The sequence below is a fragment of the Pinus tabuliformis genome, chromosome 1_2 (genome assembly GCF_031772625.1).
Source record: "Pinus tabuliformis cultivar Carrire ecotype Pingquan chromosome 1_2, CPIR1, whole genome shotgun sequence".
NCBI classification, from domain to species: Eukaryota; Viridiplantae; Streptophyta; class Pinopsida; order Pinales; family Pinaceae; genus Pinus; species Pinus tabuliformis.
The window spans coordinates 511508971-512662403 of record NC_142298.1 but is presented as its reverse complement, the minus strand read 5'-3'; the positions used below and the strand labels follow the sequence as shown (position 1 = coordinate 512662403).

The following is a 1153433-nucleotide window of genomic DNA, read 5'->3' as shown; positions in this document are numbered from 1 at the left end:
TCAAAGGGGTTCTGGAAGGTTCAGAGGTAAGTTACCTTTTAAATGCTTTGCTTGTGGAAGAGTAGGTCATTATGCTTCCAAATGTCCTCACAAAGATAAGAATGACAAGGGAAAGGAACCTGTTAAATGGAACAAGAAACAGAATGAAAAGAAGAAAAGCTATTACACTCATGAAGATAGTGATGGTCTTTCAAATAGTGACGAAGATGAATAGGGTTATAGATATAAACTTTTAATGGCTTTTGAAGATGATGACTACATGGATGCTATAGATGTAGAAGGCTTTTGTGAAGAAATGAATAATCTCAAAGTTTGCTTAGAAGAGAAAAGTGCTATGATTGATTCTCTACAATGTCAACTGGCAAAAAAGGAAAAACATCTTGAAAAATTGGAATGTGAGATTGTTTGTCTTAGAAAGGAGATTGAGAAAACAAAAGCGATTAATCTTAAATTTGTTAAAGGATCTGAAACCTTGGATGAGATTATCAATGTGCAGTGTTCTCCTCTGATCAAGACAGGTCTGGGATATAATGGAGAAACATCTCAAGCTTCTACCTCTAAAAGTTATCTTGATGCAGCAAGGAGGAGCGAGCAAAGACCAAATAAAAGTCATCAGGTGAATCAGGGACAGTTCACCTCAAGAACAAATAAAGACTATCAAAAAATTCGGGGACAAGCTGCCTTAAGGACAAACAGAAGCTACAATTAGCCACAGGTAAAATCTTCCCAATTTGCACCAAGAATGGATGTCAATAGAAGCTACAATCGGTTGGATGATAGATCTGATTATCGGAGAAATTTCTTTCATGGCCAATGTTTTTCTTGCCATAACTTCGGTCACAAAGCAGCTCAATGTGTTGCCTACAAGACAATCATGACTAGAGAAGCTCAAAAGCAAAGAAGTATGACTGGGACCATGAAAAGGACTTATAACAACTTTTCGGTTCTTGAAAATGAACTTGAATGCTCTATTTGTAATAACTTTGGTCATGAAGACTCTGAATGGAGGAGCAGGTCTTGGAAGACAACTTAGAAGGAACAAACCCCAAATGTCAGAACATGGAGAATAAAGGAATCACAACCAGAAAGATGTGGGATAGCCTTTTATGCAGAAGGTCAAGAAACTCTATGGTACATTGACAGTGGATGTTCGAAGCATATGACAGGGGACAAAGAAAAACTTGAATCATATACCGCATTAGAAAAGGGAAAGAAAGTTTCCTTTGGAAACTATATCTCTGCAGCCATAAAAGGAAAAGGCGTTGCTCCATTGAAAGAGAAGGTCAAAGCTGGAAATGTTTTGTATGTTGATGGATTGAAGCATAATCTTCTGAGTGTCAGTCAGATGTGCGATCAAGGAACAGAGGTAATATTTAGATCAAATGGATGTTGCGTTCGTGATCTTGATACAGGTGAAACAGTGATCAAAGGAAGAAGGACTCCAAATAATCTATACATATTTGAAGAAAGACAACAACAATGCTATTTGAGCAAGAATGATGAACATTGGCTATGGCATCGGAGGTTGGGGCATCTAAGCTTTCCACAAATAAGGAAAGCATGCAAATATCAGGCAGTTGGTGACCTTCGAGATATCAAAATTCCAGACAACACCATATGCAAATCATGACAGTTTGGAAAGCAAACCAGTACTAATTTTCCTGAGAAGGAAGGATCAGCTAGCATGCCTCTTGAGCTAGTACATATAGATACATGTGGTCCATTTAGAAAAAGAACACCTCGAGGAGAAGAATATTTGATATTATTCATTGACGATTTCTCCAGGTTTGTCTGGTTAGGACTTATGAAGCACAAAAATGAAGCATTCAAAAAATTCAAATCCTTCAAAGCCTTGGCTGAAAATGAATCAGGACACAAAATTAAGTGCCTCAGATCTGATAGAGGTGGGGAGTTTACCTCGAATGAATTTTTCGATTTCTGTGAAGAACATGGGATAAGAAGATAATTCTCTACAGCTAGAACTCCTCAGCAAAATGGAGTTGTGGAAAGAATGAACAAAACAATCCAACAAATGGCTCGTGCTATGCTTGATGAGTCAGGTACTCCCGCAACTTTCTGGGGTGAAGCTGCACATGCTGCGGTTATTATTCTCAACAAAACAAATGTTCGAGTAAACAGCACTCAAACCTCTCATGAGCTCTAGTGTGGTAAGACTCCTTCGGTGAAGCACTTCAAAATCTTTGGGAGCAAATGTTATATTAAGAATATTGATGAGCAACTTGGCAAACTTGAACCAAGAGCAGACGAAGGCATTCTTCTTGGTTATTCTCCACATAGCAAAGCATACAAGTGCTACAATAAAAGACTTGGCAGAATTGTTGACAGCATTGATGTTGTGGTTGATGAGAAGGGATACATTCCTAGGCAAGTTCATCATGAAGACATCGAAGAAGATGAAGGCTACCCTCAAAGACAGAATGATGAAGAAGAACCTCAAGAAGAAGAAGAACCTCAAGAAGAACCAGAGGAGCAAACAAGAATAGAAGAGAAGACTCCATCCAGATATGTCCAGAAGAATCATCCAGAATCTCAGATTGTGGGACAGAAAGAACCAGGAGTACAAACAAGAAGAACAATTACAGAAGCTTCAAGCTATTTGGCATTACTCTCTTCCACTGAACCACAAAATGTGAAAGAGGCATGCAAAGATGAATGTTGGGTCAAAGCAATGGATCAAGAACTTGAGCAGATTGAAAAGAACAACACTTGGGAATTGGTTCCTAGACCAAAAGATAAGAATGTCATAGGGACAAAATGGGTCTTCAAAAATAAATTGAATGAAAATGGAGAAGTAATTAGAAACAAGGCCAGACTTGTTTGTAAAGGGTATGCACAGCAAGAAGGAATAGATTTTGAAGAGACCTTTGCTCCTGTTGCAAGACTTGAGGCCATCCGAATGTTCCTTGGTCTCTCAAGTTTTCAAAACTTCAAGGTATTTCAAATGGACATGAAATCAGCCTTTCTGAATGGAGACTTAGAAGAAGAAGTATACATTGAGCAGCCAGATGGTTTCATTCTTGGGAATGATCCAAACCTTGTATGCAGATTGAAAAAGGCTCTCTATGGTCTCAAACAAGCTCCAAGGGCTTGGTACTATCGGTTGGACAAATATCTTCACCAACAAGGCTTTTCAAAAGGATCAGCAGATAGCAATCTCTATATGAAAGTTGAAAATAACAAATTGCTAATACTTGTTGTGTATGTAGATGATATTATCTTTGGCAGCAATGAAGAGGCTATGAGTCAAAACTTTGCCTTGGTTATGCAGAAAGAATTTGAAATGTCATTACTTGGAGAATTGACATACTTTCTTGGATTGCAAATCCAACAAAATGAAGGAGGTATTTTCTTCTCTCAAACCAAGTACCTCAAGCAGATCTTGAAGAAGTATGGCATGGAAGATTCAAAGCCAGTATGTACCCCCATGGTTACAGGATGCAGCCTCAGTATAAATGATGAATCAGCAGCAGTTCATCAACCGACTTATAGATCCATGATTGGGAGTTTGCTTTATTTGACAGGTACCCGACCAGATATTATGCATGCAGTAGGAATTGTTGGAAGATTTCAAGCCAACCCAAAGGAAACTCATGTTCAGGCAGTCAAAAGAATCTTCAAGTATCTTCAAGGGACTCAAAACTATGGCCTATGGTATCCTAGAGATACAGATCTCACTCTTCATCCTTACACAGATGCAGATTGGGCCGGAAGTGTGGATGACAGGAAAAGCACAAGCGGTGGTGCATTCTTCATGGGTTCCAGATTAGTATCTTGGTTCTGCAAGAAACAGAGTTCGATTGCGTTATCTACAGCTGAAGCAGAATATGTGGTTGCGGCATCTTGTTGCACACAACTTCTTTGGATGATGCAGACCTTGCAATATTTTCAAATCACTTGCACTCCACCTGTCTCTATCTTATGTGATAATACAAGTGCAATCAGCATTTCGAAGAATCCAGTCATGCATTCAAAGACCAAGCACATACCAATCAAGTATCACTTCCTCCAGGAACAAGTGCTTGAACAAAAGGTCAAGTTGGAGTATGTTCCTTCTAAAGAACAAGTTGCTAATATTCTCACAAAACCACTGCCCAGGGAGACTTTTGAATATCTCAGACAGAAGCTGGGAGTAGTTGATGCTTCATCCTGCTGTTGAAGCTTGTCTGTTCTAAAGAAAAGTTGGTGTACGCGTGTTGTATAAGGGATATCCGCATACATACGCTGATTTATGCAGGTGAAGTCACGTATATGGAGTTCTGAACAGCAAGGGCAGATTCTGGTTGGAGAAGTTCTGAGATGGGTATGACAGAGTCCTTTAGGCACAGTTTCAGGGGGAGCAGCAAGCACAGTTTCAGGGGGAGCAACTTAAAGTCTAATAAAGCATTGTTGGCATTTAGATGCTTTTGGTCCTAGTTCACAACTATTGTTGAAGAAGGAGCACAGAAGGAAATCTTGGTTGCTGATCTAAAAGATGATTATCAGATGTTGCTGGTGACTTTCATAAGTCTTGGTCTAGTTTTTTCGTCTCTATGTCATGTATCTCTTTTGTGATATCTCTTTATGATGTCAAGGTCATGTTGATGGTTTCCCCACTATGCCTGGGATGAATGATGTAATGTAATTGGTTGTTATATGTAAATTTCTGATGTATCCCCTCTTGGTTGGGAGTATGGATGTATGTATTGAGTCTTTTGGTGATAGGAAGGTCCTTTATGATGTATAAGTCTTGGATCTTTTTGAAGATCATCTTTTGTAGATCTTGCCTACAGTCAGGGGGAGCATGTTCAGCACAGCAGAGCAGAGATATCAGCATGTTCTCAGGGGAAGCACAGCCCTTTTCCCTTGATGACAAAGGGGGAGAATGATTCTAACTAAGGATCTTGGGGTTGCCATCAAGTCCAAAGGGGGAGATTGTTGGCATTTTGGCACAGGTGTGGTGCTACGGTACAAGTGTTGTCCTTGATGGCAACTCTCTTTGATGACAGATCTCAGTCTAGACTACAAGAATGAAGAGAAATCTCATATACGCAGGTTCATTAAGCCCAAGATGCATATACATGCTGGTACGCTATATACTAAGTCGCGGATACGCAGGCTCGCTATATACGAAGTCGCGTATACACGCAGTTTCATGAACAGAAAAGAGCATACATGTCGAGAAGCTTCCCTTTGGTCCGTGGTAGTTAGTCCTCGGTACTTGAGCCTATGTTTTTGGACCAAGGTATCTCGACAGTCGTGTTGATCCCGAGTTTTGAAGTTGATGGTATTGTATTACTATGGTTTTGGCCCGTGGTATTGAGGAGGGCCTAATGCTATATAAGGAGAAGAAGATCATTAGGCTTGTGGATCGAAAAAGTCTTGAATATCTAATGAAGAAAGAGATCTAGTATGCAGGTTCTGGGTTGATGATACATTGCTTGATCTGAGCTAAGGAGAGATCACATCGGTTGATGGAAGGATAGATCGGGATCAAATTGGTTGAAATGAACTATCTTTATATGGTTGATTGTGCGTATTTTTAGATCTGCATACTGACGCAATGTTATGTTCTGGGTATGACTGATGTCTGGTACAGCTGCAAGTTATGAGAAATTATTTTTAGATCTGTACGCAGGTTGTCTTTGGTAAAAGCGCGTGTATACGCGGGTTGGTTTCATTGAAGTAGCGTATATCTGTTGAAGCTTAATTTTTGGGTTGCAGTTGGGTCTGGCTGTTATTGCAGAGTTCTGTAGTCTGCTCTGTGTTCTGGTGACTGGGTGTTGACAGGTTTCAGTGGTTCAGTGATTCAAAGTTTGATGATGCTAGTATTGGTTGTCTTGTGCTTCTATGATTTGCTATGAACAGTGAATGAATCGTGGTCTTCAGATTGAAATGTTGTGCTTCAGGAGTATCCAGTCTGAAAATTGATGAAAAGTGGTACCTGAAGGAAAGAAGATTGTAGGCCAGCGCCTACGTACTAGTATCTTAGCTAGTACAAGAGCAAAGGGGGTTGGAGCTCCCTTCCAGGAGAGTTTGGAAAACGAGAGAAGGTTGTAGCCTTCTGCAGGTTGTAGCCTGCGTACTGGTATAAGGCTGCACCAGTACAAAAGATTGTAAACTGAAGCTTCTTATTAAAGAATGATAGAGACGACTTGTAGCAGGTGGTTTTCACCCACATTGGGTTTCCACCTTATATCATGGTGTTCATGTGTGTGGCTTTTGTGTGATGATCTGTTCTGTTATACTGCACCTGTTTACTTTTAACATGGTTAATAATGTCATGATGCATTTACTGAAGATAAACTAACTGAATCATAAGATTTCTGGTTATACGCTGGTTGCTTTAGACACAGTAGCGTGTACACGCTGGTTCACTTAACTGAAGTAGCGTATATGTTTCTGAGTATTAAAAGTTTTATTGATCTGATAATACTGATTCACCCCCCCTCTCAGTATTATTTCCAACATCCAATTCTTAGATTAAAAAATTGTGCTATTCTTAGCACTTCCCCAATAAACTTAGTTAATATTGTTAAATAAAAAATTAAAATTGGGGATATCACAATCATCCCCGCCCAAAATTGCTTATCCTCAAGCAATGCCTGAACAAGCACTCTCTTTGATTGTTCATCCCCACTATCATTGCAAAATATTCCAAGGTCCCAGATGTGCCATTGAATCTTCCCCGACCTCTATACTATCATGTCATGAAGGAATCCCTCAATAACAGGACCCCAAACCATCCTATCCAACATGAAGCCCCCCTTGCTCCATTACTACCCTACTAGGTACAAGTACGAAAAGCCCTTCGCATACCATCAATGAGTAGGGAAACATGATAATGTGGCACCATGTACAACCCGTCACGAGGAAACCCTACCAAGTATTCCATCTCATACCAAGAGTAAACTCTTGAACATACCACCCAATCCCTGTGCAGATAAAGTCTTGCTCACATGAGCTTCTCCAAATATCATCCTGGTGACCAACCTTCCATACTAATGAAGTTACCCATGCATTCAATGACTCATTAATGCCCAATGGAAGATATGAATAATCTCCCCATGTAGTAGCCATCTCATCCCAAAATGTCATTGAGTTGTTAAGTATTGTGATGCTCGGGTCCCCAGCTAGTCTCATAAGGGTGCCACCATGCTAGCGTTGTGCCACTCTGACTATGACATACTCCCCATCATGATCAGACTTTACCCTCCTCTCCTAGGACCTAATGGCGAAAAATATGTGAAGGCCAACCTCATCCTGCCCAAGCATCTCCATGATTCCAATATCTACCCATCCAAAGCTAACCCTGAGCCTCTATAGCAATAGGGAAAGCCTACCTTCCCATATGATGAAGGCCTCCAAGAACCCCCATGTGTCGTCCCAAGAGTGAACTAGATGACTCTCTTCCATGACTCCACTCGTCACGAGACAGAGTGATCTATAAACCAACTTAAGCCCTGGATCCCATAGCCAGACCTGCTGCAGCATAGCTCTAACAACTATTGGAATCCAAATCTGCCTCATCTATATTCCATGCACGCAATCAATATAGAGGCTCCAAATATCATGAACTAATCTAATGTGTGCTAAATGGCCTTGTGCTTGCCACTGCATAGTACTGATGACTGCTGGAAATGACATGGCCAAATAGCTACCCCTTGAATGTAGCTAATAGATAGATGCTTGATGCTCGCGACCGTCTCAGTGTATTCATATATTTTCTACTCCATCAAATCATCACCACCAAGTATGCCAGCCGCACCCTCGGTAAAGTGCCAATATAATGTCTGAAGCCCGGATACCCATTGGAGAACTTCCTCAACTATACATGGTATCCCCTCCTCATGCATGGTCATGACATGCCATGAGAAAATACTGACACATATCTCCCTCATGACTAGATCCCTATACATAGGCTCGGTGATGAACAATATTCCACCCCTGCAGATGATCACCTCATCCTCCAACCTATCGCTATCAACCGATGCACCAACCCAGTGCCATTGCTGAGAATTCTCTTCCCTAGTGAGTTGAGTGTCATCCAAATATCTTAAGTGAGCTCCTTTTCCCTCGTTCCTCATGCCTAGAGCACGAAAAGTCAAAAAAAAAATTGACTGCACCTGTGAGGGATGTAGAAGAGGGTCAAGTGCGTGATTCCCTCTAGATAATATCAAGTATTGCTCATTTGTGTCCCTGTAGATCTTAGGCGAACTCCACCCAAACCTAGACCCGATGTCTCTATTCATGGGTTGCCCTAGAGGAAACACTCCAAGGCCTTGATGGGCAGTGTCATCTGCCCTTGTATACCATTGATCATCCCAGTACTCCTGGAAATTCCAATGTACACCACAACCTACCCCTGTACACCATTAGATACCCTCAGCTATGACTAAGCCATCCTGTAGTGTCCTATGTCTCGCCTGTGTCACTGCACCTGTCACTCCCCACATGTATTCAATGCGATGTGAGGCACTCCTCCTACCCCATAGTGTAAACTAGCAAGTTGTGGTATACCCCCATGCATCTCCATGCTCCTCTGCAGGCCACTACTCCTCGCTGCATAGCCCTGCACACCACTGGGTGTTATGGTTTAGAATTGCATCTATATGCATTAGATTGCACCTCCTTGTCCATCCTGATAGATTTGAGCACCCTAAATCTGCTCCTGCTAGAGGGGATAACTTTGTTGTGCCTATCCTAGGTGACCCCTGAGTCCTAAACCTCAAAGGGAGAAAATCATCCCCATACAATTCTTGGTCCGATGGCCTACCCATGTTACCTTCTTCAACCATCCCCTACTAGAGAGCACTAATCATCCTGCAACCCCATGCCAAACGAACCCATGGAGTCCACTCATAAACCATCTAGACGCTAGTGCCGACTGAAACTCCCCTACTCAGGTTTTGGGTTAACTACAATTCCATATGCATCCCGTATGTCTGATGTCATATAGGAAGCCCCACATGGATGCCAATGCCAATCTGGGCCTACAGTACCCTTAATGTTTGGGATCTCCCACCAAGCATCGCTCCAGACTACTTCAATCTCCATGAGTCTGGCCCCCTTCACCATATACCAACTCAAAATATCTCACCATTCGACCCCAAGAGAGGGACTGGATGCATGAAATCCAACACATAGAACAACCCCAACATGCAAATGTTGCACCTTGTGCGACTCAAGTCATGCCATCTTGCTATCTTGGTCAACACATGAAATTAGATTAGGTATCTCTATCTCTCTTTGTTAGATGGGTAGATGTAACCTAATGGTGCTTACATCCCCGTCTATGTATTCCTGAAGAGAGCTGCTCTCACTCTCCAACGTGCACTCTAGATACACCAGTAGGGAATCAAACTGCTCCTGAACGTGAGTCATTTTGGTCATGGACTCAGCACAAACTGCTCTCATGTCATCCAACTCCTCATTCTGCTACAGAATGGACTCTCATACTATCATGGCCTTCTTTCTCAACGCTAGAAGGCTAGGGGAGTGCTGATGAAACTATGGAGTGCGACTATCCCCTGTAAACTCGGTCACCGCTCTGGACCTCTTTGTCTCTTCTGGTACCTCATGAACGACAAGTATTCCTCCAAGCACCTCATCAACCTGTTGTGGGCAACCATCGTCTAGAAATTGGGTCATAGCAGTGGGTACCTCATCAACTGTTGGCATCTAGTCAATAGATGGCCCTTCGAGTGTATGCTCTAATCCCTCAACCAAGGTGTCAACTGGAACTACCAAATAGGCCTCCAACAATGGTGACTCATGTGCCACACTGAGTATATCAATGTGCCCCTCACCATCCTGCGTGTCCTCCTGCTCAACCTCCTCCTCGAGCTTTTGACATCTAAATCCCTGTCTCCACCAGCAGAAATGCCTCCTGGTCTCATCCTCTAACAATCCTCATCCCATCAACTCCCTTTGATGGGGTCTAGTGTCCCTTCCATCAAATCTCTCCACGAGCCTCTGTGTGAACTCTATGTAGGATATGATACATACATGACCCAAATGGATCATCCCTTGGTACCACCACTCCATAGCATCTCCATCCAAGTGTAAAGTGGCATTTCTAATAGCATCCGCCTCCCTCATGGTGTTTAGTCAAAAATATGTGTCCAATTCTTGTACCCATTCTTGAAAGTGGGTGACGGTCATTTTTCCCTCAATTATGCTCACTCCCCTTAAGCCATGGGTGTCTATAGTTCACCCATCATAGTGCATACATGCCCAAATTTTCCATGATCTTGTTAGCTAATCCGCAACTGGACAAGATCATGCTATGATACCACTATAATATTCTTAGGGATTCTTTACGGTAAATAACAAAGCAAACATAGACATAAAAACGATGAAAAAAAACACATGAATTAGGCCATTAGATTGCACCAAAAACTTCTTTGTTGAGCCATTTTATTATAATATGAACAGGGTACAATGACGTGCTAGAAAAAGTGCACCTGGGTTTGCTCAAGGCAAGCTAGCTAAGCCAAAATGAACAATAAGAAGTCACTCCCAATTCTGATGCGACTCTCTCCTGGCTCTGCGCTGAAACTGCCAAGAAATATGTTGATGGTTTTGAAGAACTGCTACTAGGGCCTCCTCCACTACTTAGAAAATTCAGGGAAATTAACCTCAAGCTCTCCACCAAATTCGAGTTCTGTTAGTGTGGTTTCTCCTATCAATCTCTCTTCTCCAAACTACAACAATCCTCCTCCAATGACCCTCCAAATGAAATCCCAGTAGCTCAACTCCTAATCCTTCTCTCAAGCTAACCCACAATCAGCTCCACCAATGACTACACAGTCCTGGGATAAGTTTACGCAGGCCCAAAAAAATAAATTTGTCTTGCTAAGAAGGGGACACTCAACTCTCATAAATTCTCTTCCTTCACCTGCAATTTGGACAATGAATTTCCTAGTAATGGTATAGCCTCTAATTTCAGTACCCCACTTCACCCAAGAACTGTGTGGTTCTTCTTCTGCATTTAGGCTAAAGCTAACGCAAGTTGTACCACCTAAGACTAGTCTCCCAAGTCTCCACAAATTCGTGACAATACCTCCCTAGGGTGGCACTCATGGTCCACCGAAGAAGAGGGTGAGATTTCCCCTTGAAAACCTCTGGTGCTAAACAACACTTGTGATTCAGCTGAACAACTACAACAACAATGTGTAAATGTCAAATTATCAAAAGGTGCCCAATGTTGCCTTCAACCCTCTATTTATAATTTTTTCCTCGCCTTTCTTTGTGGGTCCCTCATCCAAATATTTTGACCGTCTTTCCACAAAATCAATTTTTCCTCCAAGGGGTCTGTATTCCATGAGGGGTGACCCCCATATTCCACTAATATTGAAGTTTTAGATTTCTCCTAATTCCCATGCACCAAAAATGTCTCCAATGCTCATATTAGAAAATTGTGCTATGCTTAGCACTTCCCCAGTAAACTTAGTTAAACCTCTTAAATATATAAAAAATAGGGGATATCACACTCTTGTAATTATTACTGAATGAGTTGATAATTAAACTCTATTTTTTTTATTACAAAAAAATTTCATAACTGCAAATGAAAGGAAGACCTTGTGAGCAGTTTTGGATGTCCAAGAGACTATACTTCATTTCATATTCCTCTAAAGAATACAAATAGCCAAGAGGGCTTTCTTATAAAATATACAATGTGGAATGAGACTATAGTTCTTCTTTTTGAATGGAAGTGGTTTGCATCAGAGAGAGAATGAGAAATAGCAGAAGAGAAGAAGAGTGAAGAGAAAGAGCAATTTAGCAGAAAAATTGACAGAAGAATTGGATATGAGGTAACCAACGCTTGTTACTTGATAAATTTCCATTCTTTTCTATGTTGCAACTTCAAAAACAACATGTTGTAGCATGTTGAGGTAGGAGCCTCGTGTGGGTTGTAGTCTACAGAAAACTAGTGGGGGTTGAAGCTTCCATTGAGGTAGGAGCCTCTTGTAGGTTAGAGCCTATAAAAAAATCTGATGTAAAAAGGAGTAGAACCTTGCCTTCACATCACTTTCAGCCTAAAGTTCATGGCTTTCTCCATTCAGAGTTTCCATTTATATCTGGTGTATTCATGTGTTTAATTCTTCCATGTTGTGTGAATGCTTTGAATTCTTGATAAACATATTTGCAAACCTCTCTTCTTGAAATATGTAAAAGGAATACAATAACTATTGATCACATACATAAATCATCAACTACATAAGAAGAATATGAAGTTTAGTAGAAATAACAAATTAAATTATTGATTCAACCCCCCCAGTAATTTCTCATCTTAAATATCAAACAATAATAACCTGAGTTGCTTCGAATATTATTAATATAAAGATTAAAGTCTCATGATTAAATTGGAGAGTGTTCCTTTGTAAATTTTCACTGAAATTCATGCATAAAGAACTAAATTCGTAGAGGACTCTACACCCAACTCCTTTCCACTATCGTATAAATCAGTTCATAAACCAACTCTCCTTAGACAATTGTAACTGAGGAGAAGAAATAAAGTTACATCGATAGAGAACAATAATATATTGATATGATAAGAGTGTTAAATTCAAATGAAATATGAAGGGAAGCCAGCATGCAATTCTGTTTGAACAAGAAAACTGAAAAATGAAATCCAAAATGTCAACAATAGTATATATATAGAACTAGAGAAATAATCAGTACAAAATTAACAGTAATAGTGACCGTAGTATATAGAGTAAAAGCATGACCCTTTTTGGTAAAGGGTAAAGTATATATATGTTTGTGTGCGTGTGTGTGCGTGTGTCGGTTGTTTTATGTTCCATCTAATGCGTAAATTGACCAACCATATATACTCTACTCTATTATAAGTGTATGTGATTAATATCAAGTGAACATAGGAACAAACTAATGTAGCCCAAACAAAATAATAATGATTATACAAGCCAATTGTTGAATATTTTAATGCAAGTGGATGGCTCATTATGACCAGAAGAAAATATTATAAATTATAACTCTGTAGGGTTGTGGAACCAACAAATAAGGAAAATTTGAATTATATTGGGTTTTACATATAACAATATGCCATGTAAAATTTAGGTTCCTTAAGAGGGATTGAGAAGATAAAGATGTCGATCTGACAAAATATAGAGTTGAAATTTTATTTCGAGTTGTGTCAAACATATTGTTTTAAATTAACCAAACTCAACCAGTCTACTGTATTGTCATATGTGTAGCAGTGATTGTAAATATTGGGGTTAGGACCTTTCACTTTTGTGATGTAAATTTAAATAAACAAAGAAGTGATAATTATTAGAAAGAAATAAAGAGGGATTGTACCTGATAATGGGCACAGTAATGTCTTATTTCCATCATTTGAGTATCAATTTAGTCACACTATTAATATAATATGGGAGAATGGTAGTTTTTGTTTGTGCTTGGTTGTGCCTCTGCTGGGTCTGCTCTATGGTTGCACCTAAATTTTCATATCTTGTAGTTGTCATTAATGGTGATCTAGTAGTCCTAGATTTGCTAAATGGAAACATCAAGTCAAATGCTAGACAACTCACTTCAAGAAAATTGGCTTTACAGAGATTGGAATGGGGGAACGGTGAGAATTTAAAGGCCATTAGGAGTTTAAATACTCTTGTGTTTGATGTAAGTATGCACAGGGCACCTGCCAGTGTTGGAAAATAATCAAAAAGGGTATCATCTCAGATATTCAGGGCATCAAACTAATTACTAGAAATTGAACATTTTAAAGCATCATTTCAATATAAAGGAAGACAGGTGGCAAGATTAGCTTGAGAGAGCCATGGTTCTAAATAGGTTCTAGGTGGCAACACGAGGATAAACATCAACATTTTCCTCTTTTTTTGACAAATAGCAGACACCTACGCTATCATGTGTCGAACTCTCTCAACCAGGTTTTCTTCATGCTATTCTGAGAGATTGTATTCATAATTAAAGGGAGCAGTTTGATATTCAAAGGTGGAAAAAAATTAACATTTGGATTTTGATGAGTTGGCAGTCAAAAACAGATGTGATAGCAGAGATCCTAGATTTGTCACAAAATCAGTAGATGAGGGATAATTCCAAATTTGGAGGGAATTTTTAGGCACTTAGTTAACATGTGGCAGAGCATCCCAGATCCTTAGCACAAATTAGATCTAGTATCGTTAGGAAATCAAGGATAACAATAGGTGAAGGAATAGGATACAATTAACAGATTACCTCTAGATTTATAGTATTCTTCGGAGAAGCCTTTAATCAATCTGGACATCATCCAGAAATTAACCATATTAGGCATTATCATTCTAGATTTCATCCAATGGACAACTAGCAAGAATCTAGCTTTCAAAGCATATAGGAGGCAGTCTTAGTAGTATTGCTTTTTGAGCCAACAGTAGCTCCACAAAATTAGCACCTCCATATATCCAAAGAACACATGACACATGAAGAAGATGACATAGCAGCCTTGTGATGAGAAATTTTTACAATTCGAAATCTTCTGCAACTTGTTTGAAATTATTTTGGTTTCTTATTTGTTTCTCATTCCTAAGAAATAGGAATAGATAGGATGATTTAATTCATATTTAAGTTATGATTTGTAATAAACAAATTTTTGTTGATCATGAAGTAAAAATAAGACTTTCTCTTTGATTGTAAGTTGTGGAGCTCAAACAAAAGTGATCAATTTACAAAAATACAGAGAAAATTTTGTTCCAGTATTTCCGTGTCATGCAATTGGTGATGTGTTCTCTCATGTAAACTTGTTTCTTTTTATCAGTTTCCCTCCTTATTATCACAAGAATATTAAGGGCTCAATTTTCTTAGTGTAATCTAATCTCGCTTGTTAACAATATGAATGTTTTCTTCTGATATTTAAATATATAATTCATCTATGTATGCTCTATGTTTACATTGATCCTAAATCTGATTCATCTCATATACCCCCAATAGCTCTATAAGGCATAGGAGCTTGCCTACCTCGCCTTGATTGAATTTTTCCTTTATCTATCTATGATTGATTATTGAAAACCCTTATGGCTCCATGCCCAATGGGATCTTCCTTAATTCCGCAACCACAATTTTAAAACCAAATCCTTGATCTTCATAACTAACCTAAAACCCTAGACTATTATTGATTGAAATCCATTGAGAGAGAGCCCTCTATAGGATTGGAAAGGCTAATTTCCAATTCTTAAAGTGGTTTGTGGTTACCTCTACAAGTTCCCTATTCAGCCTAGGAAAATTACGAAGTGATAACATTCTGGCAACCATACTGGAGATCTGAACTTAAAAATAACATATTTTCCTAGTGAATATTGATTTCAAAGCTCCAAAGCTATTTCCTGTGGGTGAAAGGGAAGTAGAAGGTATTTATGTTGATTTTCAACCCAAATTTAGTACATATACCTAGTTGTAAATAATCAATCTCAAGATTTTCTCCCGGGAAAATATACACCACATCCCACCTAGATCCTAACCCACCGGAAATTGTTAATAATCCTAAGAAGTTGATTAGGAAGAAGAGTTTTACAGAGAGCCAAGAAAGCAATAATCCTTTTCCAATAGTTAATTCCCTTCCATAAAGGTTTATGGTTGTTGAGGATATTGAATTTGACTTACCCTTTAAGCATAATCTTTTCATAAACAAATCAAAAAGATTTGTCCCTAAGACAGTCTTTGATGAAGATATTTTTAAACCTTATATCTTAGAACATCAGCCCGTCATTTGAGATTTTGATAAAGATTTTATAAAATAGTTTGAAGAACTTGAATATTTGGTGACTAAGTTGAATGAGGCTGCTCAGAAACCATTTATAGATCAAACAACTACTTTTTCTTTTTCCCCTCATCATCAAACCCTCTTGTGGTTTCCCTTTTCACCATTGTTCTGATTACAACTTCCATTTATACTCCTTCTATACGAACTCAGCAAGTCACAATTCCACCTTCTTTACCATCCCTAACATCCAACTCAACTACAGTTTCATCCTATTCTCATTTCTCATATTCAAGTCATGGCAGCTCATTATGCCCCTATGGTTTTACTAGCACAACTGAATGCCATGCCATAAACTTATGGGCAATGTATACCCCAATTTGATAGTACTAGGCCTATCACAACACAAAAACACATAGACAAGATGAATGACTTCTAAGATTTAGAAGAAGTTGATGATGATGATGTCAAAGGAGGTTCTTTGCACAAAGTTTGGGACGGGAAGTTAGAAAATGGTTCAGGGGATTACCAGCACGTAGTATTGAAGATCTAGAACAATTTAACCAAAGTTTCCTTTCAATATGGGAAGTAAAAATTAATCCCCTTTGGATCCTGGTAGAATATGACAGTCTAAGGAGAGCCCCCAGTGAAACAGTTCAGGATTATTGCACTAGATTTAACAATGTTTAGAATTTTATTCTAGTAGTAATACAACCTCCACCAGGGCTATCTTTAATCCAAGCTATAAATGTATTTGATGTCGATATGGCTTATCAATTGAGAGAGATAAATATTTCTATCCTATAAGAAATGCAAAGAAATTTTGTTAGTGTAGAATCAAATTTGTTGGCCAAAAGAGCAAAGTTAAAGGTTGAAAGAAGGGAGACTATTAAAGAAGAACCTTCTTCCTCTTCATCAAATGCAAAGTTAGACACCTTAGTTAGAAATATGGAAAGGATGATGGAAAGGATGAGTTTAACTGACAAAGCTCCACTAAGAGAACCTCAAGGGGATCCACAAATCAGAAAACCTAACTTTAGAAGGAACCCACCACAAATTAAACAAAGATATCAAATATTCCCTACATATTAACCGTGAATCATACCTCTTTTTCAAGAGAATTATGCAAATGAAGAAAATGAGATAGAATATGACCCTGAAGAGAATTATATTAATCTATTTTTGGAAGGAGAACTAGATACTATTTTCTTAACCAAGGTGGAACAAGATGTGTTCTTGCTATCACATCCAGAATTCATCCCTTCGTAATTAAATGAGTATAAAAAAGGATATCAAAATGCTATTATGGAAGTGCACAAATAGTAAAATTTGAGAAGTAAGAGGGCTACAACAAACCCTCCCAAGAGGATTCAAGTTGATACATCCTCCACTAGCCAAAAAAAAGATGACTCCCTAAAAGAGGTTTCTCAAAAACAAGATGTAAGTATTAAAGAAGTAGATAAACCTCAAACTTCTTTCAGTGTTGAAAATGAATTAGCCAAGGTCAGTCAAAATTTTTATTCCTCTAACATAATTGATTAGCAATAATTTGTATGGAACTCAAATCATGAAGGCACTAAAGATAGGGGATGGAATAGACACAATTACCTTAAGTGATGACCAACCTAAATTATTATTTGGACCTGAAGTTGAAGGGAAGTCACAAAATGGTAATATGCCACCATTCTATGTTAGTTTAAACATTCATGACTACATTTTACATAATTCCATCTTGGATTCTAGGGCTTTGCACAATCTCATGCCTAGATTCATTACGCAAAAGCTGGGATTGGATATAACAAGACACTATAAAGACCATTACTCTTTTGATTCTAGAAAAGTAAGATTATTGGGTCTCATCAAGGATTTATGTGTGACTTTGGCCCAAATCCCAGCAAAGAGTGCGTTTATGGATGTTGTTGTAGCTGATATACCTCCTAAATATGGAATTCTCCTGTCAATATCTTGTGGGCAAAATTTATAGAGTACCTTACACATGGACATGTCCTATGCAATTATTCTTGTCTCTGGTCAACATATGAGATTATACATGGAAACATTGATGAAATATATGGTAAGCAACCAAGATAAACCTAAAAATTATCCACTTTATTATGTGCATTCATACATGGACTCTTTAATTTTGTACAACGATATATGTTTAGAAGAAGAAATGTCAGAGATGGAAAGTCAATCAAGAAAAACAAAGGATGTGAAATATAAGGCTAAAGCTCAATATGAAGAGGATTAAGCCCTTTGGGATATGGATTTTGATGAAGCAGTCAGTAAGGATGGAGCAGGGGCAGCTGTTCGGGTCTTGCCTCAAAAATAGGCATGTAAAAGACATATTCTTACGATATTAATTTTTAGTGTACCAACAATATAGCTAAGTATGAAGTACTTATTTTAGGATTCCAGATATTGAAGAGGTCAGGAGCTAAAAGGATTTCTATACATGGTGATTCATAACTCATCATTAATCAGATTAAAGGTGATTATTTATCTAAACATCTTAGGTTAAGGGAATACAAATATGTTGTTTTAGATTTTTTGGAATGTTTTCGAGAGCATTAGTTGTCTTTGATTCCTAGGAGTGAAAATATCTTCGTTGATGCATTAGCTACCTCAACCAGTACAATGTAAGTTTCCTTTCCATCCCAACAATAAATATGATATTGAAGTGAAACATAGACCAGTTGTACCTGATAATATTACATATTGGCAAGTGTTTGACAGTGATAAATAAGTAGAAATTTTTTTGCAACGAAAGGAAGAATTTGAGAATGTACATACTAATACAAGAAATAGTGTAGATAAGGAGACAAGTGAAACAATGTTGAACCAAATCAGTCAGGATTCAGAGGAACTTGAAATCATACAGTTAAAAGATAATGTGTTACCAAGGGGTTTGGTGCCACTAGAAGAACTATCTGATTTTAATGATGTGGCTTAGAAGCACAAGATACAACCTGTAGGAGCCGAGGTTGAGGAGTGTAATATAGGAACTGAAGAGAATCCAAATATTGTAAATCTTTCAAATTCTTCACCTCCTGAAGAAAAACAAAAATACATTGATTTAGTGAAAGAATACTCTGATTTGTTTGAATGGGGATACAAAGATTTAAAGGCCTATGATACCAGCATTATTTAGCACATTATTCCCATCAAACAAGACTAGAAACATTTCAAACAGAAGTTAAGGAGGGTTAATACAATTATGTTACCTTTGATAGAAAAGGAGGTAAGAAAACGTTTTGATGCTAAAATTATTGTACCTCAGAGGTTTTCGAAATGGCTATCAAATCCGGTACCAATGAGGAAAATACTGGGGAAATAAGATTATATGTGGATTTCCAAAAATTAAATAAAGTCTATGTTAGGTCCCTATACTACTAGTGTAACCCCTTATTGTTATTATTACAACCACCTTATTATATTTTTGTGCTCATGTAGTCCCCATATTGTTATTATCAGACCCCATAGAAGCCCATTATTGTTATTATTGTTCCCTTGCATTATTCTTGTTATGTTAGCTCTATTTATATTATGACCCCTTAAAATCCTATATATAGAAAGGAGGTCTTGTCATTTGTATCATCCAATAATTGTTAATTTGTGTAATGTAAAGGAGGTTTCCCCTCGAAGAAGCTTATTTCCAAGGCATTTATCTATCTTTTCTATCTTTTTGTGAGTTGATTTCGTAACATTTGGTATCAAAGCTTTGGATTTTCGGATTTCGCTGCTCCAAACAGGTTATCATGGAATTTTTGCTATAACGTCTTTTCTGTGATGTTTCAGAAGCTAAAAAAAAAAATTGAGCTGGAATCCTTCTAAACTTTGGGTCCAAATTTCAGAGCTTGTCTCAATATATTTTCAGAGAAATGATATGAGGAAGTTAGGTTTTTTGCAAGCTCCAGAATTTCATCTTAAACAGGCCATGGTGGAATTTTCACAATAATATTGTGTCTACAAAGGTGAAAACTCTGAAATTAAAACCCATTTGAGCCGAAATCTTGATGAAGCTCAGGTATGAATCGCAAATCTTTTCGCACTATATTTTAGGAGATATAATCTAAGTTAGTTTTTTTGCAGACTCCCGAATTACATTCTAAACACGTGACCTTGGGAAAATCGTCATAACATTCTCTCTGAGCAACAAATTGAAATTTCATAAGAAGTTACAGAAAGAGGACAGAATTTAGTTTTTTTTGTATATTTTTCAATTCCAAAGGTTGAAAAAGTGACACGTGGCACTTCATACAAGTTCTTCGTACTGAATCAGTCTATAATTAGGTCATTGTGGGAGAATTGACATAACTCTTCCTTGCAGACTCCAATCTTGATCAGACTTGCGGGGTGTTGTTGGGAAAAGTATCTATTCAGAACGCCCCTATCCCACTCTAAGGTGTGATAGTGCCTTAGCAACAAACAAGGAAAACTAAATGAGTATTCTTCTTTATGAAATGTAAATGAGGAGGAAGGATATAACTAACTTGTGTCTTCCGCTAGTTTGTTGATCCAATCGCTCCTCTCTTCAGTGGCTCCCAGCTCCCTGCTCCCTTACCGACACAGCTTCACCGAATTCCTGCAAGATCACAAGAGAGAGAAACTACATGAAGATATAGATATACATTCATAAAAATCTCAAGATCAGATTAAGCTAAACATGCAAATATAACAAAACATCATTGATACACAGCATGTAGGAGAAACTCAAATAGTTTATTGATAGAATAAGAAAGTCCAAGAGGAGATACAACCAAGTGAGTTCTGATACAGCATCTACCTCCCAGCAAAGGAATCCCTTCCTCTCCTCCAACAAAGCATAAATCACCCAATGTACTAATCTCAATCTCAAACCAACAACAATTCTCTGTAAAGTACAAAATCCCAGCCTCTGGATCTCTGGGATGAGGGATCCATATATAGATGTAAGCAGAGAGGATGAGTCAGATTATGTTTTGACTTGTGGCTTCTCTCTATCAGTTCTTGCTTCCACTTGGAGACTGAGAGCCTCTTACTCATCACTTGGTCGAATTCAGTGAGGCAAGTGTCATTGGAGAAGATTCTGGAAGCTTCCATGGTCTTTCCACCTCGTTGAATGACTCTGCCACTTGTCATTTCCCGCTCAACGCACCTGGGTAGTGCATTCAAGTGCATTTCAATGCACCTAGACAGTGTACTGGGGTGCTTTGCAACGCAGGCAGCTAGTGGAGCATTTGAATTGATCCTGAATTGACTGTTTCTGAGTGGTTTTTGGTGGAGAACTTCTGGGAGAAGCTGTCATTGGTTGACCTTGTTCCTTTAGGAGCTGTAACAACATCTTTAGGGAATTTGGATCCCTTGGATTATTGACATTTCATGCTTATAGCTGTAAGGCACAAAAATGTCTATAACAGTTGCCCCTAAAGTATGAGGTCGTTTATCGGGTGAAATGCTTTATTAGGAGGATCCGAAGTTCATTCAATGCTGGGAGGAGACCTGTAATAAGATACAATACAATACATTATTTTTCATACTGTTTTCATGATCGAGCTGAGGCAGGCATTCCCATGCTCAGCTTTATAGATTCATTTTTATGTACATAGGACAGACAATTGTCTGATGGTAGACTGATGATTCTGATGAACTTATCATCCTTTTGGTAGGATGATTATCTGTTCTGCAATGATGTACATGTCAATGTCTTTATTTTTCCTAGATATATATCGTAGCCTGGATGGATGAAACTAGATCCGGGGTCTTCAATCTCGTCCGATCTTCACTCTAAGTACAAGTCGATCCATGTGAGAAATGTTTTGAAGTCGAACATGGAAAGACATCACTTGATTACCAGTCAATGATGTAAACTGTTAACAAGCGCGAGAGGAATCACTGATAATGATAATGACCCTCAAGGTACTGCAGTACAATTCACGTGGTGTGAATAAAGGACTTGGCGTCGAACACCACGCAAAATCTTTCGGTCGAAGGTCATTGATGTATACCTGTCACCGGAAGTGAGAAACTTGCCATTGAGGCATGCAAGCTTCAAAGTACTGAAGGGGGTGTTCCTAGATCAACTTCTTGGATAATGAGCTGATGTCGACAAGAAGCGATCCGTCACAGGAGGTCCTTGATGTATCCCACATCAGTGACACGGAACGGAGCAAATGATTTCGATGGAGGTGAAAACAATCTGATGATATAAGGTTCAGGGTGGCGGTCATGAAAGAATGAAGTATAATGTATGGTAGTGGATGGGACACGGTTGACTTCTCTGGATGACTTCTCTTGAACATATCGGCGATACTTGTGTGATGGATCGGTAGCATTTACCCCAAAGGTGGATGGTATGGTGAGACCATGGTGATGTGACCGGTGAATGAAACAACCCAACCCGACTCAGGCACGGAGTGGAAGTGTCATGTTCAAGAGCGACTTGCTACCAATAAAGGTTCTTTGAGTTTCTTCCCAATTTTTCCCCAGTCATTGCTGACCAATACCTCTTTATTTTTGTCAAGATTGAGGAGGATAACATATGCTTGTTCTATAATTTGCCCTTCGGGCAAACCCATCGCTATGTTTTAACGAGCCTAGCGATAGTGAAACTCGTTCTCGTCTAAAGACAAGTTTGTCGCTATTAATCTTTTTAACGAGTCTAACGACAAAGATAACTCGGTCCTTTTCATTTTTAGAGAGTCTGAAAAGGTACGTAAAGTTAACTCCGGAAGTCCTTTTTCATCATCTAATCCCTTAAGTCCGAAAAAGTATAAAACAATACAGAAGGGATGAATTTTTCGATAGTTTTAACGAGCCGAACAAAACAAGCGCTCGATCTTTTTGTGCAATAATCCCTAAGGTCCAAAAAGATTAAAATCTAGAGGAGGGATAGCTCTTCGGGTCGCTTTAATGAGCTGGAAGGCCAAAACTTGGCAATCTTTTCATATTTTACGAGTCAGATGAAAAGATCTTAAAGAAGACTCGTTTTTTGAGGAACGAGTGATAAAATGGGTAGCAGCTGATTCCAGGTAAGGGTTGGAATTTTCCAAGCACGGTAGTGTCACAAGGACGGCTAGTGAAATCACTCTTCGCAGCTGTTCCTCAAAATGGGTAAACAATCAAATGGAGGTGAATGATCGGCCAATGGAAAAGTGGAGGTGACGGTGCAAACACGACCAAGGCTTTAATGGCTGATAATGTTACATTCACGGTGGTTATTTACCGGAGGATAGTTCATTTTTTAACGAGCTTAAACGCGGGTTGAAACACTTGCTCGATCTTATGTTTATTTTTTAACGAGCATGAAATATGTGCTAAAACTGCTCGATCTTATGTTTATTTTTTAACGAGCATGAACTATGTGCTAAAACTGCTCTATTAATCCAGTCATATGATAAGAATGTCTCACGTAAGATGCCATTTTTTATGGAGTTTTCGCCTTACAAAGCTATGCCCCGCATCCTTTCTTTATGCAAGTTAGGAAACGACTAATCCAAAAAACGAATAAATAATCGCTCTTTGCTTGCACTCCAAAAGGTTTGCATGCCCCCAGGTATAAAGTACGATTTCAAGGTTACCTCTACTTCACTTCCGCCAAAACAATTGTTTTACCGAGAGAGGCCTACCTCTTTTAGGTTACCCAAATATTGTTCTGTTAATCTTTCAAACAAAACACTTCTTCGACAATGTCTACCGAGATAAACAAAGGTGAGCGACGAGGCCCGCCAACTCACATAACTTTGACAAAAGAATCTTATTCTAGAACAACCCCTCTTCCAATCACGGACGGGGTACGGACTAGTCATATTCTCCCGCGGAAACCTACCTTATACCCAAAGTTTTCCTGCCGAAGCAGACCAGGATGCATGCCCCCTGGGTTCCAGTCATATCCCTCCGAATTACTCGCGCTCATCAGGAGGATGGACCGTGGGTTGAGACATTTCTTGTGTGAAGAGACCATTTAGGGATGGTATATGACTATTTGCGATGCGTGATTCGGGAAATGAAAGCTGGTCCACGAGCTTGACCACTCTTCCTTCGTGCGGAAAACACATTACTCTAAAGAGTGAGGAGACGATGGCTCCCATGCAATATATATAGTCTCGTCCAAGGAGTATGTTATAATCCAAGGGTCCTTGAACGACCATCACATTCATTTGAACGGTCTTCCCTTTCAATGTTATGGGCACATTGGGGAGGATCCCTAAAGGTCGACTGGTTCCTTTATCAAAGCCTGTCAGATTTCTCATTTCAGGCAAAAGCGCTGGCGAACCAAGCGCTTTCCAAGCAATAGAGGAAAGGATACTCACAGATGCCCCCTCATCAATGACAGTGCCAGCCATAACCATTCTGTATATTTGGACGATAATTCTGAATGGTATGCTTGCTGGCAAACAGGGTCTGCCTAGTTGGTTCCAGTCGAAGGAGACAACTAGGTTGCTTGGTGGTGGGACCGAGTAGACAGCCGGGTATCGCTCTGATGAACTTCCTTCCTACGATAAAGGAATGGGGGGATTGCCCCCATTCTCGTCGGAGTCTGTGTTGATGAAGAGAATTTGGATGTTGTCATCTTTATCCTCTTCAGTGACTGTATCATTCGAAGATAAAACCTCTGAAGGCAAGACTGGGTCAACTGCCGCCTCGACCCTTTGACTTTCGTCAGGTATGGATTTAGCTGGTTCATCTTCAATGACCGACGCTTCAGCTGACCACTTGAGCGGGCCAGCTAGATTCTCAACTAACGAAGGACTTGGCAAGAGTTTTTTATATCCAGGAGGAAGTCGTAACGGTGAAACCGGACGATTATCCAAGACTCTTTTAGCCTCGTCTAAGAAGGGACAACGGTGGATGGCGTGACTGCCTTTGCACAGTTTACAGGGAGATCCAACTCTCCCTTTTCGTCCAAGGACTTCACTTTCTATAGTTGACGGTGTGCTTTCAACATGGCTATTAGAGGTTGACGCCACCGAATTGTGCAAACGGGGAGACCAGTCCCTTAGTATCCGAGGGATGCAGGGACAATCTCTGTGAAAGTGGTCTCCCTTGCATATGACACATGGCGATTTAGGCCTGGTCAGTGCGGTGTGTGGATTTTCATTAGACGACACTCGTTTTCCCCCAGCTGCTTTTGGCTCCTTCTTCTTCTCTTTCTTATTCTTTTCCTTCTTCTCCTTAGGAACTTGGTTTTTAGTTTTACCAGTTCCGTCAAGCGAAGAGGAACGGAGAGAGGAAGAATTAGAGGAAGTGGAAGGTTAGTGGGTAACTCTGGACTGGTCTAACTGTTGATTCGACTGTTTAGGAATAGTGGTGTTCTGAACGACATTGGTTGAGAAGAGCTACACTGGCAAGCCAATTGTCAGTCCTGGAAGTGAAAATGTGGCCATATGGGGCGCACCAACATCTCCCCAAGAGGAGAAGGGACTAGGATTTCCACCAAGGGGAATTCCTTGGTTGGTAGGCTCCATTTTCTCAACCTAAAGATCAACGCTGGAAAAAGGGTATGAATATTCCGTTTAAAATAAATTTTAACGACGCTTGGACACAACTTGCTTTTTCAATTTTAAAGAGTCGATAAAAAGAAAAAGATGACTCTAGTCGCCTTCGATGTTTTAACGAGCCCGAAGTGACAAATGCTCGGATGGAATTTTTCCGTTATAGATTCTAAAAAAGGCCAAAAGGAACTGCTCCAGAGATCTAGGTAAAGGGTGTGCCAAACTTTTCGCAAAACCGCAGAATACTTTTTAAGGTACGGGTGGTCAATCTTCCCGAATGCTGTGTTTAGTGCATTACGATCAGTAGGGCGGCCGACACGGCTTCCTATGGATAAAGGTTTTATGCCTATAGGGGTCTCCCAATATATACTCGATGGTACGTGGGAGCACCATCCGTACTGGTGCTTATCGTCTCTCAGGAGGAATCACCCAACCATCAGCGAGATCAACAGTCACCAGGTTTTACGACGCCGGAACACGTCTCTAGCCTAGACCTCTATGTTGTGCGTTAAGTTCCAATGGGTTGTTAAGTTCATTCAATTTATTTTAGGTTGATCTTTCTTAGAAGTTTGCCTTTTGGATCACCACGAGATGTATATACAATTCCTAAATGCAGTCTAAAGATGATAAGCAAGCATTTATCTCTTTTCAACAATGAAAATCCTAGCTCCAAGGGGAAAAGAAAGACACAATCTTTTCTCAAAGAGCAAAGAGCACACTGTAAATGCACTTTTCCTAAATCAAACCATACAAACTATCAATATGAAAATGCACAAATGCATGTATTTGTTTTCGCTTTCTTAATATTGATGCCTAAAAGGAAAGCTGTTGTACAAATTTGAATTTGATTTCAAGTGAAAACACAAACAAGTTTCTTTTTGAAATCAAAAAGACGATTATGACACTTTATGATTTTGAAGTAAACACTTGTTTCGACACTAGAATTTCATAAATTCAAACCAAAAGACAAAAGTAAAAGCGCAATCAACTGTCAACAACAAAAAAACTTACTCCTAAGATCAAAACGACACTTATGATAGGTCTAGATCTAAGGGCGATAGTATGACTAGTTTACTTTTGTAATGGGAAACTACAAATGATGTAACAAATACACAAAAACAAATACAGTTTCTTTTATACAACTGAGGCGGAATTAAGGCAGAGAAAAGGGGTTTTCAGATAGGTACACACACTGATAACAGACTACAAAAACAGAGATAAAACTGAACACAAGGATGCAAAGAACTACAACTGCACAGGGCAAAGGCTGATCAGCGCACCTGCAGAATAGAGAAACTGAATTGCAGTGCAGGTAGCCCTCTCGGGACCTGCGTTGAAATGCAGAGTCTCTTCACAGAGCCTGTGTTGAAGCAGAAACGAGAATTGTCTCTGGGTTCTAGGTCACGGTTTGCAGTTTAATATATGGATTTTGGCCGGATAAAAGCTATCAATAAGGTACAATTAGAAGGATGATTTAAAGGAGGACTAAGAGCTATCACAAAGGGCAGTTAGAGCATTTGTGGATCAGCTTGCTCAAATCATAAACAGGCCCAATAATTGGACTAGAGTGGCAGATCTCTACTTTGCATTCATAAATGGCAAATGCAGTTCGATTCTCCACTCCTAAGTTTATGAGAAGAACAACAATAGAAACACAAATAAACTAACTAGATACGATCCCCAGTGGAGTCGCCAATTTGTTGTTGGGAAAAGTATCTATTCAGAACGCCCCTATCCCACTCTAAGGTGTGATAGTGCCTTAGCAACAAACAAGGAAAACTAAATGAGTATTCTTCTTTATGAAATGTAAATGAGGAGGAAGGATATAACTAACTTGTGTCTTCCGCTAGTTTATTGATCCAATCGCTCCTCTCTTCAGTGGCTCCCAGCTCCCTGGTCCCTTATCGGCCCAGCTTCACCGAATTCCTGCAAGATCACAAGAGAGAGAAACTACACGAAGATATAGATATACATTCATAAAAAGCTCAAGATAAGATTAAGCTAAACATGAAAATATAACAAAATATCATTGATACACAAAATGTAGGAGAAACTCAAATAGTTTATTGATAGAATAAGAAAGTCCAAGAGGAGATACAACCAAGTGAGTTCCGATCCAGCATCTACCTCCCAGCAAAGGAATCCCTTCCTCTCCTCCAACAAAGCATAAATCACCCAATGTACTAATCTCAATCTCAAACCAACAACAATTCTCTGTAAATTACAAAATTCCAGCCTCTAGATCTCTGGGATGAGGGATCCATATATAGATGTAAGCAGAGAGGATGAGTCAGCTTATGTTTTGACTTTTGGCTTCTCTCTGTCAGTTCTTGCTTCCACTTGGAGACTGAGAGCCTCTTACTCATCACTTGGTCGAATTCAGTGAGGCAAGTGTCATTGGAGAAGATTCTGGAAGCTTCCATGGTCTTTCCACCTCGTTGAATGACTCTGCCACTTGTCATTTCCCGCTCAACGCACCTAGGTAGTTCATTCAAGTGCATTGCAACACACCTAGATAGTGTACTGGGGTGCTTTGCAACGCAGGAAGCTAGTGGAGCATTTGAATTGATCCTGAATTGACTGTTTCTGAGTGGTTTTTGGTGGAGAACTTCTGGGAGAAGCTGTCATTGGTTGACCTTGTTCCTTTAGGAGCTGTAACAACATCTTTAGGGACTTTGGATCCCTTGGATTATGGACATTTCATGCTTATAGCTGTAAGGCACAAAATGGTCTATAACACGGGGTTAGAAGGAGGACACAGAGGGATATTGCAAATCGCAATTTTAGAACTTAAATATATGAAATTACAGAGTTATAGTAATTTTAATATAGAGATCCTAAAATTAAGAAAAACCGATATGAGGAAGTTTGATGGCAAAGGATCCGTAAATTAGATACTACAGATGGAGGAATATTTTGATATACATGAGGTTAAACTATTAAAAAAGGTACATATTGCATCTTTGTATTTAGAACCAAATCAATTTTTATGGTATAAAGGGCTTTGTTCTCGTAAAGAACTTGTCACTTGGTCAATTTTAACGGAAGAAATGATAGCACATTATGAGGATACAAAGAGTAACACCTTATTTAGCCAATTGATAAATCTCGAACAAAAGGGTTTAATGGAAGATCACATTGAGGACTCTCAAAAATTGAATATAAGGGTAAATGATATTCGAGAGAAGCAAAGGATTGATGTCTTCATAGGGACTTTAAAGGATAACATTCAACATGAAGTTCGTTTTTGGGAACCTGATTCATTGGAGAAGGCATTCAGGTTGGAAAGAAAAATTGAAAGTGAAATTATGGAAACAAGGAATCCCACCACTCACAACTATAATTATGGAAGTGTTTCTTCTCCTAGCCTTCCACAACCTACAAGGTTTGCACAACAACAATTGGAAGAAAAAATAGAAAAAGGGCTTTGTTATGACTGTGATAGCAAATACACTAAAGGTCATAAGTGTGCTGAGATGAAATTATTTTACATAGATTATGAAGAGGATAAATACAAGGATCGAGAAACATCAAAAGAAGAGGATATACACCAGGAACCAACCCTAAATAAAGAAGAAATGAATATGACCATATCTTGTAAAGCATTGGCAATAATTAGCACTCCTCAAACTCGCAAGATAGAAGGACATATCAAGAAGAAAAAGGTTCAAGAAGTGAAAGATCACATCGAGAAAGAAGAAATGAACCGACCATATCTTGTAATGCATTGGATGGAATTACCACTCCTCAAAATCTCAAGATAGAAGGACATATCAAGAATAAAAGGTTCAAGAAGTGAAATATCACATCGAGAAAGAAGAAATGAATCTGACCATATATTGTAATGCATTGGCCGGAATTACCACTCCTCAAGCTGTCAAGATAGAAGGACATATCAAGAAGAAAAATGTTCAAGAAGTGAAAGATCACATTGAGCATTAAGAAATAAATCTGACCATATCTTGTAATGCATTGGAAGAAATTACCACTCCTTAAACTCTCAAGATAGAAGGACATATCAAGAAGAAAAAGATTCAAGTAGTGAAAGATCACATCGAGCATAAACAACAAGTTATCCAACTTTTAAAGGATAATGCCACTTTGGTGCAGAATCGAATGAAACAACATGCAGATCAACATCGCAGTGAGAGAAGTTTTAATGTAGGTGATAGGGTATTTTTACGGCTACATCTCAAGCAAGCTATTTATGAGAAGGAACTGTTGGAAATAATACAAGCACTTAAGAAATGGCGACCATACTTAATGTGAAGACACTTCAAGGTAAAAATGGATGATGATAGTATTAAATACTTTTTAGAAGAAAAATTACCTTTATAAGAATAGAAAAATGGTCACAAATACGTTGGGTTATGACTTTGAAATCATCTACAAAAAAGGGAATTAAAATGTTGTTGCAGATGCACTCTCAACAAAGGATGAGGATGTGGAAGCATTGTTTTGTGCTATTTCTATTATATGACCAGATTGGATAAATGAAGCAAGGGATGAATGGAAGAATGATGAAGAAGTGTGGCCACTCATTCAAAAGCTGCAGAAGATGCTAGTTCAAACAATATTGCCAGAACTTGACGAGGAAGGAAAAATCATATTGGAGCCTGGAGGAGTCACAAAAACAAGAACCCAACAGCTACGAAATCGATCAATTTCATAGTATCTCATCAAGTGGAAGAACTTACCCACTGAATATTCCACATGGGAGGACAAGAATTTATACAGAAGCATCAAGAACTACTCAAGCGTTGAGGACAACACTTTTTGAAGGAGAGGGGCATGTTAGGTCCCTATACTACTAGTGTAACCTCTTATTGTTATTACTACAACCCCCTTATTATATTGTTGTGCCCATGTAGTCCCCATATTGTTATTATTGTTCCTTACATTATTCTTGTTATGTCGGCTATGATTATATTATGACCCCTTAGACTCCTATATATAGAAAGAAGGTCTTGTCATTTGTATCATCCAAGAATTGTTCATTTGTGTAATGTAAAGGAGGCTACCCCCTCAAAGAGGCTTATTTCTAAGGCATTTATCTATATTTTCTATCTTTTTGTGAGCTGGTTTCATAACAGTTTCTCTCAAAGATAACTACCCTTTACCGAAAATGGATCATATTCTATAGAAGGTAGTTGTTTCTAGAAACATTTCATTGCTTGATGGCTTTTAAGGTTACAAACAAATTCTGATGCATCCAGATGATCAACACAAAACAACTTTCACAACACCATGGGGAACCTTCATGTATGTGAAGATTCCCTTTGGGCTTACGAATCTAGGATCAAATATTTAGAGAGAAATGGATATTTCTTTCACAGATGAGAATGATATATTTATTATGATTTATATAGAGGACATCACTGTGTTCTCCAAAACTGATGAGGACCATCTCTTTCATTTAAAATTAGTTTTTGAGAAATGTAGGAAATTTGGTATTTCCCTGAATCCCAAGAAATTTGATTGGCTTAGAAGAAGGTAAACTACTTGGTCAGGTAATTTCAAAAGATTGTATCTTAATTGACCCAAGTAGAATTGAAGCTATTATGAAAATTGATCCACCTATAAACAAAAAAGAAGTGCAGTCTTTCATTGGTAGAATAAATATTTTGAGGATATTTATTCCAAATTTAGTTGAAATATTAAGATTATCACAAACATGTTGACAAAGGACAATGAAATGAAATTGAATGCTGAAGTCAAAAGATCATTGAGTTATGTAAAGGTAGCCTTGAACTGTGCTCCTGTTCTCATTAGCCTAGATTACACTAAATATTTCATTATATTTTCCTTTGCTTTAGAACATACTATTGCAACAATATTATTACATAAGAACAAAGAGGGACATGAAAAACTTATAGCATTTTTTAGTAGAGCTTTAAGAGATGTTTTGTTGAAGTATAATATATTGGAAAAGCAAGCTTTTGATTTAGTAAAGGAATTGAAATATTTCAGAGTGTATGTGTTGCATTTTCATATAATTTCTTATCTTCCAAGTGAAGTAGTAAAGGACATCCTCACTCAAACTGATCCAGATGGATAAAGAGGTAAATGGATAGCAGAAATATTGGAGCATGACATGGAAATAAAGCCCACAAAACTTACCAAAGGTTAGGGATTAGCCAAATTAATGGCTAAGCCAAATTTTCGTGCATTAGATATCAATTTTGTAGTTGCTTTTGATTAACAAGAAGATTTGGTGACTTCATAGGTATCATAAAATTTTGTTACTTCTCCCTGGTATGCAAATATTTTGTATGTTTTGAAGAATTTAAAAGATCCACCTAGTTTGACAAAAACTAAAGAAGAATTGCTCAAATTGAAAGTTGTAAAGTTCTGCATTTTAGATCAAGATTTGTATTGGAAGGATGTTGGAGGCATTTTATTAAATTGTTTATTGAAGGATGAAGAAGATAAGGTCATGGAATAATTTCATCAAGGTGAGCATGGAGGACATCTTTACTGGAAAACCACAACAAAAAAAATCCTGAAAGATGGTTTTTACTGGCCTACGTTGTTTTCTGACATTAAAAAAAAAAAATTCAACTTGTCATCAGTGTTAGTTTTTTTAAGGCAAGAGGAAACTCTTACCTCTACCTTTGAAACATATCTTAGCAGAGGTGCCTTTCCAACAGGGGTCTAGATTTTATAGGAGAAATTCATCCAAGTTCTTCAACTCAACACAAGTGGATCCTGACAACAACAAACTTCTCCACTAAATAGGTAAAAGGAATTCTCTTTGGAGTCATAATATTTGGAGACATAATATTTAAGGGCAGAGGATTAGCATTAATAAAACAATCTCTAGCTTTAAATGCTATAGATTTTCCAAAATAATTGAAGAAGAATGAAGGAGCAGTTGCAGAGCGACTTATTATGATAGCAGAAATGCTAAAACTATAGTTAGGGACCTATTCTACTTTCAATGGAAGTAGTTAACCAGATATTTCTTTTGCCTGAATGTAAGCATATTTTCCTAAAGTTATTTTAGGACATGCAAAATCTTTTCTAAGTTTACATTTTGCATACATGAACTTGAGAGATATTTAAAATATCTTTGTGTCTGTAATTATCTTATGACTATTATTTTGTAAAACTACTATGTAAATAGTTTATGAATATGTAAAAAAGGTTGGAACTTGTATGAAGAAAATAGGTGTATGTTGATGTAATCCATGGATTGTACTTAAAGTGATCAATTTACAGAAATACAAAGAAATTTTGTTCCAGGGTTCCTGTGTAAAAAAATTGGTGATGTGTTCTTTCATGTAAGCTTGTTTCTTTTCCTTGGTCTCTATATGTTTTTCCCTCCTTATTGTTACAAGAAGATTAAGCGATGAATTTTCTTAAGTGTACTCTGCTCTGGATTGTTAACAATATGAATTTTTTATTTGTGATATTAAGTATAGAATTCATCTCAGTATGATCTATATTTAATTGAACTTAAATAATATTCATCCTATTCACACCCCAAGCACTCTATAAGATCTAGGAGTTTCTGTACCCTACCCTGTTACAATTTCTCTGTTATTTTTATGATTCATTACTCAAAATGTTATGACTCCATGCCTAGTGGACTTTTCTAGCATATTTCAACCAAAATTTTGAAAAACCAAACTCAAACTTAAGTTACTGGCCTAAAATCAGAAAAAGAAATCTAAATCATATAGAAATATCCCTCTCTGAAGCTGGAAGGGCTAGATCCCAACTTTAAAAGTGGTTTTGTGCTTACCTTTTTATTTTTCTTCCTCGGCCTAGGAAAATTGTGGAGTGCTAACAGTTCCTTGGATGATTACCATGGAGAAACTAGTAGAACCCTAAATAGTTTATCCTAAAGATGTGAATCCCCATAGAATAAGCTAAATTGTTACTCTTCTAGAACTACAAATTATACATAAAAATAAGGAAATGTTGGAGATAGCCATTATAAGTAAAGAATTGGGAAAACGTAACGAAAAAAAAAAAAAAAAGAGAATTAAAGTTACTTGGTAAACTTCAAATGTTCAAGAAAAAATTAAGAATGCCTAGCATCTTTGTCGAAGTGTTATAGGTGTAATAGTGACCAATTAGTCATAAATTTGGTTGTGAAACATAATATCTTGTTAACCAGGGGAGCAAAATTCTGGTTGAGAGCATGGAACAAATCAAGTAGAAAAAAATGAGTATGATAAGGAAATTCGAGTGGGGATTAAACCTAATCTCTCTTCATTGTTTGATCCAACAAATTAATCCTCAATGGAGATATATGTTTGTACAAGTACCATATGGGTTCACATGGAGAAAGATCAAGTGGGAGCTATTTTTTTGTGCCAAGTCTAATGGCCATTACCCATTTTTCATAAATTATTTCATAAATTCCACATTAAAACAAAATAAGAATTCAATATAATGGTTTAAATGACCTAGTAATAAGACCTATTAATATATATATCCAATCAATGTAAGGTTCATAGAATATATGGTGTTAACATTTATGACCATCAGATTGAGTGGAAATGGGTTAGTAAAGAGTATGAGATTTTTTATAACAAGAAAATTTTATACCCACGATGACTAATATTAGTCACAAAAAATAATAATATTAGAACCATGAAAAGCTAGATACCATGACCTATGAAAAATAAAAATGTCACATAGGTCCAAAATCTGTCCTAACTTATTAAGGATTAAGAGCATGAGAGATGGTTAAGAAGTGACCTCTTAAAATAGGAGACTACAATTTAACGTGTCCAAGTGCAACACACCACCATATTACAGGTTGTAAGATTATATTCAAACAAGGTTTTCTAATTGGTGGAAAATGAGTTGCACCGACTTATTGTCTTTATTGTGAAATGTTAGGATCAAGGGAGGTGCGACGGAAAAGTAAGCAAAAGTTGTTAATTATGGATAAAAATAGTAATGGAAAAAAGAAATTATGGAATTGAGACCTATTATAGGGAGCATATATCAAGTCTTGAATTATCAGGGTGAGAATGGTGGTTTCAATTCAAATGTGGTTCAAGGGTATTTATTAGGGTAAAATTTCTCAAGAACTATTTTTGCTCACAAGTTTTGAATGTGATGCTTCAACATTATCAAAACTGGCCTCCAAAAAGTTTTTCTCTCTTGACTATTTTAAGATATATTATTGCTTCATAATTTTCTTTGTAGGTATTCTCTAGATGATGTTAGTGTAGATACAATAAAAAATGAAAGTTCTTATGGCAAGGTCTTTCCCCACCTAATGATATTTTACAATGGGTAATGCAACATTTGGTCATCTCTCTGGAATTTCTGTGTACTCTATGTGATTATGGATGATGCAGACATTAAGGAGATTCATAAGGTGGTGTGTCACCATGAGGAGTTGATACAAGACAACAGTTGGCTGACTAAGCAGATTGGACCTACTCAGCCCCTACAAGTTTAGAACAGAGTGAGAGGTTAATTCCCCACCCATTGATCTTATATGCTTGGTCAAGCAACACCTGGTTCTCTAAAATTTCTATGTAATCTCTTCAATTATGGATAGTGAAGAATTCAAGAGATTTTTAAGGTGATGCAACACAATCAAGAGCTACATTAGAAGTGATATGATCACATTCTCTTCTAAATTCACATAGATTGAATAGGCCCAATCCGCTCAGTTAGCTAGGACATTTTAGTGATCTAGAAGCAACAGCTTGACTCTCTGGGAACAAAATGCCAAAGGGTACCATATTTTACACTTATTTTTTGCATGGAATCTCTAGAAATACCTTCTAATAATAGGGACACCATGAACTCTTCTTAGGTAGTTTTAAATGAGGAAGAGATAGTCCACCAACTGGCAGACGCCATGGAGATTGAAGGACAAAGTTCCCCTCAATCAGTTGAGGGGCTAGAAGAAGTGAGTAGTGTTTTTGTATTCCATTGAATTATGTATTTTATTCTTGTATAACAATGGATATATTTTCCTAATTCCTAATTCTACTCAGATAAAAAGTTAGATTTGGAAGAAACATGGACATTACCTAGACATTTTCTCATCAGGGAGGCATGGTTACCATGTAAGTGAAAAACAACAAACTTGAGCATCGTTTGAGAAAATTTGAAACCAACGCATTGAGAAACAAATGGAAGGATGGCAAGCAAGGGAAACATCGATGGTAGGGTGCTTGAGAAAGGAATGAGTAACACTAGTGCTTGAGATATCTACAACATTGGAAATGGTAAAACTGATTTTTATGACTGATAGGTTTTTCTTATTTATCCTTATTCTGGTGGGCTTGGGTAACTGTACTAGTGTGTATAGTTTCCTAAGTGCATCACTATTATTTTAAAATTGAAAACCCTATCACGATGCACCTTGTTAGGATGCATCAATTTATTAGAATACGTGAAAAACATCAATGATTTCTTTGACTATAGCACCAAAATGGCAAAAATGAATTTTACGACTGACATTTCTTAAATCTAATCTTTGCCTGATGTTATCCATTAGTATAAACACTAGTTCACCTTTTCATAGGTAGCATACCAATTACTTTATTTCTATAGAAAGTAACCTTACAATGATGTGCAACTTTCTATTAAGCACAGGGGCATTCATCTCAATTAATGACTCTCATGCATATAATATATTGAGTGAACTATAATTTTGAAGTTAAAAACCCCACAATGATGAGCTATACTATTTACGCATTGTGGTGTTCATATACCTATTTAGCACCAGAGCATCATGACAGTATCTAGAAAAAATGAATTTTACAACCGATTTTTTTTAAATTCAACCCTTTTTGGTGTTATCAAGTACTATACACACGAATGTGTATTATGTAATAGCACACCATTGCATTTTTTTTATTATAAAAGATTAACTTTGTTGTAGTACACCATGTTCTATTATGCACCAGTGCATATAGTTGTATAAAGCACTGGTGCATTGGTGTATTATAGATGCATTGTTAAAAAACATCTGCCAAATCGTCCTCCTGCCGATCTCCACTAGTGACCTTCACTTCAAACATATTTTTGGGCTAATTTTATATGGGCTTTCACAAAAACCTCCGCTAGAGGGCTTTTCCCTTATATAGGTTCAACCTTGCCAGTAGTTTTTTTGGGAGTTTGGTTATAGGGGCTCCTTCATGGCATGTTGATAGATGGAAACACTATTGAATCAACTAAGTTTGAGATAAAGCAACAAAGTATTTCAAAAAATTTCACTTGGATTGTTTGGGATTCTTGTATGGATGGAATTTTCTTAACGAAAAGAAAAATTTGGAAAGGGGGGATCATAATGTCCCTTTCAGACTCTTAAAAGTGAAGACAATGTTAACTATTATCATATTTAGATCACATGGGCTATTCATAGGATGAATAAAGGGGTCATCACAATAAAATAGATAATAATTAAATAAAATGGGGTAAAAAGTCACTTTCGGGGAAATTAACTGAACCATGTTATTACCCATGATATTCAAAGGATGGAATTATTTCTAAAAGAGAAGCATAATTAACAAGGAGCATGGGAATAATTGTTGATAATTTGAAAAGGATATCTATGGGTTGTCGAGTAAAGGGGAATGCTCGATATTTACTAGCTTTGTTATTTAGAGATATACCTGTTAGGGTCCCATATTTTATAGGATGAGCTAACTATTTGATGTTAATGTTGTAATTAATATTCCATTCTGTAAATTATTTCCAAAATAGAAAAAGAAAAAAAGGGGATACAAAAAACAAGAAAAAAATATATTTGTGTAAAGAATAAAAAATAAAAAAATATGAGAAAATAGAAAAAGGAACGAAAAATACCCCAAAAAGAATAAGTGGGCAAATCTCAGGGAAGTTAGTCCTGGTTTCTTTACCAAACTAACGTGATTTGCATATTGTATTCTCTGGAATTTTGATATCTGGAAGATCACTAACTACCTGATACTTGCATGCTTTCCTTATTTGTGAAAAACTTAGATGCCCCAACCTCCGGTGCCATAACCAGTGCTCATCATCCTTGCTCATATAGCATTGTTGTTGTCCTTCTTCAAATATGTATAGATTGTTTGGAGTTCTTTTGCCTTTGATCACTGTTTCACCTATATCAAGATCACGAACACAACATCCATTTGATCTAAATATTACCTCGGTTCCTTGATCGCACATCTGACTGACACTTAGAAGATTATGTTTCAATCCATCAACGTACAAAACATTTCCTGCTTTGACCTTTTCTTTCAATTGAGCAATACCTTTTCCTTTTATGGCAGCAGGAGTATCATTCCCAAATGAAACTTTCTTTCCTTTTTCTAAAGCAGTGTATGATTCAAGTTTTTCTTTATCACCTGTCATATGCTTTGAACATCCGCTGTCGATGTACCATTGATTTTCCTGTCCTTCTGCATAAAATTCTATCCCACATCTTTCTGGTCGAGGTTCCTTTATTCTCCATGTTCTGGTGCTTGAATCTTGTTCCTTTGTTTGTCGAAACCTACTCCTGCATTCAGAGTCTTCATGACCAAAGTTATTACAGATAGAGCATTCAATTTCATTTTCAAGAGCTGAGAAGTTGTTATAGGTCCTTTTTGTAATCCCAGTCATACTTCTTTGCTTTTGAGCTTCTCTAGTCATGATTGTTTTGTAGGCAACACATTGAGCTGCTTTGTGACCGAAGTTATGGCAAGAGAAACATTGGCCATTGAAGAAACTTCTGCGATTATCAAATTTACTAGTCATATGATTGTGATTTCTATTTTCATCCATTCTTGAGGTAAATTGAGAGGATCTTGGCTGATTGTAGCTTTTGTTCGTCCTTAAGGTAAATTGTCCCTGATTTGTCTAGTAGTCTTTGTTTATTCTTGATGAAATTTGTCCCTGTTTTACCTGGTGATCTCTGTTTGGCTTTTGCTCATATCTTCTTGCAACATCGAGATAACTCTTCGAGGTGGATGCTTGAGATGTTTCTCCATTATACCCCAGACCTGTCTTAATTAGAGGAGAGCACTGTACATTGATGATCTCATCCAGAGTTTCAGATCCTTTAACAAATTTAAGATTGAAAGCCTTTGTTTTCTCAATTTCTTTTCGAAGCCCAACAATTTCACATTCTAACTTTTCAAGAGATTGTTCCTTTTCATCAAGTTGGATTTGCAGAGTCTCAATGATCACATTCTTTTCTTCTAAGCATGTCTTGAGTCTAGACATCTCCTCATAATAGCTAACTATATCTAGAGCATCCATGTAATCATCATCTTCAAAAGCCATTAAAAGTTTATAGGGTTTACCTCGTTCATCTTCATCGCTATTTGATAGACCATCACTATCTTCATGGGTGTAATAGCTCTTCTTATTTGCATTCTGTTTCTTGTTCCATCTAACAGGTTCCTTTCCCTTGTCAATCTTATCCTTATGAGGACATTTGGCAGCATAGTGACCTACTCTTCCACAAGCAAAACATTTGAAGGGTAACTTACATCTGAATCTGCCAGTACCTCGTTGAAGATTTCTGACAAAATTTGATTCTTCTTCTTCTTCTGACACATGACTTGATTCAAGGTACTCTCCTTTGCCTGAAGCCTTGAAGGCAGCTTCTCTCCTATCTGAAGTACCTCCTTTTCTTATTTCATAAGCAGTTAGAATTCCATGCAGCTGTGACATGGTGAGAGTTCGTAGATTCTCCTTTTCTTCTATGGCAGACACTTTAGATTCAAACTTGGTGGACAAGGATCTTAGAACTTTTTCAACCACAATGGCCTCTTTTATTTCTTCACCCAAGTTTTTCATGCACTTAACAATCTCATCTACCCTTAGGAAATAGTTAGCCACACTTTCATCATTATACATTATGAGATTCTCATACTGAATCCTGAGGGTTTGAAGTTTAGCACGCTTTACCTGTTCATCTCCTTCGTAGCTCAAGACAATCTTGTCCCATATTTCTTTTGCGGATTTATATTGCATAACCTTTACGAATTCTAATTGAGATAAGCATCCCAATAGAGTATTGACTGCTTTAGCATTTGTTTCATATTTCTTTTTCTCAGCCAGATCTGTAGGAGTAGCTGAAGGAAAAGTGTAGCCTGTCTCTATGATATCCCAAACTTTCGTACCAAGAGATTGAAGATAGGCAGTAACTCTTACCTTCCAATAATTGAAGTTTGTCCCATCAAAAATCGGTGGCCTGATTGATGCTTCCCTCTCGTAGTTGCTCATAATGAACGATCTTCCTTCAAGCGATCAAGCTTTTACCAAAGGACCTGCTCTGATACCAATTGTTGGAAATAACACTGAGAGGGGGCGGGGGTGAATCAGTATTATCACATTAATAAAACTTTTTCATTTCCATATTCAGATTCATATATCCTACTTCCACAACTTCTTATGATTCAGTTAGTTGACCCTTAATGAGTGTATTAGAACATTATCAACTATATTAACAGTAAACTGGTGCAGTAAAATGGAACAGATCATCACACATAAGTCACACACATGAACACCATGATATAAGGTGGAAACCCAATGTGGGAGAAAACCACCTGCTGCAAGTCATCTCAATCTTCTTCTTAATAAGAAAATCCTTTTACAATATTAGTACTGGTGCAGTCTTATACCAGTACGGGAGCTACAACCCCCTTTGCTCTTGTACTAGCTTAGATACTAGTACGTAGGCGCCAGCCTACAATCTTCTCTCCTCCAGGTACCACGTTTCATACATTTTCAGACTGGATACACCTGAAGCACAATACATAATCTGAAAGGCCACGTTTCATCCAATTTTCATACTGGACCCTTTAATATCATTGAAGCACATAATTCTTTTGAATCACCCAATCACCAGATCAATACACTTTACAAGGATAGTATGTATGATCACAATCAGATCTAGTTACCCAAGCATCAGATCCATATACATGACAGTTATCACCCGATTTAGTCAACAGAGGCTGATATTAAGACCCAAACAAAGGATTTACATACTGCTGCACACCCGGAGACTATGGGTGACCGCTCCCACATCACCTCCTGAATAGCAGTTCTCCACACCCGAAGAGACTTCTATCTTTTGCGTGTCTGCGGCTACATCGTTTCCTTAAGATCTTCAATTCATAATCGATCATTTGCCACCGGATACCCTTTTTCTTTATATAATCATGCTTTTGATAATACCATGAATCGAAACCAGAGGATCCGAAAACCTGAGGTGCAACTGTTTTGACCAATCTCTTAAGAATAGGCTTAAGCAGGAAAAACTATGAAAATGGTCCCAAAACCACAAATGCGGACTTTTAACATAATGCATCCACACTAATAATATATCGGGTCCGCTCTCATTGCTAACAATACATGCCCGACGTCCGATCCGATGGATCGGATGCGATATGCCCCATTAACCAGCCTTTATTAATATATCGGGTCCGCTCCTTTCATCGCTATCGGCGATTTGAAGTGGGAGGCTTATGGGCGAACACCGCGGATGTGATTTAATATGAAATGCTTTTAATTCCTTCATCGGGTCCGACCCCTCTTATCGCAATCGGAGGATTTCACCAAAGTCACATAGCCGGATGCGATATTATTATAAGCCATGTTTGATGCCACCATCGGGTCCATTGCGATATGCTTCCGGGTTACACAGCTGAAACCCCAATGCGCCGATATGCCGAAACTATATATATATATATATATATATATATATATATATATATATATATATATATATATATATATATATATATATATATATATAATTGTTATGCGATATGCCGAAACTTCGATGCCGCAATGATATTATTCATGTAACCACCGAAAAGGGGATATAATGCATATATATGGGTTTTATGCACGAACCAACTCCCGACAATATAAATGCATGCATATATGGGTTTTAATAAGCCCGATAGCTCCCGATAGTGATAATGCATACATATATGGGTTTTAAGCACCCAAACACCTCCCGATAACACTAATACATGCATATGAGGCCTGATCACTCCCGATAAGCTCTTTATATATGAGAAAGAGCCTCTATTGCTCCGATAAGCTCCCAATGGCTCAAAGGTTCCAATAAGCATATGTAAATGGCCCCTCTTCTCTCCTTTTGGCTCTTCTTGTCCCCATCAAGAGAAATGTCTGTCTGTGAGAGGGTTGCCATCAAGTTCAACACATGTCCATAATGCCATAATGCCAACAATCTCCCCCTTTGGACTTGATGGCAACAACACCGACCAAAAAGCACAAAAAGCACTCTCCCCCTTTGACATCAAGGGCAACAGGCAGATATCTGCATCTCCTGACTATTTCTCCCCCTGAGAGCTTGCTACTCTTGATTTCTCCCCCTGAGGACCTGTTCCGCCTGATTATGAACCGGAGGCTGAAAGCGATATCAACTTCAGATTTTTCGGGTAACCATTCCACTCCACAGCTACTAGCTACTTATAATACAGAGACCACCCTATTTTCCCTTCTGCTCGTGCCGCTGATCGAACTTGGCACCTTTAATCAAGAACTTACCGAGGACCTCCATCTGCCCTGTTTGCTCCTACTGAGATCAAATATGGTGCAATACTATAATGCCAACAATGGATTAGATATGCTCCCCCTGAGCCTTGTATGCGTATACCCCATACGAACCTTGCGTACAAGCATCAATCTGAGAATTAACAACAGGATGATGCGTTGACAACCCCCAGCTTTTGCCTGAGGTATTCAAAAGTCTCCCTGGGAAATGGTTTGGTAAATATATCAGCCACTTGTTCCTTAGAAGAAACATATTCCAACTTGACCTTTTGTTCAAGCACTTGTTCCCTGAGAAAATGATACTTGATCAGTATGTGCTTGGTTTTTGAATGCATGACTGGTTTCTTTGAAATGCTGATTGCACTTGTATTATCACATAAGATGGAGAAAGGTGGAGTACAAGTGATTTGAAAATCCTGTAAGGTCTGCATCATCCAAAGAAGTTGGGTGCAACAAGATGCAGTAGCTACATATTCTGCTTCAGCTGTAGATAAGGCAATTGAAGTCTGTTTCTTGCTGAACCATGATACTAATCTGGAACCCATAAAGAAAGCACTACCACTTGTGCTTTTCCTGTCATCAACACTTCCAGCCTAATCTGCATCTGTGTAAGCATGAAGTGTGAGATCTGTGTTTCTAGGATACCATAAACCATAGTTTTAAGTTCCTTGAAGATATTTGAAGATTCTCTTTACTGCCTGAAGATGAGATTCCTTTGGATTTGCCTGAAATCTTCCAACTATTCCAACTGCATGCATGATGTCCGGTCAGGTACCTCTCAAATAAAGAAGACTTCCAATCATAGATCTGTATGTTGGTTGATGAACTGCAGCTGATTCATCATTCGCACTAAGACTGCATCCTGTAACCATGGGGGTACATACTGGCTTTGAATCTTCCATGCCATACTTCTTCAAAATCTGCTTGAGGTACTTGGTTTGTGACAAGAAGATACCGTCTTTATTTTGTTGGATTTGCAATCCAAGAAAGTATGTCAGTTCACCTAGTAGGGACATTTCAAATTCTTTCTGCATTACCAAGGCAAAGTTTTGACTCATAGCTTCTTCATTGCTACCAAAGATAATATCATCTACATACAAAACAAGTATTAGCAACTTGTCATTTTTCAATTTTTATATAAAGATTGCTATCTGCTGATCCTTTTGAAAAACCTTGTTGATGAAGATATTTGTCCAAACGGTAGTACCAAGCCCTTGGAGCCTGTTTAAGACCATAGAGAGCCTTTTTTAATCTGCATACAAGATTTGGATCATTCCCAAGAATGAAACCATCTGGCTGCTCAATATATACTTCTTCTTCTAAGTCTCCATTCAAAAAAGCTGATTTCACATCCATTTGAAATACTTTGAACTTTTGAAAGCGTGAGAGAGCAAGGAACATTGGGATGGCCTCAAGTCTTGCAACAGGAGCAAATGTTTCTTCAAAATCTATTCCTTCTTGTTGGGCATACCCTTTACACACCAGTCTTGCCTTGTTTCTAATTACCTCCCCATTTTCGTTCAACTTATTTTTCAAGATCCATTTTGTTCCTATGACATTCTTATCCTTTGGTCTAGGAACCAACTCCCAAGTGTTGTTCTTTTTGATCTGTTCAAGTTCTTCATCTGTTGCCTTGACCCAACATTCATCCTTGCATGCCTCTCTTACATTTTATGGTTCAGTGGAGGAGAGTAATGCCAAATAGCTTGAAGCTTCTGCAGTTGTTCTTCTAGTTTGTACGCCTGCCTCTTTTTGTCCCAAAATCTGAGATTCTGGATGATTCTTCTATACATACCTGGATGGAGTCTTTTCTTCTATCCTTATCTATTCCTCTGGTGCTTCTTGAGGTTCTTCTTCTTCATCATTCTGTCTTTGAGGGTATTCTTCATCTTCTTTGATATTTTCATGATTTACTTGCCTAGGAATGTATCCTTTTTCATCAACCACTACATCAATGCAGTCAACAATTCTTCCAAGTCTTTTATTGTAACACTTATATGCTTTACTACAAGGTGAATAACCAAGGAGAATGCCTTCATCTGCTCTAGGCTCAAGTTTTCCAAGCTATTCATCGGTATTTTTAATATAGCATTTACTTCCAAAAATTTTAAAATGCTTTACCGAAGGAGTCTTACCATACCAGAGCTCATGAGGAGTTTGAGTGATGTTCACTCGGACATTTTTTTTGTTGAGAATAACAACCGCGGCATATGCAGCTTCACCCCAGAAGGTTGCGGGAGTTCCAGACTCATCAAACATGGCACGAGCCATTTATTGGACTGTTCTATTCATCCTTTCCACCACTCCATTTTGTTGGGGAGTCCTTGCTATATAGAATTCCCTTTTTATTCCATGCTCTTCACAGAAATCGAAAAATTCATTTGAGTTAAATTCCCCACCTCTGTCAGACCTGAGACACTTAATTTTTTGATCTGATTCATTTTCGACCAAGGCTTTGAAGGATTTGAATTTTTCAAATGCTTCGTCTTTGTGCTTCATAAGTCCTAACCAAACAAACCTGGAGAAATCGTCAATGAATAATATAAGATATTCCTCTCCTCGAGGTTTCCTTGTCCTAAATGGACCACATACATCTATATCAATAAGTTCGAGAGGTTTGCTAGCTGATCCTTCCTTCTCAGGGAAGTTAGTCCTGGTTTGTTTACCAAACTGACATGATTTGCATATTGTATTCTCTGGAATTTTGATATCTCGAAGATCACGAACTGCCTGATACTTGCATGCTTTCCTTATTTGTGAAAAACTTAGATGCCCCAACCTCTGGTGCCATAACCAGTGCTCATCATCCTTGCTCATATAGCATTGTTGTTGTCCTTCTTCAAATATGTATAGATTGTTTGGATTTCTTTTGCCTTTGATCACTATTTCACCTGTATCAAGATCATGAACACGACATCCATTTGATCTAAATATTACCTTGGTTCCTTGATCGCACATCTGACTGACACTTAGAAGATTATGTTTCAATCCATCAACGTACAAAACATTTCCTGCTTTGACCTTTTCTTTCAATTGAGCAATAACTTTTCCTTTTATGGCAGCAAGAGTATCATTCCCAAATGAAACTTTCTTTCCTTTTTCTAAAGCAGTGTATGATTCAAGTTTTTCTTTATCACCTGTCATATGCTTTGAACATCCATTGTCGATGTACCATTGATTTTCCTGTCCTTCTACATAAAATGCTATCCCACATCTTTCTAGTCGAGGTTCCTTTATTCTCCATGTTCTGGTGCTTGAATCTTGTTCCTTTGTTTACCGAAACCTACTCCTGCATTCAGAGTCTTCATGACCAAAGTCATTACAGATAGAGCATTCAATTTCATTTTCAAGAGCCGAGAAGTTGTTATAGGTCCTTTTTGTAATCCCAGTCATACTTCTTTGCTTTTGAGCTTCTCTAGTCATGATTGTTTTGTAGGCAACACATTGAGCTGCTTTGTGACCGAAGTTATGGCAAGAGAAACATTGGCCATTGAAGAAACTTCTGCGATTATCAAATTTACTAGTCATATGATTGTGATTTCTATTTTCATCCATTCTTGAGGTAAATTGAGAGGATCTTGGCTGATTGTAGCTTTTGTTCATCCTTAAGGTGAATTGTCCCTGATTTGTCTGGTAGTCTTTGTTTATTCTTGATGAAATTTGTCCCTGTTTTACCTGGTGATCTCTGTTTGGATTTTTCTCATATCTTCTTGCAGCATCGAGATAACTCTTCGAGGTGGATGCTTGAGATGTTTCTCCATTATACCCCAGACCTGTCTTAATTAGAGGAGAGCACTGTACATTGATGATCTCATCCAGAGTTTCAGATCCTTTAACAAATTTAAGATTAAGAGCCTTTGTTTTCTCAATTTCTTTTCGAAGCCCAACAACTTCACATTCTAACTTTTCAAGAGATTGTTCCTTTTCATCAAGTTGGATTTTCAGAGTCTCAATGATCACATTCTTTTCTTCTAAGCATGTCTTGAGTCTAGACATCTCCTCATAATAGCTATCTATATCTAGAGCATCCATGTAATCATCATCTTCAAAAGCCATTAAAAGTTTATAGGGATTACCTCATTCATCTTCATCGCTATTTGATAGAACATCACTGTCTTCATGGGTGTAATATCTCTTCTTATTTTCATTCTGTTTCTTGTTCCATCTAACAGGTTCCTTTCCCTTGTCAATCTTATCCTTATGAGGACATTTGGCAGCATAGTGACCTACTCTTCCACAAGCAAAACATTTGAAGGGTAACATACCTCTGAATTTGCCAGTACCTCGTTGAAGATTTCTGACAAAATTTGATTCTTCTTCTTCTTCTGACACATGACTTGAATCAAGGTACTCTCCTTTGCCTGAAGCCTTGAGGAAAGCTTCTCTCCTATCTGAAGGACCTCCTTTTCTCATTTCATAAGCAGTTAGAATTCCATGCAGCTGTGACATGGTGAGAGTTCGTAGATTCTCCTTTTCTTCTATGACGGACACTTTAGGTTCAAACTTGGTGGACAAGGACCTTAGAACTTTTTCAACCACAATGGCCTCTTTTATTTCTTCACCCAAGTCTTTCATGCATTTAACAATCTCATCTACCCTAAGGAAATAGTTAGCCACACTTTCATCATTATACATTCTGAGATTCTCATACTGAATCCTGAGGGTTTGAAGTTTAGCACGCTTTACCTGTTCATCTCCTTCGTAGCTCAAGACAATCTTGTCCCATATTTCTTTTGTGGATTTATATTGCATAACCTTTACGAATTTTGATTGAGATAATCATCCCAACAGAGTATTGACTGCTTTAGCATTTGTTTCATATTTCTTTTTCTCGGCCGGATCTGTAGGAGTAGCTGAAGGAAAAGTGTAGCCTGTCTCTATGATATCCCAAACTTCCGTACCAAGAGATTGAAGATAGGCAGTAACTCTTACCTTCCAATAATTGAAGTTTGTCCCATCAAAAATCGGTGGCCTGATTGATGCTTCCCTCTCGTAGTTGCTCATAATGAACGATCTTCCTTCAAGCGATCAAGCTTTTACCAAAGGACCTGCTCTGATACCAATTGTTGGAAATAATACTGAGAGGGGGGGTGAATCAGTATTATCACATTAATAAAACTTTTTCATTTCCATATTCAGATTCATATATGCTACTTCCACAACTTCTTATGATTCAGTTAGTTGATCCTTAATGAGTGCATTAGAACATTATCAACCATATTAACAGTAAACTGGTGCAGTAAAATAGAACAGATCATCACACATAAGTCACACACATGAACACCATGATATAAGGTGGAAACCCAATGTGGGAGAAAACCACCTGCTGCAAGTCATCTCAATCTTCTTCTTAATAAGAAAATCCTTTTACAATATTAGTACTGGTGCAGTCTTATACCAGTACGGGAGCTACAACCCCCTTTGCTCTTGTACTAGCTTAGATACTAGTACGTAGGCGCCAGCCTACAATCTTCTCTCCTCCAGGTACCACGTTTCATACATTTTCAGACTGGATACACCTGAAGCACAATACATAATCTGAAAAGGCCACGTTTCATCCAATTTTCATACTGGACCCTTTAATATCATTGAAGCACATAATTCTTTTGAATCACCCAATCACCAGATCAATACACTTTACAAGGATAGTATGTATGATCGCAATCAGATCTAGTTACCCAAGCATCAGATCCATATACATGACAGTTATCACCCGATTTAGTCAACAGAGGCTGATATTAAGACCCAAACAGAGGATTTACATACTGCTGCATACCCGGAGACTATGGGTGACCGCTCCCACATCACCTCCTCAATAGCGGTTCTCCACACCCGAAGAGACTTCTATCTTTTGTGTGTCTGCGGCTACACCGTTTCCTTAAGATCTTCAATTCATAATCGATCATTTGCCACTGGATCCCCTTTTTCTTTATATAATCATGCTTTTGATAATACCATGAATCGAAACCAGAGGATCCGAAAACCTGAGGCGCAACTGTTTTGACCAATCTCTTAAGAATAGGCTTAAGCGGGAAAAACTATGAAAATGGTCCCAAAACCACAAATACGGACTTTTAGCATAATGCATCCACACTAATAATATCTCGGCTCCGCTCTCATCGCTAACAATACATGCCCGACGTCCGATCCGATGGATCAGATGTGATATGCCCCATTAACCAGCCTTTATTAATATATCGGGTCCGCTTCTTTCATCGCTATCGGCGATTTGAAGTGGGAGGCTTATGGGCGAACACCGCAGATGCGATTTAATATGAAATGCTTTTAATTCCTTTATCGGGTCCGACCCCTCTTATCGCAATCGGAGGATTTCACCAAAGTCACATAGCCAGATGCGATATTATTATAAGCCATGTTTGATGCCACCATCGGGTCCGCTCGCAATCGGAGGATTGGGGTGGGTGACCCTTTATGTATTCCGATATACTGCGGACGCGATATATTATAAACCGTGTTTGATGCCTCCATCGGGTCCGACCACAATCGGAGGTTTCAACGAAGTCCGACAGGCATGAACTGCGGATGCGATATTATTATAAGCCAGAGTTAATGCCACCATCGGGTCCATTGCGATATGCTTCCGGGTTACATAGCCGAAACCCCAATGCGCCGATATGCCAAAACATATATATATATATATATATATATATATATATATATATATATATATATATATATATATATATATATATATATATATATATATATATATATATATATATATATATATATATATATATATATATATATAGATATATATATATATATATATATATATATATATATATATATATATATATATATATAGATATATAATTGTTATGCGATATGCCGAAACTTCGATGCCGCAATGATATTATTCATGTAACCACCGAAAAGGGGATATAATGCATATATATGGGTTTTATGCACCCAACCAACTCCCGACAATATAAATGCATGCATATTTGGGTTTTAATAAGCCCGATAACTCCTGATAGTGATAATGCATACATATATGGGTTTTAAGCGCCCAAACACCTCCTGATAACACTAATACATGCATATGAGGCCTGATCACTCCTAATAAGCTCTTTATATATGACAAAGAGCCTCTATTGCTCCGATAAGCTCCCAATGGCTCAAAGGTTCCAATAATCATATGTGAATGGCCCCTTTTCTCTCCTTTTGGCTCTTCTTGTCCCCATCAAGAGAAATGTATGTCTGTGAGAGGGTTGCCATCAAGTTCAACACATGTACATAATGCCATAATGCCAACACTTGTCTCGCAATATTTTCAGATATATGATCTAAGGAATTTAGGGTTTTTGCAAGCTCATGAATTACATCCCAAATAGGTGACCTTGGGAGAATAATCATAACTTTCTCTTTGAGTATCAGATTGAAATTTCATAAGAAGTTATAGAAAAAGGATGGACTGTATTTTTCTGTGCATCATTTTTAGGTCCGAAGGTTTAAATAGTGACACGTGGAACTTCATACAAGTTTTCTCTACTGAAAACGTGTATAATTAGGTCATGTTGGGAGATTGGGCATAACTCTTTATCGGAGAATCCATTTCGATCAGACTGATGGTGTTAGAAAGAGGGCTCATATGGCTACCACATTTCACAATTTCAGCCCTTGGAGATCTGCAATTTTAGAGATACATCAGATTCAATATCAAGCTCCTACAAACTGAAAAAAGGTCTGTAGTTTTTCTTTTTTTCAATTTTGCATAAGTTTGGTTTGAAAAATTAGTCTGAAGGAATTCAAAGGGCATAGTGAAGCATAATTATCATTAATTGATGCTCCAAAGAAATAAAAGGGAAACACCTAGTAAGGAACCTGAAATCTCTAGCATGACACATGAAGAAGAGGAAGAAATGCAACAGGATATACCAAAATTACGAGACCAAGTGAAACCAAATACACTCTCACAAAAAGTAATAGAATCTAAGATGGATGGTTTAAAGAAAGGCGTTGAAGCTAAGATGGATGGCATGGAAGATAAGATGGACGGTTTAAAGAAAGACACAAAAGCTAAGATGGATGATTTAAAGAAAGGGGTGGAAGCTAAGATGAATGATGTGGAAGCTAAGATGGAAGGAAAAGTGGAAGATTTGAAGATAGATTTGACAAAGTTGCTACAAGAAATGTTTACTAATGGTGAAAGGGTAGTAAAGGAAACTCATGATGAGAAAAAAATAAGTGTTAATCATGATATCATAGAGTCTAACGTTGGATTGAAGACCCACCATGTTCCAAAGATCGATATGAGGAAGTTTTATGGCAAGGATCCTGTAACATGGATGCTACAGATGGAGCAATATTGTGATCTCCATAATGTGAAAAACACACAAAATGTATGCATTGCAACTTTATATTTGGAACCAAATCAGTTTGTATGGTATCAATGGCTTTGCTCTTGTAAACAAATTGTCACTTGGGAAATTTTTATGGAAGAAATGGTAGCACATTATGAGGATACAAAAATCAACACTTTTTTTATCCAATTGATAAATCTAAAACAAAAGGGTTCAATGATGGAGCACATTGAGGACTTCCAAAGATTGAGTATAAGGGTAAAAGATATTCCAGAGGAGCATGAGATTGATGTGTTCATAGGGACTTTAAAGGATAGCATCCAACATGAGGTTTGCTTTTGGGGACCTGATTCATTGGAGAATGCATTCAGGTTGGCAAGAAAAATGGAAAGCAAAATTATGGAAACAAAGAAGGATACCACTCACAACTATAAAGATGGAAGTGTTTTTGCCCCTATCCTTCCAGAACGTCCATGGTTTACACACAACAATTGGAAGAAAAAAGAGCAAAAGGGCTTTGTTACAGTTGTGATTGTAATTACACTAAAGGTCATAAGTGTGCTGAGAAGAAATTATTTTACATAGATTGTTAAGAGGAGGAAGAAAATGAACAAGAAACGTCAAAAGAAGAGGATATACACCACAAACAAACCCTAGAGAAAGAAGAAATGAATCCGACCATACCTTTTAATGCATTGGCTAGAATTACCATTCCTCAAACTATCAAGATAGATGGACATATCAAGAAGAAAAAGGTAATAACATTGACTTATTCGAGAAGTACTCATAATTTTATTCATTGTAAGATATCCAAGCAGTTGAATTTCTTCGTATATCCAGCACTAGAGTGTCAAGTGATGGTTGTAAGTGGAGGAACCATAAATTTCTTTGGAAAGTGCCATAATATCAAGCTATCCATGGGAGAATATGTATTGAATACCCCAATGCTTTCCATTCCAATGGGTGGTGTTGATGTTCTACTAGGAGTCCAATCACTACAATCCTTGGGTACAATAACTTTTAATTTTCAAGAATTTTCATGAAATTTTGTTCAGAAGGAAAGGAAGTTAAAATAAGGGGTATCGCAGGGAAACTGGGAAAGATAATCAGCTCTAACAGAATGACAAAGCTTCTAAAGAAAGAAAAACGAGGCGTAATTGCACAATTATGTTCTCTAGAGGTTCCCACATCAAAATCATCTATTTCTCCAAATCTCCAAACGTCTTGGACAATCATTCCAACATATTTGAGACTCCCAGAGGCCTCCCACCTATTCGTGATCATGATCATGTTATTCATTTGATTTCACGAAATGTTCCTCCAAACATCAAGCCTTACAGATATCCCTATGCCCAAAAGAGTGAAATTGAACGTATGGTGAGAGAAATGCTAGAGGCTGGTATAATTCATCCTAGTCAAAGTTATTTCTCTACTCTAGTATTATTGGTGCACAAGAAGGATGGATCATGGCACATGTGTCTAGATTATATGGAGCTTAACAAGCTCACTATTAAAGATAAATTTCCCACTCCCATCATTGATGAATTATTGGATGAATTGCATGGATCAATTTACTTCACCAAGTTGGATCTTCATTCAGGATATCATCAAATCAGAATGAAGACTGAAGACATTCCAAGAATAACATTTATAACTCATGAGGGTCATTACTAATTTTTGGTCATGCCTTTTGGCCTTACCAATGCACCTTCTACATTTCAAGGTTTGATGAATTCCATTTTCAAACCATTCCTTAGAAAATTCGTGTTAGTATTTTTTGATGATATACTAATCTACAACAAGTCCTGGAAGGATCATGTTCAACATGTTGACAGGGTGCTAAAACAATTGGAGGATAAATGGTTATATGAAAAAGGCTCCAAATGTTTCTTTGGAGTAGAAGAGGTGGAATATTTGGGTCATATTGTATCTCATGAAGGTGTTAAGGTAGACCCTAGCAAAATTAAAGCCATTAAGGAATGGAAGATCCCCACATCCATAAAGCATCTGCGAGAATTTCTTGGGTTGACAGGGTATTATATCAAGTTTGTTAAGAATTATGTGAGAATAAAAGCATATCTAACAACATTATTGAAGAAAGATGCATTTTCATGGACTCCCAAAGAAACAAATGCCTTTGAACATCTTAAACAGGAAATGTGCCAAGCACCAGTCTTAGTTATGCCAAAATTGGTGTTGTTTTAATGCAAGAGAAAGCCCCATTTCTTTTGAAAGTTTTCCAATCAAAGGAAATTATTTACACAAAGCTATTTATGAGAAGGAAATGTTGGCAATACTACATGCACTTAAGAAACGGAGACCCTACCTAATGGGAAGACACTTCAAGGTAAAAACAGATCGTGATAGTCTTAAATACATTTTAGAACAAAGGTTATCTTCATAAGAGCAGCAAAAATGGGTCACAAAGATGTTGGGTTATGACTTTGAAATCATGTACAAAAAAGGGAAGTAAAATGTCGTGGTAGATGCACTCTCAAGAAAGGATGAGGATGTGAAAGAATTTCTTTGCACCATTTCTATTATCCAACCAGATTTGATAAAAGAAGCAAGGGATGAATGGAAGAATGGCGAAGACGTGTGGGCACTCATTAAAAAGTTAAGATCCCAGTACATATGATACATTTAGCTAGAAAAATGATTCGTTATGGTACAAAGATCGCTTATACCTATGTAAGAATTCCCAACTCAAACAAAATATTTTTATGGAATTTCCCACTTCTCCCTTAGGATGGCACTTAGGATTTTTTTTAAATTACAACAGGGTTAAGAAGGAATTTTTTTGGGATGGCCTTTAATTAGATATTCAAAATTTTATGGTGGAACGTTTGTTTTTCCAACAAAATAAAGTTGAAACAATTAAGACCCCGGGTATATTACAACCTTTATCCATTCTAAGCCAATGTTGGGAGAATGTTTCAATGGATTTTATCATAGGTTTACCCAAGTCTAAATGAAAGAGTGTCATCATGGTGTTAGTTGATAGACTTACCAAGTACACACACTTTTGTGCATTATCTCATCCATTTAAAGCCAATACAATTTCTACTATATTTATCGAAACAATTCAAAAGCCACATGGAAACCCAAAGACTATTGTAAGTGACACAGATCTCATTTTCACTGGAAATTTCTGGACATAATTATTTTCTTGTCTCAATACTCAGTTAGCTCATAGCTCATCTTATCATCCTCAATCTGATGGGCAAATTAAGATAGTAAAAACATGTTTGGAAGGATATCTTAATTTCTTTGTCTTTGATAAACAGACATAACACCTCCTTCTATAGTGTCGCAAAAATGACCCCACTTATGGCACTTTATCGATATCAACCACCATCCATCACATCATATTTAAGAGAAAATTCTAAGTTTCAAGAAGTGGAAGATCACATTGAGCATCAACAACAAATTCTCCAACTCTTAAAGGATAACCTCACTTTGGCGCAGAATAGAATGAAACAACAGGCATATCAACATCGCAGGGAAAGAAGTTTTGATGTAGGTGACTGTGTATTCCTATGGCTACAACCATATAAACAAATTTCCCTCAAGAAAACTAAGAAGGATAATATATTATCACCAAAGTATTGTGGTTCGTACAAGGTGTTGCAAAATATTGGTACTATGGCATACAAATTGGAGCTTCCTGCAACTTCCCGAGTGTACCGAGTTTTCCATGTTTCATGTTTAAAGAAGGCTATAGGTGAGAAGCTCCTAGTTCAAACAATATTTCGAGAGCTTGAAGAGGAAGGAAAAATCATATTGGAACCTAAATAATTCACAGAAACAAGAACTCGATAGCTACGAAATCGATCAGTTATGGAGTATCTCATCAAGTGGAAGAGCTTACCCGCTGATGATCCGACATCTAGAACTACTCAAGCATTGAGGACAACACTTTTTTGAAGGAGAGGGGCATTTTAGGTCCCTATAATACTAGTGATTCCCCCATTACTATTTTCATTGTAGCCCTTATTGTTATTATTATACCCCTACTGTCCCCATATTGTTATTAGTGTGCCCCATAGAAGCCCACTATTGTTATTGTTGTTCCCTTATATTATTATTGTTATGTCGGATTTGATTATATTGTGACCCCTTAGACTCCTATATATAGAAAGGAGGTTTACTCATTTGTATCATCAAAGAATTGCTCATTTGTGTAATGTAAAGGTGGTTTCTCCCTCAAAGAGGCTGGTTTTCAAGTCGTTGATCTATCTTTTCTATCTTTTTATGAGTTGGTTCATAACAATTTCATAATTGATTCATGACTAGTTCCTCAAGTTCTCTACTGAAGGGAATTTCAAATATGATTCAATGTTGGTTAATATATTTCTCTACCATCAGGTAGGTATTTTTTCATTCCCTTTCCAGAAATTAGACAAGCAGAGCAATCCACAGTTAGTAATCCATTGGACCTCCTCGGTGAAGAAAAATTCCACTAATTACTCCTTCTCTGATTATGTTGATCGATTTTTACACACAGTATCTTGTTTATGAAACCACATATAGAGCCTAGGATAGGAACATAGATACAAATAATTCTACATCTCAGTGAGCAAGCTAAGACAGATGATTGGTACTTGTACCAAAACTATATCGAGATTAGAGTTTATGGGTTTGAATTGCCACCATACAGGCTCCCAAAATTTGTTTGTTGGGTCCCTATATTACTAGTGATTACCCCATTGCTATTATAGTTATACCCCTTATTTATATTGTTGTGCCCCCATTACCCCCATATTGTTATTAATGTGCCCATAGAATCCCTCTATTGTTTTTTTTGTGGCTTTATATTATTATTGTTAGGTCGGCTGGATTATATTGTGACTCCATAGACTCCTATATATAGAAAGGAGGTTTTGTTATTTGAATCATCCAAGAATTGTTCATTTATGTAATGTAAAGGAGGTTGCCCCCTCGAAGAGGCTGAATTCTAAGGCGTGGATCTCTCTTTTCTATCTTTTTGTGAGCTGGTTTCATAACATTTGGTATCAGAGCTTTGGATTCTAGGGTTTCGCTGCTCCAAACAGGTCATCGTGGCATTTTCGCTATAACTTTTTTTCTGTGACGTTTCAGAAGTTGCAAAAAAAAACCCATTTGAGAAGAAATCGCACTGAACCTTGGGTCTGAATTTCAGAGCCTTTCGCGCGATATTTTCGAAGATATGATCTCAGGAAGTTGGTCTTTTTGCAGACTCCTGAATTACACTCAAAACAGGTGACCTGGGAAAAATCGTCATAACTTTCTTTCTGAGCATCGGATTGAAATTTCGTAAGAAGGTGCAGAAAGAGGACAAAATTTAGTTTTCTTTTATATATTTTTTAGAGTCAAAGGTTGAAACAGTGACACATGGCACTTCATACAAGTTCGCTCTACTGAACTAGTCTATAATCAGGTCACTGTGGGAGATTGTGCATAACTCTTTCTTGGAGAATCCAATTTGGTTCAGACTAGTGGCATTGGAAAGAGGACATAGAAGGCTACTACAGGTCACAATTTCAGAACTGGATGACTCGAAATTACAGAGGTACATCAGATTCAATATCAGGCGTCTACAAAGTAAAAAAAGGTGTGTAGTTTTTATTTTTTATTTTTGCATAAGATTGGTTTGAAGGAATTCAAAGGGCCTAGTAAAGCATTATTATCGGTAACTGATGCCCCGAGGAAAGAAAATGCAAACACCTAGTAAGGAACCTGAAAGCTCTAGCATGACTCATGAAGAAGAGGAAGAAATGCTACATGATATATCAAAATTACAAGAACAAGTGCAACAAATGTCACGCTCACAAAAGCTAACAGATGCTAAGATAAATGGCGTGGAATCTAAGATAAAGGGCATGGAAGCTAAGATGGATGATTTGAAGATAGATTTGAAGACAGATTTGAAGAAAGACATGGCAAGTTTGAAGACAGATTTGAAGACAGACATGGCAGATTTGAAGACAGATTTGACAAATTTTCTACAAGAGATACTTACTAATGGTGAAAAGGTTGTAAAGGAAACTCATGATGTGAACAAAAGTAATGTTAATCATGATTCCATAGATTCTAATGTTGGATCGAAGACCCACCATATTCCAAAAATCGATATGAGGAAGTTTGATGGCAAGGATCCCGCACATGGATATTACAGATGGAGCAGTTCTTCGATCTCAATAATGTGCAAAACACACAAAAGGTACGTATGGCAACTTTATATTTGGAACCAAATCAATTTGTATGGTATCAATGGCTTTGCTCTCGTAAACAATTTATCACTTGGGCAATTTTTACGGAAGAATTGATAGCACATTATGAGGATACAAAAAGCAACACTTTTTTTAGCCAATTGATAAGTCTCAAACAAAAGGGTTCAATAATGGAGCACATTGAGGAGTTCCAAAAATTGAACATAAGGGTAAAAGATATTCCAGAGGAGCATAGGATTGATGTGTTCATAGGGTCTTTAAAGGATAATATCCAACATGATGTTCGCCTTTGGGAACCTGATTCATTAGAGAAGGCATTCAGGTTAGCAAGAAAAATGGAAAGCAAAATTATGGCAACCAGGAAGCATACCACTCACAACTATAAAGACGGAAGTGTTGTTGCCCCTAGTCTTCCACAACCTATAAGGTTGACACCACAACAATTGGAAGAAAAAAGAGCAAAAGGGCTTTGTTACAGTTGTGATAGCAAATACACTAAAGGTCATAAGTGTGCTGAGAAGAAATTATTCTACATAGATTGTGAAGAGGAAGAAGAAAAGGAGCAAGAAAGGTCAAAAGAAGAGGATATACTCCAGGAACAAAGCCTAGATGAAGAACAAATAAATCCGACCATATCTTGTAATGCATTGGCGGGAATTACCACTCCTCAAACCATCAAGATAGAAGGACAAATCAAGAAGAAAAAGGTAATAGTGTTGATTGATTCAGGAAGCACCCACAATTTTATTCATTGTAGGGTAGCAAAAGAATTGAATTGCTTCCTATATCCAGCACCAGAGTGTCAAGTGATGATTGCAAATGGAGGAACAATAAATTGCTCTGGAAAGTGCCATAATATCAAGCTATCCATGGGAGAATATGTATTGACTAGCCCAATGCTTTCCATTCCAATGGGAGGTGCTGATGTTGTACTAGGAGTCCAATGGCTACAATCCTTGGGTACAATAGCTTTTAATTTTCAAGAACTTTTCATGAAATTTTCTGTGGAAGGAAAGGAAGTTGAATTAAGGGGTATTGCAGGGAAACCAGGAAAGATAATCAGCTCTAATGGTATGACAAAGCTTCTAAAAAAGGAGCAAAGAGGTGTAATTGCACAATTATGTTCGCTAGATGTTTCCACATTGGAATCATCTATTTCTCCAGATCTCCAAAAAGTCCTGGACAATCATTCCAAGGTATTTGAGACTCCCAAAGGTCTCCCACCTATGCGTGATCATGATCATGCTATTCATCTGATTCCAGGAAGTGTTCCTCCAAACATCAGGCCGTACAGATATCCCTATGTCCAAAAAAGTGAAATTGAACGTATGGTTGCAGAAATGCTAGAGGCTGGTATAATTCAACCGAGTCAAAGTTCTTTCTCTGCTCCAGTAGTATTGGTGCACAAGAAGGATGGATCATGGCGCATGTGTCCGATTATAGGGAGCTCAACAAGCTCACTATTAAAGATAAGTTCCCCATTCCTGTCATTGATGAATTACTGGATGAATTGCATGGATCAATTTACTTCACCAAGTTGGATCTTCGTTCAGGATATCATCAAATCAGAATGAAGATTGAAGACATTCCGAAAACGACATTTAGAACTCATGAGGGTCATTATGAATTTTTGGTCATGCCTTTTGGCCTTACCAATGCACCTTCAACATTTCAAGGTTTGATGAATTCAATTTTCAAACCATTCCTTAGAAAATTTGTGTTAGTATTTTTTGATGATATACTAATCTACAGCAAGTCTTGGAAGGATCATGTTGAACATGTTGACAGGGTGCTACAACTATTGGAGGAGAAACAATTATATGCAAAAAGATCCAAATGTTTCTTTGGAGTCCAGGAGGTGGAATATTTGGGTCATATTGTATCTCATGAAGGAGTTAAGGTAGACCCTAGCAAAATTAAAGCCATTAAGGAATGGAAAATCCCCACATCCATAAAGCATCTGCGAGGATTTCTTGGGTTGACAGGGTATTATCGCAAGTTTGTTAAGAATTATGGGAGAATAGCAGCACCTCTAACAACATTATTGAAGAAAGATGCATTTTCATGGACTCCGGAAGCAACAAAGGCCTTTGAACATCTTAAAGAGGCAATGTGCCAAGCACCGGTCTTAGCTACACCGGACTTCACAAAAACCTTTATTGTGGAATGTGATGCTTCAGGAAATGGAATTGGTGTTGTTCTAATGCAAGATGAAAGACCCATTGCTTTTGAAAGTCGTCCAATCAAGGGAAAGTTTTTAAGCAAAGCTATTTATGAGAAGGAAATGTTGGCAATACTCCATGCACTTAAGAAATGGCGACCCTACCTAATGGGAAGACACTTCAAGGTAAAAACAGATCATGATAGCCTTAAATACTTTTTAGAACAAAGATTATCCTCTGAAGAGCAACAAAAGTGGGTCACAAAGATGTTGGGTTATGACTTTGAAATCATCTACAAAAAAGGGAAGCAAAATGTGGTGGCAGATGCACTCTCAAGAAAGGATGAGGATGTGGAAGCATGGTTGTGCCATTTCTATTATCCAACCAGATTGGATAAACGAAGCAAGGGAGGAATGGAAGAATGACGAAGAAGTGTGGGCACTTATTCGAAAGCTACAACAAGATTCCAGTACGTCTGATACATTTAGCTGGAAAAATGATTCGTTATGGTACAAAGATCGCTTATACCTCTGTAAGAATTCCCAGCTAAAACAAAAGATTCTTATGGAATTGCACACTTCTCCCTTAGGAGGGCACTCAGGATTTTTAAAAACTTACCACAGGGTTAAGAAGGAATTTTTTTGGGATGGCCTTAAATCAGATATTCAAAAGTTTGTGGCAGAATGTTTGGTTTGCCAACAAAATAAAGTTGAAACAATTAAGACACCGGGTCTATTACAACCTTTATCCATTCCAAGCCAACGTTGGGAGGAGGTTTCAATGGATTTTATCACAGGTTTACCCAAGTCTGAGGGAAAGAGTGTCATCATGGTGGTAGTTGACAGACTTACCAAGTATGCACACTTTTGTGCATTATCACATCCATTTAAAGCCAGTACAGTTTCTACTGCATTTATGGAAACAATTCAAAAGCTACATGGAAACCCAAAGATTATTGTAAGTGACAGAGATCCCATTTTCACTGGAAATTTTTGGACAGAATTATTTTCTTGTCTTGGTACTCAGTTAGCTCATAGCTCATCTTATCATCCTCAATCTGATGGGCAAACTGAGATAGTAAACAAATGTTTGGAAGGATATCTTCGTTGCTTTGTATCTGATAAACAGACACAATGGGTCAAATGGTTGCCTCTGGCTGAATGGTGGTATAACACTTCCTTCCATACAGCAACAAAAATGACCCCATTTATGGCACTTTATGGGTATCAACCACCATCCATCACATCATATTTAAGAGAAAATTCTAAGGTTCAGGCAGTGGAACATCACATCGAACATCAACAACAAGTCCTCCAACTCTTAAAGGATAACCTCGTGTTGGCACAGAATAGAATGAAACAACAGGCAGATCAACATCGCAGTGAAAGAAGTTTTGATGTAGGTGATTGGGTATTCCTACGGCTACAACCATATAAGCAAATGTCCCTCAAGCAAGCTAAGAAGGATAATAAATTATCACCAAAGTATTATGGTCCGTACAAGGTGTTGCAAAAGATTGGTACTATGGCATACAAATTGGAGCTTCCTGCAGCTTCTCGATTGCACCCAGTTTTCCATGTTTCATGTTTAAAGAAGGTTATAGGCGACAAGCTCCCAGTTCAAACAATATTGCCAGAACTTGACGAGGAAGGAAAAATTATATTGGAACCGGAAGCAGTATAGAAACAAGAACTCGACAGCTACGAAATCGATCAATTTCAGAGTATCTTATCAAGTGGAAGAACTTATCCGCTGAAGATTCCACATGGGAGGATGAGAATTTTATGCAGAAGTATCCAGAACTACTCAAGCGTTGAGGACAACACTTTTTTGAAGGAGAGGGGCATGTTGGGTCCCTATAATACTAGTGATTACCCCATTACTATTGTAGTTATACCCCTTATTTATATTGTTGTGCCCCCATTACCCCCATATTGTTATTAATGTGCCCATAGAATCCCTCTATTGTTATTTTTGTGGCTTTATATTATTATTGTTAGGTCGGCTGGATTATATTGTGACTCCTTAGACTCCTATATATAGAAAGGAGGTTTTGTTATTTGAATCATCCAAGAATTGTTCATTTATGTAATGTAAAGGAGGTTGCCCCCTCGAAGAGGCTGAATTCTAAGGCGTGGATCTCTCTTTTCTATCTTTTTGTGAGCTGGTTTCATAACATTGTTCCCCGGAGGATCTTATCACTGTTATAAATAAGAAAGATGATTCAAATGGATGATATCCATTTGATTGGAGCAAAAAAGAAGTCTCAGTTTAAAATCAAGGCACAGGTTGGACCACGTATTTGTAACACCAGGGCAGCATGTAAGGATGTATATTTGCTTCTTTAGAAAATAAACTTCAAGTTGAGTTTCACTTGGTCATATGGCCCTATTGGTATCATTTCGAGACTGAGAGTGGAGAAGAAAACCACTCCCTACACTCACACTCCTAGACCAGAGATATATAAGTTCATGAATCTAAGTCAATGGGAGGAGAATATGCTACAGAATGTAGAAGAATAGGTGATATCCACGACTAGCTCGAAGAAACTAGTACCTTAGGAAAAAATTGACAAGAGGCCAAGGAAGGATGATTCCCCTTCAATGATAGAGATTGGAGTCAAAAAAATTCTAATATACAAGAAGAAGAAAAAGACTAATACTAAACCAATTTTCTATAGGAGGATGAGGAGCAGGACACCATAATCCTAACAAGCCCTCACGTTTCTGGAAGGGAAGAAGATATCCTCATAAGATCCGTAGTATCCTCAGCTTCCCAAGGTCCCCCAGATATAGTTCAAACAACAGAGTTGGTTCAGGACCAGGATAAACCAAATAGTTTTGCAAAATATAGAGAAATTAAGAAGAAGAATGAGCTCCTCAAAGCCACCACATACTCCCAATTCTAGAACCAAACAACCTCTTCATAGCACATGCTTCTTTCAACCTTTGATACAGAAAAGGGGAAGATGCAAATTGCATTCCTTCAAGCAGAGGTTTCATTTCCAAATACTCTAGTTGATTACAAGAAATATATATTCTCCTTTGATGCTGAGAAGATTCATCCCATTGACCAAATAGAACTACATAAAAAAATTGGTGAAATGCTATACCCTGCTCTGATTAATACTGCCATGAAAACATCCAAACTCGAGATCTCATTAAACAATATACAATCTCACCTAAAACTTGAAAAGATCTCATCTTTGGCTAAGGACACTAGGATCAAATCCTTGGAGGACCTGGTAATTAAAATGGGTATGACCCCAAAGAAGTAAAAGCAACAGAAGAAATTGTGAGGAGGAAAAATGCAGACATAACAGCTTTGAGGAAACAACTCAAACTTTCCTCCACTAAGGATCCCGAAGCTAAGGAAGTTAGGGAGCTTGGAAAAGAAAAAGAGAACATGTTCAAGATAATAATTGAACAAATTAACCAGATTAAACATGTGGAAGTGGAGGTGGAAAGACTGCTCAAGGAAAAGGAGCAGACATCACAGCTAGCCATAGTTCCTCTAGTAACAATTCCTATTTCAGTTGCAACCATAGCAGGAGCATCTATATCAACAACAACAGAAGCACAAACTGCAGATTCCTCAATTGAGTTGGTTAATGCTATGCAAGACCTATCCATGAGGAGGCAAGAAATTGAAAAAATTAAAAACCCAACTTAAAGCTTTGTAGCATCAGAAATTGAAGATAGATAATTCATACATAGATAAACTGCATAAATCTCACAGGCTAACCCAAAGGATTGAGTAGTTATAGAATGAGTGTGTGATGGCTCAAACACTAGCACATGCTAAAGAATGAATATGGGTTGGGATAAATGAGGCCATCATAGAAATATGGCCTTCAATTGAGATACTATTATAACATGAGGATTTAATACAGATATGAAAGGATTTAATGGAAGAATTTAGAAATAGCTTTGGACAGAGGCCAGGGGAAGATAACACTTTAATTAAAATTTTCTATTCAAAAACCAAGGATGAGCTATCAGATTTTAAAATTCAAAATAGGATAGAGACTATCTTGGAAGTCAGAAGAGTCCTTACTAAAAGGAACTTACTAATAAACTTGGAAAACAAGTGCCATCATTTGGAGACCAACATCCAGAAGTTTCATAAGAAATTCAATGCATTACATTTGAAAGGACTGCTAGGATTGAATGGAATTGGAGACAAGTTAGTGCCCCTAGCAAATTATCAGCAGAAGTTGTACTTAATAGCTCAGGACAAATCAAAGTTTTCAACTATCAAAGGGTCAATCATAGGAAAATATTTCATGCAGGCTTTGGAATTTGGAATTCAATATGCTTATTAGGTCTGAAATCAAGCATTTATTTATGGTCAACCCAACTTTCCATAAATACATTGAGGTAGATGAGACTTACAGAAAAATGGTTAAAATGCCAATTCCAGATGAAGACAAATGGGACCAGCGATGTCAAATTTTGTAGTAAAATTTGTTTTACCTTTAGTAACAAAGAATCACTTTTTCACGCCTAGTCATCAACATCAAGCCCCGAAGATAGTCCTAGATCATCAGAACTATTTTAGCTATCTATATTCTTGTTCTATTTTTACAAAATATTTAGGATATTTTGTAAAAAAATCTTGAGGTTTTCATTCAACATATTTTCTTGATAATTTTGTATAAGTACTTCCCAAATCAAAGTACAAATGTTGGGACTTGTAGCAAGAAAGGAATACCATTTTATGTAAAGTTTTTCATTGCGCTAAAGTGAACATTTCTCATTAATACAGACAATTTTCCGGGATCCATGTTTTAGGCTTAATTAGTGATGTTTATTCTACTTGAAATTATGTAATATCTTTGTTTTTCATATGTGTTTCTTTTCTCTATTGTTGAAAAGAATATTATGGGTTGAATTTTTTTAATTACACTCTATCCTCTCTTTTAATAAATATATATGTTTTCCAACTGAAATTTAATATAGAATTCTTAATTTCTCTATGTTTAATTGATTATGAACCTTTTTCCTCCCTATCACTCCATCAAGCTTTGAAGATCCAACAGTCTACCTACCTTGCCCTACTATTTGTGACCTGATATTTATGCACTTGATCACTGTAAGACTTTGACTCCATTTCCCAATGGTATTACCTTGTAGCCTCAACCAAACAATTCAAAAAACCAAATTTCGAACCTTACATCTAGCCTAAAATCCCACTACAAACAAATCTAAATGTGACAGAGAGATTCATCTCTGAGTTTAAAAGGGCTAGCTTCTAAACTTAAAAGTGGTTATGTGGTTACCTCTAGGTTTCTTTCACAGCCTTAATAAATTACGGAGTGATAACATCTTGGCAACTCCGATGGGGACTTCAAAGAAATTTGATCTGTATTAATTTTTTCCCTGGTGAATTTTTGTTTCGGAAATTAAAGCTATTTCTATGTTTTATGGCTCAGAAATAGATATTGATATAAGGTTGTGTTCCACTTTAAGAGGTGTATATATCTTATATGTGAATACTTAATAGTAGATCTGACTCCTAAAATAATTTATACTAAAGCTAATCCAGATCCAAATCCACCGAAAATTGTAGATAATCCATAAAACATAATTAGAAAGAAAAGTGTATCTGAGAGTGAATCCAGTGAAGGTCCTATTGCTAAGGTTAATTCTCTTCTTAAGAATTTTTTCACATTAGAATATATAGAATTTGATCTAGCTTTTGAACATAGTCTTTTTAGAAGTAAATCTGATAGCTTTGTGCCTAAAACTGTGATTGATGAAAGCTTTCTAAAACCCTATAAATCAAATTCTCTTCATGATGATCTCAAACAATTTGACATGCTTGAAGCTCTAGTTATCCAGTTAAATAAAGGAGTGCATAAATACCTCCATCAATCACCTAAACTTTATTCTTCTTCTTATGTTGCTTCATCTCCAACCTCACAAATAATTCCACTTAGTTTTTATTTTCCATTAGAAATTCCTATTGTTCATACTACCCCTTTATATATTCCTACTATTTCTGCCCCTCTAGAGTTCCCTGTTGTTTCTATTCGTCTAGAAATTCCTTCTTTTCCTATTCCACCTCTAGTAATAGCCACCATTTTCACTACACTCATTTTAGCTTCAACCACTACCACCTCTACATCAACATGGGAGAGTGTAAACATACCCCGTGTCATATCTTCCATACCCACTCCTATTGAAGTCCCATCTACATCTCAAACACTAATCATGGTAGCTCAATATGCCCCCTTGGTCCTACCTTCACAACTCAATGCAATGCCTCAATATTACCAGAGTAGGATTCCTCAATTTGATAGCACTAGGCCCATAGCTTCTCAACAGCATATTGATAAAATGAATGACCACTTAGTTTTCGCATTATGATACAGGTGTTGTCCATGATGGCAACTCACACAGATGACAATTCACAGTGCAACAGGTTAACAACAAAGGATTATAGATCAGACTCCAAAGGTTGAAGAAAGAGAGTATTTTAAGAAGTATACATTGGTTCACTTTGTCCAAGTAGTGTACACACATGAGTTAACAGAATAAAGGGGTGTATACATATACACGCACTTCCACAGAAGGAAAAGCGCGTAAATGTTGGAAGACCCAAGGTATTTGGTCTGTGGTATTGGTTCGAGGTATTTTGTCCAAGGCATTGGTCCTAAGTGGTTTTGGTACAAGGTATTGAGAAAGGCCTAAAACTATATAAGGAGGAGAAGATCATTAGGCCAAGTGTGAAAGTATTGAATATCCTATGAAGTGTTAGATCAAATATGCAGGTTATGGGTTTTTGATGCTTTGCTTGATTTGAACTAAGGATGCACCTATGTGGTTCATGATGAAAGATGGATCGTGATCATAAGACCTAAAATGAATTATCATTATGTGGTTTGATCATGGATAGTCTAGATCTGAAAGATAATGCGTGATTTATATTGTAAATGTTCTGATTTGGGTATGACTGAAGTCTGGAATAGTTGTGATGTTTGAAGTTAGCATTTGGAGATATGTACATTGGTTCGCTTTGGTAAAAGTGCGTATACACACTGGCTCGAAACATCAAAGTAGCGTATACATTATGGAATATGATGTTTGAAGATGTAATTGGTTCTGGTTGTTGATGCAGAGTTCTGGGTTTTGTTTTCTGTTCTGTTGACTATATTCTTATGACAATATTATGAAAGTATGGATTGATTGATTGTGATTTACTTTAGTGATGATGGGTTTTCAGTGATTGATTCAATGGTGGTTGATTTAGAGATTGATGATTGAGTTTCAGTGATTGGTTGATGTAGATATATTTGATGGTTGTATTGCAATGGTGATTAATTATGAGCTTCAATGTTACTGATGGGTCCAGTATGAAAATTTGAAGAAACGAGGCCTTCATTTGTATTGTTGTGTTCCAGGAGTATCCAGTCTAAAAATTTATGAAACATGGTCCCTAGAGGAAGATATAAGGTCGTATCCTTCTATACGCTAGCACCTACATACTAGTAAACATATCAGCCAGTACAAGAGCTAGGGGGTTGGAGCTCCCTTCCAGTAGTAGCGGGAAATTGAGTGAAGGTTGGAGCCTTTTGTAGGCTAGCGCCTACGTACTAGTAAATGGATCAGCTAGTACAAGAGCTAGGGGGTTGGAGCTCCCTTCCAGTAACAGCTGGAAAATGAGTAAAGATTGGAGCCTTCTATAGGTCGATGCCTACGTACTAGTAAACGGATCAGCTAGTACAGAAGCTAGGGGGTTGTAGCTCCCTTCCTGTAGAAGCTGGAGAATGAGAGCAGGTTGTAGCCTTCTGCAAGTAGGTGCCTACATACTAGTATGATTCTACACCAGTACAAGATTGTAAAGAGGTTTTTCTTATATTAAAAGAAGGCAGCAGCAGGTGGTTTTCGTCCCGCATTGGGTTTCCACCTTAAATATTGTTGTTCATGTGTGTTGCTTATGTGTGATGGTTTATTCTTTTATTAATGCACATGGTTATTGTTTATATGGTTAATGAAGTACTAATACATTGATTAAAGATCAACATATGATGAATTAACTAAATAATATGTTTGTTGGATATACACTGGTTGTTTTAAATACAGTTATGTGTACATGCGAGTTACCTTATTTGAAGTAGCATATATAAATCAGAGTATGAAAGGAAAAAGTTATTGATTTGACTAATATTGATTCACCCCCCCCCCCCCCCCAATATTATTTCCAACAATTGGTACTGTTAGCCTCCTGCTTGTTATAGACATTTTTGTGCCTCGCAGCATGGAGCATGAAATGTCAATAATTACAGGGATCCTCAGTCCCTAAACATGTTGTTCTTACCCCTAAAAGAACAAGGTCATCAAACAACAGCACTTCCAATCAGTTCTCCACCTGAAAACACTTCAAAACAGGCTAATTTTGGATCATGTCAGCTGCTCCACTGAGCATCTGCGCTGGAATGCAACTGTCCCTCCTTGTACCTGCGCTGGAAGTCAAATTTAATGAAGGCTACCTGCGCTGGGTGAGATTGGCCAAGTGGCACAGTCATTCTGCAAGGTGTCAACTGCCCAGGAAGCTTCCAAACTGACACTTGGTTCATAAGATTCGCCCTGTGATGAGTAAGAGGTACTTGATCACCATGTGTAAGCAAGGATCTCCAAGTGGACTCAAGAACTGAAGATTAACTGAAGAGGGAGAGGACACAAGGCAGCTTCATGTTAGTCTCAAGCTGACTCATCCTTTCTTCTTCTCTCCTATATATAGAGCTCTTCTATGAGGTCTAAGCAGGCTGGAATTTTGTGTAAAGCAAGGAGGTGCTGTTGGTTTACAGTTAGAGCTATTGGGTGATTGTTTTACTAGAGGTGAAGAGGAGAGTTCTTGCTGCTGGGGAGGTGCTGCTGGATTGGAGCCATCATTGGTTGTAACCTTCTCAGAACCCTGTTACTTCTATCAATAAAGTTTTGCATGTTCTCCTATATACTTGTATTGCATTGATGTATTGTATTTACATGTATATTTGATTCACCCTAATCCATGCTTCAGTTATGAGTACATGTATCTTGTAGTTTCCTCTCTTGTTTTGTGCAGGATCTGTGTGTAGCTGGACCGGCAAAGAGAGCAAGGAGCTGGGAACAAGAGACAAGGAGAGAGGACAAGGATCGACTAAGCAAAAGACACCAGGTTGGTTAATCTTTCTTCATTCTCTCTGTACTTTCATAAAGGAAATCATCAAAACTTTACTTTCAGTTGTTGCTAAAGACTGTCACCTTTAGAGTAGGGATAGGGTCATCCGCATCGGATACTTTTCCCCACAACAAACTGGCGACTCCACTGGGGAACCTAGTATCTTGTTGGTGTTTGTAGTATTTTTCTATTCATTTCTTGAAGAAAAGAGTACCAAATCGAAAAGCTTTTGACTATATCAAAAGCGAAGTAGAGGGACTGCTACTCTTGCTCATTTGCTGAGCAAATTCAAGATTTGAAGAGCTTATCTACAAAAGACTCTTTACTCTTTGTGATAGATCTTCATCCTCTTGATCATCCCTTAGCCTGTACTTGACCTATAGTTTTTTATTTCAGCAAAAACAGTGCATTTTTGAGCTTTTTATGACCCGGAAAACTTTGTAGACGTAACTCTCGTGTCCCAGAGCAGGCTGTCCACAGGCAGTCTGCATTACAGCGCAGGTACTCCCTTCGGGAACTGCGCTGAGAGTCAAACTGACAGACCAGAGCCTGCGCTGGTCCAGTTAGCCTTTGTCTTGCTCTGTTTTCCCATTGTGTCTTGGCCCTGTTTTCACTGATTTTTAGCTGATTGCTTGCTGGTCATTGTACTTGCTGTAGACCAATTCTCCTTAACATTATTTCGCCTCAGTTGTGTGATGAAACTGTGAATGTTCTTTCAGTATTTCTTGTTTCAGTTACAGTTCCCCATTGTGAAAAGCAAACCAGTATAGCTGTGGCCTCTTAGATCCTGAACTGTAAAAGTTTTTTTTGTGTGATCTTAAGAGCTAGTTTTATTATTGTTCATGGCTGTTTGAGTTTGTTTGTTTTTCATATTATGGTTTGAATTCATATATTTTTAGTGTTGAAACAAGTACCTGTAAGGTGTCTTTTCATTTTAGACGAAACTTGTTTGTTTACGCTTCGAATCGGATTCAAAATTATACAACAGTTTCCTTTCTGTCTTACATCAACATTAAGGGAAAAGAAAAGAAATACATGCATCTTGCATTTGCATTTTTGATAAGTTTGTGTGTCTGATCTAGGAGAAAGTGCATTAGTTTGTGCTTTATGCTCTGTGTGGAAAGATATTGTTTTTCTCTCCCCTCAGTAGCTAGGATTTTCAAAGCTAAAAAGATTGTAAAGCTTGCTTATCATTTTAGCTGCATTTAGGAATTTGTACCAATACATCTCGTGGTGATCCTGAAAGACGAACTGTTAAGCAAGATCAACATTAAAATAAACTCAATTTACATAACAACGCTTTGTAACATAACGCAAACATCTAGAGGTCTAGGTAGAGACGTGTTCCGGCGTCGTTAAACGTAGTGACTGTCGATCTCTACGAAGGTGGGTGATTCCTCCTGAGAGTCGGTGGCACTAATACGGACTTGTGCTCCCACGTACCGTCGCGTATATATTGGGAGACCCCTATAGGCATTTATCCTTTATCCTTAGGAAACCGTGTCGGCCGCCCTACTGATCGCGATGCAGTGAACACAGCATTCACGAAGATCGACCACCCGTACCGTAAAACGTATTCTGTGGTTTCGCGAAAGGTTTGGCACACCCTCTGCCTAGATCTCCAGAGCAGTTTCTTTTGGTCTTTTTCAAACTCTATAACTGAAAAAGTCCAACCGAGCATTTGTCACTTCGGGCTCGTTAATACATCGAAGGCGACTAGAGTCATCTTTAGCTTTTTCTCGACTCTTAAAACATGAAAGAGCAAGTTTGTGTCTAAAAGCGTCGTTAATAAAATTTATTTTAAGCGGAATAATCATCACCCTTCCCGCGTTGATCTTCGAAGTTAGTCCACCACGAGTGGAAGTTCCTGTAGAATCTCTAAGAAATCTTTTGGATAGACTAGATATGTCTGAACAACCATCGACATCTAGGATTGTGTCGTCCGACACAGCAACAGCAGAGGCTTCTACCGCTACTCCAACGATGTTCGCTGGTATACCATCTGTCCCGGCAAGTTGTCAACAACAAGTCGGAGTCCCATCAGGGACGATGACATGGTTAGTTCCTATTTCTTCGTCCGGATTATCATCTGGTATTTCTTATGTTGAAACTCGCCAAATTGATCCATTTGGAGGTCAACCTGGGCAATCGATCCCCTTGAGTTCCGGATTGATACCATATGGGGGGCAGTATGCCTTTTCATTACCTCCTCCGGGAGGATGCCCATCCGTGAGTTCACAACAAAGTTCAGGTCAAACTGGAATTACATCCAACAGTTGGGTACCAATACTGCCTCAACAACCAGGAGTTGTATATTCTATGCAACCAGTCCACCCTGTGTCGAATATTACCACCACACCTGCTATGGCGAATGTGTCGCAAGTACAAGCGTTACCTGTTGTAACACAACAACCTCTTGGCTCAGCGACTCAATCACAATCTCAGGGTAGTGCCTCCTTATCTGGAGCGACTCAGGCCCAAACAAGTACTGTGACTCCTCATCCTGGTCAATCATCCGGTATTGGTCAACAGCAAATGGTCCAACAACCAGAGCTGCTTCAATCTCAACAACCGCCTTTCCAGCAATCATATCAAGGACCTGGGCAACAAGTCTTTGTAAGTAATGGGCAACCATACTATAATGGTTACACCCATCAACCTTGTCAAAGTTGTCAGCATAATGCTGGTCTGCAAAGACCCATTGCTCAGGCGATACCATCTTATCCTGGATATGCTTCGCCTAACCTGAACCAACAGTTGCCCTTTGTAGCAACTCTAGAATTACCAGATCTAAACCGGCTGACGAATGATCCAATTGCTTATGCCCCTTGGTGGCCAGCGATTCCACACAAACTTCCATCAGACATTCCTAAATTTAATGGAAATCCTGGTGAAGATCCATCGAATCATGTGATGACATTCCATCTATGGTGTTCATCAAACACCCTGAATGATGATTCGATAAGACTTCGCCTCTTCCAGAGGACATTGACAGGTCCAGCAGCTAAATGGTACATTGAATTGCCAAGAGCCTCTTTCGACAATTTCAGCTCCTTAGCCACGACTTTCTTAACCCATTTTCAATTACCGATAAGGTATGAAACAGGAACAGAACTCCTTACCAACTTCAAACAGACAACAGCCACTCACATATCTGATCATATACATGAGTGGCGTCGTCGTCGCAGAATGGTGAAAACTTATGTTCGAGATCAGCTATTAGCTGAGTGGTTTATAAAGTCGCTACTTCCTGCTATAACGGAAGATGTGGCCAAAGGGGGAGTCGTAACAGAAGAGCAAGTCATTGCTCGTGCTCAATATTTAGACTTAGTATATACTCAGTCGGGCACGCTCTACGACAAAATACCTGACGCCCCTAGACCTGAATTTTCAATTCCTCCCCCTCCTGGATCGAATACTAACTCTCACACCAGTAATGGCGTGACTGGCAAACACAAAATTTCTAGTCAAAATGCAAATGAGCGACTTCTTACCTCAGAAGTAAATGCCATGTCGACCGACAAGGGCAAACAACTGAAACAACCAAGGGGCAAGAAGATAAAGAAAAGGAAAGGGAGACCCCCGACAGGGTGTCATATATGCGATGAGGATCATTGGACAAAAGATTGTCCACATATAGCTGAAGTTAAGAAACTCTTCAAGAGTTCAAAAACCCCAGCAGTACTGACTGATCCGTTTCCTAATCCAAGTCAAAATCTGGTTGCTAATCAAAATGCTTCCGGATCCCAAGTGCTTATGTTGTCTACCTCGAAGCAACAGAATAATGCTTTGACAAGGAGTAAAGATTACGGGAATCCAAAGCTGTCGAACAACAAGGTTAATGAACGACCTAGTAGTTCAACAACAACTTTGACCGAAGTTGTGCCACCCATCGTTCCTGAGCCAATAATAAAGTCGCCAAAGGGAGCAGTACACAAATCGACATTTAATCCTTGTGCCAAAGGAGCACAGAATTATAATATAGTAAAGGACCTGGCCCAATCGCCGTCCACTATGTCGACACTTGAGGTACCACAAAATTACCCCTCCCAAGAGCAAGCTTTATTATCAGCAAAAGGTGGGATGGGCCCAATGGATTCCAATCTTGTGGCCTTTGATCATAAAGGATATGACCCGCAATTACCAGCTCAACTAGCTTTCCTTATTCAAGTGAAAGCCCTCAACAAAACTGTTCATCGAACAATTATTGATGAGGGGGCATCTACATGTCTTATGTCGATGAGTTGCTGGAAAGATTTAGGCTCACCACCCTTGTCGAAATCGTCAACGACGTTAAAAGCATTTGATGGACGATCATACACTCCATACGGGATTTTGAGTAACTTGCAAGTAGAACTGGGGGGCAAAACAGTAGGAATTGATGTTGAAGTAATTGATGGAAACCTCGATTACAACATCCTACTTGGAAGACCATGGATCTATGCCATGGCCGCAGTTGTGTCGACCTACTTCAGGAAGATTGCATTCCCCTTCCAAGGAGGAATTACAATCGTCGACCAACAAACTTTTCTCCACAATAGTTCACAAGTTACAGGAAGCATTCCAATGATCCATGGAAGGAATCATTTGCTCCAAAATATCGGAGTAGGTCTCCTAAAAGACCCTGCCTTAATGGGTACTTTCGCCCTACTGCCTCCAAGTAATCTGGCGGGAGTGGCCACGGTGGAAACCTACAAAATGAAATCTAATCCAATCTTCTGGTTGGATTCGGAAGATTCCTAAATATTTTTGTCGACATGGATCATTCCCGAGGACGGTTCTTATCTTGTGTCAACCTCGTTAAAAAATGGAACAATCCCCTCTTCAAATCTCAAAAGTGAACCTTCATTCCAATCACCAAGTTGAATGCAATGAAGCTTGGGGGGCATGCACCTCGATTTGAAGACATTATGCTGGGGGCATGCAAACTTAATCGAGCAGTTTTAGCACATGGTTCATGCTCGTTAAAAGATAAACGCAAGATCCGAGCAGTTTTAACGCGGTCTTCATGCTCGTTAAAAAATAAATAAAAGCAGTGAGCAATGTTCCCTCCAGAGTTTAAGCTCATTTTTATCTAAAAAAAGAACCTATCCCGGTAAATAACCTTTTGAGATCGTAAATCCATCAGCCATAAAAGCCTTGGTCGTGTTTGTGCACCGTCACCTCCACTTTTCATTTGGCCGATCATTCACCTCCATTTGTGTGTTTACCTCTTTTGAGAAACAGCTACGAAGAGTGATTTCACCTAGCCATCCTTGTGACACTGCCATGATTGGAGAATTCCAATTTGTACCTGGAATCTGCTGCTATCCCTGTTTATCACTCGTTCCTCAAAAGACGAGTCTTCTTTGAGCTCTTTTCACTGACTCGTAAAATATGAAAAGTTTGCCGAGTTTTGGCCTTCCAGCTCGTTAAACGACCGGAACGCTATCCCTCCTCTAGATTTTAATCTTTTTTGGACCTGAGGGATTATTGCACAAAAGGATCGAGCGCTTGTCTTGTTCGGCTCGTTAAAAGTACCGAACAACCATCCCTTCTGTATTGTTTTATACTTTTTCGGACTTAAGGGATTTGCTGACGAAAAAGGAATTATGGAGTTGACTTTCCGTACCTTTTCAGACTCTCTAAAAATGAAAAGGACTGAGTTTTCTTTGTCGTTAGACTCGTTAAAATGATTAAATAGTGACAAACTTGTCTTTAGACGAGAACGAGTTTCCCTATCGCTAGGCTCGTTAAATCATAGCGATGGGCTTGCCCGAAGGGCAGGTTATAGAACAAGCATATGTTATCCTCCTCAAGCTTGAAAAAAATAAAGAGGTACTGGTCAGAAATGACTGGGGAAAAATTGGGAGAACATCAAAGTTTAATGGTAGCAAGTCACTCTTGAACATGACACTTTTCCTCCGTACCACATCGGGTTGGGTTGTTTCATTCACCGGTCTCACCGCCATGGTCCTCACCAAACCATCCACATTTGGGGTAATGCTACCGATCCATCGCATCAGTGTCGTTATATGTTCAAGAGGGGTCATTCTGAAAGTGTCAACCATGTCCCATCCACTGCCATACATTATCCTTCATCCATTCATGATCGCCACCCTGAATCATATGTCACAGTTTGTTTTCACCTCCACTAAAGTCATTAGCTCCGTTCTGTGTCATTGCTGTGGGATTCATTAAGGCCCTCCTTTGACGGATCGCTTCTTGTCGACTTCAGCTCATTATCCAAGAAGTTGATCTAGGAACACCCCCATCAGTACTTTGAAGCTTGCATGCCTCAATGGCAAGTTTCTCACTTCCGGCGACAGGTATACATCAATGACCTTCGACCAGAAGATTTTGCGTGGCGTTCGACGCCAAGTCCTTTATTCACGCCACGTGAATTGTACTGCAGTACCTTGAGGGTCATTATCATTATCGGTGATTCCTCTCGCGCTTGTTAACGGTTTCCATCATTGACCGGTAATCAAGCGATGTCTTTCCATGTTCGACTTCAGCGAAATTCTCACATGGATCGACTTGTACTTAGAGTGAAGATCGAACGAGTTTGAAGACCCCGGATCTAGTTTCATCCATCCGGGCTGCGATACATATTCAGGAAATATAAAAGCATTTGTCATGTACATCATTGCAACAGATGATCATCCTACTCAAAGGATGATAATTTCAGCAGAGAATTATCTGTCTACCATCAGACGATCGTCTGTTCTATGTACCAAAATGTATTTATAAAGCTGAGCATGGGAATGCCCGCCTCAGCTAGATCATGAAAACAGAATGAAAAATAATGTATTGTATTGTATTGTATTACAGGGCACTCCTCAGCACTGGAATGAACTTCGGATCCTCTAGATAAAGCATTTCACCCGATAAACGGCCTCATACTTTAGGGGGCAACTGTTATAGACATTTTTGTGCCTCGCAGCATGGAGCATGAAATGTCAATAATTACAGGGATCCTCAGTCCCTAAACATGTTGTTCTTACCCCTAAAAGAACAAGGTCATCAAACAACAGCACTTCCAATCAGTTCTCCACCTGAAAACACTTCAAAACAGGCTAATTTTGGATCATGTCAGCTGCTCCACTGAGCATCTGCGCTGGAATGCAACTGTCCCTCCTTGTACCTGCGCTGGAAGTCAAATTTAATGAAGGCTACCTACGCTGGGCGAGATTGGCCAAGTGGCACAGTCATTCTGCAAGGTGTCAACTGCCCAGGAAGCTTCCAAACTGACACTTGGTTCATAAGATTCGCCCTGTGATGAGTAAGAGGTACTTGATCACCATGTGTAAGCAAGGATCTCCCAGTGGACTCAAGAATTGAAGATTAACTGAAGAGGGAGAGGACACAAGGCAGCTTCATGTCAGTCTCAAGCTGACTCATCCTTTCTTCTTCTCTCCTATATATAGAGCTCTTCTATGAGGTCTAAGGAGGCTGGAATTTTGTGTAAAGCAAGGAGGTGCTGTTGGTTTACAGTTAGAGCTATTGGGTGATTGTTTTACTAGAGATGAAGAGGAGAGTTCTTGCTGCTGGGGAGGTGCTGCTGGATTGGAGCCATCATTGGTTGTAACCTTCTCAGAACCCTGTTACTTCTATCAATAAAGTTTTGCATGTTCTCCTATATACTTGTATTGCATTGATGTATTGTATTTACATGTATATTTGATTCACCCTAATCCATGCTTCAGTTATGAGTACATGTATCTTGTAGTTTCCTCTCTTGTTTTGTGCAGGATCTGTGTGTAGCTGGACCGGCAAAGAGAGCAAGGAGCTGGGAACAAGAGACAAGGAGAGAGGACAAGGATCGACTAAGCGAAAGACACCAGGTTGGTTAATCTTTCTTCATTCTCTCTGTACTTTCATAAAGGAAATCATCAAAACTTTACTTTCAGTTGTTGCTAAAGACTGTCACCTTTAGAGTAGGGATAGGGTCATCCGCATCGGATACTTTTCCCCACAACACTGCTGCAACAGGTTAATCATCTTTCATGATCGATAGTTTTACATGCCAAATATGTCGTACGATCCATGCTGCAATGCTCCATATTTGCTACAGATGGCCAAAGAAGTGTCCATAAGAGTGTGCTAGCCTAAGGGCCACTGCTGTGTTCCAATTTTGATAAGCAATCCATTTTCAGTCCGAGGCAGTTTTTCAGGTGGAGGTACTCAGGCTGGAATTCACTAACCTCTCCCTTCTTTTCATCACCCTTATTATATAACTCCCTAACAATTTTCCCCCTTCCCCTATTTTTTTCATGTATATAAACTCCCCCATGTAAATACCCTTCCCTGGCAATATATCCATATTCTCTATAAGTTCGGGAAATCACAGTCCATCTGGGGCTGTTTTTAGCCCATCCGAGTCATTAAGGAGCTAGTTTGACATCTGGTCAGCTAGTAACCTCTTCCTTAGCCCAAAAACCCCCAAAAAACCCATATTTCCATCTTCATCCCAATATTTTCCGTGTCAATTTTCACCCCACCGCTGTAAAAAAACCCATATTCCACCCCTAAACCAAAGTTCTGTGCATAAGTATTAAGCCCGCGCCTATAAAAACCAACATAAACCCGTTTCCCTAAGTTTTTAACCCACCCGCGCAAATATTAAAAAACGAATATACTCCGCATATACCCCGCACTTAACCCGCCGTCCCTTCGCGTCCGCCGCCAACCGTCCGATCCACAACCCTGCAAATCGACGTTGGGCGGGCCGCCCCATCCCCAAACCGCCCGAACTTTAGCGTCCGGGAGTTCAGCGGTTTTGCCGCCGTACTCCCACCACACGTCAGGCTCTGGGGTGTGGCGGAGCCCCTCCCTCCGAAACCGCCATCCCCGAAAAGCGGTGCGCCACATACCACTTATGGCCCCCTGGCTGGTGACGTCACCGCCTATACAGTCACATGCCCATGTCACTCCCCTATCCAGTCACCCGATGAATCACCGGCCTGCGTGGCCTCCTGCCACGTCACTGCCACGTGTCCCCGCCACGGTACCTGCCACTTCATCGTCCATACGTGATGACGTCATGCTGACTTCATCCCGCCACGTCGCCCTGCTGACGTCATGCTGACATCATCAACACTTTTTGGGCGCAGAGGTGCAAAAGTCGCACTTGAGAGCCCCGGAATCCAATTCTGAGGCAATTTTTGATGAGCGATTTGCACCGCGCAAATCGCTCATCGCAGGATTTTTTAGGCCGAAATGGAGAATCTTCAGGGAATCTTTAAGGAATCTTCTCACCATGCGGCCCCAGGAAGCCCGAAAAGGCGCAAAAATGATCTGTTTTCTTCACAGAGCATACCAAAAGGATCAGAAGACAATTCCAGATGATACAGAGGCCGAACAGCAGCCATTTACTGGTGATTAGACCCGCAACATATCAGATCAACAGTCCATATTTTGTCAGAGAGTATCAGTGGAAGAAAAGGCGCCAGAGAGTATCAGTCAAGATTTTTTTAGGGGCTTGAGGCACCTGAACATTGATGAAGCCCCCAGAAAGTCAAATCAATAAGCATCAACCCATCCTTGCCCTCAAATCACCATCAAGGCATTCAAAGCACCAAGACAGCAAGGAAGCAGAAACCCATACTCATTTATTGCAGAAAACATTGCAGCAAGCCACCAAGGTCAACATCATTTATTCAGTTTTGATACATCGGCCCTGAGCACGACCCGAGATATTTTTTGCATTTACTTCTGGATAGGATTAGGTTAAGTAGTCATTTTTATGACCTAATTAGGTCAAGATGTAATAAAGGAACTCTGCAGAGAGTTTTTGCCCTATATATACCACCCTCTGTATAGTTTTAAGGGTTGGTTAATTGAGAATTTTCACTAGAGACTCGCTGTGTATACCTGAATTTTTCTGTAATCAAAGATCGCTTAAAGCTTGGAGAGCGAACTGTCTGTTGTTGATGAATGTTTTGAAGAGTTGAAGATGGAATTCCTACGCTGTGGCCTGAAGCAATAAGTGCCTCTTATCTCTGTTTATGTGTTTTCCATTATCTAAATAGTAGAAAAAAGGAATAGCCTAGAATTAGTTTAAATACTCTCTATGCTCAATTTCTGTTGTTTCTTGATGTTTTCCTCTAAAAGAATTGGTTATGAACATTGAATTCCTCCCAGCTCATGTTTACCCCGATTCACCTGTGTTGGCCAATTATCTAGGGATTCTTAACTGCCCCTAGGTAGCGCCCTGTTATTTTCTCTGCTAATCTGTTGGAGAGATTCTTAAATGCCTCTCTTTCTTTAGCATTCATTCATCCCTTAAAACTGAAGATTGCTTCAAACCTCAACTATCTTGCTCCATGTTCCCTCACTGTTATTAAGAAAACGCATCAGCAGTTCCCCTCCTCGACTCCACGCCCAATGGCTTGAAAAATTCAGACTATACTCTGCCTCTCTACCTGAAAGTGTCAGTTTTCCCATCAAAACTCAATCAAAACCCCTGTGCATCATATCTAGCCTAAAATCATCCCTTTCAACAAAGCTAAATCATAAAGAGAGAGCCCTCTCTGACTGCAGGCAGGCTAGGGTCTGCAGTCCAAAGTTGGTTTGTGGTTACCTCGGTCGTATCCCTTTAGGAGTCAAAAGGGACAACCTGAGTGATAACAGGTAGTAGAGTTGGTCCTTTGGCAGAAGATTGATCGCTTGAAGGAGATCCATAGAAAAAATGGGAAAGAAGCTAAAGAAGAAAGCACCTCAGAAAAAGAATACATTTCAAAGGAATAGTGACAGCAGGAGAGACAATTGGCTGATAAGTGGAAGCAAGCATTCAGATTCAAAATCACCTCAGATTGAAGATGAACAAGCAAATGATGTATCATGTTCAAATTTTTGGTCTTCTAGTGATACTTTTCTTTGTTCATGCAATATTGTAGATATCGGAAGTGATCGTGAAACAAACATAAAGGCAAAAGTTAAAAGACTCATAGATAAAATCAGAGATCAACAAGATATATTTAACAAAAGGGAATGTGCGTTCAAAGAAGAAGTTACCAGATTAAAAGCTCAGTTGGAGGAAGGAAACAAAGTACGGAAGCAATACAAGGAAAGGAAGATCAATGTCAAAAGCTGCAGGATGAAGTGACATCATTAAGAAATGAAGTAAATGAAAAGAGTACAACAATCAAGAGACTTAAAGATAGATCTAGTTACTATGAAAGTCTTGATGCTAAGATCCTTTCTCTAAAATAAGATCTTGAAAATAAGCAGAATGAAGAACTACCTCAAGCAGATGAAGAACAAGAAAATGAGATTCTCAAATTAAGGCAACAAGTGGAAGAAGGAAGAAAGGTTGAAGAAATATTGAAGAAGCAATATTTGGAAAAGGAAGAGCAATATTAGGTTGAGGTAAATATCTTAAAAGGTAAATTAGAAGAAAAGGATAAACTGTTACGATTTCAAGACAGTACTAAGATTTTGGATAATATTCTTAGCTATCAAAGGTCTCCTACAATTAAAACTAGTCTTGGTTTTAATGAATCTATTGAAGGTCAATCTACCTCACAAGGTGAGGCAAGGAACTCTAATGCAAATTCTGAAATGTTGAACAAGGAGATGAGAGGTCAACCCCATCAACAACCAAGGAAAGAAAGTCTTCAAAGAAAATCTTTTACTCCTAACTATGGAAGTGATAGTCGATTATTTCCTCTCATGAATAATGTTGAATGTTTTATATGTCATAATTTTGGACATGTTGCAGTGAGATGCAGAAGTATAATGGTTCAAGACTATCACACAGAAAGATCATCAGCTTCTAGGTACTTTAAGGGATATTGTTTTTATTGCAATATGTTTGGTCACAAAGCCATTGACTGTTATAGAAGGAATATGAAACATGTAAGATGTTATGCATGTAATAAATTTGGACATATACCAAAGGAATGTAGGAGAAAATTTAAGGAACCATACCAAAAGGAGAAAACATCATCACACTCAAAGATATAGAAGAAGAAGGAAGTAGAGTCAGAAAGATGTGGCATCGCACAATATACATAAATAACAAACTCAGGCAGAGCTGAACATGTGAAACTTTAGTGCTGTAAATCTTATACGTTGTTATAATGAATACAAGTCATGTATATATGCGAGTTCGAAGCCGTATAGTCGCGTATATGGGATTTTGAGGAAAAATCACTAGGATAGACTCAGGGAAAGGGGTCTGATATTGTTCAGTCAATTATTTGCTATGTTTGATGATGGTTACAATGTTGGGTCCCTATAATACTAGTGATTACCCCATTACTATTGTAGTTATACCCCTTATTTATATTGTTGTGCCCTATTACCCCCATATTGTTATTTCTGTGCCCCATAGAATCCCTCTATTGTTATTTTTGTGGTTTTATATTATTATTGTTAGGTCGGCTGGATTATATGGTGACTCCTTAGACTCCTATATATAGAAAGGAGGTTTTGTCATTTGTATCATCCAAGAATTGTTCATTTATGTAATGTAAAGGAGGTTGCCCCCTCGAAGAGGCTGAATTCTAAGGCGTGGATCTCTCTTTTCTATCTTTTTGTGAGCTGGTTTCATAACATTTGGTATCAGAGCTTTGGATTCTAGGGTTTCGCTGCTCCAAACAGGTCATCGTGGCATTTTCGCTATAACTTTTTTTCTGTGACGTTTCAGAAGTCGAAAAAAAAACCCATTTGAGAAGAATTGGCGCTGAACTTGGGTCTGAATTTCAGAGCTTTTAGCACGATATTTTCGGAGATATGATCTGAGGAATTTGGCCTTTTTGCAGACTCCTGAATTACATTCAAAACAGGTGACCTGGGGAAAATCGTCATAACTCTCTCTCTGAGGATCGGATTGAAATTTCGTAAAAAGGTAAAGAAAGAGGACGGACTGTAGTTTCGTTTGGGTGAGTTTCAGATTCAAAGGTTGAAACAGTGACTCGTGGCACGTCGTACAAGTTCGCTCTACTGAACCAGTCTAAAAGCAAGTCACTGTGGGAGATTTCACATAACTCTTCCTTGGAGAATCCAATTGGGCTCAGACTTGTGGCATTGGAAAGAGGACACAGAAGGCTACTACAGATAGCAATTTCAGAACTGGATGATCCGAAATTACAGAGATACATCAGATTCAATATCAGGCTTCTATAAAGTGAAAAAAGGTGTGTAGTTTTTTTTTTTAATTTTTGTGTAAGCTTGGTTTAACGGAATTCAAAGGGCATAGTAAAGCATTATTATCGGTAACTGATGCCCCGAGGAAAGAAAATGCAAACACCTAGTAAGGAACCTGAAAGCTCTAGCATGACTCATGAAGAAGAGGAAGAAATGCTACATGATATATCAAAATTACAAGAACAAGTGCAACAAATGTCACGCTCACAAAAGCTAACAGAAGCTAAGATAAGTGGTGTGGAATCTAAGATAAATGGCGTGGAATCTAAGATAAATGGCGTAGAATCTAAGGTAAATGGCGTGGAATCTAAGATAAAGGGCATCGAAGCTAAGATGGATGGCATGGAAGCTAAGATGGATGGCATGGAAGCTAAGGTGAATGGCATGGACACTAAAATTGATGGCATGGATGATAAGATGGATGAATTGAAGAAGTTGCTACAAGAAAGGGTCACTAATGGTGAAAAGGTAGTAAAGGAAACTCATGATGAGAACAAAAGAAATGTTAATCATGATTCCATAGACTCTAATGTTGGATCGAAGACTCACCATGTTCCAAAAATCGATATGAGGAAGTTTGATGGCAAGGATCCCGCCACATGGATATTACAGATGGAGCAATTCTTCGATCTCAATAATGTGCAAAACACACAAAAGGTACGTATGGCAACTTTATATTTGGAACCAAATCAGTTTGTATGGTATCAATGGCTTTGTTCTCGTAAACAATTTATCACTTGGGCAATTTTTACGGAAGAATTGATAGCACATTATGAGGATACAAAAAGCAACACTTTTTTTAGCCAATTGATAAGTCTCAAACAAAAGGGTTCAATAATGGAGCACATTGAGGAGTTCCAAAAATTGAACATAAGGGTAAAAGATATTCCAGAGGAGCATAGGATTGATGTGTTCATAGGGTCTTTAAAGGATAATATCCAACATGATGTGCGCCTTTGGGAACCTGATTCATTAGAGAAGGCATTCAGGTTAGCAAGAAAAATGGAAAGCAAAATTATGGCAACTAGGAAGCATACCGTTCACAACTATAAAGACGGAAGTGTTGTTGCCCATAGTCTTCCACAACCTACAAGGTTGACACCACAACAATTGGAAGAAAAAAGAGCAAAAGGGCTTTGTTACAATTGTGATAGCAAATACACAAAAGGTCATAAGTGTGCTGAGAAGAAATTATTCTACATAGATTGTGAAGAGGAAGAAGAAAAGGAGCAAGAAAGGTCAAAAGAAGAGGATATATTCCAGGAACAAAGCCTAGATGAAGAAAAAATAAATCCGACCATATCTTGTAATGCATTGGCAGGAATTACCACTCCTCAAACCATCAAGATAGAAGGACAAATCAAGAAAAAAAAGGTAATAGTGTTGATTGATTCAGGAAGCACCCACAATTTTATTCATTGTAGGGTAGCAAAAGAATTGAATTGCTTCCTATATCCAGCACCAGAGTGTCAAGTGATGATTGCAAATGGAGGAACAATAAATTGCTCTGGAAAGTGCCATAATATCAAGCTATCCATGGGAGAATATGTATTGACTAGCCCAATGCTTTCCATTCCAATGGGAGGTGCTGATGTTGTACTAGGAGTCCAATGGCTACAATCCTTGGGTACAATAGCTTTTAATTTTCAAGAACTTTTCATCAAATTTTCTTCAGAAGGAAAGGAAGTTGAATTAAGGGGTATTGCAGGGAAACCAGGAAAGATAATCAGCTCTAATGGTATGACAAAGCTTCTAAAAAAGGAGCAAAGAGGTGTAATTGCACAATTATGTTCGCTAGATGTTTCCACATTGGAATCATCTATTTCTCCAGATCTCCAAAAAGTCTTGGACAATCATTCCAAGGTATTTGAGACTCCCAAGGGTCTCCCACCTATGCGTGATCATGATCATGCTATTCATCTGATTCCAGGAAGTGTTCCTCCAAACATCAGGCCGTACAGATATCCCTATGTCCAAAAAAGTGAAATTGAACGTATGGTTGCAGAAATGCTAGAGGCTGGTATAATTCAACCGAGTCAAAGTTCTTTCTCAGCTCCAGTAGTATTGGTGCACAAGAAGGATGGATCATGGCGCATGTGTCCAGATTATAGGGAGCTCAACAAGCTCACTATTAAAGATAAGTTCCCCATTCCTGTTATTGATGAATTACTGGATGAATTGCATGGATCAATTTACTTCACCAAGTTGGATCTTCGTTCGGGATATCATCAAATCAGAATGAAGATTGAAGACATTCCAAAAACGGCATTTAGAACTCATGAGGGTCATTATGAATTTTTGGTCATGCCTTTTGGCCTTACCAATGCACCTTCAACATTTCAAGGTTTGATGAATTCAATTTTCAAACCATTCCTTAGAAAATTTGTGTTAGTATTTTTTGATGATATACTAATCTACAACAAGTCTTGGAAGGATCATGTTGAACATGTTGACAGGGTGCTACAACTATTGGAGGAGAAACAATTATATGCAAAAAGATCCAAATGTTTCTTTGGAGTCCAGGAGGTGGAATATTTGGGTCATATTGTATCTCATGAAGGAGTTAAGGTAGACCCTAGCAAATTAAAGCCATTAAGGAATGGAAAATCCCCACATCCATAAAGCATCTGCGAGGATTTCTTGGGTTGACAGGGTATTATCGCAAGTTTGTTAAGAATTATGGGAGAATAGCAGCACCTCTAACAACATTATTGAAGAAAGATTCATTTTCATGGACTCCGGAAGCAACAAAGGCCTTTGAACATCTTAAAGAGGCAATGTGCCAAGCACCGGTCTTAGCTACACCGGACTTCACAAAAACCTTTATTGTGGAATGTGATGCTTCAGGAAATGGAATTGGTGCTGTTCTAATGCAAGATGAAAGACCCATTGCTTTTGAAAGTCGTCCAATCAAGGGAAAGTTTTTAAGCAAAGCTATTTATGAGAAGGAAATGTTGGCAATACTCCATGCACTTAAGAAATGGCGACCCTACCTAATGGGAAGACACTTCAAGGTAAAAACGGATCATGATAGCCTTAAATACTTTTTAGAACAAAGATTATCCTCTGAAGAGCAACAAAAGTGGGTCACAAAGATGTTGGTTATGACTTTGAAATCATCTACAAAAAAGGGAAGCAAAATGTGGTGGCAGATGCACTCTCAAGAAAGGATGAGGATGTGGAAGCATTGTTGTGTGCCATTTCTATTATCCAACCAGATTGGATAAACGAAGCAAGGGAGGAATGGAAGAATGACGAAGAAGTGTGGGCACTTATTCGAAAGCTACAACAAGATTCCAGTACTTCTGATACATTTAGCTGGAAAAATGATTCGTTATGGTACAAAGATCGCTTATACCTCTGTAAGAATTCCCAGCTAAAACAAAAGATTCTTATGGAATTGCACACTTCTCCCTTAGGAGGGCACTCAGGATTTTTAAAAACTTACCACAGGGTTAAGAAGGAATTTTTTTGGGATGGCCTTAAATCAGATATTCAAAAGTTTGTGGCAGAATGTTTGGTTTGCCAGCAAAATAAAGTTGAAACAATTAAGACACCAGGTCTATTACAACCTTTATCCATTCCAAGCCAACGTTGGGAGGAGGTTTCAATGGATTTTATCACAGGTTTACCCAAGTCTGAGGGAAAGAGTGTCATCATGGTGGTAGTTGACAGACTTACCAAGTATGCACACTTTTGTGCATTATCACATCCATTTAAAGCCAGTACAGTTTCTACTGCATTTATGGAAACAGTTCAAAAGCTACATGGAAACCCAAAGATTATTGTAAGTGACAGAGATCCCATTTTCACTGGAAATTTTTGGACATAATTATTTTCTTGTCTTGGTACTCAGTTAGCTCATAGCTCATCTTATCATCCTCAATCTGATGGGAAAACTGAGATAGTAAACAAATGTTTGGAAGGATATCTTCGTTGCTTTGTATCTGATAAACAGACACAATGGGTCAAATGGTTGCCTCTGGCTGAATGGTGGTATAACACTTCCTTCCATACAGCAACAAAAATGACCCCATTTATGGCACTTTATGGGTATCAACCACCATCCATCACATCATATTTAAGAGAAAATTCTAAGGTTCAGGCAGTGGAACATCACATCGAACATCAACAACAAGTCCTCCAACTCTTAAAGGATAACCTCGTGTTGGCACAAAATAGAATGAAACAACAGGCAGATCAACATCGCAGTGAAAGAAGTTTTGATGTAGGTGATTGGGTATTCCTACGGCTACAACCATATAAGCAAATGTCCCTAAAGCAAGCTAAGAAGGATAATAAATTATCACCAAAGTATTATGGTCCATACAAGGTGTTGCAAAAGATTGGTACTATGGCATACAAATTGGAGCTTCCTGCAGCTTCTCGATTGCACCCAGTTTTCCATGTTTCATGTTTAAAGAAGGTTATAGGTGACAAGCTTCCAATTCAAACAATATTGCCAGAACTTGATGAGGAAGGAAAAATTATATTGGAACCGGAAGCAGTCACAGAAACAAGAACTCGACAGCTACGAAATCGATCAATTTCAGAGTATCTTATCAAGTGGAAGAACTTATCCGCTGAAGATTCCACATGGGAGGATGAGAATTTTATGCAGAAGTATCCAGAACTACTCAAGCGTTGAGGACAACACTTTTTTGAAGGAGAGGGGCATGTTGGGTCCCTATAATACTAGTGATTACCCCATTACTATTGTAGTTATACCCCTTATTTATATTGTTGTGCCCTATTACCCCCATATTGTTATTTCTGTGCCCCATAGAATCCCTCTATTGTTATTTTTGTGGTTTTATATTATTATTGTTAGGTCGGCTGGATTATATGGTGACTCCTTAGACTCCTATATATAGAAAGGAGGTTTTGTCATTTGTATCATCCAAGAATTGTTCATTTATGTAATGTAAAGGAGGTTGCCCCCTCGAAGAGGCTGAATTCTAAGGCGTGGATCTCTCTTTTCTATCTTTTTGTGAGCTGGTTTCATAACATACAATCTGCTGATGATATGTGGAAATGTGTTGGTCCTCATAAGTTATTAAAAGGTTGATGTATATCTGATTGATGGTGATGCCTTGATGATTCTTACTGATATTTGCAATGATCAGATCTGACAATGAACAACAGGCACAAGTTCAAGGGAATCATATGCTTCTAATGATGCATTATTGCCATTATGTTAGAAGACATTGGTACATGATGATAATTATATTGCTTGATCCACATAGTTTTCTGATTTAGGTGACCCTTTTGATGATGGACATGTATAGACTATTGATCTTGATGCTAATGACAAATGTTGATGGTGCAGATCATATATGGTGTATGATAGTTGCTAATGAATATCATGGTCTTGTTTAGATTTTTGGTCCTTGTTATAAACATCATGTATAACATTTTATGTAAAGGTCATGAAAAGACCTAATTTGTAACCCCAATATGCATGGGAAGGATGATGTAATAATTTCTATTTCAGTCATGTATAAACATTTGGCATATCCCCACTTGGTTGGGTGGATGAATCAAAATTGGTGTATCCCCACTTGGTTGGGATATTAATGTATGTATGATGTTGGAAATAATACTGAGAGGGGGGGGGGGGTGAATCAGTATTATCAACTCAGATACTTTTCAATTTCATACTCAGATTCATATACGCGGCTTTAGTTCAGTATATCAGCATATATACACGACTGTGTTAAATGGAACTAGCGTACATACAATAATCTTATGATTCAGTTGGTTTATCTTCAGTGAACGCATCAGAACATTATTAACCATAATAATAGTAAACATAATCATCACACATAAGCCACACACATGAACACCATGATATAAGGTGGAAACCCAATGTGGGTGAAAACCACCTGCTGCAATTTGTTTCTATCTTCCTTTAATAAGAAACTTCTTTTACAATGTACTGGTGCAGTCCTTTACCAGCACACAGGCTGTAACCTGCAGAGGGCTACAACCCTCTTAGCTCTTGTACTAGCCGATCCATTTACTAGTACGTAGGCGCCAGCCTACAGAAGGCTCCAACCTTCACTCGTTTTCCAGCTATTCCCGGAAGGGAGCTACAACCCCCTGGCTCTTCTACTGGCTGATATGTTTACCAGTACGTAGGCGCCGACCTACTGAACTCTACAATCTTCCTGAGACCACGTTTCATACATTTCCATACTGGATCCATAAAACAATCATCATTGCAATACAACCTGCATCATCAATCTCTGAATCACCCAATACTCAACCCCTGTCCACAACACAGTCACCAGACAACATAACTCTGCAATAACAACTAGATCCAACTCCATATTCAAATATCATACTTCATACTGTATACGCTACTTTGACGAACCCAACCTGCGTGTATACCCGCTTTTACCAAATACAACCCACGTACAGATCTGCCAATTCTAACTTATAACTTTGCAGCTATTTCAGACATCAAAAAATACCCAGAACATAACATTCATACAATAAACATGTGTCAATAGATCTAGTCTATCCATACTCAAACCATATAAATATAATCATTCCAAGCCTTGAGATCCCGTTCCATCGTTCATCATCCTCCACATGAGTGCAACCTTGGTTCAGATCAAGCAAGGCATCACCAACCCATAATCAGCATCTGTATCTCACACTTCATCAGATATTCATCACTTGCACTTCTTCACCTTGGCCTAATGATCTTCTCCTTATATAGGTTTATGCTTTTCTCAATAAAATGGTCCAAAACCATGTAGAAACAATACTAGGGACCCAATACCTGGGTTCAACACTTGAGACGCAATACCAAGGACCAAAACCGTAGGTCTAAATACCATGGGCCCAAAATTAAGCTTTCCCACATGTACGCGCTTTTCCTTCTGTGAACTTGCGTGTGTATGTATACACGCCTTTTTCTCCGCTTACCCACGTGTATACGCGCTTTCATCAAGTATAACCCGCGTATACCTTTCTTTTGACCTACTACACTATATCTGCCATCTGATTAAGTTGCCATCACCTGTATCATGCCTCTGAGAGAGTTGCTATCAAGGACAACACCTGTATCATAATGCCAACAATATCCCCCTTTGGACTTGATCGCAACCACAACACCGAGTCACTCTCCCCCTTTGACATCAAGGGCAAAGGGCGGACCAAGATATTCTCTTCTTGTTCTCCATCTGTTGTCCATACTCCCCCTGAATACCTGCTAGAATCTTTGATTGAGCTCCCCTCTGTACATGCCAAGATGTACCAATCCGTCCATGCTCCCCCTGAGCACATGCAAGGTCTGCAAAAGCATAACATGACTTTATACATACATCAATCTCCCAATCAAGTGGGAATACACCATTTTTTACTTATCCACCCAAACAAGTGAGGATATACCAAATGTTTATACATGACTCATTACATCATCCATGCCATGCACAGTGGGGTAATAAAATACATCATATGACTCACAAAGACCAAGGACTTAACAAGACCATGATAGTTATTAGTAGCTATCATACACCATATGATAAGCATCTAACATCCAGACCTGTAACCTGCAATCCATTCTTTTGGTCAAGCAAGATATGTCAATAAGCATTATCACCAAGGACTTCTAACCATAATGCCAACAATGCATTATTTGAAGTATATGCTCCCCCTGAACCTGTGCCATGCCATCATCAAAATAGTGACTGAACCATATGAGACTTCTGTATTGCTGCTTTTCTTCAGAACATCATATACACGACTGTGCAACATATAACTTGCATATATATGCGACTTGTCTTCATGAAACCCGCGCATGAGATTTGGAACACTGATGTTCCACACTTCCAGCTTCCTATGAATCGGTCATGTCTGTATGCTCTGCTATGCCACATCTTTCTGGCTGTACTTCCTTTTTCTTCCATATTTTCAACTGTGATGATGTTTTCTTCTTTTGGTTTGGTGTCCACAATCTTCTCCTGCATTCTTTCGCTATGTGTCCCAGCTTGTTGCATACATAACATCTTACATGTTTTATATTCCTTCTGTAGCAATCAGCAGCTTTGTGACCAAACATATTGCAAGAAAAACAATATCCCTTAAAGTACCTGGAACGTGATGATCTTTCTGTTTGACGGTCTTGGACCATTCTACTTCTGCATCTGGCTGCAACATGTCCAAGATTATGACATACATAACACTCAATATTGTTCATCGGAGGAGTACAAGATTTCCTTTGAAGAATTTCTTTCCTTGGCTGTTGATCCTTGTTGATTATTTTAGATTTTTCATTAGAGTTCCTTGCCTTTCCTTGTGAGCTAGATTCATCTTCAATAGATTCATAAAAACCAAGGCCAGTTTTGATAAAAGGAGATCGTTGACTACTAAGAATATCATCCAAAATCTTAGTACTATCTTGAAATCGCAATAGTTTATCCTTTTCTTCTAATTTACCTTTCAAGATATTTACCTCAACTTGATGTTGTCCTTCCTTTTCCAGACATTGCTTCGTCAAAGTTTCTTCAGACTTTCTTCCTTCTTCCACTTGTTGCCTTAGATTGAGAATCTCATTTTCTTACTCTTCATTCAGCACCTGCAGCATTTGTCGTATTCTGGAGGCACATTCCAACTGAGCCTTTAAGCTGATAATTTCTTCTTTGAGGGAACTCTCTCGTTTGCTAGGTAGATCTTGTTGTTCTATGATTTTATCTGATGCTTCATTTGCTTGTCCATCTTCAATCTGAGGTGATTTAGGATCTGAATGCTTGCTTCCACTCAATAGCAGGCTATCATTGTTCCTTTGAGTTGTCTTCTTCTTTTGACGCGCTTTCTTTCCCATTGTTCTATGGATCTCCTTCAAGCGATCAAGCTTCTACCGAAGGACCTGCTCCGATACCAATTGTTGGAAATAATACTGAGAGGGGGGGGTGAATCAGTATTATCAACTCAGATACTTTTCAATTTCATACTCAGATTCATATACGCGGCTTCAGTTCAGTATATCAGCGTATATATGCGACTGTGTTAAATGGAACTAGCGTACATACAGTAATCTTATGATTCAGTTGGTTTATCTTCAGTGAATGCATTAGAACATTATTAACCATAATAACAGTAAACATAATCATCACATATAAGCCACACACATGAACACCATGATATAAGGTGGAAACCCAATGTGGGTGAAAACCACTTGCTGCAATTTGTTTCTATCTTCCTTTAATAAGAAACTTCTTTTACAATGTACTGGTGCAGTCCTTTACCAGCACGCAGGCTACAACCTGCAGAGGGCTACAACCCTCTTAGCTCTTGTGCTAGCCGATCCATTTACTAGTACGTAGGTGCCAGCCTACAGAAGGCTCCAACCTTCACTCGTTTTCCAGCTGTTCCCAGAAGGGAGCTACAACCCCCTAGCTCTTCTACTGGCTGATATGTTTACCAGTACGTAGGCGCCGACCTACTGAACTCTACAATCTTCCCGGGACCATGTTTCATACATTTTCATACTGGATCCATAAAACAATCATCATTGCAATACAACCTGCATCATCAATCTCTGAATCACCCAATACTCAATCCCTGTCCACAACATAGTCACCAGACAACATAACTCTGCAATAACAACCAGATCCAACTCCATATTAAAATATCATACTTCATACTGTATACGCTACTCGGACGAACCCAACCTGCGTGTATACGCGCTTTTACCAAATACAGCCCGCGTACATATCTGCAAATTCTAACTTATAACTTTGCAGTTATTTCAGACATCAAAACATACCCAGAACATAACATTCTAAATATGCGTCAATAGATCTAGTCTATCCATACTCAAACCATATAAATATAATCATTCCAAGCCTTGAGATCCCGTTCCATCGTTCATCATCCTCCACATGAGTGCAACCTTGGTTCAGATCAAGCAAGGCATCACCAACCCATAAATAGCATCTGGATCTCACACTTCATCAGATATTCATCACTTGCACTTCTTGACCTTGGCCTAATGATCTTCTCCTTATATAGGTTTATGCTTTTCTCAATACCATGGTCCAAAACCATGTAGAAACAATACTAGGGACCCAATACCTGGGTTCAACACTTCAGACACAATACCAAGGACCAAAACCGTAGGTCTAAATACCACGGGCCCAAAATTAAGCTTTCCCACATGTACGCGCTTTTCCTTCTGTGAACTTGTGTGTGTACGTATACGTGCCTTTTTCTCCGCTTACCCACGTGTATACGCGCTTTCATCAAGTATAACCCGTGTATACCTTTCTTTTCACCTACTGCACTAGATCTGCCATCTGATTAAGTTGCCATCACCTGTATCATGCCTCTGAGAGAGTTGCCATCAAGGACAACACCTGCATCAGACTCTAGAGATTGAAGAAAGAGAGTATTTTAAGAAGTATACACTGGTTCACTTTGTCCAAAAAGCATATACACGCGGGTTAATAGAACAAAAGGGGCGTATTCGTATACACGCACTTCCATAGAAGGAAAAGCACATACATGTTGGAAGACCCAACGTATTTGGTCCGAGGTATTTGGTCCAAGGTATTGGTCCTAAGTGGTTTTGGTACAAGGTATTGAGAAAGGCCTAAAACTATATAAGGAGGAGAAGATCATTAGGCCAAGTGTGTAAGTATTTAATATCTTATGAAGTGTTAGATCAAATATGTAGGTTATGGGTTTATAATGCTTTGCTTAATCTGAACTAAGGATGCACCTACGCAATTGATGATGGATGATGGATCGTGATCATAAGACCTAAAATGAATTATCATTATGTGGTTTGATCATGAATAGTCTAGATCTGAATTCTAACGCGTGAGTTACAATGTAAATGTTTTGATCGAGTTATGACTAAAGTCTGGAATAATTGTGATGTTTTAAATTAGCATTTGCAAATATCTAAGCTGGTTCGCTTTGGTAAAAGCGCATATACACGTTGTTTCAGAACATCAAAGTAGCATATACATTATGAAATATGATGTTTGAAGATGCATTTGGTTCTGGTTGTTGATGCAGAGTTCTGGGTTTATCCTTGTGTTCTGTTGACTATATTCTGGTGATAGTATTGTGAATGCTCAGATTGATTGATTGTGATTTGCTTCAGTGATGATGGGTTTTTAGTGATTGATTCAGTTGTGGTTGATTCAGAGATTCATGATTGATTCAGTTGCGGTTGATTCAGAGATTCATGATTGAGTTTCAGTGATTTTTTGATGCAGATGTATTTGATGGTTATTGCAATGGTGATTGATTTTGAGCTTTAATGTTACTGATGGGTCCAGTATGAAAATTTGATGAAACGAGTCCTTCATGTGTATTGTTGGGTTTCAGGAGTACCCAATCTGAAAATTTATGAAACGTGGTCCCTGGAGGAAGAGAGAAGGTCGTAGCCTTTTGTAGCCTAGCACCTACGTACTGGTAAATATATCGAGTAGTACAAGAGCTAGGTGGTTGGAGCTCCCTTCCAGTAACAGCTGGAAAACGAGTCAAGGTTAGAGCCTTCTGTAGGATGGCACCTACATAATAGTAAATGGATCGGCTAGTACAAGAGCTAGGGAGTTGGAGCTCCCTTCCAGTAGCAGCTGGAAAATGAGTAATGGTTGGAGCCTTCTATAGGTCAGCGCCTACGTACTAGTAAATGGATCAGCTAGTACAAAATCTAGGGGGTTGTAGCTCCCTTCTAGTAGAAACTGGAGAATGAGAGAAGGTTGTAGCCTTCTCCAGGTGGATGCCTGTGTACTAGGATGATTCTGCACCAGTACAAGATTGTAAACAGGTTTTTCTTATATTAAAAGAAGACATCAGCAGGTGGTTTTTGTCTCGCATTGGGTTTCCACCTTAAATATAGGTGTTCATGTGTGTTGCTTATGTGTGATGGTTTATTCTATTATTACTGCACCTGGTTAATGTTTATATGGTTAATGAAGTACTGATACACTAATTAAAGATCAACATATGATGAATTAACTGAATCATACGTTTGCTGGATATACGTTGGTTTCTTTAAATACAGTTCCGTGTACACGCGAGTTACCTTCTTTGAAGTAGTGTATATAAATCAGAGCATGAAAAGAAAAAGTTATTGATTTGACTAATACTAATTCACCTCCTCACCCTCTCAGTATTATTTTCAACACTTAGATATCCAGGAGATAGATGATGCTGATGTGATAATGAGATTGTTTGCTCAAAGTCTCACTCATGAGGTTAAAAATGGTTTAAAGGGTTACCAACCAACTCTATCCTAGACCATACTCAATTTCATGACACCTTCCTAAGAAGATGGGAAGTGAAAAAGAATTCTCTACAAATTTTAGCAGAGTATGAAAGTATCAAAAGCGCCCCAGGTGAATTAGTCAAGGACTATTGTATCAGATTTAACAATGTCTATAACTCTATCCCTACAACAATAAAACCTCCTCTGTGGCTAGCCCTGAATAAATTCATAGATGGTTTTGACCCTGATATGTCTTACCAACCAAGAGAAAAAAACCCTACAACCGTTGAGGAATGCATAGATGTGCAGTTAGTGTTGAAGCCAATCCGTTAGCAAAGAGAGCTAGACTGAAAGCTATAAGGTGAGTTACTATAAAAGAGGAACAAGCTTCATCCTCCTCTGATGTTAATTTGGATACTTTAGTAAGAACAATGGAGAAAATTATGGAGAGAATTGATATAGCTGATAGAACGCCTCCAAGGTAAAACCAAGGTGTTCCCCAAATTAGAAATCCAACTTTCAGGAAAATCCAACCTCAGATTAAACAAAGAGAGAAGAGAGGCCAAATTTATCAGCAACAAATTAGACCTTCATTTCAAGAAAAATATGTAGATGTGGAAGTTGGCATACTTGAAGATCCTGAGGAAAATCAAATAATTTTTTTGAGGAAACTGAAGTTGATCACTTTTTCTTGACTAAGGAAGAGCAGGACATTTTTCAACTCCCACAACCAGAAGCCGTTCCACTAGACTCTAAAGACTACAAAAAAGGATATCAGAATGCAATTATGGAAGTACATAGACAATATAACTTGAGGAGTAAAAATACTACTAACACTCCTCCCAAGAAGACCCAAAATGATACCCCTTCTACTTGTCAGCCTAAAGATGATTCTCAAAAGGAAACTCCTAAGAAACATGATGGAACTACTAAAGAAATAGAAAAACTTCCTACATCTTTTAGCATTGAAAATGAACTGACTAAAGTAAAAAATTCTATCCCCGTCATTGAATTAATCAACAAAAATACATAAAGATCACTAGTCGTAAATGCCTCGAAGATAGGACAATGGACTAACACAGTCAATTTGACTGATGACCGACATGAGTTATTGTTTCAGCCTGAGGTCGAAGGATGGCAGTGTACCCCCTTTCTACATTAGCTTGAATATTCATGATAAAATTCTACACAATGCTATGCTTGATTTTGGAGCCTCACACAATATAATGCCTAGGGCTATTATTGAGAAACTAGGCTTAGACATAGCAAGGCCCTATAAAGTTATATATTCATTTGATTCAACTAAAGTAAGATTCTTAGGATTAATCAAATATTTATGTGTTACTGTAGTCCAAATACCAGAAAAGATCTTGGTAATGGACATTGTAGTAGAAGACATACCTCCTAAGTATGTAATGTTTCTCTCTAGATCCTGGGGAGAAAAATGACAAGGCACTTTACAAATGGATATGTCTTATGCTACCATTCCAGTGTTTGGCTAGCCAAGAAGATTATATAGGGAAACACAAATGGATTACATGGTTAGTACTCAAGAAAAACCCAACAATTATCCCCTGTATTCAATACATTCAAACATGGATTCACTTATCTTGTACAATAATGAATGTGTAAAAAATGAAGTTTCACACTTAGAAGTTGAAATTAGTAATACAGAGGTCATAAAATTGGATACTGAAGAGAAAGTTGTAGATGTTGAGGCTCCTTGGAATATGGATTTTAATGGGGCTATGAGTAAGGATGTAGTAGGGGTAGGTGTTTTCATTGTAAATTCATCCACAAATATGGCAAAGGCACATGGTTACATACTTAATTTTCAGTGCACCAATAAGATAGCTAAATATGAGGCACTGATCTTAAGGATTCAAATTTAAAAGATATTAGGAGCAAATATTTCATTTCTGCACGGGGATTCTAAGCTAATAATCAATCAAACTAAGGATGAATATGTTGCTAAACACCCTAGACTAAGAGCCTATAGAAATGCAGTCCTATATTTTTTTCAATTCTTTTCTGAATATGATTTATCTATTATCCCTAGAAGTCAAAATATTTTAGATAATGCTTTGGATGTTTCAACTAGCACTCACAAAATTCCTTTTCATCCCAATAGGAAATATGTGGTGGAAGTAAAACACAAGGCAGTTGTTCTTGATAATATAAGATATTGGCAAGTTTTCAGTAATGATAAACAAATAGAGAACTTTTTTCAAATGAAAGATGAATTTGACTCTGTAAATATTAATATATAAAATGATATAGATGAAAATGAAAAAGAAATAGTGTTTAATGAAATTCATGATAATAAAGAAGAACTTGAGTTTCTGCAATTAAAGGACAATGTGTTAATAAGAGGATCGGTACCATTAGAATAGCTTTTTGACTTTGATGATGTAGCAAAGAAGCAAAAATAGAACTAGACCGTGCTGAGGTATAGGACTGTAACATAGGAAATACAGAGAACCCCACAATTATCAAACTATCCCCTTACCTCCTAAAGAAAAACAAAAATACATTGAGATTTTTAAAGAATTCTCTAATGTGTTTTCTTGGAGCTATGAAGGCTTCAAATCTTATAATAGAAGTATCATTCAACACACCATTACCATCAAAGAAGATAGAAATCCTTTCAAATAGAAATTTAGGAGAATACACCCAGTCTTACTGCCTTTGATAGAAAAGGAAGTCAAGAAACTTTTCGATGCAAAGGTCATTGTACCCCTCATATTTTCAAAATGGTTCTCAAATCTAGTACCTACCAGAAAGAAAACAGGTGAAATTAGGCTTCGTGTAGATTTTAGAAATATTAACAAGGTTTCCCTTAGAGATAACTATCCCCTGCCTAAAATGGATCACATCCTACAAAAGGTAGTTGGTTCTAGCAGAATTTCATTACTGGATGGTTTCTTAGGATACAAACAGGTTCTGGTTCATCCGGATGATCAAAGCAAAACAACATTTACTACATCTTTGGGCACTTTTATGTATTTAAAAATGCATTTTGCCCTTATGAATGTTGGGGCCACTTTCCAAAGAGAAATGCACATAGCCTTTGCTGATGAAATTGACAGGTTTATTGTGATTTACCTAGATGATATAACTGTGTTTTCAAAGACAGATGAAGAACACTTGCTCCATTTAAGAAGAGTCTTTGAAAATTTCAGAAAATATGGTATCTCCTTAAACTCTAAGAAAAGTCTTCTTGGTTTAGAGGAGGGAAAAATTCTAGGTCATATAATTTCTAAAGAAGGTATTAGAATTGAACGTAACAAAATTGAAGCCATACTGAAAATTGACTCTCCTAGAAACGAGAAAGCGGTTCAATCCTTTATTGGTAGAATACATTTTCTCAGAAGATTTATTCCTAACTTGGTTGAAATCTTAAGATCCATTACAAATATGTTAAAGAAAGACATGGAAATGAAATGGAATACTGAAGCCAAGAAATCCTTTAGTGAAGTAAAGTTAGCTTTAACTACTACTCTTGTTTTGATAAGCCCCAACTTTACAACTGATTTTATCATTTTTATTATGCATCTGAGCATACTATTGCAACTATTTTATTGCAGAAAAACAGTTAAGTCCATGAACAACCCATAGCATTTTTCAGCAGAGCTATGAGGGATGCATCACTAAGGTACAACATCATGGAGAAACAAGCCTTTTCCTTGCTAAAGGCATTAAATGATTTTAGATTGTACATCTTACATTCTCATATCATTGCATTTGTCCCAAGTGATGTGGTAAAAGATATTCTCACACAAACTGGCACAGATGGAATAAGAGGGAAATAGATTGTCATTATCCTAGAGTAAGACATTAAGATAAAACCAACCAAGCTCATCAATGGTCAGGGATTAGCAAAGCTAATGCCTGAGTCCAATTTCCATGTAATGGATATCAATTATATTGTTGCACTCGATGAACAGGAAGAGTTGGCGACTCCACAAGTATCATATGCCTTTTCTACCTCACCATGGTATGTAGACATTATATTTGTATTACAAAACTTACAAGCTCCTACTAGTTTAACAAAGACAAAAGCTAGATTTCTAAAACTGAAAGCTATGAAATTTTTATTTTAGATTAAAATGTATATTGGAAATATGTTGGAGTTATTTTTTCTAAAATGTTTATTGAAAGATGATGTAAATAGGGTCATGGAAGAGTTTCATCAAGGAGATGGTGGACGCCATGTGTATTGTAAAACCACAACCAACAAAATCCTAAGGGTTGGCTTTTACTAGCCTACCTTGTTTGCATACATTCATAGGAAAGTCACCACTTGCCCCTAATGTCAAATCTTTGAAGGGAAAAGAAAGCTCATACCTTTTCCCTTCAAACTCATTTTAGTCAAAAGCATGGTAAGTTCGATAGTTTGTGGAAAGTGCCATATAAAATTGAAGCTTTCAGAAGCAATAATGCATTTTTCTTGAATGGCTCGACTGAAGAAGCACTGCCTGGTGGACCTGTCAATGGCAGACTTCTCAAACATGTTGGCACTATGATTCTGGTTTGGTTCTATGGTACAAGTGTTGTACTTGATGGAAACTCACTCAAGTGGCAAAACTCTGTTCATGCTCTCAAAATGATGAAAATTACGAGGTTCGTAGGTGAATGGTTCAAAAAGGTGCAGACCCGCAGGTTCGTTGTTCATGAAGTGCGGTCATACTCGCAGGTTACCCGTTCAGAAAGTGCGGTCCCTCAGTTCACTCACTTCAAGGCAGAGAAATGCGCTCACGTGGGGTTTCTTATGTTTGGCTCGTCGTATTTAGCCCGTCGTTCATGATCCTATGGTTTTGGCCCATGGTATAGGATCTATTTTAGCCCCGGTTTGGATCCCTTGTATTGGTTATTGATGGTTTTGTCCCATGGTGTGAATAAGGACTTGACTATAAATAGGGAAGGAGATCCCTTGGCTGAGACATCTTTGAAAGTTGAATATCTTAAGATCTGAATTTTGGGTTATTAGTTTTAAAAGCTAGATCTAAATCAAGGTAAAATTTAAAAGGTGAATCTATTGCTAAGTCGTGATCTCTCGGGCGCATGATCAGATCTGTGGATCTGACTGTCTGTGGTACATTAGAGGATTGTTAATTTGGCCCTAATCAGAGGTTCACAGGCGATCTACAACATGAGTGCGGGGGTACGTAGTACAGAAGAAGGCTCACTGTGGGTATACGCAACGCAGCTGAAGGTGCAGTGTGGGGTATGCAGTTTAGAAGAGGGCGCAGTGCGAGTATATGTAGCGCAGCTGAAGGCATAGTGCGGGGTACGCAGTACAGAAGAAGACGAAGTGCGGGTATACGCAGCACTGTTGAAGGAGAAGTGCGGGTATCCACAGGCTTATTTTGGTGAAGTTGCGGACCTGTTTTGAAATATTTGTTGGCTGCCTGTTTTCTATTTGTTGCTGTGTTCTGGGTTTAGGTTACTAGTGTTGATTTTCTGTTTACAGCATTCTGAGAAGTTTGGGTGGCTCATTGGTTTGATTGTATAAGGAGATTGGTTGATTCACATGTACTTGATGTTTATTTGATGTTCTTGGATCCAGTCTGAAAATTAATGAAAAGTGGTCCTTGAAAGAAAAGAAGTAGGGGGTTGTAGCTCCCTTCCAGGAGAGACTAGAAAATGAGAGAGAGTTGTAGCTCTCTGCATGTTGCAGCCTGTGTACTGGTAAAGGACTGCACCAGTACAAAATCATTGTAAAAGGAGTTTCTAATTGAAAGAAGATAGAGACATATTGCAGCAGGTGGTTTTCACCCACATTGGGTTTCCACCTTATATCTGGTGTTCTTTGGTGTGACTATCTGTTTTTCTTGTTCATGCTCATTATTTTATGACATACAATATCTGAAGAATAATTTAAAGTATAAATATATTGAAAATAATTTAATAATACTGATTCACCCCCCCTCTCAGTATTATTTCCAACAATTGGTATCAGAGCAGGTTCTTCTGAAGGAGCTTGATCCCTTGAAGGAAGATCTATCATCATGAGCAACTACGAGAGGGAAGCATCAATCAGGCCACCGATTTTTGATGGGACAAACTTCGTGTATTGGAAGGTAAGAGTTACTACCTATCTTCAATCTTTGGGTACAGAAGTCTGGGACATCATAGAAACAGGGTATACTTTTCCATCAGCTACTCCTACAGATCCAGCTGAGAAGAAGAAATATGAAACAAATGCAAAGGCAGTCAACACTCTTCTAGGATGTCTATCTCAATCAGAATTTGTGAAAGTTATGCAGTATAAATCCACAAAAGAAATATGGGACAAGATTGTTCTGAGCTATGAAGGATATGATTAGGTAAAACGTGAAAAACTTCAAACCCTCAGGATTCAATATGAAAATCTCAAGATTTATAATGATGAAAGTGTGGCTAACTATTTTCTTCGTGTGGATGAGATTGTTAGTTGTATGAAAAATTTGGGTGAAGAAATAAAAGAGGCTGTTGTGGTTGAAAAAGTTCTAAGATCTTTATCACCTAGGTTTGAAGCTAAAGTTTATGCTATAGAAGAAAAGGAGAATCTACAACTTCTTAAAATGTCACAACTGCATGGAATTCTAACTGCTTATGAAATGAGGAAAGGAGGTCCATCTGACAGGAGAGAAGTTGCCTTCAAGGCTTCAGGCAAAAGAGAGTACTATGAATCAGGACATGGGTCAGAAGAAGAAGAAGAATCAAATTTTGTCAGAAATCTTCAACGGGGTGCTGGACGGTTCAGAGGTAAGTTACCCTTCAAATGCTTTGCTTGTGGAAGAGTAGGTCACTATGCTACCAAATGTCCTCATAAGGATAAGATCGACAAGGGAAAGGAACCTATTAGATGGAACAAGAAACAGAATGCAAATAACAAAAGCTACTACACTCATGAAGACAGTGATGGTCTATCAAATAGTGATGAAGATGAATGAGGTAATGACTATAAACTTTTAATGGCCTTTGAAGATGATGATTACATGGATGCTATAGATGTGGATAGTTTTTATGAAGAGATTTCTAGACTCAAGACATGTATAGAAGAAAATAATGTGATCATTGATACTCTACAATTTCAAATTGATGAAAAAGAAAAATTTCTTGAAAAGTTAGAATGTGAAATTGTTGGCCTTAGAAAAGAAATTGAGAAAACAAAGGCTATTAATCTTAAGTTTGTCAAAGGGTCTGAAACTCTGGATGAGATCATCAATGTACATCGTTCTCCGCTAAACAAGACAAGTCTGGGGTATAATGGAGAAACATCTCAAGCATCCACCTCAAAGAGTTATCTTGATGCAGCAAAAAGGAATGAGCAAAAGCATAATGGAGATCACAAGGTAAAGCAGGGATGAATTACATCAAGAACAAACAAAGACTACCAGGTAAACCAGGGGCAATCTGTCTTAAGGGTGAACAAAAGCTACAACCAGCCACAGGTAAAATCTTCTCAATTTGCTTCAAGAATGGATGACAATAGAAATTACAATCAATTGGCCGGTAGATTTGATAACCGTAAAAGTTTCTTCAATGGCCAATGTTTCTCTTGCCATAACTTTGGTCACAAAGCAGCTCAATGTGTTGCATATAAAACAATCATGACTAGAGAAGCTCGAAAACAAAGAAGTATGACTGGGATTACAAAAAGGACCTATAACAACTTTTCGGCTCTTGAAAATGAAATTGAATGTTCTATTTGTAATAACTTTGGTCATGAAGATTCTGAATGCAGGAGCAGGTTTCAGCAGACAAAGGAACAAGCCTCAAGCACCAGAACATGGAGAAAAAAGGAACCACAATCAGAAAGATGTGGGATAGCCTTTTATGTAGAGGGACAGGAAAATCTATGGTACATCGACAGTGGATGTTCGAAGCATATGACAGGTGATAAAGAAAAACTTGAATCATATTCTACTTTAGAAAAGGGAAAGAAAGTTTCTTTTGGAAATGATACTCCAGCAGCTATAAAAGGAAAAGGCACAGCTTAGTTGAAAGAAAAGGTCAAAGCTGGAAATGTTTTGTATGTTGATGGTTTGAAGCATAAACTTCTGAGTGTCAGTCAGATGTGTGATCAAGGAACCGAGGTAATATTTAGATCAAATGGATGTAGTGTTCGTGATCTTGATACAGGAAAAACAATGATCAAAGGTAGAAGAAATCCAAATAATCTATACATATTTGAAGAAGGACAACAACAATGCTATTTGAGCAAGGATGATGAACATTGGTTATGGCACCGGAGGTTGGGGCATCTAAGCTTTTCACAAATAAGGAAGGCATGCAAATATCAGGCAGTTTGTGGTCTTCCAGATATCAAAATTCCAGAAAACACCATATGCAAATCATGTCAGTTTGGTAAGCAAACCAGAACCAACTTCCCGAAGAAGGAAGGATCAGCCAGCAGGCCTCTTGAACTAGTCCATACAGATGTATGTGGTCCTTTCAGGACAAGGTCACCTCGAGCAGAAGAATACTTGATATTATTCATTGACGATTTCTCCAGGTTTGTTTGGTTAGGACTTTTGAAGCACAAATATGAAGCATTCGAAAAATTCAAATCCTTCAAAGCCTTGGTTGAAAATGAATCAGGTTACAAAATTAAGTGCCTCAGGTCCGACAGAGGTGGGGAGTTTACCTCAAATGAATTTTTTGATTTCTGTGAAGAACATGGGATAAGAAGGGAATTCTCTACAGCTAGAACTCCTTAGCAAAATGGAGTGGTGGAAAGGATGAACAGAACAGTCCAACAAATGGCTCGTGCTATGCTTGATGAGTCTGGAACTCCCGCAACTTTCTGGGGTGAAGCTGCATATGCTGCGGTTGTTATTCTCAACAAAACAAATGTCCGAGTGAACAGCACTCAAACTCCTCATGAGCTCTGATGAAGGCATTCTCCTTGGTTATTCTCCCCACAGCAAAGCATATAAGTGTTACAATAAAAGACTTGGAAGAATTGTTGACAGCATTGATGTAGTGGTTGATGAAAAATGATACATCCCTAGGCAAGTAAATCATGAAAATATCGAAGAAGATGAAGACTACTCTCCAAATCAGACAAATGATGAAGAAGAACATCAAGAGGCACCTGAGGAGCAAATAAGGATAGAAGAAAAGACTCCATCTAGGTATGTTCAAAAGAATCATCCAGAATCTCAGATTTTGGGGCAGAAAGAAGCAGGTGTACAAACAAGAAGAACAATTGCAGAAGCCTCAAGCTATTTGGCATTGCTCTCCTCCACTGAACCACAAAATGTAAGAGAGGCATGCAAAGATGAATGTTGGGTCAAAGCGATGGATGGAGAACTTGAGTAGATCGAAAAGAACAACACTTGGGAGTTGGTTCCTAGACCAAAAGATAAGAATGTCATAGGGGCAAAATGGATCTTAAAACATAAGTTGAATGAAAATGGAGAAGTAATTAGAAACAAGGCCAGACTTGTGTGTAAAGGGTATGCTCAACAAGAAGGAATAGACTTCGAAGAAACTTTTGCTCCCGTTGCTAGACTTGAGGCCATCATCATAATGTTCCTTGCTCTCTCAAGTTTTCAGAAGTTCAAAGTCGTTCAAATGGACATGAAATCAGCCTTTCTGAATGGGGACTTAGAAGAAGAAGTGTACATTGAGCAACCAGATGGGTTCATTCTTGGGAATGATCCAAATCTTGTATGCAGACTAAAGAAGGCTCTCTATGGTCTTAAACAGGCTCCAAGGGCTTGGTACTACCGTTTAGACAAATATCTTCATCAACAAGGTTTTTCAAAGGGATCAGCAGATAGCAATCTTTACATAAAAATTGAAAATGACAAATTACTAATACTTGTTGTGTATGTAGATGATATTATCTTTGGCAACAATGAAGAAGCTATGAGTCAAAGCTTTGCCTTGGTGATGCAGAAAGAATTCGAAATGTCTTTGCTTGGAGAACTGACATATTTTCTTGGATTGCAAATCCAACAAAATGAAGGCGGGATCTTTTTGTCTCAAACCAAGTATCTCAAGCAGATCTTGAAGAAGTATGGCATGGAAGATGCAAAACCAGTATGTACCCCCATGGTCACAGGATGTAGCCTCAGTGCAAATGATGAATCAGCAGTAGTGCACCAACCAACCTACAGATCTATGATTGGAAGTCTACTTTATTTAACAGGTACCCGACCAGAACTCATGCATGTAGTGGGAATAGTTGGAAGATTTCAGGAAAATCCAAAGGAAACTCATCTTCAGGCAGTGAAGAGAATTTTCAAGTACCTTCAAGGAACTCAAAACTATGGTTTATGGTATCCTAGAGATACAGATCTCACACTTCATGCTTATACAGATGCAGATTGGGCCGGAAGCATGGATGACAGGAAGAGCACAAGTGGTGGTGCATTCTTTATGGGTTCCATATTAGTATCTTGGTTCAGCAAGAAACAGAGTTCGATTGCTTTATCTACAGCTGAAGCGGAATATGTGGCTGCTGCATCTTGTTGCACTCAACTCCTTTGGATGATGCAGACCTTGCAGGATTTTCAAATCACTTGCACTCCACCCATCTCCATCTTATGTGATAATACAAGTGCAATCAGCATTTCAAAGAATCCTGTCATGCATTCAAAGACCAAGCATATCCCGATCAAGTATCACTTTCTCAGGGAACAAGTGCTTGAACAAAAGGTCAAGTTGGAGTATGTTCCTTCTAAGGAACAAGTTGTTGATATACTCACCAAACCATTGCCTAGAGAGACCTTTGAATACCTCAGGCAAAAGCTGGGGGTTGTTGATGTATCATCTTGTTGTTGAATCTCATCTGTTGGTAGTATGCATTTTGGGTTGCGGATTGGTCGAAGATAGAATGGCACAAGTTCATGGGGAGCATTGTTGGCATTATGGTAGAAGATCTTGGAGGAAGTTCAGAAGGAGATCATGGGTGTTGATCTAAATATTGCTGCAATATGTCTCTATCTCTTTCATGGTCATCTATGGTGTTTGGTGGATTATGGTTCTTCTTGAAGAAATTTCTCTCCTTTGCAGATCTAGTTTATAGTCAAGGGGAGCATGTTCTTAGGGGGAGCATAACCCTTTGCCCTTGATGTCAAAGGGGGAGAATGACATTGAGGATCTTGAGGTTGCCATCAAGTCCAAAGCGGGAGATTGTTGGCACTATGATTCTGGTTTGGCTCTATGGTACAAGTGTTGTACTTGATGGCAACTCACTCAAGTGGCAAAACTCTGTTCAAGCTCTCAAAATTATGAAAATCACGAGGTTCGCAGGTGAATGGTTCAAAAAGGTGCGGACCCGCAGGTTCGTCGTTCATGAAGTGTAGGCATACTCGCAGGTTACCCGTTCAAAAAGTGCGGTCCCTCAGTTCACTCACTTCAAGGCAGAGAAATGCACTCACGTGGCGTTTCTTATGTTTTTCCCGTGGTATTTAGCCCGTCATTCATGATCCTATGGTTTTGGCCCATGGTATAGGATCTATTTTAGCCCGGTTTGGATCCCTTGTATGGGTTATTGATGGTTTTGTCCCATGGTGTGAATAAGGACTTGACTATAGATAGGGAAGGAGATCTCTTGGCTGAGACATCTTTGAAAGTTGAATATCCTAAGATCTGAATTTTGGGTTATTAGTTTTAAAAGCTAGATCTAAATCAAGGTAAAATTTAAAAGGCGAATCTATTGCTAAGTCGTGATCTCTCGGGCGCATGATCAGATCTATGGATCTGACTATCTGTGGTACATTGGAGGACTGTTAATTTGGCCCTAATCAGAGGTTCGCAGGCGATCTACAGCGTGAGTGCGGGGGTACACAGTATAGAAGAAGGCTCAGTGCGGGTATACGTAGTGCATTTGAAGGCGCAGTGTGGGGTACGCAGTTCAGAAGAGGGCACAGTGCGGGTATACGTAGCACATCTAAAGGCACAGTGCGGGGTACGTAGTACAGAAGAAGATGAAGTGCGGGTATACACAACACAGTTGAAGGAGAAGCGCGGGTATCCACAGGCTTATTTTGGTGAAGTTGCGGACCTGTTTTGAAATATTTGTTGGCTGCCTGTTTTCTATTTGCTGCTGTGTTCTGGGTTTAGGTTACTGGTGGTGATTTTCTGTTTACAGCATTCTGAGAAGTTTGGGTGGCTCATTCGTTTGATTGTATAAGGAGATTGGTTGATTCACATGTACTTGATGTTTATTTGATGTTCTTGGATCCGGTCTGAAAATTAATGAAAAGTGGTCCTTGAAAGAAAATAAGTAGGGGGTTGTAGCTCCCTTCCAAGAGAGACTGGAAAACGAGAGAGAGTTGTAGCTCTCTGCATGTTGCAGCCTGCGTACTGGTAAAGGACTGCACCAGTACAAAATCATTGTAAAAGGAGTTTCTAATTGAAAGAAGATAGAGACATATTGCAGCAGGTGGTTTTCACCCACGTTGGGTTTCCACCTTATATCTGGTGTTCTTTGGTGTGACTATCTGTTTTTCTTGTTCATGCTCATTATTTTATGACATACAATATCTGCAGAATTATTCAAAGTATAAATATATTGAAAAGAATTTAATAATACTGATTCACGCCCCCTCTCAGTATTGTTTCCAACAAAACACTACTTTCCTGACAGTTGAATCAATTTCATTTTGAATCATTCTATATATGTCACTATATTATTCCACTGCAAGAGTGAGGGTATCTCACATCAAAAATTGAAGCCTGGAGAGAAGGCCCTAAGTAGGAGGATCATATTCAGTTGTAGAATAATGACAACATGCCCAAGGGATCAAGCCTACTGATCTACAACAATCTTGACACCTCACAAGGAGGGTGCCATCCCCATTGGAGCCACTATTACGGTCCTATATTTTATAGGATGAGCTGACTATTTGCTGTTGATTTTTGTATATGAAATGTTGTAATTAATATTCCATTCTGTAAATTATTTCCAAAATAGAAAAAGAAGAAAAGGGGATACAAAAAACAAGAAAAATATATATTCGTGAAAAGCATAAAAAATCAAAAAAATATGAGAAAATAGAAAAAAGAATGAAACATACCCCAAAAAGAATAAGTGAGAAAATCTAAATGCCACTCAAAAAATGAAAAATGCATTAGTAATACCTTATAAATTTTGAATAATGTGTTGTTAGTCAAAATGCCACACTAAAGTAAGAGAAGTAGATTAGTTAGTTTAATCACACTATTTAAGCGTGATTAGGATGGATTAAGTAAAATTAGTTTAGGTTAGTGAATAATAAACCACACAGTGTAATCGTGGTTGAATTAGATTAGTTAGAATAAAATTAATTAACCACAATGTTTAAACGTGGTTGATTAACAATCAAATGAGAAAAAGAATGAAAACCTTAGAAAAATAATAAAATAGTCCTGCATGTTCAAATGCGCCTTTATAAGGTTTAGTTTAAAATATTTAATGTTAATATTAATTTCTAAGTTAATCATAATTCCAAATTGTAAATAAAGTTTGATGTGACATATTTTGTCGCTATGCAATAAATTGGGTGCATGTCTATACGACCACAATCCACCCCGCCCGGATCAATGGTGGGGGATCGTAACCGCCCCCCCAAGCCCCTCTGATGTTTAATCACCAAGGGGGATCCTAAAAGGTGGAAATATTTGACAACATGGTAGCTTCTATGTGTTTTTCACCCCCCGCCTAAAACTGCTAGCCGCCCCTCCCTCGCTCTGAAAAATACCATCCCGCTCCTGCTCACGCTGATCGTTGACAACCTTCACTCCTACGCTACTTACATTCCACCAGGTGGACCTCCCATCCCCACCTCTCTCATATGCCATTCCCTATTCCCCCACTACCTGTCCGCCATCTCAAATCAGTGGACCCCACTTCTCTTCTGCCAGGATGAACTCCTGTCACTACTTCTCCACCAATATAACAATGCCATTTGGAACTCCTACCACTACATTAGCAAATCCTTAGGTAAATAAATTCTTATCCGCTCCAACAATAATGGACACGCTCCATTTAAAATGTCAATTAACTACTAGGAAACTTGTTTCTCCTACAGAAACCACAAAAGCCCGTTTCGTCACCTCCTTTAGACATTTTAGGATAATAGGAAATCAAAAGTTCCATTGCATAGTCAACCAAATAGATTCTACCGCAGCACCCAGTCATTGATCCATGCCATCACTGTTGCCAGTTAGTAGAACCAATCACTGTAACCAAGTGCCTATCTATCAATTTCCATCCAAATTCCAAACTGTGCATATTTTTCTTGGGAAATTCTAAATTCTTTGTTCTTTTCTCTTCTATCATGGCACCTAAAGGAAAATTCAAGGCCTCTGATGGCAATCCTATGTTTCCCCCTGTCATATACTTAGATCTTCAACTACTGGTAGACCAAGACTACAAAATTGTTGAAACTAGTTGTGAATTTGACCTGTGTGAGCTTCACAACTAGTTAAAACAGAATTTATTAGACTAGAGTAATGAACTGAGCCTCTAGGATTCTCTCCTACCCCAATTCATCTTTCCCCAAACACAACACTTCCCTGAATTCATCTCTTCGTGTCAATTTATGTATATCCCTAGTGAGAGGAAAATTGTGGCCCAAAACAACAACATCCTCTTCACCATCACTGTAGAATCCATCTCCTAAATGCTCCAATTCCCAAATCCTCACTCTCTAGAACCATTTCAGTAGATTCCCTTATTTAATTCTACAAAAACCTAACCTTCCCACATAGAGCCAAGTTTTTTGAGATTTTTCTACCTGAGGATGCCCAATTACCCAAGAACAGTCCCCCATACTCATCCTCTATGTTCCCTAAGATGAGTGAACAAGTGATTTTAATTATTTCACACATACTTGGTTATCACTTTGATCAGTGGGTTTATTTGGCCATTGTTGGTTTCTTATCATTTTTTTCAACTCGTGAGAAACCCTACATTTTCAATTACAGTTATTTCATTGCAGAATCGATTCATGACCAGTTCCTCAAGTTCTCTACTGAAGGGACTTTCAAATATGATTTATTGTTGGTTTATTTGTTTCTTTACCATCAGGAAGATAGTTTTTCATTCCCTTTGGAGAAATTAGATGAGCAGAGTAATCCACAGTCAGTAATCCATTGGATCTCCTTGGTGACGAAAAATTCCACTAAGTACACCTTCTCTGATTATGTTGATCAATTTTTACACACAACATCCTGTTTATTAAACCACAATACAGAACCTAGAATAGGACTAGAGTTACAAAAAATTATGCATCTCAACGAGAAAACTAAGACATAAGATTCATACTTGTATCAAAACTATACTGAGATCAAACTTTATGCATTTGAATTGTCACAATATAGGCTCCCAAAATTTGTTCCCATGAGGATATTCTCATTGGAATACATAAGACAGATGATTCATATGGATGATCTCCATTTTGTTGTAGTAGAAAAGAAGTCTCATTTTAAAATCAAGGCACATTTTGGACCATTTATTTCTAACACCAGAGCAGCATGTAAGGATGCATATTTTCCTCTGAAGAAAATGAACTTCAAGTTGAGTTTCACCTGCTCATATGACCCTTTTGGCATCATTTCTACACTTAGAGTGGTGAAGAAAACCACTCCCTACACTCACACTCCCAGACCAAAGATAGTGAAGTTCATTTATCAAATTTAGTGGGAGGAGAATATGCTAGAAGAGGTAGAAGAACAGATGATATCCACAACTAGCTCACAGACTCTAGTACCTCAAGAAAAAAGGGACAAGAGGCTGAGGGAAGATGATTCCCCTTTAGTGACAGAGATTGGATTCAAATAATTTCTAATATACAAGAAGAAGAAGAAGAATAAGAATACTAATACTAAACCAGTTTTTCTACAAGAGGATGACGAGCAAGCCACCATAGTCCTAACAGGCCCTCATGTTTCTACAAGGTAAGAAGATATCCTCATAGGATACCTAGTATCATCAACTTCTCAATATCCCCTAGATACACTTCAAACAACAAAGTCGGTTCAAGACCAAGATGAACCAAATATTTTTGCAAAATATAGAGAAATTAAGAAGAATAATGGGTTGGTCAAAGGCACCATATACTCCCAATTCTCGAAGAAAACAACCTCTTCATAACAAATTCTTCTTTCAGCCTTTGATACAGGAAAGGGGAAGATACAAATTTCATTCCTTCAAGCACAGGTTCCATTTCCAAAGACTCCAGCTGATTAAAGGAAATCTATATTCTCCTTTGATGCTGAGAAGATTCACCCCATTGACCAAATAGACTTGCATAAACAAACTGGTGAAATGTTATACCTTACTCTGACTAATACTGCCATGACAACATCTAAACTATAGACCTTAGTCAACAATATACAATCTCAGCTAAAACTTGAAAAGATCTCATCTCTGACTAAGGACACCAGGATTAAATGATTGGAGGACTTTGTAATTAAACTAGGGTATGACCCCAGAGATGTAAAAGTAGCAGAAGAAATTGAGAGGATAAAAATTGCAAACATAGCAACATTGTGGAAAAAACTCAAAATTCTCTCCACTAAGGATCCCCAACCTAAGGAAGTTAGTTTGCTTGAAAAATAAAAAGAGAACATGTTCAAGATAATAATTGAACAAGGTAGGCAGATTAAGGATATGGAAGTGGAGATGGAAAGATTGCTCAAGGAAAAGGAGAAGTCATCACAACTATCCATAGTTCCTCTAACAACAGTGCCTATTTTAGTTGCAACCACAATAGAAGCATCTACATCAACAACAATAGAAGCATAGACTGTAAATTCGCCAAATAAGTTGGTGAAAACTATGTTAGACCTATCCATCAGAAGGCAAGAAATTGAGAAATTAGAAACTTAACTTAAAACTTTGCAATATCAAAAATTGAAGATAGATAATTCATAAATAGAAGAATTGCATAAATCTCACATGCTAACCAAAAGCAATGAGTAGCTAGAGAATGAGCTTGTGATGGCTTAGACACTAGCACGGGCTAAAGAATGAATATGGGTTCAAATAAATGAGGCCATCACAGAAATTTGGCCTTCAATTGAGATAATATTTGAATAGGAGGACTTAATAAAGAGATCAAAGGAGTTAATGGAAGAAGTCAGAAACAGCTTGAGACATAGGCTAGGGGAAGCTAACACTTTCATTAAATTTTGAATTCAAAAACCAAGGATGAGTTAGCAAATTTTGAAATTGAAAATAAGAAACTGACTACCTTGGAAGTCAAGAGAGTCCTTACTAAAAGGAACTTACGAGTACAGTTGGAAAGCAAGTGCCAACATTTGGACACCAACATCCAGAAGTTTCATAAAAATTCAATGCATTACATTTACAAGGACTGCCAGGATTAAAGGGCATTGTGGACAAGTTAGTTCCCCTAGTAGATTATCAGCAGAAGTTGCACTCAATATCTCGAGATAGATCAAAGTTTTCAACTATCAAAGGGTCAATCAAAGGAGAAGATTTCATGGGGGCTTTGGAATTTGATTTTCTTATCAGATTTGAAATCAAGCATTTATTTCTAGTCAAACCAACTTTCCAGAAATACACCAAGGTAGATGAGACTTATAGAAAATTGGTTGAAATGCCAATTCCATATGAGCACATATGGCACTAGCTATGTCAAATTTTGGAGTAAAAACTATTTTATCTTTAGGAACAGAGCAACACTTTTCCAAGCCTAGTCATCAACAACAAGCCTCGCAGATAGTGCCAGATCATCACAACTGTTTTACCTATCTATATTCTTTTTCTATTTTTACAAACAATTTAGGGTATTTTGTAAAAAATGTTTAGGTTTTCACTCAATATATTTTTTGAAAATTATGTATAAGTACTTCCCAAATCGAAGTACAAATGTTGGGACATGTAGAAATAAAGGACGACCATTTCACATAAAGTTGTTCATTGAGCTAAAGTGATCATTTCTCATTAATACAGAAAGTGTTCCAGGATTCATGTGTCAAGGTTAATTGGTGATGTTTATTCTACTTGTAATTCAGTAATATCTCAGTTTTTCATATGTGTTTCTTTTCTCTATTGTTTAAAAGAATAATTGTGGGATGAACTTGTTAAATCACACTTTTTCCTAGATCTTAAGCAATATATATGTTTTCCAACTGAAATTAAATATAGAAATCTTAATTTCGCTATGTTTAATTGATTCAGAACCTTTTTCTTCCCTATCACTCCATCAAGCTCGGAAGATCCAACAACTTTCCTGCCTTGCCCTATTATTTCTGATCTGATATTATGCACTTGATCACTCTAAGAATTTGACTCCATATCCCAATGGCCTTACCTTATAGCCTCAACCAAAAAAATTCAAAAAATGAAATTCTGAACCTTACATCTAGCCTAAAATCCCACTACAAAAAAAATCTAAATCTCACAAAGAGATCCCACTCTGAGTTTAGAAGGGTTATCTTCTAAACTTAAAAGTTGTTTTTTGCTTACCTCTGTGTTTCTTTCACAACCTTAACAAATTACAGACTGATAACATTACCCTACTTGTAAATCATTGGCTTGAAGGTCAGAAGACACATCCTATTCAATTAGTTGTTAGGCATGGTAATTCTATAGGAGTAGAATTGGTAACACTAAGACCTGATGAAGCTCAGTATCAGGAAGGCCAAAATTTTTAAAGGTTTATATTTTTAATCAAGGAATTTCCCTTTGGACCATATTGAAGACTAATTATTATTCTATAGGGGCTGAGTCAACAAATCAAGGGCATCCCTCACATTCAGATTGAATGTAATTTAGGATAAATCACCTATTGTGGGAGGGCTATTCATTCTCATCATTGTGTAATTAATCTATCAAGTGCTCATCTATCTGGGCCTAGTGGGAATAATGCCAATCAACTGAATTTAATTTACATCTCAAAAGGGAAAGATAATCATCAAAAGTATGAAGGATGAGTCTGTGTAGTCTTTTTTGGGTCATATTACCACACCCACTCGTCGCATCTAAATTCCTTGTTTGTTGAATTCTGATTTCCACGTCTGGTTGAGATTGATATCTCCTTGGAACAAGGGCTAAATTCTCTATTCTTAAATTGGGAAGAATTTGTAATTACCAAGACTCGAGCTAGTTCCCATTGCCAAATTGACCCGATCTAGATTCTATCAAATTTCTTATGGTCACATTAGGGCTAACCAAGAACAAAGTTCCTTATTGCTAATTCAAGGTGATTTTTTGTAATTACCAATAATGGAGCTAATATTTATTACAAAATCGATCCAATCTGAATTCTCCAATGACCGGGCTAGGAATTAAGTTTTAATTGCACAATCAAACAAGCTATAGGTTACAAGAAAATATGTGTTCAATTCCGAGATTTCTAATTCCAAGGGGTTGAAAGAGAGGCTTTTGGATTTTTGAAGGACATATTATTAGAGTACATATGAGAGATGATTCATATGGATGATCTCCATTTTGTTGTAGCAAAAAGAAGTCTTAGTTTAAAATCAAGGCACATGTTAGACCATTTATTTGTAACACTAGAGTAGCAGGTAAGGATGCAAATTTGGTTCTTAAGCAAATGAAATTAAAGTTAATTTTCACCTAGTAATATGACCCTTTTGGCAGCATTTCCAAACTGAGAGTGGAGAATAAAACTACTCCCTACGCTCACACTCCTAGACTAGAGATAGAAAAGTTCATGAATCAAAGTCGGTGGGAGTAGAACATGCTACAAGAGGCAGAAGAATAGGTGAGATCCATGACTAGCTCACAAACTCTAGTACCTCAACCAAAAAGGGACAAGAGGACAAAGGGAGGATGTTTCCCCTTCAATGATAGAGATTGGAGTCAAATAATTTCTAATATACAAGAAGAAGAAGAAGACTAATACTAAACCCATTTTTTTGCAAGAGGATGAGAAGCAGGCCACCATAGTCCTAAGAGGCCCTCATGTTTCTACAAGGGAATAACGTATCCTCATGGTATCCCCAATATCCTCAGCTTCCCAATATTCCCTATATACAATTCAAACAATAGAGTTAATTAAGGACTAGGATGAACCAAACAGTTTTTCAAAATATAGAGAAATTAAGAAGAATAGTGAGTTGCTCAAAGCCACCACATACTCCCAATTCTTGAAGAAAACAACCTCTTCATAGAACATTCTTCTTTCAGACTTTGATACAGAAAAGGGGAAGATGGAAATTGCATTCCTTCAAGCACAAGTTCCATTTCCAAAGACTACAGTTGATTACAAGAAATCTATATTCTCCTTTGATGCTGAGCAGATTCACCCCATTGCCCAAATAGACCTGCATAAACAAACTGGTGAAACGTTATACTCTACTCTGAATAATACTGCCATGACAACATCCAAAATGCAGGCCTTAGTCAATAAGAAAAAGAGAACATGTTCAAGATAATAATTGAACAAGGTAGCTAGATTAAGGATATGGAAGTGGAGATGGCAAGCTTTCTCAAGGAAAAGGAGAAGTCATCACAACTATCCATAGTTCCTCTAACAATAGTGCCTATTTAAGTTTCAACCACAACAGGAGCATCTACATTGACAACAATAGAAGCATAGACCACATATTCCTCAAATGAGTTGGTGAAAGCTATGTCATACCTATCCATCAGAGGGCAAGAAATTGAGAAATTAAAAACTTAACTTAAAACCTTGCAAGATCAAAACTTGAAGATAGATAATTCATACATAGAGGAACTATAGAAATCTCACATGTTAACCCAAATGATTGAGTAGCTAAAGAATGAGTCTATGATGGTTTAGACACTAGCACAGGCTAAAGAATGCATTTGGGTTGAGTTAAATGAGGCCATCACATAAATCTAGCCTTCAATTGAGATAATATTCGAACACGAGGACTTAATAAAGAGATCAAAGCAGTTAATGGAAGAAGTGAGAAATAGTTTGAGACAGAGGCTAGGAGAATCTAACACTTTAATTAAAATTTTAATTCCAAAACCAAGGATGAGTTAGGATATTTTGAAATTCCAGATAGGACAAAAACTATCTTAGAAGTCAGGAGAGTCCTTACTAAAAGGAACTTACTAGTACAATTGCAAAATAAGTGCCTACATTTGGAGACCAACATCCAAAAGTTTCATAAAAATTGAACGGATTACATTTGAAAGGACTGCCAGGATTAAAGGGAATTGGAGACAAGTTAGTTCCCCTAGCATATTATCAGTGGAAGTTGTACTTAATAGCTCGGGAAAAATCAAAGTTTTCAAATATCAAAGGGTCAATCACAGGAAAATCTTTCCTGGAGGCTTTGAAATTCGATCTCCTTACCATAGCTAAAATGAAGCATTTATTTCTGGTCAAACCAACTTTCCATAAATACATCGAGGTAGATGACACTTACAGAAAATTGGTTAAAATGGAAATTTCAACTGAGGACAGATGGCACCGAATATGTCAAATTTTGGAGTAAAAACTATTTTATCTTCAATAATAGAGCAACACTTTTCTAGGCCCAGTCATCAACAAAAAGCATCGAAGATAGTGCCAGATCATCACAACTATTTACCTATCTATATTCTTGTTCCATTTTTACAAACAATTTAGGATATTTTGTAAAAAATCTTCAGATTTTCACTCAAGATATTTTTTATAATTATGTATAAGTACTTACCAAATCGAAGTACAAATGTTGGGACTTGTAGGAATAAATGACTGCCATTTGACGTAAACTTGTTCATTGAGCTAAAGTTATCATTTCTCGTTAATAAAGATAGTGTTCCAGGATTAATTGGTGATGCTTATTCTACTGGTAATTCTGTCATATCTTTGTTTTTCATATGTGTTTCTTTTCTCTATTTTTTAAAAGAATATTATGGGTTGAACTTTTTCAATTACACTCTGTCCTAGCTTTTAAGCAATATATATGTTTTCCAACTGAGATTAAATATAGAATTCTTAATTTCTCTATGTTTAATTGATTATGATTCTTTTTCTTCCATATCACTCCATCAAGCTCTGAAGATCCAACGGCTTGCCTTCCTTTCCCTGTTACTTCTAATATGATATTTATGCACTTGATCACTCTAATAATTTGACTCTGTTTCCCAGTGGACTTACCTTATACCCTCAACCAAAAATTCATAAAACCAAATTTTGAACCTTACATCTAGCCTAAAATCCCACTGCCAACAAATCTAAATCTGACAGAGATATCCCTCTCTTAGTTTATAAGGGCTAGCTTCTAAACTTAAAAGTAGTTTTGTGGTTACCTCTAGGTTTCTTCCACAGCCCTAAGAAATTATGGAGTGACAACAATACCCTAGTTGTAAATCATTGGCTTTAAGGTTAGAATAAACAACCTATTCAATTAGTTTTGGGGCATATTAATTCTACAAGAGTAGAATTGGTTACTCGAAGACTTAATGAAGTTCAGCATCAAGAAGGCCAAAAATTTTAGAGGTTTACATTTTTAATCAAGTAATTTCCCTTTGGGCTAAATTGAAGACCGATTATTTTTCCAAAGGAGCTGAGTCAATAGGTCAAGGGCATCTCTCACATTCAGATTGAATGTAATTTAGGATAAATCACTTATTATGGGAGGGCTAGTCATTCTCATCATTAGGTAATTAATCTATCAAGTGCTCATCTATCTAGGCCTAGTGGGAATAACGCCAAGCAACTGAATTTAATTTACATCTCAAAAGGGAAACATAATCATCAAAAGTATGAGGGACGAGTCCCTTTAGTCTTTTTTGGGTCATATTATCATACCCACTGGTCATAGCTAAATTCCTTGTTTGTTGAATTCCTATTGCCACATCTGGTTGATATTGATATCTCCTTGGAACAAGAGCTAAATTTTGTATTCTTAAATTGGGAATAATTTGAAATTACCAAGACTCGAGCTAGTTCCCATTGCCAAATTGACCTGGTCTGGATTTTGTCAAATTTCTTATGGTCACATCAGGGTTGACCAAGAGTAGATTTCCTTATTGCTAATTCAAGGTGAATTTTTATAATTACCAATAATGGAGCTAATATTTATTTCTAAATCGATCCAATCTAAGTTCTCCATTTCCCAAGCTAGGAATTAGGTTTTAATTGCACAATCAAACAAGCTACAGGTTACAAAAAAAATATGTGTTCAATTCTGAGATTCATATTTCCAAGGGGTTGAAAGCCAAACTTTTGGCTTGCTGAAGGACATATTATTGGAATACATAAGATAGGTGATTCATATGGATGATCTCCATTTTGTTGCAGCAAAAAAGAAGGCTTAGTTTAAAATCAAGGCACATGTTGGATCATTTATTTGTAACACGAGAGCACAAGGTAAGGATACATATTTGTTTCTTAAGAAAATGAAATTCAAGTTGAGTTTCACCTGGTCATATGAGCCTCTTCGCATCATTTATAGACTAACAGTGGTGAAGAAAACCACTCCCTACACTCACAATCCTAGATGAGAGATAAAGAACTTCATCAATCAAAGTCGGTGGGAGGAGAATATGCTACAAGAGGTAGAGGAACACGTGATACCCATGACTAGCTCACAGACTCTAGTACATCAAGAAAAAATGGTCAAGAGGTGAAGGGATGATGATTCCCCTTTAGTGACAGAGATTGGAGTCAAAGAATTTCTAATATACAAGAAGAAGTAGAAGTCTAATACTAAACCATTTGTTCTGCAGGAGGATGAGGAATAGGCGACCATAGTCCTAACAGGCCCTCATGTTTCTAGAAGGGAAGAAGATATCCTCATAGGATCTCCAGTATCCTGAGCTTCCCAAGATCCCAAAGATACAATTCAAAAAACAGAGTTTGTTTAGGACCAGGATGAACCAAATATTTTTGCAAAATATAGAGAAACTAAGAAGAATAATGAGTTGCTCAAAGCCACCACATAGTCCCAATTTTGAAGCAAACAACCAATTCACAACACAAGCTTCTTTCAGCCTTCGATACAAAAATGGGAGGATGCAAATTAAATTCATTCAAGCACAGGTTCCATTTCCAAAGACACCAGCTTATTACAAGAAATCTATATTCTCCTTTGATGCTGAGAAGATTCATCCAATTGGCCAAATAGACGTGCATAAACAAACTGGTGAAATGATATACTTTACTCTGACTAATAACTACCATGACAACATCCAAACTATAGGCCTCGGTCAACAATATACAATCTCACCTAAAACCTGAAATGATATCATCTCTGGCTAAGGACACTAGGATCAAATCATTGGAGGACTTGGTAATTAAACTCAGGTGTGACCCCAAAGATGTAAGAGCAACAAAAGAAATTGAGAGGAGGAAAAATGTAGACATAGCATCATTATGGAAACAACTGAAACTTCCCTCCACTGAGGATCCCCAAGATAAGGAAGTTGGGGAGCTTGAAAAATAAAAAGAGAACATGTTCAAGATAATAATTGAACAAGGTAGCCAAATTAAGGATATGGAAGTGGACATCGAAATATTTCTCAAGAAAATGGAGCAGTCGTCACAACTAGCCATAGTTCCGCTAATAACAGCGCATATTTCAATTGCAGCCACAGTAGGATCATCTACATCGACAATAATGGAAGCACAGGCTGAAGATTACGCAAATGAGTTGGTTAAAGCTATGTCAGACTTATCCATCAGAGGGAAAGAAATTGAGAAATTAAAAACTTCACTTAAAACTTTGCAGGATCAGATGTTGAAGATAAATAATTCATACATAGAAGAACTAAAAAAATCTCAAATGTTAACCCAAAGGATTGAGCAGCTAGAGAATAAGTCTATGATGGCTCAAACACTAGCATAAGCTAAAGAATCCATGTGGGTTGAGATAAATCAGTCCATCACAAAAATCTGGCCTTAAATTGAGATAATATTTCAACACGAGGACTTAATACAAAGATCATAGTAGTTAATGGAAGAAGTGAGAAACATCTTAGGATGGAGGTGAAGGGAAGCTAACACTTTAATTAAAATTCTAAATTCAAAAACCAAGGATGAGTTAGAAAATTTTGAAATTGCAGATAAGATAGATATTATCTTCAAATTCAGGAGAGACCTGACTAAAACGAACTTACTAGTATAGTTGGAAAGCAAGTGCCAACATTTGGAGATGAACATTTAGAAGTTTCATAAGAAATTCAATGCATTACATTTGAAAGGACTGCCAAGATTAAAGGGAATTGGAGACAAGTTAGTGCCCCTAGCAGATTATCAGTAGAAGTTGTACTTAATAGCCCAGGACAAATCAAAGTTTTCAGCTATCAAATGGTCAATCACAAAAAAATATTTCATGGGGGCTTTGCAATTCGATCTACTTCTCAGAGCTGAAAACAAGAACTTATTTCTAGTTAAACCAAATTTCTAGATATACACCGAAGTAGATGAGACTTACAGAAATTTGGTTAAAGTGCCAATTTTAGATGAAGACAGATGGGACCAGCTATGTCAAATTTTGGAGTAAAAATTGTTTTATCTTCAGTAATAGAGAAACACTTTTCCAAGCCTAGATATTAACAGCAAGCCTCGAACACAGTACCAGATCACCACAAATGTTTTACCTATCTATATTCTTGTTCTATTTATACAAATAGTTTAGGATATTTTGCGAAAAATATTGAGGTTTTCACTAAGGTATTTTTTAATAATTATGTATAAGTACTTCCAAAATCAAAGTAAAAATGTTGGTACTTGTAGCAAGAAAGTACTACCATTTGATGGAAATTTTTTCATTGAGGTAAAGTGATCATTTCTCATTAATATAGATGATGTTCCAAGATTCATTTGTTAGGTTTAATTCATGATATTTATTCTACTTCTAATTTTGTAATATCTCTATTTTTCATATGCGTGTATTTTCTTTATTGTTTAAAAGAAGATCGTGGGATGAACTTGTTTAATTACACTTTGTCGTAGCTTTTACACAATATATATGTTTTCCAATTGAAATTAAATATATAATTCTTAATTTCTCTATGTTTGATTGATTTTGAACCTTTTCCTTCCCTATCACTCCATCAATCTCCGAAGATCCAATGGCCTGTCTACCTTTCCCTATTATTTATGATCTAATATTTATGCACTCGATCACTCTAAGACTTTGAATCCATTTCCCAATGACCTTACCTTTTGCCTCAACCAAACAATTCAAAAAACAAATTTTGAACCTTACATCTAACCTAAAATCCCACTACAAACAAATATAAATCTGACAGAGAGATCCCTTTCTGAGTTTATAAGGGCTAGCTTCTAAACTTAAAAGTGGTTTTGTGGTTACCACTATGTTTCTTTCACAAGCTTAATAAATTACAGAGTGATAACAATACCCTAGTTGTAAATCACTGGCTTCAGGGTTAGAATACACAGCCTATTCAATTAGTTGTTGGGCATAATAATTCTACAGGAGTAGAATTGGTAGCACTAAGACCTCATGAAGTTCAACATCAGGAGGGCTAAAATTTTTAGAGGTTTAGATTTTTAATTAAGAAATTTTCCTTTGGACCAAATTTAAGACAATTATCATTCCAGAGGAGCTAAGTCATGAAATCAAGGGCATCCCTCACATTCAGATTGAATGTAATTTAGGATAAATCACCTATTGTGGGAGGGCTAGTCATTCTCATCACTGGGTAACTAATTTATCATGTTCTCGTCTATCTTGGCCTTATGGGAATAATGCCAAGAAACTGAATTGAATTTACATCTCAAAAGGGAAACATAATCATCAAAAGTATGAGGGACAAGTCTCTCTAGTATTTTATGGGTCATATTGCCACACCCACTAGTTGCAGCTAAATTCCTTGTTTGTTGAATTCCTATTGCCGCGTCTGGTTGATATTGATATCTCCTTGGAACAAGAGCTAAATTTTGTATTCTTAAATTGGGAAGAATTTGTAATTACCAAGACTCGAGCTACTTCCCATTGCCAAATTGACCCGGTCTCGATTCTGTCAAATTTCTTATGGTCACATCAGGGCTGACCAAGAGCAAAGTTCGTTATTGCTAATTCAAGGTGAATTTTTGCAAGTAGCAATAATGGATCTAATATTTATTGTCGAATCGATCCAATTTGAGTTCTCGTTTGCTTGGGCTAGGAATTAGGTTTTAATTACACAATCAAACAAGCTATAGGTTACAAGAAAATATGCGTTCAATTCCGAGATTTATAATTCCAAGGGGTTGAAAGCCATGCTTTTGGCTTGATGAAGGACATATTATTGGAAGCTGCATTTTGAATCCAAGTGGATCATTATGTCTAAATTGAAGGGTCATTGATTAGTGATTCACTAACTTTCCAGTTCATACCAAAAAAGAGTCAATATATTGGGCTAAATTGGCTCCATAACAAGGGTCATAAATTATGTATGTCAAGGCTGAGTTTTCTTAGTGAATTCTGGTGAGGTTCCTTAAGGGTTTGTATCCGATTTCATCTTAATTATTCTTGTAAAATTCCTTTTAGGATTTATATTGAATAAATTAGAATTATGAATTTTTCTCTCAATTTCACACATTTTGTTGGTATTTCTTATTCATGATGTTATATGTGGGTTAATTAAGTTCTAAGAACAAAATTTTCAAGGTTTTAAAGTTTTTTTTATAAATAGAGCCCTAAAAAACTTTTGCAAGCTAAACAAGGATTATTACACCATTCTAGTAGAAATTGACATGAGGGAAAGACATGGATAATCCATTTGGAGAAGATCAATGCAGAGTAATATAAAAAAGAAGGCATAGATAAAGAATTGCACCTACAAAGAGGTAAAGAACCTAAATTAAGTAAAGACTTATTCCACAATTAATTTCCTTCTTGTAGATATGCATGGCTACTTCACATAGGTTCGACATATTTTAATAACTTCCAAATATACTTCATTGAGAATTCAATGCCAATATATATGGTATAGTCTATTTTCTAGATAAATTAATTCCCATATCTTTTGGAATTGACATCATTTGGCTTAAATTGCCTAGATTCACATATTTAATTTTGCATAGTGTGCTCCATCGTATGGACTTTCCAGGGAGCTTGTTGTCTCTTGTTGGTGTATGATATAAAATCCACTCAATTGGAATATTAAATGGAAATACTTAAATAAGGAATGATTGGATCAACATGATTGTTATGACAAGAGTGGAGATTGAAAAATTGTTGAAGCTAAAAGGGGCATCTGCTCAAGCACATATTTCTGCATAACTCTCTAACCATGATGAAGGTGCCTTTCCATCTAGTCTATTATGGCATAATAGGTTTGGACATGTTGATCGTGACATCCTTCATTTGTTGAGAAGAGGTGTTATTTTGTTTTCCTACTATTCCTACAAAATTGAAGTAATTTACTGCTTATGCCCTTAGAAAATATAACAAACAAGATTTTCATGATTTCACTTCTAGAGTACGTAGACAACCTACATGGATACATTGTTATTTTTTTGGCCCCATGCCTATTCCGTCTAATAATCACATTAATGAATATGTTGTGTATTTTACTAATGATTACATCAAGATGTGTTGGGTGTACTTTTTGAAAGATAAATAAAAATCTTTTGTAACTTCTATAAATTTTCGTATATGTATTCAAAATTAAGGATGATCATATATTCTCACTTTTCATAGTGATAATGGAGGAGAATATAAATTTAAAAAAAAATAAAAACTATTTTTTCCAACATAGAATTCAACATCAACCGTAGTTCCATAAAATCCTCAACAAAATGGTGTAGCTAAAAGAATCAGCGACACTCTCTTAAGCATAATTCATTCCATGACGTTGTTCAAAAATTTGAATTTAATGTTTTTGGATGATGTCATTCTAAGTGTGGTATATGCAAAATATAGTTTTCCATATCTCTCTTTTAGGAAGAAATTTCGAGGTGAAATGTGGTATGGCTACATTCCTTTCATGAGGCTTCTCAAGGTCTTATGTTTCACTTGCTCTGTCTTGATCCCTAAGGAGAAAAGAAACAATATTGATGAAAGGAGTTGGAAGTACATCTTCATGTGTTACTCAAACACCACCAAGGAATATCATGTTTATGATGTGGTAAACAAGCATTTTATTCTTTATAGATATATAACTTTTCTTGAATCCTCCAAGAATGACATAATTGTTGAGTGATAGTTTAATTATCTAGATAGATTCATGCATGTAAATATTTATCATGATTTTTATGATCATATTCCACATATTAAATGGAAGACCCCTATCTTGGATCAATATTTGGAATTTCCTTTTGAAATACTGCCACCCCCTATGATGAAGATACTGCAACTTTATCTAAATAGGAATTTTAATTAGATGTTGTGGTCGACATGATTGAAGGGATGAAACTTCATGGTAATTCAATACCATCACAATTTGTTGAGAAACCTGAACTATCTCAGAAAGGTCAACCAAAGTGGCTCATTAGGAAACATGAATATTATCATCCGAGTGATTTTATAAAGGTAGGAACCAAAAATTTGACAAGACAATATGAAGGTGACATCGAAAATTTAAATTTAGGTGATCTAGATGATATGGATACTTTACGCGATTGAATTAAATTTATAAACTAAATTTTAATGAACTTCCTCTGAATAAGATACTTCTAATGATGAGTGAAATGAATCAAACGAAAAGGGCTATGGTACTCTCATCAAGCTTGGGACGTGCAGGTTCATGGACCTTTAACTCAAAGCAAAATTAATCTATTATACGTGGATCTTCAAGAACAAGTACCAATCATATCAATTACTTTATAAGCACAAAGAAAGGCCCATGGTAAAATAATTTGCACAAAAGAAAGGCATTAATTATGAGGAGAATTTTTCCACCATAACAAATTTTGATACTACTCACGCTTTAATTTCCATGGCAACACAAAATGGATGGAAAGTTAATAAAATCCATGTGAAAATTCCTTTCTTAAATGAATACTTGAAGGAGAATGTCTTCATGTCTTAAACGTAAGGTAATTTTTTTATGAAGGGATAACAACATAAAGAATGTAACCTCATTAAATCCTTATATGACCTGAGACGAGTACTAGGAGCCTGGTATGAAAAGTCAAAAAAGGATCTTCTTGAATTTAGTTTCAATCACTTTAATTTTAATGATGCAAATATATTTGTTATAAATGTTGGAAAAACTATTACATATATTGTAGTGTACATAAATTATTTGTTGATAACAACAGACACTAAAATCAATATTGTATCCATAAAGAAAGAGTTGAAGGAATAATTTGAGATGACAAATTTGGTACATCAATATTGTATCCATAAAGAAAGAGTTGAAGGAATAATTTGAGATGACAAATTTGGTACATCTTCATTACTACTTAGACAATGAAATCACTGAAATCTAAAAGTACATATTCATCCCCCAAAATAGTACATTGTAGAATTGAACAAATTTGGCATGGTTGAGTATAACCTTCTCTCTACTCTAATGAAACAAAATATAAATCTCACACTAAAAGAAGGGAACAAATTTGACGATGCAACCATGTATAGATAAATTATGGGAAATATTATCTACCTTAATAGAAATTAAATAAATATAAGGAATTACTTGGTTTGCTTTAAAATTTTACTTTTATGCTCCAAAATACTTAAGAGAAATCTTCCTACATTACTTTAGTTTTGATCAGTTAAAAGATAAGGAAGGTTGAAATTGTGATATAATGTGGATGTAGGTAGGACATTATAGGATAAAGTAAATTTCATCTCCATCTCTTTTGGTGTCACAAAGATAACAAGTTATTTTGAACTAGAGAGCTTTAATAATTGTTGAGTTCCCTCCTTAACGAAGGAATCAATCATAATGTTCTTATCTTAACAATATTGATTTTTTTCCTTTTCTTTAAGCTATTCTAAATAGATACATAATTTTCTTCTTTCTATATTAAGTATGGTCACCTCTTTATAGTATCTTTTATTTCCCTACTTCTTTATGAGGTCATAATTTCTCCTTAAATTTAGACATAATAATATTTCTAGTACTGTCTTTATTAAATACAATAACCTCTTTTGTTATTCCTTCATGATTTGGCCAATACATAGCATCTTTATGCCACCTCATTTGAGTTGTAGGTGGTTTTGGTTCGAATTTGAAGCAACCTTAGTAGGCCTCTTGTCTTCCATTTTGTTTATCTTATTTGCGTACATCAGGTACCTATTCATATTCATTCTCTCTATGGGTAAAAAATTTCATTCTATGTAGAGGATATGATAGGGTATTGCCTTTAATTTTGAGATTATAAGTTATAAAATGATTTTGGGCCTTTTCTCTGTATTTTTATACAGTTCACTATATATTTTTCATCCACAAACTTCTCAACAATATAATATAACTAGAGTGACAAAAATATTAAATAGGAGTTTCTTATTATCCTATAGCTTAAGGTTTTTCAACTTACAACTATTTTCTAGTCCATAGTAATATTTACATCCTCCATTTATTCTTTTCTCAATGTTACATTTCTACTTAACCTTATGATAAAAATTGATTATGATATATTTGCATGAATTTACTTCCTCCAAGTTGTTGTTATCATACACAAAATTAGCATAAGTGGTCTAGTTTAATTATCATATCATAACTTTCATTTTGTGAGTTGTAACAGTGATATCCATACTAGAAAAAAAAATTATTATTATTTTTAGCTTCTTGTGAATAGCATTGTGATTCCTTGTCATAAGAACAATCTCATCATCATAAAAAATAAATATGATTACTATACTAGTGTGAGAGAGTTCTTTCTTCCAAACAACTCTCTAACTTTTGAACTTAAATTCCAAAATGGATAGAGTATATGGGACAATATTTCTTTTAGTTTTTATACTAAAATTTATTTCTTTGAACTCACTTAATGTTCTTAAAGATGGAAATATTATTTTAGTACATCCCTACCATATCATCTCTCAACTCAAGAGGAACCTTTAGCTCTTCTAACTTATTAGAAAGGCTAATCTTAGACACTATTTCAATTTTTTTCCCTAAAATTAACGAAATAATAGAAGATATTTATTTTATTATTGTGAAACTGCTTCTCAAGGATCCTAAACCTAACAAAATAGTCAATAATTAAATGATAACCAATACATAAAATTTGGCCTTTACCTCCTTATAGTATGACTTTATATGCATTCAATGATCCTCTTTTCTTAAATAATTCCATATAACTTAACTAAAAAGAAAATAATCATTATAGCCTTATACTTAAAAGAATTATATTTATCTTCAAGCCTACGGGGCTTTGGATTGACGGTGAATGGGTACATTGTTAAGGCACTCTTTGCGATAGGTCACTGGTTCAAATCCCCATGGGTGCTTACCTACCAAAAAATAGAATTATATTTTTCACTAAAAATGATAGGATGAAAGATATCTTCAACTTTCTAAATTTTTACTCAGTGTTATTTTGTGTCTTATATTTCTACTTTAATAGTTATTTAACCTTAAACTTCATATCATCTATTGAAAAAAAATGTCCTCTATTAAAATCAATTTGAATGTTTTCCGCTGCAATGAATGTTGTAAATTTTATCTTAGTTATTTTAAGTATTAAATATATATATATATATATATATATATATATATATATATATATATATATATATATATATATATATATATATATATAGATATAGATATAATTTATTGATGTAACAATTTGGGTATATATAATCCAAAATTTTGAAAATTTCTAAAAAAATGTATAGAAGCGTATGACTATTTTCTATTCTTAAAACTCTTAGTATAAACATGTGGGTATTTTGTATGGAATTTAATTATGGTTAACCATGTTTATCTAAGGATTTATAATATTTGTATTTGTGTTTATATATATTGGGTTTATAATATTCATTTCTTAGGTTTAATATTATTCCCTTGGGTTTTTAGTATTGAACCATTGGGTTTGTTAGCATCTTCAGTTCATAATATGGATCATGGTCAAGTGTGATCAATGACAGTAAATCATGGTTAATTATCGTTAATTATAGTTGACGATGATCAGCCATAGTTAGCTTTGATTTATAAATTCAATCGTGGTCAACAAAATTCAATCCTTTCGTGTTGCCATGCTCCAGTATCGCATTGGGTCAAAGATAGCCTAAATATGAAAATCAACCATGGTCAACCTTGGTCCTACGTTGTGTTGTCGTAAATAATGTCTTGATATGAAAATGAATGACAATCAAAGATGGTCAACCTAGGTCGCACGTCGCATTATCACAAACATTTTCTGAATAAAAAAATTTAGCATGGTCAATGATAACTAATAATGTTTGTTTTAGGATTTATAATATTTATGTTAGGGTTTCTATACATTGGGTTTAAAATATTTATTCCTTGGAATTAATATTATTCCCTTTGGTTCATAATGCCTTGAGGTTTTAGTATTAATGCATTGGGTTTATAATTTCAATCGCTTGAGTTTATTAATGGGAGGTTTAATATTATTGCCTTGGTTTTATTATTTCTTTGGATTTAAAATATGAATTCCTAGGGTTTATTAATGTAAGGGTTCATATTTCTAGGGTTAAATATTGTTCCACTGAGTTTACTATTCCTTTGTGTTTATAATATTAATTCCTTATGTTTATTTATCCAATCGTTCATATTCATAGGGTATAATATTAATCCCTTAGGTTTATAATATTCATATGTTAGGTTTATTAATCCAATAGTTCATATTCTCGGGGTTTAATATTATTCCCCTGGGTTTATAGTATAAATTCCTTGATTTTATTAATCTAAGTGTTCATATTGTTAGGGTTTAATATTGTTTGATTGGGTTTAATATTGTTCCGTCACATTTAATATTGTTCCCTTGGTTTTAAATATTGTTCGCTTGTGTTTAATATTGGTCAATTATGGTCAAATGACGCATTGCAAGAAATATTTTCTCAATATAAAAATAAACCATGGTCGAATGTCTCATTGTCACAATGATTGTGTCACTATAAAAATAAACCATAGTCAATCATTTTCAACCGTCATTAACGTCATCAATCATGCTCAACTATGGTCCAATGTTACATTGTGACAAAGATTGTCTCAATATGAAAACCAACCACGGTCCACCATGGTCAACCATGGTCCAACATTTCATTGTGAAAAAGATTGTCTCAATATGGAAAATCAACCATGCTCAATCATGTCTATTTTAGGGTTTATAATATTTATCATGGCATTTATATATGTTTGGGTTATAATATTAATCTCTTGGGTTTAATATTATTCCCTTGGTTCTATAATCCCTTGGGTTTGTTAATGTAAGGGGTCATATTCGTAGTGTATAATATTATTTAAACGGTTTATAATATTGATCCTTTGGTTTAATATAAATCCATAAGGTTTATAATGATGGTAAACCATGGTCAACCATGGTCCATCATCTCATTGTGACAAAGATTGTCGTAACGCGAAGTTTAATAATGGTAAAGCACGGTTAACCATGTTTATTTTAGGGTTTATGTTTCTTGGGTTTATAGTATTAATGAGTTGGGTTAAATATTATTTCTTTAGGTTTATAATACTTTGGGTTTTTAGTATTAATTCATTTTGTTTACAATATCAATTTATTAATTGAAGGGTTCATATTCCTAGGGTATAATATTATTCATAGGGTTTATAATATTAATGCTTAGGTTCAATATAAATCGCTAAGGTTTATAATCATGGTCAACCATTGTTACTGTTAAATATTTGTCAATATGAATTATATATATTTCTTGGAGAGTCAAAATTCTTATTGCTAAGGTAAGGACTAATTCTCATCAACTCTCCCCTCGAAAAGGCCAAAAGAAGTCTCGGAGGAAAGAGTGTGTATTTTTTATTCTTTCGGAAAAAATGGAAACTGAAAGGCATTTCAGTTTAGAATGTAAGGCCTTCAAAGACAACACGGAAAGTTATGTAGATATTATGGCAGCTAGCTCTTAAGATAATCTATTTAGCAAGGATTTTGTTGAGAAGCTCGGAGGGTTTATTGTGAGGCTTCATAGGAAAAGGGCCAAATACATCAACGAGATGAAGAAGCAATTTCTCCCATAGGCTATCGTTAGCCTCGTGGATGCTAAATGTTTTTCTTTCTTTATTTATTTCTTCTAATATGATTATTGTAACATTACTATAATCATGGTCAACTATGATTATTGATAGATATTTATCAAAATATATATATATATATATATATGGGGTTATTATAATAATGTGGTTATTGCTATAATATTAATATTATGGTTATTTTTATATATTTATTAATATGGATTTTAATATTAATATTGAATATAACCACTAACTTATGTGTATTTCAACAATATTTACTAATATGGTTGTGCATGTAGTTATTGATATAAGCTTAGGGGTATATCAACTACATTTATTAATGTGGTTGTGCTAGTATTTAAAATATTAAAAAAAAAATATTGTACATAAACATATGAGTATTTTATTAAATGTTTGTGCTCGGTTAAGAGGTTGTTTTCCTTAGATGTAAGAAAACAAGTTAACCTACCAAAAAAAAGCATTTGTTAAAAGTGAAAACTTACCCACTTATAAACTACCAACAATTAATTAGTTTATAAGTGAACTATCTTTTTTTAAAATAACAATGAAAAATTAATAACTTTTCACACTGATAATTTTTCACACAGTGTAAAATATTTGAGCACTATTTACCGGAATAAGAGAAGTGAAGAAGACCAATACTGGAAGTGAACAATCGGTTCATTGATAAATGCACTCACTCTTCCAAATACCGTGAGCTATTTCTTTCCGTACTATTATGAAATGTTTATTGGAAGCGTGTTCTGATTGTGCCTGAGATTGCATTTTCAGGCACACATGCTGAGAATAATGCCGTAACACCAATCTGGGAAAACGAAATCACAGAAGATTGCTTTTTCACAAAGGCACACAGCGCGAGAATGTTATCATCAACACCAATTTATTCACAAAATATTTGAATGAAGTACACATAAGGATACTGCTATCGCATCAATGGGGCATTGATACCCATAAATTTTGTTCGGTTCAATGCTTTACAAATACAGAATGGTTACGACATCCCTATATACAGCGAAATCAGAGTTCGGTTTCAGAATAGGAGTAAAGCGGAATGAATAATCAATTTATTTTGACCCTAAATTTTAGGAATATTCTAAAATTTAATAAACTGCAGTGAGGTCAAATCATTGACCTACTGTACTTCCGATTACAACAAAATTTTAAAATCTGCAATCTAGATAATGATGCCCCTGCCTCGCTGTAACTTTTTGTATCGATAATAGAATTAGTCTTATTGAGAAAAAAAAATGATGCGCCGAACTCTTTCATTTCCATGTTCATCCTCAGATTATAGATACCTCCCGAGCCTCATCTACTGATAGTTGAGGTCGCTCACTTGATTTTTCTACCAGTGAACCTGTAAAACCACAGGGATTAATGAGATTTCTCTTGACATTTCCCCTTAACTATCAATCGTTTAACACAGAATATTGAACGAAAACCTAAATCGTCTAATACTGAAAACTTACTGTTCATAACATTCTGGGTCTCCAATATCGTGTCCAATGATGGCTTCCAACCTACACCAAGACACCCAATTTGACGGCTTTCTGATGAAAGGGACGGCCTCTGATCAGAATCCATGTTAGTGGTGCATTTAGCATGAGCTGCTGTCAAACTCATTCTCTCTATGAGTGCTTCGGTGTTTGACTGGTGGGAAAGTATATCTGCAAGCTGCTCTGCAGTTATAACTAACTTGACCTTCCAAACACCCTTCTGATGTGATGGAAGAACTTCTAACGTGGGCGCTCTCTCGGAAAAAGAAATCTTTGACAGAAGATCCGCAGCCGTTCCAGAAGACAACCGACATGGAGCTACATTCTCCAGCTGCAAATCCAAGCCGTGCGTTACGTCTACCTTGCTCAGTCCCTCTTCGTTGCTAGAAGTAGCAGGTGTTGCTTTACAGTTCCTGTCATCATCATTTTTTGACGGCATCATACACATCCCTCCGCGACCGATTATTACCTTAAACACACCAGCATGCTCTTGGCTGCACCCAAAACTTGTCCACATGCAATTCCCCATGAACTTATACCCTTAGCTACTACACTTTCTGTCCTTCTCCTTGCAATACTGATCTTCTCAAATATTAGCACTCACAGAAGTAATAAAACACACATAGATAACCAAGATTGCCCGCTGCTTTATAAGGACTGACCGACTTACCTCCCACTGCGGTCTGCTCTCTCGCCCGTTAGACATTTGCTTTTCAAAAATTTCGATAACGTAAACGGGATTCGGTGCAGGGTTCCAGCTTTTGCTTCTACTGTGCTCTTGCTCGTTTACGGTCGAATATGGCAGCTGACAACTCATTATGCGATCCTAAATTTCAAATATTGGAATCTCAACGGACAAATGCGCCCACATAACAGACAAAATAACGAACTCTTCATCGCAATACTCCATGTTCACCCTGACAAAACCACGTGATTCGCTATGTCTAATGCGATGACGACCAGCTGCTGTAATTCTACGATAAAATAACGCCTTGGCACAATTTACAATTACAGTCGATTTCGAATGACAAGATAAGGACTCCAGATGCCAAAACATGGAACTTGTTCAAATTACAAGGTTGTTATCCATTTGCGACACATGACAAGATTTCTTACATCGTCGCGACGTCAGTGCGTAACAGAATATTGTTTAATCATTGATGATAGGATTTTATGTAACATTCATATACTTCAGCCTGAGTCCAGGTGTTTTAGGATAACCAAAATAATTGCCACCTATCATGCATCTCTGGGCTGCACGTTATTGTTGTGGATATTTCTGCGACCTAGCGTTTTCCTGGGCATAAAGAACACGAATACCAACCCTTGAAAAACGCATCTTCTATGATATCCGTGTTTCTTCACTGATAGCCATAAGCACCATACCATTTTAATTAAGCGCCGATAGCAATATTTTTATGGACAAATCATCTTTTTGCTTAAATTAACACCAACTCCAAGTTAAAACAAATCCTAAACAGAAGAATTTATACAAATAAGATTAAACACCACTTTTCTTTAATGTATAGTAGAAAGGGTGAGAAAATGCACTAAGAGCTCCATCCGTTGGGATAGAAATGACGCAACAAGGTACACTCTAACCATCAAAGTAAATTCACTGTGACATTTTGAAATGGATTGCGTCTAAGGACACGAGTGACCTCCTTCACTATCATTGACCTCCTTCACTTTCATTCACATAGAGCAAAGATATTTAAGTTTGTAGTCGTTGATGTGTTATTGTTTGTATATAGATATGCTATGTATTTATATTTGTAATATGTGGAATATTTTTTTTAGTGATGATTTTTAAGGTAGTTTTGTGGTTTTCTTAATATTAGGTATTAGGTTTAGTTTACGTTCAGATTACGCTATATCATGTTAAATGAAAAAAAGATGTTAGTCTATAAGATAAGATTGATGGAAGAATTGTTTTTTTTACAAGGGAAGAATTGTTTTTTTATAATTGTATATTGTTATTTGGATTATATAAGACTTAGGCTATTATGTGAAGAATTGTTTTTTTATAATGGTATATTGTTATTTGGATTATATAAGACTTAGGCTATTATGTGAGTCTATATGTTGGAGGGAAGAACTATTTTCCCAATAATTGAATATTGGCTCGAGAATTGTATAAAACTTAAGCTACTATGTGAATACATATTGGGTGAAAGAATAATTCGTCCAAGAGTTTGATATATCACCAAAATTGAATAAGGCTTAGTCAACTTTGAATTTCTTTTAGAACCTTTACAATTAAGTGATTTATACTTTATAAATTATCATTTATCAAATAGTTATATATCAAAATGATTACATAATCACTCATTATAAATTAATGAATCATTATTTTTAATATATATATAGTGATGGTACAATAAATGATAGTTTCGATGTTTGAATGATAGTTTATAATTTAATGTTTTATTTGGAATGGAAAACCATATATAGGTTTCACATCCACATTGCATAAGTCCAAGAACAAATCCCTACTTTTAACTAATTATGTTTTGAAGTATTTTTAAGTAAATTTAGAAATACTTCATGGCATAATTAGTTAAAAAAGTAGGGAATTAAATAATATATGAGTATGAATGAGTGTCATATGAAATGTAACAACTCTCTCTTCTGTGTAAAACTATTGTGACCTAAGTTCAGAAAAGCTAGGTTGGATATGTAATATTTAAAACCAATATATTATTGAATGAATTAATAAATAAGTCACTTGGAAAAAGCAAGACACCAAGAGATGAGATTCTTGCCAAATCCCATTGAGGAATGGGATAGGGATAAATTTTTCATGATAAAGCTTCTAGATGTGATTCTAGATAAGTTTGGATGGAGTAGAAATAGATATCCATCAAGGAAAAAACACAAAAGCTTTGTGGGAGATAAAGGCAAGCTTTTATGAGGAAAAGTCTCGTGGGAGATAAAGGCGAGCTTTTCCGGAAAAAGACCTACGCAAATGGAAAATTCCATAAAAGTGGGATGTCGCTAATGGAAACTACATCATGAAAGAGGGTATTAAATACCCATTGCATAGATCAATTGGAGGCAGTTGATCCATGACAAGAACCTCGGCTCGAGAAGAATCAGAGTTGATTCATGGTTAGGTGGTGGTGCTCCGCTCTCCAAGTGATGTTTTAGTTCACTTCATACAGGTGTAATGTTTGTATGTTGGTTTCTCACCCTTATGTTTATTTATTTCTTTTGAAGTGATTAAATAATGTAGCTGAGTTGTATAGATGATGTGTTATCTGTATGGAAATAACTGCAGTCTTATGTATGTGACACTTAAAGTATGTGAGTAGTGGTGGAATCATAGTAATTAGCTATTAATACTTGTGTCAAAGAGTTAGATTACTCATGATTGACTAGTTATTATATATGAGTGAAGTTATTTTGTGTTGGGGGCTTTTATAAGATAATTTTATGCATGTGACAGTAATGTAGTCCAAGGCAAATTTAGTAGAGGAATGAAATATGTGGGTTGATGTAATAATGTATATGATGTTTCTCTTTTAACTATGTGTCTCCTTGAAGGTGGAATCTATGCTGAAGGTATTAAATATATACATTGCTTAGCTTAAGGTTAGAATTGTATATGCTTCGTATTATGCATTATGGAATGATTACATCTATTGTGGGCTTGATGTGCATGACAATATTTCTTTGACTAAGCTTAAGTAGTTGGAAAATGATGACTACATTGTGTTGATGTTAATGATTTTTGTAATGTCTCCATGAAGTCATTAATCTCAAATGGTCATATAATAGCTGTAAGATAGTTATTGAATCTAAGAACGGGTGGTAACTCTGGTGCATGCGGGATACTTAGGGGATCATGCTTCTAATTGCCTAAGTAAATGAATTGCTTCCGATGAGGGTAGTCTAGTTAGTTATGCATGTTGAACCAAGGGTTGGTCAGAATACCTTGACTATGCTTAATTATAATAATGATACATGCCCAAGATGAACATAGTAGACCTAAGATAATACTCCATTAATGCCAGTGTGGATTAATCAAAAGATTCTCTAGGTTGCATGCCATGATTAGTCCTACATAGTTAATGATTGTTCTGATAGATAAGTTGTTTAAATGAATCTAAGGGTTCCCATCATAGATCCGGTAAAGCATAAAAGAAGGATGTGGTATTAGGAGATTGTATAACTATTAAGAAATGAGTATAATGACAGGAATAATACTTGTTCATGCCATGATAAAGATATTACATAAGAAAATGGTGAAATCTTCCTTGTAAACAAAGAAAAATTTACAAGAATATGAGCCTAATAAGCTATTTCTTTGGGTAGGCCGAGGATGTATGTTACAAATGGTATCGAAGCCTCAAGTTCAAACCTTTCGTCCTATGGGCCAATCCACCTCTACGGAATATGACTAAGTATTAGAAGTAAATAAGAAAAAATAACCCAAAAGGTGAAGTTTGAAATGTAGAATATGATTTCTTGTCATCGGAGAAAGTAGGATTCCTAAATGAGGAATTCAAATGGTTATTATCAAAATATATGACATGTTAGTATTTTAAAGCATTTAAAACTAATGAGATTTTCTAATCATACAGTTCATATAAGGACCTTAAATGCGCATGTTAAGATGTGAACAAAGTCTTCACTAAGGTCCCATGTCTCAGTGCTCTTCCATTATGTGACTCGTGACCTAGAAGAAAAATCAATCTAAGACTTAAGAATTAAACGTCTAACTTAATTGTTATCTTTTCAAGCCTCAACTATAAGAAGTGCGTCTTAAGTGATAACAAACTCATAAAACGAGTCATTTGAGCCATGCCTCCGAGGATGACAATGGCTTTATTACCAACTCTTATGATCAGGTGACTGTATAATTTTCTCGCGCATCTTGCCAAGATGGAACACTAAAAGAACTCGGGTTCTACTACGTCGCATGGTATGAGATTTCACTTTTCACGTGGCCAAGGTTGAAATTTGACTATGAATCAACATTTATTTTTCCATTTGGCTCATTACCAATATAAATTAAAGATGTTTTAAGGTTTTCTGTATTATTTAACCCCAAGAAATATCCACCATTTTACACGAAAAATTTCATATCATGTGACGATGTTGTATGCCATTGACTTTTGAAACAGAAAACAATTTTAATCCCATGACATTGCAATCAACCATTGCTAATTCACTATATAGAAACGACAAAATTAGGTCATAACATTATACTGAAAGAGAGATATTCTTTATTAAAAAGACGAAAATGCTCTTTCACTTATGTTTAATAAATAAAATTTGTTACACATTGTAACCATTATTAAATAAGAATGGGAATGCGTAAATAACTACAGGTTTCTAGCCACTATTGTCGTAAATCCAAAATCGGATGGACACAAGCGATCATAGTGCTTGTCCCCAACATTCATGGGAAGTTGACCAACACTTTCGAACCATGTTCTTCGAAGTTTCCTTGGAATCCATAATCTACGAAAATCACATATGGTGATTATATATAATAGAGGTCTCTGCCAGTGATGTTGATGCCAATAGGGCTACATATAGATAATTTAGATCGGGAATTAGGTTAGGATGTTCAACTCTCAGAATAGGAGGACAAATGTTATAAATTTCTATTTACAATTCAGTTTAAAAATGGTTTAGTATGTAGTGTTGGAAGAATGAAAAACTCCTCGACCCGTCAACAAAAGAAGAGGAGAGGTTACATGAGAGTTAAAATTAGCATAAAGTTGTGTGATTGTTAAGGTATTTCTTGTTGCTTTTTTTCCTCATGCGTTGCTAAGGAAAGTAGCGTTTTTCCTTTTCTGATAGGATGCATGCCTATCGGGTCAGTTGTAGACCTATGTTTTAGGGGGATGTTTAAGCAACAATGCTAAAACCTAATTACTATTGTTCTTCTCTCTGAGACGTTGCGTTCAGCTGCTTTATCATAAGGTAGAGGTATGTGAGTTGGCCACAAAGCCAATGATAATGTTTCCATGAGTGATCACAGAAAATCTTTCGTTCGTTGTTCCTCGGTTGACTAAAAGTACCTATATGATGGGTGGAAGGTGATAGGTTGAGATAGTTATTATCCTTATTACCACTTTTATTCGGATTAAGTTAGTGTCAGACTAGGCAGTAACTCCTCAAAATCAATTCGTTTCTATTCATTCAGGTTGGTCTTTATTATATACATGAGGGAGAGACTCTTTAGTTCATCTCCTAGTGACTATTCATATTTCTTATTATTTATTTACACCAGTTACACTTATTCACCCATTCCTGATGATTAGGTGTCAACATTCCCCCCCTTAATCTGAAGGGATGTTGGTGAGTCCAAGCATCGTTCTGAATCATTCAAGATTTTCTCTTCTAAGCGCTTTGGTGAGTGGAGTCGATTGTAGTTGTTTTACCTACAAATCCTCAAGAATTTTCCTGAGCCACACAATTTCTTTTGTTGCCTCAGCTGCTGCCACATATTCTGCTTTTGTTGTGGAATCTGCTGGAACTGATTATTTGCATGATCTCCAGGAGACAACTCCTTATCCAAGACTCATAACATAACCTGAAGTAGATACCCTAGTTTCTTTGTCTCCATCAAAGTCTGAATCAGAGTATCCAATCAAATTGAAGTCGTCCACCTATGTGTACTTGATTCCAAAGTCTTGAGTTCCCTTCAAGTACCTTAGAACTCTTTTTGAAGTAGACCAATGTCCCTCACAAGGCTTATGCATAAACCTGGAGAGGATTCCAATAGCAAATGAAATGTCTGGTCTGGTAGTAGTTAGGTAGTTTGGGCTTCCTACAACTGCCTATACTTTGTTGCATCCTCAAATTCTTTTCCTTCAATGGATGTGAGCTTTAAGTTTTCTTCCATTGGAGCAGTAAGAGGATTGCATTTTGCCATGCCAAACCTGTTCAACAGATCTCAAATGTAATTCTTTTGAGAAAGAAATATGGACTTCGAATGTTGAGTTACTTCAATACCAAGATAGTAATGAACATAGCCCAAATCAGTCATTTCAAAACCTTTCCTCAATTCCTTCTTTATGGATGCAATGTAGCTTTCATTATTCCCTATCATCAAAAGATCATCTACATATACCACAAGGTATACAACTGTTTTGCCAACTCTCTTGACAAATAAAGTTGCATCATCAAGATCATAATGTTTGAAATTGAGTTTCAGAAGATGCTCAGTTAGTTTTTCATACCAAGCTCACGGTGCTTGTTTGAGGCCATACAAGGATTTCACAAGTTAGCATACTTTATGTTCATGTCCTTTCACAGTAAATACTTTAGGATGGGACATAAAAACATTCTCTTTTAGATCTCCATTCAAGAAAGCATTTTTTACATCCATTTGATGGACTTTCCAACCATTCTTAGCTGCCAGGGCAAAGAGTGTCTCGATGGTAGCCCACTTTGCTGTGGGGGCAAAAGTCTCCTCATAATCGACCCCTTCCTTCTATGCAGAACCTTTTGCCACAAGCCTGCCTTTGTGCTTGTCAAGTGAGCCATCATCTTTATACTTGTTCTTGTAGACCCACTTGCAGCCAATTGGTTTGGTTCCTAATGGAGGATCAACCAGCTTCCAAGTGCCATTCTTTATCAGGGCATCATACTCATTTTACATCGCTTCTTTCCATTCATCATGAGAAGTAGCTTCTTTGAAGGAAGTTGGTTCGTAATATGTAGATAAATTCAATTCACAATCATAAGAAACATCCATATCAACAGGTGAATCAGAGTCATCTACATCGCCTCCATTTTGCCTGTTTGGATTTCTAGTTCCTGTCTTTCGAACCTCATCAGGATGAACAATTTCAAGTGTCTTTGTCAGCCACTTTAGGGGACCTTTCTCAGATGGTCCAGGCTGCTCCGTTGATTGAGTTCGGACTGAATCAAGATTGAGTCTCCCAATTCTATCAATCACATGACTTAAAGTATCATCTGTTGTTGGAGTTTCATGCGGGGGAGAGAGTTCTTCAGAAGAAGATTCCACAGGTTGATTTAGTATAGGAATCCCCCCTTCAAGATGTGGAATCTGATTATCAAATTCTTGAAATGATTTTGCCTTTGTGAATCTATCCAAGCGATCAAGTTGTCGCTCAACAACATTGTCAGTTTTGGATGATTCAAGAAAGATTACATCTCTAGATACAAAAAACTTTTAATTGACTTCATCATAGAGATGGTATGCTTTGGAGGTGTTTGAATGCCCCAGGAAGATACACTTATGACTTCTTGCACCAAGTTTGTTTCTATGTACCTTTGGTATCAGGGCATAACAGTTGGAACCAAAGTCCCTGAGATGCTTTACCGAAGGAACATGCCCATACCACATTTCATAGGGAGTCTTGTTTCTGATAGCATTAGATGGACATCTATTCTTTGTATATACAGCACATAGAACTGCATCATCCCAAAACATCAATTTTACATTTTGAAAAACATCATGGAGCGCACCATATTTAAGATTGTCCTATTCATTATTTCAAGTACACCGTTCTGTTGGGGATTATAAGGCACGGTCGTTTGATGTTTGATTCCATGTTGGCGAAGATAGTTTTCAAACTCATTTGAACCGTATTCTTTTCCATTATCAGTGTGAATAGAGCCAATATGAGATTGTGCATCATTTTCAATCCATTTATGAAAGTTCTTGAATGTTTGAAAACCATCAGATTTTTTCTTCAATAAATAAACCCAACACATTATGGTGTAGTCATCAATAAATGTCATCATATATTTATTTCCATTTGCAGAAGGAACAAGCATTGGACCACATAAATCTGAATGAATGAGTTCAAGTTTTCTATGTGCTCTTGAATGTGAATCATGAAAGGACTATTTGCTATGCTTTCCTATAATACAAGCATCACATTGCTTAAGTTTCCTAGGAATTGTAGGCAAACCAACAACACCATTTTTCTTCAACAAGCAGAGGTTGTCATAGTTCAAATGTCCAAATCTAGCATGCCATAATAAACTTGATGGAAGTGTACCTTCTCCATAATGAGATTTGTATGAGAAATGTTGTGCACGAGCAGAGGTACCTTGCAGCTTGAGAAGCCTTTCTGCTTCTATCCCCCTCATGACAAGTGAGTGGTCAAATGCTTTTCTCACCTCAAGCTTGCCATCAAACATATGAATGGAGTGACCTTCCTCCCGGATGTGGACCAAGGATAGCAAGTTTCTCTTCAGCTGTGGGAGATATAGAACATGATGCAGAAGAAAGACTGGAAGACCAGGCAATTTAATCCTGATTGTGCCAAGCCCTAATGGCTTGATTTTTGATTGGTCTGCAAAGTATACTGCTCCATCAACATTGTCAGTAAATTCTTCAAAAAAAATCTTTCTATGAGTCGTGGCAAGTTGCTCCTGAATCAAGCAACCAATCATTTTTCCAAGAAGCAAGTGAAGCATTAAATAAGTATTCATTTACTCCAATATTACATTGTGCCACAACATAATGAGCAGATTCAAGTGCTTTACCTTTGTCTGTGTCATTAGTTTTACCTTTGGGTTGTTTTCTTTACTACTCAATTTTGTCCCAAGGTAGCTTGCATGTGGAGGTATCATGTGATCCATTTCTTTTGCAGCGTATGCAGTGCAAATCTGACTTTTCTCCTTGAGAGTGTTTGCCCCCTACCTCTGAAATATCTTCCTCTTCCTCTTCGACCACCTCTTCCTCTGGAAGAATCTTGGGAAAGATTCTTTTCTTTATAAGCAAGGCACACAGCCTCTTAAGAAGATTCAGGGGCTGTCTTCTTTCCAAAATCTTTCTCTCTTTCAGCAAATTTTTTCACAAGAGAGTCAAAAGTAATATCTTTGAGATTTCCATTTTCTTGCAATGACTTGAGATAACTGGAGTAAGTAGGATAAAGTGCCTTGAGAAAAGCGATAAGAGGAATATCCAATTCAAACTTAGTGGCTTTGATATCATGCATTATAGATTTTACTTCAGATGCAAGAGCAAGAGGATCATTATTTTGTAATTCAAGAGTGAAGAGTTTAATCATGAGTTGAACAACTTCAAGTGCAGAATGTGAGTCATAAACTTCTTTCAGCTTTTGTAAGGCTTTGAAAGCAATTGAAAATGGCGAAATATGGTGACTCACCTCTTCACTTACAGATGCTGCAATTAATGCATAGGCTTTGTTGTTCTTATTTTCCCAAATAGCGAACTCTTTGTCTGAGGTAGATTGTTCTAGCTCTTTGTCTACGTCTCCAACACACACTCCTTTCCACAACTCATTGAAAATGAGGGTGTGTTTTATCATCCGGGACTTCTCAGGATAGTTCTCCTTGCCAGTGAGAACTATTCCCACAATGGATGTGATTAAATGCATTGTAAAATTTGAGTGCTATAATAATACTTCTGCTGATACAAAAAATACTTCTGCTGATAGAAAATTTTCTAAAGTTGACGTGCACTTCATATATTATATGCCCATTATATATGGCTCAACATATAAGATTTCAACTGATTTTTAATGACATCTTTTCTCAACACATGCACCATGGATACCATACATATTTCTGAGCTAATGCAAAAAAAATCCAATGCACCAAATAAAAGGCATTCAGAGCATGCATACACAGTCTTCAAAAAATGTTTAATGCAGTCTCCAAAAATTTTTAATGCACAGGAAGCATATACTGTATACAGATCCACTAGCGCTCCCACCACTAGCCACAGTAGACCAGAACTTCTTCAAGGTAATGAAAAACTTGTGTATGGTAGTAGAGAGGAGGGGAGGTCTGCGTATTACCAATGCTTATTGTTGGGAGCAGCATGGAGAGAGCAGCTCAATGGAGGTCTGTGTATGGAGCGTTTCAAGAACTGGAACTTCAGCAAGGAGGACGCAAGCAGACAAGGTATTGGCAGAGGCATTGGGTGAAAAGAAATTTGCATCAGAGATGATGAATTTGGCAGATCATTTCGAAGGAAAATGTGGAGTGGAAGTAGAGGTGGTGAGTTGCAAATGTTGTGGGAAAAATGGAGGAATGCACGCCTACTTACATAGCCCTCATCCGAGACACATTTTGCAGGAAATGGGTGTGTGGACTCTGCGCCGAAGTCATGAAAGACGAATTCCGCAGATCAGGCAACAAATACATAGGGATAGAGGAAGCTCTGTAGCATAACGGTTGTTTGTTGGAACCTCCTAAAACATGCTATGAGTTCGATTAGCTGCACCTCCAGTCGAAAAAGAAAAGCGGTACTTTACAGTACCCTACCTCTCATGGTGCACATCGCTTTCTGCAACAGTTTTGGAGAGGCGTAATGGAAGCCCGAGAAGTCCCAATAGTTGTTTGGTCATTGTCCTGGTAGTACCAATGCATATGTAGTTGCCACCGAGCAGAACGGTTGGAGGGCGGACTATTCAAAAACGTATATGACACTGTATGGATGGTTGGAGCAGGCTTCAGGCAATTGACACTAGGCAGAGGTGTGAGTTCTGCAAAATAGGCAGAACATAGGTAGGACACTCACACGAGGATTTACACAAAAGCTAATTTCGTGAGCTGGCTCTGATACCGTGTGAGACCAGGTAGTAACTCCTCAAAATCAATTCGTTTCTATTCATTCAGGTTGGTATTTATTATATACATGAGGGAGAGACGGTTCACTTCATCTCCTGGTGACTATTCATATTTATTATTATTTATTTACATCAGTTACACTTATTCACCTAATCCTGATGATTAGGTGTCAACAGTTAGCCATAAATCGTTATCTTTCCCCACAATATTTATGGTATGCTGCTTTTATCCTCAAGCATTGTAGAGAAAGCAACGATTGCTTTTGCAATTAGAAGATTGCAAAATGCATGCCGGTTTGGGTGTTTCTAGGCCATGTTTTATGGTTAAAACAACAGTGCATGCAAATTAAAGGAGGAAGGGAATCATGACTATTGTTTCCCTTCTAAATATTGCCTTTCGTGTCTACTTTATCCCAAGTTGAAGGTGTGCGAGTTGGAAACAATTCAAACGATGTTGTATAGTTCAGTTGTGCAAACCTTTAATCGGGATCCTGATATCGATCAATATATTGACTTAAGATATGCTTTAAAAGCACGAGGATAAAGCAAAGCCCAGTTTCACCCTAATTAACAACCAACTTTAGTTCACCCTAGTTTGATTTCTTAACAATCTCTTGTTGTAGCAATGGATCTGAAGGACGGGAGGAGTTGGTTTGAGCTCTGGAAGATATCTCATTGTAGCAACCAAACTAAAGGTCGAGGTTCGATTTCTTAAGGATTCGTCATTGTAACAACATATTTGAGGGTTGAGAGACCATATGAAAGTCAGATCTTTCACGAATTTTTCAAGAGATAAGGTCGAGAGCCTTACATATTTTTTTTCACGCACAGGTCCTACATATGTCGTGGAGGTATTAGAGATCTATCCGAAGGTAAGGACGACTGACCATGCATCGGAAAATAATTTTGGTGCATATTAAATTGTGCAGGAACAATTAAAAAGGATATCTACGTAAAATAGAGTAGGAATCGAATTCTTGTGGAGAATTCAAGACCGAGATTGGGTAGATAATCCCTGGTAAAGGAGTTCTGGATCACCAAAGGATGATGCCTGTGGGAAAAGGAAGGTAGGTATAATAGTCTTTGTATAAGAGTTAAAGAAGAGAAGATCTCATTTTTGAAGTGCGAATCAAAGATTTATGGAGTATAGTTGCGTTGCCACTCAATGTCAAACGATTAAGTGAGTTAAATCTAAAAGAGAATGTTTCAGCGCTAACATATTAACCAAGGTATGATCAAATGTGAAGAATTTGTTTCTAAAAGTGTTGATCGATGGTCGTGTTGCGAGTATGGGAAATCTCTGCATAGAGCACAATGAATGAACTCATTTGTTGTTTAATTGTATATCACAATTTAGAATTGTTGAGGTATGTGCAACATAGAGTTGAAAACTCTTTTGGAAATACTTGGGAATCTTGCATGGAAAAAGTAGTTTTGCATGAGTTTAAGAAAAAAACTGCTCATTTGGAATTGCATAGAAAAGTCAAATCTTTATGTATAGTGATTTCCATTTATATGAGCAGAGGAAATTTTCTATTTGCAAATGTAGTTTATTTTGTTGATGTTGACTTCTCATGATATTCTCCAGTCTATCTCAAAGATTTAAGAGACATTCATTCAAAATTTCTATTGCAGATTGCTCGTTTGCTTGATTCTTATTCTATTAGAATCCGTCTTTACATTTATTGGTCCATCACTATATATATATATATATATATATATAGAGAGAGAGAGAGAGAGAGAGAGAGTGATGGTACAATAAATGATAGTTTCAATGTTTGAGTGATAGTTTATAATTTAAGGTTTTATTTGGAATGGAAAACCATATATAGGTTTCTCATCTACATTACATAAGTTCAAGAACCAAATCCCTACTTTTAACTAATTATGTTTTGAAGTATTTTTAAGTTAATTTAGAAACACTTCATGGCATAATTAGTTAAAAAGTAGGGAATTAACTAGTATATGAGTATGAAGGAGTGTCATATGAAATTTTACACCCCTCCCTTGTGTGTAAAACTATTGTGACCTAAGCTAAGAAAAGCTAGGTGTGATATGTAATATTGAAAACCAATATATTGTTGAATAAATTAATAAATAAATCACCTGGAAAAAGTGAGACATGAAGAGATGAGATTCTTGCCAAATCCCATTGAGGAATGGGATAGGGATAAATATTTCATGATAAAGCTTCTAGATGTGATTCTAGATAAGCTTGGATGGATTGGAGATAGATATCCATCAAGGAAAAAACATAAAAGCTTTGTGGGAGATAAAGGAAAGTTTTTATGAGGAAAAGCCTTAAGGGAGATAAAGGTGATCTTTTTCCGGAAAAAGACCTAGGAAAATGGAAAAATCCATAAAAGTGGGATGCCACTAATGGAAACTATATCATGAAAGAGGGTATTAAATACCCATTGCATAGATCAACTCGAGGAAGCTGATCCACGGCAATAACCTCAACTCGAGAAGAATCAGAGGTGATTCATGGTTGGGTGGTGGTGCTCCACTCTCCAAGTGATGTTTTAGTTGGCTTCATACATGTGTAATGTTTCTATGTTGGTTTCTCACGCTTATGTTTATTTCTTTCTTTTGAAGTGATTAAATCATGTAGCTGAGTTGTATAGATGATGTGTTATATGTATGGAAATAATTGCAGTCTTATGTATGTGACACTAAAAGTATTTGAGTAGTGGTGGAATCATAGTAATTAGCTATTAATACTTCTGTCAAACAGTTATATTATTCATGATCAACTGGTTATTATATATGAGTAAAGTTATTTTGTGTTGGGGGATTTTATAAGATAATTTTATGCATGTGACATTAATGTAGTCCAAGGCAAATTTAGTAGAGGAATGAAACATGTGGGTTGATGTAATAATGTATATGTTGTTACTCTTTTAACTTATGTGTCTCCTCGAAGGTGGACTCTATACTGGAGGTATTAAATATACACATTGTTTAGCTTAAGGTTAGAATTGTATATGCTTCGTATTATGCATTATGGAATGATTTCATCTATTGTGGACCTGATGTGCATGACAGTGTTCCTTTGACTAAGCTTAAGTAGTTGGAAAATGATGACTACATTGTGTTGACGTTAATGATTTTCATAATGTCTCCATGAAGTCATTAATCTGAAATGGTCATATAATAGCGTTAAGATAGTTATTGAACCTAACATCAGGTGGTAACTCTGAAGCATGTGGGACACTTAGGGGATCATGCTTCTAATTGCATAAGTATATGAATTGCTTTCGATGAGGCAGTTTAGTTAGTTATGCATGCTGAACCAAGGGTTCATTAGAATACCTTGACTATGTTTAATTATAATAATGATGCATGGCCAAGCTGGCCATAGTAAACTTAAGATAATACTCCATTAATGTCAATGTGGATTAATCATAAGATCCTATAGGTTGCATGCCATGATTAGTCATGCATACTTAATGATTGTTCTGATATACAAGCTACTTAAATGAATCTAATGGTTCCCATCATAGATCTGGTAAAGCATAAAAGAGGGATGTTGTAGTATGAGATTGTATAACTGTTAAGAAATGATTATAGTGATAGGAATAATACTTGTTCATGCCACGATAAAGATATTACGTAAGACAATGGTCAATAATGAAAGAAAAATTTACAAGAATATGAGCCTAATAAGCTATTTCTTTAGGTAGGCTCAGGAGGTATGTTACAAATGGTATCAAAGCTTCAAGTTCAAACCTTTCGTCCTATGGGCCAATCTGCCTCTCGGGAATATGACTAAGTATGAGAACTAAATAAGAAAAAATAACCTAAAATGAAAAGTTTCAAGAGGTGAAGTTTGAAACGTAGAATATGATTTCTTGTCATCGAAGAAAGTAGGATTCCTAAATAAGGAATTCGAATGGTTATTATCAAAATATACAACATGTTAGTATTTTAAATCATTTAAAACTAATGAGAGTTTCTATGCATACGATTCATATGACGACCTTAAATTCGCATGTTAAGATGTGAACAGAGTCTTCACTAAGGTCCCATGTCTTAGTACTCATCCATTATGTTACTCATGACCTAGAAGAAAAATAAATCTAAGACTTAAGAATTAAACGTCTAACTTAACTACTATCTTTTCAAGCCTCGGCTATAAGCAATGCGTCTGAACTGATAACAGACTCGTAAAGCAAGTCATTTGAGCCATGCCTCCGAGGATGATGATGGCTTTATTACCAACTCGTATGATCGGATGACTGTATAATTTTCTCGCACATCTTTCCAAGATGGACCACTGAAAGAACTCGGGTTCTACTACATCGTATCATATGAGATTTCACTTTGCACATTTGAAATTTGAAATTTCAAATGTTGAAATTTGACTATGAATCAACATCCATTTTTCCATTTGGCTCATTATCAGTATATATTAAAGATGTTTTAAGGTTTTTTATATTATTTAACCCTAAGAAATATCAACCATTTTACACGAAAAATTTCATATCATGTGATGATGTTGTATGCCATTGACTTTTGAAACAGAAAAAAAATTTTAATCCCATGCCATTGCAATCAACCATTGCTAATTCACTGTATACAAACGACAAAATTTGATCATAACATTATACGGAAATAGAGATATTCTTTATTAAAAAGAGTGAAAATGATCTTTCAATTATGGTTAATAAATAAAATTTGTTACACATTGTAATCATTATTAAATAAGAAATGGCCATGCCTAAATAACTACAGGTTTCCAGCCACTGTTGTGGTCAATAAAAAACTGAAGGGACACAGGCGATCATAGTGCTTGTCCCCAACATTCATGGGAAGTTGACCAACACTTTTGAACCATGTTCTTCGAAGTTCCTTTGGAATCCATAATCTACAAAAATCACATATGCCGATTTTATATAATAAAGGTCTCTGCCGACGATGTTGATGCCAATAGGGTTTCATACAGACAATTTAGATCAAGAATTAGGTCAGGTTGCTCGACTTTCAGAACACGAGGGCAAATGTTATACATTTGTATTTACAATTCGGTTTACAAATGGCTCAATATGTAGTGTTGGAAGGATGGAAAACTTCTCAACCCCTCGACGAAAGAAGAGGAGAGGTTTCGTGAGAGTAAAAATCAATGGAAAGATGTGTGATTGTCAAGGTATTGCTTATTGCTTTCATTCCTCGTGAGTTGCTGAGGAAAGTAGAGTTTTTCCTTTTAAGGTAGGATGCATGCCGATTGGGTCAGCTATAGACTCATGTTTTAAGGAGGACGTTTAAGCAACAGTGCTAAAACCTGATTACTACTATTCTTCTTTCTGAGACGTTGCCTTCGACTGCTTTATCACAAGGTAGAGGTACGTGAGTTGGCCACAAATCCAATGATAATGTTTCCATGAGGGATCATAGAAAAGTCGTAGTTCGTTGTTCCTTAGTTGACTAAAAGTACCTATCCGATGGGTGGAAGGCGATAGGTTGAGATAGTGATTATCCTTATCACTACTTTTATTTGGATTAAGTTAGCCATAAATCATTATCTTTCCCCACAAAATTTATGGTATGTTGCTTTTATCCTCACGCGTTGTAGAGAAAGCAGCGATTTCTTTTGCAATTAGAAGATTGCAGAATGTATGCCAGTTTGGGTGTTTCTAGGCCATGTTTTATGGTTAAAACAACAGTGCATGCAAATTAAAGGAGGAAGGGAATCACAACTGTTGTTTCCCTTCTAAATGTTGCCTTTCGTGTCTGGTTTATCCCAAGTTGAAGGTGTGCGTGTTGGAAACAATTCAAACGATGTTGCACAGTTCAGTTGTACAAACCTTTAATTAGGATCCTGATATTGATCAATATATTGACTTAAGATATGCTTTAAAAGCACGAGGATAAAGCAAAGCCCAGTTTCACCCTAATTAACAACCAACTTCGGTTCACCCTAGTTTGATTTCTTAACAATCTCCTGTTGTAGCAATGGATCTAAAGGACGAGAGGAGTTGGTTCGAGCTCTGGAAGATATCTCATTATAGCAACCAAACTAAAGGGCGAGGTTCAATTTCTTAAGGATTTGTCATTGTAACAATAGATTTGAGGGTTGAGAGACCATACGAAAGTCAGATCTTTCACGGATTTTTCAAGAGATAAGGGCGAGATCCTTACATATTTTTTTTCAAGCACAGGTCCTACATATGTCGTGGAGGTATTAGAGATCTTTCTGAAGGTAAGCATGATTGACCATCCATCAGAAAAGAACTTTGGTGCATATTAAATTTTGCAGGAACAATTAAAAAGGATATCTACGTAAAACAGAGTAGGAATCAAATTCTTGGGGAGAATTTAAGACCGGTATTGAGTAGATAATCCCTGGTAAAGGATTTTTAGATCCCAAAGGATGATGTCAGTGGGAAAAGAGGAGTAGGTATAATAGTCTTCGTATAAGAGTTAAAGAGGAGAAGATCTCATTTTTGAAGTGTGAATCAAAGATTTATGGAGTATAGTTGTGTTGGCACTCAATGTCGAATGATTAAGTGAATTAAATCTGAAAGAGAATGCCTCGGCATTAACAAATTAACCAAGGTATGGTCAAGCATGTAAAATGTGAAGAATTTGTTTCTAAAAGTGTTGATCGATGGTCGCATTACGAGTATGGGAAATCTCTGCATAGAGCACGATGAATGAAATCAATTGTTGTTTAACTGTATATCGCAATTTAGTATTGTTGAGGTACATGCAACATAGAGTAGAAAAATCATTTGGATAGGCTTGGGAATCTTGCATGGAAAAAGTAGTTTTGCATGAGTTTAAGAAAATAACTGCTCATTTGGAATTGCGTAGAAAAGTCAAATCTTTATGTATAGTGATTTCCATTTATATGAGCAGAGGAAATTTTCTATCTGCAAATGTAGTTTATTTTGTTGGTGTTGACTTCTCATGATATTCTCCAGTCTATCTCAAAGATTTAAGAGACATTCGTTCGAAATTTCTGTTGCAGACCACTCGCTTGATTCTTATTCTATTGGAATTACTTGTGGACATTTTATTGTTGGAGGAAAATCTATACATTGGGTTGTTCACAACAATATTTTAGTTATTCCATGGAAGTCTAGAACTATAAAAGGAAAACAATGTATTTTTTACCAAATATTCCCAACCCTCGTATTCTGAAGCATGATTGACGCGTTTTCTGAATGAAGAGTCTCATTTGAAAATTCAGAACTTTAGTTTTCCTTTGCGTTTTTTTGCTTTGAGAATTAGGTTTAAGTTGCAGAGTGTTTGGTATTTATAAAGCATATACAGTGAACCATCAAAGTTCTATCAGTCAATATGTTAGTTGACATATAAAAAAGATCACGAAGATGGACTGCGATCTCTGTTGGTTTGTGGGTTATTGAGATCAACACTGAAAAATCAATAACTTACCTTCAAACCAATTCGGGCATAGAGTGTTGGATATAAATTGATCCTAATACACATAAAACATTAATTCAAATGGGTTGATATTTCTTTCTGAGTGAATGGAATAAGTGATATCCAGTTACTTGAATCCGCTTAGCCTTATAAAGATGAATTTTAAACGTACAATCTAATTTAGCAATACAATTTTCAGCTAGGATAAGGGTATTTGGAAAATATATTGACTCTTGGTATTGGTGTCAAACTGGAAATGCTAGCCATTGTCGGCTATGTAGGGAAGGGTAATTCCATGTGTGTGTGCTAGCTGATGTATGATTATACGATGTATTTCATGTGTTATAATGAAATACAAGATAAATTAGAAAAGCCCAATTTGAAAAAAAAAAATTACACCTTCACACAGATAAATTGAAAAGATTGAAGTTTACTTTTGGATTAAGGGAAACAGAGGTAAACTTACTGTAAAAGAAGAAATTCCAGCTGAAGATAGAAATCATAATTGTGACATGTGCCAAAGAGAAAATGAAATTGTTGAACTAGTTCACGGAGATTAAGTTCAGGAACTAAAACAATTATAAACCTTTTCCTGGGTCATGCCTAATTGTCATTGATTACGAATGGCTCAATGAGGAACATGTAGGGCTTGTTGATTCTAAGTCTGAATAGTCCATTACATAGGTTTCTCATTTTTGGCTTTGAAAAAAAAAACATGTAGGATTCTTGTGCCTTTGATTTAACCACTAGACTGATGATATACTATGTTGCATTTGGCTACTAAAATTTGTTCATGATTTGCTGAATGATATTGTTGTTGTGATATTAAGAGGGATGTTGATATGTGAAACATAGGATTGTTTAACCTAATGGTTCCATCATATATAGCAAACCACAAAATTGATTGTGATTTTATATTGATGGTAAGATGATGCTCTAGGGGAGGGAGCATATAACATGGTTATTAACATTAAAAGGTTATTATAGATGGTAAAAATTACAAAATTTAAACTATGGATAAACACTTTTATGTGGATGCAATGGCATGATTGAAAAGAGAGGCTTATAACATGATAATTAAATAAGTGGCAGTCTTGGGAAAGCATAGTCGTCAGATTAAGACAATATTAATTTGGTTGACAAATAATGCATACAGTAGAAGAGTATGAATTGTACATTGGCAAGTGCTACTTGCATGTAGAACACATTATGGGATGCAATGAGTTGCATGGATGTGCCTTAATATGTGAAGGAATCACAAATTGTCACAGCTAAACTATGATAAAATCAAAGAAGAAGTTACCTTATATGATGGAGAACCTGAGGTGGAAATGGTTTTGGATAAGGAATCTAACCATTAAATGAGTATATGAGAAAAACGGAAAACTAACAATTACAGATTTCTCCTAACTCTCAATGATCATATAAATTTAACATGCATAGGTTGGAATCTAGGGGATTCCAGTTGAGTAAAGCAAGAGTCATAAAATGTAACCTAAATCATAAATGAGATTGTCAGGTGGGTGTGAAAAAAATGATACAACCTATTGTATACATACTTAATGATATGATAAGAAGGCCCATGGATTGACCTCAAAAGCACATCCAGAGTACATACATAATGGAAAACTAGAAGCAAGTCTTGATGCTTCTTCTAAAAATTCCTCTGAATTAGTAAGCAGAAATTGGGTAAAGCAAAAAGATTTTTCCAAATTACCACTCATAATGATTTAAAAATCTAATGCTAACATAACACATGCATCAAGTAAGATAAGAGAGGATAACCAATTCCTTGGTCTTAAGGATGTGAAGTGGAGAGTAGTATAAGTTTTCACTTATAACTCCTGCATGGGAGTTGTATGCAGGTGCATACTATTTAACCATAATGTTTAGACCTACATGAACCAACAAGGTGTTGGAAGAAGGAAATTCTATAACATGATTATGTAAATATGGAATGATTATTTATTCTGATGGGCATGAGACTCAAGTATCTATGATAGATTGAGTATCATAGTCTGCTTTATTATGTATTTCATTTTTTTAAAACATGGTACTGATGACAGATTAAATCCCAAAACTAAGAGTTATGGGTATGATTGAGTGATAGTAGGCAAGATGATTGTTATTATACTATTATGGTTATATTGTTGCAACCACATGACATAGGAAAATGATTGCAAAATAATGGCACTTGAACAGAATGATATAAAAACTTTCAATTGGTTGCAGAAATGAACCATGTTCATGAAAATTTCTTAGAAACTGATCACAGTTGTTCTATTTACCATAAATAGATGAAGGAATGTTTGGCATGATACTAACATGGTAGGAAACATGTGGATAAAGTTTATGTCATACAGGTGATGCTATGAGCATGGTATGATGGGCAGTGGTACATATTGTACTATGTACAAGCAGTACATATGGTACCAGTATGAATACATGTATTACATGATTAAAACATGATATGTATATCTATGTGGTTAACACACACTATGTGTAGGTATGCATGAAAACACTGGGTGGGTGTTTGGCAGGGCAATCGACCTGGAGGTTGCACAGAAGAAGGAAATTAAGAAGTAGTTCAAGGATAAGTAATAATGGTTTAATTTAAGTTGGCATACATATGATTATGATGAGAGTATATGGTTATGATGGTTATATGTGAGCTAACCTGTTATGATGTTTTATGCATATTGATGTGGCAAACATGCTAACTGACTTGTTGTATGCAGAGAAACTGCAAGAAGCAAGTGTTCGACAAGAACACAAAGGCTTGGAAGAATGCAGGGGGAGAACATGAATTCTTCAAATAAAATGAATAATGGGCAATATAAGCCATAGTTGCTTCAGTAGTATTGAGTAACAAATTATATTTATCATGGTAAACCTAGTTGCATTTCTGCATCTAAAATTTCTTAAAACTAGTGAAAACAATGTTTCAGGTAGTTATGGAAGGAGATGTGTTGAAAGCACTCCTTGTAACCGATATAAATCGAAAGATTTTCATCATATGAAAAGGCCATGGGAGATGTGGATTCAAAACCCAGATGCCTATGAACAAGTACATGATGCAGGGATACACCGAGGACAGTGTAAAATTTAAGGGGTGGAGTATGTAACACCCCTCCCTTGTGTGTAAAACTATTGTGACCTAAGCTGAGAAAAGCTACGTGTCATATGTAATATTGAAAACCAGTATATTATTGAATTAATTAATAAATAAATCACTTGGAAAAGGTTAGACACCAAGTGATGAGATTCTTGCCAAATCCCATTGAGGAATGGGATAGGGATAAATCTTTCATGATTAAGCTTCTAGACGTGTTTCTAGATAAGCCTAGATGGATTGGGGAGATAGATATACATCATGGAAAAAACATAAAATCTTTGCGGGAGATAAATTCAAGCTTTTATGAGGAAAATCCTCGTGGGAGATAAAGGTGAGCTTTTCTGGAAAAAGACCTAGGCAAATGCAAAACTCCATAAAAGCGCGATGCCACTAATGGAAAATATATCATGAAAGAGGGCATTAAATACCCATTGCATAGATCAATTAGACGCAGTTGATCCATGGCAAGAACCTCTGCTCGGTGGGGGATTAGAAGTGATTCATGGTTGGGTGGTGGTGCTCCGCTCTCCAATTTATGTTTTAGTTGGCTTCATATGCGTGTAATGCTTGTACGTTGGTTTCTCACCCTTATGTTTATTTCTTTATTTTGAAGTGATTAAATCATGTAGCTCATCTGTATAGATGACGTGTTATCTGTATGTAAATAATTGCAATCTTATGTATGTGACACTTAAAGTATCTGAGTAGTGGTGGAATCATAATAATTATCTTTTAATACTTGTGTCAAAGAGTTAAATTACTCATGATCGACCGGTTATTATATATGAGTAAAATTATTTTGTTTTGGGGGCTTTTATAAGATAATTTGAGGCATGTGACATTAATGTAGCCCAAGGAAAATTTAGTAGAGGAATGAAATATGTGGGTGGATGCAATAATGTATATTTTGTTACTCTTTTAACTTTTGTGTCTCCTCGAAGGTGGACTCTATGCTGGAGGTATTAAATATATACATTGCTTACCTTAAGCTTAGAATTGTCTATGCTTCGTATTATGCATTATGGAATGGCTGCATCTACTGTGGGCTTGATGCACATGACAATATTCCTTTGACTAAGCTTAAGTAGTTGGAAAATGATGACTATATTTTGTTGATGTTAATGATTTTTGTAATGTATCCATGAGGTCATTAATCTGAAATGGTCATATAATAGTGTTAATATAGTTATTGAATCTAACATCAGGTGGTAACTCTGATGTATGTGGGACACATAGGGGATCATGCTTCTAATTGCATAAGTAGATGAGTTGCTTCCGATGAGGGTAGTCTAGTTAGTTATGCATGTTGAACCAAGGGTTGGTGAGAATACCTTGACTATGCTTAATTATAATAATGATGCATGTCCAAGCTGGCCATAATAGATGTAATATAAGACTCCATTAATGCCGGTGTGGATTAATCAGAATATTCTATAGGTTGCATGCCATGATTGGTCCTTCATACTTGATGATTGTTCTAATATATAAGTTGTTTAAATGAATCTAAGGGTTCCCATCATAGATCCGATAAAGCATAAAAGAAGGATGCGGTATTATGAGATTGTATAACTTTTAAAAAATGAGTATAGTGGTAGGAATAATACTTGTTCATGCCATGATAAAGATTTACATAAGACAATGGTCACATATTACATGTACACAAAGAAAAATTTACAAGAATAGGAGCCTAATAAGTTATTTCTCTATGTTACATGAAATGAGTTATAATTTTTTGGATAAGTGGTATTAATAAGCCGTGATATAAAAATAAATTCACCTTTGGAAGAATGTTGAATTTTTCAAAACTTCAATTCGAGAGATGACGCATAGGACGATGGTATTCTAGATCCTATGTTAGATCAACTTCACATAGGGAATATTCCCTCCTATGGGTCTCCTCTATGTATTTTATCTCGAGATCTAGACAAAAGACAGATAAAGAAAGAAAAATATGATATTTCCCTCAAAAATGTTAATGGGAAGGCATCTAACCTATGGATTCAAGGCTTGGATCTAGTAGAGTACGTCAAGTAAAGCATTCAAAATGACCTAGGAATAGATCCAACTCTTCAAGTTTTGTTATAGGAAGGAAAAATGCTCGAAGATTCTCTCAAGCTCAAAGATTATGGCTTGGTTAAGGATTCCACTATAATATTAAATTTGAGGCAGTAGGGTGGAGCTATAGGTTTTAGAAATACTAATGGATAATTCTTGTTCAATGATGAAGTGAAAGGGAAGGTTGTCACTCCTACTAATGATATCCAAAATATGTGAGGACCATACATAGTGGAACAAGAGAAAACACATGATTAGTGGATGTTAAAACCTTAGAGGTAAAATCATTTTTTATTGATCTTCAATATAAGGGATTCATTTGCAGGTTTAATGGCTAGTGGTTGAGATATGAAGATCTACATCAATGGGTATATTATTATTGGACACCAAACTATGATCTTTACTTATGTTCCAAGGGATTCTTCATAGTTCAATTTGACACACAAAAAGAAATGGAGAAAATCCTAATTGATGGGTCATCATTCTAGAGCAGAGTTGGCATTTTCTTTACCCCATAGTTCCCTAAATTTAACGCTACAAGCATGATGGTCACTATAATGCCAGCTTGGGTGAGATTGTCATATCTCCCTCTCCCTTTCTAAAACCATCAGATCGTTGAAGATATTGGAAATACTCTTTGAAAATTCTAGAAAATGGACTTTGACAAAACGAAAAAAGTATATTTACATTTGCATCAAAGGTCTACTTGATTCTATCCATCTAAAACATGGAAACTTAGATTGGACCAAGGTTCTAAATTATGAGAATATGGCATTTAGATGTTGAATATGTTTCCAAAGATAACACATGCAAAACAAATTCCCACCAGTAAAAAATATCCCAAGAATAAAAAGGAGGAAGAAATGTAAATCAAAGGGATGGCAGGTATATAAGAGTTTGAAATAAGAAGAAGAAGAGAATATGAAGAACATTCCAAATATGGATTCTCAAGCACAACACGATAGACAAGAAAAAAAAGAAGTTGGGGATCATTGAGGAGTCATGAATCATATCTAGAATGGTACAAAATTAGTAGAGTTCAAATCATCAAAGTAGCACAAAGAGGAAAAACACTCAATGAAAAGGCATCAAGGAGTATAAAGAAAAATCATGTATTTGAGTGTTGAAATTCAGACAAAGAAATCTCTTTGGAGGAAGCTCAAAATCAATTAACCATAGTAACAGTTGATCCTAAGTATAAGGTTTAGGAAAAATTTCAGAAAAAAAAAAGAGAAAAAAGAGAAACTAAGTGATTATTATTACACTTAGCCCCCAAAAAATTATGTAATTTTTTACAACTTGTTCTTTTATTGTGCATGAGCTCAAAGGTTGACATGATCTATATAATTTAGTTGTGTTCTTTGTTTTCCCATTGAACAAAATTACAATTTTTTATTCAAATATATATATAATATTTTTTTTTTAAATATTATGTAAAAAATAATTAAAAAAATATTTCAAATTATTAGAGAATAATAAATTATTTATTATTATTTTTTTTAAATTAATAAATAATAGATATATATTTTTTTAAATTAAGAATTAGTTATAACTGAGAAATTTAGTTGTGGGAAATTTGTGGTTGAAATAAGTGTTTTTGGTTTTTTTAATAAGTATTATCCAATGAACTTTAGTTGGCAGTTTAAGCCAAGGAGACAATGGTTAGTGAACTTCTATAATTATTGAAATTGCATTGCGTTTAAGTATAATATGTTTGTTAAAATTTATTTAGATTTTGATGGATAATTTGAATGAATTATTCCATATTGAGTATGTGTTTATTATTATGCATATGTTGAAGTTGTTCTGTTATTAGAAGGCTATGGTAATTATTAAAAATATGGAAAATTAGAATTATTACAACATGCCTAAGGAAAAGAAAATTATTCAAGTGTCTAACATGACAATGGTAGTATTTGGATGCTTCTTGGTTAAGTCTCTACAAAATACACATGAAAGATTATAATACTCTATAGCCATTTTGGAGATTTAACTATTTCATTAACCTACTTGATTTTGGATAGTTTATACTTCAGTTGAATTGGTTTAACACTCTTTTACCCTTAGAAAGAAAATTAGTATAGTCAATTAATTTAATTTATTACGAGAATATTTTCCGAATATGGAAAAAAAATTCTAAATAAAACACATTATATTTATGAAATTGGTAACCCTTTTAATATATTAATGATTGGTGTAATAGATTTATAAAGTCACAAACAAATGTGTGTGGTTAGCTCTTTGGAAGGATGTACCAAGTTATAAAACTTTAGTTTAACATTTGATGGATGAATTAGGCTAATGAATCCATAAATAAGATGTCTTTATTTAAGATATTATATCTAGGTTTTTATCTTTCTTATATAATAGTAATAGGGTTTTGGGATGCCAATTGTTTGTAAACAAAATTGGATGAGTTGTTATGTTAATTCTTTTTTAATAAAATGTCTTTTTGGGTACTATATTTCAAAAAAATTTAAGGAAAATATATGTCAGATACTTAATCCTCATGATTATAGTGTTGTGCAAATATTTATGTAAATAATTAGATTAAAATAAATATGAAGAATTAGGTGAATATTAAGACTCATCATAGTTTGGAAGATGAAACTAAATGTAATGAAAACTATGTATTTATGTATGTACTTTATTAATGAAATTAAATCAAAGTGTTGAGTTATTCTTGATCCTAGTAGTGGTATCAAAGCTTGAGGTGTACATTTTTTTATAACCCTGTGATGGAGTTGAGTGATTATTTTTCTCCAAGAAGTGGAGAAAATTTGCATGCATTAATAGTAGGTGAAGTTATCACATGTGATCTATTTGTAACCTATATGCCTAGATTTGAGGAAATTCTTGGCTCAAAACTAAAAATGGTTGTCAACATACTGATTGGAATATGTCAAACAAGCACTATGGTTTGGATTTTTTTGGGCACACTTGTTATTCTTGAGATTATCTTATACATTGTTTTATTTTTATATCGAATGATCATTGTAGAACATCACTAAAGGAAACCATGTTGGGATCCATATTTTTTTTGTGTGTAGACGTTTGGTGGACCCAAGGTGTCTCAAGGGTCGATAGGATCCATATCATCCTTTTTTATTCTCCCCATGAGCTCATTCTAGTGTAAGAATCTTGTAATGTGGGATATCTAGAGAGTCATCATTTTTTACTAATTCAAGCTCTTGGAATTAAACAAGGTGTTGAGCTTGTCCATGCTCATCTTTAGTTGAATGTAATTGGCCTCTACCAATTTTAACCATCGATATAAATTTCCCTCTTATCAATATTTGAGTTAAGGAAAGTGGTATTAACATGTGGTGATGACATATCTTTTGAAGACAAACGTTATCTGGTAAAAATAGATGACATGTTCTAGGAATTACTTTATTCAGTTTTTGTGGGTTTTAGTATGTATAATGTAAAAAATTATGAGGTAGTTGAAAATAAGTTGGATTTTGAAGAGAAGTTGGTGTCAAAGATGCATTCTTTCATTTATATATGTTCTCTATCATGAAAAAATACATTGAGTTCTCTAAGAAGGTCAAACATATCCTAATCTTTAACAAATTATGCAATGATGCATGTGAAAGAGAGTATGGTAGTGGATCTACAAAGGATATAGTATATAAGGAGCCTTAGATATGGAAGAACAAAGATAAGAAATCATATTCCTTGATTGTTGAAAAAATAAGTGAAGAGGTGAGCCTCCATATTTTTCTCATAAATATTCTTATGGTATTTTAAATAATTTGAAGGATTTGTATAATTTAAACACATAATTGGAAGTCATACAATTATTAGTGAATCTTCTTAACCCAGAGTTGAAGGATGATGACCCCATAGATTTATCTTTTGAGATTAAATACATCATGCATGACATTAGTTTCATTGGAGTAAGGATATATTGTACTCTTGCAATCTTCATCAAGGCCCTCTACCTTACATATTCCAACTACCTGGCATCCATAAAAGCTAGTGACCAATGAAGTTCCATAGTATTTTATTGTTTGTTCAGGAAAGTTGTAGAGCATGAAAACGGTTTTGGAAAGAAGAATATATCTCAACCCACTGGAGATATTTTTTGTCTTGCTTGGAAAGGTAAGGATAACTCACATTAATTTTCTATAAGAGAAGGAAGCAAAAGAGGACATTGAAGAACGAACTTTAGAGCTATGAGTTGGCACAATCAAGGTGATATTTCTAATCCTTAGTATGTATGTAAGTTGAAATTATGAAAATACACAGAGAATACATTGGGAGAGGAGAAATGACAACTAAGATAATAAAAAATAAGACAAAGGAAAAGCATCAAACCATGAAAAAGGTAAAGAACCTACATAAAATGAAGGCATATTTCACATTTAATCTTCTTCTTGGAGATATTGATGAATACTTCACATAAGATCAACATACCATATCTTTTTTTTTTGTAAGTCAGATGTTTATATTAAAATACAAAATATAGTACAAAAAATCCGCAGAAGCAGGTCGAGAGCAGGGATGTACAATAGATCAAAACTTATCATCTGCTCAGAGAATTCAGAAAAAAGAGACTGCAAAATGCACACCGCGCAGGGTGGCCCGAGCTATACTTGTGCCTAAAAACGAAACTGCCGAGACATTACAGTTCATGACATTAACATAGATAGACTGAGGCTGAAACATAGATAAAGACGAAGGAAACATCAGAAGTGACTACCCTAGATAAACTTGCCCATCTGACTGATGGTGTCCAGACCCATCTCCCGCATATGTTTGTCCATTCTTGCTTGCATGGCTTCAATTGGTTCGTTCTCCTGCACCTCAGTTGTGGCCGGCTGCGGAGTAACGGGCGCTGGGTTTACAGTATCCCTCAGGAGCCTGATGAGCAGAGTAAGCTTTCTGTTGACTGTCTGAACAGCCTCATGCACAGTGGTGATTCGGCCGTCCAGCGAACTGTTGTAGTCGATTATCTTTGCCATTTGAGCCTCCGTGAGGTTCACCTCAGTTACAATTTTCTGCTTTTCCTTCTCGATCGATTCCAGAGCTTTGGCGATGAGAGTCTTGGTTCACCAACTCTCTGCTTTTGTTCTAACAAACTGAGTTTCCCTCTTCGAGGGGGTGCCCGGATCCTTCATCCAATCTACCTCCTCTGCAATCTCCTCCTCCGTGCGCCCCTCTTCCTCCTGCTTAGCCTTGGCTTCCAGTTCAGCAACTTTTTGTTTGTTCTTAGTTGCCGTGCGGGTTTCATAGGCCCTCTTCGCCTCTTGGAAGTCCTGATTTACAACAACACAACGGCAATCTCCCACTTCCATATCTAACTCTCTGTGCTTCTCCCAACTAATACAATTGCCGTTCACGGATGCGTGCTCGACCCTATGATGAGAAACTGTGGAGAAAATAGGGTGTCTGCCCTCAGATTTATAGTGTTTTCGTTTGTGAGCCCTCCTGAGGTTTGTCATAATTCCGCTAGAAGTGTGAGTACTGTTGCAATAAATTTGATTGAGGTTCGCACAAGCAAGGCCGCTGCAGGTCGAATTGGAATGAAAGTGGCTGCGCATCATCCAATTGAGAATATGCCAAGTGTCCTGTACGTTAGATCTGTTGCTATGGTTAATAGTGGTGTTTGAAAAACCCTGTTTGCCTGCATGCTTGGTCTTCCTGTGCATTGCCTCGAGCCAGCCCGCCTCTTTAGATATCACCATAAATGTTATTGATGCCTCCCCATACGGATCCCTTCCATGTGTCTTAATTCTGATACTGCTGATGCTATAAGCTCTGTGGTTCGATCTGTAATGATCACTCGTTTGGCTGGCCTGCCGCCGCCAGGCATTCCACCGCCAGAGATGTCCTGTCATTCCGTTGCCTTGGTTATTATTGCTGCTTTTACCGGTATCATCAAACATCCGGTCCCGTAACCCGACCCCTTCACCTGCTAGGTTGGATCGGCTTGGATTAAATCCTTCTCTGCCAGCTGTGCACATGTCACCTTGAGGATTGGGCAGTTAACCTCCTGCCAACAGCTGTCCAAAATTTTGTTCGGGTTGTCAGCACCATGGTTTGCCAAAAAATCTGCCAACCCATTCGCCTTTCTTCTTACTGTTTGGAAAACCAAACCTCTCCTTTCTGCTATCAGCTCCGCTATACTCTCCGTGGCTTTAGCCAGCCTCCAATGTTTGGTGGCTTTACTGGTTCTTGTGCCTGCTTGTAAGCGTTTGGCCGCCGTGATGGCCAAGGAAGAATCCCCCTCAACTATGACATTCCCTTGTCGAATTGTTCTTAGAATTTTCAATCCTTGCTCAAGTGCCGCAAACTCTGCTTCATTGTTGGTGCTTTCTCCAAGCGCTCTGCAGTAGATATGAACAATGTCGCCAGCCTGATTGCGGATTGTGCCTCCAATACCTGCTGTTCCTGGGTTGCCCCTCGATGCCCCGTCGAAATTCAATTTTAGGCCTCCCTCTGGCGGGCATTGTCATCTGAGGATTTGCGGTGAGGGTTGTGACCTGTTTCCCCCACTCGGTTGATTGCTGGAGGCCTCCAATTGAAAACTCTTCAATATGTGTAAGTCCTGGTCCGAAGGTTTTTCATTCGGTTCTTCTTTACATTTTGTCTGTATGAGCTGTTTGGTGTTAATTGTTATTGATTCTTTTGCACATTCTATGTTTCTTACTTCCTCCTGAAATATTCTTCGATTCCTCTCTTTCCATATTGTCCATAAGATAAAGCCTGGGGCGCACTTCCATATACTTTCAACTCTTCGAATTCTAGAAACGTTTCTCCTCCAGTTGATGATGGTTCCCTGAATGGAGTCTCTGTCTCGATCAGAAGCTCCAAGAACTTCTTCCATCCAGTGCCAGAGCTGGGAAGCCCACTCACAGGAATTAAAAATATGATTCATTGTTTCCGCCTCCTCCATGCACATGGGACATCTAGAAGGTCCCCTGAACCCTTTTTTCAATAAGTTTTCCCAAGTTAGAGTTTTCTTCTGCATAAGAAGCCATAGAAAAGTTCTAACCTTCGGCCATTGTAGACTGTCCCAAACTTTATCGTTCCAGGGCACTGTATCAGGCTGCTCTTCCCTCTCTATGATACTCCTGGCTTCTTTTAGGGAGAAATCACCGTTGCCTTTCGGCCCCCATCTGAGCTTATCATTTTCAGCTGCAATTCAGATTTTTCTTTTGAGGATTTGTTGATTTAAAGCTTGAATGGTTTCCTGAATGTCTTCGTTGTAGGTAGAGTTGAAAACTATCCATTCCCGCCAATCTGGGTCTTCACTGGTTGAGTTCCGGTATTGATTGACTCTGAATTTGCCCTCATTTTGATAGTTTTGCTTCACGGGTAGAAGTTGAGGGTTGTCTAGTTTCGGGGACTGCTGCCAGGCATCCTCCTAGAAGAGTGCTTGAGTTCCATTACGTATCTCCTAGAAGCTGTAGTCCTGAACAATACTTCTATTGTTCTTGGCATGGTTCAATATTGGTGATCCGTTGGGAGCGTCCTGCATTCTTATAAGTTCTAGATTGGTGCTATTCGGCATATACTTTTCCTTCCAGTGAGTGGCCCATGGTAGGCTTGTGTCAGAGATCCATTTCCACCATATTTTGGCCCCGCAGACTCTGTTTACCACTGAGGGATCAACCAAATTAAGACCCCCACTATCCTTAGGTTTACACAGTTTCTGCCAAGCAACCAAAGACCATTTTTTCTTTTCACTGTTTCCACTCCATAAAAAGGAGCGCTGAATGATTCTCATTTGATTTAAGATTCCTTTTGGAGCAGGAAGAATTGATAGCATGTAATGAGGGATAGCCTGCAAGACCACTTTTGTTAGTATTAACCTACCTGCGAAATTCAGAGCCCTGTTAGTCCAATGTTTGCACTTCCTTTCCATGCTTGCTAGGACTTTCTCCCAGTGAGCCTTTTGCCAAGGTCTGAGAGTTAGAGGGGCACCAAGATATCTTGAAGGTAAGGAGCCAATTTTGAATCCCAGAAGCCTAGACAAATGAGATTGGATAGCCTGATGCGTGTTGAAGAAGAAACTGGTGGATTTGGAGAAATTAATCTCAATTCCCGAAGCTTTGCTAAAAAGATTGAGAATGTCTCTGAAAGCTAAAGCTTCTTTTACTGTTGGAGTACCATGTAACATGGTATCATCCACAAACTGTTGATGAGTTGTAGCTGGAATGGATCTGATAGGTTGCAGACCTCTAATTTGACCCTCTGCTTTTTTCTTGGCAATTAATCTGCTCAGGCCTTCCATTAGGATGACAAACAAGAATGGGGATAGGGGATCCCCCTGTCTGATGCCTCTGGAAGGGCTGAAGGGAGCAGAAGGGGCGCCATTCACAAGGATGGAATATCTAGGAGATTTTATGAGGGCTAAAACCCATTTGATCCATTGTCTACTGAAACCAAAAGCTTCTAAAACTGCTTCCAGGTAAGACCAACTTACCTTGTCATAAGCTTTGGAAAGGTCTAACTGCATGAGCATTCCGGCTTCTTTTCGCGAGTGAAGTGAGTGAATCATCTCCTGTGCAAGCAAGATATTGTCTAGAATTTTCCTACCTTCCACGTAGCCAGACTGCTCTTGTGAGATGATGCCAGGGAGAATTGCTTTCAGCCTATTGGCTATGACCTTAGAAATGATCTTGTAGATGACATTGCAAAGGGCTATGGGTCTGAATTTTTCTGGTGTATTAGCTTCCTCCACTTTGGGTATAAGAGCAATGAAAGTTGAGTTTAGAGATTTTAGGATCGTTTTGGATCGTCTTGAGTCTTCCACGATCTCCCAAATGTCTTGCTTTACAATGTTCTAGCAGGCTTTATAGAAGTTGATGGTAAATCCATCTGGTCCAGGAGCTTTGTCGCTTGGCATACTTCTAACTGCCTCCTCTACTTCTTCCATGGTGATGGTTCTTCTTAAGGCCCAGTTCTGATCCTCTGTGATGGTTTTAGGTATGACATTGGTAATTTCTTTGATGGATTCCTCTCTGTTGATCCCTGGTTCTTGCGCTATGAAACTGAAGTGATCCGAAAGGGAGGCTGATATCTCGTTATGATTTCTAAGGATTTCTCCCTCACTGTTTTTTAGTTCAAGGATTTTGTTGGCACTTCTGTAGTCCATGGCCGATCTGTGGAAGAACTTAGTATTTTGCTCCCCTTCCTTTAACCAAAGGATTCTTGATTTCTACTTCCATAATGATTCTTCCTGCTTGCATCTATTGTGCCATTGTTGAGTAAGCTCTTTTTCTTGTTCACTGGTTTCTTCATTTCTGTAGCCTGCCGCACCATCCTTGTGAATTTGTTCCAGCTTTTTTTCGATGATAGCTTTCTCCTGAAAGATATTTCCGAAAACTGTTTTATTCCAGTCCTTTAATCTCATTTTGATGTTTTTTAGTTTCTTTTGAAGATTGAACATTTTGGATCCTTCTTCAACTAGAGGTTCTGACCACCATTTTTCCACCACTGTGAGGAAGTTGGGGTGTTCTATCCAGAACTTTTCAAACCTGAAGGGTTTGTTCCTGGGGGTACCCTGAAGCTCAACCGCTAGTGAGATCGGCCAGTGGTCCGACCCTCCACTTGGGAGGATGTTCGACTCAACTACCGTTCCATCTAAAATTAAGTTTTCTGAGACTAAGAAACGATCTAGTCTTGAAGATATTAGCCTTTCACCCCCCCTTCTGTTGTTCCATGTAAATTTGCCACTCTTAGGGTATACATCTACCATTCTTGCATTATCAATGAAACTTATGAAGGTCTCCGCATCCCTGTTTAGTTTTCTGAGGCCTCCTTTTTTCTCCAGGAGGGAGGTGATCATGTTGAAATCTCCCCCCACTATGTATTTAGCACCAGGGTGCCTTTCTATAAATTTGGATAAAGACTCTAGGAAATTAATCTTGTCTTCTAATTTCTGAGGACTATAGACATTGATGCATAGGAAAGATATAGAATTACCTGTAGGTTGCACTTCCAGTGCTAAGTAGTTTTTGCTTGCTTCCGCTGATAGAATCTGGTATCTTCTTGTGTCCCAGAAAGTAGCTAAGCCTCCTTCTCGTCCTTGGCTTTCGATCTCTAGGACTTCAAAATTTCTTCCCAACTTAACTCGCAGCCGATCTGTGATGACTCTATTACATTTGGTTTCTTGAAGAAACACCATATCTGGGTTGTATTTTTGCATTTGCCGCTTCATAATCCTCTGTTTGGCCTGGCTGTTGATCCCCCTTGCGTTCCATGATACTATCTTCATATTTAAACACATCTTTGGAAGGACGGATAATCACTTAGCTGCCTAATCTTACCTGCATTGAACAACATCTCTCCAAGTTCCTGCAGATGTTCTCCGCTCGACTTGCGGCCTCTACGGCGTTTGCGCCTTGAGCCAGAGGTTTTTCCCAGTATTGCTTTGTAGTGTGGGCTGCTTCCTTTGATGATGCCTAATTTTCTTCTCTGTTTCTCTATTACTGCATTCTGCCGTGCAATGAAGAGGTCATTGACCTTCCTGATTTCTTCCTCCGGTACTGCTTCAATCCCTTTGGCTTTCCAACTTTCTACAATCGCCGTGAGGTCCATTCCTTCCATAGCTAGGGTCTCTTCCAGCTCCAGATCCTCACTTCCCGCTTCACTTGTTAACATCTCTGTTTCTTCGTCCGTTTCTGCTGTTCTATCCTGCATGTGGATTTCATCATTGAAATCTCCTTCCGCGGTTTCTTTCCCTGTAGGTTCTTCCTGTCCTTCTTGCCCTGCCTCCACATTAGGTATATTTTGCTTTTCCTCCGAGTCAGTCTCAAGATCTAGGATCTCAAAGGGGTTACTGAAGTAGTTTCTTTCTGTGCTACCTTTATTGGTCCTTCTTCTATTTGCGCGCTGCCTGTTCTTTGGTTTGGTGAAGTTGTTCTTGTCTTTGTTGTTTTGTATTTTCTCGTCTTCTACCTCCTTTCTATTCAGTGGACAGTCCCTTATCAGATGCCCATGCTCGTGGCATTTCCGACACCTGAAAGGTATTTGCTCATAGTCTAAAGCCTGAAAATATTCCTCATCCCTGTACTCGAGCCATAAACCTTCATGTAGTGCACCAGACACATCCAGTTCCACACAGATTCTAGCGTAGGAGGTGTATCTTTTCTGCATGGTTGCCTCCGAGGCTTTAACAAAGGTGCCTAGCTTATCCCCTATCTGCTTCAAGGCATTCAATCCCCAATAATCTATTGGGAGAGAAAACAGTCTGATCCAGACCGGTACTTGAGTGAAAGATTCCTTTTCCGGGACGAAGTTTGGCTTCCAAGGTCTCATATACAAGCCTGCTGCTGCTAGAAAATAAGGGCCACCTTCGAAGACTCTGTCCTTATCTTCTAGACTTGTAAAGACTACTGTGAAAAATCCTTTAGCTCCCAGATGCAACTGCACATCTCCTTTCGGTTTCCACTGTTGTCTTATCCATTGGCACAGAGTCCTTTCAGATGGCCAGACTCCCATAAATTTACAAATGATGGCATGTTCAGCCATGTGCTCCCTATAGGCCTGGATTTCAGGGTCAGTGATTGTCACCCGTAGGTTGTCTTTTTTCTTGGGCTTACAGGCATTGCTGGTCAAAGGGGTCCTGTTGGGGTTCGCGCTGGACTCCCCCTCCTTCTCCGGTGGGACCTCGCTTTTGTTTTTTGGCTCTTTGTCTTCTCTAGGTCGCTCCTCCTCGTTTTCTGAGGGTTGAGACTTTGCATCCGTTTTGTCTTTTGTGTCTTCTCTGTTCTGCTTCTCTTTATTCCTGACTTCTGAGGTGTTTTCTGTCTTGTCAGGCATCATTGGTGTCTTTTCCTTGTTTTTTCTGCTATTCTGCATCTTGCTGTTCATTCCCTCTATTCTGACTCCTTCTTTCATTTTCTGTTGTTGTTTCTGCATGACAATCTGCTTAAACGTTGGGGTCCCACTGGACCCCTCTGCTCCCATCCAGTCCGACAGCAGTTGCCCCTTTCGAAACAATGCTGCCAGTCTGACTCTGTGGTATTCCAGCCCTGTCTCAAGCGCTGGATCGCATAAACACTAGCTCTTAGCCTTCTTCGATTTTTTCCTGCACCGCCATGAGATAATGATTATCGCAATGGAGGGACCACTTGTTCCAGTAGGATTTTCTTACTCAATGAAGAAGCCAAGAATAATATCTTTAGATCAACATACCATATCATCTTCCAAATATATTTTGAATATTTCAATGCCAATTTAGATGGTATAGTCTATTTTGTAGATAAATGAATTCTCAAAGCTTTTTAAGTTTGCATTGTTAGGCTTAAATTTCCTAGGTTCCAAGATTTTATTTTTCATGATGTGCCTGATGTTATGGAGTTGTGAAGAAACTTGCTTCATCTTGTCAAAATTTGATGGAAAGGCCACTCCATTCATATCTTCAATAAAAATGTTGAAATAAGGACAAATTTCAACAACATGGTTGTTATGATAGGAGTGGAGAATTAAATATTATTGAATATGAAATAGACATCTTCTCATGCTCATATTATTGCATACCTCTCTCACCATGTTGAAGGTGCGTTACCAAATAATCTTCTTGATTATGGTATCTTGTAAATGTTTATGTACATAATTTAAATAGAATAAATGTGAAGAGTTCGTTGAATAGAAGTGTCACAAGACCTTGGAAGATGGAATTGTTGTCGCTGCTAGAAAACCCTCCAAAATTTTGGAGCCTACCTTGGTCTTGCATATTGTCATCGCAAACATCGAAGTCCATTCCATGGATTTTCTTCAAGTGTTTTAGTCCCTTTTGCAAGAAAGGAAAAATGTCATATTTTCATATGTTAGTCATGACATAATGTGTATAAGATTGTTTTGGGGGTTTCAAGGAGTTATATTTATGAAAATGAGTTGATTTAACCATGTAAAAATTTGTTGCACTCATTCCCAAAGTTTTAAGCATTGTTGAACAAGTGTCGTCACGATTTTCTCAAAATGTATCTTTAATGTCCTACTTGTCGTAAAGTCGTCACAAAGTTATCATTCTGAGGGAAGTATGTTGTTTACATGTCCTGGATGATCTATGTTATTGTGTCATCAATTGTTCTAAGTGTGTCATAACAGTCAAGTCATGTCATTGTTCAGATCAGTTCACTCACCCCACAGTTAACCGTTTTTTAGAAATTTCCTAGAAACATAACTTTACCCGGCCTTCCCCAACTACACATTACATAGTTTCAACCCTCAAGCTACAATCTTGTCCCTTGAAATTGTGCAATGTGGATATCCTTCCTCCCAATACTATGCACTACGTAGTTCCAATGCTATTGCCTGGACCTTGGTCCCCATAATTGTGCAATACAACCCTCCAGCCTAAGCTCAATTTTTCATTGTGCAGTCTCTAAGCTCAAGATTAGCCCTTGAGCTTCACAATTGTGTAGTTCCCCAACCTCCTCTACCTCCGAGAATTTCGCAATATCTTGAACCAATGTCCATCCCCTCAGCTTGTCATATTTACCTCCCAGATTTTGTAGTTTCCTTCTTCAGTCCAACCTAGACTACGCATTGTGTAGTATCAAGGCTCAAGATTCACCACTAACTGAATGAGTTGCACAATTGTGTACTCACTGAGCTTCCCTCCCAGCATGTCATTCTGTTTGGGCTTAGTCAGTGGATCAACATATGTCATCTTATACTAGGGGTTTATCAGATAGATGTCGTCTCTGCATGAGTGAATTACAGATGCGTGTACTCTATCACACCATGACAGGATGATGAATACGATATGGAGAAAGGAAACATGTTGAAAGACACTTGTGTAGCTAATTATGTGAGATGATCAATCAAGCGAAATAAAAGGGACACCAATTTACAACCACATCGCAAGACTTGATACCGTTGAAGACTCCTTACATATAAACCATAACGAGGTGGATATAAAAGCATTCTCAAGAAGACATATACCAAGGAGCAGTAGGAAGAATGACTTGACATTTCCATGCTATTATGCAGTCCATGTCAGCAGTACCATGTCATGTCATGTCATGATTTGTGATATGCCACATCATTATTGTGGATCATGTAAATTCTTACTCAAAATGTATTGTAAAGTCTAATTCCAAAGGACACATATAGAATATGAAGAATCATATAGCATTGAAAATTCTTAGGGTTAGTCAAAGAGCCACAAGGGAGGTGGAGCATCACCCCATTGGTTATATATACACCTTCATTGTATGAGCAAGGGACTTTTCACCTTGGCTCCTCCCACAAGGCATTAGAGAGACAAGGTAGTTATTTTGGGGAGTAAGGAGTGGCTTCAACTCTCCATTATTGGATCTATTTCTATTCATTGTATACATGTGTCTTGGAAATTTTACTTAATATAAGAAGCCTCCTGGTAAGCACATTCTTCATGCACAGATTATGAATATTTTTAAGACTATTTTGTGAATGTTTTTAATTTATGTTTGCTCTCAACTGTGCTAAAGTAGTTGAATTATTTCGATTATTTTATTACTTATCATATTGATAATGTGTTGTAATGGTTACTATTGTTGTCACATCCTTGTGGACTATTCATTTGGACACTAGACAAATCTCTCTTGTTGATTGGTTTTAATGACCATAAAATATTTGTATCCTATTCCGCTGGATGTCAGAAAATCCTTCTTGGTTTCGTGTGTCTCTTATAGGGTGGTACTATTACCTCTCCCTTAGACGCTCACTTTTTTTTCTCCATCCACAATAGAAGAACCTTGAAACAATTACAACCAAACACTCACCGGGCACACTCACTTTCTTTTCAAAGGTACATGGGCATCCCTCTCTCTTACTTACGATTAGAGCCAAGGAAAATGTTTAAGAAACCCGAAACCAGGAAATATTCTAGATGGGGCTCCTATCCCAAATGGTCTGAGGTATAATTGGGATCACATATCAGGGAGACCCCTTGAATATTGGGAGGTCCAATATCATCAACATTTCTAGTGGTAGAAGGAGGGAAACCAGAATTTTTATGGTTGATAACCTCACCCTCCTAGATCTTACTTCTTTCAGTCAAGGCAGCAATATTCCCAGCACCTCCCCTATGCATATTCCTGAGGTTGGTAATCCTTCTAAGCCCAAGACTGTACAAACTTGTGAGATCTCTTACGATTAGACCCAATCCATTAACCCTCTCACCCATAAGTTTGCAGGAGTTATTTGGTTGATACCCGGAGTACATAATCTTCCATATTTTCTAAGGGAGAACCCAACCACCCCCACTGGGATAGTAGTTTCAACAATTGAATATTTGTTTCTTGCCACCCTTGAAGAGTTAGAAAACTCTGAAGAGAATACAATAAAACTAGATCATCCTCCATATTTCAATGGTGGTGAAAATGACAATGTGGTACTCTCTGACGATAATTTTCGTGGGTTAGGCGGTGAAGAAGAAGAAGAAGGCCCATCATATCCTGATGAAGAGGGGAAAGACAGTGACAAAGACATGGTAGACCAAGATCTAGGTTGGATGACTCAGGTCCCACTTTCATTTTCAGGTGTGTTACACGAGATACCGAGGAACCCGAAGATGTTGTTAACAAAGTATGACCCCGATAAAGAGTTGAAGGCGAAGGACCCCTCGGACAAATTTTACCTGCATCCTCAAATGTTTGAGGTACGTTACGATGATATTGCATGTAGAATTTTGATGTGTACCTTATATGGCAGATAATTTGTATGGTATCACAACCTTCCTCCAAACTCAATCCATAATTGGAGGGCTTTTAAGACACTCTTTCTTGAGAAATTCGATGATGATAAAACCCCTGCCATGCTTTTAATAGAGTTGGGAAGTATTAAGATGGAGAATAAAGAGGAAGTGAAAGATTTCAATCAAAGGTTTAAACTTATCTTGAATATATTTTCGGTAGAAACAAAACATCATGACCCCATCACCATTCATTATTACACATCTGCCTTACCAACGAGCATTGCACAGTTCATGAAAAGAAATGTGAATTCAACATTAGCTGAAAATTATGAAGAAGCAATCATAGTTGAAAAGGACTTGCTTGTTATTGGAGTCATCGGAAATGATGAACCAACAAAGGACTCCAAATACACGAGTAAAAGGTCTCAGGCCTCCACAAGTAAGGGCAAGGAGAAAAAAGCATTTGATCTTGAGAGCTTGACCTGCACCATCAAGTCTTTGCCGAATGAATTGGTAAAGTTAAAAAAAACGTCGAGTGAGACCACCATGAGAAACAAGCTTCCTAAATTCAACTTTTAGAGAAGGGCTTCCAATTCTAGAAGTAGCAACAACTAGCTAGCCAAGTCTGCCCAAAGCTCAAGCATTGTGTTGAATGATGAGGGTATAGGCATGTATCAATATTGTTCATTCCATCAAGAATACCATTCACAAAAAACATGGCCGCAATCAAACGACAACATAAACGCTCTTACAGTGCATTTTATTGGTGCACTACTTTCAGATGACTAGAACGAGTCAACGAAAGAGAAGGAAGAGAATGTTGCAGCTGAAGAAACTACAAATGTCGTACATGCAATAAACACACTCAATTTTTATTTTGTAACTAAGAAGAAGAGCTCTGAAGAATGACCACTAAGTGAGGCCTCGACCCAATAACAGAACATTTGATACAATTTAATAAGCTAAGGGCTGGTATTTAAACCAGAGTTGATGACATAGAAGTTCAAAGAGAATTTGTTGAGGAAGATCACACCGCTCATCAACTTATCCCAGAAAACTCAAAGAAATTCTTGAAATGCGGCTACAACGAAAATCACTTCTGATTATAGCAAAAATAAGCCCATAATTTCGGAAATACCACATAAAGAAAATATTCCACACACTTTGGCAATGACTCCTGCACTGGATTACAACATAGTTTAATATATGAAGAAAGCTCATATGAATATCACTTTTTGAACTGACAAGGATAGTGAGCCAGTGGGAACTACTTGTTCGCCCACTTAAACAGTTCACCTCACGTAACGATGTTTTTCCAAAGAATGGATCCGATACATCCTATCGTTCCATCGAATATGTACTTAATTCTTTAACGTTAGATGCAAACACACTTTTCCCTCCATTTCTATTAACATTTGAAGTTTTTAAATATAATGTGCACATTTGCTTAGTTGATTATGGTGCATATGTAAATGTAGTGCCTTTATCTGTAGAAAAGAAAATAAATGAGAAATGGGATAAAACAGATGAACATATCATTCAACTGGACAATAATCTTTTCGATATAATTGGTGAACTCAGAAATGTCCTCATTCACTTATCATCTGACCAACAATTTCACCAATGTATAAATATAGTAATTATGGACATTCCAGAAGCATATGATGTATTGTTGAGAAAAGAATGGTCCAATAAGTTATAGGGGTATTTTCCTAAGGACTGGTCACATTGGTGGCTTTCATACAAGGGCAAGAACAAAAATATCTAGGTGAACTCAGAACCATACATGAAACACACGGTTACTCCCTTCGAAGGCAAAAATGAGTTAGTTACTTTCGTGGATATTATCTTTGGAAATTGCTTTCTTGAAACTGATCTGGGGTGATGTCTTCCTCATCCATTTCTATTCCCATCTAACACATAGTTGGATATCCTTCCTAGTCCAACTGCTGGAAATAATATCTGTACAACTAGGAGTACTAGTAATACTAGTACTAGTGTAGTACATATTCTATGTACACACAATGTTTGGATATTGTATTTTGATTGTTAAAAGAAGCAGGCGGGTTCTGGAGCTGATTTTGTTCTAGTAGACCCATGAGAGAAAAAAAATTTGATCTCGAGGAATTTGAGTGCACCAATAACACTGTGGAATATGATGCACTCATCCTCGGTTTGCAAAGAGACATTGACCTCAATTTTGTAGTCCTCAAACTAGTAGGTGACTCAGAAACTTTCGTATGATAAGTATGTGATACTATACATTATGTGCCACCTCATATAAAAGGTTATGAACAAGAGGTATGGCATTTGATTTCTCATTTCTAAGATTTCAATATTATCTTTGTTGCTAGAATGAATAACGAAGCTGCAAATTCACTAGAAAATGTTGTTGCTAGGTTATCACCACTTAGGGACGATTTTCTATAGACATTCTTTATAAATCATCCATCCCTAACAATATAACTAACTTACTCCATTTTAATGATGACTAGAAGATATTGTCCTTTATGGTGAATCCTGATGTATTCAAGGATGTAGTTATCAATGAAGACGAACACAAGAAAGGGTTGCATGATGCGACCCACACAAATAAGGAAAACCCCATGCAAAAAGGTGTGAAATCACTTGAGAAGTTGTTTGACCCACAAAATCCCTTCTGAGGGCCAGTTAACACAAAAACCGATAGTTCAATGATGTTGCATGAGCAAATGAATCTTGGAACAGAAAAAAGATCCAAAAATTGTCAATCATGGTACTTTTTGTACACCATAGGAGCGACAAGCTTTCATCTTCTTATTCAAACAATACCGAGATGTTTTCGCGTGGACATATGATGAGTCCAAAACTTATGATACGTGAATAACCCAGGATGTTATTCCAATCAAAGAAGGGGCCAAGCCTTTCTAACAGAAGCTATGAATGGTACAACCAACACTTGAGCCTTTGATTCAAAAGGATTTAAGGAATTTGTTGGATGCTCAGATCATATATAAAGTGCGACATTCTACCTTAGTATCAAATTTGGTCCGAGTAAGAAAGAAGTGCAAGGAAATCCACTTGTGTGTAGATTTCTGAAACATGAATTATTCCTCGAACAAGGATAATAACCCTATGTTATCTATGGAGAAAATATTGCAGACAGTATCAAGGTCAAAGGTGTTTTCTTTATTAGACGGATATTGAGGTTATAACCAAGTTCTAGTCTCAGAGCCTGATAGACTCAAAATAATATTCTACACAAAGTGGAACACATTTTCATTTAGAAGAATTCCGTTTGGGTTGGTCAATATCGGTGTCACATTTTAGTGTGCCATGGAAATCGCATTTTGTGTATTAATTGGGCACAACATAGTGGTCTATCTTTATGAATCACAGTGTTTGACAAGAAGATATCTAAACACTTGCGCCATTTCAAGAAAATTTCCAAGTGATGTCAGAAATATGGGATATCTGTTAATTCAAAGAAGAAAAATTTTGCAGTGTCTAAGCGTAATCTCTTGGGACATATTATTGTGAAAAGTGGGCTTAACATAGACCTGGATAGGGTCAAAGCCATTACATGGAGTCCCTTCCTAGTGACCAAGAAAGCTATGCAATCCTTCCCGGGAAAGATAATTTTTCTTATCAAATTCATCTCTGATTACTCTTAGATCGTGAAACCCATATAGGGGGTGGTGAAGAAGGATACGATATATAAATGGTATAAAAGGGAAAAGGATGTGTTTTCCTGTATCAAGCAAGCTATTGCAGAATCATGTGCTTTGTATAGTCGAGATTTCAGTAAATATTTTATGCTCTACACCTTCACCTGTGATACTTCTATTGCCACAATGCTTACTCAGAAGGATGATAAAAATAATGAGTGGCCAATATCTTTCATGAATGCTAGTCTTCAAGGACCCAAACTCAACTACCCTGCCATTGATAAGAATGTATATGTATTTTATAAGGTGGCAAAGCACTTCCAACCCTATCTCTTAAAAAACCATTACATTACTTTTGTGTCACACCCAACAGTCAGATCACTATTTGTTCAGCAAGAGTTGGGTGAGAGAAGAGTGAACTGGATGACTAGTTTTTAGGAGTATGAATTCAAATTCAAGCCATTTAATATAATCAAGGACCACAGCCTATGTTAGCTAGCAGCAGAAGCAGTAGATGTGAAAGAATAATTTTTATCTGGTTGGAAGCATGAAATTGAAATCTATAATGTTGAGCGAGCTTCCCCCACTACCATCAAAAACTCTTCTGTGCAAATATATTGAGCATATTACCTTTCCCTCACTTATCCGCACGACAGAAGAGGGCACTTGGACTCAAATCATTATCTTATTACTTGGTGCATGGGGTTCTTTTTTGAAATCACCATAAAGAAGTTTTGTTGAAATTCTCGGAAGCACACAACTTAGAGAAAGTATTGTGCAATATTCACGACGAACCAGCTAGGGGGCACCTTGAAGGTAACACAACTTTGCACAATGTTATGTGGGTCAGTTTATATTGGCCCACCTTATTCAAAGATACTCACGCTTATTCTTGCAAGTGTGTGGTCTGTCAAAATTGTGTTGGCAGAGGAAAGAAGTTTGTCACCCCGTTGCAGCCTATCGCACTTGAAGAACCATTTCAACAATGGGGCCTAGTTCTTATTTGTGATATATTTCTACACTCATCAAAGTAACACCGCTACATCCTCACTGCTACAGACTATTTCACGTGGTGGATAGAAGAAGTTCCATGCAAATAAGTAAACAATTAGGAATTCATCATCTTCCTTATGGGGAATATCATCTCTAGGTTTGACATTCTGACTTCACTTGCCTTTGACAATACAACATATTTATCATCGTTAAAATTATATGATTTTTCATTGGAAAATGGAATTGTATTGAAACATTCATCTAAATACTATCCATATGGAAATGGTATTTATGATTCTACAAACAAAAACCTCATCCGCATTATCAAGAAGACCAGTTTCTCTAAACAAAGGAACTAGCACTCCACTTTGGTGAATTCTTTTTGGGCTAACTGAGTCACACCAAAACCTTCTCTGAACACATCTCCCTACTTCATAGTGTATGTAACATAAGCCATCCTACCCTCAAACATTTACTTGCCTACCCTTCATCTTTCACAATAATCCCAAGGCAAACCATCCCTATTATTTCAACATAGGATAAGCACCCTTCATAAGTTGCAAGAAGAAAGGCAGAAAGAAAAAGAAATTTTTCCACTTCACGAGAGTCATATGAAGAGGTGGTTCAACAAGAAGTACATCGGGAAGAATTAATTTAGTGTGGGTGACTTACTCTTCAAGTGGGGCAAATCCCACGAGGACAAATGAAAACACACTAAGTTTCAATCCCTGTGGATCAGATAATTCACCATACACAAAAAGCTTGGCTATCACACATATCATCTGCAATCAGTAGGTGGGAGGATTGACTCTCTTCCTATTAATGGGAAAGACTTAAAACATTATTTTCAATGAAGATATGGGGTTGTGCCTACCCTATTGAGATATTTTCTTTTCTTGCTCATTTTTTTGTTGGTCTTGTTTTTTTTAATTTGTGTAAATAAGCGTCATGTGTGAACATGTTTTCTAGATTCTTTATGTGTGGTTGAATTGAAAAGGGTATTGTGAAACCACAACATTTACCTAACTTGAATCCTCCTTCTTTATTTTGGGTCACATATTTTTGTTGGTGAAGTTCCAATAGAAAATACGATCTGTCCATAAGGACAGTATTAGTCAAACCATGGTCCTTGTGTCTATTCTGGAAACTTTATGCCACACTTGGTTCTTATGTTTAGGTGTTTTCATGCTTATCCAATCAAGAGATGAGAAAAATGGGAAAAATATAAACGAGAAAACGTAAATCAGAGGTCTCTATATGCTTCACTAAAGGAACAACCTCTCCTGCTATCAATAAGTCAGGATCCCTCTTCTGCCCATAAAAATGAATAATTTCCAATGCACACTCCTTTTAAATATGTAAATAAAGGTGAAAGAGGTGAAGAAAACAACTCCGATGGTGTGTTTTCCATGCTCGTTGGAAGTAGAGAAATGTTTGTGTTCTTGTAGTGACTGTGTGGGGGTAATTTCCAAGCCTGCGCATAGCAAAGCAATACCAGAGATGGAAAACTATATTCTAAAAATCTAAAGCTCGTGAACTTCACTACCCTTTCCAATTTGAAACATTGGGATATTACTTAATCTTATGATTGCATTCAACTGAGAAAGGAACAAAGGGGGCCATTTTTATTCATAGGGTAAATGGGGAAGTCAAAGTGATATGCATGATGAATCAATACACTCTTTAGAACTGAGACACTACACAAAAGAGTCAAGCAAATCAGAGAAGCTGGAATTCTACTAGTGCATTGCCAAGTGTTGCTGCTGCTACAACACCCTCCAAAATTTTCTACTGCAGCATATTTCGGAGCCTACCTTGGTCTTTCATATTGTCATCACAAACATTGAAATCCATTCCATTAGTTTTGTTTAAGTGTTTTGGTCCCTTTTACAAGAAATCCGAAATGTCATTTTTTTAATGTTAGTTTTCACATAATGTGTATAAGCTTTCTTTGGTGGTTTCAAGAGGTTATATTTGTACGAATGAGTTTATTTAACCATGTAGACATATGTTTCACTCATTCCCAATTTTTTAAGCATTGTCACATAAGTGCAATCATGATCGTTGCAAAGTGTATCTTTAGTGTCACACTTGTCGTTAATTCATCGTGAAGTTGTCAGTCTCAGGGAAGTATGTTGTTTACATGTCCTGGATGATATATTTTGTTGCGTTGTCAAGTGTTCTAAGTGTGTGATCACAATCAAGTCTTATCACTATTCACATTATTTAACTGACCCTGCACTTAGCCAATTTTCGGAAAGTTCGTGACAACCTAGCTTCATCTGGCCTTCCCCAACTGCGCATTGCATAATTCCAAACATCAAGCTACAACCTTTTCAGTTGACACTATGTAATGCATAGTTGCTACCTTTGAGGACTATGCACTACACAGTTTTAGTAATCGAGCCTAGACATTGGCCCTCAGAATTGCACAATCCAACCCTCCATCTTACCTCAACTATGCATTACACAGTCTTTGGGCTCAAGCTCAGCCCTTGAGCCCTTGAGATGTGAAACTGTGTATTTCGTCAACCTCCTCTGCCTCCTAGAACTATGCAATAGGTTGTAATAGTGCCCATCCCCTCATCGTGTCACACTGACCTCCCATACTACGTTATTTCCTTCCTCAATCCAGCCTAAACTACGCATTACGAAATATCAAGGCTCAAGCTTCACCCTCCACAGCCTAAGTTGTGTAATTTCATAATCACTAAGCTTCCCTCCCATCCCACCATCTAGTTAGGGCTTAATCAATGGATCAACATGTGTTATTTTAGACTATGGGTTTATCAAATTGATGTTGTCTCTGCATGAGTGAATTGCATATGCAGGTAATCTACCTCACCATGATACGATGATGAAGAAGGAGATAAAGAAGAGAAACATGTTTAAATACACTATATAGATCCATTATATAATTCCAATTTAATGAAGTATGTGTTTTATTGGATATGGTGTTAATGATTTTGGTTATCACTTATATGACTATGAAAATTCCAAAATCATTAGGTGAAGAGATGTCATATTGAATGAAAAGGTCTTGTATAAGGATTAGATGCAGGAAAAGAAACATGAAAAGGAAAATAAAGAATACATAGTGGTTGATGAGATCATAGAAAAGGGAAAGGTTCCTTAAAATTATAATTATCAACAATGACACTAACAACAACAACAACAAGCACCTCAAACACTTGAAAGTGGTGGTAGAAGATAATGATACTCTCCTTCATTATGTTATTTATTGTTGACTGATTCTAGTGAAATGGAAAGATGTGAAGAAGCAATGCAGGTAGAAACCAAGAAGAAGTGGGAGAAATCCATGGAAGAAGAGATGGACACCTTGATGCATAACTAGACTTTGGACTTAGTCAAATTTCCTGCCGGCAAAACGACATTGTAAAATAAATGGGTTTATAGGTTGAAGGAAGAAAATGGAGGTAAACATAGGCATAAGGCTAGACTTTTGATGAAGAGGTTTACATAAAATAAAGGTATAGACTCTGATGAATTTTTTTCCCCTGATGTTAAAATGACTTCAATCACAACTATTTTAATTCTAATTGCAGCAGAAGATTTTCATCTTCAGCAGTTAGATGTAAATACAACCTTTCTCCATGGGAATTTGGAGGAATAAATATATATGTGGTAGCCACAAAGGTATGATGTAAAAAGGAAGGAGAAATTAGTGTGCAAATTGAAGAAGAGCTTGTATGGCTTAAAACAGGCTCCAAGGTAGTGGTATTTAAAATTTGACAGGTTTATGTCTAAACTAGTATATACTAGATGACATTTTGACCATTGTGTTTATCTTAAAAATAAAAATGATGGAATTTATATTATATTTCTACTGTATGTAGATGGCATACCTATTGTAGTCTCTAACATGAAGGAAATAAATGTGCTCAAAAGAAAATTGGCAAAATAATTTGCAATGAAGGATTTGGGTGCTGCAAAACAAATCCTTGGTATGAGAATAACTAGAGACAGGAAAAATCACAAATTAACATTGTCTCAGAGTGAGTACATATAAAAGTTCTTGGAAATATTTATTATGCATAATCCAAAACTAGTTAGTACACCTTTGGCTAGCCATTTTAAACTATGTAAGGAGATGTGTCCCAAGACCCATAAAGAGATGGATTATATGTGTAAAGTTCCATATGCATTAGCACTTGGAAGCTTAATGTATGTAGTAGTCTCCACAAGGCCTAATATTGCACATGTAGTGGGAGTCGTAAGAAGATATATGAATAACTAAGGAAAAGAGCATTGGATGGTAGTGAAGTGGATTCTCAGGTATTTGAGAGGTACCACAAATCAAGCATTACGCTTTGGTGGTTCAACTATTTCTCTATAGGGATATGTTGATGTAGATATGATACATGATAGAGATAACATGAGGAGCACCATAGGGTATGTGTTTATTATAGGTGGAACAATTGTCAATTGGGTTTCAAAATTGTAAAACATTGTTAGACTTTCAACAACGGAAGCTGAGTATGTTGCTACTATAGAGGCTCATAAAGAAATGATTTGGTTCCAAATGTTTATGGATGAAATAGGCAAGAAGTAGGAGATGGAGAGGTTATATAGTGTCAGCCAGAGTGCCATTCATCTTGCAAAGAACACAACATTTCATTCTAGGACTAAACATATACAACTCAAGTACCATTTTATACGGTCAGTGTTGGAAGTTAGACAATTGAAGTTGGAAAAGATACACACTAGAAAGAACCTTCTAGATATATTAACAAAAGTTATAATGAGGGAGAAACTAAGATTCTGGTCAGTTCCAGTTGGTCTTCAAGTAAGATGGTGAAGATGAGAAACATCCAGGTCCAAAGTGGAAGAATTATCTAGTAAGTGAAGCAACAATGGAGTCGATATAATCAGTGTCCAAGTGGGAGATTGTTGGACGTGGAGCCTAATTATCTTCCTCATTCGGAGGTCTTGTTTCAGCACCATTTGGATCCCAATACCTGGTAGGGGGGGTGTGGGAGGTCTTCCCCCCCAATACTATTTTTCAGGGGCAAAACCCTTGAAGCTAAAAATAGATGAAAATTATCATGTAAAATATTTTAATTTCATATTCAATCTGGGCCACTCATTAGGCGGATGATCTAATGCTAGAATTTATGTTTAATTTACGATTTTTTTCCCTACAAGGCAACCCTGGGTTTATATGAGGGAATTTTATTATGGTTGTGTATTATTATTCTGAGTGAGAAAGAGAGAGGAGATTGTGTGAGAGCAAAGAGGAAATTACAACAAATCTATTGTAGGTTCTATCTCCTCATTTTGTTGGATAATATAAAAGGAAGGATTGGTTGTTTCTCTGTGGACATAGCTCAAATTGGGTGAACCACGTATATCCACGTCTCTCTTTCTTTATGTGTTTCTGTATTTATGTTTCCATAATATTTTATGTATTTCATTGATCAGTTAATTAATTTCTAACAAGTTCTTCAAACTACAAAATTCTTGGTGGTTTCTTCAGTCCTAAGGCAACAAAATTGTTGGGTGTGCGTTATATTATTTCCACGACTAACCCCTCAGATGGGGGGTTCAAAGGGGGAGAAATATCCACCCCTATTCATTGCATTAGGCACAGTAGGGTGGGTGGTAATCCCCCCTGTGGGGGGATTTGAGCGGGGTGGTAGCCCCCCTCTATGGAGTCTGGGGCAGTGCCCCGAGAAATTCTTTTAGACCCTATATTAGGTGGGCGGACCTACCTATGGTTTTTTGCATGGTTTTCGTACATGGTTTTGGGCATGATGGTTTTATGCCCATTGTATTTTATAGATCCGATAAAGGGAACTATAGTTATGTTATAATCTAGGGTTAATGGATTGAGGTTTATGGATGCTTCGGCATGTATATATATGTATTGTAACATTGAAAGGAATATAATGAAAAATCAATCTGGTAGTCTTAGTTTTGGGATCTAGGGGAAAATCTTTGTGTAAATCTATTTTACATTTTATACTCTCACCATTTTTTATTTTTCGTTTTTAGAATTCATATGCAGGTAATTTATGTATGGGGTTGAAACGCACATTTGGTATCAGAGCTTTTTGGCTTCAAGGGGATACATTTTTTGCTGAGGGATTTTTCTTGTGCCTATAGTAGACCCTGTTCAGTGGGAGATCTGTGGGATCTATTCTTGTAGCGAAAGAAGATGGTGAGCAGTGGAAAGATAGAGATCGAGAAATTTGACGGTCAGAGTTTTGAGTTGTGGAAATTCAAGATGGAGGATCTGTTGGTGGATAAAAATTAGTGGATTACAGTAGGTCTGGGTATTAAACCAACGGAAATACTAGCTGAAGACTGGGCAGAGTTGGATCAGAAGGAAAAGAGCACAATACGGTTGTGTATCTCAGATTCAGTATTGTTGAGTGTATCAGGGGAAGCTTCGGTGAAGGCTTTGTGGGACAAGTTAGGGACTTTGTACCAATCTAAGTCTCTGGTGAATAAAATGTTACTATGGAAAAAGTTATATAACCTAAGGATGAAGGATGGAGACTCTATGACAAAGCATATGAATGCCTTTAGTATTGTGGTAAGCCAGTTTTTATTTGTTGATATAAAAGTTTCAAATGAAGATAACTGCATCAATTTGCTTTGTTCTCTATAATATTCGTGGGATAGTCTGGTCGTTGCAATAGGTAGAAATGTAACCGCCTTTCAGTTTGATGAAATAGTCTCATCCTTGCTGTCGGAGGCGATGAGATAGAAAAATATGGAGGCTCGGAATGGTGATTCCTTGTGTGTACAAAGATGGTTCAAGAACATAAACAAAAATAAATCCTTGAGTGGGATATCTAAATCTAGAGGGAGATCTAAATCTCTAGGAAAACCTATAAAGGTGTGTTGGAAATGCAGAAAGGAAGGGCACTTCAAAAAGGACTATAGATCTAAAGCTCCTGAGAAAGGAAAGGGGTCTAATGATCCTCCTTCTTTAGAGTAAAAAACCCCCTCAGATGAAGGTGGGGATGTGTACTTGTCTTCTTCTTCAAGTACACATGTAGATCATGAGGCATGGTTGATTGAATCAAGTGCATCCTTTCACTTCACTCCCCACAGGGAGTGGTTTTATGAGTATGATAAATATGATGGTGGTGATGTCTTCTTAGGGGATGACAGGAAGGCTAAAATCATTGGCCGTGGAAAATTCAAGTTGAAGTTGCAAGGTGGAAGGATTAGAACACTTTCGAGTGTTTTGCATATTCTTGCATTGGCCAAAAATATGATTTCTATATGCAATTTGGATGACAGAGGTGTAAAAATAGTGTTCGAGAAAGATACCTACAAGATGGTTCGGAGAGCATTGGTATTGATGTGTGGAGATTGAATTATAACATTGTACAAGCTTCAGGGTAACACTATTATGGATGAGTACAACAGTTCTGTGGTTCCTGAAGGTGGAGTAGAAAATCTAGTGGTCTCTGGAGAAAATACCATGTTATGGCATCAAAGGCTTGTACATATTAGAGAGAATGACTTTCGAATACTTCATGGTAATGGTATGGTAGAAGGTATGTCTAATTTCTCTCTATATTTTGATTGCTGTGAAAATTGTGTATATGGGAAGCATAATCAGGGGAGTTTCCCCTCTGGTGCTAAGAGGGAAAAACGGATATTAGAGCTTGTGCATAGTGATGTGATTGGACCTGTTTTGGTTACGTCACTAGTTAATTTTGTGTATTATGTAACATTTATAGATGACTTCTCAAGAAGTACATAGATATATTTCCTCAGGAAGAAATCTGAAGTCTTTGATAGGTTTAAAGAATTTAACACTCTAGTGGAGAACTAGAAAGAGAAGAAGATAAAGGTGTTGTGGAAAGATAACGATGGAGAGTTTTGCAAGAAGGAATTTGAATATTTCTGTAAGAAGTGTGGTATAGCATGGTAGAATACTACTCCATACACACCTCAGCACAATGGAGTTGTAGAAATTATGAACAGGACGTTGATGGAAAAGGAAAGAAGCCTTCTCAGTGGTGTCGGGTTAGGACAGGAATTCTGGGCAGAGATAGTGGAGACTGCATGTTGCCTGGTCAATAGATCACCTTCATCAGTGTTGGAGGATAAGACTCCACAAAAGGTATGGACTGGTAAGAAACCCTCTCTTTCACATTTGATGGTATTTGGATGTGATGCATATGTAGATGTTCCAAAGGAGAAAATAATCAAGTTGGATAGTAAATATGAAAGGTGCATCTTTATTGGGTATAAGGATAGTTTAAAAGGTTATAATATTTGGAACCCATAAAAAAGGAAGGTTGTGTACAACCGCGATGTGTTGTTTAAAGAGGTGAAAAATGTTATTAAACATGAATTCCTATCGAAGGAACCTGAGAAGATAAAGTTTGAGCTAAGGGAGGAGGAATCAGACTCTACAGTAGAAGAGGAATCAAAAGATGAAGAGCCACAAACTCCAAATATGAGAAGATCAGTTTGAGAAAGAAGGCAGCCAGAAAGGTATAGTCCATTTTCTTTCTATTCAAATTTTGCTTTGTCTATTACTGATGATGATCTAAGAACTATTAGGGAAGTAGTAGGCTTCGGATCTAGTAGATTTGCCGAATGGAAGGAAACCTATTGGTAGTAAATGGGTGTTTAAGAAGAAGATGAATGCAGAAGGAAAGTTGTAGAAATACAAAGCTCGGCTTGTAGCAAAAGGTTATTCCCAGGTGCTAGGAATTAATTTTGGTGATATGTTTTCTCCTGTTGCGAAGGTAGCTTCTATTAGATTACTTTAATCTATTGTTGCTTCTATTGATTTTGAGGTAGAACAGATGGATCTGAAGACAACATTTCTTTACAGGGATTTGAAAGAATAAATCTGAAGGCTTTGTGGTGAAGGGTAAGAAAGAACTAGTATGTAGGTTAAAAAAGTCCCTATATTGGTTAAAGCAGTCACCAAGGATGTGATATCAGAAATTTGATACATACATACAGGACTTGTCTTCACCAGGAGAAAAGTAGATCATTGTGTGTATTTTAAATTAATTTGTGACCATGTTATTTATTTGTTCTTTCATGTGGATGATATGGTTCTAATTGGGAATAACAAATAAATTATCAAGGAATTGAAGACCCAATTGTCCTCCATATTCGACATGAAAGATCTTAGTGCTGCAAACTATACTTTGGTCATGGAAATTAAATGAGATAGAGAAAACATGAAGCTCTCATTAAACTAGAGGAAGTATGTTCAGACAATATTGCAGAGGTTTAATATGTAGGATAGTAAACCAGTGAAGGTTCCTATTCCTGTAGGTATAAATTTATCTGTTGATCAGTGTCCCAAGACACAAGAAGAGGAAGAGGACATGTCCCGTGTTCCATACGCAAGTGTATTTGGTAGCCTAATGTATGAAATGGTCTGTACTAGACCAAACATTGCACATGTTGTGGGAGCATTGAGAAGCTTTATGTTAAAACCAGGGAAGGATCATTGGACAACAGTGAAGCGGTTTTTTTGGTATTTGCGTGGCACTAGTGGTTATGGTCTGTGATACCATGGAGACCAGGATTGAATAGAGTTTTGGACATCTATGGATTTGTTGATGTAGAATGGGATGGAGATCTGGATAAGAGAAGATCTACAAGTGGGTATGTATTTAACCTGTTTGGAGGTGTAGTCAGTTGGATGAGAAGAGGCACTCTGTAGTGGTGCTTTCAACTATAGAGGCAGAATACATGGCATCCACTCATGCAAGAAAGGAAGCAGTTTGGTTGCAGAGGTTGTGCTCAATTATGGGGTTGTTACAATGAGATATAAGGATATACTATGACAGCCAAAGTGCAATTTTATTCGCAAAGAACCTTGTTTATCATTCAAAGACAAAGCACATTGATATTCAGTATCACTTTGTGAGGGATATGGTTAAGGACAAAAGGGTGTTGCTGGTAAAGGTGGACACTTTGAAGAATGTTGCAAATGCATTGGCGAAGTCTGTGAGCACTGAGAAGTTTTCTTGATTTAGAGAAACAATGGGCATTGCAGGGCTCGACCAATGACTAAGCTCTCTTGTGGCCCCCTGTGGAAAGAAAAAACAAGTGACAGAATGTTAGGTGTGTGTTATATTCTTTCCATGATTAGCCCCACGCACGGCGGAGTCACAGGGGGGCGACAACCCAACATATTCATTGTGTCCAGCACAGCAGGGGGGTCACAGGGGAGGGAGGCAACCCCCCCTCTCAGGCAGTTTGAAGAGGGAGGTAGCCCCCCTTTATGGGGTCTAGGGCAATGCCCTAGGGAAATTTTTTTTGACCCTATATTAGGTGGGGGGACCTATCTATGTTTTTGTGCATGGTTTTCGCACATGGTTTTGGGCATGATGGTTTTCTGCCCCTCGTATCTTGTAAATCAGGTCAAGGGAACTACGATTATGTTATAATCTAGGGTTAATGGATTGGGGTTTATGGATGCTTCAACATATGTATATATGTATTGTAACATTGAAAAGAATATAATAAAGAATCAATCTAGTAGTCCCAGTTTTGGGATCCAAGGGAAAACCTTCATGTAAATTTGTTTTATGTTTTATACTCTCACCATTGTTTATTTTCTGTTTTTAGAATTCATATGCAAGTAATTTTTGTATGGGGTTAAAACCTACAAAACTATTCATCGTTTCTTCAACCCTAGATAATTCACTACTCAATTACAAGATGAGGGGAGCTCAATATGAAAATATGGGGACATTCTTTAGCTAGAAATAAACTAATAAATTAGTACGTTCTTTATACCATAAGCTTCCTAGTGGTTCCCAAGGAAAGCCGCCTTTCGTGGTTTCTTCAATCCTCTGGAAACCATATCAGGATGAGATTTAAACATGCAAGGTTCATTAGTTGGATACAATACTAATAGTTAAATATATCACCTATCCAAGAACTTCATCAATGATTCAAGCACCAAAGCATCAACCCCAAGGTAACTCTGAGTGGTTCTTCAGCCCTCATAAATACCTAAGTGTCTCTTCCAAATCTAGTAGTTTCATCAATCCACAAACTTCCTAGTGGGTTCTTCAGTCCAAGAAAATACACTCTTGGTGGCTTCATCAATCCTTGGAAATCCACTTCTCTTTATCGTCCACCTACAAACCCTTTTGGCTTATTCAGTTAGATTATTGCTTGGCCTGAGTTCTCCCTCTTAGTCAGATTTCCTCTCCCTATTTCCTTAATCTTTGTGATAAATTTCTTGCTTCCTTTTCCCTTGTGTTGAATCTACCTCTTTCGAATAGAATAATTAATGTTCCCCTACTGAATCTTTCCCTTTGTGAATGATTGAACCTGCCTAAAAGTTTCTCGAGCTCTCGCTTCTTATTTTTTCCTTCTCTGTGCACATAGGGTCCTCCCTCCTCAACACATGAAAATGTGATTAGAGAATTATCTCTTGATAACTTGGATATCATGCTTTTTCATTTTGAGTGGTCTAGATAGACCAACCCCTAGACAACACAACACATACACTCATTAACTCTTGTTCTTTTCTTCCTTGTAGTTTTTTTGCAATAGCAACATGGGACTGCCATTGCTTTCAGCTGAATTAATAGCACAATAAACTCCATTAAAACCAATCAGTTAGTAGATCACTAACATTTAAGAAAAACAACTTCCTCAAGCAATGGAATTTGTGTTTCCTTCTCTGAACCATTTCAATTTATAATTGCATAATTACAAGGAATTATTTACAATGCTTACAAGGGGAATTTGCCCAGAGGGGATATCACAATCCCCAACCCATTAACAGAACATTGCCCTTATTCTTCTCATTCCCAAAAACAAAATAAAACATGCTTAACCTAACCATAATGATAGTGAGATTTATATTTACAACTTATTTACATTCAGTTGTTGCATACACAGTTTCTTTTCCAAAAACTATATATATATATATATATATATATATATATATATATATATATATGTATGTATGTATGTATATATATATGTGTGTGTGTGTGTGTATGTGTATATATATATATATATATATATAATATATATATATATCTATATATATGTGTGTGTGTGTGTGTGTGTGTGTGTGTGTGTGTGTATTGAAAATGATAATATATGTGTCATGTCCTTTAACCAAGGATCTAGTTTATGGCTAATAGACCTGTGGTCATAGCCTTTTGAATTTCATGTTCCTGATGTAAACATAGGCACAATATAAGAGTTATATTCACATGATATTAAAATCATAGATTAACCAGGGCTACCTTTTCCTAATTAATTCCTCACACAACCAACTATATTATTTCTTCTATAAGACAACACCCATTGGAGGGTTGGAACTAGTTACCTATCACATGGAGTTCCTTAACAATGACCCTTCACTATTGTACAAAAGCCCCATGGGCCACACAACCAAGTATCTTACATGTCATCCATATTTGCATTAAACAATATAAACCATCATTCTTTTACAAGAATGTCTCTTGACAAAACCTCTCACTCATATATATATATATATATCAACATTGGCTTGAGAATGAACATATCAGAAATTTACATATGTAAATTGACGTAAGGTCAAGAGAACCTCCAGTATCCATGCAAGGTATGCAAGGGATTGGGATCAATGGTCCCAAATGTTGGCCAAGGAATTTGTTATCCAATTCCTTTATTATTTTTGGTTTCATACCTAAGGGGCATCATCATTGTATACTTTTTCCAACAATGGACTTTCTTGCCATTCACACGGTTGCTCTATCACTATCCATTCATTCCCATGGACCAGACTAGCCCACTTGGTTCTCATATTCTTCATCTTTGCCTCCAAATTCCTTTCATTCGTACACCAAAATTTATTTGGGTATACATTCCTTATTGGATTCTACTGAGCTCTTCCCCATAGCTCCATTATCTTACCTCCACACCCAACAAGTTTCCCAAGACCCAAGACATACAAGGAAAAATAAACAAAATGAAGAATCGTAAAAGTTCATAACAATAATACAAATTCACAAATAAGGTAGCATGGCCATGCACAAATAAACTGTTAAAATGGAAATTAAAACATAATATCAATCAAGGAACACAAAACATAAAAAATTCAACAACTATAACAACTCAATCACCATGTGTTCTAGTGTTTCCAAGGGTTAATGAATAAAATCTCAGTTCAAGCCTTCTTCAAGGTTTCATGGCTACATTTTCAACTTCTACTACCCCTCCAATTTCTCCTAAGAGAATTCCTTCAACGTTTATCAGTGGATCTTGAGGGAATTTCCCCTCCTCTTCTTTTTTCCTCCAACATTATAACTTGTTGGCTCAAGTGTTTGAGAGCTCTTACCATCTACTCTTTCCTTATTTTACCAATCTCTTTATGAATTGTCATTTAGATTCAACTGCTAGCATCATTAATTCCAAAATACATATTGGTTGTTTCCCTACCATGTTATACCAAACATGCTCCTGTGTGGATGCACACGTGTCTCAACATAATTTTCAAAATAACAAATTTCATGCACATGGGAATATCATTTCATTTACAATCATGGCTACATGAGTTTAAAATTTTGTATTTTATTGAAACCATCAACATTAGTTATAGTCGACCTTCTTACTAATACCACCCTTACCAAAATTTAAAGATGATCAACCCTTTTGAAAATTTTAACCAATGTTATCAATTCGAGAGGTCTCCCTTCTTGTTGAGGTTAATAGTACTCCTTAATTTTATCCTCTTTTCCAAGGTCGATAATCATGGTGTATGCAATATCAAGGGGGTTAGTTAGAAAACCATATGTCACATCAACATTTGCCATATTATAACATATATATTTCACATTTATAAATGTATCATGGTTATGCATGCAATCAACTCATGAACATTTCATCCCAATTCTAAAACCATAATTCACTTGCACATGTAAGAAACTTAACTTACAATCCATCCCAATGCTAAATCTATCATTCACTTGCACATGTAAGAAACTTAACTTGCAATCAATAACATATTGCTATTATCAACACCTACAATAAGCATTTATGTCCAAACCCTCTTGGATTTCCTTTTGCTCCTTCAACCTGCAAAACAATCAATTCAAGAAAGTACAACAGTATATGGACTAAACATCATAAAGAAACCATCTTCATAGTATATTGAAAGGTAGTTAGTTATGCAATTAAACAACCATTCATATATGAATCATAACATGGATATCATAAACATGAAGAAGATTTATATCAGGAACAAAGACAAGCGTTTCTTTTATTATAGACAAATAAAGTACATAAAGGAATAATTTCACCTGATTCGTCCTTTCACAAGCACCAAGTGGAACCGTCCTCTAGATTTGCCTAGTCTCAAGCCTTTAACAAACTCCTTCCATGACTTACTCCATGATATCTCAAGTAGTAGATAGACATCATCACACAAGGAAACAAGGGTTTCCTATAAATGGGGGAAGTGCATGAGGCACTAGGATCTTCAGACCCAGTCAGGGAAATCTCAGCATAGTAACCTTACTCTCTCTTCTCTCCTCCCTTAGGCCTTCCCATTGAAGACTTTTTATACTTCTCCCAAAGTAGTTTTTTAGTTGGGAATTCGTTGGGAACAGTTGGGCCACGGGCACTAATAGGTAATCAACAGGTGAAACCCGTGATCTCTACCCGAAATTAAGGAGATTTAATTTTTTTAAGTATTTTAAGACATATACGCGGGTTGGGTATACACAGACTCGCGTACACACATGTTTAGCTTAGGATAATGTTGCGTATAGGGAATAAAAGATTGTTTTTTAAAATTTGGACCATATCTGGAAGGAGGGGTTGCCCTAGGCCATGAGTGCAGCATCACAAACATCAAGAGTGAGGTTTGGAGCTATAACAGATGCCCCCTAATATATGAGGTTAGAAGGGGTACATGATGACCGAAATGTATTAAGCAAGTTCACGGAAAGGAAATCTGCCAAAAACTGAGAAGGACTTCACCAAAGTTTAGCCTGCCAAGCCACAAAAGGAGATAAAAAAGAAACACTGTCTGAGGTGGGCATACCCATGCTCAGAGAAAGTAAAGCATGTCCGCATATCAAGTACAAGTGGATCCACTAAGTATACAAGTATACAGAATTGGAAAATACATAATGGATCATCTGATCATGATCAAACAAGTACATGTCTGAATATCACATATAAGAATGTCAATGATGTTGAAGAATGAACCGGATCACTAATATCAAAGACTGATCACAAAAGGTACCAAATGAACATGATGGAATAGGATAGTACTACACTGCAAACTCAGGTTCCAGCATATAGAATGTCCCCATGACTGACTGCAACATATATGGTGGAATGGTATCAACTAGCAACAATAGGAGCAACTGTCAAGTGAACCAATGAATGCTGATACAACCTGAGGTCTTCACCGACTGCTATGGTACATTTCTACACCATGCGAATAAACGATCTGAAGTCAACCATGTGAGAAATTGTTTGATTACCGGTCATTGATGTATACCGTTAACAAATGCGAGACTACTCACCGATAATGATAATGAGCAGCAAGGTACCCAGTACAATCTAACAAGTGAATGGATGAGCTAAAGTTGAACACCTGTAAGAATCTATCAATCAGGAGACAATGATGATTTCCCACTGTCGATAGTGAAGGATCTGCCGCTAATGACTGCAAACCCCAAGGTACTGCCAAATGGACTCTAGATCTTTGCCCTAGAGCAATGAGTCGAAGTCGATAGGGAAAGATCCGCTAGAAGGAACGCATGAACGCATCCTTCATCAATCTAGTGCGAGTGTAACCTGTAGGCAAATAATGTGGAAGGAATCGGATGAAAAAGATGTAGTAACTCGACCGAAGTATGTTTCCGGCATACACAGGATGTGATTAGCACACGACATAAACCCTCTGAACCAACCAATAATGAAAGTTGACACAGAGGTGAGGTATCCACCAATAGGGTCAAATGGAAACCAAGGTACTGCATGAATCCCAATGTGTGATAATGTAAGCTGATGTCAAACACAAGGAAAACCACTCAGTCAAAGACCCATGATACTGATTGATGTTGAGCACAAGGTGACCTATCAATAATGAAAATAGGGCTAGGGTGCAGCTCTAGGCCTGTCCTCAGAGCAAGATGTCATCGTCGATAAGGACAAGACCCGCAAGCAAGAAGTCAATGGAGACCTTCTCAAACCGGCACGAGTAAAGGACCAATATAGCTGATGTGATGATAGACATGATACTGACAACCAGGGATGACCGACTGAAAAATGAGTCAAGAGACATCGTAGAGAGGCCGACTCAAGCTAACTTCCCTTGAACAAAAGCACGACTCAAAGTGACTATGTGGCAACATATGATGACTCTGTATAAGTTCGTCATGCAGGAGGCACGAACGAACCCTCCATATGATTGGAAGAGATAACCAATCGGGGGAGAACTGACTCAATAACAAGGTTAAGGCGTACCTAAGTCAAACTAAATCCCGCCCAAACGGAGGAGACTTTGTTTTTGAGTGCTTTGTTCAAGGGCGACATGACTAACTCTAGCTGCCAACAATAAATGGAAATATTGTCCCGTTCCCGCTCTTTTTTGGAATATATAATTTTTTTGTCTTTTTCTATTAAGCTGGAAAAAGAATAAAAGAATGCTATAGTACAGTGGAAAGAATGAGTGTCGGTGAAGCAAATGATGTAGTTCCTGGGATTGGAACATTCCTATGCTCAATGCAGGGAGGCGAAAACTAGTCAAAGACACTCAAAGGTGTGTTCCTTCCACGGGTCAAGGTCTGTCAAGTTGCAGAAGTTAAAGGGCATGCAAGTTTGATTTTGCAGTAGTCATGGTCAAAAGTTAGCTTAAACATGAGTCCAAGTGAAGTCGGCTCAAGGCCAAAAGGTGCAAATGGTCAAAATGCAATGCAGTAGTACGACTCAACACAAAGGAGCCTCTAGGGTATAAGGCCGGAACGAAGCAAAGAAGAAAAGAGGAATGAGTCTTCAGCGCATAAGTCATGGAGGGACTAAAGAGGACTCCCGAGCCTAGGGAAAAACATCAGCATAAGTGCCAAGTGACAACAAGGTACTAACTAGGGCACCCATGATAAGGTAGGCTCTACCACACAAGTCATGATAATTCTAAGCAATGAGAATGTTCCGCATCATAACTTGGTGGGGTCAATCCTAAGGCCAAAATGGAAAAGGAAACTGATAAGTGCACAATGCAGGTGGAAAAACCTAACCTATATGCCAGTTTCGAGAACCAATACCTGTCAGAACGGACCAACCATAAACTTCCAAAGGAGAAATCTTCCAAGTTCTGTAAACATAAATAGGAACACTAGGCAAGAAGTTAATACATCCCATATATAAACTTCATATAAAATCTTGTGTTATAGAATACAAAACTTGAAAATGCATACCTTATATATACAATATGGTACAGGGAACCACACAACCTTGTGGCTTACGTATAATAGCTCTTCTGGACAAACCCCTTGCAAGGATTGAACCAAGGACTCCTTTGATAGTCAAAACTCATGGCTTCAAAGAGTTCCTCCTGTGAAGGAAAATCAAGTTCTAAGAAATCATGAGAACTACAAGGATCAAAAGAGGGAATTAAGGGGTCCCATATCCCTATAGGAAGAATCTCTCGGTCAACTATTGGGATCAAGTCCCAAGAAGGAGAACAATAGGTCCAAGGATTGTTCTCAGAAGCGATTGAACATTGAGGATTCAATGCCACATAATTGACCCGTGGCGGGGTAGAGTCTATTTAAACACTTGGAACAAACCAAGGGGTATTCTGCAGTAAAGTCGAATTAGGGTGGTAATTATCAGATGCAAGCTGATCAATAGTGACAATATTCCCGTTATGAGGAAAGCACATTACTCGAAAGAGTGAATACACCACAGCATTCATAGCATAGACATAATCATGCCCAAGTAGCATATTAAATTCTAAAGGGCTATCAACCACCATCATATCGATTAAGATAGTCTTCCCACCTAAAGTGATAGGCAATTAAGGAAGAACACCCATAGATTCACCAGGCCTTCTGTCATAGGCCAACAACTAACTCTGAGCTGTCAACAACTTTGGGGAACCCAAAGCTTTCCAAGTCAAAGAGGATATAATACTTGCATAGGATCCTTCATCCACCATACATCGATAGACATATGTGGAATTAACCCTGACCTTTATTTGGAAAGGTGCAACGGAAGGAAGACGAGGCTCGACAAGACTATCCCAATCAAAGGAGACACTCCTAGAACTTGGAGGGGGAACATTCGAAGCAGCTGGAATGCCCCCTATACTAGAAGAATATGCACTAAAGATCAAACAGACTCTTTTGTTAGGCACTTCACCCCCCAAAAAAGGAGTGTAATCGGCCAGAGATTGCACTGGCTCAACTACATTATCAACCAATGGTTGATGGGATTGATGAGAAACCATATCAGATCTAGGAGTAGAAGTACTTTCAGACTTGGACCATATCCTTTGAACCTCTGGAATACCAGGGCATAAATGAGTAAGATGGTCTCCCTTGCATATCTTACAAGGGAACTTAGGTTTAAAACTTCTACATCCAGTTTTCTTATCAACCTCCAATCTGCCAACGTGACTAGCAGTGGTTTGCGGAGAGTCCTGAACATGACTTACAGAGGTCGGTGACTCTTTGATAGTATGACTCACAGTGAATAGACTCATGCCTCCAGCATGACGTGCAGCGGCTGAAGACTCATCTTCAACATGACTCACAGAGGTTGATGATGAAATGCTAGTATGACTTGCAGTGACTAGACTTGTGCCCCCAGCATGACTTGCAGCGGCTAAAGGCTCATCTTCAACATGACTCGCAGAGGTTGAAGATGAATGGATAGAATTATTCTTCTTCTTTGACTTCCTCTTTCTCCTCTTTTTAGTTTTCTTATTACAAGAAGGAGGAGAAAAAGGAATCCCAGATTTCTCTTTTAAAGAAGACGAACAATTAGCACCCATGTGATGCACCTAAAATAAAGCATTCATCTGAGAAGCTTCAAGAGCATTTGGAATATTTGGAGTGGACCACAGCCAAACAGGTAGTCCAACATTCAACCCAGGAATATTCAAAGTGGCCATCAAGGGAGTACCAACGTTTCCAAAGAAAGGGAAAGCATAAGGATCCCCTTTTGGAAGGGTACCTTGGTTGGTTTCTATAGGAATATTGGCCATATGTAACTGATTCACTGAGCCTTCCCTTACGGGAATGTAGAAATAACTTTTCAAGGAAGATAAACACGCAATCAAAACCTTTGCCCTTGAGGAGGCAACTCCACAACGTTTGAAAGAACGACCAAATGCCTTTCAAGATCGGCGGAGTGGCAAGTCAGTCACTCAGGATACAAAGTCCAAAAAGTGAGCAGACAAAAATACCTTAAGCCAACTATATACAAGGAGAAAAGAGCACTCACTAAAAAGTCCCTAAAAGAAGTGAGCCAGTCAAACAACTTCCAAGTATTTCCGCTTCAGGTGATTAGGACAGACACCAAAATACAAGAAAGTGAAGTAAGGGGCCTTCCGAAGATAGTCTGGGATAATGACGGCCCAGTCCTACCAGCGAAGGTAACAGAGGAAGTTATGCTGACCTCCTAACAACAGCCTGTGTCGGTGCAAGCCCCCAAGCTTCGCAAGGGTGCCCTCCAATAGTACCATTGAGAGTGATACAACATCGACCTCAGGTGCCACAGGATTCCCCTCCGCAGCCACCTATGTAGATCCCTAGGAGTAGCAACTAAGGTTACCAACTCGTATCAGAAGCTAGGCGGAACAGTCTTGAGGTTAGATCTGACAAGTAGGAGAGGGGGTATCTCTCTTCCTTATCTTCAAAAACCCTCGTGCTTAACTCCCAGATCCGGAGCTTTCCTGGTCTCCCTAACACTATTGGATTTTCACTCACTATTCAGACTCCTATGTTTGACAGTTTAAATGGCCTTGGAGAGTTATCTCTCCACTCACTTAATCCAAGGCCCTAAAATATCCTAAAACTTGTTGGTGTGTCTAACTTGACAATTATAAAAAGTTCTAGTATATTTTAATTAGCGCTTGTTTTTAAATGGGTTGTTCTTTAAGTCAAGGGATAAGCGGAAGTGAAACTAGTGGTGTTTTGACGCAAAAGAAATTAATAAAAACCAAACTATATGAAAATGCACTTGTTTTCATTTTTCGATGAAAGAAATTTCTACTAGGTTCAGAGGAACTTCAAAGAAAGCAACAATTTTTCTTTTCTTTTCTTTTACTCACGCTTCACACTCACAAAAACTAACAAAACTATGGATGCCTAAAAAGATTCACAAATTTATCCTAATGCAACAAGTACATGCTAATGCAAAACTCAAAACTTCTCTTAAATGAAGAAATGAAAGTTACTTGTTTATCAATTTTTTAATTTGCCACTTAAAATGTTTAGATGGAATATGAGTTTATAATGCTAATTTTCATCTCTACACTAAAAGCAAGTTTCAAGACAAACAAAAATGCACTTTCATTCACTAAAAGAAACTAAATCAAAACCAAGTTCAAGAAAGCAAAACCAAGTTTCAAGAAGTTTTCTTCAAAAGCAAAACAAAAAATGACTTTTCAAAAGTGCTCTAAACAAGACTGAAACTTTATGATCGAAGAATAGGCAATGAAACACTTTGCGAGTTTGCAACACAAAACAAGTGAGAACTCAACAAAAATGTGTTTCAAAATGCTCTTAACAATCAAAAAGCAGCAACAAGAGCTTGGCAATAAAGACCAAAATATTGAAAAGACAACTTTCAAGAAAGTGTGAACCAACAACTTTCGGAAAGCAAGAAAAGTAGATGGTCATAAAGATACAGTTTTGACATGCAAACCAAAAAGTCACCAAAACAAAACTTGACACAAAGATTGAAATCAATCTTTCTACCCTGAAAACACAGAGCAACCAAGATTCCTAGCAAGAAATCTTGTGTGCTTAAGAAAAAATGATGACGTTTGCCAGAAAAACAAATAAGACCAACACTTTCCATAATCAGAGAGAATTTGAAATCAGATACTTGCTGTAAAACTAAAGACTGACACAGAAAAGTAATTGTTCAAGACTGAACCAGACTAGCAGACAAACCTTCAAAAACAAAAAGATTTGAAATATCTTGAAAATTACAAGATATACGCGACTGTATTGAGGTACATATACGTGGGTTAACTTAAGGAAACATCCGTATATACGCCTCTGTAAATAGGAAAAACAACATATATAAAAGATTTCAAGAAATAACAAGAAACAATCTGAAGAAACAGATCAAACTTGCAATTCAAGTTCCTACAGGAACAGACTACACAGTAACAGCGAGCAAACAGACAGCTGAGCCTTGGTTGGCTTGAATAAACCCAAACTAGGAACAATAATACTGTTTTCCCCAGTCGAGTCACCAATTCTGTTAAGGGATAAATTCCCCTAGGGTCTTGGGTTGATACCCTAGCAGATCGGAGGTTATCTACATAGAGAAACACACATTCCATACATCCATAATGCTAATATAAGCAAACTATACGATAAGGGGCGTACCTAGGGGTCCTTCATTTGAGAAGATCCTGCCAGGGTCCAAACCCTCTTGGAGTTCCTTTTGCTCCTTCAACCTGCAAAACAATCAATTCAAGAAAGTATAGTAGTATATGGAATAAACGTCATAAAGAAATCATCTTCATAGTATATTGAAAGGTAGTTAGTTATGCAATTAAACAACCATTCATATATGAATTATAACATGGATATCATAAACATGAAGAAGATTTATATCAGGAACAAGGACAAGCGTTTCTTTTATTATAGACAAATAAAGTACAGAAAGGAATAATTTCACCTGATTCATCCTTTCGCAATATCCAAGCGGAACCGTCCTCCAGATTCATCCAGTCTCAAGCCCTTAACAAACTTTTTCCATGACTTACTCCATGATATCTCAAGTAGTAGATAGACATCATCACACAAGGAAACAAGGGTTTCCTGTAAATGGGGGAAGTGTAGGAGGCACTAGGATCTTTAGACTTGGTCAGGGAAATCTCAGCATAGTAACCTTTCTCTCTCTTCTCTCCTCCCTTAGGCCTTCCCATTGAAGCCTTTTTATACTTCTCCCAAAATAGCTTTTTAGTTGGGAATTCATTGGGAACAGTTGGGCCACGGGCACTAATAGGTAATCAACAGGTGAAACTCGTGATCTCCACCTGAAATTAAGGAGATTTAATTTTTTTAAGTGTTTTAAGACATATACACGGGTTGGGTATACACAGACCTGCGTACACACGCGTTTAGCTCAAGGCAATGTCGTATATAGGGAATAAAACACTGTTTTTTAAATTTTGGACCAGGTCTGGAAGGAGGGGTTGCCCTAGGCCATGAGTGCAGCATCACAAACATCAAGAGTGAGGTTTGGAGCTATAACACCACTACACTATACCTTGATTTCTTTTGTGATAGAGCGCATCCAGTCTAGGTGTTGAACTTCAAGGCTCTCATACCACTCTGTAACATACACCCTACTATCCCTAGCCCTTATTAAAGATAGGAGGAAGTAACTCTGATTACCCGACCTATAAAGTCTAGTTATGGAAATGGGTTGTATTTTTATTTTTAACTTTTTCAACTTCCTAAAAACTTCAAATGGATGACATCCTTGTGTTGGTCTCGTAGAGACATTTCCAATGATATAAATTTTTCTTTAATCTGACTCTCGTATCAAAATATATGATTGATCAAAGTTCGGCCTATCAGAACTCGCCTAACCTACCACATGGCGCCTACATGGTCCCCACGTGACATCCACATGGTCCACACGTGGAACCCACATGGTTATCAAAGTCAGATTCAATGTCATCACCAGTTCATAGTTGTCAACCCACTCATGTTGGGTCACAACCCATTTTTTGCAGCTCGTGCAATATATTTATATAATATATTATAATGGTGAAACCCCCTTCCATACCTTCCAAACATTGTGTGTCCCCTACTATGACCTCACCCTGGGAACAAAATCCCTATGGGTTCCTTCGTAGTCCCCTGTCAAAATTTATAGGGAAGAATGGCCACGGTTACATGGACTAACACATCATGTTGCCATGTCAAACTCCACTAAAGGTTTATTTCAAAAAATCACATGTGGTTTACCTCCTTTTGGACCCCTTCTTCCACATGTCACATCGTTTCCCCTCACAGTCGTGTGTGGGCTCTACTACCACCACATCACCTCGAGGATAAAATCCTAATGGGGTTACACTGCACACTAGAAGATATTTTTGGGATTAAGCACTAGGGTGGCATCAACATATTTTATACACATGATGGAATCACCCTCCATGTGGCTCCCCTTCAGGAAGTGCCATGTGTCACACATTTACAAGCCACATGACCCCACAAAAACTACAAATTCAACTGACACTTGCCCTTCTCCCAAGATTCCACATCACAATGTGGCCACGTCACTTGCCATGTTAGTCATGGGTCCCACTACTCCTCCACAATGGGCTAAATTTTAATTTTCACGTTATAAAACTTATATAGGTCCTTTGTTTGGTTATGTCGAATGTCAGGAAACTAACCCCAATGTGCCACATCATCCCAATGATTAGATATTGGGAGCTATATCTTGGCCTCCCTTTGAAACTTTTAGGGTAATTTTATTTTGGTTCCATCCAATGGTGGAAGTACAAACACCAATAAAATGACAAAAATCATATGGGGGGTCCCCACGATGCCACGTCGTCCTAACATTTAAATCTTGATGAGTTATGAAATAGCCATTTCTGGAATTCTCTGAGGTAATTCTTCCATGATGGTAAATTTCTCATCTCTTGACAACTCTACCTCCAGTCCACTATTGATACCTCCTAGTGCTTCGTGTAGTGCTTGATTGCATGGCACTTGGAGCTTGCACTTCCTTGTTCCTCTTGTCCCTGAACTTCCAGCCTGCAACATATGTGTGCATGTGTATGTTTGGGGCTTTTCCTCACCGTCAACAGATAATCACAATGGCTATATTATATATGTGGCTTATTACAATTCAAGGGTCGGGACCTTAACATGGTAAGTCTCAACCCCACACAGCCATGGACATATTTATTGCAAAGCTCCATAAAGCTATCCCTCATAAGGTTTAATGTATGTGATATATCTCTTGAGCTTTCAATAAGGATCGACTTAACCCATTCAACAAATGTGTGTGTGTCTGTATCAAGCTATCTTTCCTACACTTAGTAATGTTAAAACAAGGGTTACTGGCAAATTGTTTTTAACTCCATAAAAAATAAGACAAATATTTTTCCATTTATTTTCACTAATTCCCATTAGAAAATTTTCAATCTCATAATAGATCAAAGGTCTAGTGGCCTCTTAGGATATTAATAAATAGAAAAAATGGTCATAACAATTCAAATATCTACTAGTCCCTTTGGTTGATAATAAACATAAAATGAGCTCATCAATGCATACAAGAATCCATCCAATTACAAAAAAATATTAACATTCCTCAAATATAAAAGAAATTAAATTCAACATTAGTTCCAAGACATAAACCCACACATTAATTCAATACCATTACAAGCCTTAAGCCAAAACATAAAAAATGTGCATAATATTCAATGTACAAAGGCTTGAATATACACTTATATGGTAAAATGGGCTCAATGACTAAAATTGGGACTTCAACTCTCCACCCAACCTTAGAGACAATGCATCCAAGCCTTTCTTACACTGGTCACCCCTAAGTTATATTTTAGATCTTGAGGATGAGTGCTTAAGGGATTAAATCCACTATGTCAACTGAAAGAGGACTCAAAAGAACAATCCTCCTCCACCCACCAGCTACTTCATGCAATCAATATCTCATATGGAATCCAGAGGTACACCCCTTCCATTATTTAGTTGCTTCAATAAGTACTTTATCTCTACCATCACAAGCTGAAACATGATGTCACAAGGAAACATTTCCTTTACCCTCCAACCAATCAAATAGCCAAAAACATCAGGACCCACCTACCTCAACTATTCTCAATAGTTCCCACTTTCATGTTACAGGGCTTGATCTCATTCTACTTCATAGAGGGGTCTTTGATAAGTGCAGAGACAGACATCTCTAATCCAGGGGCATACCTTCATTATTGTATGGGTAGTTTCCTCAATGGAAAGATGTTGATAAATCAATAGGTTCCTCAGACCACAAGCTTCCTTGTGGTATTCATCATCCTTAAGTAAACCACTCCTCAATCTCAGTAACCTTAACTGAGACATCTTTTATCATAGGTATCCATTGTTTCATAGAGTAACAAATTTCTAAGAGTAATCTTCTTCTGACATGGGAAGGTTCTTTAGTGGAAATATATTAAACAATTGGTAGGTTCTTCAGACCACAAGCTTCCTAGTGGTTTTTATTGTCCTAATGCAAGCCACTCTTGGTGGTTTCTTCAACCATAGACAATCCACTACTTGATTACAAGAGGAGGAGATATCAAAATGAAAATATGGGAAGAATATTTAATTAGATAGTTATTGATGAATCAGTAGGTTCTTTAGACCATAAGTTGCCTAGTGGTTTCCAAGGAAATCCACCCTAGCTGGTTTCTTCAATCCTCAAGCAACTACAAGACGATGAGAGTTCAACATGGAAGGTTCATCAGCTGGATAAGCTACTGAAGGGTAAAGAGATACCCTCTCCTCACACTTCATCATTGATTCAAGCCCCAGAGCTTTAGCCCCAAGGAAACTCCTGGTGGTTCCTCAATGCTCACAAATAATGAATTGTCTCTCACACAATCCACTAGTTTCATCAATCCATAAACTTCGTAGTGTGTTCTTTAGTCCAAGGCAAACCACTCTTATTGGCTTCATCATTCCTTGGAAAGATATTACTCTCAATCCTAAACCACCAAACACTCTTGCCTTCTTCAGCTAGTTTGTTCCATAGTCTAAGTTCTCCCTCTATCTGGAATTTACTCTTATTATTTCCTTCCTCTTCATGAATAATTTATTACTTCCTTTTCCCCTACACTAAATCTACCCCTTCTAAATGGAATAATGAATGTTCCCCCCATTGATTCTTGCCCTTCGTGAATGATTGAATGTTCGTGAGAGCCGCTGAGACTCCCACTTCTTAATTCTTTCTTTGTGCACATAGGGTCCTCCCACCCTACCGCATGAGAATGTGATTAGCGAATTCTCTCTTAATAACTTAACGATGATGTTTTTGTCCATTCTAAGCAGTCTAGATGGACCAACCCCTCAACAACGTAGCCCATATTCCCATTAACTCTTGTCTTTTTCTTGTTTGAAGATTTTCCCCAACAAGAGCATGAGCCTGTCCTTCTTTTCAGGTGAATTAATGACATAATCAACTCCATTAAAACCACTAATCACCCATGGTTGACATTTAAAACAACGAACTTCCTCAATTAATATCCTTCCTCGGAAATGGAATGTGTGTCCCTTTATCTTAGCCATTTTAATTTATAGTTACATAATTACAGGGAATTATTTATAAATCTTACGAGGGGAATTTACTCAGAGGAGATGTCATAATTATAACACATGTTGTGATGATTTTTTCCTATGGATTGTCCAAGGAAATTTATATATCATTAAAAATGTTTTTGAAAATGTATTGATATTTTTTTCCTTGTACTTCTCCTAATATTCTTCAAAGTCACTTGATACTATAGATGTATATATATGATTCTCTCTATGAGCTTCTCCACCTTGAATGCAGTGTGGAGGTTGGTATCTCTATTTTAATTTTTCTATATATAATATCAAATGATCATTGTGGTAAACAAACAAAATAATTTTTCAAATGGTACTTTATAGTAAAAGTGTGGGTAGACATATTGTAGGACTTCCATACATAAATACAAATTTCATCAAAGGTGTGGAAGGAATTGGATCTCTTCCATGTAATATTTAACTTATCCCATAATGAAGTGTAAATATACTCAACAATTTCATATATTTTTCAAAAATGATTCTCATTGGTCTAAAAAGTGCACTCATACATATGTTCATACAATAACATCATTGCTTCTTGTCTTTTGTGTTTTTCCTCGAATTCACCAACATGCATATCTTACTAAATCTATTGCTTACTACACATAGGTATTCATGCCCTCTTCATATCCTTCATAAGATCCAAAAATTACATGGATAGACACTCTTATAGCCTTGTGTATGATCCTTGCTTCATAATTTTAGGTTTAATGGTACAACATAGTATACAACATCTAATAGAATTTCCTACTTCTTTGTGCATCTTGGGACAACAAACATATATATACAAGTTGTCCATAATCTCCCCAACATAAAAATTTCCCAAAATATTGAAGGTATGACATCCCTTATCTACTATACTCATTCTTTCTTTAGCACATAAATATTTCCCATTTAAAGAGTAGTTCATTGTGGCGATGGTATTCAACATTTTTTTCTCTGTCTCTTTATATTTGTTGATCCTACAACAGCTAATACATCCCCTTAAAGTCACAATTCTTTGTATATTCCTCTTTGCATGCTTCATAGGTTGTTGGATCTAGGTACATAATGCCTCTTAAAGATGTTATTTATTATGTTTTTGGTCTTGATAACATATTAAATAACTTATTATTGATACCCCTTCTTGTTGTTGGTGATCACTAGATGAAATTGTTAGATAAATATGTCCACTTGAAACTGTTTAAAATATGTTGCTTCTTAGAGCTTACTTTCACTTCTCAACTATTACAAATCACCATGATCAATATGGATAATGCACTTCGTACATAATAAATAGTGAGTCCAATTTTCCACTACTTGTGGAGAGGCATAGATTTAATTTTCATATGTGGGGAAGTAATAAATAGTGAGTCCAATTTTCCACTACTTGTGGAGAGGCATAGATTTAATTTTCATATGTGGGGAAGTGTAAACATATTCCATAATAGCATATTGACCTCCTCCTTTGAATCAACACTACACTCCTATTGACATCAATTTCCACTTTGTTTCAATTAATCAAATACTTTATTTTAATCTTTCCTCAAATTAAAGATATTATTAGTGACCATTATAACATAAGAGTAACACTAGTATCATAAATTATGTTAGAAATTTTATTAAATGTTAAGAATCTTCCACAAATTTTATAAATAAGGCATTTGAAGATAGTCTTTATCTTACATATTATATACTAAACAACCTCTATAATTGCATATTTTATGTGAAATATTGTTTCTCAAACCTACCCATCCACTCCCATCTCCAACCCTAACCTCAATCCATGTTATTATAATAATAATAATTTATTTTTAAAGTTATGGCCAAGCCAAACACCAAATTGTATACAAAACCCCTTATTTATGGATAAAGGATCATCCTTCATGTAAAAATTTGACTCCAAATTCTATAAAAATATACATACTCTAACCCTTATAAATTTGAACTTATAACATCTTATAAAAATATATATACACTTAACTATTAAACTTATTATATATAATGCTTTTTAATTATTTATATTATATAAATTTACTTAAAATACCAATATCAAATTATTAAGTTAATATAATTTAGCGATTAGATATATATCAATAAGAATTAAAAACGACACTTCTTTTGATAAGATCTATCCCAGAGAGGGTTTTTTTAAATTCTGCGTTATATCAAAAGTTAAATATATGAAGCATGTTAAATATTTCGATAGGTAAATTGCATGTGCTGAATGATAATGTATTTTTTTTTTCCGAAGGTGGTAAAACCTATCAACTCAGGTGTCAAACCAACAGTGAGGACAGCCATCTCTGGCTGCTATCCGCGAATGCTGGGTTTGACTCATCACTGTTAAATAGGAAAACCACGCCACCTGGCATAACCCTGCTGGTGGTCCGTAATCGGGAGCAGGCTCTCACTCCTGCCAGATGCCTCTGGGTCTTGGGCCGTTAACATGTTTCCTTACGTCCGAGGAAGACGAGCTCTTAGCCAAGCAGAAGCAGTTTTAGGGCATACTCCAGGCCGACTGAATGATAATGTATTAATAATAAAAATGATATATATATATATATATATATATATATATATATATATATATATATATATAAAATTTAAAATAAAAGTAAAGTACAGGTTAATAAATTAAATTAAAAAATAATATATAGTTTTGATGGGATAAAATAGGTAATATATATATAAAAAATTATGGTAGTGATGGTGTTAATAGTGGTTAGTATGGAATGAAACTAAATATAGTTTATTTAATTTAGATAAATATAAAAAGATACTTTGTTTTGTTTTATTTTATTTTTACGTTCAAAAGCTTTATGAGAATTATTGTAGATTATTTTAATTTTTATGAGTTAGAAAGTGAAGAACGTTAACATTAAATAGATATTTTGAAATTATGATATAATGAGGATGTAGGTAAGACATTATATAATAATGTTATTTTAATTTCCATTTTTTTAGTGTAACAAAGATAACAAATTATTTCTACTTAGGATGGTTTAAAAATTGATCTCTACTTTGCAAAAGGGTCAATGAGAGTTTTTTTTATCTTGTCAAACGAACCAATGATCACCTACTTATAGTATCATTTTTTTTCTACTTTATGAGGTCAATTTTTTTCCTTAAATTGGGATATAATAATATCTTTAATATTTTCATTACTAAGTACAATATGTTGTTATTTCTACATGATTTTTCCAAGATATGACATTATGCCAGTCATAAGTGATTTTGATTCAAATTTGAAGTGAACTTAGGAGGTCTCTTGTCTTCCATTGTGTATATATTGTTCTTGTAAATTAAGAATTCATACTTTCTTCTATGGGGAAGATATAATATGTTATATTTCCTTTTAAAGATTATAAGTTATAAAATGTTTTTGGATTTTTTCTCTATCTTTTTATGCAATTATTAAATATTTCATCCTCAAACTTTACAACAACACAAGATAACTAAGATAACTAAAGTGATAAAATTCTGAAATAGGATTTCCTTCTTATCCTATAGCCAAAGTTTTGGTGGCTTACAACTATTTTCCAATTCATAATAATCTTTCTTCCTTCCATTTATTATTTTCTCAATGTTATATTAAAAGTTAACCTTATCATGAAGAATGATTCTAAGATATTTGTTTGAAGTCACTTCCTCCAAGATGTTGTCATCATATATTATACCTGTTTCCCAATATATATTCCGAAAAGAATAGGGGATAGGGGATAATATTGCTTTTAATTCCTATATTACACTTTATTTCTTTGAATCCTAATATATATTCCTAAAAGAATAGGAGATAGGGGATAATCTTGCTTTTAATTCCTATATTACAATATATTTCTTTGAATCAACTCTTAGAGTTTTGAAAAATGGCAAAAATATTTTAGTAAAACATTATCATAACATCTCTTAACTACAAAGAGATCTTTAGCTCTTCTAACCTATTCTAAAGGCTAGTCTTAGACATTATGTAAAAAGTTCTTCTAAAGTCAATGAAACAACTCAAGAGATTGGTTTAATTATTGTGAGGCTCCCCCACAATGATCCTAAACCTAACAAGATTGTCCATCATTGAATGATAAGTACTAAATTTGACTTGGCATTTACCTCTTTTTCTATAACTATATATGCATTCAGTGATTCTCTTTACTAAAATAATTACAAATAACTTGATTAAAAGAAAATTAATCACTATGGTCTTATAGGTAGAAAATTTATATTTATCTCAACTTTTAAAAAATAAATATAATAAAAATTTGAGTAGAAGTTCAAGAAACCCTTAATTAACCAACTCAAAAACTGATTTAAATTTTAAATTTTTTACTTAATAGTATTTTATATTATTAATTTTTACTTTTAATAATTATTTAACCCCAACCTTTATACTTAATTTTTATATTTTTAATAGTTTATTTAACAATAAACTCTATAATGACTTGGCTCTCTATAAAAATGATTTGAATATTTTTCACTATATTATAATTTGGATGCTTTCAATATTGGTACTTTTAAATATTAAAATATATAAATTACTTATTCTATTTTATTTAGCAATAAAAAAATCTAATTAATAGAACAGCAAACAATTATAAGATTGTAATTTCTTGTTATTTAAAATACACATGAATTTAGCATTTTAAAAAATCTTTTCTTTCTAAATTAAAGAAGTTAAAATATTAATATTTTATTTAAAAAAAAAACTTGTAAAAGACCATTTATCACTAAATTAAACTAGACCTTTAGTAAACCCAAAATTTTGAAAATCTCCCTAAAAAGTTAAATATGTTGTTAATTTATCTAAAATATCAAGAAAAATCATGTACATATGTGGGTACTTTGGAGCGGAATCAGAAAGGAAGCCGAAAACAATACTCGAAGTGAACAATCGGTTCATTGATAAATGCAGTCACTTTTTCGGAATACCATGGAAGTACTTCACAATATTTCCTTCCGTACTATCCTCACATGTTTACGGAAGAGTATTCTCATCAAAAACTTGTTCCTCCAGGCTCCAGCTATAAAAATATGCCTGAGACTGCACTTTCAGGCACGCATACTGAGAACAAGAAAACAAAATCATAGGAGATTGCCCTTTCACAGAGTCCCACATTGTGAGAATATTATCACCAACAACTATCTATTCTGGTATATCATACAAATACTTTCCAGCCAAACCCCGTCCACGTACAATTCCCCATTAACTCATACGGTTAGCTACTAAAGTTCTCTCTCGCTCTATTTACAATAGTGGTTAGGTTGATCTTCTCAAATCTTGGCACTGACAGCAAATAAATTAGCAAGTACCACGTGATCGACAACCAAGATTGCCTGCTGCTATATAGGGACCGACCGACTTACTTCACACTGCAGGACATATGCTTTTAAAAATTGTCGATTACGTAAAACGGAATTCCGTGCAGGCTTCCAGGTGTTGCTGCTACTGTTCTCTTGATCGTTAACGGCTGAATATGGCAGCCAACAACTCATTCTGGGATCCCAAATTTCAAATATTGGAATCTCAACGGACAAATGCGCACAGATAACAAACAAAATAACGAACTCTTCGTCACACTACTCCATGCTCACCCTGACAGAGCCACGTGATTCGCTATTTCTAATGCGATGACGACAAGCTGCTGTAATTCTAGGATAAAATAACGACCTGCACAGTTTACAGGTCTTCCTTGCAATTCAATCGATTTCGAAGTTCAAGATCAGAATTCCAGATGTTAAAATATGGAATTAGTTATAAATTATAACGTTCTTACTCGTCTATGACACATGGCAAGATTTCTTACATCGTCACGACGTCAGTGGTATAACCGAACATGGTTTAATCATTGATGATAGGATTTTATGTAACAATATACGAATAGTTCACCCTCAGTCCAGGTGTTTTACCATAACCAACATAATTGCCACGGGTCATTCGTCTCCGGGCTGGACGTTACTCTTCAAAAACTCATCTTCTATGATATCCCTGTTTTCTTCATGGATAACCATGATCACCACAACATTTTGAAGCCTGGTTGAACCAATGAGGATGTATATAAGATTCGGTAGAGTTCGTTTTGTATGGTTATCCCTGTTTTCTTCATGGATAACCATGATCACCACAACATTTTGAAGCCTGGTTGAACCAATGAGGATGTATATAAGATTCGGTAGAGTTCGTTTTGTATGGTAGAGTTACTTTGTATAGGGTGTATTTATATTATAAATCCCAATTTCAATTAAGGTGGATAGCGATATTTTGGAATGAGAAGAAACATCTCTTTCTACTTAATATTGAGACTAACTCCAACTTAAAATCCTGGATAGAATATCTACAAATGACATATGTCATTGAGCTTTGAAAAGAGTGACCTTGTGATAGCCTTCTCCACACCAGACCTTGTTCTTAAGATTGATAATCCATGTCTAGGTTTACAAGTTGGATTGTTGTTGAAAATGTACTCATGGTTTTGATTCTTATTATGACGTACTGATGGCTTTGATTCTTATTACTACCATTATTAGTACGTGTAGTTGAATGCATGCCACTAAACTTTGCTAATTTTAATGGTGGATATAGAGTTTCATCTTATCAAGGTTTAAGTTAAGGAAAGTGTCATTGAAATTGAGAAATGTGGTTATAGTAAAAAGTTTCAAGACAACAATTCTAGGTTAAAACCCATTATCATGTTCTAACAATGACTTTATAAAATAAAATAAAAAATTAGTTTTAAGTATATACATGATGAAAAAAAACTATGGGGTAGTTGAAAATAAATTTAATTATGAGGATAAGTTGTTGTCTAAGATGGGTTATCTCATTTCCATGTGTTAGCTATCAAGGCAAACTACCTTGAGTGCCTAGGGAATATCAAACACACCTTGATCTTTAACCATTTATGGGATGATGCTTGTGAAATAGAGGATGGTAGTGGATTTTCCAAGGTTATACTAGACAAGGAGTTGTATATGTAGAAGAACAAATATGACAAATCATATGCCCTCATTATTGAAGAAATAAGTGAAGAGGTGAGCTACCATATTGTTTCCATTAATTATTCTTATGGTTTTATAATGAAATTGAAGGATTTGTGTGAAGTAAACCCATAAGTGCAAATCATAAAATTGTTGGTGAATTCACTGAACTTAGAGTTGAAGGATGATGATCCCATGACTTTATATTTTTTAGATTAAATCCACCATGCAAGACATTAATGCTATTGTAGTGAGGATAGACCTTCCTCTCGTAGCCTTCTTCATGGCCCTCTACCCTACATATTCCAATTACCTTGTATACCTACAAGCTAGTGACCAATGGAGGTCCATAGAATTAGAGTCTTTGTTCGAAAAAGTTGTAGAACATGGGAAAGATTTTGTAAAGAAGAAGATATATCAACTAAGTAGATAGACTATGTTCCGTGGTTGAAAAGGGAAGATTGAAAAGGGAAGATTCAATCATGTGGATAAAAGAGGATGTTGAAGAAATAAATTTAAAGGTAGGGGTTACACACAATTAAGGTGATAGTTCTAATATTCACTATGTCCATTTCTTTAGAAATTGACATGAAGAAAACACATGGAGAATCCCTTGGGAGAAGATATATGTAAATCAAGATAAAAAGGAAGATAAAGGAAAAGCAATATCAAACCTTGGAAGAGGTAAAGAACCTAAATTAAATAAAAACAATTTTATACTTCATTTTCTTCTTGGAGAGATACATGGCTACTTCACATAGGTGCAACCTACCATATGATCATCCAAATATACTCATTTGAAGATTTCAATGTCATTGTAGATAGTATAGTGTATTTCATAGATAAATTAATTCTCAAACCTTTTGGAATTGACATATTTAGGATTAAATTACCTAGATTAGTAGATTTTATTTTGCATGATGTGCTCTATCCTATAAAGCTATGAAGGAACTTGTTGTCTCTTGTTCACATTTGATAGAAAGGCCACTCCATTGACATCTTTAATAAAGATGTTGAAAAAATCCAAAACATGGATGTTATGATAACACTAGAGAAAGAAACATTGTTAAAGTTGTAGATATTTCTGCATATCTAGCTCCGATACCATATAGAAATTTCTACAAATCTAGCTCTAATAGCATGTAGAAATTTCTAAGAATCTACCTCTCATACCATGTATAAATTCCTTGTAGATTCAAGTTGTATATTGTAATATGCTAAAACAATTGACTTGAATCTACTCTACTCATCATTGGAAACAATAAATGATCGATGAAATGAGGAAGAATGTAAGAGAAAGAATTCAATCACACATAACAAAATGATTTTATGGGGAAAGCTACAACTAAAAACCCTTGCTATCTGTATATTGCATTAATCAGAAAATATGAGAAGATTACAATGCTTTGCTCAAGCTTGAGTAACCTCTGCACTGTCTCTATATATCTCACTACCAATCTGTGCACAAGCTTCTCTTAGCACACCTTTCTCTCACAAGCTCCACCCACAAACTTGTGCTTACTAATACTTGGTCTCACCAACTCGTTCTCACGAAAACAATGACTAAAATTGTGCATTCATTCCTCCTTTTAAAGGAAATTTGAATGGTTAATATTAGTGAGTTTTCTAATTAAGGAATGATTTATTTTATGCCTTCTTCTAACTACATGCACCATTTGTTTAATTTAGATGATTTTACAACTGATAGTACATTGTCCCTGAACTCCAATATCAACCAAGTCTTTTTCTGATCTGACATGCATGAGTTAACTATGAGTGAAGCTTTATTTTAGTGGTTGATCACTACAATTTATACCCTACTACTGCAGGTTACACCTCACTATAGCAGGTTACACCCCACTACTATAGGTTACACCCCACTACTACAGGTTACACTCCACTATAGTAGGTTACACCCCACTACTGCAGGTTACACCCCACTACTGCAGGTTACACCCCACTACTAGACCTCCCACTAATTCCTCCATTAGTTGGAAATAGTTTAACTGAATTAAATAATTACAACTCAAAATAACTCAACCTGGGCCCCTAAAATATAGGAACTAGTCTACATGACTCTAGATAAATTCCCAACTCGAATTAACTAAGCCAACTAAGTCAAATTAACTTTAATTGTTACAAGTTGTTATGAAAATTAGAATTACAATTTAATGTCCAATTTAATTCAAGGACAAATTAAATTAGGATTTTTTCTTGATGTTATTTTTAACATTTCTTGTTGCTATTTTCAACACTCTCTCTCAACAAGAAAGGAATTCAACTATATTCTGATCTGGTACATTTGGAATGTTCTGCATGAAACTCTTGTTAATGTTGTTGTTGCTACTACAACATCTACAACCAAAAAGCATCCAAAATAAACAAAATAAATTGAATCAGCTGCATTTTCAACTGCCTACTCAGAAAATTGTGTTTTTGTTGAATCTTCTACTTAGCCTCCTCTCCTGTCAACACTGCGCTGTACTACTCAGTATCTGACTGACACTGATCCTCCTGCTACTGAATACTTTGATCCCTCGTAGAAAGGTAATGATCCATGAGACAAAAAACACCTCAATGGATCCTGCGCCAACTTATGCACTCTTGGGACTATTGCTTCACATAGCCCCACCTCTCACCTGGAGGTATGGCTGCATGTGTACCCTATCCCCACTTGGCTCAAAATTTCCCGCTATTGGAGGTCTCATCTTGAGTGGATGGTTCCACCCTATCTCCTCTCTACGTGGCCAATTATGGCTTCTCCACAACTTTCTAAGGTTGCATTTTAAGAGGTAATTCATGATCCCTCTCAACCACCAACTACTGCAATAATGAGTATGATCTCCCCATATCCTGAAGTACTAGCTTGCATAAGGTTGCTCCCTCTGAAACTAGACTCCCTCTGAGTCTTTATCTCCCTGTGGGAAATCTCTCTACTCATAAATATACCAATATCAATGATCAACACTCTTTTTTTGTCCTGAACATCATCTCAGTGAGCTACCCACTAGCAGCCTTCTAGCTCCATTAAGAATTATGCACATACGGTGTTTTGGATCTGCCCTAAAATAGAGTTCCATCAATCTGCAATTCGAAATTCCCTAATCTAATCTGAATCTTGCTCTGATAGTGATTCCTTTTCTAATACCATGTAGAAATTTTTACATATCCAACTCTAATACCATGTAGAAATTTCTACAAATCTAGCTCTGATACCATGTTGAAATTTCTACAAATCTAGCTCTGATACCATGTAGAATTTTTTACAAATCTAGTTCTGATGCCATGTAGAAATTCCTTGTAGATTCAAACTCTAGATTGTAATATGCTAAAACAATTGATTTGAATCTACTCTACTCATTAGCGGAAGCAATAAAAGATCAATGAAATCATGAAGAATATAAGAGAAAGAACTCAATCACACACAACACAATTATTTTATGGGGAAATCCACAGCTAAAAACCTCTGCTATCTATATATTGCTTTTAATTAGAAAATATGATAAGATTACAATGTTTTGCTCAAGCCCAAGCAACCTTTGAACTATCTCAATCTATCTCACTACCAACCTGTGCACAAGCTTCTCTTGGCACACCTTTCTCTCACAAGCTCCATGCACAAACTTGTGCTTCCTAATGCTTGGTCTCACCAACTCGTGCTCACTAAAACAATGATTAAAATTGTGCCTCCATTCCTCCTTTTAAAGGTAATTCACACGATTAAAATTAGTGATTTTATAATTAAGGAATGATTTATTTTAGGCCTTCTCCTCATTTCATGCACCATCTTTTTAATTTAGATGATTTTACAACTGATAGTACAATGTCTCTAAACTCCAATATCAATTGGGTCTTTCTCTGATCTAATATGTATGAGTTAATTATGAGTGAATCTTCAGTTTACTGGTTGATCACTACAAGTTACATCCCACTAATACAGGGTACACCCCGCTATAGTAAGTTACACCCCACTACTACAGGTTACACCCCATTACAGTAAGTTACACCCAACGATTGCAGGTTACATCCCACTACTGCAGGTTACACCCCACTACTCTACCTCCCACTAATTCATCCATTAGTTCGAACTAGTTTAATCGATCACTTTAACTGAGTTAAACTGAATTAAATAATTACAACTTAAAAGAACTCAAACTAGGCCCCTAAAATTTAGGAAGCACTCCACATGACTCTAGATAGGCTCCCAGCTCCAATTAATTGAGCCAACTAAGTCAAATTAACTTAATTAATTGTTGCAAGTTGCTACAAGAATTAGAATTACAACTTAATTCCCAATTTATTTCAAGGACAAATTAAATTAGTATTTTTTCTTGATGTTATTTTTAACATTTTTTGTCGCTCTTTTCAATAGAAGTTGAAAGAGACATCTTCTCGTGAAAATAATTTTGCATACTTATCTCACCATGATGAAGTTGCATTTCCATATATTATATTATGGTATACTAGGTTTAGACATGTTAATGATGGCATCCTGCATTTGTTGAAAAAGAAGGGTTTTTATGGTTTACTACTATTCTTATAAAATTGAAGGAATATGATGCTTGTGTCATTGTAAAATTTACCAAACAATGTTTCCATGATTCCACTTCTAGAGAATGTAGACAACTTGAATATATATATTTTGATTTGTGTGCCCCCATGCCTACTCCATCCACTAATCACAATAAATATATCATGTATTTCATTAATGACTGGCCTAGATCCATCTAACTCTGGATCTATCATGCACCGAGAGGGATCAAATCCGTTCAAGTGCAAACGTTATTTTTGGAGTGTAAAATTTGAGGAAAGCCTTACACCTCGAGGGATTCGATCCCTCTCAGCCCATGATATATCCAGAGTTTGATGGATCTAGGCTAGTTCCAAATGAGGGCATCAATGTGATATTTTTAGATTATCATTATTATGTATATGTTTGAGATAAACTTCATACTTTGAAATTTACATTATGTTTTTTTGTCTGACATGACCATGTAATCCTATTCTTTAATTTAGTCTATGTTGCTTTCCTTACATGGTTTGTACGTCTATGTTTGGATGTTTTGAGTGGTTTGTGGGTGTCTATGTTTGGATGTTTTGAGTGGTTTGTGTGTTCATGTGTTTGGATTTGGATGGTAATGTTTGTGAATATTACATTTTTTGTGTTATATTTCTATATGTGTATGTAATTGTCTATGAGTAATTAGTTGGTGATGAAGAAGGAAGACAATATTTTCAATAACTTGAAGGAGGATTGATATTGCACATCCATTTCATTTAATTTTAGGTATCACAATTTTTGACAACTAATTAATTCTTAATAATGTCCCTCCAAGTATTACTAAATATATGTTGAAGAGTAGTTTTAATTTTAAATTTGATTAGTTACCTCAATTTGTTGAGATGATAGATATTACTAATGGCTTTAATTATAAAATAATGATTAAATAAAATTTTGAATGCAAAGTGACAATGTAATAGTGTTGAATGACAAAAAATGTGAACAATAAGAATGTATTCAATTAGAAATAGTCTTCATTGTGATCAATCTCAACTCTTTTATTCTACTATTCTTATTGTCACCCCTATTAGTTGTGTAATATTTTCATATCGATTATATGAAAAGTGCAGTTGAAATTTTAAAACATTCAAATCTTTAACTCGAGCTATTATAGTAAACATCTTGCATTTTCTCTCTTGCTCTCCAATATTAATAGGTTGATTTACTATAACACAAAAATCAATGCACATTTTCAATCATAATAATAAAATCTTACACTAAAATCAATCACATTGTTAATCCAATCACTTTAAAATTAATGTACCATCATACATTCAGTTACATCAAATTGGAAATCAACATCTACACTGAAATCAATGCATATAATGCAAGCAATCAGATATGATTTGAAAACAACATCTACACTGAAATCAATGCATCTAATGCAAGAAATCAAATAGGATTACAAATCAACATCTACACGAAAATCAATTCATCTAGTGCAAGCAATCAAATATGATGAAAAATCAACATCTACACTGGAAAAAAATACGTCTAGTGCAAGAAATCAAATATAATTAGAAATCAACTTCTAAACTGAAATAAGTACATCTAATGCAAGCAATCAAATAGAATTAGAAAAAATCTACACTAAAATCAATGCATCTAGTGCAAGCAATCAAATAGGATTAGAAATAACATTTACACTAAAATCAATGCATCTAGTGAAAGTAATCAAATACCATTAGAAATCAACATCTACATTGAAATCAATGCATCTAGTGAAAGCAATCAAATAGGATTATAAATCACTATCTACAATGAATTAACACATCTAGTGCAAGCAATAAAAAAGGATTATAAATAACCATTTACACTGAAGTTAATGCATCTAGTGCAAGCAATCAAATAGAATTAGAAAACATCAACACTGAAATCAATGCATCTAGTGTAAGTAATCAAATAGGATTAAAAACTAAAATCTACACTGAAACCAATGCATCTAGTGCAAGCAATCAAATATCATTAAAAATCAACATCTACACTGAAATCAATTCATCTAGTGCAAGTAATTAAATAGTATTAGAAATCACCATGAATGTTAAAATCAATGCATCTAATATAATAAATCTTCTTCCCTATCTCCCCCCTCCATATATATCTATATCTCCCTCCATCTCTCGTTCTTTGTCTCTCTATCTCACCCCAAACATACACATGCTTTCTCCATCTCTCCCTTGTCACTCCTCTCTCTCTCTCTCTCTCTCTCTCTCTCTCTCTCTCTCTCTCTCTCTCTCTCTCTCTCTCTCTCTCTCTCTCTCTCTCTCTCTCTCTCTCTCTCTATGTATTTCTTCTTCACTCCCTCTCTTCCCTTCCAACTCCATATCTTTATCACTCCCTCTCTCCTCCCCTCTATCCCTCCCTCTCTCCTCTCTCTTGCCCTTAGTCTCTCTCCCTTTCTCTCCCCCCATAACTCTCTCTCTCTCTTTGCCTTCCAACCATGTCACTTTTTCCCTCCCTCTCTACTTCTCTCTCCCCCTCCATATTTGTGTCTCCCTATCTCTATCTTAACCTTCTCTCCCTCTCTCACTTCTCTCCTTATATCTCTCTTCATTCCTCCTCTCCCCTTTAATTTAGTTTATCTACTTCAATGCAAGAAATCAAATAGGATTATAAATCATCATCTACATTGAAATCAATGCATCTAATGCAATAAATAGTATTCCCTCTGTTCCCCCTCCATCTATATCTATATCTCCCTACATATCTCCCTCTTTGTCTCTCTATCGCGCCCCCCTCCAAAACACACACGCTCTCTCTCTCTATATATTTATCTATTTATCCCTCTCTATATCTCTCTCTTCTTCCCTCTCTTCACCTTCCATATATATCTCTATCTACCTCTGTCTCTCTTTTGTCTTTCTATATCAACCCCAAAACATACACACTCTTTCTCTCTATCTATCTATCTCTCCCTCTTTATTCCTCTCCCTCACTCTCTCTTTCCCCTTCTCTCCCTATCTCCCCCCTTCCATCTCTCTTCCCTCTTGCTCTCCTCTCTTCTCCTCTCTCCCTCTCTCTCCATCTTCCTTATCACTCCCTATCACTCTCTCCACATTTCCCTCTATGTGTCTTTTTTCATACCTTCCTATCTTTTTCCCTTCCTCCCTCCTTTTATCTCTCACATCCTCACTCTCTTCCTTCCTCTCTCTCCCTTTCTCCCCCACCTCCCTATATCTACCCCCATCGACTCTCTCTCTCTCTCTCTCTCTTTGCCCTCCAACCCTATCATTATCTCCCTCCCTCTATCCTTCTCTCCCCCCTTCTCTCCATCTCTCCTTTGTATCTCTGTCTCACCCCCAAGCATAAACATTCTCTCTCCATCTCTTCCTTGTAACTCCCTCTCTCTCTAGTTTTCTCCCTCTATGTCTTTCTTCTTCCCTCCCTCTCTCTCTTTCCAACTCTATCTCTCCATCCCTCCCTCTCTCCTCATGTCTCTCACTCCCTCTATCTCTCCACCTCTATCACTCTATGTCTTTGTTCTTCACTCTCATATATATCTAAAGTTAATATATATCATTTTAATATAAAAAAAATTAATATTATATTAAATTTAATATTGTGTTTATTAAAAATTCTTGAGTTGAATAATATTAATATTATAATATATAAATATAAATATTATAATATATAAATATTAATATTAGATTTAATAATAATATTAATATTAATATTAGATTTCATTATGTTTTTTGCATGGCATGATAACAAAATTTATAATAAAACTATATCATTTTAGAATATTACAACTTTGACATGGAAATATTTATGTGTATAGGGATTTTAATATATCCATAGAATATGGTTTTCTTTTTAAAGATTCATTTTACAAATAATTAATTAAAAGAAATATTAAAAGATTTTAGAGTAAGATTTTGGATTCTTTGCGTTGAATTAACCTTTTTACTTTGATTTAAGAAATGGTAGTGACTTTAGTAAAGAGTAAATATGTTTAAAATTTTACCTAATTTGGAATTTTAATGTGGTAAAAATATTTGTTGAAGGTAAATTTATGATATATTTTAATTCAGCCTATATGATAAAAGAACTATTTAACGCTTGAGATAATTGTATTGCAAGTCTTTTATCTAAATGCATGAGATATTTGTATTGTAGGTTTTTTATCTGTATAGTTATTTTTATTTTTGTTTCAGACCAACATTAATTTTCTATGTTTTCATTATTATCATTTATTATAGAGACCAACATAAAATTTATTTAGATTTCTAAATTTTTTGTTTATATTGGTCGATATTAGCTAAAATTTTACTTTGATCACAGACATACTTACACATCAAGGTCGTACTGGGTTATAGAATGTGCCTCTGGGTACAATTATGAGGATGTATTGGGTGTACTTGGAAAAATAAATCACAATTTTTTGAAACATCTATAAATTGTCATATGTCGATCCAAAATGAAGCAAGATCACATATTGGCACTCTCCATTGTGATAAGGGGAATATACATTTATCCAAATTGAAAACTTACTTTTCCAACATGAGATTCAACATTAAATAATAGTTCCATACAATCCTCGACAAAATAGTGTAGCCAAAAAAATGAGCATTACTCACTTAAACATGTTCATTCCATGATGTATGTATGTATGTATGCATTTTTTCTTGAATCCTCCAAGAATGAAAAAATTGTTGAGTGGAAGCTTTATCATCTAGATAGATTCACCAATGTAAATATTTATCATGAGTTATATTATGGTATTTCACATCTTCAAAATAGATCCATATCTTGGATCAATCTTTGGAATCCCCTTTTGAGACACCATTACCCCATAATGAAGAATTTATTGCGACTTCATTAGAATAGGTAGTTTGATTGGATGATGTGATTGTTAGGATTGAGAGGATGAAGCACGATGGGAATTCAATACCATCACAATTAGTTCAGAAACTTGAACCATCTCAAATGTCAACCCTAGTGGTTAATCAAGACACTTGAAAATTTTCATTTTGATGATGTTGGAAAGGTAGTGTTACAAGTCTATTTGGGCACATCATTCCCAATGATCAGATCAATACAAATAGGGCTCATCAAACCCTAATTTAGTTGCTACATTCCCTAGACAAGTCATCATATTGAATGTTTTCATCCATGAAAGTTTCCTAGCTTGAAACCCTGCTGAAATGCCTCTTTGGGACACTAGTGTAGCCTTGGTCAGGGGCAACTGCTCTGCATAGTAGGTAGGCCCATTCAGACCTACGTTTCAGTGCACTTAGGCCCACTTTAACTTGCGCTACACGAGGATGAGCGAAATTGACATAGGATTTTGGGAATATTCCTTGATTCTAGAGCATTCTAGCAGGATGCACAACTCTTATCTCATCCTATGATCTCATTTTTGGATAGGATATGGATTAGTTAACCCTCTATACTCTCATCCCTTTCTCCATGGAAACTAACTATCCAATTATGGAAAACCATTCAATACCCAATTTATGACAAAACCACTTGCATTTCCCTATAAATTGACCACTCATCATAGTGATTAAGAGGCTATAACTTGGATATTATAGAGAAATATTGTTGGTTTGAGACTTGAAATCATTGTCAAGTAATGTTATGCTACTGGATTGATGTGTTATTGGTGTGATGAGGGTTTGGACTAAGTTGGATGAGTGACACGGGATCGAACCACATTGGGTGTAACTTCTCCTTCTATCAATCAATAAAGTTGTTTGTTCCTTTTCCAATACTTTTGTCTATACCTATGATGAATGTATGTTTAAATGTTGTTGATTCCATTTGTTTACAGTAGATAGAGAAAATGCTTTGATTGTTGTCGTCTTTTGTTTATGTTGGCAGGTACTAATTGAGCGAATTCAGTTTGAGCGGGAGCAATGGGAGCAATTCAAAGGAGATCAAAGGAAGCGAAGGATCACAAGTAGGATACTTTATCTTATCTGTCTATTGTAGGAAAAGGATAAACATATTTACTTCTATTGTTCTAAGTGTAACTACCCACTTAGGGAAGATGTACTTATCAACAGGTATAAATTCAATATAACAGGTAGGAACCAAACCTTTGACAAGAAAATATAGAGGAGATGTAGATTATGCAAATTTAGGTGATGCATATTATATAGATACTTCATATGTTTGTGAATTGAATTCACCTACTAAATTTGAATAATTTTCCTTTAAAAAATTTACTTCTTAAGATGAGAGGAAAGAGGATAAGTAAGAGGACAACAATGCTCTAGTCAAGATTGGGACATGGAATTCCATGGACCTTTCAATGAGAACCAAACTAATATATTATAAGTTGGTCTTCAAGAAAAAGTACAAATCAGATTGCTCACTTGAAGAGCATAAAGAAGGGGTCATCGTAAAAAAAAGTATGCAGAATGAAAGAAGGCATTGATTATGAGGATAATCCCCCCCACCCCCCACAATCCAAATGGGAAACCGTTCATATGTTATTTGCCTTTGTAGTGCAAAATGGATCAAAAGTTAATAAAATGGATGTGTAAATTTCTTCCTTGAATGAACAATTGAAAGAGAATTTATTATGTCTTATCTAGAAGGTTTTTTTGTGAAGGGATAAGAACATATAGTGTGTAAACTCATCAAATCCTTAGATAGTCTGAGACAATAACTGAGAGCCTCATATGAAAAGTTGACTAAGCATATTTAGAATTTAATTTCAAACATTTTAATCTTGATCATTCAAATCTATTTGTTATGAAAGTTGGAAAAAATATCGTGTATTATATATTTGAGACATCTTCATTATTACTTATACATTGAAGTGACTCAAATTCCAAACTACATATTCATCTTCCAAAAGAATTACATTAGAGAACTTTTGAACAGGTTTTGCATAGTAGAGTGTAACCTTCTCTCTAATATAATGGAACAATATTTCAATCTCACATCAAAAGAAAGGAACAAATTTGAGGATGCAACCAATTACATACAAATTATCGGAAGACTTATCTATTGTACCATGTCTAGCCAAATATTTTTTTGCTATTGGGATTTTTTAGAATTTTTTGAAAAAAAATTGTTAAGGAAAATAGTAAAGAGCTCTAAAATACCTAAAGGGAACTCATAATTTTAGACTTTTAAGTATTCTAATGAAGACGAATTTAACTTGATTCTATATTTTGATTCAGACATTCATGGGGATAAAGAAAATGGTGTCAACCTGATTAGATACTCTGGCTCAGACTTTCATGGGATATTCCAATTCAACTTGATTAGATATTATGTTTCATACTTTCCTAGGGATGAGGAAAATGGGTGTCAAATTTCGGTTATTTCTTGACTCTTGAATTAGTATTCATTTCCTTGAGATCATACAAAACATCAACTCCTATATATTCCACAATAGAGGAAAAATACACAACTATAGAAAAAATAAAGGATATTTAATTGCTTGGGAAACTAATTGAATATTTATAAAATAAACAAGTGAATTATACTCATCCTCTAGTTCACAATAATTTCAAAATCAAGTTGGTTAAGGATCCTAGATTCCATGATTGAATCAAGAACATCAACAAAAAGTACCACTTGATTCACTATCATCTATAATCCAAGACTATTCATTTGAGACATTATTCCATGAGTTAGCAAATTTTGGACATCTTCACTTAATCATTTGGAAGAAAATGGTTTGGAAAATTTAGAATGATTCTTAAACTCACAAACAACCCATCAGAATAATGGGGAAATGTTACACGACTAATCCTCATGAATATGGTATTTTGTAAACATTTATGTAGATAATTAAATTTGAAGAAATATGAAGAGTGTTGGAGAAAAAGATTCATTGGACCTTGGAATATGAAACCAAAAGAAAATTATGTAATCATGCTTGAATCTCGTTGGTGAGCTCTATAAAAGCTTGGAGTTATTTCTTAACATGAGAACCTTTTACCATAAAAACCTATAACCCCATTTTGAGACCCAATTTTATGTTTATGGAATTAAATTTCATAATTTATGTGGTTTTGGAGTGTTGATCACCCTAATGGTGGCTTTCCACCTAAAACTACAAATCCTTTTCTTTCTCTAAAAATATTGCATTATACCAAAATGCATTGTAGATGTTCGCCTACAATTTGTTTTTCATACAAAGTATTTGACAAGATTCAACTAGAAAGTTACATTTGTTAAAATATTGTATATCATTCATCCTTGTAATTTTGTTTGATGATTCTAAGAAAGGCAATGATTATACTTGTTGTTGATTTGAATGTGAATTTAATCAAATTCTCTCCAAAATAATTAAAAATCATTTTGTTATTAAATGATTAATACATAATCCCTTAAAAATGTACATGCTATATGTTAAATCAAATACCTCGACCAATCGTTAGCTTACTTAAGGGATGGTTGTTACTTGTTTAAAGGAATTAATGAACCATTATGAACTATAGATATTCAAAAACGTTAAAATTATTGTTATTAATTTATGAATCTATGTTACCTTAATGAGCTATAATGTCGAATAATTGAAATCCTCGTACTTAGTAGTTACGGAGTATGTAATCTAAGTTACCTCGAGGGGAGCTTTCTTATGTCCTAGGTATGAAAATCTTGAGGGTAATTATTATAGATAAACTTTGACATCTTATAATGTTGTGATAATACCTAATCAAATGTATTGAATGTTATGTCTCTATAATACTAGTGTATTCCCCTTATTGTTGTTGTTCGTGTAGCCCCTATTGGTATTGTTGTGATCATGTATCACCCATGTTGTTATTGTTATGCCCCATAGAAGCCCACTATTTTTATTGTTGTGCCCTTGCATTATTATTGTTATGTAGGCTATGATTATATTATGACCCCTTAGACTCCTATATATAACAAGGAGGTCTTATTGTTTGTATAATTCAAGAAGTGCTCATTTATGTGATGTAAAGCAGGTTCCCCCCCAGAAGAGGCCAAATTTGAAGTCGTTCATTTATCTCTTTTTGTGATCTAGTTACATAACATTTGGTATCAGAGCTTTGGATTCTAGGGTTTCACTACTGCAAATAGGTCATCTTGGAATTTTCACTATAACTCTTTTTATACGTAAGTTTAGAAGCTAAAATGCTTACCATGTGGAATCGAAATCCAGATGGAATTCCTATTAAAATTTTAGATCTTGGTTCGGTATATTTTCAGAGATATGGTCTAAAGAAGTTAGAGCTTTTTCATGATCCAGAATTCAGTCTCAAATAGGTGACCATGGGAAAATCATTATAAATTCATCTATGAGCATCGGATTTGAATTTAGCAAAAATTGACCAAAATTTCACCGACTCTAATATTTATTTTATCGTTGTCAGATCCAAAGGTAGAAACAGTGACATTTGGAACTCCGTACAAGTTCGTTGTACTAAACTAGCTCATAATCAAGTCATCATGGGAGATTGGGCATAACTTTACCTTGAACAATCAAAATTTGGTCTGACTTGTGGAATTGGAAAAAATACTCATAGCAATACCATAGGACCAAATCTTAGATCTTGGAGATCCAAAATTACAGAGATACAGCAGGTCCAATATCTATCTCCAAAAAAGAAGCAAAAATTGTCTAGATGTTTTTTAATTTGCATAAGTTTTGTTTGATAAATAAGTTTGAGGTGATTCAAGGAGCATAGTGAAGCATAGCTATCATTTTTTGGTTCGAAAATTCCTCAAAAAAAAAATGGACACACCTAGTAAGCAACCATAAATCTCTTCTATGACGCATGAAGAAGAGGAAGAAATGCAACGTGATATATCAAATTTACGAAACAAGTGCAACAAATTTTGTTCTCAAAAAAGTAATGAAAAATGAATTGGAACCCATAATTAATGTTATGATAAATGGTATAAAAAGTGACATAGGAGTGTTGAATGATTCTTTAAAAACATTCATGGAAGCACTGATGAATGTCAAGATAGAGGGGTTGAAGGAAGGCTTGGCAAAGTTGGTAGAAGAAAGGCTTCCCAATGGTGACAAGGTAATCCATGAAAATCATGGTGAGGACAAAAGGAATATGAATTGTTATTTTAGAGACTCCAATGTTGGGTTTAAGAACCACCACATTAAAAAGATTGATATGAGGAAGTTTGATGACAAGGATCCAGTAACATGGATACTACAGATGTAGCAATATTTTGATCTCCATGATGTGCAACACACAAAAAATGTACGCATTGCAACATTATATTTAGAACTCAATCAATTTGTATGTTATAGATGGATTTTTTCTCGTAAACCACTTGTGACTTAGTCAATTTTTACGGAGAAAATGATAGCACATTATGAGAATACAAAGAGAATCTCAAACAAAAGGGTTCATTGGCGAAGCACATTGAGGACATCCAAAAATTCAATATGAGGGTAAATGATATTCCAAAGGATCATAGGATTGATGTCTTCATAGGGATTTTTAATAATAACATCCAACATGAGGTTCTCCTTTGGGAACCTAATTCATTAGAGAAGGAATGTTGGGTGGCAAGAAAAGTTGAAAGCAAAATTATGGCAACAAGGAAGTCTACCACTAAGAACTATAAATATGGAAGTGTTGTTGCTCCGAGCCTTCCACAACCTACAAGGTTGATGCAACAACAATTCGATGAAGAAAGAGAAAAATGCATTTGTTACAATTGTGATACAAAATACACTAAAGTTCATAAGTGTGCCGAGAAGAAATTCTTCTACATATGTTGTGAAGAGGAGGATGAAAAGGAACAAGAAACATCAAAAGAGGAGGATATACACCATGAAACAAACCCTGAGAAAAAAGAAATAAATCCAACCATATCTTGCAATACATTGGGAAGAATTACCACTCCTAGAAAGATATATCAAGAAGAAAAATGTAATAGTGTTGATTGATTCAGGTAGTACCCATAATTTTATCCATTGTAAGATAGTCAAGGAATTGAATTGCTTCCTATATCCAACACCAAAGTGTCAAGTGATGGCTACAAATGCAGGAACTACAAATTACTTTGGAAAGTGCCATAATATCAATTTAACCATGGGGGAATTTGCATTGAATATTCCAAATCTTTGCATTCCAATAGGTTGTTTTGATATTGTACTAGAAGTCCAATGGTTAAAATATTTGGGGACAATAGCTTTTAATTTTTAAGGACTTTTCTTGAATTTTTTTTGGGAATGAAAGGAACTTGAATTAAGGGGTATTGCAGGGAAAATAGGAAAGATAATTAGCTCTAATGGGATGACAAAACTTTTGAAGAAAGAAAAACGAGGCATAATTGCACAATTATGCTCACTATAGGTTCAAACATCGAAATCATCTATTTCTCCAGATCTCCAAAAAGTCTTAGACAATCATTCCAAGGTATCTGAGACTCCCAAAATGCTCCCACCTATTCATGATCATGATCATGCTATTCATTTGATTCGAGGAAGTGTTCCTCCAAACATCATACCTTACAGATATCCCTATGCCCAAAAGAGTGAAATTGAACGTATGGTTGCAGAAGTGCTAGAGGATGGTATAATTCAACCTAGTCAAAGTTTTTCCTATGCTCTAGTAGTATTGGTGCACAATAAGGATGGATCATGGCATTTGTGTCTAGATTATAGGGATCTCAACAAGCTCATTACTAAAGATAAATTTCCCATTCCTATCATTAATGAAGTTTTGAATGAATTACAAGGAGAAATTTACCTCACCAAACTGGATCTTCATTCAGGATATCATCAAACTAGAATGAAGTATGAATGCATTATAAAAATAACATTCAAAACTCATGAGGTTCATTATGAATTTTTGGTCATGCATGTTGGCAGGTTACTAATGCACTTTCAACATTTCAAGGTTTGATCAATTCCATTTTCAAACCCTTCCTTAGAAAATTTGTGTTAGTACTTTTAGATATACTAATCTATAACAAGTCTTGGAAGGATCATGTCCAACATGTTGACACGGTGCTCAAACTATTGGAGGAGAAACAATTATATGAAAAAACCTCCAAATGCTTCTTTGGAGTACACGAAATGGAATATTTGGGTCATATTGTATCTCATGAGGGTGTTAAGGTAGGTCCTAACTAAATTAAAGCCATTAAGGAATGGAAAATCCCCACAACCATAAAGAATCTTCAAGGTTTTATCAGGTTCAAAGGGTATTATCACAATTTTGTTAAGAATTATGGGAGAATAGCAGCACCTCTAACAACATTACTGAAGAAAGATGCATTTTCTTAGACTCTAGAAGAAACTAAGGCCTTTGAACATATTAAAGAGGAAATGTGTCAAGCATCGATATTAGCTACACCTGACTTCACAAAAACCTTTATTGTGGAATGTGATGCCATGGGAAATGGAATTGGTGTTATTTCAACGCACGAGGGAAGACCCATTGCTTTTGAAAGTTGTACAATAAAAGGAAAGTATTTACACAAACCCAATATGAGAAGGAAATGTTGGCAATACTACATGCACTAAAGGAATGGAGACCTCACGTAATGGGAAGAAACTTAGTTGTGAAAACATATCATGATAGTCTTAAATAATTTTTGGAACAAAGATTATCTTTAGATGAGCAACAAAAATGGGTCACAAAGATGTTGGGTTATGACTTTGAAATTATATACAAAAAGGGGAAGAAAAATGTTGTTGCAGGTGCACTCTCAGGAAAACATGAGTATGTGGAAGCATTTCCTTGTGCCATTTCTATTATCCAACCAAATTTGATAACTGATGCAAGGGATGAATGGAAGAATGACGAATAGGTGTGGACACTCATTCAAAAGTTGCAGTAAGATCCCAGTACATATGATACAGTTAGCTAGAAAAATTATTCATTATGGTACAAAGATTTCTTATATTTTTGTAAGAATTCCCAACTTAAGCAAAATATTCTTTTCGAATTGCACACCTCCCCCTTAGGAGGGAACTCAGGATTTTTAAGAACTTACCACAAGGCCAAGAAGGGATTTTTTTGGGATGGCCTTCAATTTGATATTCAGAAGTTTGTGGCAGAATGTTTGGTTTTCCAACAAAATAAAATTGAGACAATTAAGATCCTTATCCTGTTACAACATTTAGTCATTCCAGGTCAGCGTTGGGAGGATGTCTCAATGTATTTTACCACAGGTTTACCCAAGTCTGAAGGAAAGAGTGTCATCATGGTGGTAGTTGATAGACTTACCAAGTATGCACATTTTTTTGCATTATCTGATCCCTTTAAAGCACGTATAATTGCTACTGCTTTTATGGAAACAATTCAAAAGCTACATGGAAACCCAAAGATTATTGTAAGTGACATAGATCCCATTTTCACTGGAAATTTTTGGGAGGAATTATTTTCTTGTCTTGGTACTCAATTAGCTCATAGTTCTTTTTATCATCCTCAATTTGACTAGTGAACTAATATAGTGAACAAATGTTTGGAAGGATATCTTTGTTTCTTTGTATGTGATAAATAAACATAATGGGTCAAGTGTTTACCTCTAGCTGAATGGTGGTTTAACACTTCCTCCCATATTGTGGAAAAAATAACCCCATTTATGGAATTTTATGGATATCATCCACCATCCATCACATCCTCTTTAAGAGAAAAATCTAAATTTCAATCAGTGGAAGATCACATTGAGCACCAACAATTAGTTCTCCAAATCTTAAAGGATAACCTCACTCTTACGCAAAATCAAATGAAATAACAAGCAAATCAGCATATCAGTGAAATAATTTTTGATGTAGGCGACTCGGCATTTTTACAGCTACAATCATACAAAAAAATGTCCCTTAAGTAAGCTAAGAAGGATAATAAATTATCACCCAAGTAATATGGTCCTTACAAGGTGTTGCAAAAGATTCATACTATGTCGTACAAATTGGAGTTTCTTGCATCTTCCCGAGTACACCCATTTTTCGATGTTTTGATGCTAAAAGATTGTTATTGGTGACAAGCTCCCAGTTCAAACAGTGTTGCGAGAACTTGACGAATGAGGAAAAAACATATTTGAGCCTGCAGCAGACATGGAAACAAGAACCCGACTGCTATGGAATTGATTAATTTCAGAGGATCTCATTAAGTGGAAGAACTTACCCACTGAAGACTCCACATGGGAGGATGAGAATTTTATACAAAAGCATTTGAAACTACTCCAGCATTGAGGACAAAACATTTTTGAAGGAGAGGGGCATGTTAGGTCCCCATAATACTAGTGTATTCCCCTTATTGTTATTGTTAGTGTGTCCCCTATTATTATTCTTGTGCCCATGTATCCCCCATGTTGTTATTGTTGTGCCCCATAGAAGCCCACTATTTTTATTGTTGTGTCATTACATTATTATTGTTATGTAGGCTATGATTATACTGTGACCCCTTAGACTCCTATATATACCAAGGAGGTTTTATCATTTGTATAATTCAAGTATTGTTCATTTATGTGATGTAAAGAAGGTTGCCCCTATGAACAAGCTAATTTTGAAGTCGTTGATCTATCTCTTTTGTGATTTGGTTACATAACACTAAATGTCGATGTATGCAATATGGTTGATGAAATATGCCCACTAATTACACTTTTCCATAAATTTATTATTGTATGTTTAATAAATTAGGTTCACATACTGTAATATGGATTTCATTATGATATCAATGACTTCATTTGATTCAAGAATCTAAGTCTTATATAAAGTTCTTGTAATAATGGTGTTGACAATGCAATTCACACTCCTCAAGAGGATAATATTATTTTATTGTTATGAAGTTTTGATTACTACTTTATTAAAATAGGATTTTATTTTTGGTAAGTGTCATAAAAATAATACTTAATCTCATGGATGAGTGAATAATAGCTATTAAGAACTCCATTGTACTCCATGAATGAGAAGGTCAAAGGTATGATTTTCAAGGACATATTTGTTTCTTGTTTTTTAATGTTTAGTTTCAATTCAAAAAACAAAGAAAAATGATAGAGTTTTATTATAAGAACTAATTATCTTGTCATTTCTATTCTTCTTAAACATTTTTATTAGCATGACTATGCTATATGATCCTTCATGACAACCTGTATGACGGTTAAGCATCTATTTCTCTTAGATTTACTATATCAATGAAAAATATTATCATCCTTTCCTGAGTCAAAATTCACGTTCAAAAGTCATAGTGCAAAGGTGAACTACATCTACTGTTAGAGCTAGCTACAACACTACAACCAATAGCCCTCTTTCTTGTTGGTAGCATGAAAGATGTGTGTTTTTACTTATATAATTCATATGAATTGTATATGTGGCCACTTACAACACAAGTTAATCTTCTCTAAGTTTAATCAAATATTATTATCTCATGACTTTGGCTTTGGACCCCTCTTATGGAATTAGAGCTCTATGTTTCTCTTAGTCCCATTTCTAGGTAGCTACCTATGCATTTTTATATAAAAATCATCATGTACAATGCTTATAATACAAAAAATTTCCCTTGGCCATATCATTTATCTCACCAATCTATATATATATATATATATATATAGATATATATATATAAAGGATGTTACATTCCCTTGCCTCTTATTTCTTCATTGTCCTATGTGCACTTACTATTTAGGGTTTATAAGCATATACAATGTGCACAACAATATACTCCAAAAAAATTGTGGGTATGCCTTCCACATATCATCCTCTAGCTCCCATGTAACAACCCTAATTCTCTAGTAGCTCCAATGGAACTTTACCATTATATTTCCTTCTTCCAAAGCTCTTGGAATTTCCAGTCTAGTATAAGAAATAACTCTAAATGAAAGTACACTTTGTGCTGCATGTGAATCATGTTCCAATCAATAACATGGTTAGGATCGTGAAGATACTTTTCCAATAATAAACATGAAATACATTGTACACATTTGTCTATGTAGATAATGCAATTTCATATATTTTGGCCTTAATATACTCAATATCTAGTACGATACACAAAATATAGCTACTAACTAGTTGTAGCTTCCCAATTTTAGTGAGCTTATATTTCACCTCATTTTTAGGGATGAATGGTCACCCACTTGAAACACATTGGCCACGTTTCCCAATTTTCATAACTCTTCTATCTATCTTTGTCTTTCTTCAAATTATGTTTGAATTTTAACACTTGTTCATTTGTTTCCTTAAGCATCTATAGCCCAAGCACCACATTGACCTCAGTTTTAGAAATAAATGGTCACCCACTAGAAACTCTAGACTTTCTGCTCTACTCTTCTCTACATAACTCTTATCCCTATCTTTGGATTCCTTCAAAATCCTTTTTTACTTTTATTACTTGTCGCTCCATTTCCTTTAGTATTTCTAGGCCAAGCACCATTATATCCACTAGATTATCCCAACTAACTAGTGAATTACTTTTCTTTCATGAAATTTCTCAAATGGGATCACTATTTTGGAGACTTTATAGTTAATAATGATTCTTCCTCGGTATTAATGTTTTATGTACTTATAGGGTTTCTTCGATATTTTTCACATACTTTTATAGAGTACATTCAAACATCAACCCACTAATAGGGTTTTAGCTCTCTAATTTATACCTTCCTTTTTTGTGGTTTAATTTTCGAATTTATAAGAGAATTATTGATTAATTGAATAATTTCACCTCATCTAGTCAGTAATTGGCTATATTTTCTTTTCAAATTCTTTTTTTTCTTCAATTGGTATGTCTTCTCAATTTTGCTCTATTATTTATAGAACAATAATGGGAAGGAAAAAGAAAATGCAAGGTAGAAAACCTACAACAAAAAATATTAAAATGAATATGAAAATGACAGAGGTTCAAATGCGAGATGAGAAAAATCCCAATTGAAATTTCTTTTCTTATACAAAATTCAAAGAACATAATGAAAGAACTCTAATCTTGGGAGAGGATATACGCCTTCTTCAATAACAATGAATGGAAGAGTCCCGAAGGTTCAAAGGAAGACTCATCCTTGGAATTTGAGTGTTATCAAGGAATTAGAAAGATGAAGCTAGATAAAATCGCAACTAGGCCAACTGTGTTCCTATATTATGACATGATGAGTTGGATTATCTCACATGTCCATATTCAGACTTGTTTAATAGTTTACAATTCAAATAATGTTATTTCTACCTAGAAACCTGAGGTCTTACAGTTTATTTATCAACTCAATCCTTGTAAAGTTTTGGTGACCAAGTTTTACTTAATCATTTTTTAGAACAATGCGCTTAAGTAAAAGAATAGGGATTTTGCTACATATATTAAAAAATTGCTAGTTGATGTCAATGGTTTCAAGATGAAATTAGTAAATCTTTATCCAATAGGTTAGTTTAAGAACCATCAAATATTTATAATCAAAATTATCTCAAGGATTTATGGTGAACAAAACCCTGAGCACTACAAATTTGAGTGGGTTCCTCCAATTTATGGTAATTTGAAAAACATTGAGAGGTTCAATTAGGCAGATATTATATCCCAGAGTTTGATTGATGCAACCAAACTTTCACAACCTGCCCCTCCAGGTTTTGGACATGAGATGTTCATGTTATCTTATGTAATGGATGTTGTGATAACATCTATACCTTTTCCATTAATGGAGTCGAACTATGCTCCCAGTCACCACTTTATTCCACAATTTTTTTCAATTTTATGGGAGAGAGTACAAAAACCATTTTTATGATATTTGAAACAATAATATTCTTTATTTTCATGGAATTCTATTTGGAAAGGCTCCACTGAGATTCATTAAAGAAGATCATTATGCATTACAACAAGTTGGAGATTGGTTTGTTGAGGATAAGTTTTCCTATATTAGAAAATATGGCTATGAAGTAAGACTACATGTCCTTCTGAGGAATATTCCAAACAAACTTTCTCTAAGAGAAATATCTAATCAAGCAGTGGTTTATAGAATTACTATATTTTTATACAAAATTCAAAGAACCTATGGCCTTATTTTCCCATTAAAAATGCCCTGTTGATTTCAAGGACACGGGACATGTTGTGGTTGAGGAAAATGGTTTATAGGAAATATGGTTGCATTATCTCCATCATTACAAATATGATCCTAAAAATATTGTCTATAAACATTTATTGTATGTTCACTAGCAACCAATTTTTTATTATGATTTTATAAATTTGGACTCTTTAATCAAGTTATCTCAAAGGATCATTTTATGAGTATGGAGGAAAAACAAAAATTGCAAGATTTTAGGTAAGATACCTATAATTACTATCCCTAACAAAGAATTGGATTTTTTCGCTGGCCTCTTTCAAGGTTACAACCGTTGGAAGGAATAATATTTTATTTTACAAATATCATCTTAGAAATTGATCCTCAACAACAGTGTACATTAGAGGAGAATGTGCAAGACAAAATGAATCCCTTAGAATTATTTCCACCATTATTTTTAAAAGGACAAAATAATACTCACGTAGAGAAAGAGGGAATAGAAAAGGAGTCGGGTCAGGTAGGCACATTAGAACGAACACAACATACATACCGTTTAAAGACTTAGGAACATGTATCATGTATAATTCCTAAATAAAGAGTGATAATTGGCATTGATTCACCTGAACAAGTAAATCAATTTGATGATAAAATGAAATTTATGATACTAAGACAGATCAAGTTAACGAATCAATTCAAACAAAAGAAATTTCCCAAAAAATGTGAAAAATCCAAAGCCCGCAATTTAGGTAACATAAACCATATTTCCTTAAACAACCATTAATCCCAAAGCATCACAAAATAAAAAAATTATTGAAAACCAGAAAGTTCAAGAGATCTTCCATATCCATGTTTCATTTATTCAGGTAACAAAGGTATTTTGTCCAAGAGTACTTATTACACCTATTTCATCTAATCTTTCAGTATTTTTCTTTTGTTTTCACACCAATTTGTAATTAGAACCAGTGGTAGATATTATTGTCTCTCTAAGTGAACATTTCTACAATTCACCAAACAAAGTTTGTTGCTAGAATATCTAGAAAGAGAAGACATGATTATGTTGACAACTCTTTAGAATGATTTTGCAAGCAACAAGAGGACCTAAATAAAAATCAATTGAAACAACTTCATCCCTAGGGGATTTTTTCACATATAACTAAGGCACAATATAGGAACATTCTCATGAATTTGATAAAATAAAAAATAGATTCAATAAATTAGAAGTTGAATTGGTAAAAAAACATATGGTTTTTTGAAAGGGAGTGCAAATCTCATTGCATTGTTCTAAGAGAAGGATTTTACTTAACAATGAAATATATAGAGGATAAACATAGGCTAGAGAAGTACAAGTTAGAATAAAATTTGAAGAGAAAGATATTAGAACTAGAAAACCAACACTCCAAGCAGGTTGGAATTCTGAAACAAGCTCAAAATAGACAGATTTAAATGTTAAAAGAGGAATCAGATATCAACATGTAGAAAATTACTACATCATTCCAAGTACTATTGAAATATCCCACTGATAAATTAAATAAAATTAAAAGGAAATATGTGGACATTCACATTTTCAAATATCAGACCTTAGTTTTCAATGAGCATCTTAGAAATGTAAAACTAAATTTTTGCAAACAACTATGCAAGGTTTACAATTAATATCAAGATTTATTTTCTTTTAATAACCAAATTGAAGTAATAATTGAAGGTGATGAGATACTAAGTAATGCAGGCTTCCTTAGATGAAAAAATTTCTTATTGTACAATCAATAAAGAATGGATTATGGAGGCTAACAGATTGTGTGACTCTATATGGGATAGTTCACTATACATTGTAGAGGAGTTTGGAATGCCTCATCCTCAAGGACTCAGGGAGGAACTACCTTCAACAATTTCTTAGCAATTACAAAAAGAAAAAATAACAAGCAACATTAACAAAATCAAGGAGATGGACAATATTGGTTCAAAAGATATTTAAAACTTTTTCTAGTTTCCATTTGAATGAATTAAACTGATTTATAAATTCTCATCCAAATACAGCCAAAAAAAGAGGTATATTGAAAGAAATATGGCTCAATTCCAAGAAAGTATAAGAAGATTCACACTTGTGCATATGCCACAAGCTTCTGATAGATTTACTCAATTACATGAATACATTAAAGATAAAGATAAAAAATAAAAAAAATTCTCCCATCCAAACTATGGATGACTCACCAAATCAATTGATGGAGGAAGATCAACAGCTTACTCAACAACATGATTGATTAAGTCAAATCAGCTAGACAATTTGTTGCTCTTTTTATGTAAGAAAATCCATGAATTTTATTTTTTTTAGAAAAACAAATATTATCTCATTTTTGTAATTTTAGTATTTATACAACGCTTTACGTTGAAGTGTTGGAAATATTTGTACTCAATGATACTGATATTTTACTCTGAAGTTAAAGTTAAATTTTTGAATTCCATTGGGAACTAATGTGTTTGTTGATCCCTGTGTTTGGAATAAAACATGCCTTTCTAATTTGTTTGTTGCATTTATGGTGTTTTGATTCATAAATTTCATTTGTTTATAAATTCCTATTGGATATTTGAATATGGTCTGTATATTTTCTTCTCAAATGATAAAGAGTAATGATTTGTTGAGTTCCTTAAATAAATTAAGATTTATCATTAGTCTTTAAGTGGATCAATATTCTTTTTCCAATATTCGAAAAAGATAGCCTAAATGATTTTCTCTCATTATTGAGATAGGTTTCGTTTTCTATAAGGTAGATCAGTTTATTGAAGGCAAATAAATTTGAAAATAATACATATCTATCTATCTATATATATATATATATATATATATATATATATATATATATGTATGTATGTATGTATGTATGTATGTATGTATGTATATGTATATGTATATGTATGTATGTATGTATGTACACACACACACACAATCATTAAGAAGCTCTTTAACATGAGTCAAAAGTCAATATGGTTGTTGATTGAGCCCACATATTAGTATGAGAAATCACTACCCCAAATATATATTGTACTTTCTAAGTACTGCACTTGGGTGATTACCCTTCCCCTATTATTCAAAATACAAAATACTAGCATGCACACACACACACACAATAGTTTGTAATATTTTGATAATATACTCTATATAATGTGATATGTCATATATTTTACCTTTTTTATTTAATTTTACCATTTCTTTAGGTTAGAATAACATAGGAAACCATGTCTTTGTTCAAGAGAGTATTTCTATCCCAACCAAATAGGGGTCTAATTGGGACCCTAATCAGGTAAATATTCTCTTTTTGCATTATGAGTTTTTCAACCTATAAACACATCCTTGAAGCTTTTCCTCTAAAAATATATTTCAAGGCTCTGCACTCATAGGCAAATGTTGGTGTGATATAACCAAAAATTCTAAATTGAATTTATTAGCACTTTATTTTTTGGAGGTTTTTTACTTGGGGGTATGAAGTACAACTTAGATGGTGTTTAAGAATCTAAAAACCAATCCAATATGCAAGTTGTATGAAGGATGCAATTTCTTTTCAATTCAATTAAAAATAGCTAGGGGAAGGCTAGAGAGTTCTATTGGCCCAAAGGTGACATTAAGAGGGGAGGTGAATCAATGTGAAATCAATTTTACCATTTACAACTTTTCCTAATAAAAAATCCACATAACCATAAGCAACATATCATCAAATAGAACAATTCATCATCAAGCTACCATAATATCAACAGAATATCAAGAATTCATCACATCATAAGAGAGATACAGGCTTTTATGTGGAAACCCATATGGGATAAAACCATAAACCTTCTTCTTTTATATCTTCAATTCATTAAATATATTTGTGGGATATGGCCTATTGGAGGAAACCACCCCCTAGATATGCAAGATGACACTTGTGATATGATACAACTTGATTGAGGCACCATCCTTGATGATGAGAGGGCTCCAAGTTGCTCTATATTCCAACCTAATTTATGATCCAACCTTATTTATTAGTGGGATCCAACTTACTTTAGGCTCTAACCTGCTCTATGCTCCAACCTGATTGGGTAACCAACCTCAATGATGAGAGAGATCCAACCTACTATAGGCTTCAACCAAATTAAGGCTCTAACCTTAGTGGAAGCACCCACATCCTTATTAAACTCCTTATGGACATCTATTTCATATCATTTTCAAATTGGATTACTATCATCCGTTATTAACTGAATCATAAGTAAAATCAAAACTTCCAATGGCTATCAATCACTCACACTGCAAAACCTATCATAATATGTAATCATTGTCACTACAACACCTGCAACCATTGTCATTGCAATCCACTACCAATCACTACCACAAACTATCATATAAACCATTGTCACTATTTGTCATCTTGTTGTCCTCACTCTATCTAATATTGTTCATCAATCGAGTCATGCATACTACTCCTTGAAATATGTTTTCATCTTGTATCCAAAACTACTACAACCTACTCATAGACGTTAAAAACAAAAAATAGATATTTTGATCATCAAATAACTATCAAGAGGGAATTCCATGCCTTTGAATGCATCCAACTCTAATCCCTAATTACTCTTCTTCTTTCGAAATCCAATGTGGACCAATAATGAGCCCAAAACCGATAAAAACTAAATTACACCATATAATAACTTAAGCACTACAAAATGTCCCTTTCCAAGCACACTTATACAAAATTCCCATATTTTGGTGTCAATGCAACATAATTCTCATCATTTTCCTACTACTTGTTCGAAAAAATAAAATATATGGTGTTTTAAAAAAATTAACTCTAACCTAACAATTATCAAGGCTCAAACCTGGGTCTCAACAATTACAACACAAACTCCATGCCAAATGAGCTATATTATGGTCCTTTCCTGACCATCTCATTTGATTATAATGTAGTTAATCTATGATTCAATGTTTGGGGTGACGCATGGACCCCGATCAATACACATTTCAAATCTAGTGAAAATTATGCATTATGACCATACCACTAGTGGACATGGCCCATGTTTCATGTCCTATAATTGTATATATGTTATCCTACATGTACACCAAGTCTCTATGAAAAACTTGTGTATACACCTTGATTACTTGGGCTAAGACTTCATGAAAAGAAAATTTCCACTGTGGGCTCACTCAGTCTCCATCTAAACGTTGTGTGTATGACCTATCCATGTGGGATGAGTCTGTATATGCCCTATCCACATGGTTTGAGTTAACATGCAAAACTTATATATATTCTCTATCTACATGGGCTATCTCTATGTACAAAAATTTTGTATATGCACTGTCCACCGTGGGCTACCTCTGCAGACTATAGACCTATGAAACTAGAATAATAAGAGACTTTTCTCACCTAATTTGAAACCAAGGCCACACAAATGCCAACAAACTATAACAACCACATAAATTTTAATGTGAATGACAAGTGATGATATTTGATCTAGAGTTAAGCCATATATATATATTCACTCCATGTGATCCTGAGGTTAAATTGACTAACCCCTAGCTGATGTTCATGCCTTACAAGCTGGACCATTTTACCATATGACCATGCCTTCAAGTTTTAAATTATGTGTCAAGGTCCATGTGACCATTGAACATGATTGGGTCCCTATGGGTTCATGGTCATCCATGTGATAATGTCATCATGATGTCATTATTCCATGTGGTAGCCCATGAGGGGTTCCATGTGTCACCAATATTTGGAATTTTCACCGACTAGAACTTGCCAAAAACTACCTACCCTGTGGTAGCCTCTAATCGTGCCACATTACTTACAATTATCTCATCAATTGAAGTGTTATGTTGATTGTAATGACAATGTCATCTCATCATACCATGTTTTTCCACATTTCAATGTGTGACTACTCCACATTGGTAGGGTTAACTACGCAGGTTTCCACGTGTCATCATTTTATTGGGTGAGAAAGGTGTGTTAAATTTCATGCAATGCCTATTATTATCCATCATTCAACTTTTAATTCAATTCCTAAAGTAGACTGATTAGTGAAAATATGCACACTCTTTAACAAATTAAACATCATGCAATTTTGGTGGAGATCCATTGTTTACCTAATCAAATGACTGTGGATGTGCCATGAAAGGTGTGCACTCTTTGACGCATTAATTTTTTTTTTCCCTATAGTTTGGGCCTTCAACTAGCGTTGATCTTCAAATGGTCATAACTTCTCATATGGGAGGATTTTTTCAGAGCAATATATACCATTAGAAATGTATCAATAAGACTATGAAACCATGCAATTTATAGGATCATTAAGGCTCCATAGCTACATCAAAAACTCAAATAACTTCAAGCTTATTTATCTTCATTTGATGAGACCCTATAAGAGATATAACTGTCATACTACTTCATAAAGTGTATTTTTTCTTCCATAGGCATCATTAATGATATTCTTCTTGTCTAAGAAATCCCCTTTGACATCAATGACATATTTTCTTCATCAATGACAACAAAATGTGCAAAAATCTCCTCCTTTGTCATTGATGGAAACACAACTAGACATCGATGGTCATTTTATTTCAAACCTACAACACAAATGTCTCCCCCATATTTTCACTGCAAGGATGCTTCATCTATTGATACCTACATTGTCGCCTTTGTATCAATCTCCAAAATCTCTCTACCTTTGACATTAATGGAAAAAGGTCACATATGCATATCAAAACTTCCATACTTATGAACTTAATTTTTCTTATCTTTCAAAACTCCATAACCTATTGTTGCATGACCCCATGGACCTGATTGAATAATGTTTCCTTCTTGATGCCATGTTGTCATTCTAATATAGTCTCTCCCCTAAGAAAATTATTTCATGTCAATCATAACTATTCTTGTAATTTTTAAAGTCTCCCCCCCCCAAAAAAAGATCATGCTTCCTTCATAGATTAATGCCCATCATAGCTATATTCTATTATTACGCTTGTGGACATGTAGATGTAATTATGTCTCTCCCTCTTTAATAAATCTAACATGCTAGCTATTTTACATCTAATATCATCAAACCATACTAATAAATATAAATGTCACAGTCCCCATACTACCCTCATACATGAAATTGATTCTTCAATTTTTGATTCAACAAATGATGTTGCTGAAGAATATTTCATCAGGGGATTTGTTTTGAGGAATAAAATATAATCGAGGTCTTCCTTAACCTCTTCTCCATCTTCTTGCATTGATAGGAATTCCCTCTTTGTTGCACCATATCGAGTTGAGTCTACAATCTCATGTTATGCCACCTATGTTGTGACATATGTGGCATTCAACATTGGTTTTCAACACTTGTAGAAATGGATGAAGAATTCCCTTGATTTGGTCCACATGCCTCAAATTAGTTACTTGATCATACCCTCTAATGTTTTGCATGAGAAACAATAATCAAAATAATTATTTTGATACCTATGTGCAGAGGGTGATCCTGACCTTTTGAGATTATTTCTTAGAGGAGTCTTATTCCTTTGTTGATTTTCATCACATGCTTCATTGTTGCTTGTGGATTATCTTTGAAAAGGAATATTTGTTTGATTATTTTCAATACCCTCATTATTTATGATTGTGGATCCTTTCTTTTTGTTTTGGTTCCTTGTACTTTTCTCCTTCCTGGGATTGTCTTGAGAGGAATTGAAATGTACATGTGTGGCCTGGTTCATTACTTGCTTTGAATCTTAAAGAGAGATTCTACTAGACGCTATGAATGTTTGATGAAGCCTTTTGGAGTGATCTTTATTTCATGAGCTTAGGGGACCATTGTTCTTAGATACCTCATAATAACCGAGACCTGACCTAATGAGAGAGGATATCTACATGATGATAATGTGATCTAGGGATTTAGTCCCTTTGTGAAACTTTTATTTGATCTACTCCAATTCTTATTTTAAGAGGAGAACATGCTCTTCTATTATTTCACAACTTTTTCTCCTTTTTATTTAACTGTTGTGAAAGAAACTCCTTTACCCTTTTTATCCTTCTAGTTTGAATTTGAGAGCAAGAATGGTGTCTTAATTTATATTTTTGTCTTAAATTTGTTGTTTTTGGACACCTAATCCGCTAAGGGTTAAGGTGTGGAAGTTTGACAGTGAAATGGAATTCAAGAGACGTTGACAGATGAATCCAAAAGTCACAAGAATGTATTATAAATGTACATATATGTTAATAGTAATTGCAATACTTGATTTATCTTTCATATGTTATCTATGTTTAACATGGTATCAGAGCTCACATTGTGACCACCATTGTGACTCAGGGTGATTTTATGACAATGCTCACATGGCCATATGAAAGATCGTTTCTTTTATCTTCATCCATGTAAGCACTATAATAAAACCACTCATTCTTTAAACAAATGCTTCAAAAACAAACCTCTTGCAAGAACAAATATTCATATTCGATGGATCACTTCTTGGAAATGGGCTTCAACAGCCAAGAATATATTTCAATCATATGTCAAAACTTCTTCTAGAGTATTGAATAGTCTTACAGTTTATTTTTCTCCATCTTCTCACCTTGTGTCTAACATGGGGGGAATTATTGGTCATATAAAAGCTTCAAAGCCACATCAAGTGAGCCTGAGCCAAAACCTGACACACCAAATTCAGAGTTTCAGGTAGAGACAAAGATGCTCTTGAGCATGCCTTTGTTTGGCAGTCAACCTTAAACCATCTATATAGGGTTGAGACCTCCTTTTTTAGGTTGAGCTTCTCCCTGTTCAAAGAATTGGGGACACTTTCTATAGCAGAGGACTTCATTTTCTTTCTAGTTTTGGAAGGGTTCCAGGATTTTCATTAAGAATTCCAGAGTTGGTGGTCATCCTTAAACCATCACAGATTGAAGGTCTCCCTATCCAAAGCATTAGGGACACTGCCTCTAGAAGAATATTTCAACTTCTTTCCAAACTTGGAAGAGTTTCAGGAACTGCACTAAGAATTCTAGTGTTGGTGGTCATCCTTAAACCACCACCTTATGTCAACATTTCATAGAACACATTCAGCCTAGTACTACCACACATTTTTGTAGATTTTGTATTACAGCTCTCTTCTTGGACTCATACGTACCCCTTCGGATTAAGCTGGGGGAATATTGGACACCTAATCTACTAAGGTTTAAGGTGTGGAACTTGGAAAGTCAAGGGGAGTCCAAGAGACGCTGGAAGATGAATCCAAACGTCACAAGAATGTATTATAAATGTAAATATATGTTAATAGTAAATGCAATTCATGATTTACCTTTCATATCTTGTCTATGTTTAACAGTTGCATCAACTGACCTTCCTTCTTTTTGAGGATCTTTATTTCTTTTAGCACACTTCTAATTCCTCCCTCGTAGTCTATATCTACTTCATTTTCACTTTGTTCCATTTAGAAAAAAAATACTTTTCTTACTGACATTCTTCTTCTTTTGATGCTTGCATTCAGATCTTAATTCATCATCACTATTATTCATCTTGGCATAAGGAAATTTACAAGCATAATGACCAATTCTTGTACATTCAAACCATTTGATAGGAAGACTACCATTAAACTTACATATTACTCTTTTGAGCTTTCAAACAAACTTGGCTTCTTCTTCATTGGAGTTATAGACTGCTTGATTTTCTTGCTTTTTCTATTCTTTTACTACGTTGAAAGTTTCTTCATTTACTCCTCATTTCAGTGAGTGCATGGAGCTGGGTTACACGTTTTGGCAAGAGGGGGCACATTTTGGGTGAAAAACAATAGCTCGATCAAGCCATTTTAACCACTTGATTGAGAAATATTTGAGCCCTAGATCGAGTTGTTTTAGGGCTTAAACAATGTAACTAGAGGTTTTCTGGGAGCTCGATCAAGCCAGTAGTTCAATCAAGTAATAGGCTCGATCGAGCCATGTTTTTGAAATTTCCAACCAATATAACCTAGCTATGGAAATAAAAATAGTGGCTTGATTGAGCCTTAAAGATAGATATAGATCTAACTATACGCTATATCGAGCCTTAAATCTATATCAATCCTTAAAGCTAGATAGAGCCTTTGTTTAACCATGTTAAGGGATCGATCAAGGGTTTCTTAAACCCTTGATCTAGTTATTTGAATTTTGAAGTCAAGGGCTTGATTAAGTGTTTTAAGCTCCCAATTGAGCTCCTAAGGTCCTGAAAATCATAGTTTTACCATCCCTTCTACAAATTTCTCTGCAACCCCATTTTGTACCCTAGAGAATTTAGGGTAAATTTTTTCCGTAAGTGGCAGAGTTAATCATGTTGGATTCATGAAATAATCCTCTATCCAATGGCATATAAGTTGACACTTTCTAATTCATACGATATTTTTCATCTGATTTCTTTTAAACATAATGCTTGAAATTATTTTGGACTTTTTCAAAGGGGATGAATAAAAAATCAAAAACATAAAATATATAAAATAAAAAAAAATTCAACAAACACTACTATCTTCATTTATGAGTCTTATTCAAAAGGGTACTCTTGGTTTTTCAATTTATTTAAGGAGTTTAAATAAACCTTATGCGAACACACGTGTCTCCAAAATGCAATTGAAATATTACTTTGGTAGCTTCAAAAACAATAAAATAATATTTTTGCATCAAAAAAAAAATTAATATAAAAAAAATTAGTTCTCTCTATGAGATCATGCTCATATATACATAGTTTTTAAATTGTACATTTTAGACTAAGTTATGCTACGTGAACACATGTATACCTCTTAAGATGTGCGAAAATTTGCAAGGGCAAGTATTGCATTTAATGGAAAATTGAGAGATCATATGACACAAAAAAAAGTTTGCTAAAAAAATTATTAGGAAAAAAACATAACTCTCCACATATTATATTTTTTCTCAGACTGAAAATTCAAAATTCTTATATGAATTTTTGGGGCTTCAATTCGATAAAAGAGGAAAAACTTGAAATTTCATCGCCACATTTGGCCAAAAAGTGTAACCCATCTTCATGAATTCAACCATTTATCTTCCTTTATTCTTAGCTCATATGCTGAAACAGTTCCATGAAGCATATCCACCGTTATCTTTTGTACATTTTAGACTAAGTTATGCTACGTGAACACATGTATACCTCTTAAGATGTGCGAAAATTTGCAAGGGCAAGTATTGCATTTAATGGAAAATTGAGAGATCATATGACACAAAAAAAAGTTTGCTAAAAAAATTATTAGGAAAAAAACATAACTCTCCACATATTATATTTTTTCTCAGACTGAAAATTCAAAATTCTTATATGAATTTTTGGGGCTTCAATTCGATAAAAGAGGAATTTGTCACACGGAATCTGTCAAGGGTGCGGACACGACTGACCTTCCTAGAAGTCTAAGACATTCTAATGACAAACAAGACAAAATGGAGTGATCTTTCTCTAAATACACCTTTTACAACATGAAAACTACAAGTGTTTAGGCTTACCTTATTCCAAAACGCTGTTGTTGAAGTCCGTTCTTGACGATCCGGATGAGCTCCTCCTTCAAGTCAATTCCTGCAACCACAAACAATCAAACAATTACCAAGCACTTGCATTTCATATAATAAAACATATATTCAACATGCAGACCAAGGAACACATGAAATAACTCATTAACACAAGCTATTGAGAAAAATAAACCAGTTTGTATTAATAACGAAACAAAGAAACTCTTACAACCTGGCCTTGGTGTTGTGCAAGTTCCTCCCAGGGTCCATCAAGGGTTTTCCTCTACTTTGACAAAGCTCACCCTCTCCCAAGTAGAATCAAGTGAAGACAATCTCTCCTCACAAAGGTTCTAATGGAAGACCTAAATCCTGCAGCATTTACCCAAAGAAAATGTATAGCTCCAACCTCCCCTCCTTTTGGCTCAATGCCTTTATTTATAGTGCTGTAAAGAGGTTATTCAGGTCCACTATCAATGGGATCATCCCCCTCTATGGGTGGGATAGCTCCCTTATTGATGGGATAAGTTCCCCCTTAATAGAGATACATGAACCAACTGGAGGCGCATCCATTTCATCAAACCGACCTCTAGAATGTTCTAGAAGTAACCACAAGTAACTTTTTCAAGATAAAACTCGCGCATTTTGCCTTTTACAGAGGGACGCACCTGTCCCTTAACATACAGAGCGTCCATGGACGCAGATTTTGTGAACATGGTCAGCGTCCCCGCAGGTAAGGCTAGAGAGAACCTGCGACCCCAGAGATAAACATATTTTTTACAAGACTTTCTCTCTTCTTTGAGTTTGAGATGGATAACAGAGGCATGAGACTTGCCTAAGAGGGTAGCATGACTGTTGATTTGAGCCATACTAACTGTAAGTAGTCAAGGTGACATTTTTTAGTGTAACAGATTGACCCCTAAAGTGCGAAGCCTGGAATAGAATAGGGTTTTGTAATTCTAGGAAGGGTGAAGCGCTTTATCATTTCAAGGATTGCCTTGTGGATGGCCTGGTTGGAACCTGCAATTTTCAACACAAAATACATGGATAAGATTATATCATCACTGAGGTAGGCATTCCCATACTCAGATTCAAAACTTTAACTAATGGACTAACTATTCTGATACAGGAATGATCTTGCAGTACATCATTTTTATAGACTTTTGTAGATACAGTATGGACGCAGCCATCTGTTTATGATTAGTCTACATAGACAATGAATACAAAACTCCTCGCAGCCTGGATGGTAGAAACTAGATCCAGGGTCTTCACTTCTACTTCCCGAATTGGTACGATTCTAGCCATGTGATTAAATGATTTGATGTCGAACATGTTAGAAACCACTTGATTACCAGTCGATGATGTAAACTGTTAACAAGCGTGAGAGAGACCACCAGTAATGTCAATGGTTCTCAAAGTACCAAGCACAACCCGTGAAATGTGAATAGATGTTTTGATGTCGAACACTTCACGGAATCCTTTGATCGAAAGTCAATGATGTAAACTGACGTCAAAGGCGAGAAACCTGCCATTGATGCATGCAGACTTCAAGGTACTGTCGATTCCTAAGTCATCTTTCTAGATAATGTGTCGATGTCGATAGAAAGCGACCCGTTGCAGGCAAGCCCGCAACACGAAATCATTGTTCAAGTTGAAGAAATGTTGCTGTAAGGACTGACTCAGGGATGGTCAAATGGATGACAAGTATTTTGCAGATGAAAGTTTTTTCTTGCAGACCTCTTGAACACATAACGACACAACAGATGGCTTGGTGACGTATAACTCAAAGTTAACCCCTGGAACCCGGTTAAAGACTTTCAAAGTGATTTGGTCAACTGTGAGGTAAAAGATTTCCCAACCCAGGTGAATGAAAAGTGTCGTGTTCAAGAGCGGTAATAAAGTTTCTTCTGAGACAAAAGGTGACAAATAGGTTCATTCTTCTCTTTTTCCCCCACCATTTCTGGCAAGTACCTCTTTATTTTTAACAAGCTTGAGGAGGATAACATATGCTTGATTATAAGCTCATCCTTCGGACGAGTCCAACCTAGTTTAAATTCGAACCCTAGGAAGGAGTGGTTCGTTCCTGTTTGTAATTGAACAGGTCCTCTACTGTAAAAGTTTAACGAGCCCAGTATAGGAGAAACTCGGCGTTTTTCAATTTTAGAGAGTCTGAAAAAACTAAAGGAGACTCCACGTTGAACTTTTTCGTATATTTGTGTCCCTCAAGCCCGAAAAAGTATAAAATAATACCTGGGGGAACCGCTTGATCTTGCGACCAAGGAGTACTTTCATAATAGTGTCGTTAACCTGAAAAGTAAAAAGCGATCAAGGACACGTCGTTTTATTTCCTTATCGAGTTCGAAACGACAAAAACCCGGCAATCTTTTCCTGATTTTGCGGTCAGAAAAGAGCTAAAAGGGGACCGTCTTTTAATTCCGTTTTAACGAGTGAAAAAGAAACACTCGGCGATCTTTTCATGTTTTAGGAGTCAGAAAAGGGCTTAAAAGATGACTCTGAAATTTTGTTTGTGAAAAATTACAATTTCCCTCGAAATCCCTTTGTCCTGCACAAAAGCGACACATTACTCATACCTGTTTAAAATAGGCAAAAATACATTCAAAAACATCTTTTCATGGTAAAAAATGAACTAATTCATCCAAAAAACCTATAAAAAGACCTTTTACCATGTCATTTTTACCGTTTCACTGTTGAGGTTGAAAAAGGAGCTTTTGACAAGAAACTTCCCGTGGTCGCTGCGGAAAATCTGACCGTTGGAATCGAACGCCGTCTCATCCAGGTATTTTACACATCCTACTCTGCATTTCTATCCGTTTAGAATCAATTTTTAGGTTTTAGTTTCATTTTTTGGGGGGGTTTTGGTTTTGGAATGCGCCTCTCGGCGGACGCAGGTGCCCTTCGGGTGACCTGCGTCCCCCGACTTTTTCTCATACGGGAAAACGGTCGGAAGACGCAGCCCGCCTTCAGGCCAGCTGCGTCCGGGCGCCCTGTGCTACAAAGCCGGGGTGCGTCCTCCGAGAAACGCGCATTTCAAAACCCCAACTCTCTCAAAAAACCACCAAAAATTCCCAAATTAATTTCTAATTGCTATTTTTGATATGCAGGGCATTAATCATGTTAGACTGGAGAGAAAGAGAGCATGTAGAGGAAGATGAAGCTGCAATAAATCATCAACCTTCCCTGGATGCCCTAAGAGCATGCGGATTATACAAATATTGGACCATACCGGGCATGAGGGGCCAGGTAAGATTCTTGGAATGGCTGGTTGAGCGATGGAACGTACAAGAACAATGCTTTTACATAGGAGGGCACCAGCTCGAGATAGAGCCCTCGGATGTATACTTTCTCACTGGCTTGCCAAACAGAGGTGAGCAACTCAGTCTTGCGGGGACTAGGCCGGGTGGCCAATCCCTTGATAGTCTCCGCGAGAATTGGTGCACACCTGGGGCTCACCATTCAAAAGGCATAGAGATAAAACACATCACTCTACCGGAACTCAAAGTCATAGCGTTCACGGTTACCAGAATTTGCGGCGCGGCCGCTTTACACATTGCTTCCGGATCCCAAATGCGGATGGCAATTGACTGTTACCAAGGCACCATTTTCAACTGGTGTGAAGCTGTGTCGGCTCATATGAAGAGCCAACTGACCAAGGCAAAGAACGGACGACTAAAGACTTTTGGATATGGGCCTATAGTCGTGAGCTTTGCCTTGGAGAGAATTCCAATGCTGATCCCTCAGCAACTCACTGTTGATATCTTGGGTCCCCAGCAGCCAAAGCTGATACGATGGGTTGCGGTGATGGCCCGGCATCCTGACGAGGGCGCGACAGTAGTTCGATTCTCAGATAGTTATTTTGACTGGTTAGAGGGCCAGCTTTTTGTGATACAGGACTTTCCGTATGCCGGAATGGATTTCAGAGGTGATCCGGACATGGTTCTTCCACAGGGAGAACAATGGGACGACAGAGGTACTTTTTATTTTCACAAGTTTTCTAGTTATGTATTTTTTGTATTTTTTATATATATCGTCTCAAAACTAATAGTAAATCTTTCAAAATGCAGATGTTGGTCCACAGCGTCCAGCCAACCTCCGGCCTTATGATAGACTACATCCAGCTGCACCGGTACCGGCCCCACAGGATGCGACAGCAGAAGTACTAGCTGAGTTGGAGCATGATCTAGAGCGTCTCACGGCAGATATACCTGAGACTACTATGGACGACATTCCTATCAGGCTTCAGCGCTTCGTAGTCGCGGTCCCTGGACCGTTTAGGAGATTTTTGCGTAAGGTAGCCCGCGCAGTGGTGTCGTACAGAGAGCACCACCAGTGATTGACTAGTCACTTTTGTAGTCACATGTGACATTTTTGACTTTTTGTACTATCATTTTGCCGATCATAAGGTGTTTTAAACCTATGATCGAAGACGATGTATATATTTTTTGACACACTTCTATCTATATATATCACTATTACCGGCTTATCTTGTTTAACATATGTGATGAAATGTTTTTAAATTTACTTGCATGATTATTGTAAATGTCTGTCCAACATTCGAGAAGCAATTGCATCTGCTAATGTATTCAAAGACCTTGGAATATGTTGATATTCAATGTAATCAAATTCACGTTCCAAGAGACGCACTCTCAAAAACAACCTTAATAACACAGGATTTCTAATGGCATAAACTCTATTAAGCTGTAATACAACAAGTTCAGAATCTAACCTCACTATCAAACGTCGAATTCCAAATGAAATAGATTCGGATAATAATTCAACCACTGCACTGTATTCTGCAATGTTATTCGTTGTTTGACCGAGGCTTACCCCATGCATAGAAACTAACTCGTCAGAGGGCGAATAGATAACCCAAGCTGCGGAAGAGATATTCCGTGTATTACGACAAGCACCATCAGCAAATCCAATGTATGTTTGGAGAGGCGTCGACATCTACAATATCAAGAGTAAAACCAAGATAAGCCAGAATAATGACGAAAAACCACACTTGCTAAGCTAAGCACACTGACTAAACTAACACACTTGCTAGCTAGAAAGAAAATCTAACCTATCTAAAAATTTCTCCATACCCATCATTTTAAGCATAATACCTCTTTAGGTAAAGTCCATTTCTGGGTTTACCCAAAGAGTCCCCATCAAAATCAACTAACTCATAAGCCCCTTTTGCTAGCTTTCGCTTTACAATGTAGGGCCCATGCCACATGGGAACGAATTTTCCGGCACCTAGCTTATCGTTAGCTTGATCATATAATAGTACTAGGTCTCCTTCCGAAAAACTTCGAGGGGTTACATTTTTATCGTACTGAGCTTTCATTCGTTTCGCGTGAGTCTCGATAGCTAAAGTAGCGTCACGTCGAGTCTCATCTAATTTAGCCAAGTATAATAACCGTTTCTCCTCTTCGGAAGTAGCTGGAAGTAATTCGACAGCCATTTGAAGTGATGGGATTTCGCATTCAATAGGTAACACAGCTTCTAAGCCATAAACTAGCTGGAAAGGGGTGAAACCTGTTGAATTTTTCACTGAAGTTCGATATGCCCATAGCGCCGAAAATAACATGTTATGCCAATTCGTTCGATGGATACCAATGATCCGTCGAATCATGATGACTAGAACTTTGTTGATTGACTCAACCAAACCGTTGGCTTGCGGATAATAAGGAGTAGAGCTATCGTGGCGCAAACCAAGCTGGCTTGTAAGCTCAGTCATCATGACGTTTCGAAAATGGCTCCCATGGTCAGTAATGATTGCTTGTGGGACACCAAACCTAGTTATGATATGATTGAATACGAAAACTGCAGCTGTCTTGCCGCTTGCGTCGAATGTAGGCATCGCCTCGGCCCATTTTGTAAAATAATCAACCGCGAGGATGATATACGCATGCCCCCCGGCCGAGTGAGGGTTACAAGTAATAAAGTCAATGCCCCATTTGGCGAATGGACCAGCGGCAATTATAGGGTGGAGAGGAGCAGGTGGAGCGCGCATCTTTCGATCAAACACTTGACAGTTGTGGCATGTTCTGACAGCAAGGATACAATCTTTAAACATAGACGGCCAGAAATAGCCAGCGCGCAACACCTTCTGAGCTGTGGCATACCCAGACATATGACCGCCACATGCTCCAGAGTGACAATCATTCAAAACTCTCTCAGCCTCTTCGTGAGTTAAACAACGTCGAAAAACTAAGTCTGCCCCCGGCGATAAAGTGTATCTCCAATAATTCTGTATTGCTGGGATCGAAACCGAATTTTTCGACGGTCTTCCTTGGAAGCTTCAGGCCGAAAGGTTTGGGTTTGGAGATAGATGATTATATCCCCATACCACGGATCTAAAGTGCTAATAAGAAACAAAGATTCGTCCGCAATGGACTCCTCTGCCACAGTCTCTGTGTCAGCACTCGGGAAATCACACATCAATTCCGCAAAAACTAAAGATTTCTTAGACTTGGACTTCTCGAACTCCAAGTCGAACTCTTGCAGGATAACAATCCATTTAGAGTACTTGCCCCCTAGCAGTTGTTTTGTCAAAATATAAATCATAGGGTTGCAATCCGAAATAACTGTAGTCTTGCGGAGAAGAATGTAGTGACGAAAACGCTGGACAGCTTGAACGGCTGCCAGGGCCAATTTCTCCACATGCGAATATTTTAACTCAGTGGGATTTAAGGTTCTACTAAGATAATATATCACATGCTCTGCTTTGAATTCATCTTCTTGAACTAACACCATTCCAATGGTGGAATGCGAAGCTGCGAGGTATAAGAAGTAGTCCTGGTTGTAGTTGGGAGGATGCAATAACGGTGCATGGGTCAACGCGTGTTTTAGTGCATCAAAAGATTGTTGGGCAATCTCGTCCCAAAAGAATTGTGCGTTCTGTTTCAACAACCGTGTAAAACCTTTAGTGACCTCGGCGTAGTTTGGGATGAATCGGCGTAAAAAGTTCGCTTTCCCTTGCAAACTTTGGAGTTGGCGCAAACTCGAAGGAGGAGGCAATTTGATGATAGCCTCGACTTTCGAGGGATCGACGCGAATGCCGGCTTTTGAAACAACAAATCCCAGCAATCGACCTGTTTCTATACAGAAAACACACTTGTGGGGATTCAACCGAATTCGATAATGCCTACACCTCATAAAGATTGCTCGTAGGTGGACAAGGTGATCAGCTCGTTGTAAAGAATGAGCAGGCAAATCATCGAGATAGGGTTGCACAATGTGCTTGATGTCATGAAATGCATAAGACATGCCCGTTGAAAAGTGGCCCCGGCATTCTTAAGTCCAAAAGGTAATTTGCAATAAGCAAATGTCCCCCATGGACAAATGAATGCCGTTTTTGGTTGATCGGCAGGTAGAATATTGATTTGATTATAGCCTGAGAAACCATCCATGAAGGAAAACATCTCACTTCCGGCACAATCATCAATAATTTGATCGATATAAGGCGTAGGATAGTTGTCTTTTGGACAAGCTCGATTGATATCCCTATAGTCGATACAGATTCTTATTGTTCCTTGTTTTTTATTGACGGGAACAATATTCGATACCCAATCCGTTAACGGGATCGGATAAATGAAACCTGCTTTCAACAGCTTTTCGACTTCTGCTTTAATCGCAGCCGCTTTTCGAGGGTGAATCTGACGCAACCGTTGCCGAATGGGTTTAGCATCCGGGTAGGTTTTGATTTCATGAACAACAATGGCAGGATCAATTCCCGGCATTTCCTCGTAAGACCAGGCAAACACGTCGCGGAATTCTTGGAATAGGGCCTTGTAAGTTTGGATTTCTTCTTCAGTACATGCGGCACCTATATGAATGTTCTCCTCGATTCCGGGCTTCACTGAAATATCAATGGGAATAGTACGAGAAATATTCCCTAAATTCAGCTCTGAATCAGAATGTTTCGTTGGATCCTGAGCGTCTTTGACATATTCAGCGGTAAAGATAGATGAAAAATCATTTTCAAATGCATCATCCTTAGGTAAAAACGAAGATCTGTGATGGAGATCTTCCCATGGTAGATCATCTACACTTAGGATTTCGCGAAGTTGTTCGTCAGATGACACTTCTTCGGGAAACGTTATCCGTTCTAAGGGTGAGGTGAAAAGTGACTCTTCACTGACCACATTCATTTGGTCGGTTGAATGAAAGTCGGTAAAAGACATAAGAGCTTCATAAGCAATCTCATACGGACTCAACGGCATAACATCACCGAGTGAGTCTAGCTCAGAGTCAGAGGGAACATACCAAGGATCATCATAAATAATGTTTTCTGACGTGATCATATGAATTGTTGCGAACGAAGGGTCTGCATTGAGTGGAGGGAGAGGAAAAGTTCCCAGTAAACCGGAATCCTTAACTAAACCTACACCAATGTCCCTATAAGGGATTGTCGTTTTACCAACATGCTGGATAGTTTCTAAAGAGGTTGGGTCGGATGAAAAGTATGTCAGCTGATCAATAGTCACGATCTTACCGTTATGTGGAAACTTAATGACTCTGAAGACCGATGAAACGACCGCTGTCATAGCATATGACCAACTTCGACCCAAAAGAAGGTTGTAGTCTAGAGGGGCATCAACCACTTCCACATCCAGACTAACGGTTTTACCTTCGACCCCTATAGGCAATTCTTGTAGAATACCAAACGGACGGAACCCACGGCCATCAAAGGCCTTAAGGATGGTGGGGGATTGGTTCAACGAAGGAGAACCAAGCGATCTCCAACATTGAATCGACATAATACACGTAGAAGCTCCCTCATCAATCACAGTCCGATGAATAGGCCTGTTTTTGACTATCACTGGAATTTGGAAAGCCATTTGATGGGGGAGACGCGGTGTACTACTTTCTAGATCAAAGATCATTAGGTTCGGGTCCTGAACATCGACAGCTCCAATAGCCGACAAAAGCAATTTTCGTTGCGCTGGACATGATTGCAGCACTTCGAGTGCCGACATTGCTGAAGGTGAAACAGCTAAGTCTTCAACAATGTTGTAATTCTGGGCTGCTCTCGCATGTGGATTGAAAGCAGACCTTCGAAGTACACCCTTGGCGGGCGGCTTAATCACTAAGTCTGGGTTAGGTTTTTCGATCTGTAGTGGATCGGAACCAGGAGCTGAGGTTGATGGGTTAGAGTGAGAAGATTCTGCTTCCTTACCATCAACAGGAGCCTTACTACCATAATCTTGCGATCGAGTCGCAATCCTGACATGAGACATCATCAAAATGGGTTCTTCACTGGCATTCGAAGAAGAACCTATCATCTTATTTTCCTGCTCTGGAAATGGATTTTTTAACACAGCAGGAGTGGGAGAACCTTTGACTATTTTCACTACCTCGGCCCGATGAGGGCAGTCTCTCGTAAAATGATCTTCTTCACAAATAAGACAAGGATATCGAGGTTTGCGCTTTTCGTCATTGGTTTCCGACTTTTCCGTTTTCTCCTTTGGAGCCTTGTCTGCTTTAGCCTTCTTCTTTCCTTTCTTCTTTCCACCGTTTTTGGATTTGGCCGTAGATGACTCTACAGCGTGAATGTCGGCGGTAAGTTCAGGAGGAGAAGACTCTCCTGTCGGAGAATCAGGCAAAGTGATAATTGGAGTATTGGAGGCCTTGGAAGACTTCTTCTTACTCTTCGTAGTCACGATACCGATCATACCATCAGCGGCATGAGATCCCGAAGGAGCAGCAGCGATTTGGTTTGACTTTGGAAGATCCGGAATTTTCTCGTGTAACGTACCCGACTGAGTGTAAACTAAGTCAAGGTATTGTGCCTGAGCAATGACTTGCTCCTCAGTAACTACTCCGGCCTTAGCTACATCTTCAGTAATTCTTGGTAATAATGATTTGACAAACCATTCAGCTAAGATTTGGTCCGGGATAAAAACTTTCACTAATCTTCTTCGACGTCTCCACTCATGGATGTGATCAGAAATGTACGTGGATGTCGATTGTTTTAGCGAAGTTAATAATTCTGTACCATTATCGTATCTGACTGGTAACTGAAAATGAGTTAAGAACGAGGTAGCTAACTGGCTAAAGTTGTAAAAAGAGGCCCGTGGTAACTCAATGTACCACTTGGCTGCGAGACCAATGAGTGTACGCTGGAAAAGACGTAAGCGGATGGAATCATCTGAGATGGAATTTGATGCACACCAGAGGTGGTAAGTCATCACGTGATTAGACGGATCCTCTCCAGACTTACCTTCGAACTTGGGTATATCGCTGGGCAACTTATTTGGCATTGGCGGCCAGAACGGAAGATATTGAATTGGATCGTTCGTTAGGCGCGTCAAGTCGGGTAAATCTAAAGTCGCAATAAACGGTAACTGCCGGTTAGGATCTCTAAAACTCTGAGTCACAATACCAGCCCCAGGAGGAGGATATCCAGGATAACTAGGAACAGGAGTCGCATTTGGGATATTATATCCTCCTGGAAAACCAGGATTAACCGGACCGTACTGGGGTTGCTGAGGTGGTTGATAAGTGTACCCAGGATACGGTTGATACTGGTAAACCGGTTGTTGGGCAGCTTGCCCAGGTTGATACTGTCCCTGGTACGGAGGTTGAACAAATTGAGGTTGAGTAGTAACAACCGTACTTGTACCAGGTTGGCCTGCAGGCATCTGGACTGTGGTTTGAACCGTGGGTCCAGACAACGGTACAGATGTCTGAGGAGTGGTTACAGGGACAGTAGAAACCGGAGCTGCCGATACTCCAGAAGTAAGCATGGTAGATGAAGCGGTAGTTGCTGCAGCCGTGTGAGGTGGAGTACCAGGTGCAATTGGCGGCTGAGTAACTACAGAAGTTACAGGGGTCTGAACACTTGACTGGACAGGTTGCGGTTGCTGGGGTGGACCAGGAACTGCAGGTTGTCCTGCTTGAGGTACCGACTGTATACTTGGTTGCGACATCTGTTGACCCTGTGACGGATCCCATGTTAACATTCCAGGGTATTGACTCGTAACAGGTTGAGGATACTGAGATCCATAGCCGTATTGAGGATAGGGTTGATAACTGTAAGGTGCAGTCCCATATGATTGCCCTTGAGGTGGTTGATAACCTTGACCAGGGTATTGACCCGTAGGTTGATAACCTTGAGGTAAATACGAATACTGGGGTTGACCTTGACCTTGAGGTTGGTATCCTTGAGGTTGATACCCTTGGGGTTGATACCCTTGGGGTTGCCATCCTTGAGGTTGCCATCCTTGAGGTTGATACTGATACTGAGGTTGACTTTGGGGTACATATTGAGGCTGGGGTTGATACCCTTGGGGTTGATACCCTTGAGGTTGCCCCCCAGTCACAAATGAAGTACCTTGAGGTTGCCCCCCAGGCATTAACGAAGGTTGCCCCCCAGGCGGTAATTGGCCACCTTGAGGTTGGTTAATGGGAGTTGAACCTGACATCATATAAACTTCACCTATACTCAATGGTACATTACCACTGTTTCCAACTAATAACCCATGATCAATGGGTTGAGGAGATGCTCCCGCAAAGGTACCAGAAAGTGATTGATACCCAGTAGGAACAGAAGGACCGCCATGTAAAAATGATTCAGGACTTTGTGAAAACACAGATGACTGACCAGACATATTTACAGGAGAATGAATTCCTCTAGGTGGAACCGGAGTACGAGGTGTAGAAAAACCTACTGAGTTGTCTAAAAAATTGGTTAATGCAAGGTACCAAGATTCACTTCTAGGAGGACTGTAAAAGATGGATTCACGCTCCCTTAGATCAAGGGTAATTAGATCTTCAGAATCAGAAACGCCTATTTCTTCCTCTGGAACAAGTTCTTCTATAGCAATTAATCCAACAGGAAGATTTTCGGTGATAATTCTTTCTATTCTTGGTGAATCAGGAACACTAGGAGTTGGAGTAACAGGTTCTGAAATTTCAGGTTCTTCGCCTGTTTCACTGGCAGATGAAAAACTACCAGCAAGCTCGGAAACTGTAACAGCTTCGGGATTGTAACCTGTTTCTAAACTTTGGTAATCTGGATGGACTACCAAGGAAAATTCTCCTTCTTCAGGTGATCCTACTCTACTGCCACTAGGAGGAGTTACAAGGACCTTTAACCCTTCTAAATTACCTGGGTCGTCTCGAGGAGGGGATCCCCTAAGTCTACGGGATCTTCTCAACAATTCGGCCACAGAAACAACTTCAGGAGACTGGCCCGCAATTCGACGGGACCTTCTCGGTAATTCCGCCACAATTAAAGATTTTAACTACAACACACGAAAACAAAGTAAAAAATTTCAAATCAAACCACCTAAAGTCTTCTAAAGAACCAATCAAATTTGAAGCACACGCCTAAATAATCTAGAGCGTCAAACCACACACAAACAGTAGTCTTCCGGACCAAAAACGCTAGTTGGTGATTAGGCCCAACCTCGCAGGATTCAGTACAGAAATAGTGGGTGGAACAGTTACCCCGGCAACCTGCTTAATGAATAGACTGGACCAAGTTCCTCCACTTTAACCGTCTCGAAGTGAAGCGAACCCCCCAGAAAATCCAAGTGAGTATAACCGACGTCTGCTCCAGGTACAGTGGGACCTTCCCTCCACCGTCACCTTGGGTAGAATCCTAGATATTATGGCCACTAAGGTTACCAATCACAACAATTACACCTGGGGGAACAGTCTAAACTCCGACAGCACGCAAGGGCAGAGTAGCAAGCTCCAATCCCCTTACCGGCTCCTTGACAACAATCCAAGGTTTACCGATAAGTGACCCCTGGCTCCTCGACAATGGTTAATCCGAGGTTTACCGTTTGTAATACGTACTGCCTGGCGTCGTTCCCAACGAGGGAGGAATGATCCCCTCACTGGTTCGGACACGAGCTCGTGTTTCTCCTTTAAGAGGAGCTTTCCCAGAATGTAACTGAAACAATTGGATTTGTTCTACTCAAGATAGACTATCTGTTTGGTTTTGTAGTCTTGGAGAGTTAAGTACTCACCTACTCCAAGACCCTAGCCTAAGCTATGTTGGTGCTTCAGAGCCCTAGAAAAATAAAGATTACTAGATTGATTTTAATTTAAGCGTTACTTTTAAGGTTGTTTCTTAAGTCAAAAGGTGATGGAAGTGAAACTAGTGGTGTGTTGACTCGACTCGAAACCACTACAAAATGCACCTAGAATGATTTATCCACTACTTTACTTTTTCGATGAATTGCTTAACTAAAAAGTTGAGAGAATGCAATCTTTATAAAAGCAACTTCTTAATTGAAGACAATCAAAGAAACAATTCGTTTTTCTTTTCCAAGCATAAAAACATAACTTCTCTTTACATGCACGAAAAAAACTCTTTTCTTCTTTTGAAAACAAAAAGCTACTTGAAACAAGACTTTTTAAGAAGATGTTTTTGTATTTTTCTTTTAATAAAGCAAGTAAATCTAATATAACCAAAAATCAATCTTAACAACTCTTAAAATCTATGAAAATGCACTCATAAGCAAACTAAAGGCAAATTTACTCTAAGCAATCTTAACGAGGCCAAAACTAACAATGATTATTTCTAAGGTGTTTTACTTGATCACAATCAAATCAAGGACTAGCTTATTGCAGAATCAAAAACTAGCCAAAACAAAACTCTAATCTTTTTGTTCTTTTTGTAAAATGGAAATCAATACTTTATAAACAAGTAATTCGAAATTTGACCCAAAACAACTCAAATGGCAAGTTGCTCACAAAAGGAGACTTTACGACAGGCCCAACTTCTAAGAAGGTTGACTAACCAGAGAGATCTAAGGCTGGACAACTTTCTACTATCAAAGTCACTACAAAGCCTTTCCAAAAATCAAACCCTAGGTCTAAACTTCGTTGAAAACCACTAAAACACTCAAAGCTCACAAAACAAGTTTAGGTGAAAATTCTTGACAGGGTACTAAAGGATCTGGGCAGAAAACACTAAGGAAAAACAAAATCTAAAAGCAATTTAAAGCAAAAATGGAATTTTCTTAAGTTTTACAGGAAGACGCAGGCAACCCGTTGTCACAGGTGCGGCCCCGCTCTGTGCAGACGGCAACAGCGCGTCCAAAGACGCACTGTGCAGTACTCAGAGACTGCGTCCTTCTGGGAAAATGAAGAAAAACCAATCTAACTAAATCTAAAGCTAAGCCACCCAAATACTAATTCTCACAGTCAAAAACCAGAAAATAAAAATGATTTTCTCAAAGCAAAGTTCATATAAAGGAAAAGACTCTCTCATTAATGGATTCCCCAGTGGAGTCGCCAATTTGTCACACGGAATCTGTCAAGGGTGCGGACACGACTGACCTTCCTAGAAGTCTAAGACATTCTAATGACAAACAAGACAAAATGGAGTGATCTTTCTCTAAATACACCTTTTACAACATGAAAACTACAAGTGTTTAGGCTTACCTTATTCCAAAACGCTGTTGTTGAAGTCCGTTCTTGACGATCCGGATGAGCTCCTCCTTCAAGTCAATTCCTGCAACCACAAACAATCAAACAATTACCAAGCACTTGCATTTCATATAATAAAACATATATTCAACATGCAGACCAAGGAACACATGAAATAACTCATTAACACAAGCTATTGAGAAAAATAAACCAGTTTGTATTAATAACGAAACAAAGAAACTCTTACAACCTGGCCTTGGTGTTGTGCAAGTTCCTCCCAGGGTCCATCAAGGGTTTTCCTCTACTTTGACAAAGCTCACCCTCTCCCAAGTAGAATCAAGTGAAGACAATCTCTCCTCACAAAGGCTCTAATGGAAGACCTAAATCCTGCAGCATTTACCCAAAGAAAATGTATAGCTCCAACCTCCCCTCCTTTTGGCTCAATGCCTTTATTTATAGTGCTGTAAAGAGGTTATTCAGGTCCACTATCAATGGGATCATCCCCCTCTATGGGTGGGATAGCTCCCTTATTGATGGGATAAGTTCCCCCTTAATAGAGATACATGAACCAACTGGAGGCGCATCCATTTCATCAAACCGACCTCTAGAATGTTCTAGAAGTAACCACAAGTAACTTTTTCAAGATAAAACTCGCGCATTTTGCCTTTTACAGAGGGACGCACCTGTCCCTTAACATACAGAGCGTCCATGGACGCAGATTTTGTGAACATGGTCAGCGTCCCCGCAGGTAAGGCTAGAGAGAACCTGCGACCCCAGAGATAAACATATTTTTTACAAGACTTTCTCTCTTCTTTGAGTTTGAGATGGATAACAGAGGCATGAGACTTGCCTAAGAGGGTAGCATGACTGTTGATTTGAGCCATACTAACTGTAAGTAGTCAAGGTGACATTTTTTAGTGTAACAATTTGCAAGGGCAAGTATTGCATTTAATGGAAAATTGAGAGATCATATGACACAAAAAAAAGTTTGCTAAAAAAATTATTAGGAAAAAAACATAACTCTCCACATATTATATTTTTTCTCAGACTGAAAATTCAAAATTCTTATATGAATTTTTGGGGCTTCAATTCGATAAAAGAGGAAAAACTTGAAATTTCATCGCCACATTTGGCCAAAAAGTGTAACCCATCTTCATGAATTCAACCATTTATCTTCCTTTATTCTTAGCTCATATGCTGAAACAGTTCCATGAAGCATATCCACCGTTATCTTTTCTACATATTATAGTTCTTCAAGGGTGGATACTTTGATATTAAATCTTGATGGAAGGAATCTCATAACTTTCCAAACAGTGGAGTTATGTTTGAATCCTTCACCGAGACCTACACTGGAGTTGAAAATATTATCTATTCAAAGAAAATATAAAGAAATATCCTCATCCTCCTCCATATTCAAACTTTCAAGTTGGCCTCTGAGAGCTCACAACCTAGGTTATTTAACCTTTACAGCCCCTTCATAATAGGTTTTGATATTTTTCCATACCTCATGGATTGAATTGCATTACATTACTTTGATGAATTATGATTCTACCAAACCTCTTAAGATAGCATGTTTAGTTTCTACATTAAATGTGTAGACTCCCTTCTCTAATACATCTATTGGAATAATATCACGAAATTTATATTTGATCTCCACATTTTCCCATACTTCTGCTGCCAAGGAGATGAGATATGTCTTTATTATTATCTTCCAAAATGGATAGTTGACACCATCAAACATGGGGGCATTACCCACTGTTCTGATCATGGACATTTTCCCTTTAATTCAACCTTCTAGTAGTTAATTTTTCCAAAGGTAACCTGCTTTGATATTACTTTTCTGATTGAAGGTCAGACTAAGAGGGGGATTGAATCAATGCCAGATCAATTTTACCCTTTACAACTCTTCATAATCAAATAGTCATATAACCATAAGCATCATACCATCAAATAGAACAATTTATCATCAAGCCACCATCATATCAATAACATATCAAGAATCCATCACATCACAAGAGAGACAAAAGATGTTACATGGAAAACAATATGGGAGAAAGCCACAAATATTATTATTCTATGTCTTCAATTCATTATGTAACAACCCCTGGTCAAAAGTTCATGTAATAAAAGTTAATAAAGGAAAAATACGATCACGGTTAAGGGACACTTATTCCAAGATGAATGTTGGGAAAATATATCCTAGTGGGCATCAATGGATGTGTTTATGGCTAAGGAAAATTGCAAAAGGAAATGGCTATGACATTTGGAAAGGAAAAGTGGCATTTTGGCACACTTATCTATGAAAATAAAGGAAAATAGAGAAAATGAAGGTGAAAGGTCACAGGTTGTGTGTGAGGAGGAAATTGAAGGAAAATAATGGAAAATGAAGAAACAAGAGGCCTCATAGTATAAGAAGGCTTCCGAGGATCAATTCATGGTTTTTTGTTCAATTCAATTTTGGATCTCTCTCATTATTCTCTCTCTCACACTCTTAGACACTTAGAGTTTACTTGGAGCATTTTAGCTTTGGAGCAAGGAAAGGAAAAGCAAGCAAAGGAAGGAAAATGAAAAGAAAGGAAAGTAAAGATCAAGCAAGGAGGAGAAGAATCAAGCAAATTCAACTAGAATACTTGTAGGTGACATATTTCAAGTGTGATTTCCTAGGTAGTTTTGACATGCATGGCTTTGCATGCTGGTTTATGATTCTCTAGTTGTAAGTGGCATGGTTTTGTCAGGTTATGAAAATGGATTTTCAAACTTGCCTTGCCTTTTTCCAGATATCCATGGTGTGATGGGATTACTTTCTTGGTTTTGAGCTTTGGAATTGCCGATGGTTTTCTAATCTGTGGTGAAGGTGGTCTCAGGAAATATCCCAAAGGCCTTGGAATCACTTGACTGGTTTTTGAAGGATACATGGTAAATCCTGAGGGTGGTGTCTCCGTTTAGAGCCTAGTGATCTAGTGTGGATTGTAGTAAATCCTAAGAGACAAGGAGATGGAAAATTCCTCAAGGATAATGATGGAGTCCAGAGGCATTCCAAGCTCAATTTGGTTTTTTCATCTCGGTGCTGGTTTTGGTAAGATCACGGTTTGGTGTGGATGGAGGTGGTTTAACCTCTGGATTCCCTTGGCTGTTTTTGGATTGGTTTATCCATGAGATCCCACATTCATGCTTAGAATATGGCATGGGAGTGACTAGCTAAAAGAAATATTTGGTTTAGCCATGTCTATGGTCAGGTGGTACGTGGAAGTCCTAAACCTGGTCAGTTATTGCTTATTTTTAATAAAAGCTACTTGCTTTTGTACTTGTTATTATGTGGCCTTAATGGTTGTTATCTCATTTTTATTTTCATTGTTTAATGTAGCTCATAAGCATGGTTATATGGTTGGCTATGGTCATGGTTATTTCATGTATTTACATGTAATTGAAAGGATAATGGATGCAAGACCTAATTAATGTCAAAACAGTTAAGGGAAGAGGGTGGTGACCCTTTTTGTCAAGTCTCATATGAGTTATCAATCATTTATGCTCTATCATGTATTCATTTCCTATAGATTCCATTGATTCCAAGTGTTTGACATAATGTCAGTCCCAGTTAGGGATGGTTAAGCCCAGTCCTATAGTCAGTTTTGGCTTGCAAGTCTTCTTGTCATTTAAATTATGGATTTCGAAAGTTATAGGGGTTTCTGGCCAGTGACCTAGATTTTGGGCTTGATAATTGGCACAAATCTTGGAGTCGCATGCATAGGTCTGAGGAGAAAAGTCCCTAGATGCATGCATTCCTTGTTGTGTGAGCATTTAGAGCCTCTTAGGCACACCCTTGCCCATATCAAGGGAGTGATCGGGGGTTTAATGGTTGAAAACTTAGTGGGACACATGGATTGGTCATGGGGATGACTGGGAAGACTTTTGGGAGTCTTGTAGTAGTAATAGAAGGTCTATTTTGTGGGTTTCCTTTGATTCCACTTCCTTAACTAACACATAGGGAGTCGAATCATATCATATTAACTTCTTGTCACATGCTTAAATCGGTTGGCCGGTTACTTGGGTTACGTGGGAGGAGATCATTATAGAGTGGTAATGGAGCATGGTTCACCCCTTAGACTAGATGGGCTATGTGTTGGTCATGCATTCATGTTGGTTGCATATGTGTTTCTTGTGTTGTAAGATCATGTGCTTGTTGTATTTGTATGGTATGGGTTATGGTTGCATTCAGGTCACCATGGGAAATTGATGGTGTTGTTGTGGAGTGTGTCATCATGACTATATGGTTGATTAGGCATTGTTTATTCACGTTAGTAGTCACATGTGGTTAAGTGTATAGTGATGTGGTGGTTGTTTTCATGCATGAGGTCATGGTATGTGTAGTTGATATGGTCATGCATTGATTCTTGGACTCTAGATATAATGATGGTTATATTCTTATATTCTTATATGCTTATGTGTTATATTCCTATATGTTTTCATGATTATATTCTACATGTATCACGATGATTTGTTGATCTTGCAAACAAAGCATCCTCCCCGAATTATGCTAAGGTATGTTGGTTCATTGTGATTTGGTTTAGCTAACATGATATACATTACAAGAAGAATATCAAAGATGACTAGCAATATGATAGACTATAGTTCTCGAGACTCTCCCTATGGATCAGATGAGTAGCATGGTGTTGGGAATCCTATTGACATAGCAAACACTTTAAGAATCTTGAAGGAAGAAATAAGGAGTTGTAAGGAATACAATGACATAATCATACATGCACAAGAGAAATAAGAAGAGTAAATGTAGTGATACTTTAGAGTTTTTCATAATTGCAGTGACAGGGACCACTTCTGATCAGCCATGAGCAAGAGGACAAAACTAATGGGAAATGATCTCTTGTTGGGTATATATTAGATTGAAAAGACACAGTTAAAGGTGGGATATCTTTGGACACACCTGACCGGAGGACTGGTATGTATGGGAGTCATTCTGGTTCCACTTCTATGAGACATTACTGTAGTCATCACTGTCACCATCCTTATAGGAAGGGTGATTACTTGCTTGAGGAGTTTAAGAAAGTCAATCCACCTACATTCAATGGAGAGATGAATAAGTCAAAATTTGATGAGACATGGTTGCTTGGGTTGAAGAAATTCTTCTAATTGCATAGATATGCAGAGAACACGAAAGCAAATACAACCACCTTTAGTCTTAAATGGAAAGTAGATATCTGGTGGGAGGATGTGCAGAATGTTAAAGGTATTTAGGAGGATGACTTGACTTGGAATAAGTTTGAGAGATCTTCAAGAAGAAGTATTTGTCGGAAAGGTATTATGATGACAAAGCTAAGGAATTTTATGAGTTGCAAATAGGTTCAATGATAGATGATGAGTATACTAGCAGGTTCTTAAAGCTGTTGAGATATGTGCCTTGCCTCACGAAGGAGAAGGCCAAGGTTCAGAGATTCATCAGTGGACTGCCAGTAGCATACAAAGATCGAATTGATTTCGATGAGCCTATATCATTGGAGGAGGTTGTCCGAAACCTGAAACATTTTTATGAGCAGTCGAAGGGAAAATTTGATCCTAAGTGTGACTTGAAAGGAAATGAGAAAGTCAAAGGAAAATGGCCAACAAAGCGGGGAAGACCTCAAGATGCAAGTGAGAATGAAAATATGGTCCCTTAAAAGAAGTTCAATACAGTTGAGAAGGGACATGGAGAGGAATAGACTAAAGGTGATGGTAGAGCACCATTGTAGTGTTGGATATGTGGAAAATATCAGCGTAAGAGGGATTTTTTGTAGTATTAGGGTGCTGGACCCCATATCTATAGTACTTAGGAGGCACATAGAGTTGGGGATGTTAGACATATCATTCCTCAGATTTATGCACCTATGGAAAACAAGCAGGTGGATCATCAAGAATCTTTCATATAGATGGGCGTGCATGCAGAATCTTGGTTGGTATAATTGGCTACAGATACAAAGAAGAGGGTTCACCATTGGGTAAGAGATTGTGCATTTGATTTAAATGGTATGCCTACAGCAGCACATTTGAATGTACTACCATTGGGATCATATAACATGATTTTGGGTATGGATTGGTTGTATCTTCATAGGATCAAATTGGATTGCTTCAACAAGGCCACTGAGTTCCTAGATGATAATGGGGAAAAGATAATTTTGCAGGGAAAGAAGAAGCCTACATTAATGATGATGGCTACTGTTATGCAAGATAAGCATAGTTACAGAAATGGTTATGTTATGTTTGCAGTGCATATATCTAGTGAAAAGGGTAAATATGTTGAGGATGAAAAAATATTCAAGAGGTAACATGTATTGAAACACTATCAGGATGTGTTTCCAGTTGAGATTCTAGAGTTACCTCCTCATAGGGAAGTAGATTTCTCTATTGATTTGGTGTCAGGGCCAGCACCATTATCGAAGGCACCTTACATGATGAGTACCCCATAGATAGTAGAGTTGAAATTGTAGTTAAAGGAGATTCTTGATAAGGGATACATTATGCCAAGTGTATCACCTTGGGGTGCACCATTTCTATTCATAAAGAAGAAAGATGGTACTCCCAAATTGTGCATTGATTACATGCAGTTGAACAAAATGATGATCAAGAACAGGTACCCATTACCAAGAATTGATGATTTGTTTGATCAACTGAAGGGAGAAACAATGTTCCCTAAGATCAACTTGAGATCAGGATACCATCAGGTATGCATCAAGGAAGAGGATATTTGCAAGACTTCCTTTAGGACCAAGTATGTAAATTATGAGTTTGTTGTAGTTCCATTCTGTTTGACTAATGCCCCAGCTAAATTTATGTGTTTGATGAATACTATGTTGCGTCCTTATTTGGACAACTTTGTTATTGTATTCATTAATGACACCTTGATATACTCTGAGCATTTAGCAGCAGTGTTGAGATTGCTAAGAGAGAATTAGTTGTATGCCAAGCTAAGCAAGTGTAGCTTATTTCAGAAAAAGGTGCATTACTTGGGACATGTTGTTTCCAAGGAAGGCATAGTTGTAGATCGAGAAAACATAAGGGCCATCATGGAGTGGGTAACTCCTAAGAATTTGGATGAGGTGAGACCATTCATGGGGTTGGTAGGTTACTACAGGAGGTTCATCATGAACTTATCACACATTGAATATCCTATGACATCCTTTCAAAGGAATGGTAAGAAGTTCAAATGGACAGAAGAATGTGTAGCTATTTTTGAGCAACTAAAGTAGTTTTTGACCAATGCTCTAGTCCTTAAGATTGCAGATCTGAATAAAGAGTTTGTAACGTGTACAGATGCATGTAAAAGAGGAATTTGCGGGGTCCTTGTGTAGGAGGGACCAGTGTTGTGCTATGAATCTAGGAAGTTGAATGAGCATGAGAAGAAATACATGTTTCATGATCTTGAGTTCACAGTTTTTATTCACGCCTTGAAGATGTGGAGGCATTATCGCCTTGGTAGGAGATTTGTATTGATTAACGATCACATTGGGTTAAGATACTTATTTGACCAGCCAAATCTAAATGCTAGGAAAGCTAGATGGTTGGCTACCCTTAGTGAGTTTGACTTTGAGATCAGATACATTAAGGGAAAGGAGAACTCAGTTGCAAATGTTCTTAGTAGGAAGGTACAGGTGAATCATATAGCATATATGAGCCCTTATGGGACATATTTACAGGATAGGATCTTGCAGGCAAGATAGCGAGATGACTGGTATATGGAGACTATGCATAGGTTATAGAAGAGTATAGGTACAGGTGATCTGGATGCAGAACACCATCTCATGGAAGATGAGTTGGTGAGATTCAAGGACAATATCTATGTGTCAAATTCAAGTGAACCTGAGAAGCTTATCTTGAGGGAGTTTCATGTTAAGCCATACTTGAGTCACCCAAGATATCTGAAGAAATTAATGGTGGTGAAGAAGTTATACTATTGGACGAATTTGAAGAAGGAAGTGGTAGATTCCGTGGCTAGATGTTTGGACTTACAGCAGGTAAAGGCATAATGTAAGCATCCAAGTGGTCTACTACATCCTATTCTGATGCAAGAATGGAAACGGGAGGTCATTTACATGGATTTCATTATAGGTCTTCTGAGGAAAATGAGACAGCATGATTCTATTATGGTCGTGTCGAAGGGTTGAGCAAGGTAGCTCACTTTATTCCAATGAAGATTACATCTTCAGCTAGTGAGGTGGCATAAGTTTTCATCAAGGAGATCATGAGATTACATGGTGTTCTGCAGAATATTGTGTCGAACAGGAATGCAAAGTTCACTTCCATGTTTTGGAAGGAGATATTTGTAGGTTTTGGTACAAAGTTAGCCTTCAGTACTACCTATCATCCGCAAACATATGTATAGAAAAAAGGGTCAACAGGATCTTGGAGGATATGTTGAGGATGTATGTGATGCAACAATAGTTAATATAGGAGCAGTATCTTCCATTGGTTGAGTTTGCATACAACAATGGTTATCAGGAGTCATTGAGGATGAGTCCTTTCGAGGCACTGTATGGGCAAAGTTGTAATGCTGCCATTAGCTAAAGTGATATAGAGAACAGGGTACTTATTAGACCAGATATGTTAGCAAACATGGAACATGAAATGAAGGTTATAAAGAAGAATCTAAAGGAAACACATGATAGAAAAAAGAGTTATGCAAACTACCATAAGGCATTCAAGTAGCTTCAGGTTGGGGAGCATGTGTATTTGCACATCAAGCCCAAGAATAGCTCGTTGAGGATTAGATCATGTGCCAAATTGGCACCATGGCATTGCAAGTCTTTTGAGATCCTTGAGAGGATTCGGCCAATGGCATATCGACTTGCACTACCTCCAACAAGCAATGTCCATGATGTTTTCCATGTTCCATTTCTTAAGAGGTATATAAAGGATGTTGATCATGTTATTGATTGGTATTTATTGTAGGTGGAGAATAAGGAAAATTTTAAAGATGGAAATTTATCTTAAAGTTTAGAAACTTTGTCAAATCTTACTTGTCCCTAATATGCAAATTGTAAAATGTTTGACAATATTTTTGTAAAAAAATTTAGATTTCTAATTATTTTATGTTATTATATATAACATTTTGGCGATTTTGAAGGTAAAATATTTTTATACTATAAAATGTGGGTGAATCATTTGTAAAAAAAATGGAAATTGGCGAATCTTTTTTTTTGGAAAAAACATGGTATAACAGCCCATGTGAGAATATTAGGCCCTAAAATTTTCCCTGGTGGAGAGAGAAGGAGAATTCCAACCAGAGCCTCAATCCATATTACAACGGAAGAAGTTCATGCTCAGGAACATAGGCATAGAGAAATTTAAAGTGAAGTGGAAGCACTTTGGGCCCAAAGAAACTACATGGGAGATGGTGGAGCAGATGTGGGCCATGTATCCTTTCTTTTTTTTCCAGGTGAAGCAAAGAATATGATGTTTGGTGTTATCACCAAAAAATGATCACCAAGCAATTTCTAACTAGGTGGATCAAAATACACCATGTAGATTTAATTTTACCATAGTAAAATCACTTTCACTGTGAAAACTAATTTAGTAAAACACTTTTATTAAATTATTTTCTGATTTAAATAAAAAAATCCATGAGAATAATTAGATAAATCACTATTTATTTAATTTTCACTAGGAATAATTACTTAATCATTATTTAAATAATTATTCCTTGTCACATTTGACTAAATCCCCTTGGAATAATTAAATAAATCACCATTTATTTAATATTCCTTATTTCTATTATTGGAGTAATTATTAAATCACTATTTAGTAATTATTTCAATGTCACACCATTCACAATTCTCGCAAATAATTAATAAATCATTTTATTTTTTAATTATTTCTAAATAAAGATATTTAACCATTTTAAATGTCTTTCCCTTCTCCAATAAATATAATAAAGTATTTCGAGTGGTTAGATCTTGATTTGGTTGATATAATTTTATTATTCTCCATTTATTATATTAACTTAATACTTTATTGTAAATATGAGGACTTTTTCATTCATTCTTCACCATGATCATAATCATCATCACCATTATCCTCTTTCTTCTTTTGACCTCCCATTCGAGTTCTCGACATTTTTTCTAGGTTTTTCACATATTGAGAGGGAAGATCATTTTCTGAAGCATCAAGGATATCAAAGGACACATCCCATGGAGAGGGACTTACATACCCATATGTAAATCTCCTTCACCAAGTTTAAAAAAAAAAATATTTATTCAATTAAATTATTTCCATTTGGGTTATTGAATTAGATATTTTTACTTTTTCTTTGTATTCTGGATTGTCTATACTTTTGTTGTAGGTTTTCCATTTTTATTGCAGATCTGAATTGCAAGCAAACATCAACTTATTGTTAGGGTCACTTGTCACCTAGTGACTTAAGTGAAGTGTATTTGGTACACCTTCCAAGAAATTTCACACTAACATTGGTATATGCTTGGCATATGTTTTGTTGATGTTTTGGTATACGTACATATGTATATGGATGTAAATATTGCCATGAGATAATTTATAAAGCTCCAATAAAGTGTATGGTAGTTATCTTGTCATGTTGTCATGATGTTTTTCTTTTGAGCAATTCATTCATTGCAAATGTTACAACAAGCTAAGTTATAAAGCTCCATGGGTAGTATTCTTTCTTTTCAATGATTTTGTTGAGATCTTCGTGGGGTTTAACACCAAGGATGGTGTTCCCCAAGGGGTAGGGGTCTGTAACATCCCCTAGTCAAAAGTTCATGTAATAATAGTTAATAAAGGAGAAATAAGACCATGTATAAAAGACACTTATACCAAGATGAATGTTGGGAAAATATATCCTAGTGGGCATCACTGGATGTGTTTATGGCTAAGGGAAATTGACAAAGGCAATGGCTAAGGAATTTGGAAAGGAAAAGTGGCATTTTGGCACATTTATTTATGAAAATAAAGGAAAATAGAAGAAAAGGAAGGTGAAAGTTCACAAGTTTCATGTCAAGAGGAAATTGAAGGAAAATAATGGAAAATGAAGAAAATAGAGGCCTCACTAATAAAAAGGCTTCTAAGGATGAGTTCATGGATTTTTGTTCAATTCAGTTTTGTAGCTCTCTCATTATTCTCTCTCTCACACTCTTGGACACTTAGATTTTTCTTGGAGCATTCTAGCTTTGGAGCAAGGAAAGGAAAAGAAAGCAAAGGAAGGACAAGGAAAAGAGAGGAAAACAAAGATCAAGTAGGGAGGATTAGGATCAAGCAGCTTCAGCAAGAATACTTGTAGGTAACAAATTGCATGTGTAATTTCCTAGCTAGTTTTTACATACATGACTTTGCATGTTAGTATATGGTTCTCATGTTGTCGGTAGCATGTTTTTTTCAAGTTATGACAGTGGTTTTTTTACCTTGCCTTGACTTTTTTGGATTGCCATGGTGTGATGGGATTGTTTCCTTGGTTTTGATCTTTGGAATTGCCAGATGGTTTCAGAATCTGGGCCAGAGTTGGTCTCAAGAAAAATCCCAAAGGCTTAATAATCCCTTGATCGGTTTTAGCGAGACTCACAGTAAAGCCTGAGGGTGGTGTCTTAGTTTAGGGCCTAGTATGACAAGAATATGGAAAATTCCTCAAGGATAGTGATGGATTCCGAAGTCATTCCAAGATCTTTTTCATTTTGTGACCTTGGTGCTAGTTTCGGTGAGATCGCGGTTTGGTGAGGGTGGAGGTGGTTTAACCTCGGAATTCCCTGGTTGTTTTTGGATTGGTTTATCCATGAGATCCCACATTCATGCTTAGAATATCGCATAGGGGTGGCTGGCTAAAAGAAAGATTTGGTTCAACCATGTCTATGGTCGAGTGGTACATGGAAGTCTCGAACCTAGTCGGATCGTACTTATGTTAAATAAACCCTAAGTTATCTTACTTTTGTACTTGTTATCTCATTTTTATTTACATGTTTTAATGCTTGTCATAAGCATGGTTATACGGCTAGTGATGGTCATGGTTATTTCATGTATTTACTTGTAACTGAAAGGATAATGGATGGAAGACCTAATTTATGTTAAAACAGATAAGGCAAGAGGGTGGTGATCCTTCTTGTCAAGTCTCATATGAGTTATCAGTCATTTATTCTTTGTCTTGTATTCATTTCCTATAGATTGCATTGATGCCCCAAGTGTTTGACAGAATGTCAGTCCTGGTTGGGGATGGTCAAGCCTATTCCAAGAGCTAGTTTTGGCTTGAAAGCCTTATTGTCATGTAAATTATGGATTCTAAGGCTACAAGGGTTTCTGGTCAGTAACCTATATTTTGGGCTTGATAAGTGGCACAAATATTGTATTCGCACAGACAGGTCTGAGGAGAAAAGTCCCTAGACACATGCATTCCTTATTGTGTGCGTGTCTAGAGCCTCTCAGATGCACCCTTGCCCACATCAATGGAGTGCTCAGGGGTTTAATGGCTTAAAACTCAGTGGGACCCATGGAATGGTCATGGGGATGAATGGGAAGGCTTCTAGGAGTCCAGTAGCAAGTATAGAAGGTTTATGTTGTGGTTTTTTGTCGATTCCATTTCCTTAACTAACACATAGGGAGTCGAATCATATCATAGTAACTTCTCATCACATGTTTACCACAATTGGCCAGTTACTTGGGTAGATGTTGGAGGAGGTGGTTACAAATTACATATATTCACAGGCTACAATCTATTGGAGGAAACCACCCCAAAAATATGCAAGTTTCCACTAATGGTTGGCTAAAACATGATTGGGGCACTAACCTTGAAAGAATGCAAGAAGTTTCTCACTGTTGGTGACAACCTAATTGAGGCACCAACTTCAATGATAATCGCGTTCCAACCTGGTCTAGGCTCCAACCTTAGTGATGATTAGGCTCCAACCTATTATAAGATTCAACATAATTAAACTTCCAAACTCAATGGATGCACCCACCTCCTTCTTCAACTGCTTTTGGTCCCCTATTTCATATCATTTTCAAATTGGATCCATTGCCATTAGTTATTCATTTAATCATAAGTAAAATCATAGATTGCAATCACTTTTAATCATTTTCACTATAAAACCTGTCATAATATGTAATCATTGTCACTGCAACACCTAAATCCGTTGTCATTACCACTATCAATCTCTGCCACAAATTGTCATATAAACCACTGTCACTAGCTATCATGTTCTTGTCCACCCTCTACTTTAGCTTGTTCGTGAAGTTATTTTTTTTTCTTCCAAGTGAAAAATAAATTCTCACAACCTCTCTTAATAATCACGCTATACACTTAAGTTGTTTTCAAAAAACTAATTCAGATCTCAATTGAAAAATAATTTCAATTACTCTAAGATGCAAATTGAAAATCACCAAATAAAAACACTTAAAAGAATCAAACTATGGCTTCAAAGCTAGGATATGTGAACTATGGCCTATCAAGTGAGATAAAAAACATGCTCATGGAAAAGAGAAAGGAACTATGGACTTGTAATACACTACAAATAATGAACAACAAAATCCTATAATGTTGTATAAAGGAAATGAAAAAAAACCCAAACCTAACAAAGAGCCAATGCCTAACACACAACAATATTGGATATTATTTGAAACAATTCATATTATAAAGAAAACAAAATACTAATCAGGCACCATATCAGGCTTAAAATTTCAAAAAAGGAGTTGAAAAATTGATCACAAAACAAGGTAATTAATAGATGAAAAGAACCTTACACAAACCAAAGTAAGCTGCGAGATCAAAGAAAATATCTTAAAAGAGGAAATATATCAATCGAATATGAGTTAGATATTATCCTAGTGCATACATACAATAAATATCTAAGCCTCAAAGAAATCCTAGTACAAACATACATACATATGAGTTAGATCTTATCCTAGTACATACATACAACGAATATCTAAGCCTCAAAGAGAAAAATGAAAATTAGATCGAAACAAAAAAACCCAAATTCATCAGAAGAAAAAAAAGGGAAAAAGTTTTCAAAGGAATCACATTATTGAATATTTCTTATAAATATATATCATATTCTATATCAGAAGAAAACAAAGAAAATTTATCACCCAATGGTTTTTGTTTGATGTAAATTAGAGGTCCCTCTCAAAACATATTAAAAAAATGAATTTGCACGATCGTCATGAAAATTCATAAAATTAGCCAATTTGCAATTAGTCATATCTCCATGATTTAGACACCATTTTACATGATTTTTACTTTTATTCCTTTTAATTGGGAAACAATTTCAAGGAGAATGCAGATGTGCAGTTGTTTCATTCAAATTATATACAAATATTATATAATTTGATCTTAAAATTGTAACCCATTTTACCTCTTTATTTTTGTCTTATTTTAATAAGTTTTAAAGTAGGCTTAGGATAGAAAAGATCAAGGGGTAGATGTAGTTGAAAACCAATGTAGAAGAGACACCAATAAATAACAAATCCTTTAAGAAAAAATAGAATCAAGGGATACTGAAAAGATAAGGAAAAACGTTAGGGACTTACTCAATGATAAAGTGATTGTTATCCCATAGATCCTACATGAGGATCTATTGGATGGTCGATACAACAACTAATCAAACTACTCCTTTCATACAATTTAAACAAATAAGATACCTATTTGCCTTATTAATCTCAAATGTCGATGCAACTTATAAATACACTCCAACAAGTAAAAATATTGGTCCTACTCAAAGATCTGACTCTACCTCCCTAATGTAATCACTTACACACATAAACAAACATAAAAGGATGATTTCTTAGCCTTCACAAAAGGAAATTTAATATGAAAAATAATCTAATCATAGTAAATACAATATTATCTCATGAAAATACATCATATAGATAGGGGAAGCAAATTGATATTCCATATAAAGCAATGGTATAAAAGAAAACTTATACCTCTCGGTGCCAAGTTCACCCCCTTGATCCCTTGACCTTTATCCTCCCTTGGCTTTCTCACAAATCAGGCTCATTAATGAGGCATGGGAGGACTTCATAGTTTCAATCCTCCAGCATAACAAGCTATTTGAATTACTTTCTCCTCCCTTCCACCCCTAAGAAGTTATGGTTATATAATATTGTCCTCGATCTAGGAGGGTGTATCTAAACACATAGGGCCATGATAAGTTAGGCTTGGTGGCATGTAAATTGAGTTTATACGTCCTAGATATACTTGATGACATGTGAACCAAGAAATCACAAGTAATGCACAAGTTTCATGCATAATTATGAGCTTTTCCTAACTCGTTATGGACCTTCTTCTCAATTATGAGTTTTTTTCTCAATTATGAAATGATTATGACTTCATAATTATGAATTTGTCACAAAATAATTATGAGAAATTACTTAATTATGTAAATTTATCCCTATAACATCCAATAACTTCCTTGGAATACCTATGGTGGTAAATACAAGTATAACATCATATTAATATTTTTTATTGTGTAAGGCTCCTATCATAGTGATATGTTCTTTCTATGGAGGCCTATGCATTTATCTTTATATAAGTGCAACCATACCTTATCACCAACCTAAAACTTGTGTGGAAACCTATACTAATCATGTAATTGATTTCACTTGTAAATGGATCCTTGTAGGATATCAAGAACCTATTTTTGGAGGTATTTCACCAGTTCAACAAATTTGACTTCTCTATTTTCCTTGACCTGAGCATGGGAGGATGTTTATTGTGAAGATGCAATGGGCATAGCTACATCAATTTGGGCCAATGGTTGGAACCTTCAACATACCTGGAAAGGACTATGGCCTACAAAGTTATATAAGTCTTTGTTATAGCTAATCTTAACATACAGAAGGCTTCCATATGATGTACATAGATTCTTAGAGTTATACATGAAAAATATATGCAAAATCATCTTGTAAAGCACTTAAAACTGTCCATATTTTTGGGGATTAAAGGTAGCCAATTCGATCAAGTTGGTATCCATCAAATACCATACACTAGGCAAAATATACTAAGGAACCTACTTTCCCTATTTAAAAATGGTCCTAAATAGCCGAAAATGAACAAAAACATTCTCAAAGAATATTTTAGCAATGGTTTCAGCTATGATACTCTTCATCCATGGTGCCAAAATAGTCATATCAGATAACTAGTTGACAACCATAAGCACAATCATTTCCATGCTTGGTGGAGGGAAAATATGGGATGTAAACCATGAAGCTTGACACCCATGGCTTGTTTGAGGTGGGTGGAGGAGTGTAAAACTCCTACTTCTTGAGAATCGGTTTAGCAATGACATAGGAAGTGCACAATCTAATATATTGGTGGACATATTATCAAACCTTTAGCCATTAGAAACACTAACAAAGTACTATTGCTTTATTCTCCACACCAAAATTCCCTACCACATATATATGATGTGCTTTTGATATCAACTTGGTACGCTTTCTTAAATGAACAAAAAGGTGGCCCATGTAGCACAAGAGTTCATCTTAGAGGTGGAATTTTCTAACTTGTTTTACTATGATCAACATTATGGTATGTGACAATGAATATAAAGTATTTGTTGTATAATTGTGGCCACCCATATGGATTATGCCCAAAAAAGTTAATAAATGTGATTAGTACCACAACTAGGGGCTAATTAAGGAAATTTGCAATGTGATTGGTGCTACCCTTCTTATATTTGATGATTTAGTAGAATTGTTGCAATTATGTGGACCATTTTTTATGGTGGTTATTATATAACATTCCTTTTGTTAGCATCAATTATAAAGGCCTATTACCAAAGTGGATAATCATATCCTTTCACAATGGAGAGAGAGAGAAATAATGTTAGGGGTAGAGAGATACAAACATAAGGAGATAGATAAAGAGAGATGAGTAAAGAGGGAGAGTGAGGAAGAGAGAGGGAAAAGATAAATGGGGATGGGATTAAGGAAAATGGAGGGAGATAGAGAGATCAACTAAATGGGAAAGATAGAGGAAGAAAGGTCTGAAGATGGATAGAGATACAAAGAGGCTTATTGTAAATATGAGATTGAGGGAGAAAGGGGGTGATAGAGAAAGGGAATAGGGGAAGGGGAGATGGATAAAGTGGGTTGTGGTGTAGACAAAGAGGGACAGGGAAATTGAGGGGTAGAGAGATATAAGGAGGACAATGGAAAGGTAAAGATGTAAGGAGGGGGAGGATAATGTGGAAGGAAGAGAGTGGAAGAGTGGGGAAGAGAGAGAGGAAGAGGGAGAGATGGGGAGATAGTGAGTGGGTAATAGATATAGATTGGGAGAGATTGAGGGAGTGGCTGAGAGATAGATATGGAGAGCGTGGTGGGGAGAGAGATAAATAGAGAGAGAGAGAGAGGGAGAAAGGGAGAGAGAGAAGGAGAGGTGGGATATATTTAAGTGGAGAGAGGGAAGCGGGGTTAGAGAGAGTGAAATAGGGATGGATTCAATGAAAGAGATGAAGAGGACAATAGAGGGAGAAATCGAGATAGAGAGGGGTTGAGAGAGGTGAAGAGAGAAGTCGATGTAAGAGAGGAATAGAGAGAGGGAGTGAAGGATATAATGGCATATGAATCGAGAGATAGAGGGAAAGTCGGGTAGAGATAGAGATAAAGACAAAGTTACAAGCAGAGAGAGAGAGAGAGAGAGAGAGAGAGAGAGAGAGAAGGAGAGAGAGAGATAAATGATGGAAAGAGATTGTGAGAGGTTGAGAGTGAGGAATATAGTGTGTCATGAGATTAGGAAGAGATAAGAAGGGAGGCAAAAAGATAGAGGTAAATAGAGAGAGTGGGGGAGGGAGGTACAAAGAGATAAAAAGATAATGGGGTCAGGTTGTTTTGAAGGAGGGACTAGGAGAGGGAGAGAGGGATTGATAAATATAACAAGGGGGAGGAATGAAGGTGGATGGAGAGGAAAAGAGAAGTGGATAAGAGAGAGAGGGGTACATAAGTCTAGAGAGAGAGAGAGAGAGAGAGAGAGAATTTGGGTAGTGGAGAGAGAGAATAGAGAGATATTGGGGATAGGAAGTTGTTGTAGCAGCTACAACCACCCTCCAAAATTTTTCCCTAGCTTTGTTTTGGAGCCTCCCTACTAGCCATCGTAAACATCATGTCTTGCACTATCAAGCACATCATCTTTAGCTATTTCATAGAGTCTTGTCAACTTGTTCAAGCAAGTTTGTTCTACCTCCTTCACATGCTACTTTCCAGACTTAGTGTCAATTGCTGGTTGAGAAGCTCCCTCTAGGAGTTGCACAATTTTGGAGGGGAACCAACCTTCCCTCCAGAAATTGCGCAAACACAACTGGGCTCCAGAATTGTGAAATTTTTCCTAAGAGTCTTCCTCTCAAAAATTCCACAATTCATCCCAGGACAGCTGCTCAGCCCAGAAATTGTGCAACCCCTCTGGGACAACGAGCCCAACAGCTAGCAGAAATTGCGCAAATCTAGCCAGGTAGCCTATTGAGCTCAGAAATTATGTAATACAGTATGATAGGCTTCCTTGAGAAAATTGTGAGGTCTGACATAAGGCAACCTACTGGGATCAGAAATTGTGTAATGTAGTCAGACAGGCTTCCTTGAGAAAATTGCCAGGTCTAACCTAGCATATCTTCTCATCCCAAGAATTGCGTAATCCTGGGAGACAGTCACCTGTTCCTCCTAGAAATTGTGCAATCCCTTTGGGACAAACATCTTTGCTCAGCCCAGAAACTTTGTAGATTTTCATCTCAGGCTCGCAGACCGATGAATGTACCTTCAAGTTGACTAGTTCCCTCCAAGACCAAGTAAAACTGATTTGCATGCATGGACTATTTCTCCCAAGGTAGCATGCAAAGGCATCCATTGATTCTGGGATCTATTTTTAGGAGCTAGGGGTTGCGTGCAAGGATCATTTCAGAAACCTCCTGCCAAGTGTTGCTTTTCCTAGATTTGTGTAATGTGCGTCACAACCCTGATGTTATCAAAAATCATCAACTTGACACTGCAGAGCTCATTCCTCACATCAACCTTATAGCTCTAACATCCCACATTGCATCTAGGAGTTTTTGCCACATTTAGCTCAGCTATTTTTGGGTAAGTCCTCTTTTCATGTCTCACACTGTATTTTTGTCACTTTTTATGTTTCACTTCATGTGAGTGTTGTCTGATTGATTTCAGTGAGCACTTGTTGTCGTTTCGATGTATGTCAGCTTGTAGAAGCACCATTTCATTTTTCATTCGCATCTCACTGCTATAACCTGCATGACATTGTTTTTCACAAACGGTTGTCGTTGTTGTGACTCGCTTCACACACATGCATGCTTTCCCATTTTCTGAATCATGCACTTGTTGTTTGCATGTATGATCATTCACTCTTGTTTGCACTCATCTCATCATGAATTTAGACTTCTCATGTTTTCAGTCACCCATCAGCCAACCTGGGCTACCTTGGCCCAGACCGTTCCTTTCCCGGCTATCACTGCACATTTCTGGAAGTGAAGGCTCTGCATTCCCTCTAGAAATTGCATAATTCTAGCCCATCACTGACCTTCGGGCTTGCATTGCGCAATTCTTGGAGGAAATGTCCTGCTAACCCCAGAAACTACGCAATGCAGTTTTCTAGTTGCATGTCACTGCTGACTAAAATTGCACATTGCATAGTTTCAGTCCTTAGTAGGCCAGGCTGGACTATGCATTGCATAGTTCCAACAGTGAGTTAGCCTCCTTCTCTGTGCCTTGCATTGTTTTGGCAGTTAGTCTCCCGACCTCTTGGCGAAAATTGTGGAACCTTCACGATCAGTCACACCGTTATGTTGCATGTCAGTCCTTAAGTTTGTTTTGGTTTTCAACTGACAGATTTCTTGCCATGAGTTTTTCTATGTCTCCAGGCATCACAAGTGTTCGTCTGTCTCTTAACAACACAAGTACAATGGCCTTCTAGAGAGCAAAGTCAAAGGACACCATTGAGAGCACAATAGGGTTTGTAGCCAGGCAAGTGTTTATTAGCTTGCCTACCTATGAAGACATCAATTTGTTCATATGCAAGGACATCAAGATAATATGGCAGCAGCATCATAGCAAGCATCACCATCAGTAATAATAGAAGGCATCACACTTGCACGCAACAAATGCAAGAGGAAGGTTGTTGACAACACATAGGCGGAACAAAGTTGCAAGCTCAAGCATATCCACTTGTGATGAAAGCAACTTTGGAGACTAAGGCTATGAGGTGACGGTGTGACATGAAGATTGCCCGAAGATATAGAGAGAAATAGAGAAAGAGTTGCATGCGCTGAAGCAGAAACTCAAGGAAGAACATGTACAGTAGGGGGCGCAACATGCATAGACGGATGAAATTGTGCCCACATAAGCTATAGATCCATCCAGCAGCTGACATGGAGCAGACATGGTGAGAAGTGTTATTGATCGCATGCAAGGGAATTCAGTAACATGCATTCCATTGTGTGCATGCATGTGATCCTAGCCATTGGCACACTCACCGAGGCGAAGATAAGAAGAAAGTCTAACTAGAGCTGAACATGTACTTTGACAAGTTGATGTGCATGGTCACCAGCACACACTTGGAGATTAGCACAGACACTATGCATCAGTATGTTGTTGGTCCAGCGACACTCAAGACGATGATGCGCATGCTATCAAACGAGTTGGACAGAGAGGCCATATTAGTGTACTGAGATGCAACAAAGGCAAGAGTTCACTTTCAGCAGGATATCACCATTGAGCGCATGGGCACCGTCACGGACGACCAATCTTAGCATCAGTTCACCACCCTTGACCATCACAAGGATGTCAAAGAGTTTGTCTCACCACAATGGTTCAAGTGTTAATGATTTCTTGCATGGCTTGCTCAAGCCATTTTGTCTCACATCGATACATGTGCAAATTGTATGTAATGTCTTGTCAAGTGGAAGTTCAAGTGTCGATAGTTGAATGTAATAGTCATAGAGTAGTTGAAGAGTCATGAGGATAGACAAATGGTCACAAAGGGGAATGTCAAGGGTCACCCCACCCTTTTCTATAAATAGGACCCCATAACTCATTGTAAAGGTATGAGTATTGTATTTCATCTATATTTTTACTCTAAATGATATATGTATATGTTTTCTTATGTATGCATGTGTAGCTATTTTTTGTATATGTATGTATGAATCTTACTTAAATTTGTTTTTGGTTTAACCATCACTTTGGATTGCTAGCTAACTTTCCTTCCATGTTGTGGTGCATCTTTGCTTGTGTGTTCCCTTCTTAACTTCGTGCTATCACAAGTTTCCAAGGGGCGCACACACCTCACCCTCCGTGTGTTAGAACTATTCATGCACCTTCCTTGACTTGCTGCATATGTCACACCCTTGCTACCAATAGGGACATCTTACTTTCCTCTGTGCGAAACCGCAGTCAAAGCGATACTGTATGACCCACTGTTGGGACTCCTACACTAAACAGTCTCAGGTCAAATTGGGACTTCTTACCGAGGAGATCCCCTGAGATGTTGGTGGGTCCAGCACCATCAACATTTTGTTCTAAAAGGAGGGCCAGATGACAAGCTGAGTCCTCACATCTATTTTGAATTTTTGTATATCTATCATGACTAACTACAGAGTTTCTCTTATGCATTGTATGTCTTATGGACGCGACTTCATTATTTCAGAAGAGCTCTTGGATAACTTGTCACATAAAACATACGATGGTGGAGGCCACGTAACTTTAGCTAGGCACACGGTCAGCTTTGTAGGCTCATGCGAAAGACATGAAATATTTGAAGATTACATGACCTATGCATTGTTAGTCTACACGCTTCGACGACACCCAATGCACTGGTGTGCCAAGCTGCCTGAAAAATATATTCATTCTCTTTCTCATCTGGTCGCAGAGATAGAACGTGCTTTCAACCAGTTTAACCGTAAAGCACTCAATAAAATAATTCTAAATTACGAAAAGCACCTGATGAATCCGTTGAATAGTTTCACACACGCTTTTGTAATCTTGCATACCAATTTCTCGAAGATGAAATTGAATGGGAATTTCTCAATGGAAGATTTGAGTATCTTTTTTACATATCCGAAAATCCACAATTCTTGAAATCATTCAGATCTCACTCAACACACTTTAGTGATGGAGTTGCACAATGACAGGGAGGCATAGTTGTTGTCACAAGTGACTATCCACCTTCACCTCATCAAACAACTCTACCACCACAGAGTGATGTGGGAGATTATGCACACACATATGTTGAACTGTCACATCCTCCCACCTCACCTACTCTCGATATCTACGCAAATTTGGTTTGCAAGCTTTTTGGTTGTCACGTGGATTCATTCCCTCAGCCTCCGTCCCTACGTTTTGTTGATCCTCTGGATTGTATTGCCTTGTGTTCTTCCATTCTAGACTCCTCACCTGTTGTGAACGAGGATCAAGTTGTCAATAGAGTTGTTGTTATGCAACCAACCTGCGCCATATTCATGATGAGTGTGTGTGGGAATCTAAAGAAGAATTCGCGGTGAAGGATGACTCCCTTCCATCCACACCTCAACCACTCTATCCTGATATCCCTTCTGATTCTTCCTCTGTTGATTTCCCCTATGAAAACCCATTTACGGATGTTTCTACTTCCGATCATTCACAAGACACATTGGATGTCAGTCTGTCATTACATTGCAGAGAGGACACATCTTCCTCTAAAAATTTGTGCAATCTGTCATCTATCATTTCTGAAAACACAGAGGGTGAACATCATTGCTTCTCATCTACCTCTATGCACGATTCATCCAATCACGAGGATGCCGACAAACTTCCTGATTTTTCTGATCTTGGTTTTCATGATCTCTCTACTTCTTCATCTGATCATGATGTTGATTCAATCATTGTTAATCTGTCTAAGACATTGGTCTACAATGATCTATCTGTCAACAAAGTCGAAACCCTATAGAATGTCAAGGCACTTCAACCCGACCTGATGGTTATGTCAAGCCCTCGTTGTCCTGAGGTTGGTTTCGCTTCTAATAAGGAAATTTTTGAAACACGCAAGGCTCCTCATCAATCTCTGCTTTTCATTCAAGATATATCTAACACTCATATTTCACTTCCTCCACTCAAACTACATGATCCCATTGCTCGTGAATTGGAGGAATCTTACACAGCAAGCACACTTGCACAATGTAAGTTGTCTACCTTTCTCGTGTTTTCTTGCATGTCACAGTGAAGAGAATGAATACACTCAACATCTGCACACAATTTAGCACAACACCATGGCAAGTCCACAGAGTGCATGTCATGTTCTTTCACTCATTTTTGTTCTGTGTATGCTTGTGAGCTTGGAGAGTGTTTGTCTTCATCGTTATATCTTTCATGTTCGCTGGTTTTCACAGTTGTGTTATTCGCAAACCACGCCTTCAACAACATGGGTCGACCAATGTGCCAATGGCTACATTGGAAGTATCACTTCATGTGAGATGACCCATGCAATGTTAGCTTATGAGTAGGAGTAGTGTTTTCTTTTGAGTTGTTTGCTCGCATGCAAGTTTGCTTATTTCTTTGCGTGTTTGCTTTCTTGCTTTTTTGTTTTCTTACTCACTTTTCATACGCATTTTCTTCTACTTCTTTCTTTTCTTTTTGGTTTGTTTTCTTGTTTATATCTGTAGGTTAGTTTCGCATGGACCGTGTGCAACTCTTGAAACAAGATGGGTGAAGTACAAGAGGACTTGTACAGCTATCAATACTTGGTTATATGTTGTCCTACCTCTTATGTAACAGCTTGTTTCCTTCATTCCATGATACATCAATGGAAAATAAGTACTCTTTGAAGTTAAGCTTGGTGAAAACATAATGCTTGTGCGCGAACTAGTAGCACCTACTCTAGTCGGTTTTTTTTGGGCTAATCCTTGTCAGCTCTGTCAAGTAGAGTAAAGTGAGGGGGAAAACATTAACAAGCACGTCAGAGGTATATATAAACTATTTCTTTGAAGGAAAAACCTATTCTGATCTCAATAAGTTGGGATCCCTCTTCTACCTCTCAAATGAATAAGTGATATGCACAGTTATGAAAATGAAAAATGAAAAAAATGAAAAAGTGAAAAATTTCGAAAAAAATGAAAAATGAATAAGGTGAAAGAAGAGAAAGGCTTCCTATGCAGAGAGTTGATGCAAGTAACTCCGACGAGGTATTAAATAGGCTCACTGGCAGTGAAACGTTTCTTGTGTTCCTGCATGACTCCGCCGGGGTACTGTCCAGGCCTGTTGGCAGCGAAACAACACCAAAGATAAATCTAAAACTATGACGACGATATGACTTGTGCACCAATATACCCCTCATCCCCAATTGAAACAACTATGTTGTCTTGGCTTGGAATGTGTGTCGACCGACCAAGAACCTGGCAAATGCTACATATTACAATCAAGAAAGTGTGGAAACCAAGATGAATAGGGAACTGAACAATACTTCCGGAGGTGTTAGACTTGCTTTTCACAAACAAGGTCCATTCAGAGAGATGGAGTTCTACCAATGTGTCACCAAGTGTCGTAGCTGCTAAAACCAACCTCTAAATTTTTTCCCTAGCTTCGTTTTGGAGCCTCCCCACCAACCATCCTCAGCAGCATGTCTTGCACTGTTAAGAACATCATCTTTAGTTGTTTCATAGGGTATTTTTAGCGTGTTCATGCAAGTTTGTTCTACCTCCTTCACAGGCTGCTTTCCGAACATGGTGTCAGTTTTGGTTGAGCAGCTCCCAGTAGGAATTACGCAATTCTGGAGGGGAACCAGCCTTCCCTTTAGAAATTGTGCAAACCCAGCTGGGTTCCAGAATTGCGCAATTCTTCTTGACAGTCTTCCTCTCAAAAATTGTGCAATTCATCCCAGGATAGTTGCTCAGAGCATAAATTGTGCAATTCTCGGTAGCAATCACCCAGTGCTCTCAGATATTGCACAATCCCTCTGGGACAACGAGCCCAGAAGCTAGCAGAAATTGCGTAAATCTAGCCAGGTAGCCTACTAGGCTCAGAAATTGTGCAATACAGTATGATAGGCTTCCTTGAGAAAATTGCGAAGTCTGACACAGGGCAGCCTGGTGGGCTCAGAAATTGCATAATACAGTCATATATGCTTCCTTGGAAAATTGTGACGTCTGACCTAACACAGCTTATCAGCCCAAGAATTGCACAATCCTGGGAGACAGTCACCTGTGCCTCCCAAAAATTGTGCATTCCCTTTGGGACAACCATCTATGCTCAACCTAGAAACTGCACAAATTTTCATCCCAGGCTTGTAAACGATGCATGTACCTTCAGATTGACCAGTTCCCTCTTGGACCAAGAAAAAATGATTTGCATGCATGGACTATTTCTCCCAAGGCAACATGCAAAATAATCCCTTGATTCTGGGATCTATTTTTAGCAGCTAGAGGTTACATGCAAGGATCATTTCAGAAACCTCCCTCTAAGTGTTGTTTTTCCTAGATTTGTGGCATGCATGTCACAACCTCAATGTTATCAAAACTCATCAATTCAATGCTACAAAGGTCATTCCTCACATCAACCTTGCAGCTCTCACATCCCACATTGCATCTAGGAGTCGTTGGCACATTTAGCTCGGTTGTTTCGAGGTAAGCCTGCTTTTCATGTCTCGCGCTGCATTTCTATCATTTTTGTGTTTTGATTTATGTGAGTGATGTCTGTTTGATTTAAGTGAGTGATTACTGTCATTTTGATGTATGTTAGCTTGTAGAAGCATCGTTTTAGTTTTCATTTGCATCTCACTATTATCACATGCATGACACTGTTTTTTCACGAACAGTCACCGTTGCGGTGACTCGCTTCACACACATGCACAATTTTCCGTTTTCTAAACCCTGCACTTGTTGTTTACATGTATGATCATTCACTCTTGTTTGCAGTCATCTCATCATGCATTTAGACATCTCATGTTTTCAGTTGCCCATCGACCGGCCCGGCCTGCCTTGGCCCGGACCGTCCCTTGCCCGACTAGCATTGCACATTTCTGGAAGTGGAGGCTCTACCTTCCCTCTAGAAATTGCACAAGTCTGGCCCAACACTGACCTCCGGGCTTGCATTGCACAATTCTTAGAGGCAGTGTCCTGTTGGCCCCAGAAACTACGCAATGTGGGTCGCTGGTTACATGTCACTATTGATTGAAATTGTGCATTGCACAGTTTCAGTCCTCAGCAGGCCAGGATGGACTGTGAATTTCACAGTTCGAGTAGTCAGCCAGCCTCCTGATAGCCCAGATTATGCCTTCCGCAATTTTGGCAGTCAGTCTCCTAACCTCCCAGCGGAAATTGCGCAACCTTCATGATTAGTCACACCGGTATGTTACATGTCAGTCCTCAAGTTTGTCTTGGTTTTCGACTGACAGATTGATTTCCATGAGTGTTTCTATGTGTCCAGGCATCATAAATGTTTGTCTGTCTCTCAACATCACAAGTACAATGACCTTCAAGAGAGCAGAGTCAAAGGACACCGTTGAGAACACAATGGGGGTTGCAGCCAAGCAAGTGTCTATGAGGTTGCCTACCTATGAAGACATCAAGTTGTTCATCGATAAGGACATCAAGATAATGTGGAAGCAGCATCATAACAACCAACACCATCAGCATCAGAAGGCAACACACCTACACGCAACGAATGCAAGAGGAAGGTTGTTGACAACACAAAGGCAGAACAAAGTTGCAAGATCAAGCAAATCCACTTGTGATGAAAGCAAATTTGGAGACTGATACTATGAGGCGATGGCGTGACATGAATACCGTGCGAAGGTAGAGAGAGAAACAAAGAAGGAATTGAATGTGTTGAAGTGGAAACTCAAGGAAGAACAGGAGCTGCACAGACGAGAGAATGAGTTGCAGCAGGAATAGGTACAACAGGGGGCACAACATGCACAGACAGATGAAACTTCACCCACACAAGCTATGGATCCATCCCAGTAGTTGGCATGGAAGAGACAAGGTGAGTAGTGTTGTTGATCGCATGCAAGGGAATTCAACACCATTCATGCGATCACACCCACTTGGAACACTCATCGAGGCGAAGACAAGAAGCAAGTCCGACTAGAGTTGAACATGTACTTTGACAAGTTGATGTGCATGGTCACCAACACACACTTGGAGATCAACACAGACACTATGCATTAGTATGTTGTTGGTCCAGTCACACTCAAGACGATGATGCTCATGCTATCAAACGAGTTGGACACAGGGGCCATATCAGTGTACCCAAATGCAACAAAGTTAAGAGTTCGCTTTCAGCAGGAAGTCACCATTGAGTGCACGGACACCATCACGAACGACCAAGCTTGGCATCAGTTCGCCACCATCGTCCATCACAAGGATGTCGAATAGTTGTTCTCACCATAATGGTCCGAGTGTTAGTGATGTCTTGCATGGCTTGCTGCTCAAGCCATTTTGTCTCACATGGGTACATGTGCAGATTGTATGTAACGTATTTTTAAGTGGAAGTTCAAGTGTTGACAGTTGAATGTAACAGTCATAGAGAATTTGAAGAGTCATGAGGATAGACGAACGGTCACAAAGGGGAATGTCAAGGGTCACCCCACCCTTTTTATAAATAGAGTCTCATAAATCATTGTAAAGGCTTTCAGTCAGCCAAGCTTTGGATAGGAGTATATTAGAGAAATCTTGGATAGTACCGTAATGAGCCTTGGCTTCTCCACTACGCAGAGCTAGTATATCTCTTTGGAGGAGAAAGCGACAGCGACTATAACGTTCCGATATTGGAACTAGTGGTTGGTCATGAATGTATTGTATGACTGGAACTTACACTTCTTAATATAACAGAGCCAACACATTTCATGCATATGCCATATTGTATTTCAGCTATCTATTTACTCTAAATGATATATGTATTGGTTTGCTTACACATGCATGTGTAGCTATTTTCTGTATATGTATGTATGAATCTTACTGAAATGTGTTTTTGGTTTAACCATCACTTTGGATTGCTAGCTAACTTTCCTTCCATTTTGTGGTGCATCTTTACTCGTGTGTTCCCTTCTTAACTCCATGCTATCACAGGTTTCCAAGAGGAGCACTCACCTCACCCTCTATGTGTTAGAACCATTCATGCACCTTCCTTGACTTGCTGCATATGTCACAATCTTTCTACCAACAGGGACATCTTACTTGCCTTTGTGCGAAAACGCGGTCAAGGCAATACTTTACGACCCACTGTTGGGACTCCTATACCAAATAGTGTGAGGTCTAATTGAAACTTCTTACCCAGGAGATCCCCTGACATGTTGGTGGGTCCAGCACCATCAACAAAAGTGAAGGGGGAGAGGTGTATAGGTGTGTGTGTGTGAGAGAGAGAGAGAGAGAGAGAGAGCGGGAGAGAGAGAAATAGATAATTTGGGTAGAGGAGAGAGAGAAGAGAGAGATATGGGATATAGGGAGTGAAGTGGGAGAGGTGTATAGGTGTGAGAGATAGAGATTGAGGGAGTGCAATGTGAAAATACGTAGTGGAGGAATGCACTATGAAATCATAGATCACAGCATCATCAACATTGATTTTATTTCATGTTTTTCCTTCATATTAGACTGGCATGTTATCTCAACTTGGGTTTCATTCTCTCTATGTTACTTTTGATTTCCATGAGATTTTATTTTTTAGTTCCTTCCTTTTCTTTTTCATTGGTTTTTATTTGTAACAACTAGTTTGATTTTGTGGGAACTAATTTTCTAGATTAATTATATAAGGAATAATATCGGTCTTCAGGTTTCCACTCCCTCATAGATGCCTTAGGGAAGAAAAAAAAGCATAATATAGTAGGTATATGCTTAGTTCTATGTATTTTATGAAGTATTATTCTCTACATTAGTGCATTACTTATGAGTGAATAGAGATGTGGTTGGGAGCATGAAGGGGGGAGAGAAATGGATAAAAGGGAAAATAAAGATACAAATACATAGAGAATGGGTGGGGAGCAAAGAGATAATTATTGGAATTTTTATGTCTAAAATGAGCCTCCTAAGGAAAATTATAAAATAAGAATTAAGATTTTTTCAGAAAATGAAATAAAACTACTTTTTCTTATTATATTTTTGACTTATGTCCTTATAGGTTTACTCAAATGTTGAGTGTGAGCACTTGCTAGATGTAGAAGCACATTTCCAAGAAACACGGTTTTTAAATGCATTTTCAATTTTTTTTGTGCTTCGAATCAAAAGTATGTAGAGTGGGTACTCTTTGGATGTGGATCTAAATTATGCATCCAACAAGTGTTTGCACTTGACATTTTAGTAACATATAAGGATATGAGCCAAAAATACAATAAAAAAAAAATTAGATTTCTTCTTTTCCCTCAAGAATATTTTCCCCCGGGGATGCCATTATCATCTTGAATCTTAACATCTCTTAAAGTTAGATTTGTTACTACATTTTTGGTTTTGAGGTCCATTTTTTACCTCAAAATTATCCTAATGAGGGAGGGATAGAGGGGCATAGGAAAAGAGAAGAAACATGGATGAGAGAGAGTTGGGAAAGTGAGAGGAGAGAAAAAGATATAGAGAGTGGAGTGGTGCTAGTGAGAGAGGGAAGGTGGGAGAGATAGAAGGAGAGTGATGGAAAGGCGGAAACATTTAAAGAGAGGTGGAGAGATAAAAGGAAATATAGGGAGAGAGGAAGGGAAGGAGTGAGAGGAATATGGACATGCAAAGAGAGGGAAGGAGAGTGTGTTAATGAGAAAGAGAGAAAGGAAGTGAGGGATGGAGGTAGTGAGGGGGAGAAAGGTGTAGAGGTGGGAAGGGGAGGATAGAGAGGGGTGATAAGGGGTAGAAAGAGAGAGAGGGTGTGGGATGGAGGGGAATAGAGGAGACAAGATAAAGAGAGGGGGAAGGGGTTTTTTGGAAGGGAGAGAGAGAAAGAGAGTGTGGAGGAGAGGGGCACAATGAGGGAGACATGGGAAGATGGAGAGAGGAGGAGAGAGTGAATGAGCATGAGATAGAGGTAGAATTTTTGAGTGGGAGAGAAGGAAGGAGATAGGGGAGAGAGTGTGAGTGAGTCAGAAGTGGAGAATGAGAGAGAAATAAAGTTAGGGGTTAGATAGGGAGAGGGAGGAAGAGGGAGAGATAAAGAGGAAAATAGAGGGGGTTGGTTGGGAAGGGGGAGAGAGGAATATTTATAGATATAGAGAGAATTAAAGAGAGAGAGTGAGAGAAGTGGGGGGGAGGGAATTGGGGAGTGTGATAAAAGGAAGGGGAGAGGGGGACAAAGAGTGAGTGAATGATAAGTGGAGATTGAGAGAGAAAGAAAGTTAGGAGTTAGAGAGGGAGAGGGAGGAATAGGGAGAGGTAAGGAGGAAAATAGAGAGGGATAGTGGGGAAGGGAGAGAGAGAGAGAGAGAGAGAGAGAGAGAGAGAGAGAGAGAGAGAGAGAGAGGGGGGAGGGAGAGATAGAGGGCGGGAAGGTAGGTAGGGAGCGAGGGAGAGAGACATTGTATTCCAAATTTTATGAAACTACCAAGACACTTGGAATTCCAAACATCACACTTTGTTTTCACGTGTCACTTCAAAATTTTCACTATTTCACTCTCTTGATGACATCATTTGTTTTTATTTTAGAGATATAGGTTGGAAGTCAAAGACCATGCCACTTCTAGGTTGTTTTCAACTCATATACAAAAAAAACTAACTCATTTTGAATTTCAAAAATCATGACACTTTTCTTGCATGTGTGAGATGAAAGCCATTGATGCTCAACATGCTTCATGACATTATTAGTTGTCCTTTTACCAAGTTTTGATAATTAACATAACCTATGTGTTCTAGTTGTAAATTTTAGATAAGTTATGATCCATGCGAACCCTATGAACCCTTCAATATAAGCTTTATATGCATTGTGATTTACATAGTTTATCCAATTAGAGTTGTTATTACAAGATGAATGTGGAAAGAGCTAAACCTATTTTTCAAGATGATTAGAAATTGTTTTTATTTTTTTATGAAATTGATTTTTTTTAAATATCATCTTCATTTTTTTTCTATAATCTGATTTTATTTATGGTGATTTTTATTTTTTTACATATTTCTAAGTATATAATAGATTATGTGCATTCTATTTCTACCCAATATGAGGTTGTGCATGCCATAAAGAACACATAGGATTTATTGACAAGCCTAACTTGGAATGTGGCTTGGTGGAAATTCAAAAAATATTGAAGTTATAAAATCACTAATGTGTGTGTGGTTTGTGCATGATAATCTTCTTACTAACCCCATTCCCACTTTTTCTAGCACCCATAATAATAAGGTGTATTTGGCATAGAGCTCCATGAATACTGAAATGGCTAGTCTACCCTAAAGGTTCTTCCCCATATATTATTGTGTTTTTGATCTAGATTGGGTAATTATATTGTTTTTCATCCATGCCAATGATTTTAAAGTGGAAAAAGTGGAGGAATCAACTCACGGGACAGTTTTATCGGCGGGACCCAATTTAGAAAAACCGGGTTTGAAACCTTCCAAGAGAATTTTGAGGCATCAAACAACATTTTTTGGGGGTAAAAAATTATTATTTAGCACCATACCTTTTCATGCTATTCTACACAAAGAATTTTCCAATGGTGCAAGAATTATGTCAATCGGAGTCCATATGCAAAAGTTATTCCACTTTGAAGTTGACCTTCTGTTTTCACCACCATAATTCGAGAGGATGCCATGTCAGCCCCCATTATTCATGGAAAATTGGATACCCATATGATTATGATGTAGAAGTCTCTAGAAGAGTCAATATTGTAACTCTGATTAAGACTTGAGGTATTTAAACCTAACCACTAGTAGGCTATCAGGTTGTGTTATAATTGAGCCACTAGGAGGAAAAGGTATTCTATTCTTTCGAGAGAATGTGTTCCATAGTTGAGAAAAAATAGCCAAGAGGGATCCGAGGTAGAGAAAGTAGAGGATTTGTGCACTATAGCAGCACATGGACCACAAGCCATATTTATTTCTACCTACAACCATATTCCCATATAGAGAAAGAGAGCAGAGCAACCTCACCTTCCACCTGGGTTTTTCTATTGAAAGGGTTTCCCAGAGCATATCTTGTGTCAGATATGTGTGTGATATTTTATTTTTTCATTCTATATTTTGTGCATAGTTTTCATTCACATGCATGCACTACTAACACTAAATCTATGGATCTAGAAATCGAATGAAATTATAACAGTATAGAATTTTAGATTTTTAGTATAATATTACAAGATTTGTTGTGACAAATTTTTGATTGGAATACCCATGATAGTTATTGGATCATATCGGTATCAAAGTGGGTTTCTTTGGGCGTATTATGGATATTTGTAGGTGATCTATATCAGTTGGGCCAAAATTCATAAAAACCTAATCATGGTCGATGAATCTATGAATAATGTTCATGATCCTATAGACAAGAGGTTTTCATGCCTGGAACAAGAAGTTTATAATATAACTCACTATGTAAATATCCTCATTGAAGCCCTTAGAAATAAGCTTGGGATATTTGGAGAATATGGGGATTCAAATTCATAAGAAAAATTAGAAGGGGGATCGGGAGATCGAGGTGAAATATAGAATCGGCCAAAGAAAGAACCTAGAAAAGATCAACCAAGTTGGAGTGCCATGAATTAATCACAACCCCTAATTAGAATGGAATTAAAGGTCAATATCAAGTCGTACCACTGAGAGATCGATCCTCTAAAGTTGAATCATTAGTTACATCAACTAGAAGTGTATTTTTGCATCCAACAAAATGTGAAAGAACAAAATATCTCAATTTCATAGCTGAAACTAAAGGAACATGCCCTGACTTCGTGGGAGTGCCATACGAAGACCCTGAGATTGGAGGGAGAGCCTCTAATGACTAAGTGGGAGGACTTAAAAACCATCATTAACTCATAGTTTTACCCTATTGGGTATGTAGACAACTCGTGGATCTGGTGATACTTCTTCAAGAAAAAGTTGGGGCAAAGTGTGTAGGAGTACACCATAGAGTTCAAAAAGACGGCCATAATTCTGGTTCTCTTCCCAAAGAACTCAAATGTACTCCTCAAGTATTTGGGGGGTCTACATTCCCATTTGTAGGAGCAAGTGATGTTTTTCAAGCCCAAATCATTGAATGAGGCTTATGTACAAGCATAGTACCTGGAGAACATAGGCTTGAAGAGAGCACAATCAAGTGGATCGAAGAAGAAGGAGCAAAAAGACGCTTCTGAGGAGGGGAAGAAGAATCAAAAAGGGAGAAAGATAAAAATAGAGTAGCGACAGCACACTAACGCAAATATCATAGCAACCACTACAAGCACTACAACATTGATGGTCATACAGAGGAGAAGTCTTTGAAGTTTCATCCAGAGCTAAACCCAGAGAACAAGAAGAAATATAATAAGAAGAAGAATATCATGGCCATATATTTGAGCAACCAAGTTGAAAGAAACTCGAAAATGGATGAGAATATTGTCTGTGCATCAATGCAAAAGGAGGTGAATATGAGTAGTCTTCAGTAACAGGCTGAGAAAGAAATGACGAAACTATTCCATATGAATATACAAGTCAAGAAGACAAAGATTGATGCTCTATTTGACTCAACATCATAGGCGAATATCATTATAGCAGAGCTAGTCAACAAGTTGGAGTTGCAAGTTCATGATCATCAAAGCCTGTGTCAACTTGGATGGGTAAATATGGAGAGTTGAAGGTAACAAAACAGTGCAAAATTAGATTTTCTATCAATGTTGATTTTATTGATGAGGAAGAACTAGATGTGGTTCCCCTTGATGTATGTGGAGTCATGTTTGGGAGTCCGTACATGTACATATGAGATGAAATATTCATGCGGAGAGCCAATTAGAATTGGCTCGTTAAGGATCGAGAATCGTTCATCATCAACACGCATAAGGGAAAGTTGAACATTTCATTCGTAAGTGCCAACCAAGTCAATAAATTTATCAGTTCCAACAAGAAGTATGTTTTGTTAATTTTAAGAGAAAATCAATGTGGAAGAGTCACTAAGAGGCAAGGCATCCCTGGAGGGTTGTACTAAGAAACAAAAACAATAACTATAATATTTTCTACAAACATATAGCGATGTGCTACGAGAGCCTAAAGGGTTACCACCTAAGAGGGAAGTGGAGCATGAGATCCAACTATTGTCGGACTCCCCATTACGAAACATTAAGCTATGCAGTCTTTTATAGATGCAAGTGAAGTGTGAAAACAGTTGTAGTAGTTACTAGAGTAGGGTCTCATTCGACTCAGTACATCACCATGTGGGTCACCCATCATCATTATGCCCAAGAAGGACAAGACTTGGAAAATGTGTATATATTATAGGCCATTGAACAAAATCACGCTCAAGAACAGATACCCCCTACCTAGGATAGATGATTTGTTGGATTAGTTGTGGTAAGAAAAGTACTTCACCAAGCTAGACTTAAAGTCTAGATATCACTAGGTTCAAGTCAAAGAAGAAGATACATGGAAGACCACCTTCAAAACCAGGCAAGGTTTATATGAGTGGTTAGTCATGCCATTTGGCTTATGTAATGCACAATATATGTTTATGAGACTAATGGATTATGTATTGCACCCTTTTATAAATTCATTTGTTAGTGTCTATTTGGATGATATACTGGTATACAATGTTACCTAGGAATAGTACATTTCACATTTGATGCAGGTGTTGGAGATATCAAAGAAGCATCAGTTGCTTGCAAATCTCAAGAAGCTAGAGTTTGCAAATAATTCTTTGGTGTATCAAGGGTATGTGATAAGTGGAGGAGAACTGAAGATAGATATTAGAAATAAGGATGCCATCCTGGAATGGTCGATGCCTATTAATGTATCTGAGGTTAGGAATTTTATTGGGGCAACACAATACCTGAGGAAATTCATAGCCTCATTTTCAGAGGTTGCAACACCCCTCCATGCCATAACAAAAAGTGGTAAGAGTTTCCAATGGGGAAAGGGTCAATGAAGGGATTTCGAGGAGTTAAAGAAGACGATCATTCAAGCACTAGTTCTAGAATTACCAAAATTGTTGCAACCCTTTGAAGTGGAGACAGATGCGAGTGGGTATTCTATGGAATTAGTATTTATGCAAGGAGGAAGACATGTATGCTACCCTTCTAAAGTATTTCATGCAGTAGTTTTTAACTACCTTACGAGCAACAAGGAGTTCTATTCCCTGGTGCAAGATGTGAAGAACTGTAAGAAATATATGATGGAAAAGTAGACAATAATCCACATAGATCATAAGCCACTACAATACGTGCAGGCTCAGAGTAAGCTACAATAGACCAGGCTTTACAAGTGGATGGGGTTTCTATAGCAGTTTCATTTAGTGATCAAGTACAAGAAGGGAAGAATAATCAAGTTGGCCAACATGCTTTTAAGGCCACCCATGCCAAATATCACAGCTTTAGGGAGCCTTATGCACAGGGAGCCACTAACCAATGATGCATATAGAAAAGCATATTTAGAGGATGAGGACTTCAAGGAGGTGTTTCAACAATTATAGAGTCAAAATCACGTGCATGATGTCAACAATACCAATGACCACCATATCTAGGGTGGGTTACTCTACAGGTTGGATAAGCTATGTGTTCGTAAATGTGAGATATTGCAACTGAATAGGGAGGCTCACACCTCCAAAGTGGTAAGGAACTTTCGTGTACGGAAGACTATGGCCAACTTGAATAAGTATGTGTCTTGGCTCAATATGCAAGAGTAGGTAGCTAGGTTCATAAGAAGATGCATTTTTTGTTGTACTAGCAAGCCTAGCAATAAGAAAGGTCTATATCAACCCTTACCTATACCCACTCATACTTGGGAAAACATTTCCATGGACTTTGTGGGAGATCTACCAACAACTAGGAAGGGACATGACTACTTGTTCATGGTAATTGACAGGTTCAATAAGATGTGTGTTTTGATGCCCTGTAAAAAGACCATTAGTGGGCAAGAAACAATGAAATTGTTTTTTGGACAGGTTTGGGGGCACTTTTGAATACTAAGAAGCATCGTTTCAAATAGGGATATGAGATTTCTCAGTTCATTTTGGACTTCATTATGGAAGAATATGGACATGAAGTTGAAGATATCTACAACATTCCATGCACAGATAGATGAACAAATAGAAGTAGTCAATAGGACTTTGGTGAACTTCTCCGAGGATACAACCAGAAGCATCCGAATAAATGGGATGAAAATTTGATATATATATATATATATATATATATATATATATATATATATATAGATATATATAGATATTATATAATATATATATATATATACATACAACATTCTTACAACAAATCAATCCACACTTCTATAGGAAAGTCCCCATTTGAGACTTGTTTTGGATATTTACCGCCTTCATCTCTAGACATTGCATATGGGAAGAAAGGAGGAGTGAGTGAAGCTCTTACATGAGATGCCTTGAGGGCTAAATTTTTTTTAGAAAAGATCAAGAAGATCCATATATAGCTGCAAGAGACACTACTGAAATCGGAAGAGAAAAATAAGGCCGAGAATGATCATCATAGAACAATTAAGAAGTTGTTCCAGGTAGGTGACAGAGTATGGCTACAATTGAACAAGGAGAGGCTACAATGGCTTTGTAAGAAAATCAAGGCTCTAAGGTATGTTCGCTTCGAGATACTGGAAAAGGTGGTTGATAATGCATATCGACTTAGTTTACCACCATATATGTGCATTTACTCAGTTGTGAATTTGGAGAATTTGAAACTCTAGGAGCCTTCCATGCTAGATCAGGAAGAGGAATAGATCCTACCTTCTATGGAGGATTTGGCACCAGATCTGAGGCAGAGTTAACAAAAGATACAACATTGTAGAAGAGATCCATAACTACAAGACATGGGCAGCATGATCTTTGGTAGATTAGGTTTAAAGGAAAACTTATAGGCAAAGCTAAATGGTACACTAGAGAGAAGGCGGAGGAAATATTTGCTCACCCCATTCGGTAGAAGTTTTAGGGGACCAAATGCCTCCCAAAATGGGGAGGTGTAATCTAGATTGTAGCATTATATTTTTTGTCATCAATCTCGAGGCTTTCAGAGTGGAAAAGGGGGAGGAACCATCTCACATGATCATTTTTACCAATGGGACCCAAAAATTTTGAGGCATCAAATGACATTTTTTGGGAGAAAAACTTTGTCACGCCAACCCCCATTAGTCATGGAAAAGGGGTTAGCCATGTGATTATGATGTAGAAGACTTTAGAAGAGTCAATGTTGTAAATCTGGTTAAGAGTTGAGATAGTCAAACCTAACCACTAGTAAGCTATCAGGTTGTGTTATAAGTGGGCCGCTAGGAGGAAAATGTATTCCATTCTTTTGAGAGCATTTGTTCCATAGCTGACAAAAAATAGCCAAGAGGGATAAGAGGTAGAGCACACACAGAGGATTTATGCATTGTAGCAGCCCGACCACAAGCCATACTTTTTTATACTTCGAGTTGGGTTTTTCTCCCAAAAGGTTTCCGAGAGCATATCTTGTGTGAAAATTTATTTTGTTGTTCTCTATTTTCTACATAATTTTCATTCGGATGCATGCACTATTAATAATAAATATACATATCCATAAATCTAATAAATCTATAATAGTGTAGAATTTCAGACTTTCAATATAATATTAGTAGTTATGTTGTGACGAACTATCTAGTGGAATATCAATGGCAGTTTATGGATGAGTTTTTCATGGTTAATATTTGTTACCTTGGGTGTTCAATGGTTTATTTATGAAGTATTGTGGTTTATTCTCTGTTATATCTACCAAAGTTTACTACAAAATATGATTATTGGGGCCTTGGCCACTCTTAGGGGGAACCTATACCCCTAGGGTATAGGGAAACTTATAGGACTTAGGTGTCATCAAGGAGGCCTTGAATACCCATGCCAACTTCTATAGGGAATTTATATACAATCAAGATATTTTTTTTATCAATGAATGATGCTTCTTGAGGCCTTAACCAATGTTAATACACTACAAAAGACCTATTTAGGGGGACTTTTTTTTCCTTTAGTGGGACACAAATGCCATTTGGATGACTTTAGTACTAGATATGTGTCTTGGGGATTCAATCATTGTTGAAGAATTAAAATAAACATTTGGACACAAAAAAATGTTTATAATGATTAAAGGCATTCAATGAGGTCTAAAACCATCAAACAAGGTTGTTATAAGGGTATTTAACGGGCAAGTGAGATATGGATGTCATTAAGACATTTTTGTATCAAAAATAAGTATTGACACTTTAACTATGGTTATGAAAGGAAAGCTTCCTTTATCTCTAAATATATCTAGTAAATCTCAAAAACCATAAATCAAACCCAAAACCACCCCAAAGTGCTTGAATCAAACCCAAAACCACCACAAACTACTTTTATAAGAACTTTTTGACTTTTAAATACATTATGATGAAATGCATTGTGGAGAACATACACATTATTTAAGATTTGAATATTGTAAATAAGATTGTGCTTCTTTATGTTATATTATGTGCTTTTTCAAGCTTACCTTGTAACCCTTAAGATTTTATATTTCAAACTCAAATCCTCTGGAAGTACTAAAGTTAACCACATTGGTATGTGCAAACATATAAAATCAACAATAAATTTTAGTGTTGAGGCTTTTGATAGTGTGATTTTTATGCGTGTGGATATACTGACATAACCCATACCCATGGCATTGATATCATGGTCTGTGCCACACTTTTAAAAATTTATTGTTTCCATCCGACTCAGCATCCTGGTTATGACTATCAGGCCGTAAAATTTTATATGACACCCATGTTTATTAAGTAATAAATTGAAGTGTACAAAATTACCTGTTATTGAATAAAACAGACCAGGAGTCCATGACCATTCTTTTGAAGAGCAGGAGACGAAGAAATAGATGCTTCGTTCTGTGAGCCCATCATTGGTAAAAGAGTGAATATAAAATCCCACTTCTCTGGAGGCAGACTGCTTGGTGAGAAAAAACACACACATATATACAATACTTGGGAGAGGGATAAATAGGCTGAAGTACAGAAAACGAGGTTGTCGTCTGTTACAATGTTTTCTCCCGTAGGATGTCTTACAGGGACAGAACGGTGACCATCTCTATATACAATGAAACCAGAGTTTGGTTTTAAAGTCGGAGTGGAGTGGAATGAATAATCACACCTGAACTCTGTTATTCCCATCTTCGTCCTCAGGTTATAGATACCTCCCCGCTCTTTACCACTGAGACCATTTACTTGATTTTTCTCCACGCAGAGGACCTATGAAACCACCTGGACTGATCATGATCAAGCAAACAGTTGATAACATTTTTCTTAACATTTTCCCAAGTAATTATCAAATTCCATAGAGAAAACTGTGGCAAATGTATGCAGAAAAGTCCTTAAATTTAGAGTGGACCTTTTACTCATCATTAGGCACACACTAAACTAAAACTGTTCCAAAGGTATATAGAAAAGTCTCAAGTTTAGAGTAGACACTCTGTTCATCATCTTTTACACATGAAACTTTTTATATATAAATGTTTCACTCATCCAAATATAATATAGATGCTCCACTCATTCACTGATCATCAAAAACAAATGTCAGTTAAGGACAAATATAATTTTTAAATGAGCATCTACTTTTCACACATTAGCCACAATTTTCTCCAAAAGCAACACAATCTACACTCTCCAATTATCAAATGGGATAACCTAGAATATTGAATTATCAAATGGGTTAACCTAATTATCAAATGGTTTAACCTAGAATATTGACTGAGAAATTAAAACATCCAGTAATAAATACTTACTGTTCATAAAACTAGGGATCTCCGATATGGTTTCCAAGGATGGTTTCCAACCTCCACCGAGACAGCCAATTTGACGGCTTTCTGACAGAGAAGAAGGAGATGGAGAGGATCTCTGAGAATTCATGGGGATATTAGCAGTGCATTTAGCATGAGCTGCTGTCAAACTCATTCTCTCGATGAGAGCTTCAGTGTTTGACTGGTGGGAGAGTATATCTGCAAGCTGCTCTGCAGTTATAACTAACTTGACCTTCCAAACCCCCTTCTGATGAGATGGGAGGACTTCCAGGGTGGGCGCTCTCTCGGAATGAGTGATCTTTGACAGAAGATCCGCAGCCGTTCCAGAAGACAACCGGCACGGAGCCACACTCTCGGCCAACTGCAAATCCAAGCCGTGAGTTACGTCTACCTTACTCAGTCCTTCATGATGGCGAGAAATAGTAGGTATAGCTCTACAATTCAGGTCATCATCATTTTTGGCCGGCGCCATACACAACCCTCCCTGCGCGCTTATTACCTTCAACACACCATCATGGTCGCCAAAGCCTGTCCACATACAGTTCCCCATTAACTTATACTCTTCCTCTTCCCTCTCCTTACAACTAGTCGTAAGCCTGATCTCCCAAGTCCTTGACGCTCACATTACTAAAACAGTATGCCTGCTCCTTTATAGGCACCAAGCGACAATATACCCCCTTGTGTGTTCTGTAGCTGGATCTTAGAAGTAGGATTTATTTTGATTAGGTAGTGTGGTGGGTACAGTTTATTGTTTTTTTCTCACTAGGTTTGAATTTTTATTTTTATTTTTTATTTATTTATTTATTTTTACTATGTAACAGATATTTGACTGTAAATTATCTACCTACTTTTTTTCTTTAGAATCTTTTGAGATGTTTGACTATAACTAAATTATATATTTCAAACCTTTTGGATGTTTCACTACGTAACTGAATTATCTACTTCAAATCTCTTGAGATGTTTAATTATATGTAACAGATATTTGACTGTAAATTATCTACCTACTTCCCTTTCCTTCTCACGAGGTTAGAATCTTTTGAGATGTTTGACTATAACTAAATTATATATTTCAAACCTTTTGGGATGTTTCACTACGTAACTGAATTATCTACTTCAAATCTCTTGAGATGTTTAATTATGTAACTGAATTATTTACTTTAAAGTTGGAATATTTGACTATGTAACCAAATTATCTACCTTTATTCTTCTAAATAATAAAAATAGCTAATACCAAATTTTTACAGTAAACCACTTTGGGATGTTTGACTATATAACCAAATTATCTACCTTTATTACTCTGAATAACAAATAGATATTATTCTTAAAAATGGCGAATACCAGATTTTTACAATAAACCACTAAAAAATCCTCTTGATTGCGTAAACCTAGTTGCTTTCAGGCTTGCACGGGTTTCTGCTTTTGTAAGCTCTATGGATTCTTCGGTATCGTACAAATTTTGCAGCTGACAACGCAGTGTAGGCCCTCAACTTCAAATATTTGAATCCCAACGGACAGATGCTCCCAGAAAACATAAAAAATAACGAACTCTTTCGTCACAGAAATTTATGTCGCACCTGACCACACCACGTGATTCACTGCCTCCGATGCAAATGACAGACAGGTTGATGTGAATTTGTAGCTTTTCGAGGAATTGTCTGGAAAGTTATGAAAATTTCGGTTGATTTTTGTAAATCTAAATTATAGTTGTTAAACTTCAAAATTTTAGGTGTTTTAGATGTTTTTGATGGTACTCAATCCATTTTCACTATAAAAAACAAGATTCAAACACTGTCTCAATTTTTTGAAATTTTTTTACTCAAATTCAGACCATTTTAACCTTCGAGATAATTCCTCACCTCAATAAACGACTCCGAATTTATATCTCCAGCATTCCATAACGGTACAATTTACAGGGTTCCGTGCTGAATCAACTGACTTTCCTTGGATGGACATGACGTCACGGATGTCGTTGAAGAAGGTCCAATCATTTTTTCTTTAAAACAAACCAGGTCCAATTTTTAATCGGGACAGGGTTTCCCGCTCAAGGATGTAGCATTCAAATAATTCAGCAATAGTCGAGGACTTTTATTAAAATGAAAGTCTGTGCCACCAACCATTACTGTCCAGCATGAATCCGTTAAAATTGATCAGTATTTATTAGTCTTTTCATTATCGATTCATCGTAAATCAGTCATTTTTATATTTGCATGACATTATATTATTAGCATTTAGGTAGACATCAATCAGTAGACCTTCAAATTGATTAGGAGTTGACATTATAGAAGTATCGATTTATATTAAATATGTGTGGGGGGCAGTCATTGAGTATTATTAAAAGGCTGGTTTGATGATAGACACGCTACTAAGCATTTTTTTTAAATATATTTGGACGGTAATTAAGTGGTATATAAATTTGATTATTAAATATATCTCTTAAAACCAAGATGAAGTCAGTAAAGATAGCTACATTTGTTTTTGGATTTACTAATATGATGTATATCCCATGATCGTTGAACGTTTGATATTGGACACAACTCAAAGCTAGGGCACACTTCACTATCCAAATGTCCAAGATGCATTCAACATGCACTTGAATATTAAATTTTAATAAATCTCTCCTTTAAATTATATCAACGGAAAGCCTACAGAGTCTTATGGTTTTAATAGTGTTGTATTTCATATGATGTAAGACACAACAAATATCTTTTTAATATATATTTAATAGTGTTGTATTTCATATGATGTAAGACTCGTCAAATATCTCATATAAACTTTTGCAATTTAATTTTATGATATGTAAAATGCAATGTGATGTATAATTTGTTTCTTTGTTTGAAAAATTAATAAAACCATATGTGATGTATAATAATTAAATGACAAGGAAAAATACATATAAAATAAAATAAAATGGGGAGGGTAATTTTAAATTTAATTTCATCATAAAATATTTGCTTGATAGGTAAGAGTACATTCCTATTTTATACCATGACGAGATTTTCCTTATTTGTGTGATCTAAACTAATATTTTATGGTTAATTAAAAATGCTACAATTTGGATTATCTTGTTACTCTAATTATTTTTGTCCTAAATTGATCCATGTGGATGTAAATATTGATGGTCATCTATCACTTCTAGTGAATCAACATGATTGTCTATAGATATTAATACCTAACATATAATAAATAAAATAAAATAAAGATATGATAAAATAATATTAAATAAATAAAATAATGAAATTTTTCAAAGAACAAATTAGTGAAAAGACAAATTTTAAATGAAAAGCCACCTATAGTAACATTTATACTAGGTTTTTCTTTTGTAAACGATCATCTCTTCATTCCTTTATAATGTAGACATCAGATATATGTCTCGAAGTATTGAGAATTCAACTCATAAACATTTGGCCCTTCAACTCCTTGAATTTGGGTTTTGGACCTCTAGGGTTCTTTCTTTATATTAAAATTTCACTCTTTCAACCTCTTGTAATATTTTTTTAGTGAACAAGAGTAGCCAACATATCTCTTTTAGACATAAGATACCACCATTCTAAGCTAGTGTTTGATCTATAAGATTTTGCTATATTATAATGAGTTGGGTTTTCACTATGTTACTATGCTCTCTACTATATCTTCATGTGAGTTTGAAACATTTTCTTGTTTGTATTTCTTTTCGTTTCTCAAGTAGTCTAGGTTAGTGGTATTAAAGTAATATGCTCCCTCTTGTTTCTCATTGAACACCCCCAACGAGGTCAAAGTATAGAGAGTTTGGTCTCAAGCTAGTTTCGGTTAGAAATGATCTCTCACTCACCCAAGTGGCTTCCCATGGAAAAATAAAAGAGAGATGATGGAGAAAAATATTATAGTAATCTATCTGTCAAGGAGTCCTCAGGGTGACAAAGGAGCAAGATGATGGACAGATTCACCCAATTTATTTGATGTATACTAAAAATGGTTCATGAACCTTCATCTAACTACCATTTTGAAGGTGCAACACCCTTAATGGCACAATTTAACTTTGATATTAATTTTTTTCAATGAAAGATAGATGTAGATGCTTTGAAGAAATGGTTAAATGTATTGAATACATATTGCTCTAACCCATTTTTTTTACAATGAAAAGATAACCTTTGTGATTCTTAAAGCACTTCCCCATGTTGAATAATGGTGGGAAGGTTATTGGTAGAGTCGTAACGTAGAGGAATCTTCAATATTTAGCACATGACCCACTTTTGTAGTCTTTGCTGACGCCCTCAAGGAGGAGTAATACCTTATTGGTATGTATGTTGATTGATGGGCCTCCCAATTAGGTAAAACGTAAGACCCATCTAACATTTCCTAGGAACATAAAGGTTGTATTAGACCTTCCCTTTTGCACTTTATAATGTTTTATTAGCTTAAATGAATTCTTAGGAAGGTTAAAGAGATTTATCATGTTCTACGTGGCTAATATGATTATGATCCATGATATTCATAATATTTGGCATAAATCACGAGCATATCCAATCAACGAGATTTAAGGGATTTTCCCAATGCTACAAGAGGATCAAATGTGCTTAGCTTGGAGCACTAAATACTCCTCCCTATAGTTGTGAGGTCACTCGAAGAGCATGATCCTGTTTTTTAGGATTTTTGGAGTGAAAGAAGACATACTTTCAAGGAGGTTTCCCCTCCATCATCTTGTATAAATAAATGGCTCAAGTAGCTCAATACACAACTAGAAAATATTCAAAGTTAGTGGAAGCATTAGCAGTAGAGAGATTTAGCAGTTTCAGTTTTACAACTTTTGATGTACAAGTAATTTTCAAGTTAATGAAAGACATATTTGGTTCTTAGACTTTTTTCCTTCAAGGATTTGATCTTCCTTAAGTGCTCATGACCCCTTCTAAATTATTATCTCTTATGAACTTGTCCATTTATGCAAATTATTTCTAAGTATTATTTCTATGTAGCGTTAATTAGCTTATTTACAACCTTTTTTTGCATTGTACTTTGAGCACTAGATGGCATATTTAGAAGTGATTATCTTTTTTAGATAACATCTCTTTTCATGTATTTGAGTTCACTTTAGTTGCTAATATTTTTTCTTTAACCATTATTTTTGGTTGTAATTGTATGGTCCATTATTTTTACAGAGCTACAGGAGACTCTACAACCACCCATTTGTTGAATAAACCCTTCTACCATTGGCATGTTTACTTGGACATGAGTAATTTATCATTCCTTAACGTTTATTAGCCTCCCATTTATTTCAAACTACATTCTTAACACATTTCACTACTCGTTGGATTGTCTCATGTAGCAAAATAGGGACTCATGTAGTAGTTTACATTTTGATTCCAAAACTCATCCAAATTTACATCCAACTCATGTTTCACTTTCCTTAGTATGCTACAATGTCTTGGGAACCCTGAAGATGGAATTTAGAAGCAATGATACCAAGTATATTCCTTGACCTAGTTTGTTGTAGAAATTATCTTTTTCCTACAAAGTTAGGGTTTTTCTTTACATGCTTTATTCCGGTTGCGACTTTTATTTCATTACATAATAGAATAGACATGATTTTATTTAATCATTACTAAGATGGTTTTCCTTATTTTATTGAAATTGGCATAGGTTTGTTTATTTCCTCTCATTTCTTTTAATTCTGAATTTTTCCTATAACATAGAGCTACCAGTATGGTTTATGAGTAACTAGATTTTATCTCAATGTTTTCACCCATATAAAATTCATCAAAGCAAAAATGATAAGTGCATAATGCACACATAATCTCAACCCCTCTTAAGTTTCTATGAACCCTTGATTGACAATTAAAGATCAGACCCTTGGGAGTTGCAATATTATTGTTGTAATATTAAAGGTGACTTGTTGGTGTCACTGCTAGGGAGGTGTCAAAGTAAGCACCATATTTTTCCCTAGATGATTTACTCTTTCTTTCATCTCACTTTATTTAAAAAAATGGATTAGCCATTGTTCATTTTCAAAAAAGAAAAATTTACATTGCATTTTCATATCAAAAAAAATATTAAAATAGAAACACATATTTTTTTATTTTATGCCTTGAAGAGTTAGGGATAAATCAGGAAATTTCTTATCAAAATCCCCCACTTCGACAAGTATCCAACCTCTTTTTATTAATTGCATGCCTCATAACCTATCCACAAGGAACGTTGAGGCCTTTTTAGATGAAAAAGAAAGGATCTTTGAGGAGCTTGCAAAAGGAGAAAGACCTTCAAAACCTACCAATACCATGGTTGAAAATAGGTAACCTGAAGCATTCAATTTCCCATTAGAAACACTGATGGAGGAGCCAAGATGAATAACATCATTCCATCTGTCCTTCCATACTTCTATGGGTTGAGTATTGAAGATCCTCACACTTTTGTTTTTGAGTTTATTGTAGTTTGCAGAACTTATGACTATAAAACTAATGAGAAGAAACTCAATTGTTCACTTCCACTCTTAAGAATGAAATCCTTAATTGGTTCATGATCCTTGAAGGGGATAACATCACTTCATGGGAGAATATGAAACAAGCTTTCAACTCTAAGTATTGGGATTATTGCAAAGCAAGAGACACCAAAGATGAGATATTCAAAATGACTCAAGAAGTAGATAAATCTCTAGAATATATTGAGGAAATTTTTTAGTTGGGTTACAGAAGAGTGCACAACTGCACTCTAGATCCAAATTATTTGAAGTTAGTTTTACTAAGAGGAGTCAAAGAATAACTAATGGAATCACTCAAACTTCTCGCTAGTGGAGACATATATAAAATCATCTATGATGATATCAAAATGGTATTCAGAAACCATTCCAGAGTTAAGGATGGAGAATCATTCATCATCAACACACATAAGGGAAAGTTGAAAATTTCATTCGTAAGTGACAATCAAGTCAATAAATTTATCAGTTCTAGCAAGAAGTATGTTTTGTTAATTTTAATGTAGAAGAGTCACTAAGAGGCAAGGCATCCCTGGAGGGTTGTACTAAGAAACAAAAACAATAACTATAATATTTTCTACAAACATATAGGGATGTGCTACGAGAGCCTAAAGGGTTACCACCTAAGAGAGAAGTGGAGCACGAGATCCAACTATTGTCCAACTTCCCATTACGAAACATTAAGCTATGCAGTCTTTTATAGATGCAAGTGAAATGAAAAAACAGTTGTAACAATTGCTAGAGAAGGGTGTCATTCGACAGAGTACATCACCATGTGGGTCACCCATCATGATTGTGCCCAAGAAGGACGGGACTTGGAAAATGTGTATATATTATAGGGCATTGAACAAAATCACGCTCAAGAACAGATACCCCCTACCTAGGATAGATGATTTATTGGATCAGTTGCGGTAAGCAAAGTACTTCACCAAGCTGGACTTAGAGTCTGGATATCACTAGGTTCAAGTCAAAGAAGAAGATACATCGAAGACCACCTTCAAAACTAGGCAAGGTTTATATTAATGGTTAGTCATGCCATTTGGCTTATGTAATGCACCATCTATGTTTATGAGACTAATGGATGATGTATTTGTTATGAAACCAGCTCAAGAAAAGATAGAAAAGTTAGATCAATGCCTTAGAATTCAGCCTCTTCGAGGGGCAACCTCCTTTACATTACATAAATGAACAATTCTTGGATGATACAAATGAAAAGACCTCCTTTCTATATATAGGAGTCTAAGGGGTCATAACATAATCAGAGCCGACATAACAATAATAAAGTAAGGGCACAATAATAACAATAGTGGGCTTCTATGGGGCACAATAGTAACAATATGGGCACTACATGGGTACATCAATATAATAAGTGGGTTGTACTAATAGCAATAAGGGGTTACACTAGTAGTATAGGGGCCTAACATGCCCCTCTCCTTCAAAAAGTGTTGTCCTCAATGCTTGAGTAGTTCTTGATGCTTCTGTATAAAATTCTTGTCCTCGCATGTGGAATCTTGATACTCGATGTGATCTTTCACTTCTTGAACATTTTTCTTCTTGATATGTCCTTCTATCTTGATAGTTTGAGGAGTGGCAATTTCTTCCAATCCTTTACAAGAAAAGATAGAAAAGATAGATCAACGCCTTAAAATTCAGCCTCTTCGAGGGGGCAACCTCCTTTACATTACATAAATGAACAATTCTTGGATGATACAAATGAAAAGACCTCCTTTCTATATATAGGAGTCTAAGGGGTCATAACATAATCAGAGCCGACATAACAATAATAACAATAGTGGGCTTCTATGGGGCACAATAATAACAATAGTGGGCTTCTATGGGGCACAATAGTAAAAATATGGGCACTACATGGGTACATCAATATAATAAGTGGGTTGTACTAATAACAATGAGGGGTTACGCTAGTAGTATAGGGGCCTAACAGTATTGCACCCTTTTATAAATTCATTTGTTAGTGTCTATTTGGATGATATACTAGTATACAATGTTACCTAGGAATAGCACATTTAACATTTGATGCAGGTGTTGGAGATATCAAAGAAGCACCAGTTGCTTACAAATCTCAAGAAGTTAGAGTTTGCAAATAATTCTTTGGTGTATCTGGGGTATGTGATAAGTGGAGGAGAATTGAAGATAGGTATTAGAAATAAGGATGCCATCCTGAAATGGTTGGTGCGTATTAATGTATTTGAGGTTAGGAATTTTATTGGGGAAACACAATACGTGAGGAAATTCATAGCCTCATTTTCAATGGTAGCAGCACCCCTCCATGCCATAACAAAAAGTGGTAAGAGTTTCCAATGGGGAAAGGGTCAACGGAGGGATTTCGAGGAGTTAAAGAAGATAAGCATTCAAGCACCAGCTCTAGAATTACCAAAATTGTAGCAACCCTTTGAAGTGGAGACAGATGCGAGTGGGTATTATATGGAAGTAGTATTTATGCAAGGAGGAAGACATGTATGCTACCCTTCTAAAGTATTTCATGTAGTAGTTTTTAACTACCTTATCTATGACAAGGAGATCTATTCCCTGGTGCAAGATGTGAAGAACTGTAAGAAATATATGATGGAAAAGGAGACAATAATCCACATAGATCATAAGCCACTACAATACATGTAGGCTCAGAGTAAGCTACAATAGACCAGACATTACAAGTGGATGGGGTTTCTATAGCAGTTTCATTTAGTGATCAAGTATAAGAAGGGAAGAATAATCAAGTTGGCCAACATGCTTTTAAGGCCACCAACACAAAATATCACAGCTTTGGGGAGCCTTATGCACAAGGAGCCACTAACCAATGATGCATATAGAAAAGCATATTTAGAGGATGAGGACTTCAAGGAGGTGTTTCAATAATTGTAGAGTCAGAATCATGTGCACGATGTCAACAACACTAATGACCACCATATCTAGGATGGGTTACTCTAGAGGATGGATAAGCTATATGTTCGTAAATGTGAGATATTGCAACTGATTAGGGAGGCTCATGCCTCCAAAGTGGTAAGGAACTTTCGTGTAGGGAAGACTATGGCCAACTTGCATAAGTATGTGTATTGGCTCAATATGCAAGAGTAGGTAGCTAGGTTCATAAGAAGATGCATTTTTTGTTGTACTAGCAAGCCTAGCAATAAGAAAGGTCTATATCAACCCTTACCTATACCCACTCATTCTTGGGAAAACATTTCCATGTACTTTGTGGGAGATCTACCAACAACTAGGAAGGGACATGACTACTGGTTCATGGTAATTGACAGGTTCAGTAAGATGTGTGTTTTGATGCCCTGTAAAAAGACCATTAGTGGGCAAGAAACAATGAACTTGTTCTTTGGACAAGTTTGGGGGTACTTTTGAATACCAAGGAGCATCATTTCAAATAGGGATATGAGATTTATCAGTTCATTTTGGACTACATTATGGGAGAATATGGACATGAAGTTGAAGATATCTACAACATTCCATGCACAGACAAATGAACAAATAGAAGTAGTCAATAGGACTTTGGCGAACTTCTTCGAGGGATACAACTAGAAGCATCCAAAGAAATGGGATGAAATTTTGATATATATACAACATTCTTACAACAAAGCAGTCCACACTTTATAGGAAAGTTACCATTTGAGACTTGTTTTGGATATTTACCGCCTTCGTCTCTAGACATTGCATATGGGAAGAAAGGAGGAGTGAGTGAAGATCTTACATGAGATGCCTTGAGAGCTAAAAATTTTGTAGAAAAGATCAAGAAGATCCATATATAGTTGCAAGAGACACTACTGAAATCAGAAGAGAAAAATAAGGCCAAGAATGATCATCATAGAACAATTAAGAAGTCATTCTAGGTAGTTGATAGAGTATGGCTACAATTGAACAAGGAGAGGCTACAATGGATTTGTAAGAAAATCAAGGCTCTAAGGTATGTTCGCTTCGAGATACTGGAAAAGGTGGGTGATAATGCATATCGACTTAGTTTACCACCACATATGTGCATTTACTCAGTTGTGAATTTGGAGAATTTGAAACTCTATGAGCCTTCCATGCTAGATCAGGAAGAGGAACAGATCCTACCTTCTATGGAGAATTTGGCACCAGATCTGAGGTGGAGTTAACAAAAGATACAACATTGTAGAAGAGGTCCAGAACTACAAGACATGGGCAGCACGACCTTTGGTAGATTAGGTTTAAAGGACAACTTATAGGCAAAGTTAAATGGTACACTAGAGAGAAGGTGGAGGAAATATTTACTCACCCCATTCAGTAGAAGTTTTAGGGGACCAAAATCCTCCCAAAATGGGGAGGTGTAATCTAGATTGGATCATTATATTTTTTGTCATCCATTTCAAGGCTTTCAGAGTGGAAAAGGTGAAGGAATCATCTCACAAGATCGTTTTTACCAGTGGGACCCATAAATTTTGAGGCATCAAACGACATTTTTTGGGAGTAAAAATTTGTCACGCCAAACCCCATTAGTCATGGAAAAGGGGTTAGCCATATGATTATGATGTAGAAGACTTTAGAAGAGTTAATGTTGTAAATCTGGTTAAGAGTTGAGATAGTCAAAGATAACCACTAGTAGGCTATCGGGTTGTGTTATAAGCAGGCCACTAGGAGGAAAATGTATTCCATTCTTTTGAGAGCATTTGTTCCATAGCTGAGAAAAAATAGCCAAGAGGGATAAGAGGCAGAGCACACACAGAGTATTTGTGCATTGTAGGAGCCCGACCACAAGCCATACTTCTTTATACTTCGAGTTGGGTTTTTCTCCCAAAAGGGTTTCCGAGAGCATATCTTGTGTGAAAATTTATTTTCTCATTCTCTATTTTCTACATAATTTTCATTCGAACGCATGCACTATTAATAGTAAATATACATATCCATAAATCTAATAAAACTATAATAGTGTAGAATTTCATACTTTTAATATAATATTAGTAGTTATGTTGTGACGAACTCTCTAGTGGAATATCAATGGCAGTTTATGGATGAGTTTTTCATGGTTAATATTTGTTACCTTGGGTGTTTAATGGTTTATTTATGAAGTATTATGATTTATTCTCTGTTATATCTACCAAGGTTTACTACAAAATATGATTCTTGGGGGCTTGACCACTCTTAGGGGGAACCTATACCACTAGGGTATAGGGAAACTTATAGGACTTAGGTATCATCAAGGAGGCCTTGAATACCCATGCCAACTTCTATAGGGAATTTATATACGATTAAGATATTTTTGTTATCAATGAATGATGCTTCTTGAGGCCTTAACCAATATTAATACACTACAAAAGACCTATTTAGGGGACTTTTTTCCTTTAGTGAGACACAAATGCCATTTGGATGACTTTAGTACTAGATATGTGTCTTGGGGATTCAACCATTGTTGAAGAATTAAAATAAACACTTTGGACACAAAAAAATGTTTATAATGATTAAAGGCAATGAATGAGGTCTAAAACCATCAAACAAAGTTGTTATAAGGGTATTTAACAGGAAAGTGAGATATGGGGGCCATTAAGACATTTTTTTTATAAAAATAAGTATTGACACTTTAACTATGGTTATGAAAAGAAAGTAACTTCCTTTCTCTCTAAATAAATCTAGTAAATCTCAAAAACCATAAATCAAACCCAAAACCACCACAAACAACTTTTATAAGAACTTTTTGACTTTTGAATACATTAGGATGAAATGCATTGTGGAGAACATACACATTATTTAAAATTTGAATATTGTAAATAAGATTGTGCTTCTTTAGGTTATATTATGTGCTTTTTCAAGCTTACCTTATAACCCTTAAGATTTTATATTTCAAACTCAAATTCTCTGGAAGTACTAAAGTTAACCACATTGATATGTGCAAACATATAAAATCAACAATAAATTTTAGTATTGAGGCTTTGGCTAGTGTGATATTTATGCGTGTGGATATACTGACCTAACCCATACCCATGGCATTGATATCATGGTCTGTGCCACACTTTTAAAAATTGATTGTTTCCATCCGACTCAGCATCCTGGTTATGACTATCACGCCGTAAAATTTTATATGACACCCATGTTTATTAAGTAATAAATTGAGCTGTACATTCCTGATAGCCCGGTACAACATTAACTGTTATCATTGAATAAAACAGACCACGAGTCCATGACCATTCTTTTGAAGAGAAGAAGAAATAGATGCTTCGTTCTATGAGCCCATCATTGGTAAAAGAGTGAATATAAAATCCCACTTCTCTGAAGGCAGACTGCTTGGTGAGCAAAAACACACACATATATACAATACTTGGGAGAGGGATAAACAGGGTGAAGTACAGAAAACGAGGTTGTCGTCTGGTACATTGTTTGTCCTGTAGGATGTCTTACAGGGACAGAACGGTGACCATCTCCGTATACAGTGAAACCAGAGTTTGGTTTCAAAGTCGTAGTGGAGTGGAATGAATAATCACACCTGAACTCTGTTATTCCCATCTTCGTCCTCAGGTTATAGATACCTCCCCGCTCTTTACCACTGAGATCATTCACTTGATTTTTCTCCACGCAGAGGACCTATGAAACCACCTGGACTGATCATAATCAAGCAAACAGTTGATAACATTTTTCTTAACATTTTCCCAAGTAATTATCAAATTCCATAGAGAAAACTGTGCAAATGTATGCAGAAAAGTCCTTAAATTTAGAGTGGACCTTTTACTCATCATTGGGCACATACTAAACTAAGACTGTTCCAAAGGTATATAGAAAAGTCTCAAGTTTAGAGTAGACACTCTGTTCATCATCTTTTACACATGAAACTTTCTATATATAAATGTTTCACTCATCCAAATATAATATAGATGCTCTACTCATTCACTGATCATCAAAAACAAATGTCATTTAAGGACAAATATAATTTTTAAATGAGCATCTACTTTTGACACATTAGCCACAATTTTCTCCAAAAACAACACAATCTACACTCACCAATTATCAAATGGGTTAACCTAGAATATTGAATTATCAAATGGGTTAACCTAATTATCAAATGGTTTAACCTTGAATATTGACTGAGAAATTAAAACATTCCGTAATAAATACTTCTGTTCATAAAACTAGGGATCTCTGATATGGTTTCCAAGGATGGTTTCCAACGTCCACCGAGACACCCAATTTGACGGCTTTCTGACAGAGAAGGAGATGGAGAGGATCTCCGAGCATTCATGGGGATATTAGCAGTGCATTTAGCATGAGCTGCTGTCAAACTCATTCTCTCGATGAGAGCTTCAGTGTTCGACTGGTGGGAGAGTATATCTGCAAGCTGCTCTGCAGTTATAACTAACTTGACCTTCCAAACCCCCTTCTGATGAGATGGGAGGACTTCCAGGGTGGGCACTCTCTCGGAATAAGTGATCTTTGACAGAAGATCCGCAGCCGTTCCAGAAGACAACCGGCACGGAGCCACACTCTCGGCCAACTGCAAATCCAAGCCGTGAGTTACGTCTACCTTACTCAGTCCTTCATGATGGAGGGAAATAGTAGGTATAGCTCTACAATTCAGGTCATCATCATTTTTGGCCGGCGCCATACACAACCATCCCTGCGCGCTTATTACCTTCAACACACCATCATGGTCGCCAAAGCCTGTCCACATACAGTTCCCCATTAACTTATACTCTTCCTCTTCCCTCTCCTTACTCCTTACAACTAACAGTAAGCCTGATCTCCCAAGTCCTTGACGCTCACATTACTAAAACAGTATGCCTGCTCCTTTATAGGCACAAAGCGACAATATACCCCCTTGTTTGTTCTGTACTTGTATCTTAGAAGTCGGATTTATTTTGATTAGGTAGTGTGGTGGTACAGTTTATTGTATTTTTCTCACTAGGTTTGAATTTTATTTATTTATTTTTTTGTTTTGTTTTGTTTTTCACTATGTAAGAGAATTATCTATTTTTTTTCTTTCCCACCAGAATCCTTTAGATATTTGACTATGTAAATTATCTACTACTTCCCTTTCCTTCTCACGAGGTTAGAATCTTTTGAGATGTTTGACTATGTAACTAAATTATATATTTCAAACCTTTTGGGATGTTTGACTATGTAACTGAATTATCTACTTCAAATCTTTTGAGATGTTTAATTATGTAACTGAATTATTTACTTCAAAGGTTTTGGAATATTTGACTATGTAACCAAATTATCTACATTTATTCCTCTGAATAACAAATAAATATTATTCTTAAAATAGCTAATATCAAATTTTTACAATAAACCACTTTGGAATGTTTTACTATATAACCAAATTATCTACCTTTATTCCTCTGAATTTATCTACCTTTATTCCTCTGAATAACAAATAGATATTATTCTTAAAAATGGCCAATACCAGATTTTTACAATAAACCACTAAAAAAACTCTTGATTGCGTAAACCTAGTTGCTTTCAGGCTTGCACGGGTTTCTGCTTTTGTGAGCTCTATGGATTCTTCGGTATCGTACAAATTTTGCAACTGACAACGCAGTGTAGGCCCTCAATTTCAAATATCTGAATCCCAACGGACAGATGCTCCCAGAAAAAAAATAACGAACTCTTTCGTCACAGAAATTTATGTCGCACCTGACCACACCACGTGATTCACTGCCTCCGATGCAAATGACCGACAGGTTGATGTGAGGAATTGCTTGGAAAGTTATGAAAATTTTTGCTGAATTTTTGTAAATTTAAGTTATAGTTGTTAAATTTCAAAATTTTAAATGTTTTTGATGGTACTGAAATAAAAAGTAAGATTCAAACACTGTCTCTACAAGATTTTTTGAAATTTTTTTATCCAGATTCAAACAACTTTGACTCAATAGACGACTTCGAATTTATATCTCCAACATTCTGTAACTGTAACGGTACAATTTACAGGGTTCCGTGCCGAATCAACTGACTTTCCTTGGATGGACATGACGTCACGGATGTCGTTGAAGAAGGTCCAATTATTTTGTCCTTAAAACAAACCAGGTGCAATTATTAATCGGGACAGGGTTTCCCGCTCAAGGATGTAGCATTCAAATAATTCAGCAATAGTCGAGGACTTTTATTAAAATGAAAGTCTGTCCAGCATGAATTCGTTAAAATTGATCCGTATTTATTAGTCTTTTCATTATCGATTCATCGTATATCAGTCATTTTTATATTTGCATGACATTATATTATTAGCATTTAGGTAGACATCAATCAGTAGACCTTCAAATTGATTAGGAGTTGACATTTTACAAGTATCGATTTATATTAAATATGTGTGGGGGCCAGTAATTGAGTATTATTAAAAGGCTGGTTTGATGACAGACACGCTACTAAGTAGATTGTACGATGACAAGTGTCGTATATCAGTCATTTTTATATTTGCATGACATTATATTATTAGCATTTAGGTAGACATCAATCAGTAGACCTTCAAATTGATTAGGAGTTGACATTTGACAAGTAGCGATTTATATTAAATATGTGTGGGGGCCAGTAGATTGTACGATGACAAGTGTCCTACTATGTTTATGTAATGGGATTATTACAAAAGCATTTTTTTCAAATATATTTGAACGGTAATTAAGTGGTATATAAATTTGATTATTAAATATATCTCTTAAAAGCAAGATGAAGTCAGTAAAGATAGCTACATTTGTTTTTGGATTTACTAATATGATGTATATTCCATGATCGTTGAACATTTGATATTGGACACAACTCAAAGCTAGGATACACTTCACTATCCAAATTTCCAAGATGCATTGAACATGCACTTGAATATTAAATTTTAATAAATCTCTCCTTTAACTTATATCAACGGAAAGCCTACAAAGTATTTATGGTTTTAATAGTGTTGTATTTCATATGATGTAAGACACAGCAAATATCTTTTTAATATATTTTTAATAGTGTTGTATTTCATATGATGTAAGACTCGTCAAATATCTATTTAATTTTATGATATGTAAAATGCAATGTGATGTATAATTTGTTTGTTTGCTTGAAAAATTAATAATTAAATGACAAGGAAAAATACATATAAAATAAAATGCGAAGGGCAATTTTAAAAATAAATTCATCATAAAATATTTGCTTGATGGGTAAGAGTACATTCCTATTCATGACGGGATTTTCCTTATTTGTGTGATCTAAACTAATACTTTATGGTTTTTTATTTAAATAGTTAAAAATGCTACAATTTAGATTATCTTGTTTCTCTAATTATTTTTGTCCTAAATTGATCCATGTGGATGTAAATATTGATGGTCATCTATCTCTTCTAGTGAATCAACATGATTGTCTATAGATATTAATACCTAACATATAATAAATAAAATAAAATAAAGATATGATAAAATAATATTAAATAAATAAAATAATGAAAATTTTCAAAGAACAAATTAGTGAAAAGACAAATTTTAAATGAAAAGCCACCTATAGTAACATTTATACGAGGTTTTTCTTTTGTAAACGATCATCTCTTCATTCCTTTATAATGTAGACATCAAATATATGTCGCAAAGTATTGAGAATTGAACTCATAAACATTTGGCCCTTCAACTTTGAGAATTTGGGTTTTGGACCTCTAGGGTTCTTTCTTTATATTAAAATGTCACTCTTTCAACCTCTTGTAATATTTTTTTGGTGAACAAGAGTAGCCAACATATCTCTTTTAGACATAAGATACCACCATTCTAAGCTAGTGTTTGATCTATAAGATTCTGCTATATTATAATGAGTTGGGTTTTCACTATGTTACTATGCTTCTACTATATCTTCATGTGAGTTTGTAACATTTTCTTGTTTGTATTTCTTTTCGTTTCTCAAGTAGTCTAGGTTAGTGGTATTAGAGTAATATGCTCCCTCTTGTTTCTCATTGCACACCCCCAACGAGGTCAAAATATAGAGAGTTTGGTCTCAAGCTAGTTTCAGTTAGAAATGATCTCTCACTCGCCCAAGTGGCTTCCCATGGAAAAATAAAAGAGAGATGATGGAGAAAAATATTATAGTAATCTATTTGTCAAGGAATCCTCAGGGTGACAAAGGAGCAAGATGATGGACAGATTCACCCAATTTATTTGATGTATACAAAAAATGGTTCATGAACCTTCATCTAACTACCATTTTGAAGGTGCAACACCCTTAAAGGCACAATTTAACTTTGATATCCTTTTTTTCAACGACAGATAGATGTAGATGCTTTGAAGAAATGGTTAAATGTATTGAATACATATTGCTCTAACCCATTTTTTTTACAATGAAAAGATAACCTTTGTGATTCTTAAAGCACTTCCCCGCGTTGAATAATGGTGGGAAGGTTATTGGTAGAGTTGTAACATAAAGGAATCCTCAATATTTAGCACATGACCCACTTATGTAGTCTTTGTTGACGCCCTCAAGGAGGAGTAATACCTTATTGGTATGTATGTTTATTGATGGGCCTCCCAATTAGGTAAAATGTAAGACCCATCTAACATTTCCTAGGAACATAAAGGTTGTATTAGACCTTCCCTTTTGCACTTTATAATGTTTTATTAGCTTAAATGAATTCTTAAGAAGGTTAAAGAGATTTATCATGTTCTATGTGGCTAATATGATTATGATCCATGATATTCATAATATTTGGCATAAATCACGAGCATATCCAATCAACGAGATTTAAGGGATTTTTCCAATGCTACAAGAAAATCAAATGTGCCTAGCTTGGAGCACTAAATACTCCTCCCTATAGCTGTGAGGTCACTCGGGGAGCATGATCTTGTTTTTTAGGATTTTTGGAGTGAAAGAAGACATACTTTAAAGGAGGTTTCCCCTCCATCATCTTGTATAAATAAATGGCTCAAGTAGCTCAATACACAACTAGAAAATATTCAAAGTTAGTGGAAGCATTAGCAGTAGAGAGATTTAGCAGTTTCAATTTTGCAACTTTTGATGTACAAGTAATTTTCAAGTTAATGAAAGACATATTTGGTTCTTAGACATTTTTCCTTCAGGGATTTGATCTTCCTTAGGTTCTCATGACCCCTTCTAAATTATTATCTCTTATGAACTTGTCAATTTATGCAAATTATTTCTAAGTACTATTTCTATGCAGGGTTAATTAGCTTATTTACAACCTTTTCTTGCATTGTACTTTGAGCACTCGATGCCATATTCAGAAGTGATTATCTTTTTTAGATAACATCTCTTTTCATGTATTTGAGTTCACTTTAGTTGCTAATATTTTTTCTTTAACCATTATTTCTGGTTGTAATTGTATGGTCCATTATTTTCACAGAGCTACAGGAGACTCTAAAACCACCCATTTGTTTAATAAACCCTTCTACCATTGGCATGTTTACTTGGAAATTAGTAATTTATCATTCCTTAACGTTTATTAGCCTCCCTTTTATTTCAAACTACATTCTTAACACATTTCACTATTCGTTGGATTGTCTCATGTAGCAAAATAGGGAGTCATGTAGTAGTTTACATTTTGATTCCAAAACTCATCCAAACTTACATCCAACTCATGTTTCACTTTCCTTAGTATGCTACAATGTCTTGGGAACCCCGAAGATGGAATTTAGAAGCAATGATACCAAGTATATTCCTTGACCTAGTTTGTTGTAGAAATGATCCTTTTCCTACAAAGTTAGGGTTTTTTTTACATGCTTTATTCCGGTTGCGAGTTTTATTTCATTACATAATAGAATAGACATGATTTTATTTAATCATTAATAAGATGGTTTTCCTCATTTTCTTGCAATTAGCATAGGTTTGTTTATTTCCTCTCATTTCTTTTAATTCTGAATTTTTCCTATAACATAGAGCTGCTAGTATGGTTTATGAGTAACTAGATTTCATCTCAGTGTTTTCACCCCTATAAAAGTCATCAAAGCAAAAACGATAAGTGCATACTGCACACATTGTGTCAACCCCTCTTAAGTTTCTATGAACCCCCGATTGACAATTAAATATCAGACCCTTGGGAGTTGTAGTATTATTGTTGTAATATTAAAGGTGACTTCTTGGTGTCACTGCTAGGGAAGTGTCAAAGTAAGCACCATATTTTTCCCTAGATGATTTATTCTTTCTTTCATCTCACTTTATTAAAAAAAATGGATTAGTCATTGCTCATTTTCAAAAAAAAAAAAAATTACATTGCATTTTCATATCAAAAAAATTATTAAAATAGAAACACATATTTTTTTATTTTATGCCTTGAAGAGTTAGGGATAAATCAGGAAATTTCTTATCAAAATCCCCCACTTCGACAAGTATCCAACCTCTTTTTATTAATTGCATGCCTCATAACCTATCCACAAGGAACGTTGAGGCCTTTTTAGATGAACGAGAGAGGATCTTTGAGGAGCTTGCAAAAGGAGAAAGACCTTCAAAACCTACCAATACCATGGTTGAAAATAGGTAACCTGAAGCATTCAGATTTCCCATTAGAAAAACTGATGGAGGAGCCAAGATGAAAAACATCATTCCATTTGTCCTTCCACACTTCTATGGTTTGAGTATTGAAGATCCTCACACTTTATTTTTGAGTTTATTGTAGTTTGTAGAACTTATGACTATAAAAATAATGAGAAGAAACTAAATTGTTCACTTCCACTCTTCAGAATGAAATCTTTAATTAGTTCATGATCCTTGAAGGGGATAACATCACTTCATGGGAGCATATGCAACAAGCTTTCAACTCTAAGTATTGGGATTATTGCAAAGCAAGAGACACCAAAGATGAGATATTCAAAATGACTATATTCAAAATGACTCAAGAAGTAGATAAATCTCTAGAATGTATTGAGGAAATTTTTTAGTTGAGTTACAGAAGAGTGCACAACTGCACTCTAGATCCAAATTCTTTGAAGTTAGTTTTACTATGAGGAGTCAAAGAATAACTAATGGAATCACTCAACCTTCTGGCTAGTGGAGACATATATAAAATCATCTATGATGATATCAAAATGTTATTCAAAAATCATTCTTGAGTTGCTAGAAAAGAGGTAGAGAAAATAAAGGCTTGGTAAGTTCCTCTTCCTTCTCCACAATAACTAAGAATGAAATAGGAGGTATGCTAAAGGACTTGAAAATTGAGATCTTACACACGTTTTCTATGCAAATGGACACACTGTAGATTTAGAGAAAAGAAGAAGAGGAAGAAGGGGAATTACCTATATTTTTCCCTAAATGCATTAAAAGACATTCTAGGAATGAGTTTCTTGTAAATGTCATAGAAATATGTTTTATATGTGAATAAAATCACTCCATTGATAAACATTCGTCTCTCCTAGGTCTGAAATCTATATATTAAGGTGTAAAAGGGAGTATGGAGAAACTTTTCTTTATTAATATGAAGAGGCCACAAGCCCCCAGGTAGCTTCAACAAGGTATGAACTACCCCTCTCCTTTCAACACAAATTACAATTAAAATTTTTAACCTTGGTGTCCCCATAACACTTCACCATAGTATATGCCCACTCCATGGCCTTATCCTCCCAAAATGTTATTCTTCCTTTTTAGCCATATCCATACCAACCTCCTCAATGGGATAATTAATCTTACCTCGGGTAGCCTAACCAAGTGCCTTGATGCCTCCTCCTCCTCAACCACAAGTACCCCAAAGTAGTCCTCTGAAGAAACATTATATGTTTTCCCAGCCAAACCCAAATACCAACAATAAGCAAGCTCAATTAGTCTATAGTGGATAAAACACCTATCCAGTTTATGTTGTTAACATTCATGAGATCAACCTTAGGTCTGGGAACGTACTTCTAGATGCTTACCCATGTTCTCCAACATAAAATATAGAACAAGGTAAGTAAGATCCCACCCATCAAGTCACCTAAACTAAGCCTCTCTATCCAAAAATGTTGAACACTCACAAAGAGCACACCTCAAAAGAAGCTCAAATTATGGGACAACTAAAAAATTGTGTCAAGATCCCTCCCCTTAAAGCCATCAAGGATGTTCCTATCTACACTAATTTCATCAAAGAGGAATGTATTAGAAGTCTAGGGAGGTGAAAAATAGATTCCCCTACTATCAATGTCATAGGGAAGTTAGCTAATATTATGCTTGGGAGAGTCATCATCCCAAATTACTTATATCCTAGAAGCCGAGTGGTAGAGTTCCACATCAATGATTTTTTAGTTCCCAACACTCTCATTGACTTCAGAGTTGCAATAAATGTTATGACTAAGGAGAATGTACTCAAACTCAGCCTCTAGGGATCTCTAAGGAAGACCACCATAATGCTACAACTTGTCGATAGATCTATAGTAGCATTAGATGGCATCATTGGAGATGTTATGGTTTCCATTGATTCTTGGGAGTACCCCACATATCTCCTTGACCTTCATACGAAGACCACATTTAGTGGATACCCTCTTATCTTAGGAAGACCTTGGTTGGCCACTTCTTATCCGTACATTAACTATAGGGCTAGAAACATGACTATGACTGAAGAGAAATTTAAAAAACAACTTGTAATATATCACCCTTCTAAGCCCGTCATTGAACACAATTTTACTATTTAAGTAGAAGAAGAAGAAGACAAATACCCTTATCTATCATCACCCTACCCTATACGTATATAAGAAACCACCACTCATAGTAGAAAAATGGATGAAGATAATCTAATTGACAAGTTTTTGAAAAATAAATACCTTCTACCATGAATGTTAATGGATTAAGAGATGAATCTAAAAGATATCTTGGTTGTTCTTAGGAAAACTCATGGGAAAATTTGATAGCTAATAATTCTGAGGAAAATATTTTGAAAACCATAGAAATCATCCCTTCCAAAACCTTGAAAACCAACCCCTATATTTTAGTTGATCAAGAGGACCAACTACTCTTTGGTTTGAAAAAACATGTTGATGCATTTTAATGGGATTAAAAGAAATGAAGGGAATTCATCCTTCCATATGCACTCATCATATATACATCAAGGAAGGTCATAAACATGTTCACTAGCCACAAAGGTTAATGAAACCTACATTAAAAGATAATCTAAGAGATTGCAGAAATTGTTGAATGTAAGATTCATGTAATACAATATCAGATAATGAATGGGTGTCTCCCTTACTAATTGTCCCTAAAAATAATGGAAAATCGAGAATCTATGTCAATTATAGGGAACTCAACAAAATGACTAGAAATGATCATTTTCCTTTTCCCTTTATTGATAAATTTCTTGATGTTCTTGCAGGGAAAAGGTTCTTCTCCTTTCTTGATGGGTTCAATGGGTACAATCAATTCCAAATCAAGCCTGAGGATTAGGATAAGACCACGATCACACATCCATGGGGAACCTTCACTTACAAGGTTTTTTCCATTTGGTCTGTGCAATGCCCCTACTACCTTCCAGAAGGTTGTGTTGAGTATTTCTCATACCTTGTGCATTATTAACTAGAAATAGATATGGCGGATTTTGCACCCTATAAGGATGATTTCAAAGAGGCTCTCTCCAACCTATGAATTTTTTTGCAGATGTGTAAGAAAATGAACCTCTCCATAAGCCATGAAAAGTGCATGATTTTCATGAATGAATGGATTATTTTAGGGAACTTTATCTCTTTAAAAGGAATCGGGTTAGATACTAACAAAATAGCCATCATAAAAAGGTTCTTGTTCCTTAAAAATAGAAATATGCTAGAAGTTTTCTAGGCCTTGTTTGTTATTATTAAATATTTATGAAATATTTTAGCAAGATTACTTCTCATTTATTTTCTTTATTAACAAAAGATGAAAAATTTTGCTGGATAGATTTATGCGAAAAAGAATTTGAGGAAATTAAAGAAATCCCAATCACTGCCCCTATCCTCAAAGGTCCAAATTTAACTTCACCCTTCCATATACATATGGATGCATCAAATAAAGTGGTTTGGGTAGCTTTGGGAGAACTCAAACGTACACTTATCTATGCCATTTATTTTATTTGCAATAATCTATCCAAATTTGAATTTAAATATATAGTTACTGAGAAAGAACTCCTTGTTGTGTATATTCCTTAAATAATTTTAGGCATTACATTAGTGGCTATCAGGTTTTCATACATATTAATCATGTAAAAATTAAACACTTAATGAAAAAATCAAATGTGAATGCTCACATGATCAGGTGGTTACTACTACTACTACAATTTGATCTAACTATTGTTGATAAACCTGGAAAATAAAATGTTGTGGATTTTCTTTCAAGAATAACCTTTCCTAATGATCATGAAGAGGTGGTCGATGACCAACTCCATGATGAGCATATATTTTCTATATCACTCTTATCTCCATGGTTTGATAACATAGCCAACTTTCTAGTTGTTGGCAAGTTCCCTCCTCACTTATCTTCAAAGGAGAAACGAAAAATTGTCATGGAGAGTGTTTGTTACACTTGGATTGGGGGTATCCTCTTCAAGTTGGGGCCTGATTAGATCTTGAGAATATGTTTAAGCAAAGATGAATTTTATGAAATTCTCTCAGCTTACCATGATGGGCCTTATGGGGCCTTTTTTCTGCCAACGAGATAGGTTGCGAGATCCTGCAAGTAGGAGACTATTGGATAACCCTTCCCAAAGATGCCTAGAGATACACAACATAGTGTGATGAATGCCAAATGATAGGGAAACCCACTCAGCAGGATGAAATGGATTTGCAAACTCAAGTGTTCTTTTAGCCATTTGAGAAGGGGGGCATGGACTTTGTTGTTCCTAATGATCCTCCATATGGAAATAAGAGGTACATTATTGTGTGTACTGACTACTTGACTAATTGGGCTGAGGTGAAAGAAGTAAAAGAAAAACCAAAATAGAAGGTGCTTAAATTTATAAGAGAAAAATTTTTCAAAAAATTTGGTTTTCTTAGAGAATTGTTGATATACCAAGGCTTCCAGCTCACCTCCAATCTAATCAAGGGGATCATGAAACAAAATCACATCCAAAACTTGAGGTATACACCATATCACCCTTAAGAAAATGGGCAAGCATGGGTGACTAGCAGAGCATTAAAAACACCTTGACCGAGGTGATCAACAACAACAAAAAGGATTGGGCAAAGAGGTTTGTTTAGGCCACTTAGGTCGAAAACACCACCTAGAAGACCATTATTGTGTTCATACCCCATGAGTTAGTATATGGAATGGAGGAATTAATATCCATTGAGTTTGAGTAAAACACATTGAGGATGGAAACCTTGCTCTACATGGATCTCACCAAAGCACATGAAGAAATACTATAGAAATTAAATTTACTTGATGAATATAGGATGCAGGTCCTATTTCATACCTAAGTGAACCATCTACAAAGAAAATTATGGAATGAAAAGCATATTAAAAGCAAATCCTTCTAAGAGGGTTACTACACCCTCTTGTATAACTCTAGGATTAATAATTTTAAAGGGAATGTCATGACCAAAACGCAATACCTTATCTAGTTGAAAAATGATATGATAATGGCTTTTTCTAGATTATAAAAATCGATGAAGAGCATATTCCACTTTTGGTAAACAATTATCGATTGAAATTCTACAAGAAGCCCCTCTCCAAGGCTAAATTCACTAATTCAATAAGTAAAGATGTGAGTCTAATTGATAGCATCAGAACTCTCAATCCATTCAACCTTTGAGTAATAAGAAAGAAAAAAAAAGACGAAAAAGGAAAAAATACCTAAAGCAAAAACTTCTTTTGAGACACTTGAGGTAGACTCATTAGCTGAGAACCTGATACTGAGATAAATAAAAATAATAATAAACATCCCTACGTGAAAACCTCCTTTGGGGCACCTGGGGCCTGCTAAGTTGAAAATCTCCATGAGGTAACTAGTGGGCCTCAAAAAGAGAAAAAAGGAGAAAAGAGAATAAAAAATAAGAAGAAGAAAAATGAAGAAAATTATGATGAAAAAATGTTTTTATCTTACCTTGATTTGTGTGGGGGTATTACGGAAGTAAAAACAACAAGATTGATTCGACATACCATCTTGTACTCTCGAGCCAATACATCATTTCATGAATTTCCAAAGGGCCTAGATAGTGTCCCTACACCATTTTCCATAATTTTCCACCACCCATAACCTCATAGTAGCATTTCTAAGTCCCCCCCCCCCCCCGAGTGCATTTTTTCTCACTTCCTTGAGTTGTTATAGGAAATCCCTGTAATGCTATAAGATACCCCATATTTACAAAAAATCCACATCAATTGTTTTCTCTACATATAAGTTGAGGAAAAACATCAAAGGCATCCTGAGACTCAAACATTTCATCAACATAAGTCACCCCTTAGTTTTTCCTCCATTGTTCATCATCTTCTTTCTACATAACCTCAAAGGTCCTTATCCTTCCATCATAAACACCATAAAAAAACATTGCCATCACCATCACTAGCTCCCCTTCGAATTATTATAGTTCCTTGATGTTTCAAAATATTATTATGATGAAGATATAGATTTTTTTTGATTGCTACAAGAGACTGCACATCCCTATAGTAGACTATAGAAACCATACATGCCCAACTCTCTAGAATACCTAAAAAATATTGCATACAAAAAATTTCTACATCTCTTGAAGAAGCATTAGCAGTCAAGATATACTCTCTAGATAAGCCTGAGTAGCTATGAGACCTCCTATAGGTAGCTACAAGATCACCTATTTAGTAACAACAACACTATATCACCTACAAAAGCATCAAATCAACATCTAGAAGCATTAGAAGGTAAGGAACCAGGTATAATAACATCCTAAACTCACCCTTTGAACTCACCTAAGGCATTAGAAATTGATAAAAGTGAAAAACATGGTTGGATATACGTTTAGATAAAATGGTAGAAATCCTTGGCCAAATATGATAAGAAACTCAACTTTTTATCCAAGTCCTCCACAAGTGTGAGGGATGTTAAGAAAAAACAAAGGATAATTTAAAATGTAAGACATTGTTTCTTACTAATGGAAAGAGAAGTGGAGTACAAGTATGCTAAAGTATGACAATAAGTGGGTGTGGTAGCCAACTCAACCATTCAGTGTTGATCCTCCTCTCCTCACCCACCAACAACAAATCCACCTAACTTGGGGGCACTCCAAGCTTGCCACTTTGCATGAAATACGTGTTTAAAAAATCTTAACAATTCCTTCCCCCACTAGAGGAAAAAATTATAGATATTGCGCTAAAAAAACTATCTGGTATAGGCACTGCTGCAAGATACAAAAGAATTACAACATGATACAGAAGAACTGCTACATGATGCTTAATTTTTCTTAGAACACTCACATAAGTCCTAGATGAGTTAACAAACAAGGGTCTTATCAAATAAAACATAAGTTTAATTCCCCTTCTCACATTTGGCATAAATTTTATGCTTAATTGCTTCAAGTTATCAGTTTGTGGGGTTTATGTGTTAGAGAGCCTAAGTTAAATACAGGTGTAGTAACATAATTTTATTGTCTTCAAAGTTCAAAATGGAAGAATGATTGAGAACATAAAGTGATGAGTTGCATGGAGTGATAGGCTGATAAGTTGTTTTTAAATTTTTTGTTTTAATATCGTGCATTTCTATGAGCTATAGGATCATGTGCTGCCACAGGAAATCCATACAAGAATAAACAATCGCTTGTAAAAATTTTGTGTCCAAATTTGTGAATAATTATGGCATACAAAGGTAGGGGGGTTTAACGAGAGAAAACCTATAGAGACAACTCAGATTCATCAAAATCTAGAGGTAAGGGATTTCTTATAAATTGTCACCGGTTAGGGTTGTTATAGAAATTGATAGGTTATGATGATGAAATTTCCCTAAAATTTTCTTTGAACCTACAACACCTTATGGGACATAAATTATTCTCTTCAATTAAATTATTGATCATGTACATTGATGAGGACTCGATTAAAAAAGTCACTACCCTTTCAAAGGCAATTCAATGGGGAAAAGAGGAGGGACATGAAGCCATCAATGCAAAAAGAGATTTTTTCCTCCTTGATTAACAACTAGGTGAAGATAAAAGTGGAATAAGAAAGGAAATACTACCACATCCCTGAGATGAAATAACATATTATGTTCTTAAATATAGTTCTTGTGGAGGAAGCTTAATAATATTTTATGCCTATATTTGAGGTTACTAAATTAACTCAGATTCCAAGCGGACCTACTTATTCATGAGAGGCTTAATATCCCACATTTTCCCCTCTAATCCATGAAATATATGAGCACAAAAGTAGTGGAGGGAAAAAAATTTACTTGGCTCATCATGTTCTCCTCAAGTTAATAGTCATGGATGCCTTAAAACATTTTCAAAACCCTATTCCCTAGATAGATTTTGTTGATATGGATAGACATACCTTCTTAGAGGCCAAGGTGATTTAATAGAACCAAAGTTAGAATTGGGTCATATAGAATTATCATATCCATGGAGAAAATTGGCTATGGTAGAGCTAGTTGAGAGAGGAGTTGTTAAGTTAGAATTGGCACGATAGGGGCCCATGATGAATTGGAAGCCCCACAAAAAAATTGCATATAATGATAACAAAGAATCAAGAGGGGTTAACAAATCCTAAAGAAGAAATTGAGAATCCAAAGTGGCTAGTTAAAAAGAGAAAGAAAGCGGCATCATAAAGAACTATGGCAGGAAAAGGAGGGGAATATCTTTCGAAGGAGGAAGAAAAAGAAATTGTTGTTACATTGGTAGCTAAGCACTCTAAAAAAATTCAAGGCAAGTAGACCTAATCAACCACCTACTTACATTAGAAGAATAAATAGTACCAGAGTGTAGTGTATTGGAAAACCTAAACCCCCTCCTTCTACCCTCATAACCATTGAAGAAACCCCTAGTCCTAGGAAGGAAGAACCCTAGAATGGAGAAGAGCATAAACTAATAATACTAGTGGTCAAAACAAGAGTAAAAACAACACCTCCTGAAGAAATGAAGCTAAAAATACAATGTGCTCAGCAACATGAACAAAATCTGAAGCTAAAAGAACAAATTGTAAATCTACATGAATTAACAATAAAGCTATAGGAACAAACAGTAGAGCTACATGAATGAACCAATAGAGCTATATGAACAAACAATAGTTCTACAAGAGGTTGATAGAATAACAAATCAACTGCCTCCAAGAGGATATACTTCTTTCTATTATTGTATTGAGTTAGGAAAAGTGCTCCATGTGCACTTAGAACCATGGTTATTCCTTGAGGTTTAGTAAGAGAAGGATAAGAATCGCATATGGAAGCAAATTGCATAGTCCAAGGGAGTTAATAATATTGGAAAAATGGAAGATGAAATTAATAAGATGAGGGAGGAGATGCTACTCCTGATATTTGATGAAGAAAAGTATAAGGGATCGAACGGAAAGTGAAAATAAATAGCTAAAGGTTCAATTGCATCAAATAAAAAGATTGTTGTGGGAGAAGGAAAAATAGGTTGCAAACCTAGAAACAAATTTTGGCACCATATAACAACTTTCTTTGGAAGTTGTGAGATGTAGGAAACCATAAAATACCTACTCCTTGTTCCCAAAGGAGTGGCGATTCTAATTTCAAATAAAAGTGCTTGCTCATCCTCTGAAACTGTAATGCCCCTCCTCCCAGATCTACCCAAGTAACTGACCAACTGGGGTAAACATTTGACGAGAAGTTACTATGATATGATTTGACTTCCTATGTGTCAGTTAAGGAAGTGGAATCGATGGAAACACACCATAACATACCTTCTGCACCTATTATAAGGCTCCCAGAATGCATCCCAGTCATTCCTCTAACCAAACCCTAGGTCCCACTAAGTTTTAGACCATTAAACCCCTGGACGCTCCCTTGATATGGATAAGGGTGCGTCTGAAAACCTCAGACACTTGCATAAGAAGGCATGCATGCATTTGGGGACTTTTATTCTCACACCTATGCCCCTGACTCCGGGATTTGTGCCAATTTTCAAGCCCAGAATCTAGGTCACTGCCAAGAAACTGCTATAGCTTTTAGAATCCATAATTTACATGACAAAAATACTTACAAATAGAAAACTGACACCAGGACTATGCCTGACCATCCCCAACTGGGACTGACATTATGTCAAACACTTGGCATCAATGCAATTTACAAGACATGAATACAAGACATAGCATAAAGGACTAATAACTCATATGAGACTTGACAAGAAGTATCGCCACCCTCTTCCCTTAATTGTTTTGACATAAACTAGGTCTTGCATCCATTATCCTTTTAGTTACAAGTAAATACATGAAATAACCATGAAAATAACTAGTCATATAACCATGCTTATAACAAAATTAAACCATGTAAATATCAATGATATAAAAACTATTAAGGCCACATAATAACAAGTACAAAAGAGAGAGAAATTATTTTGTATTAAACATAGACAAGAGACGACCAAGTTTGGGACTTCCACGTACCACCCGACCAAAGACATGGTTGAACCAAATATTTTTTTCAACCGGTCACCCTTGTGCTATATTCCAAGCATGAATGTGGGATCTAATGGATAAACCAATCCAAAAACAATCAAGCGAATCCAGAGGTTAAACCATCTCCACCCTCACCAAATCCAACACCGAGATCACAAAACCAAGCCAAGCTAGGAATGCCTCCCAACTCCATCACTATCCTTGAGGAATTATTCATCTCTTTGTCTCTCAGACTTTACCACAATCCAGACCGCATCACTAGGACCTAAAGAGACACCAGTCTTTGGGCTTTACTACAATCCACACCAGATCACTAGGCCATAACCAAGACTCCACCCTCAACATTTATCGTGTATCCTGCCAAAACTAATCAAGGGATTCCTAGGCCTTTGGGAATTTTACTGAGACCACCTCCACTCTGTATTCCGAAACCATCTAGCAATTCCAAAGCTCAAAACCAAGAAAACAATCCCATCACACCATGGTTATCTAGAAAAAGGAAACGCAAGGCTGAAAACTAGTGTCATAACCTGACAAAACCATGCCACCAATAGCAAGAGAACCATACGCCAACATGCAAAGCCATGCGAGCCAAAACCAACTAGGAAATCACACATGCAATATGTTATATGCAAGTATTCCTGTTGAAGCTGCTTGATCATGATCTTCCTTACTTGATGTTTGTTGTCCTTCCTTTTCCTTGTCCTTCCTTTTCCTTCTTTCCACTTCCTTTCTCCAAAGCTATAATTACCCAAGAAAACTCTAAGTGTCCAAGAGTGAGAGAGAGAGAGAGAATAATGATAGAGCTCCAAAACTGCACTAAAAAAAGGTTACAAACTGATCCTCATAAGCCTTTTTATCAATGAGGCCTATATTTTCTTCATTTTCTATTATTTTACTTCAATTTCCTCCTCACATGCAACCTATGACCTTTCCTTTTCACCTATTTTCCTTTATTTTCATAAATAAATGTGCCAAAATAACTTTTTTCCTTTTTAATGCCTTAGCCATTGCCTTTGCCAATTTCCCTTAGCCATACACACATCCATTGATTCCTACTAGGATATCTTCACCCAACATTCAGCTTGGAATAAGTGTCCCTTAACCATGGTCTTATTTTTTCCTTTATTAACTTTTATTACATGAACTTTTAACCAGGGGTTGTTACAGACCCCTCCCCCTTGGGAAACACCGTCCTCGGTTTTAAACCACACCAAGACCTCAGCAAAACCACTGAAAAGAAAACATACTGCCCATGGAGATTTATAACTTAACTCGTTACAATATTTACAATGAATGACCTGCTTAAAATCAAAACATCATGACAACATGTCAAGATAAAAGCCATACCACTTATTGGAGTTTTATTACTCAGCTCATGCTAGTATTTACATCCATATACATATATACATATACCAAAAAATTAGCAAAACATATACCAAAAATCATACCAAAACTGATTTTCCTCCACTGGCAAACAAAGAAGGATACATGGCCCACATCTGATTCGTCATCTCCCATGTAGCTTCTTCAAGACGAAAGTGCTTCCACTGCCCTTTAACTTGCTCTATGGCTCTGTTCTTAAGCATGAGTTGCTTCTACTACAATATGAACTAAGGCTCCGGCTAGAATTCTCCTTCTTGCTCCACCTTCAATACATACCAATCAATAACATGATCAATGTCCTTTATATATCTCTTAAGTAATGAAACATGGAAAACATCACGGACTTTCACTGTTGGAGGCAATGCAAGTCAATAGGACACTGGTCCAATCCTCTCAAGGATCTCAAAATTCCTGCAATACCATGGTGCCAACTTGGCACATGATCTAATCCTCAAAGAGCTCTTATCGAGATTGATGCGCAAATACACATGCTCCCCAACTTGAAACTCCTTGAATGCCTTCTGCTTGTCTGCATAACTCTTTTATCCATGCTATGCTACCTTTAGAGTCTTCTTTATAACCTACATTTCCTGTTCCATGTCTTCCAACATATCGTATCTAATAAGTACCCTGTTCACTAGATCACTCCAACTAATGGGAGTATTACAACTCCAACCATATAGTGCCTCGAAAGGACTCATCCTCAATGACTAATTATAATCGTTGTTATATGAAAACTCAGCCAATGGAATATACTCCTCGCATATTCTCTGTTGATGCGTCACCTACATACTCAACATATCCTCCAAGATCTTGTTGACCCTCTCTATTTTTCCATCTATCTGTGGATGATAGGTTGTATTGAAGGCCAACTTTGTACCCAAACCTGCAAATAAAACCTTCCAAAACTTGGAAGTGAACTTCACATCCCTGTCCAACACAATCTTCTTCGGAACACCATGTAATATCACAATCTCCTTGATGAAAATATATGCCACCTCACTAGCTGAATATGTAGTCTTCACTGGAATGAAGTTAGCTACCTTTCTCATCCTGTTGACTGTGACCATAATAGAATCATGTTGTCTCGTTGTCCTTGAAAGACCTGTAATGAAATCCATGGAGATGAGCTCCCATTTCCATTATGGAATTAGAATATGTTGTAGTAGACCAGCTGGATGCTTACATTCTGCCTTTACCTATTGACAATCCAAGCATCTAGCCACGAAATTTTCCACTTCCTTCTTCAGATTCGGCCAATAGTATAACTTCTTCACTTCTCTCAACGTCTGTTGATATCCTGGGTGACTTGAATATGGTTTTACATGAATCTCCCTCAAGATCACCTTCTTGAGCTCACTACTATCTGGCACATATATCTTATCACTAAATCTCACCAAACCATCAGCCGTGAGATGATTGTCTGCATCCTGATCACCTGTACCTATACTTGTACTTGTACATATATCTATACCTGTACCTATACCTATATCTATACTCTTCAGTAACCTGTGCATAATCTCCATGTACTTGTCATCCTGTTGTCCTACCTACAATATCCTATACTTTAACTTTGTCCCATAAGAGCTCATAGCTGCTATATGATTCACCTATACCTTCCACCTAAGAGAATATGCAACCCATTTCTCCTTTCCCTTAATGTATCTGATCTCAAAGTCAAACTCCCTAAGGGTATCCAACCATCTAGATTTCCTGGCATTTAGATTCGGCTAGTCAAACAAGTATCTCAACACACTATGATCGCTCATCAATAAAAAACTCCTTCCAAGAATATAATGCCTCCACATCTTCAAGGCATGAATAATAGCTTCCAACTCAAGATCATAAGTCATGTTGTTCTAGTCGTTCTCATTCAACTTCCTAGACTCATATCACACCATCTGTCCCTTCTGCATAAGGACCCCACCAACTTCTTTTTTACATGCATTTATACACATTACAAACTCTTTATCTAGATTTGCAATCTAAGGGCTACAGAATTGGTCAACAACTCATTTAACTGCTCAAAACTAGTTTCAAATTCTTCTGTCCATTCGAACTTCTTACCTTTCCTGTGCAAGGATTTCATGGGATATGCAATGCGTGAGAATTTTCTAAGGAAACTCCTGCAGTAAGCTACAAATCCCATGAATTATCTCACCTCATCCACATTCTTAGGAGCTTCCCACTCCATGATGGCCCTTATCTTTTTTGGATCTACTGCTATGCCTTCCTTGGAAACAACATGTCCCAAGTAATGCACCTCTTTCTAAAAGAAGTTGCACTTTCTAAGCTTAGCATACAACTGATGCTCTCTTAGCAATCTCAACATTGTTGCTAAATGATCGGCATCGACATACTCTTCTTCATTCTTGGAGTATATCAATATGTCATCAATGAATATAATAAAAAACTTGTCCAAATAAGGATGCAACACACTATTCATCAAACACATAAATGTAGTTGGGGCATTAGTCAAACTAAATGGAACTACAACAAAATCATAATTCCCATACCTAGTCCTGAAGGCAGTCTTGTACATATCCTCTTCCTTAATGCATACCTGATGGTATCATGATCTCAAGTCCATCTTAGAGAACACTGTTGCTACCTTCAATTGATCAAACAAATCATCAATCATCAGCAATGGGTACTTGCTCTTGATAGTTACCTTACTCAATTGTCTATAATCAATGCACAATTTGAGAGTACCATCTTTCTTATTTACGAACAACACTGGTGCACCCCAAGGTGATACACTTGGCCTAATGTATCCCTTTTCAATCATATCCTTTAACTACAATTTCAACTCTACTAGCTCTAGGGTACTCATCCTATAATGTGCCTTAGATGTTGGTGCTACCCCTAGCACCAACTCAATAGAGAAATCTACTTCCCTGTGATGAGGTAACTTTGGAATCTCTGCTGGAAACACATCATGATACTACTTCAATACATGGTACCTCTTCAATATTTATGCATCCTCAACACCTTTACCCTTGTCAGTATATATATATGCACTGCAAACATCTCACAACCCTTTTTGCAACTATGCTTAGTCTGCATAATGGTAACCATCCTAACTGATGTAGGCTTCTTCTTTCCATGCAATTTTCTCTTTTCCACTTTATCATTTTGGAACTCAATGCCCTTGTCGAAGCAATCCACCTTGGGCCTGTAAAGATATATCCAATCCATAACCAAAACCATGTTATATGATCCCAATGGAAGTACATTCAAATGTGTTGTTGTCGGCATACTATTTCACTCAAATGCACAAGCTCTTACCCAATGGTGAACTCTCTTCTTTGTACCTGTAGCCAATTGTACTAACCAATATTCTACATACACTTCTTTTCTCGAACCACACTCATCCACTACATCAATATTAATGAAAATATAATTAGATCGAGGATCAATCAAAATAGAAACAAATTTATCACAAAGCTTACTGTCCATCTCAATGATAGATTCCTAATGATCTTCTTACCTGTTGTCCACAGCTGCATAAATCCGAGGAAGGTTATGACCAACATCCCCAACTGTATGTGCCTCCTGACCACTATAGATACGAGGTATACCACCTTGATATTGCGAACAATCCCTCTTACGATGATCCTTGCCACATATCCAATGCTACAATGGTTCTCTACCATCACCTCTAGTCTTCTCCTCTCCATGTCCCTTCTCAAATGTATTGAACGTCTTATAAGGGAGAAAATTTTCTTTCTCACCTGTATCTTGAGGTCTTCCCCTCTTTGGTGGCCATTTTCCTTTAACTTTCTCATTTCCTTTCAAGTCACGCTTAAGTTAAAATTTTCACTTCGACTGCTGATAACAATGTTTCATATTTCGGATGGCCTCCTCCAATGACCTAGGCTCGTCAAACTCAATTTGGTCTCTGTATGCTAGTGGAAGTCCATTGATCAATGATGAATCTCTGAACCTTGGCCTTCTCCTCCTTGAGGTAAGGCACATATCTCAACAGCTCCAAGAACCTGCTAGTATACTCATCCTCTGTCATGGAACCCATACGTAACTCATAAAACTCCTTAGCTCTGTCATCATAGTACATTTCCAACAAATACTTCTTCTTGAAGAGCCTCTCAAACTCATTCCAGGTCAAGTCATCCTCCCAAATGCCTTTAACATTCTTCACATCCTCCCACCATATATTTTCTTTCCCTTTAAGACTAAAAGTGGCTATCTTTGCTTTCATGTTCTCTAAATAATCGTGCCATCTGAAGAACTTCCTCATACCAGGAAACCATGCCTCTGCATCCTGTGATTTCTTCATCTCTCCATCGAATGTAAGTGGTTTTTCTTTCTTAAAATCATCTAGAAATTATCCCTTGTCACTCCTCCTATAAGGATGATAACGATGACAATCATAATTCTTGTATGAATCAGAACTAGAATAATACTTGTGTCTATCACCCCTCCTATCCAGAGTATCCAAGGACCTACCACCTTTAACCATGTCCTCTCCATCCAACTTGTACTCACCATGAGACATGTTCCCATATGCTCCGTTAGTTCTATCCTTCTGCTCATGGCTAATTCGAAGTGGTCCCTGTTGCTGCAATTCTTAAAAACTATGAAGTATCACTGCATTTACATCTACTTGTTTCTCCTATGCCTGCATGATTTGATCATTGTCTACCTTACACTCCTTATTTATGCCTTTAAACTTCTTAGTGTATCTACCAAATCAGAAGAGTGCCCAACACCATGTGGCCCATATGATCCATAGGGAGAGTTTCAAGAACTCTAGTCTACCATCTTGCTAGTCATCTTTGATATTCCTCCTGCAAGGTATATCATGTTAGCTAAACCAAATCACAATGAATCAATGCACCTTAGCATAATTAGGGGAGGATAACTCATCTGTGAGATCAAAAAATCAGTGGAATACATGTATGACATAATCATGGCAGCATTTATAAATATAAGACATAAGCATATAAGCATATAACCATCACTCTAGCTAAAGTTAAGTCATCAATGCCTGAACATATCAACTACACATACCATGACCTCATGCATGAAAACAACCATCACATCCCTGTACACTAACCACATGTGAATACTAACGTAGAAACAATGCATAATCAACCATACACTTATGAAAACACACTCCCCAACAACACCATTAACTTCCCATGGCAATCTCACTGCAACCATAACCCATACCATACAAATACAACATGCACATGGTCTTACAACACAAGAAACACATATCCAACTGACATGAATGCATGACCAACACACAACCCATCTAGTCTGAGGGGTGAACCATGTTCTAATACCACTTTGTAACCCCACCCCCCCCCCCCCCCCCCCACATCTACCCAAGTAACCAACCAACCGGGGTAAAGATGTGACAAGAAGTTATTATGATATGATTTAACTCCCTATGTATCAGTTAAGAAAGTGGAATCGATCGAAACAAACCATACCAGGCCTTTTCCACCTGCTATAGGACTCCCAGAATGCATTGTAGTCACTCCACTGACTAGACCCTAGGTCCGACTAAGTTTCACACCATTAAAACCCTAGATGTGCCCTTGATATGGACAAGGGTTCATTTGAAAACCTCTAGACACTCTCACAACAAGGCATGTGTGCATTTGGGGACTTTTCTCCTCAGACCTATGCCCGTGACTCTGGGATTTGTGCCACTTTTCAAGCCCAAAAACCAATGTAGCTTTCATAATCCATAATTTGCATGACAACAAGACTTATAAATAAAAAATTGATTCTGAGACTAGGCCTGAACATCCCCAACCGGGACTAACATTCTGTCAAACACTTGGCATCAATGCAATCTACAGAACATGAATACAAGACAAAGCATAAATGACTAATAACACATATGAGACCTAACAAGAAGGATTTACACCCTCTTCCCTTAAGTGTTTTGATATCAATTAGGTCTTGCATCCATTATCCTCTCAGTTACAAGTAAATACATGAAATAACCATGAAAATAACCAGTCATATAACCATGCTTATAACCAACATTAAACCATGTAAATATCAACGAGATAACATATATTAAGGCCACATCATAACAAGTACAAAAGAGAGAGAAATTAGATTTTATTAAACATAAGAAAGAGTTGACCAAGACTAGGACTTCCACATACCACCGGACTGTAGACATGGCTGAGCAAAAACTTTCTTTCAGCCAATCACCTTTGTGCCATATTCCAAGCATGAATGTGGGATCTCATGGATAAACCAAAAAAAAAAATTAAGGGAATCCAAAGGGTAAAACACCTCCACCCTCATCAAATCATGATCTCACCAAAACTGGCACCGACATCACAAAACCAAACCGAGATAGGAATTCCTTCGGACTCCATCACTATCCTTGAGGAATTTTCCATCTCCTTGTCTCTCAGGATTTATCTCAATCCACCGGATCACTTGACCCTAAACAAAGACACTGGTATCTGGGATTTATTGTAATCCACACCAGGTCACTAGGCCCTAATCGAGACTCCACCCTCAGGCTTTACCGTGTATCCCACCAAAACTGTTCAAGGGATTCCTAGGCCTTTGGGAATTTTCCTGAGGCCACCTCTACTCTAGATTCTGAAACCATCCTATAATTCCAAATCTCAAAACTAAGAAAAAAATATCATCACACCATAGCTGTTTGGAAAAAGGTAAGGCAAGGTTGAAAACCACTATCATAACCTGACAAAACCATGCCACCGACAATAACAGAACCATATACCAACATGCAAAGCCATGCATGTCAAAAACAACTAGGAAGTCACACATGGAATATGTTACCTACAGGTGTTCCTGTTGAAGTTTCTTGATCCTTCTCTTCCTTGCTTGATCTTTACTTTCCTTTGTTCTCCTTATCCTTCCTTTGCTTGCTTTTCGCTTCCTTGATTCAAATCTAGAATGCTTCAAGAAAACTCTAAGTGTCCAAGAGTGTGAGAGAGAGCTCCAAAACTAAACTAACAAAAGGTTACAAACTATTCCTTAGAAGCCTTTTTATCAATGAGGCCTCTATTTTATTCATTTTCAATTATTTTCCTTCAATTTATCCTCACATGCAACTTGTGACCTTTCACCTTCCTTTTCTCCTATTTTCCTTTATTTTCATAAATAAATGTGCCAAAATAACTTTTTCCTTTTTAATGCCTTAGCCATTGCATTTTCCAATTTCCCTTAGCAATAAACACATCCAGTGATGCCCACTAGGATATCTTTACCCAACATTCAGCCTAGAATAAGTGTCCCTTAACTGTGGTCTTATTTTTTCCTCTATTAAATTTGATTACATGAACTTTTAACCTGGGGCTATTACAAAAACCCTAATAGACTTTCCATTTTTTTCTTTATAACATTTTCTTAGCTTAAATGAGTTATTAGGAAGGTTAATGAGATTTATCATGATTTTATGTGCCTATTGTGATTATGATGTAGGATATTGAGAATATTTGGCACACATCACAAGGTTGCCTAGTCGGAAATATTTATGGGACATGTACCCTACTATAGAAAGATCAAACTCAACTAGCATGGAGCACTAAATAATCCTCCTTGTAGTTGTAGGGTCACTTAGGTAGCAAGATCCTATTTTTTAGTATTTTTGGAGGGAAATAATTCCTCCTTTCAAGGAAGATTCCCCTCACTCATATTGTATAAATAAATGTTGCACGTAGCCCATTAGGCAACTAGAAAATAGTTGAAGTTAGTGGAAGCATTAGTTGCAGAGAGATTTAGGAGTTTTAGTTCTATAAATTTTAACGTACAAGCAATTTTCAGGTTAATGAATGACATATTTGGTTTGTAGATTGTTTTCCTTTAGGTATATAAGCTTCTTGGGTTAGGGCCCACCCCAAGTGCTAATGACCCCTTCTATATTATTATCTTTTATGCACTTGTCCATTTCTCCAAATTATTTACAAGTATTATTTTTATGCAACGTTAATTAGCTTATTTACAGTCATTTCTTGCATAGCACTTTGAGCACTTAATGGTAACTTTAGTAGTGATTATCTTGTTTATTTAGCATATATTTCATCTATTTGAGTTCACTTTACTTGTTGATATTTATTTTCTATTTATCATTATTGCTTACTGCAATTGTATAGTCCCCTATTTTTACAGAGGTACAAGAGCCTCTACAACCACTCATTTGCTAAATAAACCCTTATATCATTTGAACGATGACATGGACATGAGTACTTTATCATTCCATAACCTTCATTAGTCTCCCATTTATTTCAAACCACATCCTTCGTACAACAAAACAAGGACTTCTAGAGTAGTTTGCATTTTTCTATCGAAACGCATCTAAAGGTTCATCCAACTCATGTTTCACCTTACTTAATATGTTGCAATGTATCAAGAACCCTAAAAATTGAATCTATAAGCGAAGAGACGAAGTATATTCCTTGACCCAGTTTGTTGTAGAAATTATCTTTTTCTCGAAAATTAGGGTTTGTTATTTACATGCTTTATTTCAGTTGTGAGTTTGTTTTCATTACATACTAAGAATATAAATTATTTTATTTCATCAAAGTAGAGATGGTTTTCCTCCCTTACTTATAGTTAGCATAGATTTTTTTATTTCTTCTTATTTCTTACAATTTTCATTTTTTCCTGTAGCATAGAGAAGTTGTACGGTGTTGAGGGTGTTGGACCCGCCAACATTCTTTCAAGAAATTTAGGGCATTAAAAGTTAACAATTACTCTACTTGATAATTTCTTGTGATGCACTTTTACTTCTTTATCTTATAGTGTTTTCTTCATTAGGTTATTAATGTGTTCTTTCATCAAGACAATTACCAAAATGCATAATCAAAAGACAAGTGACATAGTATGTAGGCTTCTCAGCCAGGGCCAAAACCTCTCACCTCTTACGAAGAAAACCCAATAAAAATTCTTCTTCTAGATCTTCAATTGATAACTACCAAGACCATGAAACAAACCCTTGACTCCAGTATCCTCTTAAGAACCTTGTCACCAACCTTGATGCTATGCTTCTTCCTTCCTTTTCCTTTCTTCTTGATCTAGAATTGCTCCCTTTTAGCTCCTTCTAGATAAACTTGGTCTCTATCCTTTTCCTCTGCACCTTCACAACTTCCCTAGATAATCTCAGTCTTTAGGTCTTCTATAGAGAAACTAGGTCTCTACTTTTATTACCAAAAAAATTCTTTCCTTTGTTGCCCCAGAAGATTCCTTCCTTCGCTATCCTAGAAGAAAATTTTCTACCCTAACTTTGTACAACCAAGAAGATACTTCACTGCCCCAAAAGATCCATTTTTCTCTAATCCAGAAGAAACCCTAATTTCGTATTACCCAGAAGAATCCTCTTTCTCCATTCTTCGCACTTCTATTCTCTTCCTTCTTTGTACCTCTGACTTTTTCCCTTTCTTCGCACTTCTTCTTGTCTTAATGCAAGTGAAGTTTTTTGTCTTCAAATGGAGGACAAGTATGAGTATATATACACCTCCTCATTGGGTCTTTAGGCCAACTTGACAGCTAGAGTTTAAGCCGACTTGTTCTATCATATTCCTTCATCGTTGTAGGTTGACTTGAAGAGATTAGGTGACAAGTTCTTGGAGGATACTTTTACATAGACAAGATGACCTTTTACAAAGTGTAACATGACCCTATTACATGACAATGAATCTTACATTTTATGACTAGATGACAAATAAATCCTAAAGACTCTCAATAGGAGTCTTGACTCAAAAAAAAAATCCTTTCTCTTGAAACCCATGAAGCAAGTCAATATAATAATTTTATTTTTCATATTTACATCTCATTACATAAAATCATAATTACATGTCATTATGAAGACTGAACCTAGTTACACTTTTCAACACTTCCTCTTAACTAGGGAGGTATTCATCATGGTACTTGGACTTTCTCAATCTGAAGAATCTCTCATAAGAATAATTTGGATTTGTAACTCCTTTGTATGGCGTAATACCAACCGACATTGTTATATAGCAAGGCCTTCACTAACAACTCTATCTTTCCACAAAATCAGAGCACAATGTTGGTGAGACCAATGATTTATAGACATACTCATCATTTTCTCTCTAGGAAAATGCCCCACCTAGGTTCACTGAAGATAGGCTCCATAAGGACTATTCTTTTCTTGGACTCCCCAGTCCCAAAAGAATATGGGTCTTCCACGACTACTCTTTCATGGGATGACAAATGATTACACAATCCTCCATTTCGTCTTCCCAAGTGAATATTAGAACAACATGTCTATCACTCCTTTTTATACCAGGAGGTTTTATTCCATTAAAGGAATGTACTCATTCCTATCATAGAGGAATGTACCTAAGCTTTCGACTTAGGAATTTCCAAGATTCTTCCAAGTAAGAAACTTCTTCTCAGGCTCCCTCTTAACTAGGGACATATCGTAGTTGCTTATGTGTAGATTCTAAAACAACTGGCTGCTTGAACAAACCCTTTCTTCAATGTCATGAATTTATTCTTCGTTAACAAGTTTTCATCTTTGGGAACTTCTATATAGGGCACATATCATCCATCACTTTTATTCATGAGTCAGTCATGTCCTCAACTCATCAGAAAGTGATCCATCTGATTCTCCATCTAGCTTTGCTTCATGTCATTCTATTTTCATGCCATATTTTGGAATGACGTTACATCCTTCTATATGATCTGCTTGGAAGTCATTTACAGATCTTCCCTTCGACATTTCTATGTAAGACCAACCAAATATTAGTTCAAACATAATCAATCATTTCAAATCAGAATTACCTTGGTGATGATCATTCACCATAATATCTTCTTGTAAGTATAAACATCCTGCATGTATATTGACACATATCCCACAAATGTTTGATGTCAAGGGTCTTCTATATTTTTCAAACTCCCATCAGAGTCTTCACATTCTTTCAGGAGATCTTCTAGTCAAATCTTCTTGGATTTTCGATCTTGAATTCCTTTCTCCTTTGTTGCATATTATCACGATCTATTTCTATCTTTTCACACTTCATTCTCAGGATCTCCCAATCATAGTTCCTTGATTGTAGTCAACTTCCTCATGATTCATATCATATTATGTTGATTTCATCTAGTGTGACTTATGCTTTGCTTCAATCTTTTGGAGGGTAAGATCGTTTCTTCTCTTGATCATATTTCCCAAGATGGAAATAGTGATCCATTTTATCTACAACCATATGACATGATTTTCATAATAATCTATGCAAGCATACATACCTCATATTTCTTTCGGTCATCTAGACTTCGTGTAGCAGCTCCATTCGAAAGGACTTTATCTTTCATACTTTCTTTCTTGTTATGTCATCATACCATCATTCCCTTAATCCCATGAGTTGAAATTCCTCGTGAAAACCTTTGCTTCCTTTCTTCATTGGAGATCAGAGAAAATCGAGTATGTTTCATATCCTCATCCTACATATGTTTTCTTCTATGATGATCAGAATTGATGATGACCTCTCCTTCTATAAGTATTAATGAGGTTTCCTAAGAGCTTCCTATCATTTGTAATCAGTAGGATCTGTACCAGACATACTTTCTTCTTTCCATGTCTCGAGCTCTTAGTTCTAATGCTTCTATACTACTTTCTAACCTAATACATCCTATCTTATTGAAACTGAAACCTATCCATAAATTATAAGTGTAAAGTAACTTCTCGATAAGAATATCATCTCAGTCATAGTAGAGATATTTTATTTCTTTACTCTTAGGCTTCTTTGACTTAGGTTCTTTCGCTTCCTCGGTAATGTGTGATTCTTATCTATTCCTCTTGTCCTTGCCACACTTAGGACAATCTCTTCTATAGTGTCCAAGTTCATGACATCCAGAGCATCTTATCTTATCCATGTTCTTCCTCTTCTTTGGAGGACCAAACTTTCCAAATTTTCCTTTTCTTCTTGTCATTGTAGTATATTCTTGATTTTTCTTACTTGGTCCGACATCAATCTTTAAATTTAGTCTGATTTCTTTGATGTTACAGACTGACCATAGATATTGAAATGGAGTAGTCTCTTTCTTCCCATATAAAATTGAAGTGAAGTTACCCCATTCTTTTGGTAGTGTATTTAGTACAACTGTGGTCATTTCTCTATCAGAGATAACTTCTCCTAGTTGATCTCGAATTTCTAATATACTCATGAATTATGAGCCTATTCCATCTTCCTTGGGTATATTTAGTTTGTATATTTCTTTCCTTAAGGAGATTACTTCTCCTACAATACTTACAGAAAAAAACTCTACCAGTTTTTCATATATAGCTTTTGAAGTTTCCAATTTTGATGCATGCGGGTTAGAGAATCTTTTATAGATTCTATAAGAATACTTTGGGATCTCACTTATCGCTTCATGTATATAGCATGACTTTGAGTATATTATTTTGTAGGTTGGGTTATTGATCCCTTAATGTGATCGATGAGCTCATTCTCAATAAGATTTAGGTCAATCCTTTTCTTCCATGCAAGAAAATTTATAGCCCCAACCAATTTATTGTTTTCCTTGCAAAAATACTTTTTGATATTATTAGATATAGTCATAGACTTACTTGTGAGATTGTTATTTTCTTCCTCTTTTATCTTGATGTTGATAGAGGAACTCCCTTTTGATTGATTGATGAGAGAGATCCAAATTCACGATCCTTTGATGATGTGATGATTTTTTAAGTGCTTCTAAGGTTTTCTATTTTCTTCCTGCTTCCTTTGATCTAGGGTTTGTTTGATGTACATATTGAACTCTTTGATAGTGTTCGACTTGCTTTGATTCCTTCTACAAAGATTGATTATTTTGTGTCAATTTTCTTTGACTTCCCCTTCTTGCCTTCAACACCTAATCTCTAATACCATGTTGAGAAATCTAGGGCATTCAAAGTTAACAATTTCTCTGCTTGATAATTGCTTGTGATGCACTTTTACTTCTTTATCTTATAGTATTTTCCTCATTGGATTATTAGTGTGTTCTTTCATAAAAAAATTACCAAAATTCATAATCAAAAGACAACTGAAACAGTATGTAGGCTTCTCATCCAAGCCTAAAACCACTCACCTCTTGAGAGGAAAACCCGATCAAAATTCTTCTTCTAGATCTTCAATTGATAAGTACCAAGACCATGACATAGACCCTTGACTCTTTTATCCTCTTAAGAAACTTGTCACCAACCTTGATGCTCTGCCTATTCCTTCCTTTGACTTTCTTCTTGATCTAGAAATTCTCCCTTTTGGCTCCTTCTAGAGAAACTCAGTCTCTATCCTTTTCCTCTACACCTTCAAAACTTCCCTAGAGAATCCTGGTCTCTAGGTCTTGTATAGAGAAACTCAGTCTCTACTCTTATTACCGATAAGAGTCTTTCCTTTTCTTCCCCAGAAGACCCCTTCCTTAGCTACCCCAAAAGAAACTTTTCTGCCCTAACTTGGTACTACCCAGAAGATAATTCACTTCCACAAAATATCCCTTTTTCGCTAATCGAGAAGAACACATTACCCATAAGAATCATCTTTCTCCGTTATTCACACTTTTGTTCTCTTCCTTCTTTGTACTTCTTCCTTTTTCCCTCTCTTCGCACTTCTTCTTGTCTCAATGAAAGTCAAGTTGCTTGTATTCAAATGGAGGATGAGTGTGAGTATATACACACCTCCTCACTGGGTCTTTAGGCCAACTTGATAGTTGGAGTTTAGGCTGACTTGTTCTAGCATATTCCTTCATCGTTGTAAGTTGACGTGAAGAGGTTAGGTGACAAGTTAATGGAGGATACTTTTATATAGACAAGATGACCTTTTACAAAGTGTAACATGAATTCATTACATGACAATGACTCTTACATTTTATGACTAGATGACAAATAAAACCTAAAGACTCTCAATGGGAGTCTCAACTCAAAAAGAAAATCCTTTCTCATGAAACCCATGAAGCAAGTCAATATAGTAATTTTATTTTTTCTTATTTACATATCATTACATAAAATCATAATTACATGTCATTATGAAGACCGAACCTAGTTACACTTTTCAACACATTCATGGGATCTTCCTGATATGAAGTCCTAACTAGACCTCACACCGTTTGGGGGTAGGAGTCCTAGCAGTCTGTCGTAATGTATTACCTTGACCACAGAAATGCACAGAGGAAAGTATGTTAACTTTAGGTAAGAGAAAGTGTGTGTTGGGAACGGGTCCCTTGGGGTCAATTTTGGGTTTAAAAGCCCAAATTTTGGGGTAGAAAGCCAAAATTTTGTATAAAGAAATGTAAGTTCTCTGCATTTTGTGATTGCAGAGTGCAAAGATATCAAGAGTCAAAAAGGGTTTCCGCCCTTATTTTAGATAGGTTGTGTTAGCTTGATGAGATCTGCCCTTGGTCCGCGACCATGGGATTGTATAAAAAGGAGGTCTTAGAGGAGTCTGAGGGAGTTCAGTTCATAGATAGAGTCATTGATGAGTCTATAAAGAGCTAAGACTGAGAGTTTTAGCATAGGAAAGAGGCTCTGCAGTTGAGTGCACAGAGGCCTAGGGTAGAAGTCGACAACTGAGCACACGGACCCCTGCAGTTGTGTGCGAAGGGAAGTTAGAGTTTGTACTGTAAAATCTAAACCGTCAATAAAGAGAAGTATTCTGAAATTCCTTTTCATTTTACTTCTGTCAATTCCATGCGATTATGTTATTTTAAGCACCGAGTTTATGTTTTATTGTTAATTTTATGCGGGAATATATATGATTTCCTCTGTTATATGAACTCAAGTAGAGACATTTGTTTACGTGAAGACAATCTTAATTGCATGATAGAATTGGCAAACACTTAAGGCAACTCGTAAAACTATACAACAAAGTAGTTACAGAGGTGCGTGTACCTGAATCACTTTTTAGTGTTACGCGAAGGGCGATCACAGGCCTTCACAGAGGTTTAGAAAGACTAATAAAGAAGTACATCAATAAGCCCTAAAGTCTTATCAATCTACGTGAAGGTAGGGTTAAGGTGTAAAACCGACATCACAACCATCTTAGGGTCCGCAAACTTGGTTCCTGCGTCCCCCCATACTGATTCGGGTGAGACTTCAGTTTGCGCTCCGTGTGTTGATGCCGAAATGGCTAGTGGTGTAGGGATTTTCTTGGCTGACTAACGTTGAACCTAGGTCAAGTCCCATCAAGCCAACAATGTGTGACCTCATGGAGAGTCAAGTGTGATGCATGAAGGTTCCAACACACAAAGGGAAAAGGAAGTGTGCCCCTTGGAAGCCTGTAATAGTATGCATCTTGAAAGGAACACACGAGCGAAATGACATCACAATCTAAGATGCAGAATAGTCCACAAGTTAAAGTGATGAGTTAATCCAACAACACACATTCAACAAGATTCATACAAATGAAAACAAAATAGTTCATAAGCATATGTGTAAGTTAAATAACATACACTACTAATACAACAATAATAGTCCTACTATATTAACAACATATGCATGTAAGTGTTCTGGCTCTTATTTTATTATTATAAGCGAAAGTTCCATCCACACATACACTATTTACGAACACTAGCCCCAATAGTGGAAAATTACAATCAAGAACACGTAATCCTCCAAAGAAGTATACTTGCTCTATGCTATGGAGAAGCCAAGGCTCTTCACAATACTCCCAATATCTTTCTAAGCCTAAGCCTAGCCAAAAGCTTGGCTCCCAAAATACTTGCATGAGTTATGAGGTTATATTTATAACAAGATGGGGTGACTCTTAAACTCCCCTTTGTGATCTTTGGACTACCCTCGCGACTCTTCAACTTCTTCACAAAATAACACATTACATTACATGATGACTTTTCATATTCTAATTTTGACACTTGGAATTTCACTTACAACCTAATTACAAAAAATATTGCATTTTACGCTCATAACCATATAGGAAAAAATAAGGTAGAGACAACTTGGTAGCTTAATAATACAAGACACTATGATGCTTGAGTTTGGGATCATTCTAGCTCAACAACCTCCACTTGATTCTTCTCGATCACGTATCAATGCCAAGCTTGGTACTATACAATGAAATCACCAAACTGCATGATGGTGTTAGGTTGGAAGCAAACTATAGCCTCCATAGCATCCAAGTATAATGATTTGGAACCAACCTTAACTTCTCTCTCAAGCAGGAGAAACATGGTTTTGATCTGGAGGGGACCATCGATGAGGTTCTTCATGTTTTGTCTATTCAAATCTAAGTCCTCCTTGGTGTCAACCTGTCTCCACTGCTCCAAGTACTCTTGAGTCGCCTACCTGACTTGGTGTTTGAGTTTAGATTTGGTGAGTGAGTTGACTGATGGGATATTGTGGGTTCTCACCATGAAGTCCAATGTTATTGTACAATTGTACATATGGGGCCTAAATGTTTCCAACAAACGAGGTGAGTTGCTTGTTGTTCTGAATCAACATTTGAACTCTTTCTTTCTCCAACTCTGCCTGTGGCTTCATCTTCTTTACCAAAGTAAGTGGTTCCCCTTTGTATCACCTTGTCCATTCTTGCATGGAAGTGATGGTAGTTTTCACATTCCTAAGAGTCTTGACAAATTCCTTTCTCATTACAGTAGGATATGAAAGTGGACAAATTCTCATAGAGGTCCCACATGGTCTGTTTAAGTGTTGATACCTCACCAAGTATCATTGTTGTCATTTCCCCCAAGCATAACTTTGCGAGAGCTAGATTTTTCCCTGCTCTACGGAGTTGTTCTATCCCTTGCCAAGAAACCTGTAAATTATATATCAATTACTTACTCTCAGTCATCAAATACTGAGTGTTTGATATTTTCGTACCCACAAAGGCCAGGTTGGCTTTGGAAATGGCATTTGGATTCCTAATTGTGTCCACTACTATCACCCTTTCTCTAATGAATCTAGGTGATGCATGATCATTGCTCGGGGTTAACTCTGTGGCTTGAGGTGGTAGAGGTTGAACAATGACCAGTGAGGCATTCAACATTAGATCAATATCTTCATCCCGTGGTTCTAGTCACAACTCCATGTCTGCAACTTCAATCAAATCCTTGATCGTCTAAGAAAGATACCAGTCTTACATCTATTCGCTCTTTCCCTCTGATGTTGGTCATTTATGTTCTTGAATCAACATTGTTTCTTCTATCATTATGCCTTTACTTTCTTCTTCTTCCTTCTTCTACTTCTCTTCCTTTTATTTCCACATCAACTCTCATTCTTCCTTTGGTTCTTTTTCTTCTTGCTTCGATCTCAGTTCTGCTACCTACAATCTCTGCTTTTCTCTCTTTCTCATCTCTTCTCTCGATCCTCTGCTTCTTTTTGCTTCTCCTACAAAATTTCCCTGCATGAAGATTGAATCTACTTTCACTCTCCAGCTTTGTTCTCCCTCTATTTTGTCAACAACTTTTTCTTTCCCTGATATTGTACTGGAATGTTGCCTTCTACTACTACTGCAGGTCTTTCTGCCATATTAATGTTGACTCCTTTTCTATGAAAAGGTAAGTGTCAACATATATTGGCAAGTTAACTGACACTTCCTCAACTACTTCCCCAGTAGTTATTTCAGTGATCTCCCTTGAAGCAGCTCTCTTTCATGCCATGGTAACAATTGTGAAAAATGAAAGACTAAAACAACACTTATACAAGCTAAAGTAAGTTAAAACACTAGTAACCAAGAAGAGAAATAGGTGGAACAACATTCAGACATGTAAAATGACAAAAAGCGATAGAAAAGTGGCAAAAGTGATAAAAGAAAAACCCACCTGGAAAAGCGATGAAAATGCTCCAAAGGTTCCTTGATCTCCTCAAAAATGCTAGAGCTTGATGATCGAATGCTCAAATGAGCTCTAGAGGTGCCCATTACATAAAATTGAGCAAATTGGAATTTATGATGTGCATGCCTAAAGTCAAGGAAAAGGTGACACTTTGTGGAATTTTCTTAAAATAGGGAATTTTCCTCCTTCGGGATACTAAAAATAGATACCTATTTCTTAGGGATGCTTTTTCCCCCTTGGTTTTATTTCTTTTCTCGGGGGAACTTGCCATGCACACTGCCGAGAAAGTCTGTGCAATTCTAGGGAACTGGTCAACCTTCTGGCTCAGTGTGCACTGTGTAGTTTCTGATCTTAGTGAGGGATGCATAGTTCTTGGGATCAGTGTTGGGCTACCTTCCATGACTGCACAATTTCTTAACTCAAGGATAACTTCCAATATCATATGTCCAATTCCAATCATCAAGGCTAACAACCTTCCACGACTGTGCAATTTCTAAGCTTAAGGCTAACTACCAGTCTCAACTGTGCAATTCTAATGATCAAGGTTGACTACCTTCAAGGATTGTGTAGTGTTTGGAGGCAAGCCCAGGAATTTTGTGTGACCAAGTTGGGAGATCAACTTGTGACTTACAATGATCATCTAAGTGAGAAAACATAAGAAAAAATGAAAATATAAATCTTAGTCAAAGCACGAATACCTGGATAAGTGCTATATGAGCTGATGTGGTTAAGAAGGAAGGTTCCAAAATTGAAGCATAGAAAAAATTTTGGAGGGTGGTTGTAGTTGCTACAATATTGGAAACACATTAGTGGAACTCCAGCACTCTCTTTGGACCTTTCCTCATGCAAAGCGAGTCTAACTCTTCCGAAATTATTTTTCATTTCTTTGATTATCATAGCTTCTTCACCTAGCTTGAGTCAAAGATGTAGTCCCTACCATTATTTTCAATGACAACACACATAGCAAGACAAGTAATACTGAGTTGTTTCAATTGGGGATGAGGAGTATATAGTTGCACAAGTAAAAGAGACAGTCATATTTTTTAGTTTCATCTTTCATGTTGCTTTGTTGCCAGCTGGCCTGGATAGTACCCCAGCGGAGTCACTTTAGGAACACAAGCATTGCTTTGCCTCTAACAAGCCCGGATAGTACCCCAACAGAGTTAATTGCTTCACCTCTTTGCGCACGAAGCCTTTCTCTTCTTTCGTCCTTTATTTCATTTTTTTCATTTTCATTTGTTCAAAGAACTATCCATACACACTTATTTATTTCATGGGGCGGAAGAAGGATCCCGACTTATTGAGAGAAGAAGAGGTTGTTCCTTTAGAGAAGCATATTTATATATACCTATGACATACTTGTTAAGGGTTCCTCCATCTCTTTACTCTACTTGACTTAGTTAAAAAGGGTTAACCAAAAATAGAAAACTAATCAGAATAGGTGATACTAGTTAAAAGTGCAAGCATCGTGATTTCACCATGACTCTTTCTGAAAGGAACATATTTTCCATCAGGGTATCATCGACTAAAAGAAATGTAAGATTCACATAAAGGGAGGGAATGGGAAGATAACCAAGTGTTGATAGAAGTACAATTTCCTCTTGAACTTCACCCTACTTGTCTAAGAAGGAAAACACTATTTCATGCGAAAACTAACCTACAACTACAAAACCAAAAAAAAAAGTAAAGAGGTGGGATAAAGCAAAACACAGTAAAGAAAATCAAGGAATCAAACAAGAAAAAGAAAAAAACTAATCCTACTCTTAACCTAAGCAGAACATAGGCCAACTTACATAAAGTGATACTTCCAATGCATCCATTGACGTATTGGCTAGCCCATGAAGGCGAGAGAATGAATGTCAAGAAAGATATACACGCATACCAACAAGCAAGAAGGATAAGTAAATACAAACGAAAATTTTCAAATTTTGAATGCACTCACAGAAAAGTAAAAATAGAAAGTGCATGAAAGGCACTCTATGGATGTACAATGGTGTCCAAACACATTGCAAGCCGAAGACAAGAAGGCACACACTTTCAAACTTTGAAGGCGAGTGAACATGAAGAAAGAAGAAAATATTTGTTTTTCAATAATGCTCACCATGCACCACTCCTCCAATGACTGAGCGATAGGGTCATGTAATACAAATGGAGGGTCTGACAATTGTAAGATAAATTTATTTTCAATATGTACGATAGAGTGATGAGGAGCCTCAGAAGATTCAATACTATTTTGATCGGAAGCAAAAGTTGTGACAACCACGATCAGAACTTTCAAGATCACAAATGGAGGCATGCTCATCATCTAATGAATCACAAAGAGGGGAAGATGAAAAATGATAAATTTCACCCTCTAAGTTTTCAAAAAGATGAGATGATGGATTAGGAAGATCAAGAGTAGAAGATTCATCCTCTCCACATTTGGATGAAGACATAACATCCCATGTTTTCTGTGAATGATCAGAATTAGTAACATCACCAGGAACTAAATTTTGACAAGATTCAACAGAAATGATAGAATCATGGGAAATCTCAGAATGAGGAAGGACATGTGTGGAATGAACAAAATTATCCTTTCTCATAGATTCTTGTTCAGCTATGGTCTCCCCCACATAATCATCGTGAATGATATCGCAAGTTGGCTTCTCAACACCAACTCCATCCAACACTTGATCCTCGTGAACATCACAAGAGAGATTTGAAATAGGTGAACACAACACATCACAATCCAGAGGATCAGAAGGACCAAAGGATGGAGGACGAGGATATAACAATTCATCACAATCATCAGATTGATAGTCCAAACCTATGCTGAAATTCTAAGTATGTGGGGTGGGAAAAGATGGTGGTAGATAAATGGAAAAATTTTCAATTCCTCCTACCTCATCCCACAGAACTAGAGTTGTTTGATGAGAAGGGGATGGAGGGTCACTTGGAATAGAAACCTTGTATGTCTCATATTTAGAATCTCTAACACCGAGGTATGTTGGGAGAGGCTCGAAAGATTCGAACTCGTGTGGATTTGTAGAAATCCAAACAAGACATTGAAATCTTCCAGCCAAAAAATCCCAACCAAATTCATTAGATATTCAAAACACAAATGCATAAAATGAATGTGAAAATGATGTAATGATTCATGAGGTGAAATTTCGAAATTCTAAAAATTTTGCCTAGACATTTATCATAAAACATGTCAAAGGTGCAAGATAGTTCTGTGACAAGATGCTCTAAAGAGTATATGAAGACATCGGTCAATGTGTTACACCATTGCCTTATGCGCCCTTCAAACGTGAGAATAAACAACCAAGAGCCAACATCCTCAAGGGGGGTGTTGTGCTCTATGAAAAAATGAAGAAAATGATTAGTATGCTCAAGCAAGTTTGTTCCACCCTCACCATCAAATTTAAGATGTGACAAGTCATCAATGATAGTCATCGACACTTGTAATTTTATGTCTCTGGAAAAACATGTTGGGCATATGATTAAGGAAGAAATCATAAATGAGTAAAGAAATTCAAAAAAGTATTTAAGGGCTCAACTTTTCATCTAGCCCTCCTTCTAGTACCAGAAATGTTGACGGTGCTAGACCTACCAACATTCAGGGGAACTCCCCGATATGAATTCCTAACTAGAGTAGGAGTCCTAACAGTGGTTGGTAATGTAATGCCTATTGGCATTATGATGTATGTATTGTACTTGATGGCAACCCACTTGTAGCAGAAAAATTCTCTTGTATATGGTAACTAGATGAATCTACAGAAGAGATATCAGATGTGACAAAATGCATGACATGAGTATTTACAAATATGATGAAATGTAGAGCAGCTTCAAGGAATCAGTTCAAAAAGAAACTCACTCAAATGACAGATCACAGTACTATAGGTTAACAGCACAGAGTTACAGATTAGACTACACATAATGAAGAAAGAGAGGTATACGTAGGTTCACCATTGACCAAGCCACGTATACACGTGGGTTCACTGTATAGAAGTTGCGTATATGTACACACACACTTTCACAAAAGGAAAAGCGTGTATACCTTGGAAAACTAAATGTTTGGTCGAAAGTATTTGGTCCATGGTATTTTGATCCATTGTATTGGTCCAAGGTATTGGGTCTGAGGTATTGACCCCAGGTATTTGGTCCAAGGTATTGATCCTAACTGGTTTTGGACCATGGTATTGAGAAAAGCCTAACACTATAAAAGGAGGAGAAGATCATTAGGCCAAGGTGTACAAGTATCAAATATTTGATATAGCGTGAGATCTAATATGCAGGTCATTGGATTATGGTGTTGTGCTTGATCTGAACCGAAGAAGAACCTTAGTGCTTGATGAAGGATAAGATCTAATGATGTATCAGGATCTTAAGGCTTGAAGTGAATTATCTTTATGTGATTTGATCATGTATCTGAATAACTGGCACATGTTGTAGTATGTAAATATGATGATCTGGGTATGATTGAAGTCTGGAATTGTTATTATGTTTTAAATCATCTTTTACAGATCTGTATGCAGGTTCACTTCAGAAAAGAAGTGTATACACACTGGTTCTGCATATCAAAACAACGTATACATCATAAATTTGATTTGTAGATCTGTACACTGGTTTTCTTTGAGGAAAGTGTGTATGCACACAAGTTCAACACATGGAAGTAGCGTATACCTTATAAAATATGTTTTAGTTGCTTCTGTTTGTTGTTGCAGTGTTCTGGGTTATTGCTTGGGTTCTGGTTACTGTATTCTGGTGACAGCATTCTGAATGATCAAAGTGATTGATTGATTCAGTTGTGGTTGGTTCAAAAGGAGATTGGTTGATGCATATATATTTGATGATTGAATGATGTTGTTGATGGATCCAGTCTGAAAATTTATGAAACGTGGTCCCTGGAAGAAAAGAGAAGGTTGTAGCCTTCTGTAGGCCGGCACCTATGTACTAGTAAACATATCAGCTAGTACAAGAGCTAGGGGGTTGTAGCTCCCTTCCAGTAGAAGCTAGAGAATGAGAGAAGGTTGTAGCCTTCTGCAGGTAGAAGCCTACGTACTAGTATAAGACTGCACTAGTACAAAAATTGTAAACAGAATTCTCTTATTATTAAAAGAAGACAAAGACGATTGCAGTAGGTGGTTTTCACCCACATTGGGTTTCCATCTTATATCTTTGTGTTCATGTGTGTGATGATCTATTACATTTTTACTGCACCTGGTTACTATTTATATGGTTCTGATGCACGGATTAAAGATCAATATATGATGAATTAACTAAATCATAAGTTTGTTGGATATATGCTAGTTGCTCTAAACACAGTTGTGTGTACACGCAAGTTCCCTTAACTGAAGTAGCGTATATAAATCTGATTACGGAAATGAAAAATTTGTTGATTTGCTAATACTGATTCACCCCCTCCGCCCCCCAAGTATTATTTCCAACAATTGGTATCAGAGCAGGTCCTTCAGAAGAAGCTTGATCACTTGAAAGGAAGATCCATCATCATGAGTAATCAAGAAAGCAAGGGATCCATCAGACCACCAATCTTTGATGGGAGAAAATTTGTTTACTGGAAGGTAAGAACCATAGCCTATCTTCAATCTCTTGGAACAGATGTCTGGGAAATCGTGGAAGGAGGATATACTTTTCCATCAGCAATTCCTACAGATGCAGCAGGTAAAATGCCATATGAAACCAATGCCAAGGCTGTCAATACAATATTGGGGAGTCTGTCACAGTCAGAGTTTGTCAAAGTTATGTAGCTCAAATCAACCAAAGAAATATGGGAAAAAATCGTTCTAAGCTACGAAGGAGAGTCTCAGGTAAAACATGCTAATTTGCAAACTCTTAGAATTCAATATGAAACTCTGAAGACACACAATGATGAAAGTGTAGCTAGTTACTTCTTACATATAGATGAGATTGTAAATTGCATGAAGAATCTGGGTGAAGAGATAAAGGAAGTTACCTTAGTTGAAAAAGTTTTAAGATCCTTATTTGCTAAATTTGAATCAAAAGTATCTGCCATAGAAGAAAAGAAGGATCTACAGACTATTACTATGACATAGCTTCACATAATCTTAACTGCCTTTGAGATGAGAAAAGGAGGTCCATCAGATATGAGAGAAGCTGCATTTAAAGCTTTAGCCAAAGGAAAATAAGAACTCAATGAATCAGGACATATTTCAGAAGAAGAAGAGGAAGCAAACTTTGTTAAGAATCTTCAACAGGGTTCCGACAGATTCAGAGGTAAACTACCTTTCAAATGTTTTGCCTGTGGTAGAGTCAATCATTATGCTACCAAATGTCCTCATATAGATAAATATGATAAAGGGAAGGAAACTACAAAATGGAATAGAAAACAAAGTGTAAGTAAAAAGAGCTACCATACTCATGAAGATAACGATGGTTTATCAAATAGTGATGAAGATGAAAGTAGTAATGACTATAGAATTTTGATGGCTTATGAAGATGATGAATTTTTGGATGCTTTAGATGAAGATGACCTTTAGGAAGAAATCTCTAAACTCAAAATATATTTGGAAGAAAAGAGTATGATTATAGATACCTTGACATTCCAACTTGCTGAAAGAGAAAAACACAATGAAAAGCTAGAATGTGAAATTGTGGGTATAAGAAAGGATCTTGAGTAAACAAAAGCTCTCAATCTTAGATTTGCTAAAGGATCAGAAACCTTAAATGAAATTATCAAAGTGCAGCGCTCTCCTCTGATAAAGACAGTTCTTGGATACACTGAAGAAACATCTCAATCACAGAAGCCATCAACCTCCACTAAAAGCTATCATGATGTAGCAAAGAGCAGTGAACAGTTTAACAATCATTAGCAAAGGCATAAAGCAGATCACCAGATGAACCAGGCTCAAGTTACTTCAAGGATGAACATAGGCCATAATCAACCTCAGGTAAATCACACTCAATTTGCTTCAAAGAATATCAATCAATAGGTCAGTAGGAGGAAATTTAACTACAATCAAGAGGTCAGTAGATTCAATAATCGCAGGAACTTCTTTAATGGTCAATGTTTCTCATGTCATAACTTTGGAGACAAAGCTGCTCAATGTGTTGCTTACAAAACTATCATGACTAAAGAAGCACGAAATCAAAGAAATGTGACAGGGATCAAGAAAAGTTCCTATAATAGCTTTTCTCTTCTTGAAAATGAAATAGAATGCTCAATCTGTAACAAATTTTTCCATGAAGAATTTGAATGCAGGAGTAAATTTTGGAAAATAGCTCAAAAAGAGTAAACTCCATTAAATCCCAAAATATGGAGAAAGAAAGAACCGCAAACAGAAATATGTGGTATAGCCTTGTATGCAGAAGAACAAGAAAACTAGTGGTGCATCGACAGTGGATGCTCAAAACACATGACAGGTGACAGAGAAAAACTACACTCATATAATGCCTTAGAAAAGGAAAAGAGTGTCTCATTTGGAAACGACACTCTTGTTGTCATAAAAGGTAAAGGTTCTGTTTTCTTGAAAGAAAAAGTTAAAGATGGAAATTTTATGTATGTTGATGGCTTAAAGCATAATTTGTTGAGTGTGAGTCAAATGTGTGATCAAGGAAATGAAGTAGTGTTTCAATCAAATGGATGTGTTATTCGTGAGCTTGATACAGGAGAAACCGTGATTAAAGGGACAAGAAATCCAAACAATCTATACATACTCAAGGGAGGACAAAAACAGTGCTATCTAAGCAAAAATGATGAAAATTGGCCATGGCACAGAAGATTGGGACATCTAATATTTTCTCAAATAAGAAAAACATGAAGATTCCAAGCTGTTCATGATCTTCCAAATATCAACATTTCTGAAAATACTATATGCAAATCATGTCAATTCACTAAGCAAACCAGATCTCAATTCATCGAAATGGAAGGGTCAACTAGTAAGCTTCTTGAACTTGTTCATACTGATTTATGTGGTCCATCAAGGAAAAAGTCACCTCGTGGAGTAGAATACTTCATATTGTTCATTGATGATTTTCCCAGAATGTGTTGGATAGGTCTTCTAAAGCATAAGATGAAGCATTTGAAAATTTCAAAGCCTTCAAATATCTGGTTGAAAATGAATCAAATCGCAAAATCAAATGCCTCAGATCTGATCGAGGAGGGGAATTTACCTTGGACAAATTCTTTGACTTTTGTGAACAACATGGAATGAAAAGGTAGTTCTCCATCACAAGGACTCGTCAACAAAATGGAGTGGTAGAAAGGATGAACAGAATTGTTCAACAAATGGCTCATGCTATGCTAGATGAATCTGGAACTCCTGCAACCTTCTGGGGTGAAGCTGCATTCGCCACCGTCACTATTCTCAATCAAGCAAATGTTCGGGTAAACAACACTCAAACTCCACATGAACTTTGGTATGGTAAGACTCCTACTGTAAAATACTTCAAAGTTTTTGGAAGCAAATGTTACATCAAAAGGGCTGATGAAAAACTTGGTAAGTTTGAACCCAGAGTAGATGAAGGTATTCTTCTTGGCTACTCTACCCGAAGTAAAGGATATAAATGTTACAACAAAAGACTTGGAAAAATTATTGAAAGTATTGATGTTGTGGTTGATGAAGCATGCAAAAATCCCAAATAGATAAAAACCGAAGATTATGACAATGAAGAAGATGAGGATCATTTTCCCACATCAAATCACAATGATTTTGAAGAAGAAACCAATGAAGTACCAGAAGAAGAGATAACGATAGAAGAAAAGGCTCCATCTAGGTATGTTCAAAAAAAACATCCAGAAGCTAAAATCTTTGGAGAAAAAGGGGCAGGTGTGTAGACTAGAAAAACCATTGCCGAAGCTTCAAGCCATCTAGCATTACTATCTTCCACTGAACCTCAAAATGTAAATGAAGCATGCAGAGATGAATGTTGGGTCGAGGCCATGAATGAATAACTTGAGCAAATTGAAAAGAATAATACTTGGGAATTAGTTCCTAGATCTCATGATAAGAATATCATAGGAACTAAATGGATATTAAAAAACAAGCTGAACGAAAACAGAGAAGTTATTAGAAAGAAGGCCAGACTTGTTTGTAAAGGATATGCTCAACAAGAAGGTATTGACTTTGAAGAAACTTTTTCACATGTTGCTAGACATGAAGCCATTAAAATGTTTCTTTCTCTTTCTAGTTTTCACAAATTCAAAGTATACCAAATGGATGTCAAATCTGCCTTTCTTAATGGAGACTTAGAAGAAGAAGTTTATATTGAACAACCAGAAGGATTCATTCTTGGAAATGATGCAAAACTTGTATGCAAACTCAAGAAAGCTCTCTATGGTCTAAAACAGGCTCCAAGGGCGTTGTATTACTGTCTTGACAAATATCTCCACCAATAGTGTTTTTCAAAAGGGTCAGCAGATAGCAATCTATATAAAAAATGGACATCGATAAATTGCTAATAATTGTTGTATATGTTGATGATATCATTTTTCGTAGCAATGAAGAATCCGTGAGTCGGAATTTTGCTTTAGTAATGCAGCAAGAATTTGAAATGTCCTTTCTTGGTGAGCTTACCTACTTTCTTGGTCTACAAGTGCAGCAAAATAAAGATGGTATTTTTCTCTCACAAACCAAATATCTCAAACAGATCCTGAAAAAGTACGGCATGGAAGATTCTAAACCAGTATGTACTCCAATGGTAACAGGATGTAGTCTCAGCTCAAATGATGAATCAGCAGTGGTACATCAACCAACTTACAGATCCATGATTGGCAGTCTACTTTATCTAACAGGTACCCGACCAGACATCGTGCATGCAGTGGGAATAGTTGGAAGATTCCAAGCAAATCCAAAGGAATCACATCTTCAAGCAGTCAAAATAATTTTCAAATATCTTCAAGGAACACAGAACTTTGGCTTATGGTATCCTAGAGATACATATCTTACACTTCATGCATATACAAATGCAATGTTGGTGCATTCTATATGGGTTCCAAGTTGGTGTCCCTGGTTCAGCAAGAAACAATGTTCAATTGCATTATCTACAGCTGAAGCAGAATACGTGGCTGCTGCATCTTGCTACACACAATTAATTTGGATGATGCAAACCTTGCAAGATATTCAGATCACATGTACTCCACCCATCTCCATTATATGTGATAATACAAGTGCCATCAGTATTTCAAAAAATCCAGTGATGCACTCCAAGACCAAGCACATACCCATCAAATATCATTTCCTACGTGAACAAGTGCTTGAACAAAAGGTCAAATTGGAGTATGTTCCCTCCAAAGAACAAGTTGCTAATATATTCACTAAACCACTACCCAGAGAGACATTTGAATATCTTAGACAAAAGTTGGGAGTAGTTTCTGCATCATCCTGCTGTTAAATCCTATTTTTCAGGGAAAGGTGGTTATACGCGAGTTTCTTGAAGTGTAGTCGCATACATACATGAGTTTCTATGGACACAGTCGCGTATATGTTGGTTTGAAGAAAAGCAGTGGGACAAACTCAGGAAAAAGGGTCTGATATGGTTCAGACAATTATTTGCTCTATTTGATGATGGTTACAATCTACTCATGATGTGTGGAAATGTGTTGGTACTCATAAAATGTTATTCAGAAGTGTTTTTTATCCTCACAAGTTAACTTGATGTATATCTGATTGATGATGATGCCTTGTTACTTCTTGCTGATATATGCATGATCAGATCTGATAGTGAACAAATGGAATAGGTTTAGGGGGAGAATATGTTTTGAATAATGCATTGTTGGCATTATGGTTAGAAGTCTTTGGTGAGGATGCTTATGTGGCTAAATGATACATCTTGCTACTTATTATTGGTTGGTCAAGAGAATGGTATTGCAGGTTACAGGTCAGGATGTTGTTGACAAATGCTTATGGTGCAGACCATATATGGTGTATGATAGTTGCTGATGACTATCATTGTCTTGTTTAGATTTCTAGTTTCTGTTATAAAAGTCATGTATATCATTTGATGTAAAGGTCATGCAAAGACCTAATTTGTACCCCCACTATGCATGGGAGGATGATGTAATAATGTCTATTTTAGTCATGTATAAACATTCAGTATATCCCCACTTGGTTGGGAGGATGAGTAAAAAATGGTGTATCCCCACTTGGATGGGAGATTAATGTATGTGTGAGTCATTGATGATAGGAAGGTCATTTGTGATGTATGTATAGAATCACATTCTTCTTTTAGAACGTATTTTTGCAGACTTTTCTCATGCTCAGGGGGAGCATGGACTCGATCATGGGAGCTCAATCATCACTACAACATATCAGAGAATTCAGCATGCACGTAGGGGGAGCACGACCCTTTGCCCTTGATGTCAAAGGGGGAGAGTGAGTGACTTGGTGTGGTTTTTGCCATCAAGTCCAAAGGGGGAGATTGTTGGCATTATGATGTATGTATTGTACTTGATGGAAACCCACTTGTAGCAGAACAACTCTCTTGTATATGGTAACTAGATGAATCTACAGAAGAGATATCATATGTGACAGAATGCATGACAGGAGTATTTACAAATATGATGAAATGCAGGGCAGCTTCAAGGAATTAGTTTAGAAAGCAACTCACTCAGATGACAGATCATAGTACTACAGGTTAACAACATAGAGTTACAGATTAGACTACACAGAATGAAGAAAGAGAGGTATACACAGGTTCACCATTGACCAAGCCGCGTATACATGTGGGTTCACTGTATAGAAGTCGCGTATATGTACACACGCACTTCCACAAAAGGAAAACTGTGTATACCTTGGAAAGCTAAATGTTTGGTCCAAAGTATTTGGTCCATGGTATTTTAATCCATGGTATTGGTCCAAGGTATTGGGTTCGAGCTATTGACCCCAAGTATTTGGTCCAAGGTATTGATCCTAATTGGTTTTGGACCATGGTATTGAGAAAGGCCTAACACTATAAAACGACGAGAAGATCATTAGGCCAAGGTGTGAAAGCATCGAATATCTGATATAGTGTGAGATCTAATATGTGGGTCATTGGCTTATGGTGTCGTTCTTGATTTGAACCAAAGAAGAACCTTAGCGCTTGATGAAGGATAAGATCTAATGATGTATCAGGATCTTAAGGCTTGAAGTGAATTATCTTTATGTGGTTTGATCATGTATCTGAATAACTGGCGCATGTTGTAGTCTGTAAATATGATGATCTGGGTATGATTGAAGTCTGGAACTGTTGTTATGTTTAAATCATCTTTTACAGATCTGTACGCAGGTTCACTTTAGAAAAGGAGCGTATACACACTGGTTCTACATATCAAAACAATGTATACATCATAAATTTGATTTGCAGATCTGTACACTAGTTCGCTTTGAGGAAAGCACGTATGCATGCAGGTTCGACACATGGAAGTAGCGTATACCTTTTTTCTTTTTTGAAAAAGTCGGTTGCTATGTATTATCTTCTGAAAAAAAAATGAGGGTCTAAATCCCTCTTTGTACATAAAGTTCGCAGATTGAGAGGAGACCAGGGGTTCACAAAATGAGGCTGCCCCCTTGGTCCTTAGTCTACTTTTTTCCTTACTACTGCTAGAGATGGTACTAGTATATATTCTGATGAAAGAGGATAACAAAAAGATGCATTTGACTTTCATTCAATCGATCATTATGTGTTGAATGTGTCTCGCTGTTGATTCTTCTGGATTCTCATCTTTGACTCCCTGGTTTGCGCTGGAGGAGCTAGTGGCATTGGGGTGCTTGTCCATCCAGGATTTCAGAATGGCGAGCGATTCCTCAACATGGCCACAGCGATTGGAGAGCTGCTCGAATTGGTCTCGGAGAGAGGAGACCCTGTGCATGAAGAGCTGAATTTCTGCTTTGTATTTCTCCGTGTTGATGCGATCTTGTTCAAAAAGTCTTCTACTGTGCTCATCGAGACGCCTGTCATGCTCTTCTAGCCTTGCAGCAAGCAGCCCTTGTTTTTCCTCTATCAGTGATTGTTGGGTCCTTATTTCTTCCAGCTCAAATTGAAGGTCTGCACAGTGCAGACAGTCCTCACTGCGTGCCATGGAGAGGATGAAGCAAAAAGGGGAAAAGGTCCAGTAGGCGGTGAGGATTTTGAAGATTTTAGAAAAGTTTTGCAGACTGATTTGGAAGACCCGGTCAAGAAAGACAGCAGATCTTACTTTCTGAGCGACAAAAGAGAAGTATAAGTAGTGCCGGATGATGGCGCGCAAGCTTGGAGGGTGAATATTGAGGATAAGGGAGAATGGACCAGAGGGGGGCGTGTTAGCAGAGTTCACTTTCTGAGCAACAAAAAAGAAATATAAAAGAGGCCGGATGATGGCGCGCAAGTTTGAAGGGAGAATACTGAAGATAAGGGAGAATGGGCCCGAGGGGGGCGTGCTGTAGGGGCAAGTTTGGAAGATGGAAGGCGGCCAGCAGAGGAGAAGTAATGAAAACAGAGAGTGAAGAAGGGATGGAACAGTAATACTAGCCTCCCCACAGAGACTATTCCTGAAAAACACCAAGACAAGGATTAGTGAAGAGATAAACAAAGCAGGGAGTAGCAATACCAGAGACTGATTTCGGCTTCGACTCTGGACGAGAGCGCCTTCATCAAACCAGAGTCGCTGCTCTTGCGCAAAGCAATGAATGGTAATTCTTTGCTTTCCTCTGCTCGTATTTATGGAGCGAAACCAACAATAGCCTGAGTGTATTACAGGAGACAGATCCTCTGAATTGATTAGATCTTTTCCTAAATCTCGATGGCGATTTGCTGGTGCAGTGTATTCGATCTTCCGTCCTTCGCTGAGTTGATTGGTTTTTCTTGGGATGTAAGTTGTTCTTTGAGTCGATGCTTGAATGTGACTACTTATGCATTTCATGCTCTCTGTCAAGTGTCCTGAAGCTGTTGAAGCCATGCCCGTCACACGCTTGCTGGATCTGTGAGCCTGGGCAATGTCAGGATTGGCCTGTGTCATGGCAGAGGCTGGAAGGTATCTCTGTTATTGTGCCTCAACGCACCTTCCGGATTTCCAACTGCGTTATTCGCATGTTTGTCAGCTTCCCCATTGAACGTGCGAAGGATATGGTAGAATCTGATTTTTTCAAAGTGTTTGAGAAGGAGATTGATGCGTTGGATATGTTGCTGAAGGTTGCTGTTTGGTGATCTCCGATTGTGGTTCATGAAGCCAATGATTATGGAGGAATCTCCAAATACAAGAGCTTTTCTGATCCCCATGCTTTTTAATTGCAACAACCCTTGATAGAGAGCTAGGGCCTCTGCATTATTATTTGTTTTTTTTCCAAGACTCCATTCATAATTGCAAATTTCTTCTCCTAATTCATCTATGATGACACCTCCTGCGCCTGCTAGTCCTGGGTTGGCCTTTGAGGCGCCATCAAAGTATAAAATTGGGCAATTGTTACTCTGAATCCACCTCTTGTAGTCTTGGGTTGGAAGTCTGATTTCCCATTCCCTGGTCTGATTTTGATGCTGTCTGTCAGTTCTCTGTATACTCTGTTGATGTCCTGGACTGTCAAAAATATGCCTAATCATTGACCTCTCCTCAACTGAATAATCTGCTGCTTTGGTTGTCCCTGAGTGTTTTGCTGCAATTGTCTCCTGCGCCAAGAGGTGAGCTTTGTTGCATGTCTTCCATACATTACTCTCTTTGTTTTGGAAGATTTTTTTGTTTCTTGTGAGCCAGATTTTCCATAGTAGGTTGTGAGGTATGATATCCCAAGTTCTTTTGACAATCTTGCTCCTTTTATCTTTCCAAGGGCAGTTCCTTCTCCAATCTTGAATTGCCTCTGCAATGTTCTGATGAGATTGCCAAGTTATATTGCCCAAGTTGGACAAGTTGATCCAGCATTTCTTCGCGAAGGTACAATCAAGGAATAGATGGTGGATGGTTTCCTCTGCTGAGCAGCAATTGGGGCAAATTGAAGGTCCATGTATCCCTCTCTTTCTTAGATTTTCAGAAGTGAGGATTTTCCCTTTTAACAGCAGCCATATGAAGAATTTGACCTTGGGGATTGCCTCAGATTTCCATATTGTTCTCCATTGATTCCATATAGGAATCTGATAAGTGCTGTTGCAAATGAATTGGTAGCCAGACTTGATGGTGTATCTTGAGCCCGTGGGGTCCCATCTAAATCCATCTGCTTCTCCTTTTTTAATGGGAGCTCTGTTCTGAAGGTTTTTATGGAGGACTTGGTAGCTTATTTCTAAGTTTGGGGGAATAGCTGGAAATTCCCAGCTAGTCCAGGCTCCTGTGTCAACATCCCATTTTGAAATTTGATCCAGCCTCTGAATGCCCTTGCTATTAAGATAGAGAATGAAGGGAATGGTTTCTTCGACTGTGTTTAGAGGTTGGAAACCCATTATCTTATCAGTGGCATAATTTATACTGCTCCCTCCCCCCGGAATCTTTGAGGTATTTTGTCTGAGAATGGGAATTGCTTTCTTACAGAGGTGCCAGATTTTAGTAGAATCTCTACTGGGAATATCAATATCAAGGAGTCTTTGCCTATTGTCAGAGAGATATTTGCATTCAATGACCTGTTTCCACCAAGCTTTTGGTTCATTGATTAATCTCCAAGCCATTTTGATCCCAAAAGCGAGGTTTAGAATTTTGGGGGCTCTAATTCCCAGCCCACCTCTATCTGAAGATTGAATTACGCTTTTCCAATTTACCAAATTGAATCTATTTTTTTCTTTTTTTCCTCCTTGCCATAAAAAGTTGCGGAGGGAAGTTTCCAGCTTATAATGAAAAGAGGCAGGAGCTTGGTAAAGAGTGAATCGGTATAGAGGTAAGGAGGAAATACCTGATTTGAGCAAGATTAATCTGCCTGCTGGGTTGAGCCATTGAGTTCCCCATTGCTGGACCTTCCTTTTGACTTTGTCTATTATTTCATTCCAGGTAGTGGCTTTTAGAGAGCCCATGGTGACCGGCATCCCAAGGTAGGTGAAGTGGTCCCAGGTTGCTTTGTAGGCAACACCAAAAATGTTGGCTATGCTGTGAGCTGTTTGATTGGAGATATTCCATCCATAAAAACAACTTTTTTGAAAGTTGACTTCTCCCCCTGAGCACGCCATGAATTGATCGAGGAGGATTTTGAAGTGCCTTGCTATAGTAGTAGATGCCCCTCCAATGAGCAGAGTGTCGTCAGCAAATTGTGAGTGGTTGATATTCTTCACTCCGTTTCCAAACTTGATACCAGAGATGAGGCCAACTCTTCTGTTGTGTTCAAGGGTGCTGCTAAAAGATTCAGCCATCAAGATGAAAAGATAAGGGGAAAGAGGGCAACCTTGCCTTAACCCTCTTGAGGATTGAAATGCTTCGCAAGGGCGGCCATTTATGAGAGGCGAAATCCAGGGGCCAGAGATACAAGCAGCAATGGTGCTGATGAAGGCAGAATTAAATCCCATTTTCCTCAAGACAGCAAACAAGAAGGAGTGTCTTACTCGATCAAATGCATTGGCTAAGTCAAGCTTAAGAACGAAGCCTTTCTCCTGCCTTGAAGTGCTGGAGTGAATAGCTTCTTGGACCAAGGTGATGGTATCATGAATTTGCCTGTTGGACATGAAGCCTCCTTGATTTTCAGATATGAGGGAAGGGAGAAGGGGCTGGAGCCTAGCTGCTATAATTTTTGCAAAGATCTTGTAGGAAGTGTTACACAATGAAATAGGTCGAAATCTGGAAAAAGAAGTGGGGCGATTTTCTTTAGGAATGAGGGCGAGGAAAGTTGAGTTTGTGAAGCCCCCCATTTTCTTTTTCCTTTGGATTCCATTCATCATTTTAACAAGGTCTTTTTTTATCAAATGCCAATGGTCCCTATAAAAATTTATTGGGAACCCATCTGGACCTGGAGACTTGTCTGGTTGTAAAGTCCAAATGGCTTTTCTGATTTCCTCCTCTGTTATTTCACTGTTTAAGCTGTCATTCTCCTCAAGAGAGATTTTTTCCGGTAGATGCTTAAGGAGCGCCGAATAGTCAGCGTCTCCTTGGTTTTCCGTGAGGAGACATTTATAATGGAGGAAGGCAGCTCGTTTGATGGATTCTTGGTCATTATGCTGGCTGCCATGGCTGTCAATTATAGTGTTTACATTGTTCCTTGTTTTTTTTGCAGTGGCCTGCTTATGAAAGTATGCCGTATTTTTATCACCTTCCTTTAACCATAATTCTCTTGATTTGATTCTCCACTTAATCTCTTCCGCTCTCTTGATTTGAATTAGCTGTCCCTGAACATCCCATTCTTTACTTTTCAGCTGATGAGTTAATCCATGGTCCTCTATTTGTTTATGAATCTCTTCCAAGTCCTGCTGTATTTTTTTCCTTATTTTTTCTGGCTCTTGATAGCTGACTTTTGCCCAATCCTTGAGTGCTTTCCTTATGTTTCGAAGTTTTGTTTCCCATATGTGATTTGGAGAGCCTTCCACATGATGCTTCCAAGTTGCTTCTATGATAGCCTCGGCCTCAGCGTTGTCTCTCCACAGAGGATTATACCTGAACGGAATTGGTCCCAAATGAGCTTGGGAGTCCAGCGTTAAGAGAATGGGGAAGTGATCAGAGGCTGTAACACTGAGAATTTTGGTGTGGCCGGCAGCAAAGGAGGAGAGGAGGGAGACATTGACCAAAATTCTGTCCAACCTTTCCATAATGTTGCCTGGCCCCAACCTTCTGTTGTTCCAAGTATATTTCCTATTTTTTGGGATGATATCCAGCAGATCATGTTCAGCCATTATCACTTCCATCTGTCTTCTGAAGGGATCGGAGGTGAAGGTGCCCCCCCTTTTCTCATTCGCATGAAGGATTAAATTGAAGTCTCCAGCGAGAATAACATTTGAGTTCTGTTCGTTGTCTATTTCTTCCTTCAGTTCTTTCCAACATTGTTCCTTGTCCCGGTAATGGTTGGGGATATAGACATTATAAATGATGAAGTCACAGCTCTCTTCCTTGTTGATAAGATTGGTCCTAACCCAGTTTTGATTGAGGACAGAGGATTTGCAGTCCCAGTACTGCTTATTCCACATAGTTGTGATTCCTCCAGAGGCTCCTCTGGAGTTGCTACTGGCCCCTGAGAAATTTTTTTGGGCATCTATAACTATTTGCATTTCGCTCTGACTTTGCTTGGTTTCCTGTATCAGAACAATTTCAGGTCTTTCTGTTTGAAGAAGATCTCGTAGGGCAGCTGATTTAGAGAGGTGCCCCATACCCCTGCTGTTCCAAGATAAAAGCTTCATCATGAGGCGTTCGAGCGAGGAGGTGCTCGCCTCTCATGATCTTTACCTGCTGTTTCTTTTTCTTGTGAACCTGTAATGAAGGATTCCATAGGGGTTTGGATCCCTAGGGCTATGTCCTTTTGCGTGCTTTCTTCCCGATGCTGCTTAGCTGACTTTCTTCCTGGTCCCGGTTTCTTATGGATATCACTGGAGGCACCAATGTCTTTTGAAGAGCTTCTGGTGGTTCTGGGGGGGGAGGATCAATGAGGGGTTGAGAGGGGGTCGAAGAAATCAAGGGGGGTTCAATCAGATCCGGAGATGGCTGATCAGACTGAGGATCATCAGAGGATAAAATAAGGAAGGGGTTGGAGGAGGAGGGGAAGGAAGAGTCAAGGGAAGGTCCAGGAGGGTTAAAAGAGGGAGAGGAGGGCCGGGGGGAGGAGGATCCCGGTTGTTCAGAAGGTGGATCTTGTTTTGACTGAGGTGCTGCTTTCTTTTTTTTCACAGTTTCCCACTGTTCTCCTTGGTCCTCAGAATCAAGATTAGTAATTTTAGAGCATCTATTGGCAAAGTGGCCGTATTCGTGACATACCTTACATTTAAAGGGAATTTGCTTGTAGTCCAGCTGCTGTATGTAGCTCCAGTCATCCACCTTCAGCTTGATGGCTTCTGGTAGGCCTTTTCCAAGGTCCACTTCTACGCAAATCCTTGCACAAGCCTGCATGTTATCTTTAGGCTCGCTTCTGTCGATGTACTTGCCTACTGCATTCCCTATTGCTTTTACCGAGTCATCTCCCCAGCAATGCAGGGGGAGATGGGGAAGACGGACCCAAACCAGAACCGCATTCGGGATATCGAGTTCAGGGTCGAAGTCAGGAGTCCATTTGTTCAGATATAACCCTCGAGAGTCCATAAAATAGGGCCCGTTCCTGAATATCAGATCCTTATCTGCTTTGGTCTCAAAATGGAAGGTATAATAGCCTTTGCCGCAGAATCGAATCGAAATCTTTCCTTGAGTTTTATCAGACCAGTTCCTTTCCACCCATCTCTGGACTATCTTTGGTGAAGGCCATAAGCCTGTGAACTGCCCTATGAGCCCTTTTTCTGCTAGAGATAAAGCAGCCATTCGTGGAAGAGAAGGAGGTAGCTGAACTTCTTGGAGAATATCAAGTTTCTTGACAAATTTTGATGTTGCTGGTTTCGGACGGGCGGGGGGCAGAGATTTTACCAAATCAGAGAAAGCTTTCTCTGCATCCCCAGAAGATGGATCAGAATGGGCCATGGCGGAGGCCAGGCCCCAAAACAGGCCTCGCGGCCCAGGCCGAGGCGAAGCTGCTGCTGCTGCGATTCTCCAGTCCCGCGCTCCAGCTCCGCGCGCGCTCTCTCCTCCTTTCCTTAACCCACCGGAAGTAGCGTATACCTTATAAAATATGTTGTAGTTGCTTTTGTTTGCTGTTGCAGTGTTTTGGGTTATTTCTTGGGTTCTGGTTACTGTATTCTGGTGACAACATTCTGACTGATCAGAGTGATTGACTGATTCGGTTGTGGTTGGTTGAAAAGGAGTTTGGTTGATGCAGATATATTTGATGATTGAATGATGTTGTTGATGGATCCAATTTGAAAATTTATGAAACGTGGTCCCTGGAAGAAAAGAGAAGGTTGTAGCCTTCTGTAGGTCAGCACCTATGTACTAGTAAACATATCAACTAGTACAAGAGCTAGGGGGTTGTAGCTCCCTTCCAGTAGAAGCTGGAGAATGAGAGAAGGTTGTAACCTTCTGCAATTAGAAGCCTGCATACTAATATAAGACTGCACCAGTACAAAAATTGTAAACAGAATTATCTTATTATTAAAAGAAGACAGAGACGATTGCAGCAGGTGGTTTTCACCCACATTGGGTTTCCACCTTATATCTTGGTGTTCATGTGTGTTTCTTGTGTGTGATGATCTGTTCTATTTTTACTGCACCTGGCTACTATCTATATGCTTCTGATGCACTGATAAAAGATCAATATATGATGAATTAACTAAATCATAAGTTTGTTGGATATATGCTAGTTGCTCTAAACACAGTTGTGTGTACACGCGAGTTCCCTTAACTGAAGCAGCGTATATAAATATGATTATGGAAATGAAAAAGTTATTGATTTACTAATATGGATTCACCCCCACCCACCCCCCCCCCCTCTCAGTATTATCTCCAACAATTCCTTGATTGCAAAAACACGCAGAGGAAAGCATGATAACTTTGGGTAAGAGTAAGTGTGTGACCCTACGGAGAGTCAAGTGTGATGCATGAAGATTCCAACACACGAAGGGAAAATGAAGTGCGCCCCTTAGAAGCCTGTAATAGTACACATAATGAAAGGAACACATGATCGAAATGACATCACAAGCCAAGATGACAAATAGTCCACAAGTTAAAGTGATGAGTTAATCCAACAACACACATTCAAAAATATTCGTACAAATGAAAATGAAATAGTTCATAAGCATATGCATAAGTTAATTAACATACATTTCCAATACAACAAGAATATTCCTTCTATATTGACAACATATGCATGAAAGTGTGTTGGCTCTCATTTTATTATTATAAGTGAAAGTTCCGTCCATACATATACCATTGACGACCACTAGCCCCAACAGTGGAACATTACAGTTAAGAACACCTGCTTCTCCAAAGAATTATACTCTCTCTACGCTATGGAGAAGCCAAGGTTCTTCACAATACTCCCAAGCTCTTTCTAAGCCTAAGCCTAGCCAAAATCATTTTACATGAGTTATTAGGTTATACTTATAACAAGAGGGGGTGAATCTTAAACTCCCCTTTGTGACCTTTGGACTACCCTAATGACTCTTCAACTTGTTGACAAAATAACACATTACATTACATGATGACTTTTCATATTCCACTATTGACACTTGGAATTCCACTTACAAAATAATTACAAATAATATCCCATTTTACACTCATACCCATATAGGAAAAAATAGGGTAGAGACAACTTGGTAGCCTAACAAGACAAGACACTATGATGCTTGAGTTTGGGAACACTCTAGCTCGACAACCTGCACTTGATTCTTCTCAGTCACATATCGATGCCAAGCTTGGTACTAAGTGATGACATCCCCAAGCTGCATGATGGTGTCATGTTGGAAGTGGACTCTAGCCTCCATAACATCTAGGTACATTAATTTGGAACCGGTCTTAACTTCTCTCTTGAGCAGGAGCAAAATGGTTCTTATATGGATGGGACCACTGATTTAGTTTTGCATGTTTTGTGTGTTCGACTCTAAATCCTCCTTGGTGGCAACTTGTCTTAGCTATTCCAAGTACTCTTCAATATCTAACTTGACTTGGTGTTTATGTTTAGCTTCAGTCAATAAGCTAACTGATGGGATCTTGTGGGTTCTCACCATGAAGTCCAATACTATTGTACAACCGTACATATAGGGCCTCAATGTTTCCAACAAAATAGGTGAGTTGCTTATTGCTCTGAATCAAAATTCAAACTCTTTATTTCTCCAAATATTCCTTTTGGCTTCATCTTCTTTACCAAAGTAAGTGGTGCATCTTTGTATCACCTTGTCCATTCTTTCATGGCAGTGATGGAAATTTGCACATTCCTGAGAGTCTTGACAAATTCCTTGCTCTATTGCTATAGGATATGCAAGTGGACAACTGCGTTATTTATGGTCATGACCTCCTCATATAGATCCTACTTGCTCTTTTCAAGTGTTGGTACCTCACCAAGTATCATTTTTCTCATTCCCCCCAAGCAGACCTATGCGAGAGCTGCATTCTGTGCTTCTCTGTGGAGCTGTTCTATCCCTTTCTAGGAAACCTATAGATTCTTTATGAATTCTTACTCTCAGCCATCAAATATTGAGTATTTGATATTGTCATACCCATGGAGGCCAAGTTTCCTTTAGCAATGGAATTTAGATTCCTACTAGTGTCCACCACTATCACCCTTTCTCTAATGAATGCAAGTGAAGCATGATCATTTCTTGGGCTAACTTTATGACTGGAGGTGGTAGAGGGTGAACGATGACCTGTGAGGCATTCAGAATCAGATCAATATCTTCATCCTGTGGTTTCAGTTCCTACTCCATGTACACAACTTCAATTAAATATTTTATCAATTGAGCAATATACCATCTTTCATCCGTTTGCTCTTTCCCTCTGCTGCTGTCCAATTTTGTTCTTGAATCAATGTTGTTTATTCTATCATTGTGGCTTCTCTTTCCTCTTCTTCCTGCTTCTACTTCTCTTCTTGTTATTTCATCCTCAACTCACATTATTCCTTCGGTTCTTATTTTGCTTGCTTCAGTCTCAGTTCTCCTTCCTGCAAGCTCTGATTTTCTCTCTTCCTCCACTCTTCTCTCAGTATCCTTTGCTTCCTTTTGATTCTACTGCCAAAGTTACCTTCATGAAGATTGAATCTGATTTCACTATGCAACTTTCTTCTCCATCTATTCTCTCAACAAATTTGTCTTTCCATAATCTTATACTGGATTGCTACTTTCTGCTACTACTACTGGACTTGGTGCCATGTCAGTGTTGATGCCTTTTCTACAAATAGGTGAGTGTCGACATATATTGGCAAGTTAACTAGCGCTTACTTAATTGCTTCCCCATAATTTCTTTCAATGGTCGCTCTTGAAGAAACTCTCCTTGGTGCCATGGTAACAATGATTCCTGGAGAGAAGAGCTTCATGAGTGTGGTACTTGTGGGACAAAAAGGATGCTCATCGCAAGAAAACATTAGCTCTTGCAAATCTAACTTCATAGCATGATCAAGCGACAATTTCGGCATCTGATGAGAAGGATTTCATAATTTTCACCTACAGGAGAGGCTGGCAGGCCATGGGAACTGTGTATTGTGTAGTCCTAGTAGCTAAGGGTGTAGTCTAAGGCTTGAGACTGCACAATGTGTAGCTCAACCTAGGCAGAGCCTGGGAGAGACTACGCATTACACAGTCTTAGTGGCCAAGGTTGATAGGATGAACCTTGGAACTATGTAATGCACTGTTGGAGCCAGCCTGTACTATGCACTGCGAAGTTCCAGAGGCCAAGATCGGATCTTGAGCCTTAGGATTACATAGTGCCCAGCTGGGCAAGGCAAAATCTGGCCAAGGGAAGTGCAAATCTGTTGATGGAGGCATGAAAAACGAGCATAAATTAGTGATAAGGTGACCTTGAGTGCAGATATTACTACATTATGATAAATCAATGAAAAACAAGTGCAAAAACTCAACAAACAGAAAGAAACTCAAGTATGTGAGGAGAGTCACTGAGATGACGACCATTGGTGCAAAAAAAAGAAAATCAATGTGACACTTGTGAAAGGCAAACAACAGACTGAAACAACACTTCTAAAAGCTAAAGAAAGTTAAAACATGAGTAACAAAGAAGAGAAACATATGAAGCAACACTCACACAAGCCACACAACAAAAAACAACAGAGAAGCAACAAAAGCGATAAAAGAAAAACTCACCCTGAAAAGCGACGACAATGCTCTGAAGGTTCCTTGATCTCCACAGGAATGCTAGAGCTTGATGATCGAATTTACAAATGAGCTCTAGAGGCATCCATTGCATAGAATTGAGAAAATTAGAATTTATGGCGCTCATACCTAAAGTCAAGGAAAAGGTGACACTTGGTGGAAGTTTCTAAAAATAGCGAAAGTGTCTCCTTTGGGATACTAAAAATAGATCCCTATTTCCTAGAGATGCTTTTTTCCCCTTAGTTTTATTTCTTTTTTGGGGGGAAACTCGCCTTACACACTATCAAGAAAGGTTGCACAGTTGTGGGGAACTAGACAACTTTCTGGCTCAGTGTGCACTGTGCAGTTTGTGAGTTTAGTGAGGGTTGCACAATTTCTGGGCTCACTGTTGTGTTGCCTTCCATGACTGCATAGTCTCTGAGCTCAAGGTTAACTTCCAATCTCATCTACACAATTACAATCATCAAGGATGACTTCCTTCCATGACTGTGTAGTTTTTGAGCTGAAGGCTAACTGCCAGTTTGAATTATGCAATTCCAATCATCAAGGTTGACTTCCTTCAAGGATTGTGCAGTTTCTAGATGAAATCCCAGAACTGTTGTGTGACTAAGTTGGGATATCAGCTTGTGAATTAGAAGAATCGACTAAGTGATAAAACACAAGAAAAAATGAAATAAGTCTCAGTCAAATCACGAATACTTGGATCAGTGCTAGATGAGCTGTTGTGGTTAAGAAGGAAGGCTCCATAATCGAAGCATAGGAAACATTTTGGAGGGTGGTTGTAGCTTCTACAATGTATGGTCTTTGAGTGACTATATTTCATCTCAAAGTTTTCACCCATGTAAAGGTCAGAAAAGGAAGAAAGATAAGTGGATATTGCAAAGATAGTGTAGACCCCTCTTAAGTTTGTACAAACCCCAGGTTGAAAATTAAAGTTGACACCCTTGGGAGTTGCAATATTATTCTTGTAAAACGGATGGCCATCAATGAATAATTCACAACATGGACAACTCTGTGATAGGAGATAAAAAAGATGATGTTGGAATAATCATATCATGAATACCTTACACTCAAGGCTAGATATCAAGGACTCCAATGAACATCTATTTCTTAAATAACATAGTCACCTACATGGGTACATCCAAACACATATGTATCTCTTTGACATCTCCATATTGGGAGAAAATTATATATATGATGTCAAAATAAAATAGAATTTACTCTAAAACTTCTCCACAATAGAAGCATGGTAAAGGTGGTATTAAACCATAGAACAAGGGATAAAGAAATAAGAGCCATGCTCATGACAAATATTCCAAGCCATAGATAATGAATGATGATGGGAAGTTGAAGAAGGACTATGGAAAGCCGTTGGAGTTTTACAAAACCCCTTAGCAAAACAATGATGAATGACAAATGAAATAGGTGTTGTTTCCTAAGATTAAACAAAAATATTTGGACCCTAGCTTGGATTTTCATTTGAAGTAGGACAAAGAAAAGAAAATATTCAATGTATAACCCATTTTACCATTGTAACTACTAAGATATTTCTAGAATATTATGAGGATCTCAAGGAGGGGTGTCACCTCTTCCAACAATAAATGTCAGTGAAGATAACCTCACTACATTTCATTGTTGAAAATGGTGATATTATCTAAGGTCATCAAGACGTTGAAGTTATTGATGATGCCACAACCCCACCAATATATCATCAAGTGGTTGGGGCAAGGACAATACCTTCAAGTCAACCAATAATGCCACCTATTGTAAAACATCAATCCATTCATAGATGAACTACTATGTGATGTTCCCCACTTGAAGCCTATGATTTTATTTTAAAAAAACCACATATGTGAAAACAACATCTTGTTTATGAGTCATAACCTTGTGTCATTGTCTCTTTGGGAGGTCATCCCTACATGATAGCAGAGGTAATTCCAACTACTACAGTTTCATTGATCTTGGAAAAACAATGTTGAAAGGTAATCTCTCATACTACCAAGTTTTTCATTTGCATGGTATGGTCATGAGGTGATTGGAAACCATGACCAATACAATGTCAACATATGGTATCTTTACATTGTATAAGTATGAAAACAAGATTGTAGAGGAGTACACAGATATCTTCACTTTTCCTATAGGGGTGCCTATGCACCAATTAAGTAAATCATACCATTGACATGATACTTTATATGTCCTTACCTAATGGTCCAATATATAGATTCTCTATTCTAGTGAATGAGGAAATAAAGATTCAATTTATGAGCTCATCCAAAAGGGCCAAATTCAACCATGCTTCTCACCTTATGGGAGCCCAATTATTGATTAGATTTCTATGATTACTATCTTTCCATCATGTATAAAGAGTATCATAGTTGAGGCCACTACTAAGGTCTCATTTGAGCATGTTTATTTTCATTTTTGTCCACCTTGAACCATTATTTCAAAGAGGGCTAGTAGGATCCTCAATACCTTCTAGTCTAGCCTATGTTCATTGATGGACACCAAGACAACCAAATCAACTACTTTCCACCCCAAAATAGATGTAAAAATGGGAGTGGTCAATAATATGATTATGAATATCTTGCACATATACAAATCCAAACGTCCACATATCTAGGATGCATTAGGGGAATTTTGGGCTCTAAAATGGGTCTCCTAAGGAAATTATAAAATAATAGTGGAAATAATAAAATAAGATTACATTACATCATCAAATTTTAGAGGGAAAAAAGAAAAAACTATTTTTTCAACTCGTATTTTCAACTTATCTCCCTATGGGTTTACTCAAATTTCGAGTGGAAACACTTATTGGATGAAAAACTTGATTCCTAGTCCAAGGAGTACCCATGTTGCATACTTTTGATGGACCTTGCTACACGAAAAATGAGAAATATATGAAAATTGTGATTGTAATCACGGTTTCTCATGTATTTCTCATTTTTCGTGTAACAGAGTCCATCGAAAGTATGCAACATGGGTACTCCTTGGATGAGAAATTAAATTTTGCATCTAAAGAGTACTCCCACTCTAAATTTGAGTAAGAACTTAGGGAGATAAGTTTAAAATACAAGCTGAAAAGTAGTTTTATTATTTTTTAATCTTTTTACTTTTTTACTCCAAAAATGGTGAGTCATCCCCCATGGTTGACATCATCATCTTGAATCCTACTGGTTATTATAAAGTTTATTGTGGTTGTACATTTTTCTTAGGAGGCCCATTTTAGACCTCAAAATTCCCTTAATGAGATCCATCCCTATGTTTACCATAGCTACAACAAATCTTTCCATAGCTCTATTGGCCTTAGGTTGTTTAAGATGCAATTTTGGTTCTAGCTATTGATGCCCATTGATGTAGCTCTTCTTATTATATATTCACTAATAAGTATCAGTCATGCTCAGGCCAAGACAAATAGAACAAAATAATTATTTAAATAGAGACAACACCTCCAAGAAAAAGTTCATGGCATCTTTCAAAAGGCCAATGACAAATAAAAACAATGAAATGGCCAAAATTTGTTTCACACAAGTTAAAGTTGGTGATAAGGTGTGGTTTCATTTATAGAAAGAGTACCTCATAGGTCCCTGGAGAAATCTCCTACTGCTTCGATATGGACCTTTCCCCATCACAAAGATGTGGGTGAAAATGATCATGAATTTAGTATTCCTCCCTTTCTTGTCTTCAGCCTAATGTTTAATGTGAGGCTACTTTGACCATACTTCCCACCCCCATTGGACACCTCAAAGGTGGCTAAGCACTTAACCCCTACAAAATTCAATATATACTACATTGAGCAAGATATATTGGATTGGATAATGGATACAAAAATGAATTCCATCCACCAATAAAACATACAACTCTATTAGGTTTTGAAAGTAAGGTAACTTCTTATCAAAGCAACTAGCTCATTAGGATCCATATTTAGCAAAAATTAACCCATATCTTGCAATAGCTTGACACAATGGGGACCATTGCTTACTACGGGGTAGGATTGACCTAGGTGGAGGTGAATATTAGTGTCCATGCACCTCTTTTACTAATCAACATTGTTATCCATAACTAATAAGGCTTAAAATATTATAAATAAAATAAAATAAAGATAAAACAATATAATACTAAATAAATAGTATTAACGAAATAACGAAAGGATAAGTTAGTAGAAAGGAACCTGTAATAATATTTATATTGACAATTTTTGTTCCTCCATGATGTAGACATGAAATATTTGTCTTAAAGCATTCAAAACTTAATTACTAAGAGTTTCTACTTCAAGTCCACATAGATTTGGTTCTTCGCTTTCTCAAGTTAGTGTTTTGGATGTTCAGAGTTCTTTAATAATGTTAAATGGCCACTCCTTTGACCTAATGTAATAACCTTCTTGTGAATGAGAGTATGAGAGATCTCCATTTCAAAGATAAGATACCTCTGCTCTAACTAGTATTTGTTTTACAATATTACACTATCTTATAAAGAGTTGGGTTATTATTATGCTAGTTTTATTTGTACTATACTTTTACGTTTACTATATTTATGTGTGTTTGTGTCCATGTGTCTGCATGTGCTACATTCCATATCCTTCTTTCAATTTTATTCCTTACATAGTACACATACAAAATATGGTTAAAATTTTTAAAAGAATTGTTTGAATTGCAAATATCAATTATTGAGAATTTACAATCTAGGTGTAACAAGGACATTTGAGGGATCTTAGTCTATTTATGCATTAAAAATGCAATTTTAACCAAAAATGAAATTCAACCAAAAATTTATTAGAAATTTTTTTATTATGATTATGGAAAAAAATCCATGTCATATAGCATTTAGACTTTTCCTTATCATATGATTTCATATTGACTTAAGTTTCCAAACCCACAACACTAGTTTAAGAAGTTCTCTTCCTCAATAATTCTAGGTTTATTATATGAATTCATATCAACCTAATTTGCGATAGCCACAACATCACTTTAAGGGGTTATTTGTCTCAATGATCTAATGAATCTCAATATTATTACTTAATATTAACCAAGAGTGCCAATATTTCTAGAGGAGAGAAGAAGAAGGTAAGGGAAATCAAACTATTATGATAGTATAGACAATACATTTCTTACATTCTTATTGTACTTCTTTTTTAATTATTTTTCACACGCATGCATAGAAAACATATAAAGGAGGAATATGAGGGTTAAAGTGAATATTTAATAATTAATTTTTTTTTTTGATTATGTTAATAGGGAATCATGATTTTTATACAACCAAGAGATTATGCTAATAATAACACTAAAAAAATGTAACATAATTATATGGGATTTTACATGAAGTTGATAGTTGAAAAGGTGGAAATGGGGTGCATAGGAGAGCACACATGCGCACACACAAATGTACATATGTCTATGAGTTTGTAGCTCTATAATTTCCCAAACTACAACATAGGCTGCCAAGTCAATGTTTTTAGAAAATTGTGCATGCCCTTAAGAATGCATGCACTTTCTTGAGTACATGTGTGCACACATTCTTATATTGTTTTATTGCATAACTATTGAGTATGTTCGCAATTTCTGGAAGTTTTTTGTCATTGATTTCAAGTGATGTCAGCTTTGGGAGGATATTTTTGACTAGTCATTAATGTCAAGTGATGTCAGGTTCAAAGAGATATTTTTGAGCTTTCATGCATGATGCAAATATTGTTATTAATGTCTTGGTTGTTTGTTGAACGACCTATCTTTGAAGGAATTATTTTTGCAAGTAACTTGTTCAAAAGCACATGAGAAGTGCTTGGTTGGATAATCATCTTAGAGAGATTTCCAAAGGTATATGGAACTTATCCTAACTCCCAAGGGATGAGTAAAAATCAAAGTTTGAAGTGTTGAATTTAAAGTATGGTTCCAAAGGCTCAAGGTTCTATGAGGGAACCCCCTTATTAGATTCACAAAATAGGTAGAAGAGATCAAGATGAATAGTTCAGTGACTGAAAAAGATGTGGAAAGTGGAGTGGAAAAGCTATTAGTCATAACACCGAGTCACATGGGGTTAGAAGAAAGAACCCAAGCACTTCTGAGACCGCTAAGTAAGGAGTGTTGTTGTAAACAAAAAACACGGTTGACTAGTAGCGAGTGGTGGAGTGGTAAGCCACAAGATCTAGCATCTGATCATCAATGTTCTTAGGGAAAGATCTGAGGTGCTTATAAAATTGTTAGGTCAAACAAAGAGCACCCAAAAAAAATGAGTGGTGAGTGATAAGCCTCGACATGCTTTTCAAGGTGCTAGGTGGTAGAGACAAATGGTGATGATTTAGATACAGTTGGTAGGTGAAATTTCCAATGATGACATGGAAACTTGATTTGAGGACATGTGGTAGGTGACTCGTGACTTTTGGGTTTCCAAGTGGCCCTTTTTTGAGTCACGTGTGGAAGTGACATGGAAGATGATGATGTGGCAGATGTGGTGGTAGGCCTCCGGATTCATGCAAGGAGGTTATTTGGTAGAGTTCCAAAATGTTAGGCAGTATGGTAATGGGCAATGAAGCGATGATAGGCTCTGATAGTGAGCAATGGTCAACAATTAGAGCTCATGTAGTAGGCAATGGATGATAAACAAGAAATAATCCTCAATAGGCGATGTACCATCAAATGACATATCCATTAGTTAGACTATTTGGATGGTAAGGTGTTGTGAACATTAAGAAGTTATGAGTGGAAGAGATACGATGGGTGGGCCAATAGTAGACCGGTACTGCATCACGACCCTTGGTCACATTATAACATGGAGTGACTTCCCAAATATTAGGGTGTGTAGTGGTCTTTAAGCTATGAGAAAAGAGTGGAAAGGAAATTGTTACAACTGCAGATTGCATGAGTTAGTAGATTAGCACCCATGAGCTTATTGGCCATCTGGCCTCATAGAGGTGTAGTGCAGTATGAAGAGTGGATACCAGATCCCCAAATTCGCAGATCTCTCATATTTGGGACTCAGGATGGAAGTGGCATCTAGAAATTTGATCTAGTAGAGGAACAATTGTTGTTTGAAAAAGCTTGAGGAACTAGCTCAACAAATCCCCAAATTTGATTTAGATGTAAGGACATCCAGGACCAGAGCACATACGAGAGCACATTAGTTAGCATGATGATGGAAGGACCAGATAACTAGATTGACAATATATTTTGCTATAGAAGAAAAGTTGAATTGTAGTGACATGAGGCCAAGCTCCTTTGGAGTTAAAGCACTTGTTTCTGGTCGATGGTCACATGTGTAATGGAGGTTACCATCTTGGGCTATGGTTGGAAAGCTAGTGGTGACAAGTGCCAAATTTCATTCTATAGAAAGAACGATGAAATTCTAAAATTGTACAAGTCAGAGTGTCAACATCTATTAATAAAAGGAGAAAAATGTGAAATAAATGTGGTTCTCATGAAAATAAAATAGAACCATACTTCATCTAGAAAATGGAGTGAGAATGCAGTGGGTAACTAATGATCTATGGTTGAGATTAAGCAAGGGGAAATATAGTTGTGATATAAAAAGAGAATGAATAATGTCTCTAAGAAAAAGATATAAGATGAAGGAGGTAGTGTTATGTTGCACATAAACTAATTATAAGAAAATAAACAATGTTGGCTATGGCGTGGAGTACACCTAGAGTTAGAATGTGAGAAGAAGAGGTTGCTACAAAAAACATGAAAATAAAGAAGGAAGGAAAAATCTCATATATTGGTATCAACAACAACTACGACCTCAAGCAATGCACATGTTCTTAATAATTAGGTAAATCAAAAGGTTTCACTATGAGATTGTTGTCTCTCCCAACATACCGTTCAAAGACAAGTGAGGGACAATAACACCTCATGTCACATAAATAATATAGAAATCATTGAGGATGATCTATAAAAGAATATTAGCGAATTGAAAAGATCACTGGAGATATACTAGGGGCAGTAAGTAATGTTAATTTCGATAGAAATAAATATGAAGAAGTGAATTGAAGTAAAGATGGTGTTAGAAGATGGTCTCAAAAGTGAATATAGGTCCACAAGGCTGTCTAATAGGTAAAAGGAAATAAGGTGGATGCAAATTTTTTTTAAGGATAGATGTATGTTAGGAGGCCAGAGAGAAGAATCGTGAATAAGTTTAGGGGAAGCTGTAAGATCAATAGTAGCATGTGTTAAGGGGGAGTTGATTGCTCAAGAAAACATAAAATGAAAAGTTTGCAAATATTACATTGTTTGTCTTATTTCATTTGTATAAGTGGCTAACGCAATTTAGTTCATTATTTATGAGCATAATCATCTTCTCATGTTAAGGAATAGGAATAATTTAGCTCTTGGAATAGCCATGAGTATGCATTGGCTCAATTGCACAACAATAGAAGTACAACCTAGCCAGTTGGTATAAAAGTGAAGAGATCTTGGTATTTATATCAAGCATTGGTGCAATGGTATATTTGAATTTTGGAGAAACTTTAAGTGTTGCTTGGTATAATAGTACAAATCATTTAATTGGTACAAAAGCAGAAAAATTGGATCAGAAGGAGACACACAAGTTTAAGGGAAGAAAAGTGTATTATAGTGCACTATGAAATGGAAAATTTGCATGTTTCCTAAGTCTTTCTATATTTATGCTCAATTGGTATCATTTAATTTAAGTGGCAACAAAAAGTATGTTCAACAAAAATTCATATTAGTAGCCTCTTATATCCCTTTTCCATTGATGTAAAAGGGGGAGAGTAAGAAAACACTAGAGATACAATGTGTATTGAGATATTGAAGGTACACAGTGAGAAAATGCGAAAAGATATTAATCATTGGCTCTTCAAAAGAAAAGGGGGAATGTGGGCTTATAGTGGTTGTTTATTTAGCTTGACAAGGGGATCATTTCCAAGTGGTGGTGTTTCCATCAATGACTAATAATGTTTTATGGTGTTTCCATCAATAACGAAGGGGATATTATTGAGTGTATTGATAGCTATTTGCAGTTTGTTTTCATTGATGTCAAGTCCAGTCATTCATGTCATGTGATGTCAAGTTATGGGACAACTTGTTGTTTAGTCAATGATTTCAAGTGATGTCACGTTTTGTGAGAGCTTATAGATCTTTCACACATGTTGTTGATGCTATTCTTGATGTATTGGTTTTTTTCTAAGTAGAACATCTTTGAAGGAATTATTTTTGTAAGTAACTTGTTCAAAAGCACATGAAAAATGATTTTTTGGATAGTACTCTTAGAGAGATTTCTCATGATATATGGCACGCAACCTAACTCCCAAGGGATGAGGATAAATTAGACTTTAAATTGTTGAAGTTCAAGTAGGGTTCCAAAGACTCAAGGTTCCATGAGGGAACCCCTTTATAAGATAGGAAAAATAGGTGGTATAGCTCATGAGAAATAGTTCGATGGCTAATAAAGCAACGAGTGGTGGAGTAGCAAAGCCATTGGTCACAATGATTAGTCACATGAGGTCAGCAACATGCGCCCAAGTGCTTATCCAACCACAAAGCTAGGAATTCTATTGCAAATAGAAGACATGGCCGATGGGTGGTGAGCGATGGAGTGATAAGTTGCACATTCTAGTGCCTAATCATCAAGGTGTTTGGGGAAAGAGTTCAGGTATTATTACATTGCCAGTTCAAATGAAGTGCACACAATAGTGACGAGATATGAGTGTAGGCGACAAGCCTTGGCACAAATTTCTAGGTTCCAAGTGGTAGAGATATATGGTGATGATGTGGAAACAACTAATATGTGATGTGAATAGTGATGATGTGGAACCTTGATGTGAGGGAATGTGGTAGGTATATTTGGTACTTTTGGGTGGCTAAGTGACCCTTTCTTGAGTGACATGTGGTAGTGATATGGAACGACAAGTGGCATATAATGACATGGAAGGCCTCATAATTTTTGCTAGGAGGTTGTTTGGTAGAGTTTTGTAGCATTCAGAAATCTAGCTTAAGGGAAATGAAGTGCAAGATAGACTTAAGTGGCAAGCAGTGGCCAGTAGTTGGATCTTTCACCATAGGCTATGGATGATAGATGGGAAATAATCCTTAGAAGATTCATACCATCCAGTGATGTATCTATCAGTCGGGCCACCTATCTAGTAAGTTGTTGCAAACACAAACAACTGATGAGTGATAGAGTAGCAAGCAGTGGGTCAACAAAGGACCAACCCTCAATCATGGACTTTGGCCACATTGGGGAAGGGAGCGAGTGCCCAAGGGATTATTATACCACTATGATATAAGAATGCACACCAGTTTGCGAGGATTGAGTAGTGAGTGACAAGGCAGTGGGGAGAGTGATCAAGCATCAAAGGGCTTATCAATCATTAGGCCTCATGGAGTTGTAGTCTAGTAGGAAGATGAGTAGGGAACAAATTCACAGATTGCTAGGTCTCTAAGATTTGGTACTCAAGGTGAAGGTGGAATCCAACCATAGAGTCTATCAAGGACACAAGCATTATTACAAGAATATGGAGGAACTAGATCATCGCATTGCTAGATTTAATCTGGATGTAAGGAAATTCAGGCCCATATCACATCCGAGAGCACATTAATCAACACAATCATGGAAGGACGAGATCAATTTTTTTATGGGATATTATTCTATACATGAAATTCCATGTTGTAGTGGATTGAGGCCAAGCATATTTGGAGCTTAAGAACTTGTTTTAGGCCAGTGGTCACATGTGTAATGGAGGTTACTAGTAAAGGCTACCATTGGAAATTTGGTGGTGATGGGCACCAAATTTTATTTTACAACATGAATTATTAAAATATGAAATCAGATAGGTGAGAGCATCCGTATCTATAAATACGAGAAGAAAAACATGAGATAAATGTGGTTCTTATGCAAATCAAATAGAAGAATATCTCATGGAGAACATTAAGTGAGAGTGTAGTGGGAAACATATGATATACAATTGAGGTTAATGGAGGGAAAATAGAGATATACTATAAAAAGAGAATGAATAGTGTGTTTCAGAAGAAAATCTGACATAGATTAGGTAGTGTTATGCTACATGTAAGCTGAATATGAGAAAATAGACTGTGTTAGCTTGGATGCAGAATACAAAAAGGGTTAGAATGTAAGAAGAAGAGGTTGTTTCATAGAAAGAAAAGAAAAGAGGGAAGATATGAATGCTAAGATAAAATTTGAGCTTGAAAAGAGGAGGTGCTTAGCATATCTAAATGTTGTGATAAGATTTGAGTCAGAGGTAAAGTTTGGATATGAATAATCAGTAAGAAACTAAGTTCCGAAAAATATGAGATGGAGCTAAAAGTTAGATCAAAGAAGATGAGAATATGTGAGATTTAAATAATTGGCTCAATAGTATTTTAATTAAAGAGCCTATGAATCTAAGTTTGAAAATGTATAAAAAATGGCTCTGAGAGGCTCGAGTAGGTTGGTGCCTACAAATACTGGGAGTTGGTGCTTGGAAAGAAAAGGGACCTGGAGCATTTTGTAGGATAGTTCCTACGTAAATTGATGTATTATGAATTTTTTGTTTTCATTTACATCATAATAACAAATAATTTGTTGTTTTATCCATATGGGTTTGCACGTAAACTTCTTGCATTTAACCGTTATGTGATTTGTGCTTTTCTATATTGTTGCATGTGATTGCTTGGGTAAATAATTATTAGAAATTACAAGACACTAACTCAGCCCCTCCCACCACCACTCCCATCCCCGCCACTCAATATCTTGCTAGTTTCCAATAGAAACAGCCCATAGTTATCCATTTTTTTCTAATAGAACCACATGGGTTGTTTTCTTTGTCATTAAGTAATCTGAGGAATTTTAGGACTACTTTAGGAAGCGTTATAGGAAATTGTGCCAAGCAATGGAACAAAACAATAATGCTTTCCAACCATTCAACAATCATATTAACTTTTTAAGGGTAGTTACAAGTATATTTGTATTCAATTGTGCCAAAAGGTTTTAAATATTTCATGAAAGCAATAGTGATTTCAATAAATATTATATACTCTAGGGATTTATAGGTTTAAAATAAAAAAAATCTATCGATCAAATAATAATCCCATGAATAAGATGAAATGGTAACAGAACCAAAAATAACAAGGAGAAGTTATTGACTTGAAAAAATATATAAAGTGCATATTAAATGAGGAAGAAAGGATATCCTCAAACATTTAACATGGATGTCTTAGCATCTAAGTAAGTAGCCATACAATGTCAATTCACTATTCTAGTATTTATCTAAGGATTAACCTTAGGTATTCACGTGTGTGAAAAATGACAAGAAAGAAGACACAAATTTTAGGTAAGAGACATATATTGTGAATGTAGTAGGACTGAACTCTCAATAAAATCTTTCTAGTTTACAAAATCCTCTCCCTGTGAGGGGAAACTTATGCATATGCACATGCCATTGGTGCAATTCTCAACCCTTCAAGCTTAGCCAACATAAAGAATATGCAACCTAATCTATAACTTGTGCCACACATTTCATTGTTGAACATGAATTATGTCTACAACCTTTTTTTCTAGATATCACTCTCCCTACATATCTAATGCAAAAATATTAGTCCTCTTTATTATTGGGAACTTACTAGAATCCACATACGATTAAGGGAGTTCATATCAATGGATAGTGACAACGAGAAACCACAAAAAGTTGCTTTATAGAGCATGTACCCATGAATATGAGTGATAAATAGTGACATCATACAATGTACAATGTCTATGTCCAAAGTGATGGGCCTCTAAATTAGACATAAATTAAGGCCCATGCCTCTAAATTAAACATAAATTATGGCCTATGACCATCCTTCAGCACATTAAACCTCTCTTTTTGCATTAGATAATGTATTTTTAACTTTAATATATTCATTGGGAAGGTTTATGAATAATTGTATATTTTTGCCTAATATTATTTATTTTTGTGGAATATTATGAGAATATTGCGCAGATTATGAAGATTTGGAGGAGGAGATAATTTAGGGACTTGCTCCCTACTATAGAAGAATCACTATTAAATAATAAATCAACAATATATATGGAATTATGGAACATATTGTGGAACTCTAATGATTGAGAAAATCTAGGAATGTGTTCCCTGCCATTTAACGCAGATTCCTAGTATTGGGAACCAGATCCACTAATCAAGGGATTTTGGTGGGGAAAACTTCCTCCATTCATGGGGAATGATTCCTAATCATTTTTTATAAGTGCCAAGTCAAATTTTCCTCTAGATATAGATTTCTATTAGTGTTCTTTTGGAGATAACTTGTATTTCTGTAGCTCCATTGTATTTTCTTGCAGGGATGTAATTGTGTTGATGAAAATAATGAAGATTGGTGGCATGTTCAGCTTCTAAATCTTATTATCCTCCATATGTCTTTGATTTGCCTTGGGCTTGGCCATCCCAAGAGCCTCATATCCCTTTTGTATCATTTTCTTTTCTTCTTGTCACTTCTTATTTACATGCATCTCTTGTGTTTATTTCTTTCTATTTCTGCATTTAGTATTAATGATTTCTTATTGTAGGATTGGGTTAAATGGTTGATGTAAGTTCTTTTGCAGAATCACAAGCATCATTTCATCTTTGTAAAATATTTGGAAGGTTATAGTAATGATTGTGCTACTTGGATTAGCTTTTTTATTCCCAAATCTAGATTTTTGGAACTCCTTTGTGGCAAAGAACAATAAATTTATGCTATTTTTTAGAGCATGCTAATGAGATTCAATTGAGTTGGTTCCACTTGCATTACATCACAAAAAAATTCTAGTTCATAACAAAATTACCCAATTGCATTTTTACTTGAGTAGGTTAGGAATTTTATAGATTTACTAGCTCACTAGTTCTCGAATTTCTATATTTTCGACTAGTAATTTTCAGATATATTTTAGCATGGGTTAAAAGAGGTCAATTGGAGTGATTCCACTTGGAATGGGGACCTAAGACATCCTAGTTGATCTGAAAATGATATCTTAGATTAATATTAAGGTATTACAGACTCATGTGCAGTATTTTCCTATATTACTTAGTGTAACGGATCGAAAAGATTGCGAATAAGATAGACAACGAGTAGTTAGAGAAGCATAATAGAAAAACACACATCAACACAGAAAATAATGAAGGAGTTCACCCAAAGCTCTTGGGCTACGTCTCCTAGTCTAGCTTTCAGTGGTGACCTCTCTAGTATGTCTTCAAGAGTAGAGTTTTTACAAGTGTGAGCTCAAATCGAGTCTCAACACATCAGGAATACACAACATAGTTTTAAATGAATCCCTCAAGTATTTTTGAGTACACAGACTGTCCCTCTCATTCTCTGTCTTTTTTTTCTCTCTGTCTCAGCATTGCCTCCCCTGTCTCTACCATTTACTAGCTTTTAAGCCTATCGGTGCTTGTCTGTTCATTTTCCCTTTCGGCTTTTTGGCTCCTAGCCTCTGTCCATTCAAATCCCTTCTGAGCATTAAATAATCATTGTGAAATGCCTTCAGGTATGGTGGCCACCTGTTTTTAAACATAAAGGACCATTGTTGTGGTTGAAATCCCCGGGAACACATTTCTCTTTTTACACAGAGAAATACACAAAAAACACTGAAAAACTCGCAAAACTCTTTCTATCGGACTTAAAAAATCATCGAATCCACCCTATAATCCTTTCGGATCTGCCTTTGGTCGCTATCACAAGCCCACCGTTGATCTGGGTGATCTCTGATCCAATGGTTGATATTCATTTCGAGTGGCTTATGCGTACGGAGATTACCCGCCTGAAAAGGTGGTTTTCTCTCTCGCGCCAAGCTACGTGTCAGCTAGTGTATGGGATCAGGTAGAACCCGTCCAATACCACTTACTACCTGAGGCCCACCCGAAATCCCACTCATTACAGAACTCAAATAATATAAGGCTACATGTATAAACCTTTTGGGTCTGTTTTATCACTCCGAGCGCATTTTCTTTATATTTCATTTATTTAACGAAAATGCAAAAATACAAAGAAAAACCCTTTTTACCGGAACTCAAAATATATTAAATCACGTCCATAAAACCCATCGGGTCTGACTATCACAAGTCTCACATTGTATCGGCCCTGCTCCTTTGTATTGCTCCGATGCGATATATCGCAACCGCATATCCCATGGTCTTCGGGCCTCACGTAAGTCTTTCCTTTTGTGTATTAGTGATGCGATATTGCCATGTAATCTGGGCTGTTGATCTGCATGGTTGATCAACAGTGCTCATTAAATTGTGCTAATCACTATCATGATTTCCATAAGGTTGCCTCCGATAGACTCCGCTTGCCAGCTCCGATTGCGATATGCCGATTAGAACTGGACCGTTGATTGGCCAGATCCGACGGCTCCTGTGCAATGTTGCTTAAGCCTTCGATTAACTCTATTTTCACCATTTCTTCATGTTTTTCCTGTGCGATAGTGTTTTCCACCATCTGTGAAGGTTTTTACTTTGCGATAGTGTTTAAGTATATAAAGACTTAGAGTGTTTTAGGATCCATTTTGGATCACGCCTTCCCACTGAAAATCTTTTGGACCACCAAAAGTTGGTTTTTAAGCATCGATCAAGTGAGGATACAGCTTCCTCACTTGTCCAATCTCTATCCATCGTGCAATGCTCGGTTTTGAACCTTTGAGTCTGATTCTTAGGTACTCAACATCCCCTCTGCGCGTAGTTCTCACCTTCCTGTCCAGAACTGTGTTTTCCTGCAACTCATTGAGATATTCAGGCAGCAGATCATCAATAGAAGGAAATTGACTTTTCTCTTTGGGATCTTCAATCAATGAAGGTTCATACAGTCTCAAGTTATCTACATCAATGACTGAATAGATATGCATATAAGCTGGAAAATCAAGGCGAAAAGTGTTTTCACCAATTCTCTCAAGTCTCTTGAAAGGCCCATACCTTATTGGTTTCAACTTCTTACCCTCACCTTGCATTCTATCTTTGCTGATGTACATCCAGACTTGATCACCAACTTAGAAGCTATGCTCAATCCGATGCTTGTCATGCCTTGCCTTGTACTTGGCCTGGGTTCTTTCCAATTGTTCCTGCACTGCCTGGTGAATTTCTTGGATCTGTTCAATGAACTTGGTTGCTTTGTCCACATCACTGTGTCCATCAACTACTATGTCTTTACTAAAGACAAAATCCAAGGGAGACTTTGGTATAAAACTAAAACAAGTCTCAAAAGGATATCTTTAAGTAGAAGAGTGCTTGGCATAGTTGTAAGCATGTTGCACATAACAAATGTTCATGCCAAAGCTTGGGATGCTTGTTGCAATAGCCTCTGAGCAACTAGATCACTGTCCTGTTGACCACCTCTATTTGACCATCTGTTTGTGGATGAAATGCTATGCTCTTCTTCAATCTGGTGTCCATAAATTCTCACAGACCTGACCAAAACTTCCCAACAAATCGGGAATCTCGATCAGATACAATAGAAGTGGGTAACCCAAAATGAACCCATACATGCTGAAAGAACAACTTCGCTATTTATTCAGTTGTAACCTGCTTGTTACAAGGTATCAAAATACACATTTCACTGAACCTATCCACAATAACATATAAATAATCATGACTTTTTCTAGATTTTGGCAATCCCCCAACAAAGTCCATGGAAACACTTTCCCAAGGATGAGAAGGAACTGGAAGTAGAGTGTACAAGCCTATTTTTCTATTGTTGGGTTTCCTTTTAGCACACATGGTACACCCTTTAATATATCTAGAATCTGTTTCATGCATTCTTGGCCAATAACAGAACCTTTGTAGCTGTGCAACTGTTTTAATTACACCAAAATGACTTGATATAAGAGAAGTATGTGCTTCTCAGATTATGTTAACTCTTTCAGTTTGTGGAATGCATAACTTTCCCAAATGATACAAGAGTTGGTCCTTCACATAATAATCCAATTCTTCTACTTGTTTGCCAAGACTTAATGTTGCATATACATATTTTAAATATACATCTTGAGCATGTTTCTCAATGAAGCTTTCATGCATTATTGAGTTATGCTTAAGTATAGTAGATGCATTTATGATTGGTCTTGATAGCATATCTGCAACCTTATTGTGTATGCCTTTCTTATATCTGATGACAAGATGAAATTGTTGTAGGAAACCCATCCACCTATAATGTCTTGATTGCTGCAATTTAGTTTGTGAGTGCAAATATTGAAGTGGTTGATGATCTGTATGTATAATTATTTATTTTCCCATTAGGTGATGTTTCCACTTTTTCACACTTTGCACTAATGCATACAATTCTTTATCATATGTGGGATAATTAACTACTGCAGAATTAAATGTCTCAGAATGATAGCATATGGGTTTATCGTGTTGCATCAACACTACTCCCATGGCATACTCACTGGCATCTATTTCAATCTCAAATGGATGTTGAAGATCTGGCAGTGCTAGTATTGGTGCTGTACTAATTTTTTCTTTCAAGGTGTCGAAGGCTTTTTGTTGTTTGCCTCCCCACTGAAACACCTTGTTCAATCCTGTTAAAGCATGTAAGGGAGCTGTAATCAAGGAAAAGTTAGCAATAAACTTTCTCCAATATTGTGCTGCTCCTAGGAAACTCCTAACTTCTGTAGCAGATTTGGGTTTAGGCCAGTTCACAATGACTTCAACCTTAGAGGGATCTATCTTCAATTCACCACCCCCTATAATATGACCCAAATAATTTAAATATGTTTTGCCAAATTCACATTTTGATAACATCACATAGAGATTTTCTCCTTTCAAAACATCTAAAGTCTGCTTTACATACTTCAAATGTTCTTCCCATGTTTTACTAAAAACAAGAATGTCATCTAAATATACAATTACAAAATCATCAGTAAAAGGTCTAAGTGCATCATTCATAACTCTCATGAAAGTGGCAGGAGCACTAGTTAAGCCAGAAGGCATAACCAACCATTCATACAGCCCTTGCTTTGTTTTGAAAGTAGTCTTCCATGCATCTTGTTCTGCTACTCTGACCTAATGATAGCCACTACGCAAGTCTAACTTGGAGAAGTAAACTGCTCCTTTCAACTGATCTAATAGATCATCAATGCGAGCAAGAGGATAACAATTCTTAATCGTTATTTTATTCAGTGCTCTATAATCAATGCACATCCTCCATGAACCATCTTTCTTTCTCACCAGTACGATTGGAGATCCACATGGTGATGTGCTTGGCCTTATGAAACCTTTATTGAGCAGCTCCTATACGTGCTTCTTGATCTTTGAATTCTCTAAAGTGGATAACATGTACATTCCGATGTTAGGTAATGGAGCATCTTGCTGCAATTAATATCATTTACTATTTCCCTTTTGGGTGGCAGACCTTTAGTTTCTTGAAATAGGATATCATATTCTGAAACAACTTTAACTAAATTAGCTTTCTATTTAGCATCATAGCCTTCAAATACATTGGTTTTATCAAGGTTCTTTTCCTTTACAACCATTAGTAAAAATTGCTTGCATGAATTTACGATTCTTTTCATCTTCCCTGAGTTTATGAGAGAATAGTTATTTTTGAGTTTATGGGCTCTTACAATATATTCTATTCCATCTTTAGTGAGTTGATACTTATTTTCATCTCTATAGAAAATGGCCTTTCTATCATACAAGTAAGGACTTCCTAAAACAATACCACATATATCCAAGGGAACTATATCTAACTCAACCTCATCTACAAATGTTGACCCAATAGCAAACCTAAGTTTACATTGTCTAGTCACTTGTAGCTTTGCTTTATCACATACCCAACCTAATGGATATGGCTTCTTGTGAGGTGTTGTTAGTAAGCCCAACGTCTCTACAATTGTTTCAGAAATAAAGTTTACTTGTGATCCACTATCAAATAAAGTATCAATATTTTGGTGCTTGGAAATAACTCTAATATGAAAAAGCTCATGTCTTTTCCTCTCATTATCTTCATTATCAATAGATTGTGTATAATTACTTGTAGATGCTTCAGAATTTTTACCTTTTATGCCTGTGGCTGTGACTATTGTTTCATAACCCGAGTCTGACCCCAAGTCTTTCTGAATAGCAACAGCAGTCTTCTTCTTCTTACCACCTAACTTCTTGGGTTTCAACTCCGAATGCAAAGACCAAAAGTGTTCCTCATCGTGTCCATCCTTCTTGTAGTGAGTGCATGAAGGTTTGTCCTTCTGTACACTGTTTGGCTTCCTCTCCTTCCATTTCAGTTTCTTCTTTTCTTTATTCTTGCTTGCGAAGGGTTTTGATGATTCCCAAATCTTTGGGTTCACATTCTTGCTTCTAGATTCTAGATGTGTAGCTTGAACTGATACATCATCTAGGCTAGTGGGATTAAACATGAGAATAGTGTGCTTCAAATAGCTATGCATACCACCTATATACTTCAACAAAGTTTCAGGTGAGTCTAGAGATATGCCTAGAGTTAAATCTATTTTTCTAAATTCCAGGGTATACCTTTGTACACTTTGGCCCTTTAATTTGTGAAGAGTTTGCCAACTCATCATTGCTTTCTACATATAAGCTAGAGGATATAATTATTTTTTGATGGTAGAAACAAATTCATTCCAAGTAGAGAGAATTTTACCATGTCTCTTCAGATCAGCTTGTGTCTTGCCTTCCCACCACACTAGTGCAGTTCCTCCAAGGCAAAGGCTAGCTAGCTGAATCTTTCTCCTTTCTGAATCAATGCTATACACCCTACAATATACATCAATCTGTTTAATCCAGTTATCTAGATTTTCTGCATTCATTTCTCCATCATAAATTGGCAAATCAAATTTCACATCTAATTTAATCACAAAAGTTTTCTTCTTTTTCTTTTTAGGGCTAGTTTTATGTGAAGAAGATGATGAGGATGATGAAGGTGATGATGGAGTAGATGGTGGAGAAGGCCTCTCTTCTTTTCCTTTTCCTTCTGGATGGGCATCTAGAAGAGGTTCCTCTGCTCCTTTATCTAGTTGAGATGTTGAAGTGCTTTCACCTCGGCCTTTCTTAAATTCCCGATACATCTCTTCCACCATGGCCTGAAGTGCCTTAAAACCTTCCATAAATTGAGATTATACTCCCAAGGGAGTTTCTTCTGCCATTTTCCTCCGAGGATAGACTCTTCCAATTTTTGGATTAGCCTCAACAAGTTCTCCTTTTCCCAGTTTGAGCTTTGACCTAGTTAGCATTCAAAATCCAGCACAAGCTTGTCTAACCTTAGCAAACCTAAAGCTCTGATACCACTTGATCTGAAAATGAGATCTTAGATTAATATTAAGGTATTACATACTCATGTGTAGGATTTGCCTATATTACTTAGTGCAACGGATCGAAAAGATTGCGAATAATATAGAGGATGAGCAGTTAAAGAAGCATAATAGACAAACACACATCAACAGAGCAAATAATCAAGGAGTTCACCCAAAAATCTTGGGCTACGTCTCCTAGTCCAGCTTTCAGTGGTGACCTCTTTATTATGTCTTCAAGAGCAGATTTTTTACGAGTGTGAGCTCAAATCGAGTCTCAACACAATAGGAATACACAACAGGGTTTTACTTGAATCCCTCAAGTCTTTCTGAGTACACAGACTCTCCCAGGGAAATTTTAAGAACCACCATAAATTTATATGTATAATAAATGGGCGAATCCCCATGATACATAGGAAAAATGGGAGGCGATTTTATCACTAATATAATATGTATATATGTTGTTTTTGGCGAATCTCTCACCAGATTATATTATCTTGTAAAGTCATGGCGAATCTTTCACTGAATTATAAAATCTTGTAAGATCTTGGAAAATCTTTCACTGAATAATAAAACATTGTGAAATCTTGGTGAATGTTTTGTTAAATTATGAAACCATATATGATAATAATTAAACATATTCATTAAACTGTAATAGAGTAACATACATGTTTGGAAAAAGTAAACATAATTTTCACTTCCTACAAACAATGTTGCAAGTTTTAGTGGCCATGTTTGTCATGTTAGGAGAAATTAATGTTTTCTCTACCACTTTTGTCAAGCTACCACTTTTTCCAAGCTATGAAATTTATTTATTATTCCATAGACTCCAACTGCGAGATAAAAAAAAAAAAAAAACACATCAAGTTTGTTTACCCCAACAGGCTAACAAGTAGCAAGCCCCAACTATATAATATAATGAAGTAGTAGGTATCCCAAAGGCCTAAAGGGGATCTAATTGAAAGAAGTGATCATTGTCAGAAGCCTTCCAATCAATATATAAATATATAAATGTAGATTTATTATTATTTTAATTGGAAATCTTCAATTAAATAATAAAATTTAATTATGTCTCTCCCAATCTAAATTTCTTATTAGCATAATTCATTACCACCATACCATTTTGAACAGTGTTGTAACTTGTGGATTACTTTCCTTTTTGGTGCACAATCTCTACCTTTTAGGACAAGATGGTGCAGTGACTCGACCCCTACAGATCATTACAACAAACTAAGAATAGCAGAGAAGATGAAAGGTTGTACAAACTAGCATATTTTTCAAACAACTAATCCAAGATCAGTACCTTAACTTTTCCATGAAGATATCATATTGAGAATGTTTGAAAAATGGTGGGAAATCTAGGCAGTGGCTATCTTTCTTCTACCAGGGTGATGCGGAAAGAGTTAAGATTTCATTGTTTTGAATTTTTTTTTGTTAAATCAGAGAAACCAATATTAATGGAGATATCGGTATTTTTTACTAAATTTTGTGAAGTGACTAAATGTAGCTTTAACCATTCACCTTAAGATTTTTTTTACAATATAATTTCCTAAGTCTATTTAATATCTTCATTATCATAAAAACCAACCTATATCCATCTTAACTCCACATCTACCATTCTTAGAGGGATGAAATCTATTTATCCCTCCCAGCACTTGGTAGACTCGGAATTAAGATGGATCTCAGCTAATAGAATTTCCCCTTTAAATAGTCTATGCTCACATGAATACCATGGTATTATCATGGGTCAATACCATGGGTTATTATAAACTTGGAGCTTAAAAACTACTCTTAGTAATTTATAAAAATTAGTAAAATTAATAATTGATATTTTTTTATTTTTTATTATTTTAACCAAGTTAAAATGTTTAAGTGACATTAAATTACAAGATTCATTTTTACTCTTGATCTACCAAGCCCCGAGAGGGATCAAATATTTTTTCACTCTATGTTAGTTTGCATATCACGATATTTGATCCAGAGTAAAGATGGATCTATGCTAGTTTAATTGCCCCCTTTAAATAGGGGGCATTCCATGTGAATACCATGGGTCAATACGACGTGCCATCTTTATTTTTATTAATACTAATATTAGGGTTTATAGTGTTTTTTTTTGCATGGTATTAATAATAATTTGGCCCATGGTATTTGGCTCGTAGGCTTCACCTAAATATAACACATTTTTTGAGTTTCGTAAATATAAGATGGCTTATGGAGTAAATATAAAAAATGTTTTATTTATTTACCATACCTCTCATTTATTTATATTTTTATTAATTTACCATACCTCTTTTATAAATATGGTATTTGGCCCATAGGATTCAATTAAATAAAACCTCTTTTTTGAGCCTTCTTAAATAGAAAGAGGGTTATGGACTAAACATAGAAAGAGGTTTTATTTATTTACCATACCTCCACTTTATTTACATTTTTATTTATTTGTTCATAAATATAAATATAAGGTGACATATGGAGTAAATATAAAAAAATGTTTTATTTATTTATCATACCTCTCATTTATTTATATTTTTATTAATTTACCATACCTCTTTTATAAATATGGTGTTTGTCCCATAGGATTCACTTAAATGAAACCTCGTTTTTGAGCCTTCTTAAATAGAAAGAGGGTTATGGACTAAATATAAAAAAGAGGTTTTATTTATTTACCATACCTTCAGTTTATTTGTATTTTTATTTATTTACCATACCTTTGGAGTAAGTATAAAAAGAGCTTTTATTTATTTACCATACCTCCACTGTATTTATATTTTTATTTATAACTATCATAAATACATTTTCTTGAAAATGAGGGCGAATAGAAGATTGTAACTCCTAATTTCAAGGGCTAAATTTACTTTTTTTATCCTCTCCCTTAAAATAAGGTGGGCTAACCTCCATACCTAATTTTTTTATAAAATAAATTTGAGGCGATTTGTAACAATGTACTATGATACAAAATATTCGCCCAATAAAAATATAAAACCCCTTAATTTATCCCAAGGGCGAAAATTCGCCCCTAAAATTTTCCATGGACTCTCCCTCTCACTCTCTGTCTTCTGTTTTCTCTCTGTCTCAGCACTGCCTCCCCTGCCTCTACCACTAACTGGCTTTTAAGCCTATTGACGCTTGTTTGTTTGTTTTCCCTTTCAACTTCCTGGCTCACAGCCTCTGTTCGTTCAAATCCTTTCTGAGCATTAAACAATCATTGTGAAACGCCTTCAGGTATGGTGGCCACCTATTTTTAAATGGAAAGAACCATTGGCGCGGTTGAAATCCCCGAGAACACGTTTCTCTGTTTACACAGAGAAATACACTAAAAACACTGAAAAACCCACAAAACTCTTTTTATCGGACTTCAAAAATCATCGAATCCACCCTATAATCCTTTCGGATCCACCTTTGGTCGCTATCGCAAAGCCACTGTTGATGTGGGTGATCTCTGATCCAACAATTGATATTCATTTCAGGCGGCCTATGCATATCGAGATTACCCACCCGAAAGGGTGGTTTTCTCTCTCCAGCGCCAAGCCACGTGTCGGCCAGTGTATGGGATCGGGCGGAGCCCATCGAATACCACTTACCACCTAAGACCCACCTGAAATCCCACTCATTACGAAACTCAAATAATATAAGGCTGCGTGTATAAAACTTTCGGGTACGTTTTATCACTCCGGGCACATTTTCTTTGTATTTCGTTTATTTAACGAAAATGTGAAAATACAAAGAAAAACGCTTTTTACCAGAACTCAAAATATATTAAATCACGTCCATAAAACACGTCGAGTCTGGCTATCGCAAGTCGCACATTGTATCGGCCCTGCTCCTTTGTATCACTCAGATGCGATATTGCGATGCGATATATCACAATCGCATATTGCATGGTCTTTGGGCCTCCCGTAAGTCTTTCCCTTTATGTATTAGCAATGCGATATTGTGATGTAATCTGGGCTGTTGATCTGTGCGCTTGATCAACAGTCCTCGTTAAATTGTGTTGATCGCTATCACGATTTCCATAAGGCCGCCTATGATAGACTCCGCTTGCCAGCTCTGATTGATATATGCCAATTAGATCTGGACTGTTGATCGGCCAAATCCAACAGCTCCTGTGCAATGTTGCTTAAGCCTTTGATTAACCCCGTTTTCACCATTTCTTCATGTTTTTCCCGTGCGATAGTGTTTTCCGCCATTTGTGAAGCTTTTTCCTTTGCAATAATGTTTAAGTATATAAAGACTTAGAGGGTTTTAGGATCCATTTTGGATCACTAGTCAATAATAAAATTTGTCCCATTCAGTTTGGATTTGATTTGCTTTTTCATTCGATAAATTATAATTTCTTATATTAAATCTATAACACCCTGTAGTAAAACAGGGGATCCTGTAGGAGAACTAGGGGATCCTGTAGGAGAACTAGTACATCCTATAGGAAATCCTGTAGCAGCTTGTTTTGAGCCTGAATTGAGAAAAATCATCATTGAAGTTGGGATTAGGCCCCTACTTGACTTGCAAGACATCAAAATCATTGTACCCCTCTTCTTCCACACCCATCTCCCCTGCCAAAGATTAAGGAAAGATTATCATTTGCATTTATAAAGGAAAAAGTAAAAAAAAATCAGTTCTTTTATATTTACACATGAACACAACAGTTAGTACACTCTAGATCAGATTTCATGGTTAGATTAGTTAAAACATCACGTGACAAATAGGGTTAAAATAGGGTTCTTTTGCAGGAAAAGTGTGTTAATAAGTAGATAGAGGATTTCATGTTACCTTACAAGAATTTTTAAATTCAGTCTTCCATTCCTGCAAATAGGCAACATTTCTTTTCTCTCGTGACAGGAAAGGAAGGACACATTGTATGCCGCACATATAGTGCTGATACCTCTTAAGTTTGTACGAACCCTGACTTGATAATTAAAGTCGGTAGCCTTAGGAGTTGCAACATTCTTGTTACAATACAAAGGCTCATCACTTTTTGGCACCGTTGTCGGGGAGGTGTCAAAGTATGTATTGTTTTCTTCCCTAGTTGATTCATTTCTTTTTACTTTGTGTAAAAAACAAAAAATATTTGCATTAGGCATATTTAATTTCAAAAGTAGAAAACTACATTGCATTTTAGCTTTCATTCAATCATAAAAACAAAAAATCTCCAACACCAACCCACCCCCCCATTTGATCACATCGTGCAGTAAGAGCCACATCACCATACACTTTTGCAGGTAGAAGAAGAAGATAACAAATAATGTAGAAGAAATGGATGGAGAAGATGATAATGAGGAAGATCCTCTCAGATTTCCCATTCAAGATATTGATGATAGTGTGCACATGAAGAACATCCCTATATCTTTTCTTCCAAAATTTCATAGTCTAAGGTCAGAGGATCCAAAAACCTTTCTCTTTGAATTTGAAATTGTTTGTAGATCTTATGGTTACTTATTAAAAACTCAAAAACTGAGATTGTTTCCGGCAACATTGAAGGATAGAGCTCTTAAAAGGTTCATGAGTCTAGGGACTAATTAAATAAGATCATGGAATGATATGCAAAATATATTTCTAGAAAAATATAAAGATCATGATCTTAAAGAAGAGAACTTTAGAATGAATCAAAGAGAACATGAGAGTCTAGAGGATTTAATAGAGAGGTTCATGTACAATGTTAAGAGGGGAAAATTACAGCATTTAGGATCTGACACACTAAAAACCCTCTTACTTAGAACAATTAGGGATGAGTGGATTGATATCATTGATCTCATGAGTAGAGGTGATGTATATAAATTATCATTTGAAGAAATTTGTGAAACATGCAAACACATATCAAGAGGAAGGGCAAGAGAAGGTAAATCAGCATTAAGATTGGTAAGTCAAGCTAAACTTCGAAATTTGTTTGATGAAAAACATAAATTCTTAGCAATCTAACCAAACAATTAGAAATCTTAAGAATGCAATATGAGGAAAAAGAATATTTTGATATTTGTGTTGTCCATGCAGAATCACATGATTTTAAATATTGTCCATCATTACCAAGGTTGAAGGAAGTTTACCAAGAGGAAAGTGGAGCAAGTCTACTGCCAATGCAACTATGTTATGTAGCTCCAAGAGGACCATGGAATCCTATTCAACCTAGTATGATGCAAGGACCAAATTCACAATTTCAAGCTTATGCTCATCCATCTCAAATTAATTGGAACGCATCCTTTCCTTGGCAACATTGGCCGTCTCAACCCCTAAACCAATTTTAGCAACAAGGTTGGCAAGGAACTTATGGCAGTGATCCAAAATATCCTCAATATTTTCCTCAATATCCTCCATACCCAAATCCATGTTATCCCTACCTTCCATCTCCACCACAACCACCATCTCAAATATCCACTCCCACTCAACTATTTGTACCACCATTTCCAAACCCACACATTGAAGTAAATCAATCCACTTACAATGTTGAAGTACAACACTTTCAAACATATCCTCTTGAGATCAATGGTATTCACCATAGCTCAAGAAGAGTATTGCAAAAAAAAATATTATCTTGATATCATTGAAAGACCACATCCAGAAGAAGAAGATTCAAATGAGAAGACCACAGAATCATGAGTTGCACTTGATAAAGAGAAGGCTTCAAAATCAGAGATAGAGAGAGCTCCTTGATGGTTACCATCAAATCCTGCATGTATTCAAGAGAACAATCAGCAAAAAGAGGAAGATTCGAAGGTCATGTTATAAGAAGACATGAAGAATGATCTAGATAAGCAAGAAAACCAAGGACATCAATGTTATATTGAGGTTTGGTTCCAGAAAATCAACAAGATGGATCATCACTCTCTTCTTCAACTATGTTTGATCCTTTCAAAGTCAAATCATTTGGTTTTTGAATCCAGGTACATGTCAAAGCATACATTTCAATCCTACACACCATTTTGTCTATCATCTTGATGTGCACATGGCTCCATTGGAAGTATTCTTATACTTGAAAGTGTTTTCGTTTCTCAAGTAGGGTAGGGTAGAAAAAAGTGAAAAATAAGAGAAAAAATAAAGATCTCAGACTAAAACCTCCTTTGAGGCACCTCAGATTGGCTCATTGATTGAAAACCTCCATAAGGCGGTCAATGGGTTGGGAAAAAAGAAAAAAGGAGAAAAAAGAAAAGATCCTAGGTGAAAACCTCCTTTGAGGTGCCTAGGCATACCTTCTAGTTAAAAACCTCAATGAGGCGGCTAGTAGGCCCAGAAAAAGGAAAGGAAAAAAATAAAAAAATCCTTGCTCCATGTATCTCTTTGATTAATGTAGGTTCTCTCCAACATCTACAAAGAACAAAAATAAGTTGCCCCCAAAGAAAGAGAAAATGGGTCAAACCTGGTCAAAAGAAGTCAAATTTTGACTTTCTCCTCCTTTGCTCAAATTATCCAACAAGGCCAAATCCATGCCAATCCATCACCCTCATCTATTTCCACCATCCACCAACCATTATCAAGATTTTCCTATTCAGTTTGCTTGCTGTCCTAAAAAACTACAGGAAGGCTCTGTTTTACTACAAGAAACAAAAATACATAGAGTAGAAATTTTTTTTTGCCGTAACTTGAAAACCATGCATCCGTTTGCCCAGTTTTCTCAAGGGGAGATGCATGTGGATGATGGTAACATGCTCAAGCAATTTCAGCAAATTCCAATGCACAGTTTTCGAGAAATCAGCCTCCATCACCTACAACCATTTTTACATTTTCTCGATATTCGTGCATCCATTTAAAAATATGTTTCATGGGGAGATGCATATGGATGATGGTAACATGCCCAAGCAATTTCAGAAAATTCTAATGCATAGTGTTATCACAAAATCGTGTACTAAGGGCTGCTACTTAGCAAGATCTCATGTAACTATTTCAAACCAGGCTTTAGACTAAGGCTTAGCCTCCTTAGTCAGAGAGGGCTCTCTCACAGATTTTTGATATGAGTTAATAACAAGAAAAGATGGCTAACTCTTCAAACAGTTCATGAAAATAAGCTGGTTGGAACAACATAATAACACTTCTTCCATTGGGCTCATGGAGTCAAACACCTCTGCAGTAAACTATTAACTACTCAATCATGGAAGCCAAGGCATATAATGTTTAAACACTCAGAACATTTCTCAAAAAGAACCTCAACTCATAAACATACACAGGAAGTCTGAGCACTAGGTGAATTCAGAGTGATTGCATATTTAGTGAGCTGTAAAATATATAAAGGATAATGACAAAACCACACATATTCTGAGCATTGAACACATGATGAATCTTGGGAAGAAAAAGTAATCCTTATATTACTGTCAAAAAGTCTTTTTACATAAGCTGATAAAAACTCTGTTTTTTCATAAATCTCCAACCTTTTTTACATCAGAGTTTTTCCTATATATAGGAAAACAAAACTACAACTACTTGAGACTCCTCCTCCAGCATGAGGGGAGCTCGAAATCCTATCATTAATTGCCTTATCTATATCTAAACAAACTTATTAAATACAAAGGTATTGCGCTGTAAATACATAGAGTCCCATTCCTATTGAAACTCTAATTCTATCTCCTCGTGTGCATTGATGCTTTCTTGAACTTTGACACCTGTACCATTTCTGTAGTGGCCAAGACATGCTGGAGAAACATTCACTGAACGAGCAGCTTCGGATACTTGCTGTGTGGATGACTCATTAGTTGATGAGGATATGTGCCCTGTTTTCACGGTCCCTGCCTTCCATTAGTCTTCATGTACTAAAAGACTATGCTCCAAGCCCTTTAATACCTTTAATAACCACGCATAATCCAATATGCCTCATGATCTGGATGCTTTGTGAACTGAACAGGTGTACCACCCAAAATTTCGGTAACCCTACCAGAACCCTAACAATTCGGTCATAAAGTAACTTTAGGAAGACTTTTAGCAAAAAACAAAAAGTTTCACCTTTTTCTTCAACACTCACACCTGTCACCCTTTGAATATCTGGATAGCTTTGTATAGTCTCCTTACTGGCCTCGAGTCATCCTTTTCAAGATTTGCTGACCTCAGCATCAATTTCATTTTTTCTCATAAAACAGTCATCTACAGCAGTTTCGTAGCGCGCTACGAAACTGCGGTAGATAATCAAAACAGAACATATGAATCTTAAAGCACTGTTGACTTAACTTCATGATTTCTTCAGCTACTTTATACAGGTGTAAGGGATCCAAAAAGTTTCAAAATGATGGAAACCAAAATTTATCAAAACTTGAAAAGCAAATTTCCCCTTGGATTAATCAGCTAGTTTACCTAGCTTCTTCTTCAAACTGCTAACTTCTTTCTTCAAAGCCTTGTTTTCTGCTCTTAGGCTTGTGTTCAGCTGTTTCATGGTTTTTGCCTGCTTCAGAGCTGGCACTGTCCACAAATATACATCAGACACTGAATCAGTTTGGCCCATTAGACTTGTACTGCCTTTTAGTACAGCCTTTTTATAATTTGCATATCTCACTGCCCTTTCCTTAGAAACATTTTTAATCTGAGGCACTTCTTCTTGTGTTGTTCCTACCTGTTGCTTGATAGCAATGACATTTCCACCTTGGCTGATGATGACCCTATTACTCTTGTCTTTACTCCTGGTTGCAGGAACTGTTCTGGTCAAAGCCTCAAGTACATCTGTACTAGGCACTTCTAAAGGTGCCTCCTCTTTCTGCGCTTTCTCCACCTCTTTCATTTGTCTTCTTGTGACTGGCCTACGTGGCTTGAAAGCATATTCTTTACTAGGCTCCTCAAATCTCAACCTTTTTGAAGCTCTTGGTTTCTTAGTACTTTCGGGTGAAGATTGAGTGAGGTCAATATGCATTGGCTGCACTGGGTGATCTTGCTCAAACTCTATTGGTTCAATCTGTATTGGCTGATCTTGTTCAAGTTCAATAGCTACAAGTAAGTCACTTAAACTGCCTTTTGACATAGGGCTTTCTTCCCCAGTAATTGACTTACCTTTCTCCTTGTTTAGTTGACCTCTGGTTTTTACCCTTGATATCTTTTCAACTACACTTGGTCCAGTTGCATCCTGCTTCTTCTTGATCTTCTGCTTTGATGATTGAGGTGTCTCCTTTGATGATTTAGGTGTCTCCTTTGCAACCACAGACTTCTCTGATTTCCTCAACTTGGATTTGGGCTTCTTTTGGTCTTTCACCTCCTTTCTGAGCTCAGCCAGAGTAGGTTCTTCAATTCTTTCTTCTCTTTCCCTAACAGGCAATAGAGTGAGGCCTGTTTTGCTTTGAAAGCCGGCCATAAAAATAAAAGAATCCCAATCTCTACCGATCTTTTGCAAACCATCTAACACCAGCAACTTTACTAAACCATGGTGAAACAGGGATGTTTCACAATCATCTTTCTTTGACTGGATTTTATCACACATTTTACTGAGGCTTTTGAACAAGTAGAAAGGGATATCTATTGATACTTTACTTGTGAAATGCAACAAAAGTTTGAAGTGATAGGAATAAACTTTGTGGTACCTCCCCTCACATGTTAGGTATTTATGGATGCATGTAAGGAGCTGAGAAAAATGTTCTTTTACGTAACTCCTTGGCACAGCTTTGGTGAGGTCCTCATTTACATACGGTTCCTTCAAAAATTCTTTACAGGGACTCATGTCAAATTTAAAATTTTTGAACCATTCTTGTCCTCCCCTCGGAATTTCAGTGACAATAGAAATGGCTTCAGGAGACACAGGAAATTCTAACATTGACACCTTTGAATTCAATCCAGTAAAATTCAATGCAAAAGCCTTCGTTACCTCTGCATGTCCTCCCTTCAACTTCTCGCAGAACCTCCAGCAACCGGCATTTCGAAAGGCTCTTGCTACACCTTCATCTCTGAGTGTAACATCAAGCCCCTCTGGCTCTGTTCTCAGGCACCTACCGGATCGATGTTCCCTCTTTTCCATCTTGCTTCAAATATCTTCACACAAGAAACTAATAGCAGCTACAGCTCGAAAACAATCTCGACTTTGGAGTGCAGGCTCGCTTGCGATGATCCCTTTAAATGAGAACTCGGGCTTCTTTGCGTTTTTCTTTTTTTTTTTAAAAAACACTCGTCATACAGCAGACATGTTTACACATCATGAAAACACATTATGACACAACCATACCTCATAAAATCCCTTAAGATGATATTCATATGCGTGATCCTGGTCCTTATGGCGGAATGATGATCTATCATGACCTGGAGAGGACATCAACGGACAAACGTGGACGGACCTATGACTCACCCCTCCCAGACTTGACATTTCAAGAAAAGACGCTACAAAAACCTCGAAACCCCGATTTCGTAGCGCAGATAGTTAAGATTTGACAAAACGCGCTACGAAATGGCTGGTAAACAGTACGCTGCGAAAAGGCGGAAACATCATTGCGCAGCTAAATTGACCAAACAGACTGCGCTGCGAAACTGCCCAAAGTACTAATGACGCAATCAAGACAAGACATGCCTTAACTAACAATGATGGAGGGTATCTAACGATTTTTTACACGGACTTACATCAATACCTTTTGAAATTCTAATTTCAAAGTGACACACACACATATAAACCTATTCACTAAACCAAAGATTTTTATATGAAACTTGTGGACAACATTACATACATGAACTATGGTTCTAAGTGATAACACACAGTTTCCAAGAAATCAGCCTCCATCACCTTCCGCCATTTTTAGTTTTTTCTCGAGATCCATGCATCCATTGATCAATTTTTTTTATTTTTTATTTTTTTCCGGGGAGGTGCATAATGATGATGGAAAAATGCTCAAAACATTTGAGGTCAATCCCTTCTACCATTTGGGAGATATGGACAAAACAAGTATGCTACAAGAGACTGTCCTGAATTGCTATAGGAGTTTCCTGTACTACTACAGGGAGTTCTGAAAATCTACAGGAAAGGAAGTTCGATGGAAAAATTATGATGTAGGGTTATTTTGGAATAGGAAAAAGGGACCACATCTCAGCCAACAACCATCATGACCATGTCACTCTCTGGCCACACCTTCCACTCATTCCAATACCTATTTAACCTCCAACAGAGAAAGGACACAAACATTAAAAAAAAAGGGCAGCTACAACAACCTATTTGGAAGTAACAGTAGGCTCCAGGCCTAACCTTCAACACCATGATTGAAAGAGGAGAAGCATAACTACAGGCACAATGAAACTCCTCCAGATCTCAGCAACAATAGAGGAAGCCATCACCTGCACATCAACAAGAAGATAACCCATCAACAAAATAAGATCAACAAAAAAGAAAAAGGTAGCCAAGAAGATGTACCCGAGTCATGAGAAGCACAACAACATAAACTTAGTAGCAGCATGCATGTCTCTCCAAGAACCATCAGGTAGGTACATGTATGCAATATTCTTGACCTCTTCTCTTGATCATATTATAGTTAGAAATTTGTTGCCAATGCATAAGAGATGAGGTTTTATAAGTTAAGGATGGGTAAGCAGTCTCAGCTACCTTCAAATAGTTAATTGCAGCTCACTCCTTCACTCATGCAATGGTAAAAAGTTATATTATGAAAGGTGATGATTTCAAGGAACGAGGACAATAGTTAAAAGAAGAAATTTTTGCAAAGGCCAGGTCACCACAACACTCCAAGCGCTCCATCCACTTCATATTCACTATCTATCCATCATTCATCCATCCCATTTCATAATTTCAAGAACAATCCCTATCTCACCCTAAAAATTTCTTGAAAAAAAAACAGAGCATCCTCTCCATTTTTGCAAACCTACACCATTTCTTGTCATTCCCATAACGTTAGAAGACTCTGAAGGAAGAAGGAATGACTACTACAGGAAGGCATAATGATGCTACAAGAAGGAAGAAAGAAAAAAATGTGCTAAAACTCAAAATGACAGTGCCTAAGAGAGACCTAATCAAAATAGAGAACTCCAAGGCCATTAGGCAACCAACTAGGCCACAAGAGAGAAGAAGAAGGCAACAAAAGGAAATGAGGCATTAATCATCAAAATAGAACTCAAACTGCAGCGATGAAAAGAGGCTTTCCAAGAGGTCTCTAATCTCTTTTTAGATTTTTTCAAAGGCCTAAAATATTTTATAGACATGGGAGAAAGGCACGGAAGTCAAGTTGAGAGCCTACCCTAGGCTCAGACTATCATTTATGCTCAAAACTAGTTTCTTGTAGTTTTAACAGGGTTTCGTGTAGTTTTGACAGGAATTAATACAAGATGTCATAGTTCTCATCTAAAGACATTTTGAAGGTTTCAGAGGTTTCAAAATGGTGGAACAAGGTAGAAAAAGGTTGATAAGGATGTGGAAGACCTTGCCAAATTGAAAAATATTCAAGAACCATCTTGAATAAGGGGAAGAAAGCAGGCTAATGGTCTCAAGAAACAATGATTTTTCTTTGCACAAAAATATTTTTGGGCTTGTCCTTGCAGAACTTACAACCAAGATTCTTAAGAGAAAGGATTGAGGGGTGCACAAGAGAGAGGCCACCATGGCCATGAGGTCACTAAGTTGCTCAGAGGATGAGCAACATTTTCAGCAGGGGGGTATGATGGGCCTCTAAGTTAGACATAAATTAAGGCCTATGCCTCTAAATTAAACAAAAATTAAGGCCTATGACCATCCTTCAACACATTAAAACTCTCTTTTTGCATTAGATAATGTATTTTTAACTTTAATATATTCATTAGGAAGGTTTATGAATAATTTCATATTTGTGCCTAATATTATTTATTTTTGTGGAATACTATGAGAATATTGGGCAGGTTATGAAGATTTGGAGGAGGAGATAATTTAGGGACTTGCTCCCTACTATAGGAGGATCACTATTAAATAAAAAATCAACAAGATATTATGGAATTATGGCACAAATTGTGGAACTCCAATGATTGAGAAAATCTAGGAATGTGTTCCCTACCATTTAATGTAGATTCCTAGTATTGGGAACCAAATCCACTAATTAAGGGATTTTGGTGGGGAAAGCTTCCTCCATTCATGGGGAATGATTCCTAATCATTTTGTATAAGTAACAAGTCAAATTTTCCTCTAGATATATATTTTTATTAGTGTTCTTGTGGAGAGAACTCATATTTCTGCAACTCCATTGTATTTTCTTTTAGGGATGTAATTGTATTGATGAAAATAATGAAGATTGGTCTCATGTTCAGCTTCTAAATCTTATTCTCCTCCATAGGTATCTAATTTTCCTTGGGCTTGGCCATCCCAGGAGCCTTAGATCCCTTTTGTATCATTTTATTTCCTTCTTGTCACTTCTTATTCACATGCATCTGTTGTTTTTATTTCTTTCTATTTCTGCATTTAGTATTAATGATTTCTTGTTGTAGGATTGGGTTAAATGGTTGACATAAGTTCTTTTTCAGGATCACAAGAATCATTTCATCCTTGAAAAATATTTGGAAGGCCATAGTAATGATTGAGCTACTTGGATTAGCTTTCTTATTCCCAAATCTAGATTTTTGGAACTCCTTTGTGGCAAAGAACAGTAAATTTCTGCTATTTTTTATAGCATGCTAATGAGTTTCAATCGAGTTGGTTACACTTGCATTATATCACAAAAGAATTATCGTTCATAAGAAAAATTACCCCATTGCATTTGCATTTGATTAGGTTAGGCATTTTATATATTTACTAGCTCACTAGTTTTCGAATTTCTAGATTTTTGACTAGTAATTTTCTGTTATTTTTTAGCATGGGTTAACAGAGGTCATTTGGAGTGATTCCACTTGGAATGGGGACCTAAGACATCCTAGTAAATAACAAAATTTGTCCCATCCAATTTGGATTTGATTTTCTTGGTCATTCGATGAATTATAATTTCTTATAGTAAATCTGTAACATCCTGTAGTAAAGTAGGGGATCATGTAGGAGAACTAGGGCATCCTATAGAAGAACTAGTACATCCTGTAGGAAATCCTGTAGTAGTCTGTTTTGAGCCCAAATTTAGAAAAATCATCATTAAAGCTGGGATTAGGCCCCTACTTGACCCCCAAACCATCAAAATCATTGTACCCCTCTTCCTCCACACATGTCTCCCCTACCAAAGATCAAGGAAATATTATCATTTGCATTTATAAAGAAAAAAGATTAAGAAAAGGATTTCTTTTATATTTACAAATGCACATAGCAGTTAGTACTGTTTAGATCATATTTCATGGTTAGATTAGTCAAAACATCACATGTGACAAATAAGGTTAAAATAGGGTTCTTTTGCAAGCAAAGTGTGTTAATAAGTAGATACAGGGTTTCATGTTACTTTACAAGAATTTTTAAATTCAGTCTTTCATTCCTACAAATAGACAACATTTCTTTTCTCTCATGACAGCAAAGGAAGGACACATTTTATGCTGCACATATAGTGTTGATACCTCTTAAGTTTGTATGAACCTTGAGTTGATAATGAAAGTTGGTAGCCTTGGGAGTTGCAGCATTCTTGTTGCAATACCGAGGCTCATCACAAAGTTTGACTTCATGGGTGTTAATTCAACCAATTTCAAGGATATTTCTACTCTTGATATCTTTATGGGGAGAATCTTGACACACATTAGGTGGAAAACATAAAATAAGTCTAACTATATCTCTAGTGAAATACCCCTTACCAACCCCTGAGTTGTGAATATCATGTACATGTGTGATTTATAGGATGGTGAGCCAAGGTATATTTTGGGGTCAGCATGCCCAGGAACATATGCCTTTATAGGTTGTGATGTTGGGTAGCCTAAAATTGTAAATATGATGTAAATTCGTAAAACATTAATAAACTAGGTTATCTGCAGATCAACTTCATGGAAAAGAGTATGGGGGGGGGTGTAGGGGGGAAAATTACACAAAAAAGGGGAAATAGTTTATGTGTGTTGATTATGGTGAAAAAAGCACTAAATCCGAAGTACCTTTAGAGAGTTCCATGTGGCAAGAAAGAGCCATGCATTTATAAATTGAATATTTCTCCTAGGAAGGCATCCAATTACACATTCAGGTGGGAATGGATTTGGTTGTTATTATTGTTGGAAATAATACTGAGAGGGGGGGTGAATCAGTGTTAGTCAAGTCAATAATCTTTTTATTTTCATACTCAAATTTGTATACACTACTTTCATGTGAGTAACCCGCGTGTACACGTAACTGTGCTTAAGGAAACAAGCGTATATCTAGCAAACTAATGATTCAATTAATTCATCATATGTTGATCTTTAATCTGTGCATCAGTAATTTATTAAACATTAAATAGTAACCATATGTAGCTAATAACAGAGTGAACCATTACACTTAAGCAACACACATGAACATCAAGATTTAAGGTGAAAACGCAATGTGGGTGAAAACCACCTACTGCTATCATCTGTGTCTTCTTTTAATAATAAGAAAATCTGTTTACAACATTGTACTGGTGCAGACTCATACCAGTACACAAGCTTCTACCTGCAGAAGGCTACAACCTTCTCTCGTTCTCCAACTTCTACTGGAAGGGAGCTACAACCCCCTAGCTCTTGTACTAGCCGATTTATTTACTAGTACGTAAGCGCCGGCCTACTGAAGGCTCTAACCTTCACTCGTTTTCTAGCTACTACTGGAAGGGAGATCCAACCCCCTGGCTCTTGTACTGGCCGATATGTTTACCAATACGTAGGTGCTGGCCTATAGAAGGCTACAACCTTCTCTCTTCCTCCAGGGACCACGTTTCATAAATTTCCAGACTGGATACTCTTGGAACACAACACCATAATCTGAAGGCCATGTTTCATCCAATTTTCATACTAGACCCATCAACAACATTGAAAACTCAAATCAATCACCACTACAATACAACCATCAACTATATCTGCATCAAGAAATCACTGAAACTCAATCATTACTTTCTGAATCAACCAAACTCAATCAATCACTGACAACCTCTGAACCTCTGACACAACTGAAACAACCATTCATTCATACTTTAATCAACTTCAACAAATCAACTGGAAGAGAGAGATCACAATAGCCAGTACACAAATTTTTACCCATAACACTGCATCATTGATCAGAACCAACTGTAACCTCAAAACCATGCATCAGAGTGTATACGCACTTTGGAAGAGCCGAATTAGCGTGTATATGCAACTTCATTAAAGCGAACCAGTGTATATATCTCAAATACTTACTTATAACTTCGCTGCATTTCCCGACTTCAGACATACCCAGATCATCACATATAAAGGATAATACATGTGTTAGCAACTAGATCTGGCCCATCAGATCACATAATGATAAGTCATTATGATCCTGATCTATTATTATATCTCATCCATCATCACTGAAGCAAATCACAATCAGTCAATCTTAACACTGTTACCAGAATGCAGTGACTAGAACATAAAGCAAAACCCAGAACTCTGCATCAACAACTAGAACCAATTGTAACTTCAAACATCATAGTTCATAAGGTATACGCTACTTAGATGTGTCGAACCTGCGTGTATACGCGCTTTTACCAAAGTCAACCAGCGTATACATCTGTAAATATTCATTCATAATTTTATAGATATTCTAGACTTAAGTTATACCCAGATCATAATATTTACAGAACAACACATGCATCAGTATACAAATCTAGAATAAACATGATCAAACCATATAAAGATAATTCATTCCAAGCCTTAAGATCCCAATCCATCATTAGATCTTGTCCTCCATCAACTGCTAAGGTTCCTCCTTGGCTCAAATCAAGCAGAGCATCATAAACCCATAACCTGCATACTGGATCTCACACTTTATCAATTATTCGATGCTTTTCTACTCTGGCCTAATGATCTTCTCCTCTTTATATAGGTTTAGGCCTTTCTCAATACCATGGACCAAAACCACTTAGGACCAATACCTTAGATCAAATACCTAGGGTCAATACCTCGTACCAAATACTTTGGACCAATACCATGGATCAAAATACCATGGACAAAATACTTTGGACAAAAACTTAGTTTTCCAAGGTATATGCACTTTTCATTATGTGAAAGTGTGTGTGTACATATACACGACTTGTATACAGTGAACCTGCATGTATACACAGCTTTGTCAATGGTGAACCTGCGTATACCTTTCTTTCTTCATTCTATGAAGACTGATTTGTAATTCTTTGTTGTTTACCTGCTATACTGTGATCTTTCATCTAAGTGAGTTTCTTTCTAAACTGATTCCTTGAAGTTGCCCTGCATTTCTTCACATCTATAAATACTACTGACATGCATTCTGTCACATCTGATATCTCTTCTGTAGATTCATCTAGTTATCATGTACAAGTGAGTTGTTCTGCTACAAGTGGGTTGCCATCAAGTACAACACATGCATCATAATGCCAACAATCTCCCCCTTTGGACTTGATGGCAACAACAACACCAAGTCACTCTCCCCCTTTGACATCAAGGGCAAAGGGCGGACCAAGATATTCTCCCCCTTTGATATCAAGAGAAAAGGGCAGACCAAAATGAAGACTTTCATATCTGAATAGCTGAGTATTAATCATGCTCCCCCTAGTCACATGCTAAATTCTCTGATTGAACTCCCCCTTTGTTCATGCTGAGATGTACTGTATCATCCATGCTCCCCCTGAGCACATGCAGAGTCTGCAAATATTTTCAAGAAAAATAACATGACTCTATAACTCAACTATGTGAGTTTGACCTTCCTATCACCAATGACTCATACATACATTCATTCTCCCAACCAAGTGGGGATATACTAAACTTGACTCATTCATCCAACTAAGTGGGGATATACCAATTGTTTATACATGACTGAAATATTACATCATCCTTCCCATGCATAGTGAGGGTACAAATTACATCATATGACCAAAAGGGACTCATCAAAAGACTACAATAGACGGAGAAAAATTATTACATCATGGGTCTTGATATGATCTTTACATTGAATGATATACATAAAAGAGACGAAATATCTAAACAAGACCATGATAGTCATCAGCAACTATCATACACCATGTATGATCTGCTCCATAAGCATCTGTCAACAACATCTAGACTAGCAACCTGTATATGTCCATGTCAGTGTAAATATCATCAACCTGTGGTAAAGTATGTCTGCATATAGATATCAACTCATCCTCTTGATCTCATCAAGATCAACGTGCTTCATTTCCTTCCATGAATCGTCTCAACATATGTCATATCTCCAAGAAGTAACAAAATCATTCACACCATATCATATGTGAAAACACCATAGTCATCACATGATCTTTCACATCATCATCAAGAACAGCATGATCTTTCCACAAGAACCTTCAATATATCAACCATGTATCATCACTAGGGAACATCCCACATCTGATAAGCATCAACCATGATAATCAACATATGTGAGTATCAACCTATCATCATAAGGTAAGAACTCATCATCATTATGTGACTAAGTAAGCCATGTCTTCGAATATCCATGTCTTCAAATAGCTATGTCTTCATGAGACCTGTAATAACACCATTCTCTTGGCCAACCAACAATATTTGTCAATATGCAACTTAAGTAATCATCCATGTATCCAGCATAGCAATATGTATCTAGCAAACCATGAGCTCATGGTCATTTGTCAAGATTTCTTGATATCATCAACAACAACAATCCTCAACCATGTGAGAGCCAAGAACTATAGAAATCATAACTACACCATATGAACTTTATGCATCTTTGAAGGTATGATGACAGCAACATAAAGGAAATGAGTGGCTCATCATCAAATAATGAAGTTGTGTACTCAAGCTTTGTACTTCTCTTTGTCCTTATGAAGATCATCATGTAAGCAACATATATGTACTATGTTAGTGTCAGTCTTTACAGCCTTCCTCCAGTGATCAAACATGCTCTTACAAAGTGATTTTAAGGTGTCAAGGTCAAACTTTGTCATTTCAGTGAGTCTTCAAGCAAAATTTGGTCACTAGGCATTAGGTCTAGGGTTTGATTTTACCCTTGTCAAAGTTGTCCAAATGTCGGTCCATGTCATAGTTCAGGTGAGTGTACCATCATTCAGAGAGTTTTCATTATCATGTCAAGTCCCACTAGGTCATTTTACACCTTGTCCATGCTTCAGTTGTGCCTAGGTAAGGTCATTTCTCTCTCCTAGGGTTTTGAAGGCAATTTCTCTTGGACGGTCAAAACATCAGCAAAACTTGTATCCTGATGTTCATACACCTTCCCCTATCCTTAAAGTACCTTATCAAACACTTCCCATCACCGAGATTCCCCAAATTCTTCATTTTCGCACAAACCCTAGTTTCTTGCTACAATCTGGCAGTTTTCTAGGTCGGGCCTATGTTTTGCCTTTTTGGACCCCTTCCCCTCACTCAATTTCTGATATTCCACTTTACGCTACTTCCTAACATCCCTCCCTACTTCCAAAAATTTCCTCAAAAATTTATAAGCTCCCTATCCCCTTCATTTCGCTTCATTTCGACAAATCTCTTGTTCCACACATCGGGATAGGTTTCACTCCAATGAGGTTTCTGAGCCATAAAAGATGAATTTGGGAAAACTGAGAGATGTTTTTGTCCACAACATGCCAAGGAAGAAACACCTCCTTCACTTTTTACACAGGTGTCATGGTTTTGGAGAAATGTCAAAAAATACAATCGCCTCGGGAGAATTGATGCACCTCTAAAGTGACCTTGGGAAACTCACGTTTTATCCTAACTCCGTTGGCCAAATGACTTCCTTGATGAGCCAAATGATAACTAGACACAAAGAGTTTCCAATGAGCTATCATGAGCTCAATTTAGAGTTGAGGAAGGCATTCAAAAGTTGACTATAACAGCACTCTACCTTGAGGCAGCGTCACTGGGCACATTTTGACCAGTCTTGGGAGATTTGATTTTTGATAGGGCAAGTGAACTCCAAATTGAAAAATTCGGGTTGGGTTGGAAAGTAGACTCAAATAAATTTCCAACGAGCTATCCTGCGCCCAATTTTGACACTGGGAAGGCCTCCAAAAGTCACCTGGAAAAGAGCGCGACGCACAGAGGGAGCGCGGCGCACTGGGAGAGAGTTTCTAGTGTAAAATTTACACTGGCGCGACGCACACAGAGAGCGCGGCGCACAGGGAAAAAAGGGCCTGAAATTGTGCCAAATCACCTCCAAATTTTTTTGAAGCCTATCAAATTGAAAGGTAGGCTCTTTTACATCATTTTTTCATCAAGTTTTATTGATATGATGGTTTATACCGATGTTTGAATGCAACCAAATGCATAAAATCAACCATAAGAAATCACCAAGAACCATGATGGCTAGGGTTGCTAAAGTGTGTTGGTAGTGCCAAGGTTCCATTCCACCCATCATCTTCCCCTCACCTACCATTTTTCCTATCCTCCCTTTCTCATTTTTCCTAATATCCCTACCCTATATTACTACCCAACCCTCTCCCCTATCCTTCCACTATTTGGTCAACATGAAACCCTAAACCCTACCCTATCAAAATACCCCAACTCCTCCCATGTCCCTAAACAAAACTCTCCCTATAACCCCTGTTCCCATTACATCATTCCCTTCCTAATACTCCCTGATTCATTGTTCCCCTTGGTAACAGATATTACAAAGGCACCCAGCCTCACACCATCATCAAAGAGCAGCCTAATCACCGTCCATACTGCAGTCATGATATCACAGCATTCGTCAGAGTATGAGGAGGAGACCCACAGTGACACAACTTCAGGAGAAAGATGCTACGATCAAAGAGCTTAGGGAAAATGTTTCTAAGGCCAATTTCATGGTTTGATTCCTAGAGCAGGATAATAAGAAATTGAAGGTGATTCAGAGGAGCATCAAGAGCAAGTGACAAGGAAGAATCCAAATACTAGAGGACTCAAAAGGGAACTTCAGCAACAAAGGGAGCAGATGTCCTCAGTTGACCTAATTGCAAGAGAAATCAATGGAAATAGGGAGTTTTGGCGTGACAAAGTAAATTTCCATTTAAACAATCTTCTTAAGAGGGCCAAAAGAGACAACAAATTTCAAAGACACATGGCTACTCATTGCTACAAAAGGAATTAGGTCTCCAAAGTCAAAATCAAGCAGTTGAAGAAAATACTCCAGGAAACCCTAATCAGGCAAAAAGAGAGGGTTAAGTTGGATTTTCTTGCTGATGCTTCCCTCAGAGCAAACAAGGACAGGGACATGCTCAGGAACATGAAAGACCACTATTGGGCACGGAACAAGGTTTGCAAGGCACGAATAAGGAATTTGAAGGCAAACCTAAAGAAGGCATCAAAAAGGAAAAAGAGGCAAAAAGAGCATGATCAACTCCAGATATTGACAGAGGCAATCCTTGGCCCACCATAACACTTAATGAAGAAGCTCCAGACCAAATTTCAAGAAATTTGGAGCACATTTTGAAATTTTGAAATTTTTTGGACAAAAAACAGGAAATTCCTCCCTGTGCGCCGCGCTACTGCCGCGACGCTAAAATTATAGCACTCTAATCGAGGAATGGCTTGCATATTTGGATTCAACATCGAAAAATATGTCTACTGGGGTCCAGGCAAGAAATTTTGACAAGTTTTGGGTCTCCTAAAGGTCAAGAAACACCCAAAAATGGCCTCTCTACCACTTTTTGGACACACAGAAAGCAGTCTTGGGAGAACGAAGTTTTGGAGGGGCAAATGAGCTTCAAATTTAGAAATTCTAGTGGGGTTAGAAAGTATTTAGGACAGGCTTTCCAACAAGCCCACTTAGGCACATTTTGGACATCTGCAAGTGCCCCAAAACAGGCTCTAAAGTGGCGCGACGCACAGAGAATTTGGCGCGACGCACAGAGGAAAAAACTGCCAAATTGCTCCCGTTTTGCGAAATTTCGGGTCGCGACTTCTCCAAGTGGGCCCGGTCATCTACTCTTCACTTTTTTGGCACCAAAGGCGGCTTTTAAAGAGTTTTCTCTCCAGGTGGGCATCTATCCAAGTGGCAAAAGAATTCAAAGGGTCACCACAGCCAAATGTCATGCTTGAGAGCGCTGCACCTGTAGCTGATGGTTGGCTCTCCATGTCCTTTTCGAAATGATTTGAGTAACTTCCCAACCCCTGGGAGTTCAATCTCTTCTCTACACTTTCTATATATTGTAAGCAAGTTATTTGCAAAGGGTTGGCTGGCTTGTAACTTCTGGGAGACTGTGGGAAAGAAACTCTGTTTCTGCACTGTGTATTTTTGATAGAGAATTAACGAAAGCAGCGGCTTTGTTTCATGAGATTCTTGTGGTTGTGAGTGTAGCAAATGTGTTCTTATGTTCCATATGTATCTTGTTATGTTTCATAATTCATTTCATGTTTCATTTCAGTGAAATTTTCTAAGTGAGATTAGGTAGAATTCAATTTATATTGCTCTGCCTGTGGGAAAATTTCATGTGCAGTGTCATTCTTCTATTGAAAAGGATTCATGCGACCATGCCCTTTTCACTATCTTCAGCAATCTTTCCATTCTGCATCACCTTAAGTTGAAATTGCTGCGCTTCCCGCCTACCTTGCCTCACGGAATAATCTGTGCCTTCATTCTCAATTCTCTGTTCTTTGCTAAGCGCCAGTCCCATATACATCCCAGAAGCTCGGTCACTTCATAAAATCTTTTCCAAAATCCCTATCCACTTACTAGCCTAAGGTAAGCAGTGTATTGTAAGTCATCTCAGACCGTTTTCGATCACTTATTTACTGAGCGTGACTCGGAGAGAGCCCTCTCCTGCTCTGGTAGGGCTAGCTACCAGACTGAGCGTGGTTTGTGGTTACCCTAATTTTTGCCTTCCTTCAGCCTGAGGTAGATTTAGGTGCTAACATAGTGGCGACTCCACTGGGGAAGAAAATGGTTTGCTTGAAGATTGTTTTGCCCCAGTACATATCTCAAGTTCAGAGCTAATTGTTGATGGTGAACAACGATCAGACATAAGAAGACGACTGAAATCATTCACCTGGTGACTCCTTTCACTGAAGAATCCAGCAACCGGTGCTTCATGGTGACTCCACTGCAGAGGGATCAGTAGCTTTGAGATTTTTTTTTAAAATGGAGTGGATTGCAATAAGATACGCTCCCATGGGCCGAGATCACATTCCAGGCTTTCCAAATAAGATTCCAAAAGTAGATTGGTCAAGGAATTTGCCTACGTTTAAAGGTGATGGTAAGAAGGACGCTGCTTTACATCTAGTTAGATTTCACATGCATATTCGCAAGTTGAAGGTCGATTTTCCTGAAGATTGCTTGATGAAAATGTTTATGGCTACCTTGGAAGATGAAGCCCGATCTTGGCATGAAAATTTGCCGCCTGCTTGTATTTACTGTTTAAAGGATTTTCATGCCCTGTTCATTGAAAGATATCAAGAATCTTATCCATCATTAAATCTAGTTCATGACTGTTGTAAACATGCTTCTACTTTCATAGAAAACCTTGAAAAATACTATGAGGATGATAATTTTATGGATGATGAGATCATGGAAGCCTTGTACGAGAATCCATTTCAGCAACATGAAGAGAAACTAGAAGAGTCCCATCAAGATGCTCAGGAAACGTTGCAGCAGAATCAAGATCTTTGTACAATGGAAAATGAAGGAATTTTGCCTCTTGACAGCCAACACGAATTACACAAAATAGATCAGCAGGCTGAAGATTTCCATATGGCTGGAAATGATGAAAGAAGAAGTTTTATTTCAGATCTGGTGGAAATAAAAGATGATATGCAAGAAAATGATGTTCCAATCTCAGATAATGGGGATGATAAATCAGATCGAGAGATAGATTGTGATGAGGAAAAAGAGAGTTGCATGGTTGAAGCTGCCTCAAATGGAAAAAACAGAGTTACAGACCTAACTGACCTTATCTCACCAGAACTAGATCTTCATGAGGAGGTAGCTCATTCAATTCATGAACAACAAGATGAGAATTTTGTTCAAGTAAGTGAAAAAGTTTCCTTGGATGAATCATTGGTAGATGACATAAATGTTAGTGTTGGGTTTCAAGAATCATCTGAAGTTGCTTTTCTCATGATTGATGAATGCAAAGACAATCTGGCTGCCATATCATATGAAGATGACCTACAATATATTCAGACTTCATCAGACCAAACCATTCAGGATTCGCTTTCAGATTCTTCCTCATATGTCTCATGTTTTGAAGTGTTCTTTGAAGAGGAAATCTGCGCATCCAATTGTTCAGAATTTTTTGAGGACCAGGTACATACTCTTATTGAAGGACAGTGTGAAGAAAGATCAGAATCAAAGGAGAAAGACACCTTGCTCTTTCAGCGGGAGGAAAGTCTTCATGTTTTTCATGATCCATTGACAGATTTGTTGCAGTCAACAGTGAAGGTGATTATTGCAGTATTCAGTGATGAAGGGATCATGGTCAATTATGTTTTTGGAGGCCCAGTTACTAGTATCTGTTGTTGACCAGAAGATCTGATCTGGAGAATCAATCAAGGAGGCATCTACTTGATTGGTTACATTGGAAGACACATTACACATGATTGTACATATTGCATTAGTACGCAGGTGGATGTCATCATGATTTGAAACCCTCGAATCTTGATGGATTGTTACCATTGAATAAGTTTTGTCAGTTCTTGTTTTAGTTAAGACAGTCATGAGTCATTTCCTTTTGCATAGAGTCAAGTTTTTCAGTCATTTTAGTTCGCATTGAGTCAGTTTGAGTCAAGTTTCAGTCAATAAATTGAGTCATGTTGGTTTGTCGGAATAATGGACTCCATAGCCCAATGGACGAAGGCACTGTCTGCTCACCCAAAGATCTGCAGTTCTTGGCACCTCCAAGGAGCTGCCATCCCTATTGGAGCCAATGTTAGTGTCAGTCTTTACAGCCTTCCTCCAGTGATCAAACATGCACTTACAAAGTGATTTTAAGGTGTCAAGGTCAAACTTTGTCATTTCAGTGAGTCTTCAAGGAAAATTTGGTCACTAGGCATTAGGTCTAGGGATTGATTTTACCCTTGTCAAAGTTGTCCAAATGTCGGTCCATGTCATATTTCAACTGAGTGTACCATCATTCAGAGAGTTTTCATTATCATTTCAAGTCCCACTGGGTCATTTTACACCTTGTCTATGCCTCAGTTGCGCCTAGGTAAGGTCATTTCCCTCTCCTAGGGTTTTGAAGGCAATTTCTCTTGGACGGTCAAAAAATCGGCAAAACTTGTATCCTGATGTTCATACACCTTCCCCTATCCTTAAAGTACCTTATCAAACACTTCCCATCACTGAGATTCCCCAAATTCCTCATTTTCGCACAAACCCTAGTTTCTTGCTACAACCTGGCAGTTTTCTAGGTTGGGCTTGTGTTTTGCCTTTTTGGACCCCTTCCCCTCACTCAATTTCTGAGATTCCACTTTCCCCTACTTCCTAACATCCCTCCCTACTTCCCAAAATTTCCTAAAAAATTTAGAAGCTCCCTATCCCCTTCATTTCGCTTCATTTCGACAAATCTCTTGTTCCACACATCGGGATAGGTTTCACTCCAATGAGGTTTCTGAGCAATAAAAGATAAATTTTGGAAAACGGAGAGAGGTTTTTGTCCACAACATGGCAAGGAAGAAAAACCTCCTTCAATGTTTACACAGGTGTCATGGTTTTGGAGAAATGTCAAAAAATACAATCGCCTCAGGAGAATTGATGCAACTCTGAAGTGACCTTGGGAAAATCAAGTTTTTTCCTAGCTCAGTTGGCTAAATGACTTGCTTGATGAGCCAAATGATAACTAGATATAAAGCAATTTCCAATGAACTATCATGATCTCAATTTGGAGTTGAGGAAGGCATTCAAAAGTTGATTTTAACAGCACTCTGCCTTGAGGTAGCCTCACTGGGTACATTTTGACCAGTCTTGGGAGATTTGATTTTTGACAGTGAAAATGAACTCCAAATTGAAAAATTCTGGTTGGGTTGGAAAGTAGACTCAAAGAAATTTCCAATGAGCTATCCTGCGCCCAATTTTGACACTGGGAAGGCCTCCAAAGTCACCTGGAAAAGAGCGCGACGCACAGAGGGAGCGCGGCGCACTGGGAGAGAGTTTCCAGTGTAAAATTTACACTGGCGCGACGCACACAGAGAGCGCGGCGCACAGGGAAAAAAGGGCCTAAAATTGTGCCAAATCACCTCCAAATTTTTGTGAAGCCTATCAAATTGAAAGGTAGGCTCTTTGACATCATTTTTTCATCAAGTTTTATCAATGATATGATGGTTTATACCGATGTTTGAATGCAACCACATGCATAAAATCAACCATAAGAAATCACCAAAAACCATGATGGCTAGGGTTGCTAAATTTTGTTGGTAGTGCCAAGGTTCCATTCCACCCATCATCTTCCCCTCACCTACCATTTTTCCTATCCTCCCTTTCTCATTTTTCCTAATATCCCTGCCCTAAATTACTACCCAACCCTCTCCCCTATCCTTCCACTATTTGGTCAACATGAAACCCTAAACCCTACCCTATCAAAATACCCAAACTCCTCCCATGTCCCTAAACAAAATTCTCCCTATAACCCCTGTTCCCATTACATCATTCCCTTCCTAATACTCCTTGCTTCATTGTTCCCCTTGGTAATAGATATTACAAAGGCACCCAGTCTCACACCATCATCAAAGAGCAGCCTAATCACCGTCCATACTACAGTCATGACATCACAACATTCGTCAGAGTATGAGGAGGAGACCCACAGTGACACAGCTTCAGGAGAAAGATGCTAAGATCAAAGAGCTTAGGGACAATGTTTCTAAGGCCAATTTCATGGTTTGATTCCTAGAGCAGGATAATAAGCAATTGAAGGTGATTCAGATGAGCATCAAGAGCAAGTGACAAGGAAGAATCCAAATACTAGAGGACTCAAAAGGGAACTTCAGCAACAAAGGGAGTAGATGTCTTCAGTTGACCTAATTGCAGGAGAAATCAATGAAAATAGGGAGTTTTGGCGCGACAAAGTAAATTTCCATTTAAACAATCTTCTTAAGAGGGCCAAAAGAGACAACAAATTTCAAAGACACATGGCTACTCATTGCTACACAAGGAATCAGGTCTCCAAAGTCAAAATCAAGCAGTTGAAGAAAATACTCCAGGAAACCCTAATCAGGCAAAAAGAGAGGGTTAAGTTGGATTTGCTTGCTGATGCTTCCCTCAGAGCAAACAAGGACAGGGACATGCTCAGGAACATGAAAGACCACTATTGGGCACAGAACAAGGTTTGCAAGGCACGAATAAGGAATTTGAAGGCAAACCTAAAGAAGGCATCAAAAAGGCAAAAGAGGCAAAAAGAGCATGATCGACTCCAGATATTGATAGAGGCAATCCTTGGCCCACCATAACACTTAATGAAGAAGCTCCAGACCAAATTTTAAGAAATTTGGAGCACATTTTGGAATTTTGAAATTTTTTGGACAAAAAGAAGGAAATTCCTCCCTGTGCACCATGCTACTGGCGCGACGCTAAAATTTTAGCACTCTAATCGAGGAACGACTTGCATATTTGGATTCATCATCGAAAAATACGTCTACTGGGGTCCGGGTAAGAAATTTTGACAAGTTTTGGGTCTTCTAAAGGTCAAGAAACACCCAAAAATGACCTCTCTGCCACTTTTTGGACACACAGAAAGCAATCTTGGGAGAATGATGTTTTGGAGGGGCAAATGAGCTTGAAATTCAGAAATTCCAGTGGGGTTAGAAAGTAGACTGGACAGGATTTCTAACAAGTGCACTTGGGCACATTTTGGACACCTGCAAGTGCCCCAAAACAGGCTCTAAATTGACGTGACGCACAGAGAATTTGGCGCGGCGCACAGAGGAAAAAACTGCCAAATTGCTCCCGTTTCGCGAAATTTCGGGTCGTGACTTCTCCAAGTGGGCCCGGTCATCTACTCTTCGTTTTTTTGGCACCAAAGGTGGCTTTTAAAGAGTTTTCTCTCCAGGTGGGCATCTATCCAAGTGGCAAAAGAATTCAAAGGGTCACCACAGCCAAATGTCATGCTTGAGAGCGTTGCACCTGTAGCTGATGGTTGGCTCTCCATCTCCTTTTCGAAATGATTTGAGTAACTTCCCAACCCCTGGGCATTCCATCTCTTCTCTACACTTTCTATATATTGTAAGCAAGTTATTTGCAAAGGGTTGGCTGGCTTGTAACTTCTGGGAGACTGTGGGAAAGAAACTCTATTTCTGCACTGTGTATTTTTGACAGAGAATTAATGAAAGGCAGCGGCTCTGTTTCATGAGATTCTTGTGGTTGTGAGTGTAGCAAATGTGTTCTTATGTTCCATATGTATCTTGTTATGTTTCATAATTCATTTCATGTTTCATTTCAGTGAAATTTTCTAAGTGAGATTAGGTAGAATTCAATTTATATTGCTCTGCCTGTGGGAAAATTTCATGTGCAGTGTCATTCTTCTGTTGAAAAGGATTCATGTGCCCATGCCCTTTTCACTATCTTCAGCAATCTTTCCATTCTACATCACCTTAAGTTGAAATTGTTGTGCTTCCCGCCTACCTTGCCTCACGGAATAATCTGTGCCTTCATTCTCAATTCTCTGTTCTTTGCTAAGCGCCAGTCCCATGTACATCCCAGAAGCTCGGTCACTTCATAAAATCTTTTCCAAAATCCCTATCCACTTACTAGCCTAAGGTAAGCAGTGTATTGTAAGTCATCTCAGACCATTTTCGATCACTTATTTACTGAGTGTGACTCGAAGAGAGCCCTCTCCTGCTTTGGTAGGGCTAGCTACCAGACTGAGCGTGGTTTGTGGTTACCCTAATTTTTTCCTTCCTTCAGCCTGAGGAAGATTTATGTGCTAACATACTATATACATCATCAAAGAGTCATCCACAACCATCCATAAATCTGATCTGAACACCAACTATGTGACCTTAAGAATCATATGAGATTTTATCATGGGCAACTCATAATCGTATCATAGCAAGATGTATCATTTAGCCATATAAGCATCATCATCATTGATTAGGTACCAAAGACTTCTAAACATAATGCCAACAATGCTCTATTCGAAGCATAGCATGTTCTCCCCCTGAACATGTTCCACCTATTCACTGTTAGATCTAGTCATTGCATATAGTAGTAAGAAGTATCAAGGCACCATCATCAATCAGATATACATTAAGTTATCAACAACTTGTGAGGATCAAAAACACTTCTAAATAGCATCCACAAACTGTATTCATCTATCATCACGACAGAAAAGATAACTGATAATTGTCTGAACCATATCAAATCAGTTTTTATGAGTCTGTGCCATTGCATTTTTCTCAAACCTACATATACACGACTATGCAGCTTCAGAATAGCGTATATACATGACTTGTCTTCATGAAAATTGCTTATGAGATTTAGAACATTGAAGTTTCATACTTTCGGCTTCTTCGGAGTCTGTCATGTTTGTACACTGTGCCATGCCACATTTTTCTGACTGTACTTCCTTCTTCTTCCATATCTTTGAGTGTGACGATGTTTTCTCCTTTTGGTATGGTGCTTGATATTTTTCTCCTGCATTCCTTTGCTATATGTCCAAGCTTGTTACATGCATAACATCTTGTTGGCATTATGATACAAGTGTTGTCCTTGATGGCAACTCACACAGATGATAGATCATAGTGCAGCAGGTCAGTAGCAAAGAATTGATGATCAGAATACTCAGAATGGTAGAAAATGAGATATCCACAGGCTCCTATTCACAAAGATGCGGTCATCGACAGGTTCTGTAGGTGCGCCGTTTAAAGAGTGCGGACATGTTCGGACATGTTCCGAACAAAAGGTGCGAACCTAAAATACACGGACTTTCTTGTAGAGAAAAACGCGCATGTGGGAAATCGTATGTTTGGTCCATGGTATTTGTCCGACGTTTTTGATCCTATGGTTTTGGTCCGTGGTTTTGCTTCTAAAGTATTGAACTCAGGTTTTGGGTCCCTAGTATTGGATTCCTATGGTTTTGGACCATGGTTTGTGTAAGGCTTTGTCTATAGAAAGGAAAGGAGATCATTTGGTTGGGCACCGATGTGTTGAATATCTTAAGAAGAAAAAGATTTGAAATTCTGGTGATCGGTTGGTGAGTGATAGCTAGATCTGAATCAAGGAGAAACTTGAGTATCATAGACAAATCTACTGATGGGTCGAGATCTCCTTGGTGCATGATCAGATTTGTAGATCCGATAGTCTGGGGTATGCTTGAAGTCTGAAAATTGTCTATACCCACAGGACTGCAATTGCAGACAAGGCATAGGTGCGGAGACCCGCAGGCCAGACACGGCCGCAGGTGCGGAGAACCACAGTCCAGAGACGGCTGCAGGTGCGGAGAACCACAGATCAGACACGGCCGCAATTGTGGAGACCCGCAGGTCAGCCACAGCCGCAAGTGCGAAGATTCGTAGTTTTCAGACAGCGGGAGTGCGGATGTTCGTAGGTTACTATTGGTGAAGTTGCGAACCTTTCTTGGAATTTGTTTTAGCTGCTTTTGTCTATTCTACAGTGTTCTAGGTTTAGAATTGGTGTCTGGTTACTGTTACTATTTTCTGGTTACAACATTCTGAGAAGTGTTTGATTGATTCTATATATTGGGGTTTCAGTGATTCAATTTTGAGTGATGTAAAGATTGATGTTGGTTGATTATGTGTTTCAATGATATTGATGGGCCCAGTATGAAAATGTCATGAAACGTGGCCTTTCAGATTATGATGTTGTCTTCCATGAGTATCCAGTCTGAAAATATATGAAATGTGGTACCTGGAGGAATAAAGAGAAGGTCGTAGCCTTCTGTAGGTCAGCACCTACGTACTAGTATATCAGCTAATACAAGAGCTAAGAAAACGAGTAAAGGTTGGAGCTTTTCAGTAGGCCTACACCTATGTACTAGTAAATGGATCGTCTAGTACAAGAGCTAAGGGGGTTGTAGCTCCCTTCCAGGAGTATCTGGAGAACGAAAGAAGGTTGTAGCCTTCTGCAGGTAGAAGCCTGTGTACTGGTATAAGACTGCACCAGTACAAAAATATTGTAAAAGGAAGTTTTCTTATTAAAGGAAGATAGAGATGACTTGCAACAGGTGGTTTTCACTCACATTGGGTTTCCACCTTATATCATGGTGTTCATGTGTGCTTCTTGTGTGTGATGATCTGTTTTACTACTTCGGTTTACTATTCATATGATTAATAATGTTCTAATGCACTCATTAAGGATTAACTAACTGAATCGTAAGTTTATTGGATATACATTGGTTGCATTAATCATAGTTGTGGAAGTAGTGTATATGAATCTGAATATGGAAATGAAAAGGTTATATTGATTTGATAATACTGATTCACCCCCCCCTCTCAGTATTATTTCCAACAATTGGTATCAGAGTAGGTCCTTTGGTTGAAGCTTGATCGCTTGAAGGAGATCCGTAGGACAATGGGAAAGAAGCTCAAGAAGAAAGCACCTAAGAAGAAGAAGACATCTCAGAAAGACTATGACAGTGGGAGAATTGATTGGGGAATATGTGGAAGAAGCACTTCAGATTCAGAATCATTTCAGAATGAAGATGAGCAAGAACTATCTGGTATGAATTTGTTATCCTCTGGTGATACAGTTATCTATCCATTTGAAGATGATGAAAGTGGTATCGAAACAACTAAATTTTCTCTTATGGGTGAGCAAGAAAGGTATCAAATAGAGGTATAATTTAAAAGGCTTACAGACAAAATCAGAGATCAACAAGATCTGTTGAACAAAAGGGAATGTTCCTTCAAAGAAGAAGCTACCAAACTAAAATTTCAACTAGAGGAAGGAAACAAGGTAAGGAAGGTATTCAAGGACAAGGTAGTTCAATGTCAAAAGTTGCAGGATGAAGTGACATCATTAAGAAACGAAGTCAATGAAAGGAGCACAGCAGTCAAGAAACTCAAAGATAGATCCAGTTATTATGAAAGGCTTGAAGCTACGATCCACTCGCTAAAGGAAGATCTAGAAGAATCAAAGAAGAAGAATAAAGAACTACTCCAATCTCTTGAAAAACAAGAAAACAAAGTTCTTTAATTAAGACATCAGTTGGAAGAAGGAAGAAATGATGAAGAAAACATGAAGAAGCAGTATCTTGAAAAGGAAGAGCAACATCAGGTTGAGGTAAATATTCTAAAAGATAAATTAGAAGAAAAAGATAAGCTCTTATGATTTCAAGATAGTACTAAGATCTTGGATGATATTCTTAGCAGTCAAAGGTCTCCTGCTATCAAAAATGGTTTTGGTTTTCATGGATCTGTTGAAGGGAATCTAGTTCACAAAGTAAGACAAGGGACTCCAATGCAAAATCTGAAATGCTCAACAAGGAGATGAGAGGTCAACCCCATCAACAGCCAAGGAAAGAAATTCTTCAAAGAAAATCTTTTACTCCTCCGATGAATAATGTTGAATGTTATAATCTTGGACATGTTGCAGCTAGATGCAGAAGAAGAATGGTTCAAGACCATCACACAGAAAGATCATCACATTCCAGGTACTTTAAGGGACATTGTTTTTCTTGCAATATGTTTGGTCACAAAGCTGTTAACTACTACAGAAGGAATATGAAACATATGAGATGTTATGCATGTAACAAGCTTGGAAATATAGCAAAGGAATGTAGGAACAAGGTACGAGCTTGACACCAAAAGTAGAAAACATCATCACTCTTAAAGAGATGGAAGAAGAAGGAAGTACAGTCAGAGAGATGTGGCACAGCACCATATATAGACATAATAGACTCAGGGGGAGCTGAAAGTGTAAAAATTCAGTGTCCTAAATCTCATATGCAAGTTTCATAAAGGGAAGTCACGCATGTACGCAAGTTAGACACTGCACAGTCGCGTATATGTCAATCTGAGGAAAAGCAGTGGGACAGGCTCAGGAAAAGGGTCTGATATGATTCAGTCCATTACTTTCTCTGTTTGATAATGGGTACAATCTGCTGATGATGTGTGGAAATGTCTTGATACTTGTTTAGAAGTGTTTTGATCCTAACTTGTTGATGATGATGCCTTGATACTTCTTGCTGATATATGCATGATCAGATCTGACTGTAAACAAGATGGCACAGGTTCAGGGGGAGTATATACTTTTAAATGCATTGTTGGCATTATGTAGTCCTTGGTGATGATGCTTTTATGGCTAAATGATATATCTTGTTATGATATGGTTATGAGTTGTCCATGACAAAATCTCATATGATTCTTGGGGTTACAGATCAGATTTGTGGTTGATTCTTTGATGATGCATATACAGTGTTTACATGATGATCTTCATAAGGATAAAGAAAAATCCAAAGCTTGAATACACATCTTCATTTCTTGATGATGAGTCACTCATATGCTGCTGTCGTCACATGCATAAAGATCATATAATACAATTATGATGCAGGATTTCTATAGTTCTTGGCGCTCATATGGATGAGGATTGTTGCTGTTAAGAAGTCTTGATAAATGATCTTGAGCTCAAGATACATAGTGATGGATACATGAACGATTACTCAAAGTTGCATGGTTGGAGACAAGATGATGATGAGTTCTTACCTATATGATGATAGATTGATACTTACATATGTTGATTGATGTAGATATTCCCAGAGTGATGATACCTGGATCATGTAGATCTTGATGTTGATGAGACGGCCATGGTGTTTTTCACATATGATTTGGTTGCTGGTCTAGATATTGTTGACAAACACTTATGGAGAAAATCATACATTATGTATGATAGTTGCTGATGACTATCATGATCTTATGTCTGGCCTCTGTTATAAATGTCATATCAATACTCATGATGTAATAGTTTGTCTTTATCTGTTATAGTCAGTTGTTCATATGATGTAATTTGTACCCCCCATGCATGGGAAGAATGATGTAATGTATAAACATTTGGTATATGGTGTATCCCCACTTGGCTGGGTGGATGATTCAATATTGATATATCCCCACTTGGTTGGGAGATGGATGTATGTATGAGTCTTTGGTGATAGGGAGGTCACTTATGATGTATGGAGTCATGTTCTTTCTTATAGAACATCTTTTTACAGACTTTGCTTACAGTCAGGGGGAGCATGAACAACACTTTTCAGCAGAATAAGAGATTTCAGCATGTACTCAGAAGGAGCATGGATAGATTGGTACACCTTGGCATATACAAAGGGGGAGCTCATTCAGAGGTTTCAGTAGGTACTCAGGGGGAGTATGGTCAGCAGAATGTTTACCAAGGAAAGAGAATATCTTGTTCCGCCCTTTGCCCTTGATGTCAAAGGGGGAGAGTGATTTGGTGTTGTTGCCATCAAGTCCAAAGGGGGAGATTGTTGGCATTATGATGCATGTGTTGTACTTGATGGCAACCCTCTCATAGAAGAAAAACTCACTTATACATAACTAGATGAATCTACAGAAGAGATATCAGATGTGACAGAATACATGGGATGCAGGACAGATCAAAGGAATCAGATAACAAGTTCTCAGTATGGCAAGTTAGCTTTGCCATCAAGTCCAAAGGGGGAGATTGTTGGCATTATGATACAAGTGTTGTCCTTGATGGCAACTCACACAGATGATAGATCATAGTGCAGCAGGTCAGTAGCAAAGAATTGATGATTAGAATACTCAGAATGGTAGAAAATGAGATATCCGCAGGCTCCTGTTCACAAAGCTGCGGTCATCGACAGGTTCCGCAGGTGCACCGTTTAAAGAGTGCGGACATGTTCGCAGGTGTTCCGAACAAAAGGTGCGAACCTAAAATACACGGACTTTCATGCAGAGAAAAATGCGCACGTGGGAAATCGTATGTTTGGTCCATGGTATTTGTCCGACGTTTTTGATCCTATGGTTTTGGTCTGTGGTTTTGCTTCTAAAGTATTGAACCCAGGTTTTGGGTCCCTAGTATTGGATTCCTATGGTTTTGGACCATGGTTTGTGTAAGGCCTTGTCTATAAAAAGGAAAGGAGATCATTTGGCTGGGCACTGATGTGTTGAATATCTTAAGAAGAAAAAGATTTGAAATTCTGGTGATCGGTTGGTGAGTGATAGCTAGATCTGAATCAAGGAGAAACTTGAGTATTATAGACAAATCTACTGATGGGTCGAGATCTCCTTGGTGCATGATCAGATCTGTAGATCCGATAGTCTGGGGTATGCTTGAAGTCTGAAAAATTGTCTATACTTGCAGGACCGCAAGTGTAGACAAGGCGTAGGTGCAGAAACCCACAGGCCAGACACAGTCGCAGGTGTGGAGAACCGCAGTCCAGAGACGGCCGCAGGTGCAGAGAACCGCAGATCAGACACGGCCGCAGGTGCAGAGACCCGCAGGTCAACCATCGCCGCAGGTGCAGAGATTCGCAATTTTCAGACAGTGGGAGTGCGGATGTTCGCAGGTTACTATTGGTGAAGTTGCGGACCTTTCTTGGAATTGGTTTTAGCTGCTTTTGTCTATTCTACAGTGTTCTAGGTTTAGAATTGGTGTCTGGTTACTGTTACTATTTTCTGGTTACAACATTCTGAGAAGTGTTTGATTGATTCTATATATTGGGGTTTCAGTGATTCAGTTTTGAGTGATGTAAAGATTGATGTTGGTTGATTATGTGTTTCAATGATATTGACGGGTCCAGTATGAAAACGTCATGAAACGTGGCCTTTCAGATTATGATGTTGTCTTCCATGAGTATCCAGTCTGAAAATATATGAAATGTGGTACCTGGAGGAAGAAAGAGAAGGTCGTAGCCTTCTGTAAGTCGGCACCTACATACTTGTATATCAGCTAGTACAAGAGCTAAGAAAACAAGTAAAGGTTGGAGCTTTTCAGTAGGCCTACACCTACGTACTAGTAAATGGATCGGCTAGTACAAGAGCTAAGGGGGTTGTAGCTCCCTTCCAGGAGTATCTGGAGAACGAAAGAAGGTTGTAGCCTTCTGCAGGTAGAAGCCTGTGTACTGGTATAAGACTGCACCAGTACAAAAATATTTTAAAAGGAAGTTTTCTTATTAAAGGAAGATAGAGACGACTTGCAACAGGTGGTTTTCACCCACATTGGGCTTCCACCTTATATCATGGTGTTCATATGTGCTTCTTGTGTGTGATGACCTGTTTTACTACTTCGGTTTACTATTCAGATGATTAATAATGTTCTAATGCACTCATTAAGGATCAATTAACTGAATCATAAGTTTACTGGATATACATTGGTTGCATTAATCATAGTTGTGGAAGTAGCGTATATGAATCTGAATATGGAAATGCCCCCCCCCTCTTAGTATTATTTCCAACACATCTTACATGTTTCATATTTCTTCTATAGCAGTCAATGGTTTTGTGACCAAACATATTGAAAGAAAAACAATATCCATTAAAGTACCTGCAAGTTGATGATATTTCTATGTGATGGTCTTGAACCATTCTCCTTCTGCATCTTGCTGCAAGATGTCCATGATTATGACATATAAAACATTGAACATTATTCATTTGAGGAAATAACCGACTATCATTTCCATGGTTAGGAGTAAAATAATTTCTTTGAAGAATTTCTTTCCTTGGTTGTTGATGGAGTTGACCGCTAATGTCCTTGTTGAGCATTTCAGGTTTTACATTAGAGTTCCTTGCCTTAGCTTGTGAGCTAGATTCACCTTCAACAGATTGATGGAAACCAAGATCAAATTTGATGGCAGGGGACCTTTGACTACTAAGAATATCATCCAAAATCTTAGTACTATATTTGATCCAGGTGGATGTTGGTGGCCACCCACGTATCCCACTTGGACCCCCACAATTGTCTCTTTTAGTTTTTCAGTTTCCGTAATTGTAGCACAATTTACTATCTTTAGCAGTTTTTCGAGTCCTAAACTTCCGGAGCCGTTTTGAGGCCCTAAACGACGTTTTTTGGGAAATCTGGGGGCAACATGGGTCCATGGATCGATGTTTCCCTTCCCAAAGTGGTAGTGCTCAGATAGATATTTCTAACGAGCTATTGTACGCGTCAAATGGAGATTGTATGCCAAAGTTATGACCCCGGGAAATTGCTGTACCAATTTACCCAAACGGGGCCCACAATTTGGCGTTTCATCTTCTAAGGTTAGGTTTTGGGATGTAATGGGTTTTACAATGTTTATCAACAATAAATAGGCCTTCGAGCCTCATTGTAACATAGTTCAGAGGCATGTAACCACCACATCTCTTCTCAGAGATAAGCTACCATCGCCCTAGCTGTTTATTTCCATTTTCTGTTTGTAAGCATATCTCAGTATTTTACATTAATGAAATGAAGTATTATTTCCGCTGCATCTTTATGTTTATGGTTATCTTTGTGATTTGTTGCGTTCCTGTTTAAATCCGGATCAGTTAAGCTACAATCGCCCTAGCTGTTTATTTCCATTTTCTGTTTGTAAGCATATCTCAATATTTTACATTAATGAAATGATGTATTATTTCCGCTGCATATTTGTGTTTATGTTTATCTCTGTGATTTGGTGCATTCCTGTTTAAATCCAAATCAGTGGTATCAGAGCGGTCTGTTTATTCTCTGTTTTTCTTTACATGTCCCCAATGAGGTCGGGATATAAGGAGTTAGGGCTTGAACTGGTCGAACCTTTGCAAGACCAACCTCACAAAACTCGACGGCCTCCCATGGCAGATGAAAAGAAAGATGAGGGATTAGGAGATCCTATCAAAATCTTGCTCGAAGAAGCCCTCGAGCGACAAAGGAACATGATGATGGATAGCTTCATGCAAATCCTTCAGCGGCTACCCATAGGCGACGCATTGGCTTCCAACAGCTACTCTGGAAACGCCACACCATTTAAGGTACAAGTTAATTTTGAAATCCCCATATTTGAGGGTCAAATAGACGCAGATGTTGTAGATAAATGGTTAAATTTGCTAGAAGGGTATTTTTCTATTCGTGAATTTTCGAGTCGGGAAAACATTGTTTTCACTCTTCTCAAAGCAGCCCCCCACGTCAAGGACTGGTGGGAAACCTATTGCGAGTAGAAGAATGAAAGCACATGCTCACTATTTTTAGCTGCACCCACTTGGGATTCATTTTGGGATGTCGTCAAGGAGCAGTACTACCCTGTCAAAAGCTATGAGGAAAAATACATAAAGTGGACCACGCTGCGGCAGGGAAGGGACCAAGATGGGCCAGAGTTCACAAACATTTTTCATACCCTTCGCACACAGTTGTGTATCAAAGATTCTAATCTGCATCTGGTACTCAAATACCGTGGCTGCCTACACAGATACATCTAGGAAGAGATGGAGTTCTTGAACATCTACTCGCTTGGCACGGCGTACCGATACGCTGTCAAAATCGAGAAAATGTTCAAACAGAAGAAACGAGACTTTGGATCTGCAAATCCAAAGCCCAAAGGACAAATCCAAGGTAGAGTGACCCAAGACAACCCATCGAAGCCGCAAGAAAAGAACAACACCATGAAGCCGAAGAAGGACACAGGGAAGTGGCGTGAGTTCTACAAGAGTCCCACTCATAACACAGGTGAGTGTTGGACCAAGCAGTCGCTGGTGGCCGAGTTGAAGGCTTCTGAATAAAATGCATGTTTCAACCCTGAGCTAGAACCCGACAAGGGGAATGGCAAAGGGAAGCAGATCATTGATGCGGATTCCAGCGCCACTGTTGCCACCGCCAAGATCTAGAAAAATGAGCCTGAAAATCCAAAGGAAGGGGAGCGTCTTTTCCACTCACAGATGTGGCTGAAGGGTTCGCTACTGCAATTCATTGTTGACAGTGGCAGCCAAAAGAACCTCATTTCAGTAGAGGTCGTGAAGCAGTTGGGCCTACCGACTACACCACACACACAGCCGTACAATATTAGGTGGCTTCACGAAGGACGAGATCTCAAATTTCACCAGTAGTGCCACCTTCCCTACAGCATCAAGCCCTTCATAGATGAGGTACTGTGTGATGTTACACCTCTGGATGTTTGTGATGTATTATTAGGCCAACGATACTTATGGAGGTGACATGCTGTGTATGAGTCAAGGCCTCATGCTGTCATTATTTCTTTGTGTACTTCATTATACAGGATACCGGAGGTAGCCCCACCTACCATGACCTCTTTGATCACTGCCAAGAAAGGTAGCAAGCTCATCTCCCAGACTAGGAAATTCATCTGTCTAGTTCGCTCCCAAAGTAAGGGGAAGATCGTCGCCATGACCCCCGCAAAGGGTTCCTCCAGTACCAAGGCTATGGGCAACAATGCTTTGAAGCATAACATTCCTCCATTCCTTCGCTTGCACTGAGTGTTCAATGTGGACTGTCATTGACCCTGCTTCCCACCATTACTGGACACCTCAGAGATTGCAGAACAGCTCACCAGGGACCAAGTTCAGTAGATGGAGGAAATCAACGCAATGGGGACCATCGCTTCCTAAGGGGGGAGGAATGATCCAGGAGGATGTTGGTGGCAACCCACCTATCCCACTTGGATCCCAACAATTGTCTCTTTCAGTTTTTCAGTTTCCATAATTGCAGCACAATTTACTATTTTTAGCAATTTTTCGGGTCCTGAACTTCCGGAGCTGTTTTGAGGCCCTAAACGATGTTTTTTGGGAAATATGGGGGCAACATGGGTCCATGGACTAATGTTTCCCTTCCCAAAGTGGTAGTGCTCAGATAGATCTTTCTAGCAAGCTATTGTACGTGTCAAACAGAGATCGTATTCCAAAGTTACAACCCCGGGAAATTGATGTACCAATTTACCCAAACAAGGCCCACAATTTGGCGTTTCATCTTCTAGGGTTAGGTTTCAGGATGTGAAGGGTTTTACATTGTTTCTCAACAATAAATAAGCCTTCGAGCCTCATTGTAACATAGTTCAGAGGTATGTAACCACCACATCTCTTCTCAAAGATAAGCTACCATCGCCCTAGTTGTTTATTTCCATTTTCTGTTTGTAAGCATATCTCAATATTTTACATTAATGAAATGAATTATTATTTCCACTGCATCTTTGTGTTTATGGTTATCTCTGTGATTTGTTGCGTTCCTGTTTAAATCCATATTAGTTAAGCTACCATCGCGCTAACTGTTTATTTCCATTTTCTGTTTGTAAGCATATCTCAATATTTTACATGAATGAAATGAAGTATTATTTCCACTACATCTTTGTGTTTATGGTTATCTTTGTGGTTTTTTGCGTTCCTGTTTAAATCCAGATCAATCTTGAAATCGTAAAATCTTATCCTTTTCTTCTAATTTACCTTTTAGCATGTTTACCTCAACCTGATATTGCTCTTCCTTTCCAGGATATTGCTTCTTCATGATTTCTTCAGCTTTTCTTCCTTCTTCCAATTCTTGCCTTAATTCGAGAACTTCGTTTTCTTGCTCTTCAAGAGCTTGGAGTAGTTCTTCATTCTGCTTATTTGATTTTTCAAGATATTCTTTTAGATAGAGGATCTTTGTAGAAATTCCCACTTATAGATCAATGGATTATGCAATATACTAAAGCAAAATACTAGATCTACTTCTACAATCAAACTTTAAGGAAACTCAATCAATTTGAGCACGATCAATGAGAACACATAGAGCTGAGAATGAGAAGCAATCACACATAACACAGAAGAAATAACCTAGGGAAAGCCTCAGCCTAAAACCCCAACTCTGTATTATCATACAAGTGGAAATATAGTCTGGATTACAAAAAGAATCAACTCACAAACTATCATGCTCTCTCTGCAATCCCTCTGCTGCTCATAGACAGTCTAAGGCCTCTCTCAAAACTTCTCCTCTGCCCTCCAAGCTTCCTATTTCTTTGTGCAATTTTCCTTGGGGTCTAGTCCAACCACTTGTGTGAATTGGCCTCTTCACACACTCACTAACCTATGATCCAACTGTGCAATCCTGAAGGAGATAAATCCTTCTGCATAGATGAGTTTCCTTTATAGGAAAAATTCATCCAACTAATAGTACATTGAACCTCCTCTGATCTCAACTGGGTCTTTTTCTGAACTGACATGCATGAGTTATTTATGAGAGAATATTCAGTTATCTGAAGTGTAGCAGTTACATGCATGCAAGCATTAACTAACTGAACTCACAATTAATTCAAAAAACTATTTGAATTAATCTAACTGGACTTGACTCAGTTAACTGAGCCAACTAATTACAACTCAATATTACAACTCATCCTTATCTCTTTAACTGATGGATAAATTCCTCAATCAATGGAGAAACTATTGCATGTCCCCACATAGATTTCATGTTTTATTTTCTACAACTAATTAACTCAAGATGAATTAATTAATTATTTTACAAACAACTGCTCAGATCAAATTCAAATTTTACTTCTTTATTTTAGTTTAGGGACTAACTAAAATAGGAATCTAACCTAAAATGCTATTTATATCAATTCTATTTTTAGCACTTCCATTTTTCATTCCTTGTTTCTATGTCCAACACTGGTACCCGAACTGCTATTTATAGCAATGCTATTTTTATCACTTCTATTTTTAGCATTTCTTGTTGCCATTTTCAACACTCCCTCTCAACAAGAAAGGCATTCAACTCGAACCTGATCCTGAACCTTTGTAATGTTCTGCATGCAACACTTCTCCCAAGTGTTGTTGCTCCAACAACTCAAGAAACAAAAAAATCTCCTAGCTGACCTCCCTGTTGAGCTAGAAACATCCTCTAATGCTGAAGCTCCATCTTCTGCTAACAAGTGCTCCCTCTCTGATGTCTAAGTTGCTGCAACACTCCATGCATCTCGCACCATTTCACACCTCTTTGTGCCATCCTGCACTGGTGCAACACTCCTGTGCCTCTCGCATTGTTGCAGCCTGCTAGCTCTGCATTGTCTTGGGATTCCTGCACTGTAGCTCTTTCTGCTGCTCCATCCTCATCTGCCTCTACCCACTCAACCAGTCTTGCTACTCCTCGTCGGGGTTCCCATAGCAAGGTCTAATCAAAGAGGTTGGGTACCTCAAGGATCCTGCCCCTATTTCAGCCTTCTTGGGACTATCGCTTCACATCGCCGCAGCTCACACCTGGAGGTATGGTTGCATGTGATCCCTCTACCCACTTGGCTTGAAATTTTCCCTTACTACAGGTCTCTACATGAGTGGATGCCTCCACTCTGTCTCCTCTCGACTTCCCGAGTTGTGGCTTCTCCACAACCTCGTGAAGTTGCTTCACCAATTGTGGCTCCTCCACAATTGTCTGATACTTCTTCTGGCGCTGCATGTTGAGAGGTAATTTACACTCCCTCTCAACCACCAAGTATCTAAACTTTGCCTTGCTCCTCAAGGCTTTGCATGCATCTTGTACCTCAAGTGCATACAGGTTCTTGGCTAGCACACCAATTTGTCTCATGTTTCCCACCATCACAAAATTTTCTGAAAAAAGAACTGATTTTAAATCAGTGATATCTCCCTCATCCAAACTCTGATTCAGACGATTTTTTTTTGAATTTGGATCTTCTTCCGCAAGGAATCTAGCTCTGTTATTTTTTCTAAAAATTTTGCACAAGAATTTTCATATCTTCTCTGAAAACTCGCGGTCCAATTTTTTTTTTACTTCGAATTCTCTTCTTCATGTATATTGTTCTCTGCTTTGATCACCTTTGCTCTGATACCATGTAGAAATTCCCACCTGTAGATCAACGAATTATGCAATATACTAAAGAAAAATACTAGATCTACTTGTACAATCAAACTTTGCGGAAGCTTAATCAATTTGAGCACGATCAATGAGAACACATATAACTGAGAATAAGAAGAAATCACACATAACACAAAAGAAATAACTCAGGGAAAGCTTGAACGTAAAACCCCAACTCTATATTATCGTACAGGTGGAAATATAGTCTAGATTACAAAAAGAATCAGCTCACAAGCTATCCTTCTCTCCCTACAATCTCTCTGCTACTCATAGACAGTCAAAGGCCTCTCTTAAACCTTCTCCTCTGCCCTCCAAGCCTCCTACTTCTTTACACAATTTTCCTTGGGGTCCAGTGCAGCCACTTGTGTGAATTGGCCTCTTCACACACTCGCTAACGTCTGATCCAACTGTGCAATCCTGAAGGAGATAAATCCTTCTGCATAGATGAGTTTCCTTTATAGGAAAAATTCATCCAACTGATAGTACACTATCCCTCCTCTGATCTCAACTGGGTCTCTGTCTGAACTGACATGCATGAGTTATTTATGAGAGAATATTCAGTTATCTGAAGTGTAGCAGTTACATGCATGCAAGCATTAACTAACTGAACTCACAATTAATTCAACAAACTGTTTGAATTAATCTAACTAGACTTGACTCAGTTAACTGAGCCAACTAATTACAACTCAATATTACAACTCATCCTTTTCTCTTTAACTGATGGATAAATTCCTCAATAAATGGAGAAACTGTTGCATGTCCCCACATAGACTTCATGTTTGATTTTCTACAACTAATTAACTCAAGATGAATTAATTAATTATTTTACAAATAGCTGCTAATATCAAATTCGAATTTTACTTCTCTATTTTAGTTCAGGGACTAACTAATACAGGAATCTAACCTCAAATGCTATTTATAGCAATGCTATTTTTAGCATTTCCATTTTTCATTCCTTGTTTCTATGTCCAACACTGGTACCCAAACTACTATTTATAGCAGTTCTATTTTTAGCACTTCTATTTTTAGCATTTCTTGTTGCCATTTTCAACAATCTTAGCTTCAAGACTTTCATAGTAACTAGATCTATCTTTGAGTTTATTGATTGTTGTGCTCCTTTTATTTACTTCATTTCTTAATGAAGTCACTTTATCCTATAGCTTTTGACATTGATCTTCCTTTCCTTGTTTCCTTCCTCTAGTTGAGCTTTTAGATTGGTAGCTTCTTCTTTGAAGGCACATTCCCTTTTGTCCAATAGATCCTGTTGATCTCTAATTTTGTCTATAAGCCTTTTAAATCTTGCCTCTATTTGATATATTTCTTTCTCACCCATAAGAGCAAATTCAGTTGTTTTGCTATCACTTTCATCATCTTCAAATGGATGGAGAAATGTATCACCAGAGGATAACAAATTCATACCTGATAGTTCTTTCGCTTTTTCATCTTCATTATGAGGTGATTCTGAATCTGAAGAATTTCTTCCACATAATCCCCAATCGATTCTCCCACTATCATAGTTCCTTTGAGATGTCTTTTTCTTCTGAGGCACTTTCTTCTTTAGCTTCTTTCCCATTGTTCTACGGATCTCGTTCAAGCGATCAAGCTTCTACCAAAGGACCGAGTCTGATACCAATTATTGGAAAAAATAATGAGAGGGGGGTTGAATCGGTATTAGTCAAGTCAATAATATTTTTCTTTTCATACTCAACTTTGTATATGCTACTTCCATGTGAGTAACTCGCATGTACACGCAACTGTGCTTAAGGAAACAAGCATATATCTAGCAAACTAATGATTTAGTTAATTCATCATATGTTGATCTTTAATCTGTGCATCAGTACTTTATTAAAAATTAAATAGTAACCATATGTAGTTAATAACAAAGTGAAACATCACACATAAGCAACACACATGAACACCAAGATTTAAGGTGGAAACCCAATGTGGGTAAAAACCACCTGCTGCTGTCGTCTCTGTCTTCTTTTAATAATAAGAAAATTTGTTTACAACATTGTACTGGTGCAGAATCATACCAGTATGCAGGCTTCTACCTACAAAAGACTACAACCTTCTCTCATTCTCCAGCTTCTACTGGAAGGGAGCTACAACCCCCTAGCTCTTGTACTAGCTGATCTGTTTACTAGTACGTAGGTGTCGGCCTACTGAAGGATCCAACCTTCACTCATTTTCCAGCTACTACTGGAAGGGAGCTCCAAACCCCTGGCTCTTGTATTGGCCGATATGTTTACAAGTATGTAGGCACCGACCTACAGAAGGTTACGATCTCCTCTCTTCCTCCAGGGACCACGTTTCATAAATTTTCAGACTGGATACTCCTGGAACACAACACCATAATCTGAAGGCCATGTTTCATCCAATCTTCGTACTGGACCCATCAACAACATTGAAGCTCAAATCAATCACCACTACAATACAAACATCAACTATATTTGCATCAACCAATCACTAAAACTCAATCATTACTTTCTGAATCAACCAAACTCAATCAATCATTGACAACCTCTAAACCTCTGACACAACTGAAACAACCATTCATTCATACTTTAATCAACTTCAACAAATCAACTGGAACAGAGAGATCACTGTAACCAGTACACAAATTTGTACCCAAAACACTGCATCATTAATCAGAACCAGCTGTAACCTCAAAACCATGCATCAGAGTGTATACGCACTTTGAAAGAGTCGAACCAATGTGTATACACAACTTCATTAAAGCGAACCAACGTATAGATCTGCAAATACTTACTTATAACTTCGTTGCACTTCCCGACTTCAGACATACCCAGATCATCACATATAAAGGATAATACATGTGTTAGCAACTAGATCTAGCCCATCAGATCACATAATGATAAGTCATTATGATCCTGATCCATTATTAGATCTCATCCATCATCACTGAAGCAAATCACAATCAATCAATCTGAACACTGTTACTAGAATGCAGTCACCAAAACATAAAGCAAAAACTAGAACTCTGCATCAACAACCAGAACCAATTGTAACTTCAAAAATCATAGTTCATAAGGTATACGCTACTTCGATGTGTCGAACCTGCGTGTATACGCACTTTTACCAAAGTCAACCAACGTATACATCTGTAAATATTCATTCATAATTTTGTAGCTATTCCAGACTTCAGTTATACCCAAATCATAATATTTACAGAAAAACGCATGCATCAGTATACAGATCTAGAATAAACATGATCAAACCATATAAAGATAATTCATTCCAAGCCTTAAGATCCCAATCCATCATAAGATCTTGTCCTCCATCAACCGCTAAGGTTCCTCCTTGGCTCAAATCAAGCAAAGCATCATAAACCCATAACCTGCATACTAAATCTCAAACTTTATAAATTATTCAATGCTTGTCTAGTTTGGCCTAATGATCTTCTCCTCCTTATATAGTTTTAGGCCTTTCTCAATACCATGGACCAAAACCACTTAGGACCAATACCTTGGATCAAATACCTAGGGTCAATACCTCGGACCAAATACTTTGGACCGGTACCATGGATCAAAATACCATGGACCAAATACTTTGGATCAAAACTTATTTTTCCAAGGTATACACACTTTTCATTCTGTGAGAGTGCGTATGTACGTTTACGTGACTTGTATACAGTGAACCTGCGTGTATACGCAACTTGGTCAATGGTGAACCTGCGTATACCTTTCTTCATTCTGTGAAGACTGATCTATAATTTTTTGTTGTTTACTTGCTATACTATGATCTTTCATCTGAATGAGTTGCCTTCTGAACTGATTCCTTGAAGCTGCCCTACATTTCATCACATCTATAAATACTATTGCCATGCATTCTGTCACATCTGATATCTCTTCTGTAGATTCATCTAGTTATCATGTACAAGTGAGTTGTTCTGCTACAAGTGGGTTGCCATCAAGTACAACACATGCATCATAATGCAAACAATTATTAATCTAGGGAATGGAGCACTAGTGGTTGTGTATTATGGATAGGGATTGGAATTAACAGATTCACTTTGTAAACTGTGTATTTCTAGTGTAACTTGATTTGGTGGACTAGTTATTCAGTCCAAAGTTTTGAGATCTATAATTAATTGTGTTATAACGTGTGTCCTAGAAGGATACTTGGGAGCCTCAGAGAGTAGCAAGAGCTATTGGAAGTTGCAAGGCTTACACCATCCCTAGCTGGATGTAAGGTTCCTTAGAAGGTTGTAGCACCATCGGGTGACTACTATGTACAAAGAAGGATTGCACCACTTGGGTGCAGACTAGAGGGAGCGTAAGCCTATGGTTGGAGGTTGAGGTTGCTTGTTGAATTTTTAATTATGGTAGGTCTTTATAATGTACTTGTGGTCACTTGATGTAATCATATTTATCATTGTAAATAATATTTATAAATGCTTGAGTCAAAGAAAAAATTATTTTGAATCAAAGTGCCATTACAACTTTTAAAAGATGTAAATTTGAATTTGTAAAATCAAATTTTTAGCTCCAAAAGTGACAAGAAAGCTTCCCTCCAAGTCAAGTCTTAACTAAAAAAGAGACACATGCATTCACCCTAGAAAATATACTATATAAAGTCATCTCGATCTCTTAATTTGGGAAATTCGCATCCCTCTCTTAACACAGTTTCTGATCGAGTGACCGAATGTAACATCCCTCCTCCCAGGTCTACCTAAGTAACCAACCAGCCGAGGTAAACATATGATGACAGAGGTCACTATAAGGGATTCAACTTCCTTGGTGACCTTAAGGAAATGGAATCGACGGAACATATAAAACAAACCCATCCACATCAGCAACAACACCCTCAGGAGACATGTCAGCCACTCATACATCCTATCCCTGAGTCCCACTGATGGTTTAAGCCTTTTAACCCCTGGTCTCTCTCATCCTATAAGCATGACAGTGTCCAAAAGCTAAAGTCTCTCTCATAGGCCTATGCGCCAGTGTCCCCAAACTATTTTTAGTAGAGCTTTGCCAGCGTCCCTGATATTTGAGCCAATTTTCTAGCCCATAATCCCAACCTATGCCCATAACTTGTTACAACATCCAGAATTCATCAAAGACATGATGAAAACACTAATAATTGAAAAATCAACCTCAGGACTAGGCTTGAGCATCACCAATTAGGACTGACATTTTGTCAAACACTTGGCATCAATGAAACCTATAGGTCTCAGATACAAGAGAGAGCATGAATGACTAAAAATACTTATGAAACATAACAAGAAGGATCACCACCTTCTTCATTGAAATATTATATAATCAATTAAGCCTTGCATCCATCCATTTAATAATTACAAGTAAATACATGAAATAACCATGACATGAACCATTCATAAAACCATGCTTATAACCAACATAAAACCATATAAATATCAGAGATATGACAACCATTAAATCCACATATAAAAAAGTGAGAAATTAAGAGAACTTAGCTTTTATTAATCATATGAAATTCTGATTAGGTTCAAGGCTTCCACGTACCACTCGACCATAGACATGGCTAAACCAAATATTTATTTCAGTCAGTCACCCCCGTGCCATAATCTAAGAATGAATTTGGGATCTCATAGAAAAACCAATCCAAGAACGGCCAAGGGAATCTAGAGGTTAAACCACCTCCACCCTCACCAAACCGTGATGACACCAAAACCAATGCTCCAATCACAGCTGAATCAAACTTGGAATTCCATCTAGAATCCATCACCATCCTTGAGGAATTTTCAGTTTCCTTGTCTTTCAGGCTTTACTGCAATCTAATCCTAGATCACTAGGCCCTAAACCGAGACCCGTCTCTCAGGCTTTACCGCAATGCAAACCCAAATCACTAGGCCCTAAACCGAGAATTATCCCTTAGGTTTTACTGTGTATCCCACTAAAACTAGTCAAGGGATTCCTAGGCCTTTGGTAATGGAACTTGAGGCCACCTCCTCCCCAGATTACGAAATCCATCTGAAAAACCAAAGCTCAAAAACCGAAATAAACATCCCAACACCATGGAATCTAGAAAAAAAAGAAAGGCTAGGCTGAAAACCACTCTCATAACCTGACAAAAGCATGCCACTGACAACAAAAGAACCATACACTAACATGCAAAGCCATGCATGTCGAAACTAGCTAGGAAATCACACAAGCAAAAGGTTACCTGCAAGTATTCTTGTTAAATTTGCTTGGTATTGCTTTTGCTTCCTTGATCCTTGCTTTCCTTGCTTTCTCATCGCTTGATTTTCCTTTCTTGCTCCAAAGCTAGAGTTCTCCAAGAAAACTCTAAGTGACCAAGAGTGAGAGAGAGAGAGAGAGAATAATGAGAGAGATCCAACCATGAACTGACAAAAGATTACCACTGACTAAGCTTGAGCCAAGAGCTCAACACTGACTAAGAGCTTGCCAACTTATCCTCATAAGCCTTTGTATTAATGAGGCCTATAATTTCTTCATTTTCCATTATTTTCCTTCAATTTCCTCCTCACAAGCAACACGTGACCTTTTACCTTCCTTTTGTCCTATTTTTATAAATAAATGTGCCAAAAGTTCCTTTTTTCCTTTTAATGAATTTTCCTTTGCCTTTGCCAATTTTCCTTAGCCAAAACACACATCGAGTGATTCCCACTACAATATCTTTGCCCAACATTCATCTTGGAATATGTGTCCCTTACTCGTGGTCTTATTTTGCCTTTGTTAATTTTTATTACATGAAATTTTCACTAGGGATGTTACAGAACCCTCCCCCTTAGGTAACACTGTCTTCAGTGTTAAACCACACCAAGATCTCAACAAGACTGTTGAAAAGAAAACATATTGCCCATGGAGATTTATAACTTAGCTCGTTGCAGTATTTATAATAAAAGACCTGCTCAAAACCAAAACATCATGACAACATGACATTATAATAACCATACTGCATATTGGAGCTTTATAGAAAAACTCATTACAGTATTTACAATAACCAAATATACACATATGCACATTTTCTAAACCAGCAATTAAAAGGATACGATGCTTGTATCAATCAACAAGGGAATCTAGAGGATCACACCTCCACCCTCAAAGTAATACCAGGATTCACCTCCTTCCTAGTAAATCTAGAATCCACTGCCACAGTCAAAGTTGCATCTAATGTCCAATGCTACAATCCTATGCCACTTGTCCCCTCAGTGAATAGTTACCAGCTCATTGTTCCATGGCACACTCCCAATGTGCATATGATTCCATACGGAAATGCTAATGAACAAAATAAACATTTCTGCGACCTTCCCTACTCTGCTACATAGTCCCTCAGGAAATCTGGTCACCCCCTTTTGTGCAGTCACTCACCTTCCAAGTTCCTCGACATCCCCTATCTGAGGTGATCCATCCCTTGGCAAGGCTTCCTCGCATCAGAAGATAAAACAACCAAGGCATATACCTGTCTCAACCATCATACTAGTCATAGCGTGCTCATGGAAATCAATGGACACTATTGTGTACTAGTGTCCCACAATGGCCCAGCTCCTGAAGTACTCTACCAGCATACCGTTGCATGTTCCAATTTCTTTTGTTGTTGCTACCAATTCTTGCAGTTGATTTCAAACACTCAACCGGGCATGTTCATGCATTCCTGTTCCCAGCATATAACTTCCATTAGATTCAAACTAAATTTAAATAACTTCAAACAATACCTCATTGGTAGTTCGTTAATAAGGTATACTTGCAATTCTGTTTGCTTCGTGTCACAAGAAGTCAATTAATTGTTTGATCAAAACATCATGTATAAAAATATCACATATATTTAGCTCAAAACATAATCATGAAAAATAAAAATCATAAATCACATGTAACCATCATAAACCAAAATCATAGATCACATATAATCATCATATACCATAGTCCTAAATAACATGCATAAATAAAACTGAATTGAAATGTTGATACTTATCCTTTGATCAATCATTAGCTTCTATCATTGTCTTTATTCCATACACACTCCGGAGCAGTTTCCACACTAGATAAGCACCTAGTGCCTTCTCCTCAACCATGTGAACATACACATAGTGTGCATCACACACATAAAAATACACACGTCATACAACACCATGCAATTAATGCAGCTACACCAGTACCACATGTACACAATACCACCTTTACATTGCAACCACATACACAATGTGTGCACAACATCACATGTACGCGGCACCACCTACACAATGTGTACACAATGCCACATGTACACTGCACGATTGTACAATGTGTACACAATACCACATGTACACAGTACCACATAGAAGACATGTATACTACACCATATGTACATAACGCCACATGCACGACATATACACAACACCACCTGAACATAGCACCATTTGTACAGCATTTACACATAACCACATGCAAACAACACCATATGTACATAGCGCCACATGTACAATATGCACGCAACACCACATGTACATAGCATCATCTATACACAATACCACATATCCAACATCTACGTGGCACCATCTATACCCGACCCTGCATATGCAATATCCGCACAACACTACATGCACATAACATCACCTATGCAACATGTGCACGACAATAGTACCACACATCCAAAACAACAGTGTCTTTATCCATGTTTGTCCCAACATGTCGCAGACCAAACTACTTTCATTACGTTTTTGTATCTCTCAGTATAAACTATCCATAACATAGACATAATATAATCACATAATATCAACTCACAACCATATGATACTGAACTTGTATATTTATCAGGCTACTCTTCCCACTCAATTCCACATGAAATAGGAATCTCTTCATGCCACTCACCTACATAAGAAATCATTCCTCCATAAGAACGATCCCTGAAAACCCTGTCAGATAGTGACATAGATAGATAGATAGATAGATACATATATAATCATTAGCATAAAACAATCATCATCATGTTATACAACGACATACATACACACATGTATACTTATATAAACATCATCATAATTGTTGGGATAGGGTCCCTTGGGGTCAAGTTTTGGTACTTACTTTTTGTATAATTGTAAAGTCTCCACGATTTGGGGAAGGAGAGTGCAAAGGTAATAAGAGTGAAGGGGGCTTTAGTCCCTTAGGTTGTTAGGAGATAAGAAGTTTTTAGACCCACCCATGGTCCTCGGACCATGGTATTGTAAAAGAAAATGATATATATAGAAGGGTCATAATGAGTCTAGAAAGAAACTCAATTGATAGAAGATAATTGTATGGAAAAAGAAGCTAAGGCAAGAAAGTCTCTTTCCTGTACTTAGGTGAAGGGGAACGCTCTTGCAACTGAGTGTGTGGAGACCTTGGTAAGTCTATAGGCTAAGTGCACGGGTTCTTGTAGCTTAGCGCACAGGGAAGAAGAGTATGTACTGGAAAGAATACATCTAATAAAGACAGTTTTGATCCTTAAATTGTGTATATGTATTTACTTTTGCAGTTTTCTGTATTTTCGCTCTGTATCTGAATTTATATGATTGATTTCTTAATGAATGCATAAAAGTAGTAGATCAATATAATGTATAGATGTTATGAATGCTTGACTACCTTCAAGAAGGTATATATTCTATTTATGTGAAATACTGCAATTACTTGTTTCAGAAGGGTTAGGGTTCGTGAAGAAAGGACTAAGCCCTAGAGGCTGCAGGAACCCATCACACAGACCTCTAGATGTAGAAATTTGATTCTGTCATCCCCCAATATTGCTTTGGGTGAGACTGCAGCCTGCACTACGCGGGTTGTTGCTAAAAGGGCCAACAGTTTAGGGTTTTGTTGGTTGGCGCAACTAACTTTGAACCTAGGTCAGGGCCCATCAAGCCAAAAAATGGTTCCGTTGTCAAGACCAGGATCTATCTGAGGAATGTGTGATAAGTGGTTCCCCACTAAGAAAGAGATTGAAAAGTGGATAGATCGGAAACTGCACACATTTGCAGCTCAAGAAAATAGGGATCCACGTTTGTCAAAGGAAGAGTGGTTGAATAGATACTTGTTCACAAATGAACACGAGATATTCTTCTGCTCTTTTCCATGCTAATTACATCAGTGGTTATCCAAATTTGCATACATTCAGGGTACGTGGAATATTGACAGCACTATTGTATGGACCCCAGAACTAGTGAAGTGATTAGAGGCTTCATAAAACAAAATTGTGCGAGATGTCAACCACTTGATCGATAGTATTATGGGAGGATTCATTACTGAGTTTGCGATCGATACGTCCACTAGTTATAGTGAAGTAGAGCACATGTTTTTCAAGGGAACAAGGGGTAAGTACTTGAAATCTCTGAAGACCTAGATTAAGATGTTATTGTGTGAAAAGCGGGTTATCCCTTTAAATTGATGTTTGGGACTACGTGAAGTGGGAGAGAATTCAGAAGGAACGTAGATTCAGTTTCTGAATATAGTCCACTATTATGATCATCTAAAAGTCATGACGAAGGTAGTATTCTAAGGACCTCGTGAAGCATGTTGAATATTGTAAGATAAGGTATCACAGGGATACCCCATCCATCCACTCCAGCTCCACCTCCGCCTCACGCACCTACAACTTTTCCTCCACCTCCACCTCTGCCTCACACACCTACAACTTTTCCTCCACCTCCACCTCCATCATTCAACATGGAAAACATGATGAGGATTCCTGTATTTAATGCTTTGGGGACTAAAGACCCTGAGAAATTTTGGCTCATTGCAGATGTTGTATGGAAGGCACAACAGATCACTGATGATGACATGAAGAAAGCATAGCTTGTTACAACACTACAAGATAGAGTACTAAGTTGGTATATCAATTTTTACTCAATAAAACCCAATGCAACTATGTTAGAAAGACAAGCAGCGTTGAACAATGAATTTAAGAAACCTAAATCACAAGCCCAGTCAGTAACATAGTTCAAAGAGATCCAACAGAAGGTAAATGAGTCTTTATGGGACTTTGACCAAAGGTTGAAGTGTCTGATTCAGCAGGCTAACATGAGAACCATAGATGATCAACATAGAGATTAGTACATTGTTTCGTACCTACCTCATGTGAGATTGGCACTGTCGCAACAAAAAATAGGAACACAAGATGAAGCCTTGGAAATTTCCATGTGATTGGAGGCATCGCTTGTGCAGGATATGAATCTGGGGGTGCAACAAATTCAGTCGCAACTAGCCAACCTGCACATGGAGTTACAAAGTGTTAAGAAGGGAAAGTAAGTCTAGCCCGAGGTGTGCACAGATGTTTGATGCCTGAAATGTAAAGGCCATGGTCATGATAAGGACCACTGTCAAGTCTGTCAGAATTACCTTATTGGGGGAGGTCTTGTCCCCCTAAAGCCAGAAAACATCGCTAGGCAAAGCACAAGAGTAGCCCTATGGTGCGCTATCTGTCAAACCACTGGGAAGCATGTGACTGATAACTATCATCTCCTGTAAAAGTTTGTGCAAACCCTACAACAACTATTTTTCACTTTCTGCAAGTCAGTTGGGCATGATGAGCACAACTGCCGAAGCTTTGAACTGATGATGGAGTGGACCCCTATATATAGGATACAGATGGAAAATCGGCCTCAAGATTAAGGTGTGGGTGCAGCACATGGAGGATTCCAAGGCCGAGGAAGAGGATCAGGAAGAGGAGCTAGAAGGGGTTGCAGATAGGTTATTTTTTATAATTTTGGGGAGGGAGGTCATTTTTCATGTGACTGTAAGAATCCGACACACCCTTTTTGTCAGTATTGCAGGCAGTTTGACCATGTCATCAAAGATTGCCCAATTCTTATCATGAAGATGTAAAAAAATAAGACTCAGACCCAATGACTTGTGCAGAACATCCAAATGATGAGTTCGAAGACTCATGAAGATGGACCTAGTATTAATATTGTTACACGAAGCGGTATCACCACTGGAGAAGATAAGGGGAAGCAACCAAAAGTTGATGGATGGGTACACAAGGCTGCTGAAAAGGAAGTGGGGTTCGATCTAAGCAAAGAAAAGGAAACCTTTATGGAGGCTAAGAAGAGCTCCACAAAAGCATCTACATCCGGAAGTGAGGGAAAATCTGGAGGAAATGATAACACACAGGACATAGACCCTTCATTGCTAGCAACATTTTTGAAGACTTGTATGAAGCTTCTAAGGGATAGAAAGGCAGTGGAAGGGCTACAAGAATTAATAGATAATTGTACACGTAAAAATAAACCCATGTCGAAATAGCGTGCAGTACGCAAAGTATGTAGAAACAAGAAGTGAACCGGTTGCGAGATGAGGCTAACTACGCAAATTCGAGAGTACGAAATGGATTAAGTAATTCTTGATCTAGGATCTGATGTGAACATTTTGCCAAAGAAAACTTGGGAGAGAATGGGGAGACCTGCATTGCAGTGGTTTCCCATCCAGCTACGAATGGAAAATCAATAAAAGATCATTCCTATGGGGCGCCTATATGGGGTAACGATAGATATTGAAGGAGCAAGTGCCCTAGCTGATTTTGAAGTAATTCAGATAGTTGATGATAGTAACCCATACCCTGCACTACTTGGAATTGATTGGGACTTCGATATGGATGTGGTCGTTAATATGAAAAAGCATAAAATGACATTTGAAAGGAAGGAGCTCAGGGTTATTTTTCCACTGGATCTGAATGAGGGTGCGTGATATATTGAACCAGTCCGCAATTATGAAGAAGATGACCTAGATCAGATCTACAAGATCACTGCATGCAATGAGGACTTGATCAACCTTACTGTGGATGGATGAATCGCATGGAATAAGGACAGTTCCTGCACTTTAGATTCTGACGAGGAGCTAGAGCATTGGCAGAATCGATTACACAAAGTCTCCTCGCTCTGTTGTAACATGTTGATGAATCGCTTTGTTGCATATTTACTGAGGTACAAAGTTTACCTTATTATGATGGGTTAGAAGATGTTAATTTTTTTTGGATAATTTTGAAAGGGATGTGCTAGAAGCACATCGATTCCAAGCACTAAACCTGGAACTACGAGCTACGCCTACCCATTGGTGGGGTACACATAAGGACAGCTTCGCCGATTAGAAAGAATATCAGACAATGATGAAGCTAAGGTTTGGGTACGCCAATACCCGTATGACAGAGAAATACATAGGGAAGGATGATCCACGCAAACATTTTGTGTGATGGACTCAAGCATGGGGAGAGGAACTGCAGCCTGAATGGGTTCACATCTTTTTCCATACTTTGCATACCATCCCAATGAACTGGTACATGAAAACTGAGCTGGGACATGGGACGACTAAATGGGATATCTTGAAGGAAAGATTCTTGTTAACTTTCAGCTTTGAAGATGGCTTTGAATGTATTGATGAGGCACTCCAAGAAATCAAAGTAGCAATCTTCAAAATACCTGAGGAACCAGTAGCATGGGTTCAGCCAGATTGGAATATGCAGCTCTGCCATGTGCTAGAATGTTATAATGTGACTACAGAAGAAAGTGAAGATGACCCCAGAAACATTAGTATTCCCGAGTTCGAAGGACAATGCGAGATTGAGGGACCTAAGGCAGCAATCCCTGACATATCGAAGCCTTTAAAGACTAAGCAGGTAAATATTGGATCGGATGCGCAACCGAAGTTTGCTAAGATAGGTGACTATTGGGATGAATATATAGTTGATCAGCACGTAGAGTTGTTGTGTGAGTATGAGGACTTGTTTCCTAGCAAGTTCTCTAATCTAAAGGGGATAGTAGGGGATTTGGGTTTCATGAAGATTACTTTGAAGCTAGACACGAAGCCTATAAAGCAGTGCCCCTACTGATTAAATCCCAAGTATAAGGAAAAGGTGCACAAGGAGTTGGATAAGATGTTGGAAGTTGGGATCATTGAATCAATGGAGGAATCAAACTGGGTAAGTACCATGGTAGTCCAAGAAAAGAAGCAACAGGATGAAATTCAGATTTGCGTAGACCTGAGGAAGTTGAATGATGTGTGCATCCATAACGCATTCCCTACGCCATTTGCAGACGAGGTACTAGATAATGTTGGAGGGTAGGAAGCCTACTCGTTCACTGATTGTTTCTCGGGGCACCATGAAATCAAGATCACACTGTAGGATCGATGTAAGACCACCTTTGCAATGAAATGGGGTTATTTTCAATACACAATAATGCCTTTTGGGCTGAAGAATGTCCCTACAATCTTTTCAAGAGTCATAATTGCAGATTTTAAGGAATTCATCCACAAGTTTTTAGAAGTCTACTTTGATGATTGGACCATGTTTGAGTTGGTCAAGCACGACGTTTCTAGTATATGCCTCATCTTGGATACCTATCGAAGACATCAAATCGCCCTTAACCTGAAAAAGTGTATCTTTCACGTACCTTATGGGAAATTGTTGGGTCATGTGGTTTGCAAGAAGGGATTGATGGTAGACCCTACCAAGATAGTTATCATTGTTGATTTGGAGGCCCCAAAGAATGTAAAACACCTCCTCGCAACGTTGGGTCATACTAGATATTACAAAAAGTTTATCAAGGAATATGCACAAATAAATGTTCCAATGGAAAGACTGTTGAAAAAGGATGAAACATTCTACTGGGAAAAAGAATGACAGAGAAATTTAGACCTTTTGAAGGAAAAAATGGTCACCGCACTCAATCTGGTGTTCCCAGATTAGAAAAAGGAGTTTCATGTTCATGTGGACGCATCTTGCATTATGCTAAGCGTGGTGCTGACCCAACCAGGCGAAGGTGACATTGATAATCCTATAGAATTTGCGAGTAGGAAATGATCAAAGGTGGAGAAGAACTACTCGATTAAAGAGCATGAAGGACTAGCAATAATGTATTCTCTATAGAAATTCTGACACTATCTGTTAGGTGCACACTTCAAAATGTATAGAGACCATTATGCTCTAAAATACCTGGTTAATAAGCCTGTGTTGGGGGGGAATATTTGTAGGTGTTTGTTGTATTCCAGGAGTATTATTTTGAGGTGATCGTGAAGCCCGGATGCCTGAATGTTGGTCTTTATCACCTATCCAGGATTGAGACTAGTGATGAGCCTGCAAGTTTGGAAGAAGGATTGCCTGATGTGCAACTCTTTGCTGTTCGTGTCGTAGATGATCAATTTTCTTATACAATTCAATTTTTGTCTATAGGAACAACCCTGGAAGGATAGACGACAAAAGTAGAGAAACATAAGGAAGCCCAGAAGGTTTCCGCTCTGGAGAAAGTTACGTAGCGGAAAGAGGTTACTGCCAGAGAAAAGGAAGTGGCATATAAAGAACGAGTAGCCCAAGCAACGACAACGTTGCAGGCCACCATTCAAGTTGAAGAGTCTAATACACAACACACACCGGAACAAGAAGAGACAGAGGAATAAGAGGAAGGAGGCACGGAGCTGGAAACCCTCTTCATGGTAAAGAAACAAAAGAAACAGATATCCATGGGGCCACTGAAGAAACAGAAGTTTTACCAAGTAGCCGGGTTGACCACTTTATTCCTTATTGAGGGGGACTTGGATGAGATCGGCGACATGGTATGGGACACCACGGCTGACCTTTGGAGCCACTTTGAGGAACAGTACCAGCAGGCACTGGGTAACGTTCAACAAGACTTGCACGAGTTGCACGTCCAAACATGTAGAGTACAGGCGATAGAGGTGCAAGTGAGCCTGCAACAAGTGGGCACGTCATTTCTAGATACGGAGAAGACTTTGGATCTCCATGTAATTCAGAAACACTCCCTATCCCAACCCTGCATGAGCTACATCAAGGGGTATTTAATGAGATGCAGATTAGGGAGTAGTGTACGATGCTAGTTATCTATGAAATGAAAACAAACAACAAACATATCTTTGAAGAAAATGCACGGGCGCTAAAGGAGAAGGAGGAAATCACTGCGCAAAGCCAACAATTACAAGAAACCATTACACAGGCTTGCAATGAGCTACTAAAACTTAAGATTTCAGCTAAAGCAACTTCCATGGAGAAGATCCAAAAGTTGGACACGGTAGTAAAAGAGTCTAAGGAAGAAATTGGGTGAGTCCGTTTTGAACTGCAGTTACAGATATCAGAGCTGGGAATGAAGTTGTAGCCTATGAATCCTCTAGAGGTTCAAGAGTAGCGCATAGCTGCTATCAAAGAGGGCATGTCCACTTTATAAGACGTGGTCAAGGGCTGCACTGAGCTATTTGAGCAAGCCATGGAGTTATGGAATTCACTGTAGCATGACTCAACACTATAGAAGATTGGCGCAAACATCAGGGAAAAACTGAGGTAGCTCAATGAGATCCGATCAACTATGCGAACACTAGTGTCAGTGCAATGATTCACATAGTTGCAGGAATGAAAGCTGCTACAAAATGAAATTAATGAGCTACGCTGCAAAGAGGCAATTCTCACTGCCCAAACTCAGCCTTGGACAGAGGAGGCTAGCCAACTAACTCTATCAGTACATAGTAAACTTAAGGGCATGCAAAAGACTCAAAGGACCATGGGCCTCGCAGTTGAAGGCCTAACTATCGAAAAATTGGTTGAGGAAGTGCAGCAGGCCTCATTCCATATGACAGGGAATAGAGATCTCTTTAGTGATTTTGAGGAGACAGACCTCAAGTACAGCATAGATTTTGGAAATGACGAGAGATATAGAGCTACCGGGATTGGTACAATTACCTTTTAGAGGGAGTTTGGCTCCCCACTTAGGATCAAAGATGTGATGTATGTTCCAGGACTAAAGAAGAATCTTGTTTCAGTCGCGGTATTGGAAGACCGTGGTTATGATGTGGTTTTTAGTAAGGGAAAGCTTTTCCTTAGACACATCACCATAGGACATGTGAAACAGATCGGTGCACGATTCAAGAACCTATATTCTCTTTAGGTTAAAGATGCATGCAAAGCCTTGAGGAGCAAGGAAAAGGTTAGAGACTTGGTGGTTGAGAGTGAGAGTAAATTACCTCTCAACATGAAACCCTTGGAGAAGCCTCAGAAGTAGCTTCATGAAGTTGTGGAGCAGCCACAACTAGAGAAGCTGAGAGGAGACAAAATGGAGAGATCCACTCAAGTAGAGGAGTCTCAAAGGTTGTTTCAGATAATTATGGAGTAACCAAAATTGGATAAGCTGAGAGGAGATCAAGTGGAGGCATCGAGTCATGCAGAGATCTCCAGTAGGGAGAAAGTTTGAGCCAAGTGGGCAGTGGGATCACATGCAACCATACCTCCAGGTGAGAGGTGGGGTGATTTGAAGTGATAGTCCCAAGAGTGTTGAAATTGGGTAGGGTACATTGAGTGATTTTATCTCATGGATTGTACCTTGCTATGGGAGCCCAAAGTAAATAATAGCGGGAGGAATCAGTGGGATTGATGTAGTAAGAGATCAAAGTGACAACAGATAGAGTAGTCTGATACTGAAGAGCATAGAGAGGGTTGAAAACAAGTGCAGAAAGGCAGAGTCAATAGAAGTGTAGAGTTTTCATTCAATAGAGGCAATAGTAGTCAGAGACTTTGATGACAGAGGCATCATTCTGATTCAGATTGGATGTTTTTTGTTTCTAGAGTTACTGGAGCAACAACACTTGAGAGAAGTTTTGCATGAAGAAAATTCCAAAGGTTCAAGACCAGGATCGAGTTGAATTCCTTTCTTGTTGAGAGGGAGTGTTGAAAATAGCAACAAGAAATGATAAAAGTAGAATCCAGAAATTCTAGTTTAATTTGTCCTTGAATTAAACTGATAGTTAAAATCGAATTTTATTCTCATAGCAACTTGTAATAGTTAACTAGAGTGAGTTGACTTAGTTAACTTAGGAATTTAGAGTTGGAAGTCTTTCTGAAGTCATGTATATGTTCTCCCTATATTATAGGGGTCCAAGTTGAGTTAAGTGTGAGTTGTAATTATTTAACTCAGTTTACTGAGTTAAGTCCAGTTAAATTAGTTCCAAACCTGTTTGAGGAACTAATAGTGAGTTAACAGTCAGTTGATGCATTAGTGCACTCAACTAGTGCTACTCTAGTTAACTCAAGATTCCCTCATTAGAAACTCATGCATGTCAATTCTGAGAAAGATCCAGTTGATATTAGAGGGTAGGGACAATATACTATTTGTTCTAGATTTTTCTGAGTTGCACTAATAGTGCATGCAATTAGGAACTGAACCTAGAAGGGATTGTGTAGTTATGGATGAGGAATTTCCATTTAAATACAGGCTAATTCCCTCAGGAATTGTGCAAAGAATTAGAAGCTTGGAGGCTTGGAAATTTGGATAAGTATTGTCCAAAGGAAGTCATCAAGCGGAGGATAAGAAATACTTGTGTAGGTTGTGCTCAAGGTTGAGCAGAGCATATTGTATTCATCTGAATTCTTTGACCAAGGGAACAAGAAAATAGGAGGCTTTGAGAGCAGTGAAGAGTCCTAGATTTGGCTTGAGCTTGCTTCTGAGTTGGAGATTCATTTTACTAAGTGCTAGGATTGTTCTTGTGAGAACAAGCATTGTATTATCATCTTGGATTTCTGATTAATGCAATACATATAGTGGGGTTTTGAGCTGTGGCTTTCCCCATATACTTATTGTGTTATGTGCCATTGATTTGTCTTCCTCTTTCTATTATTATTATCATTGATCTATTGGCTTCCGTTGATTGAAAGTAGAAGTAGGTTCTTGTCTTTTTCTTTAGTACATTGCATGAGCTTGTGAATCTACATGATTTTCTACAAATGCTGCAACCTCATTATGATGATCTACATCTCCTGCTCTATCTCAGCAAACATATTAGCATCATAACATACCAATATCACCGTGATGACCTAAATTTCATACCATGACTTCACAAGGAATGTTTGAAATACTATTCATGCATAATTGTAACCAAGACCATACATGCATAACAACTACATATAGACATATAACTCATGAGTAACAAACCATATACACATCATTCTAGCTAGAGTCCAGTCATCAGTCCATGACCATATCAACTTCCCAAACCCTGACCTCATGCATGACAACAACCTACTCCATTGTACAAATTGCGAAATGCAACTATCAACATGCATAAGCAATGCCTAATCAACTACACATATGCATGAATGCATGTAGTCAAGCATAAGAGATCAATTCTGGTAACCAACCTACAAGACTCATACATGTAATAAAACATACCAAGAATTCAAGCTAACATACAAGGATGTAATCAAGCTACATATAATCATGTAACTAGTGATATACTCCTGACGATACATTCCACAAAATCAGCATCAAGCTCCTCATGATAACCTTACTACAACCATGATCAACATGATGCAATGCAACAAGCACATGAAATGCAAGTGTAAGAGACAAACATGAAACTTATATGCATGTATGAAAAAGCACCTTCACCTAAGGACAGTGCAACCATGATCTGCCACCAATCTGTGGTATCATATATGACCCAAAGAGAGCCCAACCCACTCTGATACCAATATGTAACACCCCCTCCTCCCAGGTCTACCCAAGAAACCGACCAGTTGCGGTAAACATGCGATGAGAGAGGTCACTATAACGGATTCAATTTCCTTAGTGGCCTTAAGGAAATGGAATCAATGAAGCATATCAAACAAACCCATCCACATCAACAACAACACCCTCAGGAGACATGTCAGTCACTTAGACTTCCTGTCCCTGAGTCTCACTGATGTTTTAAGTCTTTTAACCCCTAGTCTCTCCCGTGTTATACACATCATAGCGTCTAGAAGCCAGAGTCGCTCTCACAAGCCTATGTGCTAGTGTCCCTGGACTCATTTCAGCAGAATTTTGCTAGTTTCCTTGAGATTTGAGCCACTTTTCTAGCCCATAATCCCGACCTCTTCCCAGAACTAATAATTCAAAAATCAACCTCAGGACTAGGCCTCAACATCCCCAAAAGGGACTGACATTATTTCAAACACTTGGCATCAATGCATCGTATAGGTCTAGGATACAAGAAAGAGCATCAATGACTGAAAATACTTATGAAACATAACAAGAAGGATCACCACCTTCTCCATTGAAATATTATATAATTAATTAGGTCTTGCATTCATCCATTTAACAATTACAAGTAAATACATGAAATGAACTAGTCATATAAACATTCTTATAACCAACATAAAACCATATAAATATCAGAGATATGATAGCCATTAAATCCACATATAAACAAGTGCAAAAGTAAGAGAACTTAGTTTTTATTAATCATAGGCAAATCCGACTAGGTTCGAGAATTCCACGTACCACCCAACCATAGACATGGCTGAACCAAATATTTCTTTCAGCCAGTGACCCCCGTGCCATATTCCAAGCATGAATGTAGGATCTCATAGAAAAATCAATCCAAGAACAACCAAGGGAATCCAAATGTTAAACAACCTCCACCCTCACCAAACCGTGATCACACCAAAACCGATGCTCTGATCACAACCGAACAAAACATGGAATGCCATCCGGAATCCATCACTATCCTTGAGGAATTTTCTGTCTCCTTGTCTCTCAGGGTTTACCACAACCCAATCACAGATCACTGGGACCTAAACTAAGACCAGTCTCTCAGGTTTTACTACAATCCAAACCCATATCACTAGGCATTAAACCAGGACTTCTCCCTCAGGCTTTACCATGCATCACGCCAAAACCATCCAAGGGATTCCTAGGCCTTTGGGAATGGAACTTGAGACCACATCCACCCCAGATTCTAAAATCCATTTGATAAACCAAAGCTCAAAAATTGAAATAAACATCCCAACACCATGGAATCTGGAGAAAAGGCAAGTCTAGGCTAAAAACCACTATCATAACCAAACAAAACCATGCCACCAACAACAAGAGAACGATACACCAACATGCAAATCCATGCATTTCCAAACCACCTAGGAAATCACACATGCAGGAGGTGACGTGCAAGTATTCCCGCTGAAGCTGCTTGATCCTCCTTTTCCTTCCTTGATCCTTTATTTCCTTCCTTTCTCTTTACATTCTTTTCCTTTCTTTCCCCAAAGCTAGAGTGCTCTAAGAAGACTCTAAATGACCAAGAGAGAGAGAGAGAGAATAATGAGAGAGCTCCAAACTTGAACTGACAAAATGTTACCACTGACTAAGCTTGAGTCAAGAGCTCAACACTAACTAAGAGCTTTCCAACTGATCCTCAGAAGTGTTTTTATTAATGAGGCCTCTAATTTCTTCATTTTCCATTATTTTCCTTCAATTTTCTCCTCACATGCAACCTGTAACATTTTACCTTCCTTTTCTCCTATTTTCCTTTATTTTCATAAATAAATGTTCCAAAAGTTCCTTTTAATGCCTTTGCCTTTCCAAATTTTCCTTAGCCAAAACATACATCCAATGATGCCCACTAGGATATATTTTCCCAACATTCAGCTCGGAATACAACATGAACCTTTCACCGGGGTTGTTACAATGAAGAACAAGAAGGACAAAGAAGGATGAAGAAGAAGGTTGAATTTTTCTCTCCTCTCTCTCTTTCTCTAGCAACTCACATATGTGAAGGAATATTCTCTCTCTCTCTCTCTCTCTCTCTCTCTCTCTCTCTCTCTCTCTCTCTCTCTCTCTCTCTCTCTCTCTTTGATTCATAGTTTCTGAAGAAACTATTGCAGGGGGTCGAATGCTTTTGGGTTATTGGGGCTACTACTACATAGTAGAAATTTTGGGGCAACTGGTATTATAGGAGGGCCAAAATTCTAGAAGTGCAGGTTCAAGAGAGAAGTGTAGGATCAGTTTGGGTGATGTGACTTGGAGGAGAAGACCGGGTTTGACCATAGGTATAGGTGTGTCTCTCATTGAATAAGAAGAATTTTTCTATTAAAAAGGTTGTTGGGTTTTTCCCCATAGTGGGTTTTACTAAGGTAAATCTTGTCTCTCTTTTGTGCATTGTGATATGTACTATTCTATTGGTTATTTTTTAAAGTATAATTTCTAAATGAGATATTGTAACAAGTTAAAAGAAGATCTACATCCAAAGTAATTATCATAATTTTATAAGTATTGTGTTAACCCTAATTGAACTACAAAATAAAAATGGTATCAAAGCTTTGGTGATGAAAGGAAGGTACATTGAAATCACTTTTGTAGAAACCCTAGAGGGAGAATTTTATTAAAGTACTTCCTGTACATTTCCATCTATGGCTTCCTCCATAAAATTTGAAAACAAGCTAGAGGGAGAATCAAACTTTAGAGCTTGAAAAGTCAAGATCTTATTCTTGCCAAGAACAAAGTGTTGGATATTATGAGAGGAAACACTACTGAAACAATTGATGCAACTAGAAAATAGAAGTTTAGGTAGGATGATATTACTTCCATGATTCTAATAGTGGACTCCATTAGACATAACCTCATTCCCTACATTGCAAAGCATGATACCTCCAAGAATATGTATGATTCCCTGATAATTTTATACACAATCAAGAATGTTGGTCACTCCATGAGTTTATAGAATGAGATCTAGAATACAAAGATGATTAATGACAACATTGTGGCTTCATACTTTGTAAGGATTTCACAAATTAGAGATCAAATTTGAACTATTGGAGAATATATTCCTGTTCAGGAACTTGTGACTACAACACTCAATGGTCTTCTTAGATCATTGGATGCATTTTTGGTAGGAAAAGGCAGTTGGAAAGAAGCTCCTCCATTTGAGAAATTGTGGACATCATGTGCTCAAGAAAAAGCAATATTGATGACAAAAAATTGTTGAGATGAAGAAGTTCAAGCCCTTGCAACTCACTTCAAGAAAAGGGGAAAGAAGAAGTTTGGAACTCAACATAAGAAGGGATCCTCTTCCTTAAGAAGAAGAAAGACTTATCAAAGATACAATGCTATGTTTTTCAAGAATATGGACATTTCAAGAGGGATTTTCATAATATTTATAACAAGAAAAGAAAAGGGAAACAACATGCTTTCATAGTAGAAGTTGAAGAATATGAAAAGCCAAAGAAGCCTAAAGGTGAAAAAGACTTCTTCTACTACTATGATTTGATAGGTTCCTTTGTAGATGATGATGAAATGTGGTTGGTAGATAGTGGAGTATCAAGACACATGACCAAGGAGTGTGGGAATATTTCAATCATGACAGATAAAACATTATCTCAAAGGGTTGAATTGGGAGACAATAACAACTATGCAGTCAAAGGAGTTAGAACGACATCCATAGAGATGAAATTTGGCAACAAAATTCATCTCACCAATGTCCTTTATGTACCAATTTTGAAAAATAATATTGTATTTTTTTCTTGTTTAGAAGATAAAGGAGATAGGGTTGATTTTCTGGATGGAAAAGTACCATTGAGTTCAAAGGCATCTAATATAGAAAATGGTAGGGTTATTGGGATTCAACCAGGTCAAGCATTAGTACACAATGAGATAGATCCAAGTGAACTATGGAACTGAAGGTATGGACATCATTTTAGAGAATTTCCTAAATTAAGTGATTCAACCAGACCAAGCATTAGTACATGATGAATTAGAACCAAGTGAACTATGGCACTGAAGGCATGGACATCTTCATTTCAGATCATTGCCTAAATTAAGTGAAATAGTGTCAAGGGTTCTTAAACTACATATAAATAATGTTGGTATATGCAAAGGATTTTCTTTTTGGAAGAACATCAAGAAACCATTTCCAAATAGTGAGAAACAATATAAGGAATCTTTGGACTTGATTCATTATGATTTATGTGGTCTGATACCCATGAAATCACTTGGTGGTTCACTGTACCACATGACATTCAATGATGAATTCTCCTAGAAGACATGAATATATCTCTTGAAGTTAAAATATGAGGTATTCAACAAGTTCCAGTAATTCAAAGATGAAGAGGAAAACTTGTCAGGTAAAAGGATAAAGATATAGAGATCTAACAATGGAGTATAATACTCATCAAAGGATCTTGTTTCTTTCTCAAAGAAAGCTAGGATTAAGAGGGATATAATTGTCCCCTATAATCCAAAACATATTGGCATAGCAACACAAAAGAATAGATCCATTGAAGAATTCTTCAAGGTTGTGATGCATGATTTGGAACTGTTATTGTTTTTATTGTGTGAAACCTCACAGAAAGTTGTGTACTTTCAAAATTGAAGTCCTCGTAGATTTTTGGAAGGTATGACTCCTAAAGAAGACTTCTCCATAAGGAGGATAGAGGTTGGGCAAATGATAATATTTGGTTTTCCTATATATATTCATGTTCCGAAGGATAAAAGGAACAAGCATGGGCCTTTAGGAAAGAAAGGCATATTTGTTGGATATAATGAATCTTGAAAATCCTATAGAATATACGTTCTAGAGCAGCGCTGGATTGAGGTTAGTTGAGATGTCACCTTCAATGAGAATGTGGCATATTAGATATATAAGTAAGTATCTATAAATTCCTTGGAAGAAGTTAAACATGAAGCCTCAAGGGAGGAGCACTTGAGTTCTATTGAATGTACCTGAAGCCAAGAAGGGCCTCAAGATCCAAGAAAACCAGTTATAGCTCAAGAGATCGAGAAGAGACCAACATGGCTTATATCCACATTAGAAGAGGCAAAAGGAAATGCAACTCCTAATGGCACATCTAGAGAAGTGAATAACCTAAAAGTTTGTCTAGCCATGTAGCCCTCATGAAAAAACTCATTGATGAAGAACCTTACACATATGAAGAAGCATCTAGCCAACAAGTGTGGGAGGGAGTGATGAATGAGGATAACTAATTGATCATGAAGAATGATGTCTAGGATATTGTGTCGAGGCCTGAGGGGATGTTAGTAGTGACTTCCAAGTAGATCTATAGGATAAAGTATGTTGTATATGGTATTATTAAAAAATAGAAGGTGTAGCTTGTGGCTAGAGGATTCCCTCATAAAGAGGGAGAATACTATGATGAGGCCTTTGCTCCAATTAGGAGGTACACCTCTATTAGATCCATTGTTTCACTTGTTGCTTTCATGGGATGGGAACTACACTAGATGGATATAAATATTTATTTTCGTAATGGAGTAATAGAGGAAGATGTGTACATAGAGAAACCTCAAGGATTTGAAATATAGATGGAAACGAGTCTCATGTTTGTAGATTGAAAAAGGCCTTGTATGGACTCAAGGAAACTCCATGAGATTTTTATGCTTGTATAAATAGCTAAGTAATGAGAATAGGAGTTACCAAAGTGAAGCTGATCCAAACCTTTACTTCAAGGTTGTGAAGAATGCACATGTAATCTTATTATTATATATTGATTATTTGTTTCTAACAAGTCCAATCCTTTTATCATTTTGTACTAGAAGTAGTTGGATTCTGAATTCAATATGCAGGATCTTAGGTTGATGCACTATTACATGGGATTATAAGTATGGAAAAAACCTAGTGAAGGCCTCCTTAGTCAAGGAAAGCATGTGATAGATATCCTTCAGAGATTCGATATGATGGATTGAAAATCCATGGAAACTTGTATGGTGACTAACCTGAAAATGTTAACTGGCTTCGACTCTAAGTTGGTAGATCCATCTATGTACGAATGAATGATTGGTGTGTTGATGTATTTGGTTAACACCAAGCTAGACATTTTCTTTTTTTGAACACCTTGAACCAGTTCTGGGTAGAATCAAGATACAAGCATTGGATTTCAGCAAAGCATATCTTGACATATTTGCATGGTACAATGAACTATGGCTTGAGGTATGTTGCAGACAAGGATGTACAAATTCAAGGATATACACATGCTAATTGGGCATGAAGTGTTGAATATAGGAAGAGTACCTCAAGGGTATACTTAAATTTTGGATCTACTATGATATCATGGATGAGTAGGAAGCAAAGGTTGATTGTAATCAGCACTACTAAAGTAGGATACATCGCTGCCAATGATGCTTATACCAAATTTGTATCGATCTGAAAGTTTTTTCCAGGATTGTTCATCCATGAGTTAGAACTCTCAGTGATACATTGTGACAATAAAAGCTATGTGAAGCTTTCAGAGAATCTTGTGTTCCATGACAGGTCAAAATGTATTAAGATCAAGTACCATTACATCTGTGAGATGGTGCAGAGGAGAGCAATAAGGCTAGAGCACATCTCCATAAATGATAAAACAGATGATGTCCTGACAAAGCCATTTCTAAGGGACAAGTTTTTGTACTTCAAAGACAAGTTTGGACTCATGGAGATCAACCCCTCTTCTTGAGAGGGAGTGTTGATTTGTCTACAACCTATATGGACATTCTCCTGAAAGGGAGAGTGGGTCCAAGAGACACAGAGGGCTCAACATGCAATGTTGCGTGAGCGTCTCTTTGAGGAGGACCCTGATCACACACCATAAATGGTGGAGTGAGGTCCTGAACCCTAGTCACACACTAGGCATGGTGGAGTGATTTCCTTTAGTTTCTAGACATTTATCACACACTAGAAGGGTGGAGTGAGGCCCTGGACCTTGATCACACAACAGGTAGGGTGGAGTGTGGTCCAGTTCAACATATATACGTGATCACCAATCAAGTAGGGTTTGAGTGAGGTATTGGCCCAAATTTCCCACTAGGAAGGTTGAGTGAGTGCTTGCTAGTTGAGGGTCTCAGCATTTTGGCTTAGGTGGTGGCCATGGGATTAGAGGATCGATCACTCTGGATGGATTTTTCCTGATATACTGATGGAATTTCCATGGGTTTGGTACCACCCTATATATGGCAACTAACGAATGTTTATGATAGATGATGATGCTAGTAATAATGGATAACCTTTTCTTTAGAGAAATTTATTCAATTTGAGAACATCTATGACAATGACTATGAATACCTCCTTAGCTATGAGGGGAGTGTTGAATTTGTAACTATGGTCGATATTTATAATGTACTTGTGGTAACTTGGTTTAATTATATTTATCATTGTAAAGCATATTTCTAAATGCTTGAGTCAAATAAAATTTTATTTTGAGTCAAAGTCCCATTAAGACTTTTAAAAGATGTAAATTTTAATTTTTAAAATGAATTTTTTGGCTCCAAAAGTGACAAGTTGGCATCCCTCCAAGTCAGGTTGGCCTTGCCCAAGGGACATGTCCCTTCTATCTATAAAACCTACTATGTAAAGGAAACTCGATCTCATCATTTGGTTAATTCACATTCCTCTCTCAAGATAGTTTCTAGGATAGTGAGAGAAGGACAAGAAGGACAAAGAAGGATGAAGAGGAATGAAATTTTTTTCTCTCTCCTCTCTCTCTCTAGAAACTCACACATGTGAAGGAATATATGTCTCTCTCTATGTGATTCATAGTTTCTGGGGCAACTATTCAAGGGGGGGAAAATTTTCTAGGTTAATGGGCCACTGCTATTGGGCCAAAATTCTCGAGCAACTAGTATTGCAGAAGGGATAAAATTTTGGAAGTGCAGGATCAAGAGAAAAATGTAGGATCAATTTGGGTGAGTTTTCTTGATGGATAAGACCCAGTTTTGACCATAGCTCTAGGTGTGTCTCTCATTGAACTAGAAGGATTCTCTATTGAAAACATTGTTGGGTTTTTCCTCGAAGTAGGTTTTCCCAGCGTAAATCTTTTCTCTCTTTTATGCATTGTGATCTCTACTATTCTAATGTTCTTTATTATTGATTTTATGAAGTGTGATTTCTGAATGGAATAAGTTAAAAGAAGATCTACTTCAAAAGTAATTATCAAAATTTCAGAAATATTGTGTTAACCCTAACTGCACTAGAAAATCAACACTACTAGGGTTGGTATCTTGGCTAGTGTTTGTTTTCTGGTACTCAGTGTACAGATTATTGACCATGGAATTGAGGCTAAAAATTGACGGTGATCCATGGTTGAGAGATTATGAACTACATTATCTTTGGCTAGGTGGAATGTGTAAGTTTTGTAGCCACCTGTTCTTTTATTTCATATACATGTCCAAGCATAGTGATTTATATTTAAGTGCCATGTCCTATATTTAGAAGATATTTTCTTGTAAGCCCTAGTCTAGGTTTGGTATTTATGTTCTTATGATTACACTGTGCATAAATAATTTGAATGAATGAATAAATGATTGTTAATTATCGTGTAATGCATGTTTTCTAGTTATTACATGAATTATGCATGTAGTTATGCATTCCATAGTTTAATTAATTAATGTTAGGTACAGGTGCATGCCATGGAAACACTCCTACATTTAAGTTAAGCTTAACATAGGTTATTAATTTGTCCTAGAGGATTAACCCTAGGATGGTGTTGTCATAGTGGCTTTGGTGGTGAGTTAGGGTTTGAGAATGTACCAAGGTTTTTAAGCTTCCGCAAAGAAATTGCAATACCCGAATATGGTTGTGTGGTACCACCACTCGACTAGGGGATGGGGACATTACATCTAGGTTAAGTAGTTTGGGATCACTAATTGGTTGATTCTATGCTGATCCATGGATAAGTATTTAAGATTTCAATCAACAAACATTTTAAGTCCTAAGGAGGGATTCTAGAGATGAAAATTTATGAATTGGATATGTACAAAAGGTTCAAGAATAAAAATTAATCAAATTTAAGGACTTGAAAACCTAAGCCAATCAAAGGGAAAGGACTCAACATAGTGTACATTACCTCAAAAAACAATGTGACATCTAAATTATTCTATATGGGTTCAATTTGCGCATTTAAAACTAAGTTGATTAATGGATCAATATGGTATAGGAGTACAAGGGGTTCGAGGTATTTAATGGAATCTGAAAGTTCACTAGTCTTGAGGTCCGAATGTGGGATAGGATCATACTAGTGTATGAACATGAGTAGTATGGAGGTCAAGATATGGGCCAAGTACAGGTGCATAATACCATTTCTACTGTAGAGGTTTGGAGATTAGAGATCACTGGCGGAGTACAAATGAATAGGGGTATACAAGCCCATATGTGGGTCAAGTCTAGATTTTGTACGTGATGAAGAATAGTGTGAGGGTCAGTGATATGGACCTAAATTTAAGAGATAAATGATAAGAATAGTCATGTATCAAAAAATCCCTTATAACATAAAAATTCTGCATTACAGGCTATGAGCCAGACTTGTGGGCTCACATAGAATGGTGATGTGGTAGATGAATTTGCAAGGAAAGGTTGCCACAATTGAAAAAGTAGGGAGTGGACCCTACACTTAGTTGTGGTCACTCAGCCACTACCACCTGAAATATCCACATGAATGCTTGAAGGCCAAGGTAGGGCCAACATGCATAAAGGAAAATTTCCTCTATGCCAAATGTAGAAAAAGGAAGGGAAGCTAGTTAACATCCAATGAAAACTAAGGATAAGTTGAGTTGGTATAGGGATTTATAGTGAATGAAGGAAGGAAACAAGAATACACAAGGGTATCGATATACCATAATATTGATACAATAAAATTACATATATTCAAAATCGTTGTAAGAAAATTTGATTGATTTAGGGGAGTGAAAGAATCAAAATATTCTCCAATTCCTCTAAAAATCCATCAATTTTTTGGGTCATTTGCTTACAGTGCATTTTTTAGGCACTAAATGATGTTTTTAAGTGGTGAAGTATATGGTATCTACTATATTAGTGGTACAATTTGTTGTAGTGAAAAAAGAAAAAGATCAGAGGGAGCTTTCTAATGATATACTACAATTACGAATTATAGTTGGTATGAAGGATTTATGACCGAATTAATATGAAGGAAAAATGGGGTAAATTGGAACTCTAAAAGGGCACAACTCATCAACTAGAGCTCATAATGGGAAACTTAAAAAATAAATGGAAATCCATGTGACTGTAAAATCCCACCAAGGACTCATATATGAATTTTTAATACATGCTTACTTCAAAAGCAAAAATATTGTGTTGTGATAGCACATGAAAATTGGGGTAAATAGTCCAAAATTTCCCGAGGCCATAATTTTCAGCTCAAGAGTCCGAATTGAGAAACCAAATAGTTAATAAAATGTTATTTAGATGGATAATACACTAGTCAACCTAGAATTTTGAGATTGGAAAAATGTTTTGTAAAACTTCCAAAGGAAAGCTATAGGAGGTAAAAAAGGAAAAACCTAAAATGAGAACCAGAAGCGCAAAATATGCTTAGGGATCATATATCCATGAAGAGGAGTTTAGAGATATGAATGTTAGCATGGGAAATGTTGGTACAAAATAAAATGGTCATGGAGTGGATAGAATCAAGAATAGGGATTTGGAAGAAACTCTAAGAAGCCTCAAAATGGAGGTACTTAACTACAAAGTTAATAATTAAATACTATTAAGGGAACAAATAAAAATTAATAAATATATTTTACAAAGCTTGAAAAAAATCTAGATGAGATTGGACCAACATTCTGATCCTTGGCAACTAGGAGAATATGATTCACAATTCAAAGAGGTTTTAGGAATTCATGATATTCTAAGAGTTCTACCCAATAACATTACCATACATCAAGAAGCTAAACTAAGATGTATTATGCTACCTTAGAGTTAGAAATTAGCTGAAGTATATCACCAGTAAGAAAGCCAAGGAGAAGGTCTGACCAAGATAGCTTTCAAGGAGAACCAAGAAAAATTAAACCTCCCACCTTTAATTGGGAGCACAAAAAAGGAGAAGAATTTGAATCTTAGCTATTGGATATGAGAAAATACTTACAAATATATAATTATTCCTCAAATATATAGGCCAAAATTACCATGTACAAATTTAAGGGAAAATCCAATTTATCGTGGAAACAACTCAATGAGGTGAAAAACTTGGATGAGAGTAGAATTACATGGATGAAATTTAAGGAATATTTCCAAATGAAATACTTATACGAGCATTATTATGAGAGCAAAATCGAGGAATTTTTTGAGCTCAAAGCCGGGGAACATGACCATGGTGTAGTATGGTTGAAATTTTACTAAGTTGTTGAGGTATGTGAATTTCATAAATGATAAAAAGGTCAATATACAGAGATATGCAAGTGGATTTCCATCTATTTAAAATGACAAACTCAAATTTGGTGAACGAAAAACTCTAGATGCTACCATGATAAAGGAAGAAAAACTGTATGAATAAATCAAGAAGAAATCAGTTCTTCAGGGGTTTTAGACAACAAGAAGAGGAGTTTGATAGAATAGAGGAAGAAAGGGTTGAAACCCTCACATTTCAAGTATAGTTGTTAGATAAATAACAAATATCACCAACCCTTAATGAGCCAATAGGTGGTGATTTTTCAAACTAGAAACCCAAGTTCCATTCCATTAAATGTTAGGGTCATGAAGGAGATCATAGGTACAAGGATTTTCGTCACAAAATAGTAAAGTGCAAGGCTATACAAAACATACAAGCATTTGATACAATGGAAGGTGTGGGCAGAAGCATGCTTAGAATTTATGCAATGTTGGATAATAGGAAAGTTGATCACCTAGTACATATGATTAAAATTAAGTGTAAGCCATACAATATGTTTCTTAACTTTTTAATTAACTTTGGAGCTATTCATAGTTATATTGATCCAAAATTGGTTGAAAAAATAATTTAAAGAAAAAAACATCGCAAACCATGGTTGGTACAGTGAGCTATAGGTGCAATGAGGAAAATCACAGAGATGGTGAAGGAATGTCCTATCAACATGAATGGGTTGAGCACAATATAAAAATTGAATTTGATATTTGTAACACCCCTGGTATACTCCCCTAATTTTTGTTCCTCCTACCAGTTCCTCCATCAGTGGGAACTAGTTTAGTTGACTTTAACTCAGTTAGACTAAATTAATTTATTACAACTCAAAATAAACTCAAACACGACTCTTATAAAGTAGGAGACACTCTACATGAATCAATTTAGACCCTCAACTCGAATTAGCTAAGACAATAGTTAAGTCAAATTAACTTAGTTAACTCGTACAAGTTGTCCTATGATTTGGAATTAAATTTTATTCCTAATTTAATTCAAGGACAAAATTAAATCAAGATTTTCTTGTTGCATTTTCAACAATAGGAGTATTAAAACTCTGCCCACAAAATGCCTCAAACAGAATCATCCTCAATGATTCCTATTGTTGTAAGAAAACTCAACCATTAGAAGGAAGTCTTCCCAGTTTTGCTGCTGATGCGTAACATGCATTCTCAACATATCCTCCAATATCTCGTTGATCCTCTCTGTCTCTCCATCTGTTTGTAGATGATAAGATATTTTGAAATGAAAATCTCTATACAATACTGCAAATATCTCTTTCCAGAACCTAGAAGTGAACTTGGCATCCCTGCCTGATAAAATCTTCTTCGAAACACCATGCAATCTCATTATATATCTTATGAAGATGTGTGCTAGCTAAATACGTAGACTTCACCAAAATGAAATTTGTTACCTTTGTCATCATTTTCACCGCAGCCATGACGGAATCATTCTATCTAGGTGTCCTCAAGAATCATATGATGAAATCCATAAAAATGACTTCCCACTTCTATTCTAGAAGTGGAATCAACTATAGTAAACTACCTAGATACACTCTTTTTTTACTTGTTGACAATCCAAACATATAGCCACAAACTTTGCACTTCCTTGTTTAGATTCGACTAACAATAGAACTTATTCACCATTTTCAATGTCTTCTGATATCTGTGATGACCTGAATATGAATTAACATGGAATTCCCTCAAGATAAGCTTCTTCAAATCACTGTTGTCTGGCACATAGATGATGTCCCTAAATATGATCAAACCATCTTTCATGATATGATAGTCCACATCTTGTTCACCTACAACATGATTTTGTAACATGTGCCTAAGCTCCCTATACCTATCATCCTACTATCCTACCTATAAGATCTAATCATGTAAATCTGTCCCATAAGAACTCATAGCTACTATATGTTTCACCTGCACTCTTCTGCTAATAACATCTGCAACCCTATTTTCCTTCCCTTTAATGTACTTAATCTCAAAGTCAAACTCACTGATCATGGCCAACCATCTAGATTTCCTGGCATTCAGATTCAGTTGGTCAAATAGGTATCTCAGTCCACTATGATCACTCATCAAGATGAGCCACCTTCCAAGAAAATAGTTTCTCCACATCTTCAATGCATGGATGATCACTACCAACTCAAGATCATGTGCCACATAGTTCTTCTCGTGCTTATTCAATTTCCTTGATTCATAACATACCACCTATCACTCATGTATTAGGACTCCACCAATTCCTCTTTTAAAAGCATTTATTACACACCACGAACTCTTTATCCTAATCTACAATCTTTAGAACTAGAGAATTTGTCAACAACTGTTTCAACTGCTCAAACTTGCTACACATTCATCTGTCCATTCAAAATTTCTTTCCTTTTTGCTTCAATGATGTGATAGGATATGAAATCAGTGAGAAGTTCCTAATGAAACTCCTATAGTAACCTGATAACCCCATAAATGACCTTACCTCCTCCATATTCCTAGGAGCTACCCATTTCATGAGAGCCTTTAGCTTTTCTAGATCCACTGTTGCACCTTCCTTTTAAAAAACATTCCCCAAGTAATGTACCTATGTCTCAAAGGAACTACATTTACAAATTTGGCATAAAACTAATGCTCTCTCCATAATCTCAACATTATGGCCAAATGTTCTGCATGCTCTTCCTCATTCTTAGAATATATCAAGATGTCATCAATGAATACTATCACAAACTTATCCAAATAACGACGCAACACATTATTCATCTAACACATGAAAGAATTTATAGAATTAGTTAAACCAAAAGGAACTACAACAAACTCATAATTCCCATAACTGGTACATAAAATAGTCTTGTAAATCTCCTATTCTTTTACACATACTTGACAGTATCTTGCGTTGGAATAAGGAATTACTAAGAGGGGGGTGGGTGAATTAGCAATAGTGAGGTTCTTAAAACTTTTTATGAATATGTCATTAGTTATTTCCTCTACTTGACGGGCCTCTAAATTAGACATAAATTAAGGCCCATGCCTCTAAATTAAACAATAACTTAAGGCCTATGACCATCCTTTAGCACATTAAACCTCTTTTCTTGCATTAGATAATTTTTTTTTAACTTTAATATATTCATTAGGAAGGTTTATGAATAATTGGATATTTGTGCCTAATATTATTTATTTTTGTGGGATATTATGAGAATATTGGGAAAATTATGAAGAGTTGGAGGAGGAGATAATTTAGGGACTCATTCCCTACTACTAGAGGATCAATAATGAATAATAAGTAAACAAGATATTATGGAATTATGGCACAAATTGTGGAACTCCAATGATTGGGAAAATCTAGGAATGTGTTCCACTAATCAAGGGAGCAGATCCACTAATCAAGAGATTTCAGTGGGGAAAGCTTCCTCCATCCATGGGGAATGATTCTTAATCATTTTTTATAAGTACCAAGTCAAGTTTTCCTCTAGGGAATGTTTGAGAAAATCTAGGAATGTGTTCCCTGCCATTTAATGCAAATTCCTAGTATTGGGGACTAGATCCACTAATCAAGGGATTTTGGTGGGGAAAGCTTCCTCCATTCATGTGGAATGATTACTAATCATTTTGTATAAGTACCAAGTCAAATTTTCCATGAGGGGGAGATTTTCATTAGTGTTATTGTGGAGAGAGCGTGTATTCTTGCAGCTCCATTGTATTTTCTTGTAGGGATATAATTCTATTGATCAAAATAATGAAGATTGGTGTCATGTTCAGCTTCTAAATCTTGTTCTCCTCCATATGTCTCTGAGTTTCCTTGGGCTTGGCCATCCCAGGAACCTCAGAGCCCTTCTTTCCTTCTTTTCATTGCTTATTCACATGCATCTCTAGTTTTTATTTCCTTCTATTTCTGCATTTAGTATTAATGATTTCTTGTTGTAGGATTGAGTTAAATGGTTGATGTAAGTTCTTTTACAGGACCACCAGAATTATTTCATTCTTGGAAAAGATTTGGAAGTTCATAATAATCATTGAGTTGCTTGGATTAGTCTTCTCATTCCCAAATCTAGATTGTTGGACCTCCTTTTTAGCAAAGAAAGGTAAATTTCTGCTATTTTCTACAGCATGCTAACGAGCTTCAATCGAATTTATTCCACTTGCATTAGATCAAAAAAACATTCTAGTTCATAACAGAAATTACCCCATTGCTTTTACACTTGATTTGGTTAGGCATTGTTTAGATTTACTAGCTCACTAGTTCTCGATTTTCTAGACTTTCGACTAGTAATGTTTTTTATTTTTATTTTTTCATAGGTTAACAGAGGTTTTTTTGAGTTATTCCACTTGGAATGGGGACCTAAGATATCCTAGTTAACACTAAAATTTGTCCCATCCAATTTGGATTTGATTTTCTTCGTCATTCGATGAATTATTGTAAATATGTACATCCTGTAGGAAATCACTGTAGCATCCTGTAGGAAAGCGTGTTTTGATGCTAAATTGAGGAAAAATCCTCTAGGAAGCTAGCAAAAGGTACCTACTTGTATCCCAAGCCTTCTGCCCCTTCACCATCATCTCCAAGCCACCTGCCACATCACCAAAAGAGATTAGATTTCACACTCTCATATGAAAAAGACAAAAAGAAAAACAAATTTATTTTATTCATTTACATGCACAACAATAGAAAGTTTGATGGTTTGAATCTACATGCTGAGGATAGTAGGATTGCATGCATGTTAACTTAGCATTATTTTGAGGCAAAGCCTCTTAGGAGTTAGTTAGAAAATTGTGTGTTTTAACATTTGATTTCATTCTCTTTCCTTGTACTTTGTTTCTTGCAATAGGTTAAGGTTCCATTTCGAACATTTCATTTTCTTCAATTAGTTTAGGATTTGAATTCAATACATACACTCCATTACATTATGACAACAAAGGAAGGACACATTGTATGCTGCACATATAATGCCGATACCTCTTAAGTTTGTACGAACCTCGGGTTGATAATTAAAGTCAGTAGCCTTGAGAGTTGCGACATTCTTGTTGCAATACCGAGGCTCATCACTTTTTGGCGTCGTTTCCGAGGAGGTGTCAAAGTATGCATTGTTTTCTTTCCTAGTTGATTCATTTCCTTTTACTTTTTGAAAAAAAAATTAATTGCATTAGGCATATTTCATTTCAAAATTTCATTGAATTAGTGTTTTTATTCAATCATAAAAACAAAAACAAAATTCTCCGACACCAACCCACCCCCCCATTTGATCACATGGTGCGGTAAAAGCCATATCACCATTCACTTTGGCAAGTAGAAGAAGAATATGGCGAAGAATGTAGAAGAAATTGATGGCGATGACGACAATGAGGAACACCCTATCAGATTTCCCATTCAAAATACTGATGGAAGTGTGCACATGAAGAACATCCCTCCATATTTTCTTCCAAAATTTCATGCTCTAAGGTCAGAGGATCCGAAAACCTTTCTCTTTGAATTTGGGATTGCTTATGGTTACTTATTAAAAACTCAAAAATTGAGACTATTTCTGGCAACATTGAAGGATAGAGCTCTTAAATGGTTCATGAGTTTAGGGATTAATTCAATAAGATCATGGAATGATATGCAAAAGATATTCATAGAAAAATATAAAGATCATGATCTTAAAGAATAAATATTTAGAATGAATCAAAGAGAAGATGAGAGTCTGGAGGATATAATAGAGAGGTTCATGTATAATCTTAAGAGGGAAAAACAACATCATTTAGGATTTGACACACTAAAAACCCTCTTACTTAGAACAATTAGGGATGAGTGAATTGATCTCCTTAGTCTCATGAGTAGAGGTGATGTATATAAATTATCATTTGAGGAAATTTGTGAAACATGCAAACACATATCGAGAGGAAAAGAAAGAGTAGGTAAATCAACATCAAAATCGGTAAGTCAAGCTAAACTTGAAAATTTGTTTCATGATTTTAAAATAGAAATTCTTAGCAAACTAACAAAACAAGTAGAAATGTTAGGAATGTAAGATGAAGGAAAAGAAAATGTTGATATTTTTGTTGCAGAATCACATGATGTTAAACATTGTCCATCATTACCAAGGTTGAAGGAAGTTCACCAATAGAACAATGTAGCAAGTCAATTACCAATGCAGCAATGTTATGTAGCTCCAAGAGAACCATGGTAGGCTATTCAGCCTAATATGATGTAAGATCCTAATTCCCAATTTCAAAGTTATGCATATCCACCTCAAAGTAATTGGAACACACCTTTTCCTTGGAAACATTGGCCATCTCAACCCCAATCATGGCAACAAGGTTGGCAAGGAACTTATGGGAGCCATCCACAATACCCTCAATATCCTCATACCTAACTCCATGTTATTCCTACCATTCACCTCCATCACAATGACAACCACAACCACAACCATCTCAAATATTCACTCCCACTCAACTACCTGTACTACCATTTCCAAACCCACAATTGAAGTAGCTCAGCTCACTTACAATGCTGAGGTACAACACTTCCAAACATCTCCTCTTGAGATCATTGGTATTCACCATAGCTCAGGAAGAGTATTGCAAAAAAGAGATTCTCTTGGTATCATTAAAGGACTACGTCTAGAAGAAGAAGATTCGAAAGAAAAGATCAAAGAATCATGGGTTGCACTTGATGAAGAGCAGACATCAAAATCAGAAATTGAGAAAGCTCCCTCATGCTTACTATCAAATCCTCCATGTATTCAAGAGAACAATCAGCAAAAAGAGTAATTTTTGAAGGTCATGGCAGAAGAACACATGAAGAATGATCTAGATCAGCAAAAGAACCAAGAACATCACAACTATATTGAAATATGGTTCCAGATAGTCACTGAGTTGCAGCATCACTCTTTTCCTCAACTATGCTTGATCCTTTCAAAGTCAAATCATTTGGTCTTTGAAATCTAGGTACATGTCAACACATATATTTCAAGCCTCCACATCATTTTGTCTGTCATCTTGATGTGCACATGGCTCCATTGGAAGTATTCTTATACTTGAAAGTGATTTTGTTTTTCAAGTAGGGTAGGGTAGAAGAAAAAAAAATCTAAGGTGAAAACCTCATTGGAGGCGCCTCAAATTGGCTTATTGATTGAAAACCTCCATGAGGTGGTCAATGGGTTTACAAAGAAAAAGAAAAAAAGAAGATCATAGGTGAAAACCTCTTTTGAGGCGCCTAGGCAGACCTATTAGTTGAAAACCTCATTGACATAACTAGTAGGCCTAGAAGAAAAAAAAGAGAAAAAAAAAAAAAATCCTTGCTCCATGCATGCATGTACTCTCCAACATCTGCAAGCAACAAGAACAAGTCGGTACCAAAAGGAAAATTTGTCAAGCCTAGTCAAAAGAAGTCAAAATTTTACTTTCTCCTACTTCGCTCAAATGCTCCAACAAGGCCAAGTCCATGCCAATCCATCACCCTCATCTATTTCCACCATCCATCCATCATTCTCAAGCTTCTACCATTCAATTTTCTTGTTGTCCTAAAAAACTACAGGATGCTCTGTTTTACTATAGGATACAAAAATACATAAAGCAGAACTTTGTTTTTGGCATAACTTGAAAATCATGCATCCATTTACAAAGATGTTTCATGGGGAGATGCATATGAATGATGGTAACATGCTCAAGAAATTTCAACAAATTCCAGTGCACGGTTTCCAAGAAATTGGTCTCCATCACCTTCAGCCATTTTTAGTTTTTCTCGAGATCCGTGCATCCATTGACCAAAATTTTCCTATGGGTAGGTGCATAATGATGATGGAAACATGCTAAAAAAGTTTCAGGTCAATCCAGTCTACCATTTGGGAGATATGAACAAAACAAGTCACTGTCTTGTAAACCTACAAGATACAGAACAACACCTACATGATTGGTAGTGAGCCGTTTTAAAGGGAAAAAACAGGGGTTGGCTTCATCGGAGTGTGATAAGGAGCACAATGAGGATCATCAGCATCACCATCGAACACATGCACATGCACATCAACTCAGCAGCAGCATGCATGTCTCTCCAACAACCATCAGGTAGGTACAGGTATGCAATATTCTTGACCTCTTCTCTTGAGCATATTATAGTTAGAAATTTGTTGTCAATGCATGAGAGATGAGGTTTAATAAGCTAAGGATGGGTCAGCAGTCTCAGCCACCTTCAACCAGTTGATTGCAGTTCACTCCTTCACTCATGAAATGTTGAAAAGTCAAATTATGAAGGGTGATGATTTCAAGGAATGAGGAAAACAGTTAAAAGAAGAATTTTTTGCAAAGACCAAGGTCACCACAGCACTCCAAGCCCTCCATCCACTTCATATTCACTATCTATTCATCATTCATCCATCCCATTTCATTCTTAAAAAGAAAAAAACAAACAGAGCATCCTCTCCATTTTCACAAACCTACCCTACTCCCTTTGAGCCCTAACATCATTATCCAATCCCTCTTCATCATTTCTCATCACTCCCATACAATTAGAAGACTCTGAAGGAAGAAGGAATGACTACTATAGGAAGGTAGAATGCTGCTACAAGAAGAAAGAAATCAAAAAATTGTGCTAAAACCCAAAATGATAGTGCCTAAGAGAGACCTAATCAAAACAAAGAACCCCAAGGCCATTAGCCAATCATCTAGGCTACAAGGGAGAAGAATAAGGCAACAAAAATAAATAAAGCATTCACCATCAAAATATAAATCAAATGGCAATGATGAAAAGAGGTGTTCCAAGAGGTCTCCAATATCTTTCTAGCTTTTGTCCAAGGCCTAAAAATGGGAGAAATGCATGGGAGTCAAGTTGAGGGCCTGCCCTAACCCCAATTTATCATTTATGCTCAAAACTGGTTTCTTGTAGTTTTAACAGGGTTTCTTATAGGTTTGCTGTAGTTTTGACAGGAAATCATACAAGATGTCCTAGTTCTCATCTAAATGCATTTTGAAGGTGTTAGAGGTGTTCAAATGGCAGAACAAGGTAGCAGAAGGTTGATAAGGGTGTGGAAGACCTTGCCAAATTGAAAAATATTCAAGAACCAATCTTGAATAAGGGGAAGAAGGCAAGCTAATGGTCTCAAGAAACAATGATTTTTCTTTGCATAAATATGTTTTTTGGCTTGTCCTTGCAGAACTTGCAGCCAATATTCTTAATGCACAAGAGAGAGGCCACCAGGGCCATGGATGAGGCACAATGAGGACACTAAGTTGCTCAGAGGATGAAAAACACTTTCAGCAGGGGGGTATGATGGGCCTCTAAATTAGACATAAATTAATGCCCATGCTTCTAAATTAAACAATAACTTAAGGCCTATGACCATCCTTCAGCACATTAAACCTCTCTTTTTGCATTAAATAATTTATTTTTAGCTTTAATATATTCATTAGGAAGGTTTATGAATAATTGGATATTTGTGCCTAATATTATTTATTTTTGTGGAATATTATGAGAATATTGGACAGATTATGAAGAGTTGGAGGAGGAGATAATTTAGTGACTCATTCCCTACTACTGGAGGATCAATAATAAATAATATGTCAATAAGATATTATGGAATTATGGCACAAATTGTGGAACTCCAATAATTGAGAAAATCTAGGGATGTGTTCCACTAATCAAGGGATTTCAGCGAGGAAATCTTCCTCCATCCATGGGGAATGATTCTTAATCATTTTTTATAAGTACCAGGTCGAATTTTCCTCTAGGGAATGATTGAGAAAATCTAGGAATGTGTTCCCTGCCATTTAATAAAAATTCCTAGTATTGGGGACTAGATCCACTAATCAAGGGATTTTGGTGGGGAAAGCTTCCTCCATTCATGGGGAATGATTCCTAATCATTTTTTATAAGTACCAAGTCGAATCTGCCTCTAGGGGGAGATTTTCATTAGTGTTATTGTGGAGAGAGATTGTATTCTTGCAACTCCATTGTATTTTATTGCAAGGATGTAATTCTATTGATGAAAATAATGAAGATTGGTATCATGTTTAGCTTCTAAATCTTGTTCTCCTTCATAGGTCTCTGATTTTCCTTGGGATTTTCCATCCCAGGAACCTCAGAGCCCTTTTTTATCATTTTCTTTCCTTCTTTTCATTGCTTATTCACATGCATCTCTAACTTTTATATCTTTCTATTTCTGCATTTAGTATTAATGATTTCTTGTTGTAGGATTGAGTTAAATGGTTTATGTAAGTTATTTTGCAGGATCACGAGAATTATTTTGTCATTGGAAAATCTTTGGAAGTTCATAATAATCATTGAGTTACTTGGATTATTCTTCTCATTCCCAAATCTAGATTGTTGGACCTCCTTTTTAGCAAAGAATAGTAAATTTCTGCTATTTTTTAGAGCATTCTAACAAGCTTCAATTGAATTGATTCCACTTGAATTAGATCAAAACAAAATTATAGTTCACAACAAAAACTACCCCATTGCATTTACTCTTGATTTGGTTAGGCATTGTTTAGATTTACTAGCTCACTAGTTCTCGAATTTGTAGATTTTCAACTAGTAATATTTTTTATTTATTTTCGCATAGGTTAACAGATGTATTTTTGAGTGATTCCACTTGGAATGGGGACCAAAGACATCCTAGTTAATACTAAAATTTTTCCCATCCAACTTGGATTTGATTTTCTTGGCCATTCGATGAATTATTGTAAATCTGTACATCTTGTAGGAAATCATTGGATCATGTAGGAAATCACTGTAGCATCCTGTAGGAAAGTCTATTTTGAGACCAAATTGAATAAAAATCCTCTAGGAAGCTAGAAAAGGGTCCCTACTTGTCTCCCAAGCCTTCTGACCATTCACCATCATCTCCAAGCCACCTGCCACATCACCAAAAGAGATTAGCTTTCACACTCTCAAATGAAAAATACAAAAATAAAAACAAATTTATTTTATTCATTTACATGCACAACAATAGAAGGTTTGATGGTTTGAATTTGCATGCTTAGGATAGTGGGATTGCATACATGTTAACTTAACATTCTTTTGAAGCAAAGCCTCTTAGGAATTAGTTAGAAAATTGTGTGTTTTAGCATTTGATTTCATTCTCTTTCCTTGTACTTTCTTTCTCGCAATAGGTTAAGGTTCCATTTCGAACATTTCATTCTCTTCAATAAGTTTAGGATTTGAATTCAGTACATACACTCCATTACATTATGACAGCAAAAGGAAGGACACATTGTATGTTTCACATATAGTGCCGATACCTCTTAAGTTTGTACGAACCCCGGGTTGATAATTAAAGTTGGTAGCCTTGAGAGTTGCAGCATTCTTGTTGCAATACTGAGGCTCATCACTACTATATGTTACTTATGAGAGCATTCATAATTAATACAAATTAGCAGCAATGTGAGACATTCATATATACACACAATCCATCACATGAGCAACATACACAAACTGACACCAGTATTTTCACATGGAAACCCAAAGGGAAAAAATCACCAATTTGTTTATTGTTCTGATGTAAATTAATCATCTAATTAATTACATCAAGTTTTTGTGACCAACCACACACAAAAAGCACCAATCCCCTTAGGATAGCAAGCAACAACTTGCCAAGATGTACCAACCTCTTATGAATGCAGGCCATCACTTGCTCTAGCCACTATTCTACCTTTCATACAATTTTCAAACTAAAAACAGAGGCACAACTAATATAGAAATATACCAATTTGGATTACTACATAAACATAATTTTTCTCTTTGTCCTTTGCTATTCCACTAGCTCTCTCGGACTCACACAACAACTCCCTATTCTCTCCATTTCTACCTTCTATTCCATAGGCTCTTTGCAACAGACTGCTCTAGTTCAACACTTAGGCTAGTTTCTCAACTCACACACACTCTGCTCTCACTCTTCAGCACTTGCAACAATACTCTCTTCCCCCAATTTTCTCAATGGAAATCACTAGTTTTGATCCTCTACTGCACTCTACACAATTTTTCCTCTACTCCATATTTCCACACTGCCCAAGTGTACCTATGTATGGAACCTCCATACTGTTTTTGCGCCCGGTGCCTAACTTTTGCCACTCCTTTAAACATGACGATGGGCTCCTAAGTTTTCCACCAATGCTTTGTGTGATCTCCACGCTGACAATTTAATCTTAGTCCACCTGCACACTCCAATGAGACTCCTCATTCTTTTTAATGGCTTGCATAGCTTGATTGTACCTTGTAATGGATTACATGTCCCTCATTTAATTCTATAAGACGTGCATGGTAAATAGGAGATAATTTTCTTCCAAGATCAAGACCAACCTGACAATTCTTCCCAGAAATCATTGTCCTCATTGCCTTGACTAGGCTGTTTCTGCAGTTTCCATTAACTCCATCAACCAACTTATCTGCACACATTTACTCAGTAGATGCTGACCCATCTATCCTTTAACACTTTGTACATTTGTATCAAAGACATAGCTCATTGTAACTCATATAAAATTAATGTCACAAAATCACACAATTCCGATGACTTTAGCCTCTCAATGCTTAGCCCTTATCGCTTGTTCTTTCATCATGGGACTAGGAGCTGTGACCGACAACTTCTCATACCACAGTAGTGTTATATCGAAGCCCCTGCATATCCTAACTTTTATTGAATGAACTTGATGAAATTGCTAAGTCCTGATTTATTTTAGCTCCCTGTGTATAGCCATTGCCCTTGGTTGTTTTGGTTACCTTAACCAAGACCCAACACATCCAAGCTCTTGCATATCGGAACTCTCTCATAATTCAATTAGGGAGGTCCCCAAAATTTTGACCTCTAAAATGTACTTCCCACGTGTCTTTTCAACACTCAAGTTCTAAGGTCTTCTCTGTGCCCTTGGTCCTTTGGATCTCCCACAACCATGTGCCAATCAACATCGAAGCCCCTTTATCGAATCAGAACATTTCTATTAAGCTATTAGATAGAAGTTACGAAAAATCCAACCTTCTATATGCTGACCTCCAAGATGACGCCATGTTGTTGTCATCATTCCATGTGGTGCCTCCTTAGTGGTGATATGTGTGACCTAGATTTTCCCCATTAGGCCACCGAAAATGTCGAATATGACTGCCATGTGTCCACCGTACAGTCACATCATGCTGACATCATCTTCCTTGTCAGCTCTTGAGGGGCCAATCAGCTGCTGCCGTTTTTCTATTAGAGGAGAGATAAAAGGGTCCACCAGTTCTTATTTTTTCAATGATTTCCTTTTTTTATCCTTCTCCTTGCAACCTCAACAATTTATAAAGAATTACTTTGTTAATAAGTTAAGAGGTCCCGATCTCCAAAATCCCAAGGCTCTGAGGTCACTATATTCCTTTCTATCCCATCTAACCTTTGATATTGTTTCTTGCTCCAATATTTTAGGTTCCTTTTAGATAAGCAACTGAGGTCCCAAGCCTTTTACCTATGATATTCAACCCCTCTAATATCTGGTTCCAAAAATTAACTACCTCTGATATTCATCCTTCTGCTCTGCTAACCTATGAAATTTCGAGTCTCGATATTTCAATTGCCTTTGATATTTCGGCTTGCTTAGTACTTTAAGGCCATGATTTCAACAATCCATAACTTTTGATCTAGGAGGCCATTTAAAGACTTCAATGCACTTTTCAAAATCTCTTTCAGAACACTTTCCAGTTGAGAGGATCCGATGTAGTTTTTCAGCCCATCCACTACCTGGGAAATGGCTGCAAAATATCTTCCTCAAAGCTATTCTGGTTGACATCAATGCCGACATATCAAATGCCACAAGCCATCTAGGCAATGCCAATTGTCCAACAATCTTCCCCTTTGACATTGATGGTGTTAGGTTCCTATACCAATAGGAGGCATAATTTTGAATGACTAAGGTTAAGCCTTGTAATATTGTACATACCTTTGCTTTCTGCAAATGTTTTCCATATTATAAAAAAGTAAAAAATGTAAAGACGGTATGTCCTAAAAGATAAATCAAAGGACAAAAAGAATAAGAGAAGGTCAAAAAAATGAAATTATATGAAATCAAAAAACAAGAAGACCATGAAAGTGTGCAAGTCTAAATGCCACTACTATTTACTTTTATGCATAATAATGATTGTGTGCAACTTGTTATTCATGCCACAATCTATGGTAATCAAACAGTTTAATCTTGGTTATTCCATGACTTGAATTTTATGTTTATAGATTAGAGAATAAAATCTGACCAAACAGTTTAATATTGGCAGATCATAGTTAGGTAGAGAAAATAAAAGGAGCTCATAAGCTTAATCTAAGCCCTTGAATGATATAAGGTTAGAATTAGATAGTTTTCTCTATGAAAGAAAAATAGATGAATAAGGATTTCCTAGCCTAAATGCACCCTAAGAAATGAAGACAATATATTAGAGGTAAGAAAGGGGTAAGTAGAAGAAAGCTTAGTAAACTACAAAGCTATTTGAGCAAAAGAACATGCATCATGCTTAGATACATCTTTCAACAAGTATGGTCAACTATGAAGGCAAAAGCAAAGATTTGCAAGTTCGTATAATTAACTTCCCCTCATTCACTTTTCCCCTTTACTTACTAATTTCCCATAAATGAGTTTTAGTACTTAAATCCTACATGTTAAAAAGGCTCAGAGCATTTCTCTGACTTTTGGAGGGACCGGACCCTCAACTTAATGATTTAGGGTAACAAGTACTAGAACCCCTTTTATAAAAACACATTCCAACTTCATAAAATTCCATTTTCCCTAATTAACCTAAGAAAATTCCTTTTTCCTAAGGTTTAAACATCATTTACCTAGGAGAAGTGACTCGCCCCCCATGTAAATCCCTTTCCGCTTAAAACCCACTAAAAGCCTTTTTATCCTAAGTATAAATCTAAAAAGTGCAATTGCATACACTTTACCCCTTTACTTAGGAAAAAAACCCCCGCCATCGCTTTTCATATTAATTAACTAACTTTGTTATATAAACCCATTATAACCCTTTTCCTCTAAATAAATTAAAATCCCTTATTAAAGTATCCCAACCCCTAGTTTAGTTATAAACTATACACTTTACCCCCGCTCCCTAGTTTTAAATAAAAAATATATATAGAAACCCCTTGTCCTGCTATAACCCTACTTAGTCTACCTAATCCTGATAGAACTTAAGTTAATCCCGCATCGGCGTCACTCAACTCCCTAATCCCTCATTAAAGCCCGGCCCGAGCACTTAACCTTGGATTAGTCCCTAAACTAATCCCGAACCACCATAATTAAATCCTTAGGCCCCCCATCAACCCCCGTCATTTCCACCCACGCAGCTTCACCTCCCGACTACTGTTGATTATCCCTTCCCCACATCCAACGACACACAATCATATTGGCCGCACCTGATGGTTGAACAATAACCACCTGATAAAGTGGTTTTCCTCCCGGCCCTCGATGCCACGTGTCAGACAATGTATGGCATCGGGTGACCCCTCCCGAATACCACTCGCACCAAAAAAGTAGTGCGATGGCCCTCCAAAACTGCTTCCCTGTTGTTCTAATAAACCACTTGTCCTTCGAAAATATTAATTTCGCACCATTTTTCGAAAATCTGCCCGTTGAAGTTTAAACCCCAAGAACTTGTGTTTTCTCGCCATTTCGCCTATTTTACAGTATAAGCCTATGAAATACTTCAGCGCCTTTGCAATGTGATTTCCCCTCCAATTACGTCCAAACGCTGCCTTGAGACCTTTCCCAAGCATTCCCGTGCCAGAGAGCCATCAAGCACCCTTCGTGCAAACCTGCCTTTTCTTAAATATTATTGAAATTTTTCAGGTTATCCGACTAAGATCAGAGCTTGGATAAACAGTTCTGATACTAGTCAAAAGAACATGTTTACTCCAAGCCTCGACCAAAAACCTGTTAAAAGCACAAATTCAAATGAAGAAGACTAGTTACACAAGGCACAGAAGATGAAGACCCTTCCACTCAGAGTCGAGAAGAAGACAAAGACAGATACATTGACTGTTAAAAAAAAGGAACCAAACAGAGTATACAGTCAAAAGATAAATGGATCAAACATAGAGAAAGTTGATCAATATCCATTACCATACGCTGATACATATAAAAACTAAATGACTTACTATTGAAATACACAGTAAAAAGTTAAAATGTACAGTAAAGGTAAAAACACAGTAAAGGATATTGACGAGTCATCAAAGTAAAAGTGTACCAAATGAAATAGTATCAGTAAAAGTGTATCAGATTGAAAAATCAAAGAGAAAAAAAGATGAAATCAGAAAATAAATGGTACATTTTCGAGAAATTTCTTGTTTAAGTCATAATTTTGCAGAAACTATTGTGTCCAATCCAAGATGAATTTTGAGAAACTGGAGAAAGTTTTGTGTTCCTAAAAGGCTAATATAAAAAAGCCTATGTCACGTTTTACACAAGTATTACAGAAAATGAGATAAATGCATATCGCTAGAGCCTATTTTTCGGACTGTGCAAAGTTTTGTTTTTGACATCATTGTGCAGAGAATATTGTGAACATCCAGAGATGAATTTTTGGAAACTGAGAGAGGTTTATCTCAATAAAATACTTATCTACAATAACCTCTTTCATGTTTTACATATCTATCTTGGATTGATATGTAAAAGGTATCACTGAACCCTAATTTTGCAGAATTTTTGGGGAAGAATGCACAAAGGAAGGAGGTAGTTGGTGACTTGGAAGCCTCATCATCAATTAAGAGTTTCTATCAAATTCAAATTTCTCTTCTTTGTCACCATCAATCCATAAATATAGTGCCAAATAGATTCATTAGTTTTGAGTGTCCTTTATTTAAGTTCTATTAATGTAAAACAGTTTGAGATATTTGTAAAACCAATCTTTTATATTTTTTCAAGATATTTCAGTTTAGAATTTGTATAAATACTTCTTCATTTAAAGTATTTTAGGGTGGATTCCTAGAAATTTCTATAGACTATCTGATTGAAAGACTGTAAAGCTATTGGAGCATTGACTGAGCCAACAAGTTGGATTGGTCAATAAAGACCAGATATTTCAAAGGATTCATGTGCAGAGCGAAGTGTAGACAAGTATTTTCTCATGTTGTTGTTATCTCTTAAAGTTTTCCATATTGTTTATCTAAATCTAGATGCCATAACTGGAAGTATTATATCAGAATTTGTTTAATTACACTCTGCTATAACAGTTAGGCAAATATATGTTTTCTACAAATAATATAAGTTAAGGAATTCTTAATTGCTCCTTAGTTCAGGTTGTTTCTTTTAATCTATAGTAAAGGATTCTTAATTTCCCTTTGTTTACAATTTCCCTCTATTCCTCGTTTCAATCCCGATCTGAGAATTCTTAATTACTCTCTCACCCTGGTTAAAACCTTTTCCATCCCCTGGCCTAAAGACCTGCACTCCATTCTACTATCTTGCCCTTTGAACATTCCCTTTAATGAGTTGATCTAGTTTTGTTGCCCTTCTTTTGACTCCATATGCCCAATGGTCTAGAGACATCATTCTATCCATCTGTTTCAAGGATTCCACCACCCAATCTTCAACACAAATCAAAACCCCCTTGAACTTTCATAACTAGCCTAATATCCCATCAAACAAAGCTAAATCATATAGAGAGAGCCCTCTCTGAGCATCAGGAAGGCTAGGTCCTGATCTCCAAAGTGGTTAGTGGTTACCCCGGTGATCTCCTTCTTTAACCTTGGGAAATTACTGGGTGATAACATAGTGGTGACTCCACTGGGGAGAACTAACATTTTCTTCAGAAATGTTTTATAGGTTTAGATCTGATCTACAATGGTAGATAGTGATCAGACACACAAAGGTTAAAATCATCCACCTGGTGACTCCAAATCAACTCTACAATCAAGACTCCACTGGAGGAATAAACCTGAAAGAACTGTATGAAAAGATCAGACTTTTAACTTGGATTGTTATCCAAGACATTATGTTCTTTCTCATTGATAAAGTTTTTCAATGTATATTGTATTTTAGAGAAGTTTTTATATTTTTTTTTAATTATTTCCCTTTGAAAAGTGTAGATATAAAGTCTCCTAACACATTTGAATAGCATTCTTCTAACTCTTATGAATATCATTTTCCAATTAAGGAGCATCAAACATCAAGATTAATCATACAATATCCATACATATTCCAGTACATCATAAAGTTCCTGATAGATATAAAATAGCCATTTTACCTCCTACACTCCATGCTTTCCCTAACAATTATTACAAGCATCTCCCTAGGTTTGATGGAGAGAATGGTATCACTACCCAAAAACATATTCAAGGTTTTGAGAATTATTTAGACTTATTTGAAATGGAAGAAGATGATGTTATTATCAGGCTTTTTATTGTTTCTTGGCAGAGTAGAGTGAAGAGTTGGTTCAAGAATTTATATTGCAAGCATCTCAAATTTCCAATAGTTTGTCAAAATTTTCCTTGATAGATGGACAATCAAAGTCAATCTTCTTATGATCATAGAAGAATATAATCAGTTAAAAAGACAGCCAGATGAAACAATACAACACTTTTCAGACAGATTTAATCAAGCCTATTATTCAATGCCATCAAATATAATACCTCCCCCTGATTTAGCTCTTTTGCATTATCGAAGAGCATTTGATCCAGAGATAGAATTTCAGCTAAAAGAAAGAAACCCCTCAACACTGGAAAGATGCATAAAATTGTAGTAGATGTAGAAGTTAATTTGCAAATTAGAAGAGAAAAATTGAAGGCAGAAGTAGAGGAAAACAACACTGCAGAGGAAAAAATCAACATTTTGATGAAGAAAACAGAGGAAAGAATACAGAAGATCACCATGACACATTTATTCCACGACAAGAATAGATTGAGAATCATGAACAAATTCCTACTAATTCCAACTACCATAGATCAGAAGATAGATTCATAAAAATATATGTGGAAGAGAAATCTCCTAATCTAATGTGTATGTTTGATGACATTACTTCTTTTGATAATTTGCCCAAATATGATCATTATGATGATAATCATGTTCTTCAAATCCAAAATAACTTTACAGAGCAATCATAAGCTAGTTTGGGGAATAAGGAAATCCAGTTTCACCAGCTTGAAAACAATAATCATCTTATCCATGTCATCTATGAAAGTGAAGACGAAAGTGCAGAAAATTTGGAAATAAGTGAAGCTTCTTTGCCTCTTTGTTTTGAATTATTTCACCTTCTAAAATAAATGTGGTATAACATCTCTAAAGAAAAGAATGAGTAGCTTGAAGAAACCTATGAAGTTCCATTCAAACCTATATGCAATAAGTTGTAGTAATCCTTCCAAGTTGTTTATAGTCCAGTAGCTAATAGGTTGGATGATGATAGAAATCAAAATTTTTCTCCATTAACTAACTATGAAAGTCAAAATCAATACGATAAAGGTTTCACCAGACAGACATTTCAATCAATAGAGATATTATCACAAAGCTCATCTGAAAGTCTGCAAGGTGTTAAAGATAAAAGTGACATTTCAATTTCATGTCATGGAAGCCATCTAGAACAAGTGTGCAGTTGCTTAAATCAGTTCAACAATAGTGTATATATTCTGGAAGATCCTTTTGTACAATTTTTAGAGTCTACAAAGGAAAGAAAGTATTTCCTTATCTTCTCATTTGTTGACAACGTTATATTTGGCTTTAGAACCTCAATATTAATCACAAACAAAACCAAGTAGCAAAATCCATCAATGTATATAATGCTTGAGTGGTTGCATTTGTTGTTTCAATTTACCTAACCAACAGTCAGAAAGCTGATTAGAGTAATTAGGTAGGATTTCAGTTTGAATAAATTCAGTTTTTAGCAGCAAGTTTATGTTAGATCAGATTTTAGTTTGCAGAAAAGGGTGTATTTTCAATTCAAAAGCTTTAGTCACAAAGATTATACAACAAAGCATATACATGTGTGGGATTAGCCCAATGGATCAGGCTACTAGTCAATGATGTTCTTGACATTTCACAAGGAAATGCCATCCCCAAGTGGAGCCAATGTTAGGTTCCTATACCAATAGGATTCATAGTTTTGAATGACTAAGGTTAAGCCTTGTAATATTGTACATACCTTTGCTTTCTGCAAATTTTTTCTATATTATAAAAAAGTAAAAAATGTAAAGATGGTATGTCCTAAAATATAAATCAAAGGATAAAAAGAATAAGAGAAGGTCAAAAAAATGAAAGTATATCAACCCAAAAAACAAAAAAACCATGAAAGTGTGCAAGTCTAAATGCCACTACTATTTACTTTTATGCATAATAATGATTGTGTGCAACTTGTATTCATGACACAATCCATGGTAATCAAATAGTTTAATCTTGGTTATTCCATGAATTAAATTTTATGTTTATAGATTAGAGAATAAAATATGATCAAACAGTTTAATCTTGGCAGATCATAGTTAGGTAGAGAAAATAAAAGGAGCTCATAAGCTTATTCTGAGCCCTTGGATGATATAAGGTTAGAATTAGATAGTTTGCTTTATGAAAGAAAAATAGATGAATAAGGGTATGCTAGCCTAAATGCACCCTAAGAAATGAAGACAATATGTTAGAGGTAAGAAAGGGGTAAGTAGAAGAAAGGTTACTAAACTACAAAGCTACTTGAGCCAAAGAACATGCATCATGCTTAGATACATCTTTCAACATGTATGGTCAGCTATGAAGGCAAAGGCAAAGATTTAAAGTGCATATAATTAACTTCCCCTCATTCACTTTTCCCCTTTACTTACTAATTTCCCATAAATAACTTATAGTACTTAAATCCTACAAGTTAAAAAGGTTCAGAACATTTCTCTGACTTTTGGAGGGACCAGACCCTTAGCTTAATGACTTAGGGTAACAAGTACTAGAACCCCCTTTATAAAAACACATTTCCCCTTCATAAAATTCCATTTTCCCTCATTAACCTAAGAAAATCCCTTCTTCCTCAGGTTTAAACATCATTTACCTAGGAGAAGTGACTCAAACCCCATGTAAATCCCTTTCCGCTTAAAACCCACTAAAATCCTTTATCCTAAGTATATATCTAAACAACACAATCGCATACACTTTACCCCTTTACTTAGGAAAAAAACCCCCACCATCGCTTTTCATATTAATTAACTAACTTTATTATATAAAACCATTATAACCCTTTTCCCATAAATAAATTAAAATCCGTAATTAAAATATCCCAACACCTAGTTTATTTATAAACTATACACTTTACCCTCGTTCCCTAGTTTTAAATGAAAAAACTATATAGAAACCCCTTGTCCTTCTATAACCCTACTTAGTCTACCTAATCCCGGTAGAACTTAAGTTAATCCTGCGTTGGCCTCACCTGACTCCCTAATCCCCCATTAAAGCTTGGCTCGAGCACTTAACCCTAGATTAGTCCCTAAACTAATCCCGAACCACCATAATTAAATCCTTGGGCCCCCAATAAACTCCCATCATTTCCCCCCCATGCAGCTTTGCCTCCTGACTACCATTGATTATCCCTCCCCCACATCCAATAGCACACAGTCATATCAGCCACACCCGATGGCTGAACAATAACCGCCCAATAAAGTGGTTTTCCTCCCGGCCCCCGATGCTACATGTCAGACGATGTATGGAATCAGGTGACCCCTCCCGAATACCGCCCGCACCACAAAAGCGGTGCGATGGCCCTCCAAAACCACTTCCTCGCCATTCTGATAAACCACTTGTACTTCAAAAATATGAAGTTCGCGTCATTTTTCGAAAATCCACCCGTTGAAGTTTAAATCCCAAGAACTCATGTTTTCTCGCCATTTCGCCTATTTTACAGTATAAGCCTATGAAACCCTCCAGTGCCTCTGTGATGCGATTTCCCCTCCAATTACGTCCAAACGCTACCCTGAGACCTTTCCCAAGCATTCCCGTGCTAGAGAGCCATCAAGCGCCCTTCATGCAGACCTGCCTTTTCTTAAATATTATTGAATTTTTTCAGGTTATCCGACTAAGATCAGAGCTTGGATAAACAGTTCTGATACTAGTCAAAAGAACCTATTTACTCCAAGCCTGAAACAGAAACTTGTTAAAAGCACAAATTCAAATGAAGAAGACCAGTTACACAAGGAACAGAAGATGAAGACCCTTCCACTCAGAGTCGAGAAGAAGACAAAGATAGAGACATTGACTATGAAAACAAAGGAACAAAATAGAGTATACAGTCAAAAGACAAATGGATCAAACATACAGAAAGTTGATCAATATCCATTACCATACGCTGATACATCTAAAAACTAAATGATTTACTATTGAAATACACACTAAAAAGTTAAAATGTACAGTAAAGGTAAAACACAGTGAAGTATATTGACAAGTCATCAAAGTAAAAGTGTATCAGATGAAAGAGTATCAGTAAAAGTGTATCAGATTGCAAAATCAAAGAGGAAAAAAGATGAAATCAAAAGAGAAATGGTACATTTTCCAGAAATTTCCTGTTTAAGTCATAATTTTGTAGAAACTATTGTAGCGAATCCAAGATGAATTTTGAGAAACTGGAGGAATTTTTGTGTTCCTAAAAGTCCAATATACAAAAGCCTATCTCACGTTTTACATAGGTATTACAAAAAAGGAGATAAATGCATATCTTCAGAGCCTATTTTTCAGACTATGCAAAGTCTTGTTTTTGACATCTTTGTGCAGAGAATATTGTGAATAGCTGGAGATGAATTCTTGGAAAATAAGAGTGGTTTATCTCAATAACATACTTAGCTATAATAACCTATTTCACTTTTTACATATCTATCTCGGATTGAGATATACAAAGGTATCACTAGACCCTAATTTTGCAGAATTTCTGGGGTAGAATGCACAAAGGAAGGAGGTAGTTGGTGACTTGGAAGACTCAACATCAATTAAGAGTTGCTATCAAATTTGAATTTCTCTTATTTGTCACCATAAACCCATAAATATAGTGCCAAATAGATTCATTAGTTTTGAGTGTCATTTATTTAAGTTCTATTAATGTAAAACAGTTTGAGATATTTGTAAAACCAATCTTGATATTTTTTCAAGATATTTCAAACAATGTAAACTTTGGAACAGGAACTATAAACTCAAAACGGGAACTCTGGCCAAAAAATGCCAAAAAGACATCAAAAATAGTGCTAAAAACGAAAAGTGTGTATACTGGAACGATGGTTTTTTTTAGGGACAATTTTCAACATGTTTTAAAAATGGCAGTGAAAACGAAATTTTCGTGCAAAATATAGCGTGAAAAAGAAAAACTGATTATACTGGAAAGCGGATTTTTTTTTTTTTAGGGTCAATCTTCAAAATTTTAAAAAAATGCTAGTAAAATGATCCAACAACATAAAAATGACTCATAACTTCTCATTTAACACCATATGGAAATCAAAAATTTTATTTCAAGATATGATGCATACATCAGTTAGATAAACTATCTTAAACAATTATTCAAAATCACTCATATTTCCTTGCACACCATCAGAATTCACATCTTCAGATGAGTGACTGGATGCTGATGAAGATGTTCCATATTCTTATTTTTCATCAACTAGTGCCCCATATGAGTCCACATGCATGCCCATCATTTCAAGTTTCAAAATTCTTCTAGATCTACGACTGGTTTCAGAAGACTCCCATCTCAACACTATTCCTTCTGGTAACAACCTTTTTAGAATCTCTATCGTCTTGAAGTGAAGAGTTCCTCTCTTTGTTAAATTGAAGTCATAAACAAGTGTGTCAATATCCTCCAATTTTAATATGTCTGTGTGGCGACGATTTATATTCGTACCCTTTCTTTTTCTCTTTCCGGCATTTTTTTTGTCAACTACCATCTCTGGCTTATACACACCATTGAATGGATGTGTATTTGTGGCATACCAATGTACTTCAACACTTGTAACATCATCATTTTCTATAAAGACCTTTATATCTTTAGCAACCCAGAATGGATAGCCATTGGGATCTCCATCCGCTAGCACTGCGATCATGCAACCCTCCTTAATATCTTGTACTGAATCCCTGTAAAGTTCTTCCATGGCTTCATTTTGTGCACGAGATCTTCTGGACCCAATACACATCTCTCTTTCCTCTACTTGTGAAGAATTAATAATACCTTGAGATTGTTGTTTTTCAACAATGTTTATTTCCTCATGTGCATTCGACACATTTTGTGGCCAAATAAATGGATTTTTCAAAGGTATATCTTCATTTGTTGTTGTTGAAATGATATCACTTTGATTATTGAAAAATGACTCCCACCAAACTAAATTAGCAATGTCAAAGTACTCATATGTATATCTAATACATTTTTTAATTTCTTCTAGGCAATCAAAATAATTTATATCTCTATTTTGTCTGCGTGCATTATGAACTTCACCAACTGATTGTAATAACAATATTTTTGATGCAAATATTGGATGATCTGGAATGAACTTCAAAAATTGCAAACCTAATGACGGTGCCCATTCTGCAGTAGTTGAATACTTCTTGCCCCATATTAGTGTTTTCCCATCAATTTTTTTGATACGAAATTGATCTTGGAAGCTAATGTCATTAAGTTGTTCAATGCATTTCCCCTCACCATATAATGCCATAATAAACCTTCGCATGTCAACAGTTTCTTCCAACACATCAAAAGTAGGCTCTGGCAGGTATGATTTCTTAATACATTCAATTAATGATGGCAAGCTCCCAACTTCCTTCCTCCTCAATGTGACTGAAAAACAACTGAACATCTTATCAATATGGTCATGAGTGTGCCCAATTACCTTCTGAAAAATTCTCAATTCAACAAGCATGTTTAGATATCCAAAAATAACCTGATTTTTGTTTTCACGACAAGTGTTGTGCAATTTTAGATACAAAACTTAAGGAAGATTACCAGACCAATGACAAAGCACATCATGAATTATGGTTATGGTTAAATTTGCATCATTATGAATATTTGGAGCTGTGAAGTACACCTTTGGCAACATTTTCCCATTGAATACCATACAACCGACCAAGTGATACTAAATAAAATTTTCCTCCTGTAAATTTTTGGGTGCGCGAACAGAATGTGGTAAAAGTGTTTTCTTCTGGTCCATACCATCAATTATCAAACCCAAATATTTATTCAGATTATCATAACACTTCTTTCGATGCTTGTACAACTTTTTCCTTTCATTTGTTTGTTGTTCACGATGCTCCTAAATTTCTTTGACAATTGAATCTACACAACACAAAAGAAAGCCATTAAGAAATATGTTTTCATACTTGATGAATATACAATTTTAAAAGTTAAAGCTATGAATGCTTACCTCTTTCTGACCCTTCACATTTGTCCCTTTTTGATTTAAGAGAAGCACATGTATTGCAAATCCCCATCCCTGTCTTCTTAGGATACGGACATTGTTGAATTCTTTCTTCCATACCTTCACAAAATATTGATATGTAATAAACCGGCCATGTCCCTCAGCACCTTCTGCATATTCTTTGTATAAGTTGTAGATTTCTCGGCTTGAAACATTATCTGGAATATGTATTGTCTCTCTATTTGGCATACACTCCCCATGCTTTGAAAAGAAATCTTTCATCCATGACATTGTAGTATTTGATAATGGCCCAAACTGTCTTTTATGACGTACTTCAAAATAAAATGTGGGATCCTTTTCCAAATTTTCTTGAATTCTCAAGAGACGAAAATTCCTAATCGAATGAAACATTTTGAAAGATTTTCTACAGATAAATAAAGTCCTAATATGATAATCATACCCTAACAATGTAGATTGCATGCACCCAACTAAATATGAATTTTGCATGCTTTTATTCATTGACAAAAATCTCTTCCTGCTCTCTAATGCAAATTTGAAATCCATATGTTTCAAGCAATCTTTTTGGCAACATTCACTTGAAATGAGTGCGCTGATAGAACTTCTTCTCGTTAGATATTCTGCTCTACCCCTTGTATAACTAGAACATCTTGCATTGATATGAAAAGGTCTACTCCTACTCCTTGATACAATATTTGTTGGCAACATCTCCATCATTGGATCATCATTTGTATAAGGATTTTCATCATCATTAAGAGGAATGTTATCCACACTATGATCCGTTGTACTTTTCAAACACTGACTTGGAGGATATTCTTCATCTTCCCCTTCTTTGGTGCTACTGTCATAGTCCTTAGAATTCGGACTCAATGGAAAATTTGACTCAATGTTTATTGGATATTCTTCCTCATGTGCATTTTCAATGCTGCTCTCATAGTCCATAGAATTAGGACAAAGTGCATCATCCTGTCCTTCATCACTGCTACCTTTATACTCATTAGAATTAGGACTAAGTGCATCATCCTATCCTTCATCATTGTTGCTCTCATAGTCCTTAGAATTAGGACTAAGAGGACATTGTGACACTCCATTCTTTTGAAATTCATCATCACGCTCTTCATCACTGTTGCTCTCATAGTCCTTAGAATTAGGACTAAGTGGACACCGTGACACTCCATTCTTTTGAAATTCATCATCCCGCTCTTCATCACTGCTGCTGTCATAGTCCTTAGAATTAGGACTAACTGGACACCGTGACACTCCATACTTTTGAAATTCATCATCCCGCTCTTCATCAAAGCTGCTCTCATAGTCCTTAGAATTAGGACTAACTGGACACCATGACACTCCATACTTTTGAAATTCATCATCATGCTCTTCATCATTGTTGCTCTCATAGTCCTTATAATTAGGACTAAGTGGACACTTTGACACTCCATTCTTTTCAAATTCGTTATCACGCTCTTCATCACTACTGCTCTCATAGTCCTTAGAATTAGGACTAAGTGGACACCGTGACACTCCATTCTTTTGAAATTCGTCATCATGCTCTTCAACACTGTTGTTCTCATAGTCCTTAGAATTAGGACTAAGTGGACACCGTGACACTCCATTATTTTGAATTTCACCATCATGCTCTTCATCACTGTTGCTCTCATAGTCCTTAGAATTAGGACTAAGTGGACATTGTGACACTCCATTCTTTTGAAATTTGTCATCAAACAAATCATCACTGCTGCTTTCATAGTCCTTTGAATTCGGACTAAGTGGAATCTGTGACTCTTTATTTATTTGAAATTCTCCATCCCCTCTTTCATCAGTGCTGCTTTCATAGTCCTTAGGATCATGAATAAGTGGAAGAATTGACTTTCTATTCATAGTGGAAGAATTCCCGCAATATTCATCTATATGAATAGAGTTGTTACGCGATGAAGATGTTGATGCTGTATAAATCGAAACTTCACTATCAGGACAATCCATCCCTTTCAAATAGAAGATGTTGAATGATACAAATGCAGAGTCTCATAAAGATATTATATAGCTTAGAGAATGAAATTTTCCCTCCAAAAATTCTGCCCCCCAAAAAGTTTCGCGAAAATATTTCCCTCCTAAAAGTTTGTGAGATTTATTTCTCTTCATTATTTTATTCTACAATTTAATGAAAAATGTAAACTAAATTTTTTTATGAAATAAATCATTAAAGTTAAAATTGTAAACTATAACTTCTACCTAAATTATTTTAATAGTCAAAGTATATAATATTTACTAAACAATTGAATGTTTTTTTTTTAATTTTTATAATACATTCTGAAATAAATTAATCCCACATTCACCTCGCTATAAAACAATTCCATAATATTCGCTTTATCATATTTTCCTTCATCGCCATAAAAAAATTAACATGTTAATTTTTTTTAAAACTAATTAATCCCGCATTCACCATACGGTAAAACATCTCCGTAATTTCACCTATATACTAAATTCCATTATCACTATTACTCACATTACATCAAGGTTTTCTGAGGTTCGTGGAAAGACTTGGAGTGAATTTGTGGAGCAACTACATTGTTATCAACAACATATTCAATGAAGAATTCTCGCAATTGAAAGGTTAGTTAATTTTTTTTCCTTGAAAATTTTCATATTGAATTAGTTTAATGAAGTAGTTTTTTTTTTTTTTTAAGATTAATATTTTTTGTCAGCCAAATTAACCAATATTTATGTCGTGAGCATGGTGGGCCCAGCAAAGCTGGGCACCCCCATCCTGCAATCGGCCGGCCACCTGCCACCTCCACACACCTTACCGGCCCCCTCCCCAAACTCTACCACCCTGTCGCCCCACCCACTCCACTCCCAACCCCACGGCTATCCCTTACCCCCTGCCCCCAACCCCCCCACCCCCCAGCCCCACCTTGCCACACCCCGCAATCGCCCGTCCACCCCACACCACCGTTAGCCTCCTTCAACCCCTTCCCCTACCACCCCCTACCCCCCTTCCACCCCATCCGCCTACCCCACCCACCACACCCCTACCCCACTCCCTCCCAACCCCTACCCCCCTTCCCCCGACGGCCCCCCTACCCCCGCTCGCAAAACCCCATCCTACCCCACCCCTACCCCCTTCCCCACCACCCCCCCGCCCCCCAACCCCTACCCCCCTTCCCCCACTACCCACCTTCCCCTCCAACCCCCACACCCACCCCTACCCCCCCCCCCCAACCCCCATTCCACCCCACCCCTACCCCCCACAACACGCCCCCCACCCCTTGTCCCCCAACCCCCCTTCCACCCCTACCCCACATGCTCAACCCCCCACCCCACGCCCCCCCTTCCCCCACCTCACCCAATCATCCACCCCTACCCCCTCCCTCATGCCCCCTCCACCGACCTCACCCCTACCCTCACCCACCCGTACCCTTGCCCTCCCCCCCCCGCCCTTGGCCACCCCTACCCCCGCCCTCCCCATCGCACCCCACCCCACCCTCCGCCCTTCCCGACTCCACCCTACCCCACCCTCCGCCCCCACCTCCCCCACCCCACCCAACCAACCACCCCCACCCCTGCCCCTCCCCCACCCCTCCCTCGCCCACCCTTACCCTTGCCCTCTGCTCCGTGCCATCCAACCCCTCCCCGCACCACCACCCCGCGACACCCCGTCGGCCCGCCCGCCCAGGCGGCCGTCTGATTCCGGCTGCGCCCACCCGCCCGAGTGGCTGTCTGATTCCCGAAATCAGATGGCCACCTGGGCAAGCGGGCGGGCCGACAGGGTGGCACAATGTGGGTGGTCGAGCCCAACCCCGTGCCACCCCGGCGGCCCGCCTGCCCGCCCGGGTGGCCGTCCGATTACCGGAATCGAACGGCCACTCGGGCGGACAGCTAGGGTGGCACGGGGTGCGGCGCGGCTGCCCACCTCGCGCCACCCCAGTAGCCTGCCCACTGGCCCGAGGTGGCCATCTGATTCCCAGAATCGGACGACCACCGCGGGCGAGCAGGCAGGCCACCGGGGTGGCGTGAGGTGGGGCGCCGCCGCCCACCCCGCGCCACCCCAGCGGGCTGCCCGCCCGCCCGGGGTGGTCGTCCAATTCCCAGAATCGGCCAGCCACCCGGGTGGGCGGGCGAACCACCGAGGTGGTGCAGGGAGGGGGCAGAGGGTGGGGGGCGAAAGGTGGGGGTAGGGGTGGGGGGTGAGGGTGGTTTGTTGGGTGGGATGGGGGAAGGGGAGGTGGAGGGTGGGGCGGGGGGGAGGGGGTAAGGGCGGGGGTAGGGGTGGCCAAGGGAGGGGGGTAAGGGTGGGGGTAGGGGTGGGCGAGGGAGGAGGTGGGGTCAGTGGAGGGGGCGTGAGGGAGGGGGTAGGAGTGGGTCTCGTGGGGGAAGGGGGGGTGGGCGCTTGGGGGGGGGCATGGATGGTAGGGGCGGAAGGGTGGTAGGGTGGGGAGGGATAGGGGTTGGGGTGCGGGGGTGAGGGGGGCGTGGGGTGTAGGGGGTAGGGGGTAGGGGTGGGGTGGGATGGGGGTTGGGGGCGAGGTGTGGGGGGGCGTGGGCAGTAGGGGGAAGGGGGGTAGGCTGGGGGGCAAGGGGGGTAGGAAGGGGGCGTTGGGGGATAGGGGGTAGGGGTGGGGTGGAATGGGGTTTGGGGGGCGGGGGATACGGTGGGGGTGTGGGGGGTAGGGGGAAGGGGTGGAAACGGGGTAAGGGTGGGGTGGGGTGGCTGTTTGATTGCGGGGTGGGCTAGGTGGCAGGGGGTGGCTGTGGGGGGTAGGGGTGGGGTGGAATGGGGGTAGGGGGCATGGGGGGTAAAAGGTTTGGGGGGGGAGGGGGCTAAAAGGTTGGGGGGGGAGGGGGGTAAGGGAGAGGGGCGTGGGGGCTAGGGGGTAGTGGGGGGGGGATGGGGGTAGAGGGGCAAGGGGTAGGTGGGGGCGTGGGGGTAGGGGGAAGGGGTGGAAGGGGGGTAAGGGTGGGGTGGAGTGCGGTGGGTCGGAGGGGCGTGAGGGGGGGGGGGGGAGGTGGCTGCCGGGTGGGGAGGGGCGGACAGGGTGGACGGGCGGGGCACCAGGCGGGGCATGAGGGGGTGGGGAGGGGGCGGGTAGTGTGGGCGGAGTGGGGAGGTCGGAAGGGGCGGGCATGAGGGGTGTGGGGCACTGGGTGGGGCATGCGAGGGTGGGGCGGGTAGGGTGGCGAGAGGGGGCAGGTGGGGGGTGCGAAGGGGCAGTAGTGGGGAGCTGGGAAGGGGCGGGCGTGAGGTGGTGGGGTGAGGGGTGGAAGGGGTAGGCGTGAGGGGGTGGGGGGAGAGGTGGCTGAGGGGAAGGGGGCAGGTGAGAGGGTTGGGGGAGGAGGCGGGTATGGTGGGGAGTTGGGGAAGGGGCAGAGGGGTGGAGGGGCGGGCGTGAGGGGGTGGGGGAAGGGGGCATGTACGGAGGGTGGAGGGGTGGGTGTGTACGGAGGGGGTGTGGGGGCGGAAGGGGTGGGCAAGCTGCCTAGGTGGTGCAGTGAGGAGCTGCCGCAATCCCATCTTGCGCCACCATGGTGGCCCGCCCATCCACCCGCGAAGGTTGCGCGATCCTCGGAATTGCCAGCCACTCCGCGGATGGACAGGGTGGTGTCAGTGGGCTTTGGCCATTTCTTAGTGTTAATATTTTTTTAATTTCAATTATCTGATTATACAGATTAAAAATTTATGATATATTTTCGTCGTGGATTTAAGTTAATATTCTTTCATTATTTACCGATTTATGTGTTTCTATTTTTCAGGAAAATGGCATCAAAGAATATTTTTGTGAATATTTCTAGAGCAAAGACTCTTAAAGGTGCATCTTCAAAAAACATTGGTGAATGAACTCCACCTCAGCTCATGGCTATAAGTCTTTCAAGTGTCTCAAATGATAAAAAGATGATTTTAGACTGGAAGAATTCAAAAGAGGTGAAATTCCCATCAAGAATCTGGTATGTGAAAGAAAGAGAAAGCCAAAATGTGAATATATATCTATTTATTGATATACCAAATGATAATGGAATTTTTGAGTTGATGGGAAGAGTCATAGATATTTGTTCGGTACCAGACACTAAAGTTGTTTACATACTCACAAAAGCTCCCAAGTCACATGAAAGGATTAAATATCGACTATCATATTCATTGTATGACACGAGAGAGGTATCTACAAAGTTGTGTAAACAAATCGTAAATGAGATGAAATAAAACATCGTAAGTATTGTTATTTATGTTTGTATTTTGCGTTCTTGAAAGTGTCTCGCTATATTTTTTTAACTTTGTTTTTATTAACATATGATATTTTGCTTGGCAGAATTTTGTTGAAAGTTGTTCAATTAGGTTAGGAAGCATTCATTTCATAGTGCATGATATCATGAAAGTTGTCAGTAGTTTTTATTCAGTGTCAGAAGAAGATATGGAAAACAAACTAAATGTAGTAATTGATGATGCTACAAAACTACATCCAAAGGATCAGAAAAAAAGGCCTCTAGTGGATAAATCTAGCAAGGGTAGACAAGTTACTTTTGAGGACGATGAAGTTGAAATTGATAGTGAAGCATATGTTGTTATTACTAAAGATGACATTGGAACTGAGAAGAGTCGTAAAAGACCAAAAGTAACAATGCCCAAGAATAAATCTGTTGAGAATGTTATGACGAAGAAAAGTAAAGTTGAAGATTTTGAAGTAGTCATTACCAACAGTCAAGAACCTAGTGAAACTTCAAAAGAAAGCAGAGAAATCATTACACCAAGCACTGATTTAGAGGATGGCATTATCAAAACAAAGAAAAATGCCATTCCACAGAATTTGACAAGGAGAAAATTAATTGATGGTGGTCGTACATTTCAGCTTAATGTCAGACAAACCTATAAGGCAAGTGAAGGACAATGTCAATATCAAGTCAGAAAGCCAGACCATTTGCATGTTCACAACTTGAAGACATTGATGAGGTACAATCCATATGCTCATGTGGTTAATTATGTGCTTCTTGTTGATCCAGTTCAGGTTCCCAACAAAGAAGCATTTGATAAGTCAAAATGTTGTGAATACAATTATTATGTGCTTGGGGGGGACCATTTTGTAGAAGCTCAAAGACAATTGATGGAGGAATATCCCAATAACCCACGTTTTGAAACAATGAAATGTATCATTTATGTTGGTTTATCAGATACAGAAGCAAAGTTAGTGGCATGGGATCATAATTCAGGTAATGAATATAGGATGTCTATGAATTTCATCCAAAGGGTTAGATTTATTCATAGTGAATTTCAAGAAAAATGTGGTGGGGATAGGATAAATGTTACTGTAGATTTCCGAAGGGAATGTTGTATGGAAATAGGCTATCAAATTGAAGAGAAACCCAATTCAAAAGGTGGAAACCGCAACCTTCCTAGTGATATATTCAGAGGTGTTGATAACATTTTTCAATTGGCATTTAGAAATGGAGATGTTTGGAAGTTGATTGATGAGATTTTTAGCATGTGGGAAAACATTGGCATTAAAAACTAGAAGGTCAAAAAGTCTAAGCCATTGATATGTGGCGGCAGTAAATCAGCTCCTGAATTGAAGCAGCTTCCAGAAGATATGACTATCACACCTTTGAAAGCAATGCAAGGAGTGAAAGATGAAAAAATTGTCAAAACAATATTATCTCGTGTGAAGTCAAGGGAATTATCAATGGAGGAAATGTCTGAGGAATTTCAAAAGTAAGTTTGTTGAATTATTTTTATTTATTTCTAGATTATAATTTTCTTTTAAATAAAACATGTTGTTCTTGGTAGTATTTGTTATACATATCATTATATTAACTTTTTGTTACTTTATCTATGCAGTCACAAAGTTTACATGAAAATTAAAGAACAAATGGTTAAATTGTTGAATGAAGATAGTTGGGATGATGTTGTATGCAACTGTCCAGATTCAAGTTCTACATCAACATTAAAAGTTTTTTATCTTGCATTTAAAAAGGTATCTTGATTTACACATTCATTTTTATTCATATGTGTACTATTTTTAATTTATAACTTACACATATATTTGTTTATTTTATAAAAGATGAAGAAGGATGGTAATAGAGCGCCAACTAGATTTAGAACCTTTATTGAAAAAATAAAGATTGAAAGACTGAGGAAGAAACGTATTAAAAATGTTGAACTTGATCCAACTCTTACTCATTTTATTTGGAATGGGCTAGACACTATTCAATATCAAGTAATACAAGGCAACTGTGAACACATTGCTAAAATCATACCTAAAAGGGAGTATGCCCTAGTTATTGCAGATATTCCCCATGGTTTCAATATTCCAAACATTGACTATGACAGTGACCCTTATACTTATCAAGCTCTTAGTAAAGTGGTTGCGGGATTTGTAGAAGTCACGTCATCACCATTATGGAGATTTGTGACATTTCATTCAGACACACAATTGGCAATGATATTGTCAAGCTTCAAGGGGAAAACAAATTCAAGGATGCAACTTACATGGTAAGACGTTTAAAATGTATATTTGATTAATGTTAAAAAATTCATTTATGTACAAGTTGATTGAACTTTTACTATTTCATGTTACAGGCAAAAGTCAAATCTTCTTAACCGTGAAGATCAAGTATTTATAAATGATTCTGAGTTCATTCATATTGATAGTTGGGCAAAAGATGATAGCTATATGTCTATGATTTTTAATCGGGTAGACGGAAAGAGTCATAGCAAAATACTGACTTATGATGCTGTTGTGAGAAAACTAAAATATGAAGACAAAGAAGCAAAAGGAGAGATAGTTAACATTTATCAAAAACCACAATTATTGATTAACTATCTTATAGACATATGTTCAAATGAGGGAGATTGGGTTCTGGATTTATTTTTTGGCTCAGGTAAGTTTTATTATATGGAATTGAATTTCAATATGTTATTCTTTAAGTATATGTCATTGTACTAATTTACTTCATTATTTCTTTTGTGCTTGATAATTAGGTACAACACTAGCATGCTACCTTCAAAAAGGAAGAAATTGCATTGCAATTGAAAAAGATCCATTACAGTGCAATTTCATTCAGCAAAAAATTAATTCTCTTCAATTTCTTCCAGATGCAATGCAAGAAATTGGGTTGAAGAAAGGGAACTTTAGTGAATCACATGTGGCAAGAAAGGCAAAGGAACCTCAACCACCATTACATGGGATGTTTGGAAAGGCATACATTGGGAGATTCGCAGACATCAAAGATCCATTAGAAGACGAAAATGAGCAAAAGGAAGCAGAAAATATTGTGGAAGAAGACAATGATGAAACTGTAGAGAACGAAGAGTTTGGATTACGTGACATTGTTGATTAAATTTAAGTTATGCTTGGAAATCAAGCTCATTTTTTGTAACTATTAAGTAGTTATACTTGCAATGTTTTGACTTTCACATTTTATGAAAAGAATATACACTCAATTAAGGTTGTTATGCATTCAATATTTGTAATATGTGATTTTCGCATTAATTTTTAAGTTAATCATTTTTTTTGAAAAAAAAAAAGTGATTATTATTATTTTTTGACATGAAATTCATTAAAAAAACTATTATTTAACTATTTTTAGTTAAAAATTTCGTATAAAAATTGTGATTTTCGCATGTCAATTGTAGCAAAAAATTATCAAAACATGTAGTTTTTTAGTTATATTTATGTTAAAAATGGCTATTTTTATGTCCATTGTTAAAAAATATTGTTTTTTAGAAACAATTATTTCTTGTGGATTGAAAAATTAATTAACGATGTATAAATATGTAGAATATCGAAAATTCAAAATATTGACCTTCTTCTTTAAATATGCAAAACAATAAAAACCTCACTACAAAAAAAATAAAATTAAAATAAAAACAAGAAAATATGAAGAAAAAGACCACTTCAAAAATTATTAAATTTACAAAATAATTATTTACATTTCATACATTAGAAAATAAAAAAATAAAAAATAAAAAGCCTTTTAAAAAAGGGGCCTGGTGTAGAATTACCACATTTTTAAATCGGCATAAAAAACACTACCATTCTAAAACGAAATGTGCATTAAAAAGTTTATAGTGCCAAAAACTAAGCTCTAAAAAACACGTGTGTTCTGCATCACCCCTTTTCAAAATCGAGTCACTTTTTTGCTATCTCTACGAAATGGGTAACAGTATGAGTTCCTGTTTCAAAGTTTACATTGTTTTCACTTTAGAATTTGTATAAAGAGTTCTTCAATTGAAGTATTTTAGGGTGAATTCTTAGACATTTCTATAGACTATTTGATTGAAAGACTGTAAAGCTATTGGAGCATTGACTAAGCCAGCAAGCTGGATTGATGAATAAAGACCAAATATTTCAAAGGATTCATGTGCAGAGCAAAGTGTAGACAAGTATTTTCTCACATTGTTGTTATTCTTAAATTTTTCCATATTGTTTATCTAAAGATGGATGCCATAATTGGAAGTTATATCAGAATTTGTTTAATTACACTCTGCTATAATAGTTAGGCAAACATATGTTTTCTACAAATAATCTAAGTTAAGGAATTCTTAATTGCTCCTTAGTTTAAGTTGTTTCTTTTAATCTATAGCAAAGGATTCTTAATTGCCCTTTATTTCCAATTGGCCTATGTTCCTCGTTTCAATCCTGGTCTGAGAATTCTTAATTTCTCTCCCACCCTAGTTAAAACCTTTTCCATCCCCCTTGGCCTAAAGACCTACACTCCATTCTTCTATCTTGCCCTTTGAACATTCCCTTTAATGAGTTGATCTAGTTCTGTTGCCCTTCTTTTGACTCCATATGGCCAATGGTCTAGAGACATCGTTCTATCCATCTATTTCAAGGATTCGACCACCCAATCTTCAACACAAATAAAAACCCCCCTGAACTTTCATAACTAGCCTAATATCCAATCAAACAAAGCTAAATCATATAGAGAGAACCCTCTCTGAGCATCAGGAAGGCTAGGTCCTAATCTCCAAAATGGTTAGTGGTTACCCCGGTGTTCTCCTTCTTTAACCTTGGGAAATTACTGGGTGATAACAGATGGAAACAACATAAGCTCCCCCTAAAACGAAGCATGGTCTTCTTTATTATTGTTCTTCTCAGTTTCTCCAATAATATTCTCCCCCTTTCGGATCAATGGCAAAGAATTCCCTTGAATACTATCCCTAAACCACTGCATCCTACTCGTCCATTGAACCCACATGCTAAGTAGCTGCCAAGACACACCAATATTGATTCATTTTGGAGGAGTTTCAACTCCTATATGCTGCCTAAGGTATTTAACAGGTTCTCTTACTATTGGTTTAGTAAAGATATCTGCAAGTTGTTCTTTAGTGGCCACATATTCAAGTCTAACAACATTGGTTGCAACCTATTCCCTTAAGAAATGGAACTTGATAGGGATATGCTTGGTCTTTGAATGCATGACAGGATTCTTAGAGATATTAATGGAACTTGTATTATCACACATGATTGGAATAGGATCAATCAAATCTACCTTAATATCCTTCAAGGTTTGTTTCATTCATAGAATTTATGAGCAACAAGTGGAAGCTAAAATATACTCTACTTCAACAATTGATAAAGAAATGGAGGCTTGTTTCTTGTGGAACCATGACACTAATCAGTTTCCTAAAAAGAATATTTCACCTAAGGTGCTCTTCCTGTCGTCAAAGTTTCCTACCCAATCAACATCAATGTAGGCCTTCAACTTAAATTCTCTACTTTTAGCATACCACAGTCCATAATCTGTTTTCCCTTGAAGATATTTGAAAATCATTTTGAAAGTGATGACATGCCTTTGATGAGGGAAATCTTGAAAGATAGCCACAAGACCCACCACTTACATGATGTCTGGTCGCATAGCCGTGAGATACACCAAGCTTCCTATCATGGATCTGTATTCAGTTTGATTTACCAGTGGTGTCTCCTCTTCCTTGCACAATTTGTAGTCTGTAACCATAAGTGTGCTAAGTGGATTGCATTCTTCCAGGCCAAAATTCTTCAGAGTTTCTCGTAGGGACTTGGATTAGGAGATAAAAACTCCTTTTTGAGATTAAGAAATTTGAAATCCAAAGAATAAAGACAGCTCTCTGATCATGGAAATCTAAAAATATGTATGCAAATAGTTTGTGAGTTGATGTCCCAATTGTTCCATGTTGCTACCAAACATTATGTCGTCCACATATACTACTACAATTAGTAGATGACCACCCACAGACTTTATGTATATTTTTTTGTCTACGGTACCTTTCTTAAAGCCTTGTTGCTGAAGGTATCGATCCCATCTTGTGTACCAAGCTCTTAGAGCTTGTTTGAGTCTATATATAGCCTTTTTCAATTTTCACACAAACTCTTTATCTCCAGTGAGCATGAATCCTTTAGGTTGCTCAATATAAACCTCTTCTTCTAGTTCTCCCTTAAGAAAGGCACACTTCACATCGATTTCATATACCTTGATATTTTTATGATTGGAAAAGGTAAGAAACATTCTAATAGTTCCAGTCTTACTATTGGTACAAAGGTTTCCTCAAAATCTACCCCTTTTATCTGGGCATACCCTTTGTATACCAATTGAACCTTGTTCCTAATTACTTGACCCTACTCATTTAGCTTGTTTTTGAATACCCATTTGGTTCGAATAACATTTTTCTCTTTGGGTCTTGGAACAAGATCCCAAGTGTCATTATTTTCAATTTGGTCAAGCTCTTCATTGATAGCTTTCACCTATAATTTGACCTCTATTGCTTGGCTAAGATTTTTAGGCTTAATATAAGACAACATAGCAAGATTTACACAACTTGAACTGCCAACAATTTTTCTCCTGCTCTAAACACCATCTCCTTGATCTCCAAGAATCTAACTCTGAAGATGTTCCTTCTGCACATAGCTAGAATGTATTTTGGGCCTTAGAGTTATGCTCGCTTCCTTGACTGCATTATCTAAATATGTTTCTTCTTGATCTTAGGACCCCATGTCTAAATTTTCTTCTCCATTTAATTTCATATTTGCTTTGGAGGAATGAGGTCGTGGAGCTATTTCATCTAATATTACAACAATTTAATCCTCAACCTTCTTTTTCTGTTTGTTGTAACACTTATATCCTTTACTTCAAGCTGAGTACCTGAGTAATATACCCTCATCAGTGCATAAGTCAAAATTTCCTGGATTTTTATCATTCCTTTTGATAAATCATTTTCTCCCAAACACCTTGAAGTGTTTAACTGATGCAGTTCTTCCCTTCCACAACTCATAGGGAGTTTTATCACTATTAAGCCTGTGTCGAGTTTTGTTTGATAGGTACACTACTACTTGTGCTGCTTCTCCCCAGAAGATGTGGGACACATCTGCTTCATCCAAGATAGCTTTGGCCATTTCCTGGATTGTTATGTTCTTTCTCTCAGCCACTACATTTTCTTGGAGAGTTCTAGCTACTGAATATTTCTTTCTAATCCCATGCTCTTCACAAAATTATTCAAACTCTATTGAAGTGTATTCTCCTCCTCTATCTAATCTTAAGCATTTGATCTTTAAGTATTTCTCATTTTCTACTCAAGCTTTAAATTTTTTATGATCCGTAAATTCTTCTAATTTTTCTTTTAAGAGTACAATCCAAGTGGACTTGGTAAAATCATAAATGAGTAGCATAAAATCCCTTTCTCCTCTAGCGGTTTTTGCTAGAGTTGGGACACAAATATTTGTGCGAATCAACTCTAGTGGTCTAGATGAAGAGAACTCTTTTTTCTTGAAACAAGTCCTATTTTTATTACCAAATTGACATGAATTACAGATTGAACCTCATTCTGAAAGTTTGAAGTTTGGCCTACTTGACTTTGTCATCTCTTCCATGACTCTAATTGAGCTTCACCCACTGTTGAGCCTCAACATTGCACTCATTTACCTGTCCTCCCAACAGCTTTTCCCTATTCACTTCTCTCTTCTGACATCATTTCCTCCATCAACTTGTTCAATTCATTGCATTATATGTCTTTTTAACATGATTTGTTGACTCTGCTAATGATTGACTGTTTGTTTAGAATTTTGGTACATGTTCAGCAATTCCGCAGCTGTTCAACAATTCCGCAGCTACTCAGCAATTCCGCAGCTGTTCAGAGATTCCGCAGCCTTTTTGTTGTTTTCTATACTCCACGTGTCTTCTCAAGGAACGGGCCACATGGGCACGTTGGTATGGATGTATACATGGTTCGTATGCTATTGGTTGGGCCAAATCAGTCACGTATGCCCCTGGTCAACGCAGGAGTACCCACGGTCAAACAGTTAAGTTCCAGACGGTGGCACGACTCTGCGTGAGCAACTGAGACACGGAACCACAGCTGGCACTTCCTCCACGCCACGGAGACAGCAAGGGACAGGATCTAACCATAGATTTACTCCCCATGATGACCGTTTCCTCCAAACGTGCACGGAGTTGCCTGCGTGTTGTTGCGTAGTTAATTAGTTAAGACTGTAGTTGCTTAGTTTACGCAGAGGACAGTTTGTCTCTGTGCCTATAAATAAAGCGTTTGCCAACGCTTAGAGATTAGCTTTTTGATATTGTAATTGTTGTAATTGTTTTGGTTATCAAACTTTGTTTTAAAGACTGTTTCTACAGCACTTTTTGACTGTATTTTGACATGCTGATTTAATATAAGAAGACTGTTTCTGCTCATCTCTGCGTAGCTGATCTTTAGCTGGTTGAGTGGATGGAGGGCCCCCATCTACCACAACCTATGTACAGTAGCAATTAACTTTATTTTCCTGCCTTTCTTTGTTTTCATTTTCACATGTACAATAATGTATAGTTTGATTTTTGCAGTTTTTCATTTCTTTGAACATGTATAATAATGTACAGTTTGATTTCATGCCTTTACATTTCCAGCACTTTTCAGAACTGATCAGTTTGTTTATGCAGGTGTGTTAGGAGCCCGGGATAGTGTGTTTTTATTTCTTTTTATCACTGATGGTATTTGAAGTTGTCTTGTCTTAGCTGCTGATTTTTACCTTGCTTACTTAGTTTCATTGCTAGTTTACTTTATCAAGTTTTTGACAAGTTGCTTACTAACCTTTTGATGGTCTTCTCATCATAATTGACTAACCTTTATTGGACCAAAATATCATTGAGTGGCAGCTTGGTTTGATTAGCTTTTTGACTCATATTACTGATTCCTTCTTAACTTTTTTTCACATGAACAATTTCAGCTAGAGGCAGAGTGTTAAGAAAGAATGAAGTGTTATGATTTGTCATTTAAGTTTTGCAGTTAAAGTAGTGTTTTTCACTTTCCATTGAGTTATCAGCAGCATAGATAGTGGACTAGTGCCATTAGTCACTTTTTTTAATGCTTTGCTTTCATTTGAAGTTTCAATTCCATTGCAAGTCACTTTTCAAGCTTTCTCTTTAAAAAGTTCTAGAAGCATTTAGAAACCACCATATGCACACACACACACTCATTTGTTTATAAATCCATCACTCCATCTTAGGAAGATAAGTCAAACACAAACTAAAAATGACAAAAAGAACTAGGAAAGGCTGCTTAAGTATATATTGTACACTTCACTTCATCAGCTTACGAGCCCTGGGTTGACAATTAATGATAGCAATTTAGACAACACTAAATTGACCAAACACCCACACTTCCTTGGAATAATTATAGTGCATAACCTTTACGAGTTGAGATTGGATAAGGCCAAAGACAATTCCATTCTTGGATTTAGAATTATTTCCATACAATGTTTTACCATATGCATAGGTGGGAGGGACATCATGGACATCATAATCTACTAGTACAAAGATCCAAATATCTACTCCTAGGGACATAAGATAGGCTTCCATCCTAACTTTCAAGAAGGCATAGTTTGTCCCATCAAAGACTGGTATCTTTCTTGAGTAAGAATATTGAGTCCCTTGCCTAGACATAATTCTTTATGGATCTACCTTCCAACAATTAGACTGTTCATGAAGGAACTCGGTTGTGATACCAATTGTTGGAATAAGGAATTACTTGGGGGGGGGGGGGGGATGAATCAGTAATAGTGAGGTTTTTATTTCTTTTTATGAATATGGATTTAGTTCTTTCATCTACTGTCTATTACTTATGACATCATTCATACATAATAAAAATGAGCAGCAAGGTGAGACATTCATATATACACAGAATCAATTGCATGAGTAGCATATACATACTGACACCAATAATTTCACATGAAAAAACAAAGGGAAAAACCACCAATATGTTTGTTGTTATGATGTAAATTAAGCACCTACTTAATTACATCAATTTGTTTGTGAGCTCCCACCCATAGAGGCACCAACCCCCTTAGGATAGAAAGAACCAACCTCGTATGAATGTAGGCCACCACCTACTCTAGCCACTGTTCTACCTTTCATACAATTTTCGAACTGTAAACAGAGGCACATACTAATACAGAAATATACCAATCTGGATTACTACAGAAACATACATTTGCTCGTGTTCCTTGTTGTTCTGTTGGCTCCCTCGGCCTCACACAACAACTCCCTATTCTTTCCACTTCTTCCTTCTATTCCATAGGCTCTCTACAATACACTACTCCAATTCAACACTTGGGCTAGTTGCTAAACTCCCACACACTCTACTCTCACTATTCAGCACTGGAAACAATACTCTCTTCCCCCACTTTTCTTGATGACAATCACTAGTTTTTATCCTCTGCTATACTCTGCATAATACTGCCTCTGCTTCCTATTTCCACACTACCCAAGTGTACCTCTGTATGGTACCTCCATATTGCTATTGCACATGCTTCCTAATTTTTGTCATTACGTTAAACATGAAAGTGGGCTCCTGAGAATTTCACCAACACTCTGTTTGATCTCCATGTCAAGAATTTAATCTTAATCCACTTGCACACACCAATGAGACTCCTCATGCTTGTTAATGGATCTCAAAGCTTTACTATACTTTGGAATGGATTCCTTGTTCCTAATTTATGTCTATAATATAGGCACACGAAATAGGAGATGGTTTTATTCAAACATCAAGACTATCCCAATAGTTCTTCCCAGAAATCATCATCCTCGTTTCCTTGACTAGGCTATTTTTATAGTTTCCATTAACTCCATCAACCAACTTTTCTGCACACATTTGCACAACAATTTCTGACCCATTCATCCTTTAACACTTTATACAGTTGTATTATATCCATAACTCATCATAACTCATATAAAAAGAATGTTACAAAATAGCACAATTATGATGCCTTTATCCCCTCGGTACTTAGCCCTTATCACTTTTTATTTCATCATGGGCCTGAGAGTTGTGACTAGTGGCTTCTCATACCATAGTAGTATTATATTAGATCACTTACATATCATAACTTTTATTGAACGGATATTACAAAATTGCAAAGTCTCAATTGCATTTAGCTCCCTTTGTATATCTCTCGCCCTTCGTTCTTTTGGTTCCCTTGATTAAGCGCCAATACATCAAAGCTCTTCTGTATCAGAATGATTTCATAATTCAATTATAGAGGTCCCCAAAATTTTGACCTTCGAAATGTATTTCCCATGTGTATGTTCATCACTTAGATGCTAAGGTATTCTCTATGGACCTTGGGCCTTTAGATCTCCCACGACTGTGTGCCATTCCACATCGAAGCCCCTTTATCGAATCATAACTCTTCTATTAATAAATTAGGCAGGATCTAGGAAAAGACCAACCTCCAATATGCCAACCTCTGAGATGATGTCATGCTATCGTCATCACTCCTTAGTGGTGACACATGTCACCCTTATTTTCCCCATTAGGCCACCAAAAATGCTGAATCTGACTGCCACATGTCCACCATACAGTCACATCATGATGACATAATATGCCTCATTAGCCCCTGAGGGGCCAATCAGTTGCTGCCATGTGTCTATTAGAGGAGAGAGAAAAGGTTCCATTGGTTCTTGTTTTTTCAACGATTTCCTTTGTTAATCCTTCTCCTCACATCTTCAGTGATTTTTTAATAATTACATTATTAAGAAGTTACGAGGTCTTGATCTCCAAAATATCTAGGATCCAAGGTTGTGATATGCCTACCTGTGACATTTTCTCTGACCTATGATATTGTGACTTGCTCTAATATTTCGTGTTCCTTTTAGGTAAACCACTGAGGTCTCAAGCCTTCAACCTCCGATATTTAGCCCTTTAGATATTTGGTTCCGAAAATTGGCTACCTCCAATATTCATCCTTCTGCTCTGCTAACCTCCGAAATTTTGGGTCCCAATATTTCAATTTCCTTCAATATTTTGGCCTGCTTAGGACTTCAAGACCATGATTTCGGCCGTCCATAAATTTTGATTGAGGAGGCCATTTGGAGACTTCAACACACTATTGGAAATATCTTTCAGATCACTTTCTAGTGGAAAGGATGTAATGTAGGCTTTAAGCCCATCTACTACCTATGAAATGCTTGCAAACTCTCTACCTAAAATCTAGTCTAGTTGAAATGAATTCCAACATACAAAATGCTACAAGCCATCCATACAATGCCACTTATCCAGCATCCTAATCTCATATCAATCTTCGAGAAAATTGCTTCTCCCTTCAAATGATCAAACAATTCATCAATCCTTGACAATGAATACCTATTATTAATGGTTACCTTGTTCAATTACCTATAATTAATGCATAACTTGAGAGTACCATCCTTCTTCTTCATAAACAACATGCATGCACCCCAAGGCGACACACTCCGCCTGATGTATCCCTTGTCAAACATCTTCTTCAACTACAACACCAATTCCACTAGATCAGGAGTGATCATCCTATAAGGTGCATTTGATGCTAGTTCTACCCCTAGTACCAACTCAATAGAAAAATCTACTTCCTTGTGAGACAAAAAATCAAAAAAATCTCTGCGAGAAATACATCCTGAAACTAATGTAAAACTGAGTACCTGTTCAATACCTACACATCCTTAACATCCTTTCCTTTATCTCTAGAAATGTGCACTACAAATAGCGCACACCATTTCCTGTGACTACATTTTTCTTGCTGAGTTGTCACCATTCTAACTGATGTAGACTTCTTCTTACCCTGTAAGATTCTCTGTTCCCCACTATCATCTAAGAACTCAATAGCATTGTCATAAAAATCTACTGTGGCCCTATGAAGGTACAACCAATCCATACCCAAAAGCATACTATATGATCCCAATGGAAGTACATTCAAGTGTGCTAATGTAGGAATATTGTTGAGCCTCATAATTGGTTCTTTTTGACACCCTTTTTCCACCTATTTTACTTCTTTTTTATCATCATAATCACTCAATGGGCAACAAATCACAGAATCTATGTCATGGCAGGTATATGGAATTATTTTATTTCATAACTTAATAATGTTCTTTATTATTAGCCTAATATTTGTTTTGGCTACTGGATTGGGATGATTCTGCAGCTAATGTCTAATTCTACAGCTAAGTCCATTGTTTCATACATTCTAAGCTGCCATCTAGAGAGAGAAATATTTGGGAGGATAGCAATCAATGCACTCCACTATTCCTTCCTACCTTCATGAACCATATCGATTAAGGAAGCTTCTAGTTACATGGTCAAAGGAAAAATTCAACTCTGTCAGCCATACAGGCAATCGAGGAATGATATATACGCCTAACGATTTGCTTTGTTAATAGAAAATTGTCAACGAATTTCATTACGATATCTTTCATAGTCAATTTTAGTATTTTGTTAAGCGAATCTATGCATGAAGCTTTGAACATTTAATGATATGGGCTTTATAAAAAGACTTCGTAAGAAAGCAAAAATTTAGTGATTTTATTATGCGACTGTGAGAATTAAAACTTTGTTTTCAATTCAGTTAAAAAGAATCATTCTTATTTCAATGTGTGGTTAATTTTTCAATTAGATCTTGTGACCATCTTCTTGTGGAGGGACCCCTCAAGTAGTATGGTTATTTTATGTTTTTAAGTGAATTTCCTTATATCATTTCATAAGTTTATTTTACAGATGCATCCTGTAGAATTTCCTTATTGTTTTCCTTTGTTGATTTTTGAGTTAAATAGTAGTAGTGTGATTGTCTTGTTAACTAATTTTATTTATTGATTTAGGAGCACATGAATTGAGTTTAATGAGTAACGATAAAATTACAATGCTTAAAAACGGAGGATTTGATTATAGGACTTATTTCAAGCAAGAGTGGTTTATGATTTAGAGTAAGCTAGAATATATTTTCAATTCATTTTGGATTTTGATGCAAGAGTGTGTTAGTATGAAAGATGATTTGCTTCCTTTAGAGAATTGAGTTTCTTTCAAAGCATAATTCAGACATATAACAAAGAGAGAGTGGGTGTGTTTTTCTGAGTTAAATTTCATTTTACAAGTGTGAGATTGATTTATAATTCTGAGATTTTCATAAGTTGTGTGGATTTCATAATTAGATATAACCTTTATAAGAGTGAAATTAATTTTCATAAGTGTGGGATTGATTTACTTTTATGCAGAGTTGTGAAAGTTTCTTTTGAAGCAGTTGATAAAAGAGTGTGATCATTTTATTTTCTAAGAGAATCTGCTCTACTCATCTGCATTCTAATAACTTAATTTAGAATCTATATTTTGATAACTCAGTTTAATTTAGAGGTGTGAATAATCAAGTACTTCTGGCACATACATCGCACTTACACTTCATCAACTTAATAGCTCTAGATGATAATTTATGCAAGTAATTTAAGGTTAATTCAATTACTAAACAATTTGGCATCATTGTTGGGGAAGTGTAAATAGGAGTCTTTTCTTTTCATAAAAAAAAAAACAAAAATGATGTGCACAGGGAAAGAGATTCTAGATGTAGATTTGTAGGTAGAGGTAAAAGTTTGATTCCAACAACATCACTCACCCCACCACAACCTCGTAGTGCCACACAACCCAGTCAAACTCATATTCGATCATTTGCAGGTAAACATAAACTTCCTGAGGTACTTAGATCTGAATCCAACCTAGAGATTCACCAACCTCATCAAGGGAAGAAGTAATAGAAGAAGAAGATGCTACGTCCTGTTGTGGCCAGCAACAACCCCCCTTCTTATTTAGTGTTATTCCTAATACTAAATAAGTGGGGACCCTTAGTTAAAAAATTTTAAAAATCAAAATAGTATTTAAATTTCATTTTTCAAATAAAATTACCATCATAAAATTAGAAAGCCCCCCTTCTAAAAACCAAAAATCTAAGTTTTATGATAAGGTAAATCTTTCCTTAGGAATATCGCATCAGGAAAAAGATAACGAGATACCTCCTTATGAGCTGAATTTTAAACATTGCGAAATTGCGAAACGCTTCAATTTGCCGATATGCGATGATGCTGATCGCAAAATCACATTTCGAAGAAGACAGGTTAACAAAGATTGTCATACATAACATTCCTGCGATCTGCGATATTGCGATATTGCGATCTCGTGATACAGCGACAATGCGATAATGCGATATCATGAGAGACCAACTTTGCAATGTTACGATTCTGCGATATTATCATTTCGCGATGCTGCGATCTGCCATATTGCGAAGCAAATCGCAAAATCGCTCCATCACAGATCTTTCGGGCACGTTATTCAAGAAAAGTATTTTCCTTAAGCTGACACCTGGTTATGCGCTTTAATGCTAATAAATGAGTTAGTTTCCAGTTATTAATGGAATATGGGTGCGTGCTTATCGAAAAATCATCTCACGTAAGGTGGTATATTTTATATTGTCTGCGGCATTGAAAAATTTCCCATCACCCTTCCTTGTCATTCATTTTCACTTCACTTGTGAATTGCAGGAATGGAGAATAGAGGCCGATACAAAGAAATACGCAAGTTAAAATGGGAAAGAAAAGCAAAGCCCCGAGCTCAGAAGAAAAAGAAATGGCGCCCCTGTATATAGACACGGCCTGTAACAGAGACACGGGAATTGCTACGTGGGAAGGCATGTATAATCTGCTTGAAGAGGAGAATCCCAGAGTAATGGAAGTAGTTGCTATCACGGGCTCAAATGGTTCTTCTGAAGCATCCCTTACAGAGCTAGCCTGCTCATTCTTACATCAGATAGCAGCAAGGCCCAAAATTCTCCCATACACAGACATGGTGAAGTGGATACTGGATAGCACAGATATCAGAAACAGAAAGTTTAAAACTCAAGGTCAAGAGCTTACGGAAATATTATTTTCACAAATGATGAACTTTATATCCGCTAGAAAGAAAAAGTGCAAAAGGCGAAAAACGCATCAAGGAAAACCGGATCAAGAAACGGAGGCAGTTTCTGATGCGCGATTAGCGCCTAGCACTAATTGCACATCGCTGAGAATTTTTTTTCGAAAAGCTAAGCTGCTAATTGCCCAGTCATCTACAGCTCTGAAAATTGCAAGAAAACAACACTACAGGCAAAAGAAAAGGCAGAAGCAATTCAAGGGTTAACCAAGTTAAACTGGGATTATTACTGGGCTTACTTGGTAAAGCCACATAGCCAATGGATGACTCTCAAGTGCATCATCAATGCGGCTGAAAAGATGGCGCCAACTCTCGTCGATTCTGTTTTCTCAGCTCAGCTAAAATCGGAAGTCGGCCAGCCGACTCTTCTCAAACAGATGCTGCATGCATGCGATTTCAAGGACCAAATACAGAAGTAGTTTAATTTTAGATTCAATTTTAGTTTTAATTTTGTTTTATTTTCCTGAAAAAAGGACGGTCATTTAAACCGCATCCTGTATTTTTGTAATAATTTATTTTTAGATTTAGCTAGTAGTATTTAAACCCTTCTCATGCATTTAGAGAAGGGTCCTGAAATTTATCAAAAACTTATCCCCAGAACATGCACTTCTGTACCCTCTGAGGAGGTTTTGATGAATGAATGGAACATGATTTATTGATTTTTGAATTTAATATCTACTATTGATGTTGCACTTTTGTACTCTTAGTGGATATTTGATCAAGAAGAGATAAATCGTTATCACTTGAAGCTCATGAGTAGGACTAGTTATAAATGGTATTTCTATCTCTTAACTATGTCTGCCTTGTGTTAAAGTGATTTTTATGTTCAGTTATTTATATATTGATGTATGAATGCCTGAGTTATCATTTGGCACTTTTGTACGGTGATAGCTATTTATTTATGCTTAGTGTATGAGTAACTTACTATGCGATATGTTTTTCACAACTGTTTCATCTAACTTTTTATATGAAGTAGTTCATCTTTATTGAATTCTTCTCTCATAGCAGCTGAATGATCTTTATTACCAGTTGTTATTTGAAATCATTTTAGATCGCATAAAAGAAATATCACACCCCGGGTTAGCGTAGATTTACATATTTTTGTTTATTAGAATATAATTTCCTTATTATTAGATTAGAATTAGAGTAGAAGTATTCCATTTAGAAACTGTTAGAAACAGAAATATCCATATTTCCCACACACACAAATAAATTGGGAAACTGATCCCATATCCCTAGTCGGACCCGCTATACCAAACGGAAAAGGAGCTGCCAACCAAGGTCCGGACCGGGCGGGTATCCCCCTTGTTGTAGACCCGATTTTCGGGGTTTCAACATATTTGGTGCTAGAAGGAGGACCTCTGAACTGTGAATGACAAGCAAATACAAATCTAAATACCATTATGAGAGTAAATCACCGTCACCATCTCCCCTGACTTCTCCATTGCATTCAGAAACCTTAAATCCGGAGTTAGAAGTCGCTGGAGCAACAGCCGCTGCTACAAACCATGATATTTCAAAAAAATCTACTATTGAACCTCCTGGAGTTGAATCTTTGATTCACAAACTTCAGCGATTTTCTATATCTCCTCAAAAGTCTGATAAATCTCAAGGCAGCATGACTTTGCAATATAATCCTGCTCTTCCTCTCACCAGGATAAAGAGCGAAAAGTTTGGTGTTCAGCCAACCGAATTACCTATACCTACTAGGAAGAGAGCAAGAAAGTCTCCTAAAGGATCCGATAGTGAGACTCTTTCATCCTCATCATCCATCTCAACCTCTTCATCGTGAAGTCAACCATCCACTCCTCCACTTCAGATCATCGTTCATCAACCTATTGCAGCTTCCTCAACTCCTTCTCAACCATCTGGAGTCATAATATCCTCATCTTCTCAACCGCAGGGATCATCTTCTGCACTTTCCTTTGTTAGTAGTTCAGCAATGGCCCAAACTCCATGGAATAACCCAGGGGCAGTCTTAATGCCTACACCCTTGAGTCAGTTACCAGCCCATCCTAAAAAATGGCTGCCTAAGTTTAACCTTGAGGCAGGCATGCTAGCGGAAGAGCATATAAATAACTTCATGTTATCTATAAATCTCAATGGAGTTGTTAATGAGGATGCTGTTGTTCGACTTTTCCCTTATACTTTGCAAGGGATAGCCGGATCATGGTATTTCTCGTTACCTTTTGGATCTATAACTAGTTGGGACATCTTCCAAGAACAATTCCTGACCAAGTTTGGCGACGACAGGTCTACAGAAACACTGATCAATGACTTGTCTAATCTTAGGGCCGAGTCAAGAGAACCTATCAAAGATTTCAATTTACATTTTAATAAAATTTTAAACAAAATTCCTACTGCTTCTCAGCCTAGTGAAGAAGTGTGAAGTGAATGGTACATTACTGCTTTACCATCAAACTTAGCAATCTTTGTTGATAGGGCTAACAAAACAACCTTACTTGAAAATATGAAAGAAGCGATAGCAGTAGAGAAACGTATTACAACCCTAGAAAAGAAAAACGCGAAAGAAGAACAAAAGTCTAAGAAGGTGTCTTTCAAACAAGATCCCAAGAAGAAACAACTGAAAGATCCATTTGATTTAGAAGGATTACAAAAAGTTTTGAAGACCATGTCTAACGAAATGGTCGACATTAAGAAACAAGTGGTAGAAACTTCTTCTAAAAATCCACACAGGCCTTTTAAAAGAAATCCTTCAACTGATTCCAAACCCCCTAACGCTAAATCAAATGTTGAGTCAGAAGAAGAAGAAGAGGAAAACACTATCGAAGAACATACCGATGAAGAAGAAGTTGTAGAGTTACAAGGTATGTGGGATTTCATCCTCCCAAATGAAGAAGATCAAGAGGCATTCCCGGTTAGTACTCGTAGCAGAAATCAGCTTGATCCTCCTCAACCTACACCTAAGCCAAAGAGCGCAAGCTCAATGACTAAGGATAAAGTCACAGCCAAGAAAACATCACCTAAAGCGACTCAAACCAGCCCAGTCCAAACAGACACATCTACTCCATCTAAAACGCTAATCGTTTCGGATGAAATGGAGTATAACATCGTAGAAGATATGAAAAAGACTAGGGCCAATATTACTTTTTTTGAATTGAGCAAGTTAAAACACCAGCAGAAAGTACTTTTGAAAGAATTACATGCTGTACCAGTTGCGCCTTTACCAGCTATTGTAATCTCTCAAGCTTCTCATGATATGGGAAGACCTTCAACTAGTACGATAAATAAAGTTGATCCAAACGATATCGCATTAATTGGAGGAAGATCAAGATCGCATACTCCCCCATTTCTCCGTATGAAATTTTCAATAAAAACGTGAATAATTGTTTAGTGGATTCTGGAGCTTCATCGAATATTTTACCAAGATCAATTTGCGCAAAATTGAACGTTCAACCACAGAAATCCGCTATACTCATAGTCCAATTAGATCAATCGCAAGTCGAAGTGATTGGCGAGTTAAATTAGGTTACCATAAGGCTATCATCCAACCCAAAGGTATGTCAAGTCATCGACATTTTAGTTGTTGATATTCCTGAATTTTATGGCTTAATTCTTAGCAGAGACTGGTAAAAAAAACTTCATGGATACTTTGCAACTGACTGGTCCCACATGTGGCTGCCTTATAATGGTAAACAAAACCAAATAAAAGTTGAGCGCGAATGACATCAGAAATACGTAGTAACAGTACTTGAGGGAGAAAATGAACCAGTAGCATACAATTCTAACATCATAGGCAACTATTCAGTAGATTCTTTCTTAGGAAATTTTAATGCTCATACTTCACCTTACTTAGAACATTCTGTTTTATCTCAAGTAGAAAATTTTTCTCAGAAAGATAGTTCTAAATGCATTAATTTTATAAATAGTCCTGTAAATAAATCTATGTTTTGGAAATTATTTTTTGATGGTTCTAAGTCTAACGAAGGAGCAAGAGCAGGATGCGTGTTAGTAAGCCTAGAGGGAGATAAAATGATGCTAACTTGCAGACTCGAATTCGAGTGCACCAACAATACTACAGAATACGAAGCTCTAGTCCAAGGGTTGTACAAGGCAATCAGATTAGACGTCAAATACCTGCAAGTTTTCAGAGATTCTGAAATTGTAAACAGAAAGGTACGTAATACTATACACTGTTTATCAGGTCATTTAAAGCATTACCAATCTTTAGTTCAAGATTTGATTGAACATTTTATAGCACTTAATATATCCCCAATTCCCAGACTCCAAAATGCTAGCACAGACCTCTTAGCCAACATAGCTTCCAAGCTCATTCCTTCAGAAGATTTTAGCCCTGACCGATTTTCAATTGAGTTAATTTTTAGACCATCTATCCCTGATAACATTACCAATTGGAGGATTTTCAACGATGATCCTGATATCGTGAGTTTTCTCACATCTGAAGGATCCTACACCAATCAAATAATCAACGAAGACCAACATGACCAATAATTGCAACAGGATAGTACTAACAATGCTATACCTAAATCAGTAGTCAAATTAGAAGACCTTTATGACTTGAAAGATGTATTCAAAAGATCTACCAATTCAAAACTCCAAAGTTCTACTTTGAATTATGAATTAGTAAATCTAGGAACTGATGCCAAACCCCAGAATATCAACCTAGGCCTTGGCCTAGCCCCGGAAGAGAAATTAGCATATATTCATCTCTTGAAACAATACAAAAGTGCCGTTGCTTGGAATTACGATGAACTCAAAACATACGACACCTCCATCATCCAACATACTATCCCAATGATTGATAATGAAAAACCTGTCCAACAAAAGTTGAGAAAGATCCATCCAAATTTAGAAAATCAGATCAAAACTGAACTCAACAAGTTATTGAAAGCCAAAATAATCTTTTCCGTTAGACATTCTAAATGGGTCTCCAATATGGTACCTGTTAGAAAGAAAAACGGAGATATTAGAATCTGCATTGACTTTCGAAACCTTAACAAGGCCTGCCAAAAGGATAATTTTCCTTTGCCTCCCATGGAACAAATACTGTAGGCAGTTGCGGGCTTAGAATTAATGTCATTTTTAGATGGATTCTCAAGATACAACCAAGTGCTGGTACATCCTGACGATCAATTAAAAACAACATTCAGAACTAAGTGGGGCACATACGCATATCAAAAGATGCCATTTGGTTTGATTAACACGGGTGCCACTTTTCAAAGAGAAATGGACATTGCATTCAAAGGGTTAGTTAATAAGTTAGTGGTAATCTACTTGGATGATATTACTGTTTATTCCAAGAAACGAAACAACCATCTCAGGGATTTAAAACAAATATTCCAACGTTGTTTAAGGTATGAAATTTCGCTTAACCCGACGAAATCTTTTTTCGCATTAAGTGAAGGAAGCTTCTAGGATTCATTGTGTCAAAATTTGGAATTCACATTGATCCTGACAGAATCAAGGAAATTTCCGCAGTTCCCCTACCTCACAACAAGAAAGCCATGCAATCTTTCCTTGGCCAAATTAACTTTGTAAAGAGATTTGTGCTATATTTTTCGAGAATCGTGTCTCCTTTACAAGCCATGATTAAAAAGAACACAAACTTTAAATGGGGCCAAGATGAACATGAGGCATTCAATCTAATCAAACAAGCAATTATCAATGCTCCATCTTTAGCAACTCCAAATTTTTCCGATCCTTTTATTTTTTATACATTTTCCTCAGATAGATCATATGCTGCGATACTCACTCAAGCAAATCAAGAAAAGGCGGAAGACCCAATTGCTTTTTTTAGTTCCAATTTACAAGGTGCTGAATTAAATTATTCAGATGTGGAGAAACAAGCTTATGCTGTTTTTAAAGCAATTAAATATTTCAGACCTTTTTTACTCAAAACACATACCAAGATCATAGTACCGTTTCCAACGGTAAGAAATCTTCTAGTACAGAAGGATGTGGGTGAGAAAAGGGAAAATTGGGTTACGGCCTTACAAGAATACGACGTAGAAATCAGACCAGCAAATATTGTAAAAGGTCAAGGCTTTTGCAAAATGCTGGCAGGAGCATCGTTAATGCTTGAAAATTCATCTGAAGAGGTACAAGTGTACGAGGTAAGCCTAAATGATGCTGAGTCATTATATGCTGATATTATTTATTATTTAAAGAATGGATATGCCCCTTCAAACCTTGATCATACCAAGAAAAGAGCCCTGAGGTTAAAAGCCAAGCAATATCAACTTGTGAACGACGTTATTTTTAGAGCAAATTATGATTCTTTTCTTCTTAGATGTCTTGAGAAATCTGAAGCTGAAAAAGTCTTGCAGCAACTTCACGATGGGCCAGTAGGCGGACACTACGCTGGAGACACCACTTCTCATAAGATCTTACGCACAAGCTATTACTAGCCCACATTATTCAAGGATGCACATAACTACATAAGGAAATGCCAAGTCTGTCAAACCGTTGCTGGGAGACAAAAGAAACCATCCTTGCCACTGCAACCAGTTACCATCAAACAACCATTCGATCAGTGGGGATTGGACATAATATGTGACATCATTTTTCAGTCTTCTAAACAACATAGATACATCCTGACAGCGACAGATTATTTTACAAAATGGGTAGAAGCAGTTCCACTCAAGACGACAGATGCTAAAAATATCATTGAATTCATAGATCAGTTCATAATTACCAGGTTTGGATTGCCTTTCGCTTTAATGTTTGATAATGCATCATAATTTCTGGTAATGCAATGACTGAATTTGCACTCAAAAGGGGTTTCAAGCTTAAATACTCGGCCAATTATTATCCACAGGGAAATGGGCTAGCTGAATCTACAAATACGAACTTAATTAGGATCATTAAGCGAACCATTGACCAAAATCATAAAAATTGCCATAAGTCCTTAATATACGCTTTATGGGCAGATCGAATAACACAGAAGGCCTCTATCGGCACTTCTCCCTTTAATTTAGTTTATGGGAAAGAAATGGTTCTTCCAACACATCTGGCAATTCCCTCTTTAGCCTTGGTCCAATATATTGATGAAGTACCAACTTCCTCTTTACAACTTAGGCAGCTGGAATTAATTAAATTAGAACAACAACAAGAACGGGCTCAAATAACTCACGCTCATCATCAAGCATTGGTAAAGGCCTCTTTTGATTCCAATATGATATCCAGAAAAGATTTTCAGATGGGAGATCTAGTTTTAAAATGGGACAAGGCACATGAGGAAAAGGGAAAACATACAAAATTTCAAAGAATGTGGCTTGGTCCTTTTCAGATCATAGAAGTCATAGGTCCATCTACCTTCATGTTACAAGATTTAGTAGGGAAAAGGGATTCTTTACCTGTTAATGGTCAGATTCTTAAGAAATATTTTCCATAGAAGAACATTCTTCTATTTTTGTAGAGTAGTTGTTTTTCTTTTCATAATAAAACCAGTTGTGAATGGTTACAATAGGCATTTACGAAAAAGACACCCATCCTCTTTCAAATTTTGATCTTTCGCTTGTGTAAATAGAAAATCTTTTGAAAAATTGATCTTTATTATTGAAAGATACAGTTAAAAACTCTAGCCTAGATATGACACTAGTTTCAACTTCGTAAAATTTGATGAAAACAACCTTTAGTGAGAAATTGTTTTATATCAGTGCAATGAAAGGTATCAATAACAAAATAAAGATTCTCTATAGAGCAACTATTTCCAAAAACTCTATTGTTGTCTTCCAGAGCTATCTTAAGGAAACAATGACTTACTCCCTACTAAGGAAATCACAACTTTCAGAGGAACAATCCAAGGATACACTTTATCTTAAAGAATGAGAGGTCTCATCACGAGCAGGCTTATCATAATCACATATATTATAACTTGCTGACTTTGCCAATACTGCATACCACAACAGGGCAATGACTCGAGATTGTTAAAATCAAAAGACAAGGGGTCTCATCACGAGCCAGCTTTTTTAGCAAAATTATAAATCAGTGAATGACTGTGTCATCAATTGGCTACCAAACCAAGACATTAATCTTTAAGAATAAAAAGAAAATCAAAGAAACAAGTGTGGATGTGGACTCTTCTTTGGGAAATGTTGGTTTCCTTAAGTAGGATATAGGATCATTGCTGGGTAATAGGTAACCCTGTTGAGGCTATAAATGCCTGCTGGCAGCAGAGGCTCTACCTATGACAAATGACCATATTTAAAACTGGTTTACAGAGAAGACTTTTTTTTATCTTTGCAAGCCAAGTAATGACTGATGTAAATACAAGGACTAGCTTGAGGCAGCAAATAATCAAAGTTGAAAATAGTTGAAACAAAATGTCATTGACAGGTTAAAGCATAATGTACTTTATCTTTCTATAATAAAGTTTAACTTTCTGGAAAATTTTCTGTTTTGGAAGTTTTGAAAATTCAAAAAGCAGCAGAGATAACTGGTTCTTCCAAGTGAATCGCCAATTGTTGTGGCCAGCAACAACCCCCCTTCTTATTTAGTGTTATTCCTAATACTAAATAAGTGGGGACCCTTAGTTAAAAAATTTTAAAAATCAAATTAGTATTTAAATTTCCTTTTTCAAATAAAATTACCATCATAAACTTAGGAAGCCCCCCTTCTAAAATCCAAAAATCTAAGTTTTATGATAAGGTAAATCTTTCCTTAGGAATATCGCATCGGGAAAAAGATAACGGGATACCTCCTTATGAGCTGAATTTTAAACATTGCGAGATTGCGATGCGCGATAATGAAATATCGCATCGCATACAACACAATTTACAATGAAACGCTTCAATTTGCTGATATGCGATGACGCCGATCACAAAATCGCATTTCGCAGAAAACAGGTTAACAAAGATTGTCATACATAACATTCCTGCGATCTGCGATATTGCGATCTCGTGATACAGTGACAATGCGATAATGCAATATCATGAGTGACCAACTTTGTGATGTTACGATTTTGCGATATTATCATTTCGCGATGTTGCGATCTGCGATATTGCGAAGCAAATCGCAAAATCGCTCCATCACAGATCTTTCGAGCGCGTTATTCAAGAAAAGTATTTTCCTTAAGCTGACACCTGGTTATGCGCTTTAATGCTAATAAATGAGTTAGTTGCCAGTTATTAATGGAATATGGGTGCGTGCTTATCGAAAAATCATCTCACGTAAGGTGGTATATTTTATATTGTCTGCGACATTTAAAACTTTCCCATCACCCTTCCTTGTCATTCATTTTCACTTCACTTGTGAATTGCAGGAACGGAGAACAGAGGCCGATACAAAGCAATACGCAAGTTAAAATGGGAAAGAAAAGCAAAGCCTCGAGCTCAGAAGAGAAAGAAATGGCGCCCCTGTATACAGACATGGCCTGTAAAAGAGATGCGGGAATTGCTACGTGGGAAGGCAACGTGGGAAGGCATGTATAATCTGCTGAATAGGAGAATCCAAGAGTAATGGAAGTAGTTGCTACCGCGAGCTCAAATGGTTCTTCTGAAGCATCCCTTACAGAGCTAGCCTGCTCATTCTTACATCGGATAGCAACAAGGCCCAAAATTCTCCCATACACAGACATGGTGAAGTGGATACTGGACAACACAGATATCAGAAACAGACAGTTTAAAACTCAAGGTCAAGAGCTTACGGAAATATTATTTTCACAAATGATGAACTTTATATCTGCTAGAAAGGAAAAGTGCAAAAGGCGAAAAACGCATCAAGGAAAACCGGATCAAGAAAACGAGGCAGTTTCTGATGCGCGATTAGCGCCTAGCGCTAATCACACATTACTGAGAATTTTTTTTCGAAAAGGCAAGCTGCTAATTGCCCAATCATCTGCAGCTCCGAAAATTGCAAGAAAGCAACACTACAGGCAAAAGAAAAGGCGGAATCAATTCAAGGGTTAACCAGGTTAAACTGGGATTATTATTGGGCTTACTTGGTAAAGCCACATAGCCAATGGATGACTCTCAAGTGCATCATCAATGCGGCTGAAAAGATGGCGCCAACTCTTGTCGATTTTGTTTTCTCAGCTCAGCTAAAATCGGAAGTCGGCCAGCTAACTCTTCTCAAACAGATGCTGCATGCATGTGATTTCAAGGACCAAATATAGAAGTAGTTTAATTTTAGATTTAATTTTAGTTTTAATTTTGTTTTATTTTCCTGAAAAAAGGACGGTCATTTAAACCGCATCCTATATTTTTGTAATAATTTATTTTTAGATTTAGCTAGTAGTATTTAAACCCTTCTCATGCATTTAGAGAAGGGTCCTGAAATTTATCAAAAACTTATCCCCAGAACATGCACTTCTGTACCCTCTGAGGAGGTTTTGATGAATGAATGGAACAAGATTTATTGATGTTTGCATTTAATATCTGCTACTGATGTTGCACTTTTGTACTCTTAGTGGATATTTGATCAAGAAGAGATAAATCGTTATCACTTGAAGCTCATGAGTAGGACTAGTTATAAATGGTATTTCTATCTCTTAACTATGTCTGCCTTGTGTTAAAGTGATTTTTATGTTCAATTATTTATATATTGATGTATGAATGCCTGAGTTATCATTTGGCACTTTTGTACGGTGATAGCTATTTATTTATGCTTAGTGTATGAGTAACTTACTATGCGATATGTTTTTCACAACTGTTTCGTCTAACTTTTTATACGAAGTAGTTCATCTTTATTGAATTCTTCTCTCATAGCAGCTGAATGATCTTTATTACTAGTTGTTATTTGAAATCATTTTAGATCGCATAAAGAAAGATCACACCCCTGGTTAGCGTAGATTTACATATTTTTGTTTATTAGAATATAATTTCCTTATTATTAGATTAGAATTAGAGTAGAAGTAGTCCATTTAGGAACTGTTACAAATAGAAATATCCATCTTTCCCACACACACACATAAATTGGGAAACTGGTCCCATATCCCCAGTCAAACCTTCTATACCAAATGGAAAAGGAGCTGCCAACCAAGCTCTAGACCAGGCGGGTATCCCCCTTGTTGTAGACCTGATTTTCAGGGCTTCAACATGTCCCCAACACAAGGAGTATTTTTCCTATCTTCAACTGGAGAAATGCTTCTAGGACAAGAGCTAGAGATCCCTAGTGAAGACGACGAGGAAGAAATTTATTTTAACTTACCATTGATAGAAGAACTAGAAAACCCAATTTCGGAACCTTATATTACTTCTGAAGAATATACAAAGGCTGGAGAAGGGGAAGGGGAGGTACATAATGTTAATGGTGAACAACCTAGGATTGGAGGAGGAAGAGGTGGAAATAGAGGTGGAGGAAGAGGGAGAGGTGGAGGAGGAGGGAGAGGAGGAGGTAGGGGAGATCCAAAACCCTTTGGATTTCCTATCCTCGATGAAGATACAATAACTACAATGAAAAAAATCTCACCCTCCATCCTTCCAAATCTCCATGGATTAAAAAGTGAGGATCCTGAAAAATTTCTCTTTGAGTTTGAAGTCTCATGTAGATCTTATGATTATTTTCTTGACCCTCAAAAGTTTAAATTTCCATCAACTCTTAAGGATTCAGCATTAAAATGGTTCATTGGCTTAGGATCAAACTCTATAAGAACATGGGAAGAAGTGAAAATTACATTATTAAATAAATATAAGGATTATTGTATGCCCCATAATATTAAGGATGAAGTCTTTAAAAGGATGCAAAAAGAAGACGAAAATATTGAAGATTTCATTGAAAGATCTGCTTATAATGTTAAAAGGGCTAAAATGCATGAACTATATAAAGAAACTTCAAAAGCTCTCTTACTAAAATCCATTAGAGATGAGTGGATTGATCTCCTCAATTTGAAGGGTAAGGGAGATATTGCTCAGTTATCATTTGGAGACATTTGTGAGTTATGCATATACATTTCAAGAGGTAAGGAAAGAACTAGGAAAAACCCAAGAGATCCTCTCATGTCTAGGATTTAATAACTCTGCGTCTAGGACTGTAAGTAGCTCTGAATTAGCTAATTTTCTTAACAAATTTAAAACAAACATTTTGGGAAGTCTTAGAGAGCAAACAGATACCCTTAAACTGAAAAATAAGAAAAATGCTAAAAGTGTTGCATTGTCAATATTTTGTCCCAAATGTAGAAAGAAATATGCTTTGAGAGAATGCCCTCTTGATTTAAAAAGTGTATAAACATGTGTTATATGTGCAAAAAATCATGATACAAAAGAATGTCCTTCAATAGTAGGTCTTAATGAAGTTTAACAAGAGGAAATGATACCAAATCAGATAGATCCCCTTTGTTTTATTGCTAAGGGACCATGGAAAAATTCACAACCAAATATGACTCAGGCATTTAACACTCAAGCATTTTCATAACCATCAAAAAAAAATTGGACTGCACCCATGCCTTGGCAATGTTGGCCTCAACCTTCGGCACAAGGATGGAAAAATCCTTATCGAAAATATCCTCAATATCAACAACCTTATCCTATTTTTCCACCGCAATATTCTCCTCAACATGTTCAACAAATGCAACCTCAAAATCCAAATCCACAACTTTCATTACCATTTCTGCAAAGACCAGATCAATTTCTTGCTCAACCACTTCCAAATCTGAATAATAATAAAAATTCACAACCTGTTTACAAAATGGAAGGACAAAATTTCCAAACTTACATGATAACTCTACTAAATATAAAAAATGTCCAACTTAGATCTGGTAGAGTATTAGAAAAGAAGACCCTCACAGTTGCTATTCAGGAATATAAAAAAGAAAATGCCTCTGAAAAAGAGGATCCTCTCAATGAAAAATAAAAACTTAAAAAACAAGTCACCCCTACACATTCTTATGACATTCCAACTCCTATTATGGAACAACCTTCAATATCTATTTCAAAACCACCTTTTCCTGAAAGATTAAAAATAGATGAAGGGGTAGAAAAACATATTTTATTGCCTGATTATGATATGTTAGATGAGCTGAAGAATGTTTGTATAAAAATTCCTTTGCTACAAGCCATTAAGGAAATACCAATTTTTGCAAAGACAATTAGGGAGTTGAGTATTAAAAGACCAGGAAGAAAGAGAAAATAAATCAAAAGAATTCAGTTAGTTGGAAAAATTGCAGATATCATGATGGGAAAAACAACAATTCAGAAATACCTTGATCCAAGAAGTCCCATTGTGAAAACATGTATCAATAGCATCGAAATTCCAAATACATTGATTGATTTAAGAGTAGTGATAAACATCATGAGTAAACAAACTATGAATCAATTGAAACTTCCTAATCTTCAATATACACCTACATTGTTGCAATTAGCAGATAGATCTGTTATTAAACCTGATGGTGTATTAGAAGACATATTTGTATCCTTAGATTCTTGGGAGTATCCTATTGATTTTATGATTATAACACCTAAGAGTAATTTAGGAGGACATACATTGATTCTAGGAAGACCATTGTTAGCTATAGTTGATGCATTTATAAGTTGTAGATCTGGTGACATGTTTATTTTTGATGGAAGTTCAACAATAAATTCACATTATATGCTCTTGCAAAAACAACAATAGAATTAGAAAATGAAGAATGGATAGATACTGATATTTATATACGACCAATCTGTATTACTTCACAAATAGATGAAGAAGATTAGATTTTGAATTTAATGGAAAATAATGAGTCTTCCTTATGTTGTGAATCTAATCAAAGTTTTCAAGAACAATGCAATATTAAATACTTATCATCTCGTTAATTACCTTTACATTCTATGGAAAAATATGGCAACTCTTCAATAGAAATCTTCTGAGGAAAAACTTTGAATACCAATAATAATCTGGAATCATTTCAAAAGAAAGATTTAATAAAGATGTTATAAGAACATTCCACAGTTTATGCATGGGAATATACTGAAATGAAAGGAATTTATCCTAATACTTGTATACATCATATTAAGATTGAAGAAAATGTTAAACCAATCCGACAACCTCAGAGAAGAATGAATCCAAATTTGAAAGAAATTGTTAAAGAGGAATTACAAAATTGTTAAATGTGAATTTGATTTATCCAATACCAAATAGCCCGTGGGTTTCACCATTGGTAATTGTTCATAAAAATAATGTAAAATGGAGAGTATACATTGACTATATGGAATTGAATAATGCTACCTTAAAAGATCATTTTCCACTTCCTTTCATAGATCAAGTTTTAGACATTGGCAGGAAATAAATATTTCTCATTTCTAGATCATTTTAGTGGATATAACTAGATCCAAGTAGCTCTAGAAGATCAAGATAAAACCACTTTTACCTGTCCATGGAGAACCTATGCTTACCAAGTACTTCCTTTTGGGTTGTGTAATGCACTTGCAACATTCCAAATGGCAGTTTTAGGAATGTTTTCTAATCTAATTCATGATTGTGTGCAATTTTACATGGATGATTTTACGGTTTATGGAAATTATTTTTGAAGAAGATCTTAAAAATTTGGAAAAAGTTCTTATTAGATGTAAGGAAGAAAATCTCTCATTAAGCCATGAAAAATGTTTTATGATGTTTATTGAGGGGATTGTTTTAGGACACCATATTTCAGGAAATGGAATTAGAGTGGACACATCTAAAGTAGAAGTTATTTCTAAATTGTCAATTCCAACTTGTCAATGAGATGTTAGAAGTTTTCTTGGTTTTACTAGTTACTATAGAATATTCATAGAAAAATTTACAAAAATTGCATCTCCACTTTTCAAATTTCTCACAAAAGATTGTGAATTCAATTGGAGTTCTGATTGCCAAAAAGCCTTTGAAACATTGAAAGAAAATATTTATGAAGCACCTATTCTAAGAGGGCCAAATTGGAAATTACCTTTTCACATTTCAACAGATGCTTCATATATAGAATTAGGAGTTGTACTAGGAAAGAATATTTAACCCCTTATGCTATTTTATTATACCAGTAAATATTTGACTCCTACGGAGTTCAACTATACTGTAACAGAAAAGGAGTTTTTATTTGTTGTCCATGCCATCAACAAAATCATACATTACATCACTAGATATGAAATTTTTTTACATACATATCATTATGCAATTAGGTACTTAATGAATAAACCAATTACTAATGGGAAAATTATAAGATGGTTATTGTTGTTATAAGAATTCAATATTACTATTTTGGATCGACCTGGAAAACAAAATACAGTTGCTGACTTTCTATCTAGGATTCAAAATGAAAATAATGATGTACCTATAGAAGAAATTTTCCTAATGAATATTTTTTAACAATGTAAACTTTGAAATGGGAACTATAAACTCAAAACGTGAACTCTCGCCGAAAAACCCCGAAAAAACATCAAAAACAGTGCTAAAAATGAAAAGTGTGTATACTGGAACGATGGTTTTTTTTTAGGGTCAATTTTGAACATGTTTTAAAAATGCCAGTGAAAACGAAATTTTCGTGCAAAAAAAAACCTTGAAAACAAAAAAGCGTTGATACTAGAACGACGATTGTTTTTTTAAGGTCAATTTTAAACATTTTTAAAAAATGCTAGTAAAACCGAATTTTTATGTGCAAAAAAACAGTTGTTTATGTGGAAAAAAACACACTAATGTTTTTGGTAGAATAACATTTTTCTTTCCTAAGTATAAATTCAACATGTTTTCAACCATAACACGCTAGATATAAAAGAAATTGGATTTTTTTCAACGATAAAATTAAAAAACCATGACATTATGAAAAAATTACATGACTAAATGAATCAAAATGTCATTATTTGTATATTGAATGAAACATACATTATATTTCTAATTTAATGTTGCATTGTAGATATTCTAAACAATAAAAATTATCATAATTAATACATATAATCAAACAACATAAAAATTACTCATAACTTTTGATTTAACACCATATGGAAATCAAAAAAAATTATTTCAAGATACGATGCAAACATCACTTATATAAATTGTCTTAGACAACTATTCAAAATCACTCATATTTTCTTGCACACCATCAGAATTCGCATCTTCAGATGAATGACTGGATGCAGATGAAGGTGTTCCATTTTCTTCTCTTTCATCAACTAGTGCCCCATCTGAGTCCACATGCATGCCCACCATTTCAGGTTTCAAAATTTTTCTAGATCTACGACTGGTTTCAGCAGACTCCCATCTCAACACTGTTCCTTCTGGTAACAACCTTTTCAGAATCTCTATCATCTCAGCTAAGCCAGACACCAAATTGGTGTATGAGACCCCCTTGTTTGTGGGACAAGAGACCCACCTCCACGCAACAATTTGATTATTATGTCTACGAAGGCATACCTACTCTAACCCCTTCTAGTTTTTGAACGTGTGACCTCTTAGGAGGAAACACATGCTCTTAACCATCAGGCCTATTCATGCTCTAAGAAAGTGGATTTGATTAGCTAAAAATAGTAATCTAGAAACTCACAATTATAACTCACTATCACAATATATAACACGCATGTAACACACCTATAAGATTACAAATTATGATAATATGTTTGAGAATACAAGCATAACTATTTCCTTTTATGCATCTCCAATGGGAATGTAATTATGAACTAGAACATTCATGCATGTTTTTTTTCCATTAAGACGTTCATGCAAGTTAGTAAATTGGTGGCAACAAAAAAGTTGGGTAAAGGACTTTGGTTAACTGTTATGTAGTCCAAGAAATCATTTTTGGTTAAATCATGATCATTCATTATTTAAAATATAATCTTTAACTATATATAGATTCAACACTTAAAAAATCCTTAAAAATTTTTAGCTAAAAATTTAAAACCTTTTAACTAAAAATTCACAATTGAAATTTGTGATTTTAACAAATTCCTACCAACTTATAAATAAATTCAACCAACAAAATATACTTAAAAAACTCTAAACCATATAACACTAACACAACACATGAGATAACATGGATACAAGTTGCCGCAGCGATGTGACCAGGGGTGTGTACTATGTAACTGTCACTTGGAAGTTACAAACTTATAAACCATAAAGCCAAATAGTTTGGCTATATAACTAGGTTTTTTGTTTGTAAGTTTTGTTTTTGTGTGTTCTTTTTTAATTAACCCCAAGAAAATAAAGATAAAGATTAAAAAGGTAAAGAAGACCAAGAAAAAAGATGTAGCTTTTAAAAGGGTAAGATTTTTTTTACTTTAAGTACGTTAGATCACTTTGAGAATCTAGTTTTGTCCCAAAAAAAAATGAATACAATTACATTTTGGAAACAGAAAAAAGGATATGGTAGATCAGAACAGTTACAATTACATCTTTGAAACGTAAAGAAAGAATAGAAATTGATTACCTCAATTTAACTTGGATTACGATGAAGGAGTTGGCTACATATTTATAATATTTTTTTGGGAAAGGCTAGTTGGGCATTAGGATGTCTTTTCATGTAAATGTAAAACCAAAAAATAAATTGTTTTTTAGTCATGTCATTATTTATAAGTGGAGTTGGTTAAACATAAATGTTGTTATCCATAAATGGAGGCAGTTGTTAGTAAGTGAGAAACTTTCTGCGAAGAATGTAAGAAGTTTGTAAGAAGTGGGCACATGCGACGATTATGAGAATCTCCCTAGCCCCACCACCCCACAAAAGCATGCAATTTATATTAATCACTGTAATCACATAACTTGCATGCTTTTGCGGGGTGGTGGGGCGAGGGCGATTCTCAGAATTGCCCCATGTGCCAACTTCTTACACTCTCCCGAATATTTTAATGCAAACTTCTTACAAGCAGAAAATTTCTCACTTACTAATAACTGATTCCATTTATGGATAACAACATTTATGTTTAACCAACTCCACTTATAAAATAATTAAATGACTAAAAAACAATTTATTTTTTGGTTTTACATTTACATGAAAACACATCCTAATGCCCAATAGTTTTATTTATTAAAGCATAATATATATATATATATATATATATATATATATATATATATATATATATATATATATATATATATATATATATATATTAGATGTATTTTTTCACTTTAAAGTCTTTGGAGAAACATATTACTATTATGCAAATTCCCAAAAAAAAAAAATGAAAACCAATTAAATTAGTGAAATTAAAATAAATAACAATTTACTTGATTTCAAATTTTCCAACATTTACTTTTAATAGGAAAGATATATATATTATTTTTAAAAAGTAAAAAAAATCTTTAAAAGGGTAAGATTTTTTTTACTTTTTAAAAATAATATATATATCTTTCCTATTAAAAGTAAATGTTGGAAAATTTGAAATCAAGTAAATTGTTATTTATTTTAATTTCACTAATTTAATTGGTTTTCATTTTTTTTTTTTGGAAATTGCATAATAATAATAATATGAAACAAATGTCCCATGTTGTTTGCTTTGTCCTTTTATATATTTACGCATTGCATCTCTTCATATGTTTTTCCAAAGACTATAAAGTGCAAAAGTACATCTAATATATATATATATATATATATATATATATATATATATATATATATATATTATGTTTTAATAAATAAAACTGTTGGGCATTAGGATGTGTTTTCATGTAAATGTAAAACCAAAAAATAAATTGTTTTTTAGTCATTTAATTATTTATAAGTGGAGTTGGTTAAACATAAATGTTGTTATCCATAAATGGAGTCAGTTATTAGTAAGTGAGAAATTTTCTGTGTGTAAGAAGTTTGCATTAAAATATTCTGGAGAGTGTAAGAAGTGGGCACATGGGGCGATTCTGAGAATCGCCCTCGCCCCGCCACCTCGCAAAAGCATGCAAGTTATGTGATTACAGTGATTAATCTCGTAGCATCAAATCACATAACTTGCATGCTTTTGCGGGGTGGTGGGGCTAGGGCGATTCTCAGAATCACCCCATGTGCCCACTTCTTACACTCTCTAGAATATTTTAATGCAAACTTCTTACACGCAAAAAATTTCTCACTTACTAATAACTGACTCCATTTATGGATAACAACGTCTATGTTTAACCAACTCCACTTATAAATAATTAAATGACTAAAAAACAATTTATTTTTTGGTTTTACATTTACATGAAAACACATCCTAATGCCCAATAGTTTTATTTATTAAAACATAATATATATATATATATATATATATATATATATATATATATATATATATATATATATATATATATATTAGATGTACTTTTGCACTTTACAGTCTTTGGAAAAACATATGAAGAGATGCAATGCGTAAATATATAAAACGACAAAGCAAACAACATGGGACATTTGTTTCATATTATTATTATGCAAATTCCCAAAAAAAAAAAATGAAAACCAAGTAAATTAGTGAAATTAAAATAAATAACAATTTACTTCATTTCAAATTTTCCAATATATCTTTCCTATTAAAAGTAAATGTTGGAAAATTTGAAATCAAGTAAATTGTTATTTATTTTAATTTCACTAATTTAGTTGGTTTCCATTTTTTTTTGGAATTTGCATAATAATAATAATATGAAACAAATGTCGCATGTTGTTTGGTTTGTCCTTTTATATATTTACGCATTGCATCTCTCCATATGTTTTTCCAAAGACTGTAAAGTGAAAAAATATATCTAATATATATATATATATATATCTATATATATATATATATATATATATATATATATATATATATATATATATATATATATTATGTTTTAATAAGTAAAATTGTTGGGTGATTAACTAGTGAGTTTTCTCCAAAGAAAAGAGGTCTGAAGCAGAAGAGCGAGGGTTCTGCGATAGCAATGGCGCCTACTCGTGTCGGCCAAACCTCCGGAGATTCCATAAACCAGAAAACTGAATCCGCGTGATCTGCTTTGGTCATCCTCGCTGCGCCGAGAGTAAGGTTAATATGTTATCTGTAGCAGACAGGGTTGTAAGGAAAATAGAGGTGCGAATTTGGCCAGATCTGTTGTATACGGGTCTCCCTCAGGCGGCGAAGACAGCTAGTAAACCCTTGCTCGGCATAAACGGTTTGAATGAGCTTATGAAATGCTTACGGATCGGCCTTTTGACAGTCTGCTCAAAGGACGTAGCTGCCTTCGAGACCATGCTTGGTGAGGGTGCTGTCTCTAGCAGAAATGGAGCCCTCAGGATGAAAAATCGTCGATTCTACCAAAGGTACGAAGAAAGATTTCAGTATATTGTTTATCAGAACACTGATCTGTATGATTATGATGCAGATCTTGACATCCATCTGTCATTGAGCCCCGATTGGGCATCATATCCATCGCTCGCAGCATTGAGTACAGAACGAGTCTTGGGTTTTTAGATCTAGATCTTTTCGCTGCAGAACAACCCTCTTTCTGGTCAGATCCGGAAGCCCACTCAATGAATAAGCCGTGCCGATGTGAACAAAAGGTGCAGAACAGAATCACAGGCTTAGATCTGCTAAAAACAAGATCTGGAAACCTGGTAAGTGATCACAGATTCCAAGTTTTTGTAAAAAACCCAGAAGGAAAATCGAAAATAATTTGGGTAAAAGAGACAGATACTGTCAAGCAAATGCAGGAGATTATAATGCAACAGTTGGGTTACCCCATCAGGACACAAAACCTGATACAAGGGGGCAGAGTGTTACAAGACACAAAATACCTTTGGGAATACAGAATCGCACCTCTGTCAACAATCATCCTCAATCTGAGGTTGAGAGGGGGTGCAACCAACAATAATACGAATCCAGACAGGGCGGGAGGAAGTGGTACTGGTTCAATTGGGAAAAAACCAAGCAGAATTTCCTTCAAAAACATCCTACAAGGGAAAAACACAGAAGGAGCAGCACCGAATCAAACAGGTATGGACGCAAGGCCATACATTGTGGAACAACTGAACCACACCCCAGAATACAACATAGATACACCAGAAATAGATGAGCAATGCACCATATATGAAAGACAAGCAATAATATGCAGATTTAACTGCTTTTGGCCCAAACCAGCTGATCTTTTTCTTTGGATCTTCACGAACTGGACCACGCACTGCGAAATACATCTCTGCTCCAAGGGTTTTTTCATAGTGAAATTTCTATCAGCAATAGACAGAGACATAGTAATGCAGGAAGGACCTTGGTTCTGGGGATCCACTGGACTCTTCATCACACCATGGTTCCCAGATTTTGATGCAAACACAATGGTTGTCTCTAAGATGCCAGTTTGGGTGCGGCTACACAACCTCCCAATACATCTCTGGAATCAACAAGTACTCACTGGAATTGGAAATACTATTGGGCGTTACATTAAAATGGACACCCAGCGAGTGGAGGAAAGAATATATACTTTTGCACGAATATGTGTGGAAGTAGACCTTAGCAAAGGTTTGCCAGACCAAATTCAGCTGAAGCATAGACAGAGCAGCTAGACACAGGTACTAGATTATGAAAACACTGCATTCAGATGTCGAATCTGTAGACAAACAGGACACCTACAAAGCACGTGCCCAACAGTCAAAAAAGACAACCGCAGAAAGAAGAAAACGGAAAAAACAAGCAAAGGGATGGCAATTTCCACCACCTCCCCTGGATGACGAGGAGGAAGAAGAGATGGATTACGCCAACCCAAATGAGAACAAACAGATGAATAAAGAACCAGCTGCAGAAGATACAAATCCACAGGAAGATATAGACACAACACTGGCAAGAAGATCAGAAATGGATATGGGCAGAAATAAATGCCAACACACATCAGACACATCAGATTCTGATAAAGATAATCCACAACCTGTGGCTGAAACTGCATTAGCACTCATAACTCCCACAGAGTCACAGGGGGTTTGGAGAAAGGTTGAGAAGAAAAAAGGGCGAAAAGTCTGACTTTTCCCCACCCGTACATAAATATTTTTGCTATAACATGTTTATTTCTTGAAATCCATACACCCTGCGTGGTGTGAAAGGATCTATGCATCTTTTGGAGCACCTTTTTTGAAATCTGTTTACAGCATATGCCAAGGGGCATCTACAACATGTAATTTTTCAATCATAATGAAAGATTATGATTTTTCCAGGGGAAAAAAAAGTAAAACTGTTGGGCATTAGGATATGTTTTCATGTAAATGTAAAACCAAAAAATATTTTTTTTTTAGTCAGTTAATTATTTATAAGTGTAGTTGGTTAAACATAAATGTTGTTATCCATAAATGGAGTCAGTTATTAGTAAGTGAGAAATTTTTTGCGTGTAAGAAGTTTGCATTAAAATATTCTGGAGAGTGTAAGAAGTGGGCACATGGGGCGATTTTGAGAATCGCCCTCACCCTGCCACCCTGCAAAAGCATGCAAGTTATGTGATTATAGTGATTAATCTCGCAGCATCAAATCACATAACTTGCATGCTTTTGCAGGGTGGCGGGGCTAGGGCGATTCTCAAAATCACCCCATGTGCCCACTTCTTACAAACTTCTTACATTCTCTACAGAAAATTTCTCACTTACTAATAACTGACTCCATTTATGGATAACAACATTTATGTTTAACCAACTCCACTTATAAATAATTAAATGACTAAAAAACAATTTTTTTTTGGTTTTACATTTACATGAAAACACATCCTAATGCCCAACTACCTTTTCCAAAAAAAATATTATAAATATGTAGCCAACTCCTTCATCGTAATCCAAGTCAAATTGAAGTAATCAATATCTATTCGTTCTTTACATTTCAAAGATGTAATTGTAACTGTTCTGATCTACTTCTGTTTCCAAAATGTATTTGTATTCATTTTATTTGGACAAAATTGGCTTCTCGAAGTGATCTAACGTACTTAAAGTAAAAAAAATCTTACCCTTTTAAAAGCTACACCTTTTTTTTCGTGGTCTTCTTTACCTTTTTAATCTTTATATTTATTTTCTTGGGGTTAATTAAAAAAGCACACACGAAAACAAAACTTACAAACAAAAAACCTAGTTATATAGTCAAACTATTTGGCTTTATGGTTTATAAGTTTGTAACTTCCAAGTGACAGTTACATAGTACACACCGCTGGTCACATAATTGCGGAAACTTGTATCCATGTTACCTCATGTGTTGTGTTAGTGTTATATGGTTTAGAGTTCTTTAAGTATATTTTGTTGGTTGAATTTATTTATAAGTTGGTATGAATTTGCTAAAATCACAAATTTCAATTGTGAATTTTTAGTTAAAAGGTTTTAAATTTTTAGTTAAAAAGTTTTAAGGATTTTTTTAAGTGTTGAATCTATATATAGTTAAATATTATATTTTAAATAATGAATGATCATGATTTAACCAAAAATGATTTCTTTCACTACATAATAGTTAACCAAAGTCCTTTATCCAACTTTTTTGTTGCCACCAATTTACTAACTTGCATGAATGTCTTAATGGAAGAAAAACATGCATGAATGTTCTAGTTCATAATTACATTCCCATTGGAGATGCATAAAAGGAAATAGTTATGCTTGTATTCTCAAACATATTATCATAATTTGTAATCTTACAGGTGTGTTACATGTGTGTTATATAATGTGATCGTGAGTTATACTTGTCAGTTTCTAGATTACCATCTTTAGCTAATCAAATCCACTTTCTTAGAGCATGAATACGCCTAATAGTTAAGAGCATGTGTTTCCTCCTAACAGGTCACACGTTCAAAAACTAGAAGGGGTTAGAGTAGGTATGCCTTCGTAGACATAATAATCAAATCATTGCGTGGAGGTGGGTCTCTTGTCCCACAAACAAAGAGGTCTCATACACCAATTTGGTGTCTGGCTTGGCTATGATCTTAAAATTGGATAATAATAATAATTAGGATATAGATTGTTAGAAATTCATAATCTATAAGGGTGAAAGCATGGAGCTGGGTTACACTTTTCGGCAAGAGATGGCACGTTTAGGTGGAAAAAATGATTGCACGATTGAAATGTAACCCAATGTTATTTAGGAGCTTGATTTAGCCATGTCTTTGTGGCAGTCAAATGAAGGAGATTTGGTTTTGGATTTATTTTCTAGCTCAGGTAAGTTTTATTATATGGAATTGAATTTCAATATGTTATTTATTAATTTATATGTCATTGTACTAATTTACTTCATTATTTATTTTGTGCTTGATAATTAGGTACAACACTAGCATGTTGCCTTCAAAAAGGAAGAAATTGCATTGCCATTGAAAAAGATCCAATACAGTGCAATTTTATTTAGCAAAGAATTAATGCTCTTCAATTTCTTCCAGATGCAATGAAAGAAATTGGGTTGAAGAAAGGGGACTTTAGTGAATCATGTGTGGTGAAAAAGGCAAAGGAACCCCAACCACCATTACACGGAATGATTGGAAAGGCATACATTGGGAGATTCGCAGACATCAAAGATCCATTAGAGGAGGAAAATGAGCAAAATGAAGTAGAAAATATTGTGGAAGAAGACAATGATGAAACTCCAAAGGACGAAGAGTTTGGATTACGTGACATTGTTGATTAAATTTAAGTTATGCTTGGAAATCAAGCTCATTTTTGGAAACTATTAATTAGTTATACTTGTAATGTTTTGACTTTGACATTTTATGAGAAGAATAAGCACTCAATTAAGGTTGTTATGTGTTCAATATTTGTATTATGTGATTTTCGCATTCATTTTTATGTTAATCATTATTTTTTGAAAAAAACAATGATTATTATTATTTTTTCATATGAAATTCATAAAAAAAACTATTATTTAACCATTTTTAGTTAAAATTTTCCTATTAAATTTGTGATTTTGACATGTCATCTCTAGCAAAAAAAAATTACAAAAAGTTATCAAAACGTGTAGTTTTTTAGTTATATTTATGTTAAAAATGGTTATTTTTGGTCAATTGTTAAAAATTATTGTTTTTTAGAGACAATTATTTCATTTGGATTGAAATATTAATTAACAATGTATAAATATGTAGAATATCGAAAATTCAAAATATCGACCTTCTTCTTTAAATATGCAAAACAATAAAAACCTCACTACAAAAAAAAAAAAAAAATTAAAATAAAAACAAGAAAATATGAAGAAGAAGACCACTTCAAAAATTATTAAATTTAGAAAATAATTATTCACATTTCATGCATTAGAAAATTTAAAGTCAAAAAATAGGTCTTTTAAAAAAAAGGCCTCTTGCAGAATTACCACTTTTTAAAATCAGCATGAAAATCACTACCATTCTAAAACGTAATGTACATAAAAATATTTAAAGTGCCAAAAACTATGCTTTAAAAAAGACGTGTGTTCTGCATCACCCCTTTTCAAAATCGGGTCACTTTTTTGCTATCTCTAGAAAACGGGTAACAGTATCAGTTCCCGTTTCAAAGTTTACATTGTTTTATTTGCAGTATCTACTAAATATCCTTGGTTTGCAGATATTGCTAACTATTTGGCTACATGGAAGTTAGCATTATATTTTTCTCCTCGAGAGAAAAGAAAGGTAATTCAAATTAGTGCATCTTACTCATGGATAAATGGAAAATTGTAAAAAATAGGGCCAGATCTGATTATTCGAAGATGTGTCAGAGAATATGAAGTACCAGAAATACTAAAAGCTTATCATGATGAGCGATGTGGAGAACACTTTGGTAACAAAAGATCTGCTTACAAATTCCTTCTCTTAGCATATTATTGGCCTTACCTTTTCAAGGATGCCAAAGAATATGTAAAGAGATGTGATAGTTTTCATGTAATGGGGAAACTTGTTCCTTTAGATGAAATGCCTCTGTAACCTCAGGTACTCATTGAACCTTTTGAGAAATGGGCTCTAGATTTTTTTGGTCCAATTAATTGACCATCCAGACAAAAAAGGTACATTCTTGTTTGCACTAATTATGCTACAAAATGGGTAGAAGCTAATGCACTTTCTTTTGCAACTGAAAATGATGTAGTTTCATTTCTTTTCAAGGATATTTTTACTCATTTTGGTGTCCCAAGGGAGATTGTGAGAGATCAAGGAACTCAATTTACATCCAAGTTGGTACAAAATATAATGGAGGAATATAAAATAAAACATGAGAATTCCACTCCACATCATCCACAAGAAAATGGGTAGGTGGAATCCACCAATAAAGTAATTGAAGCAATTCTTACCATGACTGTGCATCTTCATAGAAGAGACTGGGCAAAAAACCTTCCAAAATATTTATGGGCATACCATACCACATGGAGAAACACTATATGACATACTCCCTGTGAACTTGTATATGGGAAGAAAGTCTTATTTCCTATTGAGTTCTAGGTAAAGACCTTCACAGTAGTGGTCAAATTAGGTCTTGCTCTATATGGAGCACAGAAACAAGGAATGGAGCAGTTGAATGAATTATATGAGAGAAGACAAAATGATATTAAAAGAACCAACATAGTTCAACATCAAAGATCCGGGTGGCATGCCAGGTACATAAAGGAATGAAAATTTCAGCCACGATATTGGGCATTACTTTTTGACTCAAAGTTTAAATATTTTCAAGGAAAATTTCAAACTCATTGGCTTGGCCCTTATGAGATTGAAACTGTCTTTGATAATGGTGCAGTCAGGATCAGAACCATTAATGAATAAATAGTGACCTTCCTTGTAAATGGTCACCAATTGAGAATTTATCACAAGCCATTGACAAAGGATGAATTTGTTAAAAACCTGCAAGAAAATATTGATTTGAAGATGATTCAGAAGGATTTTCCTTCCTTTCCAACTTGATTTGCAAAGATTTTTGTTTTTCTTAATATATATATATAAACATGAAAACCAACTCTATTGGCATGTTTATATAGAAAATCTAGGGTGAAAACCAAGTAATTTTGGCACCCTAAATTTTCTTTTTCAATCCTATTCTAATTCCCATTTTCTTTATGTCCCTCTTTTTATTTTCAGAATAAGTAGCTACAGAATTGCTGAGAATCTGTAGCTTTGATGAAATTCTGCAGCTAATATTGACAGGAATCACCGAGTGGAATGATTGAAGATTGTAACAAAAGGAAATGATCAAGTCCATAGTGGAAGCACCTGAAGACAATTTCACAAGAACAATAAAGTATTAGAATCACAACTTGAAGGTATGCAAATATTGGATTTAATAATAAAGGTAAAAACATTACATTATGAAATAATATAGACATTGTACCACCATTCAAAATAATGATTACTATTCTAACTTCATACTGAGTTATAAATATCATGTCATATCAATGAAGTTAGTCTGAAAAGCCCATTTGTGATTCATCATCATCATGCAAACACTTCATTTTTGAAACCCTGCTTCACTGATAATTCTGCTCACTCATTTCCATTGTACTCTATTTCTCAAGAGCTATTTCACTCATTTCCCTAAGATGTCTAACTCATCTCCATTTTCCATTTCACTCTCCTATCCATACTCATATTTCTGAACCTAATACCATTCCAAAACCTTGTCAAAGAAGATATTGTGAAGCAAGACTTTGCCAACATAGGAGTCATTGTTAGAGTAGAGCCAAACGAAAAGAAACTTATGGAAGGATACCCACAGGTCAAGTAAATTCTACAACAAGCACAGTGGCTAGGTTTTATATAAAAAATTGATGGTTGTGACAAATAGGTAATCAATTTTTTTTCTCGAGCCTTTGATGGAACTGAAGCAGAAATTTGGGACATCAAAATTGTCATAACAATGTCCTTCATGGCCGAAGTGTCTGGACTACCCAAAATTGGCGAAAGATGGTTCAAAAATAGGGGTATTGAAAGGAATGAAAGGAAGGCATTTCTAAATAATCCAGGTATGGATACTAATGTTTTTGAAAAGGGTATTCTGAGCACAACTATAAAGGGTAAATGGAGGAATTTATTGTTAGTAATTCGTAAGTTCATTCCTTGTGAGGGTAGATTTGGTAGCATGTTTTTCTACCATATTCGTTTAATGATGAACTTTCTTAAAGGAAATTGAATGAATTTACCCTATTTTCTAATTAATAGCTTAAGAAAGATGTCTGGCAATACACAAAGAAAAATTCAATCCATTGAAAACACTCTATATCATCATGGCCTTGTAAAGATGCTTATTTCTTGAGAATCTACGAGATATCTAGGAGAATTTCTTAATTAGAAATCATTTTAAAGAAGTTGAGCAAGGATAAAAAAGTAGAAATAAGGTAAGGAGAAGCAGAAGAGAATTGTTTGATAACCCTACTGATAACCCACCTCAACCAGAGAATAATTCAGAAGATGAACTTCCTGTTGCAAATGTTGTAGAAAATCTAAAGAAGAAAATTGTTAGAAGAAAGAAAGTCAGCAAAAAAGAAGAAAATACACCCAAGGAAAAAACAAAGGAAATAAAGAAGGCCACTATAGAACAGAAGAGAACTCAAAAACAAACTCCTCTCTCATCTACCACAAGGAGAAGCACAAGACTTAACAAAATGGTAAAGGAATCATCTCAACAATTAATGAAGTTTGTTAATCTGGAAGAGGAAGAGGAACCAGAGGTTCCGTCACTAGCTTTATCACCAGTGTCATCACTAATTGATAATCCAATGAGAAGAACACCAGAGAATGACCCAGTACAACAAGAGATATATGACTATATTGAGTCTCTAGAGAAAAAGGCTACAGGAAAGGTATCTTCTTCTTCAATTCAAGGAAAATAAATTTAGTCTAACAATCCACAAGAACCTCTAATTATGAATACTTTGAAGCAAGAGAATTTTGAATTAGAGACATTGAACAGACATCTAAAATGGGAACATGAGACATTAAAGGTGAAAAATGAAATTCAAAGAACCAAAAATGATAACATTCTATTGCATCTAGGCTTATGGTATGAAAAGAATAAAAAGTTAAAGGAGAAGAACAAGTCTCTCAAGAGAAAGGTCATAAGTTTGAAATACAAAATTTTGATGAAGAAGCCCAGGATGGCAATTGCTAAGAAGAAGGTAAAGAAAACAAACTTGGATGTTTTAGCTCAAGCTTCTGAAGGAGTGCAGTGACAGAGAAAGACTATATGTTTTGAAGTTTTTCATGTGGACATGCAATGACCTCTGTGTGGGCGAATGTTGAGCCTCATAATTGCTTCTTTTTGACACCCTTTTTCCACCTATTTTACTCCATTTTTATCATCATAATCACTCAATGGGAAACAAATCACAGAATCTATGGCATGGTAGGTATATGAAATTCATGTACTTCATATGTTAATAATGTTCTTTATTATTAGTCTAATATTTGTTTTAGCTACCGAATTGGGATGATTCTACAACTAATGTCTAATTCTACAACTAAGTCCATTGTTTCATAGGTTCTAATGTACCAACTCAAGAAAGAAGCATATGGGAAGATAGAGATCAATGCACTCCATGATTCCTTCCTACCTTCATGAACCAGATTGATCAAGGAAGTGTCCAGTTATGTGGTTAAAGACAAAAGTCAACTTTGTCAACTATACAAGCAAGTGAGGAACTATATATACGCCTAACGATTTGCTTTGTTAATAGAAAATCATTAGCAAATTTCATTACAATATATTTCATAGTTAATTTTAGTATTTTGTTAAGTGAAGCTAGGCATGAAGCTTTCAACATTTAAAGAGATGGGATTTATAAAAATACTTCGTAAGCAAGCAAAAACACGGTGATTTTATTATGCTACAATGAGAATTAAATCTTTGTTTTCAATTCAGTTAAAAAGAATCCTTCTTATTTCGATGCATGGTTGATTGCTCAATTGGATCTCGTTACCATGTGATTGTGGAGGGCCCCCTCAAGTAGTAAGTTTCTTTTATGATTTTAAGTGAATTTCCTTATATCATTTCATAAGTTTATTTTGCGGATATTTTCCTTTGTTAATTTTCAAGTTAGATAGCAGCAATGTGATTGTATTGTTAACTAATTTTCTTTATTGATTCAGGAGCACCTGAATTGAATTTAATGACAACAATGAGAGTTTAGATTTAGATTGAAATTGTAATTCTTAGAAATAGCGGATTTTCTTACAGGATTTATTTCAAGAAAGAGTGAATTATGATTTTGAGCAAGTTACAATATATTTTCAATTCATTTTGGATTTTCATGCAAGAGTGTGTTAGTATGATAGATGATTTGATTCCCTTAAAGAATTGAGTTTCTTTCAAAGAATAATTTAGACATACAGTAGAGAGAGAGTGTGTGTGTTTTTTCTGAGTTAAATTTCAATTTACAAGCGTGAGATTGATTTATAATTCTGAGATTTTCATAATTTGTGTGAATTTCATAATTAGATATAACCTTTATAAGAGTGCAATTAATTTTCATAAGTGTGGGATTGATTTAATTTTATGCAAAGTTGTGAAAGTTTCTTTTGAAGCAGTTGATAAAAGAGTGTGATCATTTTATTTTCTAAGAGAAACTAATCTACTCATGTGCATTCCAATTACTTAGTTTAGAATATATATTTCGTTAACTCAGTTTAATTTATAGGTGTGAATAATCAAGGACTTCTACCACATATAGTGCACTTACACTTCATTAGCTTAGTATCTCAGGTCAATAATTTATGCAAGTAATTTAAAATTAATTAAATTACTAAACACATACCATTAAAATCAAATGCACAATCTCTTACCCAATGACAAACTCTTTTCTTTGTACATGTAACCAACTACACTAACCAAGATTTTGCATGTAATTCTTGATTCAAACCACACTTATCCACCAAGTCAGGATTAACATAACTATAGTTAGATCCAGGGTCAATCAAAATATAAAAAACTTGATCACAAATATTATCATCAATCTCGATAATAGATGCTTGGTGATTTGTTTGCCTATAATCCAACACTACATAAGTCTATGGAATACTCTGCCAAACATCCCCAATTGTCTATTCCTCCTAAGCAGTGTATATCTAAGGCCTACCACCCTAATTCTGCAGAGAATATTTGTTAATATACTCCTTACCACATGTCCAATGTTGGAACTATCTCCTACCATCACATCTATTATGTTGTTCTCCATGCTTAGGTCCATTCAATTTCTTGTAAGGTACAACATTCTCTTTCTCACTTGTATCCTAGGGTCTTGTTCTTTTCGGTTTCCATTTACTTTTAATCTTGTATTTCCCTTTTGAACCTTACTGAGATTATGTATTACACCTTGATTTCTCGTAACAATGTTTCAACTTTCCAATGAATTCTTCGAGTGACCGAGGTTCATTGTACTCAATCCAATCTCTAAATGCTAATGGAAATCCACTCGAAAATCTCTGAACTTTGTATTTCTCATCCTTAAGATATTATACATACCTCAACAATTCTAGGAACTTGGTTTTATACTCCTCATCTATCATTGATCCCATCTTTAGCTCATATAATTAATTTGATTTACTGTCGTAGTACCTTTTTGACAAATACTTCCTGAAAATTTTCTTCAATTCATGCTAACTCAAATCCTCTATCTTAATGTTTCTAGCCCGCTTCACATCATCCCACCAAATGTCTACTTTCCCTTTTCGTCTGGAGATAGCCATTATGGACTTCATATTCTTTATGTAATCATACAGCTCAAAGAACTTCTTCATCCCAAGTAACCATGGATCCAGATCTTCCGGCTTCTTCAAATCTCCATCAAATGTAGGTGGCTTGGCTTTCTTAAACTCATATAGAAAGTATCCCCTATCACTCCTCCTGTAAGGATGATAGAAATGATGACCCTGGTATTTGTCAGAACCTGAACTAGAATATAACATGTGTTCATCACCTCTCCTATTTGGTGTATCCAAGAATATGCCATCTCGAATCGTGCCATCCCTATCTGACCTGTGCCCACCATGGGACCTACTACCATATGCCCCATTAGCCCCGTCCTTTTGTCCATTATTGATTCTAAGTGGTCCCTGTCTCTGCAAGTCTAACAAACTTTGAAGGATAACTACATTGACCTCTGCTTGTTTCTCTAGTGCCCGAATAATTATGTCATTATTTGCTTTGAAAATTATTATTTCTTTCTTTAAACTTCTCAAATGTCTACTATGTCAATAGTGTACCCATCACCATGCTTCTCATCTGATTTATGGGGAGAATCTCATGAAATACAATCCACCATATTGCTAGTCATCTTCATTCTTCTTCTCCTTCCTGGAAGCATACCATGTCATATAAACCATAATATAAACATAATCAACATACCTCAGTATAATTCAAGGGAGGATATATTGTCTACAAGATCAACTAGATTAGCATGATACATGTATAAGCATAAGCATGAAAATATACCAACATCGTCTCCATCATTATCTAGTTACCATGCATGAAAATACCAACTACATACCATGACCTCCTGCATGACAACTATAACCATGATAATTCATGCATACATCAACATAGACAAAAGACATACACAATAAATGAATATTCAACTGACGTGCATTCATGAAAACCACATTCCAACAATAACATCAACAACTTCCACATAACAATGTAATTGTAACAATGACCAACACCATACACACATAACAACACATATACAACCTACATGCATGCATGACAAACACATTTTTCCCATCCAGTACAAGGATTAAACCATGATCCGACACCACTATGCGGTATCACATATCACCCAAAGAGAATGAAAACCAGACATCACCCAAAGAGAATGGAACCTACTTTGATACAACTATGTAACACCCTCCTCCGACACTTACCCAAGTTCACCAGTCCACTGGGATAAATATGTGATGAAGAGTTACTGTGATATCACTTAACCTCCTTGATCACCTTAAGGAAGTGGAATAAAAAAAACCAAAACCAAACCGACCTTCCTCAGGAGCTACATGACCCTCAGGGGTTAACCAACCACCTTAAGTTCCCAACCGCTGAGCTAACTTTATTTTTAAATGAAATTAGCCCCTAGTCGCTCCCATGAAAATCCCTCCATGCGTCTGTAACTCTCTAGTTTCTCCTACAACAAGGCCTTCATGTGACTGTAAACTTTTTCGTGTAGTTTTGTGCCAATGACTGCGATATTTAAGCCACTTTTTGAGGATTGTCTCCATACCACTGCCCAGAACTTCATAGAACTCTCACGAATGATAAATGACATAAGGAAAAATCCTTCCATACAAACTTAGACAATAATTTGAACTAACCAAACCTAACCACGATAGACATTTCGTCAAACACATCATGAACATGTAATGTACAAGTCATAAATACACATCTAAGCATATGTGTCTCATAGTTATCTGAGAATCGTCAAGAAGGTCTTATGCATTCTCACCATAGATGCAATATCATCTATTAGGTCATTCATTCATTAACATTTCATTTACTAATCAAAGTAAGATGAGAGACATAACTCAAGTCTGCCATAAAACCGTGCTTATAACCAACATATAACCATAATAATAACAATGATAGAAAAACCATCAAAGCCACATAATAACAAATACATTTACTCATGAAATACAAGGCATATGATCTCTCATTAGCATATGAAAAATCCAACCAAGTCAGGGACTTCCATGTACCACCCAAGCATAGATTGGGATGAACCAAGTATTTCTTTCAACCAATCAACCCCATGCCATAATCCAAGCATGAATGTGGGACTCATAAAAAAACAACAAAGGCATCCTCAAGTTTTACTGTAGTCCTTCCATATACAAGTCAAGGATTCCTAGGCCCAAACCCTCATATATACAACCAGGGTTTATCATAATCCCACCATTACCGATCGAGGATTCTTAAGCCAAACAATAAACATACATTACCAATATTTATGACAATCCCACCATTATCGGTCCAAGGATCATTAGGCCCTAAACAATCATGGATGCTTCCAAATCTCTCCACCTAAATCGTGAGGAATTTTCCCATCTCCACCCTCAAGATTTACCACATATCCCACCTTTATCGGTCCAAGGATTTCTAGGCCTTTGGAAATTTTCATGAGACCACCTCACTAGTTTTGAAACCATATGAAAATCCAACTCAACCAAATGAAAGAACCCATTCACACCATGGCTATCCAGAAATGGAAATGGAAGGAAAAAAGTCACTATCACACCTTGAAAAACCCATGCCAATGACAACAAGAGAACCAAATACACACATTCAATACCATGCATACCAAAACTAACAAGGATATCATACATGAAACTCGATACCTGCACGTAATCTCGAAGTAGTTGCTTGATCCCACTCTTCCCTGCTTCATATTTTCTTTCCTTTGCCTTGCTTGTCCTTCTTTTGCTTCCTTTCTCCAATACTAGAGTGCTCCAAGAATTCTCTAAGTGTGCAAGAGTATGAGAGAGAGAACAAAGAGAGACTTCCAAAGCTAAACTGAAAAAAGGTTGTGAACTGATCCTCATAAGCCTTTTTATCAGTGAGGCCTCTATTTTCTTCAATTTCCATTATTTTTCCTTCATTTTCCTCCTCACATGCAAGTTGTGACCTTTCACCTCCATTTTCTCTTAATTTCCTTTATTTTCGTAAATAAAATGTAAATTAATGCCTTTGCCTTTCCAAAGCCTTTGCCATTTCCTTTTCCAATTTCCCCTTAGCCATAATAAACCAAATAAACACTTTCTAAGGTGTTTTTCCCAACATTCAACTTGGAATACGTGTCCCATGAACTTGGTCTTATTTTGCATTTATGAACTTTATTACATAGATTTTTAAGCTACGGTTGTTACATAAATATTATATCAAATGTGGCTATTGTTGGGTCTCCAAAATGTCATCCTTTTCACCTTCCTTTCTTTCACTTTCTTTTAGTATTTAGCACATTTCAAAACTTCGCATGATCTTACACTAAGACCATTTTCATTATCTTATGGGATTATACTTATTATTTTCCAAAGAATATATTTTATTATTTTGAGTAAATTTATGGTTAAATATTAGATAAATAACATGTATTCACTTATATCTAAAAGTTGGATGAGTTTTCTAATATGTGTAAGCATATTTGAATATTCCAGCAAAGTTATATTTGGCCTCTAAGTCTCAAATTCGAATTTCTTCTTCAAACTCTTGAAGATTTGAGGAAGATTTGAGAGAATTGATCAAACACATTTCATGGAAAATAACCATGGAAAATTTCATTAGTGTCTCCTATCAAATATATTAGAGATTTGTGGCAGGATATAAAGAGATGTTGCTCACTATATGTTAATGAATGGTTGTAACGCATGAGATATTTGTGGATCTAGGAGAGATTTGTGGATATACATATATTAATTAGTAATCTTAATTTTTGTATGAATAGGAGTTCCTTATCAGTTCAAATGGGTGTTAATTTTGGAATGCTAAAGATTGGCTAAGATTATGATGGATGTTATGAATACTATTGATGTTTACACGTTGTTCAGTAAATAAGATATGTTGATATGGTTATGCTTTCATGGTGATATATGGTGTTTGATCAATAGATTATTGAAATTTTCACCTCTCATTCACTTCAAGAGGACCACCTAACGAGTATGAGTGTATTTTAATGTTTTATTTCTGTAAGATAGACTAGTATATTTTATGCTCATTTTCTACAAGGTTTATTTCAAGTCTTTTGATTAGATGCTTTGTTTTCTATGTATTTTATTTACATTCTTTTAAGCTCGTTTCATTTATATTCTCTTGCAGGTCAAGAACTTGAATTACATATAAAATACCAAAAAATATTTTCTTCCTTAGCTTCTTCTTTGCAGACTCATTTCATTTTCATTCATAGGTATATCATGTTTTTAATTTATGAATGAACTCTAACCTTTGAACACACACTGAATTTCTCAATTCCATTACAGTATTTAATTCTTTCATATTTAATTGTATCATTTTCATAGATTTTATTTACAACCATTCATAGATTATATTTGACTCACCTTCCTAGATTAAAGCTTTCCATGATTTCATAGACTAAATTTCAAATGTTTTCAAAGATTAAGATTTCATGCTTTGATATATTAGTTTCAAATGCTTTCATTAGATTATATTTATTACTTGATTTAGAATAATTTTATTTTCTTTCGTTATATTAAAGGTTCATTAGAATATATTTTACTTGCTTTCATTATATTAGAACAACTATTTTTACTTTTACTACCTTCAAGAATAGTTATGTCATTGCTTTCATTAAAGTTAAGTATATGTGTGTGCATTGACTAGATTTCATGTCATAGATTTTCCTTGCATTTCAAGTCTATAAATTCAATTACCTTTTAGATTAAGATTCCATTTTCACTCAATTGCATTCTATTTGATTCATTGACATGTTTACCATTCATTTCTTTCTATTGAAAAATCATAATTCTTCTTTTAGAATAAAAACTGAAAATTGATGTTCTAGCACATATAGTGTAGTGCACTTCACAAGTATATGAACCTGGATTAATAATCAATGATAAGTAATTTAACTCAAAATTAAATTACTCAACATTTTTAGCGTCATTGGCACCAAAGTATACATAGGTGTTAGCTTTCAATTTAGAATGTGTTTTATTTTTCATAACTCTTTTTAGGAGTAACTATAAGACGAGGGGTAGGAACTTCTGCATCACAATTGTGGGATTATTCCTAATTAGAGTTGTTGTAATTGCATCTCATTTTAGTTACATTCTTTTTTATATGCATAGTTAAAATTCATGTTAAAAATAATTTACGATGCATGAATTTGAACCAATTTTGGTACTATAATATTTTCGATACTAATCCACTTGTGGAAAAGAGATCAAGAATGATGACAAAGAATTTCTTAGAGAGTAAGGACTACATTGAATATCGTTTCCAAACCAATACTAGGAAAATTCTTCCATTCTTTAACAAATCTTGGATTCAAATTCAAATTTACAGTCGATCTCTCATATCCTAGTGGACATTAAGGTATATTTTTCAAAATTGGATGTGAGCACACTGAAGATCTTGATCCATAAATGGATTTAATAGAAATACTCATACATGTGACAAAGTATTTTCTTTTTCAAAATAGAGTAGGATAGAATAAAGAAATAAAAGCAATCTTGGTGATGTTTTTGAGTTTTTTTTTTGAACTCGATTTCATTTATTTCTTAGAAATTTTCATTTGGTGGTGCAGTAAGAGCCACCTTGTTCACTAACCATTGATAGGAATATCTACAAGAGAATGGACATTTGTGAAGAAGGAGAACAAGTAGAGTTTTGGGAGCAAAAAATTTAGATTTGAGATCAATTATTCTTACTTTTCTTTTAAAATTTCCAATTTCAAATTAATAAAGAATTGAAAATTTTCCAAGAAATTCTCTCTTTCGATACCTTGTTGAGACCTAATAGATTAATAAGAGAATTATGGATAAGTTATCTATGAAATTTTGCAATAAAAAACATAGATTTGAAAAGAAATAACTAGGAGATCTAAATTTACAATTTATTCTAAAAATTTATTTAAATTTTGATGTCCAACTTTTAGTTAGATTTGTCTCAAAATTCGCTAAAATAATTTATTTTTCTTTATTTAAAAAGGAAGAATACCTAATTAGATTTTTCTCACCAATTTTTAAAATAGGTTCTTTGAAAAATTAAAATAAATAAAAACAAAAAACCAGCACACACACACACATATATATATGTTACACATCATTTTGTCACCATTAGGAAAATGATCATCAATCCAAATATAATGTTATCCATCAAAGTGTTCTAAAGCATTCCACTATAAGCATAGAAGCTAAAAACTCCCAAAGAGAATGAGAATTATGGATTACATGGTCCAAAAACCTATTTTTGAGCACCTGCGTGGTTCCCCAGCCAACTTTTGTGCATACAAAAGCTTGACCATTAAAGTCAATGCAAATTTGCACTCTGTCTTCCACTGTACACTATGCACATGACTCAATGAAAGTAAAAATAAAAAAGTAAATTCTAGAAGCTTTGTTGGGTGAATCTTTCCCAACTGAAAGCTTCGAGTTGATGCTTACTCAAGCTTGATCCCTCTGTTCATGGAGTTAATTCCCTCTCTTTGTGGATCCCTAATACCACCTTTTGGGGATCTCATCCCTTAGGAAGAGGATCTCAAACCTCCTCCTCTTGGCCTATAAATCAAACGCAAACCATAGGGTTAGAGAGGACCACTAAAGGTAGACATATGCAGCTAAAATTGGGATAGAAGGATTTTCATTCAAGGCAAAGGTTGGATAACATTGAAAGAGGCTTGTGACATCAAGGCAATCAGGTTGTAAGCTTGTTCTCCTTTGAATTCAATAAAAAGTAATTTCTCTTTCCTAACTGCATCTATTTTGATGTTATTTGCGATATTCCTTGATCACTCACATGGTTTATAACCGATTAATGATTCAACTATATGTTGTATGTTAAGTTAAGAACTTCATTTACCTTTGGTTTTATATAAAATATGATTTGATCCCTTTGAATGTTTTTGTCTATGCATATCTCTTTTGGAGCAGCATGGAGAAGTTGTGTAAAGCATTGGGAAATCCCTTAACGAATTGAGGAAAATTTGGTTATGGAAAGTACTGAAATGACTTCAACAAGAACTTTGATAATAGGTAAGTGATTCTTCATGTACTACATGTTTCATGTTTTAGCAATAAGCTAAGGAAATGTATCAATTATTTTGATGTCTGTTACTAGGTTTTATTGGAAATCTGGGGAGATTCTTCTTGTCTGCAAGAAGGATTAGTACACTATAACAAATTGGTGACCATACTGGGGAATGTCGCGTTCTTCATCATCTCCTTGTTTTGACTTTTGAACTTTTTCTTATAGCCTTATCTGAGTGTCTGAAATATATTAAGATTTTGGATTTGTCCTTTGTTTGGTTTATTTTTATTACTTCCAAAATTTTCTCGGACTACGCATTTTATATTTAGCAACAAAGCACATATTTTTGCACATAGTATTTAGCACCAGTGCATATGCACATTGAATCAAACTAATTGCCTGCGCACATGCTACAAATTTTTGAAAATTTATTTTTTCCAATTACTGAGTCCATGAAATTTTGATTGCTATGTTTAGTTAGATCTGTTTACATTATGGAAATGTCCTCTCTATTTTGATTCGATGTTTTGAGTTTCCTTCTTGAAGAATTCTTTATTTTTGCAAATTAGGGTACAATATTTGATCTGGTGAATTGTTGATTAATCAAAAGAAGGATTAGTCTACTATAACAAATTGGTGACCATATTTGAGTCTGTCCTTTTTATGTCAAAAGATCAGATTAATTAATTTTCTTTCATAATTGCAAAGAATTATTAGTATTAGGAAATATTTAGGGTTTTTCAAGGAAACACTTGTGATTTGGAGTTTGTTGTTTTTGTCGAAGTGAATACTAATTATTTCTCTCTATAAGACAACACAATATTCTGCTTATAGTGATTTGTAATTCATTACATCAAGTTGAAATTATGGCTTGTGTCTATTGAAGGAAGAATTCATTGTTTGTTTTTGGGTATGAAAGAAGTTTTTAAGATTAAAATTTTTCTTTTTTATAACTAAGATTTTGAGGAAATTTTTTCACAAAAGGGTAAAGAATCATGTATTCTTCATTTTCTCTTATTTGAATCTTGAAAATGATCCATTGATTCTCGTATTGTTGAAAAATAAATGAAACCTCTTTCCTTACTTTAGTTAGAAATTCATCAAAATGAAAATATCACAATATCATGTTCAATTGCATTAAAGCTTTGGGTCAAGTCATAACACCATAAGTTTCACATCCATTTACCCATTGAGTAAGTAACAACTTTAATAAAAACACTAAAAAAATAAATTAGAATTTTTATTACTTTAGGGCTCTTTCCAGCTACATTAGATTAGGTTGTAGGGCTTTGGAATAGGGAAGTGAGTTAACTTTCCAAAGCTTTAAAAAAACACTAGAATCTTGTGAGAGGGAGTAAATCCATTTATTACAATTTGGCTACGGGAAGCTCCACTAACAAAGGAGTTTAGCATGAGATCATATCAGAACCAATGGAGTGATCGACCCCACTTCATTGGTTACGGTAGAGTGATTTATACGTATTATAAAAAGTGTTGAAAGGTTCTTGGGAGCCACTTGAAGGTAAACCTTAGATTAACCATGTTAAAAAAATTTCAAGGGGATTGAGTTTTGTTAATCTTCCCTTGCATGTATGTCCGATCTGCACTGTCCCCCCACGTTAACTTGTTGTAAGTGGTAACCTTAGAGATGATAAACTTAGGGCTATTTATCAAGGTGATGGCAGAGGGAAAGTCTCAGTTGTACTTGGAACAGTCATTGGCTAGACTCACTTGGACCTTTTTGGAGGGTATTCTTTACTCGAGATGGCATAAGTGAAGTTACTTGCACTGAATCGTGTTCGTTAGCCAAATTATCAACATATCTGGTTCCACCTGCTCTATATTTATTCACTTTTCACATTGATCTTTGCGACGTTAGATTTCGTCACCAACTGTTGATTTCGATGTGAAATGTTTGTTTGCATGGTTTGAATCCTTAAATTTACTAGCATGTGTTATTTACATGTTCTTACTTTTTACAGACTTTAGGCGTGGATTGTGATTTTGAATTGTTAATATTGTTTTAAATTATTAATAAATTTATCTAAGTTGAATCTAACGGAAATAATACTAGAAGTTATCAATAAAGAAATCCCTTTTAATAGGAATCCTAGTCCTTTTCCAGACTTTGGAAAAGTTGGTCCTCCTTAAATGGCTACGTGTCACTTCCCATATTCACAATATGTTTACCAGTGTGGTTGTTTTCAACTTCTTTAGTCCCAAATACCCAAATTGTTCCACCTCAAAAAAAAAATCACCTCAACCAAGTGTTCATGCCTCGAAATTCGCTGCAACAACATGGGGGATAACCACCCGGTCCAGACCTTAAACAACTCCTTTTCCATTTGGAGTAGTGGCTCTGACTGGTTTAACTAGGTCTAGTTACATTTGCCCAATCACTATCAGTTTTACAATATGTCTTTAATTACCAATAGGTAGGGATATCAGATCAATTCTTCTAGCTGATCAGGCAAGAAGAATGACCCTTAAGTTTTTTTAATGGCACAACCAAACCAATCTAATTTTTTTCATCTTGAAAATAGGACTTTTAAGATGTGAAAGCTAGGATAACACATGTAGCATTAAACTAGGATGCAATTAATATATCCTATCTTGATTGAAGGAAAGAGAAGTCCTTCTCTCAATCAAGAGCTGATTTACTTAAAAGAAAAAGAAACTTTAAGGAATTGCAATTAAAATGAAGGAATTAGATCAAGGAGATAGCTCTCGAGATCTGATTCTTTATTAATCTAAATACTAACAACCAAGCGCTTAGTAAGTAGTTACATAAGTGTTTAATTGAAGTATATTCAATTCCTAAATTATATGCATATAAAAACTTATTTATTTCCCGGGTTTACCTGTTATTTGAATGTGATCTAAAATGGTTGTCTTTATTACATGGAAATATAGATTAATCATATACTAAAAGAAATGAAAACTTTAGAGTTAATTCTTTTAATTAAATAGTTAATTAAAAGAATTGTCAAAGCATATGTCTTCATCCAAATTCAAAAACAATTTGTTGATAGATGTATTAAAAATTACAACACTGGAATTTTCAGAAATGAGATGATGTTGAACTGTGTTAATAATATACATATAACAAACAAATTGGAAGAAACAATCACTGTGAATTATACTAAAAAGAACATGAAAACATTGATAAAAGTACCCGATGTATCACCCTTCTTTTGTAAAATACATAGTCCTGGTCCTTTTTCCTTTATTCCAAAGCCTCCCAAAAGTACAGAAATGTGACTCTTTGAAGCCTCTTTAAAAAAAAAAATAAGAACCTCGATCCAATCATTCATTTAAGATGAGCTTCTGAAAATAAAAAAGTGTAATCTCCACTCTGATTTCTTCATAAAATTCAGGACCCGACCCAGTCTACTAAGAAAAACTTGGAGATACAAAAGTGAAAGCCCCCGAGGCCTTCGTTCTCATATTCTAGACCCTTTATTTTTAAGATAAACGGGTTTTTATAGTGAATGCAAAAATAAAACAACTACGAAAATCATTGGGGAAGTTTTAACAAATTCCCCTACAATCAATGAGAATCTGATTAAAATAGAATTCGGTTTTGATAAAAAACTACAGAATGTCGATCTGTCTCTTTTAGAATTGTTGTTTGAGTTCTAAATATCTAGTTGTGGTCGATTTCGTGGAATGACCTGTTCCTTTTGTGCAGTTTTCCTTCCTCTTTTGCACTTAAAAGCGAGAAAATAATGGACGGATTAGCCATAAAATGAATACGAAATATATTTCAAATTGTCAACATTAATCCACAAGTCGTGTAAGATAAGAAAAATGATGAATTATATTAATTAAAGAACACATCTGGGCTTTCAAATCGCAATCGCATCGAGACAGGGACTTAAGCATTTGAAACATACAATTGCTTCCGTGAAATTCACAATGCTAGGGAATTGGTTGTGATTGCAATCGCAATGTTTGGCTTGATCACAATCGCAATACATGGAGATATCACAACTGCATATGTTGGAGCAGGGGGGGGCGCAAATGGCACAAGTGTCGCGCCTTTTGCGATTGCGATATCACAAAGGGGTACGTGGAAGTGGAAATGGTGGTCCCTACCGTGGCCATATACATTACTTTTTCCTTTGTTCTTTGTTTTATATCGTATCAGGAGCTATGAGTGGTAGACTATAAGAAGTGGTCAAAGGATTTTGCGATTTTGATATCCTGGGGTAACGTAGCAGTAAATGACATGGCGGATGACATGGGAGCTAATGTCACTAATGACATCAGATCGCAATTGTAGTTGGTATGGGTCGGGTGTCATGTCTTTTGATAATCGTGGATGAAATATCTTTTTTAAACTATGATTAATAACCCTAACGGGTCTGGAGATGATCGCAAATCGCATCGTGGAGGGGCAGAGAAGGGTCAATCATGTGGTTCTTGTGATTGCGCGGATGTGGGGGGCTTATTAAATGGAGTATATGACTCCATCAGGTCTAGGCAATCGCAATCACAAAGGGGATGAGGCCACAAGATTTGGTTTATTGGTTTTGTGATCTCTACGGATGCGAGATTTTTATGAAGTGGATTTTACGATCCCATCGGGCTCGGGCTGATTGTTAAATCTCAATCGGCAGTTCAGAGGGATCTAGACTCAAGCGTGTGGATGTCACGATCCTTCGGGCATGATGGATTTATGTATTATTGTTGATATTCATATCGAGTCTGGGTCATATATCGCAATCGCAATTGGCAAGGCCATTGGGTTTTCCCTATAGTGTTGTGTTATTTGCGATGCAGGGAGGATAGGTCAAGGTTTTAGTTCTGATAGTTGGACTTTGGAAAACTCCAACTAAAACTATGATGTTCATTATTTTTTTTATTTTAATAACCCATATGTGTTTAATACTTAAGGCTTTTAAAGCCTAAGTATAATCTTGGTCTCGGGGGCTATTAATTTTTATTTTTTTTTTACGAAATAAATTAAAATTGTTCTATTCAAAATAGAGAAATGTTTTTTATTTTTTGTGTTATAAAAATTTAAAAGGGTCCCCTATTTTTTAGATAATAAATTTCATATGAAATTTATATTAGAAAAATGGGTGGTGGGGGGGGGGAGAGGAGGGTTTGAACAACACAACAATTGGCGATTCATAGGAAGAATGAGTTATCTTTGATGAATGATAAAGACATTGCAAAAATTCAGTGAAAATAACTTAGGAAGGGGAAACTACTTATTGAAACATTTGGATAAATAAAATTACTCTAATCATAAAAACTCATTAAATCGTAATTTCTTTAAAAAACCTTTCGCTAATGAAAAACACCTATTTACCTATATCAGTTATAAATATAAAGTAGGGGGCCTTTTTACAACTTAGTTTCTGATATACTCATTTGTCATAGGTAGAGCCACTGCTTCCAACAAGTCTTCATAGCCTCGACAGGGTTACCTTTTAGTCAACAATAGTTCAGTATCCAATCCATTTAATAGTGCAATATTTAGAGGTAATTTTTTTTTAACTGATGTCTAAAAGCCATTGTCCCAGTTTGGTGGCCAAATAGTGACAATGCCATTCACTGGTAGTAATCAAACTAAACAAGATGACTCATGATGAAACCCCTTGTCTTATAATTGAAACAATTGTAAGCCATTACCCTAATTTGGTGTTCTGTAGTGGTAATGCGAGTCTTATTATTTCCCTATGATCATAGTAAGTAGGCTCGTGATGAGACCTCTTATCTTTTAGATTTATTATATTTTTGAATTACACTATAAAAATCACTTTTTAATGGATGGGGAGAACCATTGACTCCTTAAGGGTTTTGCATGAGAAATTAGAGTTGAAGGTGCTTAGTCATAAGACAATATTTACTTTTTAAAGATAACCTTTTTTACTAATACTAGAGTAAAGAAGGATATAATTTTTGACGTTTTAAAATTTTCACAACTTAATGGAAAAATTTCAGAGTTATATAATTTTTATCTAGTTTTCAATTTTGACAACCACTTCCTAGAAAATTCCAACCTTCAAATTGAAAAAGCATAAAATGATTTCGAGAGATATTTTGAAAAGCCAAAGTATTTTATTAATATTATTTTCTAAAAGGAAAATGTAAATGTGATATTGTAACATAATTTTCTCAAGATACAATCATTCATGGTATGATGGTAAAATCACCCAACACCAAATCTAAAAGGAAAACTCTAACAAGATTGTTTATATAAATTTCTTAACAAAAGAAGAAAAAGATAATCAAGCAAACACTTGTTCTTATTTTGAAATTTAGATGAACTTTAACTTGTAAAGTTATAAGTATTAAAGTGCAATTCGAATGAGGACATCTTTGTTTTATATGTATTATCTTTTAAAAGAAAAACTTGTAAAAAGTGTTTTAACCATTTTTGAATCAAAGTAATGATTTTTAAAGTAAAAGATTAAGGTTTAGAAATCCCCCATTTTGGTTGATTCGCTGAAACTCATTACTGCTTCCTTTTGAAATTTGAGCTCAAATTTTACTCTAGTGAAGGTGTGAAAATGCTTGTGAAGAGCTGCAAAGAAAGATACATATCACCAGAAAATAAAACTGAATCTAAAAAGTAAATAAATGAATGAAAGTGAGTGTATGAGACTTACCATTGAAGAATTTCATTTAATCTTACCGAAAAGGTATGACTTTCTCCAATGCAAGGCAACTAACTCAAAATCTTTGTTTATTATATCTAATCTAAAACTAGCATTAAACTTCAGAAAATGATGACATGTTTAAGAGAATCAGATTAAATTGGATCTTATTAAAAAATGAAAATTAAGATGTACTTATTTATCATTTTCTGTGATGAATGTTCTTTCTCAATTCTGAATTTATATCAGCCCCATAATATAGATAATGATTCATACTCAAATGATGTATCATTTAAGTATATGATGAAATTTTGAATCTCTAAGCATGGAGTGATATATCAAAGGATTGAATAAAAGAGAACTCAAAATGAATTAATCATGATCTATTAGATTTACATTTTCCATATTCTATATTTATGAGGTTAATTGTGAGATTTGGAACATGCATAGATAAAATCATGAGTAAGATCATTTGTTGAAAGATTCAAAAGAGACCATTTGACTGAACCTTGCTTTAGGATAAAAATACTTTTAAATAATTTAATTAACTATCAAGAGTTTTGATCGGAGAAAATTATTGGAACTTTATAATGAGGAAAGTTACAAAATTTGATGACCCGATATGAGTCTTTTGATAACATGTTAAATAATTATCATGACCTTTATGAGGGGAAGCATAATTTAGAGAATTTTCAAATTTGATGAAACAATAAATATGTCCCTGAACATATTGCAGATTTATAAAAAGTTAACTGCTTGTTTATTTTAAGTTTTCAAATAAAACAAGGAAAACCTATAAAAGAAATAATGATGAAAAGAAAAACTAATGATAGATGAAAATGAACTTGTAAAATGAATAGCTAGAACAATTTTAACTGTAAGTTACCTCATAGATCTCGAATTTCTTCCATGTATTTCTCAAATTACCCTATATTGAATATCATCTATTTATTTAATCTAAAATTCTAAGTAATGAATTTTAAGATTACATTCATCTCAATTTCACATAGGATGACAATAGTGATGACTATGACCTTTTCAGAAGTACTTGTAAATCAAATATTTCCAAATGATAGCGATTCTCCACACATGTTTTTTATTAAAAGCGTGATTGTCAGTGTGATGGAGCTTTCCAAAGTAAAGATAATCAAATGATTCAAAAGCCTCTGATATGTTTTAAATCACTTTATCATTAAATGAAAAATATATGTTTGAAATCTGCAATGAAAAAAAAAAAGATTCTAATCTAAATTAATCTACTCCTTATTACTAACTGAATGGAGGGAAAATGACTAGGTATAGTCATACTTCCAATGTAACCATTATCTTGTTTTATTACCTACCTGTATGTACAAGTTAAACATTAGTAAAAATGTGAGACAAATTATAAAACACAATTTATTATTTACATCTAATTTGAAATTATGTACAAACATAAGTTTATTTAAAACTAATCTATTAGTAAACCATCTCCTTTGGAAAGAATTCTCCAAGAAAATATCAATGTGATCATCAAAGAATGGATGAATATTTGTTAAAGAGTGAAAACTTACCAAATGAGATGTCAAGGCATGTTGTGAAAGAACATTCTCAAGATTTAGATTTGACTGATGATGAAATGATTAGAATGAATTTATGAATATCGAATTAAATTTAAAATGAAATGATTGTTGATATTCAAGGTTATGAAAAACCAATTCATCATCTTCACTTAATATATCTCGAAGATGTTTAATATTATAATATTGAACATGCTCACAAAAGGAAAAGAAAACAAAAGGAAAGAATGTAAAAACAAATAAATCATTATGAAAACTAAAATTACAAAATAATTTTACAAGGCAATTCTAGAATTCATCATGGATCTTAGTCAATCAATTGCAACTAGAAGGACATTCCCTCGAAAAATTATAAATGCAAGTTTCTAAAAGGGAATAAGAATGTGTTAGAAACTTGCAACATTAACTCATCAAAAATCTCAAAAGTAAGTTTGCGTTCAGTGAGAGCAGGCAAAATTAAAGTGTGTGAATCTTCACAAGATAGATCAATTTTCGAAATAGGTGCACTTCGTATAAGATGTGATTCTTTGTCCTCATTGTCATGATAATTTTCATAAATTACCTTCTTCTTATGAAAATTAAATCGCTGATATGAACTAACAGAATCAGGAAATACAAAAGAAGAGGGTTTTGCAATTAAAGAATTATCTTCCAAATGAGTAATAGATGCAGAATTTTCAGAACAAGGATTAGGAAAATTATCACTTGAAAGATTAAGATGATCATCATTGACTATATTCTGATTTGAAAACACATCAGGATAAAGAAAATAATATATGCTAGAATATAATGATGGTTGAAATGATTCATCTATACAATTTGACGTATTATATTCCTGGTTTAAAGAAGTTATTTCAAATGTAATAACATGTTCTAATTTTTCGGAATTTTCCTTTAAATAAAATAAACCAATATGTTCATTATCCAAGTCTTGTTGTGAATTAAATTTTATTGGAACTATTGATCGATCACATTTATCGTTAAAAATTGTTGTAATAACATTTTCAGATTCTTTATTTATAATGGAAACATCTGTTTCAGAACTAAGAAAATGAAAATTACAATTTTCTAAGAATAAAGGTTGTGATTCAATTACAGTTTTGGGTTCCATAAAATCGTTTAATGATTCAAGGCTAGTTAATGATTTAGATGTGTCTTGTTCTTCATTAATTGATTTATTGTTTTCAAGATTAGAAGAAACAAGAACAATAAAATATTCAATTAAATTTTCAGTTAAAGGAAAATCATCTAAGTGAAATCTATAACAAAGCGACCAAATTCTATTATAAAAATGATCTAAAGATTCAATATCATACATGTAATGATTGTCTAACTCTAAACACAAACTATTGTAACTGTAATTATGATGTGCTTTTAGAAATACTTGGCAAAAATTCTTCCATGAATGAATTGACTTTGGAGGAAGCACCAGGAACCATTTGCAGATTTGTTCTCTGAATGTAAGAGTGAAAAACCTGCAAATCTCATTGTCAATGATTATTTTAAAAGACTTACATCTATTAAAAAAATCATAAATATGTTTTAACACGGAAATATTACTCTCGTCGTTGTATTTTAACTTTGATAAGGACTCAATTTACTTCTTGGGCATGCCTCTTCTAGGCTTGGGTGAATTGAATGCATATGGGAGTCATGATTAGTTAAAAATTATATAATAAAATTTAAAAGAATAACTAATTCAAGGCCCTCATTCTAGCGCCAAAATGTTGATGCCTCGAAATTTGCTGCAACAACATGGGGGATAACCACCCGGTCCAGACCTTAAACAATTCCTTTTCCGTTTGGAGTATTGGCTCTGACTGGTTTATTTAGGTCCAGTCACCTTTTCCCAATCGTTATCAGTTTTACAATATGTCTTTAATTACCAATAGGTAGGGACATCTGATCAATTCTTCTAGCTAACCAGGCAAGAAGAATGACCCTTAAGTTACTATAATGGCACAACCAAACCAATCTAAAGTTTTTCTTCTTGAAAAGAGGACTTTTAAGATGTGAAAGCTAGGATAAAACATGTAGGATTAAACTAAGAAGCAACTGATCTATCCTATCTTGATTGAAGGAAAGAGAAGTCCTTCTCTCAATAAAGAGTTGATTTACTTAACATAAAAATGAACTTTAAGGAATTGAAATTAAAATAAAGGAATTAGATCAAGGAGATAGCTCTCGAGATCTGATTCTTTATTAATCTAAATACTAACAATCAAGCTCTTAGTAAGTAGTTACATAAGTTTTTGATTGAAGTATATTCAATTCCTAAATTATATGCATATAAAAACTTATTTATTTCCTGGGTTTACTTGTTATTTGAATGTGATCTAAAATGGTTGTCTTTAGTACATGGAAATAAAGATTAATTGTATACTAAAATAAATGAAAACTTTTGAGTTAATTCTTTTAACTAAATAGTTAATTAAAATAATTGTTAAAGCATATATATTTTTTTTTGTTAACAGAGGAATCTGCAACTGGAGCAGCCTCGCAACTTGTGTTACACGGGGTCGATTCTGACCGCTACCACTGTAACCCCTGGGAAACTGCACCTGCCCCTCCCCACAGCTCTAGGTTAGTCCGAGGGAATTGAACTCGTGACCTTTAATACAGAGCCCGCCTTTCTAACGAACTTCACCGCATTGTGATTACCAACCTACCTACCCCCATGGGGCTCATTGTTAAAGCATATATCATCATCCAAATAAAATAACAATTTGCTGATAAATGTATCAAAAATTACAGCACTGGCATATTCATAGATGAGATGATATTGAACTATGTTAATAATATACATATAACAAACAAATTGGAAGAAACAATGGCTGTGAATTATACTAAAAAGAACATGAAAACATTGATAAAAGTGCCCGACATATCACACTTCTTTTGTAAAATACACAGTCCCAGTCCTTTTTCCTTTATTCCAAAGCCTCCCAACAGTACAGAAGGTAACTTTTTGAAGCCTCTTTAAACAAAAAATAAGAAACTCGATCTAATCATTCTATTAAGATGAGCTTCTGAAAATACAAAAGCTTAATCTCCACTCAACTTTCTTCATAAAATTCAGGACCCAGCCCAGTCTATTAAGATAGACTTGGAGATACAAAAGTGCAAGCCCCCAAGGTCGCCTTTCTCAGATTCCTGACCCTTTATTTGTTAACATAAATGGGCTTTTATAGTGAATGAAAAAATAACAATGTAAACTTTGAAACGAGAACTATAAACTCAAAATGAAAACTCTGTCCAAAAAACCTCGAAAAAAGATGAAAAACAGTGCTAAAAAAGAAAAGTGTGTATACTAGAATGATTGTTTTTTTCTTAGGGTCAATTTTCAACATGTTTTAAAAATGGCAGTGAGAACGAATTTTTGGTGCAAAAATTGTGCAAAAAACAACCTGAAAATGAAAAGTGCTAATAATGGAATGATGGATCTTTTTTTTAGGATCAATTTCCAACATTTTAAAAAAATGCCAGTAAAACCGAATTTTTATGTGCAAAAAATACCCTCAAAACAAAAAGTGTTGATGCTGGAATAACACCTTTTTTTTGGCTAAATTTTCAAGAATTTGAAATAATGGTGTTAAAGATTTTGTTATGACTCCGAAAAACGTTAAAATTTCAAAAAAATAATGAAAACATAAAATTAAAAATAAAAACAATGAAAAAACACAATTTTTTTTTTTTAAATACCAAAACGTAAATAAACATATATATTGAAAACAAAACATAAAATTAAAAAAAAGGAGTCATTAATGAAAATGTAAAAAAAAAAAAAAAAAAAAACAAAACAACAAAATTAACCTATAAAATACAAGAATTAAAAAATAAAATAAAAAAATTAAAGAAATAAATAATAAGAAAACATATTTTCAAAAAAATAACATTTTTTTAATGTGGTAAATCATAAAAAAATTTGGAGAAGAAGAAAAAAAAAAAAAAAAATTAAAAATACTATAAAATTAAGTAAAAATAGGAAATTTTAAAAAAGCATTAAGAAAAACTAAAAAACTTAAATCAAATTAAAAACAAACTAGATTAAAAAAAATTAAAAAATTACAAAAAAAATGAAAAAACTACAAAAATTAAGATTAAAAGAATTTTCAAAAAACCCTAAAAAAAAAAATATGCTGAAATTAAAAATAAAATAAAAACTTGAAAAACAATTAAAATTTAAAAAAAAAAATACATATTTTCAAATTAAAAAATAAAATAAAAAAACATTTAAAAAAAAACATTTAAAATTTTAGATTAAAAAGGTTTAAACTTAAAATTTAAAATTTGGATTTGACAATGATTTAAAATTTGGATTAAAAAAAAATAAAAACATTAAAATTAAAAAAAAGCTAAATATATTTTTGATATTTTTTAAAATAACATTTAAAATATGTATATTTTACAAATATATATAAAATTAAAAAAAAAACATTTAAAATATATATATATATATATATATATATATATATATATATATATATATTTTAAATACAATAAACATATTTAACAATTTTTTTATTTTTATTTTTTAAACAATTTTATTGGCCACCGCCCCCACGAGTGGCCAGGCGGTGGCCGATAAAATTGTTTTTTTAAATAAAAATAAATTTTGTTTTTTTTTTTAATACAATAAACATATTTAACAAAATTTATTTTTTATTAAAAAAAGAACAATTTTATCTCCCACCGCCCCTACGAGCTGCTGGGCGGTGGCTATTTGATTCTGAGAATCAAATAGCCACTTACCGGCCACCCCCATGAGCAGTTGGGTAGTGGCTATCCGATTCTTGGAATCAAATAGCCACCACTCAGCCGCCTATGGAGGTGGCCGAGTGGTGGTTATCTGATTCTCAGAATCGACCACCCGGCCACCCCCACAAGCGGCTGAGTGGTGGCTATCCGATTTCGAGAATCGGATAGCCACCGCCCAACTGCTCTTGGGGGTGGCCGGGAAGTGGCTATTCGATTCTCAGAATAAAATAGCCAATGCCCGGCTGCTCGTGAGGGCGGTGGCAGATACAATTGATTTTTTAAAATAAAAAATAAATTTTGTTAAATATGTTTATTGTATTTAAAAAAACAAAATTATTTTTTATTTAAAAACCAATTTTATCGGCCACCACCCCCACGAGCTGCTGGGGAGTGGTTATTTGATTCTGATAATCGAATAGCCACCTCCACAGGTGGTAGCTATCCGATTCTCGGATAGCCACCCCTCAGCCGCTTGTGGGGGTGGCAGGGTGGTGGTTATCTGATTCTTACAATCGGATAGCCACCGCGCTGCCGAGCGGTGGCTATCCGATTCTGAAAATTAGATAACCACCACCCGGCCACCCCCACAGGAGGCTCAGTGGTGGCTATCCAATTCCGAGAATCGGATAGCCACCGCCCAACTGCCCGTGGGGGTGGTTGGAAAGTGGCTATTCGATTCTTGGAATCAAATAGCCACCGCCCGGCCACTCATGGCAGCAGTGGCCTATAAAATTGTTTTTTTAATAAAAAATAAATTTTGTTAAATATGTTTATTATTTTTAAAAAAACAAGATTTTTTTTTTTTAATTTAAAAAAAACAATTTTATCGGCCACCGCCCCCGCGAGCGGTCGGGTCCGAGAATTGAATAGCCACTTCCCAGCCACTGCCACTGGCGGCTGAGCAGTGGCTATCCGATTCTGAGAATTAGATAACCACCACCCAGCCACCCCCACAGGGAGCTGAGTGGTGGCTATCTGATTCCAAGAATCGGATAGCCACCACCCAACCACCCGTGGGGGTGGCTATTCGATTCTCGGAATCAAATAGCCACCGCTCGGCCGCTCGTGGGTGCGGTGGCCGATAAAATTGTTATTTTTAAATAAACAATAATTTTTTTTTTTTTAAATACAATAAACACATTTAACAAAATTTATTTTTTATTTAAAAAACAATCTTATCGGCCACCGCCCCCACAAGCGGCCAAGCGGTTGCTATTTGATTCCAAGAATCGAATAGCCACCCCCACAGGCGGTTGGGCGATGGCTATCCGATTCTCAGAATCAGATAGCCACCACTCAGACGCTTGTGGGGGTGGCTGAGTGGTGGTTATCTGATTCTCAAAATTGGATAGCCACCGTTCGGCCGCCCCCACGCTGTGGTGGTGGCTATTCGATTCTAAGAATCAGATAACAACCACCCGACTACCCCCACAAGCGGCTGAGTGGTGGCTATCCGATTACCGCCCAACCGCCCGTGGGGGCAGTTGAGCGGTAGCTAACTGATTCTCGGAATCAAATAGCCACCGTCCGGCCGTTTGTGGGGACGGTGGCCAATAAAATTGTTTTTTTAAATAAAAAATAAATTTTGTTAAATATGTTTATTGTATTTAAAAAAAAATAAAAAAATTTAAAAACAATTTTATCGGCCACTGCCCCCACGAGCAGCCAGGCGATGGCTATATGATTTCGAAAACGAATAGCCACTTCTCGGCCACCCTCCCAGGTGGTTGAGCGGTGGCTATCCGATTCTAAGAATCGGATAGCCACCACTCAGCCGCCTATGGGGGTGCCTAGGTGGTGAATATCTGATTCTCAGAATCAGATAGCCACAGCTCGGCCGTCCATGGGAGCGGTGGCCGATAAAATTGTTTTTTTTAAATAAGGAATAAATTTTGTTAAATATGTTTATTGTATTAAATATATATATATATATATATATATATATATATATATATATATATATTTATTTATTTAAGAAAACAATTTTATCAGTCACTGCCCCCACGAGTGGTCTGGCAGTGGCTATTTGATTCCAAGAATCGAATAGCCACTTCCCGGCCACCCCCACGGGTGGTTCGGCGGTGGCTATCCGATTCTCGGAATCGGATAGCCACCACTCAACCACCTGTAGAGGTGGCCGGGTGTTGGTGATCTAATTCTCAGAATCGGATAGCCACCGCTCGGTCGCCCATGGGGGTAGCTGAGCGGTGGATATCTGATTTTGAGAATCGGATATCCACCTCAAGGGCGGTCAGGGGGTGGCTATCCGATTCTTCCAAGAATCGGATAGCCACTGCCTGACCGCCGGTTGGAATCGGATAGCCACCCCCTGACCGCCGGTGGGGGTGATTATCCGATTGTCAGAATCGAATAGCCATCGCCCGACCGCCCATTGGGGGTGGCTACCCGATTCTTGGAATCGAATAGCCATCGCCCGGATGCCCGTGGGAGTGAATATCCAATTCTCGGAATCGAATAGCCATCACACGGTTGCCCATGGGGGTGGCTGGGCGGTGGCTATCTGATTCTTAGAATCAGATGGCCACCGCTCGGCCGCCCATGGGGGTGGCTAGACGATGGTTATCTGATTCCAAGAATCAGATAGCCACGCTCATGGGCAGTCAGGCGGTGGTTATCCAATTCCGAGAATCGGATAGCCACTGCCTGACTGCCCATGTGGGTGCCTATTCGATTCCGAGAATCGGATAGCTACTATCCGGCCGCTCGTGGAGGGGTAGCCCTAGCTGGCGGAGCTATGTGCAGATATATTTTTTAAGGTTTTAATCGTAAATATATGTTTTTTAAAGTTTTAAATGTTTTTTATTTTTTAAAAATTGAAAATATATGTTTTTTTTTTAATTTTTAAATGGTTTTTTTTTTAAATCACATATATATATATATATATATATATATATATATATATATATATATATATATATATATATATATATATTTATTTATTTATTTTAAATTTTAATTGTTTTTTGGTTTTTTTATTTTAATTTGAGTATATTTTGTTTTTTTAGGGTTTTTTTTGTAATGTTTTTAATCTTGATTTTAATAGTTTTTTAGATTTTTATTGGTTTTTTTTTTCTTTTTTAAATCTAGTTTGTTTTTTATTTTCAATTTTCTTTTTTTTGTAGTTTTTTGTTAATTCTTTTTAAAAATTTTCTATCTTTAGTTACTTAATTTTATAGTTTTTAATTTTATTTTTTTTTGCCAACTTTTTTATGGTTCACACACACACACACACACACACACACACATATATATTTTATGTTTTTTTTTGTCTTTTATATATAGATATATATATTTTTAAATTTAAAGTGTCAAAATTGGTCAAATTTAGAAAATAATTATTTACATTTCATACATTAGAAAATTTAAAGTCAAAAAATAGGTCTTTTAAAAAAAGGGCCTGATGTAGAATCACCACTTTTTTAAATCAACATGCATATTACTAACATTCTAAAATGTAATGTACATAAAAAAATTTAAACTGCCAAAAACTATGCTCTAAAAATATATGTGTTCTGCATCCCCCCTTTTCAAAATTGGGTCACTCTTTTGCTATCTCTATGAAACAGGTAACAGTATCAGTTCTCGTTTCAAAGTTTACATTGTTAAATAAAACAACTGCACAAAGCGTTGGGGAAGTTTTAACAAATCCCCCTACAATCAATGAGAATCTAATTAAAATATAATTTTGTTTTGATAACAATATGTGGAATGTCGCTCCGTCTCTTTTAACGTTGTTGTTGGAATTCTAAATATCTAGCGGTGGCCGATTTCGTGGAATGACCTATTCCTTTTGCGCAAGTGTCCTTCCTCTTTTGCACCTAAAAGTGAGAAAATAATGACCTAATTAGCCATAAAATGAATACAAAATATATTTCAAATTGTCAACATTAATCCACAAGTCGTGTAAGATAAGAAAAATGATGAATTAGATTAATTAAAGAAAACAGGTGGGCTTTCAAATCGCAATCGCATTAGGACAGGGCCATAAGCATTTGAAACAAACTATTGTTTCCACGAAAGTCGCCATGCTCAGGTTTTGGTTTTGATCACAATCGCAATGTTTAGCTTGATCGCAATCGTAATACACAGAGATATCGCAATCACAAGACACAAAGATATTGCAATCGCATCTGTTGGAGTGGGGGGTTGGCATAAGTGTCGTGCCTTTTGCGATTGCAATATTGAAAATGGGTACGTGGCAGTGGAAAGGGTGGTCCCTACTTTGGCCATATACATCTCTTTTTCCTTTGTTCTTTGTTTTATATCGCAATGGGAGTTATGGAATGGTAGACTATAAGAAGTGGTCAAAGGATTTTGTAATTGCGATATCCCAGGGGTAACATAGCAGTATATGATGCAGAAGATGATGTGGGATCTGATGTCATTAATGACATCATATCGAAATCACAGTTGGTATGGCCCGGGCGACATGGATTTTGATAGCCATGGATGCGATATCTTTTTTAAATTGTGATTAATAACCCTAATGGATCTGGAGCTGATCACAAATTGGATCATGGAGGGACAGTGAGAGGTCAAGCCTGTGATTCTTATGATTGCGCAGACACGAGGGGACTTACTAAATGGAGTATATGTCTCCGTCAAGTCCAGGTGATTGCAATAGCAAAGGGGATGAGGCCACGGGACTTGGTTGATTGGTTTTGCGGTCTCTGCGGATGCAAGATTTTTATGAAGTGGATTTTACGATCCCATCGGGTTCAGGCTTATCATTAAATCGTAATCAGTAGTGTGGAGGGATCTAAACTCAATCCTGTGGATGTCATGATCCTTTGGATGTGACAATTTTATGTATTATCGTTGATATTCCTATTGGGTATGGGTCATATATCACAATCGCAATTGGCAAGGCCATCAGGGTCTTTCCCATAGTGTCATGTTATTTATGATGCGGGGAGGATAGGTCGGGGTTTTAGTTCCGACTGTTAGAATTTGGAAAACTCCAACTAAAACATTGATTTTTCACTAATTTTTTTTATTTTGATAACCCATGTGTGTTTAATACTTAAGGCTTTTAAAGCCTAAGTATAATCTTGGTCTCGGGGGCTATTAAAATTTGGTTTTTTTTACAAAATAATTTAAAATTGTTTTATTAAAAACAGAAAATGTTTTTTATTTTTTGTCTTCTAATAAATTTCATATGAAATTTATATTGGAATTTTTTTTTTTTTGGGGGGGGGGGGGGGTGGGGTTGAACAACGCAACACCAGGTTCACCATCTCAACATCACCAACCTCATGTTGACACTTTACCTTCTTCCCCCAACAAGTCCTTCTCCCTTTCTTCTTCTCTGCTTTGTAAAATCCTTGATGCTAGTAACCAAGTGACTAAGAAGAAGAAGAAGAAGCAAGAAAAGAAAGAATTCAACCAACCAACCATTGGTGTAAGTATTTGTAATGTTGAGGAAACCTCCAACATTAATCACAATCCCAAATACCCTTGCAAGCTTTGTAAGGATGACCACTTCCTTATCAATTGTCCTAGTATTCCTAACTTTTTAGAAGTATGGTCAGAAAATTCTTATCAACTTATTGTTGATCCATCAACCAATGATTGTCACGTTCCAAGAAAAATGGGTAAAATTAGGTTTCCTTGTAGGTTATGCAAAGGGATTCATCATAGTCACCTTTTCCCTCATATGGATGAAGCCTCAAAATTGTTGGAAATACTTACTATTTCACAACAACAAATTCCAACTAGTTACCATAAAATTTCTCCCAACCTACTGTTAGTTGACAAAGTGATTAATCTAATTCCAAGTACATTTAATCCCACTCTTCCATTGGAGAGTGAAACACATATCACTAGAGCTGGCAAACCTTTGGTTGATTGAGTGGTCGACTCAATTCCATATTTAGTCAATCCCACTCTCCCTGTAGAGAATCAAATTCATACTGCTCAAGTTCATCTTGTTACCTCAGATTCTTCCACACATGGAGGCATTTCACCTATTTCCATTAAACTCCCTCCAAGTAATGAGGCTATTTCATTTGATTGGAGTAGACTTATAGGTCCTCTTCTTCCTTCTTACACCACTTTCCAAATCATTGTGAAAGCATATGGTAAGAATGTGCATCACAAAAAATGTCGATGAAGGTTCTTCGGTTAGTATTTTATCCTTAACCGCTTGGCAAGATTTGGGTTCCCTCAGCTTGTGAATATTACATAGAATCGGTTAGCTTTTCATAACCATTAGTGATCCTTTAGGGATCCTTCCTAATTTACCTATTACTCTAGAAGGGAAAAAAAATTGTATCGATTTTATGGTAGTCCAATGACCCTTGGATTTAAATTTTCTCCTTGGGCGAGACTATGTCTATGCCATGAAGGTTTTAGTGTCCACACTCTTTTAAGTGATTCCTTTCCCTCATAATGGAAACATTGTGATAATTGATCAACTTTCATTCATTGATCTTGATTCGACTACCAGTCATCTGACATCCTTGAATGTTCCTTATATGGAAGTGGTACCTACCCCACCATGGGTTAATTATGTGGCAACCTATCCCATGTTTCTGCTTATCGATGCAAGCGAGCCTCTCATTGTTTGCTCAAATTCGTTTGACTTAGATCTGGTAATTCACATGGTGTACCCTATGGGGGAATTTGAAATCGATTTTCTTACCCCTTTTTATTCTCTTTACATGCGCAGTTTCTAAAGAAATATTCTTCCTTCTCATGAAGACCTCTTTGAAGCCATGATTGAGGTATGTCCCTTGACATGTGTTTCTTCCAGTTCGAAGCCATGAACAAGTTCTTATGAGGATGGTTCTTTTACTATTTCAACCTCATTAAAAAATGAAATAAGTTCCTATGAGGATGGTTATTTATTATGTTAACCTTGCTAAAAAATGAAACAATGTCTAAGTGTAGTTATTTTCATTTCAAGCTCACATAAAAATGAAACCCATATATGAAATTCACGAGCATAGTTCTGTCTCGAGATATTTAAAAAAATGAAGCAAATCCCCCTCTAAATTAAGTCTTTCATTTGATTTTATCAATGAATCTTTATTTCATCTACCGATTGGTAACTTTTCATTTACTTAAGAATATGAAATGAAGCTTGGGGAACATGTGCCTCTGCATAGGTACATTGAAAGTTGTTGTATAATATTTTTATGTGTGTGTGGAAATTTTGGCATCTTTTTACGATTGTATGTTGATTCCCCTGCTTATCTTCTATTACACCTGATTTTCAAATTTTGATGCTCCCTCAAACTTATATTGGCTTTGTTGATGGCGCTAGTCGTAGTACTCAGAATTTTTCTTCCCCAACATGGGCTATTAATTCACCCATTGATGAGTTAGTTAGTATTCATGGAATATACCTTGGTTAAACAACGAATAACATTGTAGAATATATTGTAGTTATTGATCTATTTCCTAATGCCATTTCATTTGGAATTCCTCAATTGATCATTAAGTTAGATTATCAACTCATAGTATTACATTTAAATGATGTTTATTCAATAAGAAGTTCCACAATGTTAAGGATGTTTTTGCAGGTTTGTCTCTTGGAGAGAGAATTTTATTACATTGAATATCAACACATTCCAAGACATTTAAACACATTAATTGATGCATTGGATAATTATGTGTTAAATCAACATTTGTAACATTTGTAAGAAAGAAAAACAATATCTATCGACATATTTTACAAGATAAACTGAGATAATAGTAGTAGTTTCCATTAATCAAAATGTTTGTAAAAAGTGTGGCTTTACAAAATGTCATCCAAGACATATGAGGCCTCGTGGCCTTTATTATTTGAACATGCCGATATATCAAAAAACAAAATATAGCCCTATGATTAGCAGTTAAGCATGGTGATCATGGTAGCAGATGATGGCGCGATCTACTCATCGTAGCAAGTAACTGATCGGCCCAGGAACTCCCATGGTATTCCTCTAGTAATGGATAGGCAATTCTCTGATCCCAACATATGGGATATCTATATTCAACCTCTCCAGGTTGTGATCAAGCTCAGTTAAAGCCTCTATTCCATCAGGGTTCTGTACATAGGAGTTGTTGGCTACTCACTACATCTTTCAAATCATTGTAATCCTGTTGGTCTGACTGGGCCCACATCTGCATGATTATTTTATATATTTAGTTTTGGATGTCAAAAAACAAAACAAAAAATTGAAAACCACAAAACAACCAAAATGTAAAATTTTTAGCTATGTCACCCCACTGCATTCTAGAAGGAAGTGGGATATCTGACTAACCAATGTAATTTATGTCTACATATGAGAATTCCTCGATCATGATGATCTGGCGTTCCAGCCACCCAAAAAATTCAGGAGTATATATCATAGTTGGTCCATCACCACCTCCATGGCATTCCATCAACGAAACCCACTGTAGCATAGAAGGATCTCAAGGTCCTCCCGCATCTATAGATACATGTGTGGAAATAAGAGGAATCCTCTCTAAAGAAAATGAGATCATGATGGCACCATACCCAAATTTTTTGAGTTTTCTAGTCTTTACTCTAGTCAATTTCCCTTTTGGATTGGAAACAACCCCTTCACACCAGTTGAAAATGGTTAGTTGTGAACACTCCATAGAAATTTGAATTTGGTCCTTAGTGATAAAATTAAGCATTGAAATTCCACATAATCATGCAACAGTGAAAGAAATGGTCCTCAAGAGAAGCCTCTCAATAGTTTTGATGTCAATCCATCCATCTTTGAGTTGGCACCCTCGAAAACAATGTTATCATGGGTAATTTGTTGTTGTTTCTCCACCTAGTCTGTGCCAATATAATGAGATATCAACCCCAAGGTGTGAAATCCCAGTCAAAAAATAGATGTCATCTACATCTATGGTAATTTTGAGGTCTCCAATCTGGAAATATTGTTCCTCAACATTCCATGTTCTTACCATCTATGTCAGCAAATCTAACTAAGCCTTCATACCCGGGATCATGAAAAGATTATATAGACCACAATCTCTCAAGGCTTGTAGTGTTGTTGGGTTATTTAAAGTGGCTACATCTTGATCTTCATGTTCTCTCTCCCTCCATTCCATTTTTCCAAATCAAAACCCTGAAAATAATCATCGAGGATGATTAGAAAAGAATGTGATAAATTTTGCAAGAAATTTTGGGCATTTTATTAATTTTTTCAAAACCCTCAGCACTGTGTGCAACCCTCTTTTATAAACAAAGTGAATTTTTTTGGTTCCTGTTTGAAAAACAGCATAAATTATGCTTTTCAATATAACAAAAAGGGTCGGTGTACATGGAACTAATGAGGAGTAACTGCACACATTGAGGGAAAATTTTACTTTAAATAAAACCCCTTAAAAACACTAAATGTTATTGGATTGACGGGGTTTGGACCTAGGTTCAGAGTTACCTGTACTAACCAACAAAACCCTACACTACCGGCCCTTTCAACAACAGCCCACATAGCGCAGGCTGTAGTCTCACCCGAGATAGTATTGGGGGATGCTAGAACTAGGTTTTTGCATCCAAAGGACTATGTAATGTGTTTCTGTTAGATTTAGGGCTTTATTCAAACATTCGCGAACCCTAACACTTAAAACTTGGAAATTACAGTAACTAACAATTAAGAGATTCAAACCCTTCGCTGATTGTTCTAAAAATTCATACCATCATGTAAATAAACAAATCTACTCCTTTTGCACATCTATTAATTACTTTTCATGATAAATTGCATAAACAAATCAATAATACAGTAAATTCAGAGATATGCAATAGTACACAGATATGCAAATAATGCTCCAAAACAACAATTATGATGCTTAGATCTTCAATTATAGACTCTTTCAACCCTACACACATAGCTATAGTGGCCCAAGCACTCAGCTACAGACTTACTAAGGTCTTCGCGCACATAGTTGCGGGAGCCTTCCCCTTCTCCTAAGTACAAAAAACGAACCTTTATTGCTCACTTATATCATTCACTGATAGATATCTCTTATGAATCTCTATGACTCATTTTTATATCATGCTCTATTACAATACCATGGTGCGTGAACCCTGGGTGTGTCACAAAACAACTTAACTCTTAACAAACTAAGGGGTTTTGACCTTCCTAAAGTGCCTTTGAGTCTTATCAACCTACGCACTCTGCTCCTCAAAATGCGGAAACTTTACAATATTAACAAAGATTTTACAAAATTTAACCCCAGGGGACCCTATCCCAACGGGCCGCCAACACAAAGTCGTGACTCGTCCCATGTTACTCTGCTAGTGTTGCCTCGATCTTCACCTACATACCGTTGAATTCTATATTCAATGCTTGAAGATCGTTGCTCCCTACGCAATGGCCTGATGAACCTCTTCAACCAGTTTCTCGGTAGTTGGACCTTAAATGGAAAGGCTCATGGTTCTTTGTGTCTTTTGCATAGCCTTTAGCTTCCTCTGCCTCATCTAGGTCAACTAGCTTGCTTCATCAGCCCAATGATGCGTCCTTGAGGATATGATGAAAGCCTTCCAACACAGCTCATTGATCTGGGTCTGGATGAAGTTTCCTTCCTGTAGTCTAGTGAACCTTTGCATTAGGGATAAGGTCCACGTTGTAGCCCTGATCTCATCAAACTGCACATGTTTTTCTCAGATATTTGCTTTGATTTTCTACAAGTTTGGATCCTCCTATAGCGAGGTCTTGATCTCCACGGTCTATCAAACAACTGGTTGCAATTCTTTACTGCAGCTTCCAAAGTAGTCATATTTTCTTTAATAGTTGCCTCGCGCTACTCTCTAACTTCCAAAAGAGTGGTTGGCTACAACTTAAGTTGAATCTAGAATATTTGCAGCTATAGCTAAAAAAAAACCTTGCCAATTTCCTCCTTTAATACCTTCACTGCAGCAACTAACTTCTAGATTTTTTTTGTGGAGGCGGCTTCTACTAGGATCTAGAGCTCAGGAATCTCAGTGCAAGCCTATGCTATTTCTGGGGATTCTTTTGCTTCTTTTTTTTCTGCCACAAAGGTTGTGATTTAGGCCTCAGTGACATAGGCATTGTGGTAGGTGTGGGTTGCATTGGGTCACGTCGGGTTGTAGTCATGCTCTTGCAGAATATTCTACGCTACCACTCAGGTAATGTCACCTCCCACCCAAATCCTTGCTGCGAAAACTTCTCTCAAATTTCTTTCCAATCCCTTCCAGACATGTAGCAATTATTTGGGCACAAACTAAAGCCCAAAATATCAAGGATGTTCAAATGTTGAGCAGGATGTTGTATTTATAGTGTATTTTGAATTCAAATCCATCCATTCCATCGAGATCTCCATCATTAATGTGCTTTTGGTAGCAGATTTCTAAAGATATGTGCCTTAAATGATTTCCCCCCCTCCCTTTAACAAAAAAATCGCCATCCAATCATCTGCAGTTCTTCCAATGGTCACTTTTTGGCCAGGCTGCACAAGATCCACCATGCATGCTAGTGTATCTCCTTCATCGTAGCTCTCCTCCACGCCTTTCTTCCAATCACCGCGCAACCCCTTTTCTTCACCAAAATTTCCTTCTGGAAGTGTAGTTTATGGTCCCGTACTTCCTTGCAACTGGCTGGAGTACTAAGAATGTCCTTCTTTCATATAGCCATTGCACAGGGGTGGAATCACCCTATATAACTTCAATTAGCTCCCATTGATTTTCCCTAGAAATAGCTCACCATTTAGCTTTACGAGTTGAACTACACCTCCATCTGTAATCTCCTTGATGATGTATGGCCTCAGCCAATGCATCTGAATCTTTCCTGGAAACTTCGTAAACTTACTATCATAAAACAATACTAAATCTCTGCTTTTAAAGGTGAACTGCTTAATGTGGCAATCATGCCATGCCTTTTCACCAACCTTCTACACCTGCTGGTAAAAACCTGCTATAAAGCGATCTTCTTCTAGCTCAACTATCTACGCGAGGCATTCTTCCATATTATCCCGATCTGCCATCTTTGTGACATGAACAATCCACAAAATGGACACAATATACTCCATCAGCATTACTAACTCTTATCCATAAACAAGCGTAAACGGTGTATGTCTAGTCAACTTCTTAGAGGTAGCTTGTTGGGTGCAGGAATTATAGTTCAACAAACTCCTTTGAACACTTAATTTTTCAACACGGGGTTTCGTAAAATTCGAGGCGTAGCATAGGAAATGCAAAGAAATGATATGAACCTTCCCTAATTGTACTCCTACTTCTTTGATTACAAATTACATAATCAAAATGAAATATCACACGGCAATGAATACCAAGAAAACTCTGGTGCTAGATGAAAAGAATGTACTTTGTAGAAACTCAAATAAATGAAACTCTCAATTCGTCATGAAAAATAAGAATCAATTAAATAGCTATTTGAGATTCTCTTCAGTATGGTTGTAAGACAGAAGAATTATCCAACTGATCAGGATGTCTGTCTTCCTCAGGATTTTCCTTCTTGTAGCAAGTTATCATTCTTGTACTGCAACACGGTTCCTATACCGGAACGTTGTTCCTGTACCAGAGCAAAAAATCTATACTGTAAGTATATATATTGGGCCCTTAGTGAAGATCTTCACCTGCGTACAAGAGCTCTGAGCCTTTGTACTAGACCACTCTGTTCCTGTACTCAGAATGTCAATTCTTGTACTAGAACAGAGGTTCATGTACTAGGAAACCAGAGTTCATGTACTTGGTTTCCAAATCAGTTGCAAGAAATAAAAGCATGTTAACTAAGAAAATAAATGCAAGGTGAAAACAAAATTGTAAAGTGAACCTCTATAAGAAAAATGAATCGTTAACTAATCACATGCTCGGAAATGAAAGGTTCTTTCACAGCCAAAGGAAATTTCTATTGAAATAAGAAACCATTTTACTTGGAAACTACTTTGACCCAAACATCAACAAGCTCCTTCGTAAGATGATTATTCACTGAGTAAATTATATCTGCACTCTTATACAAATAATCGTTTTAACCCAGGCAATCCCTATAATAAATTCAATATTAAGTCCAATAACGAGTGCAGGTACAAATCCAAATAATCCAACAGTGTTTTAGTGAAAGATTATTGACATTAATCAATTCTAAATCTGAACTTAAATATTGGAATATGCTTCACTAAAAAGACAAAAATTATTTGTAGAAGAATAATAGACCTGCAGAAATAACAATGACTGGCTGTGATGAGTAAAGGAAACATTCAACTTGCTGAAACAAAAACACACTAGTGCAGGAAGCTAGATGTACATTTACTTTGTAAAGAAAAGGGCAGCACACATTTGTAGGAAAGAATGGAAGGAAATAAAAGTAAATGCAAATGAGTCACACACACACCTGGATCCAGATCACACAGCTTGCAAGAAATTAAAGTCCATCAACTATGAACGAATCAAAACATGATCTACTTCACTAACCTTGCATGAAAATAAATCTAACACACAGTTAACGAAGGGAGAACAAGTTGGGTTGTTTGTTCCCTAGCCAACCAGCTCATTTCCCTGTAACGAAATAGAAACTTCAAGCACTCAAATTGAGCATCGCAATGATATCAAGACAAAGAACTTCAAAACTAGCATGTTCCTTTGTATTAAGTTTCAAAAAGTGAAAATACACATCGTGGATCCCTGATTCAACCCAGAAGTGGCGATAGTCACAAATTACAATTGGTAGCAAAAGTTTAACACAACAGCACCCCCTAACATCTTCATAGAAACCCTATTAAATACATGCTTCGGCTTTTGGCCACAACAAAATATAAAAACATGATATATTAAGCCTTTTGGATATTCGCAAAAGGTCTAAACAAGGGTTTTGTAGCCGAAGTCCAACCTTCATATCCTGCCTTCTTCTCTAAGCACCGAGCCCAGCAAGGAAACTGATCTCTTAGACAAGAAATCTATGCGGTCTACTGAGCTATCCCATCCATAAGTGGTGAGTCAAACAAAAATTGACAATTTCCTCGAAAGTGCAGGAACGCTGACTGGTACAAGCACAATTCCTGCACCAACCCAATATTTCACATAGATTAACACTTTGGTTCCATTGAATTACTTAGGAAAGGAATATATTAGTTGCAAAGACATTTTAAGATATAAAACCTGTAAATTTAATGATTAAGTACATATATAACCTTTGAATATGAAAAACATAAGAGGAGTGCAGGAATGTGTGCAATTGGGAAAAAGTACAAGAATAGATAGGCCTTCAGGGTTAAAACAGGGGTTAAGGTGGTGTGTTTGGGATAGGATAGAGACCAAAAAGTAGGACAATTCTAGCCACCAACATCCTCCCATCCCTATCCTGTTGTGTGTCCTCACACAACCTTACCCTTACCTCTACAAAAAAACACATGGAGACCTTCCTTTAGTCCTGTATCTGTATGCTAATTCTTGTCCTCATTGTCCTTTGCTTCTTAGCTCGAGCCTTCTTGGCCCATTTGACCAATTTCCTAAGTTGACAAGCGGATAAGTGAGGTGGTTTTTCAGTGACTAAATAGTTAGCTATGTCAGCAAACCATGGAGACTTTGTTGACACAGCAAAAAGATGTTCATCAAGGAAATCATTATCAACATGAATTACTTCACCAGGGTTGTTCATTCTAGAAAGATATTCAGCTACAACATTATATTTTCCTGGTCTATCAACAATAGTAACATTAAATTCCTGCAACAACAGTAACCACCTAGTCACTCTACTGCTAGTCAATGGTTTATTAAGTAAATATTATATCGTGGAATGATCAATATGCACAAAGACTTCATATCCTATGATGTAGTGTCAGAATTTATTGATAGAAAAAATTACGGCTAAATACTCTTTCTTAATCACTGTATAGTTCAATTCGGTGGGTGACAAATTTTTATTGATTAAGTAAATATCGTAGGATTGTTTGTTCTCTTCCTATCCTAAAGCTGTGCCAATGGCAGTATCTGATGCATCAGAGAAAACGTGTAATGGAAGGGACTAGTTGGGACCTCTCAAAACTGGTGCATGCACTAAGTTTTCCTTTAATGTCTCAAAATACCATTGGCAAGCTGTGGACTAGAAAAATTCACTATCCTTAACTAACAATCGGAAAAGGGGGGTATCTATCCTAGAAAAGTTCTCAATGAACCTCCTATAATAGCCTGCATGTCCCAAGAATCCTCTTACTTCCCTTTGTGTTTTGGGTGCAAGAAGACGCAAGATAACTTCTATTTTGGCCAGGTCTACCTGGATACCTTTTTCAGAAACCAAATGTCCAAGGACTACTCCTTATTTTCACATTAATCTACACTTTTTATCACTCAAAGCAAGGTGAGCCTCTTGGCAATGTAAAAACACTTTTTCTAAATTTTTGAGGGCTTCTTGGAATGAGTTACCAAACACTGAAAAATCATCCATATAAATCTCAACACACTCGATATCAGAAAAAATAGCCAGCATATCCCTTTGAAAGGTGGTTGAGGCATTACATAGTCCAAAGGGAAGCAATCGGTAAGAAAATGTACCCCATGGACATGTAAAGGTGGTCTTATCTTGATCTACAGGTGCGATCTGAATTTGGTTGTACCCATTGAAGGCATCTAAAAATGAAAAGTACTTTTTACCAGCAAGGGTATCTAGCACCTGATTGATAAAATGAAGGGGAAACTAATCCTTGAGAGTGGATTTATTAAGTTCTTGATAATCAATGAAGATGCGCCATCTCCCATCCTTTTTTGGGAGTATTACCAATGGGGAGACCCAATGGCTATCAAATATAGGATATATAAAATTAGCATCCAAGAGTTTTTGTAATTATTCTTTCACAATATCTCTTAGCACAGGGTTCATGTGCCTTTGGGGTTGACGAACAAGTCAGGCTCCCTCCTAAATATAAATATGGTGAGTACAGGTTTCAGGAGGTATGCCTTTCATGTCCTCGTAACTCCATGCAAAGGCATCAAGGTGATCACGCAAAAAATAAACAAGATGCTCTTGTTGAGATGAGTCCATGTCTGAACTGATATGTAAGGATTTTCCTGGACTAATTTCAACAAGAGTAGTCTCGAGCTCAAGAGTGCAGGAAGATGCTACTAAGACCAGTGATGAGGAGGGTTGAGAATCAAAATTTCCTTGAAAATATGGACTAAAGATTTGATGAAACATGTCAAAATTAGGCATTGTGTCCAGGTTATTCAAGAAATCTCGTAATTCACCCTCCTGGGTAGACTTGGTATGATGGTGGATCAAAGAAACAGGTTGAGTCTCCTCATCACTGTTGTCGTAATCTAACCACAAAGTGTCCTTGAGCTCCTGAATAGATCTAGCAAGCAGGTATAAGGTGACTTTCTTCCTAGAGTCTCCATGTGAAATATACATATCACCAGAGTGGCATCCAATGTAAGCATCAATTGTGGCAAGCCATGGTCATCCTAGAATCAAGGGATGTCCACCCACAGGATTTTTTGGCTGAAGCACAATAAAGTCTGCGGGGTATTCCCAAGAATCTATGGAGACAACCACATCATCCAGCACACCTTCTGGCTTGATTTTTGATCTGTTTGCAAGTTCAAGCATAGTAGGGGTAGGACGAATATGGACCAACCCAAGCTGATCCATGGTCTGCCTAGTCATGACATTGATGGCTGCACCTAGGTCTATTAACACATTGGGGACAAGGATATCGCCTATCTGAATAGAAACAATTGGGTTTCTAGGATTGGTGTACTTTTCCATTTGTGCACATCCTATCATTAACTCGGTTGCTCGGCCAACAAATTGAATGGTCTGAGGTTCTACTCTCTTACTCCTTGGATTTTTGAGATAGAGTTCCCTAATGATTTTCATGCAGATGGGGATATCTCTAATAGCCTAAAGCAAAGGGACCTTTATGCAAAGATTCCTCATCTTAGAAGCCATACTGGACTCAGGGTGACTCCTCTCTATAATTAGCCTCTTTGGATAGGGAGGCTGATTTGAAGAAGATGGTAACACTGATGGTGCGGGAATGGGCTGAATGGTGACATTGTTTTTCGAATGACCAGGATTTTCCTCCCCGTTTTTCTCCTCAATGATCACCATGGGTTGTTTTTGTTTTTCTATTTTGACTACCCTTCCTGATCTCAATTGAAGCTCATGTATCCCAACCGAAAAGGTTTGGTAAATAGGAGAAGGGGGTGGTCTAAGAGAACGTATCGATTGCACCTCCTTATTATTAGGATTTGGTACCGACTGAGAAAGAATTTGGGGTGGTCGAAAAGGTGGTGGTAAAGGTAATGATGGCATTGGTTAACTTTGTAGAGGTAGGGGAGGAAAGGCTGGTTGTGACATATGGTGAGGTTCATATGTAGGAGGATATGACGGCATCTGTGCAGGATAGGACTAATGTGAATGGTTTGACCCTCTCCATCCTTGTTGCCAAGATTGAGGGGGTTGCCCATACTGATAATGGTTCCCATGCTACCAAGGTTGAGAGTGATGAGTGTTATAATAGGAATATGGATGTGCATTATGACCAAAACAATGTGGTGAAGATTCAGGAACCATACATGCACCTACTAGAGTCCAATTTCTTTGTGCGCCCATAACATGTAATGGTTCAGGTTTGAAATGCTCCCCTTCAAGTAAAATTTTTAATCCTAGTATGGAGGGGAATTTCTCGTTGGCATGGTTTTCTACACAAATCAGACATTTTAAATTAGCAGGACATTCTCTTAAATGATGCTTTTTCCTACATTTAGGACAAAAAATAGACAAAGACTCTTGTTCATCTACCAATTTCTACTGAATTTTTAAAGAGTATATTTTCTTGCTAATAGTATTCATTATTTCAATTTTCATATTGTCCATTTTATTCTCCAAACCAATAATCATAACATCTGTAGATCCAAGTTTACTATTTCTACTTCAATTTCCTCTACTGGATCTAGATTGATTCCTTGAAAATTTCCTACACAAGTCACAAATTTCATCAAAAGTTTTCTAAGCAATTTTCCCTTGTCCTAATAAATTCAAATTATGCCTAGAATCATCAGTAAGTCCATGTAAGAACAAGGTCCTTATAGCACTTATGTCAAATTTATGTTTTGATCTCTGGAGGATGTATAAAAATCTCTCTAAGTAATCCTCCAAGGTCTCATCATCACCTTGCACAATGGTAAATATCTCATCCTACATTTCTCTAGTTTTTTAGTATTCCTGGTATTTAGTCAAAAACACTCTATTCATTTGGTCCTAGGAATTTATAGTTTTCCCTCTGAGTCCCATGAACTAGCGCAAGGTTGAGTCCTTGAGAGTTGCAAGGAATAACTTTAACTTCTAGGCATCTAAAGAGTAATCATAGCTTCTACATAAGATATCAAACTCAAAAAGAAAATAATTAGGATCTTCATGCACCTTACCATAGAAATGAGGGAGATATTATGGAAAAATGTTCTTCATTTGAGTAATTGTTTTGGAATCCACTATTGGAAATCCAAAGGTGTATTTTTCCTCAATTACCTGATTCTCACCAGTCCCCTCAACATGATCCTAATGCTCTGCCATTTTTGTTCCCCTAATCAAACCACTCCCGCTAAAGTGATAAGGTTGACTATGGCTCAAATTGGTCTTTGGAGCACCACTAGTTTCCTTCTTCCCCTTCATGAGTTGTGTGACACTTGAACTACTGTCTCCAGAATTGAAGTGGAGAGTTCTTGCGTGATGATTTTGTGTCTGTTTGGACTTTCTGCCTGCAAAAGAAGGTCCAATATGAGAAAAAGTTTTAGATTTATCATTGTTTCCTCAGCCCTTATTAGGCTTTGGACCCTTACCCCTTTTAGGCATTCATCTTAAAATAAAATCCAAAAGAATGACAAAACTTTTAAATTTACAAAAAAAGAATCTTAAATCAAATGTTGCAAATGAATAAATAAATCAGCACTATGAAATCCTTCAACAATAGAAGCACACTGTAAAAAAAATAAAAGAAGACTTACCCCTACTGCAAAGGAAAGAAAACAAGAAAGTTCTTATCAACCTCTATAAATGCCTCCTCGGCAACGACGCCAAAATGTTGGGTGCAGGAATTATAGTTCAGAAAACTCCTTTCAACACTTAATTCGTCAACCCAAGGTTTTGTACACTTTGAGGCGTAGCACAAGAAATGCCAAGAAATTATATGAAACTTCTCTAATTGTATTCCTACTTCTTTGATTACAAATTGCAGAATCGAAAGGAAAGATCACACAACAATGAATACCAAGAAAACTCTGATGCTGGATGAAATGAATGTACTTTGTAGAAACTCAAATAAAGGAAACTCTCAATTCATCATGAACAATCTGAATCGATAAAATAACTATTTGAGGTTCTCTTCAATATGGTTTTAAGACAAAAGAATGATCCAACTAATCAGGATGTTTCTCTTCCTCAAGATTTTCCTTCCTGTACCAAGTTATCGTTCCTATACCGTAACAAGGTTACTGTACTAGAACATTCTTCCTGAATGTAACTTCTATACTAGAAGTATATATAATTGGCCCTTACTAAAGATCTTCACTTGCATACAAGAGCTCTAAGCCTTTGTACTAGAGCACTCTGTTCCTGTACTTGGAATGTTAATTCCTGTACTAGAACAGAGGTTCCTGTACTAGGAAACCAAAGTTCCTGTACTTGGTTTCCAAATCAGTTGCAAGAAATAAAAGCATGTTAACTAAGAAAATAAATGCAAGGTGAAAACAGAACTGTAAAGTGAACCTCTATAAGAAAAATGAATCGTTAACTAATCACATGCTTGGAAATGAAAGGTGCTTTCACAGCTAAAGGAAATTTCTATTGAAATAAGAAATCATTTTACTTGGAAAGTTCTTTGACCCAAACATCCGCAAGATATTTCCTGATATGATTGTTTCACCCTTATACAATAATTGTTTTAAATCAAGGAATCCTTTTGATTTTAAGTCCAGCAACGAGTGCAAGTACAAATCCAAATAATGCAACAATGTTTTAGTGAAAGCTTATTGACATTAATCAAATCTAAATCTGAACTTGAATATTGGAATATGCTTCACTAAAAAGCCAAACACTATTTGCAGAAGAATAATAGACCTGTAGAAATAAGAATGACTGGTTGCAATGAGTAAAGGAAACTTTCAACTTGTTGAAACGAAAACACACCGGTGCAGGAAGCTAGATGTACATTTACTTTGTAAAGAAAAGGGCAACACACATTTGCAGGAAAGAATGGAAGGAAATAAAAGTAAATGCAAATGAACCACACACACACCTGGATCCAGATCACACAACTTGCAAGAAATTAAAGTCCATCAGCTATGAAAGAATCCAAACATGATCTACTTCACTAACCTCACACGAAAATAAATCTAACACTCCTTTAACAAAGGGAGAATGAGCTAGATTAGTTGGGCCCTAGCCAACCATCTCATTTCCCTATAATGAAATAGAAACTTCAAGTGCTCAAATGGAACATCACAATGATATTGAGACAAACAAATTCACAACTGGCATGTTCCTTTTTATTAAGTTTCATAAAGAGAAAATACACATCGTGGATCCCCAATCTAGCCCAGAAATGGTGATACTCATAAATTACAGTTGGTAGCAAAATTTTAACACAGCATCGCCCACTAACATTTATGGAGAAACCCTATTAAATACATGCATCAGCTCTTTCCCGCAACAAAAATATAACAACATGATATATTAAGCCTTTCGGTTGTTCGTAAAAGGTCTAAACAAGGGTTTTTTAGCCGAAGTCCAACCTTGATATACCACCTTCTTCTCTACGCACCGAGCCCTGCAAGGAAACTGATCTCTTAGACAATAAATCCGTGTGGTCTACTGAGTTGTCCCTTCCATAAGTGGTGAGTCAAACAAAAATTGACAGTTGCCTCGAAAGTGTAGGAACGCTGACTGGTACAAGCACGATTCTTGCACCAACCCAATCTCTCACATAGATTAACACTTTTGTTCCATCAAATTACTTAAGAAAGGAATATATTAGTTGCAAAGACATTTTAAGATATAAAACCTGTGAATTTAAGGATTAAGTACATATATAACCTTTGAATATGAAAAACTTAAGAGGAGTGCAATAATGTGTGCAATTGGGAAAAATTATAGGAATAGATAGGCCTTCAGAGTTAAAACAGGGGTTAAGACGGTGTGCTTGGGAAAGGATAGAGACCAAAAATTAGGACAATTCCAGCTAACAACATAGCTCTATATGCCCAAAGAACAGTTGGTATGCGCACATCCTAATCGTTCCTATTTGCATTGCAAATCTTCGTCAAAGCACATTCTAGGATTTTATTAAAGGCTTCGACTGTACCTTTCGCTTGAGGATAATACGGTGTACTTTTCTGATGATACATCTAGAATTCTTCCAGTAGAGCAGAAATTTTTTCGTTTAGGAAGTGCGAACCCCTGTCGCTCATTAAAATCTTAGGACAACCAAACCGAGACAAAATATATTCAAATATGAACTTTGCAGTTGTAGTTGCACTGCAATCCTTCTCTAGCTACACCTCAACCCATCTGGTCAAATATGGGGTTTGTACAAACTTGGAGGTGATAGTGCTATATGCACAAGTAGAAGGGAAGGTTTTGCCTATTGTCACTGTTTATAGAGTCAGCAGAAAATTTAATTCTTTGATGGAAAGAGAGAAAACCTTATTCTAAGAGAGAGCTACTTCTATTGTAGTAATGAAGAAAATAGCATGAAGGGCTAAACTTGCAACATAACCTAACTTAATCAACCAAACAACTATGCTAAGCAGAATTGTTGATTTAACATTAACCTAAGGCTAATTATCTATGTTTGCAGAAGTAAAAACATAAAAACTAGACTAAGGAGTAACAAAGAAACTTAGGCTAAGTTGGGTTTCAAGCAAAAAATGTGATCAGAGGTTGAAATTAGTGAAAGGAGGGTGTGAGGGAGCAACAACGCACGAGAACCGTTGGATCATTTGGGTAAAAGGAAATGAACGGTGGAGATTTGATCACAGAGGGTTACGTAGGTAGATGGGTGAACAAGGGATAAAATTAGATGAATGACTGAGTTCTTATGGGTGAAGGCAAGAGATGGATGGATGAGGCTAGTCGGCAGATGGACGATGGAGATTAGATCATGGGCAAAAGAACGTGTGAAAATGGTGGAGCGTGTTTAGAGGGCAGTAAGCTGTTTATCACATGCCCTAAAATTTGTAAGTGGTTTTCTCAAATTTTACGCGATTAGCCTCCCTGGGTGACACGTAGCACGGGGAAACCACCCATTTCACATGCTCTTGGGCGGATAACAGTCAAACATAAATCCATGCGATATGGCGTGCTAGCCATTACATTAGGCAGGGCTGATAAACGGTGGAGATCGGTCAAGTTTGTTGGCGATTGGGTGAAGCGACACCCATCGAGTCAGGCAAGGCAGGTCGACGGTGGGGACTTAAATTTCATAAAGTGAATGGTGGACTCCATGCGAGGCAGCAGTTGAAGAAAATAGTGAATTAGACAGTGATTGTGAAGGTTTGTTGGTGATCAGACGGTGAGGAAGCGATGGAGAGAGAACGTGCTCGAGGCAATTTCAAAGAAAAATAACAGAGAAAACCAGTGAGGGTATACAGCTAACTGCATTAAAACAGCGAAATCCATAGCCTATGCGAGAACCAGAAACTATGTTTTTCGGGTTGTTGGCGAGTCTCTACCTCAAGTCATGGTCCCAGAGGGAGGAGATGAGGCCGAGACACCTGCGCACAACCTGATAGTAATATTTTCCTCTAATCTGACCTGTGAATTAAAAAAACCACAAATGACAGTAAACTACAACAAATGCAACCACTGAAACAGATGAATAGAAATAGGAAGCTATTCAAATAAATGAATAGAACCAAAAAGCTACTTAACCAAATGAATCAAAACCAAAACTTCTTGAGCAAATGCATCAGCAAACCATGAAACTACTTAACAAATAAACAGAACAAGATTCTATGCTAGAATAACAAAACAGTAAAGAGGAGTTGTGGCTGATTAGGTTGGGGCCTAACCTAAGAGCTTTAGTCCTCGAAGTTTAACTCAGGGCTGGCTTAAATAGAAGTCATCTTTATTACAAAAACCATGGATTACAGAGCAAATTCACAAGTCTTTGCAGTTCAGAAATAAAATAGATTTTTACAAATGAAGTCTGAATCCTAGTGAGGTCTTAAATCTCTCTATTTATACATTTTGAAATCTCTAACAACTTCCTTCCCATTAGGGATGCTTGGCCTCTACCGACAGAAAATTGCTTGCTTTCCCTTTCACTTGCTTGATTGTCTTCTTTAGTCCTCATGATGTTGCTGTTTGCACTCTGAACTGATGGAGGAATATTCGAATGGAAGGGTAGTAGGTGAGGACGATTAACCTCCTATAATTCCTCTACCTTGTCCCATTCGAGTCTTGACCAAGATCTTTGCTATATTTCTTTGCTTTTATCCTTTATACCTGCATATCTCCTTGCTTTTATCCTTTATTCCTGCATTATATGCACATTAGACCACAACGCCAAATATCCAACTCTAACTCATTTCATAAACAAAATATAATCAAAAGTATGCAATAAGTTGTGCCAATAGTTGGTTTGACTAAGATAGGAGGTGAATTAAGGCTAATTAAGGCCCATATAATTACTCAATAATGAGGCTCATCATCACCCGCTACCGAAAGTGTTGCTCATCCTCTGAGAAACTTAGTGGCTCTAGTAGCCTTTCTGACATCCCATGCTTCTGTTGTGGTCTCTTCTTCTTGTTCATAGAAGCCTTCTTTCCTTTCTGCCTCTTCCCACTGCCTCTTTTCCTCTTCTTCTTTTCTCTAATCTTCAAACTATGTGGCAGTGTGTTCTATTTTAGTAGGCATGTATATTATCATCTCTTAGCAGCTTAAATTTATCCTCAAAATATGAAATTACTTTCCCTTGGGCAGCAAGATATCTAAGTGCCAGCAGATGATCATTTACAATTAGATTATGGGTGCTGAGTAGGGCCATGGGATTTGATTGTTCATCTTTGATGAAAGGAGGTTCATTTTTCTCTCTGGCCAATATTCCTTTATCTCTGTAGCCCTTGACTTCTCATGGTTTAGCCATGATGCCAAAGCCATTAATTGTAGATCTCCTAGCTCTGCATTAGGATCCCAATTATTCATGTCTGTGAAGGCCATGTTATGCAAGTAAAACTTAGCCATTTTGGCCCTATCCTTTAGTGCACTTTGATCACAAAGATCACTAAACTGTCTGCAGTCCTGAAATGGCATGGTTCTCCTTTGTGCTAGTGTTCTAATTTGAAACTGCAGCCATTGTTCTCTGAGGTAAAGAGCATAGGATCTAGCTACCATCCTACACTAGATGGCCTCCAAGGAGAGGTTGGCCATACATGCTATATGGTTTTACTTTTTCTGTAGTTGTCCTCTTTGTTTTTCTTATCTTCTTCCTTTTATTGTTCTTTCTCATCTCCATCAGTTTCTTCTTATGTTTTGGCATCATCCTCCTTGTGTTTTAGCATGGTCCTCTATATTAGTTTCTTCTTTATTCATCTCATCCCATCTAGCTTTGTATCATCTTCTTGTTTTGCCTCCTCTTTACTGACAGAAGGACTAACATTATAGATGAGGGTTTTGATGTCATCCTCTTCTGGTAAGTCTCCGAAGACTGGCCATTTCAGAGAGATCCTAAGGTTTTCGAGGGCATTCTCAATAAGAATTTTGATCAAATCATGGTGATCCAACTATTAGGAATTCCCTTCCTTTACTTTGTTGTTGGAGTCTATGAGTGATTGCATAAAGAAATAGGGTATGTTGAGTCTTTAGTGAACTGATGTTTCTACCCCAAATCTTAATTCTTCAAACATTCTCAAATATGGCCATAACGATACAGTATCTGTGGACTCTTGCATTCTATTTTGACTTATTAAAGAACTTCCTTTTTGCCACCTTTTCACTTATAAACCAACTACCTCTTAACCTTTACAACTTTTAATCAAATGATGCATATGAGTGAGTGAGTAGGATAGTTACCTGCAGTCTTAATGCCATGCTGCAGTTGTCAAATATCAGAGATGCTATTGATGGTCATTCTTCTTCCTCCTCTGTTGTCTGTTGAAGGTTTATTAGCTTTTTGATGTGTCTGTGGCTGAAGATCTGATATTGTTGCTGCTGCTGTGGAGCTCTTGGATTTGATGTTGCTGCTACTATGGAGCTCTTGGATTTCCACTTGGTAATGTTTGGTGTCTTCCTTAGAATTCCTGATCATGTTGCTAGATGGTGCTATGAGGATGCTGTAATGAATGGACAGAGGGAGTAGGAGTGTATGTGGATGCAGGGATGATGGTAATAGTTGAGGTGATTCTATTAGAAAACATAATCTTCACCTGAATGGAAGCAATGAAGTGAAAAAGCAATAGAATTGATGGAGGGATGCATTGGTAAGGAGTGGAGGAGATGAAATATATGTGAGGTAGGGTTCCCTTTGGATCTTCTCTTTGCTCCTTAGTTGTCTTTCTCACCCACCTGCACACAACAATTATGTTTTCTTCTTTCTTTATTAAACAAAACACCTAGGCTGCCTCAAAGAGGTTTTCACCCTAGATATCTATCCTGGGCGCCTCAAGAAGGTTTTCACCCAGGGATCTTCTTATCCTTTTCATTTTTCTCATACTTGGGACGCCTCATGAGGTTTTCAACCCAACTATGGGACTCGGGTGCCTCATAGAGGTTTTCACCTGAATCCTTATTTTTTTTTCTTTTTCAGTGACCGGATGAGGGAGGAGCTAGAACTTGCTCCACCATCATCACTTCCTTATTAATGTTGTAAATGAAATATTGTCTTGATAAAGGCCTCTTGTACATTTTGAGTCTGTGTCCATTAACTAGCAATGGAATGGCTTCTTCATCAATAGTCCTAATTTGCACTGAACCATTGTCATGGCATCTTTCCACCACATAAGGTCTGAGCCATCTTGTTCTTAACTTGCCCTTAAAATCTTTAAACTTGGAATCATATAACAATGCCCAGTCTCCTTCTTGAAATTGCTTCTCTTTGATGTGCCTGTCATGCTAGACCTTCCTCTGAAGTTGAACTATCTCTATATGTAGGAGGGCCTACATTCTGAATTCATCCAAGCCATTCAAATGCAACAACCTTTCTTTTTGTGCATGACTGAGATCTAAATCTAGTTGGGCTGCCATCCTCAATGTGTTATATTCAAATTCAATGGACAACATAACCTTTTTACCATAGACCAGCTCATAGGGTGTAAATCCAGTGGTGGTCTTCCATGTTGTATTATAGGCCCAAGTGGCCTCAACTAGTCTTTCTGCCCAATCCTTTCTACTGTTGTTCACTACCTTGGTTAGGATGTTTTCCAATGCTCTATTGGTCACCTCCACTTTCCCATTAGCTTGTGGATGATAAGGAGTGGAGGTCCTATGCTTGATTTGTGATGCTCAAGCAGTTCTTCAATCATGCTAGAGGTAAACCGGTTGCCTTGGTCTGTGACTAGCTCTCTAGGGTACCCAAATTTGTAGAATATATTCTCCCCTAGGAACTCAACCACCTTCTCTTATGTTGCTGCCTTAATTGCCTTGGTTTCATCCCACTTAGTCAAGTAATCAGTGCACACAATAATGTGTTGTTTTTTCTTTGAAGGAGGATTGATAGGCCTAATGAAGTCCATGCCCCACTTGTCAAATGGCTCGAAAGTCACTTGAGGTTGTAGAGGTACTTCATCTCTTGGAGTAGGCTTTCCCATCCTCTGGCATCGATCACACTGACTAATGTACTTCCTGACATCTTGATGAAGATTCGGCCAATAATAGTCTGCTTACAACACTTTGTATGATGTCCTCTTTGCTGCAAAGTTACCTCCACAAGGCCCATCATGACAGGTCAGAAGGATGTCAAAGACTTCCTCTTCCCTTACACATCTTCTTAAGATTTTATCTTGGCCAAGTTTGAGCAGATTGCCCCCAATCCAAGTGAAGGGGGCACTTTTCCTGATTATCTTGCTCTTTTCTCTCGAGGGCAGGTTTGGTGGGAATTGTGCTGATACCAAATAGTTTTCTATATCAGCAAACCATGGGAGAGTACTGAGATAGCAAACAAATGCTCGTCTGTTAACTGGTCATCCACCATTTCTTCTTCACCTGGAGGCATATTCATCCTAGATAGAAAGTCAACAACAACATTCTCCTTACCAAACTTATCAACAATATTTAGATCAAACTGCTGCAATAAAAGTAACCATCTTATGATTCTAGCAGTTACATCTAGTTTGTTCATTGAATATTTAATTGCAGCATGATTAGTATGCAAAAATGTTTGATAACCTGTAATATAATGCCTAAACTTGTTCAGTGAATGCACAATAGCCAAGAGTTCTTTTTCGGTCACAGTATAATTTAATTCAGCCTTTGACAGCTTTTTACTGGTAAAATAGATGGCATAAGGCAATTTCTCCTCTACCTGACCTAAGGCTACTCCTATGCATTTATGTGAGGCATCAACATGGATATGAAAAGGGAGGGCCCAGTTTGGGCCTTTCAGGATTGGTGTAGTGATTAATTTACCCTTTAGAATGTCTAGGGCCTCTTGACAACTTTCTGACCATATAAATTCAAAATCTTTGGCCAATGATCCAAACAAAAGAGAGGCCAATTTTCTGAAGTCCTGTATGAACCTTCTGTAGTATCCACCTAACCTTAAGAAACTCTTAACTTCTCTCTGTTTTTGTGGAGGTGGGACTCTTTGGATGATGGCTATTTTGTTTGGATCCACCTACAGTCCTTGCTGAGATATGGAATGACCTAGCATAGTCCCTTCAGTCATTAAGAATTCACATTTTTCTAGACTGAGAGACAGGTTCATTTCAATGCACTTGCATAATACTTTTCCTAGGTTAGTTAGGGCCTCTTGAAAATCACAGCCGTAAGGTGTAAAATCATCCATATAGATCTCTACAGCATCATGTACTAACTCAGCAAAAATACTCAAGACTGCTCTCTGGAAAGTGGCAGGAGCATTGCATAAGCCAAAAGGAAGGACCCTATAGGCAAAAGTACCCCAAGGACAGGTGAATGTGGTTTTATCCTAGTCTTCTAGGTAGATTTGGATTTGGTTGTACCCACTGAATCCATCTAGGAAAGAAAAGAACTTATTCCTTGCCATAGCATCTAGCACTTGGTCTATGAACGGTAGGGGAAAATGATCCTTCTTTGTGGCTTTGTTCATATCCCTATAGTCGATACAAATACTCCACTTACCATTCTTCTTGGGAACTAACACTAAAGGAGAGACCCACTCACTGTTAGAGATAGGGTAAATGAACCCTGCATCTAATAGTCTTTTTAGTTCTTCTTTGATGATGTCTTTAAGGACTGGATTCAATCTCGTTTGTGGTTGCCTAAATAGCTTGCAACCTTCCTTGATGTATATGTGGTGAGTACACATTGAGGGGTGTACTCCCTTCATTTCCTTATAGCTCCAAGTGAAGGTTTCTAGGTTCTCTTTCAACAATTTTCATAGTTGTTCCTCTTCTAAAGTAGAAATAGATGGATTAATCTTCAAAGTCTTCTCTGGGCCAAATTCTATGGTTTTGACTCTGAGTGGGCTGGAATCAGCCAAGCTTAAGTCAATTTGATGATTGTTCATTGTTTCCTTTACTTCTTCTTCTAAGGGTAATAAACTAGGAGTTGGACTTTGGAGTAGGTGTTCAATTAAGTCATCCTCCTCTTGTTGTCCTCCTCCTATGATTGCTTTCATAGCATAAATTTGCGCAGAATAAAGCTCATCTTCTTCCTCCTCCTCTAACCATAAAGGTAAATCATGCTCTAGAGAAGGTTGAGGAAGAGGGCATAGGACTAATTGTTTGTACATATGCCCATTCTTGATGGCATATTCCCAGCTCTACAGCTAATGTAAGCATTAGCAATGGCTAGACAAGGCCTCCCTAGGATGAGAGGGTAACCAGTAAGCTTAGCCTTAGGCTAGAGAACTAGGAAATCTGCAGGGTATTCCTAGGAATCAATGGAGACCATCACATCCTCCACAATTCCCTTAGGGGTGACTGTGGAATGGTCTGCAAGTTGCAGCACTGTTGTGGTCTTTCTCAATGACCCTTGGAGGTTGAGTTTGAGCATGGTGTCCTTAGTCATCACATTAATGGCAGCCCCAAGATCAATCAGAGTGTGTGGGACAATGGTGCCATTGATGTGTACATCTACTACAGGGCTTCCAGGGTCCAAATATTTTGGACATATTACCTACCCCAGCATTAAGTTAGACAACTGCCCAATGACATTAATGGTAGGGGCATCCCTTTTTCTTCTTCCTGGATGCTTGAAGCACTTCTCCTTAATTAATTTATTATAAATAAGCACATCTTTGATGGCCTGGAGAAGGGGTATCTTTAAACATAAATTCTTCAATTCTCCAAGAAGTTCAGTTTCTTCTGGGTTAGGCTGGAGTGGTTGGGGTAATCTTTGAGGAAAGAGTGGATTTACTTTTAGGTTGCTTTCCTCTCTTTCTTCCTCAACCTCCCTATGTGGAGAGGGAGGTTGGTTATCAAGGAGAATTATCCTAGATCATAGGTTAATCTCCTGGATTTCTACAACATAAGCTGGGTATGATGTCTCTCCATTGTATGCTTATTGAGCCTGTCTATTTTTTGGGTTCAGATTTGGTTGGGCATGCATCTGGGATTGCTTGGGTGGAGTAGTGTGCAAGAGTTGTGGTTGTGTATGTGGTGGAGGCAATAGGGCTGGAACACTGTTGAATTAGGGCCTCCACCCCTAGGGTGGGGTATTTCACTGATGTTGTAGCTGAACATAAGGTTGAAATGATTGGTTTGTTGGTTGGGATTGATATTGAGATCCATAGGACCAAGGAGGGGGTGTAGCCCAGGAAGGATGAGCAGGGGGTACCCAAGAAGGTATAGATGTGGCTTGGTTGGGGTTGTAGTATGCATGGGATGGCCCTTGCATACCCTGCTAGTATGGTCTAGGCTCAGGATTTCTCCTTTGGTTGATGTAGCAACGCTGCTCAGTGACCCCTTCAGCTCCTTGTCTGTGGAGTGGTTTTCTTCACAGACTGAGCAAATATAAATACAGTTTAATGGACATTCGTTCCTAGGATGCCTCCTAGTGCATCTAGGACAAAAAATGGCCAAGGCTCTCTTTGCTTCCTATTGCTTCCTTTTGATGTTGATGATGTCCAATTGCAAGGCAAGGGTTTGCATCATGTCACTTTCGAAATCTTTCAACATATTTCCAATTTCACCTTTGATGAATTAGTTAGAGGATGATATATTGGCCATAGGTTGACTACCCCTACCCTTTTTCTTGGTTGTCCTAGAATGGTTTCTAAAGACAGTCTTAATGTCCTCATAGGGTAATTGGTAGACATCTCCTCCTACTGTCATATGTAAGGTATCCAGAAGATCTTCCCTTGTTCCTCTAAGTAAGACTAGCTTTAATGACTCAGGGTCAAGTGTGCACCTAGCCCTTTTGTAACTGAGTTGGAATCTTTCTTCATAGTCTTCTAGGGATTCATCCTGGCATATGGTCATCCTGAAAATCTCTTCTTTAGTGTCTTTTGACCTACATCAACCCCTATATTTTTTGTTAAAATCCTGCTACATCTGAGCCCAAGTTGTGATGCTATCTCCTGGTAAACCCATGAACCAATGCAATGTTGCATCCTTGAGGGTAGATGGGAACAGTTTTAACTTTTGCTCATCATTTGTATAGCCATAGGTTTGGCATATAACAACAAATTCAAATAGGAAAGTGTTAGGTTCCTCTATGGTCAGACCATGGAAATGAGGTAGAGCAGAGGGGCTTATATTCTTCATCTTAGTTTCCCCATTGATTTCCTTGATGGGGAAGGCACTCTCAATTCTCTCTCTATCTCTCTTGTCATTTTGGTTTCCAGCCATTGGTTCAGTAGGAATGGGTTCTTCCTCTTCTTCTTCTTCTGTAGGTTCCCAAAATAGGTAAGTTTGCTCACCTAAAGGGTCTTCCAATTCACTATCACTGAAGAAGAGAGAAGGTTTCCCATTGGATGCAGTGGGGGTATTTGACAAGAATTTTCCTGAATTGTCCCTAATCCTACTATTATCTCCCCAAGAAACTCTCCTAGGTTGTAGCTCGGAGATGCTCGGGACATCACAAACTCAACTTAATATTGGAAATGGATGAATGGAAGGAATGATGCATATTCAAGCTAGATAACCACTCTTACTTTGCTTGACTCCAGACATGTGTGAACACCCCTAGACTACAAGGCTTTAGACCACCAATTACTCACAGTTTAAGGATTAGGTGAATATGGAGAATACTGACCACACCAGCAGATTCACAGGACCCTGCGATGGCCGGTTGCAACCAGTAAAGAGGTCTGCAAATCTAATTCCTTCTTAGATATTCCAAATGGGTAGCCAACTTAGTGGTAGTGAGGAAGAAAAGTGGAGAAATCAGACTCTGTGTTGATTTTAGAAACTTAAACAAATGCTCTAGAAAAGACAATTATCCTCTGCCCAAAATGGAGCATTTACTGCAGAAGGTCTCAGGAGCCAAAGTGATGTCTTTCCTGGATGGATTTTCAGGCTATAACCAGATTGTTGTACATCCAGATGACCAAGAGAAGACTGCATTCACCACTCATTGGGGCACTTTTATGTATTCCAAGATGCCTTTTGGGCTAATGAATGTTGGAGCCACCTTTCAGAGAGCTATGGATATAGCATTCGTAGGAGAGAAGGATAAGTTTTTCCTTATCTACCTTGATGATATAACAGTATACTCCAGCAGCCATCAAGACCACTTACAACATTTGAAGAAAGTGTTCCTGAAGTGCAGGAGGTTTGGGGTTTCGGTCAATCCTAAAAAGTCACAGTTTGCTTTAGAGGTGGGCAAGCTGTTAGGACATGTTGTTTTTGCTGCAGGTGTCAAAATCGACCCAGAAAGAGTGAAAGAAATATAGACTTTGTCTGTCCCGATATCAAAGAAAGACATCTAGTCCTTTCTGGGAAAAATAAATTTTGTAAGGAGGTTTATCCCAAATTTTGCAGAACTTGTAAAACATATTACCTCCATGTTGAGAAAGGGGTCAGAGATAAACTGGACTGATTCAGCAAGAAAATCCTTCGAGTCCATTAAGAAGGCTATCATGGAAGCTCCCACTTTAATAAACCCAGATTACAGCAAGGAGTTCCACATATTTTATTTTGCCTCTGAAGACACCCTTGCAGCAGTTTTATTGTAAGCAGATGAAAAAGGTTCAGAGCATCCAGTGGCATTTTTTAGCAAAACCTTAAGGGATGCTGAGCTGAGGTATGATATTGTGGAGAAACAAGCATATGCTCTTATCAAGTCTTTGAAAGCTTTTAGAGTTTATATCCTGCATTCCAAGATAATTGCATATGTACCCTCTGCTGCAATTAAAGATGTCTTAACACAGCCTGATGCTGATGGGAGAAGGGCTAAATGGATTGCAAAGTTAATTGAATTTAATATAGAATTGAAGCCCAACAAGCTGGTTAAAGGTCAGGGCCTTGCCAAGTTATTAGCTAAAGAAAATTGCAGATCGTTGGACATACATTTCATGGGAATAATCTCATAAAATGGTCAGGCAGAAGAAGAAGAAGCAACTGAACTAGAAAAGAATCAGACATTGGCCGAAAATCTAGCTTCTTGTGATTGGTACTCTGCAATAGCCAAATTCTTGCTGAAGCTAGAAATCCCTCCAGACCTTACTCAAAGTCAAGCCATAACTATTAAGCTCAGGGCAGCAAAATATTGCATTCATGAATATCTGCTCTACTGGAGGGACCCATCTGGAATGCTTTTGAGGTGTCTGGATAAAGAACAATCAATGGAGGCTATGCAGAAATTTCATTCCAGCATGTGTGGAGGGCATCATTATTGGAAAACTACAGCCCACAAAATTCTGAGAGCTGGGTACTATTGGCCCACCTTGTTTTCTAATGTCTTTTCATTTGTTAAATCTTGTGACAGATACCAAAGATTTGAAGGAAAGCAGCAATTGAAGTCCCTGCCCTTGAAACCAATACATGCTAGTGGACCTTTTCAGCAATGGGGCTTGGATTTCATTGGAGAAATCAATCCACATTCCAGTGGCCAACATAGATGGATATTAGTTGCCACTGATTACTTCACCAAGTGGATTGAAGAAATCCCTACCAGGAAGGCTGATCATAATGTGGTCATGAAGTTTTTAACAAAACATATCTTCATCAGGTTTGGTTGTCCACATAAAATAATCACAGATAATGTAGCAGCCTTCCGGGAAAAAGAGTTGATCCGGATTTAAACAGGAACGCAACAAATTACAGAGATAACCATATACACAAAGATGCAGCGGAAATAATACTTCATTTCATTAATGGAAATTACTGAAATATGCTTACAATCAGAAATGGAAATAAACCAGCTAGGGCAATGGTAGCTTATCTCTGAGAAGAGATGTGGTGGCTACATGCCTCTGAACTGTGTTACAATGAGGCTCGAAGGCCTATTTATTGTTGAGAAACAATGGAAAACCCTTAACATTCCAAAACCTAACCCTAGGAGATGAAACGCCAAACTATGGGCCCCGTTTGGGGGTAAGTTGGTACATCAACTTCCCGGGGTCGTAACTTTGGCATATGATCTTCGTTTGACGCGTACAATAGCTCATTAGAAAGATCTATTCGAGCACTATCATTGTTGGAACGGGCAACCCATGTTGCCCCTGGATTCCCCAAAAAACGTCGTTTAGGGCCTCAAAATGGCTCCGGAAGTTCAGGACCCGAAAAACTGCTAAAAATAGTAAGTTGTGCTACAATTAAGGAAACTGAAAATGCTGAGAAAGACAATGGTGGGGGTCCAGGTGGACTTGGTAGGTGGCCACCAATATCCACCTGGATCATTCCTCCCCCCTTAGGAAGCAATGGTCCCCATTGCATTGAGCTCCTCCATGAGATGAGGAAACTTCTGCTGAACTTGTTCCCTGGTGAGCCACTTTCCCTGCTGAAGGAGTTGGCCTGCTTTGACAACTCGATACAGTTGGATATTCTGTTGGCGAGTGTTCTTGATCTGTGTGTCCATGATCCGATCAGTTGCAGCTTGTTCCATGCAAACTGGATTTAATTCTGTGGGTTTGAGGTGTTCTGCAATGTCGGATGTGTCTAGCAATGGTGGAAAGTATGGCCGAAGGCGGTCCACATTGAACACTGGATGCAGGCTGAGGAATGGGGGAATGCTGAGCTCAAATGCATTGTCTCCCATAGCCTTAGTAATGGTGTAAGGACCATATCGGAGTGGTCTCAATTTCCGATAGGCTCCAGTAAGGCGTTCCTTTTGCAAATGCAACCAGACTTTGTCGCCCACTTGAAACTTGTGTGGCACCCGGTGTTGATCATGTCGCTGCTTGTACTTGGCATTTGATTTCTCAAGAATGTCATGGACCTGCTGGCGAATATGTTGGATGCGCTCAATGAAGCTGGTGGCCTTATCTGTTTCGGACTGGAGATGAGCTGAATTCATGTGAGTAGCTGCAAGGGGCATGGCCACATCAATGGGGCATAGTGGCTGGAATCCCAAACCCACCTGAAAAGGGCTATGGCCAGTGGAGCTGTGAAGAGCTCGGTTGTAGCTATGTTGAACATAGGGGAGGCTCTCGTCCCATGTGCGTGGATGCTTTGAGTTATACATGCGCAGAATGTGCACAATCATCCTGTTGACAACCTCTGTCTGGCCATTAGTTTGAGGATGGAAGGCTCTGGACTTCATGAGTTCGGTGTCCAGCATTGACCAGAGACTGGACCAAAATGTGCTGAGAAACCGACTGTCCCGATCTGAGATGATAGACTGTGGGATCCCAAAGTGTACCCACACTCGTTCAAAGAAGAGTTTAGCAGTGGCTTCTGTTGTGATATTCTTCTTGCAGGCCATCATAATGGCCATCTTCGAGAACCTGTCGACGACCACAAAAACACAGTCATTTCCATGCTTAGTGGAAGGAAGGCCTGACATGTAATCCATGGAGATGGATTCCCAAGGTCGACTAGGGGTAGGCAACGGGGTATAGAGGCCGTGCTTCTTAATGGTCGGTTTAGCAATGGCACAGGCAGTACATGATCAGATGTACTTCCCAACATCCTGTCGAAGATTGGGCCAATAGAAATAATTTTGCAGTACTGCCACTGTTTTCTCGACCCCGAAATGCCCAGCAGCCCGACTGTAGTGTGCTTCCCAAATCATCTTGGCACGCTCGCTTGAAGGAACACAAAGGTGCCCGAGGTGGCATAATAGGGCGTCTTGGAGGTGAAAATCTGCAACATGCCGACCCTCCAAGAGTGTCTGGTATGTGTGGCCGAATTCTGGGTCGCTTTTGTAGAGAAGTGGCCAATCAGCAGTCTCGTGCCCACAAGATTTGAGCATGGTGGTTAGCGCCATGATCGGTGGCCGACTAAGGCAATCTGCAACATTATTGGTGCTGCCCTTTTTATACTTGATATTCAAGTGAAACTGTTGCAGGTATGTAGACCACTTCTGATGGCGATCATTCTGCAATTTCCCTTGGGTCTGTATGAACTGCAGAGGTCGGTGGTATGTGTGGATGACCGTTTCCTTCCCCAAAATGTAATGCTTCCATTGTCGGCAGGCCTGTACAATGGAATACATCTCTTTATCATAAGTGGGGTACTTCCGGACTGTGTCTGAAAGTGTTTCACTGTGATATGCCACTGGATGTCCATGTTGAGTAAGGACTGCCCCAATAGCATAGTCAGAGGCATCTGTCTCGACCTCAAATGGTTGTTGTAAATCTGGTAACGTGAGCACTGGTGCTGTGCAGAGGCGATCCCGTTTGGAGGCCGCGACCACTGTCTTCTTCTTTCCTTGAGGGCGTATCATCAGGAAAACAAATTTCCTGGTTTTGGAAATGATCTTACTGCATTGTTTTGCAGTAATCAAAGAGATGGCGGTAGGTGGTGCTACCTCTGGTATCCTGAACAACTTATTTCCCAATGTAATAATAACAGCACGGGGCCTTGATTCATACACAACATGTCGCTTCCACAAGTATGTCGCTTCCACAAGTATGGTTGTCCTAGTAATACATCACAAACTTCAAGGGGAGCAATGTCACACAATACCTCATCCGTGAAGGGCTTGATGTTGTATGGAAGGCGACACTGCTGGCTTACGCGAAGATCTCGTCCTTGGTGAAGCCACCCAATGGTGTATGGTTCTGGATGTGCTGTGGTCGGTAAGCCCAACCGCTTCACGACCTCTGCCGAAATGAGGTTCTTTTGACTCCCGCTATCAACAATGAACTGTATCGGGGATCCCTTTACCCACATCTGGGAGTGGAAGAGACGCTCCTCCTCCTCTGGATCTTCGGGTTCATTTTTCTGGATCTTTGCGGTAGCAACAGTGGCGCTGCGATCTGCATCAATGATCTGCTTCCCTTTTTCATACCCCTTATCGGGTTCTGACTCAGAGTCGGAACATGCATCTGATTCTGAAACCTTTAGCTCAACCACTAGTGACTGCTTGGCCCGACACTCACTTGTGTTGTGAGTGGAGCTCTTATGGAACTCGCACCATTTTCCAGTGTCCTTTCTCGGCTTCGCGGTGCTATTCTTTGCTTGCGGCTTCGGCTGGTTGTCTTGGGCTGTCCCGCCTTAGCTTTGTCCTTTGTTCTGTGGTTTAGGGGCACCTTTCCCCTGCTTTGGATTCGCAGATCCAAAGTCTCACTTCTTTTGTTTAAACTTCTGCTCGACCTTGACGGCATATCGGTATGCTGCGCCGAGCGAGGGGATGTTTAGGAATTGTATTTCTTCCTGGATGTACTTGTGCAGGCAGCCACGGTATTTGAGTATCAAATGTTGCTCTGAATCCTTGATACCCAACTTTGTGCGAAGGGTATGGAAAAGATTGGTGAACTCCGGCACGTCTTGGTCCCTTCCCTGCCGCAGTGTGGTCCACTTTATGTATTCATCCTCATAGCTTCCGACAGGGTAGTACTGCTCCTTGATGGCATCCCGGAATGAATCCCAGGTGGGTGCGGCTGAAAATAGTGAGCCAGTACTTTCATCCTTCTGCTCGCAGTAGGTTTCCCACCAATCCTTGACGTGGGGGGCTGCTTTGAGAAGAGAAAAAACAATCTTTTCCCGACTCGAAAATTCATGAACAGAAAAATAACCCTCTAGCAGATTTAACCATTTATCTACGGCATTTGCGTTTATCTGACCCTCGAATATGGGGATTTCAAAATTAACTTGTACCTTAAAGGGTGTGGCGTTTCCAGAGTAGCTGCTGGAAGCCGATGCGTTGCTTCTGGGTAGCCACTGAAGGATCTGGGCAAAGCTGTCCATCATCGCGTTCCGTTGTCGCTCGAGGGCTTCTTCGAGCAAGATTTTGATGGGATCTCCTGCCCCCTCGTCTTTCTTCTCGTCCGCCATGGGAGGCCATCGGGATTTGCGAGGCTGGTCTTGCAAAGGTTCAACCAGTTCAAGCCCTAACTCCTTATATCCCGACCTTGTTGGGGACATGCAAAGAAAAACAGATAAAAAGCAGACCGCTCTGATACCACTGATCCAGATTTAAACAGGAACGCAACAAATTACAGAGATAACCATATACACAAAGATGCAGCGGAAATAATACTTCATTTCATTAATGGAAAATACTGAAATATGCTTACAATCAGAAATGGAAATAAACCAGCTAGGGCGATGGTATCTTATCTCTGAGAAGAGATGTGGTGGCTACATGCCTCTGAACTGTGTTACAATGAGGCTCGAAGGCCTATTTATTGTTGAGAAACAATGGAAAACCCTTAACATTCCAAAACCTAACCCTAGGAGATGAAACGCCAAACTATGGGCCCCGTTTGGGGGTAAGTTGGTACATCAACTTCCCGGGGTCGTAACTTTGGCATATGATCTCCGTTTGACGCGTACAATAGCTCATTAGAAAGATCTATCCGAGCACTATCATTGTTGGAACAGGCAACATCGGTCCATACCATGGACCCATGTTGCCCCTGGATTCCCCAAAAAACGTCGTTTAGGGCCTCAAAACGGCTCCGGAAGTTCAGGACCCGAAAAACTGCTAAAAATAGTAAGTTGTGCTACAATTAAGGAAACTGAAAATGCTGAGAAAGACAATAGTGGAGGTCCAGGTGGACTTGGCAGGTGGCCACCAATATCCACCTGGATCAAGAGTTGGTGGATATGTGTGATTCAATGGGCATTAAACTGGTTCATTCCACCTCATATTACCCTCAAGGCAATGGCCTAGCAGAGTCTTCCAACAAAAGCCTGATAAGGATAATTAAAAAGCTGCTGGAAGACAACAAAAAGAACTGGGATTCTAAGCTCAAATATGCATTGTAAGCCAACAAAGTGACCATTAAGAAATCCACAGGGAATTCTCCTTTCAAGCTGGTATATGGCACTGAAGCTGTATTCCCAATTCAGTTAACTCTCCCTATGGAAAAATTCCTTCAAGAAGAGTAGAATGAGGAAGGGGACATGGCAAAAAGGATCATTGACTTAGCAGAGATACATCAGATCCGAGAACAGCTAGTAGAAAAGTCTATAGCCCATCAAAAGAAGATCAAGGAAGCTTTTGACAGAAAGGCCAAATCAGAAAACTTTCAGGTGGGAGACTTGGTTCTGAAGTGGGATGCACTGAAAGAGAAAAAGGGCAACCATGGGAAGTTTGATGCTTTTTGGACGGGGCCTTTTATTATTTCTCAAATCCAAGGGAACAATACTTTCATGCTGCAAAGCATGGGAGGGGAGACAATTTTTGATGGCCCAATTAATGGGCAGTTTTTGAAAATCTATGCTATTTAAGGCCTTGGCCTTAAGGTTGTAAATATATTATTTTATCAGTTTTAGTGTAGGTTCAGTCAGAATCCATGCCCAATGGAACACTAGGAAATTTTGCTAATTTGTTTTCACTGGAGAGGCATTGATCTGCAGGTTCTTGAGACCTCACAGGGAGGATCTCATCCCCAGAAGGAGCCAGTGTTAGCTCTGCTACATGTCTTGAGATTTGGAGGACCAAATACCAGCTTGGTTGTGTGTTTATGCTAAAAGGGAGCTCGCAACAGTCTGTTTCATTCTTCCCCTTCATTTTCCTTACACTCTTATAACTCCTGCTATCTCCGTTTTCCTCCAAATTTCTCTATAAACCCATATTCCCCCAGGTCCCCGGGCGTGAAGTTTAAACCCATATGACCATATTCACACAACCGCGCGCCTTCACCGACTTTTCCCCGTCACATCCACATAAACCTGTGCGATCGCATCTGCACCGTCCGATCACCTACCGCGCAATCCAACTGCATCTGCTCCTCCCACACCCATGAACTGCCCGCACTTTAACTCGCGATAAAGGTGGTTTCTGCCACGTCCCGTCATCCACATGTTGTGAGTTGAAGGGATCATGTGCTCGCGTATTAGTGGTGCGGGGGATACCGCTTACCGCTCGAACTGTTTTTCTTGCTCGTTATCCCTCGTGTACCTTCGACTCCCGATAACCGTTGGATCTGCTTGCCTGAGATCTAACAGCCTGTGTCCATCTCGATCTCATATCTCCCAATTCCTCCTGCAAAACAATCCCCGCCGTCCATCTGCATGATCCAATGACCAGATCTTCCTTCTCCATTCATCCGTCATGCAACCCTCTCACCCATAGCCTGTCTCATGCATCTGAAGGATGAAGGTGGCTAGTATTCAGTACTCCGCGCAGTTACTCCACAACAACTGCATTCAAGAGGCAATATGGCCGAGAAGGGAAGGTACAAAGTCAAGTAGGTAAATGCATTCAATGGTTATGGGATTGCATCCCATATAACAGTCCACCTACTCGAGAAGTACAACAGAGCATCCACAGAAGATCAATTTTGTTCACTACGGCAAGCAATTGCACTCAGAAACTCTATCAGACAGTTAAAGAGGTTGGTGGTCCATTATGACCCCTCCACGCCTAGAACAGCAGAGCATTTTTGTAATCAACCTCTACATATACCCAGAAAATAGATGTAATGAGGGTTGATGGTTGTTGTTTTGATGTAAGGTTCAACTTCTGGAGACTGTAACTACTATGATAGTTGCAGCGTCTCATCAGCATTTTCAGCTAATACAAGCTTCTTTTACTATTAATTGCTCACTTTCCACTTCTTTTCTGCTATAGGTTGTACTTGATTTGCATTTTTTCTTGAACTCTTGCTGTTTGGCATTAGAGGGGCTGTCATCCCACCTCTGTGTTTGAATCTTGTATGTATCAGTGAATCTATTAATGAGGTTTCTTTTCACTTAGTGACAGAGAGCTATCATCTTGTCTGTTCACTAGGGAATTAGATTTGCAGGCCTCTTTACTGGTTGCAACCGGCCATCACAGGGTCCTGTGCATTTGCTGGTGTGGTCAGTATTCTCCATATTCACCTAATCCTTAAATGTGAGTAATTGGTGGTCTAAAGCCTTGTAGTCTGGGGGTGTTCACGCATGTTTGGAGTCAAGCAAAGTAAGAGTGGTTATCTGGCTTGAATATGCATCATTCCTTCCATTCATCCATTTCCAACATTAAGTTGAGTTTGTGATGTCCCAAGCATCTCTGAGCTACAACCTAGGAGAGTTTCTTGGGGAGATAACACCTACGAGGCATGAAAGGAAATGTTTTTGGGTTGGTTTTTGTAAGATTTTGTTTTAAAGCTAGAAAGTACTTGCGAAATGGAAAGGAAAGAAACTAATGATAACTGAAAGAAAGAAAGAAACTAGATTACTTTTGCGGAAATAAACTAATGGAAGAAATTTTGAAGACTAGAAGTATAAGAAAAGAAAGTAGGAGACTAGAAATAGAAGAAAATAGTAATTACTTCTACTTAGACACCTCCTCGGAAACATCACCAAAACGTGACGAGCCTAGGTATTGCAACAATAATGTTGCAACTCCCAGGGCTACCAACTTAACTTATCAACCCGGGGTTCGTACAAACTTGGAGGTGACAATGCTATATGCACAAGTAGAAGTGAAGGTCCTACTTGTTGTCACTGTTTATATAGTCTGAAAAAAATTTAACTCTTTGATAGAAAGAGAGCAAACCTTATTCTAAGAGAGAGCTACTTCTATTGCAATAATGAAGAAAATAGCATGAAGGGCTAAACTTGCATCATAACCTAACTTAATCAACCAAACAGCTATGCTAAGAAGAATTGCTAATTTAACATTAACCTAAGGCTAATTATCTATGTTTACAGAAGTAAAAACATAAAAACTAGACTAAGGAGTAACAAAGAAACTTAGGCTAAGTCGGGTTTCAGGCGGAAAAAGTGATTGAAGGTCGAAATTAGTGAAAGGAGGGCGTGAGGGAGCAATAATGCATGAGAACCATTGGATCAATCAAGTGAAAGGAAATGAACGATGAAGATTTGATCGCAGAGGGTTACGTAGGTAGATGGGTGAACAAGGGATAAAAGTAGATGAATGGCTGATAGGGAAAATTTTAAGAACCCCCCCTAAATTTACATGTATAATAAATGGGCGAATCTCCATGGTATATAGGAAAAATGAAAGGCGATTTTATCAATAATATGATATGTATATATAATTTTTTGGTGAATCTCTCACCAGGCATGGCGAATATTTTACTCAATTATAAAATTTTGTGTATATTGAATACACAAATGAAATCATTGCATTTCTTTAAAATATCTTTTGAAATCAAAATTACCGAAATTACATATCGATAACCTAGTGGGTGTAGGATAAAATTCACCCGTGCCATTCATAGAAAGCATGAGAAAAAACCTAATACTATATATAAAACCAAGAAAAATTCAAATTCATCACTTCTAGGGACCTCGTAACCACCCTGCCAATACACAAGTATGTTCCTGTTTGCAATTAGAAAAATTACCCAAATTACAATCTGTTTACTCCAGCATAAGTTGGAAAGTTATAGAAGGATGACTAGTGCAATCAATCCATTCCTTTTAGCCCTGGATTTGTTTTAGTTTAAAACAGAAGTATACAAATATACTTGTCCAATGTCTATGCTTTAACCATTCACCTTAAGATGTTTTTACAATATAATTTCCTAAGTCTATTTAATATCTTCATTATCATAAAAACCAACCTATATCCATCTTAACTCCACATCTACCACTCTTAGGGGGATGAAATCTGTTTATCCCTCAGAGCACTTGGTAAACCCAGAATTAAGATGGATCTAAGATGATAGAATTTCCCCTTTAAATAGTCTATGCTCACATGAATACCATGGTATTACCATGGGTTATCATAAACCGGGAGCTTAAAAATTACTATTAGTAATTTATAAAAATTAATAAAATTAATAGTTGATTTTTATTTTATTTTTTATTTTAACCAAGCTAAAATGTTTAACATACGTTAAATTACAAAATCCATTTTTACTCTTGATCGGATCAAATATTTTTTCACTCTATGCTAGTTTGCATATAATGATAGTTGATACCTCTCAGGGGTTAGTAGATCCAGAGTAAAGATGGATCTATGCTGGTTTAATTCCCCCATTTAAATAGGTTACATTCCAGGTGAATACCATGGGTCAATACCATGTGCCATTTTGGTGAATACCATGAGTCAATACCATGTGCCATTTTTATTTTTATTAATACTAATATTAGGGTTAATAATGTTTTTTTGCATGGTATTAATAACAATCTAGTCCATGGTATTTGTCCCATAGTATTTTGCCCATAGGTTTCACCTAAATATAACGCATTTTTTGAGTGTTCGTAAATATAAGGTGACTTATGGATTAAATATAAAAAAATGTTTTATTTGTTTACCATACCTCTCATTTATTTATATTTTTATTAATTTACCATACCTCTTTTACAAATATGGTATTTGGCCCATAGGATTCACTTAAATAAAACCTCTTTCTTGAGCCTTCATAAATAGAACGAGGGTTATGGACTAAATATAAAAAGAGGTTTTATTTATTTACCATGCGTCTAGTTTATTTATATTTTTATTTATTTACCATACCTTTTGAGTAAGTATAAAAATACGTTTTATTTATTTACCATACCTCCACTTTACTTATATTTTTATTTGTTTACACCCTTGCATGTATATAAGGTGACTTCTGGAGTAAATATAAAAAATGGTTTATTAATTTACCATACCTCTTTTATAAATACGGTATTTGGGCCTTTGGCCCATAGGATTCACTTAAATAAAACCTATTCTTGAAAATGGGCGAATGGATTCACTTAAATAAAACCTATTCTTGAAAATGGGTGAATGGAAGGTTGTAACTCCCAATTTCAAGGGCTAAATTTACCTTTTTTACCCTCTCCCTTAAAATAAGGTGGGCTATTTGAGGTGATTTGTAAAAATGTACTATGATACAAAATATTCGCCCACTAAAAATTTAAAACCCCTTAATTTCCCCAAAGGGCGAACATTCGCCCCTAAAATTTTCTATGATGGCTGAGATCTTATTGCGCAAGTGAAGGCAAGAGATGGACAGATGAGGCTAGTCAACAGATGGATGACAAAGATTAGATCACGAGCAAAAGAATGTGCAGAAATGGTGGAGTGCATTTGGAGGGAAATAAGCTGTTTATCGCGCGCCCTCAAAGCTGTAAGAGGTTTTCTCAAATTTTACACGATTATCCTCCTCGGGTGACACGTAGCATGGGGAAACCACCCATTTCGCGTGCTCTTGGGCGGATAACGGTCGGACAGAAATCCACACAATATGGCATGATAGTCATTGGATTAGGCGAGGCTGATCAATAGTGGAGATCGGCCAAGCTAGTTGGTGATCGGGTGAAGCGACAATCATCGGATCAGGCAAGACAAATCGACGGTGGGGACTTAAAGTTCATAAAGTGAATGGTGGACTCCACGCGAGGTAGCAGTTGAAGAAAATAGTGAATCGGATGGTGATTGTGAAGGTTTGTTGGTGATCATATGGTGAGGAAGTGATGGAGGGAGAACGTGCTAGAGGCGGTTTCAAAGAAAAATAATAGAGAAAACCAGTGAGGGTATACAACTAACTGCATTCAAACAGCAAACTCCATAGCCTATGCGAGAACCAGAAACTATGTTTTTGGGGTTACTGGTGGGTCTCTGCCTCAAGTCATGGTCCTAAGGGAGAACATGAGGCGGAGAGACCAGCGCAAAACCGGATAGTAATCTTTTCCTCTAATCTGAACTGTGAATTAAAAAAAACCACAAATGACAGTAAACTACAACAAATGCAACTACTGAAACATATGAACATAAACAGGAAGCTATTAAAATAAATGGACAGAAACAGGAAGCTGCTTAAACAAATGAATCAGAACCAAACTTCTTGAGCAAATGCATTAGCAAACCATGAAACTACTTAACAAATAAACAGAACAGAATTCTATGCTAGAATAACAAAACAGTAAAGAGGAGTTGTGGCTACATGGTTTAGGCCCTAACCCAAGAGATTCAACCCTCGAAGTTTAACTCAGGGTTGGTTTAAACAAAACTCATCTTTATTACAGAAACCATGGATTATAGAGAAAATTCACAAGTCTTTGCAGTTCAGAAATAAAACAGAGTTTTACAAATGAAGTTTGAATCCTAGTGAGGTCCTAAACCTCTCTATTTATACATTTTGAAATCTCTAACAACTTCCTTCCCATTAGGGAGGCTTGGCCTCTAATGACATAAAACTACTTGTTGTCCCTTTCACTTGCTTGGTTGTCTTCTTTAGTCCTCATGATGTGGCTATTTGCACTCCGAGCTGATGGAGGAATATTCGAATGGAAGGGTAGTAGATGAGGAGGATTAACCTCCTATAATTCCTCTACCTTGTCCCATTCGAGTCTTGACCAAGGTCTTTGCTATAGTTCTTTGCTTTTATCCTTTATACCTACATTTCTCCTTGCTTTTATCCTTTATTCCTGCATTATATGCACATTAGACCACAAAGCCAAATATCCAACTCTAACTCATTTCATAAACAAAATATAATCAAAAGTATGCAATAAGTTGTGAGAATAGTTGGTTTGACTAAGTTAGGAGGTGAATTAAGGCCAATTAAGGCCCATATAATTACTCAATAATTAGGCTCATCAGTATCATGCTCCTATCTTCTTTCCTGGTGGCTAAATTGGTCCCACAATGTCTATTTCCCACTTGTCAAGTTCCCGTAATGATACTTGGGGGTTTACAGTCATTTCATCCCTTTCCAACGACGTCCCTATCCTTTGATAGACATCACATTCCATACAATATTCCTTGGCATCCTTGTGCACGGTTGGTGATGAGCCCCAAAAATGGGCAATTATTTGGGCTCATTCAACCTCCTAATTTGACTTAATCCACCATTCTCATTAGTTTATTGCATGCTTTTGATTATATTTATGCTAATAGAGTGAATTTGGTTAGTCATTATGCCAACAAGTCTAATGGGTGCTTTGTGTAGCCTTTTTGGTCAATTTGGAGACAAAATTGAAGGTCTTAATGAGCACTTGACAGCCAAATTCGTGGGAAGACAAGGGAGAGGATTTGTAGGAAGGTGTCCCCTTCATTTATGGGCCCTTACCTCGAATTCTCCACCATCAGCTTGGAGTTCAAGGGCCACCAAATCAATCAACACAAGGGCAGCCAAGCAAGTGAAGTAGAACTGCTGTTAACTACAAGTCTTGGGCAGCCGAGTCCCTAAATTTTAGGAGGACTGTTGGGTCCTCAAATTGTATAAATAAGAAGGCTTAGGGCCTCATTTTGGTTAGCCAGTGGATGTTAGCTAGTTAGCCGGTAGATAGTAGCTAGTGGTTAGTCATTTTGCAGCCATTAGTTAGCTAGTTTGTAGGTCGATTTTTATGCAATAGATTAGCTTTGCTTTCAGCTCATTTTCAAGTCCTTCTTGTGGACACTTTTGATGTAACTCTTCATTTCTTGATCAATAAAGATGAATCCAGCTTTGCACCAGCTCTAAATCTCTCTTGGGAGGCTGTAGCTCTTGGGGTTGGGCCCATCTCAACCGCCTAGTACCTCCTTCGTTTATCTTTATGTGTTTGCTGCGTTCTTAAAATAAAATCTGCTATTTAGATTTAGATCTTGCTTTGTTATTTAGATTTCTTTTGATGGTTAAAGTAGTTGTTTATGTTTAGAATATATTGGTAGGATAATAACAGGAAAAATCTCCAAAAAAGGGTTAGCAAACGCTTTTGGTTTCACCTCTTCCATATTGGATCAGGGGCTAGAGTTGAAGTAACCATGCTGTGCCAAACAAAAACACTTTCTTTACTTCACCATGCAATCATTAGTGTTTGAATCTCATTCGTAGAACTTGATATTAGTTTGGATGCATGCTTAGGTTTATGATCACTTAGTTTCATAGTTGTTTCACATGGTTTCACTGCAAATAAACTTCTATTCATTTCCTTTTGCTGTTAGGTCAGATTAGAGTGAAGTAACTAGGTCATAGGTTTTATAACTAGATCTTTGTTTTCTTGCATGTCTTTGTTTGTTCAGTTTGAAAAACCACTTGCAGAGTACCTGTTATCCTTCCTTACCTGCCCATACTCCATCCAGCCTACCTGCTTCACCCTTCACTTATAACCCTTACCTTACATTTGCCTCATCCGCTTACTTTTCCATGATTCTCATCTTCTTGTGCAACATCGTTTCATCCATCCTTGAACAAATCCAATCACTCCTTAGCCTCATCCACCAAGTCCTAGACCTATTCACACCCCTATTTCACCTTCATACTCATTCCTCCATCCATGCTCCAAAATCCCATTTCGAAACATCCTGTAGAAGAATTACAGAACATCCTGTAGAAACCCTTGCAGACTTCCTGTAGAAGTTCATAAACACAGTTGCATGGCATCCAGACTTTGTGAAACTCTCGGAAAGAATGTTAGGGATCCCTTAGACCCTCTCTGTACCTTCCTAACCTCTTCCATGCATTTCTCCTCCTTGATCCACCTCTGCACAGTGAAAAGCCAGTTAAAAGCACATGCATGATAATTGTAATAACTTAATAAAAAATACAAAAAGATGTTTTCTTCAGATAGTGATAACTTCGACACATGCATTTTACCTTCCTAGAAGTAATGGCATCTCTTTTCGTAGTTTGCATTCTCTCCTTTGCATCAGTAGGACTAGCTGGTAGAATTAGGGTTTGCTAGGGTTTGCGTTTCTTTTTGGCTTTCAGTTTCTTTTCGCAATTAGATTAGCTTCTTTCGAGTTAGCTTTCATCCATCAATTAAAAAGCTTCTTCTAAGAGCTCATAGAAGTTGGCTTAAGCTCCTAGCGGACTTGTGCCAGCTGACCAAGTGACAGCTGCGGCAAGAGCTAGTACTTGTGCATACAGCACCGTCGCTTCCAAGTTTGTTACGAACTACCGGGTTGATAAAATTAAAGAAGGGAGTTCCAGGAGTTGTAGCATTATTGCTACAATGCTAGAGCCCACCATCTTTTTGGCGCCATTGCTGGGGAAGCTTCAGAGTATTAGTGATTGTTGCTATTCTTCTATTTTCTACTACAACCTTCTGCTAAGTAGTTTATTTCATTTCCATTATGCAATTTCGTTTTTGCAAAAGTAGATTAGAATTTCCCGCTTTCATAGATTAGAATTTCAATTCCGCAATTTCATTTCTGCAAGCGTAGATTAGCATTTCAATTTCGCAAGCGTAGCCTAGCATTTCATTCCTGCAATTTCAATTGAGCAAAATAGATTAGTCCTTTCATGCTTTCATTTCAATTCCGCATTTTCGTTTCAGCAAGATAGTTAGTTGCAGTTCAACCTATTTTAGTTTTGCAGGTACAAGAAGAAAAATGCAAAAACCAACCAAAAAGATTTCATTTCATGCCTTGTAGGAGTAGAGATAAGTTAGAAAAATGATTGCACAACACCCCCCATTGCTTCACACAGCCAACCTTCTCTCTTCTTCGATGGCTGTGACTAAGAAGAACCCCTGGATGGACATCAAGGCATATTTAAAGAACCTCTAGGGGAGAAGAAGAAAGAAACATTCCTCTGAAGCAAATGGCTACAAGCAGAAATGTTGGGAGCAGTCCCTTGTCCAAAGACGAATTTGAAGATCAGATAGAAGACTTCAAGAGTGATATGAGGCAGTTTCTTGCCATGCAATTGGATACCCTGTGGATCCAAAAGAAGCAAGAGGAAGCCAAGAGGGCTTTGGTCATCTTTTGTCCTAGGTGCACTAGAAAGCATCCTAGGAACGAATGTCCAATGCACTCCCTAGAAGTGTGTTTTGTCTGTGAAGAATACCATCCTACGAATCAGTGCCCTTCCTTGCCTGGACTTAAAGTTGCATATCAAAGAGTTAAAGGAGCCACTGAACCACTCTATCATATGAACCAAAGGAGGCCGCATGGACCTAGATCTTACCAGCAGGAACTGCAAGGGACACCGGAGACCTATTATGACCCCTATCAAGCCACTTTCATGCCTTCTTGGGGTCCCCCTGCTCATCCTTCCTGGTTCACACCTCCTCCTTGTTCCTTCACAGATCCATATTATGCCCAACCAACTGCTCATTTGTTTCACTCTTATGCTCAGCCACAGCCTCAGTGGAATGCACATCATCAGGGGTGGAGGCCCCAATACAACACTCCTCCCGCTTATTTTCCTCCACCACCTGCTCATCCACAACCATCGCCTCCTCCTCCACCAAGGCAACCTCAAATGCCTACCCAATCACAATGCCATCCATCTCCATCTCAATTTCACACCTCCACTCAACTACCCGTACCATTTCCAAAGCCATACAATGGAGTAGCTCAACCCAATTGCAAAGCTGAGGCACAACATGTGCAAATGACTCCTCTTGAGCTCAATGATGTTCACCAAAGCTCAGGAAGAGTGTTGCAAAACGGAGATTATATTGACAACATTGAAGGACCAAAGGAAAAAGAAGATTCCAAAGAAGAGATCAGAGAACCATGGGCTGCACTTGATGGAGAGAAGAGATCAGAATCAGAGAGCGAGAGAGTTCCCTCATGGTTATCATCAAATCCTCCATGTACTCAAGAGAAAGATCAACAAAAAGAGGAAGATCAGAAGGTCATGATAGAAGGTGACATGAAGAATGATCCAAATCAGCAAGATGACCAAGGATATCAAAGCTATATTGAGATATGGTTTCAGAAGGTCACTAAGTTGCAGCGGTACTCTCTTCCTCAGCTATGTTTGATCCCTTCAAAGCCAGATCATTTGGTCTCTGAGATCTGGATACCTGTCAAAGCATGCATTTTGAGCCTTCACATCATTTTGTCTCTAATCTCGATGTGCAAATGGCTCCATTGGAAGTATTCTTATACTTGAAAATGATTTTGTTTTTCAAGTAGGGTAGGGTAGGAAAAAAGAAGAAAAAAAAAGAAAAAATGAAAATAAGAAGAAAATAAAAATCTAAGGTGAAAACCTCCTCGGAGGCACCTTAGATTGGCTCATTGATTGAAAACCTCCATGAGGCGGTCAATGGGTTGGAAAGAAGAGAAAATAAAAAGGGAATAAGATCCCTGGGTGAAAACATTCCTTGGAGGCACCCACGGCAGGCAATTAGGGTGAAAACCTCCATGAGGCGCCCTAGTTGTTTTTAAAAAAAAAAAAGAGAAAAAGAAAAAGAAAAATGAAACTAATTTCCATTGGCTAATTGCAGGTTGCAAGAAGGGCATTTCATGACAGGAGGAGCACTCAAATCAAGGTCAAAGGAATTTTTCTTGTGCCTTCTACAGGAAGCTCTGTATTTCTACAGGAAACATCTTGTAGAACCTTTGGACGAACCAAATTCAAGTTTAAAATGGAATCTGATGGTGGGAATCTGTTGATTAGGCCTACAAGCACTTGTGTGTCCATCCCTTGCCTTTCTCCATCATTTTTTCCACCTCATTGTGCTTCTACAAGAACTTCCTGTAGAAATTGTGGGAAACTAGACATGGATTTCAAAAAGTGGTTTGGCGAACATGGTAGCTTCCTCAAGGGTTCAGAAGTCCTCATGCAATCTTCCAACTCCTCCTCCATCATCTCCATACCTGCATCACAGCCAAAATTCATTTTTTCATACCATGCAACAAAAATGCAAAGTGCCTTGAAGCAAAAACACATAGAACAGAATTTGTTCTTGCCATAACTTGAAAACCATGCATCCATTTCACAAACCGTTTTATGGGGAATTGTACAAGGGTTTTGAAAACATGCCTGAGCAGTTTCATGCTGTTTCGGTGCACGGTTTCCAAGAAATCAGCCTCCATCACCATCAGCCATTTTTGCATTTTATCCATATCCGTGCATCTGTTTCAAAACTTGTTTCATGGGGATATGCATGTGAGTGATAGTAACCTACCCAAGCAGTTTCAGTCGATTCCGATGCACGGTTTCCGAGAAATCGATCTCTGAAATTTTCAGCCATTTTCCATTTTTCTCGAAATCCGTGCATCCATTGATCACGATTTTGCTATGGGAGATGCATAATGATGATAGGAACATGCTCAGCAAGTTTCAGATCAATCCGGTTTACCGTTTGGGAGCAATGGCGAAAACAAGTTCTGGTTCTGTGACAATGCAGCAGCAGTAGCTTGAACGTGCAGATTTGAACGTGGAAACAATTGCCTGGAGCTTAGATCTGGCCAGAGGACACCTGCACAAGGAAAAACAATCAAAAATCGTTAGCCAAGCCCTCATGCAACCAAAGGATCCAAGCATGCAGCAGCAAAAAGCTTCACAACATCCATTTGACTTCAGGTACGTGACTAAAACCTATTCCTCTATTGCATGAATCTAATTCAAGAAATGCATGAACGAACGGAATGGTGAAATTAAGCCACGAATATAGGAAGGTTAACTTGACATCCAGTTCTCTAGCACTCACGAGAAAATCACGCAGCATGCATGGATCAGTCTTGCACGTGAGATTTAAAAAACACAGACAGTGTGGATATTCTAAACTCCAGTGCAACTAATGGTAAGTGATTACAGGCAGAGAACAAATAGTTAACCACTGCAGTTAATGATAGCACAATAGTTTGCATGGGACAGCACACGTCTTTGCCACCTCACTCCACCAAAAATCACGCAGAAATTAATGAGCGCTCAGCTGAAATTCATAGACTATTATTCAACTTGCACTTGCAACCTGTTCAACTGAAGATGCATCCTCTGCTCCCACAATAGGTTAACCTATCATCCTTCATTGATTTTTTTTGGCCTGTTTAAAATTCTCCCGCATACCAAGAACGTGCAGAGGCACAGAGACATCCTATAGAATCCGGCTAGCATTCTACAGGAAGACGTTTTACAGGAAGTACAGCATAGCCTTCCGGAGCAGTCTGACAGAGATGGAGGATACAAGACAAGGTGAGATGAATGAAAATCCAAGGGACATGGTGTTGTCAGACAATGATGCTAGACAAAACACAACTGTTATTGCATCTTTTCAAGAAACACATGTTGATTCTGGACAGTCAAAACAGCCTATTTCAATTCCAATATTGGGAGAAATAAATGAAGACCATGCAGGGAGATGTGTAACAGAGGCTACTCAGCAGGATGCTTTTTTTTTGCCAGAAATGCAAGGACCATCAGCATCCTCATTGGATGAGAACTGCAATGAAGACACAGGAAACTATGCTGCTGGGAAGGATGTCGTGATGGCTAACTTGCAAGGATGTCCAGGACCATTGGTGGATGAACGTATTGAGATTAGTAGTTTTGAGGATTCTTCACAGCCTTCTCAGAAGTCAAAGGAATCAATAGAAGCACAAGGGATCTCAGAATCACTATTGGATAAAAGCATCGAGACTACAGAGGTTCTACAGGCAGAAGTTCCTCCGGGGGACTTTCAGGGAATGCCAGAATTTATATTAGCTAAAATTAAAGTTGAAAAGACAGAACAGTGTGTTGCAAACACTTCTATGGATGTTGACACTCAGGGAATGCCTGAATTTGTATCAGATAAAATCAGTGATGAAAGGACACAAGAACATGTTGTCATGATATGTGTTGGAATAAATGGTGAACTGAACTGTTGGAAAAAAATGAATGAAGAGTTTTGGCCAAAGATATCAGTCCTTCTAACAGTGAGGAAGAAGAGCAGAAAGGGGGAGAAGATGAAGGCTGCCACAGCCCAGCTGAAAGGAAAATCGCCCACAGCCAAGCAAGATACAGTGGTGCTGTCTGTTTCTACAGGAAGCCAGAAAACGTAGCTACAGGACTTTCTACAGGAAGTTTGGAAAAGGGAAGCAAAAGGAGAAATCGGCCGAGATTTCAGCTAGGGAGGCCACCAGGGCCATCAAAGATGAGGAGAGAGATTGGTTGCTCAGAGGATGAGCAACACTTTCAGTAGGGGGGTGATGATGAGCCCCAAAAATGGGCAATTATTTGGGCTCATTCAACCTCCTAATTTGACTTAATCCACCATTCTCATTAGTTTATTGCATGTTTTTGATTATATTTATGCTAATAGAGTGAATTTGGTTAGTGATTATGCCAACAAGTCTAATGGGTCCTTTGTGTAGCCTTTTTGGTGAATTTGGAGACAAAATTGAAGGTCTTAATGAGCACTTGGCAGCCAAATTCGTGGGAAGACAAGGGAGAGGATTTGTAGGAAGGTGTCCCCTTCATTTATGGTCCCTTACCTCGAATTCTCCACCATCAGCTCGGAGTTCAAGGGCCATCGAATCAATCAACACAAGGGCAGCCAAGCAAGTCAAGTAGGACTGATGTTAACTACAAGTCTTGGGCAGCCGAGTCCCTAAATTTTAGGAGGACTGTTGGGTCCTCAAATTGTATAAATAAGAAGGCTTAGGGCCTCATTTTGGTTAGCCAGTGGATGTTAGCTAGTTAGCCGGTAGATAGTAGCTAGCGGTTAGTCATTTTGCAGCCATTAGTTAGCTAGTTTGTAGGTCGATTTTTATGCAATAGATTAGCTTTGCTTTCAGCTCATTTTCAAGTCCTTCTTGTGGACACTTTTGATGTAACTCTTCATTTCTTGATCAATAAAGATGAATCCAGCTTTGCACCAGCTCTAATCTCTCTTGGGAGGCTGTAGCTCTTGGGGTTGGTCCCATCTCAAGCGCCCAGTACCTCCTTCGTTTATCTTTATGTGTTTGTTGCGTTCTTAAAATAAAATATGCTATTTAGATTTAGATCTTGCTTTGTTATTTAGATTTCTTTTGATGGTTAAAGTAGTTGTTTATGTTTAGAATATATTGGTAGGATAATAACAGGAAAAAGCTCCAAACAAGGGTCAGCAAACGCTTTTGGTTTCACCTCTTCCTTATTGGATCAAGGGCTGGAGTTGAAGTAACCATGCTGTCCCAAACAAAAACACTTTCTTTGCTTCACCATGCAATCATTAGTGTTTGAATCTCATTCGTAGAACTTGATATCAGTTTGGATGCATGCTTAGGTTTATGATCACTTAGTTTCATAGTTGTTTCACATGGTTTCATTGCAAATAAACTTCTGTTCATTTTCTTTTGCTGTTAGGTCAGATTAGAGTGAAGTAACTAGGTCATAGGTTTTATAACTAGATCTTTGTTTTCTTGCATGTCTTTGTTTGTTCAGTTTGAAAAACCACTTGCAGAGTACCTGTTATCCTTCCTTACCTGCCCATACTCCATCCAACCTACCTGCTTCACCCTTCACTTATAACCCTTACCTTACATTTGCCTCATCCGCTTACTTTACCATGATTCTCATCTTCTTGTGCAACATCGTTTCATCCATCCTTGAACAAATCCAATCGCTCCTTAGCCTCATCCACCAAGTCCTAGACCTCTTCACACCCCTATTTCACCTTCATACTCATTCCTCCATCTTTTTCCCTCCATCCATGCTCCAAAATCCTATTTCGAAACATCCTGTAGAAGAATTACAGAACATCCTATAGAAACCCCTGCAAACTTCCTGTAGAAGTTCATAAACACGGTTGCATGGCATCCAGACTTTGTGAAACTCTCGGAAAGAATGTTAGGGATCCCTTAGACCCTCTCTATACCTTCCTGACCTCTTCCATGCATTTCTCCTCCTTGATCCACCTCTACACAGTGAAAAGCCAGTTAAAAGCACATGCATGATAATTCTAATAACTTAATAAAAAATACAAAAAGATGTTTTCTTCAGATAGTGATAACTTAGACACATGCATTTTACCTTCCTAGAAGTAATGGCATCTCTTTTCGTAGTTTGCATTCTCTCCTTTGCATCAGTAGGACTAGCTGGTAGAATTAGGGTTTGCTAGGGTTTGCGTTTCTTTTTGGCTTTCAGTTTCTTTTCACAATTAGATTAGCTTCTTTCGAGTTAGCTTCCATCCATCAATTAAAAAGCTTCTTCTAAGAGCTCATAGAAGTTGGCTTAAGCTCCTAGCGGACTTGTGCCAGCTGACCAAGTGACAGCTGCGGCAAGAGCTAGTACTTGTGCATACAGCACTGTCGCTTCCAAGTTTGTTACGAACTACCGGGTTGATAAAATTAAAGAAGGGAGCTCCAGGAGTTGTAGCATCATTGCTACAATACTGGAGCCCACCAGTTGGTCAGCATATCCCCACTCGTAGGATCTTTTACGTAGTTTCTCTGCCAGCATAATTCCCTCCAGCAACTCCTCCATGTGCTTCATATAGAATACTTTGTCTTTCATAATCTGGTACATATCTGTACAGAACTTCATTCGAAGCCATTTTATACAAGTGCCCTGCAATAACGGGAAAATACGTAGCCTTGACCACCAATTCTTTTTTCTGTTGCATCGTATACCATTCGCGAGTTGTACCAAAAGAAAAAAAATTGGATTACATATGCAAAGTGTTCATCGGCGATGCGCACAACAAAGAGTTTCACATCAAGAAATCCTTCATCAATACTTGTAGGTTATTCGCCATTCTCAATTCCCGAAAGATGTTCTAGTCCAACATTTAATCTCCCTAGCTTCACAACTACTTCAAAGTCATATCCATGAAAGAGCAGCAACCATCTGCAAATTCCCCCCCAAACACAGGATTTTTGACCAGGTACTTCAAAGATGAATGATATTTGTACATTTTGAAGTGCACACCCAACAAATAATGCCTAAACTTCTGGAGCACATAGGCCATCACCAATCCTTCGCACTCCATTTTCGAATAATTCTTCTCTCCTTTAAACAACTTCCTACTCACGAATGCAATCGGATGGTTGATATCACCTGCGTCTGGTTGAGTTAACACTACTCCTAACGCTATGCAAGATGCATCTACATGTACATGGAACTCTTTCTTCCAATCGGGGGACACCTGAATAGGTTCTGTGACCATCTTTTCTTTTAATACATCTAATCTTTTCTCACAATTATCATCCCGGAAAATGTCGCATCCTTATTTAATAATTTTTCCATGGGCGTAGTGATCTGCGCATATGCCTTGATGAATTTCCTATAGTATCTTGTGTGGCCTAATGTCACTCACAGCTATTTTACATTACTTGAAGGCTCGAAATTGATAATTACTAAAATTTTGGTACGGTCCACCATCAACCCCTTCTTGTGAACTATGCAGCATAAGATTATCCCATAAGGGACACAGAATATGCACTTCTTAAGGTTAAGGGATATCTGGTACTTCTGATAAGTATCCAACATTCGGCAAAGACTTGCAACGTGCTGTTTTAGTAACCCAAACACCATCCAATCATCAAAGTAAACCTCCAAAAACTTATGAATAAATTCTTTAAAAGCTATGACTACCACCCTAGAAAAGATCGTAGGGGAATTCTTAAGTCCAAAAGGCATAACTTTATACTAAAAAGAGCCCCATTTTGTGGCGAAAGTAGTCTTGCTTCGATCTTCTGGCATGACCTTCATCTGATGATACCCTAAGAACCCATCTGTAAACGAGTAGGCTTCTTGACCACCAACATTCTCTAATACTTCATCTGTGAACAATGTAGGGAATGGATCATGTACACAAGCATCATTCAAATTTGTTAGATCTACATAGATTTGGATTTCTCCCTTCGTCTTCTTCTTCTGAACCACCGTAGGACTAACCCAGTCTGATTTTTCTACATGCTCAATAATCCCTGCTGCAAGCATCTTATCTAGTTCTTCACGCAAATTTTCCTTGTACTTAGGATTCAATCGGTATGGGCGATGCTTTATCGGATATTCATCTAGCTTCATATTGATATTCATAACACCCATATCACCTACCATCTCCTTCATATCAAAGAAATTAGTTGGAAAAAGGTCCTGATATTCCCATAATAGCTCTGTGACTTTGTCAACCATATCCTTGTCCTAGTAGTCACCTATATTTTTGAAGTTCGACTGTGCGTCCGACCCAATGTTTACCTGCTTAGTTTTCAATGGTTTTCATATGTCAGGAACTTCTACTTTAGGACTCGATACTTCGCAATGTCCCTCTGACTCAGGGATACTGATATTTTTGGGATCTTTCTCACCTTCTTCAGTGGTCACATTATATAATTCCAAAGCATGGCGTAGCTGCGTACTCTAGTCTGGTTGTACCCATGTGACAGGTTCTTTCGACATCCTGAATATTGCAACCTTAATTTCCTATAATTCTTCGTCAATACATTCAAACCCATCCTCAAAACTGAAAGTTAACAGAAAACTGTCCTTCAAAACATCCCACTTCGCAGTTCTCTGTTGCAACTCTTTTTCTAGATACCAGTTCATCGGGATAGTATCCAAAGTGTGGTAGAATATGTGAACCCATTCAGATTGTGGTTCCTCTCCCCATGCTTTTTTCCAACGAGCCAAATTCTCACATGGATCATCCTTCCCTGTATATTTTTTAGTCATATGGGTATTGGCATACCCAAACCACAACTCCATCATCCTAAGGTATTCCTTCTAGTCTTCAAAGTTGTTCTTATGTGTACCTCACCATCTGGCAAGTGTAGCTCTTAACGTTATGTCTAAAGCCTGGAACCGATCCTCCTCTTGTACATCCCTTTCAAATTTATCCATAAATAAATTTACATCATCTAAACCATCATAATACGGTAAGTTGCACACCTAGTGGATATACACCAGATTGACTTCGTAAGCCTGTTGCATCGCAATGTTGATACTTCATGCAATCAATTTTGCCAATGATCGAGCTCCTCATCTGAATACAAGTTGGAGGATATGTGCTTCTCCCAAGAAATTCACCCATCCGCCGTAGGGTTTATCCAATCCTCATCCCGTGTAGTAAGCTTATATATTTGTTCAATATCATCCTCCTCATAGTAATCTCGGGCTGGATCAATATACTGCGCACCCTTAGCTGGATCCAATGGAACAATCTCTCTCAGTTCCTTCTTCTCATATTTGATGTTGCGCTTCTTCAGGTTGATGACTGCATTCATATCAACCGCCCAATCAATTCCAAGCAACATCGGGTAGGCATTATTGTCATCCACTATCTCGATCACTTCAAAATCAGCTATAGTGTGTTCTCCTTCAATATCCACAGTCACTCCATGTAAGTGCCCCATCACAATAATCTTCTCTTGGTTTGCCATTCGTAGCTGAATTGGGGTCCACTATAGTGCTAGATTTCCCATTCTTTCCTAGGTGTATTTAGGTAAGGCATTCGCTTCAGATCCCAAATCTAGGATCACCTAGTAGATTTCAAATTTTTCGATCTGTGCAGTCAATCTCATCTCTCGACTAGTTCTTTTCTTACCCTTATCCACTCTATGCACTACACCCAGCTTAGGAAATGTCTTACCCTTGCCAGCACATTTGTCTATAAATTCTTGCAATACCTATACTACTTTTTGGTCCCTTAAGAGCTTCATGCAGGTCTGTAGGAAAGATGTCAATAATGAAGTATTTTTTTCCTATGTAGCACTAACTTCTTCAAGCTTCTCTATTATGCACCCTGAGTTTTTGATGTGGACAATCCTAAATCGGTAAATCTCTTGTTTTCCTCCATAAAAGTTTCCTTTACCTTATCCAGATCAAATACAACATCCTTTTCAGCAACCTTGTGCACCCATTTACTTTCTTCTAGTTGTTTCCCTTTATCCTCCCTAGTAGTGATATCACTTCGCGTAACGATATTAACACTTGGCCCATCCTCGCATGGTTCTGATCTCATCATCTGGATATTTTGGGTGGGCTAGTGGTTCTTCTTCTCTTACATATTCACAATGAGCATGGGACAATCTTCTATAACATGGTCAAACTGTCGGCAATATTGACAAGAGTGGTGTGTCGGGTTCTAACAATCTCACACAAAATGGTTTTGTTACCCAATATTTTAACAAATGATCTGTCCACAACCTCTTCCATCTCCTCCTCCTATTCCTCTTCCTCGTCTCTGGAACCCTCGTGAACTGCAGGTGTGCCTTGACCCTGCTAAGGACATGTCTCAGCTTGTACTCTATATGTCAGAGTTTTGTCCATCATTAACTTGTAGCTGTGGAAATTTCACTCATCATGGCCTACAAGCTTACAAAAATTGCAAAACAGTTGCTAGGGAGCCTGCACAAACTTCTGTAACAAGTGGCAATTGTCTGTCATATGTTATCCTGTGATCTGGTAGATATCACACCATGGTACTACATCGGTGCTCGTCCCAATAGTATTTACCGGCTTCAGGGGGACATGACCTCCCCCAATTAGACAGTTTTGATACACCGGGAAATGATCCTTGTCGTGACCATCGCCTTTGCACTTTAAGCACCATAATTCCGCGCGGGTCTCACTAAGGACCTATTTCCCCCTTTTAAGATCCTCCAACTCCATATGCAGGCTAGCCAACTAGGACTGAATCTGTTGCACTCCCTGATTTGTATCCAGAATAGGCGACGCCTCCAACTTCATAGTAATATCTAGAGCTTCCACCTATGTTCCAAGATTTTGTTGTGACAATGGTAATCTTAAGTGAGGTAACAGTGAGGCAATATACCAATCCTTATTCTGCTCATCTAAGATCTGCAGATTAGCCTGTTGTAGTAGACATTTCAATCTTTGATAAAAATCCCATGCAGATTCAATTACCCTTTGCTTGATCTCTTTGACCTCAGTTACAGAATGGGCTTGCGACTTAGGCTTCTTGAATTCATTATTCAATGCATCTTTTGTATCTTTCAACGTCGCAGTTGGATGAGCCATACTATACTTAATATACCAGCCCAGCACCCTATCTTGTAATGTTGTGATCAATTGTTCTTTCTTTAGATCATCATCTGTTATCTACTGTGACTTCAACACAGAATCTGCTACAAACTAGAATTGTTCAGGGTCTTCTGTCCCTAGACCCTTCAATATAGGCATCTTCATAGCATTCTCCATACTAAATAGTGGAAGTAAAGGTGGAGGTGGAGATGTAGGTATAGGTGTGTGAGGTGGCAGTGATGGTGGAGGTGGTGTGGATGGATGTGGTATTCCTGCAATACCCTCATTTATCATCTGCAGTGCACCTTGAGGTGTCTTCAGACTACTACTTTATTCGTCACTATGAGACACTCCCAACAAAGGACTATACTCAACACCTAAACTTAGATATTTTCTGAATGGTTTCCCACTTCGTCTAGCTCTGGTTAAGTCTTGTCTAAACATAAATTCAATGGCATAACCCATTTCTCACACAATAGCATTTAATCCAAGTTTTTATAGACTTCAGATACTTACCTCTTGGTCCTTTAAAAAACCGGCATTTAGCTTCGCTATAATTGATAGACGTGTTAATCACAAACTCAGTAATGAATCCACCCAAAATACTATCGATCCAATAATCAACAGCCCTTGTGATCTTGTTTTTCGAACCTTTCAGGTGCCTCACTAACTATGGAGTCCACATGATAGGGTTATCCAACTTCCAAGTACCTTGACCATCTTCCAACTTAGACAACCATTCGAGCAGAAGAAAATTTTGTCTTCTTTTGTATAAAGGTATCTGTTCAACCAGTCTTATTTTGACAAGCATGAATTCCTATTTTATTGGGCTGAAAATTTGTGTAGCTTCCTATCTATCCACTTTTCAATCTCCTTTTTTGTCGGTATCCACTTATGCCACATCACATATTACATAGATGGATCTTGGTCCCGACAATGAAACAATTTGTTGGCTTGAGGGGGTTTGGACCCAGGTTCATATTTAGCTGAGTTAACCAACAAAACCCTACACTATCGGCCCTTTCGGTAACAACCTGCATAGCGTAGGCTGTAGTCTCACCCGAGGCAGTATTGGGGGATGTTAGAACTAGGTTTCTGCATCCAAAGGACTATGTGATGTGTTTCTGTTAGATTTAGGGCTTTATTCCAACCTTCACGAACCCTAACCCTTAAAACCCAAAAATTACAGTAACTAACAGTTAACATATTCAAACCCTTCGCCGATTGTTCTAAAAATTCATAACATCATGTAAATAAATAGATATACTCCTTTCGCACATCTATTAAGTACTTTTCATGATAAATTGCATAAACAAATCAATAATATAGTAAATTCAAAGATATACAATAGTACACAGATATGCAAATAATGCTCCAAAATAACCTTTATTATGCTTATATCTTCAATTACAAACTCTTTCAACCCTGCGCACACAGTTGCAGGGGCCTACACACTCAACTGCGGACTTACCAAGGTCTTCGCGCACACAGCTACAGGAGCCTTCCCCTTTGCCTAAGTATAGAAAACAAACTTTTATCGCTCACTTAGATCATTCACTGATATATATCTCTTATGACTCTCTATGACTTCTTTTTATATCATTCTCTATTACAATACCATGGTCCGCGAACCATCGGCAGGTCACAAAACAACTTAACTCTTAAGAAACTAAGGGCTTTTGACCTTCCTAAATCCCCTTTGACTCTTATCGACCTGCATGTTCTACTCCTCAAAATGCGGAGACTTTACACTAGTAACAAAGTTTTTACAAAATTTAACCCAGGGGACCTTGTCCCAACAAACATATCGTGAAATGAAAAATGTAAGGAATCAAAACGAAGATAATGGAAAGATCTCTTACCAAGATAAAGAGGTTGGTGATTTGGTCCATGGGTTTGGTCAGAATCCGCCTCTGAAGTTCTTGGTAAAAATGCATTCTCATTGGCTCTCAAATGGTAAAAATACAAATGATAAAAGTTCTTAATTTTTGGAATTTTATAAACATTTTAGGCCAATTAAAATATTACTTTTTTTGCCTTAAGCTTCTGAAAATTCAAAATTTTAATGTTTTTAGTATGTTTTTGAGAAGTTAACATAATATTTTGAGTTTAAATGTGAAAAACACAAGTTTAATTACGAAAATGAATCATTTTGGATATGAGTACATTTTTATGACTTTTCGAGCTCGTTAAAACTTATGGAAAAGTGAAACACTGGAGTTATCCTTAAGTTCTTTTTTGACTCTCGAAACATGAAAATATTGCCAAGTATGCTTGTTTGTTTCAAACTCATTAAAGTAAATGAAAAACATCTACTTTGTATAAGTTTACCCCTTTTATGGATCATGTGGGCTATTTACGTAGAAGGCATACACTAACTAATCATGGTCAATAGAGTTCTCTCCTGCATTATTTTACCCTTTTCTGGGCTTGAGATACTAAATTTATGAAAAATGACATTTTGGAGTTTACTTATGTTTTTCTCCTGACTCCCTAAAAATGAAAAACATCGAGCTTTGCTTTCTTCGGGCTCATTAAAACTTTACGTTGAAATAACTTATTGAGTTTTATTTTCGTGTCTTACACAAAAATAAAGAGGTACTTTCCACTAATGGTGGGGGAAATTTTGGAAAGCACATTTTTTTTTGTATTATAAGAAGGCAGTATGTCGCTCTTGAACATGACACTACGTTACATTTGTTTTTGGGTTTGGAAATCCATTTTCCTCTGAATTGGTCATACCTCATTGAAAGTCTTCAAACTGGTTTTTGGTCCTACTTTTGAGTCAAATGTTGCCAAGTCAAAATTTCATGTCGCTGATAATATTAAGAGAAGTCTGACCTCAGTGAAAATTGCCTTGCAATTTGTAACCTTCAATCATGTCAACCATCCTTGAGTCAGTTTTGGATTACTCCAAATTTGTTCTTCAAAACTTGACATGAATTTTGTGTCATTGGCCCTCCTATGATGGGTCGCTTCCTATAGACTTCAACTCGTTATCTAGGAATTTGATCTAGAAACCTTATTTAGTACTTTGGAGCCTGCATGCCTTAATGGTAGGTTTCTCACCTTTGACGATAGGTTCTCATCATTGACCTTCAATCGAATGATTCTATGAGTGTTCGACTTCAAGACATATTTTCACACTTCATAGATTGTACTAGAAGTACCTTGAGAACCATTGTCATTATTGGTGGTTTCTCTCGCACTTGTTAACGATTCACATCATTGACCAATAATCAAGATGTTTCTACCATGTTCGACTATGAGACTTTCACTCAAATGGTTAGATACGTACTACGGATCCGTAGAGATGTAGATCAAGGCCTTGGATGTAGTCTCAACCATCCAAGCCGCATGGAGTTTTAAATATTCATGATTTTAAAAATGGATCCATATTTGATGGTCGTGTCCATACTGTGTCTACTGTTGACATGGATCTTTGTGTATTTCCCTACTAATTCATTGAGATATTTATGCTTTGAGTATGGGAATTCCTACCTTAGTGATGATTATATATTATATTGTAACCCTTGATTTATTTTTTCAGGTCTCCAACCATGGTCTCTAATCCAAACTTTGGCATGATAAAGCACTTCAATCCTCAAACATCTTTTCTGACTTTTCACTTTAGGGGGAAATCTGTTACATGTCATTTTGTCACCATTAGGAAAATGACCGTCAATCCGGATCTTTTTCTATCCATCAAAGTGTTCCAAAGTGTTATGTTCCTATACCAATAGGAGTCATAATTTTTGAATGGATGAGGTCAAATCTGTAATATGTACATACCTTTGATTTCTGCAAATGTTTTCCATATTCAAAAACTAAAAAAAAAAAAATGTAAATAGGGTATGTCCTAAAAGAAAAATCAAAGGACAAAAAGAATGAAAAATGAACCCCAAGAAACAAAAAGACCATGAAAGTGTGCAAGTCTGAATGCCACTACCATTTACTTTTAATGTAGAAAAAAAAGATTGTGTGTAGCTTGTTATTCATGCCACAATCCATGGTAATCAAACAGTTTAATCTTGGTTATTCCATTCTTTGAATGTCATGTTTATAGATAGAGAATAAAACTTGACCAAACTGTTTAATCTTGGTAGATAAGTAGACAGGTAGAGTGAATAAAAGGAGCTCAGCAGTTTAATCTAAGCCCTTGGATGTAATAAGGATAGACTTAGATAGATTTCTATTGTAAAAGAAAATAAAAATGTTTTGATAAGGGTTTTCCAGCTTAAGTGCACCCTAATAAAGAGTAGAAAAAATGGTAGGATGAGTAGATGGGTAAGTAGTTGCATGGTTGTAGAATTATGATGATTGATCAGATAAAATCATATCATTTGCTTTCATCATCAAATTGCTAAGTATGGATTAAATTGAGCATTTACAAAAAGTCAAGTGATTAATCTTCCCATTCATTTTACCCTTAGTTTTACTAAATTCCCATAAGCAAAGTCAAAAGTACCTAAAACCTTAAGTTAAAAGGGGCTCAGAGCATTTCTATGACTTCTCAAGGGACCGGACCCTCGGCCCAATAACTTATAAGGTCTAAGTACTAAAAGCCCCCTCACAAACATTCACCCCCTTAAAATCATTCATTTTCCCCTAAAAAATCCCTTTTCCTAGGGTAAAAGCACCATTTGCCTAGGAAAAGTAATCACCCCATGTAAAACCCCTCTTTTTCATAAAAACCCGCAAATGTGCATTTAGCCTAAGTTATAATGTTTAATGTGAAAAGCAAATAAACTCAATATACATTATACTTAGCCCACTTCGTTTTCTGCTCTCATTTCATAATTACTTCTAACGTTATTTATTAAATTCCCAAAGAATCAACCCTTTCCCGTATATTTTATTAAAGACCCATATGTTAATATCCCACCCAAAAGTTTGAAACATAAACTTATTAATAAAGCGATTAATGGGATTAATTAAGTCGATCAGTGACTAATTAATAACCATGACCCACCATCGAAATAAAAAGATTAATTAGTCAATCAGTGATTAATTAAATCTATCCCCGCCAATGAAATTATTCCCAACGTCATTAAACCTTCGTAATCCTTCATTAGTTAATCCCTCTTCACATTAAAACCCCATCAAGCCCCTCCATTAAACCTCACATCAAATCATCACCCCGATCACCGTGCGATCTGGCCTCGATTGATCCAATGGTCGATGCTCATATCGAGTGGCCTCCGAAGGCCAACCTTTACCCACCCAATATGGGTGGTTTTACTATTCACCCCACCGCTACATGGCGCCCGATGAATGGCATCGGGCGGCCTCCCCCCAAACCACTTTATCCCAAAAGTGGTGCGATACAATCTCACTTACTGCCTCCCGCTAAATGACAAAATCTCACATCCCCTGCATAACTTCGAGTGTCCTTTTCCCCTTGTACCTGCCAAAATCATTTACTTTACGAATAAAACTAAAAGACTCATAGTTTTTTGTTTTATTGTGGAAAAAGAACACTCTGACCTCCATGCAAGCACCAGAGTACATGCAACCATCAACCTACATTCAACTGCCAACTTACTGAAGTTGTTGAAACTCGAGACCACCTTGCAGTCCCGTGTGCTTCCTGCAAATAATGCATAGTCACCATTACTCCGTCCAAAAGCCAAAACTAAGTATTTATCCCAATTCGTTGAGAAACCTTGTTTTGTTCCATAACCTTGACTAAATTGCTTCAAAATCCTAAGTAATTTAGTAAGAAAAATTGCCTGGTGACTCCAAAATACCTTAATTAGACCCGTTTTTTCCCAAGATTCACTTAAAACCCTTCGCCCCCATCATTGAATCCACAAGAACCAAGGATGGCTGCCCCAATTGCATTGAATGTTATGCCCATCTCTACTCCTCACAGGGATTTAGACCATCTCCCACTAGCAGATAAAGATTTTCACATTAAAGACACCTCTGTCCAAGAGTCCCCTTTGAAACTATTCTGCAGGTATAGAGACCTGTACCTGAACCATGCAGACTATATAGGGCTTTGGGAATCAGGATTACCCAAGTACCAATTCCCCAGAGTTCACATCTTCCCAGAGATTGTACATTACTACCACATGAACTATGATCCCAGCCAAAGGGTAGTGAGAACCCCTGACCAGTCTGTATTATTTACCATCACTGTTGAGTCCATAAATGAAATGCTACAATTACAACCAAGCCAAAGCCTGACTCCTCTTTCTATTAGAGATTTTCTAAATAGATACCCTACACTCACCTCAATCAAACTTGCTCGATTATACCAGACCTTCATCAGGGAAGAACAATACACTCCAAAGGACTCTCCCCCTTACCTGTGGACTATATTCTTTGACCTTGGCCGAGACACCATAGACATGATATCCAGTGTGTTAGGTTATACTACAAGTGAATTTTTTGATGAAATCATTATAGCCTTTATGTCCATCTACTCTCCTGGGCAACCACCAGCCATCATGTTTGACTATGCTAAGTTCATTGCTGATAAAATGCATGATCAATTCATGAGGTTGGATAATGAAAGAGTGTTTAAATATTCTTCAGTTCTATATCATTTGTTCTTGTATTATCAAGCTGATAAATTTCCAATCACCCTTCAAAAGCTTGATACCGAAGGAAATCCCAGATCAACGATCTTCTGGACTTCATTAATCTACCAATTTGACTCTCAATATTCTTATACCGATTTCATAGATCTCTTTGTGTACCAAGTAACAACTATGCTATTAGGAAGCCCACCCCCTAGATCAATGTAGACATCAAGAGGAGCCTTCAGTTATCAAAACAATATAGAGTGTGGGATTGGTACTTGTACCAAAACCACACTAAAATCAGAATCTATGGATGTGAGCTAGCTCCCTACAAATTGCCCAGATACCTCCCTATGAGATTGTTTGCCCTGGAGTACTACAGAAAAAATATCAATTCAGATGAGGTGCATTTTGTGAAAGTGAAAAAGAAAGCTCAGCTTAGGATAAAAGATCAGCTTGGTCCTTTCATATGTAATAGTAGGGAAGTAGGAAAGGAAGCAAAGGAAATCCTCCAAAGGTTGAGACTGAAACAAAGTTTCATCTGGAATTATGACCCCTTAGAGTTCATTTGCAATAGGAGGCAAAAGAATAAATTATCTCCTTATATCCACCATAGAATCCCTGAAATTGAACAATATGCAAATCAGTTTGAATGGGTGGAAAACACTTTGGTAGACCGGGATAGCACAGAAACTGTTGTCAACAATGTATTGATTGATTTAGATAGAAGACTTGATGAGGATTCATTTGTACAGGTGTCAGGAGAAACTCAATCTCAAAGGCAATCATAGGGACATAGTGAGCAAATAGTAGAAGAAGGACCTCAGGAACAGCCAGAAGCATCAAAGCACACAAAGGGAACAGAACACCCAGAGGAATCTGAGCAGCCTGAAATTTCAGAAGAACTTGCTCAACCAGAGAAAATCATGAGAAATCCTCCTATTTTGCAAACTCCTCTAAATGAGGAGAGGAATATAAAAAGAGATAGAGAGGAGGCCACCCCTTCTAGTAGACCTGTTGCCCAAACCTATGTCAAGAGGCAAAGGTTGAACCCATTTTCAGAATAGGAGTTTACCGAGGAGACAACAGGAACTATAGGAGTAGAAAGCAGGCATACCACTCCTTCAGGAGGTACACAAGAACCTTCCACCTCACAGACTCAAATGCTAGAAAGGCAACAGAGTGTGGAAGTGTCCTCCTTCAGGGCTCCTACTAGCTAGAGCCAAGATATCAAAGAGAAATACAAAGAAATCAAGGCAAGAAATGAAAGATTAAAAGATCAAAGTTATGCACACTACCTTAAAATGGCTCCAACAAATCAAATAAGGCTAATGTCAGCCTTTGACATAAAGGAAGGTAAGATGCAGATGAGTTTCTTGAAGCCAACTACACAACAACCTAGATCAATGGAAGATTATCTAAAAACAGACTTTGAAGTATTGGCAAAGGATATCCATCCTATTAACCAAATAGAACTACACAAGCAGACTGGTGAAATGGTCTACTCCACCTTGACCAGCAAGGCAATTGTAGCTCACCAACTCCAGAATTCGCTAAATAATATATCATCACAATTCCAGTTGGAGAAGGCCTCTTCACAGGCCAAGGACACCAGAATAAAGTCCTTAGAGGACTTGGTCATAGAGCTAGGACATGATCGCAAGGATGTGAAAGCTGCAAAAATCTTATCAAGAAGAAAAACGATGACATAGATGCACTGAAGAAGCAGCTCAAAATTCCTCCTCTACATCATCCTCAGATAGCTGAAGTGTTGGAAACACAGAAGGAGGAAGAGCTTATGGACTTAGTCCTTAAGCTCAATGAACAATTAAAAGAGATAGAAAAGGAGCTAGATAACTTGATACAGTCTAAGCAGAGTGAGTTGGCCACCACTCCTCAGACTATAATTCCTACAGTCTCCACTGCAATACCCTCCACATTGGCCATTGCCTTAGCACCCACACTTCCACCAGCTACAGCTTTGCCAGTAACAGGTACATCAACATGCACATGGGCATCTACAAGCGCAGGTACTTCCACAGAACAAACAGCTAAATTGGTAAAGGCCATGAAGGAAATGAGCATCCAAGCCACTGAACTTAAGAAACTTAGAGAAAAAGTGTCAAATCTGGAGACTGACTGTAAACTAGCCCAGATACAACAAAAGGAAGAAGTTTAGAAGAACCAAAGAATGGTAGAAAGAATAAAAATCCTAGAAAAGGACTTGACCTTACAAGAGCCACTGAGAGACATGAAAGAAATTCTTTCGGCCAACATCATTGATTCCATCAATGATGTTTGGCCTTCTATTCAAGTTATTTTTGAACAAACTGAACTAGTAAAAGTGGCTATAGAAGCAGTCCACAAGACAAGAGAAGAGTTAGGAGATAAACCTGAAGAGGCCAACTTATTGATTACATTTTTGAATAGCAGAAACTGGTACCAGCTCAATGAACTAGAAATTGATGATAGAACAACAACCATCATTGAAATAAAGAAGGTTCTCACCAAAAGGAATCTTATGCTCAATCTAAAGAAAAGGTGTCAAAGCATCCAAGCAGACATTGATAATTTTATGACAAAGTATGGAATTTTGAGAGAAAAGGACTTCCTAGTCCTATGATAATAAATGACAAACTGATGACTCAAGATGATTATATTGAAAGGCTAAACAAGCTGGTCGAAAGCGAAGCTAGTACCTCAGGAGTAAAAGTTCTACCCACAGGAAAGTTACTATATAATAGTCTGGAAAATTTGTTTTACATAGAGCATGAGGTAAAGCACCTATTTACCAGCAGACCAAATTTTGTTAAGTATACAGAAGCTGACGAGATATACAGGAAAATGATAAGGATGAAATTACTTGATAATGAATGGTGGACAAATCTGACTGATTTACTATGAAGCTACTGCAGTAAATCTATATGGTAAAACATGGCTGCCAGGTAAAACAGGTAAGACAAAGTCAAAGCAGAATAGGTAAACAGTATCAGTAGGTAGAAGATAGAAAGTGATTCCAGCACACAACTACAAAGCATATGAAAGAGCGAAATTCGAATTGCAACAGCCAGCACAGTCATAATAAAAGGGACAGCAAGAAGGCAGTTATCCATCTGTCTCTATCTTCATGTTGAAGATATTTTTGGTTTCCTAAAATAATTCTCATCTTTTTATAAGATATTTTGTAACATATTTTGTATAAATAATTCATATTTTGAAGTAATTAGTGTGGATTAAAATGCATTTCTGTAGACATTTTATTTTTCAGCCAAGGAGCTATTATACTCAAGACTGGACTAGTTTTGCTGGAAATGAAATAAAGCTAAGGACATTTCACTGGATTCTTGTGCACAGTTGGGACAAATAAGTATTATCTCTTCGTGTTTAAATATTGTATTCTCTTCATGTTATGAATATTCATATGTGTTTCTTATAAAATCTGTAAAGTAACAAGGAATGATATCTCAGAATTAGCTTAACTGCTCTCTGTTTTAACTGTTTACTTTCTATATGTTTTATACTAAGCTATCTTGGTCTGGGAATTCTTAATTGCTCCCTTCCTTCTGTAATTTACTCCCCTCCTTTGGTATATAGTAAAGGATTCTTCAATGCCCTTTGCTACTGATCATCCTTCCTTTCTTCATCTTAATCCCGGTTAAGGATTCTTCGTTGCCTTTTGCCCCGGTTAGGACTACTCCATCCATTTGAACCTACATATTTGTTTTTTTGATGTGCTAGCCTGCCCAGTGGAATCCTACCTTAGTGATTGATCAAATCCAGTTAAGCCACTCTTGATTGACTCTATAGCCTAATGGACTGAATACTTACTCTACCCATCTGTTTTTTTAATTCCACCACCCAATCAAAACAAATTCCTTGAGCACTAATAACTAGCCTGAAATCCTACCCAAAACAAAGTTAAATTATAAAGAGAGAGCCCTCTCTGGACTTAGGTTGGCTAGAACCTGAGTCTAAAAGATTAGGTTTGTCGTTACCTCGGACTATTCCTTCTTTGATAACTTCTAGGGAAAACATCTAAGTGATAACACAAAGCATTCCTCTCCAAGTCTAGAACCTAAACTATCCCAAAGAGAATGAGAATTCTGGATTACGATGTCTAAAAACCTATTTTCGAGTACCTGTGTTATTCCCTAACCATATTATGTGCATACACAGACTTGACTATTATAGTCAACACAAATTTGTGCTCTATCTTCCACTGTGGTCTACATACATGACTTAGGGAAGGTAAAAATAAAAAAGTAAATTCTAGAAGCTTTGTCGGTGAATCTTTCCCAATTGAAAGCTTCGAGTTGATTCTTACTCAAACCTTATCCCTCTATTCATGGAGATAATTCCCTCTCTTTGTGGATCCCTAATCCCACCTTTTGAGCATCTCATCCCTTAGGAAGAGAATCTCAAACCTCCTCTTGTTGGCCTATACACCAAACCCATAACAGAGGGTTAGGGAGGACCACTGACTTGTCATCCAAGGAGAAGGTTGGATACCATTGGAAGAGGCTTGTGACATCAAGTCAATCATGTTGTAAGCTTTTTCTCCTCTTAATTCAATATAAAGCAATTGTTCTTTCCTAATTGCATCTATTTTGATGTTATTTGTGAGATTCCTTGATCACTCACATGGTTTATAACTGATTATTGATTCAACTGTATGTTGTATGTTAAGTTAAGAAATTCATTTAACTTTTATTTTATTTGCAAGATGCTTTGATCCCTTTGAATGTTTTTGTCTATGTAGATCTCTTTTGGAGCATCATGGGGAAGTTGTGGAAAGCATTGGGAAAGCCTCTAAGGCATTGAGGAAAATATGGGAGTGGAAAGCACTGAAAGAACTTCAACAAGAACTTCGCTAATAGGTAAGTGATTCTTCGTATATTACATGTTTCATTTTTCAGTAATAAGCTAAAGAAAAGTAGCAATTCTGTTGATGTTTATTACTAGGTTTTGTTAGAAATCTAAGAATATTCTTCTTCTCTAAAAAAAGATTAATCTAATATAACAATGTAACAAATAAAACACAAAACATATATAAAAAAAATAAAAATAAAAACAAACCAACAAATAAAAATTCAACAAAATGAAATTATAAAAACCATTCATAAAAAAAACCAACAAATGTAAGTTAATAAAACCTAAAATCCAAACCACATATATAAAACATGAAAACCAAAACATTAGAAACAAAATATAATTTAAAAAACGATCCATAAAACCCATTCATAATAAAACCAAAAAAATAAATAATAAACCCACAACACCTTGTTAAAAACCCAACACATAATAATAAACCCACAACACCTTGTTAAAAACCCAAAACAAAATAATAAACAAGTCTAAAATAATTAACAAATTGTTGCATATACGTTGGAATGAAACTCGTGAAATACACAAGTTATACCTTGATCCATCCCACACGAAAATTAAAATATGTGATGTGCATTCCACAAATTTATGACGCCATCTTTGGTTCAATCTGTTCAATGGTTTCATGATTTTTGAATCAAATCTCCCGGTCGAATATCACAACTGGTGTGTTGGGCACAATGGTTGCTAAATCTAGCTTATTTTCACAACTGATGTGTTGGGCACAATGGTTGTTAAGTCTAACTTATTTAGCAAAAATATGGTGGTGAATTTTGGCCATCGTTTCCATTTTTAATTCCAAAACAATATTTTAAACTTTAAATACCAACTTTATCATTTTTTTTCATGACTTGATTATGAAGTGTATTGGTAAGTTGTTCAAGTAGCAATATAAGTGTAAGGAGTTCAAATACCATGCAGAGCATTTATTATAATTTTGAGTCATTTTGATCAAAATGTATGGGGTAGGACACTATTTGTCCACATGATCACCTAGTTCTCTACCAACTAAGTTCCCATGATATCTTGCCCAGCCATGCTAACTCAACCACCATCTCACACTGCCTAGTCACTTCCATAACATTTCCCTATCAACCGCTGCCACTTCAACTACCATGTCAATAATTGTCAGTCATCACCATATCATCAATTTCCATGTCAACATCATTTAGTCATCAGCCCACCACAACTACCATGTCCCCCCACCATGTCATTTTTCCATATCAACATGTCACATCCGTTTGCCATGTCAGCATCCACATCAACATCAATACAGTCTACGTGGCACTCTATGGTGCTACCACATGGAACCCTTCAGATTATTTTTCTATATTTCGCAAAAACTTCAGAAGGGCATAACTTTCTCATATGACGTCCAATTTAGGTGATTCAAGCGTTTTTGGAAATATCTCAATGGACTCTACATCATGGGATAATTTTCACTAGCATTTGAGACAATAAAAAATAGACAATTTTTTTGGAGCAATTTGATTTGGCAAAACCATCAAATCATTAAAAACATGCTTCTATTATAAATTTACTTTAACATGTTTTTTAAATAACTCAAATAAGATATAAAATGAATAAGTTATCAACGAAACACTAACAAGTAGTACGACTTACCACTTCTCAACAAGTAAAAGTGAAATTCATTTTTATTTATCTTCCTTTAATTCATTTTATTAGCACTATTTGTAATTTTTTGTGTATATATCAGATGAAGAGAGATTGATCACTTCTCTCCCTCTATAATATTATGTTTTATTGTAGATTAGTGCTAAGTTTTTGTAGGTTCCACGATGTTTAAAGAAGAGCAATCTAGGTTCAAGTGATTTTCAAAGACTAATTTCTTTTTCAGAACAACATGATGAAGCCAAGTCCATGTCAGATCAAATACACCATGCCATTGTTGTTCATTCATTTTACTCTCTCTAAGCTTATAATCCATCCATATTGAAGTCCAAATTTCCATCTTCCTACCACTACTAGATCATGACTTCAAAAAAAATTCCCCTTTGTAAGTTTCATACTTTCCTGCCTCACCTTCATTTCATACCTAACCCATGAATAAATTCATTCTACTCATTTTCAATGCTAAGTTAGTTCATCGCATTCTTCCCTTTTTCCAAATAGATGCTACTAAATGTTAAATTCAAATCTTTCATCTACAACCCTCTACATCATTACTTTATGCTCAAATTAAATGATGTGAGATTCATTAAGGCTTCCCTTCTAACAAGTCTTGACCATTCGACTTCAACACATTATCTAGGTTCAAGACTAGAGGTCCTTTTAGTACCTTGAGGCATGAATTCCTTAATGGAAATTTATCTCTCCAATAAATATTGGGAATACATTGATGTCCCAAGTTTTTTGGGTCTTCTAGGTGACTCGATTACAACTCATTTATTTGTACCTATTAATATATACTTGGACATCTTAACTCTCATTGCCATCACTGGTTAGTAGTCTCATGTTGGTTAATGACATTCATTAATGACCTACAATCCAACAACCTTTTTTGATGTTTAAAATCAGCAAAATTTATTCACATAGAAAATAATTATGCCACGATGGGGATATGAATGAATACTATATGATTTTAGCAACTTGCAACATTGTTCCAGTAAATCAGATTCAGCTACTGATTTCAACAGAAGTAGCTTAGTTCCAACAATAAGAAGGCACAAAGATTCTAATTTCAAATTTCAACCACTATTCATACAACTAAGATATGAAGAAGCGGGTTAGATTCTTTCACTTCACATTCCATGATCTAACAGTAACAACTAAGATATCACAGGTGTATAGCTTATTGATTTTTCAGTTCGGTAAAGGTATGTTGTTTTCTAATCTTTAATCATTAATTCCTTGAATGCTAAAATACATGTATTTGGAAAATTTCCCATGTGACATTACTTTCCCGATTTTCAAAAAATAGAAAACAACTTCAATTGGGGGGCGATATTCATTTCCATTTTCCATCACCTCGTATATTGTTAACAAACATGCTTCTCCCAACTAACCGTTGTTTCACTTTAATTCAAATATGGATATGTTTTGAAAAGATTAGAATTATGAGCAAGAATCATTTGATATGTATATGAATGGGTTTTCATTTTGAATGCATTTTCAAGTATTATTTGTTGCAACAAGAAGAAGAGTAAAAACAAAATGTTGTTGCATATGAACCAACACTTATAATACTTGTGGTTTTCACACAAGAACCAACCACAAGAACTGCCATTTATATATCTTTTAGAGAAAGAAGACTCTCAACAATAGCAAGCTCTTGGAAAAAATAAATAATTGAATGACACTTTGCAAGTCTTGAAGAGTATATCAAAGTCATAAAATGCCACCTAAAAGAGAACAAAAGGCTTTAGTCCATTAAAATCAATGCAAATTTGCATGAGGACATGCAACATCTTAAGTTGGGGGCAAATGTTTGGTCTCCAAAATGTCATCCTTTTCACCCTATTTTCTTTCACTTTCCTTTAGTATTTACCATATTTCACAGCTCCATCATCTTACACTAAGACCATTTTCATGATCATATATGGGTTTATACTTATTATTTTCCAAAGCATTTATTTTAGTATTTTGAGTGAATTTATGGTTAAATATTAGAAAAGCAATATGCATTCACTTATATCTAAAAGTTGGATGATTTTTGTGACGTGTGTAGGGATATTTAAAGATTACAACAAAGTCATATTTGGCCTCTAAGTTTCAAATTCGAATTTACTCTTCAAACACCTAAAGATTTGAGGAAGAATTGAGAGCATTGATCAAATACATTTCATGCAAAAGAATTATAGAAGCTTTCATAAGCATCTCCTATCAAATATTTTAGAGATTTGTGAGAGGATATGAAGAGATGTTACTAGCTAGATGTTAACACATGGTTGTAACAACATGAGATATTTGTGAATCTAGATATATGTGGATCTAGGAGAGATTTGTGGATATACATTTATTAATTAGATATCTTAGTTTTTTTATAAATAGTAGTGGTTTCTCCATTGAAAGGGGTGTTAAGTTCGGAATTCTAAAGATTGGTTATGCTTATGCTTATGCTGAATGTTATAAATACTATTGAAGTTTATGCATTGTTCAGTCAATACAATCTTTTAATATGGTTATGCCTTCATGATGAGATCTGATGTTTAATAAATAACTTCCTAAAATTTACACCTCTCATAAACTTTAGGAGGGCCACTTGATGAGAACGAGTGTATTTTAATGTTTCATTTCTACAAGATAGACTAGTTTCTTTTATGCTAATTTTCTGGACAATTTATCTCAAGTCTTTTTATTGGATGCTTTGTTTTCTACGCACTATCTTTACATTTTTTTATTCTCATTTCATTTATGTTCTTTTTTATATCAAGCACTTAAAGTACTTTAAAATATTAAAAAAAAAAGTATTTACTTCTTTAGCTTCTTCTTTGTGCAATCATTTCATTTGCATCATAGGCATATCATGGTTTTAATTTATGAATGAACTATAAGCTTTGAACACACACTGAATTTCTGAAGTATTTTACAATATTCAATGCTTTCATAGTTAATTGTATCATTTTCATGGGTTAAATTTACAAGAATTCCTAGATTATATTTACTTGGCTTCCTAGATTAAAGATTTCAATGTTTTCATAGACTAAATTTCAAATGTTTCATAGATTAGGATTTCATGCTTTGATAGATTAAGTTCAAATGCTTTCATTAGATTATATTTATTGCTCTAATTAGCATAAGTGTCTTCTCTTTCATTAGATTAAAAGTTAATTATAATGGATGGTACTTGCTTTCATTAGATTAGAACAATTATTTTTTCTTTTACTGCCTTCAACAATAGTCATTTCATTGCTTTTGTCAAAGTTAAGTATGTGTGTGTGCATTGAGTAGATTTTGTCTCATAGATTTTCCGTGCATTTGCAGTATTTAGAATTCAATTTCTTCTTAGATGAATATTTCATTTTCATTCCATCCCATTCTATTTGATTCATTGGAATAGGTTTACCATTCATTTCTTGCTATTGATAAATTACATTCCTTCTTTAAGAATTAAAATTGAAAATTGATTTCCTAATGCATATAGTGTAGTGTACTTCATAAGTATATGAATCTTGATTGATAATTAATGATAAGTAATTTAACTCACAACTAAATTACCCAACAACTACCAATCATGTTTTCACTAATCCAAAAATTCTTAATCATGGTTACCCTTAACAAATAAGACATGTTAAGCCACCTATTATTGTTACACCCATAAAACATAACTACACCTTTACACATCCTGTAATTACTTGATAAATCTATTAATAATATTAATATATAGCTTACCCATAGCCTAGTTTAGGTTCATAGAAATGGTCTAATGACTAAGATTCATGACTACATGTAGTGTCTTATATTTAAACGAGGAAGATCATCCATAAACTACCATGGATATTCCATTGATTAGTTTGTCACAACAAATCTTTTGAAAGTATACCTAAAAGTTACAACATATATACTATGAGGGTTTATTTCTCTTTAGATTCCTGGATCAAAAAACTATTGTTTATTGCATATGCATGTGTTATGCAAAAAATAGAGAATATCAAAATTAAAAATCATAGGCCACGATTGACCTAAGATATATATTGGGAATCATTTTCTAGAGAGAACCCATCTGGAAGGTGATCTCACTTTACTCTCTTTCTCTAAATAGAAAATGGTTGCACATACAAAGAATTAATATATATGGTTATTGGGTTACTACAATGTACAAATAATCTCGGTGTGCTTTTTCACTATCCCTCTCTGTTAAAATTGGAAACTAGAGCCAAACTCCACATGGGTCATCTTATTTATGACAGCTGATATTTTTCTTGGATTCCTCATTCCAAGAGGTGTAGGATTGATCTAAAGATCATCCGATTCCGACATGTATAAATAAATATATGAATTTATTTATATTATGGACAAATTGTCAAGGTCAACCAGCAAGAAAAATAGGCATTCAAACCCCCAACTCATCCTCAACGTTGCATATAAAAGGAGGCCTCAAGTCATTTTCACCATCATCTTGTCTCACATCTCTCTCTCTCCTCTTATGATTGGGTATGCATTTCTGAGCATTCATCTCTCTTATAGGTGCAAAGGAAAGGAGGACATATTTATGTTGATTGCATTAACTAGTGTTGGCTGAGATGTAGGGAAGTTGTTTGAATGGGTTGACTTAAGGCATTGACCTATTTTGACTTTGGTTTGAGTGAGGAATCACTGTCCTAGAAAGTCGCAGATCTAGGCACAAGAACCGAGGAAATTTGACCTTTGTTTTGACCAATGTTGACTGTACTAGGGCTGGCTGCAGAGTTGACTTTTGTTGATAAATTTTGACTGGAATTTTTTGGACTGTTTTGGGCTAATTAGACTTGCTAGTGGAGGCTGAAGTTGACTGGGTTTGACCAAGCTGAATTGAGGAAGGAATATTCCCTGTTGCCAATGTTGACTTTTCTGGTTAGGGCTCTTTTATTGTTGCTACAAAATATCATATTTGTAAATTGTACTATTTCTCTCTTCTGAACCGTTGAAGATTATAAGAAGATTTGATCAAGGGTTTCCCCACATTGGGGTTTGTCCCTGGCTGGTGCCACATCTTATGTCCTCTTGTCTTGGCTTGTCTTCTATTGTTTATATTTATGTTATATCTGCATTTTACTATCATGTTGATGTGATTGCTAATCTGAACATTGATACTGGGCTAATAAAGAAATTGAAGTAAAATTTCTCTAAAGCATATAACATACCATTTTTACCTAAAATTAACATGGTATCAAAGATGAGGTCAAGACAAAGCCCAAGAAAGAGTGAAAGAACAATCACCAAAGATAGTTGGACAAGGACAAAAGGCTCAATGGCTTCCTCATCCCACTTCTCGGTTGAAGATAACCTCTGTGATAAATATGACTATCATGGATGGAATATGTCTCTTGATTTGACCTTGGAAGAACAAGAAGTGATGGATTATGTAAAGGGTAAAGTCCCTGAGCCTCCTTCAAATGCATTGGCTGCCGCAAAGACCAAGCACAATAGGGCTGAAGTCAAAGCAAAGAAGATTATCATAGATTCCATTGACAAGTGTTTGGTGGCCTACACCTTTGAATTGAAGACCTCCAAGGAGGTCTAAGACAAGATGATCAACATGTTCAAGGTTAGTATTGCTAATCAAATTCTATTTCTCAAAAATAAGTTGAGGGATATTAAGAAGGGAAAGGATGAGGATCATTGAGATCAATAATGATTTACTTTCGATTGGAGAAGTCCTTCCTGACAGGGAAATTACTCTCACCACCCTTGGAGGACTCCCACCTTAGTGGTATGTATTTAGAACCACCATACTCAACAATGATCAAATTCTAGGGTTTGAAGAATTGATGTCAAGATGCATTCAAGAAGAAACTAGAATGGTGGAGCAAGAAATTCCTTCTAATAGAAGCAACCCCACTACATTCTCCTCTCATGCCAAAGGGAGAAATAATTCAGGGTCCAAATATTATTTCAATGGAAAGCCTAGATCTAAGGGAGGAAGGAAGGGCAGGTGCTTTTTTTGCAATAAGTTTGGCCACTATGCAAAGGAGTGTCCAAATAGAAGGGACACATCGCATGATGATGATCACAATCATTGAAGGGGCAACTTCAACAACAACGATCAAAGGAATGGTAGGTCCTATGGCAAGGGAAAAAGGAATGTGGGACATCAAGGAAATGGTTGACCCTCCAAGAAAGCAAGGAACTCCAGGTATGAAGAATCAAATGTTGTTAACAATAAGCAAAAGGAGTATTATCTTATATCGGCCCTCTCCACTGCCTCTCCACCGGACACTTTGAGGAATTGGCTAATTGATAGTGGTGCCTCAAGGCACTTCACCGGATACAAGGAAGCTCTCTCTAATCTGATAGAAAAGGAAACAAACTTGGAGATTATCCTTGGAGACGATGCCACCTATCCCGTGAAGGGAGTAGGGAATGTTACCCTTCAATTGAATCAAGGTAACACTATTCATTTACAAGAAGTACTATATGTACCTGATCTCAAGAAGAACCTGGTGTCCATTTCGGTAATGGAAGAAAAAGGATACAAGGTGGCATTCATCAATGGAAAGGTACGTGTTTGGAAAAGAAATTTTAAAGATGATTTTACTCTTGGGTTCAAGGTTGAAACTTTGTATCAAGTTGGAGGAATTCCATTGGGAACCATGTCTTGCGACACATCTCTACAATCTGAACTATGGCACCAAAGGTTTGCCCATCTTCATTATAATACCCTACCCGATGTGAGACAGATGGTGAAAAGTATGCCCGAATTCAAAGTAGAGCATGAAGGTGTATGTCCAGGATGTGCCAAAGGAAACCTTACAAGGGGACCATTCCCCTCAAGTAACAACAAGACCACATATATATTGCAATTGATCCACTCCGACATATCTGGTATGATGCCCGTAAACTCTTTGGGAGGATACTTATACTATCTCACCTTTACAGATGATTATTCTCGCAATACTTGGATCAACTTCTTGAAGAAGATGGATGAAGTGTTCACCTGGTTTCATCACTTCAAATCCTTGATCAAAAACCAATCCGAGAAGAAAATCAAGATATTGAGGACTGATAATGGTATCGAGTACAAATCCAATGAATTCCAAGATTATTGCACAGGAGTTGGAATTAAGATGGAGAGTACAACGCCATACACTCCTGAGAAAAATGGTGTGGCTGAAAGGAAGAATCACACTATTATAGAAGTTGTTTGTGCCATGCTTCATGATGAAGGGCTTCTGAAGTTCCTATGGCTTGAAGCTGCAAATATCGTTGTGTATGTTCAAAATCGATTCCCTCATCAAGAATTGGACTCCAAGACTCTTGAATAAATGTTCATTGGTAAGAAACCCGATGTCTCTCATTTTAGAATTTTTGGAAGCCCCGTATATTTTCATGTGCCAAAAGAGAAAAGAAGAAAATTCTAAGGATTATAGAATTTATGTGGCTGGTCAAAGGGAAGTTGAGATAAGTCATGATGTCACCTTCGATGAAGATATGGTCCTCAGTAAGATCAACAACCTTCCTATCCCAAGGAAGGACAAAGAAGCTGACACCAGAAAACAAGGTGCAAAAGAAGATGAAACGATGATGAATGTTGATGAACCTATGGATATTTTTCCTCCTCCCCCTCAAGAGCCCTCCCCCTCCAAGAGGAGACCCTCATGGCTTAGCAAGACTCTCAAAGATGCTAAGAGACATATTTCACCAAGGGGGGATTTCTGTGAAAACAAGAAGCCGAACAGGTATAAAGGATACTTGACCATAATGAGCACTATCATTCAAAATGAGGCTTCATCATTCGAAGAAGTCATGAAGAAACAAGTATGGAAGGATATTATGAGTGAAGAATATGAGTCAATTATGAAGAATGATGTCTAGGATGTGGTTCCTCGACCCCAGGACAAATCATTTGTCACCTAGAAATGGCTCTACAAAATCAAGCATGGAGTTGTTGGAAGTGAAGAAAAGTTCAAGGCTCCCTTTATTGCTCGAGGCTTCTCTCAAAAAGAAGGTGTAGATTACGATGAGGTATTTGCACCTGTTACTCGATACACCACCATCTGCTCGATCATAGCCCTTTCTACCTCGCAAGGATGGAACCTACATCAGATGGATGTCAAGACCGCCTTCTTGCATGGTTCGATCAAAGACAAAGTCTATGTGGAACAACCTGAGGGGTTTGAGGTTCATGAACAAGAATATCTTGTATGCAGGCTGAAGAAAGCTCTCTATGGTTTGAAGCAAGCACCCCGGCCTTGGTACGAGAGGATTGGCAGTTATTTGATGAAGCTGAGATTCACTAGAAGTGAATCCAATCTGAACCTTTAATTTAAGGTTGAAAATGATAAACCTCTCATATTGGTACTTTATGTGGACAACCTCTTTTTGACAGGTGCAAGCCCTCTCTTTCACAAATGTAAGAGGGAGTTGGCTTCTAAATTTGAGATGAAGGACCTAGGATTAATGCACTAATTTCTAGAGTTGGAGCTTTGGCAAAAGCCAGGAGAAATTTTCCTATCTCCAGGAAAATATGTTGGAAGATATTGGAAAGATTTGGGATGGTGGACTGCAGAGGCTGTGACTACCCTGATGGAACTTAATTTTAAGAAGTTATGTGGTATTTTTGTCGAACCTAAATTGGGAAATGCTTCTAAGTATCGTCAAATCATCGAAGCACTGATGTTCTTGGTGAACTCCCGTCCGGACATATTTTTTGCAGTTAACACATTGAGCCAATATATGGTTGAGCCTCATCATATGCATTGGATTGGTACCAATAATATTTTGAGATATCTTCAAGGCACAATCACTCATGGATTGAGATACACTGTTGGAGATGTGAGGCTACATAGTTATTTTGATGCTGATTGGGTTGGCAGTGTGGTGGATCACAAGCTCACTTTTGGATGTTGTTTTTCTTTGGGTTCTGCTTCAATATCCTAGATGAGTAGGAACCAAAAATTGGTTGCCTTGAGCACCACTGAGGCTAAATACATAGCTGCTAGTTGCCTCCTGTGAAGTTGTCTAGTTGAGGAAGCTCTTCAGTGAGTTGTTTGGGCATGCGTTAGATACCACCGTGATCCTCTGTGACAACCAGAGTGGGATCTGATTATCAGAGAATCCTGTGTTTCATGATCGCTCCAAGCATATATATATATCAAGTACCACTTTATCCAGGATATGGTGTAATGAGGAGCAATAAGACTCCATCACACTGGGACTGATGAGCAGGTCACCAATATTCTGACAAAGCCCTTGGGGAAGGTCAAGTTCTTAGCCTTCCAAGAACGACTTAGAGTCATGGAGAGACCCTCTTGTGAGGGTCCTGTATGATATGGACATTGAGATGTGGGAGCTCCAGGGGGGCTTGGGGTACTTCTTGGAGCAATGAGCAACCATAGGGTGAGTAGATCAACCTTCCCCTAGTGCTTTGTTGTGTACAAGGTGAGTGGTTCAGCCGTCCCTTGTGATACCTCGTGGAGACATGTAGGAAGGATGAGTGGTTCATCCTTCTCCTACTAAGACATCCTACCTATGCAGTTTGGGACTCATGGGGAGTACCTCTCATCTAGCCAATGAGTAGGGAAATAAGGATAGGGACCATACTACTACCTATGGACGCATCGTGTACTACCATACTCCCTATGCTAGGATGATTGATATTGATATGGGATCAATTGGAACTAACTTTGAGTTAGTAAGAGTGGTATGAGACACTCTTTTTTAATTGGAACTGACTTCGGGTCAGTAAGAGTGGTATGAGACACTCCCTTTTATCTGGGACTGACTTCGGGTCAATAGAGAATGGTATGATACATTCTCAATCACTTATTCTTCTTCATGTTTAGAAGAGTAGAGCATAGCAGTGCAAAGTAGTGCATTGACTGCAGAGATAGTACCAATTGGCAGATGGATTAGCAGATGGAGTTCTCCCTAGTTGAGTGGGAATGTTAAAATTGGAAACTAGGGCCAAACTCTACACGGGTCATCTTATTTATGACAGCTAATATTTTTCCTGGATTCCTATCTTTAAGAGGTGTAGGATTGATCTAAACATCATCCAATTTTGACATGTACAAATAAAGATATGAATTTATTTATATTATGGAGAAATTGGCAAGGTCAGCTAGCAAGTAAAACAGGCATTCAAATGCCCAACTCATCTTCAATGTTGCATATAAAAGAAGGAGACCTCAAGTAATTTTCACCATCATCCCATCCCACATATCACTCTCTCCTCTTGTGATTGGGTATGCAAGTCTGGGCATTCATCTCTCTCACACGTGCTAAGGAAAGGAGGACAAATTTATGTTGACTGCATTAACCAGTGTTGACCGCAGGGAGGCTATTTGACTTCGTTGACTTCAAGCGTTGACCTATTTTGACTTCATTTTGGGTGAGGAATCTCTGTCTGAGCAGGCTGCAGATTTGGGCACAATAAGCGAGGTAATCTGACCTCTATTTTAACCAATGTTGATTGTACTAGGGTTGGCCACAAGGTTGACTTTCGTTGACCAGTTTTGATTGTAATTTTTTAGACTGTTTTGGGTTGATTAGACTTGCTAGTGGAGGCTGAAGTTGACTGGGTTTGACTGAGCTGAATTGAGGAAGGAATCTTCCATGTTGAACAACATTGACTTTTTTGGTTAGGGCTCTTTTACTACCGTTACAAAATATCAGATTTGTAAATTGTATTATCTCTCTGTACTGAACTATTGAAGATTATAAGAAGATTTAATCAAAGGTTTACCGACAATCGGGTTTGTCCCTGGTTGGTGCCACATCTTGTGTTCTCTTGTCTTGGCTTGTCTTCTACTATTTATATTTATGTTATATTTTCATTTTACTATCATGTTGATGTGATTGCTAATCTGAAAATTGATACTAGGCTAATAAAGAAATTGAAGTAAAATTGCTCTAAAGCATAGAACATACCATTGTTACCTGAAACTAACACTCTCATCTACTTTACTCGTCTATGGAACAAAATTACCTTGAAAATAATGGAACTCCTTTCCCCATAGTGGCCAAGTTATAATGTTGGTGGAATTCTATGTATTTTAATTCCATCATTTAATTATTGAATATGGGGTCATAAGACTTAGAGATGCAAGCATAGGAAATATAGGATTAGATCCTAAGCTAACTTTGGACTTGATCCAAATCTTGGGGAGAGGTCCTCGAGATCTTAAAAAAATGAAGTAGATCTTCCGAGAGGAGGCCTCCAAGATCTCAAAAATTGAAATGCAAGAACAAAATAGGAGAACACACATTAAAAAAAACCATGAATATTTTTTTTATTAAAATAGATAATAACTGTAAAAGCTACATTGTGGTGGACAATATGTCATTTTACAAAATTTGATTGTTACTTATAGTCTTTTTTAGTTACAATACCATGGGTAAATTCCATGGCTGGGTAAATACCATGGGTGAATGAATGCCATGGGTAGATTCCACTTACAATACCATGGGTGGATGCCACTTAAAATACCATGGGTAGATTACATGGGTGGATGAATACCATGGGCAGATAAATACCATGGGTGCATGAAGACCCTGGGTGGATGTTACTTACAATACCATGGGTAGATGCCACTTACAATACCATGAATAGATTTCATGGGTGGATGAATACCATGGGTAGATAAATACCATGGGTCGATGAATACAATAGCTGGATCCCAATTTCCATTCAGATCATTTCTCCCTCCTTAAGGAGCAATGGTACCCATTGTGTGAAGTTCCCTCCTAAGAAGCCTTTGTTGAATATGAAGAACCACTGAAGAGAAGGGTTTTGTATGGTTAACCCATAATGATGAACGAAGATCTAAGGATAGAGATACCCTGTAACATTTGTGACCAACTGTGATACTAATAGTGTGTAGCTTAGAAAGTGGACTTCGATGAAGTGTGGGTTTGTGGATGACCCATAACCATGACAAATGAAGATCCGAGGATAGAGGTATCTTGCAATGTTAGTGACCTCCTGTGATACCAATAGTTTGCGAGCCTAGCAAATGGACTTCGATGAAGTGTGGGTTTTTGGATTACCCATAACCATTAAAAATGAAGATCCGAGGATAGAGATACCCTATAATGCTTATGACCAACTATGATACTAATAGTGTGCAGCCTAGCAAACAAAATTCGATGAAAAGGATTTTGTGCGGTTGACCCACAACCGTAATGCTGACTCTTGATGAAGTAGCATGTGCCTACATAGCCTGGGGTGGGATGACACATCTCGAAAGAACCCAAGTCGTATGTGATGAGTGCCAGCATTGCAGCAAGGATGATGCAACTCCTGGGCTACCAGCTTTACTTATAACCTCGGGGTTCGAAGCTAGACTTCTATAGAGTCAGAAGAAGCTTGCTTCTTTGATGGAAGAAGAGAAAATCTATTCTAAGAGAGCTACTCTACTGCAGTAATGAAGAAAACAACATGTAATGCTAAATCACACCATATCCTAAATAACCATTTAAATAGCTAAACTAAGAAAAATTGCTAAATCAACACTAACCTAATGTTGCTATCTAAGTTACAGAAGTAAAGAGCATCAAACCAAACTAATGTGTAAGCAAGGAAATTAAACTAAGTCTATTTTCGTGTTTTTGGTGCTTTGGTAAAATCAAGCATGCAAGGAGTCAAGCAGAAGAGAAAGTGAAGATTGAAATCAGTGAAAGGAGGAAGTAACGAAGCAGAATCGATTAGCAAACAGTAAAAATGGTAGATGAGCGGCGGAGATCTTATCACAGGAGATGAATGGCGGAGATCTTATCGCAAGGGGTTAAGTGAATATAGGGACGAACAAGATTAACGAGAGATGAGCGGTGGAGATCTTATTGCGGGTGATTTAGTGAATAGATGAATGAACAGGGTTAACAGAAGATGAGCGGCGAAGATCTTATCGCGGGCGATTTAGTGAATAGATGAACAAATAGGGTTAATGGAATATAAGCGGAAGAGATCTTATCACAGAGATTAAGTTATTAGATGGACGAACAGGATTAACAGATAATGAGTGGTGAAGATCTTATCGCGGGAAAAATGTGCAGAATGTTGGAGCAGTCTTCGTAGGCAGTAAGTAGTTTCTCGCGTGCCCTCAAAGCTGTAAGTGGAATTCCAAAATTTTATGCGATTAGCCTAACTGGGTGACACGTAGCACGAGAAAACCACTTTTCTTGTGTGCTCTCGTGCAGATATCGGCCGTGCATGAATTTGTGTGAGATTATGAGATAGTCGTTGGATCATGCGGGATTGATCAACGGTGGAGATCAGCCAAGCTAGTTGGCGATCGGGTGACGCGATAGTCGTTGGATTGCGGGCATGACATATCGACGGTGGAGATTTGGGGTGCATAAAGTAGGTAGAAGAATTCATGATAGCCGTTCAATCAAGCTAGACAGATCGACGGTGGAGATTTGGAGCCTATAAAGTCAAGTGTTGAAATGAATCGGATGATGATTGGTCAAGTTTGTTGTGGATCAGACGATGATTGGTCAGGTTTGTTGCGGATTAGACGGTAAGGAAATCTATGGGTATAATCCTCGCTAACATGCTAATTAAAGAAAAAGGCACAAATGGAAGCAAACTAAAATGCAACCAATATACGCTACACTATTGTAATGGAAATGCAGCTACTTAAGCAAATGAACTATTAAACCATGAATCTACGCTAACATATATGTACAATAAAGAGGAGCCTTCGCTGCTAGGGTTTGACTCTGACCCAAGAGCTTCAGCCCTCTGAGTTAACTCAATGTTGGCTCAAAACAAAACTCATTCTTATTTTAAAAAATAATGGATTACATCAAAAAACTGTCACGAGTCTTGTAGCTTGAAAATAAAGTAGAGTTTTATAATAAAAAATCTGAATCCTACTGAGGTCCTAGGCCTCTCTACTTATACGAATGAAGTCTCCAACGACTTCCTTAAAATTAGGGAGGCTCAGCTCCCAAACTCGAGCTGAATTTGTGCTTTGACTTCCACTTGCTCAGCTGCCTTCTAGTCCTCATGATTTGGTTGTTTGCACTCCGAGCTGATGGAGGAATATTCGAATGGGGGTTAGTTAATGAGGAGGGTTTACCTCCTATAATTCCTCTCCCTTGTCCCATTCTAGTTTTGACCAAGGTCTTGCCAAAATTCCTTGATTTTATCCTTTAATCATGCATTACATGCACATTAGACCACAAAGCAAAATATCCAACTCTAACTCATCTCATAAGCAAAATATAATCAAAAGTACACAATAAGTTGTGAGAATATTTGGTTTGACTAAGCTAGGAGGTGAATTAAGGCCCATATAATTACCCAATGATGAGGCTCATCAGTATGCTGCTATGCTAAAATTGACGAATGTGAAGTAGGTGTCTACTAAAACAGGGTGGGAGGACATGTATCCAAAGGAAAGCCACTCTGAATGATGCTCCAGATATAAAAAATAATTTAAAATGGGCATAACTTGGTCAATATAACTGAGAAACTTTATTATAACTAATTTTTGGAGATAGAATGGCCATTATGCATCTTCCCATGTGATTGAAATCCCTATTTGGACACTCTGAAAACTCAAATTCACATTGCAACTGTCCCGCCATCACAAAATTTCTAAAAAAAATAGCTTATTTTAAATCAGCGATATCTCCCTCATCCGATCTCTGAATAGACTAATTTATTTTTTGAAATTGGGTGATTTTTCAAGGGGATCACTGATCTGCAATCAATTTTCTGAAATTATACACAAAACCTGCAAAAAAAGATAGGATGATGCCATCCATGAATTGTCATTAGAAAAGTTTCTGCAACACAACTAGTTTTAAATCAACGATATCTCCCTCATCTGGACTCTGATTCGGTCGTTTTTTTTTTTTGGGTATTTTTCACAAAAAATCTAGATATGTTATTTTTTCTTGTAAATATGATACTAAAAGTTTCATATACGATCTATAAACTCACCAACCAAAAAATTCCTACAAAAAAATGAAAAAAAAATTATTCCCACTTTACCCAAGAAAGTGCTATGTGGCAGTCGTAGCACATGCATGAAGTTTGTTTAAGATTTATGCAAAAAATTGAAACTGAAATATGCATCAAAACTCCCATGGAGTCATAACCTGAAACTGAAATATGCATCAAAACCTCATTCCCATGGAGTCGTAACCTGAATCTGATACCACTCCGATACGGATCTTGGGGGAGGCCCACAAGATCTAAAAAAATTGAAATGGATCTTCGAGGGGAGAACCCCAAGATCTAAAAAATTGAAATTCCAAAAGAAAATAAGAGAACACACATTAAACAGAACCATGAACAATTTTTTTAATAAAATAGAGAATAACTGTAAAAACTACATTACGGTGGCCAATATGTCCTTTTACAAAACGTGACTTGTTACTTATAGTCTTTTTTAGTTACAATACCATGGGTAAATTCCATGGGTGGGTAAATATCATGGGTGAATGAATACCATGCGTAGATTCCACTTACAATACCATGGGTGGATAAATACCATGGGTGGATGAATACCATGGGCAGATAAATATCATGGGTGGATGCTACTTACAATACCATGGGTAGATACCAATTACAATACCATGGGAAGACTTCATGGGTGGATGAATACCATAGGTGGATAAATACCATGTGTCGATGAATACCATGGGTGGATGCCAATTGCAATTCGGATTAGGACTACTTTTCACACTATTCAGAAATAAAAGACATTTATTAAAAGGAAAGGAAACAATAAAAACAATAGACACTTGGACATCTATTCTATTGCTAGAAATGAATTAGTAGAGAAAGACTGAAATGATGTCAAGAATTCCTATTTTTTGGCTCATGAAATACAAAAGATGGGGTTTGACTTGTTCCTATATTAACAAACTTAAGTTTGGATATGTAAATGACACAATAATAAATTGAAATTTAGAATTTTATAATCTAATGTAACCTTACTGCAAACTACTCATGTAAGACTGAATCAGGTAATTAATAATGAACAAATGTTGGTGCACCACACACATAAATTATTTTATCAAATCCACAATACACACATTACTTTGCCTCACACATATACTAACATCATCTAGTGTATCTCAACCTATCTCTAATGGAGCTACTGATAAAATAGAGTATGGTTGAATTCCTATATGAGAATCCAAGTTACTTATGACGATATAAAAACATGAAATTAGATAAATAATATATATTAATCCAATATACAAGATCTAAATTAATACACGGTAACTAAGTACTAAAAATCTGAAAACAATACTTACAGTTATTTACGATCTGAAACCAAAATAATACAAGAAATCATACCAATGTTGGAGACGGTGGGCCCTTGTCGACACCAACAAGGTAGCTAAAAACTCACAGGCTTAAATGCTAAAAAAAACTCAATAGATCATCAAAATTGCAACTTTGTTACCCTCAACAAAGTATAATAGTTTACAAAGAATGCCTATGCAGCATCATGGTGTCACAATAATATTCCCCTACTATCTGCATCATCAGGTCCTATTTATAACAAAGAAATGACAAGTGAAATAAAAAATATCTTAGATCTGAGAGGATAAGATCACTCGATTTGAGTGAATGTTCGTTTCCCCAATGAATCGATATATTTTGTATTTTTAGTGAAGTGGACTTGTTCTAATGATATACAGTGCAAGGGAAAGAGGGAACTCATATCTTGGAGATCATATGAAGATGAAACCGATCCAAAAAATCCTCCTCAAACATATCAATAATTCTCTTCACTAGCCAGCACGATCTACTTTACGTGGTGTTGGTACCTAATTCCTGTAGGTTGGTACCAAACTACTGTAGGTTTGGAATTTGTGTTTGATTGTAACTTGAAATAATGTCTTGAGATTCACGTGTGATCTAGGTGTTATCCAATGAACATAAATCCATCCATAATCATGTAGTTGCAACCCATGTCATCAAATCGTAACTTGAGAAGTGTAAATCTCTTAACCTTTACTTGGTGCCGAAGCTTATATAAGTATTGAATTGTCAAATTCTAGTACTATAACTTGTTGTTTGGGCACATAAACATATTAGTAAACTATCATTGGAAAAACCACGTTGAAAACTCATTTGATAATTAAAATTACAAAAAATCATTAATAATTAACCACAAGGTAAAATGAATGCATTTAGTGAAAATCGGTGATATAATAGTTACAAAATATGTTGTAAACGTATTAATATGGCTTGTAAATGGAAGGTTTGAATAAAAAATATTGTAACATATATGGGGCCCAACATTCCCCCATGCCTAAGATATTGAATGTCCTCATGCAAACTAAACCCTTTCTTGTTACATACTTCTATGACATTAGTGCTTGTACAGGTGTTAGTTCTTGCGAAACAACACTGCAGAGAGTGAAACAACATTCTTCTCAATTGATTTATCATAAAGTCATAAATTTGATTTCTTTTACAATCAGAATAATATAAGTTGAGGACAAGAAAAACATGAGGTGGTGATGGAAATGATAGCTATATAAATATGTCTTCATACTTTGTGATTTCATTTAAGACCAATGCTTATTTTTGGTTCTTGCTTCATCCTTTTTAGTAGCAATGACTTCATCCTCTATTTTGAACATTCAGATCATGATTTTGTGAATGCTTATGATGTACAAGGAGAAGACACCATAGATGCTACTTTGTATTTATGCACCACAATAACTTTGATTTCTAATATTCTGGTCTTATAAGAGGATACATTGGATTATAAATGAGGGATTATAAATGGCGGGTTAAATTTAAAAATGATTAAATTAGTGGACAACGATAGCATTGTGTGAAAGATGGAATGTGTAGTGGTTAACTATCAAGTTTCCTTGAATTCTTAATGTATTAAATAGTTTAAAACCTATTTTACCTCCAGTATACCTTTTGATTTATAATTTGTATTGCAAGCAGCAATGGAGGTTGTATGGAGTTGAAGATGAGGTTTAGTAAGGCTAAGAGTCTAGAGTGAGTTGATGAGTGCTGACTTGACTAATGGTACCAACAACCACTCCCACATGCATGAGGTTTTTCATGTCCTCATGTAAACAAGGTGAGGTACTGAAAAAGTGAGCAGGGCTACTGAGATGACTCTAAAAAACAAAACAATGGAACTAATGAGATGAATATTGAACAAAAATAAGTCATCCTTGATTTATTAAAATGATGCAAAACTAACATCAATCATAAAATAAATTCCAAATCAGTAATTACATATGATTTCATCAATCCTTAACAATCTTATGCTCAAGAAAAGAAATTTAAGGGGCCCTCCCTCTTTGTAGATAGAAACGCAAGAGACTTATTATCATAACAAAAAATGATGAACCAATGAAAAATTAGTCATTACTAACCAAATCCAAAAGTCGTATAGTCATCCAAGTATTACAAATAAGCTTTGTAGTTGAGCTTTATTAATTCTCTGTGATCATAGGTCCCACTTTTAAGGTAATTAAATCTTATATATAGTATGAAAAAACAATGACAGAGGTCTCAAGGTTACCTTAAGACCATTATTTAACAACAAATTATGGAGTTAATTTTTCCCTTGACTTTATCCACACATGATTCCTTTTGATTATAACACTATAGACTTGTAGAAATTCCCACTGTAGATCGACAGATTATGCAATATACTAAAGCAAAATACAAGATCTACTTCTACAACAAACTTTGCGAAAGCTTAATCGAATATGAGAAAGATCAATTAGAAGACATATAACTGAGAATGAGAAATCAATCACACATGAACACAGAAGAATAACCTAGGAAAAACCTCAACCTAAAACTCCAATCTTTGTATTATCTCTGAGCTGTATTCAGTATTACAAAATGAATCAACTCACAAGCTATCCTGCTCTCTCTACAATCAAACAATACAGCTCACAGACTAAATAGACACTATATATGCTTTCCCTCAACCCTCCAAGCCTCCTATTTCCTTCTGCAATTTTTCTTGGGGTCCAATGATGCCACCTGTGTGATTGGCCTCATCACACACTCACTAAACTAAAGAAGTAACTGCACAATCTCTAAGGAATGAATTCCTTTTGCATGAAAGAGATATTCACGATGGAATATTCCTGCAACTAATAGTACACTGTCCCATCATCTGATCTCAGCTGGGTCTCTGTCTAAACTAGTTTGCATGAGTTATTTATGAGAGAATATTCAGTTATCTGAAGTGCAACAGTTACATGCATGCATGCATTAACTAACTGAACTCACAATTAGTTCAACAAACTATTTGAACTAATCTAACTAGACTTGAATTAGTTAACTGAGCCAACTAATTACAACTCAATATTACAGCTCATCCTTATCTCTTTAACTGATGGATAAATTCCTCAATCGATGGAGAAACTGTTGCATGTACCGACATAGACTTCATGTTTGATTTTCTATAACTAATTAACTCAAGATGAATTAATTAATTATTTTACAAACAGCCGCTAAGATCAAATTCGAATTTTTACTTCTCTATTTTAGTTCAGGGACTAACTAAAATAGGAAGATATCCCGAAATGCTATTTATAGCAGTGCTAAATTTAGCACTCCTATATTTAGCATTTCTTGTTTCTATTTTCAACACTCCCTCTCAACAAGAAAGGGATTATCAGTAACCCCAATATTGTCTATGTGGAACTTGAACTTCCATTTTGACAATGCCTTAGTCAAAATATCAACATCCTGTTCCTCGGTCGAAACATACAACAACAACATGATCCTCTTGACCACACAGTCTCGAAGATGGTGATACCGGATATCAACGTGCTTGGACCTGTCATGAAAAATTTGATTCTCAGAGAGTTTGATACAACTCTCATTATCGTAGTAGATCACGGTTGGATCCATCCTCTGACCAAACAATCCCACTTGAATCTTCCACATCCAAATGGCCTCACATGCAGCCTGACTAGTAGCCACGTATTTAGCCTCTCCTGAGCTAAGTGCAACTGATCTCTGTTTCTTGCTGCACCAGGAAACTGCAGCTGATCCAAGGTTGAAGATTCCTCCATAAGTGCTCTTCTGATCTGATGGACTCCCTGCCCAATCCGCATCTGTGAAGCCCTTAAGCTTCACTACCTCTGTCCGTCTGTACCACAATCCAAACTGAGATGTGCCTCTGAGGTATCTCAGCACATGGTTCGCTACCTTATAAAATAGCTTGGTAGGCTGAACCATAGCTTGACTCAGTTGGTTCACTGCAAAGCATAAGTCGGGTCATGTGTTCACCAGATACATAACTGAACCCACCAGCTGCCAATGAACAGTAGCAGCTACTACCTCACCTGAAGTGGCATCCTCCTTCCTCGAGTTCCCAGCTAGAGGAGTTTGCATGGGCTTGCACTTCTCCATGTGAAAGCGCCTGAGTATCTCATTGGCATACTTGCCTTGAAACACAAATACTTCACTATATTTCTGCCACACCTCCATGCCTAGAAAGTAGTGCATAAGACCCATGTCTTTCATCTTGAACTCTCTTATAAGGTCCTCCTTGCAAGACTGGATCAGCTGATCATCACCTATCAAAATCAGATCATCGACATAAAGAATAATGATCAATGGCTTACCTTCTACCATGATGTGGTAAAGGTTCACATCTACTTCACTCTTGGCGAAGCCCAACCCGGTGAAATAGCTGTCGATCCTGGTGTACCAAGCACGGGGTGCTTGCTTCAGCCCATACAAAGCCCTCTTGAGTTGGCACACATGTGACTCACGATTGAAGGTCTCGAAACCCTCTGGCTACTCAATGTACACCTCCTCCTCAATCTTCCCATTGAGGAATGTTGTCTTCACGTCCATCTGATGGATCTTCCAACCCATTTGAGCTGATAGTGCCAACATCGATCTGATAGATGAGTACCTTGCTACAGGAGCAAAGGTCTCATCGTAGTCGATCCCCTCGACCTGTGAGAAACCTCGGGCAACAAACCTTGCCTTATGTTTCTCAACACTGCCATCAACTACCTGCTTTACCTTGTAAAGCCATCTAGAACTCACCACTGACTTGCCCTGAGGTCTTGGGACAACATCCCACACATTGTTCCAAATGATAGAGTCATACTCCTCTACCATTGCATCAACCCAGACTGGTTGTTGCACTGCCTCCTCAAATGAAGAAGGTTCAGACTCTACACACTCCCCAACCAGGGCCATGTACCCAGTGTACCGCTAGTGCGACATCCTCTGTCTGCGCTAAGAAGATGGTTGTCGCACATTCTCTCGCGCATCGAGCATCAACCAGTCAGCTTCCCTTGAGTGTTTCCATCCATCTCTGGAAGTCTGAGCATGAGTGGATGTCTCCACTCCCAGATCCTCTGCATGTGGTTGCTCAGCATCAATCTGAGGCTCCTTCTCCTTAGGAACTAAAAGTTCCTCCTCTGCATGAAACTTGAGCTCCCTCTCAAGTGATAATCCCATGGATTTCTACTCGTTGAACTTGAGATCCTTGCATACCACTATCCTCTGACTAGTAGGTAGGTAGACCCGATAGTTGTGGGGTGATCCGTGTACCTCAAAAGTATTCCCAACTCAGTTATTGGATCTAGCTTCTTCCGGGCATCTTTGGTCACATGATAGTAAACTGATGATCCAAAGATTCAGAAGTGACTCACATCTGGTCGCTTCCTAGAAAAGGCCTCCATAGGTGTCTTCATTCCCAGTATACGGTGTGGTCTTCTGTTCTGCAAGTATACTACTGTATTGCATGCCTCAGCCTACAAATGTAGTGGTAGGCTTTGGTCAGGCAACATCACTCGAGTTGCTCCCACAATCGATCTATTCTTCCTTTCGGCCACCCCATTCTGCTATGGGTTTTATGGTGTCGTGAACTCCCATTTAATTCCTTCTATAGTGCAGAAGTCCTTAAACTATTGGGAAACATACTCTCCACCATTTTCGCTACTCAAGGCTTTTATTTTATTTCCATATTCTTTCTCTGCTAAGGCTTTAAACTCACAAAACCTCAAGAAGGTCTGATCCTTCTTTTGCATAAAGTAGATCCAGCATCTACCAGAAAAACATCTGAGTGAACTTGCTCCACGATTTCTCCAACTCTATTGTCTCGATCCGGAAAGGAAGATTTCACATACTTACCCAAGGCACAACCTTTGCATGTATTCGTCTGCTCTATTTTTCCCTTGGGAAGTCTGGTAGAAATTTGCTGCATGATCTTCAGGGATCCATGGTGCAAGTGGCCCAATCTTCTATGCGATAGCTCGCCAACATCTTGGCTTTGCACCATCTCAGCTTTGGAACTCAATGCAGCACAGTCATATACTTCCAACTTGTAGAGATTCTTTACTCGAATCCTGATTCGCTTAGTCTGTCCAGAGCCAATATGCCTCGGGAATACCTTTCCTTTACTAAAGACTACATCATAGCCTTTATCTTCTAGCATAGCAATGGAAACAAGATTCTTCTTCAGACCTGTTAAATACTTTACATCAGTCAGGGAGAGAGGATCTCCATGCTCCCTCTGAAACACAACCGTACCTTCACCTCAAACACGGTAATTTCCGTCGTCGCCCATCTCGATCTGCATCTGGAGATCCTTCTCCTCCAAGGTACTGAAAAGATTCTTGTCACCTGACATGTGGAAAGAGGCTCCACTGTCCAGGTACCACACACATCCCACCATGGATGAAACCATGCATGCGATAAGAGAGAAATCAAACTCAAACTGTGAGGCCAGTGCCTCACCATCAGATCCCTTGGAGGATCCCTTCTTGGATTTCTTCTATGGACAATTCGTAGCATAATGGCCCACTTCATGACAATGAAAGCATCGCACATTTTATTTGTCAAAATTCTTCCCACCATGGGAAGAATTGGATTTGGAATGGGACGCCTTCCCTTTCCTCTTCCTTGCCTTACTCGCTAAGGCTAGATTTTCCTCATCATCTTGCTTCGATGACGATCCATCTCTGGTGCTTCTTCTTATCTCCTCTTGCATCAGATCCGACCAAAGTCGTTCCCAATCTGGCAGCTTTTCTCTTCCATTAACTGAGCCTTGGTAGCTATGCCAACTCTTAGGAAGACCGAGGAGTGCAAGACTCACCATGTCATCATCAGCTGTCGTGATCCTTACACTTCCAAGCTCATCCCTACAGGTGGTGAGCGTGTTCAGATATGTAGAGATTGTGTCGCCCTTTTCACACTTGATTTTCCGAAGCTTGTCTTTCAGTTCCAGCTTCCTCTAATCGCTGTTATTCTGATATAGATCCTTCAATGCTTTCCACATCAAAAACAGTATCTCCTTCCCATGGAGGCTCGAGATTATGTGATCTCGAACTCCCTCCAAGAGGATTCTCCTTGCTCTAGCCACACATTTCTTCCATTCCACCAATTCTGTAGCATCAGATGCTATGGGCTTAGGGACTTCTTGATCAATGAAGTCCTTTAGACCGTTATCCTCGAATACTGCTTCCATGTGATCCTTCCAGGCTATATAATTTGAGCTGCCATCAAGGGCATACTCGAGTCTTAAACCGTCGAACGCCATTGGTGAAATTGAGATGTGATAAGAACTTGATTTCTATATTCAGGAACCTCAAACTTTGAACTTCTCCCTTCTTGTATATTGTTCTTCACCTTTGATCACCTTTGCTCTGATACCACGTAGAAATTCCGACGGTAGATCAACAAATTATGCAATATACTAAAGCAAAATACAAGATCTACTTCTACAACAAACTTTGCGGAAGCTTAATTGAATATGAGCAAGATCAATTAGAACACATATAATTGAGAATAAGAAATCAATCACACATGAACGCATAAGAATAACCTAAGGAAAGCCTCAGCCTAAAACCCCAATCTCTGTATTATCATACAAGTGGAAATATGTTCAGTATTACAAAAAGAATCAACGCACAAGCTATCCTGCTCTCTCTACAATCAAACAATACATCTTACAGACTGAATAGACACTAGATATGCCTTCCCTCAACCCTCCAAGCCTCTTATTTCCTTGAGCAGTTTTTCTTGGGGTCCAATGATGCCACTTGTATGATTGGCCTCATCACACACTCACTAAACTCAAGAAGTAACTGCGCAATCTCTAAGGAATGAATTCCTTCTGCATGCAAGAGATATTCACAATGGAATATTCCTGCAACTGATAGTACATTGTCCCATCATCTGATCTCAACTGGGTCTCTTTCTAAACTGACATGCATGAGTTATTTATGAGAGAATATTTAGTTATCTGAAGTGCAACAGTTGCATGCATGCATGCATTAACTAAATGAACTCATAATTAGTTCAACAAACTATTTGAACTAATCTAACTGGACTTGACTCAGTTAACTGAGCCAACTAATTACAACTCATCCTTATCTCTTTAACTGATGGATAAATTCCTCAATCAATGGAGAAATTGTTGCATGTCCCCACATAGACTTCATGTTTGATTTTCTACAACTAATTAACTCAAGATGAATTAATTAATTATTTTACAAACAACTACTAATATCAAATTCGATTTTTTACTTCTCAATTTCAGTTCAGGGACTAACTAAAATAGGAAGGTATCCCGAAATTCTATTTATAGCAGTGCTAAATTTATCACTTCTATATTTAGCATTTCTTGTTGCTATTTTCAACAAGACTAACCATCATACATGTAGACAAAAGCCTTGGTTTGGTTGACACTTCTTTAGGCAAAATGCCCCATTTCATGTGAGCATCCATAGCCCTTATGGGATTTCCTAGTGATATCACATGTCAGTACCCACTGCCAGAAGGCGTCTATAACCTCGACTAGTTGCCAGCAGGCATCTATCGCATCGACTGGTTAACCTCCTAAACCTATTTACACTGAAGGCTCTAGTCCCATGTGTCCAACCCTTTTAGGTTTATATTATGGATATTTTTTTCACAATTGATAGATGGAGGAGCAGATTCAGAAAGTTCCTTAAAGTCTTGGATGCATAAGGTACTCAAAGGACATAGCATGAATGAGCCATTTTAATGTGAGATGGATGAGGCTAACTAAAGAATAACCAAAAGACACCTAAAGTCCTACTAATCATAATTTTCATGTATGCTTTTTATTTTTAAAGTAGTGTTCCACTATGAGTAAAGACTTTAGTTTCTCTTTTGCAAGTCTTGATAAATATTCTCAGATATCATGCTTTGGTGTCATGGTTATAGTATTCAAGTTGATTTTTTTCATTGGTTTCATTGTATGGACCATTTAACTTGGTTTTAATCTCATTAGTATGCTTTAGTAACTATATTTTGAGCAATTGTTACGTATTGATAATAAAAAATCTATACATATAAGAAAAAAGAAATTCCAAAGCAGAAATGGTATATTAGCTATGAATAGTTTGGAATTAACATTCAATTCAACTTCTATGAAAATGATTTATTATCATAATGGTCTTAAAACAAGTAAGTAATGATAAAGCATGAGTGCATCATTTTTAACAACTTAAGGAAAAACGAAATATGTCATCAAATACACCCCTAAGTGTTCCATTCCATTGATGAAGATGTATTTTCCTCTTTTAAATTTTTTCTTCTTATATTTAAGCATTGCGAATGAAAAATATCTGTGAATCTGACTTTGTCTTGCAAAATAGCTTCAATCATGAAGATGAAAAATATCTAAATCTCGTGAACGAAGTGTACATTGAATGGGTGTAACTACCATCCTTAATATTTGGTCTTATTCAAGACAAGATCTAAAATTATGGGAATTGAAATTCTGGTTATTGGTACCAAATTGAGTATTGAAGTTCTGGAAATTGAAATTCTAGGTATTGGTACTAAACTGAGTATCAAAATTCTGGAAATTGAAAATTTGGGTACTAGTACTAAATTAAGTACCAAAATTCTAGAAATTAAATTTATGGGTATCAGTTGGCTAAAATATGGTACCAAATACTAGTTGGTATGTAGTATCGGATGATGTTTTAATGCAATCATTTTTATTTCAGGTATCAACACTAAATATTACCCTCACATAAAATTCCAAACATGATGTTCATAGCTTACTTTACTGAAAAGAAGAAATAGAGACAATTTTATCTATTCGAAAGAAATAATAAGTCGGAAAGAATTGTATTAGTTGAAGCATTTTGTTGTTTGAAATAAGACTCAGTGTCAATCTTCATTAAAACAATATGAATTTGAAAGAGACCTCAATATAAATGTGCAATAGGAAAATAGATATTCCATTCTCAACTATTTTCTTTTTATCTGTTAACATCTGCACTTATATAAAACAAATGAGAAATATGTTGCACTATATTTTAGAACTAAACTAACTAATTTATGCAACATTTATTCATTTATTTATTTACTATCCTTCTCTACCTAAGAAAAATAAATTCCTCTCCTCAAGTATAGGAGTATTTCCAATGTAACCATGTGTGTAATAGGTATGAAAATGCATTCATACTCAAGTTTAGAATATAGTGTTTAAATTATACTTGAGTATGAAGAACCAACTGTTTTGATGATGATGTCAAGAAGTAATGGAGAATGAAGGAGTGGTATGGTATTATAGTTGTTTGAAACCAACTTTCAACAAAATCAAAATGTTCATGGTTTACCTCTTTATTTAGCTCACTTATCATATCCTCCTTTAACATGCCAAGTAAGTATATTATATCATTAGATTATTATCCTCGTGTTTCCTTAGAGGATCTGCAGATAGGCATGTCAAAGATTCTTCAATCTTATCTTCTAATGGTTTCTCTCAATTGGATACAGTCCATGATTATTTAGTTTCCTCGACAAGTTTTCAAGGGTGAAGATCTTCCTATGGATGTGACTCATGGATTTTTTGATATTATACCACTTATAGGTAATAAAATAAGTTCTTGATTGTTGTCAATATTTGTTCTTCTTGAGATGCAGTAATCCCAACTGTTGCTAGGATTTGGGAGAGTTCGTCCAAACTCTTGATCATCCTTCCAAACTCTTGATCATCCTTGAATATTGGTTTGTTGGTTCCTAACCCCTGTCCTACACATGGATTAGTGTATAGAGTTCTTATTAAAAACATTAAATAAATAAGAAGGAAACACATTTAAAACAAGTGAAAAAAAAATCAATCATGTACTTGAAGCACCACCATGCTACTAGGATCCTGATGTCACCAAGTTATTTGTTCACACAGGTTAGGCTTCTCTTCTTTTCCTGAATCAATCTAAAGGAAAACACATTTACAAAGAAGAAGAAGAAGGAAACAAGAAGGCTTTAGAGTAACCCCATCAAAGTGGATGCGCAGGTTTTGACCTCTTGTATTACAATTTTTTCTCGACCTGCAAGTTGTCCATGTAACTAAAATCATGCAGAAAACTAGTGAAAAAAACTATGCTCTAATCCCTTTAGCACCTCCCTAGCAACAACACCAAAAATGTTGGCAGAATTATATTTATTATAAACCCAACACTTAATTATCGGATCTGGGATTGTAAAACTTAGAGATGCAAGCACAAGAAATGCAAGATTGGAGCCTAAGAAAACTTTAGACTAATTTTCACACCATTTAGAAATAAAAGACATTTCTTAAAAGGAAAGGAAAAAAAAAAAAAACACTCTGACATCTATTCTATTGCTAGAAATGAATTAGTACAAGAAGACTGAAATGGTGTCAATACTTCCCATTTGTCGGCTCATGAAATATGAAAGATGGGGTCTGACTTGTTCTTGTATTAACAAACTTAACTCTGGATATGTAAATCACACAACAATAAATTAAAATTTAGAATTCTATAATGTAATGTAACCTTAGTGCAAACTACTCATGTAAGACTGAATCAAGAAACTAATAATGAATAAATGTTGGTGCACCACACACATAAATGATTTTAGAAAATCCACAATACACACATTACTTTTCCTCACACATATACTAAAATCATCTAGTGTATCTCAACCTATCTCAAATGTAGGTACTAAAACAAGTATCGAATCAATGGTTTCGTTAACAGGTACAGGAAACGCTAAAATAGAGTATGGTTGAATTCCTATATGAAAATCCAAGTTACTTATGATGATACGAAAACAGGAAATTAGATAAATATATATATATATATATATATATATATATATATATATATATATATATATATATATATATATTACTCTAATATACAAGATCCAAATTAATACACTGTAACTGCGTACCAAAAATCTTAAAATAATACTTACTGTTGTTTACGACCTGAAACCAAAATAATGCAAGAAAACATACCAATGTTGGGGATGGTGGGCCCTTGTCGACACCAACAAGATAGCTGAAAAATCACATGCTTAAATGCTAAAACACTCAATAGATCATCAAAACTTCAATTTTATTACCCTAAACAAAGTATAATAGTTTATAGAGAATGCCTATGCACCTCCTACTTGAATCAACAGGTCCTGTTTATAACAATGAAATTGTGTGGTACAAGTGAAATAAGAAATAGCTTAGATCTAAGAGAACAAGATCACTCAATTTGAGTGAAGTTTAATTTCCCCAATGAATGGATACACTTGGTATTTTTAGTGAAGTGGCTTTCTTCTCATGATACACAATGCATGGAAAAGAAAGCACTCATATCTTGGAGATCATATGAATATAAAACTTGAGAAAAACCTCCTCCCTGATGCCATCAATAATTCTCTTCACTCACCAACATGATTGACCTTACCTGGTGTTGGTACCGAATTCCTGTAGGTTGGTACCAAACTGTTGTAGTTTTGGAATTTGGGTTTGATTGTAACTTTGAATAAGGTCTTGAGTTTCACATGTTAGGTAGGTGTGATCCAATTAACATAAATCCCTTCATAATCATGTAGTTGCAACCCATTTCATCAAATCTTAACTTGAGAAGTGCTAATGTGTTAACCTTTAATTGGTGTCAAAACTGATATAAGTACTGAATTATGAAATTCTAGTACTAGAACTTGTTGTTTGGGCACATAAACATATTAGTAAACTATCATTGGAAAAACCATGTTAAAAACTCTTTCAAATAATTAAAAATACAAGAAATCATTAATAATTAACCACAAGGTAAAATGAATGTATTTAGTGAAAATTGGTAAGATAATAGTTATATAATATGTTGTAAAGGTATGAATGTGGCTTGTAAATGGAAGGTTTGGATAGAAAATACTATAACATATCTAGGGCCCAACATATAACATAGCCTGGTGGCCTACTAGTTGTTAGGTTTTACTCCTTCAACTCTTAAATAAAGTTACAATGTGGACTCTTCTAATTTTGGTATAGTCCAAGGAAGTTGTGCTTCCTGAATGCCCTTAAAATCTACTTTAAATAGGCCAGCTTGGATTTTTTGTTATACATTTCTTTTTGTTATGTTTAATACTCTTAAATATGGAGGATACAAAGAATAGTTCTCAACGTTCTTATGGTAGAAATTTCATACCTTATTACACTATAGTTTTGGAGATATGATTTGAAGAAGTTATTGTTCCTAAATGTACTTAAACATGTTTCAAATAGGTCATCTTGGAAATTTTTATATAAATATCTTTCTGGGATGTTTCAAACTATTAAATATGGAAAATATGGGGACTATACCTCAGTGTACCCATGGTAGAATTTTCATTCCTTGTTTTATTGTAATTTCATATATATTATCTAGTAGATTTAATGTGTTAGGTCCTATATATACAAAGGAGGTCTTGTCATTTGTATAATCCAATAATTGTTATGTAATGTAAAGGAAGTTTTCCCCTCGAAGAGGCTAATTTTTAAGTCGTTGATCTATCTTTTTATGAGATGGTTGCATAACATAATGTTCCTGAATGCTCTTGAAACATGCTTCAAACATGTCATCTTGGAAATTTTTCTATAACAAATTTTCTTAGTTGTTCTATAATTTTAAATTTGGAGAAGAGAAAGCCTATATATCTCTAGATACCTATGTTAGAAGTTTCAACACTAGATTTGTAGAATTGGATACATGACATGTTCTACAATTCGTTCTTGGGAAGAAGTCAAAAGAAACAAGTTTTGGGAGAAGTAAACTTGGTGAAGGAAGAAGAAACAAGCATACTTGGTGCATGCATAAGAAATTAATATACTTGGTAAAGGAAAAATTAACATGTAAACTTAGACAATGAAGAGGTAGATAATATACATTGTGAAGAAGCAAGAAAATCCAGTGAAGTAGTCGGGTGCTTATGAATATTTGTAGTAGAAGATATTGGTCTCTCATGTAGGTTGGTTCCTATGAATAATTACAAAACATGGGATTGGTTTCTCTTATACGTTGGTTCCTACAAACTCGCAAAGGGGATTGGTCTCTCCTATAGGTTGGTGCCTACAAAGTAGCGAGGGGATTGGTCTATCTTATAGGTTGGTGCCAACAAAATCATAAAGGGGATTGGTGTCACTAATAGATTGGTGCCTACAAAGCCACAAAGAGAACTGATATCTCCTATAGGTTGGTTTCTACAAAGCAACAACGGGGATTGGTGTCTCCTATAGATTGGTTCCTACAAAGAAACATAGGGGATTGGTGTCTCTTGTAGGTTAGTTTCTATAAAGTAGTAGAGGGGATCGATGTCTCCTACAAGTTAATGCCTACAAAGAATCATAGGGTATTAGCGTATCATGTAGGTTGGTGCCTACACATTTATGTAATAGTAAGATGATACCTACAAGATCTTTAATATAAATAAGTTTTGAGGTTTTATCCCATAGGGATTTCCATGTATATATTGTGTTACTTTTTTATTTTATGAGATTGATGCTTCACGATGTTTGAATAGTTTTAAATAAAAAAAATTGTCATTATACTTATTCATCCTACCCTCTCAGTATAATTGTGAATCCAACAAAAATTTTGTATACAATAGCAATTTGGGGAGAAAAATAGCTTATTGTAAGGATCAATTTGAGTACTACAACTTTCAGCCAAGGCCAGGGCATGTCATGGAAACCCCTATAACCCAAAATTGACAAAAAGGTCGTTTATGGCCTCAAAATGGCTTTTGAAGTTTAGGACCTCAAAAGCCATAGAAAATTTCCCATGAAGATAGAGAACCACTATATTAGTGAAAGAGGTGGGTGGCTACCAATATCGCCCTAGATCACTACTAAGTACAATAAGATGGATTTTTAATGGTTAAATTATAGTAATATCTATAAGGGTAAAGATAAATAATAACATTTCTCACACCAAGGAAAAAGAGAAAAACAATGAATATGACACCAAGGAGAATTCCAACCCATAACTAGAACCATAGGAAATCCAAACAAAAAAATGGTTTCAGTCTATAAAGAGAGATGATATATATACAAAGTTCACACAATTAGACACAAAAAATATAATAGGGACTATATTTCAAGGAGCTCTCAAAATTTTAGGGAGAAATATATACTCAATATACCTAAAAACCCAACCTCTAGTGAAGCAAATTGATCCACACCTAAGACACAAATTAGCATTAAATGGTCTTATTCAAGGAACCCACAAACAGATATGACAATATATTTAACATTAAATCACTATAACAAGAAATGGATGAATCCAAGCCAATAACGAAATGGTTCATTTTCGAAAGGAAATATTAGAGGGTCCATACCAACATGGTATTAAAAGTGAGGAAAAGGGAAAACCTTTGAGACATAGCTACAGGTAGTTACCTTTTTTACTTAAGTATATGCATACATAGATAGAAAAACATTGGCTTTGAAGTACCAATGCTAACATGATTATGGAAGTGATAGAAAATGAGAATATTAAACAGTTATCTAGAGGTGAGTGAAATTTTTCATGAAGTATACACATACCTAGATGAGAAATCCTTTTTCTTTCAAGAAAACCCTTTGTAGCTAGGTGAATGTTTCCATAGAACTACCCCTTATTTATATATAAGAAATGTTATACCATTAACACATCCTCATAGATTTAATCTCTAAGAATCCTTGACAAATAGGAAAAGAGAGAGGGAGAAACTATGGTGTACCTTATCCCTCAAGTTTTTAAGTGACCTTGACTATTGTTGTTGTAGAATATCTTGCTCCATATCCTAAAGGTATTGCTTCCACTACAAGGACATATATCGTGCAACACAAGACAAAAAATACCCATGATCTACCTTTTATAGTGAATATTTTGTTATATATCTATTAGATCTACTCTAGATTACTCAAAACAATCCACATCCAAAGAAAATGTGTAATAAATAACATGAATTGGGGAGGAAATCATGAAATATATATTGAAATGGAAAAAATCATGATAAGTATTACCTTGATCACATGATTATATTTCATGGCTCCTTGGATCCAACCCCTCGTTGTCTTACAATCACAACAAATGCAATAATATGGTAGCAAGAAAGGTTTCTATGGGAATTCCCACTAGCATGTAGTTACATATATTTTTATTTTTGTTCTCCCTTAGGAATGGTTTCATTATATAGACTTGAGGAAGAGAGGAGAGAATGAATCTATACCGCTAGGTCTTAATGAATTCAAAGTATAGTATAAATCCCCATGCCATTATATGAGGAAATTAAAATGTTCTTGAACTAATCACCTTGAAATGATCAATTCTAGAACCCTATAAGGGCCATCACCTTTTGCATGAAAGTGTAAAGTGATCATCACTCCTCTCAAGGCTACAATGAACATTGTATAACTCCTTGTCAATGGTCATGAAGATATGATGCTCTCAAATTAACTTTTCCAAAGAAGAAAAGTAGTGTTCTAGCATGGTGAGGCTTAGGTTCCTCAAGGTAACTCTCAATATGGAAAATAAGGTTATAACAATGTGGGTATAGGACCAATTCTCTCTTTTAGTGGCCTATAATAGTGCTTTAGAAATAATTGCTTGTAATTGGTAAGACTGTTCCTATAGATCATATAGTCTTATTTATGCATGAAGTCCCAACCACTATGTGATTGGAGCCTTACATATTGCATCAATAAGATAGAAAATTGGTTTTCTTTAGTGTTAATAGGATTTTACTTCCACTCATGCCACCAAGCACATAAAATATTTTTTGAATGATATTGTAAGATGTGAAAATTTGTATACTAATAACCATTATACAAACTTGATATATGCAATTATTCTCAGAGCTCAAAACAATATTGCATTCACTATTTTTTGTAGTTTTTTTAGCAACAAAAAATTATCTCTTATTCCTTCCCATTGCACTTTAAGCCTCTATTACTAGTGGACTTGTTGTTAGATATGGGTTTGATTGTCATGTGAGAGAAAAGTGACGATGTTAGAGTGTGGCAACATGTAGCAAAGGGAAGAAAAGTGTATATTAATTACCTAAAATAGGCCAATGATTAGATATAAATGGGTAATTAATAAATTATTAGTGACTAATATATGCCATTGATTATGTGAAAATTTACGAATCTTACACTCTTTTTGTATATATAATAAGTAATGCATTGATGTGACATGAATTTGCAATAATAATTAAATATATAATATATTATATATTGGCTCTTTTAGATTCCTATCAAATTGGATGATTTTATTACCATAAACATAATTTTCAATTTGTTTATCAATGAGGACATAGAAAAAAATAAAAGAGGATTTTTTGCGTACATATAAGGAAATTTCGGAAGAAGTTTTGAAAACATTTACCATCCAATTCTACATGAAGTCTTAATGAAGAAAAGGTTTCAACTAATATTTTACAAGTCATCAAGAACTAAGCCAAAAGAAGACATTGAAAAAGGATTCATAGACCTAGAAGATGTTTTTTTTTTTTTTTATTGGGGATTATCAAGAAAATTCATGAAACTATGGTACTATCCATTCCTCAACGCAATCTCCATAACACTAGTGTGGTACACTCTCATTCTTTACAATGTAAGCAAAGAATGGAAGAATAAATTATATAATCATTGATGAAAACATGGAGAAATTAAACCATTTAGAAGAGCCACTTCAATGTCATGTTATAGTGTATTAATTGTATAATTGAGAGAAGGAAACTCTATTGTATTAGAGGATAAAAAAATTGATGGAGTATTCAAATAAATTCCTCCCAATAGCTCACTATAATCCATCCATCAATAAATATGTTATATGTTTGATTGATGGAATATTATATTTTATAAGAAGTATGGATTTAGAGACTATAATTTGTATATTGGTAATTGGGAGTGGGTTAAGGTAATGGAAGATAGTAATTACATAAGAAATAAGGGATGGATAATTGTTGAGCTTCCATTTTGTCCAAATTTTCATGATTTAATTGAATAATTTTATGCTTATACTAAGCGTTTATAATCATTATTATTTGTTTTGCACATTATTAAGTTATTATCTATATGCAATTAGCACTGATACTTGTTGATCTATGGACTCTTCTTGTTTTGTTAATTTAATATGAAAATGTCATTAATGTCAAGCTCTTTTGTGGCAGGTGCTAACATTCCTGTAGTAGCAGTTCCTATACCAGTTGTGCCTGCACCATCTCTCCCTACACCAACATGCCTCCACCAACATCCCTGCACTAATTTGGGGCTTTCATACATTGACACATCTCTAGGGAAATATGAAAGAGGTTTTTGTTCAAAATGGTGTTTGAACACTTCCACATAAGCTAAGATACACCCAAGTCATACGGATTTATGTTTAGGCAATAATTAATGTCTCAACCCCAAATTCGCAACAGTTTCCAGAATTCCAACTTCTGCCTCGATTTCCGTGCAGGTGAAGGTGAATAGAGAAATTATGGAACATGGGTTTTGGTCCTAGTATAGCAAATTGAAAAAGCCTCAAATTGATTTCTAAAATTCATGATGGTATAAAAGTTACATAATGGTCTTTGAGGCAGTTTTCTAAAAAAAGACTGTTTTTCCATAATTTTAACATCTCAGATTTCAAACAGTCATTTTCCAGCATGATTTTCGAGGCAATGGATCTGAACCAGAATATTATGAGAGAGGTTGTTGTCAAAAATATAACAAGCTATATTTCCTCCAAACAGGTTTCTGAAATTCGTAATGGTTAAGGAGATACACAAAGTTATTTAGAGGCATTCTGTTAAAAAAAACTGATTTTTCTATAATTGTAGAAAACAACCAGATTTGGGAAATTCGTGCCAGATATTCATTCCTTCAATGGGCAAATGGTTGTAATGATATTATATTGATGAATATCAGTTGGAATCCAATCCCCATGTTGTTTGCTAAGGAATAGAGCCAAAATTATCATGAAAGAACATTATAAAAGGAAGGAGTCGCGTGGGTGGGAAGGTTGGTTTTTGTATATGGCAGATTGTAATATGTAAATCATATTTGTTTGCAGGAGGAAAGAATCTATCTTGCTAAGCAGGAAGGGAGGAGTTGTGCAATAGTGGGATGATCCCTCGAGGGGACCAATACAACTAGGGTAGCATTGTTTTATTAATTTGTAACAAACTTCTGAAATGAATTTCTTTGGCATTAAATTCTAAATTCTGGTTTCTACTCTGAAATGAGTTTATTTGGAAATCACTTCTAAGTAATTTTGTTTCTCCATATTGTTATGAAGATTGTGACTTAATCACTGTAAGGGAAACGAGCTAGATGGTTGGGTCCACCAGCCAGTCCATTGCCCCAAACCTCTTAACTTTATTTTGCTACATTTTAGTTTTCTTGGTGTGAGTGTGATCTTAGATAATTTCACAATTTCATTTCATAACTCTTTTTCAGTCATTTCATTTTCAATTTCATTCCAAACGCTTTATTTTACTGTTAGATTTTAGGCTTCTGTGGGAGTTTTTTTATTCCTGATCCGGATTAACCACAATCTTCACTTCATTCTGCCAACGTTTCAAACCCCAAAGGGGGTCCATCATCAAGACAAATAAGAGAGAATAAGAATGAGAGATTATTGAGAGAGAATAGAATTGCGACCTGAAAATAAATACAAGAACCCTAAATTCACAAATAGAGGCCGACATATGATTTTTAATTATTATTTTATTTATTAATTTCTTATTCATTGAAACAGGATTTTATTATTATTTACAATTTTTTTAATATTCTTTATTGAAATATATTAATTATTAAAAGTATTAAATATTAAAACCTTTACTATAATTGAGTTGTATTAATTAATATGACTAAATTATATTAATTATATTATTATAATTAATATATAAATAATATGATATATATAAATTATATTAATTTATCTTAATATAATTAATATAATTTAATATAAATTAATTAATACAATTTATAAGATTTTTGAAGATTTTAATATAATAAGTAATATAATTAATATAAATTAATTAATATGATTAATATAATTAATAAAATTAATATAAATTAATTTATATTAATTTTATATTAATATAATTAATATAATTATATACTTATATAAATTTGCTTTAATTGCTTTAAGTAAACTCCCTGAATGCAAGACCCTTTATTTCCGATCGTGAGCTTCCAAGGGTCCGGGGGGTTCATTTGCTTTATCAGAGGAAGCCAATTTCCACTGATTTCACTTCCATTGTCCCTATTGAGGTTCTAAGGGTATTTCATAATTTCAATGGCCTCCCTTATTTTTCTTTTATGATAGTTGTCTTCCCTTGCAATTATCCTGGCGCTTTCCAAACACACATGATGTTTGGTTTTGGATGAGTGCTCAGCAAGGGCTGATGTGCGGGATCTTTCATTCTTTATGTCAGCGGTATGTTCTTTAAGCCTTATTTTCAGAGATCGACCTGTTTCCCCAATATAACTCTTGCCACAAGAACAATCGATCTTGTACACCCCCTTGAGCTGCTGACGATCAATGTTATCCTTAACCGACCTCATTATTTGCCTTATTGTTCCACATGTTGTAAATTGAGTGTGAATGTTCTTCCTCCTTAAAATTTTTGCAATCTTATCTATAATCCCTTCGATGAATGGAAGGTAAACTTTCCCTTGATTTTCTTCCTTGTTTCCAAGGGGACGCTCAGAGAGGGCCTTATCCCGAGCCCTTCTTATAGCTTTCTTGATACTCCACTCCTTGTATCCAATGTTTTTGAAGACAGAGGTCAAGTGCTCTAACTCCTCCTTTATGTGATCAGGGTCAAAGATCCTAAAATCCCTCACAGCTAGGGTGTTTAAGACGCCGAATTTTTGGGAGGGATGATGATAAGAGTCAGCGTGAAGATAGCTATCAGTATGCGTTTTCTTTCTGTAGACCTGGTGACCCAAAGTACCATCCTCCTTTCTACTGATCAGAACGTCTAGAAAGGGGATCTTGCCATTCTCCTCAAGCTCCATCGTAAATTTGATTTCGGAAGATATAGAGTTAAGATGATTGAAGAACCTCTCAAGCTCAACCCTACCATGAGTCCAATTCAGGTTGGTATCATCTACGAATCTTTTCCACCATGCTGGCTTCAAGTGGAACGAGTCAAGGGCTTTCCTTTCAAAGTACTCCATGTATAGGTTAGCGACAATAGGAGAGAGCAGGGAACCCATGGCAACTCCAGAAATTTGCTCATAATAGTGATCTTGAAAACTAAAAAAAGTGGACCGTAAACAGATTTCTGCAAGCTTTGCTGTTTCAGGATTGGTGGCCATCTTTATGACATGAACAGCTTCATCAAGAGGAATCTTAGTAAACAATGATACGACATCGAAGCTTACAAGAATATCATCCTTATGCACCCTTTTATTCTTAATAAGCTTTAATATCAATGCTTTTGGATGTATTTTCATAAAGGCTGAACTAAAGTAAATGGTGAATGTTTTAACTGAGTCTCTTATTTATTATTACAAATATTTATCCTAATCTCATTGCTACATAACAAAGTTTATTTCTAGAACACAATGGTGAAATAATTGCTAAGCAAGGAGTCTGGTTAACTTAACTTAACATGCACTCATAATTTCCTTTGAATATTATATGAGACAGATTCCTGCACTTTTGCAGAAAAACATTTATTCCTACACTTTTGCAAGTAGATGCTTGGATCAACATAAGGAAAGATTGTGAATCTTGTTGACAAAACACTCATAGAATTCTTCATTATAATTAAATGTTGCATATATTATAAGGAAGTATTTAATAAGATTAGGGTAAATAACATGAATTATATATTTGTTCTTATTGTATATTTCTCTTACAACTAAAGTACTGAATTGTCTTTAAGAGAAGTAGTGCATTATTATCTTGATTCTTTTTAAAACATTCGATTATTTCCTTGGATTATTTGGAATGAAGTTGTCGTGTGATTTCTAGTTTAATTTAATGCTTGCAACATAGAAGTAATTTTTAAGAGGTTTTACATTCTTTTTTTCTTGAATCACTTTCTTTTGAATGGGGCCTACATTCCTTGGCCCCCTAGACAATTGAGGAAGACCAACTACAGGAGTCAACTCAACCCAAAAGAGGAGCCAGAAGTAGATTCCCGGAGTGTGTTTACTTTGCTTTGAAGAGTCTTTTTTTTTCAAGGATGATGCTTCTTTTGAATTTCTTGCAAGAGCTTGGTTTTTATTTCACAGATCCCTGAAGTCATATTCTGGCATATATTGTGCTACACCTCTAAGTTTACTTACCCGGATTGACAAATTAAATGTTGGTGTAAATCTTGAATTTATACTGCCCGACATTTTGTCGACGTTGCTGGGGAGGCATTATAGGATAAGGCCTCAACGATTTGTCATGTTTTTCCCTTTCCTTCGTAATTGAATTTCTAGATTAATGAGATTCCCCTTGCTTGTTGAACCATACGGGACGACATTCCTAGAGAGCTCACAAGCCAGGTTTTCCTTTCTGCAAATGAGTGATTTCTTTTATTGCAAAGTGTGTTACTTTTTTCTCTACATTAGAGGTTATTTAATTTCCGCAAGTGTGATTTCCTTAGTTTACAATCGTGGTTTGTTATTTTTACTGCAATAGATCTTTTGAGTTTTTCAGGTGCTAAAAGAACCCCCCACTCTCAATCTAGGTACTGACAAGACTTTCTAGCTAGCAGGAAAATGCCAGGAAGTGTGATGTTATTCAAAGAACTATCTCAAATTCTAGCAAAAGATGGGGTCTCTGCTTCACAGAAAGAACACATATTGGCATCAATTAGAAATCGGTCTACTCCTCTGGAAGAAGATAATCATGAAGAACCAAAATATCTTCCTAGGGAGACCGAGAAGCTATGTATCAAGCTTGATGAGGAGAAGCCATTAGAAGTAGAAATTGAAGAACACCAACCTTATCGAGCCTGCAATTTAGAGGATGAACAAAGAAAATTGGAGGATTTGCATAATGCACCAAATGTTGCCCATGAATCAAATGACCAAGAGTATAAGGATCCCATAGAATCTTGGTTTCAGATGACTATCAGTATTCATCCCTCCCTTATCATTCAACAATTTGTAGCATCACATCAGTTAATTTAGTTGGTACGTCATGTTCTGGTATTTTCTCGCATATACTTTCTAAATTTGAACATGAATATGATTATCCTCTTGTTGCGCACTTGGTTGCACTGGAAGTCCTCCTATACTTGAAAGGGAGTCTTCTGCTTATTAGGGTATAGTAGGATAGAAGAATAAAGAAATGCCATGAATAAAGTTGTTACAACAATGTAATTGGGGTTTTGACTTTCAAAGCATAGCCACTAAAACTGTTTTTAATCCATATCAGTTTTTAACACACACATCTCTAACAAATCTTTTTGAGTGTGATTCACTCTAATAGCTCATGATTTTTCAAAAGTAACCATGATTAACCACTCTAATGAAGTTGTCATATGAGATGTATATTTTCAGTTTCCCTGAGAAGGTAATATTGGAGAGGCCCCTATGGTGGACCACTCTTGTAAAGATCATAATAATCTATTCATGAGAACACTAGCATTATTAACTTAAAGAATCTTTCAGTCATTATCTAGGATATTTTTAATAAGTCTTTAGGGTAGAGGAACTATCCAGTAATGATTAGTCATTACAAACTTTTCACGCCATCCCATACTCTTAAGGAGTAGATCTATCTCCCCACTTATTAAGTTAATTATAATCAGAGTTTACAAAAAAAATTAGGGGAGGATAGGAGGTCTCGTGATGAGCTAACCTACCATGATCATGAGACCTAACATGCATGACATTACTGATGCTGGTCACCAAGCCAGAGTAATCGCTTTCAGCTAAAAAGATGGAAGACATGAGGTCTCATCATCAACCGGCTTGTTCATCTGTGTTATTTCTTGTGAGTGGCACTATCATCAGATGGTTACCAAGCTAGGACAATGGCCTTCATCTAACTTTTAAAATTAAATAAGATAACTATGAATCTATACCTAGTAAGTGGGACACAAGCATTTTGCTGGGTTAAAAGACATCCCTACCGGGCTTATAGACACATGCAGGCAGCAGGGCCATGTCTGTGGTATTAAAGATAATTGCATACTATGACTTATCGGTTATCTTTATCTTTCCCTAAAACTCATCATTTTATTTCTTGGATAATGGTTTTAAGATGATTTGAGCATGATGCTTTGAGTTCTTTCTTTCAAAAATTAGGAATGTTTAATGATGTGGTACCCTTAGTGGAGGTAATTCTTTGTACTGGATTAAGGAGAAATTTACTTTCACATCTGCATGACAATAAATTTAGTGTTCAATTTGTTGATTAGTCCAGGAAGGTGTCATTGTGTTCTATTTTTATCTCCCTTTTCTAGTATCATAACTCACATAATTTTTTATGGTATTTAGAGTGATGAATTTATCAGCGATGATTACTCACTAAGTGTTGATGGACAACAACGTGTGTTGATTGTGGCTACCTCTAAATAAACACTACATGACTTAGGTACATGATTTTTGTATTAGGTGTAGGAATCTTATGGTATTTTTCTTGAAATTGCACCTTTTCAACAAAGATTTGATTTTTTATCATGATTGTTAATAAGTCTCTGGACAGAAATAAGAGCTATGAAATCTATGACAAGCAGGGAATTCAATTGAAATAGGACAGCATGTATGAGATGTCTATCATAAAGGTGCAGTATTCTTTTTCCATAATGTATGGTACAAAGCACTTCTTTCCTATACTTGATCTTGTTGTAATTTTATCATTCTTGCACTCGATACTTTCATAGGGGATGTAACATGGTTTTAGCTGGCACTGTAATAGTGATGTTACAGACTTAATGAATGCTTTAAAAATGATGACATACCATGATATCTTAATATTTCCTTGTGGATATTTTTTCTAACACTTTTATCGGGAAGCATAGTATGATATTTAAACATTCCCCCTGCCTTCTTCCATGATTTTATAATCCTATGGTTTGGCTTGCATGAGGACATGCAAGAAGGTCAGTGTGGGGGAGTGTTGAGCCTCCATTTTGTCCAAATTTTCATGATTTAACTAAATAATTTTATGCCTGTACTAAGTGTTTATAATCATTATTATTCGTTTTGCGCATTATTAAGTTATTATCTAGAGGCATTTAGAGCTAAAAATTGTTGATCTATGAACTCTTCTTGTTTTGTTAATTTAATGTAAAATTTTCATTAATGTCAAGCTCGTTTGTGGTAGGTGCTAACATTCCTGTAGTAGCAATTCCTATACGAGTTGTGCCTGCACCAGCTCTTCCTGCACCAACATGCCTCCACCAACATCCCTGCACTAATTTGGGGCTTTCATACATTAACACATCTCTAGGGAAATATGAAAGAGGTTTTTGCTCAAAATGGTGTTTGAACACTTCCACATAAGCTAATATACACCCAGGTCATACGGATTTATGTTTAGGAAACAATTAATGCATCAGCCCCAAATTCGCAACAATTTTCAGAATGCCAACTTCTGCCTCGATTTTCGTGCAGTTGAAGGTGAATAGAGAAATTATAGAACATGGGTTGTGGTCCTAGTATAGAAAATTGACAAAGTTGTTCGGTTGTGTTATATTCTTTCCACGACTAGCCCACGTAGTTAACCAACGGTTAGAGGGGGGGAGGTCAGAGGGGGTTTGAGGGGTACTCGTAACCCCACTTTATGGAGTCCGGGGTAGCGCCCTAGAAAATTTTGGTTTTGGACCCTATGTTAGGTTTGGCAGACCCACCTATGGTTTTGTGCATGATTTTGCACATGTTTTTTGGACGTAGTGGTTATTGGTCCATGTTTTTGGACGTGATGGTTTTCGGTCCATGGTATTGGATGCTTCGGCATGTATAAATATGTATTATAACATTGAAAGGAACATAATGAAAAAAATCAAGCTGGTAGTCCCGGTTTTGGGATCCAGGGGAAAATCTCTGTGTATATGAGTTTTATGTGTTATGCTCTCACATTGTTTATTTTATGTGTTTTAGAATTCATATGCAGGTAATTTCTATACTGGGTTAAAACCTACATTTGGCATCAAAGCTATTTTTGGCTTCAAGGGGATGCCTTTGTTGCTGAGGGGTTTCGCTCGGGCCTGTGGTAGACCCTGTTCAGTGGGATATTTGTGAGATCGATTCTGGTGGTGAAAGAAGATGACGAGCAGTGGAAAAATAGAGATCGAGAATTTCAATGGTCAGAGTTTTGAGTTGTGGAAACTCAAGATGGAGGATCTGTTGGTGGATAAAGATCAGTGGATCGCGGTAGATCCGGGTACTAAACCAATGGGAGTGACCAATGAAGAATGGAAGAAGTTGGATCGGAAGGCAAAGAGCACAATACGATTATGTGTCTCAAATTCAGTATTGCTAAATGTATCAGGGGAAGCTACGACGAAGGCTTTGTGGGACAAGTTAGGGATTTTGTACCAATCTAAGTCTCTGGTGAATAAACTGTTCCTGCGGAAAACGCTGTATAATTTGAGGATGAAAGATGGAGACTTGGTGACAGAGCATCTGAACACATTTAATACTATGGTAAGTCAGTTAGCGTTTGTTGATATTAAAATTTCAAACGAAGATAAGTGCATCAGTTTGTTGTGTTCTCTACCAGATTCGTGGGATAGTCTGGTTATTGCAATAGGTAGCAATGCAACTGCCTTGCAGTTTGATTAAATAGTCTCATCCTTGCTAACGGAAGAGATGAGACAGAAAAATATGGAGAGCCAGAATGGCGATGCCTTGTCTGTACGAGGACGTTTCCAAAACAGAAACAAAAATAAGTCATCGAGTGGGAGATCTAAATCTAGAGGGAGATCTAAATATCCAAGAAAACCTATAAAGGTGGTGTGCTGGAAATGTGGAAAGGAAGGGCACTACAAAAGGGACTATATATCTAAAGCTCCTAATAAAGGAAAGGGATCTGCTGATGCTCCTTCTGCAGAAGCGAAAACCACCTCAGATGAAGGTGGGGATGTGTACTTGGCTTCTTCAAGTACACATGTAGATCATGAGGCATGGTTGATTGACTCAGATGCATCCTTTCACTTCACTCCCCATAGAGAGTGGTTTTGCGAGTATGATAAATACGATGGTGGTGATGTCTTCTTAGGGGATGATAGGAAGGCTAGAATCATTGGTTGCGTAAAAGTAAAGTTGAAGTTGCAAGGTGGAAGGGTTAGAACACTTCTGGGTGTTCTGCATATTCTTGCATTAGCCAAAAATTTGATTTCTGTAAGCAAGTTGGATGATGCAGGTGTAAAAACAGTGTTAGAGAAGGATACCTGCAAAATGGTTCAGGGAGCACTGGTGTTGATACAGGGATTTCAGATTGGAACTCTGTACAAGCTGCAAGGTAGCACTATTATTCATGGGTGCAACAATTTTGTGGTCCCTGAAAGTCAAGCAGAAAATCTAGTGGTCTCTGGAGAAAAGACCATGTTGCGGCATCAAAGGCTTGGACATATTGGAGAGATGAGCCTTTGAATACTTCATGGTAAAGGTATGGTAGAAGGTATGAGTAATAGCTCTCTAGATTTTGATTTCTATGAAAATGGTGTATATGGGCAACAGAATTGGGTGAGTTTCCCCTTTGGTAGTAAGAGGGCGAAACAAATATTAGAGCTTGTGCACAATGATGTGTTTGGACCTGTGAAGGTTCCATCACTGGGTAAGTCTGTGTACGATGTATCATTTATAGATGACTTCTCAAGGAATACATGGATATATTTTCTTAAGAAGAAATCTGAAGTCTTTGATAGGTTTAAAGAATTTAAGGCTCTGGTGGAAAACCAGACAGAGAAGTAGATAAAGGTGTTGAGGACAGATAACGGTGGAGAGTTTTGCAGTAAGGAATTTGAAGAATTTTGTAAGAAGTGTGGTATAGCACGGCAGAAGACTACTCCATATACACCTCAAAAAAATGGAGTTGCAGAAAGAATGAACAAGACGTTGATAGAAATGGCAAGAAGCATGCTCAGTGGTGCCGGGTTATGACAAGAATTCTAGGCAGAGGCTATGGAGACAACATGTTACCTGGTCAACAGATCACCTTCATCAACGTTGGAGGATAAGAATCCACAAGAGGTATGGACTGGTAAGAAACCCTCTCTTTCACATCTGAGGGTATTTGGATGTGATGCATATGTACATGTTCTAAAGGAGAAACAAACCAAGTTGGATAGTAAATCTGAAAAGTGCATCTTTATTGGGTATAAGGATGGTTTAAAGGGTTATAAGCTTTGGAACCCTGTAACAAGGAAAGTTGTGTACAGTTGAGATGCAGTGTTCAGAGAGGTGAAAGATATTATTAAACATGAAGTCCAACCAAAGGAACCTGAGAAGATAGAGTTTGAGCTAAAGGAGGAAGAATCAAACTCTATAGTAGAGGAGGAATCAGAAGATGAAGAGCCACAAACTCCGGCTGTGAGAAGATCAGTTCGAGAAAGAAGGCAACCAAAAAGGTATAGTCCATCTGCTTTTTGTTCAAATTTTGCTTTGTCTATTACTGATGATGATCCCAAAAACTATGAAGGAAGCAATGGATTCAGAGGATGGAAAACTCTCGAAAGAGGCCATGGTTGACGAAATGGCATCTTTGCACAAAATTGAGGCTTGGGATCTGGTGGAGTTGTTGGCTGGAAGGAAATCAATTGGTAGCAAATGGGTGTTCAAGAAGAAGACAAATGCAGAAGGAAAAGTGGAGAAATACAAAGCTTGATTGGTAGCAAAAGGTTATTCCCAGGTGCCGGGAATTGATTTTGGTGATATTTTTTCTCCTGTTGCCAAGGTAGCTTCTATTAGATTACTTTTATCTGTTGCTGCTGCTTTTGATTTTGAGGTAGAACAGATGGATGTGAAGACAACATTTCTTCACGGGGATCTGGAAGAGGAAATCTATATGAAGAAACCTGAAGGCTTTGCGGTGAAGGGTAAGACAGAACTGGTATGCAAGTTAAAGAAGTCTCTGTATGGGTTAAAACAGTCACCAAGGATGTGGCATCAGAAATTTGCTACATTTATACGAGGACTTGGCTTCACCAGAAGAAAAGCAGATCACTGTGTGTATTTTAAATTAATTGGTGACCATGTTATTTATCTGATCTTGTATGTGGATGATATGTTGCTGGTTGGAAATGACAAAGAAATTATCCAGGATTTGAGTACCCAATTGTCCTCCAAATTCGACATGAAAGATCTTGGTGCTGCAAACTATATTTTGGGCATGGAAATTAAAAGAGATCGGACAAAGAGGAAGCTCTAGTTAAACCAGAGGAAGTATGTTGAGACAATACTGCAGAGGTTTAATATGCAGGATAGTAAACCGGTGAAGGTTCCTATTCCTGTAGGTGTGAGGTTATCTGCTGAACAGTGTCCCAAGACACAAGAAGAGGAAGAGGACATGTCCCGTGTTCCATATGCAAGTGCAGTCGGTAGCCTGATGTATGTAATGGTTTGTACTAGACCAGACATTGTACATGCAGTGGGAGTATTGAGCAGGTTTATGTCAAAACCAGGAAAGGAGCATTGGACAACAGTGAAGCGGATTTTCAGGTATTTGTGTGGCACTAGTGGTTATGGTTTGTGCTACCAAGGAAGACCGGGATTGGACAAAGTGTTGGATATTCATGGCTTTGTTGATGCAGACTATGTTGGAGATCTAGATCAGAGAAGATCTACAAGTGGGTATGTGTTTAACCTATTTGGAGGTGCAGTCAGTTGGATGAGTAAGAAACAATCTGTAGTGGCACTATCAACTACAGAGGCAGAACACATAGCAGCCACTCATGCAAGCAAGGAAGCAGTTTGGTTGCAAAGATTGTGTTCAAGTATGGGGTTAGTACAGGAAGCTATAAGAATAGACTGTGAAAGCCAAAGTGCAATTTTCTTGGCAAAGAACCCCGCATATCATTCAAAGACAAAGCACATTGATGTTCAGTATCACTTTGTGAGGGATATGATAGAAGACAAAAAGGTGTTGCTAGTAAAGGTGAACACTTTGAAGAATACTGTAGATGCATTGACAAAATCTGTGAGCTTTGAGAAGTTCTCTTGGTGTAGAGAAGCAATGGGCATTGCAGGGCTAGATAAATGGCTAATCTCTCTTTTGGCCCCCTGTGGAAAGAAAACAACAAGTGGGAGAATGTTGGGTTGTGTTATATTCTTTCCATGACTAGCCCACGTAATTAACCGGGGGTTAGAGGGGGGAGGTCACAGGGGGTTTGAGGGTACCCGTAACCCCACTTTATGGGGTCCGGGGCAGCGCCTCAGAAAATTTTGGTTTTGGACCCTATGTTAGGTTGGGCGGACCCACCTATGGTTTTGTGCATGATTTTGCACATGTTTTTTGGACGCGATGGTTTTCGGTCCATGGTTTTGGACGCGATGGTTTTCGGTCCATGGTATTGGATGCTTTGGCATGTATAAATATGTATTGTAACATTGAAAGGAACATAATGAAAAAAAATCAAGTTGGTAGTCCTAGTTTTGGGATCCAGGAGAAAATCTATGTGTATATGTGTTTTATGTGTTATGCTCTCGCATTGTTTATTTTATGTGTTTTAGAATTTTTATGTAGGTAATTTCTGTACGGGGTTAAAACCTACAAAAATCTCAAACCGATTTCTAAAATTCGTAATGGTATAAAAGTTACATAACAGTCTTTTAGGCAATTTTCTAAAAATAGATTGTTTTTCCATAATTTTAGCATCTCAGATTTCAAACAGTCGACACGATGTTTGAGGCAATGGATCTGAACCAAAAAATTCTGAGAGAGGTTATTGTTTTTTTTTCCCAAGGAAAAATCGTAATCTTTCATTATATGGTGAAAAATTACATATAGTAAATGCTATTCAGCATATGCGTATTTCTTTGTGACTTTTAAAGGTCTATGGTCTTTCCTGTACATATCTATTTTCTAGTCAAAAAATCATCACGCAAGATGATACTGTATCAAAATGTCAAAAAACACCACGCAGGATGTATGTATAGTAGGCAAAATAGTATACTTGCATCTCGCAGGATGTTGCTCATAAGTCGCAATATTTCTATTTAATATCTTATATACATTAACAAAAATCAATGGTCGTCCACCCGAGGGTAGAGTTGATGTATGTAGGGCCTGTGGAAGTATTGATACTGAGTGCTACCCCTCTGTTCGTCGATTATCCACTGTCCTGCTGGAATGTGCGTGGCTTCCTTGGATAATCCGTCGGCACAGTGATTGTCTTCCCTGTAAATATGACGAACAATAATGGAGTTAAAATGTGCTTTGAGGTGCATCACTTCATCCAATATATTTAAGAGTGTGTGTGCGTGGCATCTAGATTTTAGATTGATCCAATTAATGATAATGTTTGAATCCCCAAATATCTGTAACTCTCTGTAGTCATGGTTTAATGCAAAGTGCATAAGGTGTCTGATGGTTATGAGTTCAGCAAAATTGTTTGTTCCCATGCCTAAGCCCATCTTCACTTTGTAATGATGATTCGCTGTTATATTAAGAATGAACCCCCCGCCACATCCATGCTGCTGAGCGGCTCCATAGAAAAAGGCCCATGGTATAGATTGATCAATTGGGTCCAGGTCGGCTGGTCTGCGAGTGCGAGGAGGGGTAATTGCCGGCAGTTCATGGTATGCTGCGATAATTTTGGTGGTGACAGATTGCCAGCGAATCGATCCACTCTCGAAAATCATTTTGTTTCTCGCTAGCCAGATTGCCTAGCTAATGATAAGGGGAAGACACGCACGATTTGTTCCAGAGTGTGCCTGATACCAATTCTCCCATGCTATAGAGATGGTTTCATTTTCCCACTTACTCACAATACCGAGCTCCTCTGTTACCGTCTTCCATATCTGTTTGGTAACTTCACATGCAAGGAAGAGATGAGAAGTCGTTTTCGATTGTTGTTTACATAGGATGCACCAAGTGGGGCCATGTACAGATCTGCGCATGAGCGCTTCCCCAGTGGGGATCTTGTTTTGGAGTAAGCACCAAAAAAAGAGTTTAGTTTTGGGAGGGGATTTTAATTTCCAGATGATCTTCCACCAACTCTGCACTATTTCCAGCTTTTTGTTCCCAATCAAAACCAGGTATCCATCCTTTGGGGTGTAAAAACCGTGTTCTGCCTTATCCCACATGAGTTTGTCTGGTCCTTCTTTGATACGAATATGGGACTCACTTAGTGCATTAGTGTAGTCCTCCCAGATTTGATGCCATTCCGGAGGCAGGTTTAGTTGTGCTGCTGTTTTCCATGCCTGCGAAAATATAGAAGTGTTCTCCTGATCCGCTATGTGGGCTATAACTCTAGTATTCTGCTGCTCAAGTATTTGAACGAGCTCGCGTGGGAGATAACACCTCCCGCCCCCTCCTGTCCATGGATCCATACCAATTCGAGCCCTGGTTCCATCATTTATTCTCCAAGTTAGGTGGCTCCGAATGAGAGGCAACGAAGACAATAACACTTTCCATACAGTAGATATACCTGTTCTGTTCCATCCAGGTAATCGGATCCAATCCATGAGGTGTAGTGGCCAGATGTACTTGTGGTACGAGATTGATGTCCAAAGATTTTGCTTTGTAAGCAAAGTCCATCCCAATTTCGCGGCCAGAGCGTGAGCAAAATGTGTGAGGTCCTTTAGGCCCCATCCTCCCCACTTTTTTGGCAGAGAGATGTTATCCCAACTGATCCAAGCAAAAACTCTTTTATCCTGTTTTCCGTTCCAGAGATATCTACAGCAAATTTTCCTAAGGCGAGTGAGGATACCTCTGGGTATCCAGGCTAGGGCCATCCAGAAAACAGGTGTGGCCTCCAAGACTGATTTAATGAGAACTAACCTCCCTGCTCTTGATAGGAAGCGATGGCTCCAGTGGGATATCCGATTTTCTAATTTTGTGATCAGCCAAGTCCAATCCGTGATCTTGTGACCCGTCGGCTTGATCCAGTAGCCCAGATATTTGAACCCCTGTTCCAATGGTCGAGGAGTATACGGGAAACGCTGTAAAGCCAGTTCAGACTCTTGAGCAGATGTAAAGATCTGGGAGATAGTTGATTTTGAATGGTTGGCCATCATGCCTGTTGCCTTGGAGAAAGAGGCAAGAATCTTGTCAAAGGCAGTCGTGTCCCGAATGCTTCCATCCAAAAATATGATAACATCGTCTACGAATAGTAGGTGTGTTAAGAAACACTGTTCAGTAATCTTCAAACCTGATAATCTGTCGATCTGTTTTTCATAATAGATGAGTCTGCTCAGCCCTTCCATTACAAGAAGGAAAAGTAGCGGGGAGAGAGGGCATCCCTGTCTGAGGCCCCTTTCAGCATGAAAAAAAGGGGAGGCGGAGCCATTAATGAGCAGACTGAAGGTGGGAGAGGTTATACATGCCATTATCCAGTTTGTGAATGGTAGAGGAAAGCCCAGATGGATAAGCAACATTTTGATATAAGTCCAGTCCACCCGATCAAAAGCCTTCGCTAGGTCAATCTTGAGAATTATTCCTTTTAGACGATGAGCTCGGATGGAATGAATGGCTTCCTGTGCAGAACCAATCGCTTCATGAATTTGGTGGTCTTCGAGAAAGGCAAATTGTTCAGGGAGTATGTGCCGGGAAAGAATAGGTCTGATACGATTGGCAATGATTTTCGAAATAATCTTGTAGAGGCAATTGCAGAGAGAAATGGGACGGAACTCATCGAATGAGTTAGGGGAGTCATTCTTAGGAATAAGGGCTATAAAGGTGGTATTGATAGCATTATACATCCATCCTGATGAGCGGCATTCCTCTATGACCTGGAGGAGATCCGCGGCCATAAAGTCATAGAATGTCGAATAGAACTCAATAGGCCACCCGTCTGGTCCCGGGCTTTTATCCTTCTTGAACCACTTTAGTACTCCCTCCAGTTCCTCCAGAGTAACCGGCACGATTAGTTCATTTGCTTCATCTTCTCCTACAAACCGGGGAAAGAGACCAGCCACATGAATAATATCTGCCAGGTTGACTTCTTGGGGTGCTCTGAATAAGTTCCGAAAATGTGATGTACCCAGTCTGGAGAGCTTTTGGAAATTGTCTGTCGATTCACCGTTGGGGAGGGGCAGCTTCCAGATTGTATTGGTGACCTTCCTCCCTTTGGCATAATTCTGAAAGAATCTGGTATTGTCATCTCCTGCCTTCAACCAAACAACCCTGCTCTTCAATCTCCATGCCTCCTCCCTTTCCTTGAGGATCTTGTCTTTCTGTATCTCAAGCTCTATCAATCTGTTTTTTCCTTCAGCTGAGGAGAATCCAAGATTCCTGTCATCCAGCAGGGTTTCCAGCTCAGATTATATGTCCAGAGTCTTCCGATCATCTTTGACCTTCTTCTCTTTGGCCCAAGTCTTGGTTATTTGTTTGAGTTTCGAGAGATTATGGCAGAACCCTTCTGCTGCCGTCCTATGATTTGATATAGGATGGGACACCCAGTAGTCTTTGATCAGTTTAGTATATTCCTCGTCTTGTAGCCAGATATGATTGAATTTAAAAGGAGCCCTTGGCTTACCTTCAGGTCCCATAATTTCAAAATATATAGGGGAATGGTCAGATTTACCCCCTGCCCCTACCCATTTTCTGTATCTGGACAGTCTCTGGAGAAGGGGGATCTTGATCAAGAATCTGTCAAGTCTCCTAGCCAGGGCAGCCTCTCCAGTCCTCCGGTTCCTCCAAGTAGGCAGTGGCTTGTTCATGGGAATATCAACCAAATGATGCTGTTCCAGGATGTCTTTAAAGAAATTGGACAGGGGGTCTATCTGAGTCAGCGAACCCCAGGATTCCCCAAATCCTATTGAGAAGTTGAGATCGCCCCCGATGATTAGCTGGTTGACAGATGTCAAGTTCGTGCCCAGAAAATTCTGCCAGAAATCCTCCCTCCGCTGGCATGGACCGTATACATTAATGATCCTCATTGTCTCCCCTAACTCCACCAAGTATAAATCCATGCCAATGTATCCCACTCCCCCCCAAGTGGCAGATATGTTTATTGTCTGAGGATTGTAACCTATGGCTAATCCTCCAGCCCTACCAATGGCATCCAGCGCATGGTGATGCCATCTAGGTCAAAGGCCAGTGAGGGAGTGTTCAATGTCTTCAGCGTTTCCCAAGGTCTCTTGCAGCATAAGGATATCAATAGGTTCGTTCTCAAGCAACCTCTGCATGGCTAGTTTCTTTGAGGTACTAGCCAAACCTCTACAGTTAAAGGAGAGGCACTTCATGGAGGAACCCCTTCTGGGGCTTTCAGTGCTCTAAGGACCCCTTCCATAGTAGATTGTTTGCCAGTTACAACCTCGACTCCAGCTTTCTGAATAGCTTTGGAAAGATTAGATTTGCGGCCCCGGGTTGAAAGGGCGGTGGGACCCGGGTAGACCACCCCCAGCCCAGATTGAGAGTCGGAACCCTGAGAGGGCCTCGACTGCAGGTTGTAAGGGTGAGGCAGAATCTGGCATGGTGAGGCCTCTACCCCAGAAGGAAAAGAGGAGGAATGGATCGATGGAGAGGATGGAGCACTGATGGGCGGGGGGGGAGAAATGGAACAAGTTGCCAGAGAAACAAAAACTAACGAAGGAGCAACAACGGAATTAGAGATTGTAGGAGATATCAAAGGGGAAGAAGAAGATGTACCCGAAATCTGAGCTACCTCCGTAGCCGCAGCAGCCCGAGCCCGGGTCATAGGTGGTGAGGGCATCCTGATTGGTTCCCCAGCCTTCTTCGACGCCCCTCCCGCACTGAGATCTTTTGGAGTCATTGGTCTAGATTGCGAAGCTGAGACAGGGGCTTGTGAAGCCATCACTGGAGCATTTCCTTTATGAGATGAGGGCGGGCCTGTGGAATCCGGTGATTTCGAGAGTAGAGGGCATTCTTTGAATACATGCCCTACCTTATGACACCTTCTACACCGAAACGGAACCCCCTCATAATCCAATATCTGAATCCTGGTGTAATGTCTCCACTTCAGAGTGATCTTTTCTTCCAATCCCTCCCTTGTGTCCAAATGGACCAGAATTCTTGCCAGTGCCCGGTTCTTTGACTGTACGTAAGTCTTATCATATTCCAAATATGTTCCGAGGGCATTACCAATCGTGATAAACATTGTTTCATACCAGAATTGTAGAGGTAGACCGGGTAAGCGTACCCAGATAGGTCCCGCTCCAATTTGTTCCCTCTCTGGGTCGAATAATGGAGCCCAGTGCTTAAGGAGAAGTGGGGCCATCTCTATGTGCCAATATTTGGCCAGGATCAGGTCTGTGTATTCTGCTCTCGCAAAATGCAGGGAAAACCATCCTTGAGCCAAGCTCTGTACCTCCGGCAGCTCCTGTAAGATGCCTCCCCATATCTCCCGTACCCAATTCGTGAGTCTGGTCGCAGAGTACGCCCTCCCTCTCACATGCCCAACGAGTACTCTGTTGGCCCTATCCACCACCTCTCCCATAGGGATGTCTTCGTCGAAGGTGATGGTGAGATCCTTTGAGGACTTCTTCACGCACTTGATCTTCCGCTTTCCAGTTCTCGGTGCCGATGGGTGCTCCGCTAGTGGATCAGGTCCCGAGTCCTTCTAGTGAGCCGATGCTTTAGGGTTTATAACAGGAGAGTTGAAACATCCCGAGGGGAGGAAGTTAGGGTTTGCCGGGTCCGGGTGAGGCGCTCTCAGGGGAGGCACCGGGTTGAAAGAAGGGAATGGATTGAAATTGGGGGAGGGAGGCATGATGGCGGAGAGAAGGTTGAGCGTGCCAGGGGATAGAGGGGGAATGTCTAGACCCGAGGACTCCATAGAGAGTGAGCCAAATTGAAGCGGCGACGAGGAGGATCCAAGGTGCGCAGCAGCCAGAGAGTTAGCCGGCTGAGGAGGTGCAGGATCAATAGAGCTAGGGTTTTGACCACGGTTGCAGAAAATAGACTGACCTTCATACAGGTCCTGCGAATAGTCGATTGCTTCCTCTTCATACTCCATGTCTTCCATTTACCTAAACAACCTTCGAAACCGCCAGACAGGAGTTAGTTGCCCAAGAAAGGTGGGACGGCTGTCGTCCGGTTGAAAATGCAGGGTGACCGTGATCGCCTTAATCTTTGTTTAACTACATAATAACTGCGAATTAATTCAGGATTGCGTCTTGGCAGGTGCTGGAAACCTCGCTCGCCACCTGCCCGCCTGCGGCCACGTCAAAGCCCAGAGACCCATCTTCTCCCCCCAATCTTCTCCCCCTGAGAGAGGTTATTGTTGTAAATATAACAATTTATATTTCCTCCAAATATTTTTCTGAGATTCATAATGGTTAAGGAGATACACAGAGTTCTTTGGAGGCATTTTGTTAAAAAAACTGATTTTTCCATAACTGTAGAACACTGCTAGATTTGGGGAATTCGTGCCAGATCTTCATTCCTTCAATGGGTAAATGGTTGTACTAATATTCTATTGATGAATATCAATTGGAATTCAATCCCCATGTTGTTTTCTAAGGAGTACAAAATTATCATGAAAGAACATTATAAAACGAAGGAGTCACGTAGGTGGGAAGGCTGGTTTTTGTATATGGTATATTGTATTATGTAAATCATATTTGTTTTTAGGAGGAGGGAATTGATCTTGCTGTGCAGGAAGGGAGGCGCTGCGCACTAGTGGGATGATCCCTTGAGGGGACCACTAGAACCAGCGCAACATTGTTTTATGAATTTGTAACAAGAAATCTGAAATGAATTTCTTTGGCATTAAATTCTGAATTCTAGGTTCTATCTGAAATGAGTTTATTTGGAAATCACTTCTAAGTAATTTTGTTTCTCCATACTATTCTGAAGATTGTGACTTAATTGCTGCAAGGACAATGAGTTGGATGGTGGGGCCCACCAGTCAATCCGTTTCCCCAAACCTCTTAACTTTCGTTTGCTGCATTCTAGTTTTCTTGGTGTGAGTGTGATCTTAGATAATTTCACAATTTCATTTCATAGTTCTTCTTTCAGTCATTTCATTTTCAATTCCATTCCAAAAGCTTTATTTCACTACTCTGGCTATTTAAGTTTAATATCAATGATTTTGGATGTATTTTCATAAAGGCTAAACTAAAGTAAATGGTGAATGTTTTAACTGTGTCTCTTATTTATTATTACAAATATTTATCATGATCTCATTGCTAAATAACAAAGTTTATTTCGAGAATGCAATGGTGAAATAATTGATGAGAAAGGATTCTAGTTAACTTAACTTAACATGTACCCATAATTTCCTTTGAATATTATATGAGACAGATTCCTGCACTTTTGCAGAAAAAAATTATTCCTGACTTTTGCAAGCAGATGCTTGGATCATCATAAGGAAAGATTGTAAATCTTGTTGACAAAATTCTCACAGAATTCTTCATTATAATTAAATGTTGCATATATTATAAGGAAGTATTTAATAAAATTAGGGTAAATAACACGAATTATATATTGGTTCTTATTTTATATTTCTCTTACAACTAAAGTATTGAATTGTCTTTAAGAGAAGTAGTGCATTATTATCTTGATTCTTTTTAAAACATTCGATTATTTCCTTAGATTAGTTGGAATGAAGTTGTCGTGTGATTTCTAGTTTAATTTAATGTTTGCAACATAGCAGTAATTTTTAAGAGGTTTTACATTCCTTATTTCTTGAATCACTTTCTTTTGAATGGGGCCTACATTCCTTTGTCCCCTAGACAATTGAGGAAGACTAACTGCAGAAGTCAACTCAACCAAGAAGAGGAGCCAGAAGTAGATTCTCAGAGTGTGTTTAGTTTGCTTTGAAGAGTCTTGTTTCTTTTTCCTGGATGATACTTCTTTTGAATTTCTTGCAAAAGCTTGGTTTTTATTTGACAGATCCCTGAGGTCATATTCTGGCATATATTCTGCTACGCCTCTAAGTTTACTTACCTAGATTGACAAATTAAATGTTGGTGTAAATATTGCATTTATACCGCCCAACAATAATATCTATATGTGGAGACCTTGGTGTAGTAGTTGGATATTTTATATATCACTAGAATTTCACTAGAAATGATAGTGGTAAAATACTTTATGTAAATACTGAGGGGCTACTAGAACAAGTGATGATAGTACTATTACCAAATGTTAATTGGAATCCCACTATAAAAATGATCCCAATATTGAATTTTAATAAATAGAGGAAGGCTCTATGTCATTGGAATATATCTATACTCTAACAAAATAGGAGTTTGATTTGATGACTTGAATATGAACATATGGAAATTGGAAGAGATTTATAAAGTGATGAAATTGTTCTAGAGAATCAGCCCCATCCTTATTGATTTAAATATTAAAAGAAAAATTTTGTGTGTGTGTCATACAATGATCCAAGTTTATATCTATTGAGTTATAGTTTGTCCACTAGATGTTGAGTGATAGGTGCTAGGTGCATGGATGTTAGATTTATGTTAGACTATGAGTCCATGCAGTTGGTGTGTTTTAATGTGACAATCCTAGTAACAATTTACTATGTATATATAATTGCTATAAACACAATGATGGAGATTTTTGTATGTAATTTTGTACACTAAAGCATCGATTTATGCAACATATAAATATTATTTTCAAGATTAGACTGAAGTAATAATGATAGCATTAAGAAGTGTTTTCTAACTTTTAATAAGGAGTTGGTTATAATATGATGCTATAAAAAAAATATCAAGAAGAAATACAAAATAGAAGAACCAAATTAGAAGAGATTTTACAATGATTAAGTTAAAAAGATACATACAAAATAAAAGGAACAAATTAGAAGAGTACAAATTTTGAGTTCTTGATCCATAAACTATCGTGGATATTCCATTGGACAGTTCGTCACAAGGGATCTGATAATATTATGCTTAAAATGTGAAATTCTACACTATTACAATTTAATTGAATTTATATATTTGTAGACTTTATTGTAAATAGTGCATGCATGCGAATGGAAGTTATGCAAAAAATAGAGAATGGAAAAATAAAATCTCACACACACATAAGACACAATATTTTCCTTGGAAAAACCTTTCGGGAGAAAAACCCAACTGGAAGGTGAGGTCGCTCTGCTCTCTTTCTCTATCTAGAAATATCGCTGCAAGTACAAAGAAGTATGACCTATATTTTGTGGGCTATTACAATGAACAAATAATCTATGTGTGCCTTACCTCCTATCCGTCTTGGCTATTTTTTCTCGGTTATGGAACAAATGCACTCGAAAGAATGGAATCCCTTTTCCCCTAGTGGCTTGGTTATAACATTGCCCAATAGCCCACTAGTGGTTAGGTTTGACTACCTCAACTCTTAACGAGAGTTACAATATAGACTCTTCTAGAGTATTTTACATCAGAATAATGTGGGTAGCCATTTTTTCATGAATAATGGGGGCTGGCGTGACATCCTCCCAAATTATGGAAGTGAAAACAAGAAGGCCAACCTCTGAGTGGCATAACTTTCACATACAGACTCTGATTTCCATGCTTCTTGTGCCATTGGGAGTATATTTATGTGTAGATTAGAATGAAAAGGTGCATGCCAAAGAAGAAAATTTATACCCCCCAAAAAGATAATTTGATGCCTTAAAATGCTCCTAGAAGGTTTTAGACCTTGTTTTTCCAAACTAGGTCCTATTGGTAAAAACGGTCTTGTGAGTTGATTCCTCCACTTTTTCCACTCCGAGTGCATCAATAAGGATGAAAAAAAATTTAATGATCTAATTTGAATTGCATCTTCCCATTTTGGGAGGATTTTGGTCCCAAAAACATTCGACTAAAGGAGGTGAGGAAATTTTTCCTCCATCTTCTCTCTATTGTACCATTTAGCTTTGCCTGGAAGTTGTCCTTTCAACCAAATATGGCAAAGGTATAGATTCCCTTGTCTTGTAGTTTTGGACTTCTTCTGCAAAAGTGTATCTTATGTCAACTCTAGTTGAGCATCTAGTGCCAAATCCTCCAAAGAAGGTAGGATTTGTTCCTCTTCCTGATCTAGCATGGAAGGCTCATAGAGTTTCAAACTCTCTACATTCACAACTGAGTAAAAGCACATATATATGATGGTAAACTAACTTGATAAGAATTGTCACCCACCTTTTCCAGTATCTCAAAGGGACAATACCTTAGAGCCTTGATTTTCTTACAAGGACTCTACAACCTGTCCTTATTCAATTGTATCCATTCTCTATCTCCCACCTTGAATGATTTCTATGTTCTATGCTTATCATGCATAGCCTTATGCTTCTCATGTGACTTATGTCTCTTGTACCATTAGATGGATCTACCTAATCTTCTCTATAAAAAATTTAACCCTCAAGGCATCTCCTATAAGATCTCCCCTCATTCCTCCTTTCTACTCATATGCAATATCTAAAGGTTATCCAAAATGGGTTTCAAATGGGGAATTTCCAAAAATAAGTGTGGATTTCTCTATTGTAAGAATGTTGTATATATACCAGATTTTCATCCCAGGTATTTGAATGCTTCTGGTTGTATCCCCTTAGAAGTTGCACAAAAGTCCTATTGAATACTTCTGTCTATTTATCTGTTTATGGATGGAATGTTGTAGATATTTTCTACTTCCTGTCCATAGTCTCCCATAATGTAGTCTAGAATGCAATAAGAAATTGTGTGTCCCTATCTGAAATGATGCTCCTTGGTATCCCAAAGTTCACCCAAACATGTTCAAAGAACAAGTCAGTGACTTCTTTCCCATTGATGGTCTTCTTACAGGGCATCAGATGATCTAGATTTAAATAGGAACACAAAAAATTACAGAGATAACCATAAATATAGATATGCAGTGGAAATAATACTTCATTTCATTACTGTAAAATACTGAAATATGCTTACAAACAGAAATGGAAAGAAACCAACTAGGGCGATGGTAGCTTATCTCTGAGAAGAGATGTGGTGGATACATGCCTCTGCATTGTGTTACAATGAGGCTCAAAGGCCCATTTATTGTTGAGAAACAATGGAAAACCCTTAACATCCCAAAACCTAACCCTAGAAGATGAAACGCCAAATTGTGGGCCCTGTTTGGGTAAATTGGTACATCAATTTCCCAAGGTCGTAACTTTGGCACCCGATCTTCGTTTGACGCATACAATAGCTCGTTAGAAATATCTATCCGAGAACTATAACTTTGGGAAGAGCAACATCGGTCCATGGACCCATGTTGCTCCCAGATTTCCCAAAAAATGTCGTTTAGGGCCTCAAAACGGCTTCGGAAGTTCAGGACCTGAAAAACTGCTAAAAATAGTAAATTGTGCTACAAATAAGGAAACTGAAAAACTAACAGAGACAGTTGTGGGGGTCAAACTGGGATAGGTGGGTGGCCACCAACATCCACTTGGATCATTCCTCCCACCTTAGGAAGCAATGGTCCCCATTGCATTGAGTTCCTCCATCTGCTGAACTTGGTCCCTGGTGAGTTGTCCTGCAATCTTGAATGTGTCCAGTAATGGTGGGAAGCATGGTCGAGGGCGGTACACATTGAACACTTGGTGCAAGCGAAGGAATGGAGGAATGTTGTGCTCCAAAGCATTATTTCCCATAGCCTTAGTAATGGTGTAAGGACCATGTTGGCATGGTCGGAGCTTCTAATGGGCTCTTGTAAGACGTTCTTTCTGCAGATGCAACCAGACTTTTTTGCCCACCTGAAGCTTGTATGGTATCCCTGTGGGTGAGGATACGTTGTTCCTATGTTCTCTCATGACCGTATTCCTTTGCTGCTACTGCTGCGTGGAGGAACCCTTCGCGAGGGTCATGGATGTGGTGATGATCTTCCCCTTACTTTGGGAGCGAATCAGACAGAAAATGAATTTCCTAGTCTGGGAGATGAGCTTGCTGCCTATCTTAGTAGAGATAAAAGAGGTGGTGGCCGGTGGGGCTACCTTCGGTATCCTGTATAATGAATTATCCAAAGAAATAATGACAACGCGAGGCCTTGACTCATACACAACATGTCGCGTCCACAAGTATGGTTGGCCTAATAATACATCGCAAACATCCAGAGGGGTAACATCACACAATACCTCGTCTGTGAAGGGCTTGATGCTATAGGGAAGGCGGCACTGCTGGTGAACATTGAGATCTCGTCCTTCATGAAGCCACCCGATACTGTATGGTTGCGGGTGTGGTGCAATTAGTGGGCCCAACCACTTCACAACCTTCGCTGAAATGAGGTTCTTTTGGCTGCCACTGTTGACAATGAATTGCACTGGCGAACCCTTCACCCACATTTGTGAGTGGAAAATATGTTCCCCCTCCTCTGGATCTTCGGGCTCATTCTTCTGGATCTTGGCGGTGGAAACAGTGATGCTGGGCTCTGCATCAATGATCTGCTTCCCTTTTCCATTCCCCTTGTCGGGTTCTGACTCAGGGTTGGAACATGCATCTGATTCTGAAGCCTTCAACTCGGCCACTAGTGATTGCTTGGTCCGACACTCACTTGTGTTATGAGTGGGACTCTTATGGAACTCACACCACTTTCCTGTGTCCTTCTTCGACTTCATGGTGTTGTTCTTTTCTTGTGGCTTCGACAGGTTGTCTGGGGTCACCCCGCCTTGGCTTTGTCCTTTGGTCTTCGGATTTGCAGATTCAAAGTCTCTCTTCTTCCATTTGAACTTTTGCTCAATTTTGACAGCGTATCAGTATGTCGTGCCAAGCTAGGAGATGTTCATGAACAAAATCTCTTCCTGGATGTATCTGTGTAGGCATCTGCGGTATTTGAGTACCAGATGTAGCTCAGAATCTTTGATACCCAACTGTGTGCAAAGGGTATGAAAAATGTTTGTGAACTCTGGCACATCTTGGTCCCTTCCCTACCGTAGCGTGGTCCACTTTATGTATTTGTCCTCGTAGCTTTTGACAAGGTAATACTACTCCTTGATGGCATCCCGAAATGAATTCCAAGTGGGTGCAGCTGAAAACAGTAAGCCTGTACTTTCATCCTGTTGCTCGTAGTAGGTTTCCCACCAGTGCTTGACATGGGGGGCTACTTTAAGAAGAGCGAAAACAATCTTTTCCTGACTGGAAAAATCATGAACAGAAAAATAACCCTCTAGTAGACTTAACCATTTATCTATGGCATCTGCGTCTATTTGACCCTAGAAGATGGGGATTTCAAAACTAACTTGTACCTTAAAGGGTGTGGCATTTCCAGATATGCTGTTGGAAGCTAAAGCATCGCCTCTGGGTAGCCACTAAAGGATCTGCACAAAGTTGTCCATCATCGCGTTCCTTTGTTGCTCGAGGGCTTCTTCGAGCAAGATTTTGATAGGATCTCCTGCCCCCTCATCTTTCTTTTCATCCGCCATGGGAGGCTGTCAGGATTTCCGAGGCTGGTCTTGCAAAGGTTCGACCAGTTCAAGCCCTAACTCCTTATATCCTGACCTCGTTGGGGACATGCAAAGAGAAACAGAGAAAAAGCAGATCGCTATGATACCACTGATCTGGATTTAAACAGGAACATAACAAATTACAGAGATAACCATAAATACAGATATGCAGCGGAAATAATACTTCATTTCATTACTGTAAAATACTGAAATATGCTTACAAACAGAAATGGAAAGAAACCAGCTAGGGCGATGGTAGCTTATCTCTGAGAAGAGATGTGGTGGCTACATGCCTTTGAGTTGTGTTACAATGAGGATCAAAGGCCTATTTATTGTTGAGAAATAATGGAAAACCCTTAACATCCCAAAACCTAACCCTAGAAGATGAAACGCCAAATTGTGGGCCCTATTTGGGTAAATTGGTACATCAATTTCCCGGGGTCGTAACTTTGGCACCCGATCTCCGTTTGATGCATAAAATATATCATTAGAAAGATCTATCTGAGAACTATAACTTTGGGAAGAGCGACATCAATCCATGCACCCATGTTACTCCCAAATTTCCCAAAAAAACGTCGTTTAGGGCGTCAAAATGGCTTTGGAAGTTTAGGACCCAAAAAACTACTAAAAATAGTAAATTATGCTACAAATAAGGAAACTAAAAAAAAGACAGAGATAGTTGTGGGAGTCCAAGTGGGATAGGTGGGTGGCCACCAACATCGACCTAGATCATTCCTCCCCCCTTAGGAAGCAATGGTCCCCATTGCATTGAGTTCCTCCATCCTCTGAACTTTGTCCCTGGTGAGCTGTCCTGCAATCTCAGATGTGTCTAGTAATGGTGCGAAGCATGGTTGAGGGTGATACACATTGAACACTTGGTGCAGGTGAAGGAATGGAGGAATTTTGTACTCCAAAGCATTATTTCCCATAGCCTTAGTAATGGTGTAAGGACCATGTCGGCGTGGTCGGAGCTTCTAATGGGCTCTTGTAAGGCGTTCTTTCTACAAATGCAACCAGACTTTGTTGCCCACCTGAAGCTTGTGTGGTACCCTTATGGGTGAGGAGAAGTTGTTCCAGTGTTCTCTCATGACCGTATTCCTTTGTTGCTACTGCTGCGTGGAGGAACCCTTCACGGGGGTCATGGATGTGGTGACGATCTTCCCCTTACTTTGGGAGTGAATCAGACAGAAAATGAATTTCCTAGTCTGGGAGATGAGCTTGCTGTCTTTCTTAGTAGAGATCAAAGAGGTGGCGGTAGGTGGGGCTACAAATTATCCAAAGAAATAATGACAACGCGAGGCCTTGACTCATACACAACATGTCGCCTCCATAAGTATGGTTGGCCTAATAATACATCACAAACATATAGAGGTGTAACATCACACAATACCTCGTCTGTGAAGGGCTTGATGCTATAGGGAAGGCGGCACTGCTGGCGAACTTTGAGATCTCGTCCTTCATGAAGCCACCCGATACTATATGGTTGTGGGTGTGGTGTAGTCAGTAGGCCCAACTGCTTCACGACCTCTACTGAAATGAGGTTCTTTTGGTTGCCATTGTCGACAATGAATTGTAGTGGCGAAACCTTCACCCACATCTGTGAGTGGAAGAGACGTTCCCCCTCCTTTGGATCTTTGGGATCATTCTTCTGGATCTCAGCGGTGGAAACAATGATGCTCGGCTCCATATCAATGTTCTCCTTCCCTTTGCCATTCCCCTTGTCAGGTTCTGACTCAGGGTTGGAACATGCATCTGATTTTGAAGCCTTCAACTTGGCCACCAGTGACTACTTGGTCTGACACTCACTTCTGTTATGAGTGGGACTCTTGTGGAACTCACACCACTTTCCTGTGTCCTTCTTCGACTTTGTGGTGTTGTTCTTTTCTTGCGGCTTCGATGAGTTGTCTTGGGTCACCCTGCCTTGGCTTTGTCCTTTGGTCTTTGGATTTGCAGATCCAAAGTCTCACTTCTTATGTTTGAACTCTTGCTCGATTTTGACAATGTATCGGTACGCTGTGCGAGGTGAGGAGATGTTCAGGAACTCCATCTCTTCTTGGATGTATCTGTGTAGGCAGTCACGGTATTTGAGTACTAGATGTAGCTTAGAGTCTTTGATACCCAACTGTGTGCGAAGGGTATGAAAAATGTTTATGAACTCTGGCACATCTTGGTCCCTTCCCTGTTGTAGCGTGGTCCACTTTATGTATTTGTCCTCGTAGCTTTTGACAGGGTAATACTGCTTCTTGATGGCATCCCAGAATGAATTCCAGGTGGGTGCGGCTGAAAAACAGTGAGCCCGTACTTTCATCCTATTGCTCGCAGTAGGTTTCCCACCAGTCCTTGACGTGGGGGGCTACTTTGAGAAGAACAAAAAATAATCTTTTCCCGACTGGAAAAATCATGAACAGAAAAATAACCCTCTAGCAAACTTAACCATTTATCTACAACATTTGCGTCTATTTGACCCTCGAAGATGGGGATTTCAAAATTAACTTGTACCTTAAAGGGTGTGGCGTTTCCAGAGTATCTATTGGAAGTCGATGTGTCGCCTCTCGGTAGCCGCTGAAGGATCTGTGCAAAGTTGTCCATCATCGTGTTCCTTTATCACTCGAGGGCTTCTACAAGCAATATTTTGATAGGATCTCTTGCCCCCTCACCTTTCTTTCCATCCGCCATGGGAGGCCGTCGGGATTTGTGAGGCTAGTCTTGCAAAGGTTCAACCAGTTCAAGCCCTAACTCCTTATATCCCGACCTCGTTGGGGACATGCAAAGAGAAACGGAGAAAAAGCAGACCGCTCTGATACCACTGATCCAGATTTAAACAGGAACGCAACAAATTACAGAGATAACCATAAATACATATATGCAGTGGAAATAATACTTCGTTTCATTACTGTAAAATACTGAAATATGCTTACAGACAGAAATGGAAAGAAACCAGCTAGGGTGATGGTAGCTTATGTCTAAGAAGAGATGTGGCAGCTACATGCCTCTAAGTTGTGTTACAATGAGGCTCAAAGGCCTATTTATTGTTGAGAAATAATGGAAAACCCTTAACATCCCAAAACCTAACCCTAGAAGATGAAATGCCAAATTGTGGGCCCCGTGTGGGTAAATTAGTACATCAATTTCCCGGGGTTGTAACTTTGGCACCCGATCTCCGTTTGACGCATACAATAGCTCGTTAGAAAGATCTACCCTAGAACTATAACTTTGGGAAGAGCAACATCGGTCCATGGACCCATGTTGCTCCCAAATTTCGCAAAAAACATCGTTTAGGGCCTCAAACTGGGTCCAGAAGTTCAGGACCCGAAAAACTGCTAAATATAGTAAATTGTGCTACAAATAAGGAAACTGAAAAAATGACAAAGACAGTTGTGGGGGTCCAAGTGGGATAGGTGGGTGGCCACCAACATCCACCTGGATCATTCCTCCCCCATTAGGAAGCAATGGTCCCCATTGCATTGAGTTCCTCCATTTGCTGAACTTGGTCCCTAGTGAGCTGTCCTGCAATCTTGGATGTGTCCAGTAATGGTGGGAAGCATGGTTGAGGGCGGTACACATTAAACACTTAGTGCAAGCGAAGGAATGGAGGAAATTTGTGCTCCAAAACATTATTTCCCACAGCCTTAGTAATGGTGTAAGGACCATGTTGGCGTGGTCGGAGCTTCTTATGGGCTCTTGTAAGGCGTTCTTTCTGCAGATGCAACCAGACTTTGTTGCCCACCTGAAGATTTTGTGGTACCCCTATGGGTGAGGAGAAGTTGTTCCTATGTTCTATCATGACCGTATTCCTTTGCTGCTGCTGCTGCGTGGACGAACCCTTTGCGGGGGTCATGGATGTGGTGACGATCTTCCCCTTACTTTGGGAGTGAATCAGAAAGAAAATGAGTTTCCTAGTCTGGGAGATGAGCTTGCTGCCTTTCTTAGTAGAGATCAAAGAGGTGGTGGTAAGTGGGGCTACCTCTGATATCATGTATAATGAATTATCCAAAGAAATAATGACAGCGCGAGGCCTTGACTCATACACAAAATGTCTCCTCCACAAGTATGGCTGGCCTAATAATACATCACAAACATCCAGAGGTGTAACATCACACAATACCTCATCTGTGAAGGGCTTGATGTTGCAGGGAAGGCGGCACTGCTAACGAACTTTGAGATCTCATCCTTCATGAAGCCACCCAATATTGTACAGTTGCGGGTGTGCTGTAGTCAGTAGGCCCAACCGCTTCACAACCTCTACTGAAATGAGGTTCTTTTCGCTGCCACTATCAACAATGAATTACAGCGACGAACCCTTCACCCACATCTGTGAGTGGAAAAGACGTTCCCCCCTCCTCTGGATCTTCAGGCTCATTCTTCTGGATCTTGGTGGTGGCAAAAGTGACGCTAGGCTTCGCATCAATGATCTACTTCCCTTTGCCATTCCCCTTGTTAGGTTCTGACTGAGGGGCAGAACATGCATCTGATTCTGAAGCCTTCAACTCGGCCACCAGTGACTGCTTGGTCCGACACTCACTTGTGTTATGAGTGGGACTCTTGTGGAACTCACACCACTTTCCTGTGTCCTTCTTTGACTTTGTGGTGTTGTTCCTTTCTTGCGACTTCGATGGGATTTCTTGGGTCACCCCACCTTGGCTTTGTCCTTTGGTCTTCGAATTTGCAGATCCAAAGTCTCGCTTCTTCTATTTGAACTTTTGCTCGATTTTGATAGTGTATCGGTATGCCATGCCGAGCGAGGAGATGTTCAGGAACTCCATCTCTTCCTGGATGTATCTATGTAGGCAGCCGCGGTATTTGAGTACTAGATGCAGCTTAGAATATTTGATATCCAACTGTGTGGGAAGGGTATGAAAAATGTTTGTGAACTCTGACACATCTTGGTCCCTTCCTTGTTGTATCGTGGTGCACTTTATGTATTTGTCCTTGTAGCTTTTGACAAGGTCATACTGCTCCTTGATGGCATCCCAGAATGAATTCCAAGTGGATGCGACTGAAAACATTAAGCCCGTACTTTCATCCTATTGCTCGCAATATATTTCCCACTAGTCCTTGACGTGGGGGGCTTCTTTGAGAAGAGTAAAAATTTTCTTTTCCCGACTGGAAAAATCATGAACAAAAAAAGAACCCTCTAGCAGATTTAACTATTTATCTACGACATTTGCCTCTATTTGACCCTCGAAGATGCTGATTTCAAAATTAACTTGTACCGTAAAGGGTGTGGTGTTTTCAAAGTAGCTATTGGAAGCCGATGCGTCGCCTCTGGGTAGTCGCTGAAGGATTTGCGCAAAGCTATCCATCATCGTGTTCCCTTATCGCTTGAGGGCTTCTTCGAGCAAGATATTGATAGGATCTCCTACCCCCTCATCTTTCTTTTCATTTTCCATGGGAAGCTGTCGAGATTTGTGAGGCTGGTCTTGCAAAGGTTCAACCAGTTGAAGCCCTAACTCCTTATATCCCGACCTCATTAGGGACATGCAAAGAGAAACAGAGAAAAAGTAGACGGCTCTGATACAACTGATCCGAATTTAAACAGGAATGCAATAAATTATAGAGATAACCATAAATACAGATATGCAGTGGAAATAATACTTCATTTCATTACTGTAGAATACTGAAATATGCTTACAAATAGAAATGGAAAGAAACCAGCTAGGGCGATGGTAGCTTATCTCTGAGAAGAGATGTGGTGGCTACATGCCTCTAAGTTGTGTTACAATGAGGCTCAAAGGCCTATTTATTGTTGAGAAACAATTGAAAACCCTTAACATCCCAAAACCTAACCCTAGAAGATGAAACGCCAAATTGTGGGCCCAGTGTGGGTAAATTGGTACATCAATTTCCTGGGGTCGTAACTTTGGCACATGATCTCTGTTTGACGTGTAGAATAGCTCGTTAGAAAGATCTATCTAAGAGCTATAAATTTGGGAAGAGAAAAATCGGTCCATGGACCCATGTTGCTCCCAGATTTCCCAAAAAACGTCGTTTAGGGCCTCAAAACGACTCTGGAAGTTCAGGACCCGAAAAACTGCTAAAAATAGTAAATTGTGGGACAAATAAGGAAACTGAAAAACTGACAAAGACAATTGTGGGGGTCCAAGTGGGATAGTTTGGTGGCCACCAACATCCACCTGGATCATCAGAACACACATTGTGCTAAACCTATCAACTACCACAAATAAGTAGTCATGTTCCTTCCTGGTTGTTGGCAGACCTCCCACAATGCGCATGGAAATGCTTTCCCAATGATTTGTAGGTACAAGGGATGATATAAACCAACTTTCCTATTGATAGGCTTGTTGGTACAACATTGCATGCATATTCTTATGAACCTAGCTACCTTCTCTTGCATCTTGGGCCATACACATACCTTTGCAAATTGGCCACAGCCTTCCCTACACCAAAGTTCCCTACAACCTTAGAGGTGTGAGCCTCTGTAATCAACAATAGTCTCTCACCTTTACGAACACATAACTTATCCATCTTTTAGAGTAACCCATCCTGGGGATGGTAACCAACAATTTTGTCACCATCATGCACATGATTTTGTCTCTACAAATGTTGAAATACCTCCTTGAATTCTTATCCTCTAAATATTCTTCTCTGTATGCATCATGGGTGAATGGATCCATGTGCATAAGAGTCCCTGAATGTATGATATTTTATGTGGGTGGACTTGAAAGATTGATAGAAAACTTGTTTGTGTTCCCCTTCTTATACTTGATCACCAAATGAAACTGTTGTAAAAACCCCATCCACTTGTAATTCCTAGTCTATTATATCTTACTCTAGGCTTGAAATTACTATAACGACTGGTTATTTGTGTGGATTATTGTCTCCTTTCCCATTCGATAATGCTTCAACTTCTTCACACTTGTACCAGGGCATAGAGCTCCTTATCGTAGGTAGGGTAGTTAAGAACTACCCCATGAAATACTTCAAAATGGTAACACGCATGCCTTCCTCCCTAAATCAAGACCTCTCCCATATATACCCACTTGCGTTTGTATCCATTTCAAAGGGTTGTTGCAAGTTTTGTAATGTGAGAACTAGTGCTTGAATGATCTTCTTTTTTAGCTCTTTGAAATCCCTCTACTGACCCTTTCCCCATTGGAAACTCTTACTACTTGTTGTTATGGCTTGGAGTGGTGCTACTAGCGCTAAAATTGAGGCTATGAATTTCCTTAGATATTGTGCTTCCCTAATGAAACTTCTAACCTCATAAACATTAGCAAGAATCATTCATTTCGTGATGGCCTCCATCTTGGCAGGATCTATCTTCAGCTCTCCTCCATCGATCACATACCTAAGAGACACCAAAGAATGATGTGTAAACTCACACTTCTTGAGATTTTCTAGCGGCTGGTGCTTCTTTAATGTCTCTAGCACTTGCTTCAAAAGTGGGTTGTGCTCCTCCCAAGTAGCATTGTATACTAGTATATCATCCAAAAAGAAAATAACAAATTAATCTATAAAATGGTGCAATACATCATTCATTAATCTCATAAACGTAGTTGGTGCATTACATAGGCCAAATGACATGACTAACCACTCATAAAAACATTGCCTAGTTTTGAAGGCACTCTTCTAGGTATATTCTTCTTTGACTTGAGCATAGTCATATCCAGACTTAGTCCAGGTTAGTGAAGCATTTTTCTTGCTACAACTGATCGAGCAGATCATCTATCCTAGGTAGGGGGTATTAGTTCTTGAATGTGGTTTTTTTCAATGCCCTATAATCTATACACATCCAACAAGTCCCATCCTTCTTTGACACAAAGATGATGTGTGACCCACATGGTGATGTACTTAGTTGAATGACACCCTATTCTAGTAGTTTCTACAACTATTTCTTCACCTCACTTTCCTCTATAAAAAACTTCTTGTACAATCCAATGTTTGGCAATAGGGAATCCAATAAAAGTTGCATCTCGTGCTCCACTTCCCTCTTAGGTGGTAGTCCTTTAGGATCTCGGAGCACATCTCTATATTCCCGTAACAAATCTTCTAGTTTTCTTTTTTGTTTCCTAGTACAAACCTCCAGGGATTCCTTACCTCTTGTTGACTTCTACAGACTGATTTTTTCTTAAAAACAATAAATCATACTTCTTGTTGGAACTTATCAATTTCTTAGCTTGGTTGGCACTTACTAGCAAAATTTTTTACTTTCCTTTTTGCGCATTGATAATGAATGATTTTCCATCCTTGATGAGTTGATACTAGTTGGATGTCTGCATGAATATTGCATCTCTCATGTACATGTAGGGACTTTCAAACACAACTCCACATGCATCAAGGGGAACCACATATAGTTTTACTTCATTAATAAAATTAACACTGATGGAAAATATAATTTTACACTACTTTTTTACCTTTAGCTCTGCATCCTTATTTACCCATCCCAATGGATATGGGTTTGGATGATCATGAACTTCCAAACCCAACTTCTTGACCAACTCTACTTCAATGAGATTTTCATGTCATCCTAAGTCAAACAGAGCATCAATCATTCTCTTCTTGACTTGTAACTTTATATGGAAGAGTTTGGTCATTTATTTATCTTCCTATTATTGAAGGCTACATAGATTCACCTCTTTCTATACTGAAGTACATAAGATCTTCTCATCCACATCCAATTTTCTTTCAAATTGGTTTCTAAAATCAATGGCCATGAGACTCTTATTCTTATTATCTTTCTTTTTTTTCTTCATTTTTAACTCTAGATGCAACTTCCAACACGTCTCCTCAGTGTTCCCATCAGTTTTGTAGTGGTTGCAGTGGTTGCTAGGAAATTTGCACTGGTGTGTTTTGGCTACCATCTTTTTATTTCTTCCCCATTTTTTCTTATCATTCTCTCCTTAGAAGCATCATATTTCTCCTTCCACTTCGATCTTCATGATTGCACTCTCTTTAGGTTTATGTTCTCTAGGTATTGTGCCTATACACAAGCCTCATCCACTGATTTGGTATTGAACAACATCACTTGCTCCTAAAAATGGAGGTGCAGACCCCCAAATACTTAAGGAGCACATCTAGGTTCTTCATGGAGATAACCACCATTATGGCCTTCCTTTAGAACTCTATGGTGTACTATTGCATGCTTTGGCTTGGCTTTTGCCTAAAATAGTACCACCAGACCCATTGTCCCAGAATGTACCTAATAGGGTAAACTTATGACCTAATGAGGGTTTTAAATTCCTCCTCCTTAGTCATTGGATTCTCTCCCTCCAACCTCATTGTCTCCATGTGGCTCTCCCACCAATATAGTGGATGGCCCTCTAATTTTAGCCATGCAAATGAAATCTTTTGTCCTTCCTCAATTTAATGGACATTGAAATAAACTTCTAGTTGTTTCAACTAGTGATTTAACTTTAGAGCGTCAATCTCACTATAGTACCACTTGATATTGACTTTAGCTTTGATTTTAAGTAGGTAATATCGTTGACTCACAACACTCGAACTGGATTGATAATTTCCAGGTTCTTTCTTCAGTTGGTTCTTCATTTCTTCCCAATCTCTCAATCCCCCTTTTCATTTGTCCTCTACATTTGAACCCACATCTTCTTTGAATATCCCAATATTATTACTCAGGGCCACCATGAGAAGGTTTACATTATGATTTATATATGTGACTTGTTGTTCCAGCTACAAAAACCTCACCTCTGCAGGATCACAAGGGTCATTGACAGATTCGTCGACCATAATTAGGGTTTTACAATTTTTGTCCCAACTAATCTAGATCCCCTACAAATGTCCACAAAATACCCAAAGAACCTTGCTTTGATACCAATATGATCTATAAAATGTCGTGGATATTCCATTGGATAATTTGTCACAACATATATCATAATATTTTTCTTAAAATTTGAAATTCTACTCTATTACAGTTTTATTAAATTTCTAGATCTATAGATTTTACTGTAAATATTGCATGCATGAAAATGTAAACTATGCAAAAAATAGAGAGCATAAAATATAATCTCACACACACATAAGACACCATATTTTCTCTGGGAAACCCTTTGAGGAGAAAAAACCTACTGGAAGATGAGGTCACTCTGCTCTCTTTCTTTGTGTAAAAATATGGCTGCAAGTACAAAGAAGTATGGTCCATGGCTCGTGGGAGGCTACAGTGCACAAATCCTCTTTGTTTTCTCTACCTCCAATCCCTATTGGATTTTTTTGTTCAGTTATAGAACAAATCCACTCGAAAGAATGAAATCCCTTTTCCTCCTAGTGGCTCGATTATGACACAACTTGATAGGACACTAGTGGTTAGGTTTGAATGCCTCAAATCGTAATAAGATTTATAATATATACACTTCTAAAGTATTTTACATCATAATCATTGGGATAGTCCCTTTTTTATGAATAATGGGGGTTGACGCAACATCCTCCCAAATTATGGATGTGAAAATAGGAAGGTCAAATTCTTATTGCCATAAATTTCGCATACAATACCTATTTGATGTGTTTCTTCTGCTATTGGAAAGATATTTATGTGTGGAATAGTGTGAAATGGGGTGTTTCTGGAGAAACAAATATTTACGCCCAAAAAATTTCATTTAATGCCTCAAAATGCTCCCGAAAGGTTTCAAATCTTGTTTTGCCAAACTGGGTCCCCCCTGTAAAAACGGTATCATGAGTTGATTACTCCACTTTTTCCACTTAGAATGTATTGAGATGGATGAAAAATAATATAATGATACAATCGGGATCAGCTATGTATAATTGAAACCATTGAAATTATTAACTAAGGAATGGAATGCATTCATAAGTATTGACAATGATTCTTGTTTAATGAGTGTGAAATTATTAGGAGGAACCTTATATGAAGGTGATGAATTTTGGGTTGAGTATGATACCTTTAAGAAATGGCATATTAGGATTATATTTGAAATAATTCTCTTATCCAATATAGAACCTTTTTCATATATTTCAATCTACATATAATAGAAAATGTATTCGTGAAAAATATGGTTTTGGATAAACAAAGATACTAAAACATTTCATCTTTCTCTCCAAGTCAGGGAGAAATTGGACATGGATGCACAAACTTTGTTGTTGAGGGATAAGGACATGAAGTATTTTTTCATAGAAGATAACAAATTGGGTTTCTTAGTCTTAAGGATTTTAAAGTTGGTAAAAGTTGAGCCAAAAAAATCCTCATTACAAAAGAAGGATGATAATGGTGAAGCCTAAATAAGGATTTGGAAACATAAAATACAAAAATATGTATTGGTAAGTAGCAAGCTCTATGGGGTGAGATGGTCAAATGATTTCTCTAAATAACATAGATTAAATGTGCATATGCATAGGTAGGCCATTTTAAAAGGTTTGAAAGTATCATAAAGGAACCTTGGGAATTTGATAGTATAAAAAATCAGGTAGAGTCATGGGATGATCATGAATATTGTGAGTTGTGGAGGGAAGACTTGGTAATTCAAGACACGATACTACAAAAATAGTTCCATTGTGTCTAAGAAAATACTTCAACAGAAGGAAATTGATCATATACATACAAAACAAAAATATCGCATTGAACTATGGTAGGGATATGTGTCGTTCACAATAGTTGTACATTCCCCAACTAAAATCATTGTTGGTGATATTTTAGGGCATGACACCACTAAATTGGATAGGCAAGGGTATTGAGAAGAGTTTATGATTGGTCAACATAAAAGAGAGCAAGTCGACAAGAAATCCATAAGTAGTAGTGAAGAGGGAGTTTCATGTAAATTGCTTGTAGAAATGTCCTCTAAGAAGATTGGAATATAGTGCGCTATTTCATGAGTCTAAGAGGGATGTAGTGCCCAATTATAAGAGGGATGTAGTGCCAACTTATCAAATATGTTGCAATTTGAAACTATTTAGAATTACGTGATAAGGAGGTTAAGAAGAAAAAATTAAGAATATCATTTTAAATAAAGATAACAATAGTAGTCATTTCAATAATATAGTTAGATATTGCTTACATAGGTAAATAAATTAAAATGAAAGAATATGTCAACCTTAAGAATTGATAAGGAGACATCCATTCATTCAAAAAAATTGAAGAAGTCTACAGTTGAAGCTCAAACACTTCTTAAAATCTAAACCACATGTCCTTCACTTAAAATATTATGAAGAGTACCTTATCAAGTGGAAGTACCTACACAAAGTGGACTTTAACTAGAAAATGAAGAATTCAAGATCCAGTTACTCATCTTTACCAATACTTTGAGGATGACCATTTCAAGAGGGGTAACTTTTAATTTGATTAATGTAGGCTAATGATTAAATATAAATGAATAATATAAAAATCATTTTAGCCCAATGTATTTTGACGAATGTGTAAAGAGTTACAACTCTTGGACTCCATTTGTATATAGAATGGACCATGCATCATCATAACATGAACTTGAAATATTAATTAAATACATAATATATTTAGTATACTGGTTATTTTTATATGCATGTAGGTCACATGCTAAAGGACATTTTATGAGTCAGTAATGATAATAAGATACATTAATGATATTTTTCCCTAAAATCTAACGATAAAATTTTGGGAAAGATTGCAATTTCATGTTGTTTAAAATGCATTTTTGAATGCATAAATGGATTTAACACCCTAAAAACCCTAGTGCACTTGAAATTTTCTAATTAAAGAGCTTAAACTTATGATTCTTAAAATCCATTACTAAATTTCAGCAAAATTGACATAAAAAATGTCTAGCAAAAAAGCCATTTTATTTATTAGTTAAACTACACTTTGAAAATATTTCAAGATATTATAGGAATTAATTATTGTGAAACATATTTACACAGAAAGGAATTTTATTTGTTGGCTTGGGGTGAGCAAACATTGTTCACCCCAGCCAATGAAAGAGCTTGAATTTTGCCCTTCCGACCAATTAAATTTTTCCATGTATTTGTCCTTCTAACCCCAGCCAATGAAAGAGCTTGAATTTTGCCCTTCGGACCAATTAAATTTTTCCATGTATTTGTCCTTCTAACGAATGAAAATTTGCGATCTGTCTGACTTGCTTTTGGCACACGTTTTCTCCTGCCTGTAGCTACCACTGACACTGCCTCCTCAGCCACACCTTCTTGCAAACATTTCCCTCCCTTCCTCTTTTCATTTTCACATCCTACCTAGAATGTGCTCTACGCCCATGTTGCACAATAGAACTGAGAATGTGCTCTCAGGTTGAAAGCCTTGCAGATTTTTCTGCCCATTACGGAATTACACTTTTCGTTGGCTCCAAATATTTGAAAGCAAGTTTCATGGTGGGTGACATACGGCAACATCGGGTAGTGTGCAGTCACAATGATGGCCTTTCCACTCCAACAGATGTGTTTAGAAAAATGCTACAATTTCTAGGTATACTCATCTCTAAGGAGTATTTGAATTTGTTTTCTGGTTCAGAGGAGTCATCAAGCGATGAAAATTTCTATATCAAGTGAGTGATGCACCCATGCATCAATAATTTTCTTTGATTGTTCATCTGAAATGGGCTATCAGGGGTTTAGTTATGTTCCCTCCATAGGTACTCCAACAAACACAACTACGCTTATGATTACAAAACCATTGTGTGGGAGACCATTGCTAAACCTATCATGAAGGTTGATGAGGTTGAAACACCCTATTTGGCCCTGAGAAGCACACATTCAAAGATGAAGGGGAAGGAAAAGTACAGAGAAGGCAAGGACGATGTCTTGAAATTGGCTGGGAGAATGGAGGAGTCGACCCGGCAGGTCGGTGTAGCCTAAATTACTTGGCCCTAACTTATGGCTTCAATGACATAGTGGAGGAAATGAAACATCATAAATAGCACGTGGCTGGTGGAATTCAAAGAAGAGTCAAAATAGGGCTTGGAGAAGTAGAAATTTCTCTTTAGATTGTTCATGAATTTCAAGGGAAAAAATCCGTTAAATCCCTACTTTTGAATTTTTTGGAGGCAAAATGAGAATCCCTGGTAGACTGGGTTTTGACCAGTTCGTCCACCTTTACCTAATAAAAATTGTAATTTCAATTTATCATGCAGATTATTTTTCTTCAGTATCTTATCAAACGATAAAATTGCAGTTTGGCATGCACAAAATTTTACTTCTCTACATAGAGGGAAAGTTTGTTCCCAAATGATGTCCATTTTTTTCCTGGCTATCATTGGAATTTTACTTCTGACACTCAAATGTCAGACATTTCTCTATATACAATAAAAGGAATGACATTGTGATATTCTCTCCATGTCCGCGGACTCGAGCCATGGGAAATTTTGAGGCAAGGAGTCCAGAAAAGGCGTACAGATGGTCGAATCATAACACAAAACCTGAATGCTTTGTATAACAATTATTAGATTGCTAGCTTCTACACATGTATCGATTTTCGAATACATGATATTCACCATTATCGGTATGTAAATAATCCGACGATGGCCTCCAATCCTAAGGAATTCAACCAAAAATATTTATTGAAAGACCAAGGCACCGCTTCGAGGAACTCCAAAACGACCTTTAACTGAACTTTGTCGACCTTGTCCAACACCTATGAGAGAAACCTGTCCATGGCGAGACTACATTGATGTGAGAATTCATGACCCTAGGAGATCCGTCTCTTAGGCAACCCAGCAAAGAGCTGATATTATTGAAATTCTCAAATTTTATGATGGGTTCATATTAATTTAGAAAGAAAAACCTGGCATTCTAGAATGAATAAGATGCAAGGAGAGGAACACATTGAGGTTTCATTATATTCTCGAGGATGTTCTTTTAGATGTTTTCCCCTTAGTTTTAAGTTATCTCTACTCACCCATGCTTTTAATTTTGTACGTTTTATTTTTCACTTATTTGCAATTTCTTTCATGGACGACACAGGGCGATAGAGTAAATTCAGTCAAGTTTGATTTTGAATTTTGTTGTTCCAGGAATTTAAACTATATTTGGTTTTTAATTCATTGCTCAAGTATCTAAATTGGTTTTTTCTCATGGGATTTTTTGTCTCTTGATTCCATGGAGTTTAATTCAATGGGGTTTGTGTTTGTGTAAATGACTCGACTAGATCTCAAGAAGACATCATTATCGGCATCGTGGACACAAAAACCATTTATTAAAAATCCCTAATTACTTTGTCTGTAATTTATTTTTCCTTTTGCGGGAAAACACTCTATTGGGAAAGTCCCTAGCAGGCTAGAAAATTTCAGCATAGAACTTGCAACCCAAATATTTCCATTCTGAAAAAATCACCCTCCAATTACACCTGGACTTGTACCCTTTCCTCGGACAAACCACTCAAATTTGTTCTGTATGAGATATTAGAACAACAAATTGGGCACATTATCGGTTACTCTAGTTTTAGGTGGACAAATAGCAAGGAAGACATTCCATGGAATTAGATTTACAATATAGCTAGAAATATGCATTTGAATTAATGTTTATATGGTTTGGATTTCTAGATATCCTAATTTCTGAAATTTCTGAAATGACGATTATTTGGAGTGGCAGGGTAATGATCAGAAGTAGAGGTAATTAATGCTAGAGTCCTCTTACATAGTCTCAACATTTACATATTAATGAATAGGTATATGCCTTAAATCCCCAAGCTTCAGCAACCATCTCATGTCTCCTATCCCTGCATGTTGGAAGGGAATATGCCAAAGTGGTGAACAATTTCCAAATTCAACATGCAATAGGTAAAATGTACTCCATTGAAATTCAGATCGTTGCATGAATTCTAACAACTTATGGAATTGTGATATTTTTTGTTAGGCACTTCAATAAATATCACTAACATATCCATGGATTATTTCAAGAAATTGAATCGTGTCAGGTATTATTTGAATGGAATGGAGGCTGAGAAAGGAGAATTATTGAAAACGATGTGTTCAATGGCTAACAGAGAATATAGATCTGCAAGAGATAGTGCAAGGCATTGTGGCCATATTGCTTCCATTGCAACTGGAAGATATGTGAGAAATATAAATTATAATTATATAGGAGCTGGAGGTGCCCGAGGGGAGGGGGAGCTCCACTAGCCCGAATTGTAGTATAAAAAACATGTTGGGAATATGGATGTTATGATTCAGACATATTGGCAGCATTTGATGATACCATCTAAGATAGAGTGGATATCTTATCTCTTTCATTAGGTCATAATGCTCTTTAAAATGACTAATTCATTGACTCGATCTCAGTGGGCTCATTCCATGCTACACGAAATGGAATTATTATTGTTTGCTCAGTGGGGAATGATGGGGATTTTGCCTTTGCAATAAATCTTGCTTGGCTTATTATTGTGGATGCTACTCTAGAGACAGGGACTTTACTTATTCCATGAGATGTAGAATGCTTTAGGGCCGATACTCCACAGACTGCTCAGTGTCCTATACATTTTGTTTATTTATTGAAGCGACTGCAAAAGTGGTTATTCTTGATTTTATATGGAGAAATGAGATCAGTCTTTCCATTTTATTTATGCTTCTTTTATTTTTGTTTATGGGTTTTGAGAGAGAAGTGCATAACTTTTGGCGGGATTGGTTTAAAAGTTCTTGGGACTAGGGATTTCCATCTCTTTAGGGCATGTTGAAACAAAATAATGTGCCTTTACAGTTATCCATTGAAGTTCCCTGGGTCGTTGAATTCACTATGAATGAAATTTCAAGCAAAAAAGGAGAGTCAAAAATTTGGGTCTCCCCATTCAAAGCATAGAAGCCATTTTCTTCTTTTCTGATATTTGAGAAGAGAATGAAAAAGTTACTAATTCGATTTTCTTGTAGGCTACTTCTAGAGTCGTTCAATGTCAACTTATGGATGTTGCACACCCCATTGTGGTTCACATGCACACGGTCTCCATTCTAAACCTTTGACAATATTTCATTTGATTTGATATCACGAAGCTCTTGACATCGTTATTTTTTTTGGCTTTAGTCACAGGTCCATTTTGATGCAAAGACAGTGTATGACATGATTTAAAACTACAAAGAGTTGTAGGACATGTTCAACAAGCTGAATATTATCAAGGTATGGTTGTAGAGTTGTGGGACGTGTTCAACAAGCTTAATCTGAGCAAAGTATGGATTTCCTTGAGTTTTTTCTTTCTTCTCATAAGTTGGTATTTATAATGAAAGAGTTAGGTGAATACAACTCTATTTTGATTTTGAGGTTAACTAGAAGAACTCTGAGGCAAACACAATCAAATTTTTTTCAATGGATTTATAGAAACTGGTATGCTTACCTTGGTGGTAGATTCAATAAAATATACCCTGGGCTAATTTTTTACTAGAGCCTATTGTGGTAGCTTCAGATTTAGTATAAATGTCTTGGGTAGAACTTTGGAGTTGAATTTTCCCATTGTACTATAGAGCCAAAAACTATTGTTGAGTTTTCAGATATGTGCCTCTTGGCATTGGCATCCTATCTAGTCAAATTTTTGTGTGTTAATTATTAAAAGTTAAAACAATTGTTGTACTTTTATGTTGAATCATTGTATTGAGGAAATGGTGTCATGCATAATTTTTTTGTATTTATGTGATTTACAAACTAATTTCCATTACCATGGGCCATTTGTTTCCACTAGGTTTTATTGGAAATAATGGCAAGAAGGATCAATCTGTTAATTAATTTCATAATGGATGTAAGTCACCAATCTTCCTTCTAATGGTTCAAAGCTATCAATGAATCTTGTGCTTTTGTACAATCCATACGTGCTTTATTTAGGTGTTCCAACTCTATATTCCTAACCATTGCCCTAACTTTCCATTAATGGGCTGGTGGAAAGTTTGAGTGGCACTTTCAAAAGTGGGTATACAATACGTTGGTCCTTCACAACCTCTCCGATGGATCCAGTCCCAGGTTAAAGTCCTTTTCTCGGCTAACATCTCTTATCACTCCTCCGGATCTCCAAGGCTGAGGAAGAGTCCAACTGAGGTAACCGCAAACCAATCTTTTGACTTGGTAGCTAGCCCTACCAGGCCAGAGAGGGCTCTCTCTAAATAATCACAGCCAAGAGGGCTCGATGGATTAGGGTTTTAGGCTAGGTATAAAGTGTAGAGGTTGTTTTGATTTTATTTTATTGGGTTATTGATGGATGAGGGTATTAGGTCAAAGAAGCTAGGTGAGGGAAAATAAGATATGATTGCATACATTCAAAGGGGCAAGGTAGGGAGAAGGCTTAACACTTAAAAGGTTATTTGGTGAGATGGTTTAAGACTAATGAGGAGTTAGGAAGAGCATAGGAGATGTATTTTTCCTAAACTGAAGAAAAATGGACAAATTATGATAACTTTCCCAAAATAGAGCATGAGGAAACATTTATTTTGCCTATCAACTTGAAAATTACCATATAACAGACATGAAATGGTTGATGGAATCAACAACACATTCATACAAATGATAACATAGAAGAAACAATTCTAAACATTCATACCACGTGTATCCCAAAGAAATAGTTGCAACTCATCTATTAAAATGGCCAAATTCTGATACAATAGTGTCTCTGATCAGTACTACAACATCCAACTGAGTCCAACCTATGAAAAGAGTGAAGAAAGGGAAGATATAGACATAAAAACAACCTTCTCTCATCCTCAGGGGTCGAATCCTTGAGTTGAGGAAGAGATCCACAAAAATCTAAACTGATACCTAGAGTGTAGGGAGCTCTGAGTGACTCCTCCCTAATTACATTGAAACTGATTCATTTGACTTGATGAAGTCTATTTACCTAATGTATTTACCCTAGGTAATAGTAAAAATACCATAATTACATTTACAACATCAATTAAATCAGTAAAAAGTTGAATTCCAAGGATGAAAAAAAAATCTGGAGAAAAATAGTGAAAAATCAGGCAAATGGTCAAGTGTGACCTCACAGTGTCAAGTGTGTCCTCTATCTTGAAGGCTGCTTCTGACGGCCTTCCCGGTGTCCAAATTGAGCCCAGTATAGCTCATTAGAAATCTTGTCTTGTATAGTTTCCAAATCTTCGTTGAGTTTCCAAAATGGGCTTGATTTGACCCTCAAAATGTTGATTCTCCCAAGACCGGTCTATGCGCAGTGCCTAGGTCAAAATCGAGGCAGAAACATCATTTTTTGCTTGTTTTTTTCCCTTTTCACCCACTAGTTTTGCAAACTAAAGCTGGAAACATTGTTTTCTTAGATGTATTTTTCATTTTTCATTCAATGGTGGTCTCCATTTTTTCAAAAAAATCCCAAAAAAAGTGTGTAGCGCCTAGGGCGCTATGCGCTTGACCATGTTGCTGATATAAATTTTTCCAAAAACACACAGAAAAGACAAAATTTGAAAAATTGAGCCAAAATGCTTCAAAATTGGTGAATTGGTTGATGTTGGTGTGGCTAGGCTTGGAGTGAAGCCTCTGTAAGTATATCAAGTTTCTTCTTCTCTTCTTGGTGAGTTAGGGCTTCAATTTTTGCCTTTGTTGCCTTGGGATTTTCCCTTGCATTTCTTTCTCAGTTGGCATAATGTTTTTCCATATTTCTCTCCATTTCATTTTGTTAATTGGCCTTGTCTAGGATCTTTAATAAATTTTGGTTTACCTTGACAAGACAATGCTCTCGATTCTCATTAATCATGATGGAAAACTACTCATTCCGTGTGATCTGATTTGCAAGTTCATCCTCCTTTTGTTTCTCTAGTTCTAGATATCTTTTCAGCCCTCTAGTCCTAGGTCTACTTTTTGGTTCTTGCTCTTCTTCAGGTTCACCATACCTATCATAGGCCTCATCAAGCAAAGCCTTGTCTTTCATTTCTTCCCTTTTTTCCTTGATGAGTTGAATCTCCATGAGATCATGTTTGGCTTGAAGTTTATGGTTTTCTTGCTCATAATATGAAATAATATATTTTGATCTCTTTAAGTTGATCTGGAGCTCCCTGATGACTGCATCTTTTTCCTTGATGATAACGATAGTGTCCTCATTGTCATCATGCTCACCTAGGTCAACCAGGTCAAAATCATGCTCTGTCTCATGGAGGTCCTCCTCCTCATGCTGAATCTTTGTCTTTGTCATCTTCTCTTTGCCTTTGTGTACCTGCTTTGTTGGTGAAGAAGGCAAGGCCCCTCCCACAATCTGTGGGGAAAACACCTGCCTATGGCCTCTCTGATAAGTGTGTGCCAATGTGCCCAAATCTTCCCTTTTAGGCTTGATGACCTCAACCTGCTCAATCTTCTCCGGCTCACTGATCTCATCTCTGCTAGGTGACTCAATATGCTCATGAAATGGTGATGGTGGAGGTGATGGTGAAAGAGACTGATATGATGATGATGCATGATCTATGGGCTGAGATGGAGGAATGGATGTGGAAGGATGAGATGATGAAGGCACATTTTGAACATTCTAAATAGATGGATCAGTAAATATGGGATTCACTATGAAGGTACTCCATGCAATGTTCAGTTCATTGAGATGATAGAGGACTATGATTTTGATGAGGGAATGACGAAAAAGAATTTTCATCTAATGTTCATACTCTCTTTTCTGGACAATATATGCCATCTTATCAATGTTCTAGAAAAGGTAGTAGGGTATGTTAAGTATCTGTACCCTAGTTAAATGCATTAAGAGCCGGATGCGATAGGAATGAAGTCTAGAAAATCTACCTTCACATGAAAAGTATTTCATGATAATCTTCATCATTGGGACATTTGTGTAGGAGGTGAGAAAAAGGAAAATAACACTTTCTCTCATTTCTGTACCTTGGTTTTATGAAAGGCTCATAGTAATTTTTCTCCAACTCACCTTGCTTGAACAATTTCTCCCCAACATCTGGGATCCCAATGGTAGCTGATATAATGGAAATGGATATAGTAAAAGCGACACGAGCTAGAGTAACTTGGTTGTCATGGAGTTTAGATATGAAGATTCTAGTCAACATGGCATGGTGTTGGACTTTTTGAATTTTCTCACAGAATTCATAACAACCAAGATATTTGAAATATGTCATAGCCATAGGATATGCCAAGAGTTCCCTAATATCTGTTGGCTCAAATCTAAGTACTCTACCCCCTTTGTGTGGTCTCTTCACCTTTGTTTCTTCTTCCTCACTGTATGGTCTGTTTTCTTCTTCTTGTTGAGATCTGCATAAGAGGATGAATGAAATTACTTAAATGCAAAGTGACAGTCTCTAGAGAACATGTCTTGAATAAGTGGGTATCCTAGGTTTACCTTTTGATACCTTGGATTCTATTTCAGACTGTGGGAATCCATTAGTGAATCTATTCTCGAGGGGGTGAGAAAAAACAATAGGTAGTGATGTTGTAGGTACATTTGGGTAAATATCCATTTCTTTCTTTACACCAGCTCTTTCTTTAGGAAAATAAATGTCATTTATAATCAAGCCTTCATAAAACTAGCTGCTATCATACTTCAGGTATCTGGCTCCAGAATATTTCATGTATGGCAAGGTTAATGAGAAGATGGACGTGTATTCCTTTGGAGTAGTTCTTCTAGAGCTAATAACAGGAAGAAAACCAATCAATGACAAGAATCCTAAAGGCCAAGAAAGCTTGGTTATGTGGGTAGGGCTCTAGTGTCCTTGCTTGTTTTGTATTTGATAATTTTGGATTCTTTTGGTTTCTTTGTCTTGGTTCAGAATCTTAATCTCTTGTAAATTTCAAAATTTAGGCAAGGCCATTACTGGCAGCTGGCTCTGTAAAAGAACTTGCAGATCCACTTTTGGAAGATGCTTATGACATGAGGAAGATGAAGAGAATGGTCATTTGTGCAGCATGTTGTCTGAGATAGGCAGCTCAGTTTCAACCTCGAATGAACAGAGTAATCACTCTTATTCTCATTAGTTGCATATATATGTTTCAGTTTCTGATGTCAAATTTAGTTGCTTGAAGACATTTCCTTTCCTGTGAGGAGTTAGTGCTAGAATTGTTTTTTCCCATAACAAAGAATGGCACATGAAATATCGAGTTGATATCCTTCTGACATAGAGTAAAGGGTGTTTAGACCTAGTGTTTAGGGTTGTAATCTAAACATTTGTTTAGTAGTTCAATTTGTGAAATCATCACCCTTAAACAGGTTAGCCCTAAATGCTAATGGTGGATTATGGCAAAATATTCAAAGCCTCAATTGCCAATAATCTCTTTTTCCATTAATGAAATATAATATTCTTTGAATATTAGCAAAAGAGATTACATCGTATCTCAAACCAAAGCTTCAGTATGCAAATTAACCCTCCCTGAATAGGCAAGAAGAGCCAACTGCGGTAACATCAAGGTAAGAATGCTTTGCAGAAGGTGGGTCAGATGGTACGCAGAAGAGATGTTGAGATTCATTCTATCCCTTCAGTGGCTGCAAAAAGTGGATGACAGTTAATTTACCAATCGTTTTAACCATGTAACAAAGGTGCTCAATGTGCTTTAGTCATGGGGTGTTTTGTGACAGCCAGAGGGAGGCCTAAAGTCTCAACTCAACTATGCCTTTTCCACCACACACTCACTTGTTGATACATATCATGACAATACTTGTAACTACTAACGCATTCAGTTTCTGCAGCAAACCCAACGACGGAAAGTTTCAAAAGAGAACCGTGCAGAACAATATCTTTTTCTTGCACTACAAATTGTGGTGCCTGAGTGCAGGTCAGCCCAGCATGTGATAACTGTACGTGTGTTAATTGGTCTGTGAATTGAAGAATCTAATTTCTATCTATATATATGTGTCCCACAAAGTCCATTCAAACAAATAATATATCACCAAATATGATTCATCCACATAAAAATCACCATCAGCACCAAATGTATGAAAGTTGTATACACATCATGTGAAAAATCTTTTCGTCATTCATTGTACTATTCAAAGACTTTTTATAACAAATGATACTTTGAGCCACAATGAAAGGGATACCTTGATGTATCCCGAGGCACTGTGTACATTATCTGTATCTTCATATAGGTACAAAGGATTGCATTTGCACCATTTTCAAATTATTTTATATTTTAGACCCGGTGCCATCTGAGAAATGGACCAAGCTGAGTATCATGATGTATATTTTGTATAACTACGACACATTTGGTGTGGGACTGGCTCTCTTTCCCAAGGGTAATAATCAAATTGCAAATCTCTCCTTGCAGAAAGTTTAAATACCTGGTTGCCCTTGTGTTGCACACAGATAGGGCACTCCTCAGACAATTTAATTACCTGCACCAACAGAATTCACAGAAATGGCAGCCTGAATCAGTTATATATGTTCTTTCAAAAATATATTGATTTAATAATGCAAATGAGTGCTTGGTTTATCTCACCTTTGGCACACATTTGAAACAAAATAAGTGGCTACACGCCAATTGCTTCGGCTCCACAACGGCATCTGCACATAGATTTATGGGTAGAAGTTTCAGATTTTGTTGTCTGTTGTTAGAATACAGATAAATCATTGAAATAACAATGTAAAAAAAACGAATATTCTAAGTACCCAGGCATATAGAACAAGTAAGTTCCTTACCGATAGCAGATGTTGATGATGCTTGTGTTAAAACTTTGGAAATAGTGTGCATGTTCCCCATTGTTTTCTCCGTAGTATATAATATTGTTTTAATACCATTGGATCCATTAAGATTTGAAAATGGACTCTCTGGAAGGTTATTTCCATACCTGTTGCAAGGAAAGAAACTCACTGATCATTAACTTTTTATAATAATCACCAAAACAAAACAAATTAGCTTCTATTCAACTACTTCCAGGAACCCATTATTGATAGCTTGTTTTCTAAGTAAAATCTTTGTCATGTTCTTTATTTTACAGAACTGCAGACTGTGGATGAGGGTCTCTACCTTTCTTGATCATCATTGTCCCGCTTAGGCTCATCTTCGTTATTCTCCAGTACCTCAAGCAGGTACCCAAGATTATCGGTTGAAGGAAACTTGTTGAGATCTGCATAAGAGGATGAATGAAATTACTTAAATGCAAAGTGACAGTCTCTAGAGAACATGTCTTGAATAAGTCTTGAATAAGAATGAAGAGTAGACTGACAAAATAGTCAGCCTGCAAGCATGGAACAATTTCAACCAGTAGGTTTTTACTATTTCATTCATTTGACAGCTTGAGAATGGGCACCATACTGTAATCGGTAATAGGGCCTTGGAAGGGTATTAAAGGTGACAAATGCCACAACCAAGTATACTGATAAAATCCTTGATGTATCTCGGGGCACTCCTCAGACAATTTAATTACCTACACCAACAAAATTCACAGAAATGGCAGCCTGAATCAGTTATATATGTTCTTTCAAAAATATATTGATTTAATAATGCAAATGAGTGCTTGGTTTATCTCACCTTTGGCACACATTTGAAACAAAATAAGTGGCTACACGCTAATTGCTTCGGCTCCACAACGACATCTGCACATAGATTTATGGGTAGAAGTTTCAGATTTTGTTGTCTGTTGTTAGAATACAGATAAATCATTGAAATAACAATGTAAAAAAAACGAATATTCTAAGTACCCAGGCATATAGAACAAGTAAGTTCCTTATCGATAGCAGATGTTGATGATGCTTGTGTTAAAACTTTGGAAATAGTGGGCATGTTCCCCATTGTTTTCTCTGTAGTATATAATATTGTTTTAATACCATTGGATCCATTAAGATTTGAAAATGGACTCTCTGGAAGGTTATGTCCATACCTGTTGCAAGGAAAGAAACTCACTGATCATTACCTTTTTATAATAATCACCAAAACAAAACAAAGTAGCTTCTATTCAACTACTTCCAGGAACCCATTGTTGACAGCTTGTTTTCTAAGTAAAATCTTTGTCATGTTCTTTATTTTACAGAACTGCAGATTGTGGATGAGGGTCTCTACCTTTCTTGATCATCATTGTCCCGCTTAGGCTCATCTTCGTTATTCTCCAGTGCCTCAAGCAGGTACCCAAGATGATCGGTTGAAGGAAACTTGTTGAGATCTGCATAAGAGGATGAATGAAATTACTTAAATGCAAAGTGACAGTCTCTAGAGAACATGTCTTGAATAAGTGGGTATCCTAGGTTTACCTTTTGATGCTTTGGATTCTATTTCAAACTGTGGGAATCCATTAGTGAATCTATTCTCAAGGGGGTGAGAAACAATAATAGGTAGTGATGTTGTAGGTACATTTGGGTAAATATCCATTTCTTTCTTTACACCAGCTCTTTCCTTAGGAAAATAAATGTCAATACAATCGTACATACATTTTGTATAACAGTAATACAATCGTACTTGTGCAACAATAGAGTTATTCCCGCTTTTTAAGCTTGCCTGAGAATCTTTCTTAGCATCTTTCAGATATTCCTTCAACAAAGGAACAGGTGCAAACTTCTCTACCAGCCCAACTGCATGAGCAAAGTTGACTGCCTCAATTTGTTTTCAACAAAGGAACAGGTGCAAACTTCTCTGTCAGCCCAAATGCATGAGCAAAGTTGACTGCCTCAATTTGTTTTCCACTATTGACCAGGGCTTCTACAACATCTGCATGAAATTGTCACAAAATTTTCAGTTAATCTGAATATGTCACAAACATTTGAAATACCAAAAGACAGTTTACTGTGAAAGAAAAAACAATACAGACAACTTCAACGGATTTGTCAATAAAGATAACAGCTATGCCAGCTTGAGACCATTTTCGTAAGTAAATAGTTCCCCACTCATGAAAGGCCTTATGACACTTTACCATAGCTGATCATCTTCAGGTGCCTTTATTAATATCAACAAAATAACTTACATACAACTTTCTACCTCATAAAAAGATGTCTACCTAGTAGAGGCCACTCAGTATCTGCCTTGCATATGAAATGTTGAGATCTAAAGAAAAGACTACCAACCCCGTCAACTTAGAAACCCGTTCACTGGACTAAACAAAAAACGTTGGGAAGGCTTACTACAGCCAGGATTACCAAAATTTATCTTCAACTCAATCAGCCACAACCAAGTATACTGATAAAATCCACGAGTCCCTCAAAAAAACCAAGCTAGCCATGAATGCCAGAAAAACAACAAAAAGCCTATCTACCAAAATGGATGGAAATTTTGCCAGCCTAGCCACTGAGGCTAACATTACAAAACACCAGCCAACCAACCTGGCATTTTTTATTCAAGTCCAAGGGAACGACAGAGTTCAGGTGTCTGCCTGCACCGTGCAAATGCAAGAACAAGCTTGCATAAGTCATCTTTATCAAACTCTGATGCAATTCCAAATGTAGCTAGAAGTTGCAAGAAGGCCTGGGCCTCCAACAAATTGCCATTGGCAACATCTCCTTCAAGGTTTATCTTCGACTTCCATTCATGTGCAATACTTTTGGCTTGCTCCTTTATATTTAAGGGTAGAACTGGATGTTCAACACCCAAAATAGGATCTGCCAAAACAGGTACAAGAGATTCCAGTATTAATGTACAGGCCCGACGTAGAGCGGGGAGCCCAGACTCTTTCTTGTCACTTGACTTTTGTTCAAGAGAATAAAATCCCTCCAAGGACTCCAACACTAACCGTGGTGGGTCAGTTGCAGAGTTTAATGCAGAGGGAACCTAATTGCAAAGCCCTATTTCCAATTGCAAAAGTCATTAAGAATGGGAAGAAAGGATTTAGGGATTATAATATCTGAAAATTTCTATTTTTAAAGTATTATAAAATGAGTTTAGATATTTATATAACAATAATAAGTGGAAATCAGAAAAAGAAAAAGAAAAGAAAAGAAATTGATTGGAGATAAACTTTTTATAATTTTGTAAATTTTATTGAGTTCCAATGCTCAAACAAAATATTTATAAAAGGTAATTCACTGGTCTGTGGATGAAGCAAGCATTTGGAGGCTAATTCGTGAAGTCTGACAATAAAAGAGGTGAAATTAGAATGAGTAATGATAAGACAAACATCCTTGTATAGAAATTGCAATGAGGTTCTTCTTAAAGGTGACTTAATTGTATCACATTGATTTTTACATGACAACATCAGCAAAATGATATAAAAGTCGTTGCAACTAGTACATCTGTGTTTGGTGCATTAATCACTATATGAGATTGAAGGAATCTGGCGCATTCTCGATCAGAACTATTGCTTGATTGACAACAACATGAGTCTTGTGTTGTACAACAATTGTATAATTGGTGCATTAATCACTGTATGAGATTGAAGGAATCTGGTCGCATTCTCAATCAGAACTATTGACAACAGCATGGGCCTTGTGTTGTACAACAATTGTATAATTTGATTGTGAAGGATTTAAGGAGAAGTAATGTTGTTTTTTCTGATCCTAGCAAGGATTAGCAAATATACTATTTATTGGTCCCTGTGGTATACATTGTTTGGACCTTGTTTTCTCCCTTAATTGTAAGTGCATAAAAATATTAGATTCATAGGACAGGGTACCATTAATCATGTGATCCAATGATCTTGGACGTTTTTTATTGAATTCTTCAAAACTTATTTCCATTTGATCTTCCAAAATGTGAAGATAGTTTTATTGGTTGGAACAATGCTACAACTTACAAGTTATAATAACAGAGATTCTGTTCTGCATAATGCTTTCCACCTTGCAATCTTTTTGTGGATATGGTTAAGCAATATTCTCTTCGAGTAAAGAATAAATTATTGTGTGTAGAGTCATTGGGTTTACTATAGTAATGATCGTAACATTTTGTAGTCTTTTGTTTGTTGTTATGTGGTTTAGTGGTTGAGACAGTGCATTACCATGTTAATGACCCAAAGTCAAACTTAGAGATCAGAGCCCTCAATTATAAGTTGGTTGAATTTTATGAGATTTATATGCAATATTAATTCAATAATTAAAAAAAAATATAGACTTAAGCACCCTAAATAAACTTCAATTTATACATCTTTAGCATCTCATTTATGCTACATATCTGCATCTTATGTACATTTTCCCATTCCCATGTCGGAATTGTTCCTCAATTTATGCCTTAGAGCGTTTCCTTTGCAACATTTGGTGCAAATGCTAGTATATATATAGAGTATTATATAAACAATTTGTTTGTCCCCGATGTTTGTTTGTTTGTGTTTTTTTTGTTCGTCCCTGTTTTCTTCGATGGTATTATAAATAATAAATACTTTATTTCTGTTTTTAGTTTTTGTTTTTCAGAGCTATTGCTACGGTTATTCCCGAGCTACTCCTTGGCTTATTTCTCTTTTTAGTTTTTCTTTTTCTTACAAGTATGTTTCAAATTCGGGTTTTGCAATGCCACCATGCTCCTATGTCCCTAATGACTATAATGTTCCCTGTTCCTGAGGCGGAGGCGGAGTCACTTGCTGTCACAACTGTCAGGCATGGGAGTGAGAAAATCTACCCCACAACCCGTACAAAATATCTATATTTTCACCTCACCTATGGCCGTCGATTGGTTTAGAAATATGGTCGAGAAAGCTCCGATTCAAGGCTCTCAACTTTCAACTCGGCGCTCTCCCAAACTGAGATTGCTTCACCCACTATAGATATTTGAGTACCCGATTGCTAGAGAAACAACATATATTTGTTCCCACACCGCTATGTCGATTTGTTTTTCTCGGTAATTGGGTGAGCTTGATTGATAACCATTGGATCAACTTATTTTTCTTTTCCTTACAGCCGTTAGTTATCGTTATTTCCGAGTTTCTCATTACTTTTTATCTAGCGGATATATTAATGTGTAAGTAAATGTTAACGTTAAAATTTAGATTTGTTTTTTAATTGGTAAAAGATTTGTAAATAATTTATTTTATTGGTAAATTCATGTTTTACTGTGAATTTCCTAATCACGCAGTAAATTAAATTAGATCAGAGAACTTCTGTTTTTTGAAATTTAAAGTACAATGCATTTAAGAATTAAATATTTAAGTTTTTAATGATTTACTTTTAGGTGGGAAATTAAAGCAAATAATTATGATGATCTGTTTTTATGGAAAAAAAATAACCAAATAAATATAATAATTCTCATGTTTAATTAATTAATGATTTTTTTTTGTTAATTTAGATAGATATTTTTAAGCTTAAAAAATTGGTATTGACAAATATAATTCAACTTTTTGTCGTTCTGTTAAATCCACTATCCAACCAAACAGTGAATATATGTATCTATGCACAATTTTATTATTTAAATTAACCTTTAATTGGTTATGGAAAAACATTGTATCATCTTACATTGTCTGTAATGTTATAGCTACAAAAATATATTTTTATATAACTACTTATTAATATAACATTTTTTATTACTATATTATTTTATTAATTTTGAATATTTTACAATTCCACCCTTCATTAATTGCAATGAAAAATTAAAAAATTATAATATGTAAGGTATTTTTTTAATATATTAAAAAAAATTAATTTAATTTATTATTTTTATATATCATATTATATTATTACTTTTAATTAAATTAAATAGTTCAACTTTATATTTTATTTATTAACTCTAATTAAAATAAATATTTATAAAGTAATATAATATTTTCTATGGTGCACAAGTTTCCTATAAGCGGGTACTTCTGATAAGTGGGAACACACGGTTAGAAGTATTGCCCAAATTTACAGGAAATGTCAAGTTGGGAGTGACAATAATATAATATATTAAAATTTAATATATATTAAAAATAAAAATAAAATAATTTATTTATTTCCATCCAAAACTTTCCAATCAAATTCCATCTTGCAAAGAAACATGTAAAAGATTGAACTTTGAAACATTGTCTAAAAAATCAAAATATTAATCCATCAACAATTTCTCAATCAAATTCCTTCCAAGCAAAGAAAAGAAACATGTAGAACTCCCAAATTGAAAATAAAAGAAGTTGTTATTACTCCATTATTAGGTGATTTCATGCAACCCTATATGTTAAGTCATTGGTTCAATTCTTCGCCCTTGATGTAACCTCACCAATATTATATATATTACATCTAATAATAATAGAGATGAGAAAAAATAAAAGATATATTAATAATAATTAAAAAAATTAAAATAATAGAGTTTAAATCCAATGTTATTTTAAAAAGAGTATGTATAATTAAATTATAAATTTGTAAGTTAATATATATTTTATACTTAAATAAATATGAAAATTAAATTAAAAATTGTTTTTTTAATAATATTTATATTTCATAATTTCAACTATTTTTTTCTTTAGTATTCCATCTTTTGTCCATTCAGCTCATGCATTAATGATGGTTTTTCCGGTCGCCAACAATCTTCCTAAATTATTTTATATCCATCCGCCATCTCCCTATATGAGGAGAATGAATAACTTTCCAATGACAAAGATCAGGATTGGCCAGACACCTCATCTTCATTTGGATAGAAGGGCTTTCCATAAACAGGGTGTTTCTCTTAGTTCCAAACCCATATCCAAATCTAAACCCAGCGGCATACCCTTCCCTTTGCACATTTCCATCAGTTTAAGCAGCACCCAAGCTGGCAACGTCAAATACACCTAAGTTTGCACTTATTCATCGCAGTGAAGCTCCCAAAATGTCAAAAATTGGTTGCATTGAAGCTCCAAAGTACCCGTTGAAGCTCCTGACAGTTTTGGAGTGTTTCCAATCAGCTCCCAAGCTCCCAGGAGCGGGGGAGTGCTTCGGGTACGTGCTCTCCAATGCCTAGGAGCAATACCTGTGTAACTATGAATATATATATATATATATATATATATATATATATATATATATATATATATATATATATATATATATAATTTTTTATAAACCTATAATTTATAACCTATATAAGTCAATATTGGTATATATTTTTGCCCAACTCATATACTTATTTAATTAGCATACATTATAATCATCCAATAAGTATGCACTATTTAAGTGGAAATTAGTGCATAATAATTTATATACTTTTTTTTGAAAAGCTAAAATGTATTTATAGATAGTTATTACTAGCTAATGGCATGTTACAAAACCAATAGCATAAGTTTAAAATTTTACAATTGAGTATTCTATAGTCTACTAAGTTGTCTCTCAAAATGGAAGTAAGACCAGAAAATAAAATAAAACAAAACATGAGTTTATAGAGATGATAACCACTACATTATGACCACTCTTCTTCAAAGATCTAACATGAGTTTCTAGAGATGACAACCACTACAATATGACCACTTTTCTTCAAAGATCTGGCTCGCTTGATCATCATTTAGTTAGGGAGTCCGCTGAAGTTGGTGGTTGGAGCCTACTATTATTGTTTGAAGAGGAGAAGTAAAAGTTTGTGAATTTCTTGGCTAGAATCGAGACCTTCTTGCTGAATCTATCCACCTTGTCCATTAATTTTTCCATGTAGATGGTCCTTCCCTGTTTAGAGTATGCTCTGTTAATAAGAACTCTTCCCTTAAGTGTTTTATTATGTTAGTAAAGATTAATGGTTTCCATGTAAGAGGAGGTGAATGCTTCGGTAGAGATTCCCGCATCAAGTATCCATTCACTAGTTTCACAGTCCACTTTCCTATATGTAATAAAGCTTTTGGCTTCTCAAACTTGCTCTTCCACATCAAAGATTAATCTTTGGACTACTTCAGGGATAATTTCTCTATATTGGGTCATAAGTGCTTGAGCTGTTGATTGGGATTGGGTTTGGCTAAGAGGGTGAAGTAAGGTTAGGAGCAAGGGAGGGGCCAAGTTATCCTCTTCTACCTCCATGGTGAGCAAAGGAGAGAAAGCCTCTTGCCATGGCTAAAGGACACCCAGGAGAGGATGAATTGAGTTTACGATCCTAGGGAGTGAAGGGGAAATCAAGTGCAGAGTTTAGATAGGGAGGAGATGAGAGAGAGATCTAGTAGGAACTCTAAGAGGGGGAATAGCGAAGTGGCTAGGAGGTAAGAGAAGGACAACCCAACTTAAAAATGAGCAGTTTAATTCCAACAAAGAGAAACATTAGACATAGGGAGTGAAATGGAGGCTAAAAAGCCTCAAATTGATGTCATAAAAACACACCTCCTAGAACCAGAAGTTCCAAAAAGGGGATAAATATCCAAAAGATGGTTAATCCACAACTCTCATAGAACATTGATAAAAAAATTTATACAACTAAACGATTGTGCAGAACATAAATTAAAATTGCAGCAAACCTAAGACCTCGCTAATTTTGCAACGAACTAGAGGTAGTGCACCCTAGACTGAGTAGTTTCTAGTTTCAAACTATCATCGATCGTGCTTGAAATGACAGTTCTATTATATGATTGTTTTTCAATTCTCTTCTTTCCAAACCTATAATATTTGAAAATGGTAGGGCTATAAAGGCTAGGAGTTCCCATGAGAAACAGTGGCATGAAACTTCGATAAAATATAATGGGAGCTTCAACCTTCCCTATGTCTCGATTACTCCATCCTGTGTTATGATATGTTATTTTCTGGATCGTTAATCACCATAATTACTACTCGAGTGCTCTTGCATTCAGAATTGAAAGAAAATTTCCCTTCACTAGACTCCCACATAATGAAGGCTATCATCCCAACACACTCCTACGAACTAACCAAATTACCACATAAGCATATTTGTATCCTAGGACATGCAGAGCACCATTTGATTGGTAACCTACCATTCATATTAAATATATGGTCATCATCTTAATTTGAGGAGGTGGCCTCACCAGATTTTCACCCACCTTGGGGATCTTTGTCCATTTTTGTAATTTCTTTGAGTATGGTTCTTAACGCATCAAGAAGAGAATGGAGCCAATTTTTTTCCAGTCTATCTACTTTGTATTGTAGACATTTGCTAGCTAGTTTATCTCCCAACATGTTTCCAGTTCTTCGTATATGTGATAGTACAAGGGCTACTATTACTTTTAAGATTTTGATTCTTGTTAATCTTACTATTAGTCTCCATCTATTAGAGACCTTGTGGGGTTGTATCCATTTTGTGGTTTTTTTATCATTAAGACAATAGTTTTGGAATCCCTTTATGTTATCAATTTCTGATAATTAAGACGCTTGGATATTATTAGGCCTTGCTCCAGGGATGAAAGCTCTGCCACATTATTAATTTCATTTCCTAGATTTCCCATATAAATGCGAGTAATTTGTCCATGATAATCTATAAATACCCCTGCGAAACTAGTAAGGGAAGGATTACCCATAGAGGCCCTATCAAAGTTTAACTTTAAGAAGCCAACAAAAGGTGGTTATTATTTATTAGGACTTTAGGGAATGGGTTAGGGTTGTGGAGCTTGAAAATTTGCAAAGGATTGGTTGAGCCCCAAAAGTGTGAGAACATGTGATTCCTTTTGGAATTACATTCCCAATCTTGTGTAGACCAAGACATTATGCGGATTGTTTTCCTCACCCTTCCCATTATGGAGCTCTAATAGTGTCCATATTTAATGACTAATATTCAAAGATTTTCCTGCTCCTTTCCTTCCATATTTCCCATATTATAAATCTTGAGATTTTTTTCCATGTTTTGTTCACTATAGCACTTGTACAAGGTCCAAAATTCTATTCATCAAGTGTTGAATGAATATTGGACCTGTTCTAATATGATTATCTAAAAATTATGGCCAAGGGATCCCATATTTCTAATGCAAATCTATAATTGTTAAGTATATGCTCAGTCGTTTCTATGTTTTTTCAGTAGACGCCACATCTAGGTAGGCCTTGAAAACCCCTTTTCAGATATTGTCTTGAGTTAAGATTTTGTTTTGCATGAGAACCTAGAGGAAGAGGGTCACCTTTGGCCAGAGTTTGGAGTCCCATAGCATTTTCCATTTACTTTTGTTTGAGTGTCCTTTTATGCCAACTATTAATTTGTCAGCCTCATTTAAGCTAAAATATCTTTAGGCCACTACTTCTATTGAAGGATATATTTCCTAGATTGGATTTTAATTCTTCTTCTTTCTATTTCATTTATGATGAGTTTCTGTGTTTCTAAGCTTATGTTCACTGGCCAATTCATGCACTTCTTCCACTGCTTCTCTTGTTTTTGAGATTGAGGTTACACCCAATACTATTGGACCAATATTATACCTTATGATATCAAACAAATTGTTGGCTCATTCAATTCTCTTTTTTATAAGTTGGACCCATTGCTGCTAGGAATCCTCCCAAAAGAGGGATAAATTTATGTTCTAATTTCTACGCTGAATTCCAGAGAAGAAATCCATTAGCTGCACCCCTTCCCACCATCCAAATTAGTAGACTATCATCTCTTCATTGCATTCATTTTTCCATCCATACATTACTCCATAAATCTTTTGGGTTCTTAGGCCACCACACCAAGTTTTGGCTCCTAGTGATTAACTAAGGATTTTAGGGTCTCTCAGTCCCAAGCCCCCTAGGTGGTTAGGATAGTATATTTTTTCCCAGTCGATAAGGGCCCATTTTTGTTGTTGTTTAGCTCCCCCCAAAAGGGATATCTCTCTATGTTTCTTATTTTTTCTAGAACGGCTTTAGGGGTTGCCAAGGTTGAGAATATGTATAATGGGACTATCTGTAGAACTAATTTAAGAAAGGTAATTCTAATAGCTAGGTTGAGTGATACTAAAGGGCATTGGTATATCTCAAAATGTCGCTATTAGGTATATCTCAAAATATTGCTATGAGGTATATCTCAAAATTTCGCTATGTCAATGACATTGAAACCAAAAAGTAGATGCCAAAATCTAGAAACATAAAAATAGACCTTGAAAAAAGAAGAAAAAGTACCCCAAATCAATTACAGTTCCCAAGAAGACCTCCAAGTGTTTTTATCAATATTAACTACTTATTGTTGATGGTAAGCTACTTTTTACGCTAGCAATATTACACATCATATTTATTCTACATTTATCAAATATTTATACAATCAAATTTTTTATTTTTTAAAATTTACTAAATTATAATAAATATTTTATAAATCGACAATTAAATATTTAGGAAAAATAAAATTATTATTAAAAAATTTTTATTTTAATATTTTAAAATAGTAAACATTTAATATAACTTTTATTTTTTTCGATCAGAGTTTAACCTTTAAAATATATGTGAATTATGATTGATATATATAAATTACAAATTTTATGTTTATAGAATGATAATATATAATAAGATTTTGTATTTTATTAACATGAAATTGAAAAAAATTATCATAAAATGTATATATCTGTTTATCTTAAAGGAATTAACAATTGGAATCTAGGTGATTGGCCTCTATGTACATGCATTTTGCACACACAGGTGAATCCAAGGACTTGAACACTACACCTCCTCACACATAATACATTTTTACACAACCATTTCATGTTGAGCTGCCTTGAAGGCTATATCATAATTGTTTTATTTAATTAAAATATAAAAAAAGAAAATTGATATTATTTTACAATTATTTATTCCAATTAAAATTAATAAATAATATTTAAAATTGAATTCTATGAATATATATACTTTAAAATAAAATTAAGGCATTACATTATAAAATTTTAATTTATCATTATTATTAATAGTTTTGTTTTTTTTTAATATGTTGATGTGGAAAATATGTATAATAATAATAATAATAATAATAATAATAATAATCATCATCATCATCATCATCATCATCATCATCATCATCATCATAATAATAATAATAAACTATTGATTTTAAATATATTGATTAAAGCAGTGCAGATCATGAAAGATAATGCAATATTTTTTTTAATTAACAAAACTTTAATTTAATTAATAAAATCAGCGATGAAGATATTTCCATGGCTTGTTGAAAGGTGTATTAGATAAAGGAAAAGTAGGTTGGGTTATATGTACCAATTCCGTCCCAACCACTGACACTTCAAATATATTGATGTAAACTAGAAAAATGATTTTTGCTAATTAATTAATTTAATTAAGAAAATCATTGACCAAGTTATTTCCATGTCTGATTGAATAGTGGATCACATATGGGCAAAATAGTTTGAGTTATATTTGTCAATCTCGTCCCAATTTTTAGCGTTTCAAATATATTGATCTAAACTAGAAAATGACTATGCTAATTAATCATTTGGTCACTCTCTCCAGGAGTTCCAAGTCACTTTCTAATATGGCATAAAGTAATCATCGATGTATGATTTAAATAACATACAACAAATATTTATTTTATGAATGTATGCTTTTCCAAATTCAAAAAGAAAAGTTCTGTAATCTAATTTACTATTTGTGGTTAACAAATTAACATGCAAATAAACATTAATACACAAATCTGTAAATAACAAAAATTATTTCAGATCTATAATTATAATTGAGACTCTGCTACTATTCATATTTATTCAAATATTAATATATTTATTCAAATATTAATATACCTTTAAAGTCAAAAATAATTCAAAATTAACTATAAAAAATTTATAATTAACTATGGCAATAATTAAAAAAAAAAAAATAGTTAAAACAAAAATATAAAATACATCGTTAAAAAAAAACTATTTGCTTTTGCATCACTAGAAGGGGCGTGGTGACCTTGTTAAAGTGCCTAAGTCATGAATATACATATTTTCATAGTTAGTAGTTACATAGTATATGAAAATTGACGAAAATCTCAGCGAAAATAATGGTTTGTGACTCTCTTTGGGGTATTCCCATAGGTTAGTTCAAAATTCAAAAATTAAATTTCACATTCTAGTGAATTTGCAGCGGGATGTTTCATGGATGGCCATGTGATGGTCATTGTAATACCGTCATAGTAAGATATTCTAGGATATTTATGTTGATGGTCATCGGGGCAGAGGTATACTCCATGTATCTATCACCATGTTCGCAGAGTTTTTTTAATAATTAATGCTCCAAAAAATAAAACCCAAAACCACACCCAAAATGAACCCCATTGCTATGCCACTCACTACATGAATAAGTAGAAACGTGCTTTTCCAGCCAATGGAGCTGATGACGAGTTAGCTTGCTTTGTTATAACCATATTAAATTGTACTCGACAATGGAAAATAGAGAGCCTATTTTGTTGGAATTTTCTGATAAATTCCATAACAGACAGACAAAAATTGCTCTGTTTTTGCACAGAAAAACAGAAAATCGCTTGCTGGAAACGGTGTTTCAGCAACACAGTTGGTGTTGCAGCAACTGAGTTTGGTGTTGCAGCAACGCAAAATAACACTCTGTTTTTAACACAGAAAAATACTCTGTTTTTAACTCAGAAAACAGAAAAATTCGTTCTCTAGAAATGGTGTTGCAGCAACGTAGTTTGGTGTTGCAGCAACACTGTAACTGGTGTAACAGCAACGGTGACGGTGTAACAACAACAGAAAAAAAATTAACTTGCGTTTATTAAAAATAAACTAATTGTTACAGATTTGTCTTCCTCATACTGAGGGAATTTCACAACTTCTATTACAAAATAGATTCACCAAGGAACGCTTCTGTTCCACACAAATAAACACCTGTTAAACAAATTTCATTCAAATATCTGCACTGCTGTGCATTTTTCCCTTTCTGTTCTCTGCTGCGTTGTTGCATCTACTCCTGCTGTGCACTGCTGTGCATTTCACTATCTGGCAAGTATTATCTTCACGCTGCTGCATGCTCTCCTCTGCTCTCTATCAATCTGCTGCTAACCTTAAAACTGAACTGTTGTGTGATGCATTTATATGTTAAAACATATCTGATTTAAACAGTAAAATATTACAGAATATCTTCTAATGCCTATCACCGAATTTAATGCAGCAAGGCGGTGATGCTTCTATCAAAAAACAAGTCGGCTGTCTACAGGGGAATTCAATTGAAACTTTAATGCATATTAATGTGCAAAAATATCGGGCTTGACTTTAAGGCATCGAACTGGAGTATTTACTGCAAATCCAGTTGTTCATTGTTGCAGTTGGAATTAAATTCCAACACTCCCCCTTAATTTCAACTGCTGCATACCCAGACATTTCCTGAAATGATCGAAACCTTTCTTTGCTAATGGTTTTGTCAAGATGTCAATAAGTTGATCCTCTGTTCTGCAGTGCTGCAAAACAATCTCACCATTGTTAACCAATTCACGTATGAAGTGAAATTTGGTGTCTATGTGCTTTGTTCTTTTATGAAAAATAGATTTTTTAGACAATGCTATTGCTGAGCTATTGTCACAGTAAATGGTTGTGCCCTTTTCTTGTTCATGACACAAATCTTTGAGAACTCTTCTCAGCCATACTGCTTGGCATGCTGCTGTTGTTGCTACCACATACTCTGCCTCTGCTGTTGACAAAGACACAACTGGTTGCTTCTTGGAAGCCCATGAGATGGCTCCCGATCCCATATGAAACACATATCCTGATGTGCTTTTCCTATCATCAACACTTCCAGCCCAATCACTGTCAGTGTAACCTGTCAACATGAAACTTTCAGAAGAGGAGTGTAAAATACCAAACCCCTTCGTTCCATTCACATACCTTAGAATCCTCTTGGCTGCCTGCCAATGAGTCTCTTTTGGTCTTTCCATAAATCTGGAGATTAAACTCACAGTGTGCATAATGTCCAGCCTAGTTGCAGTCAAATACATAAGGCTGCCAACTATGCTCTTGTACAATTTTGGATCAAAATATTTGCTGTTGTCTTCTTTGGTTAATTTCAGCCTCACTACAGTTGGAGTCACAGCTGCTTTGCTGTTTTGCATGTTAAATCTCTTCAACATTGCTTCTACATATTTATCTTGAGAAATGAAAACACCATTTTCACTTTGGTCTACTTCAATTCCAAGAAAATATCTTAAGAAGCCCAAGTCAGTCATTTCAAATTCACTTTTCATGACTGCTTTAAAATCAGCAATGAAAGAAGCATAATTGCTAGTAAAAATCAGATCATCTACATATAAAACAACAATAATAATATTACCGTCATTTTGTTTTATGTAGAGTGTGGGTTCACCTTCACACTTATCAAACCCATTCTCAATCTCTAAGCATGAATTCTGCTGTACCATGCTCTTGGAGCTTGCTTCAGCCCATAAAGAGCCTTCTTCAGTTTACAAACTTTATGCTCTTGGCCTTCAACTTCATATCCCGGAGGTTGATCAACATAAACCTCTTCTTTTAATACTCCATTCAGGAATGCAGATTTAACATCCATCTGATAAATCTTCCATTTGTATTGTGCTGCAATAGAAAACCTTGTTCTCACTGTTTCCATCCTTGCTACTGGTGCAAAGGTTTCATCATAGTCTTTGCCTTGTTGCTGCTTGTAGCCTTTCACAACAAGTCTTGCTTTGTGCCTGTCAATCTTACCTTCAGCATTGCTTTTGGTCTTATAGACCCACTTAACTCCAATGGCATCCTTGCCTTTAGGGAGGTCGACTAACTCCCATGTTTTACTCTTCTCAATTGCACCAATTTCTTCATTCATTGCTTCAATCCATTTATCTTCATTTACAGCATCTTCAAAATGAATTGGGTCATCAACATTACAATACAAGGCAAATAATGGATTCAGACCGGTATTGTTACTTACCTCTCCTTGTTCATAAATCTCATTCAGATTTCTGAATCTTGGTCTTCTTGGTGTGCTTGGAGTTCCATCCGAACTTGAGGGTATATCTGATCCCTGTGGTGTTTCAGCAACAGTTGTTTGTGGTGCAACAACAACTGTTCTTCCTTGACTTCTCAAGGCTGTTCGAATTCCAGCTTGTGGTGTGGTTTGTTGTACTTGCTGTGGTGGAGGAGGAGCCACCAAGGAAGGATTATTTGCTGCTGTCCCTTCGTCTTGTTCTTCATGAGACACAATTGTCTTCACATTCACTGTTTTTTCCAAGCTTCCATCCCAAGCTTCATCTTCAATGAACTGTACATCTATACTTACTATTAATTTCTTGGTGGATGGATTATAGAGTTTGTATGCTTTTGACTCATCACAATAGCCAATAAAGACACACTTCTCCCCCTTACTATCAAGCTTTTGCCTTAGCTGATCCGGTACATGTGCATATGCAACACAACCGAATACTCTCATGTGAGTGACAGTTTGTTTTTTACCACTCCATGCAGGGAAAATTTTAAGAACCCCCCCTAAATTTATAAATATAATAAATGGGCGAATCTCCATGGTATATAGGAAAAATGGAAGGCGATTTTATCAATAATATAATATGTATATATAATTTTTTGGCGAATCTCTCACCAGGCATGGCGAATATTTTACTCAATTATAAAATTTTCGTAAGATCTTGGCGAGTCTTTCACTAAATAATAAAACTTTGTAAAGTCCTAGTGAATCTTAGCATAGGCTACATGCTGGTTTAATTCCCCCATTTAAATAGGCTACATTCCATGTGAATACCGTGGGTGAATACCATGTGCCATTTTGGTGAATACCATGGGTCAATACCATGTGCCATTTTTATTTTTATTAGAATATTTTACTCAATTATAAAATCTTGTAAGATCTTGGCGAGTCTTTCACTAAATAATAAAACTTTGTAAAGTCCTAGTGAATCTTAGCATAGGCTACATGCTGGTTTAATTCCCCCATTTAAATAGGCTACATTCCAGGTGAATACCATGGGTCAATACCATGTGCCATTTTGGTGAATACCATGGGTCAATACCATGTGCCATTTTTATTTTTATTAATTCTAATATTAGGTTTAATAATGGTTTTTTGCATGGTATTAATAACAATCTAGTCCGTGGTATTTGTCCCATAGTATTTTGGCCATACGTTTCACCTAAATATAACCCATTTTTTGAGTGTTCGTAAATATAAGGTGACTTATGGAGTAAATATAAAAAAAATGTTTTATTTGTTTACCATACCTCTCGTTTATTTATATTTTTATTAATTTACCATACCTCTTTTACAAATATGGTATTTGGCCCATAGGATTCACTTAAATAAAACCTCTTTCTTGAGCCTTCATAAATAGAACAAGGGTTATGGACTAAATATAAAAAGAGGTTTTATTTATTTACGATACGTCTAGTTTATTTATATTTTTATTTATTTACCATACCTTTTGAGTAAGTATAAAAAGACGTTTTATTTATTTATCATACCTCCACTTTACTTATATTTTTATTTGTTTACACCCTTACATGTATATAAGGTGACTTATGGAGTAAATATAAAAAATGTTTTATTTATTTACCATACCTCTCATTTATTTATATTTTTATTAATTTACCATACCTCTTTTATAAATATGGTATTTGGCCCATAGGATTCACTTAAATAAAACCTATTCTTGAAAATGGGCGAATGGTTTCACTTAAATAAAACCTATTCTTGAAAATGGGTGAATGGAAGGTTGTAAGTCCTAATTTGAAGGGATAAATTTACCTTTTTTACCCTCTCCCTTAAAATAAGGTGGGCTATTTGAGGTGATTCGTAAAAATTTACTATGATACAAAATATTCGCCCACTAAAAATTTAAAACCCCTTAATTTCGCCAAAGGGCGAACATTCGCCCCTAAAATTATCCTTGACTCCATGCCTCTTCTGGTATTCTGTTCATGACAGCTTTAGTTGGGCATCTATTCAAGATGTAAACTGCGCAAGTAACAGCTTCTGCCCAATACTCATGCAGCAAGTGTTTTGCCTTCAGCATACTTCTGACCATGTCAAGAACGGTCCTATTTTTCCTTTCAGCAACACCGTTTTGCTGAGGTGTATACCTTGTGGTGAAGTGCTTTTGTATGCCATTCTCTCTGCAAAAACGCAGAAAGTCTTGGGAGATGTACTCTCCTCCTCTATCTGTTCTGAGCACTTTGATATAATGCCGACACTGCTTTTCAACAAGAGTTTTGAAGTGGCGGAATTTCTCAAACACTTCACTCTTCTGTTTCAGCATATACACCGATGTCTTTCTGGTGTAATCATCAATAAAAGTTAAAACATATCTATTTCCAGCAAATGATGGTATTTGCATCGGTCCACACACATCAGAGTGAACAATTTCCAAGGGTGCTTTTGCCCTTATACTCTTTCCTGCTGGAAAGCTTTCTTTGTGTTGCTTGCCCAAGATGCAGCCTTCACAAAGGCTGTCCGGTTTCTCAATCAACGACAATCCCTTTACCATTCCCTTTCTGTGCAACAGATTCAGGCCTCCGAAATTGAGATGTCCAAATCTCAAATGCCACAACCAATTCACATCTTTCACTTGTTCCTGAAAGACTTCTTGTGTTACAGCCGCAATAGTTCTTCCTTCCTTTAAATCTGCCCTGAGTTTGAGAGGAAACATTCTATTGCTAGTCGTCTACACCTGTGCAATGATCTTCTTACTTGGAGGTATGTCTCTGATAGTACACAAATCATCTTTGAAGAACACGTTGTAACCTTTGCTTATGAGTTGTCCAATGCTCAAAAGATTACATTTCAGACCAGGTACATAGTATACCTCTGGCACAATCATATGTTCTCCATTTTTTGCTCGAATACTGACTCTGCCCTTACCCTTGACAGATATCTTATCATCAGTCCCTGTTGTTACCTCAGATTTCACATTTTCATCCAGATTGGCAAACATTGCAATATTTCCAGTCATGTGATTACTACAACCTGAGTCTAAGAACCAAAAATCTTCTTGTTTGTCTTGTGCTATGTTACACGTTAACAACACGTTCTTTGGGTTCTTATCTTCTTGATTTGCAAAATTAGCATTCTGCCTATTATTCATGTCATTTTGTTTTTTCTTGCATTCATTGGCGTAGTGCCCAATTTTTTTACAATAATGACATTGGACTTGGGATTTGTCATACCTTTGTCCATGAGCTTGCTGTTTGCTTGAACATTCAACTTGGCTCTGATTGCAGCTCCTTCCGCTTGTGCTAGCAGGATAATTTCTGCCTCTGTTTTGGCTTCTTCCACGACCTCTGTTATTTGCTCTGCCTCGACCTCTTCTTTGGCCAAAAGACATTTGAGTCTTGAATGCTTGCTCAAATGAGGAATCTGTTCCTCTACTCAGTCTGTGTTCATGAGACAACAGAGAAGCACTCAGCTCATCTACCGTGAACTGTGAGAGATCTTTTGTTTCTTCTATTGCTACCACAATAGATTCAAACCTTGAGGGTAAACATCTCAAGATTTTCTCTACAACCCTTATATCTTCAAGAATCTCACCATGAGATCTTATCTGGGTTATCAAGCCAATAACCTTAGTGAAGAATGAATCTATTGTATCAGATTCCTTCATGCTGAGATTTTCAAAGTCTGTCCTCAACATCTGTAACTTTGCAGTCTTCACCTTCTCCATGCCTTGATAGGCAGTTTTGAGAATATCCCATGCCTCCTTAGATTTTGTTGCTGCAGCAATCCGCGGAAAAACACTTTCATGTATTGATTGGAAGAGGAAAAAGAGGGCTTTAGCATCCTTCTTTATGTCGCCCTTCAATTGGTCTCTTTCTGCTACTGTTAAAGCAGCCAGTGTTGTTGCATCTGCAGGTTCAGCATAGCCAGTTTCAACCAGCTCCCATATTCCTTGAGAAGCAAACAATGCTTTCATTGTTATGGACCAATAACTGTGATTTTTCCCATTAAACTGTGGTAGTTGGGAATTTGTCAAACCTGTTCCAGCATCTGCCATCTTAACCAGTATTGGTAAAGAAGAGATATTGACTGTAAAATGAAAACAAGCAAAAACTTTCTCTGCTGGAAAAAGTCAGCTCAACAAACTTCTTACAGCTCCTACAGTGAAAAACAATCTCTGTTTTTGACTCACTGAGTGCCTAGACTGGCTCTGATACCATGTTGGAATTTTCTGATAAATTCCATAACAGACAGAAAAAAATTGCTCTGTTTTTGCACTCTGTTTTTGCACAGAAAAACAGAAAATCACTTGCTGGAAACGGTGTTTCAGCAACACAGTTTGGTGTTGGAGCAACTGAATTTGGTATTGCAGCAACGCAGAATAACACTTTGTTTTTAACACAGAAAAATACTTTGTTTTAACTCAGAAAACAGAAAAATTCGTTCTCTGGAAATGGTGTTGCAACAACGTAGTTTGGTGTTGCAGCAACGCTGTAACTGGTGTAATAGCAACGGTGACGGTGTAACAGCAACAGGAAAAAAAATTAACTTGCGTTTATTAAAAATAAACTAATTGTTACAGATTTGTCTTCCTCATACTGAGGGAATTTCACAACTTCTATTAAAAAATAGATTCACCAAGGAACGCTTCTATTCCACACAAATAAACATCTGTTAAACAAATTTCATTCAAATATCTGCATTGTTGTGCATTTTTCCCTTTCTGCTCTCTGTTGCGCTGTTTCATCTACTCCTGCTGTGCACTGCTGTGCATTTCACTATCTGGCAAGTATTATCTTCACGTTGCTGCGTGCTCTCCTCTGCTCTCTATCAATCTGCTGCTCACCTTAAAACTGAACTGCTGTGTGATGCATTTATATGTTAAAACATATCTGATTTAAACAGTAAAATATTACAGAATATCTTCTAATGCCTATCACCGAATTTAATGCAGCAAGGCGGTGATGCTTATATCAAAAAACAAGTCGGCTGTCTGTAGGGGAATTCAATTGAAACTTTAATGCATATTAATGTGCAAAAATATCGGGCTTGACTTTAAGGCATCGAACAGGCTGGAGTATTTACTGCAAATCCAGCTGTTCATTGTTGCAGTTGGAATTAAATTCCAACATATTTTAATATAAGCTAAACTTAATCCAATCAGATAAGAAACTTCATAAAATTAGCTTCACATGGCCGGATTCTCAGACTTATCATCGATTTGCGTTCATAGAACCTGTTACAAAGGAATAAAATCTCTAATTACAAGAGCTCAGTGCCTCTGGAGTCAAGTTATCAAATTAGTATAACTATATTATAACACTAAAGTGAGACCATGGCTGAGTTTGATTGACCCACTAGGATAGTTTCATCTACGCATTCCCTTGTTGTAACCTGGAGATAGTTCTTGACTGGAAAGAACGAGTGCCGAGGACATCCATAAGATTGATAAATAGTTTCAGGAAAATATTTGCCCAGAAACAAAACATTATTTGGTGTAATGTCAACTTAGTCTTGGAGATAAATTTGATCAACAAATTAGCCTTCACTTTAATGATGGTAGATTCTAAAATTTATAACCAGAAAAAAGATATATAGTTTAGAATGAGGTTTATCATTTTTAGGGAAAAAAAAAAAAAAAAAAAACCAATATTTACACCTTGAGATTACAGTGATGAATAAAACAATGTGAACAACAGTGATGAAAGTGGTGAGAATTTATAACAAAGATTACAAAATTTAATGAATTTAATATCATATATATGACAAACATTTTCAATACATCGATTTATAAAACTTAATAATATATCAATTTCATGTTTCGACCCAAAACAATTATGCCGGGCCAGCTATGCTCATGCATACACCAGAAAATCGTGGTTGGTTTTGTGGAGCGAGAAACAGCTTCGTAAGGCCCCCGAAGTTGTTTTGAAATTGAAGGGGAAGGCCCTACTTCAATCCTGGCCATAGATATAAGCGGTTTGACCAAACCGCTGAACATGAGTGTCATCCCCTTGTTAAACTTTGACGAGACTAGAACTCCCACAAACTATCAATTTGGCTAGTCAACTAAGACTAGATTAACTCCCGCAAACTATCGATTTGGCTGGTCAACTGGGTAAGCATAATTTTATGCTGTCGATTGGAAGTTCCATTTACCTTATACATTCACCACTAAGATTTAACATACTTGTTTCAACTCCTTCACTGAGACTTCTGCTCCACTGTGTGCTCTTTCAAATTAAAATGCACTGGAAATACATTGTTATGATGTTCGAGTCCCACTACCATACTAGAGACAATGACCTTTTTCACAATACGCTCTGCAATTACCAAGTGCAACCTGGAAAACATAAGTTGCAAGTTTTTAGGCTCATCCATCATCTGTAATTATTAGGCTTTACACTAAACTCAGTTTTCATAGATGACCTTGAGACCTTTTATCAAAATCATTAGTGAGCCTTTCGCTTAGAGGATACTCCACATGTATAGTTTGCCACAAAAGACGATCGTTTTTCAATGTAGCATGTAGGGACTTGCACAAATTTTCAATGGACAAAAGATCTTGCAAGACCAAATACAAAAGGGTTAAAATAAGCTCATTATGCATTTCTATTTGTATACACAAAGATTTTCTAAATGCATCTAAAATTTTATATTCACATCAAATAATGATATAATATAAATACAAGAAATTATGTCTCGAGATAGCTAATCTATCTTGGACATATAATATCTTGGTTGAATGAATATCTCAACCACACACCAATCTAGGAAGCTAACTAGTTGGAGAGAATCTCTCAACACAACTAGACCTCAACAAACTCACAAATACTAGGAACAGACTCCTAAACATAGAATAATCACAACAAGGAAAAGTAGGAATTATATTTTTCCAAGTCCCCCCTTTAATGACTACTTGTCTCAATGTCAATAAGTAAAGTCTAATTTTGGTCTTGTTGTTTATATACATGATTAAAAACGAATATGCAAATGTCCATATAAAGGAACAACCATCTACTAGAATGCATGGGTGCCAACCGCTACAACCACCAATCTACTATGAAGTCCTTCATGTACATGGTTCAATCAACCATTATCTACATACCTATACTTGTACTTGTAAATCCCTCTCCATCATTGTCATCACGGGTTTTCTTGGATTGCCCATAACCATGCTCTCGGTTTTATCGGCTTACCATAAACCATGCCTAGGGTTTTATCGGCTTACCATAAATCATGCCTAGGGTTTGGTCGGGTGACCCTAAACCATGCCTATAAGAATCCCTGTCCACTTCACTTTCAAGTGTGGTTTCTGGCTTACCACAAACCTACACTGCAAAGTGGTTTCAAGATTACCACAAACCTACACTTCCAAAGTGGTTTCAAGATTACCACGAACTTCATGGGGGTACACATGTCTTAGAAGGCTAACAACACAACTTTAGAAGGCTAACAACACAACTTAAGGTACAAAATATTACAAACTTTTGAAGAACCACTACAAAACGTCCTAGACTTCATTACTAATAAATGTATTTGACACATAATACACCATCATCATGAGTCTATTCCACAAATTCACATACACTTTCATCTAGTTGTCCATCATCCTTTAATCTCTATTGCTGCTTCTTTCCCTCCTCTTTTAAAATTGTTCACTTCATGGGCATCTTTGTCTTTGTCAATTAAGTTATGGAACTCCATGCTTAACCTTTCATTTTTTAGAGTCGTGAATTCTAAAAAGATAACTTACCTACATTGAATTAGCTAAGTTCAATAAAACTCAATAGATTCAAGATTCTGAAAACAACCAAAATTCTCACCCTAATGTTCACATGTTGTCATAGCTCTAATAGGATGGCCATACGTATTAATCTATCTCATAAATATGAACCAAATCACCTCTTTCAACACACTTCCACGATGTTCTTCTTGTAGCTATTTATGGAGACTTCCAAAGCACTCAACACTATCTATCCATTATTGCAAGATGAAGCTCTAGCAACATGTTCAGTGCAACTACCCAATCTCAACTTATGCACCAACAGTTGGATGTCATATATATTCGGTTCACTCCAGTTCACTTCGACACTAACCACCAGTAATACTGACAGTCGATTCAACAAATTCGACAACTAAAATGAGGGAAAAATGCACAGAATGGAGCAATTAAGCGAAAACAAAAAATTATTTGTCACCACCTCCAATGGTGATACGCTACAATCCACTCTGCAACACTAATAAAATATGCTCCAACAATGATACACTACCCTCCACGTACCAATCTTCCACGTTACCTTGATCTTAATCCTCCGCACCACCAATCTTCTATGATGTCGCGACCCCGATCTCCCACGCATCTCTTAAAAAAACTCACACAGTTGGGGCCAACGCAACAGCGCTCCGGCAATCCCACGACGCAAAAATTCAAATAGGCCACACAGGCACAACTTATTTCATGAGCCCAGAAAATAACATAAGCTGGACAATTGCTCTACAGCCGTGTCTCAGTACTACGGTGACTTCACAACAATCAACCTTCTCACGGCCTCTGAGCAAGAATTGGGCTTCGCACAGCCTCTAGGTAGTAATTGGGCCTTCACAATCGGCCTCAATCAACCTTCACAACACTCACCCTTCATTATCAGCCTCTTCAAGCAACAAATCGGCCTCATTCGACCTCTCCAGCCACAAATCGGCCTCAATCACAGATATACTTGCAGGGAAATTCAAAGCACAATAGAAAACATATGTCAACCAGGAACTTCACTGAGCCATGTTTTCATGCCTCCGCTACAACAATGCAGCTTCATCAAAATACAATGAAATAGAGTTTAATAAAGGCAGATGGTAATCGCTCTCGAAAAAAAATGATCCCCTCGTGTGATGAGTCACTCGTTCGAAGCTCAATCGATAAAAAGGCACACACAGAGGGATCGATTCCACTTTCAGATTCACGTCTAGGCTCACCCAGGCTCGCCTCCAAGCAATGATGCTTTTCGTTGCTTTTCCCCGGTTGTGCCCAGTCACGGAGTTACAAAGGTGGACGAAGCCACCGTCCTCCAGGTGACAAACATTTAGATAAACAGACGCAAAACTAACACGATCGAAATTACATGATCGATTTGTAGGCCTTAGACAAACACGTCCTCCCGACGCAAAACTAACACGATCGAAATTACATGATCGATCTGTAGACCTTAGACAAACACGTCCTCCTTCTCTACCTGCAAGTTTGTTTGATCATTGATTCACTGGCAATCCCATCTTCCATTCCCTTTCAACGCATATGCCGCACGCACTTCACAGTCACGTCACTTCTCTTCGCTACTCTCCACCTCGCCCGACGACTCGATCCTACAAATTTTCCATTCTCTCTCCAACCACATAGCAACAATAAAGGATGGGCAAACAAACAAAATACTCATCAAAATATTTATTTCCCTCTCTCAGAAGCTGCCCATACGGCCTTTGATACCAACCAATATTTTCTAAATGCACTTAAAATTTTATATTCACATCAAATAATGAAACAATATAAATATTTATTTCTCGACTTAGAAGGGTCCAAAGCCCATACAGGTTTTGATATCAACAAATATTTTTTAAATACACTCAAAATTTTATATTCACATAAAATAATGATACAATATAAATACATGAAGTTATGTTTTGACATATGTAATCTATCTTGGATATACAATTTTTTGGTTGAGTGAATATCTCAACCACACACTAATGTAGGAAGATAACTAATAAGAAAAAATCTCTCAACGAATTAAACCTTAACAAACTCCAAAATACTAAAAACACACTCTGAACATAAAATGAATCAGAACAAAAACAAGTAAAAATTATATTTTTCCAAATCTTACTTCCCAAAATAATCTTAGTTTCACCCTGAGAAATCCGGCGAGAATTATAATAAGTCGATGTATTCATAGAAAGATCTCCCACAGTGCCTTGCTACAATGGTGTCCCAACAAATTGTTTCATAATCTCCATAACCAATTAATTCATCCAGATTAATAGGTTCATTGCAAGGAATCCGCTCCCAAGTATCTTTATGCTGAACTGGACATGTTTTGATGGCATACCCACCACAATACTACAATGCAGTCAATTGGTCTTCTTGAAAGGTTGAAGTGTGTTACCAATTGTGTCTAATTTTACCTTCAATTGTTTATTATTTTTTACGCATACAAAAAGGTCCTTTGGGAGGGAAGACCTGCCACTTAGGTTCTTGATTCACAAAAGATTTCTTCATTGGCCATATTGTCAGAAAATATTTGTAATTGTTTTCAAAAACTAGATGTATATTCTTTAGAAGAATTAGAGAAATTTCCCAAACCATTCAAAATTTCTTAAACCTGCATGCATGAGTTTTAATTGGGCCATTCTGCCAAAAAAAACCCATGTCGTCGATTTTTGAAATTCGCCTTCATTTGCCCGGAAAGTGCGTTTGAAATCCGTTGCCCAAGTATCTCTCCATTTTTTTTTTATCACTATAATAGTGTTTCTATTATTTTTATACCGTTGATTTAAGATTACCTTATGTCGAAGAGTTATCGATATCTTCTCGAGACATTTCTTAAAGTCAAATGAGGAAACTTCGAATATAACTCTACGTACTGGTAGTGTTCATATATATATATAAACAACTGTCTCATTCCCCAAGTGTAATACATCATATGTAAAATTAGATATCTTTGTAGCCTCAATTTTTTTAATCGTTGTTTCTTTCCATGTATCCTTTGAAATTAGATTTCCCGCAACCTAGTAGAGATAATATTCTACTTTACATAGTTACAATCTAATTCAACTTTTAAAATGATTTTACTTTAAATGCATTAGGCTATTCTATAGGGAATTTGTCCCATATTAGGGATTCCTCTTTTCTAAAATCTCTCAAGTTATTAGCCTTGGCAATCTATGTACTAAATTTCTCTCAGATTTCATGTAATAACCTTATTATTCTAATGTGGGATTTGGGACTTCTTGACACGAGCACATTTTATTTGTAATTTGGCATATCTTTTATGATTTTATTTTACAAAATTCTTATGAAGAGCCCATTCAACATTTGTATATATTGTTGATTGAAGAGAAATGCATTATGAGACTTTTAATAATTAGAATTAAAAAGAGAAAAAAAACACCAAAACATTAATAAAATGGTATTGGATGCTTTGATAATAGTTGGTCTCATTCGTCACTGGATAAGTTTCACAATTTCCCATTTGTGTTTATCGAGTATGCAATGCCACCCATGACAGTGATCCTCACGTTCAACACATTCAAGACATTGATGAGGTCAAAATTATCAAGGAAAGTATGGACGAATTTGACTTAACCATTTAAGGAAACATTCAGAACGATTTCCCAGTCTTCCAAGTGCATCCTCAAATCTAACCAATTTTTGCAACTCGATATGGAAGAGCTCTATGACAGTAGTTTCAATTTGTATTTCTCTAAATGCTCCTAGGAATTTCAATTGAATCAAAACAAAACATAAAAACAACTGTAGCGAGACCAAAAGTATTGGAGCATTCCATTTCTAGGCCACTTATCTAACCGCCCAAACGTTTAAGCAAGAGAATGAGAATGACAAAACATAGCAATAGACTACACAAAGTATTTTTCTTTATTGCAACAATGTTAACTATGATGACCATGGTAGACATTGTCTTAAAGAAGGTAATTTACAATGGTGGAAAGTGCATTGATTTCGTTTTTTGAAACTTTGACAGTAATGGGTTCTCTATTGTATATTTTGTACCCTTCCAACCTTTAAATAGAGACTTATCATGTCAATATTCTGAGCACATTTGGTATACCTTTCCATGTTCTAATCAAACTTAATGTATGACAAAGGAATTATCAAAACACCTCACAGAAATTTATAAATCTCAACATCAATAGTATCATTAAGATGAATTTCTATAAAGTTATATGTTGCATTTGAACGAGTCCATCTTGGAAGTCATCCATATTAAGTAACTATATCTCTAGTCAGTTGTGTGGTATGTGCTTTCCTTCAACATTTCATGGATTTTTCTTGAAAAACCTTTGTCATTTTCATTTTGAAAAATTTAGATACATCATCGTCTCTTACTAGGGACAATGTCTTGCTTGCAAAGTGACTATATCTCTAGTCAGTTGTGAGGAATGTGCTTTCCTTCAACATTTCATGTATTTTTCTTGAAAAGCCATTGTCATTTTCATTTTGAAAAATTTGGATACATGATTGGCTCTGACTAGGGACAATGTCTTGCTTGTAGGACACTGATAACTACATTCTAAGTGTCATCTCTATTGGATTATGAAGTCAAAATTCTAAATTTTCCTGCAATCATGTCTGAAAGTTCTGAAATTTTGAAGTCCCTTTTAAACCTCTCCTTTCTGGGCTAGTATTCTTTATTCAACTACTGATATGATAAAACAAAAAGTACTGCAAACATAAATTAAATGCTGAGTTGATCAGCTTATTTATGTACAGTGTCTTACTATAAACCCATCAACTAATTCCTATCAAGTTTAATTAGCCTTCAAGTGGTACCATGACAAAATTTGAGTACCTAATATTGTATCAACTCCCTCCTCAAGTTTTTAAAAGAGAAAAGATAATAAATAAAGGAAACTCATCAATAATAAGTGATGCAAACCCAGAAGGAAATACTTGTTGTGATAAAATGGCATCTCAATTCACCCAAAAACTCCATATACTCTATTACGTGATCGTAAAATGCACGAGAAAAAATATCTTCTTGATCAATAGATTTAACATTTTCTTTGGCTCTATAACAGTGAGTGTTTTAGCACAATCTGATAAAATTCTTTTTTCCTCAGAGATATATCATCATAGCTATTTTTTCAAATTTTCACACAAATCTACTAAGGAAGAGCTAATCTAAAAACGATTTTTTTTTTAATCTCACATATTCCTTTCTTTAGTAAATTGGTGATGTAATAATTTTTCATTAGGATTTAAAATATTATCACTGTTACCAACAAAATTCCTTGTGCAAAATGTGCATGTGAAATCAATATACACTAAATTATCTTTAGTAAAATTTGCATCAAACCCCTTCATCTGTTCATGAGTGGAAAAATTGTCTTCTACACATATAATGATATCTTGCTAGATTTTTTTTTAGCTTCTTAGAAGGATCAAACTTACAACGTGTAAGATCAAAGAGAGAAAGAAAAATATAAAGATGAATTATCTTCTTCATTATGAAACACATACAAACCCAAATCTAATATGTATTGTTTATATTCCTTATCTCACTCCTCTACATTCAAATTGCCATGCAAGACCTAACTTGGAAGTTTCCCACAATCCCACAAGTTATTTTCAATCTCCTGAACATCAATAAACATCAGCTTTAGAGTTGTAGGCCTCCTCTCCCTGAAATAAAATGCCATATTAGGATGATGGGTTGTTGAGTAATATATCATGGAAGCAACTTCAAAAGGTCGAATGTCCTCTGACATGCCAAGATAAAAAGTCTCAAATCTCATATTAAATCTGGTAATAATCTCATGTATCTTCCTTCGCATAACATATATTTTTGAGAGTTATTACTCATGATACTTGTGTTCACTCCAACGTCTTAGGAAAATGTCATGAAAATATTGCTATGAATTAATTGAATTTTCCTTTAAATGATAGAACGACTAGTAAGCATCTCAATTTAAAGAATAATAAAAAGTCCTCATAACCACATCTTCTTGAATAATGTCAAGTTTGTCGATGAAAGATTCAAAATCCAAAATATGTGTTTGTACTGTAATATTGTCTTCTCCACTAAATTTAGGTAGATATTTGAAATATTTGGGAGGGTAATCAAGAAGATTAGTATGCAAGTTCAAGGGTTCAAAAATTTCCCTATCTTTGGACTAAATTTCAATGGGTTGATTAGAAGGCATAGTAGTGACTGTGATAGATGGTGAATCATATTTTTTATGTTCAGGTTGACAAGACTAGGCATGTTCTAGGGAAATTGCAAGATGGACATGACTTTTATCAATTTATTTAGAGAAGGGAATGGGATCAATATCAACAATATACAATGACGAAAAATATTTATGTTTCAAGGGAAAATATATATTTGAGGGTTTGGACTAGTTCGAATACACAAAATAAGAAATGATTATCTTGATATGTAAGGGAAAATAGATAATAGAATTAATAAAGAAGAAAAAAAATCCTTGAAAAATCTTGACATCTTATACCTGTTTTTTCCATGTTGGTTCATTTTCATGTTAGTAATATTTATTTTCCAATAAAATATTTACAACCGAAATCGCTAGATGAATGATTAATAACCAATATTCGGTCTCTAAATCTTGTTCTCCGTCAAGAATTAGATCATTACCAAGGGAAAAATATCTCCGTTCCTTCATTCCTCGGCAATGGTTCCAATTGATGTTGTACCCTGGAGACAATTTTCGACTAGAAAGAAATAGTTCCCACAACATCCATAAGATTAATAAATATTTTCAAGAAAATATTTATCTAGATACAAACCACCCCTAGGTTTTATGTCAACTTAGTCATGGAGACAAATCCAATCAACAAACTGACCTTCACTTTAATGACTACAAATTCTTAAATTTAAAACTAGGAGAAAATAATTCAGAGAAGGGTTTATCATAATTATCCCACTACATCATACATTGACCTCATGGGAAGAAAAATAGAAATGAAACAAAATACATAAGAAGATAACATCACATACTATAGTACACCAAAGATCTGAAATCAATCTGTTTTTTTTTATCGATCTCCAAGGAAGATGTAGGATTACACTTTTTCCAAAATTTAAAAATCTCTGAACCGCTTCTTTGTCTTTCTCCTAGTCTTTTATTTCTCCCCAAAATTAACTATCAAAATCAGTTTTAAAATTGATTATGTTTTTGGGTACAAGTTGTTTCATTTTGGGAGATTTTATAACAAAGATTACAAAATTTAATGAATTCCTGTCACACATAATTCCTGTAGCCATACATAAGTCCTTGGTCTAGCAGTTATAACAGTTGTCAAATTTATAATTTAGAATCTTAGCCTTGCAGCTATACCCAGTTTCATTCTTATGGCTTCTCCAAGGAATCTAGGTCTTGTAGCTTCTTTAAGAAATCCTAGTTCTACAATAAATGGAAGTTCTTGTCTTGTAGTCACCTCTTGTAATTACTTTGTTGCTTTATTGTTCTATGGATAGCCCTTATAATATTCTTTGTAAATTTTATCTGAACTCCTATAATAGCATCTTACTTCAGTCCTATGATAGATATATATTTCAGTCCTATAGTAGTTAATGCCTCGACCCTGCAATTATCTAGAACTTCAACCTTCTATTTCGTTATCTCTCTCATCTATCTAAGCTGCATCTTCTACTTTATGTTTAGTCGAGTGCACAAGGGTATTTATAGTTGTTTCTGACTATAAAATAAGTCGAATTGAGCAATTTGTGAAGCCAACTTGTGGAGGATTAGTTTGGAGGCTAACTTTGTAAGGTCACTTGATGGAGGAGGCTTTTGACATGACAAAGTAGACTTTACTTTGACTTTAAAAATAATCCTAAAATCCTAGAATGGAAACTTGACCTATGGCCATTAACCGAAGCATGAAATTCATGTTTTAATAAGTCAATTTAATAATAATAATAAAATATTTTCACAAATATATTACATTATACAATTATGAAGACCGAAACTAGTTATATTCTTCAACACTCGCTCTTAACTAGGGAGGTATTCATAATTACATATATATACAAGTACATGGAAGATCCCAAAAACACATGACCTACGAAGAGTTCAGGCACACTCAATGCCATGGACTAGATACTTGACCAGGGTTATCTATCCAGGTGGGACTAAGATGGTCTAAATATTTTAGTGAGTCTAGGTACCATTAGTCTTACTAACTAACCATCAACCCAGGGATCTAGGTGTGTATCCAAGGTTAGAGCTCCAATACCAACTCTGCCATCCCTCTTTAACATCTTGACATCAAACACATATAGGGAAACCATATATCCTCCCAAGCATCCACCATTAGATGATTTAATTCTCCCTATCAATATATCCATTCATCCAAGCATGATTCCAAAGTGTTTAATCTTCTTGTGGAGAGATTTTACCCTTACAAACACAAACCTCAATCAATAATAAACTTTCCAATATAAAAGTAAGCACAAATCTTGAGGGTCCTCAATTATTCAGATGTTTCTAATATCATCATCAAGTTATCCATATCCATTTTGTCAGAATCTTTTCTTCTTCTTTCATTCCTTTAGCACCACTAATTCATTCTCCAATTTCTTCTTGAGGGTATCTATCATGACTATCATAATATGCCCTCCCTCTCAACTAGGGAAATGTACTCTAGGCTCCCTATTAACTTAGGGATATCAATAACTTCCTTTTATTATAACATCACAGAATATTTTATGGCTTCATTCCTTGATCATCATCATTCATATGCTTCCTTCATCATGCTTATACAAATATCTTTATTATCTTGAAGATTATGTATCTGCAAAATTTTAATAGAAGGTACAACCAAAACAAATATACGGAAGCATGAAGTTAGCTATATGGAAATATTATACTTTGGAAATAAAATAACTAAACCTAGTTAGGTTCATGCTAGACATCAACTTATTTCTAAGGTTTTGTCATAAACCCTAGACTTCATCATCGAGACTTTGAGCAATTCAACCAAGATATCAATCTCATTATATCTAGGGCCTCAATATTACTTTTAAAGATATACAACATATTCTACCATGACTTAATGTAAACCTAGAGACACAACACTTTAGATATTAGCGATTCAACATATTACTATATAAATTTTCAACAATATTCTTTTACATGACAAGGCTTTTAGTAGAGTTTGTTTCCAACCCTAGGCTAAATCATATTGAAAACAATATCATATCCTAGGATATCAATTAGAGATTTACCATGAGCTTTACATACACTAGGTTTCACAAACTAAAGCATGAAAATTAACAATTAGGACAACATATATACATATCTAGGATGCATGCACTAGAATCTCATATTTATATTTACTAGGTAAACACAAAAATCAATAAATCAATGTTAGATATATAACAATTTCATTCTGACTAGAGTTTTGATCACACAGATGAATATATACCTAGGGTTTCAATATATAACTTAGACATTAAAAAAAAATCCTAAAGGACTATGGTTTCTATCATAACAATACCAAACTCTTAAACATAAAAATGAATATGTTTTGTAGATTTCATTAACAACCCTAAGTAGACTAGGGTTTCATAATCAATTTTGACATACCCTTAGGTTAGGGTTTTATAGAGAACCTCTTAGGGTTCCAAAAGAATTATAGGATGATAATATAATGAGGGTATATTCAATCTAATTATTAATCATCCTAACAAGAATATTTATGATTCAAAACCTAGACATGAGAGAGTTAGTAATACCAAGCAAAGATTTTAAAATAATTATACTTTTAATGAAGAAAAACTTCTTACATACCTTGCTTTACTCCTTTACAAACCTTGTAGGGTTTCCTTGAAGTGATGCTCCTTAAAATGTTTTACCTAAGTGTCTATTGTAGCTTTGGATTTCTTGAGTCAATTTGTACCTGTAATGAAGAATAGTGCCAAGACGAATCCTAATCCCAAGATGAAAATAAATAAGTCCTAAACCAATGATACTTATCTTCACCTACAATGCAAAGTTGTCAAGTATACAAGAATCTTGATGTATACTCCAAATTGTTAGTACAAGAATTTGACTCATAGGTAAATCATAAGCTTATGCATATAAGTCAACTCACCTAATTCCAAAATATTTCTAATCTACAATACTAGAAAGAATTTAGACAGAGCTTAATTAAAGTTGTAATCAAACCTTGGGATATCAAGAATTTGTGGGATACTGTAGGACATAATTACAAAGACTAATCTAGACTAATCCTAGAATTTTCATAACAATAAAGTCTAACCCTAACTAGACCGATAACAATCTTAAAAAACTAGCCCTTTACCACATTAATTTTTTTTTTGAGCAAACCCTAACCTGAATTCAAGGAAACAAAAATGAAAACATGTTAAATAATTGACCTGTGATTGTTCCTAATTACCTTAAATTTTCCACATATTCGTGATGTGTTATATATCTGAACTGAAGGAGATACATGGTGGGTGATCAAATCATAGTTATGCCTTAGAAGAGTCGTCCTTCATTACTTTTATATCTTCACTGTATTTGGAGGAAATTGTTATTGTAGGACCTATGCCTTTCAATTCTTATTTATCATGATTCAGTGATAGGAGGAGTCTATTTTAGTTGTTATTATATGATTGGTCTTCAGGAGATGACTTGTAGGAGAGTATAAGATTTGATCATCAAGGTCGAGAGGCCTGAAACTGCATACTATATATTTCACTGTCTTTTAAACACAATTTTTTATGCCTTCTCTTTTCTTATCTAGGTCTGTGGTCACATTGCTTGTGGTTAGGGCTGCTTCATAGTGCCCAAAATTTTTTATTTACCTCTTTAAGAATCTCAATCTTAGTTGACCAAACTTCTTTGCCATGACTTGTAGCCCTTGTGATCTCCTTTCTACCCTTATGAAATTGAACCAAGCTCTGATACCATGTTGAGAAATCTAGGGCATCATGTATTTCACTTGATTTATCTTCTATTATGACATTATCTTATGAAGTTTTACTTATTATATATTCTTTTCAAGTTATTATGTTCTTATCATTAAGACTAATGCCAATCCATGAATATCACTATGAGAGGGAACACAAGATGTAGGCACACAACCAAGGAAAAACCCCTAGGTAGGGGAAAACCCAGTCAAGAACTCTTCCTTCAGTAGATTCATATCATAGTGAGACAACCAAGACTCTTGATACTTAGACCAAGAACCTTCCATCCATCAAGTCATCCTTGCATACACCTGTTGGTTCATTTCTTCATATGATAACCATAAGTAGTTCATCTTGGCTTCTATACTTCAGTCCTATAGTAGTAGTTATCTTAACTTTGTAGTTATATAAAGACTTAATTCTGAAACCTCGGTCCTGTATTCATACAAAAGTCTTGTCACACATGATTCTTGTAGCCATACATAAGTCCTCGGTCTAGTAGTTATATCAACTGTCAAATATATAATTTGGAATCTTAGTCCTGTAGTTATACCCAATTATGTTCTTGTGTCTTCTCCAAGGAATCTTTATCCTATAGCTTCTTTAAGGGATCTCGGTTCTATAATAAGTGGAAGTTATTGACTTATAGTCACCTCTTGTAATTACTTCATTGCTTTATTGTTATGTGGATAGCCCTTATAATATTATTTGTAAATTTTATCTAAACTCCTATAATATAATCTTACTTCAGTCATATGATAGATACATATTTCGGTCTTGTAGTAGTTAATGCCTCGGCCCTATAATTATCCAGAACTTCGACCTTCTGTTTTTCTATCTCTATGATATGTTTGAACTGCATCTTCTGTTATCTATTTGGTCGAGTGCACAAGGGTATTTTGTTAGGTCCCTATACTACTAGTGTAGCCCCTTATTGTTATTAGTGCAACCCCCTTATTGTATTGTTGTTCCCATGTAGTCCCCATATTATTATTATTGTGCCACATAGAAGCCCACTATTGTTATTGTTGGGCCATTACAATATTTTTTTTATGTAGGCTCTGATTATATTGTGACCCCTTAGACTCCTATATATAGAAAGGAGGTCTTGTCATTTGTATCATCCAAGAATTGTTCATTTGTGTATTGTAAAGGATGTTGCCCCCTCGAAGAGGATAATTTTGAAGTCATTGATCTATCTCTTCTTCTATTTTGTGCACTGGTTGCATAACATGTGTTTAATGTCGAGCATGTGTTCCTTGATTTGCAGGAAAGTAGGGTAGGGTTGTACATAAATAATTTGCCCAAAGCAGCATTTCAGTTTTCGGCATTTGTTTTAGTTTCCTAATGTACAAGTTGCAGTATGTGTGTTTTTTTGGTTGGTAAAAGTTGTTCAGGTTTGTAGCCGTTTGTGACCGTATTTCCCAATGGACGAGGCACTTGCTCTATGGTGTTCTTGACACCTCCAAGGAGTTGCCATCCCCAATAAGGCCAATGTTAGTTCCAGTCTTCGCAGCCTGTCACTAGGGATCAAAATGGGCTCTTATAATGTCTGGATTTCAGAGATGTTTTGCACATGATCTTCAGTGAAAGACATGTCATAAGCATGTTCATCAGAAGTAGACCAGAAATACCTTTCCAACGATATATTGCACGCCTGAAACTGGTTCCTGGATCAGAAGATATGATTGAAATGAATGATTGATTCTTGGTTATGCATGTTTTGAGGTCATTTGCTGCACATAGGGACAAGTTTACTACAAAATTAGTTTCTGAAGTAATGGACATGAATTTTAAACAAGTGAAAGAGGTTTTTGTCAATGACATACCAAATAACAAAAACCTCCTTCAGTTTATGCACAGGTGTTACTATGTGAGAGATATGTAGTGATATTTGAAGCCTACATTAAAACAAAACAAATTTTGCATTTGTTTTACTGTTCTAGTCATTGTAGTGCGGCATCATTTTGCAACAGATGAAAAGTAATTTTGAGAAACCCAAGGAGGTTTTTGTCAACCACGAGCCATATAACAAAAACCTCTTTCTGTTTATTCATAGGTGTCGTGAATTGAAATATTTGACTAGATCTTTACAGCCTATTTTTATAGATTTAAATATTTAATGATTTCCTATTTTAGAGATTATTTTGTGGCACAGATTCCGAGCAACTGGAAACGAATTTCCAAAATTTGAGAGATTTTTTTCTCAAACATGACCTTATCTACAAAAACCTCTTTCCATTTTGTAACAGGTGTTATGGTTCAAGAGATACGAGTTCATCGTTCAGCCTTATTTTCAGAAATTCGGTCCAAATTTAATGTAATTGTTTCTATATTTAGGGAGATGGTTGATCTCAACTCCCTTAGTACAAGGATGAGCTAATTGTATATATTTTATGAATTTCATAGTGTAAAGTGTTTGAATTTTTCAGCAGAGGAAATTTTCTTTTGACTGTGTAAATATTTTTCGGAATATTATTTTTAATGGAGCAAATTTTGGCCTTTAGATTTTGGATCCATCACGGTGTTTAATGTCCAGCATATGTTCCTTGTAAAGTCACTTACATACTTTTTTTTTCTGCTAATTCTTGTTACAACATTATCTAAGGGAAGTGTTAGGAATCCATCCACACATGATGCTCCTTTCACAATGATTTTGTTGTTAAATGTAGTGGTTATCTTTGTAGAATCCATCCTCTGTTTGATGCTTTGTTGAGTAACCATGTGTTTCTTTTTCTTCTAACACTGCCACTGTAGATCCATCCCTTGATTGATGTCTGTAGGGCAGTGGGATTTCTCCTATTTCCTTCTCTCATTTACATCTTTTATCCTACTGAACATTTCAATTACTTTACCCCAAGTTTGTCGGCAGAAACTAGCCTCGATTCCATAGCCCAATGGTCCCTTCTCCTGCAATTTTCGACCCTTAACTTTCCACCAAATCCCCGTACTTCATAGCTAGCCTAAGATCACTTATTGCAACCACATTTCCTTGGCAAAGAGAGAGCCCTCTCTGGTCTGGCAAGGCTAGATGCCAGATCGAAAGCTTGGTCTGTAATTACCTCAGAATTGTCTCTTCTCAACCTTGAGGTTCATTCTGAGTGCTAACATTCTCCACATAAAAATTTTAAACACTTAAGGAGGAAAGTTTAATTTCACTATTGAAATTCAACCTTTACATCCGACCTCAAGCAAATCTTTAATCTGTTATGTGGAAATGTAGAGTGGTCTTAATGATTTTCAAATATTTCGATCTAAACTATCATCTGTATCATCCATTAAAGAATCTAACTTGTGCAACAATTCAGATTGTGGTCAACCTATTGATTTTTCTTATGATTTGGATTTATATTTGATCATTTTTCTTGTAAAAGTTTCCCAAAATATTGTTTCCATGATTATATTGCAAATTTCCTTGAAGAATCTTATCAGTCAGGACCTATGTCTTATGACCCATACTTGCATACATTTAATAGAGTCTTGTATGATCATGAACCTAGTAGTTATTTTTGTTGTGCATTTTTTCTCCCAGTGAAGCAGTCAAGGGTGTTACACCATTGTGATTGCACTTTTTGTTTCTATTTTTTAGTGCATATGTTTATGTTTTTAACCTATTCACCACACTGTATTTCACTCTGGTTTTCCATGATCACATATTTCAACCCAAAGGTCAAAATTAACTTCTATGGCTACATTGGAAGTTCCAATTCACATGACCCAACCTTGTACTATTTAGTTTAGGATAGGATAGGTTGCATTTAGTTAGATGCATTGCATTCCTATTTTTCTTTTCCTTGCTCATTGTGTTTTTCAATTACTTTGGTCGTTGAATAAAGTTGTGTTGTAGTGGCTACAACACCCTCCAAAATTTTAGCTTACATACAAATTTTAGAGCCTTCCTTGGTTTTTCCTTTGATGGTTGCAAACACTCAAGCTTGCCCCATGAGCTCTTGTGAAGTCTTTTCACCCATTTTCTTGTTTGACCAGCGGTCATCTTTTGGCATGTTGATTGTTTTGTCACGCTTGTGATAATGTTCTGATGATTTTCAAGGTTTGACTTTGTGTGTTTGGGTGGTCTTCACTATGTAAGCATCTGTCATACTTACACACAAAGTTGTAAGCACTGCCACGCAAGTGTAGTCACAATCATTCAAACGTCTATCCCAGCTGTCGCACTTGTCGCTATCAACTATAAGACAGTCTCACCGAGGGCATGTTTTATCTTGTTGTCCTGGTGGTCTATGTTGTCTCATCATCAAAGTATGTTAAGTGTATGATGACAATTTCAAGTCTACACAAGTTCACTTGCTTTTGACACTTGGCCATTTTCCTGAAAAATATGTCTGACCAAAGTACCCTCTTCCATCAGACCCTGATTGAGCCTCACTACGCATTCTCAGCCCTCAGTGACCCTGTTATGCTACCTGGAACTATGCAGTGCTTGATGTTTTCCTCCAGGTTAGCACCACTATGCAATCCTAGAAGTAAGCATCATGTCTCTCTCCCAGAATTGCGCAAAAGACTGCCCCCATGTCCAAACTAAACTGTGAATTTCTCAAGCATATTCATCATGCCTCCTTTCTGCCTACTGGGAGCCTGCACTGCTCTAAGACCTGGGTTTGTACTATTCTCCAAAACTACACAGACATGCCTTGTTATTCCTCTATTTCCTTACTCTACATTGTTCTCAAAAATTGCATAGAACTGCCCAGTTGACCCTTGCTGCCTTGCTTTGCACTGCCTTCAGAAATTGCGCAGACATGTCTAGAAGTTCCCCAGCTGCCTGTCCTGCACCGTTCGCATAAATTGTGTAGTCATGCTCAATAGGTCCCTTTACAACCCTTCTCTTTCTTCCCTTTGGAAACTATGCAGAACTATCGAGTAGTCCCTCTACAACCCCACTCTGTCTTCCCTATGGAAGCTACACAATGGTGTCCCACCTTGTAGCTGACACTAGTGACTTTCACAATGCAATTTTGCCTCCCAATGGTCACTGCACAATTTTTCTCGAGTGAAGGTTGTCCTCCCAGAATTCCTCATTCCAGCGTGAGCTATGCTCTACGCTATCTCAGTCCTTTTTCCTCCTTCCCGGTCACCTGGAACACGAGAACAATGCATCATGCTAGGCTAGGAGGTTTTGGATTTGATGTCACCCCATCATGAGTGAATTGTAGCAACAAGTACATTTATGGATCATGGTGATATGACAAACGAGATGTAGAAGGAGTGCACATGCTAGAGGACTTTCTTGTAGCTGGATGAATGTACCAAGAATATCAAGCAACAAGAGAAAGGAACACATGCATTGAACCATAAAGTAAGACTAAGACCATCGAAGACCCCGCAACCCTATGCCATGTGGAGGAAAAGGACAAGCACACCAAGAGTACATCCATCACTTAGCAATGCAAAAAATTGACATGGACAACACAGTTAGCTAGTACATGTCAGCAGTGTCATGTCGAGTTGTATCGTGCATTGTCTCAGCCATATCATCATTATGGGACATATCTGTTGTAACTGAATGTAATGTAAACTGAAGTCCAATGGACGCACCCAGAAGTCAAAGAGTCATGTTAGTTGAGAAATCATGGGAAGTTGAACAATCACAAGGGTAGTCCAAGAGTCACAAGGTTCAAGAATCACCCTTAGCTATATATAACCCTCCCATTGTATGAGCAAGGAATTTTCACCTTGACTCCTCCCACCTTGAGAGTCTATTGTTTGTTCTTTGAGGAGCAACGAGTGGCTTCAATGTCCCACTACTGGGACTAATGATGTATGGTGTACAAATGTGTCTTGGGACTTTTTCTTAATTGAGGAGCCTGTTCAGGCCAACACATTTTCACACATGTTTTTTAGATGTTTGTAAGACTACTCTTTAAAAATTTGTAAAGCATGTTTTCTTAACCTGTACTAAGATAGTTGAACTAATTTGGTTATTTTGATACTTATATTGTCGAAGATTTATTTTATTGTTTATAATTGTTGTCTCGTCTGTGTGGACTACTCTACAAGACATTAGACAGACTATTCTTATTTTTCTTGGTTATAACGATTGTCACCTTTGTGTGGACTAGTCCACTGGATGGTGTATGTGTTTTCCCTTGCACTTTGGTTTTAACGACTGCCACATCTGCTGTGGACTACTCCGTTGGATGCTGGTAAGACCTTTGTTGTTTCACATGTGTCTCTCCCTGGGTGGTACTATTACCTCTCATCTAGAGGCTCACTTTTACCCTCTCCTTTACAGTAAGAGAACCCAGACACAAGTTACATTACGCACTCACCAGGCATACTCACCTCTCTTTTTGAATATGCAAGCATAACAATCTCACATATTGAACAACAAGAGCTAGGGAAAATCTCTAAGATAATGGAAACCGGGCCATCGTACTGGATGGGATTCCTACACCAAATGGTGTGAGATCTAGTTGGGAATTCACCTCAGGGAGATCCCCTTTGTTGATGGGTCCAACACCATAAAAAAAAAGGCACTAGAAGGAGGGCCAGATGATAGGCTATGCCTGTAGAGTCTGGTTTGAATCTCTTATTTAAAAATGGTTCTTCATGATATCATAATGCTGGGATGTGTTTCTACAAAGTTCGAATGTACCATCCTCATGGAAGTTGTCCATGACCTGTCCCTGTTAAATTTCAGTGGTGAGGGTCAACCATATTTTCATGCGCATGTTCACCAAGTTATAAAATTTTTCCTATGCCACAAGATAAAGCCCGAACATGTTTGGATTGTATTACTCACCCTCACATTCAAAGGTAATGCTCAACGTTGGTGTTACACATTACCCTTTGTCTTTATTGATTTATTTGGTCAACTTGCTAAAATGATGATTACAATTTTTTATGAGTATATCCACCAGGATTTTCGTGAAAAAATATGTCGTTTGAGTATGGAGCCTAACGACTCAGTTGAGGACTTTATTGATCACTTCCTTAACCTTTGTTACGAAATTCCTAAATAACTTGTGAACTTTGAATTCTTGAGAGAAGAGTTTAAATGCTTGGCTCATAGTTCTAAATACGGTGAACCTCCTGATTTCTCGTCTTCCCCAACTCTTATGGATCATGAGGCACCTCAGATTGTAGAGGAGGAGCACGCCACCCTATTTGTTCCTTTTTCTCCTCCTTTTCTGGTCCCAAAGTGGGTTCCCCCTTGTGGTGATTGCAATAATGAAAAATCTACATAGGATGTCCCCAACCCATCTTCTCATATGTCTACTGCTTCAATGGAGGAAATTATAGAATGGCTCAGGCAGCCTGCAACAAAGACTCACTCCTCCATTCCGCAAGAGGACATCACCGTGCATATCTCAAGTCTCAAATCTTATCTGCATCTCTTCCATCCTCCATCATCTACAAGTCATGACTCCTTGTACCATGACTTGCTTGATCAATCCACTTCACCAACTAGTTGTTTTCATTCTCTTGATTCTCTAACTACTGGGTTAAATTGTGATAAGGCGCAAGGTAGTCACATTACACAGGTAGAGAAGAAGAAAGGTGAGGACATGATCAATCTTCCCTCTTTGTTTCAAAATTGTGTGCATCAAAACAATGAGCTTCCATTCTTGAACGATTATCAATCTGTTAATCTTGGTGGAACATCCTGTACAATCAATTCTTTCAATCAACCCCCAGTCTTGGGTAGTCATCACTCCCATGCTTCCATATGCCATGATGAATGCCCAAGCACATCATGTGATCTTTCGTTTTCTCATGAAGACTCTAACCCAAATCTAGAATGTGCTCCAGTCAAAGAAGGCATCCATATCAAAACCTCCTCTTCACCTCATGTGCCCATGTGTCCTACCATTCACAACGTATCCACATGCATCGAAGATACTCCACATTCTCTTTTTTCTCCATCTAATAAGTTATCTCCTCGATTGACACAAGGCAGGGAGTTTGTTCATGATGAAGTTGAAAATATTCTAATCACGGAGTGTTCTTCCCATTCCTCGTCATCTATTTGTGTGCATGAAGACAACTCTTCAAATCAACTTGTTGAAGCTGAAAAATCTAGTGAACCCTGTGATAGAGATGGCTACCATCCTGAGAGCAGTTTTGAAATCAGCAACAACAATGATCCTCAAGCCATGCATGATTTGGTTCATGCTTCAAAATATGATTATGCAATTATGGAAAGTTCCAGGACATACCAGGGATTGATCCACTTCAATGTCCTTTGATGGTAAGCCCCCCGAACACAATCAGATATGGTTTCTCACACACAATCTATTTATCTGCATGGTCTCAATTGATGTGGATGCTCGTGTAATTTTTTTTTGGTATTTTGGGTGTGATCTTTCAAATTTTCAAAATTTTACATATGGCCGAATCCATGAATATGTTACAGCATGTTCGTCTTCATGCACATCTCTTACATCAAACTCAGGTTGGGAATCTCCAATCTCGCATGAAATCATGGAATTGTAAAGTCAATAATCTCAAAGATTGTCTTTGCCCACAATCATACTTATCGAATTTTCCCTTTCATGATGAACTCCTCAATCTTCTTACAAATCTTGTACTATGAATCTACCCACTCATCACACCATCAATCCCCCTTTGTGATAATGCACGCACGAGCTATCACATGAATCAAGCTCCTCTCCCCAACTGGTTTCATGGATTCACAATGTTGACATCTCTTTTAAATCCCTGTGATGATCATGATGGCTGCAAAATTTTTCACCAATTGTAGGAAGGTGGTCTGTCATGTATAACTCACAGTGAACTTGGTTCCATTGTTCAGAACATTCGCAACATTGTTAAAATGATTTTTTCTTTGTTCATTTCAAACTGGGAATCTGACATCTCAACCAACTTATCTGATCATTCCTTTATCTTCAGTGACTGTTACTTGACTTATCATTTTCCCATCAGCACATCCAATGACATATTCTATGTGCTCTCTGATCTTGACTGTTTAACATATCTCTCTTCACATTTCCATCAAGAAGGTGAGGCACTTTAGCCTACATCGATGGTTATGGCAGGTCCTCACTATCTTGGCATGATTTGTGAGGATGATCAGATTTATTTTTCCTTACGAGATTCCAATCGTGATCCCATCTGTCAGATCGAGAATTCATCTTTTCAAAGATCATGTGGCTTTCAAAACAACCATCATGAATTTTGTGATCCAATCGCTGAATGGTTGGAACAATCTTACTTGGAAAGGCATGTTGCAAGCAACAAGTTTCAATCCTTCCTCACTCTTGCTGAGAAGCTCAATGAAGATGAGGATGCATCCACAAGAACATTCCAAGGTTTGTTTAGAAAGGGTATCGATCAAAGAGGTAAGTATTTTGATTGGGTGGTTGTGACATGTATTTCTTCCCACAGGTAAGACCTTCCTTTCCGTGTGCATCTTGTTCAATTTTTTGTATTTTCCATTTCGCACTACTTTTTATCTATTTTAATCGTTTCTATCTTTGTGGATGCAGGTTGGGAGAGACTACTTCACTTGAAATTTCATTTCACGTAACCTCGATCGTTTAGCTGTTAGGATAGGAGTAGGATTAGTTTCATCTCAGTTTTCCCCTTTCTTGCACTCATATTGCACTCGTAGTCTATCATGGTTTTCTTGTTCTTGTTTTACATCCTGTTTGCTTTTGTCATTTTGCTTTCTTGTCTTCTGGTTTTGTTTCCTTGTTATGTATTCCTTTCCTCTTGTCTTGCTTTTCCTCTCATGTTGAGTTGTTTGTTTGTGTGCACTACGTGAATAAGTGTTGTGCCTAGACTTATGTTCTGGCTTCTGAATGGGTATGTGGCTAAAGTTCAAAGCGTCACGTGACATTGCAGCGCTTGGCTAGCCCTGTGACTCTCTTCTTTGTGATTGGTTGTAACTTCTAGCCAATGAATTCTTGACGAAAAATATGATCTGTCTGTAAGGAAAGTTTTGGTCGAACCATGAACCCATGTCCAGTCTGGGAAACCTAATTCCTATACTCAGTTTTCTGCTCTGGTGTGTTCAAGCTTATCCAACTAGTAGAAACGAAGAAGGGGAAAATATAAATGAGAAAACATAAATCAGAGGTCTTTACATGCTTCTCTGAAGGAACAACCTCTCCTGATCTCAATAAGTCGGGATCCCTCTTCCCCCCAAAAAATAAATAAGTGCCTATGCATAGTTCTCTTTAAAAAAAAATAACAAAGGAAAAAAGAAGAGAAAGGATTCCTGCAGAGAGAGGTGAAGTAGGCAACTCCATCGGGGTATTGTCTAGGCTCGCTGGCGGTGGAGAAACGCTGGTGCTCCTTCATGACTCCGTCAGGGTACTTTCTATGCATGCAGGCAGTGCAGCAACACCAGAGATAAAAAAATATATACTCTAAATATCTTAAGCTCGTGAGCCAAATTATCCTTCGCAATTTGAAACACTGTGATTTAGCCGAATTTTGTGTTGTGTTCAATTGAGTCAGTACAAGGTGAACCGTGTCTATCCATGGGGTAAGCGGGGAAGCCGAAGTGATCCGCACAACGAATCAATACTCCCTGAAAGGCCAAGGTCCTGCACTGTAAATGAACCAAAACAGAGAAGCTGGTATTCAACCAGTGTGTCGCCAAGTGTTGTAGTAGCTACAACACCCTCCAAAATTTTGGCTTACATCCAAATTTCAGAGACTTCCTTGGTTTTTCCTTTGATGGTTGCAAACACTCGAGATCACCCCATGAGCTCTTGTGAAGTATTTTCCCCTGTTTTCTTGTTTGATCAATGGTCGTCTTTTGGCATGTTGATTTCTTTCTCATGCTTGTGATCTTGTTCTAGTGATTTTGAAGGTTTATCTTTGTGTGTTTGGGTGGTCTTCACTATGTGAACATCTATAATACTCACACACAAAGTTGTAAGAACTGTCAAGCAAGTTTTGTCACGGTCGTCTGAAGATCTAACCCAAGTGTCACACTTGTCGCTCTCAACTCTAAGACCGTCTCACGAGGTCATGTATTGTGTTGTTGTTCTGGACGTATATGTTGTTTTGTCATCAAAGTATTCTAAGTGTATGATCACAATCTCGAGTCTGCACAAGTTCACCTGCTTTCGACACTTATCCATTTTTGTAAAAATCTGTCTGACCAAACAAATCTCTTCCACCGGATAGCAACTGAGATGCAATGCGCAGTCTCAACCCTCAGTGACCCTGCTCTGCTTCCCGAAACTACGTAGTTCTTGAGGTTGTCATCCATATCAGTTGCACTGTGCAATCCCGGAAGTGAGTAGCCTGTCTATCTCCTAGAATTGTGCAAAAGACTACCTCCATGTCCATTGAAAATGAACTATGAATTTCTCAAGCACAGTCATCATGCCTCCTTCATGACCACCGGGAGCGTACACTGCTCTGAGACCTTGGTCTTCACTAATCTCGAAAATTGTGCAAACATGTTCAGCTATTCATTTGTTGCATTTCTCTGTGCTGTTCTCAGAAATTTCGCAAAACTACCTAGCGTACCCTTGTTGCCTTACTCTGCACTGCCTTCAAAAATTGCGCAAATAGGTCTAGCAGTTCCCCTACTGCTTGTCCTACATTGTTCCTATAAATTGCACAGTCATGTTCAACAGGTCCCTCTATAGCCTTGCTCTGTCTTCCCTCTGGAAACTACACAGAATTTTCAAGGAGTCCCTTTGTAGCCCCTCTCTTTCTTCCCTATGGAAACTGCATAGAGGTGTCCTACCTAAGGGTCCCACCTTGCAACTGACACTAGTGACTTTCACTACATAATTTTGCCTCCCAGTGGTCACTACGTAGTTTTTCCCGAGAGTGTAGGCTCTCCTCCTGGAATTCTTCATTCCAGCTTGAGTTGTGCTCTGCACTATCTTAGTGAGTTTTCCTCCCTCCCTATCACTCGGAACACGAGAATAATACATCATGCTAGACTAGGATTTTTTGGATTTGATGTTAACTCATCATGAGTGAATTGCAAGAATAGGTACACTGATGGATCATGGTGAGACAACAAATGAGATGAAAAAGGAGTGCACATGCTAGAGGAATTGCGTGCAACTGGACGGATGTACCAAGCATATCATGCAATAAGTGAAAGGAACACATGCATTGAACCATCAAGCAAGACCAAGACCATAGAAGCCGCAACACTATGCCATGCAGAGGAAAAGACAAAGCACACCAAGAGTACATCCATTATTCAGTAGCATATCAGCTTGACATGAACACCAGTCAGCCAGTACATATGAGTAGTGTCACGTTGAGTTGTGTCATGAGCTATCTCAACCACATCACCATTATGGGCCATATCCGTTGTAAGTGACTGTAATGTAAAGTGAAGTCCAATGGACGTACACAAAATTCGAAGAGTCATGTCAGTTGAAAATTAATGCGAAGTTGAACAGTCATGAGGGTAGTCCAAGAGTCACAAGGTTCAAGCATCACCCTTGGCTATATATACCCCTCCCATTGTATGAGAAATAAATTTATACCTTGGTTCTTCCCACATAGCCTTGAGAGTCTGTAGTCTATTCTTTGAGGACCGAGGAGTGGCTCCAATGTCCCATTATTGGTACTAGTGATGTATGGTGTACAGATGTGTCTTGAGACTTTTTCTTAATTCAGAAGCTTGTTCAAGCCAACACATTTTCACACATGTTTTGTAAATGTTTGTAAGAATACTCTTTAAACATTTTTAATGCATGTTTTCTTAACTTGTATTGAGATAGTTGAGCTACTTTGGTTATTTTAGTACGTACATTGTTGAAGATGTGCTCTATTGTTTATCATTGTTGTCTCGTTCATGTCGACTACTTCGCGGAACATTAGTTAGGGTAATGAAAAAAATGACCCTTCCTTCATTTCAAGTTTGCGGATCGTAGAGTCAGCTTCTTGGGTTGACTAGAGGATCTAGACTTAGCCAGTATCCCATTCTGGGGTCTTGTTTGACTCCTCTCACTTATCTCTAGCTTGTGATCCTAAATGGTGAATGGTATATGATACCACGATATTATTCAGATCTGGTAGTTTTATTTATGATTTCTCATTCATGGACGTTGTGTAGAATTCAAGTAGAAATATCGATCTAAAGATTCTTTCCACATTCAATTTTGTAAGTAAAACTGAAAACTCCAGATCAATCATTTTTTTACTTTCAAATGTTTTGCCGTAGTATCTCTGGCTATCAACTTCTATCCCTTTTTCCCTTTTTATTTTTGAGGTCGAAAAGAAAAGTAGACCCAAATGGATACAAAACATTCATGCTTCAGCACCTGGTTCAACAGATCTTGGTGCAACAACAAGTACCAAATTTTTCTCGGTTATAATGATTGTCACCTCTGTGTGGACTACTCTATTGGATGGTGTACGTTTTTTCCATTGCACTTTGGTTTTAACGATTACCACATCCGTTGTGGAATAATCCGTTAGATGTTGGTCAAAACTTTTTTGTTTTGGGTGTGTCTCTCCTTGGGTGGTACTACTACCTCTCATGTAGAGTATTACTTTTAACCTCCCCTTTACAGTAAGAGAACCCGAACACAAGTTACATTATGCACTCACCAGGAATACTCACCTCGCTTTTTGAAGATACAAGCATAACACTCTCATGTGCTAAACAACAAGAGCTAAGGAAAATTTCTAAGATAATGGCAACCGGGCCATTGTACTGGATGGTACTCCTACACCAAATGATGTGAGGTCTAGATGGGACTTCACCTCAGGGAGATCCCCTTTGTTGGTGGGTCCAACACTGTAAATAAGTTGGTTTCCAGCTTCAAGATCATGTGGCTAATCTTTTTTGAAAGGAAAGTTGCGGTAACATGCACCCCTTTGATTATCTGTTACCCTCTTCTCTGATTTGGTTTACATCTTTCAAGTTGATGATTTTTGGATGGAAAATATGATCCTTCAGCCAGGAATCTATAAGAAAAACCATAATGTCCGCATCTATTTAGGATTCTCATTCGTGCACTTGGTATTGTTTATTAATGATCTTCTCTTTCCTATCTATCTGCGTACAGTAAAATAAAGGGGAACTTTTCATGATCAAATAATCAAAGGTCTTAAACCTATCTCTAAAGGAGCAATCTCTTCTTCTCTCAATATGTGAGGATACCTCTTTCATGAATTGAAAATAATAAATACCTAAGCATTGTTCTATGAAAATAAATAAAGAAAAATAAAATGTGAAGGAAGAGAAAGGCTTCCTCCACAGGGAGATTAAGCAATCAACTTCGCCAAGGTATTGTCTTGGCTCGCTAGCAGCAAAGAGATGCTTATGTTCTTGAAGTGACTTCGTCGGGGTATGATATACTATTGCTAGTAGTGGAGCAACACCAAACATGTAAATCTCATACTTTGATTGTTTTTAACTTGTAGTGTTATATTACCCTTAGTTTAATCTAAAGGATGATGATATGGCTTTTCTCATGTCATGTTACGTTGATTGATGGAACAGGGAAGACTATATCCTTAATCAAGTAAAGTGGGGAGCTAAAGTGACTCACAACTTTAATCAATACTTCCTAGAGAATTGAGACTTCACACATAAATGTAACCATATCAGAGAAGTTGGGGTTCTCCTAGTGTGTCACCAAGTGTTGTCGACACGACAATGACCATCCAAACTTTTTTCCTAAGTCAATTTTGGAGCTTACATGAACTGTCATTTCAAGCCCCATATTGTCATCACATTGCTTGTTTTCTTATTTATTTTGGAGCCTACATGAACCTAATATTTAGATGTGATTTTTTTACCTAGCCCGTGGTTAGTTGAACTCATAACCTTTCTTGACTTGGAAACTAGCATTTTTCACCATGCCCACACACAAAAGATCACAAAAACAAACAAAATCAAGAAAAAACTTCTTTAGGGAAAAGACGCACTCCAAGTTGACGAATAGATGCTCTTGTGTTGAGCACATTCCTTCAAGCTAAATAAGTGCACCCTCAATGAACACACTCCTTCAAGCTTAGCAAGTGTACCCTCCTTGAGCACATTCCTTAAACATGAATGCATGTGCCCTTTTAGAATGCATGCATGAGATTCTTGGTTGCATATGAGTGCACTCCTAGAAAATACGATCCCACTTAACTTCACCTAACTAACTCAGTCACTTGTTGACAAGTGGCGAGCATGCATGAGATAGATTTGCATGTAATCTCTTTTAAATTAACCTAGTTAATCATTCATTGCCACAATCATTATCATCTAGGTTGGGAGCACATCTTTGGATCAAGAAAATATTCGTCAATTTGCTTTCCATGTAAGTTGCATGTCAAATTTATTGATTTCATTACATGATTTTGTTCTCAATATTGTTTTTATTGTTGTCATTTCTTTTATTTTCAGTTCATTTATCAGTGTTTATATTTATTCTTACTTTTACAAGTGTTAATTTGTTGTCACATGTTGTGACTGCATATTCCTCAACTCTTCACATTCTAATCATGATTGCGAAAACACCCATGAAAGATTGTAGATCCATCTTCTCCAAATTTCTATCATGAAATCTTGTTGCAAGACTTGTCCTTGAGCCTTTCTCTAGTACACCACACTTCTAGAACCTAAAGCCCCAACTGACCCAAGAAATTGAGCCCTTAATGAGCACATGAGCGCACCCAGAAGGCCTGAACATTAACCCTTTCTCCCTTCAGCATGCTACAGTGCACTCTCCTTGCTCCTGAGTGCATGAGAGCACCTTGAATTCATGGAGGCCCAAATAATATTTCCTTCGTCCCTTCAATATGTGCTAGTGTGCCCTCTCATTCTCCTTAAGTGCATGAGTGAACCTTGAAAGCCTAAATGTTTCTCCTTCATGCTTCGTCAGTGCGCCATACACCCTTGATGTTTTCCCTCTCTTTCTTAAGCGCGTGAGCACACTTCAAAGCCCTGCATTACCCTTGAACTACCTTGTTTCTTTGGAAATGCGCCCTCTTTGTTTTCTTGTGTTTTTCTTGCCCATGCAAATGGCTATGTTTTTTTGCTGACAAGATTAAATCTTCAGTTGCATTTAATGGTTCTTTGAATATTATTTTCTAAGATGTTTCTTGAATAGATAGTAGATTTCATAAATTTAATCATTGTCACCAAGAGTGTTCTTCCACAAATAGATGTTCGAGCTACAAGCATTATCACTCTTTCATCATCTGTTGGAACCATGCCTCTAACTACACATAAAGTGGCCTCAAAAGAAGTTTTAGAAGCAAGCATTGAGGAAGTTGTTGAAGTGAGAAAGCTTACCATTACCATTCATGCATATACACAATGCTTCATATATAAGTCAACTAAGGTCACATGGAATGACATAAAAGACACATTCCTACAGAAATAATTTTTTGAGAACTTGGAAGATTTGCAAGCATACATCAATATCAAATGGTCTAGGATGCATAGGATCACATGAATATTCCTAGTCATCTGATGTGCAAAATTGATAGAGTGGATCATTACACACATGGAATATTCTCATCTCGTGCTTCGTAGTTAATGTGGTGGTCATCTCACCACCTATTTTGGAGGAGACATGAAGACTTACTATAAGATGCTTAAGCCCATAGAATATGCAAATAATGACTCCTACACCAGGTGGGACAATCTCAACACAATCAACATCATCAAATCTTGGTGTCGATATCTTGGTAAGTTCCATCACCTTCCATCCACAATTGATCTTACCAAAATTCTCAAAGCATGTATATTAGTATCCTATTCCTATGTGTTGTCAATTGCATGGGCGAAAGAATGCTGAGGTGTTTGAGGAAAACTTGATATATATCCTCAACATGGTGGTTACCCATGGTAAGATCTTAGATTGGGCATATATATTGTCATTTGAGATATAGTGTTATATTGGGAAGGAAGAAATGTCTTTCAGGGAAAACTAGGCACCAAAATTTTACATGAATGCATTTCTATTAGATGGAATTTGTGCACGATATGTGTTCTTAGGAATGTATTGGAATTGAACCCCTTAGAACAAGTTTCCAATGTACTTCCACTATAGAGTGTTGTTACAATCAAGATTTAGAGGTGCATACGACAGGTCCACTTAGATCTTCTTTGTAGTCACATTCCATATGATATATGAGATTGATCCTCCTTGCATGACCAACCAGGTAAATGAGTCACTATAGGATATCACAAATTGGTTTGCAGCGCCTAAGTGTACATACATTAGATTATTTATTTGTCAAATATCCCCTCACCTCATGACATGATATGTAACAAATAGAGTGGTCATGCAAGAAGTAGCATATTAGTTGGACAAAGGGTTGTTAGTAGTCCTTCACAAAAGGAAGAAATCTCCTTGGCCCACCTTCCCTTTGAGGATCATATTATATTAATCGAAGAGACACTAGGCAGCAAGTGCAAAAATACAAGAGTTGGACCGCTTCCATTTTTCATTTAAATACTTGCATGGATATTTTCCTAGGAGAGTGTGCAAGAAACATTGTGAAAGGTTTGGTTTCAATTGGGAATATTCATCAATGTCTACCGCAAAATATGAGAAGGTGAAGAACGGTATAATGCAGTTAGAAAGGAACATCCAGTGATGGAAATCGATTCACCAGAAGATCCACTAGATCCAAATATGCACACACAGGAGGCAAAAAATATAACCCCTCAATCAAAGAGAATAACTCCTAAGAAAAGGATCAAGTATGATTCGACAGTAGAAAGCAACAAGAAATGGAAAGTTGATCCTTCGAACACCAGACTTATTCAAGCATAACAAGAAAGGAGAGAATTCAGAGAAGTGAAGAAAAGGAAGTAGAATGAGTTTCTTAGGAAGCAAGAAGAAGAAGAAGAAGAGGACAGAAGGAAACAAGAAGAGGAACAACAAAGGCATTCATAGGAAGAAGAAGCAGCACAGAATCTAGAGGAAGAACAATTGAATCAGGAGATAGAATAAGAGTTGGAGGAAGATGATACCATCCAACCAATAGATGATGAACCATGTTCTCCAGAAGAACCTCCTCTTATTGGTGGTCATCTCCAATTTGGTGAAATCGAAATCACATTTCCACCCGAAGACATGTTCATGGATGTGTGCAATTTCATGTTTGATCATCTCAAGAAGAGGATCATGCAACAGAGGCGGGGATACTTCCAAAATGATCCTCAAAACCTAGTCTCGGTATCTATATAGAAGGTGATAAGTATGAATACCAGAAGGAATCCTAGGGAAATCATGGCAGAAAATGTTGATTTTTCTACAATACCATAGGAAAAATTTGAATATTTGTTGAATGAGAATGTTAGATTAAGGACAGATCTAGTTGCAGTGAAGGAACAGGTGGAATACCTTGTTGTGGATAATCAACGGTTATCTTCACAGAGTTTCAACATAGTAGAATAGAAGTCAGCCATGAAGGAGCAATTGAGACCAATGGAGGAAACCATGACATGATTATATGATGAGATGATACTTCTACAACAAGTAGTGGCTCCCCTAGTTGGCATTTAGAGGAAATTGAAAGATGTATTGAAGCTTATGAAAGTGGCAAGAAAAGAAGTTAACCAACTTCAAGAATGGGCTACCACATATTCAAATGATCTACCATAGTTAGTTAGAAAAGACAGGATTGCAATTGAAATGGATTGAGTACAACTGAGACTCCACCATCAGAACTACAACTAGCTTGAAGAACGGGAAAAGAATGTCATTGCCTCTTATGGTCATCTGCACAATGGTTTGAAATCTCTAGAACAGAAACATGGGATGCCTTTCGTATGGTCACTTGAATAAATCATAGGGAGGGAAATCAAATTCTATAAGATCAAGTAGTACATAGAAAAGATCAAGAAAACATCAGAGAAGGAAGGTTTGGAGATTACCAAAGACGTTATTCTTCAGTATGCCATTGAGTCAGTCAAAGATCACAAGAAGCTCTCGTGGTTGTTGAATAATGTACAATTGAGGTCCAAGACCATACTGACATAGGCATTAGAGATGAATATGCGGTATGAAACGGACTTGCCAGTATGGGTCAGAGTCATCTCTATAGAGTTTAGAGTGTGCCACACATCCATCATGAATGAGGTCCATGACGAAGCAAATGATTTGTCAATTTTATAAGACTTTGTCCAATTATTAGTTTTGTCTCATATAGCCACCGTCTCATATGTAATTTTATTTTGTAAAAAGTTGTATGTAATGAAGTGCAAGAGACATGTGGAATGTGAAAAGCCATATATGGAATGTAAAGATTCATGTATAGAATATGAAAAGTCATAGGAGTCGAAGGGTCATGAGGAAGCTCAAAGTTCATTGTCATTTGTTATAAAGAGCTTCCTCATAACTCAAGCAAAGGAATTTTGGAGGCTTGGATTCGAGGAGTCATTTCTTAGCTTCTCTTGTAGTACATATGAGATATATTATTCTTCAGAGAAGCAACTTGTGGCTTCATGTTCCACTATAGAATCTAGTGTTTCATCTGTGTAACAATGTACTTGGGACCTTTCGTTCATAATCAGAAGCTCTATGTACTAACACTTATTCATACATGCATCATGGATGTAGTAGGACTATTCTTGTTATGTTTATAATATATGTTAGTTTAATTACATACTAAGTTAATGAACTATTTTGTTGCTTAGATATGGTTGTTATTGAATAAATTTTGTCATGTTTTCATGGTTTTTGTTCATTATGTAGACTAATTTGTAGTTAATCAACAATGCTTTCTCTTTGTTCTCGGGTCCCCCTTTAGGATAATACTATTACTTTCCTAATCAGAGGCTCATTCTCCTTTACCCACCGTGGAAGTTACTTATGCACCTAACATTTGGTGTCTCACAAATATTACATACTTTCTGCCCCGAAGTGGTGTTACAATCTCTTGTGTGTGTTTTGGTGATCAAGGCACTTCTTCGAAACCTTTCCAATGGTGGCCAAACCTTATAGCCAAATGTGACTCCTACACCAAATGATGTGAGGTCTAATTGGGACTCACATTGAGAAGATACCCTTACATGTTGGTGGCATCCAACACCATCAACATTTCCATACTTCCCAAAGTAATCTCAATTTCACCCTAAGAAATTTGGAAAGAATTATAATAAATTGATATCTTCATATAAATATCTCCCAAAGCAACTTGCTTCAGTGGCATCCTAACAAACAAATGGTTTCTAATATCCATAGCTACTTAATTCATTGTTCATTGCAAGGCATCTGCTCCCAAGTATCTTCATGTTTAACTCGACATGTTTTGATGGCATACCAACCACAATTTAACCCTATTGTCAACCGGGTTTCTTGAAAATTTTGAAGCGTGTTCCCAATTGTGTCTACTTTTACCTTCAACTGTTCTAGTTTTTTTACGCATATGAAAGGGTCCTTCAGTAGGGCAGAGATACACTCAAGTTCTTGATTCGTCGAGGATTTATTCATTAGCCATATTATTAGACGAGATATGTAGTCATTTTCAAAAAATAGATGTATACTTTTTAGAATAACTCACAATTTCTTGTACCCGCCCGCGTAAAACTCAATTGGGGTTATTTTTCAAAAAACACATCATGGGCTTTTGAAATTTTCCTTCGTTTATTTGGAGACTGTTTAAAATCCACTAACTGAAGATCTCTACATTTTTTTATCACTGTAATAATGTTGCTCTTCTTTCTCTACTGTTGATTTGGGATAACCTACCCTATTTTAAGGACCTATTGATATATGTTTGAGACATTTGCAATCCACTAGTTAAAATTCAAATGAGGAACCTTTAAATATAAATCTACATATTGGTAGTATTCCTTTGTATATATATAACCAATTTTCTCATTCCCATAGTGTAACACATCGTAAGTAAAATGAGATATCTGTGTAGCCCGATTCAATTTTTAATTATTGTTACTTTTCATGTATCCTTTGAAATTAGATTCGTCGTAACCTGGTAGAGATCATTCACTATGTTTACATAGTTACAATCTGATGAAACTTCTATAATCATTTTACTTTAAATCCATTGTGCTTTTTGATGGGAAATTTTTCACAAATTGGGCATTCCTCTTTTCTCAAATGTCTTTGGTTATCATTCTTCGCCATTTATATGGTAAATTCCTCTCAGATTTCATGCAAATGTCTTAGAATTCTAATATATGATATGATACTTCTTGAACTCGGCATTGTATTTGTAGTTTTGGCATATTTTTTATGATTTTATTTTACAAACATCTTCTGAAAGGCCCAATCAACATTCAACATTTGTATATAATGTTGGTTGAAGAGAAACACACTATGAGACCTCCAATACCTAGAATTTCAAATAGAACTAAAACTCCAAAACATTAATAAAATGGTATTAGTTGCTTTGATAATAGTCAATCTCATTCATTGCCCGATGATTTTCTGAATTGACCATTTGTGTCCATTGAATATGTAATGCCACCCATGGCAATGATCCTCATGTTCAATAATTTCGAGAATTTGATGAGGTCAGACTCATCAAGGCAAGTATGGCCTAGTTTGACTTCACCATTTAAGGAAAATTTCAGGATGCTTTCCCAGTCCTCTAAGAGCATCCTCAAATTTAACAGCCAATAAGTTTGCATCTCAATGGGGCAAAGATTTATATTAATTGTTGCAATTTTCATTCCTCCACATTATTCTATGAATTTCAATAGAATCAAAACCCAACATAAAATCACATGTAATAAGACCAAAAGTATTGGAGCATGTCATTTTTGGGTCAATTATCCCAATTCCAAAACGTTTGTGCATGAGAATGAGAACGAAAAAACATAGCAATGGACTGCACAAAATATTCGTTTTTATTGCAACAATTCTAGATATGATGACCATGGTAGGCATTGTATGAAAGAAGGCAATTTATAATGGTGACAAGTGAATAAATTTCTTCCCTCTTTTTTTTTTAACTTTGATAGTAATTTTAGATTTTAAACTTTTGTGGTTTTTTTTCTTGAAAGAGAGTTTGGATTATCCACAATAGTAATGGTAATTTGTCAAAATTTTTAATCTCAAATAAGATCTATCATCAGGGCAATGCTTGAGTAAACATGAGACAAGATGGAGGAAGAAGGAATTGAAGGTTCGCTTCTCTTTTTTTATCTTTATCCTTGATTTTTTGAGTAAGCATATCTCATTCCATCTACCCCTCTATATAGAGAAATCATGTCAAATTTTAGACTTCTGTGGTTTTCTTTTGTTGAAAGAGATTTTGGATTATCCACAGTAGTAATCCTAATTTGTCGACATTTTGAATCCAAAAGAGGATCCATCATCCAAAGAATCCAAAGAATCCTTGAGGAAACATGAGACACTGCAAAGAAATAATGAGTTATTTGCTATATATTTTATACCCTTGCAACCTTTAAACAAATATTTGTTACATCAATATTTTGAGCACATTTGGTATACCTTTACATGTTCTAAGTAAACTTAATATATATCAAAGGACGTGCTGAAAGACCTCCCAAAAATTTATAAAGCTCGACATCAATAATATCATTAACAAGATTTTTTGCAAAGTTGTATCTTACATTTAAACCAGTCCATCTTGGAAGCCATCCGTCTTAAGTAATTACATCTCTAGTGAGTTTTGAAATTTGTGATTTCCTTCAACATTTCATGTATTTTACTTGGAAAAACCTTTGTTATTTTCATTTTTCAAAATTCATCTACAACACCTCACCATTTGCATTCTAAGTAACTTAAAATGAACAACAAGATAAAACTAAATATTTATTTTGAATGAAGGGTTTCATATGTAAATTTCAGGTTTAATTTTTTAATTTTTGTTTTTAATCATTTTTTTTTCATATAAATTTTTTAATTTAAATAATTTTAGTTATTATTTTTTTTTAATTTTAATTTTAATTGTTTTTAATTGTTTTGATTTTTGATTTTTGATTTTATTTTTTATTTAATTTTATTTTTTGATAATTATTTGACATTTTTTCAAATGATGTTTTTATTTTTTATTTTTATTTTTAACTTAAAAATGATCTTTTTTAATTTTTTATTTATTTTTTCATATATATATTTTGTTTGTTTGTTTATTTTTTATATTTATTTTTTATTTAAAATTTTCATTTTTACGAGTGAATTTTGATTTTTTTTCACATTTTTATGATTTTTGTTTTTATTTTTATTTATTTTGTTAAATTTAGTTTATGTTTTTCATGAATTGTCCCCTTGCCACCCCTAGCTAGTTGGAACTCAGGGTTGCCGGGGAATTTTTTTATTTTTTTTTAAGTTTTTAAATTTTTTTAATGTTGTATTTTATTTTTGTAAGTTATTTAATTATTTTTAATTTTTTATTTGGCTTTTAGTTTATTTTACTCTTTTTTTTCTTTTCTTTTTTAAATTTTACATGGCATGGTTATTTTTTTTTTTTTTGATTTATGTCATTACTATATATTTTTTATATTTGATTTTTTTGTCATGTTTTGTTTTTTTTTTTTTTTTTATGTTTTATTACTTGTTATTATTTTTTAATGTTTTATTACATGTTATGTTTTTTTTATTACTTGCTAGGTCCCTATACTACTAGTGTAGCGCCTTATTATTAGTGGTACAACCCCCTTATTGTATTGTTGTGCCCATGTAGTCCCCATATTATTATTATTGTGCCCCATAGAAGCACAATATTGTTATTATTTTCCCCTTACAATATTATTGTAATGTAGGCTCTAATTATATTGTAACCCCTTAGAATCGTATATATAGAAAGGAGGTCATTTCATTTGTATCATCCAAGAATTGTTCCTTTGTGTAATGTAAAGGAGCTTGCCCCCTCGAAGCGGATAATTCTGAAGTCATTGATCTATCTCTTCTTCTATTTTGTGTGTTGGTTGCATAACATATTTATAGTCGTTCAGACTGTAAAATAAGTCAACTCGAGCAATCTGTGAAGCCGTATTGTAGAGGATTAGTTTGTAAGCCGACTTTGCAAGGTGACTTGATGGAGGAGGCTTTTGACATGACAAAGTAGATTTTAATTTGACTTAAAAAAAATCCTAAAATTCTACAATGGAGGCTTGAACTATGACCATTGACCTAAGCATGAAATTTATGCTTCAATAAGTCAATTTAATAATAATAAAATTTTATTTTGACAAATATATTACATTATACAGTTATGAAGACCGAGCACAGTTACATTCTTCAACAAAATTAACCTTGTGGAGCCTAGAAAATATAAGTATGTATGTTTTGGACTGATGTCCAATACTTGCTTCATTATTTCATCTGTAATTTTCAAATTCTCCACTAAAGTCAATTTTTGTAACTGACCTTGAGACCTTTCAACAAGTTTTAAGAGGGAATCATCAATGACCCTTTCACTTAGAAGATACTTGACATGTATAGTTTGCCACATAAGAGGATCATTTTTCACTACAACATGCAAGGAATTGCAAACTTTTTCAATGGAAAAGAGATCTTATAGGACCAAATACAAAAGGGTTAAAAGAAGTCCATCATGTGGTTTTCTTTGTAATTCTCCACCACCACTACCTTCTCATTGTTGCTATGACAATGACCCTCTAAATATTTTTCCTATGTCGATTTTGGAGCCTACATGAACTGTCATTTCAAGCTTCCTAGTGTCATCACATTGTTTGATTTGTTATTTGTATGTTTATCTAAGTGCTGCATCCTCCTAAGCCAATGTTTCTTAAGTGTCCTCACCTAACCTTTAGAAGTGCTTTTGTTATCTAGCCCATGTTTAGGTGAACTCATAACTTTTTTTGACTTAGAAACTAGCCTTTTTCACCATGAACACACTCAAAATCTCGCAAAAGATAACAAAAGAAAGAGAAATATTCATTAAAACAAAATTGCACTCCAAGTTGACAAAGACTTTCTCTTGTGTTGAGCACACTCCTTAAGGCTAAAGAAATGTTCCCTCCTTTAGAGCACTCCTTCATGCTTAGCAAGTGCACCCTCCTTGAGCACATTCCTTTGGAATGAAGACATGTGCCCTTCTAGAATTCATGCATGACCTTATTTGTTGCATGTGGGCAAACTCCTAAAAAATAGGATCTCATTTAACTTCCCATAGCTAACTCAGTCACTTGTCGACAAGTGGAAAGAATGTGTGAGACAATTTTTCATGTAATATCTCTTTAATTAACCTAGTTAATGATTCATTCCCACAATCATTCTCATTTGGGTTGGGCACACATCTTTGGATCAATAAACTCTTCATCTATATGTTTTCCAAGTAAGTTGCATGAAAAATATATTGATTGTCTTTCGTGATTTTGCTGTCAGACTTGATTTTCTTGCTATCATTTATTTTCTTTTCAGTTCATTTCTCTTCCTTGATCCTTTCTCTTGCAGAGCACACTTTTGGAACCCAAAGCCCATATGAATCAAGAAATTGTGCCTAGAAAAGACAAGTTTACCTCTGGAGTGCACTCCTTTGTCACAAAGAATTGTACCCTCCTTGAGCACATGGGTGCACCTAGAAGGCTTGAATTTTTTCCCTTTGTCTCTTCAGCATGTGTCAGTGCACCCTCCTTGCTACTTAGTGCATGAGCACAACTTAAAGGCATGAAGGCCCAAACCACCTTTCCTTCGTCTCTTCAGAGTATGTAAGTGTTCCCTCTCAGTCTCCTTGAGCACATTAGTGCACCTTGAAGGCCTGAATGTTTCTCCTTCATGCTTAGTTAGTGCATCCTATGCCCCTGATGTTTTCCCTCCGTTGCTTTAGTGCGTGAGTGCACTTCAAAGCCCCAACTGACCTTCAAACTACCTTCATGCTTTGGAAGTGTCCCCTCCTTGTTTGCATGTGTTTTTATTGCCCGTTCAAACGGTTATGTTCTATCATTGAAAAGATTACATCTTCAATTGCATTTAATGGTTCTTTGAATATCATTTTCTAAGTTTTTTCTTGAATAGATAGTAGATTTCATAAAGCTAATCATTTTCGCCATGAGTGTTCTTCCACAAACAGGTGTTCAAGCTACAAGCATTGTCACTCTTTCATCATCTGTTGGAACCATGCCTCCAGCGACAGTTACAGTCGCCTCCAAAAAAGTTTTAGAAGAAAGCACTGAGGAAGTTGTTGAAGTGACAAAGTCTACCGTTCCCACTTATGCGGATACATAACGCTTCATAGATAAGCCAACTAAGGTCACATGGAATGACATAAAAGACACATTCCTCTAGAAATAGTTTGCTGAGAACTTGGAAGATTTTCAAGCATACATCAATATGAAATGGTTCAGGATGTATAGGATTGCATGTAGATTCCCAGCCATCCCATGTGCATAAGTGATTGAGTGGATCATTGTACACATGGGTGATTCTCATCTCATGGTTCGTAGTGAAAGAAGTGGTCAACCTGCCATGAGGATTTTCAGAGATGTATATCATTAGCTTGTTGTTGTGTTGTCGGTTGCATGGGCGAAAGAACATTGAGGTGTTTGAGGAAAACTACATATATATGCTTAACATAGTGATTCCCAATGTTAAGTTATTCAATTGGGCAGATATATAATCATTTGAGGTGCAACGTCATGTCGAGTAGGAAAAATCATCTTTGATGCTAAACCAGGCACCAAATTTTTACATGTCTTCATTTCTACTAGATGGAATTGGTGCATTATATGCGTTCCTAGGAATGTAATATAATTAGACCCCTCATAAAAAGTTTCTAGTCTACTACCATTATAGAGTGTTGTTAGAATCAAGCTTCGGAGGCACATATGATAGGTTGGTTGAGCACTTCTTTGCAGTCATATTACATATGATATATGAGATCAGTCCTCCTTGCATGACCAATCAGGTCAAGGAGTCACTACAAGATATCACAGATTATTTTATAGCGCCTGAGGTTACATACATTAGATGATTTGGTTTTCATATATCCCCTCACCTCATGTTGTGATATGTAACCAGTAAAGTGGTCATGCAAGAAGTAATATATCAGTTGGAAAAAGGGTTGTTAGGAGTCCTTCATAGAAGGAGGAAAGACCCTTGGCCCACCTTTGAGGATCATATTATATGAACTGAAGAGAAACAATGTGGAAAGTTTAGAAATATAAGAGTTAAACCACTTCACTTTTTAGTTAAATACTTTCATGGATATGATCCTAGGATAGTGTACAAGCATCATTCTAAAAGGATTGGCTTCTATTGGGGATATTCATCATGTCTATCACAGAAGATGAGAAGGTGAAGAACTGGTATAATGTAGTTAGAAAGGAACATCCAGGGATGTAAGCCAGTTCAACCCAAGATCCACCAGCTCCATATATGCAGGGACAGGAGGAAGAACATATAATCCCTCATACAAAGAGTGTAGGTCATAGGAAAAGGATCAAGTATGTTTCAAGAGGAGAAAGTAATAGGAAATGGAAAGTTGATGTTTTGAGGAATTGATCTATTTAAGTGGAACAATAAAGAAGAGAATTATAAGAAGATAAGAAGAGGAAGCAGGATGAGTTACTTAGGAAGAAACAGGAAGAAGAAAACGAGAGAAAGAGACAAGAAGAGGAATAGTAAAGGAAGTCCTAGGAGGAAGAAGTGGCACAAACATTGGAGGAAGAAAAGTTGACTCAGGATATAGAAGAATATTTGGTGGAAAAGGATACCATCCATCCAATAGATGATGAAGCAGGTTCTTTAGAAGAACCTCATCTCACGAGTGGTCATCTCCCCTTTGGTGAAATGGGAATCAAAAGTCCACCTAAAGACAAATTCAAGCATGTGTGCAATGTCACATTCAATTAGCTCATGAAGAGGATCATGCAGCAGAGACGAAGATACTTACCAAATGATCCTCATAACTAAGTCTTAGCATCTACGGAGAAGGTGTTAACTGTGAATACCAAAGGAATCCCAAAGCAATCATGGCAAAAAATGTTTATTTTGCTACAAAAACGCAGAACAACTCTTCTTCATACATGTATCATGGATGTAGTAAGACTATTCTTGTTATGTTTACGATATATGTTGGTTTAATTACATACTAAGTTAATGAACTATTTTTTTCTTAGATATGTTTGTTATTGAATACGTTTTGTTATGTTTCCATTATTGTTGTTTATTATGTGGACTAATTTGCAAGTAGTCAACAACACTTTCTCTTCATTCATAGGTCCCCTTTTAGGATAGTAATACTACTTTCCTAATCGGAGACTCGTTCTCTTTTACTAGCCTTGGAAGTTCCTTGTGCACCTTATATTTGGTGTCTCACAAAGCTTACATATTTGTTTCCCCAAAGAGGTGTTGCAATCTCTTGTGTGTGTTTTTGTAACCAAGGCACATCTTCGAAACCTTTCCAATGGTGGCCGGGCCATAGAACCAGATGGGACTCCTACACCAAATGGTGTAATGTCTAATTGGGACTTCACATTGGGGAGATCCCCATACATGTTGGCGGCATCAAGAATTGCCAACATTTTGGCACTAGAAGGAGGGCTAGATGATAATTTGAGCCTGTGAAGTCTATTTGAATCTCTTACTTTAATGGCTTCATCCTAGATCATAATCCCAAGGTGTTTTTTTGAAGCTTTAGATCTTTCAATCCCAATGGAATTTTTACATAACTTGTCACATTTGAAATTCGATGGAAAAGGTACAACAACCATCCTTGATTATGTAATTGAGTTTGTTCAATTTTTTTTTTCAAGTGGTTTTTATTCTAAAGAAATCCTCGCAAGGTTGTTTACCCTTACATTGGATGGTCATGTAAATCAATGGTGTTATTCTTTACCCACTGCTTCTATCTCATATTTTAAACATTTGGTTAATGAACTTCGTCACATTTTTGAAAATATGAATACTAAGATGTCCTTAATGAAATTGATCAACTTAGAATGGAATCGAATGAATCTATTGAACATTTTATTGACTGGTTCCTTCATCTTTGCTATGAATTTCTGGATGAGCATGTGGACTGGCAATTGTGGATGAAAAGTTTCATTTATTAGTGAGGATGTTAAGAAAATAATTTGAATCAGATTCATCAAGTCTTTCTATTCAACATGAATCTCAACACCCTGAAGAATAATCTAATATTCCTTTTGTTCCTTTTCCACCTCCTTTTGATGTTCCATGCTTTTAACCTCAACTGATCAGTAAACTAAAAGATCAATTTGTTGATGAAGAATTGATTTTTCTTTCACATCTTCCCCCTGATGACGATTCTTCTAATCTTATCAATCATTCATCTTTGAATATTGATCTCTCTTATTGACCCTCCACTTGTTAATCAAGTTGAATCCTTGGACAACCTTGAACCTAATGATCCCCTTTTCTCTGAATTGTATGGTGATGATTGTTCAAGTCTCATGGATGAATCTTTGTTACCACAAGAAGATTCATATTTGTAGAAGTTTCAAATCGAGTTTGAAGTGATCACTAAATACTTTCTTTCAGGTATGACCCTTTTGATCAAGAGATCACATTCTTGCATTAACAATTTTTGTGGTAATCTAAAAAATCTATATGATTAACCTCAATTCCCTTATGAATCTCATGATTTGAATGGTCACTCTAGTTTGGATAAGAATTTGACCATGTTTTCTCAATCTAATCTTCAATCTTGTCAACATTCAAAGTTAAGTTAGGTGAGTAGGACACTTCATCCTACACTGATGGTTATGTTAGGTTCCTTTCACCTAGACAGTGTTTTTGATTTTGGTTATGTTAGTGTTAGTCTTTCCAGCCTTCCTCCAGTGATCAAATATGCTCTTACAAAGTGGTCTCAAAGTGTCAAGGTCAAATTTTGTCATTTCAAAGAGTTTTCAAGCAAAATTTGGTCACTAGGCATTAGGTCTAGGGTTTGCTTTCACTCCTTCTAAAGTTGTCCAAATGTCGGTCCATGTCACCATTCAGCTGAGTTTATCATCATTCATAGGGTTGTCATTATCATGTCAGTGTCTAATGAGTCATGTTACACCTTGTTCATGCTTCAGTTGCACCTAGGCAAGGTCATTTCCTTCTCCTAGGGTTTTGAAAGCTAATTTCTCTTGAATGGTCAAATCATTAGCAAAAATTGTATCGAGATGTTCATACACCTTCCGCTATCCTTCATGTACCTTATCAAACACTTTCCATCACTGAGATCCCCCAAAATCCTCATTTTTGCACAAACCCTAGTTTCTAGCTACAACTTGGCAATTTTCTAGGTTGGGCCTGTGTTTTGCCCTCTTGGACCCCTTCCCCTCACTCAATCTCTATGATTCCACTTTCCCCTGCTTCCTAACATCCCTCCCCACTCCCAAAAATTTCCCCAAGAATTTAGAAGCCCCTTATCCCCTTCATTTCGCTTCATTCCGACAAAATCCCTTGTTCCACACACCGGGATAAGTTTCACTCAAAGAGAAATAAAAGATGAATTTTGGGAAACTGAGAGAGGTTTTTGTCCAAAACATGCCAAAGAAGAAACACCTCCTTCACGTTTTTCACAAGGGCCATGGTTTGAGAGAAATGTCAAGAATACCGTTGCCTCAGGAGAATCAAAGACACCTCTGAAGTGACCTTGGGAAAATCAAGTTTTCTCCTAGCTTGGTTGGCCAAATGATTTTGTTGATGGGTAAAATGATAACTAGACACAAAGATCTTTCAAATGAGCTATCATGAGCTCAATTTGGGGTTGAGTAAGGCATTCAAAGGTTGACTGCAACGACACTCTTCCTTGAGGCAACCTCATTTGGCACTTTTTGACCAGTCTTGGGAGATTGCAATTTTGGAGGGGCAAATGGCTACCAAATTCAGAAATTCCAGTTGGGTTGGAAATTAGACATCCCGAACTTTCCAACAAGACCACTTTTGCCTCATTTGGACACCTGGAAGTGCCTCAAACGGAGCTCCAAAGAAGCACAACCTATCAGGATTAGGGCGCGACCTATCAGGCAATTTTCATAATTTTTCATCTACAGCTCAGGAATTCGCCCAGCTTTGGCCAGTTTTGACTTGGGATGGGATTTTTCACCCTCTTTGATGTAATTAATGTATTTTCATGTTTATATGACACTTATTTACCTATTCTAGAAGATTCATTCATGAAATAGCAAACATTTAATGAATGAATTGGTTTCCTAGCTTATAGAGGCAAGTTGTTTTGACTGCCTAGATTTTAGTGCTCAGTTTAGAATTGGTTGAAACAACCCCTAGAAGGATGAGCTCGACCCCTAGAGGCAAGGAAAGATGTTATATTTCCTATATTATGTACTTTCTTGGTCATTTTCATGGTTGGACTCTTGAGGGAGAAAGCTCTATTGTATTATTCATTGTATCTCTGCAATTTTGGCAAAGGAAGAAAGACCAGGGTTTTGCAGTCCTTTTTGGGATTCCTATGGTTACATGTATTGATGGTGTGCTTCTCTTTGTACTTGTAAGTGTGTTATGTGAAATCATCCTCTTTCTTTTTCTTCTGAAATTAGGCAAATGAAGTGTTAAAGTAGAATTCATGATTGCCATGCTCTGCTTTTAAGTTTGCTTAATATTTATGTTTTCATCTGTCTAAAGAGAAGCCTTGAAGGTTTCTTGCTCTCTTTAGCTCCTCACCGGTCATTCCTATCCATTCACTTAATTTAAAGGCATCAATACAGTCTCCTACCTTGCCCCAAAGAACCCCTGCAAAAACTGTGTCCAATCCCCGCACCCAAAATTGCCTTTCCCCAACTTTCCACCAAAACCCTAAAAATCCCAAATGAAACCTTTTATCAGTTTACTAGCCTAAAATCAGTGTTTCCCTATTGGTCGTCTCACCCGTTGAAGATCTTTACTGAGATAGACCGGAGAGAGACCTCTCCTGCCCCGTAGGGCTAGCTACGAGGCTAAGTAGTTTGATGTTACCTTGGAGTTTACCTTTCTCAGCCTGAGGTGAAATTTCAAGCGCTAACATATTGGCGACCATACTGGGGAAGAACAAGTGGTTTGCTAGTTGATGTCATTTGTTTTATAAGCTACAGACGGAGCTTGAAGTTATGTCAGGTAGCCTTCGAAACACTGTTGTTTTGCATTAGCGAAAGTAGATAAACGCTGCTTTAGTCAATCTCCGGTCTAGCTTGTAATCGTGACATCTAACTTGTTAATTGCCCCAGTGCATGTATCAAGTTTAGATCTGATTGTTGATGGTGGACAACGATCAGACACTTGAAAGGCTGAAATCATTCACTTGGCGACTCTAAATCATTTTTGAGATGAGATCCAAAGACTCCACTGGAGGATGATCCCGATCAGCAAAAACATGAAAGGACAACATGGACAGATCAGGTATTCAAGTTGGAATTTCATCCAAGACATTTTGTTCTTTGTCATAAATTATTTCTTCTCTTTTCCCAAGAATGTTAAGAAGGCTTTGCAAAGTATATTGTATTTGAGAAGAGATCCTCGGCCTGTAGTTGATTCTTTCCCTTTGAAGATTGTGAATACCAAAGATTTGCATACCTTTGAGCTTGATCAAGATCCTTTTTCCGAATTTTGTGATGACCATCTTCAGATTGATGAATCTCAAGAGACCAAGACAGATTCTATACTTGCTGTACATACCCCTACACCTTGTAAAATTCCAGATCGGTATAAACCTCTTGGTTTACCTCCTGTTCTTCATGCTTTCCCAAAAAACTATGATCTATACTTGCCGAGGTTTGATGGTGAAAATAAGAATGTCAACGCCGAGAAACATGTGCAGAATGTTGAGAATTTTCTAGATCTTTTTGAAGTTGATGAAGAGGATGTCAGTATAAGGCTTTTTGCTCTTTCTTTGCAAGCCAAAGTGAAGAGTTGGTTCAAAGCCCTGCCTGATTCGAGCATCTCAGATTTCCAGCAGTTCGTCAAAGTTTTTCTCGACAGGTGGATGATCGGACAAAACCTTCTCTTGATTGTAGAAGAGTATAACCAGCTGAAAAGATTACCAGGGGAGACAGTACAACAGTTTTCAGCCAGATTTAATCAAGTTTATTATTCGATGCCAGTTGATATAAGGCCTACCCCTAGATCTGCTCTCTTGCACTATCTGGGTGCCTTTGATCCGAAGATGGAGTTTCAGCTGAGAGAAAGGGATATTGCAACACTTCACGAGATGCAAAATAGTGCAGTAAATGTAGAAGTTCATCTGCTGATCTGAAGGGCAAGGTTGAAAGAAGAAGAGATGAAAAACATAGATCCGGAAGAATCAACATCTCTAGAGGTGAAACTTGACATTTTGGTAAGTGCAGTGGAAAAGATGATGGACAAGATCAGCGCAAGGAATGATTATGATGTTCAATCCCATGGCTTGTCGAATGAAGAAGAACAAATGGCTGATCCAGAAGATTTTGTTTCTTATCCTAGTTGTCACAGATCTGATAATGATTGTTTTGTAGATCACCTTGGCGAAGAAAGAACTGTTCATATGACCTTCATGCTTGATGATATGTTTTATACTGATGATTTACCTCAGTTTGATCAGTATGATGATGATTATGTTCTCCAAACAGAAGCTAATCTTGTAGACGAATCAGCAGCTAGTTTGTGGGAGGAAGAAGTTCATTTTCAGCAGCTTGAATACTCAGCCATCACATATCAGCTATGACAGTGATGAGGAAAGTGTAGCAAAGTTTGAAGTAAGTGAAGGATCTTTGCCTTTTTGTTTTGATTCGTTTCATTTCATCGGAGATAACTACCATGCAGTCAGAAATCAAATGTCAACAAGTCTTGATTTGAATCATCTTGAGAGCAATGAAAATTTTGTTCAAGACTTCTCATATTCAGATTTGCAACCCTCGAAAGCCATTGATTATCAAGTTGCAGCTGAAGACTTGGAAGTGGACACACATGATTTAATGATTCAAGGTGACTCCATACCATTCTGTTTTGAATCATTTCAGTTTTTGAAGGGTCGATTGCATAGTAAATCTTCAAATGAACAGCCTATAACAAATCAGCAATCTCTCAGTGTTAATGTTGAAGATGAGACAGATAACAAAATTCTTGAGTAGCCTGTAGCATCAGATTTGCAGCCACCAAATGAATTTGAAGAGCAGATTATAGATGAAGCTGTGGAAGATGAAATACATGATTTGATGAAGCAGGAAGATTCTATACCCTTTTGTTTCGAAGCATTTCAGTTTATAAGGTAGAATCTTCGTAAAATCTCTCAAGAAAAAGATGAACAGCTAGAAGGATGTCATACATTTTCAATGGATACATTACAACAGTCTTTTCAAGTTTTTCATGATCCAATAGCTGATGTTCTGGATGAGGTTTGCAGTCAAAGTCTTTTTCCATTGATTACAGGTAAGCTTGAAACATGTGCTGATACGAATTTGATCCAGCAGCCGGTTTCTTTGTCATTTTCAGCAGAGGTCTCGTCACAAGGCTTAGATCAAAGTTTGCATTCATGGTATGAGGAAACGAGAAGTAACCCATTGGATGAGCTAAGTTCCAGTGTGCATGAACTTCAAGATCCTTATGCAGTGTTTTTGGAGGTGGATAGAGAATTCATATCATTCAACGGATCTGTTTCCAAGTTGTCATGGGAGTTGCCTTTCAGTAGTTCTCTCTTATTGTTCATAAGTGAGCACTTGTGGAGAATTCAAACAGCAGACGGGATACTTACTTGGTTGCATTGGTTGTTTCATTTCACTTGATCAGGTGATGAATGAAACTGTTAGAGTAGGTTGTGATGAATAAGCTCCCCTTTGAGCATCATTTTCAGTTTGTCGGTTGTGTTTAAGTATTGAGTCAGTTTTTAGTTGAGTGAGAGTCAATTTGTGTTGTCAAGTCATCAGTTTTCAGTCATGCATTTCAGCTTGAGTTTTTGACTCCATCGCCCAATGGATGAAGGCACTGTCTAGCTCTTACAGAGATCTGCGGTTCTTGGCACCTCCAAGGAGCTACCATCCCCATTGGAGCCAATGTTAGTGTTAGTCCTTCCAGCCTTCCTCCAGTGATCAAATATGCTCTTACAAAGTGGTCTTAGAGTGTCAAGGTCAAATTTTGTCATTTCAAAAGGGTTTTCAAGCAAAATTTGGTCACTAGGCATTAGGTCTAGGGTTTGCTTTCACTCCTTCTAAAGTTGTCCAAATGTCGGTCCATGTCACCATTCAGCTGAGTTTATCATCATTCATATTGTCATTATCATGTCAGTGTCTAATGAGTCATGTTACACCTTGTTCATGCTTCAGTTGCACCTAGGCAAGGTCATTTCCTTCTCCTAGGGTTTTGAAAGCTAATTTCTCTTGAATGGTCAAATCATTAGGAAAACTTGTATCCAGATGTTCATACACCTTCCCCTATCCTTCATGTACCTTATCAAACACTTTCCATCACTGAGATCCCCCAAAATCCTCATTTTTGCACAAACCCTAGTTTCTAGCTACAACCTGGCAATTTTCTAGGTTGGGCCTGTGTTTTGCCCTTTTGGACCCCTTCCCCTCACTCAATCTCCGTGATTCCACTTTCCTCTGCTTCCTAACATCCCTCCCCACTCCCAAAAATTTTCCCAAGAATTTAGAAGCCCCTTATCCCCTTCATTTCGCTTCATTCCGGCAAAATCCCTTGTTCCACACATCGGGATAAGTTTCACTTAAAAGATGTTTTAGAGAAATCAAAGATGAATTTTGAGAAACTGAGAGAATTTTTTGTTCAAAACATGGCAAATAAGAAAACCTTCCTTCACTTTTTTCACAAGTGCCATGGTTTGAGAGAAATGTCAAGAATACCGTTGCCTCAGGAGAAGCAAAGACACCTCTGAAGTGACCTTGGGAAAATCAAGTTTTCTCCTAGCTTGGTTGGCCAAATGATTTGATTGATGGGTAAAATGATAACTAGACACAAAGAGCTTTCCAATGAGCTATCATGAGCTCAATTTGGGGTTGAGGAAGGCATTCAAAAGTTGACTGCAACGGCACTCTTCCTTGAGGTAGCCTCATTTGGCACTTTTTGACCAGTCTTGGGAGATTGCAATTTTGGAGCGGCAAATGGCCACCAAATTCAGAAATTCCAGTTGGGTTGGAAAGTAGACATCCCGAAATTTCCAACAAGCCCACGTTTTCCTAATTTGGAAACCTGGACGTGCCTCAAACGGAGCTCCAAAGAAGCGCGACCTATCAAGATTAGGGCGCGACCTATCAGGCAATTTTCATAATTTTTCACCTACAGCTCAGGAATTCGCCCAGCTTTGGCCAGTTTTGACTTGGGATGGGATTTTTCACCCTCTTTGATGTAATTAATGTATTTTCATGTTGATATGACACTTATTTACCTATTCTAGAAGATTCATTCATGAAATAGCAAACATTTAATGAATGAATTGGTTTCCTAGCTTATAGGGGCAAGTTGTTTTGACTGCCTAGATTTTAGTGCTCAGTTTAGAATTGGTTGAAACAGCCCCTAGAATGATGAGCTCGACCCCTAGAGGCAAGGAAATATGTTAAATTGCCTATATTATGTACTTTCTTGGTCATTTTCATGGTTGGAATCCTTAGGGAGAAAGCTCTATTGTATTATTCATTGTATCTCTGCAATTTTGGCAAAGGAAGAAAGACCAGGGTTTTGAAGTCCTTTTTGGGATTCCTGTGGTTACATGTATTGATGGTGTGCTTCTATTTGTACTTGTAAGTGTGTTATGTGAAATCATCCTCTTTCTTTTTCTTCTGAAATTAGGCAAATGAAGTGTTAAAGTAGAATTCATGATTGCCATGCTCTGCTTTTAAGTTTGCTTAATATTTATGTTTTCATCTGTCTAAAGAGAACCCTTGAAGGTTTCTTTCTCTCTTTAGCTCCTCACCGGTCATTCCTATCCATTCACTTAATTTAAAGGCATCAATACAGTCTCCTACCTTGCCCCAAAGAACCCCCTGCAAAAACTGTGTCCAATCCCTGCACCCAAAATTGCCTTTCCCCAACTTTCCACCAAAACCCTAAAAATCTCAAATCAAACCTTTTATCAGTTTACTAGCCTAAAATCAGTGTTTCCCTATTGGTCATCTCACCCGTTGAAGATCTTTACTGAGATAGACCAGAGAGAGCCCTCTCCTGCCCCGTAGGGCTAGCTACGAGGCTAAGTGGTTTGATGTTACCTTGGAGTTTACCTTTCTCAGCCTGAGGTGAAATTTCAAGCGCTAACAGGTTAGTTTGAGATTTTCTCATTTTCTCCACATAAAATTTTTAAACACCTAAGGAGGAAAGTTTAATTTCACTATTGAAATTCAAACTTTACATCTGACCTCAAGCAAATCTTTAATTTTCTATGTGGAAATGGAGAGTGGTCTTAATGATTTTCAAATATTTCGATCTAACATATCATCTGTATCATCCATTAAACAGTATAACTTGCACAACAATTCAGATTGTGGTCAACCTATTGATTTTTCTTATGATTTGGATTTATATTTGATCATTTTTCTTGTACAAGTTTCCCAAAAGATTGTTTCCATGATTATATTGCAAATTTCCTTAAAGAATATTATCAGTCAGGACCTATGTCTCATGACCCATACTTGCATACATTTAATAGAGTCTTGTATGATCATGAACCTAGTAGTTATTCTTGTTGTGCATTTTTTCTCTTGGTGAAGAATTCAAGGGTGTTACACCATTGTGATTGCACTTTTTGTTTCTATCTTTTAGTGCAAATGGTTATGTTGTTTAACTTTTTCACCACACTGTATTTCACTTTGGTATTCCACGATCACATATTTCGACCCAAAGGTCAGAATTAACATCTATGGATACATTGGAAGTTCCAATTCAAATGACCCAACCTTGTACTATTTCGTTTAGGATAGGTGTTACAGGGAAAAGTGTCTACACAGAACTGCTTATCCCACTAAGGTGTGATAGCTACCTTAGAAACAAACAAAGTAAAGCTACTTTAGTTTTTCCTTTATGAAGTATAGATGAGAGAAGAAAAAAGAAGACCAACCTCTGTCTTGCGCTAATCTCCTAGTTCGATTCCTCTCTCTCTTGATAGTCTTTCGCTACTTGTTCCCTTGCACTCCCAGCTTCAGAGAGTACCTGTAAGATCACAGTAGCATAGCACTATACAAGAACATGGATCTATAATCATAAACAATCTAGGATCAGATGTAAATTGACCACACAAATGTAGCAAACATAAATGACACAAGAGTATGGAGGAAAACTTGAATAGATTTTATTGATAAACAAGAAAGAGCCAAGGGAGTTACAACCAGTTGTTCTGACCCAGCATCATCCCCTCAGCAAGGAAGCCCCTCTTCACCTCATACAAAGCTTAGATCACCCAACAATCTGATGTTGTCTCAAGAAACCAACAACAATTCCTTACAATATGCAAAAATTCCAGCCTCCGGATCTCTGGGATGAGGGATCCATATATAGATATCTGTAAGGGAGATGAGTTAGCTTGTGATTTGATTAGTGTCTTCCCTCTGATAGTTCTTGCTTCCACTTGGAGATTGATGATCTCTTACTCATCCTTGGTCGAATTCAGAGAGGCAAGTGTCACAGGAGAAGTTTCTGGAAGTTTCCATGCCTCTCCACCTCGCGGAATGACACTGCCATTTGTCACTTCTGGCCCATTGCACCCCATAGAAGGGATTTTTGAAATGAAATGCACTCACACAGTGTATTTAGGTGGGATGCAACGCACTTTGCCTATGGAGTAGCTAAAATGATCCTGTTTTGACCAGTTCTGAGCAGTTTCTCATGGAGAACTTCTGGGAGAAGCTGTAATCAGTTGACCTTGTTCCTTTAGGGGTTAGAACAACACTTTTAGGGACTTAGGAGCCCTTGGTTTATGGACATTTCATGCTTGGGGTTGTAGTGCCCAAAAATGTCTATAACAGTTGCCCCCTAAAGCATGAGGTCGTTAATCTTTTGATGTCGGGTGAAATGCTTTATTATGAGGATCCGAAGTTCTTTCAAGCTGGGAGGAGACCTGTAATAAGATACAATACAATACATTATCTTCATAATATTTTCATGATCTAGCTGAGGTGAGCATTCCCATGCTCAGCTTTATAAATTCATTTTCATGTACATAGGGCAGACAATCGTTTGAGTGTAGACTGATGATTCTAGTAGAGCCATCATCCCTTTGATTGGATGATTATCTATGCAGCAATGATGTACATTTGATGTCTTTATTTTCCTGAATATATATCGCAGCCGGGATGGATGAAACTAGATTCGGGGTCTTCAATCTCATTCGATCTTCACTCGAAGTACAAGTCTATCCATGTGAGAGATGTTCTGGAGTCGAACATGGAAAGACATCGCCTGATTACCAGCCAATGATGTAAGTTGTTAACAGGCGCGAGAGGAATCACCGGTAATGATAATGACCCTCAAGGTACTGCAGTACAATTCACGTTGTATGAATAAAGGACTTGGCGTCGAACACCACGCAAAATATTTTGGTCGAAGGCCATTGATGTAAACCTGTCGCCGGAAGTGAGAAACTTGCCATTGAGACATGCAAGCTTCGAAGTACTGAACGGGGTGTTCCTAGATTGACTTCTTGGATAATGAGCTGATGTCGACAAGAAGCGATCCATCACAGAAGGGCCTTAACGAATCCCACATCAATGACATGGAACGGAGCAAATGATTTTAATGGAGGTGAAAATGATCTGATGACATACGGTTTAGGGTGGCGGTCATGAAAGAATGGAGTGTAAATGTATTGTAGCGGGTGAGACACAGGTGAATTCTCTGAATGACTTCTCTTGAACATATCGGTGACACTGACATGATGGATTGGTAGCATTACCCCATGTGGATGGTGTGATGGGACCATGGTGATGTGACCGGTGAATGAAACAACCCAACCCGACTTGGATGCGGAGTGAATGTGTCATGTTCAAGAGTGACTTGCTACCAACAAAGTTTCTTCAAGTTTTCTTCCCAATTTTCCCCAGTCATTGCTGACAAGTACCTCTTTATTTTTTTCAAGCTTGAGGAGGATAACATATGCTTGTTCTATAATTTTCCCTTCGAGCAAACCCATCGCTATGTTTTAACGAGCCTAGCGATAGTGAAACTCGTTCTTGTCTGCTATGGACAAGTTTGTCGCTATTAAGTTTTAACGAGTTTAACGACAAAGATAACTCGGTCCTTTTCAATTTTAGAGAGTCTGAAAAGGAACGTAAAGGAAACTCCAAAATTCCTTTTTCGTCATCTGATCCCTTAAGTTCGAAAAAGTATAAAACCATACAGAAGGGATGAATTTTCGATACTTTTAACGAGCCGAACAAAACAAGCGCTCGATCTTTTTGTGTAATAATCCCTCAGGTCCAAAAATATTAAAATTTAGAGGAGGGATAACACTTCCGGTCCCTTTAACGAGCTGGAGAGGCCAATGGCTCGGAAATCTTTTCATATTTTACGAGTCAGTTGAAAAGAGCTTAAAGGAGACTCGTCTTTTGAGGAACGAGTGATAAAATTGGGTAGCAGCTGATTCCAGGTAAGGTTTGGAATTTTCCAATCACGACAGTGTTACAAGGATGGCTAGTGAGATCACTCTTCGCAGCTGTTCCTCAAAAGGGGTAAACAATCAAATGGAGGTGAATGATCGGCCAATACAGAGTGGAGGTGATGATGAGAACACGACCAAGGCTCTTAAAGGCTGAAGTACTACATTCACAATGGTTATTTACTGGGAAATAGTTCATTTTTTAATCAGCTTAAACGTGGGGGGAAACATTTGCTCATGGCTTATGTTTATTTTTTAACGAGCTTGAACTATGCGCTAAAACTACTCGATTAATCCAGTCGTATAATAAGAATGTCCCATTTAAAACGGCAATTTTTAGATTTTTTCCCCACATCCTTTCTTTATGCAAGTTAGGAAATGACCAATCCAAAAAACAGATAAATGATCACTCTTTGCTTGCATGCCAAAAGGTTTGCATGCCCCCAGGTATAAAATAAAGCTTCAAGGTCACCTTTTATTCAAACAGACAAAACATTTGTTTTATCAGGAAAGGTATACCTCTTTCAGGTTACCAAAGATTGTTCTATTCACAGCGCAAACAAAACACTTCTTCGGCGATGTCTACCGAAATAGACAAAGGTGAGTAGAAGAGGCTACTCCACTCACATAACTTTGACAAGAGAATCTTGTCCCAGAATAACTCCCTCTTCCAATCACGGAGGGGAATACAGACCAGTCATATATCTCTTGCAGAAACCTAGCCTATACCCGAAGTTTTCCTGCCGAAGCAGACCAGGGTGCATGCCCCCTAGGTTTCAGTCATGTCCCCCGAATCACTCGCGCTCATCAGGCGGACGGACTGGAGATTGATGAGGCATTCCTTGTTTGAAAAGACCATTCAGGGATGGTATATGACTACTTGCTATGCGTGATCCAGGAAATGAAAGCTGGTCTACGAGCTTGACCACTCTTCCTTCGTGCGGAAAACACATTACTCTAAAGAGTGAGGAGACAATTGCTCCCATGCAATAAATATATTCTCGTCCAAGGAGTAGATTATAATCCAAGGGTCCTTGGATGACCATTACATTCATGTGAATGGTTTTCCCTCTCAATGTTATGGGCACATTGGGAAGGATCCCTAACGGTCGACTGGTTCCTTTGTCAAAGCCTGCTAGATTTCTCATCTCAGGCAAAAGCGATGGCGAACCAAGCGCTTTCCAAGTAGTCAAGGAAAGGATACTCACAGAAGCCCCTTCATCTATGATGGTACCAGCCATAACCATTTTATATACAAGCAATAATTCAGAATGGTACACTAGCCGGTAAATGGGGTCTGTCTAGTTGATTCCAATCGAAGGAGAAAACTAGGTTGCTTGGAGGTGGGACTGAATAGACGGCCGGGTATGACTCTGACGAACTTCCTTCCTGCGGTAAAGGAATGGATAAATTGCCCCCATGTTCATCGGAGTCTGTGCTTACGAAAATAATTTGGACGGTGTCATCCTTATTCTCTTCTGTGATTGTATCATCTGAAGACGGAACCTCTGAAGGAAAGACCGGGTCAACTACAGCCTCGACCTTTTGAATTTCGTCTGGTATGGGTTCAGATGGTTTTTCTTTAGTGATAGATGGTTCAGCCGACCATCTGGGTGGGTCAGCTGGTTTTTCAACTAGTGATGGACTCGGCAAGAGTTTTTTATATCCAGGAGGAAGTTGTAACGGTGAAACTAGACGATCATCCAAAACTCTTTTAGCCTCGTCTAAGAAGGGAGAACGGTGGACGGCATGATCGCCTTCGCACAGTTTACAAGGAAATCTGTATTTTCCTTTTTGTCCTAGGGCTTCACTTTCACTAGTCGACGGTGTGTTTTCAACATGATCATCAGAGGTTGACGACACCGGGTTGTGCAAACGAGGAGACCAGTCCCTTAAGATCCGAGGGATGCAAGGACAATCTCTATGATAGTGGTCTCCTTTGCAAATGACACATGTCGATTTAGGCCTGGTCGGTGCAGTGTGTGGATTTTCGCTAGACGACGCTTGGTTGCCCCCTTTCACTTTTGGCTCCTTCTTCTTCTTCTCTTTCTTCTTCTTTTCCTTCTTCTTCTCAGGTACTTGAATTTTGGCTTTACCAACCCCATCAAGCGAAGAAGAAGGAGGAGAGGAAGAATTGGAGGAAGTAGAAGGTTGGTGGGTAACTCTGGATTCGTCTAGTTGCTGACTCGATTGTTCAGGAATTGCGGTGTTCTGAACGACAGAGGTTGAGAAGAGCCATACAGGCAAGCCGATTGTCAATCCTGGAAGCGACAATGTGGCCATATGGGGTGCACCAACATCTCCTCAAGAGGAGAAGGGACTAGGATTTCCTCCAAGGGGAATTCCTTGGTTGGTGGGTTCCATTTTCTCAACCTAAGATCAATGTAGGAAAGGGTGATGATTATTCCGTTTAAAATAAATTTTAGACGCTTTGACACAACTTGTTTTTTCAATTTTTAAGAGTCGAGAAAAAACAAAAGATGACTCTAGTCGCATTCGATTTTTAATGATCCTGAAGTGACAAGTGCTCAGATGGACCTTTTCCGTTAAGGAGTCTAAAAAGGAACGAAAGGGACTGCTCTGGAAATCTAGGTAGAGGGATTACCAAACCAATCGCAAAACTGTAGAATACTTTTTACGATACGGCAGTCAATCTTCCTGAATGCTGTGTTAAGTGCATTGCGATCGATAGGGCGGCAGACACGGCTTCCTATGGATAAAGGATTAAGCCTATTCTGGTCTCCCAAAATATACTTGACGGTACGTGGGAGCACAAGTCTGTACTGGTACTTATCGTCTCAAAGTGGAGGAATCACCCAACCATCAGTGAGAACAACAGTTACCAGGCTTTACGACGCCGAAATACGTCCCTAGCCTAGACTTCTAAATGTTGTGCATTAGGTTCCAAAGTGTTGTTAGATTCATTGAATTTATTTTATAGTTGATCTTGTTTATGAAGTTTGCCTTTCAGGTTCACCGCGAGATGTAGATGTGTAATTCCTAAAATGAAATCTAAGATGATAAACAGTCTTTTATCTTCTTTGTGCAATGAAAATCCTAGCTACTAAGGAAAGAGAGACAGTATTCTTTCACAAAGAGCAAAGAGCACACTCTAAATGCACTTTCCTAAATCAAACCAATCAAACAGTCTAAATGCAAATGCACATGCATGTATTTGTTTTTGGTTTTCTTAGTATGTGAATGGAGAAAAGAAAGCTAATGCACAAATCTGAATTACTTTTCAAGCGACAATTACCAACAAGTTTCTTTTCGAAATAAAAAATGGAGAAAATCACAACACTTTACGATTTGGAAATGAATACTTGTTTTCGACACTAGAAAAATTACAAATTCAGACCAAATACAATAGTAACAGGATAATCGACTATCTACAACAACCAAACTCTTTCCTATGACTGAAAACGACACTTGCGACGCTTTCAAATCAAAGGACGACAGTACGATTACGTTACTTTTGCAAAGGAGAACTGAAAATGACTCAACAAATACAACAAAAACATTTACAGTTCTTTTGTACAAAGGAGGCGGAATAACAACAAGGAAAAGGGGTTTCAAACAGAGATATACTGATCACAGGTAGCAAAATTCATGAATAGAACTGGAAAGAATGAATCACAGAAACCAAAACTGAACAATGCCTAGTCTGATCAGTGCACCTGTAACACAGGGAATTTGAAATGCAGCACACCTACTACACTCGGGAAGTGCGCCGAATTTCAGATTCACATAACAGTACCTGCGTTGGGCCAGACACGAGACTTTGCTTAGGTTCCAGGTCACAGTTTGCAGTTCAGTTCATGGGTTTTGGCCGAGCAAATGTTAATCAGTAATGCAACAATCAGGGGTAGATCTAAGGAGGATCTAAGAGCTATCACAAAGGGCAATCAGAGAGTTTGTAAATCAGTTGTTTAATTTATAAACAAATCCCGGAGATTGACTGAAGCGGCATTTATCTACTTTGCATTTGCATAGCAAATGCAGTTCGAAAGCTACCTGGCTCGACTTCAGGCTCCGTCTGTAAGTTTATAAAATAGACAACAAGGAAGATAAACAAACAAACTAATTCTTCCCTAGCAGAGTCGCCATTTTGTTACAGGGAAAAGTGTCTACACAGAACTGCTTATCCCACTAAGGTGTGATAGCTACCTTAGAAACAAACAAAGTAAAGCTACTTTCATTTTTCCTTTATGAAGTATAGATGAGAGAAGAATAAAGAAGACCAACCTCTGTCTTGCACCAATCTCTGAGTTCGATTCCTCTCTCTCTTGATAGTCTTTCGATACTTGTTCCCTTGCACGCCCAACTTCACAGAGTACCTGTAAGATCACAGTAGCATAGCACTATACAAGAACATGGATCTATAATCATAAACAATCTAGGATCAAATGTAAATTGACCACACAAATGCAGAAAACATAAATGACAAAAGAGTATGGAGGAAAACTTGAATAGATTTTATTGATAAACAAGAAAGAGCCAAGGGAGTTACAACCAGTTGTTCTGACCCAGCATCATCCCCTCAGCAAGGAAGCCCCTCTTCACCTCATACAAAGCTTAGATCACCCAACAATCTGATGTTGTCTCAAGAAACCAACAGCAATTCCTTACAATATGCAAAATTCTAGCCTCTGGATCTCTGGGATGAGGGATCCATATATAGATATCTGTAAGGGAGATGAGTCAGCTTGTGATTTGATGAGTGTCTTCCCTCTGATAGTTCTTGCTTCCACTTGGAGATTGATGATCTCTTACTCATCCTTGGTCAAATTCAGAGAGGCAAGTGTCACAGGAGAAGTTTCTGGAAGTTTCCATGCCTCTCCACCTCGCGGAATGACACTGCCATTTGTCACTTCTGGCCCATCGCACCCCATAGAAGGGATTTTTGAAATGAAACGCACCCACACAGTGTATTTAGGTGAGATGCAACGCACTTTGCCTATGGAGTAGCTGAAATGATCCTGTTTTGACCAGTTCTGAGCAGTTTCTCATGGAGAACTTCTGGGAGAAGCTGTAATCAGTTGACCTTGTTCCTTTAGGGGTTAGAACAACACTTTTAGGGACTTAGGAGCCCTTGGTTTATGGACATTTCATGCTTGGGGTTGTAGTGCCCAAAAATGTCTATAACAATAGGATTGGTTGCATTTAGTTAGATGCATTGCATTCTTGTTTTTCTTTTCCTTCCTCATTGTGTTTTTCAGTTACTTTGGTCCTTGAATAAAGTTGTGTTGTAGTGGCTGCAACACCCTCCAAAATTTTGGCTTACATACAAATTTTAGAGCCTTCCTTGGTTTTTCCTTTGATGGTTTCAAACACTCAAGCTCACCCCATGAGCTCTTGTGATGTGTTTTCACCCGTTTTCTTATTTGACCAGTGGTCATATTTTTGCATTTTGATTGCTTTGTCACGCTTGTGATAATGTTCTGGTGATTTTCAAGGTTTGAATTTGTGTGTTTGGGTGGTCTTCACTATGTGAGAATCCGTCGTACTTACACACAAAGTTGTAAGCACTGTCACACAAGTGTCATGACAATCGTCCAAAGGTCTATCCCAGGTGTCGCACTTGTCGCCCTCAACTCTAAGATAGTCTCACCAAGGGCATGTTTTATCTTGTTGTCCTGGTGGTCTATGTTGTCTCATCATCAAAGTATGTTAAGTGTATGATCACAATGTCAAGTATGCACAAGTTCACTTACTTTCGACACTTGGCCATTTTCCTGAAAAATATGTCTGACCAAAGAATCCTTTTCCATCGGACCCTGATTGAGCTACACTGTGCATTCTCAGCCCTCAGTGACCTTGTTCTATTGCCTGGAGCTGCATAGTACTTGATTTTTTCCTCCAGGTTAGCACCACTGCGCAATTTCAGAAGTGAGCATCCTGTCTCTCTCCCAGAACTGCGCAAAAGACTGCCTCCATGTCCAAACTGAACTGCGAATTTTTCAAGCATATTCAGCATGCCTCCTTCCTGCAAACCAGGAGCCTGCACTACTTTGAGACCTGGGTCTGTAATGTTCTCCAAAAAAGCACAAACATGCCCAACTATTCCTCTGCTACCTTGCTCTGCACTATTCTCAAAAATTGCACAGAACTACCCAGTTGACCCTTGCCGCCTTGCTCTGCACTGCCTTCAGAAATTGTGCAGACATGTTTAGAAGTTCCCCGGATGCTTGTCCTGCACCATTCCCATAAATTGTGCAGTTATGCTCAACAGTTCCCTCTACTGTTAAGAAATTTACTGCATAACATAAATAATTACCGAGAGGAATATATATATAAGAAAATAACCAACAACAACCATAAACACATAAACACAAATGTTTATCCGGGAAAACTCAAAATCCAGGGAAAAACCCAACCTAATAAGATCTCACTAGCATTGGCCAAAACCCTGGCCAATCCGACCAAGTGAGCCTTCACCGCTCACCTCCAGGTCTTGCATTACAGTGAAGTCCTTCCAGCGTTTTATAAGCTCCATTACATATAATACCACGGGCAAAATACTATGGGTGCACAATACCATGTGCCCCAAAACCATCACTGTTTAACTTGGTCAACTTTGACTCTATCCCGAGTCAAGTTTACCTAACAATTCCCCCCTTAAACTTGACTTGGGGTTCCTTGACTAACTCCAGCCAAACCTACTAAGTGATACAATCCTGCTCACTTTAGCTCTTACCCCTCTCAGAGTTTTTACCCAGGGTATTGTTAACCCGACAACCCCCTATCGCCTAGGTCTAACCTAGACTTTACCGGTGATCACCGAGGGGTACACATGCCTTACCAGGTCTTACAGTGATATGCCCATTTACATGCAATAATTTTGACTTAATTTTTTTTTTTTTTTCACTGCTGCGATTCTGATCCACCCTCTCTCAATTTGATGTGCTCAAAAACTTCTATCAAACCGCTCCAACTGCGAGCCCTCGTAGATTCTAGCACCGGTAAAGATCATAAATGCACTGTGATCCCTGACCGGCACTATCTTCCACACATTCTCCTTCATGTTCTTCTACATAAGATTGTTCCACCATTATTTTCAGACCCAGATTTGTAAAAGAAAGGCTACATTGATCTCATCAGGCACTATAAATCCCTGGCATCAAAGAATCCCTTTGAAGCCAATATCTGGCTCTGATACCAGTTGTTAAGAAATTTACTGCATAACATAAGATATTACCGAGAGGAATATATATATAAGAAAATAACCAACAACAACCATAAACACATAAACACAAACGTTTATCCGGGAAAACCCCAAATCCAGGGAAAAACCCAACCTAATAAGATCTCATTAGCATTGGCCAAAACCCTGGCCAATCCGACCAAGTGAGCCTTCATTGCTCACCTCCAGGTCTTGCATTACAATGAAGTCCTTCCAGCGTTTTATAAGCTCCATTACATATAATACCACGGGCAGAATATTATGGGTGCACAATACCATGTGCCCCACAACCATCACTATTTAACCTGGTCAACTTTGACTTTATCCTGAGTCAAGTTTACCTAACATCTACAACCCTTCTCTTTCTTGCCTTTGGAAAATACACAAAAATGTCGAGCAATCCCTCTACAACCCCACTCTATCTTCCCTATGGAAATTACGCAGAGGTGCCCCACCTTGTTGCTGACACTAGTGACTTTCACAGCGCAATTCTACGTCCTAGTGGTCACTGCACAATTTTTCTCGAGAGTGAAGGTTTTCCTCCCGGAATTCCTCGTTCTAACATGAGCTATGCTCTACACTATCTCATTGATTTGTCCTCCCTCCCTATCACCTGGAACACGAGAACAATGCATCATGCTTTACTAGGAGGTTTTGGATTTGATGTCGCCCCATCATGAGTGAATTGCAGGAACAGGTACATTTATGGATCATGGCAAGATGACAAATGAGATGAAGAAGGAGCACACATGCTAGAGGACTTTATGTAGCTGGACGGACATACCAAGCATATCAAGCAACAAGAGAAAGGAACACATGCATTGACCCATCAAGCAAGACTAAGACCATTGAAGACCCCACAACACTATGCCATGTGGAGGAAAAGGAAAAGCACACCAAGAGTACATCCATCACTTAGAAACGCAACAAATTGACATGGACAAAACAGTTAGCTAGTACATGTCAGTAGTGTCATGTTGAGTTGTATCATGCATTGTCTCGACCATATCACCATTATGGGCCATATCATTGTAACTGAATGTAATGTAAACTGAAGTCCAATGGACGCACACAAAAGTTGAAGAGTCATGTCAGTTGAAAAATCATGGGAAGTTGAACAATCACGAGGGTAGTCCAAGAGTCACAAGGTTCAAGAATCACCCTTGGCTATATATATGCCTCCCATTGTATGGGCAAGGAATTTTCACCTTGGCTCCTCCCACCTTGAGAGTCTATAGTTTGTTCTTTGAGGAGCGAGGAGTGGATCCAATGTCCCACTACTGGGACTAGTGATGTATGGTGTACAGATGTGTCTTGGGACTTTTTCTTAATTCAGGAGCCTGTTCATGCCAACATGTTTTCACACATGTTTTTTAGATGTTTGTAAGACTACTCTTTAAAAATTTATAAAGCGTGTTTTCTTAAACTGTACTAAGATAGTTGAACGACTTTGGTTATTTTAGTACTTATATTGTTGAAAATGTGTTGTATTTTTTATCACTGTTGTCTCGTCTGTGTGGACTACTCTGCAAGACATTAGATAGACTATTATTATTTTTCTTGGTTATAACGACTGTCACCTCCGTGGGGACTAGTCCAGTGGATGGTGTATGTGCTTTCCCTTGCACTTTCGTTTTAATGACTAGCACATCTAATGTGGTCTACTCCGCTGGATGCGGGTAAGACCTCTGTTGTTTCACATGTGTCTCTCCGTGGGTGGTACTACTACCTCTCATCTAGAGGCTCACTTTTACCCTCTCCTTTATAGTAAGAGAACCCAGACACAAGTTACATTACGCACTCACCAGACATACTCACCTCTCTTTTTGAATATGCAAGCATAACACTCTCGCATGCTGAAAAACAAGAGGTAGGGAAAATCTCTAAGATAATGGAAATAGGGCCATCGTTCTGGATGGGATTCCTACACCAAATGGTGTGAGGTCTAGTTTGGAATTCACTTGGGGAGATCCCCTTTTTTGACGGGTCCAACATCGTCAACAAAATGGCACTAGAAGGAGGGCCAGATGACAGGCTACACCTATAGAGTCTGGTTTCAATCTCTTATTTAAAAATGGCTCTTCATGATATCATAACCCTGGGATGTGTTTCTACAAATTTCAAATGTACCATCCTCATGGAAGTTGTCCATTACCTGTCCAAGTTAAATTTCAGTGGTGAGGGTCAACCATATTTTCATGCACATGTGCACCAAGTTATAAACTTTTTCCTATGCCACAAGATAGAGTACGAACATGTCTGGACTGTATCACTCACCCTCACATTCGAAGGTCATGCTCAACGCTGGTGTTACACATTACCCTTTGTCTTTATCGATTTATTTGGTCAACATGCCGAAATGATGATTAAAATTTGCGATGAGGATAGCCACCAGGATTTTCGTGAAAAAACATGTCATTTGAGTATGGAGCCTAATGACTCAGTTGAGGACTTTCTTGATCACTTCCTTCACCTTTGTGACAAAATTCCTAAACAACTTGTGAACTTTGACTTCTTGAGAGAAGAGTTTAGACGCTTGGTTCATAGTTCTCAATACGGTGAACCTCCTGATTTCTTGTCTTCCCCAACTCTTATGGATCATGAGGCACCTCAAATTATAGAGGAGGAGCCCAACACCCTATTTGTTCCTTGTCCTCCTCCTTTTTTGGTCCCAAAGTGGATGCCCCCTTGTGGTGATTGCAATGCTGAGAAATCTGCGCGGGATTTCCCCAACCCATGTTCTCATCTATCTCCTGCTTCAATGGAGGAAATTATAGAATGGCTCAGGAAGCCTACAAAGAATACTCACTCCTCCATTCTGCAAGAGGACATTCTTGTGAAGTCTTTTCACCTATTTGCTTGTTTGATCAACGGTCGTATTTGGCATGTTGATTTCTTTCTCATGCTTGTGATCTTGTTCTAGTGATTATGAAGGTTTATCATTGTGTGTTTGGGTGGTCTTCGCTATGTGAACATCTATCGTACACACACATAAAGTTGTAAGAATTATCGAGCAAGTGTCATCATGGTCGTCCAAAGGTCTAATCCAAGTGTCGTACTTGTTGCTCTCAGCTCTAAGACAGTCTCAACAAGGGCATGTTTTGTCTTATTGTCCTGGTCGTATATGTTGTCTCGTCATCAAAGTATTCTAAGTGTATGATCACAATGTTGAGTCTGCACAAGTTCACTTGCTTTCGACACCTATCCATTTTCCTAAAAATCCATCTGACCAAAAAACTCTCTTCCACCGGGCAGCGACTGAGATGCACTGTGCAGTCTCAGCCCTAAGTGACCCTACTCTGCTTCTCGAAACTGTGCAATGCTTGAGGTTGTCATCCATGTCAGTTTCACTATGCAATTCCGGAAGTGAGCAGCCTGTATATCTCCTAGAATTGTGCAAAAGACTACCTCCATGTCCATTGAAAATAAACCATGCATTTCTCAAGAATAGTCATAATGCCTCATTCTTGCCCACCGAGAGCCTACGCTGCTCTGAGACCTTGGTCTTCACTAATCTCGAAGATTGTGCAAACATGTTCAACAAGCCCTTTTTTGCCTTTCTTTGCACTATTCTTAGAAATTTTGCAAAACTACCTAGCTGACCCTTGTTGCCTTGCTCTGCACTGCCTTCAGAAATTGCGAGATAGGTCTAGCAGTTCCCTTACTACTTGTCCTACACTGTTCCTATAAATTGCATAGTCATGTTCAATAGTTCCGTTTGCATCATTGCTCTGTCTTCCCTCTGGAAACTGCATCGAATTGTCTAGGAGTCCCTCTATAGCCCCGCTCTTTCTTCCCTATGGAAACTGCACAGAGGTGTCCTACCTAAGGGTCCCACCTTGCAACTAACACTAGTGACTTTCACTACATAATTTTAACTCCCAGTGGTCACTACACAGTTTTTCCCGAGAGTGTAGGCTATCCTCCTGGAATTCCTCATTCCAGATTGAGTTGTGCTCTGTGCTATCTTAGTGAGTTGTCATCCCTCCCTGTCACCCGGAACATGAGAAAAATGCATCATGCTAGACTAGGATTTTTTGGATTTGATGTTGAATCATCATGAGTAAATTGCAGGAACAGGTACACTGATGGATCATGGTGAGATGAAAAATGAGATGAAGAAGGAGCACACATGCTAGAGGAATTGCGTGCAGCTAGACGGACGTACCAAGCATATCAAGCAACAAGCGAAAGGAACACATGCATTGAACCATCAAGCAAGACCAAGACCATCAAAGCCGCAACACTATGCCATGCAGAGAAAAATACAAAGCACACCAAGAGTACATCCATCACTCAGCAACAAATCAGCTTGACATGAACACCAGTCAGATAGTACATATGAGTAGTGTCATGAGCTATCTCAACCACATCACCATTATGGGCCATATCCATTGTAACTGAATGTAATGTAAAGTGAAGTCCAATGGACGTACATAGAATTCGAAGAGTCATGTCAGTTGAAAATTCATGGGAAGTTGAACAGTCACAAGGGTAGTCCAAGAGTCACAAGGGTCAAGTGTCACCCTTGGCTATATATACCCCTCCCATTGTATGAGAAAGGAATTTATACCTTGGCTCTTCCCACATAGCCTTGAGAGTCTATAGTCTATTCTTTGAGGACCAAGGAGTGGCTCTAATGTCCCACTATTAGGACTAGTAATGTATGGTGTAAAGATGTGTCTTGAGACTTTTGCTTAATTCAGAAGAATGTTCAAGCCAACACATTTTCACACATTTTTTGTAGATTTTTGTAAGAATACTCTTTAAACATTTTTAATGCATGTTTTCTTAACTTGTACTGAGATAGTTGAGCTACTTTGATTATTTTAGTACTTACATTGTTGAAGATGTGCTCTATTGTTTATCATTGTTGTCTTGTCCGTGTGGAGTACTTCGCGGAACATTAGTTAGGGTAATGAAAAAAAATGACCCCTCCATTTCAAGTTTGTGGATCGTAGAGTTAGCTTCTTAGGTTGACTAGAGGATCTAGCCTTAGCCAGTATCCAGTTCTAGGGTCCTGTTTGACTCCTCTCGCTTATCTCCAGCCCGTGATCCTAAATGGTAAATGGTATATGATACCACGATATTATTAAGATCTGGTAGTTTTATTTATGATTTCTCTTTCATGGACATTGTGTAGAATTCAAGTAGAAATATCGATCTAAAGATTCTTTCCACATTCAATTTTGTATGTAAAACTGAAAGCTCTAGATCAATCATTTTTGTACTTTCAAATGTTTCACCATAGGATCTCCAGCTATCAACTTCTATCCCTTTTTGCCTTTTTCTTTTTGAGGTAGAAAAGAAAAGTAGACCCCAATTGATACAAAACACTCATGCTTCAGCACCTGGTTCAACAGCTCCTGGTGTAACAACGAGTACCAAATTTTTCTCGGTTATAATGATTGTCACCTCCGTGTGGACCACTCTGTTGGATGGTGTAAACTTTTTCCCTTGCACTTTGGTTTTAATGATTACCACATCCGTTGTGGACTATTCCATCGGATGCTAGTCAAACCTTTTTTGTTTCACGTGTGTCTCTCTTTTGGTGGTACTACTACCTCACATGTAGAGTATTACTTTTACTCTCTCCTTTACAGTAAGAGAATCCGAACACAAGCTACATTACGCACTCCCCAGGAATACTCACCTCACTCTGTGAAGATACAAGCAGAACACTCTCATGTGCTAAACAACAAGAGCTAAGGAAAATTTCTAAGATAATGACAACGAGGACATCATATCGGATGGTACTCCTACACCAAATGATGTGAGGTCTAGTTGGGACTTCACCTTGGGGAGATCCCCTTTTTTGGCAGGTCCAACACCATAGATAAGCTGGTTTCCAGCTTCAAGATCATGTGGCTAATCTTTTTTGAAAGGAAAGTTGCGGTAACATGCATCCCTTGGATTATCTATTACCCTCTTCTATGATTTGGTTTACATCTTTCAAGTTGATTTTTTGATGGAAAATATGATCCTTCAGCCAGAAAGTTATAAGAAAAACCATAATGTTCGCATCTATTTAGGATTCTCATTCCTACACTTGGTATTGTTTATTAATGATCTTCTCTTTCCTATCTATCTGAGTAGAGTAAAATAAAGGGGAACTTTTCATGATCAAATAATCAAAGGTCTTAAAACTATCTCTAAAGGATCAATCTCTTCATCTCTCAATATGAGAGGATCCCTCTTTCATCAATTGAAAATAATAAATACCTAAGAATTTTTGTATGAAAATAAATAAAGAAAAATAAAATGCGAAGGAAGAGAAAGGCTTCCTGCATAGGGAGATTAAGAAATAAACTTCGCCAAGGTATTGTCTAGGCTTGTTGGAAGCAAAGAAATGCTTGTGTTTTTGAAGTGTCTCCGCTGAGGTATGATCTACGACTTCTAGTAGTGGAGAAACACCAAACATGTAAAGCTCATACCTTGATTGTTTTTAACTTGTTGTGTTATATTACCCTTAGTTAAATCTAAAGGATGATGATATGGCTTTTCTCATGTCATGTTACGTCGATTGATGGAACAGGGAAGACTATATCCTTAATCAAGTAGAGTGGGGAGCTAAAGTGACTCACAATTTGAATCAATACTTCCTGGAGAATTGAGACTTCACACATAAGTGTAACCATTTAGAGAAGTTGGGGTTCTCCTAGTGTGTCACCAAGTGTTTTCGATGCGACAATGACCATTGTTATAGACATATTTGGGCAATGCAACCCCAATGACATATGTCCATAAACCAAGGGCTTCTAAGTCCTTAAAAGTGTTGTTTCATACCCTAAAGGAGCAAGGTCAGCTGATCACATCATCTCCCAGAAGTTATCCCTGAAAAACTACTCATAACTAGTCAAAATTGGACCATACAGACTGCTCAGTGCTAAGGGTGCGATGCATCTCACCTGCCACATGCAAAAAGTGCGATGCATACTGGAAAGCCCTTCTGTAGTGTGCGATGAGTGAGAGCAGACAAATGGCAGAAGCAGTTTGCTAGGTGGAAACCCAGAGAATCTTCTAGAAGCGGCTCATTCGACACTTGCCTCTCTGAATTTGCCTAAGGATGAGTAAGAGATCATAAAATCTCCAAGTGGAACTAGGAACTATTAGAGAGATGACACTAATCAAAATTCCAGAAGATGACTCACCCACTTGTCAACATCTATATATGGATCCCTCATCCTAGAGATCTAGACGGCTGGAATTTTGTATTTTGTAAGGAAGTGCTGTTGGTTTCTCTGTGCAACATTGTATTGTTGGGTGATCTAAGCTTTTCATGAGGTGAAGAGCGCTTTCATGCTAGGAGGATGGCACTGGGTCAAACCAATGGGTTGTAATCCTCTCTTCTACTACTTCTATCAATAAAGCTATTTGAGATTTCCTCCATATTCTTGTGTATCTTTGAATCTTGTATTGATATATGCATTTTTATGGTTAATATACATCTGATCCTATATTTTTTATGGTTATAGATCTCTATGCTTTGATGGTATTATGCTGCTTTGACTCTACAGGTGCTCTTTGAAGCGGGACAAGTAAGGAAAGAGTGGTGAAGTTCTATCAAAGGGGAATCTAGTCGTTTCCTTCGATTGGAATCTACTAGGAAGACCCTGTCTACCATCTAATGTACCATTCCGAATCATAGTACAAGCCTACAGAATGATCATGGTTGGTACTATCATAGATGAAGGGGCTTCTGTGAGTATCCTTTCCTTAACTACTTGGAAAGCGCTTGGTTCGCCATCGCTTCTACCTGAGATGCGAAATCTGATAGGCTTCGACAAGGGAACCAATCGACCGTTAGGGATCCTTCCAAGTTTGCTTATAACCTTGAGAAGGAAATCTGTCTACCTGAATGTAATGGTAGTCCAAGGACCTTTAGATTAAAATCTACTCCTTGGGCGTGACTACATTTATAGCATGTGAGCTATTGTTTCCTCAATCTTTTGAGTGATGTGTTTTCTGCATGAAGGCAGAGTGGTCCAGCTCATAGACCAGCTTTCATTCCCCAACTCACACATAGCTAATAGTCAAATTCCATCCCTAACTGGTCTTTTTGTGCAAGGAATGTCTCATCAATCTCCAGTCCATCCACCTAACGAGCGCGAGTGAATCGGTGATTGTGATTGAAATCCAGGAGGCATGCACCCTGGTCTGCTTCGGTAGGAAAACCCCAGTTATAAGGTAGGTTTCCGTGTAAGAATATGACTAGTCTGTCACACCTGTCCGTTTAGGAAAATGGGATTAGAATGGAATAAGATTCCTTCGTGAGAAGGTATGCCTTTCCCGATAGAGCCATGGAAGTGTTTTGTCTGCAAATTGAATGGTAACCTGGAAACTCTACTTCGTTATACTTGGGGGCATGCAAACTTTTTTTCATGCAAGTGAAAAGCGACCATTTATTTTCATAGCTTGTAGGTTCTTAACCCATTAAACTTTTAGGATTTGTTGTTCCTAGCTTGCATAACAAAAGGCTCCGGAGCAAAGTTTTGAATGGGGAAAGCTCCCTAAAAAATGAACCTATCGATGAGACATCCTTATTATATGACTAGCACAAGCAGTTTTACGCAAAGTTCAAGCTCGTTAAAAAATAAACCTAGCAATGAGCATATGTTCCACCAGAGTTTAAGCTCATTAAAAAATGAACCCACCTCCAGTAAATAACCATTGCGATCACATTATTATCAGCTTTTGAGCCTTGGTCGTGTTCTTACCATCACCTCCACTCTTTTTTAGCCGATCATACACCTCCATTTGATTGTTTACCCCTTTTGAGGAATAGCTACGATGAGTGATCCTGTTAGCCACCTTGTTTACACTGTTGTGATTGAAAAAGTTCCAAATCTTACCTGGAACCAGTTGCTGTTTGGAAACATCACTCGTTCCTCAAAAAATGAGTCTCCTTTAAGCTCTTTTCATCTGACTCATAAAATATGAAAAGATTGTCGAGCAATTAGCCTCTCCAGCTCGTTAAAGCGATCGGAATTGCTATCCCTCCTCTAAATTTTAATCCTTTTGGACCTGAGGGATCATTACACAAAAATATCGAGCCCTTGTCTTGTTCTGCTTGTTAAAACTATTGAAAATTCATCCCTTTCATATTATTTTACACTTTTTCGGACTTAAGGGATTACATTACGAAAAAGGAATACTGGAGTTTCCTTTCCATCCTTTTTTAGACTCTCTAAAAATGAAAAGGACCGAGTTATCTTTGTCGTTAAACTCGTTAAAACAATAGCGACAAACTTGTCCATGCAGGCAAGGGCGAGTTTCACTGTCGCTAGGCTCATTAAAACATAGCGACGGGTTTGCTCGAAGGGAAAATTATAGAACAAGCATATGTTATCCTCCTCAAGCTTGACAAAAATAAAGAGGTACTGGTCAGAAATGACTGGGGAAAAATTGGGAAGAAAACTTGAAGAAACTTTATTGGTAGCAGGTCGCTCTTGAACATGACACTTTCACTCCATCACCATGATTGAGTCGGGTTGGGTTATTCCGTTCACCGGTCATATTACCATTGGTCCACCGTACCATCCATTTTTTGGGGTTAATGCTACCAATCCATTTCAGTGTCGCCAATATGTTCAAGAGAAGTCGCTCAGAGAATTCACCAACCCAGCTTGTGTCTCATCCGCTGCAATACCTTCACGCTTCATTCTTTCATGACCACCACCCTGAACCTTGTATCATCAGATCGTTTTCACCTCCACAAAATCATTTTCTCCATTCTGTGTCGTAGATGTGGGATTCATTAATGCCCTCCTACGACAGGTCACTTCTTGTCGACATCAGCTCATTATCCAAGAAGTCGACCTAGGAACAACCCTTTCAGTACTTTGAAGCTTGCATGCCTCAATGGCAAGTTTCTCACTTCCGGCGACAGGTTTACATTAATGGCCTTCGACCGAAAGATTTTGCGTGGTGTTCGACATCGACTCATGTATTCACACCACGTGAATTGTACTGCAGTACCTTGAGGGTCATTATCATTATCAGTGATTCCTCTTGCGCCGATTAATAGCTTACATCATTGGCTGGTAATCAGGCGATGTCTTTCCATGTTCCACACCAGAACATCTTTTCACATGGATCGGCTTGTACTTCAAGCGAAGACTGAATGAGTTTTGAAGAACCCAGATATAGTTTCATCCATCCGGGCTGTGATATATTCAAGAAAATAAACACATCAAATGTACATCATTGCTGCACAGATAATCATCCAAGCCAAAGGATGATGGCTCTACCAGAATCATCAGTTTGCCACACAGATGGTTGTATGTCCTATGAACATGAAAATGAATTTATAAAGCTGAGCATGGGAATGCCCGCCTTAGCTAGATCATGAAAATATTATGAAGATAATGTACTTGTATTGTATCTTATTACAAGTCACCTTCCAGTTTGAAAAACCTCAGATCCTCATGATAAAGCATTTCACCCGACATCAAAAAGATTTACGACCTCATGCTTTAGGGGGCAACTATTATAGACATATTTGGGCACTGCAACCCCAATCAAATATGTCCATAAACCAAGGGCTTATAAGTCCCTAAAAGTTTTGTTTCATACCCTGAAGGAGCAAGGTCAGCTGATTACATCATCTCCTAGAAGTTCTCCCTGAAAAAATACTTAGAACTGGACCATACATATTGCTCAGTGCTAAGGGTGCGATGCATCTCACCTGACACATGCAAAAAGTGCGATGCATACTTGAAATCCCTTCTATAGGGTGCGATGAGAAAGAGTAGACAAATGGCAGAAGCAATTTGCTAGGTGGAAACCCAGAGAATCTTCTAGAAGATGCTCATTCGACACTTGCCTCTCTGAATTCACCCAGGGATGAGTAAGAGATCATGAAATCTCCAAGTGGAACCAAGAACTATCAAAGAGATGACACTAATCAAAATCCCAGAAGCTGACTCACCCACTTGCCAACATCTATATATGGATCCCTCATCCTAGAGATCCAGAGGGCTGGAATTTTGTATTTTGTAAGGAAGTGCTTTTGGTTTCTCTGTGAAACAGTGTATTGTTGGGTGATCTAAGATTTTCATGAGGTGAAGAGGGTTTTCATGCTGGGAGGATGGTGCTGGGTTAGACCAATGGGTTGTAATCCTCTCTTCTACTACTTCTATCAATAAAGACATTTGAGTTTTCCTCCATATTCTTCTGTATCTCTGAATCTTGTATTGATATATGCATTTGTATGGTTAATATACATCTGATACTATATCGTTTATGGTTATAGATCTCTATGCTTTGATGGTATTATGCTGCTTTGACTCTACAGGTGCTCTTTGAAGCGGGACAAGTAAGGAAAGAGTGGTGAAGTTCTGTCAAAGGGGAAAGGAAACAAGCAAGGAGCCAAGCAAAAGACTGAGGTTGGTACTCTCTGCTTCTTTCTCATCTATCTCTCATAAAGGAAAACACGAGTGACTTTAGTTTGTTTGTTTCTAAGATAGCTACCCGTCTTAGTGGGACTAGCAGCTCTGAATGGACACTAGTTTTCCCGATAACAACCATCCAAACTTTTTTCCTAAGTCGATTTTGGAGCCTACATGAACTGTCATTTCAAGCGCCATATTGTCATCACATTGTTTGATTCTTTATTTATTTTGGAGCTTACATGAACCTAATATTTAGATGTGATTTTTTTTATCTAACCCGTGGTTAGGTTAACTCATAACCTTTGTTGACTTAGAAACTAGCATTTTTCAACATGCACACACACAAAAGATCACAAAAACATACAAAATCAAGAAAAAACTTCTTTAGGGAAAAGGTTCACTCCAAGATGATGAATACATGCTCTTGTGTTGAGCACACTCCTTCGAGCTAACTAAGTGCACCCTCAATGAACACACTCCTTCAAGCTTAGCAAGTGTACCCTCCTTGAGCACATTCCTTAAACATGAACGCATGTGCCTTTCTAGAATGCATGCATGAGATTCTTTGTTCCATATGAGTGCACTCCTAGAAAATCAGATCCCACTTAGCTTCACCTAACTAACTTAGTCACTTGTCAACAAGTGGTGAGCATGCATGAGATAGATTTGCATCTAATCTCTTTTAAATTAACCCGGTTAATCATTCATTGCCACAATCATTATCATCTGGGTTGGGAGCACATCTTTGGACCAAGAAAATCTTCATCGATTTGCTTTCCAAGTAAGTTGCATGTCAAATTTATTGATTTCATTTCATGATTTTGTTTTCAATATTGTTTTTATTGTTGTCGTTTCTTTTATTTTCAGTTCATTTATCAATGTTTATATTTATTCTTACTTATACAAGTGTTAATTCGTTGTCACATGTTGTGACTCTGCATATTCCTCAAATCTTCACATTCTAATCATGATTGCGACAACACCCATGAAAGATTGTAGATCCATCTTCTCCAAATTTCTATCATGCAATCTTGTTGCAAGACTTGTCATTGAGCCTTTCTCTAGTAGACCGCACTTCTAGAACCTAAAGCCCCAACTAACTGAAGAAATTGAGCCCGTATTGAGCACATGAACGCACCCAGAAGGCCTGAATGTTAACCCTTTGTCCCTTCAACATGCTCCAGTGCACTCTCCTTGCTCCTGAGTGCATGAGAGCACCTTGAATTCATGGAAGCCCAAATAATATTTCCTTCGTCCCTTCAATATGTGCCATTGCACCCTCTCATTCTCCTTAGGCGCATGAGTGAACCTTGAAAACCTAAATTTTTCTCCTTCGTGCTTCATCAGTGCGCACTACACCCTTGATGTTTTCACTACAAGAAAAAAGGTCATTGGTGAGGGTCATGCCTGTGACGGACCTTTAAGGTCTGTCACCAATGTCGCATATGGTGACAGTCTTTAAGAAAAAGTTGTTGTAAGTGTATATAGTGATGGTCCTTTAAGGTTGGTCACCAAAGCCATTTTCAATGACACTTGTGGTGAGGGTCATTAAAGGCCCGTCACTAATTCTCTCTTTGGTGACACTTTTGGTGAGGGTTGTTAAAGGCCCATCACTAATTCTCTCTTTGTTGACACTTCTACTGATGATCTTTTATTGACCCTCACCATTGCTCTTTTTGGTTACTTTTGGTGACAGTCAAAAAATGCTCGTCATCATAAATCATTCCAATGATTTTTTTATGACGCTTCATGCCTGTGACGAACATTTAAGGTCATCACCAATGTCACATATGGTGACGACTTTAAAAAAACATTGTTGTAAGTTTATATAGTGATGGTCCTTTAAGGTTTGTCACCAAAGCCATTTTCAATGACACTTTTGGTGAGGGTCGTTAAAGGACCGTCACTAATTCTCTCTTTGGTGACACTTTTGGTGAGGGTCATTAAAGGACCATCACTAATTATCTCTTTGGTGACACTTCTAGTGATGATATTTTACTTACCACCACCAATGCCCTTTTTGGTTACTCTTGGTGACGGTCAAAAAATGTTTGTAAACATTGATCATTCCAATGAGTTTTTGATGATTCTATGTACCTGTTACTATATTTTTTGTCAAAAGATAATGATTTAAGACCATTATTGTGGAGTCTTTTTAATTATGTGTCCAAGGTCATAGTGGTTATAGTCAGTCAATATTTTAAGAAGTAATTAGTGTGTATGATTTCCATCAAGTCATAAGAATATAGTTTTCCTATGAGTCAACAAATGATTCATCTCTATTAGGCTTGTTATCTAGCAATTTTCCTCTAAATAAAGTTCCACTAGTATGCATAGGAACTATATTATTTAATACATAATCAATCTCTGTCAACTCTATTAATGAGAGAGACCTAGCACTCCTCAACACTCATGGCACACCTTAACATACTTTGGAACAATACACTAACATTCCTTGGCACCTCGCATGTCTTGGAACATCTTTGTACCTGGAACATATTTGCACCTATAACATCTTGTCATGAGTAGGACACCCAAGCACATGTTGGCATGCCCTAACATAGCATAGCAATCCCATATCATCTGTTGGCATGCCCTGCAGTCCCTAACATGCCTTGGAACACCTTGGCATAATATTTCATTGACAAACATTAACACTTGGCACACATTGGCACTTGGCATGTATTGGAACATAATATTAGTGTGAATAGCATGCCCCTTTTAAAAAAGATAAAGTCCCGAATTATTAACCCTCTTATGCATTCATTTCCTTACATTTTATCTTGGTTATTCCTTTTGTTGCCTTGAAATTCCTTGACGCATATTGGCATACTCTGGCACACTGCACATCCTAGCATGTCTTAGCACCTAGCATGCCTTGGCACTATTCGACACATGTTAGCACACCCCAAAACTACCTAGCACACTATATTACTTCTTAACATGCCCTGATATTCACTGGCATGCCTTACTCATGCTTAGCATACCTTGTCACTCCCTCCTTGGCATGACAACTAGCACTCATTGACACTCCCCGACACACTCCTAGCTAACACATCCTTGCACGTGTTGGCACATCTTGGCCGCATGCTTCCCTAACACTCTAAAATTCCTTAGCACTGCCAAGAATGCATTGTCACTCCTCCTTATCACACTTGGAATTCACTGACACTCCCTTGCAACACTCTTATTCATCCCTTTCCATGCATTATGACGTAGTGCTCCCTTGTGTTTCCCTAGCACTCCCTAACACTCCTTGGCACACATTGGAACACCTTGACACTTGAACATATTGGCATGCTTTCCTAACACTCTATCATGCCTTGGCACTACCTAGCATACCTTCTCACTCCCTATCACACACTCTTATTCATTCATTTCCATGAAATTGAAACTAGTTCTCCCTTGTATTTCCCTGGCACAACCCGACATGTGTTGGTGCCACACACTAGCACCTAACACATCTTATCACTTGGCATGTATTGGCATGAATAACATTCCTTGAAAATATCTAGCATGTGTTAGCCCTTCGTGGAATTCCCTGCACACCTTGGCACTCCCTAGTTGTCATGCCCTCATAGATAGCCTTACTTTTTTTACGACTTGGGAACCCAACTAAGTCATTGAAAAAATAGTGTTGTGCCTAGCCCAAAGTCTCCCTTTGTTTGAAACTGCTTTTCCTACCCCTTCTCGCAATCGTCGGCTTGCCTCCTACAATTCCTATTTAGAAATTCTCCTAACACACTTCGTCCTTGGGATACCTATAATTCACTAACACTCCCTGACAAACACTCTTATTTGTTTGTTTCCATGCAATTTAACCTAATTATCCCTTATGATGCCCTGGCACTCCCCAAAACTCTTCAACATGCATTGAAATTGTCTAGCATGTGTTAGCACACCTTTTCATTCCTTCACACACCCAAGCACTCCTTATCTATCATGCCCTCACAACTACCCTTATTTTTTTTTAGACTTGGGAACCCAACCAAGTCTTGCTTCAACTACAACAACTTGGCTAAGTTACAGGTACTACAACTAGACTATGCCTTGTTTACCTAAGAATGACCTATAAATCATCTTAGGCTACTCATGTCCAATCTTAACTCATCCCACTTAACAAGTTACCAAGTCAAGGCTCACATCCAACTGTGGCCATAAAAACAACTAAGAAACATAGTTTACATCTTGACATGCCATAACACCTGGCATGTCTAACAATACCTTGCCACTATGTGGCACGTGTTAGCATCCCCTGCATTCCTTGGCATTCTTTGGCACTCCCTAACACACCCTACCACTCCTTGACATGCCCTGACACTCTAAGATGCCTTGACACTACCTATCATACCTTGTCACTCCTCCTTAGCACAACTAAAACTCGTTGACACTCCCTATCACAGACTCTTATTCATTCATTTCCATGCATTTGAAACTAGTGCTCACTTGCATTTCATTGGCACTCCATAACACTCCTTGGCATCTATTGGCACACCCTAGCACCAGACACGTCTCGGTGCATTTCCCTAGCCTCTAGCATGCCTTAACAATGCCTAACAAACCTTATCACTCCCTCCTTAGCACACCTGGAATTCACTGACACTTCCTGTCACAAACTCTTAATCATTCATTTGCATGCATTATTTTTACCTAGTGCTCCCTTGTGTTTCCCTAAAACTCCATAGCACGTGTTAGCACACCTTGGCACATGGCTTATCTTGGCCACATACTGCTCTGGCACGCTAGCATGACTTAGAGTTTCCTATCATACCATGGCACTCCCTCCTTAGCACACATGGAAATCACTGACACTCCTTGTCACACACTATTATTCATTAATTTCCATGCATTTTTACCTAGTTCTTCCTTGTGTTTCCCTGACACTCCCTAACACTCAGCACACATTGGCACACCTTGGCACTTAGCACATATTGGTATGCTTCCCTAACACTCTAGCATGCCTTGGAATTGTCTAACATATCTTGTCACTCCATCCTTAACACATCTGGAACTCATTGACGCTTCATTTCCATCAATTTGAAACTAGTGCTCCCTTGTGTTTCCCTGACACCTGGTCCTAACACTCCCTAGCATGTGTTCATGCCACACCCTGGCACTTGACACATCCTGGCAAGCCCTAGCACTTAATATGTATTGGCATTCCTAATATGCCTTGGAACTATCTAGAATGTGTTAGTACTTCCTAGCATTCCCTGACACACCTTAGCACTTTTTTGTCATGCCCTCATAGACAACCTTACTTTTTTTGTGGCTTGGGAACCCAACCAAGGCACTGGAAAAATAGTGTTGTACCTAACCCAAAGTCTCCCTATATTCAAAACTATTTTGTCTAGCCCCTTATTGCAACCATAGGATTACCTCCTACAAGTCCTATTATGAACATCTCCTGGTACACTTCGTCCTTGGGACACTTGAAATTCATTGACACTCCTTGGCACACACTTGTATTCATTCGTTTCCATGCATTTTTACCTATTTCTCCCTTCTGATGCCCTGACACTCCCTAACACTCCTTAGTATGGATTGACGATGTATGGCATGTGTTAGCATGCCTTTTCATTCCTTGGTATGCATTTTCATTCATTAACATGCCTTGGCACTCCTTAGTTATCATGCCCTCACAACTACCCTTACTTTCTTTGGGACTTGGGAACCCATCCAAGTCCTTCCTTGACTACAACAACTTGACCAAGTTACAATTACTACAACTAGACTATGTCTTGTTCACCTAAGAACTAACTATAACTCATCTTAGGCTACTCATGTCCAATTTCAACTTATCCCACTTAACAAGTTACAAGTTACCAAGTCAAGGTTCATGTCATTATCCAACCTTTGCAGCTATCAATTTTCAATTCTATCTCATTGGGGAAGTATATTTCATCGATGAATGGTTACACAACAAGGACCCTATGAGCCAATCGTTCATGTCATCGATGTGGTGCCCACACGAAAACGAACGTTCAATGGTTTATCATAGCCAGACACTCTATAATGGGTTTCATAGATACCCAATTTATAACAATGAGTTTCATTCTATTGTCAAAGCCTATAAGTAGTGGAAGAATTATATTCTGCCAAAGGAAATGGCCATCTACACCAGTTGTAGGCTTTTTCCTACTCTAGGTAATCCTTGGGAGTTAGTGCCCATGGATTTTATGTCATTTTTTTCGTCAGTCGAGCATGGTAATGAATGTGTTTTTGTTGTTGTTGATCACTTCCTTAGGATGGGAATTTTGACAGCAAGTAAGAAGAGTGTCACAACAAAATCCACTCATAAGCTCTTCTTCAAGCATATTTTGGTTCATTTTAGGTTTCCAAAGACCATATTTCTTGATAGGGATAGTTGGTTCCTTAGTTTTTTCTGGTTTAACCCTTAGTCCATGATGGACATCAAGCTAGAACAAATCCATTGCCTTCCATCCCTAGATCGATAAATAAAAAGTAGTCAATATGATTATCGTATATGTCCTTAGAATATACAATTGTGAGCATCCACATACACATGTTTAAAGCCTTCCATATTTTCAATAGAAATTTGACATAGCTCTTCATATTTCTATTAGCGACAAGCCTTTTCAGGTGTTCTTAGGGTACAAAAGACTGGCACAAATTAATATAGCTATATTCATGGAATAACACATGAAGTTACCTCTTGTGCTTGGAATGATGTAAGCAAAGAAACCAATTTTTAGGAATGTATCCAACAAATTCAACAATGAGTTCATGATATTTTGTAGAAAGTTGCCAACTCCAAGTACAAGTAGATACACAATCCATTGGGTTTCACATAAGTTTCAGGTTGGTGACAAGTTATGGTTAGACTCACATTAAGATAAATTAACAAACTCCCATAAGAAGCTCATGCCACTTTAATACGATCCTTACACCGTCACCAAGTCTATGGGTGAGAATTCTTTTGAGGATAGTCATTTGACGATTTATATTAATTCAAATATATATGTTAGGATCATTTATGCTTGATGGGGTGCACGTCTAGAAAGAGTTCCTTTAAGAGAATGAAAAATATGATCACACCATTACTAACATAAATAATTGGGATATTCTACTTGAATGATATTAGGTAACTACACAAGATATTTTAATAATGACATTTTTAGGGTTTGTTTTATATCAAGGTATATAGATCATTATGTTTTTCTTCCAAAGCATTTACATATGACTAAATTTTTTAAATAGTGCATCACTCTAACATTATTTCTCTTACATTCTCCTAGGTTATAATTCAAAACATCATAGGTACTAAAACTCATGAAACTCTTATCTTTCTCTCTAAATAGCTATAACTCCCAATTATGCTACTCCTAATATTCAACTTGCACTATTGTTAAGACTACTTCCTCTAATTCCTATTTTTCCTCCATAAGTAAGCTAACTAATAGGTGGACTTGAACCATTATTAACAAGCTAGTGCAGTGTTACCTAATTTTATTTAAGAAGCATAAGGGGTGGGTTTGGTACGAGGCCAATGTTGCTAATGTCTAGTGCCATGCCCACTACTAGGTTCTCATCCTCCTTAGATAGAAGGGGCACATATGTTGGTCTTAGAATATGGTTTCCTATTAGTTCATTTGATTCTTTCTCATCCACAATATCATTCTACATTGTATCCAACCTATCACTTTCTAAGCGCATATCTCTCATAACCTAACTCCAGTGTGTTCATCAGACCTCATTGAGGTGCCTTGAATACTACTCCTTATTCAGCTATATTTATCACCAAACCTTTGTTTCACAACCATTCATTGGCTAACTCAACTTTCCTATTTAAATTCCCCAAATATCTCATCCTCACTTCACTACTCCCTTCCTCACTAATCTAATTTTGTAACTCCTCGTGGCTTTCTTCATTTTCTCACATCTAGTTCAACCACCACTAGTTAGTTATCTCTACTTCCTCAAAGCTTGTTCAACTTTCTCTTTAGCTTTTGTGTCCTCCATGGTCATTTGGTCCTTTGAGCTCTCATCTTTGCCAACCTTGTTGTAACCCATTCCTTAATGTAAGGTTTTACAACAACATGCTCAGTGGGTTAGTAGGAAACAACTTTTCCTTCACCAACAACATTTTTATCCTTGTAGGGTTTGTGTTCACCAATCTCTCTCAAAACCCATTCTAAAATTGGTCCTTAGATTTTGAGTACAACTAGTACAATTCTACTACAAACTAGATACAATGCATCCTTCCATTGTCTGCTCTCCCCAAAAGTCTATTGCTTGATTAACCAAGTGATCACAATGCTCCAAAGTTATTGGATTTAAGATTCAACTTACTTGTCTTCTTGTCTCCTCAATGGTGACGTGGGGCTTCATCAAGAATATGCAACCATTCACACAAACTCACTAGAAAACTCTATACATAAAATTTCAAAGATGTCTTCATACATGAATGTCTCCTTGAATTTTTCCATTCTCCAACAAAATAGTGGAGCTTCCTCATTAGAAAATATTTCGTTCTATCATCAAAACAATCTTCCACTTGTGGTTTAGCTAATCGTTCCTTCATTTTGCTAAGGCCTCAAAATCATGTCATGGTCCCAACAAAATAACCATTTATTGGCTTTAATTGGTAAACTAGGGTCCACTTAAGTGTCCAACAAACATTGTACTAGTCTAGCATTAACATTATCAATTCTTGAAGCAAGGAAGGCCTCACTTGAGGAGTGTTACCAAGGCATTAGATAGGTGGGGAGCTCTACATAGTGAATTTATCATGCCGTGATGGATTGATTTTAAGTAACATTCCATATACATTTGTTTAACACTATGCAATCCAACAACAACCATAATTTGTTGTTTGATTATGCTATGACATTAAATTATATTGTTGTAATTGACATTAATAATGGAGAGAGATTCAAACATTAATCTAAATGTAAAGCATAACAACATAACATATATATAAATCATTGTGGAGCTTATGAATCCAAAGTTGAATATAGCTACTTATAATGTGATTTAGACTCAACTAGTTGTTAGGATCGGCAAGCAAAGCTTTAGAGTAGGAAGTGAGTTTAGATTAGGATTTGATCTTTAACCATGATTAGGATCATCTCTGAGCTCATGACCAAGAACATTTTTTGAAATAAAAGTTTCAACCTATACCTCCTATTAAACTTTCAAAATAATTTTCTACCTCATTTATAATAATTGTGTAATAAATGGGAGCTATCAAATCTATTTTCAATCACATTTGTAATATCCATTTTTAACATATGTTTTTGAATCTAAAATTATTCTTTTATAAATAATTTTGACCTAGATTTTTGACATATATTATATTGGTTTTTTGGAAAAAATACTTTTCAACTTTATTATCAACCTAATTTGCGACCCCTATTTAAAATATGGGTGGATCACAAAGTCACACAATAGGTTGAAAAAACATTTTCGTAAGTAATTTCAAGGTGCATTTGAGGCATAAAAAAGGCTTATGGTTGTAGTGCTTGCTAATTCTCTTCTACTAATTAACCATAAATATGAAGATGATCAAAATAAACACCATGAAAGGGGAATCAATTGTCCTTGGTGAAGAGATAGAGAGGTTGTAGATGAGCATAGAGGTTGGGTAACTAAGGAATCTTTCACCCATTAGTTAAATTGATCATTAGTTATTTGAGAGGCACATTTTAATCTTCCAAGTTATTCCTAGAAAACATTCAACATATTGGACTCTTTCTACCTACACTAAAGAGAATTAAAGGGAAGAAAATCCCTAAGGCATTGTCGACCATAGTAGGGGAAGATCTTCCTTATGTCGTGTAGGGAAGTGAAAGAGAGTGCCATTGATATTTGTGGGTTAGATTATATGTGTAATGCTTTGTAATGAGTGAAGTAACAATTCCATGAGAGAAATGGGTTGGGTTGAGTGAGTGGGAGCCTATATCTTACATTGATTTTCCCTAGTGACCTTATAACCTAACTTGGGGATGACATCTTAAGTGGATGCCTATGACTAGGAGGAAAATTGTTCATATGAAACTAATTTCCTTAGACCATTCTTAGTTAAAAATCAAGTGTCTATGAAATTTGATTGAATATTATTTACTGTAATAATATTATGCATGTTATGTGTGGTCAGGTTTAATTTAAACATAGATTCTTGGTTGCTATGAAATGTTAATGAATGCTTGTTTAATCCCATTGCATTTTTGTTATTACACCTTATGTGTGCATTTAAATGAATTACATACCTCCTTAAGAAAACCATATTTGTGTTATAATGGCGAAATGGTCCCTCAAGGGCCAAAATTTTAATGGCCTATAAGTGGCTATCCATCTATGGCTGAAAATGCATGGGATGGAGATGCCACATTACTTTTTCTACCCCTTAAAAGTTTTGACTTCTTACTAATGTTTAACTTCCACTTTAACTAGTGCAACCAATTTCTTAAGTAGGCTCACCATTTTGTTTTTGAATTTATCTTGCATGTTTTCATTCCATTTATCCCATCATAGAGTCATCTCCCAAAAACACAAACAACATAAATATGACATATCCACAATCTTGAGTTATCTTAGTCATTCAAGATTCAATATTAGATAAATTAGCATAATTTCGTTGTAGCTCCATGGATAATTGAAATGATTCATTTGACTCAAGCATGTTATTAGCTTTAGCTTCAAATACTAGAATTACTTTTGTTCAAGGCCTGATTGTTCTATCAAATCTAATTGTGATTACATTGGATTAAGAGGTGGAGAATGAAAATATAGTAATTAAAACCATGATTTTTTGTCCTTCCAACTTAAATACCAGCTACTTTGTTTAATGAGAAAAGAGTGCAAGAGAATATGTTGAGATAACCTATGTGCCTTTTAAGTGATCTTATTACCAATCCAATTTATTCCATTAAAAAACACACTCTTCTAATGCTAGATAAGTATCCCATCTATATTGTAAAAAAATAATGAGAAGAAAGTTAATATAATTCAATAGATTTATAAAAGTCAATCCTCAACCCCTCTTTCTTTATAAAAATGGGTAAAAGGAAATGAATAGAGTCAAACCTATTAATTTTAAAAAATATTAGTTAAATTCACAAAGTGTAACAACTTATTCATTAATATACTCTTTATTTTTTATTCTTAAATTAAGATATTAATATTTTGTCAAATCATTAGATGCACATACACGAGAACCCTTTCCCTACCAAAGTGGACCAACAAGGACTCAAGAGCCTCTACTCACCCCAAACCAAGTGCGAGGAAGTCCTAGCAACAAAAGGTGGGAACTTGCAAAACGTTGGTGGGAACCATTCTGACTCTCTCAAATTCTGCGAGAAAGTGAAAAAATGATTACAATAGCAAGGAAAATTTCCAAATCCATGGTGAGAACATTGGAAAAAATGGTGAGAAGGCTGAAATTAAAAGAAGTCAATAGAAAGGGCAGTGATAACGTTTCACCCTTTTAGTCAAATCCACTAATCCCCGCCTCACTCGAACGACAACGAAAGCTACCCAAGCATAGTTTTTATTTGTTCGTAAAATTTTAAAACCCAGTGATTGGTTCAAGGGTTTCCAATTTTCACTTTGGATTTCCATACAGATCTTAGGATCTATCCTTCGCAACTGAGTTGAGCTGAGCCTAGCAATGGGAATCACAGTAGGAGTTCATCAGACGACCTTGCTTCCTCCGAGGAAGAACAACCACAAAATGAAGAATCGAGCCCAGACGAAGAAGAGGATGACTAGGAAGAGCTCGAATTCATAACTTGGCTGATGATAGAAGACCACTAAGACGATGAAGACAATCAGCTGACAAATGCGTCTAGCATAGACGACGATCAATATGCTTCTGCTAGAGGTAATTTTGTCAAACTCTATTTCTTTTTCACTCCCTTTATTTGTCTTTGGTGCATCGTGCAAGTTCGAGTCTTCCATTCTGTGTGGTCTAGGGTACTGAGAAGTGTCTGGTTCCTATTCTCTATCTCACATTAGAAAATACTCCACATTGAGCTGCCCTTGATCACTCTGATGCAATAGCTGAGAGGCGTTGTGGCAAGAGGAAGCTATGTATTATAGACCCTCTCAACCAATCTGCTATGTATTACCCGCGTATGACCACCTCTGCTCATGACTATATATCAGTCCATTCCATGACTTCAATGTGTAGAGAGTCAAACCATAAATAACAACATTCCAGCAAATAGAGATTAGAATAGTTCTTTCTTGAAATACAGATTCAACTTACATGTCACATTAGCCCGAGTATCCTTCCTGTGTTCTGGCAGTTAGAGCTCATATGTGTAATATGTGTTATTTCTGAGTATGTGAGCCTTGAGTGAGGACAAAAAACCTTAGCAGCGGAGCATGGCCATCAGAGATATGTGAATGCTTATAGCCATGGGTGAGCATTGAGTGGCCTTCCATATAACTGGGTATAACCTGGTCTGTCACTTCTAACTACGTTGGATTTATCATCCAACCAATGGTGGTGGGATGGTTATGGATCACAATAGAATTTTCAGTCAAAATAAATTTGAAATTCTAGACTGGCTCATCACTAATTTCCTCTTCTTCTCAACATTGTCCAACCAGTTATACAATCTTGAACACATCACAACCTCGTACAGTTCAGTTACGACATTTACAATCAAAACTTGTAATCTGCTATCCCCAACATTTATAAATCTTTTACATATCCCCAATTTAACCATGACACTATTTAAAGTCCTCTCTAGCCATTCTCCAAGCCCTTGAGTTCGGCCTCTTTGACAGGAGAAAAGCCACTTATTATCTCTGATTAACTCTATAATAATAGGAAGATCAATAAAATAATGACTCTTCCTATTAGATCATTCTCAGGGAAAAAGTAGGAAGCATGAAAACATTCTTTTAAGATTCCTTACCAGGAAAGATGAAAATGATTTTTTGAAGGGAAAAAGCATACTATATTTAAGATATTTGATCATGCTCTACATTTATTTATTTAGAACAGAAAGTGCTCCTGATAATAGCCTGTGGAAAAATGAAACATTGTAGGGTATGAGATTATTGCAGCTGGCCAATAAACCAATCTCAACAATTATCTGAGCACAAGAAGCTATCTGTAGTTGTGATGGACAGAAACTTAGCCATGTCAGAAAGATGCCTGAGAGAATTAATTCTATCCCTGCCCTCACAGTAGCAGGGCAATGAACAAAAATACAAAGCAACAAGAAAGAGACCTGTGACCTCTCAATAATTACCATGCTGAAGCTTATGAAGATCAATTCATGATGACATGAAGAATACCATTAAAAGAAACTACAACACATTGTGAAGAGCAGATGGATGATGACTGATGAGTGACATTCTGTCACTGAAAGTGACAACTCATTCCATCCATGATCTTCTTCACATGAATAAACAGTGACTAAATTATCCAGACCTATAACAACACTTTTGAAATGACCCCAAACTAAAAGTTGCCTCTAATACTAAGAACATATTGTTGGACCAACAATCTAATTTATATTTGCAGCAGTTGGACATATTAAACTTAGAAACATTTCTAACTATAATATTTAACATGTGCCATGATGAAAAAAACGTTATGAAATATGATCAGGACCCCCCTTTGGTGGCCTAATCACCCTTGTTTTGGATATAACCCCCGGCTCGGTCCTTGACATCTTTGGCCTTGCTGGCGATGCATTGGCATGCATAGTTGACCTTATCAGCACCAGGTGGGTGTTTTCCCCTCATGTAGTTAACAATCCATGAAAGTGAAGAGAGGGAAGCAATTCCAAAGCCCCCAACAGACAGAAAACCAATGGTGGTGAGAAGCAGAATAGTCCCAACAGGCACCAATACTGGGCTAAAGAAAATCAACACAGGAGTTGCAACAACCAGAGTTACCACAGTCCCTGTAAGGGTAATTCCAGCCAAGAGCAATAGTGCCCCTCCCACAGTAATGGCGGCCATCATCTTCATAACCTGCTGGGCACTGGGAGCGTTCTCCTGTATCTTCTGCATCAGCCCCTGCACTTGTTGCTATTCATTCTCTGAAACTGTATCTTTCTTCTTTTCCAGACATGCTCTGGTTCAACCGGTGGAGAATTCAAAGAATTTGCAGTAATAATCCAGCTGTTATATCAATAGAGAACACTAGGAGAGATAACGATCATGTAACAGGTGGATTTTCTACGTTACTGTATCCAATAATACTGGTACAAAATAATGTCAAAGTTAAACATGTGGCATTCACAGGGTGGCACCACAATAGCTTTGCATACATTTTATAAAGCTATATCAAAAAAACATTACATTGTTCTTTATTTAGGACATAGATTGCCATCTTTCAATAATAGATAGAATTTTATAAAGCTATATTAAAAAAACATTACATTGTTTTTTATTTAAAAGGACAAATTATATCTTTCAATAATAGGATATGAAGGTGGTTCACTTTGAGAAAACTTCTAGTAAATGGTGAGATGTATTGATAAATAGCAATTCATGGTTTTAACTTTTAAAAGACAATGCATCTTTGCAAACATCAGAATTAAGAATCTGTTCATTGTGGTAATCTTATGGCCAAGGTATATGAGAGTAACAATTTGTGTGCTAAGATTGGAGATGGTCCAAGTACCTCTCCGTAATGTCGCACCCTTCACTTTCATAATTACATTGATGAATCAAATTAACTCTCACAGTTTACAAATTGCAAATGATAGTCTTCATCTCCACGATCCTCACTTCTCTTAGAAATCAAGTTCTTCTGCTTTAATTTGCATATACTATAGATTTATGAATGGAATCTTTTAATAAGCTCTGTTACCATTAACGTTGAAATTCAATTTCTATGAATACGATGAAGGTTGATTTTTGAGTGTTGTGTTTGAATATATTGTGAGTATCATGATTTTATGATGTCATTCATCAATTGAATGATGAGATTATTTATTATGGTCGAATATTTGTGTTTTTCAATTGTGTCATTGATATATGTTTCTCAAAATTGATTGTTTTCAAGCTATCCCTTTGTAGCTATCCCTTTGTAGTTTGGTTGTGTAATTGGATTACGCTCTTTCGAGATTTTGAGTACACTCTTTTGAAGTTTTGGTAGTTATGTGTGTGACTGAAATACATTTAAATAAGTGATCTAGAATCAACTAATTAATTAATCAATTAAATAGTGGTTGATCAATGCTCTTATCTATAAATCGTTAACCACAAAACCAATATGTAAATCAAGAAATGTCGATGCTAGAGAAAATATTGTTGATAGATCTTTCAAAATAAGTGCTCCAACTTCATTGATGTGCATAACAAGGGAATTGATCTTCCTAGACACGTGATTTTACAAGGTGTAATGCGAAAAAAACTAAAGGTGTCTATCTGAAGTAGGCAAAGTTTCTGAAAAGTCAATAAAATATGTGGATGTTGAGCTATTTTAGTTTTCGCAACGAGACTAACACTGCATGGATGAACAAACATTCTTATGATGACTGACATAATCAATAGTATTTCTTTTCAATTGACCCAACTCCATAAATAGGTTTATGGTCTTGACGACCCATCTTTCATTTGTGGCATGCGACGTATGAAACACACTCGCTGTAAAGGTATCTCTTGAAGCAGGACAAACTGAAAATCCATTTGCAGGTGGCTACGACGCATTTTCCAGATTGGTGTGTATCAAACTGTAATAAGGTAGGCTTAGACTGACTTGTCTATTGGATGGAAGGGGAGGTGTCAGGTCCATTTAAAGGCACATAATTGATATTAATTTTTCATTATGGATTTGTTTTCAGTGTGATTTTTTTGGACTTTCAATTGTTGGAATCTAGTGGAAAAATTTGAGGTGAAATCTTGATTTTTGTTATTTAAAATGGCTTTTTGACTGTATATATGGATTCAACACCCTAAAAAACCTTTAGTACATTTGGGTTGTGTAGGAGTTACCCATCAAACTTGTGATTTCAATAAATTTCTGTAGGATTTTAGAGAAATTAGACCCAAAAATCCCATTAGAAAAGCTTCCAAAAATTCGCACTAGAGACAACTTTGTTCATTATGACCACTTTCTGAGTTACTTGAGAAATTCGTGGTGCTTAAATATGATGACCTAATAGGACCGAAAAGATAACCATAGAGAAGGACACTGTGAATGTCCATGCCATTGTAAACAAAAATAAGAAACTAGCAAAATGACTTCCACACTTTACCAGTGAAGCCTTGCAATCCAAAAGTGTGGCAGATGCATAATACAAATTTAACATACAAAAACACATGAGTTCAACTCTTCCATTGATCACACAAAAACTTGATTATTACAATAAACTGAGAAGGATATTTAAAAAATTTCATCTAGTCACTAGCCTAAATTAACTTTACAGGCACATACACTCTAAATTCTAATTTTCCAAAAATATGACTTAACTCTTAAATCAACTTGGTTAACTGACTCTCCTAAATTTAGCCAACTCTAATATGGGGAAGATTATAATTTCTAAGTGATAGGTTGTGGTGTGGAAGATGGTTTGTGCAGAGATGAAAGATGCAGAGGACGGTTTGTGTGGAGGATGAACCATCTTAGCACAATATGAGTCAGTATGGCCAAAATAATTAGCTATATTGTCGTGCTGAACCCCATCCTAGTTAAAATATCATTGAGTATTTTCACATGAAACTTCTCCTCCCACCCCACATGGTGTACCTATATTGTAACTATATGACCCACCAACTCCACAACATATTGCTTGAACTTTGTTGATCTCGAACTCTGGACAATATTCAAAAAATATTATAATTAATTATAAATTTTCAAGAGCACAACTAGGGTACATTATATAATATTCACACTCTAGATTTTTCTAGTCCATTCCAAATTCCCACTGCTTCTACTTTATTTAAACCTCACACCCTATCCTAGCTTTCTCCACTTTCATTATTTTCAACAGAATTAGCAAATTATAGGTTTTACATGGATCTAGTTATGGATGTTTATATTTTGGAAGACTATGAAACAAGATGACCGAGTTTCTTTCAACAATATAGAGGTCGTTGATGAGAAGAAGTTCCAGATTCCAGGACATTGGAATATGTTGATCTTTGTTTCGACTAGTGATAGTCACAACAACAGGTTTAAGGAAGACATACTTTTCAATTATTTCAGTCCATAAACCCTTGCCTGACAATATCAACAGTTTCCGTGACCTATAGATCAGAATAGCTGAGAAGTAGATTGCCTTCATTATGAGTCCTAAAACATATAGACCCAATTTTCTGAACATACATTTTTTTCCCAAACTATACTTATGCCTTTATGCTTGTCTACCCAAAAATTGAATTCTCTACTTTATATGTGTTAAAACAAAACCGAATGGCGTGTATTCACCAGAGCCTGTGGCCATGTTTTAAACAAAATCGACGACAATCAAACCACACAAATTTAAAAATTAATATAATCTTTTAACAACAACAATAATTTAATTTAATTGTTTTCCATAAATTGTAAAGCTAGGCATGAAATTGTTAGTACAACAAGCGAATCAGGCCAATTGCATTGATTTTGTTGAATCAAATATTTTATAAATAAATTAATTAACCTGAACCTGCATACTTTTGCTCATTGTGGTAGTGTATAATTTCAATTTCACATGCTAAATAATATTTCAACTTGTCATTCAATTGGATAACTTGTTGTAGTTAGGATCTTTCTAGTCTCCTTGAGGTAAAAATTTTCGACACTTCAATTTAGTTTTGTTTTGTTTCCCATTAATTTTCGGATGGCACTATTAGATCCAAATATCATAGAATTTACCATTAGTCAATCTTAATGTTGACTCATTAACATTGCCTGAATGTGCGAAAGCATTGTTGTGTGGAAGGAAGTGGAGTCTGAATGTGAAGAAATATTGATGTGCAAAAGTTTTATTGTGTGGAAAGAATTTGGGTAGGGATGTGGGGAAGTATTCTATGGGGAAGTGTGGAGTTCTAAGGAAGAAGCTATTTATACTTAATACAATATAATAGGAAAAAAATGATCTAATTTACACAATGACAATTCTTATTAGTAGCAGAACAATTCAAATAATTTCCAAGCGTCCGAATAATCCAACTTACATCGCTCACAATTAATGTAGTTTTGTCTTGGTTTTTATGCGGATGCTCACCAACGAATCAAGGATTGAAACTTTCATCAAACACAAAACCTTCCCCAAGCAAGACGTAACCACCAGAAAAGCCAATGACAAGGTTGTTCCCTTAAACCTTAGGGTTCCACATCTCTTAGTGTGCATATTTATTCTTCCCTTAGAATCATGACAAGGTTGTTACTATGCAGCATCCTTGCCAAGAGGCAGGCACAATGACTCAACTATTGTTATGAGTGTGAAGATTGAATGGTTAGTGTCTTCCTAGTGATGTATAAGACTCACAACACAAATGTAGACTTCATTACACTTTCTTTTAGAAATTCTCCAGTTTATTCTCGTTAACAATTCAACACTATAACTAGAGAACTTTTTCATTAAGGATGTGATCCATTTAACCATTAGGCAAGGCTACAATGCATTTGTTCATTGAGATCAATATTTAGTTCCCTACTAGTGATCTATAAGACTTGCAATGCAAATGTAGACTTCATTGCACTTCATGGAAAATTTTAAGAACCCCCCCAAATTTGCATGTATAATAAATGGGTGAATCTCCATGGTATATAGGAAAAATGGAAGGTGATTTTATCAATAATATGATATGTATATATAATTTTTTGGCGAATCTCTCACCAGGCATGGCGAATATTTTACTCAATTATAAAATCTTGTGTTTATTGAATACACAAATGAAATCATTGCATTTCTTTAAAATATCCTTTGAAATCAAAATTACCGAAATTACATATCGATAACCTAGTGGGTGTAGGATAAAATTCACCCATGCCATTCACAGAAAGCATGAGAAAAAACCTAATACTATATATAAAACCAAGAAAAATTCAAATTCATCACTTCTAGGGAGCTCGTAACCACCCTGCCCTGCCAATACACAAGTATGTTCCTGTTTGCAATTAGAAAAATTACCCAAATTACAATCTGTTTACTCCAGCATATGTTGGAAAGTTATAGAAGGATGACTATTGCAATCAATCCATTCCTTTTTGCCCTAGATTTGTTTTAGTTTAAAACAGAAGTATACAAATATACTTGTCCAATGTCTATGCTTTAACCATTCACCTTAAAATGTTTTTACAATATAATTTCTTAAGTCTATTTAATATCTTCATTATCATAAAAATCAACCTATATCCATCTTAACTCCACATCTACCACTCTTAGGGGGATGAAATCTATTTATCCCTCTGAGCACTTGGTAGACCCAGACTTAAGATGGATCTAAGATGATATAATTTCCCCTTTAAATAGTCTATGCTCACATAAATACTAGGGTATTACCATGGGTCAATACCATGGGTTATCATAAACCTGGAGCTTAAAAATTACTATTAGTAATTTATAAAAATTAATAAAATTAATAGTTGATTTTTATTTTATTTTTTATTTTAACCAAGCTAAAATGTTTAACATACATTAAATTACAACATCCATTTTTTCTCTTGATCGGATCAAATATTTTTCACTCTATGCTAGTTTGCATATCATGATATTTGATACCTCTCGGGGGTTAGTAGATCCAGAGTAAAGATGGATCTATGCTGGTTAAATTCCCCCATTTAAATAGGCTACATTCCAGGTGAATACCATGGGTCAATACCATGTGCCATTTTGGTGAATACCATGGGCCAATACCATGTGCCATTTTTATTTTTATTAAATAATGTTTTTTTGCATGGTATTAATAACAATCTAGTCCATGGTATTTGTCCCATAGTATTTTGCCCATAGGTTTCACCTAAATATAATGCATTTTTTGAGTGTTCGTAAATATAAGGTACTTATGGAGTAAATATAAAAAAATGTTTTATATGTTTACCATACCTCTCGTTTATTTACATTTTTATTAATTTACCATACCTCTTTTACAAATATGGTATTTGGCCCATAGGATTCACTTAAATAAAACCTCTTTCTTGAGCCTTCATAAATAGAACGAGGGTTATGGACTAAATATAAAAAGAGGTTTTATTTATTTACCATGTGTTTAGTTTATTTATATTTTTATTTATTTACCATACCTTTTGAGTAAGTATAAAAAGACGTTTTATTTATTTGCCATACCTCCACTTTACTTATATTTTTATTTGTTTACACCCTTCCATGTATATAACGTGACTTATGGAGTAAATATAAAAAATGTTTTATTTATTTACCATACCTCTCATTTATTTATATTTTTATTAATTTACTATACCTCTTTTATAAATATGGTATTTGGGCCTTTGGCCCATAGGATTCACTTAAATAAAACCTATTCTTGAAAATGGGCGAATGGAAGGTTGTAACTCCTAATTTCAAGGGCTAAATTTACCTTTTTTACCCTCTCCCTTAAAATAAGGTGGGGTTTTTGAGGTGATTTGTAAAAATGTACTATGATACAAAATATTCATCCACTAAAAATTTAAAACCCCTTAATTTCCCCAAAGGGCGAACATTCGCCCCTAAAATTTTCTATGTTACACTTCCTCCAAGAGAAACTATACAACTTACTCATTTTACAATGAGACAGTATAAGTAGAGAACCTCTGCATTGAAGATTAAGCGAGGCTTTGATGCAGCTGTTCATTGAGAAAGAAAAAGAGATTGTTTCAATAAATTTTTTGATATGATTTTAAATCCATTCAAGTCAGAAGCTAAGTCAAGGAATGTATCTTGGGGTCCATGATTTGTAATAAAACCAAAATTTTGTTCAGAAGCTAAGTCAAGGAATGTATCTTGGGGTCCATGATTTGTAATAAAACCAAAATTTTGTTCTATACTGAGTCAAGCTCAGAATCTATTGAATAGAAATTCGCATTTCCTGCTCTCGTTATTGAAGTCGGTAAGGGTTGATAACTATTTTCTCTAGTTAATTATGTCCTCAACAAACAATAGTTATTTTCTCTGTTCTATTAATGCCAATTATATTGCCACGGTTATGTAATGATATGCATCACATGGAATCTGTGTCATATTTTGTGAGCTACTACTAGTGTCAAACCTACCAACTAGTTGAATCAATGACAGACTCTTTATGATCTCAATTTTTGGCATTCATTTCAATATAAGAGTGTTATTAAAGAATGCATACATTAAAACACATGCAATAGAGACATGTTGATATATCAGATGATTTGCACTATTATAGATGGATAATGTAGTCTTAGTTTTGCTATCTTGTTGTCTTGAATTGGCTAACAAAATTTACCATTTCAAAGTAGGACTTGTATTAGACGTTTTTATTTGGATGGTAGTTTTAAACATTTTTGCTACCACTCCTTTAATGCTGGACTATCTAATAAACACCTATCCTCCATTTGAAAATCTAAAACAAAAATATATATTATCATATCTTTTCTGTATCAACAATTTTAATTATTAGCTCTCTTGCCTATGTTGGTTTCTTGTGGTTTATTCTCTGCATATTTGATAGATACCAAACTAGATGATACTTCATACCCATAAATGCCAAATTAGAGGATACTTGCACTCCCTTAAGAAAACTTTGGTTGGTTGTAGACTGCAATATTAAAGTGGTTAATTTAATATGTATATATCTAATTTAAGGTGAATCTAACGAAAGTGAAGTCAAATCACATGCTTAGCCTCACAAACAGTGTATTTTGGAAATCAAAGCATCGTAGTCAAGGCCAAAAGTTTTCTTCAAGGAATACAAGTGCTTGATACTTTTACTTGATAGGTAACTGATTTGAAGGGAATACCATATAGATTATCTTCTTAGTAATGTGCAGTAGTACTTGACTAGTGCAAATGACAATACTAAACACAAAGTTGTACTGGAAAAATAACTACAGTAATGTTTATTCCAGTGCAAGGTAATTGAAGTTTTTGAGGCAATTTTTTGCTAATTGGTTAACTTTAGACAAATATGCTAGCATTATGTCTATAAACAAGCAAATCTATAGGTTCATTTTTCCACTATTGATATATAATGTAAAGTCATAGTTAATTTCCTACCTTATATTTCCTTACTATTTTCTATTTCAAATTTGATTGAAAATTCATTCAGACATTCCTTCTAATATATAGCTAACTATTTATCAAGGTTAAAAATAATTCACAAACTTGATGATCTATTGAATTTTCAACTTGGACACTTATGGGCCATGGCTTTATGTAGCTGACATCCAGTGTTCACTATTAAGGTTAGTCAGGTTTTTGACTACTAATGGAGTCATTCTCCCAAGTTATATTTTCAATAATGGGTGATGAGTGATTATAAAACGTATTTGTGATCAACCAGTAAGAAGCCAATCATGTTTTAGGGTAAGCCAATCGAGTTTTAGGGCTAACTATAAGATGTTTTGGTTCTGATTAAGCACCAATAAGTCAACTAGGCTTTGGGGGTATGGATCAAAGTGACTGTTGTAGGCAATTTTCGAGTTAGTTTCCTTGAAAGTAAAACATGATTGGTACCATTTGGAGCAATTTGTCTTTGAAAATTTGTTTGAGTAAGTTGAACTTTGACCCATGGGCCATTACAGTTGGGCATTGGGATGTGGGTATGTGGGTGATTCAAGGTTGGTGTTGGTTATAGCTCTCAATTTTTGTTTGTACAATTTTATAGCCATTGAATTTTATAACTTTCTCATATAAGTATACCATATGTCCTTTTTAGCTATGGTTGGTTATTTTTTCTTGTGAATTATTCCTTCAATATTTTTGTTCTTATTTATTAAGCTTTTTTGTAACGTGAAACAATAAAATACTGCCAAAAAATTGTTCTAAAAGGCTCGGATGACTCACTATTTATAGAGAAGGTTGTGATTTGGCTGAGTCATCGGTGATATTTTCCAGAAACTGTTTTGACAGGGCTCAAGCCTTTTTGTAAAATGTTTTTTTGAGGATAATTTTTGCTCTGCTTTTGATTTTTCTAGTGAGAGTTAGCTCAATGTGCCAATAGAGGGGAAACATGGTGTTTAATCGATGAAAGAGATACTTTTTTGGATTAGGAAATGAATTAAAACAAATCAAGTTCTGTTCATTTTTCAAGGTTCTCCGAGCTTTTTTTGACTTTGCTAATTGTTGCTAGGTTCTTCCCATGTCAATGTTTCAAGACCGTAATGGAGTTATCCTCGAATTTGAGTTCTACAATAATGTTGTTAATATATTCCTATTGATATCCTGGAAAAAGTTAGAAGTTTACAATATATAATGTTGTTGGAAAAACGTTTGTAGTGGCATTGCTTCAAGACCATTTATTACCATGTTGTTTAATATTATAGGATTCTTAAGCCAACTAGAAATTATAAAAAACTTCTCGAAAATTTTGCAATTTAGTTTATAGATCAGGCGTTTTAAAAAAATATTTGTGAGGTTTATGGGCTTTTTGGTGCTTATAATTTCAGTAATTAGATTGACCATATTGTACTTGTATTGTAAAAAATTTTGCTAAATTTTGTACTGCTGTGGAATTTCATTACTGCATAAGCCAATATGGTTGAATCTTGTTGTTATGAGCCTTAGATCAACTATTTTCTTTCTTTTCAAAGTCAGATTTTTCAGTTTTGTATTATGATATAATTTAATAAGCTTTAGTGTCAAGGGCTCATATACGACAGTCAATCTGGAAAGAATCCTTGTCATCACATTATATAGAGAAATGTGTAATGAGACCTTATAGGAGCATGTTACCATGTATAAGATCCTAAGTAATAGGACAAGTCCCTTAGGGGCCCCATGTCTGTTGAACATGTGACACACTAGGATGTGTGTCCTAAAAATTAATACTTGAGGAAACTTTAGCTGATATGTTAAGAACATTGTCCAACAACATTAATACATTTACAATACAATTTCTGAAGCTCTGCTATCATCATTAAGAAATTTAACTTGGGTCTTATCCTTATGAATTAGAAATATAGAAACTAGATGTGAGCTTCACGAGATTTAATGGTTCTGTAGTGATCTGCCTGAAAGTCAAATACCTACCTCCACCGAAGAAAAGTAGACCAGTATTTCATCCTAATGGCTACTCATACCTCTAGCATTCTTGTGAACTCCATGATTTCATGACATCTTACTAAAACAAGTTGGTATTATTCATAGTGAAAAATAAACTATACATGTATGCATGATTTTGTGCACTGAAATGCTAAATCATCTCATGGAGGCATAGGAAATACATAAGTCAATTGCTACACTAATTTAATAAGAAAGAAGCACCCTCCATGTGGAAAAAATTTGGCATTCAACTACAAGGTATATATTTTGTATTTCCAAGGAGGCTAAGGCAATAGACTAATTATTAAGCAGCCCATTAATATATAGAAAATTCATACAATTATGGCATACTATAAGGCATTCAATGCATACCAAATCTCGTCACCAAAGTGACACTAGAGGAAATTAATTAGTACAAAAAGGCATTCACTTATGCTCTGCATTTAATCATAGCATCATCCATTGAACAATAGTCACTATACAGGGAAAACCTAGGAAGATGTGCATCCAAATCATAGTGAACTGTTATGCAGCTGCTACAGTAATTGCACAGAACCCTTAGTGGCAGTTCCAGATACAACATTAAAAAATGAACAACATTCGTCCTTCAACAATTCATATATAGCGACAAGTGGCTTGTATACATTGAGACTGTGTAATATGGGTGAAATAGTAGCATCCCATGTGAAATTCTCATTCCAACATTTATCCATCAGTACTTTATATATAGTACATTGAGACTGTGATACAGGTGGATGACTTCATAATTTTAAGCCTACAAGAATCACTTGCTATCTTACTGTCTGCATGAAAAATCCAAATTAGAAGCACAAAAATCAATTTAGCAAGAGTCCACTGTATATAGGCAGATTACTGTTTGTAGTATTTGTTATTGTTTGTGTGTGCCAATCCAATTAGCCCTAAAATGCAGATAATAAGAATAAGAACACTTGATTACGTGTCTATGTTTTTGTGAAATAAATAGACATTTGTCTTTCAGTGTGACGAACTTATTAATGTGATATGTTATAAGCATACTGTGGGCTGTGTGGCAATTTTACTGCATGCCAGTGTTAGTATGTTATTAATTTTTTATATCAAGTCATCAAGATTATTTTCCCCTAAATAGCATGTTTGATTTTATGCTTAAATAAAACATCCCAGTTGTATTAGGGAGTAATTTGTTTCACTTGGACTAGATTAAATTGACAAAATTGATAGATCCTTGGCTATCACAACATTTATATGTTCAAAATTCTATTGTAGTACTTGTTACTGTTTGTGTGTGTGCCAATATAATTAGCATCAAAATACAGATAGTAAAGATAAGCACACTTGATTACGCATCTTTGTTTGTGAAGTAAATAGACATCTTTCTTTCAGTCTGGAAAACTTATTAATATGATATGTCATTAGTGGATAGTGTGGGTTGTGTTGTGGAAATTGATTACCACATGCAAGTGTTAATATGTTATTAAATTTTTATATCAACATATTAGGATTATCTTCACCTAAATAGTGTGTCTAAACTTAGGCTTTAGTTAGCACATTTCAGTTGTATTAGGGAGTAATTTGTTTCTATGAAACATTTATTCCTTTTACAAATAAAATTCCCCATCATGGGCTTAATTGTAATTCTCTCATGTGGTATGGCTCTTACCATCCTTACGCAATTGGATTTTCACCCTTGACATTCAGATTGTAGAAAGAATAATAGTCTTACAGTTATTGTTGTCTTTTTGTCTCTATTATTTCCCGCCTACAAATTTGTAGCTTTGATTGTTTTTTCTAGCCCCATATTGAACTACTACTTGCAGTGTTATCAAATGAACTTCCTTTTGGGTATATACATGTTTATTGTAAATTTAAATCTAAAGAATGGTTGAGAAAATTGTCAGGTTGTTGTAACTTTTGATTCAGTACATCCAATCTTGTAAGGTCTACAACAAGGCTATTCCATTTTATAATACATGATTAATTTTGATAGGACCAATAATTATACAGATTTTGTGTGGCTGCAGGTGCCATCTGTTGCCACAAGCAGTGAGTCCCCATCGGAGAGGCCAGGGGAGCCTGAGTGTCCTATAAGTTAAACAGAGAAAATTGTTTTATTTTGTCATATCATACATCCTTCTGATATTGTTGTAATTTAGCTTTTGTTTGTAATGTTTGATTTCTTTTGATGTTGTTTAATTTAGCTTTTTGTTTTGTTATTTGATTTTCATATTATTGAACTCAGTACTATATGAAAACTGGAATATGAAAATTTGGTTCAAAATTCAAGTTCCACAATCCAAAAGATAGGTTGGAAACCTTAAAATCAGAGGAGAATTTTGATGGAAGTGAGGTACTCAAGTCAGTCTGTGTTTTCATCCATTATTTTTTGTCTTCCATTTAATATGATATATAATTAATCCCTGAATTTTTAAACCTCATGGGAAAATCTGAAAAAATACTTCTTCACATTCATGGATGGCATCCTTAGTAAACTCATCACTGTAGACTAGCGAACCGACCACGTGTTGGCATAGAACTAGCCAAATGCCCAGCAACATTGGAGATATTTGGTTGAACTAATTTGTTGGGTTTTTCAATAAATATACATTTATATTGGACCTATAGATTACAATGATAAAATTTTTATGCTTTAAGAACTCAGTAATTTTGTATCTTAAGCTTTTATTTGGCATTGCAGGGACAAACTATGCATATGACGTATCAGACTATTTTCAAGGCATTGGAAGAAGTGGGTCTGGAAAAGACATATCATCCTCAGGATTATTTGAACTTCTTTTGTCTTGGGAATCGTGAAGTAAGGGATGATAATGAAGCACCTTCTGCAAGTGCAATTCTAGAAAATAAACCTCATGTAATTTATCCACACTTTTTTTTCTCAACCACTCTACATAAAATGATCTATGTTGTCCTCAATTACTAATTTTCCTTATAGAATATTTTGTGTTAGATACCTTTAGTAGAAAATGGATTTCTCCTATAATTTACAGAATAACATTTAGTTTAGTCACTTTCAAGTGTCGGACTGGCTTAAAAAAATTTCAGTTCAAAATTGACGAATCTTTACTGTTACTGAAACTAATATCATATTGTCCTTTTGGATGTCAGGTCCTTCCAATTTTACTGACATTCTTTATGTGATAGGCCTGGGCTCTAAAAAATCATTTTTTCATGATTTATGTCCATTCAAAGTATATGATTGTAGATGATGAGTACATCATTCTAGGGTCATCAAATATTAACCAACGGTCAATGGATGGTTCAAGAGATATTGAGATTGCTATGGGTGCATATCAACCACAATATACATTGTCTAAAAAGCAAGACAATCCACATGGCCTGGTGATTGGCTTAAGATTTTGCACAATGTTTATATCATGATTTGGTATTGTTTATTTTTTTTTCTCTACAACAACTTCTTTCCAAGGCACTCCCTCCCTCCCAACTTGAATACATACTAAAGAATCCCCTCCTCTTTTATTTTTTTGAAAGAACTATGCAAATTTTGGCCTGAGTGGGTGCAAAATTATTGGCATGTGTCACTTTGGGGATGCCCAACCATGCATACACTGAGAATTGAACCTGGGTTAGTTGGGGTAGACTCACATCAAGCTTCTGCTAGACCACAACCCAACCTACATAAACTAAAGCACACTTACTAGAGGTCATTCTCGTTGTTATTGAAATTGATGTTGCATGAAGATGGAAGCTAAACTTATTTGGGAAGTGGTGAACATATTCAGTTTAGTTGGAATTTTATTTAGAGATTATAGATCTAAATCAACCCATGTCTTTCTTTGTTCTGCACTTTTAGTTGAGTGAATTTTCCACGCAACCTCCTCCTGCCATAACATCATAATGCACTTGTTAGTTAGGCTTCATCCTTTTGCTTCATTGTTTCTGTATTGTGCTATCTTTCTACTTGTACAATGTATGAATTGCATTAAAGAATAACCTCCTTTACAATGAACAATGATTTTTTGGCGTTCCATTTTAGGAATTAATAGAATTTATATGCTCTTGATTTTGTAGGTCAAACATGTTGTTGTTTCACTACCAGAGAGGTTTGGAGAGCCTAACTGAACTTTCAGATACTCTAAATTTTGCATTATGAATGTCAAATTAAAATAGTTATTTGGACATGTCACTACAAGCTATAAGATGTGCCAAGTGCTAAGGCATGCCAAGATGTACAAGGGTTGCAAGTCCCTGCCTCCTCTTCTTCCATATGTTATCCACTTATGACATTTCCTTTGCAATATTTGGTGCATTTTCTAGTTATATGTCATTTATAGTTTATAAATGTCTTCAGAGTTTCACTTCTAATTGAGTATTCAATTGAACATATTGATTCTCTTATACATAACTATTTTTCCCACCACCCACTTTTCATAACTTCAATAACCATTCGGTAACGACCTGCAACTTCAATGCTGCTTTTCTTATTTAGTAAAATATTTCCGAGACTTTAATTTATTGAAAGTTGTAGAATTTGAAATTTATAAAGTTTCAAGGTATAATTTTAAAAAATGTATAATTCTTTAACGAGTGCTAGCTCAATGGAAGAGCACTTGCCTTACAAACAGGAGGTTGGTGGTTCGATTCCATCATGCCCTGACATCCATATGGAATGCCGACGATCAATTTTTGGTGACAGAGGCTCTTTTGACCATCACCAATGAGATTTGGTGACATTTTTCGACCCTAACCAAAAATATGAATTGGTGATGGTCAACGAATGCCACCATATATACGCATCAATAGTGATGACTCTCAAAGGTTCATAACCATAAACCTATGTTGTTGATATGAAATGATGACGGTCGTTGTCCATCATTATAGTCATTACACACCCTGAATGTCACCACAACATCTATAATTTTGGCAATGCGGCTTTTGGTGATGATCAACGAACGTCATCATATATATGCACCAACAGTGACGACCATTAAAGATCCATCACAATAAATCACTATTGTTCATATGAAATGGGACGGTCATTATCCATCATTATAATCAATATTCACGACGGACCTTGAATGTCACCATAATAAATATACTTTTAGTGATGCCACCTTTGGTGACGTTTAGTTTTTGTGACCGAGGCTATGGTCCATCACCATTGCTCATAAGAAATAGTGATGTTCACTATCTGTCATTATAAATCATTATTAGTGATAAAATTTGAATGTCACTACAACACCTATACTTTGTTGGGTGTGGATCCTGATTATCTTCTATATTCAAAGGTTTCAGCTGGATGTATACCCCAGGAAGACTGTACACCCCTTGTAAAAGTCTAGTAATTTCTAGTCAATCTAGGCCGTAAATTAGGCGGATGATCTGACGGTAGGAGTTATGTTTAATTTAGGGTTTTTTGCCCTAAAAGGCAACCCCTCACTATATATGAGGGAATTGTATTGCATCTATGTATATCTGTCTTCTGAGTGACGAAGAGAGAGGAGATTAAGAGCGAAGAGGGTGTTACAGTGGATCTGCTGTAGGTTGTATCTCTTCAGTTTGCTAGATAATATAATAAAAGAAGGATTGGTTGTTTCTCCGTGGATGTAGCCCAAACTGGGTGAACCACGTATATCTGTGTCTCTCTTGTTTTATGCGTTTTCTGTGTTTATATTTCTACAATATTTTATGTGTTCCATTGCTCTGTAATATATACTTTTCTAACAATTGGTATCAGAGCCGAAGGTCTATTTGGCTGATAAACTCGCAGGAGAGAAGGGTTCCTAGTTCGAGTGGGAGAAATGGCGGAAGATGGTAGGTTTAGGGTCGAAAAATTCAATGGCCAAAACTACCAGCGGTGGAAGATGCAGATGGAAGATTATCTGTATCAGAGATATCTGTACCTACAATTGAGTGGAAAGACAAGGAAGCCGACGAGTATGGTAGACACAGAATAGGATATTCTCAACAGAAAGGCACTTGGAACAATATGGCTGTGACTAGCGGTGTCAGTAGCATTTAATATTTCAAAGGAAACGACAACACAGGGTTTAATGTCAGCATTGGCAAAACTATATGAAAAACCCTCGGCCTCAATAAGGTATTTCTTATGAAGTGTTTATTTAATATGAAGATGTCAGAAGGTGGATCTGTTGCAGACCATTTAAATGGTTTTAATACAATTACAAGTCAGTTAAGTTCTGTAAGGGTTTGTTATTTCTATGCTCATTGCGAGGAAGTTGGAATGGTTTAGTTATGGCCATTAGTAACTCTGTCTCTGGATCTAGTACTTTAAAGTTTGATGATGTTGTCGGTGCAATCCTTAGCAAGGAAATGCGACGAAAAAGCTCCGGTGAGACATCAGGTAATGCTTTGAGTGCAGAGTCTAGGGGAAGAAAAATGGAAAGAGGAAAGAGCTCAGGATATCGCAGTAAATCAAGGAAAGGTAGATGCAAGTCTAGATTGGGGATAGTGTGTTGGAAATGTGGAAAAAAAGGACACTTAAAGAAACATTGTAGATCTCGGAAGGGAAAAGAAGGAGATGCACAACAAGAAAAAAATCATGAAGCAAATGTGATAGGTGAGGTGTTACAAGATGCTTTGATTCTTTCTTTCAAAAATATTATTGATTCTTGGGTGCTAGATTCAGGGGCTTCATTCCATGCCACATCTGATAAGAAATATTTTCATGACTATGTTCAAGGAGATTTTGGACAAGTCCGTTTGGGTGATGATAAACCCTGTAAAATTGTTGGAATGGGTAAGGTTCTTGTAAAACGGAAAAATGGAAACCAATGGCTACTAAAGGAGGTAAGGCATGTTCCAGATCTGAATAAAAATATGATTTCAATAGGGCAGTTAGGTGGTGAAGGTTGTGTGAAAACTTTCACAGATAAAGCTTGGAAGTCCATCAAAGGAGCCCTGGTAATAGCAAAAGGCGAAAAGGTTGGTACATTGTATTTATGCAATGGTATTTCTAACTCTGTTAATGCTTTAACTTCCAAAGGAGTAGATGCAGCATTATGGCATCATAGGCTTGAACACATGAGTGAGAAGGGGATGAAGATTCTTCACTCAAGGAATTTGTTGCTGGGTTTGAAGAATGTTGATTTGGACTTTTGTGAGAATTGTGTTTATGGAAAACAGAAGAGAGTTAGATTCCTTAGAGTTGGAAAAGAAAAGAAGATCAAAGAATTAGAGCTTGTGCATACAGATGTATGGGGACATGCTCAGGTATCATTTCCTGATGACTCTCATTATTATGTTACTTTTATTGATGATGCAACCAGAAAAACATGGATTTATTGTATTCGAAATAAATCTGATGTATTTGATACTTTCAAGAAATGGAAAGCTTTGGTTGAAAATGAGACAGGAAAAAGGTTGAAGTGTCTCAGATCAGGCAATGGAGGTGAATATTACAGTAAAGAGTTTGATAGCTACTATTAAGAGAATCGAATTTGTAGAGAGAGGACAGTTCCAGGAACACCACAAGAAAATGGCGTGTCAGATTGGAGGAATAGGACAATCATTGAGCGTGCAAGGTGCATGAGATTGCATGCATGATTGCCTTTACAATTTTGGGCAGATGCTGTAGATACTGTTGTTTATCTAATAAATAGAGGGCCTTCAAGTTCCTTGGATGGTGGTATTCCAGAGGAGGAATGGACAGGTAAAAAGGTAAACTACTCCTTTTTGAATACTTTTGGTTGTGAAGCCTTTGTCCACATTAACAAAGAAAATAGAACAAAGCTTGAGGCAAAATCAAAGAAATGTACCTTTATTGGATATGGTGTTAATGATTTTGGTTATCGCTTATATGATTATGAAAATCACAAAATCATTAGGAGCAGAGATGTAATATTCAATGAAAAGGTCTTGTATAAGAATCAGTTACAAGAAAAGAAAGAGGAAAAAGAAAACAGAGAATACACAGTGCTTGACGATATCACAGGAAAAGTGATGGTGCCTGAAAATCATAATGATCAACAGCCAGAACAACAACCACAATAGCAACAAGCACTTCAAACACCTGAAAGTGGTGTTAGAAGATATACCAGTATAAGTAGACCCCCTGAACGATACTCTCCTTCATTATATTATGTATTGTTGACTGATTCTGGTGAACCAGAATGTTATGAAGAAGCAGTGCACGTAGAAACCAAGAAGAAGTGGGAGCAAGCCATGAAAGAAGAGATGGACTCCTTAGCACATAACCAGACTTTGGACTTAGTCAGGTTGCCTGAAGGTAAAACAACATTGTAGAATAAATGGATTTACAGGCTGAAGGAAGAAGATGGAGGAAAACAGAGGTACAAAGCTAGACTTGTTGTGAAGGGGTTTGCACAGAAGAAAGGTATTGATTTTGATGAAATATTTTCTCCTGTTGTTAAAATGACTTCAATCAGAACTATTTTAAGTCTAGTAGTAGTTGAAGATTTGCATCTTGAGCAATTAGATGTAAAGATAGCCTTTCTCCATGGGGATTTGGAGGAAGAGATATATATGTAGTAGCCACAAGGATATGAGGTAAAAAGGAAGGAGAAACTAGTGTGCAGGTTGAAGAAGAGCTTGTATGGCTTAAAATAGGCTCCAAGGTAGTGGCATCTAAAATTTGACAGGTTTATGTCTGAACAAGGTTATACTAGATGTCACTCTGATCATTGTGTTTATCACAAAAGGCAAAATGATGGCAGCTATATTATATTGTTATTGTATGTAGATGACATGCTTGTTGCAGGTTCTAACATGCAGGAAATAAATGTGCTCAAAAGAAAATTGGCAAACTCATTTGCAGTGAAGGATTTGGGTGCTGCAAAACAAATCCTTGGTACGAGAATAACTAGAGACAGGAGGAATCGCAAATTAACATTGTCTCAAAGTGAGTACATAGAAAATGTGTTGAAAAGGTTTAATATGCAGAATGAAAAAATAGTTAGTATACCTTTGGCTAGCCATTACAAATTCAGTAAGGAGGCGTGTCCCAATACTCAGGAAGAAATGGCTCATATGTCTAAAGTTCAATATGCATCAGTAGTTGGAAGCTTAATGTATGCAATGGTTTGCACAAGGCCTGATATTGCACATGCAGTGGGAGTTGTAAGCAGGTACATGAACAATCCAGGAAAATAACATTGGATGGTAGTGAAGTGGATTCTCAGGTATTTGAGAGGTACCAAAAATCAAGAGTTATGCTTTGGTGTTTCAAACATTTCTCTCAGGGATATGTTGATGCAAATATGGCAGGTGACAGAGATAACAGGAGGAGCATTGTCGGATATGTATTTATTATAGGTGGAACAACTGTCAGTTGGGTTTCAAAAATCCAAATTGTTGTTGCACTTTCAACAACAAAAGCAGAGTATGTTGCTGCTATAGAGGCTAGTAAAGAAATGATTTGGTTACAAAGGTTTCTGGATGACTTGGGTAAGAAGCAGGAGTTGGGAAGGTTATACAGTGACAGCTAGAGTGCCATACCTCTTGCAAATAACTCTGCATTTCATTCCAAGACTAAACATATACAACTCAAGTACCATTTCATATGGTCAACATTGGAAGATGGACAATTGAAGTTGGAAAAGATACACACTAGCTAGAATCCTGCAAATATGCTAACAAAATTTGTAACTAGGGAGAAACTGAGAATTTGCTCAGTTTCAATTGGTCTTCAAGTATGATGAAGAAGATGAGAAGCAACCAGGTCCAAAGTGGAGTCATTGTCTAGCAAATTAAGCAGCGGTGGAGTTGCTATAATCAGTCTCCAAGTGGGAGATTGTTGGGTGTGGAGGCTGATTATCTTCTGTATTCAAAGGTTTCAGTCAGATGTATACCCCAAGAAGACTGTACACCCCTCCACGCGAGAGGGTGTAGGGGGGACTTGTGCCCCCCGCGGGAGTTCAGGGGCAGTGCCCCCGAAGCTAAAAATAGATGCAAAATTACCTTGTAAAAGTCTAGTAATTTCTAGTCAATCTGGGCCATTCATTAGGCGAATGATCTGAGGGTAGAAGTTATGTTTAATTTAGGGTTTTTTTCTCTATAATGCAACCCCTCACTATATATGAGAGAATTTTATTGCATCTATGTATATCTGTATTCTGAGTGAGGAAGAGAGAGGAGATTGAGAGCGAAGAGGGTGTTACAACATATCTGTTGTAGGCTGTATCTCTTCAGTTTGTTAGATAATATAATAAAAGAAGGACTGGCTATTTCTCCGTGGATGTAGCCCAAACTGGGTGAACCACATATATCTGTGTCTCTCTTGTTTTATGCGATTATATTTCTGCAATATTTTATGTGTTCCATTGCTCCGTAATATATAATTTTCTAACATACTTTTGGTGACACAACCTTTGGTGACGTTTAGTTTTTGGTGACAAATGTTCTTTTGACCGTCACCAATGAGCTTATGGTGGCATTTTTTTCCCCTCACCAATTTCCTTTTTTCTTGTAGTGTAGGGACACTACAGATTATAGTGTTGTTCATTCTACAGGGTATGTTGCAATGGTGGATGTTAGAGATTGGCCTATTGTTGATGACGAGTTACTTGTGTCATGGAAGTACCTCCCTCACTAAGAGTGAGTGTTGATAAGTTTAGCTTGGGACGTACTCCCACAAACCTTGCGGTACTGGGTTTGTTTGGAGTTGACCCAAAAAAATGTGGCTTTGTGGGTTGTCTACCCAAGTAGTGGGCTTTGGACCCAAATTTTTGGGCTAAAGGCCCAAGAGAAAATTATTGTTTATACTTATTATTGCACGAGGGGCACATTTTATGGAGTAAATGGAACCTAAGGCTATAATGGAGAGGGGTTATTTCAATGAAAATAATTTTATTTCTTTTCTTGATGGTGTTTGGGCATGTAGAATCAGGTCGGTTTTGGTTATATTCATGACCCTTGGTGGCAAGTTGATTCCATTATGAACACTATAATAGGAAATAATATTGACTTAATTTAACACACATTGCAATCATCCATTTGTGAATAAAATACAAGAAGGGAAGTCATATACCTTGAGGAGAGTCGAGATGGAGTAGTTCTAAGCAAGAGAAACACTCTAGAAGAGGACCAAATCACTTATGTGCATCTCTAAGTAGATTGAGTTGAAGGAAGGTATGGCTGATGGTTTTGGAGAGGTTGTTTTATCCATGGAGGAGGGGTTGAAGCCCTAACAAGGATTTTTCATGTGTTTTTAGGAGGGTTGAAGCCCTAATCTATATACTATAGGTAGTTCGAGGCTTCGGGGTGATTGGAAAGGGCCAAAAAATCTCAGTACTATGGGAAAACTTGAAGGAAGGGAAACATTAGAGTATAGGAGCCTCAAATTGGGACATATCTCTCTATGCAAGGGAAAGATCCTTGTGAAACTTGGAAGGAAGATTGTACATACTAAAGGTTGTGGATATAATCCTTTGATTCTATGTTGTATAACTGAAGAGAATTGATTGTTATAAGTTTTTCATCTAAGGTGTGAATGTTAGATGGAAAGAAGGCTTGTATACAATGATTAGTTGGGTTGATTCATTATGAGAAAGAAGAGAATTTTTGAGCTTATATACAATGGTATAAGAGGAGCTACCCACTGTGTGTTGTAGAAGTATTTGAGTCTATGTACAATGATATTAGAGAACCAAATTCACTACGAGAGGCTAGACTTATGGTGCCTATGTTCAGTGACTTTGGATCAGCATAGATCATTATATGAAGTTTTATTTATGGAGTTGAAGTGTGCAAGGATTTTGGAGCAGCAGAAGATCTTATGAGCAACTGAGGGTGGAGGTGTTGAAGTAGTATTATTCTCTATGAGTATAGGTGGCAAAGGACTTGCCTAGTGTTCAATAAAAGTGGACTGAAAGGGTTGTGTTCAAGCGCTTGTTCTGCAAGTAACTCAATTTTATTCTTGTTCCTGGGTAGATTGAGACTCAAACATTGTCCACCTCAAGCACTAGTTTCCCTTATATCAAGGATAATTGTAAGGGCCATTATCTCTGGTACGAGAACCCAATGTTTGTTGTATTAAAATTGTAATATAAACAAGTTTTGGCTCTACAAGTAATTGTTTACTTTGTTGATTCACTAATGTTACATTTGGGTAATTCATTGTGTTTTTTATTGTGTTTTAGACATAGACCTTATTCTGAAGTGCCAAAGAAAAATCAACAATTTCTTTGTCTTCAAGTTTTATGTCTGTTTGATGCTTTGTTTCTCTCTTAATCTAAATATATATTAGATATGTTGAAATGTTTTAATATGGATGGTTGTAAGCCATGTGGAAACCCTCTTTAGTTGAGTCTTAAGTTGACCAAAGATTGTTAATTTCCCAAAGTCATAAACACTCTTTATAAAAAATTGTTTAACAATCTTATATATTTAAGACACAATCCACTTGACATTTCCTTTGCCATTAGTTTTGTTTCTCAGTTCATGTGTGATCCACATTAAAGCCGTTGGAAAGACGCAAAGAGAATTGTTCATTACCTTAAAGGTACATGTGGTAGTGTTTTTGTGGCAATGGTATACCAAACGACACCTCCTTAACAGTTGTGTGTTCCCTGTAAAGGATCATAGGTAGAATTGGTGTTGTTGGTGGAGAGATTTAGATAAACAAAACATTGTAAATAGTGGAAACAATGCATACATAAACATAAACTAAAACAAAGAGGTAAATACACAAACAATGCTTAATGGAGCAAACAATTCAACAAAATAATGGAAAACACTCCCTTTATTTACTGTTGGTAGTAGAATTTGAATACAATAGATGAATCACAAGCACTTGAAGAGAATTGTTTGAGCTATGGTGCTAAAATATCCTCAGCAAGGGGGGTTTTTTCCCTTAATCTCTTTGCAATTTTCTCCTCTCTCTCAAAGAAGTATGAAAACTCTCCAATGGTGGATTCCTTTTGTGTCACTAAGATGATGGATTTCTTAGAAACAATATGGCCAACATGCCAGTTCTCTTACTTTCTTTGGAAATGGAATGATGGTTTGCTCTAATAGAAATTTGGCCAGCATAACAATGTGTCATTTTTTGGCTCTCCCATGGCTTGTTTATATATAATTTTTGAAACCATCTTCTCTCTCTTGGTTCATGCATGAAAATGACTCGTGAGTAGGACAAGATCATTCCATTAAGTGTTGCATATCTTTAGGGAGACTCAAATTCAATTGTCTTGGACTGAGATCATGTTAGGGAATCAACTCTAGGTGTGTAGAGTGGTTCTGAATCGCGGAGTCATCCATTTCTTTGATCACGTAGCTTCCGAAGGATATTCCACATGCATGTGGCTATTGAATAAATAGCCACATCATCCTCAATTTTTTAACTTTATACAATTTGGACCTTAGGAGAAATTATTTTTTTTGAACTTCATGATGTCTTCAGCTTCGAAAGTCTTCACTTGTGCATTATGCTGGACATCGTTTAGCGTCTTCTGGATTATGCAAACATGTGTATGATTTTATAGTGTTAACAGTCGCCCCTCGATGTAAAAGGTTAGGAGAAAATGTATATCTTAAATACATAATGTTTTCTATTCTGGCGGAAAATCTAATCAACTTTTTCGAAAGAGAGGATAGCTTGTTATAAAGACGAGTATATAAACCCCTTGACTGAATATATAGGATAAACATGCTCCGGTGAAAACCTGAAGAACAAAAAAGTGTTTATATGAGGTGGGCATGTCCCATGCTCATTATGATGACTAGTGACAAATTATTACAATCAGACAGGAAAGGGTTCTATCCAGTCACCATTATGGTGGTTGATGTGTTGATTGGTGATGATGACAATTTATAACGCCCTCAAGGGAATTTCTTCAACAAATAGATTGAATTTGGTTCCCCCATGCATAACATAGGTAAATCACTATTGAATGAGGTGTTACGGTATGCATGGGTCTTCAACTTTGGGTACCTCCCCCATCTCATGGTGTAAGAATTGTTGAATGAGGTACTTAGTTAGGTCTTCGACTAAATGAAAGAACTGAAACGGTCACTAAGTACGATACCATCTTGACATGAAAACTTGTGTTGGTGTTGAATGTAAAGGGGATCAATGACATCAATGGGCGATAGTGATTCCCATTGTGCCACCTGAGGATATCCCTTCAAGGGGGGAGTCTCCAAGGTACTACCTCAATCCTTGAATACGAGTATTGAAGTCAACAGGAAATAAGTGTCAAACGCCCAACATGTTGTGTCCGGGAATCAATATGAGGTGTAAACAGACTGTAATAGTTTGGGTCAGATAAGGCATGATAATGAGAGCTGGAGATATGAGTGGATATGGTCAACTGTATCGAGGTCAGAGCTGTTATGAAAATGGGGACAGTCAAAACATGTTTGTTGATAGGAATGGCTCTGACAACAATAGGATTTCCAGGGTGGGTGTAAGTATGTTCCTACTAGTGTGAAGATGGTAAATGACTATGGCTGATGTATGAGCTTTGACCAAGGGTGACTAGAAACTTTTTTCGGGTAAAAGACATGAAAAATGTGGGTGGAAGTCTTTTTCCTAAAAAATCTTTCTACACTTTCCAAAAGAATATGAAGGTGATTTGGATGTACATACACGGAGACGGGTGCCCCATAATAATGGTGACTTGCAAGGAGGCGTTTTTTTTTTGCTGAGGGCAAGAGCCCCATTAGTTGGTCTCGGTGTTGGTTTTGTGAGGCGGATGAAGTGATGCAGATGGGCTATGCAATATGGGTGGATGATAGGCCAAATGTAGGACATGGTAGTGCATCTACTTTGATATGTTTTAAAGTACCAGGGATGGCTTAGGAAATGGGGTGTATGGGTGATGAGTGCAATAGAATGAGGCTGATCTTCAAGGCATGTAAGTGGAGTGATTCCTAGGCCTGAATAGGTGGTCATGGCTCCTGATAGTGAATAGGCATCTACAAACATGGACCGAGCCATGAGTGGGAGGGCTCTATCGACCGACATGGATGTTTATCATATGCAAGGTGAGGTGTTGATAAGCATGGTCGACATGATGGACCCTATCGTGCATTTTGGAGAAATGATGTCAATATATGAAAAGCTTAAGAGGAACCCTATCATGTTAAGTGGTGAATGATACCTACTATGTTATTTTCTTATCAGGGTGTTGGTCAAAGAAGATTGTTTGTGATGTACCTGCAATATAGGCGGTCAATAACCCAAGTGAAAGCATATTTTTAAAACATATATATAATATGTGATTGAGTGAATGATATGAATGAAATAATAAGAGAAGGTGTACCTGAAATGAGTATCTAAGCGTGCAACGGGTCCAAAAAATGATTTTTGGCAATTACTGGAACAAAGATTTCCATGATGGAGATGGTGTGGTAATGATCCTTGTGTCTCTTCTAGTTTTTTCAGTGGAGGTCCTAAGCTTCTATAATGGGCTCCAAAAAAATGGTGAAGAGGGTGATAGATAGGGCACATGTGAGGGGTGATCTTCTTTTCCAGATGGACTTAGATCATTTCTTGCTCGATCTAGATTGATGGTGGTGAGGAGAGATGAAATGATGTGGGCCTTGCTTTGTTGTTGGTGTTCAGTTCTATTTAAAGGTACTACTATGGTCCCTATCCTCATTTCCTTACTCATTGATAAGATGAGAGGTACTTCCCATGAGTCCCAGACTACATGGGTAGGATGCCTCAACAGGAGAACTAATCATCTTGTCCATAGGAGAGCGAATAATCCTATCCACAGGAGAGAGAATCTTCCTGTCTAGTGGATGCCATGGAGAACTAATCTTTCTGGCCCACAGGAGAATGAATCATCCTATTGCACAATCTCCACGGAGAACAAATCATCCTGGCCCATAGGAGAACTAATCATCCTGTTCAGCGCACACCAATAGGGGAGGGTGAGTCACCCTGTGGTCATATGTTGCTCCAGTAAGAACCCCAAGCCCCCAGAGCTCCCAAAGCTCAATGTATGCAACATGCAGGACCCTTTCACAAGGGTCTCTCAATGACTCCAAGTCATTCGGGAAAATCACAGATTTGATCTTTCCTCGGGGCTTTGACAAAGTGTAGCGACCTATACATCATCTCAGTGTGATGGATCCTCCTTGCTCATTGACTTACCATATGCCAGATAAGGCAGTATCTGATGTCTATATACTGGAGCAATCATCGAATACAAGATTCCTTAATAAGAGAATCACAGTGGTATTCATCATGTGTACAAAAAGCTCACTTAAGAGCTTTTGCAATGCATCTTCACATGAGATCATACTCGTAGCTATGTATTGGTCTCGGTGGTGCTTATAGCAACTAACTTCTGCTTCCTACTCATCCATGATATCGAAGCAGAATCCAAAGAGAACCAGCACTGAGAAGTGCTCTAGTGATCCTCCACACTACTTGCCCAGTCAACATTTGAATAATCCGGCAGTGTATCCCAATCCATGAGAGATTGTGCCCTCGAAGATATCTCAAAAGATTCTAGGCATCAATCCAATGATGCTCAATCAAATATGAGCTCACCATGCTAAGTGAAAAACATATGTCTGAATGGAATTTCACAAAGAACATCAACGCGAATGAGTTTATGAAACTCAGAGGTATTTCCCAAATCTGGTCCAACATCACTACCATATAACTCCTGAAAGTTAAGATCCACTAGGCAGCCATAGGCTTACAGTTTTATCATTCTGCATCCGGAATCCAACTCCCTCTTACTTTTGCAAATGAGAGGGTCTGCACCTGTCAGAAATAGGTCATCCTCATAGGGTGCCAGTATGATAGGTCTATCATCCACAATCTTCGGGTAATGGTTTGGATCAATTTCATTGCTAGTGAATCTCAACTTCATCTGATAGCTATCAATCCTCTCATACTACGCCGGGGGAGTTTTGCTTCAAGCCATAGAGGGATTTCTCCCACCTATATATGTGAGATTCTTGATCATCAATCTCAAACCCCTTGGGTTGTTCCAAACCTGTGGATCTGCTACATGAGGGGAATGGTCCCCTTGTAAGATTTTCCTTTGGTACATCTTAGACATCTACTTTCATCCTCTTTTTGAATTTAGACATCCATGTCACCATCTGACTCACAGACCTTCGGTGCTATGTGTCAATGGACATGGTCCCCAGTGGACAACCCTCAACTCAAAAACATCTTTGAAAATTCTATTTTCAAACATGTACCTTTCCATCAATGAGCGCCACCTTAAAAACTTTGACTTCCATTGTTGGAATGGACACCAGGTTCTTCTTGCGATCAGGTATATAAAAAATATTCTGTAATGAATCGAGTTACCCTCATTCAATTGAGGGATAACCTTCCCTACACCCTTTCCTGGATAGGTGGCATTGGCTCCAAGTATAATCCACGATTGTTTCCATCTCTACTAAATTAGAGAGTGCACCCATCTATCCGATGAAGTGCCTTGAAGCTATACAATCTATAAGCTAGATTCCCAAAGAATCTGAAGGAGAGGGCCAATACAAGATAATGCTTCTTTATCTTATTAGAAACAACATTTGATTCTTCATACCTAGGGTTCCTTGCTTTCTTTGAAGAGTCAACCATTTCCTTGATGACCTGCATTACCAGTCATTCCTTTGATCATTGAAGATGTCCCTGGAATGATTGTTATCTTCATCAAGAGATGTGTCTCTGCCATTCAGACACTCCTTCGCACAATGGCCGAACTTATTGCAACCAAGGCATCTGCCTTTCCTTCCACACTTAAATCCAAACTTCCCAATGAAGTGATCTTTAGGTAGGCCATCAGAAACTTCTGCTGCGCCATTTTTATAATATTCTCTACTTCCACTTCACCCTCGGTGAATTTGAAGAGGGGTGAGGAACCTATTGATCCTTTTGTAGTTTCCCAACTGTCTTTGGTGATTTCTCTTTCACTCTTGCTTGGGCATTGTGTTCACCTCAGCTCTGATACCATGTTAAGTTTTGGGTATGTTCTATGCTAGAGCAATTTACTCGAATTTTCACAGTTAGCTCAATATCGTTTCCAGATTAGAAATCACATCAACATTAAAGTAAACTGCAGATAGAACATAAATATAAATTGCAGAAGACAAGCCAAGACAAGAGGACACAAGATGTGGCACTAGCCAAGGACAAACCCCAATGTGGGGAACCCTTGATCAATTCTTCTTTTATGTTCTTCAAAGTTTAGTAGAGAAAGAGAGAGAGATAGTACATTTACAATAGAAGTCAACATTTTGACTTTTGATATCTACATGAGATCAATTGAAGACATATTACTTCAATTGATTCTCCAAGGTGACTGCTTCACCTATCGTAGTGTTGCATTTCGTCCATTTGTTGCACCTTACTGTGTAGCACTATGCTGTACCATCACAGTGCTGAACCTTGATGACTGAGCTGCTCTCATATGCTCTCATCATCATGATACCCATTATGTTGCAATTTCCATCATCATGCAACACTATTCATCATCATGCTGCTCCTTAATTAACATGCCCATTATGCTGCATCTTCCATCATCATGCAGCGCTATTCATCATCATGCTGCCGTTTGAGATTGCTACAAAGGTGGTCTCTACATATTCCTGCACCTTACTTTAGGTTATCATGATTTGAGACTATTCATCCTTATCATTCTTCATTATGTCTGAGATCACTATGCGAGGTCATGATCATGTCCATGAGACGGAGTGCATTTCTGTGGGATCATTGGAATCCTTCTCATCATAATTATGTCGGGAATATGACTGTATCTAGAAAGTAGTCTGAGACAAAGAGTGTCACTTCAAGACCCTCGTCTTCAGAAGTATGCCAAGACTGTAATGTTGCTTCAATGATGACTGTGATCATCGAGACTAGGAGGAGTCTGAAACTATAACAAGACAGTGACGAGGCCGAAAATATAGTGGACAGAATTCCAACATCCATCCTGTAACTACCATTCAAAACATCAGAAGTATTTGAGTTCTCTATATTGTACTCATTGTAATTTTCCTTTAGATTTTAGAGGTATCCGAGATCCTAAACCTCATTGCAAATATGTTTGAATTGTATGCATACAATTGTCTCCATGACTGCGCATAAGGTGTCTCCATTGACTGTGTATAAATGTTTCCATGATTGCGTATAGAGTCTCCATTGTCTGCGTATAAAGAGTCTCCATGATTACTTATAAATGAGTATTCATGACTGCGTATAGAGTCTCTATTGATTGCGTATAAAGATTTTTAATGACAACATATAAATGAGTCTTCATGACTGCATATAGAGCCTCTATTGACTGCGTATAAAGAGTCTTCATGACTGTGTATAAATGAGTCTTCATGACTGTGTTGGATCATCATACTGTGGTAGGGCATTGGCTAGGGCATCATCTACTGCTAGGGCATTATACACTTAGCCCAATGTATCTTCTTAGTGTCTCTCCTTCACCAAAAACCCAAAGATGTGGAGAGGAGGAGATCACATGAAGAGTGTGTGTCAAAATGACTTCAAGTCCTCTTCTATTTATACTAAAATGTAGATGATGAATAGACATGTATATTGGGCTTCTCAGCCTACATAAGACGCTGGCCGACTTGACAATATGTCTTATAACACAAATAAATTCATAACTCCATGAATACTTGTGAGAATCGGATGATCTTTAGATCAATCCTACACCTCTCGATGAGAGGGATACAATAAAAATATTAGCTACCACAAATAAGATCACCCACATGAAGTTTTCCCCTAGTTTTCAAATTTAACACTCTCTCTCAACTAGGGAGAACTCCATCTGTTGATCCATATGTTCGACTGTACTATCTCTGCCATCGGTGCCCTAGACTACTCTCTCCATCTTTGCTGAGCTCTGCTCTCTGCTCATCTCAGCTCTGCTTAGCCTTGCTCAGCTCAACTCTACTCTTCTCATCTCTACTAAGCTTTTCTCAGCTCTGCTCTACTTAGCACTGCTCAGCTTTTCTCTGATGAACCATGAAGAAGAAGAATTTATCAAGAATGTCTCATACCATTCTCCACTGACCCGAAGTTAGTCTCAAAGTGCGTACCACTGGTCCCAGACCAGTCCTCTATTGACCCGAAGTCAGTTTCAGAGTATGTACCACTCTCACTGGTCCTCGACTAGTATCATTGATCCCAGATCAATGAAGGTCATCCTAGCATAGGGAGTACGATAGATAAAATGATGCATCCATTGGTACTTCTATGGTCCCTATCCTCATTTCCCTGCTCATTGATCAGATGAGAGGTACTTCCCATGAGTCCCAGACTGCATGGGTAGGATGCCTCGACAGGAGAACTAATCATCCTGTCCATAGGAGAGCGAATCATCCTATCCAGAGGAGAGCGAATCATCCTGTCCAGTGGATGGCATGGAGAACTAATCATCCTGGCCCACATGAGAAAGAATCATCCTGTTCCACAATTGCCATGGAGAACAAATCATCCTAGCCCACAGGAGAACTAATCATCCTGTTTAGCACGCATCACTAGGGGAGGGTGAGTCACCCTATGGTCATATGTTGCTCCAGTAAGAACCCCAAGCCCCCAGAGCTCCCAGAGCTCAATGTGTGCAACATGCAGGACCCTTTTACAAGGGTCTATCAATGACTCCAAGTCATTCTGAAAAATCATAGATTTTATCTTCCCTAGTGGCTTTGACAAAGTGTAGTGACCTGTACATCATCTCAGTGTGATGGAGCCTCCTTGCTCATCGAGTTACCATATCCCAAATAAGGAAGCATCTAACAAGGGTCTATCAATGACTCCAAGTCATTCCAAAAATCATAGATTTGATCTTTCCCTATGGCTTTGACAAAGTGTAGCGACCTGTACACCATCTCAGTGTGATGGAGCCTCCTTGCTCATCGACTTACCATATCCCAAATAAGGAAGTATCTAATGTCTATCTACTAGAGCAATCATCAAATACGAGATTCCTTAATAAGAGAACCATAGTGGTATTCATCATGTGTACAAACAGCTCACTTAAGAGCTTCTACAATGCAGCTTCACACGAGATTATACTCATAGCTATGTATTGGTCTCGGCGGTGCTTATAGAATCCAACTTTTGCTTCTTGCTCATCCATGATATCGAAGCAGAATCCAAAGAGAACCAGCATTGAGAAGTGCTCTAGTGATCCTCCACACTACCTGCCCAGCCAATCCATGAGAGATTGTGCCCTGAAGATATCTCAGAAGATTCTAGGCATCAATCCAGTGAGGCTCAATCAAATATGAGCTCACCATGCTAACTTCAAAACATATGTCTGGACGGAAGTTCACAAAGAACATCAATGAGAATGAGTTTATGAAACTCAGAGGTATTTCCCAAATCTGGTCCGACATCACTACCATATAACTTCTGAAAGTTAAGATCCATGTGGCAACCATAGGCTTGTAATTTTATCATTCCGCATCCAGAATCCAACTCCATCTTACTTCTACAAATGTGAGGGTCTGCACCTGTCAGAAATAGGTCATCCTCATAGGGTGCCGGTATGAGAGGTCTATCATCCACAACCTTCAGGTAATGGTTTGGATCAGTTTCACTCCTTGTGAATCTCAGCTTCATCTGACAGCTATCGATCCTCTCATATAATGCCCGAGGAGTTTTTCTTCAAGCCATAGAGGGATTTCTTCCACCTGCATACGTGAGATTCATGATCATCAATCTCAAAACCCTCGGGTTGTTCCAAACCTGAGGATCTGCTACATGAGGGGAATGGTCCCCTTGTAAGATTTTCCTTTGGTACATCTCAAACATGTACTTTCATGCTCTTTTTGAATTCAGGCATCCCTATCACCATTTGACTCACAGACCCTCGGTGATATGTGTCAATGGACTTGGTCCCCAGTGGGCAACCATGAACTCAAAAACATCTTTGAAAATTCTATTTTCAAACATGTACCTTTCCATTGATGAGCACCACCTCGAAATCTTTGACTTCCATTGCTGGAATGGACACCAGGTTCTTCTTGCGATCAGGTACATAAAAGAGATTCTGTAAATGAATCAAGTTACCCTCATCTAATTAAAGGATAACATTACCTACACCCTTTCCGAGATAGGTGGCATTGGCTCCAAGTATAATCCATGATTGTTTCCATCTTTACGAAATTAGAGAGTGCACCCATCTATCCGATAAAGTGCCTTGAAGCACTACAATCTATAAGCCAGATTCCCAAAGAATCTGAAGGAGAGGGCCAATACAAGATAATTCTTCTTTATCTTAAAAGAAACAACATTTGATTCTTCATACCTGGGGTGCCTTGCTTTCTTTGAAGAGTTGACCATTTCCTTGATGACCTACATTACCAGCCATTCCTTTGATCATTGAAGATGTCCTTGGAATGATTGTTATCTTAATCAAGAGATGTGTCTCTACCATTCACACACTCCTTCGAACAATGGTCAAACTTATTGCAACCAAGGCATCTGCCTTTCCTTCCACCCTTAGATCCGAACATCCCAACGAAATGATCTTTAGGTAGGCCATCAGAAACTTTCGTTGCACCATTTTGATAATATTCTCAGCTTCCACTTCACCCTCGGTGAATTTGAGGAGGGATGAGGAACCTTTTGATTCTTTTGTCCTTTCCCAACTTTCTTCGATGATTGCTCTTTCACTCTTGCTTGGGAATTTTGTTCACCTCAGCTCCGATACCATGTTAAGTTTTGGGTATGTTTTATGCTAGAGCAATTTTTTTCAATTTTCACAGTTAGCTCAATATCTTTTCTAGATTAGGAATCACATCAGCATTAAAGTAAACTGCGGATAGAACATAAATATAAATCGTAGAAGACAAGCCAAGACAAGAGGACACAAGATGTGGCGCTAGCCAGGGAAAAACCCCAATGTGGGCAAACCCTTGATCAATTCTTATTTTATGTTCTTCAAATTTTAGCAGAGAAAGAGAGAGAGATAGTACATTTACAATAGAAGTCAACATTTTTACTTTGGATATCTGCATGAGATCAGTTGAAGACATATTGCTTCAACTAATTCTCTAAGGTGACTGCGTCACCTATCATAGTGTTGCATTTTATCGATTTGATACACCTTACCGTGTAGCACCATGTTGTACCATCACAGTGTTAGACCTTTATGACTAAGCTGCTCTCATCTTCTCTCATCATCATGCTGCCCATTATGTTGCATCTTCCATCATCATGCAGCCCTATTCATCATCATGCTGCTCCTTTCTTAACATGTCCATTATGTTGTATCTTCCATCATCATGCAGCCCTATTCATCATCATGCTGCCCTTTGAGATTGCTACAGAGGTGGTCTCTACATATTCCTGCACCTTACTGTAGGTTATCATGATCTGAGACTATTCATCCTTATCATTCTTCATTATTACTGATATCACTATGTCGAGGTCATGACCATGTTCATGAGACAAAGTGCATTTCTGTGGGATCGCTAGAATCCTTCTCATCATAGTTATATCGGGACTATGATTGTATCTAGAAAGTAGTCTGAGACAAAGAGTATCACTTCAAGACCCTCATCTTCACAAGTATGCCGAGACTGTCATGTTGCTTTAGTGATGACTGTGATCAACGAGACTAGGAGGAGGTTGAAACTATAACAAGACAGTCAGGAGGCCCAAAATATATTGGACAGACTTCCGGCATCCATCTTGTAACTGCCCTTCAAAACATCAGAAGTATCCGAGTTCTCTATACTATACTCATTGTAATTTTCCTTAAGATTTCAGAGGCATCCGAGATCCTAAACCTCATTGCAAAGATATGTGAATTGTATGCATATAAATGTCTCCATGACTACGCATAAGGTGTCTCCAATGACTGTGTATAAATGTTTACATGAATGCGTATAGAGTCTCCATTGTTTGCATATAAAGAGTCTCCAGGACTGTGTATAAATGAGTCTTCATGACTGCGTATAGAGTCTCTATTGACTGTGCATAAAGAGTCTTCATGACAGTGTATAAATGCGTCTTCATGACTGTGTATAGAGTCTCTGTTGACTGCGTATAAAGAGTCTTCATGATTGTGTATAAATGAGTCTTCACTGACTGTGTATAAAGAATCTTCATGACTGTGTATAAATGAGTCTTCATGACTGCATTGGATCATTATACTGTGGCTAGGGCATTAGCTAGGGCATCATTTGTAGCTAGGGCATTATACACTTAGCCCAATGTATCTTCTTAGTGTCTCTCCTTCACCAAAAAACCAAAGACGTGGAGAGGAGGATATCACATGAAGAGTATGTGTCAAAATGAGTTCAAGTCCTCCTCTATTTATACTAAAACGTAGATGATGAATAGACATGTCTATTGGGCTTCTGAGCCTACATAAGATGCTGGCTGACTTCGAAATATGTCTTATAACACAAATAAATTCATAACTCCAGGAATACTTGTCAGAATCGAATGATCTTTATATCAATCCTACACCTCTTGATGAGATGGATCCAATAAAAATATCAGTTGCCATAAATAAGATTACCCACATGGGTTTTGTCCCTTGTTTCCAATTTTAACAGTTTCTGATGTTGACCATTTTTCCAAAGAGAAATCCCATCTCTTGAATGTTTTTTCTAATAATGGTTACAGTAAGAAACAAGGCCTTAAAGGCTTCCTCAAGGCTAGCAAAAGTCCTAAGATTAAGATTGACCCTAATGATCGTAGTTCTGGAGTTCACCTCCCTTTCATCAAAGGGACGACTAACTAGATTGCGAGAGTCCTTAGGAAGCACAATATTGCCTCCACCTTTCGACCCCTTAACACCATTAGTAGTTCCTTGAAATCAGTAAAAGACCCCATTGACCCCAAAGATATGAAAGGTGTTTATGTCATCCCTTGCTCTTGTGGAACATCATACATTGGTGAAACATGTTGTTCTATTAATCAAAGGATTAAGGAACACATTGTAGATGTAAAGCATGGGTGGACCAACTCTTCGGCCTTAGCAGAATATGCTGATAAGACCAAACATCACATATGCATTGAAGAGGCTAAGGTCATTGTGAAGATTTCTCAATTTCATCACATAAATTTAGGAAGCCACTGAAATCAAGAAGAGGCCTAGTAATGCTAATAGGGACAACGGTTGGAAAATCAGTAGTTGCTAGATTCCAACTCTTTCCTCTTAGTTCCCTCCCCCTCCCTCCCTTTCATGTCTATTTTTCCTCTTTTCGATTTTTCTCCACTTGAAGTTTTTTTTTTTGAAATAGCTACAATATATGAGATAATAAAATAATAATTAATTAATATTAAAATACATTTAAATATGTTGGGTTGTGTTATATTCTTTCCATGACTAGCCCACGTAGTTAATAGGGAGTTAGAGGGGGGGTAGAACCCCCCCCCCCCCCCCCCGTTCGTTGCACCAATTGTGTAGCGGGGGGGTCACAAGGGGTTTGAGGGGTACCCGTAACCCCACTTTATGGGGTCTGGGGCCACCTATGGTTTTGTGCATGATTTTCGCACATGTTTTTGGACACAATGGTTTTTAGTCCATGCTTTTGGACACGATGGTTTTCGGTACATGGTATTGGATGCTTTAGAAAGTATAAATATGTATCGTAACATTGAAAGGAACGTAATGAAAAATCAAGCTGGTAGTCCCAGTTTTGGGATCCAGGGGAAAATATTTGTGTATATGTGTTTTATGTGTTATGCTCTCGCATTGTTTATTTTTTGTGTTTTAGAATTCATATGCAGGTAATTTCTGTACGGGGTTAAAACCTACATTTGGTATCAAAGCTGTTTTGGCTTCAAGGGGATGCCTTTGTTGCTGAGGGGTTTCTCTTGGGCCTGTGGTACATCCTATTCAGTGGGAGATCGATTTTGTTGGTGAAAGAAGATGGCGAGCAGTGGAAAGATAGAGATCGAGAAATTTAATGGTCAGAGTTTTGAGTTGTGGAAACTCAAGATGGAGGATCTGTTGGTGGATAAAGATCAGTGGATCGTCGTAGATCCGGGTATTAAACCAATGGGAGTGTCCGATGAAGAATGGAAGAAGTTGGATTGGAAGGCAAAGAGAACAATACGATTGTGTCTCTCAGATTCAGTATTGTTGAATGTATCAGGGGAAGATACGGTGAAGGCTTTGTGGGACAAGTTAGGGACTTTGTACCAATCTAAGTCTCTGGTGAATAAACTGTTCCTACAGAAAAAGCTGTATAACTTGAGGATGAAAGACGGAGACTCGGTGACAAAGCATCTAAATGCATTTAATACTGTGGTAAGTCAGTTAGCATCTGTTGATATTAAAATCTCAGAGGACGATAAGTGCATCAGTTTGTTGTGTTCTCTACCAGATTCATGGGATAGTCTAGTTATTGCAATAGGTAGCAATGCAACTGCCTTGCAGTTTCATGAAATAGTCTCATCCTTGCTGATGGAGGAGATGAGACGGAAAAATATGGAGATCCAGAATGGTGATGCCTTGTCTGTATGAGGACAATCCCAAAATAGAAACAAAAATAAGTCATCGCGTGGGAGATTTAAATCTATAGGTAGATCTAAATCTCCAGGAAAACCTGTAAAGGTGGTGTGCTAGAAAAGTGGAAAAGAAGGGCACTACAAAAGGGACTGTAAATATAAAGCTCCTAACAAAGGAAAGGGATCTGATGATGCTCCTTTTGCAGAGGTGAAAACCACCTCAGATGAAGGTGGGGATGTGTACTTGGCTTCTTCAAGTACACATGTAGATCATGAGGCATGGTTGATTGACTCAAGTGCATCCTTTCACTTCACTCCCCATAGAGAGTGGTTCTGCGAGTATGAGAAATACGATGGTGGTGATGTCTTCTTAGGGGATGATAGGAAGGCTACAATTGTTGGTCGCAGAAAATTAAAGTTGAAGTTGCAAGGTGGAAGAGTTAGAACACTTCCGGGTGTTCTACACATTCTTACATTGGCCAGAAATCTAATTTATGTAAGCAACATGGATGATGCAGGTGTAGAAGCAATGTTTGAGAAGGATACCTGCAAGATGGTTCGGGGAGCATTGGTATTGATGCCAGGAGTTCGGATTGGAACTATGTATAAGCTACAAGGTAGCACTGTTGTTGATGGGTGCAACCGTCTTGTGGTTCCTAAAAGTGGAGCAGAAAATCTAGTGGTCTCTAGAGAAAATACCATGCTGTGGCATCGAAGGCTTGGACATATTGGAGAGAAGGGCCTTCGAATACTTCATGGTAAAGGTATGAGTAATATCTCTTTGGATTTTGATTTTTGTGAAAGTTGTGTATATGGGAAGCAGAATCAAGTGAGTTTCCCCTCTAGTAGTAAAAGGGCGAAATAGATATTGGAGCTTGTTCACAGTGATATGTTTGGACCTGTGAAGGTTCCATCACTAGGTAAGTCTATGTACTATGTTTCATTTATAGATGACTTCTCAAGGAATACATGGATATATTTCCTTCAGAATAAATATGAAGTCTTTGACAGGTTTAAAGAATTTAAGGCTCTTGTGGAAAATCAGATAGAGAAGAAGTGTAATATCCCATATTAGGAATATACCCCAAACACAAGCAAACTCCAACCATAGATGGACTGGGAGGGCATTTACTAGATATGTCGCCTCTAAAAGGAGGACAAGATCCGGAGGATACCTGGCCCTTTCCAGACTCCATCTAAGAGTATAATAGAAACACACAAGTGGTATAATAGCTGAGAATGCTCATAGAGATACAAGTAACAATGATACTATATATATCAAATAAACCATAAATAGATACACAAGAAATGCAGAGAGAGTGCTAAGCCATTTTATTATACTGAGTAATAAAATGAGTACAGGAGGTGATCAGGAAGATAACATCTCTACTTGCACAAGGTAAGTGAAGAAATACACTCAGAATAGCAAAGTAATGGCCCCTCTTTGATCTACGTCCAAGCTGCTGGGAAAACTGCTGCGCTGTTACCGCTGCTGTTAGAAATCAATTGAGGATTTGGGACTGCTCCCCTCCTCAGAAAAAGTTGAAACTCTGGAATCAGATTGTACTCAAGAAACCCAGAAAAGCCCAAAAATATTTCCTGGATTGGCCGACCCTCGAAAATCACCCCCTTGGGGTTCTGCGCAGTTCCTCACTGCTCTATGCTGCCACTGAATAGAACCCTCTAAAACTCAGCCCAGAACTCTGCCGAAATCCTCCAATATGTAAGAGCTATTCTCTTTCTCAATCCTTTGTCTCAAATCTTCCACAAACCCTCATTCCAGACTGCTACCAAAAAGAACTGCGTCCCTCTCCCAATGCTATGTAATCCTCCAGAACACTGATAAAACCACTGCTGAAATGCTAAATATACTGCTGTTGAAATGCCAACGAAAATACCTTTCCCGAGAAGGCACTCGAAGTCCCCTAGGGCTAAGGGTGAGATCTCTGAATGGAGACACTCAATGCACTAAACAGTGTTGTAGACTAGCCAAACAGCTAGTGTGCTCTAAGCCAAAATGACTATCACAAATGCACATAACCAAATGATCAAAATGAGGGGGCTCCTCTCTCTTTTATAACTTCTACCTCTCTCAACCCCAATGCTCACCTTCTCCTGCATGATTCCCCTTTTGCCACGTGTTCCTCCCCTCCTGCGCAGTTCCTCCATGTATCTGTGTGGGCTCCATTTCCGCGTCCCCCTTTTGGCCCCCTTGGCTCTCCCTTTAAGTCACAACATTGTGCTACTAGGAAGTGAATTTTATTCTAAAAGTGAGTTATGTCCCCCTTTCTCACTTTTTTATTTACAAAATAACTATAGAAGGCAAAATTTGGAAAAATCGAATATTCCAATTAGCTGGGGCTAATTAGGAATATTACAGTCTCCCCCGGCAAAATGTTGCTTGTCGTCAAGCAACTAAAGTGATGGATGTTGTAAGATCTTCTCATTCTACCAAGTGGCATCCTCATCCAGCAAATTCTTCCACCTCACCAAGAATTCCCAGGCTGTCCTGCTCCGCAGTTGCCTCTGCCTGGTATCAATGATAGCCTTTGGCTACAATACCAAATGCCCCTCATCATCCATAGGTGGTAGCTCATCTATCACTATTACTTGCTGCCCCAATGCCTTTTTCAGGCATGTTACATGAAAAATGTTATGAATCTTGCTGCCTTGGGGCAACTCCAACTCATATGCAACCTGTCCAATCCTGTGTATCACTCTATATGGCCCATAAAAGCGGGGCTTGAGCTTTTCAGCCCCCTTCGGGTTCAGTGATGACTGTTGGTATGGCTGTAATCGTAGGTAGACCATGTCCCCCACCTCAAACTACCTCTCTACCCGACCACTGTCGGCATACAACTTATACTGGTTCTGTGATGTAGCCATGTTATCCTTGAGAACTCGAAGGATATCCTGACTCTCTTGGATCTAAATCTTGGCTCTAGGAGCCTTGCTGTCACCAAACATCACGTCAACAAAAGATAAAGGATGATACCCATATAAGGCATAGAATGGTGACATACCAATGGATATGTATGTGAAGTATTGTAGCAATACTCCCCCAGATGTAGCCACTTCAGCCATGCTCTCTACTGCCCACTGACATAGTTACGCAAGTAGCCCTCCAGCCACTTGTTAACAATATTTGTCTGCCCATCTGTCTGTCGGTGATAACTGGTACTCGGAGTCAACTCCATCCCCACCAACCGGAAAAGCTCCTGTCAAAACCCGCCCATGAAATGGCTGTCCCTGTCACTGACGATGGTCTTAGGAAGACCATGTAGCCTGAAGATCTCCCTGAAGAACAGCTCGGCCACCTGTGCTGCTGTGTAGTGTGCGGATATGGCAAAGAAATGCGCATACTTTGTCTGTCGGTCAACGATGACAAAGATACAATCCTTGCCCTATACCATGGGCAATCCTGTGATTAAGTCCATTGAAATGCTCTCCCATTTCCCCTTTGAAATGGGTAGCGGCTACAATAAACCCACGGGATGGCTCATCTCTCCCTTGTTCCGCTGGAAAACATCACACTCCCTGATATGCCGGAGTACTTCCTCCTTGAGGCCCTTCCAGTAGAACCTCTCTCTAATGGCCTTGTAGGTTTTGGTAAACCCTTGATGGCCTACCAATGGTGAATCATGTGATGCCTGGAGTATCTTCTTCTTGAGCTGAGACCCCTTAGTCAAGAAGATCTGATCCCTGTAATAAATGATCTCATCGATCACCCTGAACCTGTCATCTACCACTTGCTCGTCCAAAATCTCACATGCAAACCTGTTCTTGGAGTACTCTACTAAGAGTCGAGCCCTCCAGTTTATATCCAAGCTCATAAGAGACAACGTGGCTGGTCTATGTGAAAGGGCATGTGCTACCATGTTGTTCTTACCCTTGACATACTCAATGTCAAAGTCATATGCTTGGATCTTATTGATCCACTTCTGCTGCCTCTCCTGCAACTGCTTCTGCTCCAAAAAGAACTTGAGGCTGTTGTGATCAGTGCTCACCCTAAACCTGTTCCCCACCAAATATTGTCGGTACGTAGCCAATGCATGCATGATGGCCAGCATCTCCTTTTCGTATATATAATACAACCTCTCGTGCGGAAGGAGCTTCCGGCTCTCAAAGGCTATAGGGTGACCTCCCTACATCAATATTGTGTCGATCCCCTCTCCCGACGCATCACACTCCAAAACAAATGGCTGCATAAAATCTAGCAATGCAAGCACTGGGCAGCTGCTCATAACCTCCTTGAGCCTGTCAAAGGCTCACTGCGTTGTATCCGACCAACTTAATGCCCCCTTCCTCATCAAATCTATCAGGGGTGCACCAAGCCATGAGAAACCTTTGACGAACTTCCGGTAGTAAGTACAAATGCCAATGAATCCTCAAAGTTTCATCACAATTCTTGGCTCCAGCCAATCTCTGATGGCTCTAATATTCTGCTCGTGGACCCTCACTCCGTCCACTCCAATGATGTGTCCCAAGTATAACATCTCCGTCAACCCGAACTCACATTTGGAGAGCTTGGCATAGAACTGCTGCTCCTCCAAGATGCATAATACTGTCTCAATATGCTGGAGATGCTCCTCCCACGTCCTGATGTAAATGAGTATATCATCAAAGAACACCAACACAAAATTCCTCAAGTGACTATGGAAGATGTGATTCATGCAAGACTGGAACGTAGCTGGGGTGTTGGTTAGCCCGAAGGGCATCACCAAAAACTCAAAGTTCCCATAGTGACATCTGAAGGCAGTCTTGGGAATGTCCTACTCCCTCACGCGAATCTGATGGTACCCTGATCTCAAATAAGTCTTTGAGAAGAACTGTGCTCCTCTCAACTCATCCATCAACTCATCGATCCTGGGTATGGGGTACCCATTCTTCAGTGTCCTCTTGTTCAGGGCCCTATATTCAATGCACATCCTCAATGTACCGTCCTTCTTCTTCACCAACACCATACAAGAAGCAAAAGGACTCATGCTCAGTTGGATGTGCCCAAGAGCCAACAACTCCTGAATGGCCGACTCTATCTCATCCCGATAGGCCTTGGGATGCCTATAGGGGGTAGTAATCACTGCCTGTATACCCTGCTCAATCTCAATAGTGTGCTCAAACCCCCGATCCAGTGGTTGACCTGATGGAATCTCCCCAAATACTATGACATACTGGTTAAGGGTGGACTATATCTCTGGGTGCACTATCTACCCTGTAGTCCCTGCTTCTGATGCACGGAGCTCTACTGCCCACTCTATGTCTTCCTTCCGGAAGACTGCCTGCATCCGATGAGCTAAAACACTCTAAGACGGATATGTATGTTGTCCCCGTATCTTCTCATGCCTCCCTGTCTTCTCATCATCCCACTCCATCTCTAGGGTCTTCCAATCCGTCATGACCTTCCCTAGAGTGATGAGCCATTGAACACCCAGTATCATTTTGGTGTCCGAAACATTGACCATGACAACGTGGTAAGTTAATGTGTAGGTGCCCATCGTCACTAAAAGTTCTGGAACATATCGAGCACACATCATAGTCTAATCTCCTGGGACCAAGATTGAAAACCCATCGAAGCTCTCTATCTATATGCCTCTCCGCTCAACCATCTGTGCATCGATGAAGTTGTGGGTCACCCCACTGTCAACCAAAACTGACACTCACTGGCCACATACCGTCCCTCGTACGCATGTCGTCAGATACTTGGGAACTCCTCGCAATGTAGCTAGGGCCCCTCCGGTGGGTGAAAAATATGCACCACCTATTGCTGGCAGTGGAGGTGGCAAAGGTCCCTATCCATCATGGCTATCTCCTGCCTCCACACCATCCTCGTCATCCTCTTCTCCACTACTCTCAGAGAAAACCTCAATGAAATGTGCCTTGCCAGCAACACATCTATGTTCTGGTACCCATGGCTCCTGACATGTGAAGCACAACTGCTTCTTTTTCAGCTCCCTCTTAACATCATCGTCAATCTGCACTCGTCCTGGATTCCCCTTTGGAGGTGGAATCCTCACATCCTTCCCCTTAGACTACAAATTCTGTCTCTGGGGGTAAGGTGTCCAGGTCCTGGGTAAGACATCCTATAGGTCTCGGATCCTGCTGATAGCATCCTGAAGGGTGGTCGGTCTAGCAGATCTGATTAGACCTCGAAGTGGCTCTACTAACCCATCAACATACATATAGATCCTCCGTGCCGTGGATAGATCTGGCGCCATCATTGAGACCCTCAAGAAATCTAAAATGTAGGTCTCTGGGCTCCCTGTTTGTTTGAGCCTTGTCAGCTCAACAAAATGTTGCTCTGGATCCCTCCGCTCAAATCGCTCCATCAATCTCCTAGTGAACTCGGCATATGTCATCACCATGGAGTATCTTAGTGTAACCATCCCATGAAACCACCAATCCTGGGCCTCACCATCCAAATGCAATGTCGCCACCTTGATGGCCTCTGTCTCCAACATCTAGTTAAGCTGGAAATAAATGTCCAGCTTCTCCACCCAAGACATTGTCGAACTGTTTGATGAGCCATCAAATGTAGGCAAGTGGAATCTACTCGCTACATGGTGGGTGTCACGATCATGATAATGTCAGTGCCCTCTGTGATGGTCGCGGGGTCTACTATCCCGTTGGAGCTGAACAAAATCACGGAATGAGAGGGCTTCCCTGAACTCCTGCCCATAGGCCTGGTACTCTGCAAAATAATCACCCATGTGTCCAAGCTCTGCCTCTTACTGGGCTACGGCCCCCGTGTCTGCTCATAAGAAAGTGGGCATGGTAGAGTGTGTAGGGGCATGTGAGGCCACCTGCTGCGTAGTATCACATTGCTCTGGAAAATGGTGGGATGCACCTGATCTCTCACCAACTTGGAAAACCCGTGGGCTCTCATGCTATCTGGCCTCTACTGCCGTGAATCTCTGCCCCATCATCTCAATCTGCCTCGACAAATCCTGCACTAATTTGAGGAACATATTTGCAAATCTCTTCTTGTCATCATCTGCCATTGGAGCCTCCGCTCTGAGTCCACCATTGGCTCCCTCTATTCTGCGTCCACTATAGGCTCCTCCTGTTCTGCGTCCACCATCGGAACATAGTCTCCCTCTCTGTAGGTATTCTCCAACCTACGCCCAGCGTCTCTGTATCTCCGACCTCTGTAACAGATATAGGGTTTCTCCCCCGGTGTCATAGATTACTAGCTCCACAGGCTGAGCCAGATCTATGCTCTGATACCACTGTAATATCCCATATCAGGAATATACCCCAAACACAAGCAAACTCCAACCAGAGATGGACGGGAGGGCATTTACCAGATATGTCACCTCTAAAAAGAGGACGAGAACCGGAGGCTACCTGGCCCTTTCCAGAATCTGCCTAAGAGTATAGTAGAAACACACAAGTGGTATAATAGCCGAGAATGCTCACAGAGATACAAGCAACAATGATACTATATATATCAAATAAACCATAAACAGATACACAAGAAATGCAGAGAGAATGCTAAGCCATTTTATTATACTGAGTAATAAAATGAGTACAGGAGGTGATCAGGAAGATGGCACCTCTACTTGCACAAGGCAAGTGAAGAAATACACTCAGAATAGCAAAGGAATGGCCCCTCTCTGATCTGCGTCCAAGCTACTGGGAAAACTGTTGCGTTGTTACTACTGCTGCTAGAAATCAAATGAGGATTTGGGACTACTCCCCTCCTTAGAAAAAGGTAAAACTCCGGAATTAGACTCTGCTCAAGAAACCCAGAAAAACCCAGAAAGCTTTCCTAGAATGGCCGACCCCCGAAAATCACCCCCTTGGGGTTCTACGCAGTTCCTCACTGCTCTGCGTTGCCACTGAATAGAACCCTCCGAAACTCATCCCAGAACTCTGCCAAACTCCTCAAATATGCAAGAGCTGATCTCTTCCTCAATCCCTTGGCTCAAATCCTCCACAAACCCTCAATCCAGACTGCTCCCAAAAAGAACTGTGTCCCTCTCCTAGTGCTGCGCAGTCCTCCAGAACACTGATAAAACCACTGCTGAGATGCTGAAGATACTTCTGCTGAAATGCCAATGAAAATACCTTACCTGAGCAAGCACTCGAAGTCCCCTAGGTCTAAGGGTGAGATCTCTTAACGGAGACACTCAATGCACTAAACAGTGTTGCAGACTAGCTAAATAACTAGTGTGCTCTAAGCCAAAATGACTATCACAAATGCACATAATCGAATGATCAAAATGAGGGGGCTCCTCTCTCTTTTATAGCTTCTGCCTCTCTCAATCCCAATGCTCACCTTCTCCTATGTGATTCCCCTTTTGCCACGTGTTCCTCCCCTCATGCACAGTCCCTCCATGTGTCTGCGTGGGCTCCATTTCTACGTCCCCCTTTTGGCCCCCTTGGCTCTCCCTTTAAGTCACAACGTTGTGCTACTAGGAAGTGAATTTTATTCTAAAAGTGAGTTATGTCCCCCTTTCTTACTTTTTTATTTACAAAATAACTATAGAAGGCAAAATTTGGCAAAATCGAATATTCCAATTAGCTAGGGCTAATTAGGAATATTACAAGAAGATAAAGGTGCTGAGGACAGATAAGGGTGGAGAGTTTTGCATCAAGGAATTTGAAGAATTCTGTAAGAAGTGTGGTATATCATGGCAAAATACTACTCCATATACACCTCGACAAAATGGAGTTGTAGAAAGAATGAACAAGACGTTGATGGAAAGGGCAAGAAGCATGCTTAGTGGTGTCGGGTTAGGACATGAATTCTGGGCAGAGGCAGTGGATACTGCATGTTACCTAGTCAACAGGTCACCTTCATCAATGTTGGAGGATAAGACTCCATAAGAGGTATGGACTGGTAAGAAACCCTCTCTTTCACATCTAAGGGTATTTGGAAGTGATGCATATGTACCTGTTCCAAAAGAGAAACGAACCAAGTTGGATAGTAAATTTGAAAAGTGCATCTTTATTGGGTATAAGGATGGTTTAAAGGGTTATAAGCTTTGGAACCCAGTAACAATGAAGGTTGTGTACAGCCGAGATGTGGTGTTCAGAGAGGTGAAAGATGTTATTAAACATGAAGTCCAACCAAAGGAACCTAAGAAGATAGAGTTTGAGCTAAAGGAGGAAGAATTAAACTCTAAATGGCATCTTTGCACAAAAAATGAGGCTTGGGATCTGGTGGAGTTGTCGGCTAGAAGGAAACCCTTTGGTAGCAAATGGGTGTTCAAAAAGAAGACAAATGCAGAAGGAAAAGTGGAGAAATATGAAGCTCAGTAGGTAGCAAAAGGTTATTCCTAGGTGCCGAGAATTGATTTTGATGATATTTTTTCTCCTATTGCCAAGGTAACTTCTATTAGATTACTTTTATTTGTTGTTGCTGGTTTTGATTTTGAGGTAGAACAGATGGATGTGGAGATAACATTTCTTCACGGGGATCTAGAAGACGAGATCTACATGAAGCAACCTGAAGGCTTTGCGGTGAAGGGTATGAAAGAACTGATATGTAAGTTAAAGAAGTCTCTATATGGGTTAAAACAGTCAACAAGAATGTGGTATCAGAAATTTGATACATTTGTACGGGGACTTGGCTTCACCAGAAGAAAAGCTGATCACTGTGTGTATTTTAAATTAATTGGTGACCGTGTTATTTATCTGCTCTTGTATGTGGATGATATGTTGCTGGTTGGAAATAACAAAGAAATTATCTAGGATTTGAAGACCCATTTGTCCTCCAAATTCGACATGAAAGGTCTTGGTGCTACAAACTATATTTTGGGCACGGAAATTAAAAGAGATTGAATAAAGAGGAAGCTCTGGTTAAACCAGAGGAAGTATGTCGAGATAATATTTCAGAGGTTTAATATGGAGGACAGTAAATCGGTGAAGGTTGCTATTCCTGTAGGTGTGAGGTTATCTGCTGAACAGTGTCCCAAGACACAACAAGAAGAAGAAGACATGTCCCATGTTCCATATGCAAGTGCAGTCGATAGCCTAATGTATGCAATGGTATGTATTAGACCAGACATTGCACATGCAGTGAGAGTATTGAGCAGGTTTATGTCAAAACCAGGGAAGGAGCATTGGACAACAGTGAAGCGGGTTTTCAGGTATTTGTGTGGCACTAGTGATTATGGTTTGTGCTACCAAGGAAGACCAGGATTGGACAGAGTGTTGGATATTTTTGGTTTTGTTTATGCTGACTGGGCTGGAGATATGGATTAGAGAAGATCTACAAGTGGGTATGTGTTTAACCTATTTGGAGTTGCAGTCAGTTGGATGAGTAAGAAACAATCTGTAGTGGCACTATCAACTATAGAGGCAGAATACATGGCGGCCACTCATGCAAGCAAGGAAGCAGTTTGGTTGCAGAGATTGTGTTCAAGTATGGGGTTAGTACTATGACAGCCAAAGTGCAATTTTCTTGGCAAAGAACCCCCCATGTCATTCAAAGTCAAAGGACATTGATGTTCAGTATCACTTTGTGAGGGATATGATAGAAGACAAAAAGGTGTTGCTGGTAAAGGTGGACAGTTTAAAGAATACTGCAGGTGCATTGACAAAAGTGAGCTCTGAGAAGTTCTCTTGGTGTAGAGAGACAATGGGTGTTTCGGGGCTGAAAAAATGACTAAGCTTTCTTGTGGCCCCTTGTGGAAAGAAAAAAATGAGTGGGAGAATGTTGTGTTGTGTTATATTCTTTTCACGACTAGCCCACGTAGTTAACCAGGGGGTTAGAGAGGGGGCACAACCCCCCCCTTCGTTGCGTCGATTGTGTAGCGTGGGGTGTCATAGGGGGATTGAGGGGTACCCGTAACTCCACTTTATGGGGTCTGGGGCCACCTATGGTTTTGTACATGATTTTCACACATGTTTTTGGACGCGATGGTTTTCGGTCTATGGTTTTAGACGCGATGGTTTTTGGTCCATGGTATTGGATGCTTCGGCATGTATAAATATGTATTGTAACATTGAAAGGAATATAATGAAAAATCAAGCTGGTAGTCCTGGTTTTGGGATCCAGGGGAAAATCTCTATGTATATGTGTTTTATGTGTTATGATCTCGCATTGTTTATTTACTGTGTTTAAGAATTTGTATGCAGGTAATTTCTGTATGGGGTTAAAACCTACAAAATAAACATATTACATTTAAATTATTTTATAAAATAATTTTTTGTATGTATTTTTTGTTTTTCACAAATGTATTTAAAACATTTTTTTACCATTTTCGATTTTTCTCCCCCTGAGGTTTGTTTATTATTATTTTATTCTTTATTCTTTTTATTAGAATTTAATTAAACAAATTACATTTAACCAAGATAATACATTTTTTCTTTTTTAGTTTATAACTAATTAATATATTTATATTTTTAATATTATTTAAAATTCCCCTTTTACTTAATTATTGTTTTTATTTTGGAGTTTATTTGACTTATTATTTTTATATATTGGGGGACATTATAGGTTTTTTTAACTATATATATATATATATATATATATATATATATATACTATATTTGATTTATTATTTTATTATTAATTAATAATAAAATAAAAATAATTTGCCCCTTTTTCTATGAGTCAAAAATAGCCATTTTTTAGCTGTTATTCCCCATAGCCATTAGATGGTCCTCATTCCCTATTTAACTTGCTACTATGATCTGATTTTCATCTTTCCTTGAAGATGAACCACAATGGTTGGTTCAAAATTGGTCGGCCAAATCATACCAATTTGATTTCTTCCTTAAATGTTTTCAAATAATAATATACTATTAGTTTATGGGAAACTATGCTCACACAAATAAATATAATATATATATATATATATATATATATATATATATATATATATATATATATATATATATATATATATATATATATCTAATATATTATAATATAATATGTAATATAATATTAATATTAATATTAATATATTATATGGATCATATTATATTATATTAGGATGACTAAATTCTACTTCTGGTTGTTGATACCTACAAAACCCTAAATCATCAATCTTTCCTTGAAAGCTCTGGTCTACTCACTGGCATGCGGAAAAAATGACATCATGAACATGCATGCCCTTTACTCTCTTGATAGCAAACAAACTTTGTCCTTTATATCTCCATATTTTTTTCTTTTGTTTCTTTTTCTGTGTTCAGTGTACTTTTAAGGAAATGAGCATGAAATCCATCACTCCACCCCAGAATTTTGCATTGCAACATCTGCCCTTCTTCATACTGAGTGTGAGGTTAATCACTTCCACTCCCGCTTCACTGTAGGTAGTCTAGCCTTCTCCGTTGGGTTTTCAACTCTTTCATATTTTGCTTCCCATGTAAATCCACACCTCTTGCATGGGAAAATTTTCAACAACCCTAAACTACCTATATTATATTATTACATATATTAATATATATAATAATAATAATTTTGACTATTATAATATACATATATATAATTGATCCAGGTCCGGGTGTGAAGAAGGACCTTTCCAAGACCTTTTACTTTCATGATGTGTTATAATTGCATTTTAAAAGAACATTAACGAATACATCTATATGCGAAAAAGAAGAGGAATATAACAATCATCAACACATAAAAACATAAGCCATTGATAACGAAGTTCATCCAGGAGGGATTACGTCTCTGGGCCCCATTGTTAAGATGGTGTAGGACAGTGCATTAAGTGCTGTCAATAATGGTGATGTACACAAGAGATGATGTCGCGGTCATACAAGGAAAAATTCATTCACGCAAGAGTGACTCTAAGAGATGTTCCACAACTGGAACTCTCAATCAAAAGACTCCTATCAGTGTGACACAAAAATGAAAGCAAAACACATGAATGACGACAACAAGAGTATCCCAACAACATACAACAAGGGAACTCAAAGCATAACATGAAGAGTTATGACAACAAGTACATCACATAGAAGATTTCACAAGCAAGGAATCATGACAACATGTACTAAACAAGATCCCGCATCAACATCAATCAAGGATCTGTGCAATATAATGCACAAAGAAGAAGGACATGAACACATCATATACCTCACAACCAAGGGTCATCTGAAGAAGTGGATGTCACACTGCTGAAGCTGCTCAGAACATTGATTTCGAGGTGACGATCGTATGAAGATGGCTACTCACACAAGAAAGTGGACATCTGAAACATAGCTATCAAAAATGCTGAAGCTTGCTGAATATTGATTTCACAGCATTGATTGCAAGAAGAAGAATTGATCACAAAGAGAATAACTACTCTGGACTCTCGACTCTATAACTTACTAGCTATCGGGCTCTGTAGCGCTCTGGCTGACGTCACTGTAGCCCTACGGTCTCACTCAATCAAGTTCTCTAGCTTATGGCTCTCTGTAGCTCTGTGACTCTATGGATTTCAACTGCTGCTCTACAGATTTCATGCTTTTTTGTGTACTTAGGCTCTCAGGCCTCTCCCCACGTAACCTCTCCAAGCAGCCTCTCAGGCTCTTTGCCACACTACTCTCACCCTCTGTCACATGGCCTTTAGCCTCTCCCCCTCGGCTCTTTGCATCCATCATGTTTTAGAACGCGTTTGGGATAGGGCCACTTAAGAATTAGAGGTCTTTTTTGTTTATAATGGAAGTTGTTTGCATAGAAGCATCGACCGTCGCAAAAAAACCACCAAAATGGCCTTTTTTTGTTGAAACAGAAATACACAGAAATACTGAAAACATTGGAAATTCCGACCAAAATCATAAAAGATCGGACTTCAATATATATATCAAATCGACCCTATAAACCATATCGGGTTAGCTTTAGTTTCTTATCGCATCGCATAATGGATTTGGCCAAAACCAAAATACACGGGAATACAGTGAAAGGTTTGAATTCCCGGATCTCAAATTTTATCACAACGGGCTTATAATTCCCATCAGGTCCACCCTTATCACTTATCACTATCGTTGTTGCCAATAGCCCTGCATATCGGGGATCGTCGATCACCAATCGTCGATTCACTGATCATCGATATGCCGATATCGGCAATTGCTAATCGCATTTGCTACGGCCCAGGGGTCCTGGTCCTCGGCCTTTGGGTTTCGCCGAGCCGATCTGTCGATCTGAAACTCCATCACTGATTCGCAATCATCGATATCACCGATCGCTGCCTGAATAGCATTTATATCAGTGATTGCTGGCCTTCGATTGTGATTTGCCTTATAAAGGCTTAAAACCCATTTTTAAAGGAAAATGCCTCACTTTTCTAAGGAACAAAGAAACCTTCTTTTTGCAGTAAATTCATCATCCAGACCCAGATTAATGTGTCATTTACACCATTGGAATCAGGATGACGAGATCTACGATCTGTTCGACCATAATCTGAACACTTTGATTTTTGAGCCATATTTTTCCTATGTGTCTCTCTGGAGCCACTTGGATCAATCCTCCCCACTTAGGAGCTTTTGGTCCTCCAAAAGCATGATAAGTAATCTGCATCTCTATATTTACCTTGTCCACATCACAAGCATCCTGAAATTGTCTCACTTCCATCTCCTTCACCTTTGTTCTTTGGAGCCTTAAGCAACAAGCTGACCCCTGTTACGTCTGCAACCTGTAGTACATGGTTTTTCAAATTACATTCTTTGAGTGACATGACCAACTAAAGACCCAAACATCCCTTGCTTGCCATGAGTTTATAATACATGCTCGGTGGTCAAGTTTACATTAAGATGGACGTAATACCCCAGTTATGACAACAAGGCCGACTCATCATTGTTGCTTCAAAAAGTGATGGAAAACACATTATCACTGCAACACATGATTTACATACATAAGGCCAAACATTATTGTTTTGACAAGTGATGGAAACATAACATCAATTTAAGAGTTTTAACACAACTCAAAATGCAACTCAAAACATGACCAGACGTCATTATTGCTGACCAAGTGATGGAAAACACATCATCACTTTTACACTTTAAAATGCAACAAATGATTTACAAAATAATGATTATGAAATGAAAACATGTCTAGAAACCATTTCTCACTGATCAATGTGAATGGGTCACCTCCCTGAGGTGGTTTTTCTTATCGAACAACTACTCTTCATGGTTCACGCATCGACGCTTTGTATTTAAGGCATTGCTCTGGATGGAGCTTCTAGTAAGTGGCTCTCTGATGGCCATTTCTGTCGCAATGACTGCAGTAGGCTTTCTTCCTCCATATCTGCTTAACATGTTTCTTTTCATGTTGTTAAGAGGGTATTTCACACCTCATGAGTGCTGCCATCCTTTTCCAACACTTAGAAAAGCTATGGTTAGGTAAACCACAAAAGGTGCATGCTTTGTGATGCCTTGATCTTTGTTCGTTATTGACAAAATGATCATAATGAACATTCAAAGATCGAAAGTGATTATACCGTCCTTTGTTATCACTGATGTCAGTATGGTGATGAGAGCTTGCCTCAACTCTCTCCTTGTAATAGGCACTGCCATGGGATGATGGGGATGTTTTCCCATCATTCTCTTGATGTTCATGCACATCCTCCAAAGGTTGAGTGATGCCTTGGTTATTAACACCAAGTTCTTTCTCCTCGTGCCTCGTCCTTGTAAGGAGCCTCATATTTGTCCCTGTAATTGGGATCTCCAAATCTCCAACAGACATCATGCTATGAGAAGATGAAACCGAAAGGAAATCAATATCTTTTACCTTATCTTCCAATTAGGAAAGATCTGATGAGGGTTGTTCATCATCCATTGTTGGTAGTTTGCTAACCATCTCAGTGGATTACCCAACTTCTTTCTTGACATACCCAAGTCCTGCCTGACATGGTAATTCCTCTACTTTGATGGGGTTGACAATGCCTTGGCCATTAACGCCCAAGCCTTTTGCTTCATACCCCATTCTCTTCAACAGTTTGGAGCCAATTCCTGTGGTGTGATTTTCAAACACAGCAAAATCATCATTAGGAAAAAAACATGAAGATGGAGAACTACTTTTTACCTGACATGGGTTACACCGCAGCTTTTCCAAGGCCTTGTCCTTTGCTTGTAGCTGTAGTAGCAAACTCTGCTTCTCCTCTTTCTCTTCATGTAGATGCATCTTCAATTCATTATTCTCTGTTTGAAGATCGTGTTTGTTTTCCTTCAGTTCTTCCATGGCCTCTTCTGTGGCTTTCAACTGAAGCTATAATTGATCCTTTTCCTCTGTTTCTTTCTGTAGAGTTTCATACATAATTTCCACTCTCTTGGAAATGTCGAGCATGGTCTCGTACATCGCTCTTTCATCCTTTGTCATTGTTCACACTGCAATTCACATCAACGCAAAGACTGCTCTGATACCACTTGATCTAGTTTCGGGTGTGAAGAAGGACCTTTCCAAGACCTTTTAATTTCATGATGTGTTAAAACTGCATTTTAAACGAACATTAACGAATACATATGCATGTGGAAAAGAAGAGGAATATAACAATCATCAACACATAAAAACATAAGCCGTTGATAACGGAGTTCATCCAGGAGGGACTACATCTCCAGGCCCCGGTGTCAAGATGGTGTAGGCCGCTACATTAAGTGTTGTCAATAATGGTGATGTACACAAGAGATGATGTCGCGGTCATACAAGGAAAAATTCCCTCACACAGGAGTGGCTCTAAGAGATGTTCCACAACTGGAACTCTCAATCAAAAGACTCCTATCAGTATGACACAAAAACATGCATGCTGAGCATCCTGCCAACATGGCACAAAAGGGATGTCAAAGCAAAACACATGTGTGATGACAACAAGGGATCTCAAAGCATAACATGAAGAGTTATGACAGAAAGTACATCACATAGAATATTCCGCATCAAATCAAGTAAGGAATCATGACAACATGTACTAAACAAGATCCTGCATCAACATCAATCAAGGATCTGTGCAGTATAATGCAAAAAGAAGAATTAAATGAACACATCATAAACCTCACAACCAATGGCCATCTGAAGAAGTGGATGTCATCGATCTCAAGGCCACGATCATATGAAGATGGCTGCTCACACAAGAAAGTGGACATCTAAAACATAACTATCAAAAATGTTGAAGCTTGCTGAATATTGATTTCACAGTATCAATTGCAAGAAGAAGAATCGATGATAAAGAGAATAACTACTCTAGACTCTTAGCTCTATGGCTCGCTGGCTATCTAGCTCTATAGTGCTTTGGCTATGTCACTGCAGCCCTGCAGTCACACTCGATCAAGTGCTCTGGCTTATGGCTCTCTATAGCTCTGCGGCTCTATGGATTTCAAGCACTGCTCTACAGATTTCATGCTTCTCTGCGTACTCAAGCTCTCGAGCCTCTCTCCACGCAGCCTCTCCATGCAGCCTCTCGGGCTCTCTGCCACACTGCTCTCGCCCTCTGTCACGTAGCCTTTAGCCTCTCCCCCTCAGCTCTCTGCATCCATCGTGTTTTATAACGCGTTTGGGACAGGGCCGCTTAAGAATTGGAGGTCTGTTTTGTTTATAATGGAAGCTGTTTGCATAGAAGCATCAACTGTTGCAACAAAACCACCAAAATGGCCTTTTTTATGTTGAAATAGAAATACACAGAAATACTGAAAACATTGGAAACTACGACCAAAATCATAAAAGATCAGACTTCAATATATATATTAAATTGGCCCTATAAACCCTATCGGGTCCGCTTTAGTCGCTTATCGCATCGCATAACAGATTTGGCCAAAACCAAAATACACGGGAATACACTAAAAAGTCTGAATTCCCGGATCTCAAATTTTATCAAATTAGGCTTATAATTCCCATTGAGTCCACGCTTATCGCTTATCGCTATCACTGCTACCAATAGCCCTGCATATTGGGGATCGCCGATTCACCGAACGTCGATATGCCGATATCGGCAATCACTAATCGCATTCGCTATGGCCCAGGGGTCTTGGTCCTCGTCCTTTGGGTTTCGCCGACCCAATCTGTCGATCCAAAACTCCATCACCGATATCATCAATCGCTACCTGAATAGCGCTGATATTGGCCATCATTGGCCTTTGATTGTGATTTGCCTTATAAAGGCTTAAAACCCATTTTTAACGGAAAATGCCTCATTTTTCTAAGGAACAAAGCAACCTTCTTTTCGTGATAACTTCATCATCCAGACTCGGATTGAAGTTCCATTCACACCATCGGAATCAGGACGAAGATATCTATGATCTGTTTGAGCATAATCTGAACACTTTGATTTTTGAGCCATCTTTGTCCTGTGTGTCTCTCTGGAGCCACCTGGATCAATATATATATATAATATACTAGTATTCCGAGTCAACTTAACTGACACACTAGGGTACAGGTGGCAAAAGGGCCCCTGTCATATGCTCTAAGCATGATGTTAGGAGGCTTGGATTCGAGGGATCCTAGTTTCTGGCAAACGGATTTGGACATGATACATGTGGAGGAGCCTTTGTCAATGATGCAATGATGAATGTTAATGTTTTGGACCGATCCTGGAATTTGGAAATCAACAGCTGATGGTAGTCATGGGGTAGCTTTATCCAAGTCAAAGACCATTAGGCAACAATCAACTGGTTCAATTGCACCTAGAGTGGAAAGTAAGGCTTTCCTTTTGGTTGGGCAAGTTTGCAAGAACTCTAATGCTGACATAGCTTATGGTGATTGCGTTGGGTCATCAACTATGTTGTAGCTATGAGAATCTTTTGAGTTATGTCTTGCACATCGTAAATGTCCTTTGACCATTTTTGGCATAGGTTCTATAGAAGGTCGAGGAATGGTTCATGATCCTGTAGGTATTACCATGGTCAAGGTGGATGGGTAGGGCTTTGGGGGAGCTTCATAACTTCTATTTCGCGTTTGCAGGAGAATATATTCTCCTGTCATGAAAATTTCATGATTAGAATTTTTATGGGGGTTCCCTCCAGAAGGATGAGAGTGGGATGATTGTTTTTGAGTGTTAACCACTCCCTGATGGGGGAAAGGGTCTTGCATTACTACAGTTTGTTGACTTCCTTGCCCCCTATTTTCCTATATCCTTTTTAAGTGAGGGACTTGAGGAGAATGATGTGTCTAATGACCGTATTCCCCATAGATAACACATGAATGATTAGTTTAGACTTGTGTTCTTGATTTTTTTATGTGGGTTATTGGTGGTTGATCCTTCGTTTTGATTCCAGTTAAGGTTGCCCCTTCCTAGTGCCCGTGCAGGTTGTTGGTGGTTTCTTCCCCCATGTTTTGGTTCTCTCTTTGGTTTTCTTTTAGGTCTTTTCTTAGAAACATTAGGCAGGTTAGCTAGATTCAGCTACTCCTCTCATTGTTGTCGTGAAGCAAGAGAATATTGCACTAGATTAACCCTTACTTATTTTTCGTTGGTGGGTTATTTTGTTGTTGTGCGGGGAAAGGAGAATACTTGTTTCCTTGTCCCTATTTTCTATATAGATTCTCAGAAGAGGACAATATTTCTGTATTCCTAGAGGAGTATTGGTTTCCCTGTGGGGGAACATATGAGCCTCCATGAGGGGGTTGATATTGGTTAATACTACTGACCATATTCTGCGTCAGTGTGGGTTGACTAGGGTAGTATCCTGTATGTTGCAATGGTGGTGTGTTTTTCATAGCATCAAATGCTTTTCCCTTGAACGAGTATCTAGGGTACTAGTAGTTGTTGCTGATTTGGTTTTGGGTTATGAACCCAATCAATCCATCAATGACATTGGATAATCCTATTATGTCTTTATAAGTTTGCGAACGTGGAGTGTATGGAAGAACATGATAAATGTGTCCAGACTTGGTGTAGACAATTTCTAACTCTTTATCTTTACTAATGTCTTCTTCCTCATTATGCAGGGATGAATTTACCACGTCTTTAGAGATTTTCAATGTGAGGGATCTCAAAAACAAGTCCAGGAGGACTTTATCTTCAAACAAAGCTTTACACAAGCTACGACATTTCCACCATTCATGTATATGATAAGATATGTGGGTAGCAAGTGTTTGTTTGAAGTGGGTGAGCAGTTCTAGGCCGGAATCATGACGAACTAGGGGCTGGAAAAATGTGAGGAAAGTTGTAACTAGCGAGCTAAATTTTCCATATCATACATAAGGTTGGTCAATGTACTATTTCACTGTAGGCCCCCTAAGGGTGCATTGAAATAGTCATAATCTAATAGTATCGTCTGTGGTACTATTAGACAAACACCACAGGTGAAAAGTCATGGCATGGTTACCTAGTTCTTTGGCCTATCTCCATTTGAAATTTGGAATGTTTGAAGGGAGATTGGTGGGCATAGCTGGCCTATTCTAGCCATGAGCGATCAGATGATTATTAGCTTACTTAAATCCCATATGTTTAAAGAAGCTAAGAACGGGATCTATGAGTTATCCACCATTTCGAAATGACTTTGGATAGCTATTTGCAAAGTGGTCCTCTGTGGCGAAGTTTCAGGAGAACTACCACGATGGGTGTCTCACATATTGTCTAGAGGAGCAATGTGTGGGCTTCCCAAAGGGGTAGCACATGGGGACCCTTGTGAGGTAGTGAAGGGTGTGCTTTGACGGGGAGGGGTCCCAAGAAAAGATGCACCAATAAAGGAAGATCCTAAAATGGTGGTTGTGTGACGTCCTCTATGCCGAAAAGGCGGGAGTCCTGTCACACCTCCTGGTAATGGGGGGAGGTTTAAAAAACATCTAGATCGATGGGGAGCCATGGGGTCCCCTATGGTGTCGATTAGAGTGTGTGCTACTTTGTGTATGGTGAGGGAAGGAGATAAATATCAATGCAATAAAATCACATACATAAAACAAAAGAAAAAATAAAATGGTTACTTTCCTTTTACAATTAAGCTATGTGATAAGTAAAAAAAAAAATGCAGTTTTCATTTGTTGTGTGTGATAAAATTCCTATGTAGACCTAATCGTCTTTGCCACTCTCAAAGTAACTAGACCTTGCAGAGATATCTTCTAATGGGTCCCTGGGAAACGTCCTGAAAGAATTAGTGATGCCTTCCAGCAGTCGAAGAATCAACCAAGGTAATGGAAATGAGGCTCAAGTGTTGCACAAACCGTCACCTATAGGGAATGGATGCCCTATATTTTGGCTACTAAAGTACCTTCGTCCCACATGAGCATTCGATTCTTTATCTTATTGGTAGTCAGTTACTAGTATCGAGCATTAGATAGGTCGGGTAGCCCCAAAGTGTACTGCATGCACTAGACCCAAGTTGAACCCCCTCTGAATCGAGTCTCTACCATGCTCAGTGATTATTTTCTGTGGGATGAGGGAAGTATTTTAAGCTCCCTAAAAATTCAACCACTACGTTTCAAAGATCTAAAATGACCATGGTAACTTATGGGATGCCTACCCCGAATGGTCCTAACCTAAACTACAATTTGTTTGATGGCCCCTATGGGGAAACTTAGTTGGTTCAAGTTATGGTTGTTTTTAATGAGTCTTAATTCACTTAGGGAGTGATTTTATAAGCAAGAATAAAATAAGTATAGAAAGCTCCAGAAATAGGATGTCTTCTAGTACAAATGTTATAGAAGCTTACTATGTGATGTAAGTGAACATACAAAGTGTGGTAAGATGCAAATACCTGATGATCCTTTACAATATCCTTCTAATTAAACTAAGTGTTGATTATTCTTTGCATTGAAAATGAAATATGGTGGGGATAATGGGCAACTTAGTCTTTTCCTATTAAACTATGTGATTTTCAACAAGGGAGATGGAAATTCAAATGTTTTAAGAAAGTTTTCATATGCAAGCCCAAGTTCATCCAAGAGACACAAGGGAAGCATATATTACTTACTTTCTATAATAAAATTTTCTCCTAGTCCCAAAAATGAAAAGACAAATGAATGTTTTGGTTAATAGTAAGATTTGTGGATGATGGGCCACTTACTCCTTTAATAATTAAGCTATGTGATTTGTAGAAAACTTTAGCAAAAATTGTTTGAAAATCATATGCGCATTTTGGCGTCTTAATTTCTCCCTAATTAAGCTATGTGTTTATTACAAATAAAATGAAAAAAATACTCTAATTGCTCCAGTAACTGAGGTTAGTAAAGCAATAATTAATACTAAAGAGAAAATAAAAAATGCAGAGGTGAAGGAAATTCACTAAAGTCTTCCAATCACCTTAGACAAGAGAAAATCCATGGCTCTTTTTGAATTTCTGATTACTGCACGGGTTTAGCCACATATAGATGCGTGCACGCGATTGTCAAAGAAAAAGTTGTGTAGGCGAGAAAATAAAATGAAAACTCAATTCTGTGGGCTCAAAATAGGTCCCAAAGGTCTTGCAAAAAGTACAGAGAGGTGATGAGCACCTTGTAGAGTGGTTATGTAGAGAGAAAGTCTCACAAACACAACCTTTAGATTAAAGAAAAGACAAAAGTATGGTCGCCTTTCCTCTGGTAATGTTTTTATGGAAATGGTGTACCAAAAGACACCTCCTTAATGCTTTGTTTTTCATTGCAAAGGATCACAAGAAGAATTGGTGTTGTTTGTAGACAGACTTAGATAAACAAAACATTATAAATAGTGGTAATAAATCATACATAAACATAAAATAAAACATAGAGCTAAATACACAAATGATGCTCAATGGAGCAAAAAATGTCGACAAAATAATGGGGAAAATCTCCCTTTATTGAATGCTAGTACTAAAGGTTGAATAAAATAGATGAATCACAAGCACTTGAAGAGAATGTTTTGAGCTATGGTGCTAAGAAATCCTCAACAATGGGGGGTTCTTTTCCTCAATCTCTTTACAAGTTTCTCCTCTCTCTCAAAGAAGTATGAAGACTCTCCAATGGTGGATTCCTCTTCTCTCAATAAGATGATGTATTGCTTAGAAGAAATATGGCCAACATGCTAGTGCTATTAATTTATTTTTATTCAACAATGGAATGGTAGTTTTTTCTTATAGCAATTTGGCCATCATAACAATATCTCATATTTTGGCTCTCCCATGGCCTATTTATATAGAAATTTTGAATCCATCGTCCCTATCTTGGTTAATTCATGACAATGACTCATGAGTAGGAAAATATGATTCCATTGAGGGTTGCATATCTTCAGGGTGACTCAAATTCAGTTGTTCTGGACTGAGATCATGTCAGGGAATCATCTCCAAGTGTGTGCAGTGGTCCCAAATCGTTGAGTCGTCCTTTTCTTCGACCATGCATATTTCAAATGTTATTCCGCATGCACGTATATTGAAGAAATAGCCAAGACGTCCTCAATTGTTAACTTTATAAGGTTTGTACCTTAGGAGAAATTAAATTTTTTGAACTTCATGATGTCTTCATCTTGGAAAATCTTCACTTGTGCATTCTGCTAGACATCTTTTAGCGTCTTCTGGATTGTGAAACTATGTGTACAAGTTTCTGGTGTTAATTGTACCTTTTACCTTGGTACAAAGTATTATCACAATTCAAACTCATTTCTTTACTTTATTAACTCCAACTGGGTAGGTTTCAATGATGATTCCAAATACACCTTTGCATATGTGTTTTTCTTTAGTTTTGGACCATTGGTTTAGTCATGTAGGAAATAAAAGGTAATCTATCTATCAATTATAAAATTTAATTATGGTTGTGTGGTTAATATAGGTACAGAGGTAATGTGTATTTGATAGCTCTTGAGAGAGCTTGGGTTCCATGTTTAAGCCTTGACTATGATTTATTGTGATAATTAGAGTGCAATTAAGGTTGATCAGATCTTATTTCACATAATAATATGAAGCATGTCAAACTTCATTCTCACTACTTCTAATAGTTTGTTCAATAAAAGGTTGTTTATGTTGTCTATTGTTTAATCAATGACTAAATTACAAATATATTCACCAAACTGTTTTTAGAAAATAAGTTTGTTAAGATCTAGGATTCACTTGGGCTTTAAGAAGCTGCAGTTATGGAGGAGTGTCTAGTAGACATATTTTCACCTCCAGATATATCCAAGCATCCAGGGATCTAGATATTTTGTTGGGTGATAAATCACAAGAACGTAAGATTCCCATGTGAATCGAATACAACATGGAATGATGGATTTTACATGTGAAGTCTAGACCCGATGGGGTCCACGGGTTAGTCTATGTGGCAAGGGTTGTGTGGACATTGTCCCTCCCATGTTAATGTGAATGGTGATGCAAAACAACCGGATTGAGGTGGTGGACCCATGTAGGCACTATGTGGGTGTTATGTGGGTGCCACATGGAAGGGTCTTGCATAAGGCACAAGGATTAAATGGAAAAATCTTAAATGCTCATAGATTTCAATTTAAGGATCAGATTGAGGAAAACTTTATAACACCTGAAAGCTCTCAACGAGTTGAAAGTGATGACGTCATCCAAAGTGAATTCCACTAAATTTAAGAAAGAAGATTTTTATAACCCCATCTTCATATTGAGACCATGGAGGCTAGGTCAATATAAAAGTAACACCTCTCATTTAGCCTGGAAATTCCAAGGGGGTTGGAGGGAGCATTACACTTTTCTCTAGGACCCCTAGAATTAGGGATCGTTGTCTCAAGAACCAAATTTTCTTCCTTAATTTTAATCCCTTCAATAAAAAAATTGAATTAGAATAATTTTGGTTGCATGAATTGAGTAATTGAATTATTGGCTCCTTTGGACATTGGAGAAGAGGCACGATTCCCATTTTATCTCATGTAGAAGTTGATAGAGATCACCATTAGGATTCAAGCTACTTGAGCAAATGATTAGAATAACCTCAAGAATGTATAAGTTCATCAAAATTATATTTAACCAAACAATATAATATAAATCATAAATCATAAATCATATCTATAAATTCTCTTTATGTGGTATTTCAATTTTTCTCGATTATGGAGAGCTTCTCGGTAATATTTTAATGGGATAATCCATCCCCTTTTCTCTTAGTTATGTTGTTAGGATTGTTCCTAATGCATCCATATGTATAGAAAGGTTTTCTTCCTATTTAAAAATATTAAAGAAGGTGCATTGATGATCTTATATTTAGATGAAGGATGGGGTGCGATGAAATCCAAATCCTTTCTAGCACTATATTTCCCATTTGAATGTTGTTTCTTTTTTGAATAATTACTCCATTGGAAGGGATATTTTAGCATACACTTTTACAATTTTTATCTTGAATGGCCCATGAAATATTTAACCTTGATAGTGTGTGTGGGTGGTTATAAATCCTTTATGATTTTTACTTTGTTTGGATCTACCATTTTACTTATTTGAAACTATATTCCAAATATCTTCAAAAGTGGTTAAAAGAATATTAACATTGTCCTAGATTTGAAGAAAGTTCTCTCTTTCCATACGTATCCCACATCATTAATAGTTTTGGAACAAGTTCTTTTGAACATCTAAATAGTTTCCAACCATATAGGTATACTTGATGCTTTAGGTATAATTGTTCTAGAAAAACATGTCGGTGCATTCACCAAAGCAAAATAAATACTTTAATCTACAAAATATCCCTATCATGTTGCAAATGTATTTGGTTTGTTCTTTCCCATCAGGAATGTTTCGCTAGAAATCAAGTAATCATCTAGAAATAAGTAGATCTCCTTTCCTATCATTTCTTCAAGGGTTTCTTCTCAAAAGGGTGTTGGTAAATTTACCTAAATCATTACATGGTTTACATTATGTATCTTTGGCAACTCTATAAATATTATTAATTTACCATTTTTATATTTGCATACAATTCTAGATGAAACCCATTAAATTTCTTATTTTCATATATGATTCTTTCATTTAATATTTTTTTCAACTCTCCTGACACCTTTTCCTTGTATCTAGGTTCCATTTTATAAAGATATTGTCTCATTAGTTTTCCCTTTAATCATAATTCATTGTTAAATTCTTCAAATTCGTTAGTATTCCTGACTTTACATTATGGTAACTATATGAAAATGCACACACAAATTATATGAACAATATAATTTCTTTTATATTACTTTCATCCACACAATGCCCTATTTCGATATACCTAAGCTCTTGCCTTGATTTTCTATAGGTTTAGCTTTATTATAATTTCTTGGAAAATAGACAGTAATCATCTTGAATTTTTCGAACTTTTGCATTAGTAACCATATCCACATCAAGATGAAAAGTCAAATATGAGGAGAGGGTAGCCGAAATAAATATGGAAATGCAGAAAAATATATTCCTAAATGAACATACATTAATTAGCTTGAGAGATATGATTATAAAAATGACAAAATACTATGAAACCCCAGATTAACAATATTAATAAAAATATAAATAATAAATAAGAATGATAGAAAAGATGATTAATGAAAATTGAAAATTAAAACTAAAATGTATTAAGAATAATAAATAGTCATATTATATAATAATATATATAAAACAAGATAAATCTAAAATATATTAATGACAATTACAAATTTAAACTATGTAACATATGTCAGTACTTCACCTATTATTTATATATTTTGTTTAGTTGATGGTGGTGCGTTTAATTCTCTTGATCTAAACTATTCCATCATATATTGGTTTGGAATTTTATGTTTTTTTCCTTATGCTAATATATTGAACACCATTCATTCATTTTATTGTGGAAAATACTCTTTTGTCGATTTAACTTCTTTTATTAATACGACCTAAAGGGTGTGGTTTTCATCACTTTATTTAAATCTCCCACGATTTTTTCAGAAAGTATTCTAGCTTGGTGTCCTCCTTATCTTATCTTAAGGGAAACAACCATACATATGTAATGGATCTCAGTAGGATATCTACATAAATTTTATTAAGAGTTCCATGTAGGGGAATTAGAAGATTAGGTAGATCAGAGACCTAGTTATTACAAAATAGAGGTTGTCTCTAGAGACACTTGTACAATGTTTAAGCATAATCAAGCATAACTCAACATATATAATATTGTAAGATACGAAAATATTTTTATACATTGCACATGATTCATAACATCTCACTACACATATTACACCCTTAGTTCGACCCATAGAGTCATAATTTATAGCACAAAGATGTAACCAAATCCTTTGAAGTAGGGAATTCAAGGTCTTCTTATGTTGGTTAAAGTGCATAATGAAATACTTGATTTCTAACCTATTTTATACCCTAGACAAATATTAAGTTCAAATGACCTGAACAATTAAAGGCTTATTCAATCTCCTAATCAACTCCTCAGTTAACCCTTAGTCAGCCACTTAATCAACCTTATATATGGCCTCACAATTGACTCTTCTAGTTGAATATTGATTTTCAATTGACTATCTATAGAATATCCAGTGTTGTGATGAACTAGAAAAGCATATTTTTCCAACACCCCATACCCCCCTCCCCCCTTAGTACAATTCTATGGAGAATGAAGAGGTAAATTATTTATACACATCCCCTCAAAATTGTAGCTCCCTTAATCCCAGGCATAGCTCAAAGTTTTAGAAAATTAGATTCTAATGAAGGATTTATAAAGAGATAATAAACTTTATCATTTGTCATGCAATAAATAAGATTCAAAACATTCTATTAGACTAACTGTCTCAAATAATGAGCATGAATATCCACATGCTTGATTTTACTATGTAGAATAGGATTTTGTGGAACATGTAGCCCACTTTTATTATCACAATACACCACATTCAATATCACAACTAGATATCTATGTTTACTAAGAAGATGTAAAATATACACAACTTCTATGCCAACATGTACTACACCCATTATTATGCTTCTATAGTTTATAGGGAACCATTTTTATTTTTACAATATAAAGCCATGGGTTTATAACAAATTCAAAGCACATAAATAGATTTTGACTTCCTGGCATCTCCATGTCCATCCCAATCTAAGTTGGTGCAACTGACTAACTATTTCTTCCTATAATTGTAATACTTATACCAAGCTCATAAGTGTCCTTGATATAATGAATAATTTTTTTTGTATTAAGATCACTTTCCTATGTATCCTAGCTAATGAGAGAAACCATCTTGATATAAAAATAAATACTAATTTAACTATGAGCTAAATAAATAATCCTACGAACATGCTATAGGTAGAGTGTAATATTGACTTTGAAATAATCACACTCCTTGGTTAACTTCACTCTTCAATAATAATTTGCAATAAAGGGGTTGAAATGTTGCATTCTAAAAATTTATAAAAGAATCAAAACATATTTAAGTTTACAGATCAAGATACTATCATCCATTTATATTGCTTAGATGACCAAAAAGAGTTGTAACAAACCAATATCAGTCATTTCAAAGGTATTGGTCACTTATTTTCCAAATCCATAACCAAGGTATAATTTCTTTTAGTAATGACTAAGTCATCAACATACAAGCAATAATGAATTTTTCAAATTTACATTATATATATATATATATCTATATATATATCATGGTCAAATTTATAGCATTTGAGACCAACAATGACAAAAAAATAGTCGATCTTCTCATACCATGCCCTAGAGTCCTATTTCAAATCATCTAAGGATTTCTTTAAAAAAAACATAAGTTAGCACCATATTTCTCAAAAGTGAGTGTTTTCTCCACATAAATTTCTTTAGAGAGATCATCGTGAAGAAAAACAATTTTGACATTGTTGATGGTGTTGGACTTGCCAACATGTCAGGGAATCTCCCCGGTAAGAAGACCCAAATAGACCTCAGATATTTTGGTGTAGGAGTCCCAACAGTGGGTCGTACGGTATCGCCTTGACCCTAGTTTCACACAGAGGCAAGTAATATGTCCATGTTGGTAGCAAGGGTGTGACAACTGCGGCAAGTCAAGGAAGGTGCATGAGCAGTTCTAACACACGGAAGGTGAGGTGAGTGCACCCCTTGGAAAATTGTGATAGCACGGAGTTAAGATGGGAACACACGAGCAAAGATGCATCACAACATGGAAGACAAATTAGCTAGAAATCCAAAGTGATGGTTAAACCAACAATACATTTCAGTAAGATTCATACATACATATACAAAAAATAGCTACACATGCATGCATAAGCAAACAAATACATATAACATTTAGAGAAAACAAGATAACTAGAATACAATATGACATATGCATGAAATGTAATGGCTCTATTATATTTAGAAGTGTAAGTTCCAGTCATACAATACAACCATTTCCAACCACTAGTTCTGACAGTAGAACATTACAGTCACTATTGCCTGCTCCTCTAAAGAGATATACTAGCTCTGCGCATTAGAGAAGCCAAGGCTCGTTACAACACTATCCAAGATTTCTCTAAGATACTCATGTTGGAAGATTGGTTGACCAAAAGCCCTTACAATGAGCTATGAGGGACTATATATAGCAAAGGGTGGGGTGGCCCTTGACATTCCCCTTTGTGACAGTTTATCTACCCTCATGACTCTTCATCTACTGTATGACTGTTACATCCAACTACCGAAACTTGAACTTACACTTGACAAGACATTACATTACAATGCACATGTACCCATGTGAGACATAATGGCTTGAGAAAGCCATGCAAGACATCACTATGACTCGGACAATTGTTAGAAGACCAACTCTTCAACATCCTCATGGTGGTCGACAGTAACGAACAGATACCAAGCTCAGTAGTCCGCGATGGTGTCTGTGTACTCTAAGGTGACATATTTCTAGAAACGAACTCTTTCCTCCATAGCATTTGGGTACACTACGCGTGCTCCTCTGTCCAACTCATCTAAGAGCATGTGCATCATTGTCTTGAGTGTGGTCAGACTAGCAACATACTTGTGAATGGTGTCTTCACTGATTGACAAGCCTGGTCTGGTGGCTATGTGCATCGACTCGTTAAAGTACGAGTCAAGCTCTAGTCAGACCTATGCCTTTATCTTCGCCTAGGTGAGTGTCCCAATAAATGGGATTGCATGTGCGTGTACAACAATATCCATACTCTTGAATACATGTGCATGGGAAAATCGTAGACTAGTGATGAGCTGTGGGAGATCTTCATAGTTCCAGATCTGACTTCGGATGCATGCCTTCAGCTCGACCACTCTAGGATTCATCATCTTAGGCAAGTGTAGCAGGGCTCCTTTGTATCTCATCATCCATGTTTGCATGTAATCAACAACAACATGGACGTTCGACGGGATACAAGCTGTTCTAGCACATCGCTACTATTAACCGTTGAGATGGACGACTGCCTTATGCACGGTCCCAAACTTGGAATACAATGCCCACATGATTGTGTCAAGGAACAATGCTCCATCCAGTATTGCCTTCTTCAATTCTGCTCGAGCTGATGCTATAACCAATTCTCCTCCATACTTGGCTGTATGTAGCTCCTTAGCCATTCACTCGTTCTCAGCTATCAGGAAGCAAACACTCAAGCTAGTGGCTTTGGCATATGCTCTGGTAGCATAGGCCAATGTTGTTGGATTTTTGCATACGTTAGAAACGACCACTTGTTACTCAAAATGCACAGGAGATGGATGATTTTTTGGAGTTGACACTCTACAAGATTGCACAAATCTATGTTGAGACTCGTCGAATGAGATGTTGTGCATCTCTTCCTCTAGATTGTCTCCAAAGATTTCAGTGTGTCATTGGTCGCTTGGGACTTGCTTCTCTTCTGGACACAGTGAAGCTAGTGGGTCGACCTCTTGGTGGTCAGGCATGAGGTTGATGTCTTTCTCTGACTCCTATTGTTCCATATCCGTATTCATCTGTTCAAGTGCTTACTCTATCTCCTGAGCGAAGTCTTGCCCCTGCGATAGTTCAACTTGTTTCCCTGATGTGAGCTGTTATGATGACATCTATGTGGTAACTCCTCTAAAGCTGCATTTATACAGCATCTTACAATAAGTATTCACAAAGGTCTCCGCCGATGTCCATGCCCACTTCAAGCTCAGGAAATCCTGATGGGGACAGATTGCATCCAAGATGTAAGCAGACATGTAGATTCCTGCTTGCATACCTTTGGGTAGTTTCCAAGCCCTTGCTATTAGTTCCTTTAGCTGGTGAGCCAACATGTCAGACCAGTTGCATGCTTTGCCTTGTTTGGCCAGTTTGTCCAACGCAGTCACCCAACTTTGTGGGAAGGTTTCCGTGGCTTCTTGGCCATACAAACAACATGCAAATATGACTAAGTATTGATACACCTTCCGTAGTATCTTCATCTTGTAGACCTGGTTGGGTGTCATCCTGAATTTATCCGGCTCCTTCACCCAGTTCTTCAAGATATCTCTGGAGCTGGCATTGTTGCTAGGTATGCTGAAGGGAGTCTCCATAGTGATCACGAGCCTCGACATATGATACATCTCATCATAATACTGTGCCCTGAAGGTAGCAATCGCTCTCTCGATGACACTTCTCAATTTCATTGTCTCAGGATCAGTGTAAGAGATTATCCAATGTATCAAGTTTGTGCATGGGAGCACGCGATACCTGCATGCAATCTGGTACAAGCCAGACTTGTGGATGTTCACATAGACTTGACGGTCTTAGAGGTCTTCACCAAATGTGACTGCAAATGCATCATTGACCTCTTGCCATTTCAGCTTGATGTCCTTGTCTACAATCAGCATGGTGTATTCATAGATCGGTAGACTTGTAGACACTCACTCAATTATTGCTCCAGTTGGACTTTCATCAGTGTCCTTTGATCCTGCTCTCTTGGAGGCCATTGATCCTGAATTGCTAAAGGGTGGATGAACACCTGCTAGATCTGGAGACAAGGCAACATGCATGGCAAGAAATATATCAGTGAAAACAAAGCAAACTTGAGGAACGACATGCAACATACTTGGGGATTGACAGGCAAGGATTGTGCATTTTTTTCTAGGAGGTTGGGAGACTGGCTACCAGAACTCCAGAATAGGTATTCTAGGTTTTCTGGGAGGCTAGCTAGCTATTGGAGTTGCAAAATGCACAATCTAGGCTGGCCTGCTGGCTGTTGGAATTGTGCAATGCGCAATTTCAGCTGGCAATGGTTGCAAGCCCAATGACTACATTGCATAATTTTCTAGGCCAGCCATCACTATTCCTCATAATTACGCAATGCAAGACTGGAGGGCAGTCACTAGGTAGAAATGTGCATTTCTTGATAGGAAGATAGAGCCTTCCCTCTCAGGATTGCATAATGTTGTCTTGGTGAGGCAAAGTCCGGGCCATGGCTACCCAAACCCACCGACCGGAAACTAAAAGCAAATGTGAATGTGAATGCATGGCGATACTAAGTGTAAAAATGAGTGAATGATCATGCATGAAAAAAATGGATGAAAGATTCAGAAAATGGAACAACATGCATGTGTGTGAAACAAGTCGTTGAATCGGCGACAATTCGTGCATAACAATTTCATGCATGCGACAACAATGAGATGCTAACGAAAACTAAAACAGTGCTAGTACAAGATAGTATGCATGTAAACGACATAAATCGTTCACATAAATCAAGAAAACATCACTCACATAACTAAAAACACAAAAAGTGACAGAAATGATGCAAAAGACATGTTAAGTCGACCTACTTGTGAATAGTTCAGCTAGTTATATCGAAGACTCCTAGATGTGTTGTGGGATGTCAGAGCTCCACGATCGATGTGAACATGTGAGCTCTGAAGCATTGAATAAATAAGTTTGAGGCTCATGATGCGCATGCCACAAATCTAGGAAAAAGAAACACTTGGAGGAAAGATTCTAAAACAATATTTGCATGTAACCTCTAGCTGCTAAAAATAGCTCACTAAAATCTAGGGATTATTTTTGCATGTTTCTTTTTTTTATTCTGGGGAAACGCAGCCCATGCATGCAAGTCAAGTTTTCTCGGTCTCGGGTGGAACTGGTCAACTCAATGGCACATGCAACAACCTGCTCAGTTGAGGGGAAAATTTGTGCATTTCTGGGAGGGAGATGGGTTGAATTCCCAGAAGGATTGCACAATTTTTGGGTTGAGTAGCCGACTGCTACCCAAAATTACGCAATTTCTGGGCTGATCAGTTCTGCAGGGAGGAATTACACAATTTATTTAGTGAAGGGTGATAGGAAAATTTGCGCAATTCTAGAGCCCAGTAGGTTTCCAGATAGAATTGCACAATTTCTAGAGGGAAGGTTGGTTCCCCTATAGGATTGTGCAATTTCTTATGGGAGTTGTTCAACCTGTAGCTCGACCAAGTCTGAAGAAACAAACTGTGAGGGGGATGCAACAAGCTCTCATGCATAGGCTGGTAGTCTACTAGAAAATCACTAAAGCTTGTGTACTTGACAAGGAAAGACATGTTGTTGTGGAAGGTTGGCAGGGAGGATCCAAAACGAAGCTAAGGCAAAATTTTGGAGGGTGGTTATAGCTGCTACAACACTTGGTGACACACTGGTAGAACTCCAGCTCTTTGAATGGACCTTGTTCATGAAAATGAAGTCTAACACCTCCGGAAGTATTGTTCAGTTCTCAGTTTGTCTTGGTTTCCACACTTTCTTGATTGGTAGATCTAGCATCTGCAAGATCTTAGTCATTTGACACTCATTCCAGGCCAAGTCAACACAGTTGTTTCGATCGGGGTTAAGGGGTATATTGATGCACAAGCAGTATAGTCGTCAAAGTCTTAGTTTCATCTCTGGTGTTGCTCCGCTGCTAGTAGGCTTGGATAGTACCTCGATGGAGTCACAGAGGAACACAAGCATCTCTCCGCTACCAACACACCTGGTTAGTACCCCGGTGGAGTTACTTTCATCACCTCTCTGCGCAGGAAGCCTTTCTCTTCTTTTGCCTTATTCATTTTTCATTTTTGAAATTTTTCACTTTTCATTTTTTCATTTTCATAACTATGCATAGAACTTATTCATTTTAGAGGCGGAAGAGGGATCCTAACTTATTCAGAGCAGAAGAGGTTGTTCCTTCAGAGTATTTTATTATATACCTCTGACATGATTGTTAAGGTTCCCCCCCTCACCTTACTCTACTTGACTGAGCTACCAAGGGTTAACCCAAAAACAACCGACTAGAATAGGTGACACTAGTTAGCGTGCAAGCGTTGTGTTTTCACCAAGGTTCACTTTGAACAACACGTATTTTCCATCGATGTATCATGGACCAAAAATAACAAGTTCTTCATACAGAGGCATGATTGTACTTTACCCAGCTTGTTTCAAGAGTCACATATAGTTTCATGCAAAACTAGCCTACGAACAAAAATAAGCAAACAGACAACAAAGAAAAGTAGAAGAAGAAGTAAATGCGAAAGCAAAGTGAGTAAGAAAAAAAGAAAGCGGACAATCAAACATGCAAAGCAAGAAAGAAAATAGGCATGAAAGCAAACGAACTGAAAGCAAACACTACTCCTACTCCTAAGCTAACGGCGCATGGGACTGATCACGTGAAGTGATATTTCCAATGCAACCACTAGCACATTTGTTGACCCATGTTGGTGAAGGCTTGGTCTAGGAGCAACTCAGTTGTGTGAACCAGTAACCAATAAAGATATAACAATGAAGACAAACAAACTTCATGTTTAAAGGTGTCAACAGAACATAAGTGAGTGCAAGTACATGGACATGTGGTCCATCGACTTGTCACGGTGTTGTGCGACACTACGTGAAAATTTGAAGCATATGCATACTCTTGACTCTGACATGCAAGCAAACGAAAGAAACAAAGGTAACTTGTGTTGTGCATGTGTGCTTGCAATGTAAGATTCCTTTGATGCATGAGTGATGGGATCGTGCAGTTCGAGTGGAGGAAGCACGATCTGTGTGTGAGATTGATCTTCAATTCATACAGAAGAGTGATGAGGAGCCTCAAGTGATTGAACAATTTCCTGATCGGAAGTGAAACTAGCCTCCTGATAGCAAGGGCCTCACATAACCATCAGCTCAGGCTGAAGTGCCTCGATAGTATGGGGTGTTTCAACTTCGTCGTCAGATAGATCATCATAAACAGGTGTCTTTGAAAAATAAACTACAATAGAATCACGATTGTGATCAAATATGGAAGTAAATATATCACGACATCTATGATCGAAAAAATCAATGATTTCATCAGCATCCTCAGGATCTGATAAATCAAATAGAGGGGTAGATGAGAAGTGGATAAATTCATCCGCTGTGTTTCCAGAAAAGGGAGATGAAAGGTCAAGTTGGCTTTCAATGAATAATTTATCCTCTCCTTTGTCGAATGATGGACTAACATCTGGTGTGTCTTGCGAGTGATCAACAATGGGTGCATCCGTAGATGAAGATACTCATGCGAAATCATGGATGGAAGGTTCACCAAAACTGTCAAGAAATAACGGAGGGGGCTCAGACAGAAGGGAGTCATCCCTCATCGAGTGGTGATGCTCAAGCTCCAACTCATACTCTTCATCGATGACAACGCATGTTGTTTGTGCAACACCAACTTTGTTGATGGCTTGATCCTCATTCACAACAAGTGTAGAGTCTGGAATGGAAGAAAACAAGATAGTATCATATGGAGGATCATCCGAGTACAAAGATGGAGGCTGTGGTACATAATGCATATGAAAACTTGATGGAATCACAACTAAATTTGCACGAAAATTAAGCGAAATTATGTTGGGAGGATGTGACAGCTGAATAGATGTGTGTGCCTGACCCCCCGCATCACTTTGCAGTGGTGGAACTATTTGATGACGGGATGGCAGACAGTCACTTGTAACAGTGACCATATCCATCTGTGATTGTGTAGATCCATCACTGAAGTATGCTGAGCGAGGCTTAGGCTCAAAATTATTCTTGGGATGGACCGATTTGTTAAGACAGTACTCGAATCTATCCCAAAGATAAGGGAATTTCATCTGGCTTTTTGGAGCTTGAAACCGCAAATCACAGAAGCATTGCCAAAAATACATAGGTGATTCATGCGGAGCCTTCCATTGTTGTAACAATCTTTGGTCAATATGTTCTGGCTCGAAATGATAGAAACTATCTTTAATGAGATCACAAAAGTGCTCAAGTGAGTGCTCGGTGTCAGCCGATAGGTTGCATAGCCACCGATGTGGGGATTCATGAAGTGTGTATGCAAGCAGTAGACTAGCCTGTTCGTCAGAACATCCATCTTCCTCATCAAGCATGGCAAGGAAGTCATGTAAGAACACAGGCCATGCCACTTTGCCTTCACCATCATACATGTATGTAGACAAGAGATCAAAAAACTCCCTCGAGATGTGGATAGGTTCAACATGCGAAAAACATCATGGAGGGTTGAGAGTGCAAGATTCCATGATAGATGTGAAAAGGTTCAAAATAGGATGAGAGGACAAATCTTGTCATTTGGCCCTCCTTCTAGTGCCAGAAATGTTGATGGTGTTGGAGCTACCAACATGTTAGGGGATCTCCTTGGTAGGAAGTCCCAATTAGACCTCAGACCATTTGGTGTAGGAATCCTAGTAGTGGGTAGTACAATATCACCTTGATCGCAGTTTTGCATAGAGGCAATTAGGATGTCCCTATTGGTAGCAAGGGTGTGATAGTTGCGGCAAGTCAAGGAAGGTGAATGAGAGGTTCTAACACGTGAGGGTCCGGTGAGTGCGCCCCTTGGAAAACTGTGATAGCACGAAGTTAAGAAGGGGTCACATGAGCAAAGATGCATCACAACATGGAAGGCAAGTTAGCTAGCAATTCAAAGTGATGGTTAAACCAACATCACATTTCAGTAAGATTCATACACACATATATAGAAAATAGCTACACATGCATGTGTAAGCAAAGAGATACATATATCTTTTATAGTAAACAATATATCTAGAACACAATATAACATATGCACGGAATGTGTTGGCTCTATTATATTAAGAAGTGTAAGTTCCAGTCATATAATACAACCATGACCAACCACTAGTTCTGACAGCGAAACATTACAGTCATTGCTGCCTGATATTCCAAAGAGATATACTAGCTCTACACACTGGAGAAGCGAAGGCTCATTACAATATTGTCCAAGCTTTCTCTAAGATACTCCTATTGGAAGCTTGGCTGACAAAAAGCCTTTACAATGAGTTATGAGGGACTATATATAGAAAAGGGTGGGGTGGCCCCTGACATTCCCCTTTGTGACAGTTAATCTACACTCATGAATTTTCATATACTCTATGAATGTTACATCCAACTATCGACACTTGAAGTTACACTTGACAAGACATTACATTACAATGCACATGTATGCATGTGAGACAAAATGGCTTGAGCAAGCCATGCAAGACATCACTATGACTCGGAAAACTGTTGGATGACCAGCTCTTTGACATCCTCACAGTGGTCGACAGTAGCAAACTGATGCCAAGCTCAGTAGTCTGCAATGGTTTCTGTGTACTTTAAGCTGACATCTTTATGCAAATGAACTCTTGCCTCCATAGCTTCCGAGTACACTGCTTGGGCTCCTTTTTCCAATTCGTCTGATAGCATGTGCATCATTGTCATGAGTGCAGCCAGACCAACAACAAACTTGTACATGGTGTTTGCACTGATTAACAAGTCTGGCCTGGTGGCTATGCGCATCAACTCGTCAAAGTACAAGTCAAGCTCTAGTCAGACCTGTGCCTTTGTCTTCACCTGGGTGAGTGTATGCGATCGCATGTGCGCGCACAACAACATCCATACTCTTGAATACACGTGCATGGGAAGCCTGTAGACTAGTGATGAGTTGCGTGAGATCTTCATATTTCGATTTCTGAATCCGGATACGTGCCTTCAGCTCGACTGCTTTGGGCTTCGTCATCTTAGGCAAGTGTAGTGTGGCTCCCTTGTATCTCGCCGTCCATGTTTGCATGTAATAAATAGCAGCATGCACGTTTTACAGGACACATGCTCTGCTTGCACATCGTTGCTGTCAATCGTTGAGATGGACGACTACCTTATGCATGGTACCAAACTTGGAATACAACGCTCCCATGAATGTGTCAAGGGACAATATTTTAGCCAGTATTGCCTTCTTCAATTCTACTCAGGTGGATGCTGTAACCAATTCTCCTCCTTGCTTGGCCGTTTGTAGCTCCTTAGCCATTTGCTCATTCTTAGTTGTCAAGAAGCGAACACTCAAGCTAGTGGCTTTGGCATATGCTCTAGTACCATTAGCCAATCCTGTTGGATGTTTTTGCACATCAGAAACAATCACTCGTTCCTCAAACTGTGGAGGATATGTATGATCATCCAGAGTCAACACTCTACGATATTACACAATTCTATGTCGAGACTTGTCAAATGAGATGTTTTTCATCTCCTCCTCTAGACTGTCTCTAAGGATATCAATGTCTCCTTGGTCGCTTGGGAGTTGCTTCTCTTCTAGACACGGTGAAGTTGGTTGGTCAACCTCTTGGTGGTGAGGCATGTGGTCAGTGTCTTGCTCTGACTCCTATTGCTCCGTATCCGTATCCATCTGTTCAAGTGCTTCCTCTATCTCCTGAGAAAAATCCTGCTCCTGCGATGGTTCACCCTGTCTGCCTAATGCCAGCAGTTCTGATGAGTCTACTATCTATACGGGCACAGTTTCATCTGTCTGTACAAGTTGCAGCCCCTACTGTACTTGTTCCTACTATGCTTCCTTCTCTTGTCTGCGTAGCTCCTATTCCTTCCAGAGTTGCTCCTTCAAATTATACAACTCCTACTCTGTTTCCTCCATATTTTGTTTCTCTCTCTTCCTTTACGCGTTTCTCTTGTCGCGTTGTTGCCTCTTTTCCTCTATTGCTAAAGCTCTTTCTACATAAGTGGGTCTGCTTGTAACTTGCACCTTTTCTCTTCCTCCATGTTGTCGGCAATCTTTCTCTTGCCCTTGTCATGCACTGGTATGTTTACCTCTGCTTGTTATAGACATTTTTGTGCCTTACAACATAGAGCATGAAATGTCAATAATCTAAGGGATCCAAAGTCCCTAAACAAGTTGTTCTTACCCTTAGAGGAACAAGGTCAGCAAACCACAGCACTGCAAATCAGTTCTCCACTGAAAAACACTCAAAAACAGGTCAGTTTTGGATCATTGCAGCTGCTCCACTAGGCATCTGCGCTGCATAGCAGGTACAACAAAGGCTACCTGCGTTGCATAGCAAGTAGAACAAAGGCTACCTGCGTTGGGCGTACTTGGACATGTGGAGGAATCTTTTTCTCAAAGTGCCAGTGCCCAGGAAGCTTCTAAAAAGACACTTGATGATAAGATTCGCCTAATGATGAGTTAAGAGCTTCTAAAACTCCAAGTGGAAGACAGAAACTCCGAGTGAAGAACTGAAAAACAACTGGAGTTGAAGAGGACAACAAGTCACACATCAAGCTGACTTATCTTCACTCCAAAACTCTATATAAGGATCTCATCCCATGGGATCTAGAGGCCGGAATTTTGTGCAAAGAATTGCTGTTGGTTTACAGTTGTGAGCACTGGGTGATTGCTTGAGGGAGGTGAAGAAGAGATTTCTCTCCATCGGGAAGGTGATGTTGGATTGGACCTCTCATGGTTGTATCACCGCCTGAACCTTACTTCCATATATTAATAAAGCTTTTTAGGTTCTTCTATTCGCATGTGTTTCAATGGTGTATTGTCTTACTTGCGTCTTTGATTTATGCTAATCCTTGAATCAGTTATGAATGCATGCTTCTTGTAGTTTCCTTTCTTTGTCTTGTTTGCAGGATCTCGTGTAGCTGGGCCCCTGAAAAGACTTGGAGCTGGGAGCAAGCGGCAAACAAAGGAGATTGGATCGACCATTTGCGCAAGACATTGGTAAGTGGATCTCTTCCTTCTATCTCTTGCATGTCATAAAGAAGAAACTTTAGATAGCTTTGCTTTCAGCTGTTGCTAAGGAACTGTCACCCTTAGAGTGGGTTAGGGTCATTCCGAGTTGGATACTTTCCCCCACAACACTGCTACTACCGATTCTGGTGTTCTTCAGGATGTTGCTTCATGTTGCTTCTCTATCCATTCCATAGTGAAGCCAACCAATTCATTGAGTCTAGAGGAGTTGTAACAATATCTCCATGGGTCTTTCTCCACCCAATGACATGCCCCGTGGATCTAGTTAAACTATACTCTCGTACAGTCGTCTTTCACAAGACAATGCGGGTCATAAGGTTTGTAACTTCCTGCGTTGACTGGATATTTCTTCATCTGTTCTACTTCGAAATCTGCATGCTTGAAAGTTCATATCTCGTAAAACCCGATTTGCAATGGAAGAGCGGGCCAAGGTGCCTTATTCTTCCAGTGCAACCTAGTTGATAACCTTGTTGAGATGTGATATGCTACTTCTTGCATGATGATTTTGTCCAGGGAAAACTTTGGTGGAACATGCGGAGGCTTCTCCATGCTGTACATCCATATGAAGGTGTCGAGAGGTGAGGCATACCAATTAGCTATGTTGATTAGTGCCTCCATTGCTACCTTTGACATGTAGGTTGGATCCTGTTTGAATATCATCTTGTAAACCGGGGTGACAAAATGATCAGACAGTTGTGTGATAACTCCTCTGAAGCTTCATTCAAATAATATCTTACAATAAGTGTTCACAGAGGTCTTTGTTGTTGTCCATGCCCACTTCAAGCCTAAGAACTCTTGACGGGCACAGATTGCATCCAAGATGTAAGCGGACATGTAGATTCCTTCTTGCATACCTTTGGGCGGTTTTTGAGCCCTTGTTACATATTCCTTCAGCTGGTGAGCAAACATGTTAGACTAGTTGCATGCTTTCCCTTCTCTGGCCAGTTGGTCCAACACAATTACCCAACTCTATGGGAAGTTTTCCGTGCTCTCTTGGCCATACAAATGACATGTAAAGATGACAAAGTATTGATATGCCTTCCACAGTATCTTCGTCTTGTAGAAATGGTTGTGTGTCATCTTGAATTTACCTATCTCTTTCACCCAGTTATTCAAGATATCTCTGGAGTTGGGATTGTTGTTGGGTATGCTGAAGGGAGTCTCCATGGTGAGCATGGGCCTCAACATTTAATACATCTCATCATAATCATGTGCCCTGAAGGTAGCAATCTTCGTCCCACTAACACTGCTCAATGTCATTGTCTCAGGATCAGTGTGCGAGATGAACCAATGTATCATGTCCGCCCATGGGATCATGTGATACCTGCATGCAATTTGGTACAAGCCGGACTTATGGATGTTCACATAGACTTGGCAGTGTTTGAGGTCTTCCCCAAATGTGCGTTCAAATGCATCCTTGACCTCTTTCCATTTCAACATTAGATTGGTAGGCTTGAAGACACTCGCTAAGCTGCTGCTCCAGTTGCACTTATGTCAGTGTCCTTTGATCCTACTCTCTTGGAGGCCACTGATCCTGAACTGGTAAGAAGCGGAGGAACACCTGCTAGACTTGGAGAGAAAGCGACATGCATGGCATGAAATTTTTCAATGAAAACAAAGCAAACTTGAGGAATGACATGCAACATACCTGGGGATTCACTGGAAAGGATTGCACAATTTTTTCTGGGAGGCTGGGAGACTACCTACTACAACTGCACAAAAGGTAGTATGGGCTATCTGGGAGGCTGGCTAGCTGTTGAAATTGTGCAATGCGCAATCCAGGATGGCATGTTGGATGCTGGAATTGTGCAATGTGTAATTTCAACTGGAAATGGTTGCAAGCCTAGTGACTGCATTGCGCAATTTTCTGGGCTAGCAGTGACTGTTCTTTAGAATTGCGTAATGCAATACTGTAGGATACTCACTAGTAAGAAATGTGCATTTCCTGAGAGGAATATAGAGCCTTTCCTCTGAAAATTGCGTAATGCTATCTTGGTGAGGCAGAGTCCGAGCCAAGGCTGCCTAGACCCACCGACGGGCAACTGAAAGAAAATGTGAATGTGAATGCATGGTGATACTGAGTGTAAGGAGTGAATGGTCGTGCATGCAAACAGTGAATGAAAGATTCAGAAAATGGAACAGCATGCATGTGGGTGAAGAGAGCCGCCGAATTGACGACAGTTCATGCAAAATGGTTTCATGCATGTGACAACAGTGAGATGCTAATGAAAATGAAATGGTGCTAGTACAAGCTAGTATGCATCTAAATGACAACAATCATTCACAAAAATCAAGAAAACATTACTCACACAAGCAAAAACACAAAAAGCGATAGAAATGATGCAAAAGACAAGTTAAGCCAACTTACACATCAATAGTTGAGCTGGATGTGTCGAAGACTCCTGGCTCTATTGTGGGATGTCAAAGCTCGAAGATCAATGCAAATAAGTGAGCTCTGAAGTGTCAAATAAATAAGTTTTAGGCTCATGACGCACATGCCACAAATCTAGGAAAAAGCGACACTTAGAGAAAATATTCTAAAACAATCTTTGCATGTAACCTCCAACTGCTAAAAATATCTCCCTAAAATACAGGGATTTTTTTGCATGTTGCTTTTTGCTATTCCGGGAAAAGGTAGCCCTTGCATGCAAGTCAAGTTTTCTTGGTCCCGGGTGGAACCGGTCAATTGAATGGCACATGCAACAACCTGCTTAGCTGAGGGGAAAATTTACACATTTCTGGGAGGTAGTTGGGTCGACTGACCAGAAGGATTGCATAATTTTTGGGTTGAGCAGATGACTGTTGCCCATAATTGTGCAATTTCTGAGCTAAGCAGTCTTGCTGGGAGGAATTGCGCATTTTTTTCAGTGAAGGGTGACAAGAAAATTTGCGCAATTTTGGAGCCCAGCAGGTTTCCAGACAAAATTGCACAATTTCTAGAGGGAAGGCTGGTTCCCCTCTAGGATTGTGCAATTTCTTAAGGGAGATGTTCAACCTGCAACTAGACCAAGTCCAGAGAAACAACCTGTGAGGGGGATGCAACAGGATCTCATGCACAGGCTAGCAATCTGCTAGAAAATCATTGAAGCTTGTGTACTCCACAAGGCAAGACATGTTGTGGAAGTTGGTAGGGAGGCTTCAAAATGAAGCTAAGGAAAAGTTTTGGAGGGTAGTTGTTGCCACTACAACAAACATATATCTTATGCATCATTCATCTAATATATGTAGTAAGTGAAAGAACACATTGAATTGGGCTCATTTTTTCGATTGGTACAAATGTTTTAATGTAATTTATTCCTTATCTCTTAGAATATACCTTGGCTATGAAATGAATCTTATGTCTATCAACAATCCCTTCAAATGAAAACTTCTTATTCTAGACCCGTCAACATTTCATTACATTCTTTCTTTATGGTAGACAATAAATTCCATCTATCATTCCTTATCAATAGATAATACTCATTAGACATATCACTCGCCCATTCAGGCTAACCATATACATCTACCTATGAATGTAGATCACATGCCTCTAGCACATGCACCATTAAATAAACACTATCATGCTATTTCTAACTTTTATTTTTCTTGATTCATTGAGGTTGCTAGCATCAACTCCAACACCTTCAATTGTGTTGGTAATCCATATTGATATACAAGCCCCAATTGTTGATAGAATTATTATAGCAATATCACCAACAATACTCTTAAAATTTGTATTCAATTCCACTATCAAAGGTTAACTAACAATTGAGTTAGACAAAGAAATTGATTATTCAATCAATGATCATAAATTAGTCAAATCTGTGATTCCATAATATTTCAAATGGATGATTGTTCAATGAGCTAAAAAATGTGTTCAATGGAGTAACACCTGCGGTCTTTATCATCAAAGATAATTTCCCTCTTATAAATAATCTCTTAATTGACAAGGTCAAATAGTATAAAAACCTTTAACTCTCAAAGCTATCCCATAATGAAGCAAAAATGATTCTTTGCATCTAGTTTTTTCATTCTATTATCCAAAATATGAGCCCATGTAATGCGTCCAAAGGCTCTAAAGCAGCAAACAAAAGGTTTCTTTCCTTTTTGCTTCTCTACCAAAATCACGTCTAATACAACTTTAGTTAAAATAAAGTTTAATAGATAGTTTTAGTAATAAAAAACTTCTACCTCAAAATTACTTAACATACCTTTGGATTGAAGAAAAATTGTGTCATTTCAACTAAAGTATGACTCTTTTGTTTAAATAAACCATTTGATTTGAGATTGTGGGTTAAAATTCACTAGGAGATATATTATATGATAAGTACCTTTTCAAAGAATTTGTTCATATATTCCCCTCCATTGCGAAATCTCAAAAAATCCATGGTTTGACCGCACAACGTTTTAGAAAGTGCCCTAAATTTCTTGAATATTTCAAAGAAATTGTTTCTACTCTAGATTGTATATATATATATATAGATATATATATATGAAATTATACCTTGAAACTCCTTAGTGAAGGTAAATACATACCTAGCACTAGCCAATGATGGAAATTTCATGGAACATATATCAATATGGATAAATTACATCTTCAGTGTTTTCTTTGAGATCTTTCTCGATTTCAACTGCAGCCTAGTGATCATTTCAAGGTTGTGCACCATTAGGGAAAAAATTGTAGGTAAATTAACAACCATGTTGTATTTTAACCTCAAGTAAAAGCTTGAAAAATTTAGGTATATAAACCATTCACAATACAATTTACCATGATGAGTAGTGTCAACTATGAGCATAGTTAGTCCATGATATTTCTTGGAAAGGGAATAGAATGTATAAAATCAATCCTTTGGGTCAAAGAATGCTTTGATGAAAACAAGAAATTTTTTCTTCATTCCCTTCACAACAAATAATTTTAACCAAAATTCTTATTTCTTTCCATTCTAGGTTAATTTAGGTACCAATAACAAGTTTCCACTCAAAATATGTAAATGATGTGCATCAATGGTGACACTGTTCTAAGCCCCATGGGGGCAGGTGAGTTGGTAATCGAAACACAGTGAAGTTCGTTAGAAAGGCGGGCTCTGCACTGAAGATCACGAGTTCAATTCCCTGGACTAACCCGACGCTATAGAGAGGGGCGGGCGTAGTTCCCAGTGGTTATAGAGGTAGCGGTCAGAATTGACCCCGTGTAACGCGAGTCGTGAGGCTGCTCCAATTGCTGATTCCACTGTAAATAAATAAATAATAAATAAATATGTCGGATATGTGTTTGACTAGTCTATTAGCTAACAAATTTACATTCAAAGTTGGAACCTCTCAATTTTTTCTTTCTCACACCTCATAGAATGAGCGAGTAGTTGATTTTGGGTGTACTCATTGTGTGACTAAGGTTTCTTCTTTATTCCTCCTTTTGGATAAATATATTAAGAAAAATATTTATGTCATGAATGAATTTTCTATAAACATTGTTGGACATGGTGATATAACTTATCAACATTGTAAGATTATTAATGTCTATCATGTACCTAGTCTAAGTGGAAACCGATTTTCAAATTCTCAATTGACATAGACTTGTAATATTGTTGAGTTTTGGCCAAATTGTTTCTTTTTTAAGTATCTAAAGAATGATGGGTTGATTGTATTGAGGGATATCTCAACTCAAAGGATGGAATATTCAAGTTTTGTTATCTACCATGATTAGACCTTGGACGAAATTCTCTCATTACTTAGACTAATGATAATAGTGAAATTTGGAATGAATGACTTGAGAATCGAAATTTTCAAAGTTTGAAGTTAATGGTAACACAAAACATGGTTTCTATTTCACCCAAAGTTTTTCTACCTGATGGAGTTTGTAGAGATTTTCTGCTAGGAAAGCATCATTATGCCCCTTTAAACTATGGAAAAACATGGCATGCACAAACACCATTGGAGCTTGTTCATATCAATCTTCATTGCATCAAATATGACATGAAGTATATTTTGACGTTTATCAATGATTTCTAAAAAATTACATGGGTCAATTTCTTCAAGAATATGAGTTTCTCGTTTGAAAAATTCAAGGAAATTAGTGAATTGGTTGAAATGTATTTTTTTTTAACTTATCATTTGTTTGAAAAGTAATGTAGTTAACTTATCAATTATTTGAGATATGATGATGTGTTGGGAATTAGGAATTACCAAGAGTAGGGGTGAATCAGTAATTTGCAATTTTTTCCTTTTATCTTAAGAAATTTTGTCTTCAATTTTCAATGATTCAATAGGACATGAGAAATCAACAATCACATAGCATTTGAACACAACGATTTAATGTGGAAACCTATCTAAGAAAAAAAAAGCCAAAGCTTGTTTTTGTATTATGATGTAAATTAGGGCACCAACTCTAATTACATCAAATTTTGTGATCACCCACTCATAGGATGGATAGAGAGACATTAATAGGAAGGATGTTCCATCTCGGGCTTTGTTAACCTTAAAAGAGTTGTACCATGGACATTGAAAAAGGTCTAAGGTGTGGGAATTTTACATTATACACTATTGATGTCCCATCCCTTAGCAAACATTTTTTACTTAGTCTTTTTGTTGAGGCTTGATTAATGCATGTTATAATGTTGCAACACACCATCCCTATTGATCTTGCTAATTTGATTTAATAAATACTTTTTTTTTTGCAAACACTTGGTTTTTTGTGGAACCTTGAGGCCCAAAACTCTGCCAATAATCCAACTGGCCATAAATCTTTCATCCTTTGGAGTTTTTCAATCTTACATATACTACTAGAAAGTTCTTTTCAAGGCAGATCCAACTGTGCCATTTATAAATGCATCTGAAATGATATTATAAGGCGAAAATTTCTCCAAATATATTCTCCAGAGACCACCTTTGACATCAATGACAACATTTTTCCCAACAATCTCCCCCTTTGGCATTGATGGCAACATTGAGAAATATTGTTGTGAAATTGATGGCCATAAAAAATTACAAAACTCCCCCTGACACCTTTAAAACCGTTTTCCTTTTGAAAAAAATTCCCTTAAGGTATCAAACTTACATATGTCCTTTAGCCACTGCTCCCCCTATGACATTTTCATATCACAATATTTGGGCCATTTCTCCCCATTAGACTTTGTTGTATCACAATGTTTGGACCATTTCTCCCCCTTTGACATCAATGGTAAATTGTGACATCTACCCCTAAACCATGCCCAATTTTGATACGCTTCTTCTACAACTTAATTTTTTAATTAATCATCAATATAAGTGGCTACCAACCCTTACGCAAGTTGATTCAGTTGGTTGTAGGAGATATTATTCCTAGTTTTTGCCTAAAATATTTGTTAGGGGATTTATAAATATATTTGTAAACTACTAATTACTGGGCACATATTCAAGTCAAGCAACATTAGCAGCAATATAATCTCTCAAGAAATGAAATTTAATGGGAATACCCTTTGTCTCTGAGTGCATAACTTGGTTGTTGGAGATGATAATAGTGGTAGTCTTATCACACAAGATTGGGATTAGAACATTCAAAGAATCTACCTTGATGTCTTTTAGAGTCTGTTTAATTTGTAGAATTTGACTACAACAAGTGGTTGTGACTATCCACTCAACTTTATCTAGATATAAAGAAAATAAATATTATTTCCTACTTAGCCAAGACACAAGGTAGTCTCCCAAGGTGAGTATTTCTCAACTCGCACTTTTTTTTCATCAACTTTTCCATCCCAATCAACATAAATATAATATTTTAAATTAAAACCAATACCTTTTGAATACCACAAGAAAAAGTTAGTTATGCCTTGTAAATTCTTTAAAATTTCTTTTATAGCACTTATATGACTTTCATTGGGATTTTATTGAAGCCTAACCACTAACCCCATTGCTTACATTGTGTTTAGCCTTGAAGCTATTAGGTACAACAAGCTTCCTAACATAGACTAGTAAGAAGTCTGATTTACGAGGAGGGGATCATCTTCTTTGTTTAACTTGTAGCCAGTCACCATGGGTTTTTGGACTTATTTGCACTCTTCGATCCCAAATTTTTTCAATGTTTCCTTTAAATAATTAAATTGGAAAATGAAAATACATTTTTCATATTTGGAAATTTGTAGTCCCAAAAATAATGAAAGCTCTCCTAGCATGGACATTTTCATCTCATTTTGCATAGCTTTAGAAAATTCATGTCCCATCTACTCCAAGTCACTTCCAAAGATAATATCATCTACACGCACCACAATAATTAGCGAATAATCATTTTCATATTTAATATACAAGTTCTTATTTTTTTCCCTCTCCTGAAACCTAGCTACTAAAGATACTTATCTAGCATATCATACTAAGCCCTTAGCACTTGTACTAGCCCATATAGAGATTTTATCACCCTGCAAATATAATCTTCATTATATATGAGAAAAAATCCCTTTGGCTATTCATTATATAATTCTTCTTCTAGTTCCCCATTGAGAAATGTTGATTTGATATCGATTTTATAAACTTTGAAGTTCTTATAGCTAGAAAAAGCCAAAAACATTCTTATGGCCTCTAACCTAGCCAAACTAGCAAAGGCTACCTCAAAATATATAACTTCTACTTGTGTGTAACCAATACAAACTTAGCCTGGATTTGTTCCTTACCATTTGGCCTTCTTCATTCATTTTCTTTCTTGAATTTCTATTTGGTTCCTATAATATTCTTGTCCTTTCATCTTGGAACTAGTTCCCAGGTGTTATTGTTTTCAATTTGATCCAATTCCTCATCCATTGGCTTCACCCATAACTCATCTCCCCTTGCTTGATAGAAGCTTTTGGGTTCAATTTGAGACAGCAAAACAAGATTTGCATTGATGGGGATGCTAATGAATTTTCATCTTGTCTGAACACCAAGATATTGATCACCAATTATTTGGATTTCTAGGTGTTGCTTTTTCACGTACCTAGATGGGTTCTTGTGCCTTTATGTTGTCTCTTCTTCTTCACTTCTTGATCTTCTTATACATATTTGAGGGTAGGTTCTTTTCCTTTTTATAAGTTTTCATTTCTTTTAGACCTCTCTGAGGTGTTTCATCATCAAATATAACATTAATGCAATCTTCACTATTGTTTTTCCTTTTGTTTTAACATTTGTAAACTTTTCTCTTGATTCAATAACCAATTAAAATTCCCTCATTTTCTTGAGAATCAAATTTACATAGATTTTTATCATTCCTCTTAATGTAACACTTACTTCCAAACACATTAAAGTGTTTTACAGATGTTTCTCATCCCTTCCAGAACTCATAAGGTGTTCTATCACTGTTGGACCTGAGCTATGTTCTATTAGACAAATAGACATCTTCATATGATGATTCTCCCTAGAAGGTTTTTGCAACCTTCCCTTCATCCATCATTTCCCTGGCGATCTCTCGAATATATCTATTATTTTTTTATACTACTCCATTCTGCTAAGGAGTTCTTGCTACAAAGTATTGCCTCCTAATGCCATGATTTTCATATAATTCTTCAAACTCTTTTGAAATGAAATCTTCTCTCTTGTCATATCTCAAGCACTTGATCTTAAGGTCCTTCTCATTTTCAACCTAAGATTTAAACACTTTGAACTTACTCAAAGATTCTAATTTTTCTTTTAACAACATTATCCATGTGGCCTTGGTAAAATGATCAATGAACAATATGAAATATTTTTCTCTTATTGGGATTTGTTGTAACAATCGCGGTTTAAAAATCCATGTAATAAAGTTAATAAAGGAAAAATAATACCAAGTTCATGGGACACATATTCGAAGCTAAATTTTGGGAAAAACATCCTAGTGTGGGTGTTCATTTGGTTTAATATGGCTAAGGAAACTAGAAAAGGCATTGAAAAGGAAAAGAGGCATTTATTGGAATTCTATTTATGAAAAATAAAGGAAAATAGGAGAAAAGAAAGGTGAAAGGTCACAGGTTGCATGTGAGGAAAAATAATGGAAATTGAAGAAAAGAGGCCTCATTAACAAAAAGGATTCTAAAGATTAGTTCACAACCTTTTTGTCGTTTCAGTTTTGGAGCTCTGTCTCTATTCTCTCTCTCATACTCCTACACACTTAGAGTATTCTTGGAGCACTCTAGCATTGGAGGAAGGAAGTCAAAGGAATGACAAGAAATAAAAAGGGAAGCAAATATCAAGCATGGAAGAGTGGTATCAAGTGGCTACATCGAGATTACTTGCAGGTATCGAGTTACATATATTATTTCCTTGTTATTTTTGGCATGCATGGTACATGCATGTGTGTTTTTGGTTCTCTTATTATCATTGGCATGTGTTTTTCTAGGCATGATAGTGGTTTTGAACCTTACCTTGCCATTTCCAGATAGCCATGGTGTGATGGGGTTTCTCTTACTTGGTTGAGATGGATTTATGGATGGTTTCAAAACTGAGTTGGGTTGTCTCAGGAAAAACCACAAGGCCTAGGAATCCCTTGACTGGTCATGGTGGGATACATGGTAAAGCCTAGTTGTTAATACCTTCGTTGGGCCTAGTGTTATAGACATATTTGGGCACTTCAACCCCAATCTTATATGTCGATAAACTAGGGCTCTTTAACCCCTAAAATTGTTGTGTCATACCCTAAAAGATCATGGTCAACCAATTACATCATTTCCCAAAAGTTCCACCTGGAAAACCATCTAGAACTGGCCAAAAAAGGACCATATTGACTGCTCCACCATCAGGGTACGATGCATACTGACTTCTACACTAGCTAGGTGTGATGCATACTGAATAGGCCTTATGTGGGGTGTGATGAGCGAGGATGGACAAATTTCCAAGATATTTTGCTAAGTGGATGCTCATGGAATCTTCCAGAAACTTCTCCTATGACACTTGCCTCTCTGAATTTGCCCGGGGATGAGTAAGAGATCCAAGAAATCTCCAATTGGAACCAAAAACAAAAAGTGGAATGACACTAATCAAAAACCCAGAGATGACTCACACCCTTGCACACATCTATAAATGGATCCCTCATCTGAGAGATCTGGAGGCTGGAATTTGGTAATTTGTAAGGAAGTGCTGATAGTTTGTGTCTAAGAAAGAGCATTGTATTGTTGGGTGATCTTGCTTTTCATTAGGTGAAGAGGGCTTTGATGCTTGGTGGATGATGCTGGATCAGACAACTGGGTTGTAATTCTCCTTTCTATTCTAATAAAGTTATTTGAGTTTTCCTCCATACAATTGCGTATTTGTGAATGTTGTTATTTGTGAATACCATTGTATGTTCATTGTATTTCTGATTCTCCAATGCTTATGATATAATAGATCAAGATGATTTGATGGCGTTTTGTTACTTTGTTTCTACTGGTATTCTCTAGGCGGGATAAGTAGGAGAAGAGGTGCAAGCTCTGTCAAAGGGGAGAGAGATCAAGAAAGGAGTTAAGTGGAAGATCCAGGTTGGTTCCTTTGCCTCTCTCTTATCTGTCATACATAGAGGAAATAATAAATTACTTTAACTGTTTGTTTCTAGGGTAACTGCCAATCCTAGAGGGCTAGTTGATCGAAAAGACACTAGCTTTCCCAGAAACAAAATGGTGACTCCGCTGGGGATCGAATAGATGTTTGTTTGTTATTTTTGTTTGTTTTATAAACTATAGACAGAGCCTGAAGTTAGCCAGATAGCCTTTGAACTACTCTTGATCTGCAATTTCATAGTAAATGAATGCTGCTTCAGTCAATCTTTGGTTTAGTTTATGAATTGAAAATTTGACTTACAAGCATTCTAGGTGCCCTTTTGGTAGCTCAGTAACGTCTCAGGATCATACCTCTGTACTTTTCTCTTTACTGTCTATCATAGCTTATCTTAACTCATTGAAATCAGCTACAAATTTGAGCCAAAACCCATCTCAGCTGCGCTCTGTGGCCCATTGCACTGTCTGTCGCTATCTACCAATATGAATTGCACCTCCTGAGTCTGAAAAGTGTGATGCATCCTTGTTTCTTTGAAGCCTAGGTGCGATGACTGACTGAGCATATTTCCCTTCTTGAAATTTGGGGGTTTTGTCCTTGTTTTTAGTTCTGTCTAGTTGTTTTGCTGCTTATGAACAGTACTTCATTACTGAAACCTCCTTGCATCAGATAGATCACCTTCCATTGATCAGGATTAGTAGATGTTTTTATCTATTTTTCCATAATTTACGATCCTTTGTCAAAAAGTTGCGTAAGTCGATCTGTCGTTATGGTACAAAAAGTGTCATAACTGTCGTTTTTTGTCAAAAAGTGAAGCGTCGTTGAGTCTTCCTTCCCTAGATAGTCGATTGAACTTTTTGTCATATATTTGATTTGATTTATTGATATTTGAAGTGTCGAAAGAATTTTCTATTAAAAATTGAAAAGTGTCGTTTAGTCTTTCTTTCTATTTTGAAAAAGAAATTGTCGAAATGTCGCTTTGAGTAAAAATATTTCATATCTTTACTACATTTAGTTTTCTTTTTTGGCATTTCCAATTAAATAGAATGAAAACAAATTCATGCGTTTGCACTTGCATTTAGACTGTGTGTGAAAAATGATTTAGGAAAAGTGCATTTAGTGTGTGTTGTTTGCTCTTTGTTTGAAAGAATCGTAATCTTCTTTCCTTAGTAGCTAGGATTTTCATTTCTCAAAATAAACAACGATTGTTTATCATTGTAGACTACATATTTATGAATTTTAAATCCATATCATGCAGTGAACCATTGAAAGGAAAATTTTTAAACAAGATCAGATCTAAGATATTCAATGAACTTAACAACGCTTTGGAACTTAACACAACACATCTAGAGGTCTAGGCTAGAGACATGTTCAAGCGTCGTAAAAACTAGTAACTATCATTTTCATCGAAGGTTGGGTGACTCCTCCTCTTTGATACAACAAGTGCTAGCATGGACTTGTGCTCCCCATATCGTCGAGCATATATTGGGAGACCACAATAGGCTTATATCCTTTATCCATAGGAAGTCGTGTCTGCCGCCCTATCGATCGCAATGCATTGAACACAGCATTCGGGAAGATTGATTGCCATACATAAGTCCTTGGTAATTTCTCTTTAATTTATCACCAAGGTGTATTTTGCAGTTTTGCGATTGGTTTGGTAATCCCTTTGTCTAGATTTCTAGAGTAGTCACTTTCATTCCTTTTCGACTCTTTAAAAGAAAAGGTCCATCTGAGCACTTGTCACTTAAGGCTCATTAAAAATCAAAGGGGACTAGAGCCATCTTTAGATTTTTCTCGACTCTTAAAAATTGAAAAAGAAAAGTTGTGTCAAAGCGTCATTAAAATTTATTAAATTTAGAATAACATCCCTGTTTCCTTCGTTGATCTTAGGTTGAGATAATGGAGTCCACCAATCAAGGAATCACTCTCGAGGGGAATCTTAATCCTTTTACATCTTGGGGAAATATTGGTGCTCCTCATATGACCACCTTGTCCCTTCTGGGACTTACCATTGGCCTGTCAGTATGGATTTTCTAGACCTCTGTGGTTCAAAATAACATGATTCCTCAGTAATCAAATCAGCATCCAATTGATACTAAAGTTGACCCCTCGCCTTCTTCTTCGTTTGTTTTTCCCTCCCCTTCTTCCTCTTTGCTTTGTGAAAGTAGTGATGTTAATAACCAAGTGGCTAAGAAGAAGAAGAAAGGTAAGGAGAAGAAGAAGAAGCCAATTCAACGTGGGGGAAACCAAACAACCATAGATTTGGATGCATCAGCTGGTGAAAATCTGTACATTAAAGCTCCTAAGCCCAGATTTCCATGCATAATCTATAGGGGAGACCATTTTAATCAAGATTATCCGTGCATTCCTTGGATCTTGAGAGAATGGTCCCCCCATTCGCACCAACTGGTGTCATCAACCTCTACTGATCATGTTGATAATACACCATCAACTAGTGATAGTGAAGTTCACGGATAGAAGGGAAAAAGCCAAAGTACCATGTGAGTTATGTGAAGGGAACCATACCCTTCCTCGTTGTCCTTTTTTGGGTGAAGCCAAAAGATTCTTGCATAACCGTCCTGCTTCACCGCAGCGACTTCTGTCTAGATACAAGAAACTCTTCCCAAGCCCCTTACTAGTTGAAAATCTGACTAACATAACTCAACCGTCGATCGAAACACCTATCGCTGAAAGTGAATCTTCTGAATTCATACCGGACCAAATTCAACAAGTTGAGATAGAAGTCGATCCAGTTTTAGCTTCAGAAGATCATATCCTTCCTGAAAATAGTAAGAACAATACTATTCAAATTCTTTTTGTTACTTCAGAGTCCGATGAACTTGGGGGAAATCCATCCATTCCTTCACAACAGGAAGAGAATTCCCCAATTCCTGCTACTCAAGGGGTTAATTTAACTGTTTATTCGGTACCCCCTCCAAGCAATCTAATCACTCCCTTTGATTGGAATTGACTAGCGAGATCTCGCCTTCCTTCTTATGTACCCTTCCGAATCATAGTACAAGTTTACAAAATGATCGTGTCAGGCACTATCATAGATGAGGGTGCATCAGTGAGTATCCTTTCCTCAACTACTTGGAAAGTGCTTGGTTCACCATTGCTTATGCCTGTTACACAGAATTTGTCAGGCTTTAACAAAGGAACCAGTCGACTATTAGGGATCCTTCCTAAGTTACCAATAACTTTGGGAAGAAAAACCGTTCACCTGAACGTGATGGTAGTCCCAGGACCATTAGATTACAATCTACTCCTTGGATGTGACTATGTTTATAACATGGAGGCTATTGTTTCAACACTCTTTCGAAATATGTGTTTGCCGCTTGAAGGCAAAATTGTCACCGTTGACCGGCTTTCATTTCCTGGTTCAAGCATAACTCCAAGTCAATCATCATCCTTAAACGGTCCTTTTATATCCATAGTGTCTCTTCAACCTTCATTCCATCCACCTAATTACTGTGAGTAGTCTGGTGAGTGTAACAAAGCTTAAGGGGCATGCACCCTTGTCTATTTGGCAGACAAACCCAGCTGAAAGGATAATCTTTCCTGTAGAGATAAGTTTCCCTATAGGTTATCTGATTGGTCTGAGATACCTTTCACATTTGTCTATTCTGTGGACGAAGTGCAAGAAGTGTTCTGTCTATTCTGTGGACGAAATCATCCTGCATAACCACAGTAAGTTTCCATATGGTTATTGGAGACTCTCCTTTTCATCATGTTGAGGAAATGCAAACCTTTTTATGCAAGCTAAAAATGACCAATTTCATTTCCTAGTTTTGTTAGCTTTTTAGCTTTTTAGCTTTTTAGCTTTCTAGTTTTTTAACTCCTTAGGTTAGGTGATTGGTCTAACACACCATTCACCTTTATCTACACTACGGACAAGGCAAAGGAAGTGTTTTGTCTAACTACTGATGAAACCATCCTACCTAACCTTAGTAGTTCCTTAGCTTTTTAGTTTTTCTAGCTTTTTAGTTTTGTCGTTTCTTTGTTATATAAAAAGAAAACTAAAATCTAAGCATATGTTGTTACATGATTCAAGCTCGTTAAAAAATAAACCTATCCCTGAGCATAGTTTCTGCAAGGTTCAAGCTCGTTAAAAAATGATCCCACATCCCACTGAGCATATCTTCCCCCAGAGTTCAAGGTCGTTAAAAAATGAACCCACCTTCGATAAATAACCTCTATGATTTCCATTCTATCAGCCTTTTGAGCCTTGGTTTTGTTCCTGCCATCACCTCCATTCTTTTGGCCAATCATATACTTCCACTTGATTGTTTACCCTTTTGAGGAACATCTGCGATGAGTGGTTTCATTAGTCAACCTCTTCACATCACCATGTTTTGAGAAGTTCCAAACTTGCCCAAAACCATTTGCTACCCTAGACACCACTCGTTCCTCAAAAATGAGTCCTCTTTAAACCCTTTTCAGACTCGTTAAATATGAAAAGATTGTCAAGCTATTGGCCTTTCCAGCTCACTAAAGTAATTGAAAGTGCCATCCCTCCTATAGATTTTAATCTTTTTCGGACCTGAGGGATTATCTCACAAAAAGGTTCGAGCATTTGTCTTTTTCGGCTCGCTAAAGTGATCGAAAAGTCATCCCTTTTGTATTATTTTAATCTTTTTCAGACTTAAGGGATTATGCTATGAAAAATAACTTCTGGAGTTTCCTTTTCAAACACTCTAAACATGAAAAGGACCGAGTTATCTTTGTCGTTAAACTCGTTAAAACAATAGCGACAAACTTGTCCACCCAGACAAGAACGAGTTTCACTATCATTAGACTCGCTAAAACATAGCGACAGGTTTGCCCGAAGAGAAAATTATAGAATAAGCATATGTTTATCCCCCTCAAGCTTAACAAAAATAAAGAGGTATTGGTCAGCAATGACTACGGAAAAAGGGAAGAAAACTTGAAGAATTTTATGGTAGCAGGTCACTCTTGAACATGACACTTTCACTCCATCACCATGATTGAATCAGGTTGGGTTATTTCGTTCACCGGTCATTTTACCATTGGTCTTTCACACCATCCATTTTTGGGGTTAACGTTACCAATCCATCTCAGTGTCGCTGATATGTTCAAGAGAAGTCATTCAATCGAGAATTCACCATCCATTTAATGTCTCATCCACTGCAATACCTTCAACCTCCGTTTTTCATGACTGCCATTCCTGAACCTTGTGTCGTCAGATCGTTTTCACCTCCAGAAAATCATTTGCTTCATTTCGTGTCGTAGATGTGGGATACATTAAGGCCCTCCTATGACGGGTCACTTCTTTTCGACATCAGCTCATTATCCAAGAAGTTGACTTAGAAACAACCCTTTCAGTACTTTGAAGCTTGCATGCCTCAATGGCAAGTTTCTCACTTCCGGCGACAGGTTGACATCAATGGCCTTCGACCAAAAGATTTTGCATGGTGTTCGACATCAGATCATATATTCACACCACATGAATTTTACTATAGTACCTTGAGGGTCATTATCATTATCAGTGATTCCTCTCACGTCTGTTAACATCTTACATTATTGGCTGGTAATCATGCGATGTCTTTCCATGTTCAACTTCAGAACATCTTTTCACATGGATCGACTTGTACATCGGGCAAAGATTGAACAAGTTTGAAGACCCTGGATCTAGTTTCATCCATCCAGGCTATGATATATTCAGGGATATAAAGAAATCAAATGTACACAGAAGCTGCACAGATAGTTATCTAAGCTAGGGAAGATGACTCTACATATGAAGAATCACTAGTCTGCAACTGCAGACGATCATCTGTTCTATGTACATGAAATGGATTTATAAAGTTGAGCATGGGAATGCCCACCTTAAATAGATCATGAAAATTATATATGATGATGTATTGTATTGTATCTTATACAAGTCACCCTCCAGTTTCGAAAACCTCAGATCCTCATGTTAAAGAATTTCACCCAACATCAAAGATTTACGACTTCATGCTTTAGGGGGCAACTGTTATAGACATATTTGGGCACTTTAACCCCAATCTTATATGTCAATAAAATAGGGCTCTTTAACCCCTAAAAGTGCTATGTCATACCCTAAAAGATCATGGTCAACTGATTACATCATTCCCCAAAAGTTCCACCTGAAAAACCATCCAGAATTGGTCAAAATAGGACCATACTAACTTCTCCACTGTCAAGGTGTGATGCATACTAACTTCTAAATTAGCCAGGTGCGATGCATGTTGAAGAGGCCTTCTGTGGGGTGCGATGAGTGAGGATGGACAAATTTCTGAGACAGTTTTCTAAGTGGATGCTCATGGAATCTTTCAGAAACTTATCCTATGACACTTGCCTCTCTGAATTCGCCCAGGGATGAGTAAGAGATCCAAGAAATCTACAAGTGGAACCAAAAACAACAAGTGGAATGACACTAATCAGAAACCCAGAGATGACTCACACCCTTGCATACATATATAAATGGATCCCTCATCTGAGAGATCTGGAGGCTGGAATTTGGTAATTTGTAAGGAAGTGCTGATAGTTTGTGTCTGAGAAAGAGCATTGTATTGTTGGGTGATCTTGCTTTTCATGAGGTGAAGAGGGCTTTGATGCTGGGAGGATGATGCTGGATCAGACAGCTGGGTTGTAATTCTCCCTTCTATTCTAATAAAGTTCTTTGAGTTTTCCTCCATACAATTGCGTATTTGTGAATGCCATTGTATGTTCATTGTATTTTTGATTCTGCAATGCTTATGATATAATAGATTGAGATGCTTTGATGGTATTTTGTTACTTTGTTTCTACAGGTATTCTCTAGGCGGGATAAGTAGGAGAAGAGGTGCAAGCTCTGTCAAAGGGGGGAGAGATCAAGCAAGGAGTTAAGTGGAAGATTCAGGTTGGTTCCTTTACCTCCCTCTTATATATCATACATAGAGGAAATCACAAATTTCTTTAACTATTTGTTTCTAGGGTAGCTGCCAATCCTAGAGGGCTAGTTGATCGAAAAGACACTAGTTTTCCCGGAAACACCTAGGAATCCCTTAACTAGTAATGGAAGGATACACGATAAATCCTAGAGGTGAATACCCTTATTGGGCCTAGAAAACCCTTTACTAGTAATGGTGGGGTACACGGTAAAGCCTAGAGGGTGGAGATAGAAAAATTCCTCAGGGTTTAGGTGGAGAGTTATGGAGGCATCCATGCTTGTTTAAGGTCAAGTGATCCCTTGACCGCTATATGGTGGGATTGCAGTAAAGCCTATAATGTATGTTTATTTTTTGGGCCTAGGGATCCCATCACGAGATACATAGTAAAACCTGAGGAAGCCTTGATTGGTTTTGTTGCAAGTCCCACATTCATGCTTGGAATATGGAACATGAGTGATTGGCTGAAAAAAAGGTTGGATTTAGCTTAATCTATGGTCGTGTGGTACGTGGAAATCCCTGGCTTGGCTGGTTTTGCATATGTTAATAAGATCTCTTTCCTCTTGTGTTTTATGTGTAAATGTACTCGTTATTATGTGGCTTTAGTGGTTGTTCTACTATTGTTATTCTGTTGGTTACATGTTGTTTAGAAGTATAATTTTATGACAAATCGTAATCATGGCTCTCATCATTTTTTAATTAGTAAATGAGTGAATAATGAAAGTATGGCCTAATAAAACTTCACCTTGGATCCAAGGGCTTCTTTACGATGGTGCTCATGAGCTTAGAAGATAAAGATAGAGTGTTCGAGGGAGGACCCTATTTTTACGCTGCTGCAGGCCTTTACATGTGACCATGGGTGATGAATTTTGTCCCAGAATGAGAAACGTTCACTTCAGTACTGGTATGGATAAGACTATACTCATTTCCTTTAGATTATTGGCTGCCATAGTCTCTAAAGGCTATCAACAACAAACTAGGGCATTTTATAAAGACAACAAATGCGACATTAAGAGGCAAATATACTTCCTTCGCCCAGATTTGTGTGGAAATGGACTTATCTAGGGCACTCCTGGATGAGATAATTTTACAAGTTTATGATGAAGAATGGGTGCAAGCGGTGGACAATGAGCATGTCCCATTTAGGTGCCGTAAGTGCCATGAACACAAGCACCTATACAAAGACTACCCATTAAACAAACTAGAAAGCAACAAAAAAACCACCACAAGCAAAGATCCTGAGGGTTTCACTAAGGTGGGGGGTAAAGGGAAAGGAGAAAAGCGGCATCAAAATAAAATGAAGAAGGATAGGAAACTGAGCCACAATAGTTTCAAAATATTAGAAGAAGAAGTTTGAAACAATGGGGAAAACCAGAAATCAGAGACTAAAACCAATGAGAAGGATAGGGATACTAGCATGGAGGACATACCATAGAACAACCAGCAACAGGATGATCTACTGAGCATTATGGAGCTCCGTAGGGACCATGATATGACCCCAAGTGAGGCGGGAATGGAGGACCATGAACTACAGGAGATTCTTGAGAAGGAGAAATTGGATCTAGAAAAGTTTCTGGAGTAGGGTATTACCAAAGGAGTTGACTCCCTGCCAAAACAGAAGTTTGACAGGGTACAACAGCTCTTCCTATGGAGATACCAATCGAAGGGTCCTAGAGTTAAAAGAAACCATGATAGCCAGGAAAATAGAGGGATGAAGACAATGGAGGAAACACTGGGGCACTCGTCCAAGAACCCGGGTAGGAAAAGAGGAAGGAAAAGACAGAATGAGATGCTGACAGAATGTGGAAAACTCATGATCAACTCAAGTAAGATGAAAGATCTCACTAGTTACTTTTTTACAAACCTTTCTTAATGAAGCTTACAAACTGGAACATTAGAGGCCTAGGAAGTAAAAGGAAGCAAAGAAATCTCAGCATTAGAATAAAAGTAGAAAAACCATATATGGTTTTCATTCAGGAAACAAAGTGCTCGATGGATAAAATTACATAAATACATAACAAATGGTTAAGCAAGTATGAGTATCTAGAGGTTAAGGTAGACAACTCGGCAGGAGGGATTCTTACACTTTGGGACACCAGACAGATTAAGACCCATAGCTTTATGTAATGTGGTGTACAAAATTATTGCCAAAGTGATCGCTAACAGATGCAAGCCCCTTCATCCAGCTCTTGTCTCAGAGGAGCAAACTAGTTATGTGGAAGGAAGATAGATTCTTAACAACATCATACAAGCTCATGAGATGGTACACTCTCTTAAGAGCAATAAGCAAGTAGGCATGATTATACAACTTGACCTAGCAAGAGCTTATGACAAGCTAAGCTGGTCTTACATCAGGGCAGTGTTGAAAGCCTATGGCTTTGACCACAATTGGATTAGATGGATAATGGCCCTTGCATCCATGACCATTTTTTCAATCCTTCTTAATGGCTCACTGTTATGAAACCAGCTCAAGAAAAGATAGAAAAGATAGATCAACGCCTTAGAATTCAGCCTCTTCGAGGGGGCAACCTCCTTTACATTACATAAATGAACAATTCTTGGATGATACAAATGAAAAGACCTCCTTTCTATATATAGGAGTCTAAGGGGTCATAACATAATCAGAGCCGACATAACAATAATAATGTAAGGGCACAATAATAACAATAGTGGGCTTCTATGGGGCACAATAGTAACAATATGGGCACTACATGGGTACATCAATATAATAAGTGGGTTGTACTAATAACAATAAGGGGTTACACTAGTAGTATAGGGGCCTAACATGCCCCTCTCCTTCAAAAAGCGTTGTCCACAACGCTTGAATAGTTCTTGATGCTTCTGTATAAAATTCTTATCCTCCCATGTGGAATCTTTAGCGGGTAAGTTCTTCCACTTGATGAGATACTCTGAAATTGATCGATTTCGTAGATGTCGCGTTCTTGTTTCTGTGACTGCTCCAGGTTCCAATATGATTTTTCCTTCCTCTTCAATTTCTGGCAATATTGTTTGAATTGGGATCTTTTGCAACTTTTGAATAAGTGGTCATACTTCTTTGTCCTTCTTCCATTCATCCCTTTCTTTGTTTATCCAATCTGGTTGGATAATAGAAATGGTGCACAACAATGCTTCCACATCCTCATCCTTTCTTGAGAGTGCATTTGCCACCACATTTTGCTTCCCTTTTTTGTAGATGATTTCAAAGTCATAACCCAATATCTTTGTGACCCACTTTTGTTGCTCTTTAGAGGATAATCTTTGTTCTAAGAAGTATTTAAGACTATCATGATCCGTTTTTACCTTGAAGTGTCTTCCCATTAGGTAGGGTCGCCATTTCTTAAGTGCATGGAGTATTGCCAACATTTCCTTCTCATAAATAGCTTTGTGTAAAAACTTTCCCCTGATTGGACGACTTTCAAAAGCAATGGGTCTTTCATCTTGCATTAAAACAGTGCCAATTCCATTTCCTGAAGCATCACATTCCACAATAAAGGTTTTTGTGAAGTCCGGTGTAGCTAAGACTGGTGCTTGGCACATTGCCTCTTTAAGATGTTAGAATGCCTTTGTTGCTTCTGGAGTCCATGAAAATGCATCTTTCTTCAATAATGTTGTTAGAGGTGCTGCTATTCTCCCATAATTACTAACAAACTTGCGATAATACCCTGTGAACCCGAGAAATCCTCGTAGATGCTTTATGGATGTGGGAATTTTCCATTCCTTAATGGCTTTAATTTTTCTAGGGTCTACCTTAACTCCTTCATGAGATACAATATGACCCAGATATTCCACCTCTTGTACTCCAAAGAAACATTTGGATATTTTTGCATATAATTATTTCTCCTCCAATAGTTGTAGCACCCTGTCAACATGTTCAACATGATCCTTCCAAGACTTACTGTAGATTAGTATATCATCAAAAAATACTAACAAAAATTTTCTAAGGAATGGTTTGAAAATTGAATTCATCAAACCTTGAAATGTTGAAGGTGCATTGGTAAGGCCAAAAGGCATGACCAAAAATTCATAATGACCCTCATGAGTTCTAAATGCTGTTTTCAAAATGTCGTCAGTCTTCATTCTGATTTGATGATATCCTGAATGAAGATCCAACTTGGTGAAGTAAATTGATCCATGCAATTCATCTAGTAATTCATCAATGACAGGAATGTGAAACTTATCTTTAATAGTGAGCTTGTTGAGCTCCCTATAATCCGAACACATGCGCCATGATCCATCCTTCTTGTGCACCAATACTACTGGAGCAGAGAAAGAACTTTGACTTGGTTGAATTATACCAGCCTCTAGCATTTCTGCAACCATACATTCAATTTCACTCTTTTGGGCATAGGGATATCTATACAGCCTGATGTTTGGAGGAGCACTTCCTGGAATCAGATGAATAGCATGATCACTATCACGAATAGGTGGGAGACCTTTGGGAGTCTCAAATACCTTGTAATGATTGTCCAAGACTTTTTGGAGATCTAGAGAAATAGATGATTCCAATGTGGAAACATCTAGAGAACATAATTGTGCAATTACACCTCTTTGTTCCTTTTTTAGAAGCTTTGTCATACCGTTAGAGCTGATTATCTTTCCCAGTTTCCCTGCAATACCCCTTAATTCAACTTCCTTTCCTTCCACAGAAAATTTCATGAAAAGTTCTTGAAAATTAAAAGCTATTGTAGCCATTGGACTCCTAGTACAACATTAGCACCTCCCATTGGAATGGAAAGCATTACGCTAGTCAATACATATTCTCCCATGGATAGCTTGATATTATGGCACTTTCCCAAGCAATTTATTGTTCCTCCATTTGCAACCATCACTTGACACTCTGGTGTTCAATATAAGAAGCAATTCAATTCTTTTGCTACCTTACAATGAATAAAATTGTGGGTACTTCCTGAGTCAATCAACACTATTACCTTTTTCTTCTTGATTTGTCCTTCTATCTTGATGGTTTGAGGAGTGGTAATTCCCGCCAATGCATTACAAGATATGGTTGGATTCATTTCTTCTTTATCTAGGCTTTGTTCCTGGAGTATATCCTCTTCCTTTGACCTTTCTTGCTCCTTTTCTTCTTCCTCTTCACAATCTATGTAGAATAATTTCTTCTCAGCACACTTATGACCTTTAGTGTATTTGCTATCACAACTATAACAAAGCCCTTTTGCTCTATTTTCTTCCAATTATTGTGGTGTCAACCTTATAGGTTGTGCAAGACTAGGGGCAACAACACTTCAATCTTTATAGTTGTGAGTGGTGTGCTTCCTGGTTGCCATAATTTTGCTTTCCATTTTTCTTGCTAACATGAATGCCTTCTCTAATGAATCAGGTTCCCAAAGGTGAACATCATGTTGGATATTATCCTTTAAATTCCATATGAACACATCAATCCTATGCTCCTCTGGAATATTTTTTACCCTTATGTTCAATTTTTGGAACTCCTCAATGTGCTCCATTATTGAACCCTTTTGTTTGAGACTTATCAATTGGCTAAAAAAAGTGTTGCTTTTTGTATTCTCATAATGTGTTGTCAATTCTTCTGTAAAAATTGCCCAAGTGATAATTTGTTTATGAGAGCAAAGCCATTGATACCATACAATCTGATTTGGTTCCAAATATAAAGTTGCAATACGTACCTTTTGTGTGTTTTGCACATTATTGAGATCAAAAAATTGCTCCATCTGTAATATCTATGTTGCGGGATCCTTGCCATCAAACTTCCTCATATCGATTTTTGGAATATGGTGGGTCTTCGATCCAACATTAGGGTCTATGGAATCATGATTAACATTTCTTTTTCTCTCATCATGAGTTTCCTTTACTACCCTTTCACCATTAGTGATCATTTCTTATAGCAACTTATTCATATTTATCTTCAATTCTTCCATGTCTGTCTTCAAATCTGTCTTCCAATCGTCCATCTTAGCTTCCATGCCATTCATCTTAGCTTCTACACCCTTTATCTTAGATTCCATGCCATTTGTCTTACCTTCTATTAGCTTTTGTGAGACTGACATTTGTAGCACTTGGTCTTGTAATTTTGATATATCATGTAGCATTTCTTCCTCTTCTTCATGACTCATGCTACTGCTTTCAGGTTGCGTACGAGGTGTTTGCATTTTCTTTCCTTTGGGCATTAGTTACTGATAACAATGCTCTACTATTCCCTTTGAATTCCTTCAAAATAATTTTTCAAACCAAGCTTAACCAAAAATTTAAAAAAATCTACACACCTTTTTTCACTTTGTAGGAGCTCGATATTGCCTCTGATGTATCTTTCTAATTTCTGATCATCCAGTTCTGAAATTACGAACTGTAGTATCCCTCTGTGTCCTCTTTCCAATGCCACCAGTCTGATCCCAGTTGGATTCTCCAAGGAAGATTTATGTGAAATCTCCCACAGTGACCTGATTATAGACTAGTTCAGTAGATCGAACTTGTACAACGTTCCACGTGTCCCTGTTTCGACCTTTGGCTCTGAAAAAGATATACAAGAAACTAAAGTCCATCCTATTACTGTGCCTTGTTACAAAATTTCAATCCGATGCTCAGAGAGAAAGTTATGATGATTTTCCCCAGGTCACCTATTTGTACTGTAATTCAGGAGTTTGCAAAAAGACCAACTTCCTCAGATCATATCTCCGCAAGTATAGTACAAAAAGCTCTAAAATTCAGACCTACGATTTAGTGCGATGTCTTCTCAAATGGGTTTTTTTTTTAGCTTCTGAAACGTCGTAGAAAAAGAGATCTAGCAAAAATTCGACGATGACTTGTTTGGAGCAGCGAAACCCTAGAATCCAAAGCTCTGATACTGAATGTTATGAAACAAGCTCAAGAAAAGATAGAAAAGATAGATCGACGCCTTATAATTCAGCCTCTTTGAGGGGGAAACCTCCTTTACATTACATAAATGAACAATTCTTGGATGATACAAATGAAAAGACCTGCTTTCTATATTTAGGAGTCTAAGGGGTCATAACATAATCAGAGCCGACATAACAATAATAATGTAAGGGCACAATAATAACAATAGTGGGCTTCTATGGGGCACAATAGTAACAATATGGGCACTACATGGGTACATCAATATAATAAGTAGGTTGTACTAATAATAATAAGGGGTTACACTAGTAGTATAGGGGCCTAACACTCGCCCTCAAGAACCTTCATGCCTTCTAGGGGTCTAAGACAAGGAGATCCGCTCTCCCCCTTCCTTTTTATGCTCATGATGAAAGGGCTAGGCAGAGAGATAAAAATGGCAAGCACTGAGGGAAGAATCCAGGGTTTGAAACTCACCATAGATGGAGCTTCTTCTACTGACCAACAATTTGTGGATGACACTATGCTGTAGGGCATTCCCACGATCAAGGAAGCCAAAGCTTTTAAACAAATCTTGAATGACTTTTCTATGGCCGCTGGTACAGAGGTAAGCCTTGACAAACCAATAGTTTTCTTTTTTAACACTGACATTTCTATTCAGAGAAACCTTACTAGAACTCTGGGGTTCCAAAGGGATCGTTTACCCTCTAAGTACCTTGGAATGCCCCTTACAGACAAACCTCTAAGCAGGGGAATGTGGGAGCTGGTCATTAACAAACTTCAGGATTGGGTCAGGAAATGAACATGCAGATCTTTGAATTTAGCAGGGAACCTTGTGCTCACAAAATTTGTCCTGTAGGCCATACCCATTTTCATGATGTCAGCTCTTCCTGCTCCTAAAGGAGTTTTACAATAGATCAGGAACATTCAAAGAGATTTTATTTGGGGCAAAGGGGAAGAGAAAAAGAAATGGGCTTTGGTAGCTTGGTATAAGCTCTGCAAACCTAAGGCACATGGAGGTTTGGGGCTTCATGACCCCAAAACCCTCAAAAGAGTTTCTGGTGCAAAGCTTTGGTGGAGATGGCTTAATGAATCAACAACCCCATGGGCCAAGCTTTGGAAGCAGAAATATGCAAATAATTGGCAGGAGAGGGATCATATTTTAATGTCTGGGCTTATCAAGGGCTCCCACATTTGGAATCTTTCTTGGGAAAATATAGGCATTGTCCAACAGCACAACTTTTGGGAGATCCGAGTTGGGAACCTGGCAAGATTTTGGGAGGACAACTAGCAGCAAGAACCTAACTTGTTTAGGGAAGAACTAGTTGATCTCAAGAATGACACTGAAAATAAAGGTTTATGCATGGTAAGTGACTTCTAGGATCAGGTAAGGAACAATGGAAAGTGGAGAATATGGAAGGATCTAGGCTATAGGGAAGAGAGCCCTTTAAAAGCTCAAGCAGCCTATCTTGCTATGGACTTGGAACAAAGGAAGATTTTGGTATCATCCTTGTCTGACCAACTAAGATGGGGAAGAAACATAGAAAGAAACTTCAACCTCAAATAAGCCAAATGAATATCCCTAGGGTTTGATTATCAAAACCCTAATAGGGTATGGAAGGAGCTTTGGCAGTACCCACATTGGATGAAAATAAGGTTGTTTATGTGGTTGGTTCAACAAAAGAAAATTCTAACTTGGGAAAATATTTTGAAGAAAGGTTTTGTTGGCCCATCCAAATGCTATCTATGTGGTTCACAAGAGGAGACAATGGAACAATTACTCAACCTCTGCCCATTCACCTCCACCTTGTGGGACTGGGTGGCCTCAGTCTTCAGGCAAACTAACAGGGATGGCCTCAGCATTACCAAAACTCTGAAGAATTGGAGAAAAGACTTCTCAGGTAATGAGATCACCAACAAAGCTTGGACTCTAGTTCCAAGGTTCTTAATCTAGGGTGTCTGGAAAGAACACAATGGCAAGATTTTCAAGAACAAAATTGGCTCAACCCAGAACACTATTGCACAAATATTAAGACAGCTCAAAGACACTGTTGGTGCCATGTTAGGGAGACCTCTTGAGAACCCTACTCTACTCCAAGATGATCGTATACTGCTGTAGTTGGGTCTCCATTCGCTAGCTCCCCTAGAGCATACACAAGGATGTGAGCCAGATAAACGCTGGTAAAGAATTTTGGCAACCTCCTCCTCACGGTTTCTTGAAAATTAACATAGATCTAGCCTCTAAAGGTAACACATGGATGGCTGGTTTTGGCGAGGTCATCAGAGATGAGTAGGGGTGCATAAAGGACATCTTTCATAGTCATTTGGGGACTGCCACAAATAACATGGCAGAGCTCATGGCCTTAGAGCAATGCCTGGAGATACCAATCGAGTCAAATTCTCATAATGCCATCATTGAAGCAGACTCTAAATTGGTTATTAATGCAGCCAAGAAGATCTGTAATGGAAAAGCACTTGCAAAAGTTTCAAAACATTGGGGGCTTTTGCAATTCTTTCAACACATTCATTCCCACCTACAAACCCTGAGAACAACTAGTTTTGTTCATGTGAAAAGAAAAGCCAATATGTTAGCTGATCATTTGGCTAATGAAGGAGTGTTTTGCAAGGAATTTTATAGCAAGTATTCTTGGGATTTGACACGCTCGGGGAAATTGCATGAGGATTGTCAAAGACAGGTAGCCAAAGAGATGGAAAGCTTCCAAACTATTAGGAATGAACAAGAAGGAAGACTAGTGGAAGCAGGAGAAAGTCGAAGTGTAAGTCATTCTTAACCACTGATCCACCGAAAATAAAAATAAAAAGAAGAAGAAGAAAAATTCTTAAAATAGAGCTTTCTATAGGGGAGAGGCACTTGGTAAACAACAGGCCTCTTAGAAGGTCACCGACCACAGATCTTGACAGCCTTAGGCATCGAATGGCCATCGGGTGGAAAAGTAATTGAAGGTTAACTACTCAAGCAGACCCGAAGTTTTTTAGATTAGAGGTTTATAATCTTCATTGGGTCCAAAAGGAAGGTAAAGATCGTGTAGGTTTCCATTCTGATATCTCGGAGGATCATCAAATCAACAGGGGCTTAATCATGTGGTTTTTGGGTTCTAAAATTGATCGGAGCTTAAGTTTCAAACCAGACCCGAACATTTATAAACCAATGGCTCACAATCATTATCGGGTCTGTGAACTAGGTCAAAAGGGGTGCATGTTTCTAAGATGATAGTGTTCGTGACCATCGGATCTGACGGGATCTAGATTGAAAGGTCATCGAGTTTCAACATAGGCAAAGGCTAGGTCCAAAAATGAACCCAAAATTTTACACTTTGACTGTTTATTTACCTTGTCGGATCTGTAAAGCAAGTAAAGACCATTCTGTCAGATAATTGGGGGTCTCCTCGAATGGCCATTAGGTTGGATCATGGATGGTGACTTAAATTGTAAGCCTCAGGCTGAGGGTTTTAGGTTGTGTAGTTGATTATTCTTCATAGGGTTAGCCCTTGATGGTCCTTACATCTGTAAAGCCGTGTAACATATGTATTCTTTCTTGCAGTTAATAGAAGGCTCCACTCTTATTTGACCAAAAAAAAAATGTATGACCTAATAGATGATAGTGTAGCTATTATGAGAGGGCATCAGTCTTTCTTCAAAAATATCATATAAGTATAAGGTCCCTATGTTCAGATCTATAGTTATGACCGATAGATTTCATGTTCATGATGTGTCTAATGGAATGCTTTTCATGTTGTTAGGGGTCAGGTCAAGTACTTGCTTAATTTTTTTATATTAGTAGCATTGTCTCAATGTTATTTATCATTTCCAGAAGTTTCATGAAGTTATGGGTAGAGGCATGAAAAAGTGGCTCGAAATTCGAGGTCGCTGGCACAAAAATATGTGAAAAGTCTTGTTGGTGGAGCGGCTAAAGAGTCACATTCACATGGAAGGATTGTCATTGGAGTGACTGGGCGTTTAATTTGGTAATGTAGGTTTTAACCCCGTACATAAATTACGTGCATACGAATTCTAAAACACATAAAATAAACAATGCGAGAGTATAACACATAAAACACATATACACAGAGATTTTCCCCTTGATCCCAAAACTGGGACTACCAGCTTGATTTTTTATTATGTTCCTTTCTATGTTATAATACATATTTATACATGTCGAAGCATCCAATACCATGGATGGAAAACCATCGTGTCCAAAACCATGGACCAAAAACCATCACTTCCAAAAACATGTGCGAAAATCATGCACAAAACCATAAGCGGGTCCGCCCAACCTAACATAGGATCCAAAACCAAAATTTTCCAGGGCGCTGCCCGGGACCCCATAATGTGGTGTTACAGGTACACCTCAAACCCCCTATGACAGCCCCCCCGCTACATAATCAGCACAACGAAGGGGGGGCTACGCCCCCCATCTAACCCCCCGATTAACTACGTGGGCTAGTTGTGGAAAGAATATAACACAACCCAACATTCTCCCACTTGTTGTTTTCTTTCCATAGGGGGACACAAGAGAGCTTAGTCATTTTTCAGCCCTAAAATGCCCATTGTTTCTCTACACCAAGAGAACTTCTCAGAGCTCACAGATTTTGTCAATGCATCTGCAGTATTCTTCAAAGTGTCCACCTTTACCAGCAACACCTTTTCGCATTCTATCATATCCCTCACAAAGTGATACTGAACATCAATGTGCTTTGTCTTTGAATGATATGCAGGTTCTTTGCCAAGAAAATTGCACTTTGGTTATCACAGTCTATCCTTATAGCTACCTGTACTAACCCGATACTTGAACACAATCTCTGCAACCAAATTGCTTCCTTGCTTGCATGAGTTGCTGCCATGTATTCTGCCTCTGTAGTCGATAGTGCCACTACAGATTGTTTCTTACTCATCCAATTGATTGCACCTCCAAATAGGTTAAACACATACCCAGTTGTAGATCTTCTCTTATCCAGATCTCCAGCCCAGTCTACATCAACAAAGCCACGAATATCTAACATTCTATCCAATCTTGGTCTTTCTTGGTAGCACAAACCATAATCACTAGTGCCACGCAAATACCTGAAAACCCACTTCACTGCTGTCCAGTGCTCCTTCCCTGGTTTTGACATAAACCTGCTTAATACTCCCACTGCATGTGCAATGTCTAGTCTAGTACAGACCATTGCATACATCAAGCTACTGACTGCACTTGCATATGGAACATGGGAGACGTCCTCTTCCTTTTCTTATGTCTTGGGACACTATTCAACATATGACCTCACACCTACAGGAATAGGAACCTTCACCGGGTACTATCCTGCATATTAAACCTCTACAGTATTGTCTCGACATACTTCCTCTGGTTTAACTAGAGCTTCCTCTTTGCTTGATCTCTTTTAATTTCCATGCCCAAAATATATTTTGCAACACCAAGGTCTTTCATGTCAAATTTGGAGGACAATTGGGTCATCAAATCCTGGATAATTTCTTTGTCATTTCCAACCAGCAACATATCATCCACATACAAGACCAAATAAATAACACGGTCACCAATTAATTTAAAATACACATAGTGATCTGCTTTGCTTCTGGTGAAGCCAAGTCCCCATATAAATGTATCAAATTTCTGATACCACATCCTTGTTGACTGTTTTAACGCATATAGAGATTTCTTTAACTTGCATACCAGTTCTTTATTACCCTTCATTGCAAATAATTCAGGTTGCTTCATGTAGATTTCCTCTTCCAAATCCCCGTGAAGAAATGTTGTCTTCACATCCATCTGTTCTACCTTAAAATCAAAAGCAGCAACAACAAATAAAAGTAATCTAATAGAAGTAACCTTGGCAACAGGAGAAAAAATATCACCAAAATCAATTCTCGGCACCTGGGAATAACGTTTTGCTACCAGCCGAGCTTTTTATTTCTCCACCCTTCCTTCTGCATTTGTCTTCTTCTTGAACACCCATTTGCTGCCAATGGGTTTCCTACCAGCTGACAACTCCACCAGATCCCAAGCCTCATTTTTGTGCAAAGATGCCATTTCATCAACCATGGCCTCTTTCCAGAGTTTTCCATCCTCTAAATCCACTACTTCCTTCACAGTTTTGGGATCATCATCAATAACAGACAAAGAAAAATTTGAATAGAAAGCAGATGGACTAAACCTTTCTGGCTACCTTCTTTCTCGAATTGATCTTTTCATAGCTGGAGTTTGTGGCTCTTGATCTTCTGATTCCTCCTCTATTGTAGAGTCTGATTCTTCCTCCTTTAGCTCAAACTCTATCTTCTCAGGTTCCTTTGGTTGAACTTCATGTTTAATAACATCTTTCACCTCTCTGAACACCATATCTCAACTGTACACAACCTTCCTTGTTACTAGGTTCCAAAGCTTATAACCCTTTAAACCATCCTTATACTCAATAAAGATGCACTTTTCAGATTTACTATCCAACTTGGTTCTTTTCTCCTTTGGAACATTTACATATGCATCACATCCAAATACCCTTAGATGTGAAAGAGAGGGTTTCTTACCAGTCCATACCTCTTGTGGAGTCTTTTCCTCCAACACTAATGAAGGTGACCTATTGACTAGGTAACATGCCGTATCCACTGCCTCTATCCAGAATTCCTGTCCTAACCTGGCACCAATGAGCATGCTTCTTGCCCTTTCCATCAACGTCTTGTTCATTCTTTCTGCAACTCCATTTTGTTGAGGTGTATATGGTGTAGTCTTCTGTCCTGCTATACCACACTTATTATAGTATTCTTCAAATTCCTTACAACAAAACTCTCCACCGTTATCTGTTCTCAACACCTTTATCTTCTTCTCTGTCTGGTTTTCCACTAGAGTTTTAAATTATTTAAACCTATCAAAGACTTCAGATTTCTTCTTAAGGAAATATATCCATGTATTCCTTCAGAAGTCATCTATAAATGATACATAGTACATAGACCTACCCAGTGATGGAACCTTCATAGGTCCAAACACATCACTATGCACAAGCTCTAATATATTTTTCGCCCTCTTACCACCAAAGGGAAAACTCACCCAATCCTGCTTCCCATATACACAATTTTTACAGAAATCAAAATCTAGAGAGCTATTACTCATACCTTCTACCATACCTTTACCATGAAGTATTCGAAGGCCTTTCTCTCCAATATGTCCAAGCCTTTGATGCCACAGCATGGTCTTCTCTCCAGAGACCACTAGATTTTCTACTCCACTTCAGGAACCATAGAACTGTTGCACCCATCAATAACAGTGCTACCTTGCAGCTTGTACAGAGTTCCAATCCGAACTCCCCACATCAATACCAGTGCTCCCCAAACCATCTTACAGGTATCCTTCTCGAACACCGTTTTTATACATGCATCATCCAACTTGCTTACAGAAATCATATTTTTGGCCAATGTAGGAATATGCAAAACACCCGGAAGTGTTCTAACCCTTCAACCTTGCAGCTTCAACTTTACTTTTCTGCGACCAATGATTCTAGCCTTCCTATCATCCCCTGAGAAGACATCACCACCATCGTATTTCTCATATTCGCAGAACCACTCTCTATGGGGAGTGAAGTGAAAGGATGCACCTGAGTCAATTAACCATGCCTCATGATCTACATGTGTACTTGAAGAAGCCAAGTACACATTCCCACCTTCATCTGAAGTGGCTTTCGCCTCTGCAGAAGGAGCATCATCATATCCCTTTCCTTTATCAGGAGCTTTATATTTATAGTCCCTTTTGTAGTGCCCTCCCTTTCCGCATTTCCAGCACACCACCTTTATAGGTTTTCTTGGAGATTTAGATCTCCCTCTAGATTTAGGTCTCCCACTCGTTGACTTATTTTTGTTTATGTTCTGGGACCATCCTCGTACAGACAACGCATCACCATTCTGGCTCTCCATATTTTTCCATCTCATCTCCTCTGTCAACAAGGTTGAGACTATTTCATCAAACTACAAGGCAGTTGCATTGCTACCTATTGCGATAACTAGACTATCCCACGAATCTAGTAGAGAACACAATAAACTAATGCACTTATCTTCATCTGAAATTTTAATATCAACAGATGCTAACTGACTTACCACAGTATTAAATGCGTTCAGATTCTCTGTCACCGAGTCTCCATCTTTCATCCTCAGGTTATGCAACTTTTTCGCAGGAACAGTTTATTCGCCAGAGACTTAGATTTTTACAAATTCCCTAACTTGTCCCACAAAGCCTTCACCATAGCTTCCCCTGATACATTCAACAATAATGAATCTGAGACACACAATCGTATTGTTCTATTTGCCTTCCAATCCAACTTCTTCCATTCTTCATCGGACACTCCCATTGGTTTAGTACCCAGATCTACAGCGATCCACCAATCCTTATCTACCAACAGATCCTCCATCTTGAGTTTCCACAACTCAAAACTCTGACCATTAAATTTCTCAATCTCTATCTTTCCACTGCTCACCATCTTCTTTCACCACTAGAATTGATCTCACAGATCTCCCACTGAATAGGGTCTACCACAGGCCTGAGCGAAACCCCTTAGCAACAAAAGCATCCCCTTGAAGCCAAAACAGCTTTGATACCAAATGTAGGTTTTAACCCCATACAGAAATTACCTGCATACAAATTCTAAAACACATAAAATAAACAATGCGAGAGTATAACACATAAAACACATATACATAGAGATTTTCCCCTGGATCCCAAAACCGGGACTACCATCTTGATTTTTTATTTTGTTCCTTTCAATGTTACAATAGAGATTTATACATGCCGAAGCATCCAATACCATGGACCGAAAACCGTCACATCCAAAACCATGGACCAAAAACCATCACGTCCAAAAACATGTGCACAAATCATGCACAAAACCATAGGTGGGTCCACCCAACCTAACATAGGGTCCAAAACCAAAATTTTCTGGGGCGCGGCCTCGGACCCCATAAAGTGGGGTTATGGGTACACCTCAAACTCCCTATGACCCCCCCCCCGCTACACAATCGACACAACAAAGGGGGGGCTCCACTCCCCCTCTAACCCCCTGGTTAACTACGTGGGCTAGTCGTGGAAAGAATATAACATAACCCAAAAAGTAAAACATCAGGTTTTCTCAAGAGTTGGCACCTGGAAGTGTTGGTTGTCCCCTGAAGGTTTTGTATCTCCTGAGGAAGGTCATATTGGTCTTGTCTTTTCAATTCGACTTCATTAACTGTACATGCAAAGTTGAATCATATCATAGTAACTCCTTGTCACATTTTTACCCTAGTGGACTGGTTAGCTTGGGTAAATGTGGGAGGAGGGTGTTACATTTGCATTCTTATAAGATCACATATTTTAGTGTGAACCAAATCGAAGGGCTTTGAAGATAAATACTCCTTTGTTTTGAACAGAACTCTTTCCTTCTTAGATAACTAGAAATAATTGCATATTGGGTTCTCTAGGTTCTATAGCTTGAGAAAGCCTTTGAAAACGTCTACCTTGCTAACTTTGATTAAGTTATCAAAACTTATGTGACCCATCCTTCTATGCCACAACCATTTCTCATTTGTCTTGCATAGGTACAAACTTACTCTGGAGTCATCAAATACATATACATTATTATGAGTATTGATTTCCTTCCCTACTAGCTTTCCATTCTCTGCTTTTTGTATCTCACAATGTTTAGAATGAAAATTCACATCATAGCCAATATCACACATTTGGCTTACACTCAAAATATTGTGTTTAAGATAATTCACATACAAGTCATTTTGGGCCTTAGTCTTCTCATTCAAATTGACTATGCCCTTTCCTTTAATTCTTTTTGGAGCATTATTTCCAAAGGTGACACTACCCTTTTTTATTTCTTTTATAAATAATAATTTACTCTTATCTCCATTCATGTGATTTTAATAGAAACAATCAACATACCACTTTCCTTCTTGATTATTTGTTGATAAATCAATCCCACATTCTTCTGTTCTCTCTATATTTTGTATCAATTTCTTTATAATCTTTTGATTGTTGGTTTTTCGAGGATCTATTGTTTGGTACGATAGTCAAACTTAATTCTCAGTTGTCTTGTTGGTCTCCTTACATATTTTCATGGAGGATCTTTTGAGGTTTTAATAGGTGTGCTCCATTATTGGTTACTTCTATTACTTTTCTTTTGATTATTTGTACTCACTCTCCCTTGAAGTGCCTTTTCATAGATTTGAGTACCCTTTTTTCCTATGGAGTTGGAGTTATCTTTTCCTCTTAATGTTTTTTAGGGACCTATGTAACCCAAACCTATCTTATTTGTAGGATACCTTTTACAGTTGAGAATATTTTGTAATTTATTTTGTTCCTTTAGAAAACTTAACATCCATGTCCATTTTGGCTTTTGAGCTTTCAAGATCTACCCTCAGAGATACAACCTCTACCTCTAGACTATGGAAATTCTTCTCCCATCTAGTCATATGTTCAATAAATACCTCCTCTTTCCCTTTTGCTTCCTCCAATTGGAGTTTCAGAGATAAAATTTTCTCATATGTTTTTGAGATCATTTTCTATTGTTTCTTTGTTAGATCTTTTTTTAAGAGTTTATTCTCATCCTCTAGATTATTATATTCTTTTGTTTTTTTTATTTGTTGAGCTGGGACGTATTAGATTTTAACAACTTACTCAAGTTTTTATATTTGATAAATTCTTCATTATCATAATTGTACATACCTTCTTCAGCTTGCAGTATTTTTGTTTGTTTGTTTGTTCTTCTTTATAACTTTATTTAATTCATTAAGAGTGTTTATGAGCTCCACTTCGAGATCAACTACACATTTGTTTTCTTCCTCAAAGTCTAAGTTGTCTTTATATTTTGATTATGAGTCTAATGCCTTAATAAAAAAATCATCATACTCATCCTCAAAGGATTCTTCGTTGCTTGCTTCTTATGAAGGATTTTCTCCTTCGAGCAAAGCCCCTTTTTCTTCTTATATTTCCTCCTCTGGTATTTTTTATCTTTACCTCTAGGATTTTTATCCTTTTCTCTTTCTAGCTTCTTTGGTTTGGTACAAGGGCACTTGGAGAAAAAATTCTCAACTCTACAATAGTAAAAAGACTTGAAGGGTAGCTTGCCCTTACATTTACCTGAGCCTCTCTTTAATCTTCTACAAAATTTAGGCCATCTAATGATTTGAGTCACAGTGGGAACACTATTGATGTTCTTTATGTTCCTTCGTATTATTTGATGCCTTGAATGCTACCTCCTTTGGCTCTACCTTATCCTGTCCCATTCTCATCTCATAATTTGTGAGGATTCCATGAAACTACTCCATTACGAGGTTTTTCAACTCTAACGTCTATTTTATTATTGATATGTTATCATTGAATCTCATTGGTAAAGGTGTTAATACCTTCTAAACAAATACTTAATTTTGTATGTCTTCACCAAGTCCTTTAATTGTGTTTGCAACCTCATCAACTCTAAGAAAGTATATTGCTATGCCATCTTCTTCTTTCATTATTACGCTTTCAAATAGAATTCTAAAGGCTTGTAGCTTGGCTTGATTGACTTTCTCATCTCTTTCATAACTATTCTTGAGTTTGTCCCACAATTATTTAGCTAACTGACAATGCATTACTTTAACTAGTTCACATTGATTGAGACCAAAGAGAATACTATTCTTATAATTTGTGTTGTTCACATAATACTTTCGTTCATCTAGATCTATTGTTGGAGTTTTTGGAATAGTATATTCAACCAATATAGAGCCCCAAACATATACCCTAAGGGAAACGAGATAGAATTCCATTATGACCTTCCAAAAAACATAGTTTGCATAATCAAAGACTGGTATCTTAATTGAGTAAGTATTTTAACTTTCTTATCTATCCATGATTCCCTATCAATCTACCTTCCAATGGTTAAGTTATTCCTGAAGGAACTAGCCTATGATACTGATTGTTGGGAATCAAGAATTATTGAAAGGAGGGGGGTGGGGGGTGAATCAATAATTTAAATTTTTTTCTCTTTATATTAATAAATTATGTATTCAATGGTAAAGCATTCAACAACACATGAGCAAGAAATAATCACATAGAATTTGAACACAAAGGTTTAATGTGGAATGACTTGCGAGAGAAATATACCAAAGCTTGTTTTGTATTACGATGTAAATCAAGGCACCTACTCTAATTACGTCAATTTTTTGTGAACACCCACTCACAAGAGGAACCAACCCTCTCAAATAAGAAAGAACCAACTTGCCTAGAGGCACCAACCTCTAATAAGTATAGGAACCCATGCACTACAACCAAGATTTCTACCTTTTCATACAATTTTTAAACTGAGAACTATGGCCTACATCTGCAACCTAAAATATGTGATCAAGACCCTCTATCTCTTTGAAGCTCCCTATGTTTTCTATTACACACATGTACTCAATTGGCTTTACAAACACTACTCTTGGTTTCCTGCACTCATTGCATGTCCACTCTCTCTCTATTGTGTCACACCCCTATACAAATGATGCAACTAGCCTCTCTTCACTCTCAGCATACAAATGCAACCATTATCACACACATGAAACTAACTCACATCACATACACTCTTATATAACTCAGTCAACACAATCTTTATTTTTCCTCCCACAACTACACACAATTTTCACAAAGAGAAAACTTTATATGAATTCACTTACCACAAGGTGATCATGAACTCAATTTATCATAGCTCGAGAAGGAAAGATTGTAGCATGCTATAAGAGCTCTTAATTTTTTCGGTATGGACCCCCATACCTAATACTTGACCACAATACATACACAAGATTTCAACAGTCTCCATTTTTTATCTACATTGTCCGAGATATTTCTCATTAAATTATTCATGGTGTGTGGAGCACTCTGGTATGGAATTATTTGTCTCAAACTGGAAAATCATTACAAATAGTACAACTTGATGAAAAGAGCCATCAATGAGCCCATTCATCTCAAACTACTCCATTAACTGCATTCTTCCATATTTGAACTAGCATTGAGCCTAGAAACTTAATCCCTTTCTTGCATGAGACTAGATGTGATGACTGCATGAAAATGAAAATGTCACTTAACTTCCATCCCGACTTCGGGCTCCCATGATATTAACCATTTGCGTTCCTTTTCTATGTGACCATGGTGGTGAACATCCTCTTTGGCACATAAAGCACCCATCAACAGTTCGAGGGTTCAATAAATTTCTCTGCATGCCAGTGATTTCTTCCCAAATGGACCAAACAACTTGAATCACACGAATGGGATGGGTCCCATGCTGGTCTAGGATTTATGGGTTCAAATTGTTTTAGCTTTGTGCTCTAGAAAGGAAGCCCAAACTCTCGAATGCTCGAGAGTCCCAAAGAGAAATTTAACATGGGAAAGCACACACCTCCTAGAAGTATCTCCAAGAATTTTCCACTTCATCATATGAAGTCATCGACACCTCACACTCACATCATCTAATCCATGTTTCACCTCTTGTTGGTGCCATGTGTCATCCAAAAATAGGCCACATGCATACCTAAAAATATTAAAAATGTTAGTTGCATGTCACTTTCCTAAGTTTCCATGTCAGCCTATGCTAACGTCCTCTGCCACATTTTTGTTTAATAGGAAAATTTCTCATGTATTTTTCTTTGATTTCTTTTGTTAATTAAAATTTGGTCTAGGGTGATATTTTAACATTAAATGCCATGTATAATTTCTAGCAAATCTCTCCAGCCCTCTGGCTATTTCACATTCCACACTTCAAACATGTCATGCCTTGACCCTTTTGAGGTGAGACATAAATATCCACAACAGTCAATGGGAAAATGTTCTATCTTTCCCTTTGTCTATGTCAAGACCTCGGGACCCTTAGCATAATGCATCAATAGGAACAAGCCAAGGCGAGACATGAATTATTCATAGGGAAAAATGGGAAGTAGGTTTTGTATCGAGCTCTGTTGGCCTTGGCACCACGAGACCATGGACACTTGAAAAGGGCTGAGGCACAATAATTTTATGTTATACATTATTATAATGCCATCCCTTAGCAATGTTGGGTGTGGAGCCTAATTATCTTCCTGATTGTTCAAAGGATTTTTGTTTCAAACATGTTGGATCCCTATTCCTAATCGGGTGGTGATGCCACCTATTTATCACCTTCAAGGGGTCTACGGGGGCGACAGTGACTTTTATGAAACACCGCCCCCCCGCCGCCCCCCCCCCCCCCCCCAAAAAAAAAAGCTAAAAATAAATGAAAAAATTCCTATATTGTAATTTTGTAGTCAATATAGGTCGTTCATTATGCAGATTATCTGACAGTATAAGTTCTGTTAATTTAGTTTTCTGGCCCTAGAAGGCAACCCTTAGTTTATATGAGGGAATTGTATTAGGAATATGATTTATTATTCATAGTGAGAAAGAGAGAGGAGAGTCTGTGAGAGTGAAGAGGAAATTACAACGGATCTATTGCAGGTTGTATATCTTCATTTTGGTGGATAATATAAAAGGAAGGACTAGTTGTTTCTCTATGGACGTAGCCCAAATTTGGTGAACCATATGTCTTATTTTATCCATCTATGTATTTTTGTTTCCAAAGTATTTTTTGTATTTCATTGTTCCATTAATTAATTTCTAACAAGTAGTATCAGAGACGAAGGTTTATTTGGTTGATATACTTGTAGGAGAGAAGGGTTCCTGGTTCGAGTGGGAGCAATGGTGGAAGATGGTAGGTTTAGCGTTGAGAAACTTAATGACCAAAAATACTAGCTATGGAAGATGTAGATGGAATATTATTTATATCAGAAAAAAATGTACCTACCATTGAGTGGAAAATCAAAGAAGCCGACGAATATGACTGATCTAAAATAATCATAGACTAAAACTGATGTAGAATTGATTAGCCATTAATTGATTTGAATGTTAACTAAAAGTGCGGAAATCGAAGAAAATTGCTTGAGAAGAAGAATTTATGACAACTGATTAAAAATAAGAAAGATGCATAACAAAAGTGAAAGTAGTAAAAACATAGTGATACCAGGCAACAACATTGATTACGGAGTTCTTCCCTGATGGACTATGTCTCCGGGTTCGCTTTCAAGATGGGCGACCGCTTTATTAGGATTGAAACCAAGGAGTTCGATTACACAGAAAATAGAACAAAACGAATGTGCACATAGGCACTTCTGATTACTGTCAAAAGGAAGCTCTCTGAACTAGCTTTCCAACACCTATCACAGTTCCCAATTCCGACTCTGAATGCTCTTGTTACACTGAAAACAAAAACTCTCTATGACCTCCAAAATCTGCATACAAAAACCAAAACCACTGTCTCCCTCTTCAATGAAGAAAAACCACCTCTTATAGGCCTGCAGGTACATCAAAACCTCTTTGGCTGAATTCAAGATCAATTTGGTTGCTTCTGGATGATTTTGAGCCTCGGTCTAGTCATAGAGTGACACTTAGTGTAGGCTTAATGGTCCTCGAATTAGTTGTAACCAAAACTTAATTCAAAAACCCAAAAATACATACTAAAAAACACATAACCATTTGCGGCCAGGTTAACCGGGCAGAGGCACAGAACCATTACATGTGACTGGTGCCATAACCTGTGGTTTGAGCTTTGTCGGTTCCATTGACCGTTCACTGTGGCGGTTGGCGGTTAACCTGACGCTCACATAGAGCTGCCACTTGCCTAACTGTAACTGTCCTCCAAACCCGCAGAGTTTAACCCTAATGGCTTACTTGCACTTGATCACATGGCAATAGTTCCGCTATGGTCTAAGAACTGGTGGTCAATGCTAACCCGATGGTCTTTGCACAACACGTTCAGATGTGGCCTATCCCCTTCGCAATTTCGCTGCGGTTAGGGTGGCGGGTAGGGCATGTGCATTTTAATTATAATGTTTTTGTTTGTAACAACATATGCTAAGAGCTATACAAAGGGTTTTATGTATTGTTTGGAGCTAGGGTTAGGTTTGATGTGTAATTTTTTAACACATAGCAATGTATGTGATAGGTTTGATAGTTTAGCACATAGGGTTTACATGTTTAGAACTTAGGTAATGGTTCTAAAATAGGTTTTGTATTGTTTTGGTTTTAGATGTAGGATTAGGGTTTAGGTTTTACATTAGGTGTAGAATACCCTTTTACAACCAATGTCACAAAGTGACATTAGAAACATTTGTCACAATGTGACATAAAACCAAATGCACATCATCGACACAAGTGACATTTGCGATGACAACCTAACGACGAACCATATCGAACCTCTGCAATGGATGACACACCCATGTTGATGATCAACCTGTGAGTGGATGACAAAACCCAAATCTTGAGAAGGTGAATGACAAAACACATGTCGTCGACCAATCCTGGCAGAACTGTCGATGAACACAAGTCGAGAGCCAGGTATAAACCCATGTCAACTGAACACCATGAAAAACCATAAACATTACTTGAACAACCTGATCCATAACCAACATTGTCGAAAATGTTGAAACTAAACTGAATGCCGATGACGACATTGTACACTAACAATGAACCTTTGCAACTGATCTGATGATGATCCCCCTGGATCAATCATCTCCACCTGAAAGCTTTTGGACCACAAAAGTTTGACTAAACAAATATTCGACGGGGGTAGAGCTCCCCGACTTTCCAGCTTGACCTAATGATGTACCAATACATTCGATCAATCACCTACAAGTGATGACCCTGATGATGCTGACCATGGTACATTTTGAGTCGGTGACCTGTTCCATCCATTTGCAGTATGAACAACTTGCGATGATGGGCAAACAACCTGTTATGAAAATGGCAATTGGTTTCTTTCCATGAAGAACCATGAGTTAGTGATTCATAATCATCTTTGAAAATAGTCTCTATAGGATATTGTTCAAGACCAATGACATGTATTAACAATCTATTTTGTGGAATAAGAGAGACAATCAAAGGTATTTTTGACATCAAAACAATTATACATTCCAGATTCCTGATTACTAAGTGAACTCACTGCAATGAACCCGTCAAACTGTAAGGTGAAATTTGCTGCAACTTAGTTTGTCTTTGAAAGTATTGAATTAGCTGTTGATTTTTTTGAATCAATTTTTCTTCATTTATTAAATGATGTTTTCATTGATTAGCGCTTTCCCCTGATGCATTAGTTTCTCTTAGATACTTTGACACTACTTTAGAAAAGGCCTTGATATGAAAACAAATAGGCTTCCTCTACACTTGAAAAGAGGTTTCCAAACTATTTGAAACATGAAATGGCAACACAACACAAGAGAAATTGAACACTGACTTTCCCCAATACTGACCTATATCCCTGTATCTGTTAATTTCCAAACTTGAACTGAATTGATTCATTCTGACATTAGGAAGAGGAGCTTTAGGCACACACGGTAATTCATGTTGTATTCCCTGCTTATGAGTAAGATGTTTGTTTCTAAATAGAACTGGAATAGTTTCTATATCTTTAATCAAATCATCTTTAAGCTGAGTCTCATAACTTAAACAAGAATCATGTTGATTGTTATGTTGTTCCTTTACGCACATGATTACAAATCTCTTATTTGAACTTATTAATCACTTCATCGAATTAGCATTAACTAAATTCAAGTGATTTTTACTTTGATGTGCCCTAACAATAAATTCAACCCCATCTTTTTTAAGGTGATATTTATGTTCTATCTTGTAAAATAGTGCATCATGATCATAAAGATAAGGACTTCCTAAGACAACTCTACATATGTCCACTGGAACCACATCTAATTCCACTTCATCAATGTAATTAGCTGTAATGGAAATTAAATCTTAATTGACATTGTTTGGTGAATTTTATCTGGGTTGATTTATTTAGCCATCCTAATGGGTAAGGTCTTGGATGATTTTGTGTTTCCAAACCCAAACTTTTAACTAAATATTCAGATATTAAATTTTCTTGTGATCCAGTGTTAAACATTGTATCTATCTTTGTATTCTTAGAAGTTATCCTTATGTTAAACAATTCAACTCTTTTATCCTCATTTGAAGGATTTGTGTTTGATGAAGATGCAATAGTTTTCAAACTTGAACCAGTGTCATAAGTTTTACCTGTCGTAACCATAGTGGTTATCCTCCTTTCATCACCTGAATATGAACCTAGATCTTGTAGGACTGCTGCAATTGCCTTCTTTTCATCCTTCTCCTTAAGGAACTTTTTGGGATTAAGTTCTAGATGAAGTTTCGAACACTTCGATTCATCATGAATGATTCTATGGCAATGAGAACAAGTAGGTATTTCCTTCTAAACTATCACTGATTTCCTTGTGTTCGAATTGTTCTTCCCCTTATTGTCATTTGAATCTTTGATTTCCAACTCTTTATATGATTGCAATGAAAAATTGAATGGTCTTCCACCTGATTCAATATGTATGGCTTGAACACACACTTCATCAAAATCATCAGGATTAAACATCAATAATGTATGCTACAAATGTGAATGTAAACTGCCGATGTATTTTAATAAAGTTTCATGTGTATCCAATGAGATACCAAGCACCAATGCTTTCTTTCTGAACTCCTGAGTAAACTCCTAAACACTCTGCCCTTTACCTTGCCTCAAATGTTTCCAATCAATAACATCTTGTTGCATGTACCCTAAAGGATATAATTGGTTCCTAAGAGCTTTTAAAAACTTAGACCATGAAGAGATGACTTTTGCTTTATGCTTTACATCTATCTGAGTTTTACTTTTCCACTAGATTAAAGTTTCTCCCCCCATTCTAAGTGTAGCTAACTGAATTTTGGTTTGATCGTTAGAAATGTTCTGAATGTGACAATACACTTCTAACTGCTTAATCCAGTTATCTAGCTTTTCAGGATTCATTTCACGATCATAAATAGGTAATTCAAATTTCACATCAAATTTCAAAAGAGATGTTTTCTTAGGTTTCTTTTCTGTTTCAGATTCTACACTTGAAGAAGAAGAAGAAGAAGACGATGATGATGGAGATGATGTAGGTGAAGGTGGTTTATTAGCCTTGCCTAAATACCTTTGTCCTTCTTCGATGTCTTTGAAGAAGAAGCTGCATCTCTCGCCTTCTTGTTTTCGTATGATTCTCCCAACATCTGCTGCATAGTCAAGAATGCTTGCTAAAACTGTTCATCACTCATCTTAGTTTCATTGTTTTCACCTGCATCAAATCCTGATATGGTCGACTTATGAACGACTCATCGCTTTCCAATCTCTGGATCAATCTGCTCAAGGATTCTTTCTCCTCATTGCGACTTTGACCTGGTTAACATTAAATGGAAAATTCTACAAACACAACATGCTCTAATACCAAATTATATGATCTAAAATGATCATAGACTAAAACTAATGTATAATTCATTAACCATTAATTGTTTTGAATGTTAACTGAAAGTGCAGAAATCGAAGAAAACTGCTTGAGAAGACTTTACGAGAGCTGATTAAACATAAGAAAGATGCATAACATAAGTGAAAGCAACAAAAAAATAGTGATAGCAAACAACAACATTGATTATGGAGTTCTTCCTTGATGGACTACGTCTCTGGGTCTTCTTTCAAAATGGGTGACTGTTTTATTAGGATTGAAACCGAGTTTGATTACACAGAGAATAGACCAGATTGAATGTGCACATAGGAACTTGTGATCGATGTCAAAAGGAAGCTCTCTGAACCATCTTTCCAACTCCTGTCATGGTTCCCAATTCCGTCTCTAGATGCTCCTGTTTCATTGAAAACAAAACTTCCTATGACCTCCAGAATCTGCATACAAAAATCAAAACCACTCTCTCCCTCTTCAATAAAGAAAAATTGCCTCTTATAGGCCTGCAGGTACATCAAAACCTCATTGTTTGAATTCGAGATGAATTTGGTTGCTTCTGGATGAGTTTGAGCCTCAGTCTAGTCATAGAGTGACACTTAGGGTAGGCTTAATGGCCCTGAATTAGTTGTAACCAAAACTTAATTCAAAAACCCAAAAATACATTGTAATAAACACATAACCATTTGCGGTTAGGTTAACTGGGTGGAGGTGCGGAATCGTTACATATGACTGGTGCCATAACCCGTGGTTTGAGCTCTGACTGTTTCGTTGACCATTCACTATGGCGGTTGGTGGTTAACCCGACGCTCACATAGCGCTACCTAGGGAAAATTTTAACAACCCTCCCTAAATTTATATGTATAATAAATGGGCGAATCTCCGTGGTATATAGGAAAAATGGAAGGCAATTTTATCAATAATATAATATGTATATATAATTTTTTGGCGAATCTCTCACTAGGCATGATGAATATTTTACTCAATTATAAAATCTTGTAAGATCTTGGTATTACCATGGGTCAATACCATGGGTTATCATAAACTTGGAGCTTAAAAATTACTATTAGTAATTTATAAAAATTAATAAAATTAATAGTTGATTTTTATTTTATTTTTTATTTTAACCAAGCTAAAATGTTTAACATACATTAAATTACAACATCCATTTTTACTCTTGATCCACCCCGAGAGGGATCAAATATTTTTTCACTCTATGCTAGTTTGCATATCGCGATATTTGATACCTCTCGGGGGTTAGATCTCTCGGAGGTTAGTAGATCTAGACTAGAGACGGATCTATGTTGGTTTAATTCCCCCATTTAAATAGGATACATTCCAGGTGAATACCATGGGTCAATACCATGTGCCATTTTGGTGAATACCATGGGTCAATACCATGTGCCATTTTGGTGAATACCATGGGTCAATACCATGTGCCATTTTGGTGAATACCATGGGTCAATACCATGTGCCATTTTTATTTTTATTAATACTAATATTAGGGTTAATAATGTTTTTTTGCATGGTATTAATAACAATTTAGTCCATGGTATTTGTCCCATAGTATTTTCCCCAGAGGTTTCACCTAAATATAACGCATTTTTTGAGTGTTCGTAAATATAAGGTGACTTATGGAGTAAATATAAAAAAATGTTTTATTTGTTTACCATACCTCTCGTTTATTTATATTTTCATTAATTTACCATACCTCTTTTACAAATATGGTATTTGGCCCATAGGATTCACTTAAATAAAACCTCTTTCTTGAGCCTTGATAAATAGAATGAGGGTTATGGACTAAATATAAAAAGAGGTTTTATTTATTTACCATACGTCAAGTTTATTTATATTTTTATTTATTTACCATACCTTTTGAGTAAGTATAAAAAGACTTTTTATTTATTTACCATACCTCCACTTTACTTATATTTTTATTTGTTTACACCCTTGCATGTATATAAGGTGACTTATGGAGTAAATATAAAAAATGTTTTATTTATTTACCATACCTCTCATTTATTTATATTTTTATTAATTTACTATACCTCTTTTATAAATATGGTATTTGGCCCATAGGATTCACTTAAATAAAACCTATTCTTGAAAATGGGCAAATGGATTCACTTAAATCAAATCTATTCTTGAAAATGGGCGAATGGAAGGTTGTAACTCCTAATTTCAAGGGCTAAATTTACCTTTTTTACCCTCTCCCTTAGAATAAGGTGGGCTATTTGAGGTGATTTGTAAAAATGTACTATGATACAAAATATTCGCCCACTAAAAATTTAAAACCCCTTAATTTCGCCAAAGGGCGAACATTCGCCCCTAAAATTTTCTATGGCGCTACCACCTGCCTAACCGTAGCTGTCCTCCAAACGCGCAGAGTTTAACCCTAACGACTTACCTGCACTTGATCACATGGCAATAGTTCTGCTGCGGTCTACGAACTAGCGGTCAATGCTAACTTGATTGTCTTTACATAGCACGTTCACATGTGGCCTGTCCCCTTCGTGGTTCCGTTGCGGTTAGGGTGGCGGTTAGGGCCCATGCATTTTAATTATAATGTTTTTGTTTGTAATAACATATGCTGAGAGCTATACAAAGGGTTTTATTTATTGTTTAGAGCTAGGGTTAGGTTTGATGTGTGATGTTTTAACACTAGCAATGTATGCAATAGGTTTGATAGTTTAGCACATAGGGTTTACATGTTTAGAACTTAGGTAATGGTTCTAACATAGGTTTTGTATTGTTTTGGTTTTAGATTTAGGATTAGGGTTTCGGTTTTACATTATGTGTAAAATACCCTTTTACAACCAATGTCACAGAGCGACATTAGAAATATTTGTCACAATGTGACATAAAACAAAATGCACATCGTCGACACAGGTGACATTTGTTGTGACAACCTAACGATGAACCATATTGAACCTATGAAACAGATGATACACCCATGTTGATGATCAATCTGCGAGTGAACGAAAAAACCCAAACCTTGAGAAGGAAAATGATAAAACACATGTCGTCAACCAATCTTGGTGGAACTGTCAATGAACACAAGTCGACAGCCAGGTATAAACCCATGTCAACTGAACATCATGAAAAACCATAAACATTACCTGAACAACCTGATCCATAACCAACACTGTCGAAACTGTCGAAATTGAACTGAATGCTTACAATGACACTGTACATTGACGATGAACCTGTGCAATTGATCTGACGATGATCCTCCTGGATCAATGATGGACATTTAATGGGATATTTTCAATAGAAAGGCACTAGGAACAATACGGATGTGTCTGGTGGCGTCAATGGCATTCAAAATTTCAAAGGAGATGACAATGAAAGGTTTAATGATGGAATTGGTGAAACTATATGAAAAACCCTTGGCTTGAAATAATCTATTTCTTATGAAGAGTCTATTTGATATGAAGATGTCACAAGGTGGATCTATTGCTAATCATTTAAATGAATTTAACATGGTTACCAGTCAGTTAAGTTATGTAGGGGTAAATTTTGACGATGAAGTTAGGGCTCTGTTATTTTTGTACTCATTGCCAAAAAGTTGGAATGGTCTAGTTATGGCTACTAGTAACTGTCTTTGGATCTAGGAATTTAAAGTTTGATGATGTTATTGGTGCCATCCTTAGCAAGGAAATGCGATAGAAAATCCTCTGGTGAGACATCAGGTAATGGTTTGAGTGAAAATACTAGGGGAAGAAAAATGGAAAGAGGAACGAGCCCAGGAAATTGCAATAATTCAAGAAAATCCATATCCAAATCCATATCAGGGATAGTGTGTTGGAAATGTGGGAAGAAAGGACACCTAAAGAAAGAATGTAAATCTCGGAAGGGAAAAGAATGAGATCGAAAAAAAGATAAAAATAATGAAGAGAATGTGATAGGTGATGTGTTGCAGGATGCTTTGATTCTTTCATTAGAGAATATTATTGATGCATGGGTGGTAGATTTAGGGGCCACATTCCATGCCACACTTGATAGGAAACATTTTCAAGAATATGTTTAAGTAGATTTTGGACATGTTGATTTGGGTGATGATAAACCCTGTAAAATCGTTGGATTGGGTAAGGATTTTATAAAGAAACATAATGGAAACCAATGGCTATTGGAGGTAAGGCATGTTCCAGATTTGAAGAAAATCTAATTTAAACAAGGCAGTTGGGAGGTGAAGGCTATGTAACTACTTGTACAAACAAAACCTAGAAGGTCACTAAAGGAGCCTTCGTCATAAAAAAAGGAGAAAAGGTCGATACATTATATTTATGCAATAGTATTTCTAATTTTGTTAATGCTTTAGCCTCCACATGAGAAAATACAATACTCTGGCATCATAGGCTTGGGCACATGAGTGAGAAGGGGATGCAGATTCTTCACTTAAGAAATTTGTTACAGGGTTTGAAGTATGTTGATTTGGATTTCTGGGAAAATTATGTTTATGGAAAACATAAGAGAGTCAGGATTATCAGTGTTGAGAAGGAAAATAAGAGCAAAAAATTAGAGCTTTTCCATACTTGTGTATGGGGACCTGCTCAAGTATCATATCTCAGTGGCTCTCGCTATTATGTTGATTTTATTGATGATGCAACTAGGAAAACCTAGATTTATATTATTCAAAATAAATCATATTGTTGCCTTGAGGGGGCCTGATCCAGGTTCAATGTTAATCAGCCAAACAAATCCCCACACTATTGGCCCTTTCGGCATCAACCCACAGAGCACAGACTGCAGTCTCACCCAAAACAGTATGGGGGGATGCTGGAACCAAGTTTTTGCACCCTAAGATGGTCGTGATGTCGTTTAATTCCCTCTATCCTTGCCTTCACACAGGTTTCTTCGCTCTAGGGCTTGCAAGACAAACCCTGCGTTTCGTTCTTTAATACCTCCATGAAAGGATATGATCATCCTTCACACAGCCCAAGCCTGCTGCTCAGGTACTTTCGCGCTGCTATGGCAGCATGCCGTACAAATTCCCCAATTAATCTAAGTGCCATGCTTATCTTATTAAACAATTATAGTTATCCCTACGTAAATAGATATTTGTATATGCATTCAGTTATTCAATGTAATTGCATTCATTCATGCACCATATAAGCATAATAAAGAAAATTCATACATAACATATCAAGATGCATCAACAGAACAAAGACACATAAATTGCAGAATAACTCTCTTTATTAATATCTTCCAAGTGGTTACAAACTTTATCTACCTTGTGAACACGGCTGCAGGGGTCTGCGCACTCAGCCATGGACTTCTACCCTAGCCCTCTACACACTCAGCTACAGAGCCTTTACCTATGCTACAACCCAAGACTTAGACTTCTTTCTCTAAAGCTGTGATTCTACTACATCATCCATCATTGTCTATCTGTTCCAACTACTTAGAGCTTAGCTCTTTTTATACAATCCCATGGTCCGCGGACCATGGGTAGTTCTCTTACAGCCGACTTTACTTTTACAAAACTAAGGGCAGACTACCCTTTATGACACATAACACCTTCATGTTTCGTGACCACAAATTGCAGAGTCTTTACAATAATATTACAAAAATTGACTTAAACCTGGGCTTTTAGCCCCAAAACTTCCCTTGGGGATCCCTCTCCCAACAGGTCCCCAACAAAACATTGTGGCTCACCCTCGAGTCACTCAGTAGGCACGAAGATCTTTGTGCAAAGCTCGTCCAACTCGACCCTGAAGACCGCAACTCTGGCTGTACACTAAGTTGGTGCCTGCTTCGCATGTTCAACTGTTTTCTTGGTTACTGCCCCTACGCTATCAACCAGAAGTTGTTGGTGTGTCATTTCCAGTGTCGGAAGCTTGCCTTCAATGTTTCATGTGACTACGTAAGCTTCCTCCAACAAGGGCTTGAGTTGCACCGTCAACACTTCTTCCTTGCGAAACGCTGCGTCCACCTGTTCCTTCAGATGCTTGGCTTCCTGCAACTTGGCTAACCACTGTGTCAACGCGACTATTCACATTGTGCCCCTAACTTCATCATAGCGTTGTTGGATTTTGCGCGCTTCCATTTCTAGCCTCTGGATGTTTGGGTCCTCCTGTAAACTAGTCAGGACCTTAAATAATTGTTTAAATAACTGTGTGCAGTCCGCTACTACACTCTCCACCACCGCAACTGCTTCAGTGACAACGGTCGCCTACTGTTCCTTTACCACAGGTAGTGTTGAAGGCTGGGCCCTTAATTGGAGCTCTGTAATCTATAGGTTCAGCATGAATTGAACCCGCACCATCTCTGTCTGAGTGTCCAATTTGCAAATGCAGACCTCAACTGGCTCCTCCTTCGAAATGGCCAACTCTGGGACCATTCTGCATGCCTCCTCCACGACTTGTATGATCTTCTTTCTCTGGTTGGTCACCTCAGCCTTAGTGGTGATGGCAACATTCCTCTGTATGCCCATCTGCTCATTTTTTTATCTTTTGTTCACTGTCACCTAGAGGGCGTGATGCTCACGGGCCCTCAACTCTACAATTACTCCATTCTGTAAGAGGTGGAGTGCTTCGCGCGGAAGCATTGCTAAGTTCAGTCCCACTCCCTTCAAGGCATTGACAGTGGGCCTATCAACCTCATTTTCCATGTTCAGTGCTCCATCTGGCAGCACTATCGCACTGGAAGCCTTCGTGCGCAACATATCGATAGCCTCTGATGTGTTGATAGCCAAGTTGGTGGTCAGCTGACCAGCTTGCGTCACGCAGGTTTGTAACTCCCATAGCCTAGTCTGGATGGCCCCTAGGATGATTTGTTGTTGCTTCTTGAATTGCTGCAAGGCCTCCGCAGTGACATCTTTGACAGTGTCACCGATGTCATATAAGTCACCCTCCGTTAGTGTGATAGGGTCCAGCGAGGTCTTGGTCGCCTTGGATTTCTTTATGGACCCTCCCTTTTCCAACTCTCTCAAGCATTTAATGCGGGGGAACATCTCCTGAGGGTCCGCGTCATGTTGATCTATGTCCTCTTATTTGGTCTCAAGTGGAGGCGACCACGCACCTTTGTCAGAGTCCCGCTTTACGCCACCCTTCTATTTTCCTGCCTCCTTTCCTTCTTATTCTACCTGGGTCTTTTGGGTGGCCTCCTTTTCCCTCTTTTTGACTAGCTACACCATCTTCAACTTGGACTCTTCCTTCTTCTTCTATGTGGCAGACTTGCTTCCACCCACCGCCAAGTCCATGGTGTTGTGCCACTCCGCCAGCCATTTATCCAACACCGCATCGATGGCATCATCTGTGGCTAGGTATCGAAAATTGTACCACTTCTGCGCAGAGTCCTTTTGTGCCCTGATTGATATCCGATGGAAGTCAACTTTAAATTCAACATAGCTCTATAGGTTAGCATATACCATGGGTGACAATCGTGGCTTGCAATTGATGTCTATCTTGATATTCATTTCCATCAAGATCCAGAAGATCTTGCTGTCCTGAACACGCTCTGTGTCGTTTGTCGCCCACAACAAAGCGTACTTCACTAATTCAGGAAGGTCTCATGCGACTGAGGGGAATTGGATCTCTTCTGGTAACTCCCATGCTACAAGCACAATCGATAGCAAGAGCCATGCATAGTGGAAGGTCTTTCTCTACTCTTGCGCTTCACGATACTTCGCCGGGAACTCTTTGTGAAGGTAGTCCGACTAGTTAAACTGGACTCCTTCCGCACACTGCTATGCGAGTACGACGACAGGCATCAACACCTCATCGGCGCGAGACTTCCGCATCCCCTTCCCTACAAGGATCTTTGTTTCCGCCTTCACAACAGGGTCACAGATGTTGTAGATAGCATACTTGCATGGCTTCTTTACCAATTTTAACTTGTCTTTCTTTGATTTTATGAGCACCTGCTCGCCACCCTTGCTGCTAAAGATCATAGCGGGATTTTCGCCTGTATATGGCAAATGCATTATGCGGTGAATCAACATATCGTTGATGGGTATCGGATCCTCTAGCCACAGACACCCATAATGCACCAAGCACAACAGCTATTTGATGACCAACACTTTCACAAGGGTGCGGATATAGTGTGGCACCCAAAGTAGGATGAGTAATCCTACCTTTTGTACTCCTCTGAGCCACTTCCATGGCTCTAATGCAGTCATCCCCATATTTGTGTCTATGATGCGGTGCATCTGTTGTTCGATCGCCGGGTGTGGGAACTTCTTGTAGTCCGCCAAGTCCCATTCTTTGAGCTTCAATATGGGCACCCATGCCAAATGCGAACAATCAAAAGCGATTTCATCTGGTAGCAGAGGGGTTTGCATGGGAGTCTTACTTTAATCAATGTCCTTTGGGACCTTGGACTTAGGCTTGTGCAAAGGGACATACTCTGATAACCATGTAATGGGGTCTGCACCCTAGGCTTCAACTTCCTCTATTTCCACTCCCACATCCTCGTCGTTCATGGGGATGTCTTCGATATCCTCCTCCTCTGCTTCTAGGTTTATAGCATTTCCTTTCTCTTGGATAGTGGGCTTTGGTGGGTTTTGTCTTGATGATGAGTGCACCGGTATGGCTGGCTGCTTGCCATTCTTGTCTTTCATAGTCTCCTTGGTTGGGGTTGGCTTCGGTCTCAACGTTCTCGGAGATTTAGGGACCTTCAACAGTACTTCGCCCACTTCCAAGGCATCTACTTCAGCCCCCATATCAATCTCTTACACATTATCCTCGGCGGCCATTCCATCAGTGTCCATAGCTCCTGTGCATGTCAACATGATGCTATTCGCTATTGCTTGTGTCTCCTTTGACAATTGTTCAAATGCTAGAGTCACTACTAGATCTTGAAAGAATTCACAATTCAGGTGCACCTGATAGTGCATCAACTCAATTCTCAAAATTCCAAGTGTTTTTCACTAGACAGCCGCTTGTAATTTATGGAGCATTTTGAATTCAAATCTGACTGTTCCCCCCAAAATCAGTTCATTAATGCCAGATTGGCGTTAGATTTTCAGGGATCTAAGCCATAAATTTCAACCTAAATGTCGTCCACCCGTTCCATTTGGCCTCACTTCTGTCGTCCTTTCATGAACAGTGATTTTAATAGTCACTTTCCAACCAACCTATGCAATTTCTCCCTGGGTAGCGCAACTCCCTCCGCGTTGTTGTGAACCCAATAGCACATCCTTGCTTCATGCCATCGTTCAATCATGTAGCTGCCCAACTCGGGTAGTGTAGTTTATAGTCCCGCGCCTCCTTTCAGATGCCTCGAGCATTAAGACTGTTCTCCTTTCATTTAATCACATGGCTGGACCGCCGGTGTATGGCTTCAAATGACTGCCATCCACCTTTTCTAGGAAGGGTTCTCCATTTAATATGACAAACTGTACCACTCCTCCATCAATAATATCCTCAATAACATAAGGCCCTAACTAGTGTATCCTGAATTTCCCTAGAAATTTATCAAACTTACTATCGTATAACAAAACCAGGTCATTTACCATGAACGTGCGTAGCTTGATGTGTCGATCATGCCATGCCTTTTTGCGTTGCTTTTGGACCTGCTAGTGAAATTTAGCCAAAAATCTTTCTTCTTCAAGCTCATCCAGCTATGCGAGCCTCTCCTCCAAGGCTCTGCAATCTGTCATACCTATGAGCACTACTATGGGCATACTAGGTATGATGTATTCCATAGGAATTACCATTTCCACACATTAGACAAGCCTATAAGGGGTTTTTCTAGTCAACTTCTTGCATGTCGTTCGATAAGCCCATAGTACTGTAGGTATGCGTAGGTCCCAATCACTTCGCTGAGCATTGCGAACCTTGGTCAACATGTTTTCAAGCACTTTGTTGAACACCTCCACTGTTCTGTTAGCCTGTGCGTGATAAGGTGTGCTCTTATGGTGATATACCTGATATTCCTCCGTCAGCATGCTGATCGTCTCATTCAAGAAGTGCATACCATGATCACTTATCAAGATCTTTGGGCATCCAAATCACATCATTACATGCTCAAATAGGAACTTCATGGTAGTCACACCCATGCAATCCTTCACCAGTTGCGCTTATGCTCAACGAGTCAAATACTTTGTCATAGTGATAATGTATCTTGCTCCTATCTTTCCTTGTGGCTAAATGGGTCCTACAAAATCAATCACCGACTTCTCGAAGGGTTGCAACAACATTTGTGGATTTAAAGGCATTTCATCCCTCTGTGATGGCCTTCCTGTTCTTTGACATACATCACATGCCTTGCAAAATGCTTTAGAATCCTGATGAAGGATTGGTCATGACAAGCCTGCGCATAGAATCTTCTCCGCGATTGTTCTCCCTGCATAATGTCCTCCTGTGACACCCCCATGAGCGTCCGTGAGGATTTTGCATATTTCGAACTCAGGTACATACCATTGCAATATCTCATCGATCCCATTTTGTACAAATTTCCAGCAATGATAGAGAAATCTACCATGCACACCACTCATTCCTACTTTGCTAGACAGTGTATCCTTCTGGTGTAGTTCCTGTTGTTAGGAAGTGTATTATATCCTCGAAGTGAGCATCCGCAAGACACAGTGCAAATAGCTGCGTGTCAGGCAATCCTTCTTCCAAGTTAGTAGGTTCCTCCCCTGTTTCAATGGACGACAGATGATCGGGTCCCGTGTTCAATCGTCTAGGCTTCACGACAACTTCAAAATCATATTCCTAGAACAATAAGAGCCATCTGCAGATTCTTCCCCCCAACACAGGCTTATTGACGAGGTACTTCAGCGCAAAGTGATCTGTATACATCTTAAAATGGCCTCCTAGCAAGTAGTGCCGATACTTCTGGAGCGCATACACCATAGCTAGCCCTTTATGCTCAGTGGTGCAATAGTTCTTCTCTGCTTTGGATAACCTGTGTCTTGCGAACGTGATAGGATGGTCCAAGCCTTCTCCACCGGCCTATGTTAGTACTGCTCCCAACTCTATACTTGACGCGTCAACATGTACATGAAACTCTTTCTTCCAATTTGGGAAGACTAGAATCAGTGCAGTAACCATCTTTTCTTTCAATATGTCCAAGCTCTTCTTACAATCATTGTTCCAGTAGAACGTGACATCCTTCTTCAACAATTTCTCCTTAGGAGCAGTGATCTCGGCATAGCTTTTGATAAACTTTCTGTAATATCCGTATGTCCCAAAGAAGCACACTGTTGTTTCACACTCCTCAGCGTTTCCAAGTTCAGTATCACCACTATATTCATGGGGTCTACCATCAGTGCTTGTCTGCAAACGACATGCCCCAATGGGTTTCCAAAAGGAATGCAAAATAGACACTTTTTGAGATTGAGTGCGATCTCGTATCTTTGACAAGTATCCAGAATCAAGCTCAAGCTTGCTACATGGCACTTAACCAACCCAAATATAGTCCAGTCATCAAAATATACCTCCAAGAACTTATGAATAAATTTCTTGAATGTCGCAACAACCACGCGTGAAAGGATTGCAGGCACATTCTTCAATTCAAATAGCATTACAATGTACTGAAAACAACCCCACTCAGTTGCAAAGGTTTTCTTTCTCCTATCCTCTGGCACAATTTTGATTTGGTGGTACTCAGAGAACCCATCAGTGAAGGAACATGTTTCCTAGCCACCTACATTGTTCAACACTTCATTAGTAAATGGAGTCGGGAAAGGATCATGCACACAAGTGTCATTCAATTTTCTAAGATCTATGCATATCCTTATCTCATCCTTCTGCTTCTGCCCTTGCACCACCATTGGGCTTACCCAATCTGATTCTTCCATAGGCTGAACGATGCTTGCTATGAGCATCTTGTGTAGCTCTAAGCAGACCTTCTCCTTATACTTTGGATTGAGACGGTAAGGCCTTTACTTAATTGGCTTCGTGTTAGGCTTTAATGTGATCTTCATCATTCCTAGGTCCCCAATTATTCCTTTCAGATCCGTAAACTTGGTAGGGAATAAGTCTTGGTATTTTCAGAGCAATTCAATGACATTATCCACCGTCATGTCATCCCAGTAGTCTCTAATCTTTGAGAATTTGGGTTCTGCCTCCATACCATTGTTTAATTGTTTCGTTTTCAGCGACATAGTTATATCGGGATTCTCAATCTGCGGCCCTTGAACCTCAGAGTGACCTTCTGTTTCTAGAATGCTAATCCTCCGTAGATCCTCCTCCTCTTCTTCAGCAATTACATTATAGAATTCTAGCATGCAACTCAGCTAAGTAGCCCATTCAGACTGAGCAAGTTCTAAAGGATGCGATATCCTAAAGATAAATGCTTTCACCACTTGTAGCGCTTCATAAATAATGTCAAAATCATCCTCAAAACTTAAGGTCATCATGAATCCTTCGCACAGGACATTCCATTCGCCCGTCTTATGGTGGAGCTTTGTTTCTATATACCAATTCATTAGGATAGCATCCAGGGTATGACAGAACAGGTGCACCCACTCAATTTCGGGCTTTTATCCATAAGCCTAGGTCCATTTGGCTAGATGTGCACATGGATCATTCTGCCTATCATACGTGTTCTTCAGTCACAACTTAAGCTTCCCAAATCATGTTCTCATCATCCTCCTACATTTTTGGCAATCGTCAAAGCTTCTTTTGTGCGTACCCCACCATCTTGCGGGCGTAGCATGCAGTGCCTAGTCCAAGGCCTGAAACCATTGATTTTATAGTACCTCCCTTTCAAATTCATCCAAAAAGATATCTACCTCATTTAGACCATCCTAAGTAGGAAGATTTCTTACCTCTGATGACACTCAACATAGTGACCGGGTCATCATGTTGCAACTCAATGTAATTACTTCATGTAACCAAATTTGCCAGCGTTCTATTTCTTCGTCAGAGTCTGAAGTGCAGGAACTCTCATGATCCCACATCATCCGTCCATCGATGGTGGCATTTACCCAAACTTGGTCTCAAGCTGTTATCTTATAAATACAGTCCAGGTCGTCATCACTCTCATAATTGCAGACAGGTTCAGTGTAGCACAATCCTTCAAAAGGATTGAGGGGTACTATTACACGTAGTGATTTCTTCTCAAAGATCATCTTTCACTTCTTCAGATTGATTACCCTATTTATATCAGTAGCCCAGTCAATTCCAAGGAGCATGGGATAGGGATTGTTGTCATCCACTATCTCTATTACTTCAAAGTCAGCCAGTGCGCTCACTCCCTCAATATCCATGGTCACCCCTTGCAATCACCCCATGGGGATGATCTTCTACTGATTCGCCATCCTTAGCTGAATTGGAGACCATTGCAACACAAGACAATGTCTCCCCATCTGTTCCCAATACTGTTTTGGTAGGACATTCGCATCTGACCCAAGGTCCAAAATGACCTGATCCATTTCATACTCTCATGTCCCGTCCCATCCCATCCCATCCTTGTTTTATGCTTGCCAATCATTTGTACTACACGCGGCTCACCTGGCATGGTCCCAACACATCTATTGATGAGTTCTTGTAATATTTTCACAACCTTACTATCGCGCAGCAACTTCATACAAGTTTCTAGGAAAGTTGTGAGCATAGAGGGGTCCATCTCCTGCTCAAGCTTATCCTTGCTTCTTGAGGTGGAGGCCTCAGCGAAGCTCTTCTTAGCTTCCATGAAGGTTTGATGTGCGGGCTCCAAATCGAACTCAGCCTCCTTCATTGGAGCTTTGCGGACCCACACATTGTCTTCTGGTTGTTTCCCTTTGCCATCTCCCATTGTGATTCCACTTCTGAGCACTATATTTACCTTTGGATCTTCTTCGTGCAGCTGAGACCTCATCATCTATAGGTTCTGAGTCAGCAGAGGTGGTAGCACCCCTTTGTCACATATCCTAGCTATCAGCATAGGGTAGTCTTCTATTACATCATCAAACAGCTTGCAATACTTGCACAACGGACGTGTTTGGTTAGTGCAATCGCGGGCGTAGTGTCCGAGTCCCCCGCAATTGCAGCATATCAACTGTCCTCGATCCCTACCACGTCCTCCTCTGCCTCAGCCTCGTCCACATCCTTGAAATCCTGTCCATGCCATCCCTATGCTCTGGTCAGGGGGGCGCGTTTCGGTGTGATCCCTATAGGCAGGAGTTCTATCCATCATCAGTTCATAACTCCTGCAATTACACTCATCATGCTCTACCGATCTACAAAAGTTGCAGAATAGCTGTCACATTGTCTGTACATACTTCTGCAACATATGAAAGTTATCTGTGTCATGTCTTCCTACTACATGACAAATATCACACCATAATGCAGGCCTTGTGCTAGGTCCTACTTGAGCTTCTGTCCTTAAAGGCATTGGTCCTCCTCCTGCAATATAGTTCATAAAGACAGGGCATTGGTCGTTTTCATGATCCTAACTCTTTCATTTTAGGCACCATACTTCCTCGCGTACCTCTGGTCGAATCATCCTGTCCTTCATCAGACTTTGCATCTCAACGCATAGATTCTTCAGCTGTGCATGGATCTGCTGAACTCTTAGATTAGGATCTTGCATCGAAGATTCATGTAGTCTCATGGCAATCTCCAAGGCCTCGGCCTGAGTTGTTATCTTATGCTATGACAGTGCACTCCTTAAGTGTGGTAGTAGCGAGGCCAAAAACCACTCGCCATGTTTTCCATCTGTCAAATTCATGTTGGCTTTGCGGATTGTACATTTTAGCCTCTGATCTAGTTCCCAAGGTGTCTCACCTGGTTGTATCGCGATCTCTTTGAATCCCACAGTTGACTGCACCTCAGATTTAGGCCTAGTGAATTCCCTATTTAGTGATGTCTAGATGTCTACCACTCCAGCATTTGGGTTATCATTCAAGTACATGATATACCAAGTCAGTGGGTGATCTTGCAAGGCACTAACCAATGTCGCCTTTTTTATATGATCATATGTAACACCTTGTGCTTTGCATACAACTTTCACAACGAACTAGAATTCGTCCGGATCCTCATTTCCCAAGCCTTTGAACAAAGGCATCTTTACTGCATTTTCCATACTGAACTGTGGTGGAGGCGAAGGTGGTACAGGTGAACTCAGAGGTGATGGTGGTGTAATTGGAGGTGGTATGGGTGGAGGTGGTATTCGCGGGAATCCTTGTCTTATTAACTGAATAGCACTTCGCAGAGAAACCTTCGCTATCCCTTCCTCATCACCTCGTAGAGGTGAAATCAATGAAGTATACTCCAGACCCTTTTTTCCTTCGTTCCTGTAAGTTTTTTTTGCTTCACATAGTTTCAAACATCAGGGTAGCTACGTGACCCGTTTTTTGCACAATAGAATTTTAATCCAAGTATTCAAGGATTTCACGTACTTACCTCATGGTCCTTTAAAAAAGCGTCGCTTCGCCTCGTTGTAGCTGACTGAGGTGTTGACCATGAATTTAGTCACAAATCCTGACGCGATCAAGCCAATGATCGACAGCACGGGCGATTTTATCCTCCGATGCTTTAAACCTTGGCACTATTTCTAAGGTCCACAAAATAGGACCGTCAAGTTTCCACCTTCCTTGGCTATCTCCTAGCTTCGCGATCCACTCGTATAGCTCAATAGGGAAGGATCAGTAAAAGATCTCGTGGATCTTTGTATATAGGTATCTATCCAAGCACTGTTCCTTTGCCAGTCGTGGATTTCTATTCTCTTGCGCCGTGAATTCATGGATATTTCTATCCAACCAGTCTCTAATATCCTTCTTAGTTGGATTGCAATGATACGATATCGCACATCTCTTATGCAGATTCTGGTCCCGGTACAGAACCATTTGTTGGCTTGAGGGGGCCTCACTTAGGTTCAGTGCTAATTAGCTAAACAAATACCTACACTACTATCCCTTTTGGTATCAACCCGCGGAGTGCGGACTGAAATCTCACTCGAAGTAGTATGGGGAGTGCTGGAACCAAGTTTCCATACCCTGAGATGGTCGTGATGTTGTTTAATTCCCTCTGTCCCTCCCTTCACGCAGGTTGCTTCGCTCTAAGGCTTGCAAGAAAAACCCTGTGTTCTGTTCTTCAATATCTCTGCGAAAGGATATGATCGTCCTTCGTGTAGCCCGAGCCTGCTGCTATGGCAGCGTGTCATACAAATTCCCCAATTAATCTAAGTGCTTTTCTTATCTTATCAAACAATTATAGTTATCCCCGCATAAATAGATATTCGTATATGCGTTCAGTTATTCAATGTAATTGCATTCATTCGCACACCATATAAGAATAATAAAGAAAATTCATACATAACATATCAAGATGCATCAATAGAACAAAGACATAGAAATTGCAGAATATCTCTCTATATTAATATCTTCCAAGTGGTTACAAAATCTGTCCACCCTATGCACATAGCTGGAGGGGTCCACGCACTCAGTTGTGGACTTCTACCCTAGGCCTCTGCGCACTCATCTGCAGAATCTTTACCTACGCTACAACCCAAGACTTAGACTTCTTGCTCTAAAGCTATGATTCTATTACATCATCCATCATTGTCTATCTCTTCCAACTACTTAGAGCTTAGCTCTTTTTATACAATCCCATGGTCCGCGGACCATGGGTAGTTCTCTTACAGCTGACTTTACTTTTACAAAACTAAGGGCAGACTACCCTTTATGAAACATAACACCTTCGCACTCCGCAACCAAAAATTGCAGAGTATTTACAATAATATTACAAAAATTGACTTAAACATGGGCTTTCAGCCCCAAAACTGCCCTTGGGGGATCCCGCTCCCAACACATATGTATTTGATACTTTCAAGAAATGGAAGGCTTTGGTTGAGAATGAGACAAGAAAGAAGTTGAAGTGTCTCAGATCAGACAATGGAGGTGAATACTGTAGCAAAGATTTTGATAATTACTGTTCATAGAATGGAATTAGTAGAGAGAAGACATTTCCAGGAACACCACAGGAAAATGGTGCCTTCAAATTCCTTGTATGGTGGTATTCCATAGGAGGCATGGACAAGTAAACTACTCATTTTTAAGGACATTCAGTTGTGAAGCCTTTGTCCACATCAATAAAGAAAATAGAGCAAAGCTTGAGGAAAAATAAAAAATAATGTACCTTTATTGGATATGGTGTAAATGATTTTGCTTATTGCTTATATGATTATGAAAATCACGTAATCATTAGGAGGAGAGATATCATATTCGATGAAAAGGTCTTGTATAAGGATCAAATGCAAGGAAAGAAACATGAAAAATAAAACAAAGAATACACAATTCTTGGTGAGATAACAAAAGAAGTAAGGTTTCCTGAAAATCATAATGATCAACAACCATAACAAACACAATAGCAGCAAGCACCTCAAACACCTGAAAGTGGTGTTAGAGGAGCTACCAAGATAAGTATACCCCCTAAACGATACTTTGCTTCATTATATTATGTGTTGTTGATTGATTTTGGTGAACCAGAAAAATATGAAGAAGTAATGTAGGTAGAAACTAGGAAGAAGTGGGAGCAAGACATGGAAGAAGAGATGAACTCCTTGATGCATAACCAGACTTGAGACTTAGTCAAGTTTCCTGTAGGTAAAACAACATTGCAGAGTAAATGGGTTTACAAGTTGAAGGAAGAAGATGGAGCTTAACAGAGGTATAAGGCTAGACTTGTGGTGAATGAAAAAATAAAGGTATAGAATTTGATGAAATGTTTTCTCCTATTGATAAAATGACTTCAATCAGAACTATTTTAAGTCTAGTGGTAGTAGAAGATTCACATCTTGAGCATTTAGATGTAAATACAACCTTGATCCATGGTGATTTGGAGGAACAAATATATATGCAGTAGCCACAAGGGTATGAGGTAAAAGAGAAGGAGAAATTATTGTGCAAATTGAAGAAGAGCTTTTATGGCTTAAAACAGGCTCCAAGGTAGTTTTATGTCTAAATAAGGTTATACTAGATGTCACTCTAACCATTGTGTTTATCTTAAAAACCAAAATGATGGAGACTATATTATATTGTTATTGTATGTAGATGACATGCTTGTTTTAGTGTCTAACATGTAAGAAATAAATTTTCTCAAAGGAAAATTGGAAAATTCATTTGCAATGAAGGATTTGGGTGTTGCATAATAAATCCTTGGTATGAGAATAACTAGAGATAGGAAAAATCACAAATTAACAATGTCTCAGAGTGAGTACATAGAAAATGTGTTGGAAATATTAATATGCAAAATGCAAAACCAGTTATTACAACATTTTCTATCCATTTCAAATTAAGGATATGTATCCCAAGACTCAGGAAGAGATGGATTATATGTGTAAAGTTCCATATGCATCAACAGTTGGAAGCTTAATGTATGTAATTGTATGCATAAGGCCTAATATTGCACATGTAGTGGGAGTTGTAAAAAGGTATATAAACAATCTAGGAAAAGAGCATTGGATAGGAATGAAGTGGATTCTTAGGTATTTGAGAGTAACACCAATCAATCATTATGCTTTGGAGGTTCAAACATTGCTCTACATGGATATGTTGATGCAGATATGGGAAGTGATAAAGGTAACATGAGGAGCAACATAAGGTATGTATTTAGTGTAGGTGAAACAACAGTTAGTTGGGTTTCAAAATTGAAAAACATTGTTTCACTTTCAACAACGGAAGTAGAGTATGTTGTTGCTACAGACGCTAGTAAAGAAATGATTTGGTTACAAAGGTTTATGGATGAATTGGGAAAGAAGTAGGAAATGGGCAGGTTATATAGTGACAGACATAGTGCCATTAATCTTGAAAATAACTCAAAATTTCATTCCAATACTAGACATATATAGCTCAAGTACCATTTCATATGGTTAGTGTTGGAAGATGGACAATTGAAGTTGGAAAAGGTACACACTAGCAAGAATCCTGCAGATATGTTAACAAAAGTTGTAACCAAGGAGAAACTAAAATTTTGCTCGGTTTCAATTGGTCTTCAAGTATGATGGTGAAGATGAGAAATAGCTAGGTCCAAGTGAAGTCAGTTTCCAGCAAGTGAAGCAATGGTGGATTTTATATAATCAGTCTCCAAGTGGGAGATTTGGGGTTTGGATCCTAATTATCTTCCAAATTGTTCAAAGGTTTTTTGTTTCAGTTGTGTTAGATACTTTTTCCTAAAGGCGCAACGATGTCACCCATTTGATCACCATCAAGGGAGTCCATGGGGGCACAATGATGACTTTTATGAGGCTCCCCTGGTTGGGGTTTGGGGGCAGCGCCCCTGAAGCTAAAAATAGATGAAAAGTTGCCTTGTAAAATATTGTAATGTCGTAGTCAATATGGGTCATTCATTATGCAGATGATCTGATGGTAAAACTTATACTAATTTAGGTTTATTTTCCCTAGAAGGCAGCCCTCGGTTTATATGTGAGAATTGTATTGCGACTATGTATTATTATTCTGAGTGAGAAAGGGAGAGGAGATTGTGTGAGAGCAAAGAGGAAATTACATCGGATCTATTGTAGGTTGTATCTCTTCAATTTTTTGGATAATATAAAAGGAAGGATTGGTTGTTTCTTCATGGATATAACCCATATTAGGTGAACCATGTATATATGTGTCTCTCTTGTTTTATGCATCTCTATATTTTTGTTTCTGCAAAAATTTTTGTATTTCATTGCTTCATTAATTAATTTCTAACAAGCAAACCTTTTAACTTAGCCATTTTCCTAGGGCATGATTAATGCATCATATAATTTTTTAACATGCCATCCCTCCTGAGATTTTCAATTTGATTTAATGAAGAAATTTGTTTACAAACAATTTTTTTTTTGTGGAACCTTGAGGCCTAGAACCATTCCAATACTCCAATTGGTCATAACGCTTACATCCTTTAGATTTTTTCAAGCTGCCATATACTATTGGAAAGGTATTTCTGAGGCCTATCCAACTGTGCCATTTATAGAGGCATCTAAAGTGATCTTCTAAGGAAAGAATTGCTGAAAATATATTCTCCATATGCCACCTTTACATCAATGACAACGTTTTTCCCAAAATAGTGGTGGAGAATATGTGAATTGACATTTTAAAGAATATCTTGTTTAGTCAAGTATTTCTTGGTAAATATATATTCCTCGTACTCCTCATTAAAATGGCATGGCCAAGAGAAAGAAAAGGAATTTAGTCAGAATGGCTCACTGATTGTTGTAGGAAAAAATCCTAATGACTAATATTTTGCATGAAGATATTTACCACTACAATTCTCCTAAATTATCTTTTTCTGACTAGAGTTGTGAGTTTTGTGATTCTAGTTGAGGTGAGGTGTGGGAATAATCCCTTAGTAAAACATATTATAAAATTCATATGCATTGTTTGGGTGCATATATTTGATTATGGTATAAGGAAAAAGGATGCAAAGAGTCATCCTTGCATCATGATGGGCTACTGAAAAGAATTTAAAGCCTATCCACTAGTTGGCCTTGTCAAACAACAAATCACTATTACAATAAATGTCATTGATAATGAGAAGTATTTATGCCTAAATTTTTTATATTCCTCTTCTTATATCTTACAGAATGATCTACTTGTGATTTTTATAGAAAATGGACCAATTACCCTCTTTGGTATTTCAGCCAATCAGTTGAACTATATTCCTAAGATGAATGGTAGTTGGTATAGACCAACTGGAACTAGAACTTCTCTTGCTACCTTATAAGAATAATATTAATTTTCCTAACCATGATGCATTGTTAAGATGATTGAAGCTAACAAACTTGATGTTGGTGATACCTCTTTAGGTCGATAGAGATTCACCCAAAATCAATTGGAAAATGTTTCTTTAATGGCTCATGTTCTCAAGACTTGTGATCTAATTTCCTATAATGATGCATACGGAAAACTTGAATGTGAGAAGACCATAACAGTTGAAATAGATTCTCTTTTAAAGAATCACAGTTTAGATTTAGTCCCTCAACCTCAAGGGAAGAGCATTGTAAATTTTTATGGGTTTACATGACCAAATTTATTTTTGAAGATCCAGGAAAGCATCCTAAAGCTTGTTTGGCTACAAAAGGTTTTTTGTAGTAGGAAGGAATGAATTGCATTGATACCTTTTCTTCCCTATAAAAAATGAGCTATTTTTGGCTCATTATTTCTCTTTCTACTTATGTCGAATGGAAAATCCACTAGATGGATGTTATAATTTGATTTCTTCATGGCTAAGTATTTAAAGAAATTTATATGGAGCAGTGTTTTGGCTTTATGAAGTATTCCAACCTTGTTTGTTGATTATAAAATATATCTATATGGTTTGAATTAGGATCATAGGGCCTGTTATGAAAATATTGATCACTTGTTTCTCAACCTTAAATTAAAACATTTTGAATCTTATCACAATATTCATGTATTAAATATTAACAATGATACGTTGATTGTTGCTATATATGTTGATGATTTAGTCATTATCAACAATAATCTTTACCTAATAGATAGATTAAAGAAATGATTCGCTGACACCTTTGAAATGATATATATTTTCTTTTTTCACTAATTTATATTGAGAATTGTGGCTTGTAATATACTCCCACAACCCCTAGGGTACTAGGTTTGTGTGGAGTTGACCCACAAAAATGTGGCTTTGTGGGCTGTGTACCCAACTAGTGGGCTTTGGACCCAATGGTTTGGGCTAAAGACCCAAGAGAAAATCATTGTTTATTCTTATTGTTGCATGAAAGGCACCATTGGTGGAATAAAGAGCACCTAAGGCTACAGTGGAGAGGGATTATGTCAATGAAAATAATTTTAGTTATTGTGTTGATAGCATTTGAGCATGTAGGCTCAGGTCAACTTGGGTTAGAGTCATGAGCCTTGGTGGAAAATTGATTCCACTAAGAACATTGTAAGAAGAAATAATATTGATCTCATTTGAAACACATTCAAATCATCCACTTTTGAATAAAAGACAAGAAGAGAAGCCACATACATTGAGGAGAGGCAAGCTAGAGTAGCTCTAAGCAAGAGAAACACTCTAGAAGAGAAAAGAATCAATTATGTGCATTTCTAAGCAGACTAGGTTGACCAAGGGTTTTGGAGAGGTTGTTTTCTCCATGGAAGAGGGGTTGAATCCCTAACAGAGTTCTATCATGTGCTTTTAGGAGGGTTAAAGCCCTAATATATCTATTATAGGTAAGATGAGGCCTCATGGTGGCTGGAAAATGGGTTCAAAAATATCAAGAGTGTGGGAAGACTTGAAGGAAGGGTAAGGTTGGAGTATAGGAGCCTCATATTAAGAAAAATTTCTTCACGAAGGTTGAGGCCTTTGTGAAGCTTGGAAGTAAAACTAGAAGTACTAAAGGTTGTGGAATTATCCTTCTATTTTGTGTTGGATAATTGCAAATAATTTATTGTTATAAGGTTTCCATCTAAGGTGTGAAAGGAAATCAGAAAGAGTGCTTGCATACAGTGAATAGGTGGGTTGATTGACTGTGAGAAAGTAGAGCATTTTTGGGGCTATATACATTGGTATAGGGTGAGATACCCACTATGAGATGCAGAAGAATTTGAGTCTATGTATAATGGTATTGGAGAAGCAAATTCACTATGATAGGCCATACTTGTGGAGCCTATGTTCAATTTCTTTGCAGCAACATAAATCAATGCATGAAGGCTAATTTGTGGAGTTGAAGTTTGTAAGTATTTTGGAACGTAAAACATCTTGTGAGAAGTTGAGGGTAGAAGTATTGAAGCAACAATATTATATTTTGAGTATATGTGGCAAAGGACCTACTGAGTGTTCAAGACAAGTGGACTTAAAGGGTTGTGTTCAATCACTTGTTCAACAAGTAAGTCAAGTTCGTTCTTGTTCTTGGGCAGGTTGAGAGTCAAACGTTGTTGATGTCAAGCCCTAGTTTTTCTTGTATCAGGGCTAATTGTAAGGGACATGATCCCTGATATGGGAGCCCTATGTTTTTTGTATTAAAGTTGTAATATAAGAAAGTTTTGGGTCTACAAATATTTGTGTACTTTGTTCATTCATTGATGTTACATTTTTGTTGTCCAAAGTGCTTGAATTTGTGGGTATTTTCGTGTGCTTGTGATTGTGTTTTAGACATAAACACGTATTTCATTAAAATTGGAAATATTTTATTACAAGGACATCATTATAATTGAGTATTTTGGTTATTTTGAAATTCTAGATCCACTATTTAATTCCAAAGTTAATGAAATATGTGTTCATAGACTTGATTATGAAGTTCCAAGTAAAAATCAACATCATGTCAGAGCTGCTTTGAAGGGATAGATGAATTAGAGTGTGCACAACAAAAAAATTAAGAGGGAGTTGGTTTCCTTGTTGTTGAAGGACTGGTGTCATGGAGAAGTTGGTAACTAGTCTAAGGTATGAATATAGATTGGATGGTTTTTCCAACTATAGTCCTTCGAAGGAAAGGACTAAGCTAGTCTCTTTGGTAAACAGGATATGGGAGTTTTCCGATAAGGAGATTACAATACCAATAGACCATAATAAGTTGGAAGTATATGAAGAGTTGGATGCAAAGGCTAAGCTCATCATCCTAGATAGTGTCAAATATCACTTGATACTTCATCTAACCAGGAAGAACATTTCATGATAAATGTCGAAGGCTCTTCAATATTTTTTCTAGAATAAGAATGAGAAGCAGTTCTTGGTGTTGAGAGAGAAGTTGAAGGGCGCAAAGATGTTGGATGGAGAAGGCTTGGCTCTATATCTAATGGGACTTTCTCAAGTTTTTGATGAGCTAGCTACCATTGGAAATAATTTTCCACAGTCAGATATAGTGAGGACTATATTGAAGGGATTCTCTAAGGGATGGAATCCATTTATCAAAGGGTTGTTTCTTAAGATATGCTACCATATTGAAACAGGTTATGGGATGACTTCATCCAAGATGTACTTGCAAATGAGGAAATTCATAAGAAGAGAAAGTCTACTGAATATAATGTGGATCTTACAATAAAGATGAAGGTAAAATCGAAGAATGACTTGAGCAAGTTGAAGTGTTATATATGTGAGTATGGAAATTATGGAAGCAAGTGCATATGACAAAAGAAGGGAAATAATGAGAAGAAGAAGGGGATTGCTATGGCTGCTACATCTTCAGGTGAGTTGAATGACTTAAAAAGAAGGCTTGAGGAATAATTTTCCCTATTTTCTCATTTCTTTGAGAGTACCATTGATGAGGGTGAATGATACATCGATAGAAGAGCATCGTCGTATATGGCAGGTTCATGATAATTTTTTGGGACTCTAACTGAATGAGACTCAAATTTGAACATGGAGGTTGGAAAAAAGAGTAAAAAAGTTATCAGAGGGTCAGGTGTTGTGCCGTTTAGGATGGAGTTCGGCGGGTTTCTATGAGGTCAAGATGTACTATGGGTACCAGATCTAAAGTATAGTGCTTTTTTTATCTCAGTGATTTAGGCAAAGGGATTTTAGGTGATATTTCGAGATGGGAAAGTAATACTTAGGCATAGACGTTATAAATCTATTGGAGCAACCATTGGAGTTAGGCATAGTGGTCTATATAGGCTAATGGGAAAGCCTATATCTCAAGGGAGGAATCAGGTTCATTAGGCTCAAAGGGAGTCAAGTTCGAGTGGGAGTTTGTAGGTTTAGGGGGAGAATCTACAACCCAAGAAGAGTGCATGGTCAATGGGTATAAGGAGACTTATATAACTGACACGAAGGAACTATGGAATAGGCTGAAGGCCTATCATGAGAAGAAGAAGTGAGATGTTTATGGAGGCAGGGACACTACTATGATAGTGTTGTTCATTCTACAGGGTATGTTGCAGTGGTGAACACCAGATATTAGGCTAGTGTTGATGACGAGTTACTTTCAAGTCATGGAAGTACCTCCCTTGCTAAGAGGGAGTGTTTAGAATTGTAGCTTGGGAGGTACTCCCACAACCGCTGGGGTACTAGGTTTGTGTTGAGTTGACCCACAAAAATGTGGCTTTGTGGGTTGTGTACCCAAGTAGTGGACTTTGGACCCAAATTTGTGGGCTAAAGACCCAAGAGAACATTATTATTTATTCATATTATTACATGAGGGGCACCGTTTATGGAGTAAAGAGAACCTAAGGCTATAATGGAGAGGGATTATGTCAATAAAAATAATTTGATTTCCTTTTTTGATGGTGTTTGAGCATGTAGGCTTAGGTTGGTTTGGGTTAAATTCATGATCCTTGGTGGACAATTGGTTCCAATATGAACACTATAAGAATAAATAATATTGAGCTCATTTAACACACATTGCAATCATCCCTTTGTGAATAAAAGACAAGAAGGGAAGCCACAAACATTGAGGAGAGCTGATATGGAGTAGTTACGAGCGTGAGAAACACACGAGAAACACTCTAGAAGAGGACCGAATCACTTTTGTGCATCTATAAGAAGATTGTGTTGAAGGAAGGGTGGGACGATGGTTTTAAAGAGGTTGTTTTGTCCATGTAGGAGGGGATGAAGCCCTAATAAAGTTTTTTCATGTGTCTTTAGGATTGTTGAAGCCCTAATCTATAAATTACAGGTTGGTTAAGGCCTCATGGTGGCTCGAAAAGAGCCAAAAATCTCAAGACTATGGGAAAACTTGAAGAAATGGTAACATTAGAGTATAGGAGCCTTAGATTGGGATATATCTCTATGTCGAAGGCTAAGGCCCTTGTGAAACTTGGAATGAATACTAGAAGTACTGAAGGTTGTGGATATAATCCTTCTATTCTATGTTGGATAATTGCAGAGAAATGATTGTTATAAGGTTGTCATCTAAGGTGTGAATGGCAGCTGGAAATAAGGCTTGTATACAATGATTAGTTGGGTTGATTCACTGTGAGAAAGAAAATGATTTTGGAGGCTATATACAATGGTATAGGAGGAGCTACCCATTGTGTGTTGTAGAAGTATTTGAGCCTATGTACAATGATATTAGAGAACCAAATTCACTATGAGAGGCTAGACTTATGGAGCCTACGTTTAGTGTCTTTGGAGTAACATAGATCATTGTATGAAGGTTGATTTGTGGATTTGAAGTGTGCAAAGAATTTTGGAGCAGATAAATATCTTGTGAGCAACTGAGGGAAGAGGTTTTGAAGTAGTAGTATTCTTAGTGAGTAGAGCTCAAAAATCACCTGCCAAGTGTTCAATACAAGTGGACTTAAAGGGTTGTGGTCAACCGCTTCTTAAACATGTAAGTCAAGTTTTTTCTTGTTCTTGAGCAGATTGAAAGTCAAACATTGTTCAATTGAAGTCCTATTTTTCCTTATATCAAGGATAATTGTAGGGGTCATTATCTCTAGTCAAGGAGCCCTATGTTTGTTGTATTAAAGTTGTAATATCAACAAGCATTAGGTCTACAAAACTTTGTGTACTTTGTTGATTCACTATTGTTACATTTGGGTATTTTAGTGTGTTTGTGATTGTGTTTTATACATATACATTATTTTGAAGCGCTAAAGAAAAATCAATAATTTCTTTGTCTTCAAGTTTCACCTCTATTTGATGCTTTGTTTCTCTCTCAATCTAAATATATATTAGATTTGTTGAAATGTTTTAAGATGGATGGTTGTAATCCATGTGGCACCCCTCTTTAGTTGGGTGTTAAGTTGACCAAAGATTGTTAATTTCCTAAAGTCCGAAACTCTTTATCAAAAATTGTTTAAGAGTATTATCTATTTAAGTCACAATCCACTTGACATTTCCTTTTCCATTAGTTTGGTTTCTTAGCTCACCCATGATCCACATGCTATTAGTTCTGTTTCTTAGTCCATGTAGGATCCACATGAAAGCCATTGGAAAGACACAAAGAGAATTGTTCATTACCTTAAAGGTACCTTTTACATTGGTATGAATTATTATCATAGCTTAGAATCATTTCCCGACTTTATTAACTCCAACTCAATAGGTGTCAATGATGATTGCAAATCAACCTTCCCTTATGTGTTTTTCTTTAGTTTTGGACGATTAGTTTAGTCATGTAGGAAATAAGATGTAATCTCTCTATCAATTATAAAATTTAATCATCGTGGTGTGGTTAATATAGTTACATAGGTAATTCGGATTTGATAGCTCTTAAGAGAGCTTGGGTTCTTTGTTAAGGCCGTGACAGTGATCTATTGTGATAATTAGAGTGAAATTGAGGTTACTCACAATCCTATTGCACATAATAATATGAAGCATGTCAAACATCTTGCTCACTACTTCTAATAGTTGGTTCAATAAAAGGTCGTTTTTGTTGTCTATTGTTTAATAAATGACTATATTATATAGATATTCACCAAATTGTTTTCAAAGTTAATTTTGTTAAGCTCTAGGATCTACTTGGGCTTTAAGAAGATGCAATTATGGAGGAGTGTTTGATTGACATAATTTCAACTCTTGAATCTCCATAACATTGTGTTGATTGGGGGGGAGGGGGGTGTTGGAACTTGTGTCAAAACCTCATGCTATGTTGGTTCATCACATCTCTAATAGAGACAATCAATCAAGTCAAATAGCAAAACAATTGACAAGATGATTGTTTAGATAATCGATGGATGAACTTGTAGAGTAGTCAACTAAGCAATTAAATGGACGGTTGACGGGTTGACTTATGAAACGATCAAATGAGTAGTGAATGATATGTTTAACTGAATGGTTGACTCAACTAGGATAGTTGATTAAGTGATGAGACATTATGGGTTTTCCAGAATTAATTATAATCGTGGACTATTTATTATGGAATGGATCTTGCCTAATTCATGGAAGTCGATTATATTTAATGAAGTATAAATAAAGACCATATTGATTAGATATAACCTATAATGAATTAGTTTATCATGCATTGTGATGTTTTGATGATAATGATCTATGCTTAAGTGTTGTCAAGATGTATTTAAACACCACCTATGATTTTGGAATGCCTTTATCCTTTTTCCTTGTTTTTAAATATTATGTAGTTCTTTGTGTTACACCATCTTCCCCGCATATTTATCTATTAATTACCAAATATTTATTAACAATAATATAACTTAAAATTTCAATTAAATTATATATACTCAATTTTAAAATCAAATGTCATTGGATATATATATATATATATATATATAAATAATTTAAAGATTTTATTTATTATCTTAATCACTTACCACTCACCTACTAATAACAAATACTAATTTACATGACATATCAAATTTATGAAAAATAGATATTTCAATGCTCTTTCCTCCTAGGTCAAGAGATTTAATAATCAAAGTCACCTATCTTGTACATCTACTACTCATTAAGGATAAAACAACAAATGATGGTTTAGATTGCCTGCAACTCAGATATGATTAAAACAACAAATGATGATTTAGATTGCCTACATACCAACCAGTCTTATCACCTATTTTGTACATTTACTTTTTAGTTTATCATGTATTGTGATATTTTTTATCATAATACTCTGTATTTAAGTGTTGTCATGATGTTTTTAAGCACCACCTATCATTACCATATGTATGTCTTTCATTCATTTGTTTTTCTCTGTTACACCATCTTTTTCACATATTTATTTATTAATTATTAAATATTTATTAAAAATAAAATAACTTAGAAAATTAATTAAATTAATATATACTAAATTTTAAAACCAATTTTATTAGATATTTTGAAATTATTCTAAATTATATATCCATTTTACTAATCACATACCACTCACCAGTAATAATAAATAATAATTTAAATCACATACCAAATCCTCTGAAATATAATAATCAAAGTCACTTATCTTGTACATCTATCTGCTGAGTAACAATTAAAAAAACACATTCTGGTTGAGATTGCCTACCAACTCCCTTATGATTGTTTGGATTGCATATCAACTAGTCTTATCAGACTTTTTTTTTATTTTAAGATGAACTTTAACCTACCTTGTCCATTTACTTTTCAAGGAAGTGAAACCTCACTTTTTGAAATTCGGCTCCTCTGAATATCTGAACACCTTTCATTCACATTACAACACTGTAATAGAAAAGTTAGAAAAAAAGTTATAGCAGAAGGTGCTGTCATTTTCTTTTATTAAAAGGAAAATGCGACCGCCACTAATGGCATTCAAACTTGTCTTCACTTTTCTCACTTTCTAACGCATTGCATTCACATTACAACGCTGTAATACAGAAGTTAGGAAAAAAGTTATAGCAGAAGGCGCTGTCATTTTTTTATTAAAAGGAAAATGCGACCGCCACTAATGGCATTCAAACTTGTTTTCACTTGTTTTGTTGCCTTCACTTTTTTCACTTTCTAATGCATTGCATTCACATTACAACACTGTAATACAAAAGTTAGGAAAAAAGTTATAGCAGAAGGCGCTGTCATTTTTTTTATTAAAAGGAAAATGCGACAGCCACTAATGGCATTCAAACATGTTTTCACTTGTTTGGTTGCGATTTTTTAAAAGTTTTTTAGTGGGGTTTTTTGGTTTAATTTTTTTTTTTAAATTTGACATGAATTAGTTTAATAAATAACAGCTGCACAGACAAAACCGTTTAAATAATACAACTCAAAGTTTGAGATCAAAACCTTAACCTTTTGCTTTTCCTGCAGTCCTCTCAATTCGAGGTTTCCGCATTCTAAACCAAAAATAAAGAAAAGGAGATGAATTTGAAAAAATCAACTCTTCTTTCCCATCAGCTTTCCTAAGATATTGACGTGAAATTAGAAACGCAATCCACTGTGTTTTCCATGGGGCGCAGAAATTAAAACCAGTCAACCTCCCTCCTCCATGATAATGATCAGATTTGCAAACCTAATATTCGATATGAAATATATGCCCCCGTTATGTCACACGTCAGTGACCTCGTATTCCTTTAAACTGTGTGTCACATCTCGACCACGGTACTAAGAAGTGTGTCGCATCCCAAATCCAATGATCATATACTCATCCTTAAATTCAATAATGTGAATCTAGCTTAAAATCCTTTTCCTCTGTGATTGTGGATATGTTTTGAAATAACTAGATATTTGGATATTCCCTTGTCCTTTCATTATATAAAGACTATGTCAATCTGTTTTTGAAGTAACTAGATATTTGAATATGGTAAAGATATTTATATTAAATACTAAGTAAATTAACTAATGATTAGTTTATTGCTTTTATATAATGAGAATAAAGTGACGTCTATTTGATAAGATGGAAAATCAATGAACTAATATTGACTTATTTTTTCTATATGGTGTTTAATATTTTTTTTAAATATCTTCTCGTCATTTTGTAAAAAAATATTTTAAACATTATAATCTAAACTATATAGATTTGGAATTTGTAAGTATATTTTTTTGAATAGTTTTGTTAAAAATCTCATAAATTTTGTTGGAAAAATATTTTAAACGTTATCATCTAAATCATATAAATTTGGAATTTGTAAGTATATTTTTTTAAATAATTTTGTTAAAATTCTCATAATTTGATGGAATTTGTTGAAATTATGAATTTGAGGTATGAATTTGCTCAATTTAAAGGATACAATGGTTTTCTAAGATCACCATATAATGGTTTTCTAAGATGACCAATCACATTCAAACTCATTTAAACAAGAAAAAATCATAATTTCCCAAAAAATATGTTGTAAAATTCAAATGAAAAAAGATTAAAAAAAATTAAAGAATTAAACTATACCATTTTAAACAATATAAAGTTACAATTTTACTCAAAGTTTTATTTTCGAATTCCAAAAAAAACAAACATAGAAGACTTAACATTGTGACAGATATGGATATGTAAACATTGAAAAAAGTTACAACTTCACCAAAAGTTTAGTTACGATTTCTCTAAAAGTTTCATTTTGAAATTCCCAGAAAAAAATGAAACATAGGAGGGTATATAGATTAAGATGAGCACATAGGAAGAACAAAAGGTTACAATTTCACCAAAAGTTTTATTTTAGAATTTTAGGAAAAATTCCAAATTTATATGATTTAGATTATAGTTAACGAGTGATATACCAATTGAAGGAGTTGCTTAAGTTTAGAGCAAGCTCCATTTTTCAAATAGATTAGTTTACAGAATTTGACAATAGAAAAGATTAGTTAGTAAAACACCCATGTGAGTCGGCACATTACATATGCTTGTAAAAAGGTTTGTGGGCATCTCGCAGGAGCAACTATAGTGGGTGAGGGAGAGAAGGAGTGAATGGGAGAGGGGTTGGCAACACCCTTGCTTGGCGATGATTTGAAAGAAAGGAAGCCTTGAAAATAACTCACCCAAAAAGCAAATCCAAATCTCAGACGGGAACAAATGCATAATACAACATCATCCATACTGGAAAAGCTCTCTAACATGTGACTTGGAATGAAGGCTTCCTTGAAATATGATCATAAAATTATACATCGTTAAATGCCATTCATCTCGATACTTTGGAAAATAAAAATAAGACCATCTTTGTGTAATTGGAATGAAGGTTCCCATGACTATCTCCAAACCTCCAAAAAATTGCGAGCGATCCCATATTGATCAAAATTCTATAAAGTCATTTTTCGTAGTTAAAATTTGTTTTTGTTTTTGTTGCAACCATTGTTTATGAATATAGAATGTGTAATGGCCCCTAGTTGACTTTCCATGTAAACAAAAATAAGACCAAGGTCACGAGACATGTATTCGAAGTTGAATGTTGGGCAAAGCACCATAGTGGGCATCACTTTTGGTTTAATTATGGCTATTCAAATTGGCAAAGGCAAAGAGGAAATAACTAGAATTTATTGATTTGAAATAGAATAAAATAGTAGAAAAGCAAGGTGAAAAGACACAAATTTGAATGCTAACGAAATTAGAAGAAAAATGAGACATCAATGATAAAAAGGAATCAAAGAATTAGTTCACAACTTTTGTTGGTTTAGCTTTTGTCAGTTTTAGCTTGAGAATAGTTTTTGAAAGAGAGAGAGAGGTCCAAGAAGAGAAAGAAAACAATAAAGTAAAGGAAGGAAAATGACTAGAAAATGAACGCAAGGAGAAGGTTTGATCACAGACTTCAGCATGAGGATTTTGCAGGTAACAGGTTGCATGTGTGATTTCCTAGCTAAGGTGTGAATGCATGTATTTTTCCTGGTTTGGCAGTGGCTTCAACCTTGACCTGTCATTTCCTAGATAGCCATGGTGTGATGGGATTTACTCTCGGTTGAACTTCGGATTGTCAGAACATTTTGGAACCAAGTGAGGTAGTCTCAGGAAAATTCCCAAGGGTTGGGGGTGGAGATGATTTTCTCTAGGAAGCCCTCAACAGGTGTGTGGAGATGTTATAGAAATTTTTGGGCACTGCAACCCCAATCAAACATGTCCATAAACCAAGGACTCCTAAGTCCCTAAAAGTGTTGTTCCATCCCCTAAAAGAACAAGGTCAGCTGATTACATCATCTCGCAGAAGTTCTCCATGAAAAACTACTCAGAACTGGTAAAAACTGGACCATCTCACCTGCTCCATGGTCAAAGTGCGATGCATCCCACCTAATACACACGGGAGGTGCGATGCATACTGAAAAGCCCTTCTATGGGGTGCGATGGGCGAGAGTGGACAAATGGCAGAGTCAATTTGCGAGGTGGATGATCATGGAATCTTCCATAAACTTCTCCTGTGACACTTGCCTCTCTGAATTCGCCTAGGGATGAGTAAGAGATCATCAATTTCCAAGAGGAATCAAGAACTATTAGAGAGAGGACACTAATCAAATCTCAGAAGCTGACTCACCTCCCTGCAATCATCTATATATGGATCCCTCATCCCAGATATCTAGACGCTGGAATTTTGTATCTTGTAAGGAAGTGTTGCTGGTTTCTTGGTGTAACGTCATAGTGTTGGGTGATCTAAGCTTTTCATGAGGTGAAGAAGGGCTTTCTTGCTGAGAGGATGATGCTGGGTCAGAACAATTGGTTGTAATCCTCTTTGCTATTCTTTATATTAATAAAGCTATTCAAGTTTTCCTCCACATTCTTGTATGATTGATGATATATGCATTTGTGTGGTCAATATATATCTGGTCCTATATTGTTTGTGATAGTAGATCTCTATTCTTTGATAGTGTTATGCTGCTTTGATTCTACAGGTGCTCTTTGAAGCTGGGTAGACGAGGAAGCGAGTGGCAAAGATCTATCAGAAGGGAGAGGAATCAAGCAAGGAACCAAGCGCAAGACAGAGGTTGGTCTCCTTTGTTCCCCTCTTATCTACTTCTCATAAAGGAAAATGAAAGTAGTTTTAGTTTGTTTGTTTCTAAGAGAGCTACCAGTCTTAGTGGGACTAGCAGCTCTGCACGGACACTAGATTTCCCGATAACAAAATGATGACTCCGCTGGGGAGTGAATAGATTGTTTGTTTGTCTATATTTGTTTGTTTTATAAACTTACAGACGGAGCCTGAAGTCAAGCTAGCTATCCTTCGAACTGCATTTGCTATGCAAGTGCAAAGTAGATCAATGATGCTTTAGTCTATCTCCAGGTTTTGTTTATAAACTAAACAATTGATTTGTAAACATCCTAATTGCCCTTGTGGTGGCTCTAGTAACCTCCTTTGATCTACCCCTGTGATTTATTTACTGATTATCACTTGCTCGGCCTAAATCCCTGAACTGTGCTGCAAAATGTGATCAAGAACCGGATCAAAAGTCTTGCAATATACCATCGCACCCTCTCTTCAAGGATATTAGTATGCATTGCACTTCCCGAGTGCTGTAGGTGGGATGCATACTGGAATCCCTGTGTAACAGGTGCGATGGTCAGAGAAGGCTAATTTTGCCTCCAGACTTTGGTTTTTCTTCACTCTTTTCAGCTCTATTCAGGATTTTTGCTGTCTGTAGTCAGTATACCTCTGTGGAAACCCCCTTCCTTGCCATTATTCCACCTCCATTACGCAAAGAACTGTAAATGTTTTTATGTATTGTGAGCCATTTTCAGTTCTGTTTTACAAAGAAGTAGCATAATTGAACTGTCGTTTCTTGATTTGGAAGTGTCGCAAGTGTCGTTTTCAGTCATAAAAGAGAATCTGATTGTTCTTGATAGTTGATTACACTGTTACTCTTGTATTTGATTTGAATTAGTAGTTTTTCAAGTGTCGAAAGCAAGTTTTCAATTCCAAATCCCAAAGTGTCGTCATTGTCTTCATTTTGTCTTGAAAAGAATCTTGTTAGTAATGTCGCTTTAAAAAATAATTCAAATTTGCGCTTAGCTTTCTTTTTATCATTCACACATTAAGAAGGATGAAAACAAATACATGCATGTGCATTTGCATTTAGACTGTTTGTTGGTTTGATTTAGGACAGTGAATATAGTGTGTGCTCTCTGCTCTATGTTGAAAGAATATCATCTCTCTTTCTTTAGTAGCTAGGATTTTCATTGCAAAAAGAAGGTTAAACAATTGTTTATCATCTTAGATTGCATTTTATGAATTGTATATCTACATCAAGCGGTGAACTTGAAAGGCAAATTTCTTAAACAACATCAACTGTAAAATAAATTTAATGAATCTAAAAACGCTTTGGAACCTAATGCACAACATTTAGAAGTCTAGGCTAGAGACGTATTCTGGTGTCGTAAAGCCTGGTAACTGTTGTTTTCATCGCTGGTTGGGTGATTCCTCCACTTTGAGACGACAAGTGCCAGTACGGACTTTTGCTCCCACGTACCGTCGAGTATATATTGGGAGACCACAATAGGCTATATCCTTTATCCATAGGAAGCTGTGTCTACCGCCCTATCGATCGTAATGCACTGAACACAGCATTCAGGAAGATTGACTGTCGTACCGTAAAAAGTATTCTGATGTTTTGCGATTGGTTTGGTAATCCCTCTGTCTAGACTTCCATAGTAGTCTCTTTCGTTCCTTTTCAGACTCCTTAAAGGAAAATGTCCATCTGAGCACTTGTCACTTCAAGGTCATTAAAAATCGAAGGCGACTAGAGTCATCTTTTGTTTTTTATCAACTCTTAAAAATTGAAAAAATAAGTTGTGTCAAAGTGTCTAAAATTTATTTTAATCGGAATAAACATCACCTTTCCTACATTGGTCTTAGGTTGAGAAAAATGGAGTCCACCAACCAAGGATTTCCCCTTGGCGGAAATCCTAGTCCTTTCTCCTCTTAGGGAGATGTTGGTGCACCCCATATGGCCACATTGTCACTTCCAGGATTGATAATCGGCCTGCCCGTATGGCTCTTCTCGACCTCTATCGTTCAGAACACCGTGATTCATGAGCAATCAAGTAAGCAACTAAATGATACCAAAGCTACCCCCCAACCTTCTACTTCGTCCGATTCTCCCTCTCCTCCTTCCTCTTCGCTTGATGAAGCTGATAAAGCCAAAAATCAAGTAACTAGGAAGGAGAAGAAGGGGAAGGAGAAGAAAGAGAAGAAGAAGAAGGAGCCAAAGGTGAAAAGGGGTAACCAGGCATCATCTAGTGAAAATCCACACACTGCACTGTCAAAGCCTAAATCTCCATGTGTCATTTGCAAAGGAGATCTCTATCATCAAGATTGTCCCTGCTCGGATCTTAAGGGATTGGTCTCCTCATTTGCATAATCTGCTGTCAACAACCTCTGATGACCATGTTGAAAGTACACCATCAACTAGTGAAAGCGAAACATTGGGACATAAAAGGAAAAGTAATTTCCCTCGCAAACTGTGTGAAGGCGATCATGTCGTCCACCATTGTCCCTTCCTAGACGAGGTTAAAAGAGTTTTGGATGACCATCCAGTTTCACCGTTACAGCTTCCTCCTGGATACAAGAAACTCTTGCCGAGTCCATCACTAGTTGAAAATCCAACTGACACACCATTGTGGTCGGTCGAAGTGTCTATCATTGAAGATAAACCATCTGAATTCACACCAGATGAAAGTCAAAAGGTCAAAGCGGAAGTTGACCCGGTCTTGCCTTCAGAAGGTTCATCTTCAGATGATACAGTCACCGGAGAGAACAAGAACGAAATTGTTCAAATTCTCTTCGTAAACACAGACTCCGATGAACATGGGGGCAGTCTACCCGTTCCTTTACTGCAGGAAGGAAGTTCGTCAGAGTCATATCCGGCCGTCTATTCGGTCCCACCTCCAAGCAACCTAGCTGTTTCCTTCGATTGGAATCTGCTAGGCAGACCCTGTTTGTCGGCTAGTGTGCCATTTGGAATCATTGCACAAATATACAGAATGGTCATGGCTGGTACCATCATAGATGAAGGGGCTTCTATGAGTATCCTTTCCTCAACTGCTTGGAAAGCGCTTGGTTCACCATCGCTTTTGCCTGAAATGAGAAATCTAAGAGGCTTTGACAAAGGAACCAGTTGACCGTTAGGGATCCTTCCCAATGTGCCGATAACATTGAGAAGGAAAACCGTTCACATGAACATAATGGTAGTCCAAGGGCCCCTAGATTATAATCTACTCCTTGGATGCGACTATATTTATTGCATGGGAGCCATTGTCTCCTCGCTCTTTAGAGTAATGTGTTTTCTGCATGAAGGAAGAGTGGTCAAGCTCGTAGACCAACTTTCATTCCCCAGCTCACACATAGCAAATAGTCAATTACCATCCCTGAATGGTCTTTTCACGTAAGGAATGTCTCATCAATCCCCAGTCCATCCACCTGATGAGCGCGAGTGATTTGGGAGGACATGACTGAAACCCAGGGGGCATGCGCGCTGGTCTATTTCGGCAGGAAAACCTTGGGCATAGTGCAGGTTCCCGCGAAGGATATATGACTGGTTTGATTAGACCGGAATAATATACCTCTGTCAGAAGGTAGGCCTTTCCAGATAGAACAAATGTTTTTTCTACAAATTGAGGTGTAACCTGGAAAAGGTAGGCCTTTCCCGATAAAACAAATGTTTTGTCTGCAAATTGAGGGGTAACCTGGGAAACTCTACTTCACTATACCTGAGGGCATGCAAACCTTTTGGCATGCAAGTGAAGAGCGACCATTTATTTTTTAAATTTGTAGGTCCTCTAACCCTTTAAACTCGTAGGATTGGTCATTTCCTAACTTGCATAAAGAAAGGATGCAGGGCAAAGCTTTGTAAGGTGCAAGCTCCATAAAAAATGGCATCTTAGATGAGACATCCTTATTATACGACTGGATCGAGCAGTTTTTATGTGGAGTTCAAGCTCATTAAAAATTAAACATAAGCAGTGAGCAAATGTTTCCCCCAGAGTTTAAGCTCATTCATTAAAAAATGAACCAATTTCCGGTAAATAATCATTGTGAATGCATTATCATCAGCCTTTGAAGCCTTGGTCATGTTCTCATCATCACCTCCACTCTCTATTGGCCGATCATTCACCTCCATTTGATTGTTTACCCTTTTTGAGGAAGAGCTGCGAAGAGTGATCCTATTAGCCATCCTTGTGACACTGCTGTGATTGGAAAATTCCAAACCTTACTTGGAATCAGTTGCTACCAGAATTTATCACTCGTTCCTCGTAAAACGAGTCTCCTTTAAGCTCTTTTCATCTGACTCATAAAATATGAAAATATTGCCAAGTAATTGGCCTCTCCAGCTCATTAAAGTGACCGGAAGTGCTATCCCTCCTTTAGATTTTAATCTTTTTGGACCTGAGGGATTATTACACAAAACGATCGAGCACTTGTTTTATTCGGCTCGTTAAAATTACCGAAAATTCATCCCTTTTGTATTATTTTATACTTTTTCAGACTTAAGGGATTATATGACGAAAAAGGATTGTTGGAGTTTTCTTTACGTCCCTTTCAGACTCTCTAAAATTGAAAAGGACCGAGTTATCTTTGTCATTAAACTCGATAAAACCAAATAGCGACAAACTTGTCCATAAAGACAAGAACGAGTTTCACTATCACTAGGCTCATTAAAACATAGCGATGGGTTTGCCCGAAGGGAAAATTATAGAACAAGCATATGTTATCCTTCTCAAGCTTGATAAAAATAAAGAGGTACTGGTCAGCAATGACTAGGGAAAAATTGGGAAGAAAACTTGAAGAAACTTTATTGGTAGCAAGTTGCTCTTGAACATGACACTTTCACTCCGCATCCAAGTCGGGTTGGGTTGTTCGGTTGACTGGTCATATCACCATTGGTCCATCACACCATCCACATTTGGGGTTAACGCTACCAATCCATCATGTCAGTGTCGCCGATATGTTCAAGAGAAGTCACTCAGAGAATTCACCTGGGTCTCATCCACTGCAATACATTTACGCTCCATTCTTTCATGACCGCCATCCTGAACCTTATATCATCAGATCGTTTTCACCTCCATTAAAATCATTTGCTCCATTCTGCATCGTAGATGTGGGACTCATTAAGGCCCTCCTATGACAGATCACTTCTTGTCGACATCAGCTCATTATCCAGGAAGTTGATCTAGGAACAACCCTTTCAGTACTTTGAAGCTTGCATGCCTCAATGGCAAGTTTCTCACTTCCGGCAACAAGTTTACATCAATGGCCTTCGACCGAAAGATTTTGTGTGGTGTTCGACACCAGGTCCCTTTTTCACACCACGTGAATTGTACTACCGTACCTTGAGGGTCATCATCATTATCGGTGATTCCTCTCGCGCCTATTAACAACTTACATCACTGGCTGGTAATCAGGCGATGTCTTTCCATGTTCGACTCCAGAACATCTATCACATGGATCGATTTGTACTTTGAGTGAAGATCGAACGAGATTGAAGACCCTGGATCTAGTTTCATCCATCCGGGCTGCGCTATATATTCAGGAAAATAAAGACATGAAATGTACATCATTGTTGCACAGATAATCATCCAATCTAAGGGATGATGGCTCTACCAAAATCATCAGTCTGCACTCAGACGATTGTCTGTCTTATGTACATGAAAATGAATTTATAAAGCTGAGCATGGGAATGCCTGCCTCAGCTAGATCATGAAAATGTTATGAAGATAATGTATTGTATTGTACTTATTACAGGTCGCCTTCCAGCTCTCAAAAGATTAACGAACTCATGCTTTAGGGGGAAACTATTATAGACATTTTTGGGCACTGCAACCCCAATCAAACATGTCCATAAACCAAGGACTCCTAAGTCCCTAAAAGTGTTGTTCCATCCTCTAAAAGAACAAGGTCAGCTGATTACATCATCTCCTAGAAGTTCTCCATGAAAAACTACTCAGAACTGGTCAAAGTGCGATGCATCCCACCTAATACACATGGGAGGTGCGATGCATACTGAAAATCCCTTCTATGGGGTGAGATGGGCGAGAGTGGACAAATGGCAGAGTCAATTTGCGAGGTGGATGATCATGGAATCTTCCAGAAACTTATCCTGTGACACTTGCCTCTCTAAATTTGCCCAGGGATGAGTAAGAGATCATCAATCTCCAAGTGGAATCAAGAACTATCAGAGAGACGACACTAATCAAATCTCAGAAGCTAACTCACCTCCCTGCAATCATCTATATATGGATCCCTCATCCCAGAGATCCAGAGGCTGGAATTTTGTATCTTGTAAGGAAGTGCTGTTGATTTCTTGGTGTAACATCATAGTGTTGGGTGATCTAAGCTTTTCATGAGGTGAGTAAGGACTTTCTTGCTGAGAGGATGATGCTGGGTCAGAACAATTGGTTGTAATCCTCTTTGCTATTCTTGATATTAATAAAGCTATTCAAGTTTTCCTCCACATTCTTGTATGATTGATGATATATGCATTTGTGTGGTCAATATATATTTGGTCCTATATTGTTTGTGATAGTAGATCTATGTTCTTGGATAGTGTTATGCTGCTTTGATTCTATAGGTGCTCTTTGAAGCTGGGCAGATCAGGAATCGAGTAGCAAAGATCTATCAGAAGGGAGAGGAATCAAGCAAGGAACCAAGCGCAAGACAGAGGTTGGTCTCCTTTGTTCCCCTCTTATCAACTTCTCATAAAGGAAAACGAAAGTAGTTTTAGTTAGTTTGTTTCTAAGATAGCTACCAATCTTAGTGGGACTAGCAGCTCTGCATGGACACTAGATTTTGCGATAAGAGGAGACTATAAAATTCCTAAAGGTATGGTGAAGAAATTTTGATGCATCCAAGCTTGGTTTGGTTTTGTGATATCGAAACCCGTTTATGTGAGATCACAGTAGTTCGAGGGTGGAGGTGGTTTAACTTCTAGAGTCCCTAGTTGATTATGTATTGGTTTATTCTATCCCATGAGATCCCACATTCATGCTTGGAATATCGCACGACGCTGATTGGTTGAAAGAACGATTTTTTCCAACCTAATCTATGGTCGGGTGGTACATGGAAGTCCCTAAGTTGGTTTGTTTTGCATAAGTTAATAGGAGTTATTTTCCTAATGTAGTCTATGAGAACTTGTATAGGGTATTATGTTGATTTGATGGTTTTTTTTCATGGTTAATATTCTGGTTATATTTTGGTTATATACTTGGTTATATGATGTGCTCGAACTATGGCTCTTGTTCATGTTTGAAAAGTATTTGAATGGTTGATGAATGCATGGGATAACAAATTTTGTCCCAGCTACTTGAGAGGGCATTAAACCTTCTTGGGGATTTTTAATTGAAGTTCAAAGATTTAGGATCAAATATGCATTCATGACCTATAACTCACATTTTTACCATATGTTCGATGAAATATCTAGTGTGTTATAGGTAGTCTAGGTAAAGTTTGAATGTTTAGCATTGTTTTCATGTTAAATATGATTCTAGAAACTTATAGGAAGTTTTGAGTAGTGGTCTGGAGGCTAGCCTAGAAAAGCGGCTCAAATCTCTGGACCGCTCGCACTGAACTAGTGAAATTATGTCATAACTGGATGGAATCAAGCCTATGTGTGTGGTTGGAGGCATATAACTACATTGTAGCCTTCTTTTGTGTGCGGTTGAGCTATTAGGTCAGTGAAAAGGTTTCTAGCTTAGCAAATGACCACTTGGGGTGGATTTCAACCTTCTGAGTTGTTTTTGGTCTCTAAGGGATGTTAGTAAAGTTGTTGGCTTGTTAGCCCCACTTCCTTAATTAGAACATTAGAAGTGGGGTCATGTCGTAGTAGCACTCTACTTCACATTTATTCCAAGGGCTTCTAAAAGAGGGTAAATGTATGGAGGGGGGATTATAGATTTTATCATAGATTTCAGGTTCAAACAACTTGGACTGGATGGGAAGGATGTGAATTTTATACATGAATTTCAATCGTATGCATGCATTTCAGTGGCTATGATTGTCATGTATATATTCAATTTTATAGTTTGAGTTATCATGCATGATGTCGATAGATTGATGTGTTGGTGTCATTCTATAAATACATGTATATCGTGTTAATCTAGAATAATTTTTGAAAATGAGATAGTCTCCCCTGAACTTCACTGAGGTATGAATTGATTATGTTTCTATTTTCTTTATCTAACATGGTGTGTTTGTAAGAAGAATAAAATAAGATTTCATGAGTAGAATGGTGAAATAGAGTTCACGTGACTCTCCATATGAATTAGTTGAGCAACAAGGAGATGAGTACTCTCCCAACATAGCAGATACACTGAGAAGCTTGAAAGAAAATATCAAAAGTTGCAAGGCAGATAACTATAGGATAATTGAGTCACAGGAAAGGCTTGCCAAATCTCAAGAAAAGCAATATGAGGTCAATGAAGTTATCCTTCAAAGCTTATCAATTTTTCAAAGAGACAGGGAAAGCAACGGATTAGTTATTGACAAGAGGAAAGTAATAATGGGCCATATGGTAGTAGGTCTCAATTAAGACATAGGTTGGATAATTATGACACGGTCAAAGGTGGCAGATGGATGTATACACCTGATAGGAGAGGTAGTGGATATGGGTTCTATTCTAGTTCTGGTTCAGAGAGATATCATGGTCATCATCACCATCATCCTTATAGGAGGAGTGAGAGGGGGTACTTTCCATATGATTTTAAGAAAGCCAAGCCTCCTACCTTTGATGGAGATCTGAAGAAAATGAAAGATGTAGAAGCATGACTGGTTGGGATGACGAAGTTCTTCAAATTTCAAGATTATATAGAGAACATGAAGGCCAGGATAGTTATTTTGATTCTCAAGTGAAAAACAAATTTTTGGTGGGAATAGGTGAAGTGTGTCAGAGGCATCAAGGTAGAAGCATTGAATTGGCTTGAGTTTAAAAGACTCCTCAAGAAGAAGTACTTATCTGAGAGGTATTATGATGGAAAGGCTGAGGAACTCTATGAGCTAAACATGGGATCTATGATAGATGAAGAGTACATGACTAAATTTACAGTGCTCAGGAGGCACAGACAGTTGGCAATGTTGGTCTGAGAATTCCTCAGATTTATGCAACACTTGATAATAGGCAGGCGAATCATCAGGAATCCATTATCGAGATGGAAGGTAGTTTGTTTGATCAATTTGTATCCATTTTGATTGATCCTAGATATACTTAAATAGTTATGTTAGTACTGACCTTGTGGATAATTGTGGCTCGAATAAATAAGTGCATGCAGTTCTTGGTTGGTGTGGTTGGATATTGGGACCAAGAGAAGAGTTCATCATAGGGTGAGAGATTGTGCATTTGAGTTGAATTGTATGCCTACATCAACACATATAAATGTTCTTCCTTTGGGTTCATATAGCATGATTTTGGGTATGAATTAGTTGTTTAATCACATGACCAAGGTAGACTGCTATGGGAAGGCTATTGAGTGTTTGGATGATGATGGAGAAAAGAGAATCTTATAGGTAAAGAAGAATCCTACATCACTGATAACGGTTACAACTATGAAGGTTAAGCGTAGTTGCAAGAAATGGTGTGTATTATTTGTAATGCATGTTTCCAGTGATAAGGGGAAGGATGTTGAGGATGATGAAGTCTTGAATAGGTATCATGTTTTGCAGCAGTTTTAGGATGTGTTTCCTACAAATATTTCGAAGTTATCGCCTCATAGGGAAGTGGATTTATCTATTGAGTTGGTACTAATAGAAGCACCAACATCAAAGGCACCTTATAGGACGAGCACTCTAGAGTTGGTGGAATTGAATTTGTAGCTTAATAAAATGCTTGATAAGGGAGACATAAGGCCAAGTGTGTCACCTTGGGGTGCACCAATGTTATTTGTGAAGAGGAAGGATGGTACTCTCATATTTTACATTGATTATAGGCAGCTGAAGAAGGTGACTATCAAGAACATATATCCTTTGTCACAGATTGATGAGTTTTGTTAACCAGATTAAGGGAGAAACAATGTTCTCAAATATTCACTTGAGATCAAGATATCATCAAGTTCACATCAAAGAAAAAGACATATAGAGGACCACATTTTGTACCTAGTATGGAAATTATGGGTTTGTGGTGGTTCCTTTTGGTCTTACTAATGCTCTAGTTACTTTCATGTGTTTGATGAAAAATGTGGTGCATCCTTACCTGGACAAGTTTGTGATGGTGTGCATTTATCATATATTGATCTATTCTAAGAATGAGGAAGAGCATGCAGAGAACCTGGCCGTAGTGTTAATATTTTTCAGAGATCATTAGTTGTATGCCAAGCTTAGCAAGTGTAGTTTCTTTCAGACTCAAATTCATTACTCGGGACATGTTGTTTCCAAGGAAGGTATAGCAGTGGACCTAGAAAATATTAGAGTTATCATGGAGTGGGAAACTCCTAGGAATGTGGATGAGGTCAGATCATTCATGGGATTAGTAGGTTATTACAGGAGGTTCATCAAGAACTTCTCACAGATTTCCTATCCTATTACATCTTTGCAGAGGAAAGGAAAGAAGTTTGAATGGACTGAGGAGTGTGCAACTAGTTTTGAGCAGTTGAAGCATTTTCTTACAAATGCTCCAGTATTGAAGATTACATATTTAGACAAAGAGTTCATTGTATGTACAAATGCTTTCAGGAGAGGAGTTTGTGGAGTCTTGATACAGGAAGGACAAGTGGTATGCTATGAGTCAAGGAAGTTGAATGAGCATGAGAAGAACTATGTGACTCATGATCTTGAGTTGGAAGTTATCATTCATGCCTTGAAGATGTGGAGGCATTATCTTCTTGGTAGGAGGTTTATTTTGATGAGTGTTCACAATGGGCTAAGATATTTGTTTAACAAACCCAATCTAAATGTCAGGATATCTAGATGGTTGGCTACCCTCAGTGAGTTCTACTTCGAGATCAAATACACAAGGATAAGGAGAATAGGGTTATACATGCTTTTAGTGGAAGAGAGAAGGTGAATCACATTGCAATAATGAGTTCTTATGGGACATATTTGCAGGAGCATATCTTTCAGGAATGGCAATATGATGACATGTATCAGTAGTTGAGGCACAAATTAGAACAACAGGGTAAAGGTGATAGGGATGAGGAGTATCATCTCATAGCTTATGGCTTGGTTAGATTCATGAACAAGATTTATGTCCCAGATAAAAGTGAACTCAAGAAGCTTATCTTGAGGGATTTTCAAAATTAGTCATATTCAGGTCAACCATGATATCAAAATATATTAACAATAATTAAGAAGTTTTATCATTGGTCGTATTTGAAGAAAGAGGGGGTTGAGTTTGTCACTAGATGTATGGATTTGTCAGCAGGTGAAGGTAGAGTGTAAGCATTTAGCTAGTTTTTTGTGGCCTATTCCAATTTTAGAATGGAAATTGGAGGTCATTTCCATGGAATTCATTATAGGTTTTCCAAGGACATCGAGGAAGCATGATTCCATCATGGTTTTGGTTGATAGGTTGAGTAAGGTAGCTCTCATTATTGCATTTATGTATACGAATTCAACTAGTGAGGTAGCTCATATCTTCATCAGGGAGATAGTGAGGTTTCATGGCGTTCCCAAGAATATCATATCAAACAGAGATGCCAAGTTCACTTCCAGGTTTTAGAAGGAGTTTTTTGTAGGTTTCGGGATAGATTTGGCTTTTAGTACAACTTATCATCCATAGAAAGCTAGACAAACATACAAGGTTATCAAGATTCTTGAGGACATGTTGAGGATGTACGTTGTGCATCAACATAGGAAGTGGTAGAAGTATATTCCACTAGTAGAGTTTGCATATAACAATGGGTATCAGGAGTCCTTGAGGATGAGTTAATTTGAGATTCTTTACATACAGAGTTATAATACTCCTATCAGTTAGAGTGATCCAGTAAACAAGGTATTGATTGGACAAGATATGTTGGCTGAGATGGAACATGAAATGTAGGTGATTAAGAGGAATTTTAAGGCAATAGACGATAGGAACAAGATTTATGCATATCAACACAGGGAATTTAATGATTTTCAGGTTGGGGAGCAGTGTACTTGTGTATTAAGCCCAAAAGGAGCTCCTTGAGGATTGGGTCATGTGCCAAGTTGGCACCTCAGTACTACAGGCCTTTTGAGATCCTTGAGAGGATTGGACCAGTGGCCTACAAACTTACATTTCCGCCGATAGTGAAAGTCCATGATGTTTACATGTTTCATTACTTAAGATATATGTGTAGGATGTTGATCATGTGATTGATTGGTATGTATTAAAAGTGGAACCAAAGGGATAATTCTAGCCAAGAACTTAATGCATATTGTACCGAAAATAATTGTTATGAAACCAGCTCAAGAAAAGATATAAAAGATAGATCAACGCCTTAGAATTCAGCCTGTTCGAGGGGGAAACCTCCTTTACATTACATAAATGAACAATTCTTGGATGATTCAAAATGACAAAACCTCCTTTCTATATATAGGAGTCTAAGGAGTCACAATATAATCTAGCCGACCTAACAATAATAATATAAAGCCACAAAAATAACAATAGAGGGATTCTATGGGGCACAGTAATAACAATATGGGGGAAATAGGGGCACAACAATATTAATAAGGGGTATAACTACAATAGTAATGGGGTAATCACTAGTATTATAGGGACCCAACATGCCCTTCGCCTTCAAAAAAGTGTTGTCCTCAATGCTTGAGTAGTTCTTGATACTTCTGCATAAAATTCTCATCCTCCCATGTGGAATCTTCAGCGGATAAGTTCTTCCACTTGATAAGATACTATGAAATTGATCGATTTCGTAGCTGCCGAATTCTTGTTTCTATGACTGCTTCTAGTTCCAATATAATTTTTCCTTCCTCGTCAAGTTTTGGCAATATTGTTTGAACTGGGAGCTTGTCGCCTATAACCTTCTTTAAACATGAAACATGGAAAACTAGGTGCAATCGAGAAGCTGCAGGAAGCTCCAATTTGTATGCCATAGTACCAATCTTTTGCAACACCTTGTACGGACCATAATACTTTGGTGATAATTTATTATCCTTCTTAGCTTGCTTGAGGGACATTTCCTTATATGGTTGTAGCCGTAGGAATACCCATTCACCTACATCAAAGCTTCTTTCACTGCGATGTTGATCTGTCTGTTGTTTCATTCTATTCTCTGCCAACACGAGGTTATCCTTTAAGAGTTGGAGGACTTGTTGTTGATGTTCGATGTGATGTTCCACTGCCTGAACCTTAGAATTTTCTCTTAAATATGATGTGATGGATGGTGGTTGATACCCATAAAGTGCCATAAATGGGGTCATTTTTGTTTCTGTATGGAAGGAAGTGTTATACCACCATTCAGCCAGAGGCAACCATTTGACCCATTGTGTTTGTTTATCAGATACAAAGCAACGAAGATATCCTTCCAAACATTTGTTTACTATCTCAGTTTGCCCATCAGATTGAGGATGATAAGATGAGCTATGAGCTAACTGAGTACCAAGACAAGAAAATAATTCTGTCCAAAAATTTCTAGTGAAAATGGGATCTCTATCACTTACAATAATCTTTGGGTTTCCATGTAGCTTTTGAATTGTTTCCATAAATGAAGTAGAAACTGTACTGGCTTTAAATGGATGTGATAATGCACAAAAGTGTGCATACTTGGTAAGTTTGTCAACTACCACCATGATGACACTCTTTCCCTCAGACTTGGGTAAACCTGTGATAAAATCCATTGAAACCTCCTCCCAATGTTTGCTTGGAATGGATAAAGGTTGTAATAGACCTGGTGTCTTAATTGTTTCAACTTTATTTTGTTGGCAAACCACACACTCTGCCACAAACTTTTGAATATCTGATTTAAGGCCATCTAAAAAAAATTCCTTCTTAACCCTGTGGTAAGTTTTTAGAAATCCTGAGTGCCCTCCTAAGGGAGAAGTGTGCAATTCCATAAGAATCTTTTGTTTTAGCTGGGAATTCTTACAAAGGTATAAGCGATCTTTGTACCATAACGAATCATTTTTCCAGCTAAATGTATCAGACGTACTGGAATCTTGTTGTAGCTTTCGAATAAGTGCCCACACTTCTTTGTCATTCTTCCATTCCTCCCTTGCTTCGTTTATCCAATCTGGTTGGATAATAGAAATGGCACACAACAATGCTTCCACATCCTCATCCTTTGTTGAGAGTGCATCTGCCACCACATTTTGCTTCCCTTTTTTGTAGATGATTTCAAAGTCATAACCCAACATCTTTGTGACACACTTTTGTTGCTCTTCATAGGATAATCTTTTATCTAAAAAGTATTTAAGGCTATCATGATCCGTTTTTACCTTGAAGTGTCTTCCCATTAGGTAGGGTCACCATTTCTTAAGTGCATGGAGTATTGCCAACATTTCCTTCTCATAAATAGCTTTGCTTAAAAACTTTCCCTTGATTGGATGACTTTCAAAAGCAATGGATCTTTCATCTTGCATTAGAACAGCAACAATTCCATTTCCTAAAGCATCACATTCCACAATAAAGGTTTTTTTGAAGTCTGGTATAGCTAAGACCCGTGCTTGGCACATTGCCTATTTAAGATGTTCAAAGGCCTTTGTTGCTTCCGAAGTCCATGAAAATGCATCTTTCTTCAATAATGTTGTTAGAGGTGCTGCTATTCTCTCATAATTCTTAACAAACTTGCGATAATACCCTGTCAACCCAAGAAATCCTTGCAGATGCTTTATGGATGTGGGGATTTTCCATTCCTTAATGGCTTTAATTTTGCTAGGGTCTACCTTAACTCCTTCATGAGATACAATATGACCCAGATATTCCACCTCCTGGACTCCAAAGAAACATTTGGATCTTTTTGCATATAATTGTTTCTCCTCCAATAGTTGTAGCACCCTTTCAACATGTTCAACATGATCCTTCCAAGACTTGTTGTAGATTAGTATATCATCAAAAAATACTAACACAAATTTTCTAAGGAATGGTTTGAAAATTGAATTCATCAAACCTTGAAATGTTGAAGGTGCATTGGTAAGGCCAAAAGGCATGACCAAAAATTCATAATGACCCTCATGAGTTCTAAATGTTGTTTTCGGAATGTCTTCAATCTTCATTCTGATTTGATGATATCCTGAACAAATATCCAACTTGGTGAAGTAAATTGATCCATGCAATTCATCCAGTAATTCATCAATGACAAGAATGGGGAACTTATCTTTAATAGTGAGCTTGTTGAGCTCCCTATAATCCGGACACATGCACCATGATCCATCCTTCTTGTGCACCAATACTACTGGAGCAGAGAAAGAACTTTGACTCAGTTGAATTATACCAGCCTCTAGCATTTCTGCAACCATACATTCAATTTCACTCTTTTGGACATAGGGATATTTGTACGACCTGATGTTTGGAGGAACACTTCCTGGAATCAGATGAATAGCATGATCATGATCACACATAGGTGGGAGACCTTTGGTAGTCTCAAATACCTTGGAATGATTGTCTAGGACTTTTTGGAGATCTAGAGAAATAGATGATTCCGATGTGGAAACATCTAGCGAACATAATTGTGCAATTACACCTCTTTGCTCCTTTTTTAGAAGCTTTGTAATACCATTAGAGCTGATTATCTTTCCTGGTTTCCCTGCAATACCCCTTAATTCAACTTCCTTTCCTTCCATAGAAAGTTTGATGAAAAGTTCTTGAAAATTAAAAGCTATTGTACCCAAGGATTGTAGCCATTGGACTCCTAGTACAACATCAGCACCTCCCATTGGAATGGAAAGCATTGGGCTAGTCAATACATATTCTCCCATGGATAGCTTGATATTATGGCACTTTCCAGAGAAATTTATTGTTCCTCCATTTGCAATCATCACTTGACACTCTGGTGCTGGATATAGGAAGCAATTCAATTCTTTTGCTACCCTACAATGAATAAAATTGTGGGTGCTTCCTGAATCAATCAACACTATTACCTTTTTCTTCTTGATTTGTCCTTCTATCTTGATGGTTTGAGGAGTGGTAATTCTCGCCAATGCATTACAAGATATGGTCGGATTTATTTTTTCTTCATCTAGGCTTTGTTGCTCGATTATATCCTCTTCTTTTGACCTTTCTTGCTCCTTTTCTTCTTCCTCTTCACAATCTATGTAGAATAATTTCTTCTCAGCACACTTATGACCTTTAGTGTATTTGCTATCACAACTGTAACAAATCCCTTTTGCTCTTTTTTCTTCCAATTGTTGTGGTGTCAACCTTATAGGTTGTGGAAGACTAGGGGAAACAACACTTCCATCTTTATAGTTGTGAGTGGTATGCTTCCTGGTTGCCATAATTTTGCTTTCCATTTTTCTTTCTAACCTGAATGCCTTCTCTAATGAATCAGGTTACCAAAGGCGAACATCATGTTGGATATTATCCTTTGAAGACCGTACGAACACATCAATCCTATGTTCCTCTGGAATATCTTTTACCCTTATGTTCAATTTTTGGAACTCCTCAATGTGCTCCATTATTGAACCCTTTTGTCTGAGACTTATCAATTGGCTAAAAAAAGTGTTGCTTTTTGTATCCTCATAATGTGCTATCAATTCTTCCATAAAAATTGCCCAAGTGATAAATTGTTTATGAGAGCAAAGCCATTGATACCATACAAACTAATTTGGTTCCAAATATAAAGTTGCCATACGTACCTTTTGTGTGTTTTGCACATTATTGAGATCGAAGAACTGCTCCATCTGTAATATCCATGTGGCGGGATCCTTGCCATCAAACTTCCTCATATCGATTTTTGGAATATGGTGAGTCTTCGATCCAACATTAGAGTCTATGATTTCATGATTAACATTTCTTTTGTTCGCATCATGAGTTTCCTTTACTACCTTTTCACTATTAGTAAGTATTTCTTGTAGAAAATTTGTCAAATTTGTCTTCATATCTGTCATGCCTGTCTTCAAGTTTGTGTTAAAATATATCTTCAATTCTTCCATGTATGTCTTCAAATCTGTCTTCCAATCATCCATCTTAGCTTCCACGCCCTTTATCTTAGATTCCATGCCATTTATCTTAGCTTCTGTTAGATTTTGTGAGCGTGACATTTGTTGCACTTGTTCTTGTAATTTTGATATATCGTGTAGCATTTCTTCCTCTTCTTCATGAGTCATGCTAGATATTTCAGGTTCCTTACTAGGTGTTTGCATTTTCTTTCCTCGGGGGATCAGTTACCGATAATAATTCCTTCAAAATAATTTTCAAACTGGTCTTAAGAAAAAATTTAAGAAAATCTACACACCTTTTTTCACTTTGTAGGAGCTTGATATTTCCTCTGATGTATCTCTATACTTTTCGATTATCTAGTTCTGAATTTGTGACCTACAGTAGCCCTCTGTGTCCTCTTTCCAATGCCACAAGTCTGGCCCAAATTGGATTCTCCACGGAAGAGTTATACGAAATCTCCCACAGTGACTTGATTATAGACTAGTTCAGTAGATCGAGCTTGTACGACGTAGCATGAGTCAATGTTTCTACCTTTGGATCTAAACAATTCATACAAGAAACTAGAGTTCGTCCTCTTTCTGTACCTTCTTACAAAATTTCAATCCGATCTCCAGAGAGAAAGTTATGACAATTTTCCCCAGGTCACCTGTTTGGAATGTAATTCAGGTCTCTGCAAAAAGACCAACTTCCTCAGATCATATCTCTATAAATATAGCACAAAAATCTTTGAAATTCGAACCCAAGGTTTAGCACGACTTATTCTCAAATGGGTTTTTTTTGCAACTTTTGAAACGTCGCAGAAAAAAGTTATAGCGAAAATGCCACGATGACCTGTTTGGAGCAGTGAAACCCTAGAATCGAAAGCTCCGATACCAAATGCTATGAAACCAGCTGAAGAAAAGATAGAAAAGATAGATCAACGCCTTAGAATTCAGCCTCTTCGATGGGGAAACCTCCTTTACATTACATAAATGAACAATTCTTGGATGATTCAAATGACAAAACCTCCTTTCTATATATAAGAGTCTAAGGAGTCATAATATAATCCAGCCGACCTAACAATAATAATATAAAGCCACAAAAATAACAATAGAGGGATTCTATGGGGCACAGTAATTAAAATATGGGGGCAATAGGGGCACAACAATATTAATAAGGGGTATAGCTACAATAGTAATGGGGTAATCACTAGTATTATAGGGACCCAACAATAACTCATGTGCCAGAACCGAGCAATATAACAAGTTAAAGTGTAGTGGAAGCACTTTGTGCCCAATGAAGCTATATCGGAGATGGTTGATAAGATGTAGGTCTTGTATCCTTCATTATTTTTTGGTTTAAGAAAATGCATTTTTGGTATGAGTATATATATGTATGGTTGTAAATACCATAATGAGCTATGTTATAAAGCTCTAAATAAGTGGTATGTTTGCTTGTTTTCAGGAGGATGTCATTGTAAACACTATATTGAGCTATGTTATAAAGGTCCATGGATAGTATGTTTTGCTTTGAGTGGTTTGTTGGTGATAGGTGTCATAGAACACTGAGAACGGTCTTCCCCTAAGAGAGGAGGTGTTTGTAACAACCCCCTGGTTGGTTTTCCATGTAAATAAAAATAAGACCAAGGTCACGAGACACATATTCCAATCTGAATGTTGCGAAAAGCGCTATAGTGGGCATCACTTTTGGTTTAATTATGGCTATGGAAATTGGAAAAGGCATTGTAAAAGGCATTGGAAAAGGAAAGAGGCAATAATTGACATTTATTTATGAGAAATAAAGGAAAATAGGAGAAAAGGAAGCTGAAGAGATACATATTTGCATGCTAAAGAAATTAGAAGGAAAATGAGGAAAAATGAATAAAAAGGAGACATCAATGAGAAAAAGGCATCAGAGAATCAATTCAAAGATTTTGTTGGTTTAGACTTTGTCATTTTTGGCTTAAGAATAGTGTTAGAGAGAGAGAGAGAGCTCCAAGAAGAGAAAGCAAGCAAGCAATGAAAGGAAGGAAAAAGAAATCAAAGGAAGGAAAAGGAAATCAAAGGAAGGAAAAGAACAAGAAAAGGAAAGTGTTAGCGCAAAGAGTAATTCCTAGACTGCAAAAGGAGTAAGCCTTGCACATCGTGATCTCATTTCAAAATTTAGAAGGGGTTTTTTTTAGTAGTAGGATGGCTTCTGAAGGAGTTTTTGAAATGATTGTGTTCCTCTTTAACTTTCATGCATTTGGCAAGCTGTGGAAAACATAAATTATGTGGTTAAGTGAGTAATATAGGGGAGCAGAGGAAAGAGAACAGGTAGCTGATAGATATCCTAAGAAAACTGAGTATCTTAAGACAATCACTTCAACTACATAAACAACCTTGTAACAAACTCTGTTTCTTGGCAAGGAAAATAATAGTTAGAAAGTAAGAAAATGTATAAAGTATTTCACAAATCCTTTGTGAAACCTTCACTAACAATTTCTACTTGAACTAATATTATGATTTACAGAAAAGTGGATAGTAGATAAGTCATCATTAGATCCTCTTAATGATTTCTCACTCATACTATACTAGCTGCTGTAATTTATCATTTAAAAGATTAAAATAGGCTTAACAAGGGAGACAACAACTAGAAAGTAAAAACATGTATAAAGTATCTCACAAATCCTTTGTGAAACCTTCACTAAAAAGTTCTACTTGAACATATATTATAATTTAATGAAAAATGGATAGTCGACGAGTCATCATCAGATCCTCTTGATTCTGACTCATACTATACTAGCTACTGCAAATTTATAATTCAAAAAATTGGAACAATGAAATAGAAAAACCACACATTAGATATAACATGAATCATAAAATTCTCCAGCATGAAGTGTAGAAAAAGCTATTTTATTAAGCTGAGTCTTCAAGTGAACCAAAATCCAACCCTAAAATGATATTTACAAAATATATATAGAGAGAGATAGGCACCAACTCCAACTCTCCTAAATTGGTGGTTCCACTATTTCCTTGTTACATAGGTGTATTTTAGATATTAGAATCATCTCCCATCACATTGCAACAGAAATTACAGGTGTAGATGAGAAGAATAGGAAGAATGACACTTGGCTACTGGAAAAAATGATTGGCTGCCCCTTTTGCTACTGATTTTTCTCTTTATGGTCTTGACTATTAAATGAACATATGGCTTCATTCAATACAACCTTCAGCAACCTCATAGCTATCTCATATCCGTAATTTTCCTTATCCATATTTTTCTGGGTTGTTGTCTTTCCAAAACTAGCCAGGAGATTTTCTGCTGACAGTTGTATATTTCTATCGAAAAAAGTGCTACCAGAAATTCCGGTCATACCTATAATAACGAAAAAACTAGAAACACTTCCTTGATTTCTGGTAGAATAACGTTTTCACTTCAACATTCTAATAGAAAATACTTCGAAACACCTATATATGCTTGGATATTCTAAGCTTTAATCTTCATATTCAAAACTAACTTAATATGCAAAAAGTTTTTTTTTAAGGACAATTACCCTTTCATTTCATGTGAGTTTCAGCCTCTGCAAGCTTATCCAAGTTTGTTTTATTTCTGGTAGTAGATTTTGACCATGATTTTGGTTGTGTCTTCTTTGATGATGGTCTCTTTCTTTTCTTCTTCTTTTTGGACCTTTCTTTAGCTGATGTAGTTGATGTCCTTTCTTGTCTGAACCTGTGTTGAAGAAGGTTTAGCAGTTTCTTGGGGTTTTGGTGCAGGTTGGCCTGCCCTGTAAAACAAGAAATGTTCCCAAGTCTGGTTTCTCTTTTTCAGTTCATGTTGAACCAGAACCTTGATAATTTCCTGATGATACAGATTGTATTCTAATGCTTCATGGTATGTTTGAATTCTGGCTGCCATTTTGGTTAGGCTCTTCAATATGAAATAGGGCAGATTAAGAGTCCTCATACCTATAAAATGAAAAAGAAACCTCATATTGTAAAGAAATACTACTGTATACCTTCTCTCACAAGTGAGAAAAATATTAACCAGTTTGAATGTTTCTTCCCATTCCCTCTTAAGATAATTGCTGGGAATTCCTTTGGCCGAGTGAGGATCTCTATATTCATCTCTAACAAGATTATTGAGATCTCATCCTGTAATGAGTTGTACCTTAAACCATGAGTTGTCCCTTAAACCACTTTTCTCCTTCTTGGGGAATGTTAAAATCTTCTACAATTGACTGTTCTAAAACCTGCAATTTGAAACCAAAGATGGTAGCTTCCTATCGATTGAAAGTTTGAGAAAACTCCTGAGCTACACCTTGATGTGAGCCTCCTAACTCGGTGCAGAGTGGATACCATCTTTCCTGAATAAACAATCTTCTAACACTTGGATTAGCATCAACTAGCTCAGCGCTTTGAGGTTCGATTCTCTTAAGCTTTCCTCCTTTCCTAGACTTTGGTGCCAGAGATATCTGCTTTCTTGTTATGAGGAATATATGTCTATGTATGGAAGCTTACCCAACAAATGTTGTAATTAGCTTGAATTAGGCTGCCTGAAAATCTGGGATGTGTTTTTAACCTCCTCAATCACTGTCTCCTATGTTGCACTTCAGAAATTCGAAATGGTGAAATTTCCTCCATTTTCGAATATTTGAGATGAATTTTTGGCTAAATCTCATATGCATATGATCCTTCATGATTGAATGAGATTTCATGTCATAATAGACAACATGTCATAGTAATGATGAAGTTTATTTTCTTTGTAGAGTCCAGCTAATCTGCTACAAATGGGTGTACAAGATTTTTTGCAAATCGATTAACCACTACCACTTGAATTGACTTGAAGTTTGACCTATCCAATCACGAAATCTCATGATTTGGATTAAATATTTTGCCATTATGACACGTGGACAATCGAAAATAGTTGCGTTTTTGGCTTTATTTTTTTTTAAATCAGAGACGCTACCGGAAATTCTGGTAGCATTGGAAAAATTAAAAAATAGGAAATAAAACAGGAACGAAAAGATTGTCCGAAAAACAGGGGAGATTGTCTGAACAAGAAAATCAGGCGCTACCGAAATTACGATAGAGTTTTATTTTTTTTTTTCTGAAAGTTACAAAATTATTCCTAAAAATAAAATTTTTAAAAGCTACTCATGACTTAGCCTAGAAGTTGTTCTAACATTGGCTCCACAGAGGATAGAACGCTCCCTGCGAGGCTCTAAGAATATTTAGTAGTTTCAGTGCCTTGTCATTGGGTTGTGGAGTCTTATTATGAAATCACACTAGTAATTAAAGTGAAATCATGCTACCAACAACCTTAGTAAAAGAATTTTTTGTGAAAATGCCCATTAAATGGGCCTCCATACAGTTTTGTCCCATCAAGATGTTGCAACTCAAAAGTATTGTTCTGCAAGACATTTGAGATTTTGAAAGGACCAAGCCATAAAGCATCAAATTTTGAATGCTTACCTGGATCTTGGTGTTGTGCATCCCAATTCAACACTAGATCTCCAATCTGAAAATCTTCCTTTTTAGTCCCTTTATCAATGACTTCCTTTACAGCTTGCTGACATTTTCTTACCAAATCATATTATTGTTCTCTCTTTTTATGCACTTCTATGATCTGATAAATTCTTCTAGTCATGTCATTTGGTTCAGCTTCATGATCTTGCAGTAGTTTGGCTATAGGAATAGCTAATTGGACTGGAAAAACAACATCAATCCCATAAGCCATTTGAAAAGGTGATGTATTAATAGACTTTTTTATTGTCACCCTATCAGCCCATTAAGCAAATTTGAGTTTTGAGTCCCAAGATTTCTTGTTTTGCTCGAGCAACTTGGTGATGATTCTTACCAAACTTTTATTAGATGATTCAACTAAACCATTCCCTTGTGGATAGTAAGTTGTAGAATGAGTAATCTGAATACCATAATCTTCACAGAAATTTACCAATGGTGTGGCTTTAAAAGTAGCTACATTATCTACTACTAGTCTTGATGGACATCTAAATATGGTTATGATTCCTTCCAGAAAGTTAATGATAACTTTACGAGTGGCATTCCTGGTAGGTATTGCTTCGATCCATTTGGTGAATTAATCAGTAGAAACAAATATCCAATGATGTTTCCCACTTGAAGGTGGATGAATTTCACCAATGAAATCTAATCCCCACTGCTGAAAAGGTGCAGAAACAATTATGGGTTTGAGAGGTAAAGACTTCAGATGCTTTTTACCAGTGAACCTTTGACATTTTTCACATGCTCTCACCTCAGCAACATACATCAGAAAATAAGCTAGGCCAAAAATAGCTAGCTCTCAATATTTTGTATGAAGTATTTCTCCAATAATGATGACCTCCACAAACACTACTATGCATTTCAAATGTGACCTTTTTAGATTCCTCTGGATCAATGCATCTCAACAAAACTCTTGTAGGATCTTTCCAATATAAAAAATTATCCTTGATCCAATACTTCATGGTTTTAAACTTCAAATATCTCACTTTGATTTTATCATAATTTGGAGGAGGTTTAAAATATTTCAGAAATTAAATAACATCTTTGTACCAGCTACACTCAGCAAGCTTTGAATCTACTGTCATATTGTCAACGAATTTCCCATTTAAATTATCATCCATGAAATTCAAACCCAACACTTTACAATTTTCTTGAGCAAGTAGTTTAGCTAATCCTTGACCTTTGATTAGTTTAGTAGGCTTTATCTCTAAATCAAATTCAAGAACTTTAGTCACCCATTTACTTCTCTTTCCATCAATATCAGGCTGAACCAGTATCTCTCTAATGACAGATGAAGGGACATAGGCTATCATTTGAGCATGCAGAATATAAACTCTAAAATATTTCAAATATTTAACTAATGCATAAGCATGCTTTTCAAACATTTCATACTTTAATTCTCCATCTCTAAGAGCTTTGCTGAAAAATGCTATGGGCGCTTCTTTATTTTCTGAATCTTTTTGTAACAAAACAACAACAATGGTGTCTTGAGAAGCAAATGAGAAGATTAAGAAAGGTTTTGAATATTCAGGACTTACCAATTGAGGTGCTTCAATGATAGCCTTTTTTATCAGCTCAAATGAATTTCTAGATTCAACTGTCCACTTGACTTCTTTGTCCTTCCTTAGAATACAAGTAATATGTTTCACCACTTCAGCAAAATTTGGGATGAATCTTCTGAGAAAATTGATCTTACCAAGGAAAGATTGAATCTCTTTCTTGGATCTTGGAAGTGTTAAATCTTGAATTGCAATCACTCTTTTTGGATCAATCCTCACTCCATTTTTAGAAACTATGTGACCCAACATCTTACCTTCTTTGAGAGAAAAATGAGACTTCTTTGGATTCAAGGATATACCATATTTTCTGCATTTAACAAATACTTGTCTCAAATTCTAAAGGTGTTCTTGATCTGAAGCTGAAAAAATAGTGATGTCATCCTAATAGATGACCAAGAACTTGTCATTTTCTCCAATGAATGAAAAATCCATAGCGCGTTGGAAAGTAGCTCCAACATTCATGAGCCCAAATGGCATCTTTGCAAACATGAATGTAGCCCAAGGAGTAGTGAATGTTGTCTTCTCTCAATCTTCTGGCGAAACAGATATTTGATTATACCTAGAAAAGCCATCTAAAATGGAAATCATGTCTGACCCAGTTACCTTTTGAAGAATATGCTCCATCTTCAGCAACACATAGTTATCTTTCTTGGAGCTTTTGTTAAGATTTCTGAAATCCACACACAATCTGATTTCACCCATTTTCTTTCTTAGTAGCACTAGATTGGCAACCCATTTTGAATATCTCAATGGAATAATGATTTTAGCATCCAACAGTTTCTTCACTTCCTTTTCCATCATTGGTAGCAATAGTGGATTGATTTGCCTTAACTTCTGCTGGAAAGGTTTAGTACCATCTTTCAATGGTATTCTATGTTCAATGATAGATGTATCATATGTCTTAAGATCTTCCTATTTCTAGGCAAAAACATCAATAAATTCACAAAACAACTTGTGATATTCCATCTTTATTTCATCTAGTAAAGCTTTTGACAACTTCACATACCTTGGTTCTTGTGATGTACCTAAGTTTTAATATTCTAATTCATCATCTGCTTCAACTAACTGCAACATCATTCTGATAAAAAAGTTTCTCAAGTGGAATTAAACCCTTGGGAATATGATTGGTAGGCAGTTGTATGATAGGTTGATCAACAATTTGTTTTTTCAGATTTCTGGAATCTTTATTATCAACATCAACTTGTGGTAGGTCTCCTTCTCTATCAATATTTACAACAACAAACTCTTCAACAACTTCAATGAATTTTCTGATCTCCTAGTCATCTTCAAAAACTTTCCAATGCTTAACATTATCAGAAATGAAAGGTCTAAACCTAACTTCCACTTCGTATTTCAACTTTATATGCATTGGAATTTTGAATGGATGGCTAAAATAGAGAGTGAATTGGCTAGAATATTACTTTCTCTTAGAACAAAAGAAATGTTAAAGGCCAAGAAGGAATCTTCTACAATGTTCCATACTGCATTCCGATAATCTTTGAGTCTAGGATGCTTAGTTTGATAAACATTTCTGATTTGATGAATAATAAGTTCAACATCTCCAAAAACGTAAATTTATGATATATTCATATCTTTTTCTTTTTTTAAACCAATTAACAAAACTTCATATTCAGTGACATATTAGTTGTCTCAAATTCAAGTTTGAAAGAAAAAGTGGAACTTTCCTTCAAAGGATAAATAAGAACAATCCCTAAACCAACACCTTCTTTGGAACATGAGCCATCAAAAAACATTTGCCTTACCTTTGATCCTTCATGACTAAATTGATTTTCACTAGGCTTTAAAATCTGGAAATTTTCTGTAGGCAAGGCGGAGTCATCCATGTGTAGAATGCTTGAACCTACTCTAGTTGTTCTAGCACATATCAGATGATTAATAGTGTCTTTGTTGTCACTAGTGATATATGCCAGCTGAGCTTCTCTGTAAATTCTACTTTGTTCTCCTCCAAAAATAGGAACAATAGCATAAGTTAAATCCATTTGCAAGGTTCCTCCCAACATTTTAATCCATGACCTAGAAAGTAACATACCAAATTTGGGCGGGATATTAGCTACAAGAATATCCATTACCATCCCTCTCATAGGTAACTGAAAAAGACTTATTCCAAGGTCTTTGATGACACCAAGGCATTGGACTTTCTGAGAATCAAAAGGATAGAGATCATGGTAATCTCTAGTTATATCAAGACCTAGTTCATCTATAACTACCTTGGGTATTAAATTATGTGAAGCTGAAGAGTCCATAAGACAATTATGCAAGGTATTTTCATGAATATTCAGAGATAGATAGAAGGGAGGGGTAGAGTCATCTTTGTCTTCTACCAATGGACCTAAAATAACAGTGGGCTTATCATCTTGAAGGTTAACAAAATCAGAGACTACTTTAGTAGGTGAAGGCTGAAAAGCTTTCATAAAAGTATTTTTGAAATCTTGATTTTTCATGAGTTCTACAAGGGGAACAAGAATCTTGATTTTCTGAATCTCATTTTCAAAATTGAAAGTAGAGTGTGGTTTGTGAGAAATTTTTACCTCAAGTGAAGGAAAATGAGACACTACCAAATTTCTGGTTTGTCAGGTTCGGTCACTTGTTTCTCTGCTAGAAAATCAAATGCTACCGGAATTTCCAATCTGCCAGATTTTTTCGCTGAAATTTTAACTGCATCTTTATTCTTCTTTGGCTATGCAACAAGCCTAGAAGTGTCATTAGTTTTCTTTGATCTGAGATTGTATCTTCTTTGATGATCAGATGCAATCACGGGATGATTAGGACTCACTTCATTATTCTGAGTATCTGACATGAAGTCTTCATACTCTACTTGTGTAATATGAATCACCCCTTCTTTTTCTCTAAGACAATTTATATTAGCACCTCTATCCAACCCTTCAACTTCTTCTTCATCTTCAAATATAACATTATGCAAAGGAGGCTAGACCTTTTGATCATCAACATCTCTTCTTTCTCTCTGCAAAATTTGAGGAGCATTAGGTATTCTAAAATGTTGTCTATTTGGAAAATCAAATGAAACATTTCTGGTAGTAGATGGTCTTGCTTCCATCTTCAAATTGGAAATATTAGTAGTCAATGATTTTACCATCTTGGTAAGCTCATATAGCTTAGGATCTATGTCAGAAGTTCCTAAAGTAGAAACTTCAGCTTTCTACTTTCTTTTTTCTTTGTCAACCCCTCCTCTGAGTCTATTAGCTGCTAATATATCTAATTCTACCTCCAATGCATTGTCCTGCGTTTGTTATAGCGTAGCTGATCTTCTTTCTCTCAACAATAAATAAAATTCAGGATCAAAAGCACCAACATAAGTGATTTTAGCTAAAGCTTCAGTAGGCTTGATTTCAGTAGGTATCTTGCTATACATTTTATTGAATCTCTTAGAAAAATCAGAAATTGATTCTCCTTCTTTTCTTTTGATTGCACCAAATTCTGTGATATAATACAAAACATCTTTCTTGTCACCCCATTTTCTTAAAAATGTATCATCTAAGACTTCAATTCCAGTGATTCTACCAATTTTCAAAGATCTTAACCATTTCCTTACATCACCCTCAAGGCTCTGAACAAAAACTCTCATCCAGACATCTTCATGCTCAATGTTCAGATTATCAACATAAGCATAAAAATCAGCAAGATGTTCTTCAGCTGTTACCTCCCCTTCACCATTAAATTTAAGCATATACTTTAGATAATCTCTTGGAGGTAATGCATTCATAGGCTGAGGTAAAACTAAAGGAGCATACCTAGTAGCAACAATTGCATCCATTTGGTTATGGGGTGGATTAGGACCTACAATGGTGTGAGTTAATGGGATTTGTGGAATAACAATTGGATGATTTGGGATTTGTGGAATACAAATTTGAGGATTTTGAAGAGTAGATGAGGAAGCACCAACACTTGATGTAGAGGTTGTTTGTTGACTGGAAAACGAGAGAGGTACATAATTTTTTGTAAAATCAGGAGATAGAATTTGTTGTACTTTTTCAGGAATAGATTTTGAAAAACTAGAAGTGGAAGAAACAAGCTTTCGCTTACTCCTTTTCTTGATTATCTTCCTAGGATCACAGACTTGGTTTTTCAAAGGAGAATATGGGTTTGCCCTGGTTATAGCTTTTCTTGGAGCTTGAACTGCAACAATGGAGTTGCCAGGTGTGAAGAAGTCTAGAAAGATAGTTGGAATTGTACACCTTAGAACCAGAATTATAACTATGTCATTTACCCAGGGATAAACATCAATTCACCTCCCTGGAAACAACACAAAAGATGTTAGTGCAAGGAGTTACTCCTAGACTACAAAAGGAGTAAGCCTTACACATCATGATCTCATTTCAAAATTTAAAAGGGTTTTTTGAGTAGTAGGATGGCTTATTAAGGAGTTTTTGAAATGAGTGTGTTCCTCTTTAACTTTCATGCATTTGGAAAGCTATGGCAAGCATAAATTGCATGGTTAAGTGAGTAATATAGGGGAGTAGAGGAAAGAAAACATGTAGTTGATAAATATCCTTAGAAACTAAGTATCTTAAGACAATCACTTCAACTACATAAACAACCTTGTAACAAACTCTATTTCTTGGCAAGGAAAACAATAGTTAGAAAGTAAGAAACTGTATAAAGTATTTCACAAATCCTTTGGGAAACCTTCACTAACAATTTATACTTGAACTGATATTGTGATTTACAAAAAAGTGGATAGTAGATAAGTCATCATTAGATCCTCTTAATGATTTCTCACTCACTATACTAGCTACTGTAATTTATCATTTAAAAGATTAAAATAGGCTTGAAAATGGAGAAAACAACCAGAAAGTAAAAGCATGTATAAAGTATCTCACAAATACTTTGTGAAACCTTCACTAACAAGTTCTACTTGAGCATATATTATAATTTACAAAAAACTGGATAGTAGATAAGTCATCATCAGATCCTCTTAATGACTTTCACTCATACTATACTAGCTACTGCAAATTTATAATTCAGAAAACTAGAACAAGGAAATAGATAAACCACACATTAGATATAACTTGAATCACAAAATGCTTGAGCATGAAGTGCAGAAAAAGATATTTGATTAAGCTGAGCCTTCAGGTGAACCAAAATCCAACCCTGAAATGATATTTACAAAAGATATATATAAAGAGAGAGGCACCAACTCCAAATATCCTAAACTGGTGGTTCCACTATTTCCTTATTACATAGGTGGCTTTTAGATATTAAAATCATCTCCCATTGAATTGCAATAGAAGGTACAGGTGTAGATGAGAACAAGAGGAAGAATGACACTTGGCTGCTGGAAAAATTGACTGGTTGCCCCTTTTGTTGCTGATTTTTCTCTTTATGGTCTTCAATATTAAATGATCATATGGCTCCATCCAATAAAACCTTATAACTATCTCATATCCATCATTTTCCTTATCCATATTGTTATGGGTTGTTGTCTTTCCAAAACTGGCCCGACGGTTTTCTGTTGACAACTGTATATTTCTATTGAAATAGGTGTTACCAGAAATTTTGGTAATACCTGTAATAACGAAAAAACTAGAAATGCTTCCATGATTTCTAATAGGATAATGGTTTCACTTAAAAATTTTAATAGAAAACACTTCAAAACACCTGTATATTCTTGGATATTATGAGCTTTAATCTTCATATTCAAAACTTTGACTTAATATGAAAAAAGGTAATTTTTTTAAGGAAAATTACCCTTTTAATTAATGTGAGCTGCAGCCTTTGCAAGCTTATCCAAGTTTGTTTTATTTATGGCAGCAGATTTTGACTGTGATTTTGGTTGTGTCTTCTTTGATGATGGTCATTTTCTTTTCTGCTTCTTTTTGAACTTTTCTTCAGCTAATGTAGTTGATGTCCTTTCTGTCTGAACTTGTGTTGAAGATGATTTAATAGTATCTTGGGGTTTTAGTGAAGGTTTGCCTGCCCTGTAAAACACGAAATGTTCCCAAGTCTGGTTTCTCTTTTTCAATTCTTCTTCAACCAGAACCTTGATAATTGCCTGATGATACAGGTTGTATTTTGATGCTTCATGGTGTGTTTGAATTTTGGCTTCCATTTTGGTCAGGATCTTCAATATGAAATAGGGAAGATTAAGAGTCCTCATACCTACAAAATGAAAAAGAAACCTCATATGGTAAATAAATACTATTGTATACCTTCTCTCACAAGTGAGAAAACTCTTAACCAATTTGATTGTTTCTTCCCATTCCTTCTTAAGATAATTGCTGGGAATTCCTTTGGCCCAGTTAGGATCTATATATTCATCTCTAATAAAAGTATTGAGATATCGTCCTGTAATGAGTTGTCCCTTAAACCAATTTTCTCCTTCTTGGGGAATGTTAAAAGCTTCTGCAATTGACTATTCTAAAACCTGCAATTTGAAACCAAAGATGGTAGCTTCCTTTCCATTGAAAGTTTGAGCAAACTCCTGAGCTACACCTTGATGTGAGCCTCCTAACCTAGTGTAGAGTGGATACCAGCCTGCCTGAATAAACAATCTTCTAACACTTGGATTAGCATCAACTAGCTCAACTCCTTGAGGTTCGATTCTCTTAAGCTCTCCTCCTTTCCTAGACTTTGGTGCCATAGATGTCTGCTTGCTTGTTATGAGGAATAGATGTAAACATATGGAAGCTTACCCAACAGATGTTGCAATTAGCTTGAATTAGGTTTCTTGAAAAATATGGAATGCATTCTTAACCTCCTCAATCACTGTCTCCTTTGCTACACTTCAGAAATTTGAAATGGTGAAATTTCCTCCATTTTCGAATATTTGAGATGAAGTTTTGGTTCAATCTCCTATGGATATGATCCTTCATGATTAAATGAGATTTCATGTCATAATAGACAACATGTAATAGTAATGATGAAGTCGAGTTGCTTTGGAGAGTCCAGCTAATCTGCTACAGGTGGTTGTATGAGATTTTTTGCAAATCTGGCAATTTTCCTGCTTTAATTCGAACTGGCCAGAAATTCTGGTAGCACATTACATGGAACAGAAAGAACGGTCGTCGGAATTTAAACCTATGGCCAAGACTGACATTGCAAACACATTTTAACTTTGGAGACATGAGTTTATTTAAGATTGGGGGGTAGGCAACGACTGGCTATGGTTGTGACTGACACCTAGCTAATACAATCAACCAAATCGATTAACCACTACCACTTGACTTGACTTGAAGTTTGTGACCTATCCAATCACGAAATCTCATGATTTGGATTAAACATTTTGCGATTATGACACATGGACAATAAAAAATGGTTGCATGTTTTCGGCCTTTTTTTTTTAAATGGGAGACACTACTAGAAATTTTGGTAGCATCAGAAAAATTAAAAAACAGGAAATAAAAGAGGAACAAAAAGACTGTCCGAAAAATAGGGGAGATTTTCTGAACAAGAAAATCGAGCGCTACTGGAAATTCCCGCAGCGTTTTAATTTATTTTTTTTAATTTACAAAATTAATCCTAAAAACAATAAAATTAAAAAGTACTCATGACATATCTTAGAACTGTGCAAACAGAAAGAAAGGAGAAGGTTGGATCAACAACTTCAGTAGGAGGATTTTGCAGATAACAGGTTTCATGTTTGATTTCCTATTTGAGGTGTGAATGCATGGTTCATGCATTTGTTTATTTGGTTCATTTGTTGTGATTGGGATGGGTTTTTCCTAATTTACAGTGGTTTCAACCTTGGCTTTCCATTTCCTAGATAGACTTGTGTGATGAGATTTACTCTTGGTTGAGCTTCATATTGTCAAAAGATTTTGGAACCGGGTGAGGTAGTCTCAGGAAAATTCCCCAAGGGTTGGGGGTGGATATGGTTTTCTTTGGGAATCCCTTGACTGGTGAGTGGAGATAGGAAAATTCCTCAAGGTATGGTGAACAAATTATTAAGCATCCAAGCTTGGTTCTGTTTTATTATCTCAGGACCGATTTAGGTGAAGATCACAATCGTTTGAGGGTGGAGGTGGTTTAACCTTTGGAGACCCTATTTGATTATGTCTTGGTTTATCCCATGATATCCCACATTCATGCTTGGAGTATGGCACTGGGGTGATTGGATGAAAGAAATATTTGGTTCAGCCCAATATATGGTCAGGTGGTACGTGAAACTCCTTGACTTGGTTGGATTTTTCATAAGTTAATAAGATTTATTTTCCTAATGTAATCTATGAGCACATGTACAAGTTATAAGGATGATTTGATGGCTATTTTTTCATGATTAATATTCTAGTTATATGTTGATTATATACCTAGTTATATGATGTGCTCTAACAATGGCTCTTGTTCATGTTTGAAAATTATTTGAATGGTTGATGAATGCATGGGGAAACAAGTGTTGTTGAAACTACTTCAGAGAGAATTAATAGACCTTATTGGTTATTTTCAGATGAAGTTCAGAGATTTAAGATCAAATATTTATTCATGACCTGTAACTCACATGTTTACCATATGTTTGACAAAATGTCTAGTGTGTTGTAGGAAATCTAGGTCAAGTTCTGGTTTCAAATTTGAATGTTTGTCATTTTTGTAATGTTAAATATGATTCTGGAAAGTTACAGGAAGTTCTGGGCAGTGGTCTGGAGGCTATCTTGGAAAAGTGGCTCAGATCTCAGGACCGTTGACACTAAAATGGGGAAATTAGGTCATAATCGAATGGAAGAAAGCCTATGTGTGTGGTTGGAGGCCTATAACTGCACTCTTTCCTTGTTTTGCATGTGGTTGGGAAATTAGTTTAGTGAAAATGGTTCTAGCTCAAGGAATGACCACCTAGGATGGTTTGAAACCTTCTGAGTGGTCTGTGGTCTCTAAGGGATGTCAGTAGAGTTGTCTGTTTGTCAACCACACTTCCTTAATTGGAACATTGGAGGTCAGGTCAGGTCATAGTAGCACTCCACTTCACATTTACCCATAGGGGTTTTAAAAGTGAGTAAATGTGGGGAGAAGGGGTTACAAAATGTAGAGGCGAAAAATTCACAAAGTAGATTCAAAACTAGAGTGGAGTGAAAAAATGTTCTCATCATTCAAAATCAGTAAAATAAAGTATATAGGATATAAGAAAATAAACAAAAATAAATGACTGGGCATAGTTCTAACTAAACTCAGCTGAATCAAAAGTGACTTATGACACCTAGCATACACCTAATAGAAAATGATATTAAATATCTCAACTCCCCCTCCTAATCTCAATTGTTACAAGTATTGACACTTACAATTCCTAATTTCTCTCTTTGAATCTCAATTACATTTTCCCCCAGTGGCTTTGTAAAAATATCTGGAAGTTGATCTCATGAGCCACAAAAAGCAAGATATATCCATCATTGACAAGCTCACAAATGAAATGATATCGTGTGTAAATATGCTTGCTCTTTTTGTGAAGACACAATTTTTCGATAAAGAAATTGCAGAGTTGTTATCATAGTAAATAATATTTTTCTCCTTCTGAACATTTGAGAGATCCTTCAATAGTCTTCTCAACCACACTACTTGAAAAGCTACTAAAGTTGTAGCTACATACTCTACCTATGCAACAGTTATTGAAATGATGGGTTATTTCTTGTATTCCAGTGAGATTAGATTAGTTCCAAGGTGAAAAGAATACCTTGAGGTGCTTTTAGGATAATCTAAATTGTTTGTATAATCGACGTATGTATATATTGAAAGTGAGAAATCTTCAGAGTGTGTGTAGACCAAACTATAGTCTATTTTTCTTGCAACATATCTTAAGATCCTTTTCAAAACTTTCCAATGTGAATTCTTGGATGATTGCATAAACCTGTAAATAAAATTAGCTACAAACATGATGTCAAGTCTAGTCGTAGTGAGATACAAGAGACTACCAACTAGACTTCTATACAATGTAGAATCTATTGGTGGTCCTTCATCTTGTTTGCTCAGCTTGGTCCCTGGAGAAATTGGAGTTTGAGTTGGTTTACAGTTGATCATTTTGAACTTTTGTTGGATGTCAGTGGCATAATTTTGTTGACAAACAAAAATGCCATTAGCAAATTGTTGAATTTCAATGCATAAGAAGTACTTCATGAGCCCTAGTTTGATCATATCAAACATTGTTTTCATGGTAGATTTTAATTATTTTAACATCATATTTCATGTATAAAGGAGATCGTTAACATAAAGGAAAACAATGAGAATTTTACCTTCATAAGTTTTGGTATATAGAGTTGGCTCATGGTTGCTTCTGCAATATCCACTTTTGATGAGGTAACTGTCGATGCGACTGTACCAAGCTTGGGGAGTTTGTTTCAAGCCATATAAGGCTTTCTTCAGTCTGTACACCTTATTCTCCTATCCTGGAACTTCAAAACTGGGAGTATGCTCCACATAATTCTCTTTCCGCAATATACCATTTAAGAACGCATATTTTACATCAAGCTGAAATAAATTCCATCTATGTTGAGTTGTTCTGGCTAATATTGTTCTAACAGTGTCTAGCCTTGCTAATTGAGCAAAGGTTTCACCATAGTCGATACCAAACTATTGTGAGAATCCTTTGGCAACAAAACTTTCCTTATGTTTCTCAGTTTCTCCTTTTTCATTCAGTTTGGTCTTGTATACCTAGTTTACACCAACGTTGGTTTTCTCTCTTAGGAGATCAACCAGTTCCCAATCTCATTCTTCTCTATGGAAGTGATTTCTTGATTTGTTGACTCAACAAAATGTTCCTCTTTTACTACTTATTCAAAATGGTTTGGTTGACAAGAAAGAAAATAAAGCAAATTTTGTTGATCAAACTCATGCTCTTGATCATATATTTCTCTAACGCTTCTAGTTTTGTGATTGTCTTCTGAATAGGATGAATCACTGTTGGATTCACTACTAGAAGAGATACCATTTTCAGAGTGGTATGGATCTTCTTGAACCTACAATCTTGGTAGTTATGGAGGATGAACATGATGATTTAAAGCTTCATCAATTTGATTAGACCAAGATTTATTTTTAAAAAATTCAACATCTCTGCGTAAAAAATGCTTCTTGGTGTCTGGATTGTAAAATATATAGGCTTTTGATTGTTCATTATAGCCTACAAAAATAGTTCTTTCACATCTACCATTAGGTTTCTTTTGCAACTTCTCAGGAACATGTGAAAATGTTACCGAACCAAAAATGTGAAAGTGAGAGACATTCACCTTCTTCCCATTCCAATCTTTTTGAGGTACTACATATTAAACATTGGTTGTTGGAGATATGTTGAGAACATACACTACAGTAGAAACAACTTCAACCCAATAGTCATTGGACGACTTCTTTTCACAAAGAATACATTTGGTCATATTCATGACTAATTTCTTTTCCTTTCTGCTACTCCATTTTGTTGTGGAGTGTATCTTGTTATTTTCTGCATGATCAGTCCTTGTTCTTGAAAAAATGCTCTGAAGTCATTAGAATTGTATTCTCCTCCTCTTTCTGACCTGATTACTTTTAAAGGCTTTCTACTTTTCTTTTTTTCTTATGCTTTGAACACTTTGAATCTTGAGAAAGTATCAAATTTATTTTTGAGAAAATAAACACATCTCTTCCTACTATAATCATAAATGAAGGTCAGAAAATAAAGACTACCATGAATGGAATATCTCTGTATTGGGTCACATATATTTGTGTGGACTAGCTGTAAGGTCTCTTTTTCTCTAAAGGATGATGGGGGGAATCTATCTCTTTTATGCTTGGATAGAATAAAAAATTCAGAGTTACAATATTTTTCATAAGCAACAGGGAGACCAACGACCATAGAATGTTTCTGAAGTAGACTTAGACTCTTTAAGGGCATATGCCCATACCTAGAATGACATAGTTGAGACTCATATATCCTTAACGTATTGTGTGCAAAATATTGTGAGATATTTCGACTTCTAAGAGTCAATGGAAATATCCTATTCTTGGTTTTTTCAAGTTTTAATATCAGTCTCCTATTGGGAGGTTTTTCATAGATATAACATGTGGTCCCTTGGAATATGACATCATAACCATGTTCCATCAATTAACCTACACTAATGAGATTATGATTCAGATGTGGAACATAATAAACATTAGGTATATATTTTTGTTGATTTTGTTTAGTAAGAACATGGAAAATACCTTTCCCTTTAGCTTTTATATAGGAGCGATCTCCAAGAGTAATTTTTGATGTTATGGAAGCATCAAGGCAAGAAAGAATATTTTTGTTATCTGTCATGTGATTTTTATAGCCACTGTCCAACAACCAAAGGTCCTTCTTGTGATTGTCTTTAGAAATATGGCAGGAAAGAAACATGGTTTCAGAGGATTCTCCTTCATTGTTGGAGAGATGGTCACTACCTCTTAGTTGATATGACTATTTCTTTCTGCATTCATGGTCATAATTCCCAAATTTTTTGTAGTAATAGCATTAGACATTATATTTTCTCCATGCTCTAGTTCTCTATGTTTGATTTTGTGAAGGTCTCGACTGGTCTGTTGCGTGATGATGTTCTGATCTTTCTCTACCTCTACCTCGCTTGTTGTTGCCTCTATATTCTCTGCCTCAGCCTCTGCCAAGAGAGACTTGTGCTTTGAAATCTTGTTCCATGGAAGCATCTTGCATGTTAAGTCTTGTGTTGTGTGACATAAGCCATATAGTAAATTGCTTTACTAAGAGAGTTGTAAGATCTTTGGATTTCAGAATGGTTGTTACAACCATGTCATATTTATTTGGCATGCTTCAGAGTATCTTTTCAACTATATTTTGATCTGTAATGGTTTCACTAAAATGTTTGATTTGATTGATTATGCCCATGACTCTGGTTATGAACTGATCAACATTCTCTATGTTGGTCATCTTCAGGGTTTCAAACTGATCCCGAAATTTCTGTTATTTTACAGTGTTCATAGTATCATTACCTTGATACACAAACTTTAAAATATCCCAATCTTCTTTTGTTATTGATGTGTTGGTTATCTTGTCCAAGATAGAGTCATCAACTGAATTCTGTATCCAACATTTGGCTCGGTGATCTTTCTTTCTAAGCTCAATAGCAACATTCCTCTTATTATTAGTCATTGTTTTCAATACTTATTGGGTCACCTCTACATAGGTGTTCTGAAGTGTATCCCATCACTCTTGGGATTGCAAAAATTTCTTCATTTGTAAAGACCAAAATTCATATTTTTTTCCCAACAAAATCAGTGTTTGTGCAAAAGATGTGGAAGAAAACAATTTTTCGAATGCAAATGTGCCCCACTTTTTTTTAGAATCTCCCTTTCAAGATTTTTTTTCTTTTGAAAAGATGCAATGCCCTTTATTTATAACAATTTCAAGTTCAACAAAAAAAATTTGAATCAAACCTCTTGTTTCAATAACAATTTTTTTTTTTTAAACAACACTTCCTCCCCTTTTTAAGATCAAACCCTTTAAAAGTTCCCTTTAAATAGATTTTTTTATTTTTGAAAAAAAAATAAACTACTTTTAAAAGGGTCTTTATATTCCTGAAAATTAGTCTTTCAAGATTTTTTCTTTCTCAAAAAAAACAAACTTTGAAGAGTTAAACGAGGTACCCAGCTTTGACTTTAAACTTCGTGATTTGTGCTCCAAGACTTTCATGTGAGAGGTGACTTGGAGACTATAGGCGAGAGGATGTGTGCAGTAAATCTTTTGTCACACCTTTCAATATAGGAAGAATGCGATGGATCGCAGAAATGCCATTTTTATAAGTGTTTTTTGTCCATATCACTTCCTCTCTCTACAGGGGTGTGATGGTCACTCTGCAAATTTAAAAAAAAAAAATTATGCTCGCTCTCTTGCAGCGTGGCATCTCCTTTATTTCAAGCTTTAGTTCTCGAGCTACTCCCACCCTTTCCTAGTTTTTTTTGTTCACAAAATAAAATATCAAATTCTTCTCTCCTTGGAGTCTTATGCAACCTCCCGTTCTAATACCATGATAAAGAAAGAAAAGGCAGAAAACACACAGAGTAGATTCAAAACTAGAATGGAGAAAACAATTATTCTCATCATTCAAAAGCAATAAAATAAAGTACATAGGAGATAAGAAAACAAACAATAATAAATTACTGGAGACAGTTCTAGCTAAACTCAACCAAATCAAAACCAACTTATAACACCTAGAAAACACCCATTAGTTAATGATTTTAAATATCTCAACAAAATGGTGTAGATATTTCTACCTCTCTATATATTTTGAAAAAGAAATCCACCATTCTTTGAGCAAGTCCAACTTGTGATGCACTAAATGTTGAGAGATGTATAAGGCTACAACTAGGATGATTCCCATAAACTTGGTAACTTCTTGTGATTTACTTTTATTTTTCTTTATTATTAGATTGTTCTCTTATTAATATGTTGTTCTTATCATCAAACAACTACCAAAGCAAGAAGATAAACAATACACAAGAACATTGGATGTAGGCTGCAAGCTAGGGCCAAAACCTCTCCACATGAGAGGAAAACCTGCAAATCTCTTTTCTTCTTATAGATTATTCAAATTTTCCTCCAAGATCTCTAGACCAATACCAATACCCTTCCAAGACCAAGTCAAACCTACTTGATGATGTGCTTTCCTTGTCAAAGTCAAACCTAGTCAAATCTCTTCCAGCTGCACAACTTTGACCCCCAAGTACAAAATTTTGGCCCCCATTGTAGTTCTAAAATTTTCAGCCATTGTAACAGTTGTTCATTTCACATGTGTGAGTAGTTTCATGTCTTCCAAGGTCGCCTTTGACCTTTTCTTGGGTTTCTCCTTCTTCTAGGACTTGAAGGTGACCTAATAGACCTTTCTTCGACCTTCTTCCTGTAATTTTCTCAAGTTTGATGTTGCCACATCGCTACCCTAGCCTTCCTTCTTCACACGTGAGAGAGAGAGAGAGAAAAACGACCCAAAATTTTGTCCTTCATCCTTCTTCCTTTCTCTCTAGCCTTCTTATGCTTCTCCTTCACTTAGGTGAAGAGAAGATGAGTAAGTGACGATAGGTGGTCGATTTCCTTCCTGTATATAGCCTTCCAAGGAGGACAACATGCCCTAATGAGGATGACTTCTTATATACCAGGCTGACTTGGTATTTGAGGGTATTTTGACACTCTTGAATATATAAATAATTATTTTTAAAAGTTACAATGTGCCCAATGGGGTCTTCTTCATATGAATCTTTTGACTTCTTGACCCTAGGACAAACCTTATAAGCACTCAATGGGTGCTTAACCTCTAAATAAAAGACCTTGCACATTAAACCCATGCTACAAAAATAATAATAATAAATTTTCTTTCTTTTTACAATATACAAGAATCAAAAACACTTTTCATATTTATGAAGACTGAACCTCGTTATGCTTTTCAACACTCCCTTTTAACTAGGCAGGTACTCATAATGGTACATGGACATTCTCAAACTGAAGAGATCTCATAAGAAGAGTCAGATAGGCAAGCCATATCATAAGATATCATTTTAGCTTATCTCTTTGCATCATACCAACCAACATTGTCACATAGCAAGGCCTTGACTAATAACTCTATCTCTCCATAAGATCAGAGCAAAATGCTGGAAAGACCAATGACTGATAGGCACCATCATCATTGTCTCTCAAGGAACATACCCCACCTGGGTGTTCACAGGGTATGTTCTTTTAGGACAATTCCTATATTGGAATAACACATCCTCGAAGAATTTCCTCTTTGACTACTCTTATCTTGGATGCCCTAACTCATCGTCAAATAGTATCAGAAACCAAATTCTTACCCAATCCTCCATTCTTTATTCACGAAGTGAAGACAAAAATGATGTGTATATCTCTCCCTCTCAAATAGGGAGGATATATCAACCAGTCCAAGCTTGTCTCTCAACTACATAAACTTCTTATTAGGAAGATAGTTTGTTAATATGTCAACTACCTATTCATCAATGGAGATATACTTTAGCTATAACACTCCATATCACACCATCTTTCATATGTAGTGATACGTGTTATTATTGTTCTTTGTCTTTCCATGGAACAATGGGTCTTAAAACAACCATATAGAATTGGTGTTATCACAATGTATCACCGTAACGTCCATCGGTCCTTCAAATAGGTCAAACACCAACTTCCTCAACTAGACAACTTCTCTGCTTACTTCACAGGATGTAATGTATCTAGCCTCAACACTATTCAAATCAATTGATTCTTGCTTTATGCTCATCCAGGATATCATGGACGATCCAAGACTAAAACATCCTCTAGTAGTGCTTCTCCCATCCATCTCATTGCGTCTCTAGTCATAATTTGTATATCCAATAAAGTGGGCATAATTCCTTCTATCATACTTCAGCAAGTAGTGGATTTCCTTGCATATATATCAGTATATTCTTGGCTATGTTATCGAATGATCATGCTTTGGATCTACTTGGAACTGATTGAGAATATTCATTGCAAAACAGCTGCCTGGTAGAGTATTTACCAAATACATTAGTGAGCCAACCAATTGTCTATACCTTGTTAGATCCAAAGGGATCAATTTAGAACTTCTTAACCTCTTCAAGTTTTTAATCATAGGGGTTGTCATAGGTTTTTAATCCATCATGTCGAACCTTTTTAGCATCTCGATCACATACTTTCCTTGACATAGATAAATATCATTAGGTCCTTTCCAAACTTCCAACCCCAAATAATAGTATACACTTTTCATGAGAAGATCGTCCACATATAGAATAATGATCACGGGATCATATTTCACAACCTTTATATAGATAATCAAATCAACATTCTATTCCAAAGTTCACATGGACTTACTTCAATGTGAACCAAAGCTTGAGGGATAGGGGCAACAATATTTAGAGTCTTCTTTCATGAATGCCAATGATCTTTTCATTTTCAATGCTAGAGTTTTTATCCCAAAACAAAACTTTTCCATTTATAAAAGAGACTCTATCTCCCTTATCTTCTAGACATGAAATAAAAAGTAAGTTCTTTTGCAAACCTGGTATGAACAAAACATTATTGAGATGGATGTTTCCTCCATTTTCTAGCTCTAGTGAAGTTGATCCAATTCCTCTTACATGATAACTCTTCTTATCACCAAGTTCAACAGAGTATGAATATTTTCCTCTTGATAAGCTCTTTAGTTTTTTTTTCTCACCTATCATATGTCTCGATGCTCCACTATCGATTACCCAAATATTCTCATCTTCAAATGTGTTTGTAAGTTTTGAGAATGATGCCTCGTCCTTTGTATAAGTCTTGATCATACTATTCTTTATGAATAATAGGAGATTCCATAATGCCTTTATACCTTTCTTGAGATGACTTGCTACCATATAAATCTGCTTCAAATATTTCTTCAAGGATGTGGTGATATTCACCATGCCCTTATCCAACCTTGGCTCTAATACCATGTTGAGAAATCTATATGGTTGTAACTAGGATGATTTCTCTTAAACTTGATAATTGCTTGTGATGTATTTTTATTTTTCTTGATTATTAGATTCTTCTCTTACTATTATGTTGTTCTTATCATCAAACAACTACCAAAACAAGAAGATCAAAATACACAAGAACACAGGATGTAGGCTGCAAGCTAGGGCCAAAACCTCTCCATTTGAGAGGAAAACCAGTAAATATCTTCTCTTCTTATAGATTCTTCAAATGACGAATTCCAATACCTCTAGACCAATACCAATACAACTCCAAGACCAAGTCAGACCTTCTTGATGATGTGCTTCCCTTGCACAAGTCAAATCCAATCAAATCTCTTCCATTTACACAACTTCAACCCCCAACTACAAAATTTCGGGCTCCACTATAGGTTTGAAATTTTCATCCACTGCAACAGTTGTTCCTTTCACATGTGTGAAATTTTTTAGGGCTTCTAGGGCTTCCTTTGAGCTTTTCTTGGGTTTCTCCTTCTTCTAGGGCTTGTAGGTGACCTAATAGGCCTTTCTTCGACCTTCTTCCTGCAATTTTATCAATTTCTATATTGCAACATCGAAACCTTAGCCTTAATTATTCACACACATGTATGTGTGTGTGTGTATGTGATAGAGAGAGAGAGAGAGAAACAACCCAAACTTTCATCCTTCATGTTTCTTCCTTCTTCGCTAGCCTTCTTCTACTTCTCCTTCACTTAGATGATGAGAAGATGAGTGAGTGTCCATAGGAGGTCGAGTTCCCTCCTATATATAGGCTTCCAAGGAGGATGACATGCCCTAATGAGGTTGAGTTCTTAGTTGTGAGGCCAACTTGGTCTTGAAGGGTATTTCAACACTTTTAAATGAAAAAATAATTCTTTTTACAAGTTACAATGTGCCTAATGGGGTCTTCTTCATATCAAAATGACTCTTTTGACTTCCTGACCCTATGACAAACCCTAGAAGTTGTTATGAAACCAGCTCAAGGGAAAGATAGAAAAGATAGATCAACGCCTTAGAATGCAGCCTCTTCGAGGGGGCAACCTCCTTTACATTACATAAATGAACAATTCTTGGATGATTCAAATGAAAAAACCTCCTTTCTATATATAGGAGTATAAGGAGTCACAATATAACCCAGCCGACCTAACAATAATAATATAAAGCCACGAAAATAACAATAGAGGGATTCTATGGGGCACAGTAATAACAATATGGGGATAATAGGGGCACAACAATATTAATAAGGGGTACAACTACAATAGTAATGGGGTAATCACTAGTATTATAGGGACCCAAAATGCCCCTCTCCTTCAAAAAAGTGTTGTCCTCAACGCTTGAGAATTTCTGGATGCTTCTGTATAAAATTCTCATCCTCCCATGTGGAATCTTCAGCGTATAAGTTCTTCCACTTGATAAGATACTCTGAAATTTATCGATTTCATAGCTATCGAGTTCTTGTTTCTGTGACTGCTTCCGGTTCCAATATAATTTTTCCTTCCTTTTCAAGTTCTGGAAATATCGTTTGAACTAGGAGCTTGTCACCTATAACCTTCTTTAAACATGAAACATGGAAAACTGAGTGCAATCGAGAAGCTGCAGGAAGCTCCAATTTGTATTCCATAGTACCAATCTTTTGCAACACCTTGTATGGACCATAATACTTTGGTGATAATTTATTATCCTTCTTAGCTTTCTTGAGGGACATTTGCTTATATGGTTGTAGCCGTAGGAATACCCAATCACCTACATCAAAACTTCTTTCGCTACGATGTTGATCTGCGTGTTGTTTCATTCTATTTTGTGCCAACACGAGGTTATCCTTTAATAGTTGGAGGACTTGTTCTTGATGTTCGATGTGATGTTCCACTGCTTGAACCTTAGAATTTTCTCTTAAATATGATGTGATGGATGGTGGATGATACCCATAAAGTGCCATAAATGGGGTCATTTTTGTTTCTATATGGAAGGAAGTGTTATACCACCATTTAGCCAGAGGCAACCATTTGAACCATTATGTCTGTTTATCAGATAGAAAGCAATGAAGATATCCTTCCAAACATTTTTTTACTATCTCAGTTTTCCCATCAGATTGAGGATGATAAGACGAGCTATGAGCTAACTGAGTATGAAGACAAGAAAATAATTCTATCCAAAAATTTCGAGTGAAAATGGGATCTTTGTCACTTAGAATAATCTTTGGGTTTCCATGTAGCTTTTGAATTGTTTCCATAAATGCAGTAGAAACTGTACTGGCTTTAAATGGATGTGATAATGCACAAAAGTGTGCATACTTGGTAAGTTTGTCAACTACCACCATGATGACACTCTTTCCCTCAGACTTGGGTAAAACTGTGATAAAATCCATTGAAACCTCCTCCCAAGTTTGCTTGGAATGGATAAAGGTTGTAATAGACCCAGTGTCTTAATTGTTTCAACTTTATTTCGTTGGCAAACCAAACATTCCGCCACAAACTTTTGAATATCTGATTTAAGGCCATCCCAAAATAATTCCTTCTTAACCGTGTGGTAAGTTTTTAAAAATCCTGAGTGCCCTCCTAAGGGAGAAGTGTGCAATTCCATAAGAATATTTTGTTTTAGCTGGGAATTCTTACAGAGGTATAAGCGATCTTTGTACCATAACGAATCATTTTGCCAGCTAAATGTATCAGACATACTGGAATCTTGTTGTAACTTTCGAATAAGTGCCCACACTTCTTTGTCATTCTTCCATTCCTCCATTGCTTCGTTTAGCCAATCTGGTTGGATAATAGAAATGACACACAAAAATTCTTCCACATCCTCATCCTTTCTTGAGAGTGCATCTGCCACCACCTTTTGGTTCCCTTTTTTGTAGATGATTTCAAAGTCATAACCCAACATCTTTGTGACCTACTTTTGTTGCTCTTCATAGGATAACCTTTGTTCTAAAAGGTATTTAAGGCTATCATGATCCGTTTTTACCTTGAAGTGTCTTCCCATTAGGTAGGGTCGCCATTTCTTAAGTGCATGGAGTATTGCCAACATTTCCTTCTCATAAATAGCTTTGTGTAAAAACTTTCCCTTGATTGGATGACTTTCAAAAGCAATGGATCTTTCATCTTGCATTAAAACAACACCAATTCCATTTCCTGAAGCATCACATTCCACAATAAAGGTTTTTGTGAAGTCCGGTGTACCTAAGACTGGTGCTTGGCACATTACCTTTTTAAGATGTTCGAATGCCTTTGTTGCTTCTGCAATCCATGAAAATGCATCTTTCTTCAATAATGTTGTTAGAGGTGCTGCTATTCTCCCATAATTCTTAACAAACTTGCGATAATACCCTGTCAACTCGAGAAATCCTCGTAGATGCTTTATGAATGTGGGAATTTTCCATTCCTTAATGGATTTAATTTTGCTAGGGTCTACCTTAACTCCTTCATGAGATACAACACGAACCAGATATTCCACCTCTTGTACTCCAAAGAAACATTTGGATCTTTTTGCATATAATTGTTTCTCCTCCAATAGTTGTAGCACCCTGTCAACATGTTCAACATGATCCTTCCAAGACTTGCTGTAGATTAGTATATCATAAAAAAATACTAACACAAATTTTCTAAGGAATGGTTTGAATATTGAATTCATCAAACCTTGAAATGTTGAAGGTGCATTGATAAGGCCAAAAGGCATGACCAAAAATTCATAATGACCCTCATGAGTTCTAAATGCTGTTTTCGGAATGTCTTCAGTGTTCATTCTGATTTGATGATATTCTAAAGATCCAACTTGGTGAAGTAAATTGATCCATGCAATTCATCCAGTAATTCATCAATGACAGGAATGGGAAACTTATCTTTAATAGTGAGCTTGTTAAGCTCCCTATAATCCGCACACATGCGCCATGATCCATCATTCTTGTGCACCAATAATATTGGAGCAGAGAAATAACTTTGACTCGGTTGAATTATACTAGCCTCTAGCATTTCTGCAACCTTACGTTCAATTTCACTCTTTTGGGCATAGGGATATCTGTACGGCCTGATGTTTGGAGGAACAGTTCCTGGAATTAGATGAATAGCATGATCATGATCACGAATAGGTGGGAGACCTTTGGGAGTCTCAAATACCTTGGAATTATTGTCCAAGACTTTGTGGAGATCTGGAGAAATAGATGATTCCAATGTGGAAACATCTAGCGAACATAATTGTGCAATTACACCTCTTTGTTCCTTTTTTAGAAGCTTTGTCATACCGTTAGATCTGATTATCTTTCCCGGTTTCCCTGCAATACCCCTTAATTCAACTTCCTTTCCTTCCACAGAAAATTTCATGAAAAGTTCTTGAAAATTAAAAGCTATTGTACCCAAGGATTGTAGCCATTAGACTCCTAGTACAACATCAGCACCTCCCATTGGAATGGAAAACATTGGGCTAGTCAATACATATTCTCCCATGGATAGCTTGATATTATGGCACTTTCCCGAGAAATTTATTGTTCCTCCATTTGCAACCATCATTTGACACTCTGGCACTGGATATAAGAAGCAATTCAATTCTTTTGCTACCTTACAATGAATAAAATTGTGGGTACTTCCTGAATCAATCAACACTATTACCTTTTTCTTCTTGATTTGTCCTTCTATCTTGATGGTTTGAGGAGTGGTAATTCCCACCAATGCATTACAAGATATGGTTGGATTCATTTCTTCTTTATCTAGGCTTTGTTCTTGGAGTATATCCTCTTCTTTCGACCATTCTTGCTCCTTTTCTTCTTCCTCTTCACAATCTATGTAGAATAATTTCTTGTTAGCACACTTATGACCTTTTGTGTATTTGCTATCACAATTGTAACAAAGCCCTTTTTCTCTTTTTTCTTCCAATTATTGTGGTGTCAACCTTATAGGTTGTGGAAGACTAGGGGCAACAACACTTCCATCTTTAGAGTTGTGAGTGGTGTGCTTCCTGGTTGCCATAATTTTTCTTTCCATTTTTCTTGCTAACCTGAATGTCTTCTCTAATGAATCGGGTTCCCAAAGGCGAACATCATGTTGGATATTATCCTTTAAAGTCCCTATGAACACATCAATCCTATGCTCCTCTGGAATAATTTTTACCCTTATGTTCAATTTTGGAACTCCTTAATGTTCTCCATTATTGAACTCTTTTGTTTGAGACTTATCAATTGGCTAAAAAAAGTGTTGCTTTTTGTATCCTCATAATGTGTTGTCAATTCTTCCGTAAAAATTGCCCAAGTGATAATTTGTTTACAAGAGCAAAGCCATTGATACCATACAAATTGATTTGGTTCCAAATATAAAATTGCATTACATATCTTTTGTGTATTTTGCACATTATTGAGATCAAAAAATTGCTCCATCTGTAATATCCATGTTGCGGGATCCTTGCCATCAAACTTCCTCATATCGATTTTTGGAATATGGTGGGTCTTCGATCCAACATTAGAGTCTATGGAATCATGATTAACATTTCTTTTGTTCTCATCATGAGTTTCCTTTACTACCCTTTCACCATTAGTGACCATTTCTTGTAGCAACTTATTCATATTTATCTTCAATTCTTCCATGTCTGTCTTCAAATCTGTCTTCCAATCGTCAATCTTAGCTTCCATGCCATTCATCTTAGCTTCCAAGCCCTTTATCTTAGATTCCATGCCATTTATCTTAGCTTCTGTTAGCTTTTGTGAGACTGACATTTGTTGCACTTGGTCTTGTAATTTTGATATATCATGTAACATTTCTTCCTCTTCTTCATGAGTCATGCTACTGATTTCAGGTTTCTTACTAGATGTTTGCATTTTCTTTCCTTTGGGCATCAGTTACTGATAAAAATTCTCTACTATGCCCTTTGAATTCCTTCAAAATAATTTTTCAAACCAAGCTTAAGCAAAAATTTAAAAAAATCTACACACCTTTTTTCACTTTGTAGGAGCTTGATATTGCCTCTGATGTATCTTTGTAATTTCTAATCATCCAGTTCTAAAATTATGACCTGTTGTAGCCCTCTGTGTCCTCTTTCCAATTCCACCCGTCTTATCCCAATTGGATTCTCCAAGGAAGAGTTATGTCAAATCTCCCACAGTGACCTGATTATAGACTAGTTCAGTAGAGTGAACTTGTATGACGTGCCACGTGTCCCTGTTTTGACATTTGGCTCTGAAAACAATATACAAGAAACTACAGTCCGTCCTCTTTCTGTAGCTTTTTACGAAATTTCAATCCGATTCTCAGAGAAAAAGTTATGACGATTTTCCCCAGGTCACCTGTTTGGAATGTAATTCAGGAGTCTACAAAAAGACCAACTTCCTCAGATCATATCTCTGCAAATATAGCACGAAAAGCTATGAAATTTGGACCTGAGATTCAGCGTGACGTCTTCTCAAATGGATTTTTTTTTTAGCTTTTGAAACATCGTAGAAAATAAATTCTAGCGAAAATGCCACGATGACATGTTTGGAGGAGCGAAACCCTAGAATCCAAAGCTTTGATACCAAATGTTATGAAACCAGCTCAAGAAAAAGATAGAAAAGATAGATCAACACCTTAGAATTTAGCCTCTTTGAAGGGGAAACCTCCTTTACATTACATAAATGAACAATTCTTGGATGATTCAAATGACAAAACCTCCTTTCTATATATAGGAGTATAAGGAGTCACAATATAACCCAGCCGACCTAACAATAATAATATAAAACCACAAAAATAACAATAGAGGGATTCTATGGGGCACAGTAATAACAATATGGGGATAATAGGGGCACAACAATATTAATAAGGGGTACAAATACAATAGTAATGGGGTAATCACTACTATTATAGGGACCGAAAGAAGCACTCAATGGGTGTTTGACCTCTAAATAAAATACCTTGAGCATGAAATCCGTGCTACAAAAATAACAATGATAAATTTTCTTATTTTTACAATATACAAGAATCAAAAGTACATTTCATATTTATGAAAACCAAACCTAGTTACACATTTCAACACTAAATAAATGGTTCCTAACCATTGATCTAACAACTTGTGATGTACTAAAGAAATGGCTCCTAACCATTGATTTTAATTGTTGTTTTAGTGTTATAAAAAGATAAATTAATAAAAACATGATAGCAATATATAATGATAATAATACATGAACACCTTAAATTATTTAAGAAATTTTAGTAGAAAAATTGGTTTTTGATAAGAAATCTATTATTGTTAGTTCAAAGACATACTAGTCACCATGTCTTTAAATCGGTTATATTATAAGGTATAGAAATATCAAGTCACGAAACCACCAATTCTAAAGTGGTTCTAAATTGGTTAATGAATGTAAACTCTAGGAGTGAGTGTTAATTATATGACTTTATAATAATTTGTGGAAATTAACTTGGTCACAATATATTTGTTGAAGTCCATATAAAAAATCTACCATTGAAAGGAATAGGTAAATTAGGGGTTGTGTATCTCCCGCACTTTTATGAAACTTTTTCTAATACATGGTTCATCAACCATCTTACACATGGATATATCACATTCCCCCCTCAATCAAGGAAGGTGGACCATTCTACAACTTGATCATACATATCTCTATGAGCCATTACACTACAATGTGTATTCCATATATACTTGATTAATGTCTTAGAAGAAACTAACCTCAATAACATACCAGTACACTTGCCACCTTTCTACCTATTAAAGTGGTTCACTACACAACTTATCATCCATCCTCTCAATACATGATAGGGACAAGATCATGTACTACAAAAATACAACATGTATGTTTGAAGAACACATCTTACAACAACCTTGGGGAATAAATAGCAAACACTCTAAGATCTTCACACATTACTACTACATTTCATAACATGCTTGTCCTTCACTGAACCTTAGCACCATTGACTTGTCTATGTTCTACAATTCATATAGCTACTTCTCTCAACTTGTATACTCCTTAACCTCCACTCAACAATATTCTACTAGGCTTACCTCACATTGACTTGGCATTCAAACCTCATTTTCACCCTTCCTATCCCGTCTACAGCCACACAAAACTTTCTTCCCTTAACTCTGATACCATTGTTATATAAAGAAACATAAATAAAAATGTAATAGCAAACCTAAAAACAACAACACATTTTTTTTTTTTTAGCGAAATCATCATAGCCTTAAGTAAATTCCATTATATGAAAATATTATTCAAAAGGCCCTTAAACCATGAATAGTAAACTCGTCCTTATTGACAACCGTACCAAATTGATTCTGTAACTGAATCAAATTTACCATGACTGTCTTTTTATTTATAATTGTCCATATAAGAAATTCAATGCCGTTAAGAAATATGGAGTAAAAGGAAGAGATCCTGAGCCCTTCCTGAAAGGTGAAGCATTGCGTTCCAACCAAATTTGATGTAATTCTTGGTTACAAGATTTCAATCAACATTTAATCAACACCAGCAATTCTTAACGAAGCATGGTAGGACGACCGCTGCTAATACTGGGCATTCCTGTTGCAAAAATAAAGCGGGTAAGATATTCTGACCTAAGATACCGAATTCCACCGATTCAAATTTGTTCGTGAATGTACAGAAAACGATGTGCTATCCATTATTTTGGGTGAATTATCTGCATGTATCCTGACCATACAGGATAAGGTTTACGATCATGTAATGCAATTGCGGGTCACCGTTTTTCATTTGTTAGTTACTTTTTATGTACTTTGGCCGGGAAAGGAATCGAAAGGGTCATAACTCACCGTCCAATTTCTAACGGAGGGTTCGATCTGAGTTTGGTATAATTTGTGTGGTAGTATTTTGTAGTTAATTTTATTTATTTATTTATGTAATATAGGTAAGTTTATTTATTTATTTATATTTATTTTTATTATTATGGTTAATTTTTGAGTTGAGAGGTTCATTGAGATTAGAAATTCATTTTACAGTTTAATGTGAAAGATATGTGTAAGTATGTTTGTGTTCAATTTGGAGTTGACATGCGTCTTTCTTAAAATAAAAATAAAATATTTTCTAAATAGAAAAGAAATGTCGGTCATAATAAGAAAACAAAAGAAATTATACTATGCATATTTAACTACTTGTCCATATGACTTGATATAATTTCATCTAAAATAATTAGAAGTAAAAAAAACATTTGAAATGGTTTCAATATTTTACATTTTAATCATTTTTTAAGTATAAGACTTCTTGTCGAAATCCAACAAACAGTTTTTTTACTTAAAAGTTTAAGTCATTTTTTGTATTTTTGACCGGAGAATCCATAGTTGAAGAATTTATACACCAACGTTTCGAATCCCAAATGGGATCCATCATCAGGGAATAGAGAAAGATGATAAGAGAAAGATGATAAAAAGAAGAGCCAGATGAAGGAAATAAATAGCCAGTTTAAGTCATGTAATTTCTATGGCATTCAAAAATACAATTTAAACAATTAAAAATTATACATAATTTTTTGCACTTTGCACTTGAAGAAATTAGATTCCTCTATGTTCATGTTAGATATGTGATTAAGATGGATCTATGCTAGTTTATTTAGTATTCTAACATTGGTTAATTTTTTTTTTTTATTTTAATTAGGTTACGTATATTGCAAATCTAATTCGAAATGACTTTTTTTCACCAATACTCAAGCAAGATTGTGATTATTTTGTTATTTAAAACACAATTTTGAATGTATAAATGAATTCAACACCGTGAAAAACCCTTGGGGCACTCAAATCCTATAAATTAAACAACTTAAATTACTTTTCATGTTATTTTTCTTTTTCATTTAAAGAGTTTGATGTGTGATTCCATCCATGCTCAATATGGAGTTGACACGTCTCTTTTAAAACTAGCATAGATCCATTTTAAGGATCTACCAATCTGAAAGGGATCAAATTTCTTCACGTGCAAACTTTTTAGAGTGCAAAATACAATGTTATTTTTCATTGTTTAAATTGTATTTTTAAATGCTAACTAAAGTAGATACAAGACCAATTATACTTTTTAACCATAAAAAGTTAATTTTTTCATGATATATACATAATTTTTAAAAATATATATTATATATACATAATTGACATTAAAATATTAAAATATTTTACATAACATGTACATCCAAATAAAAATGGTTTTCTTATTATTAATGTATTTTTAAGTATATCCCAATATTAATTCGTATTAAAATATTTTATTGCTAACCCACATTGAATATCTTTTGATACACAACATTAAAATATTTTATTTTAACATTTTTTTTCTAGACATATATATAATAGATATCCATATAAATTAGTTAATATAGATCTTTAAATAGTTTATTTAAATCTCTTGTTGAAATATTTTTGAAAAGTATAAGATTTAAACATGTTTCTCACACTTTTTTTTACTTCTAATTACTTTACAACATATTCATTTTTTTTTTATTATAGTCGAAATCAATTTTCTCTTTAGAATATAATTTTTATTTCTATTTTAAAGAGAATGAACGGACAGATAGACTTACACATCCCCACTTACTAGGTTGTAGAACCAACATAGATCCATTTGAAGTAGGGATCTAACGTGAGCCTAGAGGATCAAATTTCTTTACATGCAAACTTTTTAGAGTGCGAAATACAATCTTATTTTTCATTGTTTAAATTGTATTTTTAAATGCTAAATAGAGTATATATAGGACCAAATATATATACATAATTGACATTAAAATACTTTGCGTAACATATACATCCAAATAAAAATGGTTTTCTTATTATTAATGTATTTTTAAATATATGTCCATATATATATATATATACAATTTTCAAATATTTTAATTTAACAATTCTTTTCTATATATAAAGTTGATATCAATATAAATTAGTTAATATAGATCTTCAAATAGTTTATTTAAATCTCTTGTTGAAATATTTTTGAAAAGTATAAGATTTAAATTTTTTTTCCCTTTAGAACATAATTTTTATTTTTATTTACGCACAGACTTAGGCATCCCCTCTTACTAGGTTGTAGAATGAGCCTCTCCACACAATAAAATAAAATGTTATATAAATTTAAAAATAATATCAATTATAATAATAAAAAAAATGAAAGGAATAAATATATTTGGTGTGTAAGAGATGTGGTTAAAATAATTCATTCTCACTCTCAACGATAAATTGTATTAATTTACAAGAGATAAAATAACTAAATGTAAACAAATATTATATTTTTTTATTTTGAATATAATCAAATAGTTTTTAAAAATTCTTCAAAACACTCTCTCAATATCTATACAAACTAATTTATTTGAAGATCAATTATATATATTTATATATATAAAAAGAGAGTTAATGTTGACCATAATAAGCTAGCGACTGCACCATATGTTGCAAAGGAAGCAAGGACAATTGACTCAATATTATGATTGTTGTTAGATCTTGATGCATGCTATTTTTTTTTGGTAGTCTCAAATTTTAAATTTGAGTTAGATGAATGGAAAGGCTAGAGGAAAAAAAATTGTGCTTACCCTGGTTATTTTCACATTAAAGAAAAACAAACAACCTGACAACATATAAGCTAGAAACTTGGATATACATCAAGCTGAAGAGTCCGAACTTACACAACCTTTTCCACTAATAATTATGTTAATCCAGTGGACGATACAACAACATATATACTAGTTATTAGCCCAAGATCAAATTAGTGTATGAAACACAAGCAAATAAAACTGAACCTGGAAAATCTTATGCAATACAAAGAATCTCAATGAAATGAGTTAGTAATGCTTTTGAAAACTTTATGCTAAAATATAAAACCTGACCTAAAGTAGAATAAACATATTGGTTGTAGCAATCATCTGATCCATTTTCTTAGATCCCCAATAAATTAAGGGGTTGTCTCTTCTCGATTGTTTCCTTCAGGGGCAGAAATTTCTATTTCTCTTCAAGATTGGGCTCTTAATAGAATATGGAACTACCAATTGGACGTTGATATGGGGACTTTGAAGCCTTGGAGGATGTTCCTCTTGCTACTCATGATTAATGAAAAAAGACAAATTCACATTGCAACAATTGGATAAGATTCTTTTGCAAGGGGCAATTTTTAAAGGAAAACACTACAATAGAAAAAGCCCTTTTCCCATACCTCTCAACAATTATATTACAAGTATAGGCAACAATGTGCATACTTATCCTGCAATCACTTGTTTGACAAGTGGAATTGAAATTCTATATTACATTAGTCTTACTCTTGACTGGTAGGAGAGTGTATACACCAACAATTCATCCTAGCATGACAACATTATCAATCTAAATGGTGACAATTTGTAAGTTTACAATACACGCTTGGGTTTCCAATTGACTACTTCAGGTTGATGGAGAACTTATTCTCCTACTAACCATACCGAGGCCTCTTCCCATAACTCAGTTTACTCTCATCCATATTTATAATAGAATCCCCAGAGTGTTATATTGGATTGATATGGTCCATATAGGATTTTCCACATACTAATATCCATATAAATTGGCCTTGAACCCATATGTAGACCGAAGCTAAGGCTGATGCTTGAGGCTCCATAATCAAATCCTCCACCACAACCATAATAGTGGATTCATCTCCATCATAGGAAGGCATCAATCTGGATATAAGTGTGGGTCTTTATTCATTTACGTCATGGGCTCCTGCTATTCCTCCATAAGGGCATGACACTGATCCATATGAAAAGTCATGGCTCATCTCCTACTCCACTAGGAGTATAACAAGTGTCTTCAGAGGGAGGTTTGTTTTTTCCCACGCGACATGAATGTAGAAATAAATCAATCAATCCTTTACTGATACTTTATGATATTGATGTTCTTAGTGTTGATGATATCTGCCACCAAAGATAGTGGGATTGTAGTAATCAAAATAATCAAAATGCATCATGAGCATATCCACATATTACTTTGAGCCTGGTTTGTTTCTAACAATTTCTTGAGTTTCCTGCATTGCTTTTGAAAATACCCTCATTCTCACGGCCTCTTGCAACTCAAGTTTGGAAAGAATACATTTTTTGAGAAAGAGACATTCTTGACACTTAACGTCATGGTGATGTGCACAAAAACCAAACCACAAACAATCCATGTGATTCAAGGGTCAATAAAGGTCAGTTATTCCCATTGAGAAATGTTAGATGTAGTAGAAAATGAAAAAAATGAGCAGACAAGCCTCCCTTCATAGCTCATTGACAGTGTGATTCATGTTACCAAGTCTGCAGTAACTGCCTTTTTTCCCTTAGCTGCCACCTAATAACAATAATATGGCAATAATATTTTCCAACTTATAAGTATGGGAAGACAAGTGTGTATAAGAGAACACATATGAGCACATAGACAATACATACGGAAAATAACAATTTTCATTCATTAGTATGAACCCTATAGCTTCCCAATGGGATTAAACTTATATATCAAGGATCTATTTTCATACAAAAAAACCCTAATGTCTTTCAATTCCTAGTCAAGACGTTGACCCTCATCCAACAATTAAAAAAATTTCATGTGGGGATGAATTGATTAGGACTCTAAATTTCATTTAATAGGGACCCCAAAAAGAAAAAAGATTATCCACAATTGTTGAAATAAATCACTTGGGTCTTTGAAATTCAATCAAGAAAAGGACCAACAAAAATATAATTAGACAACCTACAAATGTTGTTGCAAGGAAACAAATCACTAGATTTAAACCCTAACTAACCAAAACTCTAACTACAAAATGCGATAACTAACATAAAATCGAAAGCTTACCTGAGAGGCAACATTTCAAAGGGGTTGTCTCTTATCCATTTTTTCTTTCAGAGGTTGAAATATCTAGTTTTATAGGACCAACCATGCTCTTCAAGCTTGGGATCCTTAGAAAAGCTTGGGTTATTGTCGGCATATGGAACTTGATATGGGAAATAGTTGGACATTGATATTGGGACATTGAATCCTTAGAGAATTTTCCTCTTGTCGCTTATGATTACTAGGAAAAATATACAATGACATTGTAACAATTGCATGTAAGAATCTTTTGTAAGGGGAACTTTTTGAAGTAAAAAACTATAATAAAAAAATCTCCTTTCCCATATGTGTGGAACTCTCAACAATTATATTACAAGTATAGGAAACAATGAAAAAATGTGCGTACTTATCCTGCAATCACTTGTTTGACCACTAGAATTCAATTCCTAGATTACGGAATCAGCGAGTCTTACTCTTGACTGGTAGGAGAGTGTACACACCAGCGATTTCTCCCAACATGACAACACGATCAATATAAATGGTGAGCTTCCCAAATGGGTTGTCAACCATATTTTTAATAGTTAAATGGCTTAGGGTCTTATATAGTCTTTAGAAAGTTTTTCTTCCATTTCAAGGGGGAGATCCTTCATATCCCTACTTATTTCTTTAGGTGTTAAGGTGATTGTCGACTTTCTATTTAGATTCTATTCAAGATTTTTTGCTTCCCTGGAAAACAAGAAATGATCGAGCAGTAATCTCATTGCAAATGATCATGGAGCCATTTGCTAGTTTGTAAATTGTTGGCAAATACTTTTCGTAATTTTCAAATTAGGCCTCTTCGAGTTGGCCTTGAAGATGAGCAATCCTTCTTGGTCAAACGCCAGTTTTCTCTTATGATGTCACGGACAAGTTGGATGCCCAAAGCGTATGGAGTTATTCTAATCCATTTCGATCAACATGTTTTAGAACTGATCATCATGCGCAAGAATTTAACTTGTTCGATAGCTCTGAAACTGCAACAAACCTGTCAAATCCTCCTCTAATGGAAACATCCAACAACTCGAGTCCTCCAACTCATCGTCAATCCTTGGATATATTTCCAAGCATTGTCATGCTTGACAAAAGGAATCACAAAATGATTGGAAGAGAGTGACATACAAAAATGAAGTTCTTTTCTCTTAGCTTAGATCATTGTTCTTAGAAGAACATTTCAAATAACAAAATATGAAAGCTTAACCAACAACTCTTTTTTTATAAAAATCTCATTAGAGAAACTTTTAACTTGGGAGTAAATTTGGAGATGGAAATGTCATAATCATACAACTAAGGATGATGGATATACTTGATCAATTAAAACAAAAAACAAAAATCTTTTCTAATTTCTTTTTAATTTCAAATTAAACCAAAACATTATATTTCAAAATAAACCTATTCAACATTTTAAAAACATAATAAATATAAATTCATTTAGTAAAACATATATTGTAAAATTAAATGGTTGGAAAACAAGATAACAACACATAATACATAGATATCCATTAACTAAAACATGTATAGTGAAATTAAATGGCTTCAGAGCAAGAAACCCAAAAAAATAAAAAGATTGCCAAATAAATTTGCATATTCATATTTTCTTCCATATTATAGTGAAATTATTTCAAGGCAAGTAAAAGGACTAAGAATTTTCAACCCATCATTCATACATATATATATATATATATATATATATATATATATATATATATATATCCAGTTTAAAAATGAAATAAAAAACCATTAAAAAATATTAAATGCTTAACTATTTCCATTTTAATAAAGCTTATTATAAAGCTAAACAAGGATGGTTTTCTTCATGTTTATTTTCCTTATATTTTTTTGTTATTTTCATTTTAAATGAAAGATAAATTATTAAAATAAAACATGGTTAACTAACCATAGTTGAGGATTATTTGATACATAGGTTTTCTTGTTATTTTTTTGGTAAATTAAGAAAAAATATTTAAAAAAAATGTGGTTGATTATTAGATATTTAAAAATAAAAGAGCGTTGGATTGATTATAATATTTATTAATAAAATAAAATCGTGATAATATCATTGTCTTAGTCAGTATATTCTAATTTTTATTTAAATTTAATAATTAGAAAAAAGTTGTATTTTTAAGTTTTTTTTTTAAATCCCATCAGATTTTTAGGTTTAAATCGATCAAATTCCACGATCTTAATGTCTCAGGTTTCTCAAAGTGCTGGATTTATATATGTAATAAAAAAACTTTTCAAATAATAAAATATTAGGGCTTAATCAAAATTTGTTCCGCTAAATTCCAAACAAAAACTCCAAAATGTTTAATAATCAAACAACTCAAAAAAATTATTGAAAAAGTATTGAATACCCACAAAAGAATCTCAATACAAAACCACCTTCAAAAGGTACTATTTTCACATAACAAAATATGATAGCCTAACCAAAAACTGTTTTTGCAAAAAAATCATTAGAGAAACTTCTAACTTGCAAGTAATTTTGGAGATGAAAATTCCATATTTATACAATTATGGGGATGGATATATTTAATCCATCAAAACAAAAAACTAAAATATTTTCTAATTTCTTTTTAATTTCAAATTAAAGAAAAACATTATATTTCAAAATAAAATATTCTAACATTTTAAAAATAAAATAAATATTCATTCATTTAGTAAAACATATATTGTAAAATTAAATAATTGAAATACAAGATAACAACACAGAATAAGTGGATATTCATTTAGTAAAACATATATAATAAAAGTAAATGGTTCCAAAACAACAAACCCAATCCAAATAAAAAGATTACCAAATAAATTTGCATACTCATATTTTCTTCCAAATAGCTACAAAACAAGAAACCCAAACCAAATAAAAAGATTACCAAATAAATTTTCATATTCATATTTTCTTCCCTATTATGGTGAAATTAAATTATTTCAAAGAAGTGAAAGGACTAAGCATTTTCAAGCTATTATATCTATATATATGTGTGGGGGAGTTTAAAAACAAATTCAAACACAATTAAATAATATTTTTTTTTAAATGTGTTCATTTGAATAAGTTTATTATAAAGCTAGAATATGTTAACTTTATTTAAATTTATTTTCCAATTTTTTTTTGTTATTTTCATGGTAAATGAAAAATAAATTATTAAAAAAGAAATGTGATTAACTAGCCATAGTAGAAGACTATTGTGATTAACTAACCATAGTAGAAGACTATTTGATATTTAAGTTTATTTGTTATTTTCCTCATAAATATAAGAAAATTTATTAAAAAAAATATGGTTGATTATTCGATATTTAAAGATAAAAGAATGTGGAAATGGTTATAGTATTTAGTAAGGGTTGAAATAGTTATAGTATTTATTAATAAATTACAATCTTAATAATAGTATTGTACTAGTGATTATATTCTAAGTTTTATTTAAATTTAATAATTAGAAAAAAAAAAAGTAGTGTTTTTATAAAATATTTTGGAGTCCTATATTTTTAAGCTCAAGTTGCTTAAAATATAGTAGAAATTTTCTCAAAACTAATTTGAATTGTAGCTTAACAAAAACTTGTTTTGTTAAATTCCAAACAAAAATTCCAAAATTTTTAATAATCAAACACCCCAAGAGGAATCTCGAAAGAAAACGACCTTCGAAAGTTATTGTTTTCATGCCCCTCTCTCCGATTAGTAAAAAGTTTTGCTAATGTATTTGGCATACTTCAAATCACCCTGTGTGAAAGTTAAATTGCATCCCTGCATAAAATAGCTTTATGCTCTACAGCCATTTCAAATCGATAGAGCGGACAGGTATTCCGCTTCTCTAGCCACGTAAATATGCAACTCTCGTGGTACATCTACCTGCATTGCATTACACTCCCCCAACTCGTACTGCTCCTATGTTCTTCTGAAATGAGGCAACTGCTCAACGACGACTCTATCTGCAGTTTTTTTCCTAATAATCAAAACTAATTCCTCCTCTTCTCTGTTGTAGATTTCGACGTATTCCATCTATATCTTCCCACGGAGCTTGTCTCCTTTGTATCGCTATTTATATTTCATATAAAACAATGAAAACAAAAAAAACAAAAATTAAGTTTAAAAAATTTCAACTATTCTCATTATTTTACATGGGATCTATTTTTTCTTTTTCAATTTTATATAAACTTAAAAACTTTAAATTTATACATACATTTAAAATTATAATTTAAAAATATATATATATATATATATAAAATCAAACGTATCGACTTAACTACACATCCTTATTTGGAAGATTGAGAGGTACTTGTATTTATAATATTCGTTTAAAATTTAATCATATTATATAAAATAATATTAAAATAAATTTATAGAACAAATTAATAATTAAATTCAAGAGATTTTATAAATGAATGAACTATAAATCTTTCCATGGTTAAAAGAAAAGATTTATAAATGAGTGAATTATAAATATTTTAATGGTTGAAAGAAGAGATTTATAGATGAGTGAACTATAAATATTTTAATAGTTCGAAAGTTATTTCATTTTATTTGTGACTACCTCTCCACTAGGTGCATGACCCATTTCATTAAGTGACGCCTCAATAAGTGCATGATTCTTTTCACTAATTGATATGCATCAAGTTTTAATTTGAGGGATTAAATTAAGAATATCATAATATATTACATAATATTTTTGTATATTTTATCAAATTATTTATTCCTAATATAATTCTATTTTAACGAGGGATCTATCATGTCTCAAGAGGGATCAAATCTCTTGATATGTAAACATCTTTTAGAGTACAAAACTTGAAAAATTAGTTGCATCTCAAGAAATTTAATCTCTCTCATGCATGTATATAGGGAGCGAGAAAAGCTAATTGACAAGCTATCCAAAGTAGGCTTACCTATGGATTAAGATCTTTGGTACATATAGTAGTAGGAAAGACTCCATCCATTATTTTTATCACTTGTCATTTATTGAACAATTTTCTCATGTATAAGAGCATTAGCTTCTCCTTCATGTTATTGCTTGATGCATAGAAATTATAATAGGTTACACTTATATTAGTTGATGCATATAAATTATAATAGGTTACACTTCTTTTTTTAGACAGTCTGTGAAAGATCCTCTCTTTTCACCAAACTTTGTTGTAATAGAACATTGATATAGTTCTGGAAAGATTGATGTAGGGGCGTCCATAATTCTCATTGAACAAGAGGTCAAATGAATTTATTAGAAGAGTTGGCTCCTCATTCAATGGTTTTTTTAAGGAGAGAATTTATTTAGATTTGCCATGTAATTCTTTAAATTAGACAATTTGTTGCAGTGGTTATATTTTTCTTATTTTTCCCTGAAATGATATTTTGATCCTATATTCATGGATTTGGGTCCAACCATTTGTAATTTATATATTATTTTTATTTTAATAAGAAAGGGGTTCGAGAGTGGTGTACGAATGGTCTTGATTTTATTCCACTCAGACCTTTTGCAATCTGTTACATTTTCATATAAATTTATATGTCAACTCTACACATAGTCCTTTAGTTTTTCTGAGGTTAATTGTTGCAGAAGTGAGCAACACACAATATATATGTAAATAATTAATTTGCAGGAGGATCAAAAAGGGTTGCGCGAGAAGGTACAGAGAGGAGGTGCTTGAAGGTGGGAGTAGTCAAGAGGAATGGGATTATGTGATAGGAGAGACTAGAGGGAACCCGCAAATAAGTGCCAAACACTTAAGTAATTTTTTGTTTGAGTGAAGTTTGTAAATTAATCAAAGACAAGACTGTCAATCAACAAAATCCCGTAATAGAATTCGCCCAAAGGTTTCCACCTGGCGGCTCTTTGTGAGCACCTTTTCCCATTACGTTAGGATATATAAAGCGTCCTGAAACTATTAACTGTGGGTCCCACCCGGACGTAACTACCCGGTGGTTTCCACATGAAGAATTTTTCATTGATGTGGGATAGTAAGAGCGACGCGTAGAGTAAAACGGAGTTTAAGTGGACCTCAACCAGAGATCTCACCCCAACAGATTTTCATAGTGATTTTGTTGGGTCATGCAGGGTCAAGTTGTGGGCTCACGTGGTGATGTGGGTCATTCTAGAGCAAACATGCCCAAAGATAAATACTAGAGAATGCATCGAGTTCACTTTAAAGAAGTGTTAGGCTCCGACCAATGATGTGTGTATATGCATATAAAATCAGGCAAGGACTATATATATATAGACACACTTGATTAGAGTTGACCACCCTTTTGACTCCTTCCACTATTACTAGATCTGCCACTGTGATTTTAACAGGATTGTATCCTGAAGGATTGAGGGAAGAGTTGATTATGGGAATTGTTTGAGATTGTATTATAGTAATATAAGGGCGGTGCCACATAGGTCTGATACTAAGTTATAAAGAGGACCATGGAGGTCATACTACTAAAAAAGGGGAACCAAGAAAAGGAATTTTTTCATCAAGTAGTATCAGAGCACAACTTGCTTCTACTTCAGGAACAAGAGGAATCATGCCACCCAGAGTTGATTGAGGCATTATATGAGGCACAAGCCTAATAAAGATAAAGGCCAGTTACTAATAGAGAAGTATTGTGGGTGATGTAGAAATTGGAGGCAAGAATGACTACACTGGAGACTGGTTTGTAAAGAGAGCCATAAGCAGGAGATGTGAGTATAGAATAGGAAAAAATTTTCAAAATAAGAAGCAATAAAAGAACCTATAGAAGCTAAAGTGTTGAAAGCAGTTTTGGGATCTGTTATGAAACCCAAACCAGATATGTCGTATTATATAGGCAACATGAATCTAAAGGTTCTTATCGACTAGGTCACAAAGATGGATAAATTCTTTGAGTATGAAGAGATGGATGAAGAAAGAAAAGTTAAGTTTGTTGTAACTAAATTAAAGGGTCATGCAACTCTCTGGTGGGATGGTGTACAGGCAGAGAGAAGGAGAAAGAAAAAGCAAAAGATTAAAAGCTGGGATATGATGATGGTGAAACTGAGAGGTAAGTTTTTATCAAAATATTACCAGCTCACCTTGTTCAGGAGTATGCAAAATCTTAGACAAAGAGCTATCACAGTTCGAGAGTATAAAAATAATTTACAGACTAAATATCAAGGCATGATATGTAGGGTAGTCTACGGAGAAGACAACAAGATACATAAATGGCCTTAGAATAGAGATACAATATGATATAGTGTACTATCATTGAAGATTGTAGAGGAGGAATATCAGTTGGCTTTGAATGTTGAAGAAAAACTTACAAGAAAGCAAGCTAGTAGAGGTAAGAGTGTTGCTAGAGGAAGAGGACAACAATCTAGTTGTAGTGTCCTATTTTTTTTCCTAGTATAGTTTTTTCACTCTTATCAAGGGTGTTTTTTGATGAGTTATATATATCACAAGTTGATCACTTGATTGAGGAATAATGTTTTATATACATAGTTATATTTCCTTTTATGTTTATATATGGTAGATTGATCACTAGATTGAGGAACAATGTTTTATATAGTTATATTTCCTCTTATATGTGGTATCATTGATTATTTGTATTAGATGGTTTTGGATAAGTAAATGTTATACATATGTTTCTCTTTTTGTATTTGATTTATGAGGCAGGTGTATGACATGGATAGTGGTACAAGATTGAGACACATAGACCCATGGATGCTCATGGTTATGTGGAATAGATTGTTAATTATGATTTATGAATGATACATGATTTGTGTGATTATATATGTATAATATTGTACTAAGCGGGATGTGGTATGGCACCTAGCCATTTTCCACTAAGGATGTTCAATTATGAATTACTGTGAAAGTCATTTCTTCAAAACAAAAATTACTGTGGAAGCCATGCACCATTCTAGGTAAAATGTCATTAAGTTAATTTCATTATGAAATTCATTTGATTCCTTTGATCTCTGAGATTGTAATGTGTGCAGGTCTTTGAAAAAGGCCTTACCAGTGAACCATCAGATGGGTAAAAGCTCATAATCAATACCATAAGGAGAAACGCGGAGTTTCAAAGCACAGTGGATGAGAGGGCATGGAAATTAGGGTGTGGAGTCCTAAATCCAATAAAGATAGAGATGTGGAGTCTTGTATATTTAGGGTGTGGAGTCCTGAATATTTAAAAATATCAAGTTTTGGAATCTTGGATCTTTGGAGTAGATCGGTGCGCAGAGTCCTCAATCTACTAAGGCACAGAGATGCATGAAATAAGGGTGTGGAATCCCTATTCTCCAAAAGAAAAATACCACTCATGGATGAATCTCCTTAAATAAAATTTCATTCTCACAATTTTGGAATGACTTTTTAAAAATAGAAATTCACTTCCAGCATATCAGGTACAACATTCCAGAAATAGTAAATCACCTTGCATAAATTGGTGATCAAGCAGAGTTGAAAAAAATGACTTAACTTATCATTAATCAATCCTAATAGTTCAATATTGATTGAATCCTCAATATTATTAATATTATTATTATTTTTTATGAGACTATGATATTATTATTAAAAAGGAATTACAAGTCAACCCCATCTCCTCAATCATTTTACACATCTCCTTCATGACTCTTATGGATCTATGTAACTCTCTCTCCTTTAAACAATACATTACACTCTATTTTATGCACTCATAAAAGAATGCCATATTATTTTTCACTCATTAACAATATGTCAAAAAATATTCCTCTTACTCTCACTTTAATGCATATGTTACACTCTCTTTAACGAAGGCATGTATACAACTCCTTAATGGCGTAAGTTACACTCCTTTAAATGGAATACAATGCATGCATATTACTCCTTGTTTATGACAAGAATTGGTTGCTCCTCCTATATATGAGTCTCATGTATTCTCACTTGGGTGTGTGGATTATGATACCAAGAGTGGAAGAGACTTGAGGAAAATAGTGAGAGGGAGAGATATAGAGAGTAGCCAATTTCTTCCAAAATAACTCTGAAATTATTACTAAATTCCTAAAATCACTAGCTATTGAGGTTGGGCATGAGTAATATTGAGAGGAAGTGAAAATTTTCTTCCTTAGTTTGCCTTGCAAATCTCTCTAATGTTGTCTTTCGGTACTGCTTGTGTGATTTTGCAGCTTGGGGGTTCCAGGGGGTGAAGTTCTTGCTGGATATGGTTGGGAGGAAAACCAGGTGGTTCACAATGATTTGGTAAGGATATTGGAGCTGGAGCATACTCTCATTGCAGCTGGAGCATACTCCCATTTTTTTGAGTTGTATAAATTCATTGATAAGAATGTTGACAACATTATATTGTGTTTTTTTTTGTAGTTCATTACATAGTTTTTCCTTATTTGGTTGTTGACTGAAACTTAGATGTATATCAAATGCTGCACACTAAATCTTGAAGGAATTTTGCAATAATTGTAGTTTATTTTATGTAAGTTTTTTTTGTACAATTTCGTTACAAGTTGATTTACATCATGTCTTATTGGCTGAAGCATTCAAGCTGCCACGAGTTTTATGAAAACATATTAATAGCATAAATTTGGTTTTTCCTTCTCTTTTTACAACTGTAGATAGGTTTGCACATCATATGTTTGACAAAAGTGATAAATGAGATAGTAGGAATTTTCTTTTAGTTGTTGTTTTAAATAATCGTGTTTCTGAGCATTTTTCTTTCAATTCATTTTAACTTCAGGGGGTATCTATAGCTTATGGCCATTTCACCCCAACTTTGATTTCAAACAATAGAGTTTCAGAAGCTAGTTCTTTAACTGGGTATATTGTATAGATTCACTACTACTGCCTGGTGGTTTGTTTTGCTGTTTTTTTTTAGCTATGATTTACCTGGTAATCTCTATTTAGGAAACCAACCTATTATATAAAATTGGAATTCTTATTTTAAAGTCTCAATGGTTAATAAAATGATAGTTTAAATAACTTGTGACTACTTGTTTGATAGTTTAATAGTTAGCAGCGTGTTTTGTGATTGCTAACCGTTGTTCAAAATTCTCCAATGGCTATAGCTACATCGCTGTGAGCTATTTCTAAAAATTATTAAATATTTATAGTCATTTATGTGCCTAATTTTTTTCATATGTAGTAATGAAGATGGATGATAGTTCTACTTATGTATTGGGTTCACTTATTGGTATTACTGACAATGGAAAAAGAATTTATGTAATCTTAGATTCATGTTAGTTAATTGTGGTGTAATCTCCTTAAGGGTTATGGTTGTAAGTGTTTGAAAAAATGCCTCAATGGATGTACATTTCATGCTTCCAAGCATTTTGACATAATTCTTCAATGGTTGTAGCTAATTACATCTATGAATTGTCTATAAATATGACTAAGTGAATTTAGGATTTGCAACCAAGGTGTTTCTAGAAATATCTCAAAGAATAAGCATGATGATTCCATTGAATTAAAAATCCATGGAGGGTGAATTGGGTAGGTGAATTGTTGTAATTGTTAGCTCACATATGAATTCATAATCATTGGAAACCACTCCTTTATAAGTTGAATTATCTTGTTTTTATTTCTTTTGTTTTACCAAAGAATTCATAGGCATATTATTTAGAACAAAATCAAATTAGTGGCTCTTAAACACTTTTAATTGCAATAGAATGAAAAATTAGCTTATTGGAAATTGTGGTTTGTAAAGATTGATATTATTTATCCCACTAAAGACTCTATCATTTAAATGTGATTTTAAGACTTATGGTTGTAAGTTTTGGATCTTGACGAACCATGACCCTCTAGCTTTAATGAGAAGTTTAATATTACCATGGGTTAGTTAGTTAGTAGAAATTAGTGTGCAGTGTAAAGCATACCATTGAAAAAAAAAATTATAGATATATGACCTTGCATTAACTTTTATGTCTTAAAAACTTAAACATAAAATAAAATAATATCGCATTTTGAGTCAACCTTGGTATAGTACTGATGGTTGGTAAGGTGGGACGTTACATATGGTATTAGAGCCAAGTTAAAACTCTAGGACTTAGGGCTTGCCTGGTAATATTTATTTACTTACCTGAATTTTTCCTCGGTCAGGTTAACTAATCATGGAGAGAACATCAAGGAGGAGGAAGGAAGTATCATCTCCACCTCCCTAAGCTAAAGAATTTGAGGAAATATCCATCAGGGAAGTAAGGGATATGATGTTATCTTTCCAAAAGATCACTGAAGTCTTTATTAGTAGGGTTGGGGGAAATCCTTTAGTGCCTGGTTCTTTATCTCAAGCAGAGAGGCAAGAAATACCATCTAATGGAGTTGTACATAGAGAGTTGGAAAAATTTAAGCTTCTTATCTTTAAGGGTACCACAAAAGGGGAGGTAGGAGAAGCTTGGTTGGAAAACAAGCACCTATGTTTTATGTTGCGAAACTATTCTAGCAACGAAAAGGCAAAGTTGGCTATATACCAACTTAAGGAGAGTGCATTATTATGGTGGAGGAACTTAGAATCCCAATTGGGATACTCCATGTCTACCTTAACATGGGAACAATTTGAAGAGTAATTTTGAGCAAAGTACCTTTCTGCTGAATACTTGGAGAGGAAATTGAATGAGTTCCATGATCTTAAGCAAGGAACTAAGACATTCCTTGAATATGAAGCACGAATCATGGAGTTTCTTAGATATGTTACCCATCTAAATACTGAAGGCCTTAAGGTAAGCAAGTTTTTGTATGGATTCAATCCTATTATAAAGGAAAAGGTGCACATTTTAAGGCCTACTACGCAACACGAAATTATAGCAAAGGAAGAATTAGTGGGGAACAAAGGTGTAGAAAAACCACAAATCTATCATTCCATGGGAGACCTCCTCGAAGGGGAGGCCAATATGTAAGGCATAAGTCAGGTGGTTCACATCATCATGGATTTCAAAAGAATCATACTTTTAAGAACTAAAGAAATAACCCAAGGAAACATCTTCAACAAAGTAATGCTAAAACTCAAGAATCACCTAATAAAAGGGTCAAATTTATGAAAAATTCTCCCACAAATGGATGTTGGACTTATGGAGGACCTCATTATGAGTGAGATTTCCATGAAAAGAATACCAAAGCATAGTCAGAGCACGAACAAGCCACTGTTAGAGATATGGGCCAAACCCATAGGATTCATGCAGTTGTGCAAAATCGCTAGGTCGAGCATCAATCTACATTGCTTGAAGCATCCGGTAAGCTAAATGGTATGGTTGTTACTATTTTGATTGATCCTGGTGCAACTAAAAGTTTTATTTCTCCTAATGCTTTATTGAAATTTAAATTGGTGGTAATAGATCAAAATGATATTGATCAAGTTGAGATGGCCTCATGACAATCTCAAAAGGTTGAATGCTTAGTGCAAGAGTTCCCTTTAGACTTGGGAGTGTTTGTCACAAATGTGAATCTTTTTGTGACAGTAGTTGGTCACTATGATGTGATAGTTGGGATGGACTTGCTCGAAGCCCTCTGGGTTGTGCTTAGTTGTCAAAGAAAAACCTTTCATTTTTTGAGTGTTGATGGCCAATATATGGTTATCCATGGGCAAAGGAGACCCATGTCTTTAAGACTTATCTCATTCTTGTAGATGAAGAGAAGTCTTAGGAAAATATGTCAAATGAACGCTGTAATGAATTTAAATGAGGGAGAGATTTCATCCTTTGAATAATAACCTTTCCTTTCATAATTCTTCAATGTCTTTCCATAGGAGTTACCCGGTTTACCTCCAAAGCGAGAGATTGACTTCTCCATAGAGCTAAAGCCTGGTACCGAACCTATATCCAAAGCTCCATATCGAATGTCTATTATTGAACTTCGTGAGTTGCAAGTGCAACTTGAAGATTTATTGGACAGGGGTATGATTAGACCTAGTGTTTCACCTTGGGGAGATTCAGTGATATTTTTAAAAAAGAAGGATGGATCCCTTTGGCTCTGTATTGACTACATGCAATTGAATCGAGTAACTATTCGAAATAAATATCCTTTGCCTCACATTGATGATCTATTTGATCAAATGAAGGGAGCCATCAGTTTCTCTAAGATCGATCTTCGATCTGGATATCATCAGCTGAGAGTTGAAGAAGATGATATTTCCAAAACTACTTTTCGAACTCGTTTTGGTCATTATGAGTTTGTGGTTGTTCCTTTTGGGTTATCTAATGCCCCAGGAGTATTTATGAGTCTGATGAATGGTTCATTTCAGAATTACTTGGACAAATTTGTACAAGTGTTCCTCGATGACATCCTAATCTATTCAATGTCCCCAAAAAGGCATGAGAAACACTTGAGATTGGTGTTACAATTATTAAAAGAAAATAAAATTTATGAAAAAATGTCCAAATGTTCTTTCTTCCAATCAAAAATTCATTATCTTGGACACATTATCTCTAGTGAAGGCATTGTTGTTTACCCAACTAAGATCGATGCAATTTTATAATGACCAACACCCTCTAATGTCGATGAAGTGTGTAGCTTCATGGATACTATCGCAGATTCGTGGAGGGTTTTCAAAAATAGCCAGCCCAATCACTTCATTACTTACAAAGGGAGTCTGATTTAATTGGACAAATGAGTGTGAGCAAGCATTTTCCAAGCTCTAACAATGTTTGACTATAGCTCTGATACTTAAGGTTCTACATATGGATAGACCATTTATAGTATGTACCGATGCATCAAAATATTGATTGGTTGCGGTATTATCACAAGATGGTAGGTTGATTGCATATGCTTATAGTAAGTTAAGGCCGCATGAGGGAAACTACGAAACTCATGATCTAGAACTAGCAACTATAGTTCATGCCTTACGACTTTGGAAACATTATCTAGTGGGAAAGAAATTTGAATTGAAAACAGATCACAGAGGTTTGCAACATATATTTATTGAAAGTGATCTAAATGCTAGGAAAAGAAGGTGGTTAGAACTCCTAAGTGAATATGATTTTCACATAACTTATATCAAGCATACATTGAACAAATTAGTTGATGCACTCAGTCAAAGACCACGAATATTTTTATTAATTCCATTGAAGATTGATTTACTAGAGCACATCTTGAGGGCATGTTGATGGTGCTTGACCTGCCAAAATTCAAGGGATCACCCCAGTATGAAGTCCCAACTAGGCCTCACTTCGTTTGGTGTGGGAGTCCCATTCGATATGATGGCCCAGTTGCCATTGTCTTAAGGATTTGCCTCAACTCTTGATTGTCAGCACAGGAGAGTGGTTCGCTTGGTCTTCGAGAAGTGAGGTTCACGTGCCTGGTAAGTGTAAGTGTAGTTTTGTTAATGGTTCTTTCACTGTGAAGGGAAAAAGGTGAAGGTGAGTTCCAGGTTGAAAGGGATCAGTCCCAACTCGGCTAGGAACACACAACACAAAGGACATACACATCTTTTGGTGGAGCAGTCCACTCGGATGTGACAATCACAACATACAAGGTAAGATAACACGTACAACACTCACGGATCAGTCTGAGACGAGTGTAATGGTTGTTACAACAAGGTTCATGTGAAAGGTTTGTCTGATGTCTGGCAGAGCAATCGACATGGACGGGACAACATTAACAGCATATACAACACATTTCCATTAATAGATTATGCATTACAACAAATGAATCAGTTCAGATGTAGAACACATGGTTAAAGAAACATCCATTACAAGTGTTAAAGATTAGTCTTACAAAAAATACAATACATGTGTGAAAATGTGTTAGCCTATTAACAGGTTTCTGAATTAAGCGAAAGTTCCAAGGCACATCGTTACACCATACATCACTAACCCCGTCAGTGGGGCGTTGCAGCAATTACTTACTCCTCGAAGAAAATATTGCAGACTCTCTTAGCTTTGTGGGAGGAGCTAAGGTGTAAAGTCCTTTCATGTAAAAATGAGGGGGGCATTTATAGCCAAGGGTGAAACTGACCCTTGTGGTTATTGGACTACCCTCATGACCATTCGACTTCCATGACTTTCCAACTTACATGACTCTATGTTCAACAAGTGGGTCTCTTGGACTTCCACGTTACATCACATTGAATGACAACAAGCCCATAATAGAGATGTGGGCAATATGACTCATGACTTGACTCGACATGACTTGACATGACAATGTTGGTACATTCGTGCTGTTGCTGGAGTGCATGTCGAGCTATAGTGTTGTTGAGTGATGGATGTCTTCATGGTGTATCATAGCTTCACCTTCGCATCGCGAAGTGTGCAGAGTCTTCGATGGTCTTTGGGTCACTTGATGAAGCTCTAGCATGTTGTTCATTGCTTTCATTTTGGAAGGCTTGATAGGCTCACCTGTTTGTGAAGGTGCATGTTCGTCACGTTCGTTTGCTTCGCATGCTTCGTTAGTTCGTCCGCGGGTGAACTTGTCCATCTGCATGTGCTCCCTTCATTCATCTCATTCATTGTCTTGACATGTTTTTTGGTGTACCTATATCTGCATTCACTCATGATGAGACGACATCAAATCCAAAACCTCCTAGTCTACCATGACACATGATTATTCGGATGCAGGTGACCAGGAGGTGCAGCAGGGTTGTGATGCGGGATGAGGGCTCCGCGAAACTACTGATGAAAACTGCACAAGAGTCACAAAGGGATGGAGACAAACAATTTGAGTTGACATTGACTTCTTCCATGTTCTGGGTCGACTGGGAGGCAAAATTGCACAAATTTTGGACGAGACAGTCTGGGCTACATGAGGGAAAGCAGGCATGCTCTATGCATTTTCCAGAATGAATAGTCAGCAGGGGCTGGATAGCTAGATTTGTGCAATTTTCCAGAGGAATGGGCTGGGATGCATGAAGGGTTAGCAGGCGGGGATTGTGTAGTTTTTCTGGGGAACTGCCCGGGAGACTGGGAGCCAGACTTGCGCAATTATCAGAGGGAACTACCAGTTAGCTGTTGGGGTCACTGGAACCCAGATTTCTGCAATTCCCAGAGGGAACTACCAGTTGTTTTCTGGGGTCACTGGTAACCGAACTTGTGCAATTCCTAGAGGGAACTGCTAGTTGGCTGTTGGGGTCACTAGCAGCCAGATCTGCGTAATTACGAGAGGGAACTTCCAGTTTGTTGCTGGGGTCACTAGAAGCCAGATCTATGAAATTCCCAGAGGGAAATACCATTTGGGTGCTCAGCCACTCGCAGCAGAAGAAACACAATTCTTGGGGTGAACAAGCAGTCTGCTGTTAGGAGCTGCTGGCTAGGAAAATTGCGTTAAGGCCAGGAGGATGACCTGCTAATCATCTCTGTGCAATTTCTGAGCTGAGCTAACTGATGGGCAGTGGGAGGCCTATTCATGAGCACTATGTAATTTCTGATATGAGCAAACGATCGACTGTTCGGGTGGCCAGTATGAGTGTCGTTTTAGTTTCTTGTGGGAAGCGTTGCTTGAAAGAACTAGCTTGGTGCTTCTACTCTGCTCTGGGTGACAGTCAATCAAGTTGAAAGTAGGGTGATAGTCCCACTATCAATGGGAAGTCTATTCATCAGAACTTCAGCAAAAATGACTAAGTGTGTGAATAGTAGAAAGGTTCATAGGTGATCATATGAACACACACTCGCATGACTTGATGACAAAATGAATGAACCATCTAGACACACATGTTTAACATGACTAGCTCATAGTGAAAGCGACAAGATTGAAACTTGTTCGACAGTGAATGTGACTTTGTGTGTGAGTGTGACAGATGATTTCATGGTGAACACAACAAACACATACGAAGCAAAAACTTTGATCATAACCAGAACACAGTCACAAGCATGACTTAAACATTAACATGTAGAGACTTGAGCACAATAAACAAGCAAGGCGAATGTAAAGAATCACACGAGCTCATGGAGTGAACTTGAGCATGTGTATTCATCAAGTGAAACTCTCCAAGGGAAGCTCTGAAATTGATGCAGGCCAAAATTTTGGAGGCTGGTTGTAGCCGCTTTAACACTTGGCGACACACTGGTAGAATTCCAACTTCCCTGTTACGGTTCATTGCTAGCACAGGGCCTTGGTCTTTCACGAAGTATTTAATCGTTTTTTAGGTTACTTTAGTTTTCCCACTTACTCCATGGACATACATGGCTCACCCTTTGCCAACTCAGTCAAACATAATCAAAAGTTCAGCTTAGATCTCAGTGTTTCGAATTCGAGAAGGGTAGTTTGGTTTGCGAGTTGAAGATTTTCAGAGTATAAGTTTTCATTTCTAGTGTTGCTCACTACCAGCAGGCCTAGAAAGTACCTTGGTGGAGTCACGCAGAAACACACACATTTCTCCATTGCTAGCAAACCTAGTCAGTACTCCGGTGGGGTTGCATGCTTCACCTCTCTGCGCAGGAATCCTTTCTCTTCTTTTGCCTTTGTATTTTTTAAGAGAACTATGCATAGGCACTTATTCATTATTGGTGTAGAAGAGGGATCCCAACTTATTGAGAGCAGAAGAGGTTGTTCCTTTAGAGAAGCATGTAAGACCTGTGACATAGATTTTCTCGTTTAGACTTTTCCCATTCTCCATTTCTACTAATTGGATTAGCTTCAACACATAGAGCAGAAGGCTGAGTACAGGCATGGGGCTTCCCAATGTGGACACAGGTTCACGGTTGGACCAAAGCTTCCCTTACAGATGGTTTGTATTTTCCGTCAGGACTTCATCAGCCGAAGGTTGTAACCAAGCACAGAGAAAATGGACACAAGACTAGCCAAGTGTTGCAGTGTCACAAGTCTCTTAAAATTTCAGCCACATACTCTATTCAAAATCCAAAACGTAGTAGTTGGTAGCACTTATTTCCGGAAACAAAAATAGTAATATATCAAACAAAAAAATGCACGTGAGTAATCAAAATAAAACAAAGCAAAAGCAAAGATAATAAGAAAAACAAACCAAATGAAACAACAAGCAGCAAGCAGACTATGTACAAGGCACGGGAGCGCCCGAACTACTGAACTAATGTTTGAGGACTTGGTCATTTGACAAGAAGATTATCAATCCTCCCATCGAGTGATTGCAAATGATAGGTGTGTGAGCAAAGTTCCTCATGGACCAGTGCCAGTGCACTAGGATCAGCTACTGGAACCTGGTGGCATTCCAAAAAACCTTCAAGTGAAGAAAACAATACTGTCTCAGTTATTATGTGCAACATGGGCTCAGACGATGGCACAGGGTAATTATTTTTACTCTGGGAAGGGTTCAAGTTTCTGAAGTCAACGCGTAAGCAGATCTTCCTAGATTTCTTATGTGGAGGATTTAAATCAAAAAACCAAGTGTGATGACGAACTTTGCAAGTAATCCAAACACTTAAAATGTTAATCAATCTATTTGGTGAAAGGAGTACAAACAACATGTATGTGTTACATGTTCTTTGCTGTAATGGCTTGTCTTCTCCTTTACCTGGAATCTCATGTTGGATTGTTCGCATGTAGTGGGTACTCAGGTCATCATCTACTCATGCAGGCCCATCCTGGTACTGTTCGATCAAGCGGTCAACAATTGGTCATTGCTACAGTGTGTAACTTGTATTGAGATTAGCCATCTTCGGATCATGGTGGATCCCCAAGTTGCTCTGTTTGTTCATAGTGTTGGTCTTTCATGTGTTCAACATGAGTGCTTCAACATCATTGTTTGTGACTCTGAAGTTCAAATAGCTTGAAATCGTTCATAATTCATTGTTTTGGATGACTGAGATGCACTCAGTCCTTGAGTCATCATGCATTCCTAATTTATCAAGACTCATGGTCCACAACTTGTCTGTACATGGATCGTTTGGCATGATTGTATTGCTACTACTACTGATGTTGCTACTACTGCTACTCACAAAAAAAACAAATTGTACAGGTTTCATTATCATCAGTTGGGAGTGGAAGGAGTCCCAACTGCTTGTCTGATGAGGTTGGGGTTAGTTGTGTAATATAACACTCCAATGTCTTTTTTAGAAAGTAGTTTCCGAACATGAGTTCTGAGAAGGACAATGGTTTGTTCTCACCATCAAGGGGAGTGAAATTTTGTTTCATATACCTCTCGGATAACACCTGGATTTGGTTTCATTTTCCCTTATACGGGAGCCACAGGTGAGACCAGTCTATAACAAAGTATCCATCTAGCTTGCTGGACCAGTCTCTGCTGAGCAGCAGAGCATATGCTTCCGGTATGTATACAACAATTATGTTGATGCAATGGTGGACTCGACTATCATGGGATAGTTGGATGATCATGTCTCATAGTTCACCAATGGTTGATATTGATGTTTTATCAATTTGGATGATTCTCATGGATGTTTTGCTCCATCGTGCATTGATCTTCTTAACAATGGAGAGCGGCATGACAATGGCTACCACGCTAGAATCAACCAAACAGTTGTGGACATTGTAGTTGAAATCTTTGAATGAAAGTAGGACTGGGGGAAAACCTGAGTTTACTTCTTCGATCTAGAGTGTACTTAGCACACTGGATAGTGATCCAAGAGGTGTGCATTGTCCCTTGCTAGTATAGGTCGCGCTGTCTAATTTTGTTTGTCCCAATGCGCGCAGCAGGATATCTCGCTGGCTCTAGACTTTGGATAACTTTAACAAACTGATGTTCGCTCAAGTTTTCTTAATGTCATCGACTATGTTGTAATCGAGAGGTGGTAGACTCACTGAGGTGTCGGGGTGGAATGAATGCTCGTGCTGTGTGGCGGATTGTTCTGCAAATTGCCGCTCATGGATGTGTTGTTATCCGTCGCTGTCTTCCGAGACTTGCTTTGTGTTTGTTTCTTTGAGGCAGTTGGTGGACTATCCTTCTTTGTCAGTTGTCTCACTTTCTCTTGCATCTCCTCAAGTGTTAGGGGAGCCCCTTTACTCCTAAGATTGTAGCGATTACGTTTCTTTTCGGGTTGCTTCTCGGTGTTCATCTTCGAGACTACTTGCGAGAACTGATATGCATTCACCACATGCCCAGAACTTGGTGCTTCATTAGGTACAACCTCTTCGTTATCATCAGTGTCTTTTGGTTGCTCATGTATGTCACCATCTGCATCGAGTGTATGAGTACAGACAGAGGTAACAACTCGCTTCCAATCTCAACAAGAGTTATATGGATGAAATTCTTCATGGAAGGAATAGTACTTAGGATCAACGCATTGATTGAGTTGGAACATAGTCTTCTACATAAATTTGGAACCGAACCGACTGTTGCTTGATGAGCCAATTGATGAACTACTTGCCTGTCTCTGTCTAGGTGGATGACTATTTGCGAATGTGTTCGTCTTTCGTTTCTTGAGTTCAGACATTTCGATGGTCAAGTTCTTGAACAAGCGAGTGAGGGTTTCAATATCAACTTCTTCCTTGTCTTTGCCCTTGCTCACCATAGCTTGGGGATTTATTCTCGCATCCTTGGAGTCTTTTGTTGATTCGTCATCCTTGATGACTCCAATGGCGCACAAGTCCTTCTCAACAGCAATAGCCTCTTCGCAACTTTTTGATAGAGTTGGCTTCACAGCTCACTTGACAAAATGCACAATGGTGGTTGGCAATGCAGATGTGTAATAGTCAACAGCGATGGAGTCATGAGCTTTGATGTCTGCTTCAAACTTGTTCAAGATACGTGTAAACCTTTGATTGAAATCTTTAACCTTCTCTTTTCCCTCCATCTTCAGGCTTCCAATTATTTGAGTAGCATGGTTGTAGTTTTGTCATCAACAAACTTTTAAAGGAACATTCGTTTGAAAGAACCCCAATTCTGTATAGAGTTGGGTGGAAGTCTATGAGACGAAAAAGTTACCTGGCCATCCAAGGTACATGGAAACAATCTACATGCTACGTTGTCATAACGTACCTCAAGGGTTTGCAGCTATAGGTAGAAGTTGTCTAAGTGGTCTTCTTCCTTCACGCACTGTCAGGGTTAAACTTAATGTGAATTATCTCTGCTTGCTTCAACATCTTGTGCAAAAACATCTAGGAGAGCCAATGGTTCCTTAGTCATCCATTCAAGATTTGGTTCAGCTATCTCTTCATCCTCTTCGTCCTCTTCATCTTCTTCCTCTCCTTCGGAATCTGATGGTTCTGGATGTGAGTCTGTCAGTTTGTCTCCACCTCCACTTCCTCCGCTTCCTTCCCCTCTGCCTCCTATATTGGAGTTTGATCCCAAGACCACAAGAGTGCCTTATTTGTCTTCAAAGAATATTGGAGGTTCCTTTCCGTCTTCAATAGCTTCTTCCAAACCTTCAAGGGTAGCAAGGACTACTTCTTCCACTGATGATACAACCACTCCTGTGGGAGTGGCCTTTTGCTTCTTAGATGCATGTGGAAGGTATTGTATGCCTAGGATCAGTCCAACTGCTTTCGTGAAATGGCGAGTGATGGGACAGACAGAGCGAAGGTGTTGATATGAAATTTAGTGTTCAATTGTGGGAGGTGAGGAGTAACCAACTGCAGAGTCGTGAGAGAGGGGTTGCGAGTTACTGCCTAGAACAGATGGTTGATGAGTGACCGTGAGGGGAATTTCAACCATGCACAACTGGTTGCCCTCTTTCTAGCACCAGAAATGTTCATGGTGTTGGACCCGCCAACATTCACGGGATCACCCTAGTATGAAGTCCCAACTAGGCCTCACACCGTTTTGTGTGGGAGTCCCATTCGCTATGATGGCCTGGGTTCCATTGTCTTAAGGTTTTTCCTCAACACTTGCTTGTGGGAGTCCCATCCGGTATGATGGCCCGGGTTCCATTGTCTTAAGGTTTTGCCTCAACTCTTAAGGTTTTGTTGGTGTGGGAGTCCCATCCGATATGATGGCCTGGGTTCAATTTGTCTTCGAGAAGTGAGGTTCACGTGCTTGGTGAGTGTAAGTGTACTTGTGTCAATGGTTCTTTCATTGTGAGGGGAAAATGGTGAAGGTGAGTTCCATGTTGAAAGGGATCAGTCCCAACTCGGCTAGGAACACACAACACAAAGGACATACACAACTTTTGACGAAGCAGACCACTCGGATATGGTAGTCACAACATACAAGGTAAGATAACACTTACAACACTCATGGATGAGCCCGAGACGAGTGCAATGGTTGTTACAAAAAGCTTCATGTGAAAGGTCTGTTTGATGTCTGGCAGAGCAGTCGACATGGACGGGAAAACATTAACAACATATACAACACATTTCCATTAATAGATTATGCATTACAACAAATGAATCAGTTTGGATGTAGAAAACATGGTTAAAGAAACAACATTACAATTGTTAAAGATTAGTCTTACAACAAATGCAATACTTGTGTGAAAATGTATTGGCCTGTTATCAGGCTTCTGAATTAAGCGAAAGTTCCAAGACACATTGTTACACCATACATCACTAACCCCGTCAGTGGGGCATTGGAGCCATTACTTACTCCTCAAAGAAAAGATTATAGACTCTCTTGGCTATGTCAGAGGAGCTGAGGTGAAAAGTCGTCTCATGTACAAATGAGGGGGGTATTTATAGCCAAGGGTGAAACTAACCCTTATGGTTGTTCGACTACCCTCATGACCATTCGACTTCCATGACTTTTCGACTTACATGACTCTATGTTCAACAAGTGGGTATCTTGGACTTCCACATTACATCACATTGATTGACAATAAGCCCATAGTAGAGATGTGGGCAACATGACCCATGACTTGACTGAAAATGACTTGAAATGACAATGCTGGTACATTCATGCTTCTTCTGGAGTGCATGTCGAGCTACAATGTTGTTGAGTGATGGATGTCTTCATGGTGTATCATAGCTTGACCTCCGCATGGCAAAGTTCACGGAGTCTTCAATGGTCCTTGGTATATCATGTTGTTCCTTACTTTCATGTTGGAAGGCTTGACAGGCTCACTTGTTCGTGAAGGTGCATGTTCGTCGCATTCATTTGCTTCGCATGCTTCATTCATTTGTCTGTTGGTGAACCTATCCATCTGCATGTGCTCCCTTCATTCATCCTGTTTGCCGTCTTAACATGTTGCTTGGTGTACCTGTATCTGCAGTCACTCATGACGAAACGACATCAAATCAAAAACCTCCTAGTCTACCATAACACATGACCCTTCGAATGCGAGTGACAGGGAGAGGTAGTAGGGTTGTGATGTGGGATGATGGCTCCAGGAAAATGATGATGAAAACTATGTAAGAGTCATTGAGGGATGGAGATAGACAATCTGAGTCGACACTGACTGCATGCAAGGTCTGGCTCAATTGGGAGGCAAAATTACACAAATTTTGGAGGGACAGTCCAGCTTGTAGGAGGGCAGGTAGGAATGCTCTGCGCATTTTCTGGGATGAATAGTCAACATGGGTTGGACAACCAGATTTGCACAATTTTCCATAGGAATAGGCCGGGCTACATGAAGGGTCAGCAGGAAGGGATTGCACAGTTTTATGGGGAAATGCCCAGGAGACTGGTAGCCAGACTTGCGCAATTCCCAGAGGGAATTGCCAATATGTTGTTGGGGTCACTGCTAGCTAGAATTGTGCAATTCCTAGAGGGAACTTCCAATTGGTTGTTGGGTCACTAGCAGCCAAACTTGTGCAATTCCTAGAGGGAACTACCAGTTGGCTACTAGGGTCACTAGTAGCAAGATCTGTGCAATTCCCAGAGTGAATTGCGAATTGGCTGCTAGGGTCACTGGCAGGAAAATTTGTGCAATTCCTAGAGGGAACTGCTAGTTGGCTGCTCAGTCACTGGCAGTAGAAACTACACAATTTTTGGAGGGAATAGGCAGTTTGCTGTTGGGAGCTGTTGGTTGTGAAAATTGCATTAATGTGGGGAGGTCGGCCTACTGATCATCTCTATGCAATTTCTGAGATGAATAGCTGGTTGACTGTCTGAGTGGCAAGTATGGGTGTTGTTTGAGTTGATTGCGGGCAACGCAGCTTGAAACAACTAGCTTGGTGCTTCTACAATGCTCTGGTTGACATTCAATTAAGTTGAAAGTAAGGTGATGGTCCAGATGTTAGTGAGGAGTCTGTTGGCATTATGATACAAGTGTTGTCCTTGATGGCAACTCAATCACAGGTCAATTCATTTTTGGTAAAAGGCAATTCACAATACAACAGGTATATTAAGAGGTTACAGGGAAATGGTACAGAAGAACAGGAAGATGGAATTAAGTTCTACTGGTCAAAATAAAGAAGGTAAAGGAAAATGCTGATACACGCTGGTCCACTTAGTCAACACAACATATACACACTATTCCACATAACAAAAAGAGTGTATAAATATACACGCACTCCCACAGAAAGAAAAGTGTGTACATGATTGAAAAACCTAGGTTTTGGTCCGAGGTATTTGGTCCATGGTATTGACCCTAGGTATTTGGTCCAAGGTGTTGGTCCTAAGTGGTTTTGGTCCAAGGTATTGGCAAAGGGCCTAAAGCTATATAAGGAGGAGAAGATCATAAGGCCAACTGTGTAAGTTTATGAGTTTCTAAGAAATACTTCTATCTGAAGTATATTTTATGTTGCAGGCACTATGTTTGTGATTTGATCTAAAATAATTTGTGCGCCTTGAATTCAATGTTGGATCAGGATCATGAGACCTGAAGTGGCTTATTATTGGATGATCTAATTGGGTTTGATCTGATTGTGTACACATGTTTTACTCTTTAAATGTCATGATGTGGGTTTGTCTGAAGTTCAAAAGTGCAGCAAAGTTACGAGCTGATATTTGCAGATATGTACACTGGTTCATCTCTTCAAAGGCGCCTGTACACGTAGGTTATACTCTTCAAAATAGCTTGTACAAAAGAAAAGCTTTTTTTTCATATTTGACTGATATATCTGACCAAATTTTGTTGTTTTACTGTTGTTTTTCAATCAAGTCTTCTTAGATATGAATGTAAAACTGAATGCATAAGGAGGTTGGTATTTGATTGATTGATTGTATAAGTGAGAAGAAGTGATCTATGTCACTGCCTATGTAAAGCTCTATAAGTTGATAGTAGATATTCAATATATTGTTGGTTGGTACAGACTTGATTGAAAATTTTATGTTTGAAGTAGTTTTGAAGGTATACACAGGTTTGATTAATGGAAGTAGCGTATAAACGCAGTTTGGGTTCAGCTAAGTAGAGTATACACTCTAATGCATGGTTTTTGAGGTTACAGTTGGTTTTGAATGATGATGCGGGCTTCTGGGTTCAGCACAGTGTTTTGGTGTTAGTGATCTGATTGTTCATATTAATTGAATGTTGGTTGATGCAGTTTAAGTGTAAAAGTTTTTTATGGGTCCTATATGAAAATTGGATGAAACTTGGCCTTCAAATTGTGGTGTTGTGATCCAGGAGTATCCAGTCTGAAAAATTCATGAAACGTGGTCCCTGGAGGAAGAAAGAAAGTCCTATCCATCTGTAGGTCGGCACCTACGTACTAGTAAACAAATTGGATTGTACAGGAGATAGGGGGTTGCAGCTCCCTTCCAGTAGAAGCTGGAAACAAGAGAAGGTTGTAGCCTTCTGCAAGTGGGTGCATGCGTACTGGTATGAGTCTGCACCAGTACTAGATTGTAAACAAATTTTCTTCTTATTAGAAGAAGACACAGATGACAGTAGTAGGCGGTTTTAACCCACATTGGATTTCCACCTTAAATATTGGTGTTCATGTGTGTTTCTTATGTGTGATGCTTTATTCTTCTTTTACTAAACTGTCTAATAAGTTATTGATGTACTGGTTTAAGATCAACACATGATAAATTGCCTAAATCACAAGTTCTCTGGATATACGTTGGTTTCTCTAATCACAGTTGCGTGTACACGCTAGTTCACTTCACTGAAGTAGCGTATATAAATTTGTTTGGGAAATAAAATTATTGATCTGATAATACTGATTCAAACCCTTCTCAGTATTATTTTCAACAATTGGTATCAGAGTAGGTCCTTCAGAAGAATCATGATCTCTTGAAGGAAGATCTTTCAAGATGAATAATCACGAAGGCTTGGGATCCATCAGACCACCAATCTTACTTGGGAGCAATTTAGTATATTGGAAAATAAGAACCAGAGCCTATCTACAATCGCTTGGAACTGATGTTTGGGAAATTGTGGAAGGAGGATATCAATTTCCAGCAGCAATTCCTACAGACTCTGTAGGTAAGAAGTTATAGGAAACTAATGCCAAAGTTGTCAATACATTACAGGGAAGTCTGTCAGAATTAGAAATTGTCAAGGTCATGCAACTCAATACAGCCAAAGAAATATGGGACAAAATCATTCAGAGCTATGAAGGAGACTCTCAGGTAAAACGTGCTAATCTTCAAACTCTCATAATTTAGTATGAAACTCTTAAGATGCATAATTGATCCAGGTGGCTTCAAAGAAACACACACGACAAGGAGGACTCAGGGAAGCTCAAAATTAAAAGTGATCAGAATGCTTTCAATCTAGGACAAAAGTGTAGACCTCGTCATTCTGATCGTGATAGTGTGAATGGTTCGTCAATCTGAGTCAATATGCAAAAGTTAGAAGCAGTCAAGTTGGGTTGACTTTTTGGTGACTGGGCAGGCTTAAGGAGGCCACAATTTGGACTTTTTCTGGCCACCGGATTCCGAACAACCTGGGCCAGATTCCAGAAAAATTCCTGGCCCCTCCTCCCATATCTTGCAACCACCGTGCATTTTAGGCAGGTCGTTACCATGGTTAACGTGGGTCGGGCCTTGGGGCGCGGACCCAACACCCAACCACATTAGAAAACAAAAAACACCATGTATGGACCCCATTGGAACCAGTGGCAGGTAAGGTGGGTAGGCCACCCAAGGCAGGCCCAGCCTGACCTTTTTTTAGTTTAATGAAATTGTTATGTAAAAAAAGGAGGAGGCGGTATTTTACCTCTCGAGCTCCTCCATAATAAATGGATTCGTAACCAATGTGATAAATGACATTTCTCAATGTATGGGCAGGTGGAGGCACCAGGAGTGGGCACAAATTTCGAAAAAAAGGAGGCAAAATCTTGGCACGCAGTTCGAGGCAACATTTTGCAGGAGGGGTGAAAATTCACTTTGTCAGATTTTGACAAATTTTATATGGATTTAGCACTTCTCATCGCCACGAATGCAATGGAATTGTCTGTATCTCCATTAAAGTTTTGTATTTTTCAGCCATTTTCAGGATGAAGGTGGAACCATGATTGTTGCAAAAATAGGGAGTAGAACCATGATCCTTGCAATTTTCTCGAGGTAATTTTTCTCCATGTCAGAATATAGTCAAGTTTATACTTGTTTTTCATGGTTTTGGGTAGGCATCACAATGGAGGGGTTAGATTTTCCATTTGAGTTGCAGATTTCCAGTCCACCCATGGATTAGAATCTTTGAAGTATCTAGGGGGAATCTAAAAGATTCCTTGAGCCCCAGATTCTCAACTTCTCAGAATTCAGAAATTGGACAGTCGATGTTGCACTATTCGATGCCACAAATCTGATGGTGCATTCAAATTTCTCATTCTCTCATTCTATTCTTTAGCCACTTTTCTTAGTGGAACATAGGTGTCAACATCCATGTGTGATCAGTCATGCGATTGATGCCGTGAGATCGATGGTCCAAACAACTTTAGCAGTTTGACATCTGCTTCTTCAGATGGCCCTTGGTTATGAGGTATATGTTGTGTTCATGTACTTCTTATTTATACATTATGCTACACAAATCCTTGTTGATGCTTGATGTGGGATCTTGTTTATTACTCGTGTCATGATTCCTTGCTTGATGTGATGTGGAATCATTTATGTGATGTACTTGCTGTCATGATTCCTCATGTTATGTTTTGAGATTCCTTTTTTTTGTGTTGCTGGGATATTCTTGTTGTCATCATGCATGTCTTTACATTGAGATCCCTTTTATGCCATGTTGGTGGGATGCTCATCATGCATGAGTTTTATGGCATACTGATAAGAGTCTTTTGATTGAGAGTTCTTGTAGTGGAACATATCTTAGATCCACTCATGCGTGAGGGAATTTGCCTTGTATGATCGTGACATCATCTCTTGTGTACATCATCACTATTGATAATACTTAATGCAACGACCTACACCATCTTGACACCGGGGCCCGGAGACGTAGTCCCTCCTGGACGAACTCCGTTATCAACGGTTATGTTTTTATGTTGCTGATGGTTGATATGTTCCTCTTATTTATAGCATGCAAATGGATTCATTAATGTTCTTTTAAAATGAAATTTAACACATCACGAAAGTAAAAGGTCTTAGAAGGGTCCTTCGTTACACCCGGACCTGGATCAAGTGGTATCAGAGTGGTCTTTGCGTTGATGTGAATTTCAGCATGAACAATGGAATGTGCAGCGACAGAGGATGAAAAAGCGATGTACGAGACCATGCTCAAAATTTCCAAAAGAGTGGAAATGATGTATGAAACTATACAGAAAGAGACAGAGGAAAAGGAGCGATTGCTGCTTCGGTTGCAAACCGTGGAAGAGGCCATGTAACTGAAGCATAACAACCAGAATCTTCAAACGGAGAACGTTGAATTGAAGATGTGTCTGCATGAAGAGAAAGAGGAAAAACAAAATTTTCTACGATAGATGCAAGCAAAGGACGAGGCCTTGGAAAAGATGCAGTGAGACCCATGTCAGGTAAAAAGTAGTTTTCCATCTTCATGTATGTTTCCTGATGATGATTTTGTTTTTTTTGAAAATCATACCATAGGAATTGGCTCCAAACTGGTGAAGAGAATGGGGTATGAAGGAAAGGGATTGGGCATTAATGGTCAAGTCATTATCAATCCCATCAAAGTTGAGGAATTACCCCGTCAGGCAGGACTTGGATATGTCAGAAAGGAAGTTGGGGAATTCATTTAGCTAGCTAGTAAACCACCAACAACGGATGATGAGCAGCCCTCATCGGTTCTTTCAAAATCAACAAAGGAGGTAAAAGATGTTGAATTCCTTTCAGTTTCATCTTCACATAGTATGATTTCTATTGGAGATTTGGAGTTCCCAATTACAAGGACAAACATGAGGCTCCTTACAAGGACGAGGCATGAGGAGGAAGAAAAACTTAGTGTTAATAAACAAGGCATAACTCAACCATTGGAGATTGGGTAGAGACATCAATTTGCAAGCTCGAGATACACCAAAGGAGAATACTCAAAGGTGTCATATTATTTCCAGACATCGTTGAAATATTCGAGAAAAGAGAATGATGGGAACACATCCCCATCATCCCATGGAAGTTTCCATGGCAAGTAATTAGTTGAGGCAAGCTCTCATCGCCATACTTACACTAGAGACGGCAAGGAAAGATATAACCAATTTCGTTCGAATGTTCATTTCGGTTATAATCATGTTGTTAGAGATGAACGTAAAACATGGAATCAAAAAACATGTACCTTTTGTGGATTACATAACCATACATTTTCTAAGTGATGGAAAAGAATGGCATCACACAAAAGGATGAGGCGTGAAATACCCTCTCAACAGCAGGTAAATAAACATGTTAAGAAGATCTGGAGGAAGAAGACCTATTGCAGTCATTGTGACAGAAGTGGCCATCAAAGAGCCACATGTTGGAGACTCCATCCAGAGCAGCACCTTAAAGACAAAGTGTTGGTACACAAACTAGATGAAACAATTGTTTGACAAATGAATGCGCCACAAGGACGCAACCCATTCACATTGATAAGAGTGAAAAATGGTTTCTAGATATGTTAGTGTTTCATGGTCATTCTTCTATAAATCATTTGTTGCATTTTAAAATGTAAAAGTGATGATGTGTTTCCATCACTTGTTCAACAACAATGATGTTTGATATTATTTTGGGTTGCATGTTAAACTTTGAAAGTGATGTCGTATTTCCATCACTTGTCAAGACAATAGTCTTTGGCCTTATGATTGTAAATAATGTGTTGTAGTGATGATGTGTTTTCCATCACTTGTTGAAGCAACAATGATATGTTGGCCTTGTTTTCATAGCTAGAGTGTTGCGTCCATCTTGATGTAAGATTCACCACCGAGTATGTGTAATAAGCTCGTGGCAAGTGTGGGATGCTTGGGTCATTAGTTGGTCATGAAAGTCAACCATGTAATTTGCGAAACAATGTACAACAGGTTGCAGAGGTTTCAGGTGTCGGCTCATCGCTTAAGGCTCCAAAGAACAAAGGTGAAAAAGATGGAAGTGAGGCTTTTCAGAACACTTGTGATGTAGAAAAGGTACAGAAAAGTTGCATATTGTTTTTCATGATTTTGGAGGACCAAAAGCTCCTCAGTGGGGAGGATTGATCCAGGTGGCTCCAAAGACACACACAAGACAAGGAGGAGTCAAGGAAGCTCAAAAATCAAGTGATCAGAATTCTTTCGAACTAGGACCAAAGCATAGTCCTTGTCATTCTGATCATGGCAGTGTGAACGGTTCATCAATCCGAGTACGTATGCGAAAGTTAAAATCAGTCAAAGTTGGGTTGAATTTTTTATGACTGGGTAGGTTTAAGGAGGCCACAGTTTGGACTTTTTCCAGCCACCAGATTCCAAACAACTTGGGACGAATTCTGGGAAATATTTTGGGCTTGTTAAAATGACCCCTACGATCAAAAAATGAATTTCTAGAAAATGCACAATTTTGTTATTAAAAAATATATATATATATATATATATATATATATATAGGGGAGGTGGTGTGCCACCACCCCCATCACGCCATGCCTCTCCACACCCCACACCTTAACAATATAATGTATTAACAGAGGGGTAGGCCACCACCCCCGGCCCCTCCTCCCATATCTTGCAACCACCATGCATTTTAGGCGGGCCGTTACCATGGTTAACGTGGGCCAGGTCTTCGGGCGTGGACCCAACACCAAACAACATTAAAAAACAAACAATGCCACGTATGGACCCCGTTCGAACCAGCGGCAGATAAGGTGGGCCGGCCGGCCAAGGCGAGCCTAGCCTGACCTTTTTTTAATTTAATAAAATTGTTATGTAAAAAAAGGAGGAGGCGGGATTTGATCGCTCCACCTCCTCCATATTAAATGGATTTGTAACCAATGTGCTAAACGACATTTCTTGTTTAATCCACCCATGATTTTATAAATAAACCCAATTTTCTCAGTGCACGGGCAGATGGAGGAACCAAGAGCAGGCATGAATTTCGAGACATAGGAGGCAAAATCTTGGAACGTAGTTCGATGCAGCATTTTGTAAGAGGGGTGAAAATTCACTTTGTCGGATTTTGACAAATTTTATATGGATTCAACACTTCTCGTCGCCACGAACGCAATGGTGTTGTCGGTGTCTCCATCAAATTTATGCATTTTTCGGCCATTTTTAGGATGAAGGTGGAACCATGATTATTGCAATAACAGGGAGCAGAACCATGATCCTTGCAATTTTCCCGAGGAGGTAATTTTTCTCTATGTCAAAATATAGTCAAGCTTATACTTGTTTTTCATAATTTTTCACAGGGATTGTAATGGCGAGGTCAGATTTTCCATTTGAGTTGCAGATTTATAGTCCATCCCTGGAGAAGAATCTTTGAGGAATCTAGGGGGAATCTAAAAGATTCCTTGAGCCCCAGATTCTCAACTTCTCAGAATTCAGAAATTGGACAATTGATTTTGCACTATTTGACGCCAAAAATATGATGGTGTGTTCAAATTTCTCATTTTATCATTCTATTCTTTAGCCACTTTTCTAAGTGGAATGTAGGTGTCAACATCCATGTGCAAGAAGTCATGCGATTGACGTTATGAGATCGATGGTCCGAACAGCTTCAGCATTTCGATATCCACTTCTTCAAATGACCCTTGGTTGTGAGGTATATGTTGTGTTCATGCACTTCTTCTTTATACATTGTGCTGCACAAATCCTTGTTGATGCTTGATGTGGGATCTTGTTTATTACTGATTTCATGATTACTTGCTTGATTTGATGCAAATTCATCTATGTGATATACTTGTTGTCATGATTCGTCATGTTATGTTTTGAGATCCCTTTGTTGTGTGTTGCTAGGATACTCTTGTTGTCGTCATGCATGTCTTTGCATTGAGATCCCTTTTATGCCATGTTGGTGGGATGCTCATCATACATGAGTTTTATGTCATACTAATAGGAGTCTTTTGATTAAGAGTTCCTATAGCGGAACATCTCTTAGAGCCACTCCTGCGTCAGGGCATTTTCCCTGTATGATCGCAACATCATCTCTTGTGTACATCATCACTATTGACAGTACTTAATGCATCGACCTACATCATCTTGACACCGGGGCCCGAAGACGTAGTCCCTCCTAGACAAACTCTGTTATCAATGCTTATGTTTTTATGTTGCTGATTATTGACATGTTCCTCTTCTTTACAGCATGCAGATGTATTCATTAATGTTCTTTTAAAAATTCAATTTAACACATCACAAAAGTAAAAGGTCTTCGAAGGGTCCTTCATCACACCCAGACCTGGATCAATAATGATGAGAGTGTATCCAGTTACTTTTTACGTATACATGAGATTGTTAATTGTATGAAGAATTTGGGCGAAGAAATAAAGGAAGTTACTTTAGTTGAGAAAATTTTGAGATCTTTGTCTTCTAAATTTGGGTCAAAAGTGTCTGTCACAAAAGAAAAATAGGATCTTCAAACTATCATTGTGACTCAATTTCATGGAATCCTAACTGTCTTTGAAATGAGAAAACAAGGTCCATCAGATATGAGAGAAGCCGCATTTAAAGCATTAGGAAAGGGAAAAGAAAAGGAAGAGAACAATGAATCAGGACACATTTCTGAAGAAGAATATGAGGTAAATTTTGTCAAGAAGCTTGAACGGGGTTCTAGAAGGTTTAGAGGTAAGCTACCTTTCAAATGCTTTGCTTGTGGTAGAGAAGGTCATTATGCTACCAAATTTCCTCATAAAGGTAAATATGAAAAAGGGAAGGAATATGAAAAGGCCAATAAGAAATAGGTTTTGAATAGAAGGAGTTACTATACGCATGAAGACAGTGATGGTTTATCTAATAGTGATGAAGATGAAACTGAACAAGGTTATAGACTTCTCATGGCCTATGGAAATGATGATTTTTTGGATGCATTAGAAGAGGACGACTTTCATGAAGAAATCACTAAACTCAAAATCTGTTTAGAAGAAAAGAATATGGTCATAGATACTTTGACACAACAACTTGTTGAAAGAGAAAAACACAATGAAAATCTAGAATGTGAAATTGTGGGTCTAAGAAACGATATTGAGAAGACAAAATCTCTCAATATTAGATTTGCTAAAGGATCAAAAACTTTAAAATATATTATCAATGTTTAGCATTGTCCTCTGATAAAGACAATTCTTGGATATACTGAAGAATCATCTCAATCACAGAAGCCGTCAACCTCCACCAGAAGCTATGATGATGCAACAAAGACTAGTGAACAGTATGTCAATTGTCAGTAAAGGCCTAAAATCCATTATCAGGTAAATCATACTCAATTTACTCCAAGGATGAATATTAATAGAAGCCGCAACCAACAGGTAAAAAATGTCAAAATATTCGATGGTCGGAGAAAGTTCTTTAATGGGCAATGTTTTTCATGTCATAACATTGGGTGCAAGGCTACTCAATGCGTTGCTTACAAAACCATCATGACTACAGAAGCACGAAATCAAAGGAGTGTAACAGGAATCAAGAAAAGTTCCTATAATAACTTTTCTTCTCTTGAAAATGAAATAGAATGGTCGATTTGTAACAACTTTGGTCATGAAGAATCTGAATGCAGGGGAAAATTTTGGTGAAAACATCAAAAGGAGAAGACGGCATTAAATCCCAAGATATGGAGAAGGAAGGAATATCAATCAGAAAGAAGTGGTATAGCCTTGTATGCAGAAAGACAAGAAAATTAGTGGTACATCGACAATGGATGCTCCAAACATATGACAGGTGATAAAGAGAAACTTCACTCATATAATGCTTTAGAAAAAGAAATGAATGTCTCATTTGGAAATGACACTCTAGCTGTCATTAAAGGTAAAGGTTTTGTTTTCTTGAAAGAAAAGGTTAAAGCTGGAAATGTTATGTATGTATGTTAGCTACATGGGGCCTGACCCAGGTTCAGAAGTGATTTAGCCAAGAAAATCCTAGTACTACTGGCCCATTCAGCAACAGTCCGCGGGGCGCAGGCTGAGGTCTCACCCGAAGTAGTATGGGAGGGTGCTGGAACCAGGTTTCTGCACCCTAGGGATGTCTTGATGAAGGTTTTGGAGGTTCGCGGTCCGAACTTGCACTCTTGTGCTACTCTGTGCAACAACCTGTGCACACTTCTGTAAGTGGCACGAATATAGTACTATCCTGATCTTGATCCTTACTGTGCTATTATATTAGTTGCTATCCGGGCTCTTTGTGCAGCTTGATGTCCCCCTGGCATGTGGACATTCCTTGCTCCTCCTCGGGCTCTCTTGTTGGTGCTGTTGTGCTCTCTTCCATCTGCGTCGCTACTACTGCATCAACCATCTTCTGCTGTGCGGCTGCCTCTTGTTCCTAGCACCTCTTTTCAGCCAGCTGCGTGATGCACAGCTTGGTGTCCTTCTTTCTTTGCTGGGCTGCGGCCTTCTCCATTTCTGCCAAGTTTAGAGCGTGCCATTCCAGAGGCCATGACTGCATTACTGAGAAGATCACATCATCCATTGCGATGAATGGAAGCTTCAACCATTTCTGCATTCAATCCTTGCACACTCAGATATACAGGTTATGCATATCCGCCTTGAACTCTATCACACTCTCCAAGCTGTTATGAACTGTAGGAGACAGGCACGGCTTTTGGATGATCCACATTTGGATGCTCACCTCCATGAACACCCAGAACACCTTTATCTCATGAATCCTCTTCGCGTCTTTTGTAGCCGAAAGCGAGGTGTACCTCATGGCTTCAAGAAAATCATTCGCAATAGTGGGACACTGGCTGTCCTCCAATAGTTCCCATGCAACCAATAAGGTGGATAAGAGCAACCACACGTAGTGGAAGGTCTTACCCTTCTCCTAGGCCTCCTTGCAGGTCTTCAGAAACTCCTCGCAAAGGAACTGTGCCCAGTTGAACTGTACCCCCTCCGCGCACTGCTCTGCCAGGGCAATCACAGACATTGATACATCGTCGGCGTAACATTCCCTTGTCAGCGTGTCGGCTAGCATCTGGGTGGCTACGTGAACTCCCTTGTCCTTAATGCTCTCTATTGCATACCCCCGGTTTTCTTCTCTAGTTTATACTTGCCCTTCATGGCTTCTGCGAGGGCCAAGTCATTTCTTTTTACCATTATGGTAGTGGGGTTGTGTCCTTTGAAGGGAAGTCGAGAAATTCTATGGATTAGGTCTACCATGATGGGAATCAGATCCTCTAGCCATAGATACCCATCATGAACCAGGCACAGCAGCTACCTGATGAGGAAAATGGTGATGGGTGTGTGGTGTTAGTGGGGTATCCATTGCAGATGGAGTAACCCAACCTTCTCCACACCGCACAACCATTTCTCCGTGGCTAGGTGTGGGAACTTCTCACTGTCTGCAAGGTCCCAGTCCTCGAACATCATGGTAGGTATTTGTCCCAAAGGTGGACCTTCAAACATTATCTTGTCTGGGAGGAGCGAGGTCTAGAGTGCGCTCTTCATGGCCTCCAGATCTTTCGTCTTTCGGTATCTTGGCTTTCCCTTTCCACGGGGGGATGTACGTAGGTAACTTTGTTTTAGAAATCATTGGTGAGACATCTTCCGCCACATCATCTTGCACCTCAATTTGAGCGATTAGAGCTTGCAAGTCTTCCTCCTCTTGATCTAATTCAACGGTGACGGCTTTTCCATTTTCTACCATTCACAATTTGCCGAACTGTGGGTTTCTTGGGGATACTTAATTGGGCCCATAGTCTGCTTATCCTTCTTCAGTCATGGTGTTCATGGTGATTTTGGAACTTCTATCGCAACTGCGACCTCTTTGGGCTCCTCATGGGCCATGTGGGGCTCCACTGTAACTTCAGCGAATCACACTCTTGTTCTGGCAGTAGACATTGTGTCTATAGTCAAAGGTGGTAAGAGTACGTGGCGCTAACTTCTCTGTAACTTCTCAATTCTCACACAATCAAGTGTTGTCTCATGGCTAGCCCTGGGGATTTTATACAATCTTTTAAATTTGAATTCGACCATTCCCCCCACTTCTGAGTCATTAACGCCTTCTTGGCAGCAGATCATCCCAAATCTATCTCTTAATTCGTGTCTTAATTGCCCGTCGCTCGCTCCTCTTTGTCTTAAATTCGACATCTTGCCATGAACAGTGACACTAACAGTCACCTCCCAGCCAACCCGCACAGCAGCGTAGCCCCCTATGTGCGAGCGTGACCCCTGTGACATAGTAATCCTGCACACAACCTCCTTATCATGCAGCTCCCGCGCAGACTACTTTATAGTCCTGCACTCTCTTTCAGCTGCTTGGAGCGCTAAGACTGTGCTTCCGATGGTTAGTCAAGTGGTCGCACCACCTGTGTGAGACTTCAATCCTCCTTCCACCCTGGTCCGTAGGCACTCCTCAATTACCCTCGTGACAGTCAACGCCGCACGTTCTTCCTTATGCAGTGCGCTCCCCTAGTTACTTTGCCTGGTAAGGTGCAGTCGTAGTCATGGTAGCAGAGTCACAGATGCTCGGTGACAATCTTCTAATGCAGTAGTATGGCTATCTGTATCTGGTCTTGCCATTCTTAGTTTATTGATGAGACATGCTTGCGCAATTTCATTTTTCATTTTTTTGATCTCCGCGTCCATTAACATGTTTTTCTTCCTCAGTCGTACCAGATCTTTTTCAAGTTCGTGAAGCTTAAGGTTCCCTCGCTGAATGGATTCACGAATCCACATAAGTTTACCCTCGCGTAGCTGCATAATTCCTTCATTCTGGTCCTCGTGTACTATCCCAACTATGGGAGCTATTGCATGAGGATTCTTTCCTTCCAAAACTATGGCCTCAACTCTGCTCCTTAGCTTCGGGATTGTCTCCGTGCTCAGGTTTTTGTACATAGCCCTATAGGCCCATCTGACCGCTGGTATGCGCAGGTCCCAATCAGTTTGTTTTGCCTAGTGAACCATGTTCAGGATTCCGTATACCTTCTTGAATGCTTCTACGTGGAACATTTTTGGTGCACGTCAATTTTCTTGCTGGTGCGTCCTGTTCTGATTTTCGATCCTTATTTTGGGGTGTGTTTGTGCGAACTACATAGCACATGCTTGTACCCATCAACATAGATGGACGTGCAAGCTGCTTCATCTCGGCTGCCCAACTCTTGTTCGACGTTGGGGGCTTCCAAACCGCAGACACATCATCCTTCTACATCCACACCGTCCTCAAAACTTCCTTGATGTGTTCCCCACCAGCGCGTTACGCCCACTTCAATGCATCAAACTACTGTTGTTCTAGTACTGCGCTTTCAAACTTGCCCAAGAATTCATCCACCAATGTCAATCAATCACATGTCAGCAGTTCCCTTGCCTTTGTTGCCACGCAAAGCAGTGATCTAACCATCATGTTGCAGTTTAGCGTTGTCACTTCGTGCAACCAATTTTTCCATTGTTCTACTTCTTCATCTGAATCCGAAGTGCAGGAGCTTTCGCACTCCCACGAGATTCTCCCATCTGCATTTAGATTTACCCAATCCTAGTCTCGCGCAGTTATCTTGTAAATATAGTCCATCTCATCATTGCATACTGGTTCAATGTAGCGTGCTCCTTCGACTGGGTAATGGGACTACTATGCGTAGTGACTTTTTCTTGAATATCATCTTCTGCTTCTTTAGGTTGATGACTTTGTTCATATCGGTGGCCCAGTCTATTCCTAACAACATGGGCTAGGGATTGATGTCATCGACAATCTCTATCACTTCAAAATCTGTCTATGTGCTCACGCCTTCAATATCGACTGTTACCCCTTGCAACCTTTCCAAGGGAAAAATATTTTTTTGGTCCGCCATTCATAATTGAATAGTGGACCACTATAATGCGGGCCTGCCTATGCGTTCCCATGTTTTCTTTGGTAACACATTCACATCTGAACCCAGATCTAGGATTACCTGATCCATTTCATACTACCAATCTGTGTAGTTAATCTCATTTCCCTCCCAATGCATATTGCATGCTTTCCCAATTTCCAGACTACGCGTGGTTCTCCTGACCCCATGCACTTGGTGATTAGCTCTTGTAGTCCCTTAATTTCCTTGTTGTCGTATAGCAATTTCATACATGTCTCCAAAAAGGTAGTAAGCATTGAAAGATCCATTCTTGGCTCTGGTTGATCCTTATTACTTGAAGTGGAGGCATCCGTGAAGCTCTTCTTAGATTCCATGAACGTCTCCTTTACGCGTTCTAAGTCAAACTCAGGTTCCTTTGCAGGAGCCTTGTGAACCCATGTATCTTCCTCGGGCTACTTCCCCTTATCCTCCCCGTGGTCGCACTACTTCTGAGCATCATGTTCACATTCGGGTCTTCTTCGCATTGTTTAAACCTCATCATTTGTATATTCTAAGTTGGAGGAGGCTGGAATACCCCTTTTTCGTGCATATGTGTGATCAATGTAGGGAAATCTATTGTTTCATGATTAAACTAAGCATGGTACAAATAGGATATCCTCACCGGGTTGTTATAATCACAGGCATATTGCCCTGGTCCTCCACAATTGTAACAAATTAACTATCCACGGCCCCTTCCTAGTCCCATTCCTCCTCGTCCTCGACCTCGCCCATGAAATCTAGTGCACGCCATCCCCGCAACTGGGTCAAGGGCTCGCATTCTTGTCTGCATCCTATTGGCTAGGGTCTGATCCATCATTAACTTGTAGTTGCAACAAGTGCGCTTCTTTTTGCCTACCGACTTGCAAAAAAACGGCTAGGGAGTCTGTGTATACTTTTGCAGAAAATGACAGTTATCAGTCGTGTGTTTTCCTCCTATCTGATAGATCGGGCACCATAACGCGGGTGCCGCACTCGGCCCTGGCTGTGCCTCTGGTCTCAACGAAATTGGCCCCCCTCCTGCCAAGTAGTTCGTGAACACTGGACAACGATCCTTATCATGGCCCTGGCCTTTGCATTTTATGCACCATACTTCGTCACGTGCCTCTGGCCGCAGTGCCCTATCCTGCTTCAAACTTTGCATTTCCAGGTATAGATTCTGTATTTTCACATGGAGTTGTTGAACTCCCAACCCACGGTCTTGGATTAGGCTCTCACGCAACCTCATCGCCATTTCCAATGCTTCGACCTAGGTGGAAAGTTTTTGTTGTAACAACGTCGTCCTCAAGTGTGGTGTCAACGATGCCACAAACCATGTGCGATGTTGTGCATCCATTAGCTTCATATTGGCCTCGCGGATCATACTCTTTATCCTTTGGACCAGATCCTAGGGGGTCTCGCCTGGAAGCATCATGATCTCTTTAAACTCGATGATTGAATGTCTCTGATTTTTGCCTGCTAAATTCTCTGTTCAACGCATTCTGGATCTCTGCAATCCCTGAGTTTGGGTGGTCGTTCGAGTTTTCGATATACCATGTCAATGCACAATCCTGCAGTGTGCTCACCAATGTATCCTTCTTAATATTGTCATCCATGACATCTTGCGCTTATTATACTGCTCTTACCATGAACCAGAATTGGTCTGGATCTTCATTTGCTACTCCTCTAAATAGGGGTAGTTTGATCGCGCTCGCCATGGTGAACTGTGGGGGTGGTGGATGTGGAGTAGGTGGAGAAGGAGGTAAGGGAGGTGAAGTGGGAGGTGGCGTGGGTGGAGGTGGTAACCGTGGAATGTTTTGCCTTATCAAACTAACCATGCTTCCTAGAGAGACCTTAGCGAGCTCTTCCTCGCTCTCTCGCGAAGGTGAAATTAAGGGAGTTTTATCTAACTCTTCGCTGCTTCTATAGATCTTTCTGCTCCACATTGTCCCAAACATTAATGTATTCACATGACCCTATTTTACCATAACATCATCTTAATCCAAGTATTCAAAGATTTAATATACTTATGTCACGGTCCCTTGAGAAAACATTGTTCGGCTTCATTGTAGCTCACAGTCATGTCTACCACAAACTCAGTGATAAATACCCCTATTATTCGGTCCAGCCAATAGTCCACAACTCACGCGATCTCATCTTCTGATGGCTCTAGTCCACGCACTAATTCTGGAGTCCACATTATTGGTTTTCCGAGCCTACACCTGCCTTGGTTGTTGGCTACCCTCGCGATCCACTCATATAGCTTAGACGGAAAGGAAAATTTGGTGGATTTCTGTATACACATAGCGACCCAGCCATTTTTTCTCATATACTTGCAGAGTTCTGTTTTGCTGTGTTGCGAACTCGTGAATCTTCTTGTCCAACCACTCTTAAATTTCCTTCTTTTTTGGGTTCTAGTGGCACGACATCAGACGTCCCTTAGGTAGATCCCAGTCTCGGCAACAAAACCATTCATTGGCTATGTGGGGCCTAACCCAGAATTAGAAGTGATTTAGCCAAGCAAATTCTGGTACTACTGGCACTTTTGGCAACAGTCTGCAGAGTGCGAACTGAGGTGTCACCTGAAGTAGTATGGGAAGGTGCTGGAACCAGGTTTCCGCACCCTAGGGATGTCTTGATGAAGGTTCTGGAGGTTCACAGTCCAAACCTACATGCTTACGCTGCTCTGCGTAGCAGCCTGTGCACACCTCTATAAGGGGCGCAAATACAATACTATCCTAATATTGATCCTTACTGCGTTATTATATTAGTGCTTTGACTTAGTTTGTGTGGGCCCAATATTCTTATTACTTATTCAACTTTCAAGTAAGCGTAATAAAAAACAATATAAATGCGTAAAGATTAAAAAAACCATAGATGCACAATATTCTGAAGCAAACTTATCCTTATTAATAATCCTTTTCAAGTTCAGTTTAATTACATACCCGACTCCACCTGTGCACTAAGCTACAGACTCTACTAGGCCTCTGTGCACTCAGCTGCAGAGCCTCTTCCTACTACTACAACCCAATACACTTCAGATCCACATCTACCCTCTAACCATGCCTTCGAATCTATCACTTACTGCCTGCTCCAAAAACTTTCTTTACACTTAGAGCCTCACTCTATTTATACAATCCCATGGTCCACGGACCATGGGTAGGCCGACACAACTTTACATTATTTTACAATTCTTAGGGCGGACAACCCTATGACTCATCCTAGACTTTTTCACTCCACATCTGTACTTCGTGGAGTCTTTACATTACATTGACGAAAAATCAGGCTTTAAGCCCCAAAAACATGCTGTGGGGGGATCTGTTGCCCAACAATGTAGATGGTCTAAAGCATAATCTGTTGAGTGTCAGTCAAATGTGTGATCAAGGAAATGAAGTGGTGTTTCTATCAAATAGATATGTTGTTCATGAGCTCGATACAGGAAAGACCGTGATCAAGAGTACAAGAACACCAAACAACTTATACATACTCAAAGGAGGACAACAACAATGCTATCTAAGCAAAAAAGATGAAAACTGGATGTGGCATAGAAGATTGGGACATCTAAGATTTTCTCAAATAAGAAAAGCATGCAGGTTCAACGCAATTCGTGATCTTCCAGATATTAGCATCTCAAAAAATACCATATGAAAACCATGTCAAATCGGTAAGAAAACTACAGTTCACTTCATTGAAAAGTAAGGGTCAGCAAGTAAGCCTCTTGAACTTATCCATACTGATTTATGTGGACCAACAAGAAAAAACTCACCTCGTCGAGAAGAATACTTTATTTTGTTTATTGATGAGTTTTCTAGAATGTGTTTGATAGGTCTTCTAAAGCATAAAGATGAAGCATTTGAAAAGTTAAAGCCTTCAAAGCTTTGGTTAAAAATGAATCAGATTGAAAAATCAAATGTATCAAATCTGATCGAGGGGCAGAATTCATATCAGATGAATTCTTTGACTTTTGTGAGCAATATGGAATAAAAGGGCAATTCTCCACCACAAGAACTCCTCAACAAAATGGCGTGGTAGAAAGGATGAACAGAACAATTCAACAAATGGCTCGAGCTCTGCTATATGAATTTGGAACTCCTACAACCTTCTGGGGTGAAGCTACATTTGTTGTTGTGACTATTCTCAACAAAGAAAATGTTCGAGTAAATAGCACTCAAACTCCACATGAACTTTGGTATGGTAAGCCTTCTACTGTAAAATACTTTAAAGTTTTTGGAAGCAAATGTTTTATCAAAAGGACTAATGAAAAATTTGGTAAGCTTGAACCCAGAGCAGACGAAGGTATTCTTCTTGGTTATTCTTCCAGAAGTAAAGCATACAAATGTTATAATAAAAGGCTTCGGAAAATTGTTGAAAGCATTGATGTTGTAGTTGATGAAGCATGCAGATAGGGAATATGACAATGAGGAAGATGGGGATTTCTTTCCCGCATCAAATCAAAATGATATTGAAGAAGAAACCAATGAAGCACCAGAAGAAGATACAGCAGATAGGGAAAAGACTCCATGCAGGTATGTTCAGAAGAATCATCTAGAATCTCAAATTCTAGGAGAAAAATGGTCTGGAGTATAGACAATAAGAACTCTTGCAGGAACCTCAAGTTATCTAGCATTACTATCCTCCACAGAACATCAGAATGTAAATGAAGCTTGCAAAGATGAATGTTGGGTCAAGGCCATGGATGAAGAATTAGATAAAATCAACATAGGAATATGACAATGAGGAAGATGGGGATTGATTTCCCGCACCAAATCAAAATGATATTGAAGAAGAAACCACTGAAGCACTAGAAGAAGATATAACAAATAGGGAAAAGACTCCATTCAAGTATGTTCAGAAGAATCATCCAGAATCTCAAATTCTAGGAGAAAAAGGGTCTGGAGTACAGACAAGAAGAACTTTTACAAGAACCTCAAGTTATCTAGCATTACTATCCTCCACAGAACCTCAGAATGTAAATGAATCTTGCAAATATGAATATTGGGTCAAGGCCATGGATGAAGAATTAGATCAAATTGAAAAGCAAGGATAATTTTAGGGGCGAATGTTCGCCCTTTGGGGGAATTAAGGGGTTTTAAATTTTTAGTGGGAGAATATTTTGTATCATAGTACATTTTTACAAATCACCTCAAATAGCCCACCTTATTTTAAGGGAGAGGGTAAAAAAGGTAAATTTAGCCCTTGAAATTAGGACTTACAACCTTCCATTCGCCCATTTTCAAGAATAGGTTTTATTTAAGTGAATCCATTCGCCCATTTTCAAGAATAGGTTTTATTTAAGTGAATCCTATGGGTCAAATAACATATTTATAAAAGAGGTATGGTAAATTAATAAAAATATAAATAAATGAGAGGTATGGTAAATAAATAAAACATTTTTTATATTTACTCCATAAGTCACCTTATATACATGTAAGAGTGTAAACAAATAAAAATATAAGTAAAGTGGAGGTATGGTAAATAAATAAAACGTCTTTTTATACTTACTCAAAAGGTATGGTAAATAAATAAAAATATAAATAAACTAGAGGTATCGTAAATAAATAAAACCTCTTTTTATATTTAGTCCATAACCCTCGTTCTATTTATGAAGGCTCAAGAAAGAGGTTTTGTTTAAGTGAATCCTATGGGCCAAATACCATATTTGTAAAAAAGGTATGGTAAATTAATAAAAATATAAATAAACGAGAGGTATGGTAAACAAATAAAACATTTTTTTATATTTACTCCATAAGTCACCTTATATTTACGAACACTAAAAAAATGGGTTATATTTAGGTGAAACTTATGGCCAAAATACTATGGGACAAATACCATGGACTAGATTGTTATTAATACCATGCAAAAAACCATTATTAACCCTAATATTATAATTAATAAAAATAAAAATGGCACATGGTATTGACCCATGGTATTCACCTGGAATGTAGCCTATTTAAATGGGGGAATTAAACCAGCATGTAGCGTATGCTAAGATTCACTAGGACTTTACAAAGTTTTATTATTTAATGAAAGACTCGCCAAGATCTTACAAGATTTTATAATTGAGTAAAATATTCGCCATGCCTGGTGAGAGATTCGCCAAAAAATTATATATACATATTATATTATTGATAAAATCGCCTTCCATTTTTCCTATATACCATGGAGATTCGCCCATTTATTATATTTATAAATTTAGGGGGGTTCTTAAAATATTCCCTGTTGAAAAGAATGATACTTGGTAGTTAGTTCCTAGACCTCATGATAAAAATATTATAGGAACAAAAAGGATATTTAAGAAAAAACTGAATGAAAATGGAGAAGTTATTAGAAACAAGGCAAGACTTGTTTGCAAAGGGTATGCCCAACAAGAAGGTATAGATTTTGAAGAAACCTTTTCACCTGTTGCCAGACTTGAAGCCATAAGGATGTTTCTTTCTCTTTCTAGTTTTCAAAAATTCAAAGTATATCGAATGGATGTAAAATCAACTTTTCTTAATGGAGATTTAGAAGAAGACGTTTATATTGAACAGGCAGAAGGATTCATTCTTGGAAATGATGCAAAACTTGTATGCACACTCAAAAAGGCTCTCTATGGTCTGAATCATGCTCCAAGGGCTTGGTATTACCGCCATGACAAATATCTACAACAACAAAGCTTTACAAAAAGTTCTGCAGATAACAATTTATACACAAAGATTGAAAATGATAAATTGCTAATTATTGTTGTTTATGTTGGTGATATAATTTTTGGTAGCAATGAAGAATCCATGAGTCAGAATTTTGCTTCAATAATGCAACAAGAATTTGAAATGTCATTACTTGGTGAACTTACTTATTTTCTTAGTCTCCAGGTTCAACAAACAAAAGATGGTATCTTTATTTCACAAACCAAATATCTCAAGCAGATCTTGAAAAAGTACAGAATGGAAGATTCTAAACTAGTATGTACTCCAATGGTAACAATATGCAATCTCAGCTCTAATGATGAATCACCAACAGTAAACCAACCAACTTAGAGATCTATGATTGGAAGTCTGTTGTATCTTATAGGTACCAGACCTGACCTCATGCATGCAATGGGAATTGTTGGAAGGTTCCAAGCAAATCCAAAGGAATCACATCTCCAGGCAGTCAAAAGAATTTTCAAATATCTTCAAGGAACTCAAGAATTTGGACTATGGTACCCTAAAGATACAGACCTTACTGTTCATGCATATACAGATGTTGATTGGGCAGGAAGTGTCGATGATCGAAAGAGCACTAATGGTGGTGCATTCTATATGGGTTCTTGGTTAGTATCTTGGTTCAGCAAGAAACAAAGTTTGATTGTTTTATCTACAGCTGAAGCATAATATGTGGCTGTTGCATCTTGCTGCACACAACTACTTTGGATGATGCAAAATTTGCAAGACATTCAGATCACATATACTCCAACCATATCCATTCTATGCAATAATACAAGTGCCATTAGTATTTATAAAAATCTAGTCATGCACTCCAAGACCAAGCACATACCCATCAAGTATCATTTTATATGAGAACAAGTGCTTGAACAAAAGGTCAAATTGGACTATGTTCCCTCCAAAGAACAGGTTGCTGATATATTCACTAAACCACTGCCCGAAGAAACATTTGAATATCTCAGACAAAAGTTGGGAGTAGTTGCTTCATCATCCTATTGTTAAATCCAGTTTTTTAGAGGAAGGTTATTGTACGTGGTTTTCCTGAAGTATAGTCGCGTATGCACATGGGTTTATGTGGCTGAAGAAGCCTATATGCTTTTCTGTCAGGAAAAATAGTGGGTCAGAATTTGATATGGGTGCTCTATTTGATGTTGATGATTACAGTCTAACGATATGCTTTGTTCATTAATTTTTATCTGACTGATAAAGATGCCTTGATTAATGACTTGTTAATAATGCATAGGTAGCACAGGTTCAGGGGGAGCATTAACCTTCACACACATTCTGCATTGTTGGCATTATGGTTTCTGAGTCGAGCTATGGCTTTAGATATTTATACCATTCTTCTCTTAAGTCATGTAAAAGTCTAGGGTGTGACATGACTTCTCATACATTTGAATGAGTCCTATTGGACAAATGATGTAATTTGTATCCCCACTTTGCAGGGGATGGATGATGTAATATTTATTGTATTTTTGTCATGTATAAACAATTGGTATATCCCCACTTGGTTGGGTGGATGAGTCAAATTTGGTATATCCCCACTTGATTTGGAGATTGATGTATGTATGATTCATTGGTGATAGGAAGGTCAAACTCACATAGTTGAGTTATAGAGTCATGTAATTCTTTTGGAAAATGTTTTTAAAGACTCTACATTTGCTCAGGGGGGGTTAGTGCGTCACAGGATGTACAATGATATCAGAACATGCACAAAGAGGGAGTTTAATCAGAGAATTCCGCATGTGCCTAGGGGGAGCATGATCATATTCAGCTGTTTAGATATGAAGAGTATCCTGGTTTTCCCTTTGCCCTTGATGTCAAAAGGGGAGAGAATTTTGGTGTTTCTTTTTATCTCTAACAGTTTCTACAACTTTCAGAAATCAACACCATCATGGTTGCCATCAAGTCCAAAGGGGGAGATTGTTGGCATTATGATACAAGTGTTTTCGTTGATGGCAACTCACTCACAAGTCAGTTCAGTTTTGGTAAAAGGCAACTCACAATACAACAGGTATATTCAGAGGTTATAGGGCAATCGTATAGAAGAACAAGAAGATGGAACTAAGGTCTACCGATTAGAATAAAGGAGGTAAAGGAAAAAGCTAATACACGTTGGTCCACTTAGTCAAAACAACGTATACACATTGTTCCACATAACAAAAAGAGTGTATACCTATACACGCACTCCCATAGAAAGAAAAGCATGTACATGATTGGAAAACCTACGTTTTTGTCTGAGGTATTTTGTCAATGGTACTGACCTTAGGTATTTGGTCCGTGGTATTGACCCTAGGTGTTTGGTCCAAGGTATGGGTCCTAAGTGGTTTTCGTCCAAGGTATTGACAAAGGGCTTAAAGCTATATAAGGAGGAGAAGATCATAAGGCTAAGTGTGTAAGTGTATGGGTTTCTAAGGAATACTTCTATCTGAAGTATATTTTATGTTGCAGGGGCTATGCTTGTGACTTGATCTAAAATACTTTGTGCACGTTGAATTCAATGTTGGATCAGGATCATGAGACCTAAAGTGACTTATTATCGGATGATCTGATTGGGCTAGATCTGACTGTGTACACCTATTTTATTCTTGACATGTCGTGGTTTGGGTTTGTCTGTTGTTCAGAAGTGAACCAAAGTTATGAGCTGATATTTGTAGATATGTACGCTAGCTCGTCTCTACAAAGGCACGTGTACACATAGGTTATACTCTTCAAAATAGTGTGTACAAAAGAAAAGCTTATTTTTCAAATCTGACTGATCTATCTGATGAAATTATGTTGGTTTATTGCTTTCTGTCAATGAAGTCTTCTTAGATCTGAATGTAAAACTAAATGCATAAGAAGGCTGGAATTTGGTTGATTGATTGTATAAGTGAGAAGAAGTGATCTCTGTCGTTACCTGTGTAAAGCTCTGTAAGTTGACAGTAGATATTCAGTATATTACTAGTTGGTACAGACTTGATTCAAAAGTTTATGTTTGAAGTAGTTTTCAATGTATACGCAGGTTTGATTAACGGAAGTAGCCTATACACGCAGTTTGGGTTCAGCCAAGTAGTGTATACACTCTAATTCATGTTTTTTGAGGTTACAGCTAGTTATGAATGATGATGCAGGTTTCTAGGTTCAAAACAGTGTTCTGGTGTCAGTGATCTGATTGTTCAAATTAACTGAATGTTGGTTGATTCAGTTTAAGTTTAAAAGTTTTTTATGGGTCCAGTATGAAAATTGGATGAAACGTGGCCTTTAGATTGTGGCATTGTGATCCCAGAGTATCTAGTCTGAAAAATTCATGAAATGTCATCCCTGGAGTAAGAAAGAAGGTTGTAGCCCTCTGTAGCTCGACACCTATGTACTAGTAAACAAATTGGCTTGTACAAGAGCTAGGGGGTTGCAGCTCCCTTCCAGTAGAGCTGGAAAATGAGAGAAGGTTGTAGCCTTCTACTGGTGGGTGCCTACGTATTGGTATGAGTCTGCACCAGTACAAGATTATAAATAGATTTTCTTATTATTAAAATATGACAAAGATGACAGTAGCAAGTGGTTTTCACCCACATTTGGTTTCCACCTTAGATGTCAGTGTTCATGTGTGTTGCTTATGTTTGATGTTTTATTATGCTTTTACTACACTGTATAATAAGTTACTGATGTACTGGTTTAAGATCAACACATGATAAATTTTTGAATGAAATTCGGATTTTCCACAGTGTTCATGTTTTGAAGTCGACGTTTCGAGTCTGAAACTAGACTCATCATCAGGACAAATTGTGAGGAGAAAAGAAGGAAAATTTAGGTATAAATATGAAAACCCAGGATGTGAAGCTCAATGGCCGACTCTTGTTCTTATTTGATGATTTAATTTATTTGTTTTAAGCTTTTGATTTTTCATTATACCTATATTTAATAACTACCTTGTAATTTATTTTTAATTCTTATATTAATATTATAATTTTATATTTTGTCTTATTGTGTCATTATGCCTTCTAATTAAATTTTTCTTATTAATTAAGGTTTATGCTTATTGATATTTATGCTGCTCTTCTTAATTAATTAAAATGTGATTTAATTATTGTTGATTATGAAAGTTGTTTATTGTGTCTTCTTATAAATACTATATTTGTTATTAACATCTCTTTATTGTACTTCTCTGATTATTTAGTATTATTTTTATTAGTATTTTTAATATTTAATGTTTCTATGTTTATAATTATTATTTCTTATTGTTAATGCTATTTTAATTCTATAATATTATTTTGCTCGTATTATCTATATTATTATTGATGATATTTACTATGCTATGCTCTTAGTTAAAGCTCCTCTTTATGTTAGCCTTATCATTTGATTAATATTAATGTTATTAATGATTTTATAAACTGCCTCCATTAATGCTTTTTATGTCTTTCTTATTAGATGCTTAATGCTTATTGCGCATCCATTAATGGTTTGGACGCTTAATGTTGAGTCTCCATTAATGGTTTATGGTTTATTTATTATATTAATGTTACACTTTTATATTTTGTCTCATTTTGACATTATGCCTCATAATTAAATTTTGCTTATTGATTATGGTTAATGTTTGCTGAAATTTATGATGCTATTCTTAATTGATTATAATGAGATTTCATTATTATTGTTATGTAAGTAATTTATTATGTCTATATATACCTAAATTATTTGTTATTAAAATCTCTTTTTTTTTTTTTTGTAATTCTTAAAAATATTTAGTATTATTTTTATTAGTATTATAATATTTAATGTTTTTTTGTAAATATTTATTATTTGTTCTTGTTAATGCTATTTAATTCTATATTATTATTTTGCTCCTTATTATCTATATTATTATTAATGTTATTTATTATGGTATTAGTTAAAGTTCCTCTGTATATACTTATTGTTATCTATAATTGATATTTATTAATGCTCTACTATGTATACTTAATATTTTATCTATTATTTATCTATTATAATGGATGTTTGCTTATTGATAGTAGTTAATTTATTTTATTCTATATGTTATTTTCTAGGATATTTAAACATGTTCTCATGTACAGGCTTACTATATCTATTATACTTCATATTTGCTTTTTTATTTGCTTTTAATATTAAGATGGTAGGTTAGGAATTCCTAACATTGTTATTAAGATCATTAGCGGGGGTTAGCACGGGGTTCCAATTCTTGCTAATTTCCATGCCACCATCCCTATTGAGGTTTCTAGGATGTTTAATGATTTCAATGGCTTCCCTAACTTTACGCTTGAATTGGTGTTCTACATTAGCAATGACTTTTGTTTCTTCTAAGCAAATATGATGATTAGTTTTACCTACATGCTCAGCTAGGGCTGAGGTCTTGGTTCTTTCGTTACGAATGTCTGCACTATGCTCTTTGAGTCTAATCCTAACCGATCTACCAGTTTCTCCTATGTATTGATCCCCACACGAACATTTGATGATGTAAACTCCTTTTTGCTGAAGCAGCTCTTGGTTATCCTTAACCGATCTCATTCTTTGCTTAATGGTAGACAAGGGTTTGAAAGCAGTTCTTATATTTTTCTTATTGAGGATTTTGGCTATTTTGTCAGTGACTCCTTGGATGTAAGGAAGGCAGGTATTGGAGGTTGGGTTGTCTTTAGTTTTGTTTTTGTTGTTATCAGTTTTTGCTTTTTGAATGGCTTTGTATATGTTTTCCTTGCTGTACCCTAGGTTGGCAAAGGTTCTTTTGAGGTAGGAAATTTCTTCATCAGTATGGTTTATATCAGAGATTCTATACGCTCTAGTGAAGAGGGTTTGTAGAACCCCCATTTTTTGGGCGGGGTGGTGATGAGAGTCGGCATGCAGGTAGTTATCTGTATGGGCTTTTTTTCTAAAAACTTTGTGGCCAATGGAACCATCCTTCCTTCTAATGAGGAGCATGTCTAAGAAAGGAATGCAATTATTTTCTTCAACTTCCATGGTGAATTTGATGTCTTCAGACTGGCTATTGAGGTGATCTAGGAACTTGTTTAGCTCTTCCTCGCCATGAGGCCAATTGACACTGGTGTCATCCACAAACCTAACCCAGGATTTGGGTTTTAGTGGATATGAGTCTAGTGCCTTCTTCTCGAATTTTTCCATGAAAAGGTTTGCCACGATTGGGGAGAGAGGTGATCCCATAGCAACACCTGAAGTTTGTTCAAATATTTCACCCTGGAAGGAAAAGAAGGTAGAGCGGAGACAGATTTCTGCTAATTTAGCGGTCTGGGGATCTGCTACATCTTTGACTACCTGAATAGCGTCATCTAGGGGAATTTTGGTGAAGAGCTGGACAACGTCAAAACTTACGATTTTGTCTCCTGGTTCTAGCTTGGTGTTTTTTATGTGATTTACAAATTGATTGGAGTCTTTAATGAAAGAGCTAGTCTTACCTACAAGAGGGGACAGAATGCTAGCGACGTACTTGGCTAACTCATAAGTGGGAGACCCTATGGTGTTGACTATGGGTCTTAGGGGGACATCTTTTTTATGAATTTTAGGGGCTCCATAGATTCTGGGGGTGATTTCGCTGTTAGGTGTCAGTCTCTTTTTTATTTTATCATCAAGGTTAGTTTCTTTAATGGCTTTCTTTACGAGGTTTGTGATTTTGGAGATGGGGTTTTTCTCTAGCTTTTTGTAGCTACCACTGTTGTATAGGTGGTCTTTCATTTTGCTTATGTAATCAACATAATCCATAACGACAGTGGCGCCACCTTTGTCGGCTTTTAAAATGACAATGTCCTTATTATTTCTAAGGTTTTTTAGGGCTTTAAGTTGATCAGGGTTTAGGTTTTTCCTGGGCGGCTTGGCTTTTCTAAGGATAACAGCGACTTCCTGCCTGATGAGTTCTTTGTCATCATCCTTGAGAGACTTAATTCCATCTTCAAGGTTGCAAATGATTTCTTCATTGGGGATTTTGTTAGGGGCTAAAGCAAAGTTAAGACCTTTGTTGAGGACTTCCATTTCTTCTGTTTTCAGCTCATAAGAGGATATGTTGACTACTTTTCTATTATTCATGTTACTGCTCATAGGGTTATTTTCTATGTTCCCATTATCTATGATGTTCTCTTGACTTGTGCTGGGACATTTGTTTTCTATGCTAATATTATTAATTTCATTACTAATAAAATGTTTATTAACATCAGATTCACATGAAATGGTATTCAGAGCGTACCTGTGTTTATGGGCGCTTTCCACGTTACTTGCTCCCACCTCTGATGCGGCTTTATCATCTTCGTTCCAGCGGTTGTTACCTACAGGGTTGTCACGTTGCGAAGTGGTCACGACTGTTTTTATTGGTTGCTGATCCAACATATTGCTGGGGTCATTGGTCTGAGGGTTTATAATCGAGCTGGCCGTCTTTATGATGCTGCTTTCGCCATTGACTCCGCAGTCTACCTTGCCTCCAGTCGTATGTGATGCTTCCTCTGAAGCGATAACCTCAATGCTGCCGTGATTATCAGACTGTGCTGCGGTTATTTTAGCGTCGCTGATTATGTTTATTAATTGTTTTTCTCCCTTGCTGCCGTGTATTTCATTATTCAAATCGAAAGCAGACAGCGAATGCACCGTAGAGTTATCAATTTTGATGCGTAGCCGTGTTGAACTTCGCTCTGTCCACGTTCTTCCTTGAGTCCTCTGCGCCTGCGAATTCGATTGCTTGGTGGCTGGGGTAGAATCACTTGGGTTGTGCGTTTCTTTGCTTCTCTCACGTTTTACCATGTTATTTAGTTTTCTCTGGTGCTTAGATTCTGCGTTTTCTTTCATTTTATTGGCATTCAGGGCTGCGGATGCATCGATTACCTTCCATAGGTCCTGCTCTATTGACGCTGCTAGTTTCAGGTGCGATTTGAAGGCGGCTGAGGATAATTTCGCCAAGGAGGTTCTGGTTTTTCGAATTTCAAGGCGGACCAGAGTTTTGCTGAATCTTTTGATAAATTGTCGCATTGAGTCTTTTGTGATCCATAATAGTTTTAAGAAGGGTTTTGGTGTAAATCACATGTAGAAAAGATTTGTTGACTCGTTTCTAACCAACCAGTGTTGTTCATCGTCAGGACATGTTGAAGAGTCAGATCACTTCACTTTGACTCTTCAACTTGTCCTGATGATGAACCACACTGGTTGGTTTGAAACGCATCGACAAATGTTTTCTACATGTGATTTATGCCGAAACCCTTCTTAAAACATGATAAATTGTCTAAATCACAAGTTCTCTAGATATATGTTGGTTTCTCTAATCACAGTTGCGTGTACACACTAGTTCACTTCATTGAAGTAGCGTATATAAATCTACATGGGAAATAAAATTATTGATCTGATAATATTGATTCACCCCCCTCTCAGTATTATTTCCAACAGAGTTTAGTCGTCAGAACTTCAACAAAAATGACTAAGTGTGTGAACAGTAGAAAAACGCATAGGTGATCATACGAACACACACTTGCATGACTTGACGATGAAACGATCGAACCATCCAAACACACTTGTTTAACATGACTGACCGACGGTGCAAGCGACAAGCGCGACACTCGTGATTGATCATTCATGATCAAGACGACACTTGTGCGACAGTGAATTTGACTCCATGTGTGAGTGCGACAGATGCTTTCATGACGAACACAACAAACACATACGGAGCAATGGCTTTAAGCATAACCAAAAGACGGTCGCAAGCATGAATTAGACATCAATATGCAAAGATTTGAGTGCAATAAACAGGTAAGGTGAATGTAAAGACTCACACAAGCTCACGGAGTGAACCCAAGTGTGTGTAGTATTCAAGTGAAACTCTCCAAGGGAGGCTCCAAAATTGGTGCAGGCCAAAATTTTGGAGGGTGGTTGTAGCTGCTACAACACCTAGAAACACACTAGTAGAACTCCAGCTTCTCTGTTTCGGTTCATTGCTAGCACAAGGCCTTGGTCTTTCGCAAAGTACTGAATCACTGTGCAGGTTACTTTAGTTTCCTCACTTACCCCAAGGACATACATGGTTCACCCTTTGCCAACTCAGTCAAATACAATCAAAATCTCAGCGTAAATCTCAATGTTTTGAATTCGGGAAGGGTAGTTTAGTTTGCGAGTTGATGATTTTCAAAGTATAAGTTTTCATCTCTGGTGTTGCTTCATTGCCAGCAAGCCTGGACAGTACCCTGCCAGAGTCATTCAGCAACACACACATTACTCCACTACCAACAAGTATGGTCAGTACCCCGGTGGAGTTGCATGCTTCACCTCTCTGCGCAGGAATCCTTTCTCTTCTTTCGCCTTTGTAATTTTTAAGAAAACTGTGCATAGTATCTTATTTATTTTTAGGGATGAAGAGGGATTCCGACTTATTGAGAGCAGAAGAGGTTGTTCCTTTAGAGAAGCATGTAAGAACTCTCGCATAGTTTTTCTCATTTAGATTTCTCCCCTTCTCTGTTTCTACTAATTGGATTAGCTTCAACACACAAAGCAAAAGGCTGAGTACAGGCATGGGGCTTCCTAGTGTGGACACACGTTTACAGTTGGACCAAAGCTTCCCTTACAGACAGTTGGTATTTTTTGTCAGGACTTCATCGGCCAAAGGTTATATCCAATCACAGCGAAAATGGACACAAGACTAGCCAAGTGCTTCAGTGTCACAAGTCTCTTCAAATTTCAACGATATACTCTATTCAAAAGCCAAAATGTAGTAGTTGGTAGCACTTATTTCTGAAAACAAAAATAGTAATATATCAAACAAACAAAATGCACGTGAAAAAAAATAGTAATCAAAATAAAACAAAGCAAAAACAAAGATAATAAGCAAAACAAACCAAATGAAATAAGCAGCAACAACCAGACTATGTACAAGGCACAGGTGTGGCCCGACCTATTGAATTAATGTTTGAGGACTTGGCCGTTTGATAGGAAGATTATCAATCCTCCCATCGAGTGATTGCAAATGATAGGTGTGTGAGCCAAGTTTCTCATGGACCAATTCCAGTCCACCAGGCTCAGCTACTGGAACCTGGTGGCATTCCAAAAAACCTTCAAGTGAAGACAACACTATTGTCTCAAGTATTTTGTGCAACATGAGCTCGAACGAAGGCACGGGGTAATTGGTTTTACTCCAGGAATGGTTCAAGTTTTTGAAGTCAATGTGTAAGTAGATCTTCCCAGATTTCTTATGTGGAGGATTTAAATCAGAAAACCAAGTGTGATGATGAACTTTGCAAGTAATCCAAACACTTAAAAGGTTAATTAATCTATTTGGTGAAAGGAGTACAAACAAAATGTATGTGTTACTTGTTCTTTGTTGTAATGGCTTGTCTTCTCTTTTACCTGGAATATCATCTTGAATTGCTCGTATGTAGTGGGTACTCAGGTCATCATCTACTCGTGCAGGCCCATCTTGGTACTATTCAATCAAGCGATCAATGATTGGTCGTTGCTACAGTGTGTAACTTGTACCGAGATTAGCCATCTTTGGATCATGGTGGATCCCCAAGTTGCTCTGTTTGTTCATAGTGTTGGTATTTCGTGTGTTCAGCATGAGTGATTCAAAATCATTATTTTTCACTCCGAAGTTCAAACAACTTGAAATTGTGCATAGTTCATTGTTTTGGATGACTGAGATGCACTCGGTCCTTGAGTCATCATTCGTTCTTGATTTATCAAGACTTATGGTTCACAACTTGTTTGTACATGGACCGTTTGGCATGATGGCACTGTTGCTACTACCGATGTTGCTACTACTACTACTAATAGAAAAAACAAACTTTACAAGTTTCGTTATCATCAGTTAGGCAAGGAAGGAGTCCCAACTGCTTATCTAATGAGGTTGGGGTTGGCCATATAAGATAACACTCCAATGACTTTTCCAGGAAGCAGTTGCCAAACATGAGTTCTGTGAAGGACAATGGTTAATTCTCGCCATCAAGGGGAGTGACATTTTGTTTCATATACCTCTCGGATAACACCCAGATTTGGTTGCATTTTCCCTTGTACAGAAGCCACAGGTGACACAAATCTGTAGCAAAGTATCTATCTAGCTTGCTGGACCAGTCACTACTGACCAACAGAGCATATGTTTCCGGTATGTCCAAAACGATTGTATTGATGCAATGGTGGACTCGATTGTCATGGCATAGTCGGATGATCATGTCTCTTAGTTCACCAATGGCTAGTACTGATGTTCTATCAAGTTGGATGATTCTCACCGATGTTTCTCTCCATCGTGCGTTGATCTTCTTAGAAATGGAGAGTGGCATGACATTGGCTATTGCGCTAGAATCAACCAAATAGTTGTGGACATTGTAGTTGAAAACTTCGAATGAAATCAGGAATGGGGGGTGACTTGAGTTTTCTTCTTCCATTCAGAGTGTATTGAGCACAGTGGATAGTGATCCAGAAGGTGTGCATGCTCCCTTACTGGTAGAGACTGCACTGTCTGTTTCCGTTTGTCCTAATGCACACAACAGGATATCTCACTGGCTCTGGACTTTTGCTAAATCGAACAAACTGATGTTCGTTCGAGTTTTCTTCATGTCATCGACTATGATGTAATCTAGAGGTGGTAGAATCACCAAGGTGTCTGGGGTGGAAAGGATGCTCGTGTTGTGTGGCGGATAGTTCTACCACTTACTGGTCACGGATGTGTTCTTATTTGCCATTGTGTTCCCGAACTTGCTTTGTGTTTGTTTCTTTGAGGCAGCTAGTGGATCGACATTCCTTATCAGTCGTCTCACTTTCTCTTGCATGTCCTCAAGTGTCGGGGAAGCCCCTTTACTCCTAAGATTGTAGCGATCATTTTCCTTTTGGGGCGGCTTCTCAGTGTTCATCTTCGAGACTACTTGCGAGCACTGATATGCATTCACCACATACCTAAAACTTGGTGCTTCATGAGGTGCAACCTCTTCTTTATAATCAGTATCTTCTGGTTTCTCTTGTATGTTTCCATCCGCATCGAGTGTATGAGTACAGACGAGGTAAAAACTCGCTTCTAATATGAATAAGAGTTCTCGGGATGAAATTCTTCATGGAAGGAAGAGTACTTGGGATCAACGCATTGATCGAGTTGGAACATAGGCTTCTGTGCAAATTTTGAACTGAACTGCCGGTTGCTTGATGAGTAGGTTGATGAACTGCTTGCCTATCTTTGTCTGAGGGAATTGCTAGTTGGTTGTTGGGGTCATTGGCAGCGAGATCTACGTAATTCCAAGAGGGAACTACTAGTTCGCTGCTAGGGTCACTAGCAGCTAGATTTGCGTAATTCACAAAGGGAACTGCCAGTTGGCTGCTCAGTTACTAGCAAAAGAAACTGCACAATTCTTGGAGGGAACAGGCAATCTCCTGCTCGGAAAATTGCATTAAGGCCAGGAGGCCGGCTTGCTGATCATCTCTACACAATTTCTAAGCTGAGCTGACTGATGGGCAATGGGAGGCCTACTAATGAGCACTGCACAATTTTTGAGATGAATATTCGGCCGATTGTCCGAGTGGACAGTATGAGTGTTGTTTGAGTTTCTTGGAGCTAGCGCAGCTTGAAATAACTAGCTTGGTGCTTCTTCACTGTTGTGGTTGACAATCGATCAATTCAAAAGTAGGGTGATGGTACAACTGTCAGTGAGTAGTCTGGTCATCAGAACCTTAGCAAAATTGACTAAGTGTGTGAACAATAGAAAGATGCATAGGTGATCATACAAACACACACTCACAAGACTTGACGACGAAACGATCGAACCATTTAGACACAAATGTTTAACATGACTGACCAATGGTGTAAGCTACAAGCATGACACTCGTGATTGATCGTTCATGACTAAGACGACGCATGCACAATAGTGAATGTGACTCTATGTGTGAGTGTGACAGACGCTTTCATGACGAACACAACAAACACAATGTATAAAATATTTTTTGGAAGAAGTCACATTGAAGATTTTGGTCAACACATTTCGAACCAACAAGTGTGGTACATCTTCAGGACATGATGAAGAAACAGATATAGGAATAGGGTTAAATAGGGAGAGAGGTCAACCTAATAGCTAGAAAACAATAGTTATATTTTACCAGGGGAGGAAAAGGGAAATGTTTAATATTTTTTAAATAAATATTATTAATTTAATAATTGATTATTTTAATTTTATTAATATATCGATTAATTTAACTCAACAACTATATTTTACTAGGGTTTTAATAATATTTACTTCCTTATAAAAGGGCTATACTTAAAATTAATCTATTTTTATTTATATATATATTAATATATAAATATAATTTTCTAAACGACTCTTCTTCTTCTTCTTTTAACTAATAATAAATATTAAATTATAATGTTACTAAACACTAGTATTAATGTTAATAATACTAATATTCATATTATTAATGCTAATACTATTGATAATTATAATGTTACTAAACACTAGTATTAATGTTAATAATACTAATATCCATATTATTAATACTAATACTATTGATAATTATAATATTACCAAACACTAGTATTAATGTTAATAATACTAATATTCAAAAAAAAAAACTACAAAGGGCCTAGACAAAGATGGAGAAAAAACTAAGAAGAGAGGGTAGGAATCCAACAGCTACTAATTTTCCAATCGTCATCCCTATTAATATTACTGGAAGACCTCTTAGTTTCAATGGCTTCCCTAAAATTGCAATGATGGAAATGAGGAATCTTAGTGATAACCCTAGCCTCCTCAATGCATATATGATTCTTGGTCTTCTTTGCGTGTTCGGCCAAAGCTGAAGACTTGGTCCTCTCATGCATGATATCAACAGCGTGTCAGTTGATTCTTTAGTTAATAGAACCACTGATTTCACCAATGTATGAGGTTCCACAGGAACAAGCGATGATATAAACCCCTTTCATATCCATAGGGTTCACTTGGTCTTTAACAGACTTTAGGGAACCTATAATGGTGTTGAGGGCTCTAAAGATTGAGGGAATATTATGCTTTTTTAGGATTCTCGCAATCCTTTCGGTTGTCCCTTAGATGAAGGGGATGTGGAACCTTAACCTGCGATCAATGGGTTCCTTCTTGACCTTGGGACCCTTACTCGCTTTGAGGAAGGCTTTGACACCCTGTTGCTTACTATAACCATTCTGGACAAAAACATTAAAGAGATGGGACTTTTCTTTACAAAAGTGTTCTTCATCATAAATTCTTAGAGCACGAGTGGCTAACGTGCCGAGAAAAACTATCTTCTGGGCAGGAAAATGGTGGGAATTGGCATGAAGATACTGCTTAGTATGATTCTTTATATGATACACCTCATGGGAGAATGATCCACCCGCTTTCCTAGAAATGAGGACATTGAGAATAGGAAGGAAACCATCAACCTCACACTCCATCATAAACTTAATGGAGTTTGATTGATTATTGAGATGCTGGAAAAGGAGATCTAATTTATTAGGCCTGTACTGCCAAATGGTGCAGGTTTCATTGATAAATCTTTCCAAAGATTAGGTTTAAATATAGCTAAGGATAAAACCTTGGATTCAAAATCTTCCATGAAGAGGTTAGCAACGATAGGGGATAGGGGGGAACCCATAGCTAACCCACAAGTTTATTCATAGAACTTACCTTCAAAAGAGAAAAAAGTAGAAGTGAGGTAGATCTCAACTAATTTAGCCGTGTTCAGATCAGTAAGGAAAAACATGACATCAAGGGAATCCTTAATGGGGATGCTAGTGTACAGGGAAACGAAAACATATGAAGAAAATAATTTGAACATAACCAAAACATGGTCACAAGCATGACTTAGACATCAACATGCAGAGACTTGAGTGCAATAAACAAGCAAGTAAAATGTAAAGACTCACATGAGCTCACGGAGTGAACATGAGTGTGTGCAGTCATCAAGTGAAACTCTCCAAGGGAGGGTCCGAAATTGGTGCAAGCCAAAATTTTGAAGGGTGGTTGTAGCCACTAAAATAGGGCACAAGATGTAGATGAATGGTGCAAGGAAGTTCAAGTTTCTCTTGATGGGGAGGGGGCTAAGAAAATCAAGGTAGAAGGGTATTCTTGTGATGGCGATGGTATGGTGAGATTCATGCAAAAGATTGTAGTTCCAGATCAAGATGGGCTTCATGAGTTCATTTTAAAAGAAGCTCACCATGCAACATAAATGGCCCACCCGAGAGTCTAGAAGATGTATGTTGATTTAAAGAAAAAATTCTTTTGGGCAAGCATGAAGAAGGATGTAGCAAATTTTGTGGCAAAATCTTTGGAATGTCAGCTAGTTAAAGTAGAACATGGTCATTAAGCAAGATTTTCGTAGCCGCATAACATTCTGGAGTCGAAATGGGAAGAAATATCTATGGACTTTATTGTTGAATTAACTGAAACAACCAAAAGGCATAACTCCATTTTGGTGGTGGTAGACAAAATTACTAAGAGTGCCCATTTTATATCTGTTAGAGATACTTACAAAGCATCTGAAATAGCACAAGTATTTATCAAGGAGTTGGTTAGACTTCATGGTTTTCCTAAGAAAATCATATCAAATAGGGCCTCTATATTTATAGGAATATTTTGGACTAGTTTCCGGGGAGCCCTTCAGACACAATTAAATTTCAATACAACTTATCATTCAGAGACTAATGGCCAAAATAAAAGAGTAAATAAAGTGTTAGAGGACATGATTAGAATGTATGTAATGGATTAACAATCTAAATGGGAAGATTATCTTCCTCTAGTGGAGTTTGCTTACAATAACAGTTATCACGCTCCCTTGGTATGGCACCTTATGAGTTATTGTATGGAAGACCATGCAGAACACCTTTAAGTTGGGATAGATTAGAGGACAAAATCTCAGTAGGTCTTGAAATGCTTCAAGAAATGGAAGAAAGGGTGTGTCGTATAAGACAAAGATTAAAGCAGGCAAAGTACAGATAGAACAGTTATGTTGATATGCATAGAGTGGATCATAGTTTTAAAGAAGGGAAATTTGTTTTTCTTCGAGTAAAACCTCAAAAAAGCTCTATTAGGATTGGGAAAGGATCTAAGCTCTCTCCTCTTTTTGTTGGGCCTTTTGAGATCATCGAAAGGGTTGGACTTGTGGCATATCATCGTTCTTTACCACCAGTTTTTCATTGTATGCATGATGTATTTCATATTTTGGTACTACGTAAGTATCTTCATGATCCTTCTCACATTTTAGATTGGCATCAATTACAGGTAACAGATGAAGGGTCTCTGAAAGCAGAGCCAGTTTCCGTTTTGGACCATCTTACTCGAAAGCTTAGACGTTACATGGTGGACCAATTAAAGGTCCAATGGGACCCATACAATGCTAGTTCCATAACTTGGGAAGATGCATCTTCTATGCATCTTGAGTTTCCATTTTTGTTTAGTTAAACTTCGGGTCAAGTTTACTATAAGAGGGGAGTATGTAGTGTCGTATTTTTTTTCCTAGTATAGTTTTGTCACTCCTATCAAAGTTTATTTTTTACGAGTTATATATATGATAGGTTTATCACTTGATTGAGGAATAATGTTTTATATACAGTTATATTTCCTTTATGTTTATGTATGGCAGATTGATTGCTAGATTGAGGAACAATGTTTTATGTACAACTATATTTCCTCTTATATGTGGTATCATTGATTATCTGTATTAGATGGTTTTGGTTAAGTAAATGTTATATATATGTTTCTCTTTTTGTATCTAATTTATGAAGCAGGTGTATGACATGGATGGTGATCCAAGATTGAGACACATAGACCCATGGATGTTCATGGTTATGTGGAATAGATGGTTAATTATGATTTATGGGTGATACATGATTTGTGTGATTATATATGTTTAATATTGTACTAAGCAGGATGTGGTAGGGTACTTTTCAATTTTCCATCAAGGATGTTCATTTATGAAAGACTGTGGAAGTCATTTCTTCAAAACCAAAATTACTGTGGAAGCCATGCACCATTCTGGGTAAAATGTGATTAAGCTAATTTCATTATGAAATTCATTTGATTCCTTTGATCTATGAGATTGTAATGTGTGCAGATATTTCAAAAAGTCTTTACCAGCGAACCATCAGATGGGTAAAAGCTCACAATCAGTACCATAATGAGAAACACAAGGTTTCAAAGCACAATAAATGAGAGGGCATGGAAATTAGGGCGTGGAGTCTTAAATCCAAGAAAGATAAAGATGCAGAGTCTTGTATATTTAGGGTGCGGAGTCTTGAATATTTAAAAAGATCAAGTTATGGAATCTTGGATCTTTGGAGTAGAGTGCAGAGTCCTCAATCTACTAAGGCACGGAGATGCATGAAATAGGGGTGTGGAATCCCTATTCTCCAAAATAAAAATACCACTCATGGATGAATTTCGTTAAATAAATTTCATTCTCACAATTTTGGAATGAATTTCTAAAAATAGAAAGGCATATCCAGCATTTCATGCATGATTTTCCAAAAATAGTAAATCACCTTGCATAAATTGGTAATCAAGCAGAGTTGAAGAAAAATGACTTTACTTATAATTAATCTATCCTAATAGTTCAATCTTGATTGAATCCTCAATATTATTAATATTGTTATTATTTTTTATGAGACTATGATATTATTATTAAAAAGGAATTACAAGTCAACTTCATCTCCTCAATCAAATCACACATCTCCTTCATGACTCTCATGGCTCTATCTAAATATCTCTCTCTTTTAAACAATACATTGCACTATATTTTATGCACTCATCAAAGAATGGCATATTTCTTTTCACTCATTAGAAATATGTCATAAAATATTCCTCTTACGCTCTCTTTAATGCATATGTTACACTCTCCTTAACTAAGGCATGCATACCTCTCCTTAATGGCATAAGTTACACTCCTCTAAATGTAATGCAATGCATGCACATTAATCATCCTTTATTACAAGAATTGGTTGCTCCTCCTATATATGCGTCTCATGTATTCTCACTTGGGTGTGTGCATTATGATGCCAAGAGTGGAAGAGACTTGAGGAAAATAGTGAGAGGGAGAGATATGGAGAGTAGCCAATTACTTCCAAAACAGATCTAAAATTCCTACTAAAATCCTAAAATCTCTAGCTATTGAGGTTGGCCATGATTGGTATTGAGAGGAAGTGAAAATTTGCTTCCTTAGTTTGCCTTGCAAATCTCTCTAATGTTGTCTTTTGGTACTCCTTGTGAACTTTTGTAGCTTGGGGGTTCCAGGGGGAGAAGTTCTTCCTGGATATGGTTGGGAGGAAAACCAGGTGGTTCAAAATGAGTTGGTAAGGATATTGGAGTTGCAGCATACTCTCATTGGATCTGGAGCATACTCGCATTTTTTTGAGTTGTATAAATTCACTGCTAGGTATGTTGACAACATTATACTGTGTCTTTTTTTGTAATTCATTACATGGTTTTTGATTATTTACTTGCTGATTGAAACTTAGATGTATATCAAATGTTGCACACTAAATGTTGAAGGAATTTTGCAATAACTGTAGTTTATTTTATGTAGTTTTTTTTTTTTACAGTTTCGTTGCAAGTTGATTTACATCATGTCTTATTGGCTCAAGCATTCAAGCTGCTATGAGTTTTATGAAAACATATTAATAGCATAAATTTGGATTTTCCTTATCTTTTTATAGTTGTAGATAAGTTTGCAGATTATATGTTTGACAAAAGTGATAAATGAAAAAGTAGGAATTTGTTTTTAGTTGTGGTTTTAAATAATCGCGTTTTTGGGAATTTATGTTTCTATTCATTTTAACTTCATGGGTTTATTTGTACCTTATGGCCATGTCACCCCAGCTTTGATTTCAAAAAATAGAGTTTCAGAATCTAGTTCTTTAATCTGCTATATTTTACAGATTTGTTGTTGCTTCCTGGTGGTTTGTTTTGCTATTTTTTTTAGTTTTGATTTACTTGGTAATCTCTATTTATGAAACCATCTTGTTATATAAACTTGGAATTCTTATTTTAAAGTCTCAATGGTTAATACATTGATAGTTTAAATAACTTGTGACTGCTTGTTTGATAGTTTAATAGTTAGCAACTTGTTTTGTGATTGCTAACTGTTGTTCAAAATTATCCAATGGTTGTAGCTACATCGTTGCGAGCTATTTGTAAAAATTCTTAAATATTTATAGTCATTTATGTTGCTAAATGTTTGTATATGTAGCAATGAATATGGATGATAGTTCTATTTATGTATTATGTTGACTTATTGGCATTAGTGACAATGAAAAAAGAAGTTATGTAATCTTAGATTCATGTTAGTTAATTGTGGTGAAATTGACTTAATGGTTATGGTTGTAAGTGTTCGACAAAATGCGTCAATGGTTGTACATTTCATCCTTGCAAATTGTTTGACATAATGCTTCAATGGTTGTAGCTAATTACATCTATGAATTGTCTACAAATATGACTAAGTGAAATTAGGATTTCCAACCAAGGTGTTTTTGGAAATATCTCACAGAATAAGCATGATGATTCCATTGAATTAAAAATCCATGGAGGGAAAATTGGGTATGTGAATTGTTGTAATTGTTAGCTCACATATGAATTCATGATCATTGGAAACCACTCCTTTAGAAGTTGATTTTTCTTGTTTTTATTTCCTTTGTTTTACCAAAGAATTCATAGGCATATTATTTAGAAAAAAATCAAATTAGTCACTCTTAAACACTTTTAATTGCAATAGAATGAAAATTTATCTTATTGGAAATTGTGGTTTGTAAAGATTGATATTATTTATCTCACAAAAGTTTCTATCATTTAAATGTGATTTTAAGACTTATGGTTGTAAGTTTTGGATCTTAACGAACCATGACCCCGTAGCTTTAATGAGAAGTTTAATATTACCATGGGTTAGTTAGTTACTAGAAATCATCATGCAGTGAAAAGAATACCAATAATAACAATAATAATAAAAACTATAGATATATGACCTTGCATTAACTTTTACATTTAAAAAAATTAAACTTAAAATAAACTAATATCGCATTTTGAGTCAACCTTAGTATAATAGTGATGGTTGGTAAGGTGGGATGTTACACTAGTAGAGGGAGATATACAACACCAAGAGGTGGTTCCAGAAGTTCGCCTTCACCAAGAAAGAAAGAGTGAGAATCCAAACGTCGAAGATCCTTTTGCAGAGGATGAGGAAGAGGCAGAAAAGAGGTTCATAGCTACAGGTGTGGCAAGCTTGGACACATGTCGTATGGTTTTCCAGAGAAAAGAGAAACATGCCAAAGGAATTTTTTCACTACTCCAGTAGAGGAAGAGAAAGCAAAGGTGCAGGAAGCTGAGAATGTGTGAGAGATAGGAGAGGCCTTGATGATGAAGAAATCATTGATTAAGCATGAGAAAGAAGTTGTTGAGCTAGTCCAAAGAAAATCCTTATTCATAAATATTTCTGAAGTTTAAGGAAAGTGTTGTATTCCAGTGATTGAGAGTGCCAATAGTGATAAGCCAATGTCTACATAGGTTGTTGAAAATCTGAAATTGAAGAAGCAAAAGCATCCAACAAACTATAAAGTGCTTTGAGTTTCCGAAAGGACATCAAATTTCAGTGAATTAGTAGTGTGAGATAGAGCTTCAAATTACAAGTGAGAAGGACAATATTCTATGTGATGTGATGGTGATGGACGCGTGTCATATTTTGTTGGGTAGGTCATGGCAGTTTGTCAAAGGTGTTGTACATCATTGTAATAAGAATACCTATAAGTTTCAGAAGAATGACATCAATCATACCTTTCTTACACTACAAGAAGAAGCGACTTATGAATCTAGTGATGCTAAATATTTATTTATGAACGAGAAAGTGTTTTTACAACAGTTGAAGATAAAGGAGGTGCAAATTTAGATAATATTTGCAAACCTAGTGTACTTCTTACTTCCACAATTATTTTTTATTTTCCTTTGGAGATTCAAGAATGTTGGAGGAACAACATGACATTGTTGTGGATGATTCACTGAATGAACTACCACCTACAAGGAGTATCTGTCATCATATCAATTTGATATGAGAAGAAAATTTTCCCAATAAAGCTGCTTATCGTATGACACCTCAGGAAAATGAAGAAGCTAGGAAACAAGTGTAGGAGTTGTTGGATAAAGGAATAATTTGAGAAAGTCTTAGTCCATGTATAATGCCTACAATATTGAGCCCAAAGAATTATGGGGGATGACACATATATACAAATTCCAAAGCTTTGAATAATATCACAATCATGTATCATTTTCCCTTTCCATGTATTGATGATTTGTTGGATTGTTTAAGTGGTGCCAGTTGGTTTCCAATAATTCATTTGAAAAGTGGATACCATTAGATTAGAATTAGAGATAGAGAAAAGTGGAAAAATTCCTTTAAAACTAATTAACTATTCTATGAATGGATGGCTATACCATCTGGATTATCCAATGAACCCAGTACATTCATGAGGCTTATGAATGAGTTATTGAAATAATTCAGAGGGAAGTGTGTAAATTTGTAGAAATTCCCATTGTAGATCAACAAATTATGCAATATACTAAAGCAAAATACAAGATCTACTTCTACAACAAACTTTGTAGAAGCTTAATCGAATATGAGCACGATCAATTGAGAACACATATAATTGATAATGAGAAATCAATCACACATAACGTAGAAGAAATAACCCGGGTAAAGCCTCAGCCTAAAACCCCAACTCTGTATTATCATACAAGTGGAAATATAATCTGGATTACAAAAGGAATCAGCTCCCAAGCTATCCTACTCTCTCCTCAATCCCTTTGCTGCTCATAGATGGTAAAAGGCCTCTCTCAAACCTTCTCCTCTATCCTCCAAGCCTCTTATTTCTTTGTACAATTTTCCTTGGGGTCTAGCATTGTCACTTGTGTGAATTGGCCTCTTCACGCACTCACTAACTTCTGATCCAACTGCGCAATCCTGAAGGAGATAAATCCTTCTCCATGGATGAGTTTCCTTTATAGGAAAAATCCATCCAACTGATAGTACACTATCCCTCCTCTAATCTCAACTGGGTCTCTGTCTGAACTGACATGCATGAGTTATTCATGAGAGAATATTAAATTATCTGAAGAACAGCAGCTACATGCATGCAAGCATTAACTAACTGAACTCACATTAATTTAAACAAACTATTTAAATCAATCTAATTGGACTTGACTCAGTTAACTGAGCCAACTAATTACAACTCAAATTAGAACTCATCCTTATCTCTTTAACTGATGGATAAATTGGTCAATTAATGGAGAAATTGTTGCATGTCCTCACATAGACTTCATGTTTGATTTTTCTTAGCTAATTAACTCAATATGAATTAATTAATTAATTTACAAACTGCTATTAATATAAAATTCGAATTTTACTTCCTATTTTATTCCAGGGACTGACTAAAAATAGGAATCCATCCTGAGATGCTAAAAATAAAATGCTATTTTTAACACTTCCATTTTTCATTCCCTGTTGCTCAATCCAGCACTGGTATCCAAACTGCTATTTATAGCAGTGCTATTTTTAGCACTTCTATTTTTAGCATTTCTTGTTGCCATTTTCAACACTCCCTCTCAACAAGAAAGGCTTCAACTCGAACCCGATCCTGTACCTTTGGAATGTTCTACATGCAACACTTCTACCAAGTGTGGTTGCTCTAGCAACTCTAGAAACAAAAAAAACTCCCAACTGACCTCTGTTGGGCTAGAAACATACTCTGATGCTGAAGCTATACCTGCTATTGACAAGAGCTCCCTCTCTGACGCTTGAGTTGTTGCAACACTCCATGCATATCGCATCGTTGCACACCTCTCTCTGCCATCCTACAATGGTGCAACACTCCTGTGCCTCTCGCATTGTTGCAGCCTGCTAGCTCTGCACTGTAGCTATCTCTGCCACTCCATCCACATCTGTCTTTACCCACTCATCCAATATTGGTACTCCTCGTCGGGGCTCCTGTAGCAAGGTCGAATCAAAGAGGTTGGGTACCTCAAAGATCCTGCCCCTATTCCAGCCTTCTTGGGACGATGACTCCACATCGCCCCACTTCCTACCTGGAGGTATGGGTGCATGTGATTGCTCTGCCCACTTGGCTTGAAATTTCCCCCTACTCGAGTTCTCTACATGTGTGGATGCCTCCACTCGGTCTCCTCTCAGCTTCACCAGTTGTGGCTGCTCAACAACCTCCTGAAGTTGCTTCACCAATTGTGTCTCCTCCACAATCGTCTCAGACTTCTCCTATGGTTGCATGTTGAGAGGTAATGTACTCTCCCTCTCAACCACTAAGTCTCCATAAGTTTCCTTACTCCTCAAGGCTTTACATGCATCTTAAACCTCAAGAGCATATAGGTTCTTGACCCGTGAACCAATCTGCTTCACTTGTCTAGTGGTGATGTGTCTGAGGAAAACCTTTCCCTTATTGAAGACTACATCATAGCCTTTGTCTTTGTTATAGCTCCAAATATCACTCTTGATGTTTGTGATCCTACACTCATCGCCTAGGGCAACCCCTCCTTCCATACCTAGTCCAAATACTTAAAAAATATTGTTTTACTCCCTAGATGCGACATTACCCTGACCTAAACGCGTGTGTACATGAGTCTGGGTATACCCAACCCATGTATATGTCTTAAAACACTTAAAAAAATTAGATCTCCTTAATTTCAGGTGGATATCACGGTTTTGACCTGTTGATTACCTATTAGTGCCCGTGGCCCAACTGTTACCAACGAATTCCCAACTAAAAAACTACTTTTAGAGAAGTATAAAAAGGCTTCAATGGGAAGACCTAAGGGAGGAGAGAATAGAGAGAAAAATCACTCTGCTGAGTTTATCCCTGATCAGGTTTGAAGACCCTTATGCTTCCAACACTTCCCCCACTACATGAAACCCTTGTTTCCTTGAGTTATGTTGTCTTTTCACTAGCTGAGATATCTTTGTGTGAGTCATGGAAGGAGCCTTTTGAAGACTTGGGATTGGACAGATCCAGAGGACGGTTCTACTTGGAACCAACGAGAGGAAGATTTAGGTGATATCATTCCTTACATTGTTTTAGTTATCTGCAATAAAGAAACGCTTGTTTTGTTCCTGAAATCAATCTTCTTCATGTTTATGATGTTTTTTTTATGGTTTGCATATGAATTGTTGTTTCAATTGTATAACTAACTACCTTTCAATATATTATGAAGTTGATTTCTATATGATGCTTGGTCCATATACTGCTATTCTTCTTTGAATTGATTGTTTTTCACGTTTAAGGATCAAAAAGAACTCTAAGAGGGTTTGGACCTTGGTTGGATCTACCCGAATGAAGGACCCCCAGGTGCACCTCTCTTCATGTAGTTTGCTTATTTTAGTGCCATGGTTGTGTGGAATGCTTGTTTTTCATCGTAGATAACCCCCACTCTGCTAGGGTAATGACCCAAAACCCTAGGGGACTTTGTCCCTCAATAGAATTGGCGACTCCACTAGAGGCAATAGTATTGTTATTCCTAGTTTGGGTTAATTTAAGCCAATTAGGGTTTAGCCTTTGATTTTCTTGTTGTAATTGAGTTGTTTGTTCCTATAGGAACTTAGAATTTAAGTTTGAATAGTTTCTTCAAACCCCTTTTTTTATTTTTCTTGTGAACTGTTATATACGCAGTTTTTCCAGCATACAAAGGCATATGTACACAAGTTTCCCCATATGAACCCGTGTATACGTAGGTTTCTTTGGGCGGAATAGCGTATACACGCATCTCTGCATTGTCACAGTCGCGTATACCCTAATTTTCCAAGATTTTTGCAAATCTTTCTTGTTCGGTAAATTTTTTTGCTGGTCTGAGTGTTTCCTGAGAAGTCAAGTTTGGTTGTCAGTCTCTGTTTTTATAGCAAGTTTCCGGTTTCAAATTCTCTCCGGTTGTAGAAATTTTTGGTCTTGTTTTGTTTTGTTGCAAGTGTCATCATTTTTGTTTGAGCACATGAGATTTCTCTCTGAGAATATTGGTTGTTCTGGTCTTCCAGAGCAGAAAGATTGGTTTCAATCTTTGTGACAAACTTTATCTTTGTGATCTTCTTGCTTTGTGTCAAAACTGCATCTTGTGGCCATTTACTTTTCTTGCTTTTTGAAAGTTTTTGAGTGACGATTTTGAGAGTTGTATTTCTTGATCTTTTGATCATTGTCACCAAGCTCTTTTTGTTGTTTTTTGGTCGTTAAGAGCATCTTGAAACACCTATTTTGTTGAGTTTTTGCCCATTTTGAGTTGATAACTTTCAAGGTGTTTTTGTTGCCTATTCTTCGGTCTCAAAGTTTTCAATAGTATTTGGAGCACTTTTCAAAGTCATCTTTTGTTTTTTCTTTTGAAGAAAACTTCTTGAAAACTTGGTTTTTGCTTTCTTTGGCCTTGTTTTCATTTGGTTTCTTTTTGCGAGTGAAAGTGCATTTTTGTTTGTCTTGATATTTGCTTTTAGTGTTTGGACGAAAATGAGAATTAGCAACTTATATTCTATATAAACATCTTAAGTGGTTAATTAGAAGCGATAAACAAGTTACTTTCACTCTTTGCTTTAGAGTAGACTTAATTTTGTGGATCAGCATATACTCATTTCATTAGAATAGTTTGTGCATCTTTTAGGGCATCCATAGTTTTGTTAATTTTTGTGAGTGTGAAGCTTGTTAAAAGAAAAGAAAAGAAAAATTTATTGCTTTCTTAGAAGTTCCTTAGAACTTGTAGAAATTTCTTTCATCGAAGAATGAAACAAGTGTATTTCCATATAGTTTGCTTTTTATTAATTTCTTTTGCATCGAAAAACACCACAAGTTTCATTTCCACTTATCCCTTGACTTAATAACAACCCATTTAAAAACAAGCGTTAATTAAAACATACTAGAATTTTTTTATATTGTCAATTTAGACACACCAACAAGTTTTAGGATATTTTAGGGCCTTGGATTAGGTGAGTGGAGATAAAACTCTCCAAGGCCACTTTAAACTGTCAAACATAGAAGTCTGAATAGCGAGTGGAAATATTATAGCATTAGGGAGACCAGGAAAGCTCTGGATCTAGGAGTTAAGCACAAGGGTTTTTGAAGATAAGGAAGAGAGATACCCCCTCTCCTACTTGTCAGATCTTACCTCAAGACTGTTCTGCCTAGCTTTCGACACAAGTTGGTAACCTTAGTTGCTTCTCCTAGGGATCTACATAGGTGGATGTGGAGGGGAATCCCATGGCACCTGAGGTCGACGTTGTATCACTGTCAGCAGTACTTCCAGAGGGCACCCTTGTGAAGCTTGGGGGCTTGCACCGGCACAGGCTGTTGTTAGGAGGTCAGCGTAACTTCCTCTGTTACCTTCGCTAGTAGGACTGGGCTGTCATTATCTGAGACTATCTTCGGAAGGCACCTTACTTCACTTTCTTGTATTTTGGTGTCTGGTCCTCATCACCCAGAGCGGAAATACTTGAAAGTTGTTTGATTGGCGAATATCTTTTAGGGACTTTTTTTTAGTGTGTGCTCTATGCTCTTAGTTGGCCTAGCTTTCATCTTTTCTTGAGTCTTTAATTAGATCTTAATAAAAATTCAAGGTGGCTAACCGATCGCTTAGACGGTCTCGAAGACTTCATGGTCTTTCACCACCAAGTTTAGATCCTTCTCCTAGAAGGTGCAGAGGCAATACTGCCAGTGGATCTCACCCAGTGGCAGTCGACGCATCAGGGATTGATCCTCTGCTTGGGGGCGTTCGTGTTCAAGATAGGCCTGGTACTTCCGCAGAGCTAGAGAGGAACACCCCAGTTCTTTCTCGAGTTCTCTTTCAATCACAAGATAACATTGAGGTAGAATAATTTCTAGAGTCATTAGCGGCTCCGAATTCTCCTCTACCTTCTAGTCCTCCAAACATATTACAATACGTTGGGACTCCAACGCATAGACCATTAATTCCAGGTCATATTACGCGCTTACCTTCGATGACCACCACTGGAAGCATGGCTTCTACCACAAGTGCTACAACTATACAGACTCTAGCATTAGTACAAGAGGGAGGAACTATTTCCATCCCCTCTACACCTTTATTTGGGTCTTTTGCTAGCACATCCTTAGTTGGGTCTACCTCCATTCCTTCTACGAGTGGAAATTCCCAAGCCAATGCATCTAGTTCTGGGTTTTTCCCATTTGGCACCCATTCACAGGGTATTCTGTCAATTCCATTTATTGCCTCCACATCCATGATAGGTGGATTAGCTTCATTTCAAGGTTTTCCTTTTGGAATTGGTCATATACCACATTACAACATAACAATAGAATATATGCCTTTTTCTTCTACATGACAAGGTAGCAATCCCTTTCAAGGTTGGACTAACCCTGCGGTTAGTGGGACAGGAACTGAGAATCCATTTTTCAGCCAACAAGGGAATAGGCTGTACTCCACAATTAGTTCATTATGAAGTATTTCTCCCTTAGCTTCTGCTTGGAATCCTTATATGGGGTTATTGAATCCTTATAATGCTTTAGGAGGGAGCTTCACTGGTTATGGAGGTTTTTCGGCTGGAGTTGGTCAAACTCCGAGTTTTGCTAGATCACAAGGCTCGTCTTTTGGTTTAGCTGGTTCTGCTGGTTACTTCGAGCAACCTAGTGCCTTACAAAATCCAGGCCAATCTTTTCAGAACTTTGTGAACTCCACCTAATCTGGGTGGAACCCCCAAGGTCCTCCTAGGCTTCCTTTTCTGGAAACATTGAATTTTCTAGATCTCACGAACTTGACAAACGATCCAATCAAATACAATCTAGCCTGGTCCCTAGTCCCAACTAAACTCCCATCAGACATTCCAAAGTTCGAGGGGAAGGGTGGTGAAGACCCAGGCGACCATGTAACCACATTCCATTTGTGGTGCTCATCAAACTCCCTCATCGATGACTCAGTCAGGTTGAGACTTTTTCAACGCACCTTAACTGGCAATGCAACCAAGTGGTATAGAGAGTTGTCAGGGGGAAGCTTTACATATTTCGTTGATTTGGCTCACATTTTCCTAAATAATTTCCAGTTTCCCATCCATTATGATGCCAGAACTGAACTTCTGGCCAATTTCCATCAGGATACAACAACTCACATTTCTGATCATATTCAGGAATGGAGACAGAGAAAGAGTCTCATTAAAGCCGAAATTCCTCGTGAATACCGTCTCGAATGGTTTTGAAATCTTTACAACCTGAGATCTCTAAGGATGTCTCTTTGTTTAGAGTCTATTCTGAAGAGCAAGCTATTTTTAGGGCCCAACAGTTAGAATTGATTTACTCTCAATCTGGGATTCTACAAAAAATATTTCCTGACGCTCCTGGGACATAGGTTGTTATAGATAAGTTGAAGCCACATACCCATGCGGATGGTATAGTTGGATCCATAGACACCAATGCAGTGAACCTGTTGAGCCAATTGCAATAGTTGACCTTACAAACTACTCCTACCAATAAGGTAACATCGTTTAACCCTTCGTCTTCTCAACCCTCTTCAGCTAATGTCGTCCAATCTTCCAACCCCAAAGGAAATCAAAATTCCAATGAGAAAAAGAAAGGATGAGGTAAGAAAAAGAGTCAAGATGGGAAGATTGATGCAAATAAGCCTGGAAATAATGCTGGTGGGGGTGGAAATGAGTCTAAAAAGAAAGTCAAGTTTCCATGCAAGCTATGCAATGGATACCATTTAACTCACCTCTGCTCAAAAATTCAAGATGCTCAGCGCTTGTTAGGGAAACAAAGGACTCCTAGCTCTCAAGCTGTGTTAACCAACCCTTTTCCCTAAGGGCAGCAGATGCTTGCTGGCACGAATTCAAATCCTACTACCTCTACAGGGAGCAACAAGAAGGGGAGAAATCATCAAATGTTTTCATGACAGGTTCTAACATCCATGTGGCCACTCGGTCACATGATTACGGTGAAATTGAAACATCCAAGGAAAAATATGCTCCCGAAACTACCAAACTTCGTATTGAGCAAGCCTCTGTTGAGACTATACCTCGAATACCAAAAGGTTCCGCTAAATGTGCGACTATCAATCCTAATGCTAGGGCTACCCAGAATTACTCCATTGTTGAAAATTTGGCTCAGATTCCATGCGCTATGTCCACTTTAGAGGTTCTCCAGTCATGTCCAGCTCAACGAAGTGCTTTGCTTTCGGCGATAGGGGCATTTGATCCAAGAAATTCTTTAGTGCTCACTTTCGACATGCTCAATGTCAAAAATCGACTCCCTCATCATATGGCTTTTCAATTAAAGTCTACCTACCAGAAAATTAACATTTTTCGAACCATTATCAATGAAGGAGCTTCCACATGCATCATGTTGATGTCATGTTGGAAGGCCATTAGATCACCTTCAGCTGTTCCTTCACCTACCCTCCTGACAGCATTTGACGGGCATTCTCATAAGCCACATGGGATTATCCCGGCCTTTCCCATATGTGTTGGGGTAAAGGTCATTAATATCGAAGTAGAAGTCATCAATGCTAACCCAAATTACAATCTCCTCTTAGGAAGGAACTCAGTATATGAAATGGATGCCATTGTTTCGACTCTGTTTCGTGTCATTTGCTTTTTTCATGAGGGGAAATTGTTAAGGTTGATCAATTGGATTATTCTCCAGTTGATCCTCAAGCAACTTCAAACTCTACTGTTCCCTTAGTGGATAACCCTCGTCCACCTATTGAGAATCTGAGAATTGGTATGTATTCTTCACTGATGGGTACATTTTATTTTACCTCTCCGATCTCTGAAATCAATGTCGTTTCATCATCCAAGGAGTCTTCACGGGAAGGGTTCTTCCGAACTCATTATTTTTCAGACCCTTGAACATTGCCTTCACCTACAACCACACTAGATGAAGGACAATTTGGTGGAATGGCATTTCCTATGTCTACAGAAGAGCTTAGATATCAGTCCATCGTCAATTCTATAGACAACCATTCTACTCCTTTCTCTGAGGAGGAGTTAGATGGTGATGTGGCCCCAGGTTGGACCCTTGATTCTACTCCGATATGGACTGCTTGGATACAGTATTACCATCTGAGGAAGCAATCCTAGAAGTAATTATGGGTCTAGATCGACCTTGGGAAGACTTACACCATCGTTCATATTTCCTTCCTCCATTGCAGGAAGTAGAATCTAGGTTCTCCGAGCTGTTTACTAGTGATGTTTGTATGGTGTCAAATCCTTTGGCTCCGGCATACTTTCGTGCCGAAGGTAATATGTCAATGATTTCAAAAACGATATCTATAAACATCTCTACGAACCCTAACATGATCAAGAATCTCTTCATCGGAGCCAAATGTTCCCCTGAAGAAATTCAAATTTACACCGACCTTTTTAAGGAATTTCGAGATGTATTCACTTGGTCTTATGAAGAAATGCCTGGCATTGATCCATCCATAGTTCAAAATGAGATCAAGACATATGAAAATACTAAGCCAATTCGTTAGAAGCATCATCCGGTTAATCCTAGGAAAGCAGCATCTATTAAAGATGAAGTAGAGAAGCTGCTCAAGGTGGGTTTTATATACCCTGTTCCTCTTACGGATTGGGTTTCTAATCCGGTCCCTATAGATAAAAAGCAAGGAATAATCTGAGTATGCGTTGACTTCAGAGACCTAAACAAAGCTTGTCCCAAAGATAATTACCCCACACCATTTATTAATCAGATGATTGATGAATGTGTGAGTAATGAGATTTTCTCCTTGATGGACATTTTTTCCGGTTATAATCAGATGTCTATCCGTCCTAAATATCAACATAAGACAACTTTTGTATGTCCCTGAGGTACCTTTGCATACAAAAATATGCCTTTTGGTCTTAAAAATGCTTTCCATGACATCAAACATATCATCGAAGCATACTTGGATGATTTAGCTGCTCGTTCTCTAATGAGAATTGATCATCCTAGTCACCTTCGATTGATTTTTGAGCAATGTTGATTTTACAAGATCCAGTTGAATCCCAATAAGTGTGTTTTTGCAGTTACATCTGGTCGGTTATTAGGTTTCATTATTTCAACTGAAGGGATTCGAGTTGATCCCTTCAAGGTAGAGGCAATAATTCAATTTCCTCCCCCGTCCTCAATTCGACAACTTCAAAGTCTTCAAGGGAAGGCTAATTTCTTAAGAAGGTTTATAGCAAATTATACGGAGATCACTAAAGGGTTTATGTGTTTTCTATGGAAAGGAGTTCTATTCGTATGGGACAACTTTGCGCAGCGGTCGTTTGATGCCTTGAAAAAGGCATTAGTCTCTGCCCTGCTTTTGAGTCCACTGGATTATGGTAGGGATTTCCTTTTATATCTCACCACTACAGAATCAACCATAGGTATGGTTCTCGTTCAAGGAGACGATGCTCTCATGGAGCATGTGATTTATTACTTGAGTCGAGGCTTGGTAGGTCCTAAATTTCATTATTCTCCTATTGAGAAGTTGGCTTTCACAGTTGTCCATGTTGTCCAGCAGCTCCACCATTATATCTTGCTACACAAAACTTTTGTCTTAGCGGCAGTCAATCCATTCCAATTTTTCCTTAGCAGGCGAGTGATTGGGGGAAAATATAATCGATGGAACATCATTTTGCAAGAATTCGATCTCAAGTTCTTGTCCGCCAAGTCTAAGAAATCTATGGTTTTTGCGGAGTTAATTTCTGAGTTGCCTTGTGGAGAGGATATTCTTTATGAGGAGAGTTTTCCCAATGAACATCTATTCCTCATCTCTTCACTTGACCCTTGGTATGGAGATATCATTGTCTATCTCCAAACTTCGAAGTTTCCCTCTACTTTCTCTAAGGATGAACACCGAAAATTATGTCACCGAGTTAAAAACTATGTCATCATTGGTGATACATTATATCATTGAGTGGTTGATTCAATCCTTAGGCATTTTCTAACCTTAGAGGAAGTAGAGTCAGTGCTCAATGATTGCCACAGTGGAGCTTGTGGTGGTCACCTTTCAGGGCTTGCTACAACCCAACATATCTTGCATGCCGACTACTTTTGGTCTTCGCTCTTCAAATATTTTGTTGAAGCAGTCAAACGTTGTCACCCCTGTCAAGTTTATACTCGGAATATGTGCACACATCCAGCTCATCTTTTCCCCATTGTCACTGTCGGTCCTTTTACTAAGTGGGGTATTGATTTTACAACTTGTAATATGCCTTCAGCAGTGAATCACAAGTACATTATCGTGGTCATAGACTACTTCATGAAGTGGGTTGAGGCCATGCCCACTTATAAAAATGATAGTGAAACAACGAAATTGTTCCTTTTCAATTAGATTATCTCAAGGTTCAATATCCCGAGAGAGATTTTCACTGACCATGGCAGTCACTTCCAGAACCAACTAATGTCTGAATTGGCTCTTAAATTGGGTTTCCAACAGGAACACTCGTCTCCATATTATCCTCAGGCCAATGGACAGGTTGAGGTAGTGAACAAAACCCTTAAGATGATCCTACAAAGGATGACTGACAAAAATCGGTCCAATTGGCATCTTATGTTGTAACCGGCTTTTTGGGCATACCGAACCTCCATAAAGACTGCTACAGGTTTAACAACTTTTCAATTAGTTTATGGGCTGGAATATATCTTCCCTGTTGAATTTGAAATTCCATCTCTTAAGTTAGCTATTGAGCTCCTTCCATAGACCTCTAGTCTCGAAGAGCACCTCATTCATTTGGAACATCTCGATGAGCAGCGTCAAGATGCCACCACAATCAATGAGGCTCATAAGAAAAGGGTTAAAAATCAGTACGATAAAACTGTCTGTCCTCGAGTCTTTTCTGAAGGCGACCTTGTCTTGGTCTATGACCAAGATAAGGTTTCCTTGGGAGTAGGCAAGTTCAAGCCTATGTGGTACAGTCCCTTTATAATTAAACGAGTTTTAGAAAAAGGGGCGTATGAGTTAGTCCATTTTGAAGGAAACAAGTTGGCAGAGCCACAAAACGGGCTCTACCTTAAGAAGTACTTTGCTTAAGTAGAAGCTAGGCAATGGCTTCTTTGTACATTTTGTATTTTTGTACATATCTCGTCGGGAGTTTTTGATATCAACACTTTTTGGTCTGCTGTGGCATGTGTTGATGGATGACTTGGTCTATATTGGATTTGTCGATGATGCTAGTCGGCACACTCGGAACCTCACTTCCGTAGCTTGAGTAATCTACTATCCAAATGGTTAATTGATGGTGTCAAGGGGAGTATGCATTGGTCCTACCTCAAACAATATGGTTGAGTATACTACTGTCATTAATTTACTATCTGAAGCAATTTCTTATCGAATTGATTCGTTGGTAGTCTATCATGATTCACAACTGATAGTGTCACAATTGAATAACATTTATCGGGTAATGGGTCCATGTTTATATCGCCAGTATTTAAGGGTGAGGTTGTTGCAAAGATCATTTACTTACATTAATTATTTGCACATTCCAAGATCTCATAATTGGTTATTCTATAACTAATCAAGCTTTAAACTAGCACATCATTCATTCATCACAATTAGGGGTGATTTTAGGGGCGAATGTTCGCCCTTTGGTGAAATTAAGGGGTTTTAAATTTTTAGTGGGCGAATATTTTGTATCATAGTACATTTTTACAAATCACCTCAAATAGCCCACCTTATTTTAAGGGAGAGGGTAAAAAAGGTAAATTTAGCCCTTGAAATTAGGAGTTACAACCTTCCATTCGCCCATTTTCAAGAATAGGTTTTATTTAAGTGAATCTTATGGGCCAAAGGCCCAAATACCATATTTATAAAAGAGGTATGGTAAATTAATAAAAATATAAATAAATGAGAGGTATGGTAAGTAAATAAAGCATTTTTTATATTTACTCTATAAGTCACCTTATATACATGCAAGGGTGTAAACAAATAAAAATATAAGTAAAGTGGAGGTATGGTAAATAAATAAAAAATCCTTTTATACTTACTCAAAAGGTATGGTAAATAAATAAAAATATAAATAAACTAGACGCATGGTAAATAAATAAAACCTCTTTTTATATTTAGTCCATAACCCTCGTTCTATTTATGAAGGCTCAGGAAAGAGGTTTTATTTAAGTGAATCATATGGGCCAAATACCATATTTGTAAAAGAGGTATGGTAAATTAATAAAAATATAAATAAGAGAGAGGTATGGTAAACAAATAAAACATTTTTTTATATTTACTCCATAAGTCACCTTGTATTTATGAATGGTATGGTAAATTAATAAAAATATAAATAAACAAGAGGTACGGTAAACAAATAAAACATTTTTTTATATTTACTCCATAAGTCACCTTATATTTATACTATGGGACAAATACCATGGACTAGATTGTTATTAATACCATGCAAAAAAACATTATTAACCCTAATATTAGTATTAATAAAAACAAAAATGGCACATGGTATTGACCCATGGTATTCACTTGGAATGTAGCCTATTTAAATGGGGGAACTAAACCAGCATAGATCAATCTTTACTCTAGAGGTATCAAATATCGTGATATGCAAACTAGCATAGAGTGAAAAAATATTTGATCCGATCAAGAGAAAAAATGGATGTTGTAATTTAATGTATGTTAAACATTTTAGCTTGGTTTAAATAAAAATAAAATAAAAATCAACTATTAATTTTATTAATTTTTATAAATTACTAATAGTAATTTTTAAGCTCCAGGTTTATGATAACCCATGGTATTCATGTGAACATAGACTATTTAAAGGGGAAATTCTATCTTAGATCCATCTTAATTCTGGGTCTACCAAGTGCTCAAAGGGATAAATAGATTTCATCCCCCTAAGAGTGGTAGATGTGGAGTTAAGATGGATATAGGTTGGTTTTTATGATAATAAAGATATTAAATGGACTTAGGAAATTATATTGTAAAAACATCTTAAGGTGAATGGTTAAAGCATAGACATTGGACAAGTATATTTGTATACTTCTATTTTAAACTGAAACAAATCCAGGGCTAAAAGGAATGGATTGATTGCACTAGTCATCCTTCTATAACTTTCCAACATATGCTGGAGTAAACAGATTGTAATTTGTGTAATTTTTCTAATTGCAAACGGGAAAATACGTGTGTATTGGCAGGGTGGTTACGAGGTCTCTAGAAGTGGAATAAAAAGATTGTAATTTGGGTAATTTTTCTAATTGCAAACAAGAACATACTTGTGTATTGGCAGGGTGGTTATGAGGTCCCTAGAAGTGATGAATTTGAATTTTTCTTGGTTTTATATATAGTATTAGGTTTTTTCTCATGCTTTCTGTGAATGGCACGGGTGAATTTTATCCTACACCCACTAGGTTATCGATATGTAATTTCGGTAATTTTGATTTCAAAAGATATTTAAAGAAATGCAATGATTTCATTTGTGTATTCAATAAACACAAAATTTTATAATTGAGTAAAATATTCGCCATGCCTGGTGAGAGATTCGCCAAAAAATTATCTATACACATCATATTATTGATAAAATCGCCTTCCATTTTTCCTATATACCATGGAGATTCACCCATTTATTATACATGTAAATTTAGGGGGGGTTCTTAAAATTTTCCCTGATCACAATAAAATCAAAACATCAAAAAGTTGAAACTGTATATATATATATATATATATATATATATATATATATATCATAAAACATCTCGAATGTACATAAGTGTGTCCAAAATAATATACAAAAATTGGGACTCAAATGCCCATAATCATGTCCAATACCTCTAATGCCCCAGCTCAGGATGAGCGCTAAGTATGTGACTACTGCTTTGGCCACATGCCTAAGATCCGAACCTAGTCTTGTGGCATGCCAACCACATGACGCTGCATATCTATAGGGAGATCCTCTACAGCCTCCACCGGTACTCAATGAGTTAATCTCACCAAGTGCCACTGAACTGTATGTAGGAATTTCTCTGTATCGGTAGTTGCCTCGTCGGCGCCTCGGCCACGACATCCATGTCGTGGGAATCCATCTGGTCATACTGGCCCAGTATCTAGAACATGATCATCATATTAGTCATTTGAATCCTATAAAAATATTTTTCAAGATCATTCTAATATTTGAAAAATCATAAAAATCATAAAATCATAAAACCAAAATCATTTGTTACCTACATTGCCCCATGTCATGGCTGGTGGTAAAGCTAGATTAGGATCTCCTCGAAAGTCCAAGCCGGCATAGGGATAATCATCCACTACGATGATCTGCTGCTCCCACTAGGAGAAGAAGTCATCGTCGAAAGTAGTCAGAGGAACATCCCCACCTCCTACTCATTTCATCAGGTCAGCCCACCTGCCCATCCGTGGATCTCACGGGCCACTGATCAAAATTGATACTCAAGGGGGGAGTGCTGGGACCCTCTCAAAGAAGAAAGAGCGTAAAATTGTTCCATACCCAAAGTTTTTGGTCTGGCCCCTTTTGATAGATGTTAGCTGGCTCTTCAAGTTGGCGAGAAGAGGAGTACACCAATCAAATACTGTGGTGAGACAGTCTACCGCCAAGCTCATGGTAAGCCGTGAAGCCTAGTGTAAGGAAGTTGATCCGTTCACTCTGGCTATAGTGAATAGGATGATCCTCAATGATAAACTCTCCACATTCTTGATTGGAATTTGGCTTCCAATCTTTTCTGGATGACCTGGGCAATAGATATGCACATACTCCTCAATAGAGAGACTACCTAGTGATCTACCCATGGAATGTACTACCTCTCCCCTTCAGGAAAGGCCTGTGGTGAAATAAATATTCTCAATCTCTATCTCTAGTGGCATTTGATCAATCATGAATGAGTCATCGTCGATGCTCCAGTAGCGAATGAGCATTTCGAGCAAGCGAGTGTTTGCTTTCATGTTTGGCATTTTGAAGAACTTTAGAAAAATGCATCCTCTTAAGGTATCCAAGGCATGAAGATCGTTCATAACCTTATAATCCACTATGGCATGCTCTCTTTCCCTCCAAGTGACTAGCATCCTAAGGAAAAAACAAGTTTGGACTGTTAGTTTTTTGTTTTGAAGTTTTCACGGTGTATACACGGGTCCGTTTCATACATAGTCACGTCTAGGGCTCACGTATATGCGGGTTGCATATAGCCAAACTGCATATATGCCACAATTTTTTTTTTTGACATAAATTCAACGGTGAAACTTGAATTAAAATTTTTAAAACCAATCATAAATGAATGCAAGATGGGTTTAAGGGTTACTTGGTGATTTTGAGAAGATTTGAACAATCGAATTCAGCAAATGGCAAAGCTTGCTTCTTTTTCTTCACTCCTTGTGCTCTCAAATCAAACAGGTAATAATGATGAGTCAAAAAACTATTTTATAAGATTTGAAAATGTCAAATTTTTTCAAAACTTGATTTTGTTTTGTCTCATGTAACTTTTAACTTAGGAGCTTGGAATGTTGAGAATGGTTTGATTTTCAGGACATTTTGGACGTTTTTTCGACAGTTTCGAGATGGTTCCATGACTGCTGACCCATCATGGCAGGTATCGTTTTCTTACTGGCATATAGGTTAGGGAAGCCATTTTTCCATTGCATTATGCATACTAGCCTCCATTTTTCGATACACTTGCCATAGGGTCGATCCCATTGTGTTATGGTTCGTAAACCATCTTCACTCGTCGATTTTTAAATCATGGTACGATGCTAGAGCCATCCTTTTCATGGGCATTGTAGTTAGCACCTCACTGACATTTGTTTCCCATGCTACTTTGATTTGAATAGGCTCGGGAGTCCTCTATAGTCCCGCCATGACTTATGTGATTCCTCTTTGCTTCTTTGCTTCGTTCTGGCCTTATACCCTAGAGGCTCGTTCATGTTGAATTGTACTACTGCATCGCATTTTGACCATTTGCACCTTTTGGCCTTGAGCCGGCTTCACTTGGACTCGTGTTTAAGCCAACTTTTGACCATGAAGTCTGCAAAATCAAACTTGCATCCCCTTGATTTCTGCAAATCGACACACCCTGACCTGTGGAAGGAACACACCTTTGAGTGTCTTTGACCAATTTTCGCCTGCCTACATTGAGCATAGAATTGTTCCAATCCCAGGAACTAGATCATATGTTTCACTGACACTGGTTCTTTCCACTGTACTATAGAATTCTTTTATTCTTTTTCCAGCTTAAAGAAAAAGAAATATATATATATATATATATTCAAAAAATAACTGGTACGGGACAATATTTCCATTTATTGTTGGCAACTAGAGTTAGTCGTGTCGCCCTTGAACAAAGCACTCAAAACAAAGTCTCCTCCATTTGGGTGGGATTCAGTTTGACTTAGGTATGCCTTAACCTTGTTATTGAGTCAGTTCTCCCCTGATTGGTTATCTCTTCCAATCATATGGAGAGTTCGTTCGTGCCTCCTGCATGACGAACTTATAAAGAGTCATCATATGCTACCACATAGTCACATTGAGTCATGATTTTGTTCAAGGGAAGTTAGCCTGAGTCAGCCTCTCTGCAGTGTCTCTTGACTCATTTTTCAGTCGGCCATCCCTGGTTGTCAGTGTCTTGTCTATCATCACATCAGTTATATTGGTCCTTTACTCGTGCCAGTTTGAGAAAGTCTCCATTGACTTCTTGCTGGTGGGTCTTATCCTTATTGACTACGACATCTTGCTCTGAGGATAGGCCTAGAGCCACACCCTGGCCCTATTTTCATTATTAATAGGTTACCTTGTACTGAGCATCGATCAGTATCATGGGTCTCTAACTGAGTGGTTTCCCTCGTGTTCGACATCAGCTTACACTATCACACATTGGGATTCATGCAGTACCTTGGTTTCCATTTGACCCTTTTGGTGGATACCTCGCCTCTGTGTTAGCTTTCATTATTGGTTGGTTTAGAGGGTTTCTGTCATGCGCTAGCCACATCTTGTGTACGTGGAAATGTGCTTCGGTTGGGTTACTACACCTTTTTCATCTGATTCTTTCCACATTATTGGCCTATGGGTTACAGTCGCACTAGATTGATGAAGGATGCCTTAATGCCTTCCTTCTAGCGGATCTTTCCCCATCGACTACAACTCATTGCTCTGGGGCAAAGGTCTAGAGTCCATTTGGCAGTACCTTGGGGTTTGCATCCATTAGTGGCAGATCCTTCGCTATCGACAATGGGAAACCATCATTGTCTCCTGATTGATAGATTCTTACAGGTGTTCAACTCCAGCTCATCTATTCGCACTTGTTAGAATGTACTGGGTACCTTGACGCTCATTATCATTATTAGTGAGTAGTCTGACATTTGTTAACGACATACATCAATGACCGATAATCAAACGATTTCTCACAGGGTCGACTTCAGATCATTTATTCCCATGGTGTAGAAGTGTACCACGGTGGTCGGTAAATACCTCTGGTTGCATTAGCATTCATTGGTTCCCTTGACAGTTGCTCCTGTTGCTGCTAGTTAATACCACACCACCTTATATGTTGCAGTCATTCATGGCGACATTCTATATGTTGGCACTTGAGTTTGCAGTGCAGTACCATCTTACTCCATCATGTTCATTTGGCACTTTTGGGATCAATCTTTGATATCAGTGATCAGATTCATCCTTCAGCATCATTAACATTCTTATATGTAATATTCAGACATGTACTTGTTCGATCGTGATCAGTGATCCATTATGTATTTTCTAGTTCTCTATACATGTATACTTAGTGGATCCACTTGTACTTTATATGCGGACATGCTTTACTTTCTCTGAGCATGGGTATGCCCGCCTCAAACAATGTTTCTTTCTGATCTCCTTTTGTGGCTTGGCATGCTGAACTCTGGTGAAGTCCTTCTCAGTTTTTGACAAGTTTCCTTTCAATGTACTTACTTAATACATTTCGGCCATCATGTACCCCTTCTGACCTCATATATTAGGGGGAATTTGTTATAGCTCCAAATATCACTCTTGATGTTTGTGATGTTGCACTCATGGCCTAGGACAACCCCTCCTTCCAAACCTGGTCCAAATACTTAAAAAATAGTGTTTTACTCCCTATACGCGACATTGCCTTGAGCTAGACACGTTTGTACACAGGTCTGTGTATACCCAACCCATGTATATGTATTAAAACACTTAAAAAAATAAATCTCCTTAATTTCGGGTGGAGATCACGGGTTTTACCTATTGATTACCTATTAGTGCCTGTGGCCCAACTGTTCCCAATGAATTTCCAACTAAAAAACTACTTTGGGAGAAGTATAAAAAGGCTTCAATGGGAAGGCCTAAGGGAGGAGAGAATAGAGAGAAAAATTACTCTGCTGAGATTATCCCTGATCGGGTCTGAAGATCCTTGTTTCCTTACTTATGATGTCTTTTCACTAGTTGAGATATTTTTGTGTGAGTCATGGAAGGATCATTTTGAAGACTTGGGATTGGACGAATCCAAAGGAAGGTTCCGCTTGGAGCCAACAAGAGGAATATTCAGGTGATATCATTACTTACTTTGTTTTAGTTATCTGCAATAAAGAAACACTTGTCTTGTTCCGGAAATCAATCTTCTTCATGTTTATGATGTTGTTGTTATGATTTGCATATGAATTGTTGTTTCAATTGTATAACTAACTACCTTTCAATATATTATGAAGTTTATTTCTATATGATGCTTGGTCCATATACTATTATGCTTCTTTGAATTGATTGTTTTGTAGGTTTAAGGATCGAACAGAAATCCAAGAGGGTTTGGACCCTGGATGGATCTACCCGAACGAAGGACCCCCGGGTGCATCTCTCTTCGTTTAGTTTGCTTATTTTAGTATCATGGCTATGTGGAATGCTTGTTTTTCATCGTAGATAACCCCTGCTCTGCTACGGTGTTGACCCAAAACCCTAGGGGACTTTGTCCCTCAACAGTGTTCCAACATCGTGATCGACACCAAATTTCTCTTCAGTGCTGGTACATACTTGACATCGGTCAAGGTAATGTGAGCTCCATGCTCCCTTTGAAAAACAATGATGCCTACACCTGAGACACTATACTTTTCATCATTACCCATCACTATGAGTATCTGGAGATCTTTCTCCTCCAAAGTACTGAACAAACTGTTATCGTCGGTCATGTGAAAAGAAGCTCCACTGTCAAGAAACCAACAACTTCCCACCATGGATGAAACCATGCATGCGAAGAGAGTGAAATCCAACTCGAACTATGAGGCTAATGCCTCACCTTCAGATCCTTCCTTGGATCCCATCTTGTATTTCTTCAATGGACAATTTGTAGCAAAATGGCCCACCTCATGACAATGAATGCATCACACTTTAGATTTGTCAAACTTATTCCCACCATGGGAAGAACTCGAATTAGAATGAGAATCCATCTCCTTCCCCTTCTTCGCCTTACTCGTTAAGACGCAGTTTTCCTCATCCTCCATGGATGAAGAACCATCTCTACTGCTTCTTCTTATCTCCTCCTGCATCAGATCCGACCAAAGTCATTCCCAATATGGCAATTTCTCTCTTCCATTAACTAAGTCCTGGTAGCTATGCCAGCTCTTAGGAAGACCAAGGAGTGAAAGACTCACCATGTCATCATCAGCTGTCATGATCCCTACACTTCCAAGCTCATCCCTACATGTGAGCTTGTTCAGATACGTAGAGATCATGTCGCCCTTTTCACACTTGATCTTCTGAAGCTTGTCTTTTAGTGCTAGCTTCCTCTGATCACTGCTATTCTAATATAGATCTTTCAATGTTTTCCACATTGAAAATGATATCTCCTTCCCATGGAGACTCGATACTATGTGATCTCAAACTCCCTCCAGAAGGATTCTCCTTGTTATAGCCACACATTTCTTTCATTCCGCCAATTTTTGGGCACTAGACGCTGTAGGCTTGGGGACTTCTTGATCAATGAAGTACTTTAACCCGTTATCCTCCAATAATGCTTCCATGTGATCCTTCCAAGCTATATAGTTTGAGCTTCTATTAAGTGCATACTCAAGGCTCAAACCGTTGAACGCCATTGGTGGAAATGAGATGTGATAAGAACTTGATTTCTATATTCAGGAACCACAAACTTCAAACTTCTCCCTTCTTGTATACAGTTCTCTCCTTTGATCACCTTGTTTATTCAATTTAGTGTGTCCTAAATAGCTACATTAATTATCAATCTAGGAGTCGTAGACTGATGAAGTGTGGCACACTATATGTGCAAGATAGCCTCTTTCTTACCTTTTTGTCATTTTCAATTTTTATTTTGTTTTGGGTTTTTTTATCTTCGTTTATCTCCTAATATGAATGGAAATCCTATTCCTAAGTTTTAATAATACTCTAGAAGGAAAGTATGGATATAGGTTTTAAGGAAATTATGTCCTCTATAATGATTTCCAGAACTTAACACTTTAGAGGGTCTTACAACATACTAGTGATGAAATTAATACTTGAAAAAGAATAAAAATGTGTTGCTATTCAAATCAAGCAAATAATGAACCACTGATCATGAAACCATTATCTCTGCTGCCTTCTAAATACAGAAAAATGAATTAAGCTACTGCACTCAAATAAATCAAAAAATTGCAATCTAGTAAAAGTAAAATCAATTCACATCATTCATAGTCCAATACCTCGCTAGGTAGTCTAAGCTATGGCTTTCGGAGATAACGTCAATGATATGAGCAAGTTGATGTCTAATTGCAGAAAAGTAAAACTAAAATCAAATCACATCATTCATAGTTTGATACCTTGCCATGTAGTCTAAGCTATGGCTTTCGGAGATAACGTCAATGATATGAGCAAGTTGATGTCTAATTGCAGAAAAGTAAAACTAAAATCAAATCACATCATTCATAGTCTAATACCTCGCTAGGTAGTCTAAGCTATGGATTTTGGAGATAACGTCAACGATATGAGCAAGTTGATGTCTAATTGCAGAAAAGTAAAACTAAAATCAAATCACATCATTCATAGTCTAATACCTCACCAAGTAGTCTAAGCTATGGCTTTCGGAGATAATTGTCAATGATATGAGCGAGTTGATATCTAAACTAACTAACAAAGCAAGTGTATAAGACTGAAATCAACAAAACAGAATTGGAATTAAAAAAAAAAAACTAAGAAAAGCAAAGTCAGCAGAGAGGCTAATCTCATGTCACTAGTTATTGCGAAAATTATATGAAAATGATTAGGCCTACTCTATCCTGAAATATACACACACTGATAAGCGTTAACAGCAATATACAAAGCTTGTAAAATCATAAACAGGAATGAAATGTTAATACCATAACAGATGAAATATATACATAGGTGGATAACTATGAAACATGTGCAATGGAAATAAGGAAACAATACATAAAAACTGTACAGCAATAAGGAAACAAAACCTCAGCATGTAGGGGCCCTCTACACGGCCTTGATCAACAGGCTATTAGTCCAAAATTGTGCTCATGCAGTCATATAAAAACAGAGTCTTCTTTATAATTCAAAACAGAGGAATAATCCTCTCGTTACCACACTGGGGCTAGTGTCACGGCACAGTAAACTTTAACAGCCAAATTACATCAAAAAAGACTAACTCTATGCATTTGGAAGCGCGTTATTTATAAAAAAAATATTTATAACTGTTTTCCTATGAAACTACGTCAACAAAGGACACGTAAAAGACAGTGTCCATGAATTTAGCATAATGGTTGCCGAGATTATTCAATCTATCAAAAGTGGTTGTTGGATTTGCATCGTGGGGCAGTCTATAGCTATCAACATGACCCCAGGGATCTAGGAATGGCCATGAATCCTTCACGTGCTTGAAAATGGAGTCCTGTTGCTGTAGGACTCCTCTATTTGACCAGCGCTTGACCATCATTGACCACGAATTTCCTTAATGAATTTGGCTGAACCAATACGACCTGATCCATGTCCAAGTCATTCCTGATCTGCCCACGTGTCCAGTTTTGCCTGATGTCACCTACAACCTGGAGTTTAACAAAAATAAATGCAGAAAGTTGAATCAGCTGCGGAAAGTGGCTTCATCTCGCAGCTAATGAGCAAAATCTAAGTCAAATAGCTAACACAAAAACATAGTTAGAAAACCACTTAAATGCTGTTTTAGAATTAACATGCAATGATCTCTGATAGCTTATGGAATATTGGTGAGGGGAAAATGTCTGGGAAAATGTGTAAGAAAGGTGTAATTTCAAAGATCAACACACCTTTCCTCTGATACCATGTAGAAATTCCCACTATAGATCAACAGATTATGAAATATACTAAAGCAAAATACAAGATCTACTTCTACAACAAACTTTGCAGAAGCTTAATCGAATATGAGCATGATCAATTGAGAACACATATAACTGAGAATGAGAAATCAATCACACATAACACAGAAGAAATAACCTGGGGAAAGCCTCATCCTAAAACCCCAACTCTGTAATATCATACAAGTGGAAATATAGTCCCGATTACAAAAAGAATCAACTCACAAGCTATCCTGCTCTCTCTGCAATCCCTCTACTACTCATAGACAGTCAAAGGCCTCTCTCAATCCTTCTCCTCTGCCCTCCAAGCCTCCTATTTGTTTGCACAATTTTCCTTGGGGTCCGTCACTTGTGTGAATTGGCTTCTTTACACACTCACTAACCCCCGATCCAACTGCGCAATCCTGAAGGAGATAAATCCTTCTCCATGGATGAGTTTCCTTTATAGGAAAAATCCATCCAACTGATAGTACATTGTCCCTCCTCTAATCTCAACTGGGTCTCTGTATGAACTGACATGCATGAGTTATTCATGAGAGAATATTCAATTATCTCAAGAACAACAGTTATATGCATGCAAGCATTAACAAATTGAACTCCCATTAATTTAAACAAATTGTTTAAATCAATATAACTGGACTTGACTCAGTTAACTGAGCCAACTAATTACAACTCAAATTAGAACTCATCCTTATCTCTTTAACTGATGGATAAATTCCTCAATTAACGGAGAAATTGTTGCATGTCCTCACATAGACTTCATGTTTGATTTTTCTTAACTAATTAACTCAAGATGAATTAATTAATTAATTTACAAACTGTTGTTAATATCAAATTCGAATTTTACTTCCTATTTTAGTCCAGGGACTGACTAAAAATAGGAATCCATCCTGAACTGCTAAAAATAGAATGCTATTTTTAGCACTTCCATTTTTCATTCCTTGTTGCTCAATCCAGCACTGGTACCCAAATTGCTATTTATAGCAGTGCTATTTTTAGCACTTATATTTTTAGCATTTCATGTTTCCATTTTCAACAAATTCTTTACCTAGATGGCATCTTAGTTTATCGTCAGTGAAAGGAGGAACATCTGTGACACTTAAGGTATGTGTTAGAGAGATTACAACAGGAAAAGTTACTTATAAATTTGAAGAAATGTTCCTTTTTAAAGTCAGAAATTGTATATTTAGGATTTTTCATTTCCAAAGAAGGGTTGAAGATGGATCTAGGAAAGGCAAAAGGTATTATTGAATGGTCCTCTCCAATAAATAATTTTGAAGTCAAAACTTTTCATTTCTTGTTTCCATTTTCAACAAATTCTTTACCTAGATGACATCTTAGTTTATCGTCAGTCAAAGGAGGAACATCTGTGACACTTAAAGTCTGTGTTGGAGAGATTACAACAGGAAAAGTTACTTATAAATTTGAATAAATCTTACTTTTTAAAGTCAAAAAATGTATACTTATGATTTTTCATTTCCAAAGACGGGTTGATGATGGATCTAGGAAAGGTAAAAGCTATTATTGAATGGTCCTCTCCCATAAATATTTTTGAAGTCAAAATTTTTCATGGTTTGGCAAGTTTTTACAGGAAATTCATCAGGAACTTCAGCAAAATGAGCGCACCAATTGTGGAGACAATTAAGAAGAATCAACAACCATTTTGGTGGACTACTAAAGCTCAGAAGGGGTTCTATATTCTAAAGAAGAAGATTACAGAGCAGCCAATTCTTGCACTTCCATATTTTAATAAGCCTTTCCAAGTGAAAAGTGATGCCAACAATGATGCGATTGGAGCAGTACTCAACCAAGAGGACAAACCCATTGCTTATTACAGTGAGAAATTAAATGAGGCCAGAAGGAAGTATACAACCTATGACAAGGAATTTTATGCAATGGTTCAAGCTCTTAAGAAATGGAGGTATTATTTATTTTCTAAGGAGTTTATTTTATATACTGATGATTGGTGAGCTCCAGTATTGTAGCAATAATGCTACAACTCCTGGGGCTTCCTGTCTCTTAATTTTATCAACCCGGTAGTTCGTACAAACTTGGAAGCGACGGTGTTGTATGCACAAGTACTAGCCCTTGTCGCAGCTGTCACTTGGTCAGCTGGCACAAGTCCGCTAGGGCTTAAGCCAACTTCTATAGGCTCACAGAAGAAGCTTTATCAATGATGGACGAAAGCTAACTCAAAGGAAGGCTACGCTGCTTGACAAACTGAATCAAAAGCATGTAAATCCATGAAACCCTAATTTAACTAGTCTATCTTCTATAATGCAAAGAATGTGGATGCAACTCCTATGAATGCTGTCATTACCTCTAACAAGTGTAAATGCATGGGTCTAAGCTACTTGCATCATGAGAAATGTGTTTTTGTGTTTTTCCTTTAGGTGTGTGGAATGAGTGTGAACTTGGCCTAATTAAGGTTTGATTGTGCAGGTGGGATGGAGAAGGAAGGAAAGTGTGGGATAGGTTGGGGAGGCTAGGAGAGGTTCCTAAGGATCCTTAGCACCCATCCACAGAGGTCCCTCACGTTCAGAAGCTCGGCAACGAAGTGAATGGCCTCCTACAGGAAGGCTGCAGGGGATCCTACAGGATCCTCTGTTTTCTACAGGATGGCTGTGCACGTCTAGAGGATGGTTTGCCGTGGAGGTTTTTAGGAGTTGATGGAGTGTTGGAGTGGTGTGGGAGGCTAAGGGAGATGGAGATGGACCTAATGATGTCTTAGGAAATGGCAAGTCAGACGAAGGAAGGGTGCATGCAATGGGTTGATGTTTTGGAAGGGTGGAATCAACGAGAGTGAAGGAGATGGAGCTGTACGTGAAATGAGAGAGTTGGAGGGCATGTGAGTGAGATAGAGGGTGAATAGAACTTGCAGGTGGATGAAGAAAATGATGAAGGAAATCGCTTGAGCAAAAGCAGTGTAAATAAAACAAATGACCTGTGCATGAAAACAAGGAATTCATTAACCTATTATGCCATGAAACCTATAAATCCAAAATGGAAACCAAGCAATAAAACTAATGCATGAGAGTGCAGTATGGATCAATGTCGAGGATGTATGAATAAATCCTTAATGAAAAACGTTCATGTGGCAACTTGCGTGGAGATGAAACGACTGCTGTTCTTTTTGGTGGCTGATCATGGTCTACACCCCAATCCCAAACAGTGAGATGGCAGTGAGCCTTTACAACCTGTTTTTGTTGGAGCTCCAAGAGATTTATTCTACCAACCTATCAAACTTGAATACTGAAAGCAAAGCATCATACCAGTCCTATCTATGCTAATGAAAACAATTAAACTAACAAGCTGGAAATCCGAATTGCATAGGAAACTAAACAAACTCAAGTGCTGGACCTAATTGTAAATGCATTACAACACTGAGGAGGTCTATGGCTCTCAGGTTGGGCCCTAACCTGAGAGCTATAGCTCCTTGAGAAAACTTAGAACTAACTCAAAAGTGGCCTTCTTTATTCATAATCTGATAACATGCCAAATTGGCTTACAAAAGAGAACGAAACTTGAGCTGTGCTCCAAAATTACAATAGTAATACGAGAGTTTCAACAACCTAACCAAGGCTAAGGCCTCTATACTTATACAAAACGATGATCCAACAAGTATCCATGATTCTAGGAGCTCGGCTGTTTAATCTAGAGTTTAACTGTTGATCCTGTAGGATGGTCATAAATGCTGTTTCCTGTAGAGCAATTTTGAACTGTTGTTCCTGTAGAACAGCTGGCCGTGTATTAAGCTTGGAGGGAGGATGGAGTGGGGCTCGGAGTTCTTGGTGAGGATCACGAGGAATGTCCCCCAAGACTGGACAACCTCTCCTTACGTCAGCAGTGCCAACTCGTTGTCTCCTTGCCACCTTTTCGTTGTCTTTTGCTCCCTTTTAATGCCAAAACCTGGAATCACAATGCATTAGCTACGTAGATAAAGTGCCTATCCTTTCTCCTACAAACAACATGAATAAACTAAGAAGTGTATGCATAAACAATAAAAATGAATGGTTTGAGCAAGAAGAATAGGCCAAAATGAGCCCAAATTGTACCAAAATTGGGGCTCATCATCACCCCCCAGCTGAACCATTTGCTCATCCTTGAGCAACCTTGCTCCTGCTTCTCGTCCTTGGCTGAGGACTCGGGACCGGAACAGGCTCTTTCTTTTCTGCTTTTGATGGCCCTGCCTTCTCTGCCCCTGGTGGTGATGAAGGTGACGCTTCCTTCCCCTTTTCCATTTCCTTGAGTCGGGCTTCGGAAGGTGACTGGCCTATCTTTCGAGTCCAGGAGGTTATTTTTGGGCTCCCCTTTTCTGGGGTGGCTGATGTTTTAAAGGGGGTCCTTGGACTGGGTGAAGTAGGTACATCCCCTGAAGTGGTTTGGCTGCTGGGTGGAGGCTGTGGCTTGCCCGTGGTCATCCTTTTGCTCCTCCTGACTTCAGGTGGTAGAGGGGTCTCCCTCTCCCTTTTCTCTTTCGGTTTTGGAGGTGTGCTGAGGGCAGCCAGTGCCACTGCTGCCTCCTTCTCAAGAATGCCAGCCTTCTCTTTCTTGCGATTTGCTCTCTCGGAGCTCCTTGTAGAAGGCCTCTCCTTTTTAGATTTCAGGCTTCTTGTGGAAGACCCTGCTTTGCCTGCTTCCGGTCTTCCTGTAGAAGACTCTTTCTTTGTCTTCGGACTCTCTATAGGAGGCTGTTTCTCAATGACCTTCGGGCCTCTTGTAGAAGCCCCTCTTTCCAATCTTGGGCTTCTTGTAGAAGCCCCTGTCTCTGTCTTCGGGCTTCCTGTAGAAACCCGGGGTTGCACTTTCGGGCTTCCTGTAGAAGCCTCTTTCTCCGTTTTTGGGCCTCCTGTAGAAGCCTGTCCTCCAATGATTTTCGGGCTTCCTGTAGAAGCCTTGGTTGTTGCTCTTGGGCTTCCCGTAGAAGCCTTTGTCTCTGTTTTCGGGCTTCCTGTAGAAGCCTGTTTTTGTGTTTTCGGGCTTCCTGTAGAAGCCTGCGCTTGCGTTCCTGTAGATGCAACTTCCGCCACCTTTTCTTTCTTGGCTGCATGGATTTTGCTTTTGGTTTTGCCTGCAGGAGCTGACGAGGTGCTTGGGCTGGCAGGGACCACCTCAGTTTTGACTGCCCTGCTTTTCAACCTCTGTTCCCTTGCTGACAGGATGGGGGTGTCTTCTTTTGCTTTGTCATCCTCTCCCTCCTCCTTCTCTTTTCTTTCTTTCTTCTGTGATGGAGTCGGGGCCTTTTTGCTTTTCCCTTTCTTACTCTTGGCTACGGGATCTTCTTCTTCACCGCTAGAGGACCCTGTCTCTCCAAGCAACATTTTTATGTCCCATTCTCTTGTTAAGTTCCTAAATGATTCCCATGCGAGGGGGACTTTATATGAGCGGAGAGCATCCTCCACGAGCAATTTTATCAGCCCATGATGGGCTATCTGATCAGGGATTCCGTCCTTGAGCTTTGTAGAGCACTCTATCAAGGACTGCAGTAAAAAGTAAGGAATGCTCAGCCTCTGTGCTGCAGGGAGGTCAATCTGGTGTCGTAGTTCGTTGAGCAGCCTGAAGTGATACGCATATATGATGCTGTAACGACCCTCACAGGTGATATATTTCATAATTTGAAAACTGACTTCGTGCCACGGTGGTGACAGGCTGGTCCTTTTCACCCCATTCTTGTCCTCTGTGAATGATTCTTCGGGCGGGAAGAACTCCTTCTTTGCTTGCTGGCTCTGCTTCCGCTCTTCTTTATCCCACGGCAGACCCATGGGCAGTTCCGTGACTCGACTGATGTGCTCTGGGGTGAGTTGGAGGCTGAGGCCTCGGAAGCTTACCGTGGCCAGTGTCAGGGATTTAGGCTTCAAGGCCTCTTTTCTGCCACCTTTTTTACATGAAGACTTCACCTTCCTGTAGAGCCGCGTTCCTGTAGAAACTGCTTCCTGTAGGACGGCGTTCCTGTAGAAACTGTTCTTGTAGGAGCAGTGCGCAGGCTTCGGGAAGAGCTTTAGTTGGCTGGCGGTCGAGAGGTGCTTTACCAGCGTTCAGGTAGCCGAGAGCTCGGCGTATCAACATGCAGAGGTAAGCAGAGGATCTACTCGAGTTTTGAAGTGAGGTTGATGGAGATACACGCTTAATCGAGCCGATTAGATTTTGAATCAGCGCAGCTCGTGGCGCGGGGGTGAGCTGTCCCCGCCGGACTGTTGGGTGACGTCACCCATCATCCGCCTGCACATTCGTTTGTTGCCGCATTCATTCCCACAGATCTACCGCCGCCCTTTTCGGTTAAACTTCACTTCTCGGTTGACGGGACTGATCTTCACGTGCTTGCTGCGTGTTTCTTTCGTCGTGGCTGCCACCTCATCCTCTGACTAACCCTTTACTAACCGACGTGGCCAATCACTAGCCTTTAGGCCACTCAACCATTCACCTTTATGCCATGCAAAACAAATCGAAGTAATAATCATGCAGTTTGATGGAGAGAAGGATTAGAACACTTACCTGCACACGGCTGCACATGATTTCCAGTTTTTTTGAGCGATGGATCTACCTGCCGCCTGTGGCTGCACATTCCTGTAGGCTCGTGGTTACAGGATGTTGGCGATGGAGTGAATGGTTCTGCGTTCATGCGCCCGTGTTTGATCTCAGATGGCGGTGCTGTGAACGGTCTTCACTTGAGCAGGTTGAACTGTTACAGGATCCCCGCGAGGGGTCTTGTCACCGTTCTTTCTCCTCGGGTGTATGCTGCATGCTGGCGGTTCTGGCTTCTCGATCACGATCCCAGCGCTTCTGATGTATCAACGTGGATGTGGTATGGTTCTCGGTGCTTAGTTTTTCTTTGACAGATTCTTCCTCACGAGAACTGATTACTTTGTTGTGCTGCTGCAGGGATCTTGGTTGCATGGTGACGAGGATGGTGGAGGACGATAATGGCAATGTTCAGGGGTGCCATCATTGGCATGCATGCATTCAATCCACTCCTCAGTCGCTAGATCTTCATTTGAAACACATTTCGGCCATCGTAACCTTCTACAGGAAGTTTCCTGTAGAACACAGAGTTTCCTGTAGAAATTTGGCATTTTCCTGTAGAAGATCCGCGTCTTCTTGTAGGAGGACTGTCTGTTCCTGTAGAAAAACTGTATCCTCCTGTAGAAGATCCAAAGCATGATAATAATTGCACATACCTTAAAAAACATTGTTGTTCTTGGAGGAGGTGCTGATGACATCCTTTGCTAGCATGATGAAGGCCCCTGGCTTGGAGTGGAGAGGCTTCTTCTCCTCCATAGAACATCTGCATGCAAACCTTTTATTGTGCTGATTGCTTTTTCCTGTTTTCTTTCTTTTTTCTTCTTTTTTTCTTTTTTTTTTTTTTTAGAAAGACAATAGGAGCGCCTCAATGAGGTTTTCACCCCTACTGCCTGCCTTGGGCGCCTCAGAGAGGTTTTCACCCAAGGATCTTTATTTTTCTCTCTTTTCTTTTTCGAAAGACAATAGGAGCGCCTCAATGAGGTTTTCACCCCTACTGCCTGCCTTGGGCGCCTCAGAGAGGTTTTCACCGAAGGATCTTTATTTTTCTCTTTTTTTTTTTTTTAGATCCTTCAGGGTATGCCCAAAGCGGAGGCAGAACCCTTCTCTATGACCAAAATAGATTTCTCCATAGTGCTGATAAACTCTTGTCTTGAGAGAGGTCTTCTATAGATCTTCAATCGGTGCCCATTGACAAGCATGGGAATGGATTCCTCATCAATGGTTCGAATGAGGACAGATCCATTGTCATGGCACTGTTCCACCACATATGGTCCTAGCCATCTGGTTCTCAACTTCCCCTTGAAATCTTTGAATCTGGAATCATACAACAAAGCCCAATCTCCTGGCTGAAATTGCTTGTCATGGAGATGTTGGTCATGCCACACCTTCCTCTGAAGTTGAACCACTTCTGAGTGAAGGAGGGCCTGCATGCGGTGTTCATCCAGTCCATTCAGCTGCAATAACCTTTCTTGCTGTGCATGGCTGAGATCTAGGTCCAGCTGAGCTGCCAACCTCAAAGTGTTATACTCAAACTCAATGGACAGTAAAGCTTTCTTCCCATAGACCAGCTCATACGGTGTGAAACCGGTGGTGGTCTTCCAAGTGGTGTTGTAAGCCCATGTGGCTTCAACTAGGCGATCTGCCCAGTCTTTTCTGCTGGTGTTCACCACTTTGGTCAAGATCCCTTCTAGAGCTCTATTGGTGAGTTCCACCTGCCCATTTGCTTGAGGATGATAGGGGGTGGAAGTCCTATGCTTGATCTTGTGATGAGCTAATAGATCTTCAACCAAGTTGGAGGTGAACTGGCTCCCTTGATCGGTCACCAGCTCTCTTGGGTAGCCAAACTTGTAGAAGATGTTCTCTCTTAAGAACTCGACCACCTTTTCTTATGTTGCTGCTTTGATTGCTTTAGTCTCTGCCCACTTTGTCAAGTAGTCAGTACACACAATGATGTAGGATCTCTGCCTCGAAGATGGATTGATTGGGCCCACAAAGTCCATGCCCCACTTCTCAAATGGCTCGAGAGTCACTCGAGGTTGGAGAGGCATCTCATCCCTTTGGGTCGGTTTCCCCATTCTTTGGCATTGGTCACACTGGCTAACATATCTTCTGACATCTTGATGAAGTGTGGGCCAATAGTAGCCTGCCTGCAGGATCTTGAAGGCAGTTCTCTTTGATGCAAAATGTCCTCCACAAGGCCCATCATGACAGGTGAGGAGAATGTCAAAGACTTCCTCCTCCCTTACACAACGCCTTAAGATCTGATCGAGGCCAAGCTTGAACAGGTTGCCCCCAATCCATGTAAATGAGGCACTCTTTCTGATGATTTTGCTCTTCTCTTTTGAAGAGAGGTGCGGAGGGAACTGAGCTGAAACAAGGTAGTTTGCTATATCAGCAAACCATGGAGAGAGTACTGAGATAGCAAACAGATGCTCATCAGGCATCTGGTCATCCACCGTCCCATCTTCATCTGCAGACAAATCCAATCTAGACAAGAAGTCAGCAACAACATTTTCTTTTCCTGGTTTATCAACAATGGTTAGATCAAACTGCTGCAATAAAAGTAACCATCTAATAATACGAGCATTCACATCTGGTTTATTCATCAAGTATCTAATAGCAGCATGGTCAGTATGTACAAAAGTCTGGTAACCAGTAATGTAATGTCGGAACTTGTTCAGTGCATGAACCACCGCTAAGAATTCCTTCTCGGTTACAGTGTAATTCAGCTCTGCTTTGGACAAGTTTTTGCTAACGAAGTAAATGGCATATGGAAGTTTTTGCTCAACTTGTCCTAAGGCTGCACCTATGGCTTTGTTCGAGGCATCAGTGTGGATGTGGAAAGGTAGGACCTAGTTTGGACCCCTTAGGATTGGAGCTGACACTAACTTGTCTTTTATCTCATTCAAACTCCTCTGACAATCGTCAGTCCACTTAAACTCCACATCTTTTGCCAACAAACCAAACAATGGTGAGGCTAACTTGCTGAAGTCTTTAATGAACCTCCGGTAGTATCCTGCTAATCCCAAGAAACTCCGGACATCCCTTACTTTTTGAGGAGGTGGAACCCTCTTGATGAGAGCAATTTTGTTAGGATCCACCTGCAATCCTTGGGAAGAAATAGTATGGCCTAGCACTGTCCCTTCAGTCATTAGGAATTCACATTTCTCAGGGCTAACGGACAAGTTCATCTCGATGCACTTGGTTAGGACCTTTCCCAAGTTGGACAATGCTTCCTGGAAGTTGGCCCCATAAGGGGTAAAGTCATCCATGTAGATTTCCACTGCATCATGGACCAACTCCGAGAAGATGCTCAAGACAGCTCTCTGAAAAGTAGCAGGAGCATTGCATAGCCCAAAGGGAAGGACTCGGTAGGCAAAGGTACCCCAAGGACAAGTGAAGGTGGTCTTATCTTGGTCTTCCGGGCTGATTTGGATTTGATTGTACCCGCTGAACCCATCCAGGAAAGAGAAGAACTTCTTTCCTGCCAGTCCATCCAACACTTGATCTATGAAAGGTAGAGGGAAATGGTCCTTCTTGGTAGCTTTGTTCAGCTCCCGGTAATCTACACAGATCCTCCACTTCCCATTCTTCTTGGGAACCAACACTAGAGGGGACACCCATTCACTATCTGAGATGGGGTAAATGAATCCGGCATCCAACAGTTTTTGCAATTCTTCCTTGACAATGTCCTTAAGGGCTGGATTCATTCTCCTCTGGGGTTGCCTAACTGGTTTACAATCCTCTTTGATGTATATATGATGGGTACAGACCGAGGGGTGGACTCCTTTCATCTCCTTATAGCTCCAAGCAAAATCATCTAAGTGGCTGGCCAATAGGCTACACAACTCCTTCTCCTGGGAAGGAGATGGAGAGGAGCTGATCTTTAACGCTCTGTCAGGGCCGAACTCCACACTTTTGACTCTGGGAGTGACAGGGCTGGTTGTACAAAGGTCCACTAAGGTGCTAGCTTGGGCATCCTCCACCAACTTCTCTAAAGATAGTGCACTGGAAGGTGGATTCTGGATCAACGTCTCAATTAAATCATCCTCGGTAGGAGAACTTCTTCTAGCGGTATCTAGGGTGCACAGAGGTGCAGAGTACACCTCGTCTTCCTCTCCGTCCTCCAACCAGAGTGGTAAATCATGCTCTAAAGAGGGTTGGGCAGGAGGGTATAGGACTAGCTGCTTGGACATGGGACCATTCTTGATGGTCATGTTTCCTGCCCGACAACTTATGTAAGCATCTGCAGTAGCTAACCAAGGCCTTCCCAAGATGAGAGGATATCCAGTAAGCTTGGCCTTTGGTTGCAGGACCAGGAAATCCGCAGGGTATTCCCAAGAATCAATTGAGACCAAGACATCCTCCACAATCCCTTCGGGAGTCACGGTGGAGCGATCTGCTAACTGCAGTACTGTCGAGGTCTTTCTCAAGGAACCCTGAAGATTGAGTTTAAGCATGGTATCCCTGGTCATCACATTGATGGCTGCCCCCAGATCGATCAAGGTGTGGGGGATAATGGTGCCATTGATGTGTACATCTACTACAGGACTTCCAGGATCTAGGTACTTTGGGCAGATGACTTGTCCTAGCATAAGGTCAGACAGTTGTCCTATGACATTGATAGTTGAGGCATCTTTCTTCCGTCTGCCTGGATGTTTGAAACACTTCTCCTTAATCAGCTTGTTATATATTGGCACATCCTTGATGGCTTGGAGAAGTGGGATTTTTACACACAACTGTTTGAGCTCACCCAAAAGCTCATCTTCTTCTGGGTTCGGTTGTGTGGTGGCTGTTAGTCTCTCAGGAAAGGGTGGAGTAGGCTTTGGTTCACTCTCCTGATGGGTTTCCTCATCCTCTGGGGGAGGAGGTTGGCGATCTGGAAGAGTCTTTCCAGATCTAAGATTAATCTCCTGGATCTCCACAGCATAGGTAGGGCATGAGGTCTCCCCAGTATATACCTGCTGAGCCTGTCTATTGTTGGGGTTCGGGTTTGGTTGAGCAGGCATCTGAGGTTGCCTTGGAGGAGCAGGAGGTAAAGGCTGAGGTTGAACTGGTGGTGGAGGCAAAATGGCAGGAGGAGTGTTGTATTGGGGCCTCCACCCCGACTGAGGAGCACTCCATTGAGGTTGCGACTGGGTATGTGAGTGATATGGGTGAGAAGTAGGTTGAGTAGGGTACTGAGGTGGATAAGACCATGGAGGAGGCATGGACCAGGAAGGATGAGCAGGGGGACCCCAGGAAGGCATGGGAGTCAAGTGGTTGGGGTTGTAATAAGCTTGAGATGCCCCTTGCATCCCCTGCTGATAAGGTCTAGATCCTTGAGGCCTCCTTTGGTTGATGAAGTAGAGAGGTTCAGTGGGGGCTTCAGTTCCTTGGTACATGGCTTTAAACCCAGGCAAGGTTGGACACTGATTTGTTGGGTGGTCCTCCTCACAAATGAAACACACTTCGACCGAATGCAATGGACATTCGTTCTTAGGGTGTCTTCTGGTGCACCTAGGACAGAAGACAGCCAAGGCTCTCTCAGCATCCTCTTTCTTTTGCTGGATCCTGAATGTGTCCAGCTGCATGGCAATGGTATGTCTCACCTCACTCTTAAGATCTTCTAATTGGTTTGTAAGCTCATGTTTGGAGAAAGGGACACCGGTGGAGAGGAGGTTTCCTCTACCTCGTTTTCTAGCTGCCCTGGAATGATTTCGAAACACAGTCTTGATGTCCTCATAAGGCAGTTGGTAAATGTCCCCCCCAGCTAACATGTGAAGGGTATCTAGGAGATCTTCAGGGACTCCTCGGAGTAGAACCAACTTGAGGGATTCAGGGTCAAGTGTGCATCTGGCCCGTTTATAGCTAAGTTGGAACCTCTCCTCATAGTCCTCTAAAGACTCATCATTCCCCATGGTCATTTGAAAGATCTCTCCCTTGGTTTCCTTGGACCTACAATAATCCCTATACTTGGTATTGAAGGCTTGCTGCATCTGAGCCCAAGTGGTGATGCTATTCCCAGGTAATCCCATGAACCAGCGTAGTGCTGCATCCTTAAGAGTGGAAGGGAAAAGCTTCAACTTTTGCTCATCCTCAGTATAGTCATAGGTTCGACAAAGGACAGCAAACTCAAACAAGAAGGTATCAGGATCCTCAGTGGTCAGTCCATGGAAGTGAGGCAAGGTAGAGGGGCTAATGTTTTTCATTTTCATATCCCCATTGGTCTCTCGGATGGGGAAAGCTCCTTCTATTCTGTCATCTTCTCTCCTGTTATCAGCCATGGCTTCAGATGGAGTGGTTTCTAACTCTTCTTCTTCTATAGGATCTTGGTATATCTCAGGATGTTCACCTATAGGTTCCTCTGGGTCACTGTCACCAAAGAAGAGAGAAGGGTGACTTAGTGATGTGGTGGGGGTGTTTGGTAGGAATTTGCCTGATCTATCTCGGTTCCTACGAGGCATGAAAGGGAAAGGACTCTTCTCTGTTTTTAGTGCTTTTGTTTTTTCCTTGTACCTGCAAAACTGAAACAAAGTGATCTACAACTAACTAGATTACTCAAATGAAATTTGCGGAATTGGAAATATTAATCTAGGAAAGCAGGAAATATTAATCTAGGAAAGCAGGAAATACTAATCTAAGAAAGCAGGAAAGATTAGTCTAGGAAAGCAGGAAATACTAATCTAAGAAAGCAGGAAAGATTAGTCTAGGAAAGCAGGAAAGTCTATACTACTTTTGCAGAATGGAAATGAAGCAAACTACTTAGCAGAAGGTAAGAGTAGGAAAGTAGAGGAAAAGCAACAGGTGCTAATACTCTGACGCTTCCCCGGCAACGGCGCCAAAAAGATGGTGAGCTCCAGTATTGTAGCAATAATGCTACAACTCCTGGGGCTTCCTGTCTCTTAATTTTATCAACCCGGTAGTTCGTACAAACTTGGAAGCGACGGTGCTGTATGCACAAGTACTAGCCCTTGTCGCAGCTGTCACTTGGTCGGTTGGCACAAGTCCGCTAGGGCTTAAGCCAACTTCTTTAGGCTCACAGAAGAAGCTTTATCAATGATGGACGAAAGCTAACTCAAAGGAAGGCTACGCTGCTTGACAAACTGAATCAAAAGCATGTAAATCCATGAAACCCTAATTTAACTAGTCTATCTTCTATAATGCAAAGAATGTGGATGCAACTCCTATGAATGTTGTCATTACCTCTAACAAGTGTAAATGCATGGGTCTAAGCTACTTGCATCATGAGAAATGTGTTTTTGTGTTTTTCCTTTAGATGTGTGGAATGAGTGTGAACTTGGCCTAATTAGGGTTTGATTGTGCAGGTGGGATGGAGAAGGAAGGAAAGTGTGGGACAGGTTGGGGAGGCTAGGAGAGGTTCCTAAGGATCCTTAGCACCCATCCACAGAGGTCCCTCACGTTCAGAAGCTCGGCAACGAAGTGAATGGCCTCCTACAGGAAGGCTGCAGGGGATCCTACAGGATACTCTGTTTTCTACAGGATGGCTGTGCACGTCTACAGGATGGTTGGCCGTGGAGGTTTTTAGGAGTTGATGGAGTGTTGGAGTGGTGTGGGAGGCTAAGGGATATGGAGATGGACCTAATGATGTCTTAGGAAATGGCAAGTCAGACGAAGGAAGGGTGCATGCAATGGGTTGATGTTTTGGAAGGGTGGAATCAACGAGAGTGAAGGAGATGGACCTGTACGTGAAATGAGAGAGTTGGAGGGCACGTGAGTGAGATAGAGGGTGAATAGAACTTGCAGGTGGATGAAGAAATCGACGAAGGAAATCGCTTGAGCAAAAGCAGTGTAAATAAAACAAATGACCTGTGCATGAAAACAAGGAATTCATTAACCTATTATGCCATGAAACCTATAAATCCAAAATGGAAACCAAGCAATAAAACTAATGCGTGAGAGTGCAGTATGGATCAATGTCAAGGATGTATGAATAAATCCTTAATGAAAAACGTTCATGTGGCAACTTGCGTGGAGATGAAACGACTGCTGTTCTTTTTGGTGGCTGATCATGGTCTACACCCCAATCCCAAACAGTGAGATGGCAGTGAGCCTTTACAACCTGTTTTTGTTGGAGCTCCAAGAGATTTATTCTACCAACCTATCAAACTTGAATACTGAAAGCAAAGCATCATACCAGTCCTATCTATGCTAATGAAAACAATTAAACTAACAAGCTGGAAATCCGAATTGCATAGGAAACTAAACAAACTCAAGTGCTGGACCTAATTGTAAATGCATTACAACACTGAGGAGGTCTATGGCTCTCAGGTTGGGCCCTAACCTGAGAGCTATACCTCCTTGAGAAAACTCAGAACTAACTCAAAAGTGGCCTTCTTTATTCATAACCTGATAACATGCCAAATTGGCTTACAAAAGAGAATGAAACTTGAGCTGTGCTCCAAAATTACAATAGTAATACGAGAGTTTCAACAACCTAACCAAGGCTAAGGCCTCTATACTTATACAAAACGATGATCCAACAAGTATCCATGATTCTAGGAGCTCGGTTGTTTAATCTAGAGTTTAACTGCTGATCCTGTAGGATGGTCATAAATGCTGTTTCCTGTAGAGCAGTTTTGAACTGCTGTTCCTGTAGAACAGCTGGCCGTGTATTAAGCTCGGAGGGAGGATGGAGAGGGGCTCGGAGTTCTTGGTGAGGATCACGAGGAATGTCCCCCAAGACCGTGGACAACCTCTCCTTACGTCAGCAGTGCCAACTCGTTGTCTCCTTGCCACCTTTTCGTTGTCTTTTGCTCCCTTTTAATGCCAAAACCTGGAATCACAATGCATTAGCTACGTAGATAAAGTGCCTATCCTTTCTCCTACAAACAACATGAATAAACTAAGAAGTGTATGCATAAACAATAAAAATGAATGGTTTGAGCAAGAAGAATAGGCCAAAATGAGCCCAAATTGTACCAAAATTGGGGCTCATCAATGATCATGACCTGCAATTATCAATATATTATATAGCCGCCTAAACTAAACCAAAAACAAATTAAGTGGGTCGAGTACTTGCAAAGTTTTACATTTGTTTTAAATCATATCAATGGACAATCTAATAAAATTGCATATGCTTTGAGCATGAGACAATTATTGTTGCAAGAAAGTCATATTTAGGTGTTGGGATTTGATTTTATGAAGGAATTGTATGAGAAAGATGCAAATTTCAAAGAAGCTTTTGAAGCTTGTAAGAATCTAGCTTCTCAAAATCAAAGCTCATGGCTTGACTACATGATCCAAGATGGACTGATCTTTAAGAAAAATTAGTAGTGTATTCCCAATTGTTCCATGAGGGAAATTTTAATGAAGGAAAAAGACAGTGGAGGTCTTGGAGGAAATTTAAAACAACACAAGACATATGATTTTCTAAAAAGACATTATTATTGGCCAACGTTGAGAGATAATGTCCAGGGATTTGCCAGTAAGTGAAAATTTTATGAGTATGCAAAAGGAATATATAACTCAGAAAGGTAATGATTCTATCTTTGTGGTTGTAGATAGATTTTCAATAATGGCTTATTTTGTTCCATATGCTAAGACTAGTGATGCTAGCCATGTTGCTAAGTTATTCTTTAAATAAGTGGTAAGACTACATGGAATTCCCAAAAGTATTGTTTTAGATTGATATAATAGATTCATGGGACATTTTTGGAGAACATTGTGGAAGAAATTTGGCACAAAATTGCAGTTCAATTTAGTGTATCGCCCACAAATGGATGGTTGAACTGAAGTACTGAATAAAATTTTGGGAAACATTCTATGCATCTTGATTGGAGATCACCCCAAGTAGTGGGACCAAATTTTAGCACAAATTGAATATGCATATAGTGAAACCCCAAACAGAAGCACTCGACAAAGCCCTTTCTAGATTGTGTATGGAATGAACCCAAGAGGAGTGCATGAGCTCAAGAATTTAGGAAGAACAGAGTAGAGAAGTGCAACAAGAGAATATTTTGCTACAGCTATATGAGAAATCCATGACCAGGTAAAACAAAAACTTCATGACAACAGTCTTAAATATAAGAGTAGAGCATATCTCAGCAGAAGGGAGCAAAATTTTGAAGTAGGAGATTTGGTACTTGCACATTTGTGAAAAGATATATTTCCAAAGGGCGAGTACAACAAATTAAAATTTAAAAAGATAGGACCTTGTAGGATCTTGAAGAAATTCTCTACTAATGCTTATGAACTTGAATTTCCACCTAGAGTTGGAATTTCACCAATATTTAATGTAGCATATTTATACAAATATGAGCCTGAGACAGAACAAGAAGACAATGATGATCAGAAGCAATAACTAGTACAGTGGGAGAACTAATTTTCAGCATCTGAACCTTTACAACCTGAAAGGATTTTGAACAAGATATTGATAAAGAAAAATAGGGACAGCGTATTTTGAATACTTAGTAAAGTGGAAAAACCTTTAAGTTTTAGATGCAACTTTGATGACTACCACACTCATACAGTAAAGTGGGAAATCTGTTGAAGAAATTATGGACAGGAGTCCCTGAAATGTTTGTTCCTCGGGAGTATGATTCAGGGGCAACCGTAATTCTCATTGACCGAGAGGTCAGAAGCATTTACTAGAGGATTTGGTTCCTGTGAGTGGTTTTTTAAGGAGAGAATTTATGTACAATTGCCATGTAATTCTTTATATTAGAGAACTTGTTCGAGTGGTTGTAGTTTTGTTATTTTTCACTAAAATGGTATTTTGATCCTATATTCATGGATCTCAGCCGAACCATTTGTAATCTATATATTATTTTGATATTAATAAGAAAGGAGTTCCAGAGTGGTGTGCGAGAGCTCTTGATTTTATTTCAACCAATCCTTCTGCAATCTATTACATTTTCATATAAATTTATATGCCAATTGTTCACATTGTCGTATAGTTTTTTTGAGTTTAATTGTTGCAGATGGGAGAAACACACAATATATATGTAAATTGTTAGGTTGTAGGAGGAGCGAAAAGGGTTTCATGAGAAGGTACAAAGAGGAGGTGCTCGGAGGTGGGAGAAACCAAGAGGAACGAGCTTATGGTTAGAAGAGAGTTGAGAGGGAACCCATAGAAGAGTGTCACTACTTAAGTGATTTTTCGTTCCGACAAATTTTTCAATTAACGAAACCTAGGAATGTCAATTGACATAATCTAGTAACATAATTCACCCAGAGGTTTCCACCCGATGTCTCTTTGCAAGCACCTTTTTCTGTTGCATCGAGATATATATAAGGTGGCTCGGAGCTATTAATTGTAGGTCCCACCCAGAGGCAACATCCCCGACAGTTTCCGCATGCAACATTGTCCATTGCATCGGGGTAGTAAGAGTGCCTCGTAGAGTGAAAGGGAGGTTAAGTGGACCACACTTGAATATATCACCTAGATGGATTTTAATAGTGAGTTTGTGGGTAGTGCAATGTCAAGTTGCAGGCTCACGTGGCGATGTGGGCAAACCTGGAATTAATGTGCCCGAAGATAAATGTCAAAAGGTGCATCGAATTCACTTTAAAGAAGACTTGCCAGGCTCTGGCAAACTGCTTGTGTATATGCGTATAAAATTGCGCAAAGATATATATATATAGATAGACGACCACACTCTCTTAGAGTTGGCCACCCTTCTGACTCCTCCCGCTCTTAATAAATTTGCCATTTTGATTTTAATAGGATTGTATCCCAAAGGGTTGAGGGAAGCACTGATTCTCAGAATTGTTTGAGATTATGTTGTAGTAATATAAGGACGTTGTCACGTAGGCCTGATATTAAGTTATAAAGAGGACCACGAAGGTCCTACTACTAAAAAAATGGGGAACCAAGGAGATGGGTTTTTGCATCATAGACCATGGCTTGGTAAAGGAATGCATGCAAACAACACATTCAAATCTGGTTCAGATATGAATTTGTTGGTGCATCTTCAAAATGTAATTTTATATCATTGTTGAATTGAAGGAAAATTAAGGTTTTCTTTGTGGAAAAAATATATGGATAAAATACCATGAAAGTCTCCTTCGAAATTTGGATCATGTATACTATATAACTTATATTTGCAATTTCAACAAATCTTTGCTTGATTTTAGACTAAATTAAAATTTACCAAAATTTAAAATAATAAAATTTTAAATGTTTAATAATATTTTAACCATAAGAATTATTTATTCTTTAATTTCTTTATATAACATATAAAACATTGAAACATTTTACTTAATACAGTGCACGCTAAAATATTTTATTTATGGAACACATTGTCCATATTAAAATGCTTTTCAATATTACATAATCTTCTATAATGTTCAAAATATTTTATTTATGGCTCATATTTAATATTTTTAAATAACACATATCATTTTTATATTAACAATTAAATGAATTACACATCCTCATTTTATTAGGAAGTAATTGAATTATTTTACTTTTGATTACTTCTTGTTTATGGATTTCCTGTAATATATATATAAACACATTATTTAAGTTTTATATTGAAATATTTAGAAGGAATATATACCATTTTCTTTTTAATTATTTTGTCTTTGAAGACTTAACATAGAAATATTTTATTTGTGGCTTAATAGTGAAATCAAAATATTTTTACCATGTTGCTTTCATACTGGGTTATAATATTAACCAACAAAGAACCATTTTAACCACCGATCTAATATGAGCGGAGCGAGATCAAATTCGTTCAAGTGCAAACTTATATTAGAATGCACAAAACAATGTGTAATGTTTTATTTTTTAAATTGTATTTTCGAATGTTATAGAGATTATATAACATGTGCATTGAATTGGTTTTTTCATTATTAATAAATTTTGAAGTATAAGTAGATATTAATTCAGATTTTATTTTTTTACTTCTAACTATTTTACATGAAATTATATTACATCATATGACAACTAATTAAATATGCATAACAATTTTTTTTATTTTATTTAGCCGACATCGTTTTTCTATTTAGAGAATATTTTGTTTTTATTTTAGGAAGTTTTTTCTATTTAGAGAATATTTTATTTTTAGTTTAGGATGGACGAACATACTTACACATCACTTTCAATATTTTATTTTATTTTAGGAGGTTTTTCTATTTAGAGAATATTCTATTTTTAGTTTAGGATGGACTAACATGCTTACACATCACCTTCAATATTTTACTTTTATTTTAGGACGGACACACATACTTACACATCACCTTCACATTAGGTTGTAAAACCAGTATAGATCCATCTAAAAAAAGGTTGTAGAAACAATATAGATCCATCTAAAGCACAGATCTAACATGAGCTCAAATTTCTTTCGTTGCAAACTTATGTTAGAGTCAAAAAAACAATGTGTAATTTTTTACTGTTTAAATTGCATTTTTGAATGTTATAAAGATTACATAACATGTGTATTGGGCCATTTTATACTAATTCATATTAAAATATTTTATTCATAGCTCACATAGGATATTTTATTCTATACGACATTAAAATATTTTCTTTTAACAATTTTTTCTATATATAGATATATGGAAAGTTGATATCTCGTACTAAAATATTTTTGAAAAACATAAAGTTTAAACATCTTATTCGCATTTTTTTTTATTCTAATTACTTTACATGATATTAGTCATATGGACAAGTAATTAAAAATGCATAGCATATAGTTTCTTTCTATTTTATTATAGTGGACATTGATTTTCTATATAGAGAATATTTTAGTTTTATTTTAAGAGGGACAAACATACTTACGCATAGCCTTCACACTGGGTTGTAGAACTAGTATAGATGCATTTTAACCATGGGTCTATCCAGAACCTAGAGGGATCAAATCTTAGTGCTTAGTAAATATGTGATTAATATAGATCTATAGTGGTAATTTTTCATTGTTTAAATTGTATATTTTGATATTTTATCATTATTAATATTTTATATCAAAAATTGAATGAGTTGAACATTTTCCTCTTGTTAAGAAAAATATATTAGTTAATATGGATATTCAAGCAATTTATTTAAGTTTTATATTGAGTTATTTATAAGAGAAATATCCAAATAAAATTATATTATTTAAGATAGACATTGAAACATTGTATTTATTACGTGAAGAGTGAAAGTCAAATATCAACAACTTAGTTAATTGTTTATTTATATGATTATTTAATTTTTGTCTCTTTGTTTTTGATGATAGACAGATGAACCCCTCACCTCAATAATATTAATTATTGCACTTCCTTCATTTTAGATTGTAATATTGACAACCAGCTAAGTAAGCATAGTAAGTGTGAGATTATAGATATTGTATAATATTTTAAATTAAAATGAATTAAATATGTATATTCATTTTTATTTTTACAATAGTCAACATTTTTTAGTATATTTATTTTTTATTTTGAAAAATTTCCTTCTATTAAATTATAAAATAAACCTTTCTGCATAATAAAAAATATTTATAATATTTATTTTAAATTTAATTAATTTATATACAAAATATTAAAATAAAATCGTAAAAAAATATCCAATTAAGAGATTTAAGATTTAAACAGTTATTATGAGTGTGATTGGGCATTTTGTATTGATAAAGGTTTAATTTAAAATTTTATAAAGAATGTATGTGTTTTCCTTGTTAAAAATTCCAAAAGAAACAAAAAAATACCAATTAAACCTTGAAGGGATGCATGTATATGGTCATCTATAGGTGAATTGAAAAAATCTATCGTCATGAAACATTTACGCATGCACTCTAGACATATAAACAAAGCATTTACTCCGCAATATTTTAGCATCCATTGGAGTAGGCGACTTCCAAGGTACCAAAATCCAGCGAATTCCAAAGTAACAAACCCCCTTTGACCATTAATTTGTTCCGGCACACGGCACATGTTTTAACATCCATTGATGGAGAATATTTTAACACACTACCAATTCCAACGCCCCTTTAACCATTAATTTAATTTCTTAGGGGACTTATGGAGTCAGATCGTACTGAAGCTTTCAATTAAAATAATTGAGTATTTTAAAAAGCATCTACTTGTAAGGACTAACGATGTTTAAGAATATGAATCATGAACATGATATGGGCTAAATGTTGATTGTCGGAGGAATGACTGATTAACCGCGTTAAATAATATAAACCATATATTTATATGGGCGAACAATGGTTGTGGATGTGTAGCAATGATATTGTGTTTTGGTTTAATTAAATGTTTTTAAATATAATATTGTTTATAGTAGATAGTTTGGAATGTTATTAATAATTTATGATGTGATTAATTGGAAAGACTATTAAAAAAGAGTGAAAATTTGTTAAGTTTTTGAATAGATGATTTGAAACAATTCATGATGTGATTAATTCCAAAAGTTTTATAAAAAAAATAAAAAACTGTTAAATTTTTAAATAGATGATTCGAATGTAAATCAATAATTCATAATGTGATTAATTAGAAAATTTTATCAAAAAATAATAAAAAATTATCAAATTAAGAAACATAACCATCTTCAATTTTACTTTTATAAAAGAGTGAGACATTAAATCTTCATTTTATATCATAAAAATATTTACCAATATAATATATATTAAAATATTATCATATTTAAAATATTAAGTAAATTTAAATTTATATTAACAATTTTTATTAACAAATATTAAATTTATAATAAATATTATTTATAATAAAAACATTAAATTAATTAAAGACATGATTAAAATGCTTTTCAAGATGTATTCACATGTGACTTATTTAAAATGTTGTTGTATTAATTGACCTAACGAAGGGTGTTTTCTAAATGAATTGGGTAGTTAAGAAAATTCTAAATATACAAAGCATTTTAAAGATGTATTCGTATGTAAATTATTTAAAATCGAGTTTTTTTAGTGTGTTTTTCCGCTTTAGTTTTTCTAAAATCCTGTCATAATGTATCGAAATCACAAGTTTAATGGGTAACCCATATAAAATGCAAGTGCTTGGAGGTTTTTCAGGGTGTTGAATCCATATATACAATTATTTAAATAACAAAATCAATATTTCACCTCAATTATTTGCATTGGCACTCGAAAGTCCAAAAATAATCCATATATATAATTATTTAAATAACAAAATCAATATTTCACCTCAATTTTTTGCACCGGCACCAGAAAATCCAAGAAAACACACTGAAAACACTGCCATTTAAAATGTTATTGTATTAATTAACTTAACTACTATAGAAATATTGTATTATATATAATAACAAAGGGTGTTTTATAGAAAGATTGTATTATATATAATAACAAAGGGTGTTTTCTAAATGAATTTGGTAGTTAAGAAGTTAGATATTATAAAAAAAAATGGTTTTTTAAATTAAAATTTAGTGATATAATTATTTTTAAACAAATTACTATTTTATGGTTTAAAATGTATTTTAAAAATATAAATAAATATATATAAATATATTCAAATCCTTCAAACACATTTATTATATATAAATTTAATAATTCAAATTTATAATTTCAATATTTTATTATCAAATTTTAATTAAAACCAAATTAAATTTTAAATTATGATTTATTTATTTTTTTCTTATTGGTAAAATCTTTTATTAAATTTTCCCAAACATAAAACGTTCTCATAAATTCACACATTTGATGAGTAATACTTAATATTTATATTTAAATTTATAATTTATCACATCTATATATTTTTTAATTATAGATTTAATTATCATAAATTATGATATTTCGTAATTATAGATTTATAATATAAAAGAGGAATAATTTTTAATAGATAAACGCATGTATAACCCCGATGGGGGTGGATGTGGATAAACGATGTGAAAGATTCTCGAGTGTTCAAATTTGAACACATCACAGCCCTTCTGAGGCCCTCTAGCACGTCAGAGAAGTGCTCAGCCAAATTTACTAGTCAAAAGAAATTTAAATTTTGATTTTTACAAGTTTAAAAAAAAAAAAATAATATTATAAAATGTTGTATGAAGGGCTGCCTGTCCGTAGGACATTTCAAAAAATCTCAGTGCTCTGACTAATGTAACACTCTAAAGTCTGCAAGAGGTTCTGCCAACACTCTAGAAAGTGCAATGGGATGTAATAGAGGTTGTTTATCCATTCCTAGGTCACTAGTCATAATGGCAACACTGATAGAGTTAGCATTCATGATATGAGGTTTATGTTCGCATTCGTTGATAATAGAGGTTTCTTTTCACATTCATTGATAGCATAGGAGAAGTAGCTATGTATTGGTATCCATGAATAGGGCATATTTTGAAGGTATCAGAGATTTAGAAGAAACAAATGACAAAAGACAGAATTAACGATGACTGAGGTAGATTATTCTGAGCCTGTGAATCTTGCCTTCATTGATTTTTCCAATCCCAACCTTACGGCCAGTGTAGCACAAGTTCGCAAAGTATTTTTAACTCTCAGTTTTAATTTTCAACTTTCATTTCCCTCGCCTTTCATTCAGTTCATTGATTTAGGTGTAACCAATTAAAATTATTATATATGGAATGGTTGATTGATCTTTATATAGTCATGTGTAGACTCTAGATTATTTTTTATATCATCTATCATGTCATCGATGAAGATTTTTTGGACTAAGTTTTTGAACAAATTCAAAGGCTTTTTGCCCTTCTTGAGGAGGAAACAATGAAATTGGTGAGGAATGAGAACCATCAAGGTTATACTCGGTATCAAGCAGAATATCCTAATCTTTCCATTCAACCCGAAGGTTTGATGTGGATTTTTATCTAGTTATATTTACTTCTGCTTGTAATTACATCTTTCTCTAATCAACTCTGAAAAATCAATCCATTGACGTATTTCACTTCATATTTTTTCATATATCCATTTTTCCAAGCGATTGGAAGGGGAGTTATGAAGCTTCTGAAATGTCGATCAAGGCAAGTGATTTCACGGTCCCAATAAATGGCCTTCAATAGGTATGCAATTCAACATTTCAAACGGTATTTTTCATATTTGTCTAGTGCTTAAAAATAGATTAAAGTGACAATACTAACATTTTTACATCATAACCACATACTACATTTTCTGTGGTATCTCCATTTTCCTTAATTTGTAAAATTTTATTCTTTCTTGTCAACCCACTATTAACACAAGATTGTTCAATTATGAGATTACCCCATTAGATGGTGATAACTATGCTTACTGATTCACAAACCTTTTTTTATCTTGTAAATAACTACTACCATATACTACATCTTCAAGGATGCTGAATATATTCGAGTACTGATCATGCCGAATATATTCGAGTACTGATCATCCTACCACTATGAAAACATCATATCTTCCATCCTACCTTTATGAGGAAATATTCATGACATTACTTTGATGTTCCACATAGATATCTTGACATAGTATAATAAGGCTAATAGGGTTCCTTACATTTTCCATGAAGACATCATTACTTTGAAACTCTCATGTTCGACATGGAAATCTTGAGATAACATAATAAGACTGATAGGGTTATTTATTTAGGGTTTCTTTTTAGAAAACATCGATATATAGACAGAGTAATCTCTTTATTAATTTGAATTCTTATTTTATAGTAATAAATTAATACATTCTCATTTTATAGTAATAAATGAATAATTTTTCATTTTATAATAATAAATGAAATAAATTAGTTAAAGATGTAATTTTATCGTGTTTAAAAATATATTAAAGTGGTAATATTGATGGATTTACATCATAACCACATTTTCTATTGTATCTTCATTTTCTTTCCTAATTTGCAAAATTTTCTTTCTTTCTTGTCAACCAACCATTTAGACAAGATTGTTCCATTTTGACAACCTTTCAAACAAGATTGTTCAATTATGAAATTACCCATTAGATGGTGGCAACTACACTTAGTGATTCTAACATTTTTTATATTCTTGTAAATAACTACTACCATCCCTTTTCTATTTTTAGATTATTCCTTGATTGACAAACATAATGCTTAGAAAATCCTAGCATTGTTGCCATTTGAACTTACTGTAATCAAGCTTACTATTAAGCCTAGAATTTGTAAAATCAAACTTTATTTAAAACCTCATATTTCTTCTCTTATCTTAAAAATCATTTTTCTTTATAAACTCTTCAGTTTTTGAAAACATAGAAATTAATGCTATAAAAAAAAAAAAATCAGAAATAATAAGTGTGCTTCCCATAAAACTATGTAGAGTTTTGAACCAGGGAGAAGTGTTAAAATGAAAATCCAAGGCTCTATTAATAACCATACAACTGAAGATTGGTCTTCCTACAAGGCCACAACTTAATTTTCTTTTTCCGGTTGGTCTTCCCAAAATATATAGAATGCCAATAGCTATCCATAGTACATACAACTACTATTGTGTCTCCTACTTCATTCTCTCCATTCGGCATCTAGGAAATAGGTTTAAGTTGTGTGTGTGGGTGTCCATGTAGCTACTGCTATGAAGGGTTTTTAAGGAGATGGTGAAATCATAGAAAAATTAAATGACATTGTTAATGAAAAGAAACCATATTATTAGAAAAAGACATCAATGAAGAAAAATCGCATTATTAAAAAAATATCAACCAAATTTGGATTCATTGTAAGGACCAAATTTGAAAACCATTCTTAAACAAAAAAAACAACCAACCAAGCCATACAACAACAACATTATAAACATGTATTACATTTTACAATATTTCCCTATTAGATATGGAAAAATTTCCTTTTAATTACATAAATTTTTGAATCTATAAAGCTTGAAGTTTTTAATGGAGATGAAAGTCTATTGATAGTGTTCTTTGATTGAACAATGTTAAGAGAAAAGTTCAATTCCCTTGGTTGTTGAAGGCATATATTTATTTTTTTGGTTTGCTTTAAATTGTTTCAAGCTGAACAGATAGTATAAATTAGAAACAAATCAAAACTTAAAAAACTTTTTCCATTGTGCAAATAGATTTATATTTTCAATGAAAAAATTCAAATAATTTTGAAGATTATCTAATGAATATAAGAAACATATGTTTACCTTTTTTTAATAGAATTTGAGAAAAATGTTTGCCTATTTACTAAATTATATTGATATTTTATAGTGTTTTAATGTAGCCACTTTTTAAATTTTAAAGATTTAGAAGGACACCATTTCATTTTGGCAATTTTTTAATAAAAAAATTATTTAATATACACTTGTTAATAGAAGTACAATTTTTTTTACAACTTTTCATCTTTGAAGGGTTAGATAAATATATGCCCTTCCAAATAAAATTAAGACCAACCCTTCAAATTTGATCACTGCTCGAGGGTCTTTTCGCCACCCAACCTACTTTTGAGAATTAAGAAGGCGGGTGGTGTGTCACACCCCCATGAACCATTCATGCGACATATATTTAACATATATTTAAACCCTATGGATTGCCTCTTGTATCATTTCCAAAGAGTTCTTTTCGGTTGTGAGAATTGGTGAAGTGTCGGGGCTTGGAGAAGGCTATAGAACTACTATATAGGCCACGACAAGTCTACATCTATATTCTGCAAGTCAAAATCGGGCGAGGGAGTGGCAATATTGCACGGATTCTTTTGGTTGTCAAAGGGCAAGTCAAAGCTTCCCAATCTTCGAGGGCTTGGAGGAGGCTATAGAACTACTATACATGCCACCTGCAAGTCTACATCTATATTATGCAGGTCAAAATCGGGTGAGGGAGTGGCAATATTGCACGGAGTTTTTTTGGTAGTCAAAGGGCAAGTTAGAGCTTACACATCCCCTTTTACTTGGTTATAGAATAGTCTCTCAGTTCAATAAAATACAAGGTTATATAAATTTAAAAATAATATCAATTATAATAATAATAATAAAAGAAATGAATAAACATATTTGATGTGTAAGAGATGTGATAAAAATAATTCATTCTCACTCTCAACCATAAATTATATTAATTTATGGAGAGATAAAGTAACTAAACGTAAACAAATATTATATTTTTTTATTTTGAATATAGTCAAATAGTTTTTAAAAATACTTCAAAACACTCTCTCAATATCTATACAAACTAATTTATTTGAAGATCAATTTTATATATATATATATATATATATATAAAGAGAGAGTTAATGTTGACCATAATAAACTAGTGATTGCACCATATGTTGCAAAGGAAGCAAGGACAATTGACTCAATATTATCATTCTCGTTAGAGCTTGATGCATGCTATTTTTTTGGGTAGTATGAACTTTTAAATTTGAGTTAGATGAGCGGAAAGGCTAGAGGAAATTTTTTTTTGCTTACCCTGGTTATTATCACATTAAAAAAACAGACAACTTGACAACATCTAAGCTAGAAACTTGGATATACATCAAGGTGAAGAGTCGAAACTTACACAACTTCTTGCACTAATAATTATGTTAATCTAGTGGATGATACAACAACATATATACTAGTTATTGGCCCAAGATCAAATTAGTGTATGAAACACAAGCAAATAAAACTGAGTCTAGTAACCTAGAAAATCTTATGCAATACAAAGAATCTCAATGAAATGAGTTAGTAATACTTTTGAAAACTTTATGCTAAAATATAAAACTTGATCTAAAGTAGAATAAACATATTGGTTGTAGCAATCATCTCAGCCATTTTCTTAGATCCTTAATAAATTAAGGGGTTGTCTCTTCTCGATTGTTTCTTTCAGAGGCAAAAATTTCTATTGCTCTTCAAGCTTGGGCTCCTTAGACTTGGGCTCTTTCTAGAATATGGAACTACCAATTTGACATTGATATGGGGACTTTGAAGCCTTGCAAGATGTTCCTCTTGCTACTCATGATGAATGAAGAAAAGACAAATTCACACTGCAACAATTGGATAAGACTCTTTTGCAAGGGGCATTTTTTAAAGGAAAACATTACAATATAAAAAACCCTTTTTCCATACCTCTCAACAATTAGATTACAAGTATAGGCAACAATGTGCAAACTTATCCTACAATCACTTGTTTGACCAGTGGAATTGAAACTCTAGATTATGTTAGTCTTACTCTTGACTAGTAGGAGAGTGTACACACCAACAATTCATCCTAGAATGACAACATTATCAATCTAAATGGTGACAATTTGTAATTTTACAGTACATGCTTGCGTTTCCAATTGACTACTTCAGGTTGATGGATAACTTGGCCTCCTACTGACCATACTGAGGCCTCTTCCCATAACTCAGTTTACTCTCTCATCCATATTTATAATAGAATACCCAGACTGTTAATATTGGAGTGATATGGTCCATATAGGATTTTCCACATACTAATATCCATATAGATTGGCCTTGAACCCATATGCAGACCGAAGCTGGGGCTGTGACTTGAGGCTTCATAATCAAATCCTCCACCACAACCATAATAGTGGATTCATCTCCATCATAGGAAAGCATCAATCTGGATATACATGTGGGTCTTTATTCATTTTTTTCATGGGCTCCTGCTATTCCTCCATAAGGGCATGACACTGATCCATATGAAAGGTCATGGCTCATCTCCTACTCAACTAGGAGTAAAACAAGTGTCTTCAGAGGGAGGTTTGTGTTTTCCCATGTGACATGAATGCAGCAATAAATCAATCAATGACCTTTATTGATACTTTGTGATACTAATGTTCTTACTCTTGATGACATCCACCACCAATGATAGTGGGATTGTAGTAATCAAAATAATTAAAATTCATCATGAACATATCCACATATTACTTTGAGCCTGGTTTGTTTCTAAAAATTTCTTGAGTTTCCTACATGGCTTTTGAAAATACCCTCATTCTCACGTCCTCTTGCAACTCAAGTTTGGAAAGAATACATTTTTTGAGAAAGAGACATTCTTGACACTTAATGTCATGGTGATGTGCACAAAAACCAAACCACAAACAATCCATGTGATTCAAGAGTAAAAAGAGGCTAGTTATTCCCGTTGAGAAATGTTAGATGTAGTAGAAAATGAAAAAAATGAGGAGACAAGCCTCCCTTGATAGCTCATAAATAAGGAATAGGTCGAACCCATAGTCCAAGTTCATCCTCAACAAATCCCTATTACTAGAATTTGTGGAACTCCTATGTCCTTCTCATTTATTGATAATGTGATTCATGTTACCAAGTCTGTAGTAAATGCCTTTTTTCCCTTAGCTCCTGCCTCAAAACAATAATATGGAAATAATATTTTCCAACTTCTAATCATGGGGAGACAAGTGTGTATAAGAGAACACATATGAGCACATAGACAATATATATGGCAAAGAACAATTTTCATTCATTAGTATGAACCCTATAGCTTCCCGGTGAGATCAAACTTATATATCAAGGATCTATTTTCATACAAAGGAACCCTAATATCTTTCAGTGCCTAGTCCAAGATGTTGACCCTCATCCAAAAATTAAAAAAATTTCATTTGGGGATGAATTGATTGGGACTCTAAATTTCATTCGATAGGGACCCAAAAAAGAAAAAATATGATCCACAATTGTTGAAATAAATCACTTGGGTCTTTGAAATTCAATCAAGAAAAGGACCAGAGAAAAAATAATTAGACAACCTACAAATGCCATTGCAAGGAAATGAATCACTAGATTTAAACCCTAACCAACCAAAACTCCCACTACAAAATGCGATAACTAACATAAAATTGAAAGATTACCTGAGAAGCAACATTTCAAAGGGGTTGTCTCTTCCCCATTGTTTCTTTCAGAGGCTAAAATATCTAGTTTTATAGGACCAACCATGCTCTTCAAGCTTGGGATCCTTAGACAAGCTTGGGCTATTGTCGACATATGGAACTTGATATGGGAACTAGTTGGACATTAATATGGGGAATTTGAATCCTTGGAGAATGTTCCTCTTACCGCTCATGATTACTGGGAAAAAGATACATGGGGCATTTTTTAAGGAAAAAAATAATAAAAAATCTCTTTTCCCATATGTGAGGAAATCTCAACAATTATATTACAAGTATAGGAAACAATGAAACAATGTGCATACTTATCCTGCAATCACTTGTTTGACCAATGGAATTCAATTTCTAGATTACGAAATCAACGAGTTTTACTCTTGATTGGTAGGAGAGTGTACACACCAACAATTTCTCCCAGCATGACAACACGATCAATATAAATGGTGAGCTTCCCAAATGGGTTGTCAACCATATTTTTAATAGTTAAATGGCTTAGGGGCTTATATAGTCTTCAGAAAGTTTTTCTTTCATTTCGAGGGAGAGATTCTTCATATCCCAACTTATTTCTTTAGGTGTTAAGGTGATTGTCGATTTTTTATTTAGATTCTATTCGGGATTTTTTGCTTCCCTGGAAAGTGAGAAAT

The 1153433-nt window shown here is 37.2% G+C and overlaps 4 protein-coding genes and 1 pseudogene across 4 annotated transcripts; all 5 read right to left on the bottom strand.

Moving 5' to 3' along the window:
* Positions 1–128818: 128818 nt before the first annotated feature.
* LOC149206575 (uncharacterized) lies at positions 128819–129986 on the bottom strand. The gene is made up of 2 exons (XM_089393742.1): positions 129356–129986; positions 128819–129243 (listed from the first exon to the last, which is right to left on the bottom strand). The coding sequence occupies exons 1-2, from the start codon at positions 129909–129911 to the stop codon at positions 129170–129172; spliced, it is 630 nt and encodes a 209-aa protein (XP_089249868.1). The 5' UTR covers positions 129912–129986; the 3' UTR covers positions 128819–129169.
* A 32664-nt stretch (positions 129987–162650) lies between these two features.
* Positions 162651–163709, bottom strand: LOC149206574 (uncharacterized). Its single transcript, XM_089397732.1, has one exon. It carries the CDS (start codon positions 163707–163709, stop codon positions 162651–162653), a length of 1059 nt encoding a protein of 352 aa, XP_089253858.1.
* Positions 163710–358600: 194891 nt separating this feature from the next.
* Positions 358601–362447, bottom strand: LOC149206573 (uncharacterized). The gene is made up of 2 exons (XM_089397731.1): positions 361100–362447; positions 358601–358764 (listed from the first exon to the last, which is right to left on the bottom strand). Exons 1-2 carry the CDS (start codon positions 362445–362447, stop codon positions 358601–358603), a joined length of 1512 nt encoding a protein of 503 aa, XP_089253857.1.
* A 318504-nt stretch (positions 362448–680951) lies between these two features.
* LOC149206572 (uncharacterized) lies at positions 680952–681569 on the bottom strand. The gene has a single exon (XM_089397730.1). It carries the CDS (start codon positions 681567–681569, stop codon positions 680952–680954), a length of 618 nt encoding a protein of 205 aa, XP_089253856.1.
* Positions 681570–824759: 143190 nt separating this feature from the next.
* LOC149206571 (oleosin pseudogene) lies at positions 824760–825149 on the bottom strand (annotated as a pseudogene).
* Between the last annotated feature and the right edge of the window lie 328284 nt (positions 825150–1153433).

What these genes read in the sequence shown, in the direction of transcription:
- LOC149206574 (XM_089397732.1), bottom strand. Translation starts at nt 163,709, where the DNA reads ATGAAGATAGTATCATGGAACGCAAGGGGGATCAACAGCCAGGCCAAA.
- LOC149206573 (XM_089397731.1), bottom strand. Translation starts at nt 362,447, where the DNA reads ATGGGGCACCTCTCTAAATCAGCTGCCCTACGAGATCTTCTTCAAACA. An exon ending in ACAACCAGACAAGTCTCCAG is followed by an intron (nt 358,765 to 361,099) that starts GTCCAGATGGGT and finishes TATTTTTGACAG; the next exon opens with TCCAGGACATCAACAGAGTA.
- LOC149206575 (XM_089393742.1), bottom strand. Translation starts at nt 129,911, where the DNA reads ATGGGGAATTGCATGTGGACAAGTTTTGGGTGCAGCCAAGAGCATGCT. An exon ending in GACCCAGAATGTTATGAACA is followed by an intron (nt 129,244 to 129,355) that starts GTAAGTTTTCAG and finishes GTGGTTTTACAG; the next exon opens with GTTCACTGGTAGAAAAATCA.
- LOC149206572 (XM_089397730.1), bottom strand. Translation starts at nt 681,569, where the DNA reads ATGATTTTCGAGAGTGGATCGATTCGCTGGCAATCTGTCACCACCAAA.